This window comes from Hemitrygon akajei, chromosome 8 (assembly GCF_048418815.1).
Source record: "Hemitrygon akajei chromosome 8, sHemAka1.3, whole genome shotgun sequence".
Lineage (NCBI taxonomy): Eukaryota > Metazoa > Chordata > Chondrichthyes > Myliobatiformes > Dasyatidae > Hemitrygon > Hemitrygon akajei.
Genome location: NC_133131.1, coordinates 15,087,682 through 16,189,019, shown reverse-complemented (window position 1 = coordinate 16,189,019; position 1,101,338 = coordinate 15,087,682). Strand labels below are relative to the sequence as shown.

At 42.6% G+C, this 1,101,338-nt stretch overlaps 9 protein-coding genes and 2 long non-coding RNA genes across 27 annotated transcripts; 5 read left to right on the top strand and 6 right to left on the bottom strand.

Annotated features, from left to right (window-relative positions):
- Positions 1–12,782: 12,782 nt before the first annotated feature.
- On the bottom strand, positions 12,783–34,856 carry LOC140731671 (TLC domain-containing protein 3A-like). Its single transcript, XM_073053321.1, has 6 exons — positions 34,619–34,856; positions 33,862–34,110; positions 21,076–21,159; positions 19,578–19,779; positions 13,523–13,618; positions 12,783–13,419 (listed from the first exon to the last, which is right to left on the bottom strand). The coding sequence occupies exons 2-6, from the start codon at positions 33,981–33,983 to the stop codon at positions 13,168–13,170; spliced, it is 756 nt and encodes a 251-aa protein (XP_072909422.1). The 5' UTR covers positions 33,984–34,110; positions 34,619–34,856; the 3' UTR covers positions 12,783–13,167.
- Positions 34,857–59,048: 24,192 nt separating this feature from the next.
- On the top strand, positions 59,049–333,936 carry vps53 (VPS53 subunit of GARP complex). The gene is made up of 22 exons (XM_073053325.1): positions 59,049–59,172; positions 64,539–64,619; positions 78,120–78,169; positions 95,875–95,941; positions 115,260–115,346; positions 118,438–118,553; positions 119,859–119,978; positions 137,943–138,021; positions 138,506–138,649; positions 140,746–140,888; positions 141,469–141,610; positions 170,225–170,320; positions 202,947–203,041; positions 216,793–217,035; positions 221,468–221,615; positions 242,875–242,957; positions 245,557–245,635; positions 249,962–250,110; positions 285,002–285,071; positions 300,675–300,812; positions 329,103–329,207; positions 329,902–333,936. Exons 1-22 carry the CDS (start codon positions 59,074–59,076, stop codon positions 330,070–330,072), a joined length of 2,505 nt encoding a protein of 834 aa, XP_072909426.1. The 5' UTR covers positions 59,049–59,073; the 3' UTR covers positions 330,073–333,936.
- Positions 266,218–284,908, bottom strand: LOC140731676 (uncharacterized). Of its 3 annotated transcripts, XR_012099891.1 has the most exons (4): positions 284,445–284,908; positions 283,638–283,765; positions 278,704–278,821; positions 266,218–266,377 (listed from the first exon to the last, which is right to left on the bottom strand). It is a non-coding gene; the product is annotated as an uncharacterized lncRNA (long non-coding RNA). The 3 variants fall into 3 exon arrangements; XR_012099890.1 differs by lacking the exon at positions 266,218–266,377 and having other exon boundaries at positions 277,604–278,821; XR_012099892.1 differs by lacking the exon at positions 266,218–266,377 and having other exon boundaries at positions 277,604–278,821; positions 283,638–283,727.
- On the bottom strand, positions 291,625–361,446 carry LOC140731675 (uncharacterized). Its single transcript, XR_012099889.1, has 4 exons — positions 361,207–361,446; positions 342,815–342,910; positions 296,355–296,406; positions 291,625–291,806 (listed from the first exon to the last, which is right to left on the bottom strand). It is a non-coding gene; the product is annotated as an uncharacterized lncRNA (long non-coding RNA).
- A 1,271-nt stretch (positions 361,447–362,717) lies between these two features.
- On the top strand, positions 362,718–399,985 carry rflnb (refilin B). 3 transcript variants are annotated; one of them, XM_073053319.1, is made up of 3 exons: positions 362,718–362,931; positions 392,899–393,008; positions 397,605–399,985. In XM_073053319.1, the coding sequence occupies exons 1-3, from the start codon at positions 362,926–362,928 to the stop codon at positions 397,912–397,914; spliced, it is 426 nt and encodes a 141-aa protein (XP_072909420.1). In that variant the 5' UTR covers positions 362,718–362,925; the 3' UTR covers positions 397,915–399,985. The 3 variants fall into 3 exon arrangements, with proteins under 3 accessions (XP_072909420.1, XP_072909418.1, XP_072909419.1); XM_073053317.1 differs by lacking the exon at positions 362,718–362,931 and adding an exon at positions 363,419–364,084; XM_073053318.1 differs by lacking the exon at positions 362,718–362,931 and adding an exon at positions 363,431–364,078.
- Positions 399,986–404,830: 4,845 nt separating this feature from the next.
- Positions 404,831–420,269, bottom strand: liat1 (ligand of ATE1). Of its 2 annotated transcripts, none has more exons than XM_073053320.1 (2): positions 419,735–420,269; positions 404,831–410,724 (listed from the first exon to the last, which is right to left on the bottom strand). In XM_073053320.1, the coding sequence occupies exons 1-2, from the start codon at positions 419,907–419,909 to the stop codon at positions 410,285–410,287; spliced, it is 615 nt and encodes a 204-aa protein (XP_072909421.1). In that variant the 5' UTR covers positions 419,910–420,269; the 3' UTR covers positions 404,831–410,284. The 2 variants fall into 2 exon arrangements, 1 of the variants encoding a protein (XP_072909421.1); XR_012099888.1 differs by having other exon boundaries at positions 410,619–410,724; positions 419,652–419,872.
- Positions 420,270–420,521: 252 nt separating this feature from the next.
- exo5 (exonuclease 5) lies at positions 420,522–435,979 on the top strand. Of its 2 annotated transcripts, none has more exons than XM_073052899.1 (6): positions 420,522–420,802; positions 424,620–424,713; positions 426,111–426,358; positions 431,133–431,237; positions 432,048–432,220; positions 435,250–435,979. In XM_073052899.1, the coding sequence occupies exons 1-6, from the start codon at positions 420,700–420,702 to the stop codon at positions 435,715–435,717; spliced, it is 1,191 nt and encodes a 396-aa protein (XP_072909000.1). In that variant the 5' UTR covers positions 420,522–420,699; the 3' UTR covers positions 435,718–435,979. The 2 variants fall into 2 exon arrangements, with proteins under 2 accessions (XP_072909000.1, XP_072909001.1); XM_073052900.1 differs by having other exon boundaries at positions 424,620–424,723.
- Positions 435,980–441,187: 5,208 nt separating this feature from the next.
- Positions 441,188–478,054, top strand: LOC140731668 (tapasin-like). Its single transcript, XM_073053316.1, has 8 exons — positions 441,188–441,354; positions 455,609–455,788; positions 456,926–457,216; positions 459,624–459,962; positions 463,424–463,750; positions 464,726–464,818; positions 469,747–469,763; positions 472,987–478,054. The coding sequence occupies exons 1-8, from the start codon at positions 441,321–441,323 to the stop codon at positions 472,999–473,001; spliced, it is 1,296 nt and encodes a 431-aa protein (XP_072909417.1). The 5' UTR covers positions 441,188–441,320; the 3' UTR covers positions 473,002–478,054.
- A 1,100-nt stretch (positions 478,055–479,154) lies between these two features.
- On the bottom strand, positions 479,155–971,527 carry LOC140731666 (rap1 GTPase-activating protein 2-like). Of its 11 annotated transcripts, none has more exons than XM_073053304.1 (25): positions 971,355–971,527; positions 903,812–903,928; positions 745,890–745,925; positions 588,027–588,111; positions 558,608–558,643; positions 545,707–545,751; positions 543,766–543,798; positions 540,036–540,248; positions 538,720–538,823; positions 533,642–533,720; positions 532,072–532,125; positions 530,261–530,344; positions 526,414–526,514; positions 523,103–523,232; positions 514,613–514,768; positions 513,039–513,110; positions 507,592–507,678; positions 506,628–506,762; positions 500,517–500,654; positions 495,714–495,811; positions 488,934–489,047; positions 487,735–487,858; positions 485,252–485,357; positions 484,104–484,180; positions 479,155–482,683 (listed from the first exon to the last, which is right to left on the bottom strand). In XM_073053304.1, exons 1-25 carry the CDS (start codon positions 971,405–971,407, stop codon positions 482,648–482,650), a joined length of 2,313 nt encoding a protein of 770 aa, XP_072909405.1. In that variant the 5' UTR covers positions 971,408–971,527; the 3' UTR covers positions 479,155–482,647. The 11 variants fall into 11 exon arrangements, with proteins under 11 accessions (XP_072909405.1, XP_072909406.1, XP_072909407.1 ...); XM_073053305.1 differs by having other exon boundaries at positions 479,155–482,680; XM_073053306.1 differs by lacking the exon at positions 545,707–545,751.
- Positions 971,528–996,237: 24,710 nt separating this feature from the next.
- Positions 996,238–1,073,919, top strand: ccdc92ba (coiled-coil domain containing 92Ba). The gene is made up of 4 exons (XM_073053315.1): positions 996,238–996,440; positions 1,020,587–1,020,734; positions 1,041,918–1,041,965; positions 1,065,956–1,073,919. The coding sequence occupies exons 2-4, from the start codon at positions 1,020,605–1,020,607 to the stop codon at positions 1,066,654–1,066,656; spliced, it is 879 nt and encodes a 292-aa protein (XP_072909416.1). The 5' UTR covers positions 996,238–996,440; positions 1,020,587–1,020,604; the 3' UTR covers positions 1,066,657–1,073,919.
- A 13,378-nt stretch (positions 1,073,920–1,087,297) lies between these two features.
- LOC140731665 (uncharacterized) lies at positions 1,087,298–1,093,605 on the bottom strand. Its single transcript, XM_073053303.1, has 4 exons — positions 1,093,255–1,093,605; positions 1,090,821–1,090,945; positions 1,090,613–1,090,730; positions 1,087,298–1,089,144 (listed from the first exon to the last, which is right to left on the bottom strand). The coding sequence occupies exons 1-4, from the start codon at positions 1,093,448–1,093,450 to the stop codon at positions 1,087,877–1,087,879; spliced, it is 1,707 nt and encodes a 568-aa protein (XP_072909404.1). The 5' UTR covers positions 1,093,451–1,093,605; the 3' UTR covers positions 1,087,298–1,087,876.
- Between the last annotated feature and the right edge of the window lie 7,733 nt (positions 1,093,606–1,101,338).

The following is a 1,101,338-nucleotide window of genomic DNA, read 5'->3' as shown; positions in this document are numbered from 1 at the left end:
GCAGGTAAGGAAAAAGGTGAGAGGGAAACAGGAATGGGGACTGGTGAAGGGGGCCAGTTACCAGAAGCTCAAGAAACTGATGTTCATGCCATCAGGTTGGAGGCTACTCAGATGGAATATAAGATGTTGCTCCTCCAACCTGAGTGTGGCCTCATCGTGGCAGTAGAAGAGGCCATGGACTGACATGTCAGAATGGGAAGTAGAATTGAAATGGGTGGCCACCAGGAGATCCCGCTTTTTCTGTTGGATGGAGCGTAGGTGCACGGTAAAACAATCTCTCAAATCTACATCGGGTCTCATCGATATACAGGAGACCACACCAGGAGCACCGGATACAGTAGATGACCTCAACAGACTCAAGGGTGAGGAGTTGCATCACCTGGAAGGACTGTTTGGGGCCCTGAGTGGTAATGAGGGAGGAGGTGTGGCACTTGTCCTGCTTGCAAGGATATGTATCAGGAGGGACGAGATGACAAAGGAGTCATGTAGGGGACAGGGGGAGTCCCTGAGGAATGTGGGGTGGGGGAGGGAAAAATGTGCTCGGTGGTGTATCCCATTGGAGATGGTGGAAGTTACAGAGTATTATGGGGTGGTGGCACCCCTATCTCTGGTATTGTGGCGGGAGAATGGGGTGAGGGCAGATGTGCCTGAAATGAAAGATGCAGGTGAGAGCAGTGTTGAGGGTGGAGGAAGGAAAGCCCCTTTCTTTGGAGAAGGAGGACATCTCAGCTCAGGAATGAAAAGCCTCGTCCTGAGAGCAGGTGCAGCAGAGACAGGAACTGAGAGAACAGGATGGTATTTTTACAAGTGACAGGGTGGGAGGAAGTATAGTCCATGTAGCTGTGGGAATCAGTGGACTTATAAAAGACATTAGTGGATAGACTGTCTTCGGAGATAGAGACTGAGAGATCAAGAAAGGGGAGGGAGGTGTCTGAAATGTACCAAGTACAAGCTCAGCATGGGTGCAGGAAGCAGCACAATGCAGTTGTCGACATAGCATAGGAAGAGTTGGGGAGCAGTACTGGTGTAGGCTTGGAACATGTGGCTGAAGAAAAGGCAGGCGTAGCTGGGACCCGTATGAGTGCTCATGGTTACACCTTTGGTTTGAAGGAAGTGGGAGAAACCGAAGGAGAAGTTAATAAGAGTGAGGACCAGTTCTGCCAGACAGAGGAGGGTGATAGTAGAGGAGAACTGGTTGGGTCTGTTGATGGGGGATGGAGGTGTTTATAGGGACTGGACACCCACAATGAAAATGAGAGGTCAGGGAACTTGAAGTCATTGAAAAGATCAAGAGTGTGTGAAGTGTCACAGATGTAGGTATGAAGGGACTGAACCAGGGAGATAAAACAGTTGAGGTGTGCAGATGTAAGTATGGTGGGGCATGAACAGGCAGAGACAATGGGTCTACCTGGACAGAAGGTAGATATGGGAGGTGTGGGATAAGGGAACTTTAAGGTTGATGGCAGTGGATGGGAGAGCAGAATAATGGGCTGCCTTTAAGGTGGTGAGGTTTGGGAACAACTAAGGCACATTCCCATGAATAGCAAACAAATATACAGAGCTCCCTGCATAATAGAGATTCGGAGGCAGATAAAGCAAATGAAAAAGGCTGCTTATGACAGACGTTAGGTTGTAAATACCAGCAAAAACAGGACTGATTACAAAAGTGAAAAATCAAATGAGAGGCAAAGAGACTGTGTGAGATAAGATCATAAGACATAGGAGCAGAATTAGGCCATTTGGAGGCTGCTCCACCATTCCTTAATGGCTGATTTATTATCTATCTCAACCCCATTCGCCTGCCTTCTGCCTGTAACCTGTAACAAACTTACTAATCAAAAATCTATCAACTTTAGCTTTAAGTATGGCCGGTGACCTGGCCTCCACAGATGTTTGTAGCAAAGAATTCCACAGAAAGGATGTTGGTAACATAAATGAGAATGGAAAATGTATAGGCAGGAGATGCATGAAGGAGTGGGGTCTAGTTCAGAATGTAATTGGAGCTTCAACATGGACCATGAGCAAGGTGCTAAATGGCTAATGTGCATTTGTCTTCAGGAAGAAAAAAGGTACTTCAAAAGATAGTTTAGAAGAGATGCTAGATACATTAAAAATTGATTGTACAGAGGTTTTAGGCAAGTTGAAGGTGAATTTAAAGTGGGTAACACCTACTGGGATCATCGAGTTTTTGAGGAAAGTGCAGGAAGAAATCACAGGACACTGACCCTAGCCTTTCAACGCTATTTGGTTATGAGATTGGCACTACAGAAATGGAGAGTGGCGAATATTATTCCCTCGTTCAAAGGAAGAGGAGTGAGGGTAAACCCAGCCACTAGGGTCTATCTGTTTAATTTCAATGGTGGAGGAGCTTTAGAAACGTTGCCCTGGGAGAATTAAAGATTAGCTCTATTTGTCACTTCTACATCAAAATTTACAGTGAACTGTGTCATTTGTGTAAGTGATGGGGGCAGCCTGCAAGGGTTGCCACGCATTTGGAAACAACATAGCATGCCCACAACTTACTAACCCCAACCTGCACATCCTTCTGGAAAGTGGGATGAAACTGGAGCACCTGGAGGAAGACCACATGGTCATAGGGAGAATGTACAAGTTCCTTACAGGAATTGAATCCAGAACATCCGCGAGAGGAAAATGGGTGAACTAGGTAAGCAGGCAAGGATTTGTTAAAGGCAACCATGTTTAACTAATTTGATAGAACTTTTGATAATGTAACAGATAGAGTTGCCGAGGGTCGGGTACTCAGTAAGGTGTACATGGAATTACAGGTGACTTTAAATGAGGTGCCACGTAACAAATTTCACTGAAACGTTGAAGTACAAGGCTCTAAAAGGGCGTCTAAAACAAAATACTGGAGGAACTCAGCGGGCCAGTCAGCGAGATAAAACCCTGACTCCCCATCTTTTTTTCTCCAGTTCTGATGAAGGGTCTTGGCCCGAAATGTCGGCTGTACTCTTTTCCATAGATGCTGCCTGGCCTGCTGAGTTCCCCCAGCATTTTGTGTGCATTGCTTAAAGAGAATGATTCCTGGGATAAAGAACTACATTTACAAGGATAGAATAAAGAAGCCGGGATTACTTTGATGCTGAAGGGAAACTTGACAGACCTATATTAAACAATGAGAATTCTGGACAGAGTGGTTAGTGGGGGCTTCAAGAGTAAATTAGATAAATATATTGTGAGGAAAACTTTACGAGTATATGGCTAAGGGATGAGACTAATGCTCTATGAACACAATGGCAAAATGGTGACCTACGCTATAACCATGATTTTATATACACTCAGTGGCCACTCTGTTAGGTACACCTCATTAGTGCAAATATCTTAATCAGCCAATCAGACTCAATGCATAAAAGCATGCCGACGTGGTCAAGAGGTTCAGTTTTTCAGACCAATCGTCAGACTGGGGAAGAAACGTGATCTAAGTGACTTTGAACATGGAATGATTGTTGGTGCTAGACAGACTGGTTTGAGTCTCTCAGAAACTGCTGACTTCCTAGGATTTTCACACACAACAGTCTCTAGAGTTTACAGAGAATGGTGCAGAAAGCAAATAGCTTCGCGTGAGCAGCAGTTCTGCGGGCGAAAGCATCTTGTCAATGAGAGAGGTCAGAGGAGAATGGCCAGACTGGTTCAAGCTGACAGGAAGACGACAGTAACTCAACACGCGTTACAAGAGTCGTTTGCAGGAGAGCATCTCTGAATGCACAGCACATCGAACCTTGAAGTGGATGGGCTACGGCAGCAGAAAACCATGAACGTATGCAGGAGGTAACGAATAAAGTGGGCACTAAGTGTGCAGTGAAATGGGTTTTCTATCCTTGTGTCAATGTATTTCTACTGTGAAGTGTATAAACCACCCGTCACTGCTCAGGCTGCTTACCTGTAGCTAATTATAAAAATTACTCAACTGAAACTCGAGTTGTACATCACCACACTTTGAGTTGGAGAATCCATCCAATTCCAGAACTGGTCCTTTCTCTCTGCAGTGAACATCCTTGCAGAATGCTAATGCACTGCCAAAGTGCATGAGTACTTGTCCATAAAATAATTCTGTGCTCAAAGGATTCATATTTCATTAATGAATTGTAATAAAACTAGGAGATTTACTTTTTTCTGCATCAATTTAAAATGGTGCTCTGGGTAATTTTTCCCTACTATTTCCATCAGAATTGTAGCTAATGTGGTGAAGTATAAAGTTTTTGAGTAGAAGTGTTATAGGCAAGTATTGTATGAGTATTATTACGATATTGATATATAATGTTCAATGCCTGCAGGTTACTCAAATGGCAAGTAGGAACACTCAGGAATACGAAATGTCGCAGTCATTACTTGCAGAGGATATTTTATCTCCCAGGGCATCTGGTCATGAGTGAAAATCAAGTATAGCTATCAAACACAAAAAATATTCAACCCTATCAGGCAGATCAAAAGGAGAAGTGGGAAACATTTCTGATCAGTAACACTATAAGACCATATGATACAGGAGCAGAATTAGGCCATTTGGCCCGTCGAATATGGTCCGAACCAAAAATGTTTAGTTTGTTATTTTCTCTCCTTAGCTGTTGTCTGTTAAATATTCCCTGTTTTAAAACATTTTCTGTTTTTAGTAAGTAGTCTTTAATTTTTGCTTGTGGGTTTTGACAATGGCTGTCATTCACAAGATAAAAAAGAAGGCAAAGCTTTGAATTATGAGTACTTGACAGCTAAATTAGCAAGCAGGTATTTTATGTTCTATAGTACACTTAACTTATGAAAGGAAAGATGAAATCTACAGATGGATAATAGATAAATAAACAAACTAAAATGTATTAATTAAATATGGTAAGTTACAGAACAGATTAACCAGTGACACTTTGAATATGATATGGTAGGGAGTTCAGAAGCTAAATGGCATGAGAGAAGAAACTGTTTCCCAGCCTGACTGTTGGTGTTTTTATACATTGGAGTCTTCTGCCTGACGGTAGAAAGTCAAGGAGGATCCTGGGTGGATGGATGGGTGGGTGGGATCCTTGATAATACTAAGGGCCCTGTGTATGCAGTGCTCCTGATAAATGTCCCCAATGGACGGTAGGGAGACCCCTGTGATTCTCTCAGCTGCTCTCACAGTCCTTTGTAGGGACTTCCAGTTTGATGCTCTGCTGCTCCCATAGTAGATGTAGCTACAACTTGTCAAGACACTCTCATTGGTACAGTTCAGGTGAGGGTGAAGAGGAGGGGAGCCCAGTTTCCTCAATTGCCTTAGGAAGTGGAGACAAAACTGTGCCTTCTTGTTCAGGGAAGTTGCCAAGGTACAAGTGGGGCAGCAGAGGCTTGGTAGGATATACATAAGGGTACTTAGGAGGGCAATGTGCTTGTGTGCATTTAAGCACAACATTGTGGGCCAAAAGGCCTTTTCCTGTGCTGTTCTATTATGCACCTTTATTGTTGGATAGTAGCTTTGAACACTGGGATGTGGGTTGGTAGAGGAGTGAAGTTTGTGGCCTAGGGGCCAAAAAGCCTGGAGACCCTGTTGCAAGCCCATGATTGACTCCATTCCCCCCTCTCTTTCCCTCTCCCCTTCTCTCTTCCCCTCCCCTTTCCCTCTCTCCCCCTCTTTCTGTCCCCCCTCTCTCTTTCTGTCCCCCTCCCCCTCTCTCTCTTTCTCTCTGTCTCTGTATCTCTCTCTCTCTCTCTGTCTTTCTTTGTCTCTCTCCCTCCTCGTCTTGGGAAATGTTTAATTGATGCACATTGTGGATTGTACTCTGCAGTTCACATTACAATGTGTTTCTGGTTTCTGGTCACTCCTTAGAATCAAAAATAGAATCAAATTTTCTGCAATTTTAATCAGGGTGGACTGCCTCTGCAGCCTGAAGGTCATGAATGAAACAGCTAGATTGAGCTGGACTGCTTTGATGATTTGTGGTTTGATTTTTTATATTATGTTATTTGCTCTTTTTTGCTGTTTGTGTGATTTGTTTTTTTTGCACGTTGGGGCTTTGATGTTTTTCTTTGAATGGGTTCCATGGTTTTCTTTCTTTATTTTGTGGCTGTCTGTGGGAATCTGAATGTCAGGGTTGTATGCTGCATATGTACTTTGATAATAAATATACCTTGAATCTTTTGCAGATGTTAAATGTAAGGCCCGTTCATTTACCTTTCTCAGTGAACAAGTAAATGATAATTCAGAGCTTCTGTGCAATTCTCACCGTCAGTCTATTCTTCCTAGTTTACTCATGCAGTCCTTAAGCCTGTATGGATACACCCAGTGGCTACTTTATTAGGTACACCTATACATCTGCTCATTAATGTAAATATCTAATCAGCCAGTCATGTGGCAGCAACTCAATGCGTAACAACATGCAGATACGGTCAAGAGATTTAGTTGTTGTTCAGATCAAACATCAGAATTAGGAAGAAATGTGACCTAAGTGATTTTGACTGTGGAATGATTGTTGGTAATCCACAGTTACTTCCAGGACAGTGGCGACACGTGGTGCATGTGGAAGGGCAACCAGGACATCACCAATTACAAGACAACATTACCTGACTGTGCAGGTGATGCCTCCCTCCCAAATGCGCTGAATAACTTCTATGCCTGGTTTGAGGCGGAAAATGACGTGGCGGCGAGGAAGTCCACCCCTCCTACAAATGACCAGGTGCTATGTCTCTCCGTGGCCGATGTGAGAAGAACCCTGTGCAGGGTCAACCCACAGAAGGCTGCTGGACCAGACAACATTCCTGGTAGAGTGCTCAGAGGATGTGCAGACCAGCTAGCAGATGTTCTCACTGACATCTTCAACATCTCCCTGAGCAGCGCCATCATTCCAACGTGCTTCAAGGCTGCCACCATCGTCCCCGTGCCGAAGAAGGCTTCAGTGTCCTGTCTCAATGACTACCGTCCCATTGCACTTACATCCATCATCATGAAGCATTTCTGCTGACCCATGACTGTGCTGCAACACACAGCTCGAACCATGTCATCAAGTTCGCCGATGACACGACCGTGGTGGGTCTCATCAGCAAGAACGACGAGTCAGTTTACAGAGAGGAGGTGCAGCGGCTAACGGACTGGTGCAGAGCCAACAACCTGTCTCTTAATGTGAACAAAAGAGATGGTTGTTGACTTCAGGAGGGCACAGATCGACCACTCCCTGCTGAACATCGACGGCTCCTCGGTAGAGATCGTAAAGAGCACCAAATTTCTTGGTGTTCACCTGATGGAGAATCTCACCTGGTCCCTCAAAACCAGCTCCATAGCAAAGAAAGTCCAGCAGCGTCTCTACTTTTTGCGAAGGCTGAGGAAAGTCCATCTCCCACCCCCCCCCATCCTCATCACATTCTACAGGGGTTGTATTGAGAGCATCCTGAGCAGCTGCATCACTGCCTGGTTCGGAAATTGCACCATCTCGGATCGCAAGACCCTGCAGCGGATAGTGAGGTCAGCTGAGAAGATCATCGGGGTCTCTCTTCCTGCCATCACGGACATTTACACTACACGCTGCATCCGCAAAGGAAACAGCATTATGAAGGACCCCATGCACCCCTCATACAATCTCTTCTCCCTCCTGCCATCTGGGAAAAGGCTCCGAAGCATTCGGGCTCTCATGACCAGACTATATAACAGTTTCTTCCCCCAAGCTATCAGACTCCTCAATACCTGAAACCTGGACTGACACTTCGCCCTACTGTCCTGTTTATTATTTATTATAATGCCTGCACTGTTTTTGTGCACTTTATGCAGTCCAGTGTAGTCTAGTATAGCTTTCTCTGTGTTTTTTTTATTACGTAATTCAATCTAGTTTTTTGTACTGGGTCATGTAAACCAAGGTCCTGAAAAACGTTGTCTCATTTTTACTATGCACTGTACCAGCAGTTATGGTTGAAATGACAATAAAAGTTGACTTGACTTGACTTGGTACCAGATGGGGTGGCTTGAGTATCTTAGAAACTGCTGCTCTCCTGGGATTTTCACGCACAAAAGTCTTTGGAGTTACAGAGAATGCACAAAAAAGAAAAATAATCCAGTGAGCAGCAGTGCTATTTTTATATTGAGATACAGCACAGAATAGATCCTTCCAACCCAGCATCCCTAGCCTAATCATGGGACAATTTACAATGACCAATGAATCTACCAACAGATACATCTTTGGACTGTGGGAGGAAACCAGAACACCCGGAGGAAATCCATGCGGTCATGGGGAGAACGTGCAAACTCCTTACAGACAGTGGCAGGAATATTTTATTTAGAGATACGCACAGTAATAGGTCCTTCAGGCCCAATGTGTCCCTGCCACCCAGTTACACCCATATCACCAATTAAGCTGCTAAGCCTTATGTCTTTGGAATGCGGGAGGATATCAGAGCACCCAGAGGAAACCCACGCGGCCACAGGTTCTGTGGACGAAAATGCCTTGTTAATGAGAGAGGTCAGCGGAGAATGGCCAGACTGGTTCAAGATGACAGGAAGATGACAGTAACTCAAATAACCACACGTTACAACAGTGGTGTGCCTAAGAGCACCTATGAATAAACAACTCGTTGAACCTTGGATTGGATGTGCTACAGCAGCAGATACCATACCGGCTTCCACTCCTCTACCCCAGAAAGTGGCCACTGATGGATTTCTTCCACATGCTTGATCTTATACCTCAGCCCTTAAACAACGGACCCTCAGTATTGAGCTATATAATTGTGGTAAACTATGTATACCTGTCTGGACACGCCCCTCTGCTGACTGCTCCTGTGGCTCCTCCCACAGACCCCTGTATAAAAGCAATTGGGGCACTGCTCCTCCCTCAGTCTCCGAGATGTCGTGCTCCCCTTTTCGCTGCTAATAAAAGCCTATCGTTCACTTCCAGTCTCCGAGAGTTATTGATGGTGCATCAATAATAGAATCCATTTAATATTGTTGGCTGTAATGGTTAAAAAAACACAAGTATTAAAGATCCCAGTGAGCTTTAGTTTTATCTGGGTCTGTAGCTCATGATGGTTTGTCCGTTGTTTCCCATTACGTTCCACTCGCAGGTCATATACACTTGTTACTACCCATGCTTCCTACAGATCTCTGTTCTGTTATACCCTTGTCTCTGTCCACCTAATGGTCATGCTGTTTGACATGGTTTATCTTTGTCCATAAGTATTGCACAGTCTCTACAGCATCTTCTCAGAAACAACGTGACACCAAGGCTTTGTGTATTAAGCAACACACATAAAATGCTGGTGGAATGCAGCAGGCCAGGCAGCATCTATAGGAAGAAGTACAGTCGCTGTTTCAGTTCGAGACCCTTCATCAGGACTAACGACGAAGGGTCTCGGCCCGAAACGTCGACTGTACTTCTTCCTGTAGATGCTGCCTGGCCTGCTACGTTCCACCAGCACTTTGTGTGTTTTGCTTGAATTTCCAGCATCTGCATATTTCCTTGTGTTTGTGGCTTTGTGTATTAGTTAGGTAATTCTTTTACTCATAACTTACTCAGCAAAGTTTTCTATCATCTTTCATGATTATTGTTTCACAACTATCCATTGTGTCAAAGATTAAGATGTGTTATTTGCCACCACAGCAGAAATGTCATAACTTCATTTGACCTAGATCAGGAAGACAAGATGATAGAGGCTTGGAGTTCTAGCCTGTAATTTGGATGTAATTCTACCTACTGAAGACCATAAACTGATAGAACAGGTTTGACAGAAGCTGGGGCCAAGATAAAGCTGATCACACATAGAAACTAAGAATGAAACTGGGCCTGGGAATGAGTCTGATATTATGGAAGGGCAAGATGAAATGGAAAAGAAGAATAGCCCTTTAACTTGACAGTGGAGTTATTGGGGCACCATCTTTTGACAGTGTTTCTGTAGCAAGCTATTCTTGTTTTTACGAGGCCGAGGTGCTAGCTCAACGCTCAACCCGACTTGGATTTGAACTCGGGAACCTTCACTCCGGAGTCCAGTGCTGGTATTATTGCACCACCAAGTGGGACAAAGATGAAATGGGTCTTCAATGAAATGATATATTTCCACTGTCATACCTCACTATCAGGTGTGGGTAAGCATGCCTGATGAGGGTCACCAGTTGGAAAAAATCAGATGGTAAGCTGCAACAGCACGTTAGTGCCAGGTCACGGGGGCTCCATGTAGCCCCAACAGCACAACAGCGAATTGAAAGAGGCCAAGGGGAGTGCCAAAAGCGGTGTACTCAAGGGTCCTTTGCTAGCAGGATCTATCAATAACCCTTGCAGAGGTCAAGGGTTGTTATAAACTTGGCATGGCCCAAACTTTCCAGCAGCTCATCAATCTGCGGCGTGGGGCAGGCGTCGAACTTGGAGACGGTGTTGATTTTTCAGAAGTCAATGCAAACCCTCAGGGACCTATTGAGCTTTGAAACACTCCGCACCAGGCTGCACCATTCACTCTTAGAGGGCTCAATCACTCCAGCTTCAACATGGTGCGGATCTCAGCCTCGAGTGGCTCTACCAACCTCTCTGGGACTCCAGATGGGGGTGTTCTCCTTCAAACGAATGGTGCGCACTGCCATTGTTGTTCGTCCAGGGTGGGACTAGAAAAGAGAGGGGTACTGCCCAAAAGCTTGGTTCAGCCCCTCCTGTTGTTGAGACGTCAGGTGGCCCAGGTTGGGGTTTGGAGAAGCACTCTAAGATTACAGGTCTTCAGTCATCTCTCCTCCATCTTCCTCCAGCTGTTGGACCATCAAGGAAAGCTTCGGGCCCTCTCTTTCCTTCCACTCCCTCAGCACGTTGACATGGTATGTCTGAGAAGGCTTTCCTTTCTCCGGATGGAGCTCTTCATAGGTGACTCGACCTTGCTTCCTCAGGACTTCTAAAGGCCCCTGCCACTGGCCAGGAGTTTGTCGGTTGAGGTGGGAAGTGGCAGAAGGACCATCTGACCAGGGTTGAACTCATGTTGCTGTGCCTTCTAGTCGTACCAACTCTTCTGGTTCTGCTGGGTCCTCTCCAGGTTGCACCGAGCCTCCTCTCTGTAGGCCTCCAGGTGATCCCTCATTTGTAAGACATAGGAGACAATGCCCTCACCTGTGCTGCCTTGAGGATTGTCCTCCCACTGATGGCAGAGCAAATCGAGAATTGCTACATATCCCACCCATAAAGGAGCTCAAATGGGGAGAAGCTGGCTGATGCCTCCCAATATTCAAAAAGGAAGAAAGGCAGCCACTCATCCCAGTCTCTTCCTGTGTCAGATACAAGCCTCCTCAGCATATTCTTCAGGGTTTGATTAAACCTTTCGACACAGCCGTCGGTTTGGGGGTGGTAGGGTGTTGTGCAGATCCCTGAAATACCCTGCTGATGATGTAATTGAGGCAAGAGGTGACATTGGTGCTTTGATGGGTTAAAATTTCTTCAGGGAAACCCACACAGGAGAAGAGTTGTACCAGGGCAGTAATGATTTTAGGGGTGGTGATGGAACACAAAGGGAAGGTCTCAGGGAACCAGGTAGCATAGTCACAAATGACCAAAATATAATGGAAACCAGGGTTGCTTTTCTCTAGAAGGCCTACAATGTCCATAGCAATATGTTTGAATGGGGCGGTTCTGATGGGCAAAGCCTGTAGTGGGGCCCTGCCCATGTGTCGTATGTTTCAGGTCTTTTGGCACGCAGGGTAGAAAGTACAATATTGCTGGACGTCAGCATACATAATTTCCCATCATATAGCTATCTTTACAGCTGAAGGACCCCCTTCGTCGTGTATACAGAGGAGCCAGAGATGGATCTGCTTGCTGTGTTTGTGGGGACCCGCCGTTGATCTGTGATGAGGTGGGTGGTCAGGTGTACCTAATGCTTCCTCCAGGCAGTGTTTCTGACATTATTTACCTCAAACCCTTTCTTACCTCCCTCAAACAGGCTTCGATCCACTTGCTGGCAGTGGATCCCCCCCAGCTTTGGTTTGGGACTGTGTCAACACAGGGCAAAACAAGATTGCAGTGGACTCAATATTAATCAACAAATCTACTGGGACTGGTAAATCTCTACCAATTACCGTATCTTCTGGCAAGTCATGAACCACGCCCACCCACAGCAGTTATACATTGTTCGTCACCCCAAGAGTAACACCAGCAGTAGGATACCTTTGAACATCCCCATTCATCCTGAAGTTCTATCCTGAGGATAGTACATGCACAAATAGTTCAGTTTAAGTCCCAGCGAGCATTACTTCACAACCACACAAGCAAAATGCTGGAAGAACTCAACAGGCCAGGCAGCTCATATGGAAAAGAGTAAACAGTCGATGTTCCAGGCTGAGGCCCTTCATCAAGTTACGAGTTATGTGTGTTTCCAGCATTCGCAGATTTTCTCATGTTTGTTATATCAAAACCATTTCATTAACAATACCAACTATTTAATGAAATGGGATTATGCTCAGGACGAAGAGATCATTGATTGGCCTGAAACGCAAACACCTTTTCTCTCTCCTCAGATGTTGTGTGACCTGCAGAGCACTTCCACCATTTTCTGTTTCTGTTTCAGATTTCTGGCACGAGGAGTTTTGATTTTCAACTCGGATTCTGGTTTGACTACGACCCGCTGACTTGTAATACAACTACTGTGAATGAATCCCAACAGGGTATTATTTTATCCATTTTGTTTTCAGTGGGCAGTGTGAATTGGATTTTATTCAGCGGTGGGGAAAAACAAATGGCTTTATTCCCATGGATTTATATTGCTGATAAACTTGATTCGTTCATCTATTGAAGTGAAGCATTAGGTCTTTTCACCAATAGAGAGTTAAGGACTCATTTGGATATTTCATCATTTTAAAAGCTATAATTTTTATTATATAAATATTTATCATAACAAATATTTGAACTGCATAGATTCAAGTTTACATCCATTAGCCTCCACCAGGTCCAAGCTGGTGGATGGCTTTTGCAGGCTTGTTTATAACTTTAAAATCACCTTACATTTAATAGAACAGAATCTATTGAAGTTACCAAAATACAAACTGGTGTAATTTTTAAAAAGTCTCTGGAACTGTCAGGAAGCACAGAGCAGAAATTCAGCTGTACCTGACTTCATGGCTTGGTAAAATTGTCCCAATATTTAAAATAGTACACCATGAAATACTTCTGAAGTTGAAATCATCTGTTGCATTCCCACAGGAAGACCGTGGCTCGTGCGAGGGAATGGTGTCCTGTTGTTGCATCAATCAGTCTTCACAGTCTTCACTGCCTTCTTGACGATTAGAGAGAGCCAGTAAACCTGAGGAGCCATAAGCATGGCGTTGGCAAAGGTGCAGTGCCGAGGTATGTGGAAAGGTACCTTGTGGGTGGGGATGCCATACTGCCTTCCATAGGCCCAGTACATGAAGGGGAACACGAGGATACGGCAGATGAAGAAAGTCACCAAAGTGATGATGCCATTGACCTTGTATAGCAGTGTGTCCTGCATTTTCAGCTGTTTATGAAATTAAACATAGAATTAAAATAATTTATTACTGGCCCTATTGTAACATGCAACATTTATCTTCCATTTTCTGTACATGGTTAATGATACAAACCTGACTGAGTATTTTGGCAAAAGAGACAAACGGCGTGCTCAGCTCTGCCAGGAAAAGGCATCCCAGGAAGAAATCGCCCAGGTCTTTGGTATAAAACTGCAAATTTTAAAGTAAATCAAATGTTAAATAAAGTAAATAGATTTACCTGTACTTTGTCAAGCAAACAAGTGTTAGATCTTTTAAACGCAAGAAATTCTACAGAAGCTGGAAGTCCAAAGCAACACAAATAAAAACTCAGCAGGTCAGGCAGCATCCATGGAAATGAACAAACAGCTGATGTTTCAGCCCGAGACCCTTCTTCAGGACTGGGAAGGAAGGGGAAAGACGCCTGAATAAGACAGTGGGGTGGGGGGGGGGTGAGAAGAATAGCTGGTAGGTGATAGGTGAAACCAGATAGGAAGGAAAGTTATGGGGCTTGAGAAGAAAGTATCTGATGGGAGAGGGGAGTGGACTATAGGAGAAAGGGAAGGAGAGGGCACCCAGAAGGAGGTGATGGGCAGATGAGAAGAGGTAAGAGGTCAGAGGAAGCAATAGAAGATGAGGGCAGGGGGAGGGAAGTCTTTTTACTGGAAGGAGAAATCAATATTCATGCCATCAGGTTGGAGGCTACCTAGACGGAATATAAGGTGTTGCTCCTCCACCCTTGGAGGTTGCGGAGGCTCATGGTGTGGTAGGTGAGGGCAAGAGGAGCTCCATGACTGTTAAGGTGGTAAGAAGATGGGGTGAGCATGGATGTTTGGGAAATGGAGCAGATATAGCTGAGGGCAGCATCAATGGTGGAGGAAGGGATACCCCATTCTTTGAAGAAGGAAGACATCTCTGATGTCATGGAACGGAATGCTTCATTCTGGGTTCAGGTGTAGCAGAACTGAGTCCAATATGATCTTTCCATCTCAGCCAATATCGTTGAAACAGAAACAGCACCTCTTTTATTTTAGTCCAGGTACATTGCAGCCTGGAGGATGTCATAACGAGTTCCCCAACTTCAGATAACTTCCTCTTCCTCTCTGTTTCCATCAGGACTGGACATTGTGTTAGCCATTCTACTCCCCTTTCTCTTTCATTTGATCATTTCTCAGATCATTTCTGATCTGTTCCATGAGTCAGACTGCCCAACTTGACCCACACTTCACACCATTAACAACCTGCTTTCTCTCCTCCTCAGTCCTGAGTAAGGGTTCCTAGCCCAATACATTAACTTGCTTCTGCTGCTTAACTGGCTGAATTCTTCCAGCATCTCTGGTTTTTGTTTTAGATTCCAGATCTGCAGTTTTATTTCTCTCTCCACCCACCCCACCCACTGTGTCTTGCACTGGTTTCAAGACTGTCTTCCTACCGTGACTGACCCCGCCCACCCACATCCTTAGCCCCTACCAAAACAATTATCCAGCTTTTAGAGTTGTGTTAGGTTCCTTTTACCAGAGCCTTTAACCTTTTAAACCTATTTTGTTCTTACATCCAGTTATACTTTTGCTTGTTTTAAATGAATTCTGTGTGACTGTAATATTCAACAAAATAAGCTTTGTAAGAGAACTAAACTATTGATTATTAGTGTAGAACTTATGCACTCAACTAATCTTGCAAAACACTTTTCTGACGCTTTCTTTCAAAACATCACAGGTGGTAAAATATTCACGTGTTGGAGCCAACAGCGCACAATATCAGCTATCGTAGCGAAGCTTGAAACCAAGACAATCAGTGACAATGCAAACTGATAGTCTAAGTAAGTAACAAATTCTGAGATATTAATCAAGGATTTGCAACTTGTATTATTAAATCTGTATGCATTTTAAATGCTTTTAAAGAGCCTTCACTTTCTGAGATTGTGACATACAATGTGTTTGTATGGATTGGCTTCCTCTGTTGTTTTGAATGAGAGCTGTCAAACTGTTAAGCATAACCGAGAAATGTTGGAGGCAGAGCTGCAGACAGGCCCGTCGGGAGGAGAGCCTGCATGCAGGGACCATCGTGAGGGGAACCAGGGACGAAGCCTGCCAGGAGGCCAGCCGGTGATGAGGGCCCACTGGGAGAGGAGCCAGGACACGGGACTGTATGGATGGGAAACCGGTCGTGGGTCACAGTGGGAAGGGAGCCAGGAATGGAGTCCAGGGCCTTGTGTCCAGAGCCAGTTTATGAATAGAGATACAGGAAACTGCAGATACTGGAATCTGGATCATCAGACAAGTTGCTGGAGAACGCATCAGCAGCATCTATTGGAGAAAGGAATTGAAACCTGATGCAGGGTTTTGACCCAAAACATTGACAATTCATTTTCTCCCACAGATGCTGCTCGACCTGCTGAGTTCCATTTCCTGCAAGCTTCCTCCCATTCTATGGGTTTACAATCTTCCTGTTGACTGGGGAAAACCTGAGTCTCCACCTTGTAGTCATTTGCTATGAGGAGATGTGATTGATTCAGTACATTTCTGAAAGGGTCTGTGGCGAGGAGGGATTTTTTTCCTTTGGAAGAGTTTGTGCTCAGTGTCGGAAATAAACACAAGGGATTTCCCTCCAGTTTGGGTGAATCAAATGCATGTTCAGATGTTAAACAATTCATAGCAAATGCCATGCAAACAAATCTAATTTTCAAGCCAAGAGGTTAAAGTAAGCACCTGGTAATAACCTCAATTTTTTTGGTTTAAGTAAGGTCAGAGAATAATGATGGTTTTGGATCAAAGGGTCCTTTGTTATTTGCTGACTTGGCAGTATTCCCAGCTCCTGAGCATGAACACTGTGGGTTCAAACTCCAGACAGGGACTGAGGCATGCAGCCTAGACTATCAGTGCTGCCATTGGAAAGTTGGTGCGTAGGAGCCTTGTTCAACACAGCTCCACGAGCTTGTCGTGTTTGGTGGAAACATTAAAGGGGAGCTGAGGATATTTTTCTTTTCACTTAAAGGAAAGTGAGAATTTGGAAGTCACCATTTGAAAAGACACAAACCATCTTTGCAATGAACAGGGGTCTGGATTAACACTTGACGAACTTCAATGGATCGAGAGTTTGAGAATGGGGGAAGCCTACAGTTATGGGGATATAGTCATAGAGTAAAATGGCACAAAAACAGGCCTATCTGCCCAACAAAGTTGCCTACTTCAGCCAATCTGATTTTACTGAGATCGGCCCATATCCCTTTTACCCCATGGACTGCTACCATTAACCGTAGGGTCCACGGACTCCAGGTTGGGAACCCCTGCCGTGAACCTATTTAAGTTCCTCCCCGCACCTCAAGTGGTGCATCGGGCAGTGTTTGTCTGTTTTATGAGGCAGAGTTGGTAGCTTGATGCTCAATCCAGCACAAGTGAAACTTGTGCAAGGAGCTGGCTGGGTTCGAACCCATGACCTCTTGTTTCAAAGTCCAGGTGCAGAGGCCACTACACCACCAGCGCAGACATGAACCTATTCAAACAGCTTTTAAATGCTGTACCTGCCACTACCACTTCCTCTGACAGCTTGTTCCATATACCCATTAACTTCTAAGTAAAAACTTGCCCATCAGGTCATCCATTTTGGCCAAAGGAAACTCTATAGTCTCCTTTAACCCAGTAAATTTCTGTGATTCTAAGTGTGTTCCCAACAAACATTCTTCCTCCAGCCAGCATCAGTAAAAGCTAATGAGCCTCGTTGTTGCAGAATCTTGTGCAAACACACACATTTAACAAAGTAATAAGTATTCACTGTATGTGAAATGCAACGAGAAGTTTCAGAGAGGTATGCACGAATGTTTGTCTGCCTTTCTTCCAATGGCCAGGTTTGTTTAGGACACGGGCTGTGTAGATGTGATCAAACAGTGCCTGTTCCGTATTCCTCAATCTCAGTTAACCGCAGTTTGCCCTCAGTCGTCCCTTAGTTGGAGAATTAGCTAACATTCTCTGGATTGTTGCTCCTTGAAAACCTGAAGGAGTGAAGCTTACCTTCGATGTCTCCCATAGTTCAAAAGCCCTTTACTATCTGGCTGAGAGATGAAAAACGACCATTTAGATGAGAACCTGGAGGTAGCCAGAGTGAATAGTTCCTGGCAAAGTACCAAGGAATTTAATGGGAGCAAGGAATATTATCAGGCAAGATAATGTAACTTCCATATCTTGATGCCAACAAGAGCTGGGATGGGAGGTGCTTTAAGTTTACTCAGAGACTTTATTATTAAAAGTCTGTGTGTGTGTGTGTGGCATCCGTCAGTCTCGAGAGACATGGTAAGTTAATACTAACTGGGAAGCTGTTGTTAAAAGGAGGCTGGTTCCGGGTTTTACTCTGGTATGCACTGGATGTAGTTCCACCACCCACATCGCACGAGTTACCTGAAAGCCTCTGTATTGTAAATGTCGTTTGCCATCCCAGATAAAGATGGTTTTTTGGCTGTGAAATTGTCGAGTGGTCCTTTTTTAAAGTAGAAGTTACTACACTTTACTAGGAGAGGAACTGAAGGTAGAACAAACGATTATGCCATCAGGCAGGAGGTACCAAAGCCTGAAGTGCCCCACCCCCCAGGTTCAGGAACAGCTACCGTACTTTCCCACAACCATCAGATTCTTGAACCGACTTGTACAAATCCAACCCTACCTAGGCATTAGAACACCACTGACTACTTCTTGCACTTCCAAGGACTTGTCTCTGTGTCTTTTTTTTGCAGTTTCTTTTCTCTCTGTCTCCACTGTCTTGTATAATTTATATTCTATGTGTTGTCTGTTCTGGTATGCCTATGATGTGGCTGCAAGTAAGTTTTTTACTGTACTTGTACCTCACCGTATACAGTATGTGCACATGACAATAGTCCTGACTTGGACATTATAGCTCCCACTGTCAGCACTCCTGTTTAAATTTCTAATAAATCTTCCTGGGATTACATGCCACCACCACTCACCATATGCAAACAATGTCTCAACATTAAGAACTGCAAAACAGCCTACGCTCCAGTTACACAATGGACAATATCCTCTTGCATAATTCAGCATTGGCAGTTACTCTGTCTTACTCTGTCTCAAGCCTTCTGGACCTGAGTTTTGCATTGCTCTTAACAAAAAACATATTTCCTCTTCATACACGTTAGACCTTTATAATACCTTCATAGATTGTTTCAACTACAAGACATTGTTGACTTATCTAATTTTCTCTCCACACCCAACACATTGCCAAGCTCCAGCTGACCAGACACCATTGGAACCTCAGCCAAGTGAGATATGTGTTTATCCACTCTACCCAGGATGAAATATAATTTAATAGTACATGAATGCACATTTTCCTCCAAGAGAACCAGAAACTTGTTGTGGTTTAGAGGCTTGCATGCCTCAATGACTCAGCGAGCTATGTTGGCTGGAGTCAGGGGTTAGTGCTTTGGCTCTTGGTAGGGTCACCCATGTCAAACTGGTCAAAGGGTAGAGGTCAGACTGAGAGTGGTCCACCGGTCCTCCAGGTTTGGGGGGGGGGTTCAGCTCAAGACCGACAACCCTGACTGGTAAAAACAAAACTGTTACAGAAACAGCAATGCGGAATCCTTCTACATCTGCGTCCGATGGTGTTCCTGAGTCTCCACCTGGGACTTGCATGATTGACAGTAGCGAAAGCCGAGCTACCGACACGATGAAGGAAGCCCTGAACGCCGCCAGAGATGGAGGACCTTCATTGCTGCCATGAATACCTGTGGCATTACGGGCAGCAGAGAGAGGGAGTGCACATATTAAAGTAGCCATTGTGCATGATTCAGATTGGAAAGCAAGTTATATGCCAGAAGTTCCTTCACATCTCCGTTCTCCATTAAGCATCAGCATGAGGTAGTCTGAATTGAAATGGGTACCTGTCTGCTGACTTCCCATGTGAAACATGTACTAGCTTTAAATGCGTGGTAGCTTAGCAGAATGTTGCTAAGGTGTAAACAGAATAATGAACTTACAAAAATCCTCAACTGCATCTCACACATTATCCATGTCTCCTGAGACCTTTGTAAATGCTTTCGACATACATCACTTGGTCAAGTTGGCAGTGATTGGCCAATATATACCTAACAGTGAAATACACCAAATAAGATATTTCTTCACACGATGAACAGATGTTAAAACCTTACCATAACAATAGGGAAGCAGACAAGCAACAGGACAAGATGGTGCAGTATGATCAAGGGATTTTTCTTCAGGAAGCCTGCCACAATGCTGAAGGATGAACTTTGCTTTTCCTTGTGCTTGTACCAGTGACAAAGATACATGGCATAAATATCATAGACCATGTATGGTGCTCCAAATAATACATAGGTTTTAGAAATCCAGTGGCTGGGGACAAAGAACAAATACACAATTAATCTTTAGTATCAGAACAACTTCGCAGTCAGCTATACAAAATGGGTTAAATGCTGTATGATTGTAGAGTTCTAGTCTTTTTAAGGTGTTCAAAATGCAATTTCTCAATCTCGGTTTAGTGTATGCCATGATTTCACCAATGCAAATATTCCGGCACCTCCCTTTCAAGCTCAGGGAATGTTAATTATTACAGGTAAATCCATTTTAATAAATTTCCTTAGCCATTGTTCAATGCAATAATACCTCAGTCTTGTGGTTGGAGGATCACACGACAAATGAGTTTGTAACAGACAGCTCAGATCTTTCTAGCTCGGGGCAAGAAACTCTCAAATAAATTGCTGTTCACACAATCTGTTGATTTAGTAATCAAATGCTCAGCCTGAGACTAGGAGTAATTAAACTGCATTTATTGGAAGATTTGTATTTCACTCCCAATGCTGCAATAGTCATCTAAAACCGATAGTGTGGCCTTAGGCTCTTGTGTTCTTCAAGGCTAGGTATGTACGTAGAACTAGGCTGGCTCTATTGTGAAGCCATCAACTGTGAAATACCTTCTCTGCATTCTTCATTGGCTTCAGTGGGTTTTGCAAAGCTTGCGGTCATGAAAGGTGCAATAATAAATCTTTCTAAGCTCACTCTTGACCAATAATAGTCACCCTGAGGGCTAGTATTATTAATATAATGTATAATTAGTATCTAGGAAGGAAGAAGTTTAAACTCTTGAAAAAAGTTAATAGGACTTCAATTTTACTGCTCAATGTCCTCTGATTTAATAGAAATAGGTTTTGAAGACATGTTTATACTAGTAGATTCAGGAAAACTAGACACTCAAAATAAACTAATGGCTCAAAATAATTTAAGGTATAGAGATGAGATATCTGTAGTCATAGAGTTATGCAGCAAAGAAACAGGCCCTTTGATGAAACTTTTCTTTGCCAGCCAAAGTGCCTGCCTTTGACCCACAGCATTCTGAGCTTTACCTAATTATTCCAGAGTTATTACCCAGAGAATGGTGAGAAGGCAGAATTTATTGAGGCAAAAAGTAGAGATCCATTAATGGGGAAGATAGACAAGAATTTGTAGGAGTGGAGAATTACACCAGTGGTCAGTGAGGATGGATTTGTGGAGGTTAGAAAATGGAGCACAAATTAGTTCAGCTGAGTGGACTGTTTCAGACCTGTACCTTCCGATAATAATCCATCTTTATTTTGGAATCTTTTATCCAAAGTTACGTAACAACTGCACATCGTGCAGCCCCAGCCTTCTTACCTATCTTTCATCACATGGTTGCAGGAGGATGTGATTACGTAGCCAGAGAATGTTGCCATCACAGCTTGGACCGAGGAGACGACTCTGATGACCAGCAAAAAGAAATGGAGAGTGTCACTGTGGATTCCTTCAAGCACTTTTTGCAATCATGGACATGCAGATTATTTACTTGCTTGGTAGTGGTTGCTGACGAATCATCTCCCTCGTACAGCATCCACACTAAGACAGTATCTGTTTTTCAACTTGTATTTTTATTTCACTCTTTGTCTGATGTTTCTGGGCTCAAAATCAGATTTGTCATTTATCTATGGAATTGGTGATGGGTAACAATGAACTTATAACACCTGGGCAAATTTCTCACAGGTTCAAAGTTCCGAATAAGTTTTTTTTAAAAATCAAAGTACATATACGTCACCATATACCTCCCCAAGATACATTTTCTTATGGGTATTCACAATAGAATGAATGAAAAACTACACATAAACAAAAACTGATGAACAACCAATATACAAAAGAAGACAAACTGTGCAAATACAAACAAAACCCCCAGGAAATTATAATAAATAAATAATACAGAGAATTTGAGCTGTAGAGTCCTTGAAAGTGAGTCTGCAGGTTGTGGATTAGTTCAGTGTCGAGGTGAGTGAAGTAATCCCCACTGGTTCAGGAGCCTGATGGTTGTAGGGTAATAACTGTTCCTAAACCTGATAGTGTGGGATCTAAGGCTCGTGTATTTCCTTCCTGATGGTAGCAGTGAGAAGAAAGCATGGCTTGAATGGGAGAGGTCCTTGACAATGGATGCAGCTTTCCTGCAACAGCACTCTTTGGTGGTTAGCATCACCAAAGGCTGAGGGAGACTCTGTGGCTCATGAAATTAAGGAACTCCTGATGACTTGCAAAGTTCTCTAATTCTGGCACCCTGTTCTTCCCTAAATTTAAGCAGTCCGCCACTGGCCGGAATGCTCGTGGCTGCCAAACCCCCTGTTCTGCAGATTCTTTGCCAAGTACCTCCGTCTCTTTGTCCCTTCCATAATGTGCTGCCAAAAAACTGTCTCTGAGGCCAAAATTTTGGTCTTCTGCCCTAATATTTGCTAAACTGGCTCCGTAATTTGTTGTTGCTGCTGCTGCAAAGTACTGTGTTAGAGGTGCTAATTAAATGCAAGCTGCTCTTGGAAGAGGTGACTCCTTGGAACTGAGCAGAGGACCATCCGTATATAGCAGGGGTTCCCATCTTGGGGTCCATGGTCCCCTTGGTTAACAGTAGGAGTCCATGATGTAAAAAAAAATCGGGAATATAGCTACAGCAACACACACAAAATGCTGGAGGAATTCAGTAGATCAGGCAGCATCTATGGAGGGAAATAAATGGTTGCTTTTCGAGGCTGAGAATCTTCATCTGGACATCTCTATTAACGTACATTGAGATAGTGGTTGCCGAATGATAACGTGAAAGGTCTGCAGATCATTTACAGAAAATTAAAAACAGCGGGCATGAATATAGGATTCTAAAGGATACCACTACTGAGCTGTGAAACTTCTATCCTACAGATCAGATGATGTTATGCACAAACGCGGCAACAAGGAACCAAGGGGGACGTACTTTCACATCTACATTCCACAAAACCTCATGGATGTCAGTGTTTGGACTGTGACCACAGTCTCACTTCCATATTCAACCAGGGAAACAGTGGGCAGGAGGTAAGTGGTGATAATGGGGGAGTCATAGTGCTTAGCTCTGACTGGGACAGTTCCATTGTTGGTTCTTCCTGTGATGAACAGCAATAAGTAAGGTAAAAATTAGAGGATAAAACAGCAGCTAAAATATAAAAACTTTGTGCACTTTTTAGTTACTGGAATTGAGTCTCACAAGCCTCAATGTACCTGGAGATGCCAGTTAGTAACTTATTTATTTTCTTCCCTGATAGTTGACAGAAGATTACATTTTCACTTAAATTATATGCCAGTTGAGTTATATTGAGATCAATAGATAAATGGGGCTGACACTGTAGGGCAGTGGTCAGCACAATGCTTTCCCATACCAGCAACTCGGGTTTCATTCTTGCTGCTGCCTGTGAGGAGTTTATATGTTCTCTCCGCGACAGTGTGGGTGCTCTGGTTTCCTCCCACAGTCCAAAAACATACTGGTTATTAGGTTAATTGGTCATTGTGAGTTGTCCTGTGACTAGGCTGGGGCTAAAAGTGGGGATTGTGGCCAGTGCAGCTTGAAGGGCTGTATCTCAATAAATAATGGCTTGTCATAGCAGAGTTACCAGAAAGAGACTGCATAGAAACTGCTGGTAACACTCAGCATGCCACTTTGTCAAATGGTCTTTGACTGGCAAAATTTATTCTGTTTCTCTTTCCACAGATGCTGCCCATCTTAATGAGATTTTCCACCATTTTCTGTTTTTCTTTCAGACTTTCAGCATCTGGAGGTTTTTTTCATTTTCAGAAAATGAATGCAATAGGACTGTTGAATAATCCAATAAATTACTTCAGGTTTTAGAAATACCTATTACCATAGCAGTACAGGAGTTCTAGGAATACAGGAACTGATTTTCTCTTGTAAGTGACAGACAGAAACAATGTTCCCTGTAAGTTGTACGCATGTGAACATACACACATCTTTTGCACACAAACAAACTTAAACCGGGCACAAAAGTTTACCAATACCTCGTTGGCATGTTAAGTATATTTTACGATCATACGCAATCAAATTTCCTTTTCTGGTTTGTGATGCGGATAGTGTTGACAACATGGAGGTTGCGATGATTTATCTGCGGATTTTAGAACTGGCTTGTTTATAACTTTTTTTTGAAGAAATTATTGGATCAATAATTAAGTGCGCACATGTTGCTGTCACTGGGCAAATTGCACAGCACAGGATTTTTGTGCACATTGGTCATTACAAATTAGAGGGAGCATTGGACAGAAACCAACAAAAATCAAGAAAGATTTGGGGAGGTGGAAAGAAGAACAGCAATAATCCAGTTTAACAACTTCAAATAATTCCCATTTTCACCTTCTCCGGCACTTCTGCTTGTTCTATTAGCACCCACTCTTTGCAATGGAGCCATTTTTATTTTCGTCAAATACATCTTTACTTTTCACCTCACAAACTTGCCCTTTTCTCCTTCTGTCCCTGATTTGCTGCATCTTAAAGCTGTGTGCTTTTATTCTGAAACAGGATTAGCAATGTTAACTGAAGTAAAAAAAACAATGAATCTGGAAATACTCAACAGATCAGGCAGCATCTGTGGAAAGAGAAACCGAGTTAACAGTTCAGAGAAAAAACTCTTTGTCAGAACTAGAGGAACGTTAGCTCGTTGTCTTTCTCCAGAGTCGCTGCCTTACCTGATCAATGTTTCTAGTACTCTCGCAGCAAAATGGTTGGGTGATGCTGGCCAACATAAGCCAGAGAATAAGATATTATGTTAATTGATGTATTACATTAAATGTGTGGCATCAGAAAGGGGCCATTTGGTGGAACCAGTCCATGCTGTCCTTCATTCCCTAGTGGAAGCTCTGCTCCCTCTTTCCCTGCCTAAATCTATCAAAATACTCCTCTACTCCATTCCTGCTCCTTGGCTTGTCCAGACTCTCCTTAAATGTGCTTAACTATTTCCCACAACCACTCGCTCTTGGAATGAGTTCCACATTCCCACCACTCTTCAGACAAAGGAATTTGTTCTGAATTGTCTATTTGACCTCATGGCGATGATCTTATACTGGTGGCATCCAGTTACAGTTTCCCCACAAATGCAAACGTCCGTTCTACATTTTAAAGACATTTATTGGGTCACACCTTAAGTTCCTTTTCCTAAGAGAAAATAGACCTAAATTCTTCATCCTTTCCTCACTTGTATATCCCCACTTTCCTGTATCCTATTCATTGATATAAGAAACAGGCACAGGAGTAGATCATCTGGTCCATCGAACCTCCTTTGGCATTCAATAAGACTATGGCTGATCTGTATTTTCTCCCAGAATATTAGACCTTAATTAATTTTGACTGCTTAACAAGTTTAGATGCTTACCCTTTACAGCTATAAAAATATCTAAATACATCCTCATACAATACCGTGCAAAAGTCTTAGATGCATATACAGTATATAGGTAGGGTACAATACTGTACTGTGCAAAAGGCTTACATACTGTATTGTAGCTAGGGTACAATATAGTACTGGCCAAAATTCTTAGGCACATATATATAGCTAGGGTGCCCAAGACTTCTGCAGAGTACTGTATTTGTTGATGTAGAATGGAGCAAAGGATGTTGGGAATAGCCAGGGTGAAGTGCCATGGGAGGAGCGTGGGACAGGTGGCACAGGAGGGGTGCCAGGGGGTGGGGGATGGCATTGTGCAGATACACCCACCTCTGAGACACCAGGCAAGTTCATTTGACTCTAAACAACTGGCTTATTGCTCATTACAGAATGTCTCTCTGGTGCTTCCTGCATCCCTCCCTCTCCCTTCCCCTTTTCCCAACCATGATTCCCCTCACCCTGTCCCCTTCCCACTCTCAGTCCACAACAGAGACCCAAATCAGAATCAGTTTTATCATCACTCACAATCGTCATGAAATCTGTATTTATTTGTGGCAGCAGTACAGTGCAATACATAAAATTACTACAGTACTGTGCAAAAGTCTTAGGCAAACTTCTGCACAGTGTTGTACCTTCCTGCAGAATGTGAAAATTCCACATCTCCTTTTTTCAGAATAAGGAAGTTAAGAAGTTATTTTATTTGTACTTTAAAGTCAGTGCATCCTGTCGGATTGTTTGCAGCAAATATGGTCTCCCTTGAATTCCCCTCCCACATCACCCTCCATTTTTCTTTCATCCATTTGCCTATTTAAGAGTCACTTAAATCTCCCCAATGTATCTGCTTCACCACCACCCCAGCAGCACATTTGTGTAAAAAAAAATTGACCTCCGACACACCTCCCCTATACTTTCCTCCAATCACCGTAAAATTATGCCCTCTCATATTAACCACTTCCACTCTAGGAAAAAGTAATTGGCTGTGCGCTTGATCTATCTTAAACACCTCTATCAAGTCACCCCTCATCCTCCTTTCCCAAGAGAAAAGCCCTGGCTCGCTCAACATATCCTCATATTACATATGTTGCTCTATCATGCTTAGACAAACAACAGATAACTTCTTGCCTCTCAAGGGCTTACAATCTGGATCATCTGTATTATTTATAAGATTTCACGCTTTTGATAAGATAACATAGGAGTGTAAAAATAGACTGTTGTCCCTGCAGGCTTGTCCGTCATACAGTCAGGCCGACCTTCGACCTCAAACATCACTTTCCATCACTATCCTCATTTCCCTCGATTCCCCTCACATCCAGAAATCTTGGATCTCTGATTTACATAAACAAAAGCTGAGCTTCCACACACATCTGAACGGTCCATGAATCCATGAACACTGTCTCATTAATCCTTTTGTTTGCACTATTTATTTTGTAATTTATGATGATTTTATACCTTTGCACTGTACTGCTGCCGCAAACATCAAATTTTACATTTTGTAAGTCGGTAATAATAAATCAGAATCTGAAATGAATGAAGAGATTTTGGGAGTGCACCAGGAGCAGGTGTGATTGATCCACAAACATCCAGAGTAGACCCAATGGGTCAACCAGTCATCTTTCTGATTCATAACTGTTAGCTAACTCTATAAGCACATGCTACTAAAGAGACTGCAACATTTCAACTTAACCGCTCAAGTCTTGATTCTTAACCTATGGTAGATGAGAACATATTAAAAATACATCTTTCATTGTACCCCGACAGAAACCCACACAGCCTGTCGATGAACCCTATGGCACAAATGCTGAAATTATTTTTTGCCTTTGCACTGTACTGCTGCTGCAAAGCAACATGAACATCGACTTCTCTAACTTCTGGTAATTTCTCCCCTTCTCCCTTCCTCCATTCCCCACTCTGCCACTCTCTTACCTCTTCTCTTCACACCTGCTTATCACTCTCATTTCCTATCAGATTCCTTCTTCTTCAGCCATTTCCCTTTTCCTTCAATCACCTCCCAGCTTCTTAATTCACCCCCCTTCCCCACCCACTTGGTTTCACCTATTATCTTCTAGATTGAGCTCATCCCCTCTGCCCACCTTCTTACTCTGACATTTCCACCCCCCCCCCCCCCCCACCGTCCTTTCCAGTCCTGTTGCAGGGTCTTGGCCCGAAAAGTTGACTGTTTATTCAGTTCCACAGATGCAGCCTGACCTGCCGAGTTCCTCCAGCATTTTGTATGTTTTACTCTGGATTTCCAGCACTTTGCAGAACCTTTAGTGTTAAATTATTTCTCGCCATATAAGCCAGTGATACTAAACCTGATGCTGGCTCTGACCTTTGTGTTAGATAGTTCTAAAGGTTGAAAAGGCAACGAAAGAACACACCTTACTCCTAAACAATCTACCTCTTATTCTCCAGTTGTGTTCCCTGATCCAACATTCTTCAGGCAGTGGAAACATCCTCCCTGCATCCAGCCTGTCACAATTTTTATTAACTTTTTTATTAACCTATGATGAGATAGTTTCTTCTAAATGCTGAAGGATACAGTTTCAGTCTATCTGTTCTCTCCTCCAAAAGCTAACCTGTCATCCTTGCAAACTGTCTAGTCAACCTCTGCCACACACCCACTTTGGTGATGTACTTCGTTTCTCTGATAAGGAGAAAAAAAATTATACACAATATTTGAGATTCAGTCTCTCCAAAGCCTCATACAATTCTTACTGCACCCTTGATAACAGTAATATATGGGGCAACACTGTAGTGTAGTGGTTAGCACAATGCTTTACAGTACCAGCGACACAGGTTCATTTCCTGCTATCTGTAAGGAGTTTGCATGTTCTCCCCGTAACCACATGGGTTTCCTCCAGGTGCTCCGGTTTCCTCCCACAGTCCAAAGACATACCAGTTAGGTTATTTGGTCATTGTAAATTGTCCCGTGATTAGGCTAGGATTAAATTGGAGTGTTGTTGGGCGGCACAGCTCAAAAGGATGGAAGGGCTTAATCCACTCTGTATCTCAATAAATAAAATAAATAATAAATAAATATCTGGCAGGATTTATATGTCTTCATCCAAAGTAATCGTTTAATCCCTAATGCCCAGTCCTGATAAAGGGTCGCGGCCTGAAATGTCGACTGTTTACTCTTTTCCATAGATGCTACCTGGCCTGCTGAGCTCCTCCAGCATTTTGTGTGTGTTAATTGTTTAATTCCTTTGTCCTTATTTCCCATAATACATTCTAATGCTTCTTTGGATATGAGGCTTATATTTGCCTTCACTAGTATTTCATATTTACAAATCTATGAAAATTTTTATAGGCTGTTTCTATGTTTCTTGCCAGTCTACTCTCAGGTTCTATCTGTCTTTTCAATTTCTTGGTCTTCTATTGCTGTATTCTAAAACATCAAGTCTTTTTGCTGTTTCTGGCACAGCACAAAAGGCTCTGGAGGAACTCAGCTGGTCAGGCAGCATCTATGAAGGGAAATGGAGTCAGTTTTGGGTCAACACCCTTCATCAAGACTGGCTATTTCTTGCATCTGTTCACATCTGTTATTTTTGGCAACATTTTAAGACTCGTCTTTTGATTAACTATTACTGATAATTTATTTTGTCAGCCATGGACAAATCACATAGTTTTTGGATTTCTCTATCATAAAGGAATTTATAAAGTACAGTTTATGCAGAATCGAGCAGTTTGGGCAGCACAATAGCACAGCAGTTAATGCATCGTTGTACACTACCAGTGATTGCTGATTGGGTTCAATTTCTGCCACTGTGCTAACGAAGTTTGTATTTTCTCCCAGTTACCACTTGGGTTTCCTCCAGGTGCTCTGGTTTCCTCCCATGTTCCAAAAATGTACAGGTTAGGGTCAGTAAGTTGTGGGAATGCTACGTTGGTGCCCTAAGCATAGTGACACTTGCTGATTTGATGTGATGCAAACGAGTTGATGTTTATTGTACACGTGACAAATAAAACTAACCTATAATCTTTAATAATTTATTCAAGTGCTAACTATTGCCTGTCTACCATCATACCTTGCAAAGTTAATCACAGTAAACTCTCCTTTCACCTTTTAGTAGCCTGGTTAGTTAATAACAGTTGGTTAATATTGCTAAGCAGCTGGTTAATGTATAACAGTGAAATTAGTAACTGGAACAAGTATGATGAAAATCCAAAATTGCATTTCTTTTTATTTAGAGATACAGCATGGTAACAGGCCCCTACGGCCCAATAAGCTCACACCACCCAATTACACCCATGTGACAATTAACCAACTATCCCGTACATTTTTGGATTGTGGGAGGAAACCAGAGCACTTGGAGGAGACCCAAGCAGCTACAGGGAGAACATACAAACTCCTTGCAGACAGCAATAGAATTGCACCCCGACGTTTTGATCTCTGGTGATGAAAAGTGTTACGCTAACCACTATGCTACCACGCCGCCCCCATCAGCAATGTGGACAAAGCCTTTTTTCCTTAAAGGCTTGTGAAAAGTACAATTTCATGGGATTCCTTGGCCTATGACTGTTCAAAACGGGGATTGAACATCCAGAAAAGCACTGAGCTCTTTGAGTTTCTTCACTGGGACCAAGTGGAGGCCAAGCAGACGAACAGCAGAAGAAACAGAAAACCCACCCTCCTGTTCCCAACCAGGTGCCCCCGCCACACCCACAAAAGGTCTACAACACCCGCATAAGACTCCTCCACCAATTGCACAAAACTAGAGTGGAAGCATTTCATCCCTGACGTAAACAAATGCCAGAGAAAATGATATTGATATCATGTGAAATGAAACACTCACTGGCCACTTTATTAGGTACACCTGTACGTCTCGTTAATGCAAGTATCTAATCAAACAATCACGTGGCTGCGACTCAATACATACAAGCATGCAGAGTGCCACTTGTTGTTCAGACCAAACATCAGAATGGGGAAGAAATGTGATGTAAGTGACATTGACCGTGGTGCCAGATGGGGTGGTTTGAGTATCTCAGAGTCTGCTGATTTCACACAGAATGGTCTCTGGAGTTTACAGAGAATGGTGTGAGAAACAAAAAAATATCCAGCGAGTGGCAGTTCTGTGGGTGAAAATGCCTTGTTAGTGAGAGAGGTCAAAGGAAAATTGCCAGACAAACTCAAGCTGACAGGAGGGCGACAGTAACTCAAATAACCACACACTACAACAGTGGATTGCAGGAGGGCATCTCTGAATGCACATTATGTTGAACCTTGAAATGGATGGGCTACAGCAGCAGAAGCATAATTTAAAGGAATTAGTAAAGTTTAGGTTCAGGAGGTTCCTAATAAAGTGGCCACTGAGTGTACCTTAACAAAATTTTATTTCTTACAACGGAGTTCCAATCATTGTGTGTGACTCTGTTTGTAGAGCTAAATCCCTCAGGACAGTGTATTCTGTTTAAAGAGACAGATTGCCTACAATGTTTCGCATCCCACGATGGCGGTCTTTTTCAGGTGCGTGCAGAGTGGAGCAAAATTTATTTAGATTTCAGAAGTAATCTGCTCATAAGCTCAATTGTCAATCATTTTTAAAGTGTTAGTGGAGTATGCATGATCTGCCATTGTCTGTGACGTCAGACAGTCTCAACACAAGGGCACGCTCATCTGTCAGGCCTGGGCGACTGAGCAGATGTGTTGCTAGGCACTCTCACTCAGCCTGAGACCTTGATCTCCCGGGACAATGACTGAGTGACTCATTCACTGCCGCCTGTGTCAGATCAGCTGATTGAGGGAGGCCGCACAAATGCCTCCCAAGCTCAGAGCAAGACCTCCTGGCTATGGACGTCGTTGGCAGATCATCAGTCAGTTGGCACGAGGCACAGTGCCAACCTTCTGGCACTTCGTAACTGAGACTGTCAACAAGTAGACAGACGAGCAGCAAACACTGAATCACTCTTCAACGTTTTGAAAGGCATCAAAATCTTGCGATTATTATGGCACAGCAGGAGGCCACTTGGCCCTTTGAGTCAGTGCTGGATCCTAGTAAAGCAATGAAGTCATTCTCATTCCCCAGGTTACTCAGTTTACTGGGTGTTTATCCAATTCCCTTTGAAGTCGCTGGTTATGTTTTCATCAGCCGTGCAGCCAGTGAAAGTCAGTTCATAACTGCTCCTTGCACGTGAAGTTCCTTTTTTTAAAATCGCCTTTCCATTAATCACTCCCTTGGTTCAACTAGAATTGCAGGGTAATTGCCCCACTGTGACCTCAACGGTGGATCAAACCGCAGACTTTCTTAGACTCTAAGTCTTTCCTATTCCATGTCCAGAGTCACTGAGCAGCCTTAGCAATGTAATGTTGGAAAAGGAACCTGCAATTATCCTAGGACGTTGCAAAGTATTCAGGACATCTTCAAAGCATCTATCATTAAGGACCCTCCTCACCCAGGACATGTCCTCTTCTCATTGCTACAATCAGGGAGGAGATACAGAAGCCTGAAGGCACACACCCAATGATTTAGGAACAGCTTCTTCCCCTCTGCCATCTGATTTCTGAATGGACATTGAACCCATGAAGACTACCTCACCACTTTTTCTTGTTTTTTTTTGCACTACTTATTTAACTTTTTAAATGTATATGTGTACTGTAATTTATAGCTTTTATTATTATTACAGTATTGCGATGTACTGCTGCCACATAATAAGAAATTTCACAATATAAGCCAATGATATTAAACCTGATTCTGATTTATGAGATAGATTTGTTTGTGATGTATTCAATTATCATATAATCGGAGCAACATTATGGGCCGGACACAGACAACTGGGTCTAGAAAGGAGGATGCTATGGTTGGTATGGACAAGATGGGTCAACATTAATGTTTTCATGCTGTATTAAGCTGCTCCTCTCCATCTACCTACCCAAATCCCTCTTAAATGTTGTAATTGCACTTGCCTCTGGGCAGCTCATTCCAGGTACTCACTATTCTCCGTGCAAAGAAGTTACCTTTCAGGTTTTTAAAATTCTCTCCCCTGCTATCTTGAATTGGATACCCCAGCCCGGAGGAAAAGTCTATGACCCTCCATCTTTTCCATACCCCTTGTGATTTTAGAAACTTCTAAGAGGTCCCTCCCTCATTGTCCTGTGTTCCAGGAAATAAAGATGCAGTGTGGCCAACCTCTCTCCCTGTAACCCAAGCCCTCTAGTCCAGGTAGCAACCTTGTAAATCTCTTCTCTACCCTCTCCAGCCTAGCAATCTTTCCTGTAAAAAAGTGACCAAAACCGTACACAATGCTCCAAGTTTCTTACTAATAACATAAAACTCCAAGCTAATGCCCCGACTCCTAAACTCAATGCCTTGACTGATGAAGGTCACCACCATTCTTTCGGCTTAGTCAGAAACACAGCTTATGCATCATCAGTCAGTACGACTGTCGCCAGACTTCTGGAACAGGCACTCCTTATTGATCATAAACTCAAGAGCTTCTGCAGGTGTTGGAAATCCACACCAAATACTGGAGGAACTCAGCAAGTCAGGCAGTATCAATGGAAATGAATAAAGAGTAATTTCTGATGGAGGTTCTCAGTGCAAAACGTCGACTGCTTATCATTTCCATTGATACTCCTTACTGATCTCTGTCAGGGCAACAAACTACCAGATGGACTGAGAAGATATCTTGGATGCTCTCAAAGTCTCCGGGTCAAAGTGTAAACCCCTAGCCCAAAACAAAAAAGGGAAGGAACAGCTGGACGTGCTGACAGCCCCGAGTCTCCTTGTTGGAAGCTAAAGCCCAGATGAAATACATCACCCCTGAACTAACCACATCCTACCTCTCTCTGTGGGTCCCTTGTTAGCTCACCAATTCTCAAAGAAACGGCGTAGAAGCAAGTCACCTAACTGCAAGACAACGCATAAAAAGACTAGGATAGGTAGAATGGGCTCGGAGCAGAGGAGGATGAGAGGTGATTTGATAGAGCTGAACAAGATAATAACCAATGAATAACCGGGAGACTTTTTTTCCAAGGACAGAAATGGCTAATACAAGAGGCATGACTTTCAGGTGATTGGAGGAAAGCATAGGGTGGGGGGGGGGGGGGGCAGGGATATCAGAGGTAAGATTTTTAAACAGAGAGTGATGGATGTGTGGAACCTAGAGGCAGATACATTAGGGGTCATGCGGATGATAGGAGAATGGAGGACTCTGTAGGAGGGAAAGTTTAGGTTGATTTTAGAGTAGGTTGAACATGGTGGGCCACAGGTCCTGTACTATGCTATAATGACCTATGGTCTCACCAGATGAAGGCTTCCTGGAAGAGAAAGTTCCGCAAAGAATAACAAGAAATTTCAAGGAAGTCTCATTTTTCAGTGTGAATCCCTTATTTTAAAACAGTGAGCCAAATCCCCAGACTTCCCGCCCAGGGAGACCCCCTCCCCCTCCTCCCTCCAGCTTCTACTCAACTGGAAGTCGGTAGGGAATTCCCCACCTGCGGGCTGCCCCCCCCCCCCCAACACATCCTTGAACTGTGTCGGTCGTTAACGCAGAAAGCCGTATTTCGCTGTACATGTGACAAATAGCGTTTAAACTCGTTTTTAGTCACGGTGAGTATCTGTGAAGATTGCACTTCCAGAGTAACTCCGTGTGGCCGAACCCTTTACGATTTACCTGGGATGACAAGACACTGGCCTTGCAAGCTGAGAAATTCAGTTTGGGTTCTGGGTTCACCTTTACAATTCCGTTCAGCAGCGGGCGGCTGTGCAAGCTGCGGGTTGGAGTGGAAGTTACCACTTACCTGGCGCTGAAGTGGACGACTTCCCCGTCAGTTAGTGCCGGCGCCGCTCGGTGCACCAGTCTCCGGGTGAGAACGAAGACTCCCGGGAAAAACACGCAGCCGAGGGCCACAAGATGCCACATCTCTGGTCTGGGAGGCGAATGCGAAGCCCGCCCAGGTGGTGGCTCTGCCGTGTGAGGGGCACAGACACATACACGCTCTTCCAGCTAGTAATATAGTCAATCAGGAAGCCCCGAGGCGGGCTGAAACCTGTCATGAGAGTAAGACCTGAGTGTCATCGCTGTAATATTGATGGTCACATGATATCTACTAATGACTCTCCACACATACACTTCTCAGACAGTTTGAATATAAATAATCTTTTTTTTTCAGTCAGGGTGGAGACCTCATATATAGACAGATTGCTGATGCTTAAAAAACAACACGATGCTGGACGAGCTCAGCTGATCGGGAAGCATCTGTGGAGACAAAAGAATGGCCAAAGATTTGGGTGGAGACTTAAATCCGAATACATCTGCTCCTAATGTTGGGGGGGGGGGGTCCACCTGAAATGATGAAAAATCTTTCAGAAAGTGAATTAAAATACTTGGGACGTAAACGACCAGTTTTACACCCCCCCCCCCCACTCTCCGGTGCGCACAATATTGAGCTACAAGAGGGTCAAGTGGACCACCTGTCCTCATATCCATCTTGTTTAATCGTTCAAAGCAAAGTTCACCCTCCGGGTCCCCATTCTTTCTCGCAGCACAAGATATACCTGAGGTAATCCAGAGTAACACACACAAAATGCTGGAGGAACTCAGCACGTCAGGCAGCGTCTATGGAGAGGAGCCAACAGTCTACGTTTTGGGCTGAACTCCTTCATCAGGACTAGAAAGGAAGTGGGCAGAAACCAGTATAAGAAAGTGGGGGGGGCAGGTGATTGATAAGAGCAGATGTGGGAAAGTGATTGGGTAGGGGAGGGGGTGAAATGAGGATCACAAAGGTGATATGTGGAAGAGTTAAAGGGGTGAAGAGGAAGAGAAATGATAGAAGGGGGCAGTGGACCATAGGTGAAAGGGAAGGAGGAGGGTGACGGGCAGGTGAGGAGAAGAGAAGGGGTAAGAGAGAAGCCAGAATGGGGAATAGAAAGACAGAGACATTCCTGAGTGAAGAGACATTCTTCCATAATGAACACAATGTTCCTTGTCATCTGTACAATACACATTGCAGCACAGTATCCTGTGAATTACTAAGGAATGTATATCTCACTCTGGGCAGATTTCTTAATAGCTGGCCTTCCGGTTTTCTTGCAGACATCAGTTCTCAACCCACTGCACATCTTTTTGTCGTTGTTGTGAAACTCTGGATGCTCTGCTGCACTGAAGAAGCAGTATGAATGTTGAAATGGCCAGGACAGCATTGTTAATAAATTCTGGAGATATCTTTGCTCTTAAACTGTGTGCAAGGAGTTTTTTTGGGAAACTACCACAAATTCCTGCTTTTAACTCCATCGCAATTTGTGCTCCATGTGTGGAAATGCACTGAAAGGTGTCTCTTTGCTTTCCAGTGTACTCAACTTGAATTTCATAATAAAACTGCCTTAGGTTATTCCTGTAACTAAATTGTGATTGCTAATAATCCCAGGGTAAATTTTTAAACATCTATAATGTTTCAGACAGAGTGGGTGGATCAGAAACTGATACTGCTGGTCTTCATTTCCACACTCCCTTCCCTTTAAGCTCACTCTGCCAAGTGAAGCAGTTCTGTACCATGAGTGCCAAAGACAAATTTCATTCTGTCTTCACCTCTCTCTTTTTATTCTCTCCTCTCTCCCCTTTCTCCACTCTCTCTTTTCTCCCTCTCTCTTCCATCTCTTTCCTCTCCCCTTTCTTTCTCACTCATTCTTTTTCTCATAAATAATAATAACCTAAGGTACAGTGAGCTTTAGCCTTGGATCAACTTCAGTCTCAAACCAGCCTTTAGGAAGTAGACAGGATCATTCTGATAGTCTCCCTCACTTATTTTTGTTGAGATCTGGCCAGCTTGATGAGGAAGCAACGAATGCCCTTCCACGTAACATGTTTATAACTCTCTTAATGGCATGAAATGCATTATTTTGCAGTAATTTTTTTATTGTGATTTTTAAAGTTACTATAAAATTATAGTAATTTTACAAAGACATAAAAATTGCTAGAATTACAAAATAAATCAAAAGTGCAAAGAAAAAGGAATAATGAGGCCGTGTTCATGGACTGTCCAGAAATCTGATGACATAGGGGAAGAAGGTGTTTCTGAATACAAGCAAAAGCTTATTCTTTCAGCTGGAGTAGAGTTGTTCCCTTTTCGCTGCATTGCACTTCCCCACAGCTTCACTTCCGTTAACATCAGGTCTTTCAACTGACCTGAGAAACTTTAACATGACCACGAATCATCGTCACAAGAGATTCTAATAAAGGGTCCTGATGAAGGGTCACAACCCAAACCATCGACGGCTCCATAGAAGTTTACAACGGAGGTGACAGCCCCTGCAACAGTTTGGTTCTTGCTGAAAGAACTGAGGGTGACGTGGTAGCGTGGCAGTAGCAGTTATTACAAAGGCAGCATTTCAATTCCCGCCGCTGTCTGTAAGGAGTTGTATGTTCTTCCCATGACAGTGCGGGTTTCCTCCAGATGCTCCAGTTTCCACATCTAAAAGACGCAGGGGTTAGAAGGTTAATTTGTCAATTGGGTAGCACCGGCTCATTGGGCTGGAAGGGCCTGTCACTCTGCTGTGTCTCTAAAAAGAATAAAAAAGAAGATGCTGCCTGACCTTCAGCGTTTCGTTTGTGCTGCTCATATTATATTTCTTTTCCTCTCGTTAATTTGGTTATCTTTACATACGTTAGTGATGTTCTCACAGCTGAACACAACACAGAAAACAATGTCCACTCAGTGGACTCTGTCTACACTTTTTGCTGCATGAGTGAAGCAACCAATATAATCAAAGACACCCCCCCCCCCCCAAAGATGTTGTCTTTTCACTCTCCTCCCATCAGGCAGTAGACATGAAAACCTGAAAGCACTTATTACCAGGCTCAAGGACAGCTTCTTTCCTGCTCTTATAAGACTGTTGAATGGTGCCCTAGTACAATAAGATGGACATTTGACCTCTCAGTCTACCTTGTTATGTCCTTCAACCTTAATGTTTGGCTGCACTGCACTTTCTACGTAACTTTAACACTTTATTCTGTTGTTGTTTTCCCTCACACTGTGTATTGAAATGATAGCATGCAAAACTGTTTCTCATTGTATCTCAGTACACATAACAATAATAAACTTAATTACCGTTTTAATGTACTGTCCAGCTGCATAATTCTGCTGCAGAAGTAAGTTTTCATGGCAATATTATATGGGTATGCTTACTTACTTATTGCCCATTACATCACTGGCATTCAGGGCAGCAATAAAAGTCCTCCATCTGTCTGTCCATACCATTACACACAAACGTAGAGGATTCTTCAGTGCTGTTTCCGTACAATTTTTTAAAAACTTGTCAGGGTTGTTAGCCCCGAGCTGAACCCCAGAACCTGGAGGATCAGTGGACCACTCCTAGTCTGGCCTCTACCCTTTGACTTGTTTGGCATGGGTGGCCCTACCAAGAGCCAAAGCACAAGGCCCTGACTCCAACCAACATTATTGTCTGGGTCATTGAGACACGCAAGCACCCAAACCCTATGATAAGGTTGTGGTCTCTTGGAGGATATGGGGATGCATGCCTACCATAATAACCTTGAGCTTGACCTTGAGATGTTTGCCTCCTGAAGACTAGGGATAACTCAAAAGATAATACAAGAGAAAATCTGCAGATGCTGGAAACCTGAGTAATACACACAAAATGCTTGAGAAACTCAGCAGGCCAGGCAGGATTCTATGGAAAAAAGTACAGTCGATGTTTCATGCCGAAACCCTTTGGCAGGATTTCTGAGTAATATTTTAGTTGCTACCACAACATGACATTGATAGTGAGTAAAATATTTAACAATGTTGTGATGTTATTCTCTTCTGTCACCTTTCAGATATCTGACAATACATGGTTTGTGTAGAGCTCTGAGATAATGATTCAGAAGGAGCTGGGGAGAGTCACGAAACCCTGAGCAAGTGGATGAGCATATGTGACTCAGTCGTGTTTTCATCCTGGTTGCATGCAGATTGTTTCAGGTATCTCCATGGCACTTGGCAAAATAACCTACCAAACAGGTTTTGTCTATGATGTGAAAGATTTCTCCTAACGGAAGAAGAATGTCAACAGCTCATTTTTTTTTACAGAATATGAAACTTGCTGCGGTGTGGCTTTCTACGAATATACCAGTGTGTAGGTGGGATGTTCTGGAAACCCAGAAGGGAAGTGATTCATCCCCCTTATAGTCTTTCAGATGAATTACTAGTGGGCAAGTTTGTCTTGACTAAATAATTTTATTTAGTATCAAAACCTAAAAATTGATTTTGTTACTAACAGTATCAGAAATAACTCATATTGTACAGTGGACTTGAACAAAATCAACCATAGTGAAAAAATGATTTAATGTTTCAGGTCGATGGCTTTTCATCTCAAGTTCTGGCTTCAGAATCCCTAGCCTTGTATTCAGATCCTATCTGGCCTCACTCAAGTTGGCACAGCATACCCCAGAATTATAATCCTCTGATATCAACTGGTTCTGGCCTCTTGCACTTTTCCAATTTCCCACTCCCTTCTGCCTGCAGAGAGCTTCCCCACTAGGCTTTGGAATTTTCCCTCAAACCTCTTGTTTTTTCTGTTCTTCTATTGTTCACAAGGCCCTGTTATCTCAAGATTTTGCTGAAGAATTCATTGTGGGCTTCCATGGCATACTGGCAAACATTATTAATATTTTCTTACAGTGTAGGAGAAGGGTCATCAGTTCAATGATGGTTCTCTGAGCAATCTCATTTGTTTCTTTTCCCGCATATTTCCCATGTCCTATTCTCCCATATATTCCATGATTTCCCTCCAATTCTTCTACACCAAGGGAACTTAGTAGAAACCAATTAGTCTACCTCTCAGCATGTCATTGAGATGTGGGAGAAAGGTGGAGCTTCCCACACCATCACAATGTGAACATGCAAACATCAAATAGACAGCACTGGAGATTAGGATCCAACCCATTTCATTGGGGATGTAAGGGATCAGCAGTCTCCACTGTGCTACTGTGCTGGCCTTTGTTTGACAACACTCCTGTGAAATACTTTGGGAGATTTTACGACATTAAAGGTGCCACAAAAATGGTTATTGTTGAGATTTTTAGCACAAACTACTCATGTTCAGTCTCTGCCTTTGTTATTTATTTAGAGTCATGGCACGGAGCAGTCCCTTCCAGTCCAATAAGCCACCTCACCCAGCAACCCACTTATTTAATTCTAGCCTAATTGCAGGTCAATTTACAATGACCAATTACCTCACAAACTTTGGATTGTGGGAGGAAACTGGAGCACCCAGAGGAAACCAACACATTCACGGGATGGGCGTACAAACCCCTTACAAACAGTGTCGGGTTTGAACTCCAAACTGCGATGCCGTGAGCTGTAATAGCATCGCGCTAAATGCTACAATACTGTAGTGCCCAGCATGAACAGGTGTGAGTGGGAGAAAGGGTCCTCTGAATTGGCTGACTTCCTTGTGGGATGTCTGAGCTCTGATGCCACTAAAATCTAGTTCTGATCCAAAGTTTTGTTAGTTGCAGAGGCTATCTATGGTGTCACTGTAGTGAATTTAAAAATGAGTATCAGCCAGTATTAAAAGCTAAAGGTGACCTTTTTGTAAGTTTTGATGTTACAAGGGTAGAAAAATGATTTGATTTCAGTGAACGCTATTTGTTGACTTACAAATGGACTAATTTTCATGCAGGTGTTTATCACTCTGCCCTCAGAATTTCACACAAACTACTGTATAAGCGAGATCAGATAATCCTGTGTACTTGTACTCACTGGATACTGGGCAGTAAAAGCAAAGTCTTGATTGCAAGCTTTGATTAGTGAAATGACCATTGATATGGAACTTGTGAGAAAATATTGGGAATCTTTATAATTCTCTTTTAACTTTTCTGCATCAGCTCATTTTCTGTGAGGGCTGGGCACTGAACGTAACTTGAACAACAGTAAATGCTGGAGGCAAATGTTCCCACTCTCAAAGGCTTTCTACCCTGATTTGTGATCTTCAGAAATCAAGGACAACTGTGTTTAATTACCTTGGTTGCTTTAAAAAAAATGTTGTTCCTAATAGTCAGTTGTTTTATCTAACTGATTGAGTCGGTTGGGTTGGTTGAGGATTAACCTTGGCTGAGATGTTCTGTTATCTCTCCTTGTTTTGGTTATTAACAGACAGCCTGGAATTAGTCTGGAACCTCTTGTTTACTGGTTCAGTCGGCTTTACTGAGTGGGCAATCCCAAGGAACACACACAAAATGCTGGAGGAACTCAGCAGTAACAGTAGCAATCCCCAAGAGCAAAGAGGTGATAAATAACTTTCCATCAGTGAAACAACACACACAAAATGCTGGAGGAAGTCAGCAGGCCAGGCAGCATCTATGGAAAAGAGTAGACAGTCGACTTTTTGGGCCGAGACCCTTCTTCAGTATACTTGTGTTGCTTTGGATTTCCAGCATCTGCGGACTTTCTTGTATTAATAAACATCATGTCATTTTTTTTGAATTTATTTCTTTTTTGCTCAGCATGACAAAACTTTCAATTTCCAGGGACATTTACATTTCTTCCCCTCACAGATATCAGGTATCAGAACACTTCCATCAAAGTATAGACATCTGCACAACATCCTATACAAAAGCCGTTATCAGTATAGCAGGCAGGTTTACATCCACACACTGCAGAAAAGGTTGCCATGTTTTATGAAAACTATTTGTTTTTGAGTGTACCATACATGTCAAAAAGTCCAAAAGAATGTACTCCATGATTAATTTACGCCAACCAAAAAGTCCAGGGGCCTTATCGGATATCCAACAAAGTAAAATGTTCTTCCTCGCACAAAAAGTCATGATGTTAAAAAGTTTTTTCTGATGTGCATTAATAATGCAACTGCTGGGTAAGCCTAAGAGAAAAGACACTGGGTCCAGTTCAAGCTCCATCTTCAGAATCTTTTCCATTTCACCCAAAATATCACTCCAGTATGTCTGAAGTTTGGGACAGGTCCAAAAACAGTGGGTGAAAGTTCCAGTATTTACTTTACATTTAGAACACATTGGAAGAACTAATAAGATGAAACTAGTTAAGGAATATTGTCGTAATCCAATAACAATTAATACAGTCAGGGCTTGGAGGGCGGTGCGACAAATTGAGGGCAACACAGCAAAACTATCACCCTTCACTCCAATAATCAGCAGTCCAGATTTTCAGCCTGGCATAATAGATTCTGGATTTAAACTTTGGATTTATAAGGGTATTTTCCATCTAGGAGATTTCTTTGATGAAGGAACAATGATGTATTTTTGTCAAATAGTACAGAAATTTAACATACCCAACAAGGATCTTTTTTGTTTCTTTCAGTTAAAAGATAATATACAGAAAAAAAAAACAGCATTGTTAACTGATTTCTATAGTTCTGACATAGAAAAGAGGGTGTTTCATTCTAAGGGTGAAGTCTCCATTAGTACTTTTTACAGCATCCTGAGGGAATGTTCTGGTGGAGAGGCTGAGCAGCTGGGAAGGGTCTGGGAGGAAGAGCTGGGAGTAGAAATTACAGCTGAAACATGGGAAGACATCTGTGATAACGCAAAGAAGATTTCAGTTTGTAATAGAACTAAAGCATTGCAACTCAAAATTCCGTATCGAGCCCATCTGACTTCCAGATCGTCTCTCGAAATTTAAGATGGGGGTTTCTCCAATCATGTCATTTTTGACTGAGATGTGAAATTGAACTCAGCCCCTCCTTCATCTTACCCCAACCCCCATGCACTAAAGTTAAAAATTTTCTCTATTTGTCACATGTACATCACAACGTACAATATTAAATAGAAATTACAGACAGAAATCCTCCGCGCCCTCTCACCTGCACCAGTGACAAGAACAGACAGAAACTGCTATTGTGGTCTGGTTACCATTGATACAAATTTTCTGCAGTCAAAACAAGAGAAAATTAACTATTGAGAAATGGATCTCGTGAGGGAAATTTGTGCAATTAAGTCACATATTGAGCAGGAAAACCTACACCATTTGGCCAGTTGTTTCATTGCCTAGTTTACATCTATGACATGGTATAATGTTACTGGAAATATATTTCAAGACTCTTATTATTTTTAACTTGTAGACTGTCCCCAGAAGATGAAATTTCAGCAACCATGAAAAAATGGAAATAAGCCAAAGGTGGAAAATATGAAAATATAAAAACACAAGAGATTCTGCAGATGCTGGAAATCCAAGCAACACAAAATGCTGGAGGAACTCAGCAGGTCAGGTAGCATCTGTAGAAATGAATGAACAAGTCAACGTTTTGGGCTGAGACAGGACAGGAAAGGAAGGGGGAAGATACCAGAATAAAAAGGTGGGGGGGAGGGGAAGGAGGATAACTAAAAGGCGATAGGCGAGACCAGGTGAGTAGGAAAGGTAAAGGGCTGGAGAGGAAGGAATCTGATAGGAGAGGAGAATGAACCATAGGAGAAAAGGAAGGAGGAGGGGACCCATGGGAAGTGATAGGCAGGTCAGAAGAGGTAAGAGGCTAGAATGGTGAAAAGAAGAAGAGGGAAGGGGATGGGGATTTTTTTACCGGAAGGAGAAATTGATATTCATGGCACCAGGCTGGAGGCTACCCAGATGGAATATAAAGTGTTGCTCCTCCACCCTGAGACTGGCCTCATTGTGGCACGAGAGGAGGCCATGGCCCAACATGTCAAAATGGGAATTGTAATCAGAATTAAAATGTTGGGCCACTGGGCAGTTTTGTTTTTAGCGAATGGAGCAGGGGTGCTCAACGAAGCATCCCCCCCCCCCAATTTAAAATGGGTATCTCCAAAGTAGAGGAGGCTGTATCGGGAGCACTGGACACAATAGACACCCTCAGCAGATTTGGGTGTAGTGTTGCCTCATCTGGAAGGACTATTTGGAGCCCTGAATAGAGATGAGGGAGGAGGTGAATGGCGTGTGTAACACTTCGGCTGCTTACAAAAATAAATGCCTGGAGGGAAATTAGTGGGATGTGATGATTGGACAAGGAAACCCAGAGGGAGTGATCCCTGCGTAAAGTGGAGAGTGGAGGGGGAGGTAAAGATGCATTTGGTGGTTGGATCCCTTTAGAGATGGTGGAAGTTGCAGAGAATGATGTACTGGATGCATTTTGCATATGAAAGCATATTTGAATATCTGTTTAGGAGCTCAAAATACTGTATGCTTTGGCTACAAAATGTTAGCCAGAATAGTACTTGAAGTGAGACCACCAACAGCATTGAAACGAGTTTGGAACAACTTTAAGTTAATTTTCTTTAACCACAGTGACTGACATGGCAAAGATAAATGCAGAAGAAAAACAATCATTAACCTAACTACAACAGTATCGTCCGATCAGCAGTGGACGACTTAAACGCCAGCCCAGATGGATCGAAAAGGCAGGGTGTCGGGACCAGAGGCGAGGGTCGGGCTTGTTCTGCTCTTCGCTGCACTGAGGCCGAGGCCTGTGGCCCACTCTGGCTGCTCCAGACTTCACACCTGAGGGCTCACTTCTCTTCTAAATGCTATTTGCTTACTTTCATTGTTTGTACAAATTGATTTTACTCTCTCTCTCTCTCTCCACATTGGGTGTTTGTCAGTTTTTTTAAAGGGTTCTTTTGGGTTTCAAGGTTGTAAATACACACTTCAATAATAAATGCACTTTGGACTTTGAACTTTGAAGGAGACATGTAGGCCTCCGTTAGTCTTCATAGACCATGGATTTACGCCTTGGAAAGTTTCCAGGGCGCAAGCCTGGGCAAGGTTTTTTTTATATGGAAGACCGGCAGTTGCCCAAGCTGCAAGTCTCCTCTCTCCACACCACCAATGTTGTCTGAGGGAAGGAGACATAACGTTAAGGTGATTGGAGGAAAATATAGGAGTTGATGTCAGAGGTAAGATTTTTTACACAGAGAGTGCCGGGTGCATGGAATGCCCCGCTCGAGTGGTGTTAGAGGCAGGCACATTAGGGGTATTTAAGAAACTCTTGGATAGGCACATGGATCATAGAAAAATGGAGGGTTAAGTAGAAGGGAAGGGTTAGATTGATTTTAGAGTAGGTTAAAAGGTTGGCACAGCATTGTGAGCTGACAGGACCTGCTTTGTACTGTAATGCTCTATGTTAATAGGTACCAGCTAGAAAACTAGTTTTAATTAAGCTGCAAATTTGACTGTATTTTGAATATTGTTCTATGTGGAAGTATTTATGTTGCATAGAACATGAATACGTGCAAACAAACTAAGAAAGTAGATGCAAATGCAGCATGCACCTTATATTCAGTAAAGAATAAAGAATTGTATTCAATAATGTTTTACATTTTAATGAGACCATAAGACATAGGAGCAGAGTTAGGCCATTCAATTCATCGAGTCTGCTCTGCTGTTTGATCTTAGTTGATTTATAAATGCTAGTTATAATGACAGAATTTATTTTAAGGGTTATGTCCTGTCATACAGTTACTCAACAGGAGGGTTGACATCGATTCTGGATAAGGATTTTTTTGTAAATGCATTTCATTGTTTACTTATCCTGACATCGATGGACAGGGTGCCAATGTTCAAGGTATGATGGATGTTGCCTGGAAGAAGGCAAATGACCTGAGATACAGTGGACTCATTACACAGATGGTACTCGTAAACTCCCATTTCCTAGTTCATCAGCCAGTTCTATGACACGAGAAACCTCATTCGTGCTTTGGAATTATTTATTCCTTTGTGTTAAGTCTCCATCATCCTAATAAAAACAGACTCGGTAACAAAGGACATCAGAATTGAAACACCACACTTGGCTAAACTTGAGCTCCAAACCACGAAAGACAGTCATAGTGACTGAGATAGGATTTCACATTAATATTACTGTAATCTTCTTGACAATACTATGCGACAAAATTCTTATACACTTGAAATAACAACCACAAATATTGAAAATGTGTTTTTAATGAGTTTCTTTTGATAATGCAAGCCATTTAATTCTTTGTCAGAGCTATTCACTTCTGCGTTTTCTACCAAATCTAATTGTTTTTCCATTTTCTTACAATTATGAGTGTGAAATAGTTCATTTATCAATACGTTTCTATTTAACTAATTTATGTGAAGATATTTTAACTGAGAAATGAGGAGGAACTATTGAAGAAAATTCATTTATCTTTTTATGACTCAATTATCCACTGTCAGAAGGCTGTGAGTTCAAATGCATCCTCAGAGATTCAAGCACAAATAGGGTAACACTCAACTGCAGCACTGTAGAGAGACGACACTCATTGAGAAGCTGTTTTTGGGAATAGCCTTTTCTGTCCTCTCACTTGGACATCGAAGAGTTATCCCCCATATCTATGAAGCAGATTGACTGCAAAGTTGTTTACGACATTCCACGATCTCGTATGAAACCATTTTTTCCTGCTTCTTGTCTTGAAAACTAAAAGTTTAGTGAAATATAATTTCAAGGTCTTCTGAATTTTGAAAGAAAAAAATCCAACCTGGAACATCCAAGTCAAAATGAGTCAAATTAAGAGGGATGGTTTAGTTGAATGCTTGTCAATCACTCTGTTTTTCAGGGCAATTGTAATATTAATTCTTGATGACAACTGCCATTTTTTATCCTATTCTCCAGACAGTTGTCCCAATTAAATTCTTATTCTGGTTTCTGCTCATTTCCTTTCCAGTCCTGATACAGGGTCTCACTCAAAACGTCAGCTGTTTATTCCCCTTGATAGATGCTGCCTGACCTGCCGAGTTATTCCAGAATTTTGTGTGTGTTGCAATGATTTTAAATGATCCTTTTGTTTCTGAAATAAGTTACAATGAATACATTGGCTTCTTTGTGCCTTTAATTGAACAATGTCCTCTATGCAAACACAGACACCATCTCTCTCCTGAAAAACTACCTCAATTCCTCTTTTCTTTCCAGCAGTCAATCCAGCTTTAAAACAACTGTATTGTTACCATTTTATTTCCTCTCGAAGGTCTCTGATTGTTTGCTTGACACTGTCCTGTAACACATTTCAACTCGTCTGAATTATTTCAACACAATTCCCAATCTACTCACAGGATCCTGGGATGGAAGGTTACAGGAAAAGGGGGAAAAGGTAAGAAAGAATAACCCAGTTCATCCATTCCCTTTTGTATTTTTCCACCTACAATATGGTTGTTTTTCTTTGGAATTTAATGGAAATTGGAGTACTATTATGCAAAGCATTGCACATGCATACATATATGCTTTGTTAGAATTTCATTACCTAGTCAAAATATAGGGCTGTAATCTTAGACAGATCTTTCCCAGGTTATGAATGCCTGACACGTGTCCAATTCCTACATACAAACAAGTGTCTGGGACATTAGTGGGATGGATTTGCCAAGTGGTCTGAGGTTGTTGTCATTTCTGTTGTGTGGGAACTCAGTTTATTTATTTACTGAGATACAGCGCAGATTAGGCCCTTCTGGTTCTTCGAGCTGCGTCACTCACAATCCCCCAACTTAATCCAAGCCTAATCACAGGACAATTTACACTGATCAATTAACCTACCAACTGGTACGTTTTTGGACAGTGGGAGGAAACCGGAGCACCCAGAGGAAACCCGCATGGTCACAGGAAATACAAACTTCTTACAGGCAGCGGTGGGAATTGAACCCAGGTTGCAGGTACTGTAAAGCATTGTGCTAACCACTACGCTACTGTGCTGCCCAGTTTGTGGCCAAATGTTCAAAATTTCAAATTACAAGCAGTCCACAGGAACAGAATCAATCTGAAGGTTCTTCCCTGTGTGCCCTCTCTCTTGTAAGTATGCCTTTCACTAACCAAGTTGCAAACCAATGAAGTTTCTTATCAAGCAAACACGAGGAAATCTGCAGATGCTGGAAATTCAAACAACAACACACACAGAATGCTGGTGGAATGCAGCAGGCCAGGCAGCATCTATAAGGAGAAGCGCTGTCGACGTTTCGGGCCGAGACATCGACAGTGCTTCTCCTTAAAGTTTCTTATCATTTTATACACCTTTATCAGGTCACCTCTCATCCTCCTTTGCTCCAGCTGCAACACTACCTCATGACTCTTGAACTCAATCACTCAACTAATGAAGGCCAAACACACTACCCTATCGACTTGTGTGGCAACTTCGAGGGACCTATGGTCGTGGACCTCAAGATCCCGCTGTTGCTCCACACTGTTAAGAACCCTGTCATTAACCGTGTAGCCTGTATTCAAGTTGAACAACAGTGGTGTTGTTATATTTATTCTGTTGTTTATTTTTGTGCACATGTAAGGGTATGACTGAATCATGTTAAGTTAATGTTAGCTTGTCATGTTTGTATTCTCTTGTTGTTGCATAAAGCCAGTTTTCATGGCATTCATACCCTGCATATACAATATACGCCTATGGCAATGAAAAACTTGATATTGAACTTGAAACTGGAGTATGTGGGAGAAACCCAGAGAATGAGAATCTGGTTAAATCTCACTGATATATGTCATGAAATTAGTTAACTTTGTGGCAGCAGTACAACGTCATACATAATAACAGAGGAAAGTACTGTTAATTATAGTAAGTGTATATACGAGTTAAATTAAATAAGTAGTGAGGTAGTGTTCATGGGTTCAATGCCCATTCAGAAATTGGATGGCAGATGGAAAAACGCTGTGTGCCATCAGGCTTCTGTATCTCCTCCCTCATGGTGCCAATGAGAAGCAGATATGTCCTGGGTGATGGGGGTCCTTAATGATTGGCACCATCTTTTTAAGTCATTGGTCCTTGAAGGTGTCTTGGATATTACGGAGGTTAGTACCTGTGATGGAATTGACTAGTTTTACAACTCCCTTCAGCTTAATTTGGTCCTGTGCAGTATTCCACCCCCCTCCCCCATACCAGACAGTGATGCAACCAGTTAGAATGCTCTGCATAGTACAGTTGTAGGAATTTGCGAGTGTTTTAGGTGACATACCAAATCTTTATACAGGAATTTCTCTATAACTTTCAGTAAATTCTACCCTCTTTCTCTCTTTTTTCTCATTCCCCATTCTGACTTCCATCTTACCCCTTCTCTTCCCCTTCCCCTCCCCTGCCTTCATATTCTGGTATCTTCTCCCTTCCTTTCCAGTCCTGAAGAAGGGTCTAGGCTTGAAATGTCGACTGTTTATTCCACTGCATGGATGCTGCCTGACCTGCTGAGTTCCTCCAACAGTGTGTGTGTGTGTTGCTCTGGATTTCCAGCATCTACAGAATCTCTTGTGTTTATAAGGAAAGATTAGCTACCACCAAGATTAGGAATCAAAAAATGTACTTTTTGGTTTTCCATATCAGTAGTGAAAAGGAAGCGTAATGAGGAAGTGAGACTCCTTCGAGACAAAAATGCAAACTTGCACAAAAAAAGTGTTAAGGTACCAAAGGAGTACCCAGTATCTGTCTTCACCAGAGAAAGGGGGTTGTCCAAACTAACAGTTAAAGAGGAGATAGTGAGACACCAAATATGCTAAAAGTTAATAAGTATTAGGGAAAATTGACTGAACTTAAAATAGGTGAGCTGCCAAGACTGCATGGGATGTATCCTCGGATTCTGAGGGCAGAACAGGAGGGAATTGTGGGTTCTCAGACCATAGCCTTTCAATGCTCTTTGGAAATGGGGGTGGTGCCTGGGGATTGGAAAGTGGCAGATGTTACTCTTTCATTAAAAAGATGAGTAAGGATAAAACCAAGGCGGTTGCATGAACTCACTGCTGCGAAAGCTTTTATAAGCATTCATCCAGGACAAGGATAATAGTTACCTGGAGGAAAACAGGTTAATTAAAGACTGCTGGCAGGGACTTGTCGAGACCAAACCACATTTGACAGGATGTATTGGTGAAGTAACTCAAGATTGATTCAAGATTGCTTAATGTAATTTTCAGTACACAGCGTAAAGGAGAACGAAAGAATTATTACTCCAAAACTGATGCAGCAGTACATAAAACTCAGTAAGATGAAGAACACAATAATATAATCAAACAATAAATATAAATACATGAGATAGCTTACATACACAGATTGATTGTATGTTCATAAAGTGACACTGGGTACAAGAGTGTCTGTACATAAAGTGACAGGGACTGGAAAGTGGTGGTGCTGGGGGTTGTGGAGGGGTGGGCTAGTGGGTGGAGGTGTTGATCAGCCTTACTGCTTGGGGAAAGTACAGTACTGTGCAAAAGTCTTAGGCACATATATTGAGCTAGGGTGCCCAAGACTTTTGTACAGTACTATTTTTGTCAATGTAGAGCAGAGAGCGAATTTGTAAACCTGGCAGGAGCAAAGGATGTTGGGAATGGCAAGGGCAGAGCACCGTGTGAGGGGTGGTAGAGAAGTACTAGGGGCAAGGGGTGGTGCGGGTGTAGACACACCCAGTTCTGAGACGCCAGACAAGGGCATTAGGTTCTAAACAATTGATTTCTTGATCCTTTCAGTATCTCACTTTGGTGCTTCCCAGTCCCTGCCCAGTTCCCACTCCACAACAGAGACCCACATCAGAATCAGGCGATTATTAGAGTACCGTGCAAAGGTCTTAGGCACCTTAGTTTTTAATATATATTCATTTATATATTGAACTAAGACTTTTGCATGGTACTATAACAGTTTTTGAGTCTGGTGGTCCTGACGTGGATGCTACGTAGCCTCCACCATGATGGAAGTGGGACAGATAGTCCGTGAGCAAGGTGGGTGGAATAATGTTACTGAGCCTTTTATAGCATCTCTCTCTCTCTCTCTCTCTCTCTCTCTATCTATATATATATATAAAACATACACATACATATATGTGTATGTATCCTTGATGGCTGAGGCTGGTGATGCATGGGGCAGTTTTGATTACCATCTGTAGAACCTTACTGTCCACTGCAGTGCAGTTTCAGAAAAAAGCAGTGATGCAGTTAGTTAGGATGCTCTCTACTGTACATATGTACAATGACATGAGTATAGATGTGCATAGTCCAGCTCTCTTCAGAAAGTAGAGCTTTCTGATTGTGTAAGATGTGTTCTGCATCCGTGAGAGTTTGTGCAAGGTGTGTCCTCCAGGAGTTTGAAACTGCTCACAGTTCCCACTGTGTGCCACCGATGTGAAGAGGGGTGTGAGTGGGACGAGTTCTCCTGAAGTCGATAACCATTTACTTTCTCTTGCCGACATTGAGGAAGAGGTTATTTGTCTGGTACCAGGCCTCCAGCTCTTCCAGCTTCTCTTTGTAGGCCATCTCATTGTTGTTAGTGATGTGTCGTGTCATCAGCGAACTTGACAATGTGATTGACAACTTGACAATGGAGGAATTTAAGGTGGGGGGTTATATGGGAGGCAGGGTTTGAGGGTCGGCACAACATTGTGGGCCGAAGGGCCTGTAATGTGCTGTACTATTCTATGTTCTATTACTCGGGTGTTTGGCCGTGCGGTCTTGTGTGAGTAGAGTGTACAGCAGTGGGCTCAGCACACGGCCCTGGGGAGAATGGGGAAGGTGGAGCAGTTGTGCATCCTGACTCTCTGCGGTCTGTTGGGTAGGAAGTCCAACACGCTGTTGGACTGTGTTGTACTTAGACTGAGGAGTAGGAGTTTGTTTACCAGGGTCTGTTGGACAAAAGTGTTAAATGCTGAACTGAAATCCAATTCTAACTTGTGTCCTTGTTTTCTAGGTGTGCCAGAGCCAGGTGAATGAATGATGCCATGGCATCTGTCAGAGAGAGGTTCTGTCAGTAAGCGTACTGGTGACTGTCCAGTATGGCAGGAACGGAGTTTTTCATGATTACCAGCCATTCAAAGCACTTCATGGCAAACGGCGTCAGTGCTGCCAGGCTGTAGTCGGTACTTCCGAACATACAGAAGAGGGATGATGGTGGCTGATTTGAAGCATGTGGGGACAGCTGCCTGGATGAGTAAAATGTTGAACATGTCCATGAAGATGTCAGTGAACCGGTGTGCACACCCCCTGAATACTTGATTTGGGATGTTGTCTGGCCCGGACACCTTACAGGGGTTGACTCTCTGCAGAGTCCATCTCGCGTCTGCTGCTGGCTGCTCAGCTGGGAAACAGGAAGCTTTCGTGCCCGGAGTGGTGTCACATACCTCAAAGTGTGCATCACATTTGTTTCGAGTGTCAGATAGGGAAACGTCGCTAGTTCAGTTGATGCTGCTTTCCGTTGCAGTCAGTAATGCTCTTGATGCCCAGCCACATGCGTCGGCCGTCATTGTCAGAAAGGTGTCCATGAATTTGTATTTTGTGCACAGGTGATCTTTGCCCTCTTCATGCTCAAATTGAGGTTTCTCCTGGCTGCTCTGTGAGCTGTTCTGACTTCAGACTTGAAGGCAGCCTCTCCGACTTTTAGTCTGCAACGTGCCTTTGCGTTCATTCAGGGCTTCTGGTTGGGTCACGAGACAACCATTTTGCCATCTACCCACTTACTGATGTGGCCTCGAAGTCTGTCTCTTCTCCATTTGTGACGACCTCCTTGAACATCTGCTAGTTTGTGTGTTCAAAACAGTCCTGAAGCATAGAGATTGTTTCATTAGGTCACATAGAGATGGTCCTCAAGTGATTTCTCCGTTTTCAGCAGTGGTTGGTATGCTGGGATTAACATTATGCAGATGTGGGATGGCTTTGTAAGCACAGTGTCTGTTTGTATAAATATGGTCCAGTCTGTTTGATTTCCTGGTGGCCATGGTGATGTGATGGTGGAATGTGGGTAAAATGTCCTGAAAATTAACATGATTGAAGTAATAGATTGAAAAGATGTGCTATACGTGAAATTTCAAAAAATCTTTGATAAGGTGTTTGCAACAAACTACCGGTAGCGTAGTTGTTAGATCTGGATTCATTTCCCACCACTATCTGTAAGGAGATTTTTCCATGTGGTTTTCCTCCAAGTGTTCTGGTTTCCTCCCACATTCCAAAGACCATTGGTTAGGGTTAGTGAGTTGTGGACATGCCATGTTGGCACCGGAAGGGTGGTGACACTTCTGGGCTGCCTCCAGCACAATCTTCGCTGATCTGATTTCTCACTGTTTGTTTCCATGTACATGTGACAAATAAAGCTAATCTTTGAAAAACTTTAAGCTGAAGCATGTGGCATAAAAAAGAACATTAATGCCATAGATCTAAGGTTGGCCAACTAGCAGAATACAGAGCATTATGGTGAACGGTTATTTCTCTGACTGAAGGAAGATGAATTTCCCATGAGTTGGTATGGGGCCATTGGATTTTTGTGACCTGTTTTAATGATTGATGGGGATGCAAGCCATAATTTCTAAATTTGTTGGTGACAGAAAGCTTGGCAATATTGAGAATTGAAAAGAGGTAGCTGGTTCACAATGAGCAGTTACACTATAAACAGTCTGGTAGAATGGGCAGATAATTCTACCAGCAAGTGAAATGTAATGCAGAGAAATGTGGGTCGATGCACTTCGACAGGAATAATGAGGAAAATAAATATAACACCAAGGTTCTGCTCCAAAACGGGTGCAGGTATAGAGGGACCTGAGGGATGACGCTCAATCTGATGGCAGAGACAGGGCAGGTTGAGAAAGCAGTTAATAAAACATATCCAATTTTGGGTTTTATGAATAATGGCACACAACATCAAAGCACAAATGCTGAAACTTTATAAAATATTGATCTGGCCTCAAGTCATGGGTAGGGTTAAGAAACTGCAGGGGTAAAAACACCATGATAGGAGTCGTATACAGGTTTCTGAACAGCAGCCAGGATGTGGGATACAAATTACAACAGGAGATGGTAAGAGTCCAATGTTGCAATAGTTATGGGAGATTTCATGATGCAGTTAGATGGGGGAAATCAAGTTGCTGCTGGATCCCAAGAAAGGGAATTTGTAGAATGCCTACTAGATGCCTTTTTAGAACAGGTGAAAGACAATTCTGGATTGGGTGTTGTGTAATGAGAGAGATTTGATTTGAGAGCTTAAGGTAAAGGAACACTTAGTGAACATAACAGTGAACATAAAATGATATAATTTACCCAGCAATTTGAAAGGGAGAAGCTAAAGTCAGTTGTATCAGTATTACAGTGGAGTAAAGGGAATTATAGAGGTATGAAAGAGGAGCTGGCCAATTTTGATTGGAAGAGGACACCAGCAAGGCTGACAGCAGAATAGCAATAATTGGAGTTACTAGGAGCAATTTCAAAAGCGCAGGATAGATACATCCCAAAGATGAATAAGTATTCTAAAGGGAGGATGATGCAACCATGGATGAAAAAGAAAGTCAAAGAAAGCATAAGCACAAAAGAAAGTGCATATAGCAAAAATTAGTGAGAAGTTAGAGGATGGGAAACCTTTAAAAGCCAACAGAAGGCAACTAAAAAGCCATAGAGAGAGAAAAGGTGAAATATGAAGGCAAACTGGCCAATAATATAAAAGAGGATACCAAATGTTTTTTCAGATATATAAAAGGTAAGAGAAGTCAGAGTGGATATCGGATCTCTGGAAAATGACACCTGAGAGGTAATAATGGGGGGCAAGGAAATGGCAGATGAACTGAATGAGTATTGTGCATCAGTCTTCACTCTAGAAGAATCTAGCAGTATGCCAGCAATTCAAGAGTGTCAGGGGGCAGGAGTGTGTATAGTTACTATTACTGAGAAAAGACGTTTGGGGAGCTGAAAGGTCTGCAGGTAGATAGGTCACCTGGGCTAGATGGAATATACCCCAGCATTCTGAATGAGGTAACTAAAAAGATTGTGGAGGTATTTTTCAAGAATCACTAGATTCTGGAATAATTCTGGAGGACTAGAAAATTTAAATGTCATTCCACTCTTTAATAAGGGAGGGAGGCAGAAGGAAGGAAATTATAGGCCAGTTAGTTTCACTTTAGCAGTTGGCAAGATATTAGAGACCATTATTAAAGGTGAGTTATGGGGCACTTGGAGTCACATGATAAATTAGTCCAAAGTCAGCCTGGTTTCCATAAGGGGAAACCTTGCCTGACAATTATGTTGGAATTCTTTGTGGAAATAACAGGTAGGATAGACAAAGGAGAGTCAGTGGATGTTAATACTTGGATTTTCAGAAGACCTTTGACAAGGTGTCGCACATGAGGCTGCTAAACAAGATAGGAACCCATGGTATTACAAGAAAGATACTAGCATGGTTATAAGATTGGCTGACTGGCAGGAGGCAAAGAGTGAGAATAAAGGGGGCCTTTTCTGGTTGGCTGCCAGAAACTAGTGGTGTTTTGCAGGGAGTGGTGATGGGATTGCTTCTTTTCACTTAATACGTCAATGAAATGGATGACGGAATTGATGGCTTTATGGCCAAATTTGCAGATGATACAAAGATAGGTGGACAAGCGGGTAGCATTGAGGAAGCAGAGAGTCTGCAGAAGGAGTAGGTCAGATTGGAAGAATGGGCTAAGAAGTGGCAGGTTGAATATAGATAGTGTTGGGAAGTGTATGGTTATGGAGGATTGTGTTCGATTCTGGTCAACACATTATAGGAAGTTTGTGGAGTCTTAAAGAGGCCCAAAGGAGAATGAGGGACTGCAGTTACATGCACACATTGTGTGCAGTTTTAGTCACCTAATTACAGGAAGGATATTAATATGGTTAAAAGAGTGCAGAGAAGGTTTACAAGGATGTTGCCGGGACTTGAGAAACTGAGTTACAGAGAAAGGTTGAATAGGTTAGGACTTTATTCCCTGGAGCGTAGGAGAATGAGGGGGGATTTGATAGAGGTGTATAAAATTATAGATAGAGTGAATGCAAGCAGGCTTTTTCCACTGAGGCCAGGGGAGAAAAAAAACAGAGGTCATGGGTTAAGGGTAAAGGGGGACAAGTTTAAAGGGAACACTAGGGGGGGCTTCTTCAAGCAGAGAGCGGTGGGAGTGTGGAATGAGCTGCCAGATGAAGTGGTGAATGCAGGCTCACTTTTGCATTCAAGAAAAACTTGGACAGGTACATGGATGAGAGGTGTATGGAGGGATATGGTCCAGGTGCAGGTCAGTGGGACTAGACAGAAAAATGGTTTGGCACAGCCAAGAAGGGCCAAAAGGCCTGTTTCTGTGCGGTAATGTTCTATGGATAAATGAGAGAAACTTGGGCAGCTTTTGTTGGAGCAGGGAGATTTAATGGAATGATGACTGGTGTGAACAGTTGGAGGCTATTTCCTTTAGTGGAGGAATCAAGGGTGAGGGGTCATAGGTATAACAAAAGGGGGAAGAAAATTATGGGTGCCACAAAGAAGTATCTTTAACACGTGACAAATTGTTATAATGAACTTCCTGCAGCTGTGGTGGAGGCAGGTTCTGTAGTGCCTGGAGGGCGAATTTGGATAAATATGATGAAGCGGTTGGTGGGTGGAGATATGTCTCTACCAAAGGAGGTGTGAGGTGCTCCTTCCTTCCGCTAGCCTTCAGGTCACCCTTGAACAAGGTGTAGCACCTGCTTAGCCACCCCCACCCTCCAATCAGGATCACATGAAGAGCAGGTGGTGGACAGTTGTGTGAGCAGTTGGTGCACACTCTGGTTATGTGATCACTGACGCCAGGCAAACAATCTCTGAAGAGAATTGATAATGGCTGTGGTCACCCATCTTGGGAAAGACACTCCCCAGAAGAAGACAATGGCAAACCACTTCTGTAGAAAAAAATCACCAACGTCATACAACACAGCACATAATGATGATAATGATATAATGAAGAGCAATTTGTGAGGCTAAGGAAAATGCTTTCTTGTTTTTTTGCACTTTTTATTTATTTTTGTAATCTAGAATATTTTTATGTCTTTGCACTTTGCTGATGCCACAAATTTCAAGTTCATGATAATAATTCTGATTCTGCATTTTTCTGGGGTAGAAGTAGAGAACCACCATGTATACAATGGGATAAGTGGGCTCCTTCTGTGCTTTAACTATTCTCTGATTTATATTATTCTAAAACAACCTGCAATTTCTGAATTACACAAGAGAAAATCTAACATAAATTCAACTGAGAATGCTTGGTTATTTTCCCTAGTCTTCTTGCTGAGCATATTGTACAATGGCGCCATCTACCGGCGAACAGCATCTCCTACGTTTTTTATTCTTGAGGATGAGTCAAAATGGTACACATTTGAAATACTAAATCACATTTTCTTCTTTGTTTTGTACTTTGGCTTCATCTGCCTCCTGTGGATCTGAAAGACTTGACATCCATGGCAAATAAAAGTCTAACAGTCTGAGTCCTGACATAATCAGTTTTAGCAAGGAAATTTCTGTTTCCACTACCCATTTTTGAGTTGATTTGGAAACCAGTAACAGAAAAAATGCCACCTGTAGTGGAATTAAATGCCTGGTTCATCTGGAGGAATGATGTGTCAAATGATCTTCCTCAGATGAAATAATTTATTTGTGGATTTTCAGCGTTTCTTCAGTGTGATATCCAGAGTCGAAAGATATTTTTTGTTTTCTTTTTGCAACGTAAATAATTCTAGTTAACTCGTCACAACCCACTAAAGCATGTTAATTATATAGAATTTTGCAATGTGATCAGTTGCACACTGTATAGAAAATATTAAATATAATATAAACAGTACTGTGCAAAATCCTTAGGCGCGCGCGCACACACACACACACACGCGAGCGCACACACACATATATATATATATATATATATATATCTCGGGTGCCTTAGGCAGTGTATTGTACTGTAGTGATTTTATGTATTGCACTGTTCAACTGTCACGAGAAAAAACAAATTTAATGACATAAGGGAATGATGATAAACATGATATTGCTATGGGTCCTGTTACGGAGAGTGGGAAGGAAAAAAGGGAGAAGGGAGTTATGGTTGGGAAAAGGGGAAGGGAGAGGGGAGAGAATGGTTTGGAATCAACTGTTCTTGACTGGTGTCTCAGCACCCAGCCACTCCCTGCCCCTGGCACTTCTTCTCTGCCATCTGTCCCACACCTGCTGAGCATGCCTGCTGAAAAATGAATCTCAAGATTGTATGTGGTGACAGATATGTATTCTGGTAATAAAATTTACTTTGAACTTTGAACCCTCTCATGGCATTCCACCCAGATCATTCCCAACATTCTTTGCTCCCACCAGATTTACAAACACACTCTCCACTGACAAATACAGTACTATGCAAGTCTTAGGCAGCCTAGCTGTATATATGTGCCTAAGACTTTTGCATAGTACTGCATATATTGAACTATAATTTTAACTATATACAAATACAAATATCAGTACTAAAACTCCAATAATTTCGCATGATTGGAACTTTGATGGTGCTGAAATACTAGATCTTCTAAACTTTTGGATGTTATGGTAATATCCCAATATATTTCTGATTTATATTTTTTAGATGTTATCAGTTATTTCATAAATTTCCCAGTGAACATGGCAAGTTCAATAGCAGGAACTGAGGCTGTGGTGAGCTGAAGGAGAGTGAAGCAAACATGATCTTGTTGCTAGGTGCTGAATCATCAGGATTTCCAAATAGTCGGATCACGGAATATCGGAGTTTAACCATATAGTTTGTAAAAAAGTACTGATGAATTCAGTGAAAATAGAAGCCTATAATCCCAAGGACCTGACGATTAGCATCAGAATTTTGAAGGAGGTGATTTTAGAGATACTTCAGAGATAAAGATTGGTTTTATTTGTCAAAATACGCAGTGAAATGCATTGTTTGCGTCAATGACCAACAGAATCTGAGGATGTGCTGGGGGCAGCCCACAAGTGTTGCCATGCTTCCAGTGCCAACAAAGCATGCCCACAACTTACTAACCCTAACCAATACATCTTTGGAACGTGGGAGGAAGCTGGAGAACTGGAGGAAACTCACACAGTCACCGGGAGAATGTACGGACTGATAGTGGCGGGAATTGAACTTGGGTCACCGGTGCTGTAAAGAGTCACGCTAATAGCCACATTGTCTTCCAAAATTGTGCATAGATTCTGGAGTTGTTCCTGTGAGTTTTAATGTAACACATCTTCCTACTTAAGAAAGAAGGGGTGAGAAAACTTTTGAGCTGTTGTCGGTGGCACGTCAAATGCTGCATTTAATTATTCATTTATTTAGAGATGCAGCACAGAACTGCCCTTCTGGCCCAACAAACTAATCACATGCCAGTTCCGCTTATTCAGGAGATTTTTCTGGATTTCGATGATAAGGGGTATTGCAGGAAGTATGTTGAAGGGAAAAACTAACCTAGATCTTAAGGAGCACAGAAGCAGGCTCAAAAGAGCAAATGGTTCTCTAACCCCCCCCACCCCACCCCACCCCAGTGTCCTTCATATCTGTTCCTCTTCCTTTATGTTCTCATACACAAACTCTGGAAATGCTCCAAATGTAAACATTGACACCCATTTTCCAAATTTGGAGAAACAAAAAAACTTTATAGTAACCAAACTGAACAAAATTATAACTTGCACCATTTTAATCTCACTAACTCAAAGAGATTCTGCAGGTGCTGGAAATCCAGAGCAACGCACAATGCTGGAGGAACTCAGCAGTTCAAGCAGTATCAATGGAAAAGACAACAGTCGACGTTTTGGGCTGAGATGTGCCCTGATGGAGGGTCTTGTCTCGAAATGTCGACTGTTTTTGCCTTCCTGTAGATGCTGATAGACTCGCTGAGTAACTCATTTTATGTTCAAGCATCTGTTCAAAGTAAAACTCCAACAATTTGCTATGCAACTGTTCGGAAAACTTGATGGTTTATTATTTGTTTAACTGGAAGCGGATTCCCACATTCTCTTTAACATACCGAATTCTCCGATTCCCACACTGTTTAAATTTACCATGTTTATACCGTTATGTAAAATCTAGAGGGAAAAGGTGAATTAGAGGGTATTAGTTGGAACAAATTCCACTAGTCTGTCACTACCAACACGTGAAGAGCGTTATATTAACGGTGTTACTGAATTGCGACTCATTTTACCCGCACTTGTTCTTTAGCAGGCTGTTAAAATTTTGCGCCCTCGATCAAAGGCCCGTCGTTATATCACGTGATCCGACACCGCGCCCCCGTCGACGGTCACGTGCCGCGGGGCGGAGTCCTCCTCAAGCCCAGGGTGCCTTTTGCCGATGATGGCGGCCACCATGGAGGAGGAAGAGCTGGAGTTTGTTGATGAGTTGGAAGGGGTTCTGCACCTGACGCCGGAGGTGCAGCAGGCAATCGAACAGGTACGTGGAGGGCAGAGCGAGGGTCTTATTAGGAGGTGTAAGGGGGGTTGAGAACGCACCAGAGCAGTTGGGAGGAGGGAGATATCAGGTACATTTGTTTATAGCCGAGTGACAGCTGTCAGCGGGACCCGGCGGTTTCCTTGGCAATCACTCCAAGGTTGGCACTAGCAGAACCACCCTGACCTGAAACATTTGGACTACTTTACCTTTATAGAAAGTAGTGCAAGGGTTGAGCTGAAGTGAGAGAGCTCGATTGACGAAAGCCCACTGGAGTTGGAAGAACGGGAGGTGATTTATCTCAGACAGAGCGTGTTGTGAGAGGAATGGGTAGCGTAGATGCTGAGGGGTCGTTTTCTGAGGTCGGACAGGCTGAATTCGTGGGTATGCACCACCAGGCTCAAGGACACCTTCTATCCTACTGTTATAAGACTATTGAATGTTTCCCTACTACGACAAGATGGACTCTTTACTTCACAATCTACTCGTGTCGTAGTCTTTCTCCTTATGTCTGCACGAGTAGACTGTAACACCATATTCCGCATTATGTTATTGCTTTTCCCTTGTACTACCTCGATGTCCTGATGTGATGAAATGATCTGTATGGATGGCATATCAAGCAAAGTTTTTCACTGTTCCTCAGTACGTGTGTCAATAATAACCAAATGTGTTTGAGAAGAACATACTTAGCATTGAGGCGAAGAGCATTTTCTTTGTTCATGGGGTTGAGAAGTTGTGCTGTGCTCTACCATGGATTGCTGTGGTTGTTTTGCCTTTGAGTACATTCACAACTGGGATTGATGGATTTTTAGACTTCATGTGGATTGGTCATTGGATGGGGTTAGTCGTAATCTTATTGAATGGGGGGCTGCCTATTGAACAAAGAAACCTCAGTCCACAATCGTCAATTGCCTCCTGCTAAAGATTTGACAATAGTGCTGAACCCATTTATTAATGAAGTATACTTTTTAAGGATGTGGAAACATTTTTAATTTATCCATGAATCACCCCTGTGATCAGTAGGTGCCACACTCTTATGCATTAAGGCAAAATGCAGATAAAATAAGACAGACCCAGCAGTAAGTATATGCATTATTTCATTACATGTACAATTTGAGAAAAGTCTATTTTGGAAATAAAAAATGATCAGAATTAATTGAAATAAACAAAACTGATATTAGCCATACAACCATGTTTATTTATCAAAAATGCTAAGTTTCATTGGATTGCATTCCAACAATGACAGCTTAACTTTAATTAACTAAAAATGGTAGCAGTTATGAGCAGGATGTTTGACCATGGGTAGAGCACAGTTGAGCTTGGGTCCTCATCTGTACAAGACTTCCCAGGGTAGTAAATTTCTTCTCTTTAAGTCAAAGAAATGAACTTATTACAATGTTTATAGTCTGTACATGAGAGAAAGGATTTTAATAGAACTTTGATCATGTACTTCTCAGTTTTTAGTAGAATGTCGATTTGATTCTATTCTCATGTATCCAGACCATAAAACATTGAAGCAGAATTAGGCCATTTGGCCCATTGAGTCTGCTCCATCATTCCATCATGGCTGATTTATTCCTTTCAACTCCATTATTCTGATTTCTCCCTTTTTATGTCCTTGCTAATCAAAAACCTGTCAATCTTTGCTTTAAATATACCCATTGTCTGGGCCTCCGCAGCCATTTGTGGCAATGAATTCTACCAATTTACCATCCTCTGGCTAAAGAAATTCCTCCCCATTTCTGTTCGAAAGCAATGTCCTTCTATTCTGAGGCTGTGCCCTCTGCTCCTAGACTTCCTCACTATAGGAAGCATCCTCTCCACATCCACTCTATCCACACCTTTAAATATTTGATAGGTTTCAATAACATTCCCCTCATTCTTCTAATCTTCAACAAGTATAGGCCCAGAGCCTTCAAACACTCCTGATACATTAACCCTTTCATTCTCAGGATAATTTTCATGCACTTCCTCTGGACTCTCTCCAATCTGCATCCTTTCTCAGATAAGGGCCCAAAAACAGCTCACAATACTCCAAGTGCGTTCTGACCAATGCCTTATAAAACTTCAGCATTACATCCTTGCTTTTATATTCTAGTTCACTTGAAATGAATGCTAACATTGCATTTGCCTTGCTTATCACCGGCTCAACCTGCAAGTTAATCTTTAGTGAATCCTGCGTGAGGACTCCTAAGTCCCTTTGCACCTCTGTTTTCTGAATTTTCTCTCCGTTTATGCATCTCTTCCTTATACCAAAGTGCATGACCATACATTTCACAGCACTATATTCCATTTGCTACTTCTTTATCCTTTCTCCCAATCTGTCTTAAGTCCTTCTGCAGACTCCCTGCTTCCTTGACATTACCTGCTCCTCCACATATCTTTCTAACATCCACAAGCTTGGCCACAAAGTCATCAATTCTGTCATCCAAAAGCTGACATACAAAGAAGTGCGCCCAATACTGACCCCTGCAGAACACCACTCGTCACTGGCAGCCAACCAGGAAAGGCCACCTTTATTCCCACTCTTTGCCTCTTGCCAATCAGCCAATCTTCTATCCATGATAATGGAAACAAGAGAAAATCTACAGATGCTAGAAATCAGAGGAACTCAAAATGCTGGAGGAACTCAGCAGGTCAGGCAGCATCTATGGAAAAGAGTAAACAATCAATATTTCAGGCTGAGACCCTTCATCTGGAGTGGGGGGGGGGAAGAGATGACAAGTAGATAAGAAGGTGGGGTTGAGGGAAGGATGAAGAACAAGATAGTAGGTGATGGGTGAAACCGGGAGAGGGGGAGGGGTTGAAGTACATTGGTGACAGAGATAAAGTGCTGGAGAAGGGGAAATCTGATAGGAGAGGTCAGAAGGCCATGGAGTAAAGGGAAGAGCGAGGAGCACCAGAGCAGGTGATGGGCAGGTAAGAATATAAGGTGAGAGAGGGAAATGGGAATGGGGAATGGTTAATGGGGGAGAGCAATTAGCAGAAGTTTGAGAAATCGATGTTCATGCCATCAGGTTGGAGGCTACCCAGATGGAATATGAGGTGTTGCTCCTCCCATTTGAGTGTGGCCTCATTGCAGCAGTAGAGGAGGCCATGGACTGACTGGTTGGAGTGGAAATAGGGAACGGAAACGATAGGGTCTTTTAAGAGAGTCCTGGATAGGTACATGGAGCTTAGAAAAATAGAGGGCTATGGGTAAGCCTAGATAGTTCTAAGGTAAGGACATGTTCGGTACAGCTTTATGGGCCAAAGGGCCTGTGTTGTGCTGTAGGTTTTCTATGTTTCTAAATGGGTGGCTACCGGGCGATTCTGGTGGGTGGATTGTAGGTGCTCAGCGAAGAAGTCTCCCAATTTATGTCAGGTCTCACCAATATACCGGAGGTCACACTGGGAGCACTTGATATAGTAGATGACCCCAACAGACTCTTAGGTGAATTGTCACCTCACCTGGAAGGACTGCTTGGGGCCCTGAATGGTAGTGAGGGAAGCGGTGTAGGGGCAGGTGTGGCACTTGTTCCGCTTACAAGAATAAGTGCCAGGAGGGGGATCAGTAGGGAGGGTCAAATAGACAAGGGAGTTGTGTAAGGAGCAATCCCTGTGGAAAGTGGGGGTGTGGGTGATCCCATTGGAGCTGGTGGAAGTTATGGAGATTATGTGCTGGACGTGAAGACTGGTGAGGATAAGGGGAACGTTGTCCCTGGTGAGTTGAGGGTTGGTGTGCATGAAATGGAAGAGATGCTCTATGCTAGTAGCTATGCTTGTATTTTTACTGTAATTCCATGGGCTCTTGTTCAGCAACCGCAGGTGAGTCACCTTGTCAAAGGCCTTCTGGAAATCAAAATAAACAACATCTACTTACTCTCCTTTATCTATTCTGCCTGTTATCTCCTCAAAGAATTCCACTAGATTTGTTAGACAAGATTTCACCCGAAGGAAACCATGCTGTCTTTGGCCTATTTTATAATGTACTCCAAACTCGTCCTTAATAATGCACTCCAACATCGTTCCAACCACTGAAGTCCGGCTAACTGGCCTATAATTGCCTTTCATTTGCTTCTCTCCCCTCTTAAAGAGTAGACATTTGCAAATTTCTTTTCCACTGGAACCACTTCAGAACCTAGTGCTCTTGAAATATTATTACTAATGCTTCCAAAATCTCTTCTGCTATCTCCTTCAGAACTCTGGGGTGTAGTCCATGTGTTTCGTGTGATTTAGCTACTTTCAGACCTTTCAGTTTCCCAAGTACCTTGTCCTTAGTAACAGCAACTACACTCACTTCTGGTGTATTGTTGGTATCATCCCTAGTAAAGAATGATGCAAGATTCTTATTAAGTTCATCTGCCATTTCTTTAGCCCCTATCATTACTTCTCTAGCATCATTTTCCAGTCGTCTCATATCCACACTTGTCTCTCTGGTACTCATTATGTACCTGAAAAAACTTTTGGTATTCTCTTTTATATTATTGGCCAACTTTCATCTTTTCTCTCCTGATTGTTTTTTTCAGTTGCCTGCTGTTGGTTTTTAAGATTCCCATCCTCTAGTTTTCCACTAATTTTTGCAATATTATATGCCTTCACTTTTGCTTTCTGTTGTACTTGACTTCCCTTGTCAGTCATGGTTACCTCATTCTTCCTTCAGAATACTACTACTTCTTTGGGATGTACAGTATCTGCCCTGCTCCTTCCATGTTGCCCCTAGAAACTCCAGCCATTGTTGTTCTGCTGTCATCCCTGCTAGTGTTCCCTTCCAATCAACTTTGACCAGCTCCCCTCTCGTGTTGTTGTGGAAAGCAACATGCAAGACGGAATTGAGTGTCACACAAGTTCAATTGTAAAGTGGAGTGTATTAACAATGAAAGCAAGGAAACCTTTTTAAGATGGGTGCAGTGAAAGTGGGGGGGGGGCTTGTCACAGTCTATATCCATGGAATCTGCAGAGTACCAGTCAGAGTTATGATTTCTATTTACGTCTTAATTGCACCTTGTCCCTCTCTATTTGAGTAATCCTTGCCTGCCTTCATTGTGTGAATCTATACTTCAAGCCTGGTTGTGATTAAAGAGGGACCACATATTTTTGGGGAAGTGTAATCTTCAGAGGAAATAGTGCTTTCCACAATGTGAGATGTAAAGGATACCTCATCTGACAGCAGGAAAATTCAGTTCCTTCAAGAGAAGAGTAGAAGCAGCAAAATATAAACAATAATTAATGTTTGAAGAGATTTTAAATTCTTTAATTCATCTTCATATATAAAACTGCACAGACTGTTCCCCTGGTTTGTTTTGCACATTTTGATTGGGTTGCTGATGTGTTTTGGTGATACATCATGGATTAAGTGTTTGACAAATCATTTTCTTTAAACTTCACAGGTGTTCCCCAGCCAGGATCCCTTGGATAGGGCTGATTTCAATGCAGTGGAATATATCAACACACTCTTCCCAACTGAACAGGTGTGGTTGGATTTTTATGACATTTTTTTTGTCTCCATCATTCTTTCATAATAATGCAAAATGTATTGTGGTCCGGCTTTCTGCAGTGCTCCGTCATTGAGCTGTTGTGCATTTCGGTCACGTGGCATGCTTTTACATAAGAATACAGAACAAAAATGTGTTGTGCCATTCCAAGATGTCGAGCAGCCCTCGATGATGGTTGTGATAAGGATTAAAAATGGAGATTAGTTTGTTATTCACTCTTCACTGGTGTGTAAGGTATTATTGCTCCCTTTGCAATCATAACAGTGAAGCTAACTTGCTTTATATGATATGTTTCTAAACACTTCTGAGGAATGCAATGCATTGACATTGTACAATAAGCTTACTTTGATGAAAATTTGAATTGTTGACATCTCCAACAGGGAGAACTGCCATCACAGTGCTCTCTTCTACTTTGGTTGTATCTTTAACCCCAGAAATGGAACAAAAGAATTGTAAATAAGGGAACTATAATCAATCTTTCTTGCAAGAATGTGGAAATTAATTAAGCAAAATCTTTGTGCTATCCTTTTCACTCAAAACACTGCTGTGATGAGAAAGCGAACAGGAGTGAGATGTATCAACCAGTGGAATGGTGGCGCAGCAACAACCTTGCACTCAATGTCAGTAAGATGAAAGAACTGATTGTGGACTTCAGGAAGGGAAGTCGAAAGAACACACACACCAATCGTCATAGAGGGGTCAGAAGTGGAGAGAGTGAGCAGTTTCAAGTTCCTGGGTGTCAAGATCTCTGGGGACCTAACCTGGCTCCAACATGTTGATTCAGCTATCAAGAAGACAAGACAATGACTATACTTCATTAGGAGTTTGAAGAGATTTGGTACGTCAACAAAAATACTCAAAAACTTCTATAGATGTACCGTGGAGAGCATTCTGACAGGCTGCATCACTGTCTGGTATGGAGGGGGTGGGGTGGGGAACTACTGCACGGGACTGAAAGAAGCTGCAGAGGGTCGTGAATTTAATCGGCTCCATCTTGGGTACTAGCCTACAAAGTACCCAGGATATCTTCAAGGATCGGTGTCTCAGAAAGGCAGCGTCCATTATTAAGGACCTCCAGCACCCAGGGCATGCCCTTTTCTTTTGTTACCATCAGGTAGGAAGTACAGAAGCCTGAAGGCACACACTCAGTGATGCAGGAACAGTTTCTTCCCCTCTGCCACCCGATTCCTAAATGGACATTGAACCCATAAACACTACCTCAGTTTTTAAATATATATTATTTATGTTTTGCATAATTCTTTAATCTGTGCAATATACTTGTACTGTAATTGATTTACTTATTTTTTTCCCTTCTATATTATGTATTGCATTGAACTGTTGCTGCTAGGTTAATAAATCTCACAACACAAGCCGATGATAATAAACCTGATTCTGATTGTAAATATCAAAAATTTGCACAGGAAGCTGTTTTGCCAAATTGTTAATGGTGAATACTCATTGGGGGGGGCATGGTAATGTGGTAGTTAGTGCAATGTACTAATGAGGGTTCAATTCCTGCTGCTATCTGTAAGGAGCTTGTATGTTCTCCCCATGACCACATTCCAACAATATACCTGTAGGGTTAGGGTTAATGAGTGGTGGGCATGCTATTCAGGCGCCAGAAATGCCACCACACTTGTGGGCTGCCTCTAGCAAAACCCTTTGACCATGTTGCTTGTTGCATGTTTTAATGTACGTGTGACAATAAAGCTGATATTTAATCTTTAGAACACATTTCCTTATTGGCTGTCTGCTCCAGGAATGTTACTAAAATGTGTTATGGTACAGCTGCATCTAAAGGAGAGGTTACCATGACTTTTGGTTCTGTATGGCAATAGCATACTTTCCAGGAATCAAGCTCTGACTGGCATTCGGACACACCTGCATACACTGGGTTTTCTCACCTCTATATATGAGCTAGCAGCAAAGAAGTCCAATCTGTCTTTTGGACAGTAAGTTTTGGCAAAATTAGGAAGATGAATCTTTTGCCTTTAGCCAATGGAAGAGAATCTATCCATATCATATGACGGATCCATTTTCCATCTCCATTTTAGTTAGGGAAGTCACCTTGTATATAGATAAACTATCTAGACAAGAGAAAGGATAATTTCACTGTGGAATATTTTACAGTGTGTTTGTAGTAATGATCTGAATAAACTGACCAAATTCTTATAAATGTTATTTGAAGGTTTCTTTGAGTCTTGGGAGATGTCTACCATCAATTAAATCTTGCAGAAATTAATCCCTTTCAGAATGACAATTGCGTAATCTCTAAATTTATTGCAAAATCCTTTTTTAAAATTAATTTTTCAGCTCATGGCCAGAATTAATTTTAAATCCTGAATTGCCCCCAGGAAGGTCATGGTGAGCTGTTTTCTATGATTGCTGAAGTTCTTTTGGTGAAAATATTCCTACAGTGTTGTTGAGGAAGGAGTTCCAGGATTTAGATCCTGTGAAGAAGAGGAAGTGGTGACACATTTCCCAGTCTGGATGATGTGTAACTTTGAGGAGAATTGACTAAATTTGGGTGGTGCATGTTGGAGTCGCCAGAGTGGTGAACTTTGTCAAAGGTACACACAACAGACATTATGCACTGATGCTGGAAGGTATCCATGTTTAGGATTGTTGGGGTGGGTTGTTTAGTCCAGAATATAATCATGATCTTGACTTGTAGATGGTGAAAGGCCTTGGGGATTGCAGGAAATGAGTTATTTCTGCCTTCCTTTTAGCCTGCACTTTTAGCCATAGTATTTATGTAGTCGTGATGAAGGGTCTCAGCCTGAAACATCGACTGTACTCTTTTCCATAGATGCTGCCTGGTCTGCTGAGTCCCTCCTGTATTTTGTGTGTGTTGCTTGTGTAACACTCACTTCTTCTAGTGGCTTAATCTAGGGGGTGATAATCCATTCCCCCCCCCCCCCGCCCAGCCAAATTTAAGAAATCTCGTTTGGGTGGATGCTGTGCAATGTGCCCCCGTTACAAATCAGTACCCCGAAATAACAAACAGTACACAATATGTGTTTAAACGATGAAGCTTTATAACTCTTACTTTGACTATATGGTTAGTAGAGAAACAAAATATAAAAGGAAACAGCGCCAATTAAGATTAATAAGTTAATTAGTTGGTAGGGGGTTGACTTTTTTTATATAAAAAATTTCTTTTATGATGTATGACCTATCTTTAAATTTTTGATTACAGAGTGGTATACCTTTATGTGATATACTATAACATTTTGATCAATTTTATTACAATATATGAATGTACATAATTTATGTTGAGATATATCTATGTGTTGCACTCTGTAAATCTTGTTTTTTCTTCTGAATAAAAATGTTGTAAAAAGTAAAGAATAAGTTAATTAATAATTTAAACAGTCTGTGCACAAATAGTTGGAGCTCACACTGTTTCAGTAGTCCGTGTTCCCCCATTGATCTCCTCCTTTGGACCCCCGCTCAGAGTCCACCCCGTCCGGCGATCTACCACATTTCTCCATTCGCGTCTTCTCTCTTCATCACTCCCTCTCCTTCGCGCAAAAGTCAGTGAAAACAACTGCTTCCAGAATCTCAAGACAGGGCAACAAAATCCTGATTGGCAAACATGCATCCACAGTCCAGTTATCTCCCCCATAACCCAAACATTGCTGCTACAGGAATTGCCAAAACTACAGAAATTGCTACAGAAACTGCCAAAGGAGTTGAATGACTTCAGACCTGTTGCCTTGACGTCGCACGTGATGAAGACCATGGAGCGGCTGATAATACAGAATCTGAGGCCACAAACCAGGCACGCCCAGGATCCTCTTCAGTTTGCGTATAAGGAGAAGGTGGGAGTGGAGGATGCTATCACGTATTTGCTGCACAAATCACTCTCTCACCTAGAGGGGGTCAGTTGTGCTGTGAGGATTACATTCCTTGACTTCTCTAGTGCCTTTAACACCATCCAGCCCAAGATCTTAAGGCACAAACTAACGGAGATGGGAGTAGACTCTCACATGGTGGATTGGATAGTGGACTACTTGACAGATAGACCTCAGTATGTGCGGTTGGGAGACTGTAGGTCTGACACGGTGGTCAGCAGCACAGGGGCGCCGCAGGGAACCGTACTGTCTCCGGTCCTGTTCACCCTGTACACATCAGACTTCCAATATAACTCGGAGTCCTGCCATGTGCAGAAGTTCGCTGATGACACGGCCATAGTGGGGTGTGTCAGGAATGGACAGGAGGAGGAGTATAGGAAACTGATACAGGACTTTGTGATATGGTGCAACTCAAACTACCTGCGTCTCAATATCACCAAGACCAAGGAGATGGTGGTGGACTTTAGGAGATCTAGGCCTCATATGGAGCCAGTGATCATTAATGGAGAATGTGTGGAGCAGGTTAAGACCTACAAGTATCTGGGAGTACAGTTAGACGAGAAGCTAGACTGGACTGCCAACACAGATGCCTTGTGCAGGAAGGCACAGAGTCGACTGTACTTCCTAAGAAGGTTGGCATCATTCAATGTCTGTAGTGAGATGCTGAAGATGTTCTATAGGTCAGTTGTGGAGAGCGCCCTCTTCTTTGTGGTGGCGTGTTGGGGAGGAAGCATTAAGAAGAGGGACGCCTCACGTCTTAATAAGCTGGTAAGGAAGGCGGGCTCTGTCGTGGGCAAAGTACTGGAGAGTTTAACATCGGTAGCTGAGCGAAGGGCGCTGAGTAGGCTACGGTCAATTATGGATAACTCTGAACATCCTCTACATAGCACCATCCAGAGACAGAGAAGCAGTTTCAGCGACAGGTTACTATCGATGCAATGCTCCTCAGACAGGATGAAGAGGTCAATACTCCCCAATGCCATTAGGCTTTACAATTCTACTGCCAGGACTTAAGAACTTTTTAAAAGCTATTATTAATGCTTTTTGAGATAGTGATTTAGATGCATATCATATTTTTTACTGAGTTAAGTATTGTATGTAATTAGTTTTGCTACAACAAGTGTATGGGACATTGGAAAAAAAGTTGAATTTCCCCATGGGGATGAATAAAGTATCTATCTATCTATCTATCTATCTACAGAGAAACCATTACTTCAGCAGTGAACGTTACATAAAAAACCATTACATAGCAGTGAACCCTTACAGCACGTTACACTTGGATTTCCAGCATCTGCAGATCTTCTCTTGTTTGTATTTATGTAGCTGGTCCATTTGAATTTCTGATCTATTGCAGTCCCCTAGATATTGGTGGCTAGGATCTTGGTGATGGTAGTTAGACACTATCCTGTTGGAGGTGTCAACACTTCAGAGGCATAAAAATTAATGTCATCTTAAAAATTTCTTTCCACAGCAGTTAGTGTGACAATCATTCCAGTTAGCCCCTACCCCATCTATCTATTAACCCCCAATACTGCACTGTAATTTTATAAAGCTGTTTACATTGTAAATAAATGCTGGTATTTATGCACATTTTATTCCATATCTGTACTTTACTTTTAAATAATTCTTTATGATTTTTTTTGGTTGCATATCGCACCCTGATCAACACACAACGGGAAATCCCGAATCCATGTAAATATATACGGTGAATAAAGTTGATCCTTGATGTTACTTGCCACTTTTCCTGTGTGTGGAAATTTGTGACATGGTTGCTGTATCTACAGTTGCAAGAAAAAGTTTGTGAACCCTTTGCGATTACCTGGTTTGCTGCATTAATTACTCATAAAATGTGGTCTGATCTACATCTAAGTCATCTTCATATAAGATGGTTGAGAGGCATTGATCATATAACCATATAACAATCACAGCATGGAAACAGGCCATCTCAGCCCTTCTAGTCCGTGCCGAACGCTTACTCTCACCTAGTCACACTGACCTGCACTCAGCCCATAACCCTCCATTCCTTTCCTGTCCATATACCTGACCAATTTTACTTTAAATGACAATATTGAACCTGCCTCTGCCACTTCTACTGGAAGCTCGTTCCACACAGCTACCACTCTCTGAGTAAACATGAGGAAATCTGCAGATGCTGGAAATTCAAACAACACACACAAAATGCTGGTGGAACACAGCAGGCCAGGCAGCATCTATAAGGAGAAGCACTGTCGACGTTTCGGGCCGAGACCCTTCGTCAGGACTCTCTGAGTAAAGAAGTTCCCTCTCGTGTTACCCCTAAACTTTTGCCCCCTTAACTCTCAACTCATGTCCTCTTGTTTGAATCTCCCCTACTCTCAATGGAAAAAGCCTATCCATGTCAACTCTATCTATCCCCCTCATTATTTTAAATACCTCTGTCAAGTCCCCCCTCAACCTTCTACACTCCAAAGAATAAAGACCTAACTTGTTCAACCTTTCTCTGTAACTTAGGCACTGAAACCCAGGAAACATTCTAGTAAATCTCCTCTATACTCTCTCTATTTTGTTGACATCTTTCCTATAATTTGGTGACCAGATCTGTACACAATACTCCAAATTTGGCCTCACCAATGCCTTGTTCAATTTTAACATTACATCCCAACTCCTATACTCAGAGCTCTGATTTATAAAGGCCAGCATACCAAAAGCTTCCTTCACCACCCTATCCACATGAGATTCCACCTTCAGGGAACTATACACCATTATTCCTAGATCACTCTGTTCTATTGCATTCTTCAATGACCTACCATTTACCATGTATGTCCTATTTTGATTAGTCCTACCAAAATGTAGCACCTCACACTTATCAGCATTAAACTCCATCTGTCATCGTTCAGCCCACTCTTCTAACTGGCCTAAATCTCTCTGCAAACTTTGAAAACCTACTTCATTATCCACAACGCCACCTATCTGCATACTTATGAATCCAATTTACCACCCCATCATCCAGATCATTAATGTATATGAGAAACAACATTGGACCCAGTACAGATCCCTGAGGCACACCACTAGTCACCGGCCTCCAACCTGACAAACAGTTATCCACCACTACTCTCTGGCATCTCCCATCCAGCCACTGTTAAATCCATTTCACTACTTCAATATTAATACCTAACGATTGAACCTTCCTAACTAACCTTACGTGTGGAACCTTGTCAAAGGCCTTACTGAAGACCATATAGACAACATCCACTGCTTTACCCTTGTCAACATTCCTAGTAACCTCTTCAAAAAATTCAATAAGATTTGTCAAACATGACCTTCAATGCACAAATCCATGTTGACTGTTCCTAATCAGACCCTGTCTATCCAGATAATTATATATACCATCTCTAAGAATACTTTCCATTAATTTACCAACCACTGACGTCAAACTTACAGGCTGATAATTGCTAGGTTTACTCTTAGAACCCTTTTTAAACAATGGAACCACATGAGCAATACACCAATCCTCTGGTACCATCCCCGTTTCTAATGACATTTGAAATATTTCTGTCAGAGCCCCTGCTATTTCTACACTAACTTCCCTCAAGGTCCTAGAGAATATCCTGTCAGGACCCAGAGACTTATCCACCTTTATATTCTTTAAAAGCGTCAGTACTTCCTCTTCTTTAATCATCATAGTTTCCATAATTACCTTACTTGTTTCCCTTACCTTACACAATTCAATATCCTTCTCCTTAGTGAATACAGAAGAAAATAAATTGTTCAAAATCTCCCCCATCTCTTTCGGCTCCACACATAGCTGCCAACTCTGATTCTCTAAGGGACCAATTTTATCCCTCACTATCCTTTTGCTATTAATATAACTGTAGAAACCCTTTGGATTTATTTTCACCTTACTTGCCAAAGCAACCTCGTATCTTTTAGCTTTTCTAATTTCTTTCTTAAGATTCTTTTTACATTCCTCGAGCACCTCATTTACTCCATGCTGCCTATATTTATTGTAGATCTCTCTTTTTCCGAACCAAGTTTCCAATGTCCCTTGAAAACCATGGCTCTCTCAAACTTTTAACCTTTCCTTTCAACCTAACAGGAACATAAAGATTCTGTACCCTCAGAATTTCATCTTTAAATGACCTCCATTTCTCTACTACATCGTTCCCATAAAACAAATTGTCCCAATCCACTCCTTCTAAATCCTTTCGCATCTCCTCAAAGTTGGCCTTTCTCCAATCAAAAATCTCAACCCTGGGTCCAGACCTATCCTTCTCCATAATTATATTGAAACTAATGGCATTGTGATCACTGGACCCGAAGTGCTCCCCAACACATACCTCCGTCACCTGACCTATCTCATTCCCTAACAGGAGATCCAACACTGCCCCTTCTCTAGTTGGTACCTCTATGTATTGCTGCAAAAAACTATCTTGCACACATTTTACAAACTTCAAACCATCAAAGGCTTTTTCCCAGGGCTGAAATGGCTAACACGAGAGGGCACAGTTTTAAGGTGCCTGGAAATAGGTACAGAGGGGATGTCAGGGTAAGTTTTTTCACACAGCGAGTGGTGAGTACATGGAATGGGCTGCTGGTGACTGTGGTGGAGGCGGATATGATAGGGTCTTTTAAGATGCTCCTGTATAGGAACATTGAGCTTAGAAATATAGAGGGCTGTGGGTAACCCTAGGTAATTTCCAAAGAAAGTACATGTTTGGCACGGCATTGTGGGCTGAAGGGCCTGTATTGTGCTGTAAGTTTTCTATGTTTCTAAGTCACAATAATAGACAAACACAATCTGCCCAAACTAATAACACACAAACAATTGTACTTTTCATATCTTTATTGAACACACTGTTTAATCGTTCACATTCCAGGCTGGAAAAAATATGTGAACCCTTGTGTTTAATAACTGGTAGAACCTCCTCTAGCAGCAATAATCTCCACCAGATGTTTCTGATCAGACTGGCACAACAGCGAAGAGGAATTTTAGACCATACCTCCACACAAAACTGTTTCAATTCATCAATATTTCTGGGATGCCTTGCATGAGCAGCTCTCTTCAGGTCATGCCACAGCATTTCAATTGGGTTAAGGTCTGGACTCTGACTTGACTATTCAAAAACACATTTTTTTCCCTTTTTAAACCATTCTGTGGTTGATTTATTTGTGTGTTTTGTTGTATCATCCAACATTGTCTTGTTGTATCATCCAACTTCTATTAAGCTTCAGATGACAAGCTGCTACACTGATATTCTCCTGTAAAATGCCTTGATACAATTTTGAATTCATTGCTCCTTCAATGATTGCAAGCTGTCCAGGCCCTGAGACAGCAAAGCAGCCCCAAACTATAGTGCTCCTACCACCATGCTTCACAGTTGGGAAGAGGTTTTGGTGTTGGTATGCAGTGCCTTTTTTCTTCTGAACATAGCATTGTGTATTTCTGTCAATAAGTTCAACTTTTGTCTCATCTGTCCACAGAACATTGTTCCAGAAGTGTTGTGGAATATCCAGGTAGTCTTTTGCAAACTTGAGATGTGCAACAATGTTTTTATGGAGAGCAGTGGTTTCCTCTATGATGTCCTTCCATGAGCACTATACCTGTTCAGAAGTTTTCTTATAGTGGACAAATGAACAGAGACTTTAGCAAGTTCTGGAGATTTTTTCGAGTCTTTTGCCCTTACAGGTCTTTTCCTTACCTTTGTCCCCCTGTGCCCACACCTCAGTGAGTTCCACGCCCGCCATGATGCTGAACTTTTCTTCCACGGCCTCTGGGCCTACTTCTTTGGCAAGGACTCTCCACCACGCATCACTGACCCCTCCTCCCATCTTCAATCTTCTCCTCTTCTTGGACACCCTGCTCTGGTCTTCTGCCTGCTTCGGATCTTTCCATTGCTAACTGCTGATGGGACATCAACCGTCTCGACCACCATTCCTCTTTCCAATTCCAAACTCACTCCTTCCAAGCGCACTGCTCCCCGCTCTCTCCACACTAATCTGAATCTCACCATCAAACCTGTAGATAAGGGGGAATATTTATCTTGCTGAGGCCCGGTGACAACTGTCAGACACCTCATCTTATTTACCCCTCAAACAGGACCCCACTAAGGAGCATCAGGCCATTGTCTTCCACACCATCACCAACCTTCTTAACTCTGGGGTCTCCCATCCACTGCCTACAACCTCATAGTTCCCTCATTCCGCACCTCCCATTTCTACCTCCTTCCCAAGATCCACAAACCTCTCTGCCCAGGTAGACCCATTGCTTCTGCTTTTTCCTGCCCCACTGAACATGTATCTGCATACCTTGGCTCAGTTTTATCCCCCATGTTCAATCCCTTCCTACATATATCTGTGACACTTCACACGCTCTTGATCTATTCAATGATTTCAAGTTTCCTGACCCTGATCATCTTATTTTCACTATGGATGTACAGACCCTTTAAACCTCCATCCCCCACCAGGAAGGCTTCTTTCAGGACAGCAGACCCAGCCAGTTCACCTCCACCACCACTCTCGTACGTCTGGCGGAACTTGTCCTCACTCTTAATAATTTCTCCTTCAACAAAAGGTGTAGCTGGAGGCATTCGCATGGGTCCCAGCTGTGCTTGCCTGTTTGTCGGCTACATGGAACAGTCTATGTTCCAAGCCTACAATGGTATCACTTCCCAATTTTTCTTGCGCTACATGAATGACTGCAATGTGCTGCTTCCTGCACCCATGCGGAGCTTGTCAACTTCATCAACTTTGCCTACAGCTTCCACCTGCCCTCAAATGTACCTAGTCCATTTCTGACCTCTCACTCCCCTTTCTTGATTTCTCTGTCTCTGTCTCTGGAGACAGCTTATCTACTCATGTCTATCGTAAACCCATTGATTTTCACATTTACCTGGACGATACCTCTTTCTATCCTGCTGCTTGTAAAAGCACCTTGCCCTTCTTTGAATTCCTCTGTCTCCACCACATCTGCTCTCAGGATGAGGCTTTTCATTCCAGAACTAAGGAGATGTCCCCCTTCAAAGAAAGGAGCTTCCCTTTCTCCACCATCAACGCTGCCCTCAAGCACATCTCTTCTCTTTCATGCACGTCTGCCCTCACCCCAATTTCCTGCCACCCCCCCGGGATAGAGTTCCTCTTGTCCTCGCCTACCACCCCACCAACCTCCACATCCAGTACATAATTCTCTGTAACTTCCACCCCTAAACACATTTTTTTCCCCCCCAACCCCCAATTTCTGCTTTCCACAGGGATTGTTCCCTATATGACTCCCTTGTCTATTTGTCTCTCCCCACTGATCTCCTTCCTGGCACTTATCCTTGCAAGCGGAACAAGTGCTACACCTACCCCTACACCACCTCCCTCACTACCATTCAGGCCCCCAAAAGCTCCTTCCAGGTGAGGTGACACTTCACCTCTGAGTCATCTACTGTTTCCGATGCTTGCAGTGTGGCCTGTATATTGGTGAGACCTGACATAGACTGGGAGACTGCTTCGCTGAGCACCTACGCTCTGTCTGCCAGAAACAGCGGGATCTGCCTGTAGTTACCAATTTCAATTCTACTTCCCATTCCCAATTCAACCTGTCGGTCCATAGCCGCCTCTACTGCTGTGATGAGGCCACACACGGGTTGGAGGAGCAACACCTTATATTCCGTCTGGGTAGCCTCCAACCTGATGGCATGAACATCGATTTCTCGAACTTCCGGTAATGCCCCCTGCCCCCTCACCATTCCCATTTTCCTCTCTCACCTTATCTCCTTACATGCCTATTACTTTCCTCTGGTGCTCTTCCCGCTGATTTTTTTCTTCTACGGCCTTCTGTCCTCTCCTATCAGATTCCCTCTTCTTCAGTCCTGTATCTCTTCCACCAATCAACTTTCCAGCTCTTTACTTCACTCCTCCCCCACCCTCCCTCCCAGTTTCACCTGTCACCTTGGGGTTCTTCCTCCTCCACCCATCCCCCCCCCCCCCACTTTCTTACTGTGACTTATTTTCTCCCCCGTCCCAATGAAGGGACTGCTGAGTTCCTCCAGCATTTTGTGCGTCTTGCTTGGATATCCAGCATCTGCAGATTTTCTCTTGTTTCTTTTGCTGCTATCCTTGGATTAATTTTCATCTTCTTCAGCATTGCACATTGTGCTCTTGGTATGATCTTTGCAGGAAACCCACTCCTAGGGAGAGTAGCAACAGTGCTGAATTTCCTCCATTTCAAGAGAATTTCTCTTACTGTGGACTGATGAACACTCAGGTCTTTAGACATGCTTTTGTAGCCTTTTTCCAGCTTCATGCATCTCTACAATTCTTCTTCTAAGGTCCCCTGAAAGTTGCTTTGATCGATGCACAGTGTACATAAACGGATCTTTCTTGAGAAGAGCAGGCTCCGTCAGTAATCTGACTTTGTGCCTTTTTCATATATATAGGGCAGGGCACCTCTACAATCCACACCTCCAATCTCATTATCATTGACTCCAAATAGCATCTGTAGAAGGCATTACCCCAGAGTTTCACGAACTTTTTTTGAACCTCGACTGATTGTTTGAATGGTGTACTCAGTAGTGACGAGAAGTACAATTGTTTGTGTGTTGTTGGTTTAGGCAGATTGTGCTTGTCTATTATTGTGACTCAGATGAAGATCAGTCCACATTTTATGAATGATTAATACAGAAAAGCAGGTAATTGCAAAGGGTTCACAAACTTTTTCTTGTAACAGTATATGAGGGAACTAATGCAAATACAGGCCATACTGATTGAAACTGTGATTCCTAAGTAGTATAGCTAGTGGAGTATTGCAGCTTTAACTATAACTTCAGTTTGAAAGGACTTTGCTTTTTATATCATTACTGTGGTGGACAGAAAATTGGGTGCTAGTGCCAAACTAGTATGGAAGGCAAATGAAGTTGACACTGTCTCTTCCAGTGTGTTTCATAGAGTCAGAGAGCAACAACGTGGAGACAGGCCCTTTGGCTCAAGCAAACCGTGCTGACCATAGTGCCCACCCAGCTCGTCCCAATTTCCTGCATGCGGCCCATATCCCTCCAAGCTCTGCCCCTCCATGTACCGTTCCAATTGCTTCTTAAACGATACTATTTGCTAATGAGTGTGTGTGTATATATGTGTGTAGTAAAAGTATATTTATATATAGTATATATAAGAAACTAGAACCTAAAGCTAAAGAATCTGACAAATTTGTATATCTTTCATATTGTGTCATTATCATCTAACTAAGCAGAGGTTTCTTATAGTATATCCCGGAGATTTATCTGTTTTAGTATGAATATTGGAACGTAGTTGAAATACATTTTAACAATACAAAATGCCTGAAGAACTCAGCAGGTCAGGTAGCATCTATGGAGGGGTAAAAAGAGTCGATGTTTCAGGCCAAGACCCTTCTTCAGGATGCGTGAGTTTATGAAGTACGTTTTTTAAAAAGCTTCAGTCCAACATTGTGGGTCAATGAGTCTGTACTATGCTGTAATGTTCTATGGTCAATCATTCTTCTAAATGAATGTCTAACAGATATTAAATAAATTAGACTGTTCTTGAATGAACTAATTTAATTCTATCCACTAGGAGTCACTGCTTCACTCAGTATTACCTTTCACAGACGACTTTCTCAATATCCTTTCTCTCTTCCCCCTAGTCTTTAGCCAACATTGATGAAGTTGTAAACAAGATAAGACTGAAGATAAGGTGAGTGAATTCAGCTGTTAATTCCTGTTACTTGCAATTTGTTTCCATGGCAACAAAGCAAATAGTGTCTCATTTAAGTACACACACATGTGAAAATTGTCCTTCAATTCAATTCCTGTGATCAAAGTTCAAAGTAAATTTATTATCGAAGTACATTTCTGTCACCATATACAATCCTGAGATATGTTCTAATACAGGAAACACAATAGAATCATTGAAAGACCATATCTTAACAGGACGAACAAACAATCAATGTGCGAAAGGCAACAAACTGTGCAAATACAGAAAAAAATAATGAATAAATAAGCAATAACTAATGTGAACATGAGATGAATTACCCTTGAAAGTTGTGTGAACTGGTCAAAGTTCAAAGTAAATTTGTTATCAATGTATGTGTATGTCTCATTGAATTGCAACTGTTGTAAGGACAGTTTGCATTGTAGCAACTCTCCAAGGTTACTTCAATAGCAGTTCTCTGCTATCCAATCTGCTTCTCCAATCAAGGTGAGGGGGGACAGAGTTGGAGCACGATCCCTTCTAGTCTCCATTATGATTTGGATTGGTATCGTATTCCTTCATTTTTGTGAGAAATCTACATAAAACGCTGTTGTAGGAAGCAGCCTCCATTATCAGAGATCCTTGCCGCCGAGGGGATCTTTGCTGCCATCGGTTAGAAGATACGAGAGCCTCAGGACTCACACTACCAGGGTCACAAACAGTTACTATCCCTCAATGATCAGGTTCTTGAATAAAAGAGGGTAACTACACTCACTTGCACCATCATTGAGATGTTTCCCACAACTAATGATCTCATGTTCTCATTTTTTTTATTGGTATGTATTTATGTTTGCATTTGCACAGTTTGTTGCCTTCTGCACTCTGGTTAATCTGTCATTGATCTTGTTATTGTTACTTTTCTGTAGATTTGCTGAGTATGTCCACAGATAAAAGAATCTCAGGGTTGTATGTCTTGACATACATGTACTATGATAATAAAATTTACTTTATACAACAAAACCTCATGGTTGTGGCCACACTGTCACCACTAGGATTGGAACACTTCAGTTGTTGGTTTGTTCATTTCAACTTTTAATTATAGACATGCCCTTTACTAATTCCTATTTTTCTCAGCTAATCAATGCCCCAGTTTTAGCATTTCCAGCTCATTTCTGCATTTCTCTGATTTCATTTCTCTTGTTTTTTCCTGTTACCTTTTCCAACTCTTTGACTTTTTGAGTTAGATCATAAGACACAGGAGCAAAATTAGGCCATTTGACCCATTGAGTCCACTCTGCCATTCCACTGTGACTCATTTATTTCCCCTCTCAACCCCATTCTCCTGCCTTCTCTCTTTAACCTTTGACATCCTTACTAATCAAGAAACTGTGTCCTCCACTTTAAATATACCCAATGATTTGGCTTTTACGGCTGTCTATGCCAATGAGTTCCACAGATTGACTACCCTTCTGATTTTATTTTTGTGTATGCCTTAACTGAAGGATTACAAGCACATAATGATTAAACTATTTTTATTTAAAAATATACTCACTTTGGGATCTTGATGTCAAGTCAATATTTGCAATAATTGACCATCTCTATCTCTCCAGAGAAGCTGGAGATTGGTAATAATTTAGAGCTTTATGAAATCTGTCACACCAATCTACATACAAAGTATCTTACTTTAAGGTACTTTAAGTGTAGATTGGTTTGAGTGACTTCATAAAACTCTGAACAGTGGTGAGTCAGAATGTTGAACTGCTGCAGTCCTTTGGAGGTGACTCGTCAAACGTCTAGACTAGGATGAACCACAATTACTTTGAGTTAAACAACAGGAAGACTGAAGCTACCAAATTGGACTGAGCAGCATTTCCATTACTCCACTGGTTGTTTTGTGCTGAAGCAGACTCGGTACTTGATCAACGCACAAAAGTTTCTTTTGTTCAAGCAAGACAGCATTTTGTATGTTGCTCCATATTCCAGAATCTGCAGTCTCTTGTGTTGGTAGCATCATGTCTTATTTGGTCTTCAATTGAGCTTTTGACATTGGCATTTCTTTTTTGATAGAGATGACACAGTTTCATCTATATAATATTATCTTTCTTCATTATAGTCACCTGTTTAAACCAATTCCATATCTTTGTCTTTTCTAGACATTCAATGACTGCCTTAAGTCTTCATTAAACAAATTTTACAAATTATTGTTATTTTGATTTACAAAGTATTAATCATTAATTATGTGCCAGTATTTATCTAATGCTTCTTCATGTTAACTCAGAGCATTAGTAAATGTTAAGATGCTGTGACTTGAGGGCTTTCGGTTATTTGAATGAAGCATTGCTGTTCCAGGAGCAGTCCAGTAGAGTGCATCATTTTCATAGCAATTGTAAAGTGGGCTTTTTGTCAGCACAGATGGCTGCAGTGTTCTCAGCTGCATTCTGTGGTCTATTGCTGTTTACAGAAAACCGTAAATGTGCTAAAGCTGCCCCATGAATAGGCCACTGTCTGCATTTCTTGGATTAATTTTGCAGTAGGTTCATTTACGCAGCTGCAATTTATAGTTGTTTAAATAGATGTTCATGGAATCTACATCACAATCTTTAAGGTATTTGTGTGTAGAGTGGTTTGAGAGACTTCGTAAAGCACTAAATAAATCAAGTCTTTAACAAAAAATATTCAGGGTACAGCTTAGATGTCAGATTTAACAAAGCATTAACGTATATGAAACTTAACAAATTGGAGGTAATATAATTCTTCTAATTACCAGTTTCAAAGCAATATAATTATCTTTGATAGAATTAAGTCATTCAAGAATCTAAGATTCTGCTCTTTATTATTTAGCAACATTTTTCCAGCTGTCAGCTTTCACTTGTATTTGATGTTTTTGTTCTTTTTCACACCTTGTGGTGCATCGGGTGGCAACCTTGCCAGTTCTTTAGCATTTTTGTCTGTTTTTTACAAGGTTGAGTTGCTAGCTCAGTGCTCAACCCAGCACAGATGGAAGGTATGCAAGGAGCCAGCCGGATTACAACCCAGGACCACTCGCCTCAAAGTTCAGTGTGTATGCTACTACACTGATGGCTGGCTATTATATTTGATGCGGTCAGTGGGAAACTAGGACATTTGTGTGATACTGGCAGGAAAGGTCAAGAAGAAGTATCATTTTACTTTAAGTAATGTAGTTCCAAAAGTCAAAATTTAAGTTCAAGTACAATATTTATGAAAAGGATAATGCCTGGTGACCATTAAAGGAGTTTGTGGAATTATTACAGAATGTTTTTGCAATTTTCACGATTGTATCTAATGTGAATTTAAGTCTTTCTGCAGAAATTAAATTTAGTATCAAAGTACATATATGTCACCTTATACTACCTTGAGATTCATTATTAAGGGCTACAGATTGCGGGGATAGCAGTTCAGAAGATGTATAAGATGTTCCTATATGAAGCATGCTTAAATGTTATCTACTTATTTTTGAGAATTTCACTGCATGAAATGGTGTGTATTATAAATAAAAACTAAAGGTTTTAATATTATTTTCAGCATATAGTGAAGCAAATTGTGTTTGTTTAAAAAAAAATTCTGGCAATCAAATAAACTGCTTAAAAGTGTGATGCTGTAACTTGAAGTTATCAAAAGGAATTAACTTGGTGGAGAAATCTGAGAGTTGTTTGTGTCCTTTTAATTAATCACTTCAAAGAGGTCAAAGTGAGTCTAAGATCATGAATGGTTTCCAAAGCGTACGGTGTTAGGGTCACTTGAATTTATCAGAGAGGATTTGTAAGGCATTGACAAGAGGTAATGAATTAGTGCACACTGGAATTCCATTTCTGCTGGAAACTTGTGACATTTATCCATCCGTCAGAATTGCTTGTGTTAGCATTGCCTCTGTGTTCAGAGGTGGCGACAGGTTTACTTTCCATTTTATAAAGTGCCTGCGTATTGTCTCTTTAAAGCAGTAGTTATATAATTCCTTCAGTTTTAGAACACAATAAACATGATGACGTCTGTACGGTGACTGGCTTCCCACCCCAGGGAAGGATCCCTACCCTTCCATCTGAAGGCATTTTGACACGCAAAAGTGAGGCAGAAAGTACAAGCACCACATTCCTTTGCGTGAGGATAGATGCTGCCCTCGAGTGTTTACATTGTGGGGCCCAAGTATTCAAACTGCATTAAAAAGCTATGTGTTGTTGAAATGAAGCATTTGCTTTAGGTGCTTGCTATTCCCTCCCAGCTACCTGGCCATGAGTGTTCTGCTGCCATCTCCTGTAACTAGAAGAAAGCAGATGTTTTAAATGAGAGATCATTCTCCTCACAATTACAGTAGTTGATTAGTATTTGTCTGAGAAACACCATTCTTACAGAAGAAATCATGATTAGTAAATAAATCTCAAAAGGCATGGTAGCTTATGTGTATATATCCACCCAGATATTTTATAGTGACATGGGCTTATTTGAGAGTCACTCCAATGTTTCAATGAATTTTTGAAAGTCCCATTTGTACTATTTACATTAGATGGTTTTATATATAGTGCATAACGGTGTGATTTATTTGTAAGGCTACCTTTTTAAGTCAATAGATAGTTCTGAATTTTTGTCATATCAGAAACACCTAGTTTTTAGCATTTTTAAGCAGTCTACATCTTGTATTTGCTTTCTAGTCGTTTTTATGACTAAAAATTTGGACATGTGGTGAAAAGCAAAGAAGATAATGAACTGCAAGAAGACACATTCTAGTAGAATGAGCAGACAAGTAACAAATGAAATTTTAGAGAGAGAAGTGTGAACCTGGATGCTTTAGCAGAAAGAATAAGAATATAGACTGAACGGCATAATTCTAAAAGTGTGCAGGAACAGGGGAACCTAGGTGTTTGTATCTGTGTTCATTTTCGAAAGTGACAGGCATGTTGAAAGAGTAGTGAATAAAACAAATAGAATCCATGGACTCCTAATTAAAGGCATGGAGGACAAAACTCGGGAAGGTATGTTGGACCTGTATAAAACAGTGAAGTATTGCAACCAGTGTTGGTTATCTAATGATTCAGGAAGTATGTAGAGGTCATAGCAATGGTACAGAAAGGATTAACTAAAATTGTGTCAGTGATGATAGATTTCAGCTCTAAGCTTAGACTGAAACACTGATGGGGGAAGGGGAAACAGCGGTTTGTTCTCCTTGAGGGAGAGAAGATTCAGAGAATGTTTGATGGAACTATAGAAGACCATAACTTGAATAGATAGAGTACATGTGCTGGTTCACATTAGCAAATGGTTTATTGAGTGGAGTCACTTTTAAAATTTTATCTTAAAGATGCTAGAGGGATTGAGGCATAACATTGTTTTATAGAAAGAGAATACATGAATTTAAGAAGTAGAAACAGAAGTAGGTCATGCAGTCTTTTGAGAACCTGTTCTATCATTCATCAAGATCATAGATGATCTTTCAGTGCCATTTTCTAGCATTAGCTCTATATCCCTGTATTCTCTAAATCATATATGTCAAACTCAAGGCCCGCGGGCCAAATCCAGCCCGCAGTGGAATTATCTTTGGCCCGCAAGATAATATCTATTTACTATTAAAGCTGGCCCCAGTAATCGAAGCACCTATGGCGTATGATATGGCTAATGCTGAGTTTATTCAGGTACCAGGTTTTCAGGGTTTTTAGTGTTTATTCGGCAGTCTTGCTCGGCAGTCTTCTTCATAAGAAACGGAATTTGTAAAGTGAAACACTTTGTAGTTATAGCAGAGACTGAGACACATGAGAGCAGGCTGAAAAAACGGAGGCAACAAAAGCTGTGTTCGCACGCGTCCGACTGATCCGGCCCGCACGAAGCTGCATTTTGCTCAATCCGGCCCGTGACCTAAAATGAGTTTGACACCCCTGATCTAAATGCTCAGAAATCTATCAATCTGTTTTTGAATGGAGGTAGCTACTAATCTTCCACAGCCACATCGAGCCATAGAAAATTACAGCACAGAAACAGGCCTTTTGGCCCTTCTTGGCTGTGCCGAACTATTTTTCTGCCTGGTCCCACTGACCTGCACTTGGACCATATCCCTCCATACACCTCTCATCCATGTACCTATCCAAGTTTTTCTTAAATGTTAAAAGTGAGCCTGCATTCTGGGTAGAAAAATCCAAAGATTCACCACACTATAAGTAAAGAAATTTCTCAATCTCACCCTACCCCGTATTGTCAAGCTGTACACAGGGTAGGGTAAGATTGAGAAATTTCTTTACATATAGGTGTCAAACCTCACACATCAAACCTGCAATCCCTGAAACCAATGTAATGAATCTTTCTCCATAGCAAGCTGATCCTTTCTTAGGTAAAGAGAGTATTTATAATTTTGAAGCTCATTGTCTGTAGGGGCTATGGAAAGAGAACCATCAAGTACCGTAAGTTGCATAGCTCTGAGGAAGGTGTATGAGAGTGGGATTGCTCTACTAAAGCCAACATGGACTTGACAGGCCGAACAGTTACTACCTTTGCTGAAATGATATTATGATATAGTTAAACAGTGGGTTCTTTTCTAACTAGTCCTAATTTCGTCTCATATTACTCCTCCATATTGCTTTTCTCCGAGTATTTACTCAAGTCTTTTAGAAAGGTTGTTTTCAGACAATATTTTCCAAGGATTAATTCCTGGTGAAGTTTTCCAGGCTCTTTGTTGCATGTGCTTATTACAGTAAAACTGTTGCGCTCAGAATGCCAATGTTTTCATTCACTATGCAGCCATCAGATAGTCAGTCAGCTGTTGCTTAGAAAATGTGTTAGGAGTTTTATTGCAAGGCTAACAAAGCTTCCAGTGAGGAGTAGCAAAACATTGCCTCCCTAACTATTTCTGGCCACACTGTATTTAAGAGAGATTTGTTGCTTCTGTCCGCTTCCTCTAATTACAAACATAGAAGAAAAACGATTTATTTTTTAAAATTGTGCCCAACTTCTCAGTGCAGTGGAAAAGTACAACTATTGGGGAGGATGAACAGTTTCAAATTGCTGGATGATCTTCAACATCTGTGAGGACCTTAGACCCAATTCGTTGATGAAATTACAAAGAAGGCATGCCAGCAGATATACTTCATCTGGAGTTTGAGGAGATTTGGAATGTCACCAAAGACCCTAGCAAATTTCTGCAGATGTAGGATGGAGAGCACTCCATCAATATAGACTATCATCACTCAGGAATTACCTCTCCGTATTACTGTGCAGTAGCCTGAAAACACACACTCATTAAGAACAACTTCTTCCCCTCTGCCATCAGATTTCTAAATGGACCAAAAACCCATGAAAACTGCCTCACTATTTTGCTATCTTTTCATACTACTATTTAAAAAAAATGTTTCTTATTGTAACTTGCAATTTTTTTTGTATTGGACTGTACTGCTGTGGCAAAACTACAAATGCAGCGACATGTCAGTGATAATAAGCCTGATTCTGATTCAGTTGTGTTCCAGGTAAAGAGCCACTCCCCAGTTTGAAAACGCAAACACGAGGAAATCTGCAGATGCTGGAAATTCAAGCAACACACACAAAATGCTGGTGGAACGCAGCAGGCCAGGCAGCATCTATAGGAAGAAGGGTCTCAGCCCGAAACGTCAACAGTGCTTCTCCCTATAGATGCTGCCTGGCCTGCTGCGTTCCACCAGCATTTTGTGTGTGTTGCCAGTTTGAAAACCCGAGGTTTGTGGTACTGGTTACCCAAATTCTGAATTGTTTCTGCCATGTAACCTGGCTGGGAGTGTACAGGTGCAGCTGTTAAAATAGAAAACGGGCTTTTCTGAAATAAATTAATGAAGTAAAAGTGGCCTCAGAGTGGGCTTTTCATAGACTAATTAATCAATAGTACTGCACTTCCTGTTGGTCAGCTACTTAAAAGGGAGGGCTCAGAGAGCAGACTTCAGTGAAATAATGATACAACTGGCTGTCTGCCTAGGAAAGCAAATCCTTCCACAGAGTAATGAATTAAATAAAATTGGTCTCTGGCTGACCAGTAACCCAAAACGTGGGAAGGGATTACTGAGAGACATGATCACACAGAATAATTTGAAAAGTTTCTTGTTGACAGTGGGGGAAAAACAGAAAAAAAAGCCTTTGAATTCTTCTGAAATCTACAATTATATTGTGGCACTAAGTGTGAAGAAGTTATGACCTAGTGGTTATGTGTTAACAGAAGTGCTCCAAACACCAGTTTCTAAGATAATGTGTTATATAGCATTGTGCTTTTGTGCTTATAATGTATATGTTCTTGGATTTGTCAAATAAAAGTATGGGTTGTGGCTGCGTGCATTTCAAATGCATTCTTTACTTAGGCACGGTGATGAAAAATTTATATGAATAACCTTTTTCTCTCCTCCCACGCTTCATACGTGTGAGGTGCCGTATAGTCCCTGTGAGGCTGAAATGTCAATAAAATGCACTGCAAGGCTTTGTAATTTAAATTCTACAATGCAGTCTGTTTGTTTCTTACAGCTGACAAGTCACTGAGTTCTTGGCTACAAGTGCTTTGTCTGGTAAACAGGACTATAGAAACAGGGCTATTTATTCAGTCTGTTTCTTGCTGCATTTATCTAGATCATATATGTCAAACTCAAGGCCCGCGGGCCAAATCCGGCCCGCGGTGGAATTATCTTTGGCCCGCGAGATAATATCTAATTACTATTAAAGCTGGCCCCAGTAATCGAAGCGCCTATGGCGTATGATATGGCTAATGCTGAGTTTATTCAGGTACCAGGTTTTCAGGGTTTTTAGTGTTTATTCGGCAGTCTTGCTCGGCAGTCTTCTTCATAAGAAACGGAATTTGTAAAGTGAAACACTTTGTAGTTATAGCAGAGACTGAGACACATGAGAGCAGGCTGAAAAAACGGAGGCAACGAAAGCTGCGTTCGCACGCGTCCGACTGATCCGGCCCGCATGAAGCTGCATTTTGCTCAATCCGGCCCGTGACCTAAAATGAGTTTGACACCCCTGATCTAGATAATGGTTAATTATAATGAACCTTGTAGAAATATCTAAATTCAAATCCTAGGAACAGAATGTGCAAAATTTGATAACTACATTGCTGAATTAACAAATAGCTTATATGCATATAGAATATATACAGTCAGTGGCTACTTTATTAGGTACTTCCTGTGCCTAATAAAGTGGGCAATCTGTGTATGTTTGTGGTCTTCTGCTGTAACCCATTCACTTCAAGGTTCAACGTGTTGTGTGTTCAGAGATGCTCTTCTCCACACCACTATTGTAATGCATGGTAGTTGACTCACCTTCCTGTCAGCTTCAACCAGTCTAGGTATTCTCCTCTGACCTCTCCCAACCACAGAACTGCCGCTCATAGGATTTTTTTTGGGGGGGGTTTTGCACCATTTTCTGTAAACTCTAGTTCCCAATCTGGGTTCTACAGTCCCGCTGTTTAATGGTATCGGTCCATGACATAAAAATAAAAGGTGGGAACCCCTGCTCTTGAGACTGTTGAGTGTGAAAATTCCAGGAGATCTGCTGTTTCTAAGATACTCAAACTACCCTGTCTGGCACCAACAGTCATTCCATGGTCAGAGTCATTTAGATCACATTTCTTGCCCATTCTGAACAATAACTGAACTTCTTGACCATGTCTGCATGCTTTTATGGATTGAGCTGCTGTCACATGATTGGCTGATTGGATGCTTGCATTAATGAGCAGGTGTACCTAATAAAGTGGCCACCAAATGTATAATCAATGTTCCTTTAACAAGGTAGGCATGAGCTTCATGTTCATGCTCTTATTTTATCCTGATAGCTTTTGATTCAAATTTTTAAGTCTGCCTCTTTTGGGAGCTTCTTTTCAACTCTTTTACGGTGTATTGAATATCATTTCTGTAATTGTTTTTCTCTGACTTAAAGTGATGTTGTCAAATTATTTTTCATTTTTGCGACTACTGGTCTTTGATATATATGACAAAAAAGGAAAAAGTAAATGCTACTGCGTGCAGACCTCTGGACTGTTGATGGGTTTTGCATGTGCTGTTATCTTATTCTACTATTGCAACTTTCTTTAAGTGAATTACGTGTCCCTCTTGTCTCTTCACATGAGCTGAACCATCATTCAGTGCCATTTGCTTCTGCACACCTGTGGTTGTAGCTGTACATTTATTGATGTACATAAATTTAGAGAAACTACAAGGTCTGAACTATGACTTAAACTTGTGACCCTTATTGACCTATGGGATGTTAATTATGTTTTTAAAAATATAGAAATTTTCACTGTTTTGTTTCCCATGACCTACAGATTAAGGTTTTTGCTGACATTCGCTAATATTCTGCAAAGCTTGGGTGGAAAGTTATTTTTATGTGCAAATCATGTAGTTTCTCCCCAGGCCACATACAGTGAGAGATTGAACTGTTCTATTCCCCCAGCAGCAAAACTGAGCATGTCCTTTGCTGAACATCAGGGCACTTTATGTTGAAGGCCGTCCTGTTATGGTGTGAAATTTTTGAAAGGACTTCCTATCCTTTTGCATTCTGCTGACCTATGCCAGAAATTTGAAGGATCCCACCCACCCTGCTCATGGGCTGTTTGTCCCACTCCCATCAAGGAGAAAGCTGCGTAGCATCTGATGTCCGGACCACCAGACTCAAAAACAGTTACTTTCCCCATGCAGTAAGGCTGATCAACAACTCCAAGCACTCATCCACCCTCCCACCACTACTTTATCATTTCCAATGTACAGACACTGCTGTACCTACTGGCACTTTATGTACATACAATCAATGTACATTGTCTTGTTTATTGATTGTTATCTTTTCATTATTACGTTCTTTATTTTATTGTGTTTCTTTTGTGCTGCATCGGTTCTGGAGAAATAATTATTTTGTTCTCCCGTACACTTGTGTACTGGAAATGACATTAAGCAATCTTGAATCTTGTACTGAATCACCTGAAGCTGCTTTCAGATTCTCAAAGGCTTATGGACAAAATTAACCTTTCTTCCCCAAGCAGCAGCAATGTGTAGGAACGTGCTAAAAATATTGTATTGTACTTAAATACACACAAATGAACTAAAAGTAAGAGCAGGCCACTGAAGCTGATCTAATTGGAAATGCAGCTGCTTGTTCTTGATGACCTGTAGATCATTAATTAACAAATATCTATTTACCTCTGCTACAAAACTATTCAAAGACTCTGCTTATACTGCACTTTGAAGAGAGTTCCAAAGACGTAAATCCTCAGAGAGGAAAAAGATACCTTATTTTATGTATTTATTGGGCAATGCTTTACTCCAGGGGTTCCCAGCCTTTTTTATGCTATGGACCCCTGCTATTAACAGAGAGGTCCATGGACCACAGGTAGGAAACCCCTTCCTTAATCTTACAAAGTGACTCCAAATTCTTCTACACTGTAAAGATCCATCAAGATCTCCTGCATTTCTGTTGTCTCCTCTGACTCTTCTAAATTTGCAGATATAAGCTGAGCCAGTCCAACCTTTCCTCTTAAGATGACCTAACCATTCAGGTATTAGTCTGATAAACTTTCTCTAAACTGCCTCCAACACTTAAAAGTTTCCTTCCTTAAATAAGGAGACTTTTTTTCTTCATTCTTGGGTTTTGTAGATTCTGAATTGACCAGTGAAGCCGAGTGTGGGAACCCTGGGGCAGGGGTGGCAGATGGCTGGGTAATTTCTGAGGTGGTCCACTCCTACTGCTGTGGGCATCTTGAAGTTTTCAATACCATCCCAAATGATCCTTCTCTATCTTCAGAAGTCATGGGCCAGAGGTTCATTAGGGTCAATGGGGATGTTGCACTCCAAGATGGCTTGGAACACATTCTTGTATCTTTGCCGGGCGATATTCTCCAACAACCAAGCTTATTATTGTGTCAAGGAATGATGTGGCCTGCCTGACCCAGCTCAGACCTCAACACTGGAGATGTTTACTTATCCTTCTAGTAAATTTGGAAAATTTTCCTAGACAACATTGGAATACATTTCCAGTTCCTTGAGATGCCTGTTGTTGGTAGCTCAAGAAACAGAAGGTAAGGATTACAGGTGCTCAGTAGACTGTATGATGTGTCTTGCTTTTCAGATATCTTTTACTCAACAGCTAAAAGGCTGTCTATTGAAGGCAGCAGTGAATTTCATCACTAAGATTTTATCATGTACCTCTTCAGTGCACAGTGTAGTGATTTGATCTGTATGAACAATATGCAAGACAAACTTTTCACTGTATCCTGGTATATACAACAAAAATAAACCAATTCCAGGCAGACACTGAAACATTTATCCCTCCTGTTGATGTCCTGCTGTCCAGCCTTTCTTCTATCCATGACAACATATTAGCTCCCATAAAATGTCTTCTTAATTTATTCTTTGAAAATCTAGGTACCTATAATATATCCATGGTAGATAGCGACTAGCATAATATTTTATGGTGCCAGTGATCAGGGTTCAATTCCTGCAGCTGTCCGTAAGGAGTTTCTGTGTTCTCCTAATGACCGCATGGGGTTCCTCCAGGTGCTCTGGTTTCCTCCCCACGTTCCAAGGCGTACGGGTTAGTAAGTTGTGGAAATGCTATATTGGCACCGAAACCATGGCGAATCCTGCAGGCTGCCCCCAGCACATCCTCGGACTGTGTTGGCCATTCTACTGACCTCGTAGTGTGTACGTACAAAGCTATACAGTGAGTTTAACACTTTCTCAAAAATTACCCGAGATGGAAGGTTCTAATGAGAATTTTTACTTGTGAAACTGCAGAAAGTAAAATATGTACTAAATTCGACACAGTATCATCGCATGCCTGAATGTACTAATACTGTCGGTTACTCTCACAAATGGTGTTAACCAAAGTAATAAACATATGCAATACACCATAACAATGCAGTGTAAGCAAGAGAAAAGTTATGTTGCAACTATATCTTAATAATGATAGATAAAGATAATGTTTCCTTCAAAATATATCTATTAAATGTTTACCAATATTACCAAAAACAAAACAAGACTTACAGATATTGCTGTTTCAAGGGCAAATAAAAAAAGGATGGAGGTGTGTGTCTTTCCACCAAGTGCTTCAATTCGAATTCAGAAACAAACCTGTGAAAACTAACCCATGCAGGAAATGATATAAAAACAACTTGTGTATAAGAAGTGATGTTCGTACAAAACAAACTGCACTTCTAGACACCAGAACAGTCATTAACACAAACAACACATTTCACTGTATGTTTTGATGTACATGTGACAAAATAAAGTTAATCTGACCTTTCTAAAATTCCATGGTTTTCGTTTATTCCCATGTTATCCCAAAATGAGAGATCCTAAATATATGATGGTCACCAATACATGTAATAAGGAATTCAGAATGAACTTCTTTTCTCAGAAATAAAAATAACCAACTGCTGTATGACTTGGTCAGGCAGTATCTGTGGAGAGAAGCAGTTATTGTTTCAGATGGAAGCCTTTAATCAGAACTGAGAGAGAGAGAAAACAATAGTGGGAAGGGTTGAGCATGTGAGACTGCATGGCTTAATCTGGCATCTGAAAAACAGATTCACTTCTGTAAATATCACTTCTTTGTCTGTGCAATGTGTTGATATCGAGAAGCCTGTGGGACATACCAAACAGGTTGTTCTATACAAATGGGAGGGGGTGGGGGTGGATAGTGTGGGCAAAGGCACAGAGACTACAGATGTTGGAATCTGGAGCAAAAACACAAGGTAGTGGAGGAACTCAGTGGGTCACACAGCATCAAATGGTTAAGAGGTGTTCAGAAGGATATGGGTGAAATGTGGGTAAATGGGACAAGTTTGGTGGGCACAATGGTAAGAGCAGGTTTGGCAGAAGGGCCTGTTGACATGCTTTGTTATTCTGTGACTCTGATTCTGGAGGGGGAATGGACAGTTAACTTTTCAGGCTGAGAGCCTTCATCTGGGAAGCAGTACTCGCGTCATTCTACAGATAAGCAGTACAGAGCATCCTAACGAGCCGCATCACTGCATGGTGTGGAAACTGCACTGCGGCGAACTGTGAGGCTCTACAACGGGTTGTCAAAACTGGCCAATCTATCACCGGCACCAGCTTACCCACTGTCAAGGATATATGAACAGAAAGGTGCCAGTAACGTTATGAAGGATCCCACCCACTCTGCTCATGGGCTTGTTATCCCACTCCCATCAAGGAGGAGGCCATGTAGCATCCATGCCAGGACTCCTAGATTCAAAACCAGTTACATTCCCCAATTAATAATGCTGATCAACACCTCCACCCACTAGCCCACCCCAGTTGCCAATGCTTTATCATTTCCTGTCATTCACCTTATATACAGGCACACCTGTGCCTAGTGTCACTTTATATTTTGTTCCCCTTTACACATGTGTACTGGAAGTGACATTAAAGAACCTTGAAACAAAACTGACTCAAAATAACAGGCAGAAATGGTCAGTTCTAATACAGATAGCTTTCTCTCTTTCCTATGGAGGGAAATGGACAGATGCTGTTTTGGGTTGTGATCCTCTTTGAAGAAGAGTCCTGGGCTGAAACATTGACTGTTGATTTCATTCCATAGGTGCTGCCTGATTCACCGGGTTCCTGTTGCTCCAGATTGCCAGTATCTGCATTGTTTCTTGTGTCTTCTCTCTTTCCTATTTCAAATGAAGGGTTCCTGACCAGAAACGTTAACAATTTCTGCAGGTGCTGCCTGGCTTGCTGAGTATTTCTAAGCATTTTCTGTTTTTCTTTTACCTGTGTCTCCCAAGTTTTTTTTTTCATTTTTCTTTTCACAGAATGTTAAGGACGTGGAGCTCACTCACAAAGTGTATTACTGCATTTTAATAGAATCTGGTTAAGGCTTATTTTTTATTTAGTTATTGAGATACAGTGTGGAATAGGCACTTTCGGCCCTTTGAGCTCCACTGTTTTGTGATCCCCGATATAACCCTAGCCTAATCACAGGTCAATTTACAATCCGAGGGAGAAAGGAATAGAAGAGCATACTCAGAGTGAGTTATAAAATGGCAGGAGGTTTGTGTAGACCAGAAACCCATCAGACTAAATGGCTTGTTTCTGGGAAAGTTCTATGCTATACATGTTTTTGAAGGTAGTTGGTGTGGGAAAGATAGGAAAGGAACATTGAATCAAAGAATACCCTGAGCAAAATATCTGCATAAAGTGGAGTAATGAAATCTATCAGAACATTTGAGTACTGTGGTATCTCTATAACAAAGAACCCCTTTAATCAGAGAAGGGGATCTAAATAAGAATGTGGGGTATGAATCAAAAAAACAGATGCTGATTCTTGGTGTAAGTGATATGGAAGGTTCCTGGTTTAAAAGCTTGTCTTCAGAGGCAGTGCTATCAACGAGGTTTCCAGAGGACACAGATTAATCCAAAAGCCTGCTGTTTTTAGACTCCATTTAGTTCTAACCTGGTCTTCGTTGTTGGTTGTTTTTCTTCCCCCCCCCCCCCCCCCCATGAAACCTCTTTTTGAACAAATCCCCAGGTCTTAGATTTCTGAGTTTTCCACCCTTATTTCCTGCAGTTAGATTAATTTTTTTAATCTGTAACTGAAATTTAAAAAAATGTTTCTGATGTCTAAAGTTACCATCTGTATAGTCACGTGAAAACAGTACTAGGCTGTAGGCATAACTAATTTGAATTTGGAGTTGGGAGGAAATTAAACTGAAGGCCCCCGTAGGATTGTGTTGCATTTTGGTGTCAAGTTGCCATTGGTTTCATTGTTCTATCTTATTGCTTCACATGGGAGGAATTAGCTTTTATACCAATATCCTGTTTTTACCTACGTGTTCAGTTTGTTTAGTTGAATATAGTGTTGAATTCCACTGCTTTGAGGACTTCGAAGGATTCAAGGCATTTCCTTTGTTCATTAGCCTTCTAAAGTGAAAGTCTACAGAAAGATACAGCCCAGTCCATCACAGGCATAGCCCTCCCCAACATTGAGCACAGTTACAAGAAGGATTGCCACAAGTAAGCAGCATCCTTCATCAAGCACCCCCCCCCCCCCCCCCACCATACAGGTCATGCTCTCTTCTCACGATCGCCATTGGGAAAGAGATACAGGAGCAAGAAAATGAATCTCAAGGTAGTACATGGTGACATATGTAAAAGGTATCTAATGAAGTGGCCACTGAGCATGTGTTTGTGGTCTTCTACTGCTGTAGCCCATCCACTTACGGGAGCATCCCTCACCAAGGACTCCCACCATCCAAGACATGCTCTCTTCTGACTGTGGTCATCGAGCAGGAGGTACTGGAGTCTTGGATCCCACACCACCAGGTTCAGCAAGTTATTATCCTTGAACCCTCAGGCTCCAGAACCAGCATGGATAGCTTCACTCATTTCAGTGCTGAGCTGACTCCACAACCTATGGACTCACCTCCAAGGGCTCTACGAATATTGTTCTTAGTATTTTTTATTTAGTATTCTTTTTTGTATTTGCACAGATTGTCTCCTTTTGCACATTGGCTGTTAACCATATAACAATTACAGCACAGAAACAGGCCTTCTCGGCCCATAACCCTCCATTCCTTTCCTGTCCATATACCTATCCAATTTTGTTTTTAAATGACAATATCTAACCTGCCTCTACCACTTCTACTGTAAGCTCGTTCCACACAGCTACCACTCTCTGAGTAAAGAAGTTTCTCCTCGTGTTACCCCTAAATTTTTGCCCCCTAACTCTCAACTCATGTCCTCTTGTTTGAATCTCCCCTACTCTCAATGGAAAAGGCCTATCCATGTCAACTCTGTCTATCCCCCTCATAATTCTAAATACCTCTATCAAGTCCCCCCTCAACCTTCTATTATCCAAAGAATAAAGACCTAACTTGTTCAACCTTTCTCTGTAATTTAGTTGTTGTAAATCTCCTCTGTACTCTATTTGTTGACATCTTTCCTATAATTCGGTGACCAGAACTGTACACAATTGTACACTAACTGTCCGATAGTCTTTGTGTGTAGGTTTTCACTGATTCTATTGTATTTGTTCTACTGTGAATGCCTGCAAGTAAATGAATCTCAGAGTAGTATATGGTGACATTTATGTACTTTGATAATTTACTTTGAACTTTGAGAATAATGCTATAAAAGTTTTTGAAATGGAAAGAGAGGCAAATTAAATTATCTGTAACTTTACAGGTTATAATAGGGTTCCATTCCTGAGAACTCTTCATAACCCGGACTGTCCATTAGTCAGAAATGGACAGAAACAGTGTAACGAGAGAACGAGTGGGCCTAGGAAAAGCAGCTGCCAGCCCGTCTCACTGATTTGGTGAGTGAACAAGTGAGGCTGCTCAGCGTTCCCACTCTGCCAAGCAAGACTCGGTTCCCGTTGTTGTGGCTCAGGCTGGGGTGGGAAAGAGGGCTCACGGAAATGCCCTGTTCCCACCCAGCAAAAGATAGCTCCAGACTCGCAATAGTCGACAAATCCATCTTCACCCATCTCACAAGCCCTCATCTGTATTTATCTGGTGTCCATAAGTTAGGTGTTCAGGAGGACCTATAATATTGAATGCCAAAAATAAGAAAGGATTCTATGTTCTAACAAGCTGTCAGTTCAAAAATTCTCACACAAATGCTAAATACTTGAACATCTTTTCTATGTTTTGTAAAGTGCTGTTATACTACATTGTACAGCTTCTTGGATATTGTACCATGTAAAAGAACTTGCCTAATAATAATACAAAAGCACCTGTTAAGCCTTGTGTTTTGTTTTGGCAGACGGTTGGATGATAACATTCGAACAGTGGTAAGAGGACAGACGAATGTAGGACAAGATGGCCGACAGGTAGGTAACCAAATTTTTTGATTTGGGCTCTTATAGTCTGTGTAATGCATTAAATCTCTACACATACCTGTATGAATACCTGCTGAATTAAATTTGATAGTATTTGATTAGCAGATATTATTTGGAAAATTGATTGTTCCTTTGCACCCTATGCTCTTCTGGCACTGAAATAGTATTGGTGAACAAGGGGAAGGAACAAACTACTTTTTGAAGTGTATGAGCTGCTATGTCTGATGTTGCTCAGGTTATTATGTGGGTAATCATAATGTTTGCATTTATTTCCACGAGGTCAAGACTTATACCATTCCTTGTGATCAAAATCTAAATTAAGTATGCAATTATTTCATGAATAATAATATTATTAGGGGTTTTTCTCCAGCCCTTTACCTTTCCTACCCACTTGGCTTCACCTAACACCATCTAGTTTTTCCTCATTTCGCTCCCTACACCTTTTTATTCTGGCAGCTTCCTCCTTCCTTTCCAGTCCTAACGAAGGGTTTCGGCCCAAAAAGTTGACTGTTTATTCACTTTCGTAGATGCTGCCTGACCTGCTGAGTTCCTCCAGCATTTTCTGTGTGATGCTTTGCATTTCCAGCATCTGTAGAATCTCTTGTGTTTAAAACTATGCAGTTTAAAGTTACCAATAAAAAAGTACGCACTGAAAATAAATCATGCATACAAAGATTAGATTTGATATTCTGTGGTTCTCTTACACAGGTATGTAACCTATGCACAACATGTAAATATACTTAATTCCAATTTTGAAGTGTTTCAGAATGCACATTATTTCTTTATATTTGAGTATAGTTTAACATCTGCTCTGAGAATGGATTGGACACTTGCAAGTCCAAATGGGAAACACCCGAGACGATAGTGGAGAATGATAGAGCTGAGATCCTGTGGGACTTCCAAACACAGACTGATAAGCAGGTAGAGGCCAACCAATCAGACAGAGTACAACTGGACAAGGAACAGAAGAAAGCAATAGTAATAGATGTAGCAATCCTGAATGACAGCAACATCAGGAAGAAAGAATATGAAAAGTTGGAGAAATGCCAGTGCTTGAAAGAGCAGATAGAAAGGACATGGAAGGTTAAAACCAGAGTAATCCCAGTGGTTACAGGAGCACTTGGGGTTGTGACACTTGGACTGGGAGAGTGGCTCCAGCAAATCCCAGGGACAACATCTGAGTTCTTGGTCCAGAAGAGAGCACTACTAGGAACAGCAAGGATACTGTGCTGAACCCTCAAGCTCCCAGGCTTCTGATAGAGGACCTGAGATTGAGGGAAAATACATATCGAGAGAAAAAAATAAGTGTGTGTGTGTGTGTGTGTGTGTGTGTGTGTGTGTGTGTGTGTGTGTGTGTGTGTGTGTGTGTGTGTGTGTGTGTGTGTGTGAGTGTGTGTGTGAGTGTGTGTGTGTGTGTGTGTGTGTGTGTGTGTGTGTGTGTGTGTGTGTGTGTACACACACAACCATGGGAAAAGCATTGCGTTTTGAGACTAAGATCGGCAAATTTTAGTTGTGCCTTGTTAATGCTGATATCAAAACTGTTTCGAACAGGGAATTGAAGATGCTCGAAATAAAAGATAGATCAGATATAATAATTGGCATCGAAAGGGTGGCGACATTTTCCCCAGCAGTCATTAATGTCACCTCAATTACAGGCAGTGTTAATTTTGAACTAATAATCTTATGTTGTTGTATGGAATTGCTGGATTCAGAGGCTTGAGTAGCATGACTGGATCTCCTTTTAGTTCAAATTATGTGGTCACACACCAGATGGAGTGATTAAAAATTCAACACAAAATTGAATATCAAGGGTAGATGGTTACTCTTGCTTTGGCCATTGCCTGGGACTTGTTTGATATGAAATGTTACTTGCTAGATACCTAACTGTTGAAGCACTGCATGCTGGTGTGAACAGCTTCAATTTCTAACAAATTATGAGTTGAGTTGGTTGATTCCTGGGATGGCAGGACTTTCATATGAAGAAAGACTGGATCGACTAGGCTTATATTCACTGGAATTTAGAAGATTGAGGGGGGATCTTATTGAAACATATAAAATTCTAAAGGGATTGGACAGGCGAGATGCAGGAAGATTGTTTCCGATGTTGGGGAAGTCCAGAATGAGGGGTCACAGTTTAAGGATAAAGGGGAAGCCTTTTAGGACCAAGATGAGGAAAAACTTCTTCATACAGAGAGTGGTGAATCTGTGGAATTTTCTGCCACAGGAAACAGTTGAGGCCGGTTCATTGGCTATATTTAAGAGGAAGTTAGATATGGCCCTTGTGGCTAAAGGGATCAGGGGGTATGGAGAGAAAGCAGGTACAGGGTTCTGAGTTGGATGATCAGCCATGATCATACTGAATGGTGGTGCAGGCTCGAAGGGCCGAATGGCCTACTCCTGCACCTATTTTCTATGTTTCTATCTTTCAGCTGATAGCGAGGAAGATCACGAGGAAGCATATAAAGCAGGGGTCCCCATCCTTTGATCCATGGATCCCTTGCTTAATGGTTATGGTCTATGGCATAAAAAGGTTGAGAACCCCTGATCTAAAGACAGTTGGACCTTGAATGATGGTGTTGTGTGGCATTTGACGCAATTGTTCACAATCTGTTCTTTGTTGCTCAGGAATTGGATGAAGTTTCAAGGCAGGAACAAATGACAGAAGAGCAGTGTAGGGTATTGCTTCTTCCAAAATTGCTTCACCATTCAGAGATTGCTAAAAGCCATGGACACATGAGTTCCTGCAGATACTGGAAATATTGAGCAAAACACACAAAATGATAGAGGAACTTAGCTTGCGGAGTTCTCCAGCATTTTGTGTGTGTTGCTGAAAGCCACGAGCTCTTCCCTGTGCAAACAGTGCACAGTGTAAAATTAAAGTGCATGGGGTTCCTGCATGTGGATGTCTGTCAGAGTGTAATACAGATTCGACATTGCTGCTGCAACATTAGCATATGCTAAAGCAGGGGTTCCCAACCTGGCGTCTACAGTTAATGCTAGGGATCCATGTCATAAAAAGGGTTGGGAACCCCTGTGCTAAAACAACAGTTTGGTTGTGGATGTAAAGAGAAAACTTTAATAATTGAATGCCTGTTTGAAGGTAAGTTCAGGGAGCACTTCTTCCTCGCGACCCTATTGAGAAACCTGTCTGAATTTAGGGCAGTACAGTAGCACAGCTAATAGTGCTGTTGCCTCCCTGTTCTGGCAACCTGGTTTCAATCCTGCCCTCTTGTGCTGTCTGTGTGGAGTTTGCATGCTCTCCCTCTGACCACATGTGTTTCTCCTGGAAGATCAGGTTTCTTCTCTAATTCCAAAGAGTTAGTAAGTTGATCTCTGTAAGATATCTCTGGCATAGGTGAGTGATTGAATATAGGGAGAGTTGATGGGAAAAATAGGGCAAAAAAAAGATTAATGGTGTTGTCCAAAGGGCCTATTCCCATGCTTAATGATCATGACTGTAAGATATCTCTGATAAGCTGGATAAGGCCTTCTACTTTCTTTTCATGTATTCTAAATGTTCTCTTTAGTTTTCTTTCATCTCTAATGTCACGATATCTTGTCAGCCATTAGAAAAGCAGGGTGTCTGTCTCAGCATATGAAACTTATCCCATTGAGCCTGTTGCTTTAAGAATTCCTTCCATAGTGAGAATCTGTGGGTAAGATGTATTGCATCAGAAATTAGTTCAATAGCATTGAAGCTCTGGGAATTGGTGTCTTTTTGTTGCAAGCAGCGTTCATTAGGAGATCATTTCTTGTGGCCCCAGAAAATGCTGGCATGTGTCCCCGGCATGTTATTGGTATGCATGTTAGAATTTTTAACTTGAGTTCATCCAGGTTCCTTCTGTGTGTTGCTCATGATTTCCAGTATCTGCAGAGTCTCTTGTATTTGGAATTTTTAACCCATTGTTTTGGGGATAAGGAAACAAGTCTTTTATCTTTCATAGCTCCAGCTGATCTTATAAACCTCAGCAGATATCACCCAAGAGCATATTTTTTCAATATTGATGTGGTTTCTCTGGCGAAACCCAACGTACTCCTGGAGAGGGCATCAGTGATCTGAGTCTTATGTAAATTTGAAGGGATAATTATTGTAAGCTGCAGAACTTGTGTAGATGAGTAAGCTGTAATTGGTAAAAGGCTGTATAACAGACCTTTCAGGCCCTGATAACTGTACCATCTCTGGCAGTGGTGTAAATCCTGCAGGAAATGGAACCAAGAAAAAACAAACGAGGAATAGATCAGTTTACTATACTGTCTTCTTACACGTTACTACTTCCAGATGTCGGGTTTGCACAGTACAGAGCTTCCTTTGTTGAATTAACTGTGAGGTGACAGTCATCTACTGGCTTTTCCAAATCCCAGTGTCAGGAACAGACAATGGATTATTTAGTCCAACAGGTACTTGTACTGGTCCCTTCCTATAATAATTCACAAATACATAATTTTTACGCTAAAGAAGCTGAATTTCAATTTGAACTGATGGCAGGTTAATATTTCAGTCGCCTTTTTAAAAACAAGCACCATTTCATCTGAATTGGTGATTGATACTGGCAAGCCTCCATTTATTGCCCACTCTTTTGAAGCCTAAATAGCTGCCGCTATTAAGTTGACTTCTTAGCCACTGTCGTACATTAAGAGTTAACCAACTGGGTAGGACTTATTTCTTATTGAAGATTATTGAATTGTACAGGGTTGAGAAATTTACATTTCATTTTGAGAAAAAAAGAATGACCTCCCTGAGGTCGTTTTCTTCTGAACAACTAAGTCAGTAGATGGGGGAAGGGGTGGTGGTGGGAGGGGGATGAAGGGAGGAGGACCGATGAAATTCATGGTCTAAAAGAATGACCAAAACACACCTTAGCAACATTTTAAAAGTATCTGGATGACCACTTGATGTAGTGCAGCCTACCAAACCTCAGAAGGACATGGATAGTTGATAGTACAGATATAACTGCTTGAGTTTTCAGAACAAAAGTAACGTACTTGTGCAGTAAATGGCACATTGGAAGCCGGAACTACCACAGATGTACACACACATGCATGTAGCTGCAGTCATCACAGTAAATGTGCCTGTAGGTAGCTAGCTCTATTAAAATGTGTTTTTAAAAATGCTTTAAGCTTCAGTTTTTAAAACTATATTTAATAGCTTTCAGGGTTGCAATTTACTGTTAACATACTTATTTCATTGACTCCATCAGTAATCTTTGAAAAGTTGGCGTTAATATTATTGCAAACTTTATATTAAGTGCAAGGAGTATAGCTGAAATCTTCAACAAAAATTAATTATATTTTAACTGAACTTGACTGATGACTGTCAGTGTTTGCTTCTCACACCTTTACTTGTTAATAGCCATTTAACCAGTGCCCCTGCTCTCAGGCTAAAACATCCAGCTTGTTGGTGTGTTCACAAAATGAGAAATTTGGGTAGCATGCCTGAGTTGTAAGAAACCTTTATTATACAAAGCAAAATGTTGCTATGGTACAGTTGATTCATTCGCCAGTGCTTAATATAAAAGCAATTTTCAAGACATCTATGGTAAAATTATTGATCATCAGACAAGAGTCTGAAGAAATTTCTCCCTATGCCACTTGTGTTAGAAACAGCAAGTAAGATGTTAGTTAATAACTAGGTACTGATTGTTCCTAAAATGTAATAGTACAAGTCCTCAGTAAAACACAATGGTTTTTGAACAATCAGGCAATGTAGATATCAGACCAAGTAACCTTTTGGTAGTAGCTGTATAATCTAGGGCAGGGGTTCCCAACCTAGGTAAAGGTCGGTTAATGGTAAAGGTCCATGGCATAAAAAAGGTCAGGAACCCCTAATCTAGGGTATAAGACAGGAATATATACTCTGAAGTTTAATAGAATCTTTGCAAAATTTGTTCAGGTTTAAAATTAGTTGCGTTTACAGGAGTGAAGGAACAAGTTAAACATGATACAGTATGTCTTAGTTTCTTGTATTTTAATGTTGTAAATTTATATGGGTGTTTAGTCCTTTGTTTTTCTTTTTGGTGTCTTGGAATTGGGTGAATGATATAAACGAGGTGTTTCTCCTACAAAGATATATCTATGGCAGTTGTATTCTCCTATGATAGACTGATAGGAAATAGCTTAAAGTCCCCATACTTTCAAAGTTCTGAAGTGAACTGAGATTCTTGCAAATTGGTTGGTAGTGGATAGAAACGTATTGGAGTATAGATAGATAGATAGATAGATACTTTATTCATCCCCATGGGGAAATTCAACTTTTTTCCAATGTCCCATACACTTGTTGTAGCAAAACTAATTACATACAATACTTAGCTCAGTAAAAAATATGATATGCATCTAAATCACTATCTCAAAAAGCATTAATAATAGCTTTTAAAAAGTTCTTAAGTCCTGGCGGTAGAATTGTAAAGCCTAATGGCATTGGAGAGTATTGACCTCTTCATCCTGTCTGAGGAGCATTGCATCGATAGTAACCTGTCGCTGAAACTGCTTCTCTGTCTCTGGATGGTGCTATGTAGAGGATGTTCAGAGTTATCCATAATTGACCGTAGCCTACTCAGCGCCCTTCGCTCAGCTACCGATGTTAAACTCTCCAGTACTTTGCCCACGACAGAGCCCGCCTTCCTTACCAGCTTATTAAGACGTGAGGCGTCCCTCTTCTTAATGCTTCCTCCCCAACACGCCACCACAAAGAAGAGGGCGCTCTCCACAACTGACCTATAGAACATCTTCAGCATCTCATTACAGACATTGAATGACGCCAACCTTCTTAGGAAGTACAGTCGACTCTGTGCCTTCCTGCACAAGGCATCTGTGTTGGCAGTCCAGTCTAGCTTCTCGTCTAACTGTACTCCCAGATACTTGTAGGTCTTAACCTACAAGTTATGCCTATGGGAATGGCAGTAAAGTAGAACCAGCTTAAGTTTAATTCCTAAACAAAGTAATGAAGTAGCTGACATTATTTATTGTCTGTGAGAATTAATGTGTGATTAAAATACATTATTAAATTGTTATTAAAGCAAAATACTTTCATTAAATGTTTTGTACTTGTCCTGTGAACTTGGAGATACATAATTGTTAAACCTAACAATAGCAGTTGCTTCAAGATTATTCTTGTATATATAAAATCAGGATTTATTTACAGTAGTGTACGGGTATATCCTTTAACTGAATGTGTTCTTAAAACAAGACTCTTTGTGCATGTTAATGATAATGTGTGATTGGTTTTAAACAGTTCTAAACTGTCCTTGCTTTTTTTTCAAATAATATATTTTAAAGGCTAGATTAAATTTAGTTTCTGTATGGCTTCTTTGAAGCAATATTTTTGTGTAAATGTGAGAGGACAGAGAGAAAATATTCAGGAAATATGTTTTTACTGAGTAGTTCCAAACTAAACACATTTCAACATAGGTCTGTAAAGGCAAATCTTTTGAAGTTAGATTCAGGAGCCATCAACAATAACATTCACCTTTTTGAGCATGGTCTATTGTAGATCATGTTTTTGGTGTGAATAAGAAGCAGATGTGATAGCTGACATGCGGTGTTTTTGTCGCTAATATCATTACCTTTGGAATGGATATGTTGGAAGCAGTGGTTAAGGGTGAAGAGAAGTTCATCTGTTGCTCCAGCCATTCCTATAATGACATTTTGCCTCTCCAGACGACAAATTAATATTGGACTAATTAATAGGAAGTGAAAATATGATATTTGAAACTTTTGCTTATGTATTTTTAAATCCTTTAACTCTCATGGAGTATTGTGCTGGCAAATCTTCCAGGTGTTATCATTTTATTATATCTGTGATTGGGAGGTTGTGTGAATCATTGTGTACAGCAGATTCTAGTGATAAATTAGACTTAGTTGCAATGAGAGCCTATGACCCTATAAAACCCTGCACACTGAAGAGCATTGTGGTAAATCCTAGTGGGAGATGGAGGGGATTGCAGAGATCAATGGTAGCCAGTTTTCCCGGAGAAGTGGAAGGGAGTTGTGAGGAGGGGTAATCCTCCCTCAAAGTGGAAATCCTCCCTCAAAGTGGATATTGTCATCCTCAAGCTTTCTGTGCCTGAATGATCGTGTGGGGAATTTACTCAACACCCGAGTACAAAGCCTCTTAGTGAAGTTTGGAATTATAAGATAGAAATCTTAGTTTGTGTGATTTTTTTTTCCAATGCCAGCAGGTCCATGACAGGCTTCATGAAAAGCATTTCTTTTTGGTGCTTTTCACACCCTTATTATCCCATAGTCCTTTATATCCGTTGGAGGACTTGAGTATATTAAGGAATTTGGCAGCATATTTGGGCTTAGCAAGTTTTTTCCAAGTATTTTGGTTGAGGGTTATTAAGTGAGTAGGATTTCTGGGATAATTCACTTCAAAATCATTTATGGGCTGAGTTTAATATATAATTCAGAATACAGTGGTGAAATGTCAACATTAATTTTGTTCAAATCTATGGAATGCCACATAAACCTACAATCTTCTTGCTCAAGTGAGAATGTCATTCCATTGTGCCACAGCAGAAAATTTGCAATCAAACCTGATTTTCTCTCTACCTAGTATCTGCACACTTCCATTTATCATATATGCTGAATGTACTTGTGGTTTAACCTGAGACTTCCTCTATAATGGGCTGCTTTTGGAAGCAAACTAGAAGGAATCTCAATTTGGTTGTCATTATAGTTAAAAGTTTCCTCATTTCCATCAATAATTGAATTGTTTCCAGAGTGAACGGTATCCAGTGTCATGCAACATGGCCAAGGAAGTGCCAGTACCTTATTGTCCAAAGACCACCTACTGTATGTAACCCTAGCATTCATTTCCCATGAAAACCAGATGCTCCCTTGTTGTGTACAACTGTTGATAAAGCCTTGCATTTGTAAGGTTTGCAGTGAGCCATGTAAGTTCAAGATGAAATTTATAAAACGTTTCTCATTTCGTTTTGAAATCAAAACTGCTCCAAGGGTTCAACTGCTGGTTTTCATAGCACTATGATATGTGTAAAATAATTGCAAGTTATTTTAATGAAATAATAGCTGACTGCAGAGATGAGGCTCTTCAAAATAAACTCCTAATACTACCATAGCTTAGGAGCATTTTGAGGGGGGCAGCTGTGGATATATTTTTCAATTCTTTCATTATGCAGTAAATGAATATTCCATGGTAGATTTGACCTTTGTTGTATGCCGGGACTTTTATCAAATATAAATTTTGTTACAAATTAAAATTATGAAGTACAAGAATATAAGTTTATATTCTTTGGATTCTTTACATTAGCTTGCTTTCAAGAGCTCTAACTCATGTTCTCAGTATTATTTCTCTTAATTATTATATTTTTATTGTATTTGTTCTGTTTGTCTTTTGCACTTTGGTTGTCAGTCTTTGAGTGTGGCTTTTCATTGATTCTATTGTATTACTTTGTTCTACTGTGAATGCTTGCAAGAAAATGAATCTCGGGGCAGTGTATGGTGGCATATACATCTTTCAATCTTAAAGAAAAAGGTACTGGCAAAAAAGGACTGACATAATAACTACCCATCTCCCATCCCAAACTGAAGATATTTTAGTGTTTCTTTTGTTGTTGCAATGGAATTTACTTTCAAGCTTTAAAATAAATTTTTTTAATCTCACTGATTATACAACAGGTTTTGATGTTCTATTATTTACAGGATAAATATCATTGTAGTAACAGCACACCTACATGCCTTTGCTGCGTTATGAGCCATAAAATCAGGAATAACCTGCTTTTCGTTTCCATTTATGTTGTTTAGTTTGTGCAGGTTGTTGGGATGGAAGTCTCATTTTCTTGTAAGAAACCACTCATCCTTCACTGCAAAATGAGTTTCAGTTGAGTGCAATTACACAGGACCAGAGTGCCCATAATTATGTGCTGTTTGGCACCATATTGATAGTCTCATTCAAGAAGCTAGAGATGTCTGAGTGTATCATCCTGAATTTGGTTTAGAAGGGTTTAAAAACAAAGCAGTGATTGGCTGGACTGGTTTATAATGGTTGTAGTGGCTAGGATTCCACATGCAGTATTAACCAGAAACATAAGCATAGTTTACGTTCAAGCCAAAGTAACATTGGAGCCAAGGGTTTACTGAGGCTACACAGTTTGTACATAACTTATTTATCAAAAATTTCCAAATTACACACTTAACAAAAAACATATTCTGTTATATATGACCTCTAAATGACTTTATGGGGATCATTTTTTAAAATTAAAATATTTATTCATGTTATCACAAAGAACAAAAAAGACAAATTTGGCTTTGTATTCAACCAAGATAAATGTAGCCAATGCAAATGTAATTGTGATATGTGTTCTGAATCTGATACTCTGACTGCTGCACGTTGGCTCTCATTTTCAGTGCTGGTTTCAATCCATAAATTAGTAAAACAGGGGAGTAGGTCTGTTTTTGTAGGACAAGGTTACTGAAGTTTCCTATGATTTATATTTCTTTGCACTTTCACGTACTTTGTAAGGAGGCTGCCTCTCGGAATGAATTGGACAGTTTCATTGATTTGTGGAAGGACAGAGGAGCAAAAGAGAAATGAAAATGAGGTTGGGTTGGGTAGCCTTCTGTAGTCATTAAGTGGCTAGTGACCTGCATTTTGTTCACAAGTGATAGGACCTACCGCCTGACTGATTATATTTTATCCATCTGCCTCTTCCTAGTCATCACAGTGTCAATGAAGGGTGCTGGGCTGTGTTGTGATTGGGGGGAAAGTATGTTGGGGGAGGGGTAGGAACTAAATTGGACTTTAGTCGAAAGGAATGTTAAGATGGAAACTTAAAAAGAGAATTCTTTGTCAGAATATTCCCTCCCTGGAAAACATGGCGATTATAATGGGTGGCTCCTTGTAACACCCAGCTATCTAAATTTAGAATTGGATTCCAAACGACATAGTGAGAGTTTATGGCATGCAGGAGCACAAGAAATTTAATGCTTTTGAAAATTAGAAGGTCAAGAGGTTTGTACCAGTGGGCCTTGTATTACAAGGCATGAGAACGTGCGTGTCATCTTAAGAACAGTTCCACAAAGAAATTGTTATGTGCTTGTTTCTTAATGCCCAAATACACACTAACCATAAAAAGGATTGCCTTATTTTTATGCTGCCGTCAGAACTGGGACTCTGGTAATCAGACATTTTTGGGTGTTGGTTATAGCTTGTGGCTGTCTTGCCCCTTCACCTTGAGAAATGTGGAAAATCCCACACAGTGGAATGTGTTTCCTGTGCACAGTGAGTAGGCTGGGTCTCTGGTCCTGTAGTAAGCACTAAGTATTTTTCCACACGGTGAAAGGAGCATTCCTTCCCTAGCAGCCATCAGAGATCAAGGTTGTCTGTTTTTCAAGAAGTAACTTGGTGTCAGAAAAGATTAAATTTATCTGTAAAAACGCTCAATAAAAGAAAGTTTAGGAAAAATAAAGTAATGCAACACACTGCTCGAGGAATTCAGTAATGTTAGGTTTATTGATTAAAAATCCAAATGCTTCATTACTTTCACTGAGGTAAAGTGTAGGATGTGTGATCTCTCTGGTCCTTTCTATTCCTTACCAGTCAGACTATGTTAAAGTTGTCCCCTTAAAGCCCAAACTTTTTGAACTGGATGCTTGGATGAGTTGCAGTTTTTAGACTAGATGCCTGAGAAGCTGGTTCCTCTGGCTAGATTGTCTCATACTAGGGACACAGGCTCAGAAGAAGTAGTTGGAGATTTAGGGCTTGGATGAGGAAAAATTCCTTTACTCAGAATTGTGAATTTTTAAAAGAGCATTTTCAAAACTCGAATCAATAGATTGTTGGGCACTAAGGAAATGGTTAGGTGAGGGGATCAGGCAGAAATCTGAAAATGGATTGTTTGGTAATTGATTTGGAGAGCTTGGAGGATGAATCAGAATCAGGTTTATTATCACCAGTATGTGTTGTGAAATTTGTTAACTTAGCAGCAGCAGTTCAATGCAATAAATAGTATAGAAGAAGAGAAAATAAATAAGTAAATCAATTACAGTATAAGTATATAGAATAGATTAAAAATTGTGCAAAATTAGAAATAATATATACCTGTATTAAAAAAAAGTGAGGTAGTGTTCACAGGTTCAATGTCCATTTAGGAGTCGGATAGTAGAGGGGAAGAAGCTGTTCCCAAATCGCTGAGTGTGTGCCTTCAGGCTTCTGTATCTCCTACCTGATGGTAACAGTGAGAAAAGGGCATGCCCTGGGTGCTGGAGGTCCCTAATAATAGACACTGCCTTTCTAAGACACCTCTAAGGTGTCCAGGGTACTTTGTAGACTGGTACCCAACAATGAGCCGACTAAATTTACAACCCTCTGCAGCTTCTTTCAGTCGTGTGTAGTAGCCTCTCTCCCTCCCCCCCCCCCCCCCAACCAGACAGTGATGCAGCCTGTCAGAATGCTCTCCACGGTATAACTATAGAAGTTTTTGATTGTATTTGTTGACATACTAAATCTCTTCAAGCTCCTAATGAAGTCTTGTCTTGTCTTCTTTATAACTGCATCGATATATTTGAGAACAGGTTAGGTCCTCAGAGATCTTGACACCCAGGAACTTGAAATCTCATTCTCTCCACTTCTGATCCCTCTATGAAGATTGGTATGCGTTGCTTTGTCTTACCCTTCCTGAAGTCCACAATCACCTCTCTTGTCTTGCTGACATTGAGTACAAGGTTGTTCCACTTGTTGCCATATCTTGCTCCTGGATGCACTCTTGTCTCCATCTGAGATTCTACCAACAATGGTTGTATCATTAGCAAATTTATAGATGATATTTGAGCTATGCCTAGCCACACAGTGATGGGTATAGAGTGATTGGAGCAGTGGGCTAAGCACACACCTCTGAGGTGCACCAGTGTTGATTGTCAGCAAGGAGGAGATATTATCACCAATCCGCACAGATCATGGTCTTCTGGTTAGGAAGCTGAGGATCCAATTGCAGAGGGTGGTACAATAACTTGCACTTAAGTTCTCATCTATTCTTGTATTCTGTTTAAGAATACAATGAAAGACTTGGGATAAGGGATTGGCTAATTAGGGCTTAGATGAGAAGAAATTCCCTTACTTTGGAGATTTATGAATCTTGAGAATTTTCAAACCTAGAAGTCTGTGGATTCTTAGTAAGTACTTTGACTTGTCCCAGTGGCTCAAAAATATTGTAAATGAATACCAGTGCCATGCATGCAAGGTGGGTCCTTCAGTGGACAACACTATGGTGCAGCAGTTGGCACTGCTGCTTGCAGCTCCAGAGACTGGGCTCAATTCTGATCTGTTAGAGTTTGCTCATTCCTCCAGTGACCACGTAGGTTTCCTCCAAGTGCTCTGTTTCCTCTTCCAGTCCAAGGAAGTACTGTTAGGTTAATTGGCAATGACAGATTGCCCTTTGTATAGATAGCGACAGAAAGGGTCAGGGCAGGGATGCAATAGAAAGTAAATTGAAGGACTACAGGAAAATATAGCAAAATGGAATTGATTTGATAGGGTTTCCTTTAGCTGGAGCTGAAGATGCTCCATCTGCATCATGATATGTGAGTAATCTCTGTGATAAGCTGCTTTGCAGTGGGATAGTGATTGTGATGTTATGTTTGGCCTGTGGGTTAGGAAGGGAAATAATGGTAAATTTTGATCATTTCTGCTGGTTAGTTTGCATTCTTTTGTGGGTGTAGGTACATTGCACAATGACAGGGTTAGATTATGCAGGCTAAAGCCCACCTACATGGATAGCAGTTCTCTAACTCTCACTGTCACAGTTCCTTTGTGAATAACCAAAATGCCCAATGCGTATAGAATAAATTCACTTCAATGAATGGACTCTGGAGCAGAAAAGGAGATTCAAGGAAAAAAGGACAAAAGAAAAGGAGAGAAAGAAGGCAGTCAAATGCATTTCTAGTGTTTTGTGTCCAGCAATTTTTCAAAAATGAGTTATTCTTCAGTGACAAAAGGACTATAAACAATTATAGCATAGCCAGAACAGCTACATTTTTGTATGGCAGGTTTAAGTACAAATAGCTGTGTGGTCCATGTGTAAGTTCATTGTATAGAATACATTTTACTGAATGTTACTAAGCAGGCAGGACTACTTCATGGAAGACAGAGGGGCAGATTTGCAGCTGTCAGGCTTACATGAACTTTTATAACTTTCTTTTTAAATCATGTACATGAAAACACTTTTTTTTAATTTCAAACTGGCTAACAGTATAAGGTTGAGTCCATAAGTACACCCAGCAGCCAATTTATTAGTTACCTCTTGTATCCAATAAAGTGGCCACTGAGTGCCTTTTTGCTGCTGTCGCCCATCTACTTCAAGTTGTGCACTCTGAGATGCTCTTCTGCACATCACTGTTGTAACGTGTGCTTATTTGAATTATTGTCACCTTCCTGTCAGCTTGAACCAGTCACCTAGATGACATTTCATCCCCATGCAGATGTTTGGTCTGAACAACAACTGAATCTCTCGACCACGTCTGCATGCTTTTGTGCATTGACTTGCTGCCACATGATTGGCTGATTGGATATTTCCATTAAAGTAGAGGTGTACATAATAAGGTGGCCACAGAGTATAAAAATTCAGGGTGCATCTGTGGGAGGAAAGTAATTATATGAAAATAAAGGAGGAACAATTATTTTTTCCTACAGATACTGCTTGACTGCAGAGCTCCTCTAGCAGATTGTTAATTGCTTTAGATTCCAGTTTCTCTCATCTCTTTTTTTCCTCCAGTTTCTAATTGTCCATCATCGAGAAACTATTCTAACTGGCCTTTCATCAGAAAAAGTGACAGATTTCAATCAAAATGTTGGGGTTTCAGCTGCTGAATAATTAGTTTTCTTGGTACCTGGAATCTTGAAAATCTCTGAAGGAGTTCAGTGGATAAGTCAAGTGTCATCCTGCTCTCATAGAAGTGGAAACTTTAACATTTAAGGTTGCCGATTTTGTTGTGGCTAGGCAGATAATATTGATTAAAGTAGTTGAGTTGTGTAAGTGAAAGCTACTGAAGACTTGCAGAGGAAAATTGAAGTTTGTTGATAGAGAAAGGGAGTAGGGGAATCATGTAATGTAAGAATATCAAATTGGAAAAGCAGAGCAAATGGCCTGTCTTGTGCTGTATATTCGATGTAATTTGTAGGTGAATTCACACAACCTAGCTGAAGCAATAATTGAATGCCTATTTATACAGCCAGGTGAAAGAAAGTTTTGTCTGGATAGAATTTCATTGGACAGGTCTAAACACTTGCTCATCAAAATAAATACCTACATTTTGTTAATAAACTATATTGTGAACTATATTGATTTGAAAACGTGATTACTGAAATTGTGGTGTTTACCAACATAAGAAATGTTCCTTGTTCAAAATATATTGGAAATATTTTAAAGTCTTGCCTGTGCCTTTCAAACATTATTGTGGCTTTGTTCAATTTGGACACTATAGTCAGTTGTACATGGTATTTTGCTTAAGCCCTTAAAATGTCAATGGATGACTGTTTATTCACAATCAACTGGAATGCGATTTGTTTTACATTTGGCTCCTTATCATCCAGTTGAATTAATTCTCCATCAGAGTTGCGTGAAAATAGATTTGAATATCAAGCTTGCCATTTTCTCTGGAACCCTTAAAAAGAAAAAGCTCCTGTCTAACATTCAAGACACAAGAGCACTGCTTGTCTTTTTGAATGACAGCCATCTGGGTTTGAGATCTTGTAAATTTGCAGAATTCCACAGCCTGCTGCCGTTGGCAGTTGACATTTCCAGATCACAGTTCAAAATGTGCAAGTTGGGTATAGTTAAAACCCTAGAATAATTGACTTTCTGTTTCATAGGAAAATGGCTGTTAAATCAGTGTGTTTCCATTGGAAAGTGTATGCAAATACAGAGGGTAGCAATGGAATATGATATGATGTCCTTAATATGTAATTACTGGCTTTTGTCCTGCAGTGTTTGTGAGAGTGAGTGAGAGGTAACATTTTCAGGAATAAAACCCTGTCTACGGTATTGGATATTTATTTGGAGTATGGGGTAGAATTGCTTGATAGTTCTGAGATTAGATTTCATAAATAAGCAATACAAAAAGGAAGAATTCGTTTCTCCCCTCTAAGTCTGGAAGTCTAACATATGAAGGAGAAGATGACCTTGTTTAGACTGGAAAAGCGCCTCATCCGTTTTTACTGATCACCATTTCAACTTCATCTATTTGAAAACGGGCTCTCCTTGGTAATTATTCCAGGTTCAGACAAAATCGGAAGCTGGACTGTCAGTAATTAGACCACAGCAGCAGAATGTAAATAAGATCAAATAAAAATTATTACAGCTAATTAACAACAGATATTTGAAACTGAGCCATGGGGTTTTTATTTGTTACAGATTCCGATCAGTTCAGTAAAAAGAAATTGGAAAATCATGGAATTAACCATTTGAGTGCTGAATTTCTGAGCACATATTTTGAAAGAGAAATGGTTTGTACTAAGATATCTATGAATGAGGATACTAATGGCATTTTATTAATCAAATGATCCCCCCTGAATGTGCATAAATACGATTTTTCCCAAAAAATCAGAGTAGCCTGCCAGTAAGCTATTTATTCTTCTTTGTATCTCAGTGGAGGGATTCAGCATTGAATCAGTCAGAATTTCCCCTCATGGTTTTTCCCAGTAGAGCTCCCAATATTATTGGTAATGCTGTAGCCTGCTGGTGGGAATAGGCAGTTCATATTATGAAGGAAATGTTGGAGTTATCTTTGGGTGCACATTTTTATTTTTCCCTGCAACACACTGCTTAGCTTTGGCATATTTTGGTTATGATTGGCTCAAGGCTCAGAATGGTTCAATTACTTATCTCTTCACCCCTTTCTGCACTTCCTAGATCAATCAGTCCAAGAACATATGGTGTTTCTTGACTTACTACTTTCATTGTCACTTGCAAAGACTTCAAAGCTCAACACCCACAACATTTACTCTGGCAGTGTTAAACCCTCATAGCGCTTGTAACCTAGTAATGGTGAGGATTGTTATTATAGAGAGGAATGCTGCCAGTTTTGCGAATTTAATAAATTCGATAAAGTAAGCCGTCCTCCTTTCATATAAATGGTTTGAGCATGTACATTTTTCTCAACTGAATCTGAATTAGAATCAGGTTTATTATCACTGATGTATGTCACGAAATTTGTTGTTTTGCACAGCAGTATAATGCAATACGTAACATATACAATAAGTTACAATGAGAAACATATAAAATTATGAATAAATAGTGTTCTTGAGGTTATGGACTGTTCAGAAATCCGACGGCAAAGTGAAAGGTGCTGTTGCTAAAACACTGAATGTGTGACTTCAGGTTCCTATACCACCTCCACGATGGTAGTAATGAGTGGAGGCCATGTCCTGGATTGTGAGGATTCTTAGTAATGAATGCTGCCTTCGTGACCTTTCGAATGTGTCCTCAATGGTGAGGATGCTCATGCCCTTAATAGAGCTGGCTGAGTTTACAGTTTTGCCGGTTTTTTTCTGATCCTGGGCATTGACACCTCCATACCAGATGGTGATGTAGCCGGTTAGAATGCTCTCCATGATGCACATGTAGAAACTTGCTGGAGTCCTCAGTGACATACCAAACCTCACAAACTCCTAATGAAATATAGCATCCGGAGCAAGGCGGTGAGGACTAACAGTGGAAGTTGGGAGATTACCCCACCATGGTAGAAGGCATACTGTTGGCAACAGGAGTTTGGGTCAGGCTGGAGTCGAGGTATGTGTGTGACTGGTGGGGGCAGCGAATGGTGAGGGAAAGAACGGGAGAAAGTAGAAGGAACGAAGAGGTTGGGGTGTGAAGGGGAAGTGGGAGAGTGAAGGAGAAGGAGCTGAGAGAAGATAAAAGAAAGAAAGACTTTGAGATGGCAAGTGAGTGAAAGGGACAGGGGAGTATAGGGGTGAAACTGAAAGGGAGTAAGGGAAAGAGAGTGAGTTAATGGCTGCCAAGAGTGGGTTGAGTAAAGGGGGAAGCTGCTAAGGGGGGATATTGAAGGGGGCAGCTAAGGGAATGAATAAAGAGGGAGTGCTGAGAAAGAGGAGTGCAGGAAATGGGGGAGTAACTGGACTGTTGAGAGGGAGCAGGTGGCTGAAGTGGGTGGAAGCTGAGAGGAAGGGTGAATGAAGGGGAAGGGATGGTGAGGAGTGACTGAGGTGGAAGTGAGCTGAGAGGTGAGTGATTTGAAGGGGGAGAGCAGAGAAATGGGTGAGTGAAAAGAGGGTACTGAGAGAAAAGATGAAAGAGAGATGGCTGATTAAAGGTGGCTAAAACTAAAATGTAGGTGGTAAAGGAGCTGAATAATAACAATTAGGGATGGAGTTTAACTAGAGGACTTAGGATAGGACAACGTGGGAAGGTGCTGCGGAAGAGTGTGTGGACAAGAATATTTTTGTATCCATATGTGTGCACATGCACTAAGTCTGTGTAGTAGAGCCTGATCTCCAGTCACTCTGAACCCCATTATCACATCCCTTTGCCATTGGATCAAGACCTCACTTGGTCCAGGCCGTCTTCTAGTTTGGTTAACAGAAGTATCATCTGGCTTGGTTCACATTTATTTATTTTATTTGTGGGAACGTACAGTGCGTAATTACTATAATCACTACTCTTCAAGAGATTCTTCATCAGCTTCAGTTTGCTTTGGAATATCTGAAGATTGTGAAAGGCACCACATAAAAACAAGACTTCTTTTCACTATAACTGCAGGACACTGGCTTTTATCAGTTAGTATTATACATTGCTCCTCTTGAGTTTACTGGAGGTTTGGGCTACATACGTATTACTGCAACATTGCATAGTATGGGTAGAGTTTTAAACTACCACACTGTAAAAGTTTGAGAGTTGTTGAAGTGGTTTCTGCAGAAAGTGTTGATGCATGAAATTTTATTGAAGGATGAGCCATGTTGCCTGCCAGTTCTGTTTGGTGTTTACTCTAGGGAAAGGGAAGTGTGCTGGTTGGTACACACTGAGGGGAAGGGAGTGACTGGAAGCCATAAAAAATATTCACCCAAGCAAAAACATTATAAAGGTCTGCTATTTGGTTCTAATAACTTAGGAAAGAATACTTATTCTATTACTTCATCTTCAGTTTGAAGTAAAACTATGAATATTTTCATTCTCTAATATTGGATCTCCTATACTTTCTGTCTTTTTGATTTTTTAAACTCTTGTTGAATGTTTGCAGAAACATTGTTGGAGGGAAAACCATTGTGCTTTGTCCATGCCTTGTTTGCTTCCATCTTTGTTCAATGCTACTGTCCTAAAACTTTATCATTATTCTTTTTCAGGCTTTGGAAGAAGCACAGAAAGCCATTCAACAGCTTTTTGCCAAGATTAAGGACATTAAGGACAAGGCAGAGAAATCAGAACAGATGGTAAGTGTGATGCTGAAGACATTGTTTTGGTAGTTAATCCACAGAGGATTCCAGAATCAGCTTTATTATCACTAACATATGTATGTTGTGAAATTTATTATTTTGCAGCGGCAGGAAATATGCTATAAAATTATAATAAGAAATATATTTATATTAAAAGAAGTAGTGCAAAATTAGTGAGGTAGTGTTCATGGGTTCATTGTTCTGAAAACTGATGACTGAGGGGAAGAAGCTGCTCCAAAAATGTTGAGTGAGTGTCTTCAGGCTCCTGTACCTCCTCTCTGATGGTAGTAATGAAAGTAGGACATGTTTTAGGTGGTGGAGAGACTTGATGCTGGATGCCGCCTTTTAGAAGCATTGTCTTTTGAAGATGTCCTTGATGGTGTGGATGCTAGGGTCTACGATGCAGCTGGCTGAGCTTGCAGCCCTCTGCAGCTTTTTCCGATCCTGTGCAGAGAAAGATAGCAAATAGGAAGTCTTGAGGCAAGAAGTATTGAAACACAGGTTTAAGATTTCGAGAATGTCGATTCCAGTACACAGGTGTAAAGGAGAACAAATTTATTGTTACTCAGGATCTGATGCAGCATATAGAAGACATTCTAAGATAAAGAACACAAGAATAAAAAAAACTCAATTAATATAAATACATAAGATGGTTTATTAGCATTGATTGTATCTACGTACATAAAATGTCTGCACGAAAGTTGACTCTGACAGGAAATGATAAAGTCATGGTGGTGGGTTGGTTAGTGGGTGGAGGTGTTGATCAGCCTTGCTCAATTACTTGGGGAATGTAATTGCTTTTGAGTCTGGTGGTCCTGGTGTGGATGCTATGCAGCCTCCTCCATGATGGGAGTGGGACAAACAGTCCGTGACCAGGGTGAGTGGGGTCCTTCATGATATTGCTGGCCCTTTTCCGGCAGCTTTCTGTATATATGTCCTTGATGGCTGGCACTGGTATTGCACTGAGAAGGTTTGACTACCTGTTGTAAAGCCTTCCTGTCCACCGCAGTGCAGTTTCCATATGATGTGGCATGTTAGGATGCTCTCGACCGCACATTTGCAGAAGGTCACAAGAAGACCTCCTCAGAAAACAGAAGCATTGGTGAGCTTTCCTGACTGAAGGATGTGTTTTGGGACCATGAAAGTTGTATGAGATGTGCACTTCCAGGAGTTTGAAGCTGTTTTCAGTTTCCACTGCTGTGTCGCTGCTGTAAAGAGGGATGTGAGTGGTACAAGTTCTTCTGAGTTGGAAGCCATCTCCTTTATCTTGTTGACATTGAAGAAGAGGTTATTTGCCTGGCACCAGGCCTTGAGCTCTTTCCCTCCTCTCTGTAGGCCGTCTCATCGTTGCTGGTGATGAGCCCCACCACGGTCGTGTCACCGGTGAACTTGACAATGTGGTTGCTAGGGTGTTTGGCGATGCGGTCATGTGTGAGTGGAATTACAGCAATGGGCTCAGCACACAGCCTGGGGGGGGCACCCATGCTGAGGATGATGGGGGAGGGAGGAACAGTTGTGGGTAAAGAAGGAGTTTCAAAAGGTGCAGCCAAGGCAAAGAATGACAAGAATGGGGGACATGTAGCAGGTGAAAGTGTGAAGGCCACAAGATGTGTGATAAGGTATTGCAGGTGTAGAGTGAGACAGAGTAGTGGAGCATTTTGTGCAGTTGAGTGGAAGGGCATTGAATTTATAGTAGAAGCCAGCAGAGGTCAGCATGATTAGGATAAATGAGAGCAAGTGCAGGAGTGGGACGGAAAGGTCTGGATGAATTGGATTGGACCCACTTGGGTATTCTAAACATCAGCACAGATAATGCCAAAGCTAACTCTAGTTTCTCCCACTCCCCTCCCCCATATCCCTTGCAATTGCCATATTGGATGGAAATTCTTTGAAATGAGCTCTATTGTATTTCTCATTTCAATAGTAATAACGTGTTGAGTTTGTACATTTAATTGCAGGAGCTGTAAGAGAGGAGAGTGGACCATGGGAAGTAGTCAGTTAGTGTTTCTGAGCTGGTTCATTGTTCATTCAGAAATCTAATAGTTGAGGGGGAGAAGCTGCTCCTAAACTGTTGAATGTGTGAAGAAGCTGTTCCTAAAACATATTGTGCCAAGGTGCATGAGACAGAGGACCCTAACTGCAGATGCTTCAAATGCTTCAACTTCAGATTGCTGTCTCTGTAATTTTTGTTTTAATGTCAGTCTCTGGGTTCTGCTCCGGGTTCCTCCTTGACTTTAATATTACAGTTGTTCTCCCGACAAAGGAGGTCTAGATTTGGTTAAGGAGTGAAAGATATAGTGCTGAAATTATGATATAACTGCATCCCAGCTTCATGTTGTTAATGTCAAACCTGTTTGTATGGCCTCTAATGGGAAGTATACTGTCTAATTGTACAATGCAATACATTTAAAAAAACTACAAATTACAATTTTATATAAATAAATAAAATTGAGGTAGTGTTCATGAGTTGGTTCTTTGTCCATTTAGAAATCTGATGGGGGAGGGGAAGAAGCTGTTCCTAAAACATTGAGTGTGTGTCTTTGGGCTCCTGTACCTCCATGAGCATCTCAATGAGACGAGGGTGATGAGGGCCCTTAATGATGGATATTGCCTTTTGAAGATGTCCTTGATGCTGTGGAGGCTAGAACCCATGATGGAGTTGGTGCAACTTTCTACAGCTTTCTCCAATCCTGTGCAGTGGCCCCTCTATACTAGACGGTGATGCAACCAGTTGGAATGCTCTCCATAGTACATCTGTAGAAATTTGCTGGAGTTTTCGATCCGATGTCAAAGCATCAATATGGTATGGAATGATATGAAGGTCTGCAGGAAGCTGAGTAATGAGTTACAATACTGATTAGTTATAAAAGTAATTCTATTTTTTTTCATAAGTGGATCCACTAACTCTTGAAAGCAAACAATAAAACAACTTGACTAATTTAGGATGTTCATATTTGCCATAGTTGGTAATTTTAAGAATTCAGATTGCAATGGATAACACATGATTCAACCCATGTTACCTTGAAATAAATACAGATTTAGGAAGTGTGCTCTTGTTGAAGTGACCTTTTCAAACTATGTTCTTTAGGTCAAGGAAATCACACGGGATATTAAACAACTTGATCACGCCAAACGTCACCTTACAACTTCCATCACCACACTTAATCACCTGCATATGCTTGCAGGTGGTGTCGACTCCTTGGAGTAAGTAGTCACTTGTATAAGAACTGTTATTTGGTTTCTCGTGCAGCTAGATTTCAGCTGTGTATTCATTCCAACAGGTAGTGGGCAAATAATTGATTTTGGAAAATTGAAGTGATTTTGCTGACTCATAGTCACTCTGGAAACAGATAAAAAGCAAATAAAGCTGCTAACTAATAATGGGTTCAAAGCAGTCTCCAAACAAAGACAAGGTGGAGCTTAATAGAAACTGGAAGTAAATTTACTTCAATAAACAAGGTTAGAGAGAGTAAACTGTATCAGTATGTGCAAATCTTATGTGTAAAAGGTCCTTGGCACCTATTTTATTTTCCATTCAGTGTCCATTAAGAACATCCAATGAATTTGATTGAATTTTTAAAAATCAGCATGGAGTAAATGTTTCACTACACCCTTCCATCTTTATGTGGCGATTCCTTCTACCGTAGGATTTTGCCATCCTGAGTTCTTTTCCAAAGTTGCAGTTTTGCATATAGATCCTGCATATTGCCAGATCTGTTTGGCTGAGCTCAGATCTATTGTCTAAGGCCTCCAAGTATTCCATGCTTTTTTGAATTATCATCTCCTTCTAAGGGTCATGAGGCTAATTGTAGTTCCCTAATCCTGCCCAGTCAAAGTTCAGTGAGTTGAGCAGAGACTTCAAAATTGGCATTTCCTTCACTTACCTCAGGTTGTCATAACTATTGTGCCCTAGGCTTAATAACTATTCATTTTGCTGCAATATAGGTGAAAGATGAACATCTTGTTTGAGATCCTATGAATTCTTAGTTGAACGACATTATAGTTACATATTAATAGACTTCTGCAGTAACTGAAAAGATGTAAGTATTTGAGTCCTGACAAAGGGTCTCGGCCCGAAACGTCGACAGTGCTTCTCCCTATAGATGCTGCCTGGCCTGCTGTGTTCCACCAGCATTTTGTGTGTGTTGTTTGAATTTCCAGCATCTGCAGATTTCCTCGTGAGATGTAAGTATTGCAGGTATTGACACTGATTTGAAATGCTGTCATGTGAATCTGTTGATCCTCATGTATTTGGGATTGTACTGCAGTTTGTTCAGGAAAATCATTAATTTTTTGGGACAATGTAGGGAAAGAAATGTCTACCTACAATATTGTGAAATCATAATTACCAATATAACTCCAAACTCCAAAATTAATATTTTAGAATTTTATTGAATTGCAGACAGCTAGGGGTTGTTGAAGAGTTTTATCTTATTTTTGCTGTTAATGAGGATGAGGACAAATCGAATATAGTGCTGGCAGCTTTGAGCACATACTTTATTTCTGCAGGGCTATGACTCGCCGTAGACAGTATGGAGAAGTGGCTAACCTCATGCAAGGGGTGGTAAACGTATTGGAACATTTTCATAAGTACATGGGCATTCCGCAGATCCGCCAGCTCTCCGAAAGGTAAAGTATCAAAGCTTCTGTTTGGCTTGTGGTCACCTTTTAAGTGGTTTCTTTATAGAAGCAAAACAAATCTGGATTTATTTTTTAAAAATTAGAACTTTACTAGACCAAATTCACATGAAATCCTTGTGATTTTTAAACATGAGAAATTTATCTACTTATTTTATTGAAATTGGCAACATTTCCTATATCCCCTTATACCCCTACTTCGAAAGGATAAATGAAATAAGCAAGTTTGATGAACATTCAGTTATCTGTCATAGATTGATGTCTAAAAGCTGGCTTTTATATTGGTAATCTTGATACCAATCTTTAGCACATGAATGGGTAGTTCAGATGCTGTGATAGCAAAGTCTATGACGTTGTTCATTTTATCAATGCTTTGTGAAAAGACATGACTTTTCAAAAAAAGTACTGGGTATGCTGCAAACATATTGTACTTGACGTGGTCTGCTATCTGAGTATAGTGCCCCTCCTGCACTGTAACATCCTGGATATGGAGATCAATCTGTCCTGACTCTCTGTATCAGGAAGTGCACCATGTGGTAAAGAGCATTGTGTCCTTTGAGCTCCTGTGTTGTCTCCCCACAATGCCCTGATTGTGTAACCACTGTCAAAAGTTTTTGGAAATGTTTTAAATGATTTTGAAATATTCTAAAACACTTCAAATGGACTTAAATGATTTAAAGACTCAAATTAACTGTTAAAATGATTGCAAATATATTTTTAAAAATTGAAATAAAATGAAAAAAGTAAATTATTTACCTTACTTAGGGTTTTTTTACAGGGTCATTGACTCCATTCACATGAATAGAGTCATAGTTTCAATGGCAGCCAGCCTTAGCCTCTTGTTTTAGCACTTCATTGCACAGTGCTCCATTGGTTAATTAGCTATTGAAGCAGAAGCCTAGATACAGTGTCTGGAAGTCTGAAATGAGCAATGAGAAGAAATAGCCAGTGGGTCTCAGCCCAAAATGTCAACTGTGCATTCCTCTTCATAGATGGTGCCTGACCTGCTGAGTTCCTCTGGTATTTTGTGTGTGTGTGTGTGTGTGTGTTGATCCAATTCCTTTACTCTTGGGGTATGTGCATCAATAGAAGAGCACCATTTATTTCCCATCCCTTGTGGATGATGGTGGGCTGCTTTTCTGATGAGCTTGCCCCTGTGGAAAATGGGCTCCCACAGTAGTGTTTCAAGACTTTGATGCAATGCTAATGAAAGATTGTGCCCATGTCGAAGTTGGAGTGGAGCTTGAAATGAGCATTGTTCACATACAAGTCTACCTTTGGCCCCCTGGGGAGGAGTTACAGATTCGGGAAATACCACTGAAGCAGCTTTGTAAGCTGCTTAGTACCTTATAAAGAAATTACAGTTCTGAAGCAGCATTAGTGGAAAGAGTGGATATTTTAAGTTGGTAGATGGACTGTTGATTAAATGAACAGTTTTTAATGTAAGAGTGAAATTGGAGAAATACTTTCGTGTGTAGAATGAAAATCTTATGTAGTTTTTAAATGACGTCTTTGATTTACATGGTATTACTGCTTGAACTCTTACTTGTAATCCCAAGTTGTCTAGGATATTGCTTTCATACATTTGGTCTAAATGGAACAAGTTTTTCTTTAGATCCAGTGAAGCTTACAAGCAGCTTAGTATGTAAGCATGAATTTCATTGTGCAAAGTCTCTTTAAGAGTTGACCTTGGATGAGATTTAAACCAATTCCTGTGTCTAGTTCTTGTTCAAATTATGTACGATGTTTGGCTTTGTGTATGTTGATAGATTGGCGTCACAAGAAATGGATTGAGATAGAGCACATATGAGTCCTTTGAAATTTGTTCTATTTTTGTGCTATCACACATGACTTCCTTTATGGCTGTTTAAATTCTGATATTTTCTCTCGTCTGGCTCAGACACTGCAATATGTGCATAGTGATAACAGCAGTCCTTAAATGTCAGGATTCTTGTAGCATAGATAAGGAATTTCATTCCCTTTAATGTTAGGCTCAGGGAAGAATGATGCACATATTGAACAGTTACTGAAAGAAAAAGAACAAATATATTTAGCCCTTTATCACATGTCTCAGGATGTTTCATCACATACAATAAATTACTTTGAAGTGAACTCCAGGATATTTTGTAGGCTAATATAGTTTCTACAAATCCACATCTTACAAATCTCAGTGTGGAAAATGAAAGTATTTTGCTAATTTTTATTGTATACATTGATGAGGATACAAAGAAAACAGTGATTTTGGAAGATCGTAGTCTCAAACCGAACACTAAACATGTCCTACTTGGTGGTAGTGATACCAGTCTACTGATTTTTCTCACCCTTGTGCTACCTCAGGCATGTTGAGGCATTGCAGTGATGTGACAAATTATTTGTTTAAAGATGCAGAAGAGGGTATAAATAGAGGAATCATCAACATTCTGTTTGTTGAAAGTACTCTACTTTGTAAAGAAGTCCTGCTTTTAATAAAGGTGTTCAATTTTTATAAATTGAATTGATCATTTTCAATTTTTGGAGGACATTGGTATGTTGGACAGCATTCCTTCCTCAACCAATATCAATAAATTTGTTATTCTTTAAAATTGCTGTTAAATATAAAACCATGAGAACATAATATGTAGGAGCAGAATTTGGCCAGTTGAATCTGCTCCACCATTTCATCATGGCTGATCCAATTTTCCTCTCAGCCCCAATCTTCTTCCTTCTTCCCATATCTCTTCATGGCCTGGCCAATCAAGAATCTATCAACCTCTGCCTTAAATATACATAAAGACGGCCTCCACAGCTGTCGGTGGCAAATATTTCCACAGATTCACCACTCCCTGGCTAAAGAAATTCCTCCTTTCTCTTCTAAAAGGACGTCCCTTTATTATGAGGCTGTATCCGCTAGTCTCAGACTTTCCCACTATAGGAAACATCCTTTGCACATCCACTCTATCAAGGCTTTTCACCATTCGATAGGTTTCAATAAAGTCACCTCTCATTCTTCTGAATTCCAGCAATTACATGCCCAGAGCTATCAAACACCCTTCATATCATAAACCCTTCAATCCTGGAATTATTTTTGTGAACCTCCTTTGAACCCTCTCCAGTTTCAGCACATCCTTTCTAAGATAAGGGGCCCAAACCTGCTCACAATACTTAAAATGAGGCTTCACTAGTGCTTTATAAAGTCTCAACATTACATCCTTGCTTTTATATTCCAATCCTCTTGAAACGAATACTAACATTGCAATTGCCTTCCTCACCACAGACTCAACCTGAAAATTAACCTTTAGGGAATCCTGCACAAGGACACCCAAGTCCCTTTGCACCTCAGTTTTTGTATTTTCTCTTTATTTAGAAAATAGTCAACACTTTCATTTCTTCTACCGAAGTGCATGACCATACACTTTTTGACACTGTATTCCATCTGCCATTCCTTTGCCCATTCTCCTAATCTAAGTCCTTCTGTAGCCTCTCTGCTTCCTCAAAATGACCTGCCCCTCCATCTGTCTTCATTTTGTCTGCAAACTTTGCAACAAAGCTGTCAATTCCATCATCCAAATCGTTGACATATAACATAAAACACATCGCTCCCAACACAGAACCCTGTGGAACACCACTAGTCACTGGTAGCCAGCCAGGAAAGGCTCCCTTTATTCTCACTCTTTGCCTCCTGTCTCTCAGCCACTGCCTTATTCATGCTAGAATCTTTCCTGAAATACCATGGAGCTTGTAGCTTGTTAAGCAGCCTCCTGTGTGCCACCTTGTCAAAGGCCTTCTGAAAATCCAAGTACACAACATCAGCTGATTCTCCTTTGTTTATCCTGCTTGTTACTTCTTCAAAGAATTCCAGCAGGTTTGTCATGCAAGATTTTCCCTTGAGGAAGCCATGCTGACTATGGCCTATTTCATCATGTGCCTCCAAGTAACCTGAGACCTCATCCTTTTTTCATCAACTCTAACATCTTCCCATCTGTTGAGGTCAGAATAACTGGCTTATAGTTTCCTTTCTTCTGCCTGTCTCCCTTCTTGAAGAGTGGAGTGACATTTGCAATTTTCCAGTCTTCCAGAACCATTCCAGAATTTAGTGATTCTTGAAAGATCATTACTAATGCCTCCACGATCTCTTTAGCCATCTCCTTCAGAACTGAGCTGTACACCATCTGGTCTAGGTGATTTATCTACAGTCATTTCAGTTTCCCAAGAACCTTCCCACTATTTACGGTAACTTCACACATTTCATGACATCTGGAACTTTCACCATACTGCTAGTGTCTTCCACCATGAAGACTGATGCAAAATACTTATTCGGTTTGTCCGCCATTCCGTTGTTTCCCCTATTACTACCTCTCTAACATTGTTTTACTGCAGTCTGATATCCATTCTCGTTTCTCTTTTACACTTTATGTATCTAAAGAGACTTTTGGTAACTTTAATATTTTTGACTAGCTTACTTTTGTATTCCATCTTTACTTTTTAGTTGCCTTCTATTGGTTTTTAAAAACTTTCCAATTCTGTAACTTCCTACTAGTTTTTACTCTACTATATGCCCTCTCTTTGGGATGTTGGCTTTGACTTTGTTTGTTAGCCATGGTTGGTCATTTTTCCTTTAGAATACTCCCTCTTTGGGATGTATATATCCTATGCCTTCCAAGTTGCTTTGAGAAATTCCAGCCATTGCTGCTCTGCTGTATCCCTGCCAGTGTTCGTTTCCAATCAATTCTGGCCAACTCCTTTCTTATGCCTCTGTAAATCCCTTTACTGCACTGTCATACTGATACATCTGATATGTGTCACAAATATGTACAAATAAGCTACATGCTTTACAACAGCAACAGTGAATGCAGCATATGTTTTTGTTGTTTGGTACAGGAACTGCAAGGTATCTGACTGCAAGAACCGACAAAGGAATCCAATTGACTGCTGAGAGGATCATTGGGATCTCTCTTCCACCCATCTGAGATATTTATTGGGAGCATTGCATTACCAGAGCCCTTAACATTGCCAAGGATCCCTTCCATCTGTCCCACAATCTTTTTGAACCTCCCCCCCCCCCCCCCCCCACCCAACCACCAACAGACATAAGGTACCGTAGCATTAGGGCAAGGACTATTAGAATGGGAAATAGCATCTTTCCCCAGACCAGGAGACTACTGAACTCCCTCTCACCTCCCAGGTCTCATCATGCATGATGCGTCAGTAGCGTTAATACTGTTTACTTTTTAACTTGTGCCATGAATGCACCATACACTAAATGTAAGTCTTCTGGAATATAGTTTTTTATTTGTTAATTTATTTGCAGTAATAGTACTTTGTGTTGTGTGTGAGTTATATGTGCATGCTGTGCACCTTGGTCCAGAGGAACACTGTTTCATTTTGTGGTATACATACTTGTATATGGTTGAATGACAACGAGCTTGAACTTAATATTAACTCTCAGAGTTACTTTGTATGTTTTCTGAGGTACTTTTCTCTTAGTGCCCTATGCCACTTTCTTGATAATACTGTTTAGTGTTAATATTCCCTTCTTGCTCCCTCTGAGGTTTACTTCTGGCACTTATTTATTTGCTTTACATGGCATCTTTTCTCACTTGTAAGAGAAAATCTGCAGATGCTGGACGTCTGAGCAACACACACAAAATGCTGGAGGATCTCAGCAGGCGAGGCAGCATCTAGGAAAAGAGTACAGTCGACGTTTCGGGCTGAAACCCTTCGGCAGGCCCAAAACATCAACTATTTTTTTCCTAGCTGCTGCCTGGCCTGCTGAGTTCCTCCAGCATTTTGTGTGTTTTCTCACTTGTGTTGATTTTACTCTTTTGTTTTTAACTCTGGCAATAATTTCTTATTTTAATTTTGTCTTTTCTTTTTAATACAGCATTAGCATCCCCTTCATTTCTTCCCCTGAAAACAGTTTAATAGATTATATCTTCTTTTCCCTTCTCATTTCCACCTTAAAAGTAACTGTAATGTGATTACTGAATGACAGATGACCTGGTACTTCAACTTGACTTACTATTTCCTCCTTGTTAATTAGAATCAAATCCAATGCTGCCTTTCCCTTGTGTGCTACCTCACTGCTGCTTAATGCTCCTTAATTATTTTATTTGTCATTTGGTCTGATTATGTTGTTTTGGCGTAATTATCTTCAAAGGAGCTTCCTTAAAAGTCATGTAAAAAAATCACAACTGTTGAGGCTGGGGCACTTCACAGAGATCAAGGTCTGGAATGTTGGTGTTGGCAGCCCTACAATGTTATGTGTGTCATATTGTCTTCACACTTTATGAAAAATCCACTCCCATATCAGTTTTGCCATAGATATGTGAAATGTTTTTGAATTTCTTGACTGTAGATCTTTGTCTGAACACCTGACATTTTCAATAAATCTCTCTGGGTTCCCTCAGTTACGTTGGCTAACCATTTAAACCTTAATCAACAAGATTTTAATTTCCTGCAGGCGAGGAGATAATCCCCATGTGGTAAATATACTTAAGTTGTAAAATTACTTATAAGGAGTTTGGCTTTGATTTCCTGAGTCCTATATTAAAGAAATCTCCCATAATTCTCTCAGTTCATCTTTATTTCCTGTCCTCTTTCTTTATACTTTCTCTTCCCCTCTCTCTTACTCAACTTGACCCTTTTCTTCACCTTGTTTGATTTTCCCTTTCCCATCATTTATCATTTTTCATATGCTCCTCTCTGTTTGTTATACTTCCCCATTCCTTAGCATTCTCTCTTAGTTCTGACTTCGGACAATTTATTTTTCTGGCATCTCAGGACATTAGAATGAGTCTAGATTTGCCCTAGATCCACCTGAAATGTAGTTTGCAATCCAGTTCACTGCTGACTGACTAGGTACATTTTCAGTGACTCTTGTTTAAATGATATAAAATATTTGGAGCTCTCTGGTTTAAAAGTGTTATTAGAGTAGAGGATAAAACATTCTAATTTTGACTTTGACCATCACTATAGCCTTGCTTATCATTTTAGTGTGTGTCCTTGTTGTTTGTATCCTTTAATGCACCCTAATCTCATTATGATTAGACTTCCAACTCCTGTTAGTGGCTTGTCAGCAACTGTATTCCCGTAATTCCTACTAAAGATCAAAGTTTAAAAAGAAAATCTGTAACTTTAAAATATTGAATAACTGTCTTTCAAAAACTTATTAAGACAAAATTCTCCTCTTTCTCCCAGGTACTCCAATTCATTGCAAAGTGCACTGACATGATAACATGGGAGATGGAGAGAAATTTGCATTTGAACTTAATAATTAACATTTACAAATTATTTTTAACCAGGAAACCTTAATGTTGATTCTAAAACTTGATTTTTGATTCTGAAATATAAGAACAGAAAAGTAAGACTGTGGCTGATCTAATCTAGGCTATGGTACATTTTGCATGCAAGGTTCCCCTGTTTAAACATTGAAAATCTATCATGGTCTTGCGTGTACTTGGTGACTCTGCCTTCATAGCTCTTTTGGGTAGATGGATTCAAAGATTCACAACCTTTTGAGAAGGTAAAGTCTTCTCAGCTCTGTTTAATAAAAGACCATTCCCTACTTTGAGGCTTAACACCTACTTCTAGGTTCCCCTTGAGAGGAAACAGTGTGTTGGCATTTATTCTGTCAGACTCCACAGTAATAAAATCATTGTCACTCTTCTATCTTCAATTTGCCATCGACTTGTTTACAACAAATAAAAAGTAAATTTCTCCTAGAATACATTAGAGTTTATTATTATTATTTGTCTGATAGCTGATGTTCTGTCTTTGGAATATAATCACATTAAAATGAGCAGCATGGCAGTGTAGCGGTCAGTGTAACACTTTACAGCAGCAGAAATAGGGATTTAGTTCCTGCTGCTGTCTGTGAGGAGTTTGTACATTCTCCTTGTGACCGTGTGGGTTTCCTCTGGGTGCTCCACATTCCAAAGATGAATAGGTTAGGGTTATTGAGTTCTGGGCATCTATATTGGCTACACTTGCAGACTGACCCCAGCATGACCACGACTGTATTGGTCATTGACGCAAATGACGCATTTCACTGTATGTTTTGATGTTTCGATGTACATGTGACAAATAAAGATGATCTTTAAAAAGTAATTTCCCCTTTGTGTTAATAAAGTACTCAGGGAGTGTGTCAACATCCCTGGCTGAGTCCTCTGGGAGTGTGCACACTAACCCACCGATATCTTCAACACTTCACTCAACCATGCTGCTCAACCACCGTCAACCCTGTACCAAAGAACTCTACACCTTCAGAACGAAATAACGACCACCTGCTGGCACTGATGACTATTATCATGAAGTGCTTTGAACGGCTAGCAATGGCACATAATGACTCCATTCCTGTCTCTGGACACTCACCAATATGCTTACAGACAAAACTCTCTACGACAGATGCCATAGCATCTGTCACGCACCTGGCCTGACACACCTAGAGGACAAGGACACCTATGTCAGAATGCTCTTTATGGATTTCAATTCAGTTCGGCATTCAACACTATTGTCCCACGGACCTTGGTGAACAAACTCCTACCTCTTGGTCCGAATCCACCACTGTGCAACTGGGTGTCAGTTAATCAGGATGTACAACTGCTCCTCCCTCCCTATCATCCACAACACAGATGCCCTCCCCCCCCCCCCCCAGGCTGAGTACTGAGCCCACTGCTGTACACTCTGTTCACGCATGACTGCGTGGCCAAACACCCGAGTAATCATGTTGTCAAGTTTGCCCATGACACGACAGTGGTGGGTCTCATCAACAATGCTGAGACAGCCTGCAAAGAGGAGGTGAAAGAGCTCGGGGCTTATTGGCAGGCAAATAGCCTCTTCCTCAACATCAAAAAGGCAAAGGAGATGATTATTAACTTCTGGAGAACTCACAGCACTCACACCCCTCTTTACATCAGCGGCACAGCAGTGGAAATTGTGAAGAGTTTCAAACTCCTGGGTCTCTTGTGGTCCCAAAACACATTCCACACTATCAGGAAAGCTCACCAACACCTTTGCTTTCTGAGGAGGCTGAAGTGAGCTGGACCATGCACACCTATACTCGCATCATTCAAGAGATGTGCAGTAGAGAGCATCCTAACATGCTGCATCACTGCATGGTGTGGAAATTGCACTGCGGCGGACAGGAAGGCTCTGCAATGAGTTGTCAAAGCTGCCCAATGCTTCACCAGCATCAGTCTACCCACCAACAGGGATATGAATGCAGAAAGGTACTGGGAAAGGGCCAGTAACATCATAAAGGACACCACACAGCCTGCTCATGGACTATTCGTCCCACTCCCTTCAGGGAGGAGGCTACATAGCATCCATGCCAGGGCCCACCAGACTGGGGGGAAAAAGTTACTTTCCCTAAGCAGTAAGGCTGATCAACATCGCCAGCCACTAACCCACCCTTTTCAACCCAACCACTACTTTATAATTTTCTGTCAGTCACCTTATGTACAGACACTCTTGCCCTGGCTTCACTTTATGGACATACAATAAATCTATCTATATAAACTATCTTAAGTATTTATATTTATTGTGTTTTTTAAAATTCTTATCATTGTTCTTGATCTAATTTTGTTTTCTTTTTTGTGTATTATCAAAGCTGGAGTAACAATTATTTATTTCTCCTTTACACTCGTGTACTGGAAATGGCATTAAACAATCTTGAATCTTGAACAGTCTCCAGTTGAGGTAGTTCTAATAAAGTGGTACTAGATGAAGTGTCTTGGCCTAAAACCTTGACTTTTCCACAGATACTGCCTAATCTGCTGAGTTCTGCGTGTGTTGCTTTGGATTTCCAACATCTGCAGACTTGCTCGTGTCTATAAAGAGATATATTGTATGTTTTCCATCCGTTCAAATTTTATTCTCAGAACTCAAGGAAGAAAAACACTGCCTCTACAGAGAATACCACAGGCCTGCTGAAAATGAGGGTTCATTACTGAAATTCTGTTTTTTTTTCTCATTCCTCTGAACAGCCCTCTCACCCTCAGTTAAAAGATAAAAGAGATTGAACTGGCCTACTGTAAGTCCTTCTCCTGCAAAGTACCACATTTATTGATGTGGTTTAGCGCAGACAAGTCCCAGATGTTGTTGGCAGATTTCAGTAATGGAGTGGGTGGAAAGCAAACATCTATGCTACCAGGCTGCTGTTTGTAAACCTTAACTCTTTGGACACTGGTAAGCTTGTCTTTAAAATAACTTACCAAAAAAAAACAGTTTAAATTTCTTTACCCTATTTTTTTCTCCAGACCAAGTTCTGAGAAAAATTGCAGCCTTTTATACTAGTGTTTAATTAATGAAGCAACAAGCCACATTTAACAAAATTTCCCAGTTCTTCAAGATGCCTCAGTGCCTTGTGCACTCAGTGGCCACTTTATTAGGTACTCCTGTACACCTTATTTATGCAAATATCTAATCAGTCAATCATGTAGCAGTAAATCAATGCATAAAAGCATGCAGACGTGGTCAAGAGTTTCAGTTGTTGTTTAGACGAAATATCAGAATGGAAAAAAAATGTGATCTAAGTGACTTTGACTGTGGAATGATTGTTGGTGCCAGATGGGGTGGTTTGAGTATCTCAGACACTGCTGATCTGGGATTTTCATGCACAGCAATCTCTAGAGTATATAGAGAATGGTGCGAGAAGCAAAATACATCCAGGGAGCAGCAATTCAGTGTGTGACAATCCCTTTTTGATGAGAGATGTCAGAGGAAAATGGACAGACTGGTTCAAGCTGACAGGAAAGCGACTAACTCAAATAACCACGTGTAGCATCATAGGTGTGTAGCAGAACATCTCTGAACTCTCAACATGTTGAACCTTGAAGTGAATGGACTACAGCAGCAGATGACCACGAACGTACAGAAATACAGTTAGTGGCTACTTGATTAGGTGCATGACGTACCTAATAAAGTGGCAACTGAGTGTAGCTAATGTGTTATTGGTAGTTCCTGTTGATAGACAAATGTGGCAACAAATTTGTGCAAACAGCAAATCTGTCAAATGAAGACCTAATTTGGAAGGTCATTGATAAAGTGGAGAGGCTTATTGCTGCTTTTGAAAAGAATGGGCCATGAGGTTGATAGTACACACCAGTGGGATGAATGAAGGAAGGATATACCTGAAAGGCAACACTAATATCTAGTAGGGCAATAGGGAATTTGAGGTGTGGGGCTGGGTAAAAAAAGACAAAATAAGCATTCTAAATATTCTTTGTTGAGACACATAAAGTTAATGTAGCAGATTGACAAGAACAATAGGTGAGTGACATAAGTGCCAGATGAGATAGAGTTTGAGGGCACTGTAGCCATTGAATTATTCAATTGCTTTCATAATATATCGTATGAATGTACATAGGGTGCCGTGCGCAATCATAATCGGATGAAAAACGGACGTGGGAGCACGGAGGAACATCTGGAGATCTCCAGGAAGACCTTCTTCGCTGCTGCTGCTGCTGTGAGGTCCGGGTCTCTGCCGGGAAGAACAGGCCCCCAGTCCTCGGGGTCACGTTACCGATGGCCATTGGCAGGGGCGTCTTAATACACTCGGCAGAGGATGGTGCTCGGAGAAGCTGTGCCAGAGGGGATGGTCAGAGGCTCAGAGGTCTGACAGACTCGGAATCCGCTGCGGTCGGAATGCTTTCACTGTGTACTGTGTCTGCGAGGCTGGGTTCGACGAAGCTTTCATTGTGTGCTGCATCTGCAAGGCTGAGTCAGGCGGCGCCGTGGAAGTCCATAGCGGGGGTATTCCCTTCTGCCGCCTGCGTGGGATGATGAGTCTATCAAGACCCTGAGGACTTGTGGAAACTGTGTGGTGGTTTCTTTTGAACTTATAGTCTTTTAACATCTTTGGACTATTTTTACTGTGCCCATGGTCTGTTTTTTAATCAATTATGCTATTGTTTGCACTGTTGTAACTATGTGGTTTTGTGCAGTTCTTGTAGCTTTAGTTTTTGGTCTTGTTTTGTCTGGTGGGATTGGAGCTCCTTTCCGGGCTAGACAGTAGCGCGATATTAGTACGCAGCAGCCTCTCCGGACTCTGGATTGGGGATTGCCAAACATTATGTGGATTTTCTGGTGTAGTCTGTTTTGTCATGTGCTTTTGTGATATCATTCTGGAGGAATGTTGTCTCATTTTTTAACTGCATTGTATTTGTGGTTTCTAAGTGACAATAAACTGAATTTGAATCTGAGGTTTATGACAAAGGGAATTGAATACAAAAGTAGGAAGGTTATGCTTCAGTTATGTAGGATATAATTGGTAAGACTATATCTGAGGTACTAATTACAGTATTGGAATCCGTATTTATGGAAGGATGGTCATCTACTGGCTGTCTAACTTCCTGACCTGCCGAGTTCTTCTGCCATTTTGTGTGTGTTGCTTTGGATTGTAGCATCTGCAGATTTTTTGTGTTTGTGAAGGGGTTGACTACTTAAGACAGAGATGATGGACAGACTCTTGAAATACTTTTCAGGCAGAGGTAAATAGATTCTTGACCAACAAGGATGTGAAAGGTTACTTGAGGAGATGGGCAATGAAGTGGAGTTGAGGTATAATCAGATCAGTCGAGCTCCTGATAAATGGAGTATCCAGAGCCATGGTTGTGGAGCATTTTATTCATTCTTGATGCAATTTAATTGAAGCAAAACTAAACCACAAAAAAATCAATTAGAACGGCATCCAGTTCTCCACACACATAAGATGATGAGGGGCATTAATCATGTGGATAGCCAGAGGCTTTTTCCCAGGGCTGAAATGGCTAACACGAGGGGGTGTAGTTTTAAGGTGCTTGGAACGAGGTACCGAGGGGATGCCAGGTGCAGGATTTTTCACGTGGAAAGTGGTGGGTGCGTGGAATGCACTGCCGACGGCGGTGGTGGAAGCGGATACAACAGGGTCTTTTAAGAGCCTCGAAGATAGGTACATGAAGCTTATAAAAATAGAGAGCTATGCGCTAAGAAAATTCTAGGCAGTCTCTAGAGTAGGTTACATAGTCAGCACAACATTGTGGGCCCAAGAGCCTGTAGTGTGCTGTACATTCCTAAGTTCTATGTCTCCTCCTTTGTCTTATGTTCCCAAAACTTCAAGCAGCTGAGTAATTTACCAAGCCAATTCAGGTGGCATTTAAACATCTAAGGTGATAAACCCATGAATGGAACATTGATGGATGTAACATAGCATGACGTCATTTAGGAGTGATCCCATTGGTATAGCACTGGACTCCTGTATAATTTGGACTTTGTAACAACAACAGTTTTTCCACCAGTGCAATGGTCTAGTCTTACAGCAGTCTGGCAGCTTCATGCTAACTCGAGATGCTTGGAAATTAATGATGAATTCACATAATGCATCATAAATGTTCTGTAATGGTTGGGCAAATGTTCACATAGCATTTAATATTTTATTTACCCTCAGGAGTATTATTAAAACAATTTAACTTAAATTGCCTCAGCAAATAGGTAATGTGAGGAAAGGAATTCCCTTTCCTCCCATTACCTGTGCCAGTTCTGAATAATGGATTAAAGGCAGGTAACCTTGGCAACCCTACCTATCAGACGTACAGTATTTCCTTTGTCCATTGAATTCTATGTCCTGTCCATCTCTTCTCATACCCACACCCAGGACAGAGGTAGCAGGCTACTCCAAGAGGATTGGGGACCTTGGGACAGGAAAGAGTGGCATATTCAACAGCCAGAGAGTTTACAGAGGCCCCATATTGTGCTTGGTTGAGTCTGATGAACAATATCTTCTTAGGCTTTCAAGCTCTAAGCCCAGAGTTATGTGACGATAGCAGACGCACAAGGTAAGGCACCTCAGAGCATACGGCACTATCATCAACTTCCTCATAAGTATGGCTTATCTATGGATATGGAAGGATTTCTGAAATGAAAATGTATTTCATTGCTACTAGTGTCTTGAGAATTACGTATTACAAGTAACACTCATGAAAAATCATGACTTAGTCCATAAAATTAAACACCCTAGTGCCTTTCACTGTAGGTAGGGTTTGATGTCATAGCACAATCTCACAGGGTCCCCTCTCTAGCTGGAGTCTTGTTGTTGGAAGGCTGCTCCATTCGACTTTTGAATCCGAACAAATGCCCTTGATGAGGCATGGGAAAGTTTTGCCCTCAATTGGCTGGCTTCAGACTGCTGGCCTTAGCCAAATGAAGGAGCAGCCTGAGATGGTTGGCACTGGTGATCTTTTTTTGCCTCAGAGGCTTTGGTAGGAAGCTAAGTGCAGGTTTCATGGAGAGATGGGAAGGGTCAAAGTTGAGTTTATTGCTATATCCACATACCGGTATATGCTCAGGTGCAACCTAAAACTTGCAGCAGCAAGCATGTAGCATCAGATATGCAACATCACAAGACAAACAGAAATTAACAACAGAAATTATGCAAGATAAAAACCAATTATAAAAAATAACAAAACAATTACTCAATGTTACATTGAGAAATTAAAAAAATAAATGGTGCAAAAAGAGAGCAAAAATAGTGAGGTAGTGTTCATAGGTTGATGGAATGTTCAGTAATCTGATGGTGGAGGGGAAGAAGCTGTTCTTAAAACATTGAATGTGCTCAAAAAAGCAATGAATTACTTACTTAACATCTGCTTAGTTCATATGTAAGCTTTCAGTTGCTTTCTGCTTTTTGTATATTTTAGGAATAGATCTAGAAATCATTCATCTCATCCATAACTTCCACCAATATTATCCTGAACTTCTGGAGTGATTCAGTATACTTTATACTTTATTTTACTTTATACAGTATACTTTATTTTCCCTGTCTTTAACAGGGTAACTTTCTCATGTCTTAGTCTGGACTTTGTGTGAAGATAACTGGGCTGGTAATCATCTCCTGTCCTTTCACGTGGTGTAGAGCATTGTCGGCTAGACTTGTACAGTCTGGGAGTTCAGCATAGTTAAAGATGATGAATAGAAATCTGAAATAGGATATCAATCATTTCCAAACTTTCCAAAGGAGTATCGTATTTCAGAAGATTCATATTCAACCTAATTTTCTTAACCTAGTCATACAGGATTTAAAGTTTCTTGCATTTGAAAAGTCAATCATAAAAGCTTCAGGGACTGAAGTGAACAAAAGATAATCAATTGATTATCGCTACAATCAAAATTGCACGCAACTCAGTTTTTCAAGAGCTGATTTTAATGTTTATGCCTTATTTCACAAAGAGTAGCGGTAACAGCCCAGTCCATCATGGGTAGCACCCCCTCCCCCACCACCACCATTGAGCACATCTACACGGAGTGCTGTCACAGGAAAACAGTGTCGTTCATCAAGGACCCCACCACCCAGGCCGGACTCTCTTCTCACTGCTGCCATCAGGAAGAAGGTACATGAGCCTCAAATCCACACCACCAGGTTCAGGAACAGTCATTACCCCTCAACCATCAGGCTCTTGAACCAAAGGGGATAATTTCATTCACACTCCCATCGCTAAACTATTCCCACAACCTGTCAATTCACTTTCAAGGACTCTTCATCTCATGTTCTTGATATTTATTGCTTACTTATTTATTATTATTTTTTCCTGCTTTCTTTTTGCATTTGCACAGTTTGTTGTCTTTTGCACACTGGTTGTATGCCTTGGTGGTGCAGTCTTCCATTGATTCTATCATGGTTATCGGATTTATTGAGTATGCCTGCAAGAAAATGAATCTTAGGGTTGTATATGGTGATAATAAATTTACTTTGAATTTTACTGTAAAAAAAATGGTGTTTTGCATATGTTTTTTTCTGTTTATAAGGAAAATGTTGCCTCCCTGACTTAAAGGTATATTGCTGTTTGCATCCTGAAATGCTGCACTGTTGTTATAGTCCTAAGCCTGTGTTGGAACATTTTGTATTCATTCAGGTTTAGCCTCCCTATTCACATTCCAGGGCTAATGAGGTCCTGTGTGGTATTTGTGTGCTATTTGAGGAAAAACCTTCCGAGCTTTGCAAAATACATGATTAAAATAAGCCATGTACTCTTGAAGTTCTCCTGTCTCAGCACCTCTGAGTATAGACTGAAAAAGGTCATATACATGAAATTCTGTTTCATTTGCTGTTGGCTTTAATCTATATTTGGTCTTGGAGGAACAATATGAAAAAAACAACTGATCCTTTTGCTACTTCAGGATGTCCCAGTATGCTGTACAGCCAAATAAATGCAGTCATTGATGTAACATAGGAAATGCAGCAACCGATACATATACACAAGCTTCTGTAAATATAACATTTTCTATAATTTATAGAAAAATGTCTTGAGTGCTGTCAATTGGGAGTGAAAGATTGGTCAGAACACATTACTCCTTTGAGAACTTTTAAGCCCACCCAGAAACATACTTTAGCATAACTTCTCAGCCAAAAGTTGCATCACCAACAGTGCAGCACTCCCTCCATAACAGAACTCTTATCCCTGGTGGAGACACAGGAGACAGAAAGTGCTGGAATCTGGAGCAAAATACAGAATGCTGGAGGAACTTAGTGGCTTGGGCGGTATATGGGGAAGGAAATGTACAGTCCACCGTACAGTATGGGAACACAAAGTACACTGCAGATGCTGGGGTCAAATCAACACGCTGGAGGAACTCAGCAGGTCGGGCAGCATCCGTGGAAACGAAGTCAGTGTTTCAGGCCGAGACCTTTCATCAGGGCTGAAGAGGGAGGGGGCAGGGACCTTCTATAAAGAAGGTAGGGGGGAGGGTGGGAAGGAGAAGGCTGGTAGGTGCCTGGTGAAAAACCTGTAAGGGGAAAGATCAAGGGGTGAGGGAGGGGATAGGCTGGAAAGGTGAAGAAGGAATGTAAGGGGAAAGCACTTCTTTATAGGGCCCCTGCCCCCTCCCTCTTCAGCCCTGACGAAGCGTCTCGGCCCGAAACGTTGACTGTTCGTTTCCACGGATGCTGCCTGACCTGCTGAGTTCCTCCAGCGTGTCGTGCATGATACAGTGTGGGACCCTTCAGCTCAGATGAAGCATCGTTTGTGCATTGCTTTCTCAGCCACTGACTTCCTTTTTCATTTTATCTTTTGCTCCCATTATACCTGGTCTGCTGGTTGATGAGAATTGTGAAAGGTACTATATATATGCAAGGCTGTATTGTGCCATTCACAGACATAAGAGTTGCTGCAGATGCTGGAAATCTAGTTAATAACCACAAAGTGCTGAAGAAACTCAGCAAGTCAGGCAGCATCTATGGAGAGGACTAAACAGTAAACATTTAGGGCCAAGACCCTTCATCAGGACATCTCTGCTTGAAATGTCGACTGTTTATTCCTCTCTCTAGGTGACTTTGAGATCACCTTGGCTTGCCGAACATGATTTTCCTTTAGTAAATCAATGCTGGCATTGCCTAAACCAATTTGTAATTTCCAAGTGTCCTATTATCACAGTGTTTGTAATAGCCTCAGTGTAATACATTAAATGGCCACTACACCTGTAGATGCATATCCAGTCAGCCAATCAAGTGGCAGCTTCTTTGCCCGAAACGTCAACTGATTATTCCTCTTAGATGCTGCTTGACCTGCTGAGTTCCTCTATTATTTTGAGTGCATTATTAGAAATTCATCAGAATGAATTTCTCCATTCATTTGTTTCGTTTCAAACTGCACTGGAGGCTCAGCCTAAAATTAGTACTCAAGTCTTTGGAATGGGATTGAACCAGTAAACCTTCCATTACTCACTGAGACAGGGCTGTTAAAAAGTAAAGTGACATTGCATTAAGGAAAGAACTCAGTACTTAGTTGGCAGAACCAATGATGTGGTGTACCCAAAAGCCGGTATGCACATAAAAATGCAAACAACAGTGGAATAAATAGTCAATTTAATTTGGTTTTGGTGCTGCTGTTATCTTTTTCGGCTTAATTAAATGTCAGTGTATGAGTGCGAAGGCCATTCTTTTTACTATTTATTGATTTTCCCAGCTGCAGAGTAAAAGTTTAGAGAATTCTGATTTTGTTTTGTCAGAGTACGAGCCGCACAAACCGAACTGGGACAGCAGATCCTGGCAGACTTTGAAGAGGCCTTCCCATCCCAGGGAACTAAGGTGAGAGTGACCTGGCTGAATTTCAGCTTGCCTCAAATGGGGCTTTTCAGATGTGCCTTGCACCCATGCTCACCCTGTCTTTTAACTTCAGTATAAGTAAGATTTTGTACCGTTTACTACTGAGCCACATTAAATTCAAATAAACCGAGGTTATATGATGAATCACTGAAACATTAATGTCCAGTCTAAATAAAAACTGGTAAAATTATATCCTGAGCTAAAAATATATTGACTCATACACTTCAAAAGATGAAGAAATATTTGTTTGATTTTTTTTCCCCTCCAATGTATGTTATGATTCACAAACACCAACAAAATAAATTACTCAGTGGCTAAAAATGGAGAAGATTCCTCATTGGCATTGAGTTATGGTCATCCTTTGCTTTTGCATGTGAACCGTAGAAGATGAGAGAAACTTTGAACAATGTGCGATGTATTCACTGGACACCAAATAATTGTTGCCACTTCCTGTTCAACTTTACAGAGACCTGCAGGTCCCAGTAACATCCTGCGTGATGCCTGCCTTGTTGCCAACGTGCTGGACCCCAAAATTAAACAGGAGATCATCAAAAAATTTACAAAACAACATCTTTCAGAGTACCTTGTTCTGTTCCAGGAAAACCAAGATGTAAGTTCTGTGGTTTACCGTAATTATTTGGCACCAAAGGACAGACTTTACTCTGTCACTTTGAATTGCTGCCCTATTTTAAATGAGTGTTAGGCGAACTCAGATTTGCATTTCATGGAATTCATACTTTGGAAGCTCAACTTCAGAATTGTTTTACCAGCTGAGGTAGTACATTTTAACCAGGTGGTAAATTGATTTCTAGGCAAGCAGAGGAAAACAAATCAGATGTGGTTCCATAAAACAGAGGAGCAGAGTTAGGCCATACAGTCCATCGAGTCTGCTCCTCCATTCCATCATGGCTGAATTATTAACCCTACAACCCAATTCTCTTGCTTTCTCCCTGTAACCTTTGACATCCTTACTAATGAAAAACCTATCAACCCCACTTTAAATATATCCAATGACTTGGCCTCCACAGCCATCTGTGGCAATGAATTCCATAGTTTCACCTCCGTCCGGCTGAAGAAAATCTCATTCCTCATTACCCTATACAGCTTCCCAACCTGGGGTCCATAGACTTCTCGGTTAATGGTAGGAGTCCATGGCAGAGTGAGTTTTATAGTAGGTTTCTTGCATTCACATTAGGTAACATTAGGATTGGCCACAGATGTGATGTGATCTAAGTTTTGTCTATTAGCCCACAGGACATTCATTGGGATGACATAGCAGAAGACATCTGAGATTTTTTTGCTGATAGGAGAGTTTATTTTAATTTAGAGATTCAGCATCAAAAAAGACCCTTCTGGCTAATGGGCCGCTCCATCCAGCAGCCACCCATTTAAGCCTGGCCTAATCATGGGACAATTTACAACGACCAATTGACTTACTAACCGTCATGTCCTCGGACTGTGGGAGGAAACCGGAGCACCCGGAGGAAACTCGTATGAGTTCATGGAAAGGACGTACAAAGTCCTTACTGTTAGCATCAGAATTGAAATCTGAACTCCGACGCCTCAAGCTGTAATAACGTCACGCTATGGCGGCGCCTTTGTTAAGGACAAAATTAAATTATTATCAAAGAAATAGGAAAATGTTATGACAATATCAGATTGTAACAGAAACATTAATTTAAGAGTAGAGCTTACACAACCTTGTTAAATTAACTGCTTGTTATGCAGTTGTGAACCAGTTGACAGTCCTGCATTCCTCACTCTGAAGTCATGCAGATCCAGTGATTCATTACTCTCCAGGGCCAGGGATCATGCAACAGACTAAATAGTAATCTGATAGTTTATTTACTCCCTTTAACTTGCCTTTCCATTGTGTATTTCATATTATTGAGCCTGTTGGAGTAGCTCTGAGAGTGAGATGCCAGTTCAAGAGGGGTTTTGCAGATCAAGCTGATTTTTGTCTGTCAGTTGCTTTCATGCTGTGCTTAATATTTGTTTGCGGCCACCAGCTCTCAAGATGCATAATAACATAGCAATTGTCAATCCCAAAATAAACTTGCTATGGCCAACCAACCAACTGAGCCATTGAGCACATCTACAAGGAGGCCTGCCACAAGAAAGCTACATTCGTCATTGACTCCCACCATCTGGGCCATGCTCTTTTCTTTCTGCTACCATTGGGGAGGAGGTACAAGAGCCTTAGGTCCCACATCACTAGGTTCAGGGACAGTTATTACCCTTCAACCATCAGGCTCCTGAACCATGGTGTATAACTTCACTCAGCACAACTCTGAACCAATTCCACAGCCCATGGACTAATTTTCAAGGACTCAGCAACTCGTGTTCTCAGTACTATTTGTTTGTTTATTTATTTATTATTTGTCTTCTTTTGCATATTGGTCGCTGTTTGTGTGTAGTTTTACATTGATTTCTTTTATTTCTGTGTTCTACTATGATTACCCATAAGAAAATGAAACTTGGGAGTATATTGTGATATTTGTATACTTTGATAAATTTAAATTGAACGTTTGAACCTTTGAAAAATTTAAGGGAATTGAACAATATAAATGAGGGCTTGAGGCACCTGGGCACATTAGAAGTTGACAGCTCTAACACTGGTGTGAAACAATAGATAGAGAGGCCAGAACATGCATTCAGATCATTTCCATGCTAAAGTTCTCCTTTCCATGTAAATATTTTTGATAGGTGGCGTGGCTAGATAAGATAGATCGACGGTATGCTTGGATCAAACGGCAGTTGGTAGACTACGAGGAGAAATATGGCCGGATGTTTCCAGTGGAATGGTGCATGAGTGAAAGGATCACTGTGGAATTCTGCCATGTTACCAGGTATGAATCAGGAATATGATAATGATTGTTGTTCATCCTTTCGGCTTCATTATTGGTGGACTTGTATGCATTGCTAATTTAGGACCCTAATCTAGGCATTGCTTCCATAATTTAATAGATTGCTATTATATTTATTTCTCAAATTCCTTTTATTATTTTCTCTCAACCATGGATGGCTGTTGCTGCTTACCTTCAGGTAGTTATTGTCCATTTGCTGAGATTAAATAGACTGGGGAGCTGCAACAGGCCATATCACAGTTATGGTGGTGAAACTTATGAATTAAACCCATTTTCCATTTTTTTCTGATTAATTTTGAGCATAATCCCATAGTGTGTTCCCTCTGGCAGTCTGGCTGATGAATGATGAAGCTGAGTGTGGTATACACATGTGGTAACAGAAACCAAGATTCTGCCTCAGGTGCTGTCTATCTGGAAATTACCCAATAGAACTGGACTGATATTTTAGTTTTCCAAAAACTAGTCGTTATTTCTCTTTATTCCTTAAATGTGTGCCTTTTTTTCCTGAAATGCAAACATGGGTGGCTTCCCCAAAGGCATTTATCTTTTTTTTCCGTTCCAGGATTGAGCTGGCTAAAATAATGCGAACAAGAGCCAAGGAAATTGAAGTAAAATTGCTGCTGTTTGCTATTCAAAGAACAACAAATTTTGAGAGTCTGTTGGCCAAGCGGTTCTCAGGCAGCACGCTGACAGACGGCATTGTGGTAAGAATTGAGTGACCATGATAAAATTTGCTCTCCGCATTTTCATTCTCGGTACTACCCAGGCCCCCATGTCTTAGTGCTGTCCTCTTCTCTCAGTTCCTTTGGTCTCACTGACCTTTTTTCAACTGAATTTTATTTCACCGCCCTTTTCACTGCATCTCCTTCCCCTCTTCGATCCATCATTACTTTGTCTGATATGATGGCTTTTGATTCTGAGCCAGCGGGTTGAGGACCCAAGGTCAGCTCTAGAGACTCGAGCAAAATAAAACTGCATTTTCTGTTCGATACTAAGGTAGCGCTGCACATCTGGAGGTGCAGTCCATGAGACATAACTCTGTGAGACGTAGGAGCAAAGTTAGGCTATTCAGCCCATCTAGTCTGTTCTGTGGTGCACTCTTTCAGGAGAATTATTACATGGAAGCCCTCTCAATTCATTGCAGAATATCTTATTTAAGTAACTTTAAAAAAAGAGAGCTTATGTATTTCGTGATATAGCCTGGTAGCATCCCTTCTGGCCTGATGTGGTCAATTACACTCATGTGGCCAGTAAAACCTACTAACCTGTAAATCTTTGGACTGTGGGAGGAAACCAGAGCACCCAGAAGAATCTGACGTGGTCACAGAGAGAATGTACAAAGTCCTCACAGTCATCAGCAGGAATTGAACCAGCTTGCAGGCACAGTAATAGCTTTGCGCTATCTGAAACATTGCCATGCCACACGTTTATTGGCTTACACTTTTTCTATCAACAAATAAATATAATTGATTGCTTAGTTACCATCAGATTGCTGTTTATGTCAGTCAATAAACTGCTGCAATACATACATTGAGCATTTAGATACTATAAACATTTGGACCATCCCAAAGCATGTTGGAAACACCTCTTTTACCCTTTAATTTATCACAGAATTTCTTGCTTTGTTAAGTCTACAACAGCTTAATGATTGTCCAATTCGAATCAGAGTCCAATAAATGATGTTTGTTTTGCATAGCAAAAAGGGAATAAAAACATTTTCACTGCTTATTTTTATTTTTGGCTGAGGGCTGTTGTAATGTAGATATGATAACCGATATAGCAACCATGGGGAAGAGATTGTGCCCAAGAGGTCACTATTTTAGAGATTAGGTGATAAATTAAATAATTTTATTATGCAATTTACTTTAAGGACTCTTTATCTTGTTAATTCATGTTCTTGTTATTTATTGCATTTGCACAGTTTGTTGTTTTCTACGCTCTGCTTGCACTTTCATTGATCCTGTTTATAGTTACTGTTCTGTAGATTTGCTGAGTATGCCTGTAGGTAAAAGAATCTTAGGGTTGTATGTGGTGACATGTGTGGACTCTGAAGGAGTGATAGTGCTGTGATCATTGCTGAATTAGTTATGAGAGTGCTGGATTATTGATCTGTGAATACCAACCTCATTAAAGTAAGCACGGAGTTTAAATTTGGATAAATTTGGAATAAAAAGCTCACATCACTAATGGCAACAGTGAATTTACAACACACATAAAATGTTGGAGGAACTCAGCAGGTCAGGCAACATCACTGGAAATGAATAAATAGTTGACGTTTTGGGCCAGGACACTTCATCAGGACTAGAAAAGAAAGGGGAAAATGCATATATGGTTCACTAACGTCCTCGTAGGAAAGAAATCTGCCTGCATGGTCCTTTATGATATGTGTTCTCAAGCTTTGACTTTTAACTCCCATCAGTGGCACAGTCCAGAGAAGACACTGGATTGCATATAGAGAGAGGGAGTTTAAAAGAAGTGAGTGAGAGAGGGAAGTTGGCACATTTTGTGTGCCACAGTTCCCCAGGAGACATTGGATTGCACGTACTTAGGCACTTGGTAAGAGCCAAAAACCAGAGATGAGGTTTTAAGCGGAATGGCCGTCATGTGAGTGGACCAGTGTTGGAGTAGGGAATTGAGGCTTTGGTGAGGAGAGGTGCAGGCTGTAGGTAGATAATTTTTCTTGTTATTTATTCTCTGTCTCTTCCTTATTGCACATTTAGCATTGTGGGGATGCCAGACATATTGCATTGCTCCCATTGTGGCATATGGGAAGGCAGGGAGACCTCCAGTGTCCCTGAAAGAAGTGCATCCAGCTGCAACTTGTAACAGATCATGTTAAGTAGTTGGAGCTGGAACTGGATGAACTCCCGATCACTTGGGAGGCTGAGGTGGTTGATAAACAAGACATACAGAAGGTGGTTACACCCAAAATGCAGTAGACAGGTAACTGGATGACTGTCAGGAGGGAGAAAGAGGATAGGCAAACAGTTCAGATCACCCCTGTGGCTCTTCCCCTAAACAACCGGTATACCACTTTGCATACTGTTGGGGGTGGGGGGGGGGTTGGGGTGTGTGGAAACCCACAGCGGTCAGGTCTCTGGCACTGAGTCTGGCTCTGTGGCTCAGAAGAGAAGATGCGATCTGTAATGATAGGGGATTTGTTGGTTATGGAAACAGAAAGGAGGTTCTGTGGACAAGAATGAGATTCCCAATGGTTTGTTGCCTCCCTGGTGTTATGGTCAGAGACATCACCGATTGAGTCCACAGCATTCATAAGTGGGAGAGTGAACAGCCAGAGATCGTGGATAGGATGAGTGATGAGATCCTGCAAAGTGAGTTCAGGAAGTTAGGTGCTAAGTTAGAGGGCAGGACCTCCAGGATTGTGATCTCAGGATTGCTACCCATGCCAATTTTGATGGTAGAGATCTTAGAGAGGCCAGAAACAGGAAGATCACACAGTTTAACAGTTGGCTAAGAAGTTGGTGTACCAGGGAGTACTTGTGATTTTTGGATCATTGGGATCTCTTTCTTGAAAAGTGGGACCTGTACAGAAGGTTTGCACCTGAACAGAAGGGGTCTAAAATAATAGCAGGAAGGTTTGCTAGTGCTGCATAGGATGGGGGGGGGGGCATTGGGGGGAATGAGGGATTTTAAACTAGAGTTGTAGGGGAATTGGAACAGATGGACACCAGAGCAGATCAGATAGTGGAGTGGTTGTGGAGAAAGATATTGTTAAGCCTGCATATGAGATCAGGAATCAAAAAATTGAGCATGGTGGGACTAATGTTCTGAGCTGTGTATATTTCAAAGCAAGGAGTATTGTTAGAAAGGCAGATGAGCTTAGGGCATGGATCATCATGCAGAATTATGATTTTGTAGCCATTTCTGAGATATGGTTGCAGAGGGGCACAACTGGCAGCTCAGTGATCAGGGATTCCGTTGTTTTAGATGTGATAGAGCGGGAGGGATTAAAGAGGGAGAGGTGGCATTACTAGTTAGGGAAAATGTCACGGCAGTGCTCAGTCAGGACAGAATGGAGAGCTCATCTAGTGAGATTTTATGGGCAGAATGGAGAAATGAGAAAGGAATGAACATGTTATTACAGACCACCCTGCAGTCTGCGGGAGCTTGAGGAGCAAATTTGGAGGGGGATTAGACTGTTACAAGAAACATAAGGATGTGATAATAGGTGATTTTAACTTTTCACATATTGACTGGGACTCCCATTCTGTAAAAGGGCTAGATAGGATAGAGCTTGTCAAATGTGCTCAGGAAAATTTACTTTATCGGTACATAGTAATTGTTATTGTCTCTTGTTCTTGTTGCCATTTGCGCAGTTTGTTTTTTGCATGTGGGGGTGTTAATGTTGTGGTTGCCATATACACAATTTGTTTTTTTGTGCGTGGGGGGCTTTGATGTTCTTGTTGCCATTTGTGCTGTTTGTTTTTTGCATGGGGGGCTTTGATGTTCTTATTGCTGTTTGTTTTGTGCATGGGGGTTGATGTTCTTGTTGCTGTTTATGGGAGTTATTTTTTGCGCATGGGAGGGGTTTGATGTTCTTGTTGCCATTTGTGCAATTTGCCTTTTGCCTGGGGGGGGGGTTGACGTTCTTTTTGTAGTTGGTGCGATTGTTCTTTTTGTGCGTGTGGGGGGGAGGGGGTGATGTTTTTCTTGAACAAGTTCCATAGTTTTATTTGTTTTGTGGCTGTCTTTGCAGAAGACAAATCTGGGTTGTGTACTGCATACATACACCAATAAATGTACTTTGAACTAGAGAGAGTGCAATATTAGGAAATGAGATAGATGACAGAAGTTTGTGTAGGGGAGCACTTTGCATCTAGTGATTATAATACCATTAATTTCAAGGTAATTATAGAAAAGGATAGGTCTGGTCCTCAGGTTGAGTTTCTAAATTGGAGAAAGGCCAGTTTTGATGCTATCAGAAAAAATCTTGCAAGTGCACATTGGGACAGGTTGTTTTTTGGCAAAGGTGTACTTGGTAAGGCGGAGCCTTCTAAAGTGAAATTTTGAGAGAACGGAGTTTGTACGTTTCTGTCAGAGTAAAAAGGCAAGGGTAACAGATTTAGGGAACCCTAGTTTTCGAGAGATAGTGAGGACCTGGTTAAAAAAAAGAAGGTTGTGCAGAGCAGATATGGGCAGATGGGAACAAGTGAGGCATTTGAGTATAAAAAAGATGCAAGAGAACTTAAGAAGAAAATCAGGAGGACTAAAAGAAGGCTTGAGATTGCTTTAGCAGACAAGGTTGAGGAGAATCCTAAAGGCTTCAACATCTATATTTAGACCAAAAGGATAGCAAGGGACAAAATAAGCCCTCTGGAAGATCAGAGTGGCAGTCTATGCGTGGAGCCAAATGGGATGGGGGAAGATCTTAAGTGGCTTGTTTGCATCTGTATTTACTCAGGAAATGGACACAAAGTCTTCAGACATGAGCCAATGCTCATGTCCATGTCTGTCGACATGAGTCATGGACCCTATACAATTACAGAGGAGGAGGTGTTTGCCGTCTTGAGGCAAATTAGGCTTGATAAATCCTCAGGGCCTGACAAGGTGTTTCCTTGGACTGCATGGGAGGCTGGTGCAGAAATTACAGGTGCCTTAGCAGAGATATTTAAATCATCCTTAGCCACAGGTGAGGTACCTGAGAACTGGAGGATAGCTAATGTTTGTTTTGTTGTTTAAGAAAGGCTCTAAGTATAAACTAGGAAATTATAGCCCGGTGAGTCTGACATCAGTAATGGGAAAGTTATTGAAAGGTATCCTAAGGGACCAGATATACAAGTAGTCAGATAGCCAGATAGCCTGATCGTCACCATGGTTTTGTGTGTTGTAGGTCTTGTCTAACTAATCTTAGAGTTTCTCAAGCAGGTTTCCAGGAATATTGATGAAGGCAAGATCTTTGACAAAGGATGTTGTCTTCGTGGAATTAAGCAAGGCCTTTGACAAAGTCCCACATTGGAGGTTGGTCAAGAATGTTAGGTTGCTTGGCAACCTAGTAGTAAGACATTGGCTTCATGGAATAAGTCAGAGAGTGGTTGTAGATGGTTGCTTCTCTGACTGGAGGTCTGTGACTCGTGGCTCTGATGCAGGGATCGGTGCTGGGTCCGTGTTGCTTGTTATCTGTATCGGCGATCTGGATGATAATGTGGTAAACTGGATCAGCAAATTTGCAGATGACACCAAGATTAGGGGTGTAGTGGACAGCGAGGAAGACTATCAAAGCTTGAAGTGGGTTGGAGACCAGCTGCAAAAATGGGCAGAAAATTGGCTGATGGAATTTAATGCATATTAGTGTGAGGTGTTGCACTTTGCAAGGACCAACCAGGGTAGGACTTATGCAGTGAGCGGTAGGGCACTAAGGAGAGCAGTAGAACAGAGGGATCTGGGAATACAGATCAATAGTTTCTTGAAAATGGGGTTTCAGGTCGATAGGGTTGTAGGGAAAACTTTTGGCACATTGGCCTTTCATAAATCAATGTATTAAATACAGGTGTTGGGATGTTATGTTGAAATTGTATAAAACATAGGTAAGTCCTAGTTTGGAATATTGTGTGCAGTTTTGGTCACCTACCCACAGGAAAGATGTAAGTAAGATTGAATGAGTGCAGAGGAAAGTTACAAGAATGTTGCTGAAACTTGGACCTGAGTTATAGGAAATTGTTGAATAGACTCTATTCCCTGGAATGTAGAGGACTGAGAGGAGCTTTGATAGAGCTATATAAAATTGATGGATAAAGAAAGGGTAAATACAAGCAGGCTTTTCCCACTGATCTTGGGTGAAACTGCAACTAGAGGTCATACATGAATGGGAACTTCTTTGCTCGTGGAGGGCTATAGGCTGGACGCAGGTCGATGGAACTAGGTAGATTAATGTTTTGGCACAGACTAGATGGGCTGAAGGGCTTGCTTCTGTACTGTAGTGTTCTACGACTTCTAACCAGAATAGCAGTTTAGAGCAATGTGTTCAAGTAGTGGCTATGCTAGTAACATCCACCCTCCTTTTTGAATGAGTAAGTTTTAAAAAGAGCCAATTCCAAAGTTAATGTTATTAGCTGGTAAGTATGGAGTTTGTGTTCCAAAATCATCTGTTGGTTCAGAAGCTCTTTTCTGTCCCTGAATTCCTCACCCTTCAGAATGGAATCTATGCATATCTCGACTTCCAAAAATAACCTTGCCGTACACCTGTAGCATAGGGGTTAAACTAGTTTAACGGAGCTGCTTTCTTACATGTCTGTGTAGCATTAGTGCAATATTGAAGGTTAATTTCCCTGCAGCAGAACACCTTTGGTCTCCTGATAATGTATTTGAACTTCCCAAAATTAGCAATTTGAAGTTTTCTTTTCCAAAAAGAAATATGTATAGACAGATTTGAATTATTGGCCAAGTTGCCAAGAAAAATGTCTATGGTCTTCTTCAAGATTTCAGTGTTAGTGTCTGGTTTCAGTTTATTTATGCACAAGAAACTTCCATTACATTTTCAGCAGACAGTGTTAGTCAGATGGTAATGGTCCTTGACAGCCAGACCTCTGAACTCTTTCCACGTTCCTTGTGACTAATTACTTGCTTCGAGCCCACATGGCTGTCAGTAGTGACTGGCCTTCTTTAGGCCCTCAGGCTGGCGTCTGGGAATTTTCTGTGAGCTGGGCAGGAAGAGTGAACCAACCTTGCTGCTGTGTAAAGGCACTGCACTCAGCATGCGACTGTCTCATTTTCTAAGCTCCTGAGTCGGTGTCTGTAGGTGTGTTTGGTCTTGCAATTCAATGCATAAAAGCATGCAGACACGATCAATAGGTTCAGCTGTGTCCAGACCAAATATCAGAATGGGGCAGAAGTGTGATCAAAGCGACTTTGACCGTGGAATGATTGTTGATGCCAGATGGGGTGTTTTAAGTATCTGAGAAACTGCTGATCTCTTGGAATTTTCATGTGCAATAGTCTCTAGAGTTTTACAGAGAATTGTGTGAAAAATGAAAAACATCCAATGTGTGGCAGTTCTATGGGTGAAGACACCTTGTTAATGAGAATGGAGAATGACCTGACTGGTTCAAGCTGACAGGAAGGTAATAGTAACTCAAATAACCACGTTTTATAATGGTGGTGTACAGAAGAGCAGCTCTGAACTCACAACACTTTGAATACACTCAGTGGCCATTTTATTCCTTACAGGAAGTGCCTAATAAAGTGGCCACTGAGTTGAAATTTCCTCTCCAAGGTGACAGCAGATTTTCTGTCCTTAACGGCTAAATGTTTGACAGCTTGTGTTTTTATTCATTGTCCTTGCGTCTCATCTATCATGGATGTTCTTGTGTTTGATTCCAGGGTGCATTTTCTTCAGCACTTCTGTATTTCCAGCTCCATGCAATGATTTGTTGTGTGTATGGGCCACAGCATTCTCTTTGACCACATTAATGCACCATATATATCATGTATGTGAGGTCTGGATTTCCCTTGAAAAGGGATGAGCCACCTTCTTGCATCCCCTCACTCCTCTGATGAAGGTACTCTCACAGATGGGTGGCGAGTTGCAGGATTTAGACCCGTTGACAATGCTGCTACCACACAACTCCAAGAAGCCGGGCAGGATTCTGACCTTGTCCACAGCTGGTGCAGGATTTGCATGTTCTCTCTGTGCTTGGTGGTCAGTATACCACAAATCCCAAAAAAGTGCTAGTTTTTAACTGGCTACTGTAAACTACTCAATTACCCTATAGTGTAGATTACTGATGAATGAACCAAATAGGTGGGGGGGGGGAGGGTACGAGTCTAGGTGAAGGATCTTGACCCAAAATGTCTGCTGTCCATTTCTTTCCACAGACGCTGCCTGACCCATTAAATTCCTCCAGCAGTTTGTCTGTTGCAAAAAGAGGAATTGATGATTATGTTTGCAACAGGAAAAAATTGCAAGGAAATAACAAGGGGGAGAATGGAACCAATGTGATTGCTTCTCTCAGATTTTGCATGAAGGCAGTGACCATATTTGTGTTATTGAGAGTCCAGAGGATGGTGAAAGGGTACCAGCAGGTGGTACTGGGCTTGCTAACTTTGTCTTCCTCAATGACTGAGGCCACGGGTTTGAGAGCTATTGCTATTGTAGCCATGATGAGTAACTGTAGTACAATTTGATTTGGGCAATTTTTAGAGAGCCTGTCCTTCACCTGAATGCCTTGGAAACACTTTTATATGTGTAATGCCAATCCAAGCATCGAAGCCCAAGAACGAATATAATGTATGTTCATCAGTGTTGTAGAACAACCTTGGTAAGATGTTGACAGTAAACAAGTACGTAATTATCCGTCACCTTTTTGTCTTTAATGATCAAATGAAGACTAATAGTCAGTATACCAAAAGTACTTGAGTCATCTTGAGTTTCCTGTAGCAGCAGAACCATGAGATGTTTAGCATCACTCTGCAGCACTGGGGCAGGTTGTAGTACTATTCTTCAAATGACGCTTCCTATTATTAGCATGTATGAAGGTTGGTTCAGATGGAAGATCACAGGTTCAACCCTCACTACTGAACTATAGGGCATAATCCAGGCTAACACTGATTAAGCTAATGCCATATTTTATATGGGGTATTAATTGTAGTCCCATTTTTCTGCTCCAGTGACGCATTGGGTTGCTAGCAATCTTGTAATTTGGGAAGCTCGCTTGTTCTTCTGGCAGTGTTCTTTTCCCTAGTCAACATCAGCACAGATAACTCTCCATAAATAACTATTATTCACCCTGATGCTGTTTGTGGGATCTTGTTTGTAAAGTGATAACTCTGGTTGCTTGTCTAATTGAGGTCCTCCATCGGTTGGGGTCGACCATAGATGTTGCGCCCTAATTGTCTACGTTGTCAGTGTCGGTCAATACACGAGCAAGCCAGGCAAGTAAGATGTGAAGAGAAGCTGTTGCCCATGCAGCAGCTCTTGCTGTTCCCTCTCTCCATACTGCTGATGAATCCAAGGGAATGGCGGAGACCAGTACATTTGGCACCAGTGGCATTGCAGGAGTTTGCCAGTCAGCATTGAGCTCAATGTAGGATTGCCTTAGGCAGTCCAGTTCTGGATTTTTCCTTGGGGCTTTCTCCCGAAAGTTGCCCCATAAGTGGATATAATCCCAAGGTAATGGAGGTTTGAAATCAGCATTTTTCTTCTAGATGATTGAACGAATATGCCACAGTTGTCACAGACTTTATAAAAATAGCCATAGACAAGTCTGTCCCCACAAAATCGAGTCTTCCCAACCAGAAGCCCTGGTTGAACCACAAGATCTGCAGCCTGCAATCTGCTGAGGATTACATCACTGGCCTTCAGGTCTGACGACCAATGAAATACGAGAGATCCTGGTACGTCCTCTGGAAAGCCATCTCACGTGCAAAGTGGCAATCTCAGACTAAACTTGAATCATTGAAAGATGCTCGTCAGTTTGTCAGAGGAGATAGCATTCAAGCCCTTAGTTTGAACAAATAGGAAATCTTGTGTTGGACTCTATATGGCAATTTGAGGCTGATTGGTGTTTTTAATGTGCAGTACTACTGAGATTATTGTAGTAGACATACAATATTGCTTGATGTTTCTTTTTCTATAATTCTGAACTTAATCTTTGGCTGCAGGATGTTGACACAATCTGCAGATACTGTATGTATCATTCCTTAAGCAGGCATTTATGATAAAACCTTGATTCTATAACATTTTGGAGAATAGTTACAGAAAACTGACAACTCCTCCTTTACTTTTAAGCAACACACGCAAAATGCTGATGGAACTCAGCAAGTCAGGCAACATCTATGATAAAGAGTAAACAGTCGACGTTTTGGACTGAGACCTTTCTTCTGGACTGAGAAAGAAGGGGGAAGCTGTGGGGGGTAGGCGAAAGAGGCTAGTTGGAAAAAGATAGTTGAAGCCAGGTGGGTGGGGAAGGTCAAGAGCTGGTGAAGAAAAATCCGATAGGAAAGGAGAGTGGACAGTAGGAGAAAGGGGAGGAGAAGGGTCCTGGAAGAAGCAGTAGGCAGGTGAGATGAAGTGAAAGGTCAGAGTGGTGAATAGAGGAAGTGGGGTGGCTAAATTTGTTCACTGAAAGGAAAAATCAATATTCATGCCATCGGGTTGGAGGATACCCAGAAAGAATATAAAGCATTGCTGCTCCACCCTGAGGTTGGCCTCATCATGGCATAAGCGGAGGCTATGGAGCAACACGTCAGAATGGGAATTAAAATGTTTGGCCACCAGAAGTGGTTGATGTGCTATTCCATGCCCACACTTTGGGAAGTCTGATCATCTGGCTGTACTTCTACTCCCTGAGTATAGGCAGAGACTGAAGACCACAGAACCAGTAGTGAGGGCCAAGAAGGTATGGACAAGGGAAGCACAGGTGCGCTTACAGGACTGCTTTGAATCAGTGGACTGGACAGTATTCAGGGAGTCATCTTTGAGACTGGATGAGAATGCCACAGTTGTCACTGACTTCATTAAAACTTGTGTGGACAAGCCTATGCTTACAAGAACTTACTACATATTCCCAAATCAAAAGCCGTGGATGAACCAGGAGGTTTGTAGTCTGCTGAGGGCTAGAACTGTGGCATTTGAGTCTGGTGACTCAGGTCTGTATCAGAAAACCAGGTATGACTTGTGGAGGGCTATCTCAAGAGCCAAGAAACAATTCTGAGAGACTCTAGAGAATACATTGGATACATGTCAACTTTGGCAGAGTTTGCAGACCATTACTTCCTACAAAGCAAAACCCAACATCATGAGTGGCAGTGATGCTTCACTACCAGATGAGTTCAATGCCTTTCATGCTCGCTTTGAAAGGGTGAATAAAATCACAGCTATGAGGATACCTGCAGCATCCAGTAACCCTGCGATCTATGTCTCAGAGGCTGACATCAGGCTGTCTTTCAAGAGCATGACCCTCGCAAGGCGGTAGTGTCCGATGGAATACCTGGAAAGGATCTGAAAACCTGTGCCAACCAACTGGCGGTATTTAAAGACATTTTCAATCTCTCACAGCTACAGTTGAAAGTTCCCACCTGCTTCAAAAGGGCATCAGTTATACCAGTGCCCAAGAAGAGCAGTGTGAGCTGCCTTCATGTCTATCGTCCAGTAGCCCTCACATCTACAATGATGAAAGACTTAGAGAGGCTGGTCATGCCTAGAATCAACACCTGTCTCAGGAAGGACCTGGACCCTCTGCAATTTGCCTATTGCCACAATAGGTCTACAGCAGATCCGATCTCACTGACTTTCCATGTGTCCTTGAATCACCTGGACAATGCAAATACCTATGTAAGGATGCTGTTTATTGACTATAGCTCAGCATTTAACACCAACATTCCTACTGTCGTGATTGAAAAGCTACAGAACCTAGGCCTCTGTACCTCCATCTGCAACTAGATCATCAATTTTCTAACTGGAAGACCACAATCAGTGGGGATTGGAAATAACATCTCCACCTTGCTAACAATCAACACTGGCACACCACAGGGATGTGTCCTTAGCCCATTGATTGCTATTTTCTCTCTACACCCAAGACCGTTTGGCTGGGTATAGCTCAAATGCCATCTATAAATTTGCTGATAATTCAATCATTGTTGGCAGGATTTCAGTTGGAGATGAGAGGGTGTACAGGAGCAAGAGATACCAGTTTGTTGAGCAACAACCTTTCACTCAATGTCAGCAAACTCAAAGAGCTGATTATGGACTTCAGAAAGGGAACACAACCAATCCTCATGGAGAGATCAGAAATGGAGAGAGTGAGCAATTTCAAATTTTTGGGTGTCAATATTTCTGAGGACCTAACCTGGACGCAACATATCAATGCAGCTATAAACAAGGCAAGACAGCGGGCTATATTTCATTAGCAGTTTGAGGAGAATTTGATATTTTTCAATATGAAGGGCATCAAAGAATATCAAGCTTAAGTTTATTGTCATTCAACCATACGCATATATACAGCTAAATGAAACATTGTTCCTTTGGGACCAAGGTACAAAACACAGAACATGCAGCTAATATATTGTATTTACGATCTAACAGACAGACAGTAGCTACAGTACAGCATATGTAGTTACAATAAAGCACAATACAGTCACAACATAATAGTTCAAGTATAGCCTGAAGGTTGATGGTCCATGAGATGTTGTTCTGGAGCCATGTCTTTGTAAGAATAAGCATGTAGCAGTTCCTCATCTCATGTTGGGTCAGTTGCAGACAAAGTTAATCCAGTTTGTTTTCTTGGGAGCAAACATTGGAGAGCAGTATTGACATGAGAGTTGGCCTGCAGGGTTTAGCATTTTAACTTGGGATGGATTCTAACGCGCTCTCTCACACCGCTACTAGCGCTTTCTTTCCTGGGTGGCTGTAACAGGTTACACCACGGAATGAGAGCCTGGTCTGTGCAATAAACCACGGCTACACAGCTCCTCTGCTGTTTGTGTCACTAATGTGGAGTTAATATAGGGTTAGTACAAGAAAGCAGCTCTGAAATAAGAGGATAGTCATGATCTCATTGAATGGCCTACTCTTAAGTCTTTATGTTCTCAATCTCTATGGTATCAGTGTGCTGTGGAGTGAGTATACTTTTTTAAAAGAAGTCTTTCTTTTATCTGAGCGTTCCCTGCTCTGATTCGCAATCGAAAGGATTTCTTCCTTGCAGAGCTAATTTTGATTACTATAATGAAACATCTATGTTTTATAGATGTTTAGTGCAATATAGAGCAATAATGGACTTTCTAATATATTACTTCTGTTTTTGCACTATTTTTAATCTAATGTATATACTTACTGTAATTGACTTTTTTTTCTCTTTCCTAAATTATGTAATGTGTTTTACCACTGCTGCTAAGTCAACAAATTTCATTACACACACTGGTGTGACACACTTGATTCTGATACTATCACATTTGCAAACTGTACATAATGTTTAGCATTTTATCAATGGGAACGCACTTTTAAGATGTCATTCAATTAAATGGTTTGGTGGTTTTCAGCATGTGTTATGGCTGTTTCATCACCTTGTGGTGGAAAGCAAATCGATTAATAGGGTGTCCGAATGCTGACTTCATTGTATGTTTAACCATGAGTCTAAATCTAACATCTCTGTTCTTTCTGGCTGTCCACTGTCTAATAGAGGGGAGTACTGAACCACCCTAAATCATTGACTGTAGCGCAGAAAACCTGTAGCACTATGTCTTGAAAGGAAGTATTGTAAAATTCTAACCAGAAAGAACACTGTGACATTCTGGCATGTTTGCCTGTGTCCCATTCAGTCTATTAAATTATCTTCCCAGTTATGCATAAAAGTGTGACCTGTATATTGGATCGCAGTTTATCTTCCTCTCATTGGACTTTTGAACAGCACTGTGTGGTCCATTGTATATTTGTTATTACTCCCAGGAAAGCTGTTGACCTGTTTTTAAGTACTTTCTTGGACAAAGACGTCTGCTGTTTCACATCTAGATTGCAAACGATACATATTCGACAATGTTTCTATGTGTTGTGGATTAAATGTAATTTTCAGCAGTTGTAGTGGTATTATGTTGCATCTATAAAGACTTCTTTGTCAAACTAAGTCTTTTTTTTAATCTGGGCATTCCCTGCTTTGTTTTGCAATCAGAAAGATTTCTTCCTTGTGGAGCTTATTTTGGTTACTATAATGAAACATCTATGTCATATAGATGTTTAGAGCAATAATGAACTTTTAATACTGATTCAGTTTTTGCAAATTGGAAGTATTTCAAAATAGAGTGCCTTGAAAAAGTATTCAGCCCCCAACCCTTTCTTCACATTAAAGAGTTTTACAACTAGAGATTTTGATCAATCTAACTGAGAATTTTTATTTGTCAATCATATGCTCCTTTTTTTCCACTGTAGAGCCCAAGCAATTAGGAACATGGTAAAACATGAAAAACTAAAAAATCAATGTGAAATATTTGCTCTCCATAAGTGTTCATCTCCCTTTGTTCAGTACTTAGTTGAACCACCTCTCACAGCTATTACAGACAGTAGTCTTTTTGGATAAGTCTCTACTTGCACAACATGATGGAGCAAGATTTGTCCATTCCTCATGCTTTGCCCAGTTAGTTGGGTAGCGGTGGTGGACAACAATCTTAAGGTTTTGCCAGAAATGTTTGATCGGTTAAGGTCAGGACTCCAACTGGTCCACTCAAGTGTATCAACTTTCTTCATTTGAAGCCACTCCATGGTTGATCTGGCACACGTGTCGGCAGCGTGTTTTGAGTCGTCGTCCTGCTGAAAGACGAAATTCCTCCCCAGTTTATACTTTCTGGTAGAGGCTGCAGGTTTTTATCCAGGATCTTCCTGTATTTAGCAGCATTCATCTTCCCAACAATCCTGACCAGATTTCTAGGTCCTGCTGGTGAAAAGCAGCCCCTACCTCCACCATAATCTGTGGTACCTGGCTGATGCACAGCTTTAGATCTGCATCACACGTACTGCTTAGTGTTGAGGCCAACAATTCCACTTTAGTTTCATCTGACCAGAAGACCTTCTTCCTCATCTTTACAGTATCTTCTAATTGACACATTTTGCACAGTGTTTATGGGCGAGGATATGTTGTTCTCAGCCAGGGATTCTTCTTTGCCTCTCTTCCATAAATACCTTTTTTATGCAAGGCCTTAAAGATTTGCAGCCATTGACTTCATCTCTAGTTACAGCCACCAGCTTCCGCAGCTCATTCAGTAGCCTCTCTTACAAGCGCAGTTCTTCTCCAATGACTAAGTTTAAAGGGGCAGTCTGACCTAGGCTGTGTGGCTGTGGTTTCACAGTGGATTGCATTGAGCTCTGAGGTATGTTCAGTGTCTTTCAAATGGTCTTCCCCAGATTTGTGCTCCTCTCTTACCATTTCCCTGACATGTCTTGAATGCTCTTTTGTCTTAATTTTGGTTTGGTCTTTTGAAAATCTACCATACAGTTGAACCTTACAGAGAAAGGGATTATTTATTCTTAAGAATTCATTGAAAAGGGGTGGTCTTGAATCTTCTATATCAAAGAATTGGGTGAGTTAACTAGAACACTAGAATACAAAGGCACTGTACAGGCCCTTCAGCCCTCGAAGTTGTGCCGACCCATATATTCCTTTTAAAAAGAAGTACTAAACCCACACTACCCTGTAACCCTCTATTTTTCTTTCATCCATGTGCCTGTCCAAGAGGCTCTTAAATAGGGTCTCGGCCCGAAACGTCGACAGTGCTTCTCCCTATAGAAGCCGCCTGGCCTGCTGCGTTCCACCAGCATTTTGTGTCTGTTTCTTAAATACCTCTAATGTTTTAGCCTCCACCACCATCCCTAGCAAGGCATTCCAGGCACCCACAGCAGCCTGTGTAAAAATACTTACCCCTGATGTCTCCACTAAAATTCCCTCCCTTAACTTTGTACATATGCCCTCTGGTGTTTGCTATTCATGCCCTGGGAAACAGGTACTGACCACCCTATCTATGCCTCTCATAATCTTGTAAACCTCTATCAACTCCCCTCTCATCCTTTTTACGCTCCAAAGAGAAAAGTCCAGGCTCTGCTAACCTTGCCTTATAAGACTTGTTTTCCAATCCAGGCAACATCCTGGTAAATCTCCTGTGCATCCTCTCCATAGCTTCCACATCCTTCCTATAATGAGGTGACCAGAACTGAACACGATACTCTTAAGTGTAGTCTCACCAGAGATTTGTAGAGTTGCAACATGACCTCTCTACCCTTGAACTCAATCCCCCTATTAATGAAGCCTAGCATCTCATAGGCCTTCTTAACTATCCTATCAACTTGTGCAGCGACCTTGAGGGATGTATGGATTGGAACCCCAAGGTCCATCTGTTCCTCTTAAGTAACCAGCCATTAACCCTGTACTCAGCCTTCTGGTTTGTCTTTCCAAAATGCATTGTTACGTACCCCGTAAGTGGGTCACTTACCAGCAAAGATAGAGAGGTCCGTTGAAGTCTGATGGTACTATTTTTAAAAGTCTTTATTTATAAAGGGGCACAAAAATAGGATTAATACAAACATTCAGATAATATATGTCGTCAATACTCAATCTAAAAGTGCGGGTATAATCATAATCATCAATAAGAAATAACTCTATCGTTTGTCTAGGGGTTACTGTATTGTCCAATGAAGAAATAAAAGTCAATTGTCATTAAAGATGCAGCTCTTTTGGGTTGTAGAGAGAGACAGTCTTAAACTTGCCCGTGTCTTTTATGAGGCCGATCCGTTGAGTCGGGGGAGTTGGTTCCCCGTTGTTAGTTCAAAAATCGTTTCTGTAGTATCAGCCACCGGCACCCAGGCAAGGGAACCGAACGCATGTGGCTTCCTTCAAATGGCTTCCCGCTATTACGGGATCACTAGCGTTTCTTCTGGTGCGTCTGAGGGGCCGTCTCTACAGCCCCTCTTTTTATCTTGACTCGCAGGGTAGTAGATGTCAGTCAGGTTGGGGGTGATGCAATCTCTCTCTCAACCAGCCCACTTTGCCCGAGGGCTTGCATGTAGCATAGTCCCCAATCCACAAATGTGTCTCCAAGAGACAATGGCCAATGTCGCGTTATTTTGCATCGCCGGGGAACGAGGCATCCTGCACGTCTCTCTCCCATTTCCTGGGTCCTCTGACCCAACCCACTAGTGCCCTTGCGATTCTCACAAAGGAGGGGGCTGCGGGCATAACAGCATCACCTCACACTTATCAGGATTGAACTCCATCTGCCACTTTTCTGCCCAACTCTGCATCCTGTCTATATCCTCTTGTAACCTTCGACAACCTACAGCTCCATCCACAACTCCTCCAATCTTCGTGTCATCTGCAAACTTACTCACCCATCCTTCCACCTCTTCATCCAGGTCATCTATAAAAATCACAAAGAGCAGGGGTCCCAGGACAGATCCTTGCGGCACTCCACTAGTCACCGACCTCCACGCAGAATACTTTCCTTCCACAACTACCCTCTGCTTTTTTCCTGTAAGCCAATTTCTTATCCAAACAGCCAAGGTTCAATTGATCCCATGCCTCATGACTTTCTGGGTGAGTCTCTCCTGGGGGACCTTGTCAAATGCCTTGCTAAAATCCATGTAGACCACATCTACTGCCCTATCCTAATCAATTTCTTTTGTTACCTCTTCAAAAAACTCAATTAGGCTCGTGAGGCATGTGGCTTCACAAAGCCATGTTGACTATCCTTGAGTAGACTGTACTTCTCCAAATGCTCGTAGATCCTATCCTTAAGAATCCTTTCTAATAGTTTGCAGACCACTGACGTAAGACTCACCTGTCTATAGTTCCCAGGATTCTCCCTATTACCTTTTTTAAACAAGGGAACTACGTTTGCCATTCTCCAATCCTCCGGCACCTCCCCTGCAGCCAAAGAGGATTCAAAGATCATAGCTACTGCTCCAGCGATCTCTTCTCTCACTTCCCACAGCAACCTGGGGTATATCATGTCCGGCCCTGGCGACTTATCAATCTTAATGTTTTCAAGAAGATCCAACACTTCCTCCTTAATCTCCACATTGTCCAGCACACAGGCCTGTTCTGTTTCAACCTCACCCTGATTTTCACTTGTGAATACTGAAGCAAAGTATTCATTTAGGACCTCCCCAAGCTTCTGCGCCTCCAGGCACGTTGCTTTCTTTATCCTTTAGCGGCCCCACCTTCATTCTTGTCATCCTTCTGTTCTTCACTTATGCATAGAACGCCTTGGGGTTCTCCTTAATCCTACATGCCAAGGCCTTCTCATGCCGCCTTCGAGCTCTCCTAAATCCTTTCTTAAGCTCTTTCCTGGCTACCCTATATTTCTCATGAGCCCCTCCTGCTTCCTGCTTCTTATATCTAACATATGCTTCCTTCTTCCTCTTGATGAGTGGCCTCACGTATTTCGTCAGCCACGGTTCCCTTTTCCTACCATTTTTTCCTTGTCTCAGTAGGACAAACCTATCCTGAACCCAGCACAAGTGGTCTCTAAACTTCCTCCATATTACTTCTGTGCTTTCACCCTTGAACATCTGTTTCCAATTTACTCTTGCTAGTTCCTGAATCATCCCTTCATAGTTAGCCCTTCCCCACTTAAGAACTTTCCCATTTTGTCTGTTTTTATCCTTTTCCATAGCCATGCTGAAGCTAAGAGAGCTGTGGTCACTCTCACCAAAATGTTCCCCCACCAAGAGGTCTGCCACTTGACCAGGTTCATTACCCAGAACTAGATCCAGTATAGCCTCTCCTCTCGTCGGCGGGTCCACATACTATGTCAGGAATCCTTCTTGAACACACCTGACAAATTCAGCCCCACCTATCCCCCTTGCAGTCAGGAGGTGCCAGTCAATATGAGGGAAGTTGAAAACACCCAAAACAACAACCCTGTATTTCCTGCACCATTCTAAAATATGCCTGCTTATCTGCTCCTCGGTGTCCCAAGAGCTATTTAGGGGCCTATAGACTACTCCCAGCACAGTGACTGATCCCTTCCTATTTCTGACTTCCACCCACACTGACTCAGTGGACAATCCCTCTGCAGCGTCCTCCCTTTCTATGGCTGTGATACTATCCCTGATGAATAATGCTACTGTCCCCCCCCCCTCTTTTCTACCTCCCACCCTATTCCTTTTAAAACACCTAAACCCCAGTACTTGCATCAGCCAATCCCACTCTTCTTCCAGCCAAGTTTCAGTAATGGCCACAACATCATAGTTCCGCATACTGATCCATGCTCTAAGTTCATCTGCTTCAGGAGCATACGTTGGTAAGGTAATAATGTATATTGCAATTGAGGAACGTTAGTGGAGTAATTGCATTTCACCCAAAATATTACTCCAGTATGCCTGAAGTTTGGGACAAGTCCAAAAACAATGGGTGAGAGTTCCAATATTTCCTTTAAATGAAATGGAAAAGATTCTGAAGATGGAGCTTGAACTGGACCCAGTGTCTTTTCTCTTAGGCTTACCCAGCAGTCGTATTATTAATGCACATCAGAAAAAACTTCTTAACTTCCTGACTTTTTGTGCGAGGAAGAACATTTTACTTTGTTGGATATTCGATAAGGCCCCTGGACTTTCTGGTTGGCGTAAATTAATCATGGAATATGTTCCTTTGGACTTTTTAACATGTACACTCAAAAGCAAATAGTTTTCATAAAACATGGCAACCTTTTCTACAACACGTAGATGTAAACCTGCCTGCTATACTGATAACGGCTTTTGTATAGGATGTTGTGGCGATGTCTATACTTTGATGGAAGTGTTCTGATACCTGATATCTGTGAGGGGGAAGAAATGTAAATGTCCCTGGAAATTGAAATTTTTGTCATACTGAGCAAAAAAAAATTTTTAAAAAAAGAAAAAGTGGAGTAATTGCAAAGGAATGAATACCTTTTGGTTACAATTTTGATTGTTAATTTTTAAGAATTTGTTGACAGGTTCTGGATTTTTTCTTTCTGATTTAAGCCAATTAGGGTGTCTTAAGCCCCAGGGCCTGACAAGGTGTTCCCTTGGACCCAGCAGGCAGCAAGTGCAGAAATTGTTGGGGGCCCTCGCGGAGTTATTTAAATTATTTTGGCGACAGGTGAGATACCAGAGGATTGGAGGTTAGCCAATGTTGTTCCATTGTTCAAGAAAGGCTCTTAAAAATTAAACCAGGAAATTATAGGCCAGTGAGCCTAACATCGGTATTGGGAAAGTTATCGGAAGTTATTCTGAGGGACCAGATATATAATGATTAAGGATAGTCAGCGTGGCTTCATGTGTGATGGGTCATGTCTAACCAATCTTAGAGTTTTTCAAGGAAGTTTCCAGGAAAGTTGATGAAGGCAAGGCAGTGGGTGTTGTCTACATGGTATTTGACAAGGTCCTGCATGGGATGTTGGTCAAGAAGATTCAGTCGCTTTCGGCCTTCAAGTTGAGGTAGTAAATTGGATTATATAGTTGCTTTGCAGGGGAAGCCAGAGAGATGTTGCCTCTCTGACTGGAGGCCTGTGACTAGTGGAGTGCAGCAGGGATCAGTGCTCGGTCCATTGTTGTTTGCAATCTATATCAACAATCTGGATGATAATGTGGTTAACTGGGTCAACAAATTTACTGATGACACCAAGATTGGGGGTGCAGTGGACAGTGAGGAAGTCTATCATGGCTTGCAGTGGGATCTGGACCTGTTGGAAAAATGGGTTGAGAAATGGCGGATGAAATTTAATGCAGACAAGTGCGAGGTGTTGCATTTTGGTAGGACCAGCCAGGTTAGGTCTTACACAGTGAACGGTAGGGCACTGAGGAGTATGGTAGAACAAAGGGATCTGGGAATACAGATCCATAATTTATTGAAAGTGGCATCACAGGTGGAGAGGGTTGTAGAGAAAGCTTTTGGCACATTTGGCCTTTATAAATCGAAGTATTGAGTACAGGAGATGGGATGTTATGTTGAAGTTGTATAAGACATTGATGATGCCTAATTTGGGATATTGTGTGCATTTTAGTTCCCCTACCTACCAGAAAAATGTAAATAAGAGTACAGAAAGAGTACAGAGAAAATTTACAAGGATGTTGTCGGGTCTGGAGGACCTGAGTTATAAGGAAAGATTGAATAGATTAAGACTTTATTCCTTGGAATATAGAAGATTGAGAAGAGATTTGATAGAGGCATACAAAACTACGAGGAGTATAAATAGGGTTTATTCCACTGAGTTTGGGTGGGACTACAACCAGTGGTATGGGTTAAGGGTGAAAGGTGAAAAATTTAAGGGAACATAAGGGGAAACTACTTCACTCAGAGGGTTGTGAGATTATGGAATGAGCTGCCAGCACAAGTGGTTTACGCAAGCTTGATTTCAATGTTTAAGAGAAGTTTGGATTGGTACATGGATGGAAGGGATATGGAGGGCTCTGGTCCTGGTGCAGGTCAATGGGAGTAGGCAGTTTAAGTGGTTTCAGCATGGACTAGATGGGCCAAAGGGCATGCTTCTGTGCTGTACTTTTCCAAGACTTTATTTGATACATGCCCAGTGGTTTGTAGATTAGCTCAGAAAGTCCTACTTCAATATATTTTAAATTTTAAAAATGAGACAGTAAAATGTAAAAATAGTTGTGGTGGATGAAAACTTTTTCAAGGCACTGTAACTACTAATTTACAACTAAAAGCAGCTTCTGTGAATGTCTTGAAAGTCGCATCTAGTTTTGCCCAAGAATCTCCAAGTCAGGGGTAGGCAACCTACAGCCCACGGGCCAGATGTGGCCCGCGAGCAAATATTGGGATACTATGCTTATCCAGCCCGCGAGCGGTTTTTCCTTATTCAGAGTGTTTCATGCAACCACACTGATGGACATGCATGGCATCTTGTAACACTGGCCCCAGGTTCCGTTTTGTTCCAAACCAAACACTGGTACATACGAATGATGGGAAGGCAGACTACCTTATTAATACGTATTAGATACTCTCTGTGCACACGCAGGTTTTCAGATGGGATCGTTCAAATTTGTAAACAGAAACAGCGTCACTGTGTTTTAACAAGAAATCCACGCTAAATATCCAAATATTTACACGTACTATGATACTTGTTGAATAACTTGTGTTTCGAAATAAAATCGAAGAAAAATATTCCAATGGCAATGAATGCAAAACGCAGAAAGGTAGACACTGAGTGCCGAGATTTCCAAGACACTTGGACACCAGATTACTTCTTCATCGAGCAAGCTGGGAAACCAGTTTGTCTCATTTGCCTAGAAAATGAGACAAAGGTCCAAGAATTTAGAAAAGAGTTTTCATCTCGTTTTGCTGATTTTCACTTGCATGCAATGAGTTCAAGCTGTTTGCTACTCCATTTGATGTGGAAGTGGACACTGCATCAGAAATTTTTCAAATGGAATTGATTAAGATGCAGTGTGATGACATATTGAGATCGAAATTTCATTCTGAAGATGTGTCAGTGCTTGACTTCTATAGAAAATATATTCATCCAAGTGGGAAGTATCCTAACTTAGTGGACCATGCAAAAAAGATGGCATCATTGTTTGGCAGCACTTATCTGTGTGAGCAATTATTTTCAAAAATGAAGCACCAAGAACCATTTGAGAACAAGGTTGACTGATGCCCATCCAGATAATGTCTGCTGTTGGCTTCAACAAGTCTGACACCCAATATTGAGAGGCTTTCAAACAACAAACAGCATCAAGTTTCACATTGATTTATCGACTGTTTGCATTAAAATTTTATTTTTTATTATACTTAATTTGCCACCATTCAATGCATCATGTTCATACGTTTTATGTTTAAAGATTCTTTGTGTCCTTTTAATAGATTCAAAAGATGCCTTGATTGAAATAAATTGCAACTAAACTGAGTTCTTTGATTACTAATTGGCATCCTTGGTTAAGCACAAATGATTTTCTAGCATGTGTTATTCATTAATTTGAGGCAAAACATAACTAGATGTATTTAAATGGATAATTCCATTTATCTGGCCCACCGTCCGCTCATTAATATGTTATCCGGCCCACAGAGGCAAAAAGGTTGCTGACCCCTGTTCTAAGCTATGAGAATTAAATGCTGCCATGAGATGAAAAAGGATCATAAAAATATCTAAACCAATTCCACTGGTAGCTGTTTGATGTAGGCACCTGGCTAGAAGCTAGTTTGCAAGTGCATAACTTCCAGGTGACTTATTGTAGGCCAATTTCTGAATTTCAGATAATTCTTCATAATTGAAGCCAATCAGTAACAAACACTAATTATCTCAACACAAGACTTGTGCCAGTGTTTTGCTTAGCCTAGCTTCAAATTCCACGAAGTATGTGTGAACGTTAAAATGGCCGCTGATAATTCTTTCATGCATAGGATCTGTACAGAATCAGTTCAAAAGGATGTCCAACGTTGATTATACTGGTATGATTGATGTGCATATACTTGGCTTTGTGTTCTCTTGTCAGCAGCGTGCAGCAAATGAATTACTGCTCTTCAGCGTCTAATAGATTACACCTTCATCACGTCCAAAGGCTTGCTTGAAGTAACAATTTAGTCCCAATATTAGATGAAGGATATGATGATTTATTTAACATTGTTTACATATTTTAAAACGGAACAACTTGTTTAAGTCTTCCAGGAAGCGTTTAGGATTTTCTAGAATCTGACAAGTGTGCCTGGTAATATGAGTTGAAAGAAGGAAAGTGATTAGTTGAGCTAATGTATTTTTTGTTTAAAGATTCAGCACGTTACAGATTCTTCTGGCTCAACGAGCCACACCGTCCTATTACACCCATGGGTCCAATTAACCTACTAAGCTGTATGTCTTTGGAATGTGGGAGAAAGCGGAGCACTTAGAAACCCACATGGTCACAAGGAGAACATCCAAACTCCTTACAGAGAGACGGAATTGAACCTAAGTCACTGGTACACTCTGACTGCAGAATGCTGAATCATCGCTACTTCAATACCACCTGCCCAGCCTACAATTTACTATCAAAGGGGACAAACATACGGGAATTTCATTTCTTGCCTTTAAACTGAAGTCCCCACTCAGAGAGTTAGTTTATTTATTTAGAATACAGCATTTAACAGGCCCTTCAGGCCCAATGAGCTCACACAACCCAATTACACCCGTGTGACCAATTAACCTAATAACCTATATGTATTTGGAATGGTGGAGAACCAGAACACCCAGAAGAAATCCACGTGCAAGCAAATCCCTGGTCACTGGTGCTATAATAGTGTTATGCTAACTACTACAGTACTGTGCTGCCCCAAAGTTTGAGTGTTTTTAATATGAAAAATGTCAGTTAAATCTGGCAGGAAAGAAAGACTTAAGAGAAGTGACCTAAAAGAAGACATTAAGATTATATGGAGTATGATAGTGTAGACACAGAGAAAGAATATCTACTTACAGATATGAGAAGTAAATTAAGAGCCATATGTATTAAGAGCCTAATAATCACGAGCAAATCTAGTGGGGTAGATGTTTGCAACTGTATATGCTGTGCTCCACTTAGTGGATGCTTGTTCAGTTTGGACCCCTCACCCATTCTGCAATTTAACTATGACCACTGAACCAAAATTCTTAGCGTTTTGTATTTGCAGCCCCTTCCATCTCACTCTCCTCCCCCACCTTTCCAGTGTTATTAGGTAATAGGGAATTCAGGAGAAACTGCTCAACCCAGAAAGAAGGTTATTGTGGCCTGAAGCACTCTGCTACATGGGGTAATTGAAGATTCCTCTGTAGTGGCATTTTTAAAAAGAAAGAAAACGTATGAGCGAGAAACATTGATGAGGTGAGAGAAGCCCTGTGTGGAGCCTCATCTCTGGCATGGACCTGTTGTGTCAATTGAATTGCTTGTGTGAAATAATAAAATGTAAAGGGCCTCACAGAATTCATCTCCTGAAAATGGATGATTTAGAATAAAAGCAGGTACAAAATGTCATGTTCAGCACACAGACTGGAGTGCGTTTGCTACCCATGCCACCACAGACTCTCAGATTAACATTGACTTATATACCAAATCTGTCCTTGAGCACATCAACAGGTGTGTAGATAGAGTAACATCACAAAAACAAACAAAAGTTTTCCCCAATCAGAAACCATGGATGAAGAGAGAGGTTCGCCTCCTGCTCAAAGCCAGAGATTCAGCCTTCAGGTCTGGAGACCAGGAGGCTTACAGCTCAGCCTGAGGAGGGGAATCTCTCAGGCTAAACACATTTACAAACAGAGGATCGAGGAGCATTTTAACTCCTTGGACCCCCGGCGCATGTGGCATGGCATACAGATTATTACAGACTTCAAACCACCTAGTACTGTGCCCCCTTCCAGCTCTGTTTCCCTCCCTGATGAGCTCAATTACTTCTATGTTCGCTTTGACTGAAGGAACAAGGAGGTCACCCTCAAAGCGGATCTCCCACCTGGTGAACTGTCTCTCTCACTTTCCACCTCCAACGTTTGCGCCACCCTGAGCAGGGTGAATGTATGGAAGGTAGCTGGTCCGGATGGAACACCTGGCTGTGTGCTCAGAGTCTGTGCAGGGCAGTTCGCCGGGGTTTTCACGGACATTTTCAATCTGTCCCTGGCCCAGGCAGTTGTTCCCACAAGCTTCAAGATCGCCACCATTGTGCCAGTGCCGAAGCATTCCACTGCCACGGGCCTGAGTGACTTCCGTCCAGTTGCACTCACCCCCATCATTGCAAAGTGCTTTGAGAGACTGGTTCAATCACATCTGAAGTCCTGTCTGCCCACTACCCTGGACCCCCATCAATTTGCCTATCGCACCAACAGGTCAACAGAGGACGCCATCTCCACGGCACTCACTCTGCCCTGACCCACCTGGACAGTCCCAACTCTTACGTCAGAATGCTGTTCATTGACTTTATTTTGGCATTTAATACTGTGATCCCCTCCAAACTTCGCCAGCTTGATATCAGCACATCCCCCTGCGATTGGACCTTGGACTTCCTGACTAACAGAGCCCAATTTGTTAAGTTAGACAACTTCTCCTCCTCCTTTCTCACCCTGAATACTGGTGTGTCTCGAGGCTGTGTGCTGAGCCCTCTTCTGGTTCACAGCAGAGGTTCACCTATGACTGCGTTCCTGTACATGGTTCTAATTCTAATTCTAATTCCATAATCAAGTTTGCAGATGACACCACAGTGGTTGGCCTAATCAGAAGGGATGACGAAACGGCCTACAGGGACGAGATCCAGCACCTGGCCACAAGGTGTGCCGACAGAAACCTGGCCCTTAACATCCAGGAGACCAAGGAGATCATTGTGGACTTCAGGCTCGCTAGGGCCACACTGATGTCCCCATCTACATCAATGGAGCTGTAGTGGAGTGTGTATCAAGCTTCAAGTTCCTTGGTGACCACATTTCCGATGATCTCACCTGCCCTGAACTCCTCCATCCTGATCAAGCGCCTTTATTTCCTGCAGAGCATCAGGAAAGCTCACCCCTGGCCCAGGATACTGACAGACTTTTACCACTGTACCATTGAGAGCATACTCACCAACTGCATCTCAGTGTGGTATGGCAATTGTCCCATATCAGACTGCAAAGCACTCCAGTGGGTGGTGAAAACTGCCCAGCGGATTATCGGCACCCAATTGCCCACCATTGAGAACATCTACCATAAACGCTGCCTGGGCAGGGCGAAAAGCATTATCAAGGATGCATCTGACCCTAACCATGGACTTTTTACTCTCCTCCCATCCGGTAGGTGCTACAGGAGCCTCCGCTCCCACACCAGCAGGCTCAGGAAGAGCTTCTTCCCTGAGGCTGTGACCCTGCTGAACCTCACATCACAGCGCTAAGCAGTATTTAACCCATATTGTACTGTCTCAGTACTTTTATATTTGTGTGCTGTAGCACTTACTTTTTATTCACAGTTATTTTGTAAATAACACTATTCTTTGCATTTCTGGTTAGATGCTAATTGCATTTCATTGGCTTTGTATCTGTACTTGGCACAATGACAAAGTTGAATTTAATCTAATCTAAAATATACATTAACCTTTCAGTATGCTTTATACATTGTAATGTATACAAAGGTATACATTAACCTTTCAGTGCAAAGGTGCTCTGTTTTGTAGTGTAGCTGCGTCCTTCTCACTCAAAGAATGTTGTTTAATTAGGAAACCTAATATCCCTGGATTAACAGTCACATGCAGTCATAAGAAATATTACTGTATACTAGTATTAAATATAGTTCTTGGGCACAGTTCAGTGTGGAAGGCTCTTAAGGAAGTAATCGATAATACCATCTCTGTTCATATATTGTGTGAGTAAGATGTGTAGAATATTTTGAGTTTAAACTACAAAGTGTGTAAATTGCAGGTTTAATTAAGAAGCCATGGATATAATCTAACCACAATGTGTGATGCAGGAGGGATACAGACCAAAAGTAGGGGATTCACTAGTTAAGTACTATTAAAATGGAGCTGTTTAAAATGAAGCAGTTATTACAAAAATGTTAATTGTGTTAGAACTCTGAGAGTCTGGCTACTTGACAAGATTAAGAGGATGAGAGATGAGACAGGTAGGTTTCAGTTGTGAATTATGAACGTGTAGTCTGATGTAGTTAAGATAATAGGGGGCCTGAAATCTTGGCCTAATATTGAGAGTATTGTTGATATCAGTGAGGACAAGTACGGTAGGTGGAATGAAGCACTCACATGGCCAACCTGCATATTATCTTGTAGTTGTCAATCATCATCTCTGCCTTTACTTTGTTTAAAGACAGACAATTATAACTTGACAAATCACAGAAGCTTGACAGAGCTCCCCATGCATACTCATATTGATTGGTGAGTGTTTAATTTACAATAATTTTTCTATGTATCAAGTTGAATTTTTAGTTTTTGGGTTGTGAGCGTTAAATGGTTACAGCTTCTAATGTACAAACTGGGCTAGTTAAAAGTACTTTGTTTTGTGGAGCACTTTGTAATTATAATTACAGAGAATGGGGGGATAGGTCATTCTGTAAACAGTTAATGTTTTGCATGCTGAAATTCTCAATAATAGAAAATATTTGCAAAACCTAATTAATAGCTGTGACAAAATTAAAGCATATTTTTGAGAATGCTACCATGTGGTAACTGGCTTGATGAAATTCATAAAAGATCTTTGCCTTCAACAGAACCATAATAGTTTTTGCAGATAGTTCCTATTTCCTGCTGAATGAAAGGAAGTGTCCCCGTTTATGGCCTTTCAAACCAGCCTACCACTGACAGTTTCCTAGCTTGACAGGGCACAGCTTGTTCAGTGTTGATTAAAGCAGTGAAGCCTATCTTTCTCTTGTGAGACTGGACACCTTTCTTAATACATTGACATTTTGTAATGACTGGCTTCTGGTCAGGGTTCTGCTTAAAGTAACCATAAAGTCTCTGCTCCTGCCAACCTGTTCCTTACAGGTGAATAACAGTATTATAAGGTAGTTGTGAATTTACTTTTGGTATATGCATTCTAGTTATAGTTAATCGTCAAATTTTAATTATTTGTCTGCCTGCCATCCGTTTTATCATTAGGAATAAATGTGTAACTCAAATAACGTGAAAAAGATCTTGCTTTATATAGTAAATATTTGTACTCTTGTATCACGCCATGATGGTACAAACCATTCCAGCCAGTAAAGAGAAACAGTGAATGTTTGAATCAGTAAGGGAGCTTCAGGCCTCCCACAGCAGTGAAGAAGTCCAGAAGTAAAATTCCATGCAGTTTATTTTTGTTCTATATATGTTCTGAATGAGCTGGTTTATTAATTTGGCATATTTGTGTGTTTATTGCATGTATGTGTTGAAATATATTTTTGCTCATGGTTTTTGAATTTGTACGTTGACTGAAAGCTCTATTCTTCCAATTGACAGAAAAAGCCAGAACCTGCGCCACCTCCTACAAATCCAATCCTGGAGGATGAAACTGGAGTGGATTGCGACCCTGAGAAAGAAAGTGATCTGGAGAAGGTAAAAAGGGGGTAAAGAACAACTAGAATAAGGCAGTGTTAATTAATTTTATTTTCTTGTCACCTTTTTGATGTGAGTTCCTCAGCTAACTGATGTGTTGCGAATAGAGGCGAGGTCTGCAAGGTTACTAACTTCCAACTTGGGGCAATATTTTGAAGGAAGGCAAGTTCATTATATACCCTGTGGAGTCTCAAGTGGTAATTGATAATCCTCCATTCTGTTTAAGATACTGGCGGAATTGTGCTTATAAACCACTTAGCTAATGCAGGATCATATTGGCAGGAAGACTATTAGGCAGAACCGATTTCTGACCTGTCATTTCTGCATTTATTTATAAAAAATGAAAATGCTTCATGCAAGCAGCAACCAATCCCTTTGGTTTCAGTCCCTGCAGTATGGTTTGCATCCTGCAAAACACTGAAGCAAAAATAATTCTGTCATCGATCCATCAGTGCAATCTAGATTTTAAGTCAGTACACACAATTACTGGAGAAATTCAGCAATTGTGGTCAAAATAAACTGCAGGAGGCCCAAGATCTTTTTCTTTGTGAGTGAGTTTGATTTGCAGAATATATTTTTAAAAGATACTTCCACTTTGCTGAAAGCTTAGCGGATTTCATGAATAAAGGAAGCGCTTGGCGCACTCTTTGTGTGCTGAGTGAACTGGTTTCAATCAGTGGCAGCAATGGAATTATTATGATTGGCTTGATCTGATAACTCTAATGATTGAGTAGCCCAAACCGTTCTTATGAAATAGCACTTTTGGTGTCTATGGAACTGAACATTGTATTCACAAGACTATGGAAAAGCAGTGAATAGTAAAACAAAACAAAGATCCTTAATGAATAACTTAATTAATGTTTGAGGAGAAAAAGAGCTTTACATTATTATTGGTCTCCAATAGCTTTGTGGTTTGTGTAGGATCCATTTGGTGTACAGACCGTTAAGGGAGTAGCATTGTGTTCCTTTGTAAAAACTTAAAATAATTATGTACATCCAAAGTGTTTAATATGATTCAAGTGATAGGAATTAAAGGGCAGTGATAAATTTGTTTTCAAGGATGGTTGGAAAGGAGAAGTGGATACAATAGGGTCTTTTAAGAGACTTTTGGATAGTTACATGGAGCATAGAAAAATAGAGGGCTATGGGTAAGCCTAGTAGTTTCTAAGGTAGGGAGATATTCGGCACAACCTTGTGGGCAGAAGGGCCTGTATTGTGCTGTAGGTTTTCTATGTTTCTATGTGAGGGAGGCTTTTCAGTGTGGTTGCCAGTGGCAACCTGTGCATCCCAGTATACTCCATCCATTTATTTGCATATAGAAATAGAGTAAAAGGGTAGGGGTATGGAGGGCTACAGTCCTGGTGCAAGTCGATGGGAGTAGGTAGTTTCAATGGCTCGGCACAGATTAGATGGGCTGAAGGACCTGTTTCTGTTCTGTATTTTTCTATGACTCTAAAAGGTGGCCAAATTCTCACAATACATTTAAGTAAGAGTTACAAATAAGAGTCAAAGAGTTAAGGGGAGCTTTAAGAAGATAGTGATAAATTGGAATGGTCAAAAAGCATGAAATGGAGTTTAATAAAACAGCAAATGTGAAGAAGTTAATTTGTTAAAATGAAATCAGAGTAGTTCTGCACTTTAAGGAGTGAAAGTTGAATGGTATGTAGGGCAGATCAGATTCACAAAGTGATAGAGTGGAGTGGGTGAAACCATTTAACGAAAGCTAATGGCCTATCAGATGTTGTGGCTACCAATATAGCCACACACTGCTGATTAGAAGGCACAAACATATTCCTGTCCAGTTGTCTGCTGATTTATCCATGGCCTGAGAGTGTGATCTCCAGGGTACTTTTAGTCTCTCAAATTGACATGCTTCTTGATGGATGATTTGACCTGACTTGATCTCTTGAGACAGGATTGTTAGTCTAATATGTGAACTTGCCATTTCCCCTGCTAATGATTGATTAGCAGGGGACATAATGTGTTTAAATCTTTAAATGATTAAATTAGGAGAAGCAGATAAGGTAAGAAATACTAATTAGTACCATTTTTCTTTACTGCACTCTTTTCACTTGCTGTCATTCCTTCTGCTTGCCTAATCGACTATGATGCTTCAGAGATGCATTGCAATTCTTTGGTAGCTTTTTGGAATATTTGACTTGTGCTTCTTTAATGAGATTGTCAAAAATCTTAATTTGCAAAGTAAAAAGGCTTGTTGAGGCCAAAAGTTAAAATTGTGTGAGAATTATTGTGTTATTAGTCGCACTTCATGATAAATGCTTAATATGACCCTGTCAAATTCTTGCCTTTAAAAGGAAAGTGTGATTTAGTTTAAATCCAAGGAAGTTGCATGATCAGCCTCTTCTATCCACCCACCAATGCCATAAAATCCTTTCATAAGTGGGCACAGTGGTGAATGGTGATACCAGGAATGGCATTGACATTGACCCATGTTGTGAATACTCCATTATTGAAATAAAACGTGCTGAGAAATGTGTGCATTTACATTCTGAGCTGTCAACATTTCTTCAAGTTCAGAATTTCCTTATGAATGCACAAGTCCCGCCCATTCTTCCTCTTGTGAGTCCAGCAAAATTGTGTGAATTTGCAGCAATTTCCCAGCACCCTTCCTGGGGATGTCTGTCTCCTGTGTGGGTGCCAGTTTATTCTTGGTGCAGGTTGCGTGAATCCATTCATTTCCACGGGAGTAACGGTGAGGGACAAGGGAATTTAGGTCAACAGGGCACCTGCCTTCCCCTCCGCTCCCCCGCTGCCCTCCACCCCATCATCCCATTCTAACCCTAAAGAACAATGTGATAATGTTGTACCAAGTGGCCAGAATAAAGCTAGTTCTTAGCAGCAATGAATCTGCAGGAAGTAACTGCTACTTGCTATGTCATAATTTGTCTGTTTTCAATTGCTAGTGTGTATCCAAGAGAAAGAATGATTGGAAAATGTTGAATTCACTCAGTACAGCACAGTAGAGGGCATTTGACTCATGATACTGTGCCAATCTTTTAACCTACTCCAAGATCAATCTAACCCAAGGGTTCCCAACCATTTTTTTGCCATGGTCTGCTACCATCAACCAAGGGGTCTGTGGATCCCAGGAGAGGAATCCCTGATCTAACCCTTCTCTCCCACATAGCCCTCCATTTTTCTTTCATCTATGTGTCTATCTAAAACTCTCTTGCATACCCCCAATGTATCTGACTCTACAACCACCCCACAATACTTTTCAGCATATGTCTCTTGTAGTAGCGATTGCTGCCATGGGGAAAAGTCTTTGTCTGTCCATCCTATGTATGCCTCGTATCATTTTATACATCTCCATCAAGTCATCTCTCATCCTTCTTCCCTCCAAAGAGAAAAACCCTAGCTTGCTCAATCTTTCCTCATAAGACATGCTCTCTAATCCAGACAGCATTCTGGTAAATCTCCTCTGCACACTCTTTAAAGCTTCCATGCCCTTCCTCTAATGAGGCAACCAGAACTAAACATTATATTCCAAGTGTAGTCTAACCGGAGTTTTGTAGTGCTGCAGTACTTCATCGTGGATGTTGAACTCACTTCCCTGATTAATGAAAGCCAACACACCATATGCCTTCTTAAGCAGCCTATCAGCCTGTGTGGCATCTTTCAGGGACCTGTGAACTTGGACCTCAAGATCCTACTGTTCTTCCACACTGTTTACAATCCTGCCATTAACCTTGTACTCTGACTTCAAGTTTGACTTTCCAAAGTGTATCACTTCACATTGCTCCGGATTGAACTCCACCTGCCAATTCTCGGCCTAGCTCTGCATCCTATAAATATACAGTTGTAACCAATGACGACCTTCTACACTATCTACAACACTGCCAGCCTTAGTGTTATTTGCAAACATACTAACCACATCTTCATCCAAGTTATTTATAAAAAATCACAATGATTAGGACTCCCAGAACGGAGCCCTACAGAATACAGCTAGTCACTGACCTGGAATCCATTCAAAATATGCTCCATCAACTACCACCCTCTGCTTTCTGTGGGCAAGACAATTCCAAATCTTGGTGAACGTATAACTGAAATACACCTCATCCACTGCTCTGCCATTATCAGTTTTTTTTGTTGCTTTCTTGAAAATTCAATCAGGCTCATGAGGAACAACCTGCTCCTCACAAAGCCATGCTGACAATCCCTAATATGTCTATGTTTCTCCAAATGCTTGTAAATCCTCTAAGAATCCTCTCCAATAGTTTGCCCACCACTGATGTAAGAATCGCTGGTCTATAATCCCAGGATTATCCCTATTACCTTTCTTGAATGTAGGAATAACATGTGCCATCCTTCAATTTTCTAGTAATATTTGAAAGAGGCACCTGTTTTCTCTGATCCATGTAAAAGAGGTTCCTAAAAAGTTGTATTCCAGGAACACTGTTCTTTCTCCACTCAAATGATTGCTATCAGTGACATTTAGTCACTATAATTAACTCACTACTTCTTTTAAAACATGCCAAATTCTGTCACCTAGATTTAGCAATGATCTGGCTACGGAACTTCCCAGTGCCCAAACATTTTAATTCCAATTCATGTGTGGCATGTCAGTCCATGCCTCCTCTTGTGACACGATGAGGCCACCCTCAGGATGGAAGAGCAACACCTTATATTCCGTCTGGGTAGCCTCTAACTTGATGGAGACTTCCAGTCACCCTCTCCCCTCTTCTATTCCCCACTGTGTTCTCTTGCCTATCATCTCCCCTTGGGTCCCTTCCTCCCCTTTCTCATGTAGTCCACTCCCCTCTCGTATTAGATTACTTCCTCTCCAGCTCTTTACCTTTCCTACCCACCTGGCTTCACCTATCACTTTCTAGCTATTTTCCTTCCCTTCCGTACCTTTTTATTCCTGCATCTTCCCCCTTTCTTTCCAGTCCTGATGAAGAGTTTCAGCCCAAAACGTTGACTATTTAATCATTTCCATAGATGCTGAGTTCCTCCAGCATTTTGTGTATGTTATATGCCAAAAGTCCTTTGGTAAATAAAAGCTTCCTTAAGGATGATGCTGGAATTTGGAGCAGCTTTGATTTATCTGCTGACTCTGCTTAATAAATTAAATTGGAACTGTGGGAATGGTTTCCTAGCCTGAGTAAGCTAGATTCAAAACCACCAAAAATACAGCTAAGAATCAGGACTTGTTTTTTCTCTCTCTTTTGAGTGGAAAAAAATCTGGCTTTTGTTAATGTTAGTGTAACGAAGTTGCACTGTGTAAAAATAATTCTGTGAAAATCCAGCCATATAAATAATACTCCAGCCAACTTAAATTATATAGGAACATCTGTTCAAAAGCAGGACACGTCCTCTATTTTTTTAAAAGAAGCTATCTCAGCCTCTGAAGATGCTGCCTTGTGTTGGGACAGAACTCAAATTGATCCAAAGCTAGGGGATCATTTTTCCATTGATTCGAGTTTTTCATGTAAAAATAGTATACCATGCCATTCTATCCAGCTTGTAATGATCAAGAATCACATCTGTGGTTGGTTCTTTGGTTCTTCTGCACAAGTCCAGTGCTCTGTGGCCATCTAAAATTTGTGAACCCAGTCCCAACAGAGTTTGACTGTTCCAATCTTTTTGGTTTAATGAGTGACAATGGGGTCCATTTCCAGTTAATTCTAGTTAAATTAATGTGAATATTTCCACGTCTGTTAAACTGCTGAAGGGAGGGAGGGGAGAGAATAAATGCCAGAACATTTGGGCAAACATTTGCCATTGAAACAATTGCAGTGGTTAATTGTGCTTGCTAATATTTAAGGGTAAATATGCAGTAGTTTCATTGAGCAGTTGATCCCAAAGTGACTACCTGAATCATGTTGGTCTGGATTTACCCAGAGGCTCCTTTGTAAAAAATGTAATTGTCTCTATACATCTTGTAATTACAAGCATCAATAGCCTTAGGAGACAGTCATATAATTAAGTTTCCAGGTTTTGAAAATCTTGAATTTTAAAATTGACCAATTTTTAAAGCAGTTCTTTTTCTGTCTCTTCGATTTTGTTTGCTCATAGTTCAGTCTTTCCTTTTTACCTTCTGGATACTGAATTTCACAGGTTTAACATGTGCTTGCTTTCTAGTTACTTAATCTCTTTGATTGCTCAGTTTCAAACAACCAATTTATCAGTTTTCACTTTTAGCAACTTATTGGGAGAAGGCCAAGAAAATGGATGATACCCATTTAGTAGTTATCAATGGAGAGATTTGTGACAGAGCCAAGAATGTCCCTCTCAAGGGTTGACCTTTTCAGATTCAGCAGCACAAGAAGTCCATGGTGATGTGCACAATGAACATGCTTTGTGCATATTAGCATTGCAAGGAAAAGGGCTCAAGGAGCTGAGGGTAGTTTGGGGTGTCTGTCGTGAGACCTCAAACTCAACAAGCAGTGGAGCGAAGGAGTGACGAGCAATAAACAGCAGATCCGTGGTCATGGATGCGTGGTTATGATGTGGTTAGGTGGGTGGGCCTACTGGGCGGTCACAAGGTTAGAGGGAGATGTGGGCATCTGCTCCTAATTGGAGGTGCATTGGGTGGGGAGGGGTGAGAGACTGTCATGAATTTGGCCCTGAAACTGACACTTCTGACAGGGTTATGTGAATCAGCCAAGAACATGGAGTTTGAACCAATAGTCATGAAATTTACTGAGGACTCAAAGGATCAACTCCTCCTCCTCCTATTTCTTATGTTCCTACATCAAACAACAATATTACAAGAGGACCTTTCTGAAGTATGTTCCCAGCATTTACCTCCATGGTCTGAGATTTGCTGGAGCGTCCCCTTTAACTATCTATGACATTGTTGCTTTAAAAAGACCCCAGGCATTCTTCAAGGGTCATGCATGCATGATTTTAAAAAATCAAAGGATTATCCTTGTGTATAATGGATGCCACCGTGCATGTCTGGGCTCCTCCATGGGTTGGGAGATCGGATAGAAGAAAATGTTTATACTATGAAATCTGCTTTCAGATTCTAATTCACCTTCCCTTGAAGCTGATTGTATAAGCTACAAGATCTTGCCATTATGTAAACACGTTAGGCCCTAGCTTTAGTCAATAAAGACCATTTGAAATTTGTTCATTGCAGTACAAGATGCTGCTAATGGTACACTTCCATACGGTTTCTCAAGTGAAAGGGTGTAACGTAATTTTATTGTGATCTTGGCCATCCTTCATGGCTCGAAGGAACTGCAGTCTTTAGTCAACTGAATATTTTCTTTTTGTGCCTGTATTTCAACGCAGGAACTACTCAAAGATGTCCGCAGTTTGTTTATTGTCCAGATTTTCTTGTTAGCAGCAGTGGGTTCAGATCACATGCTGGGAATGGTTGTAGGGATAAAGGGTGAAAATGGATAAACATCTCTTCCAAGTGTTCTTAGTTTTAAAATTCCACAGCAGATTTGATCAAGATTCTATTTTAATTTTATTTTATGTTGACAACTTGATTCAATGTAGTGTGCACACAGCTGTTCTCTTTCAAAACTTTGCGTCGAGATTCTCAAGGTTTTAAACTGAGCGTTTTGCATTTTAAACTGAAATCTGTCTAGGTTATGGAAGCAGTTCAGACAGCAAAGCTTCCAGATTTTGCTTTGTTGTTTGCAGCTTCAGCCACTTATTAACTTCCTTGCCACAGGACTAAAAAATGTTGAGATCATGCCCCGTGTTAGGACCCAGGTATTAAATGTATGATGCAATTTTCTCCTTCCTTCTGATGGGATATTAAACTGATGTCCTGTATACCAATTTAAATTAACGTTAAAAATCTCATTCAGCTGAGATGGATTGTTTCTTCAGAGTCCAATAAACTGCTTATTTTATGTACCATATCACTATAATCATAATTATCTTCACATTTTAAAAGTTTATTGTATGAAATGCTTTGGTATTGTGATAAATTGCAATGTGAACACAATTGTTTATTCATTAATATCCTTGCTCTGTTGTCTACATTAATGCAAAGCAGACTGCAGGCAGCAAATGACTATCTCTATCTTCTGGTGAGCTAAACATTTACGCTTAGATCATCTAAGTGTTTTCATTTGTACTTATCTACATGATCCTTCATCTTCCACTGCGAAATGTGGAAGTTCTTGGAAAATAGTGACAAAAAGTGATTTGAGGACATCTATGAAAGAAACTGAAATATAGTATAAACAGGACATTTTAAAAGACTCCATTGGTGCCATTAAGATCAGGACAATGATCTTAAGATCAGGACAATAAGCCTCTGACAATGGAGAAAAACATTGCAAGCTGCTGGGTCTTGGCAACAACCAATTTTAATGAGTCTTCTGGGCTACTAATTTTAGTGAACTCCAGTGGTTTTGCATTTGGCTTGCAGCTGCCTGCACAGATCTGATTTTTGGCAGACCTGGTTGCCTCCCGTGTGATCCAAAAGAATCTTATGGCATTGAATGCCCCTTTTGTTCTCAGCAAGGTGATGGTTTAATAATACCTACAGTTTCTTCCTTTGTTGTTCATTTGGTTTTCCCACTATTCCTGTTACCTATGCATTATTTATCTTTGGTATCTCACTACTTACTCTGTTGTTCCATTGGCATCCTTAAATTTGAACAGACAGACAGACATATTTTATTGATCCCGAGGGAAATTGGGTTTTGTTATAGCCGCACCAACCAAGAATAGTGTAGAAACATAGCAATATAAAACCATAAATAATTAAATAATAATAAGTTAATCATGCCAAGTGGAAATAAAGTCCAGCACCAGCCTATTGGCTCAGGGTGTCTGACACTCCGAGGGAGGAGTTGTAAAGTTTGATGGCCACAGGTAGGAATGACTTCCTATGACGCTCAGTGTTACATCTCGATGGAATGAGTCTCTGGCTGAATGTACTCCTGTGCCTAACCAGTACATTATGGAGTGGATGGGAGTCATTGTCCAAGATGGCATGCAACTTGGACAGCATCCTCTTTTCAGACACCACCATCAGAGAGTCCAGTTCCACCCCAATAACATCACTGGCTTTACGAATGAGTTTGTTGATTCTGTTGGTGTCTGCTACCCTCAGCCTGCTGCCCCAGCACACAACAGCAGACATGATAGCACTGGCCACCACAGACTCGTAGAACATCCTCAGAATTGTCTGGCAGATGTTAAAGGACCTCAGTCTCCTCAGGAAGTAGAAAAGGCTCTGACCCTTCTTGTAGACAGCCTCAGTGTTCTTTGACCAGTCTAGTTTATTGTCCATTCCTATCCCCAGGTATTTGTAATCTTCCACTATGTCCACACTGACCCCTTGGATGGAAACAGGGGTCACCGGTGCCTTAGCCCTCCTCAGGTCCACCACCAGCTCCTTAGTCTTTTTCTCATTAAGCTGCAGATGATTCTGCTCGCACCATGTGACAAAGTTTCCCACCGTAGCCCTGTACTCAGCCTCATCTCCCTTGCTGATGCATCCAACTATGGCAGAGTCATCAGAAAACTTCTGAAGATGGCAAGACTCTGTGTTGTAGTTGTAGGCCGAGGTGCAGATGGTGAAGATAAAGGGAGACAGGACAGTCCCCTGTGGAGCCCCAGTGCTGCTGACCACTCAGTCTGACACACAGTGTTGCAAGCGCACGTACTGTGGTCTGCCAGTCAGGTAATCAATAATCCATGACACCAGGGAAGCATCCACCTGGAGTAAATTTTGGTCTAAGTTGTCAACTGTAGAGCAGAGATAGTTTTCAGACTCACAAGGTGATTGAAAGATTGCTTGTTCTTTCTTTCCTCTCTTTTCTGTAAGTGTATACCTCAGATAAATATTATGTGGAGATTTGTGGCATATATGAATATATGATATATATGTACAGTATCTGAAATACATCTTATGGAAATGTTTGTTTGATGATGGACTTCAATAAAAAATAAATTACAAAAAAAAAGACTAGGCCTAAATTCCTTTGAATTTAGAGGAATCAGAGGTAATCTCCTTGATGAGAATACTTGAGAAGCCTCAGAAAGTAGATTCTGGGAAGAGGGGGTGCTTTTGCTGGCTTGGAATCTAGTTTAACTTGGTTTTGAAATTATCAAAAGGGCTGCGAGCTATATGTTACCCATAGAACTCTCAAGCTTAGTTGTTGAATGTATTCAAAACAGAAGTGAACGTGGGAAAGGCATGGGAACAAAGAAGTCTGCAGATACCAGAAATCCAAAGCAACACACACAAAGTACTGGAGGAACTCAACAGGTCAGGCAGCATCTGTGGAAATGATTAGACAGTCGATGTTTTGGGCCGAGACCCTTCTTCAGGACTGAAAGCTAGTGTTGAGGAAGATGATGAGCTTATTGAATGGCAGAGCAGGTTTGAAAGCTGAATGAGCTACTCTTTCTTATGTTCCTGTCATATTGTTATTGTTAGAGCAGAAATGTTCAGCTCATCCATCTAGGTTGGCCCTAAAATCACCTCCACTGTCACATCAGAGTTAATCCAAATTGTGGTTCTTGTCTCCACTATTTAATTCGTGAGTCAATTTCCAGTTCCCAGTAGGAATAACCTCTATTACATGTTCAGCAAGTTTAAGCCTTTGGCCTTTTGCCTTCCTCTCTTGATTGTATCTAAAAGCATTGCTGTGCATTGCCGTACATTCCCCTCCATGTACTCCTAATCTTAACTAGCTCTAAAGTGACCTCTCAGATGTTTAGGGCAATGAAACATTGCCTACATAATCTTTCACTGGCTGGCATTCTTCCAGTCGTGCACATATCTTTATGTCAAAATAAAATATATTCAATTACAATCAAAAGGTTATAAGGGAGGTCAGTGCTCAATCATTAGGCCATGTTATTATGTTACCGCACTGCTACGACATGCACTTGAGCAGCTGGTGACCTCGAGCAGAATTGTAGACTCGGCAGGTTGGCACCCAGGGAACTGCAGAACTATTTAATTCACAAAACAGAGTTGAAAGTTCAAAAAATGTAAATTTTACCCTGACTTACCCTAAAATTAAAAAAAAAAGGTGGCATTTTTGCAATTAGTAAGAGCATGGCCCTTCGAAGAAGTTTAATGCAAAATAACACATTTTTCAAGTGCAACAAAATATTTACTGAGTTGGCACTGGATCTGCGCTAAGAAGTTCAGTTATTTTGGAGTCAAACACCATGTTACTTTTCTAAATCTATCCCTGGTTATTGTTGCCAGATTTGTCTTTCACTGGTTTCTTTGTATGACAACGGCATTGCTTGTCTGTTTTCCAAGTGTGAAGACAGATGAATCTATTGTCACATTGTCCCTTCCACCAAAGTGGAGCTTGTGCTCCAGGCTTGTTTAGGTTGAGAAGGATTATGTTTATTTTGGATGGGATTATATATAAAGAATAAAACTTGGGACAAATGCACATATGTCTTGCCAGTATTTCCTTTTCTGTCAATTCAAAGAAACTAACTTTGCAAAGTATTTACTATATAAAATCAGAGGGACACCCAACACTGTTTTTGTAAAATTAAACTTAGCTTGCATATTTGCTTTACAACTTTTTAATGATGCATTTATAGATGGAAACCCATGAATAACCAGATATTCTTCACATAGATGAACAAATATTAATGTTTAAATAGGAAAGTGATTTTCCCTGATTGCCAAGAGTCATGAATGTCTTGAGATATTTTTGGGTGTGTTTGCAAAAATAGACATTAAGAATTAAACATTAAGTTGATACAGTGAAAGTAAGGTTATGCCCCTTACTGCTGAAATTTTTGAAGACAGGGTTTTTACATTGCTGCATTAGCTTTCTTTTCCCTTTCTCTTATATTTTCTAACTCAGCCAAAACTCTGCTGCTCTAATCCAAGTGTCATTCACTAATCTCCAGTTTTCATCTGTCCTCCAGCACATTCTGAATTCAAAATCCTTGTCCTTTTCTATGAATCCCTTGAGGGGCCAATTTCTATCCCTTCCTTCACCTGCCAGATCTACTGTGTAATCCAAAAGGCTCAGCCCTTGGCAGGACTCCAACCCTCCTGATGGTCTTCCCCTCATGACCACATTTCTGTTACCTCAGAACAGTGCTACCTGAATTTCTGTGCCTTGTTATTTTCACTATACCATCATACAAGTCTTGCAACTCAAGAACTACCACTCGCTGCTCACAAATGTTTATGTCCTACATTATGTCCTCAAGTATTTTAAATGTGCTTTAAAAACAAGTATTGCCAGGGAGAGTTCCCTACCTAAGTGATACATACCCTTTCTTTCTCCTTAGGCCTCCTGTCCCATGGCTCCCCTCCCCCTTTCTTTCTCCCTAGGCCTCCCATCCCTGATCCTTTCCCTTCTCCAGCTGTGTATCCCTTTTGCCAATCAACTTTCCAGCTCTCAGCTTCACCCCACCCCCTCCAGTCTTCTATCATTTCGCATTTCCTCCTCCCCCTCCCACTTTCAAATCTCTTATTATCTCTTCTTTCAGTTAATCCTGACGAAGGGTCTCAGCCCGAAATGTCAACTGTACTTCTTCCTACAGATGCTGCTTGGCCTGCTGCGTTCCACCAGCATTTTGTGTGTGTTGCTTGAATTTCCAGCATCTGCAGATTTCCTCGTGTGTTTGCATTGATACATGTTCTCTTGCTTATTGCAACCTATATCCTGTGTACGAATGTTTTTTGTACACTGAATACTACAAAACATGGATAACATGACCGAAAGCTTTTTACGTGAGAAAGGCATGAAGTTTGAAGTCTTTTACCTGCACTTTTCAGATGGCACCTCCTAGCCTTGAGAATTTTCAGTGTTATCTGTACAAGAATGTAATTTTCTTTCGCATAGTGAACTGTGCCAATATAATGTCTTGCTTCACTGGGCTGCGAAATGCCAAAAAATTACTGTGGAATAATGTAACATGATACATTTTGGGGAGAAAGAATATGTAAGAAAAATGTAAAGAAATTTTTAAAAGATAATGGAAAGGAAGCTGCCACATGTTCTCCTGCTTTCAAGGGTAAGTCATTAAGACATAGGAGCAGAATTAGGTCATTTGGCCCATGACTCTGCTCCACCATTCCATCATGGCTGATTTATTAACCCTCTCAACCACATTCTTCTGCCTTCTCCTCGTAATTTTTAACACCCATACTAATCAAGAGCTATCAAACCTCAGTTTTCAATATACCCAATGACTTGGCCTCCACAGCTGTCTTTGGCAATGAATTCCACAGATTCACCACCCTCTGGCTTTAAAATAAAAAGATCCTCCTCATCTTTGTTCTAAAGGAACATTCTTCTATTCTGACAAAATGACCAAACTGCTCATAAACTGAGATGTTTTGTTTTTGTACCAACAATCTCAATTAATGCACTCTTATCATTTCCCACTTTGTGCTAGAGGAGATTGTGAAGGTAGACAGGAGTCCGTAGAAGGCAGTTAGAGTCAGAGTCTACTGCACAAAACAAGTCCTTTGGCCCATCTTGACCATGCTGCTCATTCTACCTATGTACACTAATCCCATTTACTTTCATTAGGTCAGTAATCACCTTTGCCTTGGCAATACAAGTATTTGTCCAGATGTTTCTTGGATCAGAACATAGTTTAACAGAGCAGAACATAGATCTGAATTGTGAAATGGAGTACAAAGGAAAGGGTGTGTATGCTAAGCAGGATTTGAATTCGTTCACTGAAATATTGGTGAGGAATGTAGCCCACCCATTGGACTATGGTTGAGTGAAATCTGAACCTCTGCTGAATCAATTACCTTGGGGGAATTAGGTAGTTATTGTTTTGCTTATATAGTTATTGATTTGAGGTATTGTTCTTTGAGAAAAGGCTAATAATGGTTAAAAAAAATAGAAGTAAGCCTTAGAAAAAACTTTGGAAATCAGCAAAGGAAAATCAAGACATTGATGAAAAAAAGGAAAGTAGTGTAAAAACATAGTCTGTGAGAAACATAAACAGACTAAATGCTTCTTTAGGATTACAACCAGGAAACAATTATCTGAAGTTAATGTGAATTGCTTCAAACTGAGACAGGAAAATTGTGGGATAAAGTAATGGTAAAGAAATTAAACAATTATTTTGTATTGCTCTTCACAGAAGACTGAGGAAGTCTTTCAGGATTATTGGAGAACTACATGGCTAGATTGAATGAGAAGTGAAAGATTAGTAAAAACTAGTGTTGTAGAAAAGAATGGGACCCAATGATCTGCATCCTAATATTTTGAAAAACTGACTGTGGAGGTGGTTATTTTTATTTCAAGATCTCTACTGCCTGTTACACTGTTGTCATTTAGGGCAGCAGTGAAGGTCCTCCATCTCTGGTGGTGTTCAGGACTTACTTTATCGTTTTAGTTGCTCGGTTTTCACTACTCTCAGTCATGCAAGTCCCAGTTGGAGACTCAGGAATGCCATCGCACTCTGATGTAGAAGGATTCTTCATTGCCGTTCCCAAACAATTTTATTCCATGACAAGTCAGGATTGTTACCCCTGAGCTGAACCCCCGAACCTGGAAGACCGATGGACCACTCCATCGTCTAGCCTCTACCCTTTGACCTGTTTGCCACGAGTGACCCAACCAAGAGCCAAAACTCTGATTCCAGTCAACATAACTCTCCGGGTCATTGAGGCATGCAAGCCTTTAAACCCTATGACAAGGTTGTGGACCTCTGGGAGGTTATTTAGAGATACAACAAGGTAATAGACCCTTCAGGCCCAATGAACCCATGCCAAACAATGTGACTAATTAACCTACTAACCCGTATGTCTCTGGAAGCTGGAGCACCCATAGGCAATCCACGGAGTTATGGTTTGAATGCACAAACTCCATGCAGACACCAGTGTAATCGACCCTGGGATGCTGGCACTGTAATAGTATTACACTAGTAGCTATACTACTGTGCTACCCACAATGTCAATGTCCAAAATTTCATGAATTCTAGAATTATTCCCATGTACTGGAAGGTAGCAAAAGTGACCCCACAGAGAACTGTAGACTAGTAAGTCTGATATCAGTAATCAGGAAAATGCTGAAATCCATTATGAAAGGACGTAGTAACAAAACTGTAGTGATGGGATTCAGCAGAGTCTACATGATTAATGAAAGGAAAGTTTTGTTTGACAAATCATAAACACAAGAAATTCTGCAGATGCTGGAAATCTAAATCAGTTGGGTTTTGTTATGATTGTAACCAGCAGAATAGGTAACGGGAATCCGGTTGAAGTGGTGTATTTGGATTGGCGAAAGGCCTTAAATAAGGTGCTGCCCAAGGGATTATTGAATAAAATTCAAACTATGTGCTATTGAGGGTAAGGTATTGGCGTGGAATGGGAATAGATACAAAACAGAGGTTTGGGATAACCATGTCATCCCAGGAATCAAACTGGTGAAGATGGCCTGTTCTCCATTATTGATAAATCTACCCTTCCTAAGGCAGAGAACCTTGACTTGGATGCAACAATCCTGAAACAGCTTTGCCAACATTGTGCACAATTTAAGCAAGATTTATTTACTCTTGTACTCAAACTCTTTTTCAATTAACGGCAACATACCACAATTCACACCCTTGTGATGTTCAGAATTATAAGGGGTCATAATGAAGTAAGTCATAAAATGACACAACGCAGAAAATACAGGAACTAACCAGCAGGTCAGGTCTGGGAGAGAAATAAAGTTGAAGTTTCTGGTTGATTACCTGCTGACTATTTCCAACATTTTCCATTTTTTGTTTCAGATTTCTGGCAACTGCACATTTTTTTGATTTTTGAAATATTTCTGCTGGTTGGTCAGCCAGTAATTGGAGGGCATATGATTAATAACAGAAGAACAAAAGAAAAGATTAATAATCTTTTTTTTATATATCAGAGAGTTAATATGAGTGAAAATTTCTACCAGTAAAAAAGATGGATGGTGAATGCCTGTTGCTTTCAAAAAATAATTGGATAAATTTGAAAGAAAAAACAGGGAAAAATCACGGAACGCATTCAAGAGTGTAGTTTTTAAAATGTAGAACAAATGGTCTTTTACTATGCTGCCAAGTTTAATGTTCTGTAAAGTTACGTTAGGGTCAGTTTATATAGTTTTCATGGCCACTATGAAGATGGAATATTAAAAATGCTAATATATGATCCCCTCTTTAAATTATAAGATAAAATCAAAGGCATCATTGGGATGTAAACTGGGGAAAGATTTCTTCTAGTTGCTGTTAGTGAAGTAAATAAAAATATTTACTGAATGCATTTTTAATAAAAGCCCACTTTCCTACTTTGGCAGTAATACCAATCACGATATTTTCCTATTATTTGTATATTACTGTTGGCCAAAGTGACCTGAGAAAATTACTCAGCCCTTACCCCCAAGACACTGTTCTGTGTAATATCGAGCAGGAAATTTAGAAAGTTGAAGTTGATGCTTTGAGTTGCTCTTTTGTTCAATAATGTTTATGAAGCTGTACAGTACTTATTAAGTCAAAACCAGACTTAATTTTAACTACTTTGCAAACTTTCTGCAGTCCAGCTCTCACACAAGTGGTGGCATCTGTTTTTTTGCAAGTGGGTGCATAGTTTTTGGCTATGGATTTGTGCCAGGCACCGGTCCAAGTGCATTTAGATTGAAGACCAGATAGTTTGCCGGAGGCTTCCTTCATATACTCACATGCAGGCACGTACAAACCAAGACTGCAATTTTTATTGGATCAATTATTTTGCCTTCAGGACTGTTGTTATTTTTATTTAGTTAGAAACAGATGCTTTTAGTTTGACTATTTCTAACCACTGCCAATTTTAAAAGAACACCTGTTTTTTTCTTATTAAAGAAATGCTCTTCCTTGAATTAACCCCATCTTCCTACAGCAAGGCCAGAAATGGTCATGCCACAATTCCCTAATGTCACAACAGGTGGCTTCAGCATTTGCAGATGTCCTTATTTCAGTACACAGATTCTATTTTCTAACATTTTAAAATCAACTTTGTTACAGCTGTTTGGAGTAAGACACTTGGGATATATTTCTGACTTCATGTTGACAGTAATATAAGTGAACAAAATATGTCGTGTCTCAGTCAAACAGGTAACTGCTTTGATCCTCAAATTGGTCGTTATTGATGCTGACTTATGCAAATTGAAGTTTGGATGTTTATACTTCTCATTCTGTTCTAACAATCTTTGTTCCCTTGTTCTCTTGATGTAGTTTTTATTGATTCAGAATTCTAATACTTTCCAGCAACTGAATGAGTGAGGGCCTCCATCGGTCAGAGTTGACCATGGTTATTGTACCCTGGCTGTCTAGATACACAGACCTGGGCAGTACGATATGGAGAGCAAGCTGCTGACCATGTAGCAAGCTCCCCCTCTCCATGCATCTGATGAACCTAAAGGAACGGCAGAGACCAATACAGTTTAAGACCAGTAGCATTGCAGAAGTTGCTAGTCAACATTGAACGCAATGTAGGACTGCCTTAAGAGACTCCAGCCCTGGATTTTTCCCTTGGAGTAAAGCCGCAAGGCAGCGGAGGCTTGAGATCAGTTTTTCTTCTCCTAGATGAGCTGCCAACCTTGGCTGACGAGCCTCATCTGCCTGGAGCGACCAATTTTCCAACAACTATCTCCTTCTTGTACCACACCAGTATTGTTGCTTTGACTATTTAGTCATAGGGATGACTCTGTTTCAACCCCGACCTCAGTCATGCTGGTCTATGCCCATTATAGGCTGCTGGATAGTGATATAGAGGAATTGAAGCCAATGGTGGTTATCTGATTATCTCTGTGTGAATTCGTAATTTAACTATCATTTTCTGTCTGTGTTATTCAGGGTTTTATCAGATGACACACAGGAACGCAATCTATATTTTCTTTCATTTTTTTTCAAGAATATTGTTCATGGAAAATCACAATACACAAGCCAATACTGACCCAGTATATTGACTGGAAAACAGAAATGCAATGAAACAGTTTTGGGTTCATAGTCTTAAATTAGGATGGCAGAACACAATTCATTCCCAGTATAATGGCAGTTAATTAGTGTTGCATTTTCTCTTAAAGCACAGGTTCTCAACATGGGGTCCACAGACCCCTTTGTTAATGGTAGGGTCCATGGTATAGAAATGTTTGGGATCCCCGTCTTAAAGGAACAGTGCTTATGAATCTGAAGGCATTTGCATTTATCTTTCAAAATTGAAGTTAGAATGAGAAAATGCTCAGTACCTCTATTTCTGCTGAAAGTTAGTAGTTTAGAACATGTGAAGTTGTATCTGCAGCTTGTCCTTTTTTTAAAAAGAATACATTTCATGATGCTCCGAGCACATCATCAGTGATGTAAACTGAGGTCATTGGGTGTTCTGGGTCTTTCGACACCAGGCACCCTCATCCAGGCGACAAAGCCATGGCTGATCAAACCATGACTTGTGTTCAGGTAGCAGATCCCCATAGACTTGCTCTCTTCATCGAGGGCCACCCCAAGGCTTTCTCTGCTGCCTTGATAATGTTGTCGATGGCTCTCTGCCTCCTTGAAAGAGCGATGCCCAATATGCTGGGGGCTCTGTGAAGAGACTGTCCAGTGAAGATCCGGCAATCAGCTTCAATGGACATGCACTTTGCCTTCCATCACTACCTCCGACAGTCGCTACCAGTTCCTCGCATCTGGCAAGCTTCCTGTTGTGGGCCTCTTCCAGACGCTCCTCACACGGCACTGTCAGCTCCAATAGATTGGAAAAGGTATCAGAGAATCTTGGATCTTTTTCCACCACGAGGTGCTTTTAAATTGTGTACTTTTGTAATGCACGGTGACTGATGGAAATTGCTGAAGATAGTGAGCCTGTGTCATTTTCCTGATACTAATAAAGAATCTCAGTAAATTTTTTCCATTTGTGGGAGAGTCCAAGTCATCCAAGTAAAATAAAAAACAAGTGCTTTTAACTGTGGAATTTTGTCTTAAAGCTTTCTGGAATATTAGTTATTTAAATTATTGAGGAAAAATTATTTTGAATTTTTCCGAATGATTTTGGTTGCTTGAGGTTTGGATTGATGGTTTTTCACATGTCTGCATAGTGAATTGTGATTATTATTTTCAAAACACCAACCAATGCAAAGCTCTTGGGCTAGAATGTGACTCATGAAAATCCAATGCAAAATCAGGAATGATGCACATTCGGACTACCTTAATATGCTGTTGATAATTTTGTATATCCCCATAGTAAAGCAAGCAGAAGGCAGATTATATGCTGTTTTACAAAGCGTGCAATTCTGAAAAATACAGAATCTGTATAATGATATCACCTTAAAAACGAATGAAACTGTTCAATCCTTGTGACAACGCAGTTTGCAAGAGGATCACTTCCAACAGGTGGATATGAAGCTGAAAAACTATGCATGTTGCTGGTAGATAGGATTATCATGAATAGTCTGGTGCAGAAGGAAATATGGTAGAAATGTATTTTGCACTGACTTAGTACACCAAATCCACACGTTTGTATACTGTGTGTTCTATATTCAGTTGTGCAAATGGGAGCCCAGTTTAATTGAGGAATGAGTCTTTAAAGTCTGACAATTTGATAATTTGCTGTCCTGGCAATCCTACTAAACAGTCAGATTATTGGCTTTTGTGCCAGTAATCATTTCACTAGCATAATTCTGGGTTTTAAAGTATTTCAGTTCCTTGCACGGGATTTAATGCTTTAACTCAACAATGAGTCATTGGCTAGGAGGAAAAGCAAGCCACCATGCATGTCCGTTCTTGTCTTGTCTACTGCAATCGTTTGAATCAGGGAATACCAAGAAGAAACTTTATTTTAAAAGTGTGCATTTATGTGTCTTGAAATTTTCCATTGATTGCCTATGTACAAAGCTGGAGAAGGAGGTTTAAACTTGGCAGATGAATTGTTTGGGTGAATGTTTTTCTTATTTCCCTTTTTCCTGAGCTCCTGACTTGTATTGGACCTGCTCCCGGGTAACCATGCATGTACAAGCTTCTCTTCTGATTCACAAGACCAGGTTGATGCTGGCAGAGTAAGGATAAGGTGACTGTCTGAGAGATCATCAAAATTCCCAACTTGATCCAGTGTCCACATCAGCAAGCTCTGCAACATGGATTAAAATTGTGAATGGCAATACTAGTTGCTCTTTTGATTTTTTTAAAATTACAGTTTCAACGCTTGGGGCATTCTGGGCTTGCCGATCACAACTTTGTGGACAATCAGTAGAGATCTGCAAACCTCTGTGAAAATTAAATTGGATCATCTTTTTGATAAACTAAACCATTATCATGTTTAGAGCTACCATTGATCTAGTTACCCCTCAAAAACATTGTGTATTTGACCAGAAACACAATTTGGTTTTAGGAAGGGGAAGTCAGCAGAACATGCACCTGTCCTAATTGGGGGGTCATCGGTGGAAAAAGTAAGCAGCTTTAAGTTCCTGGCTGTCAACATATTTGAGGATCTGTCCTGAACCCAACACATCGATGTAATCGTGAAGAAGGCACACCAGCATTTCTACTTCATTCGGAGTTTGAGGAGGTTTGTTTTGTCACCAAAGACTCTAGCAAATTTCTACAGCGGAGAGGATAAATCTCAAGGTGTATATTGTAATATATTTAAGACATATATGTACTTTGAGAATAAATTTTACATTAAATTTTGGCAAATCTCAATCAATGTCTATAGTCACCTTGGATGTAGGCTATTTTGTCCTGGTGACTAGTTTGCCTTGAGTGCCTTGGTTTTTCCCATACCTTGTCTCATTGTGATAGGGACCATAACAAGTTCAAAGTTCAGAGTATTTTAAAAGTAAATTTATTATCAAAGTACATATATGTCACCATATACTGCCCTGAGATTTGTTTTCTTGCAGGCATTCACAATGGAACAAAGAAATACAGTAGAATCAATGAAAGCTGCATTCAAAACTGACAAATAACCAATGTGCAAAAGAAGACAAACCATATAAATACAAAAAAAGAGATAATAAATAAATAAATAAATAATACCGAGAACATGAGATGTAGAGTTCTTGAAAGTGATCCCATAGATTGTGGAATCATTTCACAGTTGAAGTTATCCACGTTGCTGCAGGGGCCTGTTTAGTGAAAGGTCATAACTGTTCCTGAACATGGTGGTGTGGAACCTCAAGCTCCTGTACCTCCTTTCTGAAGGCAGTATCAAGAAGAGAGCATGGCCTGGATGGTGTCAGCTGGTGGGGGGGGGGGGGGGGGGTTCTTGATGATCTTCCATGTATTTTGAAACTAGCCTATATACCAACCATGTATTATTCTCTATCAGTTATTAAAGAAAGCACTTTTGGGTACATAAGTAGGGTCAGTGATAAACTTGCACTGTTATGAAACTTGCAGTGATGTCATGTTGCACTGCCCAAGATGCCACTTGCGCCTCATGAAAATCAAATTAATTTTCTTGTGCATGATAGTGCCTTGGTGACTTACCTATTGCTGTAATGAGTAGAGTTCTGAGGTGGTTATATGAGCTGATCTGGTGGCAGGGAAGTTGAGAAATCAGTGCAATGTTGAACTTTATGGAGACGTTAGTCCAGGTGTGAGAGGGTTTGCCTGCAGATTATCACTTTTCTCAATGGTGACAAATCTGAGCCTGCAAATACATTGTTTGTTAGGGAGGTTTTAGGATGGGGTGACTGGCTGTTCATTGATGGGCATTTCTTTGCCTCCTGCCGCAAGGTTGCTGACTGTCTCAGCGTAGTCAGACATGTTCATCATGACATCTTCGGTAATGGAGTGATGCCGATGGTGTCACTCCTCACACATTCACTGCATAATAATCTCTGCACTTAACTGCTGGTGAAGAAAACACTCGCTGTCAGCTACATTCAAATCTGTAGTACTGCAGAAGTAGTTTGAGCTACCTGCATCAGTTCTCTAGTTGTCTAGTCAGGCTTCTCAGTCTCAATATAGTTGTCTATCAAATTCCTTTAAAAAGCACAAACTGCTGTAATGTTCAGTTTGTAATGTTGTAGTTTTGATTTTCAGAGCTGAGATTTCTATTAGTGTGGACATTGTGTGTCTTGGGGCTTCATTAGGTGTTCGTCTGATGCCAGGAAAGGGTCAGATGTTTGAGGATAACCTCGACTGGAAGTGCTTGGTCCAATTTCTCAATTAATGTAATTTCATTAGGAGATGATTGCTTGCTGAATTTCAATAATTATTAGTGGCATTTAATCTGGGCAAAATTGAAATCGGTTTACTATGCATTTATTTTTTCCCCTCCTGGCATTAAGCTATCCAATTATTAGGCACTGTTTACCTTTATTTTTTGATTCATACTATTTTTAAGGCTTTCCGTTACATTTGATTTTTCTAGTAGAAGCATTAGTGATGGATTGAATATGGAATATCCTAATGTGGGTGAAGTATGGTACTTGGCAACATATATAGACACTGAAACAGCATATATATGTTTTTAGAGAGGGTGTGGGCACTGGTGGAGAATCTGGTGTTGGAGAGTCATGGTTCACATTTCTGACTGGGCTAAGTTTCAGAGCAGAGCTGAGGAAAATCGAGGCAATTTAGGAAGACCTTTGTAGCAAAACAGATGCCTCAACCAAATTTATACCGAATCTATTTTCCTCTCCAAAATGAAGTGAGTTATTAAAAGGCATACCTGTTTATTTTCAAACATATCCTCGCATCTTGAATCTTAATTTTGTTAAAGCCATACATGTGGATTTCACTGTCAGTTTTTTTTTGCTTTCTCACCTGTTAAGTTTACTGGAAAGAGCTATAACTGCAGTAATTTTAACAGCATTCATGTAAACAACCTGCGATATAGTCCTCTCTGAAAATATTTTGGACATTTTACGTTGTCCAGGACATGCAGCTGTGCCAAGGCATGCAGTATTTAGTGTAAGTGATTCCTTTTGAAGTCATTCTGACTTTCTTACCTCATCAGTCAAAGTTAAATAGCCACAACTGGCTGCGTGACTTCAATAGCAAGCTTGAAGAGTCACGTTACAACCATTGCAGCATAATTGAAGAGGTGCATAATTAAATGACCTGGGAGAGTAATCCTGGTCCTTTATGCATAGCCTTCATTAGCATCTTGCCTTCAGCTGCCTAGGTCCTAGGCTGGGGTTCCCTTCCTATTCCTCTCTGTGCCCCTAACCTCCTTTAATACCATCCTTAAAACAAGGTTTTAGTCACCTTCCTTCATTTCAGCACGTCATCTAAAACTTTGACAATCTTCTATAGATGCACAGTGTTGACAGTACCCTGACTGGTTGCATCACAGTCTCGTATGGAAACACCAATACACAGGGACAGAAAATCTTACAATCTAGTGCATCACAGGCAACTCCCTGCTCACCATTCAGCACATCTACAAATAGCACTGCCACAAGAAAGCAGCATCCAGGCCATGCTTTTTTCCCCACTGCTGCCATCGGGAAGGAGGTGCAGTCAAGTCAAGTCAACTTTGTTGTCATTTCGACCATAAACTGCTGGTACAGTACACAGTGAAAATGAAACAACATTCCTCCAGGACCCTGGTGCTACACAAAACAACACAAAAAAACTACACTAGACTATGTGAGACGGCACAAGGCTACACTAGACTATGCAAAACAACATAAAAACTGCACTAGACTACAGACCTGCACAGGACTACATAAAGTGCACAAAACCGTGCAGGGCAGTACAATAATTAATAAACAAGACAATAGGCACAGTAGAGGACAAATTACAATATAATAATAAATGATGTAGATGTCACTCTAGACTCTGAGTATTGAGGAGTCTGATGGCTTGGGGGAAGAAACTGTTACCCATTCTGGTCATGAGAGCCTGAATGCTTCAGTACCTTTTGCCAGACAGCAGGAGGGAGAAGAGTTTGTGTGAGGGGTGCGTGGAGTCCTTCACAGTACTGTTAGTTTTGCGGGTGCAGCGTGTGGTGTAAATGTCCATAATGGTGGGAAGAGAGACCCCAATGATCTTCTCAGCTGACCTCACTATCCGCTGCAGGGTCTTGCGATCCGAGATGGTACAATTCCCGAACCAGGCAGTGATGCAGCTGCTCAGGATGCTCTCAATACCCCTGTAGAATGTGATGAGGATGGGGGGGGGGGGGGTGGGAGATGGACTTTTCTCAGCCTTCGCAGAAAGTAGAGACGCTGCTAGGCTTTCTTTGCTATGGAGCTGGTGTTGAGGGACTAGATGAGATTCTCCGCCAGGTGAACACCAAGAAATTTGGTGCTCTTAACGATCTCAACGGAGGAGCCGTCAATGTTCAGCAGAGAGTGGTCACTCCCTGCCCTCCTGAAGTCAACAACCATCTCTTTTGTTTCGTTCACATTAAGAGGCAGGTTGTTGGCTCTGCACCAGTCCGTTAGCCGCTGCACCTCCTCTCTGTAAACTGACTTGTCGTTCTTGCTGATGAGACCCTGAGACCCACCACGGTCGTGTTATCGGCAAACTTGATGTGATTTGAGCTGTGTATTGCTGCACAGTCGTAGGTCAGCAGAGTGAACAGCAGTGGACTGAGCACACTGCCCTGGGGGGCCCCCGTGCTCAGTGTGATGGTGTTGGAGATGCTGCTCCTGATCTAGACTGACTGAGGTCTACCAGTCAGGAAGTCTAGGATCCAGTTGCAGAGGGAGGTGTTCACACCCAGCAGTCTCAGCTTTCCATTCGGGTGCTGAGGAAAGATTGTGTTGAATGCTGACCTGAAGTCTATGAACAGCATTCAAATGTATGTGTCTTTTTTGTCCATGTGGGTGAGGGCCAGGTGGAGGGTGGTGGCGATGGCGTCGTCTGTTGAACGTCTGCAGGAGCCTTAGAATCCACACCACCAAGTTCAGGAACATTATTCACCTTCAACCTTCAGGCTCTTGAACCAGTGCTGAATTCTGAACTGATTCCACAACCTGTGGACTCACTTTCAAGGACTCTACACTCATGTTGTCAGTATTAATCAAATAATTCATTCATTCATTGTTTGTTTATCTTTATTTATTTACCAGTCTGTCTATTTATTTGTACAGTTTGTCTTCTTTTGCACATCAGTTGTTTTTCAGTTTTTGTGTGTAGTTTTTCATTGATTCTGTTGTATTTCTTTGTTCTGTAAAAATGAACCTCAAAGTAGTATATGCAATGCACTCAAAATACTGGAGAAATTCAGCAGGCCAGGCAGCATCTACGAAAAAGAGTAAACAGTCGATGTTTTGGACTGAGACCTTTCATCAGGACTGGGGAACAAAGATGAGAAGTCAGGGTAGGAAGGTGGGGGAGTGAGGAAGGAAATGCAAGGTAGTGGGTGAGAGGTGAAACCAGGAGAGGGGGAGGAGTGAAAGTCAATTGGTGAAAGAGACGAAGGGCTGGAAAAGAAGGGAATCTGATAGGAGAGGACTGAAGGCCATGGAAGGGGAAAGGGGAGGAGCACCAGAGGGAGGTGATGGGCAGGTTAGAGGTAAGATGGGAGGGGGAAATGGGAAGGGGGGCATGGTGAAGGAGAGGGAGGGGGCATTACCGGAAGTTTGAGAAATTGCTCAATGTAGTATATGGTGACTTACAACATACTTTGATAATAAATTTACATTAAACTTTGATTTGCCTGCATTATAGTGTCTGTTATACCTCTCTGGGTCGTCTTCATCTTGTATAAGTTCAAACAGAGTTTATTGTCATATTCACAAGTGCATGTGTGCACAGGTACTGTGAAAAACAACATATCAGAGGCACATAGCAACAGGTATACGACATTCAGTAGATTAAGCATAAATTATACAAGAGAGAACACAATTAGAACAAAACAATTGTAGTGTAAAGTGGTCATAGAATTGCACCACTGAGGTGGCAAAATTGGGCTGTGCAAGTTGGTTCAAGGACCAAATGGTTGAAGGGAAGTAATGGTTCTTGAAGCCGGTGGTGTGTGACGTTCGGCTATTCAAGCTGGTGTACTTCTATCTGGTGTAGGTTTCTTATTGCTGCATATTCCAAGATACAGTGGAAAAGCTTGTCTTACAGTATGCAAGATGAAGTTAGAGTTTATACAGATCAAATCATCACACAGTAGATTGAGGTAGACTAAGGTAAACAATAACAAAGCAGAATAAAGTGTAAATGCTACTGGAAAATGTGCAGTGCGGGTAAGTGATAAAGTGCGAAGTCGTAACAAGGTAGATTGTGAGGCCAAGAGTCCATCTTATTGTACAAGAAGATGTTTTCAGGCTTTTGTATCGTTTGCTCAATGGCTTTGTGGCCACATTTATGGACAGTACAAAAATAGGTGGAGGGGTAGGCAGAGCTGAGGAAGCAGAGGGGCTGCGGGAGGAGTTAGATAGATTAGGTGAATAGGCAAGGAAGTGACAGATGGAATAAAGTGTCGGGACGTGTATGGTCACGCTCTTTGGTACAAGGAATAAAAGCATAGAGTATTTTTTAAAAGGGGAGAAAATTGAAAATTCTAAGGTGCGAAGGGATTTGGAGGTCTGCTTGCAGGATTCTCTAAAGGTTAATTTGCAGGTTGAATCAATGGTGAGGAAGGCGAATGCAATGTTAACATTCATTTCAAAAGAACTAGAATATGGAAGCAAGGATGTAATGCTGAGATTGTATGAGGCACTGGTGTGGCCTCACTTGGCGTTATGGCACTGAGGCTATGAAGACAGACCTGGCTGCTGAGCTCTGTGCCAGCTAATATGATGAACTGGCAAGTGGGCTTTGGACCTACTCCGGGCTGCTCCAGGGTTTAGATCTCAGGACTCCTTTTTGGTTTGGAATGCTGCTGTACACTTCAATTGTTTGCATGACTTACATTTTTTTTCTCTTTCTCTTACACATCGAGCATTGGTCTTTTATTTTTATTTTTATTCTTTTTTTTCTTTAATTGGGTTCTTTTGGGTTTCTTGCTTTGTGGCTACCCATGAGCAAGCAAACCTCAAGGTTGTATAATTTATACATTCTTTGATAATAAATGTGCTTGAATCTTGAATTATTGTGAACAGTTTTGGGCCCCTTCTTTAAGAAAGGATGTGCTGACATTGGAGAGGGTTCATAGGAGGTTCACGAGAATGATTCCAGGAATGAAAAGGTTATCATATGAGAAGCAAATGATAGCTCTAGGCCTGTACACACGGGAATTTAGAAGAATGGGGATCCCAGTGAAATCTACCGAATGTTGAAAGGCCTAAATAGAGTGGATGTGAAGAGGATGTTTCCTTTAGTGGAGGAGTCTAGGACCAGTGGGCACAACCTCAAAATAGATGGATGTCAATTTAGAACAGAGATGAATTTAGAATCCATCCCACAACGTGAGGGAGTAAAAATCTTTGTGTTATCTTTGAGGAGGAATTTCTTTAGCCAGAATGTGGTGAGTTTGTGAAATTCACTGCCACAGTTGGCGTGGAGGCCAGGTTGTTGGGTACATTTAAGACAGTGTTTGATAGGTTCTTGATTAGTCAAGGCATGAAAGGTTATGGGATTGAGGGAAAATGGATCAGCCATGATGAAATAGCAGGGCATACTCAGTGGGCTAAAAGGAACAGAATTAGACCAATGTCTTATGGTCATATAGAAGAGGGGAGAAGGGAGAATGTCAGGGGTGATTGGGATTTCTGAATATGCTGGCTGCTTTACTGAGGCAGTGAAAAATACAAACAGAGCCCATAGAGAGGAGACTGGCTCCTGTGCTAGGCCGAGCTATGTCCACAACTCTGTAGTTTCTTGCAGTCATGTGCAGAGCAGCTGCCCTACCAAGCTGTTACACATCTAGACAGAATGCTTTCGGAGCTGAAATTCTTTATCCTTATGAGGAAGTAGAAGCATTGGTGAGTTTCCTTATAGCTGACATCAGCTGGGTTGAACGTGGACAGGTCATTGCTGATTGCCTCCATAATGACAGGTCCAATTTAGGACAAGCAAGCTCAGATGCAATGTGTGAGGTTCTAGAAATTTTGATGAGCTACACTGATAGCTTCATAACGTACAATCTCAAATTCTGGTTAGAGATTGGAAGTTGCTTTTTTATGTTCTCTGGAATATTATTAATAATCTGTTGCCTCTCCCTCTGTACATGACTGGTCCAGCTCCAAGAAACTGGCAATGAATCTATATGAGAATAGTAGAAACTTTGTGTTCATAGACTCTGCCCTAAAGTTATTCTGTATACCCTGAATGGATATTTACACAGTTTCATAAGCACACTGTGAAAATTTACCAGAAGCTATAAAGGCAGTTGATGGTTGGGATTCTTTAACAGTGTTGTTTCCAATATGCCTTCCACCCAAGAATTGTTGACTTTGGTAAATAACCCAGCAAATATAAAACCTTGAAACCTCTCGCTTTCAAGTCCCTTTCTTGCATCCCTGAATGTAGTACTTGTGGGAATTTCAGATACCCCAGTGCTCCTTGTTTTTATCAGAATCTCAATGGCTTTATTATCCATCCAGTTTTCACTAAACTGTTCTGCACATTCTGTCCATTCGGTTCAATATGGTAATAGCTTCTGTAACTCCATAATTTTCATATTCTATGTGGAAATTAATAATATAGCTATTGTTGAAATTATTTAATAGTGTATATAATATTGTGATATGGTAATTTGAAGTGAGCATGCCAAGAGAAGAAAGTTGCAGGGCATAAATGCATTATTAAAGGTACATTATCTGTAGCTATTCCAATACCTAACACATAATTTTAAAAGGACCAAATACATTGTTATTCTATAAAGATATGTAAATGAGCATGTGAAGAGCCATAGAATAGAAAAGCAATCTCTAGGCAGTGGAAAAGGTTACTTGTCTGTAAGAAAGAACGGGTTCCCGCTCCCTTTTCCTGTAACCTAATCTGTCAGGTTTGAATATTCCAGGACTGTCCCTGGTTTCTGTTAAGTGTTTACTGATGATACTTTTCTCTTGCCTCTCTCCATTTGCCCTTCACCTCCACCTATGTGTTTACCGTGTAGAGCTGTCTACATACCAGGAAGTTCGCTAGTGTTAACAGCACAGACCAAAAATCTCCAGAGATATTGACTTCAATAAGAGGCCCTCCAGTTGCCAGGGTTGACCATGGATGCCGCATCCCAGCTGTCGACGTGAAACGCAAGGTGGTACACAAGCCAGGGCAGTACAAGCCGTTGACAATGTAGCAGGTTACCCCTCTCCATACAGCAAAGGACTGGCAGAGACCGATACAGTTGTGTCACAGAAGTTGCCGGTCAGCATTGAACTCAGTTTAGGATTACCTGAGGGACTCCAGCCCTGGAATTTCCCTCAGCGTTTATTTCCAAAACCTTCCCCATGAGTGGGTATAACTGCAGTGCAGCAGAGGCTTGATATCAGAGTTTTCCTCCTCCTAGATAAACTGCCAACCACGGCTGACAGGCCCCATCTCTGAGAAGCGGCTGGTTTTAAGGCGCAAGTAATCTGCCTTTGCCCCTTCTCCTGTTAATAGAAATGGTTCTGTCGGGCTTAGTAGCTAAGCCACACGTGAAGGCCGGAACTGGACTTGCTTGTCAGAAGCTATTTGAGACCCATGCCATTGTGAGTATTTAATAGGTAGTGGGAGCTTATCCCCATTACCACCCCAGGCTTATAACAACCTTGAGGAACCACTGATTTCAGTATATGCCAAAGAAAAAATATTAAGAAAATCCCATGTAGTCCATTTGTGGTATTAGAAATTGCTTCCCAACCATTCCCGCCTGGTGTCTTTTAGGTACCATGATACTCTTCTTTTGTTTAAAACCTCACAGAATTACAAAATGTTTCTTTGCATTCTTACCTGTACAGCCTTCACTAAAATATTCTGCATCAGGTAAAGGGGCCTGAAAATAATTCTGTTGCCGAGCTTGCAAATTGAATTATGGAGAGGGTTCTCGTTTCAATCAAAATAGGATCGCATTACTTTCTCTACGAATGAAGATGTAGGGGTGCTTAATATCATGCCAAATGAAACATTTCATTCAAAGCAGACTTTTCATGACTATTGAATGATAGTGCGGAAATAGCAGCAAAAGTTAATTTGTACATATCTAAGGAACATTAGTTGTCTTGTCCATTTCCCTAAATTCTTTCTTCTCTCAGCAAGAAATGTCTAAATATTATCTGTCACAATAGCAATAGAAAATTAATTGCTTAACCTTTGTGGGGTCTAATATTACCAGTTTAGTGAGAGTAAGCAAGTAATTGATGAATGCTGGACGTAGCTAGTGTCAATGGAATGTGAAATTTGGAAAGTCTCAAAGTGGAATGAGACTCCTCCACTCATTCCCATATCCTTTAATCTTCCTTTGCTTTCATTCATTATCCGATGTAATTATGACTTTTGACACTGCTTTTGCTTCAGCCACTATCCCATTCATCTCAACATGTAAAAATAAAAGTGTATCTTGTCTTCTGTTTGGAGTATTTTACTATTTTGTTCCATTGCCCTGAGCTCTTAGATTCTCTGTTCTTCTATCCAACTCACTGACCTTTCATAATTTAAACCACCAATAGTGTGCATTCTTCTAATGAAGCTTTTCAAGTCTTTACTCTTAATAGTTCATCGCACCAGTCATATTTCTTGCATAATTTCTAAAGCCTTAATATTGATTCAAATATCATTATAATTTCAATAATAGCTTTAAATACCCTTAATTTCTCACTAGCTTTGCTGTTTTATTGTTAGACTTTGATTTCTGTATTCAGTCACATGTGAGCTCAACTGTTATTTTTAATGCTTTCTATTAACTTGGGGTTTTGCTTTAAACGTTCCCTGGATATATTGATTTAAACTCTTCTGCTTCCAGGCATCCAAGCTGTACTATTCAATAGATATAACTGTGGAGTTATTTTTCCAAAAGATATAGAAGAAGGAGGTGGTCTTGCAGTCTTTGAAATTAATATTCAGTGAGATTAAGGGTGATCTAGGACCATCTCATTTTCCCTAAATGCCCAATAGTCTATTAGTCCCATTTGAGCATTTATAGGTCTTTGGGATGGAGAATTCCAAAGGCTTTCTTGACATTGCTCATCATCCCCTTATTGAGACAGTGCCAACTGGCTCTACGCTTTACAGTCGTAAGGAAACAGTCTCTGCTCATTTCCTTGAGGCCACAATCTAGACATTAATCTTCTTGCTGAAAAAAAGCAGTCCTGGAATTGAACCCTATGGGATATTGTTCCTATTTCCTACTACACCGCTCAAAGATGCATACTCAATGTTTTAGGAACAGCTACTTCCCCTCTGCCACCAGATTTCTGAACAGACAGTGAACCAACCCATGAACACTACCTCACATTTTTTGCTCTCTATATGCACTACTTAGTTAACTTATTTTATATGTGTGTGTATATATCTTATTGTAATTTATAGTTCATTTTAATGTATTGCACTGTACTGCTGTTGCAAAACAACACATTTCATGACATTTGTCAGTGATAGTAGACATGATTCTCATTCTGATTCACTGAAAAGTGGCAATACCTCCTCTTTGTTTTCTTTATTCTCCCCAGCTTTGAGTCTGATATCTGCTCATGAATAATGCTTAAGAGGTGATCTGTTTTCTCAGCTACAGTGGTAGTAGGGGAAGGAAGCTTATTTACGCATTTGAGGGTCAGGAATTCAGGTGGGCGGTGGTGAGAACTATTCTATCATCTTCTGAATTTTGGGTCCTTCATAATCATGCTGAAGTCTAAACACAGGCTGTAGATATTTGCTAATTGTCATACCAGAGCATGTCACCAAGGATATGAAGTTAAGGTTTTATCGTTAATACAATAAGTTGTAATATATTGATTGAAAGCAGATTCAGAAGAGAATTAAATAAGTATTTCAAGAGAAGAATTCACCTGGTAAGGGAGTGGAACTAACTGGGTAGTTCTTCCCAAGAGCTGGCATAGAGTTGGTAGTCTAAATGACTACCTTTTGTGTTATAATCACATTATAAAGTCACTGTGATTGAGTTTAATTCTGACAAGGCCTGGCATTTCCATACCTGAACTAGTTACCAAATATCGTGCAACTCTGAGAGTTTTCACCATTGCCCAGCTGAATCCCTGAGTCTCGAATACATAAATAAATTTCCCCTCCTACCACTGTAGCTGAGAACACAAATCACGTCTTAATCATTATTGGCGAATAATTTCTTACTAACTGAACTGCAGCAATTAGTTTTCATTTCTAAAATCTCTCTAGTTTTAACTTGTATGTTTCTGATTAAAACCAGCATTTTGATTTTCCACTGTGAAATTTTATCTTAATTTTGCATCGGTCATTTCTTGCCTTTGAGTTGGAAGTTTGTAAACTCAAATCTGGCTACAGACATGAAGCTGTAAGGCTGTGTTGCTGGGGATATTCACTTTCTGGTGAGATGTCCGTAGGTCCGGAACACAGAGCATCATTTCCAAATAGAGCAGGTGAATTATTCCCAGGGAGATGGGAAATATTTATCTCTCATTGAGGCTTGCCAGAGCAGATTGTCTGATTAGTTTCAATGCTGTGTGTATGAGTTTGGTCTGAATAAGGTTCTACCTTACATGCTATTCTACCTTTCAGTAGTGATCATACTCTGAAAGTCTAAATGCTCATGTATGTATCTATCGTAAATGCATGCAAATGAAAATTAACACTAATACTGACAAGTTCTACCTCTATAAATGGCTGCAAGCCAGATCCTTTCCAGTTGATTTTACATTGTGTTGTCATTGGTCTAAAAATTTATTTTTTGTTGTGTGATTTATCTTTTCAGCCAAAGAAGCCCAAAGTCCCAGACAACCCTTTCCATGGCATTATCTCCAAATGCTTTGAGCCACACTTGTATGTTTACATCGAGTCCCAGGATAGGTGAGTTAAAACGTTTTATAAGAATTCAATTATTAATTTTATAAGCAGTACCAATTGTTGAAGGATTCTCTATTCTCTAACTTTGGGTAATTTCTCCCCTTTTCCACTGCCCATTTTGATTCCCCTCCCATACTTTTTCTTCACCTGCCCATCACCTCCTTCTGGTTTTCCTCTTCCTTCCCTTTCTTCCATGGTCCACTGTTGTCTCCTATCAGATGCTATCTTCATCAGCCCTTTTCCCATCTATCACCTTCCAGCTTCTCACTTCACCACTCTCCATCCATTCACAATCCCCCCCACTTACATCCTCCTATCACCTGCCAGCTTGTATTCCTTCCTCTCTCTCCACTTCATTATGGCTCCTGCCTCCTTCCTTTTCAGTCCACCATGCCTCCATCTTCTTATTCTGGCTTCTTCCTCCTTCCCCTCCAGTCTTGATCAAGGTTCTCTGCCCAAAAGGTCAGCTGTTTATTCCTCTCCATAGATGCTTCCTGACACGTTGAGTTCCTCAAGTACTGTGTGTGTGTGTGTGTGTGTGTGTGTGTGTGTGTGTGTGTGTGTGTGTGTGTGTGTGTGTGTGTGTGTGTGTGTGTGTGTGTGTGTGTGTGTGTGTGTGTGCGTTGCTCAAGATTTCCAGCATCTGCAGAATCTCCGGTATTTATAATTGTTGAAGGATGTTAGGTATGAAGACACTGCTTAGGGTCGCGAGACCCAAGTTCAACAACATTTAGTAAGGTGATCTGTTAAGGGGAGACTGACAAATAAATGAGAGAAGAACTCTGAGAATCACGTAACTTGTTAGATTACTGAAGGAATGGTGCCAGGTGTTTTCTGCAGATTTTCGAGGACTGACCTATCCTGTCCTTGATTCATATGAGTATGTCAATTCAGTTCAGATATGCTTCAGGAACTGATTACCCAGAATAGGCTCAATATGTGAAATAGCAGCTTGGCTGTAAATTCTCTTCCTTTTTAAGTGTTCTGCGGTACATATTGGAGGAAAATTAGTTTGTCCTTTGCCAAACGCACCCTTCTCAGTAAACATCCTCTGCCGACAGCTGACACATCTTTGTGCCGCCAAATGTTGGGCCGCGTTTCAACTTGCATTCATGTAAATTAGTCTCGATTAGAAACTGAATCACAGCAATACTTTTTTTTTAAATAAAGGAGAAACTTCAATATATATATTGCATTTCATCTCCCCCACCCCCCCCCCCCACCTCAGCGATCACAAGGCATTGTACAGCCAATAAAGCACTTTTTGACGTGTTGTCCTTGTAATGTGGGAAAGACAGTGGCCAACTTGTGCATCGATACAGGTGTACATTGTGTGCTTCTTTTTGCATTTCTTTATGTAGATTTTGCTTGGTGATGGTTTTGTGAACATTGAACACAGTACAGTACAGACCCTTCAGCCCATAATGTTGTGCCGACCTTCTCCCTCACACAACCCTCAATTTTACAATCATCCATGTGCCTATCAAAGAGCTTCTTAAATGCTCCTAATGAATCTGCCTCCGCCACCAACCCCGGCAAGGCGTATCACACTCGTACCACCTTTGGAAGGTGAACTACGCCATATATAAAGAGTTGTTTTTTCTTATAAATTGTTATAAATCAGGAGAAAGACGTATTTGATGACATTGCAATATTAAAAACTAAATACAAATGCTAGAAATCTGGATAGGAAACAAAAATACAAGGGTCTCGGCCTGAAGCGTCGGCTTTACTCTTTTCCATAGACGCTGCCTGGCCTGCTGAGTTCCTCCAGCATTTTGTGTGTGTTGCTGAAAATAATCAGCTGGTTAGATCAGCATCTGTGGAGAATGACACAAGGACATTGTTTTAAGTTGATGACTTTAATCAGCAGTTCTGAAACATTGAATATTTTCCTCTCCACATACTGTGTACTCCTGACCTGCTGTGTATTTTGAATGTTTTCTTTTAGTTCATTGACTTCTAAGCTCCATGTAGGTAAACTCCTTCCCCCCAGGGTGGCCATTTTAATGTATGTTCATTATACCTACATGAATTGTGGATATTTTTTCTTGATAACTAGTTAATTACATAGCTAAGGATTAGGAGAAGAATTATCTTTTTAACATAGTAAGGATATTGAACTGTTGAAAAACAATTGCTTAAAAATCCAGTGATCTAGTATTCTCTTAGAGCAGGGGTTCCCAGTCTGGGGTCCACAGACCCCTCGGTTAATGATAAGGGTCCAAGGCATAAAATCCCATGCCCTAGAGAGAAAATTCAAACTGGACTCAAGCTTTTCATCATCTTTAAAACAATAATTTCACTGATTTTGATAAGTAACCATATTAAATACTGAATATTTTAATTTGTACATTGAGGCTATATTGTGCTATGTTAAACTGGAGAATATTGTTAGATTACTGTTGTGAAGAAGTTCAAATGTAATCATTTTGAGATTTCGCCACATAAAATATAATTAAATCTATACGAAAGCAGAAGTTATTGTTTAACTACTTTTGCCTGTGGCATTATTCTTATTAAATGCTCAATTATGTTATAATTTATTTTCCCATAAATGTCCTTGAAAGGTGACCTTGTAAATGCCGGCCAGAGAAATCTTAGTAACTTCTTTTTAAAAAGGTTGGTCCAAATTAAATTGTGTCAATCAAACATTTATTATTGTAGTTAAGCAGGTTTGAAAATATGCAGCTCCATTACTAATTGTAAATGCTAGCTTAAAGTAAATACAGTGAAATCAGATTGGGCAGAAATGCTTACTATGGGTTTTCCTGGAACTCGGCGCACCTAGAAAAGCTGCGAGCCAACTTTGGCTGGTTTTGATTAACTAGCTGCTGAACAGTTCTTTGTTTACCCTCCCTATAGGTGGGGTTACCCCTATATTAGAAACAAATTATGCTCTCCAGGTAATGGAAAACTTGCTTGTTCAGCTGTGACATTTTTAATTTTCCCTCCTTGTATTTTCATGGCTTCATTTTATTTTTGTCTTTATAATGTTAATTGATTCTTTTTGATTCTTTTAAAATCTGGTGTAAGGTTTGTTTATTGATTTATTTTCCATCAAATATGTTAAATCTAAAATATAATGTGCAATTATGTGTAGTCAGTATTGTCCATATTCTACCATTATCTTTTCTTGAGCTACAGTGGTGGTAGGAAATTATCCAAGATTCTTCTGCTTATCTAACTTCCACTCCATGCTCCTGTGCCCTGTGACTTACAATGGCAATCAGTCCAATAACGCCTTGATTTTAAAGTCTTTGTCCTCGGATTCAAATCACACCATGACTTTGCTCCTCAATCAACATGGTGCACCTCAGGGGTGTGTGCTTAGCCCACTTCTCTGCTCTCTCTATACTCATGACTGTGGCTAGGCATCGCTCAAATACCATTGTCTGTAGAATCTCAGATGGCATACAAGAGGGCATACAGGAGTGAGGTATGCCAACTAGTGGAGAGGTGTCACAGCAACAACCTTGCACTCAACGTCAGATGAAGGAGCTGATTGTGAACTTCAGGAAGGGTAAAACAAAAGAACATATTCCAATCCTCATAGAGGGATCAGAAGTGGAGAGAGTGAGCAGTTTCAAGTTCCTGTGTGTCAAGATCTCTGAGGACCTAACCTGGTCCCAACATATCAATGCAGCTATAAGGAAGGCAAGACAGTGACTATACTTCATTAGGAGTTTGAAGAGATTTGGTATGTCAACAAAAACACTCAAAAACTTCTATAGATATACTGTGGAGAGCATTCTGACAGGCTGCATCACTGTCTGGTATGGAAGGGCTACTGCACAGGACTGAAAGAAGCTGCAGAAGGTTGTAAATCTAGTCAGCTCCATCTTGGGTACTAGCCTACAAAGTACCCAGGACATCTTCAAGGAGTGGTATCTCAGAGAAGCAGCGTCCATTATTAAGGACCTCCAGCACCCAGTGTGTGTCCTTTTCTCACTGTTACCATCAGGCAGGAGGTACAGAAGCCTGAAGGCACACACTCAGCAATTCAGGATAGCTTCTTCCCCTCTGCTATCGATTCCTAAATGGACTCCTTGCCATGAACACTACCTCACTCTTTTAATATATATTATTTCTGCTTTTGCATGCTTTTTAATCTATACAATATACGTATACTGCAATTTATTTATTTATTTTCTTCTATATTATGCATACATTGAACTGCTGCTGCTAACAAAACAAATTTCATGACACATGCTGTGATAATAAACCTGATTCTGATTCTGATCTCTGTTCCATGTTCTAACCATACAATGCCCTATACATTTCTGATTCTGGTCTCCTGGGTATCCCTGATTTTAAAACACCACCATTGGTGACCATATCTTCAGCTGCCAAGGCCTTAAGCCTACAGTTCCCTTTTATCCTGCACTTCTTTTTGCTCCTCAAAACATTATGTAAAGTTTCAACAAAAGAAGCAACATTTTAGTCAATGTTTGAGTCCTGATGAAGGGTCTCAGCCCAAAATATCGACTGTTTATTCTTTTCCACGGATGCTGCCTGATCTGCTCAGTTCATCCAGCATTTTGTGTGTGGTACTCAACACTTTAGTCAACTGCCTAATGTGAAATTTTCAAATGCAATATTTTTGTGTGGTGCCCTGGAATATTTTGCTGTGTTAGAGAGATTGTTTAAATGCAAGATGCTGAACTTGCTCTATCTGAGCAGCTAAAATCACTTGAAATAAACCCACAACCTTCATCTTAGGGGTTTGAGGAAGGAGAATTAAAGCACATATGGTTCATGATAGAGATGAAACAAAGATTCTGTCAGCAAATTAAGGTTGTGGGGCACAGACAACCAAGATCCATCCACATCTAAGCTTTTTTTAAAAGCATGTACACTTATAGGATGAATATTTCATGTGTCGAAAGATGAGCATTACAGAAATGGAACCTGAGGTGGAAACAAGGTGGCTAATGGTGTTTGTGTATGAAATTGGAAGTGGGGAAGAGGTACAGAAGGTGTGGAGATTCATCCACACAAGAAAGAAGAGAGTACATCAGAAGGAGATTCATGGACAGGTTCTCCCAGATGCTTTACTCAGTCTGTTTTAATATAAACACAGACATATTGAAGTAGGTTTCAAAGTGTAAAGCTAATGCATAGTTAAGAAAAAAAGGAAAGTGACAAGAACTTCACTTAGTGCTCTTTTAAACAGTTTCATAATGGCATCCTTTGAAAGCAGCCCCGGTTTGTGTTACTGGGTTAGTCTGACTCCCACTTCAGAGTGAAATCTTACTTTAAAAAAAAATTATTTGCCCTGTGAATACAAATTTTTGTGGTGAACAAGTCATTTGAAATATAGTGAATGATTGTAGGTAAAGGTAACACAATTCATCAAGGTCATTAATTGGTGAGATCTTTAGTATAGCAGCCTAATACACTAAAAGGAGTTGCTTGTTTCAGCAAAGAAATTTTACTTATCTGAAGAAAGATTCAAACCAGAAATGGGGAATTATATATAATTATGTTGATAAGTTGGAAGCTCAAATTACTAATTTAATATTTTCTAAATTATGACCTGAGCTCCCTGTTCACCCATAGCAGCCCCTAGCCCCGACCTCTCTCCCCCAACCCCCCATAACCAAAGCTAATTTTCCAGACTAACACGTAGCAAAAGGTCTAATAACCATCTTGCAATTGCCTGCTGTCCCAATTGTACACCAGAATTTTCATAAGGCATTGCCTGGTGAGAGTTATTCATACAGTATAATGTTTTCTTTGTTAGTGTTGTGCTTATTTCCATACCCAGTGCATGCCAGACCAATTTTAATAGATTCTCAATTCTCAGCCAGCTACCACAATGATATGGGGGAGAGGGTCTGGTGAGGCATACAGAGACACTATAGTTTTAAATGCAGAGAAAGTTTACCCAACAATATGGCATCCCATTGAAAGCAGCAATGTTATATGTGATTTATATGAGAATAGAGGCAATTCTTATAAGCTGCACAACTGTATCACCACAAAAATTTGTGTCTAATTGTTTAAGACATTCCTCTAATAATTTCAAGTCCAGAGTATGAGTCACTGTTCTGATTTAAGCAACCAGACTTTATGTTTAAGTGTCAGGTATTAGATGTTTGTATTAATGGGGGAAGTTTAAGACAAGAGGGCACAGCCTCATGATTGAAGGACACCCCTTTAGGACAGATATGAGGAGGAATTCCTTTCACCAGAGGGTAGTGAATTTGTGCAGTTCATTACCACAAGTCACTATGGGGGCCAAGTCTTTGGGTATATTTAAAGTGGAGCTTGGTAAGTTCTTGATTAGTAAGAGTATCAAACGTTACGAGGAAGAATGGGGTTGAGGGGAAAAATCACCCATGATTGAATGGTGGAGGAGACTTAATGGGCTGGATGGCCTGATTCTGCACCTATGCCTTGTGTGTCTTACTTATAACAAGATTGCAGAACGCTGCTTTTTAAATCAAAATGTCCTTTCCATTTATTTTTTTCCACTTTCCTCAACTTGAATGTGCTGCAATTTTTCAGAAAAATCTCAAAGCAAGAAGTGACATGATAGGGAGGTCATTTGGTCTACCTTGTTCTTTGATAGATCTGCCATGTAATTGCATTCTCTGTTTTTATTATTCTACTGTGATTCAGTTCCTTTCTGAATTTTTCTGCTTCTGCTAGCCTTCAAGTGTGTATTCCAAGCTCTTAAATATTCAAAATCTCCTGTCATTTTTATGAATCTCTTGCCAGTTATCTTCAATCCCTGTCCATTAGTTAGCGATCTGCTAATCTTTTATTTAAATTTGTTTTGTATAAATTTAGGCATTTGGTGGACAATTGAAGAAATTTTCAGTGTTAGAAAGTCATTTAGTCCTTAGTGACTATTTTGGAATTGAAGCTTTTTCTGGTCATGGATATTGGATGAAATCTGAAAGTCTTTTATGAAATCAGCAGGATGATTTGGAAGATAGTAAACAGTGCAGACTAAATTCAGAATTTGATTTTTTTTAAAGTAACATAAATCTTGGAGAGTTTAGGATTTTTGTTCAATTATGTGCTGCTGGGACTTTATGTTGATAATACTTATGAAAATGAAAAGGTGAAAGGGTTTTGGTGCAAAGCAGGGTAAGGTGGTTGTATATGTTGCAACAGAGCAGTACTACTTCTGGTATTTTTGAATTTCAAAGGGGTTTAATCCTAAATTTTGGAAGCCAGTTTTCATAGGTAGTCAGCCAGTCCTGACGAAGGGTCTCGGCCCGAAGCGTCGACAGTGCTTCTCCTTATAGATGCTGCCTGGCCTGCTGTGTTCCACCAGCACTTTGTGTGTGTTGTTCATAGGTAATTACCTGGTTTTACTTGAAAATCATTCTTGTTGCTCTTGCCTAACAGCAAAATGTGTCTGTTAGAAACCTTCAGGTTTGGTAGATGCTTCTTATACTTTTGTAGCAGACAAATGGAGACAGGCTCATCTTGAAGGGGGCTCTTCTGAGGTATAGCCTGTTGGGCTGAAGTACTGCACTCATTGCTCTGGATTCACTGGCAACTTAAACAGATCCTTTTGATTTTTTTTTAAGAATGTGTCCAGTTAGAACTCAAGCACAGGCACGTTGGTTTCCAAGTCCATGTCATCAAATCATAAGAGTAACACAGCTCGGAAACAGGCCAGAGCAAATCATAAATGCAAGAGATTGTGCAGATGCTAGAAAACCCCCTTCCTCCTTATCCTTGCATCTTCTGCCTTCCTTTCCGGTCCTAATGGTCTTAGCCCGAAACATCAACTGTTTTATTTTCCCCTCCCTAGATTTCACTGACCTGCTGAGTTTCTCCAGCATTTTGTGTGTGTTGATCCAGATCACCGAGTCTGTGTTGACCATCAAGCACCATTTTTATACTAATCATATTGTGGCTAATTTTTGTTATCCCCGTATTTCAGAATCAGAATCTGGTTTATTATCACTGAAGAATGCCGTGATTTTTTTCTGTTTTGCAGCAGCAGTGCGATGCATAAAATGACAATAATTTGCAATAAGAAGTATAAAAATATAAACAAGTAGTGCAAAAATAGAGCAAAATAGTGAGGTAGCATTCATGGGTCTGTGGACCGTTTGGAAATCTATTGGCAGAGGGAAAGAAGCTGTTCATAAAATGTTGAGTATGTATCTTCAGGCTCCTGTACCACCTCCTTGATGGTAGAAATGAAAAGAGAACATGAACTGGATGGTGAGGGTCCTTAATGATGGTTGTCGCCTTCTTGAGGCATTGCCTTTAGAAGATGTCCTTGAAGGTGGGGAGACTAGTGCCCAGGATGGAGCTGGTTGAGTCTAAAACCTTCTGCAGCTTTTTAAAATCCTGGGCATTGGAGCCTCCATACCAAGTGGTGATGCAACCAATCAGAATGCTCTCCCCAAGTACATCTAGAAATTTGCTAGAGTCTCTGGTGACATTCCAAATCTCCTCAAGCTCCTAACGTAGAGCCAATGGTGTGCCTTCATTGTGATTACATCAATATGTTGGGCCTAGGAGAGATTCTTTGAGATGCTGACACCTAGGATCATGAAGCTGCTCACTCTTTCCCTCAATGAGGACTGGTGTGTTTTCTCTCAACATCTCCTTTCTGAAGTCCACAATCAATTCCTTGGTCTTACCGACAATGAGTACAAGGTTGTTGTTGCGACACCACTGGATCAGCCGATCTGTCCCACTCCTGCACACTTCCTCGTTACCGTCTGAGATTCTGCTAACAACAGTTGTGTCGTTGAGGGATTTATAGACGGTGTTTGAGCTGTGTGTAGTGTAGAGAGAGTAGAGCAGTGGACTAAGTATGTATCCTTGGGTTGCACTAGTATTGAATGTCAGCGAGGAGGTGTTATTTCTGATCAGAGAGAGAGAGAGAGAGAGAGAGAGAGAGAGAGAGACCCTTTTGGAGCAAGCGGTCTGCTTGACCCAGCATTACATGATGTTTTATGTGCTAAAGATCAAAGAAAATTCAGGGACAATTCCATATTTACAATGCTTCCTTTGAACTGCACACCATAATTCCATATTTACAATGCTTCCTTTGAACAAAACACCATATTTCTATATTTAAAATGGTTCCTTTGAACTATACACCACTTTCACACATCTCTCCTTTGCACCCTCACTACAGACACCCAAATGCTAGGTCAAATTTAAATCAGTGTTGTCAGGTCTTCCAATTAACTGTGGTGTCTTATGGTTTTTAGGAACCTATTGTTCAGAGTTGCAGTTTAGATTTAATCTTCAATGTATATTCAGATCTGAAGGTTGGTTGCTGAAATCAATATTCGCTATATGTCCTAAACCCAAAAATGCCCTAACACACTGACTGCAGGCTCCTGATGAGAAAGTCAAGGATCCAGTTGCTATCAACGGGCCCCAGATTCTATCAGTTACTTACATACCAGGGGTGAGTTACAGTAGACAGTTATCCCACTAACCATCAGATTCTTGGGATGTGGGAGTGAAACAGAGCGCCAAAAGAAACCCAGAGAGAACATTCAGACTCCACACAGTCAGCACTGGAGTGGAGGTTGTAGAGCTGTGAGACTAATTGTGCTACCATGTCACCCTAATGTTTAATGCTGTGATAAGATTCCTTCTGCCTAATACATAGTTAAAGCTTCTAACATTATAGTTTGTTCCTTTGAACATAATTGTACCACTTGTGGATTTGTTGATAATAATTAGGATAAGAAAACACTTATGAAGGTGCCTTATCAAACTACTTTATTTAAGTTGCAGATGTAGCTTTGGAAATATAAGTCAAAGAATATTGTTTTATTTGGCAGTAATCTGAGTAAAATGGAAAATGTTTTTGGTACAAAAATTCTGCTTTAACTCTCCAAGATCTGCCTGTAGTTTCATGCAATAATCTAAAGGGATCAAGTTCTGAATATATATTTCTCTCCCTTTCTCTCTCTTTTGATTTGGAAATTCTGCTTCAGAATTGGATTGAAATCAGTTAGGTTTAGATTGGATCTAACATCAATCCAGTAATGTTCTTGTGGTTCTCAAATTCTTCTGCACAAACTGAGAAACCTTTTCATAACCAAATACTTTTAAAGTAGTTTTTATCTCTGGGTATTATTTAATCTTTTACCTTAAGACAAATTAACAGCACATTATTCTCTTTTTTTTTCAGATTCCAAAAATTGCACTAGAGCAAAATAATAAATTACATTAATGTTGTACTTTTTCTTTCTGTCAGTTTGTGCAGAATCAGCAAGTTTACTATTATTTCTTTGTGACTGGGCTTTGAACTATAGACATATCCATCAGCTATTTATCCATTGTCTTGCATCCAGAGAAGCTTTACCTTTCCAGTGTTTTAAAGAAATCCTTGTTGCCAAGATTAAACCAAATGTAACTGATGGGCCCCTGGAGGGATGATCTGAATATGACCAATTTAGCACAAATTGCCAATGTGCATTGAAGAATATCTCCCATAAATAGCTGATGCTTGGGTTCAGAGTTTTTGTGGTAGGACGACATATGGGCAAGATTACCCCCCTCCTTGGCATGGTTCCAAGATTTCTAACTTCAGTCTGAAATCTGTGCTCCAGATACTTTGCATTAATCTAGCCCAAATCTGGACCAGTGTAGCTCAAAATTGCCTTTTGTGAAATAGCAAACATCTCTTTCTCTTAATTTGTCTGTGAACTCTATTTCAGTTTTGCTTATACATTTATCCTTGCTGTTATCTTCTGTCTTGCCACTGAATTAGTCATATAACTAGATTAACTTTATTTGTCACATGTACATCGAAACATATATTGTTTGCAGCAAAACAAATCAAGTAAGAGAGGATTGAGCTGGGCCATGCTTCTGAAGCCAATGTAACTCACTAGCCCTAACTGTACATCTTCGGAATGTGAGAGAAAACACACACAGTCATGGGAAAAGCAAACAACCTCCTTGCGGACAGCAGTCAGTGATTGCTGGTGCTGTGAAGTTAGGCTAATGTGCTGCGTTGATATTTGTGGTATGGGTGTTTCAAAATAACATTGTTAAACTGAAGACACAGTAAAGAATCAAGATGTAGTTTTATTCCCCATAAATAATTATTGGTAAATAAAGTACAGTTTTGTTTCCTTTTAGCAGTTTTTTTCCCCCATCCATCCTCCTTGATGGTGTTATGTACAGTTCCCACTCGCACCAGTACCAGGAACCTTTGTGTGTCTTGCTGTCATAACTTTTATAGAATTAGCCATCTTTTTAATGTGAATGGTCTTCACAGCTGAAAGTAGTTCTGCAGTGAATCAAGTCAACTCAAGTCACTTTTATTGTCATTTTGACCATAACTGCTATGTACAGTGCAGAGTAAAAATGAGACAACATTTTTTCAGGACCATGGTGCTACATGACACAGTACAAAAACTAGACTGAACTATGTAAAAAAACAACACAGAGAAAAACTACAACATAGAGAAAAATACATTAGACTACAGACCTACCCAGGACTGCATAAAGTGCACAAAACAGTGCAGGCATTACAATAAGTAATAAACAGGACAATAGGGAAGTAAGGTGTCAGTCCAGTCTCTGGGTATTAAGTCAGTTGACCTTGGCCCGGGCAATAATGGAGACACAGGTGGAAAGGTAAATCAGCTAATGTTTCAATTTTTGATCATCTCCAGAAGTCCTGCTAGCACGGATTTCTGGGTGATTATCAAGGATTGAAATTTAGGTTGGTTTTCCCTTCCTTATAGTGCCTCTACCTGTGTCCAGGGCAAGCTCTGCCTGCATATGACAGAGCAGGAATAAAATCTGGCCATGATAATGCTTAGGTACTCAGTGGAACGTTTTGCTGAACAGCTGGAAGAGAACAGTGCTTTGTTCAGACAGACATCTGCAGGTTGAGTCAGTAGTGGGGAAAGCAAATGCAGCATTAGCATTCATTTTGAGAGGATCAGCAAGAATGTAATATTGGGGCTTTATAGGACACTGGTGAGGCCTTACTTGGAGTATCGTGAGCAGTTTGAGCCCCTTATCAAAGAAAGGAAGTGCTGATGTTGGAGACGGTTCAGAGGAGGTTCTCAGAAATTATTCTGGGATTGGAAAGGCTTATCATATGAGGAGCATTTAATAGTTCTGGTCCTTGCGGGCTGAAGGCAGAAGATTGGGGCTGAGAGAAAAATAGATCAGCCATCGTGAAATGACGGAGCAGACTCAATGGACCAAAGGGCTCAGTTCTGCTCCTGTACCTTATGGTCTTATGGGCATCTATGGATTTTTAGATGCAAGGTATGGATTGCTAAGATTCTCGATAATAAGGGAATGCAGGAATGGGGCTTAGTGCAGCAAAGTTGTGCTGAGATGAAAGATTAGTCATGATCTTGTTGCATGATGGAATCAGTCCACTCCTACTTCTATTTCTTATTTTCCGATCTGTGGTAGAAACAGTATTAAGTGAGTGAGGGAGGTTGTTGCATTCTGCTGAAGAACCTGGCCCTTCCAGATTCTGCCATAAATGTATCGAAAGAGTAAGTTGAGATACACGTGACTTTTAAAAGTCACTCTGGTGAAATTAAAACAGAGTTTTATTTTACATTCCCAGTGTAGAAGGGCCCCTGTAATTCTAAGATTAGTTTTATTTGTCATGTGTACATCGAAGCATACAGTGAATTGTGCCGTTTGCGTCAATGACCAATTGTTACTGTTGAAGGATATGCTGGGGGGGGGGGGGCAGTCCACAAATGTCACCATGCTACTCGTGCCAATGTAGCATGCCCACAACTTACTAACCGTAACCCATATGTCTTTGAAATGCAGGAGGTCTCTGGAATACCCAGAAGAACCCTAAGCTGTCCATAAGACATAGGAGCAGAATTAGGCCATTCAGCCCATCGAGTCTGCTCTGCCATTCCATCATGGCTGATCCCGGATCTCGCTCAAGCCCATACACCTGCCTTCTTGCCATATCCTTTGACGCCCTGATCAATCAGGAAACTATCAACTTCCGCCCTAAGTATTTCCACGGACTTGGCCTCCACCAGCGTGGCAGAGCATTCCACAGATTTATTACTTTCTGTCAACGACAATTACTCCTTACCTCTGTTCTAAAGGGTCGCCCCTCAATTTTGAGGCTGTTTCTTCTAGTTCTAGTTCTGGATACCTCCACCATAGGAAACATCCTCTCCACATGCACCCTATCTAGTCCTTTCAACATTCGGTAGGTTTCAATGAGATTCCCCCCCCCCCCCCCCCCCCCGCATTCTTCTAAATTTCGGCGGTCACGGGGGGAACATACAAACTCCTTACAGACAGCAGCAGATTTCAGCCCAGGTTGCTGATGCTGTGAAGCATTGTGCTAACTGCTTCGCTACCATGGCACCCTGCTGAGAATCCAGCACTAATAATTTGGCAAACCATCTTCCTATACATACTATATGTTAGACACTACAACAGTGTTGTCAGTGAGAAGGATGAAGGATTGCTCTTTGATTTCCAAATTCTTCTACCATGCCACTTGAAATAGAGGGAAAAGCTGAGAAATTCATTTTATTTGGGGGGGGGCATTTTACTCCATATGTCTGAAATATTTTGCTGTGAATCTTTGCTGCATTGAGTCAGATTGCTTGAGATTTGATGACATAAGGTTTTATCAAGCTACGTGTTACGGAGACAAAACAAATGTTAAATATTTTTGATCTCTTTCATTAGATTGCATGTGCAGTCACAAGAATTTTTAACATCTAATCATATTCTCAATGTATTTATAAAACTATTCCTTTTTCTTCTTCTTCTCTCCTTGCTAGGAATCTCAATGAACTGATAGACAAATTTGTGGCAGATTTCAAAGCCCACGGTCCTCCAAAGCCAAACACTGATGATGGGGGAGTAGTGCTCCCCAGCTGTGCCGATTTATTTGTCTACTACAAGAAATGCATGGTGCAGTGCTCACAACTCAGCACCGGAGAGCCAATGATTGCTTTAACCACCATTTTCCAGAAATACTTACGAGAATATGCATGGAAAATCCTCTCTGGAAATCTGCCTAAGTGAGTATGAAATTATTTTTTTTAAATGGCCATGCAGAGGATTTCCTCTGTAATCAACTGCAAATGAATACTCAATTTCAAATCTGTAGTAATGGCATCTCGAATCAGTGTAATCCACCTCAATTAGCTGCATTCCTCAGTAAACTACCCCACGTGTAGTGAATGGAGCACCTGCATCCTGGATAAACTGGCCCAGTTTAAATAGGAAATACTGGATACTTGAGATGTCATGAGAAGAAAGATTTACAGATAAAAAGCCTGGACTTTTTATAACTGTTGGGTTCATTTGTAGATTAGATTCCAAACTCAAGTTAACTCACTGACATTTTGTTTTCTTTTTAACAAAATTTGATTTATACTGGTGCTTGGCTCAGTGCTCAGCATGCATTTTCAGGAACTTGAGTGCTAATAGCACTAAATGAGGTCCTTGTATAGAGAGAGATCTGTTATAAACACCGCTGCTGTGCCCAGGAACGCAGTGAGAACCCCATTCTCCCCACCGCTCTGCTGTACTGTGCCAGGATCCTGACACGAAGCCACGTCCTCTGGTGGTATTGTCCAGCTGCAGGGTTTCTGTGACATCAAGTTGAATGGCTCGCAACCTCTAATCCGAGGTCCATGCCAAGCTTGCACTATGCGGCCTGAGCAGATTTCTTTTTAAGCTACGTGTAGAGGCGGCACAGTGTCGTAGGCTAGCACAACTCTTTACAGTACTAGCGACCCGGGTTCAGTTCCAGCCACTGACTGTAAAGGAGTTTGTACGTTCTCCCCATGGGTGCTCTGGATTCCTCCCACAGTCCAAAGATATACTAGTTGGCAGCTTGATTGAGCATTGTAAATTGTCCCGTGATTAGGCTAGCATTAATTTGAGGGATTGCTGGGCAGTGTGGCGTAATGGGCCAGAGGGGCCTATTTCGCTCTGTGTTGCAATAAATAATATATTTTAGAAACATAGAAAACCTACAGCACAATACAGGCCCTTCGACCCACGAAGCTGTGCCAAACATGTCCCTACCTTAGAAATTACTAGGGTTATCCATAGCCCTCTATTTTTCTAAGCTCCATGTACCTGTCCAGGAGTCTCTTAAAAGACCCTATCGTATCCGCCTCCACCACCGTTGCCGACAGCCCATTCCACGCACTCACCACTCTATGAGTAAAAAAACTTACCCCTGACGTCTCCTCTGTACCTGCTCCCCAGCACCTTAAACCTGTGTCCTCTTGTGGCAACCATTTCATTTCTGCCCTGGGAAAAAGCCTCTGACTATCCACACGATCAATGCCTCTCATCATCTTATACACCTCTATCGGATCACCTCTCATCCTCCGTCACGCCAAGAAGAAAAGACCAAGTGTAGACCTGTAAGTAATCAGAATGAGAATGAATTATCAGACTGAAGTGGCATCATTGAGATACCACTCGGTTTCTGTATTGTACTGAGGAGATTATTCAACTTTAGGCTTTCTCATTCAGAGGGATGTGAGGAATTTCTTCTTTTTCCATTTGGTATTAACTGTTGCCTGCGAGCAGTACTGGAGTATTAGAATAAAAACAGAAAAATGCATTAAATACTCATTATTTTTGGAGAAAACCACATTTCTACTCTGGCATTTTATTTTCCTATTTTAGATTTCTAGCATCTGTTTTCTTTCTTTTGAGCACTGGAGCTCAGTTGATTTTCATGTTATTAATGTAGTGGATGGAAAATGGAATGGGTTCTACCACAATTTTTTTTTAATTTAATAGGGTCAACAAAAGGTTCTAACCAAACTGTGCTGTACCCATATCTGGGATATTCAGTACATCAAATGCAGGCAGAAAGAACAACTGGTCTTAATTGGAATGGATTGCAATCATTTTTACCATATATGGTACTACACAGCTTTAGGTTGTCAGGTTGTGTGCAGATTTTTGGCAAGCTTTCTATTCAACATTGTTCTTGGTATCTAGAAGTGTTATTGAAGCTGAAAGACTTAATAATGGTCAATGAACACATTTGCTTCAAAGTAACCCACTGCGTGAAAAATGATATGGGAAATCATCCCATCTTCCTTGTGTTGGCAGTACAATTGGAATATAATTGAACATCACCGTTTAAAATGTAATGACCTTAATGAATAGTGTGCACTATGTATGGAGATATCAACCGTTGAATCTAAGACGTCCCACATGGTTAATTTTGAATCTTAACTTTGTTGATTTTGTATAGGGTGGGGTGAAAGGGTAAGGGAGAGAAATACTTTGGGTGAAAATACTTGAGAAAAACAAACACTGAACACCAGTGAAAATTTATGCTCTCATAGTGGCTGGCTAAATTGCAGCATGGAGAACACTTGGACTAGTTATTTATCTGAACTTCTACCAAGGATAGAAATCACAGGCAAAGAAAAGGTGAAGCAGATGTATATAAAACAGTATTTCTATTGATGAAATGTATATATCTGAAACTCCATTCATAGATTATTGAGGGATTTTTAGTCTGTAAAAAGTCTGAAAAGTTAACCTTGGTCTCATTCAAAGAAAACTCATTATCAAGGTACATACACAATGTACAGCCCAGTCTTTCATGGATAAAGCTCTCCCCACGACTGAGCACATCTAAAAGGAGTGCTTGTCACAGGAGAGCAGGATCCATCAGCAAGGATCCGCACCCGTTCAGGCCATGCTCTCTTCTCGCTGCTGCCATCAGGAAGAAGCTACAGGAGCCTCAGGATCCACACCACCAGGTTCAGCAACAGTTATTAGGAGTATAGGAAACTGATACAGGACTTTGTGATATGGTGCAACTCAAACTACCTGCGTCTCAATATCACCAAGACCAAGGAGATGGTGGTGGACTTTAGGAGATCTAGGCCCCATATGGAGCCAGTGATCATTAATGGAGAATGTGTGGAGCAGGTTAAGACCTACAAGTATCTGGGAGTACAGTTAGACGAGAAGCTAGACTGGACTGCCAACACAGATGCCTTGTGCAGGAAGGCACAGAGTCGACTGTACTTCCTAAGAAGGTTGGCGTCATTCAATGTCTGTAGTGAGATGCTGAAGATGTTCTATAGGTCAGTTGTGGAGAGCGCCCTCTTCTTTGTGGTGGCGTGTTGGGGAGGAAGCATTAAGAAGAGGGACGCCTCACGTCTTAATAAGCTGGTAAGGAAGGCGGGCTCTGTCGTGGGCAAAGTACTGGAGAGTTTAACATCGGTAGCTGAGCGAAGGGCGCTGAGTAGGCTACGGTCAATTATGGATAACTCTGAACATCCTCTACATAGCACCATCCAGAGACAGAGAAGCAGTTTCAGCGACAGGTTACTATCGATGCAATGCTCCTCAGACAGGATGAAGAGGTCAATACTCCCCAATGCCATTAGGCTTTACAATTCTACCGCCAGGACTTAAGAACTTTTTAAAAGCTATTATTAATGCTTTTTGAGATAGTGATTTAGATGCATATCATATTTTTTTTACTGAGTTAAGTATTGTATGTAATTAGTTTTGCTACAACAAGTGTATGGGACATTGGAAAAAAAGTTGAATTTCCCCATGGGGATGAATAAAGTATCTATCTATCTATATATCTATCTATCAACCTTCAGGCTCTGGAAGCAGAGGGAATAACTTCACTTGCCGCATCACTAAACTGTTCCTACAACTTATGGACTCACTTTTAATGACTCTTCATTTCACGTTCTTGATATTTTTTGCTTATTTATTTGTTATTACTATTTTATTTGCTTTTTCTTTTTGTATTTGCAGGTTGCTGCCTTTTGCACAGTGGTTGTTTGTCCATTTGGTTGTGTGAGGACTTTCATTGATTCTATTGTGTTTCTTTGTATTTGCGGTTATTTGCCACATGAAAATGAATCTCAGAGTAGTACATTGTGACATATATGTACTTTGATGTAAAATTTACTTTGAACTTCTACATCACCATATGCTACTCTGAGATTAATTTGCTTGTGGGCATTCACAGTAGAGTCAAAGAAACACAACTGAATCAATGATGTACTACACACAAAGACGGAGAAGCAACCAATGTACAAATAGCCCAAAACCCCCACAACAATAATTAATAAATAATATTAAGAACATGAGTTGCAGAGTCTTTGAAATGGTGTTGACAGGTTGTGGTATCAGTTCAGTACTGCTGGGAGTGAAGTTATTTGGTAATATTGAGTGCATTTGTGAATGTATCAAAGAGATTCAGAAAACAATATAGTGTGGAAACTGGCTCTTCAGCCTATTGAAACTATGGTGACCGTGAGATGAATTAGATTTTGAAAGTTTGTAGGGGCAATATTGGAGAAAATCTAACCGTTGGGTTTCACTTTCAGGGGAATGACACAGATCTCAGCTTGGAATCTGCACAGCCTGTCGAACTTTATACGTGTGTTTTCTTCTCTTGTCAATAGTGCATATTACCATTTTCTTTTTGTTCAGGACCACAAGCAGCAGCACTGGCTTGACCATCTCTAGTCTGCTGAAGGAGAAGGAAGGCTCGGAGGTTGCCAAGTTCACACTGGAGGAGCTCTGCCTCATTTGCAGCATCCTCAGCACAGCAGAGTACTGCCTGGCAACAACACAACAGGTGAGCGTCTCTCTTTGCACAGGAGACCGGGTGGGGTGGGGGGTAAGAGTGGTGTTAGCACAAAGCAAATAAGCCACTTGCAAATAATTGCTAATGTAATAATTCACTGTCTGTGGTTTGAGTGCAAATTAAGAAGTAAGCTCTTCAATAGATTCTGTACTTAAATGTAGCGAAGAGTACAATATGCCTGTGGTTGTATAAAGTGATGCTTTTAGTGTAAAACTTTGGGGTTGGGACATACAAAGAAGGCACAGCATCATCTCTACCTTCTTAAAAGTTTGCACAGGTTTGGAATGTCATCTAAAACTTGGACAAACCTCTATAGATGCGTGATGGAGAGTATACTGACTGGTTGCGTCACGGCCTGGTATAGGAACACCAATGCCCTTGAACAAAAATGCCTACACAAAGTAGTGGGCACTGCCCACCCCATCACAGATAAAGCCCTTCCCACCATTGATCACATTTACACAGAGCGCTGTCACAGGAAAGCAGCATCCAACATCAAGGACCCCACCATCCAGGCCATGCTCTCTTCTTGTTACTGCCATCGGGAAGGAGGTACAGGAGCCTCAAGTACTACACCACCAGGATTAGGAACAGTTATTGCCCCTCAACCATAAGGCTCTTGAATCAGAGAGGGTAACTTCACTCACTCCAACACTGAACTGATTTTACAATCTGTGGACTCTGTGTTAAGGACTTCTTTTGAGCTTTGAACATTGGTTGCAGCCACCATGATTAACATTAATGGCCAGAACTTTGTTCCCTTGTTCTTCTCTTGTTAATATACACCCAGTGTCCACTTTACATATGGTACAGGAGTAGAACCCATATCCACTCCACGGTGCAACACGCTTTGCATTCAGAGATCCTCTTCTGTACACTTCTGTTGTAGTGTGTGGTTATTTGAGTTGCTGTCACCTTACTGTCAGCTTGAACCAGTCTGGCCATTCTCCTCTGACCTCTCTCATTGACAGGGCATTTTCACTCACAGAAATGCCACTCACTGGATGTATTTTGTGTATCGTACCATTCTCTAAGCTCTGGAGACTGTTGTGTGTGAAAATCCCAGGAGATCAGCAGGTTCTAAGATACTGAAACCACCCCATTTGGCACCAACATTCACTCCAACTTCAAAGTCACTTAGATCACATTTCTTCCCCATTCTGAACAACAACTAAACATATTTTATTTAGGGATATAGGCCGTTTGGACCCTTCAAACCCTCCGACCACCCTGATTTAACCCTAACCTAATCACAGGTTAAGTTACAATGACCAATTAACCTACCCAGTAGGTCTTTGGACTGTAGGAGGAAACCGGAGGACCCAGAACAAACCCACACATTCCACAGGGAGGACATACAGAGACTCCTTACAGAGAACGCCGGGATTGAACTCTGAATTCCAGTGCCCTGAGCTGTAATAATGTTGCGCTAATTGCAGCACTACCACGGTGCCCCATCGTGACCGTGTCTGCATGCTTTCATGCATTGAGCTGCTGCCACATGTTTGACTGATTAGATATTTGCATTAACAAGCAGGTGCACAGGTGTACCTAATAAAGTGGCCACTGCATGTTGAGCTATATACTTTAAATGACAAGATCATACAAGTTTATTCAGTGCAAGAAAACAGCTTTCAATTAACAGAACTGGATTACAGTCTTAAGCATGCGGTAATACACAGTTCTATTTGTATTGAATGTGCTTATCCTAAAATCTACCCTAAGGGATTTCTGTAGATTGATTCCAGTAATGGCCTGCCTGAAACAGTAACTTTTTCCCAGTACAAGTAGCCTCAAATAAATAGTTTTAAGTATGCTTGCTTTAATAAGGGATCATTAAACATTTTAGAGAGTGACTTCTTGTATCATATTTGTACCCCAGTTCCTGTTGCCTTATTGAGCCTGTTGTACAGAAGTGTCCCTTCACTGAATTGATTTGACTTGATGGTGCTGGAATGTGTACCACTTAGTGCCGAGCATTTGTGTGTTCTTTATCATTCATCTTTGTTGCCATGATCAGGCATTAAGAGGAGCTATTAGCTGAATGCAAGCTCTTGAAAAACTTCAAAGTTCAAAGTGAATTTATTATCGAAGTACATATATGTCATCATATGCAGCCCTGAGATTCAATTTCTTGCAGGCATACTCAATAGATCCATAAATTCTGGTTTAAGATGGCGCAGGTGAATCTCAGTGATTTCTGGCTGGTTCTAATGAAACAAGGAAAACAACTAAATACTTTGTTAATCACACTTCTTCTGGCAAACGATCATCACGAATAATATCTGTAACTTCCCCTTGGACTTGGAGGCAATTTGATGTAGTCTAAGTGAGGCAAGGCATCAGGCCTGTCATTGAGAGCGAGGAAGACCCGAGGTTCAATTGACTTAAGTGCCCATGCCAAATTGGAAAGATTGTTTCAGGCCAAATGTAGACAGCAGGGTCCAAGCACCAGAGCATATCGAGGCGACTGAACCCGATGTTTAGACAATGATCGAAACACCATGCCGAATTGGAAAGGTCGGGTACAGGTCAAATCATGGTGACGAGGTCCAGGCACCAGAGCATATTGAAACAATTGAACTCGATGTTTGGGCGTCGATTTAGGCACCAGACCAGATTGAAAAGGTCAGGGTGTTGAGGGATGGGCAGGTTTAGCTCGCTGCTCTGCAACGCTAACTTGGATCTGTGCTGGTCTATGAGTCTCGGACTCTCTTTGTGGACCTCTGTTCAGAACGCTATTTGCATGATAGGTTTTTTTCTCTCTGTACATTGGGTGTTCAGCGGTCTTTTTTTTATGGGTCCTGACGAAGGGTCTCGGCCCGAAATGTCAACTTTACTTCTTCCTATAGATGCTGCCTGACCTGCTGCGTTCCACCAGCATTTTGTGTGTGTTGCTTTTTTTTAATGGGTTCTTTGTTTCATGGCTGTCTTTTGGGAGATGAATCTCAAGGTTGTATATTGTAGATTCGGGAACCGTTCCTGCTGATTGGAGGGTGGCTAATGTTGTCCCACTTTTCAAGAAAGGAGGGAGAGAGAAAACAGGGAATTATAGACCGGTTAGCCTGACGTCAGTGGTGGGAAAGATGCTGGAGTCAATTATAAAAGAGGAAATTACGACACATTTGGATAGCAGTAGAAGGATCAGTCCGAGTCAGCATGGATTTATGAAGGGAAAATCATGCTTGACTAATCTTCTGGAGTTTTTTGAGGATGTAACTATGAAAATGGACAAGGGAGAGCCAGTGGATGTTGTGTACCTGGACTTCCAGAAAGCTTTTGATAAAGTCCCACATAGGAGATTAGTGGGCAAAATTAGGGCACATGGTATTGGGGGCAGAGTACTGACATGGATTGAAAATTGGCTGGCTGACAGGAAACAAAGAGTAGCGATTAACGGGTCTCTTTCGGAATGGCAGGCTGTGACCAGTGGGGTACCGCAAGGTTCGGTGCTGGGACCGCAGCTGTTTACAATATACATTATGATTTAGATGAAGGGATTAAAAGTAACATTAGCAAATTTGCTGATGACGCAAAGCTGGGTGGCAGTGTGAAATGTCAGGAGGATGTTATGAGAATGCAGGGTGACTTGGACAGGTTGGGTGAGTGGGCAAATGTATGGCAGATGCAGTTTAATGTGGATAAATGTGAGGTTATCCACTTTGGTGGCAAGAACAGGAAGGCAGATTACTATCTAAATGGAGTCAAGTTAGGAAAAGGGGAAGTACAACTAAATCTAGGTGTTCTTGTACATCAGTCAATGAAAGCAAGCATGCAGGTACAGCAGGCAGTGAAGAAAGCTAATGGCATGCTGGCTTTTATAAGAAGAGGAATTGAGTATAGGAGTAAAGAGGTCCTTCTGCAGCTGTACAGGACCCTGGTGAGACCCCACCTGGAGTATTGTGTGCAGTTTTGGTCTCCAAATTTGAGGAAGGACATTCTTGCTATTAAGGGAGTGCAGCATAGGTTCACAAGGTTAATTCCCGGAATGTCATATGTTGAAAGATTGGAGCGACTGGGCTTGTATACACTGGAATTTAGAAGGATGAGAGGGGATCTGATTGAAACATATAAGATTATTAAGGGATTGGACACACTGGAGGCAGGAAGCATGTTCCCGCTGATGGGTGAGTCCAGAACTAGAGGCCACAGTTTAAGAATAAGGGGTAGGCCATTTAGAACAGAGATGCAGAAAAACTTTTTCACCCAGAGAGTGGTAGATATGTGGAATGCTCTGCCCCAGAAGGCAGTGGAGGCCAAGTCTCTGGATGCATTCAAGAGAGAGTTAGATAGAGCTCTTATAGATAGCGGGGTCAAGGGTTATGGGGAGAGGGCAGGAACGGGGTACTGATTGTGTATGATCAACCATGATCACAGTGAATGGCGGTGCTGGCTAGAAGGGCTGAATGGCCTACTCCTGCAACTACTGTCTATTGTCTATTGTATACATACTTCGATAATAAATGCCCAACTCCAGAGATTTAAGCACCAAAATTTAGGTTGAGATTCTTTTTTTTTGTAATTTATTTTTTTATTGAAGTTCATCAAACAAACATTTCCATAAGATGTACTTCGGACATTGTACATATACATCATATAATCATATATATCACAAATCTCCACAAAGTATTTATCTGAGGTATACACTTATAGAAAAGAGTGGAAAGAAAAAACAAGCAAAAGGAAAGAACTATGTACAAGTAGGGAGTGATCTTTTTTTTAACAACATTCATTGATTTGTGAGAATACAATCAGGCCTATGAGGCATTATGTAGTTAAACCATTTTTCCCAGTATGAATCAAATTGTTCCAGCTTATGACTAACAGATGCTATTATCTTCTCCATTTTGTAAATGTCCATTGTAATTTCCATCCATGTATTTAAAGTTGGGCTCTCCTGTGATAACCATTTCCTAGTAAGAGTCTTTTTACCAGCCACCAACAGTATATTCATTAAATATTTATCTCTTTTCAACCATTCTTGAGGTATATATCCAAAATATATGGTCTTACTCTCCAAGGGTATTTCACATTTAAAGATGTCTTGTAGGGCATTGTGTATCCCCCTCCAATAGTTTTTGATAACAGGGCAGTCCCAAAAAATATGATAATGATTTGCATTTTGATTTCCACAATTTCTCCAGCAAACAGGGAGGTTACTATCATAATGGGATTTCTGAGAGGGTGTAATAAAATATCTTATCAAGTTTTTCCATCCAAACTCCCTCCATTTCTGTGAATTTGTACACTTCCATTGATATCTCCATATTGTTGTCCATTCTTCCTCAGATATAATTATCCCTCCTTCCTTCTCCCATTTTGTTTTAATGTATGAAGTTGAATGTGTTTTAAGATTTGGCAACCCCTTATACATGCTTGAAATGATTCTACTACCATTATCTGAATTATATGCTTTTCTAAAGAGCTCTATCAAGCATGTATTTGCCTTGGTTACATTTTTAAGCATCTTATTAACATATTGTCGCATCTGTAAATACCGATAAAAATCTTGTTTTTCTAATAAGTGTTTCTCTTTAAGCATTTCAAAACTGAACAGTGTTCCTTCATTCATTATGTTGCAAAGAACTGTTATTCCTTTAGCAGTCCAGTCCTTAAATCTAGCATCCAATTTATTTGGTGTAAAATCAGAGTCATATGCACACCATTTAAGAATTGCAATATCTCCCTCTAGGTTATATTCTTTTATAGTGGTTTTCCATATTTTAAGAGTCAGTTTCACCCATGGGTTATCAATAGTATTTATGTACCTTTGCAGGTTGTTATCAGCCAAAATTGGGGATGGGAAGTACCCGCTCCTCAATGTTTTTCCATTGAGCGTCATATGATGGGTTGCACCAACATATCACGGCTCTCAACTGTGTTGCAAAATAATAATCTCTAAGCGAAGGCAAGCCCCATCCCCCCTTTTCCTTTGCTAATTGCAAAGTTTTGAGATGAATTCTAGGCCTTTTACCCTGCCAAATATACCTTGATAGCATCTTGTTCCATTCATTGAATTGATTTTGATTAATCTCTATTGGTAGGGTCTGAAAGAGATATAACAGTCTGGGCAGTATATTCATTTTAATAGACTCAATCCTTGAACTGAGACTGAGAAAAGGAATCAGGCTCCGTCTTGCCACATCTTCCTTAATTTTTTATATAAAGGTTGATAATTACATTCTGATAATTTTGCCAAATCTTTTGGCATAATGATGCCCAAATATTTGAAAGACTCTGTGTGCCATGCCCAGGGGTATCGAGTTTCAATTTCTCTTGGTGGGCTATAGTAATATGAAAGTAATTGGGTTTTATCTATGTTGATCTTGTATCCTGATAATTGACCATATTGTTCAAAGGATTGCATCAAATTAGGTAAAGAGTATGTTGGTTGCCCTAGATAGATCAAAATGTCATCCGCATAACAAACCAATTTATACTCTATCCCTTTAATAGTAATTCCCCTGATATCTTCATTTTGTCTGATGTATTGAGCTAATGGTTCCAGATATAGCGCGAACACTAGTGGTGACCATGCACAACCCTGTCTCGTGCCCCTTTCTAGGGTAAGACTATTTGATAAATATCCATTGATTTTAATCCTAGCAGTAGGATTGTCATATAGTGTCTGTATAGTTTTAATAATTGTATCTTGGAAACCAAATCTATGTAAAACTCTGTAAAGAAAATTCCAATTAACCAAATCAAATGCTTTTTCAGCGTCTACGCTTACCACTATTGCTTTGCTTTTATTTTTTTGTATATGATCCATAATGTGAAGTGTCCTTCGTATATTGTCTTGATTCTTGCATTGTCGTATAAAACCTGTCTGATCATTACATATCAGTATGGGTAGAAACTCCTCTAATCGTTTGGCCATGATGGAGGTAAATAACCTATAATCTACATTAAGAACGGATATTGGTCTAAATGACCCGCATTCCATTTTATCCTTGCCTTCTTTCGGTATAGCTGAGATTATCACTTCCTTCCAACTGGGTGGCCTTTGTGCCTTTTTTAGAGCCGAGTTCAGTGTGGGGAGTAAAACAGGAATTAACTCATTTTTAAATTCTTTGTACCACTCTGCCGTATATCCATCTGATCCTGGTGACTTGCTTAATTTAAGCCTACTAATTGCAGCTTTTAATTCAACTTCAGTTATGTCAGCAGTCATTCTTCTATTTTGTTCTTCGCTTAAAGTGGGTAACACTATAGAATTCAAGAAGGTTTCAATTTGGGTTATGCTTCCCCCGGAACTTTGGAATATAGCGTTTTGTAAAACAGTTCAAAAGCTTCTTGAATTTCACTTAGCTTACTTTTTTTCATTTTCATTCTTGGGTCCCGAATTCTATGAATTGTATTTTCTGCTATCTTCTTTTTCAGTTTCCATGCCAGTATTTTCATAGATTTTGATCCACTTTCATAATGTCTCTGTTTCAGAAACATTAAGTTTTTCCTGATTTCTTGCGTAACCAAATTATTTATTTCATTCCTAATTCTTTTAATTTCCCCTAATGTATCCCCTGTGCCAAATTCAATTTGTGGTTTTTCTCTAGTTCCTTCAGTCTATTTTGTAATTCCTCTAATGTTTTATTCCTTATTTTTTTCTTATATGAAGATATCACTATAATTTTCCCTCTTAAGGCCGCCTTCAGAGTATCCCATAAAATGGGAGGTGAAACCTCTCCATTATCATTAAATTCTAAGTAGAGACCAATTTCTTTTTTAATTTGTTCCTTAAAGTACGGATAATTGAGTAGATTTGAATTTAGTTTCCAAATAGTATTCTTTGGTTGTAGGTCAAAATCAACAGATAAATATATAAGTGCATGATCACTTACATCTATTGTCCCAATTCCACAGGTGTTTATTTTGTCTTTGTCTTTTCCAAATGTTATGAAATAGTCTATTCTTGTATATACAGAATGTGGAGCAGAATAATAAGTGTAATCCTTCTGTCAGGGAAAAGGTTCCTCCATATATCAATTAAACCAACATCCTCAAAAAGTGTATTAACTTTCTTATGTAAAGATTTTGTTTCATAGATTTTTCTATTGGAAGAGTCTAAGTTTGGTTGTAATTGTAAATTTAAGTCTTCCCCACATATCAGGAAACCTTCTGTTTCCGTTACCATGATATCAGTAATTTTCTGAAAGAAACCAATATCACTTCCCGGGGTTGCATATATATTCAATAGAGTAACTGAATTGCCATCTATATTCCCCCTTACCAGAATATATCTGCCTTCTTTATCTCCCATTTTGAATATTTTTTCAAAATTTAGCTTACTTGAGATAAGAATAGCAACTCCTCTCCTATGTCCTTATTTATATGAGGAGAAAAACAGATTAGTGAATCCATTCTCTTTAGTTTTTTATGCTCATTATCACTTAAATGAGTTTCCTGTAAATATACTACATGGGCTTGTTCTTTTTTCATTTTGGACAAAATTCTCTTAAGTTTGATTGGATTTAATAGCCCATTTACATTAAAAGAAATGAATTTTACCTTGTCCTTAGCCATCTGTATTTATCTGTCAATGTATCATTGAAATTAGAATAAAACTTAATCGATCTACTCCCTGAACAAATAAGAACCAAGAAACTCAAATAATAACAAAAATGGCAACGAACGTGTGATCCCAAGGCTGAGGTCTCTAGTAAATGACCCTCCGTTGAGCTAGAGGAAATGTCTAACTGTGGGGGATAACCCCTCCTATTTGTGAGTTGAGGGCCCCCATTGTAGTATTCATAAAAGTCAGTGAACAAAACCATTACACAGAAAAGATTTCCCTGTGTACTCCTCCTATACATACACACGCACACACACACAAATATATATACATGCATACACATATACACACACAAATATATATACATGCATACACATATATACATATATATACACACACACACATTACACACATACACATATATATATATTCTCATTTTGGTGGGGAAAAAGGAGTAAGTGAGCGAATAAAGAATAACAACTAAGTACGGTAATATAAAATCCACATTATATTAAATATTTCTCGAGATAGGTATATCACCGTGTACTTTTGCTTCTGTTTAGCTTCTCAGCATTTTTAAAGTTAGCCAAACCTTATGGCTCTTCTGAAAGGGGTGAGGACTGTCTTTGGGAAACTCCCGGTCTCTTCCTGATATGTTTCTCTCGGCTTCTTCCCGTCTCCTGCCTTCTCGATTCTCGCACTATTTCCCAAGCCGAGCGAGACAATACCTCAGCCAGGCTTTCTTTCGTTTTGATCATGCTGACGGACAACCCTCTGGCCTTCATGTCTGTAGTCACCTCTTCCACTGTCTGGTACAACTGCGTCCCATTGTCATAAAACACTCAAAGTTTAGCAGGGTACTGAGTTTGAAATCTAATCTTATTTTGCTTTAGTACTCGCTTTACTTCGGAGTTTTCTTTGCGTTTCTGGAGGACCGCGGGGGGGGGGGGGTGGTAATCTTGGTTGAAATATATTAATTTATCCTCTAAAAACACTCTCTTCTTACCCAGGCCCTTTGGTGAATCTCTGCCTTGGTGCTGTACTGAAGGAATTTAATTATAATTGATCGTGGCTTTGTATCCTGGGTAGGTTTTGGAACTAGCGTGCAGTGCGCTCTTTTGATTTCCAGCTTCATAGCCGGGGGAAGATCCAGCGCGTCCCGCAGTAACTTTCCGACAAACTCCGTCATAGACGGGCCCTCCGCTCCTTCGGGAACATTGTAGATTCTGATATTTTTCCGCCGTGATCTTCCCTCCAGCTCAAGCAGTTTACCTTCTTGGTGATGTATGATTTTTATTGTCTTGCTCAGTATCCATTCCATGTTTTGAATGCGATCTTCCACCTTCTCGATGCGAGTCTCTGCCACCGCTATTTTTTGATTAACGCTGGCGAGCTCTACCTTAATATCACGGAGCTGCTGCTTTATATCTTTCTGGACCTCCATTATTTCTTTCAGGATTTTGAACATATTCGCCGCTTCGTCAGAACGAGGCCCGGCGCCTGCCTCGCTTGCACGCGGTCGGGTCAGAGAGCCGCTCGCTGCACTCCTCTCGGACGCAGGCTCCGCAGTGTCGCTTTTTAAATTTCCGTTCTTTTTCCCCATTCTTGCCCCTCTTTTCAGTTCAAATATTTTTCGAAACATACTATATTTGACGGGTTAATGGGGCTTAATATGTGTTTTTCCGGAGGAGCTAGTGACTTAAGCTGCCATTCTCGACGATGACGTCACCGGAAACCTAGGTTGAGATTCTGATCTGGTACCAGGCAAGTACTACTCCATGGGATGTGCAGTCATTTAACATTTAACTAAGATGCGCAAACACTTAACTGAGGTGTGATTCCTCAGGAAGGAAATAACATTATTTTGTGAAGTATCTGAAAGGTGCTCATGAAATGATTGTCATGTGACCTCACCAAGTGAAATTAATGATTAGTTGGTCTGAATCCTGATCCTATCTGTACAAAGTAAGGAAGTATTTCCTGAACCCAATTGAACTGGGGAGGTCGTCCTCTAGTACTTTGCACAAGGAGTTGTAAATGCATGTGCCTTGATGTTGGCAAGTTGTTTGATTGTGAGAGATGCTTTCAATCATATTTACATCTTTAGTTATTTCACACGTGGTCTGTCCGGTAGTTCTATCTAATTAACAATAGGGATTCCAGATGATAGACCCCAGGGACACCAAGACAACTTACTGTGCCCCCAGGATAGTTAATGCATCCGGTTGGCTCAGTTCCTTCAAATGTGGGGGTGGGGGGATCTTCCTGATCTGTGTGGTTCCGTGACTCATTGGATAAACCTATTTGGTCACCATCAAATGCTGCTGTGGGAGCTGGATGGAGACTGGCCAAGTGCTTCCAGCTTTAGTCTGTGATCTAGGTTGATAAATGTTTCAGCAGTCTTATGGTTACGTCGTAGTTCAAGAATTCCACTGGTGTGTCATCAGCAGACATAAAAACATGAAAATGCAACCAGGCTCTAACATTATAAGATACTGCATGTTGCTTTAAAAATGACTTGGTACTTAACAGTGGTAGATTTTATTAATTGTCAGGTTGGTCTTCTCATCTATTTCTAAACTGTTGTGACTTTCTAACTTAATGGACAATCTATTCCCTTTCATTGATCATGGCACCTGTGGAAAAGCCATGCACATTTTGTGAAAAGTAGATTTTCAAGCAAGAGGTTCCCACTAAGACATGTTAGTGCCCAGTCTGACTCAGATGTTGATTCTGATTTTTAATTTGGAACTGCAGCCTATTATAGTTTCTTGATTAAACTTCTTTGGTAACTGTTTTTGTGCAGAGGGTGGTTTAGAATGGGGGCAGCACGGTAGCGCAGCCATTTGCATAATGCTTTATAGCACCAGCTGTAACATAGTGGCTAGATGGGAGATGCCAGAGAGTAGTGGTGGATAATTGTTTATCGGGATGGAGGCCAGTGACTAGCGGGGTGCCTCAGGGATCTGTTTTGGGCCCAATGTTGTTAGTAATATACATAAATGATCTAGATGATGGGGTGGTAAATTGGATTAGTAAGTATGCCGATGATACTAAGGTAGGAGGTGTTGTGGATAATGAGGTGGGTTTTCAAAGCTTGCAGGGAGATTTATGCCGGTTAGAAGAATGGGCTGAACGTTGGCAGATGGAGTTTAATGCTGAGAAGTGTGAGGTTCTACATTTTGGCAGGAATAATCCAAATAGAACATACAGGGTAAATGGTAGGGCATTGAGGAATGCAGTGGAACAGAGAGATCTAGGAATAACAGTGCATAGTTCCCTGAAGGTGGAGTCTCATGTAGATAGGGTGGTGAAGAAGGCTTTTGGAACGCTGGCCTTTATAAATCAGAGCATTGATTTATAAGACTGTTGACTATAAGAAGTTGGGATGTAATGTTAAAATTGTACAAGGCATTGGTAAGGCCAAATTTGGAATATTGTGTACAGTTCTGGTCACCGAATTATAGGAAAGATATCAATAAATTAGAGAGAGTGCAGAGACGATTTACTAGGATGTTACCTGGGTTTCAGCACTTAAGTTACAGAGAAAGGTTGAACAAGTTAGGTCTCTATTCATTGGAGCGTAGAAGGTTGAGGGGGGATTTGATCGAGGTATTTAAAATGTTGAGAGGGATAGATAGAGTTGACGTGAATAGGCTGTTTCCATTGAGAGTAGGGGAGATTCAAACGAGAGGACATGATTTGAGAGTTAGGGGGCAAAAGTTTAAGGGAAACACAAGGGGGTATTTCTTTACTCAGAGAGTGATAGCTGTGTGGAATGAGCTTCCTGCAGAAGTAGTAGAGGCCAGTTCAGTTGTGTCATTTAAGGTAAAATTGGATAGGTATATGGACAGGAAAGGAGTGGAGGGTTATGGGCTGAGTGCGGGTAGGTGGGACTAGGTGAGATTAAGAGTTCGGCACGGACTAGGAGGGCCGAGATGGCCTGTTTCCGTGCTGTGATTGTTATAATTATATGATAGGGGTTCAAGTTCCGCCACTGTCTCTAAGAAGTTTGTACATGCGCCCCGTTACCACGTGGGTGTCCTCCTACATTTTCTCCTACATTTGAAAGACGTATGGTTAGGTTAGTAAGTTGTGGGCATGCTATGTTGGCACTGGGAGCATGGTGACCCTTGTGGGTTGCCTGCATCACATTATCAGACTGTGTTGGATGTTAATGTAAAACAGCTCATTTCATTGTATATTTTGTACATGTGACAAATAAAGCTAATCTTGAGACCATCAGGAGGTGATTCTCTTTAGTTTTTCTCTTGTTTATAAAGCCACTTCGCGGTCTCTAGCGAACTCATTGCACCCAATGTTTTTTGCTCCTATTGAGCCTGACTTCAGGTAGATTCAGAATTGTCCACTAACAGCAGTGAAAACAAACCCTGCTCCAGTTTGAAGGCTTTCTCAACTCCCTGATTCCTGGCAGTGGAGGAGTACGGCATGTGTATATTCTCACGCACAAACTGAGGACTGCAGCCCCAAAGTAAATCCTTTTTTACTTTAACATGACTCTTACACAAAGGGGAAATTGCAAGCAATTATAAAAGGCTGTGTGATTTCTGTGTTTGCTTAGGCTGTTTGTTTTGATTTAGCATGTTCATGAGACTGTGGCAAGATATTGCTTGTGCTTTTGGCAGTTCTCATTTCCCGCCGGATAATGAGTTCTGTATATTCCTCTTAAACGAGCAGCCTCAAAATCTTCATCAGTACTAGATTTAAAACTAAACTATCCAAAATAATCATCATCAACATTAACATTTTTGGGCAAAGATCCAATTCATTTTTTTTATATATATAATAAAAGTACTACATTAAACTGGGTATAAGTAACATATCAAGCACATTGCACAATGTAAAATAAACTAAGCTATTTGACTAAGATCCAAGGATTAGTCTTTAAGGTACAAGGAGCAATTAGACTCTGGACTGCTTCACTGAAAATGGTTATTCAATCTGAGTCAATCACAACATTTAAAAGGGAATTGGGTAAACATTTGAAGAGATTGAATATTAAACAGCATGTGGAGGGGCCAGGAAAATGGGTTTAATGTAGGTAGGTCTGTGCACTTAGTAATGGCATCGTGATAAGCTAAATGGGCTCTTGTATTAACATTTCTATAATTCTACAAAAATTATGGGCAAACATTTGTGAGCTTAGATTCATAATGTTTCCCACATATGTGGTTATGATTGTAGTGATTACCTTGCCTCCCTCAATAACTTTTCTAAATTCATACTTGAGAATTGGACAGTTTGAGCTCCATTCTCAAGGTCAGAGCATAATGGAAGTTTGGTGCAGTACTAAGGGACTGTTGTGCTTTTTTCATCCTTTGGGGTAGATGTTAAGTCAAGACTCTATCTCATGAGACAATAAAAAAAATATTCAGGGAGGCACTGTCTTGGCTCATGTTTGGCTCTGGGCCACGCCAATGTAAGTGGTCAAGCTGGTCAATTATTCCGATGCTCTTTGTGGAGCTTGGCTGTGCGTACAGTTAGGCTACGTCCACACTAGATTGGATAATTTTGAAAACTCTGGTTTCATGTAAAAACGATAGGCATCCACACCAAGCATTTTTGAAAATACCTCTGTCCACATTAAAACAGGTATTTGGGCGAATCTCCTGCTACCGGACAAGCGCAGGGCACATCTACAGAAAACAAGCGACATGTTTGGTGTCAAATCTCGCTGTGAATGTGCATGTTTGTGCAGTTACAGACTAGAAAAACTTAAAAGGAAATTGCCAAACGACAGAGAGCTGTTGGCTCTCACGCAGGAGGACTTAAAACTTAAACTATTTCCATACAATGTTACATTAGGCTGTATTGTCTATTGTCAGAGAAGTACTTGCATAAATAGGTAAACCACCTTCATGCGAGCAAGGACAGAAAACAGGGCAAAGTGAGTATACTTATTTATTAAGTAAGTTATGGGTCAAAGTATTTGGTGAGTACATTTCTAACTCTTCTGGCTTCAGTCTCGTTGCCGTCTGTTCTGAAATTGTTAGGTTGTGTTCAAGAAAACAATGAAATGCCGTGCTGCCGTCACCATCTGTTCCGGCACATCAGGTCAGCATTTTTAGAAATCTCCGGTTACCCCGTCCACACTGCTCTGCACAATCAGCGTTTTCAAATTTACACACTCTGGAGGGCGTTTTAGAAAAGCTCTGTTTTTGGGGGAGGAAAACGCCATTTCAGTGTGGACAGAGGGTCAAAATAAAGAGAAAAAGCTTTGATTACGGATTTATCCGGTCTAGTGTGGACGTAGCCTTAGTTTCTTCTTAACTTAAGTAGCAATTAATAAATCTCAAAAGTATTTAGTTGGCAATTAAAGTTCATTTAGAAATGCAAATTATTTCATTCTTTTGAATAATTAAAGGATTGCATCTTATGTGGTACAAAAATAAATTCTTTGCTTGAAATCTGATATATTAATAAACAGGGCTGGAAATGCTCATCAGGTTAGATGGTATCTGTAGAGGGTGAAACCAGGTTAACACTCCAAACTAATGATCTTGCATTATAAACATTAATTCTGTGCATTCAAGTCAAGTCAAGTCACTTTTTATTGTCATTTCAACCATAACTGCTGGTACAGTACACAGTAAAAATGAGACAACAGTTTTCAGGACCATGATGCTACATGAACAATACAAAAACTACACTGAACTACGTAAACCAACACAAAAGCTACACCAGACTACAGACCTACCCAGGACTGCATGAAGTACACAGAACAGTGCAGGGATTACAATAAATAATAAACAAGACAATAGGCACAGCAGAGGTCAGTAGGTTGGTAGTCTGATGGCTTGGGGGAAAAGCTGTTACATAAATAATCAGCTGAATGGCGGTGCCTGGGATTCCGTCCGTTTCTGTACTCCCACCAAGTATTTTGTTGCCACAGATGTAGTCCAATTTAATGTCCTTTGGAGAGCAGAATGGACGGGAGAGCCGGCCGGCTAGGGCTTGCTTTTTTCCTGGCATGGACTCCTGCCCGCTCGCCTTGCTTCCGCTTCCTCGCACACCGCTTACGCTCTCCTCACCTCCAGCCACCGGCATCAGGCGACTCCAAGGACTGCAGGCCCGATTCCCTCAGCAAACAGACATTGGAGAGCAGAATGGATGGAAGGGCCGGCCGTCACTCACTGTATGTGCCTGAATTGTTGAGTATTTCCAGCCTTTTTTTTGTGTGCAGGTAAACAAGATGCAAGGTCATAATGAGGTATATTGTGAGACCGAGAGTCCATCTTATCATCTTAGAGAACTATTTAATAGCTTTAAAACAGTGGGGCAGGAGCTGTCCTTGAGCCTAATGGAGTAGACTCTCGATTTATTTTTGTATTTTCTTCCCAATGGAAGAGGAGAGAAGAAAAAAAGTTTGGGGTTGGTAGGGTCTTTGATCATGCTGGCTGCTTTACTGAGGTAGTTAGAGGTATAGACAGAGCCCATCGAGGGGAGACTGGCTTCTGTGATGTGCTGAACTGTGTCCATAATTTTGCAGTTTCACATGCAGAACATTTGCCATACCAAGCCATTATGTTTTCTGTGGATAATCAATAAACAGTGGTAATATTCAACATGGCATGCCAAATTTCTTTAGCCTTCTGAGGAAGTATAACCATATAACAATTACAGCATGGAAACAGGCCATCTCGGCCCTTCTAGTAGAGGCACTGCTGAGCTTTCTTGACTATCGCTCTACATGGTTGGATCGGGACAGGCTATTGGTGATGCTCACTCCAAGAAACATGAAGCTCTCAATATCAACACGGCTGATGTAGACAGGAGCATGAGAGGAGACAGGAGACCCCCTTCCTGAAGTCGGTGACCAATGCTTTTGTTGACAATGAGAAAAAGTTTGTTGTCATGACACCATGTTACAAAGTTCTCTATCTCCTTCCTGTACTCCAACTCATCGTTATTTGAGATATGGCCAACAACAGTGATATCATCTACAAATTTGTAGATGGAGTTAAAGAAGAACCTGGCCACACAGTCATGAGCATACAGGGAGTGAAGTGACCAACTCTGGATACAACCTTGTGGAACACCAATGTTTAAAATAATCATGGTGGAGGTCTTGCTGCCTGTCAACGTTCCCTCTAATTTGTAATGACCAGTGTTAACAACATGTGCACACTGAATTTTGTATATGAAGGTATTTATTTTAACAGCTAGCAAAACACTGTCAATGAGAATTTTAATCTCCTCTGGGTTTGATCGATTTCGCACTCTTTCATTTGCACTCTCACAAATCATACATAACAGGCCTGAAGGGAGTAATGAAGGATTTTCTCGCCGGAACTTTCACACACTGTCCATGTGTGATTTGCTTGGCTTGCTAAATGATGCTTTAAAAAGTCAAGTTTCCAAATATTACTCCACTTTTTCCCACTTGCAAATTCTCCAGCAACTTCTACATCATGACAATACATGCAGGTAACACCAGTTTCTGCATTGTGCATAAATATTTCTCATAGCTGCACATTCCTGATCTCATGAACTGTCAGTGTAGCAGTTTCTACTGTTTAATTAAGCCATTCCGCTTTAAATGAACTAGCGTTTTGCACTTCACGCCCTTCGATTCTTCGGAATTCGACATAGTGAGTCAATAATTTCTTCAATACAAACAGTATAAATAAGCCAGTTCTAAAATCTGCAGACAAATCATCACAAACTCCAAATTGTCAACGCTGTCCATGTCAGAAACTGGAAAAGGAAATGTGATTCTGCACAATCGTGAAATATACTTAACATGCTGAGGTAGAGGGTGACAACCTTTTATGCGCAGTTTAAATTTATTTGTTCACTTAGCAAAAGCTGTGTGCACCCACATACCTTAGAGAGAACATTTTTGCCTGTCCTTCCTGATTGCGGTCTGTTGGTCAAGGATCCAGTTGCATATAGATTGGTGATGAGCTTGCTTGGAATTATACTCTTGAAGGTGGAGCTGTAGTCAATAAGCAATTGTCTGATGCAGATGTCTACAGATGCTCCAAAGATGAATGTATGGCCAGAGAGATGATGTCCACCATAGACCTGTTTCAGTGGTTGCGGTTGTGTGGAAAGCTGTGGTTAATGTGTGTTATGCTCAGTCTCTTGAAGGTTTTAGTGATGGTAGGTGTTAGATCTACAGGGAGATAATAATTTAGGCACTTTTTTCAAGTTAAGTCAAGTCAAAATGACTTCTTATTGTCATTTCAACCATAACTGCTGGTACAGTACATAGTTAAAATGAGACAACATTTTTTCAGGACCATGGTGTTACATGACACAGTACAAAAACTAGACTGAACTACGTAAAAAACAACACAGAAAAAAACTACACTAGACTACAGACCTACCCAGGACTGCATAAAGTGCACAAAACAATGCAGGCATTACAATAAATAATAAACAAGACAATAGGGCAATAAGGTGTCAGTCCGGGCTTTGGATATTGAGGAGTCTGATAGCTTGGGGGAAGAAACTGTTACATAGTCTGGTCGTAAGAGCCCAAATGCCTTTTCCCAGATGGCAGGAGGGAGTAGAGTTTGTATGAGGGGTGCATGGGGTTCTTCATAATGCTGTTTGCTTTGCGGATACAGCATGTAGTGTAAGTGTCCGTAATGGCGGGAAGAGAGACCCCGATGATCTTCTCAGCTGACCTCACTATCCGCTGCAGGGTCTTGCAATCCGAGATGGTGCAATTTCCAACCACATGTGATGCAGCTGCTCAGGATGCTCTCAATACAACCCCTGTAGAATGTGATGAGGATGGGGGGTGGGAGATGGACTTCCCTCAGCCTTCACAGAAAGTAGAGATGCTGCTGGGCTTTCTTTGCTATGGAGCTGGTGTTGAGGGACCAGGTGAGATTCTCCGTCAGGTGAACACCAAGAAATTTGGTGCTCTTAACGATCTCTACCGAGGAGCCGTCAATGTTCAGCAGGGAGTGATCGCTCTGTGCCCTCCTGAAGTCAACAACCATCTCTTTTGTTTTGTTCGCATTCAGAGACAGGTTGTTGGCTCTGCACCAGTCCGTTAGCCACTGCACCTCCTCTCTGTAAACTGACTCGTCGTTCTTGCTGATGAGACCCACCACGGTCGTGTCATCGGCAAACTTGATGATGTGGTTCGAGCTGATGTGATGCAGCACAGTCATGGGTCAGCAGAGTGAACGGTGGACTGAGCACACAGCCCTGGGGGGCCCCGTGCTCAGTGTGATGGTGTTGGAGATGCTGCTCCCGATCCGGACTGACTGAGGTCTACCAGTCAGAAGTCTAGGATGCAGTTGCAGAGGGAGGTGTTCTGGCCCAGTAGGCTCAGCTTTCCAATCAGTTTCTGAGGAATGATTGTGTTGAATGCTGAACTAAAGTCAATGAACAGCATTCGAACGTACGTGTCTTTTTTGTCCAGGTGTGTTAGAGCCAGGTGAAGGGTGATGGCAATGGTGTCATCTGTTGAGCGGTTGGGATGGTACACAAACTGCAGGGGGTTCAGTGGGGGGGGGGCAGCAGGGTCTTGATGTGCCTCATGACGAGCCTCTCGAAATGCTTCATGATGATGGATGTGAGTGCAACGGGACAGTGGTCATTTAGGCAGGATGCTGAAGACTTCTTCGGCACAGGGACGATGGTGGCGGCCTTGAAGCATGTTGGAATGGTGGTGCTGCTCAGGGAGATGTTGAAGGTGTCAGTGAGAGCATCTGCTAGCTGGTCTGCATATCCTCTGAGCACTCTACCAGGAATGTTGTCTGGTCCAGCAGCCTTCCATGGGTTAACCCTGCACAGGGTTCTTCTCACATCGGCCACAGTGAGACACAGCACCTGGTCATTTGTAGGAGGGGTGGACTTCCTTGCCGCCACGTCATTTTCCACCTCAAAACGGGCGTAGAAGTTATTCAGCACATTTGGGAGGGAGGCATCACCCGCACAGTCAAGTGATATTGTCTTGTAATTGGTGATGTCCTGGATGCCCTTCCACATGCGCCGCGTGTCGCCGCTGTCCTGGAAGTGGCTGTGGTACTGGGAAGACAGTAGTCTTCTTAAAGCAGGTGGGAACTAAAATGAAGCATAATTGGGATTAGCTTACATAACCAAATGGGACAGCTGTTTTGCTTATAGCAAGATCCCAGCACAATGTTAACTTAATTTGTTAGTAATTATAAATTGACTTGGAAAGAAATCTATCAGAATCTATCTTCTGATGGATCAGACAGGCCTCCTCTTTATACTATCACTCATGTAAATGCTGCCCTTCCTTCATTGTGCACTGTGCCTCCAGACAAGATAGTTCAGTACCAACTCTTTTTCTCAATTATAAAGAATTATTTCATGAAGTTAGCAGATGCTTGCTTAATAATGCTAAAGCTAAGACTGAGGGTGTATTTTTGTTAGTCAATAGCACAAAAGAATAAGGAACCATAGTAGTGGATGGATGTAATATAGTATTAGATTATATTATATAGTTCTGCCTTGATCTAATTGTAAAACAGCAGGTTTGAGGAGCTGAATGGCTTATCCCCTGCCCCTGTAATCAAGATGGCAAAATGACTAAGAAAGGGATTAAAGCATTTTTGTTGCTTTAATTTTTTTCTGTGATAATCATTTATTTTAAAAAAAATGCAATATAAAGATTTCAAACCATGATTTAATGATTGGGTTAACTCACCATATGGATTTTTCAAGTATTTCAGGAAATAGCCCATCTTTTGTTAAAAGATGTAATCTTGATAATTTAGTCAATATGTCCTGTTCCATTGAAATGCCTGTGTTTTGTTAAAGCATTACAAACTACATCTTAATTCAGCCATAAATTGTTATGTGAAGGTTGAAATTATGATATGTGTGTGGGAGTACAGTTGTTTAATGTATCTAATCCATGCATAGGGGATAACTGAGAGCAGCCTACAATGCACATTGCAATTGTCTAGTCTGAAATGAATCTTTGTGCATAGTAAATAGTTTCATCTTAACAGAGGCAAACTGCTTACCTCCATGCAATGTTCATTGGTTTTTAATCCTTAAATGGATCGAAAATGTGGAATAATTTGTAAATGGAAATGAGCTGTGGAGTTTTGTCTTGCTTTATCTTTCTTTCCGTTGAGATTGGGGTTTGAAAATCTCCTCTGTTTCATTCAGATTTTAAAAAGATAATCACTGAATAGACAGGCCGGAAGTCTTGGTAAAACATTAGCAGCATTATGTTGATGTTAGGGGCTTTGAGCTTTATATCCAATTAATTGCACTGTAGCAGATAAAACTGTAGCTACATGAATCTTCAATATATTTACTTATCCATCTACAGCAGGGGTTCCTGACCATATTTAATGTCATGGACCGTACAATAAGTGAAGGGTCTGCGGACCCCAGGGTAGAATTTCTGATCTATGCTCTATGTTCTATCTATGGGGTAATATGTTCAGCAAATATAACAGTGTTTCAACATTAGGAAAGACCACTTGAGGGAATATGATGTGAACTTTGCTGAAATATTACAATCTATCCTTAGTTCCTGGGCATGCTAAAAGTTACTTTGCTGTTGATGGGCAGAGTATACTTGGGAGTCAAAGGAATAGTGGGTCCAATTGTGAAAGTCATCAAAAACACCGAGAAGAGAAAAAAACAAGTCAAAGTCGAAATAACTGTGTTGATAGTGTCTCTTATAGCTAGTTGTTTTCCTTCTGCAGGTTCTATATTCTAATTGGTGTTGTTGCGTCTGTGTACTTACATTTATAATTTCTCCAAAAGCTCGAAGAAAAGCTCAAAGAGAAGGTGGATGTAAGTCTGGTAGAAAGGATTAACCTGATGTCAGAAATGGACACCTTCAGCACGTGAGTACAAATAATGAAGTTATTTAACTAACTTACATTATCCACTCCACTAGTTTAAAAATAAATACTTAATAGTAGCAAAGTACCTTGACTGTAAGCAACTGTAAATCAACAGATCAGACTGATAACTTTTTGCTTTTGGATTGTCTTTGATCAAATAACTAATTCCAATGGTTTTTGCTGATTGATTGGATGTGGCTCGTTTGGGAAACTGTGGAACAGATATGGTCCAATACTTTACAGTTGTACAGCATAGAAACTGGCCTTTCAGCCCATTTGGTTCAAGATTCCCATCTAAGCTAAAGATGCCCATGTTAAGTATTTCCTCGCCTTTCCAGTTCATGTAACTGTCCAACTCTCTTTTAAACGTTGTTAATGTATCTGCCTCAACCACTTTTACTGCCAGCTCGTTCCTCTTGGTGAAGAAGTTGCCCCCTCAGATTCCTATTAAATCACTTCTCTCTCATCCCAAACGTATGTCCTCTAGTCTTGATTCTCCAAACCTGGGAAAGAAGGCTTTGTGCATTCACCCCACTTCTTAACCGAAGTAACCTTGTCAACGTTTTCATCAAAACAGCCTGTCACTTGTGACAAAGTTTGTGAGCAAGAAGTTCTGCTTTACACTGAATAGACATGGTGTAGAATGGCAGGTGAAGTAATTGAAGACAAAACTGCTAAAATCTAAAAGCTACATGGAGGAACCAGTAGGGCATTTTGATATCACTTTAAGTAGGTGAACCAAATGTGTTTTCTTAAACATTATTATCTTTCCAAAAGATTGCTAATGATTTCAATGGAAGTATCTTTGGACATTGATACTCTTTTCACAAATACGTCTTTGGAAAGGACATGGAATAAATGGTAAATGTGCATGAGATTGTCCTTTTATATTAAGCAAAACAATAGATATACCGCAACTCAGATCTAATCATAGTCTGCCCTTTGATATTTATAACTGAAAAGCGTTGTACTGAAATTGTTTTAGAGCAAGATCAGTAGCTAAAATTTGCTGATGACAGTTTATTGGTACTAATCTAATAAGGATATTGTTTTACTAAGCATGTTCAACATCCTAATAGAACAACACCTTTCTTAAGCTGTAGGAGTCTTTGCTTGTTTGCGGTGATTTAATTCCTGCCATTTCCATTTGTCATCCTCTCAAAAACTGACACTTAATTATTCCGGATCTTTATTTTTTGTAGTGAAAAAAACAGAATGCTTCTTTAAAGAGAGCATGCCATTTTAAAAAAAATAAGCATTACTTGTGGCTGTCCTTCTAGAGCAATCTAATTCTTTATGCTAAAGCCATAACCTATTTCAGTCCAGAATGGAAAGTCCATGGATTATTGTAAGATGGTGCAAAGCCACAAGTATTTTCTGTGCAGTTCCATCAGTTGATCTGCCGTGAAAGAGCTAGAGCCAAAATATTTCAATTATTTGGAGTTTATGAGGTATAGTTAATTTTGCTCACTGCTGCTCTTTAGGGAGTAAATCAAACGGCACCAACCTAATGAGGGATTTCAGTTCTGCCAAATAGTTTTGGTCACAAATATCTCCTTTTAACAGAGGAGTGGTATGCAGTTGTTACATTTAAGGACAGAAAAATACAATCCTCAATTTGATTAGCCAAGAAAGGCGATAGTTAATTACACCTAGTCAAAATATAGTAACAAGCATAAAATTCCTCACTAAATTAGAGTCTTAAGTATTGATTTTTAGCTGATTACATGTTGCTTAATTAATGTTCTCTGTAAATGTAGTCTCCATTGAAGATAAGTTTTTGTTAATCTCCTGCTTGAAGCTTAGTCCTTTACCTTTTACCTTATACTACTGGCCTTGACTAAAACAATTGGTTGCTGCACACAGTTATAATTCTACAAAAGGGAGCCCATTCAGCCCATTGTGTCAACACTACCAACACCATCATTTCATCCCAAATAATACTTCTAATGTAAATTCTTTGCTGCAGTGTCCCTGGGCAACATCTGCCAAGTGTTTTACTCTGTCTCACTTTGTTTCTGTTTGTCTGTTTATTTAATCTCTGAATGCAGTCATTACTGTTAAGATTACCCATGTAGTCCACCCCTAATTGAGAGGGTGAAAGGGAGGTTGGGAGATGGATAGGTTTTGTAACCTCCATTAACTGCCTCCTACACTAGTGACAGCAAAAGCAAAGATGTCAGGGATATTTTTGTGTCCAACCACATTCTCTCAATACCCGCACTGCCTAAACTCTGAATCTCCCTCCATTTCCATCCAGCCACAGTAAGGAGAGTTGTATATGCTCATGCAAATTCCACGACCTCTCTCTGCTGCTAGGAATTGTGTTGCTTTTCGTTGCTGCAGCTTTTTGGAATTGGGGCACGCATCCTAAAAAATAGAAAGGAAGTTGTTGCAAAATATAGTTTTAAAAACTAGCTGTGCTCAGAAATGAAAACTAGCATTGACAAACATTATAAACCTAAAGCTGGAAAATGTATTCCAAAAGCAATATGTAGTAAGTTGTTGTTTTAGAAGAACAAAAAAAAGATTTGTTGTAAATGGAGCTTTGTTGTATTTTATGCAGTTTTAAATGAAGTTTTTCTTCCTTGCATTGCAGAGTGATTTCTAATAGTATCCAGCTGTTGGTTCAGGACTTGGATGCAGCCTGTGATCCTGCGCTGACTGCTATGAGTAAAGTAGGTGTAAAATGCCGCGCCAGTAGCTCCTGCGGTTGATCTGCTTGATGCCATTTAATAGCTAAGGATGATCATTCTATAATTTGCTGTTTGCACAGGGGAGCGCCACTAATACCAAGCAGATCTCGGGATTTCTCCAACATATAGCCCATAGTTTATCTATACGTGTGCCTTCAGAGAATATCAAAGAGTCAGAGAGTTACATGGCATGGAAACAGGCCTTGTAGCCCAAAGTGTTCGCACCAGTCGTCAAGCACTCATTCATGTTAGTCCAACACTAATCCCCTTTCATTCTCTTCATGTTCACACAAGCGCTCCCCACTCCCCTAGACAATAGGCACCATTTACAACAGCCAGCTAATTTATCAACGTGAACATGGTGTGGATGAAACCTGAGCACTCAGAAGAAATCACACAGTTATAGGGGGAACAGACAAACTCCAGACAAATGCCAAGGCCCGGGTTGAATTCTGGTTGCTGGAGTTATGGAGTCATAGACTAATGCTGCACGGAAATAGGCCATTCCACCCGACTCATCCCTGCTGACCAAGATGCCGATCACCATTTACCTGTGTTTGGCTGGTATCCTTCTAAACCAGAAGTTCCCAACCTTTTTTATGCCATGGACCCCTACTATTAACAGGGGATCCATGGACTCCAGGTTGGGAGCCTTTCCTAACTTATTCAAATTTCTCTTAAATATCATTATTGTACATGCCTCAAATACTTCTTCTGACAGCTCATTTCATAATGCATTACCTGCTGCATGATACAGGTTCTCCTCAGGTCCCTCTTAAATTGTTCTCCTCTCGCTTTAAAGATACGTCCTCCAGTTTTTAATTCCCTTTCCCTGGGAAAAAGACTGTGTGCATTCACCTATCTATACCCCTTACGTTTGTATGAACTCACCCCTCAGTCTCCTACACTCCACAGTTGGAGTCTTTTCACATTAATGACTTCATTCCTATAATAGGGTGACCAAAACTGTACTCAGTACTGTAAGTGTGGCCTCACAAACATCTTACATAACTACAACATAACATCTCAACTCTCGAACTCAGTGCCCTAACTGATGAAGGGCAGCACACCAAATGCTTCACCAAACTGCCTAGCTGCGACACCACCTTCAGTGAACAATGTACTTGCATTCCTAGATTCTTCTGTTCCACAATACTCCCCAGGGTGATACCATTCACTGTACAAATCCTTCTCTGGTTTGACCCCCCAAAATACAGCACCTCACACTCGGTGCATTTAACGTCATTTGCCAGTCCTAAGCCACTTACCTAGCAGGTCATGATCCTCCTGTAATTTTTAATAACTTTCTTCAATGTCTACAATGCCACCTATTTTAGTTTCGTCTGCAGAATTACTACCCATGTCTTGTATGCTCTCATCCAAGTTGCTTGTTTAATGAGAAGCAATGGTCCCAGCACTGATCCCTGTACACACCACTACTCACAGGCCTCTTGTCCAAGAAATAACCTTCCACCATCAACCTCTGCTTCCCATCATCAAACCAAGTTCTCCTTGGATCTCCCTTGTGATGCAACCTTCCAGATCAGCCTTCCATGCAAGATCTTGTCAAAGGCCTTGTTAAAGTCAATATAGCCAATGTCCACCACCCTGCACTCATTTACCTTCACGGTTACCTGTTGGAAAAATTCCAAGCAATTTGTCAGACATGATTTTCCATGCACAAAGCCGTGCTGACTGTTCCCAGACATACCTTGTCTATCCAAATGCTGGTTGATCTTGTCCCCAAGAATCCTCTCCAGTAATTTATCCATCACTGATGTGACTTACCCATCATTGAAAGCGGCATTACGGGTGAAAAAGGACTTTATCACGCTGGCCTTCGTTATTCAGTGCAAGTGCTCAAGGGTACAAGAGCTTGGACAGTACGTAACAGTCATATACACCGCTAGTGAGGCTGCTCTTATACAGTGTACAGTTTTGGTGACCCTGTTATAGGAAAGACGTGATTAAACTGAAAAGAATGCAGAAAAGATCTTGCCAGGACTAGAGGGCCTGAGTTACAAAGAGAGGATGGCCAGGCTAGATCTTTATTCCTTGGAATGAGGGACAACCTTCTAGAGATGTTTAAAATCAGAATCAGATTTAACGTCACCGGCATATGTCGTGAAATTTGCTAACTTTTTTCATGTCTATTAAATAGTTAAGTTAAAATAAGTGGTACGAATAAACAGAAATAAAAAAGTAGTGCATAGTGCTCATGGGTTCAATGTCCATTTAGGAATTGGATGGCAGAGGGGAAGAAGCTGTTCCTGAATCGCTGAGTGTTTACTTTCAGGCTTCTGTACCTCCCTCCCAACAGTAACAGTGTGAAGAAGGCATGTTCTGCATGGTGGGGATTCTAATGATGGACACCGCCTGCTGAAGGCACTGCTCCTTGAAGATGTCTTGGATACTATGGAGGCTGGTACCCATGATGGAGCTGACTAATTTTACAAGTTTCTGCAATTTATTTCGATCTTGTGCAGTAGCCCCCTCATAGGAGATATTGATGCAGCCAGTCAGAATGCTCTCCACTGTACATTTGTATAAGTGGAGTGTTTTAGGTGACAAACCAAATCTCCTCAAACTCCTAATGAAACATTGCTGCTGTCTTGCCTTCTTCATAGCTACATCAATATGTTGTGTCCAGGTTAGGCCCTCAGAGATATTGACACCCAGACCTTGAAGTTACTCACTCTCTCCACTTCTGATCTCTGTATGAGGATTGGTTTGTGTTCTCTTGGCTTACCCTTCCTGAAGTCCAGTCAGCTCTTTGGTCTTGCTGACATTGAGTGCAAAGTTGTTGCTGCAACACCTCTCAACCAACTACTATATCTTGCCCTTTGATCACCATTTGAAATTCTGCCAATGACGGGCTGTACTATCAGCAAATTTATAGATGGCATTCGAGCTGTGCCTACAGTCATGGATGTAGAGAGAGTAGAGCAGTGGGCTAAGCACATATCCCTAAGGTGCACCAGTGTTGATTGTCACCGAGGTGGAGATGTTATTTCCAATCCGCACAGGTTGTGGTCTTCCTGTTAGGAAATCAAGGATCCAGTTGCCGAGGGAGGTACAAAGGCCCAGGTTCTGCAGCTAGTTTTTGGTAGCAAATTTAGTGAGGTGTAGATGAAGTATATGGTAACAGTCTTTTCCCCACAGTAAGGGAGGCCAAAACTAAGGGGCATAGATTTAGGATGAGAAGGGAAAGATTTGAGGGCAACATTTTCCACACAGAGGATGATGGGTACATGGAAGTAGGTGCCAGAAGAAGTGGCTGAGGTAGGAACATTTGTATCACTATGATATACTTGAATAACTACTATGGAGGGAGGGGATCAGATGCATATGGGCTGGACACAGGAAATTAGAACTAGCAGGATGGGCACCGTGGTTGGCATGGGCTCGTTGAACCATAGAGCCTGTAGCTGTGCAGTATTGCTGTGCAACTCTGTGATATCAGACTTGCCAAACTATAGCTTTTTAGCTTGTCTCTGCTGCCATTCTTATAAAGTGATACATCATTAGTCACCCTCCCATCATCCAGAACCTTATCTGTAGCTAAAGGCGAAGGGAGCATTTGCAACAGCCACTGCCTTTGCTTCCCTAGCTTCCCATAAGATTTGAGGATGTACTTGGTCAGTCCCTGGGAATAATCACCTTAATAAGCTTTAAGGCTGTCAATATTTTCTCTGTATGTGGAATTTATGAGGCAGCAGCTGTGTTAGCTGTACCACTGTTCTGCCTGTGATTCCCAACTTGGAACATCAGATTATGGAATCACATCTGTTGCTTGCTTAAGGACTGTATCTTTATGATTGCACATACATCTCTAAGCTTTATCCTGTTGGTAGTATGTCTTACCTCTAGTTCAGAGAGTTGTGGTTTTCAAATCTCATGAGCACTTCGGAAAAGCCAACGCAAAAGCAAAATGCAGCATTATCTTTGATGGATGAGATGTGACAAGTTGTTTTTTTTTTGGCTGTTCTAGTGCAACAGATGAGCAATAAAAACATCTTGGCGTTAGTCAGAGAGTGCCTGCTCCAAATAGTCTGACCATCATAACTACCTCAAGAGAGACCAGATCACTTTATTAACATATTTGTTCTTTGAAGTACTTCACAATGTTTTGATGACTAGCCTTGGACATGAATGGAAACATTATTGCAGTTTGCTAACTTACAAACCAACAGTGACACCAGTAGTTGTACGTAGTTATTTCCGCAGGGGGCTTAGTTGTGTGTAAATATCTGTGGTTAAAAGTTCTTTTTAAAAGGATGTGGAAATAATTGTATTGTATTTCTCCAGATGCCATGGCAAAATGTGGAACATGTGGGTGACCAGAGTGCATATGTTACTTCTATAATCCAACATATCAAACAGAACGTGCCCATCATCCGAGATAACCTGGCTTCCACTCGCAAATACTTTACTCAGTTCTGCATCAAATTTGTCAAGTAAGTGTAATGTCTCCTTGCTATTATAATTCACATCTTCACTAGAAAATGTTTCTTCACAGTAGTGACAGTAGTCTTCCATTAAAGATAAGTGGTGCCGATGCTTGTGAGTGCAATTTTCCGCAGGGCTGGAGTTTGGTCTTTTGGAAACTTGCATTCTGTGATTCTGTCTTATAGTTCATCAAACATTGAAGTCTTTGATGTTGAATGTCTACAAAATAAATGGAGTGGAAAAGAAAAATTACTTTTATAGGTAGGAAACAACACAGATTGAATTGCTTGACCTATTATTTAGAGGAATGTAGTTTAAAAATCTCAATCTTTTATCAAAAGAAATGTAACTTTAACATTTACAAGTTAACTACAATGAAGTCAGTTCTTACTAGGTAAAAAAAAAGCACTTAATCTTTTTCTGCTGGTTGTATCCTGGCTTTTTAGTAAACAATAGCCACATACAATCAAGTTTGCCATTTATCTTAAACATTTTGGGAAATACTGTCCGGATATGTGATTCAAATTACTAATCACGTTAATTCTGCTTTTGTACTAAAGTAAATGATATTAATTCAGTAGAGAAACTGATACATGACAAGCTGAAGTAATTATACTTGTAGACACAAAAGATTGCTGATGCTGGAATTTGAAGCAAAAAGGAAGTTGCCGGAGGAACTCGTGCTAAGTGTCTTTCTGACTCTTTACGTTAGAGTGAAAGAGTCATACAGCATGGAGTCAAGCCTTCTGGCCCAACTCATCCCTGCAGATCAAATTGCACTTCTAATCTGAGAGTGTTGGGAGGTAAAATGTCCAGTTTAAAGGGGTAAGGGGGAAAGGATGAGCCCAGGAGCTGCCAAATGATAGGAGGAATGAGGTGAAGTGAGAGTTGATGGGCAGGTAGTCAGGTGGCTAGAGGAGAGGGGGAGGAAGGGTGGAGATGGAGTCTGGAAAAAGATAAAGTAGAACCAGATAAGAGAGGGATGATGGGTAGATGGAGAAGGGGAAAGGAAGGGTAGGCGGAGAAGATGAAATTAAACTTGTGAGATCCAGTTCACTTGGTTAAATGTAACTTAGTGGAATAGAGTCTGTTAATGGTGATTTCAACTGAATAAAGATTTTTTACTTTAGGGTAGCATTTTATTCAGCTAAGTTACAGTACTGTGCAAAAGTGTTAAGCACAAATATATGTGCAAAAAGAAATCATGACTGTGAATGATGATAAACCTGATTCTGATAGGAGTCTATGTTGTGGACTGAGAATGGAAAGGGAGCAGGGAGAGGGGAATCATGTTTAGGAAAAGGGGAAGGGAGAGGGGAGGGAGTGGGAAGCACTAGAGAGACATTCTGTAATGATCAGTAAATCAATTGTTTGGAATCAAATGACCTTGCTTGGAGTCTCAGGGCTGGGTGTGTCTGCACCCACCAGCACTCCTGTGCCACCTATCCCACTCCCCTCCTTTAGCACTCCAACCTCACCATTCCCAACATCCACTGCTCACTGTCCACTCCATGTTGGCAAATACTGCACTGTGAAAAGTTTTAGGCACTATACATAACACACACATTCCTAAGAGTTTTGTACATGAGGAATACTAGAGGATTTTTGAGGAAATCACACCACAGTGATGGCTCACTGTCCTGCAACTTTCTGAGACCGTGTTCTCTCAATCATTTCTAACATAGAACATTACAGCACAGTACAGGCCCTTCAGCCCACGATGTTCTCTACGTTCAATCTAACCTTTCCCTTCTACATTGCCCTCCATTTTAGTATCATCAATGTGCCTGTCTAAGAGTTTCTTAAATGATCGGAATGTATCTGCCTCTACTGCCACCACTAGTGAGGCATTTCACATGCCCATCGCTTTCTGTATAAAAGAACTTGTCTCTGACATCCTTCTATACTTCCCTTCAATCACCTTGAAATTATGCCCCCTCATATTAAAATAAGAATACTTCATTAAATGATGAAAAAAAGTAAAATCCCTGTGTCCAGAGACATCTCTATTTGATGCAGAAAGCAAACAGGCAGGTACAGCAAGCAACTGGTTTGACAAATAGTATGTTGGCCTCTACTGCCAGCTTTTTGGAGTAAGAATAAGGAACTCTTGCTGGTATTGGACAGAACCCCAATTTCTGAGTACAGTTTTGGCTTCTAAAAAGGTATATTTCCTAAGGAGATGGTGTGATATTAATTCATTGGATTGATTCCTAGAATGGGTGTTTTATGAGGAGTGATTTCCTAAACTTGTTCAAGTTCAGAAGAATGAGAAGTGATTGGATTCAGACAGAGGATTCCAGTAAGACTTTGCAGAGAGGATTTCCAAACGACTGATAGGGTAGATGTAGAGAGGATGATTTCTCAGGCTGGACAATTTAAGCCTCTGAATATAGAATAAGGGTTAGTCTGGAATAAGGAGGAATTTCTTAAGGATTGGCTATCTTTGTTTTTTCTATTTCATGGCTGAAGAAGATCTTCTTCTTCTTGGGCCTTTAGCTCCCTGTGGAGCATAGGCCATTGACGACTTCCCATCTCCATCGTCCAAAGTTGATGAAGGTATGGTTTGAAGTTCATCAATGTTTCTGTTATCCATTATATCCACTATACAGGAGACTGGGTTGCACAGCTTCACCAGAGCCCTGTTGGCCAGCGTTACCCATTTGCACCTCTCACAACAGGGTTGGACTCTGAGAGGCACTTGAGATAGATGTGGATAGATTATTGGACATAAAGGTAACCAAGTGAGGAATATGAGCTTGAGGTAGAGGATTAGTTTTGATATTGACTGGTGAGGAGAACATAAAATCTTAAGAAATAGCAGCAGGAGTAGGCCATTCACCCTCTTGGGGGTGGGGAGGGGTGTGTGTGTGTGTGTGTGTGTGTGTGTGTGTGTGTGTGTGTGTGTGTGTGTGTGTGTGTGTGTGTGTGTGTGTGTGTGTGTGTGTGTGTGTGTGTGTGTGTGTGTGTGTGTGTGTCCTTATGAAGGCTCCTGGTGGAGTCGTTGCCATCATGACAAGCTTTTTGCACGGATCTCTTTGATAATTGCTCATCATACGGTGTTTCTTGGGCATCAGCCGGTTCCTCCTCTGTCATTCAATAAAACCCTGGATGATCTTTTAGTTTACTGAATTTGGTGGGTTTCATGTCTCAAAACTTATCAATCTCTTTCTTGAATGTAATGGTCAACTAAGTCTCTGGGATTTCTGAGGATTTACCTTGGTGGAGAAATTTCTTTTCATCTCAGCTCTGAATGGGAGGCTACCTATTTGAAACTGTTACCCTACATTTAGATATCCTTGCAAAAGAAATATCAACAATACATCTACGATGACATCACCTAACAGGATGGATAGACAAAGGAGAGTCAGTGGACATTGTTTACTTGGATTTTCAGAAGGCCTTTGACAAGATGCCACACATGAGGCTGCATAACAAGATAAGGGCCAATGGTATTACGGGAAGGACACTAGTATAGTTAGAAGATTGACAGGGGGCAAAGAGTGGGAGTAAAGAGAGCCTATTCTGGTTGGTTGCTGGTGACTAATGGTGTTCCGCAAGGGTCAGTATTGGGATTGCTTCTTTTCACATTGTATGTCAATGCTTTTGATGATGGAATGGATAGCTTTGTGGCCAAGTTTGCAGACGATACAAAGATAGGTAGATGGACAGGTAGTACTGAGGAAGCAAGGAGTCTATAGAGGGACTTGGATGAATTGGAAGAATGGGCAAAGTGGCAGATGTATGTAGTGTAGGGAGGTGTATGGTCATGTACATTGCTAGAATGAGTAAAGATGTAGACCATTTTCTAAATGGAGAGAAGATTTAAAATTCATGGGTGCAAAGGGACTTGCAACTCCTTTTGCAGGATTTCCTAAAGGTTAACTTGCAGGTTGAGTCAGTAGTGAGGAAGTCAAATGCAATGTTAGTGTTCATTTCAAGAGGACTAGAATATAAGAGCAAGGATGTAATGCAAAGGCTTCATAAGGTACTGGTCAGACCGTACCTGGAGTATTATGAGCAATTTTGGGTCCCTTATTTAAGAAAAGATGTGCTGGCATTGGAGAGGGTCTGGAGGACGTTCATGAGAATTATTCTAGGAATGAAAAGGTTATCGTATGGGGAACATTTGATGGTTCTCGGCCTGTACTCACTGGAGTTTTTAAGAATGGGGGTGGAATCTCATTGAAACCTATCAAATATTGAAAGGCCTAGATAGTGATAGTGAGGATGTGGAGCGGTTGTTTCCCATAGTGGGCAAGTCTAGAACCTGGAGGGGGGCGGAGGGGTCAGCTCCAGAATAGAAAGAAGTCCCTTTAGAACACAGATAAGAAGGAATTTCTTTAGCCAGAGGGTGGTGCATTGCCACTTACAGCTGTGGAGGCTGGTCATTGAATATATTTAAAGCAGAGGTCGATAGGTACCAAAGGTTATGGGGAGAAGGCGGGAGTATGGAGTTGAGGGAGATCAACTCCATTCTCCTAGTCAAGCTGTCGTGATGCAATGGCAGAGCAGACTCAATAGGCCAGATGGCCAAATTCTGCTCTTGTGTCTTGTGGTCTTATGTCAAGGCCTACTTGGCTTCCTCCAGCTTTGTTAGAGTCAGCAAGTCACACAACATGGAAACAGGCACTTTGATGCCTATATAAGCTAGACGCATTTGCCCATATCCCTTTAACTCTTTCCTATCCATACGCATGTTGAAATGCCTTTTAAATGTTGACCAACGTACCTGCATCAACTATGTCCTCTGGCAGTTCATTCCATATACTGGCCACCTTCTGTGAAAGTGATGTCCCTCACATTCCTGTTAAATCTTTCCCCTCACACTTTATACCTATGCCCTCGAGCTCTTGATTTCCCAGCCCTAGCAAAAGGGCTTTATACCTATGCCCCTCGTGATCACCCCTCTTGTGTGCTCCAAGGAATAAGGTGCTGGCCTCTCCCAGCCTCTCTTCATAACCCAGAACCTTGAGTCATGGTAAAATCTTTGTAAACTTTTTGTGCATTCTCTCCAAGTTAACGGTATCTTTCCAGCAGCAGGTGATGAAAACTGAACGCAATGTTTCAAATGTGGCCTCACTAATGTCATGTACAAATGCAATGTAACATCCCAGTTTCTATACTGACCGATAAAAGCCAGCATGCCAAATGTCTTCTTCCACACTATGTCTACTTGTGATGCTCCTTTCTGTTCAAAGTAGATTTATTGTCAAAGTACCTGTGTGTTACCATGTACTACCTTGAGATTCATTTTCTTGCAGGCATTTACAGGAAAAATAAAGCAATACGATAGAATTATACGAAAAACTATACACAAGCAAAGACTGACAACCAACATACATAAGGAGAGAAACTGTTCATTTAGTTAATAATACCGAGAACATAAGTTGTAAAGATTCCTTGAAAGTGAGTCTGCAAGTTGTAGGATCAGTTCAGAGTAGTGGTGAATGAAGTTGTCCACATTGATTCAGAAGCATAATGGTTGTAGGATTAATAATTGTTCCTGAACCTGGTGGTGTGGGACCTAAGCCTGCTGTACTTACTGCCTACATCCCTCTGCTCTACAACATTTGTCAGGGCCCTACCGTTCACTGTGAAAGTCCGACTTGCAGGGAAGGACTGACGATTTTAAATAACATCATGGAAACAATGCATTTGCTGGTCATTTGTCACTGCTGTTTGCCACATGCAAAATTGCAAATCTACATAACCACAGTCGCGTATTGTACACAGAGGTGTTCGGTTTCAAAGCCGTGTAAATACAAGTACTTCTCTTTCCAACAGCTGTACGATAGAAGCGGAGAATTGGACCTTTGTTCAAGGAGAGGTGGCAACTGAATCTTCCCATTATCCTTGTTCTGGTGGGGCATTGCCTTATTTTGGACTGACTGTATTTAACCAAATCTTTTACATAAACGAATAGAAGGTATTATACCTGAAAAGTCTAAATCGAGTGGACCTCAGACAGAAACAAAAAACCACTGTTAGTTCAAGAATTATTTTGGATTCAAAAAGGAATGTGCATTTTGAGGCTGTCAGCAATTGATCAGCACTAGATTCCCCGGGGAACTCTAAAGAATAAGAAAGAACTGTTGTAGCACACTGTCCAGTAGCTACTGTTTGAATCATTTTATGGCTGTCTACCAGTCCAGTTTCAAATGCTTGCACTAAGTATCTCCTGTGTGCACACAGCGTACACTGTTCAGTGAAATTGACTTTATACCAGATGTGAGGCTGGAAATGCAGAAAATACTTTTCATAGTTTCATACTTAGGAGATTATTGTTATCCAGCTGGATCAATTCCTGCTTCTTTGATTCTGGTATCGTGCAAATATAAAGTTATATTATTGTTTTACAGATATATAATCTTGTTAGCAGTAGGTTTCATGAACTGCTATATGTCTGGGCCCATCATTTGAAGTACATTCCTGCTTTCTCATCCAGTTTATCTCGCTTCCTTTGGGGGAATGACTCAGTTTACCAGCAAGGATCAGCACTGCACACTGAATCTCCATTGTTGCTTTTATCTGCAGCCTCCCTTGTAATTTGAAGAATAAAATTAAAGTAAATTTTATTCTCTAAGTACGTGTATGTCAACATGTACAACTCTGAGATTCTTTTTCCTCTGGGCATTCAGCAAATCTATAGAATAGTAACGATAACAGGATCAATGAAAGATCAACCAGAGTGCAGAGGACAACAAAATGCAAATATAAAGAAATAGCAATAAATAACAAGAGCATGAGATAGTGAGATAAAGAGTCCTTAAAATGAGATTATTGATTATGGGAACACCTCAATGATGGGACTAGTGAGTGTAGTTATCCCCTTTTATTCAAGAGCCTGATGGTTGAGGGGTGGTGTCTGTTTTTGAACTTGGTGGTGCGAGTCCTGAGGCTTTTGTACCTCTCCCTGATGGTAGCTGTGAGAAGAGAGCGTGGCCTGGGTGGTGGGGGTCCTTGATAGATGCTGCTTTCCTACAACAGCATTTTACGTAGATATGCTCAAGGGTTGGGAGGATTTTACCCATGATGTACCGGGCCAGATCCACTACCTTTTGTAGGATTTTCCATTCAAAGACATTGGTGTTTCCATACCAGGCTGTGGTGCAGCCAATCAAGGCACTCCACTGCACATCTATAGGAGTTTGACAAAGTTTCAGATGTCATGCTGAATCTACGCAAACTGCTAAGGAAGTAGAGGCACTGTCATGCTTTCTTTGCAATTGCACTTGATGCTGGATCAAGGACAGGTCCACTGAAATAGTAAGACCCAGCCTGTTTAATGTTTCCTTATATCCTAAATATACAGAAATTCCTTTTATGCAAAGCCTTGAAATCACAAACTGCCATTTGTATTCTTGCTGCCTTCGTAGCTATATTCTAATACTGCACTAAACATGGTGGGACTTGTGGACTGTTTATCCTCCAGTAAATTACATTATCCACAAAGTACGGTGGAGGTTAGGAACATGTAGTTCCCATTCCATCTTTTGTAAGGGCTTTGTTTTTCTTTAATTCCTCTATATGTCACATTCGTTGTGATGAGCTTTCAAGGGTCAACTCCATTGAGGTAGGCAGGAGCCTCTTGCGTGTAGTTTCTTTTATACAGGTATTGTGTACAGTTTTGGTCATCCTGTTATAGGAGAGATGTTATTAAACTAGAAATGGTGCAGAAAAGATTTACTAGGATGTGTCCAAGTTGTAAGGGGAGATTGCATAGACTAAAATTTTTTCCCTGGAACGTAGGAAATTGAGGGGGACCTGAAAGAGGTATACAATTTCATTAGGAGCATGGGCATGGTGAAAACACAGAGTCTTCTCCCAAGGAGGGGGCACTAAAACCAAGAGGTTTAAGAGGCGAGATATTCAAGAAGGTCATCAAGGCAGCTTGTTCATGCAAAGGGTGAGAATTTGGGATGATCTGCCAGAAACAGTGGTTGGGACAGGCATGTTAGCAACATCTAAAATCCCTCTAGATAAGTACATGGATAAGAAAGGTTTAGAGGCCAGTAGGCCAAAAACACGGTTGGCATGGATGGGCGGAAAGGCCTATTTCTATGATTTATGACTTTATCTTCCTTTTTGGTGCCTCACTCTTCCTCCCCCTCTGTTTTAAAATTCTTTAAAAATATGTAAGGCTCATGTTTACAATGCTATACACTCAATGGCCACTTTATTAGGTACACCTGTACACATTAATTAGATACTAGTTAACACAAATATCTGCTCAGCCAATCATATGCCAGGAATTCAATGGTTAACTGTTTCAGTTGTTGTTCAGACTAAACGTCAAAATGGGGAAGAAGTGTGGCCTAAGTCACTTTGATCGTAGAGTGATTGTTGGAGTCAGACAGGGTGGTTTGAGTATATCAGAAACTGCTGATCTGCGATTTTCACACACAACTTTTACTAGAGCAGACAACAGTGCGGAAAGCAAAAAATAAACCATCCATTGAGCAACAGTCACGTAGAGAAATATCTTGATAATGAGAGCGGTCAGAGGAGAATGGCCAGACTGGTTCAAGCTGACAGGAAGGCGACAGTAACTCAAATAACCGTGCGTTACAACAGTGGTGTGCAGAAGAGCATCTCTGAATGCACAAGACGTCAACCACAAAGGGATGGACTATAGCAGCAGAAGATCGTGAACATTGACTACAGATATTCAGAGGTTTACTCTCACTAGCGTGAGAGTACACTTCTAAATATATTAGCGGTGGGAACAGACACAGCCTGTGCTCTGCTCAAAATGGTGTTATCATGATATTTCTTAAATAGTGATCACGTTGTTTAAGTACTGGAAGAATTACTCCCTGAATCTAATTTTACTGTAGTATAGAGACCAAGTGGCATTCAGAACGTAAGTCTTGGACTCTCTTCAAGAAACAAGTTCAACAGTCAAGATTTGGAGTACAAGATTGTGCTTCTTGTTGGGGTTGGACAGATCTTTGGATGGAAGAGACTCATAGGATAATATGACTTTTCTTATCCTTAGTCATCTTGTATATCCTTTGAGAAGGAACTCTATCCTAGTGAAATAAGGCCTATTTTAAAAGGCCTAACACCGAAATAGCTAGCTTAACCAAGACTAGCAATCAAACCTGGGATCTCTCAGGCGATAGAAACTTGATCTCCAAGAGAACAAAGTCATATGTTTCTATTTTCACATAAAAAGAGAAGTTTCATGTAAACACTGCTCATTATGAGCCACATTTTTCCCAGTTTTGTGCTTGCTAGCCAGTACCGATTGTGCAAACAATTCTTATAAATGTTTTATTACAGTTCTCAGTCAGATCTTTTTAAAAATAGTTTGCACCAGAGGATATGACTTGGCGCCAGGCAGTGTACGTGTGCATTGATTTTTTTTAGCTATTGCGTTACCAATTTATTGTGGATAATTTCATGTAGAGAAACGCGGATTGCTATGTTTCCAGCATGGTTTAACGCTTTTGGTATATGACTTGGCATGCTTGTTCCAGCGGCAGTCCATTTAGACTTGTCCCGAGAACTTTACGTGTTCTGCTCAGGCATGTGAGCAATTATTGTATATCTCAGTTTCAGAGCTGACATAAGTAAACATTCCACTGCTTTCCTGCCTCGGTCTTTTGCCCTGCAACCTTCCTGCAGCTTTTAATCAGTATAGGTGTGCCATTAACAGTTAGCAATGTGGTGCTGTGCTATATCTGCATGTGTGGGTTCTAAGTATCTTTTAGATTTCATTGTACAACTTGTTTTAAATTGTAGAGGCATGCTTTCCCTTACAAGACATTCTTATTAGTAGACGAGATCTAACGCATTTTGCTGGTATCAGCGAACGAATAAGCCTCGGACCAGGAGTTAGAGCATGTGTTCCAGGCTGACACTTCAGCACAGTATTAAGGGAGAGCAGAATCCTGAGAAGTCCTCCATTGCCTTTTAAGAGACTAAACAGGAGTTTGAGTTGTCCTACTGAATTCTAATCATCCGAGATTTGATGCAGATTAATGTTGTTGCCCCTTGCCCTAGCCAACACTATTCCTCCACGCCAGTACCTTGTTAACAAGGTTATTTGTCTGGATTCTTGTTTGAAGGATCTTGTGCACTTACAGTTCTCTGCCATGTTTGTATGACTGCAACAGTTTGCTGCTAAAGCAATTCCTCGTGGGTGTAAAGAATGCTTTGAGAGTTTTAATCTTTGTAATAAATCACCATGTAAATTTAAAATTTCCATTTCACAATCGTGTTTCTCGTCCCTGAAAGGGAAACTCATTTCCACCACCACATTGTTGAAAAATCTATGTGATCTTGGGATTAAAAGAAAACAGAGAAGTCTAAAATAAGTTCAGTGATGTAGAGACCAGCTTAATTTCCTAGATTTTCCAAGAGACGCGTCCTCTGTTGGCACAAGTATATAACTGGCGGTTTTAAATTTGTTATCCCATTCTCGCTAGTTGAGCTATGGATGGGTTTGAGTCCACTCGCAGGCCCAGCTGCAAGTGTTCATCAACTCACGTGAGAGGATAGATAGGCCTTGCACTCAACATCTGCAAGACAGATGTCCTCTACCAGCCTGCCAGAGCAGTACCGAACTGCCCCCTGACAATAAGGTTCACAGCAAAGCCTGGGAAATGTCAACCCCTTCTGTTATCTCAGGAGCCACCTCTCAGCAAAGGCAACATCAGTGATGAAACCATGATTTTGCTGTGCCAGCACAGTCTTTAATTAATAGAGGGAAAGGGTATTTGATGACCGAGACTACAAATCTGCCAGTAAACATAGTCTACCAGGTAGCAATGATCTCTGCCTTTCTATTTGCTTCTGAGAACTGGACCGCAGATAACAAGCCCCTCAATGCATTTGAAAGATAGCACGGAATTCACCTCTGCATAACTTTCCAGATCCAATAGAAAGGTAAATGAACCAATGTCATCATTTCCTCCCAGGCCACCGTCCTCAGCTTGGAGTCCTGATTAATATCAGTTAGCTCTCTATCCATCATTAAGGACCCTCATCGTCACATGCCTTGTTCTCTTTATTGCCATTAGACAGAAGGTACAGGACATGCGCTCATCATTTTAGAAACAGCTTTCTCTCCTCCCCCATCAGATTTCTGAACACCTCATTATTTCATTATTTTGTTCTCATTTTGCACTACATATTTATTTTTAGCACATTGTAATTTATAGTAATTTTATGTTTTGCACTGTACTGCTGCCTCAACAACAACTTTCACAATGTATGTCGGTGATAATAAACCAGATTCTGATTCTGTCTCTCAGGCAGGCCATGTCATTCGCATGTCTGCCACCAGTCTCCTTAACCATACTGTGCTGAGGTTTGTGAGATACAATTATCAAGAGGATGAGGAAAAGATTTGAGGACGCACTCAAAGCCTCCGTGGAAAAACATGCAAGATCCCTACAGGCTGTTGGGATTCCTTGGCCAATAAGTTCTTAAACTGGAGAAGGAGCATTTAAGATGTTATTGAGAACCATGAGTCCATGCATTAGGAATACAACAGAAGCCCCGCATAAACAGTGTAAAGAGTGAATAATCAGAATCAGGTTTAATATTGCTGGCATATGTTGTAAAAATTTGTTAACTTGGCAGCAGTACAATGCAATACATGATAAATATAGAAAAACTGAATTAAATTAAATATATATATATAGATATATATATATATACACACACACACATGCACGCACGCACACACACACACACATACAATGTGTAAGTATGTTAAATAGTTAAATTAAAAATAGTAATGAAAAGATAGAAATAATTTGAAAAAGTGAGGTAGAGTTCATGGGTTCAATATCCATTTAGGAATCAGATGGCAGAGGGGAAGAAGCTGTTCCTGAATCGCTGAGTGTGTGCCTTGAGGCTTCTGTACCTCCTACCTGATGGTAACAGTGAGAAGAGGGTGTGTCCTGGATGCTAGGGGTCCTTAATGATGGATGCCTCCTTTTTGAGTTACCGCTCTTTGAAGATGTCTTGGATACTATGGAGACTGGTACCCTTGATGGAGCTGACTAATTTTACATCTCTCTGCAGTTTATTTCAATCCCGTGCAGTGGACCCTCCCGGCGTTCCATTCGGTGATGTAGTCAGTCAGAATGCTCTCCATGGTACATCTGTAGAAATTTTTGAGTATTTTAGGTGACATACCAAATCTGCTCAAACTCATAATGTAGTATAGCTGCTGTCTTGCCTTTTTTTTTAGCCGCATCAAAACATTGGGACCAGGTTAGGTCCTCAGAGATATTAGCACCCAGGAACTTGAAATTGCCCACTCTCTTCACTTCTGATCCCTCTATGAGGATTAGTGTGTGTTTCCTCATGTTGCCTTTTCCAAAGTCCACTATCAGCTCTTTGGTCTTATCAGTAAGTAACTAGAGTAGAAATAAATTGTACTTGAAAGGGAAGAAGACCGAAATTAATGACCTTTGTCATGTGTGGGTGAATACACTTCATTATACTGTTCACAAAGTGATTGTGAGATAGGTGACTGTCTGGTAATGCTTTTTTGAGATTACAATTCAAATCCACTCAGTCTGTGTACTGAAACCAAGTCAGTTTTTTCACTGATTTAATCCAGACAAACTAAATTGTCAGATGGGCTCTTTAGCACGTTATGTAGGAACTATCACACATAATTGTTCACTTGATTTCAGGTACAAGGCAAACCACAGAACGTAGGAGAGAGGGCTATAAATGACTCATTTCACTTTGTACCATGGAAATGTAACATGATAATAGCAAATTCATTGTAATTAGATGCTGACCATTTCATGCAGAGATGTGGAAAAAAAGGCAATATAAAATAGTTATTCCCATGTGTTCTAAAGCAATTAAAGTCAAAGGCCGAAGAAAAACAATGGTAATTGCAATTGAAAAAAAATTGTTCCTCTTTCCTAGTTTTGGACTTGTCCAGATCCAAACTGAAATCAATATTAAACATCTTTACTTATTGTCCTGTAGCTAAGTGATACAAAAATTCAGAGTCCAGATTTTTTTAAAGACCCAAAAAGGCAGATCTGTAGCTTTAAGCACATTAAAAAAAACTTATCACTCCTCCATAGACAAACCATAGAGTGTCTCGGTGAGTTGAGACATTTGTTTAGTCTGTGTGTTTAAAAAAGGAACAACCTTCCTGTGAAATTGCTTTGGAGTATTAACATTGAAAGGTGATATATAAATACAAGTTGTTTTTTTTTTGAGGAGTTCTCACTCATCTTGCATAATTGTATTTTGCTAGATATCTCCAAAATGTCTGTCAGCACAAAAGTAATCTGTTCACAGCTGCTCACAGTCAGGCCAGAAGTGTGTAGACTCTAATTTAGTTTTGTCTCTTTGGAGCCTTGGTTCAGTATTTGCATTCAGCCCACCCATTTCCTTTGCCCATTTTGGTCCAGTTTATTTCACTTGCCTGGTTACTCTCTATGCGTGGTCACTAGGCAAATTCAATACGGAGCCCAACTTCGACATCTATGAAGATGCTGTGAAATGCTTCTCGTAAGACACTTTCTACATTTGTCAAATGGGCTCTTTAGCACAGTATGTACACACAATTGTTTTACTGTTCAACAGAATTATGTCTGATCATCCAACTTAGCATAATTTTCATGTCCTGTTCCAATGTCCCCAAATTCCAAGTTCAAAGTAATTTATTATCAAAGTACATAGATGTCACCAAATACATCATTTTCTTGTGGGCATACTCAAACAACCCATAATAGAATAATAACCATAATAGAATCAATGAAAGATTGCACCAATTTGGACGTTCAACCAGTGTGCAAAAAACAACAAACAGTACAAATACAAAAAGATATAAATAATAAATAAATTTGCAATGAATATTGAGAACACGAGATGAAAAGTCCTTTAAAGTGAGTCTGTGGGTTGTGGGAACATTTCAATGATGGGTCAAGTGAAGTTAACTGATCCTTTGGTTCAAGTGCCTGATGGTTGAGGGGTAATAACTGTTCCTGAACCTGGTGGTGTGAATCCTGAGGCTCCTGTACCTTCTTCCTGATGGCAGCAGTGAAAAGAGAGCATGGCCTCAGTGGTGGGAGTCCCTGATGATGGATGCTGCTTTCCTGCAACAAAGCTTTGTGTATATGTGCTAAATTGTGGGGAGGTCTTTACCCATGATGGACTGGGCCATATCCACTATATTTTGTAGGATTGTCTATTCAAGGGCATTGGTGTTTCCATACCAGACTGGGATGCAGCCAGTCAATATACTCTCCACTACACATCTATAAAAGTTTGCCAAGGTTTTAGATGTCCTCTGGTAGAGAGAAATTTACCCAATTTCCCTTGGGATCAATAAAGTATGTCTGTCTTTCTATCTGTCTGTCAAAAATCTGTTGATTTCTACTTGCAGTGAACTCAGTTACTGAAGGAATAGAGAATTCTAAAGGTTCGTCACCTGCTGTTTGAATAAATTTCAATCGTAAGTGCTTAGTTCTCTGTTGAACTCTCCTCAAACACCTAATCATCATTTATAGCCCTCTAAGATTTTTTTTGTTGTGTTTCAGTTAGGTCATCACTTTATGCTTTCAAATTCTAGAGATCACTCACTCTCTCATAGACCTGATCCACCATACAGAACCAGGCCTCATCATGGCTTTTTATTGTTTCTAATATTTATTACAGTGCTTGCTACGATTGTGACTAGGATTTGAAGTTGGTTTATTTCAAGGAGCAAATAGAAACAAGAAATCCACAAAGGAAATACAGGCTTCATTCTTAGCAGATTAGCATATTGAATGCAGAATATCCATCAAGTGCAACCAAAGAAAATAGAAAGATGCAACAAAGAAATGTGACTTGAAAAGTATTGTTTCCTACAGTTGTTGTGGCAATATTGACATCAGATAGAAGTTCTAATTTTAACAAGAAGTCTATCAACGCACACAAAATGCTGGAGGATCTCAGCAGGTCAGGCAGCATCAATGGAATGGAATAAACAGTTGACGTGTCAGGTCAAGACACGTCTTTAGGACTGAGAAGGAAGAGGGAAGACAGCAGATCAGAAAGGTGGGGAGAGGGGAAGGAGGCTAGCTGGAAGCTGATTTGGAAATAAATGTGATTGCTCAAACCAAGAAAAATTGGAAGGAAGGGAACCTTTGTTGCATTTGTGCTTGCATTATAAAGTGTGATTTTCTATAGGACATCTTCAAAATGTGATGCCCCAAGAAGGGTAGCACGTATCATTAAGTACCCTCACCATCCAAGACATACCCTCTTCTCATTACTACCATCATGGAGAAGATACAGGATCTTGAGGACGTACGCTCAATGTTTTAGGAACAACTTCTTTCCCTCTGCTGGCTGATTTATAAATGGTCCATTAACCCATGATCACTATCTCACTATTTTGCTGTCATATTGCACGACTTTTTAAAAATATTTTATTGTAACTTACAGTAATTTTTTATGCATTGAACTGTACTACTGCCACAAAACAACAAATTTGATGACCTACGTCACTGATAATAAGTCTGATTCTGAAGTGCTAACTGGAAAGATGGAATATTGGCCCTGGTTTACCTTATTTGAAACAGGATAAGACTTCACTTTTTCAGATATAGTTTCCTGGTTGTAGTATGAATTTCTTAGTGTGCGGGATGATAGTTCATTTGCTTAACCAGTCTAATATGAATCTGTCTACATGTTTAAATGATATTTATTTACAAATATAGATATCCTCTGCAGCACAAAAGATGCAAAATATGTTTTGCATATGTTTTACCAGCCAAAACCATTGCTTTTACCATCTTTATTGTGCACATCAACTTTGTTTAGGGCATGAAGTATCAATCTGTAAATTAAAGAAATATAACAGCATACACTTAATTCCACCTATTGGTTCAAGAAAATAATTCCAACAGCTGAATGTAAGAAACATATAAATAGGTTCCTGTAGTTCCAAGCAGCAGGGGTAGCTGCCCTTTCAAAACCAGCCCTAAAATACTAATGGATGGCACTGGGCTAAAATTTGCTTCCTTCAGCTCTCTTATCTTTCACCATAAAAGATGTGGGCACGGTTTGATAACAGGCTTTCTTTAAGGAATCACTACAGCAAGTCTCTTCACTTCAATTTTAATGGAAGTATTTTTTTAAACAAATTTTTTATTCAAACCAGTTTCCATTGATTATCTACAATTATGTATTTCACTTCCTGTTGAGGGCATGGCAGTATCACAAAGCAATCGTCAGAGCTCCAATGCAGTCTGATTGCCCCAAGCACCAATCGGCCAAACCACCATGAAAAACCTGGAAAAGGGAGAAGTGCATTTTAAAACTCAGCTGCCTTCCCAACCCCCAACTGCACATTTTTTTAAAAAATGCACCCTGATATGAATAAAATCATAGAACTATTTCAGGCTGTGTCTAAAACTAGAAGGTTTAAGCAATGTAAAAGGCTAAAGTTTCAGAAAAGAAAAATACAGGTCCAGACATCAAAATATTTTCTCTCAGTCTCTGTAGAATTCACTTCCCGCTATGCAATCTATTGAGCAGATGACATACTGTGTGTTACACCTCTGTTCTGAAACCTGACTGGTTTATCAAACAAGCACCCAGTGTAAAGGCAGTGAGGCGTAGGTTAGGGTTCAGGTTCTCAGCCTACACTTAGGCCTGTGTACTAAAACTGCTTTTATATAGATGCTTCAATGTTGCTAGTCTCATTAGCGTATTGCTTTTCTGCAATGTCACTTCATAACAGAAATTTATATAGCTCACGTTTTTAAACACAAGAGATTCTGCAAATGCTGGAATTCAGAGTAACACATACAAAATGCTGGAGGAATTCAGCAGAGCAGGCAGCTTCTAAGGAAAGAAATAAGCAGTCAACGTTTCAGGCTGAGATCTTGCATCATATTATATTTTAAAAACATTTTTAAACTTTGCAGCCCGAATTTAATTGTTTTAATCATTATTCTCTTTTCTAAAGGGCTCCTAAGTTCAGTAGGCTTGCTTCTGTTAGAGCAAGAAGGTTATCTCCTATATCAATTATATCTTAATTCATTAGTTTTCAAACAGGATCTCCTGGTTGCCACCCACTTCAACTCAGCTTCACATTCCCATTCAGATATGTCCATACATAGCCTCCTCTACTGCCATGATGACAGGTTGGAGGAAACAACCCTTTGAACATCGAATTCTCCAACTTCCAGTAATTCCCTCCCTCTCCCTTCCCCCATCCCACTTTCACTCTGCCTCCTCTACTAGCTGCCTATCACCTCTCTCATGATTCTGCCTTCTTCTACTACCCATAGTGCTTTTCCCGTACATTCCTTCTTCACCTCTTCGGCCTATCCCGTCCCTGCTTTCCCTCCCCCACCCCTTGATCTTTCCTCTGATTGGTTTTTCACCTGGCACCTTCCACCCTCCCCTCCCCCCACCTTCTTTATGGGGCCCCTTCCCTCTCCTCCTTCAGTCCTGATGAAGGGTCTCGGCCTGAAACGTTGACTGCTCATTTCAACGGATGCTGCCCGACCTGTTGAGTTCATCCAGCTAGTTTGTACGTCTTGGTTTCCACGTTAAATTTGCGGTCAGTTTTTTTTTGTTTTTGACTGTAGAAAAGACACTCACTTAGAATATTCTTTAGGAAAGCAGTTAGGACAGATTGCTGGTTCTTTCTCTCTTTGCTGCATCTTTCACTGAACGAAACCATTTTCCACATGGTGCCTCAGCCAGCTCTAAGTTTTCCAGTTGTGCTCTCTGCAATGTTTTCATTACAGCTATACAGAGAGCAACTGCATTGGAACATTTCAGAAACAATTGGTCTAGATGCTTTTTGTGTTCATTTGTGCATGCAGCTTTATTGACACTCTTAATGTCCTTTTGCACTGTAGCCAAACATTAATTTGTTCTGAAGATCTGGGACAACATGCCAGTACAGTGGCTCTCTAACACAATATGTCCTTTTAATTTGCTTTGACTGTGCCTTGGCGGTAGGTCTATCTTAGTTTTCAACAAATGGCTTATACATATTGAATTGGGTGTGAATCTGTGTTTAGTATCTGCATTGTACTGTGATCAGGGAGGGTGAAAAGGAAAGAAGCCTGCGGGCAGCTTCTGAAGCAGTGATTGGGTGTGACATTATTTTGCTTTGATTGCTTTCTCTAAGTTTTTTTTGGAAAAAATCCTCTCTCTTCTAAAATGATTAACTGCTGAAGTTGTTACAATGACTTACTTCTGACATCCCATCTCAAGTGAACACTCCTGAATTTGAACACTCTGGTTTCAGCCATGAAGGGGACACAGTATTGCCCCCACTCATTTACAATTTCCTGCAAAATGACTTGAATAGCGGTGTTTCCATCCTGTCCCAAGGACTCTGCATCTAATCTGGACATTCTTCAACTGTTGCTCTGGCTGTCGTATATGATTTAATGCTAGTGCTTAAGTGCTCTTTCCTTTCCTGTTCTTCATGTGGAATTTGAAGATGAATCTTTGATAATCTGATACTGCAGAGTATCATAAAGATTCAAGATTGTTCAATGTCACTTCCAATATACAATTGTAAGGGGATGAAGTAATTATTATTCCAGATCTGATGCAGCACACAAAAGTTAAAGAACATAATAATAATAATAATAAAAGAATACACAGTCAATATAAATATATAAGTTAGCTTATATACATTGATTGTATGTTCATAAAGTGATGCTGGGCTGTACATAAGGTGACTGATGGGGAAATAATAAAGTAGTGATGGAGTTGGTGGGTGGAGATGTTGAGCAGCCTTGGGGAAAGTAACTGTTTTTGAGTTTACACGAGGAAATCTGCAGATGCTGGAAATTCAAACAACAACACATACAAAATGCTGGTAGAACACAGCAGGCCAGGCGGCATCTATAGGGAGAAGCGCTGTCGACGTTTTGGGCCGAGACCCTTTGTCAGGACTAACCGAAAAGAAAGATAGTAAGAGATTTGAAAGTAGTAGGGGGAGGGGGAAATGCAAAATGATAGAAGACTGGAGGGGGTGGGATGAAGCTAAGAGCTGGAAAGGTGATTGGTGAAAGTGATACAGAGCTGGAGAAGGGAAAGGATCATGGGATGGGAGGCCTCAGGAGAAAGAAAGGAGGGGAGGAGCACCAGAGGGCGATGGAGAACAGGCAAACAACTAAATATGTCAGGGATGGGGTAAGAAGGGGAGGAGGGACATTAACAGAAGTTAGAGAGGTCAATGTTCATGCCATCAGGTTGGAGGCTACCCAGCCGGTATATAAGGTGTTGTTCCTCCAACCTGAGTTTGGATTCATTTTGACAATAGAGGAGGCCATGGATAGACATATCAGAATGTTTTTGAGTTTGGTAGTTCTGGCATGGATGCTATGCAGCCTCCTCCCAGATGGGAGTGAACAGGGTGGGTGGGATCCTTCATGATGTTACTGGCCCTTTTCTGGCTTCATTCTCTTTGTATGTCCTGGATGGCAAGTAGATTGGGCAGTTTTGACTACCTGTTGTAGAGCATTCCTGTCCTCCACTATGTGGTTTCATGCAGCTTTTTAAAAAAAATGATTCTTTCTACTGTGCGTCTGTAACATGATGTGAGTCAGCCTCCTCGAAAAGCAGAGGCATTGGAGAACTTTGTGAGAGCCCAATTCCCTCCTGCTTCAAATTATCCACCATGGTCCCTCATCCAAAAAAGACCAAGGTAACATGCCTGAACGACTAGCATCCTGTCACACTCACCTCAATAATAAGCAAATGCTTTGAGAGGCTGGTCAAGGATTACATCTGCAGCTTGCTACCACCCACACTGGACCCCCTACAATTCGCCCATCGACGCAACCAATTGACAGATGACGCAATAGGCACTGCTCTACATACTGTCCTTACGCATCTGGAGAAGAAGGATGCTTATGTGAGAATGCTGTTCTTGGACCACAGTTCAGCATTCAACACCATAGTTCCATCCAGACTCGACAAGAAGCTCAGAGACCTCGGTCTTGACCCTGCCTTGTGTAGCTGAATCCTGGGCTTCCTGTCAGTTTGCCAGCAGGTTGTAAGAGTGGGCTCCATCGCCTTCAACCCTCTAACTCTCAATACAGGAGCCCCTCAGGGCTGCGTACTGAGTCCCCTCCTTCACTCCCTGTATACCCATGACTGTGTCACCACCCACAGCTCCAATCTGCTAATTAAATTTGTCGATGACTCTACATTAATTGGCCTTATCTCAAACAATAATGAGGTGGCCTACATGGAAGAAGTTAGCTCTCTCTGACACAGTGGTGTCAAGAAAGCAACCTCTCCCTCAATGTCGCAAAAACAAAGGAACTGGTTGTGGATCACAGGAGGAATGGAGATGGGCTAACGCCTATTGACATCAATGTATCTGAGTTTGAAAGGGTAAACAGCTTCAAGTTCCTCAGCATCCACATCACCGAGGACCTCACGTGGTCTGTACACACCAGCTGTGTGGTGAAAAAGGCACAACAGTGCCTCTTTCACCTCAGACAGTTGAGGAAGTTGGTTTGGGCCCCAAATTCCTAAGAACTTTCTACAGGAACACAATTGAGAGCATCCTGACAGGCTGTGTCACTTCCTGGAATGGAAACTGTACTTTCCTCAATCGCAGGACTCTGCAGAGAGTGGTGTGGACAGTCCAGTGCATCTGCAGTTGTAAACTTCCCATGATTAAGGACATTTACAAGGACAGGTTTGTAAAAAGGGCTCGAAGGATCATTGGGAATCCAAGTCATCCCAACCATCTGGGAAGCGGTACCGCAGCATAAAAGCCAGGACCAACAGGCTCTGGGGCAGCTTCTTCCACCAGGCCATCAGACTGACGAACTCACGCTGATTTGAATGTACCTGTACTCTATATTTCATTGACTGTTCTATTTATTATAAGTTACTATGATTCCAAATGGCACTTTTAGATGGAGACGTAACAAAGATTTTTTCTGTTAGTTCTGTTGTTTCTGGTTGTACGAGTATTGTGCTTTCACTGGCTGTATTGAACATGCAGCAGAGTTGTTGGCATGACTGAAATAGCTGGTAGAACAGAGGAATTTGGTACAGCTACTGTGCAAGAGCCTTGCAAGTTAACAACTGGGCAGATACAAGCAAAGTGCTAAAAAGGAACATGAGGTACAATTCAAGCCCACACAAGTCGGGATCACGTGCAGGTTATTCGTGCACAGGCTGGTGTTTGAGAACTACACTTTTCTTGAAACAATTTCATTTTTGCAAAATCCTACTTGTGCATTTGATGGAAGACCCACGATTCTTATTACTAAACCTTGTGTCTGTTTCTTACGTTACTGTTTCTCGGGCTTTGCTTTGCACATTAGGGCAATTGGATTTCCACAACCAACAGAGGCTTCATTTCAGAAAGCATTGCAAAACCACTGCTGCTTTTATCTAGCGTCTTTAACAAAATTAAAAAAAAATCCCAAGGTGTTTCCCAGAAATGTTATCAAAAATTGGAGACTAACCGATCCAGGGATTTGGGAGCAGGTGACAAAAGACTTGATCAGAGTTTGGTTTTAAGGGGTGCTTTACGAAGGAGAGGGAGAATGAGGGCCATGAAGGTTTAAGGGAGGAATTCTAGAGCTCACGGCTGTACAGATAAAGACATGAATGGCAGTGGTGAAGGAACCCATAAATCTCTTGAGGAAATCCTGAAAAACTGAAATGTTCCACACAAATGCAAATATTTTCCTCTTTAATTAACTCCAAGCATTATATTAGAGGGGTCAGAAGAAAGTGCAAACTATAAAGGTGTGAACAATATGGAAAAGTTAGAAAGACATGGAGTCGTATAACACTGCAGCACAGAAAAAGGCCCTTTGACCCATTTTGTCCATGATGGATTATTAATCTGCCTAGTCCCATCAACCTGCACCTAGACCATAGCCCTCTATACCCCTCCCGTCAATTACCTGTCTACATTTATCTTAAGTGTTGAAATTAAACCTGCATCCACCCATTGTGCTGGCAGCTCGTTCCACACTCTCACCACCCTCTGTGTGAAGCTTCCCCCTCATAATCCCCTTAAACATTTCACCTATCACCGCTGACCTCTAGTGCTAGTCTCACCCAAAAAGCCTGTTTAATTTTTACTCCTCTAGCAAATCTCCCCTCAGGCTCTTGTGCTCTAAGGAATAAAGTCCTAACCTTCTCAACTTTTCCCTAAAACTCGCGTCCTTAAGTCCTGTCAACATCGTTGTAAATTTTCAGCATTCTTGTAACATTTAAACATAGCAGCAGAAAATTGGACCATTTGGCTCAAGGGCCTGTTTCTGTGCTGTTTAACTCAATAGAAAATTCAGCACAAAGTTGGGAAAAACTGCAGATGCTTGGAAAAATCAAGCAACACTCACAAAATGCAGGAGGAACTCAGCAGGCCAGGAGTCATCTATGGAAAAGAGTAAACAGTTGACATTTCAGGCTGAATCCCTTCATCAGGACTGGGGGGAAAAAGGATGAGAAGTTAGAACGGTGGGGGGGGAGGGGAGGAAGTACAAAGTGGTAGGTGATTGGTGAAACTGGGAAAGGGGAGGGGTGAAATAAAGAGCTGGGAAGTTAATGGGTGAAAGAGATAAAGGGCTGGAGAACAGAGAATCTGATAGGACAGGATAGAAGACCATGGAAGAAAGTGAAGGGGGAGGAGCATCAGAGGGAGGTGATGGGCAGGTAAGGAGATATGGGAATGGGGGAATGGTGATGGGGGAGGGGGCAATTACTAGTAGTTTGAGAAATTGATGTTCTTGCCATCAAGTTGGAGGCTACCCAGACAGAATATAAGGTGTTGCTCCTCCAACCTGAGTGTGATCTCATCGCAGCAGTCCAAGGAGGCCATGGCCTGACATGTTGGAATGGGAAGTAGAATTGAAATGGGTGGCCACTGGGAGGTCCTGCTTTTTCTAGCAGATGGTGCGTAGGTACTCGGTGAAGCAATCTCTCAATCTATGTCGCGATCTCACCAACGTATAGGAGGCCACACCAGGAGTATCGGATACAGTTGATGACCCCAACAGACTCTCAGGTGAAGTGTTGCCTCACCTAGAAGGAGTGCTTCGGGCCCTGAATGCTAAAGAGGGAGCTGTAGGGGCAGGTGTAGCATTTGTTCCGCCTGCAAGGATAAGTGCCAGGACGGAGATCAGTGTGGAGAGATGAATGGACAAGGGAGTTGCATAGGGAGTGATCCCTGCAGAGAGCAGGAAGTGGGGGGGGGTGAGAGGGAAAGATGTGTCTGTTAGTGAGATCTCTCTTGAGATGGCGGAAGGAAATTCAGCAGGTCAGGTTAATTTTTATTCATTCAGGAGAAAGTTATTGCAATCCAGTACTTCCATGGTTAACCTGACTGAAATTACATTATTTTCTAAATTCCATATTTATTTAATTAAATTTAAATTTAAATTCCCTTGCTGCCATGGTGGGATTTGAACTCCCTTCCCTGGATTAGTAGGCCAAACTCTTACTGCTAGTCCTGTAACTTAACCATACACTGCTGTCTCTATGGAGAGAGAAACAGGGTTAATGTTTCAGATCAATAGCCTTGAGAAACCATAGATTTAAAGCATTAACTTTTTCTTTCTGCTCAGATTCTGCCTCCCTGGTGAACATTCCAGCACTTTCACTCATTATTTCAAGCTTGCCTGGTCCCTAGCATTTCATTTTCATCGTAAATCAGAATCAGGTTCATTGTCACTGACATATATCATGAAATTTGTTGTTTTGTGGCAGAATGGGAAATTCTAGCCTTTTGGGATCCAAGGTATAGAGTAGAAAATTTAGAGATAGATTTTATTTCCCAGCCCTTGGGCTGAGTGCATTCACCCTATCTATGTCCTTCATAATTTTATACACCTCTGAAGTAAGCAAAATAACAACTTCTAAAAATCAGTTAGAAAGATTTACGAGGTCATGGGTCAAATCCTGGGAATTGGGACTAGATTGCGTGGGGTATCTTGATCAGCAGAGACCATTTGCGCTGATGGGCCTGTTTCTGTGCTGTTTAACTCTATGAATGTAGATCAGAAGATGGTAGGCAAATCACCTACGCTTGGTCCGCCAGAAAAAGCAGGATCTCCCAGTGGCCACACATTTTAATTCCACGTCCCATTCCCATTCTGATATGTCTATCCATGGCCTCCTCTACTGTCAAGATGAATCCAAACTCAGGTTGGAGGAACAACACCTTATATACCGGCTGGGTAGCCTCCAACCTGATGGCATGAACATTGACCTCTCTAACTTCCGTTAATGCCCCTCCACCCTTCTTACCCCATCCCTGACATATTTAGTTGTTTGCCTGTTCTCCATCTTCCTCTGGTGCTCCCCCCCCCCCCTTTCTCCTGAGGCCTCCCGTCCCATGATCCTTTCCCTTCTCCAGCTCTGTATCACTTTCGCCAATCACCTTTCCAGCTCTTAGCTTCATCCCACCCCCTCCGGTCTTCTCCTATCATTTTGCATTTCCCCCTCCCTCCACTACTTTCAAATCTCTTACTATCTTTCCTTTCGGTTAGTCCTGACGAAGGATCTCGGCCCGAAACGTCGACAGCGCTTCTCCCTATAGATGCTGCCTGGCCTGCTGTGTTCCACCAGCATTTTGTGTGTGTTGTTGTTAGGCAAATCATCTGCTGTTTCTCAGTGCATGCTTAGCAGATGATTTACTTGGCATGGGCAAGAGTGAAACAGACCTGAAATAGTGTTGTAGACTGTCTCACTACTTTAAAGCAAGAGATTTTGGCTTTCTGATGCACATTATGGTATTGTGGAGAATATTGGATCATGTGCAGAAATTTAATCATACAGACAGAGCCACAATTGTCAGTTTACATTTATGCTTGTGGTATTTAATGAGGCAACCACTAAGAGTCTTCTCGGAATGCTATGAAGTAAAAGTCAACCTTGCTGGCATTGGGTGTTTATGCTCCTGTCTGTGTTTTGACATCAGCGGCACTGTTCACCATGATGAGAGCAGAAGCAAAGACATAGTCGTGCTTTTGAATATACCATTTTATGATGGTGTGATACTTTTAAAATACCATGGGTAAGGTAACTTGGAAGGTTTCCCCAGTACTATACATCCTAAGGGATATCTATTTTATCCACCTCCAGTATTGTGAGTATGGTAAAGCAGTCCTCTTGAGGTACTTTTCAGGACCTACTTGCTGCTTTTTGGCTGACATCGTGTCGGGCAGAATTTCCATCTAGTAATCCCAACCTCAACAGGGTTTTCAGCAAACAACATTAGGAAGTCAATAAATTGAATGTCAGTAATGTGAGAAAGGTGTATGACTTAAACCAGGACTGGAAAATTCCACTGCTTAACTAGCCAGGGTTGAGCTGTCTACTGGTATTAGTGAATTAAAGGAACAAAGCAGTTTGCCAACTTGTAGCATTGACTTTGTGCCACTCTTTGGTTCCAACTGTACCCAAAAAACATTTTTCTCATTGGTTTTCTGTCATTGTCTACCCACAGGGCTGCCAGAACTTTTTCTAAACCTTTTAATGGGATACATATCCTGTGGTCAAAGTACAGATAACTTCCTTTGGATAGGGAGTTTGGGGGAACAGAGAGCCAACTTAAAACCCTTTTCTTCTCTGGACCCATGGTTGTTTTATAGATTGTCTAATTGCTTTGAATCAAGGTGCAAAGATGTGTTAGTCACATTGTTGAGAGTATTGGGTCGTGTATGGAAATGTAATCATACATTTTGAGCTGCAGCCGCCAATTTATACTTCTAGGATTTAACAATGACAATCCTTTTCAGTGCGCAGACATGAGGTAGTGAGAACCAGCTTCCTTTGGTTCAGGCGTTGACTCACTCTGGGGTACCATTGCAGGTGTGCCAGCTAGCTGCCCTTGCATGGCAACTCCAAACAACTGACGTTCATGAAAATCATCGCAAGGGAATGGGTTATGTCCTCCCCTTTACGTTGGCCTGAATACCATGGGTTCTCCCTCACAAAACTGCTTTGGTTCGCATCCTACAAATACTTCAATATAGAATTCTCTTGCTCTTGCTTCTGTCCCTCCATTGACCACCCATCCCACAGTCTCTTTGACCCACTGCCGTCAGGAAGGATGTACAGGAGCATCAGGACTATGACTGCCAGAGTGCGTAGTAGATTCTCCCCTACGACTGTGAGATTAATGGATATCCTGCCACCACCGAGGTCTCGTCATTAGGACAGCAAGCTGTTTACCTGTGCTGCACACTACATGCATTTTTGAATTATATTTTAATAACTTATGAATAGTAAGCACTTTGTTTTATGTGCTGTGTGTGGTATATATTTTGTGGGTGCACTATGATCTGGAAGAATGTTGTTTTGTTTAGTTGTATTCAGAGTACTGTGCAAAAGTCTTAGACACGTAAAAAATTCTGTAAAGCGAAGATACTTGCTAAAATAATGAAATGATAAGTTTCTAAATACCAAAAAAACTACTATAAAGAGCAGTAAATAATAAAAAGCTAAATCAAATAAATATTTGGTGTGACACACACAAAATGCTGGTGGAATACAGCAGGCCAGGCAGCATCTATAGGAAGAGGCACTGTCGACGTTTCGGGCCGAGACAAAGGGTTCCACCAGCATTTTGTGTGTGTTGCTTGAATTTTCAGCATCTGCAGATTTCCTCGTGTTTGAATATTTGGTGTGACCACCCTGTGCCTTTAAAACTAGATCAATTCTCTGAGCTACACTGTTGTGCAGTTTTATAACAAAATCAGCTGGTAAGCGTTGTTCTAAGCATCTTGGAGAGTTTGCCAGAGTTCTTCTACAAGCTTTGGCTGTCTTGTTTGCTTCTGTCTCTCCAGGCAATCCCAGGCAACGTCGATGATGTTGAAATCAGGGTTCTGTGGAGGCCATACCATCTGAAACCATATAAATAATCTAGGGTGCCTAAGACTTTTGTTGTACACATCCTCTAACCTCTTATCCATACCTAGTGATTGCTCAATCCCAATAGCTTCCTTTGTTACATATTGGCGCCCTCCATTAGTGCACAGCTGTCCAGTTGTCCATGCACAATACTATGGAATTTCTTTCCTAAACCTTTCTCCTCATTTACGGTACTACCTTAATGCTCCAGACTTACAACTTCTACAGTCTTTCTTGTGTCTCCATTTTGTTTGACCTGGTGCTAGTTTTTGACTGACCACTCATCAATGAATGGCCTCAGGACAGTCATAAAACAATTGCCAATCTCTGTTGAAAAAGGGGTTGGTGTGTCAGTTGGTGTTTATGTATAGTTTTTCATAAATTCCACTGTTTCCTTTGTTTTCCAGTAAATGCCTGCAAAAATTGAATCTCAAGTACATGGTAAAATATACATTCTTTGATAATAAATTTTGCTCACTTTAACTTGCGTTTAATAGTCCAAAGCTAAAGCAATTTAATTTATGGTCATATAATAAATATATGTATATAAGCTAAGTAATATATTTATATTTATTGTTTTTTAAATTACTTACTGTGTTCTTTATCTTATTATGTTTTTATATTTTTGTGCTGCATTGAATCTGAAGTAACAATTATTTTGTTCTCCTTTACATTTGTGTACTGGAAATTTGCTTGTTCCTGCCCCAGTGAACTTGTATCAGCATACCTTGACTCTGTTTTATCCCTCCAATTCAGTCCCTTCCTACCTACATTTGTGACACCACTTCACAAACTTCAGGTTCCCTGGCCCCGATCGTCTCATTTTCACTATGGATGTCCAGTCCCTATACACTTCCATCCCCCATCAGGAGGGCCTTAAAGCTCTCCGCTTCTTTCTGGATAACAGACCCAATCGGTTCCCCTCCAGCACCACTCTCCTTCCTCTGGTGGAACTGGTCCTCGCCCTCAATAATTCCTCCTTTGGCTCTTCCCAATTCCTTCAAACCAAAGGTGTAGCCATGGGTCCCAGCTATGCCTGTCTTTTTGTTGGCTATGTGGAACAGTCCATGTTCCAAGCCTACACTGGTCTTGCTCCCCAACTCTTCCTACACTACATCAATGACTGCATTGGTGCTATTTCCTGTACCCATGCTGAGCTCATCAACTTAATAAACTTTGCCTCCAACTTCACCTCAAACTTCCACCCTGCCTTCAGTTTTACCTGGTCCATTTCTGACAGCTCCCTTCCCTTTCCTGATCTCTCTTTCTCCATCTCTGGTGATAGTCTATCTACTGATACCTTTTATAAACTCACTGATTCTCACAGCTACCTGGACTCTTCCCACACTGTCACTTGTAAAAGTGCCACTCTCTTCTGTCAGTTCCTCTGTCTCTGCCACATCTACTCTCAGGATGAGGCTTTTCATTCCAGAACTACTGCGATGTCCTCTTCCTCCAAAGAAAAGGGCTTCCCTTCCTCCACCATCAATGCTGCTCTGAACCACATCTCTTACATTTTGCAAACATCTGCCCTCAACCCATCCTCACCTACCACCTCACTAGCCACGTCCAGCACATAATTCTCCGTAACTTCCACCATCTCCAATGGGATCCCACCACCAAGCACATCCTTCCCTCCTCCCACTTTCTGCTTTCTGCAGGGATCGCTCCCTACGCAACTCTCCACATCCCTCCCCACTGATCTCCCTCCAAGTACCTATCCTTTGCAAACGGAACGAGTGCCATACCTGGTCCATTTCTGACACCTCCTCGCTCACAACTGTCCTTCCAGGTGAGGCAATGCTTCACCTGTGAGTCCGTTGAGGTCATCCACTGTATCCAGTGCTCCCAGTGTACTGTAGTCTCCTGTATATCATTGAGACCCAACATAGATCAGAAGACCGCTTCAATGAGCACCTATGCTCCATCTGCCAGCAAAAACAGGGTCTCCCGGTTGACACCCATTTCAATTCTACTTCCCATTCCCATTCTGACATGTCAGTCGATGGCCTCCTCTACTGTCGCGATGAGGCCAACTCAGGGTGGAGGAGCAAGCCCTTATATTCCATCTGGGTAGCTTCCAACTTGATGGCATGAACTTCGATTTCTCAAACTTCTGGCAGTTGCCCTCCCCCTTCACCATTCCCCATTCCTATTTCCCCTCTCACCTGATCTCCTTCACCTCCCTCTGATGCTCCTCCTCCTTCCCTTTCTTCCATGGTCTTCTGTCCTCTTCTATTAGATTTCCCCCTTCTCCAGCCCAGTATCTCTTTCACCAATCTACTTCCCAACTCTTTACTTCACCCCTCCCCCTCTCTTGGTTTCACCTATCACCTACCTCCTTTTACTTCTTTCTTTCTCCCTCCCTCCCACCTTATGCTGACTTCTCCTCTTTCATTCCAGTCCTGATGGAGGGTCTCAGCTTGAAGCATTGACTGTTTATTCCACTCCATAAAACTGCCTGACCTGCTGTGTTCCTCCAGCATTTTGTGTGTTACCCTGATCAATGTAACCAGACAAATCACTATAATTAGCCCAGGACATGAAATGTACTGCACTTAGGATACATTGTTTTTATGCATTATTTGAGTAAGGCCCAGGACATCGATCTCTGAATTTCAGTAGAATTTTTGATGACAGGGTTTTACACCCAAATGTGACCCTGTCTCTGGTCATAAATACTAAACACCATTTCTGGCAAGTGACACTGGTTAACAAGCAGCAATGGGAATTCTGTCAGGAATATTTTTCATTTGGTAACATTGGTTCTAATCTTTGTTTAGAAAATCTAATTGCTTGGAATTTAAGTCGGTTCACATGCATGTACTATGCTGTATCTCTAAATAAATAAAAATAACTGTCAGCTTTACATTCTGCATGAAATTGATCTCTTCTTCACATGGTTTAGTTGGTCTCAGAACCAAGATAATTATTTGTTTTAAATGTCATGTCCCAGGAATACATGTCCTTGAAGCTGTTCTTTTCAATCCCGTCGTGATCTACTTAGTTTGTTGATGGGTTTTGAATGTGCAGTGTTGAGGAGCATTGTTAGTGATTAATAAAATAATTGAAATGCACAAGGATTACTGGCAGAGAGGATGATCTTGCTACGTGTCAGTATTGTGACTTGCCACCTGGTTTGTTGCCTTCCTGTGTCTAAGTAGCTCCTTTTGTTACAGAAGAAACTAGCAAAATTATTTAACAGTGGGCCTCAAAGGTTCAAGCTAACCACCAAATAATTGTTTTGATTTTTTAATATCTAGTTTTCTGCACCTCGTTGTTCTGTGAACAGGGGATTTGAACGTAAAAGAATGATATTTCTTATGCAGATCTGGAGGCTAACCCCCTCCCCTTCAACTCTTCTCACTCGGATTCCGAACGGAATACATTCTTTTTCCTTTCAGTTTACATTTTCTCCTGTTTTGTGAATAAAGCCATTCATGGCGAGGAACAATTAAATTCACAAAGACTTCCAATGCCAGAAAGTACAGTGGTGAGCAAGCAAATTATAAGTGGAAAGATCAGTGACCTCTGAACCATAGTTACTCAATAATTAATGTTCCAAGTACACCCGTGCACATCAGAATTGTCATTAATGTCCTACATAATTTAATTATGCAATCATCCCACTGTTTTAGCATCCCATCATCTGATTCACGAATGACCAATGCCACGGAATATTTAGTAGCTATGTAATAAGACACGTGAAGCTTATTATGTTTATAATCACTTGTTTTGACATGTGATCTTGCACATATGTGCTGCTAAAGTGATAATGGGGTTAAAGATGTGTTACCACTGAGTAATGTGTGGCAGAAATAGACTAGTCTTACGTCTGTAATCTCCTACTTAGAGTATTTACAAATCCTGTTGACCTTGAGGTCCATTGCTGCTGGCATATTATGGCCTACACGATCCCTAATTGAAGAGAGCAATACAGCGAAACCTGTTCCTCCGGGAACACTTGAAATGACCACCTGTCCCGTGCAGCCCGCTTGCCTTAAGACTGTTCGCTTTCTAGTTTAATTGTAGTTTTGGGGATTTATGGAGCACTGTTATCTCTGGGATCTTTAATGTGACATTTGCAATTTTGATTCCTTTCTCTTTGCTGATATCAAGAAATAGAAAGGACTTTGGGAACTGTTTAAAACTGCAGGGGCACCACAAGGTTTCCCAATCCTTGAAACTGTCTGTTTTTACCTCAGCTGCTTAGCCCACGTCCCATTCATTTAGTTTGAAACATTCACTGCTTGTCTTTGCACATCATCTATACTGCATATTTCTATTTGGAAAAATAAGGCAATTATTTTAATTTTTCATAGTATCCATTCCACATAGTTTCTCCATGTTCACAAATTTCTTTGTATGCTGCATGTTCTTCCTACAAATGAATCAACATTTGGAACCCAGACCATTTTTTTCTTTGCTACTTCAACTTGGTAGAATAAATTACATTTGACCTTGGACTTCACAGCTGTCTTCCTTGCCGTGTAATTTTTGTTTCTCCTAATACTATACATTTTAAAGCTACAGTTCCAGGTTTTCCTATGGAGAAAGATATTTGACTTGGCCTTTTCTGCTCCAGTTGAAATCATCTTTTGCTTTTCTGTTCACCTCTCTGGCCCAGGGCACATTCATTACACATCACACCATGACAAATTGCCCCTTGTGCTGAAACCTACTTGTTAGGTTGTTTCAAAAGATTGACCATACAGAGTGCCTTAGGAGTCGTATGTAGGTCAGGCCAGGTATGAATTGTATATTTGCAACAATGCAAGACAGAAATGCTTCAGGTGGGTCTTTGCAAAACTCCAGTAGTTCTTGAGGTGGGTCATCATTACTAAAAATATTTTGTTGGCTTAATTATGTTCTGAGCTGAAAGTTGTAAATCATTCGTTTCCTTTCTTAGTAACCATATAAAGTTATTTGATTTGGAAGAGTACAAGGTAATTCAAGCAAATAATTATTGTTTATAATTAAATTAAATGTTCTTCTGGGAAAATGTTATTTTACTTTGTTGTTTACACTTTTGTTCATTAGCAGTATTTTAGTTTGCCAACCTTGATGCTGTAAATCAACATCTTCACCCTTACTTCCTTGCGCGTAATGTTTCTATTTCTCAGTCTAGATATGATATGGCCTGAATTTATAAGACTGATGCTGGATTTTGCATGTTTCTGAAACCCATGACTGTAATTGGCATAATTTGGAAATGGTTTGGCCTAGTGAGTCTCTCATGTGCAGAACTTCTTTTGAGAAAACTCTGCCAGCCAATAAGTTGGAGGCAGGTGATTGTGCAGCCAGCAAAGTTAGCTGACTCAGATAAACATTATATTTAAAGCGTAGAAGAATGACAAGAATGTTGTGTATTTGGATTTTTAGAAGGCCTTTGACAAGGTGCCACACATGAGGCTGTTTAACAAGCTACAAGCCCATGGTATTACAGAGGAGATCCTATCATGGACAAAGCAGTAGCTGACTAGCAGGAGGCAAAGAGTGGGAATAAAGGGGGCCTTTTCTGGTTGGGTGCCAGTGACTATGGTGTTCCACAGGGGTCTGTGTTGGGACCGATTCTGTTTACATTATATGTTAATGATTTAGAAGATGGAATTAATGGCTTTGTTGCAAAGTTTGCAGTCAATACAAAGATAAGTGGAGGAGCAAGTAGTTTTAAGGAAGTAAAGAGGCTACAGAAAGATTTAGACAGATTGGGAGGATGGGCAAAGAAGTGGCAGATGGAATACAGTGTAGGGAAGACATGGAAAAGTTGACTATTTTCTAAATGGAGAAAAAATACAAAAAACAGAAGCTTAAAGGGACTTGGGAGTGCTTTGCAGGATTCCCTAAAAGTTAATTTATAGGTCAAGTCTGTGGTGAGGAAGGCAAATGCAATGTTAGTATTCATTTGAGGGGGAGTAGAATATAAAGGAAAGGATGTAATGTTGAGACTTTATAAAGCACTGGCGAGGCATCACAGAGTATTATGAGTAGTTTTGGGCCTCTTATCTCAGAAGGAATGTGCTGAAACTGGAGAGAGTTCAAAGGAGGTTCACGAAAATTATTCCAGGTTTGAACAGCTTGTCATATGAAGTGCGTTTGATGGCTCTGGACCTGTATTCATTAGAATTCAGAAGAATGAGGGGGGGGACATCATTGAAACCTATTGAATGGTGAAAGGCCTTGATAGAGTGGATGTGGAGAGGATGTTTCCATGGTGGGAGAGTATAAGACCAGAGGGCACAGCCTTAGAATAGAGGGGCATCCTTTTAGAATGGAGATGGAGGAATTTCTGTAGCCAGAGAGTGGTGAACCTCTGGAGGCCAAATCTGTACAAGACAATGGTTGATAGAGTCTTGATTAGTCAGGGCATAAAGGGATATGGGGAGAAGGAAGGAGCTTGTGGCTGAGAGGAAAATTGGATCAGCCATGATGAAATGGTGGAGCAAATTCGATGGATAAATGACCTAATTCTGCTCCTATATCTTATGTTCTAATTGCAGATACTTTTCTCAACAAAGGCAGGGATATTGCTCCAGAAAAATGCAGTAAATTTTCTCACAAATTATGTTAATAAAATTCATCTCAGCGATTATGGTCACAGGCTGAATTGATAGTGCAATTACCCAATCCTCTCCACTTTGTCTAAGAGTGGTGTCATTATATGCATTCTCTTACACGTTACCTTTTGTCACTGTTTCCAAATTCTTCACTTCTTCACTGATTCTTCACTTGGGGGTTTTCTGCTGCTTCTGTTGTCACGTGCGACCAGCTGCTTTATGGGAACACAACTATCAAACCCATTTCTAGACCCTGGAGCAGATATTCATTATTTGTTATGCAATGTAGAAATGGTGCCTACTGTTCTCTACTTCTGAGCATTGAGTTCAACACAAATGTTACCATATTACATGTTTATCACATAAAAGATAATAACTTTCTACCTGCTTTCACATTGTCACTTTCAGCCACCTACTGTTTACAAGCATCTATGAGTATATAAGCTAATGTATATATATATATAAGCCTCTTTAATGTACATACAGCTGTACTCAACATTGTGCTTTATAGATTTGTTTTTATATTTATATTTATTGTGCTTTTTTTTGCTTATTATGTTTTGTACACTGCATTGGATCCAGAGTAACAATCATTTTATTCTCCTTTACACTTCTTTACTAAAGAATGACATTAAACAACTTTGAAGCCTAAATCTTGGAGAGTGTAACAGAGCATTGTACCCTGTTCTCATTACTTTTAAACGGTACTGATCATGGATATTGATTCTTATTTTTGGGGTTATCTTGGTTACAATTCAGGATGCTGTATTTTGATAATCCAAGCTGCTTAATGACAGCTGTACAGGTGAATTTATTGGAATCTGAGCACCGTGACTGAGAGACTAGTCTGAACTTGTGTTTCTGCTTCTCCATGGACCCAAGCAACTCAATGCCCAAAATGATGCAGCATTACTGATTGTGCTGTCACTTACCTGCAGGAAAGATGCAAATAGGATTGAAAGAGTGCAGAGAAAATTCACGAGAATATTGCCTGGACTTGAGGACCTGGGTTAAAGGGAAAGGTTGAATAGGTTAGGAGAGTGAAGGGAGATTTGATAGAGGTATGCAAAACTATGAGGGGTATAGATAGAGTAAATTCCAGCAGACTTTTTCCACTCTGTTTGAATGAGACTAGAACTAGAGGTCAAAGTTTAAGGGTGAAAGGTGAAACGCTTAAAGGGAATCTGAAGGTGAACCTCTTTGAAGCCGGTGCAAGTGTGGAATGAGCTGCCAGTGGGAGTAGGTGCTGGTTCAGTTGCAAAATTTAAGAGGAGTTTGGGCAAGTACATGGATTGGAGGCACGTGGAGAGCTATGCTCTTGGTGCAGGTTGGTATGACAAAACAGGATAACAGTTTGGCACGGACTAAATGGATCAAAGGGCCTGTTTCTGTGCTGTAGTACTCTATGACTCAGAAATTATAGTAGGTGTTTTATCCTTGCTACACTTTTTGCTTCAGAATATAACGTTTAATTTTCTTGTTTGCACAGCTCCTTCATTCCAAAGTTCATCAACCACCTTTTCAAGTGCAAACCAATCAGCATGGTAGGAGCAGAGCAGGTAAGAACTTATTAAAAGCAAAAGAGAATGCAGATGTTGGAAACCTGAAATAGAAAGGACGAGTGTCTTTGACTGGGAACTGGAAAATTTTGTTTCCCAGAGCCCTTTGATCTTACGCTTGTCTTTCATAATAGGATGGGTGTCCTCCATTCTAGGCTGAGCTGAAAGATTGGTAAGGGCTTTCTGAGCTCACAGATTTGCTTTGCTATTGCAAATATCTGAACCTGGATTAAGCTTGAGCCATACTTTATTTCAGAATCAGGTTTATTATCACTGAAGGACAGATACAAAACGCTGGAGGATCTCATCAGGTCAGGAGGCATCTATGGAAAGGAATTTCAGGCTGATTTTTCAGACATCATTATTATTATCACTGACGCAGGTTGTGAAGTTTGTTGTTTTGTGGCAGTAGTACAGTGCGATTCATAAACATGACTACAAGTTAGAAAAATAAGTAAATAGTGCAAAAGAGCAATATAAAGAGATCATATTCGGTTGATCCTTTGTAACTGGCAAAGTGAAAAAAGCTTTAACTTGTTCTGGATTCTAATCTGTATCCAAAGAATAAAAGTAAGTTGGCCTTAGAATGTTAATATAAATATTAATAAATATAACTCTTCAGTAGACTAACTTAGCCAAGGTTACATACTTCTGAGTATCTAACATGGCAAAGTTTCATACTGGAACTAATTATCAAGGAGAAACTAACAATATTGTTCTTCATTTTCATACTGTGGAAGATGTTCAGTGTTTAAGCATAAGTAGATGATTGTACAGAAAACTAGAATCTACTCTGTCTTGTACAAATGCAGCTTACAACTATTTCATCTTGTGGGTTTGAGAGTGCAAAAGGGAACAACTGCACCATTGTTTCCTTTGCTGTGTGTTCTGGATGGGTCATGGAGCTGGCCTTTTCCTTTACAGCTGCACTTTGTGACATTCCACCAGAGTTGCTCTCAGGAAAACAATAAATATTGGTTTGGTTTCTGCCCGTCAGTGCAGCCATTCTCTGCAGAGCCACCTGTTTCATGCATTTGGTTGTGAGGTATGGGTTCAGCTTCAGACCACAGAAGGATATAGAACTCTGTGGTCACAGATAGATATCAAAGACTGGTATTATAGGTGAACATATCTGTCTGAGTTCCAGGATGTGTATTCATTTTAAAAATAGTGTACGGCTGCATAAGGCTCTGTGGATGTGTTTTGTTGGACAAACTATGTGTGCTTAATCCCAATTTGTGTGATAGCCAACTTCTTCTCTATACTCAGTGGCCACTTTATTAGGTTTGTGGTCTTCTGCTGCCGTAGCCCATCCACTTCAAGGTTCAAAGATGCTCTTCTGCACACCATTGTTGTAATGCATGGTTATTTGAGTTATTGTCACCTTCCTGTCAGCTTGAACCAGTCCAGCCATTCTCCACTGACCTCTCTCATTAACAAGGTGTTTTTGTCCACAGAACTACTGTTCACTGGATTTGTTTTTTTGTTTCATTTTCTGCAAATTCTTGGTATTTTGTGTGTGAAAATCCCAGGGCATCAGCAGTTTCAGAAATACTCAAACCACCCCATCTGGCACCAACAATCATTCCACAGTCCAAGTCGCTTTGATGGCATTTCTTCCCCATTCTAATGTTTGACCTGAAGAACAACTGAACCTCTTGTCTATGTCCAGGTACTTTTATGTATTGAGTTGCTGCCACATGATTAGCTGTTTAGATACAGTGGATTCCGATTAATCGGACCATTGGTTAATCGAAGCAGCCACTTATTTGTCACCTAATTGAGACCGGATATAGATCCCGAACAGTTTCTAACTAGCGTCAGACATGTGCACTTGAGTGGCCATTAGACACTAAATCGTGCATAAAGTGAACATTTTTTTAATTACGTCAGTTGGATGTGCTTGTATTCAAAAAGCAGTAATTTTTGTCACTGAAAGCTGGTGAAAAATAAGCAGGAAGACACTTCAGAGCTCTTTTGCTGACTGTTTTGCTGTTTTAAGCAGTCAGACTTGGAAATACCAGAAACGGCCAGGGAAGAAAATGAAACGATTTCACTACTTCAACAAATTAGGAAAGACAAAGAATTTGAAGGTATCAACAATCATCTTGAATGTTGCCTTTGTACCCCACCAAGCACTCAGCTCTCACTTGTGGCTCCAAGTTTGCATGTGACAGCAGCCGTACCTGCTACATGCTTCAAAAGACAGGCTAAACCAGGTAAGGGTGGTAGCTGGTGGGTCTCAACCCTGGTGAGATAGGGACACGTCAGTCCCAGCATGTGAAGTCAGCTCCGTTGAACGGGCGGATGAGATCTATAGTGAGATTCAACGGCCAGGAAGGTGGTTCTGCTAGGCTACATGGAGAGTGACGGGCATGATGAGGCACAGAAGTAGTCGTGGTCATCCACTGCAACTAAGGAAGACTCCAGTTGTGATGTCTACTCGGCCCACTGGACCCAGACTTCTGAGATCAAGAAAGTGGAACCGCCCCAGTACAATGGCTTTTCCACTGTAAAAACTCTCCCGCACAGGTTTCCTATCTTTGTTGAATAAGACAGACAGAAAGCAGTATTAGTAGTGTTCTAATTTGTTCTGTATTTTAGATAGATAGATAGATAGATAGATAGATAGATAGATACTTTATTCATCCCCATGGGGAAATTCAACATTTTTTCCAATGTCCCATACACTTGTTGTACATACAATACTTAACTCAGTAATAATATGATATGCATCTAAATCACTAACTCAAAAAGCATTAATAATAGCTTTAAAAAAAAAGTTCTTAAGTCCTGGCAGTTGAATTGTAAAGCCTAATGGCATTGGGGAGTATTGACCTCTTCATCCTGTCTGAGGAGCATTGCATCGACAGTAACCTGTCGCTGAAACTGCTTCTCTGTCTCTGGATGGTGCTATGTAGAGGATGTTCAGGGTTTTCCATAATTGACCGTAGCCTACTCAGCGCCCTTCGCTCAGCTACCGATGTTAAACTCTCCAGTACTTTGCCCACGACAGAGCCCGCCTTCCTTATCAGCTTATTAAGACGTGAGGCGTCCTTCTTCTTAATGCTTCCTCCCCAACACGCCACCACAAAGAAGAGGGCGCTCTCAACAACTGACCTATAGAACATCATCAGCATCTCACTGCAGACATTGAATGACGCCAACCTTCTAAGGAAGTACAGTCGACTCTGTGCCTTCCTGCACAAGGCATCTGTGTTGGCAGTCCAGTCTAGCTTCTCGTCCAACTGTACTCCCAGATACTTGTAGGTCTTAACCTGCTCCACACATTCTCCATTAATGATCACTGGCTCCATATGAGGCCTAGATCTCCTAAAGTCCACCACCATCTCCTTGGTCTTGGTGACATTGAGACGCAGGTAGTTTGAGTTGCACCATATCACAAAGTCCTGTATCAGTTTCCTATACTCCTCCTCCTGTCCATTCCTGACACACCCCACTATGGCCGTGTCATCAGCGAACTTCTGCACATGGCAGGACTCCGAGTTATATTGGAAGTCAGATGTGTACAGGCGTGTATTTAAATACACAATTTGTTACTCAGTCAAACATGAGTTTGTTTTTTTAATACCTTTTAAACTATTTAAAAAGGCTAATTGGGGCAGCTGTTTAATTGGGCTAAATGTCCAGATGTGTCCCAATTAATTGGAATCCATTGCATTTGTATTAACGAGCAGAGGTACATAAAATAATTACTGAGAGAAAATTTCCACTTTATCAGTCCATTTTGAACCTTTTGATTGTTAATGCAATCCCCTAATCACTTTGTTTTATCTTACTAACATCAATGCATTTATGCATTTAGAATCGTGCTGGACGATAGCTGGCTAAAGCAGGAATTGATAAATATCTTTGAGTTATTGGAAGGATCGCAAAAAAGGCCTGCATACAGACCATGGATACAGCTGTTTCATCCATCTTAGATGGCAGTGCATACATGTAGGTTTCTCCATTTGCTTGTAACAGCAACATTCTTTGTGTGAAGAGTGTGGTAGAGGGATACGCTTTCATCAGCTCAGCTGTTGACTCCGGCTACAGCTGTTTAAGGGCAGCTACTTGTGTTATTATAGTGGAGAATTCTGAATACTTTATTAAAATCCTGTTGATTTAATTTCAAGAGTCACTGATACATGAGCCTTGAATTCACACAGGTATAAAGTTAATATTTTTATAAAATTAAAATTTGCAGGAAATAGATGGTTGGCCTGCTTTGATTTATTAGCTCATGATAAAGTGAACGTTAATGAAACCTTGTGCCTAGGTTCACTGTTAGCTTTCAACACCTAGCCCTAGATGGACAATTTTGTCTAATAGTGTTTTTAAATTAGTGATAAAGGTTAAAAGATTAGCTTTATTTGTCACATGTACATTGAAACATCAAAACACACAGTGAAATATGTCATTTGCGTCGAGGATGTGCTGGGAGCAGTCTGTAAATATCACCATGCTCCTGGCACCAACTTAGAATGCCCACAACTTACTAATCCTGGGTTTGGAATGTGGGAGGAAACCAGAGCACCTGGAGGAAACCCATGTGGTCATGGAGAAAATGTACACACTCCTTACAGACAGTGGCAGGAATTCACTGTTGATCGTGGTGCTGTAAAGTGTTATGCCAACTCTGCGCTGACATGCTATGGTATGTGTTTAAAAATTATATATATTTTCACTACATCCCTAAAGTTCAGGAATTTTTCAAGTTCAGAATATAACATTTAATCAAAACCTCAATCGATGAACAACAGGATTTTGTCATTATTCTGAGCACCCCTGTTATAGATGATGTAAAATTACACCAGAGCACCAGCTCCCAGTTTAATCAGGGGGTTTAGAAGAATGAAGGGGCAATCTCATGAAACCTATTGAATATTGAAAGGCCTAAGCAGAGTGGATGAGAAGAGGATGTTCCCTAAGGTGGGGGAGTACAGGACCAGAGGGCTAAACAAGTAGAAGGACGGCCTTTTAGAACGGAAGTGAGGAGGAATTTCTTTAGCCTGTGGGTGGCAAATTTGTGGAATTCATTGCCACAGAAGGCTGTGGAAGCCAAGTCCTTGGATATATTCAAAACAGGCTGCTAGGTTCTTGATTAGTAAGGGTGTCAAAGCCAGGAGAAAGGGGTTCAGAGAGATAATAAATCAGCCATGACAGAATGGTAGAACAGAGCAATGGACCAAATAGCCTAATTGTGTTCCTATATCTCATGGTCTTGTAGAGTGTGACCGAAGTTGGTTTGACTTTTATTCCTACAGTAGAGGAGAGTGCCTACACACCATGTCCAGGCATTAGGAATGACCATTATGATAAGCTGCTGAAGCTGGAACTGGTATTAGCACATGGAAGAAATCATGGCAGAGAAAAAGTCATGTTTCCAGTAAGCCTTAGGAAAATCAATAAACCATAATAAAATTATGGCTTGGGTATCCTAATCTATAAACAGAGTCTCAGCATTTAGCTTGCATTTTCTGTCATGCTGAAGTCTTTCTTGTGAGAGAAAAGTGGTTTCTTTTCAGAAGCTATTTTTGGCCAATAGTGGTTCAAATGGGAAGGAGTAATGGGCTACATGAAATAAATGATGCAAAGCAGGGCAAAGGGAGTTTTGTTTTGAAGGATACAAAGAGGATCTGCATTCCTATCATGCCTTTCATGACATAGGCTCCTCCTGAAGCCCTCAGCAGCCAGTGAAGGACTTTCAAAGAGTGCAATGTAGGAAACTTCTCAGCCTTTTTTGAGCACAGATAGCAATGTGGTAATAGTTGGATCAGGGAACCCTATAATATAGACTGCAGGATACAGTTTGGCGTCAAAATTCCCCTAGCTGTCACTGAATGGTATTGTGAGACCTCTAATGTCCACCTGAGTAAGCAGTCTGAAAGTACACAGCCCCTGCAAGATACTGGACTAACAACTGTTGACTTACCAACGGGACAACAAAAAGGCACTTGGACAAAAGGTTTCAATGGATAAATACAAAGAAGAGTGGCGGCTAACTTTCACAATGGTCACATATTATGGAGGTAACGCAGCTCTAGTCTGCAGTGATTAGGAGAAATATGACATACCTATGATGAGCTAGGGCAGATTAAGCTCCACCCTTCTGAACTAGCTAGCCAACATAATACTCTGGTCTGACTGTCACTCCAAATCAAGCTAAGATTGAGTATACCCACTTCAGAAAGGCAAACAGTTCAGGAATCTGGAACTGCCCTCAAGTCTTTAACCAATATTTTAGGGAAAATCACTCTATTATATATAAGAATGAAAATATTTATAGTCTTACAAGTTTGCAGATTTTATTAGATTTTACCACTTAAAATTCTTCAACATGCAAACCAATAAAAACATCAGCATTTTCCTAACAGGATCAGCACATTTATGGAAAGTTTGTGTGTGAGACTGAACGCTCCCAGAATTCTCAGTTGCTCACCTCTACAAAGGCTACAGTATAGGGAAACAGGAAGAATAGCTGAATTGGCAAAAAGCCGCAAAATAGATATCTCTGTCTGGATAATCAACCCTTCCCACCGCCCCCAGAGACTGAAGACATCAAAGGGAACCTTTAACAATTAAATAAAGCTATCAATCATGCTCGGGTTAAAAGATACAAGGGTAGTTTCCATAACCTATTTCTATCCAGCCTCCTGCTTTGATCTCAAACCTGTTTCCTTGAGGTAATTTTTAGCAGACGGTTGAAGAAGTATAAGGTGAATACCTTGGCTGCAAAGCAAGCAAACAAAGTGACATGTTAACATTCGCCAGATTCAATAAGCAGATTACTCTGTAGAGATTTTATCAGGATGTATTTATGAAGTACTACATTGAATATCATTATATTTATAAAGTATAAAGATAATATAGAAATCACAGCACTAAAGGGACCTAAATAATTCTGTTTTGAGTTCTTCCACAGGGCCAGCTTACTCCAACTCCATTTTATTTCATAATTTCTGCAATTTTTGTACTTCTGCTTTTCCAGTACTTTTCTTTTTCATTTTTAGTTTATGCTGTACATTCCAAGTATAACAATTTGCACAGCTATGGGAGAAAGCAGGATTGCTCTTGGGTAGAACCCGTACAGATTCAATGGGCCAAATGCCCTCTATGAGTGCTGTAACCTTTTTACGATTCTATAAGGCATAGAATAAGATACTCTTTGTTCCATTTACCATTCACCATATAAGCAAATTACTTTTAACCCTTTAGTTTTAGGGATCCCAATTTAATGTCCGTGCCATTTATCAGATATCCATTACTTCAAAGCCTTCCATAACTGTAGAAAACACTTTCATAAAGAAAAGAATTGTCCCTGTTCCAAGTACAAAACTACATTTTTTTTTGTAATTCTGATGGATGTTGGAAGTCATTGAATCTTACAGCAGGGGCTAGGCCTTTTACTCTACTGAGTTTGGCTTAGAAAGGCAACCCAGAGGAAATGCAAAACCTGTGGTGAAAAGAAAATGGAAATAACTTGAATAAAACACAGCATGCTGGAGGAACTCAGCAAGTCAAATCAGTTAACATTTATTCCTCTCCATAGATGCTCCCTGACTTGCTGAGTTCCTCCAGCATTTTGTGTGTGCTGCTCACAATCTCTTGTGTATATGGAAATGACATGGAAACAAGTACAGTCGACATTTTGAGCTGAAACCCTGACTGTACTTTATTCCGTAGATGCTGCCTGGCCTGCTGAGTTCGTCCAGCATTTTGTGCATGTTGCTCCAATTTCCAGCATCTGCAGATTTTCTCTCGTTTGTGGAGATGACTTGGTTGTACTTGCTATTTAGCACCAGATGCAGAAGTGACCCACACTGGACATAAAAGGATACTGTCATCTGTCAGGCCACAGATCAGCAACAGGCTGATCATTCTTCAAGCCCTCCTATGCTTTTGGAGTATGGAAAGGGGTTAAATGTTTCTTTCATTGCATAATTCCAACAATGATATTTTATTGTACCTTCAGCATGTTTCCAGTTTTCATTCATAATGGAATGTAGGCAGTATTCCAACTGCAGCCCAAGTTCAATGACCTCATGTATTTCACTTTCCACAGATGCTGCTTGATCTGCTAAATCTTTTTTGCTTTTAACTCAGTGCACCAGTCAATGTTTTGTCAAATTCACAATCATGATGTCTACTATTAAGCCTAGAATATTGATTTACCTTTAAAGTCCCTTCTTGAACTGAAGTTATATTCAAAATCTAAATACCTGCATCCACAGATACTATCTCAGCATTTACTGTCTGCCGCTTTCTACTTCAAAATGTACTTTTCCTGCAGCCGTCCAATTTTAAACTGCGGCTGCCATCTGTTTTTAGCCTTCTACTGATCAGTATTATTTTCATCAATCTCCTGTACTTTCCTTCCATGTTCTCTAACTTGGTGTTGTCAGGAAATTCTAATATCATTACTCTTGACTTTTGTTCAGAATATTTGTTTAAATGGAAAATAAGAGATCCAAGCAAAGATCTCTAAGACATTTAAGATAAATTGCAGGAGGATTTTGCTATACGTATTGAATCCCAATGGGTGTTAAAATTCAGCCAACCATTGCATAACCCATCCCATGTGATATCAATCTGAAACAGGCTTTGGCTATTCATTATATACTTTGGCTAATCTTTTACCACACAGTCTTTGGCCTCAGTGGGGATGAAAGTCTATCCTTTGCAACTTGGGTAAAATGGGCTTACTTGATAATACTTCTTGGAGTAGAAAGATTGTGGATTTGAGTCCCAATCTAGAGTCTTATGTACAAATGTTAAGCTTATTTTCCAGGATAGTGCTGAGGGAGTGCCTCATTGTTAGGAGTGCATCTTTCTATTGATTGATGAAATAGAACTTTTTAACTATTTTATATAGGATCATTTGCCCACAAATTTGCTACCCGATTTCCTCATTTACGATAGAGTCAACACTTCAGTAACCCTTCATTAGCTTTAGGATATCTCGTGTTTGTCAAAAGCACAATGAAATGCTTTTTTTTCTCTCTTTTTTTCCCTTTGCATGTGTTGGTTTGGATAAAACCTTCAATTTCAATTTCACCAGTTTAATAACTGCACAACGTCCGTAACTTTTAAAGGCTATTTGATTGTTGTACTTTTCATAAAGAAGTGGAACATACAATCAGTAGCCACTTTATTAGGTACTGTATACTTGTACACCTGCTTATTAATGCAGATATCTAATTAGCCAATTGTATGTGGAAACTCAATGCATAAAAGCATGTAGACACGATCAAGGGGTACAATTGTTGTTCAGACTAAACATCAGAATGGGGAAGAAATTTGATCTAAGTGACTTTGATCTTGGAATGATTGTTGGTGTCAGATGGGGTTGTTTGAGTATTTCAGAAAATGCTGTTGCTGCAATTTTCACACACAGCAGTCTGTAGAGCTTACAGAGAATGGTGCAAAAAACAATTTCCAGTGAAATTGTTCTGAGGGCAAAAACACCCTCAGAGAGAGGTCAATGGCCAGACTGGTTCAAACTGACAGGAAAATAATAGTAACTCAAATAAGCACATGTTACAGCAGTGGTGTGCAGAAGAGCATCTCTGAACGCATAACGCGTCGAACCTTGAGATGGATGGTCTACAGCAGCAGAAGACCACGGACATACACTCAGTGGCCACTTTATGCCACTGAGGGTATGTTTAATCTTCAATTTTATAACAATCACATAGAACTAGTAATCTTGGGTAAAATGACTAATTATTTTCTTATTGAGGAAGGACTTGAAAATGTATGTTTGGTTTGTTAGCGAATGAGCAAGCAATGAAATAACATTGGAAAAATGTTGGTCAACTTTTGCAATTTTTTGATGGACAAATTCAGATCGGGTGAATAATGACTGGAATGGGAGTGGGGGAAGGAAATGAGGGTCTTGCTGTGCAAAGGCCAGGCAAGCTGCCTTTGTTGACACAGACTGGTGAATGAGACGGGGTGGAACAACACACACAAAATGCTGGAGGAGCTCAGCAGGCCAGGCAGCATCAATAGAAAAGAGTAAACAGTTAACGTGTCGAGCCAAGACCCTTCATCAGGACTCTGCCCGAAATGTCAGCTGTTTACTCTTTTCATAAATGCTGCCTGGCCTGCTGGGTTCCTCCAGCATTTTGTGTGTGTTGCTTTGATTTCCAGCAAATGCAGATTTTCTCTTGTTTGAGGCATGGTAGAGCTGGAGTTAGAACTAGTTCCTGAAGGAACTTGTTAAATTCAGTCAGAACAGGTCACAGCATTTATTATCCATTGCAACACACACAAAATGCTGGAGGAACTCAGCAGGTCAGGCAGCATCTACAGAAATGAAATGAACAAATAGTAAACCTTTCAAGCCAAGACCCTTCTACAGGACTGGAAAGGAAGGGGGAAGGCTCTAGAATAAACAAAGATTGGTGGAGGGGAAGGAGGATGGCTGGAAGGTGATAGTGAAGCCGTTTGGGTAGGAAGGGTAAAGGGCTGGAGAGGAAGGAATCTAATAGGGGAGGAGAGTGGTCTATAGGAGGAAAGGACCCGGGGGGAGGTGATAGGCAGGTGAGAAGAGGTAAGAGGATAGAGTGGGGAAGAAAAGGGGAAGGGGGCCTTGATTAAACCTGCACCCAGTGTCCTGCTGCACCATTTCAGAGGGCAGTTACGAGTCAATCACTTTGGTGGATCCGAAGCCGCATTTAGTTAAACCTGCAAAAACAGCAGATGCCTTCTCTAAAGGATCTTGGTGAACCTGATGGATTTATACAGCAATTTGGTATTTTCATGTTCATCATCACAAAGAATAGCCTTTTTTAAGAAAAAAAATTACCTGGACTTAAAATCCTTCATTTGCCTGCTAGATTCAAATTCCTGGCTCTTGATTGTATTCCAAGCTCTGGATTACTTTTCCAGTAAGTTAACCACTAATCATTTCTGACGAAAAGTCATTATTGTGGAATGTTAACTCTGCCTCCCACCAGAGCTGTCTGACTCGCTGAACATTTCCAACTTTTTCAATTTAATTTCAGAGAACTTACCCACTCTGCTGATTTACCCTTCTGCAGCAACTGATTAAAAGTACCTCATTAAAACAGTGATATCATTTTCAGAGCATCAGTAAAGAAATGTTAGTCATGTGGAATAGATCACCTAATTTGGACAGGGAGAGGAAAGAAGAGGAGGTTGAAATAAGGTAGACATAAAGGTAATAGAGATTAATTAGTGTCAGATATGACCAATGACTTCCATGGGTTACCTACACTTTGCACTACTGTGAGTGGCAGTATCACTCTCTACCTTTTGAGCCCCAGTTTCAGGAACATTGTAGTTGGTGTGCCTTTCCTCAAACCTATGGATACAAAAGAGGCATATTTGCATTGAATAACTAATCACAGGGAATGATGCATAGTTCGGTTCACACCGAAAATTGGTGCTCTTAAATAAGACATATGCATTTAACCAAAATACTGAACACTGATTTAATGACATAAGAATGGGGATTATGGAAAGAATGTATACTTAGCTAGCATGTGTATTTCAGTACCTTAAAGTATTGGAATTTCAAACAGTCTCATTAAATTGTTTATCAAAGATTACAGTCAATTAAGGCAGAAGAGGTATGTTGAGTTAACACCTACTCATTTGCTTACATTTCTTAATGTTGTGACCAAAAATATTAAGGCTTCTTTGTGTATGGAACCTGTAAAATATCAAGTACACTTAGCAGCCCTAGGCAAATATTGTCTGGCAGGCTGCAGTATCTGTTGGTGTCACATTTATTTGGTATCAACTTCTCGGCCAACTAATACCAGTTGACCCGTACAGGAATGTACTAGCTCCACAATTTTATACCCTCATGACCAGACTCAGTAGACTGAGCAGTCTGCATACTAGCATTCCTTTTGCTGTTGACACAAGTCTGTGAATTTAACTTTTCTTCTTTTTTTCCATGGGCTGCTCTCAGATTGTTAACCTAGAGGGATGCTGGGGTCTGCACTAAATTAAACTGAACCTTGGGCTGCCACCCAGTCTGAATCAGTGGCTTTCTCTGGACATTGGGTGTAGGTTGTTTATCACAGACCTGCACTATGTTGTAACCGCGAAGGTCACTTTGGATTAAGGGGGATTAACATCTAGTGTTTTGTCTCTGGTCAAGATACTTTTGCTTACAACCTATTAAAATCTTGATTCCCCAGTGAAATTTATAGAGGGAATGGTGTAATATTATCCAATAATACAATAAAGCATTGTTGTGTTGCTATTATCAAAGGATTTGTCATTTTTGATACTAAAAATAGCTTAGTCTGAGAGAACTTTGGTCATTTTAATGTATTGCACAATCCGATGGTCAGAGCCAAAAATCTAGCTGCCCGATATAATCGTATATAAATAAACAAGTTTTTTCCCCCTGTTGCCAGGTCAAACTCTCGCAAGATGGATTACAATGTCCAGACAATCAGATGCTGATTATGTGATGATGTGAGCACACCAGCTCCCCCTATTGTGGGACAAATGCACTACAGGCCAATTTGCTGTCTGATTTTGGACTCTTTGTCAAAAACTCTGGGAATTGCTTGTTGCCTGCACAACTAAAATGAGCATGGTAGCAGATTATTTTAACCTTGTGCAGTTCATTGCGGAATCACTGCCAAGCATCTCTCGCTTTATCTAAAGTAAATAGCATAATTATAAAAATGAATGCACACCATCATGTGAAGTACACTAGCATATGTACTTCAAAGAAATCTGATGATTCTAGGAATGTTTTCTAACGTTATGCTGAGTGATTCAAAAACATGCTTCAGCTTTATCAAAGAAAAGAAAATTGAGGCAAAATGATCCAGATTTTTAAAGAATTGGAAAATTTGGACAACTTAAAAGTCAGTTGGTTGTTTATCTTGGAGAGAAGCTGCAGCAGTAGTTTGGAAAAAGTAACAGGCTTCAAATGAAACTAGGATTCAGTATAATTTTTCCTCTATGCAGTGTTAATCATCAAAAATTAATCAATGTGATTCTGATTAACTTAATTCTCATGGCCTCTGCCATCCTAGTTTAGTTATTGCTGGGACTAGTCCGCAGTATAAAGCTGTTCGGGTTTGAGTGATACCTGGATTAATATCTGACCATCTCTTAATCATTTTGAGCATGAAAGAAAAATCATTATTTTCTCAGTAGTTGTTTATCTCCCTTTGAGATGAATCGCAGGGTTGTAGCATGAGCAGCTTAAATGGGTCAAATGGCCTTTACCCATTCTATACTTTTCCATAGTACATATCAACTTTACATTGAATAGAACTTGGTGCATAAGTAGCTTTGACATGTATAAAATGCAGCAAGTCTGTCACCTACTGTGACTGTAATTCTGTAAGGCATGCATAGTGGAACAGTAGCCAGCAGTACTACTCCAGAAACTTGATTTAAACCCACATGTATTCTGCCTCTGCAGATAAACTAAATTCTGTAGTTATCATAAGACACAGGAGCAGAATTAGGCCATTCAGCCCATTGAGTCTGCTCTATCATGGCTGATTTATTATCCCTCTCAGCCCAATCTCCTGCCTTCTCTCTGTAATTTTTTCATGCCCTTACTAATCAAGAATCTATCAACCTCTACTTTAAATATACCCAATGACTTGACCTTCTCGGCTGTCTGTGGCAATGATTTCCACAGATTCACCACCCTCTGGTCCTAGACTTCCCCACTTACCTACTGCCCGTTGCGCCGCTGTTGTTTAAGACAGCAACGAAGTTCCTCCATCTCTCTCTCTGTCCATACAGTCACACACAAAATTTAGAAGTTTGCAGTTTCCGTAACAATATTTTTTTAACCAGTCACTGTTGCTAGATGATGATGATGTTGCTAGCCCTAAGCTCAACATTTGAACCTGGAGATCCAGTGGATCACTCTTAGTCTGGACTCTACCCTTTGACCTGTTTGGCATGGATGATCCTACCAAGAGCCAAAGCACAAGGGCCTGACTCCAGCCAATGTAGCTTTCTGGGTCATTGAGGCACGCAGACCTCCAAACCCTACGACGAGGTTGTGGTCCTCTTGGAGGAGATTCCCTTACTATTGGAGGCATATTTTATGTAAAAGTTCAATAATTACTCATTCATCCGTTTGCAAGTATAAATAAAGAAAATGCAATCACTTAAGTTACAGATTATTAAATGTTGTTCAGAATTAGTACGGGAAGGAGAATCTGGATGTGAGGATTCAGTGCCTGGGAACAGAATCTTTGAAGTGTTTTTCCAATCCTTCTGGCTCTACTCTATAGAAAAAGAAAGCTGAGGGTTGACTTAATAGAGATCTTTAAAATTATAAAGGGGTTTGAAAGCGTGCATGTCAAGTAGTTGTTTCCAGTTCTGTGCAAGTTGTATGCCAGAGGATTTAGAAGAAACTAGAAAATGATTAAGATGTGGAACTTGCTACTGCATGAGTAACTGAACAAATAAAATGCGTGCCTGTAAGGAGACTCTTGTATTGAACAAAAAGCTGGCTGGCCTGTTCCTGTGTTAATCATTCTATGTAACTGAATGGAAAAAACAATTGATTTGGTTCTATGTGCAATCCTCTTGTCAAAGATTGTAGTCCTTGAAACATCACTGAGGTGAAAAGCAAAATGTCTAAACAATAAAGATGGATATATTCCCCCAGTATGATCATATAAAAATGCAAACTTACTAAAGCTTCTATTTTGGCTTTGATTTCTCTACAAGAAAGTTTAAATAATGCCTTTCATGTCAACAGAGCAAAAGGAATACATTAGCAGTTGATGCTGTTGGCTTTAATCCAGTCAAGTAGATCCAACTTCACAACAGAAGCTGGTTCTGTTTTGCCAATCTCCTCTCTTGAGAATCCTAGGTTAGTGTTAGATGAATGAATACTTGCCTTGTGCAGTGGACTGTGAGGACGCTATTGATTATTGAGCAATGTGCTTACAATTGCAATGCATTACTTGGGGTTATGGCTTTTAATAATGTGCAGTCTATCAGAGAATACTTTCAGAAATATTTTCCTCTAATTGTTTTATACAAAGAATTGGAATTAGTGTGATGTACAGAAACAGTTATTTGCTCCTGTTTGTCACTTAATAACCGTATCCCACACTCCCTCTCAAAAAAGCATATTATTTCATTTTGTTTTAGTTTGAACCCCCAGATTAAGGATGCTCAATTACAGCAAGCAATGAATGAATAAAACAGAATGGAAATCTACCACTAATGACTTTGATATGCCACAAGAAAGCAGCATCCATCATTGACACCCCCCCCCCCCCCCCCAACCAGACTAAGCTCTCTTCTCACTGCTGCCATCAGGAAGGAGGTACAGGAGCCTTAGGTCCCACATCACCAGATTCAGGAACAGTTCCCCTCAACCATCAGGCTCCTGAACAAGAGTGGATAACTTCACTCACCCCAACACTGAACTGATTCCACAACCTACAGACTCAGTTTCAATGACTCTACAACTCATGTTCTCAGTATTTTTCCTTTGCTTAAAGTTTTTCATCGATTCTATTGTATCTTGTTCTGTGAATGCCTACAAGTAAGTGTCAGATACGTACTTTGGTAATGAATTTACTTTGAACTTGAACTTTGGTATTTATTTCACAGCTTCTGCTGGACACTCATTCCCTCAAAACTGTTTTGCTTGACCTTCCTTCCATTGGTTCACAAGTGGTACGAAAGGCTCCAGCGAGCTACACGAAGATCGTTGTCAAAGGCATGACTCGTGCAGAGATGATTTTGAAGGTAAGAAATGTCCAGCTGGACTGTGACTAACCCTGAAGCGAGTTGGGAACTCAAACAGCAGATTTACCAGCTTTATCCAATATATCCTGTGGCCTAAGACACCAAGAGCACTGTACAAGCTGTTGATGTGTCATACTTGTTTACTGAATTATAGATATTTGGTATCAAGATCTAGAAGGTTATACTCTGTAGCTGATTATTGGGAATAATAATTCTTCTCTATTTTATATTTAGCACAATGTTATGTGTCATACAGTGAAATACAGAATGCTGCTCAAATACTATTTTAATTTGCACAGTTTAGGACCATTGTCAGTGTTACTGGTATTAATCTGAAGGGAAGACCATTCTTTTTATTGACTCAGTGTATCAATAGTGTCTACTGAACTTTTCCAGAACATCCTTCATTTTGCAGTGACTGTTCACACCTGATCAAACTTGATTTAAATTTTACCTTGTACAGTACTGTGCAACAGTCTTAGGCACTGTGTGTGTGTGTGTGTGTGTGTGTGTGTGTGTGTGTGTGTGTGTGTGTGTGTGTGTGTGTGTGTGTGTGTGTGTGTGTGTGTGTGTGTGTGTGTGTGTGTGTGTGTGTGTGTGTGTGTGTGTGTGTGTGTGTGTGTGTGTGTTTATAAATAAAAAGGGTGTCTAAGAGTTCTGCACATAGAGTGAAGAGCAAGTTTGTAACTCTGGCAAGAAGCAAACAATCTTTTTATTGATCATTACATAATGTCTCTCTGGTGTTTCCCACTCCTTCTCTGCCTTCCCCTTTTCCCAGCCATGATTCCCCCCTCCCTGCCCCCTTCCCACTCTCAGTCCACAAAGAGACACAGATCAGAATTAAGTTTATCATCACTCACATATGTCATAAAATTAGGTTTTTTTGTGGCAGCAGTATAGTACAATACATAAAATTACTACAGTACTGTGCACAGCTCTTAGGCACCCCAGCTATATATATGTGCCTAAAACTTTTGCACAGTACTATATGTACTCTGTCAGCTCTAACTTTTGGCATACTTAATACCCTTGGCAAAGCTTAGTGTGCTAGGCGTTCTACTACATTAACAAGCAAGCAAGCTATTCTATTTTATTGGTTTCCAAACACTCTCTCAGGGGAGAGTGACTAGAAGAACTGCTAAAGGCTAGAAATGAGCAGTCAGGCAAAGCTTCCAAAACAATAAATGTATTTTCAGGAAGCATGAGCTTTATCTACCTGCTGGATCATCTACATTGTCTACTTCCACTCCCTAATATTGACTATTTCCATACGTATCTAATCTGATCTCCTGTAGGAACCAAAAAAAAACCCAAACTATTGGAGGAACACAGTGGGTTGTGCAACCTCTGTGGAATAAAAACTATAATCACCATTTCAGGTTAATATCTTTAGTCAGGGCTGATCTGCTGTGGGAACTTCAGTCCGGGGCTCTGTTCCATCTCTGATCCAGAGGTTTCAAACCTATAGTACCCATCCCCAGGGTGGCACAAGCAAACGTTTTGTTGCCAGGCAGCATGCAGTGCTTACCTCTTGGTTCTTTAAACCCCACTCATAATAAAAAGATGCATAATATCGTAGCCAGCTGAAGTATCAATGATTTTTTACAACCCGAGAGCAGAGCCACGTTTTCACAGGAAACATCTTACACTGGCTTGGTGCCAGCTGGACGGTTGTGAGGACATATGACTTTGGATATCATCATCATCATCATCATCATCATTATTCGTCGTGTCGTATGATGTGGCCGATCATGGTCTCCGTGACCATGATTATTCTTGGCAATTTTTTCTACAGAAGTGGTTTGCCTTTGCTTTCCTCTGGGCAGTGTCTTTACAAGTTGGGTGACCTTAGCCATTATCACTACTCTTCAGAGATTGTCTGCCTGGCATCAGTGGTCACATAACCAGGACTTGTGATATGCATCACTCCCATGGCTTCACGTGGCTAAGCAGGTGCTACACCTGACACAAGGGTGACCTACAGGCTAGGAGTGCCTTTGTTTGAGACATATCTCCACCCCACCACCCAAGACATTGGATAGTAAGTTTTGAAATCCTCGCAGACCTGATGTACACATCAGTATTTGGACAGTAAATGGTTACAATAACAATTTAAAGTACAATTTAAAAATGATGTTATTTTTCATTTGATTAATCAATCTTTTAAAAAGGTTAGTATTAATTTTGAGCAGGTTTTCTAAAATACTTCATTTATTTCAATCTGTCTCTATTATAGTTTTATAGTAAAACAATAAACACATGTAAATAAGCAACAGGACTTGTCCCTTTTTCTTTTAAAAAAAATAGTCCTTAATTATTGTTAGTAAATCACTAATCAATGTTAATCTCTGCTGAGAAATATCATGGCAAGCGTGGACATTTGTTAGAAGATTATCGCCAATTTTGACACAGGCTCTCAAACAGGTTCACCACCCCAGCTCAAGACCAATTTATTTCAGAGATTGTTCTTTTTCTCCACCTTCTGCAAACTTGATCTCATCCAAAACTCTGCTGAATGAACTCTAATCTGCACTGCAACACCAAGGAAACATTAAATCTAACAAGGAGATATCAATCTGAGCATGACTGATCCTAGCATCTCGCCAGCCCTCAAAATGACTAAGTATGATTCCTTCAGAAACATCCTCTAGCAAACTGATGTCGAGCCTGAGGTGTAGTCAGTGTGCATTAGGGCAAGTGGAATTAGACTAAGGAAATGAAGTTGTGGTCCAGATCCAAGTGGCAGTTAGCAATGAGGCTAATAATTGCAGGTGATGAGAAGAACTTGGGGGGGGGGAGCATTTATCCTGCTGCCTGTCCTGAACCCTAACCTGTGCCAAATTACCCAAATTTTAATCCACCAGCCCACCGCAGATTAGAGTTGTAGCAAGATGCAGCCTTTGACTGACCCAGCCCACAGCCATCATCAAGCTACACACATCCCAAATGAGAGGTCATTTTCACTGGTCTATTAATCTACCAATCCAGACAGCTTTGAGACTTAGGAGACTTAATGCCCAGAGGAATCCTGTGTTTTCACAAGGAGAACTTGCAAATTCTACACTGACAGCACCGGACATCAGCAAGGAACACAAGTCACTGGCAGCACCACTCAGTCACTTTTATTCTTTTTATCTGAAGATACAGCCCGAACGGGACCTTCCAAGTCTTAACAAGTTGCATCTCCCAGCAGCCCTCCTTCTTAACCCTAGCCTAATTCTAGGACAATTTACAATGACCAATTAATCTACTAACCGGTACACAGGAGGAAACCGGGGAACCGAAGGAAACCCATTAACGGGGAGGGATGGACAGACTCCTTACAGATGGTGTTGAAATTGAACTCCAAACTCCCAAGACCTGCACTGCAATAAAGTCATGCTAGCCGCCACGCTACCATGGAAGTTACCTGAACCCTAATCCGTGCAAATTTGTGTTCACCCAACTGGATGTTGATTGACTTTAAAATTCTCATCTTTTTCTTTACAAATCCATCCACGACATTGAGCCCAACTTTATTGTCTCCCTGGCCCAAAAGCTCAGCTTTCTGTGCTCCTCCATTTCTAGCATCCTGAGCATCCCAGTTTCTAATCATCCTTCAGCGGCGGATGTGCATGCAGCCTCCTGTGCCCAAAGCACCGCAGTTTCCTAATAAAGGTCAAAAGACATAGAAGCAGAATTAGGCCATTCGGCCCATCAGTTTTATTTCTCTATTTGATCATACCTGATTTAATTTTTCTCCCATTCCCATTCTGCTGCTTTCTCTTTATAATCTTTGATACCCTTACTAATCAAGAACCAGTCAGCCTCTGCTTCTGATACACCCAATGACCTCACCTCCACATCCATCTGTTACAATGAATGTCACAGATTCATTGCCCTCTGCGGTGTAGTCAAACAATAAGCAGCAAGGCTTTGCCCCTTTCCCCTTTCAAAAGGGTTTCCTGCTGAAGAGTCTTGGCCTGAAACGTCCTTTCTTTAGATGCTGCTTGATCTGTTGAGTTCCTCCAGCATTTTGTACTTTTGTGTTACTCTTGTAAGGGTACTCTGCTCTCATCTCTTGAATAATTTGGTCATTCAGCCTTTTGGTAGATTCTCTTTTGAGAATCTAAGCTCTTTTTTTGCTCTGAACTTACAATATTAATCCTTTTAATGTAAATAAACTGTAGGGGTTTCAGGAGTTTATCAACTTTTAAGTTCTTGAGATGTCTCAGGGCATTTTGCAACCAATGAAAGGAGGCATTTTTGTTAAGCAGGCAAATTCAAACACAAATACTATATTTTCTCCTCTTGATTCACAGGCCAATGGCACTAGTCTTTATCACTCAACATTACAAGCCCTTTCAAAATTTTAAACGTTAAATTTCATCTCAACTTCGTATAACTTCTTGTGCCAACTTGATTGCTGTTTCTATTTGTAGTCACCTCCGAAGAATGAACAAAACTATGTAAATAAAAGTATAATTGATCATACATTACCATACTGAGCTTTATCCAGTTTATTTAATCTTCTGAATACCAGGAGATAAAACTTCAACAAGAATTGAGCACATGATATAACCTTCATTCAAAGTCAGTCATGCATCTTTCACAGAACTTTATGCCAAAAGAAAATCTTTCATTTGAAATATTTAATCCATCTGCGTGTGCACTATAATCTCTATAACATTAAAGGAGTTTTTTATTTACATTTAAAGAGGACAAATTGACAGAATATTAACTGTAATGAGAACCTGTTCCACCATGGTACTGTACAAGAACAAATAAAATGTACTTTTCCTCTTAGTAATTTCCTGCAGCTCAGTTTGAGGTAAAAAAAAATCACCCCCTCTCAGAATTTTAAAAACTAAAGAGCCTTCCTTTCTTGTTGCTTGTTTCCAGTAATTTCAGTTCTGAAATTCTGATCACTAACCATTGGAACCAACAAGTCACTGAACGAGACTACACCCAGTGACCACTTTATTACATACTTCCTGTGCCTGATAAAGTACGCTCATGGTTTTCTGCTGCTTTAGCACATCCACTTCAAGAATCAATGTGTTGTGCATTCAGAAATGCTCTTCTGCACCACACTGTTGTAATGTGTGGGTATTTGGCTCACTGTCACCTTCCTGTTGTCAGCTTGTACCAGTCTGGCCATTCTCCTCTGACCTCTCTCATTAACAAGGCATTTTTTTCTCACACAAAACCACCATTCACTTTTTTTTTGTTTTTTGCACCCTTCTCTGTGAGCTCTGGAGACTGTTGTGCATGAAAATCCCAGGAGATCAGCAATTTCTGAGATACTCAAATCACTCTGTCTGGCACCAACAATCATTCACAGTCAAAATAACTTAGATCACATTTCTTCCCCGTTCTGATGTTTGGTCTGAACCTCTTGATTATGTCTGCATGCTTTTATATGCCAAGTTGCTGCCACATGATTGGCTGATCAGATATTTGCATTAACGAGCAGGTGTACCTAATAAAGTGGCCACGGAGTGCATTCGTCCCTTTTGAGTCCATGCTAACTGAATAGAATCTAGTCAGCCCCATTCACTGCTTTCAAGTCAAGCTCCAATGTCTCGCGTTCCTTTTGGGCGTTTACAAATATGTTGCAATATCTTTAAAGGGAGGTTCTCTAAAATTACACACGATGCTTGAGGTGTTGGCTTGTTATAGCATTATACAGCCTTTAACTAATCTTTTTCACTAATCTTCTCATGAATGCACCTTGGAACCAGATTAGCCAGTCTAAAAACAATGTTGTTAATATTCTATTGGTTTATAGCTAAAATTCACACTTCAGCTTTTGGTAATTTATTATTAGATAACTTGCACTTTGTTTGTTCACTCAGTAACATTGTGCCATCTTATCCTCAGAATCAGGTTTAATATCACTGGCATATGTTGTGAAATGTGTTGCTTTGTGGCAGCAGTACATTGCAATGCATAATAATAAAACAACTATAAATTACAATAAGATATATATAAATTAAATAAGTAGTGCAAAAAAAGCAAGAAAAAAGAAAAAGGAATAATAGAGGTAGTGTCCGTGGGTTCAATGTCCATTCAGAAATCTGATGGCAGAGGGGAAGAAGCTGCTCTTGAAATATTGAGTGTGTGTCTTCAGGCTCCTGTACCACCAACTGGATGGTAGTAATGAGAAGAGGGCATGTCCTGGGTGATGGGGGTCCTTAATAATAGATGCTGCCTTTTTGAGGCTTCGCCTTTTGAAGGTTTCTTTGATGGTGGCGAGGCTGGTGCCCATAAGGGAGTTGGCTGAGTTTACAACCTTCTGCAGCTTTTTCCGATCCTGTGCAGTGGCCCCTCTGTACCAGACAGTGAGGCAACCAGTCCTCTGCGTTATGCAACATCTGTTGCTCATTGGGCAAAACAAAGGCGAAGCTGGCAATGAGAAAAACAACTGGGAATGTTGGGAATCATATCAGGCAGCATCTGTGGAAAAGGGGAACAAAGTGACTTAACATCAGAACTGATGAAAGGACAAAACATGAACAATTTCTTTCTACACAGATGCTACCTAGCCTGATAAACATTTTTCCAGAGTTCTCTGTTAATACTTTTTTACTGCATTCAATCAGATGCCAGCGGTTAATGGCTCTGAATTTGCATTCTTCCTCAGCATTGAGAGCCTGTATTGGGATGTAGCCAAGAAAGCCAGAGCATGTCTAACCCACAAAATGGCTGACAAATTCAACCATCAGATATTTGTCAAAACCTCGAAATATTCCTGAATCTCTCAAACATATCACGCCCTCCTGGGTGGAGAATGCAAAAGATTCTCGACCCTTTCATTGAATAAATACCTTCTCATCTCTCTCTTGAATTGCCAGCAATTTATTTTCAGATCTTGAGTAACGCAGGAAAAAAGTGCTAGAGCAACTCAACAAGTCAGGCAGTATCTATGGAAGGAAATAAACAGTTGATGTTCTGGGCCGAGACCCTTCATTCAGGACTGAATAATAAAAAGAGTGCAGAAGCCAGACTTAAAAGGATGGGGGAGGGGGAAGAGCACAAGCTGGTGGGTGATAGGTGAGAGGAGGAAAGGAGGATGGTGGGGTAGCGGAGAAAGGGGGAAAGATGAGAGAAGCTGGGTAGTGGTAAGTAAAGAGCTAAAGGGCTGAAGAAGAAGGAACCTGATTGGAGAGGAAAAAGACCATGGAATAAACGTGACGAACCAGAGGGGGAAGGTGTAAGAAATTGGCAAATGTTTGAAAATGCATGATCATGCACTTTGGTAGTAGAAATAAATGTGAGGACTATTTTCTAAACGGGGAGAAAAATCTATGAATCTGAGATGCAGAGGGACTTGGGAGTCCTTGTGCAGCACATCCTGAAGGTTGAGTCGGTGGTGAGGAAGGCAAATGCCATGTTAGCATTCATTTCAAGAGGTCTGGGATATAAGAGCAAGGATGAGATGCTGAGTCTTTATAAAGCACTGGTGAGGCCTCACCTTGAGTATTGTGAATAGTTTTGAGTCTCTCATCTTAGAAAAGATGTGCTGACATTGGGGAGGGTTCAGAGGGGGTTCACAAGGATGATTCCAGGAATGAAAGGGTTATTATACGAGGAACATTTGATGGCTCTCGGTCTGTACTCGCTGGAATTCAGAAGGATGAGGAGGGATCTCATTGAAACTTTTCGAATGCTGAAAAGCCTAGACAGAGTAGATGTGGAAAGGATGTTTCCCATGGTGGGAGAGTCTAGGAGAAGAGGGCACAGCCTCAGGATAGAGGGGCGCCCTTTCAAAACAGAGATGCAGAGAAATTTCTTTAGCCAAAGGGTGGTGAATTTGTGGAATTTGTTGCCACATGCAGCTGTGGAGGGCAGGTCGCTGGGTGTATTTAAGGCAGAGATTGATAAGTTCTTGATTGGACATGGCATCAAAAGTTACAGGAAGAAGGCTGGGAACTGGGGTTGAGGAGGAGGTAGAAAAAAAGGATCAGGCATGATTGATGGGCCAGATGGCCTAATTCTGCTCCTATGTCTTATGGTGTAGGTGAAGGGCGGGTCATGAGGTTGGCAGAGTGAGGAAAGAGAAAGGGTAAGGGGGCCAGATGGATAAGGGAAAGCAAAACGAGAGGGATAGAGGGAAGTGGATACCAGAAGTTAGAAAAATCAGTATTGATGCCATCAGATTGGAGAGTAATTTGAGGGAATATGAGGTACTGATCCCGCCCCCCCCCCCCCTTTTATTCTGGCTTCTACTCTCTTACAGATTTGACAAAAGGACACAACCCAAGTCGTTGACTGTTCATTTCCCTCCATAGATGTTCCCTGACCTGCTGAGTTCCTCCAGTATTTTCTGTGTGTTGTCCCAGATTTCCAGCATCTCACGATTTCTCTGTGACATCCCAGACAGTGGAATCGTCACAGCAAGTACCCAGAGTTTTGCATATTTCAGTAAGATTGCCTCTAAACTGAAGAATATAATGCAGTTTATTTAAGCTCTCCTCATACATTAAGCCTACCATCCAAAAATCAACCTGGCACTCTCTTTGTCGCAGAAGTTAGTCCTTTCTTGGGTTAAGGAGAGCAGACCTGCGCACAACGTTCCAGGTGCAACCTCACCAGGGCCCCTTGTAGTTTGAGCAAAGTGTCTATTATCCTCTACTTAAATCCCATTGTAATAAAGACTAACATATGGCCTGCCTGCCTAATTGCTTGCTGTGTGTCCACATTAACTTTCAGTGGTCCATGTACACCAACACTTGCATCCCTGTGAATATCAACACTTTTCAATCTCTCATCAGCTACTTACTAGTTTTTACAAGCAAGAATGAATTAATAATTTTTACTACTAGGGTCTTTTCAAACCATTATACTTCTTAGTATGTTAAACCATTAAAGTACCACACTTTAAAAAAAAAAGTTAAATAATGTCGAAGAATTATTTAAAAGATCCCAAATCACACGGTGCCTTGCAGCTGTTTTATGCTGAAGTGCTTGGAATGGAACCCTGTGTGTCAGGACAAATTTGGTGAGGATTATTTGAGAAATTTCTACACTTCAAGTTGGGGGAGGGGTGAAGTGGGGTCCTGGCCATTTCATGCTCTGAGATCAGCATAGGAGTATCATCAATGAAATGTCTGTGAACATACTATTCAGCTGGTAGAGCTGTGGTTTTATCCCGACTCTTTGTGTGAAGTGTGCGTTTTTTCCGAGTGTTCTATCATCCTCCCACATGCCAGACATTAAAAGGTACAGCACAGTACAGGCCCTTCGGCCCACAATAATGTGCCAACAGTTAACCTATTCCAAGATCAATCTAATCCTTCCCTCCCATATTCACCTCCATTTTTCTTTCATTCATGTGCCTGTCTCCTAAATGTCCCAAATGTATCGGCCTCTACCACCACCCTGGCAGGGTAATCCATGCACCCACCCCTCTCTGTGTGAATAAAAAACTTACTTCTAACACCCCCCCTCCCTATACTTTAGACCATAGCCATAGGAGCAGAATTAGGCTATTTGGCCCATTGTGTCTGCTCCACCTACTTTCCTCCAGTCACCTTATAATTATGCCCTCTTGTATTGTCCATTGTCATCCTGAGAAGAAGGCACTTTCTGTCCACTCTGTGCCTCTATCAAGTCATCTCTCACCCTCCTTTACTCCAGAGACAAAAGCCCCAGCTTGCTTAATCTTTCCTCATTAGATATGCTCTCTAATCCTACCAAAGGCAATATAAATACAACTCAGTCACCATTCGAGTTGTCCACTTAGGTTCAGTTCGCAGTGATTTCACCCCCCTGAGTCTAGAAAGTTGTTGGTTTAACACAGTCATCACAGGAGATTTAACTGAGGTGCCTAAAATTGATGAAGTAGGATTGACTTGTTTCCTTTAAAGTGGGGTCAAAAACTGTAGATTTAAAGTAAATTGTTCAAAAGTTACTATTGACTCTGGGCTAAATTTCAGATCACATATTCTCCATATTATTAATGCTGCATTCTTTCATTTAAGGAAATGAAAAGTTAAATTTCTCGTTAACATCTCAAGATGCAGAAAAATTGATATATGCTTTATTTTTAGCTGATTAGACTACTGTGATGCACTCTTTTCCGGACTGCCTGAGAAAGAGCACATTTCACAGGCAGGTTTGACATCATTACACTGGCTGCTTCTGTCTTTTATGTCAATTTTTTAAATACTCTTAATTGTATATAAGGCTCTGAATAATTTAGCACCTCCATATATTTTGGAGTGTCTATCCCCTTGCATCCCTAATCGTAAGCGTAGATCCACGAATACTGGCTTGCTTAGTGTTCCTGTAGCCAAGCATACAAGAACTGGTGATGTAGCCTTTTGCTCTTGTGCACCAAAAGTCTGGAATACTCCACCGACTGAGATACGCCAGGCTGGTACTGTGCAATGTTTCAAAACACTTTTTAAGTTCAAGTTGCTTTTATTGTCATTTCGACCATAAACTGCTGGTACAGTACACAGTAAAAATGAAACAACGTTCCTCCAGAACCCTGGTGCTACATGAAACAACACAAAACTACACTAGACTATGTGAGACAGCACAAGGCTACACTAGACTACGTAAAATAACATTAAAAATGCACTAGACTACAGACCTTCACAGGGCTACGTAAAGTGCACAAAACCTACTTTTTAAAAATTGTCCTACCTATAGAATTACTTAATGCCTGTTGATGTTGATCATATTTCTATAATTTGGTATATTTGATTACATTTTATTCTGTATAATGTTCATCCCATAATTTTTAATTTTGCCTTGTATTTTATGAACATATTGATTTATCTTTACACTCTGTGTAAAGCACTTTGAGCCTGCAACTTAATTTACAAAAGCTGCTATATAAATTTATTATTATTATTAAAAGTATTAGTGAAGTGTTGATAAGTGTTTTGTTAGAAGGTGGTCTGGAACTACTGACCTGCAGAGCTGTGGATCAGTTTGGCTGAAGACAAGATTAGGTTAGGTAGCCCTTTTTATCTTGCATGGACACACAGGGATGAATGGCCTTGTGTTTTTGGTCATTAATCTTTATGAATCTGTGAGTTCCAACCGCAACCCCCCCCCCCACCACACACACACGCTTAAGCCCAGAAGATCTTATGAAATAGTAGCGGGAACAGGTCACTGAACTCCATAAACCTGCTGTGCTATTTATCAAGATCATTGCTGATCCGACACTTGCCCCTGCATCCCTTTAATATCTACAAGTTTAAGCTTCATTCTTGTTCTAAATTCTTCTCAGAATCAGTTTATTATCACTGACCTATGTCGTGAAATTCGTTCATCTGTGTCAACAGTACAGTGCATTTTGTCTGTGTTGCTTAACTATATGGTCGTATAGTTTTCAGTTAGTACCAGTTATTTAGATCTAATTTGCTTGGATCGATAAAATTAATAATAGTCACTAGGTCAACTATTACCATGTGGAATAAGCACCACATCATGCAGACAATCAGAATCAGGATTATTATCACTGACGTGTGTTGTGAAATTTGTTGTTTTGTGAGTGAAATATGCTACAAATTACAGTAAGAAATACACAGTATATAGTTAGTGCAAAACTAGTTCATGGACCATTTGTGGAGGAGAAGAAGCTGTCCCTGAAGTGTTCTTGATGGTGTAATGAGACCGAGCATAGTGGCGGTCCTTCATGATTGATGCTTCCTTTTTGAAGCATTGCCTTCTGAAGATGTCCTTGATGCTGGGGAGGCTCATGGCCATGATGGAGCTGGCTGAGTTTACAACCCTCTGCAGCTTTTTCCAATCCGGTGCATTGGCCCCTCCTACTATAACATAATTCAGGCTAAGAAAATTATTATCAGGGATGATGTCTTTCAAATCAAATGAGAACTGAAGCCCTGTTTGCCCCTGGTTCTCCCTCTCTCTGGACCACCATGAGTAGATTGAGCTGCGGGGTGGGCCTTGCACGCAAGTGCAAAGTTGATTATCAGCACGTCACCACATACAACCCTGAGATTCTTTTCCTGCAGGCGTACTCGGCACGTCTACAGAACAGTAACTGTAAACTGTAAACCAGCTGTGCAAATGCAGATATAAATGAATAGCTACCATACTTGCCTTCATTGCAATAGTGGCTGTGTTTCAGAAATTAGGTGAAGTGTTGGTGAAGTGCTGAACGAGTCCGCTGGGGAAGTCGAAGGCCCAATGTCCGCAAGATGACCTGTGCTAGGGTTGGTAGACTGTCCGTGAATGCGCGTGGGTGGACAGGAGGGAGGAAAGGGGATTTGATTTGGTGCTGTTCATCTTATGTTTTGATGCATATGTGATAAATGAATTAAACTGAATCGGAATATACAAATAAGCACTCTCGGTGCAAGCCCATTTCCGGCATAAAACATACTGTAATTACTTCCAATCACCTGAGAGCACAATGAGCTTTGTAGAGATCAATATGTGCTTGAAGCTAAACTGTTGCAGTACCCTTTCCCAAGCATGTTGATGTTTCCTTTGTGGACAGTGTCCCAGTGTAGTTGGAATGCCGTTAACATGCACTGAAAAGCAAACTGTCACTGATGTGCTGATGTACATCAAAGAAGTGGCTGAATAAACAAAATGAGACTTTGAGACTAACTTTCTTTTGGAGGCTGGCCAGCATCCTGTGCTGCCTCGTTTAAATGAGGTACTGATTGGAATGCTTCAACAGTCTGCGTGTTCATCTGGGCATGTGGGTACTTTGCATAGTATCATGGATTCTGTACTATAAATAAAATTCATATCCAGTGGCTGTGTTAGTATATAAAATCCATGTGTTCAGCATGCTCAAGTGTAAAGGCACAAAGCGCTTTTATATTGTGGCTTATCAAGTTATTTAAACACTTCTAATGAGAAATTATTCTTGGATGGGAATGACTTGTTGTTGCCTTCGCCTCAGTTACAACTTGGTGCACAGCTGGATATCACAACCAGCTGTTGGTGAATGATTTGTTAACTAGTTTTGCTGTGAGGTCGGATAAAGTATTGACCAGGAACGTTTGGAGGAACGTTGGCCAAGAGCACCCACACTAGTGATCCGGGATCTTCCATGCCCTCAGTTTGTCTCTGCAGAGTCACTAACCTCACTTGAGCCAGTTTGTGGCGGGGGCAGGGGGAGGTTGAGAGCATGTGACGAAGGACATGGGTCACCACACATGGAGAGAAGATGGCGGCAGCTTGCCCCAGGATTTTCTTGGACACTATCCAATGCCTGATCTGCAAGCCAGCCCTTGGGGGTAGGGAAATTTCTCACCCTTTGACCAAAGAATGATGGCTTGTAAGAGCCAAAAAAAGAGAGAGGCACCAAATGTGCTGTAAAATCAGAAGGAAAAATAAATGCTAATTCTTAGAATTTCAAAAATGTTGGAGTTAAGCTCTTGGGAGTATATGGCATTTAGCTTTTCAAGGTTTCTTTTAAAACTGCCTCCACCTTTGGTATGAAATTCTAAAGGAACATACAGCGAGCTACAGCTGCTGCTAATTCTTCTGCCAAATGCTGCTTGATAAAACTTTACCCCAAACTAAAGAATCTGAGAGAGGTATGGTCGTAGTTTGTATATATTTTAAAGAAATCATTTTCATATGGAGTTTGCCAAACAATGCAAATCACCTTCCCCATTTCCCAATCTAAGTGTGAGCCTTTAATTTTAGAGACGGAAACTTCTATAGATGTACGGTGGAGAGTGTATGGGCTGGCTGCATCAAGCCTGGTGTGGAAATACCAATGTCCTTGAATGGAAAAGCCTACAAAAAGTAGCGATATGGCCCAGTCCATCGCAGGTAAAGCTCTCACCACCATTAAGCACATTTAGGCGAAGTGTTGTCGCATAGGAAAGAAGCATCCATCATCAGCTGCTGCCATCAGGACAAAGGTACAGGAGCCTCAGGGCTCTCAACACCAGGTTCAGGAACAGTTATTACCCCGCAACCATCAGACTCTTGAACCAGAGGGGATAACTTCACTCAACTTCATTTGCCCCATCATTATGATATTCCCTCAACCTATGGACTCTTTTTCAGGGACTCTTCATCTCATGTTCTTGATATTTATTGTTTATTTATTATTATTTTTTCTTTGTTTTCGTATTTGCTGTTTTTTTTTGCACACTGGTTGAACACTCAAGTGTGGTCTTTTCAATGAGTCCATTATGGTTATTATTCTATTATGGGTTTACTGAGTATGTCTGCAAGAAAATTAATCTCAAGGTTGTATATGGTGCCATATATGTACTTTGATAATAACTTTGAACTTTAGCCTTGCCAACCGTACTAAGCATATTATTGTAGCATTGCTGCTATAATAAATGTTTTGGTGCTCGATGTGAATGTGATCAGTCTCTCTTCTTTCTGGGGTATTCATTCTCACTGTGGCAAATCAGTTTGCCATCTGCTACCTAACCCTTTGTGTAATGTCAGAATTAAAACATTGGGATATAACAAGTTGCTGACTGGAAACAAACAGTGAAGGATGGGCAGGCACAATGGTGCAACCAGTAAAGCTGCTGTCTCACAGCGTCAAGGACCCACGATCAATCCTGAGCTTGAGTGCAGTCTGTATGGAGTTTACACATTCCCCCTGAGGCTACATGGGTTTCCTCCGGGCGCTCTGGTTTCCTCCCACAGTCCAAAGATGTACCAGCTGGTAGATTAATTGGTCGTTGTAAACTGTCTCGTGATTAGGCCAGGGTTAAATCGGGGGTTTCTAGTCAGCGCAGCTCAAAGGGCTGGAAAGGCCTGTTCCATACCATATCTCGATAAATAAAAGTAAAACAAAAACCAAGTGGGTTGGTGGGTTAATTGACCACTTTAATTTTCCCTAGTGTACAGCTGGTAAGTGGTAGAATCTGAGGGGGGGGGAGTTAACAGGAATATGTGAAGGCATTAAAAAGAAATAGGATTAATGTAGGATCGGTGTAAGTCAGTCATTGGTCAGCATTTTCTCAATGAGTCAAAAGGCGATAATTATATGACTGAATCGATGAGTGCCCTTTGATGTGACATTATTGGTGCTATGTGACCAAAGGGCACTTTTTTAATGTAGTATTCAATGCATGAATGACATCTAATGCATGATTTGTAAGATGGAGAGCATTAAATGGCCATTATCCTTGAATGTGTCCTGAAGGTTTATTTCTGAGCTGACTTACACGCCGGACTACCAGAAGTTGACCAAAGTGACTAATGCATGCATTTGGCCTCCGCAAAGCTAAAGAAGGAAATAATTGACTAATATTTCCTGTTACACGTGCTACATGTGATTCTTGGGAAAGTGTACAGACCCAAGTCATCTTCAGCTGCCCCTATATTGGGGATTTTTGCCAATGATTTTCCATTTGTTTTTCCATGTTCTTGTACTACTGATCCATTCCACATGGAACATCCACTCACCCCCCCCCCCCCCCAGCTTCTGCACGAAGGAGTTCTTGCCCTCAATGATTTATACCTCCATTGTAGTACTTTGTCTGATCTGAGTTCACTGCCCTCCTCTCCTCCCACCATACTAGCCTTTAAACAATACTTTACCCAAGCTCTCTCCATTCCTCTTGTTCCATTAATGACTGCCATGCCTTCAGCTGATTCAGCATGCCTTGAATCTGAAAATTCCTCGCAAAGATGTTCCAGTGTTACAACAGTATCTGCATTTAATCTGTCATTGGTTTTGAAAAGTTTTTGAATGCCCTGCAATATGCAGCTCCATCTGTCTCTCCTTAAATGTATCTATTTGACAGCACTTTTGGTGTCTTGTTAATGATTCCTTTTGTAGAGTGATGCTGGGTTTTATCTGATAATTACTCCTACAAAAGAGTCATACAATCGTGCAGCACAGAAACAGGTGCCTTGGTCACCATGTCCATTGCCAACCATCAAGTTCCTATCTGTACTGATCTGATAAACCATCACTGGGTCTGTAGCCTGCTGTGCCTTGGTGATTCAGATACTCATCCAAATGCTGCTGAAATGTTCTGGGAGCACATGCTACCACCAACCAGTCAGCCAGTGCATTCCACACTTCAGGCTTCCTCTGGGTGAAAAAATTATTTCCCAGATTCCTCAGCTTCTTAACAGTTGTTCTAAAGCTTGCTCCAGTTTTTAGGTACACCTGCTATGGAAGAAGATTACCGCTGTCCATCTCAACGTCCCTTGTAATTTTGTATACCATTATCAGGTCGCCCCTCGCCCTCCTCCACTCGAACGCAAACAAACCCAGCCATGGTAGTGTAACACTTCACAGCGCCAGTGATCAGAAGATCGGGGCTCAATTCCTGCTACTGTCTGAAAGGAGTTTGTACGTTCTGCGCGTGACGTGTGGTTTTCCTCCAAGTGCTCTGGTTTTCTCCCACATTCCGAAAGGTAGAAGGTTTAGGGTTAGCTAAATTGTGGGCATGGCAACACTTGCGGACTGCAGGCTGTGTTGGTTGTGAAACAATGATTCAATACTGAATGTTTCAATGTAATAAAGGTAATCTTTAACCTTTTTATTCAGTTGCTCCTCCTACTCAAAGGCTCCTTTCCAAGTGACAACCATGCCCTGCACCCTCTCCAGTGTGGTCCCGGCCAACCTACAGCGTGGCACTCCAGCTGTGGCCTAAATAGTGTTAGGATTTCCAACATTACAAGCTCTAAAATTGTAAGCTGCCATTGTAGTTAGAAAAATAAGAAATGGGAGCCTGTTATACTGTTCCCTATTGTACACGAACATCAATGACAAAATCTTCCTAATTGCTGTAATATAAGGGTGGAAGAAGAAAATCTGGTAGGTAGAATTTATAAAAGAGCGGAACTGTAGCTTAGCAGTTAACACATCACTTCACAGCGCCAGCGATTACTAATCGGCGTTCAATTCCTGCTGCTGCCTGTAAGGAGTTTGTACGTTCTCCCCGTGACCAGGTGGGTTTCTCCTGGGCAGACAATCAGGATTTACGATGTGTGATTTAACTGGAGTCCTAGTTTCCTCTGGTTTCCTCCCACATTCCAAATACATATGGTTAGGGTTAGGGTTAGTGAGTAGCTGGCACTAGAAGCATGGTGCTACCCTCAGCACCATCCTTGGACTGTGTTGGTCATCAGTTTCCATAAGACATAGGAGCAGAATTAGGCCATTTGTCCCATCAAGTCCGTTTCAATGTACTTGTACATGTGACAAATAAAGCTAATCTTTAAAAGAATAAATAAGTAGCCAGCATTTGAACTTGGAATGTACTCTGTGTGGCTTTTGCCATGGGAGATTAGATTCCGCTTAGGATGGGAAAACAGCTGCATCATTCCACGGCAGAAACACCTGAGCTGCAGCATGTGAAGGTAATGACAATATCACGTTTCAAGGGCTGGAGAGTAACAAAGTTGAATGACCTGACCTTTGACACGTCCTGCTGCAGCCAGTTATGTTTTCCCTGTTAGCAAGGTTCCCACTGAGCACAACCATGTACGATTGCCTCGTGTAGCACCGACCTGAGCACAATAAATTGCTGCTGTCAGAAACAGCACCCGCTATATAATAAGCCCAGGTGTTTTCCTTTTAAATGAAAATATCTGGTCACAATAAAAGAGTAGTGGGTAACAGAACAGTGTTAGCTGGGTTGGTGCTAGCCGGAGGGGGTTTGGTTGGTGGTAGCTGGAGGTGGCCTTTGTTCATGTTCGGTGTAGACATTCCGGAAATTGGCAGTCTTTCCCACTTCTTTTTTCAGCATCCTCAATAGGAACACACAATAAAGTAAATCAAGATTGTATTTCAGAGCATTCTGGCTCTGTATTTTTAGCTTTGGCTTTGAAGTCTGCATCCACTGACATAACTCCCTCAGGAAAGTCATTGCTTCAACTGCAGTCAATGCCTGGAATGAGTCTGCAAAGGAAATGTGTCCTTCACCTTCCCGTTTGGTGCAGTCAGCATAGAACCTACCAGTATGGTTCCAAGTTTGTTTTATTTGGTGGTTTTCACTGAATAAGATTAATCACCAGGACCTGTTACATTAGTGGTGGGAACGCGATGACAAAATATCCCAAACCCAGACACTCATGGGATACTTGCGAGACCAACATTTATCAATGAAGTAGATCATAAGGAATGCCTTGTAGAAGGAGTGGTATATCATTCCAGCAATATAAAGTGGACATGACCTCTTAGCTGATGATTTCCTTTTTATATCTCAAATAAATCAATTCCAAAACAAAGTGAGATTAGAGGGACTAACTAAAATTGTTTGAACTGGTATTGAATCTAGATATTTGTTATCTGTGTAAACCATGAATGTCATGTTTAGAACACAAGGAACAACTTAGCAGTGTCCTGCTGGGTAGTTACTCAGTAGTTATGAGCTAACCAGCATCCTAATTAATTCTTATTTCAAAATTTGCATTTGCATTGGGAGAGTGGATGAGGGATAAGGTATGGAAATTGTAGTAGAAAGGAAGGTAGTTGGTAGATGTTTGTGCTTTTATTTTGATAGATTAATGAACTTCTTATAACACGCTGGCAGGCAACCACTGTCTATTTATTTGAGATACAACACTTCTGGCCCTTCGAGCTGTGTTGCCCAGCAACCCCTGATTTAATTCTAGCTGAATCATGGGACAATTTACAGTGACCAATTAACTTACTAACCAGTACATCTTTGGTCTGTGGGAGGAAACCAGAACACCCAGAGAAAGCCCACGCGCTCCATGGGGAGGACGTACAGACTATTTACATCAGGATCGAACTCGGAACTCTGATGCCCCGAGCTGCATTAGCTTCACACTAACTGCGAAACTACTGTGGCGCCACGCTATTGTTTTATGAACTTTTATTGTGTGAACTATTGTTCATCTATGAGTGATTTGCAAAGGATAAGAAGCTAGAGGATAGTAGATATGTGGTGAACACCAGGTCCTGTAGATTCCAGATGTCCTCATTCAGACTTGTGTGTCTTGTGTTGAGGATCGAATCATAACCACGAGATTCTGCAGATGCTGGAAATCCAGAGTAATGTACACAAAATGTTGGAGGAACTCAGCAGGTCAAGCAGCAACTATGGAGAGGAATATACAGTCAACATTTTGGGCTGAATCCTGACAAAAGGTCTCGGCCTGAAATGTTGGCTGTTTATTCCTTTCCATAGATGCTGCCTGACCTGCTGAGTTCCTCCAGCTTTTTGTGTGTTACTCTTGAGGTTTTGTGCAGAGCTACCATAAGGTTTACATTATACTTGCATGTTTCTTAAAATAAATCTCATTCAGTATGTGAAACATAATGCCTACATTTTTAAAACAGTGTTATTGTTACTTGATCAGGTGAAATATTCCACAGCGGAGTTGGATTATGCAGAAGTCATGACACCTTTAGTAAATTTACAAGGATGTTGCTAAGAGTTGAGGACCTAAGTTACAGGGAAAGGTTGAATAGGTTAGGACTGTATTTCCTAGAGAATGAGGGGAAATTTGAAAGAGGTAGAGAAATTTATGAGGGGTATATATAGGGTTAATGTAAACAGGTTTTTTTCCACTGATGTTGGGTGAAACTAGAACTGGAGGTCATGGCTTAGTAAGGGGAACATCATGGGGAACTTCTTAACTCAGAGCGTGGTGAGAGTGTGGAACAAGTTGCCAGCAGAAGTGGCGGATGTGGGTTTAATTTCAATTTTTAAGAGGAATTTGGATAGATACATGGATGGGAGGGGAATGGAGGTCTGTGGTCCAGGTGCAGGTTGATGGGACCAGGCAGATAAATAGTCTGCCATGGACTGCATGAGCTGAAGAGACTGTTTCTGTGCTGTTGTGTTCTGTGACAATCAGCGAGACAGATCACTAACAGGAGGGCAGTGTTCCTCCTTTTGGAACTCATCATCCTGATAAAGGAATCAGCTGCTAGTGCGTGAGATGTTTCCCATTAATCATTAGTTGCAGCAGCCTCACATGTGGTTGTTTTGTGCCTTGCTTGCCACTTCTGATTTTATTGCCAATAGGGGCAACTTTTATGCGGCTGGGATAAAATGTATCCCAGATTCTTCAAAGGAGAGAAAGGAGGAAATAGCACAGGCTCTATCGTTTACCAATCTTCTTCGGCTACAGGCATGGTGCCAGAGGACTGGAAGATTACTGATGTTATACCGTTGTTTTAAAAAAAGAAGTTACACACAACTACTAGCTGGTCAACGGAACATCAATCAGTTTTAGGCTGATTGTTGGGAAGAATTCTGGAAGTTGACTTAAAGAGGTAAATCAAGGGCAGGAAGCATGGATTTGATAAAGTTGTATGTGACTAGTTTAATTGAAATGTTTAAAGTGGCTACAAGAAGGCTTGATGTGGGTAGAACATTTAGTATATGAAGCATGGATTTTAGTGAGACATTTGATAAAGTCCCATATGGATAACTTGATCAACAAAGTAAAAACCCTTGGGAGCCAAGGGGAAGTAGTAAGTTGGATTAAAGTAATACACACAAAATCCTGGATGAACTCAGCAGGCCAGGCAACATCTATGGAAAAGAATAAATGGTCAACATTTCAGGCTGGGATCCTTCATCAGGACAGTTGGATTAAAACTTGGTTCTGTAGGAAAATGTTATTAATTAATTAATTTATTATTATTTAGAGCTACAGCACAGTGACAACTCTTCCAGCCCAATTAAACCCATGTGATTAACTAACCCATTTGTCTTTGGGATGTGGATGGAAACCACACACCCAAGAGAAAACCCACATGTCACAGAGAGAACGTATAAACCCCTTATAGCGGTGGGAATTGAACCCAGCCTACTGGTGCTACAATAGCAGTTACATTTGACAGGGTTTTTGGTGCTCGGAACGCAAGGCAGGGGATCCCTGGGCTCAGAAAGTGGGGGATGGTCTTGGAGAGCATATCCAAAGGGCATTGAATGTAGCAGGACAGGTGGGTCAGATAGTTAAGATATTAGTGGCTGAGGCATAAAGTGAAAGAGCAGGAAATTCATGATAGAACTATGTAAAAATGATAGACTGCAATTAGAGCCACCAGTTTTTTAGGCTGCAGTTATGACCCATCAACCATCCAGCTCTTGAACCAAAGGGGATAACTTCACTCAACTTCACTTGCCCCATCACTGAAATGTTCCCACAACCAATGGACTCACTTTCAAGGACTCTTCATCTCATGTTCTTGATATTTATTGCTTATTTATTATTATTATTATTTATTGTATTTGTACAGTTTGTTATCTTTGGCACACTGGTTGAATGCCCAAGTTGGTGCAGTCATTCACTGATACGATCATGGTTATTATTCTATTAGGGTTTTATTGAGTATGCTGCAAGAAAAGGAATCTCAGAGTTGTAATATGGTGACGTGTATGTACTTTGATAATAGATTTGCTTTGAAATTTGAACTCTGAGTATTGTATGAGGTCTGATCACCTCACTGCAGGAAGAATACGATTACATTAGAGAAGGCACACAGGCGATTCACAAGGATGATGCTGGGACTCAGGAATATGTATGGTGAGGAGAAACAGACTAGAATGGGTTTGTTTGCCTCTCAGCAAATTCAATGTGTGAAGTCACACAAGGCAGGCAAGGGAACAGGAAAGACCAATTGCCTTAGCAGAGAACACGATGACTAAAGGCATAAACTCAAGCTAATTGGTGGAAGGGGAGGTGAGCAGTGGGGGGGGAGGGGGTTTAGTACTCACTGCCTGAAGCATGGAAGAGGCAGAAGTCCTCAACACATTAAAAAAAGCATTTAGATATCTTACCTTTATACCTCACAAGCTGGAAAGCAGGTTTAAGTTCAGTGGTCTATTTCTGACCAGCACATAAGTCGGTGCTGAAATTTCTACGATCCTAATAGTGCTATGCTTGAACCTCCCAAATCTACCAACTCCACCAAGAGGAAGGACGTGTCCAGAAGGTGCATGGTAAATACTGCTCACCATCCTCACCTGGAAACACATAGTCGTTCCTTTGTCATCACTGGGTCTAAGACCAGGAGCTCCCTCCCCACAGTACTCAGGCTGCTGACTGCCATTTTGCAAGGACATTTAGGAACATGAACTAAATGTTGGGCTTGTTGGACAAGGCCGACTTTGGACTGTCGAAACGGGGCCGTTGCTCTTGTCAATTTACATATCTGCAGGATAAGTGGCTCATCGCACACCACAAAATGCTGGAGGAACTCAGTAGATCAGGCGGCATCTATGGAGAAAATAAACTTTGGCTTTTCATGCTGGGACCCTTCACCAGGATTGGAAAGGAAGGGAGCAGAAGCTAGAATAAGTTGGGGTGGTGGGTCACCTCACAGCCAATTACATCATCCTCCTTTCCCCACGCTCGTCGTGAAATTTGCTGTTTTGCGGCAGCAGTACATTGCAACACATAATAACAAACACTATAAATTACAATAAGTATACATTCAAAAAAATTAAATAACTACTGCAAAAAGAAAGGAGGTGAAGTAGTGTTCATGGGTTCATTGGCCGTTCAGAAATCTGGTGGCAGAGGGGAAGAAGCAGGTCCCGAAATGTTGAGTGTGTGTCTTCAGGCTCCTGTATCTCCTCCTTGATGGTAGCAATGAGAAGAGGACATGCCTGGGTGATGGGGGTCCTTAATGATGGATGCTGCCTTTTTTGAGGCATGGTCTTTTGAAGGTGTCCTACATGCATACCATGCAGATTTCCAGCATCCGCAAAATCTTTTGTGTCATCACACACCAGACGTGTTACAAATATCGTATCCTAAAGAGAGTTGTGCAGCCTGTTATTAAAAGATCTTCAGATAATAAACACTTTCCTGCCTGCAATTTGCATCTGATTAACTTCACCCTATGTTTTAGAACCGTAGAACATTATAGCACAGAAACAGGCCTTTTGTCCCTACTTGGCTGTGCCAAACCAGTTTTCTGCCTAGTCCCACTGACCTGCACCTGGACCATATCCCTCCATACACCTCTCATCCATGTACCTGTCCAAGTTTTCCTTAAATGTTAAAAGTGAGCCCGCATTTACCACTTCATCTGGCAGCTAACTCCCACCACTCTCTGTGTGAAGAAGCCCCCCCCCCCAATGTTCCCTTTAAACTTTTCCCTCTTCACCCTTAACCCATGTCCTCTGGTTTTTTTCTCCCCTAGCCTCATTGGAAAAAGTCTGCTTGCATTCATTCTATCTGTACCCATCATAATTTTATATACCTCTATCAAGTCTCCCCTCATTTTTCTACGCTCCAGGGAATAAAGTCCTAACCTATTCAACCTTTCTCTGTAACTCAGTTTCTCAAGTCCTGGCAACATCCTTGTAAACCTTCTCTGCACTCTTTCAACCTTATTAATATCCTTCCTGTAATTCGGTGACCAAATCTGCACACAATACTCCAAATTCGGCCTCACCAAAGCCTTATACAACCTCACCATAACATTCCAACTCTTATACTCAGTACTTTTGTTAATGCTATTAACCTTTATGTCAGAATGGTATCAGGCGGCACAATAGCATAGCGGTTAGTATAACACTGTTACAGTTCAATCCCACCCCAGTCTGTAAGGAGTTTGGACATTCTCCCCATGACTGTGTGGGTTTCATCCGGGTGCTCTGGTTTCCTCTGATATTCCAAATACGTATGAATTAGTAGGTTACACAAGTGAGTCTGCAGATGCTGGAAATAAATAAAAACACAAAATGCTGGCAGAACTCAGCAGACCAGACAGCATCTATGGAAGGAGGTAGTGACGACGTTTCGGGCCGAAACCCTTCATCAGGAGTGAAGTAACATGGGATGGTCGAGGGGGGATAAGAAGGTTAGTAGGTTAGTTGGTCATGTGGGTTTAATTGGGTGGCGTGGGCTCATTGGGCCGGAAGACCCTGTTACTGTGCTGTATTAAATAAATAAGACTCAGATGTTTTCCAGCACAATTCTGTTACACACGTACTGTATATGACTTACTGTGAGCAAAGTAATAATAGACATGATAAATCATTTCTTATTGGTCCCTGTTGGATCCGACTGTTTAATTCTTAGACCAGACTGTTTAACTTTTACTTTCTTTGCAGTTCAACAATTAATTATCTACTTGTATTTTAATTTGTTCTTATATGCATGTAACAGTTTAATATGCCTCCAGTGGTCATACAAAGTGTAATTCTGGAAGCTTCTTTGTTCTCCCTTATTTGAATAAGTGCCTTCTCATTGGTTGATCTTGTATACAAATTTAAATGGATTTTTTCTTATCTTTGCAGCATAAACCTAGCTGACTGCAATACAGCTTGATATCTTATTTCTTGTCTCTCTTTGCTTCGTAAACTTCTCTCACTATCTGATTCAATTTTCCTTTGTTCTGTCAGCGCTTAATAAAACGATTGTGAAGCAACAGGTTTTGTGCTTCTTTCCTGACTTCTGAAAGAGCCCTGAATTAAAACACCAGAACCCCCAACGTCCCCCAAATATAGTCCTATAAGGTTTCTATCATAGTAGTACTTGTAATAACAAACTCTGACAACCAAATTCACAAGTACAGCATATCCACGAGGAAACATACACAAACAATTAACTTGTGAGCAGCCTAAACTCAAAATGATCATTATTCTCATTTTAAAATTTTCTGAGTTTTAATCGTTTTCCTCCTTCTTCATGGATGCAGCTCTCATCCTCAAAATCCAGTTCCATTACTCATTTTCCTTGCCCTTCATAAAGTGAAATCAGCAATAGGGATTAGCTGTTTTTAGATTCTCCATTGACCCTTTATTTCAAAATTTGAAATGAAACTTATTATCAAAGTACAAGTATACTACCCTGAGATTAATTTCTTCTGGACATTAACAGTAAATACAAGAAAACACAATAGAATCAATAGAAAACTAAATACAAAGGCAGGCAAACAACCCACATGCAAAAGACAACAAATTGTGCAAATGCAAAAAGAAAAACAAATTATTAATAATAAATTAATAAATAATAGTGAGAACATGAGCTGTAGAGTTCATGGAAGTGAGTCCATAGGTTGTGAAATCACTTCAGTGTTGGGGTGAGTGAAGTTATCCACACTGCTTCAGGAGCCTAATGGTTGAAGGGTAATAACTTCCTGAACTTAGTGTTGTCAGACCTGAGGCTCCTGTACCTGCTTCCTGATGGCAGCAGCGAGAAGAGAACATGTCCTGGATGGTGGGGATCCATGATGATGGATGCTGCCTTCATGTGACAGTGCTCCTTGTAGATGCATTCATTGGTGGGGAGGGCTTTACCTGTGATGGACTGGACTGTACCCAGATAGGGTATTTTTAATTTTTTTTATTTATTGAGATACAGCATGGAGTATTCACTTTGAGTCATGCAACCCAGCAATCTCAATTTAACTCCAACCTAATCACGGAACAATTCACAATGAGTGACCAATTAATCTCTTAAGTGTTACATTTTTGGAATGTGGGAAAAACCAGAGTACCTGAAGGAAACCCACAGGGTCACAGGGAGAACATACAAGCCTCTTTCAGAAAATTGGTTGTTAAGTTAAAATAATTTCTTTTTAAAGAAAAGGGGGTCAGCAATATAACATAATATTCGTATGGATGGTTGTTGGTCAGGGGAATTTTAAGAGCTGCACAATGAACCATGATCTAATCGAAAGGTGCAATAGGCTCAAGGGGCTGAATAGCCCACTCCTGTTCTTGCAGCTTGCAGATCTGAAGTCAGAAACAGCTGTAATTGGCTCTCTAATTGACCCCAGGAGTTTATAAGCCATTAATTAGTACCACCTACTTGCTCTGCTTCCCCACAGTAGTGAAGCAGTTGCCCAAAAGAAAACAGGTCCAACTCAACACAGCTTTACTTAATTGGCAAACAATCTCCACCCTATTTTAAAAATGAGTGTGTCTTTATCCTTCACTCTGTTGGTTCTCAAAGTGCAATAAAGGCATTTCTTGTTTTATTTTACCTGGAATTCTGCTTTAAATTCAAATTTTCCACAAATAATAAGGTGCATTTATGACACAAGTTTAAAAAGTAAACTGTATAACGCTACTGGCTCTCCGTACGTGATGAGACCTGGGTGGTGACAGGGAGTTCAGTATTGATATGCAGTTTTGGATATGCATCAATAACCCCCCCCCCCCCCCCCACCCCATCAAATGGCACACCTTGAACAGATCAAGAGGTTCTTTTTAATGTAGAGCTGGGGAAGCCCCAGCTGCAAAATAAATTCTGTGTTAGCCATTCCACACGGCTGGTCTGCACTTCATTAAGTTCCTAATTTTGGTGAAATTGCTAAAAGAAGGAACCAAGCAGAGGCAGTTTGACTTTCCACAGCAAAGCCTTGTATTATTAATGCTGGTGCACATATGTTTTTCCCCGGTATCTGCTGTTAGAAGTGTCACAGTTTGCCTATCTATTGCCCTGCATATTGGATCTATTGAACCCTTTAACATGAAATACAAATGCCAACTTTGTAAGAGAAAGTCTGTACTATTTCTACTTCCATACATCAAGTATTGAAGAAGGTTGATCTTGTTAATGGGGCATATTTATGGATGGTGTAAAACTACCTTGAAAATAATTGCTTCAATCAAATAAAAACAAATGATTATAGGTGTTTCTGCATCTGAAAAGAGAAATTTCATGTATATTGTTCTCTTGCCAACAATGAATGAACCCATTAGAGCAGGGGTTCCCAACCTGGGATCCATGGACTCCTCAATTAATGGTAGGAGTCCTTGGCATAAAAAGGGCTGGGAACCCCTGCATTAGAGTCATAAAGTTATACTGCACAGAAGCAGGGTCTTTGACCCAACTCGTTTGTGTTGACCAAGTTGTTTACCTCTGCTAGTCCCATTTGCCTGCATTTAGCCCATATCTCTGTAAACCTTCCTTATATCCATGTACCATGTCTAAATATTTTTAAACAATATAATCATACCTGCTTCTACTGGCAGCTCATCACACATACACACCACCTTCTGTGTCGAAATGTCCCTCTCGTACCTTTTTACCTGTTCCCCTCTCACCTTAAGACTTTACCCTCTAAACCTAGACTTCCCTACCATGGAAAAAAATGACAGTGACCATTGCTATTCTGAGTCCTGTAAGAATGAGAGTCTGACCTTAAAAATTGAAGGACTATTAGCTCTCACTCCTTCACGTCACGTTGCAGAATCCATCCTAAATTAAGCCAGCGAAAAGATCAAACTCAATGACTTCTAGGTTACCATTTTTGTTAAGTCTTCACAGCATTTTGTAGAACAATGGAAAGCTCCCATAGTTTGAAGATTAATTACAAGGGATCCGAATCATTGTGTCTATCGAAAATCCCAAGGTAAAGGCAAGATAAACAGAGAAAACTAGGTTCACCCAAGACTGTGCCCTCCAGAGAGAAGGGGTAGTCCCAGTGATGAAGAATTTAAGGACTTGGCTACAGGATGATGGTGAGGGTGTGGTGGTGACATGTCCATCAGTAAGTAGCTGAATAAATTAAGGAAACTCCCTCAGATCAAGCATTTGATCTAGATCCCAGACAAGAGAAAATCTGCAGATGCTGGAAATCCAAGTAACACACAAAAAATGCTGGAGGAACTCAGCAGGTCAGGCAGTGTCTATGGAAAAGAGTACAGTCGATGTTTCAAGTCGAAACCCTTTAGCAGGACTCAAGGTCGAAGGGTTTCAGCCTGAAGTGTCAACTGTACTTTTTTCCCTTGGATGCTGCCTGGTCTGCTGAGTTCCTCCAGCATTTTGTGTGTGTTGCTTTGATCTAGATCCGGTGACTTGTCCTCTTACTATAGGGGCCAGTGTCAGAAATTTCACTATACCAACCAAAAGATGAACCAAAAGCTTTCTGTTTTGGTGTGGGAGGCCACCAGTTCATCTTCAACTAACAATAGTACAAACCATTAATCCATCAAAAACTTCAGTATTATTTGTGGGATTTGCTTTGTTGAACTTAAGGAATCGGTACATAGTACCGTATATAAACACAAGAGATCCTGCAGATGCTGGAAATTCAGAGCATAACACGCAAAATACTGGAATATCTAGGGAAAGGAATAAACGGTCGATGTTTCAGGCCAGGGCCCTGCATCACGGTCCTGATGAGGGATCTCTGAAACATCAACTGTTTATTCCTCCCCGTAGATGCTTCCAAATTGGCCGAGTTCCTCCAGCATTTTCTGTGTATTGCATTGTTTTATATATATATATATTTAAATATGATGAAGTATTGTGGTAACTAGAGAAAGAAGGGGTAGTGCCAGTGATGAAGAGTTTGAGGGCTTGGCTCCAGGATGATGGTGAGGGTGGGGTGTGACTTGTAACTAGTTTAACTAGTTAAAAAGCACAGCCAAATTCTAGCAAATTATATTTTTAGCTATTTTTGTTTATTGTATTTTGCAGGTGGTTATGGCTCCCCATGAAGCATCGGTGGTGTTTGTAGATAATTACATCAAACTTCTGGCAGACTGCAGCACTGATACATTCCAGAAGGTTCTCGACATGAAGGTGAGACCACGTTAACCTTTGTTTTGATCTCAGAGCAAAGATGATATGATACCGAAATGAAAACTTTTACTTCTTACTTTCTAGCAGTTCACGGTTAGCCAGGCAGCCGCTGGAATAGCTCCCCTGTAGGTGCATCTGCGCTGCTTGCTTCAATTTTGTGGTAGACTCGGTTGTCGGTTAGAGAAATTTATCAGGAGCACTGCATCTGCAGGGACCTTAGCATTGTCAAGGATCCCTCCCATCCATCCCACAATCTCTTTGACCACCTACCATCAGGCAGGAGGTACTGTAGCATTAGGACAAGGACTGTTCGGGTGGGGAACAGCTTCTTCCTCCAGCCCATGAGACCACTGAGCTCCTTGCCACCACCAGGGTCTCATCACTCATCACTCATCGCCAGTCTCATTATACTGCTTACTTTTTCCACTTTGTGTCGTAAGTGCACCTTGTGCTTAGTGTGGGTCTTCTGAAGTGTATTTTATTATTTGTTAATTTATTTGCAGTAATATTGCTTGATGTGTTGTGTGTGAGTTATGTGTACTGTGCCGTGCACCTTGGTCCGGAGGAACATTGTGTTGTTTGATGATATACGTGTTGGCAGTTCGATGACAGTAAACTTGAACTTGAAGGAAGCTTAGCTGTAAATCATCAGCAGTGCGCATGTTGATGGTGATGTCTTGCTTTCTGGTTACAGGGTTTAAAGCGGAGTGAGCAGAGTAGCATGCTGGAACTGTTCCGTCAAAGACTGCCGATTCCTCCTTCGGGGGGAGAGAACACTTTAACGACGGCACTGTCTGCCCCTTCCCCGGAGCAGGAGTCTTCTAGGATCCGCAAACTGGAGAAACTCATTAAAAAGAGGTTGTAAGCAAAGTACTAGGGTGGCATTGGCCCAGATAACCCCCTGGCAATGGTCCTTTTCCCCTTCCTGCTCTTTTCCTTAGATCAGCACCATCCTGTTTGTTTCCTCCCCCCCCCCCCCCCCCCCCCCCCACGTTCCTGCAGATATGAATCCATCCTTGCAACAGTGGTCATTTTCTGTTTATGGCAACCTCCAGCCAGGCAGAGCCTAGGAGTAACTCGAGAATTTAATGACTAGTTGATGTTCTCTCAACCTGCCCTGGAGTTGAAATTCTCTACCGTGAGCATTTTTAGACTCTGATGTTACAAGGAAAGCTCACGTTCCACCAGGAAATGTACATAAAACTACAGCTAGAAAATTTCACACAATATTTTATGCTGTGATTAGCAGTTTGCACAAAAAATAGTGTGTTTCTTAGAATTCGGACATGCAGCTACAGTTGTACAACAGTTCAAGGTGGGAGGTATTCTAAACATCAGAACATAGGAGTACTTCTTAGCAGGGGAGTAATCACCTAGCAGTTACCTGAAACAGTTGCTACAGTGCCTACCCCTCATCAGAACCTCACATAAAGGTGCTCTGTTGGAATTGCAAAGATCCTGTTATGGTGACAAATGTTGCCAGATGGAAATTGTGAAGAAACACTTAACGCTAATCACCCAGGTGATGAAATCCAATTCGTTCCACCGTCCAGTCAGTGACACCATTTTACTTCAGTGAAAAGGTTAGACATTTAATGTGTTGAATCTTGACATTTTGTCACGTCCTGGAGCTTATTTTCTGTAAAGCATTCCAGCACCCTTCAGAACATTACGGCCATTTTGAGTGTGTTCGCTGTTAATGTTAAAAGCGACAGCTGTCTCATTTGTTCCAGTCATCAAGGACTCTGTGCATCTGCACAGTAACGAGATAAATTTTGAAGTCTTCTTGTTATAAAGATAAGGAATTCTCAATATTCTTTAAATGGTGTAAAGTAAACTGAGAAAGGTCACTGATTAGGTATTTTTTTAGTTTCTTTGAGCAGTTATTATTAGAATGTCATTAAAGCATCAAGTAAAATCCCACCCCACATTGATCTCGGGAGAAGATTAGATCTATTTTATAAATCCTATTAATACCAACAAAAGATTAAAATCTAAAGACATTAATGCACACTTCAAATAATATATCATTTAAAATTTCTCTCAGCCATCTATTTCCTCAATAGCTGCCATGTATCCTACTCCTGAGTCAGATCTTCCCAGTAGGAGGATGCTCCGGCATGTGTTTGGTCTAGAAACCACATGGGTGTCCTTTCCGACTTTGGTTTAATACCACTTTGGTCCTCAGAACTCAACCATTGTTGGAGTAGCTTTACCTGCACGAGCATGTGGAAGCAAAATGTTCAAAGCTGCCTCATAGGAAATGTTAGCTCTAAATTCCCACTTCAGAGAGCTTAGCACAACTGTAACATTGATTATTGTGCATACACTCTTGTTGTGTTGAGCAAATCATGCCAATTTATGCAGGAAACTTAAAGATCTTGAGGGCCAAATCTCATTTAAAAAAAACTGAAGCTCAATAGCATGCTAATAAAAGAAAACAGCTATCTTTAAGCACAAGGGGAAATGTCTTGTTATTACTGGCCTTGATATTACAATCAGGAACTAGCTGCCGAATGTGAAAAATATCTGAGTTGACCGACTGCATTTCCCTGGGATAAACTTGTGCAACCCAAGTTGGCTTGATCCTCAGAGCATAGAACCTTAGGAACCTCACACAGGTAAATCCCGTCACAACGTGACAAAAATCTTGTTCAGCCCAATGAATTTTACTCTGTACCTCGACTAGCCATCAAAAACTGAGTGTTTCTGAACGCTTTAAAGATCACCTCAAGACAACTGAAGTTATTAACAGTGATAAGTTATTAAAAATCTAAAAACTGAAACACACATAAATTTTAAAACACTTAGAAACTAATCTTAAAACCTCTACATAAATGAAAACAGTTAATCAAAAGTGTAAATTACATAGAACATGCCTTTGTCCCCTCTGTGTGAATGGAGACACTGTTTCTGAGCCGAGTTCTGGCAGATTCCTCAGAAGAAAGGCTGGATAATTTCCATTGCTTCATGCTTCATTGGGAAAGCTTGTAAAGTACCACAAACAGCAGATGGTGGCTTTGGGACCTCAACACAATCCCAGAGATGCGGTTAAGTACCACTTTTCTAATTTCCCTTCCTAAAGACTTGCTGGCCTGGATAATAAGCAGTTTGTTCTATTACTAGAGTCATCCAGTTAATTTATAGAGAGAAAGCAAGTCCAAGATCCACTTTAAGCATCCTAAAGTGTGGACCACAGTCATGAATACAATAACCTTAGCTTAGACTATCCTTATCCCACTGAACATAAAGTTAATGGCTAGAGATACATTCCATAAATAACAGGGGCATCTGGGTATCATTCAGAAACAGAAAGTCCTGGGATAGTTTCCTTTCTATTTCAAGCCCTCCGCCCTCACCAGTCCTGAGTCGTGAAGCCAACTGTGATCATCACACAGATTCAGTGTGGCCCAGGAATGGGTACCAATTAAGAAATATGATATTCTGCCCAATTCTGTGTCCCAGGACATCAAGGTAAATTCTTGCGACAGTATTTTAATATACCATTGTTTAACAAAAATATCAACAGTGGGCTGAAGTAAATTCATTTGAATGTGCATCATGGCTGGAAGGTCTTAAGTAGTTATTGAAAGGTGTTACAAATGGTTTATGCCAATGAAGGCCATTTCCTGAATGTAGCTTTCAATGTATTTTGTAATGCCACTAAAATGATGAATTACTTGTGGAAGAATAACTGACTTGCCTCTAACTTAAGAAAACACAGTGATGTTAAACTAATGTCCACTTGGTATTTGTGAAGAAACCTATTGTCATCAGTAATTTAATAATAACAATAATAAATACTTTACTAATCCCAAGTGGGAAATTGTAGAGAGAAGGCATGTCCAAGATCCATCTTGGGCCACGGTCTTGAATACAATAACCTTGGCTTTGTTGTGCTTGCTCAACTTGCTTTTCAGAAAAAAAGACTTTGAAAATCATAACCCTAAAAAAAGGTGGCAGGATTGTCTATATTCAATGTACAGAAACACTGGAACTGTTTGTCCTTTGCTCTCCCTGTAACTAGAAGCAGTATTTGTATATTGATGGGCCCCATGCTGAATGAAAACCCCACTGAGCACAATCCCCTATTTTGAGAATCTTCCTTGCTTTTTATATTTATTGTGTTTGTTTAAGGCTGGGTTCTTCTAAAGAACTTTCATCTGCCCGATTTCAGGATGTAAATGTTCTTGATTACTTGTTTCTGTTAACTGGCCAGTGTCAATCGGGGACTGCACTTTTACAATTTCAGAACAGTTTGACTCTTGCGTAATGTTATAATGAGCCTATTGTGTAATTTTGGTAAATAAACGCGCAGTTGGAACAGTTTCCTCATGAATATATTATGCTGACTTGAAGCCATGTATCTGTCACATTTGTCAGTGTTTGTGTGACACTTAGAATTGGGTTAATTAATTGTGAAGGATCAGCTTTATTCACCATGTACACAGATTGGGAATTTGCTGTGGTGCAACAGCAATATTCAACAATCATACAGAATAAAGAATAATATAAAAATGAGGTTGGAAATACAGATATGGAATAAAATGTATATAAATACCAGCATATATTTACAATGGAAGCAGCATTATAAAAATAGTTTCAAGTGTTTACAGTGCAGTGACTGAGGTAATAGATGGGGGGGGTCTAACTGTAACCTATTTTTAATTTCACGTGAACAACACCAATGAAATCTAAATCAATTTAATTAAACAGCTCATTAGTGCAACCAGGATTTGTAGAGTGCTTTTTTTATTTACTGTTTGGAGCCGCTGCTACAGCCACAAAACACCATCACTTTGAAATTTCCTTCCATACAAAATACTCAACCCTCTCCTTTAAATTCCCTTACTGGTTACTTCAACAAAACTGTTACACTTTCACATTAATTGAGTGCCTCTTAAAATTGTGTGCATATATCAGTTGTGTAGAAGGATCTAGCTACTAAAGCTCAGAAGTAATTTCTAGGCTGTTGACCTGTTGGTGGGTGGTGGGGGAGGCAATCAGTTCAATGTGATGAAGGCCACGTTGAATCATGAACGTGCAGTTTAATTATTTGATAATTATTTTAACATTCTGAAATCAATTTCAGTACCTCCCTAATTGTACTTTATTAGGTCTGAATCAAAGTTAAATGCATTTTGTTATGTCTAGCTGATCCCCACACTCAGCTTGTTGGCTCAACAAATAGCCTGAACCTTGGGAGGTTTAGAGTGAAGATTTGAATGAGAACACACTACTGTTTGTTAGGAATGTGAAAGCACTACTGCTTTCAGAACATTACCATAGGACAGGGGACTTAATCTAACTTGGTGTACATTTACTTGAACAAAGGCAGAACCTCTGTGTCACGGTTGCTGACTCCTGATAGAAACGTCAGGAAAATCAGAGGTTCCTGATTGCTTTAGACCGGTGTGTTTGTGTGAGGGAGAGAAATAAAGAAAAAGAAAAAGAAATTATGCAGTAACTATTCACTCCCTTTGGAAGTTTTTATTGTTTTACAACATTGTGCACGGTGGGTTTAATTTGGCTTTTTTGACTGATCAACAGAAAAGACCCTTTTGTGTCAAAGTGAAAACAGATCTCTACAAAGTGATCTGAATTAATTACTAATGTAAAACACAGAATAATTGATTGCATAATTAATGATCTTGTTGCACTACTACAGATTGGCAGAATTGATGTGGCCATCACTGAATCGTGGCTGAAGGATGGTTGTAGTTGGGAGCTGAACATCCACGTTACACCTTGTATTGGAGGGATAGGAAGGTAGGCAGAGGGACTTTGCTGGTAAAGAATGACGTCAGTAGAAAGATGTGATATAGGATTGGAAGGTGTTGAATCAATGTGGGTTGAGCTAAGAAACTGCAAGGATAAAGGACCCTATTGGGTCTTTTACTGGCCTCCCAAGAGCAGCTGGGATATGGGACCACAGATTATATTGGGAAATAGAAAAGGCTTGTCAAAAGGGCAATGCTATGATAGTCATGGGAGATTTTAACATGCAGGTCAATTGGGAAAATCAAGTTGGTAATTGATCTCAAGAGAGTGAGTTTGTTGAATGCTTATGAGATGGCTTTTTAGAGCAGTTTGTCGTTGAGCCTGCTAGGGGATCAGCTGTACTGGATTGGGTGTTATGTAATGAACCAGAAGCAAATAGGGAGCTTAAGGAAAAGAACATTAGGAGGCAACACAATTTGATTGAGTTCAACTTGAAATCTGAGAGGGAGAAAGTAAAATCTGACGTAGCAGTATTACAGTGGAGTAAAGAAAATTAATGTTATGAGAGATGAGTTGGCCGAAGTAAATTGGAAAGAAGTGCTGACAGGGGTGACAGCATAGCAGCAATGGCATGAGTTCCTGGGGAAAAATGAGAAAGGTGCAGGATAGATATATTCCAAAAATGAAGAAATACTCAAATGGCAATATAGTACAACCGTGTCTGACAAGGGAAGTCAAAGCTAATGTAAAAGCAAAAGGGAGGGCATACAACAAAGCAAAAATTAGCAGCAAGATGGAGGATTGCGAAGCTTTTAAAAACCTATAGAGAGCAACTAAAAGAATCATTAGGAGGGAAAAGATTATGAAAGCAAGCTAGCAAATAATATCAAAGTGGATAGTAAAGGTTTTTTCAAGTATGTAAAAAAAATAAAAGAGAGATTAGAGTGAATATAGACTAGAAAATGAGGCTGGAGAAATAATAACAGGGGACAAGGAAATGGCAGATGAACTAAGTGAGTATTTTGCACCAGTCTTCACTGTGGAAGACACTAGCAGTGTGCCAGGTGTAGAAAGGTGTGAGGGAAGAGAAGTGAGTGCAGTTACTATTACAAGAGAGAAGGTGCTCAAAAAGCTGAAAAATCTAAGGGTACATAAGTCACTCGGGCCAGATGATCTGCACTCCCAGGGCTCTGAAAGAGGTAGCGGTACAGATTGTGGAGGCATTAGTAATGATCTTTCAAAATTCATTGAACTCTGGCATAGTGCCAGAGGACTGGAAAATTGCAAATGTCGCTCCACTTCTAAAGAAAGGAGGAAGGCAGCAGAAAGGAAACTATAGGCCAGTTAGCCTGACCTCAGTGGTTGGGTAGATGTTGGAGTCAGTTGTTAAGGATGGGGTTAAGGAGTACTTGGTGACCCAGGACGAGATAGGAGAAAGTCAGCATGGTTTCCTTCGGGGAAAATCTTGCCTGATTAACCTGTTGGAATTCTTTGAGGAGATTACAAGCAGGATAGGTAAAAGGGATGAAGTGGATGTTGTATGTTTGGACTTTTAGAAGGCTTTTGACAAGGTGCCACACATGAGGCTGCTTACCAAGTTACAAGCCAATGGTATTACACGGAAGTTACTGGCGTAGTTGGAGCATTAGCTGATTGGTAGGAGGCAGCGAGTGGGAATAAGAGCATACTTTTCTGGTTGGCTGCCAGTGTTCCACAGGCGCTGGTGTTGGACCCACTTCCTTTTATGCTGTATATCAATGATTTAGATGATGGAATAGATGGCTTTGCTGCTAAGTTTGCAGATGATATGAAGATTGGTGGAGGGGCAGGTGGTGCTGAGGAAACAAAGGCTGCAGAAGGACTTAGACAGATTAGGAGCAAGAAAGTGGCAAATAAAATACAATATTGGAAAATGCATGGTCATGCACTTTAGTAGTAGAAATAAATGTGCAGACTGTTTTCTAAATGCAGAGAAAATCCAAAAATCTGAGCTGCAAAGGGACTTAGGAGTCCTTGTGCAGAACACCCTAAAGGTTAACTTGTAGGTTGAGTCGGTGGTGAGGAAGACAAGTGCAATGTTAGCATTCTTTTCAAGAGGTCTAGAATATAAGAGCAAGAATGTGATGCTGAGGCTTTATAAAGCACTAGTGAAGGCTCTCCTTGAGTATTGTGAAGAGTTTTGGGTTCCTCATCTAAGAAAAGATGTGCTGGCATTGGAGAGAGTACAAGGATGATTTGGGAATGAAAGGGTTATTATACGAGGAACGTTGATGGCTCTGGGTCTGTACTCGCTGGAATTTAGAAGGTTGAGGGGGGATCTCATTGAAACCTTTTGAATGTTGAAGGGCCCAGACAGAGTAGATGTGGAAAGGATGTTTCCCATGGTGGGGAGTCTAGGACAAGTGGATAGAGGAGCATCTGTTTAAAACAGAGGTGCAGAGAAATTTCTTTAGCCAGAGGGTGATGAATTTGTTGCCACATGCAGCTGTGGAGGCCAGGTTGTTGGGTATATTTAAGGCAGAGATTGATTGATTCTTCATTGGACACATCATCAAAGGTTACAGAGTGAATGCCAGGGAATGGGGCTAAGAAAGAGAGAAAAGGATCAGCCATGATTGAATGGCAGAGCAGATTCGAAGGGCTGAGTGGCCTAATTACGCTCCTATGTCGTCTGGTGTTGTAAGTATTCACCCCCTTTAACATGACAAGCCAAATCATCACTGGTGCAGCCAGTTGGCTTTAGAAGTCACATAATTAGTTAAATGGTGATCACTGTGTGCAGTCAAGGCGTTTCAATTGACTGTGGTAAAAAATCACCTGTATCTGGAAGGCCCAACTGCTGGTGAGTCAGTATCCTGGCAAAAACTACACCATGATGACAAAAGAGCACTTCAAGCAACTCCCTGAAAAGGTTACCGACAAGCACAAATCAGGAGATGGATAGAAGAAAATTAACAAGTCACTGAATATCCCTTGGAGTACATCTGTCAATCATCAAGAAATGGAAAAAAAACATGGAACAGCTGTAAATCTGCCCAGAGCAGGCCCTTTTCAAAAACTGAGTGGCTGTGCAAGAAGGATACTAGTGAGGGAGGCCACCAAGAGACCTACGACAACTCTGGAGGAGTTACAAGCTTCAGTGGCTGAGATGGCAGAGACTGCGCATACAACAACTGTTACTCGGATGCTTCCCCAACCAGAGATTTATGGGGCAGTGGCAAAGAGAAAGCCACTGTTGGGGAAAAGAAACTCAAATGAAATCTTAGCTAGAGTTTGCCAGAAGGCATGTGGGAGACTCTGAAGTCAGCTGGAAGAAGGTTCTATGGTCTGATGAAACCAAAATCGAGTTTTTTGGCCATCAGACTAAATGCTTTGCTATGTTTAGAATGTTAACACCACACATCATCAAAAATATAACTTCTCTACTGTGAAGCTTGGTGGTGGCTGCATCGTGCTGTGGGGATGCTTCACTGCAGCAGACCCTGGAAGGCTTGTGAAAATAAAGGGTAAAATGAATGTAGCAAAATACAGGGAAATCCTGGAGGAAAACCTGACGCAGTCTGCAAGAGAACTGCAGCTTGGTAAAGGATTTGTTTTTTCAGCAAGACAATGACCCCAAGCATGAAACCAAAGCTCACAGGAATGGCTTAAAAACAACAAAGATAATGTCCTGAAGTGGCCAAGTCCAGACCTCAACTCTTTTGAGAATTTGTGGCTGGACTTGAAAAGGGCTGCTTATTCATGATCCCCGTGAAAATCTGAAAGAGCTTGAGCAGTTTTGGGGGGAAATTGCAAAGCTGATAGAGACCTATCCACATAGACTCAAGTCTATAATTGCTGCCAAAGGTGCATCTAATAAATACTGACTTGAAAGGGGTGAGTAAATATGCAATCAATTATTTTGTATTTAATAATTGTAATAAATCTAGACCTATTTGTAGAAATCTGTTTCCACTTTGACATGGAAGAGTCTTTTCTGTTGACCAGTGTCAAAAAAGCCAAATTAAATTCAATATGATTCAATGTTGTAAAACAATAAAACATGAAAACATTCCAAAGGGGGGGATGGGTGCATACTTTTTATAAGCACTGTATATTCAAACTTTAATAAGCCTCCCATTGCAAGTGATCATTGAGTGAGCTACCAGGGGGCTACTGCCTCTTGTTGAGCTATTCCTTACAAACTACCTGGAAAAGGAGCTTTGTGAGAGAAAAAAATACATTTAGCCTTCAGAGGTGTTGAGCCTTACAGTATACGCAAAAGGTGCAAGTCAGAACAAGCTGGGGGTGTGCATTTACTTTCATTCACTGACCTGTACTGTACAGGTACATTCCTATCTTCAAGGATTAAACAAGGATCTTTCTGAGACTAAACTACTGCAATGGTGTCTTATAAATAGGTTGTCTTAAATACATATTTAACAAAATAAAGGGCATAGCTCATATTTTCTTTATACTTTATTGTGACCATACACTCTGTGGTCAATTTATTAGATGCACCTGTATGCCCGCTCATTAATGCAAATATCTAATCAGCCAATCATGTGGCAGCGATTCAATGCATAAGAGCATGCAATCATGGTCAAGAGGTTCAGTTGTTGTTCAGACTGAACATCAGAATGGGGAAGAGATGTGTTCTAAGTTACTTTGACTGTTGATTGATAGTTGGTGCCAGGCGGGGTGGTTCGAGTATCTCAGAAACTGCTGATGTCCTGGGATTTTCATGCACATCATTCTCTAGAGATTACAGGGAATGGCGCAAAAAAATCAAAAAGCATCCAGTGAGCGGCAGTTCTGCGCGTGAAAACACCTTGTTAATGAGAGAGGTCAAAGGAGAATGGCCAGACTCTCTCAAGCTGACAGAAAGGTGACAGTAACTCAAATAACTATATGTTACAGCAATAGTGTACAGAAGAGCACCTCTGAGCACTCAACTTGTGAACGTTGAAGCTGATGGGCTACAGTGGTAGTAGATCACACCAGGTTCCACCCCTATACCTAATAAAGTGGCCACTGAGTCTATATTGTGTTTCTGTTCCATGAATTATTTTACTGGTTTAACTGTGGTGAAAAGCTGGACACTGAAACTCATTCATTTTACCTTCACATGATGAATTTCTCATCTTGACTAGTGACACTTAAAACCAGCAACTCGAGGCACATTTCAAAGCTGGGTGGGTGGCCAGCTGTTTGTCGAAGCATAATTCGAGCGTTGAGTGATGGGCTAAAGATGGCTGTTCAGTGACAAAGTCCTTTAAAAATTTTGAATGAACTACAATATTTCTGCCCTGCTAAAATCTGGTCACGGTATAGACAATCTTGATATGTTCCACATTTTGTTTTGTGTAAGTGGACAGCTTATGGATAAACCTCTTCTGTACATACCCTGATTAAACCATTCTAACAGCAAAAAACTGCAAATCTTGCAAATCTGAAATAAAAATAGAAAATGCTGAACGTATTTGGCTGAGTTTAGCATAGTACGGCCATGAGTTCACCATGGTCTGGTATCCCTTCATATCTCATACATGCTGTTTGAATTTGGAATAATGGAAATGTTCTGGGTCGGGTGTGAGGGCTTTCGGGAAGAAGTTTAAATTGGAGACATCCACAGTGCATGCTACTTTGAGTTTTCAGCAAATCCCAAACAGCAACAGGAAGAATGAACATCGGTCCACACAAAGCTGCCGCCTCACTGCTCTGATGCCCTGCCACCTCAGAAGCAAAATACTGTGGATGCTGCATCGGGCTAGTATTTGCGTGCTTTGATAATCAGTTTACTTTGTACTTCAGATTCAGAATCAGCCAGGCTGCCCTGGCCAGGCCTGTTGGCGACTCCATAATACTCTCTGAATTGGCCTGGCTAGCTATTTGTTACTGGGGCAGGAAGAGATGGGCAATGAATCGCCAGCTGCACCCAGAAGCCAAAAACAATGAGTCAATAACAAAAAGCTCCTGGGACAGAGAAACATGCCTGAGATGGTCCAGAACTGCGAAGAACTTGCAGTGCTTTCCCCTTCTTGACATAAAATGACCTTAAGCAATTGAAGGTGCAAGCTGAATTATGGTAAAAACAGAAGGTAATTTAACATTTTGGGTCAACGAACTTTAATTAGCTCTTTTTCTCTCTCCAGGGATTCTGGGTATTTATTTCTGAGCTGGAGGAACTCTGGAGCATCTTTGGAGGGAAATGAACCATTGACATTTCGGGCCGAGACTTTTCATCAGGACATCTCAGCCTGAAATATCGACAGTTTATTCCTCTCCATAGATGCTCCCTGACCTGCTTTGTTCCTCCAGCATTTTGTGGATGTCGTTCAAGATTTCCAGCAGAATCTCTTGTGCTTATTTTCTTTCATTCCTGTTTTTACTGCAATCGTTGAGAATCTTGAAATATTTTGCTAATGAAATGATTCATTTTATTTGCCACCTGTTGATCGAATCGTGCAGTGAAGTGTGTTGTTTGTGTCAAATCAAATCAGCGAGAACAGCCTGCAAATTTCACCACGCTTCCAGTGCCAAACGTAGCACAGCCTCTGCTCACTAACCCGAACCGTTTATCATTGGAATATGGAGGAAAACCCAGGCACCCGGAAGAGACCGGTGTGGTCACGGGGAGAATGTACAAACTCCTTACAGACTGTGTTGGGAATCGAACCCCCATTGGTGATCCACATAAAGCAATTCCCGTGTTACAGTGCCATCCCGTACGTACTTCAAGATAAATTAAAATATTTCTTCTGTCAAGCTGACTGTCCTTGTTATGATTCAGTTCACTCCAAACTGAAAATAAACGTGACCTAGCCACGGAAGGTTAATTTGCTGTGATCTGATACAGTTAAAATGGCTCAACAACTACACATCTAACTGAATATTGGGGGGGGCAGCGGCTGGGGGGGGTAGGTTAGATTTCTGAATGAATGTAACCGAGGCACCGATGCCTACAAACTGGGAAAAGAGTAGCACACACACAAAATGCTGGAGGAACTGTGCGAAAAGAATTCCTTTTGTAGGATTGGCTCCGGCCGCAAACATTCACTGGAGCTATATTTACTCACGGTTAGCAGCGCTGTCTGGGTTAAGGCTCAACAATGTGATACAGTCTAAATTTAATGCTGGAAAAACATGGGATATAACAGGGGTATTAAACATTTTAGGAGAGCAGTGTAAAGAGGCCTTTCTTGATTTCCCACCCGGAATTCAGCCTAGTGAAGGGCACCAAAGACAACCTGCCTTTTCTTCCTTGTTTGGTACTTAGAACATAGAACAGTACAGGCCCTTCAGCCCACAATGTTGTGCCAACCCTTTTAACCCTCTCTAAGATCATTCTCTCCTTCATAGCCCCAATTTTTCTATCATCCAGGTCCCTATCTATGAGTTTCCTAAATGTCCCAATGTACCTGCCTCTGCCCCCAGTTCTGGAAATGCATTCTCAAATGCCGCTAATGTATCAGAATCAGGTCTAATATCACCTGAATATGTTGTGAAATTTGTTGTTTTTGTGGCAGCAGAACCATAATAATAATAACTGTGAATTACAATTAGTGTGTGTGTACCTATGTATATATGTATGAAATTGTGAAATAAGTACTGCACAAAAAGTTGTCAGATAGTGTTCATGGGTTCAATGTCGATCTGCCTTCACCACCACCCCTGGCAGGGTTTCCATACATTCACCATTTTCTGGTAAAGAAACATCCCCCCTATACTTCCCTCCCATCACCTTAAAACCGCTGGGGTTTCACCTGGAGCAGACTGCGTTGAGGACTGCTGGAGTAAGCACTGGCTCTTGGGACTGTGCTTGGACTCTTGGTTGCAATTGAACAAAGCTGCCCAAAGTCTTGTGAACGTACTGTGTTACCTTTGGTAAGGTGGCAAAACACTACCTGCCCAGTACTGTCATCAGATGCAGTGGAAAGTGTTGGAGAATGGAAACGAAAGACCCTTGATCACCCATGGTTCTTGACGGGTTGCATCAAGCCCTGGAACGACAATTCAAATGCACAGTATCGTAAGAAACTGCAGAGAGTAATGGACTCAGCCCAATATCCCTCCCCAGCATCAATAGCACGTGAGGCATTGCCTTAAGAAGGTAAATGCACCTTCAAAGATGCCCACCATCTGGGCCATCACAGCTACCATCAGGCAAGAGGCACAGGAGCTGAAATCCCACACCACCAGGTTCAAGAAAAGTTACCTTCCTTCAACCATTCAGTTCTTGAACCAACCTGCACAACCCCAATCACTATCTCAGAGTACCATAACTATGACCACTTTGCACTACAATAGACTTAATTTTTGCTCTAGCTGTTCTTTCTTGTATAGTTTTGTATAGTCAGTGTTCGATTTATGTTTTTCTTGAGGATATTGTTCATCTGGTGCTGATGCAAGTACGTTTTTCATTGCATCCTGTGCGTCATGGAATTCCGATTCAGATTTATTAATCATATCTACAATACATGGAAGCACACAGAGAAATGCGTCGTTTGCGTTAACAACCAACACAACCTAGGGAGGTGCTGGGGACAGCTTGCCATGCGTTCCAGCACCAACATAGCATGTCCATAATGCTCAGCTGAACAACACAAGCAACTGAACAACAAGAGCAAAGCAAGCCTCTTTCCTCCCTCCCACCCACACGTTGGACAGTCCACTAGCTCCAGGACTGTTCTCTAACTCCAGGACAGACCTCCAGACTCCATGTCGGGCCTCCAAATCCAGGTCAGGGATCCAACTCTGGGGTAGGCCTTCAATTCTAGGACATGTCTCCAACTCCTGGATAGGCCTCCAGACTCTAGGTCAGCCCTCCAACTCCAGCTCAGACCTGCAGACTCCAGGACAGGCCTCCAGCCTCCAGACGACAGACTCCAGGCTCAAGTCACCAGGCTTTGGCCATCAGACTACAACTCACAGACTTCCAACTGACCTTCGTGCTTGAATTTTTGGGACATAGGACAAAAAAGCCAACCCCAACTAATGGGGTAGTCTGGCCAAATATTTTATCTGACTCCACCGGGTGCTTCACATCTCCAAGCAACCAAGGAAGACTTTATGGTCTGTTGTTTTTGAATGTGCTAACGTTGCTGGAGGTGCCCATCCAACTCTGGGACTAGTGAATCTGGGACCAGATATACAGTTAAACAACAGCAATGAGTTGTATTTGCTGTTGACCCCCTTCCTGGACCTCGGCACCTTACTGGCACTAAGATTGCTCCACCTATCTGCAGTTTGGTATTGTTTACGGACCCTTGGCTGAAAACTGCTGCCAATTCTGGAACTGCGACAGAAGTGAAGTTGCAGAAGACTTGGTTACACCTGCTAAGAAAAACAGATAGCTTTTACCCCCTCACTAGTTGTCATCTACACCTTCCTTTGGATTAGTAGATGTACTCTTGCATTCATGTTTTTGTCCCAGAACGAAAACATGTCAAGTTCTTGAAATCTGACTGATAAAAAGAGGCGCAAATGCTGAATTCAATAATCAATGTTTTTCCTACACAAAACAAACACAATCAAAATCAATCCATCAAGGCCATTTACAGAGACAGGTGTGTAAACAGGATCATTGGGGACCCAAGTCACCCCAACCACAAACTGTTCCAGCTGCTACCACCCGGGAAACGGTACCGCAGCATAAAAGCCAGGACCAACAGGCTCCGGGACAGCTTCTTCCACCAGGCCATCAGACTGATGAACTCATGCTGACTCAACTGTATTTCAATGTTATATTGACTATAATAATAGTGTTTATTATAAATTGCACATTGCACATTTAGACGGAGACATAACGCAAAGATTTTTACTCCACGTGTATATGAAGGAAGTAAGCAGTAAAGTCAACTCAATTCATTGGAATTGGAAGTGGGCAGCACAGTCACGTAGTGGTTAGTGTAACGCTATTACGGCACCTGGGTTCAATTCTGCCACTCGCTGTAAGAAGTGTGTACGTTCTCCCTGTGACCACGTGGGTTTCTCCCGGGCGCTCTGATTCCCTCCCACATTCCAAGGACGTATGCATTAGTAGGTCAATTGATGCCTTGTGCAGGAAGGCACAGAGTCGACTGTACTTCCTTAGAAGGTTGGCGTCATTCAACGTCTGTAGTGAGATGCTGAAGATGTTCTATAGGTCAGTTGTGGAGAGCGCCCTCTTCTTTGTGGTGGCGTGTTGGGGAGGAAGCATTAAGAAGAGGGACGCCTCACGTCTTAATAAGCTGGTAAGGAAGGCAGGCTCTGTCGTGGGCAAAGTACTGGAGAGTTTAACATCGGTAGCTGAGCGAAGGGCGCTGAGTAGGCTACGGTCAATTATGGAAAACTCTGAACATCCTCTACATAGCACCATCCAGAGACAGAGAAGCAGTTTCAGCGACAGGTTACTATTGATGCAATGCTCCTCAGACAGGATGAAGAGGTCAATACTCCCCAATGCCATTAGGCTTTACAATTCAACCGCCAGGACTTAAGAACTTTTTTAAAGCTATTATTAATGCTTTTTGAGATAGTGATTTAGATGCATATCATATTTTTTACTGAGTCAAGTATTGTATGTAATTAGTTTTGCTACAACAAGTGTATGGGACATTGGAAAAAAAGTTGAATTTCCCCATGAGGATGAATAAAGTATCTATCTATCTATCTATCTAATTGGTCACACGGGTGTAGTTGGGCGGTGCAGGCTGGTTACACTGGAAGGGCTTGTTGCCACGTTGTATCTCTAAATAAAAAAGAGAAAATAAATATACTGTGAAAAACTTCTGTGCTCCATCTGGGCACAACATGCCATACATAATTATATCGAGGTAGTGAGAGCAAAGAGATGATGTAGAATGCAGTGTTGTGTTTACAGTGAAGGTGTAGTACAGATATACAGGTAAAGTCCAAGGGCGATGACAAGGTGGACTGGGATATCAAGAGTCCTCCCCCTTCAGGTTACTTCATCCCTCCCCCTCCCAGTTTATGGATGTTATCGCCAAGTACAAGCTGCTCTCAGAAGTCCACTGATTAATGTACTCACACAATCTGGCTGGTCTATCACTGAGCAAACACTAGATGGCAGCACAAATGGAGGGGCCAGCCACCAACCCAGCATGGATGCCACGCAACACCACCTCCAGTGTTTCCTCTCCTGGACTGCTGCAACAGGCAAGCCTGCGGCTTGAGACCTAGATGTCACTGTTGTTCTGGAAGGAACGCCACTGGAAGACACTCCTTCTGACTTTGTATTTACAATGCACTTTCTTTATCTTAAATTTATTTTATTTTTCTTAAATGTGTTCAGCCTGCTGGATAACTGGATGAAAGCGAGCCATTTACCAAATTGTCTTTCCTACACACAAAACGCTGGAGGAACTTAACAGGTTTGGCAGCGTCTGTGGAGGGGAATAAACAGTGAACGTTTTGGCCCAAGGCCCTTCATTAGCATTGGAAAGGAAGAATAGATGAAGCCAGGTAAGGGGGAAGGTGGGTAGATGGTGGGGATGGGTGAGGTTGAAGTGAAAAGCTGGGACTGATAGGTGGAAAAGATAAAGGGCTGAAGAAAAAGGAATCTGATAGGAGAGGAGAGGGGACCATTAGAGAGAGGGAGAAGGGGAGGGGGACCGGAGGGAGGTGCTAGACGGTGAGAAGAAAAGGAGGGGTGAGAAGGGAGCTGGAATAGGTAGAGGAAAAAGAGAAAAGTGGGGTGAGGAGAAGCAATGACTGGAAGTTAGAGAAATCAATGTTCACGCCGTCAGGTTGGAGGCCACCGTACGGAATATGAGGTGTTCCTTCTCCACCCTGAGACTGGCCTCATTGTGGCAGCAGAGGGGGCATCGACCGACATGTCAGAATTGGAGTGGGGAGCGGTATTAAAAGAGTTGGTTAGTCTCTCAGGGGGGCAGTGCTGGTTATCAGAGTTGAAGAGAATTCAGCAGAGGAGGAGAACATGGAAAACATAAATTCTGGTTGAGCTGGTGAAGACTAATCACTGAAAAGCCCGCTGATCTGTCTTTGTGTGCGATAATGTGTTCTGACCTGTCAAGATGAGTGCTCCACTAATCATACGGCTTTCCAGATGAAGCCAATTAAGATGCTGTTGCGCCAGATGGAAGAACTTGCTTACATGTACTAGTCACTGCCCTGCTCCGGTGCCTGCCTCAATCCATTTTAATTTAAGATGAAAGTAATTGGGTTTGGGTAGGGTGGCAGCAGACTGCTATCTGTTTAAAACGTTTCCTTGCAGAGCAACGCGTGGGCAATCATAAATCAAAAAAAAAGAACCTCCTTCACAAATACTTCTTGACCCACTACTGTCAGGAAGGAGGTACAGGAGCATCAGGATTCTGACTGTTAGACTGTGAGACTAATGGATACCCTGCCACCACTGAGATCCCGTCACTGGGACAGTTTACTGTTTACCTGTGTGGCACCCCACATACATTTTGAAATATATCTTATTAACTTATTTGTGGTAATACTTTGTTTTAAGTGCTGTGTGTGATACATGCTTTGTGGGTGCACCATGGTCTGGAGAAACGCTGTTTCTTTCGGTTGTACTTATGTACAGCCGGATGATAACAAACTTGAACTTGGAATTCTTAAGATGCTAGTACAGTGCGGTAATTAAAAATATGATTTAGGTTTGTTGTTTACTATGACCATTTTGTGCACCGTCTTAGCGTATGGTGAAATTGGAGAGCAGTTGTGGCATTCCTAAGCAGAAGTTTCGCTCCCTTGCCAGGAGAGCATTTGATGCCTCTGGAGAATTGCCTGAATACACACCTATCTCATTACACCGCCACAGCAATCCCCGTGCACCGTTGCCATTCATCGGCTGCACCAACTCCGGGTTAACACGACTGAAGGGCTGCCGCACTGTTAGAGGAGTCACTTTGTGCTTCAGGTATTCGACACTTTGCTGTCTGGACAATATAGTAACTCAGAGTATAGGGTCACAGAGTCATACAGCACAGAAACAGGCCACTCGGCCGACCTGTTCACGTCCCTGTCCAAATCCTGTCCTAGTGAAGGGTCTCGGAGTTTCAGCCCAAACCAGTGTCACTGTACCAGCCAAACCTCTTCCCCCGACTCCATCAGTTTGTCCTCCCACTTCTTTCTCTCTTTTGTAAATAATGCGAAGTGTTTGGATCTTAGCTCGTAAAAAAATATATATCCGAAGACCCACTTTACAAAATTTGCATTTACGCTTTTTTTTTTACATCAGTTAAGCTGTGTGTCGGCAATGTAGTTTGTAATCTTACTGTGTGTTTTGCTTGTAAGGCCGTAGCAGTTAAAACGCAGAGGCTGTGCTCAAAGCACTGTATGAGCGCCTTGTCTCCGGGTGGGTACAGTAATAGGACGTGTCAGTCAGTGGTGTGACCAGGTGATCCAGAGGCAGAAACCAGCTGCAAATCTGCACAGTTGGCCAGGAATGACTTTGAACACGCAGGTAATGATACTGTCCTTCTTATATCCCGCCGTTGACAGACTCCTGAACGGATTTCTCACAGCGAAAAGCTGAACGGAAGAACTGTTGAAAGTATCCTGACTAGTTTCATCATGGCCTGGAACGACAATTCCAATGTAAGGATCTGCACAGATTAGCGGACTCAGCCCAGTGCATCATGGGCACCTCCTTGCCCACCATTTTGTCATCTGCAGATGGTGCCGCCTCAGGAAGGCAACCAATTGTTTTCAAAGCTCCCCACCGCCTGGGCCACCTTCTCACAGCTACCAATGGGCAGGACGTACAGAAGACTGAAGTCCCACACCACCAGGTTCAGGAACAGTTACTTCTCTTCAACCGTTCAGTTGTTGATTTTATTTATTTTTTTATTTAGCGGTACAGCGCGGGGCACACCGCTCCAGCAACCCCCGACAAGCCCGATGAACCCTAACCTAATAACGAGGCAATTTAGGGACACCAATTAACCTACCTGGTATGGCTTTGGATTGTGGAAGGAAACCAGAGGACCCAGAGAAAACCCTTGCATTCCAAGGGGAGGACGTACAGAGACTCTTTATAGAACGACACTAGCATTGAACGCAAAACTCTGGAACGTTCTGAACTGTAAATGGTGTCGCACTAACCATTATGCTACCATGGCTACCACATTGAGGCAACCATAAAAAATCTGAATCACGACATTGGTATACCAACACCATAACCACTTAACTGTGTTTTCCTACGATGGGGCTTATTTTTTGTTGTAATTGTGTTCTTTCTTGCATAATTTTGTACAATTTATGTTTTTCCTGTGAAATATCCTGTCTCCAATCAGCAGGACTGTAAGGATCTGTACAGAGTGGTGGACTCAGCCCAATGCATCATGGGAAGATCCCTGCCACCATATTGCCATCAACAGAAGGCACGAGGCAAACAAGTCTTTTATTCCACCTGTGCAGACATGTACTACTTGTGAATATACCAACGTGCTTAACAGTTTTGAACTCTTTATCTCCAAAACTACCTTGTCATGACTCTTGTGTGTTATTTCTCTACCTGTGCTGCACTTCCTCAGTGATTTTAACATTATGTTTCATGTTCTGTTTTCCTTTGGTTGGAATGATCTGTCTGGATGGCGTTCAAACAGAAAGTTTCTCGGTGCATTTTGGTGCTCTTGACAATAATAAACCAATTTACCAATTTTAAATATTCAGCAGGTCAACCAGCATCAGTGGAGAGAGAAACAGTATTAACAAGTCTGATGACTTTTCCTTAGAATTAAAAATAAATTAATTAATTGTCAAGATGCTGCCTGACTACTAGGAACTTCCTGCACTCTCTGTTTTTACAACACACACAAAATGCTGGTGGAACACAGCAGGCCAGGCAGCATCTATAAGGAGAAGCACTGTCGACGTTTCAGGCTGACGAAGGGTCTCAGCCCGAAACGTCGACAGTGCTTCTCCCTATAGATGCTGCCTGGCCTGCTGCGTTCCACCAGCATTTTGTGTGTGTTGTTTGAATTTCCAGCATCTGCAGATTTTCTCGTGTTTGCTCTCTGTTTTTATGTCTGATTTCCAGTATCTGCAGTATTTTGCTTTTGGTTTTAATTGTCTTTTATTGATTTTGTTTCAATTTATTACAGAGATCAAAAGTAATTGTGTTTGTCTAATATTTTTAAATATAAATTAAAGTATCTGATTTGCCAGGCTGGATAAAAAGCTGAAAGTGGACCCACACAGAGATTATCATCAAGGACCTCCACCACCCAGATCATACTCTCTTCTTGCTGCTGCATCAGGAAGAAGGTACAAGAGTCTCACGCCACCAGGTTCAGGAACAATTACTACCCCTCAACGTCCTATCTCTAACGTTAGGTGTCTGTGATGCACTGCAAGGAGCAGCAGGCTCCTTAACAGAAGATCCGGCTCCTGAATCAGAGTGGATAACTTCACTTGCCCCATAACGAAACTGTTCCCACAGCCTATGGACTTACTTTCAAGGACTCTTCATCTCATGTTTTCGATATCTATCTATTTATTTATTGATGGATTTGTTTATTTTGCTTTGGTATTTGCCCAGTTTGTTGTCCATTGCACATTGGTTGTTTGTCTGCCCTGTTGGGTGCGGTCTTTCATTGATTGTAATGTGTTTCTTGGATTTACTGTGTATGCCTGCAAGAAAATGAATCTCAGCATTGTATATGGTGGCATATATGTCCTTTGATAATAATCTTACTTTAAGCTTTGAACAGAGAAACAGAAAACTTCAAGCATTGATAATGGTTAACCCAGTCCAGTTTGTTCCCTTGCTGATGTGCACCAGTATGTAATTCTACTGTGGTGATTACCACAGCCGGCCCGATGTCTCCAAATCCACCCTTCACCACCCCTGTAGGTGAATCTGCAGGGAGTTCCCTGTCTGGTGACTGGCTGCAGAGTTGGGACTTCCATCTGCTGACAAACCCCCCCCCCCCCCCCACCCACCAACATCCTCTCAACTTGCTCTCCCTTCCTTGGTTCCGATCAGACCACTCAGTACAAGTCTTCTCTGCGTTAGGAACCAGCGTTCGCGAGATGGGTTTGCCATCCGCTGCGGGGCTGCAGGCATCTCCTGCCGTGTGGGAACTCCATTCGCGGCCTCGTGTCCCGCTTGCAGGACGTCCTGGCTAACCTGGAGAGAACCTGCACTCCCTCACCACTTGACATCGTTACTTGAGATGTGGGGAGAGTTGAAACATCCCCAACAAAGGAGAACCTTCAGAGTAATCTAAGAGCAAGTGGTTTGGACAAACCAGGTGAAGTCCTTTGGAAAAACATTTGAGATCTGTAAATCAAACAGTGTAAACATCTTAATCTGATGTTTGCAGTCATGGAGTAAGTCAGAATACAAAACCCCACAGTTAAAAACCAGCTATGTTTATTTACAAAGCATGTCGATGGGTCAGAGCTGGGACAGAAGCCAGGGTATGTTGGAGAAGGAGCTGTGTGAGGTCTCCAGAGGCAGACAGAAACCATGTGGAGGGTTGACAGCGTGCGGGTAACATCCTCTCTGTACACAGAGCTGTGTGTTGTGTTTATTTAAACAGTTCGAGACGGCTGCTGACGGAAGAAGCAGCCAAGAGGTGCCTGCGATGACAGTGCTACTGAGATGCTTCTTCCCCCAGTCCTGATGAAAGGTCTCAGCCTGAAACATTATTCCTTCCCATGGACCTGCTGAGTTCCTCCAGCATCTCTGGATTTCCAGCATCTGCAGAACCTCTTGTGTTTTTGCCTAATTCTTTATCCTTGAGAATGTAGCAAGCAGAAGTTGAATCTCTCTATCAATAATTCTTGATCAGTACAGTTGTGGTGTCTTGGAGTCATACAACAACTAAAGAGGCCCTTCAGTCCAACGTAAGCGAGCTCCTCTACTATCTATCTGCACTCGTTCTATTAGCTCTCCTCCGGTCTGTAGCCTTCTATGCCCTGGTGTTTCAAGTACTTGTCCAGATGCTTCTGAGATGTTGTGACTGTATCTGCCGCTTTGGGCAGCACATTTCAGGCCCCGGTAACCGACTGTATGACAAAATATCCATTGTGGGAGACCGCTTCGACGAGCGCCTACGCTCCGTCCGCCAGTAAAAGCGGGACCTCCCATTTTAATTCCACTTCCCATCCCCATTCCTCTATGTCCATCCATCGCCTCCTCCACTGTCGCGATGAGGCCACACTGTTGGAGGAACAACACGTTATGTTCTGTCTGGGTAGCCTCCAACCTGATGGCATGAACTTTGATTCCTCGAGCTTCCAGTAATGCCGCCCCCATTCCCCATCCCCTTTGTCCTCTCTTCCGTTATCTCCTTGCCTGCCTATCACCTCCCTCTAGTGCTCCTCCCCCCCCTTTCATTCTTCCATGACCGTCTGTCCTTTCCTATCAGACTCCCCCTTCTCCAGCCCTGTATCTCTTTCACCAATCAACTTCCCTACTTCATCCCTCCCCTTCAGGTTTCACCTGTCACCTTGTGTTTCTCTCTCCTCTCCCCCCACCTTTTAAATCTACTCCTCAGCTTTTCTTCTCCAGTCCTTCCAAAGGGTCTTGGCTCGAAATATTGACTGTGCGCTTTTCCATAGATGCAGCTTGGTCTGCTGAGTTCCTCCAGCATCTTGTGTGTGTTGCTTGGATGGGTAAAAGATCCGTGCTATTTACCTGCTCTCACCCCTTCATAGCTTCATACACCTCCATCATTCACCACTCGGCCATCTCCCTTCCAGGGAAAACAACTCCAGCCTATCCACTCTCTCCTTATAACTGTTGGCGTAGCAGTCAGTGGAACGTTTCAGAGTGCTAATTGTAAGATTGGGGTTCAATTCCCGCCTCTGACTGTAAGGGTTTTCTCCCTGTGACCACATCAGATTCCTCCGGATGCACTGGTTTTCTCTTAAATTCCAAAGACATATGGGTGAGGGTTAGTAAGTGGTGGGCACCCTATGTTGGCATCGGAAGCATGGCAACGCTTGCGGGCCGCCCCCAACACATCTCAGACTGTGTTGGTTGTTGACATAAACAACACATTTCACTGTATGATTCAGTGTATATGTGACATTGAAAGGACCCCACCACCCAGGTCATGCTCTCTTCTCACTGAAGCCAACAGGAAGAAAGTACTGGAGCCTCAGGATTCACACTACCAGGTTGAGGAACAGTTATTATCCCTCAACCATCAGGCTCTTGAACCAAAGATGATAAACTTCACTTGTTCCATCATTGAAATGTTCCCACAACCTATGGACTCACCATCAAGGATTCTTTTGTTTCATGTTCTCGATATTTATTGCTTATATATGTATTATTATTATTATTTATTCATTTTTGTATTTGCACAGTTTGTTGTCTTTTGCACACTGGTTTAGTGTCCAAATTGGTGCGGTCTTTCATTGATTCTGTTATGATTATTATTCTATGAATTTATTGAATATGCCTGCAGGAAGATGAATCTCAGGGTTGTATATGGTGACATATATGTACTTTGATAATAAATTTACTTTGAACATTGAACAAATACTGCAAAGCTAGTCTTTGAGTCTTTATTCTCAAGCATTCCATTCCAGGCAACATCCTGGTGAAGCTCCTCTGCACCTTCTCCACCACAATCACATCTATCCTACAGTTTGATGACCAGTACTTCAAACCTGTGTTTGAAAATGTTGGTACCTGCCATTGGGATGACCTCTAGCACAGTGCTGATCATGGGATTGGTTTGGAAAGTAATACTGTTCTGTTTTAGTCCCTTTGTTTTGCCTCTTCGGGGCGATTACTTGGCAGGGGGTGGTGGGAGGTGAAATGGGGAAGTCTCGTCATCAGAATGATGAGTCAAGTCTAGCAACTGTTCCTTTTGATGCCATGGGCCCTTAACTGTCTTCCCCAGCCTTGACGTAAAGCTCCCTCTGCTCGGTGTTAACCGTGAAAAAATAGGCACCCATTCTTCACTGTCTAGCACCGAAGCGGGGCCAAAGGATGCCCTCGTCTCAAGTGTGTGCTTGCTTTGCTTTTGAGTCAGGTGGTCAGGGACAGGTCTTCACTTCAGTGAAGGCTGATGGTGAAGTGAAGAAGGGCAGCATCACTTTGGTGCCCTCAGGAAGCAGTGACTGGAGACACAGGGCAGAAAATGCTGGCAACACTCAGCAGGCCAGGCAGGGAAACGAAGCCCATGAGTTCTGACAAGGGGCATCTTTCCTGAAGCATTAACTCAGCTTCTCTCCCCACAGATGCCGCCCGACCTGCTGAGCATTTCCAGCACTTCGATTTTAGCTTCAGATTTTGTATTCCATTTCCACCATCTGAAGTTCTTTTTAATTTTGAGTGAGTTTTGCTTCACCTGGGATCTCTGTTGTGGTGTGAAACTTGTCCAAGCTGCACCAGCTGTGATGTACACAGAAAAATCGCTGCAATCCCACTGCTATGAACAATGTCAATTCTTATTTATTCACAACTAGTTTCTACTAACTGGAGACACAAGAAAGAACAGAGATACTGGAATCTGGAACAGGACACAAAATGCTGGTCTTCTCCCCTTCCGTCTTTCAGTCCAAATGAAGGATCTCAACCCAAAATGTTGGGGGTCCAATGTCTCCAAATCAGGGCCAGGGACTGGAGGTCGGAGGCCTGGAGGTGGCCTGTCCTGGGATTGGAGGCCTGTCTCTGTGTCTGAGTGGGTGGTGGCTGGGAGGGAGGAAAGGGGCTTGTTTTGTTGTTATATTTTTGTTCCGTTTTGCTGTTGTTCTGTTGTCCTGCTGAATATTGTGGGCATGCTACAGTATAGTGTAATACATAAAATTACCACAGTACTGTGCAAAGGTCTTGGGCACATATATATATAGTTGGGGTGCCTGAGACTTTTGCACAGTGCTGTAGTAATTTTATGTATTGCACGGACAGACAGACATACTTTATTGATCCCGATGGAAATTGGGTTTCGTTACAGCCACACCAACCAAGAATAGTGAAGAAATATAGCAATATAAAACCATAAATAATTAAATAATAATAAGTTAATCATGCCAAGTGGAAATAAGTCCAGGACCAGCCTATTGGCTCAGGGTGTCTGACACTCCGAGGGAGGAGTTGTAAAGTTTGATGGCCACAGGCAGGAATGACTTCCTATGACGCTCAGTGTTGTTGCATCTCGGTGGAATGAGTCTCTGGCTGAATGTACTCCTGTGCCTAACCAGTACATTATGGAGCAGATGGGAGACATTGTCCAAGATGGCATGCAACTTGGACATCATCCTCTTTTCAGACACCACCGTCAGAGAGTCCAGTTCCATCCCCACAACATCACTGGCCTTACGAATGAGTTTGTTGATTCTGTTGGTGTCTGCTACCCTCAGCCTGCTGCCCCAGCACACAACAGCAAACATGATAGCACTGACCACCACAGACTCGTAGAACATCCTCAGAATCGTCTGGCAGATGTTAAAGGACTTCAGTCTCCTCAGGAAATAGAGACGGCTCTGACCCTTCCTGTATACAGCCTCAGTGTTCTTTGACCAGTCCAGTCCACTGTACTGCTGTTGCAAAAATATATTCATGATATGGGTCTCTATTCTGGACTGAGAGTGGGAAGGGGTCAGGGAAAGGGGAATCACGGTTGGGAAAAGGGGAAGGGAGAGGGGAGGGAGCGGGAAGCACCAGAGAGACATTCTGTAATGATCAATAAACCAACTGTTTGGAATCAAATGAGCTTGCCTGGTGACTTAGGGCTGGGTGTGACTGCACCTGCACCACCCCCCCACCCTGGTACTCCTTCTCTGCCACCTGTCCCACACCCCTCCCATGGCGATCCACCCTTGCCGTTCCCAAAGCCCTTTGCTCCCACCAGATTTACAAACTCACTCTCAAGTCACAAGTCACTTTTTATTGTCATTTCGACCATAACTGCTGGTACAGGACACACTAAAAATGAGACAACGTTTTTCAAGACCATGGTGCTACATGAAACAGTACAAAAACTACACTGAACTACGTGAAAACAACAAAGAAAAAAACTACACTAGACTACAGACCTACCCAGGACTGCATAAAGTGCACAAAACAGTGCAGGCATTACAATAAATAATAAACAAGACAATCGGCACAGTGGAGGGCAGTAAGTTGGTGTCAGGCCAGGCTCTGGGTATTGAGGAGTCTGATAGCTTAGGGGAAGAAACTGTTACATAGTCTGGTCGTGAGATCCTGAATAATTTGGTGCCTTTTCCCAGATGGCAGGAGGGAGTAGAGTTTGTATGAGGGGTGCATGGGGTCTTTCATAATGCTGTTTCCTTTGCGGATGCAGTGTGTAGTGTAAATGTCTGTAATGGCCAGAAGAGAGACCCCGATGATCTTCTCAGCTGACCTCACTATCCACTGCAGGGTCTTGCGATCTGAGATGGTGCAATTTCCGAACCGGGCAGTGATGTAGCTGCTCAGGATGCTCTCAATACAACCCCTGTAGAATGTGATGAGGATGGGGGGTGGGAGATGGACTTTCCTCAACCTTTGCAGAAAGTAGAGATGCTGCTGGGCTTTCTTTGCTATGGAGCTGGTGTTGAGGGACCAGGTGAGATTCTCTGCCAGGTTAACACCAAGAAATTTGGTGCTCTTAACGATCTCTACCGAGGAGCTGTCGATGTTCAGTGGGGTGGTCACTCCATGCTCTCCTGAAGTCAGCAACCATCTCTTTTGTTTTGTTCACATAAAGAGACAGGTTGTTGGCTCTGCGCCAGTCCATTAGCCGCTGCACCTCCTCTCTGTAAGCTGACTCATTGTTCTTGCTGATGAGACCTACCACTCTCCATTCCACGTTAACAATTACAGTACTGTGCAAAAGTCTTGGGCACCCTTGCTATATATGGCATGGTATGGGCCCCCAAGTCCTAAGAACTTTCTACAAGGGCACAATTGGGAGCATCCTGACTGGCTGTATCACTGCCTGGTATGGGAACTGTACCTCCCTCAATTGCAGGACTCTGCAGAGAGTGGTGCGGACAGCCCAGCCCATCTGTGGTTGTGAACTTCCCATGATTCAGGACATTTACAAAGACAAGTGTGAAAAAAGGGCCCAAAGGATCATTGGGGACCCGAGTCACCCCAATCACAATCTATTCCAGCTGCTACCATCCGGGAATTGGTACCGCAGCATAAAAGTCAGGACCAACAGGCTCAGGGACAGTTTCTTCCACCAGGCCATCAGACTGATGAACTCACGCTGATTTGAGTATATTTCTTTGTTACGTTGACTGTTCTATTTGTTATAAATTATTATAAATTACTGTGATTGCACATTTAGATGGAGACGTAATGTAAAGATTTTTACTCCTCATGTATGTGAAGGATGTAAGAATTCAATTCAATTCATGTACCTAAGACTTTGTTGGTGCCAGAACATGTGCAACACTGCAGACTGCTCCCAGCACATCCTTAACACAAACATGGCATTTCACTGTATGTTTTGATGTGCATTATCACACTTACTGCTCTCTCCTGCACTGGGGAGGTCACCCAAACTCCGTCCTTGAGGAGAAACCACTTCCGCTCCCTCCGCCCGCAGGAGCAGGCAAAAGTAGGCACAGCATTTGCTTTCACTGCAGTCTTCCCCAAAGCACGGCCGTTCAAAGACTTGGATATATTGCCCTGGTAATGCACCGCCGTAAGCACCTGGCTTTAGGATCCCCTTGTAAAACAAACATGTCTTCTGTAAGCAACGTTCTTCTGCCACGGTGTGTGCTCTGACAGGTGCCTGAACCCAGGTGCGGAGGGATGACAGACTCCCATATTGAGACAGAAGCAAGAGTTTATTCATAGGAATTCCAGCCGAACATCGGTGGCATGATTGAGTGACACCATGCGACACATCATTCTCGAAACACTCAAGGACCCCACAAAACACTAATTGGGAGTCCGCTTTAAATAATCTCAGTATGCTGAAAACCCGTGCCAGTCAAAATAAACTTGAGAAGATTAAACAGAAAGCACAAGGGCTTAACAACTCCAGATAAGACAGTAATTAACAAATTCAGGTGCAGAGGCCTACAGGACTCATGGCATCTTCACCAGCCTCTGCACCTGTATTTGATAATTACTGTCTTATCTGGAGTTGTTAAGCCCTTGTGCTTTCTGTTTAATCTTCTCAAGTTTATTTTGACTGGCATAGGTTTTCTGTGTACTGTGATTACCAGCCTCTGACTCCCCTGGGTGCATTATCCCATCACCTACTACCTGAAACTGGCATCTCTTCATTCAGTGACTGAAACATAGAAAATAGGTGCAGGAGTAGGCCATTCGGCCCTTCAAGCCTGCACCACCATTCAGTATGATCATGGCTGATCATCCAACTCAGAACCCTGTACCTGCTTTCTCTCCATACCCCCCGATCCCTTTAGCCACAAGGGCCATATCTAACTTCCTCTTAAATATAGCCAATGAACCGGCCTCAACTGTTTCCTGTGGCAGAGAATTCCACAGATTCACCACTCTCTGTGTGAAGAAGTTTCTCCTCATCTCGGTCCTAAAAGGCTTCCCCTTTATCCTTAAACTGTGACCCCTTGTTCTGGACTTCCCCAACATCGGAAACAATCTTCCTGCATCTAGCCTGTCCAATCCCTTTAGAATTTTATACGTTTCAATAAGATCCCCCCTCAATCTTCTAAATTCCAGTGCGTGTTGCTTGAACCTTAAGGTGGTGACTGCAAAGACAGAATCTGCTAGGCTGAATGGTGCAAACTGTGAGAACTTACAATGTCTCAGCAGGGAGTACTATGCCGAATCTGGCAATTTCACAGCAAAACCCAGCAACAACTTCACAGATGAATATAGAACGTTACAGCACAGATAGATAGATAGATAGATAGATAGATACTTTATTCATCCCCATGGGGAAATTCAACTTTTTTCCAATGTCCCATACACTTGTTGTAGCAAAACTAATTACATACAATACTTAACTCAGTAAAAAATATGATATGCATCTAAATCACTATCTCAAAAAGCATTAATAATAGCTTTTAAAAAGTTCTAAGTCCTGGCGGTAGAATTGTAAAGCCTAATGGCATTGGGGAGTATTGACCTCTTCATCCTGTCTGAGGAGCATTGCATCGATAGTAACCTGTCGCTGAAACTGCTTCTCTGTCTCTGGATGGTGCTATGTAGAGGATGTTCAGTGTTTTCCATAATTGACCATAGCCTACTCAGCTCCCTTCGCTCAGCTACCGATGTTAAACTCTCCAGTACTTTGCTCTTGTTCCATGCATCCACCATTCTCTGTATAAAGCTTGCCTCTGACATCCTCCCTATATTTTCTTCCAATCATCTTAAAACAGGAGTTCCCAACCTGTGGTCCCTTGGTTAACGGTAGGGGTCCATGGCATAAAAAAAGTTTGGGAAACCCCCATCTTCAAATTATGCCTGCATACATAAACCAAATACACCCTTGGAAAAAGTCTCTGGCTATCCACTCAATCTATGTCTCTTATCATCTTGTACACTTCTATAATGTCATTGTGTCCCCTTCTTCACTCCAAATAGAAAAACCCTAACTTATTCAACCTCTCCTTATCAGACATGCTTTCCAATCCCGGCAGCATCCTGATAAATCTCCTCTGCACTCTCTCTGAAGCTTCCACATCCTTCCTATAATGAGGCGACCAGAACTGAGCACAACTCTAGTTTGACTGGGGTTTTATAGAGCTACAGCATGAAGTCCCCCCTCATTTTCAACATTCACCAACAGCGTTAAGGTTACCCAAAACTGCATTTTGATGTATTAAAAAATGGTGCAGTGCATTTTCTAAGCATCTGAATGCCCCCTTGAGACAACTGAAAGATGCCACAGCATTATTTGAAGAGGAACAATCTATTTGAGGCCACTTGTTCCTCAACGATGAAGGATCATCTTTATTCACCATATACATTTAAATGTTTTAGGAATTTGCTGTGGTGGGTTGGTATGACATGCAACAAAAACTAAATCTAAAGAGTTATATAAAAATAAATTTAGAAATATGGATATGGAATAAAAATGTGGATGAATATCAGTGTGTATTTCAAAATTCAATATTCAAAGTAAACTTATTATCCAAATACATATATGTCGCCTTATACGAGGGGTGATCAATAAGTTCGTGGCGTAAGGTAGAAGGAGTCAATTTTAGAAAACCTAGCACATTTATTTTTCAACATAGTCCCCTCCTACATGTACACACTTAGTCCAGCAGTCGTGGAGCTTACAGATCCCTTCTTTGTAGAAGTGGTCCACAGCAGGGGTGATTGATAAGTTCGTGGCCTAACGTAGAAGCAGATGCATTATTAACTTCAAACTTTCTGCATTATCACTCAGAGTTGAGCTGCATGTGCATGGAATGAGAGCGTCTTGGACCTCCAGGTAGTCCACAGCAGTGGTGATTGATAAGTTTGTGGCCTAAGGTAGAAGGAGATGAGTTATACAGCTCTCGTTACATGCACGTGCAGTTCAACTCTGAGTGAAAATGTAGAAAGTTTGGTTAGTAACTCATCTCCTTCTACCTCAGGCCACAAAATTATCAATCACCCCATGCTGTGGACCACTTCAGGTCCAAGACGCCGACTTCTACAAAGGAGGGATTCGTATGCTCCACGACCGCTGGACTAAGTGTGTACATGTAGGAAAAATAAATGTGCTAGGTTTTCTAAAACGGACTCCTTCTACCTTAGGCCACGAAATTATCAATCACCCCAATACGTTTTCTTTTGGAATATTCAGTAAATCCATAGAATAATAACTAACAGAATCAAAGACCAGGCCATTCACTGGCACTCAACCAGTGTCCAAAAGACAACAAACTGTGCAAATACGCGAATAAATAAATAATGATAATAATAATAATAAATAAATAGGCAACAAATATCGAGAACATGAGATGAGGAGTTCTTGAAAGCGAGTCCATAGGTTGTGGGAGCATTTCAATGATGGGGCGAGTGAAATTATCCCGTTTGGTTCAAGATCCTGATGGTTGAGGGGTGATAAGTGTTCCTGGACCTGGTCCTGAGGCTCCTGTACCTTCTTGGCGGCAGCAGCGAATAGAGAGCGTGACCCTGGTGGGGGTCCCTGATGATGGGTGCTGCTTTCCTGCGACAGCGTTTCGTGTAGATGTGCTCAGTGGTATTTCCAATGTAAACAGCATTATAAAAAATGGTAAAGTGGTTTAACGTGTTTACAGTGCAGTGACTGAGGTAATAGACGGGTGGGGGGGGGCGTGTAACTAGAATGATTGATCAGCTTAAGACGTTTTTGAGGTTTTCTCAACTCAAACATATTCACTGCCCGTTTATCTCACTTGCTGAATGTATATTACTGGAGGTATTTACCTGTGCCACCATCGCGAACTGCGGGCAGAAGGTTACCCAGACCGTGAACAGTGAGAGCGTGCCATTCTCCTTGACCGTGGAAGCAAGTGCGCCGTGGACAGCGCAATTGACGGAAGGTCGAGTGATGCCAGTTTTGCAGTGACTTTGAATAAATTAATCTCCTTCAGGAGATTCTGCATCTAAAAGACGCACTGGAGCAGTGAACGATTCAGAACCCAGACTCCAGAAAAGTAGACTGCGTTCAATTAAAAAAAGCAACTAGTCCAGATTCGTATCAGAAGTGGTCCAGTGCCAAGCCAGTGAATGGGGGTTTCTCTCCAACTCTTCAGGAAGAGTGACAACAAACCTTGTTACTGTTCTGGTTTAATATACAGTAGGTAAATAAAATCGGCTGCATATTTGGCGCTGCTGATTTGCCAAGAATCTGTACAACGGGTCAGTGCGCTTTTTTGCAAACACGCATTCAAATAGAAAAATTTAGCAAAATCGCATTTACAATGACAACGGGACGCAGATCCTTTAAATCACCACAATGGAAGCTTAAGTATACGTTCTTTAAAACGGTAAAAATCGAAGTGGGATTTGTGTCCGCGCATTTCTAGAGCTGAAGAAACCAGGCATGCTGGAAAGCTACAGAGGGGCTGGAACGTTGATATGATATCCTGGATTCAGGCCAGGCAGCGCTGGCCGATAGTTGAAATTCCTTCCTCAACAATAAAACCCGAGTTTGAAGCTCTTTCAGACCAGTTCTTTTAGAACAGCAATTCATCAAAAAAAAACCCACCTCACTCGGCTTCTGGCATTTAGCCGGCTGCTATCTGTCAGAGAGGTTAGGAAAGTGATTGAGTGAGGGGAAGGGGTTACCATGAGTCGCGGGAGTATTTTCCCGCATGTGATATGCTGTGGGGGCAAATATCAGTAACAGGTTTTGTCTTCAGCACTCTGAATTTTGGCTTTTAGTTCAGCTGGTAGCACTCGCGCCACTGTGCCGGAGCGTTTCATTCTAAATCCCATTTTACAGATGTGACCGTGCTGGGGAAGGTAGAGGGGAGATTCATCAGTTCTGAGGAGATAGCGGATAGGCTGGGTATTACTTCCCTGGAGTTTAGGAGGCTGAGGGAAGACCTGACAGGGGCATACACAATTATAAGGGTCTTGGATAGACGGAATCCTTTTTTTCCCCCATGGTGGAAGAGAGATGTCCAGAGCGAGGGGGCAGAGATGAGAGATAGGTGTGGTGGAGATCTGGTGGGATGTTTTTTTCACACAGTGAGTAGCTGGATCTGGAATGTGTGGTGTGTTAAGAGTGGTAGAGGCAGATTCTCGCATTGCCTTTGGGCAGAATCTGGACAAAAATTGCCAAAACATATAGAGGCGAAATGGGGTTAAATGGGGGTAGGATAGATCTGTCCATTGGTCGACCTGGACAAAAGGGCCTGTTCCGATGCTGTATGACCCTCGGACACACCCACTACAAAGGCACATAAAACCCACGCTGCCACTTGAGTACAGGAGCGCGGTGCGATAGGCGGCACTACCTCGCTCCCTCAGGTGAACACGAAATTCCTCACCATGTATTTGAAAAAAAGGGAGTTGCCCTTGATGTCGCAACTAATTTCTATCCCTCAAAGAACATGATCAAAACAGACCAAGTAAAATCAGGAAGGTTGAAAATATTCGGCAGATCGGACAGTATCTGCGGAGAGAGAAATCAAGTCGATGAACGTGAGTATTTGCAAAATCTTCCCACACGCGGTGTTCTGTGCTTGGACTGAAACGGTGTTTGGGAATGCCGGTGAGGCTCATCGATATTTCGCGTTAGAAGACTTTATTGATTTGGCACCTTAGCTGTGAAATGTGCTCTATAAAAGAGGTTTTTATTTTGCTTTTCGTGTAGTTATTTCTTTCACCTGAAAATGTTCGGCACAAATTAAGAAGAAACGTGCCCGCATTCCGAATCCGCCGAATTCACGTCTGATCCGCTCCCCTTGAACCGACGGCAATAATACCGATCGCGCACACATCTGCAAAGCATCTCGGCCCCTCCCTTTGGCGTGCGCGGCCACCCCACCCACACCCCGCCCAGTTTATAAATATTCCGACCCCCCCGCCCTGTCTCCTCAGCCCGCCCGTTTAAAAGCAAACGTGAAAAAAAAATCCGCCTGCCGACTGAAGGGATAGTGTTCGGGGAGGGGTGCAGGGGATTCCCCCCACCCACCTCACTCTGCGGGTCAGTCGATACGAACCCACCCACTCTATAAGTTTGCTGTGGGTTGTTCCAAGTTCAAGCTATTCTTTACATCCCCTCCCCTCCCACACAGGACCGCTGGGCTACCCAATCAGCAGACGTGTAGAGAATGCAGGCGGTTCTCTCCGCTGTTACTAAATCAACCGCTTCGCAGAAACAATGAGGTTCTTGAGTTCGGGTCCGGGTGGAATGTGTAGCTGCTCCTGAACTCCCCGTGAAGTCGCACGTCGGGACAGGGGACACTGGATTGAGTACATCGGCTCGCAGTTTGATAGAAAGTCTCACTGCAAGATTTTACTTAATTACAACCCGCTGGATTTTGTTGTTTTTAAAAAAAAAATCCGACTGCATTTTAAGTACAATCTAGGTGGACGGAAGCTGGCTGGGGCAGATTGTGGGCAAGCGGCGATGGTTGGCAGCCTCAATCTCCAGGAGGTGACTGGTCCCCTGGTGGAGCCGAAGCGGCTGGGGGAAAGAGTGCTGGATAGTCCCGACTCGGGACTGCCGCCGAGTCCAAGCCCGACGCCCAGCGTTTGGCTCCCGTCCCCGGGGAGTTTGGCAGAGAACCGGCTACTGGAACAGGATGATCACGGCTTTCCGTCCAGAGGGCATCCCCGGGCCTCGGTGGGTGTACGTAGGTAGTTGGACAGTCTTAACGTGGCAGCGATTTAAAATTTACCGCAAGTTAAAGCGAAAGTCTGAAACAGCATCTAATTAAATCCTTTGTAGAGGTGTCATTGCGTTGGAGAGAGTTGGTTTGTTGCAGTTCTCAGATTTTGAACTTTTTAATGAAAATGTAACACTTTATGGTTTGTTTCTGGTGTTTGGGATAGATGTTTTGCATTTGAAGTATTAGAATGTAACTCAGTTACGAGAACAACAGTTTGCGTTGCGGAACATAGATTTGTGCGCTCAGAATTTTTTTCTACTCGCCGTTTATTTTTGGCTAGCTAATTCCCCCCACCCCGCTACTGGACTTTTCTCTTTGTCGGTTCCCCAGTGCATATGGTTGAAAGCTGCCTGCTTGCATTCCCTGGGAGGAGCCGCGTAGATAAACTGGCCGCAGAGCGGCATTTAATAGCTCTCAAACGTGAACTAGATGACCGGGCGGACAGTCAGCAGACTGGCAGGCGCTAGGTCGCAGCCGGGAAGTACGTGTCACCTCGTCCACCGTTGTATCTGCTGCTTGGAGAACGTCGTGCGTTCAGCGGTGGAATGCCCTAGGGAGCTGGCGCCGGGCCGTGTTAGTGCTGGACACACATGGGCAGCCTGGTGCATGTCCTGGGTGATTTTTGGCTCCACTCTTCGAATCAATTTTAACAACCCCCGCCCCCCCCCCCATCCGCTCTGCAATTACCGCGCTACACCCTCAGTTTGGCTGCCCTCCCAGTAGTTAGAAGTCTGAAAATCTACCGTTCCACCCCCCTCCCCTTCTGTTAACCGATGTTTGGTGAGGAGTGTTCACTGAAATGAGTGAAGAGCCTATCTTAATGTTCATCATTCTGGTGGGACTTGGACAACCTGGGCATAACGAGGGTGTGTTGTCTGAGGTGCAGGACAGAACTCACCGGATCATCGTGCGGGGTGCGACAGACAGGGCCGTCAGATTCCCTCCCATAGAGGGCCGTGCTGAGTGGGTATTTCAGCAGACAGGTGGGGTTAGCTTAGGCTGGTGTTTTGGTCAGCACAGATGTTGTGGGCCGAAGGGCCTTCCGTATGTCCAACACCTTGACCAGTGGTGCACTGGAGATGCCACGATTGAGGTATTGAGATGGAGAATCAGTCATGTTGGTATTGCCTGATAGAACAGGCTTGAAGGGCTGAATGGCCTTGGAAGAGCCGCGTGTTCTTCCATGTCAATCAGCATTTAAGCATGGTCTCGGACCCCAGGTGGGTCGGGCTGAGGTGTACTAGATGCTCGGCAGGTGGCGATTTTTCACCTGGAATGTACTGCTCTGACCTTGAGGGTCGGTATTGTGACTGGCTATCCCAGGTGGTGTTTCTTTCATTCATCCCCAATCCCAGGGTGGTGAAGGTGATTTCAGCAGGTTTACCCCCATCTGTGGGGGGGGGGGGAGATGATCTGTTCACCCCCTGCTCCGTGCCTGCATCTTCAGTTGGTTGGAGGGTGCCCCCACCTGTTTCTGAGGGTCCTGCGTGGAAACAGTTAACTTATCTTAACTCAACTCCCCATGGGCTTTACTGTTTTAGGAGAGGCATGCCTGATTCATAATCTTACTGGGGGGGGGGAGGTGAAGGTGAAAGGGTGGTCCGGAAGGTGGGAGTGGAGCTGAATTCCCAGCAGAATTGAATATTGAGCATCTGACAGTGAACTAGAGCTGGGCTATGGTGGTTCCTACCTGTCCTTATCGCAGTCCTTTGCCCAAACACCATCTTGGTGTGAATTTTGTACAATCTCCAGAAGTTGTGAACATGTTTTCCCCATTGAATGTTGCAATTCCTGATAGGATTTGACAAGAAGGACACATACTATTGGGAGAGTGCAGAGGAGATTTACAAGGATGTTGCTTGGATTGGAGATCATGCCTTACTTGGCCTTTTCTCCTTGGGTCGACAGAGGATGAGAGTTTACCTAAAAGATGATGAGGGGCATTGATCGTGCGGATAGCCAGAGGCTTTTTGCCAAGGCTGACATGTCTAACACAAGGGAACATAGTTTTAAGGTGCTTGGAAGTAGGTACAAGGGGACGTTGAAGGTAATTATTTTCACACAGAGAGTGGTGGGTGTGTGGAATGCACTGCCAGCAATGGTTGTAGAGGCAGATCCAATAGGGTTTTTTCAGAGACTCTCAGATAGGTACATGGAGCTTAGAAAAATAGTGGGCTATGTGGTAGGGAAATTCGAGGCAGTATCTTGAGTAGGTTACATGGTCACTACAACATTGTGGGCTGAAGGGCCTGTAATGTGCTGTAAATTTCTGTGTTCTGTAATCTCCTTCCTCCACCACACTCCTGTCAAAAAATCTGTTCTGTTGTCATTCTGTTTGGGGGGGGGGGGGGTGTGGGGGAGAGAGGAAATGTTTGCTATAATTTATTGAGATAAGAGTGTAGAGTAGGCTCTTCGAGCCACGCTGCCTAGCAACCCCCGATTTAACCACAGGACAATTTACGATGACCAACCGTCCAGCATGTCTTTGGACTGTGAATCTGAGTTTCAGTTTCCCAAGATCCATTTCCCGTTTGGCGGCGGGTATGTGGCATGATCTGCCAGTAGAGGTGGGTACAGTTACAGCATTTTAAAAAGACAACTGGATGGGTACATTGATGGGGAAACGTTAGGGGTCAAAATGTCAGGCAGGCCAGGTCACTCAGTCATTGGTAACTAATTCTGCCCTCAGTGGAAAGCATAGAGGGATATGGGTTAAAACACACGCAGATGGGACTAGCTCAGGTAGACAGCTTGGTTGGCATGTGGGCTTGTTGGGCAGCAGGTCCCATTTCCATGGTGATTACTGCAGTCTGAACTCCTTAGTCATTGGTAGTGCAGTATGAATCCCCTCAAACCTCTCCACCTCTCTCACTTCTACTTTAAGATGGCCCTGAAAACCTAATCCCCTCTCGGCCTCCGGTCACCTGACCTCGTCTCCCTGTGCAACTTTTGGTGTCAGATTTTATGTGACCCTTCTGAGAAAAGCCTGGACGCTGTGCTGTTCAGGACAGTGTGTTCTATTTGCACCACAGCTTGGCACCAGCTCCTCCCCTCACGGACAAAATAACACAAGGGGCAGCAGCCTGTGACTGCCAGCGGGAGTCATTTGTGGAGAAAATCATTATTTCCATTCGGATATGTTGTAATCTTACTGATGCCTTCGGAGGGATTGTGTGAATAGGGACTATCCTCGGGCAGTGGTTCCCAACATGAGGTCCACGGACTCCTTGATTAATTATGAGGGTCTGTGGCATAAAAAAGTTGGAGAACCCCCCTGGTCTGTGTGCACTTCTGAAGTTAAACCAGGAATGTATGAAAATATCCTGGTATTTTTTCCCTCCCTCCCTTCCTTCCATTCTTCAATCTGGCTTCCCCTTTTCTCCTCACCTGCCTATCACCTCTCTCTGGGGCCCTTCCTCCTTCCCTTTCTCCCATGGTCCACTCTCCTCTTTCAGACTTTACCTTTTCCACCAATCACCTCACAGCTTCTCACTTCATTTCCCCCCCCCCCCCCCCACCAGCCACCCACCTGGCTTCACCTATCACCTTCCAGTTTGTTCTTCCTCCCCTCACCATCCCCCCACCACCACCTTAATCTGGCTTCTTCCCCTGTTCATTCCAGACCTGATGAAGAGTCTCTGCCCGAAACATCAGCTGTTTGTTTCTTTCCCAATGCTGCCTGTCTTACTGAGTTCCTTCAGCATTTTAATAAAAAAAGTTTTATTTTTATTTACCTTGGTGATTTAGTGTGGCGTAGACCCTTCTGACCCTTCAATGCACACTGCCCCGACAAACCCGATTAACCCTAATGTAATCGCGGGACAGTTTACAAAGACTGGGTAATCTACTTGCTATGTCTTTGGACTGTGGGAGGAAACTTGGAGAACCTGGGGGGGGAGGGGGGGAAATCCCACACTCATTCCACAGGAAAGACAATACAGAGACTCCTTGCAGAACAGCTCTGGAATGCCCCAAGTTGTAACTGTGTTGCACTAATTGCTATCCTACCCCAGTGCCGAATCTTGTGTGTGTTACTCTGCATTTCCAGCACCTGCTGTATTTCTGTCACAAAATCAGTACAGTCTGCTGGTGGGTAAAGCGCTGCTAATCTGAACGTAAGAGTTTCTGTTGATGCCAGAAATAAGACCATAAGATGTAGGAGTGGAATTAGGCCATTTGGCCCATCAAGTCTGTTCCACCATTTCATCATGGCTGATCCATTTCCCTCTCAACCCCAGTTTCCTGCCTTCTCCCCGAATTCCTTCATGCCCTGACCAATCAAGAATCTATCAACCTCTGCCTTAAATATACATAAAGACTTGGCCTCCACAGCTGCCAGTGGCAAAGAATTCCACAGATTCACCCCTCTCTGGTTAAAGAAATCCCTCCTCATCTCCATTCTAAAAGGACACCCCTCTGCTCCAAGGCTGTGTCCTGTGATCTTAGACTCTCCACATAAGAAACATCCTCACCACATTCACTCTGTCAAGGCCTTTCACCATTTGATAGGTTTCAACGAGGTCACCCCTCATTCTTCTGAATTCTAGTGAATACAGACCCAGAGCCATCAAATGCTCTTCACATGACAAACCGTTCAATCCTGGAATAATTTTCATGAATCTCCTTTGAACCCTCTCCAGTTTCAGCACATCCTTTCTAAGAGGAGGAACCCAGAACTCACAATACTCCAAGTGAGGCCTCACCAGTGTTTTATAAAGTCTCAACATTACGTCCTTGCTTTTATATTCTAGCAGACACCCCACCTCTCCTGGAAGGTAATGTGAGTCTCCTGTGTATTGATAGCGGCTCCCTGACACCTGCAAATTATATGCAATATCCCAGAAATCGACTTTTCTTTTTGAGAGACAGCAAGCGCACCATGGCAGAGTGTTCCAGAAAAAAGGAAATGTAAAACATACTTCACCCCAGACTATCTAAAGTGTACCCCTGCCTAATAGGGGTAAAAAATAATGACAGTGTTGCTTGCTGCACTGTCTGCAACAGTGACTTTTCTATTGCCCGTGGTGGGTTAAAATGTAAAAGACATGTTGAGGTGAGTTTTGTTCATTAGCATAGCTAACGTTATTTGAACTAGCTGGCTAGCTGCTAAGGAGCTACTCTATTGCAGACATCCCACCTCTCCCGGGAGTCTCCTGCAAATTGATGGTGCTACCTCCCTGAAATGAGTTTTTGCAGGGTGGGGTGTCTGTTCTAGTCCTCTTGAACTGAATGCTAGCATTGCATTTGCTGCCATCACTGCAGACCCGACCTGCAAATTGACCTTTGGGGAATCCCAAGCCCCCTTAGAAAATCACTAACCCACAAAATGCTGGAGGGACTCGGCGGGTCAGGCAGCATCAAGGGTCTCTGTTTGAAATGACTGTTTATTCCCCTGTAGATGCTGAGTTCCTCTAGCATCTGTGAAAGCGTTGCTTGTGTCAAGATCGCAGGTCTGGCCTCTTGCATGTGAGATTGGTCAGTGTTCTGGTCTGTTTAAGCCACAGGATTGTGTGTTGACTCCTCCAGATGCTGAGCTCTTCTGTGGCTGCAGGTCGGGGGTGTTAATGAATGCTTGGTGTTGCGAATGCCCGGGGCGAGGACGACAACAGAGCGGTAGGATTAAATGTTGTTACCGAGAACACGTGAGCCATGGATAAGGCTGGGCAATTTGAAGTCTGAGCATGACGAAACAGGCCCGTTGGGGCGCAAACGTGCACATTCAAACCTGCGTGTGTTAGATTACAGGATGCTGGTTTGGTCACCACTCTCCAAAAAGTTAACATGCAACCGTTTTTCTTTATGAGGACTTGCTGTGCTCAACATGGCTATTGCCTTGTCTCCTCTTTGGTTAAAAAGAAACGGTTTGAGAAGCTCTGAAAGGGAAGAGAGAGGTGCTAGACAAATGTAAGCCTAAGCTGTCAGAGTGGATGAGCAGTATGGGATGGCCTCCCGGGTCAATGCAGAGCCAAGGGTCTTCCGCCTATCTAACTGGCTGTCTAGCAAGCAGAGTGATGTGCTGGGGCACTGACCAGAACTGAGGTGCCTCTCACTTGGGTTCTGCGGTTGGCCTTGACTACCGACAGGTCTCCGGTTGCCGCGGGAACCATCCCGGCCCAGCCGCCGAGGGCAGAGTTAGCAGTGACTGAGTGTTCCGGCCGGGGTGGATTCGCTTGACGTTTGCTGTTAATGACGGACAGTCCCGACCTGATGATACTCCTCGTGATCCCAGTGTTGGGTATCACTTGGATACTGCTGGCTACCCTGCAGGGTGCTGGGTGGGAGCCCAGTCTATTTTTAATTGTAACTATTTTACCTTTTTAGGGTAAAGTCCTTCCCTTCCCATCTTCTCCTCCTCCCACCCCCGCCCCCCGTCCATCCCACAAACTCGGTCCAGCTGGATGTTGGTGTGTTTTCCCCTGGGAATATTTCATTGCTGTCTTGCTATTCAAAAGCGAGCTCCAAGTGGAAGTGCAGGAACACCAAGGAGACTTGTGGCTTGATAAGCAACTGAAGGAAAGACGGAAGTTCTTCAGTGACGTTGGGGTGTGAGGGGGATGGTTATTGAAATGTTTTAAATCGCTTTGCAGTGTGGTCAGGGACTGTTTTGTATTTGTGGGATGCAGGGGTACCTAATTGCCCTCTAAGTGGTAGCGCGTCCTCTTGAACCAGGGGAGCCTGCCTGGGAAAGGTGCTCCCAGTACTTTGCGCCTTGGGGGCTGAAAGGATTGTGGGGGCGGGGGAGGTGGTGATCTCGCTGATCGCTCTGTAGCGAGGGCTATGCATATGGGAGGTACATTCCTTTAACACACCGCTCTACTTTCCATGCTAGGTTTATCTTGTACAATTAACTTTTGCACATCGTGTTGAACTGCTTCATTTGGGAAGAGTCCTGGAGCATCACAGTGCTGGTACAGGTCTTTTGGCCTATCCAAACTGCTAATCTGCCTTGTCCTATTGACTTGCACTTAGACCAAAGCCCTCATACCTCTCCCGTGTATGTTACATGTTGAAATCAAACCCCCATTCACCACTTCCACCGGCAGCTCTTTCCACACCCTCGTCCTTCTGAGTGAAGAAATTCCCCCTCAGGTTCCTCGTAAATTTTTCATCTTTCATCCCTTAACCTTTGACCTGTAATTCTAGTCTCACCCAACCTCAGTGGGAAAAATCCTGCTTGTATAACCCTCATGGTTTTCTACACCTCTATCCCCTCAATCTCTTGCGCTCCAGGGAATAAAGTCCTAGTTAAAGTCGCTATAACTCAGATTCACAAGTCCCAGCAATGTCCTTGTAAATTTTCTCTGTACTCTTGCAATCTTCTTCATAGCTTTCCTGTAGTAGGTAGGATGTTTCTCAAAAGATATTTCTCTATAGAAATGTCCTACCACACCCTCCCTAACCCTGCCTGTTGAAACACCATTCTGTTGGAACTGTCATCCCACCTACTCTTGAAAGTGTTGGTTCAGACAGGAACCCATCAATAAATTCCTTTTGAAAGGTTATGATGCAGTACGTATTACTCAGTGGTGATCCACACCTGGGCTAATGAAATGTAAGCATGCAGGAATTTATGGAGGGTGGGAAGGTTCATAGTTTCCCGATTAAAAGTACTGCCTTGCGTCTGAATGTTAACCTTCCCCTGCAAGGTGTGTCTTTGATGGTCCAAATTAAATTGGGGCAATTAAAAGTTGAGGGTTTTTGTAATGTAGGAATAAAAAAAATCAGCCTGGCATTGATTGTTTTAACTTCAGCTCAATACAGGAATTATGGAAATTTTTAGCACCATCCCATAAAAAATTGAATGTATTCTGAGAGTGCTACCCTTGGTGGCCCGCTTGAGCACAGTAAGATCCCACAAATGGAAGTGGGATGGAAAATTAGGTGGTTAAGCAGTGCACGCACAATGCTGGAGGAACTCAGCAGGCCAGGCAGTATCTACGGGGAAGAGTACAGTTGACGTTTCAGGCTGAGACCCTTCGGCAGGAATGGAGGGAGAAGGATGAGGAATGGAGTTAAAATGCGTTTGAGGTTGTTGAGCGGTATTGCTTGCGAACACACACATACGAAATGTTGTTGGAACTCAGTAGGTCAGGCGGCGTCTATGGGGAGGAATGAATGATCGATGTTTTAGGCTGAGGCCCTTCATCAGGATTCTTCACAACCCCCCCCCCCCCCCCACTCCAATCCTTTTACTTGGAGGCTGTTTCGTTGTTTCAAAATGTTTTGACTTGCTGTCCATTATGCTGTTGGCATTCAGGTCATCAAAGGTTCTCGTTCTCCGTCTCCGTCTCTCTCTCTGTACTTGGCGATCCATTGTGCCCCCAGTGTGTTTTAGGGTCTACAGTACAGTGTCAAGTTGTCTTTTGGTCTCCCATGTTTATTCTGCTCTTCAGGGAGTACATTCCAGAAACCAGCTTTGGTCTTGTTATTTCCAGTGTTCAGGGCTTCCCTCATCATGTCAGTAGCTTCCTCTTGGTTTTCACTTCTGTCGGTTATGCGAGTCCCAGGTGGAGACTCAGGAATACTGTCACACTCAGATGTAGAAGGATTCTTTATTGTTGTTTCTATTGTTTGACCAGTCAGGGTTGTTAGCCCTGACCTGAACCTGAAGGACTAGTGACCTTTGGCCTCTACCTTTTGACCTGTTTGGCATGGGTGACCCTACCAAGAGCCGAATCATAAGGCCCGACTCCAGCCAGCTTAGCTCTCCGTGTCATTGAGACATGAAGGCAGCAAACCATGGTATGGTTGTGGTCCTGGAGGGAGATGCTTTGAGATGCATCTAAAAGCAGAATGTGAAGAGCTGAGTCTTGTTAATCTGCTTGTTTGTTGTCATTAGGCACTAGCGTGGGAAGCGTCAGTGTGCTTTTGAAATAGTCCAGAAGTTCAGATTTCATCTATATATCAGCAAATCTTTGGCCAAAGAATAAGGAAGGTAGGAAAGTTGGTAGTGTTTGGTGATTGAGGTGGTCTTGCATGATTGCTCATGGGCTGTTGTCAAGGTAACATTGTCAAAACCTCTCACCCAGGTTGTGCAGTGTTGATGGGGAGGACTGTAGACATTGCAATAGTTAACAAGTGCCTTGCTATTGAAACAATTGAAAATATTGTATTATTCTTAATTGGGGCTGAAGCTTGGGCTGACTTGGGCCTACTCTGACTGCTCTGGGAGCGGATCTGCAACTCGGTCTGGTTCGGGATACTGTTGGCTTGCTTCAGTTGTTGGCAAGATGTGTTTTTTTTTCTCCCTTTTCTCTTTTCAGTGATTTTTTTTGTTTTTTAAAAAATTGGGTTATTTGGGTTTCTTGCTTTGTAGCTGCCTATAAGCAGACAAATTTCAAGGTATATAATTTATACATTCTTTGAATCTTAATATGTTTAACTACATAGGCTTCTATCTATGGGTCACAGATGTGGCCTGGGAGCAGGAACAGTCGCCACTAAATGTCTTCAGCAGAAAATGCTGGAACTGCTTGGGGCAATTAGCATCTGTGGGGAAATTCTAGCATCAGCCTCCTTCCTTTCCAGTCCTGATAAAGGTCTTGGCCCAAAACATTGACTGCTTTTCTGCTCCATGGATGCTGCCTGACCTGCTGAGTTCCTCCAGCATTGTGTGTGTGTTGCTCAAGATTTGCAGAATCTCTTGTGCTTTATGATCTGTAGAAAGAGTAGCTAATGTTAACTCTGTGACCTGAATTTTTCCAACATTTTCTGATTTTTTTTAATAAATTTGATTTTCAGAGTCCTTGGTTCTTGGTTTTTTAAAAAATCTTTGTAGAATTCTATATCCAGCCAGCCTTCGAGGGGTTTGCCACTGTGTATTCAAGCAAAGATGAGTATGTTTTGGGAGTTGGTGCAGGGAAAATATTGGCTATGATCTTATTGAACAGAGAATGGGCACTAAGAGTTGAATGTTCTACACCTGCTTTTTTTATGGTGTACACTTTAATCAGTTTTATTTTACAAAAAATTGCTTAGGCATACGATATATTTGTCTTCTGAGTGTTGCCTAAACTTAGTAGCATATTATCCAAGTCATAAACTTGAAGGTTCAAACTCCACTTCAGTATTTCAATGCATGAAGTGAGCTGAGCTTTGTATGGGGAGAGTGCTGAGTCAGGCACTGAATGAGGCCTTGCATAGATGCCAGTTTAAACTAACACCATCTTACCCATATGTTGTCCATTTCCCTCAATAACCTCCTCGTTCATATGCCTGTCCAAATGCCTCTTAAACATTGCTATCACATGTTTCTATCACTTCATCTGGCAGCCAGTTCCAGGCACCATTTTAAATTTATTTTCAAATCTTGCTTACAGGTAAATCTCCTTTAAACTTTGTACTCTCACCTTAAAGACCTGCCTTCTAGTAGTTCACATTTCCAACCGGTGGTTGGGGGAGGTGGTGTTTATCTACCCTGTCTATGGCTCATTTAATTTTATATACTTCTATCAGGACCTCCTCATCCTCTACACCAGAGAAATCCATCCAATCTCTCCTTATTGCTAATACCTTCTAATCGAAAAAAAAAAATTCTGGCAAACCTCTTTTGTACCTTCTGCAAAGTCTTGACATCCATCCTATAATGTGGGGACCAGAAATGCACCCAGTACTCCAAATGTGGCCAAACCAAAGTTCTATACAGCTGCAGCATAACTTCCTGAGTTATGTACTCAGTGGCCCAATTAATGAAGGCAAGAATATACATCTACCTGTGTTTCCACTTTGAGGGAGCTGTAGATGTTCACATCAATGCTCCTTAGGGTCCATAATTAGACCATTCAGACCAGTGGGACTCCTCTGTCATTCAATCATAGCTGATTTATTTTCCCTCTCAACCCTATTCACCAGCCTTCTCCTCATAACCTTACAAATCAGGAACCTATCAATTTCTGGTCTAAGTATACTCTATGACCATTTGTGGCAATGAATTCCACAGATTCACCACCCTCTGGCTAAAGAAGTTCCTTAACTCAGAAAGGTAGCGTCCATTATTAAGGGCCTCCAGCACCCAGGGCATGGTCTTTTCTCACTGTTACCATCAGGTAGGAGGTACAGAAGCCTGAAGGCACACACTCAGTGATTCAGGAACAGCTTCTTCCCATCTGCCATCCGATTCCTGAATGGACATTGAACCCATGAACACTACCTCACTTTATTTTAATATACAGTATTTCTGTTTTTGCACATTTTTCAAAATCTATTCAATATACATAATTGATTTACTTGTTTATTATGTTTTATAATTGTTATTATTTTCTCTCTGCGAGATTATGTATCGCATTGAACTGCTGCTGTTTACAAATTTCACGTTGCATGCTGGTGATAATAAACCTGATTCCAATTATCTCTGTTCTAGACTCTCTTAGACATTAGAGCTGTGTCCTAGACTCTCCCACCTAGGAAACTCCTAGGTCCTGCCATTTTCTATATGCTTTTCTCTAAATTTGACCTCCTACATTGCAACATTTTGATATGTGTTTTGGTACAACATTGTGGGCTGGAGGCTGTACTCTTTTGTGTTTTACCTCAGATTTATCCTTATTAAACTCCACCTGCCCTCATTTCCAAATGGTCTATGTCCTGTTGAATCCTTTGCAAACCTTCCTCTCTACAATCCCACCAATTTTGTATCCTCTTGTAATCTTAACCAATCAACCCATCTATATTTTTTCAAATGTTCATCCCATTTGTCTCTATATCACAAACAAAAGGTACCAGCATTAATCTTTGAGGAAACTCACTGCTTACAGACCTCTAATCTGAGAAACACCACCCTCTCTGACAGCCAAGTCCATTTTGAATCCGATTTACCAAGTCTTTGTGGATCCCATGTACCCTAATCCTCTGGATCAGCTCACCATAAGGGACTTCATCAAATGCTTTAAGGTCTATGTTGACAACCACCCTTCCTGCATCAGTTACCTTCATCACCTCATCCAAAAAATCTCAAGTTTTTAAGACCAGACCTCCTTTATAGAAGGCCACGCTGTTGCTCCCTAATACATCCATGCTTTTCCAGATGTGGGTAAATTCTATCCTGAGGATCTTCAATAATTTCCCTACCCCTGTAAAGTTCTCTGGCCTATAATTGTTCCTATTAAAGAAACAAAGCTGGTTATTTTCCTGCCCTCTGGGACCTCAGCTTAGCTAAACAGAATAAGTTTTTTTTTGTAATAGTCCCAGCAATCTCCTCCTGCCCCTCTCGATAATCTGAGATGGATTCCCTCAGGCCCTGGTGCCTTTCCACTTAGTTCCTCCATGGACCCAATAGCACCACCACCTTGATAGCAACATTCCTTAGAATATCAGCTTCCCGCACCCTGATCTCACTGTCTCGTTTCTCCCCCCCCCCCCCCATTGCCCTCTTCCTTGGTGGAGTACCAGTGTCAATTGCTCATTCAGTATCACACCCACTTCCTCCGATTCAAGGCACAAACTCCTCCTTTGTCTTTGAGTGGTCCTCTTCTCTCCCTAGCTGCCCTTGTACTATGTATAAAAATGCTTCTGGATTCCTGTTAACTCCCTTTAAGCCTTCATGATTTCCCTGTTTAAATTGTTCATGTTCCTCAATGTCAACTGTACTATATTCTATAAGAGTTCTGCCTAATTGTGGCTTCTTAAACCTTGCATATACCTTTTTTACTGAATTTACAACAACCAGGTTTCCTGAACTTTGCCATTCTTGTCTATTTTCCTCACAGGAATATGGCTGCTCCTAAATTCTGATGAGATGGTCTTTAAACAACTCCCATGTGTTAGATGTGGACTTGCCCAGAAAAAGCTGATCCCATTTTATTCTCCCTAACTCCTGCCTAAAATTGTTCTAATTACCTTTTCCCCTATTTACCTCTTTGCCCGAAGGTCCAGTCTTAACTGTGAGTACTACAAAGTAGTGATCACTTCCCAAAGTGTTCTTCCACTGAAACTTCAACCACCTGGCCAGGCTTATTTCCCAGTACAAGGTCTAATCTAGCTCCTTCCGTGGTTCTATTCACACTCACTTGAACATACATAACAGATTCTGTCTTTGGTATTGGAAAAAGTCTCAGTCAATACTGGTGGAATTAAAGTCATCCCCTACACCTTTCCATTGTTTTTGCATCTTCCCACAATCTGCCTACATATTTGTTCCTCTGCCTGTATATTTTACTGTTAACTTCTATTAGGAGACCTGTAATAATGAATTCACCTTTCTTTTTCCTGAGATCTACCCAAGTACCTTACTAGATGAACGCTCCAGGATGTCCTCTGAATGCAGCTGAAATACTCTCCTTGATTGTTAATATAACTCTTCAATCTCTTTGCATCCTTCATGCGTGGCCTAAAAAGGACCCCGCAGGAATGCTCTAAGCCTTTCTGAACTTACTGGTTTCCTACCAAATGCAGGTCCCTCTCATGGCTAAAGATTATCACCTTTCTACCATCAACAGCTTGCCTATTGCTTAATTCCTTTATCAATATTTTGCCTCAGCCTGCGTTTTATAAAGTGTACTGAGTTGCTTCACAGGCATGGATGTGTTATCAATGAGAATTTATTGCCAAGCCAAGGGAGATATTGCCTCAAATAATGAAGACCTTGGCTTTTTGGGAGAAGTGGAGATTTAGGGAGGGAATTCCAAAAGATGGGGCTTATCGCCACCACAAGTGGTCAAGGCGAGACATGGAGGAATGCAGAAATCAGAGGACCGAGAGATTGGCGGGGGGATTTAAAAAAGGAAGTGGGGTGAAGGGCTGGAAAGCAACAAAACTCTTAAGAGAGTGGATGTTTGATTGGTGTCAGCAACCCCCACCGAGGGTGTGTGTTTTAAAATTTTCCCTAGTCTTCCATTGAAGTTGAAATAATAGTTTTTGCATCATTCTCGGGGATGGGCCAAGTATCTATTCATGCCTCTCGGTAAACTGCTACGGGATGGCTTTCTGTTTACAAGGTATTATGTAAGATTGTGAAACTCCCCAAAATCGTGGCCAGCTGGCAAATTATCTGAGCTGACCAGACTGGTTCGACGGTGGCCGTGCCTGAACACAACTTGGCTGGAATCCAGCTCAGTCAGCTAGAGTTGTCATATCTGAATGGAAGCATGTTTGCCTCTTTGTTTCTTATCGTCTGCCCGGAATGGGATGCTGAGTCAGAGGGGCAGGGAGCCAGTTGGTCACTGGAGTGGGGAAATGAGGGATTAACTAGCTTTCAGCTTGTAGCTTGTCTCTCTTTCTCACACACACACACACACACACACACACACACACACACACACACACACACACACACACACACACACACACACACACACACACACACACACACACACACACATTCAATCAGTTGGTCAGCAGACCTCTTGGGCAGGTGCCTCTTGCTGTTAAGACCATGCTAGTTGTCATTATAATGACCATTCTACATTGAGTTCACACACTGGCATCGGCCACTCATCAATGGCATGGGAATGGGGGGTCCATTTCACCTAACTCAGCCATGCTGACCAGGGTGCCTTCCCGAGTTAGTCCCATTTGTCCCATATGGGCATCTAAACCTTTTCTAATCACGTCTTTTAAATGTGGTTATTGTCCCACCACTTTGTCTGACAGCATGTTCCATGTATACACCACCCTTTATGTGGGGCAATACCTGCCACTTGGGTCCTTTTTCAATCTTGCCTCCTTCTTAAACTCACCCTGTAGTTTTAGACTTTCCCAAACCTGGGAAAAAGAACATGACCATTCACCTTATTGATGCCCCTCGTGATCTTATAAACTTGTGTAAAGTTACTCCTTGGTCTCCTTCACTCCAGGAGAAGCACTCTCCTCCCCTTGTAACCCAAGCCCTCCACTCCTATCACATTCTTGTTTATCTTTTCTCCATCTTGTCTGGCTTCATCACATCCTTCCTATGGCACGGTGGCCAGCACTACAACTCCACACAACATCTTGTAAAGTGATGCCCCAACTTTTGTACCTGATGCTCTGACTGATGGCAAGAGTGCTCAACGCTGCCCTCACCATCCTGTGCCACTTTTTTTGGGGAACTATGTATGTACTTTAAAAAAAAAAACCCTCCAGAACCCTGCCATGGTTTAACTTCTCAAAATGCATCAGTTGATTCTTGAGTTAAATTTGCTTTGCAGACTTTTCCAGTTGGTTCAGATCCTGTTACAGCGTCCTTCATCTGACTCTGAGGGATGGGGAGATTGGATGTGTAAGTAAAGGGCAACACTCTCAAACTGCTGGAGGAGCCCAGGTCGGGCAGCATCTGTGGAGAGGAATATATATTTGGTATTTCGGGCTGAGAACCTTCCATCAGGATGATGTTTCAGTTTCAGCCTGGAAAGTCAACTGTTTATTCCTCTCCAGAGATGCTGCCTAACCTGCTGATTTTCTCAAACATTTTTTGTGTGTTGCAAAGAACTGGAGGGTTCAGGATTTTGCTTCTTCCACCTGTCACCTCCCAGCTTCCTACTTCATCCTTCTCCCCCCACTCTCACCTTCTCCCTTACCCTGTTTCACCTATCACCTGCCAGCGTGCACTCCTCCTTCCTCCCCTTACTTTAATCTGACTCCTGCCTCCCTTCCTTTCCAGTTCAGAAGCATTGACTGTTCATCCCTCTCCATGGATGCTGCCTGATATGCTGAGTTCCTCCAGCATTTTGTGTGTGTTACTCTGGATTTCCAGCACCTACAGAGTGTCTCAAGTTTAATATGCCAAGTACACAGGTCTCTCTTACTTTCCCATTTCCAAATTTAAAATGTTCTTATCTGGGCTCCAGACTAGGAAGGTTCAGTCCTGAGCTGAATTATTGTAGGATGTTGTCCAGCTTGTTGTTGTCAGTGATCACAACTACCTTACCACTGACCTCCTGGAATAATAAACTGAAGCAGGCCTTGACAGTGCCTAGCAGAACCTCTGGGAACTGGTAGAATCTTAACATGGTGAAAGGGATAACCTCTCAATCCCTGCTCTGGAGGATTATGTGAGTCACCCTGCTCCTGAACCACAGGGCAGTGGAGGTCCAATTTCCATATTGGGGCAAGCTGTTGGTGATTCCAAATTAGTTTCGTGTCTAAAACTCTGAAGTTGCCAAGCAGTTTTATTGAGGGGCGTGGAGGAGGAGAAGTTTTGACTTGCATTCCCAGCATTTTCTTTTTGATTAAAATAAATCTTCACAGAGGCAATTAACTCCATGCATGTACTGTTTGGGGGAGGAACGTGTGAGGCACTAGGCCCAATAGGAGTTGGAAACAAGGGCTAAGGAGAACTTAAGTGTATTTGCCTGTGGGTGTGTGACTATTGCAGGCACCTCTCATCTTCAGAGCTGCACAGACAGAATGGAACAGCTACAGGTACCATTTTGTACACCCCCTGAGTTACAAATGTTTTGTGGGAATGGGGGTGTAATTTCCAGCACCCTGTTTTTTTTTCCACAAGGAGTGAATTTTGAGGCTTGTTGGCAACTGGGAACTTGCTGTATTGTGAGCAATGCTATACAACTGTGGATCATTGGTTTAAGTATTGGCAGTGCCTTTTACTATGAGTGGCAGAGTGGCGCATGGAGCTAGTAGAGCCACTGTCTTGCATTGTCGTAGACCTGGGCTTAAATAAACTGTCTGGAGCTTCTATGTCCTCGTGACTTCATGGGCTTCCAGTTTCTTCCCAAGTACGTGCAGCTCGGCATGGTGATGTGGCACTAGATGACTCCTTGTGTTCAGATAAGAGGCCAGTTGAGGAAAATGTGCGGAGAATGAGAATGGGATTAATTAGTTGAAGTAGGTGCTTGATGCTCAGTAAGGACATGAAGGCCCGAAAGGCCGCTTTCTGTGTTGTATCTCTGACGCTGTAGCTGAGCAAGAAGCTGGAAGCCCGTGAGCTAGTTCTCTTTAGGGGGATCAGAGACGGAGAGGGTCAGTAGCTTTAAATTCCTCGGTGTCAACGCATCAGAGCTTCTGTTCTGGGACCAGCACGTAAATGCCATCATGACAACGCCTCCCGATCTGGCGTGCTTAACTTCACTCGCCACAATCCCGAACCGATTCTATGAACTAGACTCGCTTTCGCGAGTTTTAGAGTCAGTCAGAGAAACGGGCCCTTCAGCCCACTGAGTCCATGCCAAACCATTATTCCGCCTAGTTCCACTGACCTGCAACTGAAACAACTTGAGTTCTCTTTATTTATTTTTTTTGCACAGTTTGTCTTTTGCGCATTTGTTGTTGGTCTGCCTTCGTTTGCAACAAATTCTCCACAGGCCCGTGAACAGCAAACAATCCCAGTCGAAAACAGCCAGGACAGTTGTCGTGTCTCATCTCTGCAGGTACTGAACATAGAATACTACAGTATAGTACAGGCCCTTCGGCCCACAATGTTGTGCCAATCTTTTAACCTGTGCTAAGGTCAATCTAGCCCTTCATTCTCACACAGCTCCCCCCCCCCCCCCATTTTTCTGACATCCATGTGCCTATCTAAGAGTCTCTTAAATGATCCTAGTGTGTCTGCCTCTGCCACTAGCCCTGGCAAGGTGTTCCATCTCTCGCCACTGTGTAACGAGCGACACGGTAGCATAGTGCCTAGCTTAATGCTTTACAGTACCAGCGGCCCAGGGTTCACTTCCTGCTGCTGCTTGTAAGCATTTTGTACATTCTACCCATGACCACGTGGGTTTTCCTCCCACAGTGCAAAGACCTCCTGGCTGGTAGGTTGATTGGCCATTGTAAATTGCCCTGTGGTTAGGTAAGGATTAAAGGGCCAGAGGAGCCCGTCCTACACCGTATGTCATAAATAAATAAGAATTTGCCCTGGCATCACCCCCACCCCCGCTATACTGTCCACCAGTCTTAAAACTTTGTCCCCTCGTATTAGCCGTTTCTGACCTGGCTGTCGACTCACTCTGTTCATTTGTTTATGGTTTATATATAATTTTTGTACGTTTATGTACTTTCTTGTAGATTCTATTTTTTTTCCCCTGTGGGTGCCTGTGAGAAAACGAATCTCAGGGTAGTATGTGGTGACAGATACACAATTTAGTCTGAGATGAGAAGATGGAAGTGTTTAGAAGGCGATTAGGGACGTGAGGCTGAGGATGCTGTGTCTCATTTCGGTGACGTGGGGTGGGGAACACAATAAATCCACCCCTCTGCAGCTGAAATAAGCTCGTGCCCTTCTACAATATGACCAGAAAGGAGCCAATATTTTCTGTGCAAACATTGCTCACACAATACTAATAATGTTTTACTGATCCTGATGCGTGACTGTTGGAAAAGCATTTTGCACAGGAAATTGTTTTTCTGCAGCCTCAAGCAAGGCTGGATTATTCCAACTTGCTGTTTCTAATGAACTCTATTCTTCATTTAATACTTTGTTTAACCAAAGCAGTAGCCAGGGTGCGGTTACGCTATTGATAATCTGCCTACCGAGAATTTGCATGCTGGGATGTTTGCTTTTAAAGGGACGATCCACCAAGCTCATTTTACCAAGGGGCAGAAGATAACTTGTGTGTGGTTCTGCTGTGGAGTTAGTTAATCTGGAATGGATCAGGCTGCTTTTTGATGTTCTGTCTTGTTTGAACTGTAGGGGTTCTTGCACGAGATATTGCCTCCATGTTTGGAGGTGGGGAAGGATTGGGACTTTCTCCCTCAAATGGTACGGTGTCCTGCTGAAGGGTCTCTGCCTGAAGCATTGACTGTTTACTCTTTTCCATAGATGCTGCCTGGCCTGCTGAGTTCCTCCTGCATTTTGCGTGTGTTGCTCTGGATTTCCAGCAACCACATTGTGTTTCTGAGTTGAACAGCTTAACAGTGGGTCCTGACCCAGCTGGGGGATGGTTGATGGCTTCCTCTTGCCATGGAGGGCTCTGAACAAATCTGGTTTGCCCCCAATATGGTAATTGGTAACAGTACTATTGGTGGCTTCAGATTGGCTGTCTTGGGTGGACAGGGAATGTAAGATTTGACTGATGCAGCATGCATTCTGCAAATTTTGTTTGCATGCCTAGGAACAATTAGCTGTTATGGTTTATAGATTAAAATATAAGCATTTGGATCACATTGACTTAATTTGACATGAATCAGTCCCTAGAATGGCCAAATTTATTTGCAAAACTACTCGGAGGTAAAAAATTACTCTTTTTTTGAGTAATATGTCAAAACAGCTATTCATTTCATAGAAACAATTGTATCACCGTGAAGAGGTGAGCTTAACTTGAATTTCTTCTGAGTACCATTGTTTTTCTAACAGTGCATCATACAGATTTGCTTTCATTTCTGACTGAAGTGAGGTGACTGAGCATCCAGACCATGCTCTTTTCTCACTGCTGCACCGGGGAAGGAGCCACAGGAGCCTTGGGTCCCATGCCATCAGGTTCAGGAACGGTTAATACCCTTCAACCATTAGCCTTCCGAAACAGCGTAGAAAGCTTCACTCACCTCAACTCTGAACTGATTCCACAACCTGTGGACTCACTTTCCAGGACTCTACCATTCATATATTTAATACTAATTATTACTTATTATAGTATTTGCACAGTTTGTCATCTTGCGCACATTTGTTTGCCTCTTTGTGTAGTCTTTCATTGATTCTATTGTTATACCTTCTGAGAATGCCTGCAAGAAAACGAATCTCAGGGTAGTATATGGTATTTCAATAATTTACTTAGAACTTCTGAACTTTGAGATCGTTCTCTTCTTGGACTGTAAATACACATTGGTGCTTTGGTCTCTTGTGCTAAAGCCAGAAGCCTCAAAACTGGCAATTCTTATTGCTAACCTTTGTAAAGTTACTTTAATGAAAAAAAGCGAACGCCCTAAAACCTGGAGGTATTAGCGACAATCTGCTTGAAGCATTTCTGGATATTTGTTTTATCCTTTGTTTTGCCTGATGGAGCTCTCATCGGCAAGGTTTGTTGGCTCATCCCAAAGGATATTTGTTCAAGTGGCTCTTACTGAAACCTGAGGCTGTGTGCGTGTGTATGGGTACCGTACACACATTGAAAACAGGTTCAGATATGCTTGCTCGGAATTCCTATTTCCACTGGATACCAGTAAAATATGGAAACCTCTCAGTATAACTGTAGAGGCTAGGAGCATCTCTTGCCACTGCCCATGTGGAGGACAAGCTAGTTGGCTGGTTGTTAATGTAAATGCATTTCACTGTTTTTCCATGTACATGTGATAAATCTGAGTCTACAGACTGATAAAGTCTTCACACAGCACAGAAATGGGCCCTTTGGCTGATCACACCCTTTCTCTATTCATATTCCAGTACTCATTTCTAGTGTCCGTCTCTGATTCAAGTACTTGTTTCTGTCTTGAATATTGAGAAACTGCACCTCCCTCAGGCAGAGTTCCAGATTTCAACCACCCTCTGGGTGGAAAAAATTCTTTGCCTCATCTCTCTGATCTTACCAGTTAGAAAACCTCGGTGACTCCTGCAAACTCGGATTGATCTTTTTCCACTTTATCCTGGTTAGCTGGCTCTTGTTTGGAGAACTTTGAAGGAATAACTTTATTAGGCACAACTATACACCTCGTTGATGCAAATATCTAGTCAGCCAGTCATGTGGCAGCAACTCAATGCATTAAAGAATGCAGACATGTTTTAAGAGGTTCAGTTCTTGTTCAGACCAGACATCAGAATGGGGGAGAAATGTGATCTAAGTGACTTCCATTGTGGAATGATTGGAGCCAGATGGGATGGTTTGAGTATCTCAGAAATGGCTGTTCTCCTGGAATTTTCACGCACTATAGTCTCTAGAATTTGCAGAGAATGGCGTGGGAAAAGAAAAAGCTTCCAGTGTGGGCAAAATGCCTTGTTAGTGAGAAAGGTCAGAGAAGAATTGCAAGACTGACATGAAGGTGACAGTAACTCAAGTAACCACATGTTACAACGGTGGTGTGCAGATGAGCGTCTCTGAATGCGCAACACATCGAACCTTGAAGTGGATGGGCCTACAGTAGTAGACCCAACACTAGGTTCCATTCCTGAACCTATAAATTGGCCACTGAGTGTCACGTACTGGATTGAGAAGTGTGAATCAGAAGTCGCCTCACTTTGTGTTTGTCCTTGGAGATGACTAAGACTCCAGGCCTTCAGTGGTGGGCTTTGAGATTGGTTAGTGCAGTGACCCTTACTTCTCCTCTGTTCTGTAATACGGCCTGGCCCCAGATTGCGAATGGGTTTCATTTTTATTGAAAACTGAAAGTCTGAAAATACATGAGAGATTTATGGTCACTACTGTATTGTAAAAAGAGCATCGAAAGCAAATTAGAACAATTGACAGAAGAGGGGAGAGAGGCGGTGTGTATTTTATGTCAGACTTTTTGAATTTAATATTATGGGAGCTCATTCAAGTGTAGTGTCTATAAGTAGTTTTCTATCCTGGCGATGGCCTGTACTTAAGAGGCAAGTCCAACATCTTCCAGCCAAAAGAATTCTCACTGGGCTCAGGGGCTTCTGCAGAACATTTGCCCCCAGACAAGGTCACAGTAGTAGTTAGAGTGATGCTATTACAGTTCGGGGCATGCTGGAGTTCGGAGTTCAATTCTAGTGCCGTCTGTACGTCAACCCATGGAATGCGTGGATTTTTCCCTGGCTGCTCGATGTATTTTTTTTCCTCCCATAGACCAAAGACATACTTGGTTAATTGGTCATTGTAGACTGTCCAGTGATGAGGTTGGGATTGGTCGGGTTTGTCCAGGGACGGCATGGCCGAAGAGCTGGAAGGGCCTACTACACGCGCTATCGCTGAATAAATGCCAAATTGTTGCTAAAGTCTGAAAATTCTGCTTGGAGCTAAACCTTGATATTTAATCTCGTTTAGATTAAAATCCACGAAGTACCCTCTTGATCTTAGCATTGATTGGATCATAACATGTTTGAGACAGTTAATAACAATGAGTTCAAGCATCATAAACCATACAGCAGCACATCTTGAGAGCTTTATGAAGCCTTAGAGCTGCCTTCCTGAACATTGCTTGCCATTGGGGGAAATTAAGCAGTCAATCTGAGACAACGTGAATGGGTTTTCTTTCCTCTCTGGGGTCCCACATTCAAGGGGAAGGGGAGACTCTCATTTAAAAAGCATGATTGGACTGCTCTGGCAGCATAGCAGGTGCTAGCTGGGTTAGTATTTGCCTTGAACTTCCTTGCAGAGGTACAAAATTCAGGTAATTTAAAAGATTGATGCATTTCTTTTTATTTAGAGAAGGTGCCGAGTGGTTATTTTGTGACTAAGCACAAGTGATTCTGCAGATGCTAGAAATCCAGGGTAGTGTGTACACGATGCTGGAGGATCTCAGCCAGTGTTTTCCCTATGGAAAGCAACAACCAGTCGACGTTTTGGGCCGAGACCCTTCCTCAGGACTGGAAAAGAAGGGGGTCGGAAGTTAGAATAAGAAAGTAGGGAGGAGGGGGAAGGGAGTACAAGTTGGAGAAGGCGAGAGTTAAAGTCAGGTGGGTGGGATGAAGTGAGAGGCTGGGAGGAGATGGGTGGCAAAGGTAAAGGGCCGAAGAAAAAATTCAGCTGACAGAAGTTATTTTGTGATGTCACTAATCAGGATCAGTTTTTAAAAAAAGAGCTAATCTTAGGAAATGATTGTGCAATTGATCTGTTAGCCTGTTCTATTTATTAAATTTGCCCGCTATGTTGAGTTTTGGAATTGAGGTACGAGGGGTGATTGATATATTTGTGGCCTAAGGTAGAAGGAGTCAATTTTAGAAAACCTAGCACATTTATTTTTCAACATAGTCCCCTCCTACATGTACACACTTAGTCCAGCAGTCGTGGAGCATACGGATCTTGGAACTCCAGGAAGTGTCCACAGCAGGGGTGATTGATAAGTTTGTGGCTTAAGGTAGAAGGAGATGAGTTATACAGCTCTCGTTACATGCACATTCAGGTCAACTCTTTGAGTGATTATGCAGAAAGTTTGAAGTTAATAACTCACCTCCTTCTACCTTAGGCCACGAACTTATCTATCACCCCTCGTATTTCAGGATGGACAGTAGTGTTGATGTGAGCAGGATCCATGTCCCATGATCAAATTAACCCAAATATTGATGATTGATGGATGCATGCATGCAGTTAGTCTGGAAGAAGTATTGAGGCAGGCTGGCAGGGTCTGACCCGACTTGAACCCATACGCCTCGCCAGACTTGACCCGACCTGAATTAGGTCCTGCTGTGGCCATCTAGGGAACGATGTGATGACTGCAGGCTATTTTAAGTGAGAATATTGATTGAGGTCTTGATGCAGTTCAACTTTCACTTTGCAATTTGTGTGTCTTTTCTGAGCCTACAGTTAACATACGATTCCCCTCGAGGGGCCTGGTGTTTTTGAAGCTGCCAAAAGTTAGGCCTGCAGTAACGAGCACCCCCACCCCTCCCCACCAGACATATTACCAAAACCAGATAAGTAGGTCACAGAACTGTTTCTCAGAGCTTGCTGGCTCTGAGCAACTGTGGTATGAGAAATAAACATGGAGTATTTGTAGTTCATTGGCACAGATATGACACTGAAATTCAATTTTGACTTGCATGTGAGGTCACTTAAGTGCTTGGGAATTGCAAACTGCTTTCCCGTACTATACTAAGGTTCTAGTCCACTTTCCACTGCTGTTCTTGGAGTGAGTCCTGGGATATTTTCTAGGACGAACTACAGAATTTGGATGATGCTGTACCAGATGTTTTGCTCACTGGAGTCTCTTACTCATTTTTTTTTTTTTGTCCTTCCCTCTTTCTACCTGGAGTAGAAGCCATGGACTATTTGCCCTCAGAACTATAGGTGTAATTTAGAAAATCCTCCCCCTTTTTTCCCATCCTGCTGACATAAGACCATTTGCTCCATTAACTATATGATAAGCCACTAATTTTTCTTGTGGTGACTTACCCCCACACAGTCCCCACACTTCTCTCCTGCTTCTACCATCCTCAGATGCCACTGGAATGCCAGTACCCCTGGCATTTTCTGTTTTTATTTCAGATGCCCAGCACATGGCATAGCTTGAAGGCTGCTGCCTCTCTGTTCCAGTGACCTGGGTTCCATCCTGGTGATACACACACACTCACACTCACACACACACACACTGTTGTTCCTTTTCCTCCATCCCTGCAGCTTTCTGCAACTTCAAGTGTTAAATTCAGTGGGCCACTTTAAAATCTAATCAGCCAGTCATGTGGCAGAAACTCACTGAATAAACATGGTCAGGTTGTTCAGGCCAAATATAAGAATGAAGAAGAAATGTGATGTCAGTGACTTTGATCGTGGAATGATTGTTGGTGCCACACGAGTATCTCAAACTGCTGATCTCCTGGGATTTTCATGCATAACAGTTTATAGAGAATGGTGCAAAAAAACAAAACCATCTGATCGAGTGATGTTCAGAGGGCAAAAATGGCTTGTTGATGAGGGAGGTCAGAGGAGAATGGCCAGACTGCTTCAAGTTGACAGGAAAGTGACTAACTCAGATAATGGTGCCTTACCAGAGCGGTGCGCAGAAAGCCATCTCTGAATGCACAACACGTCAGACCTTGAAGTGGATGGGCAACAGCAACAGAAGACCACAAACATCCACTCAGTTTATTACTTGTTTTCTCTCTTCCAATACTGAAGGGTATTGACCAGGGATGCTGCCTGACCCGTCGGCTATCCACAGCATCTTGAAGACCCAGTGACACGGATGGGTGATGAAGGGACGTCAGTGGATGTTGGGCTGTCCCAGGTTGGTGCATCCCGGGATCAGGTGCCCATGCAAGCAGGATGTACAAAGGACGCTAAGTCACTGAGCCTCGATTTGGAGGTGTGGGGTTGTGGGTCCTGTCACTGGCTAGTCCAGGGATCGTTGGACGATCAGAAGTTGAAGACCCAAGCCTGGAGGTCTGTCCATGTGGGTAGGAGGGAGGAAGGAAATTGGCTTATTTTGCTGTTGTTTTGTTGTGCTTTGTGTTGTCCAGCCAAGGGGACATTGTTGGGTTGTGTTAGTTAATGCAAACGACATATTTCACTCTGTTTTGATGTACGTGTGATAAATAAATGAATCTGAATTGGTGCAGTCTTCTATCAGCTGCTGAATAAGAGAGGAAATGACCTGTAACTTCTGATGGCTGGGACCTACGATGTAGGGAAATTGCAGAACATGAGGTCCTTGCCTGCATGGTGTTCTGGCACGTCAGAGGCCTAAGTGCTCCCTCATAATATTCAGGTGATGGTGGTTCCCCTAGAGACCATTTTACTGGGTGAGGATTGAATGGAAACTTAACTGTCTCTTGGCCCGGAGACTAACCCAGCTCCAATTACTTACTGACCTGCAGAAACAGCCTCAACACAGCAGGTCCCAGGCTGACTGCAGGCTGACAGCTCTGCTAATAGATAAATAGTGGAGTCTAATAATTAAGGGATAATCGGGGAATGCTGGCGTGTTTATCTTGGGGAAATTGCCTTTGAATTACCGATAATTGTGCCTTGTCAGAGGAGATGAAAAGTGACAAACTGGTAATTACCTGGTGCCCTAAAGTATGTAATCAATTAGGATTTGTTGTAAACATAATGGAGTAATGTTTTTATTGCCTGTTGAACAATTTCAGCCATTCCATTTTCTTGGCAGTAGAGGCAGTCTCCTTCAGAACAAGTGATGCAGAGCGGATCAAGGAAAGGCTATTTGGCTTGTCAGTTCTGTGCTGTGACGGATTGGTACGATATGCCCACTGGGCCTGAAAGCTCTGCTAATCACCTTGTCCAGCAATACGCATTTGTTGGGAAAAGAGGGGATTGTTATTTGTGCCTATAATGGGGAGAGTAGGTGTGGAACTGAAACCTCCTAAGTGAGCTCTGATAGCAGTCCTCCGTCACCCCAACCCACTAACGAAAGGAGAGCAAGCAGGACCTTTCACACCCACGGGTCAGAGCCAGCCCATGTCCCGCACGCGTTCGCCCTGACCCTCAGCATTTCCAGCCTGTCGACCTTCCCCAACTCCCTCTTTCTCCCTCCCATTCTGTTGCTTGGGGCTTTTGTCTCAAGCATTCAGGTCAGAGCTGCTAGACTAATTCCCAGTCGTTGATAGATTCTTGGATTGGTTACGGAGGTGGATTTTTTTTTTGCACTTCAACCCCAGCACACTCAAAAGCTGAGCTGCTGCTCCAAGTGGAACAGAGGCCCCCCCCCCCCCGCCCCCCCAGTACAGTCAGTGTTGCACTATCTGTGTTTGGACCTTGATGTTGTACTAACAGTAAAACTCCACTTGTTGTGATGTATCTGGAATAAAACCCTTAAATACTTCATAATCTACTTGAAGCCCAACATAAATGGTATTGAAGAGTTTATTTTACCCAGGCACTTTGCTCTTTTTACTGTCGTTTTGTCTGCCCAATCCACACCCCTGTTTACTGTCCCAAGGCTGAGAGGTATTTGGAGGTCTTGTCTCCGTATTGTCAATAGGCTAGGATTTCAAAGTTCTAATGTTGCAAGTGAATTGGTGGATATGGAAAGCATTGGGAGTGATCAAATTGTGGGGTTGCTCTGGTCATCCCTGATCACTTTTCTCCCATTCTTGTTTGGAACAGTGTCAGTGTTAAATAGCCATTTTGGAAGGATGGTCATGTCTCCACAGTCAATGTTTCTTTTTGAAGACAAGATGTTCTTGGGGGGAAAAAAAATGGTTATTCATTTTGAACTCCTGTGAAGGGAGATGACTGGTAATGCCTTCAAAACCTAGGTGTCCACTAAATGTCAGACTGAGGGCTGGTGAAATCTAAAACTTTGACGAAGTTCCGTAGATGCAGTGTAGAGTATAATAACTGTGTGCATCACAGTCTTGTATGGGAACATCAATGCCTAGGAATGGGTACAGAAAGTGGTGAATCAGAATTAGGTTTAAAATCACTGGCACATGTCACGAAATTTGTTGTCTTGCAACAGCAATAATAAACAGTGGGGAGGGCTTCGCCTGTGATGGACTGAAGGGCATTTGCCGCAAGACAGCAGCATCTATCATCAAGGATCCCCACTATCTAGGCCATGCTCTCTTCTCACATTTACCATCGGGCAGGGGGTAATGGAGCTTTTGGCCCCACACCACCAGCTCTGGAAAAAATATTACCCTTTAGCCATCAGGTTCCTGAACCGGTGTGGATAAGTTCACTCACCACAACACTGAACTGTTCCACACCCTACAGACCAACGTTCCCTCTGGTTTATTTTACAGCTGAGCAGGCCAACCATTGCTCTGAGTAGGAAATTTTTGCTCTGCCTGAAACTTACATGGCACGTTAATTTTTAGTTTTTTGTGTTTTTAAAATATACAGACTATAATAATTAGAACAACAATTGAAAAATCACTTATGAAAGGATATAATGAAATGCAGTACAACAAAGAAAATCTTTTATGTTTTGTAAACTTTTTTTTCTCGAGTCTTAATTACAAATCTATTTTCTATAAACAGTGTCCAGATTAATTTTGCATTCAGGTGAAAGATGTGTTTCAATCCTCATTAGATCACCCAAATGTTCCACTTATAACCATATAATAATTACAGCACGGAAACAGGCCATCTTGGTCCTTCTAGTCCGTGCCGAACGCTTACTCTAACCTAGTCAGTTTCTGGATTTGTATTTGATTGAATTTATCAGACTGAATCCACATTTGCAGTCAGCACTAGAAGACTGAAATGTTCCAGCGATGTCAACAAGAATGGACAGTTCTTCAAATTCTTCGTTTCAACAGCTTAGTGAATGTCTTAATTGAACCAGTCTTGACTTACTCAGAAAAGACGTATTTAAAATTAGTATTGCTGTGATAGTTTGAGGCAATGCTTTTGTCTTGGTTTGTAATAGTAGCTGGGTATTTTGTTTGTCAGTCGTACAATATTCTCTTTTCCAAATTTAAAACAGGGTCAAAAGCTTGCCATTCTCTTAACTCATCATCAGGAAATTTATTATCTGAGTGACTATACACATGTTGAATGAATGGAATAATAGGCGCTGTATTGACATCAGAACTTGTAAATGCAAGTAGGTCCTTCACTTTGTCAATTGTATCTACACGGCAACAAAGGCTATGTGCTAGCAGTATTTCAGTTACTGTGTGGCCATCGACCCATGCCGCTTGGAGGGAACAGTGCTACAGACTCCCTTTCAAGGACTCTACAACTCGTGTTCTCAGTTCTACTTATTTGCACAATTTGTCTTTTGCATATTGTCGGTCATCGTGGTTTTTCATAAATTCTATTGTATTTGTTTTTCTGTAAATGCCAACAAGAAAGTGAATTTCGGGGTAGTATATGGTGACATACATGTACTTGTTTAATAAGTTTACTGTGACTCACTTCACGGTAGATGAGGTGTAATTATGAAGGTCCTGAGTCATTGGAACTTCCTTCCTCAAAGGGCAGTGAGTGCAGAATATTTGGATTTGTTCGCAGCAGTGTTAGACTCAAAACACGTCACTTGTTTGTACAGTTTATCTTTTGCACATTGATTGTTAGTCAGTCTTTGATTAGATGCTGTTTTCCATTAATCCTATTGCATTTCTTTATCCTGCTGTGAATACCTGCAAGAAAATCCATCTCAGTACATGGTGATATATACATACTTTGATAATAAATTTACTTTGAACTTCTAAACTTAGAACTTTGAGCAAGAAGGTGGATCACTCAGTACAGGAGATGGGTGGGAGTGCAGAGTTGAGTTTGTTCAGATTTGTTGAGTGCTTGAATAGACTCGGGGGGGGGGGGGGGTTCAAGTGGCCTACCCATTTGTTTGTATATTCATTTTTTCCCCCTTATTTTGTCTTTCTTTGCAGGACCCTTTGATTACTTCCTCTTTCCAGAATGCTGGCCTTGGACCGAGACTTCACCCGCTCTCGTTCGGAGAAGGAGTTGAAGTTGACCCCCTGCCACCGAAGGAGATCAGGTAATTGGTGGGTTCCCTCTCTCCCTGACTGGTTGAGATGTCGGTGGAACGTTGATGCATGGCGGAAGGCCATCGGTCTGTTTGGGTGGCACAGTAGTTAGTGGCTAGCTTAACGCTTTGCAATGTCAGCAATTTGGGGTTCAGTTCCTGCTATGTCTGTATGTACTCGCTGTGAACAAGCTGGTTTCCTCCGGGTGTCCCAGGTTCCCCCCACATTCTATAGACACAAGGTCAGTAAGTTATGGGAATGCATCACAATACTTGGCTCCCCAAGCAGGTCCTTGGACTGTTGGAGGAAACTGGAGCACCAGGAGGAAACCCACACATTTCATGGGGAGGGTGTACAGACTCCTTACAGATGATGGTGGAATTGAACTCTGAACTCCGATGCCCCAAGCTGTGTGGTGTCACACTGACCACTACAACACCATGGTGCCCATGTGTAGATGAAGGGAAGGTGAGAAAAATCTGCTTGACCAGATGAATGATATGGGTCCAGAGCTTGTTGCCCAGAAGGGAAATGGATACAAACACCTGACTACTGTCTGAATGAACTCTTGAAAACCCATTTATGAACCTGGACTCTGAGCCGGTTAGTGGATTATCCCAGACATCTCATTTTTAAAAAAAAAGTGCTTTATTTGTTGTGTTTAGTGTTGTGGCGAGTGAATCCCTCCACTCTGGTTTGGGAGCCTGATAGTTAAAGGATAGTACCTGCCACTTGTCTGTTCCTTCCTTCGGTCTGTCTGTTCTGTCGCCACATTCCGCATATTGATATTGTTGGACTATGTCAAGATTTCAATTTTATTGATTTCTGGGTTCCAATTCACTGGCATCGCAGTGAATGAAAACCTAATCAGCCCGGCCTCACCTTGTGCGTCATCCTCGCCCTACAAACACTCATCTGTTGTTTTCTGATGAAATAACATGTTGCATCTTGTGTGTGTTTATCTCTTTCTCTCTCACCCACCCATTGGGCTCCAGCATGACTGCTGGGTTACTCATCCATGTGGGTGTTTTTCCTGAGTTAATGCCTTCAGCGGTGTGAGTCAAGTGTAGTTTGTTTGAGATAACGGGTTGTTTCTGTTAACCCTTCATGTTGGGGAAAAAAGTGCACGTTTCTTGCCTGTTGAGCAACATTGTGCTACAGAAATACTCCGTGGTTGCTGAACATGGAATGGAGAACATTGAATACTACAGTACTCTACAGACCCTTTGGCCCACAATGTATGATGTCCTTTTAACCTAGTCTAAGATCAATCTAACTTTTCCCTTCTACATAACCCTCCGTTTTTCTATCGTCCATGTGCCTATCTAAAAGTTTCTTAAATGCCCTTTGTGTATCTAATTCCACTACCTCTCCTGGGACGGTTTAATGCACTCAGTTCTGTTTTTTTTAAAATAAAAATTAATTTGAGAAACCCCACTGTATTTTCCTCCAACAACTTTAAAATTGTGCCTCCTGTATTAGCAACTTCTGCCCTGGGAAAAAGTTTGTCTATCCACTTGATCTATGCCTCTTATCTTGTACACCTGTCAATTCGCCTCTCATCCTCCTTTGCTCCAAAGAGAAAACCCCTAGCTTGCTCCGCCTATCCTCATTAAGACATGCTCTCTAATCCAGGCAGCATCCAGGTAAATCTTTTACATCCTTCCTATAATGAGGTGACCAGAACCGAATACTACTCCAAGTGCACATCCAGCACCATTCATTGATTATGTACTGTACTTGCAATGGCCAATGACGTCAGGACCGCTAGATTCAAAAACAGTTACTTCAAGTTCAAATTTTGTCATTCAACTGTACATATGTATATCACCAAATGAAACAGAGTTCTTCCAGACCATGGTGCACAACACAGTACATATAACTGACACACATAGTACTATTACCACAAATAATAAGGTGCACGTGTGATAAAAGTTTAAAAAGTAAACAGTATAACGCCACTGGTACTTCAGACGTGATGAGACCTGCATGGTGGCAGGGAGTTCAGTGGTCTTACAGCATGGGGAAAGAAGCTGTTTCCCATCCTGACAGTTCCTGTCCTAATGTTACGGTGCTTCCTGCCTGGTGGTAGGGGGGTCAAAGAGATTGTTGGTTGGATGGGATGGACCTTTGACAATGTTAAGGGCCCTGCTTATGCTGTGCTCCTGATAATTATCTGTGGATGGAAGAGAGACTCTGATGTACCCCCTCAGTAAACCTTGAAATCCTTTATAGGGACTCGCGGTCAGATGCCTTGCCATTCCCGTATCAGGCAGTGATGCAGCTGGGCGGGACGCTCTTGACGATGCTCTTGTTTTTAAGCAAAAAATGGTTAAAATTGGGGCAGGAGAGGACCCCGCACCTGAATCTCCTCAGGAAGTGGAAATACTGCGGTGCTTTCTTGACCGTGGGGGTTGAAGTGAGATCATCGGTTATGTGCACTCCCAGAAACTTGGTGCTCCTAACTCTACAGAGGAGCCGTGTATGTGCAGTGAGGAGTGGTCAGCCTGCTCCTTCCTGAAGTCCACAGTCACCTCCTTGGTCTCGTCCACATTGAGAATTAAGCTGTTGTGCTTGCACCATTGTACCAGCTACTCTAACTCCTCTCTGTATGTCGTCTCATCCTCCTTGTTGTCGAGGCCAGTCACAGTTGTGTCATTAGCGAGCTTGATGAATCAGTTCACATTAGATCTAGTGATGCAGTCATGCGTCAGTAGTGTTTAAAACAGTGAGCTGAGCATGCAGCCCGGGTGGGGGGGTAACCAGTACTCGGCGTGATGAAGCCCAAATAATAAGGCTGATCAACACCTCCACCCACCCCACCACGCACCCACCGCCACTACTTTATCATTTCCTCTCGGTCACCTTGGGGACAGACACTCCTGTAACTAGGATCACTTTATGGACATATAAACAATCCATGTATATAAGCTATCTTACGTATTTGTATTTACTGTGCTTTTTTTAATTATATTTTTGTGCTGCACCGGATCTGGAGTAAGAATGACCTCCATATGGCACTTTTTGGAACAGTGCAGTTATCTTAGTCTATTACGAAAAGTTCTCCTCTGTTCAGCCATGGTGGCACGCCGAGGGTGAGTTCCTCGGCATCCATTTCACCGAGGACCTTGCGTGGTTTGTACACACCAGCTGTATGGTGGAAAAAGGAACAACAGTGCCTCTTTCACCTCAGATGGTTGAGGAAGTTTGGTATGGGGCCCCCAAATCCTAAGAACTTTCTACAGGGGTACAATTGATTACATCCTGACTGGCTGCATCAGTGCCTGGTATGGGAACTGTACTTAATCACAGGACTCTGCAGAGAGTGATGCGGACAGCCCAGCACATCTGCAGTTGTGAACTTCCCGTGGTACAGGATACTTACAAGGACAGGTGTGTAAAAAGGGCCCTTAGGATCATTGGGGACCCGAGTTACCACAATCTATTCCAGCTGCTACCATCTGGGAAGCAGTACCACAGCATAAAAACCAGGACCAACAGGCTCCGGGACAGCTTCTTCCACCATCAGGACTGGTGAACTTGCACTGATTTGAGTGTACTCTATGTTACACGGACTCTTTTATTTATTATAAATTACTATGATGGCACACTTAGATGGAGACGTAACAAAGATTTTTACTCATGAATGTGAAGGATGTAAGAAATAAAGTCAATTCAATTCAGAAACATTGTCCAGAATTGCCAGGATTTTCTGTAGGGTCCTTTGTTCTACCACAGCCTCCAGTGTGTCCAGTTTGACTCCTGTAACAGAGCCAGCCTTTCTAATCAGTTTATTGAGCCTGTTGGCATCACCTGTGTTGATGCTGTTGTTCCAGTACACTACTGACAACATCAGACTGGTAGAAGATGTGAAGGAGAGGGCCTGCATACTCCAAAGAACCTCACTCTCCTCAGGAAGTAGAGGCGGCTCTGGCCCTTCTTGTACACAGCCTCTGTGTTGGTGCTTCACTCAAGTCTGTCATCCAGGTACTTGTAGGTCCTCACCACATCCGCATCCTCACCATCAATAGTAACAGGAAGCAGGTCTTCCTAAAGTCCATCACCATCTCCTTCATCTCCAGTGGATATTGGTGGGAAAGCTCAAATTGCCTGTCTGCTTTGACAAAAGTTGACAATTGTGAATGCAGTGAGATTTGGATTCTGGCATTTGCAGTATCTGGTGTCTGGAACTGTGCAGCTGGTGGGCAACGCTGTTGTTGCAGAAGTGCTGTACAAATGCTTCTGGACTGACTTGACTGATTATTTCAGTCAATTATGATTATTTCAATTATTCAATTAAAAACGTGGGCTTTGCTAAATGCGTTCCCCAACCTCCCATTCCATGGGAGGGTTGCAAAATTGTCCTCTGTGATAAGATGAGCCACAATACTAGTTTGTAAAATATAATTGGCTTGGAATCCTTCATAAAGATTATTTTCCATTATTGAGTAAAATTCCAGTAGCAACTGTTTGTCTGGGTTGCTGTTCATTGCTGATGGGATGAAAGTGAGAGAGCAGTGGGTCATGGGCAAGTTGACTTGTAAACCCAGGGAGGGGAGGAAAAAAAGCCTTTAATGAATGAACCGTCCTTTGTCTCTGTGCTTCAGGTACACCTCCTCCGTGAAGTATGACTCAGACCGGCATTACGTCAACAACGTGTTCCTGCAGCACACCTTGGGCGTTGGCTCCTGCAGCCAGACAGTCATCTGTGTTCCCGACTGCACGTGGCGGAACTACAAGACAGAGCTGAAGTTCGAGTTTCAGCACAAACCGCTGCGGTTCCTCAGCGCAGTCATCGTGTACCCCAAGTATGCAAAGACTGTCTACACCACCACTGTGGATTACAACTGCAGGAAGGCGGCCCGGAGGTTTTTGTCCAGTGTGGAACTCGAAGTGACAGACTTCAGTAGCAGTTAAATGGCGCTCTCCATTGACGTGTTTTCATCCAAAAATCCACTTCAGCTCTGGACTGTCAAATTGCTTCTGAACTTGTTCAATACTGTGTTTCTTTACCCTTTGTGTCTTAGTCTCCTAATTATTTTTAATCACAGAAGTTTAGGATTTCCTTTAGAAATGTTAAGGCATATTATGTGTATTAGTTAGGAAACATAGTGCAACAATGCATTTGATTTTTTAGAATTCCTTTTAGTACGTTCAGACTAAAGATTGTCGGTGGGGCTGGAAGGTGGTTGAGTGGGAAGCTATTGGCCACTAAGCCCTGGCTTCAGTCTGTGTGGGGATGGAGGTTTTCTTGATGCTCAACGTGAGATCCTTTTGGGAAATGGAGAATTTTGCTGCCAGACTTGGCTGCTGCATTCAGCCTGTTGCTGAAATGGGCGGGTCATGGAGTGGGGGGCACCCCCAAAGGCACAACTCCAATAAAATTCCACTGCGCACGTTGGAGGGCTTGTCATGAAAGTAATTTGGCACAGTTAAAATCACTCTTGCATTTAATATGTTTTGAAGAACTTGGCTAAATTACCATCCACTTTCGAGGGTTTGGTGAAAATAAACACGAGGTTTGCGCCATTGGGTTTAATGTGAGCAGTAGGATATTTTAACGTGATCCCTCGCACAAGTCCGTGATGAAAGTGTGTAACCAAATGGTGGCTGATATTACTGCTCCAATCTGGATTAAAGAGTTCCATTAGGAGTTTAAGAGTGGGGCAGTTTCAAGTGTAATGGTACATGTTATTAACATTGCCCAGTGGAAGGTAATTTACTGTTTTGCAGTTTGTTGCGATTCATTCCTTGTAGAAATTTATCCAGGGTTTGTTGACGCATAGAGCACCATCTCCTGTTTCTAACCAAAATGGAAAACGTGTGGTGTTTTTAATGGACTACAGGATTTGCTGTTCTGAGAAGAGAACGAGGCAATATGTAAGAGGCCATTTTGGGAAGAGCCAGTTGCTACCCTGCCACATTGTTATCTGACTGCTCCTTGAAAGCAGGAATCTTGCCTATATTTATTCACCCATCTAGCTCATTTGTACATAAGTGCTCTTTCCCCAATCTGTCACTAATTGCAACCTCCAGCACTTCCATTGGAGCTTATCACCTTCTGAGTGTTTTGACCCAATGATATGTAAATGTTGGAGAATGAACCAATTCCTATGACACTATGTAGCTCCAGTAATTTTTAAGAATGTTTCTTTTGTGTAATTGGTTGCTGAAACCCCAGTATTAAGGGTGTAATCCAATGGGAACTGGGATCTACTGATCTGACTCTGTTCACAACCAATCCAATACCGGGTGTGGTTAATGTGAAGCTGTGTTGCGGAGGAGATGTGAGGTGGAGGGACTGAATACTGATAGGTGGGTAGGAAAGGTGGGTGCTTTTGAAACAGCTGCTGGGATTACTCAGCAGATCACTCAGTCTGGGTAGAAAAGCAAGGCACTTGGGGTCGATGACCTTTCAGAATGTAGATGGTGAAAATACTATTTAAAATGTTGAGTAACTTGGGTGTAGTGGAAGGTCTGAAGTAAGTAAGCTAGAGGGTTGTTGGTCGGGATTAGACTGTGTTGATGCCTTGATTCTGCAGCTCCTCTTCAAGACAATGATATTGCCGTGAAGGGAAAAGGGAATTTGTCGCCAGCCATCTGTAACAGCAACATGTAGTGCGTTTTCCATACTTCACAGCCAGCTGCTTTGAATGGGCTGGGGAAGGGACTTATTTGGCCACTTTAAAGCATTCAAACACTTCAATGTACAGGAGGGTTCTAGCGAAACAACTTCCCAATTGTTTGCAGATTTCATGCATGACATTTAAAAAGACCAAAAAGGGAGGGGTGGGAGTTCTGTAATGAAGCACTTGATTAGAATGTGACACAAATGTTTGCACAATATATCCCAACTCAGCCCAAGCAGTTCTTAAAAACTGTACAGGTCTTGTGTACATATGTGTATAGCTGGCTCAATAAATATGGATTATTTTAATGTGTTTGCAAATGTGTCATTAATAAAGTTAACGTGTAAGATGGCATGCAACTATTGATTTTGGTCTCTGCTTAAACCTCCAGGAGCAGTTGAGAGCAGCTTAATGTTATCTCAAGCTAGCATTGAGAAGGGGAATTTAACCTGGTTGAAGAGCATGTGTTAAGATGCATATTAAGTGTAACCAACTGTGCGAGTGTTTCAAGTTTGCACGCACAGTTGACTTGACAAATGTGGTGTTGCATACTGGATACTTGACTAGGCTTTCCAGCAGCGATTTAAGCGGGCGGCAGGGTGGGGTAGACACAATCCTGGCAGTTTTTGAAACGTGACACTTGCCCTGAAATAGTTCAGATAATCCGTGAAGCAGACTGGCTCTACTTGATGCACGTTTAGTAACTGAAAATAATTAAAATCATTAGTCTTAAAAGGAAATGTCCGTTTGACTCCCAACCCGGTGGCACTGTAGCTAAGCAGTTAGCATGACACTATTACAGTGCCAGTGACCCAGCTTCAATTCTGCCACTGTCTGTAAGTATCTTCTCCCTGTTACTGCATGTTTTTCTCCAGGTGTTCTTTCTTCCAAAGATGTACAGGTTACGATTAGAAAACTTTGGGCATGCCATATTGGCAGTGGAAGCATGCTGATATAGCATGTGGCGGCTGGCCCCAGCACATCTTTGGACTGCTGGTTGCTGATGCAAATGATGAATTTCATTTGTGCTTCAGTATCAAAATTGGGTATAATATCAATGGCATATGGTTGTGAGATTGTGTTTTGTGGCAGCAGTACAGTGCAATACATAAAAAGCTATAAACTGCAATAAAGTGTGTGTATATAAATTTAAGTAGTGCAAAAATAGTGAGGTAGTGTTTGGGGTTGGTTCATCTGTTCAGAAATCTCTGCATTGATGTACATTTTTTAATAACATGATCAAATTAGCTTTCTTTGTCACACATACATCAATGTTTATCTCATTATAAAAATCCAGTAGCAGCTTCCACACTGAAAATTGGCACTTGGAGTAAAACAGTTCAAGGTTTCAGCTTTCTGATCAGGTCCAAAGTCTGTGTGCAGAACGATGGTCTGGAGCTGCAGTATATTGTCCCTGCAGAGTAAATAGGCTATATAAATATTGTTAAGTGTTGAAACCCTGATTATATTATTTTTACAAAATAAAGGTCATGGCAGATGGGAATGCCTCATTTGGTTTAATGTGGTTTTCTCCCCCCCCCCCCCCCCAAGAATGGTGAAATCTGGTTTAACTCTGCCACCAGTATCCCAAGTAATTACTGCTAAAAGTCTGAGGTATGTTCTGAAGAATGAAATATCATTTCACATGTGCCTATGGCAAACACTTCACTGATCTGTGACAGTTGTACAAGTCTCATCAGTATCTTTCAACTTCTTTAGAACATGCCTTAATGCACTAATGTGTAATTATCATTAGTGCGTGTGTGTGTGCGTGTGCGTGTGCGTGTGCGTGTGCGTGCGACCATGACTTTAAGACCATGTGTCCATAGTTGTTGGCTGACTTACTGAAAAGCTTCGAATATTGAAAGGCCTAGATGAAGTGGACACAGAGATGATGTTTCCTATAGTGTGGAGTCCATGACCAGAGGACACAGCCTCAGGGTAGAAGGAAGTCCCTTTAGAACAGAGATGTGGAGGAATTTATTTAGCCAGAGGGCAGTGAATCTGGAATTCTCTACCACCAACTGCTGTGGAGGACAAGTCACAAGTCATTAGGTATGTTTAAAGTGGAAGTTTAAAAGGTTCTTGATTAGTAAGGGCATCAAAGGTTATGGGGACTCAGGTGAATGGGGTTGAGAGGGGTAATAAATCAGCCATGATGGAATGGCAAGAGAAGACTCAATGGGCTGAGTGGCCTAATTCTCTGTCTTATGGTCAATGTTGGAGGGGAAATGAAAGGAACCCCTTCCAAAGAAGGGAATCTTTGCACCTATTCAAGTGAACATACCATATGTTGAGGAGATCTGATGCTGTGCTGGTTTGATTGTGTGCAGAGCATGCAGGTGGAGAGTAGAAGAGGATAAAATTAATGACATTATGTGCAAACATCAGTATTCTGAACATCATGGGAAGTTGGTTCCTGAGAGTGGCAGTCTGCTATGTCATATGATTTATTTTTTAAAAAAAATTATTTAGGGATAGAGCACGCAGCCCATCTATTTAACCCTAGCCTAAAACAGGACAATTTACAATGACTGATTAACCTGCTAATTGGTGTGTCTTTGGAGTGGGGGAGGAAGCCAGAGCATGTGGAGGAAACCCACACACACACACACACACGGGAAGAACGTACAAACTTTCTTAGATTGAGCTCCAAACTCCAACGCTCTGAGCTGTAATAGCATAGCACTAACTGCTACTCTATCCTGGCGCCATGATCATCAAAATACTTCATTTCTCAGTGCATGTGTTTCTTGGATTCTTAGTTCTTGAGAATTGTGTGGTCTGATATGGATTAAAGTTTTAATGTTTTGCAGCACACCTTTGAAAAGGTTAAATTACACCTTTGTATTAAAAAAAAAACACTGGCTCACAAAGGCAGAATTTGTATTTGATGGTTTCAGTTTAATGTTGGCATTGAATTTCCACCCACTTTACTGAAATGGGTGCTGAATTAGAATTTGAGCCTGCAGCACAATGGTATATCTTGATTTATACCCACTGATACAGGCTGCAAAAGCTGCCCAAGTTCTCTGGATGGCTGGTTGTGGCGGCAGGGCTTGCTGAATCTTGTACAGCTTTAGTAGTCCCGATGCAGCATGATAAATAGACTAACTTTTTATTCTGAGGAGGCTGTTGAAAATCCCACATGTTCTTGGGACTCTGCCACATTTGGTTTAGTACTTGATGGGCCAAATGGGTACTGTAAACCTGATTGTTCAATATCACTGGCATATGTTGTGAAATTTGTGGTTTTGTAGCAGCAGTACATGATAATTAAAAGCTATAAATTACAATTAAAAGTATATATTTAAAAAAACAGAAAATTAAATAAGTAGTGCAAACAGAGGGGGAAGGAGAACTGGGGTTAATGTTCATGGTTCGTTGTCTATTCCGAGGGGAAGAAGCTGTCCCTGAAGTGTTCAGCATATGCCTTCAGGCTCCTATATCTCCTGATTGATGTGGGCAATGACAAGAGGGCATGTCTTGGGTGTTGGGGGTCCTTCCTTACTGATGGATGCCACTATGGGGAGGTGGCACAGCTAACGGTGATGCTGCCTTTCAGCTCCAGCGACCTGGGCTCAATCCCGACCTCGAGTGCTGTCTATGTGAAGTTGTGTGGGCTTTGTCCAGTTACTTTCCGGGTCCCAAACACACGTGAGCCCATTGGTCACTGAATTGCTCCTAATATGTAGCTGAGTGGGAGAATCTGGAGAGTTGATGGGAATACATTGGAATAAATGGGTGCATTATGACTGGTCTTAACAGGGCTAAATGACTCCAACTCTTCCTGGTAGCTACGATGTAGTGCACCTTTCTTTCCATTGGGTTTCCAATTACGTTAGTAAAGACTGTTCTTGTGCTTTCTGGATGCTTCACTTTTTTAAAAAATCAGTCATGGGCCAGGGATTCTGTGGAGTTGAAGACATTGCATTACTTCCCCATAGGAGTCTTTGAGAATATCTTTGGAAGCATTTCTGGTACTTGTGTCATGAAAAAAACCCTGAGTGGGTGGGTTGCTTTGGGAGAATGGTGTCAGGAGTGCAAATGAGATATTCTGTCTTTCACAGATAATAGTATAATAGTTACTAACTCAATGGGTGTGAATGCAAATGACACCTTTCACCAAGTTTTGATGTACATGTGATAATAAACTTGAATCTTGGTAAGTTTAACATTATTACAGCACTAGCAACCCACCACTGTCTCTAAGGAGTTTGTACATTTCCTGTGACTGTATAGGTTTCCTCTGGGTGTACTAGATCCCTCCCACGTTCCAAAATTATACAGGTTGGTAGGTTAATTGGACACATGGACATTGTTCCCTCTGCACATTAAATGCAGGTGTCCCCTGCTTTACGTATGTTTGCTTTACGCCACTTCGCTTTTACAAAAGACCTACATTAGTAACCTGTTTTCACATTACAAAGAGGATTTTCGCTTTTATGAAAATTTTTCCCATATAAATTAATGGTTCTTCGCTTTACGCCATTTTGGCTTAAGAAAGGTTTCATAGGAATGCTCTACCTTTGTAACGGCGGGGGGGACACACCTGTAGTTAAATTAACTAAGTGCAAAAATAAGTAATGATGTGGTGTTCATGGATTCAATGTCCATTCAGAGGAGAAGAAGCTGCTCCTGAATCATTTTGTGTGTGTGTGTGTGTGTTGTTGTTCTTCAGGTTCCTGTACCACCTGTTAAGCAGAGGGGTTTGGATCATGTTTTCACAGCCCCCCCCCCCCCCCCCACACACACACACACACACACAACCCTGTGCTTCTTGCTCAGTCTATGTAGTCCCTGTCTTTGAAGATGGATCATGAACAAAGTGTTGGTTTTGAGCTTCAAATGCTCTTCTTTCCCAGAGGTCAAAAGCTGCTGGTGCAGTGGTGGTGGTACATTAAAAAAAAATTCACATCTGCCTTTGCTGAGAAGCAAATCCTGAGATATGGAAAGAGATTTTAATTTTTCCTAAATATAGTGGCCTTAATTGTCAGGGAGTCATGATACACCATAAGACGGGTTAGTAGCGGATTTTATTTAAATAGTTCCAGACCGATTCACACTACACAGAAACAATGGACCTTGATGACCGAGTATTGGGTTGATAGTGAATTGACAACTTCTTACATCCTTCACGTACATTAGGAGTAAAAATTTTTATGTCTCTGTCGCAATGTGCAAGTTATAGTAATTTGTAATAAATGGTATGTACAGTAAGGTATACACCAGAGCAGTCAATATAGCTTAGAAATGCAATTGCATCAGTGTGAATTAATCAGCAAATGGCCTGGTGGAAGAAGCTGTCCTGGAGCCTGTTCGTCCTGGCTTTTATGCTGCGGTACCGTTTCCCAGATGGTAGCAGCAGGAACAGTTTGTGGTTGGGGTGACTCGGGTCCCCAATGATCCTTCGGGCCCTTTTTACACACCTGTCTCTATAAATGCCATAAATAGTGGGAAGTTCACATCCACAGATGCACTAGGCTGTCCGCACCACTCTCTGCAGAGTCCTGAGTACAGTTCCCATACCAGGCAGTGATGCAGCCAGTCAGAATGCTCTCAATTGTACCCCTGTAGAAATCCTTAGGATCTGGGGACTCATGCTGAACTACTTCAACTGTCTGAGGTGAAAGAGCTTTTTTCACCACAGAGACAGTATGTACAGACCAAGTGAGGTCCTCGATGATGTGTGTACCAAGGAACTTAAAGCTGTTTACCCTCTCAACCCCAGATCCTTTGACGTCAATAGGGGTGAGAATGTCTCTGTTCCTCCTGTATCCACAACCAGCTCCTTTGTTTTTGATATTGATTCTGCAACTGACAGGTTGAACTTTTCTAGCTGAGTGGAGCTAAATTTTAAGATGAAAGGGCTAGCAAGTAAACATTGCTGACTAATGGAACTGAGCAAGAAAATTTAAAAAAACAGGAAATGGATACAGTTGGAGGATTGGAACATTTATTACTTTGGTTGCATGTAATTCTCTTTTCTATGGTTTTCAAGGCCCCTCGCACCTTCTTCTTGAACTAGCCCTGGTGCAACATTTTCATTCTGCACATCATCCCAGGAGTCCTTGTAGTAAACTAGGCTGCTAATTTTGTGCCTTGGTGTACAGTTACAACACGATGCAAAACCTTCCACTCAGCCAGATTAATTTACCGCAAGTACATTTAGCAGCAAAAAAAAAGCCATAATTTTTGGGTGGAAAATAAATTTATTCAATCAATATTTTCTCAGCTTGAAGTTCTGCATTCAGCAGGATAATGTAAGCACTGAATCGTTGAGGAATATTATACAAGCCATTATGAAGCTGAAGCAAACATTTTTTTCTCTTTCTATGAAGTAAAGTCTAAAAAACACTAATAGAAGGGTTCAAAAATATAAGGGCCATCTTTAATCAAAATTTTAAGGAATGACTTCCGCCATCTTTGTTCTCCTGTGCAGAAGCAGGTAGCTTTCATCAACTTGAATAGTTTACTACAGAGTAGATGTTTCCAGTTTTGTGGGTGACCAATCAATCTCCAAGTTGGTGCTCCTGAAACTGATCAATAATTCTGCCCAGGACAGTGGCTTAGTGATTTGTATTAACTTGTCTGATTCCAGAAGCACGAAACTAAGATGATTGTTCCAACCTCATCACAGTAGATAAAGCTTCAATTAAATATCTCTGGCAACCAGGAACCCACTATCAACATCCCAAGAACATCCTTGCACAATCTACTGCCTTTGTGACTTCATGAACAGCAATGTGGCTGTCTTTTATAGCTCCCTCCAGTGCAAGCATACATGGCAAGTTCTTCTACCATTCCTAGTCCCTCCCTTGTCCTTTGAATGAACAAATAAAATATAATGATTTGGGGTTGAGAAGCCTTCAGCCTGAAGCATTAGCTTGGTTTCTTTTTTGAACTGGGTGTTTGCAGTTTTTTCTGTTCTTACTTCACATTTCTAGTAACTACATTTTATTTTGTTTTACACAAGATCGATCCTTGCTAGGTATTCAATTGTTGGGGTTCTATTACAGGTATTGTGCTCTGATTTCTGGTGGCATTTGTGATCATTATCAATAGTACGGATTTTTATAATAAAACAGTGATTTATGAATTTATATGCTTTTTGATTTTTTTAAAAAGCCTACAAAATGAACATTCAAATATATGTAATTTAAGGGACTGCACTTTCTACAAGGTGATGTGTTTTGTTCTGTAATTTGCTTGTGTTGGCCAAACAAAAGGAAACGAGGGAAGAATTTCAAATGCATTTTGACTTAGCTTGCAAAATATTGTTCAGATCTGGCCCTGGACACTTTCAGCTCGAGTTTCCACTGAGATAGTTTGCAGGGCTTTGGAGGCGCTTAAAGTTTAATGCTGTTTTTAAAATTTTGTTTCCATGTTGCTAATAGATTTAGAATCAATAAATTTTCTGGAGAAACTGACTCCTGTGCACCTATATAACTAGAAACTGATCCTGGGGGGAAGCACTGGAAGAGCCAATGCTCAATTCAAAATCACAGACTTCTCACAGGTTCTGGACAAGGTATTGATTTCAAATCCTTTTTGTTACTCCATCTATAAAACCTGAATATGGAAATATTTTTATTTCAAGATTACTCACACTGGAAGGTTGTTTTGGTGATTAGCTTATACAGAAAGTAAAGCCAAAAAAAGCTAATTTAAAACTAGAGCAATGATGCATGAGAATTACACCTGGATTTCCAGTTGGCCAATTTGAATTTTAGAATTCTAGTTTATTTTTCTAATCCACAAAGATTAACTATAGGTAATAGTGTATTTGAGGTCTAAAAGACATTCATTAGAGCAGATGTTCCCAACCTTTTTATGCCATGGATCCCTACCATTAACCAAGGGGTTAATGGACCCTAGGTTTGTAACTCCTGCATTAGCATATCCAGTGTCCTCAGTTAACCTTTCCTTTCTTCAACTTTAAAAAAAATTTGGTCATAGTTTTGGTTCTAGCAAGAAGTTAAATTGGATACTAAGATGTTTTAACACAAATGTACATGCGTAAAATGTACACTATTCATTTTATGAAAAGAGTAAATGGTGAGGCAACCTGATTCTAGGTTTCCAACAATCACTTTAGCTGTTAATGAGAATGCATAAATAGCCCTAGGCAATTTGTCAGTAGTGGAAAAGCTGTAACAGCTGTATTAAATAGCAGCCACTGAGATGTCTAATTTGAATACAGGTGCTTGCTGATCCAGTCTGACTAGCTCTAGGAGCTGATGATTTATTATTCACCAGGAACAGCAGAGTGATTGGAAACAACTTCAGATGATTGCACAATCGGGTTATTTAAATACAGAAATTCATCCATGATTGTGTCATTACTGTCAAGGCAGAACTTTACTGTTCAACCCTAATTGCCTTGAGTTGGTGCTGATTTGGAATGCAATGTTAGTCTACGTGGAGAAGGTATTCTTACTGTGCTGATGGGTAGGTAGCTGCAGGTTTTTGACCCAATGACGGTGAAGGAACAGGGATTATGCTTGCAAATTGGCATGGTGTGCCTATTAGAAGGAATTTCTTGGGTGGTGGCTGTGCTCCACAAGCCTGCAAACATTTTCCTACCAAGAATTTATTTTACTTATTTATTGTGGAATAAGCCCTTCCTGCCCTTTGAGCCACGCCACCCAGCAATCCCCCTATTTAATTAAGCCTAATCATGGGACAATTTACAAAGACCAATTAACCTACCACCTGGTACGTCTTTGTCTGTGGGAGGAAACTAGAGCACCTGGAGGAAACCCACACAATCATGGGGAGAACATACAAACTCCTTACAGGCAGCAGTGGAAATTGAACACAGGTTACCTATACTGTAAAACATCATGCTAACCACTAAGCTACCATACCACCCTCAGAATATAGGCCAGGAGCTTGTGAGATGCTTTTGAAAGAGTTGTGACAGAGCATCTTGTTGAGGAAATCCACTGCAGAATGATGTGCTGGTTAAGGAGGATGTGAATGTTTAAAATGGAGGTTGGAATGCAAATAAAGTGTGCTGCCTTGTCCGAGAAGGTGCTGATTGGGCCATTGCCAGTATAAATTCCTTTGTTAATAGCATGTTTGTTTTATCTTTGTGTGTAATCTTTAGAAACCATGGCATTGCTATAATGCTTGATCTGTGGTTACATAGTTCAGTTATCACAAATTAAGTGCTTGATGAACTACATCAGCCAGACAAATATTAATTTAGAAATAAAAAATACAGTAGTCCTAGTCAGAACTTGTAAAGTAAGGAAGAGTTGATCTTTCATATCCACTATCTTTCATTAGAATCTTCCCTCCCTTCCACAAGAAAGATCATTGGTCTGAAACATCCTGATTCTCCAAACACAGCCTGGCCTGCTGAGTATATCACACATTTTGCCTTTTGCAGATTTTGGTCTTCAGGGACTTGGGTTTTGCTAATAGTTATACATATCAGAAGTTGTTGGCAACTTGTAAAAATAACCTGGGTGAGGTATTTTTGTGCTTGCAATACACTTACATTGATTTTGGATTTGTAATTTTGAAATACACACATATAGTAAATAAAGAAATCAGGTTTATAAATTACTATCTTATTAAAATTTTAAATGACTTTTCAAAATCTATACAAGTTATCTTAGTACCCAGCAGCATCTCACCCTTCAACTTAAGTTGGTTTGTTGAAATGTCTTGGTGTAAATTTAGTTAACTTGCATTATTAGAAAGAACTGGATGAGCCATTTAGAAGGCAGGTCCAGTTCAAAGTACTGCACATGCTAGACAGAGGCCACTCATAGCCTCGGGGTGGGGTGGCAGAGCAGCCAGAAATGGTTTTATTACGTGATTTCTCACCTGAATGGAGGACTATTTAATCATCAGTTTGATCACCATATTTGAGAGAAACTGCAGAACTGGCCTAGCCTCTTACAAGTCACTAAACCTTGGGGCTCCTGCAAAAGCACAGACGTGGGATGCAGAAGTCTTTGATTGATGATCTTACGACCCACACGTTCAAATTAGTTGATACTGTGCCTGCCAGTGAAAGGATCCTTAACTTTACTGGGTGAACATGAGAAGATGGGGGCTTTACTCCACCTTAAAATCAGATTATCACCATTTCATAACATCTCTCACTAAAGAACAAGACTAAGGCACGAGAAAGTGGGTTATCAATTACAGACATCTGTTCAAACAGCTCAAGTTTGATTTGGTCTGAATTTACAGGAGGGAGAAGAGAGCCATTAGACTGCACTGGTTAAAGCACCAATTATTTTACCGTTTGTGCTCATAATAATTGTAATGAAACTAGGAAGGACCCTTTAGAAGCAGGGATCTTATTTTTTCCAAAAATAGAAACTCAGACTGAGTCATTTTCCTTAATTAAAAAAAATCTTAAGCGCTGTAATAATCTAACCCTATCTTGATTGTTTCAATCTTAAGGTGCATGCCAGTTTCTGAACCTGAAAATGAAATGCAAAACAAGATGTTACCCCACCAATTTTGGTTGATTCTATTTAGGATATTTCTCGGGCACTTGCAGACACCATCAAACATCAAGGTGATTTTAAACCCAGTTTACATGAATGTGTGTAGCTTTCCAACTATGAGAGAATGTCTGTGGTTGGAGGATTAGTTCCTTTGACTGCATACACTTCAATACATTTTGTACTTCAGGCACTTTGCCCCATAAAATAAGAGTTTGCGTGATCTTTTGAGGCTAGTTGCTGGTAGATTTTACTGGTGGTGACGTATGGATTCTCCTTCGGACTCCGAGTTTCAGAAAGGTTCTTTCGGCACAACTGGATCTCCTTGCGCATGCTGTTTTGGGCTGCCAGGTACCTCAACTGCCGATTTAGTTTGTAAAGCTTGATCCTCTCCTCTTCTGCCACAGGGTCATCAAGAACTCCATCCCACCGCAGAGACTCATTTACAGAGGTAGCAAGTTGGTCGATGGAGGATACATCAGTGTGATCTTTGTTATCTCCATTAGATTTAACACAGTTTTCCATGGGGTCTGGACATGACTTTTTATCCCCTTGACTGGATGATGTTTCAATGCTTGGAGGTGCCGTAGATGCATGGGGTTTGCTGCTTTTCCCACGTTTATGAGCTAGAGAGACAAGAAGTGTTAGCTGGATGCACTGAATCAGAATCAGGTTTAATATCACTGACATATTTAGTGAAATTTGTTGTTTTGTGGCAGCAGGAAAGTGTAATACATAAACATACCATAAATTACAATAAAAATATAAAAAAAATAAGTACTGCAAAAAGAGAGCAAAAATAGTAAGGAGCAGGAGGAAAAGTTTGGTTGGCCATGACTATGACCCGCCGACCGGTGCGTGTTGAGGCCCCGCCCATAGAGTCCCCGAGCTATCCCGCATGCGCGGACACTCGCAGCCTGTCGAGAGCGGCAGCTGAGAACGGGAGCAGTTTAAAATTGGCCAGTTTTGATTTGGCCCAGACGTCTTTACCGACCCTGTGCCACAAGGGTTTCGAGGGTGGTAAAACAAGGAATAGTAACGTAAAAGGGGGTAAGGGAGAGAAGGTAGATCTTCCCTTAGCGAAGAAAAAGGTCCTAGAGGTAGGAAATAAAGATGAGAAACAGATAAAGCTGTTAAAAGGTCCAGGGTTGGACATGGATGATCTGTCTGGTTTGGCAGGACTGTTTGAAGAAGTTGAAAATTCTAAAGGTGTTCCCGATAATGAAATGAGGGCAGTCCTAGATGAAAAGGATGCCATTACCTTGAAGAAGTCTGCTGGGTTGGCAGATGGGGTTGAGTTTACTCCGGAAGTGAGTTGCCCAGAGAGTAACTGGGAGGATCAGGGGAATTTAGAATTTGAAAAGGGTACGGGTATTGAAAGCCTGGAAGAGGCCAATGCCCCGTTTGAGTGTGTCCAAGATGGGGATGCACGTGGTCCTGAACCTAGTCATGGAGCTCAGAAAAAGTCTGAGATATTTGACTCAGCTGGACGAGACGGTCGTCCTTTTGGAGCAGATAGACTTGGTTCGGGAAAAAAGGGGTTAACCTTGGGAAGTGTGAGTTCCCAGATGGTTGTGCTGAAGGGGGTGTTCAGAATTAATGTGGAGTTTACGAATGGGGAGATAACTGTTGTTGTGGAGGAGAACGGTAAATCTGTAGTTCCCAAATCGAATGAAAAAAAGTTAAAGTCTAGATTGATGCCTGCACATCGATTACAGGTTGATTTGGAATGTAAGGGTGCCTCACACGCTATTGTTATTCAAGAAAGCGCTGTGAGGAAGCCAAGATTTAAATGCGGCCGGAGAAAAAGGTTCGAACTGAAACACATCAGCCTGCATGGTCTTGACAAAAGGGTTAACTACCTGTGTAGCGTTAAAGAATTGGGTGGAAATTCCCATGATGGACTAGGTTGGGGACACAGAGTTAAGAGAATAACCCTCGTGGAAAGGAAAGGCGGGAGAGTACCTCGCCAAATTACTCAAGTTCCCCACGGGGAGACTCTCCGGAAAAGAGGCGATGGTTAATAGAAAATGCCATTTTTAAACAGCAACGCCGGTTGTACGGGTTTGCGCCAAAGCCTGTGACTAATAAAGACAACCCCTTTGGAGACCTGCCGGTGAAATAACACGACCGAAACGATTAGTATTTGGATAAACTTTTGTAGATGCACCTAAGCTAAGATCACACCTCCTTAGTTTTGTTGCTGAAGAAAATAAATAAATAGGTGGTTATTGAGCTGAAGTTTGATGCTACCAGACTTTAGTACGATACGCGATGTTAAGATATTAAAGAAAGGGACACTGTAATTGTTACCTGTTTAGATACTGACTTGAATGTATAACGGTAGTACTCTGTGAAGAGAGGAGCTTGTGTATTGTGTTAGAAAAAAAAATCCTATAAGACTCTGTACCAACTTGTTTTTAACTGCTGGTAAAAAAACTTTTAAGAGGGGAGGTGTTATGACTCCAGCCCCCTCCTTTGTGAGATTCGCAAGAGCCCTAGACAAGGGGGGGTCAAATGACCCAAGAGAGAGAGGGAGACGTGCTGAAGACCACGTTCCCCCGGGAAGCAGAATAAAGCGACTCTTTGACTATTGTCTCATGAAGACCATGTGTAAAGCCCTCGGGCAAAGTGGGCTGGTCGCTCAACAAGACAAAAACCTCGGACATAGCCATTGTCTTGGGAGACACCTTTGTGGGATAAGGAACTGGCCTACGTGCAAAATCTCAGGGCAATGTGAGATGGGTGATGGGGGAAGGATTGCCTCGCCCCCCCACCCTGATGGACATCTACAACCCTGCCAGTCCAGATAAAAGGTGGGCTGCCGAGGCGGGGCGCCAGACGCACCAGAAGACGCGCTTGAGATCCTGTGACAGCGTTTTGATAGCGACAGCCGATGGTGGGGTTCGTGTGCGTCTTTTCCTTGCCTGGGATTGGCGACCCCACAACGGAAGAACGGCTTAGCTACAGGGGAGGCCACAGATGAGCGTTCATTCCCCCAACGAGGCTCCGACAAACCGAACTCCTCCAGGTTGGAAAACCTGTCGGGTAACTCTTTCATCCCCCCGTCTCTCTCTCTGTCTAACAAAAGTGCACCAACGCGACACCACAACGACGGCAGTGGGTGGAACTGCAGTGACCGCAAAAAGACTTTTAAATATCCAGTAAACAAAATATATCTACATTACCCCTAGACAACGATAGAGCTTATTTCTGATTGATTATTACTATACCTGTGCTTTAGATTGAGTTGTGATGACGTATATGATTTGAATGTTTTGTATTAACCATACGTTTGTGCCCCTTTATAAATAAAAACGTTTGAAAATAGTAGCATCAGGCTTCGGTGGACCCATCTATCTTTGCTGGAAAACTACCCGGTTACTGGGGAACGTAACACATACCATAAATTACAATAAAAATATAAAAAAATAAGTACTGCAAAAAGAGAGCAAAAATAGTAAGGTAATCTTCATGGGTTGGTTCATAATCTGTTCAGAAATATGATGGTGGAAGGGAAGAAGCTGTTCCTAAAACATTGACTGTGTGTCTTTGGCCTCCTGTAACTCCTCTGATTGCAGTAATAAGGAGAAAGCATAACCTGCATGATAGGAAGGCTTAATGATGGACGTTGTCTTTCTGAGATATCGATTGAAAAGAAACAGCATTTGAGGAGTTTGATTTATCAGATAGATTGCCGGAAGCAAGCTCAGTATATAGTGATAAGGAAACACTAACATAATTTAAGGTGACGACTAACATCAAAAGAATAAGGCTATTATAACCTCTGCACTTTTTTAAGATTGGATCTTGATAAATCGTCATAGGTGAATTTTATTCGCTGATATTTTAAAATTAAGAATTGGGTTCTACTCTGAATACCAATATAAAATAAATAAAATCAGGAAATGGGCACGCGGAGTAGCTGGGTGAATTTGCACACACTATTGTACAATTGTTTACAATATTGTAATTATCAAAATCAGCAAACAAAAGCTTGAAACACACACACCACCAAGCTCAAAGACAAATATCCTGCTATTATAAGACTCCTGAATAGATTTCAGGCACAACAAGAATGAACTCTTGATATTTCAGTCTACCTGGTCATGGTCCTTGGCAGCTTATTTGTCCACCTGCATCGCATTTCCTTTGTAACTGCACCACCATATTCTGCATTCTTCTACTGCTTTTCTTTTTGTAGTATTTATGTTTGATATGTTTGTGTAGATCGACACCTATTTTATGCCATGGACCAATACCATTAAGCAAGCAGAACCCCTGGTGTAGATGGTATAGTTTTATCACTGTGTCTCAGTACATATGACAATGTTAAAGTAATTACCAATATGAGACTGATCTTGTGTGTACATGTCATTTTACCTTCTATTATTTCCTTGATGACTCAAGTTCATGCAAAGTCTTTGCATCTACCTCCTTATGGAAGAAGTAAACAACCAACCTGGTTTAATTCCTACCTAACACTCTTCTGAATTTCTTAAGATGTTTGTGGATGGTAAATACTCTTCTTATGGATGGCTGGGTGTAATCCTCGATTGCATTAAACTTGGGCACACTCATGCATTAAAGATTTTTATCTGCGATATCAGATACATCTTGCAAATATCTGCAGATACCCAGGAATAGTTAATACTATTCCAGTAATCAGGGCTGCTCTGTTACAATTTCTAATATCAGAGTGCCATCTACTGGAAATTGTGGACACAATCCATTTGGCTGAATTGCAATATTCCCTTCTTGTAAGAGTGGTGCTGCTCCTATCATTAGTATAAGCACAATTTGGGTGAGGAACTTTTGCTCTAAAATGGATGAACTCTTCAGGGATTGGGAGGGGGGCTGTCAATGGTTCCATTTAATATCAGAGAATATACAACCTGAAATTCTTACTCTCTGCAGACATCCTCCAAACAGAAGAAAACCCTAAAAAAATACATGGCAGAAAAAACATAAGAACCCCCAAAGTCCCCTGCAGTGCACACAACAGTGAACAAAAATCTTGCTAAAACAGTCTTAAACTTCATATGTACATACCTTGTCATCATCCTTTTTGTGTAGAACCCTGTACAGAGCCTGGGGCAAGTAAGTTATCACTATAATAATATATCGACTGTCAAGACTTTGTTTTAAGATTTCATTTGCTTGGCAAAGTTTAAGTAGTTTAGTTTTATAGAATGTGACATGAAATGTGTCAAATATGTATAAATGAATGTACAAATTAGAAGCAAATGTCGACTCTTCAGTCCTACAGGTATACTATGCTTTTCAAGAAGATTAGCATACCTGATAACCTGAACCCCGTGTTCCTGTCTACCCCTGCCATAAAAAGACTCAAAGGCTTTGCTTCCAAAATCCTTTGAATTAGACTCATGGCCCTCCAAGAGAGAAAAAAAATCACACTCTCTATCCTAAACAAAGGTGAGTTTGACCACTCCCCCTCTCCAGTTCTACAATCTCCCAGAAGATGATAAGTCTTTTCCACATCCACCCTATCAAAACCCCTCAGTATCTTATTGGTTGTCCAACATCGTCAAAGTTGGCTGAGCTCTGTTGTGGTCAAGATTATGCCGAATAGCTGCAAAATGTTGCCATAGGTCGGGGGAATGTGAAAGCTGTGGGAAGATAATAGACTGGAGAAACTCAGCTTATTTCCTCTGTACCAGGATTCCCAAACTGTTTTCGTATTATCCCTACCATTAACTGAGGGGTTGGGGACCCCTGCTTCTGAACGGAGAAAGGGGATTTACCAGAGCTGCTTGAACTTGAGAAAAGTCTAGATGGAATATGCAGCTGTAGAAAGGAAAGTCAGATATCACAGATGTAATATGATTGGCAAGTGAATCAGGGATAACACAAGAAATGCTTTTTTAATACAACATGTGCTGAGGATTTCTGGTCAAGATGGTGCCTATGTACAATGCTCCTTCAGTCGATATCTTCTGGATAGATCATGAAACCATATATTTCACTTCCTTTATGCCTCTTACATTTGTTTTTAATCTTGGATGTGATTCTGGAACTGTTGGAGCCTCTGATTTGCTGTTTGAAGATTGTTTGGGTGTTTCAGCACTCTGCAGTCTCCAAGAGAATTCTGGGAGGCAGGGGCAGCATGCGCCAACTTCAAGGGGGCAGGCAACAGGATAGCGGCAGGATGCAGCCAATCTTCAACGAAGTAATCAACCATTTCACTGATTAAAGCTTCCATTGTTCGCTGATTAACCGGTGTGGGAGATTGAAATGTCGAGGCGAATGCGGAAGTTTGGAGATCGTTTGGGTGTTGCAGTGCTCTGCAGTCTCCGACAGGACTCCGGGAGACAGAGGCAGTGTGCCGGAAACTCACGGTGGGCAGGCTGTGGGATGGGGCGTGTGCCGATGTTTGACAATCCATTTCATCAATTAAAGCTTCCATTGTGTGCCGATTAAAGCGATGTGGGAGATTGAAACAGTGAAGCGAATGTGGAAGGTCAGCGAAGGCTGCCTGCCTTTTGATCACCGAGGATCACTCTGCTACGCTAGCAGAGAGGGGACAGCCTGTTGTTGTGCCCAGAGAATGTTGCCCAGGTTTTCTGCATTTTGGAAGTGGACTTGGACTGTAGAGGTTTTTTTGGGGGTCTTAATAGTTTTTTGTATTTTGTGGTTTTTCTCTCCCAATCTTTCTCTTTTTTTGTGCGGGGGTGATGGTGGTGGGGATTTGGGGGTTGATGTTCCTGTTCTGTTTTTGTTTGTTTTTTTTGTGCAGGGGGCAGATTTGGGGGTTGATGTGCCTGTTCTGTTTTTGTTCATTTTTTTGTGCAGGAAGGTGGGTGGAATTTGGGGGTTGATGTGCCTGTTCTGTTTTTGTTTAATTTTTTTGTGTGGGAGGGGGCTATTTTGGGGGTTGATGATCGTGCTGTCTTTCTTTTCTTTCTTGATTTCATGGCTACCCAGAGAAGAAGAATTTCAGAGTTGTATACTTTGACAATAAATGAACCTTTGAACCCTTACTCAAGAGTTGGAAAGAATCAACATTAATATTCAGATGGGATTGGATAAATAATTGATAGTAAAAAAAACAAATTTTTTCAGGAACATGAGTAAAAGAAAATAACAGAACAAGAGTTAAACTTTATTTCAAAAGATTGGGACAGGTGTGGTGGACTCAATAGGTTCCTTCTGCACTATGCCATTCTACAGAAGTACTAGCTGCATGGAAAGCCATATTGGTGGCTGTTTCTATTTGTCAGTCACTAAGAGGAAGTACACTAAAAGTCACATGTCAGAGAAATAGCAGCAAAATCTAAGTCATAGGCCAAAACTGGAAGCAACCAGTTGGCATCCAAGAGAAAGTGGCTCTTTATTGACATTGATGATGTGATGTAAGCTGGGTCCTCTTCGACAACCTATCCCATGATTTTTGTGTTGGATTATCCACTTTTTTAAACTGGTTTACTTTTCTATTACCAAACATTTCCATATTTGCTATCTCCAATTTCCTTGCCTTTTGTTAAGCCAACCACCCCCTATTTATGCCCACACGCTTTTTCTTTAAACACAAGAGATCTGCAGATGCTGGAAATCCAAAGCAACAAGCACAAAATGCTGGAGGAACTCAGCTGGTGAGGCTGCATCTATGGAGAGGAATGAACAGCTGACATCTTGAGCCAAGCCTCTTCATTGGGACTGCCTTTTCTTTATCTTTTTAATTTTGTTGGTAATTCTTTCTAACAGATGCCTGAGATAATTTGTTACATCATCCAAATGATCATTCCAAAGCTGCTGCCAGTACTTTGTTGATATTTTCTTTGAAATACTGTATGTATTTCTCACACATCCGCCCCCCCCCCCCCTTTTCTTTGACGACGCTTATGAAGTGTCATTTTGTCTGCTCTTAGCTGAGGTTCTGGTTTTGTTACAGGTGTCTGTAGCTTCCTGTTTCAAAGACAGTTGTAATTCCGGTTTGGTACTCTAATGGTTTCTATAACATAGTATTTGATTATGAAACTTGGATACAATAGGGTCTTTTAAGAGCCTCTTAGATAGGTACATGGAGCTTAGAAAAATAGAGGGTTATGTGCTAGGGAAATTCTGGGCAGTTTCTGGAGTAGGTTACATGGTCGGTACAACATTGTGGACCGAAGGGCCAGTAATGTGCTGTAGGTTTCTATGTTCTATATTTTTGGAAATTTGACACAACAATTCAGAAATTTTCGCTCATGTGTTTAGGGCATATTCTAGAGTTGGTGTATATAGCAAATATTAATTTCAACAGCAACTAATTTTCAAATGGATTGTAGATTGAATTTAAAATTCAGCTCTGAACAATAGTTTTCCTGGAGCTGCAGATCGGGATTGATTTGCAAACCTGGAAACACACATTCACTTGAGGTTGGCATATGCATGAATCTGGAGAAGAAGGGGGGGGGGGGGAGAGAAGAAGAAGGAGGGAGAGGGAGAGGGAGAGAGAGAGAGAGAGAGAAAACCATGTCTGAACCATGAGAGTGAAAAAGGTGTTTAAAAATTATATGTAATTGAAAGGAAGCATTGTAAATACATTGTAACTATAGAATTGTCCTGCTGTTACCTTTGATCTTTAGCATATAAAAATGTCATGTAATCATGTAATTTTGGGTCAGGCATACCTCTTCAAAGAGTGTCTCGATTATGGTGCCTGTTGCTTGTTTTTGCTGAATAAACACTTCTATATCCACCATCTTTTGTGTCTCGCTGATGACTTTGTTCACAGTTGCAACAAGTGATTAAAAATATGACAAAGTCTGTAAACTTTTGACTGGAACAGAATATCCCAGTTTGAAGTTTAGATCCTGACCCATTACAGCTCTGGGCTGGATCTTCCACAAACAGGGTGAGAACGTGGGCAAATGTGAGATGGAGCTATGGGCTGTTGAGATGGGCAGACAAATGACTGAAGTGCTTTGGCAGTTGGCTGCTGGAACCAGAGCAAGGTGTGTGGTTCAAGCTTGTGTTGGAAAAATGAGGCCAGTGCCTGGGACAGGGAAGTAACCATGGACCATCAGACCAATGAACATAATTAGGCCATTTGGCCCATTGAGTCTGCACCACCATTTGATTATTGCTGATTCATTATCCCTCTCAAACCCATTTTCCTGCCTTCTCCCTTGTGATCTTTGACACCCTTACTAATCAAAAGACTAACAACCCTTCACTTAAATGTACCCAATGACTCAGCCTCTTTCCCCGTGATCATGTGGGCTTCCTCTGGGTGCTCTGCTTTCCTCCCACAGTCCAAAGACATACCGGTTGGTTGGTTGTAAATTGACCCGTGATTAGGCCAGGGTTAAGTTGGTGGGTTGCTGTGCAGTGCAGTTTGAAGGGCCGGAAAAGCCTATTCCATGCCGTATCTCAATGAATAAACAAACAAACAAACACGGTGTAATGAGATTTGGTACAAGTATAGTAGGAGGTTTAGACCATAAGCTTAGAGAAAGTAAAACATTATTGGAAACCACTTACAAGAGTATATTATATATTCGAATATATACTTCTATAGTAACAAATAGTTTCAATAGCAGATTACCTTAACTACGGTTGGAACGAGTGGAATGTGAGTGTTGGGGGAAAGGGGAATTGATATCCCTATTCAATGGTTATTTATCCTACCCATTACTGTTTCGGCGGAGGTTAATGGCGTACTTGAAGAGTTTCTCCCTGTTTTGCGGGAATTCTTTTTCTCTTTCACTCCCTTTTTCTTGATTTTCTTCTTTACCGCCGAATCACCAGTGAACTTCGTGGCCGACTTTGCCTTGTGCCCGCTGTTCGGGGTATTGCCTTCCATCACCAGCTCGCAGCCTTTCTTAATCCACTCCGTAGCATCAGTTTGGTTTTGGAACTTTTATAGGTTTCCAGAACAACAGACGTCTTCTATATCAGTGGGTAAATAAGAAACTGTGTGCATGCACGTTGGTCGACTCTTGAAGACTAACAATAATTGACTACCACCTTTCGTTAAAACTTTCTGTTTCCGAGATTTCGATCTTCCGACTTCTATATTTCATGCAATATAATCTAGTTTGCTCTGTTCTTAAATGCAGAGCAACGGGATCGATGACAGGCTGTTCATTGCTATTTCATTTGCGGTTTAGTTAATAATTTTATCTTCCTCTGTGGTAAAAAAGTCCTTTCTCCCTCCATCCCAATGCATAAACTGAACCTCCACGCCAGTGACGCGTTACCATGGCGACACCTCTCTACCCCCTTCCCAACCGCAAAGCACCTGCGCAGAAAAAAGTGCAAAAGTTAAAGATCAAATAACGACTAAAGCACCATTTAAGAGTGAACGTATGATACTTATCACTTATTTCCAATCACGTCTATAGTTTATTTATTTATTTTTAAACATTTTACTTTAAAAAATTTTCACAGGTCAAGTATCACTCCGCGACAGTACAGGGGCTTGTGCGACAGCTCCTTTACCGTGTTGAGAGATTGCCTGTTACAGATTTTATTTTTGTTATCCTGAGGGCCGGGGAGGCAATAACAGACAGTTGTCGCAGGATGTCCGATATTCCTATGCATATATAAAAAACAGGTGGCTTCTATTAGTGGTGGACTTGGACGCGGAACGGATGGAGCCGGAAGCCGGCGGACGGAACATTGATGGGGATGGAACGGCGGTGCTGCAGGAGATAAGCGACGCGGAGTTGTTGGCTGCAGAGCTGGAGTTCAGCGGTGAGCCCGGTACATCGCACTTTACCCGGTGATGCTCTCTCCGCCAAGCCGCTTGCCTTCCTCTCAAAATATGGGATGTCTCTGAACATATTCCAAGGCGGAGGTTCCTAGTCAGTTATTGGGAGGACGAATAGGAGAGTGCTGCCCATCGGAATACAATAATGCAAGCGCAGTTTTACAAAAACCCTGTGTAATTGAAGTAGGATATCTTTATTCTAGCGCTTAAATCATTTTACAGCCTAGGTCAGCGTGCTGTTTTCCTTCCCAATTGCTCACTATACTTTGATTCATGTACACCGATACAAAGTATATTTATTATGAAAGTTTGTATATAGAGTACACCTCTGAGATTCGTCCTCCCGTAGGCAGCCACGAAACAAAACACCGTCCTAGAAAGCATCAAACACACAAACGCGCGAAAAAAGAACGAGTGTCTAAGTCTCTTTAAATACCAACAGCCATTTAAAACAAACAACACTTTTCTATCAAAGGCAACAGTAGGAATGATAGCTGTAACATGGTAAGGCAAATGCTTTCTTGCTGGAAGTGTAGGGAACTGGTTGTATAGCATCTGTGGAGGGGAAAATAGCGTTAATGTAACAAGATGGTGTACTGTTATGAGAAAAAGGCCAGGTTTGATACAAAGTGGAAAGACTGGTTAATTGAAACTGCTGGGTGCTGAAGTCTGTAAAGTGGGATTTGCCAGATATTAACTACATTCGGTTTAAAAAAAATACTCAGCAGTTACTACAATGTCCTCTCAGGGAAAGGAATTCAAAGGTTCCCTACCCTCTGTGGGAGTTCTTCCTTCAATTAGTCTTGAGTAGCTAATGTTTTCATTCAGTTCTCCAGCTCACCCCATCCACAACCAACCTTTGCCCATTTACACTGATCCTGTTTGTCAATTTAGTTCGCATCTACTCTCATTCTTTGTCAGAAACTCCTCTCTCTATCATCCACACAACCCTCCCTGCTACCTTTACACAGGGTACTATCAATTGAATTGAATTAAATTTAGGAATATCTGGAGCCTTCCAATGCAAAAATGACCTGTTTAATTTGTAGTGTTGTTCAGTGAGCCTGAAGGTTAGGGCACACCTCCAGGATTAGCGAACAACCCTACAGGCAAGCAGCCAACCCAAGCTACCAATCATCTCTTTATTTTCAAATGACCTGTTTATCCCTGCACTGTTTTCTGTTTATTAACCAATCCTCAATTTGTAAAATGATGTTAAGCACAGTCTGATTATACTCTTAATTTTGTGTAATAAGCTTGTGTGTGACAACCTGTTGAAGGCTACGTACAGGTTAAAAAGGTTTTCCTTTTCATAAATCCTCTTCCCAATTCCATTATTACACATTTTTGGACTTCTCTATCCAAGGGAGTTCTGGAAAGTCATTGAACATAGCCAGGGTGGAAACTGACAGATTTTTACAGTACAAGGTAGACAAGCAGTGTGGGACAAGAACAGAAAAGAGGTGCTGCAGCCAAAATTGTATCATGCATAATAGGAATGACAGAGCAGGTTAGAAGGGCTGATTGACCTGCTCCTGTTGTTGTTTTTCATATTCTTGTTAGCAACATTTTATCCCCAAGAGCATTGTCAATTTGCTGAGCAGTGCTTCCAGTTCTGCGGTCATTATTCACCTTTATTGGTTAAAAAATATAAAAGCTGCATTTGAAGTAATATATTTTGCTTGTGGTTGGTTCTGGCACTTTGCACTGTATCTCATTATTTTTTTTCTTAGAAATTAGGTTCTCTGCCTTTTCTAATTATACAACAAAAAACTCTGAAAATCAGTAGTTCATGATTTGATCATTTACTGAAATCAGATCTTGCTCTAGATATCTTCTCCAATGTTTGTTAAAACCTGTGATGTACTAATTTTTATTGAATCTGCAAATGATTTTTTTTTACCAGTTTCTCTATTCTAAATGTTTTCATTGGCTTAATGCATGATATTATAACAGGCATCTGTTTTTCAGTATATTTCCTTTATTGAAACCTTCATGCAAAATCTAGGCAGGTTGTAAGAGGATATTATAACCCAAGATAATCATGTCCCAAGCAATAATCATTTGTATGTACTTTCACTCTATTGATTTCTTATCCATTTTCTAACGCAAAGTGTGTAGCACTGTTACAGTTGAGACCAGCAAAACATCTACCATGGTCCATGTATTCCTCCATGACTGAGTATTCTGTAAATTGCTGTACCTTGAGGTGGCTAGACTGCCCAGAGTTGGGATTAGGCTGTATCATGCAAGGAAAGAAAATGATATAATTAACTTTTATTCATATAGCACATTGAGGTCATAAACACGTTTGCCCCAATGAAGCCCTACAATTCTGAAATGTCAATGCAGGGAAGTCGGGAAATGCTGCAGCCAGCGTACTTTGTATTTCGTTACAACAGAGAAAAAAGCCATTCTGTCCATCAAGCTGTCAACTCTGCTTTCCTGCTAATTTTCCCTCTATTTAGTTCTCTCATTCTGATCAGTTTTACTACTCACTTGCTGTAGGGGCAATTTACAGTGGCCATTTAGTCCGGAAATCAGCTTTGAATGCAGCTCTACTAACTGTGCTGCAATTGTACAGCAAGATCCCACAAATAACATTGATGTGAATGACCTGACAGCTTGTTGCAGTGATGTTGTTTCAATGGTAAATGTTGGTTAATTGGCAGCAGCAGAATGCTTTCAAGGTGTTTGTATTATAGTAACAAACAATTCACTATTGTTGCTTTTGTCTATTATGATACCTCTAATAGGCAATTATAGACTTGGTTTCCTTCAGGAAAGTTGACTGTACTTTGGCAATTGCCAATGAATGAAGCAGAGGCCTGCATTAAGTGCAACAAGTCAAAGAAACATATTTAATGGTGCTGGAAATGTAAGGTTTTGCACGTTGCAATAACTGACATTTTAATTTGAAAATGTGAGGAGAGATGTGAGATTGTGGCTTGCCCCGGCTGCACTAATGCCTGGTTTCACATCTGTGGTCTCACAGTGTTTACTTAGCTCTGCTCTGAACTGTGGCTGTGGCCTGCCCCGGCTGCAGTGATGCCTGGCTTTGTGTCTTTGTAAAACTTCAGTTCTGAATGCTACTTTTATTGTTTGCATGATTTGTTTTTCTTTCTTTCCGCACATTGGATGTTTGCCGGTCTTTTTTTTAAAAAAGTGGGTTCATTTGGGGTTTCTTTGTTTTGTGGCTGGATGTAGAGACTAATCTCAAGGTTGTATAATGTATCTCTCGCTCTCTCTCTCTCTATCCATCCCATAGGATGATGATGGTTCCTTCCAGTCAGTTAGTGGGGTTTAGAATACCTCACTCCTTAGAAAGGAACAGCGTGTGTGTGAATGATTTTAGGTGATTAGGGGGTTGCACAGGTCCAGATCCACCCTCTCGACATCCCTTCCCAGATCCAGCGGCATGGTTCGGTCCAAGATGGCTGAGGGAAGTTCTGTTGCAGTGAATGGCCAGCCCAAGCTTCGATACAAGGGATGCCCTTTCCGTGCTTCACGGCATGTGTTTGCTAGATGACTGTTGACCCTACAAGAGGGTTCATATGCCCTTTGACAGGTCTTGTTTTTCATCCTGCAGGGTGTCTAGTCTCCCTCCTCACCAGGCAAGCCTGGTGGGGGAGCCGGTTTAGTCGCCAACCATGTGACAGGTAGTACTGGGTTACATGGTACCAGTAGCACTCATATGAATAACCTGACCTGAATGTATACATACTTTGACAATAAGTGTACTTTGAACTTGAGGTGTCTTCTGAAGTATATTTAATATGTTGTCAAATTTATGAATTGCAGAAGGGACTCAGCAAAGTGAAGGAGACAATTACACCTCGAGCAAGTGTAGCGAGTCTAACCAGACTGGCCATGGAACAGACAAAGCTTCCTGCAGGTTACTTCAAGTATTGAATTTAACTGATTTACTAACCTAGATGTTCCAGAGCGAGATTGAAAAGCAGTGCTTACTACTGATATTGAGAAAACCTGCTGACAAAGAAGTAGTTTAAAAATTAAATGTTAGCTTTATTTGAAGTTACTGACACGATGAAGGAAGCCATGAACACCACCAGAAATGGAGGACCTTCATTATTTCCCTAAATGCCAGCAGTGCAAAGGGCAAAAGAGAGGTTTATTTGTCCCATGTACATTGAAACATCAAAACCTACTGTGAAGTATGTTGTTTGCATCAAATCAAATTAGTGAGAATTGTGCCCACAAGTGTCACTACACTTCTGGCACCAACATCACATGCCCACAATTCAGTAACCCAAACTGTGGGCATCGTATTGTGAATTTCCTCTTTTTCATTGTGAATTGCTGTCTGGCATGACCTGAAATAACCTACAGTACTCCCTGAAAAATTCCCAGACCCACCAAACAAAAAAATGAGGGCAGATGAAGATTGGGGTATAAATCTGGATTAAACTGAAATTTGAAATATCATAAGCTCTTAAAAAGTATTATTTTAAAATTGGACTCTATCTCCCCACTCCTAATCTGCACATAAAATTAGCTTATCAGGGCCAGAGATGTGCTACACCAATAATTAGTCTTAAATACTTAATTAAAACTCGTTATACACCATTCTACACAATTTTACAGCAAGAATAGTGTGTCTTCACAGCAATAATTCTATGCTGATTACTTTGGGAAAAACTGCACTCTGTGCAGGAGAAAGAAATCACTGACTTAAAAAGAAAGCAAACTGCTGAAAGAACTCAGCAGGTCAGGAAGCATCTTCCAGCAATATGTTTTTTTGCTCCAGATCGCAGCACGTGCAGTCTCTTGTGTGTGTGTGTAGGAAACACTAACAGATCCATGTGGACGTCTGCATTTTAACAGTTCATGGGCCTAATCCATAGTTATGCTGTCATTGTATCTGCAAATGTACAGTCATTATCTTGGCCAATTCTTGCAGTGTGTTTTGTTAACCAGCAATTCAGCTTAGATTTGGCGTTCAGGTGGCATATTTGTTGTTTAACTGACTCAATATCTCATCATTCTGCTCTTCGAGTGTTTAAGTTCGCTTAGCATCATGACTGTCAGTTGCCCTCTTTGTGAAATTATTTCTTTTGGGTGAATTTAGTCTTATGGTGACAAATGGAAGGGCATTTTCTTTCAATGTAATCAATTTAATATAAAATCCATTCCCACTAACCATACATCTAATTTTTTAAGTGGACTACAACTTGTATTTCCTTTTAAAGTAAACTTTTTAAATTTAACTTTGTCAAGGCTCTGCATTGAGAAGTTTTGCCAAACAAAAGTCTTTATTTTTTTCCCCCACAGTGGACGTGAGCAATCTTCCATTCGGCTGGCTGTGCCAGGGAATGGAAGTGACTCTCAGTGTGAAGGCAGCAGCTTCAAAAGGATCCCACAGGAGCGGTTTGATCGAAAGTACCTGAGTGTCACAGATCTGAGTCAACAGGCTTGGTGCGAACAGCAGGTGGTCTATGGGATGGAAATGCCGCACGTTCAACGACTACGTGATGAGCATCCAGTTGTGAAAACTGGTAGCAGCATTCATCTGGCAAGAGGTACCCTATCAGACTCCAGGGAACAGGCCCCAGTATTGCAATAAAATAAGCTAAAATGCAGAAGTGAAACCACAATTACAAAGGTGGGGCTTTTCAGATCTCAACCACCAGTAATATCAAATAGTAATTTCCATGGGGGATATCAGATGGCATGGTAGTGTAGTAGTTAGCACAACTTTTTAAAGTATGGGCAACCTGGGTTCAATTCCTACTGCTACTTTTAAGGAGTCTGGACGTCCTCTCCATGATTGCGTGGGTTTCCTCCAGGTGCTCTGGTTTTCTCCCACAGTCCATAGACATACCAGATGTTAGGTTAATTGGTCATTGTAAATTATCCCATGATTAGGCTAGGGTTAAATCAGCAGTTGCTGGGTGGTGCGGCTCGAAGGCCTACTTCGTGCTATATCTCAATAAATAAATAAAAATAATTTCAGTGCAACTTCTAACAGCTAACTCAGGAGCACCCTCTACTGGGCAGATGTCTTTCTGGAGGATCAGGGAAATACAGGGCTGGTTATGTTTCTTGAATAATCAGAAGGGATGTAAAATAAATTTAGCAATTGGAATGGTGTTGGGAAACAAAGTATTGCTGTACCATTGAATAATTAAAAGGGAAGCTTTCACTTGCATTACTGAACTAATTGATTACTTTTGATGTTTATAAAAATTCAAAGTGCAGATTTACAAATTTCACATTTCCATTTTCTAAATTTAGAAAAGTTTGATGTATGATCATTGCAGAAAATAAAAGCTCGATAAAGGAAATAACATTATTAGTATGGATAACATAATATTTGGCTACTTTGTTCAAAGTGCAAAGTAAATTTATTATCAAATACGTATATGTCGCCATGTAATACCCCATGATTCATTTTCTTGTAGGCATTCACAGTAGAACAAAGAAATACAACAATCAGTTTAAAAAAAACTACACACAAAGGCTGACACACAATGTGCAAAAGAAGACAAACTGTGCTAATGAAATAATCAGAAAACAGGCATAAATAGGTATTTTTGTGAAAGCTATAAGGAGTGGTATGCCAGAAAGGCTGACGGTGGAGTCCTCAGTTTTTAGTTTATAAAAATGACACTGATGAATGGACTGAAGATGTGGTTGCTAAATTTGCTGATGACAAGATGACGGTATGGAAAGTAAGTTGTGAAGTTGCCTTAGTGAGGTATAAATGGATGTTAGGTAGGTTAGATCAATGGACAAATATTTGGCATCATGTTAGAAAATGTAAGATTGTCTATTTCAGCAGGAAGGATAAGGAAATGTATCTAAATGGTAGGAAATTGCAGAGTTCCTGATGTAGTGGAGTTTGGTTGCCATAGGCATAATTCACAAAAATTAACTAGTTTTTTTTGTGAAAAATTAGTTACAACAAAGAACTGGTAAACAAGCTGTTGTAGTATATTAGACAAAAGCAACAGGATTATGCTTAAGTGAAGCCTCAGTTTGAGTGTACAGTAACAGTCCCCTTATTTAAGGAAGGGTGTTAATTCCCTTGGAGCAGTTGAGAAAAGATTTACTTGACTAATACTGGAAATGGATGAATTATCTTGTAAGGAATAGTTAGGTGCAGGTGGTTCACATTCAATGGGATTTAGAAGAACACGAAGATACTGAAATATTTATGATCCCGATGGATGTGGATAGGACGTTTTCTTTGTGTAGAGCAATCTAAAGTGAGGAATCACAGTTTAAGATGGATATGAAGCCAAACTTGATAAGCAAGGGCATGAAAGTTATCACAGGTAGATGAGAATATGGAGTTGAGGGTATAATTGGATCAGCATTATATTTTTACATGGAGGACTGGGCTTAAGGAGCTAAAACAGCCTTTCTCAAACTTCTAGCCCTGGAGGAATTCTTGAAATAATTTTCAGGTCTCAGGGAACCCTGCGTAAAAATTATTATATCTACTACTCACGGCACATTAGCATGATCAGTAAGTTGTAGATATAATAATCCAAAAAAATTGTCAGTGCTTTTTTGAGTAGAGAATGAATTCTTATCCAACCTTTCCTAGAGGAAAAAAAAAGGTAGTTAAGCTTAGCTGACCTTTCTTGAAATTAATATCTTTCTTTCCCTTTCATAAGTTTTAAAAACTCATAAGGAAAATATAATAAATTCTGTTAAATAACTGGCTTAAGCCAAAATGGGATTTAATTTTTCTAAAGGTAGGATTGGTAGATTTAATTCAAATAAAGGTTGTAAATTGATTTTAACACTTCTTCCTCCTCCTTGAGTTTTTACAGCAGTTGGCATCCACACTGTTGCATTATTGCCATCTTCAGGATTTACTGTCCCTCATCATCCATTCACTTGACTGCCTAAAGTCGTCTTTCCAGTCCCGTCGCCCTTAAAAAAACTAAACAACCATTTCCTCCTCTGATCACTCTCCCCACATTCCAATAAACCTTTAACACTGTTCTCTACCAGTCCTATTTTGCGTAATTATTGTAGCATTTGTTGACTTTCCTGTGTAAATTTCCTGCATGAAATAAGGATATGCTCTACTGTTTCAGTCTCCTGACATAGATCGCAAAAACATGATTTTAACATGAAAATTTATTGACTATGTTGAGTAGTAAAGTTACTAAAAACCATAATCTGAAGCAACACAATTGCCAATAGTTCCTCCAAGATGGACCTTTTGTTTCGAGATATGAAGATGAAATATTAAATATATCTTGGCCTTTGCTTGATTTGGGCAGCTCTGTGTAACAGAAAAAGTTTTCTTGAATTTCACCATCATTTACAAATCTTAAAACTGTTACAACATCACACTTATTGGTGAAATCTGTTGATTCATCAACCTTGATAGAGAAGCTGTTGTTTTTCAGTTTACCACACAAAACCTCTTCAGCATTAAATGACGTGCCATCAATACATCGACATATCATACTGTTTGAGAGTGAAACCTTTTCAAATTCTTGTGCTTCATCTTGTCCTAGCATTTTAGCTACTATCATTTTACATGCTGGCATTATTAGGTTCTCACCAACTGTGTGACATTTCCTTTTCAGGGTAATAAGTTCTGTTACTGAATAACTGCTTCCTGAGTCTTTTTTTCTGACAATGACTTTATTAACAAAAACTTCACTCTGTTTTGAGATTCCAATAGCCATTTAAAATATTCAGCACTGTTGTGTGCCGTATGGCTGTGATTTGTAGTTAAATGTCTTTGCTGGAGCCATTGCTGCATCTGTAAGTTGTTTGCTACAGACTGGGCACAATGGAACAGGACAGCTTGGATCCCCAGTCTATGTAAAACCCATAAGTCCCTTTCATTGTAAAGATGGACTTTTTTTGTGTCCGTTGTTGCACTAGTGCAGTGAAATGACTTGGACGATTGTACTGTCAGACATGTCTGTAAAACATGGGGGGGTTAATAAAATTTAAAATAGTATGGCATAATAAATAACTAAACGAGAAAATTGCAAAAATACTAAAACTTAATACAATTCACTTCTAACCTACATAATCCACCTTTGCAGCATTTACAACAGCAAAGCAGCAGACCAGCAGCTGAATTGCGGCATGTAAAAATTCATTCTACAATGAAACTTTCTCTCCAATTTTCTACTACAGCAGTTGAGTTTGTTCATTCCCATAAGTCAGTTGGTGATGCGTAAAGGCCAATTTATACTTCTGCATCGAATCTACGCCGAAGCCGTAGGGTGATGTGCACCTCCCCGAAAAAGTAACTCGTGCATTGCGGCGATGCAAACTGCAACAACTGTGATTGGTCGGCTTGGTAGCATCGCCTTTCCTCCTACGCATTTCTGGTTGCCTCTTCTCTGCCATGTCAGTACACAGATGCGAAATAGATGAACCAAACCATCAAATCTACCTGCCGACATACGAAAATTTTTGAAATGCATTTCCTCGTCCATGTTTCTCATGAAGAAACTCAACACAGTGGCATAAAAACCCCACCGACGGCGTAAGCTATGGTGTAGCCCATATGCAGAAGTATAAATCAGCCTTAAGACTAAGTTGGGGGAGGTAATTTGGCAAGAAGAGGCTGACATCACAGCTGAAGTTGGGTGAATCCATTCGGTGCTACGAAAACGCACTTCATGCTCCTCATCAGCCTACCGTCCTCCCTGCCATGGACTCAAGCAAATAAACACAGTCCTACTGCACACTGCCATACTGGGCTGAGAGACCTCAACGAGAATGCTAATGGGGCTGCTCGGTCACTGCCGTCCACTGTGAGGGCTAGCATCGCGTGAAGTTCAATAAATGATTTTTTTTAAAATCACTCTCTCTTGCAGAACCCCTAGTGACCTCTCATGGAACCCCGTGTAAGAAACCCTGGGCTAAAGCTTTGCATGCTTGTATAGTTGTCGTTAGCTTGATAATTGATTGTGTAATATAGTGCAGCTAAATCTAACCATTTTCCTATAGGATCCCTGCCTGGTATATTTCCTAAGATTGCTTAATCCATATCAAAAGCTGTACAATTTATGTCTGAATAAATTAACTGCTGCTGTGGTATATGCATGGTTGCTGTTGAGAGATGACTGTGATTAAACTGACAGTCCCCACAATAACTTAAAATGTGGCATCTCTTTATTGTTAAATGGGGCATGGTAATTCTACCTTAAAGTAAATCCTTTTCATAAATCTAATGACAGGCTTAAAGCCGCCCATTTACTTTTTCTCAGCCTAGTTCACAGAGGTGTCACATTACACTGTACAGAGTGAAATTGAAGGAATTGTGCTTATAAAAATATATAATTTCTGTCTGTTTTGCTTTAGAATTGGAGATCCAGGACATTGTCCCAATCAATATACAGTGCCAAGAAGATAGTTGGGGTGTTAAACTTCTTAATTTTCTCTCAATGATCCAGTTCTTGCAGACAGGTATGTACAAATATATCAGTAGGTTGTTACATAAAAGGTAGGGAGCTTGAAATTAAAAAAAAAACTGCTAAATGCATTTTTTTCTTATCAAAGCACCTTTAGCTTGGATGTTTGGTTTGTAGCTTTTTTATCGCTGTCACTTTTTTTCTTATGGATGAAAATTGATTTCCATTTTAAATATTGCTTTACTGGTTGGTTTCTTCAGCCACCAAGAGGACTACAACCTTGTTGTGGTCTGGAGGCATACGTGCCTCAATGACGCAGAGAGCTTTGTTGGCTGGAGTCAGGGCCTTATGCTTTGGCTCTTGGTAAGATCACGCATGCTAAATTGGTCAAAAGGTAGAAGTCAGACTAAGAGTGTGGTCCACCAGACCTCCCAGTTTGGGGGTTCAATTCATGGCTAAACACCCTGACTGGTAAAACAAAACTGTTACAGAAACAACAATGAAGAATCCTCTACATCTGAGTGAGTCTCCACCTGGGACTTGCATGACTGACAGTAGTGAAAACCCAGAGGAAGCTACTGACATGATGAAGGAAGCCCTGAACACCACCAGAGATGGAGGACCTTCTTTGTTCCCCTAAAATAATAAAACAACCTTTGAACACCAGCAGCATAACGGGCTATAAATAAGCCCCTTCAGGATGTGGGTGGCCTGTTTATGGGCAAGATGCTCCACCTATAATCTCTTCTGATTATTGACAAATTCTAGCTGTAAGCCAGTTGGTTTGGGCAGTAAGTCATGTTGGACTCAAAATCTTTAGCAGATAACCTGATAATTCAAAGTAATTTGGTTGTGTGTTGTACAGGAGAGCGTGTCCGAGAGTTGCCTGTGTTTGGAGAAGTGGAGGGGATTTTCCTGGTTGGTGTGATTGATGAGTTGTGCTATAATTCCAGTGGTGAACTGGAACTCCATGAACTGAAAACTCGTGGTCAACCAACATTACCCCATGCAGCCCAAAGGAAGAGCCATCACTTACAAGTGAGTGAGTAGGACAAGAATCATTTGAAATGTAGGAATTTCACACTAACTTCTAATTAGATTATTGCCATCCATTATTTTGATATTGAGCTAATAATTCAAACAAAGGTGCTTGGTCATCCCAGATGTCATTGGGCAGATACATCCAGTTGCATGGGTAAAATGCATATCATAAGTTAGATTTTATACCCTTCTGTAGCAGAATCAGCTTAGCCAGCTGGTGGCGTAATGGCATCAGCGCCGGACTTCGGAGTGAAGGCTCCCGAGTTCGAATCCAGCCGGCTCCCTTGCACACTTTGCATCTGTGCTGGGTTGAGCGTCGAGCTAGCAACTTGGCCTCGTAAAACAAAACAAGAAAGCCTGCTAAAAAATGCCGTCACTACAGCGTCCCGATGACTCCACTCAGAGTTAAGGGCTTTCTTCTTCTTCTTCATAGCAGAATCAAACCTACGCTTAATAACGTGGAGCTTTTCTGTTTCAGAGTAAATCCAAAGTGCATTCTGTAGGATTTTCATAGACCTTTCTAGACGGCTTATTTAACAGTACAATCTCCTCTGGGTTGGAAGGGTTTGGCTTCCAGCCACCAATTAGGTCTTAAACATGCAAATCCAGTACAGTAACATGATATATTACACTGCTGAAGTATCATCTTTCAAATGTTAAACTGAGGAACCTCAGAATATCTTCAAAAGAAAAACAATTTTCTTTTATGTTTATGTCAGTCTTTAGCTTACCCTTCAATGAGTAATGTGTTGGGTGATTCCTAATTTATTCTAAAAAATTTCCCAATACTGAGAGTGACTTAATTTCCCATCATATCTAGATATATTCCCCAATCAACAAATAGAATGAACTTCCTGTTAACTGTTTATTTATAAATGATCTTGTGCCTCTCACATGATATTTTCAAAGGTGGCAAGCAATCATCCTGCACCACATTTCTAGGTTTATTAAGAGAATATGAAAATCATAAACAAATTATTCTTCATCAATCAAAGTATTGTAGAGAATTTTTATTTAATCCTTTGTAAGGCGTATAATACATATGAATGGTTGATACCTGAGGCAACTTATAGACTAGGTGTACCCAATTCCATTAAATCTTATACAGTCGGCCCTCCTTATCCGCGGATTCCACATGCGCGAATTCAACCAACCGCGAATCACGAAAACCCGGAAGTGCTCTTCCAGCACTTGTTGTTCGAGCATGTACAGACATTTTTTTCTTGTCATTATTCCCTAAACAATGCAGTATAACCACCATTTTATATAGCATTTACATTGTATTAGGTATTATAGGTAATCTAGAGATGATTTAAAGTATATGGGAGGATGTACATGGGTTATCGTGCATCGGGGATCCAAAAAAATCGGAAGTTCTCTTACTAAGTAAGTCGGAACAGGTACATCTGGTATTATTTAGTGTCTGTTAGTCAAACGTTTGTCTTAGTATATAGTATATATTTTACCTTTCTATGCATATAAAACACTTAAGATCATATGTTTCAGCGCCAGGCTCAGGAAGTTCCCGAACTCGATCTAGTGACAGACCACTTTCGAGTGCGCTCTCCACCATGCCGGCTTGATGTGGAGGATCAAACACCCAAAATCCCAAAAATTAAACAACTGCATTGCTCTGTAATAATTGTAGCTTTATCGGGGTAGAGCCTTTCTCACTTTATCCTTTAAAATTGTTCCGATCATTGACCGACTGTAGCCTAACGCTTTTCCAATGACCGATGGCATTTCACCTCTTTCCGATCGCTTTATTATTTCCACTTTATTTTCAATCGCGATCGTGATTATTTTCGTGAACAGAAACACTGCGCATTCAGAGCTCTGGCGCCGGCTCCTAATGTCCATGGCACTGAGACAAGTTAAATGAGGTCTGGGGTTCCACTGGGTCCTAAGGTCCACCGAATTAAGACAGGTTGAATAAGGGACTTGAGCATCCGCGAACTTTGGTACCCGCGAGGGGTCCCGGAACATATCCCCCGCGGATAAGGAGGGCCGACTGTACTTACTTCTTTCCTGCACAAGAGTTAGTTAATCTACCATATCATTCTGAGAAAACTCAAATCATCTTAATCAAAAGAAGAACACACAGGTTTGCAGATTATTATTTGGTTGCAAAAACTTTTTGATTTAATAAAATATTTATTTTCTTGCTCCACTTCCCTTTCCTATCAGATTCCATAATTTACAACCACTTCCTGTCTCCACTTATCACCTCAAAGCGTCTGTTACTATTTCCACTCTTCCCTCCACCATCTGCTTAATACCCCTTCTCACCTGGATCCACCTAGCACTTGCAAGCTCTTGCTCCACCCCTTCTCCCCGCTTCTTTATATTGACTGTCTGAACTCCATCTTTCAGAAAGAAAACGTTGACTGTCCATTTTCCTCCACAGATGCTGCCTGTCTTGCTGAGTTTCTCTAACAGTTTGTTTGTTGTTTGCCAAAACGATAAGAATATGTTATCCAATGCTATTTGCTCTAAATGTATATGGTTTCAAAGCCTGTAGTCATAGAAATGAATGGGGGGGGGGGGGGGGCAGAGAAAACTTTTATTTCAAAATCCTAACACCGGAATAAAATAATTACAGGCTTCAAAGTTGCTTCAATTTTGTCACACTGATCAACCAATTTCATGCTGATAGTAAGTGGCAAATGTCTGTTGTAGAATACCTGTTGCACTTGCTAATGCAACAGTTCTCACACTTTATGTTTAAAACATAAACTGATGTTTTATTTTAATCTATTTAAATGAGTATTTACTTCCTACTACAATTATATTATTTATAAATTGCATGCCCCATAGAGTGATTGTCAAAATATCTTGGCAAGTGATTGGACAACTGTCTGATTAAATCAAAATAATGTTTTTCGTTTATTTCATGTTTCTTTGCCACAAAACCAATGACTAAATAATAATCCTCAGTATGTGATCTGAATGAAAAGCAGGAGTTGTCTGTGGTATGCAGATAGGATACCTTTGATGTAGTAAATCTAAATCCTTTTTATCACCAGGTCAGTGTGTACAAACTTCTCTTTGAGGCTCTGATCAAAGGCCAGCTGAACAAAGACACAATCATTCGCCATCTTCACTTACAAACAGAGCGGCGCTTCAGTTCAGAGGTCATGGCATATGCTCAGATGATAGGATTGTCTGTAAACACATTTGGTGACCTCTTGGATTTAATTTTTTTGAACCTGATGTACGCCGAGATCCCCACCATTGACGTCCTAAAGATAGAATACTGTTACCAAGCTGATGCATCTGTAATTGGGACAGAAGTGGTGTGCTTTGAAGAGGAGTGGGTTAAAAAGGAGCTGAAATATTATTGCTCCTTCTGGAAGGGCCAGAGGGAGGCCAAGGGGGTGGACATCGAGGAGGCCTGGAAATGTCGGACATGCGACTTTGCCGATATTTGTCAATGGAGAAAGAAGAAAGCTGAAGAGGCAGCAGAGAAGAATCAAGCAAATCGTAGAAAATGAGGATCAAGTTTTAGTTTAAAGGGGCAATCAAATTTCTTCTCTATTGTTAGCATGCCAGGTAGTGAACTTGTTAACAATGCCTCTTGATAAATGAAACACATCATTGCCAGTGTATCATTCAGCTGGCCAGGATACACATTCGACCAAGGAGCCATGCTCACAGAAGATTAAGTTATCATTCACGAGGAAATCTGCAGATGCTGGAAATTCAAGCAACGCACACAAAATGCTGGTGGAACACTGCAGGCCAGGCAGCATCTATGAGGAGAAGCACTGTCTACGTTTCGGGTCGAGACCCTTCGTCAGGACTGACTGAAAGGAAAAGTCCTCATGAAGGGTCTCGGCCGGAAACGTCAACAGTGCTTCTCCCTATAGATGCTGCCTGGCCTGCTGTGTTCCACCAGCATTTTGCATGTGTTGCTTAAGTTATCATTATTGGTTTTGTACTGCCTCAGTCCAGTACCCTGTGGAAAGCACCTTTACATGTGAAATGCATTGTGATACTGACAGCTACTTAGCTGTTTGCAGATCTATAGCAATTTGGACAAGTAGCTCTACTAGTGGACCGGGTATGCTAAGAGGCAACATTACTTGCAGCATTTCTTGAAATTTAACCAAATACCATGTCACTATTATGAAGGAAATGCAGTCCTGCATGTGTTTGTGGGTTTTCTGACCAAATATAGTTGATGTGGCAGAGGGGACGATGGGGAGTTTTGTGGCACATTTCATAACCGCACAATGTTCCAAGGAACTACTAATTGCTGAAGTTGTTAATTGTGATTATTATTGTGCTGTGGCTTGACAGTTGAACTTAACTGATTGTAAACAGTAGTTCAACCAGTATATTTAGACAAAGTCAACAATTTTCTTTCATTTCAAAGAAATGGAACCACAGCTTAATGCTTTGCTGTCTGACTTAAAGTTTTTAGAATCACCCTCAATGGTGACAAATTTACACTTGTAAACTACAGGAAGGAAATCCGAGGGCAAAATAATAATTCTGGAACTTTATATTCAAGTTTATTATTATTCAACCATACTTATGTGCACAGCTGAACAAAACAACATTCCTTTGGGAGGAACCCAGGTTCAAACCACAGTACATATGTAATATGAAGTAATATTAACACTATTATCAGAAAATTAAAAAATCCTGTAGATGTACAAGTTGACATACTGCATATGTGACATATGGTTAAATGCTACTGCTGCTGTCATAAATAATGTAGTAGCAAGGTGTCTACTTTTCATTCCTTAGTTATTTTTACCTTTAACCTTCTGGTTCTTGAAGCTACTGGCGTAATCATAACCACTACAGTCTAGCAACACTATGACCACATTGATCATTTTGCATTAAAAATTAACTTCTAATTGTGTTATTTCTTGTAAAAAGTGTGTACTTTATGTTGAGTCATTAAGTCATACAGCACTTAATATGCCATTCAGCCCAACTACTCTATGCCAACCAAGATGCCTCTTCCATGCTAGCCCATTTACCAGTGTTTGGTCCATAACCTTCTAAACATTTCCAATCATGTACTTATCCAATGCTCTTATTTCCAATTGCCCACATATAATCATCTGGGGTTGGTAGATAGCACATTCGCCTTTCTCCAGGCAGTTGAATGAATCCATCAAGTTAGTGAGCATTCTGGCACAAAATGCCTTTATTAAAAAATGTTTTCCATTTCCTCATTCAATCTTGTAATCATCGTTCACTTCTGGCATTTTATTCAGAGGTTAGTGTTCAATAAAAAAGCCTTCATATTTCCACAGTATTGGTAAGCTTCTGGTACTGATGATTGGCAAGATGATTGAGAAAGATTGATCCATGGATTGTTGTACAATTTCTAGAAGATGGTTGATGCTCAGCAAAAATTCCAAGTAGGTAATAACCAAATTGGTTACAGTAGAAATAGTCTGTGGAGGTGTGAATAGGAGTAAAGTAGAATGGGGCATTTGTAATGATGAAAGAGGCAATGATGCAAAGACTGAATATTGCAGCTGTACCAGGAGATAAAACACTTCAGAAAGTCATATAGTGGCAGAAACAGCCCCATCAGCCCACTGTGTCTATGCCTGTCATCATATACCAATGTGTATTAATCCCTTTTTGCATCCCTCTCCCTTTGGCCTTTATGCCATGGTATTTGAAGGGGTAATCCACATTCTTTATAAATCTTGGAGAGTACTTGTTTACCATTGTCCCCTCGAGCGGTGCATTCCAGATTTCAACCACCCTCTAGATGAAAAAAAATTCAAGTCTCCTCTGAATCTTTTTCCCTGTACCTTAAACTTGTATCTCTGCTGGATGTAGGTATCTCTGCTTAAGGGGAAAAGTTTCTAATTACCCTCACACAGCTGGATGCATCTATGTAAAACTACAGGTGCTCAGCAGATTGAAGGAGAAAAAGGCTTTTACAGTATCTTAAACAGGAAAAGGTATTAAATATGAAACATAAGAATTTGCATACTGATATTACAACGAATAATTACGGAGCCTTTGACCTGTTGAAAGGTAAGCTGCAGTTGATGTTAAGCATTATAACAATGTTTATAAGCTTGAAGTTTGTATGGTGCCCAGAGCTATTTTTTGACAAAATAGAATTTATTGTGCCCCATGTACTTAGTGCACTGAAAATGCTTTCTACAGTTTTAAACCTTAAGCAACAGTTGCTGACATTGTAATATTTTGTATTAATTTCTCTAATCATGATCCATTATCATAAATAATAAAAACTTGAGTTTGTTCTGTATAAAACGGTATTTTATTTTCTCTTTCTAAAAAGTGCTGACAAATCTTTGTGTAAAGTTTCTGTTGATGGCCAAGGTGTGTTTTTTCTCCCCTTTTGTAATTTGTAATAATTTCTCTGAGCCAGCTGCAAATTTCAGCAGTTTTACCAGTGTTAACATGGAAGATGTATTTGTTTGCTGGTTGCAGGATTTCCTCAAGGTATCAAGTTACATTAATGGCAGGCAAAAATGTGTCCACAGTTTTTTGTAACACATGGGAGGCATCTTAGATCCACAGTTACTGCAAATATGCATGCTGGCAGACAGAAGAACTTTGTAATTGTAGTGATGTGCAGATATTCCACAGCACAGGAACAGGCCCTTCGGCCCATAATGTTGTGCTGAACCAACTAAAAAGTAAATCCAAAACCCACAATAAACAAATCCCTCCTACCTACACAATGCCATATCCCTCCATGTTCCTCATATTTATGTGTATATCTAAATGTCTCTTAAAAGCCTCTATCTGCCTCTACCACCATACCAGGCTGTGCATTCTGGGCATCATCTCCAAATAAAAAAACTTAATCCTCACATCTCCTTTGAATCTACCCCTCCTCACCTTCAGTGCATGCCCTCTGCTATTAAACAGTTCTACCCTAGGGAAAAAAGATACTCCCTGTCTACTCTGCCCATGCTGCTCATAATCTTATCAGATTTCCCCTCAGTCTCTGCTGCTCCAAAGTAAACAACCCAAGTTTGTTCAGCCCCTCATGTTAGCACATGCCCTCTAAACCAGGCAGCATCCTGGTGAGCCTATTCTGCACCCTCTCCAAAGCCTCAACATGCTTCCTAGAGTGGGGCCACCAGAACTGTATGCAATACTCATCTTAAGGTTCACCACAGTGTAGAAAACTGTACATAAGTTCTGGACTAGGTGATTCTAGGTTTTAAAATATAATGACAGCAGACTAGAAGCACAGGTCAGATACAGTACAAATATTGACAACTGTGTATAAAGTACTGTATATAATCCATTGACACTTTGTGTTTAATACCCATACAGTATGAAAATAGATTATTTAGCCCACTGAGTCTGTGAAGGTCATCAGACACCAAGATTACAAGAGGATAACGCAATTTAGTAGTATGATTTTCTGTTTTGTGTTCAAAGTGGACAATTTCACATAAGTTCACATTATGTTGCATCTACTGTGTACTTGCCCTCATTCAACTTGGTCTATCTCACTTTTTCATCCTCCCTGCTTATAATCCCACCTAGTTTTTTCATCATGGGTGAACTTGGATAAAGAGCTAAAGATTAAAGATTAGTTTTTTTGGTCTCGTGTGCATCTAAACATAGTGAAATGTGTCTTAAGCACAACATGCCCACAACTCACTAACCTTAACCTGTTAGTCTTTGGGATGTGGGAGGATCCCAGAGGAAACCCATACGGTCACAGAGAAAACACTAGTGCTTTAATAACATGGAAAATGACATTTAGCTCCCCATAGCCAGACCACCACAGCCTGCTTAACCTGACAATACTCTATTCCTATTCTTGGCTTTCTTGGTCTTTAATCTATGCCAATATGTTAGAACATAGAAAATCTACAGCACATTACAGGCCCTTCGGCCCACAATGTTGTGCCAACCATGTAACTTACTCTAGAAGCTGCCTAGAAATTCACATAGCCCTCTATTTTTCTAAGCTCCATGTACCTATCTAAGAGTCTCTTAAAAGACCCTATTGTATCCACCTCTACCACCTTTGCTGGCAGTGCATTCCGCGCACCCACCATTCTCTGTGTGAAAAACTTACCTCTGACATCCCCCTTGTACCTACTTCCAAGCACTTTAACACTATGCCCCCTCCTGTTAGCCATTTCACTCCTGGAAAAAAATGAAATCAATGGCTCTCATCATCTTATATACCTTTATTAGGTCACCTCTCATCCTCCGTCGCTGCAAGGAGAAAAGGCCCCAGCCTTGTGTGCTGTAATTTTGACCACCTTCCTGTGTTGGAGCTTTAAAGCCTGAATATCACACGGGCTAAATTGCCTTTGATTGTTCTGTGGTGTATTGACCATATCTTGCCTTCTGACCTACTTCTCCATCAAATCTCCCCTTCCATTTCCTGCAACCCATTCCCCCACCCGTCTTTGCCCCAATCTCTCGGCCCTCTGGATTCCACCTCGCCATCTTGTGTGTCCTCCTACTTTCTTTTGCCTTCCCCTTTCCACTCTGTTCATGCTCGGAGCCCATCGTCTTGCAGTCCCTACGACAATGTTGGCCACAACAACTGTTGACTTTTGAGGGGACTGTTGAGGGGAGACCAAGCTCCCCTCTCTCCATCTCCTTCACCAACCCACCTTCCCTCCACCTCCCCTTGCATTGTCACTGTGCTAGCTCCCCACTCACCACCTGTCACTCATCCTCTGACAGAGCTCTCAGGGACCAGAGTACATCACAGAATCACTTCCGTTTTATAATCCTGCTCGAGCTTTCAGGTCCCTTTCCGCCGGCCTCTTAAATTTAAACATTCTTCCTCAAAAGATAATTGGCGGGTCAGCTTTGTTGACCTACCTTCCCAAACAGTGCAGCCCAATACCTAAAACTATAAGGGACACAGACTCACCCGACACTTTTAAACGCCAACTCAAAACCTTTTTATTTAACCTTGCTTTTACCTAATATATTTTTTGACTTCCGTCCTTGCGTTCTATCAGATTGTAAAGCACGTTGAATTACAACCTCTCTATGAAAAGTGCTCTGTAAATCGTGAAAGCCTTGCGCGTTGAATTCGGGAAACCGAAAGTGAAATTGAACCCTCAGTGAACAGCAATTTACACGATAGGAGTTCGTGATGTTCTTTTTGAGCCTCTACATTCTGGCTGCTGGTAAGCCCACCGCACGTCTTTCGGCTAAGCGGGCCTCACCGGCCGAGGCATTTATTTTACGTGAGCGTTCGCGTTCCCTCTCCGGCAGCCCCTGAGGTCAAACGCGAGCGCTAGAAACAAAATGCCGAGTTTAGGCGGTATAATTAATTGCAAACTCAGGCCGCAAGCGACAGTCTCCCAAGAGACCTACTCCATAAACCAGGCAGGAACTGGTTCCTTAGGGCCGCTGCAGACAGATCAGATATCTATTATGCTTTTCTCTGTAAAATGTTCTTTTAGAAAAAATACCAGGTTTGTTCATGACTGTTGGACGTGCTTTTGAAGATTTCCCTTGGCGTTTAGTTCAGCACATAGTAGTTTCGAGTTTGATAAAATCAACCAGCACGAAAGGTCACGGAGAATGTTTTGGAAGAGGTCAAGTGTATGGGTGCATGTGCATAGTTCCCTGAAATTGGCTGTACAGGTAGACAAGGTGGGGAAGAATGCGTTGGACGTGCTTTTTGGGCCATTGGTTGGAGGGATCACATTTTCTGTCATGTTCAGTTCTAGTAGCTCAGCTGTAGGGACAATGTTATTCAACTGGAAAAGGTGTAGAAAAGATTCACGAGGATGTAACTGGGACTGGAGGGCTTGAGTTAAAAGGAAAGGCTGGACGTTTTTTTCTGGAGCATAGAAGGCTGAAGGATGACCTTATAGAGCAGATGTTCTCAACCTGGAGTCCACAGATCCCTCGGTTAATGGTAGGGTTCCATGGCATTAAAATGGTTGAGAACCCCTGTTATAGAGTGGGGGGGGGCGTGGAAGGTTGATGGTCACAGTCCGTTTCTGAGGGTGGTGGAAGTTTAAAACTATAGAATATAGATTTAATGTGAGAAGCAAAAGATTTAAAAGGTGACTAAAAGACAGTTCTATCACACGGTGGGAGATGTATGGTAAAAGCCGCCGGAAAAAAAAACTCTAGAAGCAGGTGAAATTACAATGGTTAAAAGACATTGGGACAGGTACATGGATAGAGAAGGTTTAGGGGGATATGGGATAAATGCAGGTAAGTGTTGCTAGGTCAGGTAGATGTCTTGATCAGCATGGATGCGTTGGGCTGAAGGGCTTTTTTTTCACGCTGTATGATTTTATAACCAGAACAGCACACAGAAAATGCTGGAGGAACTCAGTAGGTCAGGCAGCATCCATGGAATTGAATGAACAGTCAATGTTTTGGGCCAAGGCCCTTCATCAAGACTGGAAAGACGTCAGAATAATAAGCTTGAGGGAGGAGAAGGAGGATAGCTGGAAGGTGATAGGAACGATAAAGAGCTGGAGAGGAAGGAATCTGATAGGAGAGGAGAGTGGACCATTAGGAGAAGGGGAAGGAGGAAGAGCACCAGGAGGAGGTGATAGGCAGGCAAGAAGAGGTAAAGGGCCAGAGTGTGGAATGGAAGAGGAGGAATGGGGAGGGATTTTTTTTATATATCGGAAGGAGAGACCAATGTTCATGCCATCAGGTTGGAGGCTACCTGGATGGAATATAAGATGGCGCTCCTCCATCCTGAAGATGGCCTCATCTTTTGCACAAGAGCAGGCCAGGGACCAACATGCCCGAATGGGAATTGGAAATTAAATGTCCACTGAGAAGTTCTGCTTTTGGCGGACGGAGCTGAGGTGCTCAGTAAAACGGTCCCCCAATTTACGGTGGGTCCCTCCAATGTAGAGGAGGCTGCATCGGGGGCATCAGATAAAATAGGCGACCCCAGCAGATTAGCAGGTGAAGTGTTGCCTCACCATTCAGCAAATGTTTAGGGCTCTGAATGGAGGTAAGGGAGGAGGTGAGTGGACAGGTGGAGTGCTTTGGCCACTTGCAGGAGCAAATACTTGGAGGGAGGTTAGTGAGGAGGGACGAATGGACAAGGAAACCACGAAGGGAGTGGAGAGTGGTGGTGGTGAGATAAAGATGTGTTTGGTGGTACGATCCCTTTGGAGATGCAGAAGTTACAGAGAGTGATGTGTTGGATGCAGAGGCTCATGGGGTAGTAAATACTCATGGGGTAGTAACTATTGCTGTTAAGATGACAAAAAGATGGGGTGAGTGCGAATGTCCGGGAAATGGAGGAGATGCGAGTGAGGGCAACATCAATGATGGAGGAAGAAAAACTTCTTTCTTTGAAGAAGGAAGACCCCTCATGTCATCCTAGAAAGGAAAGCCTTCATTCTGGGAACAGATGCAGCGGAGGAGGAGGAACTGAGAGAACGGAATACCATTTTAACAGGAGACAGTGTGGGAAGAGGTATAGCTGTGAGAATCGGTAGTTTTATAAAAGATGTTCACAAAGTTTCTCTTTATGCTGATGACTTATTACTTTTTCTTTCAAATCCATCTACATCCTTACCTCCAATGTTTTCACTTCATGATCAGTTTAGCCAGTTTTCTGGCTATAAACTTAATTTACATAAGAGTGAACTTTTCCCAATTAATAAAGAAGCACAAGAATTAACATTTTGTGATCTCCCTTTTAAAGTAGTTCATAATCAATTTACTTATCTTGGCATTACAGTCACAAGGAAGTTTAAAGATCTTCTTTGTGAAAATTTTGCCAATCTTCCATATACTATAAAACAGAGTCTGTTACAATGGTCACCTTTATCTATGTCTTTGGTAGGTCGTATTAATGTTGTTAAAATGTATGTTCTCCCTAACTTTTTATATTTATTTCAATCAATCCCAATTTTTATTCCTAAATCTTTTTCTGATTCCTTAGACTCTATTATTTTGTCATATCTGTGGAAGAATAAGCGTTCTAGAATTAATAAAGTTTATCTCCAAAAATCTAAAAAAGAGGGTGGCATGGTTTTACCTAACTTTCGTTTATATTATTGGGCAGCCAATATACGCTGTGCTACCTTTTGGTCTTTTTTCCATGACCAACCTGAGTGCCCTAATTGGGTGGCAATGGAGTTGAGTTCCACTAAAGGTCTATCTATTTCTGCACTTCTTGGCTCTGTACTCCCTAGTAGTTTGTCCAGATTAATTGTTAATCCTCTTGTTAGACACACTTTGCGTATATGGGCTCAGTTTAGGAAATTTTATGGTTTCTATGATTTTTCCTTTTCTAGCCCTATCTTACATAATCACCTGTTTTTACCTACTACGTATGATTCAGCATTCCATGATTGGTATAGGAAGGGCATAAGACATTTTGAAGATCTTTTTATTGATAATCGCTTCGCATCTTTTCAACAGCTCTCTGCTAAGTTCAATCTGCCTAATGCCCATTTTTTTAGATATCTCCAAATTAGACACTTTATTAATCCTTTAATTCCTAACTTCCCTGAAATGCCTGAGAAAAATGTTATGGATTTATTTCTTTCTATTAATCCACTGGGTAAAGGCTTAATATCATTTATTCGTGATAAATTAGCATTCTTACGACGTGCCCCTGCGGATAGAATTAGAATGGCTTGGGAACATGATTTAACTGTCTCCTTATCTGATGAGACTTGGGACTCGATTCTCAAATCGGTTAATTCAACCTCGCTTTGTGCTCGCCATTGCCTTTTACAGTTTAAGATTGTTCATAGAGCCCATATGTCTAAATCTAAACTATCTCGATTTTACCCTAATATTAGTCCTCTTTGTGATAAATGCAAAAGGGGCGAGGCCTCTCTTATTCATATGTACTGGTTCTGTCCTAGCCTGGAGAAATTTTGGAAAGATGTCTTCATAACTTTATCTAATATTCTGAATCACCACCTAGAACCTAACCCTTTAATTGCTCTGTTTGGTTTTTTGGGTGAGACAGACTTACGTTTGAGTTCGTCTAAGTGTCGAATATTATCTTTTGCTTCTCTCCTGGCTAGACGTTTAATCCTCCTTAGATGGAGGGATGTTGCCCCGCTTACGCATGCTCAATGGCTTAATGATATTATGTCCTGCTTAGACATTGAAAAAATCCATTATTCAGTTCTTAATTCGGATATAAAGTTCCATAAGGTCTGGGGACCTTTTATTGAGTACTTTCATAACCGTCCTCTTAACTAAGGTTTTTTTTTCGGTCCCTTGCTTTCAGCTTTTTTTTTTGGTAGTAGGCATTATTATCTTCTGTTTTTAAGAGTATTTACAGTTTTGGGGATTTGAATGTCCTGATTTATAGTCTCTATATTGTGTTGTGGTTGGTCTGGAGTTCTTTTTTGTTGCGGGGCTTGGGGAGGATACTAATTTTACATGTCTTCAATTTGGGCGCTTTCTCAATTATCTTTTTTTGTATTATATTATTATTGTATGTTTATTTTTGCACTGTATTAATGTTCCTCATTTTGATTTGGGTTTTTTAAAAAATCTGTAACGATGTAGAAAATGCATAAAAAAAACTAATAAAAAAAAAGATGTTGGTCAATAGTTTGTACCCAGAGACGGAGACAGAGATCATGAAAGGGAAGGGAGGTGACAGAAAAGGACCAAGTAAACCTTAGGCAGGGTGGAAGCTGGAAGGAAAGTTGATGAAATTGACAAGCTCAGCATGGGTGCAAGAAGCAGCACCAATGCAGAAATCAATGTAAGGGAGGAAGTGTTGTAAAGCATTACATGGACTGTTCCGTGTAGCCATCGAAAAGGCAGGTTTAGTTGAGGCCCGTGGGTATCCATGACCAGTCTGGAGAACGTGGAAAGAGAAGTTGTTCCAGTTCTGCCTGACGGAAGGGGGTGGTGGTGGAGGGGACTGGTTGGTTCTTTTACTGAGAAAAAAAGTGGAGAGCATTAAGTTCTTGATGGAGGATAGAAGTATATAGGGACTGGACATACATGGTGAAAATGAGATGATCCGGGCCAGAGAAGTGAAAGATAGTGAAGAGATCAAGAGTAGGAGGAGTGTCATGGATGGAGGAGGGAAGGGACTGAACCGAGGAGGATGGACACGATTTCAGTGGGGCAGGAGCAGGCAGAGACAATGGGCCTAACCCATCATTCAGGTTTGTGGATCTTGAGTAGGAGGTTGAAGCAAGCAGTCCAGGGTATGGGAACATTGAGTTTGGAGGCAGTGGATGGTGCCAGGGTTAATGAGATCAGTGATGGTATTGGAGATGGTCCAGAGTGAGGTCCTCTTCAAGGAGTAGATAAGAGGGTCTGAGAGATGCTACCTGGCTTCCATAGGGTAAAGGTCAGTCTGCCACCCAGCAACAGCACCCTCTTTGCCTGCGGGTTTGATAGCAAAAGTTGCACTTGAGTTTTGTCTTTTGCACTGTCATTGATACTGTGTTTTTGGTAGGAAGTAAAGCCATTGAAATCCCAGGTGTCCCGTTCAAGAGTGATAGAGGATTTTCCTCGATGTCCAGGCCAACCTTTAACTCTGAGGATTCATTAAGAGTTTTCATTTGAGAAATCTGGGGGGTGACCTGCTGGAGGTCTTTAAATCATGAACATAAGGAATTTGAGTCTGCTCCATCATTCATTAAGATCACTGTTGTTCTTCTACCTCAGTCGCTATTTTCTTGTCCTGTTTCTGTCTTAATTGATTCCCCAAGTATTCAGAGGTCTATCAACCTCTTTGTATAAGCTCAACAATCAAATCTTTGCACCCCTCCAGGGCAGAGAATACCAAAGAGCTGCAACCTTCTGAGCAATTTCTCCTCACTTTAGTCCTACATAACTGACCCCTTATTCTGACTCTTGATTCTCAACTCCTCAGCCAGGACAATCATCCTCCCTGCATCCTACCTGTCAAGTCCTGTAAGTTTCAGTGAAGCACTTTTATAGGATGGTCACGGAGAATATTTCCATTAGTGGAGGAGAGCAGAACCATCAATATAAGATGGTTACCAAACAATCCATCAGGGGATTCGGAAGAAATAGCCTTATCCAAGGGCTGGAACTTGCTCCCATAAGGAGTGGTTGTAGTGAATGTCACAGATGAATTTAAGAGGAAGCTGGACAAATAAATAAGAAAGAAGGGATTAGAGGGATATGATGATAGAATTGAATGTGGAATGATGGGACAAGGCTTGAGTGGAGAAATGGAGTGTTTGGGCCAATTGTCCTGCCTCCAGACATAAGAGCAGAATTAGGCCATTTGGCCCATTATGGCTGATTTATTATCACTCTCAACCCCATGCTCCTGCCTTTTCTCTGTAACCTTTGACACCCTGACTAAGCAAGAACCTATCAACCTCTGCTTTAAATATACTCAATGACTTGGCTTCCACAGCCATCTGTGGCAATGAATTCCACAGATTCACCACCCCATGGAAATTCCTCCTCATTTCTGTTCTAAATGGACATCCCTCTGTTTTGAATCTGTACCCTCTGGTCCTAGACTCCCCCACTAGAGCAAACATCCTCTCCACGTCCAATCTATCCAGAACTTTCAAATTCAATAGACGAGAGGCTAAACCGGATCTAGTTCTGGGTAATGAACCTGGTCAGGTGACAGACCTCTTGGTGGGGGAGCATTTTGGTGAGAGTGACCACAACTCCCTTAGCTTCAGCATAGCTATGGAAAGGGATAAAATCAGATGAAATGGTAAAGTGCTTAACTGGGGAAAGGCTAGCTTTGAAGGGATGAGGCAGGAACTACGAGAGTAAATTGGAAACAGATGTTCAAAGAGGCAAGCACAGAAGTAATGCGGGAGAATTTTAGGGACCACTTGAGCTGGGTTCAGGATAGGTTTGTCCCACTGAGGCAAGGAAAAAATGGTAGGAAAAGGGAACCGTGGCTGACGAAATACGTGAGGCAACTTGTCAAGAGGAAAAAGGAAGCATATGTTAGATATAAGAAGCAGGAAGTAGGAGGGGCTCATGAGAAATATAGGGTAGCCAGGAAGGAGCTAAAGAAAGGACTTAGGAGAGCTCGAAGGGGGCATGAGAAGGCCTTGGCATGTAGGATTAAGGAGAATCCCAAGGCGTTCTATGTGTATGTGAAGAACAGGAGGATGATGAGAACAAATGATGAAAATGTTTGGAATGGCTTGTTAAGCCTCATATCACAGCCAGCCTCCCCACATCGCTGGATCCTCTACAGTTTGCTTATCGTTCCAACTGCTGTACGGAGGATGCAATATCCGCCACACTGCACACAATTCTCTCTCAGTTGGACAATAAAGACACTTATGCCAGAATCCTGTACGTTCATTTCAGTTCTGCGTTCAATACCATCATCCCGTAGAGACTAGTGGAGAAACTGTCGCTGCTTGGCCTTAACACTGCCATGTGTCACTGGATTCTGGATTTCTTGACAGAGAGACCACAGTCTGTCCGTGTTGGCAGGAACATCTCTGACTCCATCACACTGAGCACTGGATCGCCACAAGGCTGTGTGCTCAGCCCACTGCTGTTTACACTGCTAACACATGACTGTGCAGCCAGATTCAAGGAGAACCTAATCATTAAATTTGCTGATGATACCACAGTGGTGGGGCTCATCAGCAAAGATGATGAAAAAATATACAGGGAGGAGGTCAAACACCTAGAGAGCTGGTGTAGTGACAACAACTTGATACTTAATGTCACCAAAACCAAGGAGACGTTCGTCGATTTCAGACGGTCTCAGCCTGAGCGCACACCCTCAGCATCAGCGGCTCCATAGTGGAGAGAGTGGAAAACATCAGGTTCCTTGGGGTGCAGATTTCGGACAATCTCACCTGGTCCAGGAACGCCACTGGGATTGTGAAACGGGCCCAGCAGAGATTGCACTTTCTGAGGAAACTTAAACAAGCATCACTCCCCACTAACATCTTAACTACATTCTGCAGATGCGTGGTTGAGAGTGTGCTGACCTTTTGCATCACAACCTGGTAATCCAGCTGCAGTGCTGCTGACAAAAAAGCCTTGCAGAGGGTGGTTAGGGGAGCAGAGAAGGTTATTGGGGTCTCTCTACCTTCTGTCCAAGACCTCTTTCAGAATCGATGTCTCCAGAAGACACGGTACATCATTAAAGACCCCTCACACCCTCTCCATAAACTGTTTGTTCTTCTGCCATCAGGCAAACGTTACAGGAGCATCAAAACAAAAACCACAAGGCTACTAAACAGCTTCCTCCCACAGGCAGTCAGACTGCTAAATAGCTGCTCTACCTGACTCTGCTTTGGACACTTTTAACTTGCACTGGACACTTATAACTTGATTTTAACTGACATGTGGCTGTTGTGTTTTACTATTTATTGTTGTGTTTACTATTTATTGTTGCGTTTGTTATGTTATGATTGCACTTGCCCCGGGAAACGCTGTCTCATTCTGCCCTGCAGAGCTGATGTATAGTTGGAATGACAATAAAGTTTTTGAATCGTGAATCTTGAATCTTGAAAGCTGGGACCACTAAAGGCTGAAGAGGGCAACATGTGCCTGGAGGCGGAAGAGGTTGGGGAGGTCCTAAATGAATACTTTGCTTCAGTATTCACAAGTGAAAGGATCTTGATCAGGTTGAGGTCGAAATAGAGCAGGACTGTGTGCTGGACAGTGTGGAGATTAAGGAAGAAGAAGTGCTGGATCTTCTTAAAAATATCAAGATTGACAAATCCCCAGGGCTGGATATGATACACCCCAGGTTGTTGTGGGAATTGAGAGAAGAGATCGCAGGAGCATTAGCTATGATCTTTGAATCCTCTTTGGCTACAGGGGAAGTGCCGGAGGATTGGAGAATGGCAAATGTAGTTCCCTTGTTTAAAAAGGGTAATAGGGAGAAACCTGGGAACAATAGACCAGTGAGTCTTGCGTTGGTGGTCTGCAAACTACTGGAAAGCATTCTTAAGGATAGGATCTACGAGCATTTGGAGAAGTACAGTCTACTCATGGATAGTCAACATGGCTTTGTGAAGGGAAGGTCGTGCCTCATGAGCCTGATTGAGTTTTTTGAAGAGGTAACAAAAGAAATTGATGAGGGTAGGGCAGTGGATGTGGTCTACATGGACTTTAGCCAGGCACTTGACAAGATCCCTCACTAGAGACTCATCCAGAAAGTCATGAGGCATGGGATAAGTGAAAACTTGGCTGTTTGGATAAAAAATTGGCTTAAAGGAAGAAAGCAGAGGGTAGTTGTGGAAGGAAAGTATTCTGCCTGGAGGTCGGTGACTAGTGGAGTGCCGCAGGGATCTGTCCTGGGACCCCTGCTATTTGTGATTTTTATAAATGACCTGGATGTAGAGGCGGAAGGATTGGTGAGTAAGTTTGCAGATGACACGAAGATTGGAGGAGTTGTGGATGGAGCTGCAGGTTGTCGAAGGTTACAAGAGGATATGGACAGGCTGCAGAGTTGGGCAGAAAAATGGCAGATGGAGTTCAATCCGGGTAAGTGTGAGGTGATGCATTTTGGAAGGACAAACCAGAAGACTGAGTACAGGATTAATGGTCATTTACTTAAAGAGTGTGGATGAACAAAGGGACTTTGGGGTTCAAATCCATACATCCCTCAAGGTCGCTGCGCAGGTTGATAGGGTAGTTCAGAAGGCCTATGAGATGCTAGGCTTCATTAGCAGGGGGATCGAGTTCAAGAGTAGAGAGGTCATGTTGCAACTCTACAAATCTCTGGTGAGACCGCACTTAGAGTATTGCGTTCAATTCTGGTCACCTCATTATAGGAAGGATGTGGAAGCTATGGAGAGGGTGCAGAGGAGATTTACCAGGATGTTGCCTGGTTTGGAGAACAAGTCATATGAAGCAAGGTTAGCAGAGCTGGGACATTTCTCTTTGGAGCGTAGAAGAATGAGAGGGGACTTGATAGAGGTCTACAAGATTGAGAGGCATAGATAGGGTGGATAGTCAGTGCCTGTTTCCCAGGGCACCAATAGCAAACACCAGAGGGCATATGTACAAAATTAAGGGAGGGAAGTTTAGGGGAGACATCAGGGGTAAGTTTTTTACACAGAGGGTTGTGAGTGCCTGGAATGACTTGCCAGGGATGGTGGTGGAGGCTAAAACATTAGGGGTATTTAAGATACTCTTGGACAGACAAATGGATGAAAGAAAAGTAGAGGGTTATGGGGTAGTGTGGGTTTAGTGCATTTTTTTTAAAGGATTATATGGGTCGGCACAACATGGAGGGCTGAAGAGCCTGTACTGTGCTGTAATGTTCTATGGTTCCGCAGGGGTTTTCATGTTATATATCAATGATTTGATGGCTTTGTGGCCAAGTTTGTGGACAATACAAAGATAAAGGGGTAGGTCGTGTTGAGGTAGCAGGAGGCTGCAGAAGGAGTTAGACAGGTTGGGAGATTGGACAAAGAAGTGACAGATGGATACATAGTGGAGGGAAGTGTGCAGCAATGCACTTTGGTAGAAGGAATAAAGGCACAGACTATTTTCTAAACGAGGAGAAAATTCATAAAATAGAGCCGCAAAGCAATTTGAGAATCCTCAAGCAGGATTCCCTAAAGGTTAATTTGTAAATTAAGTTGGTGGTAAGGAAGCAAATGCAATGTTAGCATTCATTTCAAGAAGGGTAGAATATAATACGTACTGTGTCAGGAATCCTTGAACACACCTGACAAATTCAGCCCCATCTATCCCCCTTGCACTCAGGAGGTGCCAGTCAATATGAGGGAAGTTGAAATCACCCATAACTACTACCCTGTATTTCCTGCACCATTCTAAAATCTGCCTACTTATCTGCTCCTCGGTGTCCTGAGGGCTATTTGGGGGCCTATAGACTACTTCCAGCACGGTGATTGATCCCTTCCTATTTCTGACTTCCACCCAGACTGACTCCGTGGACCCTCCCTCTGCAGCGTCCTCCCTTTCTATAGCCGTGACCAGCAATGCCACTCCCCCCCCCCCCCTTTTTCTACCTCCCATCCTATTCCTTTTAAAACATCATCCAATCCTGCCCTTCCTCCAACCAAGTTTCACTAACGGCCACAACATCGTAGTTCCACGTACTGTTCCATGCTCTTAAGTTCATCCTCCTTGTTCCTAATACTCCTAGCATTGAAATAGACACATTTCAACCCTTTAACTGGCTACAATTATGTTCTGTCCCCTGCCTGTCCTTCCTCATCAACTCAGAACTCTTAGCATCATGCCGTTGTCTTTCTACCTTAATCCCTGCACTCACATTCTGATTCCCATCCCCCACCAAACTAGTTTAAACCCTTCCCAACAGCTCTATCAAACCTGCCCACCAGGATATTGATCCCCCTGGGATTCAAGTGCAATCCGTCCTTTTTGTGCAGGTCACACGTGCCCCAAAAGAGGTCCCAATGATCCAGAAATCTGAATCCCTGCCCCCTGCTCCATTCCCTCAGCCACGCATTTATCCTCCACCTCATTCTATTCCTATGTAACCAGGAAGTTAGACGGGGGAGATCCAGTGGATGTAGTGTACCTCGATTTTCAGAAGGCATTTGATAAGGTCCCACATAGGAGATTGGTGGATAAAATCAAAGCTCAGGGCATCGGGGGGAAGACATTGACATGGATAGAAAACGGGTTGGCAGATAGAAAGCAAAGGGTAGCAGTGAATGGGTGTTTCTCGGAATGGCAGGTGGTGACTAGTGGGGTGCCACAGGGCTTGGTATTGAGACCACAGCTGTTTACAATTTACGTCAACGATTTAGATGAAGGCATTGAGAATAACATCAGCAAATTTGCTGATGATACTAAGCTGGGTGGCAGTGTGACATGTGATGAGGATGTTAGGAGAATTCAGGGTGACTTGGATAGGCTGGGTGAGTGGGCAGATACTTGGCAGATGATGTTTAATGTGAATAAGTGTGAGGTTATCCACTTTGGGAGTAAGACAGGAAGGCAGATTATTATCTGAACGGTGTAGAGTTAGGTAAGGGGGAAATACAAAGAGATCTAGGAGTCTTTGTTCATCAGTCACTGAAGGTGAATGAGCAAGTGCAGCAGGCAGTGAAGAAGGCTAATGGAATGTTGGCCTTTATTACAAAGGGAATTGAGAACAAGAGCAAGGAAATCCTCTTGCATTTGTACAGAGCCCTGGTGAGACCACACCTGGAGTATTATGTACAGTTTTGGTCTCCAGGGTTAAGGAAGGACATCCTGGCTGTAGAGGAAGTGCAGCGTAGATTCACGAGGTTAATTCCTGGGATGTCTGGACTGTCTTACGCAGAGAGGTTAGAGAGACTGGGCTTGTACACGCTGGAATTAAGGAGATTGAGAGGAGATCTGATTGAAACATATAAGATTATTAAGGGATTGGACAAGATAGAGGCAGGAAATATGTTCCAGATGCTGGGAGAGTCCAGTACCAGAGGGCATGGTTTGAGAATAAGGGGTAGGTCATTTAGGACAGAGTTAAGGAAAAACTTCTTCTCCCAGAGAGTTGTGGGGGTCTGGAATGCACTGCCTCAGAAGGCAGTAGAGGCCAATTCTCTGGATGCTTTCAAGAAGGAGCTAGATAGGTATCTTATGGATAGGGGAATCAAGGGATATGGGGACAAGGCAGGAACCGGGTATTGATAGTAGATGATCAGCCATAATCTCAAAATGGCAGTGCAGACACGAAGGGCTGAATGGTCTACTTCTGCACGTATTGTCTATTCTCACTGTTGCGTGGCACAGGCAGTAATCTCGAGATTACTACCTTTGAGGTCTTGCATTTCAACTTCCTTCCTAACTCCCTATAGTCTTCTTTCAGGACCTCTTCCCTTTTCCTACCTATGTCATTGGTACCAATATGTACCACAACCTCTGGCTGTTCTCCCTCCCACTGCAGGATATCTTGGACGCGATCAGAAACATCCTGGACCCTGGCACCTGGGAGGCAAACTACCATCCGAGTTTCTTTCCTGCGTCCACATAATCGCCTGTCTGACCCCTTGACTATAGAGTCCCCTATCACTATGGCCTTCCTCTTCCTTTCCCTACCTAGAGGCATGGCTATCACTAGTCACTGGCAGCCAACCTGAAAAGGCCCCCTTTATTCCCACTCTTTTCCTCCTGCCAGTCAGCTGATCTTTTATCCATGCTGGTATCTTTCCTGTAATACTATAGGATCTTATCTTGTTAGGCAGCCTCGTATGTAGTACCTCGTCAAATAAACACCATCTCCTTTGTCTATCCTGCTTGTTATTTCCTCAAAGAATTCCTACAGATTTGTCAGGCAAGATTTCCTTTTAAGGGAACCATGCTGACTTTGGCCTATTTTATCATGTGCCTTCAAGTACCCTGAAACCACGTCCTTTATAATGGACTCCAGATTCTTCTCTACCACTGAAGTCAGGCTAACTGGTCATTTATCTTAGTGCATGCGGCAGGGTTTGTTTAGGGAAAAGGCCGAGATATGCATCCACATCACTCTATCTTGCTTGTGAGACTAAGTAGGTCTATGTGGTGCATAATGTAGATATTTTGGCAATTTCAAATTTAAGTGAATGCTTTCATGATTTTGCAAGAGACAGTGAAGTGGAGAAGATTGTCAAATATAGTTGTGCTTCTATTATTATAGGGACGAGAGAAGTACTTTCTCAAATGATATAAACATCACTGTAGACCCATCTTGGTATAATTTATTTATTATTCATTTATTGGGATGCAATGTGGAACTGGCCCTCCGCGCCACGCTGTCCAGCAGTCCCCTGATTTAACTCTGGCCTATTTCACGGGACAGTTTACATTGACCAATGAACCTACCAGCCGGTGTGTCTTTGGACTGTGGGAGGAAACCGGAGCACCCGGAGGAAACACATGTGGTCACGGGGAGAAGGTTACAAGCTCCTTATAGGCAGCGACAGAAATCAAACCTGGATCGCCTGTACTGTAAAGTGTTGTGCTAACCACTACACTACTATAAGTGAAATTAATGGGTAGGGGTGCAAAGTAAAGATGTCAACACTGCTAATAGAAGTCAGTGTTTCATATGAAAGAGATACACATTTTATCCCATTATGTAGCACACTTCATAAATAAAATTGGACCAATATAGAAGCAAATCATACCAGGTCTACAAGAGAAGAACAATAGGTCACTAAGCACCTCAAGCCTGACCTGCTGACCAGTGTCTTAATTGAATCCTTTGATCATGAAGGTCTACATAGCAGTACAGTACTGAGGGGATAGACCAATACTGGGTATGTTCGTCAACCACTGACTAGGTCTCCAGAGTAGGGTTTGAACTGAGAGCTTCCTAATTAATGTGAGTTTGTTATGGCCAAAATTATTACAGACATTCCAGACGTGAGAGAAAAAATATGGATGTTGAGGCTGAAATACTCACAATCAGTACAAAGATATTCTTTACTTCTTCAGCGAAGTGGTACATTGTTCAACCTTTGTTTAAAGATTTCCCTTTCGTTTCCTACTTTGCTTCTCTTCCCTCAGGAATTGCACTGGCCGAGAATGGACACGTGCTTCCAAACAGAAAGCTGGATTGCATTTTTCGAGAAATGAAGGAAGATGACGGGTTCTCTGTCGTAGGGCAAACAAACGTTTTGAGGAAGGCATTGCTGCTGTTTGGTGATTTCGATACAAATGAGGAAGCAATTCGTTTTAAAGTTAAAGGTAACGTGAAAACACCAAGCATTCTCTGCAATTAATTATCTGTGGCACACATCCTCGGTACCCTGGTGGTTCAAATCATTTAAGAAGTTGTTACTCTGCCACCTAAAACATCAAAATTTGCTTATTATATAAAACAAGCTTGCTAATTTTATTTCACTAGCGGATTTCCAGAGCTATGCATAAACTTTTCTTGGACTTCTGGCTGTGTCTAGGGTCGATTTTAACTGACGTTTCGATTACAGACTCTGCCATCTTCATTGGGGAGTTTGTCATCAAAACGCTGGTTAAAATCAATGCCTGTACCTAGCTGGAGGTCCAAGAAGAGTTTATGCGTCATATACGCCGGGAAAGTGTGGTGCGTGGCCAAGTGGTTAAGGCGTTGGACTAACGATCTGGAGGTCGTGAGTTTGATCCCCAGCTGAGGCAGTGTGTTGTGTCCTTGAGCAAGGTACTTAACCACATTGCTCCATTCACCCAGCTGAAAATGGGTACCGGCAAAATGCTGGGGGTTAACCTTGCGATAGACTGGCGTCCTATCCAGGGGGGAGTCTCAGTTGCTTCACACCATGGAAATCGACATAAGCACCTGCCTGACAAGCCTATAAGGCTTGGGATAGACTTAACATACGCCGGGAAAGCACTAGATCCTTTTTCCAAAGCTACTGTTCATGGTAAGTCAGTAGATGCTCTGATTGATAAGGCGAGGAGACAAAGCATGAGGAGGCACATTTCATTTTAACTAACCCACACTCTGGAAGATGGACGAAATTGGGATTTAAGCAGGTTTTAGCATCCAATGCAATTTGACGTCTTGTGGTCGGAAAGCAATAATGGGATTCGGTGTAAGACTGACCAATTTTAACCAAGTTAGGAGGCCACACTTGGAATGTTGTGTACAATTTTAGTTACCCTATTATAGCAAGGGCCTCATTAGCAAATGCAAGTTAGGTTTACAAGATCATTGCCAGATTTGTCTGTCCTGTTGGGTGCGGCCTGAAGTATATCCATAAGAAGCCGAATCTCAGGGTTGTATATGGTGTCATATATGTACCTTGATAATAAATTTGCTTTGAACTTTGCAAAGTTATGTACTGCCTTCCCTTTTAACATAAATGGAACCTTTCCTTTCACTTACAGATTCTTCCTTAGACATATTCCAATATGTGGGCACAAAACCTGATGATTTGGAATGTGAGATTAGCCATCATTCCACCTACGGATTCCACGCTCCCTGGCCACAGAAGGGTGAGGAGCAAGGTGAAGACAAATGGTTCACTGTGACTGTAAAGCACAGACATGGGAAGTTCACCGTAACTGGCTTCATGAGGAGGCTAAAAGCACCTAATTACGAGGACAAGAAGGAGAGTGAAACTCCAACTGATGGTGAAGACCCACCCATTGGAGACACAGACACTCTGTCAGTCCAAGGTAATGGGGCAGCACGGTAGCATAGCGTTAGCATAATGTTTTACAGCGCCAGCGACCCGGGTTCATTTCCTGCCGCTGTCTGTGAGGACGTACGTTCTCCCCGTGACCGCTTGGGTTTCCTCCGGGTGCTCTGGTTTCCTCCCACATTCCAAAGAGGTATGGGTTAGGGTTAGTAAGTTGTGGGCTTGCTATGCTGGTGGCAGAATTTGGGGGCTACCACCAGCGCATCCTCAGGCTGCATTGGTCATCGACCCAAATTACCAAATGATGCATCTCACTGTCTGCCTCGATGTTTTAATGTACACGTGACAAATAAAGGTCATCTTACTCTTAAAGTTTATGTGGACCGAAGAAGTCCAATATAATTTGTTGAAACCTGTACAGGAAAAGATAGCAGCACACACACAAAATGCTGGAGGAACTCAGCAAATCAGACAGCATCTATGGAGATGAATAAACAGGCTGAGACCCTTCTTCAGGACTGAAAAGGAAGGGGTCAGATGCCAGAATAAGAAGGTAGGGGAGCAGAAGGTGGCTGGCTGGAGGGTGACAGGTGAAGCCAGGTGAAGGGCTGGAGAAGAAGGGCTGATAGGAGAGGAAAGTGGAAAAAGGGAAGGAGGAGGGGGCCCAGAGGGAAGTGATAGGCTGATGAGAAGAGGTAAGAGACCAGGGTGGAGAATAGAGGAAGAGGGGAGGGGACAGAAAATATTTTTTACCAGAAGGAGAAATCAATATTCATGCCATCAGGTTGGAGGCTGCCCGGATGGAGTATAAGGTGTTGCTTCTCCAGCCCGAGGGTGGCCTCATCTTGGCACAAGAGAAGGCCGTGGATCACTGTTTTAGGGTTTGCATTCTTTATTTTTGATCAATACTAAAGAGGATCCCTTAAGAATGCTAAAAAAAAAATGTTCTTTTCATCTGTAAAACTCTGCCATTTAGTTTTATAATTTCAGTCATGATTTTGTGAAATGTGAGCCTTGTTTGTCACACTGACTAATTACATTTATTTCTGAAAGCATTATTGAACCTGCTTGGGGTGTAGTGCAGCTGGGGGGAGGGGGAGTGGAGAGAGCAGTGAAACATGAGCAGCAACGGTCAATATTTAACATGCAGTTATTATTATTGCCTTTACAAATTTAGTTATGATTTATGATTGAAGCCAAAAGTTGATGTACTGTACTTGCCTACAGAGTTTTTTAAAACAACACTGTATTGCCTGACAATGCTGATGGCCAGAAAATAAACGCATTCTGGCTGAACCAAGATAAAGAACTGTACGATGCAAGCTTAAGTCAACACACACAAAATGCTGGAGGAACTCAGCAGGTCAGGCAGCTTCAGTGGAAATGAATAAACAGTTGTCATTTTGGGCCGAGACCCTCCTTCAGGACTGAGAAAGAAGGGGATAAATGCCAGAAGAAAAAGCTGGTGCGAGGGAAAGGAGGATAGCTGGAGGATGATAGGTGAAGCCAGGTGGGCTAGAAAGGTCAAGGGCTGGAGAGGAAGGAATCTGATAGGAGAGGACCATGGGAGAAAGGGAAGGAGGAGGGGTAAGAGATTCACCTCTTTGCTTCTACTCTGCGATTCAATGTGTTCAGTGATCAGATGTGATCATCCAAGCTTCGCTTATCCTTTGATCCCTTTTCCCTGTAGAAATATTCTAACTCATTTTTGTATCTACTTAATAATTTGTCCTTGTAGGGCTTTGCGTTGCAGTGTTTCCACAGGAACACATAAGATCAAAAGTCCAGAAGACATGTAAATAGTTATATTAAAATAGTAAGCTTTTAGATAATTGGTCTATAAGGTATAGGAGCAAAATTACACCATTTGGCCCATTGAGTTTGCTCCACTATTCCATCATGGCTGATTTATTATCCCTCTCAATCCCATTCTTCTGCCTTCTCCCCATAACCTTTAATGCCCTTATTAATCAAGAACCTTTCAACCTCAGCTTTAAATACACCCAATGACTTGGCCTCCACAGCCGTCTGTGGCAATGAATTCCATAGGTTCACCACCCTCTGGCTGAAGAAATTCCTCCTCATCTCTGTTCTAAAGGGATATCCTTGTATTCTGAGGCTATGCCCTCTGGTCCTCGACACCCACCACACTCCACGTCCACTCTATCTAGGCCTTACAGTCTTTCACTAAGAACCCCGTTATTTTTCTGAACTGCGAGTACAGGCCCAGAGCCATCAAACACTCCTTATACGCTAACCCTTCCATCCCTGGTTTCATTCTTGTGAATCTCCTCTGGATCTTCCCCAAAGCCGGTGCATTCTTCCTTAGATAAGGGGCCCAAAACTGCTCACAATATTCCATGCCTTTATCTTTTGAGGTAAGTGAAATCTCAGTGTTCTAGTGAGTAACCAATGGTTTGTTCATTTCTGTTTTTATCTGTTAGTGAACTATATCGTTCACACAAGCACACCATTGATTATAACCAAACTGAATCAAGACCTGCTTCTGGACTGTGGCTTCAAGGTTGATCACAGTGCCGCTGTTAACATTGACTGGAGGTATCAATACAAGGGGGTAAAGAAGAAATTGTTCTCCTACAATGGACGGACTCAGCGGATTGAAGACATTGAGAAGGGAGTTGAAGTATTCTTGGACCAGATCAAGAATGGGAATGCGTCCCTCCGCATAAGAAATATTAATATGAGCAAAGAAGGATCCTACACCTGTTTGGTTTATGTCCCTCCTCTCTTTGGTACACAGACCATGAGTGTGAAGATTATTGGTAAGCTGCCTATTTTATTAGTACTGAACCTCGATGAAAATTTTTAGCAAATTAGCAGAAAATCCAGAGCTTGTAGGGCTTTACTAGTAGAGAAGGAGTCTAGATTAATTATTGTACTGTACAATCAGTAGAGTAAGGGTTAGTTTAAGGCTGGAAAAGGACTTTGTTTCTCTTAGCTTGAAGTGTATCAATGCAGTAGTTAAGATTAATACTAACAATTGGCAAATCATTTCACCCTTTTTAATACTGAAGTTGGTGAGCTTAAAGCCTAATGAATTTCAAGGACCTGATTATCATACTTCCCAGGGTTATGAAAGAGCTTATCATCTTACATGGCTTCAGAGATTCTGGAAATGTTCCTATGGGTTAGAACGAATGTTTAAGAAAGGAGGGAGAGAATGGGAACAGGAAGCTATCACTGAAGAGGCACAGTTGAGAGCCCTCACACAAAATGCTGGAGGAACTCTGCAGGGTGGGTGGCATATATGGAAAGGAATAAGTATTCGATGTATCAAGCTGAAGCTCTTCATCAGGACTAGGAAGGAAGTGGGAAGAAGCTAGAATAAGGTGGGTGGGGGGGAGGAGAAGGAGTACACGATGGAAGGTGATAGGTGATGCCAGGTGAGGGGGAAGGTGGAGGGGAACTGGCTAGTTCCGTTGTCTAGAAAGAAGCAGAAGGTCTAAACCATGCCTGTCACGTTCTTGGATATATGAAAGAAATATCGCTTTCTTCAGCCTGATTCAGGACCTTTTCCTTAACAATTGATGACTGCTTCCTTCATTCATTTAGAAGTCAAAAATATCATGGTCTTTATCTGACTCTTGCCTTTCTTGTCACCTCAGTAGAAAGGCAAGCTACTTTATAAGCCCTGTTACTCCCATAGCTACAGTACATCCTGCATGCTGTAAGGACCATGTTCCATTCTCCCAGTTTCTGCATCTCCATTGTACAGTACAGTGCTGGAACAAGTCCTTCAGCTCACAATGTCCTGCCGAACCAATTATTAAGTTAGTCATCAAATGGTCAACTAAGCTAATCTCTTCAGCCTACACAATGTCCATATCCTTCCATTTTCCTCACATTCATGTGTCTATCAAGACGTCTCTTCAAAGTCCCTAATGAGTGTGCTCTGATGCTGAGACTTTCCTTTCTCCCCCTACCATAGCTGAAAGGACTATCAACATGTTCTAGATTTCTTCAACCATTTTCGGTTCCTTGGCCCTAATAGCTATGGATGTACGGTCCCTATACACTTCTGTCTCCTACCAGGAAGGCCTTAAAGCTCTCAGCTTCCAAGGGTCTATCAGCAGTGTTAGAGCCTTGGTGGGTAGAGGTGACAGTAAGCCAGTGCAGCTTACAGGTATGAAAGTGACCAATGCAATCAGTAAAAATGAGTTAAATCAACAATGCCATTTGTCCTTCCTTCCCAATCTTCTGATCCAGGTCCCCCAGCACTCTCTCCAGGTGATTTAGAGTCATGAAGTCATGGACAAATACAGCCCAGAAACAATCCCTTCAGCCCATCGAGTCCATGCCAAAACCATTTAAGCAGCCTACTCCCATCGACCTTCACTGGGAACAAAGCCCCCCATACCCCTACCAACCATGTAACTATCCAAACTTCTCTTAAATATTAAAATTGAGCTTTGCACTTGTGCTGGCAGCTCATTCTTCACTCTCACGACTCTCTGAGTGAAGGAAGTTTTCACATATTCCCCTAAACCCTCACCTCTCACCCTCAGCCCATGTCCTCTGGTTGTAGTCCCACACAACCTCAGTAGAAAAAGCCTGCTTGCATTTACCCTTTCTGTACCCCTCATAATTTTGTATACCTCTATCAAATCCCCTCTCAATCTTCTATGTCCTAAAGAATACAGTCCTAACCTATTCAATCTTTCCTTATAACTCAGGTCCTCTAGACCCAACAACATCCTTGTAAATTTTCTCTGTACTCTTTCAACCTTGTTTGCATCTTTCCTGTAGGTAGGGGACCAAAACTGTACACAATACTCCAAATTCAGCCTCACCAATATATTATACAACTTCAACATAATATCCCATTTCCTGTACTCAGTGCATTGGTTTATGAAGGCCAGTGTGCCAAAAGCTTTCTTCAGGACCCTATCTGCCTGTGAAGCCACTTTGAATGAATTATGGACAGGTATTCCCAGATCTGTTTATCCTATAGACTCATCAGTACCCTACCGTTCACTGTGTAAGACCTAACCCGGTTGGTCCTACTGAATTGCAAAACCCCACACTTGTCTGTATTAAGTTCCATCTGCCATTTTTCCAGCTGATGCAGATCCCTCTGCAAACTATGATAGCCTTCCTCACTGTCCCCTACTCCCCCAATCTTGGTGTCGTCCACAAATTTGCTGATCCAGTTAACTACATTATTATCCAGATCATTGAGATTGATGACAAACAACAACAGACCCAGCACCCATCCCTGCGGCACACCACTAGTCGCAGGCCTCCAGTCAGAGAGGCAACCCTCTACTACCACTCTCTGGCTTCTCCCTCAAAGCCAATGTCTAATCCAATTTACCACCTCATCTTGGATGCCAAGCGACTGAACCATCTTGACCAGCCTCCCATGCGGGACCTTATCAAATACCTTTCTAAAGTTTATGTAGACAAGATCCACTGCCCTGACTTCATCAACTTTCTTGGTAACTTCCTGGAAAAACTCCATAAGATTGTTTAGACGTGACATCTAACCAATCTTATGGAGTTTTTCGAGGAAGTTACCACTCACAAAGTCATGCTGGACTATCCTTAATCAGTCCATGTCTATCCATTTACTTGTACCTATACTGTTCTCAGTGCTCACAGCATGTTCTCCTCTACACTAGGGAAGCAAGCAAAACACTTCGGACATGTAGAGCATTATTGTTCAGCCTGTGCCTAACTCCTAACTTCTGACCACTATGTCACTTTAATTATGATTCCAGTTCTTGGTCTCCTGCATACCGCTGCTCATGTTGAATATAAAGTCAAAGACACATATTGCTATCCTCAGTTTTACCAACTCTAGACCCCAAATTTGTTTGAAAATGAAAGCACTGCAGATGCTGAAAATCTGAAATAAAGCCAAGAAGTGCTGAAAACACTAAGCAGGTCAAGTAGGAGAAACAGAGTTAATGTTGTAAGTTGAAGACCCTTTGTCAGAAGGAGCCTTTATACCGCTATCCCATTACCACCAGATTTTTGTTATTAAAGTCTCTCCCACCTTCAGAGCTGTTCCCTGTTGCCCCACTCACTCTCTGCAGCCTAAAGCTGGCCTGTCTCTAAGTGTTCCCAGTTCTGATGAAAAGTCATTGACCTGAAACATTAATTCTGTTTCTCTCTCCGCAGATGCTGGCTGACTTGCTGAGTGTTTCCAGCATTTTCAGCTTTTCTTTGTGAGCACCCACCCACTCTCCTCTGACAGAATATTTGGCCGTTTTCTTTGCAGAGCCTCCCGTGGTTTCCCTGAGCCACAGTGCTCTCTCCCTGACGGAAGGGGACGAGCAGAGTCTGGCATGTGATGCAGAGAGGTTTTACCCGCTCGACGTGACGATGAGATGGCAGCGGCTGCAGGGCCAGGAGCATCTGGTGCCTGTCTACATATCCAACACCTTCTTTTCATCCCATAAGCCCAACAGAGATGGCACTTTCAACGTGACGGGTTACTTCAGGTTCACCGCCTCCCTCAGAGACAATGGTGTCATGTTCGTTTGCCTGGTTGACCATGTCGGCTTGACGAAGTCAATTAAACGTTATGTTCAGGTGAATGTGGAAGGTAAGCAGTGGCAGACTTCGCCGATGTAGTTCCAAGATACATCGGAGTTCCATATGGATTATTCATTTGCTACGTGCTGTGTCATATGATGTGGGCGATCATGGTCTTCCCATGACCAAGGTTGTTCTTGGCAATATTTTCCACAGAAGTGGTTTGCCATTGCCTCTATCTGGGCAGTGTCTTTACAATTGGGTTAACCCCAGCCATTATCAATACTCTTCAGAGATCATCAGTGGTCACATAACGAGGACTTGTGATGTGCACCAACTGCTCGTACAGCCATCCAACACTTACTTGCTCCCATGGTTTCACGTGACCCTGATCGGGGATGAAGCAGGTGCTACACCTTGCCCAAGGGTGACCTGCAGACTAGCAGAAGGAAGGAGGAGGTGTATCTCCAGCCTGCCACCCATAGAATATTATTGTTATTATTATTGAAAACATCAGGACAATCACCTCAGATTGGTGTATATTTAAAGTGGAGGTTGAGAGGGTCTTGATTAGTCAGGGCCTCTGTTACAGGGAGAGCACTGGAGAATGGGGTTGAGAGGGATAATAAATCAGCCATGATGGAATGGCAGAGCAGATTCAATGGCCTAATTCTGCTCCTGTGTCTTGTAGTCTGTTGGTCTGTCAGTGATACTTGGATCAGTCACATTGTATTAACGTAAGTGACCTGGGAAGCAGAAACCAGTGAAAGCTTCAATGCTGACACAACTCTAATATAGATGGAAGTGAGCAGACACTTGTCTCAGGGAGTATTTGGATTGGGTGCACATCTGATTAACCAAAATCGGTTAAGAAATGAGAAAACGGATATGGTTACAAATGAATGAAGAACTATTTGTTTCTGGTGATGCAGATGTGAGGGGTAAGAGCAGAATGGAAACTCATCACCATCTTTCTAATCTTCGCAATAATGTGTGGCAGAAATCTTAAAGCAATCATGCTCAGTATTTTCTCTTGTCTCTTCAGCACAAGCTCAGATACAACAGTCCATCTTATTGTTGGCAGTCTTCCTATTCCTATGTGTTCTTCTGATCATCTTCCTCATCTACCTGAACAAAGGTGAGTGCTTGCTGATACGTGTTCTCTGCTGATAGGAGGTGAGCCCATCTCTTGAGGATCTGATTTCAGCCCCACGATGGTATAACCTTTCTAAAAGACCACTTTGATATCATCATGGTCATAAGAACTGCTGGCAGAGATGAAGTGAACTCAAAGGAACATGTACAGTTCTGAGAGGGCTTCATAGACAATAGATGATAGACAATAGACAATAGGTGCAGAAGTAGACCATTCGGCCCTTCGAGCCTGCACCGCCATTCTGAGATCATGGCTGATCATCTACTATCAATACCCGGTTCCTGCCTTGTCCCCATATCCCTTGATTCCCCTATCCATAAGATACCTATCTAGCTCCTTCTTGAAAGCATCCAGAGAATTGGCCTCCACTGCCTTCCGAGGCAGTGCATTCCAGACCCCCACAACTCTCTGGAACTCTCTGAGAACTCTCATGTCCTCAGCATCTATCTGTTTTCTATTTGTACATCTTCTCTTCCTTTACACATCGGTTGTTTGTCAGTCTTTGCGCTTATTTTTTCATTGATTCTGTTGTATTTCTTTGTTCTATTGAGAATGCCTGCAAACAATGAATCTCAGGGTAGCATATGGTGACATATACGTACTTTAATAATAAACTTCCTTTGAACTTTGACGGGTTGGTGTTTCCTTTGACGGTGGAGTCTAGATTTCAGATATAAGCACGAGAAGAAGGGAGTTCTCCTCACAAGAGGGTGGTGAAACTTTGCCATTCTTTACCCAGAGCTCTGAGTCATTGAGCGTGTTCGAGGCTGAGATGGTCGGACTATGAGAGGAATCCTCGGTTTGGGGAACAGGCAGGGGGTAAAGCCAGTGACGAGACCAGATCAGACTGAATGGTGGAATGTCTACTCCAGCTCTGATTTCTTTTGTTCTTGTCTAAGTGTTTGATTTGGAGAATTGGTCCAGCGTAAAGAAGTTATTGAATAAAGTGGAACTTTGAACAGTACTGCTTTGGAACGGGCCTTTTGGCCCACAGTGTCTGTGCCAACCATCATGCCAGTTTAAACTTAGCCCATCCGCCTGCATGTGGTCTACATCCCTCCATTCTTTGCTCATTCATGTCAAGATTCAAGATTGTTTAAGTGTCATTTCCAGTACACGAGTGTAAACAAAATAATTGTTGCTCCGGATCCAATGCGGTGCAAAAAAAACACAATAAGAAAAAGAATAGAATAATAAAAAACAATAAATATAAATACATAGGATAGCTTATATAATTAAATTGATTGTATGTCCATATAGAGTGACGCTAGGCACAGAGTGTCCGCACATAAGGTGTCTGACAGGAAATGATAAAGTGGGTTAGTGGGTGGAGGTGTTGATCAGCCTTACTGCTTGAGGAAGGTAACTGTTTTTGAGTCATGTGGAAGCTACGTAGTCTCCTTCCTTATGGGAGTGGGACAAACGGTGGATGGCAATGTTCCCTCTAATTTGTAATGAGCACTGTGTGCGCAAATCTTGTGCTGAGCAGTTTTTCCCCCAGTGACAACATCATGTGCGCACTGAATAATTTCTTCAATAAAAACAGTATAAATAAGCCAGTTCTAAAATCTGCGGACAAATCATCGCAAACTCCACCCGGTCAACACCGTCCGCGTCAGAAACAGGAAAAGGAAATGTGATTGAGTACAATCGTGAAATATACTTGACATGCCAACGAGGTAGAGGGCGACAACCTTTGGTGCGCAGTTTAAATTCCTTTGTGCACTAGCAGCAAAAGATGTGTGCACCTTAGAGAGAAGATTGGTGGGTGGGATCCTTCGTGATGTTGTTGGCCTTTTTGCCAGCACCTTTCTGTGCATAGGTCCTTGATGGCAGGTAGGCAGGTGCCGGTGATGTGTTGGCCAGTTTTGACTACCCAACAGTTGTGTCCGTCTAAATGCCTCTGAAACATACAGCAGTGGAATAAGTGCTGTAACTGGCCAAAGCTGATGTTTTCTCCGGGTCTATTGCCCTCTCTCTGTTTTCAGGATTTCTGCCAGTGCATTTTTTTTCATTCATGTATTTGCCTAATTTCCTTTTGAAAGAATCCATGCTGTTTTGTTTCACAAATCCAGACATCGCTACAGGCCCCAATGGGATAGAGCAAACAGCCTCAATTGAAGCATAAATGATTCACAGCTTGAGCTTTGAACAAGCTGTTAGGATGTTATGAGTTTATAGATCTCGTTGGACAGACAGCCTGTCAAGATTCGCTGTCAGAGAAATTCGCTAGTTCTTATAAGCAAGATTATTGAAGTCTGGTGGAAGTCAGACAGCCAAGAGTAGACAGTCAGTATTTTTTTCCCAGGGTTGAAATGTTAATACCAGAGAGCCTGTATTTAGGTGAGAGAAGGTAAATTCAAACGATTAGATTAGTTTTATTTGTCACATCAAAGTTCAAACTGATAACGTTCAAACAACAAAGGCAACATTTTCTTTTGTTTTAACAACTTTACTTTCTCTCCTTTCACAATTAGTACAGTACACTATCATTTTCTTACCCCTGTTTTTGCAGGGATTTTCATTCTTGGTAGAATATACAATCATTCCATCTCCAATTGTGTATGCTTTGTAACTGGGTGTGTATTTGTGTTTACCAGTCTCTGCACTTCATTCCATTTCAATCCTCGACTGAGCCGGGCCTTTGCTCACCTGTCCATTGTTTGCAGTGATGGTTTACCCTGTTTTTTTAAACAGATAAAGTATTTAGTTGTGTTCCTTGTTTTGGGAACTGCCAGTAAGTTGTACATTGAAAGATACAGTGAAATGCGTTGTTTGTGTCAATGACCAACACAGTCTAAGGTGTGCTGGGGGCAGCCTGCAAGCCACGCTTACGGCACCAACATAGTCTGCCCACAATTACCCAAACTTGTACGTTTTTGGAACGTGAGGGGAAAATGGAGAACCTGGAGGAAACCCAGAAAGGAGGACCTGCAAACTTCTTACAGATAGCGGTGGGAATCGAACCCCGATCCTACAGATAGTGCTGTAATGTGCTATGCTAACTGCCACGCTACTGTGCTGCCCCCCATAGGAGATGTGTGGGGCGGAGGGTGGCAGGTGCCTGGCATGCGCTGCTAGGGGGCGATGGGGGAGGCAAATGCAATAGGAGCATTCAAGAGGCTCTTAGATAGACGCACGAATGGGCAGGAAATGGACCGATTTGGACATTGTGTGTGGGCAGAAGGGATTAGTATAGTTAGGTATTTGATTACTAATTCAATTCACAACATTGTGAGCTGGGGGTGGGGTGTCTGTTCCCGTGCTGTACTGTTCTACGCTCTGTGGTAGGGGTTCCCAACCTTTCTTACCCCATGGACCCCTACCATGAAGCGGGGGATCCGTGGGCCCCAGGTTGGGAACCCCTGGTGTGTGGCTATCTTCACCATCGAACTGCAGACAGAATGAGACAGAAAGTGTTGGTGTAGACATAACAAATCAGAGCTTTGAAACATATTTCTGAGATGAGGTTTGGCAAGAATGACTTGTCAGGGGATTCCTGAGCCCAAAAGTGCTAATGGTGCTTGTTAAAGAGCTGCTTTGAAATAGTAATGAGTTGCTGGGTGAGTTTCAAACCCAGGGCTGCGTCTGGTTAATTAGATGTATTCTGGAGTTCTCAGGGTAGGTTCAGCTGCAGGGATCCAGTCTGGTTGAACATGACACTAGATCACAGCTATATAAAGAACTGGCCTACAGACTCCACCAGGAAGTGAAACTCTGGATGTGACAGGCTCAGTTAGAGATAGACGAAGATCTTCTTGCAGGCTCAGAGTTGAGGTGGTGACACAGAGAGCCCGTCACCCCAGGAGGGGTTAGCCGTTCTGGCCTGCGGATTGCTCTGAACAAGACGACTGTATCTGACGTGTATTAATAACCAGTGTGTTTGCGCTTCTAACGCGGGGGCGTAGCAGCACAGTCTCTGTACGGCGCCAGTCAGGGCTCGCTTTCTGCCACTGTCGGTAAGGTGTATGTACATTCTCCCCAATACCGCGTGGGTTTCCTCCCACGTTCCAAAGGCACACGAGTTCGGGTTAGTAAGTTGTGGGCGTGCTCTGTTGGCGCCGGGAGCGTGGAGCCCACAGCAAACAAGCGATGCATTTCACTCCGTGTTTCATTGTGCGTGTGTCAAATCCAACTAACCTTCACAGCAGAGCAACCAAGAGTTTGTGACGTTCTGATTCATTTTTAAAAAAGGAAACGAAAATGAGTTTTGAGTGATGTCAGTGCGGAAAACGTGTCAGTTCACTGTACCAGCCACACACCAAATGCTGGACGAACTCAGCAGGTCTGACAACTTCTGCGCACAGTCAATGTTTCAGGTCAAGACCCATCAGCAGGACAGTGAGACCCAGAAAGAGGGTCTCAGCCAGAAGCATCGACTGTTTATTTACAGATACCAGGAGCTGGTAGAGTAGTGCCAGAGGCGGGTGGAGGGCACGATGCAAGCCTACAGAGGTGGGTGTAGAAGTGTTGCTGGCTGCTTGCTGTGCAGAACCTACTCTCTCCCTGGAATTACAAGCTCTGCAGAGAAAAGAGCCATCAGTACCCGTCACAGAGGCCGCTGAGCGAGCGTCAGATGGCTGTGGATCAAGAGGTGTGACCCGGGGACCAATGCTGCTGGGATACAAGCCAGGGCCTGATTATCCCTGGCTGGGTTGCCTGGGCGAGGGTGGCTGATGTTCAAAGGACTGAAACACCCGATGACCCTATGTTACTTCACTGATGCTGTGTCCCAGCACATCCTCGGCTGTTTCTCAGCATTCTTCCATGGATGCTGCCTCACCTGCTGATTCCTTTCCAGCATTTTGTGTGTGTTGCTCAGGATCTGCAGAGTCTCTTGTGTTAAGTTCACTGTATGATGTGCATGTGCTAATGTGAATTCTAACGACTCTCTCCCCTTTGCTTTGCAGTTATGGTCAAAAGCAAGGTAAGAGAAATGTTGAATTTTAATACTACAAAGTTTCATTTAGGAAAACTGTACAAAACTGTAATTTAACCGGATCTTGTAACGTTCTGGGCAGTACAGCTGCATTCCTTCTCTGACAGATTCTTGTTGTTGAATGATTTCATGAGCTTTGCTCACTTTTTCCTGTTTGGGTGATCTGGCCTGATGTGAGGTCAAGGCCAGTCTGCCAGGCGACGCCAGCACCCCCCCCCCCCCCCCACCCCTTGTCCGTTGGTTTGATGGTAGGGTTGGACTCGTGTGGAGAGAGTGGAGGGCAGTGTCTTTAAAGGGTTAAGCTTCGAATAGGAGTTGGGAGTGCTAAGGTTGAGACGGTTGACATCTCGTTGGCAATTAGAGGTGAAAAGATCCCCAGCAGGGTGTCGAAGAAGAGGAGGGTTGAAAGGCTACGGTAGAGTGGATGTGGAGAGGATGTTTCCTGTAGTGGGGGGAGTCTAGGACCAGAGAGCACAGCCTCAGAATAGAGGGACGTCCATATGTAGAACACAGATGAAGAGGGATTTCTTTAGCCAGAAGGTGGTGAATCTGTGGAATTCATTGCCACAAGTGGCCGTGCAGGCCAAGTGGTTAAGGCGGAGAGGTTGATAGGTTTTTGATTAGTCAGGGCGTCAAAGGTTACAGGGAGAAGGCAGGAGAATGGGGTTGAGAGGATAATAGATCAGTCATGATGGAATGACGGAGCGGACTCAGTGGGTCGAGTGGCCTAATTCTGCATCAATGTCTCATGGTCTAAGAGAGCAGTTTCATTCCGTAACACCTAACTGGCTGATGGGTCTGTCATTGTGGGGGAAGTAAGATGTGGAAGACAGGTTGGGGGTGTGTAACACGGGAACTGATTGTGGGAAGAGATACTGGGTGGAGCAGTAGTGCAGTGAGTTGAGCCTCCGCCTCACTTCACAATGCCGGAGAGCTGTGCTCAATCCTAACCTTGGATGCTGTCCGTGTGGAATTTGCATGCTGTCCTTCAGTCCATTTCAAGGACGTGGGTTGATAGGTTAAGTGCCGGTTATCAATTCTCCCCAGTGTGCAGGTCAGTAGTAAAATCCAGGGAGGAGCTGATAGGTATGTGGGGGATTAATGTAGGATTATTGTAAATGGGTGGTTGATGGTGGGCAGAGACTCAATGGGCCGAAGGGCCTGTTTCTGGGCTGTACCTCTGTGACTCCATGGCTCTAGATGGCTGGGGCCAGTCCATGGTAAACTCATTAATCAGAATCAGTCAGAATCAGGTTTATTATCACCGGCATGTGTCGTGAAATTTGTTAACTTAACAGCAGCAGTTCAATGCACAATATAGAAGAAAATAAATAAATAAATTACAGCATACATATATCGAATAGATTAAAATAGTGAAAAATCAGAAATAATATATAATAAAAAAGTGAGGTGGCATTCACAGGTTCAATGTCCATTTAGGAATCGGATGGCAGAGGGGAAGAAGCTGTTCCTGAATCACTGAGTGTGTGCCTTCAGGCTTCTGTACCTCCTACCTGATGGTAACAGTGAGAAAAGGGCATGCCCTGGGTGCTGGAGGTCCTTAATAATGGTCGCTGCCTTTCTGAGAAACCACTCCTTGAAGATGTCCTGTGTACTTTGTAGGCTAGTGCCCAAGATGGAGCTGACTAGATTTACAACCTTCTGCAGCTTCTTTCGGTCCGGTGCAGTAGCCCCTCCACCCCCAATACCAGACAGTGATGCAGCCTGTCAGAATGTGCTCCTCGGTACACCTATAGACATTTTTGAGTGTATTTGTTGACATACTAAATCTCTTCAGCCTCCTAATGAAGTATAGCCGCTGTCTTACCTTCTTTATAACTACATCGATATGTTGGAACCAGGTTAGGTCCTCAGAGATTTTGACATGCAGGAACTTGAAACTGCTCACTCTCTCCACTTCTGATCCCTCTATGAGGATTGGTGTGTGTTCCTTCGACTTACCCTTCCTGAAGTCCACAATCAGCTTTTTCGTCTTACTGACGTTGAGTGCCAGGTTGTTGCTGCGACCCCACTCCACTAGTTGGCTTATCTCACTCCTGTACGCCCTCTCGTCACCATCTGAGATTCTACCAACAATGTTTGTTTCATCAGCAAATTAATAGATGATATTTGAGCTATGCCTTAGCCACACAATTATGGGTATATAGAGAGTAGAGCAGTGGGCTAAGCATACACCCCTGAGGTGCACCAGTGTTGATTGTCAGCAAGGAGGAGATGTTATCACCAATCCGCACAGACTATGGTCTTCTGGTTAGGAAGTTGAGGATCCAGTTGTGGAGGGAGATACAGAGGCTAGGTTCTGCAACTTCTTAATCAGGATTGTGGGAATGACGGTGTTAAATGCTGAGCTATAGTCGATGAACAGCATCCTGACCTAGATGTTTGTGTTGCCAAGAAGGATTTGAAATTAATTTTCTGTGGCGGTGTGGTGGGAGGATAGGTGGTGGTTTAATGAAGATAGTTGGCGGGTAAAGGAAGACCTGGATCTGAGTGGTGCCCACTGAGGAGGATTCCTTGGATTTTGAGCAAGTAGGTGTTTCACAGTAGTTCTGGGGAGGGATGCGTGAGGGTGAAAATAGTTTGTTTACTAACATAAAACATGTACTAGAGTTCGGCTTGTGTTAAACCAATAATATTAAGCCAAGAGCCATAGAGTCATAGGAAACTATAGCACAGAAACAGGCCAGTTGGCCCTTTTAGTCTGTGCCAAACTATTAATCTGTCTAGTCCCATTGACCTGCACCTGAACCATAGTCCTCCATACCCCAGCCATCCATGTACCAATCCAGATTTCATTTAATATTGAAATCAAACCCACACCCACCACTTCCACTGCCTGATCATTCCACACTCTCACCGACCTCAGAGTGAAGATGTTCCCTTGAACCTTTCACCTTTCACCCTTAACCCATCACCTCTAGTTCATCTCACCCAAAGATCCTGCTTGCATTTACTCTATCCATACCCCTCATAATTCTGTATACCTCTATCAAATCTCCCCTCATTCCCTTACGCTCTAGATCCTAAAGTCCCAACCTTTCCATAAAACTCAGGTACTCAAATCCTGGCAAAGTAGAAGTTAATATAAAGATAATTTAACATTTTAAAAATATTCTATTACCAATATGATAATGGCTGTTGTCATATGCAATGGAATTTTGCAATGATCTTTCTTTTATCTCTCCTGCAGAAGAAACCATATTGAGCACTTCAAAGAATACTGCAGCTGCTACGGAGCGAAAGAACCTGTGTTAATACGGGTTCCTTGTGTTCTTGGAATCACCTAATGTGTTCCGCAGCCAATGAACTGCTTAAAACGAATGGCTGTAGTCAAACAGAGCAGGAACCCATGAAGAGTAAAGGAGGCAAATCATCCAGTTATTGGCTTGCCCAGGACACCAGAACCGCTCATCAGTCCTCTTCCCTTTGGGTATACGGCATCCACTTGAGTCCCAGGAAGTGGAAAGTCGAGCCTCAGTTTAAAGTTCCATTTGGAAGGCAAAACCCCTAATAACCAGGGTGCTTACACCCTGTGGACACGCTCAGTCTTGGAATTAACTTGAACCCACAACATTATGACCTTGAGGCAGGAGCTTTAGTCAGAGATACAGGGAGGAAATGAGCCATATGGTCCATCAAGTGAGCCTTGACCATCATCTTAATTTCAAGGGGTATGTAAGATGAGGTGGCTGAGAGCTGCTGTCTGTGAGTTTGATGCTAAGGTTGGGAGTGGAGGACAGTGCATTCAGAGGGGGTAAGCTTCGGACAGGAGAGAGGAGTGTCGAGGTCAAGCGGTTGATGTCTCATCGTCAACTAGAGGTGAAAAGATCCGGAGCAGGCAGTAAACCAGAGCGGGGCGCCCAAGAAGAGGAGGAGGGTTGGAGACGGGTGAAGGGGTCTGTGGTGCAGGGTGGGGGAACTCTTGCTAAGGCAGGTGGCTGGTAGACAGAGGCGACAGAAGAAGAGCTCGGTGTGGTGGCGGGCGTGGAATTCACTGATGTGTAGTCGTAGGAGGACAAAGGTAAGGTGCCTGCAGAGGTCAGAACATTCTACCTCAGAGAGGGGAAGGTTGGTGGGAATGGTGAAGACTGCAGGGATAAGAGGTAGGGCCGGGCGAAGCTAGAGAGTTGGAGGGGTCGGGGAGAAGGGAGTGTTTGAGTGTTCAGGGAAAAGGGTGGGAGGAAGATGGGGTCTCACAGAGGAATGAGGGGTAGATGGGATGCTGAGAATCCAGGGTTTGGTTGGGAGTAGTGATGGGGGAAGGGAAGCCATAGGGCCCAGTGGGAGGGAGAAAGGTCTTGACCTGGTGCTGGGGATGGCAGAGATTAGTCTAGTTGCAGCCTTGGTTAATTGCAGCGGGTATGTGAGGTCTATATTACCAATTCCTAATACTTTCCTTGCATTGGGTGGGGCTCGTCATCCTGCCTGGACCAAGATGGGAAGGTGAAACCTGTTGCTTTGCTATTCTGTCCCTTTTAAATCCTGCTCCCGTTCTCAAAGCTGAGCCCGTGGGACACTGCTTTCTCCAAGCGTCACTCAGGTTAAATGAATCTGCAATTGGAATTGAGGCTGTGTGACTTTGATTTCCTAACAAGGAAATTGGGAACTCCTTCCTCGAAAGGAATTGGCCATGGCTCACTGAGTAAGACTCTTGCCTCTGTGACAATGGGCTGTGAGTTCCAGTCCAGAGACTTGAGCACAAAACTCCAGGGAACGAGCTCAACGCTGTACTGATGGAGTGCAGCAGTGTTAGGGGAACTGTCTTCCACCCTGAACTTTAAACTGAGGCCTTGCCTGGAAAATATATTGGTATTGTTTTGTAGAGGAGTTAGGCTATAACTGGCGGTGCCTGCAACAAAACAAAATCCTGCAAATAGTCAGCAGGTCAGGGAGAGAGACACAGTACATAACAAGACAGGTTCAGCAGTGGGATATTGCTTCCCTCTAGCCTGCTCCTCTATTGATCAATATAATTTCTGCTGATCGATGCTGGAGACTAGATTTAAAAAATGATTAGCTTTATTTGTCACATGCATATCAAAACCTACAGTGCAAAGCATTGTTAGTGTCAAATCAAATCAGTGAGGATTTGACTCTGTGACTTCTAGAGTTGCGCTGGGCAACCTGCAAGTGTGGCCATGTTACTGTTGCCCACAATACTCTAACCCGAACCATACGTCTTTGGCATGTGGGAGGGAACTGGAGCACCCGAAGGAACCCACAAAATCTGACAGTGGTGTGAAGTGAACCCCAATTGGTCATTGCTAGTGCTTTAATATCGTTACATTGTGGATCAATGGACTTTGTTACTCTCCACAGATACTGACTGACCAGCTGAATATTACCAGTATTTTCTGTTTTTATTTCAGGTTTGTGGGGTCTGCATGTATTTTTTTTTTGCTTTTTGAGTGTTCTGCCGCTATTTACCACTTGTGTCATTAGCAGGTGGATAAGGACTATTGCCCCCTCCAAGCTTGTTATGATCTGACTCCTTTTGCTTTGAGTTTGGGAGCCCTGCTCACTCGGGATAGCAGGTGTATTAACATAATTATTGGTTATGCTGCGCCATCCACTGAGCAGGCTGGAAAGTGAGGTACTTGTGATTATTAGCTGAATTCATTATTAGCTGTACAAATAATTAGATTATTTGGAGAAGGTCCAGAGGAGGCTTATGATAATTATCCCGGGAATGAAAGGGTGAGAAGGGTGAGGATTATTAGATGGCCTAGACCTGTACTCATTGAGGTTTAGAAGAATGGGGGGTAGGGGTAAATCTCAGTGAAGATCGAAAGGTCTGGATAGAGTGGATGTGGAGACGATGTTTCCTAGTGAGTCAGTCTAAGATCAGAGGACACAGTCTCAGATTACAAGGACATCCTTTCAGAGCAAAGATGAAGAGAAAGTTCTTTATACAGAGCATAGTAATCTGTGGAATTCCTTGCCACATACAGCCGTGGAGGCCGAGTCACTGGGCATATATTAAGTGGAGGTTGATGGATTCTTGATTAGTATGGTTATGGGAGATAGATGCTTGATTCTTAAAAGTTATGGGGAGAAGGCAGGATAATGGTTGAGAGGGACAATAAATCAGCCATGATTGGATGGCAGAACAGACTCGATGGGCCAAATGGCTTAATTTGTTCCTATGTCTTATGGCCTTATTAACAAACAGAGTCAATTTACTCCAAGAGCAGAAATAAGGAGCAGAATAAGCAGAAACTGAAAATTCTCCCAGTAAATGCAATGAAAAATTAACTGTTATATTATGGTTACTAAATCAGTCTCGGTTAGTGTCAGCAGCATGGTCACCAGTGTTGAATATCAGGAGGATTAGCCAATCACCTTCCTTTGTAATAGTACTCTGTGCATTCTTTATTGACTCCTGTCAAGCATCCATTTGGAGAACAGCGAGCCACCACCAGGGGGCGGGCTTGGCCACATAACTGCTGTCATGTAGATGTTGGAAATGCATATGTGCAACAAATTTTAGCACTAACTGCATCCATGATACATGATTCAATGACACAGGCTTAGCTCATTTTATTGAGAGAGCTCATCTAATAAAGAGAGTCAGATACAGTAGTGCTAGAAAGTTTGTGAGCCCTGTATAATTTTCTTTATTTCTGCTTAGATCTGATCAGATCTTCACACAAGTCCTAAAGCTAAATAACACAAAAAACTTTATACTCTTATTTATTTATGGAGAAAAATGATCCAATATTACATGTATTGGAAAAAGTATGTGAACTTTTGCCTTCAGTAACTGGTGCAGCAATAACTTCAACCAAACGTTTCTGGCAACTGTTGATTAATCCTGCACATCAGCTTGGAGGAATTTTAGGCTATTCTTCCTTGCAAAACTGCTTCAGCTCTGGGATGTTGGTGGGCTTCCTAGCGTGAATTGCTTGCTTCTGGCCCTTCCACAACATTTTATAGGATTAAGGTCAGTACTTTGACTCGGTCATTCCAAAACACGAATTCCATTCTGTTGTTGATTTACTCTTGTGTTTCAGGTCATTGTCTTGTTGCATTATCCAACTTCTATTAAGCTTCAGGAGATGGACTGCTCCCCTGACATTCTCCTATAAAATGTCTTGATACAATTTTGAATTCATTGTTCCCTTAACAACTGCAAGCTGTCCAGGCCCTGAGGCAGCAGAGCAGCCCCAAACAACGATGCTACTTCTACCATGCTTCACAGTTGGGATGAGGTTTTGGTGTTGGTGTGCAGTGTTCTTTTTCCTCCAAACACAGAAAAGTGCATTTCTGCCAAACAGTTCAATTTTTGTTTCATCTGTCCACAGAACATTGTGTTGTTGAACATCCAGGAAGTCTTTTGCAAACTTGAGGCATTCAACAATTTTTTTTTTTGGAGAGCAGTAGTTTTCCTTCATGGTGTCCTTCCATGAACACCATTCTTGTTCAGTGTATTTCTTATAGAGAACACATGAACAGAGACTGTAACAAGTTCTAGAGATTTCTTTTGCTGTTACCCTTGTGTTCTTTTTCACCTCCTTCAGCATTGCACATTGTGCTCTTTGTGTGATCTTTGCACAATGCCCACTCCTAGGGAGAGTAGGAAAAGTGCTGAGTTTCCTCCATTTGTAGATAGTTTCTCTTATTGTGGACTGATGAACACTTAGGTCTTTAGAAATGCTTTTGTAGCCTTTTCCAGGTTCATGCATCTCTACAATTCTTATAATGTCCCCTGAAAGTTGTTTTGAATTGAGGCATGGTGCACATAAACAGATCTTTCTTGAGAGGAGCAGTCTCTGTCAGTAATCTGACTTTGTGTCTGTTTTATAGAGCAAGGTACCTCTACAACCCTCACTTCCAATCTCATCTCATTGATTGGAACACCTGACTCCAAGTAGCTTTGTAGAAGGCATTACCCCAGAGGTTCACCAACAAATACATGTAACATTGGATCATGGAACAACTATAATGTTTTTGTGTTATTTATTTAATTGGGTTCTTTTTATCTGGTTTTAGGACTTGCGTGCAGATCTGATCACACTTTAGGTCATATTAGTGCAGAAATAGATAAAAATCTACAGGGTTCACAAACTTTCTAGCATCACTGTACCACTCACTCTACGTGCATGGATGGCTTGGGTTAGTGATTTGTTTTACTGAACTTGTTAGTGTCATGATTTATGTGCAGCCCCATAGTTCTGTATTGTTTTCACTGAAGTGATTGTAGTGGTACTGTGACTCAAGTTTACATAGGGAATTAAAGTGGATAATTAAAAAACAAATGGAATGACTGTGTTATTTAATTTTCAATCAACCATCAATATTCCCTTTTAAAATAGCATGAGTATTGACAGTTTTTTCTGCCTCTTCACTACCTTGTATAATCTACACTCAGTGGCTGCTCTATTAGGTACACTCGTTAATGTGGCAGCAACTCAACACATAGAAACACACAGGCATGGTCAAGAGGTTCAGTTGTTGTTCAGACCAAATAATCAGAATGGGGAAGAAATGTGATTTAAGTGACTTGATAGTGAAATTATTCGTGGTGTCAGATAGGGTGGTTTGAGTATTTCAAAGACGGCTGATCTCCTGGGATTTTCATGAACAAGTCTCTAGAGCTTACAGAGAATGGTGCAAAAAACATCCAGCGAGCGGCAGTGCTGTGGATAAAAACAAATGCTGGAGGAACTCAGCAGGCCAGGCAGCATTATGGAAATGTATAAACAGTTGATGTTTCAGGCTGAGACCCTTCATCATGTTGCTTTGAAAATCTGCAGATTTTCTTGGGTTTGTTAACGAGAGGGGTCAGTGGAGAATGGCCAGACTCGTTCAAGCTGACAGGAAGACAACGGTAACTCAAATAGTGACGTGTTACAACAGTGGTGTGAAGAGCATCTCTAAATGCACAACCCATCGAACTTTGGAATGGATGGGCTACAGCTGCAGAAGACCAGAGACATACACTCAGTGGCCACTTTATTAGATAGAGGAGATGGGCACTAAGTGTATATTCCATGTGTTGATCATACCCACATGCCTGTGGTGCCACATCGGTATCAGTACCTCTGTGTGCTTGAACACAATAAACTTGATAGGTTCAGCTGGTACACTGTCTGGGACAGCACTGGGGAATGCAGGTACCAGCGGTGCAGTTTACCCCTATTTCTTCCCCCCTCTAGCACGAACAAATAATTTTTGAATCATTTCAGCAATACTTGTCTGCAAAAGGCAAGTGACTTCACAAAAGCCTCAGTCCAGACCGACCGGACCGATCCGGACCAGACCGGACCATCTGGATCGGTCCTGATCGGTCTGGTCTGGTCTGGATCGGATCTGCCCACAGTCAAACTCAGCAAAGAGAGACAGCTTGTGACTCGAATTGTTTTGACACAAAATACATTTATTACTGTGCAGCACTATGCAAAAAGACGTCGACAGCGGAACAGAATATACAAACACAGAACTTCAGGTCCTTTTTTTTACATCACAACAAAATTAATTTGCCAAAGGAGCAATAAATTAATTGTACAATATTTACATCTGTGGGTCAATCAGGCAGCTTCATAAAACTCTGCCACTTCTTAGCAACGGTTCCCTTTGTGTTATACTTCCACCCAGCAACCCCTCAGCTATGCATCAGCCTGGAACAGAGTTTGAAGGTCAAGTCTTCAGTATTCTTTTTCTTCCCCCTATTACACATTAGCAGGATGGTTAAACCCCTCTCCCCAAAACATCTTTTGTCTTGTGTATTTGTGTGTGTGTGTGCGTGCATACAAGAATGAGAACAAAAACTACAATAAATCATTACAATGGACATCCTGGAATTACTTCATGGTAAAAGGTCTCACATCATGAGAAGCAACAGTCACATTTTTTTTTACATCACACTTTGTACTTGGCAAACAACCCAAGCTGCTTGGCAAAACATAAAGCACAACAAATAGTCAAACAACTGCACAGGCTTTGACAAGGCTTAAGGTGTAAACTGCAACGCAGAGAGGTGTGCACGTATACATTGCTTCTGTACGAGGTCCACACACTCCCAGCATTGCCCACAGTTTACGTGGCTGTATAGGCCTTCCTGGTTTGACCTGAAACCTATCTCAGTTTGTGAGGAGGGAGGATGGGAGGACTTGCTGACCCATCCTGGGCCTCCCAGCACAGAAAACCTGCGCGGTCTTCACCGTTCTCCAGCACCAATGGGAAGGGTCACCTGATCAAGGAGGAAGATTATTCTAGAGTGGCAAAGATGGCCTCAAATTAATGGTCACTGGAATAGAAATTAACTGAAGAACAGCTACTCCCCATCAATCCTCTGCTTCTAACTACTTCAAAAAATACAATTTTATGAGCTTTGGACAGAGCTCCTAACTGAAAACAATGGAATTGCAGACAACATTTTTATTTTGAACTCAATACTGGAGTGGACATTTCAAGCAAATACCCTCTACAACTGGTTTCATTGTTGACAGGGAGATTCAGAGATAATGGAGGTGACAGGATCAGCAGGTGGTATCTGTCCAGTTAAAGGACAAAGGTAGGCACAAGAAACATTTGCAAGCAATTTTGCTTAGGTTTCACAGGTTCACTCTTCATCCGTTAGCTTGGCTGGACCTGATCTCAGTGACATGAGGAGGTTAGGTTGTGATTCTTTCTCGGATTTGCCCGCAGCAAGGTTTGGGCGAGAGGCAGGCAGGTTTCTTACTTTTACCAGATACCACCTGAATTCTTACATCAGGAACACAGAAACATGAAGATCCCCCACAAAAGGGAAAGGTGAACTTCTCACAGAACAGGACGTTTTAGGGTTATTACAGCAAGGGAGGAGAACGCTTGGCCTACCTAGGGTGCACCAGCTCTCTGCTGGAGCTCTTATCCCTGCAACCTTTTACCCTCAAGAATTTATCAATTTCATTTTCAATTTTGTCGGCATCACCACCCTTTCACACAGTGAATTCCAGTCAATCACAACTTGCCGTGTGAAAAGTTTTTTATGATTAAATGTGAAAGGATACTAGTGACTTCACAGGGAATACAGCCACGATGATGTCCAAAGGGAACACAGACAATGGTGATGTCACAGGGAACACAGACAATGGTGATGTCACAGGGAACACCGGGAGTGGCGATGTCACAGAAAACAGAGTGGCGACATTACAGAAGAATGCAGAACACTTGCTTTATATCTTGACCCAAACGTGACACTATACAGTAAATCTTTTAATTAAATCTGTGATTACATTGTCTTCAGGATCATTAAGGCTCCAAAATCTGTTGCCTCCGAGAACATGTAGGCAATTCACTGACAGTCTGCAAAATAATGTAATGACGGATGTGGTGTCAAAATCGAATTGAGCAAAGGCCAAATCATATCTTAGACTGCTCAGAAAACTGTGCTTTACTTTCAAAAATGGCATCAAACTTTGTCTTGCCTTTTTCTTTAATGTGATGTGAATTACTTTTTGTGACAATTTTGAAAACGTCTACCCAGGTACATTGAGATGGATTTGTGAGAGGGAGATAATTTTAAACGTTTGTGAGAAAAAAATAGAAGCGTGGACAGGGGGAGATGGAGGGAGGGGGACAAGAGGAATGGAGAGAGAGAGAGAGAGAGAGAGAGAGAGAAAGACAGATTTGTAGCATAGAGGAAGTCACAATGAAATGAATAAGGAACAATAGAAACAAAGGGAGGAGGAATAGCAGAACAATAATGAAGAGGCAACAGAGTTGGGTGTAGTACTCGGGTGTAGTCAGGGATTTGTGAGACAGAAAGAAAAAGAACTAAAGAAGAATGTGGTGAGAACATTTAAAAATTAATCTGAGTACTAATAACCAGAAATTTAAAATTCTGATCATAGTCAAATATCAAGGCAGCATTGCCACCAGTGTTACCTCGGGTAACCTGAGACAAGGCTCCAAAATCTTCTAAACCAAAGGCCTCAACTGACCAGGAAGAAAATTGGATGAGAGGAAAAAGCAATAACAAGGAAATTTGATCAGGTCTTCTTCTTACTCCGACTCCTGTTGACCATTTTCGTGCTTTTACTGGAATTTGGACAGGAGTAAGATTCACCCAAGAGGAAAAAAAAGGCAGGTTCTTTTTTTCTGCACAACTAACACATTTAAATGTAATCTCAGGCACACGGACAACAAACGACGCAGGGCACACTGATGCTCTCTGTTAATCGGCAGAGTATACGTGGCAGATAACAGGTTACAACACAAAGTTTAGGCTTTGCTACAAGTACCGTGTGAAGCTACATCAACAGGGATTCAGGGACGGCTGCACCCCTACTTCGGGATTGTCGGAGGGGGTGGGGGGGAGGAAAACGAGCAACCTCCTGATATTTCTATAGTAACAGCCCTGAGGATTCTGCCTCGTGCTCTTGGCAGAGAGGTGGTCACTACCCCAGGTTCCTCAGAGAAATCACTGGCTATTCCAAAACTGGTTGTCCCTTCAAGACTGCTCCCAGGTCTTTCCTGTTGTAGGATCTAAGATGCCTGCATCTGTCATCCTCCAAAAAAAATCCATACCATTCCAGTACCCAGAGAAATGTTAATTCCAGAAGGTTACAGCCCAAGAAAGCCAGCGAGGATAGGAAACCCTGAAGTCTACCCAAACCATATTTAATGTTACCATTCACTGACATGACTTGCAAAGTGCTTATATTGTTAAAGTAACATGCCTCCAAAGAGAGCTTGAAATGGTTTTTTGCTCAGAAGGTGGAGCACGCAAACTGAACCCCTGTGGAGGCAGCCGGGGCATCAGGACCTCCTGCCCATCTCCTTCTGCCTCGGGTGGAGAATGGGCCGCTTCAGATTCAGGAAGGGTGGGAGCAGCTCGAGGTGCGGAGGCCATGAGCCTGCTGCGGCTACATTTGTGGCGAAGGACAAGCTCCCAACAGCTGCTGCAGGAAAGAAAGAGGTTAAATCAGTTCTAAAACACCACTGACTAAAATATTAGAGGCACGAGACATGCTGGAAATCTTGAGCAACACATACAACAGCATCTATGAAGGGAACAATCGACAATTTGGGCCAGTGAAGAGCCTCGGCCAGAAACACTGATCGCTTATTTCGCTCCATAGATGCTGCCAGACCTGCTGAGCCCCTCCAGCATTCTCTGCGTCTTACTAAAATATTACACCGTTTTGACAAATTATTTCATTTCCCGTCAGATTAAATTTTATTAAAATTATAATAAAATTAATTAAATTTAATTTTTGTTTACACTTTAACAATTAATTTAACCAAAATACACGTCTTGGAAACAGATGTTAGAAATGAGGTCTTGCAAAGCTCAGAGTTTGTGGGGAAGTGTTTTGTCTGCTGTTGTGATGAAAGCTCGGGATTATCCACTTTAAACAGCTGAAACTCTCTGTTCCCCTGAGGAATTAGACCTTGTGCAACCCACAGTTGTAACAAAATGGAGGCTACTAGCCCCATATTTGTTCAGGGTCCTGTTAGCAGGTAATAACCTGTCGTTTTGTTTTAGTGAGGTAAGAAATACCACATTACATATCAAATATTGACACTCTGCAATCCTCTCCCATCTTTAGTTTATGCTAGCAATATAACATCTCATCTGGCAGGTGTGTTTAGGCAACTTTCCATCTGCTTCCAGACAGTCAACTCCAGGCTGTCGGAGTATCAGCTGAATGAATAGCCAGCCTCACGTCACTATCCCTGGATTTCTTGTACAGACTAGCACCTTTCAATTGGCCATCTACCACTTCACCAACACCAACCTGATCCTCCCTCCTACTCCCAACCCATCTCCAAACAGCCAACTGGGGACCGAGGCTGTGACAGACACCATCTAGTTCAGGAGCTAAGTTGGAGCCTCCCCACCCTGTATAATTCAGCCGCAGAATTGATAGCGTACTCCCGACCGTACGCTATCCCGCTTTCAAAGGTCCTTGTTGAAGCCTTTGAAGGAAGCTAATCGATTAAGTTGATCCTCCAGCAGGGTGGCACGGTAGCACAGCGCTTTACTGTGCAGGCGACCCGGGTTCAATTCCTGCCACTGCCCGTAAGGAGTTTGTATGTTCTCGCGTGGGTTTCCTCCAGGTGCTCCAGTTTCCTCCCACAGTCCAAGGACGTACCATTCGGCCCATTAGCTCTATGCTAGAAAAATCCCAAATTTTCTCCTTTTCTCTGATGATTCTCATCAACCCGTAATGATAAGAAAATTAAATTACTGGGGATCTCTGACGTTGTGTCAGTGAGATGGCATCACAGAACTAAAAGAGAAATTGTCATCACAACCTCACCAGGTTACTGTTCAATCTAGACCAAGCAAGCTGGAGGAAAGTGTGCCATACTCACTGGGTTTGAGCTCTGGTGAAGTTTCTCAAATCGGAATTTCAAAGTAGTTCTTGGAGAGGTTTTACACTTCATTGTGTCTGCAAAGGAAAGAAAAGGAAGTCGAATAAAATATAGATAGTCCACTGTTCAGTAATGTGATGGTTACTTTGTGACCACAAGAGTGAGTTTGGGAGGTGGGGGGAGGGTCTTTTGTGATTATCCTCCTCTTTATCCTCCAGGGCCTTCCCAGCATCTACAAGGCAGCAGTCAGAAATATTTCCATTTCTTTGGATGAGTTAGTGCCAACAATTCCTAAGAGCACCCAGGACAGAACAACCCATGTTTTCAGTAAGGGATTCTGCAGATACTGGAAATACAGAACAGCACACAAAGTGCTGGAGGAACACAGCAGGTCAGGCAGCCTCTATGGAGCAGAATTAACAGCTGACGTTTCAGGCCAAGACCCTTCATCAGGTCGATCATCGACCTTAAGACATAGGAGTAAAATTAGGCCATTTGACCCATTGAGTCTGCTCAGCTATTCCATCACAGCTGATTTATTATCCCTCTCAACCCCATTCTCTTGCCTTCTCCCATAATCTTGGACACCCTTACTAATCAAGAACCTATCAACTTCCATCTTAAATATATCCAATGACTCCACAGCCATCTATGGCAACAAATTCCGCAGATTTATCAGTCTCTGGCTGAAGAAATTTCTCTGCATCTCTGTTCTAAAATGATGTCCCTCTATTCTGAGGCCTTTGGTCCTAAACTTCCCCACGATAGGAAACATCCTCCCCACTTCCACCCTATCTATGCCTTTCAATATTCAAGAGGTTTCAATGAGATTCAACCTCATTCTGCTAAACTCCAGTGAGTACAGGCCCAGAGCCATCAAACACTCCTCAGTAGAGGAGATGCCTGATTAGTCTTTCGGCCATTTCTGGAAAACTTTCTTTCATTAAGATTTCTATTCACTGGTGAATTTGTTCCTCCAGCTCCTCCATGAAGAGCGTTTGCTCTTATGTCTTAGGAGCAGAATTAGGCAGCGTCTTCCGGTTCTTCACAACTTCACATCTTTACATTTGGCCTTCTGTTTACCCCACCCATGTGCTGAACAATGTACGGCCATTGTGTCTGAGAGCGTGCGGGATTAGAGTACCAACCTGTGGGGCTCTTGCATGAGCTGACGTGGCTCGAGCCACCCTGGATTTCACTGCTATAGACAAAGACGTCCTGTCGGAAAGGAGATGCCGTCGATGGCTGGCTGCTCTGTAAGGACAGGGGATCTGTTAGGACTCAGGCAACAAAAACGTATTCATGCCACAGCTATATAAAACTTTGGTTAGGCCGCACTTGGAGTACTGCATGCAGTTCTGGTCTCCTATCTGTAGGAAGCATGTGGAGGCTTTGGAAAGCGGACAGAGGAGGTTTACCAGGATGCCGCCTGGATTAGAGGGTTTGTAAAGAGTTGTGGACACAGATCAGCACATCACAAAAACCGACCTCCCCTCCATGAACTCTATCGACACTTCTCACTTCCTTTAGTAAATCAGCTACAATCAAAGACCATCCCATCCCATCATTTTCTCTTCTCTCTGTGCCTCCTCCACCCATTCCCAATGGAGAAGTCACCAGAGTAAAATGGTTGGGGGGAGGGGAGCGAAAGAGGATAGCTAGAAGGTGACAGATGAAGCCAGGTGGGTGGGATAGGTAAAGGGCTGGAGAGGGAGGAATGTGATAGGAGAGGAGAGTGGACCATAGGAGAATCTGTATCATCAAAGAAGATACAAAAGCCTGAAAGCAAGGACAGATTCCATCTTGCTTTCACAAGTCTACTGAATGGACATCTTGCCCCACAATTTACCTCCTCATTGCCTTGCACTTTATTGTGTACCTGGAGTGCATGTTCCCTTAACTGGAGCACTAGATTCTGCATTCTGTTATTGCCTTTACCGAGTACTAGCTGACGTACTGACGTTATGAAATGGTCTGTATGGGTGGCATGCTTTGGTACACGTGACAACAATAAACCAATTTACCAGCTATGATCTCCAAGGGGAGGGTGAACAAACTAGGGTTGTGATCTCTGGAGTTTCAGAGAGACCTGATAGAAATTTATACAATTATGAGTGGGATAGATAGTCAAACCTTTCTCCTGTATCAATGGCAAACACTAGAGGGTGCACATGTATGATGAGAAAGGGTGCAGGGGGTTTAAGGGAAGAGTGCGGTAAGGAGCAGTAGGTGCCTCAAACAGACTGCCGGGGGTGATGGGGGAAGCAGATTCCAGAGTGACATTTAAGGGACTTTTAGAAAGGAATGTGAATGTGCCAAGAATGGAGAGGTATGGATCATGTACAGGCAGAAGAGATTTAATTTAATTTGATGCACATCTAGTGGACTGCTGGATGCTACCCCTTCACACTTTTAAATGGTAGTATAATTAATTTTTCAGTGAATCCAATGAGCTTAAACAGAGCAAGGAACATACAAAAATGTATGTTGCTGACCTCTCGTGCTCCCAGCCCTGACTCACAGTCTGGATCCTGGCTCCAGATACACTGCAGATTCCCAGCTCATACTCGGGGCAGTGAGTGACCCACAGGCCAAGCCAGGATTTCTGAATTACTGGATGTCAAATCATCAAATTTTAAATGTGACAGCAGTTAAGCATTAAAGGTCATTGGCTGGAGTCTACTATCAACGCAGGGCTTGTTGGTGTCCAGGACAAAGAATCATTGCAGAACTATCCACTCTGCAAACTGCCTTTTCCATAAGCTCCCCTCTCGAAAATGCTACTAAAACAATTTAAAAAAAACTTCACACCATCTGAAATGTTTCGTCCGCCAGACAGTAAATCTGATCAACTGTTCTAGCTAGCCCCCACTCACACCCCTCTTTCTATTAACTTCATCACCGCTCTGCACTCTAGACACTTTAAATCAGAACCATTGGCACGTGTCATGAAATGTGTTGTTATACAGCAGCCCATAATAATAAAAACTTTGTGTGCATATATATCTATATAAATAAAGTTAAATTAAAAAATAAATAGTGCAAAAAGGGAAAAAAGTAATGAGATAATGTTCATAGATTCAATATCCATTTAGAGGTCTGATGGGGGAGAGGATGAAGCTGTTCCTGAATCATTGAGTGTGTGTCTTCAGGCCCCTGTACCTCCAGCATTATAAAAATCCCTTTGTATTAGTACATGCTGGTATATATTTACTTAAGCACATTTTATTCTATATTTGCTCTTTAATTCTTAACTGTGGTGGCTTTTTAAAATTTTAATTTATATACAATTCTTAATTTTTACATAACCTTTATTGTTGTTTTTGCTGTGTCACACCCTGACCAACACCTCGCAGCAAATTCCTGGTACATGTAAATGCAAATGCCGCCCAGAAAGTAGATCCTTGGTGCTCTGTTCCTTTTAGAAGCGCATCTATGCTACAGGAGCACTGAGAACATTGGCATGAACCAACAGTACCTCCATCAGTCCTTCTACCGAATCCTGCCGGTATTAGTAGGGGTGAGTGAGTTCCTAATAACTTGACCGAGCTCTCTGGCCCCGGTGCTTTGCAGTTGAGTGCGGCCATGGTAAAGGACCCCTGCACCCGCGGCTGAGGCTGGCGGTACTCACCATGTTGGCCTCGTATTCCTCTATCGTTTCACTCTCGCCCGCCGTGCTGCTGAAGCTGCTTGTACTGGAGGACGAGCGGGAGATGTTGCCCTTGCCATTCTCCCTGAGTTTGATGAAGGGCCTGCTAAAGGAGGAGATGACATGGTGTGAGAGAGCGGGGGTGGGGGGGGAGATGCGCGAGAACCGAACACTGCATGGGAGCGTGGCGGATCACCACAAGGGGAGTTAAGGGTTAAACCTGAGAGTGGGAAGGAGTGAGGAGAGATGGAAAAGAGAGAAAGAAAGGAAATGAGAGGGACTAAGCTACGTTAATACTGTCCAACTTGAACAGTGAATTACCCTGTGGTTCTCTCCCAACTGCCCAGGAGGCACAACATGAGTGATGTGTACTGGATGGTCAACAACTCTCAGGCTCAACATCATCTAGAATGAATCAGGTTGCTCGGGGGCACCACCATCCACAGTGCCCCCTCACACAGTAGAACTGATATTCATCGTCACTGGCTCTGGCTCAAGGTCCTCACTTAGGACCTCGAGGGAGCTCCTTCGCCAGAAGAAGAGCGGTGATTCTGATTCGAGATCGCAGCACATCGCTTCCTTCTCTAGGGCAACAAGTGATAATTAACAAACACAGATTGAAAGTTCACGGCCCAATACCGGTGGTCCTGATGGTTGGGGAAGAAAGTGATTGAAAGCAGCTTAGTGGAAACATGTCATGAGCAAATTCTAGACCACACACCCTGAATCAACATATGTCATTAAGATGCACTGCAATAAAACACCAAAGTTCCTAAGTTAGCACCTCCCAGACTCTTGATCACTACCATCTAGAAGGACGAGAACAGCAGATACCTGGGAACACCGCATACTTGGAAATCCAAGTCATTCACCATCCTGACTTGGAGGCACATCGCCATTCCTTCATTGTTGCTGGGTCAAAATCATGTTATTCCCTCCCTAACAGCGCTGAGGGTGTATCTACACCTCAAGAACTGCTGCGGTTCAAAAAGGCAGCTCATCACCACCTTCTCAAGGGCAACTAGGGATGGGCAATAAATGCTGGCATAGCTGGCAACACCCACATCCCTATATGAATAAATAAAAAATAAAGCAAGAAAGACAGGGTAGAATGTCTTACTAAGAATAAAGAGAGAGACATGAGACATGTGTTGTGTAACGGCAGTAACCGATGAACATACCTGTCTTTGTTGGGGCCCATTTCGGGTGAGCTGGGGTTGGAGGACGTTTCCCATTTGATGTCCGGTGAGATCTGGCCACTCTCTGGAGCCTTCGACAAACTCGACATGCTTTCACTGCCACAGAAGAGTTAAAAGCAAAGTCAGTATTGCCGAAAGAGAACGGTGTGATCTCCCATTGATTGAAGCCAAGGCCTAAAGCTGTGGGGAACTGCAAGGAATCCCGGGGCTTGGCCCTGTTTCTACCTTGAGGCATCAACATTTCACTGTCCCTTGATCTCTGTGAGCACTCCTTTGACTTTAGCTGGCAACCAGCCTCTGGAAGGATGTGCTAGGAAGGTAGGAGCAGATGGAGTCTGAAAGAAAAGCAGATCCCATGGATGAAACCTGACCCAGTTCATCATGCTAACCAGCCTCCGCTCTACTGACTCCGTCTACATTTCCCGCTGCCTCGGGAAGCAGCCACTATCATCAAGATATTCCAGTATTTTCCCCATTTATTTTTATTTTTAGATTTCTGGCAGTTGTCTTTTTTTTATATAAAACCAGTTTTATAGGTTTTCTTTGGATGGGCTTTCAGCTATTGAAAGACTGGAGTTTGGTTGTGGGTCGGGCTGCGTTGTACTCGCTCAATATTTTATCGGTTAGTCTGAGGAGGTGTGAGAGGGTTGACTCAAGTACAATTGGTTCATTGTAAACTCACAGAGGCAGTCTCTATAATCTCTAACTATGGATTCAGGATTCCAAGTGCATTTATTACCAAAGAATGCATAAATTATACAACCTTGAGATATGTCTGCTTAGAGACAGCCACAAAGCAAGAAACCCAAAAAAACCCAATTAAAAAGAATAAAGACCAGCACCCAATGTGCAGAGAAAGAGAGAAAAAAAAACACAGGGAAAACGTGCAAAATATAGAAGCAAGCAACAACATTCTGAACCAGATTGAGTCCCTGGATCTGAATCCGCCGAGCAGCCTGGAGTAGGCCCGAGCCTCAGTCTCAGTTCATCATGTTAGCGGGGCAAATCAATGCAAAGCTCGCAGGCACAAAGCATGGTAGTCGAGGCAGTCTCACAGCCTCAGCAACGTGGAGAGAGGAGTGAACGTCACAGGAGACTGAACGAAACTGGCCCGACTCTCACCTCCAGTCCCAACACCCTGTCTATCTGGGCCGGCATTTATATTGTCCAAACAATGGATTGGGCCTCTGCTGTAGCTGGTCCTGCCACAGCATAGCTCTTAAAATAGTACTTGAGGGATTCTGAGGTCACTAACATGTGTTGTTGCTTTACTTTTCTATGACTCTATATGTCGATGGAAGTTTAAATGGTTCTGTATGTAACAGATGGGCCGTAGGACCTGTTTCTGTGCTGTACTTTTCCATAACTCTTTGTCCAAAGGCCTCCACCACAGAAGTCTGATGAGGGAAGGGATTTTGGAGCAACACTTGGCAAATTGGTTTCTCAATGTCGGACGTACTTGGGTACAGTGAGAAAATTTGTTTTGCGTGCCGTTTCAGACAGAACATTTTGTCACATCAGTGCAGTGAGGTCATACGAAGGAAAAACAAAAACAGAATGCATAATAAAGTGTTGCAGCTACAAAGGAAGTGCAATGCAGATAGACAAATAAGATGCAAAGACCATGACAAGGTAGAGTGAGGAATCAAGAGTTCATCTTTGTCATACAAGCGGTCCATTCAATACTTCTTAGCAGCAGGTTAGGAGCTGTCTTTGATCCTGGTGGTGTGGCTTCTCAAGCCTTCTCAATGGGGGGGGGGGGGGAGGAGAGAATGACCCAAGTGGGAGGGCTTTTGATTGTCAATGGTGGGAAGGTTGGTTTGCCCGATGGATTGGGCTACAGTCACAACTTTCTGCAGTTCCTTACAATCTTGGGCAGAGCAGTTGAGGCTTAGGGCTTTAAGGAGGTAATTCCAGATGTTAAGGCTTTAGTAGATGATAGAACAGCCATCACCAATGGACCAGTCAGATTCAGGGATGCTCAAGAGGCCAGGACGAGAAGAGTGCAGATAAGACCAGGGCCTGCAAGGCCAGAGGAGCAACTCCAGGGATTTGTAAATAAGGGTGAGAATTTTAAAATGGACCAACGTAACAGTTGGTGAATCTGCCAGGCAGGACCATCTGCTCATCTCAATTAAACAGTCTGCTGCCCTAATCAGTTATTTATATTCAGAATGATTAGACATCCAGTCTGATTAAGGCATACTTGTTACACAGACCAGTTAGTGGTAATGATCCATTACTGAAAACAAATGGAAGATCATAAACATAAACTGCCAAAAGCACAGCCCTAATCCAGACATGATAGCTGCCTTTAAAAAGTGTTTAGTCCAGTAGGGTTGAAAATCCCACAGAATTGTATGGGATTCTCCAAGTAGTACAGAGGAAACTCCTAGATCCTGTCAGAAAGTAAATGTACTCTTCGGTCACTTTACTAGATACATCTATACAGCTGCTCATTAATGCAAATATCTAATCAGCCAATCACGTGGCAGCAACTCTATGCATAAAAGCATGCAGACATGGTCAAGAGGTTCAATTGTTGTTCAGACCAAACATCAGAATGGGGATGAAGTGTGATCCAAGTGACTGTGGAATGATTGCTGGTGCCAGACGGGGTGGTTTCACCATCTCAGAAACAGCTGATCTCCTGGGATTTTCTCACACACACAGTAGTCTCCGGAGTTGACAAAGAATGGTGCGAGAAACAAAAAGAAACATCCAGTGAGTAGCAGTTCTGTGGGCAAAGTTGTCTTATTAATGAGAGAGGTTGGAGGAGATTGGACAGTCTGGTTCACGCTGACAGGAAGATGAGAGTAACTCAAATAACCACATGTTACAACAGTGGTGCGCAGGAGAGCATCTCTGAACACTGGATAAGCCAAACCTTGAAGTGATTGGGCTACATCAGCGGAAGACCATGGACATACTCAGTGGCTTCTTTATTGGGTGCAGGGGGAACCTAATAAATAGGCCACCGACCGTAGATCAACGTATTCATCTAAATGGGAGGGTTCAATTTCCCTTTGATTGATGGAAAGAAATAAAAGAGGAAGAGAAGATAAAATGCTTAGTAGACTGTTGAACCGATCTTCGTCAATGTCTCTGGGCTTGTACTTGCTGGAGTTTAGAAGAATGAAAAGGGATTTCATTGAAACTTATCAAATATTGAATGGCTAGATAGAGTGGATGTGGAGAGGATGTTTCCATTTGTGGGAAGTCGAGGACCAGAGGGCACAGCCTCAGAATACAAGGTCGTCCCTTTAGAATGAAGATGCGGAAGAATTTCTTTAGCCAGAGGGTGGTGAATGTTTGGAATTCATTGCCATAGATGGCTGAGGAGACCAAGTCACTGGGAAAATTTAAAGCAGAGGTTGATAGGGTCTTGATTAGTAAGGATGTCAAAGGTTACAGACAGAGTGGGGTTAAGAGAGATAATAAATCAGCCATGATGGAATGGTGGAGTGGATAATGGGCTGAATGGAGGAACTCTGCAGGTCAGGCAGCATCTATAGACAGGAATAAAGAGCTGATGCTTTGGGCAGAGTCCTGATGAAAAGTCTCGGCCTGAAACACCGGTTCTTTATTCCTTTCCACAGATGATGCCTGACCTGCTGAATCTGTGCGTATTTATCCAATCAGAAGAAAAACTTTCTCCTCATAATTCCATTGAGATATTTCCAAAATTAATTTAATGCCCTGATTTACTTTCCTCTCTGTAGGACCTGATTCCTGAAGAGTCTGATACAATCTTCGGAATTTGCGATGCTCTAACAATGAATGGACTCTTTAAAGACAGTCACAGTGTGGGTTATTTCTGGTGACTGATGTTCGTGACCTGTCATTTGCTTTCAACAAATGATGGTTGCCACAAACTGGGCTGTTTAACAAACCTTAATCAGGCTGGATGTCTAATCAATCAGAATATAAATAACTCTTTACTGGAGCTGACTGTTTAATTGGGATCAGCAGATGGATCCGTCTGGCGGGTTCACCTCACAGGATGTCATCTCCTTTCGGGCAAATCGCTAGAGTTGTTATCACAAGACCTCTCATCCCTTCTCGCCTAAATCACATCTCCATTAGATCCAGAACTGATATATAAAGTTAGTGGAAATAAAACATTACTTCTTTACTGCCCTCATGAGTATCAGCACAGCACCATCTAGAACAGGAGTTCCGTATCTGGGGTCCATGGACCTTTCGGTTAATGGTAGGGGTCCACGGCATAAAGAAGGTTGGGACCCCCTGATCTAGAAGATGGTCTCCCATTCCCCAAAAGTCCACTACAACCCTGTAAGTCGTGGATCTTGGACTTGGGAGTCCGCTCACAACACATCGCAGTCCTTCACGTACCAGAACATAAAATAGAGAGGAGCGGACGGTTTGAACTTGGATCTGAAATCAGCAATTTTTGAGAGAGCAGGGATTCTGTAAATGCTGGAAATCTTGAGCAGCTCTCCTCCCCCTATTTATTTTGGCTTCTATCCCCTTACTTTTCAATTCTGATAAAGAGTCTAAACTGTATTGCATGCAGTTCTGGTCTTCTTACTTGAGGATAGATATGCTGGCTTTGGAAGCAGTGCTGAGGAGGTTCACCAGGCTGATTCTGTTGATAGGAGTGGTTAGCTTATGATGAGATTGAGTTGCTCGGGACTATATTCACTGGAATTCTGAACAATGAGACGGTATCTTATAGAAGTATATAAAATTATGAAAGGGATAGACAAGGTAGAATCAGGAAAACTGTTTCCACTGGTAAATGAGACTAGAACTAGGGGACACAGCCTCAAGATTCATAAGAATAGATTTAGAATGGAGATAAGGAGAAACTGTTTTTCCCAGAGAGTACTGAATCTGTGGAATTCTTTTCCCAGGGAAACAGCAGAGGTTTCTTCATTAAGTATATTTAAGACACAGTTAGATTGATTTTTGTATAGCAGGGGAATGAAGGGTTATGTGGAAAAGGCCGGTTGGTGGAGCTGAGTCCATGGCCAGATCAGCCACGTACTTATTGAATGGTGAAGCAGGCTCAACGAGCCATATGTCCTACTCCTGCACCGATTTCTTATGCTCTCTCTCTCTCTCTACCTCGATAGATGCTGTTGGAGGATGGAGCCAAAGTTCTGTGTCTGTGATTTGTGGATTGGACACTTTTAATTTTGTGTTTTATAATCTGTGTTTTTGCTCATTCTTTCATGTTGCCATATGCGCAGTGTTTCGTGTGTGTGTGTGTGTGTGTGTGTGTGTGTGTGTGTGTGTGTGTGTGTGTGTGTGTGTGTGTGTGTGTGTGTGTGTCTGTGTCTGTGTGTGTCTGTGTCTGTGCGTGTGTCTGTGCGTGTGTGTTTGTGTGCGTGCGTCTGTGTGTGTACGTCGTGTGTGTGTGTGTGTGTGTGTGTGTGTCTGTGCGTGTGTGTTTGTGTGCGTGCGTCTGTGTGTGTACGTCGTGTGTGTGTGTGTGGTGATGTTCTTGTTTTCATTAGTGCAGTGTTTTTTGTGTGTGTGTGGGGGTGCTGATGATTTTGTTGCTATTTGCGCAGTGTTTTTTGTGCGTGGGGGAGTTGCTGCATTTCCTTGCAATGGTTCCATGGTGTTTCCTTGTTTTGTGGCTATCTGTAGAAGACGAATCTCAGGGCTTGATAATAAATGTACTTAGAACTTTGTTCTTATGTCACACCCAAAGCAATGACTGCTTATGGCCCTCCACAGATGCTGCCTGAACAGCTGAGCTCCCCCAACACTTAGTGAGCATTATTCATAGTTTTTGACCTGTCCACAACATGGCAACCAAGGGGTGCATTTAACATCAATCCTACTTGTGATGATCAGGGAAGGGGAGTGCACTAGTGAGAAAAGAGCAAGTGCGTCTGCTGGCACTCAGCAGGTAATTCCCTTGTCTCCAAGTCTCGGCTTGTGGATTCAAATCCTGCTCCGGGAATTTACGCACAGAAAGCAGTTCAGTGCATCACTGAGAGGGTGTCGTGCCATTGTGTGGTCTAGCTGATAAGACTTTCAACTGAAGCCCTGATCTGCTCTCCCAGGTAGCACAGCAACCCCATGGCACTCTTTCCAAGAATATTAGTGATATTACCCCCGGTGTTTTGCCCAATACTATAAGGAAGTGGCCACTAAGCGTATGTTTGTGGCTTTCTGCTGCTGCAGCCCATCCATTTCAAGGTTCAACGTGTTGTGCACCCAGAGATGCTCTTCTGCACACAAATTTAGAATGCATGGTTATTTGATTCACTGTCGCCTTCCTGTCAGCTTGAACCAATCTGGCCATTTTCCTCTAATCTCTCTCCTTAACATGGCATTTTCACCCACAGAACTGCCACTTACTGGATGTTTTTAGTTCTTCCCCCCCGAGAATCAGGTTTAATATCACCGGCATAAATCACGAAATTAGGGACTGGTGTGCGTGAAAATACCAGGAGATCAGCGGTTTCTGATATACTGAAATATCTGACCTACTGAATGTCGGTAACCCATTTGGCACCAACAATCATTCAGGAGGTTAGTCAAAGTCACTGAGGTCACGTTTCTTTCCCCATTCTGATGTTTGGTCTGAACAACAACTGAACCTCTTGACCATGTCAGCATGCTCTTATGCACTGAGTTGCTGACACATGATTGGATAATTAGATATTTGTGTTAACAACCAGGGGTGCTGGTGTGCTGGACAAAGTGGCCACCTAGTGCATAGTGGAGTAGATGGAAGGAAGTGAGTGGGGGGGCTAAAGAGGTTCCCGAGCCGGCACTCACCAGCGTGGCCTGCTGTCCAACTGGCCATCTGAGCTTCCATGGGTTCGGGGAAAGAGGGCCGACCTCCTTTTCACTGGACTTTTCAGGAGTTTTACTTGCTGCCGAGGAAAATGAGAAACTTGTTACAGACGTAGTGAGGAAAAGGTAGATTTTTGAAAGGTTGTCATGATGGATCTTTGCAGTAAACTCACCAGAAGTCCACCAGCTGCAAAGAGATCCCGCCACGAGCCATGCCTTTTACCTTTTGCACAGACCGTCCCGAATCCCTGGTCTGTTCATCTCTCCCCACCTACCCCTCCTCGAACGCTGGCACCTCCCCCCGCAACTGCAGGAGGTGCTTACACCTCAGCATCATCCAGGACCTGAGCTGCCCCTCCAGTTGAGGCAGAGATTCACGAGCCCCTCCTCCAACCTTGACCGCTGCACTCAGTGATGACGTGGCCTCCTCCACGTCGACAAAGCCCAGTGCAGACTGATGACAGCACTCACACTCTGTCTGCAGTGGGCATTAGGGTTAATTGTCACGTTTCAGCTTCCCTTCACCATTCCCACACTGACCTGTTGGCCCTTGGCCTTCTCCACTGCCTGGGTGTAACACAACGCAAACTACAGGATCAATGCCTCATATAACCCAATGGAATGAACACTGAGTTTTCCCCAATTACAGATAACCCTAGCCTCCGGTATTATCATACCCCACTGCCTCCCCTTCAAATCCACCTCCAGTCCTCCGGTTTTTGTCCCTTCCCATTAGGGAATGAATTAGTGTGTACTATCTTTTATTTTTGTTGTTGTTTAACTTTCCCTTTGTTGCAGGGGAAAAATAGTGAGGGCTAGTAACGAGTAAATAGGGATGTAGTAACAGGGAACCACAGTCGTAGCCTAGAGGTAGAGACATGGAATGCAGCAGTGATGATGTATAAAGTGCAGGAATTTTGTTAATTATGTTATAGAGTGCACAGTTTCGTCAATTATGTTATACCATGCATCCATTTCTATAATAGAAAATTGGATTTACTGTTAGACCTGTGGACAATTATTTTACTCTGTAATCAGGACCTTGTCTGTTACTGATTGAGTCTTCCTGTAGTCACCATTCTGTTATCAAAATGTAGTTTTACTGGTAATCTCATCAACTGAGAATGCAAAAGCCAAACCAAGTTTATGCTCAGGTAGATCAGCTCTGACAGGTCTCCTGGTGCAAACCAGTTTTTAATAAATCACCTGCTGTTTCAAACACCAACTCCTATACCTTTGCTTATGCATAATGCTTATATAATCACCTGTAAGTGTGTAATAGTTCAGTGAATTCTCAGTAATGGTAGTATAGCTGATTCTATATTTTTCTAAAGCTTCTCTGCAGCTTGTGTCACACCACCAAACCTAGCTATTCATAGGTTACTTCTTATCAATAGAATAAGCTTTTCCTCTGTAGTCTGAACTAGTTTATAATACTAGACTACCACAACTTTGCCCTTTTTTCCTCCCCGTTCGTTCTTCTTTGTTGTAACACTTACTAAATTGGTCATTACCACCAAATCTTATGCCTCATTCTTGACTTCCAAAGAAATGTCTGGATCAAAAATCATCAGATCCAACACTTTCCATACAATCCCCCCTCCCCCCCCCCAAAATCACCCAATTTCCGAGGTCCTTCCCCTCCTAATTCCAATCTCACTATTCACACACTTCACCCACTGTCTCCCCTTGGATTCAGCTGACTTTTAGAAATTCTACTGCCTCTATCCTAATCCAAGTGAAGGGTTTCAAACCCAAAATGTCTACTGTACATTTCTCCTCCACGGATGCTGCTCGACCTGCTGAGTGTCTCCAGCAGATTGTTTCATGGCCCAGGTGTCAAGGTAGTTGCTACATTCTTGTAGCTCCTGACCACAGATCATCCACAATAAGGGTTAAACCACCTACTGGATCGAGCAGCATCTGCCGTTGGCAGACTGGGGTAGCACAGTAGCACGGCATTAGTACAATTGCTTTATAATGCCAGTGATCACCAATCACCGTTTGGCTCCCAATGCTGTCTGTTAAACATTTGTATGTTCTCCTCATGACCATGTGGGTTTCCTCTAGGTGCTCTGGTTTCCTCCCACATTCCACAGGCACATGGGTTAGTAAGGATTAGTAAGTTGTGGGCATGCTATGTTGGCATTGGAAGCAATGAGACACTTGTGGGCTGCTCAGTCCAACCCTCAGTGATTTGATCCGATGCAGACAATGTATTTCACTGAATGTTACAATGTACATGTAACTAATAATGCTAATCTTATTTTATCCACTGGATATATGGGGAGTACAAAAAAGCCTTGAGCCCAGACTATTATTACAGCAAGAGCTAATCCTGAACTTCTTGGAATTGCATGTTAGGGTGATTTTGGGGTTAGCACTTATAGCAAATAACTTCAGCAACGGACTTTAGCCACCAATCTTAAAATATGAATATAGACTGTAGATTAACTTTAAAATGCAGCTCTGAACAATAGGTTCCTAAAAGCTGTGAATCACAGTTAATGGGGAGACCAGACGATACTGATTAAAATGCATTTAGATGTCTGGTGTGGGTGCAAAGCGGGAGGTGTGACGTTTTTGTGTGTAATTCAAAGGAAGCAAATATGTGTAAATATGGAAGTGTCCTTTAATCTTTAGGACATAAAATATTGTGTCATGTTGGGCCAAGTAGACCTCTTCCTTGGAAAGGGTCTCTGTAGGATGCCTGCAGTGCTGTGTCTCATTTTGCCGAATAAAGAGACCACTTCAGATCTACTCTACTTCTCTCCGGTGACTTTGTTCACACGACAACGTTGGACACGCAGTCTGACTAGCCTGCAGTAGAGATTGCTTGCCAACACTGTCAATCCATTCTTGAGCCAACCCATGGTTGTTTACAGAACAATCTCCAAGTCACTGATATCTGTCATGATGAAACACCAAATATTGATCAAGAACGGAAAAAGTACACTATAACACTTTACACAGCATTCTGGCCTGGATCATGCTGAGGTTGGCTGGCATGGGCCAACCCAAGCTCTTATACCATATTTCTTTATGATATTGAAAGAGGCTATTCAGCCCATTGAGTCCATGTCAGCTCTCAGAGGAATTCATTCTCCTACATTTTCCCATTTTATCCCCAGAATCTTTCAGTGCATCATGGCCGATCCTTTACCTTACGATCATATTCCCACTCACTGCCATATCTTAAGATGCCTTTTGTGTATCAAAATCTACCTAATTCCTTCTCAAATATATTCAATAACCTGTTCTGTGATAGAGAATTCCACAAGTTCAATAACTTCTGCATGCAGAAATTTCACCTCACCTCAGTCCTGAATAGTTTACTCTGTATCCTAAGATCGTGCAATCTCGTTCAAGGTGCTTCAGCCTTGGGAAACACTCTCTCTACCTGCACCCAGTCTGAAGTTTGTGTGTTTTACTGAGATCCCTGCCCCCTCTTCTTTTCTGAATACTAGTGAACACAGGCCTAGTTAATTCAGTCTCTCCTCCCGCAATCACAGGAAAACTTCTGCTGCACTCTCTTTATAACAAGTACACCCCTTCATACATATGGAGACCATAACTTCACACAATACTGTGGACGTGGTCTCACTACATCATTGTACAAGACTCCCCAATGGTGGGCAGGATCTCACTAATGTCAGATGAGGAGGCTGGAATTTGCCTCGACTAAACCACATAACAACATTATCACTTTCTCTGCACATCTAGAACAAAGAACAGTACAGCACAGTATAGGCCTCTCAGCCCATGGTGTTACGCCATATACCTATCTAAGAGTCTCTTCAATGTCCCACATATTTCTGTCTCTACCACACCCCAGGCAGTGCATTCTATGCATCGACCACTCTCTGTGCAAGAAACCCCTACCTCTGACATTCCCCCTACTCTTCCCTCCAATCACTTAAAATTATGCCCCTTTGTATTAGTCATTTCCGCCCTGGGAAAAAGTCTCTGGCTGTTCACTCAGTCTATGCCTCTTATCATCTTGTACACGCCTATCAAGTTACATCTCCTCCTCCTTCACTCCAAAGAGAAAAGCCCTAGCTCGCTCAACCTCTCCTCATAAAACGTACTCTCTAATTCACACAGCATACTGGTAGATTTCCTCTGCAAACTCTCTAAAGATTCCACATCCTTCCTATATGAGGTGACCACAACTGAACACAATACTCCAAGTGTGCTCTAACCAAAGTTTTATGGCGCTGCAACATTACCCTGTGGCTCTTGAACTCAATACTCCGACTTTTGAAGGCCAACACACCATATGCCTTCTTAACCACACTATCAACTTGCGTGGTCGTGGACACCGAGATCTCTCTGTGTTCCTCCTCACTGCTAAGAATATTTAATTACAAATAGTATCCACTTTCAATCTAGTTTTGATTCATGATAATTGATTTGATTATTGTTAATAGCTAATGAAATTCCCCAGAGAGAAAACTACCTCACAGTCTGTTGAGCTACTTTGTCACGGGACCTTGAAGTGTATCTTTTCTCTTCTGGTGAGCAGAAAAGCCCAGCAGGCTGAAACTACCTGGGGAAAACTCTATTCCAACACGTGCGGGGCAATGGAGAAACAGCAGAGAAATGGGAACCTTCTGAAAGGCTGGCAAAATCTCAATAGTCTGAATGGCCTCACTTTATGAGCATCAATCAATGATTCTGGCATGCAATGTTGCTGTGAATGGGTCGGTCAGCAGGAAGGGAGCCAAAACTGAAGACAAGTATTTACCCAGTGGTGTTTTTTCAAAGTGAGTGATGTGCACTTACATTGGGAGGGTGCTTGATAATCTCCATCACGCTGTGCGGGATTCCACCACTCTGGCTGCCTGGTAACCCTCCGCTGTGGTGCTTCTTGTGGCTCGTCACCATCGTCTCCATCGAGTGGCTCCGGACACGAATCACCCTCTGTGATGCAAAGAGAAAACCGGATTTGTGTCATACACAAGCAACTCCTGTCCCATGACAGCCACTGAGAGGTAATTTAGCTTAAACATCACCCCTGCTTCTCTCTCCCCAGATGCTGCCTGATCTGTTGAGCATCTCTGGTCTCTATATCAGTCTGAGGCCTCCTCATGATTCAGTTTATCTCCACATTATCACCCAGAATTTCTTAGCACACTGATCTTGATTAGAAGATGGGCTGCACAGTTAGTAGTTTCCAGATCACAAGCAAGAGAAAATCTGCAGATGCTGGAAATGTCAGTTAGTGGTTTGCATGCTTTAGCTTGGGATTCAGGTGACTTTTGGAAATTCTGCTGCCTCTGCACAAGCCTACATTGTCCTGTTCTCCCATCCTCCCCATGCACCTTGGCCTATCATGGCTCTCAGCCTGGAAATCAAAGTTCAAATTAAAATTATTACCAAAGTACATACAGGTTATCATATGCTATGTTGAGATTAATTTTCTTGCAGGCATTTACAGGAAAAAATAAATATAATAAAATTTTATGAAATTCTAGTCATAAAGAAAGACTGGCAAACAACCAACATGCAAAAGAAGCCAACTGTGCAAATAAAAAACTGAGAACACAAGTTCCCACATGAAATGCATCCATCTTTTAAGATCTTGATTCAACTGTGGCTCAGTCCTTCCTACCTCATCACAGAAACATAGAACACAGAAAATGTACAGCATATTACAGGTCCTTTGGCCCTCGATGTTGTGGCGACCATGTAACTACTCTAGAAACTGCCTAGGATTACCCTACCACATAGCCCTCTATTTTTCTATGTATCTATCTAAGAGTCTCTTAAAAAACTCTATTGTATCCGCCACCACCACCGTCGCTGGCAGTGCATTCCATGCACACCACTCTGTGTAAAAAACTACCTCTGACATCCCCCTTGTACCTACTTCCAAGCACTTTAAAACTATGTCCCCTCGTGTTTGCCATTTCAGCCCTGGGAAAAAGCCTCTGGCTATCCACACGATCAATGCCTCTCATCATCTTATACACCTCTAACAGGTCACCTCTCAACCTCAACCAGCCCGACCACTTACTGTAAGACTATCCTTCTCCGACTCTCATCTCTGCTTCCTTATGCAGGATCATACTGGTCAAATTTTAAGCTTTGGAGTTTCCTTCCCAAGTCTCTTCATCTCCCCAGCAACCTCTTTAAAACCCATCCTTTTGACCAACGTTTTGCTCAACCCCTCCATCCTGTGACTGGTGTCAAGTATCTGTCCTGTAGTTCTCAGAGAGTAAAGGATAAGGTTTCAGTACTACAAAGGGATAAGCAATGGTTAGGAGCAAGACATGTCCTAGGCCTGCTCCGCCATTCAATTAGATCCTGGTTACTTCAGAGCCCGAAGACAACTTCCTACCCCAAAATCACATAAACTCCGATTCCCAGTTGACTTTGGAACATACCAACCTCTGCTTTCTGGGTAGAAAATCCCCAGGATTTACAACCCATGGGGTAAAGACTCAAGATTGCTCATTGCTATTTTTCAGTACACAGGAATAAAGGAGAACTAAATTATTGTTACTCTGAATCCAATGCAGCATTTAAAAAAAACCAAGCATTGTTAGAGTGATTTTTGGGTTTAGATCATTTACATTTAGCAAATGGCTTTGGCTACCGGTCTTCTGTTCCTTGAAAATGCATTATGGATTTAATTTGAGCAACATGAATGCCGAAAGCTGTGAATCCCGGTCCAGATGATGCTGGCGTCTGTGGGATGAGTGTGAATCAGAAGGTGTGAAGTTTGCATGTAGTTTCAAAAGAAAGCATTGTCTATACTTTGTAAATATGGAATTTTCTTTTGTGTTTAGCAACTAAATATTGAGCCCCATGTTGGGCCAGCAGACGTTTTCACTGAAAGTGTCTCCACATGATGCCTGCTGTACCTTGTTTTGTCAAATAAAGAAGCTGTTTTGTATTTATCAGTATCTCTCTCTGGTGATTTCATTCATGCAACAACACGCATAAAGAACACAATAAAACAAAAACGACATAAAAATATAAACATAATATAAAACACAATGTATGTACCCTTGAGATTCATCTGCTTACAGATAACCACAGAGCAAGACACCTGAAAGAATACACTTTTAAAAAAAGATCAAGACCCAATGCACAGAGAAAGAGAGAAAAAAAAACCAAATCACGCAAACAGCATTCGGAACCAAACTGAGGCCATAGACCTGGAGCCGAAGCAGCCAGAGGAGGCCCATAGCCTCGGTCTCAGTTGATCATACAGCAGGGCTAGTTGTGGCAAAGCAAAGCATGTAGCAGCAGGAGCGGGCTGACCGTCTCAGCGCAGTGGAGGGAGGGGTGGACGTCGCGGAAAAGCGAGTGGACTCCGATGGTAGGTACAAGTGATGCTTGGTAATGTACGTGTAGCTGTGGTGGGGTGCGTTAATGGGTGGAGGTGTTGATCAGCCTGATGGCTTGGGGGAAGTTGCTCTTTATGAGTCTAGTGGTTCTGGCATGGATGCTGTGCAGCCTCTTCCCTGATGGGAAAGAAATTCCTTCTTTTCCCAACCTCTTATTCCAGGACCACAACTCCATAAAACCTGTATATATCATCTGATCTGCCTGACAGCACAATCCCATTTTCACAAATACCAATCCATTCCAACTATTCTCTTGATCTTTTGACCTGTGAACGTGATTGCAATGGAGATAGATCTCCCTTGAGTTACTGTGCCACTGTTCCCCACTCCTTTAGAAGCTGCATGTGTGATACGCATAACCATGGTGATCTAGGTCCATCCCATATGATTCTTCCTCAAGCCCATAAAAACCCTATCAAAGTGTTTATGAGTGAAGTCCTGGTCTCTACTCCCTGTCTGCAGTGCTGCATCCTTTGAAGATGACAGGGCTTCAGGCTTTGAAAAATATTTTGCTTGAATCGCTACAAGAGCTTTCATCAGCACTGTTTATATTTTATCCTTCACCTTTCACCTGCTAAAACTCTCTCACTGTGTGAGGAAAAGCTGTTAAGGGTTTAAACAAATTCGAAGGAACTCATTATGAGGGGCTTAACTAGCACTCTGAAACCCGCAATCCAGACGCTGCAGCAGATGAAGTTAAAGTCTGTGACTGAAGGTTTTGTTTTGACATTGTTTCTGCTTCAAGGATAAAAGACTGGAGGTGGGGCTGCAAATGACTAAATGTCAGAAAACTGCATTCCATGGTGTCATTGCTGTGCAGAGATTTACCAGCTAGAGGCCCGAGGGTGCAATTTGCACATGCTGAAATATTTTAATCAAATTTTTTTTATCTGCCTGCATCCAAGGGGAAAACCTACTCAATGGCCAAAGCAGTCCCATTGACCCACATTTGTCCATAACCTTATAAACCCTTCCCACCCAATGTACCTGGATTTTGAAATCTGCTGTTGTAACTACCTCACTCAGGTCTCCTGGTAGCGTTCTCCACATACGTATCATCCTCAGTGTAAAAACATTTCCCTCCAAGTTCCTACTAAATCTTTCCTCTAACCTTAAACCTATCCTCTTCTTGTTTTTGATTTCCCTGCTCTGGGGAAAAGACTGTGTGCATTCACCCTATCCACATTCAGTGCCCACCTGTATGTTAATGCAAATACCTAATCAGCCAATCAAGTGGCAGCAACTCAATGCATAAAAGCATACAGACAAGGTCAAGAGGTTCAGTTGTTGTTCAGAACAAACATCAGAACGGGGAAGAAATGTGAACGGGGAAAAGGGTCTGTAGAGATTAGATATGGCAAAGTTATTTCCCATGGTAGGAGAGTCTAGGACAAGAGGCCACGACTTTGGGACATCCTTTTAGAACTGAGATGCGGAGAAATTACTTTAGTCAGAGGGTGGTAAATCTGAGGAATTTGTTGCCAGAAGCGGCTGTAGAGGCCAAGTCATTGGGTGTATTTAAGGCAGAAATAGATAGGTTCTTGATTAGCCAGGGCATCAAAGGGTATAGGGTGAATGCAGGGGAGCGGGGATGGCTGGAAGAATTCGATCAGCCCATGATTTAATGGCGGAGCAGACTCACTGGGCCGAATGGCCGACCTCTGCTCCTATATCTTATGGTCTTTTGGTCTTATGATCTAAGTGACTTCGACCACAGAATGATTGTTGGTGCCAGGCAGGCTGGTTTGAGTATCTCAGAAACTGCTGATCTCCTGGGATGTCAGCAGTCTCTAGAGGTTACAAAGAATGGTGCAAAAAACAAAATGCATCCAGTGAGCAGCAGCTCTGTGGGTGAAAATGCCTTGTTAATGAGATCAGAGGAGAACGGGCAGACTGGTTCCAGCTGACAGGAAGGCAACAATAACTCAAATAACCACACGTTACAACGGTGGTATACGCAAGAATATCTCTGCATGCACAACACATTGAACTGTGAAATGGATGGGCTACAGCAGCAGAAGACCATGAACATCCACTCAGTGGGCGCTTTATTAGGTACAGGAGGTACCTTTAGCTTGTTAATGCTGTGTGCTAGGGAACGTGTCAAATTCCACATTCTGCGTCAGCAAACTCTATGGAAAGTGACTACTGCTGTCAGCTGATGCTTACACACACATTCAGTGGTAACGAAGTACAGATAAGCTTGTTTTTATTTGATAGAAAACAAAATAGTAAAAACTGAAGAAGGTTGAAGGGGATTCACCTCAACAACCCTGGTTTCTATTTATTGGACTCACTTTCAAGGATTCTACAACTCACTTTCAATATTTATTTATTTATTTATTTGTTTATTATTTTACTTTTTCTAGTTGCACAATTTATTGTCCATTGCATTTTGGTTGTTTCTCATTGATTCTATTTGATTTTCATTGATTCTATTGTGTTTCTTTGTATTGACCATGAATGCCTGCCAGAAAATGAATTTCAAGGTTGTATGTGTTGATATAAATGTACTTTGATAATAAATTTACTTTGAACTGTGACTGTAAGCAGTTGAGGGCAGATTTAAAGACGATAACAAGATTTCAGCAGTGATGGTGGATCACAGCTTGCGGGGACTGGGGAGGAATTGGAATCTGGAAGCAGAATCTCAGAACTAGAGGGTACCAACTTATTGAGAAAGCAGTTTCTTCATGGGGAGGGGAAATCTGGAATCTTTTTCCTCCACCTGGCATTGGTATTTGTTACTGTATAATTTTTCAAGGTTGAAAACATTATTGTTTTATTAGACATAAAACTGGTGAGAATAAATGCTAGTCCATTACCCACGGAAGGTGGCAACATGAGTATACAGGGTGGTAACGAAGGCTCATGACATCCTTGCCTTCATTGATGGGAGTTGGGAAGTCATGTTGCAGATGTACACAACCTTGGTTCGACCACAGTTGGAGCAGTGTGTCGCTCCATTACAGAAGGGATATGGAGGATTTGGAGAGGGTGCAGAGACTTTCGCCAGAACGTTCCCTGGATCTGAGTGATTAACTATAATTGGGCAAACTTGTGTGATTTTTTTTCTGTAGCTTCTTGGCTGAGGTGTGGCTTGGCACAGAAGGGGTAAATAGGCAGAGACATTTCTCAGGCTGGAAATGCCAAATACCTGGTGGATTAGATTTAAGGTGAGAGGGGTTATGTTGATAAGTGATGTGTGTGGCAGTTTTGTATTTCCACACACACACGAGAATAATGAGTGCCTGGAATGTGCTGTCAGGGGAAGATGTGAAAGTAGATACTATAGCAATGTTAAACAGGCATATGAACAGACAAGGAATGCAGAGATGTAGACCATGTGTAGGCAGATCAGGTCAGTTGGAATCAGCTTCATGAGCAGTATAGACATGGTGGGCAAAGGGCCTATTCCTTTGATGTACTGTGTTCAAAATGGAATGCATACGGAGGCCAGTTCACACTAAGGGATGGAACTACTGACATTACTAAGTGTGACTCGGATGAAGCAGTAATGGTTAAAAACGGGCTTTACCTTGAAAGACTCGAGGAATCCTCCGTGGGTGTCATTTTCCATCTTCTCTTCATCAGGGCCCAGCCCCAACATGGCCTGTGACTGATTATGAAGGTCCTCGTACAGGTTGTCCAGCAGTGCTGCCCGGGTGCGGTTCTGAGTAGCAGGGCCAAAATATATACGGTTCGTAATGAGTAAGCACAAGAGATTCTGCAGGTGCTGGAAATCCAGAGCAACACGCGCACAAAATGCTGGAGGAACTCAGCAGGTCAGGCAGCATTTTTGGAGAGGAATAAAGAGTCGATGTTTCAGGTTGAGACCCTTCATCAGGACTGAAAATGTCGACCATTTATTCCTCTCCATAGATACTGCCTGACCCGCTGAGTTCCTCCAGCATTTTGTGGTTCATAATGCAGAATTATTTCATTGTACAGTGAGCACAAAGATCCAGCAACCCATGTATTCACCAGGCATACCGGAAGGTACACCTTTTTGCACAGGAAACATTTTACTTTACACAACAAGGGAAGGGCTAGATTAATTGTGGGGTAGCTTAGTCTCGGTTGGCACAGCATTGTGGGCTGAAGGGCCCCATGGTGTATTCGACTTGTTCATTTAACAAGATTGCTGTTTCTCATATTTATTTTCTTAGACATAGGAGAAATTGGGCCCTTCAAGCCAATGCTAGCTCTCATCAGTCCCATTCTCCACTCATTTCCCTGAAACTCTGTCTCCCACCTGCCCATGAACTCCACCCATCTACACATTAGGGACAATTTACCAACGTGCCTGTGGGATATGGAAGGAAACTGAAGCCTCCACGGGAGAAGGTGCAGGATCCACACGGATGGCCCTGGAAGTCAGGATCAAACCAGATCTGCAGGAGTTGCGAGGAGCCAGCTCGACTTGCCTCTTGACCTGAGGCAGCAGGGTGTGGCCGTGAAGGGAATATCTAGCATTTTTGCACTTGAATGTGCTTCCTTACCTCCAGCTTTGCAAACTTCTCGGACTTGTAGCAGGCCGACTCCGCGTTGATGAGCTTCGTGAGGAGGAACTCTCTGAACTCGGGGCCCTGGGCATGAAAAAGTGGAGACATTAAGGGGCTTAGTTTCTAACTGAAGTCATCCAGCATTCTGAAGGAACCATTTCCTCTGCTGATCCCCATCTCCATCGTCTTCCCCTGCAGCCACAAGTGATATCCCACCTGCCCTTCTAACTCCACCTGCGGAGACACAGACTTCATCCAGGTGAGGCGACAATTCGCTTTATTTCGAGATACAGCACAGTAACAGGCCCTTCTGGCCCAATCACACACATGACCAACTAACTTACTAATCCATTTGTCTTTGGACTGTGGAGGGAAACCGGAGCACCCGGAGGAAACCCACAGAGTCACAGGGAGAACATACATACTCCTTACAGACAGCAGCGGGAATTGAACCCAGGTCGCTGGTGTTTTAATAGCATTACGCTGCCGTGCCACTCCTTCTACAATTGGCCTGCAGCAGACGCGATGTCCATGGCTCTCCAGGTGGCCTTGGATCACCTGGACAACGTGAATACTGTTAGGATGCTGTTTATTGACTATAGCTCAGCATTAAGCACTATCATTCCTACTGTCCTGATTGAAAAGCTATGGAACCTGGGCCTCTGAACCTCCCTCTGCAACTGGATCTTCGACTTCATGACTGGAAAACATCTCTTCCAGTAATGCTGGAAGTAATAACATCTCTTCCTCGTTGACAATCAACACTGGCATAGCACAGAGGTGTGTGCTTGGCCCTCTACTCCCACGACTATGTAGCTAGCTATAGCTCAAATGCCATCTACAAATTTGCTAATGATACAACCATTGTTGGCAGAATTTCAGGTGGTGCAAAAGGGCAAGATACACACACAAAATGCTGGAGGAACTCAGCAGGCCAGGCAGCATCTAGGAAAAGAGTACAGTCAATGTTTCGGGCTGGAAGTGTCCTGCCAAAGGGTTTCAGCCCAAAACGTCAACTGTACTCTTTTCCTAGATGCTGCCTGGCCTGCTGAGTTCCTCCAGCATTTTGTGTGTTTTGCTCGGATTTCCAGCATCTGCAGAATTTCTCTTATTTGTGACAGGAGTGAGCTATACCAGTCAGTTGAGTGGTTTCATAGCAACAACCTTGCACTCAATGTCAGCAAGACCAAAGAGCTGAATGTGGACTTCAGAAAGGGTAAGATGAGGGAACACAAACCAATCCTCAAAGAGGGATCAGAAATGGAGAGAGTGAGCAATTTCAAGTTTTGGGGTGTCAATATCTTTGAGGACCTAACCTGGACACAATATATTGATGCAGTTATAAAGAAGGCAAGACAGCAGCTATATTTCATTATGAGTTTGAGGAGATTTAGTTGGTGAACTAAAACACTCAAAAACCTCTATAAGTGTACCATGGAGAGCATTCTGACTGGCTGGGGGCCTGGGGGGGCGGGGGGGTTGCTATTGCACACGATCAAAGCAAGTTGCAGAAACTTGTAAAATTAGTCGGCTCCATCGTGGGTACCACCCTCCATAGTATCCAAGACATCTTCAAGGAGCAGTGCCTTCGGAAGGCGGCGTCCATCATTAAAGATCCCCACCACCTAGGACGTGCTCTCTTCTCATTGTTACCATTGGGAGGGAGGTACAGAAGCCTGAAGGCACAAACTCAGCAATTCAGGAACAGCTTCTTCCCCTCTGCCATCAGATTTCAAAAGGGACATTGAACCCATGAACGCCACCTAATTTTTTATTTCAGTTTTCTTTTGCACTACTTATTTTAACTTAACTATTTAATATATATATCTATTACATTACACACTTAATGTTATTCATTTTTTCTCTATATTTATTTATCATGTATTTTATTGTACTGCTGCCTTGAAGTTGACAAATTTCACAACATATGCCGGTGATATTAAACCTGATTCTGATACTGATTCTTCCAGTTTAATATCCTGCATTTGGTATTTGTTACATGATCTCTTCTGTGATGGAGAAACAACCCTCAGATTGAATAGACATTTTGTCAAACACCTCCGTCCAGTCCACAAGGGCAACTCTGAGCTTCCATTCGCCTGTCACTTTAATTCTTCTCTGCTTCCCCACTCTAACATCGCTGCCCAATACTGTTCCAATAAAGCCCAAAGTTAACTCAAGGTACAGCTTCTCATCTTTTCACTGGACACATTACTGCCTCAGGATTGGATTCTGCAGTATCAGATAACCAAGTCATGTCACAAGAGGTGATAGATTGCCAACCTGTGATATGAACTCAGCTTCGCTCTCTCCACAGATGCTGTTTGGTCTTCTGGGTAATTCCAGCATGCTCCGTTAATTCAGATTTCCATTACCTGTGGAGTTGCACTCCTCACACCCCAATGAGGAGGAATTTCTTTAGCAATGGGGCAGTGAATCTGTGGAATTCTTTATCACAAATGACTGTGGAACCAAAACATCGGTATTTTGCAAGTGGAGGATGATGGGTTCTGATTTGTAAAGGGATCAAAGATGATGGCGAGATGGCAGGAGAATGGGGTTGAGAAGGATAATATATCAGCCATAATGGAATGGGTGAGGAGACTCAATGGGCGAAAGGGCCTTATTCTGCTCCTAGGTCTTAGGGTCTCACAGTTTTATTACATGATCTTTCCTGCTCTCCCTTCTTTCCTATATCCTCTATTATCTCCTATTTACACATCTACCAGATGGATCAGCTGGGATTAACAAGATTTCACCATCTTCTCTCAAACAGCATCAATGGCGTTTTTCTTCATCTCCATCCTTCCACAGACATCCCCATTGTTCTCTCTGCCCTTCCCTTCTCTTCAACTTAAAATATGTTTGATTTTTAAACTTTACTCAGTTCCAATGAAAGATCATTGAACTGATACTTTAAATCCCCCTTTCTTTCCCCTTTGCCGCTGCATGACCTGCTGAGTATTTCCAGCATATTTTGTTTTGATTTCAGATTCCAGCATCTACAATATTTTTGCTTTTAGAATATGCCCAATCATTGTCCATTGCTCCACTAAGGAAACAAGAGATCGGTTGCTCTCCCCACAGGCACAAAAAAGAGAAACCTGATATTAACATTCATTAACCCTCCAAGAGGACCACAACCTTGTCGTTAGGTTTGGAGGCTTGAATGCCTCGGTGACCTGGAGAGCTGTGTTGGCTGGAGTCAGGGCTTTATACTTCGGCTCTTGCTAGGGTCACCCATGCCAAACAGGTCAAAGGGTAGAGGCCAGACTTAGAATGGTCCACCGGTCCTCCACATTTGGGGGTTCAGCTCAGGGCTGACAACCCTAACTGGTAAAACAATATTGTTACGGAAACAGCAATGAAGAATTCTTCTACATCTGAGTGCGATGGTATTCCTGAGTCTCCACCCAGGACTTGCACGACTGACATTAGTGAAAAGCAAAAGGAAACTACTGACATGGTGAAGGAAGCCCTGAACACTACCAGAAATGGAAGACCTTCATTGCCAGTGGCAAAACAGAAAGTAAGTAATGTTATTAATGGGAAGTGTGCAGTACTGTTTGCAACTGGAATGGTAAGTGACCACTGTACCATAATGAAACCAGCAGCATAACAGTTGCAGGTACTGGGGACATCAGTGGGGCATTCATTGATTGCAAAATCTCTAAGTACCCACAAATCAAACTTAGAAACCAGGTTAAACATGAAATCAGGCGTAACCCTCTCACCGTAGGTGAATACAAGCTAACGGCAACGTAACTCTCCAATGCATGGGAATGACAATGCCAAGGACATTTCCAATAAATAAACATGTCTAGAGTAAATTTGTTTTGGGTAAACACAAACATAAAAGTTTGAATGTCCCTTTAAGGGAAAGTAGGACAGTTATTTGTCTGAACACTGACACACCCATGCAAATTTACTGTTCACCAGGAAGCAATAATTAATCTCACACCAGTATAAAATTGTATTGACAAACTATTTTAAACTATAACAAACACAATGATACTATATAATACAAAATAAATAAAAGGGCCCAGCATATCAATAAAATACTAGTTTATAATCTATAAGTAACCATTGGAGCTCATTGCTGCATAATCAGTCTGGTATGCTTCACTTTGTCTACTCATGGTACCGAAGATTTCTGTCTGGAAACCCAGACCAAGCGAAAAATAAATAAATATTCCCGCAACGTCCAAGGACAAGACATCAAACTTATTCCAAGGTTGTGTGCTAGCTAACTTACTAAAAATTATCTGCACATTCTCTGGGAGAACACTGACCAACAGGTACAAGTCTACCTTAGTAACACACACAAAAGTGCTGGAGGAACTCAGCACGTCAGGCAGCATCTTTGGGAGGAATTTGACGTTTTGGGCCGAGACCCTTTATCGGGACTGCAAAAGAAGGGGGAAGAAGCTAGAAAGGGTATTGCCTTGTCCAACCACAATCTGCACATTCCACAAGCAGTCGGGTAAAGGTTGCTACCTACTTACAATGCCTTAGCACTTTTCCTTAAATCAGAAAGTCAGTGCTGTACACAGTATGCCAGATATGGTCTCACAAATTCTCTCAATGTTTCAAATTCTCACTTTGTTTCCAATGCCATTAGGAACAGTTGTTCCCCTGAGAGCTCATTGGTCCTTCATGCAAGGTAAAGGCTGTGTTAAGTAAAGGATGTTTATCCTGCACTTACACAATACACAGCTTCAAGTTCCTGGGTGTCAAGATCTCTGAGGATCTAACCTGGTCCCAGCGTATCGATGTAGTTATAAAGAAGGCAAGACAGCAGCTATACTTCATTAGGAGTTTAAAGAGATTTGGCACATCAACAAATACACTCAAAAACTTCTATAGATGTACCGTGGAGAGCATTCTGACAGGCTGCATCTCTGTCTGGTATGGGGGGGGGGGGGAGGGGGCTACTGCACCGGACTGAAAGAAGCTGCAGAGGGTTGTAAATCTAGTCAGCTCCACCTTTGGTACCAGCCTACAAAGTACCCAGGTCATCTTCAAGGAGCGGTGTCTCAGAAAGGCAGCGTCCATTATTATTAATAACCTCCAACACCCAGGGCATGTCCTTTTCTCATTGTTACCATCAGGTAGGAGGTACAGAAGCCTGAAGGCACACACTCAGCGATTCAGGAACAGCTTCTTCCCCTCTGCCATCTGATTCCTAAATGGACATTGAACCTTTGAACACTGCCTCAATTCTTTTAAATATACAGTATTTCTTTTTTTGCATGTTCTTTTAATCTATTCAATATATGTATACTGTAATTGATTTATTATTGTTGCTATTTTATTTCATTTATTATAATTATTTTTTCTATATTATATATTGCATTGAACTGCTGCTGCTAAGTTAACAAATTTCACGTCACATGCCGGTGATAATAAACCTCATTCTGAATTACAAATACATTATGTCTTACCTTCTTAAACACTGGAGGGCTTGGCAGTAGAGGGCCAAAGTGACGAACGCCCTCACGAGCGGTTACTGAAACCTGGCAAGAGTTAAGATGATTATCATGAGTGCTTTCTGAATGAATCTAAGCCCACGAGTTTGAAATGGCTGTTATCCAAACACTGGCTCAGTCAAGATCACACCTACTGTAACTTCTGTTGGGAAGACTATCAGGAAAAATATGCAACGTGCTGCTAATCAACTGTAGAAGGAACTTAACAATAAGCAACCTTCTCATCTCCTTCACTCTCAACAGATGGATGAGGTTACCGGCAACATGATAGTTTGGACCAAAGTCAACCCCAGACTCATAGACTTAGGTGGCGCTGTCTCAGGATAAGCAGTTAGTCATTTAGGACAAGCATGAGGAGAAATTTCTTTACTCCATTCTTAACCAGAGTGGGCTGTGGGCTCACTGAGGTCAAGGATCAGGCGTGGATAACTTCACTCACCTCAACTCTGAACTGATTCCATAGACTCACTTTTCAAGGACACTACGACATATATTCTCAGTATTATTTATTTATTTGCACAAATAGTCTTGTTTTGCACAATGGTTGCTTATCAGTCTTTATTTATGTGTTGTTTTATTTGTGTATAGTCCTGGGCCCAGCATGCAAGAAACCACAGCAGCACCTCTACTTCCTTTGGAGTCTAAGAAAATTTGGCATGACATTCAAAACTCTGACAAACTTCTATAGATGGGTAGTGGAGAGTATATTGGCTGGCTGCGTCACAGCCTGGTATGGAAACACCAGTGCCCTTGAAAGGAAAATCCAACAAAAAGTAGTGGATATGCCCGGTCCATCATGGGTAAAGCTCCACCCCCACCATTGAGTACATCAACATGAAGCATTGTCACAGGAAAGCAGTATCCATCATCAGGGACCCCCACCACCCAGGACATACTCTCTGTTGCCATCAGAAAGGTGGTACAGGAGCCTCAAGACCCAGACCACCAGGTTCATGAATGCCTATTACCCCTCAACTAACAGGCGCTCAAACCAAAGGGGATCACTTCACTCAACTTCACTTGCCCCATCACTGAAATGTTCCCACAACTGATGACTCACTTTTAAGGACTCTTCATTTCATGTTCTCCATAATATTTATTTATTTATTTATTAATTAATTATTAGTTTTTTTCTTTTTGTATTTGCATAATTTGTTGTCTTTTGCACACTGGTTGAATGCCCAGTAGGTGTGGTCTTTAATGTATTCTATTATGGTTATTACTCTATTAGGGGTTTAGTGAATATCCCCAGAAGAAAATGAATCTCAGAGTTATATATGCAGATATATATGTACTTTGATAATAAATTTGCTTTGAACTTTTTCGTAAACTCTACTGTTATCCAGTAAATGCCTGCAAGACAATAAATCTCAAGGTATTATGTGGTGACGTACACATAGTTTGATAATTCATGTAAATTTACTTTGACTTTGATCTGATTGAATGGTGGACCAGGCTCCATTAACTGAATGGTCTGGTCTAATTTTTGTTTTGTCATGAATAAAATTAATAATTTCAGTACAGTTTACCTTATAAGTTGTCTCACTTGGACTGGAGGCCTCGAGCTGTACCACAATGTAGGCATGAAGGAAGTTTGAAGCGATCATATCTGGAACGAAAGGGGTGTTTTCCTCTTGGAACACGAGTGCCACAATGTCATTGCCTATGTGCCGTTTCCTCTGTAGCTGTGATGGAGACACTGAACAATTAGCCAAGCAAAAGGGTTGGGAAGAAGCAGCAACATACCTTGATACTGGAGAGAGAATTATTCTGAGTCACTATTATGACAGTTTGGGTGGTGTCCATTTATTAAGCTCATGCCTTTTGTGAAAGCTTTGACTCATTCTGAGTAAAAGAACAACCTCAGATACTTATCCTGACAAATATTAGGCATGAGTAAAGGCTCTGGAGGAGGGAGAACTGGTCAAAACTGGTGAGTGCTGCACCCAAGGATAATTACACTCAGTGGCCACTTTATTAGGTACACCTGCTTGTTAATACAAATATTAAATCAGCCAATCATGTGGGGGCAATTCAATGCATAAAAATTGCAGACATATCAAGAGGTTCAGTTATTGTTCAGACCAAACATCAGAAAGGGAAAGAAATGTGATCGAAATGACTTTGACCATGGAATGATTGTTGGTTTGAGTATCTCAGAAACTGCTGAACTCCCGAGATTTTCATGCACAGGTCTCTAGAGTTTACAGAGAATGGTGCGAGAAACAAAAATCATCCAGTGAGCAGCAGTTCGGTGGGTGAAAACAATTTGTTAATGAGAGAGCTCAGAGGAGAATGGCCAGACTGGTTCGAACTGTCAGGGAGGCTGCAGTAACTCAAATAGCCATGCTTTAAAACAGTGATGTGCAGAAGATGATCTCTGAGCGTTGAACATTGAAAAGGGTGGGCTACAGCATCAGAAAACCACACCAGGTTTCACTCCTGTACGGAAGAAAGTTGCCACTGTGAGTGCATGGACACTTCCCACCAGAATCGTCAAATGACGTTTAAGAGGGGAAAGTGTTTCTAAATTGCTCTTCACCCTGGCTCCAGGCCAAAAATCCCAATCTGTTCACCAGTTAGGTTCAGCGCCGACGTGGGGCCCGCTGCAGAGTGTGGTTGCAGCCATTGTCTCATCACTGTGGGGAATTGTGCCACTAGCTGTATTATTCATTCTCATTAAAAAGCCCATGCAGTAGTCTTGGCAGGACAAAGTCTGTGAAAATGGAACATCAGGGCATAATGAATCGATGAAACTGAAATGATTGGACAGATGGCATGAACAAAATGCTCCACTTCAGTCCAGAAACTGCTGTACCAGGTACTATGGCCACAAATACCTTGGAGTCATGGACAATTAGAGAGTTAAAAGGTCATTCAACCATCATATCTATGCCATTTCAGAAAGTGCTGTCCTCCCTAATCTGCCCTTACAGTCTGCAGGCCTACATGTGCTTGTCCAAGTCCCATTTAAATATGATGAAGGTTTTTCCTCTTCCAGGCAGTGAATTCCAGACCACAACCACCCTCTGAGAAGCTTTACTACCTAATTTTGCAAATTATTTGAAGTACAACCCAAAACCCACATCCCTACTGTGGGAAGTAAGTTATTAAGGACCAGGTCCCATCATTTGTGGGGTGAGAATCATGGGTAATGTTTGCATTCATTGATCCTTTCAGTGATTGTCACCAATTGGAACCATTGGTATTGATATTGATTTACTATTGTCATGTCACCAAGATACAATAAAAAGCTTATCTTACCTACTGTTCATACCAAAAAAAAACATTAAACTGAGCACTGAGCAAGAATAAGGTAAAAGAATAAAAATGCAGAATAAAGGCATCAAGGGCATCTCTAAAGGTGGTGCTCAACGAGGCTGCATCTATCATTAAAGACCCTACCCATCTGGGACATGCCCTCTTCTCTTTTCTAGCATCAGGGCCGAGGTATGGGCGCCTGAAGGCACACCCTCAATGTTTTCGGAACACTACTTCTTTCCTCCTCCGATTTCCCTCTATCAGATTTCTGAATGGTCCGGGAACCCATGAACTCCACCTCACTATTTTGCTCTCTTTCTGCACTGTTTTTAACAGCGCTTGATGTCTCTGTGGCCGTTCTTCATTGCTGCAATCTTTACAACCTCTTTCAACCTTAAAATAATCCAACATAACCAACTAATCTGAGAGATGGAGATTGTGCACAAGAGAGACTGTGGTTATGAGGAGAGATTGCACAGGTTGAGGATCAAAACACATCGAGGGGAAATTAGTACAAAATTATGCCTGCTGGTCATTCCTCAGACTAGCAGGAATGGATCCAAGTACAAAGGATTAGAGGGGAATTGAGAAATTTATTTTTCACCCACACTGCGGTTGGGAGTCTGAAAGTTACCTCCCAGTAGGGTGGTGGACACAGATATATCACATATAAAAAGCACCCTGATGAACCTTTGAATAGACAGGGTACAGAATGAGGGTGGGAAATCAGCCTTTGGCTGTTACATCTATAATGATCTGATGTTGGCACGTGGCCAAGTGGTTAAGGCGTTCGTCTAGTTATCTGAAGGTCACTAGTTCGAGCCTTGGCTAAGGCTTACATGTGTGTTCTTGAGCAAGGCACTTAACTGCTCTGCGACGACACCGGTGCCAAGCTCTATGAGTCCTAATGCCCCTCCCTTGGACAACATTGGTGGCATGGAGAGGGGAGACTTGCAGCTTAGGCAACTGCTGGTCTTCCATAAAAAAACCCTTGCCCAGGCTTGCGCCCTGGAAACTTTCCAAGGTGCAAATCCATGGTCTATCGAGACTAACGGAGGCCTACACACACAATGATCTGAATGGCCTGCTTCTGAACCCCAGGCCTCTAGGATGACTTTGTTGGAATGACTTTTCAGACTGACAGCTGAATTTACCCAGTGTTGTGATACACCGGTTCAATTTCTCTCTTACCTTCCTGCTTTCACTAACACAAACCAAGCTGAAACTTCAATATTTAGAGGTACACTTCCTGAAAAACTGAACTAAACTGAAATGTATTAAATCTTTTAGCCTAGTCCTCATGAGGTAGCAACCTAAGGGAAGGGGAGGGGTTGTAGAGATAGTTTCCTAATTGCTTGTTATAGTTACTGGGCTCAAATCAGCTCCTATCCTGCTGTTATAAGATTATTGACTAGTTTCCAAGTACAATAAGAGTGGACTCTGGAACCTGTAATCTATTTTGCTCTAGCCTTGCACCTTATTGTCTTCCTGTGTTGTAACTGTAACATCTTATTCTGCATTCTGTTACTGTTTTGCTCTGTACTGCATCCACGCACAGTTCTGGTGAATTGATCTGTATGAATGGCACACCAGACAAGCTTTACAATGTACCTTGATACGTGACACAATAATAAACCAATTTAGAAAATTTTTCACACAGAGTGAGGCCATTTGGCCCATCGTGTCGAGGCCTGCAGTTTAGGTTTGGTCATCAGCCAGTCCAGAGTCAGTGCCAGAGTCTGAAGCCCACAGATCAATCGGAAGTGGAAGTCCCATGGCCAAAGTCTGGAGACTGGAGGCTGAGAGAGAGGCCTGTTCTGGGGTTACAGGTGTGTGTGTGTGTGTGTGTGTGTGTGTGTGTGTGTGTGTGTGTGTGTGTGTGTGTGTGTGTGTGTGTGTGTGTGTGTGTGTGTGTGTGTGTGTGTGTGTGTGTGTGTGTGTGTGTGTGTGTGTGTGTGTGTGTGTGTGTGTGTGTGTGTGTATATATATATATATATATAAAATATATTATAGATAAGTGGCTTGTTTTCCTGCTGTTGTTTTGTTGCTTGTTGTGCTCTGTGTTCTGTTACACATCATGGGTATGCTGTGTTGGTGCCGGAGTGTGTGGTGACAGTTGCACACGGCCCACAGCACATCCTCGGCTTGTGCTGGTAGTTAACACAAACACATTTCACTGTGCGCTTCGATGTACATGTGATAAATAAATGAATCTCAGTGTCTACGCTGGTTGTAAAAGAGTGATCTAGTCTGATCACACAGTCTGGCTCGACACACGTACTGTTACAACGTGAGGAGGCTACTGCCTTTATCGGACAGTCAGTTCCAGGGTCAACAGAAATGTTGACTGTCCCTTGCCCCCACAGATTCTCTCTGACCTGCTGAGTTACAGAGTCCATGCTGACAAATGTACCTTCCTCACTGAGCTCCATTTGACAGTATTTGGCCCATATACGCCCGAAACTCCCTATCCACAATACCATAGGACACAGGAACAGAATTAGGCCATTCGTCCCATCGAGTTTGCTCCGCCATTTCATCATGGCTGGTTTATTATCCCCCTCAACCCTATTTTCCTGCCTTCTCCCAGTAACCTTTGACACCCTTAGTCATCAAGAACCTATCAACATCTGCTTTAAATATATCCTGTCCACACGTCTTTTAAGCATTTCAGCAGTACTCACCTCTATCACTTCCTCTGGCAGCTCATTCCACATTCATATATGGTCTGTGCGGAAAACTTGTCTCAGGTCCCCTTTAAACCTTTCCCCTCTGGTTTTAGACTTGCTTACCCTGGGAGATGGACTTTGACAATCTACCCCCCACCCAACGATTTTATAAAGCTCTACAAGATCATCCTCAGCCTCCTTTGCTCCAGGGAAAACATGCCCAGTTTTGCAGTAAGTGGTGGCATTCAGTGATCAGCCAGGGTACAAGTGGGATTCCTGACCCTGCCCAGTGCCGCTCTGGGCTGGCTTTCCATCCGAATCCCACAGGGACTCATTTCCCACAGTCTTGGCCCTCGCACTGAAGATGAACAATGACATCCCAAGATCTTCCTCAAACATTGGCTGAAAATATCTCCTGATCTCTTCTTTAATCCTTCAATCAACCATTTTAAATTTATGCCCACTGGAGTCTGACCACACTGCTGAGGGAAATACACTCAGTGGCCACTTTATTAGGTACACCTGTACATTTGCTCGTTAATGGAAGTATCTAACCAACCATGTGGCAGAAGCTCTATGCGTGGTTAAGAGATGCAGATGTTGTTCACACCAAACATCAGACGGGGAAGAAACATGATCTAAGTGAGTTTGACTGTGGAATGATTGTTGATGTTGATCTCCTAGGGTCTTCACACACAGCAATCTCTACAGCAGGGGTTCCCAACCTGTGGTCCATGGACACCTTACTTAAAGGTATTGGTCCATGGGTTGAGAACCAGGCTCCAGAGATTACAGAGAATGGTGTGCAAAAAAAAACCACATCCAGTGAGTGGCAGTTCTGTGGGCGAAAACACCTTGTTAATGAGAGGACAGAGGAGAATGGCCAGCCGGTTCAAGCTGACAGGAAGGCGGCAGCAACTCAAAGATGCTCTTCTGCACACCACTTGACAAAGTTCACTTGACAAAGATGTCAAGTCTTGAAGTGGATGGACATCAGTACCATAAGACCATGAACATGCAGTCAGTGGACAGTTTATTAGGTACAGGAGGTAACTAATTAATTGGCTATTGAGAGTAGGTCCTTCGTATATTTAGATTTGGAAAGCTGTGCATTGAAGTAACAGCACAAGCATGATTTCAAATGCATGTTCTCCATAGCCATGTTTAGACCATCAGGAGAAACACTCTTTCACTACTCCTCACTACATCCAGTTACCACATCTGAGGAAGAAGCCACAAGTTAAGGCTCAGTAAACAGTGAAGATCATTTCAGAAACAGAAGAGATTCTGCAGATGCTAGAAATCTAGAGCAATGCCCACGAAATGCTGGAGGATCTCATCAGGTCAGGCAGCATCTCTGGAGGGGAGTGAACAGTCAACGGTGCAGGTTGACACCCTTCGACAGGACCTGATTAGGAAGCAGATTTCAGTTGCTGAACTTTGTGAGGTGAAATTAAGGAAGTTGTAATTACTTAATTTGAATAAGGGGATTTTTTTTCCTGCTTTCAGATTTACTGAAGATAGAGTTCAATCAGATTTACAAAGAAATAAATCACTGTGATAACTTTTATATAGCAGGAAACACGATCAAAGTGCAGAAAGCAGTATTGAGAACAGGCATCATTCACGAAGGAAAGTGTCCTTTAGCCAATGAGCAGGATAGACAGCAGAAATGGTGTAGGATTTAAGTGGAAAGTGACTGAGTGACGGGGGTGGTCAATCAAGGATGCAGAAGTAGAGAACATTTTCGTCCTGCACTGAACAGGTTCAGCAAGAGCACCGAACATACTGCTGGAGGGAACACACACAAAATGCTGAAGGCTCTCACCAAGTCAGGTGGCATTTGTGGAGGGGAATAAACAGTTGACGTTTATCAGGACCAAAATGTCACCGGTTTACTGCGTTCTGCCAGGACTCCAGTCTTTTGTGGGCGTGTTACTCAAGCTTTCCACCGCCTGCAGACTCTCTTGTGTGTATAAACTGCTGCAGGAGCTCGACGGGTCAGGCGGGCCACGGCCCTGCATCAAGAGTGAGGGTGCTAAGGGAGGTGGAGAGTGTAAAGGGATGAGGAGGAGGGGAGAGGCAGGTAATCCAGGTGAGGAGGGAGAAGGTGGACAGGTGGGGGAAGGAGTGAGGTGGATTTGGGAGGCTGCAGCTGGTTGGTGATGGGGTGGGGGGAGGAAGGAAGAGAGGGGGGGAGAGGGAGGTAGGGAGGGGGAAGAGGGAGGGGGTGGAGAGGGGGAGAGTGGGGAGAGGGGGAGAGAGAGGAGAAGGGGAGAGTGGGGAGACAGAGAGAGATATGGGAAGAAGGGATGGTGGAAGTGTTGGCTGGATTGAACTGTATTGTTCACTTTCAGATTCATTTATTAATCACAGGTTCATCAAAACATGCAGTGAAATGTGTCATTTGCATTAACAACAACGCAACCTCGGCATGCTGGGGACGGCCCACAAGTGTTGCCACACTTTCCAGCGCCAACATAGCATGCCCACAACGCTTGGCAGAACAACACAGAACACAACAAGCAACAAAACAAGCCCCTTTTCCATCCTCTTACCCATGCACGCACAAGGACAGTCGTCCAACTCCAGTCTTCTTCTGACAGTCACAGATTTTATCACCATATTGAGTAAGAACATGAAACTAGAGTATGACCCAGCCAGCAGGCCCCTCAAGCGTGCTCCACCACTCAATGAGATCATGGCTGATCATTTACCCTAGTGCTACATGAAGGTTTTGAGGGAGAAGTGGTCACTGTGGAGGAGTCATCGAAGCTGTCACTGGGACAAGATGCCAGGTAAACCTTCCTTTGGCACAAAGGACATCTCAGTTATTTAGGCCTCTGCTGTCAGGAATATTCCAAATGGGGCAAATAGCTAAATATTTCAAAAAGATAAAGATTTGGGGAAATGAATACTCCACTTGGTAAAACCCAATGGAACAGCCCCTTTTTTTTCTAGAACAGAGCTGGAATTTCATAAGCCACATCTCTCTAAATATAGGTTCAATTCCCTGATCTTTTAGACCCCCGTTTACTTGTGGCTCAAGCAACAATAAAGAAGTTATTGCCCTTGAAGTTCTGTAGTTTCCCCCCTTCATTATGGTGGGTGAGGGGAGATTTACAAAGATGTTATCAGAACCAGGGAGTTTTAGAGGAAAGGTTGATTAATCTGGGGCAGTTGGTTTGGGAAGAGAGATTTTAGATTCAGATTCATTCTTTTAATCATGTACATGCAAACAGAGTGAAATGCTTAATTTCCATAACAACGAACACAGTTTAAGGATGTGCTGGGGGCAGCCCGCAAGTGTTGCCTCACATTCTGGCCTACATTGTTGAGCAGAAAGAGCTGTGTCAGGAAGCGGTTTCATTGAACTGTGTAATACATGAGGACCTGGAGGCAATGGATTCACATCCTGTAGTAGGAAGGTGAATTAGAGAGCACAGACTTAAGGTAATCAGTGGACAGGCTGGAAAGGAGGTGAGGTTTTGTTTCAAGTAGTCTGGCGTTCTCTTCCTAAAAGGCTCATGGAAGCACAAAACTTCATCACATTTAAAAAGTGCCCAGATGTCGACTTAAAACGTAATACAAGCAGTGGCAAGAACTGTCATGGGTGTGAAGGGTCAACAGGCCTCCCCCGTAGTCATGAATTTCTATGATTCTATTTGTGCGTTTTAGAAGCATGAGGGGTGACCTTATTCAAATATATAAGATCCTAAGGAGGCTTAGGAGGGTAGATGTTGGATTGTTTTCACTATTCAGAGAGAGTCATGAACAAGGTGACATAGTTACAGGGTAAGGAGCTGGTCATTCAGAGCAGACGCATGTAGAATCTCTTCACTTATCCCTGGAATTCTCTGCCTCAACCGGTGGTGGAAGCTGATAGAAGAATTTAAATTGGAGATGGATAACTATTTGAAAGGTTGAGGAGGATTAGGGGTATGGGGAAATGGCACAGGCCAACACAGATCAGTCATGATCACACTAAGTGGTGGGGCAGGCTTGAAAGATCTGATGGTCTACTCCTGTTCTAACTGCCTTGCGTTCTTGTGATTGGGTTGAGTGGCTGCATTGCCACTTTGAACTCACCTGCTGAGTGTCTCCCTCTGTGAAGGGCAGCTTAGTGGAGACATGAAACATTATCTCTCGGTCTTTGAAGACAGTGTAGATGGACTCAGACCCGGTCTGACCATGTGCGACGTCGAGGCCTCCTCGGAACCTGTAATGGGAAGGTATTTTACACGCAAGTTGCACCTTCCTCCACATGAAGGCTTCCAAAATCAGATGTAATGTTGGTGAGGATGTAACTAAACTTTCTTATTTGTAGTGATGTAATACATGGTGAGTACAGAGAATGGAAATCATTTCCTTCTACAGCAGGATTATAAATAAATGCTTCTGCCCTCTTCCTTTCCAATCCTGATACGTTGACTGTTTATTCCTTTCCATACATGCTGCCTGACCAGCGGAGTTCCTCCAGAATTTCGAAAGTGTTGCAAACAGTAAGTACTTCCTTTCCACTTGGTCTGCAGTGATCTGAAACTGCTCTGGTTTTAAGAAGCAGGTTTTCCTTTCTCAGGACTCCACTCAAACTCAGACATAAAATATTGCTCCACTCAAAATTATTCTCAGCTTCAAAATATAAAGGGACTAGACAATGGGCACAACTGCTGGAGTTGCTGCTTCACAGCTCCAGAGATCCAGCTTTAGTCCTGACCTCAGCTACTCTGTGAGGAGTTTGCATGTTCTCCCTGTGACCATGCATATTTCCCTCAGATATTTCAGTTTCCTTCCAGTCCCAAGGAAGTATGGGTTGGTGGGCTAATTGGCCACTGTAAATTACCTTTAACTGTAGGTGCCTATCAGAAGGGAATTAAGTGCCTAAGCTTCTGTTCTCTGATGCTTGAAAACAATACAAAATCATCCCATTGAAATGGGTTAAATTCTTTGAAGGTTTGGCATTGTTGATACTGAGAACCCATTGATCCTGTATGGAGCATCACACCAGTCCTGAAGCAGGGTTTCGATACCAAAGCATCAACAGTTCCCTTCCCCCGCTGGGTCCACAATCTGGTTTGTTGCTCCAGATTCCAGCATCTGCTGTCTCTTGTGTCTCCATTGACTATGTGCCTCGGGGTCGGATTGGTTTGATTTGAGGATACATTCAGACAAAAAAATCTGGGTACGGCCTAGGTCAGTACGTCACCCAAATTTATATGATTTCCTTATGTGCCCTCTTGTTGATCAATAGCAATATACATGAACTATACGTGCACCATAGCCAAACTTTTCTCCATTTTCTGCAGATATCTCCAAGGTAGGGGAAGTAGGAAAACTACCGTGAGTCTTTGGGCACTGGTCAGGTTCAGATTGACCATGGTTGAGTGGGATCTCATTTTTTTGAACCCAGGTATATCCTTACAAGGGTGGCAGGGTGGAGATACGTCCCTACCAAAGGAGGCATAAATTGCTCCTTCCCCCCCACTAATCTGCAGGTCTAGATTAGCATCTCCCCACCCCCGATCAGGGTCATGTGAAGCCAAGGGAGCAGATGATGGATGGTCATATGAGCAGCTGGTGCATATCACTAGTCCTGGTTATACGACCACTGACACCAGGCGGGCAATCTCTGGAGACAATAATGGCTGGGGACACCCATCTTGTAAAGACACTGCCCAGATGAAGACAATGGCAAACCACTTCTGTAGAAAAATTTGCCAAGAACAATCATGGTCATGGAAAGACCATAATCGCCCAAGTCATACAGCATGGCACATAATGAACAAACGATATCCTTATAATCATGGCTTCCAGGATGTTGGATAAGTATCAGGCTCACGGTCTGGGATGAGATTATTTTCCCCATTCGAAGGGTTGTGAACGTTTGGACGTCTGCACACCAGCAAAGTGGATGCCCAGTCTTTGGTTGCATTCAAAGTAGACGTTTGATCATTGGATTTAAGGGATGAGGAATGGGGTGAGATCGGTGGACGGAGAATGGGAATGAAATGCCAGAAAATAATGAAGGATCCCTACCCACCTTGGACATTTGGTCTTCTTACCCGTTCCACTGGGGTGAAGATACAAAAGTTTGCATCTGCTTGGGTCCGCACTGTAGCACAGCGGTTGGTGAAGAATTTTGCAGCACCCATTATTGGGGTTCAATTCCCTCTGCTGTAAGGAATTTGTACGTTCTCCCCATAACCCTGTAGGTTTCCTCCAGGTGCTCTGGTTTCCTCCGACATTCCAACAATGTATGGATTGGGATTAGTGAGATGTGGGTAAGCTATGTTGGCGCCAGAAGCACGGCGACACTTGTAGGCTGTCCAACACTATCCTCGGACTGTGTTATAAGACCATAAGATGTAGGAGCAGAATTAGGCCATTTGGCCCATTGAGTCTGCTCCACCATTTCATCATGGCTAATCTCCCTGTCTTCTTTCCGTATCGCTTCCTGCCCTGACTAATCAAGAATCTATCAACCTCTGCCAAGAGACACATAAAGACTTGGCCTCCACAGTTACCTGTGGCAATAAATTCCACAGAATCATCATTGTCACTGACGCAAATGACTTATTTCACTGTAAGCTTCGATGTTTTGATGTACAGGTGACGAATAAAGCGAATCTTTATCTAATCATGAGAACATGTACTACCAGGCTCAAGTCAGCTTCTGCCTCATTTTTCTAAGATTACTAAACAGTCTCCTCGAACCATAAGATGAACTCTTGGCCTCATAACCTACCTCATCAAAACCCTTGCATTTTATTGTCTATCTGCACTGCACTTTCTCGGCAATTGTAACTCTTGTTTTTCTGCACTCTGCTATTGCTTTTCCCCTTGTACTGCCTCACTGCACTGATCAGTATGGAGAGCAAAGATTTTTCACTGACACAAGAAAGTCTGAAGATGCTGGAAATCAAACACAACTCACAGAAAATGTTGGAGAAACACAGCAGGTCAGGCAGCATCTATGGAAATGAATAAATATTTGATGTTTCGGGCCGAGACCCTTCTTCAGGACTGAGAAGGAAGGGGGAAGATGCCAAAATGAAAAGGTTGGGGGGGGGGGGAATGGAGGCTAGCTGGAAGGTGATAGGTGAAGCCAGGTTTGTGGGAAAGGTCATGGGCTGGAGAAGGAGGAAGCTGATAGAGGAGAGTGGACCATAGGACTAAGGGAAGGAGGAGAGGACTTGGGGGAAGTGATAGGCAGGTGAGAAGAGGTCAGAGTGGGGAATAGAGGAAGAAGCAGGAAATTTATTTACCAGAAGGAGAAAGTTTTTCACTGTACCTTGGTACATGTGAAAGTAATAAACTGATTTACCAATTTAAGTGGAGGAAGTTGAAAGGTGAGGTTAAGTTGCTTCCTCCCATATTAACTGTATCCTTATTTCACTCACCCTTTGAAATCCTGGAGCACCACAATGTCTCCCAGCAAATTAAGAAATTCTTTAAATTCTGGGCTTTCCTCATTGTTCCCAAAGAGTTCTGCTTCTGTCGTCTGAAAGGCAGAAATAAAGTGTGTTAGTAATTCAGAATAAAACACAATGGAGTGCTGGTTGTTTCAAGTATTTTCAACCAGCTGTGACTGGACAAATGAAAAAATTAGCAAGTCATCTAAATGTGAAATATATTCCAGGCACTCTGAAAACAGGGATAGCAGGACCAGTGCAGTGACCTAGTACAGGGCAGCAAAAGAACCATTCAGCCCATCTGATACATGCTGATTTGTTTTTACTCCAGTGAAGCCCCAATTAACCTCAAGAACATATTCTTCTATTCCTTTTTATTTGAGTAATTTCCTGGTTAAGAACATGTTTTATTGTATTCCTACAGCTACGCTGTGGGGCATTTTATTTCCACAACCTTTCTGCAAAATGCAGTGCTTTCTGTTAAGCTTCAGATTGGTGTTGTGGTTTTTGCTAAGATACTGAGCTGTTTGCTCAGCTTAGGAATATTGTGACAGCAAATTGGCTTTGTCTTGGTAACGTTCTGTAACATTCTGTCCAGCGGGATGTCATGGAACATTCGAGAGAGCTGAGTGGGATCAGATTTCTGAAGGACAGTGATCTGATTTTGGGACTTTTTTGTTGGGGGATGTAGGAAGAGAAGGAGGTGTGGAGAAGAGAACCAGGGAAGACACTTGGAGAATCCTGCCTGATGGGGAGACCCAATTGCAAGGAGAGCTTTGTGTAGATGAATGGTTCCGAGGAGGAAGTGCCAATACTTCAGAGTTGCCTAGTTTGTTCGTAACGTTCTTCAAGGGAAGTTCGAACTATGGCTGGTGACGTGGGTTCAGCACCGTGAGTAAAGTGATACACCCAATTACTTCAGAAAAGAGCTCCAATGTTCATGTGCACTTTAGACTGGTTTACCTGCAATGGGCCCTTTTTCTTTGCTTTTTCTGTTAACTGTTAGTTAAAATTGAAATATCTGTAAATATACTTCCACTTTAATTTTATGCTGGTGCAAGGTCTGTTATTCCCTGGCAACCAATAATTTTGCATGGGGCAGTATTTACACAGCATTCACTGCAATTTGCGTTCCCTCACTGAAACGTTCCAGCTTTCCTGTTTGGTTGAACCCAAATCATGCCAACCCTAGATGTGTGTTGCTTGTTGAAGGTGGCCATGCAATTAAGTGCCGGTTAGCTAACGAGCCTGGTTTATTTCAAGCCATGGTGAGGGGGTTACATTTGCTTTTTTCTTGTTCTAATTGCATTTTTCTTTGAAAAAATATTTATGTTTTTTCTTGTGAATGTAGTATATTTACTATGACGTGTCTGTGATGCTACCACAAGTATGTTTCTCATTGCACCTGTGCATATATGTAGTTGTGTATATGACAATAAACTCAACTTTGATTTTGACTTTCTCTATTAAACATTTAAATATTTTTTCATACTTTCTTATGACATTGAAGGCAATTCAGCCTTTTGAATCTCTGCCAGCTTTCAGAGCTCTCTCATCTGCCCCATTTCCCTGTAATCTCCCTGACATACCAGTCAACTCCCCTCATTCTCCCATCACCCACCTACAATGGGGGTAATTTAAGTGGCCAGTTGGCCCATCACTTGGATGTAGGAGGAAAGCTCCACGTGGACAGCACTGGAAATTGGGTTTGAACCTGGGTCGCTGGAGCACTAACTGTTGCAGCAGGGAATCCAGGTTACAGGTGGCTAGGACATTGGCACATAACAGATATTATCAAGGGAAACCAGTAGTTGCTCCACTGTCTTAACTCTGTCTTATTTATTAATAATGAGCTGCATTTCTAATATGCTTCTACATTATCCCAAAGTATTGTTAAGAGAACAATAGAGTAATTCTGAGATGTAATCATTATTGTAAAGTAGCCAGCCAAATTGGGCAGAGTAAACTATAATGACCAAATCATGTTCAGGTTAGTTGAGGGCCAAGATATAACCCAATATTCTGATGATGGGGCTTTGACCTGAAATATTGACTCTTGTTTCATTTTCCATCATTTCCTGATTTTATTTCAGGTTCTGGGGGTGGCAACTCTTCTGTTGTTCTTGGAAATGGCATCTCACGATCTCTTACATTTACCCAAGAAATTGGGCTCTGGGATGTACTGGCAGGAGTTTAGAATAAGGGGGATCTCATGGAAACCTATTGAATATTAAAAAGGTCTAGATCAGGGATTCTCAACCTTTTTTAAGCCATGGACCAATACCATTAAGCTAGGGGTCTGTAGATCCCAGGTTGGGAACCCTAGGCCTAGACAGGGTGGATGTGGAGAGGATGTTTCCTATAGTGGGGGAGTCTAGCATACAAAGCCTCAGAATACAAAGACGTTCCTTGAAAACAGATGAGGAGGAATTCCTTTAGCTGGCACGTGGTGAATTTGTGGAATTCATTGCCACAGATGGCTGTGAAGGCCAAATAATTGGGTATATTTAAAGCGGAGATTGATAGGTTCTTGATAAGTATGGTGACAGAAGTTAAGGCAGGAAAATGGATTGAAAGGGATAATATCATCTATGATAGAATGGTAGAACAGATGTGATGGGCCAAATGACCAAACTCTGCTCCAATGTCAATGTATTAAAACAGCGACTATGCTTCTGACTATGCTTAGCTGTTAGCAGATTGCTTTACAGTGTCAAATGCAAGATCGTGGGTTCAATTCTTGCCACAATCTGTAACGAGATTGTGTGTTCTCCCTGTCACGGTGCAAGTTTCCTCTGGGTGCTCTGGTTTACTCCCACATTCTGAAAGGCATACCTTTAGGGTTAGTGAGTTGTGGGCCTGCAACACTGGCCCCGGAAATGTGGCAAATCTTGGGGGCTGCCCAGAACAATCCTTGCTGATTTGATTTGACACAAAATGACCAATTCCACTGTATGTTTTCGTGTATAAACAACAAATAAAGCTAATCTCTTTAAAAGTATTGCAATGGGTGTGAAAGACTCTGGAACACTGTGAGGTTGTACAGAGTAAACATATAATTAGCCTTTCTTCATATTTTAGCACTGGCACTTGCAATTCCTTAACTAAGCATCAAAAGCTTCTGTGAAAATTTCTTCATGTGACCAGTGTACAAGCCCATAAACCTGTTTAAAATGGGCCACATGCCATTGTTGAAAGGAGAGGCACAATTTGGAAGATGTGTAGTTTGGGTGGTTAAGTTGTTCTCTGATCTTGGCAATTTACTTGTAAATGTTTCATCGCCGTGCAAGGAGGCATTGTTAGTGCGCTGTTGACCGCGGCGTGCCCTGTGAATGCTCCGATATACTCTTTGCCACGCAGCCAATCAGCGACCAGATTTCCTCCTGGCATCGCAATTCAGTTTCCGAAAACATCCAATCAGCTGATTGAAAAGTATATAAAGGCCAAGCATTTGCAGGACATGCCCCAATCGACAGCGCACTGACGGTGTCTCCTCGCACGGTGACGAACTGTTTGCAAGTAAATTGCCAAGATCAGAGAACAACTCAACCCAATCTCAATGGATTGAGATTAATATATAGGGAACGCCTTAATAAATGAGATAGCTGGAAGCTGCCATTACTTGCATGTGCAGGAGTCTATCACTGTACAAGTGAGTGATGTGGATGTTATCTTGGTTCTCCTCTGGTAAATCTATCATCAAGGTCATATTAATATTGTAGAGTGCCACCAAGTAGAAGTGCCACATTGTGATCAGAGGCACTGTGCAAAATGATGTTGATAGATGGAAATATGATTCAGGGTAGAATCTTGTTGTTGAACATCCATTACTCACCTGTCTGGCCTTCTGATAAATCACACCAAACTTGAATTTGTCGTTGATCTCATGTTCATCATATGCGACGATTAGCTGAGATGCCTTTGAGAAAATGAAGCAGATCAGCAGACAACCCTTTGCAAAGTTATTACATGGAGGATAAATCAGTACATTATAGCACTGGCCATTTGGTCCACAATGTTGTGCCAACCCATATGACATACTCTATATTCAATGTACCCCTTCCTTCATACACAGCATATCCTTTTATTACTTTCCATTTCACCGCTGATGTTTGGGGCAGCAATGAAGGTCCTCCATCTCTGGTGGTATTCAGGACTTCCTTCATCATGTCAGTAGCTTCCTCTCGGTTTTCACCACTGTCAGTCATGCAAGTTTCTGGCGGAGACTCAGGAATATCATCACACTCAGATGTAGAAGGGATCTTCATTGCATAGCAATTTGTTGTTAAACCCTGACTGAACCCCTGAACCTGGAGGACTGGATGCACCAGTATTAGTCTAGTCTCTACCCTTTGACCTGTTTGGCATGGGTGATCCTACCAAGAGCTAAAGTCCTGATACCAGCCAACATAGCTCTCTGTGTCACTGAGGTATGCAAGCCTGTGAACCACGGCAAGGTATACACAGCCTATAGCCCTCCATTTTTTCTTACATCCACATCCCCAAGAAGTATTTTTAAATACAGTGGATTCTGGTTAATTGGGGCAGTCACTTGGGACAACTCATAAGAACATAAACCAATCAACAAAATAACTGGGATTCCCTTCATTTATTTGGGACACTATGCTGCTTAATTGAGACAGGAAACTTGCCAAACAGTTTCTCATTAGCGACAGTCGATGTGGCCATTAGACACTAGACAATGCTTACAGCAAATAATTTTTTTAAAATAACATCAGCTGCCTGTGTTTGTGTTCAAAAAGCAGTGATTTTTGTCACTGATAGTTGGCGAGAGATGAGCAGCAAGAGAAGTCAGAGCTGTTTTGCTCACTGCAATTTCAAGCATTCAGACTTGGAGATGCTAGAAACAGCCGGAGTGAAAATTAAACAATTTCACTACTTCAACAAGTTAGAAACTATGAAGAATTTGAAGGCATCGGCAATCATCTTGAATGTTCCAATGAAAATGAAGACTTGGAGAATGCAATCATCGATAGCATTGTATGAAGGCAGTCCATATCTACACTAGGTGTCTGTGCTGATTTTGTTCACTTACAGTCAATCAATAGAACATGGCTGTGTACACTGGATGTATTCCTCAGTCAATGACCATTAGGAACTAATACACAGTTTCATAGTTCTGTACTTGCATTGCTATGGTTCTGTATTTGATTTTAATATATAATTTGTTACTCAGTTTGTCTTTTTTGGTTTAGCCATGTCTTCCAGTTGGAGAGCTGGGAAGTTGGGGAGGCAGCCCTCAAAATGAAAGTCCAAGAACGCCATTATTTTACTAAATTAATCCACAATTGGAGTGAGTTTGAGTTGGATACTTGTTAGAGGAATTTTGTAGACAGAAACATAAATAAGTTGGGAATGAAAGGATATAGAGCACATGACGTCATGGTCGGCACAGGGACTCTGGGCCAAAAGGCTCGTATCCTGCAGTGAACTGTTCAATGTTCTACATTTTATCTGCATTGAGATCAGCTCAATGCTTATATGCTTTTAGGTTACGATCAGCCTGTTAGCCGTTCTGTAATACATACATTAGACGTTATAAGGTAACAACTGATGTCAACTAGACGTGAGTTGGAAAGGCTACTTTACATGATATAATGACAGCTGGACTTCACTCACTCTTACCTTGGGATAAAGTACAGGAGAGAATTTAGTGCAGGTCACATCATCACATAGGAGCTGAGGGAGAGACAGTGATTTATTAGAATATTGCAAGATCCACCACTTTTCATTGTGAGACCTGGGCACTGTTTATATCATTTCAACCATGTTACAGAGCAGAATGAATTGGTCCCAGTGAAGGATCTTGAGCTGAAACGTCGACTGTTCATTCCCCTCCACAGATGCTGCCTGACCTGCTGAGATCCTCTGGCACTTTGTGTGTTGTAATGGATGAGTTTGTTGTGGAGATTAATTTATGACCCATTAGTTGGGGGTTCACCCTCATCATTTCCACAATACTTCTATTGCATTGGCATGGCATCTACTGACCATATAGGTGGTGACATGGTAGCATAGCGGTTAGCATAATTCTATAACAGTGCCAGCGATCTGGGGTCAATTTTGTGTGTTACAAAATCTGCGGGATCTTTTGTGTTTATTAATGTATAGCACAAGAACTAAAAACAGGAGATGGAAAATCTGGAATAAAATGCCGGTCTCAGTAATAGTGACCATAAAAGAATATTAACATTCATCAGATTCACCCATGGTAGCCTACCAGAGGGATAGGGACAAGGGATTAGCCATCAAGACAACTCCACCATTTATTAAGATCATGTCTGATCAAGATTACACCTGCCCTAGACTTACGAAACTTGATTCTTCTACTAGGAAGGGAATTCTGCCATTTGTTTCAAACTGGATATTGTTGAAAATAAATAATCGAGAGCATACAAAAGCTCAAAATACAATTCAATTAAACAAAATCTTTCAATAAACGAGAAAATAATGCAAACACTCAGCAGGTCCGACAGCATTTGTGACCGAAGAAACAGCTAAAGCTTCAGTTGAAGACTCTTTGTCAGAATGAAAGATCCCCGATCCGGAGTACCCTTTCCACATTTGCTGGTTGACTGGCTAAGTGTATCTAGTATTCCCTGTTCTTATCTCAGATTTTCATCATCTGCAGTTTTTTGACTGCCTTTTGGATGGATGTCTGTGATTCCATTAGAAAGACCGGGCTATGCATTTTTTTGTGTGTGACTGTATTTTACTGATATCTCATATGTGCCTTGTGCTGTGTGTGACTGTTGACAATATGTGTTGCACCTTGGCCCCGGAGTAACGTTGCTCTGTTTGGCTGTACTTGTATATGGTTGAATGACAACTAATCTATAAACTATGCAGGACAGATGTGAAGTGTGAGCACCTATCAACTCAATACATTATGGAACGTTCCTGGATGTGGAAGGGAAGTCCAAGCTGGAACAAGAGATCAGATGCACACTGTACCCCTGCACCACAGTGTCCACAGCGTGCTGTCTCACAAGCTAGCACTGTTCTCGATGGAACCGCCTGCAAATGTGACTGCATTGGGCCCAATGTGGTGCTCGTACCTTGAGAAGCTGGGAGATGTTCCAACCCATGTCAATCATCACCACCCTGATGAATGGCTGTCAATATAGTCTGAGGAGCATGTAATGGTGGCAAGCAAACAGCACCGAAAATGTTACGGTTTTGTCAATTTCCTTACCTTTGCAAGGATTGGAATACTCGGAAGTTGTGGAACTCCAGTCAGAGGAAGTCGCTCATAAATTGTTTTGGACTTGGATCTATGTAAACAAGAATACGAGTTTTGTATGGCTAAAATTTTTAAAAATATGATGAGCATTTACAAACAGTAGTGTAGGAAATCAACACAAATTTAGTGCTTTAACACTAACTCATTCTTGGTAAGAGTTAAATACATTTTCTATTTGATACCTTTATGAAACATATGCAGATAAAGTTGGAATGGCATGCCAGCTCATTCTGGCTATCAAATCTCTCCTTTAGCATTCATGAGATCAGATCTAGAATTAGAACCAGGTTTAATATCTCCGACATATGCCAAGAAATTTGTTAACTTTGCAGCAGCAGTACAATGCAAAACATAACAATAGAGAAAAAAAAACTGTGAATTACTCTCTCTCTCTCTCTCTCTCTCTCTCTCTCTCTCTATATATATATATATATATATATATAATAGTTAAAGTTAAAAAAAAGTGCAAAAATAGAAATAAAAAAGTAGTTAAGTAGTGTTCACGGGTTCAATGTCCATTCAGACATCAGAAGGCAGAGAGGAGGAAGCTGTTCCTGAATCGTTGAGTGTGTGTCTTCAGGCTTCGGTACCTCCTTCCTGATGGCAGCAATGAGAACGAGGCATGACCCGGATGATGGGGGTCCTTAATGATGGACGCCACCATTTTGAGGCATCGCTCCTTGAAGATGACCTGGATACCACGGAGGCTAGTGCTCATGTTGCAGATGACTCAGTTTACAACTCACTGCAGCTTACCTCAATCCTGTGCAGTGGACCCCTCTCCCCATACCAGATAATGATCCAGCCAGTTAGAATGCTCTCCATAGTAATGTACTGTTTTTGGAGACACATCAAATTGTCTCAAACTCTTAATGAAATACAGCCACTGTCATACCTTCTTTGTAGCTGCATCAATATGTTGGGTCCAGGTTAGATCCTCAGAGATATTGACGCCCAGGAACTTGAAACTGCTCACTCTTTTCACTCTGATTCCTCTAGGACGACTGGTGTGTGCTCCCTCGTCTTACCTCCCCTGGAGTCCTCAATCAGTTCTTTAGTCTTACTAACATAAGTACATGGTTGTTGCACTCCCATATCAGAGTCGGATGTGCTTCACTCAAGTAAGTGGCGTTCATCGTTAAGGACACCATCACCCAGGACGTGCTCTGTTTTATGCACCGCCATTAAAGAGGAGGAAAAGGAGCCTGACGACGCACACTCCATGTTTTAGGAACAACTTCTACCCTTCTTCCATCAGATTTCTGAAGCGACAATGAACCAATCCATAACAGCACCTCACTAGCTTGCTCTATTTTTGCACTACTTATTTAATTTGTTTTTATAATATATACACATTTCTTATTGCAATTTAGTTTTTTAAACATGTATTTGACTCTACTGCTGCAATACAACACATTTCATGACAGATTTCAGTGATGGTACACCTGATTCCGATTCTGACATTCACCATTTCATTGTAGATTGAGCACAAGAATCTGCCTTTACGTTTCCTTCTTGTGTTTTGGGAGGTGTCAGTTTTCATATGAGATATTAAACAAAGATCCTGTGTGCTCTCTCAGCCAGATGTGACACATCCAAGTGTTAGTTCCAAGAACAGAGGAATTATCTCCAGTGTCAAAGCCAATATTTATCCTCCCAACAATGCTGATAAAGTTTACCTGGTCATGCCCACATTGCTTGGTGCAATTTGACTGCTGGAGTTTGTACTCTACATTACCATTTCTACAGGTAAAAAAATATATTTTCCAGGTGCAGTACAGTGCAAAGGTCTTAGACACCAGGCTAGGTATATATATATATATATACATACCCAAGATTTTTGCACAGTACTGTAAATCTCTGTGTGCACTTTTTTATTGATTTAAACCAAAATACTGAATGGCTGGTTCAGCTGTCTGTGCTCCTCTCTTGAGTAATTTACTATTATTGGGCAAAGAGAAAGCAGCAGTCAAGTTGCACGAAGCAAGCTCCCACATAGACAATGTGGGCATGACCAGGTGAACTTTATCGGTGTTGCTGACCAGGACACTGGGGACAATTTAAGAGACAATCCATTCTAATGGGCGTGGAAGATACTTTCTGAGATTAATTATTATGGACAAAAAAAAGATAGGCTCTTGATTAGCCAGGGTATGGGAAGAAAGTGGAGTTGACTGGAAGAATTAGATCAGCCCATGATTGAATGGCAGAGCAGACTCGATGGGCCAAATGGCCTACATTTACTCCTATATCTTATGGTCTTATGATAATAGACGCTTGCGGATTGAAGTTCATTGGCGACTTAAACCTGTGGACCAAATCCTTCCTCCCTACATTTCAGAGACCAGAAACAGTAGAGTCTGAAATGTAAAGGAAAAAAAAACTTAATTTAAGTGTGACAACATTTCTATGACTGCAATGCTCTTTGAGCAATTGTGAAATATACTGTAAAAATGCAAATCTTTTAGTTTCAGGGATGTGCTGTTCTTCAGGAGTAAATATTTCTGGCCGCGTGGCAGTTAACGCTTTACACCGCCAGCTCTAAGTTTGGGGTTCAATCCCTGTTGCCTTCTGTCAGGAGTTTGTACGTTCTCCCCGTGACCACTTGGGTTTCTCCTGGGTGCCCCGGTTTCCTTGCGCATCCACAAGACGTACGGGTTAGCGTTAGCAAGTTGTGGGCATGCTATGTTGGCGCCAGAAACGTGGTGACATTTATATGCTGCTTCCAGCAAACAACGCATTTCACTCTACATTCTAATACACATGTGAGAAATAAAACTAATCTCTCTGTATTTTTGCAACAGAAGCTTTTTAACGCTCAGGTTTTGAGCTCATGTGGCATCACCCAAATCACTGCTTGCCATTTAACTAATGGAGATCTCTTTGTGATAATAAGGTTTATTTTTCCTCTGGGATCAGGGAACAAGTCTCCTATTTAATCCTGAACCAAGCTAAATGGTGACCAACTGCTAAAATGTTGAAACTCAAAGGATTTCCTATGGTTCTGTAAGAATTAGTCATTGTAAGTTAGGCTATTAGACACTGGGGCAGAATCACACCATTCAGCCCATCGTCTGATCTGCTACTCCATCATGACTGATTTATTATCACTCTCAATCGCATTCTCCTACCTTCTCCCCATAACTTTTGACACTCTTACTAATCAAGAACCTATGAACCTTTACTTTAACTATACCCAACGACTTGACCTCCACAGCCGTCTGTGGCAATGAATTCCACAAACTCACCACCCTCTGGCTAAAGAAATTCCTCTTTCAGGAACAACTTCTTCTGCTCTGCCATCCGATTTCTGAATGAATATTGAACCCACGAACACCACCTCACTACTTTTTATTTCCTACTTATTTAACTATTTTTATAGATACAGTATACATTATAGCTGATATTAAACATTGCCTGTGATATTAAACCTGATTCTGATTCCAAGGTTGACTGAGAATTGTTACTGATCAGTCATACCTTGAAGGATCATTAAATGGTGTAAAGTTGCACACTCCCATTTAGGGACATTTCATAAACTGCTCTTGAAGCACAGGCACCTGCAGTAAGTTAGCAATTATATTCTGCTATGGCAGTTCAGATCTTTAAAAAATGTAGCACTTGAGAGAGAAAGAATGACATTTACAAGAACAATATGACTTATTAATGAGTTCAACATGTAAAGAAGCATGTTTCCCTTACATTTCAAAATCTGCTCTCAAGAATGTAAAGGGGAAAGGGGGATTGCCATTTCTTACTGGTTCCATGGGTTTAAAAATCAGTGAGTGACCCTCAATCTACAAACCTCCATTATCCATAATGACTGACCTCTAATCTATCTCAGGGAGCCCTTTCCGCACCCGACAAAATAAGTAGCTTTAAAGCTGCAGAAACTCATTCGTACAGCCATACGAGTCTAGACAAGAGGGGAGTAGTTCACTTGGCACATTTCATAGCCAGCATAACCGGGACTTCATTATTTTAGTTTGAACTGATATAATCACATCAGCCAGCCTACCAAAAATTATTTTTTTCGCGGATAATACACTGCACTACCAATTAACCATGCAAACTGCACATCTTTCAAGGCTTTCTGAACACTCAGTGGCCACTTTATTAGGTACATCTGTACATCTGCTCATTAATTTAATCAGCCAATCATGTGGGGGCAACTCAATACATAAAAGCATGCAGGCATGGTCAAGAGGTTCTGTTGTTTGGACTGAACATCTGAATGGGGAAGAAATGTGATCTAAGGGACTTTGATCGTGGAATGATTACTGGTGTCAGATGGGGTGGTTTGGGTATCTCAGAAACTCTTGAGATGTTCAACAGTCTCTAGAGTTTACAGAGAATGGTGTGACAAACAAAAACCATCCAGTGAGCGGCAGCTCTGTGGGTGAAAACACCGTGTTAATGAGAGAGGTCAGAGGAGAATGGTCAGACTGGTTCAAGCTGACAGGAGGGCGACAGTAAACCAAAATAACCACGTGACACAACAGCGTTGTGCAGAACAGCGTCTCTAAATGCTCAAGATGTTGAGCTTTGAAGTGGATGGGCCACAGCAGCAGAAGACCACACCAGGTTCCATTTCTGTACCTAGTACAGTAGCCACTGAGTGTAAACTATCAACAATCCTACTTGTTAGTGGGGTGTGCTGGTCCGTGGGTTGTGAATAAGGTCAATAGGGTTAAACCAAGGGCAGAAATGGATCAAAAGGTGTTTGTTACTGCATGAAAAGGGTTATAGAAATTATTATAGTAAAGCTTGATTGTGATTGTTACCATTTGTGATTTAGTTTGATACCATTCGTGCCTGTTTAGTCACCTCTTTGGGCAACATTTTTTGTAGTAACTTAAGATCGCCAATTTTGACAAACGCTCACCATGATGTTGCTGAAAAAGCCTAAACTTGAATCTGGAAATTCAAGCTCTACACATAGTTCACTTCAAGCAACAGATAGGAGAAGGTGCTGCTTAAAGGAAGAAAGATGCCCGGTCGTGGAGCTTCATGCACTTTATGTCAGTTACCTGAGGATTATCTGCAGATATTCTTGCCCATCATTATCTTCGTATTTCACAGAAACTACCAGGTTTCCGTGAACACTGCACGTGGTGTAAAAATTCAAATGATCCTAAAAAAGAAGGAAGTAGTCGTTCAGGGTTTTTGTAAAGGAGATGGGATTATGAATCATGGAAACAGGTCCTTTGACCCACATCAACCCTCAAGCCCCCGTTCACTCATCTCAGTTTATTCTCCCCGCATCCCCAGCAACACCATCCAGTTTCTACCACTCACCTACACACCAGGGGCATTTAGGGTCATTTAAACCAGGAACTAGTTTTGTTCTTTGACCATCTTTGCACATCTGCTTATATGTCTCTTGAGTGTTAAATTTCATTTGACTATACCTCTTTGAATTGCTTCTGGAAATTCAGCAAGTTTCTGTTCAAAGATTTGAAGAGTTGAGTATAAAAAAAAAACTGGCTGGTCTTACACAAAGCATAGAACACTACAACAGGGTACAGGCCCTTTGGCCCACAATATTGTGCTGACCCTTTAACATACTCCGAGTTCAATCTAACCCTGCCCTCCCACATAGCCTTCCTTTTTTCTTTCATCCACATCCCTATCCAAGAGTCTCTTAAGTGTCCCTAATATATCAGCACATTCACACCCATTACTCTGTAAATAGCCTACCTCCAACATTCCCCCCTATACTTCCCTCCAATCTTAAAATTATACCCACTCATGTTAGCCACTGCCACTCTGGGAAAAGGGTACTGGCTGTTCACTCTACCTGTGCCTCTCATCATCTTACACACCTCTATCAAGTCACCTCTCATCCTCCTTTGCTCCAAAGAGAAAAGCCCTAGATCACACAAACTTTTTTTATAAGACATGCCCTCTGATAAACACACACAAAATGCTGGAGGAACTCAGCAGGCCAGGCAGCATCTATGGAAAAAAAGTACAGTTGACATTTCAGGCAGAAACCCTTTGGCAGGACCCTTTGGATCAAAATGTTGACTGTACTTTTTTTCCCATAGATGCTGCCTGGCCTGCTGAGTCCCTCCAGCATCTTGTGTGTGTTGCTCAGATTTCCAGCATCTGCAGATTTTCTCATTTAGCATTCTGATAAATTTCCTCTCCACCTTCTCTAAAGCTTTCACATTCTTCCAATGAAGAGGCAACATTATCTCATGGTTCTTCAACTCAGTCCCCCTATCAGTGAAGGTCAACACACCAATTGCCTTCTTAACCACCGTATCAAATTTGCACACAGTGTTCTTACTTGTGGTAGTTATATTCGTCGTAAGTTTCAGTCACTTCTGGGGCTACTTACCTGGTTAAGGAAGTGCTTTCTGTAGACTCTGGCTGTGCTGTTACATTCCAGTTTGTAACCATATGTGCTGGGGCTTAGATTCTCTACCGCATCCTCCTCGCAGAAGCTGCTCTCCGATGACGTTGGCGTGGTGACAGTCTCGATTCCTTCTATCCAGTAACCTCCAAACTGGGGGAGGATAATGGACTGATAGGGCCCTGCTTTCTCTATTACCTGGAAAACAACATTAACTCCATGTAAAACAACAGGACGTTGTCCACTCAGCCTCTTGTCACCTTAGACGGACTGACCAGCTGAGGAAATGGAGGGCTATGGGGAACTGGCAGAGAAGGGGTGTTGAGACTGGACTGGTTCAGTTAAATTCATATTGAGCAGTGGGATGGCCTAGAGGGGCAGAGTGGCCTACTTCTGCTCCTATATACTTGCGTTCTCGTTTTTGGCCGTTCAGTGTCAATCCCATAGCTATGGGTCTGGAGTCCATTATAGGATAGGTGAAGGTAGCGGGTTGGAGATAAGGAGGTGTAAGGTGCTCACCAGCATGCAGGTCACCTTTGACAAGGTGTAGCACCCGCTTAGCACCACCCCTAACCTTCAATCAGGGTCATGTGATGCCATAGCTGCAGGTGATGGATGGTTGCATGAATAACTGCTGTATATCACAAGTCCTGGTTATGCAACCACTGATGCCAGGCAGACAATCTCTGAAGATTATTGATAATGGCTCGGGGGTGGGGGGGGGGGGGGAAGGGGGGTCACCCGTCTTGTAAAAACACTGCCTGGAAGAAGGCAATGGTGAACTACTTCTGTAGAAAAATTTGTTAAAAACCATCATGTTCATGGAAAGACCATGATTGCCCTTGTGGTATGACATGGCACATAATGATGATGGTAGCAACTTCCTTCCCTAAATGGGTTAGTGGACAAGATGGATGTTTGCAACAAGTGATGGTCATAGAGTCAGGAATGTTGATTTCAAAGTTGAAGTAAATTTATTATTAAAGTACATAATTGTATTTCTATGTTACATTGACTGTCCTGTTGTACATACCATTTATTACAAATTACTATAAATTGCACATTGCACATTTAGATGGAACCGTAAAGCAAAGATTTTTACTCCTCATGTATATGAAGGATGTAAGTCAATTCAATTCCACCGCTGTCTTTAAGGAGTTCTCTCTATGACCACATAGGTTTCCTCCCACTTTCCAAAGATGCACGGGTTCGTAGGTAAACTGGCCATGTGGGTGTAGTTGGGTGACACAGGCTCATTGGGCTGGACTGGCCTGTTATCGTGTTGTGTCTCTAAACAGAAATAAAATTCTAGACTTGAGCTGATTTTTATTGCTTGTGAAGGTGGGAACATGGACTACCTGCGAAGAATGAAAGTAAGACTCTGATAATGATGCTAAGGTTGCTTTGATGTATAGCGCTCAACCCCTCCAATGACTGAACAATCTGTAAGCAAGTTTTGGCTTACTAGAGCAAGCACTCTGGCGATCTCGTTATGTGGTTAGTCAGGGCCATGAACTTGGAGAGGATATGCTTATTATCAACTTTTAGAAGATGAAGACTCCCTTCTCTAAGGTGAGCCAAGTTTAAGGGGAATATGAGGGGAGACTTCTTCACTCAGAGGGTGGTGAGAGTACGGAATGAGCTGCCGGCACAAGTGATGGATGCGAGCTCGATTTTAACACTTAAGGGAAGCTTGGATCGGTACATGTATGGAGGGCTATGGTCCAGGTGCAGCTCGATGGGAGTAGGCAATTTAAATGGTCTGGCATGAATTAGATGGGCTGAAGGGCCTGTTTCTGTGCTGTAATTTCCTACGACTCCAAGGATGTGGAGGAAGCTGACTCCATAGATCAGTGACATGAGGATAGAACGTTTTGTTTGATTCCACTTTCACATGCGGACAGGATAGTGATTACATTATGTGGGAATCCAAAGTGGTAAATTGTTTATTTAGGGACATGGGTTCTAATCCTCTAAGGGAAGCTGGGTATTCAACTGTATAAAGCACAGAGTTCTGTAATGGTGGACCGTAAGGCTTCAGGTGTGTGTTCAAACCCATCTGATACCTTCCAGGACAGGAACTCATGGTGTTCCGCAGGGTTCGGTGTTGGGACCGTTTCGTTTTACATTATATGTCAATGATTTGGATAATGGAATTGATGGCTTTGTGGCCAAATTTGCAGACAATACAAAGATAGGTGGAAGGCCAAGTAGTCGAGGAAGCAGGGAGGCTACAGAAGGACTTAGACAAATTAGGAGAATGAGCAAAGAAGTGGCATATGGAAAACACTGTCGGGAATTTATGATCATGCACTGTGGTGGACGAAATAAAAGCATAGACTTTTTCATAAATAAGAAGAAAATGTAAAAATCCAAGGTGCAAAGGGACTTAGGAGTCCTCGTGCAGGATTCCCTAAAGGTTAACATGCAGCTTGAGTTGATGGTGAGGAAGGCAAATGCAATGTTAAACATAGAACATAGAATAGTACAGCACATTACAGGCCCTTCGGCCCACAATGTTGTGCCGACCCTCAAACCCTGTCTCCCATATAACCCCCCCAAATGAATGTTAGCATTTATTTTTAGAAGATTAGAATATAAAAGCAAGGATATAATGCTGAGGTCTTATAAGGCACTGGTGAGGCCTCACTTGGGAGTACTGTGAGCAGATTTGGGTGCTTATGTGAAAGGATGTGCTGACATTGGAGAGGGTTCAAGGGAAGTTAAGGAGAATGATTTTGGGAATGAAAGGGTTATCTTATGAGGAGTGTTTGATGGCTTTGGGCCTGCACTCACTGGAATTTAGAAGAATGACGAAGGATCTCATTGAATCCTATCAAATTCTGAAAGGCCTAGATCAGGGGTCTGTAGACCCCTTGGTTAATGGCAAGGGTCTATGGCATAAAAATGTTGGGAGCTTCTGGCCTAAGTAAAGTCAATGTGGAGAGGGTGTTTCCTGTGGTGGGGGTGTCCAGGACCAGAGGACACAGCCTCAAAATAGAGAGACAATTATTTAGACAGAGGAGAATCTGTGGAATTCGTTGCCACGCAGCTGTGGAGGCCAGGTCATTGGGTGTATTTAAGGCGGGGGTTGATAGTTTTTTGATTAGTCAGGGCATGAATGGTTACAGGGAGAAGGCAGGAGATTGGTGCTGAGAGGGAAAATGGATCAGCCCTGATGAAATGGTGGAGCATATGCAATGGGCTGAATGGCCTAATTTTTCTCCTATGTCTTATGGAAGTCTGCTACCTTCCCTGGTCAGATTTATATGGGACAGAGATGTCTTGAAAATGGCTGGGAAAGGCAATTAAGTTTGGTCACTCATTACTGGCTTTGTGACTTGCATTCATGAGTGAATGTGTAGTGAATCGATGGAACTCATTGACACAGAAAGCCATGGAAGCTAAGCTGTTGGGTACATTTAAAGTGCAGGTTCACAGGCTCTTGATTAGTAAGGACATCAAATGTAATGGGGAGAGGACAGGAGAATGGAGGTTGAGAGGGATAACAAATCATCCATGATGGAATATTGGAGTGACCTTGATGGGCTGAATGACCTAATTCTGTTCTTATGGTCTAACAAAGCTAATTATTATAATTCTACTCTCTTCAAATGAAATGCTATTTCCTAATCCATTTCCCATTCCCACACACCTATGTTCCCATTTTCTACCGACACATCTGTTACCATATCTTGAGTTAAGTTAGACCTACCTCATCAATACTGGGATACGGGATGTAATCATCCTAGTAGAGAGAAAAGAAAACATATACATTTTTAATTCATGAAAGATAATATCATCAGTTTCACTATAACATATAACACTGGATACTTCTATCGTGCTGGACTCTGGTACATTGGCCAGATATTCCAACACAAGACTTCCATGCAAGTCCCATGTGCAATTCTTGTCTCCTCCAGGAGGACCACAACCTTCCCATGGTTTGGATGCTTGTGTATTTCAATGACCCAGACAGCTATGTCAGCTGAAGTCGGGGTCCTGTGCTTTGGCTCTTGGTAAGGTCACCCATGCCCAAGAGGTCAAAAGGTAGAGGCCAGACTAAGAGTGGTCCACCAGTCCTCCAGGTTCAGGGGTTCAGCTCAGAGCTAAAAACCCTGACTAGTAAAACAATATTGTTATGGAAACAGCAATGAAGAATCCTTCTGCATCTGAGTGCAATGGCATTCCTGAGCCTCCACCCGGGAGTTGCATGACTGACGATAGTGAAAACCGAGAGGAAGCTACTGACATGATGAAGGAAGCCCTAACACCACCAGAGATGGAGGATCTTCATTACTGCCCTAAAAACCTGCAGATAATAGGCAGTAAGTGATTCTTGTCTAAGAAAATATGGTGGGGAAAAATAGAAGATAAGTTCAGGGCAGAATTCAGGAGAAATTGTTAGAAAGTGGTAGGCACAGGGAACTTATTAGTACAAGGAAGAGTTGAGATGAGTCATATAATAGCTACATTTAAAAAACTCTTAAACATGGAGGCTTATGGGCTGTGTAGGAGGGAAGGGATAGACCAGTCACGGGGTAGTCAGCTCAACATCGTGGAGTGAAGGCCCTCACTGTGTTGCACTGCTCAATGCTCTAAATTGCACCCAAGTTAATAAGTTCACAAAAGAGGAAGTGACAGAGATAGGAAAATAAACAGAGGTGGGTCAAGGGTGGAGATAGACCAACACTGGCTGGCTGTGCAGCAAATCCCAATACACATCTCACTTGATTCCAACAGTCAGAAATGAACAACTTTAAAAAAGGAAATACATGAAATAGCAACAATCTGTTGGATGAACTCAGTGGGTCAGGCAGCATCTTTGGAGGCAAAAGGATTGTCAAGCCTGCATCAGGACCCAAAATGTAAAGAAATGCTCCCTCCCTCTCCCACCACCTCAAAGACGCTGCTCAGCACACTGAACTCCTCCAACAGATTGTTTGTTGCCTCAGATTCCAGCATCGGCAATCACTTATGTCCCCATAAACTACTTAATTCACAACCAGCATCAGAAGCATCAAGCCCAGATAAGGAGCAGTGTTTCTATATGAACATGTCCCTGCCAATCTCTGCAAAATATGCCTGATTCTGTGCCAATCAAACTACTTCAGTACAGGTCAATTCGGCCCACTTAATCTGTGCTGGCTTCCAACAGTCAACCCAATTGGTTCAATTCCTCAATCGGAGTCAATAGTTCCTAACTCTTAAATTCTTGCCGCAGGGGAAACAGCTTCACAGCATCTACTTCATCCATGGCTGGAATAACTCTTGGCTTCTTCAAAAGGGTCTTGGTCAGGGTTCAGCCCTGGCCAGAGGGGTGGCTGAAATGCCAGGAGTTTACTCTGTTTAAAAGAAGACTTTTCAAATCAGACAGACTCGCTCAACACAAACAAGAGAAGATCTGCTGATGCTGGAAATCCAAGCAACGCACACAAAATGCTGGAGGAATTCGGCAGGGCAGGCAGCATCTATGGAAGAGAGTGAACAGTCGACGTTTCAGGCCGAGACTCTTTGTCAGGACTGGGAAAAAAGATAAGGACTCCTCATTTTTCTCCCCCAGTTCTGATGAAGGGTCTCCACCTGATATGTCGATTGTACTCGTTTTCATAGATGCTGCCCGGCCAGACTCACTCAACATTTGCTTGCGACAAACCTTTTGTCTATTGCTCTTGGCCTTCTGCTCATCTGGTTTTGGAGTCTAAAACAGAAGGAAAACAATTATGCTGAAGAACTCAGAGTATCAGCAGTGCACTTCCTCTCCCATCTTTCCTTGTCAGAGAATTAGCTCAGTGGAGGGCAACGGTAAAGTTGTTCCTTTTTCATTAGCAAGGACCCCACCATCCAGAACACACTCCCTTCTTGCTGCTGCCATTGGGAAGGAGGTAAGGGAGTCTTATGACTCACACCATCAGGCTCAGGAACAGTTATTACCAAAGAAAAACGCTCCTGAAGCAGTATCTATAACTTCACTTAACATTGAGCTGATTTCACAAACTAGGTATTTATTCCACAACTCATCTTCTCAGTATTAATGAATTAATTGATTATTTGAGGATATTTATATTTGCCAAGTTTGCACATTGATTATCAGTCTTTGTGTCTAGCTTTCCATTGATTCTGTTGTATTTCTTTGTTCTACTGTGAATGCCTGCAGGAAAATTAATCTCAGGGCAGTATATGGTGACATATACGTACTTTGATAATAAATTTACGTTGACTTTTTAAATACAGTGAAATATTTACACCTCAATTAACTGTGTGGTGCTGGGAGAATTAGCTTTGATATCTACCAGAGATATGGCTTTCCCTAACTTCTAATAATATAAACAATAACAAACAGAAGAGAGAAGGACTTGGTCCAAACCCTGGAAACGCAGCTGAGTGTTCCTCTTTGGTTCCAAAAAATAGTGTCTGATTGCTGTATTCTGGGGTTCCTCTCCCACTGCAACCACAAAGGTTGCATTTGTAAGGTCTTTTGATTGCTACACCATCCTTTGGTACTTACTGACTGATTCTCAACACATTGCACTGAGCTCCCTGCTGGTGAAAGGATGCCAGCTGAATGATGACGTGCATTAGATCCTGTGCCAGTCCTGGTGTGTGTAACATTACTTCTGTGTAATGACCAGTCCCAAGTCCAATATGTTTCATCTACTGTACACTACGGTGGTCAGAAACCATACTTAATGATTACAAACCAAAGAAGGCCTCAGGACTGGGGCTGGAAGAACAATACATCTGTCTGGAAATTCTTGTGCATTGAAATGGTGAGGATGCAGTGGGACACAAACATGGTCATGAGGAATTCAGCCCATCATGCCTGTGCTGGTCAAAGTCTAATTCCACTTTTAGTATTCAGTCCACAGCTGAGGATGTGACTCTTCAATACCACTTAATATCACTTAAATGCGATGATAAGTTCTGCGCCCGCTGTCCTTTCAGGCAATAAGTTCCACGCTCCCCATGTTTTTGACTTGTCAGCCAAGGAAAGTATCTTATTTTTAACTCTGTGACAGACTTTCATCACTTCACACACCTCAACCAAGTCTTTCTGCAATATTCTCTATAGCAAACTCTTCCTCATTGCCACTATTTTCCAGTCTTAGCAACAATCTCGACAGCTTCCTCTGCAATGAAAGTTCGTCTTTCCTGTATCGAGATGACCAGAATTGCACACAGTACTCAAATTGTGGCCTGTTATTTACAGTTCCAGCAGGGGCTTCCTGCTCTGATCACTTGTTCCTGATCCTTGCTTCAAATGTTTGCACAATTTGTTTTTTTTTTCTTTCTCATGTACATCAGGTGTTGGTCTTTCATTTTTACCTTCTTTTTCTTTAATTGGGTTCTTTCAGGTTTCTTGCTACCTGTGAGCAAGCAAACCTCAAAGTTCTATAATTAATACATTCTTTGATAATAAATTAATCTTAAATTTTATATGCCTTTGCTAATAAAGAAGGCATCCTACCTGACATTCATATAACCTTAATGAAATAACCTGTTACCTTTAAGGCTAGGTGCACATTTACTCCAGGGAAGGTGTTCTCACACAACTGATGTCTTTGTCCTTCAAGGTGACTACTAAAGTATTGAGTACAGGAGTTGGGATGTTGTGTTGAAGTTGTACAAGATGTCGGTGAAGTCTAATTTGGACTATTGTGTACAGTTCTGGTCACCTTCCTACAGGAAAGATATCAATAAGATTGAAAGAGTGCAGGGAAAATTTATAAGGATGTTGCTGGGACTTGAGCACCTGAGATCGAGGGGATGGTTGAATAGGTTATGAATGTATTTCCTAGAGCATAGAAAATTGAAGGGAGATTTGATAGAGGTATGCAAAATTATCAGGGGTATAGATAGGGCAAAGGCAAGCAGGCTTTTTCCACTGAGGTTGGGTGAGACCATAACTCGAGGTCATGGGTTAAGGGTGACAGGTGAGATGTTTAAGGAGAATCAGAGGGGAAACCACACAGGGGTGGTGTGAACATAGAACGAGCTGCCAGTGGAAGTGGTGGATACGGGTTCAATTTCAACATTTAAGAGAAATTAGGTACATGGATGGTAGGGATATGGAGGTCTACGGTCCACGTGAAGGTCGACAGGATCAGGCAAAGTAATAGTTTAGCACAGACCAGACAGGCTGAAGGGCCTGTTTTTTTTTTGTGCTGCACTGTTCTATGACTCTCCTGCAATAGCTGGAGTTATGAGGTCGTGGGCTTCGTGGTCTCCTGTGTCACTGAGTGGATTATCACATATGCAGAACATTTTGCCACATTTTAGTGCTGATTTGATTATGAACGTCCCCATGGGGTAGCTGAACAAATATGAGGATTGAGAACAGTCCTCCTGCCTTTGTTATCAGTGAGAAAGCCAGCTAAGATCCCTTGGTGTGGAGCAGAGGTATTCCTATTCTAAACACTCAGATCAACATTCCCAGTCTCTCCCCAGCCATGAGAGTATTTTGCTTGACCAGCAACCACAAATCCCGAGAAGTAAATTCAAATCCCACCTTAAGAGCAGCACGGTCACGTTGTGGTCAGCACGACGCTTTACAGTACAGGTGACCTGGGTTCAATTCCCGCCGCTGCCTGGAAGGACGTTCTCCCTGTGACCGCGTGGGTTTCCTCCAGGTGCTCTGGTTTCCTCCCACAGTCCAAAGGGACACTGGTTGGTAGGTTAATTGGTCATTGTAAATTGTCCCGTGATTAGACTTGATTAAACCAGGTTGCTGAGCAGTGTGGCTCAAAATGCCGGAAGGGGCTATTCTACACTGTATCTCAATAAATAAAATCTTGGGGCAGCTCAATAAATCTGAAATTGAGGTTACTACAAGTAATGGAGACCAGGAATGTCACCAAAAGCCCATCCCCTCCAAACATACCTTGTCTGGCTGACTGACAATGGTTTGGTTCGTAGCAGCCTATTCAGTTCGGGGGCAATCACTAAATTCCAGCAATGCCAGAACAGGTAAGAAACAAGCTTAGGGAGCAATTCCCAGTCTCATGGGAAGATTGTGTACACTTTCCAAACTTGTAACGAAGGTGGCATAGGGTGGCACCGCACCTCACAGATATCGCCAGAGCGTTTAATGTGCTGGGCTTATCAAATCAAAACAGCTCATGCATGTTTGCATTTAGTATCACTATGCCTTTGTTATAGAGTGGAAACAGGCCAGTCCAGCTCTACCTGTCCATACCTTCCTGAGTTAGCCTCATTTTACTACATTTGGCTCATATATCCTGAATTTCCCTATCCATGAATCTGCCTACTGTTCTTTCTTTATGAGCCATGTCGTATGACACAGACAATCATGGTCTTTCCACAGCCATGATTGTTCTTGGCAATTTTTTCTACAGTAGTGGTTTGCTGTTATTCTGGGCAGTGCCTTCACAAGACAGGTGACTCCCACCCCCCCACCCCCCCAGCCATTTTCAATACTCTTCAGAGCCTGTCTGCCTGGCATCAGTGGTCACACAACTAGGCCTTGTGGTATGAAACCATCCACCACCTGCTCTCATGGCTTCATGAGACCTAATTGGGAAGTGGGTGGGGTGGTGGGGGGGGCTAAGCAGGTGCTACACCTTGTCCAAGGGTGACCTGCAGGCTAGCGGAGAGAAGGGGCACCTTCTTACACCTCCTTTGGTAGAGATGCATCTCCAACCTGTCACCCACTTCTATCACTTCCTCTAATAAGCTCATCTGTCATACCCACCACCCTCTGTGTGGAAAACCTGTCTGTCAGGCCCCCTTTACACTTTTCCCCTCTCACCTTAAACTTTGCCCTCTGGTTTTAGACTCACCCTACTCTGGGAGATGGACTTGACAATCAACTCCCCCCCCCCCCCAACCACCATTTTATAAAGCTCTACAAGATCATCCTCAGCCTCCTCTGCTGCAGGGAAAACATGCCCAGTTTTGCAGTAAGTGGTGGCATTCAGTGATCAGCCAGGGTACAGTGGGATTCCTGACCCTGCCCAGTGCCGCTCTGGGCTGGCTTTCCATCCGAATCCCACAGGGACTCATTTCCCACAGTCTTGGCTCTGTTATCTCTTGACACCGTTATCATTGCCACACCTGCCTTCCCTCAGTGCAGAGCTACTGTTTGATGGCTGGTCAGATTATTGCTCGTCTCCAGCCCCTCGTGGAAGAAATGTTGGCCGGAAGGAGGCAGAGAGTGAGAGCTGCTAGATTACCTGGTTTTATCAGAATTCATGCATGGCTGGGCAGCTTAGAGAATGAAAAATCACTGACAGGAACTGCACCGAGCTCTGCGCAAGAGGAGTCACTGCAGGCGATGACAGGACACGATTCATTAGTGGAGATGAGACATTTGCCTTCGTACAGCTCTTTGTGTTAACTGGAAGTCAGAGGGCAGACTTCACGTAACCTTTTGAAGGAGCATTTAGAAATAAACGAGTTTCTGTGCTTGTCGATGTGATTGTGTGCAGTAAGGTATAACAAAAGATCACAAACATGATCATGTACGGGGGGGGGGGGGGGTTCCCTTTTTTATGCCATAGAGCCTTACCATTAACCGAGGGGTCTGTGGACCCCCCTGCTTGATTCACACAATATTAGAGGTCGACGGACTTCCTCCGCACATTTGCTCAGGTGCCAGCTATTTTCCCACAGTAAAAATACAAGTGCCAAATTGGCAAGGAGCAGGTTATGGAGAGCTCTGCCTTCTGCCAAGAAAGTCTGCCCTGTGATTATTATTCCTTACACAGAGGAGTCCAATTGTGAGAACAAGTTCAACTAGTTAAAAGGAGAGGTTCCAAAGAACAAATGCAGGACCACAGTATAGGATAAAGGCAACAGAAGAATGTGGCAATGGTTCCGTAAAGGAACGTTTCAATAATGTAAAAACATGAAACAGAGGAACAGAAGGCCATTCAGCCCACTGAGCATGTTCCTGTAGCTCATCTATTGATAATTTGCTTATTAATTCTAAACATTAATGATGTAACTCTACTACAGCATTAACGACATGGGGTCACTTCCCGCCGCTGTCTGTGAGGAGTTGGTATGGTTTCCGTGTATAGTTTCCTCCAGGTGCTCCGGTTTCCTCCCACATTCCAAACACATAGGAGTTAGTAGTTTAATTGGTCAGATGGGTGCAATTGGGCTGTCCGGGCTTATTGGGTCGGAAGGGCCAGTTGCTGTCCTGTATCCCCAAACAGATAAAACGATATCGTCACTTGTACCAAGGTACGGCAAAAAAGTATTGTTTCGCTTTCTATCCATACAGATCTTTTCACATCAGTACGTCAGGGTAGTGGAGATGAGAGTTGCCTTCGTACACCCCATTGAATGGAAGTCAATGAGAGTACATCAAGGTAGTGCAAGGGAAGATCAGTAGCAGAATCTAGTGTTACAGTTGCAGAGAAAGCGCCGTGTAGGCAGACAATAAGGTGCAAGCCCTAACGAGTCTAGTCTATTTTATCGCACAAGCGATCTGTTCAATGTAATCTTATGACAGGGGGATAGAAGCTGTCCATTAACCTGGCATTTCAAACTTACAGGCTTTTGTGTCTCCTGCCTGATCGAGGGGGAAGAAAGAGAATATCCAGGGTGGGAGGGGTCTTTGATTACATTGTCAGATTTAGTGAGGCAGCGAGAAGGGAAGACAGTCCTTGTAGGGGAAGGAATCCAGTTTCCGTGCAATCCCTTTCATCCGTGGTTCCCTTAATGTCCAAGCCTCTATCTGTCTTGACCTTGATGTACTCAATGACCAAGCACCCACAGCTCTCTGGGTTCCTCATGGAGTCGTACATACAGCATTGCCTCTTGGTACACTGGGAGCACACCGTCCAATGGGCGCCTAGTTGCACCAAACTTATCCTAGTCCCAAGTAACACATACAGAATTCAGGAGGAGCTCAGCAGATCAATGGAAAGGAATAAACAGTCGATGTTTTGGGCCGAGAGCCTTCAGCGTCATTCAACCCCACATGCCCCCCCCCCCCCAAACAATAAATACCTTGGGGTTCAGTGACTGCAACTCATTTGCTGTGCTTACTCGTACTGGGTTTAATTCCCTTAACAGATTTCTGACATAATTATCTCACAGCTCAGATGTAACACTTGGCTGCTCCCCATGGTTCCGAAATTCTGCTATTAACGTACAAAGCGCCCTGGCTCGGGATTCTGGCACTCAGCACTCCCTCCAGGGGATTAATTGCCTATTAACCAGTCGGTTGTAAACAGAGCAGGTGGAAGCAGAATCAACTGTTAACTGACTGCCGCCTTCAGTCCTCAGCAGGACTCCTGACTGCATGTTCCTTGAAAATGTCAAAAGGAACTCGATCTTCCTAGAAACCTACCTCTTCAGTAAACATCAAATACAGAGACTTAAAAATGTCTATACAAAGAACATCACAAACCCCTCTCTTCGCACATTGATGGAAATGGCAGTGTGGAGATCCTGAGGAATGTGCGCGAGAAGGGGGACGGACAGAGTGTGTTTACTAGGTCGTGAGGCTATCGGGGAAGCTAGGTCTACAACTTCCATCTGTAGTGTGTGTTGCTGGTTCAAGTTCACTGTCTTAGATCACCCAATGGAAGAAGAAGAAGAACAAGAAGAACAAGAAAAAAAATCACTAAACTTTCCAGTTATTGACTCTCTAATTGATTGTATGTGCTAATCACAAGAGATTCTTCAAATGTTATACATCTAGAACACACACACAAAATGCTGGAGGAACTCACCAGGTCAGGCAGCATCTAAGGAGGGGAATAAAGAGTTGACTTTTCAGACCAAGACCCTTCTTCAGGAATGGAAAGTGAGGCTTCTGCCCCCTTCCCCCTTCCTTTCCAGTCCTGATGACCCAAAACATTGACTGTTTATTCCTCTCCATAGATGCCACCTGACCTGCTGAGTTCCTCCAGCATCTTGCGCATTGGTTGCACGTGCTTTTGTGCATCTCTGTGGGCCTGTGTGTCCCTCTGTGGAATTGGAATTAGAATCAGGTTTAATATCTCCAGCATATATTGTGAAAATGTGATTTGCAGCAGCAATACGGTGCAATATGTAATAATTAAAAAATCCCCAAATTACAATGAGAAAGAAAGCACACAAAATAAATTTAATAAGTAATTCAAAAAAAGAGAAAAGAAAAAAATGAGGCTGTCTCCATGGGTTCATTGTCCATTCAGAAATCTGATAGCACAAGGGAAGAAGCTGTTTCTAAACCATTGAGTATGTGTCTTCAGTTTGCTCCTCCTCCTCCTTGATCATATCAATGAGAAGGGGACACGTCCTGGGTGATGAGAGTCCCTAATGATGGATGCAGCATTTTTGGGGCATCGCATTTTGAAGATGTCCTAGATGGCAGGGAGGCTAGTATTCATGATGGCACTGCCTGAATTTGCAATTTTCTTGAGCTTTCTCACGATTCTGTGTAGTGGCCCCTCCATACCAGATGGAGATACAACCTGCTAGAATGCTCTCCACAGAACACTCGTAGAAATTTGGTGACATGTCAAATCTCCTCAAACTCCTAATGAAACACAGCCACTGTTGTGCCTTCTCTGTAATATGTTGGGCTCAAGATAGAACTTCAAAGATGTTGACACCCAGGAATTTGAAATTGCTCACCCTTTCCACTGCTGATTCCTCGATGAGAACTGGTATGTGTCCTCTCGATTTCCTCCACCTGGAGTCTATAATCAATTCCTCGGTCTTACTGACATTGAGTGCAAGATTGTCGCTGTGATACCATTCAACCAGCTGATTCATCTCATTCCTGCACACCTTATTTTTTTGATTCCGTATAAGCAAAAATGAAACTGCTGGAGGCAATTAGAGCTGCAGCCTCCCAAATCCAGTCACCCAGTTTCAATGCTGTCATTACGGGCTACGTACGTTCTCCCTCTGATCTCAAGGGTTTCCACCAGCTGCTTTAGCTTCATCTCATGTCCCAAAGATGTACAAACTGTTTAATGAAGTCACATTGCCTTTTCATGATCTCATACATTATTTCTCTTTTTGTGCATGCTCCGTTCATGACATCCTCATTAGATATTTGTTTCGTCCATGATATTCTTTGCATCCTCCTCAAAAACCACATCTCTGCTGCTTTTTGTTTCCTCATGTTACTAGATATTGTCCAACATTCTGAGCCATATAACGTAACTGGATAAATGTAACATTTCAGTGTTCTGAGGCGGGTTGTCATGCCTAGTTTAGTGCATTATTCTTTTAATTTTGCACTATTTATTAAGTTTGTAATCTATAGTAATTTTATGCCCTTGCACTGTACTGCTGCAGCAAAACAACAGATTTCCTGTACTAATAAGCCTTATTCTGATTCTGATGTTCAGAGACTTGATGTGAGCAAATATACTCCCACTGAATGCCAGAACCTGCCAATGGTTGCTCTTGACTGGGATCCTAGTCCATGCACCATAGCCCATCCCCTACTCACTAACGCTCAGCCAATCGAAGTGCAGATCCAATGTCCAGATGCCCTACTTCACCCTCTGCACTGTCGCAAGGCTTGGGCTCACTTACACTGCCTGTACACACCAGCAGCTGTATCTGCATCCTCGCCCCTGAATCGTCTCACATCCACCTCCTATCAACCCACACTCTCGTCTGATTTGCTGTCCTACTTAGCTTCGCCAGTTGATCCATCAAAATCCAACCTCAGGCCCTGTGGTGGACACAGCCAGTCCAGCCAGGCTAAGCCCTCCCCACTATCAGCTACATTTACGTGGAGCACTACTACAAGAAACAGTATCAATCATCAAGGACCCTCACCATCCAGACTAGTGGTCGCCAACCTGTCGATCACAATTGACTGGTTGATCTTTGAGACTTTCCCAGAAGATCCCGAAAAAAAAGAAAAATAAATACACAAATACTGTTGAGAGATTGTTTCTGGGTTGCGGGGTTTTAGTTCCGTTCTTTCTGCCCAGTGCGCATGCCTGTAGCTCCCCCGCACTACACAGTGTAATTCAGTGGTCCCCAACCGCCGGGCCGCGAGGAAATGATATGAGTCGGCTGCACCTTTCCTCATTCCCTGTCACGCCCACTGTTGAACACGAGGTCATCAGTCGCCTAAACGCAGTGACACCCTCCCGCCAGGGATCACTGGTCGGCCTTGGGTAATCGGCCGCACGAAGCGGTACCGGCCTGGAGCACGGACAGATGGGCGCCGCCTCTAAACCTGTTTCGCACACCGAATGTTCGTGGGGAACCTGGTGCTACAATATTCACAGATGACCTAATTCGGGCTCAGGGTTCCAAAAGTAGCAGAGCAGCTACCTCGCTGCGATCTACTGAAACAAAATTGTTGGCCGATAGATCCTACAAAGGGGGTGGGCGCGGGCCTCTCGCTCTCCTCACTCGGTCGGTTGGTCACTCTCTCCGGATTGCAACCACCGCGGCCCCGGTACGGGAACCTTCGGCCCTGACCTTGTCCTCTCACCCCACCCACGACCAGCCGCACCTGGCCAAGGCATCTGGCGGCGGGTGGGTGGGAGGCTGTCTAATGAGGCAATGAAAACTGCTCCGGTACCCTGAGTCCAAGCACCCTGCACTGAAAGACAAATCCGTTGAGTTTTGTGAGCGGAAAAAAATGTGAGCAAACGGGACAGAAGCTAAGTGCTGAGAGCTGCGAAAACTAAATTGCCAGACAGTGCTCCCTACTCACTGCTGCCATTGGGAAGGAGGTGACTAATCCTTCAGCCATCAGATTCCTGAACCAGCATGGATAACTTCACTCACCTGAAATCTGAACATACTCCATGTGATAGAACAGGCTGGCAATGCCAATTCTCTCGCTAACCTTGCCCTTTTGCCTGGTTAGTCACTTCTCCTCCTCCTCCTCCTCATTCTGTCCCTGGTTCCCCCAGTAGTTCACACCCTTTGCCCTCACGTTCTGCAGTTCTTGGGAGTTCATCGTTTACACACCCCAACAGTAAAACAACACTAGCTTGGCTAATCAAAACAGTCCCTTCAGTCAACATGCTCTACTGGTTTATAACTCAATAAACAAGAATTTTAGATGCAGGCATTCCAAACAGTTTCATTTATTTTCACTCACGCTCTTACATTAGTTTGTAAACAGCAGAATGACCCCAAAAGACCTAAGGGACAGTTTAGGGGGTCCTAAAATAATGCCTGGGATAGTGACAGCAGGCTCCCTACACCTTGTGCAGGTAACACCACTGGTGGGGAGGCATTATTCTTTTATATTCATCTGAGCATGTGGACACTATGGCTTAACTAAGGCATTTGTTGTGGAATATCTCAGAAAGGCAGCGTCCATTATTAAGGACGTCCAGCACCCAGGGCATGGCCCTTTTCTCACTGTTACCATCAGGTAGGAAGTACAGAAGCCTGAAGGCACACACTCAGCAATTCAGGAACAGCTTCTTCCCCTCTGCCACCCGATTCCTAAATGGACACGGAAGCTTTGGACACTACCTCACTTTAAAAAAAATATACAGTATTTCTGTTTTTGCACATCTTTAAAATCTTTTCAATATACATAATTGATTTACTTGTTTATTTATTATGATGTTTTATTTTATTTATTATTCTTTTTTCTCTCTGCTAGATTATGTATTGCATTGAACTGCTGCTAAGTTAACAAATTTCACGTCACAAGCCGGTGATAATAAACCTGATTCTGAATAAAATCGTAGGATGTTAGAGTCCTTGTTTAAAACACTCCAATTCTGCATCTGAAATAATTATTATGGTCTGGTCACGTGTTCTATTCCCACCCCCCTCCCCCCCCCCCCCCGACCAACAGTAGAATTTCCTGTTCCTTCTAGGCCAGGTGGAGGCAGATTTAAACGCTCAATCTGGCTTTGCTAGAGAGGGGTGGAGGTTTGATTTGACGGTTGATGAAGAGTTATATTGGAAAGTTAAAGGCAATGTGTGTCATGAAGAAAGCCTCTGTATATTTGTAAATTTTTGTACATAACACATTTGTTTTCATTTGTCTATTTGTAAATACTTTCTTTCTTCACAACTTTTGGGCAACTTTTGCTGTTCTTCACCTGGCACTAAATAAAACCCCTTGTTGTTGCAGCTTACCATCTGCTTTACTTTTCCAACTGGTGACCTTCGCTGGGCACGCCTGATAGCAGGGTGTGACATTCCACAACCTATGGGCTCACTTTCAAGGACTCTACAAATTATGTTCTCAATATTATTGATCTATAATTTTATTTGCACAGTTCGTCTTCATTTATCCATTAGTTGTCTGTCAGTCATTGTGTGTAATTCTATTGTATTTCTCTGTTCTACTGTGAATGCCGGTAAGAAAATTAATCCTAGGGCAGTATATGGTGACAAACTGTATATGTCCTTTGGTAATAAATTTACTTTGAATTTCTTTTATCAGAAATGCAATCCACTCAAGCAGTGGGGTAGAGCAGTGAAGGTATCATGTTTATTGACAGGAAACTTGGCCTTTTCTCCTTGAAGTGATGGAGGATGACAGGTGACCTGATAGAGGTGTATAGGATGATGAGATGCACTGATCATGTGGATAGTCAAAGGCTTTTTCCCATGGCTGAAATGGCTATCACGAGAGGACACAGTTTTAAGGTGCTTGTTAGTAGGTACAGAGGAGATATCAGGGGTAAGTTTTTTTACTCAGAGAATGGTGAGTGTGTGGAATGGGCTGCCGGTTATGGTGGTGGAGGCAGATGCAATAGGGTCTTTTAAAGAGGCTCCTGAATAGGTACATGGAGCTTAGAAAACTAGAGAGCTATAGATAACCCTAGGTCATTTCTAAAGTAAGTACGTGTTCGGCACAGCTTTGTGGGCCGAAAGGCCTGTATTGTGCTGTAGGTTCTCTATGAAACAGTATGATTCACTACCAAGGAACACACACACACCTGGGTGCTGAAGGAAAGGAAAGCTATTCTCTGATAGCTCGGTCTCCATACATACCACCCCTATGTGTAAAAAGGTACAGCCCTCAAGTTCCTATTCAATCTTTCCCCTCTCAATTTAGACCTATGCCTTTGAGTTCTTAACTCCACCCCCCCCCCAATAACCCCCAATCTGTTCCCGGTTCTAGCCCAGAGCTGAGTTCACGTGGTGCTCTCAAGGCTGTTGTTGGGAAGGGACTCAGCAACAGTGGAGGGGAACTTGCAGATTCTGATCTTCCTCATAGATTTGATTTGATGTAAATGATGCTTTTCACTGTATGTTTTGACGTGGATGTGACAAACAAAGCTTATCTTTAACTCCTGTGGGCCCTGCTGTCCTGACCACAAAAGTCTCTACAACCAACTTGTCCCATGCAGCAGCTAAGAATGTCTTTTGGCTACCATCTTTTAGAACATAGAATAGTACAGCACAGTGCAGGCCCTTCGGCCCACAATGTTGTGCCGACCCTTAAACCCCGCTTCCCATATATCCCCCCACCTTAAATTCCTCCGTATACCTGTCTAGTAGTCTCTTAAATTTCACTAGTGTATCTGCCTCCACCACTGACTCAGGCAGTGCATTTTGCTGTCCCCACTCATCTCCTGCACTCATGCCAACCCCCCCTAGTGTAACTGGGCTCTGGTACAGAGAAAACAGCCTACCTGCATCTTTTCCAGCATGTCGAAAAACTCAGCGGACTGTAGACAGAAAAAGAGAGATGCAATTAGTGAATTTGTACATTTTGAACGGTATACATAATAAATCAAATTGCACTGAGCACTGAGCCTGAAAGCACACACAACCAGGATCCAGGGCAGCTTCTGTCCCACTATTGCTCGTAGAGTTATGGAGCATAGGAACAGGCCCTTCAGCCCAACTGGTCCATGCCAACCAAGTTGGCCCACCCAAGCTACTTCCATTTCTCAGCATTTGGCCCATAACCTTCTCTACCATTTTTAAATGATATCCTTTGAGGAGCAGATTCCAGAATTCCATTGATCCACAATGGCAATTCCCTTCTGATAAACCTTGCTATAGCATTACTTACAACACAGGTCACAACTACAGGAACCTGCATCTCTTTGTGGGGGGGCTTGATGCAGTGTGGGATGTGTTGGATTGGGTGTAGAATTCCTAATTTTCTTGTTGTTTTAACTTTCCAGTGCTTGCTTGTATTTTTATATAATCACCAGTCCAGTGAATTTTCCAGTAATTACGGTACAGTTGCCTCTGTAGTTTTCTAAAAGATTCTTAGCGTTCTGTAGCAGGTATTAGGTCACTGGAATATGGCTATATTATACGCTGATTGTTTACACTGGAACTTGGTTACCTCTAGTCTGAGTATGAGAACACCATGATTGTTTTACCTCTTTGTCTTTCCTTTGTTCTCTCAAGTCTTTCTTAGTTCGATCTTTGTTCTTGAGGCATTCATCATTGGGGACCCCCACCACCCCAGCTCTTTTCTCGCTGCTGCCATCAGGAAGAAGGTACAAGAGCCTCAGGACTCACACCACTAGGTTTTAGGAACAATTATCACCCCTCAACCATCAAGCTCTTGAACCAAAGGGGATAACTTCACTTGCCCATCACCGAAATGTTCCCACAATCTATGGACTCACTTTAAAGGACTTTTCATCTCATGTTCTCGTTCTTGATTGCTTGCTTGCTTGTTTGTTAATTAATTTATTTATTAATTATTTCTTCTTTTTGTATCTGCACAGTTTTTTGACTTCTGCACTCTGGTTGAACACCCTAGTTGAGCGGTCTTCCATTGATTCTATTATGGCATTCTATAGATTTATTGAGTATGCCCACAAGAAAATGAAATTGTATATGGTGACATATATGAACTTTCAACTTAACAAAAATTGTATATGGTGACATATATGAACTTTCAACTTAACAAAACAGCCATAAGCAACAACTTTTATGCCTTGTTCTTGACATCAGCTGAGCTGTGTACCCTTGAAGCAGTTTATCAAAGTATACCAAGTTGTACTGACATAGTGCAACCTGCTCAATAGGAGCTCCACCCACCACAGACTCCAGACAGACAAATGTCCTGGGGGCTGAGAGGGCAGGATTTAGCAGACAGCTGAAGGATGCAGGTATCTGCATGCATAAGACATTCCCTGGGTACAGAACGTTAATCTTAAAAGCCAATGGGGAAGGGAGAACAATCAGATTTTTGGTCTGCCCTCCATTTGATCTCTTTCTCAACTCCACTGACACAATTGTTCCATAACCCATAAAATCCATGCTTAACAAAAGCTAAGGAATTTTCTGCTGATAGTCTCAAAAATAAGGGATTAGTTAGCTGGTTCAGACACAACAAGAAATTCCTTACTCACAGGGAAAAGTGAATCTTTGAAATTCTCTACTCAAGGTGGTCTGGAGACCCATTCACTGAGTATACTCAAGACAGTTTGATGTATTTTTGGATACAAGCATTTTGGGCATGCTCTCTTCTCGTTGCTACCATTAGGAAGGCAGTATAGGAGCCTCAGGGCTCACTCCACCATGTTCAGGAACAGTTATTACCCCTCAACCAGGCTCATGAACCAAACGGGACAACTTCTCTTGCCCCATTATTGAAATATTCCCACAAACTGAGGAATGGATATGTAGATATTCTTGCTGTGATTTTGACTGGTTGAAGTGAGAACCACAACTACAGTTAAAAGTTGAAAATACATCACGGAAAATAGGATTGTTTGTGGGAAACTTTAACCACTGAATCATATCACTTTTGTGAAACTCTTGCTCTTGGTAATCTCCATTGACTTTGCAATACAATCACTTTTTTTTTTGCAGTTCAGTTAGATTACTCTTCCCTGAAGAGACACAAGAAGAAATCTAGAACATTCTGGTTCTGAAGAAAGACTACCTGTGAGGTGAATCTGATTCTCACTTCTCAATCCATTAACCTACACTCAGTGGCCACTTTATTAGCTATGGGAATGGAACTTGGCGTGGTCTTCTATTGCTGAAGCCCAGCCACTTCAAGGATCAATGTGTTACGCGCTCAGAGATGCTCTTCTGCACACCACTGCTGTAACTCGTGGTTACTTGAGTTACTGTCACTGTCCTGACAGCTTGAACCAGTCTGGCCATTCTCCTCTGACCTCTCTCATTAACAAGGCATTTTCACCCACAGAACTGACACTCACCATGTGCTTTTTTTTCATACCATTCTCCGTAAATTCTAGAGGTTGTTGTACCTGAAAATCCCAGATCAGCAGTTTCTGAAATACTCAGACCACCCTGTCTGGCACCAACAATCATTCCACAGTCAGTCACTTAGGTCACATTTCTTCCCCCATTTTTGATGTTTGGACCATGCATGTATGCTTTCATGTACTGAGTTACTGCCATATGATTGGCTGATTAATAAGCAGATGTACCTAATAAAGTGGCCACTGAGTGTATAGCAAATTAAGTCAGCATCTTGGCCATATGAGAATCCAGCAGTTCCACTCATTCGTTAGTCCAGCCTGAAGGCATGTCACTGTATATCAAGTTATTCCTTCAAAGTTCTCCAAACAAGAGCCAGCTAACCTGAACCAAGGCAGGATAACGTGGAAAAAGATCAATCTGAGTTTGCAGGAGTCACCGAGGTTTTCTAACTGGGAAGATCAGAGAGATGAGGCAAAGAATTTTTTCCCTCATATGGTTGGAATCTAGAACTCTGCCTGAGGGAGGTGCAGTTTCTCAATATTCAAAATTGAGACCAGCACTTGAATCATAGAGACAGACGCTAGAAATATTAATAGAGAAAGGTAGATCAAGGGTGTGTCAGCCAAGGCACCGGTTTCTGTGTTGTGTGACGACTTCACCAGTCTGTAGACTCAGATTTATCACATTTACATGGAAAAACAGTGAAATGCATTTACATTAACAACCAACCAACTAGCTTGTCCTCCACACAGTGAGAGGTTTCCATATCTTACTGGTATCTAGTGGAGATGTATAGATTGTGTAGGATTTGAGAACAAATCAGAACCTATTTTCAATGTGTTAATATGCACACACATGCATATTCAAACAGTTCTACTTTGGGACGAGCCAACAAACCTTGCCGATGAGATCTCCATCAGGCAAAACAAAGGATAAAACAAATATCCAGAACCGATTCAAGCAGATTGTCGCTAATACCTCCAAGTTTTAGGGCTTTCACTTTTTTTTCTTTAAAGTAACTTCACAAAGGTTAGCAATAAGAATTGCCGGTTTTGAGGCTTCTGGCTTTAGCACAAGAGCCCAAAGCACAAATATGTATTTACAGTCCAAGAAGAGAAAGATCTCAAAATTCAAAAGTTCTAAGTAAATTTATTATCGAAGTACGTATATGTCACCATAAACTGCCCTGAGATTCATTTTCTTGTGGGCATTTACAGTAGGTACAAAGAAACACAATAGAATCAATCAAATTTACACACAAAGACGGACAAACAACCAATGTGCAAAAGGATGGCATTTACGCCTGAGCCATCATGGCCATATTATACTATAAATTAAAATTCAAAATATTTACAAATAAATAGTTAAGCCACGCAAAAAGAGAGCAAAGATAGTGAGGCAGTGTTCATGGGTTCATTATCCACTCAGAAATCTGATGGCATCTGGGAAGAAGCTGCTCCTAAAACACTGAGTGTGTGTCTTCAGGAGCCTGTACCTCCTCCCAGATTGTAGCAACAAGAATTCTTCACTGTGTGAAGCTGTTTGGAGTGATGTGAAAAATTTTTCATATCATTATGATCACAGTGTTTCCAGTAATAGAGTCATGGACTCATAGAGAGGTACAGCACAGAAAGAGGCCCTTTGACCCATCTGGTCCATGCTGAACCATTTAAACTGCCTATTGCCATTGACCTGTACCAGGACCAGAGCTCTCCATACCCCTACCATCCATGTATCGATCCAAACTTCTCTTAAACATTGAAATCAAGATTGCGTACACCTCTTGCGCTGGTAGATCGTTCACACTCTCAAGGCCTTCTGAGTGATGAATTTTCCCTTCATGTTCCCCTTGAACTTTTCACCTTTCACCCTTAATCCATGACCTCTAGGTAATATGTGAAGACAGGCAGACTGATATTTACCCTCTCAATGATGTTAGGAGCATTCCCTAGTCAGGAGTGTGTTCCTTCTTCAGCCAGAACTTTACCTGCTGTTCTTCGCAGCTTTGACAGAGCCTGCTCTTTTTGGGAGCATTTCGGTGAGGCAGCCAGCCACTTCTGTTGACGTGTACTGCCAAACCCCGGCCTGCGATAGATTGCTAGAGCTGTGTAGTGGGGGAATTACTTCAATCATAAACAGCAGCTGGCTGGCTAGCTTGGCAGGTTCCCAGTCAGTTTACCAACATGAATTAATCTGGCCCCACTCTGTTCTAACAGCACACTGCCGGGGCTGGTGGTAGAGGCAGGTAAATTAGGAACAGTTAAGAGACTTTTAGAAGGGCAGCTTCAAGTTCCTGGGTGTCAACATCTCTGAAGATCTATCCTGTGCCCAACTTTTGATGCATTTATACTTCATTAGGAGCTGCTAAAGTTCATTAGGAGCTTGAAGAGACTTGGTACGTCAAACTTCTATCTTCTGACTAATTGCGTCACTGCCAGGAATGGAGGTGCCAATGCACAGGATCAAGTTGTAAACTCAGCCAGCTCCATCATAGGCAGTAGCCTCCCCACCACCAAGGGCAAAAAGCAAAGCCTCAAGAAGGCACCATCCACCACTAAGGACTCCCATCACTCAGGACATGCCCTCTTCTCATTGCTACCCTTAGGGAGCTTGAAGACAGACAGACAGACACACACGCACACACACCTTAGAAACAGCTTCTTTCACTCCGCCATCAGATTTTTGAACAAGCCATGAACACTACCTTACTTTTGCACGGCTGATTTTTAATATGTTTCTTATTTTAACTTATAGTAAAATTTTATGTATTGCACTGCTGCCGCAAAACAACAATTTTGAAGACATTTTTCAGTGCTAATAAACCTGATTCTAATTCTGAGACACACGGATGAAGCAAAATGGTAGTGTATGTTGGAGGAACTGGTTAGATTGATCTTGGATTGGGTTAAAAGGTCAGCATAACATTGTGGGCTGAAGGACCTGTACTGTGCTGTAGTGCTCCACATGCTGTGTTCTAACCAACATTCAACACATACTTTTGATTTCATTTATTAATTTTAGAATATAATGAAATACAGTACAAAGAAAATCTTCCACATTTCATAAAGTTTTTCTCATCTGTCTTTATTACTAATCTATTATCTATAAACACTGTCCAGATTAATTTCATATCAGATGAAAAGTATGTCTTAATCCTCATTAGATCATCCAAATGTTCCACTTCTGGTCTGTTTCTGGATTTACATTTGATTGAATTTATCAGACTGAATCCACATTCACAGTCAGCACTACAAGCTTGAAATGTTCCAACGGTGTCAGCAAGAATTGCCAGTTCTTCAAATTCTTCACTTCTAAGCATATAGTTCAACATATCAGTGAATGTGCTAATTGAACTACTCTTAACTTTCTCAGAAATGACAAATTTGAAATCACAGTATTGCTGCAATATTTTGAGGCAATGCTTTGAACGTAGTTCGTAATAGTAGCTGGGTATTTTGTTTGTCAGTCGTACAATATTCTCTTCTCCAAATTCAAAATTGGTTGCGTTTATAATAGCAACAGGTCAAAAGCGCGCCATTCTCAGGAAATCTATTATCCAAGCGATTGAATGAATTGAATAACAGGTAAAATATCGCCATCAGAACTTATAGATCTTTCACTTTTTCACTCCAGAAAAATAGTATTGAAAAGATACTGTGACTGTAACTTGTTAATTTTTTGCTTTTGAAAACTGCTGTGCTTCAACTGTATTCAAACGGCTTGTCTGAAGGAATTTACAAAGAGATGCTGGATCTGCTAAAGGCACTACAGAAATGCAAGTTTCACCTTTGTTTATATCATTATTGAAGGTCCCTTGGAGTTCACCAGAAACAGGACACCATACCTCAGCAGACCTGACTGCTCAGGCAGTGTATTCAGTACTCAAGATCCAGGTAGATATACATCTGTCAAATCACATTTCACAATTACAGACTTCCATTCCGCATTACTGTTAGTGCACTGGAGGCAAATGAACCTGTTGACTCTGTGGAGGCTGGTTTAGACTCAGTCAGATTTTCTAGACTCCACTCTGCCTATTCATTACCCCTCTCCAAAACCCTCATTAATTGCTTCCATCACCCCCAAGTTTCAAAGTGAGATATTCTAGAAGCCATTGGCTGCATTACAGCCCTGCTGCTCCCACACTAATTAACCACTTCGAAACTTTCCTCGTACTTACCGCGTTCCTTAGCATCGGGATCATCTTGGACAAAAGCGTCTCAACAGCGGAAGATCAAACCCTCATTTCCCTCTTTTGAGACTGGGGGTTGAGCGGAGGAGCGGAGAGAGACAGGTTACGCACACCCAACCCCTCTGTCACGTTTGCTCATCGTCCTGTGCAGGGCTCCGCTCCCCGGAATTTATAGCCCGGCCGCGGAAGAGTGGAACTACACCTTTGGAGCAGGTTGTGCAGGAAGTGGAGCATCGGGCTGCATATCAGCATTCCCCCCCACCCCCCGAGTACAATTCAAACGCTGCTGTCGGTTTGTCACAACGGAACAAGCGAGGTGCAAACTGCCTGACTGTAATTTAATTTATATTTAACCACACTGACAAAGCTTTGAAAATCACAGCCAAACATTAGTGGTTAGGCAGGAGTGTGTGCGTGTTTTAAGTGAGGCGGCAGATCATAGGTAGGGTTGTCACCCTGACCTGCTCCTCCCCATGTTCCTAGCTACAGTACAAGCTTTTCATTGTTTTTTGTTGTTGAAGAGACATTTTCGAGAGACAGCGCGGTAACAGAACCTTCCGGCCCGATGAGCCCGCGCTGTCCAATTACACCCAATTAACCTAATAAACCGGGGCACCCGGAGGAAAGCCCCGTATCACGGGGAAAACATACAAGCTCCTTACATGGTTCCAGAATGAGAAAAAAAAATCACCATAGAGTCGACTAAGTTCCAGAATGAGAGAAAAAAAAGTTTGTTTTGTCTACTCGGAAATTGATTTGTAAATGTGAAAGGACTGAATTCCCTCGATGACTGAAGCATCCTTTTTACATTGAATTACATATCAGCTGCACCGCAGCACGGAGACAGCCACTTAGACTAATTGAGCTTGCCGTGTTCGTGCTGAACGTAACCCTCCTCCAAGCCATTTCATTTCAGGTAAAGCCTGTTCACTCCTCCGCATGACTGAACACATCTGCTCACAAGGGTCTGCGCCATTCCTTGCACATCCAGTTTGATTAAGATTCACGCCCATTTCTCTTTCATTGCCTCGCTTATTCTCTTTATCTCTCTCTCCTTCTGTCCCTGCTCATCCTCTCATCTCTTGCTCACCCCCCTCTCTGAGGGAGCCTTTCTCTCTCCATCCCTCTAATTCTCTTACTTTCACACTATCACTTCCTTTCTTCTCTTTCCCCACCTGTTTTCCTTCTCCACTTCTCCCCCCACCATTCTTTCTCCCCACCTCTTTCCACTGCTCTCCCCATCATTCCTTCCCTCCAGCTCCCTCCACCCCCTCTATTTCTCACTCTCCCCTCCTCTCTCTCCTTCCCACTTCCTTATTTCTCTACCTCTCTCTCTTCCCTACTTGTCCTGCACTTTCCTCTGCACGCCCTGCACAACCTGTTACAAAGGTGTAGAGACTGGTAGGTTTTTGATTGGTAAGGGTTATGGGAGAAAGGGGTTGAAGAAACCCTCTGAGTGGCAGAGCAGACTTGATGGGCTGAATGGCCCAATCTGCTCCTCTAGTTTTTGGCCTCATCGTCTCTTGCGGAGATCTCCCCTGCTCGACTCTGTCAGCTTGCAGCACGAGCTGTAAAACCCCATTTCCTCAGCCTGTTTTGCCATTTTCCGGGCATAATGGAAGATCTTTCTCTTCTTCCCTGAAGCTGACTTCCCTTTGGTAATTTTTTCCCCCAAATAGTGTTGCCCTATTGGAGAACTGGCTGGGAAAGTGACAGTGAGTTAAATGCGCTCAGTGCAAACGGCCCACTGATTGAGACAAGGAAAACATACACAGAATTGCATGTTACCACTCCAATGAATTATTAGTCTCCGAAGGATCTACAAATAATTATATCACAACACAAGGAGCATATGGCACAGTGGGTGGAGCAGGTGTCATTGACCCTCACCAGCTTTTATAGATGCACCATAGAAAGGTTCCTGTCTGAACGTATCACAGCTTGGCATGGTAACTGCCCTGCTCAGGAATGCAAAACATTGCAGAGAGTTTTGAACATAGCCCAATCAGCATCTCCTCCATCAACTCTACCCACACCTCACTGCCTTGGAAAAGCAGCTAACATCATCAAAGAGCACTCACATCCTGGGTTATTCCTCTTCCCCCCCTCCTGCTGGGCAGAAGATACAAAAGCTTGAGAGAATATCTTTGAAGTTGTATAAGACGATGGTCTGGCCTAATTTGGAGTGTTGTGTGCCGTTCTGGTCACCTACCTACAGGAAAGATGTAAATAGGGTTGAAAGAGTACAGAGAAAATTGACAAGGATGTTGCCAGATCTGGAGGACCTCAAGTCAAGTCAAGTCAACTTTTATTGTCATTTCGACCATAACTGCTGGTACAGTGCATAGTAAAAATGAGACAACGTTTTTCAGGACCATGGTTTACATGACACAGCACAAAAAACTAGACTGAACTACATAATAAACAAAAAACACAGAGAAAGCTATACTAGACTACAGACCTACACTGGACTGCATAAAGTGCACAAAAACAATACCGGCATTACAATAAATAACAAACAGGACAGTAGGGCAAGGTGTCAGTCCAGGCTTCGGGTATTGAGGAGTCTGATAGCTTGGGGGAAGAAACTGTTATATAGTTTGGTCGTAAGAGACCTGAGTTAGAAGGAAAGATTGAATAGGTTAGGACTTGGAACATGGAAGATTGAGAGGAGATTTGATGTAGGTATAGAAAATTATGAGGGGTAGAGAAAGGGTAAATCCAAGATGGCTTTTTCCACTGAGGTTGGGTGGAACTATAACTAATGCTCATGGATTAACGATGAAAGGTGAAAAGTTTAAGCGGAACATGAGGGGAAACTTATTCACCCAGAGGGTTGTGGAGTGTGGAATGAGCTACAGCACAAGTGGTGCACATGAGCTTGATTTCAATGTTTAAGAGAAGTTTGAATAGGTAGAAGGATGGTAGGGGTGTGGAGGGCTATGGTCCTGATGCAGGGAGTAGGCACTTTAAATGGTTTGGCATGGACTAGATGGGCCAAAAGGCCTGCTTCTGTGCTGTACTTTTCTATGTCTATAACATACCACCAAATTCAAGGACAGCTTCTACCCTGTTATTATCACACAGGACCTGTCATACGCTAAAAGGTGAAAACAAGAGATTCCTGAGATGCTGGTAACCGTGAGCAGCACGCGCACAAAATGCTGGAGAAACTCAGCAACTCAGGCAGCACTACGGAGGGGACTAAACAGTCAACATTTCCGGCTGAGACGCCTCATCAGGACTGGAAAGGAATGGGGTGGAAGCCAGAATAAAGAAGTGGGTGGGGGATGAAGTACAGGCTGGCGGGTGATAGGGGAGACCAGGTGAGGAGAAGGTGGGCAGTGGGTGGAAGAAAGGGAGTGCAGTAAGGAGCTAGGAGCAGATGGGTGGAAAAGATAAATGGCTGAAGAAGCACTTTAGTTGTTTCTCTGCACTACACCTTCTCTGTGACTGCATACTACACTCTGCATTCTGTTCTATTTCTGCTGTAATTATGCATGATGTGATCTGTCTTGAAAAACAAAAGCTTTTCACTCTATGTGGCAATAATGGGATCTCATTCCTAAAGCCAGTGAATTTTATCAAGAGTATTTAAATTCTTCCTTTTGCTTTTCCTCTTTCAGCAAATTGAAGTGAAAATTATTTTCAAGGTTAAAGTTGTTGAGGAAAGAGGTGCAATCATTAGGATTCGTTTCATCGTTTCCTACTCCACCTGGGTCTGGACCAGTGCTTTTGTACAATGGTCACACTCACACCTACACAGTGGAAGCAATTTACTCTGGTCAATTGACTTCACAAGCTGCACATCACTGGGCTGAGGAAGGAAACCACACTCTCTTCTCACTGCTACCTCTGGCAGGAGATGCAGGAGCCTTAGGTCCCACACCACCCTGTTCAGGATCAAAATAAGCTGCAGAAAGTTGTGAACTCAGTCAGCTCCATCATGGACTCTAGCCTCACCAGCATCCAGGATATCTTGAAAGAGCGATGCCTCAAAAAAGGTGGTATCCATCATTAAGGACCCTCATAACCCACAACATGCCCTCTTGTTATTGCTATCATTAGAGAAGAGGTCCAGGAGCCTGAAGACATCTACAGTGATGAAATGCTTTGAGAGGCTGGTCATGACTAGACTGAACTCCTGCCTCAGCAGGGATCTGGATCCATTGCTATTTGTCTATCTCCACAATAAGTCAATGGCAGACGCAATCTCAATGGCTCTTCACACGGCTTTAGACCATCTGGACAACACAAACACCTATGTCAGGATGCTGTTCACCGACTCTAGCTCAGCATTTAATACCATCATTCCCACAATCCTGACTGAGAAGTTACAGAATCTGGGCCTCTGTACCTCCCTCTGTAACTGGATCCTCGACTTTCTAACCGGAAGACCACACTCTGTGCGGATTGATGATGACATCTCCTTCCCGCTGACGATCAACACTGGCGCACCTCGGGTGTGTGCTTAGCCCACTGCTCTACTCTATAACCATGACTGTGTGGCTAGGTATAGCTCAAATACCATCTATAAATTTGCTGATGATACAATCATTGTTGGTAGAATCTCAGATGGAGATGAGAGGGCGTAAAAGAGTGAGATATGCCAACTAGTGGAGTGGTGTCGCAGCAACAACCTGGCACTCAACGTCACTAAGACGAAAGAGCTGATTGTGGACTTCAGGAAGGGTAAGATGAAGGAACACATACCAATCCTCATAGAGGGATCAGAAGTGGAGAGAGTGAGCAGCTTCAAGTTCCTGTGTGTCAAGATCTCTGAGGATCTAACCTGGTCCCAACATATCGATGTAGTTATAAAGAAGGCAAGACAGTGGCTATACTTTATTAGAAGTTTGAAGAGATTTGGTATGTCAACAAATACACCCAAAAACTTCTATAGATATACCGCAGACAGCATTCTGACAGGCTGCATCACTGTCTGGTATGGAGGGGCTACTGCACAGGACCAGAAGAAGCTGCAGTGGGTTGTAAATCTAGTCAGCTCCATCTTGGGCACGAGCCTACAAAGTACCCAGGACATCTTCAGGGAGTGGTGTCTCAGAAAGGCAGCGTCCATTATTAAGGACCTCCAGTGCCCAGGGCATGCCCTTTTCTCTCGGTTACCATCGGTAGGAGATACAGAAGCCTGAAGGCACACACTCAGCGATTCAGGAACAGCTTCTTCCCCTCTGCCATCCGATTCCTAAATGGACATTGAACCCATGAACACTACCTCACTTTTTAAATATATATATTTTTTTCAGTTTTTTGCATCATTGTTAATCTATTCAATATACGTATACTGTAATTGATTTCTAATGCCCTTCCCTTGGACAACATCCGTGGCATGGAGAGGGGAGACTTGCAGCTTGGGCAACTGCCAATCTTCTATAAAATAAACCTTGCCCAAGCTTGCGCCCTGGAAACTTTCCAAGGTGCAAATCCATGGTCTATCGAGACTAACGGAGGCCTACACACACACGATAATTGATTTACAGTACTATTATTATTTTTATTCTTTTATTTTTATCCTATATTATTATTTTTATTTTTTATTATTTTTCTTCTATATTATATATTGCTAAGTTAACAAATTTCACGACACATGCCGGTGGAAATAAACCTGTCTCTGATTCTAATTCTGAGACACACACTCAATGATTCAGGAACAGCTTCTTCCCCTCTGCCTTCAGATTTCTGAATGGACATTGAACCCATGAACACCACCCCACTATTTTTTTTCTCTTTTTGCACTACTTATTTAACTTAACTTAAAAATATATATATTCCTACTTCTTACTGTGACTTACAGCTTTTATTATGTATTGCAATGTACTGCTGCTGCGTACATTAATGGAGAATGTGTGGAGCAGGTTAAGACCTACAAGTATCTGGGAGTACAGTTGGACGAGAAGCTAGACTGGACTGCCAACACAGATGCCTTGTGCAGGAAGGCACAGAGTCGACTGTACTTCCTTAGAAGGTTGGCGTCATTCAATGTCTGCAGTGAGATGCTGAAGATGTTCTATAGGTCAGTTGTTGAGAGCGCCCTCTTCTTTGTGGTGGCGTGTTGGGGAGGAAGCATTAAGAAGAAGGACGCCTCACGTCTTAATAAGCTGATAAGGAAGGCGGGCTCTGTCGTGGGCAAAGTACTGGAGAGTTTAACATCGGTAGCTGAGCGAAGGGCGCTGAGTAGGCTACGGTCAATTATGGAAAACCCTGAACATCCTCTACATAGCACCATCCAGAGACAGAGAAGCAGTTTCAGCGACAGGTTACTGTCGATGCAATGCTCCTCAGACAGGATGAAGAGGTCAATACTCCCCAATGCCATTAGGCTTTACAATTCAACTGCCAGGACTTAAGAACTTTTTTTAAAGCTATTATTAATGCTTTTTGAGTTAGTGATTTAGATGCATATCATATTATTACTGAGTTAAGTATTGTATGTAATGAGTTTTTGCTACAACAAGTGTATGGGACATTGGAAAAAATGTTGAATTTCCCCATGGGGATGAATAAAGTATCTATCTATCTATCTATCTATCTATCTATCTATCTATCTATCTATCTATCTATCTATCTAACAACAAATTTTGTGACATATGCCAGTGATGTTAAGCCTGATTCTGAGTTATTACCCATCAACCATCAGGCTCCTGAACCAGTATGAATAACTTCACTCACCACAACACTGAACACAACCTATAGACTCACTTCAAGGATCCACAACTCATGTTCTGAGCATTATTTTTTTAATTATTTTTTTAAAAAATATTTGCGCAGTTTGTCTTTTGCAGATTGGTTGTCAGTCTTTGTGTGTAGTTTTTCATTGATTCTACTGTACTTCTTTGTTCTACTGTAAATGCCTACAGGAAAATGAATTTCAGGGTAGTACGTGGTGATACATACGTAATTAGATAATTCAAAGTTTCAAGGGTACATTTAATATCACAGAAATGTATATAATATACACCCTGAAATTCTTTTTCTTTGCAATCATCCATGAAAACAGGGGAGTGCCCCCAAAGAATGAATTACAGTTAAATGTTAGAACCCCAAAGTCCCCCCACTCCCCTCCCTCCCGCACGTAAGCGGCAGCAAGCAACAATCCTCCCTCCTCCCACCAGCAAGAAAAAAGTATCGGCACCCGTCACTGAGCACTCAAGCATGCAGCAAAGCAACAGCAAAGACACAGACTTGCAGTTACCCCAAAGACTGCTCGTTCACCCGGTATTCGACATACCACAGGCTCTCTCCCTCCCTGAAAAGCCAAAGTAACTAAATTTACTTTGAATGTTGAAACCAGAGCACCCAAAGGAAACTGATCATCACAGAGTGAATGTTCAAACTCTCTGCATATAGTCTGGGGATTTGGATTAAACTGGGGCTGCTGGAGTTGAGAGGCAGCAGCTTTATAGGAAAAGTGCGCTAAAGTTACTTGCAGACCTGCTGCAGCTTTACTAACCACGAGTGGACTGAGGACACGGTTTTGTTTGCGTTGGGAGTCACAGCAGATATTTCAGAACCAGAGTCAGGTTTAATGTCACAGGCACATATCGTGAAATTTGTTGTTTTGCAGCAGCAGTACATGCAATGCATAATAATTTAAAATACAATAAATTACAATAAAATATATATAATATTAAATAAGTTGTGCAAAGAGGAAAATATTGTGAGGTAGTGTTCATGGATTCATTGGCCATTCAGAAATCTGATGGTAGAGGGGAAGAATCCGAATCAAAATCAGGTTTGATTTCACCGGCATATTTTGTGAAATTTGTTATCTGAGCGGAACAGTACAATGCAACACATGATAATATAGAAAAAATTGCGTAAGTAAATGAAGTACAGTTAGTATATATATGTATATTAACTAGTTAAATTAAAAATAGTGCAAGAACAGAAATAATATTTTTTTCAAAGTGAGGTAGTGTTCGTGGGTTCAATGTCCATTCAGAAATTGGACGGCAGAGGAGAAGAAGCTGTTCCTGAATCGCTGAGTGTGTGTCTTCAGCCTTCTGTACCTCCTTTCCAATGGCAACAATGAGAAGAGGGCATGAACTGGGTGATGGGGGTCCTAAGGCACTGTTCCTTGAAGATGTCTTGGATATTATGGAGGCTAGTACCCAAGATGGAGCTAATTTTTTTACAACTTTCTGCAGCTTCTTATGATCCTGAATAGTAGCCTCCTCCCCCGCGCCCCCCCCATACCAGACAATGATGCAGCCTGTCAGAATGGTCTCCATGGTACATCTATAGGAAGTTTTCGAGTGTTTTAGGTGACAAACCAAATCTCCTCAAACTCCTAATGAAGTATGGTCGCTGTCTTGCCTTCTTTATTGCTGCATCGATATGTTGGAAGAAGGCTAGATTCTCAGAGATCTTGACACCCAGGAACTTGAAATTGCTCGCTCTCTCCACTTCTGATCCCTGTATGAGGATAGGTTCATGTTCCCTTGTCTTACTCTTCCTGAAGTCCACAATCAGCTCTTTGGTCTTACTGACGTTGAGTACAAGGTTGTTACTGTGACACCACTCCACTAGTTGGCGTATCTCACTCCTGTACGCCCTTCTGTCACCATCTGAGATTCTACCAACAGTGGTTGTATTGTCAGCAAATTTATAGATGGTATTTGAGTTATATCTAGCCACACAGTCACGGGCATAGAAAGAGTAGAGCAGTGGGCTAAGCACACATCCCTGAGGTGAACCAGTGTTGATTGTCAGCAAAGAGGAGATATTATTACCAATTTGCACAGACTGTGGTCTTCTAGTTACAAAATCGAGGATCCCATTGCAGAGGGAGGTAGAGTGGCCCAGGTTCTATAGCTTATTGATCAGGACCATGGAAATAATGGTTCTATGGGAAGCTGTTTCTGAAAGATTAAGTGTGTGCTTTCAGGCTCCTGTACCTTTTTATGGCAGCAATGAGAAGAGGGCATGTCCTGAGTGATGGGTGTCCTTAATGATGGACACCACTTTCTTGAGGCATCACCTTTTGAAGGTGCTGGGGAGACTAATGCCCATGATGGAGCTGGCTGTGTTTACAACTTTCTGCATCTTCTCTGATCCTATTTAGACTGCTTTTCACACTGACTGATCACCAAATGTGGTACTACTCACTGGAGTTAAATTAATCCTTTGAGACACTGTAATCAGTCACCATCATCAAAAGCAGGACATCGTATGTCACACAGATGAGCATCCAACATGATTGGAATAGCAGTTGGTAATCTTTACATTCCGCGCTGCCACAAAGTTTGACTGCAACCCACACTGTAAAATGGAGCTGCAACATTTTCCCAACCTGAGCAATGTGTTACTTCCTCCACGCTGTGATATAGCTTTGTCTGACATGGAAAGAAAGTCCTGGAATAAAAGGATGGATGGAGTGAAAGAGAAATAAGTGTGTTAGCATTCATGGATCATTCCGAAATCTGATGGTGAGGAGGAAGAAGCTGTTCATAAAATGTATAGTGAGTGTGGTTCTTCAGACTCCTGTACCTCTTCCTTGATGGTAGTAATGAGAAGAGGTCACATCCCAGTGGATACTTAATAATGGATGCTGACTTCGTGAGGCACTGCCTTTTGAAAATGTCCTTGATGGTGAGGTGAGCAGAGCCCTAAAAATAAATCCACTTGAACTACCTGTCCATCTGCCTTGTGAAAGTTCCTACAGGATTTGATTCCTGCGCCTCTTCAGCCAACTCCTTTCTTTTAGCAGAAATTGTCTCTGCACTGGCCAGTGGAAGCTGTAGAGCCCTCACTTGGCCAGAGAATAGCTTACAGTCACTGGGACAATTCAGTCCAGAAGGCTTATGTCACTCTCAGAGCTCATATAAGAACTGATACACGCTACCAGCTGTGAAAACCTGTCACTCTCTGGGCTTGACTTTGAGTTTCACCTTTTTGTTTACGCAGCCTACCAACAGATGACCTCTGCAGTTTGTTGGGAGATAATAGGGGATTGCAGGAAAATGGAATAGAGTTGTGCAGGAAAATAATCAATAAGAAAGTAAGCCTCTTTTTGATGGTGATTTATTGATGGACCTTTGTTATAGACTAAACTACTCGATTCAATTCAGGTAGACAAAATTGGCATTCATAGATGAAATCAAAGAGAGCGGCGAACAGCTCATCAGGGTGACCTTCAGTCTCTCCTGTCCACACTCAGTAGCCACTTTATTAGATACAGTCGTGGCCTAACAAAGTGGCTTTCTGCTTTATGTAGTCTTCTCCCATTCATTTCAAGGTTCGATGTGTTGTGCATTCAGAGATGCTCTTCTGCGCACCAGTGTTGTAACGTGTGTTTATTTCAGTTACTGTGGGTACTAGCATGGGGGATGTTTGGTCTGAACAACAACTGAACCTCTTGACCATGTCTGCATGCTTTTATGCATTGAGTTGCTGCCACATGATTAGAGGTGTGCCATTAACAAGCAGATGTTCCTAATATAGTGGCCACTCAGTGTATTCCTCAGATTTACTGTGAACCGCTAATTCTCTGTTCATTATATTTCTGCAAAAGTTTCTAAGTGTAAAGATATTTTTCCTCTGTGTGAAAATCTTATGCAGGGTCGACAATGACCTCAATTTGGGTGATTTAAAGAACAAGTGGATCTTTGACCTTTAAATATTTAACATTCTTTGAGACTTTTGCAGAGTACACTTGCTTTCAAAAATTACCCACTTGAAAGAATACTATAGTAATTCTTGTGCTTGTTATAATCCAGAATACTGGTGCTGGGTTAGAATGTTTTAATAGCAGTAAAATCCTTTAGGAATCTACTTTGTCCACTGAAAGGTTTCACATGTAGTCTGGTACTGGGGCATTTCAATCCTCCTGAAGGAGTGATTTTGCAGGAAAGAGATGTGTGAATTTCTGCCAGAGGTTCTTGCATCCATCATCGAGGACCTGCATCATCCAGGCCACGCTCGCTCTTTGCTGCTACCTATCAAGCTGGTGGTACAGAAGCCTGAGGTCCCACACCACCAGGTTCAGGAACATTTATTGTTCTGTAACCATCAGGCACCTGTACCTCCTTCCTGATATCAGCAGCGAGAAGAGAGCACAGCCTGGATGGTGGGGGTCCTTGATGATGGATGCTGTTTTCCTGTGCCAGCGTTCCTTGTAGTTGTGCTCATTAATGGGAAGGGATTTTCCTGTGATGGACTGGGCTGCATCCACTATGTTTTGTAGGCTTTTCCATTCTTGGGCTTCCCAGAATTGATGAGATATAATAACAACTTGCAAAGAAATCTCTGAAAGCCATCAATTCTGTCCCCGCTGGGTGACAAGTGGAGTGAGTGGGAAATTAGATGTCAGGAGACAAAATGCAAGAGATAGTTACAGCACCCATCAATTCTCTATTCACAAGATATTCTGCAGATGCTGGAAATCCAAAGTTACACACACAAAATGCTGGAGGAACTCAGCAGGTCGGGCATCAATTATGGAGGAGAATAAACAGTCAAGATTTCTTCCCCCAAACTCTTCTCACTTTTTCTATTCCCCATTCTGACTCCCCCCTTGCCTTTTCCCTTCTTCTCATTTGCCCATCACATCCTGCTGGTACCCCTCCTCCTTCCTTTTCTCCCATGATCCGCTTCCCTCTCCTATCAGATTCCTTCTTCTTCAGCCCTTTAACTTTTCCACCTATCACCTCCCAGCTTCTCACTTCATTCCCACCTGCCCCACCAACCCACTATCACCTTCCAGCTTGTACTCTTCCCCTTGCCCCGCCTTCTTATTCTGGCTTCTTCCCCCTTCCTTTCCAGCCCAAAACCCTGACTGTTTTTCCCCTTCCATAAATGGTGCCTGATCTGCCGAGTTCCTCCACCATTTTGTGAATTCATTCCTCACTATAACAGTTTGCCAATTTGGGCAAACCCGCTGATAAACCAGATGAGATGGTGCGCTTCAGGGCAGTGGTGAAACAGATGACCTTTCACCTGATCTTGGAAAGATTAGAAAAATTAAAAATCAAACATGTTGTGAGCTGTAGGGAAAGGGAGGTGAGGGTAAGTCAGTGATAAGGGAGGCAAACAGAGACTTACTGAAACTAACGATTTCAATGTGGTTTGGACATCATGCTAGAGACTTCAGTCCATCACAGGCAAAGCCCTCCCTATCACTGAGCACGCTTACATGGAACACTGCCAGAAGAAAGCAGCATCCATTATCAATGACCCTCTCTTCTCACTGCTACCATCATGCAGGAGGTCCCACTACACTCATGTTCAGAAACAGCCATCAGGCTCCTGAACTGGTGGGGATGAATTCACTCACCACAACTCTAAACTGATTCCACAAACTACAGACTCACTTTCAAGGGCTCTACAACTCATGTTCTCAGTATTATTTATTTACCTGCCCATCACCTTCCTCTCATGCCCCTCCAGCTTCACTTTCTCCTATGCTTCACTCTCCTCTCACTCTCCTCTCCTATCAGATTCCTTCTTCTTCAAACCTTTGCCTTTTCCACCTATCAACTCCCAGCTTCTTACTTCATTTCGCATCTCCAACCCACCAGACTTCTCCCTCACATGGCTTCCCCTATCACTTTCTAGCATGTACTCCTTCCTCTCCCCCACCTTCTCATTCTGGCATTTCTGGTCCTGATGAAGGGTCTCAGCCCAAAATTCGACTCTTTATTCCTTTCCACAGACACTGCCTGACCTGCTGAGTTCCGCCAGCATTTTGTATGAGTTTCTTCAGATTTCCAGCATCAATTTGTCTTCTTTTGCACATTTTCTGTCAGTCTTTCTTAGAAACACAGAAAACCTATAGCACAATACAGGCCCTTCAGCCCACAAAGCTGTGCCGAACATGTACTTACTTTAGAAATTACCTAGGGTTACCCATAGCCCTCTATTTTTCTAAGCTCCATGTACCTGTCCAGGAGTCTCTTAAAAGTCCCTGTTGTATCCACCTCCACCACCGTCGCCAGCAGCCCGTCCATGCACATAAAAAACTTACCCCTGGTATCTCCTCTGTACCTACTGCCAAGCACCTTAAAACTGTGCCCTCTCATGTTAGCCATTTCAGCCCTGGGAAAAAGCCTCTGACTATCCACACGATCAGTGCCTCTCATCCTCTCGTACACCTCTACCAGGTCACCTCTCATCCTCCTTCTTATGTATAGTTTTTCATTAATTGTATTTCTTTATTTTCCTATAAATGCCCACAAGGGAATGAATCTCAAGGTAGCATATGCTGACATAAAAGTACTTTAATAATAAACTTACTTTGACTTTAGTTTGCGAGGGAGTTGTGAACTAGCAAGTCTAATGAATTTACTGATATTTACAGAAAGATGTTGCTATGGTGATATGCTATCAATGGGTGGCAAGCAGGTTCAGTTAATGACCCAATATACTCAGAGTAAACTACTTCATTTGTCAGATGATATTATATTATTATCAATTCTGGGAAGTAATTTACATCATAAATTCCCTCAAGGTAAATTATTAGTTTCATGCAGTTTTTCAATAGCAGCCAGTAATTAATATGTAGGTATTATCTTCCAGGCTCCTGGACATGGGAAACTCAGAGAGACTGAACTTGTAACAGAGAAAAGGAGGACATTTTACATTTGAAACACAGAGGAAAGCTACTAAGGGAGCACTTGACATCAAGCAACCCTGGTTAACTGAAAACACTGCGTATAAAGAGATAAACACACCTGGCGGTCACAGAGATGAAGACAATTATTGTTGTCAGATGTCAATCATTCCAAGCAGCAGGACATTACTTTGGGAATTTCTCTGGGCTGTGTCCCAAGTCCAACCATCTTCAAGTGCTTCACTGAGGGGCTTCTTTCAGTCATCAATCAGAAGTAGGCATACTTATTGCACAATGCGCAATTTTATTTGCAGCTTCAAAGAAAATGAAGCAGATTGTGTTTGCATGCAGGACGATGTGGACAATGTTCAGACGTGGGCTGGTACATTACCCAGCAATGACTATATCATGGAGAGGGTCCAACCACTCACCCTTAGCATCCAGTGGCACTGGTCATGCCAAGTCCCACAGCATCAACATCCTGGTGGATGAGCACCTCTGAACAGAAACTCAAACAAGTACACATAAAGACTGTGGATACAAGAGAAAGGACCTTCCGCCATCTACAAGGCACAAGTCAGGAGCACAGTGGGACTCTCTGCTCATTTGGATGAGCTGAAGACCAGTAGGTCTCGGTACGCTCAATATCATCCAAGACAGGCAGTTCACTTGGTTGGGATCCCATTCATGACCATAAACACTAACATGCTCTACCTTTGTCGCTCTCTGCTGAACTATGTACCGTCAACAAACTGTCCTGCAGTCACCCACCAGACTACCTCGACAGCACCTGCCAAAGCTCTGAGCTCCAACACCCTCGCAGGTTCCCCTCCAAATCACATATCCTCCTTGAAGACCAAGAGTGAACAGGGTGGCTTTTATTTTACCATAGTCTCTTAGACTTATGATTATCATGTCTGAATAAATAATGATAATAAATAAGTATTCCTTTACTTATTTATCATTATTGTGATTTTTGTACTTGGACAGTTTTGTCCTTTTTGCGCTTTGGTTGTCAGTCTTTGTGCGTGGTTTTTCATTGATTCTATTGTATTTCTTTGTTCCACTGTGAATGCCTGCAAAAAGAATCTTAAGGTAGTATATGGTGACATATACATACTTCAATAATAAATTTATTTTGAACTTTCACCCTACCCATTTTAACACCATTTTAGGTTTATATGTCAAGTCAAGTCACTTCTCACTGTCATTTCGACCATAATTACTAGTAAAAACGAAACAACGCTTTTCAGGACCATGGTGTTACATGAAACAGTACAAAAACTAGACTTAACTATGTAAAAAGAAACACAGAAAAAAACCAGCAAGCTACACTAGACTACAGACCTACCCAGGACTGCATAAAGTGCACAAAACAGTGCAGGCATTACAATAAATAATAAACAAGACAACAGGGCAGTAAGTTGTGTCAGTCCAGGCTCTGGGTATTGAGGAGTCTGATAGCTTGGGGGAAGAAAGTTGAATTCAAGTTCACAAATGGTGAGATTGTCCGGACATCTGAATACTGCTTCAGCTATTTTTCTGCCATTCTCCTGTACCCCAACAATGGCTCAGTAGCTGGCATGACTGTCCACTCATTCAAAGGCTCACATTCCCCTCCTGAATCAGGGACCATAATCCACATTCAGATTTAAAGGCAGGACTTAATGCTTTGCTGAATGTTATACAGCCTATGGCTAGAGTGGTCAAAAGGAGCAGAGGGAGCTGTTCTGGCATCCTGATCAAGCTAACTCTCGACAAATGCTAAGAGAGGAGCCACCCCCCACTCACAACCCCAACCCCGGCCTTCTCTGCCCAGGTTTGCCAGCCTGTTTCTGCAGGACGCTGCTGACACATGGCTGATGGCTGCTGTCTGCACTTGGTTTACTGTCACAAGAACATGAGGTAAGAGAAGAGTTGCCCAGCAGGCAGTATGATCATTGCTGATCCACACCAGGCCTTACACCTGCTCTTTCCAATTCCACTTTCCCTAGTCTTTCAAAAGTGAATCCACTTAAACTAGGCTTCTGGCCTTCTGAGGGTTAGAGAACACAGAAAAGTACACCACAGTAGAATCCCTTCAGTCCATGGCCTTTTAACCTACTCCAAGATCAATCTACTATTTCCCTTCCTGCATAGCCTTCCCTTTTTCTTTCGTCCATATCCCCATCACCAGCTGGTTGAGTGGTGTCGCAGCAACAACCTTGCACTCAACGTTAGCAAGACCAAAAAGCTAATTGTGGACTTCAGAAAAGGTAAGATGAGGGAACACACACCAGCCTTCATACAGGGATCAGAAGTGAGAAACTTGAAGTTCCTGGGTGTTAATATCTCTGAGGTCCTAACCTGGTTCCAGCATATCGATGCAGTTATAAAGAAGGCACAACAGCAACTATATTTCATTAGGAGTTTAAGGATCTTGGAATTTCACCTAAATAATTGAAAATTTCTACAGATGTACCATGGGGAGTATTCCGACTGGCTGCATCACCATCTGGTACGTGGGGGGCTACTGCACAGGATCGAAGTAAGCTGCAGAGGGTTGTAAAATTAGTCAGCTCCATCATGGGTACTAGCCTCTTAAGTATTCAAGGAATGGTGCCTCAAAAAGGCGAAGTCCATCATTAAGGACCCCCACCATCCAGGACAAGCCTTCGTCTCACTGCTACCATCAGGAAGGAGGTACAGAAGCCTGAAAGCACACACTCAGTGATTCAGAAACAGTTTCTTTCCCTTTGCCATCCGATTTCTGAATGGACATTGAAAACATGAGTGCTACCTCACTACTTTTTTTTATTTCTGTTTCTGCACTATTTACTTAATTTAATTGTTTAATATACATATATACTTAATGTAATTCAGTTTTTTTCCTGTATAATTATCTATTGCTTTGCACTACTGCCACAAAGTTAACAAATGCAACGACATATGCCGGTGATATGAAACCTGGTTCAGATTCTGATCTAAGCCTCTTAAATATCAGTAATGTATCTGCCTCTACCGCCAACCCTGGCAGGGTGTACTATGCTCCCACCACTCTGTGTAAGAAACCCACCTCTGAAACCTTCTCCTATACTTTCCTCTAATCACCTTAAAATTTTGTCCCCTCCTATTAGCCATTTCTGCCCTCATGAAAAGTAGCTGGTTGTCCACGCTGTCTATGCTCCTTGTCATCTAATACACAGGGTTTCAAAGTTTACACACTTGCCAACATCTGCAAGAAGTCATTCCAATGTACCTGAGTTTTAAATGACCATCCTTTCACCTTGTTACATACTCCAAAGAAACTACTTCACTCTATGGAGCCTCAGGATAGTGTCAGCTCCTTAATAGCACATGAAATGCTTTGAGACAGAGTATCTCTCCTATTGCAGGGACAGCGTGGCTTGGAGATGTTCCTGGTCTAATGGAGAATGGTGGTCAACAAGGATGGACATTGAAACTATTAAGTAGTTCATATCGTCCTTCTGGGTGAAGCAAAGATCGAATTGCATTTCTTCCAGTTTAGTCTATTGCATATGGTACTAAGCAGTAGGTATCCTCTGCATTGAAGAAATCAAACACAGACTGGGTGACTGCCTTTAGGCTGGAAGGAATATTTTCCCAAGGCGACAAATGGGATAGGCATAGATGGGCAAAGGGGTCAGCATAGCCAAAGGGCTGAAGGGCCTGTTTCATTGTACAGCTCCATGACCCTCTATCAGCCACCTGCCGAGTAGTTTCAATCTCCTAAAAATACAATCATTCCAGAAATTTCTACAGTGTGGAGAGATCACCCCTGTAATCCTAATTTGTAATCTTAACTCTCCGAATCTTTGCAATATCCTGGTGAATCAGTGCGGCTTATGAGTTAAAAAGACTGTTACTGATACTTCAAGTATTTTAGGAGGATTGTATTTGACAATTTCATTAAAAGCATTATTGCATCTTTCTGAGGTTCATATATTTTTAATTAACTAATAATGTCCACATTGAGTTGTGAACAAGGTACTCAGTCTTATAAACTGGATAATGTATAGATATGGGCCTTACAATCTGTTACGAGCCAGCTTTAATGGTAATTGTCAAATTCAGTGTCATGAGAACAGTACTATATCTTACAAACCACCAAGAAGATCACCATACATTCCAGACAAAACAAGGTTCTTCATATTTGATAGATGAAATGATGAGAGGCATTGATTGGGTGGACAGCCAGCACTGGGCAGAAATAGCTAATCCAAGAGGGTATAATTTTCAGGTGACTGGAAGGAATTATAGGGGTGTTGTCAGAGGCAGGTTTTTTTTTACACAGAGAGTGGTAGGTGTGGGGAACTGGCATGGTGGTAGAAGCAGATACATTAGGGACATTTATGAGACTCTTATATAGGCACATGGATATTAAAAGATCGGAGGGCTATGTGGTAAGGAAAGGTTAAATTGACCATAGAGTAGATTAAAAGGTTTCCATGCAACCCCCACCCCACGGTTCCCTTAATGTCCAAACCTCTATTTGTCTTGACCTTGACATAATCAATGACCAAGCACATGCAGCTCTCAGGAATAATCACGGCCTCTTCACACACTGGGTCCACACCAACCACTAGGCACCCAGTTACACTAATCCTATGCCATTACCATTTTCACTCTGCCCATCATTACCCAGATTCTACCACTCACAAACACACTGGAAGCAATTTACTGTGGCTTGTTAAGTGATGCACCATCAATAACTCACGCTGAGACTTAGGAAGCGAGATATCGGCTTTTATTGACTGGAAGAATAAACAACACTACATCCTGGGGAAAATGAGGGAGAGCAGCAGCCCACAGTTGCCTTTATACAGGGGTCTGTGGGAGGAGCCACAGGAGCAGTCAGCAGGGTCTGTGGGAGGAACCACAGGAGCAGTCAGACAGGTATATCTAGTTCACCACACTAAGATACCAGGCCACAAGTCTGTGGAGATGGAGGGAAACCACAGCGCCCAAAGAAACCCCAAGAGCCGCGAGGTAGTGTAGCAACTCTGTAAAACCCTGCTTAGACCACAATTGGGATATTGTGGTCAGTTCTGGTCACCTCACCATAGGGAGGTTGTGAAAGCTTTAGAGAGGGTGCTGAGGAGATTTACCAGGGCGATGCCTGGATTAGTGTAGACCAGGTCTGCGAGGATCCCAAAATGCGTCAGTCAATATCGCGTGTTCTTGCAACCATCTAGCTGGTGCCAAGTTGGTGTGAGACATTTCCATCTCTCGGGCTGTAAAAACTCATCTGCTGTTTCATTTGGCAGTGAAGATAATGATTTTATTATGGGTGGGGTTTAAAAACTGAGGGGAGGCACTGCATGCCCTGTGCCACAAAATTTCTTCACGTGGCGTCTTGGGGTTATGTGCCATAGATTCATCACTCCAGTAAAATGTGATAATCTTATTTGATGAGTCATGGTAAAGGGCACTATTTTAAGGTTAAACACAAGAGGGAGCTTCAGTCAGGCTGTTCCAGGGTATACCTGATACAAGAGCACTTAGTAGCTTCACTGATTTGCTGGTCAATCTCAGGTAAAACAGACTTAATAGCTGGGCCCATTTCTGTATCACCGCCCATGTAATTGCTCTAGGTGACTGATCACATTGTTAAGTGGCTTTCTCAGCAAGTTTGAATCATTTTTTTGGTATGCATTCACAATCCAACAGCATGCACAGCATGATGATTGTAATGACCAGAGACTGGCAATTAATAAGTTCCTTTTCTTCACTGACTCTATGGCATGATGTTCTTATAAATTTTAGAGACTTTCATTTTACCATCAAAAGCTGAAAACTGTTCAATTAAGCAACTCAAGACGTGCAGAAAACTTGAGAAAATGAGGTAGAGTCTGCAGATCTGGAGCCAGAAACAGTCTGCTGGAGGAACTCAGTGGGTTGAGCAGCATCTGTTGGGAGGGAGGAGGGGTAAAGAATTGTCAACGTTTCAGGTTGGAACCCTGCACCAGGATGATGATTGGAGATGAGGGACAGCCAGTATAAAGAGAGTGGGGGAATGGTAAGACAGGGGCCAGAGGTGATGGGTGGACCAAGGAGGGGTGAAAGATGACAGGCAGCTTGAGCCAGACAGGGAGAGGGAGGAATGGAGTTGGGAAATAGAGGCAAGTGGACAATAGATTGCGACAGACAAACAAGGTAGATGGAGTCTTGTGGGGTGAGGATTAGTGAAGGTGGAGACCGCTAGGAGGCTGATAACCAGAATTACAAAGATAACTAGTGCTAACATGATGTGTTAGCCAATACTAGACTTCTGATTTCTTTCTTAAAAGGCTTTCTTTCTCTCTATTATTTCAAAACTACAAAATGAGAACATTCTAATAATTTTACCACATGTACAATTTATAGCTGCCACAATCAGCAATATTACATAAATACATTTGTGTTACTGGAGAAAGCATACTTAACAGAAATGTCAATAATTTACCACTAAGTAATTCTGTAAAGGTTAATTAAGGGGAAAGAAAGCCACTCTTTATGGTCTCTCAGAGTTGTTGAAATATGAAGAGTAAATAGAAAAAGCCATCAAGCACATTAATTAATTAGCTTCCCTTTGGCTGGCTCAGATCAGTTCCACGCAGGCAATGTGCAATTACAAGCTATTGAGGGAGAGGTTAACACAATGTGCAGACAACATCATGAGGGTGCAAGCATTTTAGAGTTTAGGGCAAAGTGGATCAACTTTGGGAGCACTAAGTTAATTTGTGTACTGGTAAAATTTGTTGTTCTGTGGCAACAGAACAGTTATTTTTATAACTCAGTTTTCATGTATTTACTATGGATGTCTACGTCGCTCACAACTTGGACTTGGCAGACACCTACGAACACACAACAGAACTGCACAAATCTAGCTGTCATTGTCGAATACAATGGACACCCAACCAGTTATTTTATGTCTTGCATTGTACTACTACTGCTACAAGACAATAAATTTCACAACGTATCCCAGTGCTGAACCTGATTATAATTCGTAATTTTCATTTAAAGTTATGTTTTATTCAAGCAAGTCTGGACTCATTGAGGCTCCAGTGTGTTTAGCTGGAGTTCTGGGACCTAGGGCTCAATAAGTTCATATGGAGTGTTGGAACAGGCCCCAGTGAGATCATAAGGAATACTGGAAACAGAATCCCAGTGAGCTGATATGGAGCAGGGTGCTGGAGAGTTTATAATGGGCATGGGATGGTCCTATGACTTTATAAGGAATGGGACGTTGATAAGTTCATAAGGAGTGTCTGCAGTGAGTTTATAGGGAGAATGGTAATAGGAACCCCATGAGTTCAATGGGTTATTTGATGAGACAGATGTTGAACTATCAGGATTGCTGAGCAATGAGATTATCAGAGTTTTAACATCCGCCTTTCATCAACACAGAAAGAATTAAAGAAAGATTAGTTTTATTTGTCACAAGTACATCAAAACATACAGTGAAATGCATCCTTTTGTGTCAATGACCAACAAAGTCCAAGATGTGCTGGGGGTAGCCCACAAGTGTTGCCGTGCTTCTGGTACCAACATAGCATGACCACAACTCACTAACTCTTACCCATGGATCTTTTTTTTGGAAAGCGGGAAGAAATCAGACCACCCAGACAAAACCCCACATAGTCACTGGGAGAACGTACTAAGTCCTTACAGACAGCAGCGGGAATGGGAGCTGTAAAGCAATGCTCTAACTGCTACTCTACCGTACCTGTAGTGCAAAGAGGATTCATCACGATGATACTGAAATTGAGAGATTGTTGCTCTAGAGATCTGAATAGCCAGCAAGGTGGAGAAGAGAGCTGGATGAGGTTTCCAGTGCTTTCACAAGGATCAAGAGGGTAGCTGTATGAAAATTCTCACAAGTAAGAGAGTCCAAAACGCAGGCCAAAAATAAATGTTAGTCACCAATAAATCCAAAGAAGAGTTTAGGAGAAATTCTTTTACCTAGTGGAAAGTGTAGATCTCACTGCAACAAAAAGCCGCTGAAGTAAAAATCATAGGTGTACTTAAGAAGAAAGTGCATAAACCAGGGATGGCGAACCTATGGCACAAGTACTCAAGATGGCACATGCAAAGCTTTTGTTGATATATGACATGTAGCGCTGCCCCTTGATATTTTAAACCCCACCCATAATGAAAAGATACACAATGATTATCTTTACTGCCAAATGAAACTAGCGCTGTGTGCATTGCTCTTGAGACAATCAAATATAAGCCGGATGTAAAATATTTGTCATCATTAATGCAGCAACAGAAGTTTCACGGAGAGTAGTGTGTTTATTTTCCTTTTCTTGACCTTTTATGAAAATGCACCAAAGCTTATAATTTCACATTCACATTTCTTATGTATGAAATATAACATCAATACTGCTTAGAAGTGATGTTATTTTTTTCATTTGTCTTTTTAGAAAATTAATAGGTTTTCTAAAATGCTTCATTTATTTCAATCTCTCAGTTATACTTTTATTAACAATAAAACAAATACTCACAAATTAGCAACAGGACCATAATTATTGTTACTAATTCATTAATCTTTGATAATCTCTGCTCAAAATTACCATGGAGTGTGAAAGAAACTTCACCATTCCTGGTTAAACAATGAAGGAAAAGGAGACAACTCAGAGTTAGTACTGGAAACTGAATTGTAAACTGCATCTTGGATCAGATAGGCTGGGAGGCCTGTTCTATGGCTGTGGTAAACTACATATACCTGTCTGGACATGCTCCCTGCTGACTGCTCCTGTGGCTTCTCCCACAGACCCCGGTATAAAGGCGATTGAGGTCTGAGCCCGGCCTCTCAGTCTCCAGGATGTAGTATGGTGGTCAACCACTGCTTGTTCCTTCTTCCAGTCAATAAAAGCCGATATCTCGCCTTTACGTCTCAGAGAGAGATATTGATGGTGCATCAATGGCATTAACCACCTTAAGTCTCCAAAACTATGCTACTTCAAGTAAAGACCAATGCAGGTTCTCAACAATTCCCCGCCTTTCCTCCATTAGACATTCGACCTGTTCAGTGCCTCCGGTAGACTGATTTTTGCTCCTAATACAAGCACACCTTTCCTGCCCCTGGACAAATAAAATGTGAAAGTAAGCAAGCAGACAATTCTCCCCGGTGGGGAGTTCAGAGCAAGTCACCTACCCTTGTGGAGGGGGGAGCAGTGTGAGGTGGTGACAGGTGTGGTTCCACTGTGCTCATGTCGGCCCCGTTGGCTATCTCTTGTTTCCTGTGAAAGAAAAGGAAGATCCATGAGGATGCGTGGAAAATCCCGTGAGGCGACTCATAGTCACGTAGTAATGTACCTCGGATACAGGCCCTTCTGCCCAGCTGGTCCATGCTGACCAAGATGTCCATCCAGACTAGTACCATTGGCCCACATTTGGTCCATAACCTTATAAACCTTTCCAACAGTCTTTTGAAATCTGCTATTGTACCTACCTCACTCATGTCGTCTGGTAGCATGTTCCACATATGTACCACCCTCTGTGTAAAAAACCTTTCTATTAAATCTTTCCTCTTTAGTTTTAAACCTATCCCCTCTTGTTATTGATTCCCCAGCTCTGGGGAAATGACTGTGCATTTATGTTATCTACACTCAGTGGTCACTTTATTAGGTACACCCGAACACCAGTTCATTAATGCAAATATTTAATCAGCCAATCGTGTGGCAGCAACTGACTGCATAAAAGCAGGCAGACATGGGCAAGAGGTCTAGTTGGTGTTGAAACCAAACACCAGAATGGGGAAGAAATGTGATCTAAGTGATTTTTAGCGTTGAATGATTGTGGGTCTCCGATGGGATGGGTTCAATATCTCAGAAGCTGCTGATCTCCTGGCACAACAGATTCTAGAGTCTACAGAGAAGGGTGTGTGAGGCAAAGCACATCCATTGAGCAGCAGTTCTGTGGGCGCGAAAGATCAGAGACAAATGGCCAGACTGGTTCACACTGTCAGGAAGGCAACAGTATCTCAAATAGCCACACGTTACAACAGTGATGTGCAGAGAAGCATCTCTGAGTGCACAACACGTCGAAACTAGAAGTGGATGGGCCACAGCAGCAAAGGACCATGAACGTACACTCGGTGGCCACTTTACAGGTACAGAAGGTAAAGTGTCCTTCATTATTTTAAACACATCCATAAAATCACCTCTTAATCTCCAATGCTCCAAGGAATTCTACGCTGACCATCCTTTCCTATTACTCAGTCCTTTAAATCCTCGTAAAACAGTATGATCAAAACTGAACACAGTTCTCTGGGTGAAATTTATTTCTTGGAATACTGTGCGAAATAGGCCATAAAACCATAAGACACAGGAGCAAAATTAGGCCATTCAGTCCATTGAGTCTGCTCCGCCATTCCATCATGGCTGATCCCAGATTCCACTCAACCTCATACACCTGCCTTCTCGCCATATCCTTTGATGCCCTGACCGATTAAGGAAACGATCAACTTACACCTTAAATATATGCACAGATTTGGCCTCCACAGCAGTCTGTGGCAGAGCATTCCATAGATTCACTACTCTCTGCCTTAAAGAATTCCTCCTTACCTCTGTTGTAAAGAGTTGCCCCCTCAATTTTGAGGCTGTGCCTTCTAGTTCTGGATACCCCCACCAAAGGAAACATCCTCTCCACATCTATCCTATCTAGTCTTTCAACATTTGGTAGGTTTCAATGAGATCCCCCTACATTCTTCTAAACTCCAGTGAGTACAGGCCCAAAGCTGCCAAATGCTCCTCATATGTTAACCCCTTCATTCCCGGAATCCTCCTCCTGAAACTCCTCTGGATTCTCTCCAATGACAATGAGATGAGGGGTCCAAACTGTTGACAATACTCCAGGTGCGACCTGACCAGTGTCTTATAAAGGTTCAGCATTATCTCTTTGCTTTTATATTCTATTTCCTTTGAAATAAATGCCAATATTGCATTTACCTTCTTTACCACAGACTCAACCTGTGAATTAACCTTCTGGGTGTCCTGCACGAGGACTCCTAAATCCCACTGTACCTTTGACGCTTGAACTTTCTCCCCCTTTTGATAATAGTCTGCACTATTGTTCCTTTTACCAAAATGCATTCTCACACATTTTGATAAATGTATACATTGTGATAAATGTAAACTCTGGCCCTTTGAGACACGGGTATCCTAATCACGGGACAATTTACAATGACCAATTGACCTACCAATCAGTATGTCTTTGGACTGTAGGAGGAAACTGGAGGACTTGGAGAAAACTCATACAGTCACGGGGAAAACTTACAAACTCCTCACAGACAGAGGCGGGAAATGAACCCAGGTCACTGATACTACAAAGCCTGTGCTAACCACTACACTACTGTAACCTCACCAGCATCTTGTAAACTGCCCTACATACTCCCAACTTCTAAACTCAGTGCCCTGATTGATGAAGGTCAGCATGCCAATATTCTTCTTTACTACCCTGGCCACTGAGGTCATTCAGACACCAAACTAACTGTATTACCAGCTGTGAAACAAGCTGTGAACCCCAGAAGTCTTCAGCTGAAACTGCAGGATTTAATGGAGCGATATGGCTGCATAGTGGTTAGCACAATCATTTTACAGCGCCAGCTATCATTACTCAGTGTTTGATTCCCGCCACTCTCTCTAAAGAGTTTGTACATTCTCTGTAGGTTTCAACTGGGTGCTCCAATTTCTTCCAAAGATGTAGGGTTAGGGTTAGTAACTTGTAAGCAAGCTATGTAGGTGCTGGAAGAATGGCAACACTTGTAGGCTGCCCCCAGCACAATCCTGAGACTGTGTTGGTCACTGACACAAACATTTCACTGTAAGTTTCAACATACTTGTGACAAATAAAGCTAACCTTTAAGGATAGATGCTAATCCATTATTTTATGCTTTTTAACCAATCTTTGAACAATTCTTCCCTCCTCCTTACAGTCACCCTCACGAGTCCTGGTCTCTTGTGAAAGCAGGATATGTGTTAACGGTGCACCTTTTCATACTTTGGAATTCCAAATCACACTACTGCCCATTACATAGAGTTAATTTGTGCACAGCAAGCTCCCATCAACCGAAATGTGATGATAAACATTGGCCAGGTCACTAAGACCTCCCTCGTTCACCTTACAAGTCTTAACTTGACTGGAATTGTCATTCATTCATCAGGAGCCCCACCATCCAGGTCATGCTCTCTTCTTGCTGTTGTCATCAGGGAGGAGGTACGGGGGCCTCAGGACTCACACCACCAGGTTCAGGAACAGTTATTATCCCTCAACCATCAGGCTCTTGAACCAAAGGGGATAACTTCACTTAACTTCACTTGCCTCATCATTGAATTGTTCCCACAACTAATTGACTCACTTTCAAGGCTTCTTCATCTCATGTTCTTGATTGCTTACTTATTTATTATTATTTTTGTATTCGAACAGTTTGTTGTCTTTTGCACACTGGTTGAATGCCTACGTTGGTGTGGTTTTCCATTGATTCTATTATGGATTTATTGAGTATGCTCACAAGAAAATGAGTCTCATGGTTGTTTATGGTGATGAATATGCACTTTAATAATAAATTTACTTTGAACTTTGAACATATTGATGATTTTTGTAAGATCCTTGTAAATTTTGCAGAGAAAACTTACAATGCTGTTCCTGGGACATGAAGGACCGAGTTACAGGAAATGGTTGAATAGGTTAGGGTTTTTGTTCCTGGAGCACAGAAAAATGAAATCTTATAGGGATATACAAAATTATGAGGAGCACAGTTAGGGTGAATGCAAGCAGACTTTTTCCCTTCAGGTTGGGTGAGACTAGAACTGGACGTCATAGGTTGAGGGTGAAAGGTGAAATATTTAAGGGTAAGCTCCTTCATTCAGAGGGTTGTGCAAATGAGGAACAAGCAGCCAGCTGCAGTGGTAGATGAGGGTCCAATTGACACATTTAAGAGAAGTTTGGATAGGGACATAGATGAGCAGGTTTGAAGGGACATGGTCCAGGTGCAGGTTGATGAGCCTGGGCAGAAGATTGGATTGGCATGGACAGGATGGGCCAAAGGGCCTGCTTCCATGCCATGGTTCTCTATATCTCTACGTCAGTAGAGGGGTAATCATATGCCATGGTGCTAGGATGACCTGCTCTTCTTCAAAATATATCTCCAGCTAGAAGGGAAGGGGTGCCCTGGGGTTAATGACTCAGAGGAGACACAGCATCTCTGATAGGACAATACAAGAGGTTCTACCAAACAAATCAGGCTTTGGTACTCTGAGAGTATGACATGTAGTTCACAGATTCCATTTAGATATGGATGGCATTATTTTGTGCTGACAGTTGGGAAAGCCAATTCATCACTCTAAGCAACAAAGCTAATCAGTAATGGAAGAACAACACACGAACAAGGCTATAAAACAATTGATTACTTGTTGTTTGCTGTACACCTTGAAATCAAATGGCTGATGTGCTTTTATTCCAAGCAATTTGCCGCACCAATGTTGCAAAGAGACGCTGGAACAGAGGGTCTGTTACTAAGACAATCTCATTACGGCCAATTTAAGGCTCACTGGGATGTTTGTCTGCTCGCCCACAAAAGATCCCTGTGTTTGTTTTTCATGTCTTAAGTTAACAGGAGAGTTTGAAATCAATCCCAGTTACTGAGGCTGCAACAGACTCTCAGCTTGTGGGGCTGTGTGGCAGTTTGGGAGGTGTGGAATGGAAGGGGTTGGGAGCAGAGGTGGGGAGGTAAGGTCAAGTTGTGATAGGCCCAATTCGGTGTCTCACATCACCAAATTGGATGAGGACAGCTGAAAAAAATGGACACATTCAAATGGCTCAAATGCTGTCTGGACTATTTCAAGAAGTAACTTTATTATCAAAACAACACAAACAAAATGTTGTTTATTTATTTCCATAGATGCTGCCTGACCTGCTGAGTTCCTCCAGCATTTTGTGTGTGTGTTGCTTTGGATTTCCAGCATCTGCAGACTCTCTTGTTTTTATTATCAAAGTATGTATATGTCATCATATGCTACCTTGAGATTCGTTATCTTGCAAGCATTTACTGTAGAGCAAAGAAATACAAAAGAATTCCAAGTCTGGATGAAGGGCACCTTTCCCTTCCAGCTAGACTATAAGACCCTACTGGTAATTGATTGAAAAGGGGTAGTAGATCATCCCAATATCCTGGTTTACACCTCCCCCTCTACCGACAGAGAATTAGAGCATAGCGGCATGGAAAGAAGCCCTTCAGCCCATTCAAGTTCAAGTTCAAGTCAAGTTCGAGTTCAAGTCACTTTTATTGTCATTTCGACCATAACTGCTGGCGCAGTACACAGTAAAAACCAGACAACGTTTTTCAGGACCATGGTGCCACATGAAACAATACAAAAACTACACTGAACTAAGTAAAACAACTCAAAAAACTACACTAGACTACAGACCTACACAGGACTGCATAAAGTGCACAAAACAGTGCAGGCATTACAATAAATAATAAACAAGACAATAGGCACAGTAGAGGACAGTAAGTTGGTGTCAGTCCAAACTCTGGGTATTGAGGAGTCTGATGGCTTGGGGGAAGAAACTGTTACAAAGTCTGGTCGTGAGAGCCCGAATGCTCTGGTGCCTTTTCCCAGATGGCAGGAGGGAGAAGAGTATGTATGAGGGGTGTGTGGGGTCCTTCATAATGCTGTTTGCTTTGCAGATGCAGCGTGTGGCGTAAGTGTCTGCAATGGCAGGAAGAGGGACCCTGATGATCTTCTCAGCTGACCTCACTATCCGCTGCAGGGTCTTGCGATCCGAGATGGTGCAGTTTCTGAACTAGGCAGTGATGCAGCTGCTCAGGATGCTCTCAATACAACCCCCGTAGAATGTGATGAGGATGGGGGGGTGGGAGATGGACTTTCAATACATGCCAACCCAAATTCTGCCTGGTCCCATTGACCTGTATCCAGATCATAGTCCTCCAAACCCTTCCTATCCATGTACCATGAACCTCTGATCTACACCACCGCCTCTCCCTTGGTTGGAGTGATTGACTGACAAATTATTGGGGTGGGGAGTTCTGGGGGTAAGGTCTATTCTCTGGTCCTGTGCATGATGGAGTTCAGGAGGATGGGTGGGTGGGGGCAGGGGCAGGGCAGGAAACTCACTGAAACCTCCTGGATATTGAAAGACCTGAGTACAGCAGATGTGGAGAAGATGCTTCCATTAGTAGGAGACTCTTAGGTTCCGAGGGCACATCCTCAGTATAAGGGAACATGGCTCTAAAACTGAGATGAGGAGGAATTTCTTCAGCCAGAAAGTGGAGAACCTGTGGAATTCATTACCAGAGAGGGCTACAGAGGCTAAATCGTTGGGTGCACTTGAGGCAGAGACTGACATGTTCTTGATTGGTAAAGGGGTAAAAGGTTACAGGGAGAAGTGGGGTTGAACAAAAATCAGCCACGATTGAATGGCGGATCAGACTTGATGGGCTGAATGGCCTAAATCTTCTCCTCTATCTTATGGTCTTGCACCTACCAATGCTAAAGCTGCATTTGTGTAATGGACCATTCATAGTGAGGGAATACAGGACTGAGCATTAACCACCAGCCAGGGACCTTTGACATTTCAGGGCAGCACAGCTTCATTTACCCTTGAATCTGACAACAGGTTATTTAAAGCAAACACAAAGTACATTGCAGATGCTGTGGTCAAATCAACACGTACAAACAAGCTGGATGAACTCAGCAGGTCGGGCAGCATCTGTTGAAATGAGCAGTCAACGTTTCGGGCCCAGACCCTTCGTCAGGTTATTTAAAGCATTTGGTGCTGAGCTGGTGGATACTCTGTGTGAACTCTGTGTGATGTTTCAGGTTTCCTGCTCTTTACCACATCAGTCGGCTCAGAACAGAACATTTATCTGATAACTGAGCTCTGGGAAGTACGTTGTTTCATCCTTTGTTGTTTGATGGCCAAGATCTCAAACTCATGGTATAGCAGGCAGCAGTCATCCCCACATCCTGTACTCTTTGGAGGCCTGGGCTAGCTACAATAGGGACCTCAAAACACTGGAGAGATACCACGGATGTTGCCTCTGCAGAATCCTCCAACTTCACTGAGAGGAGAAGGAAAACAGGCAGTGTGCTCTCCCAGGACAACATTTCCACTATCTACCTGCTCTGGTGGGGCAGACGATTGTCCGGGCTGCTGACGTCAGATGCCTGAAACAAGTATCAGGTTGGAGGCTATGCAGACAGAATATTAGGAGGACCAGCACTATGATGGCATAAATATTGATTTCTCTAACTTGCATGAATTTCTCTCCATCCATCGCTCCTTTCTCTTTTTTTCAATTCCCCATTTCCACTCCCCCTTTACCTCACCTGCCCATCATCTCCCTCTGGTGCCCCTCCTCCTTCCTTTTCTCCCATCATCTACTCCCCTCTTCTATCAGATTTGGTCTTCTCACCTGATTGCTCCTATTACCTGTCAGCTTCTACTCCTTCCCCTCCCCATACCTTCTTATTCTCGTTTCTTCCCCCTTCTTTTCCAGTCCCAGTGAAGGGTCTCAGCCCAAAACGTCAACTGCTTGTTCCTCTCCATAGATGCTGCCCGAACTGCTGAGTTCCTGCCGCATTTGGTGTGTTGTTCTTGGATAATCAGAATCAGTGATAACTAACATGCTGTAATGAACTGCATTCTGGAAAGCCAACACATTTCTCCTTTGAAACCTTTCTTGTTAACTAGATTCTTTTTTCCTACTCACATTGCCTAAATCATGCAATGATCTCAATAACACTTACAGTAAGATGTTATTCTCTAGAGTGTAGGAGAATGAGGGGAATTTTGATAGAGGTATACAAAATTATGAGGAGTATAGACAGGGTAAATGCAAGCAGGCTTTTCCCACTGAGATTAGGTGAGACTAGAACTAAAGCTTATGAGTTAAGGGTGAAAGGGCGTCCAGGTTTTCTGCGTTTAGGATGTGGACTTGGATTATAGACTTTTTATCAGTCTTATAACTTTTTTGTTCGTTTTTTTGTGCTGGGAGGAGGGATTTGGGGGTTAATGACTGTGCTGCCTTTCTTTTCTTTCTTAGTATCATGGCTACCCATTGAAGAATTTTGGAGTTGTATACGTTGATAATAAATGAACCTTTGAACTTTGAATAAAGGTGAAATGTTTAAGGGCAACATGAGGGGGAACTTCTTCACTCAGAGGGTGGTGAAAGTGTGGAACACGCTGCCAGCAGAAATGGTTGATGTGGGCTTGATTTCAACATTTAGTAGTAGTTTGGATAGGTACTTGGATGGAAGGGGTATGGGGGTGTGTGGTCCAGGTGCAGGTCTATGTGTCTTGGGCAAAATAGTAGTTTGGCATGGACTAGATGGGCCAAAGGGCCTGTTTCTGTGCTGTAGTGTTCTATGGCTCTATATCAGGTATAAACAGGTGTCTTGACAGACAGCACACACCTTCTCCATGAGGTTAAGGGAAGCTTAAAAAGTGAGAATGAAGATAGAGTGCACTGTCTGAGAGTGTGGTGGAAGCAGGTACTCACGACATTTAATTAGATTCTAGATGCATGCTATGACCTAGGAGCAAAGGACACTGAAGTGTGACCTGAAAGATGTTTATAAAACGAAAAGTGGCAAAGGTAAGGTGGATTGTCACAGTCACATACACAAGATGCTGGAGATGCCAAGCAACACACACAGAATGATGGACTAAATCAGCAGGTCAGGTAGCATCCTGTGGATTGTCAGCCTTTTCTTTCCCAGGGCAAAAGAGTCTAAAATTAGAGGCAAGGCTTTCACATAGAATGTGGAACGAACTGCCAGAGGAAGCTGTAGCAGGGGCTAAAATTACATTTCAAAGACATTTAGACAGGTACATGGACAGGAAAGGCTTAAGGGGATATGTGCTAATTGCAGGCAAATGGGACTAACTCAGGGAGACACTTTGGTCAGCACGAAAAAGCTGGACCAAAGAGCATGTTGTACTGTATAATTCTATGTCGGTGACTGTCTCTTTTACCCCTTACGCTACTGGCATTTAGGGTCCTCCATCTCTGGCAGTGTTCACAGCTTCCTTCACCATGTCAGTAGCTTCCAATAACTATAGCTCTATAGATGGCTGTGTGCTGATAAATGTTTTTAGTGTTGATAAGCGGTGATGGTTACCATGGACACTGTGGGCCCACATTCCCTCTAATTTATTTCACAGCTGTGCAGACCAACCATTGCTCTGAGCAGGAAATGTTTACATGGCCTGAAAACAGTAAGGCACTTTAAATGTTTTTATTGTAATATGCATACCATGAATATTTTACATGGAAATTGATAAATCATATACTTTTGATTTTATTTATTATTTGAAGGGTATAATGAAATAAAGTAGAAGAATGAAAACCTCTCACGTTTCATAAACTTTTAAACTTACACAGCGCTGGCATTCAGCGGGCTAGCAGTTTATTAAAAATGAGCTACCAACTTCCATTCTGTGTTTATTGTTGCAATTTGTAACTGCGTTGTAACCTGAAACACTGACAATGCAAATGCATTGAAGCTCTAAAATGTTTCAAAGTAAAGGTTGTGGTATGTTTTTTTACTTAGAATACATAATTATTTACAGGATATTTTACTATTATATTGACATAGATGCCAAAATAATGTGAGCATTATTTCAAAATTATATTAACATAATATTTTTAAACATTCCAGCTGCACGGCAACGAAGGCTATGTGAGTGGAAGCATTTCCATTACTGCGCAGCCACGCACCCACACAGCTTAGAGAGAACAGTGCTGTGGGCTGAAGTGGCTGTTTCTGTGCTATGCGTCTCTGAATCTGCCCAAATCCCTTGAGCCGGAGGTCTTGACAGGAGAAAATAGATTTATGAGAGATTAAATACTTTAAAGTTGATCTTAGGAACCTAAAGTGCCAATCCTGTTGTCAACCACAGGTTTGATGCTGTGGGAATGATATTTATCAGAATGAGATAAATCCTTTTCTATTTAAGTTTAGCAGGCAGATTCTGTTCTAAGTACTGGACCTCATGGTATGAATCATGTGATTTATTTCCTAGGGGATGATAACACTTTGCAAATAATGGTTGTTATTTGTTTTGGATTGCTCTCGTCATATAAGTTTGCAATGGACCTTATTTTTGGGTGGAGGTATTAGTTGATCGAGGGCAGCTATTTAATCAGTGCGTGTTTGACAGCCATGAAGAAGTGACTACGAGGGGCAATGGCAAGTATTAACACCCCCATGTGTAAATAGTCACAGAGGACAGGACACAAGCCAGCGTGGTTCAAGTCCTGAACTCACGGACTTCCAACCCAATGTGACTAACCAAGTCAACTGGCATCCTCACAACCAACACTTCTGGCAACCGGTGAAGCAGCCAGCGTCACGCTACTACAGTGCCAGCGACACAGGTTCAATTTCCGCCACTTCCTGTAAGGAGTTTGTACGTTCTCTCTGTCACTGCGTGGGTTTCCTCCGAGGGCTCCCACAATCCAAAGATGTACAGGTTAGAGGGTTAATTGGTCACAAGGGTGCAATTGGGTGGTGTGGGCTCATGGTGGAAGGGCCTGTTACAAAGTGCTATATCTCTAAATAAACTGTCCTTGACATTAAATATTATTATGTTTAATTCCTTACAATTAGCTTTGAAAGCGATTTTGAATGAAAGAACTTTCACTATTCATAATGGCATCCTTACAACCAACACTTCTGGCAACTAGTGCAGTTAGCATAATGTTTCTACAGCCTTAGTAGCTGGCTAATTACAAACTGGCATGAGTGTGATTTGGTAAGTGAACAAACCTAATATTATAAACTCAGGTAAATAAACGAGATACAGATGGAGATACCTCTCCACCAAAGGAGGTGAGAGGTGCTCCTTCACCTTGGGCAAGGTGTAGCACCTGTTTATTCCTCCATTCAGGGTCATGTTAAGCCATGGGAGCAAAATCCATAACATGATTCATACCGTGAGGTCCAGCACTGAGAACAGAATCTGCTGGATAAACGTCAATAGCAAAGGATTTCTCTCATTCTGATAAATATTATTTGCACATCATCAAACTGCGTTGGCACTTTTGGTTCTGAAGATCAACTTTAAGATATTTAGTCTCTCATAAATCCATCTTCTCCTGTCAAGACCTCTGGCTCAAGGGATTTAGGCAGATTCACAGACATATAACACAGAAACAACCCACAACATTGTTCCCTCTATGCTGCATGGGTTCACGACTACACAGTAACTGAAATGCTCCCATGCACATAGCCCTTGTTGCCGCGCAGCTAGAAATTTCTTTTTTATAATGTTAATATGATTTTGAAATGATGCTCATATAATTTTGCAATCTATGTCAATATATTTGCAAAATACCCTCGAATCCTCTGGGCAAATACCTCTCTACCAAAGGAGGTGTAAGGCATTTCTTCAGCCTTGGGCAAGGTGTAGCACCTGCTTAGCCCCCCGATTGGCACCACGTAAAGCCACATGAGCAGGTGGCGAACGGTTGTACAAGAAGCTGGTGCATATCACAGGCCCTGATTATGCAACCACTGACGCCAGGCAGACAATCTCCGAAGAGTATTGATATTGCCTGGGGTCACATGTCTTGTAAAGATACTGCCAGAAGAAGGTAATGGCAAACCACTGTTGTAGAAAAATTCAACAAGAACAATCACGGTCGAAGACCATGATCACCAATGTTATATGATATGATACTTAATGATGATGATGAGGTTAAACAGAAGTTAGAGGGTCTCGGAATGATGGTGCTTGTTGTAGAAAAGGTTACAACTGCAAATATGGGAGACTTCACTGTCAGGATGACGAAGGAGCTCTTGTTTGGTGTCTCAGTGTGAACAGGGGTTGCTCTTTCTTATGTGAATGACTAAGCGTCATTAGTGTCCTTGCTCAATGTCTTCCTTCATTGCTTGGCAAACTCAACCACTCATGAAAAGGAGGAGTTGTGGCAGGCGCTCCTGGGAGAGATGAGGTACAACCCTTAGGTGGGGGTGAGGGTGGAGCTGTGGTAAGGTGGGATTGAGCTGGGATGGAGATGGAGTGAGATGGGACTGAGCTGGAGAGAGGTGGGATGCTAAAGGTGGAAACAAACTGAGCTGGAGTGAGATGGGACTGCTGGAATGAGGAAGGATGCTGTGGGAGGGTGTTGAATGGATCACAAAGCAGCTGCTGACTGTGTTCTACCAATAACCTGCCCATCCTGCACAAAACCACCTCTGAACAAAGAAGGTCCACAACGCAAACTCGAACCATTCTGCATATCTCGCGAGGTGCGGGAGAGATCGCAATGATGCCACCTCTGCAAAATCCTCCATTCCCATTGGCAGAATAAGCTAAAAGAAAGTCTCCCAGGCCATAACTGTAATTAGACTCGGCCAGGTCTGATGAGTGGGCTACAGTTACTTGAGACCAAATTCTGAAAAAAAAGACACCCTATACCAAGCTCTGTTCTGACAAAAGTTCCAGGGTGTCAGAAGAAACAATTCAAGGAGGTTCTTTTCACTCCCATAAGCAAAATGGATCGTGGTCACTGACTTACGGGAATCCCTGGCATGTGTTTGTTCAGATTGGAGGAAGGTGCAGGAAGGCTTTGAGAGGCTCCAGTCCTTACTGGGAGTATGTGAAAATGGCAGAAGGAACAAATCCACTCCCAAATCAGCACCTTATTACGTACCTCCTGCTCCAGAGTCTACAGATCTATGTATACCATTTCAGAACCTGAAGAACCAGGTTCGAGTTAAGTCATCCTCCATTCCAAGCACCTGCCCAAAGAGGAGGAGGCTGATTTTCATAGACACAGAGGTGCCAGATACAGGAACCCTGAGAAAAATATCCAGCAGGTCAGTGGGTCAGACAGCATTTGTGGAGGGAATTGGTTAGTTGGTGTTTTGGATCAAGACCCTTCATCTGGACTGATTTTCCTTCTGTGGGTCTCATACCGTTTGGCAAGCCCATATCTTATTGTTCTTATTCATTCAGTCATCATGTGCTATGTCGTATGATGTAGGTGATCATGCTCTCATGACCATGATTGCTCTTGGCAAATTGTTCTACAGAAGTGGTTTGCCATTGCCTTCTTCTGGGCAGTGTCTTTACAAGATTGCTGACCCCAGTCATTATCAAGACTCTTCAGAGATTGTCAGCCTGGTGTCAGTGGTTGCATAACCAGGACTTGTGATATGAACCAGCTGCTCATACAACCATCCACCACCGGCTCCCATGGCTTCGTGTGACCCTGAGGGGGGTGGGGAGGGCTAAGCCGGTGCTACACCTTTCCCAAGGGTGTCCCACAGGCTAACAGAAGGAAGAATTGCCTTGCCCTTCCTTTGATAGAGACGGATCTCCACCCCGCCGTTCTTACACCCGCCACAAAAGCACTGTATGTCAATGGTCTTACTAGAATAATTGGGACATTTATACAGGACACAACATTAGGCTTCACTGGTCCCTGTGTCACTCACACAGTGCACAGTCTCACACCAGCACGTTGTCTATTGACTATTTCCTTAATACTGTTATTTACTGAGGAAAACAGGCGATTATTCACTCGAAAGCCATGACTGGTTGATAATCTAATCATAGGCTCCAGATGTTTAAACTGTAAGATCAAAGCACAATTGGATTACAAACTTCAAATCACTTCAGAGGTTTGGACTTCCAATAACACACACTGTTAACTGCAGCAGGGTAGCTTAATCATTTCTGAATCTGTCCTGGTGCGTGTGTGCTCTGTCATGGAGATGTGCTAATATTGCCACTGAGACATTAGCAGTCGCCAGCTCATTACTATAACTAGATCCAGAGATAATTTAAATATTTTAATAAATTAGAATAATTATTCAGGGACAATCTGTGCCCATGTCAGAGGGATAATATTTCTGGGGAGCTACAGGACAGTGAACATATCTTTGGGATCAGCTCCTTAGAATGACAGTATTAAAATCCTATTATGACTGGGGATTCATGACTGTGACCTTATCACAGGAACTTTATTGAGGAATAATATGCAGTCACATCTCAGAAATTCTATAGCCCACATAAATCATAAATATTTATTGGTCATTTCAATTCAAAGAAGCAGTGAAGCAGTCAGGGTCTGTGCATCCACCAGATAAATAGGGTCCCACCACCGGGGGTGTGTAGGCATTCGTCATAAAGTTTTGATGAGTTCCCATCGATGAGAAGATTCAAACTTCTTCAGGGTAGACATGCCTCGAACTTCACAGACCTTCTTATTCTGGCTTCAGTGCCCCTTCTCTCCGGTCCCAATGAAGGGTCTCAGCCTGAAATGTCGACTGTTCATTCCCCTCCATAGATGCTGCCCAGCCTGCTGAGTTCCTCCGGCATCTTGTGCGTGCGGCCTCAGAGAAATATCCTTCACCCATGTACAAGTGCATGTAATGAATGAAGAAGAGCAATAAAGTGTGGGCTTGCCAAAAGCTGTGAGACCCACAGAAGGAAAATCAGTCCAAATGAAGGGTCTCCACCAAATACAGATGCCAGCCTGCCTGGACTAGTTCCCCTGTTGGAAAATGTATACCCTGGCATCGAACACTAAAATCACTTGTTCCTTGGACAATATTTCCAAAGGTAAGACAAGATTACCCAAATATTTATCACTTCCCTACCTGTGGGAGCTGTAGAATCATTAGGCTATGATAATGTGTCTGTGTATTCGGCTTTAAGAACAGTGTGTTTAAGAATACTGTACCGTGGATAAGCTGGAATAAATGTAGGTAGGATGAAGCAGTACCGAAGCAGACAAAATTCCACCTCTCCAAGCAGCAATGTGCGTGTTTAATCACTATTATTCAATCACCAAGAGTTTACGGGAAATCAATGTATGCAAATTGGCTATGTTTTCTACATTGAAACAGAAGCTACTGTATGCTTCAAGAGTAAAAAATACTTCATTGGCACTTTGGGGTGGTTAGAGGTTGCAACAGATGCCATTTAACTTCAAGTACTGCATCCAGATACTGTCTATTCTAAGCCGCTGTGTGGACTCCAGAGTCATGATTGGACATCTAACAGGAAAAGACTCTTCAGTCAATTAGACTTGAGTAGTTATTGATGTGGTGACCATTATTTAAAAAATGGGCCCTCCCTTCTCTCACCCCAACCATAAACCATGTAACATATGTCAAAGATTTTAAAACTGCCTAATTTGAAGAAAAACAAATATCCTGGGAAAGTCTACCTGGACTTCCATGGTTGATGGAGCATTTCATTGACCCTAACCTTGGGGGAGTGGTAGGATATAAGAACTTGACCAGATCTGAAGTGTCCCTTAATCCCTGCGGTACAATGCAATAGAGAGTAATTCAGGTAGAATGCCTCCAGTACTCAGATAGAAAGGCTGGCTACAGTGAGGTGCAGCTAAGGCCAATGGAACTGCACCCTGTGGGATGGTGTTGACAACCTTGAGGCAGTGACCAAGTATAGCAAGAAGCTGACCACCTCAGAAGCTATCCAGTCATCTGCTCCATCAGCCAGCAAATGCCCCATCTGGGAGAGCCTGCAGTTCTACACGGGCTTCATCAGTTACCTCAGAACTCACAACAATGTGAAAACAAATCATCTTCAATATGGAGGGACTACTTAAGAAGAAGTAAATTTGTTATCGAAGTACCATAAACTAACTTGAGATTGACTTTCTTCCAGGCATTTACAGGGGGAAAAAAATATAAAAACAATACATAAACAGACAACCAATGGGGAAACAGTACTGAGAAAATGAGCTGTAAAGACCTTAAAAGTGAGGCTGGAGGTTATGGAATCAGTTCAGCATTGAGGTGAGTGAAGTTATCCATGCTGGTTCAGGAGCCTGATGCTTGAAGGGTTCTAACTGTTCTTGAACCTGGTGGTGTGGGACCTAAGGCTCCTGAACCTTCTGCCCAATGGCAGCAGTTTGAAAGAGGTATGGCTTAGATGGTGGGGGTCTTTGAGAATGGATGCTACTCTCTTGTGACAGGGCTCCATGTAAATGTATTCAATGGAGGGAAGGGCTTTGCCTGTGATGTAGACTGTATAGACTGTATCCACCACTTTCTATTGCCCGCCTTTTCCGTTCCTAGAAACCAACAGAGATGGAAAGCAGTCTGGGCTTCGTGACATTATCTGGAGTCAAGTGGGTGGAAGATATTTCTCATAACTCTTTTTTTCTAGTGTCTATCACTGTCTGTAGGATAATTAGGGATGGGTAGAAAATGCTGGCTTTTCTAGTACTGTTCAAGCCAAGACATTCATCATGAATTTCAGCCTGAAACTTCAACCGTTTATTCCTCTCCATAGATGCTGCCTGACCTGCTGAGTTCTTCCAACATTTTGTGTCTGTAAATTCCTCCTTCCTTTCTTCCTTTTCCCATTGTACTGGGAACATCACTTCTCATCCTTGGGATTAGATTTACTAATAGTTCAAAGAAAACTTACTATCAAAGTACGTATATGCCACTATATACAACCCTGAAACTCATTGTGGTGTTCAACCGATGTCGCTTCTCATCTTTGGGATTATATTTGCTAATAATCACTCTCCTGGATTGTTCTCTTACACTCTGTCATACACCAGCGAACTGACCTCCTAGCTGATACACTTCCTTACATTAAATAACACAAAGAATCTTTGTAGGCACTCAGTCCCAGTGGAAGTGTTGTCACACTGAGTGACAGTGGCAGGTGCAGCAACAGGATTCAGACACAGGTCCTGAAATCAATTCTCTTTCGCAGCTGTCGGGTTAATCTTTGCAAATAACAGAGGGAAAGAGAGGGAGAGAGAGAGAAAAAACTACTCTTACAGGACCGCACCTTAAATCATACTGAGGCAACTCTCTGTGTGTGTTTCTGTGAAAACCAGAGATCACTGACAACCTGACATAAGACTAAATTTGGCTGGTTTGACTTGACAGGCATTTGCAAAAGGGCGTCAGGCAGATGATGAAAGGATGATGCTTCTCCCCGAAGGTAGCAGTCACTTTATGTTACCGGGAACACAAATGTCAGCAATCCTGTCCTGTACGGGTTGTCTACTATATAAAGAGTGAATCATCTATGCTGTGTTAAGTCAGTATGGGCTGACCTTTATCCATTGTTTCAATATATTAAAATATCATCATTACACATGGCCTGCTTCATAATTCACTTACCTTCCAATGGTTATAAAACAACTGCAAAGCAGTGTGCAAAAGCAGAACAGATCTTGTAGTTGACTGAACCAGTCCACCTTTAGTGCAACCAGTATTTATTCAATATTATTAGAAGCAATTATTTCACTGAAGCACACAAGCCAAGAAAATATTAAATTGAAGAGCTTTCCTATTCATTCTGAGGGTCTGGTGTTGATGGCATTACCAGCATTTTAAGGTCTCAAAAGTATTAGCTGTCAACAACGTGGGTGGGTCTGGAAACAGAAAGCAGACGCCCTTCTCAAAGGACATTAATGGACTGGATAGATTTGTCAATAACAGTCCATGATCATTATCATTGATACAAATTATTTTTTAAACGCAGATGCTATTTGGATACTTGAACTTAAATCTGCTCTACTGCCACATTGATGCAGGTTTTAGATGGAAGTCCATAACTAAAGGGTGTACCAAGTGACAAGGAGTATTCCTGGTAAATGCAGACCTGTCCTGCATTTTATCATTAATTATCAATAATATTGGGAGATGCAATGGGTCCTGCCTTACCCTGTACAAATCTTCCTTTTCCCAGTTTATAGCCCGACTCAAGGGCTAACTATATCTTATTTCATTACTAACAAAGCTTAATGAACTATGTTCTCAGTTACTAAAGGGTTCTTCAATAGACACCTTAATCACTTCCCCAATCTCATTCCTAAAGATAAGGTAGAGTATAGCCCCCTTTCTGAGGCTCATGTCTGAGGGTTTATAAGACATTAGTCAGACAGCACTTGAAAGATGGTGAGCAGTTTTGGACCCCTTATCTAAGAAAGGTGGTGCTGGCATTGGAGAGAGGCCAGGGAAGGCTCACAAGAATGATTCCAGGAATGAAAGGGTGGATGTATGAGGGGTGCTTTATGGCTCAGAGCCTGTACTTGCTGGAGTCCAGAAGAATGGAGGGGGGATCTCATTGAAATCTATTGAATATTGATAGGCCCAGGTACAGCAGACATGGAGAGGATATTTCCTATAGTGGGACCAGAGGGCACTGCCTCAGTATGCAAGGACATCCATTTAGAATGGAGATAAAGAGGAATTTCTTCAGCTAGAGGGTGATGAATCTGTGGAATTCATAGTCAAGGATGTCTGTGGAGGCCAAGTCATTGGGTATACTTAAAGTTGAGGTTGATAGGTTCTTGATTAGTAAGGGTGTCATAGGTTATGGGAAGAAGGCAGGAGAATAGGGCTGAAAAGGGTAATAAATCAGCCATGATGGAATGGTGCAGCAGACTTGATGGGCCAAATGGCCTAATTCTGCTCTAATGTTTTTGTCTTTCTGAAAGGACTTTCTAGAGAAAACCCTCTTGAATTAATGAATTTTGCTAATTCCTCCCGATGAAAGCCCCATGCACTAAGGCAATCCCAGTCGATATTGGACAAGTTAAAATCCTCTATGATTACTGGGTGACACAGTGGTGTAGTGGTCAGTGTAATGCTATTACAGCACCTGCTGTAAGATCGGGGTTTAATGCCCACCGCTGTCTGTAAGGACGTTCTTCCCGTGACAACATGGGCTTTCTCTGGGTGCTCCAGTTTCTTTCCACATTCCAAAGATGGACAGGTTAGAGGTTAGTGAGTTAAGGACAAGCTATATTGGCGCTGGAAGCATGATGACACTTGCAGGCTGCCCAGCACAATCCTCGCTGATTTAATTTGATACAAATGACACATCTCACTATATATTTCTATGTGCATGTGTCAATCAAAGCTAATCTTTAATCTCCTTGGATGGCAGAGGTTGGAAGAAGGATCTAATTGTTATAAAATAGGAGTTTATGCTCTGAAATGAAGTTTAGATCTTGGAAGGCAAGGGGTAAAGGTGCTTCTGAATGCATGGGCAGATACAACTACCAGTGAGAAAGTGTGTGATACCAACTCTTTTATTAAGGTAAGAACATGATTGAGTCCAGGAAAGTGTAAACTAGTGTAAACTACACACAGACAAAATCTTCTAGTATTTTACTTATATCGATCGTTACCTTCACTCTTCCCCACCACTGTTTTCATTTCAATGGCATTAAATCTAACTGGAGAAATGTAAACCATTGCCTTACACTCATCCTGTTTTTCTCACTGAAATTCTCCTAGAAATGGTGGTTTACTTTCCATGACAAAAGGCCTCCTTAATTCTGACGCATGTCATATGTGGAAGCCAGAGATTTTGATCAGTGATTTGTTAATCGCAAAGAAAATCAGACACACACAACCTGATGACAGGGTCTCGGACTAAACGCATTTTACCTTGGGTAAGACAAGGTGCCGGGTATCCGCGTCTCAGTGTGTAATCTGCTCTCCCTGCTGAACGGGTGATGGTCTGTAAATACCAAGCAGCTTCTACACGAGATGTAACAAGCACTAATAAAACCCACAGAACTAATAAACTGAAGGCTTAAGTCTTTGACAAAGTCTCTAAATGCTGGTAACATAACTTCCTGACAAGATCTTGATGGCATTACATGACTTGTAACCTTTGCTCAAATTGGCTAACAAAAGTCCAACAGCAACACCGCACAGAATTACAAAGCTGATCTGTCACAGAGACAGGCTGTTTTGGCCCAGCTGCTCTCTCCCAGTGATTACCTGTCATGCAAGTGTAGCTCCAATGAGCTCAATGTCTGAGAACAGTAAGGGACTTGTGAAACTTCTGGATTGTCACACAAAGCCCATTAAGTCCTTCAGGGAAGGGAATCTGCCATCGTAACTGGTTGTGGGTGACATGACTCCAGGCCAACCAGTGTCGCTGACTCCCATGTGTCTCCTCAGCTCAAAGTATTTGCGGATGGACGATAAATGATCACTGAGGTCCACACAGAATGGGCCCTATTGGCTCAATTAGTTGATGATGTTCATCTATGCTATTTCCATTTGCCTGTGTTACCTGTATTCCTCTGCTCCATTCTTATCCAACTACCTGTGCAAATGCCTTTTAAACATTCTAATTGTTCCTGCCTTTGCTGCCTCCTCTGATTCCATATAACTATGACCATCTTTGTGAAAACTTCACCCTCAGATCCCCCTTAAATTTCTACCCTCGCACCTTAAACCAGTGCCCTCTAGTTTTAATTTTAGACTCCACTACCTCAGGAAAAAGATTCTATCTACCCTACCTATTCCCTTCATAATCTTATAAGCCTCCATAAGGTCTCCTCTTGGCCTCCCACATTCCAGTGAAAATAAACCAACCCACCCAATCTCTTCTTAGAGGTAAAGCCCTCCATTACAGGTAACATCCCAGTGAATCTCTTTTTCTGAAGTTACCTGTAGAGTGGTGATCATAACTGTATTCAATAATCCAAGTGTGGTCTATCCAATGCTTTCTGAATCTGCAACATGACTTTCCAACTCTTATACTCAATGTGTTGGCTAATAAAGGCAAATCTTCTTCACTATCCTATCTACTGGTATTTCCAGTCTGTACTTACACCCTTAGTACACCCTGTATCTCCACACACCTAAGGAACCTGCCATTTATTTTACATGTCCCACCATTTTGCTGATCATTTCATTTTGTTTCCCTGTTGCCAACTTGGAAAAACCTTCTTCATTCATCATGTCAACTCTTTTCATTATTTTAAGGGGCTTCTAATAAGTCAGTTCTCAGCTTTCTTTGTTATGCAGAGCAGTTCTCTACAGCAAAGTTCTCTCTGGGTCAGACCTTGCTAAACTTTAGAAACAGGAAGGCAGATCTCATGGAATCCTACTGGATTCAGAAAGGCCTAGATGCAGTGGAGAGGATGTTTCCATTAGTCAAAGAGTCTGGGATCTGAGAGAATAGCCTTGGAATAAAGAGATGCCCCTTTAAAACTGAGATGAGGCGGAACTTCTTCAGCCAGAGATTGGTGAAACTGTGGAATTTGTTGCCTCAGAGGGTTTTGGAAGCCAGATTTGATGGGCTGAATGGGCTAATTCTACTCCTATATTTTATGTTTTAAAACTCTGCTTCACCAAGTGTCTCATCAGGCCTTATTCAGAGTGCAAACAAGTGGAATTGAGTGAATAATTATGGAGATCAGGTTGCAGCCAACAGCAGAGTTTGGGGAACCTGTCTAGCCTGTGATCTGATACCACTCAATGATGGAACCTAGAGGACAGGATGAGTAATGGGAGAGCTACAAGAGCCAGGGAGCTGCCAGGAGTCAGGCAACACTTGGGATTAGTCAGAGGGGGAAATATTCAAGTAAGAGGTGGCAACTGGAAAATTCAGGGGTGCTAATATGTGAGAAAACTGTGGTTAGTTCTCAAGGAACTTGAGTTTGTGGGCATGGGAATGTAAGGCACACTGGTGTGAGCTCTGCAGAGGAGGCTGTGATGTGTGAGGAAAGAACAGAAAAATACAAATACAAGTGGCATGAAGACTGGTTATCAGATGTATTCAGGGAGGAACTGGTGGCCTACTTTAGACTTGTTTCACTCACCTCAACTCTGAAGCGATTCCACAACCTACAGACACACTTTCAAGGACTCTGGACTTCATGTTCTCAGAATGGTTTGTTTATCCATTTATCCACCCACCCATATATCTATCTATCCATTGATGCGTACATGAACAATTTATCTTCTTTTGCATATTAGTTGTCAGCCTTTATTTATGTATAGTTTTTCATAATTTCTATTGTATATCTTTATTTCCCTCTAAGTGCCTGCAAGAAAATGAAACTCAAGGTCACATATATCTATTTTGATAATGAATTTATTTTGATTTTTCTTTCTTCCATTTCTTAATATATTCTGAGCTTCTCACTAAATCCCACTCTGTTCTTAATGCACTGCCAGGAATGGTACTGGTTCAGCTGAGTGGATCTTCCTCATATCTCAGCTGTCCCCAGTGTCCTAGAAGCACAAAATGTGCCTGATCTGCCTGCTGATAACTGGCCGAGCGCATGTCACAGGAGGGTAATCCAATTGTTACCGAGCTGCAGGCTTTGCAGTAAACAGCGACAAAGGAGTTAAAGGTGAGTGCAGTGACGCAGCGCCGATGTGCAGCCTGTGCATCCAACTTGCAAACAGATAAGGCAATGAGTCTAAAGAGACATCAGCTGTACGCTACCCTCCGATCTCCGCTAATCGCTCAGCCATCAGAACAGCAAGACTCCCCAGTCACTTGTCCTCCCATCTGCATCCCACCAATTACACAACTCCTGAGTCGGTTGAGGTGAAAATTGAGATTTCGATCTGCAACTCACTTCTTTCTATTCCCAGCGACATCAGGAATACAGCTCCAGAGCAGCAGCTGACTGATTTATTGACTGCACCAGCAAATGATGCAATCAGTTCATTTTGAACCTGACTGACTTTGGCTGAGTCATCTGCCTGTTCTCTTCTGTGCAACTGTGAACTAAATGTGTCAGGGAAAATCATTTTGTTTTATTTGCTTAGAAAATAATTCTAGGAAGGCTACTTAGCTCTTGATTCCCTCATCCTTGTTGCTCTTGTAACTCTTCCCAACAAAAGTGTTGAGAGAGCAACCCCCTTGAAATGCTGGAGGAATTTAGCAGGCCAGGCAACATCTATAGAGAGGAATAAGCAGTTGATGTTTCGGACCAAGATCTTTCATCAGGACTGGAAAGGAAAGGGGAAGAAGCCAGAATAAGGAGGTGTGGGGGGGGGGGGGGGGAATGGGGCAGGGGTAGGAAGGAATACAAGCCGGGAGGGAGGGGTGAAGCTAGGTGAGAGGGAAGATGGGTGGGTGGGAGTGAGGGATGAAGTGAGAAGTTGGGAGATGAAGGATGGAATTAGAGAAGAGCTAAAGAAGAAGGAATCTGATAGGAGAAGACAGTGAACCTTGGAAGAAAGGGAAGGAAGAGAGGCATCAAAGGGAGGTGATGTGCAAGTGAGGAGAAGAGAAGGGGTAAGAGGAGAGCCAGAATGGGGAAAGGAAAAAGAGAAAAGGGAGAGGGGAGAAATTACTGGAAGTTAAAGAAGTTCATGTTGTAGTTTACATCAGGCTGTAGTTTACCCAGTTGGAATATGAGGTGTTGCTTCTCCAACCTGAGAGTGTCCTCACTCTGACAGTAGAGGAGGTCATGGACCATCATGTCAGAATGAAAAGTACAACCCCGCTTCACGTGGTGGATGGAATGAAGGTACTTGAAAGCAGGGAGAGATCTGGGTTGGGATTTCCGGAAAAGTGCAGGAAGGTGCTTCACGAGGGTCATGCATGTGACTATGTTAGCAGCTTATCTAGACTTTACAGGTTACTGGAAAAGGAAGGACCCTGCATCAATGTGAACAGTTGGAAGACCCAGGGCAAGGAACCCATGACTTAACATTCTGTCTACACAGCCCCTACCAGGGGCATTGAGATTGCCTAATACAGGGACTCTACTGAGACCTGTGCCACATCATTAGCACATCAATGGGTGACCTGTCCTTTCTGAGGGGTTGGGGAGGGTGGAATGGTCCAGAGGGAAATCTTTCTGACCACACACTTCACATAGATGGAGGACTGGAAAAAGTCAAAGGAAAGATGAATATCATCAAGTGAACACTGTTATACATTATCTGTCCGCTGATAAAAGGATTGGATTTGATGAATTAAAAAGAGATATTCAGTTATCCATGTTTCCTGAGTTGATAGGGTACTGGAGGAGGACTACATGGAGTGGAGTTTGAGGCTCTCACCATTTTCATCACTCTGTGTGACAGACTATTGAGTACAAGTATAGAACATCAGACCAATAGTGAGGAAGTCACCCAAAGAGTATATCAAGATAAATTTACTCAGTGATGTCATGGGTAACCAATCGTTAGAAGCCTGGTGTCTAATACGTTCAGGGGAATAATCCCCTACAATTCCAAAAATAATCCATTGGTGCCTCTCTGCTTTTTTTTTTGCCTCTCCTAGGGGTTGGTATGATGGCTCTGTAGTTTTTCGTTGATTCTATTGCATCTTTTGTTCTGCTGTGAATGCCTGCAAGAAAATTAATCTCACAGTACTATATGGTGACATACACTGTATGTACTTTGATAATAAGTTTACTTTGAAATCTTAAGAAAACTGTGTCCCAACAGTGGCTCCCTCTCAGCTTCCTTCTCGTACTTTGTTCAGCTACTAAAATGGGAAATTTCCCCCTGACTTCCCTTTTGCAGAAGCTCCTTCATAAAAACTAAGTCTGTTTGGTCCCAACAACTTAACTAATGGATATCGAAGATAAAAAATAACAAAGTAATTGGTGCCTATCCTTCAAAGCCAGGCATAACTTTAGATGTTGCTCTCCACAAATCAATTTGACGGATTTTAGGATTCAGAAGGAAGATAAAATTCTTGGGTCATAATGTCTAATTAAGTCAGAAAGCTTCGCAGGACTGTTTCTGTAGCTCATCAATAAAACCAAGATTAGTTTCTAGTTACGGGAATATTATTAGAAACGGTTTTTGGTGAACTCACTTCCAGCAATCTTTATATTATTTGTAATGGGTTTTGTGATGTGATTTTTCACCAGGAGTGCTAGAGCTCCATTTTTAGCTGCAGGCTAGATTTTTTAATTATGTGTACAGTGCTAACACAGCCTGAGAAAGAGAGAGAGAAAGAGAGAGAGAGTGTGAGAGAGACAGAGAGAGTGAGTGAGTGAGAGAGAGAGAGAGAGAGAGAGAGAGAGAGATAACATGCATACATAGAATCATAAGTCTGATATAAAATGCAGGGTGTCCCATGGATTTTTGGGAATATGTTAAGACAGATCACATCATCTAAAGACATCAACTCCAAGACAGCTCCCTCACTATGTTATATGTTGCATCTGCTCACCTTGGAGTGAACACCCCTCAATAGGACTTTAGAAGTGAAACCACTGACTTGAACTGAAAAGATATCTAAACAACTATAAGATGATCACTCACCAATTATATAAGGATTTAAGAAGAAACATCTTTACAAAAGCAGTTAAGAATGTGGAATTTGCAACTATGGGAAGTGAGAAGTGATAGAGGTAAAATGCAGAGAACACAAAACACAAGGACAGGCCATTTGGTCCATCTAGTATTTATGTTTTATTTAATCCTCCCTCACCTTTACAACTCTTCTCCCTATATGTGAATTCAGTACTATCACTCTCCCAGTACCTCGTCCACTCCCCCTTCTCATCCCAGCCATTTGATATTGGGCTTGATATTTTCTCAAGTCAGGGAGGGGACGTTCCTTCTGAATGCAGTTTTCTTTCTTGGTAATTATCTTCTATTTATTCTCCTGACTTAGAGTTCTCCCTCGAAATCTACTCAATCAGAATCTTTCACAATTTCAACACCTTTGGTCAAATCATCCTACACTGGTGGCTTCCAAGAGATAGTGAGTCCAGGCTGTTCATATTTTACTTACAGATACTACTGTACATTTGTCGTACGACCCTTGCAAATCCTTTATTTTCCACTGTCCACATTGCCTCCATATCTATTGTATACTGTGGAAAACACACCTGCATCGTGCTCCAATTACATTCCAACCAGTTCAACATAACTTCTCTACAATTCTACCTCTCCTTAAAGTCCTGAAGAAGGGTCTCAGCCCAAAACATCGACTGTACTCTTTTCCATAGATGCTGCCTGGCCTGTTGAGTTCCTCCAGCATTTTGTGTGTGTTGCTTTGGATTTCTAGCATCTGCAGATTTTCTCTTGTTCGTCATAAATTTACTTTGTAATGTCCTCTGCAGCTCATGTTGTATCTGAATTGTTTTTCAACACCATTTAGAATTTTATTTCCCGATAAATATTTTTCTCTTCAAAATATAATACCTCACACTTGTCAGTTAAAGTGAATTTGCAATTGCTTGCATATTCCAAAATGGTAATTTGTTGCAATCCTCTCTATAAATAACTTTCCTCCCCAACTTACTGTCATCTGCAAATTTAGAAATTGAGGTTTATTTGCATCATAATGTTTAAGTTATTAAGATTAAGTACTGTGCAAAAGTCTTACACACAGTACTTTTGCTCAGTACTGTATTTGTCAATGTGGAGCAGAGTGAGTTTGTAAATCTGGCGGGAGCAAAGGATGTTGGGAATGGCAGGGGTGGAGTGCCACAGGAGGGGTTTGGGACAGGGGGCAGAGAAGGAGAGCCAGGGATGGGGGTGGCACGGGTGCAGACACACCCAGCCCTGAGACACCAGGCAAGGTTATTTGATTACAAATTATCAGTTTATTGATCATCACAGAATGATGGTGCTTCCCACTCCCTCCCCTCTCCCTTCCCCTTTTCCCAACCATGATTCCCCTCTCCCTGTCCCCTTCCCACTCTCAGTTCACAATAGAGACTTAGAATCAGAATTAGGCTTATCATCATTCACATATGTCAGGTGTTTTGTGGAGTAGCTGGACAGTGCAATACATAAAATTACACCAGTACCATACAGAAGCCTTAGGGACTCTACCTATATACATGCGCCTAAGACTTTTGCACAGTTCTGTAAATCACCAGTAATTGTTCTGATCGACCTTCTGCCACTCTGAATCGACACTGCTGCCAGCCATCTCTTCTCATATGTTCTCAGCTTACTCTTTAGTCTACATGGCAATTTATCAAAAGCCTTTTAGAAATTAAGAAAAATTGCTATTATTACATTATCCTAACCTACTCGTTCCATCAGTTCTTCAAAGAACAGAAACAGTTATGCTAGACTTCCACTCTTAAAATCCCTTTTGGTTACTAATTCTGATAAACTTTTAGATTCTGGCTGTTTTTCCATTTTCCTCTACTACCGATATTAACTTCACTCACCTCAACACTGAACTGATCACAGAACACATTCACTTTCAAGGACTCTACAACTGACAGGCTGCATCACTGTCTGGTATGAACGGGCTACTGCACAAGACTTAAAGAAGCTGCAGAGGGTTGTTAGTCTAGTCAGCTCCATCTTGAGTACTAGCCTACAAAGTACCCAGGACATCTTCAGGGAGTGGTGTCTCAGAAAGGCAGCGTCCATTATTAAGGACCTCCAGTGCCCAGGGCATGCCCTTTTCTCACGATTACCATCAGGTAGGAGGTACAGAAGCCTGAAGGCACACACTCAGCAATTCAGGAACAGCTCCTTCCCTTCTGCCATCCGATTCCTAAATGGACATTGAACCCTTGGACAATACCTCACTTTTTTTAATATACAGTATTTCTGTTTTTTGCACTTTTAAAAATCTATTCAATATATGTATCCTGTAATTGATTTACTTACTTATTTATTATTATTATTATTTTGGTTTTACTTATTATTTTTTTTCTCTTCTATGTTATGTACTGCATTGAACTGCTGCTGCTAAGTTAACAAATTTCACATCACACGCCAGTGATAATAAACCTGATTCTGATTCTGACTCATATTCTCAGTATAAATTAATCGATAAGCCAGTTAATTTTATGTTTTTGCACAGTTTCTTTTGTACATTGGTTGCTTGTGAGTCTTTATGTGTAGTTTTTAATTCATTTCATTGTACTTCTTTGTTCTACTGCGAATGCCAGCAAGAAAATAGACCTCGGGGTAGTGTATGGGGACATATATGTACTTTGATAATAAATTTATTTTGAACTTTAATGCTGTCTGGGCCAGCTACCTGGATAAACTATCATCTTTCTTAGTTATCAACATTACCTATCAAAGTTGAAAGTACATTTATGATCCAAGTGTGTATGTCATGTGCAACCTTGAGATTCATCTTTTTGCAGGCGGCCCAAAACAAAGAAACACAACAGAATTCACAAATACCCCACAAAGCAAAGACTCTCAAACATCCCAAATTGCACCAACAATAAAAAATAAACAAATAGCGCACAGACCATGAACCACAAAGTCCCTGAAAGTGAGTTGTCAGCTACAGAGTCAGTTCAGTGTTACAGCTGGTCCGGGGGCCTGATGGCTGCAGGCCGCAGCTGCAATCAGTTCAATGCTGAGGTGATTAAAGCCTCATGAGGTACTGAGCTGAACACCAGCTCGTCCTTAACTCTTGCCCTCGATTCCTTAATCTTTTTAATCTGACTCGGCGCTTAAATCAGGTAAAATTGTTTTCCACTCACAGGCCTGGGCCCCTCCACGGTCAATCCCCTGGCAATGCATTGTACAAATAAACTACAGATGTATTACAGGGGAATTTAGATGGATGCACCTGACGGAAGGTGAAGGCTTGGATAGGAAAAGGGAAATTTGGAATTTTATCAACAGTATAGACGAGATGGGCTCAAAACCCAGTGTCTGGAAGTGGGAGGGAATGCTGTGGGAAAACTTTTTTCATTATTTCTTTCTTTCAGAATTGTTTCATGTTTCCTTACACTTTTAGAGATGACCTTGTACAGTCCGGTGCTAAGTTTACCCAATATAATGTTGCCTTAATTTCTTGGCCTCCAAGAGGACCACAACCTTGTCATGAGGTTTGGAGGTTTGCGTGCCTCAGTGACCCGGAGGGCTATGTTGGCTGGAGTCAGGTCCTAGTGCTTCGGCTCTTGGCAGAGTCACTCATGCCAAACAGGTCAAAGGGTAGAGGCCAGACTAAGACTAGTCCACCGGTCCTCTGGGTTTGGGGGGTTTAATCAGGGCTAGAAACCCTGACTAGTAAGATAAAATTGTTACGGAAACAGCAATGAAGAATCCTTCCATATCTGGTTGCACTGTATGGGCAGACAGAGATGGAAGATCTTCAGCGGTGTAAAGGGCAGCAAGTGAGTTAATTTCATGGAATTGTAGAGAAATTCAGAGTGGGAAGAGGCCACTTGGCTCATCATGGCTTTGTTTGTTCTTGGAAGGGCTCCGATTTGTCCTGCTGCTCGGCAATTTATTTCCTCTGCAGAGTTATTACTGGGTAGTAACTGTGTTACTAGCAAATCTATTTCTAACAATAACTCAGATAGCAAAGTCTAGGTCACAAGCACTCATAAAGCATGTTACATCACATTGTCACTGGGTCTGTGGTGAAGTTGAAAGAAATAAAATTAACTGAATGAATCAGCGAGACCCCAAATTACTTTGAATTCACACGGTGGTCTATCACATTGCAATCCCTCAAAAGTCTTCACACAGTTAATTAGCTTTTGGAGTGAAGTTAGTATTCTAACAGACAAGGGCAAATAAAGCTCTTTCTTTTGCATGAATGCTACAGTCATCAGCTCTAAATTGTTAAACTTGGGTCAACCAATATCGTGCCTTAACGCTGAGCACCATGACATCCTCGATTGCTCAAGGACATTTAAATACCTGCTGTCCATTAAGTGTGCATTGCTTAATCAGTCAGGGAAACTGAACAGCTTCAAGTGAGATAACATTGACACGCCGGTCTCAGAACTGGCTGCTGTGTCCTGATTCACCGTTTCAACTGTGTGGTTAATTCTTTGCCCTAGTGAATGAGCAGATTTTGACACAAGGTCTGAGGTCTGTCCCTTTAGAACGGAGACGAGGAGGAACATTTTTTTAGGTAGAGGGTGGTGAATCTATGGAATTCATTGCCATAGTGGGGGCCAAGTCATTGGGTATAGTTAAAGCAGATGGTTGATAGGTTCATGACTAGTCAGGGTGTCAAAGGTTATGGGGAGAAGGCAGGAGAATGGGGCTGAGAGGGTTAAAAATCAACCATGATGGAATGGCGGTGCAGACTCGATGGGCTGAATGGCCTCATTCTGCTCCTATATCTTTTCCTGATTTGGTCACATGTCTGGAGATCTATCTCGGACTCAAATCTATTTGCCGTATTTGTGAGAGATTTTGTCTGTTTTGGTTGCATCATTTCTGCTTTCGCTGAGGGCACAGCAGGTGATGCAGGCTACTGCACTCCGCTTGCCTGAGTACCTCAAATACTCACGCCTGCTTCCACTTCTTGGTTCGAGGGATATCAGAGACAAACGATGTGTGCCCACCTAAATTAAGAGGTGATAGTGATCTCTGCTGCCCTCCGACTCTTCACACCTCTCACCTTCTAGCTATCCTCCTTCCCCTCCCCCTGCCCTTTTATTCTGGCGTCTTCCCCCTTCTTTCCAGTCCTGATGAAAGGTCTTGGCCCAAAATCTCAACTATTTATTCGTTTCCATAGATGTTGCCTGATCTGCTGAGTTCCTCTGGCATTTTGTGTGAGTTGCTTCTAATCTGAATAACCCTTTTTTAAAACTATCTGAACAAACTTTATTCAATATCAAAAATTACTTACAAGAATAAACTGTGCGATGTCCTTCATTCTTAGTGCGTTGTGTTCTATTAGATTTATTAAGACTAATAGGAGTACTGCCACTCATGTTTACCCCTGGGATGGTGCATTACCACAATAATTGAGTGGTTTCCTCACCCCTCCCTGTCCAGTGGCAGAAGAACCCTAAATGTGGTCCTAAAATAGGCAAACAAAACTGTCAGTTGTAAATACAGCTGAACTGCAGCTGGAAGCTGACTGAAAAATTAATATTCATATTAAGGGAGGAATGTCGACCAGCAAGTCTCATATCTCATCTTTAGATTATTTAATGATCAGGATTATTTAATGATCATCCTAGCCCCTGATTCAGGCACTCGGTGCCTTGGGTTAGCCATTATTGTATAGAATAGACTTCTGACAAACACACACAAAATATTGGAGGAAAACAGCAGGCCAAGACACCGAAGAGTCTCGGCCCAAAATGTCGACTGTACTTTTTTCCATAGATGCTGCCTGGTCTGTTGAGTTCCTCCAGCACTTTGTGTGTGTTGCTCTGGATTTCCAGCATCTGCAGATTTTCTCTTGTTTGTAGATTTCTGACAATCCCACTCTCCCTCAGTACCAAGGGATACGTGACTGTTTAGAAAAGGTTTCTGACAATCCTACTTTCCTTCACTATTGAGGGATACCTGACCTCCAGAAAAGATTTCTGATAATCTCACTCTCCCTCATTTCTCAGCACCCACCCAATTTGTCAGCAAGTAAATTATAAGAAATAGGTATAGGAGGAAGCTAATTTACCCCTCAAACCCAGTCCAGTATTCAGTAAAGATTAGCTTTATTTGTCACATGTACATAAAGTGAAATGCATTGATTTGTGTCAATGACCAACACAATCCAAGATGTGCTGGGGACACATCTTCTGTCACCATGCTCTGGCGCCAACACAGCATGCCCACCAGCTTACTAACCCCAACCTGTACGTCTTCAATCCCAGGCTCCGCCACTGACTGGTTGAAAACTATGCCATTTCTCCAGGTTGCCTCCCTTTATCCTGAGAACATACTGTGAAATGCTTTAGTGTAGGTGGGTGGCAGGGGAATTGGTGGAGAGTCAATGAGCACATGGGAGAGAAAAGGTTTTTGGGGAAGTGAACCTTTGGAAATTGGCATAGACTCACTGACCAGAAAAGTTAAGCAGGTTCTCTTATGAAGCTGATTTATTATCCCTCCAACCCCATTCTCCTGCCTTCTCCCCATATCCTTTGACACCCTTGCCAACCAAGAAACTATCAACCTCCACTTTAAATCTGCCAATGATTTGGTCTCCACAGGAATTCATTTTCTGTGACAGTGAATTCCAAAGCATCGCCACCCTCTGGCTAAAGACATTTGCTCTCATCGCTGTTCTAAAGGGACATCCTTGTACTCTGAGGCTGTACGCTCTGGCCCTGGACTCCCCTACTATTGAAAACACCCTCTCTAAATCCACTCTATCTAGGCCTTTTAATATTCAGTAGGTTTCAGTGAGTTGGGCACATGGCTGACAGAAAAATGGCGGGTTGTGTAGGAGGAAAGGATTAGATTGATCTTAGAGTAGTACGGTTGGCACAACATTGTGGGCTGAAGGGCCTGTACTGTATTGCAATGTTCTATATTCTATGTCCCTTGCTGGTTCACTCTATGTATAATGCCAAGTATTACTTCATTCTACCAGCTTACAGATACAATACCAATTATATAGAGTTAAACTCCATGATCTCATGATGGCATCATGAAATATCACAGTGCTATCTATCACTTAAACAAAGGCAAGGCTTGGTGACCAAAAGTTGGACCAAAGTGTGAGGATTTAAGGACAGAGTGATGGAGGAGAGAGACAGCGATAGAAAGGAGGAAGAAGGAATTCCTAAGTGCTGAGTCCAGTCAGCTGAAGACAAAGCCATCAGCTCCTCAGCCAGGATTTTTGGGAAAGGGCACAGATTCAGGATTGGAGAGCCATTGGTATCTTTCACCTTGACATACCTTCTTTGTAGGCCAATTAACAAAGAGGCTTTATAAGGCATTGGTTATAGTGCACTTGGAGTATTGTGAGAGGCTTTGGACCTCTTATCTAAGAAATGACGTGTTGCCACTGGAGAGGGTCAAGAGGAGGTTTACAAGGAAGTTTACAAGAACGTTCCTGGGAATGAAATAGTTAATATATGATGGCTCTGGGCCTGTATTCGCTGAAGTTTAGAATAATGAGGGATGATCTTATTGAAACCTATAAGATATTGAAAGGCCTAGATAGAGTGGATATGCAGAAAATGTATCCTATAGTGGGAGAGACAAAGACCAGTGGGCAGAGCCTGAGAATATAAGGACATCCTTTTAGAGCAGAGATGAGGAGATTTTTTTTAGCTAGATGGTGGTGAATCTGTGGAATTCATTGCCACAGACAGCTGTGGAGGCCAATATGAATTGGGTATATTTGATAGGTTCTTGATTAGTGAGGGTGTCAGAAGTTATGGGAAGAAGGCAGGAGAATGGGTTTGAGAGGGATAATAAATCAGTAATGATGGAAGGGCAGAGCAGACTCAATGGGACAAATGACCTAATTCTGCCTCTGTGTCTTATGGTCTTGTGGTCTTAAATATGTCAGTTAAAAAGATTTCTTTCAAGAAGATGCTATTTACTTTTTGTTTCACTTTTATTTTCTGAACGTCAGAGTTGTTTCCATCTGGGCTAGAGTCACTGCTTATTGTACCATATTGGAAAAGCCTAATACCCCCATCCAATCTCAGATGCTAAACCTCACAGCAGCACAGTGAGTACAGCCAGCAGAGCCAATGCCTTGCTCTTCTGAACTGAACATGTCTGAGACCCATGTTCAATCCTGCCCTCAGGTGCTGTTGGTGAGGAGTTTGCACGTTCTCCCATCTGTGGCACCACGCATTTCTACTGGGTGCTCTGGCTTCCTCACACATTCCAAAGAATTGCTGGTTGGTAAGTTAGTTAGCTGCCTTTAAACCGTGATGATCCAAACCTAATGAACTCCAAACCGATGGATCACAAAGGATTGCACCTAATGTATTGAGTAATTGAAATGTGTATGCATTCAGTGGAGTACAAACTGATACTGATTGATCTAAATGAATAAATCATATCATACAAGTTTACCCAGCTTCCATTTTATCCCGTTCTGCTGCTTTGATCCATACTGTGACTGTGGACGTTATTTTGAAGTGCGGGCACAGGAATGATTTATTAGAATGATTCCAGATCATAATGGGAAAGGCTGCAGGGAAGGAGCATTCTTTTGTAGAGCAGAGTAAGTTGTCATGGATGTGTCCAAAAGTGTGAGAGACCATTAAGACCATAAGACACAGGTGCAGAATTGGGTAATATGGTACAGCAAGCCTATTATCCCTATCAACCCCATTCTCCTGTCTTCTCCCCATAATTTTTCACACCCTTACTAATCAAGAACCTATCAACCACCGCTTTAAATATACCCAGTGACTTGGCCTCCACAGCTTCATTTCCTTCCAAACTGACCTTGGTGGTATCAGTGGTGGGAAACTTGGAACATATTCAAAGTAAATTTTTTCTCAAAGTATTTACCTATCATCATTCTATATAGTATCCTGAGATTAATTTTCTTGCAGGCATTCACAGGAGAACAAAGAAACATAATAGAATCAAAGAAAAACTACACAATAACCAAGAATGACAAACAACCAATGTGCAAAAGACAATCTGGCAAATACTAAAATAATAACAATGATGATGGTAATAATAATAATAATAATAATAATTTAAAAAATAATACTGAGGACATGAGTATTCTGAATATACAAACTTTAACATTTAAGAGAAATTTGGAAAGGTACATGGATGGGAGGCATATGGAGACCTATGGTCTGGATGCAGGTTGAAGAAAACAGGTAGAATAATTGTTCAGCATGGACTAGCTGGGTCAAAGGGCCTACCTCATGCAGTGCTCCATGGCTCTACGGCTTTATGAAGTTCTCTGTTGGTTACTGCGTACATCTGGTTATGCTTAAATTCTTCTGAAGGTTCGGACTGCTCCCAAACTTCCCCTTGCAGGTGTTGCTTAGTCACTCTGACAGAATCCGATTTATTAACACTGACACGTATGTAATGACATTTGTTTTGCGGCACCCAAGTCATAAAATTGGTACAAATTACTAAAATAAACAATAGTCCAAATAAAAGGAATAACGTGGTATGGTTCATGGGTTTATGGAACCCATGATTGTTAGAATGACTTCAGGGACAGAGGGGTTGGTTGGTTTGAATTTGTACTTCTCCCCGAGGAAGAGTCTGGACTCCTCCAAGTTGGTCAAAGTGTAGCCTTACAGGGGAGGAAGGAAAGACATCAGGAGAGGTGCTGTGCTCATTCCCAGTTACAGTGAATTATGAAATTGTCACAGCGTAAAGGAGGCCATTTGGTCCATTGAGCCTGTACTACTTCTCTGCAACAATAATGCAGTCAAGCTTACTCCTGAATACATTCCCCAGGGAGTTGTAATTTTTCCCTGTCATTATCCATCCAATTCCCTTTACAAAGAATCCATTTCCATCTGAATTTATTTATTTCTGAAACTGAATTTACTTACACCTCAGGCTACTGACTAAATCACTTGGAAGGATTCTTTAATGATCCTAGACTAACAATCAAGAGTAATAAATTACATCGCACTACAACATTCAACAATGTCAACCCTAACCCTACTCTATATGATTCTAGACACACAGTGGTGATGGTTGACTCCAAAGTCCTGATCAGTTGAAAAGCAAGTTTAAACAGGCCCACTTGTCCCAGCCGCCCTGTAGGAACTGTTCCATATTAAGCCCATCACCTAGCACTTGGTTCATAGCTCTGTACGTCTAAACGATTCAAGACACTGCCTAAATGCAGTCAGTGACCTGGGTCCCTACTTGCTACTTGCTCTGTGATAATGTTTTCCTGAGTCTTTTACCAACAACTTGAAATCTGTGACATCTGCTTCTTAACCAAAAAGTTTATCTTTCTTTCCTCTCCCTCTCACCTCTTCCGGATTTTGAGCACCTCTACAAAGCCACAGGAAGGAAGGCATAACCATTCAAAGTTCAAAATTTATATAAATGTCACCATATACAACCCTGAGGTTTGTTTTCTTGCAGGCATACTCAGTAGATCCAAGAACCATACCAGAATCAATGAAAGACTGTACCCAACAGGGTGGACAGACAACCAAAGTGCAAAAGACAACTAACTGTGCAAATACAAAAGAGAAAAAATAATAAAAACAATTATAACAACAACAACAACAATAATAATAATAAATAAATAAGCAATAAATATTGAGATCATGAGATGAAAAGCCCTTGACAGTGTCTCCACAGGTTGTGGGAACATTTCAATGATGGGGCAAGTGAAGTTGAGTGCAATTATCCCCGCTGATTCAAGAGTCTAATGGTTGAGGAGTAATAAATGTTCCTGAAGCTAGAGTTGTGAGTCCTGAGTACCTTGATGGACTGGGTGGTGAGGGTCCCTGATGATGGATGTGACTTTCTTGCAACAGCACTCTGTGTAGATGGTGCAGAGGGCTTTACCCGTGATGGACTGGGCCCTATCCACAACTTATTGTAGGATTTTCCATTCAAGGGCATTAGTGCTTCTATACTAGGCTGTGAGGCAACTAGTCAATATACTCTCCACCATACATCTATAGAAGTTTGTCAAAGTTTTAGATGTCAGGCTGAATCTTCACAAGCTTCTAAGGAAGTAGAGGCGCTGCCATGCTCTCTTCGTAATTGCCCTTACATACTGGGCCCAGGAGAGACTGTCTGAAATGATAACACTGAGGAATTTAAAGTTGCTGACCCTCTCCACTTCTGATTCCCCCAATGAGGACTGGACCTCCGATTTCCTCTTCCTGCAGTTAATAATCAGCTGCTTGGTCTTACTGACGTTGAATGAGAGGTTGTTGTTATGGCACCACTCGGCAGATTTTCAACCACTCTCCTATACTCTGCCACTTTTGGTTCAGCCGACAATAGTGGTGTTGTCAGCAAACTCAAATATGGCTTCCGAGCTGTACTTAACCTCATGGCAGTAAGTATAAAGTGAGTAGAGCAGGGGGCTAAACACACAGCCTTGTGGTGCACCTGCATTGATGGAGATTGTGGAGGAGATGTTGTTGCCAATCCAAACTGACTGGGGTCTGCAAGTGAGGAAATCAAAGATCCAATTGCACAAGGAGGTATTGAGGCTAAAGTCTTGAAGCGATAGGATTGAATGCTGAGCTGTAGTCAATAAAGATAAATTGAACAACAATTCTTAACTGAGCTACACACATGCCCCCAACCACTTTGATTGGCAAAGTGGAGCACTAGTTAGCGTAGTGCCAGCGATCAGGGTTCAATTCCCGCCACTGTCCGTAAGAACTTGGACGTTCTCCCTGTTGCTTGTGGGTATCCTCCAGCTACTCTAGTTTCCTCCCACGTTCCAAAGATGAACAGGTTAGGGTCAGTAAGTTGTGGGCATGCTATGTTGGTGCCGGAAGCATGGCAAAACTTGCGGGCAGCCCCCCTAGCACCAACTCAGACTGTGCTGGCTGTTGACATAAATAGCGCACTATACTGTATGTTTTGATGTGCAGGTGACAAATAAAGCTAATATTTCCGCATTACTCCCACGGCTGAAATGGCTTGGAACTTGATGTTCTTCGGTGATGGAGTATGATCGGAGTGGCAGGGACTTCTCTGGGCAGTGAATCAGGTCTGGAACTACCAAAGTGCAGACCACACCACAATGGCAATTTTCCTTTCCGAAGGACATTGCTGAAATGGGCGATATCTTTTATGACAACCCAGTTTTCAGAGCCAGAAGTTGGCTTTAAGCTTCCAGAACACTGCTTAAAAAGCAGGCCTTCCTTCGGGGATCCTTAGTCGAAGTACCTAGTCCCTTCAAGTATCAAGTATCTTAAAAGAATTCTGCAAGTCCGTTTCTTAAACAGCAGTGTTGCTTACACTATACAGTCCTAAAACAGCTTGTGGGGGCTTGCTGTGCAGAAACTGGCTGCTGCATTTCCTACTTTACAACAGTGACTACAACTCGTAAAGTACTTAACTGGCTGCAAAATAGTTTGGAGCACCAGAAAGGCATGTGGTGGGCACTCTGTCGTGTTCATGCCTTAACCTTTCTTCCAGAAGAAAATGCAGGAGAGTGGGGTTGCGAGGGATAATAAATCAGGCATGGTGGCCTAAATTTGTTCCTATGTGCTATGGCTTTATGGTCTAACTGATTCAACAACGTACAGACTCACTTTCAAGGACTCTTTACAACTCTTTTTCTCCGTATTAAACTGACATATTTGCACAATTTGTCCTTTTTTGCACATTTGTTGTTTGTCATTCTTGTTTGTGTATAGTTTTTGTAAGTTCTATTGTATTTCTTTTCTCCTGTCAATGCCCGCAAGGAAGCGAATCTCAAAGTACAATAACATAACATACACATTCTTCAATAATTAATTTTACTTTGACTTTGAATAATCCTCAAAATAACCCAAGCAGCTCCAAACCCAATGAATTAAGGTCACTGAAGTGCAATATAAAGTGCAGTCCACTATTGTTGATTGGCAGTTAATATTTGTGCTATCGACCTGCACAGAGAGCCAGGTCATTATTATCTCGATGAAATTGATGGTTCTGGTCAAGGGATTTCCTGATCTCCACATAAGTGGGCGGATGAGACTCGGTTTAACACCACGGCTGCCTCCATCGAGATGGAACTCTCACCCTGAAGTGCCAGCCTGTGGTTCATACTCATCTATTCTGGCGAAGGGTCATCCAGCTCGATTTCCTCTCTGCAGGCGCTGCCTGACCCACTGAACGTTTCCAGCATTGTTGGCTTTTGTTTTATATATTCAGCTCGCCGGAGTGACCTTCTAATGCAGAGATGGAGGTGCTCCGTTCGCATTAGGTATTTAGTTCTCACGGCACTGAAGGTCGATCTGCTTTTAGGCGCCATTCAGCTGCATCACAGGATTGCATCTGCACCAGCTGGAGCCCAGGCTCCAACAGGCAAAGATGCTTAAGGAGCTGGCTCGGCTTTTCATGAGTTAAAGCCTGGACCTCTGCTGGAGATACAGTGAGGAAGACCTGACTTGTTTTAGGCTTTGAGGTGTTTCACTGATCTGAAGAAGAGTTTTGGGGATATACTGGGGAAATAAGGGTCAAAGAAGGCTCTGCAATGGGGTGTCAAAACTGCCCAAAGCATCACCGGTATCAGCCTACTCGACATCAAGGACAGATATACAGAAAGGTGCTGGAAAAAGGCCAGCAATATCATAAAGAATCCCACCCACCCTGCCCATGGACTGCTTGTCCCACTCCCATCCGGGAGGAGGCTACATAGCATCCACATGAGGCCCACCAGACTTAAAAGCAGTTACTTTCCCAAAGCAGTAAGGCTGATCAACACCTCTACCACTAACACGCACTCCCACCACCACTTTATCATCTTCTGTCAGAGTCACCTTATGTACAGATACTTCTGTACCTAGTGTCATTTTATAGACATAAAATCAATCTATGCATATAAGCTAGCTTACGTATTTATATTTTCTGTGTTTATTTAATACTCCTCTATTATTGTTCTTTATCTTATTGTGTATTCTTTTTGTGCTGCATGAGATCCGGGGCAATTTGTACTTCATCCTCCTTTACACTTGTGTGCTGGAAATGACATTAAACAATCTTAAGAACCAGAGGTCACAGATGTAATGTTGTTGGTGAAAGACTCAACATTAATCACACAGCGAAGAGCCTTGATTGCCTTCATTTCTGCACTAAACTAAGTTCCTGGAAAACTTCAGGCATCACTCCAGGTATCAACTGATAATGTAAACAGCAAAATGGCACTACTGAGAAAGAGCTGTCAGCTTAGAGTGAAGCTTTTCAAAACAGCATTGTTACAACGAATTGAAGGTGGCATGACCACAAGGTTATTTTGCTCTGCCTTGCTCTTTGCTTTGCTCACCATCTTCAGATTGAAATCCACCTAATCTCTCTCTCTCCCTCTTGGTCTTTGTCTCTCTGTCTCTTGGTCATTACCTCCTTTTCTCTCTCTCTCTCTCTCTCAGTCTTTATCTCTCTGTCTCTTGGTCTTCTCTCTCTGTCTCTCAGTCTTTACCCCCCTCTCCGTCTCTAGGTTTTTAACTTTCTCTCTCTCCCTGTTTCTCAGTCTTATGTCCTTCATCTCTCTTTGTCTCTGTCTTTAGGTCTTAAATTCTCACTATCTCTCTCTCTCTCTCTCTCTCTCTCTCTCTCTCTCTCTCTCTCAGTCTTTATGTCCTTTATCTCTCTCCCTTGCACCTGTCAGTCTTTATCTCTCTGTCTCTCAGTTATTAACTCTCTTGCTCACTCTCTCTTTACCCTCCCCTCTCTCTCTCTCTCTCTCTCTCTCTAGGTCCTTAACTCTCTCTCTCTCTCTCTTGCTCAGTCATTACCTCTGTCCCTCTGTTTCTGTCCTGTGCCAGTGCATAATTGTACATTAAGAGATTGTCTCTACAGTGAATGGGAAGGTGCTGTCACATAAGGATTTAAACAGGCTGCCAGTGTTAAATACACCTCTTTGAGTGTTACCTTCTTTATAACTAGTAATCAGTTGAATGTTATCTGTTTGCTAATTTATTCCAAGCATCTGAAGAATTGCGAAAAGCCATCTGGTGGCTTACATCTCCAAAGTTACATTATACAACAGGCGAATGTGAAAAATACACAAAACTTCTTTTTAGATGGCCACGCTGCCAAAGATGCACCATTTACTTCATCTGTCTGCTGGAGGGTACAAATATTCAAGGTACTGAGATGATTTTGTGATACTAGGTGCATAGATTAAAGGCACTATATAAATGGAAATTATTACCGGGAGTTCTGGCTCTATATCCTCATGCTTTAACACTGCATCAATACAGTTAAATGTCCTTGACAGATACGCAGTTACCTTTTAAGCTGCACCGATCAAAGCAGAGTAGCTGACAAATTTTCCACTTTCCTTTAAATATTCTTAACCATGCATCAAGGTCAAAGTTGTAAGTCCAAAGGACGAGTCAAACATGTGACAAGTAACTTTAACCTTATGTCAGCAAACCACTAGCACATAACAGTTCGCTGGGACAGAGCCATTTCGGAAGTTTCTCCTCAGCTGGTTCAGCTGCAGGCAAGCTTCACACCAGCAGTGAAGGGGTTAAGAGAGACCTCTGATGGACAGAGCATTTTACCTTCGGTCCTTTTCTCTTCGTGATCTGTGCAACAACCCAATCAGTACCACAGCAGCTCGGAGTCCTGCCTTTCTCGAGGGCGCCCTGTCACCTTTCTCGGCCATGTCTGGTTTCCTCGCGGTTTCCAGCTCGCACTCCCGTGGCCCGAGTGGGAATGTATGTTCCTCCAGCCTACAACGCCTCGCAGGTCCTGTGTCTTCTACCCCCGGTCGGACAATTGTGTATTTTCTTCCACCTCCCCCCCCCCCCCCACTGCCTTTCGTTCTCCTGCACCTCAAGTGACCTTCAAGTCACCTGGCTGACTAGCTGCAGCCGTGTCTCTCATGGTTCCTGGGATCAGGAGCTCGCAGAGGGCTGGCAGTTCACTCTGCCCCAACAGATTTTCATACAGTTCGCAGTTAGACACAGTTCCTGTCTACAGCCTTCAGCTGAGAAGTCCGTCACACAAGCATACTTGTCCGGGCAGGTGACGTTCCTTCCAGTCAGAATGACCACTTTCTGTGGAAGCCGGTGTTAAGGATTTAGGCACATTAACTGTTGTGTGACTCGTGCACACTTGCAGCTGACTGCACGTCTAACCTACCAGGATTATCCCGTACCTAGTCTCTGCACTTTCTGCCGGTGGGTTGCCACGGTGACATGACAACGGTGGTGGCTCCTCCCTCTCGTGAATCTATCCCCTCCCAGGACTGCTTTTGCCTGGTCCGTACACGCTGATGTCAGAATGTATTAACTGCTTGCATTAACCCTTTCAGGGAAGAGTTGTGGAAAGCTGGAACTGAACCCTTCCCCCACAAAAAGGTGCTGAAGGGAGGCTTGAAGTGGTGGTGTCGGTGGGGGGGGGGGGGGGTGTAGAGAGGCAATAGCTCAACTCAGAGTGCTCAGAATGTGTTTCATCACCTTCTTCTCAAGGGAAAGTAGAAATTGGCACTGAATTCAGGACTGAGCCTGCTCCATCATGGGCACTAGCCTCTCCAGCATCAAGGACTTCTTCAAAACGCAATGCTGCAGAAAGACAGCTTCCATCATTAAGGACCCCCATCACCCAGAACATGCTCTCTTCCTATTACTACCATCAGAGAGGAAGTACAGGAGCCTGAAGACACACATTTAACATCTTAGGAACAGTTTCTTCTGCTCCACCATCGGATTTCTGAATGGACAATGGACCAATGAACATTGCCTCATAATGCTTGCTCTCTTTTTGCACAACTACTTAATTACATTTATAAATACAGATGTATATGTAATTATAATTTATGGTGTTCTTTATGTATACATAGTACTGCTACCAAAAATCAACAAATATCCTGGCATACTGTATGTCGGTGATAATGAACTTGATTTTGATTCTGAATGCTGAACCTCCATCACTCCTTCCAGTGAGGGATAAAGACATTCTATTGCAACACACACAAAATGCTGGAGGAACTCAGCAGGCCAGGCAGCATCTGTGGGTGGCAAAGAATAAAGGCTGATTTATACCTGTGCGTATGGGCTACGCTGTAGCCCTGATTTTCACTTCAGCGTAGCTCTACGCTGTAGCAAGTGTGCATTGATGTGTGCCAAAACGCTAGTTGGCGGTGGGGTTTCTATGCCACTCTGTTGAATTTCTTCGTGACAGGCATGGACAAGAAAATGCATTTCAAACATTTTTGCATGTCGGCAGGTAGATTTGACGATTTGGTTCAACTATTTTGCATCGGTGTACAGACATGGCAGAGAAGAAACAACCAGAAATGCGTAGGAGGAAATGCGATGCTACCAAGCGGACCAATCGTTGCAGTCTGCGTCGCCGCAACGCGTGAGTTACTTTTTTGGGGAGGAGCACGTCACCCTACGGTGTAGGGTACACGGTACCTATGGCGTAGATGTGACGCACAAGTATAAATCAGCCTTAAACAGGCGACGTTTTGGGCCGAGCCCCTTCATCAGGACTGGAAAGAAAGAGGTGAAGTCCGAGTAAGAAGGAGGGAGGAGGGGAGGAAGAAGTACAAGGTAGGTGAAACCGGGAGAGGGGAGAGGGGAGGGGGGTGAAGTAAAGAGTTGGGAAGTTGATTGGTGAAGAGATAAAGAGTTGGAGACAGGATAGAAGGCCATGGAAGAAAGGGAAGGAGGAAGAGCACCAGACGGAGGTGCTCAGTGAAGTCCTATTCCAGTCTACGTTGGGTCTCACTGATATACAGGAGGCCACTCCAGGGGCGCCAGATCCAGTAGATGACCTCAACAGACACACAGGTGAAGTGTCGTCTCACCTGGAAGGACCGTTTGCAGCCCTGTGTGGTAGTGAGGGAGGAGGTGTAGGGGTAGGTGTAGCACTTGTTCCACTTACAAGGATAAGTACCAGTGGGGAGGGATGAGTGGACAAGACAGCTGCGTAGGGAGCGATCCCTGCGGAATGTGGAAACTGGGGGAAGAGGGGAAAATGCACTTGGCGAAAGTTACAGAGAATTATGTGCTGGACGCAGAGGCCAGTGGGGTGGTAGGTGAGGACAAGAGAAACCCAATCCCTGGTGGGTGGTGGGAAGATGGGTGAGGGCAGACGTGCGTGAAGTGGAAGAGATGCAGGTGAGGGCAGCATTGAGGGTGGAGGAAGGGAAGCCCTTTTCTTTGAAGTTGGAGGACATCTCAGTAGTTCTGGAATGAAAAGTCTCATTTTGAGAGCAGATGCAGCAGAGATGGAGGCACTGAGAAAAAGTGATGATGTTTTTCACAAGTGACAGGGTGGGAAGAGGTATAGTCAAAGTAGCTGTGAGAATCAGTGCATTTATAAAAGATGTCAGCAGATAGACTGTCTCCAGAGTAGCAGACAGAGAGATTGAGAAAGGGGAGGGAGGTTTCGGAAATGGATCAAGTGAATATGAGGTCAGAGTAGAAGTTGGAGGCAAAGTTGATGAAGTCGCCGAGTTTGGCATGGGTGCAGGAAGCAGCACTAATGCAGTTGCCAATGTAGTATAAGAAGAGTTGGAGAGTGATACTTGTGTAGGCTTGGAACAACTTCCCAGCTCTTTACTTCACCCCTTCCCCTCTCCCAGTTTTACCCATCACCTACCACCTGTACTCCTGCTGACCTGCTGAGTTCCTCCAACATTTTGTGCTTGTTGCTCTGGATTTCCAGCATCCGCTGATTTGCTCCTGTTTGAAAGACACTGCAACTCTCAGCCTGATTGCTTTCTGTTACACAAACATAGTACCGAAATAATGCGGGTAGACAGAGTATTGACTGTGGAAATAACAGCACAATTAGACCATTGACCCCTCATGCCTAACATCATGGCTCATCTTCTACCCCAGCGCCACTCTTTGCTTTAAACCTGTACCCCTTGATTCTGTTAACCTCCAAAAATGTATCAATCTCTGTTTTGGAGTCATCAGCACAGAACTAGGCCCTTTGCCCTATAAAATCATAAGACATAATAGCAAAATTAGCCTATTGAGTCCTCTGCCATTTGATCACAACTGATTTATTTTCCTCTCAACCCATTCTGCTACCGTCTCCCCTTAACCATTGACACCCTTATTAATTTAGAACCTATCAGCCTTTGCTTTAAATATATCCAATGACTTGGCCTCCACAGCCATCTGTGGCAATAAATTACATAGATCCAACACCCTCTGGCTAAATAAATTTCTCCTCATCTCTGTTCTAAAAGGATGTCCTTACATTCTGAGGCTGTGCCATTTGGTCCTAGATTCCCCCACTGTAAGAAACACCTTCTCCATGTCCACTCTTTCTAGGCCTTTCAATATTCAGTAGGTGGATGTAGCAACCATCAAGCCCATGACTATGCTAATCCCAGTTATCAGTACTGTCTTGACTATATTCAGTGCCAGGATCTCCAGCGTCTCTGTCGGTAGAGAATTCCAAAGACTCCCCAAAATTTCCTCTTTATCCAGTCCTGAGAGGCGGATCCTTAATTTTGAGACTTTGACCTCCAGTTCTAGACATGATGGTTGGGGCAATGTCAATCCTCTGATTTAATGAGATCATACATAATTGTTCTAAATATCAGAGAAAAGGTATACAATGCATAACCTCTCCTCATACAACAAAAGTACTGTATTAGGAATCAATCTGGTAGATGTCAGCCCACTTCCTTTATCACCTTATTGAACAGAATGATGGAGGGACTGAATTATACAGAAATTGCTAGGTGGCTGCCTGGCAGTCAAGGGCTGAGTGGTGCAAGGAATCCACATTTCATTTTCTATTACTTAGGCTACAGATCCATTCTGCTTAGAATGGAGTCATGAAGTTGTAGAATCACAGAGGCGTGCGGGTTGGTAGCATAGTTAGCCATTGTAAGTTGCCTCAAGGAGTAAAAGTGGTAAAATCTGGGGACAGTTGATGGGAATGTGGGGAGAATAAAATAAATGGAATTAATATAGTTTTAGTGTTAATGGGCCAACATAGACTCAGTGGGCAGAAGGGCCTGAGCTGGGTCTCCCTATAAACTGCTTCTCTTCTGGGACCTGAAATAAAATACTTGTGTCCAGCTTCAGTGCGACCGGTGTGGTGAAAAAAACCTGGATAGGGCTTCCTTCTGCGTAACGTCATTGCAGAATGTACATGGTGTACCGGAGGAGAATCACAGGCAACGAAGTGCTATTAGAGCATACTCAGTTTCAGATTGCGAGAAGGAGAGAGGCATGACCTCGTGTTATTAACGATTTGGGGGAGAGGTGACAACTCATCCCCCACCTACAAGGTCTTCTGTCCTTTGCACCTTCACCCTATTTGGACCTACATTCTCCTCCCACATTCAGACCTCTCATTCACCCTCAACCTCCTCCCTGCAGGTCCAAGCCCTTCCCTGAAACTCCAAACTGCAGCCTTCACCGATGAGTCACTCCACAACCAACTTCCAACCCCAGCTTCGTCTTAACCCACCTCTCACCCGCTTCACAAATTCTGTCCTTCTACCCCTACCTGCTGGACTATCAGTGTGCCCAGGGATGGGGCAAGGGTCAGGACTAAGTTAAAGGTTGCTAGATTAATAGCCCTGATGTCCCAGTTCTGGGAAATTCTAGAACATAAAAGCAAGGATTATATCCTGAGTCTTTATAATTCATTGGAGTATTGCGAGCAGCTTTGGGCCCCTTATTTAAGAGTGGACATCTTGGCATTGGAAAGGATCCAGATGAGGTTCATTAGAATGATCCCGGGGAAAAAGAGTTAATGTATGAGGAGCATTTACTCGCTCAGGGCCTGTACTTGCTGGAGTTCACTATGGCTGGTATTCTATAGTGCCTTCAGCAGAGCTAAACATCCCAATGAACCAACAGGCCAAATGGCTTAATTCTGCTCCTCCGCCTTACGGCCTTGTGCATCTCCCTGATGCATTTCTGCCGTGCCTCGCTCCTTCTCGCAATCTGAAACAGTGAGTATGCTCTAATAGCACTTCGTTGCCTGTGATTCTCCTCCGGTACACCATGTACATTCTGCAATGACGTTACACAGAAGGAAGCCCTATCCGGGTTTTTCTACCCACACCGGTCGCACTGAAGCTGGCCACAAGTATTTTGCACTGAATATATTAGCAAACTGAAGCAAGAAATCACAGCAGATATAGTCGAAAGTTGCAAGGTGTGTTCATCAGTCACTCTTCACACCAATTCGTTTTATGATGCACATTATTCCTTGGTAGAGGACACTTCAGCAAGAACTGCTGGATCTAAATCAGGAATAGCAGTGCCTGGAAGCCTGATCCTGGTTTTCCATTCGAAGTCAAAATTTTCAAGAGCGCATCTTTGCAGAGAGGACTCCCTGCCAGGTGCCAGCATGGGAAACCTGTGGTCTATTGTGCTGAGACAATGGGTGTGTCTTCTATTTACCTACTTGTACAAGCAAGCGATGCAGAGAAAAGAAATGGGTGTACAATAAGACAGTGGGATGTTTATGCTCACCTTTGTTGACATGGGCCTCATAGATCAAGACATGATCAGAAAGAGGTCTTAAAGATTACGGAGAAGAGTCCATGTGAAGACTTTCATATTCATGTCTGATACCAGAATGGCAAATGTAAGGTACAAGATCATTAGTTAAGATTCAGGACAGTTTATTCTCATGCTTCAATACACAAGTATAAAGGAGAATGAAATGATTGTTATTCCAGATCTGAGCTAGCACAAAAAAACACAATAAGCATAAAGAACACAATATGTATATATACATACGATTAGCTTATATACATAGATTGTACATACATAAAGTGAGCTAGGCACATGACTACCTGTACATCTGACTCCGACAGGAAATGATAAAGTAGTGGTGATGAGGGGTTGTGGCAGATTGGATTAGTGGGTGGAGGTGTTGATCAGTTTAGAGGGAAGTAACTGTTGAGTCTTCCTGGCTGTGAGTATTGATGTGCATAGTCCAACTCTCTCCAGCTTCCTCGGAAAGTAGTGAACTTCCCTGGCTGTGGTGGATGTTGTTCTGGGACCACGAGAGGTTGTGTGAGTGAGATGTGCTCTCCTAGGGATTTGAAACTGCTTGCATTTTGCACTGTTCTGCCGCCGATGTGAGAGGTGCGAGTTCTCTGAAGTCTTGTTGACGCCGAGGAAGAGGTTATCTGAATAGTCAATAATCAAATAGATTATCAGGCGAAGCTCACTAATGCTTTAAGATCTGGCACCTGGGACTCCTGGGACAGAAGGGTGAGGGGGAGAGATTACTGGAAGTTAGAGAAATCATTGTTAGAGAAAGGAAGGCCATATTTAATTTAGTATGATCATTTATCAGCTAGCTGCAAAGCTATTCAAGCAGTTAATTCGAAGCAGGGTGTCAGGGGAGCATTCCCGTCATCCCTTTCCCCTCTCCTTATTCCTTGGTAGCCTTGCAACTTCTCACATGTGCTCTTCAATTTTCCCCCACTGTTCAGGTTCTTTTCTACCACCTGCCAACATCAGGGCTAATCTGCAACCCAGAACTAACCTGCCAGCCTGTTGCCAAGGAGAGAACAAGCAAACGGGACACAGACAGAACTGGATCAAACTTGGGTTGCCTGAACTATGAGGCGGTGGCACAGACTGCTACACCGCTGTGGATTCAATTACCAAAGCATGGTGAGAAGTTATCCCCCTCCTCTCCACCTCAGCTGCCCCGCCAATCCAATGACCCACTATTACTCCATCAGGTTGGAGGCAACCTAGACGAAATATGAGGTGTTGCTTCTTCCACACTGACACTACAGTGAAAGCTCTTGGCACTACAGCAGCCTGAGGTCGAAAGTTATTTATTTCATTCATTTCCACGCCCTGGCAGCAGTTATCTTCCCACCTGTATCAGTTGAAAGTATTGTTGTTACATACAACAGGCACACCAGCCCAAGGCTGATCAGATTAATGCCTGAAGCAGGCAGCAGTTTGCGAAGGTAATTTTCCAGGCTGAGTCTGAATTGTTTAATCAAAATTCATAACAACTTTCAGCATATTAAATGCAGTCAAATCCAATAGTTCTTATTAAACTGTAGGTGGTTTAATAGCATAAAAATATAGATACTAATGAAAAAACTGCGTCGAGACTGGTTGATACTGACGTCACACCTGTACAGTCCAGGCTGAGAAGAACCACTTCATTAAGATCCCTTTGATATTTTTTTTTAAAGTTCACTGTTGACTCTTTGTACATGTCACAGTTTTGTAACAACGGTTAAATAAAATGGGCTAATAAAAATATTGAATCATAAACGAACTGTAATAACACTAGACAAACTAATGAAGGCACATTAAAATTCAGGGATTAACTGATTATACTCAGTAACTTTTGCTCATTAACGCAAATATCTAATCAGCCAATCATGTGGAAGCAACTCAATGCATGAAAGCATGCAGACATGGTCAAGAGCTAGCAACCCATCAGCCTCCGCATCCAACACATAGTTTTCCGCAACTTCCGCAATCTTCAAGGAGATCCTACCACCAAGGATATCTTTATTCTCCCCCCTATCCCTGCGCCAACTCACTGCTTTCCGCAGGGATTGCTCCCTGTGTGATTCTTTTGTCTATTCGTCACTCCCCACTGATCTCCCTCCTGGCACGTATCCTTGCAAGTGACAGAAATGCTACAACTTCCCATTCCCCTCCCCTCACCTCCATTCAGAGCCCCAAACAGTCCTTCCAGATGAGGCAACACTTTACCTGAGAATCTGCTGGGATTGTCTATGTATTTGGGGCTGCCAGTGCAGTCTCCTCTACACTGGTGAGACCTGTTGTAAATTGAGGGGGCCGTTTCATTGAGCACCTCTGCTCCACCCACAATAAGCAGAATTTCCGGGTGGCCAACATCTTAATTCCAATCCCCGTTCCCATTCCAACATGTCGGTCCATGGCCTTCTCTTCTATCACAATGAGGCCATTGTCTGGGTGGAGAAGCAACACCTCATATTCCGTCTAGGTTGCCTCCAACCTGATGGCATGAACATTGATTTCTCTTTCAGGTAATTTTTTTCCCTCTTCTTATATTCCCAACTCTGGCCTCTTACGTTTTCTCCTCAACTGCCTATCACCTCGTCCTCGTTCCCTTTCTCCCATGGTACACTCTCCTCTCCTAGCAGATTCCTTCTTTTCCAGCCTTTTCCATCTATCACCTCTCAGCCTCTCGCTTCATCTCCCTCCCCAACCCACCTGGCTTTACCTTCTGGCTTGTCTTGCTTCCCCTTCCCCCTTCATTTTATTCTGGAATCTTCCTCCTTCCTTTCCAGTCATGATGAAAGGCTGTTTATTCATTTCCAAAGATGCTTCCTGACCTGCTGAGTACTTCCAGCATTTTGTGTGTGTTGGCCAAGAAGTTCAGTTGTTGTTCAGACCAAACATCAGAATGGGGAAGAAAGGTAATCTAAGTGACTTTGACCGTGGAATGATTGCTGGTATCCTAGAAACTGCTGATCTCCTGGGATGTTCACTCAACAGTCTTTAGAGTTTACAAAAAGTGGTGTGAAAAGTAAGAAACATCCGGTGAGCAGCAGTTCTGTGGGCAAAAGCGTCTTGTTAATGAGAGAGGTCATAGGAGGATGGGCAGACAGGAAGGTGACAGTAACTCAAATAACCATGCATTACAACAGTGGTGTGCAGAAGAGCGTCTCTGAATGCACAACATGTTGAATCTTGAAGTGGATGGGGTACAGCAGCAGAAGAACATGAACACAGACACAGTGGCCACCTTATTAGGCACAGGAGGTACCCAACAAAGTAGTCACTGAGTGTGTTTCTACAACTCCTCAAACAAATAACCACCCCATAAAATATGCCATAACTGGCGTCTTTTAAAGGGGCATGCATTAAATTTTACCTGTTAAAACTCCCACTGATATCACTTTCATTAATTTACCAGTGACTCTCCAATGACTTGATCACACTTCAGTCGGAAGAAACTTTATGGATTTTAGCTTTGTTAATTAGCTGAATGTTAAGGGAGGTGAAATTATGCACAGTTTAAAAAGTAACAGCTCTGAAGCTAGTATTAACATTGGGACTGTTACACTATTATTCATTTCCACTAACAGCCTCAGGGCATTTGTAGACATTTACTGCCTGCACTTGTGGTCACTGCAGTAATAGGAAAGATATCATTGCACAGGAGAGGGTACAGAGGAGATTTACAAAGATGTTACTATGACTGTGAAATTGTAGCTGTGAGAAAAGGCTCAATAAGTTAGGGTTGTTTCTTTAGAACAGGGGAAACTACAGGGAGCTATTTACTGAGATGTATAGAGTTAAGATGGGTCTCAATCAAGTAAACAGGACTCACCTATATCCCTTAGCAGAATCACCAAGGACTATCAATTTAAAGTAATTGGTGGAAGAAGTAGAGAGGAGAGGAGAAAAGGCTTCCCACAGCGAGGATGATGAAGGTTCAGAACTCTGCAGGAAAGGGTGGCCGATACAGAACCTATCATCTAATTTAAGAACAAAAGAAATAGGAGCAGGAGTCGGCCATCTGGCCCATCGAGCCTGTTCCAACTTTCAATAAGATCATGGTTGATCTGGCAGTGGACTCAGCTCCACCTACCTGCCATAACCCTTCACTCTCCTTCTATGCAAGAACGTATCTAACCATGTCCTAAATATATTTAATGAGGTAGCCTCTACTGCTTCATTCCTCTTTGGAAAAAGAAGCCTCTCCTCATCTCCATCCTAAATCAATTTCTCTAAATCTTGAGGCTATGTCTCTTAGCTCTAGCCTCACTTACCAGTGGAAACAACTTTCCTGCTTCTATCTTCTCTATCCCTTTCATAATTTTATATGCTTCTATAGGGCAGCACAGTAACCTGGAGGTTGGTACAATGCTTTACAGTACCTGTGCCCCAGGTTCAATTCCCACCGCTGTCTGTAAAGAGCTTGTATGTTCTCCCTGTGACCACATGGGTGCCCACCCACCATCCAAATTGATCATTGTAAATTGTCCTGTGATTAGACTAGTGTTAAACTGGGGGCTGCTGGCTAGTGTGGCTCAGAGGGCCTACTCTGCACTCTATCTCAATAAGTAAATATATATATCCCATCCCATTCTTCTAAATTCCAGTGAGTTTAATCCCAGGCATCTCTAACTCTCTTTACAGGCTATCCCCCTCATCTCTGGAATCAACCTGGTGAACTCTTAAACGTTGCCTACAGACAACATATTTGTCCTCATGTAAGGAGACCTCCATTCACACACAGTACTCCATTTGCACAATTTTTGCACAGAAGATGGCCGTGTACTTGCAGAACTGTGAACGCAGGGCTACGGACCTAGTGCTGGGAAGTAGGACTAGGCTCAGTCATATCCTTTTGACTGGCTTGGATACTGTGGGCTGAGCAGTCCCCTTACATTTATTAAACATCTGCAATTCAGAGAGAGTAACTCATTAGTTTTACTGTGATGGGGTTCACCGTTAAATATCTCATTGCATTTGACTGAGATGAGAGTGTGAAGAGCACCCACAAATGGACTGGCAGGGTAACACCACCAATTGTCCTAGACTGAACATGGGGTTCCCCATCTGCATCACACCATGATCTTACACAAGACCAAGACTCATGGAATTGAGGCCATATTAATCATACACTAAGGCCATACGAATAAACTAAAATTAAATAGGCAGGAAAAACTAGGCTTATTTTCAAGAATTTAGGGATAGGTTCAACACGTGTACCACAGGCATGTGTGCTCAGCCCACTGCTGTACTCTCTATACCCATAACAGTGTGGCTAGGCTCAGCTCAAATGCCATCTATAAATTTGATGAAAGGGAGTACAGGAGCGAGATATAGCAGTTAGTTGAGTGGTGTCACAGCAACAACCTCGCACTCAATGTCTGCAAGACCAAAGAGCTGATTGTGGACTTCAGAAAGGGTAAGATGAGGGAATTGCCATAGAGGGATCAATAGTGGAGAGAATGAGCAATTTCAAGTTCCTGGGTGTCAATATTTCTGAGGGCTGAACCTGGACACAATATGTCGATGCAGCTATAAAGAAGGCAAGAAAGTGGCTATATTTCATTAGGAATTTGAGGATCTTTGGTTTGTCACCTAAACCACTCAAAAACTTCTACAAATGTACCATGGAGAGCATTCTGACTGGATGCATCACCATCTGCTATGAAAGGGCTACTGCACAAGATCGAAGTAAACTCTAGAAACTCGTCAAATTTGTCAGCTCCAGCATGGCTACTAGCCTCCATAGTACCCAAGACACCTTCAAGGAAAGTGGCGTCCACCATTAGAGATCCCCACCACCCAGGGCATACCCTCTTCTCATTGATACTGTTGGGAAGGAGGTACAGAAACCTGAAGGCACCCGCTCAGTGATTCAGGAAAGAACTTCTTCCCCTCTGCCATGCAATCTCTAAATGGACATTGAACCCATGAACACTACCTCACTACTTTTTATTTCTGCTATTTTGCACTACTTATTTTAACTTTGTATATATACTTAATGTAACTTGTTTTTTTCTCTATATTTATTTGTCATGTATTTCATTGTATTGCTGCCATAAAGTTAACAAATTCCATGACATATGCCAGAGATATTAAGTTTGATTCTAGAAAAAGCTACTTTGGACCTCAGCATACTAGCTATAATTAAATAAACAGATGAAGGGACCGTGGTATCTATCCATAATTCTGAAGCAGCCCAGCATAAGCAAAGACCTAAACCCATTCACCCTAGAAATTCTCTCTTCTCTTGTCTCTGACTGGGCAGAATATACAAAAGCCTGAAAGCATGTACCACCAGGATCAAGGACAGCTGCTGTCCTGCTGTTATGCAACTCCTGAATGGACGTCTTGTACAATAAGATGAACTCTTGGCCTCACAATCTACCTTGTTGCAATCTTGCACTTTATAATCTTGTCATTGCTGGGGGACAAGCTCCCACTACGTATTAAATGCTCCCAATGGCATGCATCTCAAATAGCCCCAACAATCAAGTCCAGCTCCTAGGTTTCATGTGTAGCTTAGCTACTAAGCCTGGCGGAGCTGTTTCTACTGACAGAAGAAGGGGCAAGCACAGGTTACTGGTGCCTTAAAGCCAGTCACTCCAGGCGATAGGGATCATTAGCTGTGGTTGGCAGCTCATCTAGGAGAAGGAAAACTCTGATCTCAAACTTCCGCTGCCTGGCATAAACTTCAGCAGTGAACCCTGAGGAAAAATCTGGAACTGGAGTCCTCAAGGCAGTCCTATGTTGAATTCAATACTGACTGGCATCTCCTGTGATGCCACTGGAGCCAAACTGTGTCGGTCTCTGCCATTCCTTTGGATTCATCATCTGCGTGGTGAGGGGGAACCTGCTGCACTGGCAACAGCTTGTTCTCCACATCACACTGCCCTTGCTTGCATACTTTGCTTGCGTGTCATGTAGACCACTAGGACGCTATATCCATGGCCAACCCCGACCAGTGGAGGGCCTCATACCCTATTATAGGCAAGATAAAAGTTTTGATTCAGGGTCTCACATGGAGGGGACAAATATCCAATCAAAATTTCAGGGACACAGAAGATTTACTACTCTAATGAAGGAGCAGAGTCAGTACAGAAACAAGGTAATTGATTGTTCACTGACACCAAACTGTAGCCAAACTAAAATAAAAGCACCATCACAATCTTTCAAAAAGAAAAGACAAAATATTGCTGACACGAAAACACCAGGCAAGATTTCAAAGCATATGCTTTTCAGTCTCACTCTGACTGATGACCAGATAAATAGGAAGCCACCACAGATGGAGAGCTGGTGTTGAAAACACGCAATATGTTTTGACAAATATAATGCCATCTCTTAAAATGTGATCATCCATGGAGTCTTAAATTTCAAAGTTGAAAGTAAATTTATTGTCAAAGTACGTATGTATATGGCACCACACACTACACTGCGATTCACTTTTTTGCGGGCATTTGGCTGACTGTGCCAATGGGGAAGGACCTTTCAGAAAGAGATGGTGTGTGCATTGATCTGTTGATTCTCGTTGGAATCAGACTAGCTCCCCAGTAACCTGGCTCAGGGAGTGGGGAGCCAGAGCCTCGGTCAGTTTATGCCCCAGTCCCTCCAGCTGCAGCTCAGGTTTCCCCTGGTGTTCGAGGCTGCACACTAACAGGGCAAATGGTGGCTCTGGCTGACAGCCAAGTAGATGGTTGCATCTCACTAATATTTTGTCTGACTTGTCAAGTTCCCCAACGGATTAATTAGATCCATTTGTCTTATGCCTTTCAGAGTATCCCAAAGCACCAAGAAAAAAATTGTTTGAAACAAGGCTACTGTTGTAATTTAGATGAACCCAGCAGTCAATTTGCACAGTGAAATCCCACAGACAGAAATGTGAGATTAACCTGAGAATCTACATTTTTTTTAATAACGATGATGAGGCTACCTCCAGTTACAACGTTTACAGAAGCTATTAATTACCATTCTCTGTACAAACCACTCTGGAACACTGCAGTCAGTATTAGGCCTCTTAAGACAGAATGGATATCACTTTACTGCCTTCACTAATAAGCACTTATTGCCCATCCTAATTACTTTTAAGAAAATGTTAATGAGCTGCCTTCTGAACTACAGCAGTCCTTCTGTAGAAAGTTCTCTTACAGTGCTGCTGGGCAAGGGTTTCCATGATTTACAGACCATGCAACAATGAAGTAATGGCAATATATGTATTTCATTCTTTATATTGCAGGTGAGGGTTTTGGGAGATGCTGTCAAAGTAGCTTGGGTTTGTGACTATTGTGCATTTTGTAAATGGCATACACAGTGGTCAAGGTATAAGATAACACAGGTGTATACGCTGGTAAGAGTGGACAGCCAGTGCCTTTTTGCCAGGGCAGAAATGGCTAACACAAGATGGCATCATTTTAAGATGTTCTGAGGAAAGTATAGGGGGGGATGTCAGAGGTAGGTTTCTGACACAAAGAGTGTTGGGTGCGCTAACGATGGGTGGTGGTAGAGGCAAATACATTAGGGACATTTAAGAAACTCTTAGGTAGGCAAATGGATGAGGGAAAAATGGAGGGCTATGTGTGAGTGAATAGTTAGATTGATCTTGGAGTAGATTAAAAGACTGACATAACATCATAGGATAAAGGGTCTGTACTGTGCTGTGACATTTTCTTTTCTTTAAGGTGCACTGATGGTGGAAGGTTTAAGGTGATGGATGGGGTTCCAGGCAAGCAGGTTACCTCCCTTTGAAGACACTGGACTTCTAATTTACCACTGCCCTTTGATGTCAGGAATAGACACTCACACCTTACTGAATGCGTCTGGACCAAGGTTGTGATGTGGAATGAAGCCAAGTGTTTCTGGCTAAACTCTAATTGGACACTGGTGAGCAGCCAATTGTTGAATACATACCACTTGCCAACACCTTCCACTACTTCACTGTTGAGTTGACCAGATTGGAATTATCTTGCTTTGTGGGTACGTCCCGGATTATAACATTGACCATGGGGCTGACTGAGATCCTCCAATTGGTCAATTTTGACCATGGATATTGCATCCTAGTTGTCTACATGTTACGCAAGTGCAAGCTGTTGCCCATGTAGCAAGCCCCCCCCCCCCCCCACCTCCATGCAGCTTATGAATCCAAAGCAACGGTGGAGACTGATGCAGCTTGGCTCACGCAGTATCGCAGAAGTTGCCAATCAGTGTCAAGCTTATTCTGAAGTATTATCATAGTCAGGAACTATGACTATACTTCAGAATAATTTCATAAGTCGTATGTTCAAAGATCAAAGTGTATTTATTATCAAAGTAAGTATAGGTCAACATATACAAAGTCAAAGACAAAGCAAAATTTATTATCCGAATGCATACATTTTCACCACATATAACTGTGAGATTCTATTTCTGTGGGCATACTTAACAAATCTATAGAACAGTAACTGTAAACAGGATCAATGGACAACAAGCTGTGCAAATGCAGATATAAATAAACAGCAATAAATAATGAGCATGAAATAACAAGATCAGAGTCCTCAAATGAGCCTGGTGGTTGAGGGATAGGAACTGTTCTTGAACCTGGTGGTACGAGTCCTAAGGCACCTGTACCTTCTACCTGATGGATATGCTATCCTGAGATTAATTTTCTTGTGGGTATTCACAGAAGGACCAAGAAGTACAATTGAATTGATGAAAACTGCACACAAAGAAAGATGGACAATGAGTATAATGAGTATATTATATATATATTATATATAGTATATATACAATGAGTATACAAGCCAATGAGCAAAAAGAGACAAACTGTGCAAATACAAAATAATAAATAGATAGATAGATAAATAATATTGTGAACGAGTTGTAGAGTCCTTGAAGTTATCCACGCTGGTTGAAGGGTAATAACTGCTCCTGGACCCGGTGGTGTGGGACCTATGGCTCCTGTACCTCCTGCCTGATAGCAGCAGTGAGAAAAGAGCATGGCCTGAATGAGGGGAGCCCTTGATGATGCCTCTTTCTTGTGGCAGTGCTCCTTGTAGGTGTGTTTAAGAAGCTGAAGGTTTTTCCTAAGATGACTGGGCTGTATTCACTACTTTTGTAGGCTTTTCTGCCCAGGGGCATTGGGGTTTCCGTATCAGGCTGTGAGGCAACCAGTCAGGATTTTAAGATCATGAAAGGCATTTTTTTTAAACAGTACCGTTGGAAATCGCCTCTTAACCGAAATCCTATACTCAGCTCTTGCCTGCTTTCCCAGGTGGTTATCAAAGGTTCTATGTTGCAGTTTGGTACCCTGAACAATTTTTATCTGTCATCAAAACAGACTGAAGGGTTGCCGCCTTTTGTGGGAGCTTGCTATGTAAAAATTGGCTGTTCTCCACAACACAGCTGCACTCCAAGTGTGCTATTCTCCACGGCACTACTTAAATCATTTAATTTTTGTTGAACGATTTATGTGCAGCAGGTGCTACCTAGTCACCTCACTAGATAAATATTAATGTTTTATTTGTTTGGCGATTCAGTGAGGCATTTGGAAATCTCAGGCATGGGGCTGATTGGTTGGCACATCAACTATTGCCACTCAAGGGCATAAAACTGCCACCTTAGTACGACGAGCCCTACATTTTCCTTGGCACCTCAGGATAATAGAGTTATCTGCATAGATCTTCCCAAATTGGTTGATCGAAGCATAAAGCCAAGAATCGGGAATAACTGGCTTTTAAATGAATTTTTGTTTGGAACGAGATTTGCAGCTGAGCACTTCTATTGTGACCCCGCGTCACATGAGCTTGTTGGCTCTGAGCCTTTACTCAATGGAGTTTATAAGAATGAGGGGGAATCTCACTGAAACCTATCAAATATTGAAAGTTCAAAGTTCGAAGTAAATTTATCATCAAATTACATATCATTTGTTCATTTGTTATGTGCCATGATGCAGGTAACTATGGTATTTTTATAACCACAATTGTTCTTGGCAATTTTTTCTGCAGAAGTGGTTTGCCATTGACTTCTTCTGGGCAGTGTCTTTACAAGATCATAAGACCATAAGGAGCACAATTAGGCCATTTGGCCCATCGAGTCTGCTCTGCCATTTCATCATGGCCGATCCACTTCTCCTCTCAGCTCCCAATCTCCTGCCTTCTCTCCATATCCCTTCACGCCCTGAACAATCAAGAATCTATCAACTTCTGCCTTAAACATACATATAGACAAGGCCTCTACAACTGCCTCTGGCAATGAATTCCACAGATTCACCACAAGATGGGTGACCACAGCCATTAACAACACTCTTCAGAGATTGTCTGCCTGGCATCAGTGGTCACATAACCAGGACTTGTGATATGCACCAGCTATTCATACGACCACCCACCACCTGATCCTGTGGCTTCATATGACCCTGATAGGGGTGCTAAGTAGGTGCTACACCTTGCCCAAGGGTGACCTGTGGGCTAGCGGAGGTAAGGACTGCCTTACACCTTCTTTGGAGATGTACCTATCCAACATCTTCCAGGTCACAGAGATGAACTTCTCCCACAGATCTCTGTGTGGTTGATTGCTGTCTGCAGTATTGAAATTATTCTGCATTGCTACCCTGCCTCCTCTCTTTCAGACCTTTACTTCTCTCTGCTCCTCCTGCTGATGTAGGTTTGGTTGGGGTACGTTGACTGGCTGTAGTAGAGGTCGGAGATCCAACCCATGCCTGAGGTCAACCCAATGAACACTGCTCAACAACGATCAATGAATATTAAACACAAGAGATTCAGCAGATGCTGAAAATCCAGAGAAACATGCACAAGATGCTGGAGGAAGTTAGCAGGTCAGGCAGCACCTATGGAGGGGAATAAACAGTTGATGTTTCAGGACAAGACCCTTCATTGGGACTGGAAAGAAGAAGAAAGTGGGGGGGGGGTGTAGGAGTAGAAGCTGACAGATGATGGGTGAAACTAGCTGCGGAGGAAGATGGGTGGGTGAGGGAGGAGGGGGATGAAGTGAGAAGCTAGGAGGTGATAGGTGAAAAAAAGTAAAGGGTTGAAGAAGAAATCTGACAGGAGAGGTGAGTGCATCATAGGAGAAAGGGAAAGAGGGGGCACCTGAGGTGATAGGCAGGTGAGGAGAAGGGGTACAAGGGGAGCTAGGATGGGGAATGGAAAAGAGAGACTGGGTAGGTACCAGCAAGATGATACCTTTACAGATCTCACCCTTCCACACACCACGCTCTAGTGGTACAGTCATTCAACTGGAAGGATTGAACATAGATCTGTGTTTGCACCTGGGGCTGGAAGAAGATGATGAGAGGGAGAGTTGGAGTTGCTTAAAACCTGTCAGCATTGTTTGAGAATATACGTTAACTCCCAACTTCTAAACCTGAGATGTTGACATATGAGATCATAGTACTTCTCAGTTGAATTAAAGAGGCAGTGTTTGGCAGGTGTATATATAAATTGCTAGAGACAATTGAGTGACAGAAAGAAAAAATACCCCTTCCAAACAGAATCGAACTATAACATGAATGTGATGTCTTGCTTGGTAACTTTTGTCAACACATGCAATTTATTTTGTCAGAGCCGAGGAGCACACAGTGTGCTCAGAAGGTCAGATTCAGCAATGGAGGGAGGGGAGCTGCTGTACACAGTGTGCAAGGTCACAGCACACTTGCCCTGAATGACTAACAGGGGAGTGGGAGTGGGGATGCAGCTAAGCCTCACCTGAGGAGGATGACTCTCCCTCCTTGTTCACAGCTCCGCAGCGAGAGCCATCCTCAGCCATTTTATTCAATTACTTAGAGTTAGAGATACAGCATGGTAACAGGCCATTCAGCCCTACATGTCCATGGTGCCCAATTGCACCCATGTGACCAATTAACCGACTAATCTGTATGTCTTTGGAAAGTGGGAGGAAACAGAGCACCCAGAAACCCACACGGTCAAAGTTCAAATTGCTAAGTAAATTTATTATCAAAGTACATATATGTCATCATATACAATCCTGAGATTCATTTTTTTGTGGGCATTTGCAGTAGAACAAATTAATATATGGGGTGAATGTACAAACTCCTCACAGACAGTGGCGGGAATTGAACCAGGGTCACTGACTGCTACGCTGTCATGCTGTATTCACAACTGCTTCGAAGCATTTAGTGCTTTGGGCACTGGGCTGGAGGATTGACTGGTGGAAAATGGACCATTGTTTACAGTGTTTAGCACGACAGGATTTAGTTCAGAGCCCTGGCTGGATTGTTGGGAGCTGAAATGTAAGACAGGGTGATCGGGCACACAGTGGAGAGCTATGAGATCCCCAGAGTCAGCCTAATGTGCTTAGTTCTGAAACAAACACCTGAACATGGCTCCTTCAAGGAGGCCCATGGCTGAGAACTGCATCAGCTTTCTCATTCATCAGCTGAGGGATTCAGGAGGTCTCTCTTCTGAGCACATACAGTACTGTGCTAATGTTTTGGACATCCACATATAGCTAGTGTGCCTAAGACTTTTGCACAGCACTGTGTTTATTACCATGGAGCAGAGAGCCAGTTTGTAAATCTTGAAGGAGCAAAGGATGTTGGAAATGGTGAGGAGGGGTGTGGGACAGGTGGCAGAGGAAGAATGCCAGGGGACAGGGTTTGACACGGGTGCAGACACACCCGGCCCTGAGACACCAGGCAAGATTACTTGATTCCAAACAATTGGTTTATTGATCATTACAGAATGTCTCTCTGGTGCTTCCCACTCCCTCCCCTCTCCTTGCCCCCTTCCTATTCTCAATCCACAATAGAGTTTGAGGTTTATCATCTGTCAGGAAATTTTTTTTTTTTGTGGCAGCAGTATGTTGCAATAAGTTAAATTACTACAGTACTGTGTAAAAATCTTAGGCACTCCAGTTACATATATGTACATAAGACTTTTGTACAATACTGTATTCCTCTCAACCCACCCCTAAACTAATCCAACTATGTGCTGGTAAAGGATTACCAGAGGGCTACATTTGCGAAGATGGCTGTACCTTGAAACTAATTGACTTTTTGGGTCTGCTGGACCAAAGCTTTAGCAGTACCCAAACAAGATGGCACACCCAACCCAACACAGAAGAAGCCATATTTCCCTCTAGGTTCCAAAGAACGACTCCAAAGGAGCAAGAATAAAGCAAAACTGGGGCCAGCTCACTGTGCGCAGTGACTAATCTCGATGTTAAAATATCAGTTTCAGAGGACAGGGAGAGTTATTGATTACAGTTAATGGCAGCCATTAGATCAGCTAACGGTTATTAGAGCAGAAGATATTGATGGATAAGAATATTCTTCCATCCTATTCAAGTTCAGAGGGCATCAAAAACTCCACAGAAGCCTAAAAGAATTCCTGTGGGCAGAATCAGGTGATCTGTCAGGATATGGCTAAAATCTTAAACACAAAATATGCTGCAGATGCTGGAACTCCAAAGCAACACACACAAAACGCTGGATGAACTCAGCAGGTCAGATACAGAAACAGACCATTTGGCTCATCAGGTCTATGCTGACCATCAATCGCTCATTTACAATATAATCCTCAATCAATTCCATTCTTTATTCTCCTCAGATTCTCATCAAGCTCCCCCCAGGTTCTAACCTACACTCTAGGGGCAATTTGTGGCAACTATCAACCTGCATGGTTTTGGGATGTGGGATGAAACCAGAGCATTCAGAGGAAAGTCGGAGAACGTAAAAACTCCATGTAGGCAGGGTCAAAGTCCAAGGGTCAGGACTGAAGCTGGGTCACTTCACTGCGAGGCAGCAGCTCTGTTCTCCCCTCTACAGTGCCACCCAAATGTAGATGCTTTTAATCAGAGAACTGTTTTGGAAATACCAAACTGTGCAAATATTGTCCCTTCCGGTTGTAGATCTCCATAGACTGTATCCTGACACTTTAACTTAGGGGCCACGTGGCTGCAGAAACTTCTTTGGTAAATGGGCAATTGTATACTCCCTCAGTAAATGATTCTGTGCTGACATTGGCTTTGTCCTGCAGGAAAAACATTCCTCAGCTGAGTCTGAATCCATGAAAGGGTATCAATCAGAATCGAGTTCATTATCATGGACATACATTCAGGGGCCACTTTATTAGATTCCTCCTGTACCACATAAAGTTACCACTGAGTGTATGTTCCTGGTCTTCGCTGCTGTAGCCCATCACTTCAAGGTTCGGTATGCTGTGCATTCAGAGATGCTCTTCTGCACACCAGTGTTATTGAGTTACTGTTGCCTTCCTGTCAGCTTGAACCAGTCCGGCCATTCTCCTCCGACCTCTCTCATTCAGAGCATTTTCACCCACAGAACTGCGGCTCACTGGATGTTTTGGTTTTTCACACCATTCTCTGTAAACTCTAGAGACTGCTATACATGAAAATCCCAGGAGATCAGTAGCTTCTGAGATACTCAAACCACCCCATCTGACACCAACGATCATTCAAGAGTAAAAGTCACTTAGATCACATTTCTTCCCCATTCTGATGTTTGGCCTGAGTGACAAATGAAGCTCTTGACCATGTTTGCATGCTTTTATGCATAGAGTTCATCAGCCACATGATCGGCTGATTAGATATTTGCATTAACGAGCGGGGTACAGGTGTACCTAATAAAGTGATTACTGTACATTGTTTCTGTCACATACCACTTTATACGATTCTCTCTTTTGGGATGTAAGTTTTGACCAGCATTCACTGCCTGTTACAAACTGCTGTGGGAAAGCTGGTACTCATACTATCTTGAGCTGCACCAATACTTGTGTTATCATTATTGTTCTGTTCAGTATGGAGCTTCAATATTTGGATGAAAGAATAATGATGTAATCCATGTTAGTGCCAATGCACTTGATTGGTACAAGGTGACTTACGACCAAATCCCTTACTGATAGTTCTCTGATATGGTAACCTTTCTGACACCAGAGAATCCCATTATAAATCATCTTCATATGTAATCATGTCACACCTGAACTACAATAAACTGACATACTTTAGTCCAAAGAGATCTACCATCTGCCTAATCAATAGCTGCTAAACTTTCCAAGCAATAAACAGAAATTTAAATAGGAAATTAAAGGAAAGGCAGATTAGACTGTACATTTGCAGGAAAGCAGTATCCATCATCAGGGACCCCTTGCCCAGGACTTGCTCTCTTCTCACTGCTGCATCAGGAAGAAGGTACAGGAGCCTCAAGACTCATACCACCAGGTTCAGTAACAGTTACAACCCCTCAACTATCAGAGTCTTGAACCAAAGAGGATAACTTCAGTTGCCTCATTACTAAAATGTTCCCACTGTCAAGAGCTCTTCATTTCGTGTTCTTGATATTTATTGCTTATTTATTATTATGATTATATAAATTATTATTTTTTCTTTCTTTTTGTATTTGGACAGTTTGTTGTCTTTTGCACACTGGTTGTATGCCTAAGTTGGTGCAATTTTTCATTAATTCAGTAATGGTTATTGGATTGACTGAGTATGCCTGCAAGAAAATGGTGACATACATATATTTTAATAATAAATTTACTTTTGAAATTAACCCACACGAACACAAAAATAAGCTATTTTTTCCTGTAGGAGGAAAACAGAGATAGACTGTTGGGCTGATCGTGACTGGTCTAAGCTCGCCTCAACCCCTCTTCAGTGCCAGTTCCCCATGCCTTCAGTTCCTTGATCTTTCAAATATTTACAGTACTGTGCAAAAGTCTTAGGCACATACAGTATGTATTGCAAGGGTACCCAAGACTTTTGCACAGTACTGTATTTGTCAACGTGGAGTGGATCGCGAGTTTGTAAATCTGGCTGTATGTGATGTATGCACTGTGTTTTGCACCTTAGTTCCTGAGGAATGGTGTTTAATTTAGCTGTATACATGTGTACAGTTGAATAACAATAAATTTGAACTTGACCTTGAACAATATCACAGTAAAGGCCAACATGCCATTTCCTTTCTTGGCTACTTTTTGGACTTGCCTGCTACCATTTTGTGAGTCATGCACTAGAACTTTGAATACCACTCACTTGCAGTCTCTCTCCTTTTAGATAATAATCCACCTTTTGATTCCTTTTATCAAATTGCATGACCTCACACTTCCACATTCTCTTCCATTTGCCAGGTTGTCACTCAATTGAAATATAAATCCCATTGCAGAATCATAATCTCCTCATAATAGTATAACCTTCCAACTTTTTTTCACATAATTACAGATTTCAAAACCTTATATTTCATTCTGTCATTAGTATAAATAGCAAACAATTGGGAGTCAAAATTGATTCCTGGGATACTCACTAGTTGCATCCCTCCAGCCTAAGAAGGACTCAGTTATTCCAATATTTTTTAAAATATTAACAGCCAGGTTTCTATCTATGCTCACTTTTCCAATATCTTGGGGTTCTAATTTATCTCCTGAGTATCCTGAGGAAGGGTCTTGACTCAAAACGTCAACTGTTTATTCATTTCTATGGATGCTGCCTGACCTGCTGAGTTCCTCCAGCATTTTGTGAGTGTTCCTCTTAATTTATGCATCAACCTCTCATGCGATACTGTCTAATGCTTTCACAAAATCTAAATAAACTACATCTACTTGTTTGCTGGTGTTCCTTTCTGCGTTTTGTGGTGCATTGGGCAGCAACCTTGCTGTTTCTTTAGCATTCGTCTGCTTTTTACGAGGCCGTGTTGCTAGCTTGGCGCTCAGCCCAGCACAGATGGAAAGCGTGCAAGGCACCAGCTGGATTCGAACCCAGGACCACTTGCCTCAAAGTCTGGTGCGGATGCCACTACACCACTGGCCTATCTACCTGTTTCCCTCCAGCATCTCTCCTTGTTATATCCCCAAACATTTGTCAAGCATGATTTATTTTTCATAAAGCCACATTGTCTAGCGTTGATTATATTTGTCTTTCCTAAGTGATTAGTTGTTGTCTCTTTGAGTATTAACATTAGCATCTTGGCGGCAACAGATGTTAAATTAACTGGCCTATAGTTCCCTTTCTGTTCTTCATTTTCCTGGCATCCTCCCAGAATTTAGCGATTTAGTGTAAAAATTAATTCTCTCGGGGGCAGTCTGAGAGGTCCAGTCCAAGGAAGGCGAATGAGAACAGTGGTGTCTCATTTGAGATCACTTCTTTCTAAGTCCGCTCTTTACCTTGGAAGCTCAAATACAAACGAACCTACTGATAACTGAGCAGATTACTCCTTCAATGTCAGGATTTTTTCCTGAACTTGAAATTAAGCCATCAAATGGCCACTGAATATTGAAGTTGTTACATCCTTACTTCATAGAAACTTTAAGTTAGATTTTGCGAGGAGCAGCAATGGGAGATTTCAAAACAGGAAGTGACATCATGGGCATTGCTGCCATTTAGCGTAGCTACTATAGCTCAGGGCATCTGAGTTCAGAGTTCAATCCCAGCATCCGTCTTAAGGGGTATCTGTATGTCCTCCCTGTGGAACGTGTGGGTTTTCTCCAAGTTTTCCTGTTTCCTCCCACAGTCCAAAGAGGTACCGGGTCATTGTATATTGTCCCGTGATTAGATTAGAGTTAAATCAGGGTTGTCAGGGTTTGCTGGGCAGTGTAGCTCAAAGGAAGATAGGGTCTATACCGTGGTGTATCTCAAAATAAAATAAAATAAACAGCATGTCAACCACAGTGGCAGGTCTAGAGACACATGACCAGCTTCATTTGTCACATGAAACATCGAAACAAACAGTGAAATGCATTGATGGCGTCAAATCAAATCAGCAAGCAAGCGTCATAACACTTCTGGTGCCAATGTAGCCTGCCCACACCTCACCGACCATAACCGTATGCTTTGGAATGTGGGAGGAAACCAGAGCACTCGGAGGAAAGCCACGAGGTCATGGCGAGAAGACATACAAATGCCTTAGAGACAGTGGCAGGAATCAGTTGGTTGGTGTAAAGCAATTGTGCTAATCGTGATGGTACAGTGTCACCCCCATGTAACATGTAACCCCCTAGGTTAGGTAAGGAGAGCAGGTTTCCTTCCCTTAAGGACGCTGGTGAACCAGATGGTTTTAACAAGCCTGGTAGTTTCATGCATAGCGTTATGGAGACCAGCTTTCTCTAAATTTGAGATTTATTCATTTACTTAAATTTAAATCACCCAGCTGTCACGATGGGATTTGAATTTGAGTTTCTGGATCAATGGCCCAGAACTCTGGCTGTGAGTGCCTGCAACATAACCACTAGACCATCGTAGCCCGTTAACATTCAATCCTCTAGCAAAACAAAAACAAGCAATTCAGCTTCCTAACAGAATCACTGAAATGCGCAGAAAAGGCCAGTCAGCCCATCATGTCCACCCTCGCCAATGGAACCCATCTACTTCTCAGCTCTCAGTCTGTAGCTCCTTAGATACTGACCTTCCAAATATGTATTTATCAACACAGGAGATTCTGCAGATGCATAAATATATGTTAAATGATATATCGTATGATAAATACACATTTAAATGTGCTGTTCAAAGTAAGTTTATTATCAAAGTACGTATATGTCACCATATACTACCTTGAGATTCATTTTCTTGTGGGCATTCATAATAGATACAAAGAAACACTATAAAAAATGCACACAACCAAAGGTGGATAAACAACTAATGTGAAAGAGAAGACAAACTTTGAAAATACAAACAATCAAGCACATAAATAACATTGAGAGCATGAGTTGTAGAGTCCTTGAAAGAGAGTCCATAGGATGTGGAATCAGTTCAGCATTGAGGTAGGTGAAGTTATCCACGTTGGTTCAGGAGCCTGATGGTTGAAGGGAAATAACTGTTCCTGATCCTAGTGGTGTGGGACCAAAGGCACTTGAGCCTCTTTCTTGATGGGAGCAGTGAGAAGAGAGTATGGGCAGGATAGTGGGGTTCCTTGTTGATGGATGATGCTTTTTTGTAACAGCGCTCCATGTACTGTAGATGTGCTCAATGGTGGGGAGAGCTTTTCCTGTGATGGACTAGGTTCTATCCACTACTTCTTATGGGCTTTTCCGCTCAATGGCGTTGGGTCTCTGCCCAATATTATTTTCTTTTCTCAACTCCTCCATTCTATTACTTGAGGTCAATCTATATTATGATTACCGTGTTCTCTGTCATGGATAAGTGTAATAACTTCTGAACACAGGAAGTGTTTTATTTTGTACCATTAACAAACCTTCTACAAGGCAGTTCAGTGATGCACAGTTCTGTGCAAATGTCTTAGACACATATATATAGCTAGGATGCCTAAGATTTTTGCACAGTACTGCAGTAACCAACACTGGAGAATAAAGAGTATAAGATTACAATAAAATGCAAGATGAACCCATTGCCGTGAATGGACAGGAAAGTAAGTAATGACTGGGCAGGAATAGGTTAACAGGACACTTTCTGTGGTCAGGACCATTGTTGCTAGCTGTCATTATCAGGCAAAGGATTTGGCACCTTTTAGTTAGTCCACATGTGCTAGTGGTAGTATCAAGATCTGTTCATTTGAAATCAAAACTAAATTTAAATGTTAATTTAGAATTTAAATCCCACATCCTCCAGTCAGGTCACCATTTTTCACTTGAGATTGAACAAGTTAAAGTGGCGGGGAAAAGAGTGGGTGGCAATAAAATTTAAACTTTTCCTTTCAAATCTCCAGAGGAATTTGTCCTATTGATTGACTATGTCCTAAATGCAAAACTACAATCTTATTCATAGGAAAAAGCACCTTTCAGATAACCTCCCTCTTGCTCCAACTTCTCTAAAGCTTGTAAAACTGATTACTTTTCCAAAAGTTGGTTCCTAACCTTTAGAAATTTGAACTTAACACTGAAAATAATTCTTTCCACTTGCTGTTCTTACTTGATAGCTAGTCATGCACTGACAGGATCATTTCTTGTACCAGAATAGATATGACCTCTTCCAGTGTCCCATGTGTATCACCATCTGCCTGAGGGTTGAAGATCTTCCAATAGGAAACCAACTGCAATACAAATGGCCAATAGGCATGATTGAAGAATGTAAACAAAACACATTCTTCAACCAAGAGCAAGCTTGCCAACGTCTACCAGGGGCACAAAAATTTTGAGTAGATTTATTACTTCGCTTGGCTATGTCTTCACAATGTTGAGCTGAACTCTTTGGCATTCAAGTCTTTGGATTTACATTCAGAATCAGGTTTATGATCACTGACACATGTCATGAAATTTGTTGTTTTATGGCAGCAGGACAGTGTTGTCCTGCTAAGTTACAATGAGAAATAGTAAAAAACATAAGTAAGTAGTGCAAGAAGAGAGGTATTGTTCATGGATTCATTTTATGTTCAGAACTGCGATGGTGGAAGGGAAGAAGCTGTTTCTTTCAGGAAGGAAGTTCGGGGCTCCTGTACCACCTCCCTGATAGTAGCAATGAGAAGAGGGCATGTCTTGGATGGTGAGGGTCCTTAATGATGGATGCCACATTTTTGAGGCAGTGCCTATTAAATATGGGTTGTCTAGAGAGGGGTAGCACCTCTGGTGGGGGGCCTGCCGTGCCCTTTTTCAGGGCAGCTCGTCCATCTTTGGTCCCCACCTGGCGCTCAGCTCTCACCTGTGGCTCCATCTAGCTGTAACACGCGCAGCGGCCACACCCCGGTAAACCGTCTCGGCAGACGGGCCAAACCAGGTGAGGGTAGCCGACGGGTCTTCGACCCTCGGTGAGGTAGGGGATCTGCCTATCCCAGCGTGTGAAGTCTGGCCCTGGCAGATTGAGCGGAGGAGACCGATTAAAGTTCCAACGGTCAAGAAGGCAGGCCAGCAGGCGTTTGTGGAGCGCTAAGAGCACGACAAGGCACTTAGACATCCTGGTCATCCATTGCAAGAGGTGGGGATCTCTTTAAACTCACCCGGCAGAAGGCAAAGGCAAACCGCTGCTGTAACCTGCTGAGTACACGATTTCCCAATATGTCAGAGCGGCGTGGAGGGAAATCGTCCGCCAGCTGGAAATATCAGACATGACCTAAAGCGAACGAGTCTATTAAATATATCATTGATGGTGGGGAGGCTAGTGCTATGATGGAGCTGGCTGAGTTTACAAACCTCTGCAGCTTTCCTCGATCCTGTGAACTGGTGCCTCCATATCAGCCCAACTGCTCTCCACAGTACATCTGTAGAAATTTGCTGGAGTCTTTGGTGATGTTCCAAATCTCCTCACTCTCCAAATGAACTATAATTGCTGCCATGCCTTCTTTGCAATTGCATCAATATCTGGACCAAGGATAGATCTTTGGACACCTTTCGAGATGTTGACACCTAAGAACTTGAAGCTGCTCAATACTGCTTATCCCTTGATGAGGACTAGAATGTGTTCTCCCAACTTCCTCTTCATGATGTCCACTATTAATTTCTTGGTCTTACTGATGCTGAGTGCAACACTGTTGTTGTGTCTCCACTCAATGACAAAGGCTAAACGATCTGATATATTGGGTGTCGTGGCACTGATGTCCAGCCGATTGTTCTTTGAGAGGAAATCCAATCACAAACAAGGGAAAATCTGCAGATGCTGGAAATACAAGCAACACACACAAAATGCTAGAAGAACTCAGCAGGCCAGGCAGCATCTGTGGAAAAGAGTACAGTCGATGTTTTGGGCTGTTTGGACATTGGGACTGTAGTACATTTGCAGTATGCACTGTGGATCAGATGGCAGTACAACTGATCTCTCATTTGCCATTGTACTCAGCATTAAGTCCAACAATGGTTCTCTACTGAGTTGAGGGATTCGATGCACTTCTGATATAGCTCCTCAGTTGTCCAACAATGGATTTGTAACACTGAACTGAGAGGCTGGATACACCTCGAAACTGGCCTTTTGGTTTTCCTACAATAGTTAGTTAAGACGCTGAAGACACTTCACAACTGGTCTAATAGCTTTTCAGCAGTTTCTCCATGATGTACTGAGCCAACAGGCTGGATGAACTTTGTATCGGACTCTCAGTTTTCCAACAGTGGGTCTGTAACAAATAGAGCTAAGCAGATGGAGACATTTTGCATCTGGCCCCTCAGCTCTTCATCACCCATTACTGCTGAGTACAATGGCAAATGACAGATCAATTATACTGTGATCTGATCCACAGTGCATACTGAAAATGCACTAAAGTCCAAATGTCCAAACAGACCAAAACATTGACAGTACTCTTTCTGGAAACGTCGACTGTTCATTACCATCCATAGATGCTGCCTGACCTCCTGAGCTCCTCCAGCACTTTGTGTGCATTGCTGTAGATTTCCAGCCTCTGCAGTACTTCTTGCGTCTAACATTTAACCATCCAGATAGTTGTATATTCATGGAGCCATCCCTGAGCAAGGTATATTTTGGGTGTCTAGCTTTTGGAACAGACACCAGCAATAAATATTCAAAGGGGTTCTGCTAGTTTTAATGTGCTGCCTTTATAAATATATATGCAAATTCTGTACATTTGCCTTACTACGTTCAAAATGTTAAAATTAAATAAGTGAAACTGTAGTTACTTGTTTACTGATATCATCATTTCATGAGAGGGATATTCTCTTAGATGCTCCTGGATTCTCTCTCCTATGCAAATAAGGACTCTTCTGCCTCCCAGTTACAGGTACAGCTTTAGTCAGTCTCATCAAAAGGTTTTAAAAAACTTTTTAAACCGGTAATTTAGATCAACAAACAATCAGCTGGGGGAACTCATGAGTTCTGGTTTCCTCCTACAGTCCAAAGGTGCACCTGTTGGAAGAAAGAAATTGTCAACATTTTGGGTCGAATTCCTGCATCAGGGACAAATCCTTCCCTCTTACGGATGCTGCTCGACCCACTGAGACCCTCCAGCAGACTGCTTGTTGCTCCAGATTCCATCCTCTGGAGTCTCCTGCACCTCCAAAGAAAACAGGGCGCCATGGTTGCGTAGCAGTTAGCGCGACGCTATTATAGCTCGGGGCGTCAGAGTTCAGAGTTCAATTCCAGCATCCTCTGTAAGAAAGTTTGTATGTTCTTCCCCTTGTGCATGTGGGTTTCCTCCTGGTGCTCCAGTTTCCTCCCACAGTCCAAAGGTGTACTGGTTAGTAGGTTAATTGGTCACTGTAAATTGTGCTTTGATAAAGCCAGGGATAAATCAGGGGGGTTGCTGAGCATGGCTCAGTAGGCCAGATGGGCCTAATCCCTATCTCTAAATAAAAAGTAATATTTAGATTTTCTGTAAAGATTCAAATACTAAAAAAAAGCACACTAAAAATAAGTTGCTTCTTTTTTTGGTATATTTCTGTTTAGTATTTACAGAATTTAGATTACCACATTGGCTGTTCCTTCCCAGTGATTTCCCTGGGGTTACAGTTTTGCTTCAGGGCTAACACAGAGCAAGTTTAGCTGCCACGGTTTGTAACCAGAGAGCTAGGAAATTTGATGAGGTATATGGTGTCCTATTGAGTTCCATGTGGATCCCACCAAATGCTCTGGAACCAGAGGTTAATTAGACTGAATAACTACACCTGGGAGTTCAGTGTATCACTTGGTTTGTTCAAAGGATCCGAAATGAGTTGCTATCTTTAATGTGGAAGATCTGCCTTTGAATTCAAGAGCAACACACAAAAAAAATGGCTGAAGGAACTCAGCAGGCAGCATCTATGAAAAGGAATAACTAGATTGCATTTTGGGCTGATACCCATTATCAGAACTGGAAAGTAATGGGCCAGAAGCCAGAAGAAGACAGCAGGGGAGGGGAACTGCCAGGTTTTAGGTGAAACCAGGTGAGGGAGAAGGTAGGTGGGTGGGGGAATGAAGTAAGAAGCTGGGAGGTAATAGGTGGAAGAGGTAAAAGGCTGAAGAAGAAAGAGAGAAGAGTAGACCATGGGAGAAAAGGAAGGAGGAGGGGTACCAGAGGGAGGTGACTGGCAGGTGAAGAGAAGAGAAGGGGTAAGAGAGGAGCTTGAAACATCTGCAAAATCTTTCGTGTTTATGACTCCTAGAGAATTCTGGATTTTATTTCAGATTTCCATTTTCATTTTGTTTCGCTTTACGATGTGACACCATGATTCCTGACAGCAAACTCAATTTTATCACCTTACTTTATTTTCTGTCTCATTGAGGTAGGAATCACCCCCGTCACCCCAGGAGCTCACATGATGGAAGATTTCAGTTTGATGTGGTATGCATCAGAAAAATTATCCGGCCTTCGAATACCCAACACTCAGCTCTTTGAGATGAAATTATTCTCTCCATGTTGAGTCCATCTGTACTTCTATCAGAGGTGACTAGTTTCAGTAAGACATTAAACTGAGGTCCCTTCTGATGGTGAATGATCTCCTGACGCTGGTTGAAAGAAGGATGGTCCTTTTATCCTTCTCAGCCAAAACCACAAAATCTGGTCTTATTTTGTTCAGAGGATATTGCTACATGCAGAAATCCTCCTTCAAAAAGCTGCAAGAGGCTCAGGATATACGTATACCATGACACATTGTAAAGAATGAACTACAGATGTGGGAAATCTGAAATAAAAAGAGAGAATGGAAGCAGCACACACGAAGTGCTGGAGGAACTCGGCAGGCCAGGAGGCTTTATTGGAAAAGAATAAAAAGTCGACGTTTTGCGCTGAGACCTGACGTCTTGGCACAAAACGTTGACTATTTATTCATTTCCATAGATGCTGCCCGGCCTGCTGAGCTCCTCCAGCATTTTGTGCGTGCTGCTAAGATTTCCAGCATCTGCAGATTTTCTCCTCTTAAAAAGAGAAAATGCATAACATACTCGTCAGCTCAGGTAGCATCCATGGTGAGGGATATCGTTAACTTTTCAGGTGCACGTATCTCATCAAAACTTGGGAAGAGTTAAAGCTGAAACAAGCTCTGATACAAAGGTAGGGAAGAGTGGAGAGACCAAAGAGAGGAGACTGTGAAAAGATGGAGAGGAGACAAAGTGGTGGTAGTTCGAGAGGGAGGAGAAAGCTTTTTGATTGCAGGTGTTATTTCAATGGTTACAAGCTAATCAAAGTTCAAATTAAATTTATTATCAAAGTACATATATGTCACCATATACTACCCCAAGATTCATTTTCTTGTGGGCATTCACAGTAAATACAAAGAAACACAGTAGAATAAATGGAAACTGCACACAAAGATGGACAAACAACCAATGTACAGAAGACAACAAATTGTGCAAATAGAGAAAGAAAAAATACTAAATAATAATAATAAAATAAGTAAGTTTATTGAAAAGGAATAAACAGTTGATGTTTCGGGCCGAGGTCTGATATAGGGTCTCGGCCAGAAACAATGACTGCTTATTCATTTCCATAGATACTGCCTGGCCTGCTGGGCTCCTCCAGTTTTTTGTTTGTGTTGCCCATAAGTATTGAGAATGTGAGTTGTCCAGACCTTGGAAGAGAGTCCATAGGTTGTGGAATCAGTTCAGTGCTGGGGTGAGTGAAGTTATCCACTCTGGTCATCTCTTGAGGAGATGAGATTATGTTCCTTCAACTAATTTAGGGCTTTCTTGGAACATTGTGGGAAGTTAAAGGGAAAGAGGTCAGGGTGCATGTGAAATAAGACCTCAGCACAATTTCTATAGTACTGGTTTCTGGAGTGTAGTCACCACTGAAATATAGGAGACTGCTGTAATATATGCAAGTCATCCCACTTTACAACTGTGAAAATTGACAGTCTCACTTTAGTGGAGATGTGTTAAAACGGGTGCTATTTTAATCACTCACGTCGGGGATGCAAACGCAAACAGCACCAGCCTCTCTGAGTCACAGCTGTACAGAATCTTGGCCTGCCTCACTGCACACTCCACTGTGCACAAACGAATGGGTAGTAGTTGCTGTGTTGGCAAGCTTTCTTTCAGAGGGCTCCCTCAAGTGGGCAGTCATCCAGCAGGGGATCCCTCTTGGGCGGAATTCCTTGGGACCACCCTTGCCTTTGGAAGGAGACGGGTTACCACCACGCTGGACAGAGCAAAAGTGTGGCGGAAGCTGAGAACCTGAAGTGAAAGGCCGAGATTGCTGTTCGCACCCAGGTGGATCCTGGGCATTCAGCAAACGGTACTGAGCTGGAAGGCCAACACCGTTTCCCTCGCTGAGTGATTTTCTGCTTTGATTATTAACATCACACTGGCTCTTGGCTAAGGTTTTCAACTGTCAAACAGTAAGAACACAAGTGAATAGCATCAGCAATGCAACAAGTGTTTCCACGGTGGTGAGGTTAAGCTCACCCCCTCGGACAGCAGGAATTTCTCAGGTTAACTTGCTTCCGCTTCGACTCAGTGGGTTCTGATCCAATAAAGATGGAAGTGCCTAAACAACGCACACAAAATGCTGGAGGAACACAGCAGGTCAGGTAGTATCTATGGAGAGGAATAAACAGTCACCGTTTCGGGCTGAGACCCTTCGTCGCGACTGGAAAGGAAAGGGGAAGGGGAAGGAGGACCAGCTAGGTGATGATAGGTGAAGCTAGGTGAGGGGGTTGGGGGTGGGGGAATGAGATGAGAAGCTGAGAGGTGATAGATAGAAAAAATAAAGGGACAGCTGGAGCAGGGCATGTACGAGTAAGGGAGGGGTTCATGGTCGTTGGGGGGAGATGTGTGGTTAGAACATAGAACATAGAAAATCTACAACACATTACAGGCCCTTCGGCCCACAATGTTGTGCCGACCATGTAATCTACTCTAGAAGCTGCCTAGAATTTCCCTACCGCATAGCCCTCTGTTTTTCTAAGCTCCATGTACCTATCTAAGAGTCTCTTAAAAGACCTTATTGTATCCACCTCTACCACCATCACTGGCAGTGCATTCCATGAATCCACCACTCTGTGTGAAAAACTTACCTTTGACATCTACTTTCTTCTTTATAAAATTGCTCAAGCTCTCTGTCAGATTGCATAGGAATAGTGAGTGAACAGCCCTTTTCAAGTCCAGTCACGATTAAGGTATGGACTCTGAGTTAGCCAGGACATTAAATTTGTTGTTTTTAAGTCACTCCTGTGCAGCTTTGGCTTTGTGCTTGGGGTCATTGTCTTGCTGGAAAAAGTGTGGAAGGCTCCTTCTGACTTTTACACTGGGTCTCTGGGTGCTCCTAATGCATGTGGAGGCTTTGGAAAAGGTACAAAAGAGGTTTACCAGGATGCTGCCTGGATTAGAAGGCATGAGCTCTTAGGAGAAGTTGGACAAACTCACATTGTTTTCTCTGACGCATCAGAGGCCGAGGGGAGATCTGACAGAAATTTACAAAACTGCGAGAGGTGCTGATAGGGTCATTGTGCTGTATAACGTAGGCGATCATGATCTTTTGACCATGATTGTTCATGGCAATTTTTTTTTAAACAGAAGTGGTTTGCTATTGCCTTCATCTGGGCAGTGCTTTTACAAGATAGATGACCCCAGCCATTATCAATACTCTTCAGAGATTGACTGCCTGGCGTCAGAGGTCGCATAACCAGGACTTGTGATGGCATCATGTGACCCTGATTGGGGAGGCTAAGCCAGTGCTACACATTGCCCAAAGGTGACCTGGGGGCCAATGAAGGAAAGAAATGGCTTACACTTCCTTTGGTAGACTTGTATCTTCACCCTTCCACCCTACCACTGACAGGGTGGCATATCATAAACACAAGAGATTCTGCAGATGCTGGAAATCCAGAGCGACACACAAAATGTTGGTGGAACTCAGCAGGTCAGGCAGCTTCTATGGAGGGAATAAACAGTTGACAATTCAGCTTAGGACTCTTCATCAGGGCTAGAAACATCGACTCTTTATTCCTCTCCAGGTTCTGCTGAGCTGCTGAGTTCCTCTAGCATTTTGCGTTTGCTCCTGATAGAGCAGGCAGTCAGTTAGTTTGGAGTGTATGGGGTGTCCCAGAAGGGGTAGCATCTCTGGTGAAGGAGCTTGTCGAGGCCACTCGGGGGCAGCTCACTCACATTTGGTCCTCACCAGACACTCAGCTCTCACTTCTGGCTCCAAGTCGCTGTTCACATGCGATGGTGGCCACAGGCGGGCTAGAACAGGTGAGGGTAACTGGCTGGTCTCAAACCCCAGTGAGATCGGCACATACCTGTCCTAGAATACAGAGTCTGCTCTGGCAGCTCTAGCAGGCTGGGCGGATCAGATCTACAGTGAGATCCAACATGCCAGGACGGTGGTACTGCAATGCTCCACGGAGAGCAAAGGGCATGACAAGGCACAGAAGACGTCACGGTCATCCACTGCAACCAGTTTGTGATGCTTGCTCGTACCAGTGGACCCAGACTTCTGAGGTCAAGAGAGTGGAAATGCCCCAGTGCAACAGCTTTTCCATTTTAAAAACTTCCCCGCACAGGTTTCCAGTCATCCTCGGACATGATGGGCAACTACCAGACAGTCGGAATGTTTCTTTCAGAGTCAGAGTATCAAATACCAGACATGCATTTAAGGAGAGAGGGGAAAAGTTTAAAGAAATTTTACAGGACAAGTTTCTTTTTACACAGAGAATGGTAGGTGCCTGGAACGGGCTACCAGGGCAATGGTGGAAGCAGATATGACAGTGGCATTGAAGAACTTTTAGACTGGCACATGGACTGGGATGGAAAGATAAGGATCAAGTGCAGGAGGAAGCAATTTAACATTGTGTTCAGCACAGACATCGTGGGCCAAAGGGCCTGTTCTGTGTTCTATGAGGCTTTAAGCACTTCCTTAAATCTTTTATTTTGTAGGTCAGGGAAACTCTGCATGACAAAATGAATTCAGAATATTACCTTTGTCTTTATTCAGTATTTCTAAAAGCCCTCTGGAAAAGAGAGCCTGACAAATAGAACCTAGGAACAGGTGAGTTTAAATAATTTGGTGATTAGGAATAAAGATGGGTGTTGTCGATTTCAATTCATGTTGGATGTTTCACATGGAATTACCCTGGAGGCAGTGGAGAGTCAGCATTGATTACCTTTCAAAGCAGAAGTCAATGGGTTTCCGGAGTCAAGTACCTATCATCTGCCAGCTTGTACTCCTCTTCTCCCCATCGTCGTATTCTGGTCTTTTAAAAGCTATTATTAATGCTTTTTGAGAGAGTGATTTAGATGCTTATCATATTTTTACTGAGTTAAGTATTGTATGTAATTAGTTTTGCTACAACAAGTGTATGGGACATTGAAAAAAATGTTGAATTTCCCCATGGGGATGAATAAAGTATCTATCTATCTATCTATCTTCCCCTGTCCTTTCTGGTCTTGTTGAAGGGCCTTGGCTTCAACACTTCATCCCTCTCCATAGATGCTGCCTGACCTGCTGAGTTCCTTCAGAATTCTGTGTGTGTTACTCTGTATTTGCAGGATCTCTTGTGCTTATTAAGGGATGTGCCTGCTGTGTCGTACACAAACAGAGTAGCTACACATCAAAAAGTACTTCATTTTGATATAAAGCACTTCTGCAGTATCTGAAAGGGATGCAGTGAGTGCTATAGAAATGCAAATCTACTTTCTCTTTTATCAGGGTTTCTTGATCGTTTGAGAACCTTTGGTCACTGAGCCCATCCTACCGTGCAAAGTGACTCCACTTCAAAGGTTCTTCATTGGAATGTCCTGTGGCTGGGCAAGGTGCAATACAAACCCACTGCTCTTTGCCAGATAAAAAGTTGGAAAGAAATTCACCTCAGATACCAGCACTAAATGTATGTTGTACAATGCACAAAGACCCAATGGGCTAGTGGTCATGTACAGAGGGGAGTTTCTGACCTCCACATCTGTGCAATGAGTTTGGACGCCAGCAGATCTGACCTGTAGCTCTGCCCCCGTACTCACTACCCCAGAACATACTGAGCCGAGGATTTAGCAGTTTTAGACCAGCTTGGTGAGCAGCTTCTTGGTGGGTAGGGTTTAGATATCTAGGTCAGTAGATTCTAGGGTGTAAAGTACTATATTTACATACAGATAGGTAGATTTTAGCACATAAGTCATAAGGTACCCCCCAAGAGGACCATAACTTTGTCATAGGGTTTGGAGGTTTGCGTGCCTCAATGACCCGGAGAGCTGTGTTGGCTGGAGTCAGGCCCTTGTGCTTTGGCTCTTGGTAGGATCACCCATGCCAAACAGATCAAAGGATAGAGGCCAGAGTTAGAGTGGTTCATCAAGCCCCTAGGTTCAGAGGTTTAGCTCAGGGTTAACAACCCTGACTGGTTAAAAAAAAATTGTTATGGAATCAGCAATGAAGAATCCTTCTATACTCGAGTGTGACTGTATTCCTGAGTCTTCACCCAGCAGTGAAAACCGAGGGGAAGCTACCAGCATGATGAAGAAAGCCCTGAACGCAGCCAAGAGCAAGCCGACAGAGAAGGAAAATCTTCATTGCTGTCCTAAACACCAGCAACGTAACAGGCAGTGACCAACTCATAAAGTACCGGAAGGTAGATAGATTTCAGATTGGTAGATAGTTGTGTGCAGTGGCGGGTAGTTACGCTCTACATATGTGGATACAATTAGTTGAGTGGGTAGACGCAAGGTAGTGGAGTATCTAGGGACACGTAGAGGCATTCCAGGAAGGTATATAGGTACACTTAGGTAGGTGGGTAAGCAGCATTTCCTTGCATGGGCAACCATGCTGATGCCTCTCAATTGCCAGTATATGATGAAAGGGCACTTGCACACATCAGTGGTAAGTTTTTCACACAGAGAGACAGTGGTGGAAGTGGATACAATAGGGTCTTTTAAGAGACTCTTAGATAGGTACATGGAGCTTAGAAAAATGGAGAGCTATGCGCTAGGGAAATTCTAGGCAGTCTCTAGAGTAGGCTATATGGTCGACACAAAATTGTGGGCTGAAGGGCCTGTAATGTGCTGAACATTTCTATGTCCTATGTTCACATGCATTGAGGAGTGTGCCACATCCATTGAGAGAGTGCAAGGCAGCCACATTTAAATCGTCTGGTCGGAACCAAAACTGATGCTATTAGCTCTTTCTACACCAGCGGCATTTTTCGATTTAAGTACATGTAACAGTACAGCACAGTATAGGCCCTTCAGCCCACAGAGTTGTGCCAACAATATAAGACCACTCCACAATCAAGCTAATCCTTCCCTCCTACACTGATCATAACCCTCCGTTTTTCTTACGCCCACGTGCCTATCTAAGAATCTTCTAAATGTTCTTATTGTATTAGTCTCCACCAGCACCCCGGGCAGTGTGTTCCAGACTCTCTGTGTAACCTCTGACGTTCACCCCATACCATCCTCTGCTCACCATAACACTTTTCATTTCCAAAATAGCTAAAAGGTTTCATGAATGATATGGGTGCCGGTGCAGTGTCAGACTGAGGGTTTTGAGCCAGTGACCACAAAGTTAGTGCTTTGGTTTGTAAACATTTTCAGCTCAATACTTAGAATGATAAGGAGCACAAGGTCAAATAATACCTTATTTGAGAAACGTAGCACTGTGTAACCAGGCAGACAGTCAGTGATAAATTATGATTCAAACCCAAAGGCTCTGGAAACCAAAACTCTCCAGTTATTCCTCAGAGTCTTTCCTGAAGGATTTAGTGCAATTTGCAGGTTGTAATTTTAAAAGAAACACTCTAACCTGCAGTAGAGGTTTCCATGGAGCTGTGAAGTAACTTAAATGCTAAATGCACACCAGAACTGTAATGAGTCTAATGTTCCCTGAATATTGGCAGAGTGATCAGACTGCATAGTAACTGATTAACCAAGTTCTCTGTTTTGAACAAACATGGGCCTTATTTGTCAATTTAAATGCCTGTTGCACCTTCAGCGCTTTGCACGTCCCATGTCATTAAACTGTTTTGTCAAGACTGATTCAGAAGAAAATAAGGACCACGTGGAAAATCTTTAAAAGAAATCCTAAAGGACAAATGCTTTACAGTTGCAGCTGCTTGTAAGGAGTTTGTACGTTCTGCCTGTGACCACGCGGGTTTCCTCCGAGTGCTCTGGTTTCCTCCCATTGTCTAAAGACGTACCGGTTGGTAGGTGAATTGGTCATTGTAAATTGCCCTGTGATTAGGCCAGGGTTAAATCTGGGGATACTGGGCAGCACAGCTCGAAGGGCCGAAAGGACCTTTTCTGCGCTGTATGTCAATAAATAAATAAAATTCATTGCAAATGATGAAATCATTATGGCAACGGAGGGGACTATTTAGTGCATCAAGTCCACACTGGCACACATTGAAAGGTCATCACACCTCTACTTCCTCAGGAGGGTCAAGAAATCTCACCAACCTTACCAAATATTATCGACGCACCGTAGAAATCACCCTATCTGGATGCATCGCTGCCTGGTATGGCAGATGACCGTAAGAAACTGCAGATAGTTGTGAACACAGATCAGCATATCACGGAAGCCTGCTTCTCTTCCATAGGCTCTGTCTATATTTCTCACTTCAGGACAGCAGCCCCCTCCCCTCAGACATTCTCTCTTCTCCCTCTTCCATGGGGCAGAAGATACAAAAGCCTGAAAGCAGGCAGGTACCGCCAGATTCAAGAGCCATTTCTAATCTGCTGTTATAAGACTATTAAACAGTTCCCTAGTACAATAAGATGGGCCCCGACCTCACAATCTAACTCGTTAAGATCTTGCACCTTATTGTTTACATCCGCTGCACTTTCTTTGTAGCTGCTACACTTTATTCTGCATTGCTATTGTTTTACCTTGTACTAAAGCATACTGTAGTGACCAATCTACATGAACAGTATGTAATATATTTAAAAAAGTGAGGTAAAGTCCAAGGGTTCAATGTTCATTTCGGAATTGGATGGCAGAGGGGAAGAAGCTGATCCTGAATTGTTGAGTGTGTGCCTTCAGGCTTCTGTACCTCCTACCTGATGGTAACAGTAAGAAAGGGCCATGCCCTGGGTGCTGGAGGTCCTTAATAATGGATGCTGTCTTTGGGAGATAACGCTCCTTAAAGATGTAGGCTAGTACCCAAGATGGATCCAACTAAATTTACAACCCCTCTGCAGCTTCCTTTGGTCCTGTGCAGTAGCCCCCCCCCCCCCCCACCCCCAACCCAGACGCCTGTCAGAATGCTCTCCAAGGTACATTTGTAGAAGTATTCAGAAGTCTCACAGTCTTGGGGAAGAAGCTGTTACCCAGCTTAAAGTAAGGTCACTGGTAGACAGGAAGGCATTTGACCCTCTGGTATTCATCAGTAAGTCACTGAATACAAAGTTTGTGATGTTATGTTTCAATGTCAGTGAGGCTGCACATGGGCTATTGTGTTCAATTTTGGTCACCCTGCTGCAGGAATAATGGAATTAAATTGGAAAGAATTCAGAGGAGATTTACCAAGATATTCTCAGGACTCATGTGTTTGAGGTATAGGTTGGACAAGCTGGGCCTTTTTTTCCTTGGAAGACAGGAAAATGAAGGGTGATCCTGTGGAGGTGTGTAAATTTATGAGGAGTGAATGCACAGTCTTTTCCCGAGTGTTTGGAAATCAAGAACTCGAGGACATGGGTTCAAGGAGAGGGTGCAGAGATTTCATATGAACCCAAGGGGCACAGTTTTGACCTTGATAGGAAATGAGTTGACAACGAAAGTGCTTGAAGTAGATACATGACATAAGCCATATTTAAAGACACTTGCAGAGCATCAGATAGGAAAGGTTTTGGGAGATATGGATCAAGCAATGGCAAATAGGACAAGATTAGATTGCGGTCATGGCTAGCATGGGCCAGTTGGGCTGAACAGCCTGTTTCTTTGCAGTTTGACTCTATAAGATTAACTTTTCATTTAATCCCTGCATATTATTTTGTTCTCATTTACACTTGTGTACTGGAAATTACATTAAACAATTTTGAATAATAAATCAATTCCCATTTTAATTCCTCATTGAGTAAAGTATTCAGTCCCATTTTCCAATCCTACCTCGTTTGTCCCACAAATTATTTTCATTTAAATGTCCATCCATTTCCCCTTTGAAAACCCTGATTGATTTTGTTTCTGCCATCCTTAAAGGCAGCGAGTTTCCAACTAAAACCACACTCCATGAACCTTGTTAACCCTCAAGTAAACATTTTCCTGTAAAGACTGCAGAAAACTGGGAAATAGGGAGGATAAAATACATTGTCAGCTGTCATCTTGATCTGCCACATTCCCTGTGGTGAAGGTGCTCCTTGGTGTTCTGAGGCAGGAAGTTCTAGGATTTGGACTCAAAAGAAAATGAAGAATGATGTATTTTTAGGTCAGTACCACGTTGGAATAACAAACCAAATTCTGTGTCCTGACGAAGGGTCTCGGCCTGAAATGTTGACAGTGTTTCTCCCTATAGATGCTGCCTGGCCTGCTGCGTTCCACCAGCATTTTGTGTGTGTTGTAACCAAATTCTGTGCTCAAGTTTTTGGAAATGGGGACCTTAACTGTGATCCAGCAACTCAGAGGAACAAGCTCAGTCCACTGACCTCAAAATGCAATGAGAATCCATTAACACACACAAAATTCTGGAGGAACTCAACGGGTCAGGCAGCGTCTATGGAAAGAAACAAACAGTCGACATTTTGGACCGAGACCCTTCATCAGGACTGGAAAGGAAGGGGGAAGAAGCCAGAATAAGCAGGTCAGCGGAGGGGAAACAGTACAAGCTAGAAGGTGATAAGTGAAACCCAGTGAAGGGAAGGTAGGTGGATGGGGCAGAGAAGATGAAATTAGAAGCTGGAAGTTGATAGGTGGAATATGTAAAGAGCTGAAGAAGGAATCTGACAGGAGAGGAGAGTGGACGATGGGAGAAAGGGAAGAAGGAAGGGCATCAGAGGAAGATGGCAGGCAGGTGAGGAGAAGAGAAGAGGTGGAGAGGGTAGCCAGAAAGAGGAATGGAAAATGAGAGAACGGGGAGGGGGAGAAATTACCTAGAGAAATTGACATTCGTGTCTTCAGACCAGAGGCCACCCCAATGGAATATGAGGTGCTCCTCCTCCAACTTGAGAGTGGCCCTATTGTGGCAGTAGAGGAGGCCACAAACTGACACGTGGGATTGGAATTAAAGTGATTGGCCACTGGGAAATCCAGCTTGTTGTGGACGGAGCAGAAGTGCTCGACATTTTGTGTTTGCTACACTGGAATCTCCTGCTCGGGCACAATACAGGAGACTGGGAGGGAAACAGCAGGGCGATCGTCTGTGACAAGGCTTCATGATAGATCTCTGTGGAGAGACCAGTCTTCACAGGCATGGGAACCGAGCAATCTGTGGAGATTTCATCAACTTAATGAAACACAAAATGGCTTTACTCAAGGATATCATTTGCTGTTAGAAAAGGTTCCAATATCAAGAGCAGACGTAGGCCATAGTGTACTTTTGGGAGCTATTTTGTGTCAGGGTTATGTACACTTGAATTCAACCAATTTTGAAACAAACTGGAAAAAAATATTCAAAATATTAAAGGGAATGGAAACAGACATTTGTAAAGGTCAGTGATTATAGATAATGGTTTGTAATAATGGGGTACTGTGTGAGCGACACAGCCTGTGGGCTGATGATGGGTATCAGATTCTGCAAACTATTAAAAGCATTGAATATTTATCTTCAGGTAAAAATCTTAGATGGCATTTGCTTTACAGATTTTTTTTAACCTAGAGCAATTTACAATGGGCACATGGTTAATATTTACATTCTAATTATGGCACACTTCCTTTCAATGTAGGTATGTGTTCAGCTAATTATATACTTATTATAGCCATTTCTATGGATGCCAATTGCTTTGTGTTATTTTAAACTGCATTTGGCATCACCTTACTCTTATATATTTAACTTTGGAAGGGTAGGCTATCCTATTTGATCTTTATTTTGAAGAAATAACATTCCATTCGACAAAATAAAGGGAACTATACCTTGAACACCACATGGAGAGAATTAAAACAAAGTACATAATTCAGTTCTAACCTCAGCCACTGCGACGTAGTGTGAGGCTAATACAGCTTGGGGTGTCAGAGTTCGGAGTTCAATTCCGGCATCCTCTGTAAGCAGTCTGTCCATCCTCCCCGTGGAATGTGCGGGTTTCCCCAGGTACTCTGGTTTCCTCCCACAGTCCAAAGACGTACTGGTTAGTAGGCTAATTGGTCATTGTAAATTTTCCTGTGATTAGTCTAGGGTTAAATAGGGAGTTGCTGGATGGTATGGCTCAAAGTGCCAGAAGGGTCTACTCTATGCTATGTCTCCAAATAAAAAAAATAAAACTTCATACAGTAATCACATGCGGACAGCAGAGAATGGGATTATTGCCTTTTGCAGACAGCACTGAATAAGGAACTGGCATTATGTAAACAAGAGAGAAACTTCCGCTTGACAGACACACTTACTTAAATGTCTGTGGCTGTATTTGAGTAAGTGTGTCTGTAAAGCAGAAGTTTCTCTCTTTGTTTCCCACCCCCACCCCCTTGGTTTAAGATATGCAATTATTCACTTCGGCAGATTATGGCTTTAGCAGACAGCAAGGATGCAACAATCTCAATACACACTCAGTGGCCACTTTACTGCAAATATCCAATCAGCCAAAGATGTGGCAGCAACTCAATGAGTAAAACAGGCAAACATGGTCAAGAGGTTCAGTTGTTGTTCAGACCAAACACCAGAATGGGGGAAGAAATGTGATCTAAGTGACTTTGACTGTGGAATGATTTGTTGATGCCAGATGGTGTGGGTTTGAGTATCACAAAAAATGCTGATCACTACGGTATTTTCACATATAACAGTCTCTCGAGTTTACAGAGAAAGGTATGAAAAATGAAAAATCATCCAGTGAGCAGCATTTCTGTGGATGTAAACACCTTGTTAATGAGAGGGGTCAGAGGAGAATGGCCAGGCTGGTTCAAGCTGACAAGCAAATCAAACAACTAGTTATCACAACGGTGGTGTGCAGAAGAGCATCACTGAACACACAACACGTCGAACCTTGAAGTGGATGGGCTACAGCAGCAGAAGACCACAGACACACACTCAGTGACCACTATGTTAGGTACAGGCACAGGAGGTACATAATAAAGTGGTTACTGAGTTTATGCTTATGTTACAAGTCTGCACTGTCCTCCTTGCTGTTCCTTTCTTACTTTTTTTGGACAAATAAGAGCCGAATGAAACAACAGACGTGACTTAAAGACAGAAAATTCAATCACCTATAGACAAAGAGTAAGTGCCTCCCTAAAATTACCGGATGAAAAGCCTTCGAAATCTCAATACAGCTCCTGTCAGGCTGAGAGCACAATATGAATTGACTTGAAGTGTTCAGAGTCTATGCCATTATTAAAATGGTATGTGACTAGACTCTACACAGACATATTTGTTAAAAGAGATGAAAAGATTAGTTTGACAGGTCTCTACAGGGGACACTTAACATCAAAGCAAGTTCCACAATTTAAATTACTAACAGCCAACTTTGCAAATTCTGGGTACAATTGCTAGAAGATGTAGGGAAATAGCCTGCTGAAGTTTTACCTCTGGGATTCACTTTCACATTTGCTAAACTATCAAGAAGCTTGCTGAATTTCGGTTCTAACCTCGGCGGATGGATAATTCTTCCTTTCCTGGAAACTTAACCTACATTCAAATGGTGAGTGGAGAGCTGGGTATAGGAGGTGGAGCACTAACTAATGACTCCTATTCAATGCAAGTACCGTATTTAGACCAGAATTTGTGGCATTACCTTTAAGTGGCAGACGGGGTGTCTCTCCTCCTTTCAATGAAGCAAACTAATATCGTGTTCAGCTCAAGGCCAGACCTGATAATACCAAGGCCTAATAGTCAGAGTCCAAGTTTGGCATTCAAGATGAGGTAATAAATTGGATTAGAGATTGACTTTGCAGAAGATGGTAGTAGCTGGTTGCCTCTCTGACTGGAGGCCTGTGACTGGTGGTGTGCCATATGGACTGATGCTGGGCCATTGTTCTTTGTCAACTACATCAATGATCTGGATGATAAGTAATAAAATGGATCAGCAAATTTTGCAGTCTCCAAGATTGGGGGTGTAGTGGAAAGCGAGGAGACTATCAAAGTCTGCAGCAGGATCTGGGCCAGCTGGAAAAATGGTAGATGGAACTGAATGCAGACAAGTATGAAATGTTGCACTTCAGGAGGACAAACCAGGGTAGGATTACGTGGTGAGCAGTCAGGCACCGAGGAGTCCGGTAGAACAGAGGAATCTGGGAAAACAGAACCAACCAATTCTTTGAAAGTGGAGTCACAGGTAGATAGGGTTGTCAAGAAAGCTTTTTGGCACATTGGCCTTCCTAAATCAAAGTATTGAGTACAGGAGCTGGGATGTTATGTTGAAGGTGTATAAGGCGTCAGTGAACCTTAATTTGGAGTATTGTGTGCAGTTTTGGTCACCTACCTACAAGAAAGATGCCAATAAGATTGAAAGAGTGCAGAGAAGATGTATAAGGATGCTGCCAGGACTTCAGGACCAGAGTTATAGGGAAAGGTTGAATAGGTTAGGATTTTATTCCCTAGAATATAGAAGAATTAGAGGAGATTTGGTAGAGGTATACAAAATTTTGAGGGGAATAGATAGAGTAAATGCAAACAGGCTTTTTCCACTGAGATGGTAAGATTAGAACTAGAGGTCAAAGGGGAAATGTTTAAGGGGAATATAAGGAGCAGCTTCTTCACACAGAGGGTGATGAGAATGTGGAATGGGCTGTCAGTGGAAGCAGTGGATGCAGGTTTGATTTCAACACTTATGAGAAATCTGGATACGTACTGTATATGGATGGGAGGGGTATGATCCAGGTGCAGGTTGATGGGACTAACTGTCACCTTCCTGTCACCTTGAACAAGTCTGGCCATTGTCCTCTGACCTCTCTCATTTAAGGCGTCTTCACACACAGAACCACCGCTCACTGGATTTTTTTTTATTTCTCACACCATCCCCTGTAAACTCTAGAGACTGTTGTATGTGAAAATCCCAGGAGAGCAGCAGTTTCTGAGATACTCAAACCACCCCACCTGGCACCAACAATCATTCCATGGCCAAAGTCATTTAGATCACATTTCCTCCCTATTCTGATGTTTGGCCTGAACAAGTGAACCTCTTGACAATGTCTGCATGCTTTTATTCATTGAGTTGCTGCCACATGATTAGCTGATTAGATATTTACATTAATGAGCAGGTGTACAGATGAACCTAGCAGAGTGGCCACTAAGTGTATCAGAACATTGTTATGGAAATGTTTGATGCTATCCTTAATGGAAAACCAATATTAAATGGAGGACAAAAATCAGTTAAGAGTACTACTTCAATTCTCCCCCAAAATGCAAGCAAACTTACTAGTTTGTGTAATAAAAACTTCCAGAAAAAATCAAACTTTTCCACATCCTTTTTAATTTTGCAAATATGCCACTCACTGAATAGTAAGAAGTTTCCTTCAAAACTACTTTCAAATGTCTGAGCCACTTTGATCACTCTAAAATGATTGCATATTGTTACTTTCTTATCATCACTAATTTAGAGTTCAATTTACATGCAAATATTCTACGTGTCAGCTGGTAGACAGATACCAGTAACTAGAGCTTTAAGGTGGGGTCTGACTAAGTCTCACAAGATCTTAGTCTTTCTTTGATGTTGGTACATACACTATAATGCCAAACTGGATCTAATTTCAGTGTATTACTCTTAGCTCAAACATTCATTTACTAGTTTTTTTTCCTGAACTTCCTGCCTTACATCCTGCCCCTTCTTCAGATCATTTAGAAGCCTTACTTAAAAACATGAATACACAAGAACATGGGAGCAGGAGTCGGCCAATCAGCCCCTCAAGTTTGCCCCACCAGTCAACACCTTCATTGCCGATCTGTATCAGGTCTGAACTCCTCTTCCACCAGTTTCCCCATGGTCCTCGATACCCTCATCCTTCTAAAACGTAGTTACCTCCTCTTTCAATACCTCTACTGAATTACCCTCCTCAATCCTGTGGAGTAGAGAATTCAAGAGATTCACTGCCTTCTGCAAGAAGAAGTCCATATCCAGCTCAGTTCTTATCCTCCTAATCTTATACCATGTCCCCTTCTTCTACTGCTGAAAATAAATCAGTATCTACCCTGTCCTGCCCTCAAAGAATCTCATATGTTTTGATAAGATCACTCCTCATTCTACGTAACTCTGAAGGCTGCAGATCCAGTCTGGCACTTCCTTCTTCTGTACTACATCAGTACAAGATGCTATGGTCAGATAATTTATACTGTGTTTTAGAAATTGTTAGGGTGCCAGATGGTGGTGGCAAACCAATTGAGCAAGCAATGGACTTTCAGATGAACCTGGTCGGTTCCTCCAATTTAGTAAAGCTGAATGGATTCACAGTGAATGATTGTAGGAAGGATGGGGTAAGCTTTAGGGAGGGTGCAAGTGGGTTTCACTGCCAGGATAAGAGAACTTACTTTACAAGGAAAGGTTGAACAAGCTAGGGCTTTTCTCTATGGAGTGAAGAAGGGTGAGAGGCAACTTGATAGAAGTGTATAAAATTAAGAGAGGCGTTGCCAGGGTAGACAGTCTATGTTCTTTTTCCCAGGGCAGAAATGGCCAATACCCAAAGACATCCTTTTAAGGTGAGTGGAGGGAAGTTTAGGGGAGACTTCAGAGGTAAGATTTTTTTTACACAGAGAGTGGTATGTGCCTGCAGTACACTCTGGGAAGGGTGACAGAGACTGATACATTACAGACATTTAAGAGACTCTTATTCAAGCACATCGATGTAAGAAAAATTAGGATTATGGGCTGTATAGAAGGAAAGGGATTGAATGTGGAGTAGGTTTATATATTATAGTTTGGCATAACATTGTGGGTTGAAAGGCCTGTACTGTTCTATGTTCTCTGTTTGAGAAAAGGATTTGTGCTTCCTCTCAGCACGCAGACAGGCTTCAGGATATTAGGCGATGACTTCATAAAAGGTCAGATAGCAGTCCTCTCTCTCTATTAGCAGGTAACTCTCCTTTTCCCAGAACTCATTTGTTGAGGAGTATCAGCTGTAGGAGGGGATTAATTGAACCACCAGCTGCCCAACCACAGTCATACATGCTCGGCCGTCTTCCAGATAATTCTGCCCACTGCAAACACCATGCAGCTGCTACAAGCATCATCGCTTGCTCTAATATAATGAATGGCCCAAAAGTCATGTACCATTTTGAAATTCCTGATGATTTAATATGCTGCCAACACAAAAGAGGCCTGCATTTATACAGAACACAGAACATATGATATTACAGCACAGCACAGGCCCTTCGGCCCACGATGTTGGCCTGTACTGTGCTGTAATGTTCTATGTCCTATGTGAACTTTGATGAGACACGTAATGGGAAACTAAGATAGCTAATCAAATCTTCACTAAAGAACAAGTTTTTAAGTAGCACTTTAAAAGTTGAGAGGCTTAGGGATAGAATTCCAGAGTTCTGGAGTGAGGCAACAGATGCTAAGAAACTCCTAAATTATTATAAGGACTGGAGTGAGATGGCAATTCAAGAATGAAACCTGAGGCATACATGTTGGAGTCTAGACATTGGGGCTGGGTCAGCGTTACTGGGTCATGGGGAGACTGAGAGGTGTGGGCAGCATAGAATGTGAGGAAGTAGCAGGGGGAGTGATGCCAGTGTAGAATGGGCAAGACTGCTGGGTAGGGAGCAGGAACTCCATGGGGAAGTGTTGGCGATGGGCTGTGGGCAATACAGTTGAGTAGGGTGTGAGGTACTCGGGGGTGGGGCGGAGGTGGTAATAAGGAGTGGGCAATAGAATTGGGTAGGGTGTGAGGTGGTCAGAGGTCATGAGTGGTGATGATGGGAAGTGGGAAACACCATTGGGAAGGGTGTGAGGTACTTGGATGTGGGGGGGAAGGTGGTGATAGAGAGTGGGCAACACAGTTGGGCAGGGTGTGGTGGGAAGCAAACAGAACAGAAGCATATTAACATTTAAAGCAACCTGCCAGAGAGCTTGGCTGGGCTGCAGTGTTTCCCATTAGCAAAAAAATAAAATAATCTAATTTTAAAAAGTTTCAGCTGCTGATTCATGTTTCAGTTTGTGCCAAAAGGATGACATAACTGATAATGATCATTTCAAGAAGGTCAGAAGTTCCATGTTTGAATGTCAAGGAAGATCTCAATTCATCCAATTCATGTTCTCTGTAAGTTATTTATTTATTATTATTTGTGTTTTCTTTATATTTGCAAAGTTTGTCTTCTTTTGCCCATTGGATATTTGTCAATCTTTGTTCCTGTGTAATTTTTCAATGACTTTGTTCCATTTCTTTGTATCTACTGTGAATAACTGCAAGAAAATTAATCTAATAATTAAAATTAATTATTAATCGATAGTAAATTTACTTTGAACTTTGATCTTTCACCTGAGAAAGGCTTGTGTTTTCTATTTAATAAAATTCTCCTTAATTCAAAAGCTTTCCATCTTTTATCATTTGAGATAAGGACCTGCCTTTCTACTTTTTCTACAAATGCAGATTACCTCAATTTTACCACCTAATATTCCACTCGCCCATTCAGTTAGCCTGTCAATATCCACCTAAAGCCTCTCTGCATCTTTTCACAGACCACACTGCCACCCTACTTTGCATCATTTGTCAAAGGTTTTCTGAGATTGTAACTATCAGAATAGATAATAGGAAACCAGTCAATGTGCTTGCTAGGACTTTCAGAAGGTCTTTGGTAGTTTGCCATAGAGGTTACCAAATGGAATTAGAGCATGTTACTGAGTTGGTATTTTAGCCTAGAATATGAATTGGTTGAGAGAGGGAAAGCAGAGATGGTTGATTTCCTGTTGAGAGGTTGTAACTACTAAGTGCCAGAGGGCATCGGCTATTACAAATGCACAGCAACAACTTGATTGAGAGGACCAAGCGCAATATATCCAAGCTTGCTGATATAGTAAAGCTGGCAAAGTGAATAGCCGTGTATGTGGCAGTTGAAATATTATGTGGGAATTAAATGTGAGCTCATACATTTTGGTTTAAAATTTTCAATGATGGGGCATTTCTCGGATGCTGAAGGATTGAAAGATGGCTCGAAATGTTGACTGTTTATTCCTCTCCAGAGATGCTGCCTGGCCTGCTGAGTTCCTCCAGCATTTGTGTGTGTTGCTCCAGATTTCCAGCATCTGCAGAATCTCTTGTGTGAATGAAACACGTTGGTGTCCAGATGAACGTGGGTGTCTAGATGGACGTGAGTGTCTTTGAAAATTAACATGCGGACATGGCAAAGATTATGTTGGCCTCTACTGTGAACGGATCTGAGTACAAGAGTAACTACATTTCACTGGAATTATTTTGGGCCTTGGAGAATGTGTACAGGTCTGATCTACATACCTAAAGAAAATAATACTTGTGGTATTAACAGTACAGTACCAGACTGATTTCTGGCATGGTGGGTTTGTTATGTGAAAGGAGATTAAACAGATGGGGTCCAGACTGTATAGAGTATAAAATAATGAGCAGTGGTCTAATTGATATGGGCAAATTCTTCTGGGTCTTAATCGGGTAGGTGCAGGGATGTTGTTTTCCTTGGCTGGGATGCTTAGAACAAAAAAGTCATAACCCCAAGATAAAGGGTCAATTATTTATGACAAATGAAAAGAACAGCATGGTAGCACAGAGGTCAGCACAATGCTGTACAGTAGAGAAGACCTGGGTTCAATTCCTGCTGCTGCCTGTAAGGAGTTGGTACATTTTCCCATGATCGCCTGGGTTTCCTCCAGGTGCTCCAGTCTCCTCCCACAGTCCAAAGATGTACTGGTTGGTAGGTTAATTGTCCCATGATTAGTCGAGGCTTAAATCGGGATTTGCTGGGTGTCGTGACTCAGAGGACCGGAAGGGCCTATTTTGCACTGTATCTCAAAAAAATTTCTTTATCCAAAATATAGCGTGGAAATCTCTTTGGAAGATCTCTCTGTGGAACTCTTTGGAAATCTCCCCCCAAGAAGGCCACTGAAACTCAACTGAGCAGGTTTTTTAGATTTTAAGGAGCTTGCAGAATACAGTATGTGGTAAGTATAGGAAAATGCTGATAAAAAAAAAATCAATCATGACTTTACTGAATGCTAAACCAAGCACATAGGGCCAAATGGCCAACTCCTGCTTTTACTTCTAGTGTTCGTTTACAACACCAACAGTGAGAAATCCACAAGAATGGGCTTTAAATCTTCGCCCTCTACTAGGTTACAAAGACAAATTACAGAAACATGTTTCACTAGTTTACAATGGACAGATTACTCCCTGGAGCTTCTTCCTTGAGAGATCACCAGCAACAATAGTGAATCCTATACTTCAAAATTCATATCTTTTGCCAGCTTTATGTCCTTAGAACAAACTAACAATGGGATTTAGAGTGAAGGGCTCAATTTTGAGATGGGATATTTGTCGGTTCTGTAACTTTTATTTTCAAAAGCACCTCTAAGTCATGGGGAACGGAACAGCTTCTGTTTCTGTTCATCGATCAAGTGTTTTAAAGTGATTTTCCACATCCCTTAGACACAGGTTCAGCCACATTCTAATTGAATGGGTTGCCAGGTGACCGTGGGATGTGGGTTCAAATCACCTCCTGGAGCACAAGATAATGTTCAGATCCAAAAATAAAAACAAACACAGAAGAGATTTAGGTAAATCTTCAATGTGCCAAGGATAAATGTTCTGGGACAAGGATAAAAAAAGGAAACATCCCTTAAGCTCAAACCTTCAAGACTTGCTTTTCTGGAGGTAATTATGTGTCTCATTAACGGTGAGAGCAGAAGTCCTGGGGCCTGCATCTGGAAGGGTGATTTTGTTAATCATCTTGAAGACAAAGTCAATAGTCCTTTCAATAATAAAACAAAACACATTTATCTGCAAAATCAAATGGCAGCATATTGCATGTGACTGCAGTGCCCTTTGCTGTATTTTTATGTTAAAGGAACCATTTTACGTACTTTTATGTTACATTCTTGAGTCTGTCATATAAAATGTGATGACGAAGCTTTTAAATCATCGATCAAATTTAAGCTCCTTTGGAAGAAAGAAGGGAGGGAGAGAAGGAGAGAGAGAAACAACAGGAGGGGGAGAAGAGAGAGAGAAGCAGAAAGTGAAGCAGAGAAAGAGAAAAATGAGGAGAGAGAAGAGGAATAGGAGAGGGGAAAGAAAGGGAAGGAGAGCAAGGAAAGATGGAGGGAGAGGAGAGAGAGAAGTAGAGAGGGAGAGAAGGAAAGAGAGAGGAGGGAGAAGAGGGAATGGGGGAGAAAGAGAGAAAGGAGAAACAGGAGAGAAAAGCAGGGATAGGAGAGAAAAAAGAGAGAGAGGGAAGTAATGGTTTTTAAATACTGCTAAATAGAGAATCTCTCACTTGGGCAATGGTTTAAAAATGTGTGAAAGTGACTCTGCCTTTTTATTTCCAGTGAGCGACTGTGACAAGATGGCAAATTACATGTAGTCTACGGAGATGCAACTGTCATCGTTATAATAATCCTTTAATGATTATTTGGTGACAATAGTCTAGTTTGGAAGTAGTACAGAGGTTGTGGTGGGGGGTCGGGAGGGGGAGGCTGGAAGTGAAGATGAGGTGTAACAAGTTTCTTCTTGCTGTAATTGACTGCAAGCATCATCTGCTTCCTGTTCTCCTGACCCAAGACATGTTTGGGTCCAAGGGGAATAATAAGGGGGTGATCAAGGGTTATTTCCCCAATTGATCTTTAACTTTAGTGGAGGGCTGTGGAAGACACAAGGTGATCATTCCATCTTAAAAGAAGGCTGCTGAGAACTAGTTTCAAAGCAATCAAATTGACTCCCTGACCTTGATGCACAGGAGGCAAGTCAACTGCCAAGGATAACCATTCAGCTGATCACTGCAATTCATTGCACATAAATCAGCTCTGCTGCACTGTCTACAAGAGTTCCGACAATTATTTACAGTGGTTTTATCATCCCTGGTTTTGGATTCCTAATCTTACTTGAGGGGAACTATTCATGTTTCTAAATTAACTGTTTGAGTCCTGAGTGGTGGGTGCGTGGAATGCACTGCTAGCCGTGGTAGTGGAGGCAGATACAATAGGGTATTTTAAGAGACTCTTAGATAGGTACATGGTGCTTAGAAAAATAGAGGGCGAGCAGTAGGGAAATTCTAGGCAGTTTCTAGAGTAGGTTACAGGGCCAGCACAACATTGTGGGCCGAAGGGCCTGTAATGTGCTGTAGATTTTCTGTTACTTGTGCAATAAAGTGTCACTTTATATCAGGGAGTAATGGCTTCACTTCTAGACTTTGTAAGTGATTCGGCAGTGGGGGCGGGGGGGGGGGGGACACCATGGTAGCCAAAGGCCTGTTCTGCAATGTATCTCTAAATAATAAATAAAATTGGGGATTATTTTAATTATTAAAGTGGTGGCATGCATTTCACCTACAAATGCATTCCCAGGAGTTGTGACAGATAGATTGCTGGAAATCCTAAAGAACACCAGAAAATGCTGTGAATCCTTGGCAGGTCAGTCTCTCTCCACAGATGCTGCCTGACCTGTTGAGGTTTTCCAGCATTTTCTGCTTCCATTTCAGATTTCCAGCATCTGCAGTTTTAAAATATAATTAACTAGCCTTGAAAGCTTATACACTCAGTGGCCACTTTATTAGGTACACCTGTACACCTGCTCATTAACACAAATATCTGATCAGCCAATCGTGTGGCAGCAACTCAATGCATAAAAGAATGCAAACATAGTCAAGAGGTTCAGTTGTTGTTCAGACCAAATGTCAGAATGGGGAAGAAATGTAATCTATGTGGGCTTTGACTATGAAATGATTGTTGGTGTCAGACAGGGTAGTTTGAGTAACTCAGAAACTGCTGATATCCTGGGATTTTCATGGACAAGTCTCTAGAGTTTACAGAAAATGGTGCGAGAAACAAAAGACATCCAGCGAGTAGTAGTTCTGTGGGCGAAAATGCTTTGTTAATTAGAGGGGTCAGTGGAGAATGGCCAGATTGGTTCAAGCTGACAGGAAGGTGATATGTGATTGTGGGCTGAAGGGCCTGTACTGTGCTGTATTGTTCTATGTTCTACTAAGAGACTACTAGACAGGTATATGGAGGAATTTAAGGTGGGGGGTTATATGGGAGGCAGGGTTTAAGGGTTGGCACAACATTGTGGGCCAAGGGACCTGTACTGTGCTGTATTGTTCTATGTAACTCAGATAACCAGGCGTTACAACAGTGGTGGGCAGTACAGCCTGAATGCACAACACATCAAACCTTGAAATAAATGGGCTACAGCAGCAGAAGACCACAGTGGGTTCCACTCCTTTACCTAATATAGTGGCCACTGAGAGTATGTATTTGGGGAAAAAATGTCAGGAAACATTGGAGAAAGAGCAGGGGGAGTGGGATTAATTTGGTACAGCCAACACAGCGACAATGCATTGAATGGCCACCTTCTGTGTGACTTGATATTATGATGCTTCTTTCCCCTGGACACTGAAATTGGTAAAGTGGTAAACTGGTACATCGACACAGTGAAATGTGTCGTTTGTGTCAAATCAAATCGGCGAAGATTGTGCTAGGCAAGTGTTGTCACACTTCTGGCACCAACATAACATACCCTCAACTCACCAACCCTAACCCGTGCACCTTTGGAATGTGGGAGGAAACCAGAGCACCCGGAGGAAACCCACATGGTCATGGGGACAAAGTACAAACTCCTTGCAGGCTGTGCTGGTGGGAATTGAACCCCCATTGGTGCATCGCAAGCAATGTACGAACCACTGCACTACCATACTGCCCCGTTATTGTCACATGTAACGAAATAAAGTGAAGATTTTTGTTTGGCATGCAATCCATACAGGTCGTTTTGTCAGCAGTACGAAAGGAAAAGCAGTAACAGAAGGCAGAGTGAAGCCATAGTTACGGAGTTAGCTACGGAGAAAACGACGAACAGGCAGACAATAAGGTGCAAAACCATAACAAGGTAGGTTGTGAGGGCAAGAGGACCGTTCAGTGGTTTTATATCAGTAGGATAAAAGTTGACTTCAAGCCCGGAGTGCGTGCTTTCAGGCTTTTCTATCTTCTGGCCTGTATCCACCACTTTGATGGGAGGGGAAGAAAGGAGAAATTTTCTGTAGACGTACAGTGGAGAGTATTCTAACAGGTATGGAGACAGGAACGGAGCTTACAAAAGGTGGTGGATACAGTCCAGTCCATCGTAGGCAAAGCCCTCCCCAAAACCGAGCACGTTTACAAGGAACACTGCCACATGAAGGCAGCATCCATCATCAAGGACCTCCACCATGCTCTCTTCTCTCAACTGTGGCTCATCAGGCCATGCTCTCTTCTCATTGCTACCATCGAGCAGGAGGTACAGGAGTCTCAGCTCCCACAGAGACAGAGTTAGGAGTAGTTATAAACACAAGAGGAGTCCTGAAGCAAGGTCTTGGTCTGAAACATTGACTATTTACTCTTTTCCATAGATGCTGCCCGACCTGCTGAGTTCCTTCAGCATTGTGTGTGTGTAGCTCAGGAGTAGTTATTACTGCACAACCACCAGGCTCTCGAACTCACCTTAACTCTGAACTGATACCACAACCTACACTCACTTTCAAGGACTCTACAACTTACGTTCCTAGTAACATTAATTAACTGATTAATTAGATTTGCCCAACTTGTCTTCTTTTGCACATTGGTTGGTTGTCAGTCTTTATTTATGTATATTTGTCCATAACCGTTATTGTATTTCTTGTTTTCCAGTAAAAGCCTGCAAGAAAAGGAATCTCAAGGTAGGATATGGTGACATTAGCACACTTTGATAATTAGACTTTGAAGGCCTAGGGTAGGAGGGGTCTTTGGTTATGCTGGCTGCACTACTGAGGCAGCGGGAATTATACTGTAGAGATGGAGTCCATGGAGGGAAGGATGTTGCTCATGTGGTGCTTATCTGTGATCCACGCTCAAGACCACATTCAAACCAGGTCCAAACAAATACAATTACAGAGAAATTGGATCACACATGCTTCTCGGAGTGCTAAATGTGTGCTAAAGTTAGTGCTAATCTGAATCAAAACTTGTGATGTTTGGATATCCTTACTTTAAGGATTGCTAGTGTGATTTACTCCCTTTCAGACCTGCATGTATTACACAGGCTGCTGTGGACGAGGGTCACAGACTCACGGTTAACATGTCGGCCCTCTTAAGGGGATCCCATTTGCTGCCTCAAGTGACAGGAGCAGGTCAATGGAGAGACAAGGGAGGAGGTCTGTCATGTGGGGAGGCAAGTCAGTGGGATGGAGACCGATTAACAACACATAGACCCTTTGAGAATTGGGTGATGAGCAGGAGAATGGAGTGGAGGACATTAGCTATTACGGGCTAAGATCAGGTCGGGGGTGTGGCAGTGACCATGAATACCCCTAATGCCACTGATGGCAGACAATTTTAACCTGACTAAATTTGGAGATGAGATTGGGGGGGGGGGGCTTTATAAAACTATCCCCCTAAGTCACACAGGGTTCACTACTCTAAGAATCGTGTGCTCCTAAATGACATACAACACAGACCATATTTGTAACCTTTTGACTTAACGTCCGCCATCAAGCAAACGAAACTCACCGATGACATCATCACCTACACACACTATAACTGGGATGGGGTGAACCACACCGGAGCTGATCTGAGCCAGTTTCCTAATGGGTGTGGTTACAACAGGAAATGTGCAAACACTGCCATGCAGAATATAGTGTAACAGTTACAGAGAAAATGCAGTGCAGGTGGACAATAAGGTGCAAATTCATAATGAGGTAGATTGTGAGGTCAAGAATCCATCTTATCATACTAGGGAACCATTCAACAGTGTTATAACAGCAGGGTTAAGCCTGCTGGTATGTGCTTTTTCTCTTGATTCCTCTCTAAACCTCATGCATTTCCCCTTAAACCCATGTTCTCTTGTTTCAGATGTCCTCTCCATAGAGAAAAGGATTTTTACTATTTACTCATATATCCCCCTTATGTTTTTATAAACATCTATAAGGACGTTTATACTCACCCTCACCCTCCCACAAGCCAGGAAAAACAAACACGGCCTATCCAGTCTTTTCTCCTCACCATAACGGTTCAATACAAGCAACATCCTAGTGACTCTCTATAGTACAAGCACATCTTCCTGTAGTGAGACGGCCACAATAGTATACGACAGACCGTTGTCTGGTTATTATGTGTACATACCATCCGATAGGAAGAATGATTTAACCAGCATTTTCAGTTTACATTTTGAAGATTTTGGAATCATTTTATAGCAATTAATTACCTTTTATCTGCATGTTAATGGCCCATTAAAATTTGAGTACATTTGAGACAAAACAGTGGTAATCAATGGTAATGAGCCATTTATGCAATAAAATAACCAAGGACATAATTACTCCAAGACAATTCTGGAATCAAAATAGCTAATAATGTTCCTGCTAAATATTTATTGTGCATAAGAGAGGTCACCTGGGAAACCCACGATTGGCTAATATCATTCTCCTTCAGTCACAGGGACTCGGGGTCATCTCGGCTCGTGGTAATGAATGGAAATGATTCTCTGCTTCTCTCTGCATCGGCTTCAGTTCAAGTGAGGAGAGTTGCAGTATTCCAAAGCTATCTTCTTGTGCCACTTGTAAATCAATCTCATAGCCTTTGAAGAAGAAAATCCGATACTGGCCCCTTGACAAGTTGCTTGTTCTGCCATTTCAGAGGTAGGTGAGAGAGTCTGCTGTAACATCGAGACCAGATCGAACTGCAGACCCTTTCTCACCTGCCTTCTGAAACAGCAGAGAAAGCCATTCATCGTCGGGCAATTAGAATGGACAATAAATGCTTGCCAGTGGCATCAATCCCATGATCTATAATCACCAGAAAATGAGATTAAATGGCAGCTCTGAGAATTAGTAAAGAAGAGCATCATTCGAATAGGTAAAAGATTAGTTTTAGATCATAATACATCGGAACAAAATCCACTGTTCCATTATGGTGGACTTATTATCCCTCAACCCTATTGTCCTGCCTTCTCCCTGTAACCTTTGACGCCCTGACTAATCAAGATGTCACATATGCATCAAAACATAGAAAACCTACAGCACAATACAGGCCCAAAGCCCACAAAGCTGTGCCGAACATGTCCTTACCTTAGAACTATCTAGCCCTCTATTCTTCTAAGCTCCATGTAGCCAGCCAGGACTCTCTTAAAAGACCCTATTGTTTCCGCCTCCACCACCGCCACCAGCAGCCCGTTCCACACACTCACCACTCTCAGCGTAAAAAGCTTACCCCTGACATTTCCTCTGTACCTACTTCCAAACACCTTAAAACTATGCCCTCTTGTGCTAGCCATTTCAGCCCTGGGAAAAAGCCTCTGACTATCCACACGATCAATGCCTCTCATTATCTCACATCAAAACATACACTGAAATGAGTCATTTGTGTCAAATCAAATCAGTGAGAGTTGTGCTGGCGGCCACAATTCTGGTGCCAGCATAGCATGCCCACAGCTCAATAACCCTAAAAGTGGGAGAAAACTGAGGCGCCCGGAGGAAACCCATGTGGTCACGGAGAGACGTACTGACTCCTTACAGACAGCAACAAGAGATGAACACTGATCGGTGATCACTGGCGCTTTCACAGAATTACACTAATGCTACACTGGTAAGCCACCCACATTATATATTATAACAGAAGATAACGTTCTGGTGCTGTTGGGGCAAGCTGAAGAGAGTTCTCTTCTATAGCAGAGCTCTGAACTGACATTTCCTACTTGGCCTTATTCTAACAATGGCAGCAATCTCTCAACGTAAAATGGTGGAAGAAACACCAATAAGAAATTTATGGCCAAAACTAGGGGAAAATATCATCATCATTATGCACCATGTTGTATGACATGGATGATCATGGTCTTCCATCTGAGAAGTTCTAATGAGCTCTTCAACAACTTTTGTCTGTCCATCCCTTGATTTAACTCATGACTGTCACGAGCTGGCGACCGCGACTTCTTCTTCCATTAGTTTTTCCCGTTACTGCAAGATGTTCAAGCTTCTCCTTCCTCAGTACGTGTCCCAGAAATTCTAGCAGGGGGAAAATAACAATGTCTATTTCACAGCAGTGACATCTTCCTCTCCATCCTGCCTTTTTGAGGAAAACAGTCCACTGCGTAAATATAAACTGACAATGTCAGGTGTTTGAGCACAGTGTTTACGTGGCAGTTCCAAAGGTGTGTGTTGTCTGTATATCCCACCTGGCTCTTAAGGATACAAAACTAATAGTAAATGTACATAGGCAAGAAGGATGCAGAGAGTCATTTCAAACAGCACTGAATTTACAGTGTACACAGACATAACCTGTTCTATTTAGCAGCTACACAAATTGTGTTGCAGAAGTATTAGTCCATCTGTAACATTGTTAGGAGTTCGAATAATGGCAAAAGATCATAAAGCACATTAAGATTATCAATTGTCCAAAAATATAACTGATCAATAATGTTCAAATTAGGATTCATGGACCTGGAGGGAAAAGGATCTCCAGCAGGGCCTTGAGGTCACCCTTTGGGTGGCGTACCCTAGTTCCCGCCGCTGTCTGTAAGGAGCTTGTATGTTCTCCCTGTTGCCACATGGGTTTCCTCTGGGTGCTCTGGTTTCCCCCCACAGTCCAAAGACGTAGGTTAGTTGGTCATTGTAAATTGTCCTGTGATTAGGCTAGGGTTAAATCAGGGATTGCTGGGCAGCACAGCTCGAAGGGATGGAAGGGCCTATTCCGGTCTCAATCAATCAATCAATCAATCAATAAATAAACAGACAAGCAAGCAAGCATGCAGATACAGCATCAGACTATGCCATAGACTACCTGGGCTTGTTATACAGTACTAGACTACGCTACACTGTGCCCGAGTATGCTATACAGTACAAGATCATCACTACGGATTATTCTGGGGTTATGAAATTATGGATAACATGAATTATGGATTAATTAAAATGAGAACCAGTGTGGCTGGTGAAACCAATCACTGACTATGGGACATCCTGATCCATTGGAACTACACGGAGGAAGACATTAGGTGAATATTCCTGCTCTTAACACATTGTTAAGTGTATCCCTGCCACTTAATGCACAGTTCAGGATGGGTCTGTTTAGTCACGTAACCTTCTGGTTAGTTGTATATTCATGGAACCATCCTTCAGCAATAACATATTTTGGATGCCTGGAAGCGATTGGAACAGACACCAGTATTGAATATTCAAAGGGGTTCTTCTAGTTGGGATGCTGCCATTGTAAACATGTAATTATGTTAATGTACCTGACTATATTCCAAAACAGACAGACAGACATACTTTATTGATCCTGAGGGAAATTGGGTTTCGTTACAGCCGCACCAACCAAGAATAGTGTAGAAATATAGCAATATAAAACCTTAAATAATTAAATAATAATAAGTTAATCATGCTAAGTAGAAATAAGTCCAGGACCAGCCTATTGGCTCAGGGTGTCTGACACTCCGAGGGAGGAGTTGTAAAGTTTGATGGCCACAGGCAGGAATGACTTCCTATGACGCTCAGTGTTACATCTCGATGGAATGAGTCTCTGGCTGAATGTACTCCTGTGCCTAACCAGTACATTATGGAATGGATGGGAGTCATTGTCCAAGATGGCATGCAACTTGGACATCATCCTCTTTTCAGACACTACCGTCAGAGAGTCCAGTTCCACCCCAACAACATCACTGGCTTTACAAATGAGTTTGTTGATTCTGTTGGAGTCTGCTACCCTCAGCCTGCTGCCCCAGCACACAACAGCAAACATGATAGCACTGGTCACCACAGACTCGTAGAACATCCTCAGCATTGTCCGGCAGATGATAAAGGACCTCAGTCTCCTCAGGAAATAGAGACGGCTCTGACCCTTCTTGTAGACAGCCGCAGTGTTCTTTGACCAGTCCAGTTTATTGTCAATTCGTATCCCCAGTTAAGTAGGTGATCATAGTAATTTAAACTTCTGTTAATTGTTCATTTTTTTTCATATTGAAGAAGAATAAAGCATTGTATTAGGAGAGTAAGAGTCTCTGGGAATCTCCTAGGCTTGTTCTCTCCTGGTTCACTGTGTATGTTTCCCAGTTACAGCTTCTGTGTGGCTCAATTCTGGTCAATCACAACACTTCATGCGCAGTAGAATACACCATATTGTATCAGATGATGCCATACAGTACAAGTATAATATAGTACAAGACTTAACATCCACAACTACACTTCCCAGTAGCAGACTGTGCCATATACTAACAGACTATCCTGTACAGTATCTATCTCTGTGATGCCACACCAGTAAACACCATGAGCAGACTATATCTGTTACATCTTGCCGTACCACACAATACCAAAGTATAATCACACATTATGTTGTATGTATTACAATGTACGTAACATTACATTATATCATAAACCCCAATACATGAGAACGAGGAAGTTGTCAGAATCCTGCAATCTATATTTAAACTACCCCTCTCTTTTCCTTACTTACTTATCACCTCCCCCTGTTTTGTGTGTGTTTCTCTGGATTTCCACCATCTGCAGAATCTCTTGTGTTACTAATTTCTAATTATCATCCCTTATTGACAATTGAAAGTCACTTGGTTGGTAACAGAAATTAAAAATTAACAGGACCAATTTATATAGTGTAACACTATCTAGCAAATATTCCGTGCTCTGGAACTGCACCAACTAATACAGCTGCCTTAGGGGAGTACCATGTAACACTCTGGGATGATGCAACCGTTCGTACACAGTGACATGGGTCCACGATCGAACAAAAGTTGTGAAATAGGGGTTTAAGATTTCTAATGTCAGGTCCTTCCAACCAAACCAGAGAACTGACCTGACTTTTTATTCTCCCAATAGACGCTGCTTGACCTGCTGAGTTTCTCCAGTGTATTGCCCCGAACTCTGTGTATCTAGATTCAAAACGTTCAGACTCCAGTTAGTGCACACACCACACACTTCTAAAGAAGGGCTAGGTATGTACCTTCTCAGCACAGATGAGCATATGTGTCAACTGGTGTTGGCCGTGAGGACTCCAGGTAAGCAACTCTATCCAAAAACTACAGATTAAGGAAGAATACTGGCAAAAAGAGGAAGGAAAGAATAGGAACACAAGCATTTTTGAATACATCATCATTGGGGAATCCAAAACAAGTTGGTCAGTGAAGAGACTGGATTTATTTGTCATATGTTACACTGCTGTAACTTGCCTCGTACGTGATTTCCCAATACGTCAGAGCGGCGTGGAAGGAAATCGTCCGCTACCTGGAAATAATTCTGGATGCGACCTTCCATAATATAGTACATTGAAACATACAGTGAAATGCGTTGTTTTGCATTATTGACCAACACAGTCCAAGCATTGTAATGGGGGGCAGCCCATAGGTGTCACTACACTTCTGGTGCCAACATGCCATGCCCACAACGCACTAACCCTAACGATATGTCTTTGGAATGCGGGACGAAACTAGAAACCCACATGGACATGGGTGAACGTACAAATTCCTTAGAGACGGTGGCAGGAATCGAACCCCGATCGGTGAATGCTGGTGCTGTAAAGTAGTTGTGCTAACCACTAAACTATTGTGCCGTCCTGTTTCCCACTAACCCCCAAGAGCCAATGTGGTGGATGTTATAAGGCTACAGGTGGCTACTCACATTCAACCCAGTGTTCTTCCTCCACAGTCAATCCATTGACAAAACCATTCAGGAGGCATCCAGTAATAGCAAATAGATTTTTTATTTCTATTTTTGCACTACTTATTTAAAAGTTCAAAGGTTCACTTATTATCAAAGTATACAACTCTGAAATTCTCCTTCTCCAAATAGCCACAAAACCAAGAAAGAAAGGGACAGCAGTACGACCCTCCCCACACAAAAACCGAACAGGCACACCTCCCCCGCACAGAAAAACGAGAAAGATCAGGTGAAAAACACAGAATATAAAAAACTATAAAATTGAAAAAACGTCTAGTCCCAAGTTCATATCAAAAGCAGAAAACCTGGGCAACATTCTCTGAGGGCCTTTCTCTCTGTGGTAGCACAGCGATCCCACCAGTGATCGAAAGACAGTCTCCCCTCTCTGTAGCAGAGTGATCCCACCAGTGATCAAAAGGCAGTCTCCCCTCTCCAGCAGCACAGCGATCCCACCAGTGACCAAAAGGCAGTCTCCCCTCTCCGATAGCAGAGTGATCCCACTAGTGATCAAAAGGCAGTCTCCCCTCTCCGATAGCAGAGTGATCCCACCAGTGATCAAAAGGCAGTCAGCTGATGCCTACCTTCTGCATTCACCCCTATGTTTCAACTCTCCTTCATGGCTTTAATGGGTAAACAATGGAAGCTTTAATCGTCGAAATGGAGTTGAACATTGCCTCATTCCCCCTTTAACTATTAAGTATTAAATACTAACTGTTAAAAAATATTAACTATTAAATAATTATTCTGCTGCTGCAAAGACAACAAGTTTCAGGACATATGTTGATGATATTAAACCTGATTCTGATTCAATTATGAGACGTAGATTTTAGCAGAAAACAATCAAGCCACAAGATCAGTTAAATGAATTATTACTTCAAGAAGTAATCATAAAGGACCATTTCACACAAACCCATAGCGAAAAACAGAAAACATTTCATATCTCATTACAAGCTGCCGGCAGAAGTGGTAGATGCAGGTTCAATTGCAACATTTAAGAGAAGTTGAGATAAATGCAGGACCGGCAGGGGTATAGTCTAGGTATGTGTGGGACTAGGCAGAAAAACAGTTTGGCAATGTACTAGATGGGCCAAAGGGCCTGTTTCTGGTCTGTAGTGCTCTAAGCATATGGACGAGCCTCCATCGTAATTAAAGGTGCTTATTCAGTTTGGCAGCAAAAACTAGTCCTGATGAAGGGTCTTGGCCCAAAACATCAACTGTTTATTCTTTTCCATAGATGCTGCCTGATCTGTCGATTTCCTCTAGTATTTTGTTTATACGGTTCCTGAGAACAGAGCTTACTCAATTTTCTAACTATAAAACACCATGATACGCCTGAACTTTTACTTGCATGGGAGATCTAAAATAAATAGAATTGGGTGTCTGAGAAAGATTAATTTTGCTTCTTAAAATGTGTTGTGGAAAGTATCATTTTAATTACCTCGGCCTCTCCATGGCAGGTGAGCAATGAGCTGGTGATCACTGACCTGCTGACAAATTGATTGTTAATCTCTGCAAATTGCTGTGTCTTGCAGCCGTACACTAGCTGCCCACTTAGTGCTCAAAGGAAACCAGCTGAAATTGTTTTGAAGGACAATTGATGTTTTCCTGAAGATTTTGTCTCGTACGGCTAGGGAAGCAGTTTGTGGCAGTTGACAAAAAAAGAAGGGGTTCCTTGTGGTTGGAGAACAGACTGAGAAAGTTTGGGTTTCAAAGTACTGACTGCATTGGGTCTGGACAGGTGGTGTGTTTAAAATGCAAATCAACCACTGGGATTTTGAGAGAGAAAAAATGAAATCGCTAAATACTGGAAACACTCAGCTGGTCAGACAGCATCTTAGAGGGAGAAACAATCAACATTTTGGCAGATAGGAGCAACACCTCATATACCGTCTTGGTAGTCTTCAGCCCCTTGGCATGAACCTGAATTCTTCAACTTCTGGTAATTCCCTCCCTCTTCTTTCCCCCATCCCAGTTTCACTCTGCCTCCTCCTCCAGCTGCCTATCACCTCTCTCATGATCCTGCCTTCTACTACACATAGTGCTTTCTCCTTACATTCCTTCTTCACCTTTCCTGCCTATCCCCTCCCTGCTTCCCCCCCCCACCCCTTGATCTTTCCTCTGATTGGTTTTTAACCTGACACCCACCAGCCTTCTCCTTCCCACCCTCCCCCCACCTTCTTTATAGGGCCCCTGCCCTCTCCCTCTTCAGTCCTGTCGAAGGGTCTCGGCCTGAAACATTGACTGCTCGTTTCCACGGATGCTGCCCGACCTGCTGAGTTCCTCCAGCGTGTTGTACGTGTTGCTTTGACCACAGCATCTGCAGTGTACTCTGTGTTAACATTTTGGCAGGTTGTGCTTTGATCTGCTTTTCAGTTTTTATTTTAGATTGTCAGCATCAGCAGATGTTTTTCTTACTTTGAGAAAATCCCTCTCACAGACCGCATATTTAAATAAACCCACTGTGACAGACAGACTAGATAAATGCACTCCTTACACGTACGCATTCACACACACACAGTGCCCTGTCATTGCAGTGAGTGTGCGCACTTCAATGTCTTCCCCGGGATATTCTCATAATGGGTCGTAAACCGAGCCGATGTGCTCAGGTTGGCTTTATGGAGATATTTAAACATGTGTATGCTACTTGTATACTGAATTTAGGTAGATACTTCTGTTTATTATGTTATATGATTGTAACTACATTGTGGGGTGCAACATAATCTAATTCTTGTGTAGTCTTACGTTAACTTGGTGAGAAAGGCAAATTTCTTTCCTTGAAATTGGTTTGCAACAATCCAATTGCTTTTATTTTTCCCCAATCAGAATGCTTTGAACTTCAGTCCTCAGTGTGTGCCTCCTTGCCAGACAGATTTGTACCAGACTATTGGTCAATCTGCATGTGCAGGCTTCAACAATGCCAATGGGTCAACTAACATGGGTAAGAGGAGTTGTCACAACCAATCATTTACGTATAGCCATTACTGATGTGAGGCATTATAAAACTACCACAGAAAGACTTTATTGGCAAGACCATAATTTCAGTGGGCAGGGAAGAGTGGATCTAGAGTCAGATACAGGCCAGACCAGGAATAACAGCTTTTGTCCTTTTTGAAGGACGTCACTTCACTACAAGATTTTGATGACCATTTTATGGTTTAAGGCCATCTCTTCTGAAATCATCTTTTCATTCCAGATTTATGCATTGTCCTGAATAAAAATACATGGTTGACATGGTGGCCTTCTGTGGCAAACTATGCATACCTGTCTGGACACGCCCCTCTGCTGACTGCTCCTGTGGCTCCTCCCTGAATAAAGGCGATTGGAGGCACTGCTCCTCCCTCAGTCTCCGAGATGCCGTGCTCCCTTTTGCTGCTAATAAAAGCCTATCGTTCACCTCCCGTCTTCGAGAGTTATTGATGGTGCATCAGCTACAAACTTAGATCCCCTGAATCATCAATCCAAGTCTCTGGACTCTGGTCCAGTACTTAACCATTGAACTATTGTACATATATTCTTAGGCACAAGGGATTCTGCAGATGCTGGAAGTCCTGAGCAACACACACAAAGTGCTGGAGCAACTCAGCAGGTCAGGCAGCATCTGCGGAGGGGAATAAATTCAGACCAGTGTCAGCTATTTATTCCCCTCCATGGATGCTGGCTGACCTGAGTTCCTCTAGCATTTTGTGTGTGAGGATTCTTATATCCATCATCTGCAGCCCTTTGATATCTCCATCTATCACCTTTCAGCTTCCATCATTACTTCCACTTTCCTATCTTATCTGAGTTCATCTCCAACACTTTACCTTTCCAACTCACCTGGCTTCACCTATCAACATCCCCTTCCCCACCTTCTTATTCCCCCTTCCTTTCCAGTCCCAAAGAAGGATCTCAGCCTGAAATGTCGACTGTTGATTCATTTCCATAGATGCTGCCTGACCTGCTGAGTTCCTCCAGCATTTTGTATGTGCTGCTTTGGATTTCCAGCATCTGCAGACTCTCTTGTTTATAATTTGTCTGCCTCTCCTCTACCTGCCTGTCACCCCTCCTTGATATGCCTATCACTCTTCACCTCTTCCCCTGGCCTATATTTACTGGCAATCTTCCCTCGATCTATTGATCCAGAGGAAGGGACTTAACTGAAATGTCAGCCAGTCGCCACAGAACACTGGCTGCATTCCACTGTTGTTCTATAATGTCTTGGGCTTCGTTGTACTAATGGCTAGATAATGGTTGTGACAAACCATTATCCCTCCATTTCCCTCCACAGATGCTGCCTGGCCTGCTGTCTCACGTTTATTGATCGAGATTCCAGGATCTACAGCCTCATTACAAATAAGTGCAATACATCTATTGCACACCCTGGTTCACATCTTTTCTGTAATGCTGTAGATATTCCATTTAGCAGTTCTCTAACAGCAGTCTGTTCTGCTTTCAGCCTGTTTGGGTTATAGATGAAGATAAGGGACGATAAGGAATGTGTGCCATCCAACTAGAACGGTGGAAGTGGGGGGGGAGGTCTTTTGGTGAGGGACACTAAGGTTGGCCTTGGCGCTTTTGTTCAGCAGGAGATGAAGAGAGAAGACACTGGGGAGAATCGGTCGTAGGATATGACCCGGTGGGAGACCAGTTTGTTCGAGATAGATTGCGAGCAACGTTCAGAAGGTGGTGTGTGCTTTCACGCGGACCGAGGGCTCAGTGCGCGAGTGACAGAGAAGTTCAAGATGAGCTCCAACTTGTGCACATTTGACTGTTTAATTAAAATTGGGCCCTTTTCTTTTTTGTGTTTCTTTACTAACCCTTTAGTTAAGATTGATAAATATAATGCCTTTAATCGTACAGTATGCAGTGTATTGTCTTCTATTGCATGGCACTAATTTGTAACAGGGTAGCAAATGACACAGCATCCACACAAACTGGGGATTGGGGTGGGAGAGCGCCTCAATCTCACGAGTTTGGCGGGACCGGAGTGTGACTTTCGTAGAGTTCCGCAGCCAAGGAAACCAAGGGGTTTCAGTTGTAATCTCTGTTTTACATACACACAGCTTGCTGAGGAAATGGCTTAACAGCAATCAGAATCCCTTGTGGATACTTCCCTGTCCAACCCAGAAGACAACCATTTGAGATGGAGGCGAGGAGGAATTTCTTCTCTCAGGGGATTGTCGATCGTTGGAATTCTCTGTCACAGAGCTGAGAGTGTGAGAGAGCTTTTTGCACTTTCTTTCCCATCCAATGAAGGCTGTGGGCAACGTGCCTCAAGGAAGGAAGGCAGGATAGAGGGGAGGGGCAGAGAGTCTTAAATAATTAGATCACACTTCTTACTCTCTCACAGGATGAGGAGGTCACTGTTACCGTCAGCATCCCTGATTTTCCCTGAGGAAATCTGGGGACAGAATGAGATCAGACCTGGTAAGAAAGGCAAATTTCCTTCCTTGAAAGATATTAGTGAACCAGATGGGGTTTTGCAACAATCCAATTGTCTTTTTTTTGTTTTGAAATTGCAAATCTATTTAAATAATTTTAACACCCTGCCGCTACGATGGGATGGAATTAAAGACCCTGAAGCAAGGATCCAAAATCCGATAACTCAACCAACAAGACCTTTATATGTCCCTGGCTTCTTGGGATTCAATGGCTTGGGACTCTGGCTGGAAAGCAGTAATTATCGTGTTTCTTTACCACAACCAAACAGAAATCTTGCTCTGCCAGGTTCTACTGGTCTGGAAACAGTATGACTCCAACAAAACGTGGCTTGTGCTCAGAGGACGAAAGGAGGTCACCTTCATCCTGACGGACACCTTTCAAGCCTTGTTCTCATTTGCTGCTTCAGCTGATGGATATATTGCACATGTTCATTGGACTCTGTGTAGCTAGGCTGCAGTGAAAGGCTTGGCATTCGACGTCTCTTTAGATAACCTGCCAGATGGCGGCTTCATCAGTCATTTTATTATCAACAGCAGAGGTTATGCACATTCTATGCTGCAGACAAACACTCACCTCACAAAGTCTAACAATGTTGCATCCCTGAGCCAACGATGCAAACTACAAGTGAAGGTTATTTACTTGGTGCTTTACGGATGACTGTAACTAGGAAGCAATGCAGTTTGTCAATACACTGTCCATTTGGAACAGATAAAACAGGCTGGATGTTGCTGTAATGGTAACAGCACATCACACCTAGAATGAGCTAATACTATGATATTTACGCGAGGGCTAAAACTATAAGTTTTAGCCCATGAAAATCATTGAGGTCAACTTGGGAATGTGGAGGTGACAGAACAGACACATATATTTACTTTGTTTAAGAATGATTCTGCAGGCAGGGATTCCGTCTATTTGTCTGTCAGTTGTGGTAACTGGCGAATATGCCGATGTAGGGAGTAAAATCTCAGGCAAAGACTGACAATAAAAGGTCTGTGATTATAAGAAAGAAAATTAAGAATTAAGTCAAAATAAATGTATTATCAAAGTACATATATATCACCTTGAGACTAATCTTCTCAGGTTAAGGTAGGACTTGGCCTAGACTTTATTTGCTAGTGGCACAGATCACAATTGAGGGGCTGCGTGATCTCCTCCATTGATGGCTGCTGAGCACAGCCATCCTGTGGGCTAGGAGCAGTAGTTAGGCTTCAGGTATCAGAAGCCAGAAGAGAAATTCAGGCTCTGCCCACCCGACCCATCTGAAGGCCTTTGCTGACAACTCCGTCTTCATGTCCAGTCCTCCTCTGCAGCCTGCCCCACCATTCAATGTGATCACAGCAGGCCTCAGTTCGTTGTCTGTGCCAGATTCCCATTGCCCTCAGTTCCCTGATTTTTCAAAAAGTTTTCCTTATTTCCTTTAATACTGCCAATGATACGGTCTCCACCCCCACCAGGATACAGAACTTCAGAGCTTCATCACCCTGGTGGCAAAGGCCTTTTCAAATGTGAATGCAAGCAGGCCTCTTCCCCCACAGGTTGTGTGAGACCAGAACTAGGGGTCACAGGTTGAGGGTGAAAGGTGAAATATTTGAGGGGACCCTGAGGGGGAACTTCTTCACTCAGAGGGTGGTGAGAGTGCGGAACGATCAGTGGAAGTGGTGGATGTTCGTTTGATAGGAAAACTTTTAGATAAGTTTGGATAAGTACATGGAATGAAGGGGTATGGAAGGCCATGGTCCAGGTGTGGGTCAGTGTGTCCAGGCTGAATAACAGTTCATCACAGACTAGATGGGCTGAAGGGCTTGTTTCTGTGCTGTAGTGGTCTGTGATTTTATGTTTCTGTATTCTTCTGATGACCAGAGACAATGAGAAACAATTAAAGGACAAGCGTCAGAAAACGTCCTGGAAAAGTAAAAAGTATTTAAAATGCATTAAGCTGCTTTAAGTTAATTAGAGAACAAACATAAAGAGATACAAAGACAAAGAAATAAAAAATTCAGGTCAGTGAACCAATTCTAATCAAGAGGACTATGTTAGATATGGCAGCCGTGTCTAGTCCATAGCTGAGGGGCCAGAAGTGAAGTGTGTCGCCCCCCCCCCCCCCCCCAACTTCATGCAATTAGGTATAGCCCATTGGATGCAATGTAATGTGCAGGCGCAGAGGTTATGAAGATATTGGTATGCATGATGGACATGTTTGACAGTACTCATACCAACCAAGATAGGAACGATTCTGTCCATCAGTACCCACCCTGATTCATGGCACTCTACGGACAACAAAAGTTAACAAAACTCTTGGATGAAATATCTGCTTTTACTAATCACTAGCAAGCAGAACCAAAAATAAAAACAAAAAACAAAAGAGTCAATTGTTGATTATGTGCCTAAGGTTGCAAAACATTGATTTGGCCCACGTCATCATCCACTGCACCATGCTGCTCCTGATGTTACTGTTATTTTTAATTACTTGCCTGAGTATTAGAATTATCCATTAAACACGGGCCAGGGTGTTAAACCTGGCAATTAAGGGAACAACTACCTTCATAACAATAGGAGAGTCAATGGCGCTTAATGGCGACTCCTTTGCTTGCATCTTCAGAAACAGCTCTATTTCTATCTTTATTATCTCTATTTTTCCCTTTCAGAGTTCCTTTGAAGAGCCGACCTGGAGTTACACACTGACTACGGTTTTTTGCAGGAATGGGACCCGCTCTCAGGGTTTCACGACTGGTCGTTATTCAACATGCCAAGGGTGTGGCCTAGGAGCTTTGCTCACCTTTAGAGGCCCGAGATTTTGTGGCTCTGGAGACGGGAGATTGAAGGTTGGTGTCCAGGCAAGAGATCGGTGTGTTATGGGAGTCCGAAGATTTAAGGCTGTGTGCCTGAAGGCTGAGATCTTTGGGCACAGAGCTCGGAAAAAGCAACACAATGGACTTTTAACATCGTAAATCAGCGAGTTGTTTGTTATGCCTCCCCTCTCACCGTGAAACAGAGACTTCTCTTTCTCCCTTATTAGGGAGAGAGAGAGAGCCTGTGGTATGTCGTATACCAGGTGAAATGCAAAGTCTTTGGGGGTACTGCAAGACCGTGTCTTTGCTGTTGCTTTGCTCACGCTGAGTGCTCGGCGGTGAGTGCTGATGCTTTTTTTTGCTGGTGGGGGGAGAGGAGATCAATGCTTGCTGCCGCTGGAGGGAGGGGAGCTGGGGGGGACTTTGGGGTTCTAACATTTAACTGTCATTCATTCTTTGGGGGCACTCCTCTGTTTTTGTGGATGTTTGCGAAGAAAAAGTATTTCAGGATGTATATTGTATACACTTCTTTGAGATTAAATGAACCTTTGAAACCTTTGATGTAGTAAACATTAATTCAACATTAACAAATGCTTCTGCTCAGAAACCAAGCAGCTTAAACTGGTATTGGTGAAGCTTAAAATTCCCTGCCAGGGAATGCTTTACATCCTTCTCTGCCATTCCTCAGACCCAGTTTGGTCTGAATGGGCCATAAATTCAATGGGCACATTTCAAGGGCACACACTGGACACATCATTAACCAATTTAACAGAACAAGTCCATTGTGACTTTTGTTAATACTTTAATGAGGTAATCACTGGCGCCTGAAATCACAGTGAAAATGAAATGCTTCTATTTTCAGGCCGAGATTTTAAGCTGTGTTGGAGATGGAACTTGCACTGGCTGAGCTCTGGCACTTGGCAACTGAGAGGTCTAACCTCCAGTCTATAAAGGCTAATGAAGACCATTCAGATGACACAGCCTTTATGGTTTTGCATAATGCCCAAATCTGTTAATTCATAGTTGAATTATATCGACTTTATTACTTCCATTCTTTATATACATGAGGAATAAAAATCTTTACATTCTATCTCCGTCTAAATATGCAATGTGCAATTTATAGTAATTTATAATAAATAGTATGTACAACAATATAACAGAAATACAGCTGTGTCAGCAAGAATTAATCAGCCTGATGGCCTGGTGGAAGAAGCTGTCCCAGAGCTTGTTGGTCCTGGCTTTTATGCTGCGGTACCATTTCCTAGATGGTAGCAGCTGGAACAGTTTGTGGTTGGGGTGACTCGGGTCCCCAATGATTCTTTGGGCCCTTTTTAAAAAAATTATTTTTATTAGTTTTTCTATACATTTTACAAATTAAAAACCCCAAATCCCAATGAGGAACATTAATACAGTGCAAAATTAAGCATACAATGACAATATGCTACAAAGGAAGAGAATTTGACAAAAAAACACCTAAATTGAAGACAAGTAAACTTAGTATCCTCCCCAAGCCCCACAACACAAAAAAAAACAACTCCAGACCAACCACAACACAATATAGAGAGTATAATTCAGGACAATCAAACTCCCAGACTGTGAATACACTTAGCAACAGAGGATAATAATGCCTACTACCAGAAAAAAAAGGGAGCTGAAAGCAAGGGACCGAAAAGAAAAAAACCCAAAAAACCCTAGTCAAGAGGAAGGTTATGAAAGTATTCGATAAAAGGTCCCCAGACCTTATGGAACTTTAGATCCGAATTGAGAACTGAATAATGAATTTTTTCGAGGTCCAAGCAGGCCATAATGTCGTTAAGCCATTGAGCATGAGTGGGCGGGGCAACATCACTCCATCTAAGGAGGATCAAGCGTCTAGCCAGGAGAGAGGCAAAGGATAATATTCGGCATTTGGTCGGACTCAGACGTAGATCTGTCTCGTCCCAGAAACCGAACAAAGCAATTAAGGGGTTTGGTTCTAGGTGCTGATTCAGAATACACGATAACGTAGTGAAGACATCTTTCCAAAATTTCTCCAAGCTAGGACAGAACCAGTACATATGGATGAGAGAGGCCACGCCCCTCTTGCATTTATCACAGAGCGGACTAATGTTAGGGTAGAATCGAGATAGTTTAGATTTATTTTGGGCCCTTTTTACACACCTGTCTTTGCATATGTCCTGAATAGTGGTAAGTTCACATCCACAGATGCGCTGAGCTGTCCGTACCACTCTCTGCAGAGTCCTGCAGCTGAGGAAAATGCAGTTCCCATCCTGCCCCAAACGATGCCTCTTTTCTTCTTTTCTAGACATTCTCTTCAACTTTTTTAAAAAATAGAAACATTTTATATAGATGCTCAACTTGTAAAGTATTTGGTGAAGGGGGAACTGTGCAACAGACTGATGTGCTAAACTCTCTGGTTTGGATTCCCTTACCTTGGATAAAAGACTGTGGGCATTCACTCTGTTGTGACTTTGTGCACTCTTTTTAAGATCACCCCCTCAGTCTCCTTATCTCCAGACCCTGCCTATGAAGTTTCTCCTCATAACTCAAACAATCCAGTTATAGAGAACTACAACACAGAAACAGGCCCTACAGCCCATCCAGGCCATGCTGAGGTGTTATCCTGCCCAGTTCTATTGACCCAACCTGGACTATATCCCTCAAGCCCTTCCCCTCCGTGTACTCATTCCAACTTCTCTCAAATGTTGCGGCAACTTTCTTGCTAATCTTTTCTGCACCCTTTGCAGCTTAATGAGATCGTTTCTCAACTCTGCCATGGATGGTGCCGAGCCCAGCCACGAGAGGAGGAGGGTTGGGCATGGGGCTAGCAAACCCATCCCGTAAGAACATGAGCTACAGAGACTCCAAAGGCCTTGCACCCGGGGGAGGAAGGATCTTAGAAGAGAGGTACAACTTGGAAGACTGGCCTGGGACAGAGGACTCTGGCGGGCTGTTGTTGGCGGCCTATGCCCCAGTAGGAGCGATGGGCTAAAGAAGATGAAAAAGAGATCGCTTCCCCCAGCTGGGTGACCAGAAAACTTACAGCTGTCTTTGCAGTAGAGTCATAGAACCTTTCACCTCTACCTGGTAGAGCAAACCGGAAGTCAGTTTAATATCTCATGCTAAAGTTTCACCCCAGGAAACTTCTCCCCAGGCAAGTTCTGTAGCCACTCAATCCATGAGATTAAAAGGCACATAGAATGAGAAAGGCAGCCAAAACAAGACAAGCTTGTTTATCAAGTCTGCTCCTTTCTGCCTCACAGTTACACAAGGGGTTATATAAAGAGGGCGTGAACAGAGAGTTTGTGGGAAACATGAACACATCAGCTTTGCCCTACAGCTTTTGCTTGCATGCCGGCAGCAGCTAAATAACCACCACAATCTACGGACCCATGTTCAAGGACTCTAGAACTCGTGGGGCAGCACAGCAGTGTTGAGGTTAGCTCAACGCTTTGTGGTACCCCTGCGACTCGGGTTCGATTCCCTCCGCTGCCTGTAAGAAGTTTGTAAGTTCTCCCTGTGACGGCGTGGGTTTCCTCCAGGTGCTCTGGTTTCCTCCCACAGTCCATGGTTGGTAGGTTAGTTGGTCAATGTAACTTACCCCGTGATCGGGCTCAGAGTAAATCGGGGGATTGCTAGATAGCACGTTTCAAAGGGCTGTATCTCAATAAATTAAAAGAAAGTCAGAAATCTTTATTTGTTTTGTATTCACAGTTTGTCTTCCTATGTACATTGGTTGTTTGCCAGTCCTGTGTAGTTTTCCATTGATTCTCCTGTATTGCTTTATTTTACTGCGAATGCCAACAAGAAAATGAATATCAGGAATGTATATGGTGACGTATTTACTGAGATAAGTTTATTTTGAAATTTGATTTACGTTGAAATAAGATATCATCAGATGGCATGCTGATTGGAACCATTTGACACTCTGACCCCTCTACTGTCGTGTCGGCAGGCAGCTGTTGATTAAAGGTGAAGGTCCTGAGGAAGGGGCTCGGCCCAAAACGTCGCCTACTTATTCCTCTCTATAGACGCTGCCTGACCTGCTGAGTTCCTCCAGTATTTTGTGCGTGTTGCTCTGGGTTTCCAGCATCTGCAGAATCTCTTGTGTTTACGTTGACTAAAGATTAGATTTATTTGTCACATGTACACTGTAACATTGAAATATGTCTTCTATTTTTATTGCTGATTTCCAGCATCTGGTATTCTTTTGATTTTCATTTCCTACACTTGGACTGGAGAAGAATCTCCTCCCTAATACTGTTGATGTTAATCCAAACACCAAATTGTAAAATTTTCTGCAGAGATAATGAGCAGGGAAGATAAGATCCGAATGGGTTTGCGTCTGCCTGTCATATAAAAATTAACGCTCAGCTTGACTTGTCACATTTAGGTCAAGACATAGAGTGAAATGCGTCATTTGCATCAACAACCAGCAAAGTCTGAGAATGTGCTGGGACAGCCCGCAAATGTCGCCACACATTCAGTGCTGACTTAGCATGCCCACAATTTACTAATTGGAATGTGGGAGGAAACCAGAGCATCTGGAGGAAATACACATGGTGGCTGGGAGCATGTACAAATTCCTTACAGGCAGTGACGGGAATTGAACCCCCGAATATTGGCGTTGCACTGACTGCTACGCTACCACGCTGCCCCCAATGCACACAGAATGTTGGAGGAACTCATCAAGTCAGGCAGCATCTGTGGAGGGGAATGAACAGTTGACCTTTCAGGTCAAGATCCATCATCAGGACTGGAAGGGAAGGGACAGAAGCTAGAGTGAGAAGGTAAGGGGTGGGGCAGGTGATGTGGGGTCAGTGCAGGGATGGCTGTTGACTAAGTCCCTTTTCAAGACTTCAGGCAGAAACTGGGCCCATTAATACTGCACATTGTCAGCCAATGGATTGGAATCTAATTAACTCCATATAGCCCCTGCTCTTTCTCCACATGCACTACATTTTCTTTGCAACTTTCTGCTTTATTTTACTTCTTTGAAGTTTTTATTCCTGGATGACATGCAAACGAACATTGGTACAATATCAAAATCGATGCCAGCACTTGGAAGAAACAGCACGAAGTTCATCATGGTGCTGTGGGTTTTCACTAGGTCTAGTGAGCTGCACTTCTCCACACTACAAAAGTTGGCACCTTCATGGCACCGAGGTCTGCCTTCAGTCAATCCATCTTTAGGGTTGATAGGAAGCACCAGTCCTAATCACACCATCATTCTCCAGTCAGTGCAAGCTGGAGAGTGATGACATGAACATTGAGCTCTCCTTCCAGTTAAAAAAACCTTTTCCTCCCCCTCCCCTCCTCTTCTGTTCCCCACTCTGTCCTCTCACCTCTTCTCACCTGCCCATCACCACCCACCTCTTCCTTCACTTTCTCCCAACAGACTCTTCCTCTTCAGCCCTTTACTTTTCCCTCCCACCTGGCTTCACCTATCGCCCGGCTAAACTCCTTCCCCTCCCCCCACCTTTTTATTCTGGCATCTTTCCCCATCCTTTCCTGAAGAAGGGTCTCAGCCCGAAATGTCGACTGTTTATTCATTTCCATAGATGCTGCCTGGCATGCTGAGTTCCTGCAGCATTTAGTGTGTGTTGTTTTGGGGAGTGTGCTGACTGGCTACATTAGGGCCAGGTACTGAAATACCAAAACCCTTGAATGCAAATAGGGAAGAAATGTGACATAAGTAACTTTGGCCGTGGAATGATTGTTGGCGCCACATGGGGTGGTTTGAGTCTCTCAGAAACTGCTGATCACCTGGGATTTTCACACACAACAGTCTCTAAAGTTTACAGAGAATGGTGTGAGAAACAAAAAAAGAATCCAGTGAGCAGTCTTCTGTGGGTGAACTGCTTGTTAATGAGGAGGTCAGACGAGAATGGTTGACACTTAGAGGAAGGCATCGGTAACTCAAATAACCACGCAACATTGGTGTGAAGAAGAGCAACTCTGAGCACACAAGTCAAACCTTGAAGTGGATGGCCTACAACAGGTTCCTCTCCTATACCCAATAAAGTGGACACAGAGTGGATAGGTTGCCATTAGCTTTCACTTTTATCGTGAAAAGAAATGGCAGGCGACTTAAATGAATTTCCATTCCTCAGCTGTAATGGTGGGATTTGAATATTTAAGTGTTGGTCATTTGTCTAAGCCTCTGGGCTATTAGCCTAGTAACATAACTAGCACCATTCCCTACCTTTGGCTGTATAATACATGATCTCTAGTGTTAAGTCTGGCTACATGTTAAGAAGCCACTGGGTCCAGAACTCAGGGAGAATGAAGGTAGAAATATCTCCTTGGGACAGTTGTGAGCAGATTTTCGCTGACACAGAAAATAACTACATGAATCAACCTGCTTCTATAAAACTTCTGAGTACACCCACAAGTTCCTGCTTGTTGTTTCCAACCATTACTTCCTCAGAAATGTCTGCAGACCTGCCTGGGCAATTCCTGGGCTGTGCTGCCATCTAGTGGAATCTTCCTGCAGCATGGCCCCAAAAGTAACACTGAAACTGGCCAGGGACCTGAGTGGACAGAGGGCTTCCCTCCAAATCACATAAGCTGCACAGCGAACACCTACTTCACAACTGCATGAAAAATGTAGAGAACAGTATCAGCCCTGACACACGGCCTTTTTCAACCTCACTCATTCAGATTTTCACACTCTCATCCAGGAGACACCATGGAGAATTCACCTTACATTCTGCTGTCTATAGGAATTTGCCTCCATCTTATGTTCGGTTCCTGATGGCATGCAAGCCAGAATCCTAATTAATGTGTCTCCAAAGAGTTCAAATTCAGCTGTGACATCACTCTGACCCCTTATTCCTTCCCATAGATGCCACCTGACCTGCTGAATTCCTCCAGCATTGTGTGTGTGTGTGTGTGTGTGACCTTTGTCAGTTGTCTTTGTCGCAGTGCTACACTTCACCTTCAACAGATGCTCTGTAGGAATGGAACTAATCGGAAATTGTTCAGCCTGTGGTGACTACACTTCAGAACCATGCTGCTCTATTGCTATTCCCTGTGGCAAATCTAAAAAAAATTAAATGATCTTGGAAACTTTTAATAAAATTGAAAATCTGCTGATAAAAACATTGCTGAACAAAATTATTAAAATCCCTAAATAATCCTGAAGGCCTTTAAGAAAATTAAAAAGTTTGTTGTTAACAATATTACTGTGAACAAAATTATTAAAATCATTTAAATATGAAATTATTAGGAAAAAGCTATCACCTAGATCTCTTTAATAAAGAGATGAGGAAGAACTTCTTTAGCCAGAGGGTGGTGAATCTGTAGAACACATTGCCACAGGTGGTTGTGTAGGCCAAGTCATTGTGTATATTTAAGGCAGAGGTTGATAGATTCTTGATTAGTGAGGGTGTCAAAGATTATGGGAAGAAGGCAGGAGAATGGTTTTGAGAGGGATAATAAATCAGCCACGATGGAATGGCAGAGCAGATCTGATGGGCCAAATGGCCTAATTCGGCTCCTATGTTTTATGGTATTATTTCCTAGACTTTTCACCTAAACATACCGCATCACTCCCAGAATGTGTTGATTAGCTGTGCGAGTGTCATGTACACCCTCCTCCTTGCAGGAGCTTGAGACATTTGTTTGGGAACTTGAGTAGGGGGCAATCAACCTTAGGATGACCTGTCTGATAAATTCATCTTTAGGTGTTGATGGAGCGGATCAATCGCCATCAGCAATCCCTGGCTTTCTACAGTTAATCATAAGACACCTGTTGCTGTTGGTTCCTTGATGAAATAACACTGAATGGTTTCACCTTTGAAATACTTTCCGAAATAGAGTTAAGAGAATTTTCTTGAAAACACCCACAAGATGCTAGAGGGACTCAGCAGTTCAAGCAACATCTATGGGAAGAGTAAACAGTGACGATCGGGCCGTGACTGTTCATCAGGACTGGTCCCCTCTCCTCCTTCTCTCTTTTCATTCCCCATTTTGGCCCCTTCCTACTTTTTCTCTTCTACTCACCTGCCCATCACCTCACTCTGAAGCCCCTTCTCCTTCCCTTTCACCCATGGTCCACTGTCTACTCCTATCAGATTCCTTCTTCTTCAGGCCTTTAACTCTTCCACCTATCACCTCCCAGCTTCTCACTTCATCCCTCTCTCCCACCCACCCATCTTCCCTTTCACCTGGCTTCACCTATCACCTTCCAGCTTGTACTTCTTTCCTCCCCCCACCTCCTTACCTTGGGTTCTTCCCCCCTCCTTTCTAATTGTGATGAAAGGTTTGGGCCCCAAATTTTGACTGTTTGCTCCTCACCATAGATGCTGCCTGACCTGCTGAGATCCTCTGTGTGTGTTACCCTGGATTTTCAGCATCTGCAGGACCTTTAGTGTTTAAGGTAATCCTTGATCTATAATTCTATTCATGAATCAAGCCTGCCCTCTAGTGGAAAGGAACAAGGTAAATCTGCGATGCTTTAGTACATTTTCTGGGTGGTATCTCACCAAGGTGTGTAAATATGTAGCAATCAATCCAACTGTGTGGGAAAATCAATTACTCTGTCAACTGGTCAATGGGACAAAGAATTAAAATGACTAGTAACTGGTAACGGGGTCTTGCTTCTGGAGACTGTGGAGACGTCGTGTAAAACATAACCCTGAACAGCTGGTGCAAAATGTTCCAGTCAGAGCTTGCAGAAGGCAGTTGCATGGGCAATTGAGGGAAAATTGTAGTTCTACAGGGAAAGAGCCGTGGAATCGTGGATGTTTGTGAAGAAAAAGAATTTCAGGATGCTTATTGTATACATTTCTCTGACATTATTGAACCTGATTGGATAGCTCCAAAGGGTACCGGCAATAGAGCATTTAAAAAATTCCAGAGCTAAAGGCGATTTGGCTTTTATACCTAAAAGAATAACCAATTTATACTTCAAGCATGAGAAAATCTGCAGATGCTGGAAATCCAAGCAACACACACAAAATACTGGAGGAACTTAGCAGGTCAGGCAGCACCTATGGAAATGAGTAAACAGTTGACATTTTGGGCCGAGACCCTTCATCAGGACAAATCACCCACCAGCTTGTACTCTTTCCCCTCCTCCCACCTTTTTATTCTGGCTTCTACACCCTTCCTTTCCAGTCTCAATGAAGATTCTCAGCCCAAAATGTCGACTGTTCATTTCCCTCCATAAGATGCTGCCTGGCCTGCTGAGTTCCTCCAGCATTTTGTGTGAGTTGCTCATGATTTCCAGCATCTGCAGAATCTCATGGTTAAAATTTATACTGATTGGCTTCCTTATAAAAAAACCTCAGTAGATTAAAGTCTTCTGGCTTGTGGGGACGTAGTAATGCCATAGAGGCGTAGTGGTTAGCACACCACTTCACAGTACCAGCAATGCAGGTTCAATTCCCACTGCCATCTGCATGGAGTCTGTATGTTCTCCCCATGACCACACGGGTTTCCTCTGGCTTCCTCCCACAGTCCAAAGACTTGGTAGGTTAATTGGTCATTGTAAATTGCCCCATGATTAGGCTAGGGTTAAATTGGGGGTTGCTGGGCGGCATGGTTTGAAGTGGCAGAAAGGCCTATTCCACACTGTATCTCAATAAATAGATAAGTGAATGAATGAATGAATGGACCTTTCAAGCTCTTACTGCCACTCAATATCATTGAGGTCAATCATTGGTGACCTAATCCCTCGCAGAGCATGCTGGGACAGTAGGAGTCACATTCCTACTGTCATATAGGCCTTTGGCCCTCCAGGTCAGTGCTAGCTATTAAGGGTCCATTTCCACTAATCCCCCACTCATCCCACATATATTCTCCCCACCCCTGTGAGATCTCCCTACTCACCAACGTACTCGGGACAAATGAGAGGCCAAATTAACTGACCAACCTGCACATCTTTGACATACGACAGGAGGCCAAGGCACCCAGAAGAAACCCACGCAGTCACGGGGTGTGTGTGTGTGTGTGTGTGTGGGGGGGGGGGATGTGCAAACTCGGCGCGGACAGCGCCACGGGTCGGGTGACCACGGCTCACTGGAGCTGTGAGCGAGCGGCTCTGGCAGAAGAAGGATCCCCTCCCATTGAACAGGTGGGAGGTAACAGGCAGGGAGGGGAGGAATTAGCCCACGAATCTCCCACACCCTTCTTCCCGTGTGGTAACTCTGTCTCCAAGGATCAACAGTACTCAGAAGACATCCCTAACACAAGAGATTCTACTATCTTGACTATACCTCTTCCCACCTGGCCCAATGCAAAAATGCCATTCCCTGTTCCCAGTTCCTCCATCTCCTCCGCATCTGCTCCCAGGATGAAGCTTTCCGTTCCAGGACTTCTCAAATGTCCTCTTTCTTTCTGGATTGTGGTTTCCCTTCTGGCGTCATCAAAGATGCCCTCATCCGCATCTCCTTCACTTCCCGCACTTCAGCCCTTAACCCATCCTCCCGTCACCACAACAGGGACAGGGTTCCCCTTGTCCTCACCTACCACCCCACCAGCCTCCGGATCCAACATATTATCCTCCGCAACTTCTGCCACCTTCAACAGGACCCTACCGCCAAGCACATCTTTCCCTCCCTGCCCCTCTCAGCTTTTCGCAGGGATCGTTCCCTCCACAACTACCTGGTCCACACATCCCTCCCCACAGAACTCCCACCTGGCACTTATCCCTGAAAGCGCAAATGCTACACCTGTCCCCACACCTCCCCCCTTACCACCATTCCGGGTCCCAGACAGTCCTTCCAGGTGAGGCAACACTTCACCTGTGAGTCTGCTGGAGTCGTCTATTGCATCCGGTGCTCCCGGTGCGGCCTCCTCTACATCGGCGAGACCCGACGCAGATTGGGGGACTGCTTTGTCGAGCACCTACGCTCCGTCCGTCACAATAGACAGGACCTCCCGGTTGCCACCCACTTCAACTCTGCGTCTCATTCCCATCTAGATATGTCCATACATGGCCTTCCTTACTGCCATGATGAGGCCAAACTCAGGTTGGAGGAGCAACACCTCATCTACTGTCTGGGTAGCCTTCAGCCTGGTGGTATGAACATTGAATTCTCCAATTTCCGGTAATTCCCTCCCTCTCCCCCTTCCCCTATCCCAGGTCCCTCTCTGCCTCTCTCCCCTTTCAACTTTCTGCTTCTTTATCTCTACAGTTCTTTCATGCTTATCCCCTCCCCCTCCCCCCTTTATCTTTCCTCTATTGGTTTTCCACTTGGCGCCTCTAGACCCTACCCCTTCCCCTATCTCTATTACTGGGCTTCGGCCCTCTCTTCCCCCCCATTCCTGATGAAGGGTCTCGGCCCGAAACGTTGGCTACTCTTTTCTCACGGATGCTGCCTGACCTGCTGAGTTCTTCCAGCGTTGTGTACGTATTCCCAGATTCTGCAGATGTTGGAAGTCCAGAGCAACACGTACAGAATGCCACAGGTCAGGCAACATCAGTCCTGATGAAGGGTCTCGGACTGTTTCGACAACTGGGGCAGCAGGGTAGCATTGTTGTTAGTGTAACGATTGGAGTTCAGTTCCCATCGCTGTCTGTAAGGAGTTTGTACAATCGCCTATGTGACTGTGTGGGATTGCCCCGCATTCCAAATGTGTGGTTATGGTTAGTGAGTTGTGGGCATGCTGTGTTAGTACCGGAAGACTGGTGACACTCGCTAATAAATAAATCTAATCTTTCTTTTCTCCTTTGTTTATTCCTCTCCATAGATGCTGCCTGACCCAGTTTATGAGCAGGTTTGGCCAACACCCTGCTGAGGAGCACTGCAGAAAGATCAGATTAGCCTTACCTATCATGTGTGGTGAAAATGCGTCATTTGCACCAACAACCCGAGGACGTGCCAGGTGGGGGTGTGCAGCCTGCAAGTATGGCATGCAAGCAACTTACCAACCCTAACCCGTACACCTTTGGGAGTTGGGAGGAAATTGGAACAGCAGGAGGAAACCCCACGCGGTCATGGAGAAAACGTACAAACTCCTTACAGACGATAGCGGGAATTGAACCCCGATCGGTGATCGCTGGCGCTGTAAAGTGCTGCGCTAACTGCTGTTTTATCGTACAGGTTTCCAGGGTCCTCTTGCTCGATGGCCCAGCTAAAGTGAGTGATTTGTTGTAATGCTGGTTGGAGAACAGTATTCTCAGTAATTAGTCAATAATGGAGGAACCACAATAGAAATGGTATCTTGAAGCACACGAACCCACCCATTAGCTTTAGCACTCTCAGAGGTCCTGTGTCCACCCATTCAGAGTTACGCAGAGTGATGGACTAGGCAAAGGTCCAAATAAGGAGACGTGTGACTGTAGCGTTTACACTGTGGTTAATAAGTATTTACAATTACCTTTCGTACTTCAAGGTCAAGCAAAGGCTGGGTGGCAATGGTGCAATAAACACAACAGGGTGTGCCCTTGGCATTTAAACCGTTCACTGCTTCTGTCATGGGATGTGGCTTCTCAGTTATCTTGCGGTGAATTCAGAAAACAACAACTCACCGTGCCCAAAGTTGGCAGATGATCACCATAAGGCGGGGGATCCCAAAGCAGTGCCATGGTAATACAGCACAGAAACAGGTCATTCGGCCCAACCTGTCTATGCCAACCATCAAGTACTCTTTGGGGATCCCACTTACCAGCACTTGTTCTGTGCCCCTTGGCGATTCAAGTGCTCGTCTTGAAATCTGTTAAATATTGTAATTGTCTCCCCTTTCACCAACTTCTCAGACAGCATGCTCCAGATTACAGACATCCTCAGAGTGAAAAAGAATTCTTCCATATATATTTCCTCTAGATCTTTTATCCTTTACCTTAAATATATGCTCTTTGGGTACAGAAATGTCTGCTCTGGGGCAAAGTTTATTACTGTCTTTTTAATGTATGTTCCTCTTAATTTTATGCATCTGTATCACCCCAACTTTTTTCACACCAACAATAAACTCAGTCCATTCAGACTCTCCTCATATCTCCTCCCTTCCAAACAACATCCAAGCAATCATCTCTGGAACAACCTTTCTCTACCATGGCAACCAAAACTGCACAAAGTATTCCGTGGTACCGTGCCACGCCAGCGAAGCGGTTAGCGCGACGCTGTTACAGCTTGGGGTGTTGGGGTTCCGAGTTCAGTCCTGGCATCCTCTGTAAGGAGTTTGGCCGTCCTACCCATGATCCACGTAGGCTTCATCCCACAGTACAAAAATGTACTGGTTAGCAACTGGTCCATGCTGACCGCAGCATCCTCCCTGCTAATCCAGGCCCTTAACCCTCAAACCCCTTCCCTCAGTCTACCTATCCGAGTACCTCATAAATGTTGCTCATCATCTGAGATCCATTGATGTTTGGACACCTTTGCATCTGGACACATTGACGTCTGGACACATTGATATTTGGACACCTTGATGTCTGGACACATTGACATCTGGACACATTGATATTTGGACACCTTGATGTCTGGACACATTGATGTCTGGACACATTGATGTTTGGGCACCTTGACGTCTGGACACATTGATATTTGGACACCTTGACGTCTGGACACATTGATGTTTGGACACATTGTTGTCTGGGCACCTTGACATCTGGACACATTGATGTCTGGACACATTGATGTTTGGGCACCTTGATGTTTGGACACATTTATGTCTGGACACATTGATATTTGGACACCTTGACGTCTGGACACATTGATGTTTGGGCACCTTGACGTCTGGACACATTGATGTTTGGGCACCTTGACGTTTGGACACATTGATGTCTGGACACATCAATGTCTGGACACACTGATGAGGGAATAAAGAGACGAGGAGTAGGATGTCTGATCTGTTTCTTGTTCTTGAACATTTCCACTGCATTTTTAGCATGGCATGTGGTCAACGAGATCCTAGACTGAGGCAGGATGTTCTTAAAGTCGCAAAACAGAAACAGGCCACTCAGTCCAACCAACCCTTATCTGACTTCTTGCTCTAGACAAGCCTTCTCCCAGACCGCTTCACTGCACACCAACTCCACAGCTCGCTATTTCAAGCCCCCTCAAACACTTAATCAACTTCCTTTCAAGTGTGCAGAGGGCCAATAAGGGCCCAGCTTTACTCCTGGTGTGAGATGACCTTCCTGTTTAGATTAGATAAGATTTATTTGTCACATCTACAATCAAAACAAACTTTGAAGCGCATTCTTTGCATCAACGACCAACACAGCGCAAGGATGTGCTGGGGGCAGCCTGCGAGAGCCACTGTGCTTCCAGTGCCAGTGTAGCATGCTCACAACTCATTAACTTTAATCCTTGGAATGTGGGAGGAAACTGGAGGAAGCTCACGCAGTGTTGGGAAGAACGTACAAAATCCTTACAGTGGCGGGAATTGAACCCCGAGCGTTCAATCGCTGGCGCTGTAAAGCGTTACGCTAACCGGTTCCACCCTATTAATGATTAACCTTGGCACTGAGAGCACTGGATGGTAAAAGCAGACATACAGAGGAGGGGACATCAATCCTTGTGGTCCTCCCTATCACGCTCCAGCTCCTCACACTCACCAGCTACCCCACTGGCATCAGTGCAAAAGCAGAGGGCGCTGGCTGGGGAATGAGGATTTGATCCCGAAACTGGCAAGCAGCTTCTGTTACCGAACCCGAACACAGTACTCCAAGTGGGGTCTCACTAAGGTCTTGTATAGCTGTAACATTACCTCACAGCTCTTGAACCTCATTAACTGATGAAGGCCAACACACCATACACATCCTTAACAACACTGTCAACCTGCACAGCAGCTTTGAATGTCCTGTCCTGTCGACACGGACTTCAAAATCTCGCTGATTCTCCACACTGCCAAGAGCCTTACCATTAATATTATATTCTGTCTTCAAATTTGCCCTACTGAAATGAACCACTTCACACTTATCTGGGTTGAACTCCATCTGCCACTTCTCAGCCCAGTTCTGCATCCTATCGATACCCCGCTGTAATCTCTGACAATCCTCCAGACTATCCACAACACCCCCAACCTTTGTGTCATCAGCAAACTTACTAACCCACCCTTCTTCTTCCTCATCCAGGTCATTTATAAAAATAACAAAGAAGAGGGGTCACAGAACAGATCCCTGCGGAACACCATTGGTCACCGTCCTCCAGGCACCTCTCCATAACATCACCCCATCTTGTCCTGGGTGTCACTCAATGTCTGAGAAGGGGAGGAACAGTTCTTGGTGACATGTTATCACAACAAAATGTCAGCTCTGTGGACCAGATGACTTCATGGGCCCTCAGCACCCTGGGCTTTCAGTAAGATGGTGGCATGCTTAGTCACAGTGGCTTCTCCAGGTCCAACAAATGGTGCAAGTGTGTATCACAAACGTTTTTCTTGTGATTGCAAGACCCTGTTATTAATATAAAATACTGCAAGTCGCACTCGTTTGGTTCATAGGTGGGACTGGCGGCAGGGGAGCTGCAAGGCCTTGGCTGTTGTGTGGACTAGACCCTCATGCTACGGTGTTGCCTGTTACAGCCAAACACAGGAGGACGCACAGGAGGAGGTGAGGGGAGAGAACAGAGGCATGCACTGGAATCCTTGCTCGGCTGGGGGCACCACCACTGCTGCTCTCTAGCTCTGTGGAAGACAAGTTGGATTGCCTATGTCTGTGGCTCACACAGTGTGAGATGAGGTACTGCTGCACACCTGTTATTGCAGAAACATGGCTCCAGGACAACGTCCCATGCACCATCAATCTTCAGGCCATGACACTCAGGGACTTGTGCTAACATAAGGGCAGTACAGTAGTGTAGTGTTTAGCACCATGCTTTACAGTACAGATGAACAGGGTTCAGTTCCCACCTTTTCCTATACGGAGCTATACATTCTACCCATGACCGCATGGGTTTCCTCCGGGTGTTCCAGTTTCCTCCCACAGTCCAAAGACCTACCAGTCAGCAAGATAGCTGGTCGTTGTAAATTGCCCTGTGATTAGACTAAGATTAAATTGGCGGATTGCTGGGAGGCATGGCTCAAAGGGGTAGAAGGGTCTTTTCCATGTTGAATCTCAATAAACAGATTTCTGTTGTGACTGTATGTCCTATTGTTACTATATATGCTGTGTGTGACTGCACACCCTGTATTTTGCACCCTGGCCCTGGTGAAACGCTGTTTTGTTTAGCAGTATACATGTGCATGATTGAATGACAATTGAACAAACTCAGACAGTGCAGTGCAGAGGCTAAGGAAAGGTCTGTTAAAAAGGAATGGTCTCTTCCCCATCAACGTAACTAACTGTGTTCCAGGGAGGAGTGCTTTGACCTACACTGATATGCTATTCCCCCCCCCCTGAACCCACCAGCCCCAGCATGAGAGTGCAGATAGCTATGAACCGTGGGACTTCATCGATAAAGATTTGAGTTGGAGGCCAACCAAACTCAATTCTTGTCCACACTTTAGAGAATCAATTTGAACTGTAGTTCCTTTTAAGGGCTTGAAATAGAGGTTCCTTAAGCAACCCTATTTGTGTGAGAGAAAGGAAATGAAACTATGCTTTTCTGCTGCCTCATGGGCGTAACCTTTGTTTCAGTGGTTTGATCTCAGCTTGTTTACTGTGTCATGTTTGGAACCAACCACACACCACGTTCTTGACACTGGGCACCGTTGCAGATGTGATATATGGTTACAAAGAATACATCTCATTCTTCTAAATTCCAGTGAGTACAGGCCCAGAGCCATCAATTACTCCTCATATCATAACCCTTTCATTCCTAGAACCATTCTCGTGAACCTCCTCTGAACCCTCACCAATGTCAGCTCATCTTTTCTTAAATAAGAGGCCCAAAGTTGCTCACAATACTCCAAGTGAGGCCTCACCAGTGCCTTGTAAAGCTTCAGATTAATATTCTTGCATTTGTATTCTAGTCCTCTTGAAATGAATGCTAACATTGCATTTGCCTTCCTCACCACTGACTCAACATGCAAATTAACCTTTAGGGGATCCTACACGTGGTCTCCCTAAGTCCCTTTGCAAACATTGAGTTGCTGCAACATGATTGGCTGATTAGAGATTTCCCTTAAAGGGCAGGTGTACAGGTGAACAGAAGAACCTCAGGATGCTCTCGAAATCTCCTAGGCTATCTTTATTTGTCACATGTACACTGAAACATACAGTGAAATGCATCACTTGCATCAATGACCAACGCAGTCCAAGGATGTGCTGGGGGCAGCCCACAAGTGTCGCCATGCTTCCAGTGCCAACGTAGCACACTTGCAATTTACCAACCCTAACCTGTATGTCTTTGGACTCTGGGAGGAAACCCATGCAGTTACGGGAAGAACGTGCAAACTTCTTACGGGCAGCAGCAGAATTGAACCCTGGTCACTGACGCAGTAAAGCGTTACGCTAACGGCAATGGTACTGTGCTGCCTTTGGGAAACTGCAACATCCCCACCTACCAAGACAACTCTAAACTGGAGGAGCTTTCAAGTTCATACAGTAGAGGCACCCAGAATCCCAGCACAAATGGTGGAAGGAGGGAAAAATCTCACTCACTACACACACACTCACCTCCTGTACAATCAGATACAACAGCGGCCTCAAACCCAAACAAGCATGAGATTGGGAAGTAACTTAGTAGTACTAACCGAACTTTGTCACTGTGATGCCTTTAGTGAAAGAACATCAGCCCTTCCTGGTGTCCACGTGAACAGCTCTTTAATTATTCATACCCTCAGGTGCTTCTGCTGCTGACAGAAATTGCTCTCACTTCCATAATGATCTCGCAGTGACAGGATCCCCAGAGACTTTCACAGCCCTTCAAACATTTCTGGGAACTGAGTTGCTACGATGAAGAGGGAAACTCGTGCGGAGTGTTTTGTGAACAGCAGCTGAGAAGTGAACAGTGACTTCGCTGCGACTGATCTATCGACACACTGACACCACTGGTGAAGCGGGCACCCCAAGCAGCAGCACTCCTTCCAGGCTAAGCAACGCTTCCCCTGCGGGTCTGTCAGGCATCCCAGGCTGTTCCCTCTGCTTTGGTGAGACCCAACGTAGACTGGGGGAAACCAACTTGTCCAGCAGTTTAGCTCTATTTGCCACAGTAGGTGAGTGAGATTTCCTGGTGGCCATCCATTTTAATTCTACTTCCCATTCCCATTTTGACATGTTGGTCCAGGCCCTCCACTACTGCCACAATGAAGTCACTGAGGTTACAGGAGAAGCACCTAATATTAGACCATAAGACCATAAGACAAATTCTGTCTGGGTAGCCTCCAACCTGATGGCATTCTCTAACTCCTGGTAATATTTTCCCCCTCCTCTTCCCTCTTCGTCCATTCTCCATTCTGACTCCCCACTTACCCCTTCTCCTCAACTGCCCATCACCACCCTCGGGTGCCCCTCCTCCTTTCATTTCTTCCATGGTCCACTCTCCTCTCTTATCAGATTCCTTCTCCTTCAGTCCTTTACCCTTTCCAGCTGTCTTCTCCTAGCTTCTCACCACCCCTCCCCCATCTACCTACCTCCCCTCCCCACCTGGTTTCACCTATCACCTTCTGGCTTGTACTCCCTCTCTCTCTACGCCCTATTTTGGCTTCTTTCCTCTTCCTTTCTAGTCATGGTGAGGGGTGTCAGCCCGAAAAATCTCCATTGATGTTTCCTGATCTACTGAGTTCCTCCATCATTTTGGGTGTGTTACTCTGAATTTCCAGCATCTGCAGAATCTCTTGTTTATGTAACGCTGGCATTTATTGACACATTGTCCATCTCTGGTTGTGTATCAGAGTAAAGATCACTTTGAGTGCAGTCATATCAACTTCAGACCTCTAACTATGGTGAAGGAGACAGGTGAACCAAGTGGGTTTTCATAATAAAACAGATATTCCACCATTAAGACCATAAGACATAGGAGCAGAATTAGACCATTTGGCCCAATGAGTATACTCCGCCATTTCATCATGGCTGATCCATTTTTCCTCTCAGCCCCAGTCTCCTGCCTTCTCCTCATATCCTGACAAATCAAGAATCTATCAACCTCTGCCTTAAATATACATAAAGACTTGGCTTCCACAGCTGCCTGTGGCAAAGAATTCCACAGATTCACCACTCTCTGGCTAAAGAAATTCCTCCTCATCTCCATTTTAAAAGGATACCCCTCTATTCTGAGGCGGTGTCCTCTGGTCTTAGACTCTCCCACCACAGAAAACATCCTCTTCACACCCACTCTATCAAGGCCTTTCACTATTCAATAGGTTTTAATGAATTCCAGTGAATACCAGGCCCACAGCCATCAAACACTCTTCATATGACAAGCCATTCAAACCTGGAATTATTTTCATGAACCTCCCTTGAACACTCTCCAGTTTCAGCACATCCTTTCTAAGATAAGGGGCCCAAAACTGCTCACAGTACTCCAAGTGAGGCCTCACCAGTGTTCTATAAAGTCTTAGCCTATTATTCCAGATTCTACCTTGCTACCCGAGTTTATATTCAATCCCCCACTTCAGAGCCTAATTCTGCAGATCAATTGTCTTGGCCTCCAGATAACAATCAAGCAACCTAACCGCAATGTTCCTTACACCATTCAGCCACATTAGAATCAAGATTCAAGACTGTTTCTTGTCATTCTTCAGTACGGGAGTGTAAAGGAGAACAAAATGATTGTTACTCAGGATCTAATGCAGCATTAAAAACACAATAACCGAAAAGGGCACAATAAAAACACAATAAGTATACGTGTAAAAGCAATTCTACAAAACACAAGGTGCAAGATATTGTTTGAGTGTGACTGTACGTACAAATTAACTTACATAGATACACAGACCACAATGACGGAGTGACAAGGTAACTCTTGGCGAGAGGGTAACAGCAGGGCATGTGAAAAGACAGTAGGACAGCGACTGTGTCAAGTTATGCCAATTACCATGCCCCACTGAAAGCAAAACCCTTAGACATCAAGAAAATCACTCTTGCTCTTCACAAAATTGCAAATGGAACCTCTTACTCCGAAGGCAGCCTGGCCTTTGGTTCAAATGCTCATCTTGAATGAAACCAAAGGACCAAATTCTGCCTTGTATGTGGATGGAATTAAGTCAGTAGATACTACCACACCTTTTCAGCCTCATTACAGCCTCCTTGCCCAGTGCAGGTGCAGATTGGGATGGATCACGCTGTCTATTTCCAGGAAATGCCACAAGGGTTTTGCTTCAGAGGTGAGTGGTCTGTGCTCTGTTTGCGAACTCGGGCATCAGCTTTTCTGTAAGCCTATCGTGTCACTGCATCCAGACTACCCAGGTTATGGGAGTGAGACTGGTTGGAACCCCCTTATCAATAGTTCTCCACCTTCAGCAGAGAGTAAAGTCAGGCAGGCTGTAAAAACAAAATTCAGTTTCAGGTACCTGATGATTTGGTCATAAGACAGTAGCAGAATTAGGCTATTCAGCCCATCATGTTTGCTACGCCATCCGATAATGGCTGACTTATTAGCTCTCAACTTTATTTCTTGTCTTCTTCTCTTAGCCATTGATGCCCTGACCAACCAAGAACCTATCAACCTCCGCTTTAAATATACCCAATAACAGGCCTGCCACAGACATTTGTGGCAATGAATTCCACAGATTCACCACCCTTTGGCAGAAGAAACCCCTCCTCATCTCTGCAGCTTCTGCCCCATGCCATTTGAGGTGTTTGTGGATAATTTATACGTTACTGTAAAACTCGTCGAAGTGACTGAATGTAAAATGGCTGCTGATCTGGCCCTGGTTACGTCTGAGTCAGAAGGGCCAGGTCCTGGGCTCGTAGCTGATGTTGCAGTACAGAGGGAGTGCTGCATTGCTGTTCATGTGATTTAATATAGGCCCAGTTGACACTCTCAGCTGAGAGCAGATGATCTCACTTTACAAAGAGCTCTCCATTAGCGTCAGTAGAACAGATGATCAAGTCACTGCCATTTTGAAGTCTGTGGCAGCACAAAATGCATCGGAATAACGTGACAGCCACTACATAACTTCAGAAAGCTTCTTTATCTATTGACAGCTTTCTGTAACCCCATTACAGTGCAAAAGTTTGCAAAAATGAATGAACATATGGAAAAGGAAAACTGGAAGAGACATTTGGCCCATTCAGGCTGTCTTGTTACAACCTCCCACACAGCTTTTTCATAGCGGGATATGACACTAAGCCAGCTAAAGGAAATACATCAGAATACAGTACGGCGAAACAGGCCATTTGGCCCAGCCAGTCCATATAGCCCTACACAGCATTTGAATCTCCTTCTGCCTCTCCCCTCAGACACATTCCAGACATTACTCTCACACTGGCAAGCTTGTTAATTTAACAAATGATAATCTAGAACAGTACAGCACAGGATACCCAACTATACACATCCCTTCTGCCTACACAATGTCCATTTCCTGCCCATTCATGCGCCCACCTCTTCAATGCTCCAATTGTATTTGCCCCCACCCTACCTGGAAGATCATTCCAGGCACCCGCCACTCTGTGTAAAAAAAAAACTTGCCCCACACATCTCCTTTGAACTTACCCCCCCCTTAAATGCATGCCCCCTAGAACAAGACATTTCAACCCTGAGGGAAAAGATACCAGCCCTCTACCATAAACACAAGAGATTCTGCAGATGTTGGAAATCCAGAGCAACACACACAAAATGCTGGAGCAACTCATGAGTCCCAATGAAGGGTCTCAGCCTGAGGTGTTCCTCTACATGGATGCCGCCTGGCCTGCTGAGTTCCTCCAGCTTTACTCTGTCTACGCCTCGCTGTTAGATCTCCCCTCAGCCTCCAGAGAGAACAACCCAAGTTTGTCCAACCTCTCCTTCTAGCACCTTCCCTCTAATTCAGGCAGCATTTTGGTAAGCCTCTTCTACACCCTCTCTAAAGCCTTGACATCCTTCCTATACTGGGGTGACCAGACCTAAATGTAATACTCCAGCTGTGGCCAAATGTTCCCCAGCTGTAAGAACATGCCTGGTCATTGCAGTGATGTTAATTGTGAGGTAAGTACTAAGGAGATTTCAGGGGAGGATTCTGTTGAAATGCTGCCGGAGGATCCTTTACACCCGGCTCAAGATGACAGATGGAGCACTGCCTTCCCAAGTCAGACAAACGACAGCCCATTTGACAGGTTACAGCTCTGGAACAGATCTTGTACTCAAATCCCTGGAGCGCTCCCAAATGATCTGTGCCCGACACCTTACTTCGCAAATGAATACGACGCCACTGTCCACTCATTCACCATCCATGTCACACCAGATTAAAATCTATTAAGATTCTGGACAGGATACCAGGGTGAAAAGAATACACTGATACCACCACATGAAATAAGATGGATTTCTTTCCTCTAAACAAAGAAAGCTGAAGAGGGATCTAAAATAATGAAAGATTCTGATGGTGTTGATGATTGGAGAATATTTCAGTGTGGAGGGAGGAACATAGCTGGGGACCATTAATTTAAGATCATCACCAAATCCAACAGGGGAACGCACTATAACAGAGACACAGGCCATTCAGCCTCTGCATCTATATTTGTCTCCAGCAGTACAATCCCATTCCTCCTCTTATCTCGCTATATCCCTGCGACTCAGTCTCTCTCATTTGCCTATCAATTCTCCTGATTTGTTTTACATTTGCCTACATGAAGGGTAATTTACAGCTGCCAATTAACTGAGTAGTACATCTTTGGGATGCAGGGAAGGATCTGGGACACCTAGTGGACACGCTGAGTGTACGCAGACTCCACGTAGGCAGCACCTGAGATCCAGATCGAACCCGGGCCCCCTGAGCTGTAAAGGCAGCAGACTAGTTATTGCATTAGAGTGCCGGCCGTCCTGGGACTAGTGGAACCAGCCACAACAGGGAGTTGTTGAGCTGAGTGGTGTGGATGCATTTAAGGCAGGGGTTCCCAACCTCTTTTAAACCATGTCCCCCTACCATTATCTGAAGGGTTCATTGCCCCAGGCTGGGAACCTCTGCTTTAAGGGGAGGCTGGAGCAGCAACGAGGGTTGCATTGATCAGATGATGAAAACAGGACCTCACAATATGGACTATTTGGGGCCAAGTGGACTATTTCTGTGAAGTGCCTCCTTAGTGATTTAATTTGAAGCTATCACGATCGATCTAATGTAGACAAACACATTCTCCATGGATCATTAGTGAATACGCGTCTTTAATTTTCCATGCACTGTTTCTGAGCTCCTTTCACTCATCTCCTAGGTGTCTAAACAAGAAGCAATTTTGCTATAAAGGGATAAAGTACACTCACCAGAACTTCTTTGGTTTCCGGAGTCTCGCACCCTGGTAGGACATTGCCCTGTTTCCTCTGCAAGATCACATTCAGTTTAAAACCCTCCTCCTCCTCCTCCCGATATCAATCAGAAGGTACTCTGTGTCAGGACTCAATGCCTGCAGTTTCTTTTCTGGTCTTTTCCCCCTTTTCTGCCTGCTTGCAAAGACGGTTAGAGAGGCTTTCGCACGGCTTTTCTCCGTTATAAAACAGCTGCAAGAACTCCTTCCATTCTGCAACACTGCGATAGTTTCCTTTACATTTCAATCCCTCTACAATCGGTTAGCTGGGTTGCCATAGTAACTAATGAAAAAATGAATTCTGGAAATGCTTGTGTTGCCGCATTGTTGAATTTATTAATACGAGGCAAAATAGAGGCCACTGGGAGGGATAATAACAGCGAGCGGAACGGCTTTGTGATCAGCTAAACATTTGAATACCTCCTCTCTCCCTTTTATATTAGGGGTGTTTAGATGATCACTCAGGGGCCGTGGCTTTGCTATTGTCTCACTTGTCCACGGTGAAAAGCTGGTCTCTCACGTGGAATAGGTCCAATTACGTGAGGCATTGTCAATGACCATCTCAGCTCCCCAGCCCAGCTGAATGTCAATGAGTGAGTTGGTTTCAGTCCCCAAGCAACAGAAAACACCAGCAGATGGGGCTGTTGTAGCCACCGGGAAAATAAATAAAAGTGTACTCTGTATGGTCTATGAAAGAGTTAAAATTACGCAATTCTCAGCCAGGTGAGAGGCAAATGGACCTTACAGAGTCAAGCAGGAATTACGGACATCTTATTTCCTAACCACAGGCTCAACGATTCAGAAAGTTTCCAATAATGGGAGAGTCCAGGACCAGAGGGCACAGCATCAAAATACAAGAACGCCTCTTTTGAAAAGAGATGAAGAGGGAGTTCTTTAACCAGAGGGTGGTGAATCTGTGGATTTCATTCACACACAGCTGTGCAGGCCAAGTCATTGGGTATATTGAAAGCGGAGGTTGATAGGTTCTTGGTTAGTGAGGGTGTCAAAGGTTACGGAGAGAAGGCAGGAGAATGGGGTTGAGAGGGACAATAAATCAGCCATGAGGTTGACAATGAGGTAAAAAAAAACAGCCATGATTGAATGGCGGAGTAGACTCAATTGCCGAATCACCCAATTTTGCTCCTATGTCTTATGGCCTTGTAAATATGGTTCAAGATTATTAATGTGCATTTAGCAACTAAGAATATAAAAAAGCACCAGATTAGAATGAGCAGGAGAGTGGGTAAATTAAGAAAGAAGGCCACATTCATTCTACGCCAGGTTTCTTTGACGGTGGAGACTTCAGCAACTTCAGGTGGGTGCTGCCTGGATTAGAGGGCATGTCTTAAGAGGATCTGCTGAAATCCTATTAACCTATCTAGGGCTTTTCTCTTTGGAGCAAAGGAGGATAAAGGTGTACAAGATGATGAGGCACAGATCAAATGGATAGTCAGAGACTTTTTCCCAGGGTTGAAATGGTTAACATGAGGGGGCATAATTTTAAAGTGATTGGAGGGAAGTACAGGGGTATACCAGGGGTTAAGTTCTTTACAAAGTACACCCTGGCAGGGGTGGTGTTAGAGGCAGATACATTAGGGACATTTAAGAAACTCTTAGATAGGCACATGGGTGATAGAAAAATAGAGGGTTAAGTTGAAAGGAAAGGTTAGATTGATCTTAAACTAGATTAAAAGGTCAGCACACCATCGTGGACTAAAGAGCCTGTGCTGTGCTGTAATGTTCTACGTTCTATGTAACTCCCTCAAAGGAACAGGATCATTATTTAAAAAGGAACAACACATACAGCTATGGGGAAAGGACTGGAGAGTGGTACTAACAGGTCTTTCTGAGAGTTGGTACAGCTAGATTAGGCTGAGGCTTTCTCCACATTTGGTACTGGTTTATTATTGTCACATATACCGAGATACAGTGAAAAGTTATCTCACATACCATTTATACAGATCAAAACATTGCACAGTGCATTGAGCTAGAATAAGGTAAAATAATAACAATGCAGAATAGAGCATAAAAACTACCAAGAAAGTGCATTGCAGGTAAATGATAAAGTGCAAGATTATAACGAGATAGATTGTGAGGCCAAGATTCCAGCTTATCGTACAAGCAGTCTGTTCATGAGTCTGATAACTGTGGGATAGAAGCTGTCCTTAAGCCTAGTCATGTGTGCTTTCAGGCTTTTGTATCTTCTGCCTGAAGGGTGAGGGGAGAAGAGAGAATGTCTGAGGCGAGTGGGGTCTTTGATTATGCTGGCTGCTTTACTGAGGCTGACAGAAGCATAGACCGAGTCCATGGGGGGAGGCTGGTTCCTGTGATGTGCCGAGCTGTGTCCACAGCTGCCACACAAAGCCACTATGGACGCAGACAGAATGCTTCAATAAAAATTGTCAGAGTTGATGGGGACTTGCTGAATTTCTTTAGCCTCCTGAGGAAGCAGAGGCCAAGATGGGCTCACTTGACCATGACATCAATGTGATTGGACCAGGACAGGCGATTGGTAGTGAGCAGTGGATATCCCATGAAACAGTGTGACCGGAGTTAAGTTATTTGTGATTAAATGAGAGAGGGCACAGAAAAGATCCACAAGGATCTTGCCTGGACTGGAGTGATTGAGTTATCAAGAGAATTTGGGCAGGTTAGGGCTGTTACCCCAGGAGCAAAGGAGGATGAGAGGTAATATGATAGAGTATAAAATTACCTGAGGCATACTTTGGTCAGAGAGCCAGAGTTTGTTTCCCACTGTGGAGGTGTGTAAAACTAACAGATTTAAGGGGAGAGGGAGAAAGTTTGAAGATGATCTTAGGGATAAATGTTTGCACACAAAGTAGACGGTATCTGGAGTGAGCTGCCCAGGAGGCTGGAGGCAGGGACTGTAACAACATTTAAAAGGCATCTGGACAGCTTGTGAAATGAATTCAGGCAAGTGAGATTAGTATAGATAGACATAATGGTCAGCATGGATGTGGTAGACAGAAAGGGCTGTTTCTGCACAGTACAACTCTAAGACTCTAAATCTGCCAAATGTAGTCAGCCACAGCTTTGCTCATGTGGTAAGTTTTCTTGTTATTTGCCCTCCCTCTGATTTCCAAGGTACAATATGGCATTGAACGTTAATGAGCCGTCTGCCGTATCTTGAGGAGCAAGATCACATGAGAAGCGCTGCTAAGTGTGAAAGACATTGCTTCTCCTCGCCTTGTTCTCCCTTCCCTCCTCCACTCGGATCACCCCACTCACATCTGTTAGATTTCTGCAAAAGCCAGGAAGATAGTTTGTCTTCCCACCTTTGGCCTAAGAGGACACACCATGACTGAGCACATGAAGGAGCTCGGTTGTAAACAAAGGAACTACAGTCATTAAATCATGTAATATAAATGATTCGATGATCATAATCCCTTGTTTACAATTGAGCTCCTTCAAGTGCTCAGTCATGGTGTGTCCATTTACGTGAGGATTGTTGAAGTACAGGCATTTTCATCATGGGCAAAACACGCCCCACCGTCAAGCTCATCTTCAAAAGGCAGTATCTCAAGTTGGTGCCATCCATCATTAAGAACCCTTACCATCTGGGACATGCCCCCTTCTTGTTACTACCATCAGGGAGGAGGTATAGGAGCCTGATGACCCACACTTAAAGATTCAGAAACAGCCCCTTTCCCTTCGCTATCAGAATTCTGAGTAGTCCACGAACACCACTTCATTATTCTTTTGAAACTTATAATAATTTTATGACTTTGCACCGTACTACAGTCACAAAACAACTAATTTCACATTATATAAGTCTGAGACAATAAACTTGACTCTGATCTGAAGCTTCCCTGATCCAATGGCCAATACTTACAGTCTGGTACAGTACTGAAACACAAGAGGCCACTGAGAGTGGACTCAGCCTGGTCCATCATGGGCACAGCCCTCCCCGCCACTGACAGCACCTGCTTCCTCAACAAGGTCGCATCTATCATCAGAAATCCCCACTATGGGCTCATGCCCTCTTCTCACTGCTACTGTCAGGCAGGAGGTACAGAAGCTCGAAGTCCTGCACCATCAGGTTCAAACAACAGCTGCTTTCCTACAACTATCTGATGTTGAAACCGCAATCCCACCTCAGTCACAGAACAGCACAGACCACCTCCTGCACTCCTTTGAACTTGTCTCTGACTGGCAACTTTTTTTGTAGCAATATCTTGTTTTGTACTTTTATTTTCTCTTCACTATATAATTTCTGTTCCATGCTGTGTATTTTTTGCACTAGTACCTTGCTTTGTAAAAAACTTTAAATGTTAATATTAATTTCTTACTTGCTCTTCATTGTTGCAGCATCATACATGTCTATGATGCTGCTGCAGGAAAGTTTTCCTTTATACCTGTCCCTCACTATACTTCTGCCCATTATGGTTAGTGTGATGCTTTTGCAGTCTGAGGCGTCAGAGTTCAATCTGTTGTCCTCTGTAAGGAGTCTGTACATCCTCCGAGGGAATGTGTGTGTTTTTCCCGGGTGGCGGGGGTGCCTGATAATGGGTGCTGCTTCCTGCGGCAGCACTCTGTGTAGATGTGCTCAGTGGTGGAGAGGGCTTTACCTGTGATGGACTGGGCTGTATCGACTACTTTTAGTTTTTCTACTACTCGTGTCCATGCCTGGACCACCAGACTCAAGAACAGTCACTATCTCCAAGCAGCAAGGCTGATTAACAGTCTCACCTACTAACCCACCCCTCCACACCCCTAACCACCACTAGAAGAAGAAAGCCCTCGACTCCGAGTGGAGTCATCGGGACGCCGTTGTGACGGTGTTTTCTTAGCAGGCTTTCTTGTTTTGTTTTACGAGGCCAAGTTGTTAGCTCGACGCTCAACCCAGCACGGATGCAAAGCATGCAAGGGAGCCGGCTGGATTTGAACTTGGGAGCCTTTGCTCCGAAGTCCAGTGCTGATGCCACTACGCCACCAGCTGTTACCAACACCACTACTTTACCATTTTCTGTTAGTCACCTTATGTAGGGTCCAACGTCACTTCATGAACATACTATGTATATATGTAATCTTACATATTTGTATTTATTGTGTTTTTTATTAATATTATTTGTGTTCCTCATCTTGTTCTGCTTTTCTTTGAGCTCCATCAGTTCTGAATTAACAATTATATCATTCTCCTTTACACTTGTGTACTGGAAATGACGTTAAACAATCTTGAATCTTGATCTTGAAACAAAAGCAGTGCCCTAATCAAACATGCAGAATTTTAAAGGATAAATCTTGCGATCAAACATCTTTATTTCTATAAGACCATGATGTTTAGGAGTAAGATTAGTCCTCTTGGCTTACCTGCTCCACCATCCTTTTTGTCCCATTTTCTCCCCCTAACTTAAATTTGCCTCCCCCCACCCACTCCCAATCAAGAACCTATCAATCTCCACCTCAAATACACCCAGTGATTCGGCCTGCACACCCTTCCACAGCAACAGTTTCCACACATTCACCACCTGCTGACTGAAGACAACTTCTTACTGCTATGGATCAGTATTTGGAGGGTGAACAGTGATGGTAAGTATAATTATCAATTAGCTAAACTGACAAGCAGTCTTTAGGAAATAAAACCTATACACAGTTTAACTTCCAACTGATACTTTGTGGTTTTCTATCCCCATTGAAACTACAAAGGGGAAGACAACAGATGAACGTTCCTGCTATTGGTGGTTGTCCATCGAGTCCAATGAATCAGGAAACCTGCGCGGGGAAGTTTTTAAAGTGGAAAAACCATTGCACTGGAGCAGTTCCACTCTCCACACCACAGAAATCTGGTGCAGTAGTACGAACAAGTGTTAGAAACTTGGGTCATCCTTGGATGACCATTGCATCTTCTGTGCCTCATCATGTCCTTCGCTCTCTATGGGCCATTGGATCTCGCTACAGACCTCATATGCCCAGTCCGCTAGAGCTGGCTTCACATGCTAGCACAACCATGTCCCTACCTTACTGAGGTATGAGGCCACCAGCCACCCTCACCTGGTCCTGGTGTACTGCAATGTGCCCATTGTCGCATGCAAACAGCTACTTGGAGCCACAGGTGAGAGCTGAGTGTCTGGTGGGGATCAAAGGTAAGTGAGCTGCCCCAGAATGGACATGACAAGCCCCTTCACTAGAGGTACTACCCTCCCTGGACACACCCCATACCCTCTTGCTCTCAGCACATTGCTGAAGATGTATCTGTGTCACTTGATGCACAGTTATGGATGGGTCCGACTTTCCATTTAACAGTCTTGTTAGTTGTATATTCATGGAGCTATCCTTCAACTCTATAACAAAAGGGGCATATTTCAGGTGTCTGGCTTTTGGAACAGACACTATTATTGAATATTCCAAGGGCTTCTGCAATGTAATTATTAACAATTAAGATTTTAACAACTGAAACTGTAGTTAATCATTTATAGTTACCTTTGTGTTGAAAAAGTATAAAACATCATGTCAGGAGAGTGAGATTCTCTTGGATTCTCCTACACCCCTCTTATGAAGGTTTACTGTGTGAATAAAGGCTTTTATATTTCCTCACAGACTCACCACCTTCTGGCTGAAGACTACCTTTACTTCCCTTCCAGTGAACCTCGTGACCTCAAAGGAAAAGGGAAATATATGAGCATTTCAAACCCTGGCTCTGGCCACACTTGCACTCTGGAACCCAGACTTAAACTCTGGACTAATGAGTGAGCCAAATGGCAAACCACCTGGGCTTCCAAGTAATCGGATGCCAGATTATTGGATATTTACAGTACTTTTAAATTACGACGACACCACGAAATGGGGAGGAGATGTAAATTGGGAGGAGGGCACACAGCCACTTGGACGAGTTGAGTGAGTGGTCAGATGCAGTATGGTGTGCATAAATGTGAAATTATGCACTTGAGGAATCAAGGAATTATTGAGATCAGGCAACAAAATGGTGTTAGATGGATAATCATGACATCATTGAGTGGCCAAGCAGGCTTGAGGAGCCAAATGAGCTACTTGCTGGGGGAGGATTACTGCTGAAATCTGATGTAGTTATAACAGAAGGAAAACTGACTCTTTTGGTTTGTGAAGCTAGTTTGCAGGAAACAGTTAACATTTCCAAAAAAAAAGCTGTGAAAATATAAAATCTGCTATCACAAAGGTAGGTAGCGAATTGTCATTAATGTGATATTAATTAGGACTCATTATGATGGCAAAATTCAGCAGATAAATAATTGCTGTAAGGAACACCTTCAGGACATCTGAGCCATTGTTTGAAGTGCCGTTACTTGTCTGCATAAATTACATGTTAACTTTGCAATATTCTGAGAGGAACAGAACCCGCAATGATTTCTACAGAGAGTAAAATGTTCAGAATGGGGAGGGTGAAGGAAAGGGAAAACTTATGGAAAAAGAAACAAAGACAAAACATAGGTAGAGAATGGGAAACACAAATGGGGCATAATCGAACATGAAATCAGAAAAATAAGGCAGGTTTACATTTCTAGTCGCTGCACCTAAGCTACAGTCGGTCTTCTCTGAGGATCTCCACCTTATCATGGTGGAGAGACCTGTGAGTTCCTGAGATTCTGTGAGTGATGCTCTCTGGAGTTTAGCTATCTGGGGCTTAGCTCCCAGTAGGTCACCCATGGTGGTAAGATCAAGGGAGAGGTTCCCGACAAAGAGTGATCCAACCAAGAGCTCAGTGGTGGAGCTGGCAGAGGAGGATGGTGACAAACCACAATGGCAGTGGAGATGGAAGAACGCTGCAGCAGTGAAGGGTCCCCAGTCGCCTTGCATTCCATGCCACTGGACCATGGCCCTAATCTGTCAAGGACCGTGTTGGTGGCTGCCGGTGCATCAGCCTCCCCATGTTAAACAAAGTCATGCACATGTATTCCCCATTAAGGAATCCACGCTAACATTCCAGATTTTCTGTGATCGGCAAATGGCAAAGGGTTCAGGATTGTGAGGTTTGGAAGCCCCGTGTTGGAATAAGTGGATCTCGGATTGGCATGTACAGCCACTTGAAGACCCTCTAATAGGCAACCCCTTAGGAGAACATCATACTCAACTGTAGCGATCCTACTACTACTACTAGAACAGATAGTGATACGTTTTGGAGGCACAGGAGATTGCAGATGCTGGAATCTGGAGCAAATAACAAGTTTCAAGAGGAATTTAGTGGGTAGGGTATCTGTAGAGGGAAATGGCCAGTCCACATTTATGGTCAAGATCCTTCATCCAGATGGTGCATTGAGAAAGGAGGTAGAGAGAGAAAGAGAGGAAACTAGAGAGAGTGGTACAGAGAACAATAGAAGAATTAAACACTAAAAGGAAAGAAGTAATTCTGATGGTTACATAGAATTGATAATTACATCAAAGAGATATTGCTTATGACTCATTGTAAAGGATATTTACTTTTCTGATTACATCTCTTATTGGTGGGTGAATGATCTGCAGCTCTCTCTCAACTTCTACCATGAGCACTTTCAATCAATTTCCTGTGAAGATTTATGGCTCAAAGGATAATAGTATTTATTTTCAATTAGACTGGTTTCACCGTGATTAGAACAATCCTGGCAGTAATCTTCTTTTCAGTGATCTCAAGCCCGATTGTCCTATATCTGCGGCCAAAATACAGAATCATAAAAATTTGAATTAATCAGTTTAATGAGTTAATATGATCCCACAAATCTACAAAGGCTTGTACAAAGATTCGGGACCTTTCATCAGTGCTAATTTGAATCTACTTACTTAAAGAGGTTTTTCATATCGAATAAGCTGGGAGTTAATAGAACAGATTGGCCACGTATAACATTCAAATATACCTTTCCTGCCTGATAAGGACTACTTAAGCAAAATGAAAGTCTTTGGTTGTCATGGATATATGTGTGCAAGAACATCAGGTGCTGCAGTAATCACCTCCAAACACATACTTTTATTTACAGGAAACCATATGCAGAGAGACACATACAGTATAACCAGTGGCTGATACATGAATGCATGTTCAAGCAATCAAGGAAGAACTTCCCCAAAGAATATGTGAAGTAAGACCATAAGACATATGAACAGAATTAGGCCATTCAGCCCTTTGAGTCTGTTCCGCCATTCCATTATGGCTGACTTATTATTCCTTTCAACCCCCATTCTCCTGCCTTCTCACCTTTGATGCCCTTACTAATTAAGAACCTATCAATCCCTGCTTTAAATATACCCAATTACTTAGCCTCCACATCCATCTATGGCCATGAATTTAACAGGTTCATCTCCTTCTGGCTACAGAAATTCCTCCTAATTTCTGTTCTAAAGAGTCATCCTTCTGTTCTGAGGCTGTGCTCTCAGGGCCTAGACTTCCCCACTACAGGAAACATCCTCTCCATGAACACTGTATCTGGGGTGGAATTCTAGGGAAAGAGTGGCAACTGAGAACAATATTGGTTCACTGGCCCCGAGTAGGTAAAATATGAATTTAAAAGGATCCCTTTTAATTAGCCTCACACAGCGAGGTGAGATTAAACCTAACTTGCACATTTCCAGGCAGTTAAGACACTAGAGCTTCTGAAGGTACTGGAAATTCATGAGCAACACGCACAAAATGCTGGAGGAGCTCAGCAGGTCAGGCAGCATCTATGGAGGGGAATAAACATTTTGGTCGAGGTGTTTCAGTCCTGAAGAAGGATCTCAGCCCAAAGTGTTGACTGGTAATTTCCCTCCACAGCTACTGTCTGACATGCTGAGTCCCTCCGGCATTTCGTGTGTGCTGCCTGGACAGTTACTGTAAGTACAGGTACAAATGAGAGCCGAAATTGAACAGACGTTGTCAGAAATACTCAGCAGGATAGGCAGTGTCCGTGGAGAGAGCCCTTCAGATTCTTGAAATTACTCCGAATCTGAAACATGCTGTTTCAATTGATCTGAAGCATTGACTCCATTTCTCCCTCCAATGATGCTACCTGACCTACTGAGCAGTTTCTTCTTTTTTCTGTTTTTAATTCCAGCCAGTGTGGTATTTAGCTTTTAGACCTTAGAGCTATCTGCACTGATCAGCAAACAGCAGTCATAATGCAGTGTCGTTTTATAGGAGGGATCAGTGAATTCACTTTAAGTGGTACCATTTCATAAATGTATAATTCAATGTTTTACAAGTGGCTTGAATTAAGCAATTAGTAAGAAAGCCAAATGTTTGTACCTTTCTGTGATTGTGTTTAGAGTAACATAAACAAAATGCTGGAGGCACTCAGCAGGTCAGGTAGTATCTACGGAAAGGAATAAACAGTCAATGCCTAGGGCTGAGACTCTTCATCAGGATTGTGCTTCTAATTGTGTTTATTATACCCAAGGGTAGCTGCCAATACCGCTGAGAAGAGAAAGCCCCACTGCCCAGTCTCAATGAAGAGAGTTAGGACGAGCTAAATCTCCGAGTCTAACTTTCTCATTGGCACCTTGTTGTGGTTCAATGGGACTTCTCCAGCTGCCCTGGAAACGGGCTGCTCCGGGAACGGGCTGGGGATCTACTTGATTCCTCTGCAGCCTCTGCCAAGCGCTTTGAACTTATTCCCGGTTTGCTGGTGATATCTTACCCACAGCCATAGTGCTAATTAGACAAAGCCAATAAGAAATTATGCTGCAGACTCTTAACACATTTCAGCTGCTTTCTAGGTAATTTCGCAGCTCATCTGAGACAGGCCAGATGAGGACGTGCAGAGATTCCTCACAGAGAAAGGTGGGATTGAACTCCAAACTCCAACACTCCGAGCTGTAGTAGCTTCATGGTAACCACCACGCTACCGTGGCACCTTACCGAGGCTTAGGTCAGGTGGTGACCCAAAAGAGCTCCTTAAAGTGGTGATAGGCTGATAAAGTAGAAATACCATAGATACAAGATTTGGTCACACATCCAGAAAATAATGCAGGTAATACACACAAAATGCTGGAGGAACTCAGCAGGTCAGGGAGCATCTACGGTGTCCTGACGAAGGGGCTCAGCCTGAAACGTCGAACCTTCATTCCTTTCCATAGGTGCTGCCTGATTTCTTGAGTTCCTCTGGTATTTTGGATTTCCAGCATCTGCATGATCTCTTGAGTACAATGTTTCCTATCTACTTTTTAATGTCCTTCAGAGAACAGCTTCTTCCCTTCTGCTACCAAATTTCTGAATGGTCCAACAGTTCCACCTCACTATTTTGCTCTTTCTATTGATTCTTTAAATATATATTTTTATAGTAATTTAGTTAATTTTTATGTATTGCACTATACTGCTGACGCAAAAAATTTCACGACTTATGTCAGTAATAACAAGCCTGATTTTCATTCTTCCATCCTCACCTGCTCTGCCTTATATGCGGGTCCAGGCCAACAGCTCTAAACACTTTTCCAAACTGGCCCAGCAAGGAAATCAGTTCAATCAGGAGAGCACATTGGATGCCAGGTCTTGCCAGCAAGTCCATGTGCCTGTACAATTAGGCAGAAGAATCATATGGAGTGGTTGAATGGAACAGAATGACTGCCTTGAAGGAGGAACTAAATGGACAGGAAAGAATAGACCATTGCAGCGATAGTGTAGGTGAGAGCTGACAGAAACACACAGCAACTCTCATCAAGGGATCCACAGTGGAAAGGGCAAGCAGCTTCAAATTCCTGGGTGACCCATCTCTGATGATCTCTCCTCGGCCCAACATACTGACACAGTTATGAAGATGCCACTCCAGAGTCTAGACTTCATTAGGAGCTTGAGGGGATTTGGTATGTCACCAAAGACTCGAGCAAATTTCTACAGAGGTACCACGGAGAGGATTCTGACTGGTTGCTGTATGATGGCACCAATGCAGAGGATTGTAAAAAACTGCAGAGAGTTGTAAACTCATGGGTACAAGCCTCCTCACCACTGAGAACATTTTCAAAGGCCAGTGCCTGAAGAAGATGGCATCCATCATTAAGGACACCCACCATACAGATCATTCTGCCTTCTCACTGCTACTATCATGGGGAAGTATAGGAGCCCGAAGCCACATGCTCAGTCCTCTCAAGCACCTCTTACTTCATTTATGGAACAGACTATGGTTCCCATATTGATCTCATCCACTTTAGGACCCATGGTGGAAGCTGGCCATGAATCCCTTAGAATACAGACTGCCTTACAAGTAGGTTTAACAACAAAAGAGGATTAAGAATCTATGCACAGAATAAAAATGATACATTACATCATGAGATAAGAACATAACAATATGTTTTCATATCACACTTCTTTAATAACACATACCATAGTATCTCAGGGGAGTATCATCAGATAAGGACAATAAAAGCGAACCAATGAATTTTGGGTTCTAAGACTAGAGGGCCTATGTTGAGGGAGTGGGGCAAGAAACTTACAGGATCTGAAGAGGAATTTTGAGATCTTGCCTGAGTAGGGGATGGAGTGAGATACTCTCTCAGCAATTACTAGAGTAATTGAGTAGGGAAACAGGCCCTTCAGCCTAACTGGTTCATGCTGACCACAGCATCCTCTCCGATAGTCCCAGTAGTCCCCATTCAGCCCTTAACCCTTCAATGTCTGCTCTGAAAGTCTTAAAAACTGCAGCATCCCTACCGATTTTTAAAAATCTCTGGCCCTTCCTCATTGAAAGTAGAGAAGGCTCATTCAGAGCAGTATTGAGAACCTTATTCACAGGCATCGGGAGCCCAACGTAAATGTGAGAAGGAATGCGCCAATTCACAAGTCACCCACCCTTACGGCATCTCCTGCCCCATCTGCCCCAGTCCCACATAGGCTTCATCTGTCATTTCAGCATGTCGAAAACCAGAGCCAGAGCTGAAGCAAATTGTTCTCAGATTCAAGATTCACGTGCACCTACAGTGCAACTGTTTGTATCAGCTGCCTATAAAGAATACAATGCTGGAATGTGTACTGGCAGAATAGAAAAGAGGAACATCCTCACTTAGTTACTCTGAATTCCAGTACTAGTTTACATAAACTAATAGCCAGATAATCTGTGTAATCGACAGCAGACAAAACTGCTTTTACTTAGTGCTGAGCACACACTTTGAGCACCACGCTAACAGATCTCGCAAAAATGCCAAGCCTGCATTTCAGAGTACAGAAGTATTAAGTCCCAAATCTCTAAGAGTGTGAGTTAACAGGAAGGATAAGCAAAAATGCATACAATATAAAAAGCTGCTTAAAATAATAAATGCAATTTAATATCAATTTTTCACTTCATGGTATGGCTAAGAAACATTTCTTTCCTGAAGCATAAATGGGAACAAGTGACAACAGAATAGATACCAGCAAAATAAGTCACTCAATTAAGAACAAATTATTCCAAGACAGTCGACAGATTGAAAAGAATGGGCTGATTCAAAGTACAATTAGTTGCTGAGAGTTAACCTTGGGTTGGCATCTCTAATGATAAGTCTGTTCAGCAGGTGCCAGATGACACAGCAGTCTGCATAATGTTGAGGGAAACTGGTTTGATTCACTGCCAATCTAGGCTCACCAATAAACAAACAGGAACTAGGGTTTTTTGATGATAGCAGTGGAGTTATAGGATTTTACACCTCCCCAACATCACAACACTTGTGTTCCTGCCCTACTGACTATCATGACCATGCCAAGATACCATATCCATTTAATAGATCGAGAATAAAATATTACTTGGTGAACAGATTTCTGTAAGTGATCACTTTCTACTTTTACAAGTAGTTTAGCCTTCTCCTCAGTTTGATGAAGGGACAATCTTTCAGAAAATGCAGAATTTCTGTATCTTGTCATAGGTACAAGAAATGATGGATTAAGCATCCCATTGGGGAAGACTGGCTCCCCCATAACTGTTGTTGCTTTCTGTTTGATTGAGCAGAACCCACATTCAGAATGACAGCTGAAACATTTAAAAATTCAAAGTTCAAAGTAAATTTATTATCAAAACATTCATATGTTACCATACACTACCTTGTGATTTATTCTCTTGCAGAAATTTACAGAAAACTAATAATAAACCAACACTGAAAAACAAGAAATGTGTAAGACATGACAAACTGTGCAAATATTTAAAATATACTGAAAATATGTATTGTAAAGAGTCTCTGAAAGTGAGTGCATAGATCATAGAATCAATTCAGAGTGGTGATGAATGAAGTCCTCCAAGTCGGTTCAGGAGCCTGATGTTGTAGGGTAATAACTGTTCCTCAATGTTCAAAATTCAAAGTAAATTTATTATCAAAGTACATATATGTCACTTTATTCAACCCTGAGATTCATTTTCTGTGGGCATACTTAATAAATCTATAATGGAATAACAACCACAATAGAATCAATGAAAGACCACATCAACTTGGGTGATCAACCAGTGTGCTGAAGACAACTAGCTGTGCAAATACAAAAATAAAGAAATAATAATAATAAATAAATAAGCAATAAATATTGAGAATATGAGATGAAGAGTCCTTGAAAGTGAGTTCACAGGTTGTGGGAACATTTCAATGATGGGGCAAGTGAAGTTGAGTGAAGCTCTTTGGTTAAAGAGTCTGATGGTTGAGGGGTAAATGCTGATCCTAAACCTGGTCGGGTAGAACCTAAGACACCTCATGGGGTCAACTATAAAGAATTTAATTTTCACTTCAATTAATTCCCAGTCCTTGTCCAAGTGCTCTCTGGACCCACATCCTGGTTTGACTTGCTAGAAAGTAAGCAGCAAGTTGATTGGACTGGCTGTCAGCGTAGAGGGGGCTCATGAGTGCTCTTGCTGCAGGTCACTAACGTGGATGGATATTAGAGTCAGAGCATCACCGAACACTATGTCACAGTAACAAGCCCTTCAACGTATCTATTCCGTGCCAAACCGTTACTCTGCCTTCTCCCACTGACCCACACCTGGACTATACCCCTCCCATCCATGTACATAATCAAATTTCTCTTAAGTGTTGAAATCGAACCCACATCTACCACATCTGCTGGCAGCTCCTTCCACACTCTCACCACCCTCTGAGTGAATTAGTCCCCCCTCAAGTGCCTATCTAAGAGTTTCTTAAATAGCCCTAATGTATCTGCCTCTACCACCATCCACTGGCAGGGTGTTCCAAGAGCTCACTGTGTTTCAAGAACACTGCCCTAATTCCATGAAAATATGCAGAGAATCCTGGCACCTGCCAACGTGAGTATCAAGCAAACCCTGGCTTTTAGATCCTCTCTAGAAATCTGGCAGCTGTTGGCCTAACCAAACAGCTGTTTACGTAAAGCTGCAGTCCAACAATGATTCACAATCCTTTTCATCCTTGTAGTTGTTTTTGCAGTTCATTTTAAAAATTCCATCACAGTACCACATTTTCCTTCGAATTAATACCATCTGCTGTGCAAGATAATGAAAAGAAGAACAATTAATTCAAAGTAGAATTGATGTACTTGGTATCATCTACACTGGTCATCCACTTTATTCACAGGGTGTGGGCCGTATGCTGCTATTAAGCAGGTAGCAAAGGAAGGTTAATATTTATCAAAATCAAACAAAATATTACACCTGTCATGGCGAGTGGCTATTTATTCAGTTTGATACTAAATCCCTGCAGTGACTTGTGTTAGGAAATTACAATTAATTGGTTGTTTAACAGGGGGTTGCACACCTAATGTAAGAGAACACAATTACTTCTTGGTTGCTATGGTGAATGTGGGGCCTCGATAAGAATTCATGGGTTTTCAAGATTTATGCTTTTACAAGTTGGCCTGGGAGAGTTGGAAACAGAAAGAGCAAATGGTTATGCTGCAAAGCTAAAAGACTGTTCTACCCCGAAGAATGTTTAGAGGGCAGGACTTCCTATCTCAAGTAGCAAAGGAAGCCAAAATAGATTAGTTTTATGGGAAGTCAGATAATGACCAGCAGGAGACAGGTTTAAAAAGATATACAGATGGGACGTGACATAGGAATAGACTTGTGCAAAGGATAAATGGGCTGAATGGCTCACATATTGTATGTTGATGTCACTGTCAAGGCCAACCCTTATTATTTATCCCTAATTGCCCTTGAAGAACTTGCTACACTTCGGAGGGCAATTAAGCTGTGGAGCCAGCAGAGTATCATTAAGGCAGCATCCATCATTAAGGACCCCCATCACCCAGGGCATGTCCTCTTCTCATTTCTATCATTGGAGAGGAGGTAGAAACATAGAAACATAGAAAATAGGTGCAGGAGTAGGCCATTTGGCCCTTCGAGCCTGCACCGCCATTCAGTATGATCATGGCTGATCATCCAACTCAGAACCCTGTACCTGCTTTCTCTCCATACCCCCTGATCCCTTTAGCCACAAGGGCCATATCTAACTTCCTCTTAAATATAGCCAATGAACCGGCCTCAACTGTTTCCTGTGGCAGAGAATTCCACAGATTCACCACTCTCTGTGTGAAGAAGTTTTTCCTCATCTCGGTCCTAAAAGGCTTCCCCTTTATCCTTAAACTGTGACCCCTTGTTCTGGACTTCCCCAACATCGGAAACAATCTTCCTGCATCTAGCCTGTCCAATCCCTTTAGAATTTTATATGTTTCAATAAGATCCCCCCTCAATCTTCTAAATTCCAGTGAGTATAAGCCTAGTCGATCCAGTCTTTCTTCATATGAAAGTCCTGCCATCCCAGGAATCAATCTGGTGAACCTTCTCTGTACTCCCTCTATGGCAAGAATGTCTTTCGTCAGATTAGGGGACCAAAACTGTACCATTAGGTACACAAACTTAAAGATACACACTCAACACTTTAGGAACAGCTTCTTCCCCTCCACCACCAGATTTCTTAATGGACAATGAACTCACCCATGAACACTTTTTTGCACTCTATTTTTTTCTCTCTTTTTGCACTACTTATTTCATTTTTTAATGTATCTCTGTTTATCATTTATAGCAGGTTCTTCCAGGTTTCTTGCTTTGTGGCTGCCCGTAAGCAGCCAAATTTCAAGGCTGTATAAGTTATATGTTCTTTGATATTAAATGCACTTTGAATCTTTGAATATTTTATGTATTGCACTGTACACTGGCCACAAAAGAACAAATTGCACAACATATGTCAGTGACAATAAACCTAATTCTGATTAATTTTGCAGGGGAAATAATGAAGAAGTTAACTTTATTTGTCACATATACAACAAAACATATTATGTGAAATGTGTTATTTTGTGTCAACGACCAACACACACAGGGTGTCCTGGGAAAGTGAATATAAAACCATATCAATCTTCCACGTTTCCTTAATTGTTGGGAATGTTTGGTTGATTAGCTACATTAAAAAAGACCCTCTCCCAGGTGAGGGTTGCTGGGAAGAGAGTCAGCAAGATGTTAAAGATGAAAAGATCTGAAGATTAAATATTAACTTTATTTGTCACATGTACTCTACACTGAAATATAGAAACATATGTTGCTCATGTCAATGACCAACACAGACCAAGGATGTGTTGGGGGCAGCCCACAAGTGCTTCCAGCACCAGCCTAGCCTGACAAGAGCTCATTAGCCCTAATCGTGTGTCTTTGGAATGTGTGGGGAAACCGAGAGGAAACCCACGTGGTTGCAGGGAGAATGTATTCATTCCTCACTGACAGCAGTGGAAATTGAACCCCGATCACTGATTGCCGGCTGAAGCCGCAAAGCAATGTGCTAACTGCTACGCTACATGCTATTCAACCTTATTGAGAGATTCTGCTTTGGTTTCAGTGAGGGCCTTTTTCCCAGCAAGTAGACTGCCCGCTGTTATGCATTAATTGTCTGAATAGATTTTATTATTTGCTTGCTGAGTAAATATACTGTTTTCTGTGGAAATATACTTTGTTCTATGTAAACAGACTCTGTACATTGCGTAAATGGAACTGGGAGAGGGCAGGGAAATGCTAGATACTATCATGAACTACTGAAGAGGGCTGCGATGCTGCAGTCGAAAAGCACAGTAACTCCAACCAAGGTAACTGCTAATCCGTTAGTCTAACATTAATAACACATTAAACGATGCAATCTGTCCCAAGGTGCAGCCTGTGATAGGAAAAGCTTAATAAGAATTAGTCAGCATTGATTGAAGAGGGTACACCAAACATCTCAGTAGCTTTGAAGATTTAGAGGAGTGGATAGATATTACAATTTTTGCAAAAGCTTTTAACAAATGGTTCTCTGGAAAATCCATTCATTAAGACTAATCAGAAAAGAAAGTTGAAATAGGCACTTCTATGTTATTGCTGTTGCTGGGCTATTGTTGCATTGACACTCAGTGCCATGGTCAAATACTGTGTAAACTAGACTCATGCTACACTTTGGACGTAACTGCATACTTTAATGTCTGCTCGTCGGTTCCATGTCACACTTCAATATATTCTATAGCATTTTCCAAGTGAGGCAAGTTCAGATTTTCACATTGCAAAATGGCTGGAGAGCACCAACATTGCAGTTTAGTGATTTTTTTAAATAGAGGAACAGCGCAGAACAGGCCTTTCCGGCCCGACAAGTCGCATCGTCCAACAACCCACCTTTAAACTCTAGTCTAATCACAGGGTCAATTCACAATGACTAATTAACCTACTAACCTTTAGACTGTGGGAGAAAATGTGAGCACCCAGGGGAAATACACACAGTTCACGGTAACGTATAAGCTCCTGACAGACGGTGCTGGAATTGAACTCCCAATTCCGGAACAGCCCGAGCTATAATAGCATTACGCTAACCGCTAGGCTATTGTACTGAGCGTTTACCCTGCGTTCCTTTGGGTGGAGATTGCAAACCCACCCATACTGCATGAGCTGGATCTCAGAAGTGAAAGGACAGTGCATTCACCCACTGTACCACCCTGCTGATATAAATAGGATTCTCACTTCCACAGAGGTTTTCATATGAATGTTATAGATATTAATAGACTTTGCTTTCAGTTTAGTCCAGTACTAATCAAGCTCAGACTCATTTCAAATGCAAGAAACCTTTCAGGAAGAGAACAACTTGACTCCAGACTGAAACATGCTGTATAGAATGAGACCATTTGGCCCATCAGACATAAGCTAAACTTCAATCAAAATAATTGGTGTCCAAATTGCTCTTTTTCTCCATGCATCTGCAACTTTTACCCCCCTGAAATTTACTCCTTCGGGGGCAAGCTTCAAGTCACAATGATCTGTTTAATGAATAACAGTTATGTATTAAAGAAAAGCTGCAGATGGTTGATGGGGGCAGTGGGTTGGTCCCAAAAACTCTCTGAGTGAATTCGTTTCTCAAGATCTCCCCGTAAAATATCTCTGACACCCTTTGGACCTTACCAGTTGATGGGTTGAGATGGGGAACATGCCTTCCACTCAGGCCTGGAATGTGGCTGCCACGCAGGTTGGGACGCACAGGCCATGGAGATGAGAAAGGACAAATGATCTAAAGGGAAGGAGATGCATTGGCAAATCTGGTACTTGGCACCGAGACTCTGGAGTGCAACGTCACCATGAGATCAGTGGCTTCCACACAGAAGAGAGAGGTAAATGGCATTCCTATCAAGCTGCCAGGTTTTGGACAATAGAGATAATAGGCTTCTGTAGGTCAGGATTGACCATGGATGCTGCATTCTAGTTGTCTAGATGTGCAAGCCAGGGCAGTACAGTATGGAAAGCAAGCTGTTGCCCTTGTAGCAGCTCCCTCTCTCCACCCATCTGACGAACCCAGAGGAAAGGCAGAGACCGATACAGTTTGACACCAGCAGCATCACAGAAGTTGCCAATTAGTGTTGAACTCAACGTCAGACTGCCTTAGGGGTTCCTACTTTGGATATTTTGTTTGGGGTTTACTCCCCTATGAGTGGGATAGCCGCTAGGCAGTGGAGGTTTGAGATCAGAGTTTTCCTTCTCCCCGATGAACAGCCAACCACGGCTGATGAGCCACATTTGCCTGAAATGATGGATTTTAAGGAGCCAGTAACCCACCTTTGCCCCTTCCCCTGTCAGTAGAAATGGTTCCGTTGGGCTTAGTAGCTAAGCCACACGTGAAGGCCAGGAGCTGGACTTAGTTGTCAGAGTCTATTGGAGGTGAACGCCATTGGGAACATTTAATAGGTAGCAGGAGCTTATCCCCATTACTACCCCGGCTATAACAATAGGGGGTGCTGGCAGAAGAACAGACTGCCTCATGTATTGAAATCAGTGGTGGGTTGGTGAGGACAGTCTGCAATCCTGTACGTAAAAGTAATAACATCCTAATAAATCTACTCCTTCTGCCAAGTCCACTGGAGGAGGACTGGGGAAATCTGCCGTTGCCTCCATTGATACCTAACAAAAACATGGCTTGTTTAAGATGCTCAGTGCCTCATGTTCCATCACCGAAGGTCCAAGTCCCCTAAATTTTAGATAAATAGGAAATCAGGGTGGCAGATCCAGAACTCTGAATGATCATGGGATTTGACAGGGAAAGTGGCTGGGGTATCCAGGTTCAGAGGTCACAGATTCAAGCTAAGGGGTTCCCTATTCATAATAGAGGTGAAAAGAAATTTCTTCACCCAATGTGTGGCATATATTTGGAATCCTCTAGTCGGAGGAGGGGGCCATGGGGGCTCAGTCACTGAGTAAATTCAAGACAGCGACATGTAGATATTTGAATCTTAATGGAATTTTGGAGTTTGTACAGGAATCAGCACTGAGGTAAAATTTCTGTCCTGATCTCATTAAGTTTAACGAGCTATTCCCTGTAGCCCTGAAACACCCAATGTACTATCACTGGAGATGGACCTTTGATTCAGATTTTTTTTTTACGTGGGATTCAACAGAACTTCCAGCAAAGTAATTTTCTGCCCAATTGGTCTGGGGCTGTGTTTATGTTCCTCTCAAGCGTCCTCACACTGTACACTGTCCAACTCAATCATATTAGCAGTTGCTATGAAGTCCAGGAGATTGAGGGCCATTATTTGCTCATAGTAATAATGACATTTCTCATGACTTGGCAATGGAGAAGAGTGGCTGTGTATGCTACAGGAATCTCCAAAACACGTCCACAACTGCAGGACCGATGAGGATTCTTACTGCGCAAATGAAACACACAAAAACTCTCCATTGTTGGTCAGTGGTCATCAAGGGCACTCTGCAGGACATAAAGGGAAACAGATGCACTGGCATTCTGGCACTTGGCACAGAGACTCTGTGTGTCTCTTTCCACAGATGCTGCTTGACCTGCAGCTATTGTATTTTATTTATTATTATTTATTATCTTTTTTCTCTGCTAGATTATGCATCGCATTGAACTGCTGCTGCTAAGTTAACAAATTTCACAGCACATGCTGGTGATAATAAACCTGATTCTGATTGTTTCTAGCATTCATTATTTATTAATGACTCTATACATGATCCACAAATATGCAGAGGTTGTGATGCACACTGCCTTCCAGAGTAAACATCAAAATGTAAAACTATCATTGCTGTCCAGGGCCATATTAGCCGCACAAGTGACAAGATTTAACATCGCTTACTCCCACAAATGTACCTTTAAACACATCTGGGCTATGTAGTCATACCCAGTTCCACATTCTAACCTAAAACCCTGAGCAAAAGAAATGGGTGTCAGCCATTTGGCTCCTCCACTTTCTTCTACCATGGCTGATCTTCTACGTCAACCTACTTGACCTCATCTCCTATCCCTAGAATATCGTAGCGGCACTCTGGGAATTCTTAATGAATCCAATGGAAATGTACATTTTGGTCTTTCCACAAGTAGAAGTATTTCACCCTCCATCTACCGCAAAGCTTTTCTTTTTTTTTGCTCAAAACACACAATGTAATCCACTATCAATTTAATGCAGTGCTACCAAGTCTCACAGCCAAACTCAATCAGCAGGAGGAGCTTTACAGCATGGACAGAGATGGAAACCAGGTAATTCAGTCTATAGTAAATGTAAACCCAGTGCAAATTCCCTTTTACAAGGACTGCAGTGATGAAACTAACACTAAATTAAAATTACTTCTTAATTATAAAAGTACAGCTGTTATTTAATGAATGTCTGTCTTATAGGCAGCTTAGAAACACAATGAACTGTGACAGGCATCTTCACTTCTCTCTGGGTCTTCTGAACATGTCTGCAATGTTTCCACAACTCTGCTGCTGCCCAGTGGGTGATGAGAAGCTGCAGTATGTTTACTACTGGGCAAGGCATCACGATGCCACACACCACCAATGAGCTCTTCCTGAATTCAGGCATAAATCCTGCAGCACTTTGAGCCTTAGTATCAAAGACTTGATCATTACCGAGTGGTTCGGGGCACAGCTCAATGCCTAAAAGCCAGAACAGTTCACAAGTCAAAAATGTAGCTGCGAACCGAGATCCCACATGGCAGAAGATGCCCAAAGCCCTGCAACAGTTGATAAATCCTTCCTGCCCGACTCCTAGCCACTCATTTGTGTGTGCTAGGGTGCATTCTGGAGTCAGGTTATATAACAAATATTCAATTCAACTGCAGCCTTTCTTCAGATTTGAATGAGGATTGTAGATTGAATTCAAAATGCAGCCCTGAATAGTAATCTTCCTGGAGCTGTGCACTGGATCAGACAATGCTGATTAACATTCATTTTGGGTGTCTGGAGTGTGGGTACGAAGAAGGAGATGTGTTCAAAGAAAGCAACACAAATACTTTGTAACTATAGAATTGTCCCGCTGTTACCTTCGAACTTTAGCATATAAAAATATCATGTAATATCGACACTCTTCCTCCAAGAGTGTCTCAACTCTGTTGAATAAAACACTTCTGTATCCACTAGCTTCATGTCTCTGGTGACTTTGTTCACGTTATAACAGTATGTTCATAACCTGGGGAGGACTTCAGGTCATTTTTCCTATTTCATATAATTTTGCCCAGATTCTGAGTTGCTCCATCACAATATCCAATTCAGGTTATGCTGCCTAATATTTAAACAAAGGCACAAGGAGAAAATCATGTGCTTCTGCACAGACAGAACACTAAGTAGAAAACGTGAAAAGGCTCAGTTGAGGTTCTCCTGACCTTTATCTTTAACTTTCACAGCAGACTCTGGGGGAAATGGTGCAAACGTGTTTTTAACCATTCATGTACTTTCATCTATCTGTGTAATTTTTATTCCTGGCCCTTTCTATTTATGTTCGCCCAGAGTTATGGTAAGAGGTCAGGAAAACCTTCACGGAAATTCAGGACAGCATAACATCTAATTTACTAATACTTTTGGCTAAATGCTAAATTCCAGTGCAGCACTACAAAATGGGATCAGGTAATTAAGATCTGCAATAACTTCCTGCAGATCTCAGAATATCGAGAGTGCATGTGGAGTCAGAAATGAGAAAATAAATGTCAGCATTTCAAACATATTCAGGAAAAGAATCAGATCAATGCTACCTCAATAAGCCCAGTCAACAAGTGCATGATTATTCAATGTTCTATCAAATACAACAAAGGATTTATGAACGCTGACCTGAAAAGATGGGGCAGGGTCATTGCCAATTTGGCCCTGTATTCAAATACCAACACAGCAGATTACTCACCTCTGTCTCAGGGCAGCCACGGTAGCCTTATCAATCCTGCAAAGAAAAAAGACAAAATGAAAATTAATCATTCACAAGTACAAAGCAACGACCAGAAAAAAGAAACAATTTTCTCTTGATTGGATGAGGTTTCCCCGTATGAATCAGCTGGTGTCCAGGCTGCAAGCTGTTGAGCATTGGAATGGCTAGCTGGCTACACTTGCTGGTACCACACACTGCCTAAGCCCCATTCACTTCCAGCCCGCCATATGCAAGTAATCCCTCCTGTAAAGCAAAAACCTCCCCTAGCAACTAATAGCATTATACTCTTAAGTAATCTGTATATTGTACTCCAGTAACATGTTCCAGTTTTGCACAGTCCAATGAAATAATCCAGAAAGCAAGAGTCAAAAATCAATCTGAATGCTCTGTTTGGCTGGGATGCAGATGGATTGTTTCCGATTCAATTGACTTACTCTTGCCAGCAAAGCAATTATGCAGAGGTGAGAAAAACTGTTGACAAATACTGAAAAACAAGGACAAAATGCTGGCTGCAAATATTTCATCTGACCCTTCTGTGAGATGACCTCCTATGGATTTACTGACTGGTATGTTGTCGGCAATACTTCAACTGTTGTTTGAGTGAGGCCATATCTTCTCATGTATATACAGCTACACGGTTACTTGTACATTGTGTTTTATAAGATAGTTCTTATGTTTATATTTGCCGTGTTTCTTTTTTGCTTTTTTATTGTCTTCTTTATGCTTATTGTGTATTTTATGCCCAATGGATCTGGAATACCAATCATTTCATTCTCCTTTACATTCATGTACTGAAGAATGACAATAAACAATCTTGAATCTTATATCTAGTTTGCACATAACACCCATGTTGCAGTCTTGTCTTCTCATTTACTAAGATTACATTTGATTACTCCATCCACAAATTGAATTGCCCCACCATTCCAAAGATCTCAATTCTAAAATTCCCTCTCTACACTTCTCTAACTCGCTTCTCTATCCCTCCATCCTCTACACCCTCTCTCTGAACAAATGCTTGCTCATCCTTTCCCCACCTGGCACTGGACTCAACTTTTAGCTGGGACCAATTCTATGAAACTGCTTGGAATTTCAGCAACAATGGAGGTGCCCCAATCTATGTAGTGAACATTGATAAATGGTCAAAATAAACAATTCAGTAATGACACAAATTAAAGCTTTATCCCAATTAATTATACCTAGAAATCCAATCACAATGTGAAAAGATGGTAGGGGTAGCAATGCTTCCCTGTCTAATGTTGTTGAATCACAGAGGAAGACTAAAACATGCCAGGATGATTTATTTCCTTCTCCTTCCACTTTCTTATTAAAGCTTCTGCTCCCTTTCCATTCTGGTCCCAATTAAGGATCTTGGCCCAAAATGTTGAAGGTTCATTTCCCTCCAAAGATTCTGCCTGACTTGCTGAGTTCCTCCAGTATTTTCTGTGTGTTGCTTCAAGAGGAAATGCAGATGGGTTTGGATGGCTTGTATACACTATTAACACAAATGGCCTGTAAATATCTTCCAACACTTTCTTATTCTGACAGAACATTAATGCATGGATGCTCTTGAGGAGAAGTAGGCAAGTACTTGCATTCAAAAAAGGCAAAATAAGAAGGACATGTCAACTTGGAATGACAACAGTCCACAATAGACTTACCCTGTACATTTCTAGCCCCGAATCCTTGAGGGTAGAAATGTTTTTAGTTCCATAAAAAATAGAAGATTAGGCCTTACTGTCCCTCAAGTCTGCTCTGGCATTTGATAAGGTCAACACTGGCCTCTGTATCACCATTCCACTCTCCTCCTTATGCTGGCCTTCTCCTCTCTGCAATCTTTGTCCTGAGGCAGGGTTTTGCCCCAAAACCTCAACAATTCATATCTCCTCACAGATGCTGCTTCACCTACCAAGTTATAGATTCCAACATCTGCATTGTTTTGTATCTCCATGGCTGTTCTGATCTTAGCCACAATCACCTGTTGTAATCAACTCCACTTCCTTTGGCGTTGACTCCATTATGGAGCTGAACATCTGTCGGACGCAGCCTCTACGCCTCACAATTCAACAGAATTTCAACAACTCTCAACTCCTTGAGGGAAGAATTTCCTTATCTTCACCTTTACCATGCAACTCTTTATTCTGAAACTGGGGCTCGTCAGACGTGATGGGCAGCTCATCCAGTTGAAAGAAAACTCTGATCTCAAACCTCTGCTGCCTTGAGGCTATACCCACTCATGGGGAAGGCTTTGGAAGTAAACCACAAGGGAAAATCCCGAGCTGGAGTCCTTAAGGCAGTCCTACATTGAGTTCAAATCTGACTGGCAACTCCTGCAATGCTGCTGGTGCCAAACTGTAACTGTCTCTGCCATTCCTTCGGATTCATCAGCTGTGTGGAGAGGGGAAGCCTGTTGCATGGGCAACAGCTTGCTCTCCACATTGTACTGCCTTGGTTTGCGTATCATGTAGACACTAGGATGCAATATCCATGGTTGTCCTTGACCAAAGGAGGGCCTCAAAGATCATTATTTTGACCTCCAGTGGGTACAGGCCCAGCCTGCTCAATCATTGCATAGGTCACTACAGGGTGTGCTTTTAAAAAGAGCTTCATGGACTCTGTTGCATTAAAATTTCAAATTTAATTTAAAAACTGGTGTTCCTTCCACTTTATTTTAAGTCATAATTTGTACACCTTTCTCCCAGGCTCAGCTCCTCAACCCACAGTTGTTTTGCTAAGGTATCACCCCATCATCAAACCCTGCCCACGTAGCTGAAATCTGTATCTGCTGACCAGAGATGGAGACTTAAGGCACAGAAACAGACCCTGAGGTGCGCTGTCCAAACAGATCATCAGCTATCCATTTACACTAATCCTGTATTAATTCCATCTTTTATATTCTCATCAATTCCCCAAAATTCTACCGCTCACCTATACACCAGGGGCAGTTTACAGTGGCTGTAAGACATAGGAGTAGAATTAGGCCATTTGGACCATTGAGTCTGCTCCGCTGATCCATTTCCCTCTCAACCTTACTCTCCTGCCTTCTCCCCATAACTTTTAGTGCCCATTCTAATCAAGAATCTATCAATCTCCGTCTTAAATAAACCTAGTGACTCAGCCTCCACAGATTCACCACCCTCCGGCTAAAGAAATTCCTCTTCATCTCCATTCTAAAGTGACGTCCTCTATTTTGTGGCTGTGCTCTCTGGTCCTAGACACCCCCACCATAGGAAACATCCTCTTCACATCCACTCTAACTAGGCCTTTCAATATTTGATAGGTTTCAATGAGATCCCCCCTCATTCTTCAAAATTCCAGCAAGTAAAGGCCCAGGGCCATCAGTCACTCCTTGTATGAAAAGCATTTCATTCCCTGAATTATTTTTGTGAACCTCCTCTGAATCCTCTCCAATGTCAGCACAGTGGCCAATTAACCTACCAACTTGCATGTCTTTGGGATGTGGAAGGAAGTCAGAGTGCGCAGAGCAAACCATGTGGAGAATCTACAAACTTAACACTGACAAAATCTGAGGTCAGGATTGAGCCTAGATCTCTGGTGCTGTGAGGGAATCGAAGCCCACCATCCTCACATAAACCTCCAATCTTGATTTCGCGCTCAAGAGTGATCTACTTTTCCTACACAACCCAATCAGACCTGAAGCTGGCCTTCTGCACTCTGTGACTCTTGGTCCAGGCAGTACTGCTGGTGAGTTTTAATGAAAGAAAGAAATTCATTTGCTAAAAATATTGTTATAAAACTCACTTATCAAAGGGTTTTACCTTTACAATTCCTTTCAAGGAAACATTTTGTGAGAATTTAGTTGCTAGGTTCAGTTGCTAAGTGATATTCTTCTGCATTCTTGTGGAAGTACATTGTTGCTGTAGGCAGCCAGTACAACACCAATACAAGTTTTGCAAATTGGTTGCAAGGATTTGGTACATCATTCAATTTCTCTAAGTCACACCATTTGTCCAACACTTCAGCACGAACTCCAAGCTTCTAATCAAATCTCAGCCTCTTCTTTTGTGCTTCTCAAGGCCGGAAACTTCAGCAAGTAGAAAAGGAATGACTCTTCAAACTATCATTACTGAGACAGTTTAAGGATAAGAAGTTTGCTATTTAGGATGAGGATGAACAGAAATTTCTTCACTCAGGGTCTATGGAATCCTGCACACTTCAAGACTTGGGATTAAATATATTATAATTTAATTTAATTTTATTTAGAGATACAGCATGATAACAGGTCCTTCTGGACCAACAAGCTCACACCACCCAATTAGATCCATGTGACCAATATACCTAATAACCCATACAGCTTTGGAACGTGGAAGGAAACCAAAGCACCCGGAGGAAACCCACATGGAAGGAGGGAGGATGTACACACTCTTTACAGACAGAACCTGGGTCTCTGGCACTGTAACAGCATTACCCTAACTGCTACCCTTCATTGCTGCCGGAAGGAGCCAGGTTAATATTGAGAGCAGAAGGAAATGGGATAAGAAACATTGAAGAGGCAAGGAATCAGTTGAAACCTCACTGAATGGAGACACAGATGCTGGAATCTGGAGCAACACATGAAACTCTAGAGGAACTCAGCGGGTCAGGCAGCATCTATGGAGAGAAATTGGCATTCGATGTTTCCAGTCCCAATGAAGAGTCTCAAACAGTAATGTCTTCCTCCACAGATCCTGCCTGACTCGTTGAGCTTCGCCAGCGTTCTGCATGTTGCGTCACTCAACACTCAGGAAGTGGTGAACGACCATTTCCTGCTCCAACTTCTTATTCTTAGCATGTGCAAGAATACATCCTGTAAGGCTTTCTTTAGTGTCTAAGCTCTGTCCTTTGCAGAACATTGAAGTTTCACCCACTTTGGACATGAATCACTCTTCTGACTTTCTGCCTGAGAACATGCTAATTGAGTTCTGATCCAGGGGCAATTTTGTGCACAAATTTGATCATCACTGAACATAAAATGAACAGAGAATTGAATTTGTTTTCAAAAGCCCCGGTCACCACAGTTGAACCAAGCACTCATTCATCTCCTCACAATGGGAGGTTAGAAGTTTGATAGGTCAAATTTAAAAATAGAACCCCATGGATTGCTTGATGTATGGGCATCACCAAAGGTTTGTAACCCAGAATGAAGAAACCACTAGTGCAGTAGAGCTTTGTTTGAAACAATGCTTGAGGTATCAGCTGCATTGTGCATGGTGGTTGGAAGCCTTATGGTCAGTGCTGGACATCCATCACACCATCTCTCCAAATCCCAAAAGCACGGCTAGGAACAGCTATGGAATAACATCATGTACTAAAATAGCATTTTTTTAAAAATGGTCATAGTTGTGGAAATATGAAGCATGGGTCACATAAAAGCTATCAAATAGATCAGGGCTTCCCAACTTTTTTATGCCATGGACCAATACCATTAAGCAAGGACACCAGACTGGGAACTGAGATAGACAGAACACAAACGTTACAGCACAGAAACAGAACAAACAACCCATTGAATTCACTCTAGCTCTTTGAATAGCAACGTATTCAATGTCATTCCTCCACTCTTTCCCCTTAGCCTAGCAAGTTATTTTCTTTACGGTGCACTTTATAACCACTTATTGCATTCTTCATATATTTTGCGATAGGGCTTACTGGAAAGACCAGCTTTTCATTGCATGTTCTTAACTGGCCTTGAAAAGAAGTTGGTGAGCTGCTTTCCGAATCCAGTGTGGTCCATCTGCGGTGAAGGTACTTCCGTGTTATAAGTAGTGAGTTCCAGAATTTTGACCCAGTGACAAAATGTGCACTACATTGAAAATGGTAGGCGAGTGAATAAAATTATGGCTGAAAATTCATGATTCAAGATTTAAGATTATTTATTGTCATTTTTCAGTGTGTAAGTATACAAAAAAATGAAATGATTGTTATTCCAGATCCAATGCAACACAAAAAAACACAAGATATAAAAATAAAAGCAATCCTATAAAACACGATGTAAGTGGCTGTGCATGGGGGGGGGGCGGTGAAGGGGCTGTGGAGAGGAGTAGATGATGTGAAAGTAGTGGGGTGGTGGGGTGGGTTCTTCTTCTTCTTGTTTTACAGTGGTTGGCACCCAGCTTAATGGTGCATTACCGCCACCTCCTGCTCCGGAGTGTGGATCAGACGATAGACTTACATTCTAAATCCCTTCACCCATATACACACACACACACACACACACACACACACACACACACCCCCCCCCCCCCCCCCCCCCCATGTACACTTTATCCTTCCTTCTTTGGCCATCCTAGTACCCTATTCCTGTTAATCCATCATATCCTATATAAAAAAAAACCCTGTATCCTTTAAGAAAGCTGAAAATACCTTGACCTGTGCTCTCTCACCCATGCCCAGTAACCCTTTTAGTGTGAATTCCTGCACCCCCAATTCCCTATAGCTTAATTCTCATCATCTCTCTCTGTATCCCATACTTCCTGCAACTCAGAATTACATGTTCTACAGACTCCTCTTCCTGACATTTCTCACACAAACCTGTCTGGTGTTTCCCTGTCATTTTCAATGTTTTGTTTAGTGCACAGTGCCCCAGCCTTAACCTCGTCCACACAGTTTCCTCTCTTCTGTGTCCATTGCCTACCCTAGTGCCTGTAACACTCTTTTGTATTTGATATAAATGCCTCCCTTTCCCCTCTCTGTCCCATCTTTCTTGCCACATTTGGATGATTTTTCCCCAGATTACACACTTAGCCTCTGCTTTACTGATACTAATATGCATTTCTATATTTTCTTTTGGTGGGGTGGGTTAATGGGTGGAGGCGTTGATCAGCCAGACGGCTGGGGGAAGTAACTGTTTCTGAGTCTAGTGGTCTTGTCGTGCATGTGGCATAGCCTCTTCTCAGAAGGGAGTGGTACAAGTAGTCTATAAGCAGCATGTGTGGGATCCTTTGGATATTGCTGATCATTTTCTGGCAACTTATCCCAACTCATAGTCTGGCTCACTCCCTGTGCCCCCAATGCCTTTTGTGTCTAAAAACCTATCAATTTCCTTAAATATATTCAGTGCCTTAGCCTCTACAACCCACTGTATAATTTTACAGGTTCACCACCCACTAAACCAGGGGTTCCCAACCTGGGGTCCACAGACCCCTCGATTAATGGTAGGGGTACACGGCATAAAAAATGTTGGGATCCTGCTCTAAGTGGAGAAGCTTCTCCTCATCACAGTCTTTAATCTCCTGCCCCGACAAAAGTTCATAAGCTTCAGTTAGATTTATGCACGTTCTCTTCAATTCCAGTGAATACAAACCTAATCTCTCCCCAAACATTGGCCCTGTCATCAATCTGTGAACCTTTACTGCCCTCCTCCTTTGGCAAGCATATTTGTTCTTCAGTAAGGAGGCTAAAACTGCACACAAAAGTCCAAGCATGGTTTTACCAAGACCTCAAATAGTTCCGTTTATTATCAGAGAATGTACACAGTATTTTTGCTCTTCGCAGACATTCCCAGAAACAGACCACTGTCTAATTGTAACAAGATATTATCATTCCAAAGTCAAAAGTCAAAGTCACAGTAAATTTATTATCACATATATCTATGTTACCATATACTACCTTGAGATACATTTTCTTACAGGAAATTCACTGGATATAAAGGAATATAATAGAATTTATGAAAAACTATACATGAACAAAGACTGACAAACAACCTAAGTGCAAAAGACAAATTTCTACAAATAAAAAAAAGTGAGTCGATAGGTTGTAGAATCAGTTCAGATTTGTGATGAGTGTAGTTATCCACACTAGTTCCTGTAACACTCTTTTGGCTGAAGTCTAATAACTGCTCCTGAACCTGGTGACGTGGGATGTAAGGCTCCTATACCTTTTTCTAATAGTAGTGGCAAGAAGAGAGCATGGCCTGAATGGTGGTGGTCCTTGATGATGGATATTGCTTTCATGTGGCAGTGCTCCATGCTCCATGCTTTGCCTGTGATGAGCTGGGTTGTATCCACCAGGGCTAAACTTACCTTGTATGAAGGTCTATATGCTTTATGTCTTCTTAATAGCAAGTGTCACCGGTGTACAAGGTCAACAATGTTTCTTTGTACGTAACCACTTACCATTCCGACACCATTTAAATCAGGGGTGCCCAACCTGGAATCCATGGATCCCTTGTTAATGCTATTGATCCATGGCATAAAAAGGTTGGAGAGCCCCTAATCTAAATAATATGCAACCTCGCTGCTTTTCCTACTGAAATGAAAAACTTCGCATTTATCCATGTTAGACTGAATTTGCCTTGCCTTTGCCCATTTGGCCAATTGCACTGTAACTCCTCTGCAAACTCCCCGCAATTCCACCCCACTTAGTGCCATTGGCACAGTTTGGGAAAAAAAATCACATCCTGTCACTTTATCCAAATCATCCAATCAAATACTGGAGAGTTTTCAATTGTGGAGGGTCACAGTGCACTGAGGTATGGTCGGATTGTGAGGCTGGGTGGCTGGAGGCAGAAGGGTACTTGATGATACCTCCAGCAGTAAGTCCAACCAAAGATGGCAATTCCACTTCACCGTGGACAGGACCTCAGCAAAAGTTAAATGGCTGTAACAATCTCAATGTGTGAAGGCCTGAAGGAAAATGACGAGTGGAAACATAACCTCAGTAAGGCAAATTTGAAGCTCATTCTTCAAACCACTATCTCTCATGTCAAAAGTCTCAAAAATATAAATTTTCTAAGTTTCCCTTAGGATAGTTTAACAGCATTCATTAACTGTGCCCCATTATAATTAATTGGTACAGTCAGATTTTTTTTCCAGTAGCTGTGTCTGCAGGCTTAGAAATATCACCAGTCTCCTGACAACATGCTTTCACATAAACATGTCCTCAAACAAAACTTTCTGCCCACAATTTAGTTCCAAGTCTTGTTAACCCATTTATGCCAATGCTGCTCCAGATTTTGATAACATCTCAGTATTAAGATCATCCCATATCCAAGTCCCTTGACTGACAGCCTCCTACCTCCGATCCCCCGGATCTCTTTGCTCTTTCATTCAACCTGAGGCTTCTCAGGTTAATCACTCTACCACTGGTAGATGGGAGAGTAATTAACCTTAGTGATTATACTTCAACCTTCCTCTGCTCTGAAACTCCCTCTTTATAACATTTCATCTCATTATCTCTCTCTCCTTACTCAATTATGCTGTCTTACATAAACATGTACCCCGTGTTTTATGTCAACCTGTCGATCTTCAGGCCAAGCCATTCAGGGACTTGTGTTAATATTATTTTGCAACTGTGTGTATGGGATTGTAACTATATGTGCTGTGTGTGACTATATGTACCTTGGCCCCAGCAGAACAATGTTTTGTTTATCTGTATACATGTGTTTGGTTGAATGACAATAAACTTGAACTCTGTTATCATCTGTCCTAATCTCTCTCTATCTCTCTCTCCCTCCAACTATGTGGCCTGGTATTACATTTTTGTTTCATAATAAACATTGCTTGGTTACTTAAGATGCCAGAGCTGTCAAATAAATGCAATTTTATGTTTGTTTACCTGATGCATTTTCTCCAAACATCCAGTTTAATCTATGTTTGGTTTCTGCACTGTTCTGTTCCCTGGCTCTATAAAATCAAAATGTTTTGAGTTTTCACTCCAGCCTCAAGGAACCTCATTCATCTAAGATAAAAATCAGACACATTTGTCTCCGACTTTCTCTGTCGCCTGCTGTAACTGCAGCATACTCAATCATCTACCCAGCCTCTAGCTCTCTACTCATCCCAGGGATGTGTTAACAATCAGTTCAAGTAGGTGAGACAATAAACGGGGCTTTAATAATACATGGAAAGTGTATTGTCTGTTGCTTGGGTCTGCAATTGTGCAAACATTTAAAAGAAGATCCAAAATGAAAGCAAAATCTATTATAAAATAAAATACAATACATAGACAAAATTAGCATATAGCTGCTGTTAGAAATGAGAATCAAAAGTGAAATTGCCAAATATTCTGCAGCCAATATAACATTCTTGTAGGAAGAATCAGGATTAACATTTCAAGTTGATAAACCCTAATCAGAGGTGGGAATAATTAGGGACGAACAGGTTTTAAAATGCAGAGATACACAATTACGTTCGCCTTACTCCAGATTCAGGGTGGGTGGGAAATAGAGGCAGGAATGAGATCTTGTCCCTGTAAATACCCCTCCTGCTGAATAAAATGAATTCAAGTTATTTTACTTTGTTGCGGCCCCTCCTGTCCCCACAGTAGGGTAACAGAGTAATGCAATTACAGCACCAGCAACCCGGTTTACATAAGAAGTTTGTACGTTCTCCTCGTGAACGCATGGGTTTCCTCTGGGTGCTCCAGTTTCCTCTTACATCCCTAAGACATGTGGGTTAGGAGGTTAATTAGGGGGTGTAACTGGGGGAGGGCACAGGCTCATTGGGCCAGAAGGGCTCATTGCTGTGCTGTATCTTTAAATAAAATAAATGAATAAATAAATAAATCCATCCAGACCATCAGCTCAGTTTTACAGTGAAGCAGCTACTTGAGCAGTTCTGGCTAATTAATCTTCTGGAAGCAAATGAGATTTACAGGGAAAGAAATGGTTCTCCCAGCTCCATATAAATGCAAATGAAGACATGGATTATCTGAATGTACAGGGCATGTTTAATTACTCCCTAATCTCCATTTTATATTCTGAAAACTGTTACTGTATGAGAAATGGGAATAGATGTTAATAATTCTGCACCTAGAAACTGAACACATAACTGAGTATGTTTAATTTATTTAACCAGAATAAGCAGTGAACACCATCTAATATGTTGAAGACTAAATGCAGCATGGTGCAAAATATTTACCGTGCAATGTTTGTGAGATGATGAATCATCCCACAGTTCTTCATACCTTGTGGGGTCTAACCTTCTGTTCTGATTCTTCTGTGGGATTTTAAGCTGACTGGTAAAAAGTGCTTTTGTGCAGCATATACACAAGAGATTCTGCAGGTGCTGGAAATCCAGAGCAACGCACACAAAATGCTGGAGGAGCTCAGCAGCTCAGGAATATGGAGAGGAATAAACAATCGACCTTATCACAATGCAACTCTGACTCAGTGTGCAGCAGGGGCAGCACAGAGGTTCAGTTTGTACATAGGTTAAATGCTCAGTCTTACAAATAAACCCCTACCTCTTTAATGTTATACAACTGTCCCTTAATATGCACTGTATGTGAAGACATTACAACATTCATATTCTTCTTCCTGCTGCTGGTGTTTAAGATAGCAGTGAAGGCCCTCCATCACTCTCTATCCATACCACTGCATTTTTTTTAATAGGCATCCATTAGTCTCGAGAGACCATGGATTTGCGCCTTGGAAAGTTTCCAGGGTGCAGGCCTGGGCAGGGCTGTATGGGAGACCGGCAGTTGCCCATGCTGCAAGTCTCCCCTCTCCATGCCACCGATGTTGTCCAAGGGAAGGGCAAGGGCCGATACAGCTTGGCACCGGTGTCGTTGCACAGCAATGTCTGGTTAAGTGCCTTGCTCAAGGATACAACACGCTGCCTTAGCTGAGGCTCGAACTAGCGACCTTCAGATCACTAGACCGACACCTTAACTACTTGGTCACGTGCCAACAAATACCACTGCACACATTCTTCATTGTGATTTCCATAACAATTTTTTTTTGACCAGTCAGGGTTGTTAGCACTGAGCTGAACCTCCAGTCCCCGAAGGACCGGTGGATCACTCTTAGTCTGGCCTCTACCCTTGGACCTGTTTGCCATGGGTGACCCTGCCTACAGCCAAAGCACAAGGCCTCGATTCCAGCCAACATAGTTCTCTGGGTCAATGAGGCATGCAAACCTCCAAACCCAATAGCAAGTCTGTGGTTCTCTTGGAGGAACATTCACATTCTATGAACAAATATTCCTCACCTGCACATCTGGTGCTCTTCCTCCTTCCCTTTCTCCCATGGCCCATTCTCCTCCCCTACTAAATTCCTTCTCCTTCATCCCTTTACCTCTTCCTCCTATCACCTCCCAGCTTCTCCCTTCATTCCACCCATCTCCCCCCCTCACTTGGTTTCACCTATCATGTGCCAGCTTGTACTCCTTCCCCTCACCCCAATCATTCTGCCTTCCTTTCCAGACCCAGTGAAGGGTCTCAGCCTGAAACGTTGTCCGTTCATTCCTCTCCATAGATGTTTCCTGACCTGCTGAGTTCCTCCAGCATCTTGTGTGTATAGCTCTTCATGCACAGTGCGTGTTTCGAATCTGGTCATCATTGCCTGCTGGGGTGTTAGAGGCGGATTCAATCTGGGCTTTCAAAAAGGGCTTTCGCAAATTCTCTGTCAAAAGGGGAACTGGAACAGCCTTTGGAATTAGTTGCAGGGGAAAGGGCAGGGAGTGGGACTGCTTGATTGCAGAGAGCCCAGCACCGTTTCAAGAAGGAAAGAGCCCTCCATCTCTGCCCCTTATTATGCATTCTTATTCAGCTGCAGTTTATGTTTTATGATAACAAATTCCTGACCTGCCATAATAAAACACTGGCATATTGACCTCATCTCAGCCCCTCACTGTTCAACTAAAGGGAAACATTTCTTCCTCTACAGAGAGGTTAGGCATACTTGGATTGTTTTCTTTGGAGCAGAGCAGGGGAGAATTGATAGAATTATATATATATATATATTTTATTTTACCTTTTTGTTTTTATTTTTCTATTTTTTTAATAATTTAAAAAATAATACTTTATTTTTTTCCCAATATTTTTAACAATTAATTTACATATAATACAGAGTACAGGAAAAATATATATATATCAATACATTATACTAAATAAAGACTCCTTACCCTATATTCATACAGGTTAATTAATTCGTAACATTATACTTCATTTTTAAATTTTGAGTATAAAGAGTAATGAGAGGCATAATGAGAGTCCATTTCCAAAGTTGGAAGTGTCAAATGCTAGAAGGCCCAGCTTTAAGGTGGGGCTGGGGGTGGGGGGGGGTGGAAATTTAAACAAGATTTATGAGGCAAGTTTATTTTTACCACAGACTGATAGGTGTCTGGAATGAGCTGCCAGAGGAAATGGTGAAGGCAGATATGATAGTAACACTTTAGAGGCATTTACTCAGGCACATGAAAAGGCAGGGAATGAAAAGAGATGGACAATGGGCAGGCAAATGGGATTAGATTAGCACATGGATCAGTACTGGTATAATGGGCTGAATGGCCTGTTCTGGTACCATTATATATTATTACCACAGAACCAACAGCAGCCACAGGAACTCTGACTGTTTTAGTCTTTGCTTATTCCTTCAACATCTGTACAGGATCACCACTTCTGACCTTTTACATATCCCTGGTTTCTATCACTCCACCAATGACAGCATTCCTTTCATCTGCCCGCTCTCCGAACTCTGCAGTTCTCACCCTAAGTCTTCAATTCCTTATCCTGCTTTAAGGCCCTCTTCAAAACCTACCACTTTGAGCAACAATTTGATGACCTGACGAATGAATGCCCGAAGTCATATTTGGTTTAATTTTTAAAAATTAACATACAGCGTGGAATCTTACGGCCCTTCAAGCCGTGCTGCCCAGCAATCCCCCGATTTAACCCGAGCCTAATCACGGGACAATTTACAATGGCCAATTAACCCACCAATCTGAGTGTGAGAGAAAACCAGAACATCCAGAGGAATCCCATGTGCACACGGGGAGAACATACAAACTCCCTACAGGCAGCGGTGGGAATTGTACCTGGGTTGGCCATACTGTAAAGTGTTGCACTAACCACTACCGCCCTACCTATGAAATGTCATGGATTTTCTTTTGCCATAATATGGGTGCCATATAAATGTAAGTTGGTGCTCTATTCTTTACTAGGGCCTGAGTTTTGCTGTAGTCCTCTTCCCATCAAATGCCCAGTCACTCACTCCCTCGGCCCCATGAAGAAACCTTAAACACAATATTCTGCAGATGCTGGAAATCCAGAAGAACACACACAGAACACTGGAGGAACTCAGCAGGCCATGGAGCATCAATGGAAAGGAATAAACAGTCAACATTTTGGGCCAAAGGTCCTGATAAAGAGTCTTGGCCTGAAATGTTAACTGTTCATTCCTCTCCACAGATGCTGCCTGACCTGCTGATTTCCTCCAACATCTTATATGCATTACCATGAATGAAACTTCAGTAATAAAACTGATTTCACCCCCAACTCTCTGGTAAATGTCAGCAGCATTTCTACGTTTTCAAGGATTCTTTCACATCAAGGTCAGATTTTCATATCAACATACTGAATTCACTGGATCTGTCTCTATTAAGGACTCAGGATTACAGTACCTTGAATAAACCCCAGTCAGACAGCAGGAAGTTGGCAAGACAATCAGTAGTTGGAGAGATGATCAGAATTTCTAACTGTGTTGAAGAGATTTCTCTGTTAATTAATTGTAAATAAACTCAACAGAAATAGGCTGTTGAAATATTCATAGCACTCAGAGAATTCCTGGCAATTATACTGATACTAATGTCTTACAGGCTTTTCCACCATGAGTAAAAAGGGATTTTGACACCATTTCCCAACATTCATCACCTCACAAAACCTTTCACATTCTAACATTAGAAACTCCTTAGGAAACCCACATCCACCTTCCAAGAAAAAGGGTGGGGAAGATGTTAGTGCATTGTGTCTTCAGATGTCTCTGACATATGTTTCCATGCACAGTTAATATTGAGAGAATACCAGAACCTTGTCTACCCAATCAATATTCTTGGCTGCCTGGATAAGAGTGTAAATCTTATGAGGATAGGCTGAAGAAGCTAGGGCTTTTCTCTTTGGAGCAAAGGAAGAAGAGAGGTGACTTGATAGAGGTATACAAGATGTTAAGAGGCATAGATCAAGTGGGTAGCTAGAGACTTTTTTCCAGGGCAGAAATGGCGAATACCAGGGAACATAATTTTAAGTTAACTGGAGGGAAGTATAGCGGGATTGTCAGGGGTTAAGTTTTTTTCACATAGAGAGAGGTGGGTATTCAGAATGCCCTGCTAGAGGTGGTGATCGAGGAAAGTACATTAGAATCAGAATCAGTTTATTATCATCAGCATGTGCCGTGAAATTTGTTAACTTAGCAGAAGCAGTTCAATGCAATACGTAATCTAGCAGAGAGAGAGAAAAAAAACATAATAATAAATAAACAAGTAAATCAATTATGTATATTGAATAGATTTTTTAAAAACATGCAAAAACATAAGTACTGTATATTAAAAAAAGTGAGGTAGTGCCCAAAGCTTTAATGTCCATTCAGTAATTGGATGGCAGAGGGGAAGAAGCTGTTTCTGGCTCAAGGACAATAGAAGAATGGGGAGCTATATGGGAGGGAAGGGTTAGATTGATCTTAGAGTAGGTTATAAGGTCAACACAACATCGTGGGCTGAAGGGCCTGTACTATGATTTATTGTCTCTGTTTCATGTTCAATTAGTGTATGAAACATATGATGGCAATGCTTAGGGAATATTTAGCCAGGAATATACAGTACTACGCAAAAGTCTTAACTCATATATATAGCTGGGGTGCCCAAGACAATTGCACAATACTGTAGTAATTTTATGTATGACACTGTACTGCTGCTGCCAAAGAAAAAAAATCATGACATATGTGAGTGATGATAAACCTGATTCTGATAAGGGTCTCTATTGTGGACAGGGAGAGGGGAATTATGGTTGGGAAAAGGGGAAAGGAGAGGGAAGCATCAGAGAGACATTCTGTAATGATCAATAAACCAATTGTTTGGAATTAAATGACCTGAGCTTGTGTCTCACAGCTGGGTGCACCTACTCTACCCTCCACCCTGGCACTCCTTCTCTGCCTCCTTACCCACACACTCCACCCTCGCCATTCCCTCATCCTTTGCTCCCGTCATATTTACAAACACGCTCGCTGCTCCACGTTGACAAATACAGTACTATGCCTAAGTCTTAGGCACCCTAGCTAGCGAGCTATAAATAAATAAATAAATAAATGGATGAATGAACGAATGAATGAAAAAAAAATATATATAGTATTGTAGGTGGAAACCTAAGTACTTTTACATTGTTGATTTTAGCATCACCTGTTTGTACAATAGCTGGATCTTATACCACGGGAAGGAGAAGAGACTTGAAATGTTATACATCTATCGGAATCCAAGATTATCCAGGGAAACACACAGTAAATGCTGGATGAACTCAGTACATCAGGCAGCATCTAGGGAAAGGAATAAAGAGTTGACGTTTCAGCCCATGACCTTTCATCAGGCCTGGAAGGGAAGGGGGATGAAGCCAGAATATGAAGGTGGGAGAAGGGGTAAGTGTAGAAGCTAAAAGGTGATAGGTGAAGCCACGTGAGGGGAAAGGTCAGTGAGTGGGGGAGGGGTGAAGTGAGAAGTGAGGAGGTGATAGGTGGAGAAGGAAAAAGGCTAAAGAAGGAATCTGAGAGGAGAGGACAGTGGACCATGGGAGAAAGGGAAGGAAGAGGGGCACCAGAGTGAGGTGAGGAGAAGAGGTAGAAGGGGAACCAGAATGGGGAATGGAAAAATGACAGAAGAGGGAGGGGGGAGAAAATGCTGGAAGTTAGAGAAATTGATGTTCATGCCATTGGTTGGAAGCTACCCAATAGGAATATGAGGTGTTGCTCCTCATCGTGGCAGTAGAAGAGGCCATTGATCGATGTGTCAGAATGGGAATGGGTATCAGAATTAAAATGGTTGGCCACTGGGAAATCCTGCCTGTTGCCGATGGAGCAAAAGTCCAAGATCATCCAGGTTTGCTTTACAGATAATTATCCTCTATCCTCTGTTGAAGAGTAATGACTGTCATGAAGTAGGAAATACAGCAGTTAACCAATCCATGCTCAGGAAGATCCCACAAACAATATCGTGACCGCGAGTAACCAGACGGATCAGTTTGTAGCTGATGGTCAAATATTTGCCAGCACCCGAGAGAAATTCCTCCCAGGTCCTCTTTGAAATAATGATATAGGATGTTCTGTTATCCACTTGAGAGAGCACATGATATTTATGTTTAACATCTCATTCAAAGGACACAACTCCAGCAATGCTGCACTTCCTCTGTATTTGAATGGAGTATTAGTTCAGACCTTTACCTTTTGTGCTTAATCTCTGAAGCGCAAATTAAACACTTAACCCTCTAATGTAGAGGTGAGAGTGCCGAGACTGAGCTGGCACTAACACAACTGCGAGGTATGACGTGACTGAGTAACTTACACTACTTACAGTATGTCTTGGAGACTGATCTGGCACCTTGCCAATTGTAAAACCTAGCTGATCTCTGACATACTTAAATCAGTGCAACCAGAAAGCTGTGGTATCAAACAGGTATTTCCTGGGCATTCATTCAGGTCACCTCAACATTGAAGTGATTCCACAAGATATGGACTCACTTTCAAGGACTCCACAGCTCAAGATTCACAGCATTATCATTTTAATTATTTATTATTCTTAATATTTGTTTTTGTTTTGCATTTGTTGTTTGTCTTCTGTTGCTTACAGTCTTAATGCGTAGTTCATCATTAATTCCATTGTATTTCTTTGTTCTACTGTGAATGACTGCAAGAAAATTGTTTCCATCCAAGGGGTCAGTGTGGACATGGTGGAGGATTACAAATACCTGGGGATACGAATTGACAATAAACTGGACTGGTCAAAGAACACTGAGGCTGTCTACAAGAAGGGTCAGAGCCGTCTCTACTTCCTGAGGAGACTGAGGTCCTTTAACATCTGCCGGACGATGCTGAGGATGTTCTACGAGGCTGTGGTAGCCAGTGCTATCATGTTTGCTGTTGTGTGCTGGGGCAGCAGGCTGAGGGTAGCAGACACCAACAGAATCAACAAACTCATTCATAAGGCCAGTGATGTTGTGGGGGTGGAACTGAACTCTCTGACAGTGGTGTCTGAAAAGAGGATGCTGTCCAAGTTGCATGCCATCTTGGACAATGTCTCCCATCCACTCCATAAGGTACTGGTTAGGCACAGGAGTACATTCAGCCGGAGACTCATTCCACCGAGAAGTAACACTGAGCGTCATAGGAAATCATTCCTGCCTGTGGCCATCAAACTTTACAACTCCTCCCTTGGAGTGTCAGACACCCTGAGCCAATAGGCTGGTCCTGGACTAATTTCCACTTGGCATAATTTACTTAATATTATTTAATTATTTATGGTTTTATATTGCTGTATTTCTACACTATTCTTGGTTGGTGCAACTGTAACAAAACCCAATTTCCCTCGGGATCAATAAATTATGTCTGTCTGTCTGTCAAAATGAATCTCGGGGTAGCTTGTGGTGATATATATGTACTTTCTTTTCTTTCTTTTTAAATCTTTTTATTAATTTTAAACAAACATAAGTGAAACATGAATACAGAGAGTTTGAGAGTACATAATTAATAGATTAAGTATACATTCAAATAGATGATAATCCATATATATAATAACCTCCCAAATTCATAGTAATTACGAAAAAAGGAGAAAATTTAAAAAAAATCCCCCCCCCCAAAAAAGAAAAACTAACCAACATGGGCCATTGCATTATGTCATATATACACAGTAGTGTCAATAACTCAGTATCTCCATCCAAATAATTAAGGATAATAAAAGTAAGGTTTAGGAAAAGTCAGTTTAGCTCATATGAAAATGTTGAATAAATGGTCTCCAAGTTTCTTCAAATTTAACTGAAGGATCAAAGACAACACTTCTAATTTTTTCTAAGCTCAAACAAGAGATAGTTTGAGAAAGCCACTGAAATATAGTTGGAGGATTAATTTCTTTCCAGTTCAATAGGATAGATCTTCTAGCCATTAGTGTAACAAATGCAATCATCCGTCAAGCTGAGGGGGATAAACAACTATTATCCACCATTGGTAAACCGAAAATTGCAGTAATAGGATGTGGTTGCAATTTGATATTCAGAACTGTTGAAATAGTACCGAAATTATCTTTCCAATAATTTTGCAAACAAGGGCAAGACCAAAACATGTGAGTCAATGAAGCGACTTCAGAATGACATCTGTCACAGGTTGGATTAACATGAGAATAAAATCGAGCAAGTTTATCCTTAGACATGTGAGCCCTATGCACAACCTTAAATTGTATTAGGGCATGTACTTTCATAATAAGTTTGCTTTGAACATGGGCAAGATGATGCAAGCCATCATTAAAATTTAGCCCTTTAGCACTCTGTTTCTATGCCAGCCATGGAAAGCTACATAAAATAGTTACAGCAAAAGGTGGTCATTCAACCTAACATACCCATCCAGCTCCCTACCGGAGCTGCTACCTGTTCCATTCTCTCCCTATAGCTGTCTCAATTTTCCCTCATAATTTATCTAATTACCTCTTGAAGGTTACAATGGAACCTGCTATCACCACATCTGCAGGACATGCCTCCCAGATCCCAGCCGTACAATATGTGAAAAAGCTATTCCTAATGTTCTTCTCCTTTATTTTACGCCCGAGCTCCAATTGTCAACTCCTCCACTCACCTGCTTCTCCACTGTTGTCAGGAGAAACCACCTCCAACTATTCACACCCCTCAACATTATATATACTTTCCAAGAAATTTCCCTCAACCTTCTCTTTAAAGAAAATAGTCCCTGTCTATCTAATCCAGGGGTTCCCAACCTTTTTTATGCCATGGATTAATACCATTAAGCAAGGAGTCCTTGGACCCCAGGCTGGGAACTCCTGCTTTAATCTACCCTTTAACAGTAATATCTCATTCTATGAATTATTTTTGTTAATATTTTCTCAAATGCCTCCACATCCTTTTTCTTATCCCAAATTGAACACACTCCTCCAGTTAGGGCCAGAGCCATGTTTTATAAAAGTTCAGCTTTTATGAAGTCCACAATTGCCTTGATAACTATTTTCTCAGTTAATAAGAAAGATTAAACTGATATTTCAGTTTAATTTGAAAGAAATTAAAACTGTTAGGTCTGTAGTTCATGGGTTTATCTCTGTACACTATTTTTGAAATTGAATATAAAGAAGTTTTCTAGTTCTCAGGCATCTCCACTGAACCAACAGATGTTTGGAGGACTATAGTCAAGGCCTCTATGACTTCCTCCTTTACTTCCCTCCGTAGCAAGGATGCATCCTGTCTGGACCAGGTGACTTAAATACTTTAAGCATAACTACCCATTCTAGCCTGCCCCTTTTAATATTTTAGCCCATCTGCAAGATGCAGAACAAGCAAAGATTGCAAGCCACTTAACCCTTGGTGTACATATTTATTAGAAGTGGGTTTCAGATTATATCAAAAAGCAATGATACAGTGATACAGCTCTCTGCTTTTGAAACCTTTGCCCATTCCATCAGGTGGCCCTCACTGGTCAGTGCCAGGCATCCAGATTTAAGCTTCTATTTGGTGGCTGCCGCTTTGGAAAGCAATTGGTGGGAAGAAAAGTTAAGTCCATGTATTAACCCCAAATGTACTATAGTAGCAACACCTGGATTCTTCATTTCCAAATAAATAAATGAAGGAGAAGTTCAAAGTTCAAAGCAAATTTATTATCGAAGTATGTCTGTGGTACAACCTTGGGCTTCATTTTCTTGCAGGGATTTACAGGAAAAAAACACAATAGAATTTATGAAAAACTATACACAAATAAAGACTGATAATCAATGTTCAAAAGACAAACTGCGCAAATAAATTAAATAATACTGAAAACAAGTTGTAAAGAGTCCTTGATAGTGAGCCTGTAGGTTATAGAATCAGCTCAGAGGTGAGATGATTGAAGTTATTCATGCTGGTTCAGGAGCTTGATGTTTGAAGGATAGTAACTGTTCCTGAACCTGGTGGTGTGAGACCTAAGGCTACTGTACCTCCTGAAAGATAGCAGTTGTGAGAAGAGGACATGGCCTGGATGGAGTGGGTTGGGGTGGGGGGGGGGGGTGTCTTTGCTGCCCTCTTGTGTACTCAGTGGTGGTGAGAGCTTTGCTAGTGATGGATTGGGCTGAATCCACCACTTTCTGGAGTCTTTTCCATTCCTGGGCATTGGAGATACATTCATATGAAAATAATAACCAGATGGTTGTGTGATCTTCTGTTCAACTAGGTTGTGTAAAATGGCACGTTGAAGGAAACACTCCATCAGATGTTTTTAAAACTTTCCCAGGATTTGGAAGCTTTCGAGAGGATGTAGAGCAGATTTACCAGGATGTTGCTTGGATTGGAGAGCACATCTTAAGAGGATAGGTTGAGTGAGCTAGGGCTTTTATCTTTGGCATGAAGGAGTGTGAGAGGTGACCTGATAGGAGTGTATAATATGATGAGAGGCATGGTTTGAGTCAATAGCCAGAGACTTTTAGCGGGGTGGAAATGAATAAAACAAGGGGCCATAATTTTAAGGTGATTGGAGGAATGTATAAGGAGGATATCAAGAGATTACACAGAGAGTGATGGGTCTATGGAATGTGCTACTTGGGCTGGTGGTAGAGGCAGATGTATTAGAGACATTCAAGAAATTCTTAGACAAGCACATGGATGATAGGAAAACGGAGGGCTATATGGGAATTAGTCAAAAAGTCAGCACAACATGCTGGGCTATAGGCCCTGTACTGTGCTGTAATGTTCTATGTTCCCCAGACAATATCACTCAGGGGTTCCCAACCTTTTTTATGCCATGGACCCCTACCATTAACTGAGAGGTCCATGGGCCCCAGGTTGGGAGCCCCTGATATAGCTGGACTTGGATGTAAAGTATTTCTGAGTTAACTCAGCGTGACATAGCCCACAGAAATAAACTGCTTAGATGGCAATAATTGTTGCAGGTGGGGAATGGGAAGCAGAAAAGTAAATCAAGTTGAACTGATCATTGTGGTTTCTTCCAGGTCTGAGCAGTAATGGTGAAGTGGTCAAACGCGACAGTCACTTGGAAAAACTCCAAACAGAACTCAGATAATCGGAATCCTACTTTGACGGCAATCAGTCATGAGGAATCCTCCCAATCCTTAGCAAAAATATGCTATGGCCATGATTAAAACAAGAAGAGGACAAAACTGAGCCAGAAACTGTGTAACTAAAACAAGAAATTAAACATGCGGTTTAATTGTAACGCGTAATAGAATTATAGGAACGCTGATCCATAATACCAACAAGTACCATCCAAGCTTGTGCCTACATTATTGTTCAGTTGTAAAAAGCAGGAGGAAGTACCATGTACCTGAGAGATTTCCTCTCATCCGTGTCTCACACACTCTCAAGGCACTAATCCAGCCTTTGCACAGGTGAGGGTGGGAGTGGGGTCCTAGTGCACTTTTTCACCAGACTGCCCATAAATGACTTAGCTGTCTACCAGGCTCTACGTGTCTACAGCTTGCTGGCCTTCAGGGAGTATCTATCTCCTATCTCCAGTCCAACCTTTTGGGTTGATCAGCATGGCAGCTGGAGCAGGAGTGGTCCACCAGGCCTCTCGAACTTGCCCTGACATTCAATATGATCATGGGTAATCTAAGATGGGAGCAATTCCTGTTCTGTGCCAGTTCCCAAAACCGTTAATTCCTCAATCACTCAAACATTTATCTATCTCCACTTTAAATATATGTAACGATCTGGCCTAGACGTACTTGGGGGAGGGGTGGGGTGCTGAGAATTCTGGAGATTCACTATTATCTGAGAAAAGAAATTTCTACACAGCTTAGTTTAAAGTAGACTACAACTTATCATGTACTCCCCGACTGTGATTCCTCACTAGTGTATATTCCCAGCATGGCTCTTCACACTGTTGTGGGAAAAGAAGGACAAGAGCAACCTGGAACTATCACCATTTCACACTAAAATATTGGTATCAAGAGCCCTGCTATCTCTAACTTTTTCTCTAAAAGTTAAACTCAGCCAGCTTCACTGCGGGCATTAGTCTCCCCATCTTCAAAAACATCTTCAAAAGGCAATGACAAAAGAAGGTGACATCTAACATTCAGGACAATCACCACACAGGACAGGCCCTCTTCTCATTACTATCATTGGGGAGGAGGAACAGGAGCCTGAAAGCACACACTCAATGTTTTAGGAACAGCTTCTTCCCCTCTGCCATCAGATTTCTGAACGGACAATAAACCATGCACACTACCTCACTATTTTACTTTTTTTTACACTACTTTGCATAACTTATTTAATTTTATTACATACAGCAGACATAGTTTTTAAATAATATTTAATTTTTTATGTATTGTACTGTACTGCTGCTGCAAAACAAATTTAATGACACATGTCAGTGATAATAAACCTGATTCCGAAGAGATGATTATCAAACACTGGTTGTGAAGATAGTGTCCCTTTAACATCTGGCATTGGCCCAGTAAAATTTAAGCTGCATTAAGCCAGCTGAATGCTAATGTCAATTTCTCATTGGCAAGACTTGTTGTTCAATGCTATCACTCTTTGCTCTGCAGATCCCAGAGTTCCTACTGTTCGTTCTGATTCACAGCTGCAGAGTTACAGTTTTGTGGCTTCCTACCAAACAGGCATTTTGAAAAACAAAAAAAAAGCCAGCAGGATCTACTGCCTAATTAGTGGAAGTAAAAGAAGCAACTAATTCCTTATTTCCGGAGTTTATCAATCACTTAATTATTTTCTTTGTGTTACATTTTCCATCAGCTTCCTACTGCTAAGCCTCTGTCACATAGATAATAGGATGGGAGAAGTGTCTGCCCAGCCCCTGATAACCCTTTGCTCCTAGGTCATTGTCCCTCACCTGCCCTGATTCTTTCTTTCTCCATCTCTACTGAAGGTGGTAATCGTTCACAGGGCTAAATGACAAAACCATCCGTGTGGTGGTAATATTACCAAGCTAATGGGAAGAATTAGCCACGGTAGCACAGTGGGTTAGTGCAACGCTATTACAGCTTGGGACATTCTAGAGTTCAGAGTTCAATTCTGGCTCCGTCTCTAGAGAGTCTGTATGTTCTCCCCATAAACGTGTAGGTTTCCTCCAGGTGCTCCAGTTCCCTCCCACAGTGCGAAGGCATCCCGGTTAGCAGGTCAACCGGTCATTGTAGATGATCTCATGATTAGCCTAGTAATAAAATAGGTGCACTACTGGATGGTGCGGCAGTATCTCTAAATAAAGTAAAATAAAAATTCTGGATCATTGATCAAAAGACATCAGTTCCAGTCACATTATTGGAGTTGGCAAGTTAAATCTAAGCAATCACATAAATCTGTTATTTTAAACAGTCTTGGCAGTCACAGTAGTGGGATGACACCAATTTGTAATAAAAAAACTCATCAGCGGCATACACTTGGCGGCCACTTTATTACGTACCTAATGAAGTAGCCACTGAGCATATGTTTGTGTGTTCTGCTGCTGTACCCCATTCACTTCAAGGTTCAATATGTTAGGCACTCAAAGATATTCTGCTGCACACCACTGTTGTAACGTGTGGTTATTTGAGTTACTGTCACTTCCAGTCAGCTTGAATCAGTCTGGTCATTCTCCTCTGACCTCTCTCATATACAAGGTGTTTTCAGTCACAGAACTGTGACTCAGTGGATGCTTTTTGTTTCTTGCACCATTCTCTGTAAACTCTAAAGGCGGTTGTGTGTGAAAACCCAAGCTGATACCCACCTGTTTTAGCACCAAGCTAATCTGAGATACTCAAGCCACCCTGTCTGGCACTAACAATCAATCCATAGTCAAAGTCACTTAGATCACATTTCTTCCCATTCTGATGTTTGGTGTCAACAACAACTGAATCTTTTGACCATGTCTGCATGCTTTTATGCATTGAGTTGCTGCCATGTAATTGGCTGATTACGTTTGCATTAACGAGCAGGTGTACAAGTGTATCTACTAAAGTGGCCACTAAGTATAGACTCTTCGGCACATGAATGAAAGAAAAATGGAGGGCTATATGGATGGCACACACAAAATGCAAGAGGAACTCAGCAAAGCAGGCAGTATCTACAAAAAAAGAGTAAACAGTCAACATTTCAGGACGAGACCCTTCTTCAGGATTGGAAAATTAAATTATAGGCCAGTTAGCCTGATTTCACAGGTTGGGAAAATGTTGGAGTTCATTATTAAGAATGAGGTTTTGGGGTACTTGAAGGCACATGATAGATAGGTCAAGGTCAGCATGGTTTCCTAAAGGAGAAATCAGTGGAGTCAGTGGATGCTGTTTACCTGGATTTTCAGAAGGCCTTTGACAAGGTGCGGCACATGAAGGTATTTAACAAGATAAGAGTTTGTGGTATTTTAGGAAAGTTACTAGCATGGATGAAAGATTGGTTGACTGGCAAGAGGCAAAGAGTGGGAATAAAGGGGGTCTTCTCTAGTTGACTAGAAAAGTTGTCTTTTCTAGCCTGCTGGTGACTAGTGGTGTTCTGCAGAGGTCAGTATTGGGACTGCTTCTTTTCACGTTATACATCAATGATTTGGATGACAGAATTAATGGCTTTGTGACCTAGTTTGCAGGTGATATGAAGATAGATGGGGGGGGGGCAAGTAGTGTTGAGGAAGAAGTGAGTCTGAAGAAGGACTTAGTAAGATTGGGAGAATGGACGAAGAAATGGCAGATGAAATACAGTGTAAGAAAGTGTAAGGTCATGTACTTTGGCAGAAGGAATAAAGTTGTAGACTATTTTCTAAATATGGAGAAATTTCCAATACAGACGTGCAAGTGGACTTGGAAGTCCTCATGCAGGATTCCCTAAAGGTTAACTTGCAGGTAGTGAGGAAGACAATGCAATGTTAGCATTTGTTTTGAGAGGACTAGAATATGAGCAAGGGCATACAAAATGATGAGGCTTTATAAAGCATTGGTCAGACCACATTTGGAGTATTGTGAACAGCTTTGACCCCCTTATCTAAGAAGAGAAGTACTAGCATTGGACAGGAGCCAGAGGATGTTAATGAGAATGATTCTGGGAATGAAAGGGTTAACATATGGGGAGTATTTGATGGGTCTGGGTCTGTACTCGCTAGAGTTTAGAATAGTGAGGTGGGATAGGGGAGATTTAATTGAAACTTATCGAATATTGAAAGGGTTCTATAGAGTGGATGTGGAGAGGATGTTTTCTGTAATGGGGCAGGGGCAGGGGTGGGGGTGGATGTTAGGACCAGAGGGCAAAGCCTCACAATAGAGGGACGTCCACTAAGAACAGAGATGAAGAGAAATTTCTTTAGCCATAGTGTGGTGAATCTGTGAAATTCAGTGTCACAGATGGCTGTGGAGGCCAAGTCATTGATACATTTAAAGGGAGGTTGATAGGCCTTGATTAGTTTGGGCGTCAAAGGATACAGAATGAAGGCAGGAGAATGGGGTTGAGGGGTATAATAAATCAGCTATGATGGAATGGCAGAGCAGATTCGATGGGCCAAATGGCTCCTATGTCTTATGATGTCAAACTGGCAGTGTTTGTGGCTTTCAATGCTGTTATGGCAAGGCTAGAGGAACCATATCCTATTTTCTATCTGGGCAACAAACACAAAATGCTGAAGGAACTCACCATCCTTCCCCCATCTTCTTTAACAAAATTATGTTCAATTGTCTCCTTCTTAGTCCTGACTTGAAACATTAACTCAGCAACTAAGGCAGCATCTATGGAGGGGAATAAGCAGTCAATGTTTCAGGATCTTGATCTGAAACATTGACTGTTTATGTCCCTCCACAGATGCTGCCTGACTTACTGAGTTCCTCCAGCAGTTTGTGTGTGTTGCTCAAGATTTCCAGCATCTCCAGAATCCCTTGTGTTCTTGCTTTCTTACTGTTTCTTTTTCCACAGTTGTTGTCTGACTTACTGATTGTCTGTTTTCATGTTGGAGTGCTTCTGCCTCTGCAGAAGCTGTTTCTATAGACTTAGTAAGAAAATTTACTTCAGAACCACAGCTCTCTGGCCTTGTTAACTCATTGGCTGTATCTTAGAGAAAGTGAAACTGAGACACTGTGTTCAGAAGTGGTGGTTAATGGAACTATGAAACTTAAGACTGTATCTATGTTCAACTACTGATTACTGGGTGCAATCCCTCTGAACTGAGTTAACCCTTGAGTATGTACTGAGAAATGGGGAGCCATGTGACTTAATTGAGTAGTATACGACAGAGTAAATAAAGATACCTGAACAGCTGGATTTTCAAAGTTCAAAGTTCAAAGAAAATTTACTGTCAAAGTATGTATTTGTTACTTATGATTTATTTTCTTGCAGGTACTCTCAGAAGAACAAAAAATACAATAGAATCATTGAAAAACACACAAAGATTGACAATACAATCAATGTGCAAATACAAAAAAAAATAGATAGATAAAACTGAAACATGGGTTGTAGAGTCCCTGAAAGTGAGCCCATAGGTTGTGGAATCAGTTCATTGTTGAGGTGAGTGAAGATATCCACACTGGTTCAGGAGCCTGATGGTTCAAGGGTAATAGCTTCTCCTGAATCTGGTGGTGTGGTACTTAAGGCTCCTGTACCTCCTGCCTTTCAGACAACTAACCTGGCTTTAGAATGAAGAAAGTAGAGAGAAAATCTTTCACTACATGTTGAATAGTGGCGGGTTAAGCAGAATATGTGAAAGCTAATGTGTTACCTTTAATGCAGAGAAACATTCCAACATATTTCAGTGAGGTTTAAGAAGATAGAAGAAGATGCTGAGCAACAGGAGGAAATCACGACTCAATGTTTTGTCAAAGAATGCACATTTTTAATTGGTTTTAAATGAAGGAAGAGCAGAGAAGGAAGCCTAAAATGTGAGCAAAGGTCTGGATTAAAAGGACAGACAGTTTAAACAGTGTGTTACAGCACTAAGAAGTTCAAAAAAACAAGGAAGAATCAGGCTATTGAGCACTTTCATTACAAGGGTGAGACAACCAACTGAACCATTTGCACTGGCTTTTTACTTTCAATCATTACTGTAAGGCTTTTTTTAAACATTGAAAACAAGAATGCTCTGAAAGATTAACTGCTGCTTTACCACAATGGGTGTGTGCAATTTTCAGTCAAAGGAGGGGCTGCATTTCCTGATAAACTCTCTAAATCACTAAAAGTTATCTGATTGTGCAGAAGTGCAAATGCTCAAAACTCAGCAGAAGTTCCACAATGAGCAACATCTCCACAGTGACCCAATTCAAAAGAATAAGTGGCCATGGCAACGTTTAAAACACCTTCATAGTTGGCATTATGCATTCAGATCAACTCTGGACTGGCTGTCACAAATGCTTTTGCTTTGAAACGGAAAAAAAACCAAATGAATAATAACAGCAATTGCAAAAAATGTTAAATCTCAAGAAGATACTGTTGTATTTATGTTGTAAAATAATGTACAACTCATTATTCTCCTGCCCCCACCATAATGAGACCTCCCTCATCCTGCCTCATTCCCCTCACCCTGCTGCCCCATTGTCTGAACTGGATATGGGGACAGCCATTTCATCCAAATACAGGCCCAACATGAGGTACCCCATTTGCCTGTGCACAAGTCACATTGCCCTCTCCTTTGCTAGTATGCCCCATGTACACCGAGAGCATGAGATGAAAGGGTAGCTAGGAGCAGTGACATGACTTTTTAAAAATTGGACTGCAGTCTCTCACAGGCAGAAGTTACCAGTGGCCTAGGAGCCATGAAATATCTTCCATCATCCTATTAAAACCCTGACATTTTGTGCTCTTCAGGGCACCATTGCAATCTGCCCAATTGGTCTTCCTTCACGGTCCAAGACAGGAAAACTCAACCCAGACAAAGCATCGGGTAAGGGTGGGAGGAGGAGCAAGTCAAGTCCTCTCCATCATCTCCTGCACAACTCCAGTCCTCGGTCACTCAACCCAGTGGCGTCTGCTCACAACTCTCCAGCACAGCCCCAAAACTAAACTCAGGAGAGCCAGGAAAGGTTCATAACAGTCCAAGTGCAAGACTACACAGGCTTCAGAGCTTCTTGTCCAAAGAGATACAAGAAAACCTACTGGGTTTCTGAAATTAGAAGTGCAGAAATGCAGACACCCAAGCTCAGTTGCTCTAAAGAAGATCTTTAGGCCAACATAGGTTGACTGTGTCCCAATAACTCCTTCTCATTAGTTCATCTAGATGTTAGTTAAGTGACTCAAGGCAAGCCTTCTGATTAGAAGGCATTACATTTGTTCATGTAATGCCTTTGACCCATTTATGGACCATTACTCACTTCCTATCTCAGCACTACTTGCCCACATTGATTCATACTGCTGTTCTCTTAGCACCTTGAAATCAGTGTCTTGTTTTGAATGTGTAATCCACCTCAACCATCCAGAATAGAGTATTCAGTCACCACTCAGTAAGGAACTTTGTCTCTGTTTCAGTCCTAAATGACGCACCCTTTATTCTGCAACTCCCACCCGATTCTAGCCTGCACAGCCAAGGGAAGCACGTTCCTTGCATCCACGTTTGGAAAGCTGTAAGAAGTTTATCAGTTTCAATGAAATCATCTCTCATTTTTCTAAGTTATGTATTAATTCCTGAGTTAATTTTAATACATGAAATCTACACCTGCCATTGGTCCTGTTGGGTCACATGCAATGTTGGCTGTGTCCTTGGCTCTGGGTCCTGTGGTTCCTGGTTCCTGTTTCACTCTTGTTATGAAGCCGATAGTCCAGATCAGTACTGAGAGAGTCCAGCACTATTGAAGATGCCACCTTTTTGATGAGCAGTTAGATTCAGTTTGCCCTCAGTGGATTTTAAAAAAACTTAGGAACAGAAATTTATCATTGGTCACTGAGATTAAGAACCGCAAGAGTTTGAGTTACTGGTGGTTCCCACTCTACACACATGGTTCCACTGAAGACAATATTCTTGTCAATACTCCGCACTTGCTATCAAAGACAATTTTCCCATTCCCTTGACATAGACTCACCTACTGCCCATTACGCTGCTGGAATTTAGGGCAGGATTGAGGGTTAACATACACTCAGTGGCCACTTTAATAGGTACCTTCTTTCCCTAATAAAGTGGCCACTGAGTCTATGTTCATGGTCCTCTGCTGCAGTAGCCCATCCACTTCTAGTTTCGACATGTAGTGCATTCAGAGATGCTCCTCTGCACACCACTGTTGTGGTGGTGGCATCTGTCGGTCTCGAGAGACCATGGATCTGCACCTGGAGTTTCCAGGGCGCAGGCCTGGGCAGGGTTGTATGGGAGACCGGCAGTTGCCCAAGCTGCAGGCCTTCCCCTCTCCACGCTACCGATGTTGTCCAAGGGAAGGGCACTAGGACCCATGCAGCTTGGCACCGGTGACATCGCAGAGCAATGTGTTGTTAAGTGCCTTGCTCAAGGACACAAACACGCTGCCTCAGCTGAGGCTCGAACCAGTGACCTTCAGGTTACTAGTCTGATGCCTTGCCCATTAGGCCACGCGCCAACACCACTGTTGTAATGTGTGGTTATTGAGATATTGTTGCCTTCCTGTCAGCTTGAACCAGTCTGGCCATTCTCCGCTGACCTCTCTCATTAACAGGGCATTTTCACCCACAAAACTTACACTCATTGGATGTACTTTTTTTGTTTTTCACACCCTTCTCTGTAAACTCTAGAGACTGTTGTGTGTGAAAATCCCAGGAGATCAGCAGTTTCTGAGATACTCAAACAACCCCATCTGACACCAACAATTATCCCATGGCCAAAGTCACTTTGATCACATTTCTTTCCCATTCTGATGTTTGATCTGAACAACAACAGAACCTCCTGTCCATGACTGCATACTTTTATGCATTGACTTGTTGCCACACAATTGGCTGCTTAGTTGCATTAACGAGCAGGTGTACAGGTGTACCTAATAAAGTGGCACTGTGTAGTTCAAAGAGCAGAAAATGCTTTCAATAGACAATAGGTGAAGGAGTAGGCCATTCGGCCCTTCGAGCCAGCACCGCCATTCACTGTGATTATGGCTGATCATCCACAATCAATACCCCGTTCCTGCCTTCTGCCCTAGCCAATGCTGATGCCTCAGACAACACATTGAAATAATCTGATTACCTGGTCATTATGCAGGACTTTGCAGCGTGCACTGAAATGGTGACTATACTTGAAAAAATATTGCAAAGTACTTTGGAACATGTGAGATTGTGGCAGGGGCTATTATTAATGCTTTTTGAGATAGTGATTTAGATGCATATCATATTTTTTTACTGAGTTAAGTATTGTATGTAATTAGTTTTGCTACAACAAGTGTATGGGACATTGGAAAAAAGTTGAATTTCCCCATGGGGATGAATAAAGTATCTATCTATCTATCTAAATGTGGGTTCCTCTTTCTATTGTTGTTGTGAACCCCTTATCAATGCTAGCTGTGCAGCTGAGGTCAGGCAGAAATGGTTGGAAGCCCTTGTCCACCTCGCCTAAAGAGGGAGGTGTCCACATCTCCTGCCTTATTTGGCATTATTGAGCACAAGCCTCAGCAAAAACAATGCGACTCTCCTTGTGGCTTTGCTTACTGCTTTCTTCAACAGGCCTCAAGACAGAATTATGGAAACACACTAACCATCTGTGTTGAGCAATGCGCTATCATTTTGATCATCAGCTGCTTCACTGCATCTTATACTCATAGAAGTGATGTGCAGCATTGTGGTTACCTCACTGGAGAAGTAATCTCAAGGCTACAAGTTATGACAGACAGGAGTTCAAATCCCACAACTTCAGCAAAGCAATTTACATTCAATAAATTATATAAATTTGGGATAAATAGCTAGGATCAACGATGGTGACTATCAAATCGTTGTTAAAAACTCATTAAAGTCCTTCAGAGAAGGAATTCTGTAGAACCTATCCAGTCTGGGCTTTATCCAATTCCAGGCTTTTGCCCTGTGCCTAATTCATATCTGCCCTATGACACGGCACAACAGGACTTTTACTTATGCCATATGTTGGCTGCTGGCCAGTGGTGGAGTGGCATCTGCACCAGACTTTGAGGCGAGTGGTCATGGTTTCGAATCTGGCTGACGCCTCTCATGATTTCCATCCATGCTGGTTCAGCATCGAGCTAGCAACTCGGCCTCATAAAAATAAATAAATGCTAAAGAAATAGCAAGGTTGCCACCCAATACGCCACAAGGCATGGATGAGATCAATAACAGCAACGTACGTTGGCTAATCCTTCACTTGGAGGTCCTTGAACCCTCTACTTAACAGTGGCTTCAGCATATAGACTAAGCTAGTGATTCATGAGGTAACCCCTCCATTTCTTTAAGGACAATTAGAGATGAAGAAGGAAAGATGACCAATAGTACTCATCCCAAAAGTAAAATAATGCAACATAATTCATCTGGTTATATAATGCATAGGATGGTTTATAAATTTTACTGCAATTATTTGTGGTGGTTTATAGTATGTCACAATGCCATCTATAGGCAGAAGAATGTTAACCACAAGTTATTTTGCTGGCTGTTGAAAGGGCCTCAGCTTCATTGCATCAATAAAGATGAACATTAAGACCCTCAGGGAGTTGAGTTCAGAGTTTAATTCTGGTGCTGTCTGTAAGGAGTTTGTACCTTCTCCCTGTGAATGCATGGGTTTCCTCCATGTGCTCCAGTTTCCTCCCACATTCCAAAGATGTACCAGTTAGTAAATTAATTGGTCATTGTAAATTGTCCTGTGATTAGGCTAGGGTTAAATAGGTGTGTTACTGGGCCGTGTGGCTCGTTGGACCGGAGGGGCTTGTTCTGCACTCTATCTCTAAATTAAAAATGCAAGTTTCTTAACTTCTGCACAGCGCCAGTTATAAACATACAAGGATATTAAAAGAAATTAATAAGGATACATATTGACAGGGAAAGGCTTATATTTGTATAGTGCCAGTCATCATATTGTAAACTGTAGATGATAAGAATACTTTTGGACTGTAATTACTGTTATATTGAAGAAAGCCAATTTCTATGCATGTTCCTACAATTAACAATGAGACAATGAACTCTGTATTTTGTGACTGGGCCAGTTATGTTCTTAGACAAAACTGACCCCCCAAGGATATTGGTCGGGAATTTCATGATGGTAATGCCAATGAGTGCCTAATATTCCCTTGCCAAAGGTTGCCTTCACCTGTTAATTAGACCATCAGGCATTTCAGCAGAATTAGCCCATTCAGCCCATCGACTCTTGACTGAGGGATCAATACTGGCATCATGACAAACTCCTCTGAATTTGGGATAGTTGCATTGCGCCGGAGGCCAGATCTTAGCTGAGAGACAACGCAGTGCTCTCCCATCTTAGTTTAACTGCATAGGTATTTGACTGCACTGAATGCTAACGACTGACTGATAATTTGCAGAGAGCCAAGAAGCTCACCACAAATTTTCCCTGGGCTTCTTCCACTGCACGGCATAGCTCTAGTGGAGACTCCACCCTTTCCCTCTCCCGTGAGAAAATTCCCAGAGAAAAGCTGGGTACCCTGTACCAGAGGCAATGCTGCTTCCTCAGCGCTGTAAGTCTCTCTGAAGCAGAAACCCTGACCAATTGTATTTTAACCTGGGGTGCTGAGATCAGTTGTAGTTTCCCTAACCTGGCTCAGATCTGATAGCTGGGCACCATCGATCCACGATACAGAGGCACTCTGCTTTGCAAGCGTTCAGTGGATGCCGTGTTCACACTGTAATGTGTTCTACACGTGCAAACACAAAACACAAACTGCTTCACACACTTCTAACGGTCCCTCAAAAATAAGATCAGCCTGCTCGTTTTATTGAATCACCTTGGGACAATTGCATCTGGCATATCGGAATGCACAGTATGCAATCTTTCTAATGGACTGGAAGAAATTAAATGGAAAACTACGGGGCCCGGTGATAAACATTAGCGATGGCGCTTCGGACATTATTCATCTCCAATAATATAAGGGGAGTGCACTTTTTTTTCACAATGCTCCGAATTTTGCAAATAAAAACAGACATGGCTATATTTTTAAACGGCACTCACCAGCCAAATCCCCCGAAAGAAACGCTGCGTTTTCTTCGAAACATGCTTGCTGGAGTCTGTCACCTGTGTAGCCTTACACTGATAAGCCGGAGATGCCTCGACTGCCGAAATGTACACAAACGCTCAATTACTCCGTATTTGAAGCAGTCGGGCAGGAAATCCACTTCCTGGCTTTTATTTTCGCAGAGATAACGCGACCGTGTCAAAGACTGGCATTCAGGGGCACTGTTGATTTTAATTTAGGAGGAGGGAACAGCTGAATGCATTGCAAAAGCATAATCAGTCTTTTTTTTCATTAAAATAAGCAATACTTTTGCCCTTAAAGAATATCTTTGGTCTGCTTTCGAAACTGAAAATTGTGCAACTTCCTTTTCGTTGGATTCATAGATTAACCTCAATACTGTACCAAAGCAGCTGATATAATATTCAAACAAAATATCTTGCATTGGTGTTTAGTTCCTCATTTGCTTTGCAAAGACTCATATATTTTCAATAGTCTCGATCTGAAGCAAAGATATAGTCTTCTCCTGCTCATTGATGCTTATTCATTAGTTCTGTTACCCAATAGCTTTAAAACAGGGGTTGGCAACCTGGGGTCCACGGGCCCCTTGCTTAACGGTATTGGTACATGGCATAAAAAAGGTTGGGAACCCCTGATCGAGAACATCAAACCTTTGCCGGGATGAACATGTTCACTGTGCTCCCACACTTTCCATCCTTTTTTCCCACTTGACCTGGTACCATTAGTGCTAAAACTCGCTTCACTGGTCTTTAGCCCCGAGCACAATTGCCCCCTTCCTCTCCAGAAAGCCTTGCATTATAAATCTAACATATGCTGCTAAAAAGCAAAACAGCCCTTGTGTCATTATAAATCTGTAAGAAGCATCCCGGCCCGAAACATCATCTGTTTAGTCCTTCCCATAGGTGCTGAGTTCCTCCAGCATTCTGTAAGTACTACTCTAATAATGCTGTAAATTATTTCCTTAAGTGTGCTGCTAGAACGTTAGGTATGCCAATATAGTAAATAATGTGCCGTTACCGGCAGGCTTCAACTAACAAATTGATTGAAATCTGTACTTTCATTCAGTATTTTAAGCAACACTTAGGCATTATCGTTACATCTCAAAATTACTTTTTGTTTGGAAATTACAGCTGGATTTCTTAATTGGAAGAGAGCTACAAGTAACCTGAGGAGTTTTGGACAAATTAGGGATCACGACGTATGTCGTGGCCGCGGAAGGGGAGACTTCTTTTGAAGATGGGGCTTGATGCGGAGATGACCAACACAATTCACAAGCAAACAAACAATATTCTATAAGAACTCAGCCTCTGTGTCGTACGACGGACAGTCAAAGTTTGGACCCTTCGGTATGTCTCCAACATGGACCACAATACTAGAGAAACAGGTGCCAACATGGTGGTGGGGAGTAGCTGGTTGGAAAGAGGGGCGAGGGAGGGAAGGGAAGGAGGAGGGAAGGAGAGGTATCGATTTGGAGGGGAGGGGATGCCAGGTTGGTTGAGGAGAGGGTAAGGTGGGAGTTTTTGAGGGAACGTAGTCCTACGCCGGAGCTGCAGTTCCAGGGCCTGCTGCGTCTTCGCGGCAGGAGCTCCTCGAAAGTGTTCGGTGGGAATCACTGCCTTGCGTGACAGGACCTTCCCCCTGTGGCCCTTCCCTCAGGGTACAGGTAACCAGGCGGAATGAACACCCCACTTTCCTGGTGCCGTGGTGATGGAAGTCTCTCTTGGAAACCACCCAAAAGGGTTGCAGGTCAGTACTGGACGCTTTAACTTCCTAGATAGCCCCAATACACTAAGGTGACTTCCTTCTTAGTGCTTTGGGTGCCGAGGTGATTGTTGAGGCCCAGGAAGGAATAGCACTCTCTTTCACAGTGAGCTGGTAATGGCCTCTGTGTGCTCTCCACAGTAGTCTCTCCAAATTCCCCTCTGTAGCCTGAGCACTCACAGACAGTGCATTTCTTGACCACATAGCAGTTCCCATCCCAGTTGCTTTATGATTATGGTCATTTTTTTTGCGAGAGATGTGCAGAAAAATATGCTTGTCCCAGCTCCTTCACGGGCACTGGCCTCCCCACATTCAAGGGCATACTCAAAAGGCAATGAAGACGGCATCCATCATTAAGGACCCTCAACATCCAGGACATGCCCTCTTCTAATTATTACCATCAGGGTGGAGGTGCAGGAGCCTGAAGACCCACATCCAACACCCGAGGAACAGCTTCTTCCCTTCTGCAATCAGTTTTCTGCCCATGAATACTACCTCACTGTTTAGCTTTTTCCATTACCTATTTATGTTTTTTTAATATCTCTTATTGTAACTTCTGGTAGTTTTTTGTGTATTGCACTGTACTGCTGCCTCAGAACAACAAATTTCATGACATGCAGTAGTTCAGTGATAATAAACCCGATTCTGATTCTGAAATGCATTCCCAGGCCAACATTTATACTTGCAGGGAAAAACACTCATAAGACAGTAACAAATAATTCCATCATGACTTTTAGCTTCTTTACCCAGAAGGTAGTTAACAAGTATAACTGACTACCATGTGTATTGAGCACTCTCTAATTGCTCCCATTCACTCATTGACCATGTAACCTTGTTAACAGCGTATCCCCATGGTCACCCTAGTTTTATCCTATTAAAGACATCACCCTGCTACTTTTATCTCCAGTTCTGAAGGAGGAGTCTTTGAAATGAAATGTTAACTCTGTGTATCTTACCACAGATGCTGCCAGGCTTTCTGAATATTTCCAGCATTTTTCCTTTACAGATACATTATTATGTTTTTAAAACATGAAAAAAAAAGATATGCTGATTGGACAGGTTTAAAGGCTTTGAGGGGGATGGAATTAGCTTTGATTGGCATCTTAGTTGGAGGAGTTGGACAAAAGGCTTGATACTGTGCTTTATTTTATTTTTATTTAGACAGTAGTAGGCCCTTCCGGGTCAAAGAGACCATGCTAACAAATTCTACCCATGTGGTCAATTAACTTACTAACCTTTAGAAGTTTGGAATGAGTACCCGGAGAAAACCCATGTGGTCATGGGGAGAGCCTACTGACACCAGCAAAACTGAACCCTGGTCGCTGGCACTTTGATAGTGTTACTCTAACTGCTACACTATTGTGCCACCCTCTTGTCACAACCACAGATTCTGCTGCGGGGTCTGCGCGCCTATGCAGGCAGGCTGCGGAACAGGTTCAGCAATTGTGCTCGTGAGTATGTTCATTCCAGTTAGAGTTTCATTATGACAGTATTTAACTCCATTCCTCTTGTTCCAGCCTTCTTGAGACAACTAAAAGCACACCGACGTTTACGCTCCTGCTCATCTTCATCCTTGTCCGGGAAAGAAGACTAGCGCTTCGAATGATGCTGTAAAGGTGTAGTATTCGTTTGATATTTAGTCATTGCTTCCAGCCACAGTGTTGGCATTAACTTTCTGTTTGAGAGTTTTAGTTAATGGCTCTGTTGGTTTAGTGTTTATTGTTTTGTTTTTTAATTATGCACAGTTCTCAATAAGGTCAGTAGACTGTTGATCCACTTCAATGTCTCTCTCTCTGCACTTGGGGCACACCCACAATGTCTTGTCAGCAAGTGTCAACCATGAAAATGGACCCAGGAGAGAGGGAACAGATGACCTTGGCCTTGATATTTATTGGCCAGCTTGGAGATAAGTTACAATCGGTTGAAGCTGTGTTGGGTGAAGTAACTGTAGCAGTGCGACAGGCCCAGTCCAAACTGAGGAGAAACTAAGATCAGTAGAGCTGGATTGGTTGATGTCTCTCGTGCAGTGTGACAGCTACTTTCAGAGCAGCAAGCCTAGTCCCAGTTTAAAAAAAGCAGGTGTCAGCCCTCACAGCGACTGTTCAGCAGCTCACCAGATGGCAGCTTTTACTGCTCTCACAGCTGCGGTTCACCAGCTTACAACCAATAGCCAGAATCGGGCTTTAGCCATTACTGCTCTCGCAAATGCAATTCAGCAGCCTTTGGCCATGTCAGACCCATTCCCAGCATCTCCCAGATCCTCCTTTTCAACAGCCTCAGCAACGTTGGCTACTAATGCCCGAACTCCCATAATTGTGTCTGGAGCAGAACTGAGTATTCCTCTGCCAGGCAGATACTCCAATGTCCCCAATGGCTGCAGGGATTTTATTACCCAGTATCAGCTGATTTTTCAAGCCCGGTCCAGTCAGTTTGGTGATGATGCATATAAACTAATCTTAAGATGAACCCCACTCAGCCGGTTCAACATTCTACAGGAACAAGGTTTCCCCACAGCCCAGTTGTTTCGGCAATTTGTTGCCCAGCTCAAGAGAGTTTTTGGCTTTGTGGTATGGGGTCAGGAGGCTGCCCACCGACCCCTGGACCTATGTCAAGGTAGAGGGGCTCTGCAGTAAAGTCCCACATGCTTGCAGTGGAGATGGGAGGAAACAAGAGATCCTTCATCACTATTTTCCAGTGGGGACTGAGTGCAGGGGTCTGGCATGAGACCGCAGAGCTTGACGAGCAGGACAGCCTGGATGACCTGATTAATCTAGTCATTTGAGTTGACGACTGGGCAACTGAGTGGTGCAGGGAAAGAATGCCTCGTGCTTCCTACTCTTGGGATCACTGTGTATCATCACCCAGTACCCAGTCCTTGGAGGAGCCTATGCAGGTGGCAGCTCATGTGTCTTTCTCAGGAGTAATGGGATTGATGCAGGAGGGCGGGTTGCTGCCTACATTGTGGTGATCCAAGACACTTCTAGGCTTCAGGTCCCAAGCATCCAGTGAAAGAGGATACTTGTCAGGAGGAATTGGAGTTCTGCCAGTTTGGTTCTCCCTCAATCGTCTCTCCTAATTGTATGATGCTCCCGGCTTCCTTGTCATGGTGCTCTCAGAACCATCAACTTCAGGCATTTATCGACTCCAGGGCAGGTTGGAATCTCATGGATGTCTCTCTGGCTCAAAAATGGAGAGTTGTGACTCAGAAATTGTGAGAGGATATTGATGCCAAGGCCCTGGATGGTCAGCCTCTGGGCACTGGCAAGACCCTGCTTTCCACAGAACCCCTTCAACTTGTGCTTGAAGGGAGAAACTCTCCTTCTATCCCGTTGAACTGCTGCTGGTGCTTGGCCTTCCCTGGTTATCTGGACACAATCCACAGATTGGTTGGTCCCTAAAGACACTCCAAGTTTGAGGACTGGCATACCTGTCTACCTGTCTGGGTCCAGCTCAAACTCCTGGGCCCCAATCCCCTCCTGGCTGAATATACTGATCTTCTTGAGGTCTTCAGCAAATAGAAGGCCACCTCCCAGCCTCCACACCGGCCATAAGACTGTGCCATTAATCTCTTACTCGGTACTAGTCCTCCCTGGGGCCAGCTCTTTACCCCCTCTCGTCCTGAAACAATGGCCATGGAAGAATACATCAAGGAGACATTGGCCTTGAGGTTTATCCATCCGTCAACCTCACCAGCAGGGGCGGGCTTCTTTTTTATGTGAGCAAGAAGGATAGCAAGCTCCGCCCCAGCATTGATCATCAACCCCTAAACAACATCATAGTGAAGAACTGCTAGCCTCTTCCCCTGCTTGCCTTTGTGTTCAGACATCTCCAGGGAGCAATCATCTTCCAAATTCAATCTGTGCAATGCTTATAATCTTGTTTGTATCCAAGAAAAGGATGAGTGGAAGACAGCATTCAACACTGCCACTGGCCACTGTGTGTACCTCATGATGACCTTTGGTCTGGCCAGTGGACCTGGTCAACAATGTGCTCAGGGACATGTTGAATCACTTTGTTTTCATATATTTGGATGACATTCTATCTGTTCCTGCTCTTGCCAGGAACATGTCCAGCAGGTCCAGAGGGTTCTCAGAAGGCTCCTCAAGAATAACCTTTCCACCAAGAAAGAGAAGTGTGAGTTTGTTAAAGAGCAGGTGTCATTTTTGGGCTATATACTTACCTCTTTCAGTGCTCAAATGGATCCATGTAAAGTTCGGGCTGTCACAGAGTGGCCCAAACCATCTCCGGTCAAACAGGTGCGGTGCTTTATGGAGTTGGCAAGCTTCTATCACTTCTTCATCAAAAACTTCAGTTCTATTGTGGCCCCCAGTAAATCCACTCACCAAGAAGACTTTTACAGGACTCTATTGGACAACCAAAGCAAACCAAGCACTCTCTGAACTAAAGTGACGCTTCACCACTGCCCCAGTGCTGCCACACCCACACCCATCCCTGCCATTCATTGTCGAGCTGGACATATCAGATGTCGGCATTGGAGCTATACTCTCCCAGCACTCTTCTGTGGATGGCCGGCTGCACTCCTGTGCTTTTCTTTCCTGTCACTAGATCTGAGTGTAACTATGATGCTGGGAACCAAGAACATATGGCCACAAAGGAGGCCCTGGAAACATGCACCCTTGGCTGGAGGGGGCAGAGGACCTCTTTTTGGTTTGGACAGATCACAAGAACCTCTCCTACATTCAGGAAGATAGGAGACTCAACCCCCTTCAGGTCTGTTGCGTTCTCTTCTTCACCGTTTAATCCTCACCCGCCATCCCAGCAGCAAGAATTCTAAGGCTGATGCCCTCTCCTGACAGTTCAACAGGTCCAAGGTCAACACCAAACCAGGGCCCATCCTTCCTCCCTCATGCGTTGCTGTTCCGGTAATTTAGAGTATAGAGGCGGAGGTAAGGGCTGCTGAAATGTCAGATCTTTGCTCAGGTGGGGGACCTTCCAACCATCTGTTTTGTCCCTCAGTTAGTTGGAATGGGGTCACTTCTTCCATCTGGTTGGCCATCTTGGAGTTCAACAGACCCTGGAATTTATCGAGACGATTTTGGTGGCCATTTATATCCCAGGATTTCATGACTTTGTCTCTGCCTGTCCCACTTGTGCCCAGAACAAGACTTCATTCCAGCAGCCTGCCAGTCTGCTATGGCCGCTGCTTGTGCTTCACCGCCCCTGGTCCCACCTCCTGGGAGACTGCTACCCTCATGGTTCAGCATGTGCTCAGACTGCACAGCTTCCTTCAGAATATAGTGTCTGATTGAGGACCAGAGTTCTCGTCCCATTTTTGGAAGGCTTCTGTTCTTTTGTGGGAACCACAGCCAGTCTCTCATCTAATGCCCAAAGTAATGGTCAGATTGAGTGAATCTGATCTCTTTCAAACCACGTCCTGGAGCTCCCAATTGGTTTAGGCAGAGATTGCTCACAATCACTTCCAGTCGTCCTCCACTAGCATGTCCCCTTTGAAGGCCAGAAAGGATTCCAGCCACCATTCTTCCCTGACCAGGATGTTAATGTAGGAGTTACTGCTGCTTAAAAATTGATCCAGTGCTACAAGTGCATGTAGAGACAGGCCAGCACTTTCCTGCTGTGCACTCAAAAAAACATGCCCAGCATGTAAGGACTCTCAAGTCAGGATAAAAAATCTCACTGGCATCTAGGGATCTTCCCTTGAAATTCAAGAGCTGCAAGTTGGCTCTATGCCATGTGGACCATTTGCAGTGGAGAAGGCTATCAACAAGGTCTCATATAGATAGCACCTACCATCATCAATGAAGGTCCATCCAGAGTTCCATGGTTCCCAGTTCAAGCTGGGAAACCCCTTGCTCCAGTCTCCCCAACCACTCCCCCCTTCACTTGGTTATGGTCTTCTAGTCTGTTTTGTGTGGCATCTCCTGGCAATTCTCCAGGGTGGGGTAAGGTCCAGTATCTCTTAGATTGGAAGGAGTATAGCCCTGAGGAACATTCTTGGGTAACGTTCATTGACATCCTGGACAAGTCTCTCATCCAGAACATCCAGTGGGCGTAGATCTCTCATGCCTCGGGGACTGCATAGGGAGGTGGGCCCTGTCAGAAGCATGGACCCTGCCGGTGGGGGGGGGTCTGCATACCCTCGCAGGCACTGTGAAACAGGTTCCGCAATTGCGTTCGTGAGTTTGCATGTTCCAGTTAATTAGTGTTCCATTATGGTGGTATTTAACTCTCTTCGTCTTGTTCGAGTCTTCACCAAAAGCACAACAAAGCTCCCTACTTATCTTCGTCCTTGTCTGGGAAAGTAGAGTACCATTTCAATTGACGCTGAAGAGGGGTAGTACTCATATAGTATTTAGTTACTATTTCCAGCTTCAATTAGTCAACATCTTTAAGAGTTTTAATTAATGACCCTGTTGGCCTGGAAGTTATTGTTTTGTTCTTTAATTCTACACAGCTCTTGTTTAAATTGGTGAACTGTTGATCTGCTTCAGTGACTCTCTCCACACTTGGGCCAGAACTGCAACTTCCTGTCACCCTTATAACTCAGCAATTTCCTCCCCCCCTGTTTTTATTTTAAATGTCTGCAAATATTTCTGATAACCACTTCAGAAATAGGAGCAACAGACCATTTCCTCCAGAAAGCCTGCTCCACTATTCAATAAGATCATGGCAATCTTGTACCACCTCACCATTATCCTACACAGGCCCTTGCATCCATGACAAACATCGCACGTGAGCTACCATCCTGTAAATGTCAATGGTAACAGGATAGTCAGAAGATGTTATCTGTGAAATAATTTGTTGCATCCAAGTAAATGTAGGAAGTCCAGTGTAACAATATCCTGCAGTATGGCTCTAATATGTCATGTGGGTGAATGTGCTCTCATTTCCATGATTCAAAAGAGTATGAAAAATTAATGGCTAGTCACCACAAGATATTTGCTTATTCTCTTGCACGTGTACCTTTGCCTTCCCCTCTTTGGAAGCCATGGGCTCTCATTATAACCCAGCCCTCCTCATAATTGTAACTTCAGGCCTCAGCTATAGTTGTGTGTCACCCTGCACTCAGCCAATATCCACCTGTTTTCAGCTATAAAATTTAGTAGGCTACTCAAGCATTCTACCCCTCTCCCAATTGCCTACAAGGCATAGCACAAAAGGGATTGAAGTGGAGATTATCTGGGTCTAAATGGGTGAACCATTCACTCCTCATCATCATTATGTGTCATGTTGTATGATGTGGGTGATCATAGTCTTGACCACGATTGCTCTTGGCAAATTTTTCTACAGAAGTGGTTTGCCATTGCCTTCTTCTGGGCAGTGTCTTTACAAGACAGGTGACCACAGCCATTATCAGTACTGTTCAGAGATTGTCTGCCTGAATCAGTGGAACCATTTACTGCCTTCACTAAAAGGAAATAATTTTAGAGATAATAGGAACATGACTGGATATACCCCTTCAAACAAGTCTTAACTGGAATTGATCTTTATGTACTTAATTTGTATTATGTAACTCTCCTTCCATCTTTTTGGTTTTAATTTTAGAGTTTTGCAGTTATATTTGATAACCACTGCATCACACTTTAGGAGGATTACTTTGCAGTATTTTTGATTATGTGTTTTGTTTCTTGCAGTTCATAAAGGCTCTGCTCAAATAGACTCTGCAAAGTGATCCCTGCCATAAATCTCAATCCATCTCAGGCTATTGAAGTTTAAGTTCAAATTCAATTATCATTCAGCCATACATGAATATAGCCAAATGACACAGTGTTCTTTCAGGGTCAAGGTGCAAAACACATTACCCACAGCATATGGCGCATATAGCTATGTTAGCAGAAAACAAACAAAAGTAATGTAGCCCAAGTCCCTGAATGGCATGGCGTGTGGAATGATGGTACATAGGATGTTGTCCTGGTCCAGCTGTTTCCTCCACTGAGCGAACACTGGAGAGCAGCACTGACGGGTGGGGTGGGGGGGGGGGTATGGACTCCGGCTTTCCCACACCACCTCAGCATCTCTCCTGGGTGGCTACAACAGGCAATACCACGATCCAAGGGCCTAGCCCTTGCCACAACTAAGGCAACTCGTCAGTCTCGCCAATGAACCAGAGAACCAGATTTGCAGTATTCCATACCACCAATATCCAACAGGATCTTGTAATCACAAGACAAATAGCCAAGATAGTCTTATACACCTTTTTTATTTATTGGATCGCACACTGCCTTGGCACAACAACGACATGCAAAGGTCCGGGCGACAACACGGCTACGGTACATAATAAGTTGAGCTCCATCACTATTGAGTAACTTGCTGATGGAGTATACCTGCTTTACCTGATGTTCTTGATAACTAACAGTGTCTCGCGATTTAAAGTTAAAATTAAATTTATCGTCAAAGTACATGTATATTACCATATAGTACATTGAGATTCATTTTCTTGCAGGCATTTACAGGAAAAAAAGAGATGCAATGGAATTTTACAAAAGAATGCCAGTAGATAAACAGAGACTGGCAGTATAATGGTGCCATTACTTACTCTTTTTAAAAAAAAAGACAAATTAGCACTGTAATCAGAGCTCCCTGTACCTCACCTTGTTCACCATTTGGAACACCTGAGTGATCAAATTGAACGCAATTTACCAGCTGGGAATAATCTTTCTCACATCAGACACCTGTTTTTGCATGCTTTCCAGCAAGAATCCTTGGATCATAATAGAAACTTTTACTCTGCCCTTGCCAAAATGAAAAATTTCAGTCAAACATAGCAGCTGTGCAAGATAGATCTGCTGAAATTATTACAACTCTGATCCACAGAATTGCTAGAATAGAAAAAATAAAGATCCAGATGGGAAGTAAATTTAGAAATCAGAGGTGCCAAGGGACTTAGGAGACCTTGTGAGGATTCCCTAAGTGTTAACTTGCAGGCTGAATTGGTGGTAAGGAAGATAAGTGTAATGTTAGCATTCATTTCAAGAGGATGAGAATATAAAACATAATGCTGAGGGTTTATAAGGCATTGGTCAGATCACACTTGGACTATTGTGAGTAATGGGTTAAGCAGTTTTTGGCCCCTTATCTAAGCTTCATCTCAGGTACTGGCCTACAAAGTACCCAGGACATCTTTAGGGAGCGGTGTCTCAGAAAGGCAGCGTCCATTATTAAGGACCTCCAGCACCCTCGGCATGTCCTTTTCTCACTGTTACCATCAGGTAGGAGGTACAGAAGCCTGAAGGCACACACTCAGTGATTCAGGAACAGCTTCTTCCCCTCTGCCATCCCATTCCTAAATGGACATTGAACCCTTGGACACTGCCTCACTTTTTTTAGTATACACTATTTCTGTTTTTGCATGTGTTTTAATCAATTCAATATACATATACTGCAATTTACTTATTTATTTATTTTCTCTCTTCTATATTATGTATTGCATTGAACTGCTACTCCTAAGTTAACATATTTCACGTCACATGCCGGTGATAATAAACCTGATTCTGATACTGAAAAAAATGTGCTGGCATTGGAGGGTGTCCAGAGGATAATCCAGGGAATGAAAGGGTTAACAAATGAGCAGCGTTTCGGTCTGGATCTGTACTCACTGGAATTTAGAACAGAAATGAGGAATTTCTTTAGCCAGAGGATGGTGAATCTGTGGTGTTCATTGCCACAAATGGTTGTGGTGGCCAAATACATTGGTATATTCTTAATGGAGAAGTTGTTAGGTTCTTAATTAGTAAGGGTGTCAAAGGTTACAGGGGGAAGGCAGGAGAACGGGGTTGAGGGGAGTAATAGATCAGCCGTAATGGAAAAGAAGAGCTGGCTCAATGAGCCAAATGGACTAATTCTGCTCCGATGTCTTAAGGTCTCACCCCTTTCTCAGATATGTTTCTCAGCAACACCAAGCTGCTTCATCCCAAAGCACTTAGGTTGTTTAGAACTCAGCGAGGCTCAGTTTCTGATGCCCTGCTAACAGCCCAGAACCTGTGATATGAAAAAGATATACCATATTTTCTATAATGAAAGCATATCCTTGGCAGCCAATAAAATTAGTGGCAATTTGTACCAACACTGGTATGTTCATCTGCAGAGAAGACTACTCCAAAAGAGATCAGTACTTGACAGGGATAATCTGCTGATATTCCAGTCTAGCGGTACACAGAATGGGCTGCAGTGGTCATATGACCTTCCTCTGTCTCCTGGAATGTGAGTTTGCCAAGAATTTCTGAATGTAGTTTCCTTTGTAGAGGTTCGTCCTATACAGCTGCGTAACACCAGAATCTGTGCTCTAGCGGGATGCATTCTGAGACAAACACCAAAAGTGTGATTTGCAGGCAATCAACACAATACCAGACATATATTGCTGTGCCTAAAAATTATTGGTCGACCATTGCAGAGAAAATGTCTGCAAATGAATGTTACTGACCCTGGCACATCCCATGTGTGGGACTAAATGATGAGGTGCAACAAAACTTTGTATAGCCAATTATTTTAAAAATTTTTACTTCGAGATACAGTGCGGAACAGGCCCTCCCGGTCCAACAAGCCGCACTGCCTAGCAACCCACCTACTTAACCCTAGCCTAATCACAGGACAATTAACATTGACCAACCTCTACATCTTAGAAAGAGGTGACAGAGTTGGAAGGTGTTGAATCATTATGGATAGAGCTAAGGAACAGCAAGGTAAAAAGATCCTGATGGGAGTTGTGTACAAACCCCAAGCAGTAGTAAGGATATGGTCTACAAATTACCATGAGAGATAGAAAATGCATGCCAAAAGGGCAATGTTACAATAGCAATGGGGGATTTCAATATTCAGGTAGATTGGGAACATCAGATTAGTGCTGGGTTCCAGGAGGAAGAATTTCTAGAGTACCTATGAGATGGCTTTTTAGAGCAGCTCATGGTTGAGCCCACTAGAGGATCAGCTATTCTGGTTTGGATGTTGTGCAATGAACCGGAATTGATTAGAGAGCTTAAAGTAAGAGAACTCTTAGGGGCAAGGGATTGTAATATGATCAAATTCACCCTGAAATTTGAGAAGGAGAAGCTAAAGTCAGATGTGTCAGTATTATAGTGGAGTAAAGGGAATTACAGAGGCAAGAGAGAGGAGTTGGCCAGAAATGATTGGAAAAGAACACTGGCAGGGATACAGCAGAGCAGCAATGGCTGGAATTTCTGGAAACAATTTGTATATATACATCCCAGAGAGGAAGAAGTATTCTAAAGGCAAGATGACTCAACTGTGGCTAACAAGAGAAGTCAAGGTCAACATAAAAGCCAAAAAGCAGGCATATAATAGAGCTAAAATTATTGGAAAGTTAAGAGCATTGGGAAGCTTTTAAAAGCCAATAGAAGGCAACTAAAAAAGTCATTAAGGAGATAAAGGTGGAATATGAAAGTAAGGTAGCCTGTAATTAAAGAGGATACCAAAAGTTGCTTCAGATACATAAAGTGTAAAAGAGAGGCGAGAGCGGATATTGGACCACTGGAAATCGATACTGGTGAGGTAGTAATGGGGGTCAAGGAAATGGCGGACACACTGGATAAATATTTTGCACCAGTCTTCACTGTGGAAGACACTAGCAGTACAGTGGAAGTTCCAGGTATTTGGTCATTAAGTATGATAAATTACCATTACTAGAGAGAACGTTCTTGGGAAACTGAAAGGTCTGAGGTAGGTATATCACCTGGACCAGATGGTGTACACCCCAGAGGTAGCTGAAAAGATTGTGGAGGCATTAGTAATGATCTTTCAAGATTCATTAGATTCTGGAATGGTTCTGGAAGACTGAAAAATTGCAAATATTACTCCACTCTTCAAGAAGGGAGAGAGGCAGAAGAAAGGAAATTATAGGCCAGTTAATGTGACCTCAGTGGTTGGGAAGATGTTGGAGTCAATTATTAAGGATGAGGTCTCAGGGTACTTGGAGGCACATGATAAACCAGCATGGTTTCCTCAAGGGAAAATCCTGCCTAACAAATCTGTTGGAATTCTTTGAAGAAATAACAAGCAAGATGGACAAAGGAGAATCAGTTGATGTTGCTTACTTGGATTTTCAGAAGGCCTTTGACAAGGTGACACCTATGAGGCTGCTTAACAAACTATGAGCTCATGGTATTACAGGAAAGATTCTTGCATGGATAAAGCAGTGGCTGATTGGCAGGAAGCAAAGAGTGGGTATAAAGGGAGCCTTTTCTAGTTGACTGCCGGTGACTAGTAGTGTTCCAAAGGGGTCTGTATTGCAACTGATTATTTTTGTGTTATATGTCAATGAATTGGATGATGGAATTGATGGCTTTGTTGCAAAGTTTGCAGAGGAGAAGAAGATAGGTGAAGGGGCAAGTAGTTTTGAGAAAATAAGCTACAGAAGGACTTAGATGGATCAGAAGAATAGGCAAAGGGATGGCAGATGGAATACAGTGTCAGGAAGTGTGTGGTCATGCACTTTGGTAGAAGAAATAAAAGGGTTGATTATTTTCTAAATAAAGAGAAAATACAAACAAACTGAGGTGCAAAGGGACTTGAGAGTTCTTGTGCAGGATTCCCTAAAGTTTTGTTTGGAGGTTGAGTCTGTGGTGAGGAAGGCAAATGCAGTTAGCATTCATTTCAACATATCTAGAATATAAAAGCAAGGTTGTAATGTTGAGGTTTTATAAAGGACTGGTGAGGATTCACTTTGTGTACTGTAAACAGTTTGGGGCCCCTTATCTTAGAAAGGATGTGCTGAAGATTGAGAGGGATCAAAGGATGTTCACAAAAATAATTCCAGGATTGAATGGCTTGTTATATAAAGAGTGTTTGAGGGCTCTGGGTCTGTATTCATTCGAATTCAGAAGAATGAGGGGTGACTTAATTGAAACCTATTAAATGGTAAAAGGCCTTGATAGATTGGATGTGGAGAGGATGCTTCCTATGATGGGAAAGTCTGAGACCAGAGGACGCAGCCTCAGAATAGAGAGACGTCCATTTAGAACCGAGAATAGGAGGAATTTATTTAGCCAGAGAATGGTGAATCTGTGGAATTCTTTGCCACAATTAGCTGTGCAGGCCATGTCTTTATGTACATTTAAGGAAGAGGTTGATAGATTTTTGATTGGTCAGGCATGATGAAATGGCAGAGCAGACTCGAAGGACCAAATGGCCTAATTCTGCTCCTATATCTGCTCCTATGGTCTTTGGAATATGGGAGGAAACCAGAGTACTCGAAGGAAACCCATGTGTTCACGGGGAGGATTTACAAACTCCTTACAGATGGCACCAGAATTAACCCTGAACTGTAATAGCATTATGCTATCTGGCCTCCCTAAATATTACACTGGGCTTATTGGGAAAAAGCAATGGTATGTGATCCTTCCACCTTAGTACATTAAAAAAAGCTGTGTAAAATCTTCTCAAGTATATTACACATAGAATGCATGTGAGCAAAAAATTAATGTCATGCTCAAAGATAGTGAATCATCTATATAAATGTAATGATCTGTTTTGAATGTGTTGTGTCATAGAGATAGAGATGGATAGTTTGGATATAGACCCTGCAGATTCAGATGAATTTATCACACGTACATCGAACAGTTGAGGAATTAACCCTCAAACATCAGGCCCTTGAACCAAAGGGGAAAACCTCACTTCACTTGACTTGCCCCATCATTGAAATGTTCCCGCAACCAATGGACTCACTTTCAAGGACTCTTCATCTCATAGTCTCGATATTTATTGCTTATTTATTTATTATTAGTATTTCTTTCTTTTTGTATGGAGCAGGTGGCTTTTCTTTCGATGGTTTTTCTGTATTTTATGGCTATCTGGATAAGATGAATATCAGAGGTGTATTGTACATGTATACTTCAGCAATAAAATAAACCTTTGACTGGCAAATAAATCCAGAAGTGTCCAGGAATTAGAAATAAATTTCCTAAGTGAAATCATTAAAGTGGTCCTAAAGATGTTCAAAAATCTTCCTTTGTTTATTAAAGTTTGGGAGCTTGTTCTACTGAATGGTCCAGAATATGTTCAAGAGAAACACATCTCTATCACTGCATGCATTCTCCCAAGCCCACTGTATGCTATTGGTAAAGGATCCTGAATGACAAACATAGGTAATGAGATATGAGTATTATAATAATCTCTACCAAAAAACTATCAAAAATTAGTCTGAATAAGATTATTTGGAGTTTGTTTTAAATTAAAAGAACTGTAAGTCATTGGTGAGTGGAGATGAAAGTGCTTAAATCAGGGATGACCCTGTGGGTTTTTGTGAAACTATGAGTGAAGGGTAGGAGTTCTGCTTTTGAAGTTGTATTTGGGAAAGTAAATTTGTTAACCACTTCTGTTATTTCCAAAAGTTGTATGTTACTACAAATATGAGTAGTAATCCACACCAGACAGAAGTAAGGATCTTAGGATAGGCTTTTGCCTCCTTTGCCTGGTCTAGAATCGGGAGGAATGCTAATAGCCATTCCTCTTCCCTAGCCCCCACAACCCTGGCATTCAGACCAAAATAATGATGGCAAGGGGTCCCAAATGAACCCAGGCACTCAATGTTTTCCCTGCTGAAAACATTGTGTATGGTCCAATGGCCACAGTGGACAATTTGGCACTGATTTTGGGAGCTTTGTATTTCCCCCAACCTCTGGAGATTTATCTAGCTCGATGTGATGGACTGTAACTACCCTTTCGGAGTTGAGGTTTTGAACCATCTGTATGACCCAGCATTTTTGTGGTGTGAACTGAAGTCTCGAAGATGTAGGATGGTTGCCTCGTGATGTCTATGGGCCATAGCGAAGTGGCGGGGTCTGGATCAGGGAGTGAGGAATAACCCAATACGTTTGGCACTGGGCCTGATTGAAAAGGTCAGGGTGTCGGGGCTGGAGGCGAGGGATGAGCTGGTGGTCAGCTCGCTGCTCTACAAGGTTTACTGGTCCCCGTGCTGAACTGAGGCTGTGGCCTGCAATTAATGGGCTCTTGGATCGGCTGTAACTGGCTTCGCAGCCATGGAGTCACTTTCGTGAACTTCAGTTCTGAATGCTATTTGTTTACTTTTATTGTGTGCATGATTTGTTTTTCTTTTGCACTTTGGGTGTTTGATGGTCTTTTTAAATAGGTTCTATTGAGTTTCTTTGTTTTGTGGCTGACTGTAAGGAGATGGATCTCAAGGTTGTATAAAGTATACATAGTTTGATAATAAATGTACTTTGAACCTTGAACAGAGTCCCAACCTGGGGTTCACCAGAATGCTGAGCCAGAAACCAAATGGCTTAAGCTCAGCTCCTTATCTCATCATGACCCCAAATGTAAGTAACAGGGTGAAGCTAATTAGTTCTTGATTGTTGATGTCAGAAAGGTTTTGATGCCCAACTACATTCAATGAACTGGCCACAGTGCCAGCCATACTATCATAGCAGTGATATGGTGACCACATTGGGGTTGAGAAGATGTAGTAGGAAAATCAATATAAAAATCCTTCAATCAACCATTGAACATCTAAGTGGGAAGTTAATAGTAGGAGGCTTTTCTCATGTAGAACTTCACTTCAACTTTTGAACTTTGCTATAGGTGATGCAAAATAACCTAAGAGGAAGGAGATTCCCATTACAATGGCCACACTTCAAAAGAACACAATCAGCTACAAAGTGTTATGTGATATCTTGAGTGGCTACAGAATTGCTCCCTCCTCCCTTAAACTGGGAAACCTGGCTAAATGAGGGCTTGAGGAAAGAGATACGAAAAAACACAATTTCACTGTTCTAGACCTTTGGTGTCTTTACTAACGTGAGCATATGATATTTTCACTCTCATCATAAGTTCCCTAATTATTCGTTATTGCTTTCCAACATTCTACCAATTGTTAAGCTATCACGCTTCTTTCAAAAATAATTACTTCTGTTTTCAAGCTAATACCATCTGTGAACTAATTAGATAGCCACGAATGGAACTCTTTGCTTACTGTGTCTTTGTTCCACAAAGGGATGTTTGTTACAAATTATAAAATATTTCTAAATATTTGCCACTGCCATCTACCTCTTAATCAAATTTCCCAATTTATTCAAGCCAACAACTCTTTCCTATCTATGTAATTTCATACATTTATGATTCATTATCTGACAGGCTTTTTTAACCATCATTTAAAGACACAAAAGACGGGAGATGCCGGAATCTAGAGCAACAAAGAAAATGCTACAAGTACTCAATGGGTCAGGCAGCATCAATGGAGGGAAATGAAAATCACAACTCAATCCAATGTCCATCTCCCTTCACAGATACTGTCTGACCCACTGAGTTCCTCCAGCTTTTTGATTGTTTACTATCAGTTTTTTCACTTGCTATATTAATTAGTTATAGAGTCATAGGACATTACAGCACAGAAACAGGCCCTTCAGCCCATCTAGTCTGTGCCAAACCATTAATCTGCCTAGTCCCATCGATCTGCACTATGACCATTGCTCACCATACCTCTCCCAACATTTTATCTTAGAAGTTGAAATCTACCCTGCATCCACCACTTGCGCTAGCAGGTTGTTCCATACTCTCAGTATCCCCTGAGTTCCCCTTCATGTTCTACTTAAACATTTCACCTTTCCCCCTTAACCCACAACCTCTAGTTCTAGTCTAGAACCTCAGAGGAAAAAGCCTGCTTGCATTTACCCTATCTACACCCTCATAATTTTGTATACCTCTATCAAATCTCCCTCATTCTTTTATGTTCTAAGGAATAAAGTCCTTACCTATTTAGCTGTTATATACTTAATATTTCAGTAATATTGTAAATATATTGTTTGATTAAGACATTTTTGTTGTCTACATTGCGGGTTATCTTTAAAAGTAAGTAAATAGCAAATGTCATCACACCACCACATGATACATTTGTGCATTGCTTAAAGTAAAAAACAAGTACAAATTTATCACCTGGCTCCCTTATTTTCCTTTGAATTAGTTTTTATGTTTTGGAGTTACACCACATAACATCAACCTTTCCCTATTGCTTGGGTCCTCAAGTCCTGGCAACATCCTTGTAAATTTTCTCTGCACTCTTTCAATCTTATTGATATCTTTCCTTAGGTAGGTGAGCAAAACGGCACACAATACTCCAAATTAGGCCTCACCAAAGTCCTATACAATTTCAACGTAACATCACAACTCCTGTAATCAATACATTAGTTTATGAAGGCCAATGGGCCAAAAGCTTTCTCTACGACCCTATCTACCTATGACGCCACTTTCAAGATATTGTGGTTCTGTGTTCCCAGATCCCTCTGTTCTACCACACTTCTCGGTGCACGACCGCTAACCGTGTAAGATCTACTCTGGTTGGTCCTCCCAAAGTGCAACACTTCATACTTATATTCCATCTGTCATTTTCCCAGCTGGTCCTGATCCCACAGCAAGCTTTGATAGCCTTCCTCGCTGTCCACAGCACCCTCAATCTTGATGTCATCCACAAATTTGCTGATCCAGTTTACCACGTTATCATCCAGACCTTTGCTATAGATGACAGACAACACGGGACTTGCACTGATCCCTGCGGCACATCACTAGTCACAGGCCTCCGGTCAGAGAGGCAACCCTCTACTACCATTCTCTGGCTTCTCCTGTGAACCCAATGTTTAAATCAATTTACTATCTGATCTTGAATGCAGGGCAACTGAACCCTCTTGACCAACCTCCCATGTGAGACCTTGCTAAAGTCCGTGTAAACAACATCCACTACCTTGCCTTCCTCAACTTTCCGGGTAGCTTCTTCAAAAAAATCTATAAGATTGGTTAGACACAACCTACCATGCACAAAGCCATGTTGACCATCCCTAATCAGTTCTTGTCTATCCAAATACTTACATATCTGGTCCCTTAGCATATCTGCCAATAACTTTCCCACTACTGATAACAGGCTCACTGGCCTATAATTTCTTGGTTTATTCTTTGAGCCTTTCTTAAACAATGGATCAACATTAGCATTCCGCAATCCTCCAGCACCTTACCTGTGGCTAAGGATGTTTTTGGAAGCTAACTTTTTTCACACAAAATAAAACTGGATGAGCAGGGAACAGACTGTCCACGGGTTTGAGGCTCTTTGCTTAAAATATTATTTTCTGCTGCCGTTATTATCTTGCCTCAATTTCCTTTCACTTTGGATACTCTGCACAGCGAAGCAGCTGTGTAGCAACCAAACAATAACATAAGTGATTAAAGTGGACATTATAATGAGGTCTAAAAACTATTTGTCTTTGTGGTAGATTCTGCTAGTATTCATTAAACCTTCAACTTTCCTCTTCAGTGATTTGGCTGCTTTGAATTATTATCCACGGTTAGCTGCCAGGTTAAGTTTGTATGCACATAGGCAAACAAGCCTTATCCTGTTTATTTACTCACCAGGGCTACAACAGACTCCCTCTTAATGGAATAAGTGCAATCATGATTTACTCATTGAATACAAGTGCTTTATTAGAACATTATGCTTCTGTTATTTTCGTTTCATCACTTCTTTTCATTATTTCAGCTCTCTTCCCTCTGAGCCACGCCCGACAGGAAGATTAAGCTTTAATGTGAGGCAAGAATATAGAGTCAAAACCTTTTGTGTAGTAGGTCATTGTGCGTGTGTGAATATGTGTGTTTAATGCATAGGATACATTTCAGTCAAGTCTCTGGAGTCACTGAACCAACCATTCGGCAACAATGGGATTCTCAAGGGAAAGATATAATGGTCCTTATCAGTCGATGACTTTTTAAGGGATTACAAACATGAGAAAATCTGTAGATGCTGGAAATCCAAAGCAAATCACATACAAAATGCTGAAGGAACTCAGCAGGCAGGGCAGCAACTATGGAAGAGAGTAAACAGATGATGTTTCAGGCCGAGACCATTCATCAGGACTGGAAAGGAAGTGGAAGGAGTCAGATGAAGAAGATGGGGGGAGAGTGTGGGGGGCACAATTACCAGAAATTCGAGAAATCGATGTTCATGCCATCAGGTTGGAGGCTTCCTAGACGCAATATAAGACGTTGCTCCTCCAACCTGAGTGTGGCCTCATCGTGGCAGTTGAGTTGAAGAGGGCATGGACTGACATGTCAGAATGGGAACGGGAAGTAGAATCTACATTGGGTCTCACTGATATTCAGGGCCACAAACAGTCCTTCCAGGTGAGGCAACACTGGAGTTTGTTGAGGTCATCTACTATATCTGGTGTTCCCGGTGTGGCCTCCTGTATATCAGGAGACTGCTTTGTTGAGTAACTTTGCTCCATCCGCTACAAAAAGCGGGATTTATCAGCGGCACCCATTTGAATTCTACTTCCCATTCTCATTCCGCCATGTCAGTCCATGGCCTCCTCTACTACCGCAATGAGGCCACACTCAGGTTGAGGGAACAACACCTTGCATTCTGTCAGGGTAGCCTCCAACCTGATGGAATGAACATCAATTTATGGAACCCGGTAATTGCTCCCCCCTTCACCATTTCCCATTCCCATTTCCCTCTCACGCCTTATCTCCTCACCTGCTCATCACCCCCCTCTAGTGCTCCTCCCCTCCCCTTTCTTCCATGGTCTTCTGCCTTCTCCTGTCAGACTCCTCCTTCCCCAGCTCTTTATGTCTTTCACTAATCAACTTCCCAGCTCTTTACTTCACCTCTCACCTACTAGTTGGACTTCTTCCCTTCACCACCTCCCCCCCTTCCTTTCCAGTCCTGATGAAGGGTCTCAGCCTGAAACGTTGACTGTTTATTCCTTTCCATAGATGCTGCCTGGCCTGCTGAGTTCCTCCAGTGCTTTGTGTTGCTTTTCCAGGGATATTGCAGGTCTTCTGTTATCAGTTTTGTCTGAGATTAACTTACAAATAAAATGGCTTTACACATTCTTGTCTTGCCCATACTGCACCAACCGCCGCCACTGGGCTATAAACGTACAGGAGCAGTGTGTGGTTAAGTGCCTTGCTCAAGGACACACACACTGCCTCAGCTGAGGCTCGAACTAACGACCTTCAGATCACCAGTCCAAAGCCTAGATCCAAGATTGTTTATTGTTATTCTTCAGTACATGAGTGTAAAGGAGAATGGGATCAGCCAATGCAGCATAAAAAATACACAAGCATAAAAACAATGAATATAAGTATGAAATTAATCCTGTAAAACACAATATACAAATAACTCACACAAAATGCTGGTGGAACACAGCAGGCCAGGCAGCATCTATAAGGAGAAGCACTGTCGATGTTTCGGGCCGAGACCCTTCGTCAGGACTAACTGAAAGGAAAGATACTAAGAGATTTGAAAGTAGTGGGGGGAGGGGGAAATGCAAAATGATAGGAGAAGACCGGAGGGGGTGGGATGAAGCTATGAGCTAGAAAGGTGTTTGGCAAAAGTGATACAGAGCTGGAGAAGGGAAAGGATCGTGGGACGGGAGGCCTCGGGAGAAAGAAAGGGGGAGTGGGGGGAGCACCAGAGGGAGATGGAGAACAGGCAGGGTGATGGGCAGAGAGAGAGAAAAAAAACAAACAACTAAATATGTCAGGGATGGGGTAAGAAGGGGAGGAGGGGCATTAACGGAAGTTAGAGAAGTCAATGTTCATGCCATCAGGTTGGAGGCTACCCAGCCGGTATATAAGGTGTTGTTCCTCCAACCTGAATGTGGATTCATCTTGACAGTAGAGGAGGCCATGGATAGACATATCAGAATGGGAATGGGACGTGGAATTAAAATGTGTGGCCACTGGGAGGTCCTGCTTTCTCTGGCTGACCGAGCGTAGGTGTTCAGCGAAACGGTCTCCCAGTCTGCGTCGGGTCTCACCAATATATAAAAGGCCACACCAGGAGCACCGGACGCAGTATACCACACCAGCTGACTCACAGGTGAAGTGTCACCTTACCTGGAAGGACTGTCTGGGGCCGTGAATGGTGGTGAGGGAGGAAGTGTAAGGGTAGGTGTAGCACTTGTTCTGCTTACAAGGATAAGTGCCAGGAGGGAGATCGGTGGGAAGGGATGAGGCAACACTTCACCTGTGAGTCGGCTGGTGTGGTATACTGCGTCCGGTGCTCCTGGTGTGGCCTTTTATATATTGGTGAGACCCGACGCAGACTGGGAGACCGTTTCACTGAACACCTACGCTCTGTCCGCCAGAAAAAGCAGGATCTCCCAATGGCCTCACATTTTAATTCCACGTCCCATTCCCATTCTGATATGTCTATCCATGGCCTCCTCTACTGTCAAAATGAATCCAACCTCAGGTTGGAGGAACAACACCTTATATACCAGCTGGATAGCCTCCAACCTGATGGCATGAACATTGACTTCTCTAACTTCCGTTAATGCCCCTCCTCCCCTTCTTACCCCATCCCTGACATATTTAGTTGTTTGTTTTTTTTCTCTCTCTCTGCCCATCACCCTGCCTGTTCTCCATCTCCCTCTGGTGCTCCCCCCTCCCCATTTCTTTCTTCCGAGGCCTCCTGTCCCATGATCCTTTCCCTTCTCCAGCTCTGTATCACTTTTGCCAATCACCTTTCCAGCTCTTAGCTTCATTGCACCCCCTCCGGTCTTCTATCATTTCACATTTCCCCCTCCCCCCACTACTTTCAAATCTCTTAGTATCTTACCTTTCAGTTAGTCCCGACGAAGGGTCTCGGCCCGAAATGTTGACAGTGCTTCTCCTTATAGATGCTGCCTGGCCTGCTGTGTTCCACCAGCATTTTGTGTGTGATGTTTGAATTTCCAGCATCTGCAGATTTCCTCGTGATATACAAACAACTGTTCGGTATGGCTGTAGATACATAAGACTAGGTTATAGTATACAAATACATAGACTGACTATATGCACATAAAGTGCATGGAGGTAATAGAGGATGCTGAGGGGTTGTAGAGAGGAGTGGCTGATGTGGATGTAGGGGGGTAGTGGATGGGTTAATGGTGGAGGTGTTCACAAGTGCGATGGCTTGGGGGAAGTAAACTGCCTTTTTGTCTAGTGGCTCTGGCGTGGACGCTGTGTGGCCTCTTCCCTGACAGGAATGAGACAGACCTGTGCATTGTAAGCATTGTGCAGTGTATTGTGTGTGTTCCCACTCATGCATAGTAATTCTTTTATGGCAGATCATACTGGACTCCAGATGGCCACACCCCACACAACTCAAGTGCATGCCAGGACTGGATGCTGAACAATACATTCCACAATCACCTCTGGGACCACCCAAATTCAGAAAGCTAACACAGTGACAAGGTAAGGCAAGATCTCAAGAAATCCAGTATTCCCACTGGCATCAAATAAAACCCTGTCAGGAACGGCTCGATCAGGTATAAAACACTGAAAATCACCCTAGTTTTTAAGAAAGGATGTACTGGTTTTGGAAGCCTGTTCCTAGGATGAGAAAGTTGCCCTACCAAGAAAGTTGCATCTATATTCTTAGAAATTTCTAACAGTGAGGTGAGATTTTCTTTTGCACAGTTTCTCTAATTTTGCACATTGGTTGCTTGTCAGTCTTTCTTTGTGCATAGATTTTCATTGATTCTATTGTATTTCTCTGTTCTACTGTGAATGTCTGCACGAAAATAAACTCCCAAGGTAGTATAAGGTGACATATACATTCTTTGAATAAATTTATTTTGAACTTTGATCTTATCAATACAAATAAATCCCAAGGGGATATGACAGAGTAAATGCTGTGATGTTTTCACTGTTAATTAGGTAATTTGCTATTAAAAATGTATGTTATAATGCAATTGGTAATTAGTTTATTATTGTCATATAGAATATTGAACAGTACAGTGTAGGATTGGCCCTTTGGCCTACAATATTGTACCTGCCTATATAAACCTGCTCCTGATGAAGGGTCTCAGCCTGAAACGTCAGTGGTTTATTCCTTTCCATAGATGCCGCCTGACCTGCTGAGTTTCTCCAGCATTTTCTATGTAGAAACCCACACTGCAATCAATCTAACCCTTCCTCCCTATGTAACCATCGAACCTGCTGCTCTCCTGAAAGTGATCTTCTTCACTCAGAGCGTGGTGTAAGTGTGGAACGAGCTGCCGGCAGGTGTGGTGAATGCAGCTTTGCTTGCAACATCTTAGAGAAATTTGGGTAAATCCTTGGGATGGGAGGGGAATGGAGGGCTATGGTCCAGGTGCGGGTCGATGGGACTTGACAGAATAACAATTCATCATTGACTAGATGGGTGAAAGGGCCTGTTTCTGTGCTGTAATGTTCTAAGATCTATGATTCTAAATGAAATACATTGAGTACTATAACTCTTAACTACAATGGGTGATATTCACAGCATGACAAAGAGTCCTTCACATAAAATCTTAAGATTTTTCTTTTCCCACAGATGAGGCCTGACCTGTTGAGTATTTCTAATATTTTCTGTTTTTATTTTAGATTTCCAGCATCTGCAGCTTTTTTGAAGTCTCTTTGCTGGTATCTTTAGGTTATCTATTTTTCAAAAACATGGCAAGGGATCAATGTCACCAGTAGATCAGGAGCTCTCTGCTGGGTTTGATGCCTCTATTTAAAATCGCCGAAGGCTGAACTGCTGATGATGGTGAACTTCATAACCGATGTATGCTTTCATTGACAGGTAGCTTCCAAGATCTGTGAGGTAGTCTAGGGTCTTGCTGTGAAACTTTATTGTTGGAGAGCAGTGTTGCAGAAGTTGGCCTGCTACCCAGGGTTAGAGCATCAACCAATTAGTTGGAGACCCTTACCCTCTGTGTAAGGTCCATTTTCTCAAATGCTTCAGGGAATGGATCTGGAGATTGCCCTCCATGGTGCATCAAGAAGTTAATATCTGCGTGGTACAGCTTGATTATTGAACTTGGAGTAACCTTAGTTCTGAAGTGTGTACCTCAGTAGTTAAAGAATTTCCCGATGATCCTGTAAAATAGCTCCACTCCAGAGATGAAGAATGAAATGAGCAGCTATGTAAAAAAATAAGACATGGGGTTATGAGTGTAGCAGTTATCAGAGAGCTGCTAAGCCGAGCAGAATTGGAGAATGTCCTTCCTTTGCTGAGTTCACAGGCGAATCCCTGACCTGCTTTGAAACGGCAAGTGGGAACAGTCCACACGTACCATTACTTCATCCGGTCGACATGATGAGACTGTGATGAACTGTTCAGCCTTGACACACAACCTTTCCTGTGAGTGTGACATGAACAGCACTGATGTCTCCAGAACAATTTCACAGCACGCTTCACACTCAGTGCAGGCTGACGCCCTTTGCAACCATCCGTAATGGGAACAAATTGCCCAGAGGAAGCTTTAGCTGCTACAGCAGCAACAATTTGATCCCCATGGCAGAAACCTAGTGTTGGGAGGTCTCAAGCAGATACTTGAAATCCAGTGTAACACACACAAAATGATGGAGGAACTCAGAAGGTCAGGCAGCAGTGATGTGAAGAGGAATAAATAGTTGGTTTCAGCCGAGACCTTTCATCAGGACTGGAAAGGAATGGGGAAGAAGTCAGAATAAGAAGGAGGCTGAGGGGAAAGAGTACAAGCTGGCTGGTGAAGTGAAGTCTGGTGAGGAGGAAGGTGAGTGGATGGGGAAAGGGAAATGAAGTGAGAAGCTAGGAGGTGATAGATGGAAAGAGTAGAGAACTAATGAAGAAAGAGTCTGATAGAGGAAAGTGGACCATGGGAGAAAGGGAAGGGGAGTGACAGAAGATGAGAAGGAGTGGGCTAAGAAAGGAGCCAGCAATCACTAATCTTTATTCCATAAAGTGGCGAGTGAGGACTCTTTCCCTACTGTCCCCCCCCCCCCCCCACCCGCTTCTGGGACTCAGAGTCAGTTGGAAAGGTGGTGGTGGAATGGAGTATTGTCATCCACTTACTAAATGGACAAACAGATTGCTCACCGTCTCATTGTGATTGAACAGAAGCGTCCTTGATTATTGCAAAGCCTTAAAAGATGTTGCTTTGGTTCACAAACTCAGCTCACCGCCACCGACTCCATCCCTCTTCCTGACCCTGAAGCTGAATCGGACCCTCCTCACCTCCTGTAGAACTTCCGATCCCAAGGTGAGCATTAATTTAAGATTCCGCTGTTTTAGTGAGTGCACCTGTCTCCGCCCAGCTCCACCCTCCCTCAGCTTGGAGTTTTGAATTTTCTACCCATTTAGAAAATAGTCTACGCTTTTGTTCCTTCTACCAGCATGCATGACCATACACTTCCCATCACTCTGTTCCATCTGCTGCTTCTTTGTCCATTCTGCTAATCTGTCTAAGTCCTTCTGCAGACTCCCTGTTTCCTCAACACTACCTGCCCCTCCACCTATCTTTGTATCATCTGCAAACTTGGCCATAAAGTTATCAATTCTATCATTAAAACATTGACATATAATATAAAAAGAAGCAATCCCAACACTGACCCCACAAAACACCACTACTCACCGATGGCTGACCTGGAAAAGGCTCCCTATATTACCACTTTTTGCCTCCTTCCGATCAGCCAATCCTGTATCTATGCTAATACAGGATTCCCCTGCAATCCGAAGGTAGAGCGTTCCTATGAAACTGTTTGTAAACCGAAATGTCGTAAAGCAAAGAAGCAATTACCATTCATTTATATGGGAAAAATTTTTGAGCGTTCCCAGACCCAAAAAATAACCTACCAAATCATACCAAGTAACACATAAAACCTAAAATAACACTAACATATAGTAAAAGCAGGAACGATATGATAAATATACACCCTATATTGTATGTACGGTGTAGTTTCACTTATCAAAATCAGGAAGACAGTGAGCCAAAGTCGAGTTGGAGAATAAATCGGCACATACACGCATACATACGCATGTACATGCGTGCGCAAACAACTGCCCGCACAAGGTTTCACGGTCATTGTAGTCTTTCTCGGGGTAAACACACGTATAAAGTGGGCGTCTTTTTTTTGTAAAAGCGAAAATCCTCTTTGGTTAGCAAAAGCAGGTACTAATGTAGGTCTTTCGTAACAGCGAGTTGTCATAAAGCGAACGTTCAAAAAACTGGGGACACCTGTATCCTGTAATACGATGGGCTCTTATCTTCTTACACAACATCCACTAATTCTCTTTTGACTATCCTGCTTGTTATTTCCTCGAAGAATTCCAACAGATTTGTCGGGCAAGATTTTCCCATCAGGAAACTTCTTGTGGCAACGTTCCTTGTAAATGTGCTCAACGATAGGAAGGGCTTTGCCAGTGACAGACTCGGCTGCTGCCACCAATTTCTGGAGACTTTTCCGTTCTTGGACATTGGTGTTTCCACACCAGGCTGTGATGCAACCAGTAAGTATGCTCTCCGCTATGTATCTACAAAAGTTTGTTGAAGTTTTAGATGACATGTCATCTCTACCCAGACTTTTAAGAAACTAGAGATGCTGTCTCTTCATGATGGCACTTACATAAAGGTCCTTCTTGTCAACTCCCTGCATGTTCTTGCCTCTTCTTATTTCTACTAACTCCACATCGCTGAATTCAATCATTTGCTCACCTCTGGAGTCTGTGGCTCTACTTTCTGCCTTAAATCTCTTTATGAGGTCACTTTATATTTGATATTGTTCCTATAAAGTGTCTCTGAGCAATGGAGATGGTACATAGATAAAAGATAGATGGGTGTTGTGTGTTTCATATTTCAGTAGTATTTGCGTAATATTGTAAACAGTGTTCCTTCTAATTTGTAATGACCACTGTGCGCAAAAATCTAGTGCTCTGCAATTTTTTGCCCAGTGACAACAACATGGGCGCACTGAATTTTATACATAGGAGGTATTCATTTTAACAGCTGGCAAAACAGTCAATAAGAACTTTGATCTCCTCTGAATTTGATTGTATTGGCTCTCATTCGCACTCTCACAAATCATATGTAATGAAGGGTTTTCTTGCCAGAGTTTTTGCACACCATCCATATGTGATTTATTTGCTAAATAACGCTTTAAAAAGTCAAGTTTCTAAATATCACTCCACTTCTTCCCACTTGCAAATTCTCCAGCAACTTTTACATCATGACAATACACACAGGTAGCTCCAGTTTCTGTATTGTACATAAATATTTCTCATAACTGCACGTTCCTGACCTCATGAGCTTTCAGTGTAGCAGTTTCTACTGTTTCATTAAGCCATTCAGCTTTAAATGTACCAGCAGTTCTTTGTGCTTCACGTCTTTGCTTCTTTGGAATTCAACATAGTGAATCAATAGGAAATATGATTATGTACAGTCGTGAAATACACTTTGCATGCCAATGAAGTAGAGGGTGACAGCCTTTTGTACGCAGTTTAAATTCCTTTGGGCGCAGGAGTAGCAAAAGATGTGTGTGTGTGTGTGTGTGTGTGCACACTCACACACCCTAGAGGGAACATTGATTGTAAATATATTATTTGAGTAAGCATTCTTATTTGTTCAATAATTCATTACAGGTTATATGTATAAATACATGGATTGCACACATTAATCACACTACTATGTGATATGCGTGCACCTCACTGAAAGTAAACACGAAGACAATCCAGCATTTCAGACTCCTATGTCTTCTTTTGAACTAGTTTAATGTTTTGAAGTTACAAAACATAACAGCGGGTGGCACAGAGGTACATCTGGTAGAGCTGCTGTCTCAGTCCTAATAATCGGATTCGTTCCCAGCCTCCGCTGCTGTCTGTTTAACAGCACAATAGGCAGGGAAAGACTGCACAGTGTGTGTGGACCGCATGCATTTCCTCAGGGTGCTCCGGTTTCCCCTCAGTTCACAGAGATGTTCAGGTTGATAGTTTAACTGGCCATTATAAATTGCTCCTCATGTGTCGGTGAGTGGGGGAAATCTGGAGGTGCTGGGGCAGAGGGACAGTACGTGCAAATTCAGGGTTGGGTGGAAAATAAAATGGGATCGGTGGGATTAACGTAAAACTGGGTGGTTGATGGTCAGCATGGAGTTGGTGGGCCAAAAGGCCTTATTCCTTGCTGTAACTTTCGATGACTGTGTCACTCTATGAGGGGCTCACAGATATCACAAGGGAGGCTTTGTGTTAATACAATGATTCACACCGATAAAGGACTGTGATTGTAGGAGAGGTGAACACATTGCTGGTATAGGTGGATGGAGGAGGGTGTGCAAAGATTAATGTACATAAATCACTGTGCTCCCCAACCCAGGCTCAATCTTGAACCTCTGGTGCTGCCTGAAACACAGCACAATAGGCAAAGAAAGGCGAGAGGGGATGTTATGTTTGTAACTACAAAAATTAATTGAAACAAAAACATAAGTGCCAGGATAATGGATGCACTTCCTTTTACTTTTGAGAGGTGCGCACAAATAACATGGTGGCATAATGACGTGTGCCATTCACTTACTTTTACATGTAACCCGTAATGAATTATGTAAGCAACAAAAAATGCTTAATCAAACAATATGTTTAAAATATTACTCAAATATTACTGAAATATTAAATATGCAACAGGGGTAAGTTCAAAGGAAATGGGAGATGCAAGGTTCTTTGCACAGAGTGGTGGGTGCCTGGGGTGGCAGCAGAGACAGATACATTAGGGATTTTTAAGAGATGCTTACATGAATATGAGGGAAATGGAAGGATATGGACATTGTGTAGGCAGAAAGGATTAGTCGAGTTGGCCATTTGATTGCTAATTTAATTGGTTTGGCACAACATTGTGGGCTGAAGGGCCTGTTCCTGTGCTGTACTACGTTCTATGTTAAAGACTACACAAGCCTGTTCCACAGACTTAAGGCTGGAGCTTCGCAACCAAAGATTCGTTTCTCGTATCCATCCTGAACTGATCCTACCCCATACCATAACAATGCCGCAGTGTCGCAAATCGCAGAGAGAGGCAAAATGACAGAGAGGAAAAACTAGGAGACATATAGGAGTAAGATAGATCAGCTGGTTAAATGTGTTGCTACAACAACCCTGCACTCAGCATCAGTAAGACCGAGGAATTGATTGTGGACTTCAGGGAAGGGGAAGTTAGGAGAACACATACCAGTCCTCAACAGCATTGGAAAGGGTGAGCAATTTCAAGTTCCTGGATGTCAACATCTCTGAAGATGGATCATGGGCCCAACATACTGATGCATTTAAAAACAAGGCATGCCAATGGCGAAACTTCATTGGGAGCTTGAAATGATTTGGCATGACACCGAAGATTCTAGCAAATTTCTACAGATGTACCATGGAGAGCATTCTAACTGGTTGCATCACCATCCGGTCTGGAGGTGCCACTGCACAGGGTCAGAAAAAGCTTCAGAGGGTTGTAAACTCAGCCAACTCCATCATGGGCACTAGCCTCCCCATCATCAAGAGCATCTTCCAAAGGTGATGCCTCAAAAAGGTGGCATCCATCAATAAGGACCCCCATCACCCAGGGCATGCCCTCTTCTCATTACTACCATTAGGTAGGAGGTACAGGAGCCTGGAAGGAAACCACCTAATGTTTCAGGAGCCGTGTCTTCCCTTCCGCCATCAGATTTCTGAATGGTCCATGAACACTACCTCACTACTTTGTTGTATTTTGCCCTCTTATTTATTTCTTTATATTTCTTATTGCAATTTATAGTAGTTATTAATACACTGAACTGTACTGCTGCTGCAAAACAACAAATTTCACGACATACATTCAGTGGCCACTTTTATTAGGTACCTAATAAAATGGTCACTGATTGCATGTTCGTAGTCATACGCTGCTGCAGCCCATCCACTTCTGTGTTGTGCATTCAGAGATGCTCTTCTGCACACCACTGTTGTAATGTGTGGTTATTTGAGCTACAGTCACCTTTGTGGCAGTTTGAACCAGCCCGGCCATTCTCTTCCGACCTCTCTCATTAATAAAAATCTTCATCCACAGACCTGCTGCTCACTGGATGAATTTTGTTTCTCACACCATTCTCTGTAAACTCTAGAGACTGTAACGTGTGGGAATTCAAGGTGATCAGCAGGTTCTGAGATACTTACACCATCCTGTATGGCACCAACAATCATTTCACGGTCAAAGTCACTTAGATCACATTTCTTCTCCCTTCTGACATTTAGTCTGAACAACAACTGAACCTCTTGACCACGTTGGCATGCTTTTATGCATTGAGTTGCTGCCAAATGATTGGCTGATTAGATATTTGCATTAATGAGCAGGTGTACCTAATAAAGTGACCACTGAGCGTATATCAGTGATATAAAAATATATTCTAATCCTGATTCTAGATCTGGCTGTGGTCTGTTTGACAAAGTTGAAACACAAACAAGCAGACCCACAACATAAACAGCAATGTTTAATAACAGTCAGACAATAGATAGATTCCTGCTATCTGTGTTGAAGATCAAATTCTGATGTTGGGCTTCTGACTGCAGTAATGTTGTAGTCCCCCTTACACACCACCCTCCACTTCTATATCTGCAGTGCTCTCCAGCAATGCAAAGCCTTCTGAAATACCACAGATTAGCTCGGAGATCTCTCCTCTGATCATCTTTGGTAATGGTTTACCTCTTGCAGTCTTCTCTCATAATGTACAGGTCATCTCACCACAGGAAGGATGTGGAAGCCATAGGAAGGGTGCAGAGGAGGTTTAGAAGGATGTTGCCTGGATTGGGGAGCATACCTTATGAGAATAGGTTGAGTGAACTTGACCTTTACTCCTTGGAGCGGCAGAGGATGAGAGATAATCTGATAGAGTTGTATAAGATATTGAGAGGCATTGATCATGTGGATAGTCAGAGGTTATTCTCCAGGGCTGAAATGGCTAACATGAGAGGGCACAATTTTAAGGTGCTTGGAAGTAGGTACAGAGGAGATGTCAGGGGTAAGTTTTTTGTGCAGAGAGTGGTGAGTGCGTGGAGTGGGCTGCCAGCGACGGTGGTGGAGGGGGGATACGATAAAAGCTTAGAAAAATAGAGGGCTATGGGTTATCCTATGTAATTTCTGAGGTAGGGACATGTTTGGCACAGCATTGTGGGCTGAAGGGCCTGTATTGTGCTGTAGGTTTTCTATGTTCTATGTTCTATAATAAGAGGCATTGATAGAGTAGACAACCCAAGACATTTCCCCAGGGTGAAAATGGTAACACAAAGGGCACAATTTTAAGGTGATTGGAGGAAAGTGTGTGGGGGGGGGGTGTCAGAGGTAAGTTTTTTATACATGGAGTGGCGGGTGCATGGGTGCCAGGAGTGGTGGTAGAGGCGGATACATTAGGGGCATTTAAGATATGCACATTGTAGAAAAATAGTGGGTTTTGTAGGAGGAAGGGTGAGATTGTTCTTAGAGTAGATTAAATGGACAGCACAACATATAACCATATAACAATCACAGCACGGAAACAGGCCATTCTGGCCCTCCTAGTCCATGCCGAACTCTTAATCCCACCTAGTCCCACCTACCCGCACTCAGCACATAACCCTCCACTCCTTTCCTGTCCATATACCTATCCAATTTTACCTTAAATGACACAACTGAACTGGCCTCTACTACTTCTACAGGAAGCTCATTCCACACAGTGGAACATTGTGGGCCAAAGGTTCTTTACTGTGCTGTAATGTTCTTTGAGAGTGTTTTCCAGTGAAACCACCAGTAGACTGACCAGAACAAGGCCAACATCAGCTCGTCCCAGGGCTTTTCCTGCACTACCTTTCTATGGCTCTAAATAACAATTGCAGTGGCAATTGTACACACCCAGAATCCTGGGACGTGTGGGACCAGAGTCCAGAGGTTTGGACTAAACATCCAGAGAACATATTCTATCATGGCAGCTGGGGAATTTAATTTCAGTTTATTAATTAAATCCTGTCATTTAAAGGCCATGTCAGGAATGGTGACTCTGTAACCACCACTTTTTCAAAGAAACTGTTTGTCAATTTTCTTCAATGCTCTGGGTTTGTCAATGCTCTTCAGAGGAAGGAATCTATATCGTTTACCTGGCCTGGCCTATAGGTAACTCCAGGCCCATTCAGAGCTTTTGATTCCAGGCCTATTTAGAGTCTTTGACTCCAGGACCATTCAGAGCCTTTGACTCTGAATTGGCCCAGTGAAGCACTCAGTTTAAAGTTAATTAGGGATGGATTTTGTATGATCTTGCGAATAAAACATGTGAGAGTTGTTTAATGTGTTTAACAAGTCACAGTATTTTACTTCCATTATGAACAAACCAAAAGCAGACGTCTTACACTGACATCATTATGTTAAACACCATTTCTTAAAGTGAACACAACTCTGTGGTGGCGTTTGTGAATTATGTAGAGTGGTTTCTATTGTGAACAGTGTGTGTCATCTGTCACCCATTACATTACCCTACACAGTTTACCCCCCACCCCCCAGAAATCACCAAAACTGGAATTGTGAGTCTGTCTGGAGCTTGTACAAATAGCCCAGCTCAAGTGCTATGTGCCTCGGTTGAACAGTGGGTTTCTCTTTCTCATCCGGACATGCACATGGTCACGTCCTGATGCAGGGGGTAGTGGAACCATCCTGGTCTGAGTGGACTGGTTCAAGGCGATCTACAGAAGTACATTCAGGTTTGCCCTTCCTCTCTACAATAAAAGTCTTTCCACCCAATTCCAAAATCCTGAATGGGCTGTCGTAAGGGGGTGTTAATGTGCATGTTGGACAAAAATGAACGAGATAGAATGTAGGTCAACTGGAGGCCAAGAGTGCTGTATGCAGGTAGGGAAAGGTGTAAAAGAATTGAATTTACTGAGGAGGGTGGAACGCCCCTGAGACACCAACCAGGCAGTTGTGGCGTCAGGAATAAAATCACCCAGCACCCATAGCGGATGCCCGTACACCAACTTGGCTGTGGAGGACTACTGGTCCTCATTTGGAATTGTTCCGAGCCCCAGAAGGACACACCAGAGATGATTGTGCCAACACCAATCCGTCAGGGAGGCGCTCAGAGCATCCTTTAAGGAACGGTGAAACCACTCTCGTGGAGACACGCTGCGGTGCGATGCACTTTAATGTTGAAGTTCTGGGCTGTTGTGGCCCAGAAGTCTGACATGAATTGGGGACTGTGGTTGGAAGGAATATCAGATGGGGTGCTGAACAGACTGACCCAGGTGTCAATGAATACTTGAACTCCATCCACAGTCAGCGTTGACACTCGAAGGACAATCTCTCACCACCTGGTGAGCCGTGTGGAACTGCTGGGGGACTGGAGGAGTAAGAGGACCAACCAGGACCACATTGCTGTGGTCAAATTCTCACTTAAGGATCTTGAAAGGTTCCGATGGTGTCCAAAACTGACAGTTAATTTTTGCCCACTGGCACACAACACAGGTACACTCCTGTCTCGTATGTCCTTCCTAAGGCCATGCCACACAAACTTTAAAACAACCAGTTTTTGTGAAGCCTTCCCCGCACCCACCCCCCCGGATGTGAGAGGCTGTGAATGGAGTTAAAACAGTATGGCGCCAGTTTGCAGGCACTGTGGGGTGAGGGTGACCAGTCGAGATATTAGTCAGGAAAGAAAAAGACTCCTGTGCCCCAAATTTGATGTCAGCTAACTGCAGGTCCATGACTGCTGTCCTATAAGCCTGGACCTCTGGGTTGGTAGCTTGGTTGGCTGTTATAATGTGTATGGCATCGACGGCAGGCCATGCGAGCATTTATTATTAAATGTATGTCATTTGTGAATTCTGAAATATAGGCCAGGTGTCGTTGCTGCCGTACAGACATTTTGGCCATTGCATGCGTGAGGGGTTTATGGTCAACGAAAGCTGTGGAATGCTGACCCTCCAGTAGAAAACAAAAATGGCGGATAGCCTGATAGAGGCGAAGAAGCTCGTGGTCAAATATACTGTCGGGGTGGGGCAGAGCTGCCGGCTGAGTGGCTGCCTTACACCCCCACCAACTGTTGTGCACAACGCCACAGCATGGTCTGAGGCATCAGTAGTGGTGGCTATCAGTGCTTTGGGGAGCACGTGCTCCAGAGCAGGGCTGTATTCTAAAAAGCTTGCTTGGCGTTGTCAAATGCTCCAGTCATGTCCACTGATCACTCAAACATGCGATTAGGGTACTGTAGAATGAGAGCACAAGTTTGCAGCTATACAGGACCCTGGTCAGACCCCACTTGGAGTACTGTGCTTAGTTCTGGTCGCCTCACTACAGGAAGGACGTGGAAACCATAGAAAGGGTGCAGAGGAGATTTACAAAGATGTTGCCTGAATTGGGGAGCATGCCTCATGAGAATAGGTTGAGTGAACTCGGCCTTTTCTCCTTGGAGCGACGGAGGATGAGAGGTGACCTGATAGAGGTGTACAAGATAATGAGAGGCATTGATCGTGTGGATAGTCAGAGGCTTTTTCCCAAGGCTGAATTGGCTAGTATGAGAGGGCATATTTTTAAGGTGCTTGGAGAGTAGGTACAGAGGAGATGTCAGGGGTAAGTTTTTTACACAGAGAGTGGTGAGTGCATGGAATGGCTGCTGGCGACGGTGGTGGAGGCGGGAACAATGGTGTCTCTTGAGACTCCTGGCTGGCTACGTGGAGCTTAGAAAAATAGAGGGCTATGGGCAAAGCCTAGGTAGTTCTAAGATAGGGACATGTTTGGCACAGCATTGAGGGCCGAAGGGCCTGTATTGTGCTGTAGGTTTTCTATGTTTCAGCAGCTTGTGGAATGAAACAATGATAGAAATTCACCATACCTAAAATCTCTTACAGTGCTTTGTAGTGTGGGTGCTCAGCCGGAACAAGGGTAGACTTTAGATATTAAGGGAGTCCAGGGAAATGGGACGTGCAGGAAAATGGGGGTGAGATGAAAGGTCAACTCTCACCCTGCTGAATGATAGACCATGCACAAGAGACCAACGCCCTTCTCTTGCTGCTGCTTCCGATGTTCCAGTGTCCTTCACTTTAGAATACCAACAGGAAACTGAAGTCAAAGTGACGCACATGTATTTGCTCCAGAGGATAACTGGGCATGGGGTGGGTTGGGAGGGGCCTTGTCACTGAGCTAAAATCAGGACAATTATACCTGAGGGCAGTTCTGCGAGGAAGGGACAGAGGGACTCGGCAGATAGTGTGGGTTCTCGCAGCTCCGATGACTCGGGTACAATCCCGACACGCGCGCATGTGTGGAGTCTGCACGTTTCTCCCAGTTTCCCCAAGTGCTCTGGTTTCCCCCCACATCTCAAAGAAGTGCTAGCTGCCAGGACAACTGGCCATTGTAAGTCACCACACCCCCTCCCAGTGCTGCCAGTGTAAGAGGGAAAAGTGTCAGGTGATGCTGAAACATAGGGGAATGGGATGACTCTGAGACACAGTGGGTTAAATGGCCTTCAATTTTGCAAGGAGACATAAACAGTACCCTTCCACACTAACAATCATTCTCCCTTCTTGAGGCAAAACCTTCTTGACAAACACATCACTGAAGTCAAGATAATGTGTAACTTGTGATTGCAACAGTAAGGCTTCAGACAAGCTGCTTAACACATTTGTGTACAGTAATAAACCTGACTTGGAATAGTTGCTTCTATAAATACGGTTTTGCAAACAGTGTATCACCTATGCACAATGTGATCAAAGCATTGCAGTATTTCCTGAAGTGGTATTTACAGTCTAAACCATAAATGCTTCATTGCTTTATTTGGTAAATATGTGTTTCAACCTCCTAAGATCCATGTATTCCTCACTATAGTTACACAGTCTCCATCTATACTTACATATCTCAGGGTAGAAATTGCAATTGGTTTGGATAAGGAAAAATGACCAATGCCCAAGAATGGAAAAGTTTACAAAAAGTGATGGATACAGCCCAGTTCATCACAGCTAAGCCCTCCCCACTACTGAGGACATCTACAGGAAGGCAGCATCTATCATCTCGGACCTGCACCATCCAGGCCTTTCTCACTTGCTGCAGTCATCAGGAAGGAGGTGCAGGAGCCTTAGGTCCCACACCACCAGGTTCAGGAACAGATATTATCCCGCAGCCATCAGACCCCTAAACCAGTGTGGAGAGCTTCACTCACCTCAAATCTGAACTGTTCCCACAAGCTAAAGACTTGCTTTCAAGGACGCTACAACTCATTTCTCAGTATTATTTATTTACCTTTTGTTATCTGCACAGTTTCCCTTCTTATGCACATTGTTTATCGGGTCTTTGTGTGTAGTTTTTTTCATTGATACTTTGCCTTTGTTAGTCTTTGTTTTGCTGTTAATGTCTGCTAGAAAATGAATCTCAAGTTTTTACACAGTGACATGTATATACTTTGATAATAAATTTACTTTGAAATGACAACTTTGTAGTTCTTTTGCCTACAGCAGCTATTGGATCCCAGTCCTATCGAAAATTAAAAGGAAACACAAAGTGTAAATTACTGAAATTTGTCCTGGGGCCCAAGTTTAGGCCAGTCTCAAGCCTCCTGATTCCTAAGGTTGTCATAGCCAGGGGTGGTAGTGGGAATAAGCTCCCACTACTTATAAAGTGCCCCAAATGGTGTGCGACTCTAACAGCCTCTGACAACCAATTCCAACTCTTGGCCTTCACGTGTGGCTTAGCCACTAGGCCTGACAGAACTGTTTCTACTGACAAGAGAAGGGATAAAGGTGATTCGCGGGCACCTCAAAACCAGTTGCTTCAGGCAGATGGGGCTCATTAGCCTTGGATGGCAGCCCATTTAGGAGAAGGAAAACTCTGATTTTAAACCTCCGCTGCCTTGTGGCCATACCCACCTATGGAAAAGGCCTTGGGAGTAAACCCAGAGGAAGAAATCCGGAGCCAGGGTTCCTAAGGTAATTTGATATTGTTTACAACTTCACTGGCAACCTCTGCGACGACACTGGTGCCAAGCTGTATTGGTGCTTGCCCTTCCCTTGGACTACATCAGTGACATGGAGAGGGGGGAGCCCGCTGCATGGGCAACAGCCGGTTCTTCAAATCTTCCCACCCAGGTTTGCACCCTGGAGAGGGCACAGTCCACCAGAGGCACAAACCCATGATTCCCTGGGATCGATGGCTGTCTATAAGCAAGCCTCCTAGTTGGGGCAAGGAATGCACACGCAGTGTTAAATTGCCATCACCCTGTGGGCTATCAGGATTATGACACTACTGATGGGGTAGCACCTCCTATGGTACCAACCTGGCTCTGTGTTCAAGCACCAAACTGGAGCTTGAACCCATGATCTTCTGCCTCCTAAAGGAGACATTTATAGGTAGGAGGCTTCATTAAAACCTGTCTGCCCTTTGAGATGAACATCAAAGATCAAGAGTAGAGTGGGTGAGCTCTCAGGGTGCCCTGGACTCATCCCTAACCCTTCAAGAAGTACTCCCCAAAATAGGCCACACTCGGGTTGGAGGAGCAGCACCTTATATTCCACCTGGATGGCATGAACATTGATTTCTCAAACTTATGGTAATTACCCCCCCTTCACCATTCCCATTCCTGTTTCCCTCTCTCACCTCATCACCTCTCTCTGGTGCTCCTCCCTCTTCCCTGTTTTCTATGGTCTTCTCCAATCAGATTCCCCCTTCTCCAGCCCTTTGTCTCGTTCACCTATTAGCTTCCCAGTTCTTTATTCACCCCTCCCCTGTCCTGGATTTACCTAGCATCTTGTACTTCTTCCTCCCCTCCCCTCACCTTCTTGTTCTAACTTCTTATCTTTTCGCCCCAGTCCTGATGAAGGGTCTTGGCTTGAAATGTTGGCTCTCTACTCTTTTCCATAGATGCTGCCTGCCTGCTGAGTTCCTCCAGCATTTTGTGTGTGTTTTCCAAAATACATAATTACTTATATTATTGCTGTTCATGGAAGCTTGCTGTGCACAAATTAGCTGCCACATTTCCCACACTGCAAATGTCCACGAGGATCATAACCTTGTCGTAGGGTTTGGAGGCTTGTGTGCCTCAATGACCCGGAGAGCTACATTGGCTAGAATCTGGTCTTTATGCTTTGGCTTTTGGTAGGGTCACCCATGCCAAACAGGTTAAAGGGTAGAGGCCAGACTAAAAGTGGTCTTCTGGTCCTCCAGGTTTGGGGGTTCAGCTCAGGGCTGACAACCCTGAGTCGTAAAACAAAATTGTAATAGAAGCAGAGATGAAGAACTCTTCTACACCTGACAGCGATGGTATTCCTGAGTCTCCACCCGGGACTTGCATGACTGATAGTAGTGGAAATCCAGAGGAAGCTACTGACATGATGAAGGAAGCCCTGAACACCACCAGAGATGGAGGACCTTCATTACTGCCCTAAATGACAGCGGCATAATGGCCAGGAAGTTAGCAAAATAAAGTCTTTAAGCTGCAAATTAATTTGGAATTTTTCCAGATGTAAGGAGTTATACAAGCAGTCAGAGCATTCATCTAAACCAGGGATTGCCAATCTTATTTATGCCATTGACCTCTATCAATAACTGAGAGGTCCTTGGATCCCAGGTTGAGAATCCCTGATCTAAATCTTCTTCACCATTGTCCATTAAGTAAATGTTAAATAGAACTTAATTCCTTCAATATCATTATGGGCAAAGAGGACTGACTGTCCATTGTACAGAAAGTTAGTAAATCTCTTTCAGCTCTATCCCAAGCTAACTCAATCTCCAGTTCAGACCATAGATTAGGCTTGGGTTCAAACTGACCACCGTCATACTGAGGAATTGATTGAGCTCTGATATATTGTCGTTGCTCGAATATAATTCATCTGTACTTGCACGCACTCTTTTCCTGAGAGGTATGGGCGCATGGATCACCAATCCCAACTGATTTTGGTACCTGATGACCCTCAGCGTGAGGGCGGAGGAGGGGGAGGAGAATTCCCCAGTACCTGACCTAGCCATCACTTCTGCTCTCAAATGGTCCCAGAATTACTTCATTCTTCAAAGAGCAGGGACCAGCATGAATGCCGCTGTCAGGACTGTGGTTTAATTAGGACAATGCTGTGGACCTGCATAACGCATAGAATTCGAGAGGTTTCAAGGAAATATCATAAATGTGATAATTAAACATAAGACTGCATGTTTTATTTCATCACTCTCTGCTTGGAGAGACACAAAAAAACAGGGAATATCATTAGTCAAATCTTCTTCATTTGTATATCAGGAAATCTCAGCTTTACTGCAAGTTACATTAACTTCCTTTAAAAAGTGACACCAAAGTTCAAAGTAAATTGTTTATCATAATACATATATGTAACTGTGACTACCCACAGATTCATTTACAGATAGTAAACTAAGAGATATAATAGAATCAATGAAAAGCACACGCAAACACTAAGAACATGAATTGTGGAGTGTTTGAAAGTGAGTCTATCGGTTGTAGTGTTTTATATCCATCCAGATAAAAATGTATAAATTTGACTCCCCAAGATCACAATTACTTATGTCCAAGCACACAAAGACAATGCAGCAGATGAATAGTCAGGTTTAGTGGGTCAGTAGGCCAGTCCTTCTCAGAAAACATAGGCTAGAAATTTCAGGGATAAGCCCTGAGCGCTGAATCTCCTCAAACACCAAGTGCCACCTCAGCTTCTGTCTCTCCGTTACGTTGAAGCCCTCTCTATTTTAACGCACACTATACTTGGAGAAAATTAAGCCTGGCAATTAAGAAAGGCAGAATGGCGGAGCTACTGTATTACAGCTCTGGCATCCAGGTTCAATCCTCATCTTGGGTTCTGTCTCAGTGCAGGTTGCGTAAGCCAATTGTTATTGAAAACATTTTGTCCGGATGCATAACAGCTTGATGAGGCAACTGCTCTGCACGTGACCACAAGCAACTGCTGAGAGTTGTGGACACATGGACACAGCTCAGCATATCACAGGAACAAACCTCCCGTCTATGGATTCTGTCTATACTTCTTGCTGCCTCTGTAAAGCAGCCAGCAGACTGAAAGGCCCCACCCACTCCAGAAGTCCTTTCTTCTCTCTCTCATCAGGTAGAAAATACAAAAGCCTGAAAGTACACACCACCAGACTCAAGGACAGCTTCTATCAAAGAAACTTGTTTCAACAACCAAGGTACCATTAAAGACAACTGACAGAGCAATGTGATGTACAGGATCACCCGTGGAGACTGCAACAATAACTACGTCGGCCAGACAGGACATAAGCTCTCCACTTGTTTATAGGAACACAAGCAGGTGGTACGGAGGCCTGATCTACTGTTGCTGACCTTGGTATAAGAAGACCGAGAAGGACACCACTTTAACCAGGACACCGCAGAGGTTCTGGTGCGGGCAGACACGAAGCTGGCATGAGAACTTTTAGAAGCATGGTTCTCTTCTGAAACCTCCGTAAACAAACTTACAGAAGTAGACACCATCTACGAACCCCTAAGAGCCAAAGAAACACGAGCCAATAGAATATAAAGGTCAACTGAAGGGGTAGCCAATCAGGATGAGTCAAGCAAGTGGGAGCCTAAATAACGGCAGCACTCCCAGAGAAAAACACCAAGAACTGCGCACTGAGGATGTCACCCCAACTGGTGATGAAACGTCTGCAAGCTAATTGCCAAGCTCGGCAAACACTGCAACATCAAAGCTTCTATCCCGCTGTTATCAGATTCTCGTACAGTAAGATGGGACTCTTGATTTCACAGTCTACCTCGTTGTGATCTTGCATTTTATTGTTTTCCTGCACTGCACTCTATTCTGCATTGTTACTGTTTTACCTTGTTCTAGCTCAATGCGCTGTGTAATGATCTGATCTATATGAACAGTATCCAAGACAAGCTTTTCACTGTGTCTTGGTACATGTGACAACAATAAACCACGCCAATCAGTGAACTCAAGACAAAAATCAGCCACTACCAAATTTCCATCATTACCAGACAGTCTGTGACCCCATAATGAAATGGAAGACATTATGTGACTTCTTTAAATTAATTATTTGAACTGGAAATTTAATGCCAGCACGTGAGACTTGAATCAATTTCTACTTGGATGACTTCAACAATTACAAGCAGCATCGTGAGTACCTTGTAAGGCAGTGGCAGTTAACCCCAGCTCTCTACAGAGACTGTTATAAGACAGTTTTCACATTCTTAGATTACACTGACATTCATGTGGTGCACGAAACAGGCCAGAATGTTTGCCTCTTAAAAGGTTTACTTGTCATCGCGAGAATGCAGCAAAGGTTCACCAGGCTGATTCCTGGAATAGCAAGTTTTGTGATACAAAGAGAGATTGTGCAAGTGTATGCTATCACGAATGAGGGGTGATGTGCCGAGCGGATATAGGGTTGATATTTCCCTTCACTAAAGTCCAAAATAAAGTCTTTGGGCTATAGGAGGGAACCAGAGCACCCGGAGGAAGCCCACACAGTCAGGGGGAGAGAATGCACAAACTCTGCAGAGAGACTGGTGGGAAATGAACTTGGATCACAGGTACTTTAAAGCATTGTGCTAACCAGTATGCTACCATGCCGCTCAATCTCAACAAATCTCTGTAGATGCACAGTGGAGAGTATCCTGACTGGTACAAAAGTTGGTGGATACAGCCCAGTCCATCAGAGGCAAAGCCCTCCCTACCTTTGAGCACATCTACAAGGAAACAAGAAAGTAGCATCCAGCATTTAGGACCCTCATCGTCCAGGTCATGTAGGAGAGGTCAAAGACTCAAAGTAAACTATTTAAGACAGCAATGAGAGGAAGTTTCTTCACCCAGCCCCCAGAGAAACTTTGGACTTCTCTACTCAAGAGTAAAGTGGAATGTCAGACATTTAATATTAAGACTGATGTTAAAGGAATCAAGAAAATGGGGCTAGTTCAGGAAAGGTGATACAGAGGTAAAAGATCAGCCTTGACTGATTGAATGGGGTGGGGGGGGGGCAGTGGAGTCTGCTCCGCTTTCTTGAATTCAGTTAAGAAAACTTCAGAGCTTCAAAAGCTGTTCTCCTTGATCAGGGCTGAGGACAGACAGGTCTCAGAGAAATACTCGATCTGTATTGGCATGGAACTGCAGATGAATATAAAACAGGAATTTCCTAAGTGGGAGTTCCTGTTTATTTTATCGGGCAGCAGACAGAGGTGGAGGTAGGAAGGATACAGGGGGCATGGGAATGTTAACTTTGACAGATGAAGGCCAGGCTTGGGGATCTGACCAAAGGAAAATCAAACCTCCCTGAAGCTGCTTCCCTATACTTTCTGGTTGTCTATTTGAGGGCAGGTGCACGGCCATAGTCATGGAGTCATACAGCATGGGAACAAGCCCACTGTGTCACCACTAACTATCAACCACTTCATTTACACCAACCTTGCGCTAATTGAACATTCATCTTGTGTGCAGTACACCACTTTGACAGGCGGGCTAAACCAGGTGAGTGTGGCCAGCAGTCTCATACCTCGGTGAGATAGGGACATGTTTGTCCTGGCATGCGAAGTCAGCTCCGGCAGACTGGGCGGATGAGATCCAATGGCTAGGAAGGTGGTACTGCAACGCTTCGTGGAGAGCGAAGGATATGACAAGGCACAGAAGACGTCATAGTCATCCACTGCAACCAAGGAAGAGCCCGGTTTGTGACGCTTGTTCATAGCCCTGAGGTCGGGAGAGCGGAACTGCCCCAAAGCAAAGACTTTTCTACTTTATGGATCTCCCGCACAGGTTTCATGTCACAGTCGGACACAATGGACAACCACCACACTGACTGTGGTGTGTGCAAATATACTTGAGAATTAAAAGACAAACATTTTACTTCGGGGGGAGGGTTCGTTGAAGTGCATTGATTCGCCAAGTCAAGGATTGGGATCTCCACAGCTGGCTGCCCAGCTGATGGGTACTGGTGGGAGCCTCTTTCTTGCAAGGAACTGCACCGTCTGAAACGTGAGAAAAGCCTCTGGTGTTATAATAAGACATGAGAAAACAAAGAGGCTTGTCAGAGCGTGTGGGAATCTGGAGGTGGAACACACTCATGTGAGCTACAAGCTATCACAGGAAATCCTGACACTTCAGCAGCAATGCCATGAACCCCAAATAATCTGCCGTGCATTACTGTGAATGGAAAATGCTCATGTTTCACAAAAGGTAAAAAAAGAGATTTCTTCTCATCTTTTACAGCAGGACGGTTATCTTGCACATTCATCTTGGGTGTGGTAATGTTTTGAAACACCTTACCACCCACTCGTTACTCTAACTGAAAGTCCAGAACAGATTCTTTGTTTCACATTAATAACAGTGCGCAAGGTTTAACACCAAAACTCACAGCTCAAAGAACTAAAGTGCTGTTTGTCCAACCTGACTGAAAATGTGTTAAAATAAAACAGGCTGCGGAATAAGAATGCAAAATTTGTTCAAGATTCTGCAGTTGCTTGAGATCCTGTTGAGAGGTCTCAACCCCAAACGTTGATTGTTTATTCCTTTCCATAGATACTGCCTGAACTGCTGAGGTCCTCCAGCATTTTGTGTGTGTTGCTCTTCACCAGGAGGACAGCCATGGCTCAAAATGATAAGTCATCACCAGCTTCTCTCAGGATGTTATAAATGGGCAGTAAACATTTCAGCAACATCCATATCATTACAAACTAAAGATACCAATAAACCAAGTCAATGGAGTAAGCAGCTTTGTGTAGGAGTGCAAACACAAGGAAATCTGCAGATGCTGGAAATTCAAACAATACACACAAAATGCTGGTGGAACACAGCAGGCCAGGCAGCGTCTAAAAGGAGAAGCACTGTCGATGTTTCGGGCCGAGACCCTTCATCAGGACTAACTGAAAGGAAAGATAGTAAGAGATTTGAAAGTAGTGGGGGGAGGGGGAAATGCGAAATGATAGGAGAAGACCGGAGAGGGTGGGATGAAGCTAAGAGCTGGAAAGGTGATTGGAGAAAGTGGTACAGAGCTGGAGAAGGGAAAGGATCATGGGACGGGAGGCCTCGGGAGAAAGAAAGGGGGGGGAAGCACCAGAGGGAGATGGAGAACAGGCAGACAACTAAATATGTCAGGGATGGGGTAAGAAGGGGAGGAGGGGGATTAACGGAAATTAGAGAAGTCAATGTTCATGCCATCAGGTTGGAGTACCCAGCCGGTATATAAGGTGTTGTTCCTCCAACCTGAGTTTGGATTCATTTTGACAGTAGAGGAGGCCATGGATAGACATATCAGAATGAGAATGGGATGTGGAATTAAAATGTGTGGCCATTGGGAGATCCTGCTTTCTCTGGCGGAGCGAGCGTAGGTGTTCAGCAAAACAGTCTCCCAGTCTGCGTCGGGTCTCACCAATATATAAAAGGCCACACTGGGAGCACCGGACGCAGTATACCACACCAGCTGACTCACAGGTGAAGTGTCGCCTCACCTGGAAGGACTGTCTGGGGCCCTGAATGGTGGTGAGGGAGGAAGTGTAAGGGCAGGTGTAGCACTTGTTCCGCTTACAAGGATAAGTGCCAGGAGGGAGATCGGTGGGAAGGGATGGGGGGGGACGAGTGGACAAGAGAGTCGCGTAGGGAGCGATCCCTGTGGAAAGCAGAAAGAGGGGGGGAGGGAAAGATGTGCTTGCTAGTGGGACGCCACCTCCAACGGGATCCCACTACCAAGCCACAGCTGCCCTTACACTTCCTCCCTCACCACCATTCAGGGCCCCAGACAGTCCTTCCAGGTGAGGCGACACTTCACCTGTGAGTCGGCTGGTATGGTATACTGCGTCAGGTGCTCCTGGTGTGGCCTTTTATATATTGGTGAGACCCGACGCAGACTGGGAGACCGTTTCGCTGAACACCTACGCTCGGTCCACCAGAGAAAGCAGGATCTCCCAGTAGCCACACATTTTAATTCCACATCCCATTCCCATTCTGACATGTCTATCCATGGCCTCCTCTACTGTCAAGATGAATCCACATTCAGGTTGGAGGAACAACACCTTATGTACCGGCTGGGTAGCCTCCAACCTGATGGCATGAACATTGACTTCTCTAACTTCCGTTAATGCCCCTCCTCCCCTTCTTACCCCATCCCTGACATATTTAGTTGTTTGTTTTTTTTTCTCTCTCTCTGCCCATCACCCTGCCTGTTCTCCATCTCCCTCTGGTGCTCCCCCCACTCCCCCTTTCTTTCTCCCGAGGCCTCCCGTCCCATGATCCTTTCCCTTCTCCAGCTCTGTATCACTTTTGCCAATCACCTTTCCAGCTCTTAGCTTCATCCCACCCCCTCCGGTCTTCTCCTATCATTTTGCATTTCCCCCTCCCCCCACTACTTTCAAATCTCTTAGTATCTTTCCTTTCAGTTAGTCCCGACGAAGGGTCTCGGCCTGAAACGTCGACACTGCTTCTCCTTATAGATGCTGCCTGGCCTGCTGTGTTCCACCAGCATTTTGTGTGTGTTGTGTAGGAGTGTGTCGTTTGGGTTGGGCCGAATGATTGATCAGTGTCAGTGTTGCTGTTCCAGCTGCATTGTGTGCCAATGGCTTCTGGAGAGAACATGGGGTTGGAAGCACTGGGCTATGACTTGGTCTCGGACAGAACGCTGCCTGCTGCGTGAATGCTTCCTGGTCTGATTTGGCCAAGGGATGAATGTCAATACAACCGGTACTCCCAACGCTCTGCAAAAGAGTCATACTGACCTTTGGCAGAAAGCATGCGTAATAAATCTTCTTTGTGCTTTTAAACTTTAGTGTGGAAGCTGATAGGCAGCTGAGAAAAATTCCAGTGACCAGCATTTTCTTAAATACAGTCTTCCACCCTACAGGCCTGAAAGAAGCCCATCTCAGGAAAAGCCTTCCCTATTATTGAACACATTTACATGGAGTGCTGCATTCACCATCAAGGACCTCCATCATCCAGGCCATGCTCTCTTCTTGTTACTACCATCAAGCAGGAGGTACAGGAGCCTTAGATCCCATACCACAAAGTTCAGGAACAGTTAATTCCTTACAACCATCAGACTCCTGGACCAGGGTAGATAACTTCACTCACCTTAACACTGAACTGATTCCACAACCTATGGCTCTCTTTCAAAGACTCCACAACTTAGTATTATTTATTTATATTTTTATTACTTGCATAATTTGTCATCTTTTGTACATTGGTTATTTGTCAATCTTTGTTATTTATAGTTTTTTTTAATAAATTCTAATGTATTTCATCTTATTGTATTTGTATAGTTTGTCTTCTCTGGCACATTGGCTGTTTAAAAGTCTTTGTTCGTCTGTAGTTTTTCTTGATTCTATTGCATTTCTATGTTTTGCTGTGAATGCCTGTAAGAAAATGAATCCCAGTGTTGTATATGGTGATATAAATGTACTTTGACAATAAATTTACTTTGAACTTTGAACTTAACTATCCTAGGTTTGGAAACTGCTGTCCAAGCAGCCTTGGCTTCGTGTCAGGAGAGAGTTATAGATTTTGACTTACTTCACTGACCTTAGACTGAGTGACAGTTCCACATCCCATGGCCAAGAGTGGTATTGGCTATTTTCATATTACAGGTATTGATTTTAACCGACATTTCAGAACCAGAATCAGACTTATTATCACTGTCATGTGATGTGAAATTTGTGATGAGAAATGACTAACCTTGCTAGCTTAATTAGGGATGATGCCTGTGCGTGTCTAGTCCAGTGGTATTTATACCCCTGTCATCCGTCCCTCCTGATTTGTTAGTCCTCATCCAATCAGGTTTTCGCTGTCCCACTTGGTTTATAATCAAATTCCAGTTCTTACTTAGAGCAAGACCTTTGTTCTTTGTTACAACCCTTTTCCTCTAGTTTTATTTCATTGGCTTCCTTCACCCGGTACTCCCAAAATAAAACCAGAGGAAAAGAATTTTAACAAAGACGAAGGTCTCGCTCCAAGTAAGAACTGGAATTTGATTGTAAGCCAGTGGAAATCTAATTGGATGAGGACTAACCAATCAGGAGGGACAGATGACAGGGTTATAAATACTACAGGACTAGACATGCCCAGGCATCAACACTGATGAAGATGGCAGAGTTTGTCATTGAAATGTTGGTTAAAATCGATACCTGAACCCAGCTGGAAGCCCAAGAAGAGCTTATTTGTCATATACGCACTAGATCCTATTTCCATATTGTTTAGCAGTGGAAGCAAAGTCTTTGAATACTTTTTAAGGCAGAGTCTGTAGATATTTGATAAACAAAGAGGTCAAAGATTACTGGGGAAGGAAATGTGAAATGGAGTTAAAATCAGATCAGCCAGCTTCATCAATGTTGGAGCAGACTTGAGGGGCCCAGTGGCCTCTTCCTTCTCCTAGTCCATGTGTGTGTGTTACTGTGCAACTTTAACTGGGTCCTTCCTCCATGAGCAGCACACACAAAGCTGGAGGAACTCATCAGGTTAGGCTGTAACTATGGAAGGGAGTGGATAGGAGACTACCCCTCATCAGGACCCAGACATCAGTCATTCCCAGTGGCAAGCCATCAGTCTCCCCTAAGCAATTGGAAAGCTCTACTCCATTATTTTCCCTCCTATATTCACCATCTTTTATAACTAATAAATTAAAGTGTAAATTAAAACACACATGACCATTAAAAAAAAATTATCATGATTTTTCCCTTGGGTTACTGTAGGCAGTGCCCAAAAGATTAATTTCTAATTCCTGGAGACTTACACAATCCTGGAGGAACAGATACGGGGTATAGTGCGTGGAGACCTAGGTAAAACAGGAGAAGGTAATTATAACTCAACTGAAAAATATGAAAAGTCATCTTGTTGCATTTGCCATAATATTAAGGCCATTGTCTTCTGACCAAGGCGAGGTTGTTCTAATGCCAGAAGGAGATCATCTAAAGCAGAATCAACAGGAAGGATATGAAAGATTCAGAATCAGGTTTAATATCTCTGGCCTATGCAGTGAAATTTGTTGTTATGCGGCTGCAGTACATTGCAATACATAATAAAAACTGTAAATTACTGTATGTATACATGTATATACAGTATGTGTATATATATATATATTTAAAAAGTTAAATTAAATAAGTCGTGCAAAGAGAGAAAAAGTAGTTAAGTATTGTCCTTAGGTTCAATCTCCATTCAGGAATCTGATGGCAGAGAGGAAGAAGCTATTCCTGAATCTTTGAGTGTGTGCCTTCAAACTCCTGTATCTCCTCCCTGATGATAGCAATGAGAAGATGACGTGGCTTGGGTGATGGGGGTGGGGGGGGGGGGGTCCTCAATGATGGATGCTGTCTTTTTAAGACATTGTTCCTTGAAGATGTCCAGGACGGTGCCCATGAAGGAGCTGGCTGATTTTACAACTGACAACTGAATTTACAAGCTGACTGAGCTTTCAGAACATCTCAGTCTGTGGCAAAGCCACCCTGTTTTTTAGAATATCCTGTTTGGGGCAGACACAAGTTACTCTTTTATCTTCAGAAAGAGATAATCTGATTTAAAACAAACTGCAGATTTGAAACCTTGCCGTGTAGAAATCCCCTTCCCCGACTACATTTCAAAAGTGCTTCCTCAGCTGTAAAATGTGTTGAAACCTCCCAAAGTCACATTGCAGGAAAAACAAATGTAATTACACAGTACTGTGCAAAAGTCTTAGGCACATATATATAGCTAGGGTTTTATGTGTTGTACTGTGCTGCTGCCACAAAAAAAAAGATCCTGAGATATGTGAGTGACGATAAACCTGATTCTGATATGGGTCTCTATTGTGGACTGAGAGTGGGAAGGGGGCAGGGAGAGGGGAATCATGGTTGGGGAAAGGGGTTGGGAAGCACGAGAGAGACATTCTGTAATGGTCAACAAACCAATTGTTTGTAATCAAATGTCCTTGACTAGTGTCTCAAGGCTGGGTGTGTCTGCACCCACTCCTGACACTCCTTCTCTGCCTCTTGTCCCTCACCTCTCCCGTGGTGCTTCACCCTCACCAGTCCCAACGTCCTTTGCTCCCGCCAGATTTACAAACTCACTCACTGTCCACTCCACATTGACAAATACAGTACTGTGCAAAAGTCTTAGGGACCGTAGCTATATATATATACATACACACATACACAGTGAAGTCAGAAGTTTACATACACCTTAGTCAAATACATTTAAACTCAGTTTTTCACAATTCCTGATATTTAATCCTAGAAAACATTCCCTGTCTTAGTAGGATCACTATTTTAAGAATGTGAAATGTTAGAATAATAGTAGAGAGAATGATTTATTTCAGCTGTTATTTCTTTCATCACTTTCCCACTGAGTCAGGAGTTTACATACACTTTGTTAGTATTTGGTAGCATTGCCTTTAAATTGTTTAACTTGGGTCAAACGTTTTGGGTAGCATTCCACAAGCATCCCACAGTAAGTTGTTGAATTTTGTTCCATTCTTCCAGATAGAACTGGTGTAACTAAGTTAGGTTTGTAGGCCTCCTTGCTTGCACACGCTTTTTCAGTTCTGCCCACATATTTTCTATCGGATTGAGGTCAGAAAATGATGACAAGTCTGGTTCATCCCTGGGAGCAATTTCCAAACGCCTGAAGGTACCACATTCATCAGTACAAACAACAGTATGCAAATATAAACACCATGGGTCCACGCAGCCGTCACACCGCTCAGGAAGGAGACACATTCTGTCTCCTAGAGATGAACGTACTTTGGCGTGAAAAGTGCAAATCAATCCCAGAACAACAGCAAAGGACCTTGTGAAGATGCTGGAGGAAACAGGTAGACAAGTATCTATATCCACAGTAAAACGAGTCCTATATCGACATAACCTGAAAGGCTGCTCAGCAAGGAAGAAGCCACTGCTCCAAAACCGCCATAAAAAAGCCAGACTACAGTTTGCAAGTGCACATGGGGACAAAGATCTTACTTTCTGGAGAGATGTCCTCTGGTCTGATGAAACAAAAATTGAACTGTTTGTCCATAATGACCATTGTTATGTTTGGAGGAAAAAGGGTGAGGCTTGCAAGCCGAAGAACACCATCCCAACCGTGAAGCATGGGGGTGGCAGCATCATGTTGTGGGGGTGCTTTGCTGCAGGAGGGACTGGTGCACTTCACAAAATAGATAGTATCATGAGGAAGGAAAATTATGTGGATATATTGAAGCGACATCTCAAGACATCAGCCAGGAAGTTAAAGCTCGGTCGCAAATGGGTCTTCCAAATGGACAATGACCCCAAGCATATCTCCAAAGTTGTGGCAAAATTGCTTAAGGACAACAAAATCAAGGTATTGGAGTGGCTGTCACAAAGACCTGACCTCAATCCGATAGAAAATTTGTGGGCAGAACTGAAAAAGCGTGTGCGAGAAAGGAGGCCTACAAACCTGACTCAGTTACACCAGTTCTGTCTGGAGGAATGGAACAAAATTCCAGCAATTTACTGTGAGAAGCTTGTGGAAGGCTACCCAAAACATTTGACCTAAGTTATACAATTTAAAGGCAACCGTGAATGTAAAGAGATAATCAACAATTTGATATGAAAGTGAAAAATAAGTTGCTGGAGAAACTCAGTGGGTCAAGAGGAAGCGTAAATCATACTGGCAGGAAAATTAGCTCTAAACAAACAGCCGGATGCACCATCCCTTTGCTTCTCAACCCAAAACATCAACTCTCCGATTATCTGTGCAAATGATGCCTGATCCACTGAGTTCCTCCAGCAGGTTAGACTTTGCCCCAGTCTGCAGCATCTGCAGTCTCCTGTATCCTTTCATGTAATCACTTTAATCAACCTAACTGGAAAGTAATTGTGCATGGGTAGAAGAATACCCAGCCAAGGCAACCTTATGTAGCAATAGTCCTATTGATTTTATGGACTGTAGTGAAACACAACTTAAAGCATGGACTGTGATTGTAAGGATTAATTGACTGTGTGGTTTATTTTTGTAATTTTTTTAAAATAAGAATAAAGACCATACAATATATAAGCAGAATTAGGCCAATCGGCCCATTGTTTCTGTTCCATCATGGCTGATCCATTTTTCCCAATTTCCTGACAGTTTTTAGTGGCAGACATTGTAGAAAGCAATCACTAATATTTGCACTCTCTTCATCCCTGGAAGCCACACTGGACTGCACTGAGAATCTTTGGTCAGAGAAGACAGAGGTTTGATGCAAGGGCTTGTGTCACAGTCCACCCTGAGCGGCTACGTGACAGAGAACACTCTGATCTGAGGGCCGTTTCCACACACGCACGCACGCACGCGCGCGCGCGCGCGCACACACACACACACACACACACACACACACACACACACACACACACACACACACACACACACACACACACACACACACACACACACACACACACACACACAGACACAGAGTTGGGCATCAAGTGCTGCTGGCAGGTCATCATCTCGGTGAGAGCCGCCTTTTTTTTTTTGTCTGTGCGAAGCTTGCTGGTCTGCCAGCATATCGAGATGTCTGTGGAGAAATGCCACTGACTGGCACAGTCCAGGCTGCACAAGTATGTGCTGAGGGACTCACTGAACCTTGTTGCAGCCTCCGTGAGAGCGAGGTTGGGAAGGAACACAGTGCAGGGTTCTTCTGTTACCGGACAGGGACAGGACGGGTTGGGTGAGGAAGCTGTGCAATTATTGCAGTAGAATACCACCCAAGGGAGCCACATGAGTGTCAATAGTCCTATTGATAAGTCATTACTTAATGCATTGACTGTGAATGTAAGAATGAAAAGACTGTGTGGTTTATTTGTGTAAATATTTTTAATTATGAATAAAGATCATAAGCTACAGGAGCAGAATTAGGCCATTTGGCCCATCGAGTCTGCTCTGCCAATTCATCATGTCTGATCTGTCATCTCAGCTCCAATCTTCTGCCTTCTCCTCATATCTCTTCATGCCCTGACCAATCAAGAACCTATCAACCACTGTCTTAAATATATTCAATGACTTGGCCTCCACAGCTGCCTGTGGCAAAGAATTCCACAGACTCACCACTCTCTGGCTAAAGAAATTCCTCCTCATCTCCATTCTAAAAGGATGCCCCTCTATTCTGAGACTGTGTCCTCTGGTCCTAGACTCTCCCACCATGGGGAACGTGATATAAAAAAGATAGAGATTTGAGCTAGTTTAAAATGTGCTTTACTGTTAAAGCTGCTTTAATGGGACCCAGTAGAAACTTAAAAATAATCCAGAGCAGATGCTGAGATCACTTCCAGGAAGTAGGAAAGGAACTTTTCCACTTCGACTTCACCTTGCATAATTTCTTCTAGAGTAAACCGATACAGAGTTCAACTTAAACTGAATGTGAAATGCTGGTAAAATTCAGGAGGTCAGACAGCATCAGCAGAAAGAGAAACAGTCTGTGATCCTCCATCAAAACTGGAGTAATTTTAGATTTTCAACATTTACATTCTTTTTATACCTTATTCTGCATGGTAACTATTTTATTTCTGATAGGATACTGTGGTAAAGTCAATAAACAGGACGCATGCTCTAGTACCCTTGCATAAATAGCTCGAAATGTAACTAATTTTCTTATGAAATGCATAGGCCAGGAAATTCTTCTATGTGGTGCAATGCAAGGAAATTTCAGCTAAAACCCAGTGCTGTGCAGGATTGGATGATTTGCGAGGGGGATGTGCTGTTTGCTAAAGTTGTTAATGCACAGCAGCATCTCACAACGCACAACAATAGACAATAGACAGTAGGTGCAGGAGTAGGCCATTCGGCCCTTCTAGCCAGCACCACCATTCACTGTGATCATGGCTGATCATACACAATCAGTACCCTGTTCCTGCCCTCTCCCCATATCCCTTGACCCCGCTATCTATAAGAGCTCTATCTAACTCTCTCTTGAATGCATCCAGAGACTTGGCCTCCACTGCCTTCTGGGGCAGAGCATTCCACATATCCACCACTCTCTGGGTGAAAACGTTTTTCCGCATCTCTGTTCTAAATGGCCTACCCCTTATTCTTAAACTGTGGCCTCTAGTTCTGGACTCACCCATCAGCGGGAACATGCTTCCTGCCTCCAGCGTGTCCAATCCCTTAATAATCTTATATGTTTCAATCAGATCCCCTCTCATCCTTCTAAATTCCAGTGTATACAAGCCCAGTCGCTCCAATCTTTCAACATATGACAGTCCCGCCATTCCGGGAATTAACCTTGTGAACCTGTGCTGCACTCCCTCAATAGCAAGAATGTCCTTCCTCAAATTTGGAGACCAAAACTGCACACAATACTCCAGGTGGGGTCTCACCAGGGCCCTGTACAGCTGCAGAAGGACCTCTTTACTCCTATACTCAATTCCTCTTGTTATAAAGGCCAGCATGCCATTAGCTTTCTTCACTGCCTGCTGTACCTGCATGCTTGCTTTCATTGACTGATGTACAAGAACACCTAGATCTCGTTGTACTTCCCCTTTTCCTAACTTGACTCCATTTAGATAGTAATCTGCCTTCCTGTTCTTGCCACCAAAGTGGATAATCTTACATTTATCCACATTAAACTGCATCTGCCATACATTTGCCCACTCACCCAACCTGTCCAAGTCACCCTGCATTCTCATAACATCCTCCTGACATTTCACACTGCCACCGAGCTTTGTGTCATCAGCAAATTTGCTAATGTTACTTTTAATCCCTTCATCTAAATCATCAATGTATATTGTAAACAGCTGCGGTCCCAGCACCAAACCTTGCGGTACCCCACTGGTCACAGCCTGCCATTCCGAAAGGGACCCGTTAATCGCTACTCTTTGTTTCCTGTCAGCCAGCCAATTTTCAATCCATGTCAGTACTTTGCCCCCAATACCATGTGCCCTAATTTTGCCCACTAATCTCCTATGTGGGACTTTATCAAAAGCTTTCTGGAAGTCCAGGTACACTACATCCACTGGATCTCCCTTGTCCATTTTCATAGTTACATCCTCAAAAAACTCCAGAACATTAGTCAAGCATGATTTTCCCTTCATAAATCCATGCTGACTCAGACTGATCCTTCTACTGCTATCCAAATGTGTCATAATTTCCTTTTTATAATTGACTCCAGCATCTTTCCCACCACTGATGTCAGGCTAACCGGTCTATAATTCCCTGTTTTCTCTCTCCCTCCTTTCTTGAAAAGTGGGACAACATTAGCCACCCCCCAATCAGCAGGAACTGTTCCTGAATCTATAGAACATTGGAATATGATTACCAATGCATCCACGATTTCTAGAGCCACCTCTTTAAGTACCCTGGGATGCAGACCATCAGGTCCTGGGGACTTATCAGCCTTCAGACTCAACAGTCTATCCAACACCGTTTCTTGCCTAATATAAATTTCCTTCAGTTCATCCTTTACTCTAGTTCCTTTGGCCACTATTACATCTGGGAGATTGTTTGTGTCTTCCCTAGTGAAGACAGATCCAAAGTACCTGTTCAACTCATCTTCCATTTCCTTGTTCCCCATAATAAATTCACCCGTTTCTGTCTTCAATGGCCCAATTTTGGTCTTAACTATTTTTTTGCTATTCACATACCTAAAGAAGCTTTTACTATCCTCCTTTATATTCTTGGCTAGTTTACCTTCGTACCTCATTTTTTCTTGGTGGATTGCCTTTTCTGTTATCTTCTGTTGCTCTTTAAAAGCTTCCCAGTCCTCCGGTTTCCCGCTCATCTTTGTTATGTTATACTTCTTCTCTTTTATTTTTATACTGCCCTTTACTTCCGTCGTCAGCCAAGGCCGCCCCTTACTCTCCTTAGGATCTTTCTTCCTCTTTGGAATGAACCGATCCTGCACCTTCTGCATTATTTCCAGAAATACCTGCCATTTTTGTTCCACTGTCTTCCCTGCTAGGGTATTGTTCCATTGAACTTTGGCCAGCTCCTCCCTCATAGCTCCATAGTTCCCTTTGTTCAACTGTAATACTGACACATCCGATTTTCCCTTCTCCTTCTCAAACTGTAGGTTAAAACATATATTATGGTCACTACCTCCTAATGGTTCCTTTACCTCGAGGTCCCTGATCAAATCCAGTTCATTGCACAACACTAAATCTAGAATTGCCTTCTCCCTGGTAGGCTCCAGTACCAGCTGTTCTAAGAATCCATCTCGGAGGCACTCCACAAACTCCCTTTCTTAGGGTCCAGTACCATTCTGATTCTCCCAGTTTACCTGCATGTTGAAATCCCCCATGACAACTGTATCATTACCTTTGCAACATGCCAATTTTAACTCTTCATTCAACTTACATGCTACATCCAGACTGCTGTTTGGGGGCCTGTAGATAACTCCCATTAGGGTCTTTCTACCCTTAGAATTTCTCAGTTCTATCCATACTGACTCTACATCCCCTGATTCTATGTCCCCCCCTCGCAAGGGACTGAATATCATTCCTCACCAACAGAGCCACCCCACCCCCTCTTCCAGTCAGTCTGTCCTTTCGATAAGATGTATATCCTTGAATATTCATTTCCCAGGCCCTGTCCGCTTGAAGCCATGTCTCAGTTATTCCCACAACATCGTACTTGCCAATTTCCAACTGAGTCTCAAGCTCATCTACTTTATTCCTTATACTTCGTGCATTCATACATAATACTTTTAATTCATTACTCCCCTCTCCTTTCATATCAATTCCTATTTCACTTGGTCATACTGTATGATCTCTTCTTGAGCTTTCTACTCCATTGATTCTGTGTCCTTTTGAACTTTTCTTATTTTCACTTTCCCTTTAACTCCATCCTTATATTTCCAATTCATCCCCTCCCTCCCACTACTTAGTTTAAACACATCCGTGTTGCAGTGGAAAACCTGTCTGCCAGAATGCTGGTCCCCCGTCTATTAAGGTGCAACCCATCCCTTTTGTACAATTCATCCCTACCCCAAAACAGATCCCAGTGGTCCAAGAATGTAAATCCTTGCTTTCTGCACCAGTTCCTCAGCCACACATTCAGATCCATTATCTCCCTGTTCCTGCCCTCTCCAGCACGAGGAACCGGAAGCAAACCAGAGATAACCACCCTGGAAGTCTTGCCTTCTTCCGAGTTCTTTGAAGTCCCAATGCAGAATGTCGTTCCTCTTCTTCCCGATGTCATTTGTGCCGACATGCACTACCACTTCCGGCTGTTCACCTTCACCCTTGAGGATTCCCTGCAATCGGTCCGTGATGTCCTGGATCCTTGCACCAGGGAGGCAACACACCATCCTTAAATCTTGCCTGTTGCCACAGAAACCCCTTTCCGTACCTCTTATTATGGAGTCCCCTACTACCACGGCTCTTCCTGATGTCTGACTCCTTGGCTCTGCTTCTGCACCAATTTTCGGCTCGCAGACCTGTCCGCCTCTCAGACTGGCAGTATCTTCTGTCCTGACAGCTTCCAAGAGGGTAAACCTGTTTACGAGAGGTACATCCCCTGGGGTCTCCTGTACTTCAAGCATCCTTTCCTTCCTCATCGTCACCCCCTTTCTCTCTTCCGGTATCCTCGGTGTAACAACCTCACTGTAGGTCCTGTCCAGAAAGCTCTCGTTTTCGCGGATAAACCTGAGGTCATCCAGTTCTTTCTTCAGTGCTGCAACATGCTCCTTCAGAAGCTGAATCTGGACACACTTTCCACAGCTGTAGCAGCCGGGGGCACCATCAGTGTCCCTGACCTCCCACATCATACATGTAGCACACTGAATCAGCTTAGCGGTCATATCTTCACCCTCTCCAATTGTGCCTGGCGTAGTCTCTTCCTTCAGCCTCCTTGCCAAAGACTCTCGAGCCAAAGACTTGCACTTTTCACACCAGGCACTTCCCTCAACCAGGCCACTTCCTTTCACAAAATTCACCAAGTGATGATATTGAGTCGTATGGGTCAAGTTCTCTTATTATTAAGCCTATTCTTCCTTAGCGCTTCCAACTGTGCCGTCCCCCTACTGGTACTGACATGCTTCACTTGGAAGCATCCAACACTGAGGTGGAGAAGGCAATATTGTAAATGGGTAAGATATGATCTTTACACGACTTACTCAGAACGCACAATGTCAGAATGGTTTTTTTCACCAAAAGGAAGAGCAAGCTACTGGGGACAGCATAATGCAACACTGACCTCACCATATCTTCCTCCAAACCAGCACCACTAACCCACCACAATCAGAATTAAAATGAGGTTTATTATCACTGATATATGCTGTGAAATTTATTGTTTTGCAATACCTAAGATTTACAGTACTTGCTGCAGGTTAGAAGAATGAAATGGGATTTCATTGAAACCATCCAAGTATTGAAAGCCCTAGATAGAGTGGACGTGCAGAGAATGTTTTCAATAGTGGGAGAGTCTAGAACTAGAGGGCACAGCCTCAGAATAGAGAGATGTCTCTTTAGAACGGAGATGAGGAGAAATTTCTTCAGCAAGAGTTTGATGAATCTGTGGAATTCAATGCCAGAGCCAAGTGTTGAGGCCAAGTCATTGGGTGTATGTAAAATTACCCTACAACCATCAGGCTCCTGAACCGGTATGAATAGCTTCACTCACCCCAACACAGAACTGATTTCACATCCTATGGATTCACTTTCAAGGACTCCACAACTCATGTTCTTAGAATTATTTATTATTATTTTGTTTTTTTAAATATTTGCACAATTTGTTTTCTTTTGCACATTTGTTTTTTGTCAGTCTTAGTTTATGTGTAGTTTTCCATTGATTCTATTGTGTTTCTTTGTATCTGCGAAAATGAATCTCAGGGTAGCACATGATGACATATAATCAGTAGCCTCTTTTACCTAATAAAGTGGCTGCTGAATGTATGTTCGTGGTCTTCTGCTGCTGTAGTCCCTCTACTCTAAGAGCATTCAGAGATACTCTTCAGCACACCACTATTGTTGTAACGTGTGATTATTTGAATTACTGTCACCTTCCTGTCAGCTTGAACCAGTCTGGCCATTCTCCTCAGACCTCTCTCATTAACAAGGCGTTTTTGCCCACAGAACTGCTGCTCACTGGATGTTTTTCTTTGTTTTTCACACCTTTCTCTGTGAACTCTAAAGGCTGTTGTGGGTGAAAATCCCAGGAGATCCACACTTTCTGAGATACTCAAACCACCCCCTCTAGCACCAACGATCATTCCATGGTCAAAGTCACTTACATCACATTTCTTCCCCATTCTGATGTTTGATTTGAACAACTGAACCTCTGGACTATGTCTGCATGCTTTTATGCATTGAGTTGCTGCCACATGATTGGCTAATTAGATATTTTCATTAACAAACAGGTGCACAATTGTACCAAATAAAATAGCCACTGAGTGTATATATACTTGGACAATAAATTTACTTCGAACTTTGAAGTTGGATAACACAAGTACAAAACAATTTAGGTGTCAGAGTTTGATAGAAACATCACCATATATATTCAAACAATTGAGAACTTGACGTGCACTGTGATTCTGGGTGATAAGGGTGATGTAAGCATTGTTTCCTGCAAGTACACACCTCAGTTACAAACAGTTTCTGCACTGAGTTGCAGACTGACACGACTTAATGCACAGGGATCCCCTGGTGTGCTCAGCACTCCTGCTTAACAATTTAAAAATGAAGCTAAATACTTGCTGCTGCTCACCCCCTTCAGACGCTTTACTTGATAGGAAATTAAGGTTTCTAGAAATGCCCGTGAAAAGCTGAACACTCCATGACCTACCAATACATAAAATCAACTATTTAACCTTCAACAGTGTATAGTTCAAAGGTTCAAAAGTTCATTTACTGTATTATTGCAGTATGTATGCACTATACAACTCTGAGATTCTCCTCCTCCAGATAGCCACGAAACAAAGAAAACCATGTCATTCAAAGAAAACATCAACCCCCTCTCCCACACAAAAAAACAAAAACTAAGAAACCCCAAACCCCCAAACCCCTCACTTGTGCAAAAAAACCTAAAAGATCGCTCCATGTGGAAAACGTCAGCTAGAACGTCAGACCCCAAACTCCCAACCCTCTCCATTGCATAAAAGTAACAGATCACCCACACAGAAAAACAGCAACAAGAACATCAAATCTAAACCTCCAACCCCCCTCCCTCATACACAGAAAACTAACTGATCACTCCAGATGGAAAATGGCAACAAGAACATCAAATCCCAAACTGCCAGCCCCCAAAAAGCCTTATGTTGCAAGCCTGATTACATTGGCTATTGGTATAGAATACAAAATAAAATCAAAGTAGAAAATTGGGAGATGCTTCCAAAATTCATCTCCTACAGAATGGTATATTTTAGAAATAGGGTTTAGCACCCTTCTACCATATGATGAGTGTTTAGCATTTGACAGAAGAATGTTCTACCTTCTGCAGCTTGGTAGAAAGCTGTTCATTAGGCCTGTGCTTTCTCCCTGAATCAGGTATCTGGCCTGCCCTACAACCTCATTCTTCTCTCAAAGGCCTGCAATTTATTTTAAACAAATATCCAGTATGCTATTGTTGTTGAATCAGCTATCACCCCTTCTTTCAGATAACTAATTTGTTTCCAATTTATTGCTGGGTAAGCCATCTTGTAAACAGTTTAAGTAAAAATTTGCTGAACCATGATCGGCTATGCAATGACTGCGGTAATTCTACCCCCAACATTATATTACATAATGGTTTCTGCAGTGAGCTAATTAATTGGATGTCTCTCTCTCCTTCCTGTTAAGCCATTGGCATTTGATGCCAAAAAAAGTTCTCTATCTCTGGTGGTGTTCAGAGCTTCCTTCATCTTGCTAGTAGCTTTCTCTTGGTTTTCTTTACTGTCAATCATGCAAGTCCTGGGTAGAAAGTCAGGAATACCGCCACACTTAGATGTAGAAGGATTCTTCACTGTTGTTTGCATAACAATTTTGTTTGACCATTCAAGGTTGTTAGCCCTGACCAGAACCCCAAACCTGAAGGACAGGTGGTCCACTCTTAATCTGGCCTCTACCCTTTGACCTGTTTGGCATAGGTAAACCTACCAAGAGCCAAAGCATGAAGCCCTGACTCCAGTCAGCATAGCTCTCCGGGTCACTGAAGGACGCAAGCCCTATGACAAAGTTATGGTCCTCTTGGAGATCATTATGTCCATGAGGTAAATATCTTAATCAGACAAGAAATGTTCCTCCTTTTCAAAAGAAGCCTGAGACAGGAAACTGCTAGGATTGCTTTTCTGGTCAGATAGTCCCTGTGCATCAGATACTGCTGATGACTGGCTGACTTAGAAGACTGCCATCCAGATGCATGTTGAGATATAACCACAACCAAGCACATTTAGCTTTGTTGTGGGCACATTTGACTTTTCACTGTCCCTGGGCCTAGTCTGTAATGTACTTACCAATTGGGCCTCATACTCTAGACTCTCCAAACAGAGCTCTGTTGGTGGAAGAGCCTACCAGCTGGGCAGAGGTAAAAGATCTGGGCTTCCTTGAGGAATTGCAGCATCCCAACTGTCTCCTGGGAATCTTTGGCCTATGGCTGCTCAGAGCGGAGAAGGAGCATTCAAGGAGACCACTGAGAACTTTAAATCTGTTTCAGGAGCAGGCAAAAGCCCAGCGCAAACAGCAGCAAGACCACACCAGCTCACAATTCACCCAGTCCTGATGAAAAGTCTCAGCCCAAAACATCAACTGTTTTGTTTATTCCCCTCCATTGCTGCTGCCTGACCTGTTGAAATTCCCCAGCATCTGTGTGTACTGCGCCTACCCCCAGTCTATTGAGCACTTCAACGATGACAAGAAAGCGTGAGTCCCATATTGCCTTCATCAGCCAGGTCAGAATTCACAGAACTGAAGTGGAAGTAATTATCCTCAATTCCAAGTGATTGCCTCAGAGCAGAAGAATAGGGGGAACAGCTGTTTATATAATGGAGATAATTACTCTCTCCTCAGATATGTTAAACTGACCTTTTATTGCTACTTTCTCATTAAACTTATTAGTCGATTGAGTTCAAGAGCTGTGAGGTAATGTTACAGCTCTATAAAGATCTGGCCAGACCACACTTGGAATATTGTGTTCAGTTCAGGTCACCTCATTATAGGAAGGATGTGGAAGCTGTGGAGAGAGTGCAGAGGAGACTTACCTGGCTGGATTAGAGAGCATGTCTTATGAGGAAAGGATGAGCAAGCTATGGTTTTTTTCTTTGGAGCAAAGGAAGATGAGAGATGACTTAATAGAGATCCATAGGACAACCGGTGTGCTAAACAGGTTCAGATGTTGTGAAAAGAAATAACCTTCGATTATCATTAACCAAGTTGCAACCAGATAGTCAAAAGCTCACCAGTTTGCATCAATCGCAAGGTTATCACCACATACCCAAAGTAACAATACTAAGTTTATTGTTGCTTATTGGAAGAATATTATATACACTATAAATAAAAATCCTATTCAGAGCTTTGAAATTGTTTTATATTTCATATGCACCTGTAACATTATAAATAATGTACAATAATAGCTGTAAACTGTTAAAATACAGTGGAATAATAAGTTTAGTTGACCAAGAAAACTTCAGCAACTAATGGAGGGCGGGGGCACAGAGGTAAATTAAAGACACAGGTGGACCATAGGCAGAACATGCTGAGAGCTACTGATATACATTTACATGCATTGGGATTTTGCTGTGCTCTGTTGGAATGATATACAAACATAGAAAAAAACATAGAAAATAGGTGCAGGAGTAGGCCATTCGGCCCTTCGAGCCTGCACCGCCATTCAATGTGATCATGGCTGATCATCCAACTCAGAACCCTATAGAAACATACTCAGAACCCTATAGAAACAACAACAAACAGCAATCAACAATTATAAAGAATAGAGAATTATATAAAAATAAAGTTACAAGTTAAAGTGCTGATGTGGAATAAAATGTGCATACAATATCAGCATGTATTTACAATGTAAACAGCATTATAAAATGTGCTATAATAAATAGGGGATAAGACCATAGGACCTAAGAGCATGATTAGGCCAATCAAGTCCAGTCCTCTATTCCATCATGGCTGACTTATTATCCCACTCAAGTTCATTCTCTTGCCTTCTTCCTGTAACCTTTGATGCCCTGATTAAACAAGAACCTATCAACCTTTCCCTTAAATAAGAGTCAATGACTTGACCTGTACAGCCATCTGTGGTAATGAATTCCGCAGATTTGCCACCCTCTGGCTAAAGAAATTCTTCCACAGTTGCCTTATCATCCTTTTAGAATACTTCATGTTTGGGATATATCTTTCCTGCGCCTTCCGAATTTCCCTCAGAAACACCAGCCATTGCTGTTCTGCCATCATCCTTGCTAGTGTCCCCTTCCATTCAACTTCGGCCAGCTCCTTGCTCATGCCTCTGTAATTCCCTTTACTCCACTGTAATACTGATACACACAATTCTAGCTTTTCCTTCTCAAACTGCAGGGTAAATTCTATCATATTATGTGATCACTGCCTTCCAAGTGTTCCTTTACCTTCTGTTTTACCGCATGAGCTGAAGTTTATCCAGTTAAAGCCCATTGTACTTTGTTCAATTGTAGTTATCAGAGAGACTGAAGACTCTCCCAGAGTTCCCATATCTCATGCAAAGAATATACCACTACCTTCAAACCCATTTTCAGCACACTAAGTATGTGCTAACAAAAATAATTACTTAGAACCACTGCCTGTGTTTGGCCAAGACTGCTCCTACCTAAGCCTTTAGAGCAAAAGTCGGACCACTCTAACACTGGCCCACTCCAACAATCACTGCTCTGCTTACGCCTCCTTTCTTTTTATTGGCCCTGTGCTGAATTCAGCCTGCTAAAAGGACCAAAAAGCACTGGGGCTCTTTTTAAACCTCACACTGTGTCACCAAGAAACAACCTCTTGCACTGATTGAAGCCCGCAGGAAAAGGAGCTGAAAATTGCCAGAGCTCTTCTTAAACCTCGCGCTGTGTCACCAACGATCGACCTCTCGGGCTGATTGCATCCTGCGGAAAAAAAAATCATGGCCTGCTCTGTGCCAGAGGTCAGTTCAAAATGAGTTACTTTTCCTTAATTGAATCATTTTGCCTTCTTTGTTCCACGACTGCTGCTCAGTGTCATTGCTTCCCACTCTACTTGATTAAATCATTCACGCATGAGGGACTGCCGGACGTCACAGTGCATGGATAACACAATTACACAAAGCACGACCCACGCATTCTGAGCAAAGAGGCAGGAAATGGAGCAAGGCAGCCAGGAGCTTTCAGGCATTTTTAATGACTGGAATCACACACACGGCCATTTGTGAGGCTAATGTTTTGCTAATTCAGAGATTTTATCTGGCGAAACATCATTGAAGTGCAACAGTTTGTCTCACGGAAACTGCTCGGCTGTGTTTGTTCTTTCTCTGCTCGCTTCCCTCCTCCTGCTTTGACAGAATCACTTTCCCTCCAACAAAAGGCATCGGTTGACAGATGAGCTGCATAAGGAGATGTGAGAACAGGTGACTGAGGAGGGCAGACCTGGGCCCAAGTGGAGGAGAGGAGATCCAGCTTTAGGTTCAGCATCAACAAGTCCGCCTCACCACTCTCTCTGCTGTACTCACAACTGTTCGTTGTCCACCCTACCCTTGACCAAGACTGTGTCAATTTAGTTCCCTCCTGGCTTTTACATTCCCATTTTTGCCAATCACTGCTGCCCAGACAAAGGGCACGGAGAGCAAACCAGTGTCATGCTATTGCCTTTGACATAGCCAAAACTTATTGTTTTGTTATTGTCACATGTACTGAAATAGAGTGATAAACTTGTCATGCACACTGGTCATGCAGATCAAAACATTACACGACGCAATGAGGTTGAACGAGGTAAAACAATAATAATGCAGAATAGAATGGAAAAGCTATTGAAAATGTGCAGTGCAGGTACATTGAAGTGCAAAGTCATAACAAAGTAATAGTGAGGCCAAGAGCCCATTCTATCGTACAAGAGGTCCATTCAAGGGTCTGATAACAGTGGAATAAAGACCATAAGACAAAGGAGCAGAATTAGGCCATTTGGCTCAAGTCTGCTCCACCATTTCATCATGGTTGATCCATTTCCCCCTTGGCCCCAATCTCCTGCCTTCTCCCCATAACCCTTCATGCCCTGACTAACCAAGAGCTTATCAACCTCTTCCTCAAATACACACAATGACTTGGCCTCCACAGCTCTCTGTGGCAATGAATTCCACAGATCCACCACTCTCTGGCTAAAGAAACTCCGCCTCATCTCCGTTTGAAAAGGACGTCCCTGCGTTCTGAGGCTGTGCCCGCTGGTCCTAGACTCACTTACATCCTCTTCACATCCACTCTATCTAGGCCTTTCAACCTTCGATAGGTTTCAATGAGATCTCCCCTCATTCTTCTGAATTCCAGTGAGTACAGGCACAGAGCCATCAAATGGTCCTCATATGGCAAGCCTTCAATCCCAGAATCATTTTCACGAACCTCTTTTGAACTCTCTCCAATGTCAGAACATCCTTTCTTAGATAAGGGGCTCAAAACTGCTCACAATAAAGTTCAAAGAAAATTTATTATCAAGGTACATATACGTCACCATACACCAACCTGAGATTCATTTTCTTGTGGGCATTCACAATAGAACAAAGTAGTACAATAGAATCATTGGAAAACTACACACAAAGACTGACAATCAACCAATGAGTAAAAGTAGACAAACTGTACAAATACAAAATAATAACTTTATAAATATAGCTAAATGGATAGATAGATTAGACAATAGACAGTAGGTGCAGGAGTAGGCCATTCAGCCCTTTGAGCCAGCACCGCCATTCAATGTGATCATGGCTGATCATCCACAATCAGTACCCCATTCCTGCCCTCTCCCCATATCCCTTGACTCTGCTATCTTTAAGAGCTCTATTATTATAAGATATTATAAGATTATAATATAAGATTATATTTAAGAGCTCTATATCAGATAGATAATTAAATAGACAAATTGAAAACATGAGTTGTAGAGTCCTTGAAAGTGAGTTGATAGGTTGTGGAATCTGTTCGGTGTTGAAGTGAGTGAAGTTATCCACGCTGGGTCAGGAGCTTGAACACTGAAGGGTAATAGCTGTTCCTGAACCTGGGTGGTGTGGGACCTAAAACTCCTGTGCCTCCTGCCTGATAGTGGCAGCAAGAGCGAAAGAGGATAGAAGTGCCCTTGAGCCTGGTGGTACATGCTTTCAGGATTTTGTATCTTGTGCCCGATTGGAGAGGGGAGAAGAGAGAATGTCCGGCGTGGGGCAGGGTCTTTGATTAAGTCAATAGGCACTGGGACTAACTGCTTTTATTTGTGCAGGCTCTGCTACCTCTCCACTTCCAGGGCAATGCAGGGGCTCTGCAGTTAGTTCAGTCCTCACCCTGCATGTGTCTGTGCAGAGCTTGCACCATACATTCTTGATGATATGAGTTTGCCCCATGTTCTAGGTTCCTCCTGTGTCTCCCGGCCATGCTGAGAGTTTAATGTTCATATTAGTCTATATTGCTGACAAAAAGAATTGAAAGGAAGTGTATGGTCACGGGAGAGGGTGAGCATAAGTTGTAACTGATAGGATTGTCCACTGGGAGCCAGCCTGGACCAGATGGGCCAAATGGCCTCCGGCATAGTGATAAAATTTAGAACAAGATGGAACTTTTCCTTTAGATGACCTTCATTCACATTCCCTTCACCGCTATACGAGGGGAGTGTGTGTCGAACCTCCTGCTGAAGGGGGTAGTTGTGATCATGAATTTGCTGTCTCTTCATCAAGAGGTTTTCCACACCCTCCCCTTATATCTTTTGTCCAGAACTTGAAATACATGTCCCCTGGTCCTCGAATCATCCGTAGTGCATACAGTATCCATTTAGTTGTACTGACTGGAGCAGTTGTGACATGTCTATCAAATCTCTTCCATATTTGCTTACAACATAGAAGGATGGTGTTCCAGCCATTTTGTCTCACAGATCAATCTCATTTCTGTTCCAGTTTTCTCTGAAGACTATTCTCCCCCCCCCCCATTCCAATCAACTCCCCCCAGCTTTTCACTGCATCCTCCTCCCTCTCCTACCCACCTTTCCCCTCACAGGGTCTCATCCATCACCTGCCAGTTTGTACTCTTTCACCTCTCCCCACCTTCTTATCCTGGCTTCTTCCCTCTTCCTTTCCAGTCCTGATGAAGGGTCTCAGGTCATAATGTTAACTATTTATTCCCCTCCATGGATGCTGCCTGACCTGCTGAGCTCCTCCAGTATTTTGTGCATATTGCTCTGGGTTTCCAGTGTCTGCAGAATCTCCCCCATATTACCTTCCACCTACACCAGAGTTAGATATTGTTCTTAGGGCTGGAGAGATAATGGATTACAGGGAAGGATGCTGAGGCAGGGTTCAAATTTAGATGATCAGCCATGATCATGATGAATGCTGGAGCAGGCTTGATGGAACAAAAGGCCTACTCTTGCTCCGGGGTCTTCTATACTTGAGAGATATGTTCAAAGCTATAATGATATAATTTAAGGCATACCTTTAATTTGCTGGGATTCTGTTACCACTTAAAACCCTCCCATACTAACACCAGTGGACAGCAAAACTTGTTAACAGATCAGTTTCCTGTGACAGTTCCCATGGACAGAGGCTGCCATTGATTGCAATTCAATGCTCCGAGAAAAATTTACTTGTCTCTTCTTGAAATTTCATTAGGAGTTTGAGGAGATTTGGTTCTTCAACTAAAGCACGCAAAAACCTCTACTAACGTACCATGCAGAGCATTCTGACAGGTTGCATCATCTGGTATGGAGGGCGGGGTACTACATAAGATTGAAATAAGTTGCAGAAACTTGTAAAATTAGTCAGCTCCATCATGGGTACCACCCTCCATAGTATCCAAGACATCTTCAAGGAGAGGTGCCTTTGGAAGACAGTGTCCATCATTAAGGATCCCCACCACCCAGGACATGCCCTCTTCTCACTGTTACCATTGGGAGGGAGGTACAGAAGCCTGAAGGCACCCACCCAGCAATCCAGGAACAGCTTCTTCCATCAGATTTCTAAATAGACATTGAACCCATGAACACTATCTCACTACTTCTTTTATTTCTGTTATTTTGCAATACGTATTTTAACTTAACTATTTAATAGATATGTATATATATATATATATATATACTCAACGTAACTCAGTTTTTTTCTCTTTTTTATCATGTATTTCATTATACTGCTGCCGCAAAGTTAACACATTTCACGACATATGCTGGTGATATTAAACCTGAATCTGATTCTGATATTATCTCTACTTACACTGCCAAACATGGAAATGCACCATGCAAGCAGAACTAGCCAAAAAAATGAGACCTTAAAGGTGAGGAATTTCTAAGGAGCTACCATAAACATCTTATGGGAAAGGAACTACCATAAACCTTTCATACTACGTTTATGGTATCTCCTTACAAATTCCTCATGTGTAAGGCCTCATTTATATTTTAGTTTTGCATTTAGGTTAGTTAACAGTTAAGTAATTCTACAGGTAGAATTGTAAATATAATTTTATGCCCTGGTCATCAAGAAGACACAGGCAGATTTAATACCACTGGAAAAAAGATTGAAAGTGGGAGAGTAATTCTCTCAGAAAAATATAAAATGGTGGCAACACTCAGAGGGTCAGTCAGCATCTATGGAAATAGAAACCAAGTTAATGTTTTGTGTTGATCACCCTTCATCAGAATTGGAATATTTCTGTTGGACTGCCTACGGATCTTTTCCAAAATATGGACAACTTGGCTAGCGTAGGTGTTCAGTGATCTTCCACCTGCTCCGGAAACCAAGAAGCTAATTCTGATTACTGTCACATTGAATATTCTGTGCAACAAGTTCGGATGAAGCGTGTGACAATTATTTTCTCCTTCCAGTCATTTTTCCCCTCCCCGCTTCCCTCTTCTTCGATTCCCCATTCCGGCCTCTTACCTCTTCTCCTCACCTGCCTATCCTTCCTATATCGTGTACATCCTTCTTCCCATGGTCCCCTCTCCTTTCCTATCAGATTCCTTCTTTTCCATCTCTACCTTTTCTACCCACCTGGCTTCACCTATCACCTTCTAGAGGGCCCACCTTCCCCTTCCCCACCTTTTTATTCTGGTGTCTTCCTCCTTCCTTTCCAGTCTCAAAGAAGGTTCTCTGCCTGAAACGTTGACTGTTTATTCATTTCCATAGATGCCGCCTGACCTCCTCCAGCATGTTGTGTGTATCATCTGCAGGATCTCTTATATTTACAATTAAAGACTTTTAATCATTTGAGGGAAAACAGCGCCCTCCTGAGGATTGAGATCTCATTACAACCACAGATAATACAGCAATTACACAAGACAAGTTTTAAAAAGTTCAAAGTAAATTTAATTATCAGAGTACATACATGTCACCACATACAACCCTGAGATTCTTTTTGCTGTGGGCATACTCAGCAAATCTATAGAATAGCAACTATAAACAGGTTCAATGCAAGATAGAGCATAAAAGACAACAAACGGTGTGAATGGAAACATAAATAAATAGCAATAAATAAGGAGAGTATGAAATAACAAGATAAAGAGTCCTTAAAGTGAGATCATTTGTTGTGGGAACATCTCAATAGATGAGCGTAGTTATCCTCTTTTGTTCAAGAGCCTGATGGTTGAGGGGTGGTAACTCTTCTTGAATCTCATGGTGCAATTCCTGAGGCTCTTGGACCTTCTAGTTGATGGCAGCAGCGAGAGAAGTGCATGGGCTGGGTGGTGAGGATCTCTGATGACGGATGCTGCTTTCCCACAACAGTGTTTCATGCAGATGTGCTCAGTGGTGGGGAGGTATTGGAGCCTTGGAACTCACACCACCAGATTCAGGAACAGTTATTACCTTCAACTATCAGGCTCTTGAACTAGAGGGTGTAACTTCACTCAGCTTTACTCACCCCAACACCGAACCCCTCCCACAACTCACTTTAAAGACTCTTCATCTCATGATATTGATATTTATTGCTTATTATTTATTATCATTATTAATTTTTGTTTTTTATTGTTGTATTTGCAGAGTATGTTGTCCTTTGCATGTTGGTTGTTTGTCCATCATCTTCTGTGCAGTTTTTCATTGATTCTTTTATGTTTCTTTGTATTTACCTTGAATGCCTGCAAGAAAATAAATCCTAGGGTTGTATAGGGTGACATTTATATGTATGCACTTTGATAATAAATTTACTTTGAACTTTGAAATCAACAAGCGTAGCTCTAAGCATAAGCGTTTCTAACAGAAGTTTGCAAATCTTAAAGGAGCTTAGCATGGTAAAATTGGAGAAGATGGTTCCATTGGTGAGGATAGATGGGGAGTGGAGTCTGACTCGGGGAGTTGGAAATGCAAATTAATCATTGATAATTTCATTGGAGCAGTAAGAAGAAATTTATCAATCAATATCTTTTGAAGGTGGAAATAGTTCCCACGAGGAGTACAGAGTAGGACATTGAAAGCAAAACTGCATGAAAGAAATGAAGCAACACACACAAAGATGCTGGAGGAACCCTCGGCATATCAGACAGCATCTACGGAGGGGAATAAACAGTTAACGTTTCTGGCCAACACCCCCATCAGGAGTCCTTATGAAGTGTCAGAAGTGCTGTCTTTCTATTGAAACATTAAACAGAAACCCTATCCTCGGTGGCACTATTTTGAAAAGACCATAGGACAAAGGAGCAGAATTAAGCCATTTGGCCCATCAAGTCTGTTCCACCATTCAATCAATGCTGATCTATTTTCTCCCCTCCTCGGCCCCAATTCCCAGCCTTCTCCCTGTAACCTTTGATGCCATGGCCAATCAAGAACCTTTCAATCTCTGCCTTAAATACGTCCAACAACTTAGCCTCCACAGCTGCCTGTGGTAACAAATTCCACAAATTCACCACCTTCTGGCTAAAGAAATTTCTCCGCATCTCTGTTTTAAATGGACACCCCTCTAACATGAGGCTGTGTCCTCTTGTCCTGGTCTCCACCCACCATGGGAAACATCCTTTCCACATCTACTCTGTCTAGACCTTTCAACGTTCAAAAGGTTTCAATGAGATCCCTCCTCAACCTTCTAAATTCCAGTGCATACAGACCTAGAGGCACCAAACGTTCCTCATATGATAACCCTTTCTTTTCCAGAATCATCCTTGTGAACCTCCTCTGAACCCTCTCCAATGGCAGCACATCTTTTCTTAGATAAGGAGCCCAAAGCTGTTCACAATACTCAAAGTGAGGCCTTATAAAGCCTCAGCATCACACCCCTGCTCTTACATTCTGGAACTGAATGCTAACATTGCATTTTCCTTCCTCACCGCTGATTTAACCTGCAAGTTAACATTTAGGGTGTTCTGCACAAGGACTCCAAAGTCCCTTTGCATCTCAGATTTTTGGATTTTCTCCTTGTTTAGAAAATAGTCTGCACATTTATTTCTACTACCAAAGTGCATGACCATGCATTTTCCAACATTGTATTTTATATGCCACATTTTTGCCCATTCTCCTAATCTGTCGAAGTTCTTCTGCATCCTGCCTGTTTCCTCAATACTATCAGGCCCTCCACCAATCTTTGTATCATCTGCAAACATAGCAACAAAACCATCTATTCCTTCATCTAAATCATTTATATACAGCATAAAAAGAATTGGTCCCAACACCGACCCCTGCGGAACACCACTAGTCACCGGCAGCCAACCAGAAAAGTATCCTTTTATTCTCACTGACTGCCTCCTACCACTCAGCCAGAGCTCTTAATGTGCCGTAACTTTCCTGTAATGCCATGGGCTCTTAACTTGGTAAGCAGCCTCATGTGTAGCACCTTGTCAAGGGCCTTCTGAAAATCCAAATATACAACATCCACTGCATACCCTTTATCTATCCTACTTGTAATCTCCTCAAAGAATTCCAACAGATTTGTTAGGCAAGATTTTCCTTGAAGGAAACTATACTGATTTTGTCCTATCTTGTCCTGTGTCATCAAGTACTTCATAACCTCATCCTTAACAACTGAGTCCAACATCTTCCCAACCACTGAGGTCCGGCTAACTGGTCTATAATTTTTTTTTTGCTGCCTTCCTCCTTTCTTAAAGAGTGGAGTGACATTTGCAATTTTCCAGTCCTCCAAAACCATGCCAGAGTTCAATGATTCTTGAAAGATCATTACTAATGCCTCCACAATCTGTACCGCTACCTCTTTCAGAACCCTAGGGTGCAGTTCATCTGGTCCGGGTGACTTACGCATCTTTAGGTTTTTCAGCTTTTTGAGTACTTTCTTCCTTGTAATAGTAACTGCACTCACTTCTCTTCTCTCACATCCTTCAACACCTGGCACACTGCTGGTGTCTTCCACAGTGAAGACTGATGCAAAATACTCATTTAGTTCATCAGCCATCTCCTTGTTATCATTATTATTTCTCCAGCCTCATTTTCTAGTGGTCCTATATCTACTCTCATCTCTCTTTTTTTTATATACTTGAAAAAGCTTTTTCTACCCATCTTGAACAAGAGAAAACCTGCAGATGCTGTTAGTCCTGCCGAAGGATTTCAGCCCAAAATGTTGACAGTACCCCTTTCCTAGATGTTGCCTGGCCTGCTGAGTTCCTCCAGCATTTTGTGTCTCTATCCATCTTGATATTGTTTGCTAGCCTGCTTTCATACTTCAGTGTCTCTTTCACCTCAGATGGTTGAGGAAGTTTGGTATGGGTCCCCAGATTCTAAGAACTTTCTATAGGGGCACAATTGAGAGCATCCTGACTGGCTGCATCACTGCCTGGTAGGGGAGCTGTACCTCCCTTAATTGCAGGACTCTGCAGAGAGTGGTGCAGACAGCCCAACGCATCTGTAGTTGTGAACTTTCCATGTTCAGGATATTTACAAGGACAGGTGTGTAAAAAGGGCCCATAGGATCATTGGGGACCCAAGTCATCCCAAACATAATCTATTCCAGCTGCTACCATCCGGGAAGCGGTACCACAACATAAAAGCCAGGACCAACAGGCTCTTGGACAGCTTTTTCCACCAGGCCATCAGACTGATAAACTCATGCTGATTTGAGTGTACTCTATATTACACTGACTGTTTTATTTATTATAAATTACTATGAGTGCATATTGCACATTTAGATGGAAACGTAGCATAAAGATATTTTACTCCTCATGTAAGTGAAAGATGTAAGAAATAAAGGCAATACAATTCAATTTTTCTCCCCTAATGATTATTTTAGTTGCTTTCTGTAGGTTTTTAAAAGCTTCCCAATCGTCTTTCTCCCAGCTTATTTTTGCTTTGTTGTATGCCCTCTCTTTTGCTTTTATATTGGAAAAGGAGGAGAGGAGATATCAAGATAAACTGGCTAGAAAGTGATGTGGAAAGAAATACAAGTCTTTCTTTATTTCTTCTCTGTCTGCAAAGCCTAAGATCACCTTTCATTCAATTGCTTCAATGCTTCCATAAACCAAAAGCACAGAAAATAAGATGTCCATTGGTGGTGGGGGTTGAGAAGGAAGTCAGTGTTAGTCCAGCTACATACTCCAAAATGGTAATAATATTTTCTTCCTAAATAATGCAATGTGTTTTTTTAAGTAGATACAAGTGGTTCTCTAGTAACTGATTTTAAAATGGAGACCATTGTTCCACGAAGCTTGGGGAATTGTGGAAACAAAGCAAAATGTGGGTTAGGTTAAGAACCGGGCATGTCCTGGATGATGGGGGTCCTTAATGGTGGATGCCGCCTTTTTGAGGCATCAATCCTTGAAGATGTCCTGGATACTACGGAGTCTAGTGCCCATGATGGAGCTGACTAAGTTTATGACTCTCTGCAGCTTACTTTAATCGTGTGCAGTAGATCCATGCCACCCGCCCTCTATACCAGACAGTGATGCAGCCAGTTAGAATGCTCTCCATGTACATCCGTAGAAATTTGCAAGTATCCTTGGTGACATACAAGATCTCCTCAAACTCCTAATGAAGTATAGCCACTGTTGTGCCTTCTTTGTAACTGTATTGATATGCTGGGCCCAGAATAGATCCTCAGAGATATTGACAACCAGGAACTTGAGATTGCTCACTCTTTCCACTTCTGCTCCCTCTAGGAGGACTGATGTGAGCTCCTCCGAGTTACCCTTCCTGAGGTCCACCATCAGTCCATTGATGTTGCTGACATTGAGTGCAAGTTTGTTGCTGCGACACCACTCAACTAGTTGATATATCTCGATCTTGTATGCCTTCTCGTCACTATCTGAAATTCTGCCAACGATAGTTGTGTTGTCAGCAAATTTATAGATGACATTTGAGCTGTGCCCAACCAGTCATGGGTGCAGAGAGAGTAGAGTGGTGGGCTAAGCACACACCCTTGAGATGCAGCAGTGAACGAGGAGGAGATGTTATTTCTGATCTTCACAGACTGTGGTTTTCTGATGAGGACATCAAGGATCCAGTTGCAGAGGGATCAGAACTGTAGGAATGATTGTGTGAAAAGCTGAGCTGTAGTCAATAAACAGTATTCTGATGTAAGTATTAGTATTGTCCGGGTGATCCAAGGCCGTGTGAAGAGCATGAGATCACATCCACTGCAGATATACTGTGGTGATCGACAAATTGCAGTGGGTCCAGGTCCTTGCCAAATCAAGTCACTTTTTATTGTCATTTCGACCATACTGCTGGTACAGTACATAGTAAAAATGAGACAACGTTTTTCAGGACCATGGTGTTACATGACACAGTACAAAAGTAGACAGAACTACGTAAAAAACAACACAGAAAAAAAACAACACTAGGCTATAGGCCTACCCAGGACTGCATAAAGTGCACAAAACAGTGCAGGCATTACAATAAATAATAAACAAGACAATAGGACAGTAAGGTGTCAGTCCTTTATTTAAGAGGAAGTTAGATATGGCCCTTGTGGCTAAAGGGATCAGGGGGTATGGAGAGAAAGCAGGTACAGGGTTCTGAGTTGGATGATCAGCCATGATTATACTGAATGGCGGTGCAGGCTCGAAGGGCCAAATGGCCTACTCCTGCACCTATTTTCTATGTTTCTATGTCCAGGCTCTGGGTATTGAGGAGTCTGATAGCTTGGGGGAAGAAACTGTTACATAGTCTGGTCGTGAGACCCCGAATGCTTCGGTGCCTTTTCCCAGACAGCAGGAGGGAGAAGAGTTTGTATGAGGGGTGCATGGGGTCCTTCATAATGTGGATGCAGCGTGTAGTGTAAATGTCCATGATGGCGGGAAGAGAGACCCCGATGATCTTCTCAGCTGACCTCACTATCCACTGCAGGGTCTTGCGATCCGAGATGATGCGGAGACATTCCAAAGAAATATGATTCGGGTCAGTGAGGGTTAGTAAGTTGTAGGCATGCTATGTTGGCAATGGAAGTATGACAACACTTGTGGGCTGCTCCCAGCATATCCCCAAAGAAAATGACATAGTTCACTTTGCGTTTTGATGCACATGCACTAAATAAAGTTAGTCTTTTATGCTTTTGTGATATCATTCTGGAGGAACGTTGTCTCATTTTTTAACTGCATTGCATTTGTGGTTTCTTAATGACGATAAACTGAATCTGAATCTTTTTCTGTATATTTAAGAGAGCCTAAAAGGAGGCTTACTGCTCTGTCCACATTATAGTGCCAATAAGCTCTATCCACTGTGCCATACAGTAATGTTAAGCTTAAGAACAAACAGACACAGAACTTTCAATTAAGAGCAGGAGGAATCCACTCAACCCCTTAAGTCTGTTCCACCATTTAATATGATCATGGTGATACGATTGTGGCTTCAAATCCTGTTCCCTTCTCTCCTTGGTGTCTTTCCACACCCTTGCTTATCAAGAAACTATTTAATCTTACCTTAGTCATAGAATCATACATTATGGAATCTGTTTCTCAGTGAGCTAGTCCCGTCTGCCCGAATGTGATCCACAGACCTCTAATCCACTCCTATGTACCCATCTGAGTGGCTTTTAGATATTGCTAATGCACCCATGCATCTGGCAGCTCACTCCCAATATGCAGCACCCTTTGTGAGAAGAAACTGCCCCTGATGTCCCTTTTAAACCTTTCATGTGCCTTGAAAATATCCAAAACCTAATTACACCAGCCATTATAGAAGAGTTCCAAAGACTGAAAAGAAGAAAAAAAATGTCTTCAACCACGATTAAATGACATCCCCCCCCCCCCCCACCCCCGTTCCAGATCTTCTCACAAGGACACATTTGACACAGGTTCTGAAAAGATCAGCCTTCGAACCTTGCATCACGCAGGGTCTCGGCCCGAAACATGGAACAGAGAATATGGAACATCATAGTACAGTACAGGCCCTTCGGCCCACAAATTTATGCCAACCTATTAATCTAGTTTAAGATCAATCTAACCCTTTCCTCCAGCATAATGCTCCATTTTTCTATCATCCTTGTGCTTATCTAAGAGTCTCTTAAATGCCCCTAATGAATCCACGTCTATCACCAACCCTGGCAGGGCAAACCACACACTTGCCTATGAAACGTCAGAACATTGACTATTTATTTCTCTCCATAGATGCTACCTGACTTGCTGTGTTTCTCCAGCATTTCAGCATCAGAATCAGGTTCAGTATCACCTGTATATGTTGTCAAATTTGTAGTTATGCAGCAGCAGTGCATTCCAACTGTAAATTGCAGTACGAAGTATATATATATTTTAAAGATAAATTAAATACGAGGTGCAAAAAGGGGAAGAAAAGTAGTGAGGTAGTGTTCATGAGTTCAGAAGTCTGATGGCAAGGGGGAAGAAGCTCCTCCTGAGCCGTTGAGTGAGTGCCTTCAGAGTCCCGTCCTCCCCGAAGGCAGCAATGACAAAAGGGCATATCCTGGCAGATGGATGCTGCCTTTCTGAGGCGTCATTCCTTGAAGATATCCTGGATGCTGGGGAGGCTGATCTGCTGGGTTCCTCCAGGACCTTTTGTGTGTTCCAGCATCTTCAGAATCTCTTGTGTTTTACTTTATGAACGCATTTTCTAATTCTCCACATTAACTTCCACTGCTCGCTGTCACACCAAAATCAACTTAGAGTGCTTTCTAAGCTGCACATCCCCGGGATGTGGGAGGACGCCACAGCACTGGGGGAAGCCACACAGTCACAGGGAGAAGATGAAAGCACGGGAGGTCAGGACTGAACCCAAGTCACTATAGCTGTGCACCACTGAGCCATTGACAGTGGAGGGCAGGTGTGTTCCCAATAATGTTGTCTGCACCCAGGTTCTCCTGGGAGCTGTGAGCCACTGACCTCTCAATTTCCTCACCTTTTATCTTTCTACTTATTTGTTTGTTTTTATTCTGATACAGCATGGAACAGGCCCTTCCCACCCTTCAGGCCTCGCCACCCAGCAATCCCTGATTTAACCCTAGCTTAATCACAGGACAATTTACAACTTACCGGTACGTCTTTGGACTGTGGGAGAAAACTGGAGCACCTGGAGGAAACCCACATGGTCACGGGGAGAACGTACAAGCAGCTTACAGGCAGCAGCGGGACTTGAACCCAGGTTGTTTGTACTGTAAAGTGTTGTGCTAACCACTATGCTACAATCCAGCCTTTATCCTTGCCCGGCCCTGATCCCACTCTTCATGGCTCAAATCAAGACTGGATGAGCAAGCGAGAGATTGCAAAACTGGTTTCAGTTTAAATGCTTGTAGCTTATTCACTAGTTCATATCGCACCCGTTCAGACATTTGTCTTCAGTACAAGTTGCCATAGTTCCTTCCTCCTCCCTGAAGCCTATCAACCTCCACTTTGTTGTTTGGATTTCCAGCATCTGTGGATTTTCTCTTCTTTGTTGTTCCTTTTCGTGCCTTGTGGAGACCGGGTGGCATTTTTTGCTGTTTCCTTAGCATTTGTTTTTTTTACAAGGCCAGGTTGCTAGCTCGACACTCAACCCAACTTGGATGGAAAGCGTTCAAGGAGCCGGCTAGGTTCGAACACAGGTCCATTTGCCTCGAAGTGCAGTGCGGATGCCGCTACCCCACCTTCGCTTTAAATATACCCAATGACTTCGCCTCCACAGCCGTCTGTGGCAATGAATTCCACAGATTCACCAGTCTCTGGCTAACAAAATTCCTCCTCATCTCTGTTCTAAAGGGACATCCTATTCTAAGGCTGTGCCCTCTGGTCCTTGACTCTCCCACTACTGGAAACATCCTTGCCACTTCCACTCTATCCAGGCTTTTCAATATTTGGTAGGTTTCAATGAGACACCTCTCATCCTTCTAAACTGCAATGAGATCAGGACCAGAACTATCAAAACATCAGACATTAACCCTTTCATTCCCAGAATTATTCTCATGAGCCTCCTCTGGACCATCTTCAATGCCAGCACGTTCTTTCTTATACAAGGGGTTCACAATACTTCAAATGTGGTCTAACCGACATCTTATAAAGTCTGATCCTTGCTTTTATATTGTGGTCCTAATGAAATGAAAGTGAATATTGCATTTGCGGGCATATGCTGTATGAGAGAGAATAGGTTTCAGGGACTACAGGGAAATAAAGGGAGATGAAATAGGACTGATAGCATTGATTGATTTATTTATTTATCTATCTGTCCATCAATTTATCTGTCTATCCATTTATGTATTTATTTATATTTATTTGGAGCCATGCCACCCCAACAAACTTGATAAACCCTAACCTAATCACAGGACAATTTACAATGACCAGTTAACCTCAGCAGTATGTCTTTGGACTGTGGGAGAAAACTGGTGCACCATTCATTCCACAGGAAGGACGTGCAGACTCCTTACAGATGGCGCTGGAGTTGAACTCTGAACTCCAGAACACCCTGAACCTGTAACAGCGTTGCCCTAACTGCTATGCCACAGTGGCGCTTATCCCTTTGGAGCTAACATAACCTTAATAGGCCAAGTGAGTTCCTTCTATGCATTTATTTTTTGTAATTTATTTTTTTATTGAAGTTCATCAAACAAGCATTTCCATGAGATGTATTTCAGACATTGTACATATACATCATATAATCATATATATCACAAAATCTCCACAAAGTATTTATCTGGGGTATACACTTATAGAAAAGAGTGGAAAGAAAAAACAAGCAAAAGGAAAGAATTATGTACAAGTAGGGAGTGATCTTTTTTTTACAACAGATTCATTGATTTGTGAGAATACAATCAGGCCTATGAGGCATTATGTAGTTAAACCATTTTTCCCAGTATGAATCAAATTGTTCCAGCTTATGACTAACAGATGCTGCTATCTTCTCCATTTTGTAAATGTCTATTGTAATTTCCATCCATGTATTTAAAGTTGGGCTCTCCTGTGATAACCATTTCCTAGTAAGAGTCTTTTTACCAGCCACCAACAGTATATTCATTAAATATTTATCTCTTTTCAACCATTCTTGAGGTATATATCCAAAATATATGGTCTTACTCTCCAAGAGTATTTCACATTTACAGATGTCTTGTAGGGAATTGTGTATCCCCCTCCAATAGTTTTTGATAACAGGGCAGTCCCAAAAAATATGATAATGATTTGCATTTTGATTTCCACAATTTCTCCAGCAAACAGGGAGGTTACCATCATAATGGGATTTCTGAGAGGGTGTAATAAAATATCTTATCAAGTTTTTCCATCCAAACTCCCTCCATTTCTGTGAACTGGTACACTTCCATTGATATGTCCATATTGTTGTCCATTCTTCCTCAGATATAATTATCCCTCCTTCCTTCTCCCATTTTGTTTTAATGTATGAAGTTGAATGTGTTTTAAGATTTGACAACCCCTTATACATGCTTGAAATGGTTCTACTACCATTATCTGAATTACATGCTTTTCTAAAGAGCTCTATCAAGCATGTATTTGCCTTGGTTACATTTTTAAGCGTCTTATTAACATATTGTCGCATCTGTAAATACCGATAAAAATCTTGTTTTTCTAATGTGTTTCTCTTTAAGCATTTCAAAACTGAACAGTGTTCCTTCTTTCATTATGTTGCAAAGAACTGTTATTCCTTTAGCTGTCCAGTCAAATCTAGCATCCAATTTATTTGGTGTAAAATCAGAGTCATATGCACACCATTTAAGAATTGCAATATCTCCCTCTAGATTATATTCTTTTATAGTGTTTTTCCATATTTTAAGAGTCAATTTCACCCATGGGTTATCAATAGTATTTATGTACCTTTGCAGGTTGTTATCAGCCAAAATTGCTTGTATGGGGATGGGAAGTACCCGCTCCTCAATGTTTTTCCATTGAGTGTCATATGATGGGTTGCACCAACATATCACAGCTCTCAACTGTGCTGCAAAATAATAATCTCTAAGCGAAGGCAAGCCCCATCCCCCCTTTTCCTTTGCTAATGGCAAAGTTTTGAGACGAACTCTAGGCCTTTTACCCTGCCAAATATACCTTGATAGCATCTTGTTCCATTCATTGAATTGATTTTGATTAATCTCTATTGGTAGGGTCTGAAAGAGATATAACAGTCTGGACAGTATATTCATTTTAATAGACTCAATCGTTGAACTGAGACTGAAAAAAAGAATCAGGCTCCATCTTGCCACATCTTCCTTAATTTTTTTATATGGAGGCTGATAATTACATTCTGATAATTTTGCCAAATCTTTTGGCATAATGATGCCCAAATATTTGAAAGACTCTGTGTGCCATGCCCAGGGGTATCGACTTTCAATTTCTCTTGGTGGGCTATAGTAATATGAAAGTAATTGAGTTTTATCTATGTTGATCTTGCATCCTGATAATTGACCATATTGTTCAAAGGATTGCATCAAATTAGGTAAAGAGTATGTTGATTGCCCTAGATAGATCAAAATGTCATCCGCATAACAAGCCAATTTATGCTCTGTCCCTTTAATAGTAATTCCCCTGATATCTTCATTTTGTCTGATGTATTGAGCTAATGGTTCCAGATATAGTGCGAAGAGTAGTGGTGACCATGCACAACCCTGTCTCGTGCCCCTTTCTAGGGTAAGACTATTTGATAAATATCCATTGATTTTAATCCTAGCAATAGGATTGTCATATAGAGTCTGTATAGTTTTAATAATTGTGTCTTGGAAACCAAATCTATGTAAAACTCTGTAAAGAAAATTCCAATTAACCGAATCAAATGCTTTTTCAGCGTCCACGCTTATCACTATTGCTTCGATTTTTTTTTGTATATGATCCATAATGTGAAGTGTCCTTCATATATTGTCTTGAGTCTGGTGTTGTCGTATAAAACCTGTCTGATCATTACTTATCAGTATGGGTAGAAAGTCATCTAATCGTTTGGCCATGATGGAGGTAAATAACCTATAATCTACATTAAGAACGGATATTGGTCTAAATGACCCGCATTCCATTTTATCTTTGCCTTCTTTTGGTATAGCTGAGATTATCACTTCCTTCCAACTGGGTGGCATTTGTGCCTTTTTTAGAGCCCAGTTCAGTGTGGGGAGTAAAACAGGAATTAACTCATTTTTAAATGCTTTGTACCACTCTGCCGTATACCCATCTGATCCTGGTGACTTGCTTAATTTAAGCCTACTAATTGCAGCTTTTAATTCAACTTCAGTTATGTCAGCAGTCATCCTTCTATTTTGTTCTTTGCTTAAAGTGGGTAACTCGAGAGAATTCAAGAAGGTGTCAATTTGGGTTATGCTTCCCCTTGGAACTTTGGAATATAGTGTTTTGTAAAACACTTCAAAAGCTTCTTGAATTTCACTTAGCTTATTTTTTTTATCATTTTCGTTCTTGGGTCCCTAATTCTATGAATTGTATTTTCTGCTATCTTTTTTTTCAGTTTCCATGCCAGTATTTTCATAGATTTCGATCCACTTTCATAATGTCTCTGTTTCAGAAACATTAAGTTTTTCCTGATTTATTGCATAGCCAAATTATTTATTTCATTCCTAATTCTTTTAATTTCCCCTAATGTATCCTGTGCCAAATTCAATTTGTGTTTTTTCTCTAGTTCCTTCAGCCTATTTTGTAATTCCTCTAATGTTTTATTCCTTATTTTTTTTCTTATATGAAGAAATCACTATAATTTTCCCTCTTAAGACCACCTTCAGAGTATCCCATAAAATGGGAGGTGAAACCTCTCCATTATCATTAAATTTCTTTTTTAATTTGTTCCTTAAAGTACGGATCATTGAGTAGACTTGAATTTAGTTTCCAAATAGTATTCTTTGGTTGTAGGTCAAAATCAACAGATAAATATATAGGTGAATGGTCACTTACATCTATTGTCCCAATTCCACAGGTGTTTATTTTGACTTTGTCTTTTCCAAATGTCATGAAATAGTCTATTCTTGAGGTAAGGTGGGGGCGATGGTCACTCAGTGAGTGATAAGTACATTGATGGGTGAGGTAAGGTGGGGGCGATGGAGCAGAATAGTAAGTGTAATCCCTTCTGTCAGGGAAAAGGTTCCTCCATATATCAATTAAACCAACATCCTCAAAAAGTGTATTAACTTTCTTATGTAAAGATTTTATTTCATAGGTTTTTCTATTGGAAGAGTCTAAGTTTGGTTGTAATTGTAAATTTAAGTCTCCCCCACACATCAGGAGACCTTCTGTTTCCGTTACCATAATATCAGTAATTTTCTGAAAGAAACCAATATCACTTCCCGGGGGTGCGTATATATTCAATAGAGTAACTGAATTGCCTTCTATATTCCCCCTTACCAGAATATATCTGCCTTCTTTATCTCCCATTTCGAATATTTTTTCAAAATTTAGCTTACTTGAGATAAGAATAGCAACTCCTCTCCTATGTCCTGATTTATATGAGGAGAAAAACAGATTAGTGAAGCCCATTCTCTTTAGTTTTTTATGCTCATTATCACTTAAATGAGTTTCCTGTAGATATACTACATGGGCTTGTTCTTTTTTCATTTTGGATAAAATTCTCTTACGTTTGATTGGATTTAATAGCCCATTTACATTAAAAGAAATGAATTTTACCTTGTCCTTAGCCATCTGTATTTATCTGTCAATGTATTATTGAAATCAGAATAAAACTTAATCGATCTACTCCCTGAACAAATAAGAACCAAGAAACTCAAATAATAACAAAAATGGCAACGAACATGTGATTCCAAGGCTGAGGTCTCTAGTAAATGACCCTTCGTTGAGCTAGAGGAAATGTTTAGCTGTGGGGGATAACCCCTCCTATTTGTGAGTTGAGGGCCCCCATTGCCGTATTCATAAAAGTCAGTGAACAAATCCATTACACAGAAAAGATTTCCCTGTGTACTCCTCCTATATATACATATATATATACACACACACACACACACACACACACAAATATATATATATATATATGCATACACATATACACATATATACATATATATACACATACAAATATATATGCATACACATACACATATATACATATACATACACACACATATACACACACACATATTACACACATACACAGATATGTACAGATATATATATATGTGTGTGTGTGTGTGTGTGTGTGTATATATATATTCTCATTTTGGTGGGGAGAAAGGAGTAAGCGAGCGAATAAAGAATAACAACTAAGTAATATAAAATCCACAGTATTTCTCGAGATAGGTATATCACCGTGTACTTCTGCTTCTGTTTAGCTTCTCAGCATTTTTAAAATTAGCCAAACCTTATGGCTCTTCTGAAAGGGGTGAGGACTGTCTTTGGGAAACTCCCGGTCTCTTCCTGATATGTTTCTCTCGGCTTCCTCCCATCTCCTGCCTTCTCGATTCTCCCACTATTTCCCAAGCCGAGCGAGACAATACCTCAGCCAGGCTTTCTTTCGTTTTGACCATGCTGATGGACAACCCTCTGGCCTTCATGTCTGTAGTCGCTTCTTCCACTGTCTGGTACAACTGCGTCCCGTTGTCATAAAACACTCGAAGTTTAGCAGGGTACTGAGTTTGAAATCTAATCTTATTTTGCTTTTGTACTCGCTTTACTTCGGAGTATTCTTTGCGTTTCTGGAGGACCGTGGGGGGAGGTAATCTTGGTCGAAACATATTAATTTATCCTCTAAAACACTCTCTTCTTACTCCAGGCCCTTCGTAGAATCTCCGCCTTGGTGCTGTACCGAAGGAATTTAATTATAATTGATCGTGGCTTTCTATCCTGGGTAGGTTTTGGGACTAGCGCACGGTGCGTTTTCTTAATTTCCAGCTTCATAGCCGGGGGAAGATCCAGCGCATCCCGCAGTAACTTTCCGACAAACTCCATCATAGACTCCGCTCCTTTGGGAATGTTGTAGATTCTGATATTTTTCTGCCATGATCTTCCCTCCAGATCAAGCAGTTTACCTTCTTGGTGATGTATGATTTTTATTGTCTTGCTCAGTATCCGTTCCACGTTTTGAATGCGATCTTCCACCTTCTCAATGCGAGTCTCTGCCACCGCTATTTTTTGATTAACACTGGTGAGCTCTGCCTTAATATCATGGAGCTGCTGTTTTATATCTTTCTGGAACTCCCTTATTTCTTTCAGGATTTTGAACATATTTGCCGCTTCGTCTGAACGAGGCCCGGCGGCCGCCTCGCTAGCACGCAGTCGGATCGGAGAGCCACTCACTGCACTCCTCTTGGACGCAGGCTCCGCAGTGTCACTTTTTTAATTTCTGTTTCTTCTCCCCATTCTTGCCCCTCTTTTCAGTTCAAATATCTTTTGAAAAATATTATATTTGATGGGTTAATGGGGCTTAATACGCATTTTTCCGGAGGAGCTAGTGACTTAAGCTGCCATTCTCGATGATGACGTCACCGGAAACCCCTTCTATTCATTTATAAGAACAGATCACTTCGGCATGACAGAAATGGAAAATTCCATCTCAGCCTTTCTGTTTCCTCTGTTCTGCCCTTTACGGGCAAATCTTTAGCAAGTTCCAGGCAAATGGTTCAAAAGGTTTCTAAACAAAGTCACACTGTGTGTTAATTAGTTCATTAAATTATGTTACTACATAAATCTGATGTGAAACTCTGGTTAGACCACACGTGGAGTGTTGTGTTCAGTTCTGATCATCTCATTATAGGAAGGATGTGGAAGCTTTAGAGAGGGTGCAGAGGAGATTTACCAGGGTGCTGCCTAGATTGGAGGCCATGTTTTATGAGGTAAGATTGAGTGAGCTGGTGCTTTTCTCTTTAGAGAGGAGAGTGAGAGATGACTTGCTGGAGGTGTACAAGGTGATGAGGCATAGATAGAGTGGACACCCATAGACTTTTCCCCCAGAGCAGAAACAGCTAATACGGGGGGGTGGGGGGGGTGGGGAGCATAACTTTCAGGTTTGGGAGGAAAGTATAGCGGGGTACCAGAGGTGGGTTTTTTTTTTACACAAGGGTGGGGGGGTAGGTGCATGGAATGCACCACCAGGGGTGTTGGTAGAGGTAAGTATATTAGGGAAACTTAAGAGCTTCTTAGATAGATGCATGGATGAAAGAAATATGGAGGACCACATGGGAGAGAAGGGTTAGATTGATCTTGAAGTAAGTTGAAAGGTCGGCCCAAAAGGCCTGTACTGTGCTGGACTGTCCAATGAATATAGCTACCTCAGAAAATTTAATGCTACACATCGATAGTCAGATTTAATGTTGATATAATTATTCAGTTCCCAATTTATAATGGATGCTATTCATCGGAATAAATACAATGATGTAAGATTTATGATAGCTGCACCCACTCAATGTAGATAAGTCCAAAGTTGTCCATAGGATGTCCAAGGAAATAAACGTCATTATATAACATAAGTACATCTAAGCTAATAATAATAAGCTGTATGTGTATTATCTTTGTATTGACTTGTACATAGTATATCCATGTTAAATTACCTTTAAAATTTGTATAAATGGTAAAGTTTACGTATTATTATCTGGTGTACAACCAAAAGCTGAGTAAATGATTGAAATCTTTTTCCATGATCCATTCATCATCATCATTCCATGCCGTATCGTATGATGTGGGCGATCGTGGTTATGGTAGTTTTTGTCAAATTTTTCTACAGAAGTGGTTTGCCATTGCCTTCTTCTGGGCAGTGTCTTTACAAGACGGGTGACCCCCAACCCCATCCCCCCAGCCATTAGCAATGCTCTTCAGAGCTTGGCGAGAGTGGTCGTATAACCAGGACTTGAGATATGCACAGTTGTTCATTTGACCATCCACCATTTTCTCCCGTGGCTTTACATGACCCTGACTGGGGGGGCTAAGCAGGTATTGTACCTTTCCCAAGGGTGACCTGCAGGCTAGTGGAGGGACGGAGAAGCTTATACCTCCTATGATAGGGACGTTTCTCCACCTCGCCACCCATACTATTATCTCCTGTAAATCTAAGGTGCCAATAGACTGAACAGCTAGTAGAGCTACTGCCTTGCAGTGCCAGAGACCTGGGTTCAATTGTGTCCTCAGAAGCTGACTGTGTGGAATTTGCACGTGACTGCATGGATTTCCTCCAAGTGCTAAGGTTTCCTCCCACAACCAAAAGACGTGCAGGTAATTAGCTATTGTAAACTGCCCCAAGTGTGTAGGCACTTTGGTGGGAGCTGTTGAGAGTGTGAGATTAATGCAGGATTAGTTAAAATCCAAATTGAATTTATTATTATATATGCAAGTAGATGTATACACAGGTGCATTGAAAACCATACAGCATCATACAAGCAGCATTCACAAGTAGAACAAAAACTAAACATACTTTTTTTCAAAAAAAGATCACAATTAGAACAAGTAAAGTCCATTTTATGCAAAGCAGTCAAAGTAGTCATAGCATTGCTAAACACTAGTGGTTAGGGTTGTGTTAGTTGGTTCAAGAACCAAGTAGTTAGAGGGAGTAACACCTACAAAATGCTGGAGGAACTCAGCAGACCAGGCAACATCTATGGAAAAGAGTAAACAGTCAGTGTTTCGGGCTGAGCCCTTCATCTGGACTCCTGACGAAGGGAGTAGCTGTTCTTGAACCCGTTGATGTGGGACTTCAGGCTTGCGTATGTCCTGCCTGATGATAGATACAAGAAGAGGGCTTAAAGCATTTACAGCAGCAGGTGTGTAAAAAGGGCCTGGAGGATCATCAGGGACTCCAGCCACCCAACTACAAACTGTTTCAGCTGCTTCCGTCTGGGAAATGGTACCACAGCATTAAGGCCAGGACCAACAGGCTCGGGGACAGCTTCTTTCACCAGGCCATTGGATTTATCAATACACATTGATCTGATTGTGTATCTAACTGTACACACATGTAGACAGGACAATTATGTACACAATCTTAGTGTTTGAGCAATATCCTCCTACATTTCCCCTCTTTAATGCCTGTATATTGCGACACAGACACAAGGTAAAGATTTTTACTGCTCGGATGCAAGAAATAAAATAAATACAAATACAAAAACAAATATAAATAAAGATGGCAGGAGACAGGGCAAGTGAGTGTTTAATCCCAAGCATAAGAAAGTCTGCAGATGCTGGAGATCCAAAGCAACACACACAAAATAGTGGAGGAACTCAGCAGGACAGGCAGCATCTGTGGAAAAGAGTAAACAGTCGATGTGACGAGGGGTACAGGAGTGAGATATGCCAACTAGTGGAGTGGTGCCGCAGCAACAACCTGGCACTCAATGTCAGTAAGACGAAAAAGCTGATTGTGGACTTCAGGAAGGGTTAAGACAAAGGAACATGTACCAATCCTCATAGAGGGATCAGAAGTGGAGAGAGTGAGCAGCTTCAAGTTCCTGTGTGTCAAGATCTCTGAGGATCTAACCTGGTCCCAGCATATTGATGTAGTCATAAAGAAGGCAAGGCAGCAGCTATACTTTATTAGGAGCTTGAAGCGATTTGGCATGTCAACAAATAAGCTCAAAAACTTCTATAGTTGTACCATGGAGAGCATTCTGACAGGCTGCATCACTGTCTGGTATGGAGGGGCTACTGCACAGGACCAAAAGAAGCTGCAGAGGGTTGTAAATCTAGTTAGCTCCATCTTGGGTACTAGCCTACAAGGTATCCTGGACATCTTTAGGGAGCGGTGTCTCAGAAAGGCAACGTCCATTATTAAGGACCTCCAGCACCCAGGGCATGCCCTTTTCTCACAGTTACCATCGGTAGGAGATACAGAAGCCTAAAGGCACACACTCAATGATTCAGGAACAGCTTCTTCCCCTCTGCCATCTGATTCCTAAATGGACATTGAAGCTTTGAACACTACCTCACTTTTTAAAAAATATACAGTATTTCTGTTTTTGCACATTTTAAAAAAATCTATTTTGATTTACTTGTTTATTTATTATATTTAATTTATTATTATTTTCTTTTTCTCTCTCTCTCTGCTAGATTACGTATTGCTTGAACTGCTGCTGCTAAGTTAACAAATTTCACGATACATGCCGGTGATAATAAACCTGATTCTGATTAAACACGAGGAAATCTGCAGATGCTGGAAATTCAAACAACAACACACACAAAATGCTGGTAGAACACAGCAGGCCAGGCAGCATCTACAGGGAGAAGCGATGTCGACGTTTCGGGCCGAGACCCTTCGTCAGGACTGCAGGAATGGGTGGTTGATGGTCTCTCTCTCTCTCTCACACACACACACACACACACACACACACACACACACACACACACACACACACACACACACACACACACACACACACACACACACACACACACACACACACACACACACACACACACACACACACACACACACACTGGGCTGAATGGCCTATACCCCTGCTGTATCTCCCCATGACTCCATCAATAATAAATAAGAGAAGTATTTTCTAATACTTTCAGAAAAATATAAATGGAAATTTAAATTTAAGTGTTTCAGAAGTTCTGGCATGACCTCTTCTCACTGTTACCATCAGGGAGGAGGTACAGGAGCCTGAAGGCACATATTCAGCGATTCAGAAACAGCTGTTTCCCCTCTGCCATCCGATTTCTGAATGGACATTGAAAACATAAACTACTTTTCTTTTTAATTTATGTTTTTGCTTTACTTATTTAACTATTTGGTATACATATGTATACTTACGGTAATTCGCAGTTTCCCCCCCGATATCAAGTATTGCACTGTACTACTGTGCAAAGTTAACAAATTTCGCGACATATGCTGCTTATATTAAACCTGATTCTGTTTCTGATGACACAGTATAGTGCAGAGGTTTAAGGTGGATATCATATGCAACTTAATATAAGGAATAAATAATGTGGATACACCACGTATGTAAAAATGTTTATATATATATTGATGAATGTAAATAACGTTTTTGTTTTCTCAGGACATGGGAATTTATAGTAACTTAGCTGCAGGTTGCTCCTCTGAATCAACAGTTAGAACATTAAAAACTTATTAAAACAATCAATACTTAAAACATATACTCAGTTACAGCTCCCAAGATGAATGCAAATTCCAAGTTCACACTGCGTAGTTAATACAGTAAATGAAAAAAAAACACATAACAGTCACAGCCCCACTGGACTGATCCAATGGCTGCAGTGACGTCTTAAGAGTTCTGAACGCAGATGTTAACTATTGAGGCATCACTCATTTCCAGACAACATTTCTACACCTTGTCAACATTACCACTTTACATATCACTGTCAGGCACTTGACTGACAATATGTCCTGTAATGCGACGGAAAGACCATTTTTCAAACCACATTCTTCTGCGAAGTAAAAATAAAGATCTGTCAATTCAACATGTTGCATGTCAGCTGTAAGAAGGCTTGCAATGGAGCTGGAGAAAACTATTCGGTCCCTCGAGCTGCACCACCGTTCAATAAGGTCCTAGTTGATCTGCTCTGAAGAGTCAGCTCCACTCTCCTGTCTGTTCTCCATAATCCTCGACTCACCGAGAGTCCAAAATTCTGTCAGCTCTGGCTATGATTATATATACAGTATGTATCTCCTATGACTCCATCCGCATAGTTTTCTGTGCTAGAGAAATCTTAAATGGACAACTCGTTATCTAAAACTAAATCCCATTTCTAGACCCCACCGGAGGGGATAACAGCTTAACCCTTTATCCCCATCTTGTATCAATCGAGAGGTCTTATACATTACTTATCATTCATTTTATACACAGAATGTTCCTAACTACCCTCAGAGAGCATAAAGATGGCAGAAACCTCCATTATGTTGCCCTCTGCACCCCGCTATAAGGGGGAGAAAATGTTTGATTTAATACCCGTAAATTGCTGAAATGTACCCAGGCTCTCTATGCATTCAGTAACCCCGTCTTTGCTATACCCTGCTTTATATTTACACCTCGTACTGTTTTTTCCACAGTTTTTAATATACTCATTTTATGCCTTGTGCCTTTATATTTTTAATGTTGTGCTTCCTCTCTCTGTCTGCTTTTTTCCTGTAGTCTCTGAACATCTCAGAGCTCGTATACCAAACTGTACACCTCCTTTCCACATTAACATCTTGTCAGTATCTGTGCCTTCACACTCGTCAAGTAAGGTAATTCATTTTCTGTTTTGTAATGGATTAAGGTATCTAAAGGCTTACCTTCCTCTGCCCCAGATCACTTCGGACGGTGAAGGAGCAGCCAGCAGCTGCCCAGAATGATGTCAGCTCATTTACTGATGCAGCTGCTTGCTCTCTCAGGCTTCCTGAGGTGGAGCTGCAGACAGCAAGGTCTGTGTGCTTTTTTTTTAAGCCGTGCTATCAGTTTCTAGGAGTGGGCTTTGAGCTCTGCTGAAGCCGGGCACAGGGCCAGGGAACCACTGGCGCCTGCCCAAAATCTCTCTAAGGTGACCGAGTGGAGCACAGCAAGCAGAACCGCTTGCCTCCACAAGGCAACGACCCACGCTCGATCCTGACCTCCGATGGTCTCTGGGTGGAGTTTGCACATCTCTCCCTCTGACCAGCTGGGGGTGTCTTCCCGCATCCCGGAGATGTGCAGGTTGGCAAGGTCATAGGCCACTGTAAGTTGTTCCCAGTGTGTGGGTGAAGTGCTATAATCTCGGAAGGGCTGATGGGAATGGGGCAAGTTAGTGGGGCAAGCACAGACACAATGGGCTGAATGGCTTCTATCTGTGTTGTGAGGAGATATGACATGATATAATGGTATTGGGTTGGGAATCCAGGTCCCTGGGCTGCGTTGGAGTTATTTATGATTTCAGGCCCACTTTCTGCATCAGGTCCTACACGTTTAGTCCATTAACATGTTATGGGACCTAAGATGTATGCAGGAATTTAAAGTTAATGCAAGTCTGAGGGCCACTTTGGATACACATTATATGCATACATGGATAGTCGTGTCATTACTCTGCAGATTAACAGCACACTGACCCCACACTGCACACCCCTCTGCCCTGAATTAATAACCCAGGCGCATGTTCGTACTCTGCCACCCCAAAGCAGCTGGAAACACAAATCCATGATGGGTATCTAATGAGAAATGAGAATCATCATGGTGACCATGGAATACCATGGGGGTGCACAGCTCTTTAAATCTGGCCACCTTTGCTAGGGCACCTTAAAACATGTGATATACTTGAGTATGTGTCTATGTGAGTGAGTGTGAGTGTGTGTGTGTGTGTCTACATGAATGAGTGTGAGCGCGAGTGTATGTGTGCGTGTCTGAGTGTATGGTGTGTGTGTGTGTGAGAGTGAGTGTGAGCGTGTGTGTGAGTATGAGCTTGTATGAGTGAGTGTGAGTCTGTGTGTCTCTGAGCGAGTGTGAGTGAGTGTGAGTATGAGCACGTATGAGTGAGTGTGAGTCTGTGTGTCTCTGAGCAAGTGTGAGTGAGTATGTGTGTGAGTACGAGTGAGAGCGAGCGAGCGTGAGTGTGAGTGTGAGTGGGAGCATGAGTGTGTGTGTGTGTGTTAGTTACCTGGTGATTGCAGACTAGAGCAGACCTGACTGTCAGTCACCCTCTGAAATGGTGAACAGACTATCCAATTCAAGGGCCTGTGACTTTGAGTTCGAATCTCAAAATGACACACAGAAACAGGCTCTTTGGCCCATCATATCCATACCGGGTATCAGGTACCCATCTACGTGAATGGCCTTTACCAGCACCTGGTCCTTAGTCTTCAGTGTTTGGTGATTCAAATGTTTGTCGAGATATTGGGGGCCTAGCCATTGCTTTTGGGTATAAGCACACATTAAATTCAAGTCTGGCCCCAAAGTTCAACTACAAGATGAATTGTGGTAGTGGGGCTCGGGCCCAAGAATGTGCTGAAGTGACAGAGTTCAAGTTCAGGAGTGAATAATGATGAGATTTGGACGATTTAAGCAGCGGGCCAGCTTGAAAAGGTTGGGGTATCGAGGCCGGAGGTGAGGGGTGGGCTGGTGTTCAGCTTGTTGTTCTGCGAGGTTTACTTGTCTCTGCGCTGACCTGAGGCTGTGGTCTGCAACTAGTGAAATGGCTGCAGTGATGACTAGCATTGTGGCTGTGAACTTACTTTCATGAATTTTAGTTCTGAATATTAGTTGCTTACTTTTATTGTTTTTCCCCCTGCACATTGGATGTTTGACAATCTTTTTTTTAATGGGTTCTATTAGGTTTTGTTCTGTGGCTGCCTGTAAGTAGTCGAATCTCAAGATTGTATATAGTATACATACTTCAACAATAAATGAACTTTGATAGATCCTCAGTTTTTTGCTATTTAGCTTGCAAACGTTGCAAAACTTCATTCCGTGGAACAGATGTCTTAAAAGAAATGTGTCTGCCTTACTTAAAGACATCACAAATTGAAAATCCTTAAAAAGCTGCAGATGCTGGAAAGCTGAAACTAAAAACAGAAGTTGCTGGGAACACACAGCAGGTCAGGGAGCATCTGTGGAAAGAGAATCAACATTTCAGGTCAAGGACACTGTCAGAGAGAGCATCCATGACTTGAAACATTAAGTCCATTTCTCTCGCCACAGCTGCTGTCCAACCTGCTGATTATTTGGTATTGGCTTATTACTGTCACATAACACCATCTAACCAGAAGACATAGGAGCAGAATTAGGCCATTTGGCCCATCAGGTCTGCTCTGCCATTCCATCATGGCTGATTTATTACCCCTCAAAACCCCATTATCCTGCTTTCTCTCTGTAACCTTTGGCACTTTTGTGATCAAGAACCTATCAGCCTATCAACCCCCTCTTTAACCAGTCAATGAATTCTGCAGATTCACAGGAATTACAGTGAAAGGTTTTTAACTGCATGCCATCCAGACCAATCAGGCCACATATCATTGTGTTGAGATAGTAAACGTTCTGCATTCTGTTTCCCAGAACCTTCTGTCTTTATGACATCACAAGCAGCTCTTTTTAAGGAGTTGGGGCTTTCCCAGGATTCCTCAGGTACAGCTCATGAGCGGAGTTTATATTATTTTCTGAATTGTCCAGCTAAGATACCTCAGTATTATTAAAGAATCATGTGTTCCTTGTGAAATTGCTCCACTTAAGGGTGTGTTTGACCCTGATTAGGAATCACTGGTTTCCCAAGAGACTAGAATTCACACCATCAGTGTGGTGATTGAAACAGCTCAGACAGTTGAAGAAATTTGGCATGGATGAGTCCCCAAATCCTAAGGACTTTCTACAGGGGCACAATTGAGAGCATCCTGCCTGGTATGGGAGCTGTAACTCCCTCAATCGCAGAACTCTGCAGAGAGTGGTGCAGACAGCCCAGTGCATCTGTAGATGTGAACTTCCCACTATTCAGGACGTTTACAAAGACAGGTGTGTAAAAGGGCCCGAAGGATCATTGAAGACCTGAGTCACCCCAACCACAAACTGTTCTAGCTGTTACCATCTGGGAAACGGTACCGCAGCATAAAAGCCAGGACCAACAGGCTCTGGGACAGCTTCTTCCACCAGGCCATCAGACTGATTAATTCATGCTGACACAATTGTATTTCTATGCCAAATTGACTGTTCTGTTGTACATACCATTTATTACAAATTACTATAAGTTGCAGATTGCACATTTAGATGGAGATGTAAAGATTTTTACTCCTCATGTATGTGAAAGACGTAAGAAATTAAAGTCAGTTCAGTTCAAGTCAATGTGAAGCTGAGACAGAGGCCCTGGCTGTCTAATTGCTCCCACTGATGCCCTCCCTGCTCCCACACTTCAATTGTTTTCTCTGGCCATTAACTTTCTTGAGAGAGTAAATGAGGGCACATCTTCATGAGTCAGCAGAGAGGACAGCAGGGATCTTCGTGCTCTTGTCTCTAGGGTAGTAATTGGACTCACAACTGTCTGATTCAGAGGCAAGACAGGTGACCACTGAACCACAGCACCATCTAAATGCAATGCAGCACCGCTGTATCACCAACATGCAGGAAAACCAGTTTGTCCTCTGAGGCTTTCTAAAGCATTGCTCAGACCACATTGTGAGCAGTTCTGGGCCCTTTATCTAAGAAAGGAGGTGCTGGTGTTGGAGAGGGCCCAGAGGAGGTCCTTGAGAATTATCCTGGGAATGAAGGGTTAATGTACGGGGAGCAACACACACAAAATGCTGGAGGAAATCAGCAGGCCAGGCAGCGTCTATGGAAAAGAGTACAGTCGACGTTTCAGTCCGAGACCCTTCATCAGAACCTCATACATCAGAATATATGGGGAGCGTTTGATGGCTCTGGGCCTGCATTCACAGAAGTTTAGAAGAATGTAGGGGGCGTAGCATTGAAACCTATTGAATATTGAAGGGCCCAGACAGAGTGGATGTGGAGAGGATGTTTCCTCTAGTGGGAAAGTCTAGGACCAGAGGGCACAGCCTCAAAAGACAGGGATGTCCATTTAGGATAGCGTTGAGCAGGAATTTCTTTAGCCAGATACTGGTGAATCTGTGGAATTCATTGCCACAGACTAATGCGGAGGCAAACTTATTGGGTATATTTAAAGCAAAAGTTAATTGGTTCTTCACTAGTAAGGGCATCAAAGGTTGCAGCTAGAAGGCAGGAGAATGGGGTTGGGAGGGTTAATACCAAAGCAATGACGGAGTGCTGGAGTAAATTTGATGGGCCAAATGGCCTAATTCTGCTCCAGTATCTCATGGTCTCTCACAATCTGTCTCTGCACAAAGGCTGAATCCCTCACTTGGTTAGAGATCTGCAGGTGCCAGCAGATCTGTTAAATTCCACAGCCCATTCCACCGCAAAGCCCATCACCACCCCTCCCTGCACTGAAGATTGCCAACCCCCCCCCCTTCCAGCAGCTTCCATCCTGCCAAAGAGCCCATCACCCAACGTATCTCTTCTTGCCAAAGTGCATTTATCAAAACCAGCTGCTTCCATGTGTTACTCATCACCAGACCAGATGGCAATAATGCTCTTACCTGAGAGATTTGCTTCTCTGCTCTGCCTATTTTATTCGTCCAAAACACAATTTTATCCAGTCACAAGGTTACAAGCTCATCAATAGAAACTGTATCAATAGTCCTGAACTGTTCAGTGAATAATTGAACACATTTCCCATTTGAATTTCGATCGCATCTACAATAATTCCCACACATTGACCCTACGGCTTACGCTGATCTTCACAACTGAAAGGTTCACTTTGTGCCCCCAGCCATCTGTCCAATTGGTTACGCTCCTGCCTTCACTGCTAAGGAACACCTCAAGGTCAGAACCTCCTGCCAGGAATCTTGGAAGTTCTCCATCTAAGCCAGGCAGTCAGGAGCGGATGCATAGCAGAGCCCTTTGCAACTGTCACTTTCAATCAGCTTGATTAAAGAAGGGGAAAGACCGTGTTAGGCAGCATTGTGAACGTTTCACTCCTGTCTGATCTCAGTTGTCCTGGAGACATAAAAGGCTATTTTATGAAGAAACACAGGAATAAATGGATGAAACAAATCAAATGTATAAAATTCTCTGCAGATTTATAGCACAAGCAGTACACTTATGCCATAAATTCCTCACAACACCAACATGTTTTCCACTCACTAGATTCATTAATATTTTTCAAGGAATAAGCAGCTTTGAAAGGATTTTTATATACTGATTCAATAATGGCCCATGATGGAGAATTATCTAATTTAACAAGAGTTTCTTCATTATTTTCATCAAATTTGCCAATGACATGACCGTGGTGGGTCTCATCAGCAAGAATGATGAGTCAGCTTACAGAGAGGAGGTGCAGCGGCTAATGGACTGTTGCAGAGCCAACAACCTGTCTCTGAATGTGAACAAAACAAGAGAGATGGTTGTTGACTTCAGGAGAGCACGGAGCGACCACTCTTCGCTGAACATTGACGGCTCCTCGGTAGAGATCATTAAGAGCACCAAATTTCTTGGGGTTCACCTGGCGAAGAATCTCATCTGGTCCCTCAACACCAGCTCCATAGCAGAGAAAGCCCAGCAGCGTTTCAACTTTCTGCAAAGGCTGATGAAAGTCCATCTCCCACCCCCCCATCCTCATCATATTCTACAGGGGTTGTATTGAGAGCATCCTGAGCTGCTGCATCACTGCCTGGTTTGGAAACTGCACCATCTCAGATCACAAGACCCTGCAGCGGATAGTAAGGTCAGCTGAAAAGATCATCGGGGTCTCTCTTCCCGCCATTACAGATATTTACACCACACGCTGCAACTGCAAAGCAAACAGCACCCCTCCTACAAACTCTTCGCCCTCCTGCCATCTGGGAAAAGGCACTGAAGCATTTGGGCTCTCACGACCAGACTGTGTAACAGTTTCTTACCCCAAGCCATCAGGCTCCTCAATTCCCAGAGCCTGGACTGATACCAGCTTACTGCCCTCTACTGTGTCTATTGTCCTGTTTGTTGTTTATTATAACGCCTGCACTGTTTTGTGCACTTTATGCAGTCCTGGGTGGATCTGTAGTCTAGTGTAGTTTTTTTGTGTTGTTTTACGTAGTTCAGTGTAGGTTTTGTACCGTTTCATGTAGCACAGTGGTCCTGAAAAACATTGTCTCATTTTTACTGTGTACTGTACCAGCAGTTATGGGCGAAATGACAATAAAAAGTGACTTGACTTGACTTATCTTAAATGTGGATTCTTATACTGTTAATTGGTATAAATAATCTACAATTCAGTTTGTTATCCTCCACAAGGACCACAACCTTGTCGAAGGGTTTGGAGGTCTGCATACCTCAATGACCTGGAAAACTGTGTTGGCTGGTGTCAGGGCCTTGTGCTTTGGTTCTTGGTAGGGTCACCGATGCTGAACAAGTCAAAGGGTAGAGGTCAGATTAAGAGTGGTCCACTGGTTCTCTAGGTTTGGGGGGTTCAGCTCAGGGCTAACAACCTTGTCTGGTAAAACAACAATCGTCACAGCAACAGCAATGAAGAATCCTTCTACAAACGTACATCTGTGCGTGATGGAATATGGCCCAGGACAGACAGCCCACTACATTGCTGCCCTAACACCCGCGGTGTAACAGGCAGTAAATACTTTGTAAATCAACTCATTATAACGTTTTCACTGTGAGTTAGTACAAAATTCTCAAATATCCCTCCAGAACTACAAGCCCATCAAGCACACCATTATAGAGTCATAGAATAGAAAAAAGTCAGAAACACAATAGATTCTGCAGATATTGGAAGTCAGGAGCAACTCAAACAAAATGGTGGAGGAACTCAGCAGGTCAGGCAGCACCTCCGGAGAGGAATAAAGAGTCGATGTTTTGGGTTGAGACCCTTCATCAGGAATGTCAATAGAACGAGGCCATTCAGTCCATGTGCTGGTAACTGTTCTTTAACGAAGCCCACATAACCTCATTGCTCTGACCCCTCCACTCTGTCAGGCAGTTTCACTCCCTTTGAATATTTATGCAGTTCCTTTCACCTGAACTTGCTACCAACATCTTCTCAGAAGCTGACAGGAGGAGGCAAGCTGAGACACAAGGAGTCACTAGGACACTCAATAAGACAAGATGAGACAAGACAAAACACGAGGAGACACAAGGAGTCAAGACGAGACACATGGACGCACAATGAAACAAGCTGAGACAAGACGAGATGAGACAAGAGAAGATGAGACATGAGGAGACAAGATGAGACACAAGGAGACACAATGAGGGAAGATGAGACACGATGAAACACGATCTGACCTTTTCCTATCCATTTACCCTTTTAAGTGCCTTTTAAATGTTATTACACCTGGACAAACGTGAAGGTGCAGCCTATGGAATCTCATCTCGAAGCAAACACAGGCATTTTCTACTGCAACCCTGGAACTTACACTCAGTGGCCACTTTATTAAATACCCCCTATACCTAATAAGGTGGCTACTGGGTGTATGTTCTGGTCTGCTGCTGTAGCCCATCCACTTCAAAGTTCAATGTGCTGTGTACTCAGAGATGCTCTTCTACACATTATTCTTATTTGAGTAACTGTCACCTTCCTGTCAGCTTGAACCAGTCTGGCCATTCTCCTCTGACCTCTTTCATTAAGGCATTTTTGCCCACAGAACCGCTGCTTACTGGGTGTTTTTTTTTTGTTGTTGTTTTTCTTGCGCCATTCTCTGTAAACTCCAGAGACTGTTGTGAGTGAAAATTCCAAGAGATCGGCTGATACTCAAACCACCCTGTCTGGCACCAACAATCACTCCATGGTCAAAGTCACTTAGATCACATTTCTTCCCCATTCTGATGTTTGGTCTGAACAACAACCGAACCTCTTGACCATGCCTGCATGCTTTTTTGCATTGAATTGCTGCCACATGATTGGCTGATTGGATGTTTGCATGAACGAGCAGGTGTCCCTAATAAAATGGCCACTGAGTGTATGTGGCGGTAGTGTCTGTGCTTAGCTGTTGTAATTGGAGGGCATCCTCGAGTGAGGAGCAAATGAAGTCGCTATAGTCTTGTCACCACCAGTCACTGGAAAGGTCTGAGAGGGTGGATTCACTCAGGGAGGATTCACTCCTGCTTCCCAGAAACACGCATTATCCTGAGGAAATTCTTGTCTTGTTCCCAGGTCCTCCACAATGAGGGAGTGGAAATGATTCCTGTAAGAGCACCGCCAGTCACAACTGAGCCAATTGTTAATTTAAGCACACTCTGAGGATGTTGGAAGGTTAGATATTGTTCAGCAGGTTCTCCAGAAGTCAAGAATGAGGCTCAGATTTAGATTAAAGGTTAGCTTTGTTTGTCGAAGCATACTGTGAAGATGCATTGCTTGCACCAAATCTAATCAGTGAGGATTATGCAAGTGTCCCCATCATAGCATGCCAGTGTGCCCACAACTCACTAGTCCTAGCCATATGTCTTTGGAAACTGAAACACCCAGAGAAAACCCCATGCAGTCACGAGGCAAACGTACAAACCCCTTACAGGCAGCTGTAAGAACTGAACCCTGATCTTCCAGCTGGCTGCTCTAAACATTGCGCTATCCGGTGCGCTACCGTGCTGCCCCCTTGTGGTTGCAGCCGTTTTAATAGAAGTTCGTAACAAAGAAAGGCTGGCAAAGCACTGTGAGCCAGTTACACAGCAGCAGGGAACCAACCCTAACAGTAACCAACACATTCTAACAAAGAACCCCACCGGTCTTTCCTTACACTGAAAATTGGCTCAAGCTGGACAGATAAAGGAATGTTCCCTGATAAGAACAGCCAGTGAAACAAAAACAACCTGATTTCCACTGCCGTGTTGTCTTAGGCCTGCAGACACCGCAGAAGCATGAAACCAGCTATACTACAAATGACTGCAAATCTCATGAGCACCTACAGATAAACGGGTGGTTATACAAACATACAAACAAGCATAAGTAAAGTTAGACTACAACAAAAGTAACAGTTTAGACCAGGGGTTCCCAGCTCTTTTTATGACATGGACACAATAAGCAAGAGGCCCACAGACCCCAGGTTGGGAACCCTAATGCAACATAAGCTACTACAGGACTCAGTCAGGTATCCTGATATCAGCAAAATATCCCTTTTATTAAGATCAAAGTAAATTCATTATCAAACTATGTATATGGGTCAATATCAGTGGTGTAGTGGCATCAGCACTGGTCTTCCAGGCAGATGGTCCCGAGTTCGAATCTGGCCGGGTCCCAACCTGGGCAGCAGCAGTATCTGTGCAGAAGAAAAGCCTAGAGATCTACTTCTGTATCTTGCCATGAAAACCATATGGACAACACTACACTATCCATAGGATCCCCATGACGACTTGACGGCACTTAACAACAACAGCAGGTACGAGGGGTAATTGATAAGTTTGTGGCCTAAAATATTTTTCCTACATTTACACACTTAGTCCAGCAGTTGTGGAGCATATGGATCCCTTCTTTGTAGAAGTCGGTGTCTTGGACCTCCCGAAGTGGTCCACAGCATGGGGTGATTGATAAGTTTGTGGCCTAAGGTAGAAGGAGATGAGTTATTAACTTCAAACTTTATGCATTTTCACTCAAAGAGTTGAACTGCACATGTATGTAACAAGAGCTGTATAACTCATCCCCTTCTACCTTAGGCCATGAATTTATCAATCACCCCTGCTGTGTACCATTTCTACATAGAAAGGATCCGTATGCTCCACGACTGCTGGACTAAGTGTGTACATGTAGGAGGGGTCTATGTTGAAAAATAAATGTGCTAGGTTTTCTAAAATTGACTCCTTCTACCTCAGGCCACAAACTTATCAATCACCTCTCATATACCATATACAAACTCCAGATTAATTTTCTCACAGCAACCACAGGAAAATAAAGAAAAGCAATAGAATCGATGGAGAACGGAGAGGGATAGGGATGTAGAGTGGATAGGGGAGAGCCAGTGGATGTGGTATATTTAGATTTTCAAAAGGCTTTTGACAAGGTCCCACACAGGAGATTAGTGTGCAAACTTAAAGCACACGGTATTGGGGGTATGGTATTGATGTGGATAGAGAATTGGTTGGCAGACAGAAAGCAAAGAGTGGGAGTAAACTGGATCTTTTCAGAATGGCAGGCAGTGACTAGTGCGGTACCGCAAGGCTCAGTGCTGGGACCCCAGTTGTTTACAATATATATTAATGATTTAGACGAGGGAATTAAATGCAGCATCTCCAAGTTTGCGGATGACACGAAGCTGGGCGGTGGTGTTAGCTGTGAGGAGGATGCAGGGTGACTTGGATAGGTTAGATGAGTGGGCAAATTCATGGCAGATGCAATTTAATGCGGATAAATGTGAGGTTATCCACTTTGGTTGCAAGAACAGGAAAACAGATTATTATCTGAATGGTGGCCGATTAGGAAAAGGGGAGATGCAACGAGACCTGGGTGTCATTGTACACCAGTCATTGAAGGTGGGCATGCAGGTACAGCAGGCAGTGAAAAAGGCAAATGGTATGTTGGCATTCATAGCAAAAGGATTTGAGTACAGGAGCAGGGAGGTTCTACTGCAGTTGTACAAGGCCTTGGTGAGACCGCACCTAGAATATTGTGTGCAGTTTTGGTCCCCTAATCTGAGGAAAGACATTCTTGCCATAGACGGAGTACAGAGAAGGTTCACCAGATTGATTCCTGGGAAGGCAGGACTTTCATATGAAGAAAGACTGGATCGACTAGGCTTATACTCACTGGAATTTAGAAGATTGAGGGGGGATCTTATTGAAACGTATAAAATTCTAAAGGGATTGGACAGGCTAGATGCAGGAAGATTGTTTCCGATGTTGGGGAAGTCCAGAACGAGGGGTCACAGTTTAAGGATAAAGGGGAAGCCTTTTAGGACCGAGATGAGGAAAAACTTCTTCACACAGAGAGTGGTGAATCTGTGGAATTCTCTGCACAGGAAACAGTTGAGGCCGGTTCATTGGCTATATTTAAGAGGAAGTTAGATATGGCCCTTGTGGCTAAAGGGATCAGGGGGTATGGAGAGAAAGCAGGTACAGGGTTCTGAGTTGGATGATCAGCCATGATCATACTGAATGGTGGTGCAGGCTCGAAGGGCCGAATGGCCTACTCCTGCACCTATTTTCTATGTTTCTATGAGAACCATACACAACAAAGCAGAATTTTGTAATTAGTAAGAAATACAAATGGGAACCCACTCTGATTGGCAGGGAAAAGATCATGCACATACGCTGGGATCACAGCTGGAAACAACTGGCCTGAATATATGATTGCTGTGTTTTAACCCAGATGCTGCCCAGTTCAGTGCTTATTACTATTGGGAACAAGACAGGGCAGAACAGGATCAAAGTCCAAGGGCTCCAAGACTCTTTTCAACGATTCGTTGGGAGACTTTTTTAATCAATCAATAGTAGAGCAAATGTCAGACACTTGCCTTAAGAAAACCATGATGCTCCTGTCAGGTGTGATTAAGGCTAATGGAACCACCACCCTCAGAATATGGAGCAGGAAGTGAAACTGCTCTGATGCATCAAGACAGCCCATGGTTAAAGGCGATTCTGTTAAGAGCTGGCTGCAAATCTGTAAGAACAGACCTGCATTTTATTTGTGACAAGTGTGCATTCTGTGTGGGGCAGGACTGTTTGTGGTAGAGGGTGTTGACAAAAAACAGAATGGGGTAAAAAGCAGAGAATGTTTGATGCCTGGATCGCGTTACCAGAAGAGGTGGTTAAATACAGTTACCATGCTTAAAATGTCATAGGCTCATATAGCACAGAAACAGGGCACTCTGGCCAACTCATCCAACCTAAATGCCCATCTTAGCTAGTCCAATTTGCCTGCATTTGACCCACATCCCTTTAAATTAGGGGTTCCCAACCTGTGGTCCATGGAATGGGAAGCCAATCATGTACCAAGAGACATTTTATTAGGTCAGGCAAAGGATGATCTAATCCTAATGTTGATAAATGGGATTAGTGTAGATGGGCAAGAAGGACAGCAGGGAGCTGAAGGGCCTGTTTTTTTGCTGTAGCCAGTAGTTTCTGATATTTAATTTACAAAATGTGGACATCTCCGGCAAGCAGCTAATGCCCCTTGTGCTGAAAGACCTTCTAGGCCATTAATATATATATATAAACTACACACAATACAACGTCAACTGGGATTCAATTGTAAACAAGGTGGGAGAGTGGAAACCTGATTGGATGAGGACTAACCAATCAGGAGGGATGGACTATGGGGGCATAAATACTTCTGGACTAGACATGCCCAGGCATCATCCCTGAAGAAGATGGCAGAGCTTGACATTGAAACATTGGTTATAATTGATACCTGTACCCAGCTGGAAGCCCGAGAAGAGTTTATTCGTCATTTACACCAGGAAAGCACTAGATCCTTTTTTTACACCCAATACTTGTAAAGTTCCTTCAACATCTGATGGAGCACTTGCTTACTATAATCACACTATTGATTAACAACCAAAAGAGAACAATTATCAAAATAAACTGAGGCATTTTCCAGGGTGACTCTCTAAGTCCACTAAGGTTCTGACTAGCTTTAAACCTGCTCTCTAATTTACTGAATCAGACAAAAATTGGGTATCAAATCAGAAACAACGAAATGAACTATACTTTAACACACCTTCTATACATGGATAATTTGAAATTATATGTTCCTTCATCAGTAAAGAATTAATTCAAATAGTAGAAGTATTTTCTAAAGATATAAACATTAACTTTAGATTAGATAAGTGCAGAACATTAAACATAAAGGAAGGTGCAATAGAGCGAGTAGAATACAAAACAGAGCAGCAGGATACCATACAACCGATGGATGAATATGAAACAGCTGGGATATCAACAAGCAAAGAAAATAGATCATAGTGGGATAAAGGAAAAGATTTTGACTGAATTTACTTCAAGGCTTAAAAAAATCTGCCAAACAGAGCTCAACAGTAAAAATATATAACAAAGGCAATAAACATTTTCACTGTACCTATATTAACATATTCTTTTGGCGTAATACCTTGGTCTGAAACCAACCTGGAAAATTTACAAAGAAAAATAAGAACTGACATGACAAATTTCAGAAAACATAATGTACACTCGAATGTGTTTAGATGAACACTACCTAGGACAGAAGGAGAAAGAGGAATAAAGACATCAAAAATCTACACAACAGTCAGATAAAACTTCTGAGGACATATTTTCCTCAATGAAAACAGAATTCAATACTCCACATATGCAATTCTGATAAGAAGTACACACCACTACACTTAGATGAGAGAACAGCCCAAAGAAATGAAGAAATTGTTACTATTGAAGAAAAAGTTAACCAATGGAAGAGCATGACCCTCCATGGAAGACATCCCCATGATCTGAGCAGACTAGATGTCAACAAGGAAGCATCGAATGCCTGGCTCAGAGTTGGAGACCTCTTCCCAGAAACAGAAGGGTTCCTTGTAGCAATACAGGACCAGGAGGTTAACACAAAAATATCAAAAATACATAATATAAGACCAACAAATACAAGATGATAAATGTAGAGAATGCCAAGGAAAACCAGCAACAATCCAACACATTATAGGATCCTGTAGCAGTTTAACACAATCTGATTACTTACACAGGCACTATCAAGTGGTAAACATCATTCACCAAAATCTTGCTTTAAAATACAAACCCATAAAAGAAATTATACCTTACCATAAATACAAGCCTGATCCAGTTTTAGAGTCAAAATACCACATTACAACCGATCCATTATTACAGATGGGACAATCCATAATAACCGTCCGGATATAATAATACAGGATAAACAAGCAAGAGCATCTTACTTATAGATATAGCCATTCCAAACACACATACTAACTTACAGAAATCAGTAAGTATAAAACACCAGAAATGTTCTGAATTAAAACAGGAAATTGGAACATGAACAGGGTATGCATTGTCCCAATAGTAATATCTGCAAATGGTGACATCCCCTGGTCACCACGATGTAGCATTAAACAGTTACAGCTACACAGCAGTATCTATGTTAATCTCCAGAAAGCCACAATACTAAACACCATTAGAATAGTCCAAGAGTTCCTAGCAACTGAGAAATGAGTGAGCCTGGCTATCCTTGTACCTCAGGTTTTACCACCTTGAGCTGAGAAAAAAAAAACACAAATAAATGGATATATAGATAGATGGATAAATAAATAATTTTTAAAAGATGGATTTTTATAACATTCATCTAATTGATTGTCTTTGAGAAGAGCAAGGAAACCTGAGGACCCAGAGGAAGCCCAACAAGGAGAATGTGCAAACACAATGCAGACAGTGCTTGAGACCCTGGGCGTCTGGCACTGCAAGATATTGGCTCTACTGGCTGTGCTACTGTGCTGCTAGAAGCAAGAATCTGGAGTGAGTTTTTTTCATCAAATGAGGCCAGGAAGTCCCTGTCTCCAAGACAGAAAGTGAGATCCAAAATCAGCTAAATTAATGAGACTAAAACAGTTCAAAAATATTGATTCATTAATTAATCATGACTTATTTTCTACACTTACAGATTATTTGTCACATAAGTCCTTGGTCTTTGTAGATAAATGAAGATTCTTTTTAAGTTGTTATTCAGATTCAGTTTATTGTCATTTAGAAACCACAAATGCAATGCAGTTAAAAAATGAGACAACGTTCCTCCAGAATGATATCGCAAAAGCATATGACAAAACAGACTACACCAGAAAATCCACCTAACGTTTGACAATCCCCAATCCAGAGTCCGGAGAGGCTGCTGCGTATTAATATTGATAAGCTGATGAAGGATTCCTTCATTACTTGCACACAAATATGTTCGTTTCATCTTCCTTCCACTTCGGATTTCACAGAGAATCACATTCCCAACATGTTTAAATTGAAGAGAAGGATATGTATAATTGTGCAGTTACTCTCATACCCTCTGCATGTCCCATAGCTTCTCACAGTGAACTATTTCTGAAGTGAGCAAACTTTTACAATGCAGCAGCCAACGAGTGCACAGAAGGCTTCCCAAAACAAGGATGGGATCATTTATTGTAGGCTGAAAAGCCATCTGAGGTATGGATAATGTTTCTATCTCATGAAAAAAAACATTACCTCTAAAATCACAACCTAGTTTTTTGGACCCAAGTCCCATGAGTGAATCATAAGAACATAAGAAATGCAAGAAATAGGAGCAGGAGTCGGACATCTGGCCCGTCGAGCCTGCTCCGCCATTCAATAAGATCATGGCTGATCTGGCCAAGGACTCATCTCCACCTACCTGTCTTTTCCCCATAACCCTTAATTCTCCAACTATGCAAAAATCTATCCAACCTTATCTTAAATATACTTACTGAAGGAGCCTCCATTGCTTCATTGGGCAGAGAATTCCACAGATTCTCCACCCTCTGGGAAAGACAGTCCCTCCTTATCTCTGTCCTAAATCTACTCCACTGAATCTTGAGGATATGTCCCCTCAAGAGATATCTTTTCATCATGTGCCGTGTCGTGTGATATGGGCAATTATGACCATGACCATGATTGTACCTGGCAAATCTTTCTACAGAAGTGGTTTGCCATTGCCTTCTTCTGGGCAGTATCTTTACAAGATGGGTGATCCCAGCTGTTATCAATAATCTTCACAGATTATCTGCCTGCCATCAGTGGTCCCATAATTAGGACTTGTGATATGCTCCAACTGCTCATATGACTATCTACCATCTACTGCCATGGCTTCACATGATGCTGATCTGGGGTGGGGCTAAACAGATGCTACACCTTGCCCAAGGGTGACCTGCAGACTAACAGAGGAAAGGACCACCTTACACCTCCTTTCATAGAGACATATCTCCACCTTGCCACCCAAACTAGAACCCTCAATTTTCCAAGGTTTGAAGTGGGAATGGGATGGATTCAGAAAATAACTCTGTTGTAGAAATACAGCAGGAAAGCTGGTCCTTCAGCCCAGATTTATATTTCTGATTGATTTATTTATCACAGGTACATCGAAAGATACAGTCAAAGGTGTCTATTGCCCTATAACCAACACAGCTGAAGGATATACTGGGGGCAACTCTCAGGGGTTGCCATGCATCCTGGCACCAACATAGCATGTTCACTATGTTCAGCAGAACAAGATGACAACAACAAAACAACAACAGTAAAACAAGCCCCTTTCCATACCCCCCCCCCCCCCAGGGCAGGCCACCTCCATTTTGGCCACCAACTCCACACTGCCCATTAAGCACCCATTTTTACATAATCCTACCACAATATCTTTTAACCTCACCACATTTGCATTGACATCTTCCCCCCACGCCCCACTGGATACTACTGATCATCGACAAACCAGAGGTATTTTACAGCATCCAATTAACCAATCAAACCACGGCATGGGAGGAAGCTGGAGCACCTAGAGAAAACCCACACAGTACAAATCCCACTCAGAAAGCATCCAACTTTCTGGAGCTGTGAGAAAGCAGCTCTACAGCCCCTGCCTGCATTTGAACATTTACTTCTTCAGGGCTGAGAAAGAGGGGAATGTTTCTACTGGGCCACACACAAAACAGACAGTGACCTCACAGAGTTATTCACCTCCCCCACCAAAGGTCCCAAAGCAAATGAGGTACCTTGGGATAAAAGACTTTTGTTATGTTAGCAGGAAGAAGGGCAGGACAACCAGTGTACTCTCACCTTCTAATGCAAAGGATGAACGTTGAATTAAAGTCAGCCTTAGTAGGTGTGAGCTGAAGATCCCAGAGATGGAAATGTCCCCTCAGGTTACTTCAGTTCTCATTGACCTAGTCTAGCACAATCCCCTGCCCCTGCCCAAGGATTAAGATCAACTCTGCGGCAATGACAGGTACAGTTGTCACAACCACGGATCCGGCAGCACAGCAGATATGACAATTGCGCTCGTGAATATGCACGTGTCCGCTAATTATTATTTTCTTGTGATAATATTTAACTCCATTCATTCCATCGTAGTATTTGTTGAGACTTCGACACAGCAACACTTCGCTGCCTGCTTGCATTCCGCCTTGCCTGAGAAATTGGATTGCTGAGTCAGCTGACTCTCAAGACTAGCGGTATTCATTTTATTCTTAGTAGTTCTTTTCAGCCGCAATGTAGGCTTCATTTTCCACTTGAGAGTTTTAGTTAACAACCCTGTTTGTTTTATTTATTTATTGTTCTTGAAAAAATTCACTACTCACTTCTTAATTTGGACATAAAGTTTCATAAGGCGTGGGGACCTTTTCTTGAATATTTTCATAACTTTTCCTTAGATTAAGTTTTTTTTAGTCCCTTACTTTCAGTTTTTTTTTCTTGGTAGTAGGCATTATTATCTTTTGTTCTTATTTCCATGTACAGGTTTGGGGGTTTGAATGTTATGATTTATATTTCCTCCATTTTGCTGTGGTTGATCTGGAGTTTTTATTTCTTGCGGGGGGGGGGTGGGTACTAACTTTACACGACTTTAGTTTGGGTGCTTTTTTATCATTATTTTGAATCATATTATCATTGAATGTTTATCTTGCACTGTATTAATCTCTTATTTTGGTCTTGGGTTTTTTTTTTGTTGTAGTGTTGTAGAAATGCATAAAAAATCAATTAAAAAAAACTTATTTATTGTTTTCTTCTCCCTTTAACACTGTCCGCATTAAAGTTTGTGAACTATCGACCTGCTTCAGTGCCTCTCACTCCACACTTGAGCCATGTCCGCACCGGGTGACAGCAGTATTGTGGTGGGTAAGCTACTGGACTAGTAGAGATTAGCTTTATTTGTCACATGTACATCGTAACATACTATGAAATGTTCCATTTAACAAAAGTGACCAACACAGTCCAAGGATTGTACCTCAGACGTACCCACCTTTTAACTCATCTCACCTGCCTATCACCTTCCCCGTGGGTCCCCTCCTCCCTCCCTTCCCTCTCCAATCAGATTCCTTCTTCTCCAGCCCTTGGACCTTTCCCACGTGCCTGGCTTCACCTATCACTTTCCAGCAGCCCTCCCTTTCCTCCCCCCACCTTTTTATTCTGGTTTCTTCCCACTCCCTTCTCAGTCCTGAAGAAGGATCTCAGCCCAAAACGTCAACTGCTCATTCATTTCCCCAGATGCTGCCTAACCTGCCGAGTTGCTCCAGCATTTTGTGTGCATTGCTTGAGATAAGTTGAACAAGAAGTGCAAAAAGAGGGGAAGGAAAGCCTTTGGAATATGGGAGGAAACCAAAGCACCTGGAGGAAACCCACACAGTCCCAGGGAGAATGTACAAACTCCTTACAATCAGAGGCAGGAACTGAAGCTGTAATAGTGCTACGCTTCCACACCACCATTAAATGGTAGATATTGGAACATGGACATGACTTACTCAAGATGTCTTCAACAAGGCAAACCCCTACACAGTAATCAGCCCCCACTAACGGTGGAGCCTCATCAACGGAGGCTACAGATGTGGCCTCGCCAAAATTCAGTACAGTGGCAGCAGGAAATGGTTATTTAATTAAAGTTTACACTCCTCCAATGTTTGCCAACAGAATTATATGCTCAAGCTAGCCTATTAATATACCAACATTGAGAACCTACTAATGTTAAAAAGAAGCCTGTTAGTGCAAGGTTTAATTATTTATTCTTGGGAAATATAGCTAACGATGTTGTGAGCAAAGCTGTTTAACGAATTTGTTCATCTGGAAGGAGAACAAACTAACTTCACAGCCCACCGAGCTGGGTTGTGCCAGCTACCTGGTTTCTTGCTCCCATCATGCTCCCTTGCACTGATCTCAGGGGTCAGATCTGGTGACCTCTGCCCCATTTGTGCCAGCCATTGATATATCAGAGGCCAACAGGTCTGAGGCATTCTCCTCCCCCAGAACAGAACTTCACCTTGTGTCAGTTCAATAACAGAATTTAACTCTTCTGAAATACCCCAAACATACAGATATTAACAAACAAAATTAAAACTCAAATAAATTAATATTTAAAAATTATCAGAGTCATACAGTACAGAAACAAGCCCTTCAGCCCATCAATCTGCACCTATAATTCATCACCCTTTAATACCAATTCTAAACTAACCTGTTTTTTTTAATATTCTCCCTACATTCCCATTAACTGCCCACAGATTCTATCACCCAGTAGCGCTAGAAGCCGTTTACAGGTGCCAATCAATATACCCACCCTCTGTCTTTGGAGCGTGGAAGGAAACAAGAGCACTCGGAGAAAAGTCACACAGTCACAGAGAATGGGCAGCTTCTACACTGACAGCAGCCGAGGTCAGGGTTGTACTCTTGTTCTGGGATCTGTGAGGTAATGGTCCTGATGCTGAGACGCATCCTAGGATACGCTGGGACACAGCATTAGTGATATAACCTGGGGTCATCAGGTGTTACAGGTCTTTCAGTATCAGAAATCCTTGCCCAGGTGGCCCAGCCAAGGCTGATCAGACCCTGGCTTGTGTCCCAGCACCATTGGTCCACGGGTTACTCCTCTTGATGCATAGTTATGAGAGAATCCATAGAAGAATAAGAGGAGATCTTATAGAAACATATCAAATTATGAAAGGGATAGATAAGCCAGATTCAGGAAAGTTGTTTCCACTGATAGGGGAGACTAGAACTAGGGGACATAGTCTCAAGATTCAGGGGAGTAGATTTACGATGGAGATGAGGAGGAACTGCCTTTCCCAGAGTGGTGAATCTCTGGCCAATGAATCAGTGGAGGCTACCTCAGTAAATATATTTAAGACAAGGTTTGATAGATTTTTGCATAGTAAGGGAATTAAGGGTTATTGGAGAAAAGGCAGATAGGTGGAGATGGCCTACTCCTGCTCCTATTTCTTGTGTTCTTGTGTCACCTGGAGGCTCGCTCAGCAGCCTCTGTGACGTTCCTGATGACTCTTCTCTTTGCGGCCCCTGTTATGCCAAGGAGAGAGTAGGTTCTGCAGAGCGAGCAGCCAGCAAAACTTCTACACCACACCTCTGTTGTGCCCTCCTCCCCAGTCTCTGGGACTACTCCACCAGCTCTTGGCCTCAAGTGCCTCCTCAGTCTGGTCTCACTATTTTTAAAACATTACCTCCTAATTCTCAGGCCTGGAAACCCCACAATATTACATTATCTATCTTTGCTACTGGGTACACTTTGAGGAGAAACTCCCTACATGGTACAGCATGGTAGCGTAGTAGTTAGCACAATCACTTTACAGCACCAGACAATCACCAGTCATGCTTTGATTCCTGCTGCTGTCTGTAAGAAGTTTGTATGTTCTCCCCATGACCATGTGAGTTTCCTCCCGGTGCTCTGCTTTCCTCCCACATTCCAAAGGTGCACGGTTAGGGTTAGTGAGTTCTGGGCCTGCAAAGTTGGCACCAGAAACTTGGTGACTCTGCGGGCACAGCACAATCCCTGCTGAACAACACACACAAAATGCTGGAGGAACTCAGCAGGCCAGGCAGCATCTATGGAAAAAAGAGTAAACAGTTGACATTTCGGGCCTAGACCCTTCTTGGATTTCCAGCATCAGCAGATTTTCTCTTGTTTACAATCCTCGCTATTGATGCAAATGACACATTTTGCTGTGTGTTTCGATGTACATGTGACAAGTAAAAGCTGATTTTTCTTTCTTTCTTTGTACTTGAAGTCAAAAGGAGGCAGTGATAGGAAAGGGGTAAATCTTCCAGTGGGCATCTTCCCCAACCCTCTCCTCACCATGTTCCTGCAGACTGTGCAACCAGAATATTAAAATATGACAGAATCCCTCAATAAACAATAGTAGAGATCTTTGAATGAACACCACCACTTGAAGATACCCCTCCAAGTCACTCACCATCCTGACTTGGAAACATATCACTGTTCCTTCATTGTCCCTGGGTCAAAATCATGGAATTCCTTCCCTAACAGCACTGTGGGTGTACCTATACCTCAGGGACTGCAGCAGTTCAAGAAGGCAGCTCATCACCACCTTCTCAAGGGCAGCTAGGGATGGGCAATGAATGCTGGCGTAGCTGGCAATGCCCACATCCTGCAAATGAATAAATAAAAATATACTGAGAAGGATCAATATCATGGTCTTCATTTTTATCCATTTTGGTAGAAACTACATTCAAAACATTCCTCCAAGTGATGATTTCTTTCAACCCTTGTGCTACCAGCATAATTGAAATGTATTTCAGCTGCATCAGTTGATGGACCAGGCTATTCAGCATAGGTAAATGTTGTTCCTACTGCTGCGAACTGAATCAGCAAGAGTAGATGATGAAAGCCCAACACAAATTGGAAACAGGCCCAATTCTTAATATTCGATAAAAATACAAAACTGCAGATGCTGGAAATCTGAAATGAAACAGATAATGCTGGCGCATCTGTGGAAGGAGCAAACAGTTAATATTTCAGACCAAGGGGTCTTGGACCTGATGTGTTAACTCTTTATCTGCAGATGTTCTTGTGTGTTTTCAACATTTCTTTTTCTAAATATTCTTGGTTTTGTAATGTTTTTAGTCTTCTGCAAAAGAGAACCCTGGTCACTCTGCAGAATATTTTTAGTCCCTGTTTCAGTCATTTTTATTTATTGCAATGGTTTCATGGAAATTACTTTGGCTGCTGAAAGGACTGACCAGCCATGTTATCAATTAGAAACATAACATGATTATTACAAATTCCTTAGCTGATATTACAGAGGAAGCATTAAGCTGCTTTAAATGACAGTTAAATAGCATGGAATTGAATTAGTTCCTGTGTTAAGCAAAGTATTCTTATCATATTTTTAAATCAAGTTACATGGTTAATTGTCCACTGATTGGTATGACTCAGGTGAGGGAGGGAGGGGGCAGGGGTTGTGGCTTGGACAGATTTCAACTCCATATCATTGATCAGTGAAAGAAGCAAACTGAATTCAAATCAATCCGACAAGATCTATTAATGTGCACAGAGCTGAATTAAAGAAGAGAATCGTGGGAACTATTACGGGACAGTGCTGTGTGTATCTGGAGCTGCTCGGGGAGGTATTACTCAGAGGCTGCAAAATAATCACAGGACATTCTGCAAATGCAGGACATTTGGAGCAACATGCACGAAGCGGTGTAGGAACTCAGTAGGACAGGCAGCATCTACGGAAATGAATAAATAGTCAACGTTTTGGGCTGAGACCCTTTATCAGGACTGGAGAAGAGGGAAGAAGCCAGAATTAGGTGGTGGGTGGAGAGGAAGGAGTACAACCTGGCAGGTGATAAGTGAAGGCAGGTGAGAGGGAAGGTGTGTGGGTGGGGAAGGGGAATGAAGTGAGAATCTGCGAGATGATAACATCTGGTTATGTTTTATGGCAACTCCTGTACAGCAGGGGTACCCAAGCTTTTTTTAAAAAATGCCATGGATCTAGGGGTCTGTGGACCTCATATTGGGAACCCCTAATGTACAGTGTATGTCGCTCAGTTGAGAATCAGCTGCTATGAATGAAGATGATCAAAAAACTCTGGAATAAAAGTGAGCAAAGTACAATCGCAGGACACCCAGCGGATCAGGTAGTCGACCCTAGTAGCTGCAGGTACACACCAGACTCTGTCCTCTAGCAGTTCCACAACTTTATTCTTTAATTATGCACTGTTTACTTTAATAAACAGTATTTTGTGGGAATGACCTGAGAGCAATTTGCTCCAATAATTTTCTATCACTGATGTGGAGAGAGGAACTGAGCTAACATTTCAGCCCAGTGACCCTTTATAAACTGGAAAGTGAGAAAATATGCAGGAGAATGGTTATAATTGGTTCTCATGTGCATTGTTTTGCGAGCTTTTGTATCTAAGGGTACAACAAAGTTCTGCGGTTGGGTGACCACATTGACCTTGCAGGTCATTACCGAGTATTAGGTAACAGCAATGGTGCTTCCGTTCTGAGTCATTCTCTTACTCCATCAACCTTTGAGGCATCGTGACTAACCGCTGATATTCCAGTTTGCACAAGCATGCAACAAGTACCAGTTGAGTTGAAGGATCTCAACTCAAAACATCAACTGTTCATTGGCTCCACAGGTGCAGCCGGACCGGCTGAATCCCTCCATTGCTTTGTATGTTATGGCACCACACTGCCGCACAGCTTGTGACGTAGATGCTGACTTGCCATGAACCACAGACTTGTTTTAAGCCACCACATTTTACTCAACCTCACTGTACCCAATCTGTTTTCATTTGACCACCTCTCCCCAATGGCTTCTATCATCACCTTCCTTACTTACCGGGTTCCACCACTTGTAGACATAGAACATAGAAATCTACATTACAGGCCCTTCAGCCCACAATGTTGTGCTGACCATGTAACCTACTCTAGAGACTGCCTAGAATTTCCCTAGCCCTCTATGTTTCTATTTTCCCATGTATCTATCTAAGAGGCTCTTAAAGGACCCAATTGTATCTGCTTCCACTGCCGCCGCCGGCAGTACATTCCATGCACCCACCACTCCATGTGAGAAACTTACCCCTGACGTCCCCTCGGTACCTATTTCCAGGCACCTTAAAACTATGCTCCCTTGTGTTAGCCATTTCAGCCCTGGAAAAAAACCTCTGGCTTTCCACACGATCAATGCCCCTCATCATCTTATACACCTCTATCAGGTCACCTCTCATCCTCCATCGCTCCAAGGAGAAAAGGCCTAGTACACTCAACCTATTCTCATAAGGTACGCCTTCCAATCCAGGCAACATCTTTGTAAATCTCCTCTGCACCCTTTTTATGGTTTCCACATCCTTTCTGTAGTGAGGTGACCAGAACTGAACACAGTACTCCAAGTGGGGTCTGACCAGAGTCCTATGTAGCTGCAACATTACCTCACGGCTCTTAAACGCAATCCCAGGTTTGAAGGTCAATACACCATACACCTTCTTAACAACACTGTCAACCTGCGCAGCAGCTTTGAGTGTCCTATCGACACGGACCCCAAGATCTCTCAGATCCTCCACACTGCCAAGAGACTTACCATTTATATTATATTCTGTCTTCAAATTGGATCTACCAAAATGAACCACTTCACACTTACCTGGGTTGAACTCCATCTGCCACTTCTCAGCCCAGTTCTACATCCTATCAATATCCCGCTGTAATCTCTGACAACCCTCCAGACTATCCACAACACCCCCAACCTTTGTGTCATCAGCAAACATACTAACCCACCCTTCTACTTCATCATCCAGACTTTGTGTTCATATTTCTAGCTCTCTCCACCTTCACCCTTCTCTCAACCCATTTGGTTCCGCCTGTCTTTGCTTTTCTCTTTATCACCTCCACCTATCATCCAACTGTCTTTGCTTCTCTCTTTGTCCACCTCCACCAATCATTCACCTGCCTTTGCTTTTCTCTTTATCGCCTGCACCAATCATCCACTGCCTTTGACTAGCAACTCCACGTACACACCTCTCCTACCTGGTTTCATCTGTCCTTCATCCTACTGCCCTCCCCAGTCCAGTAATCCTATCTCACCATTTCCCATCTCCTCTTTATGTTTAGTTTACTTATTATAATTATCATTTGTTTTCTTCACCTTCTTTTGCACACTGCTTGTTTGCCAGTCTTTGTGTGCAGTTTTTCATTGATTCTATTGTACTTCTTTGTTCTAGTGTGAATGCCCACAAGAAAATAATTCTCAGAGTAGTATATGGTGGCATATGGTATATGTATTTTGATAATGGTGTCAAAATGGTTCTTATGACATATCTAGTGTAGGGGATACAGAAGTGCTTTTCACTCTCACTTCCATCTTCCACCGCTGGCTAACAGTCTTGTGAAAAGGAGAGCTGAATGTGTAAGTCTCTCCTTGCCAGTACACGGCCTCTCCAACAGCATGCCTCATGCAGTGGCCCCTCACTGGCGACACACAGGAACTGAACTCCTTTCAGAAACAGGCTGAGCTACAGAGGACGGGGGAGGAGGTCTGGCCCCTGCACATGTAGCACGCAGGCCCACCTGTGTGTGGACATGCCCTAGTGCTCGTGAACCAGATCCCCAGCTATGGGTAAATAGCCCCACTGCCTTGTGGGCATCCTCGGGTGAGACAAAGACTACGGGAGTAAACCCAGACCGCAAATCTGGAGTGGAGTCCCTAAGACGGCTGGATGTCATTGAATATCCTTCAGGCAGCTCCTGCAGCCAAGCTGGTGCCAAATGTATTGCTTCATAAGCTTCCCTTTGGACTGCACTGGTGAGACCGAGAGGGGGATCTTTGACAACTGGACGTCTCAGGATCTCCATACCTTCCACCCAGGCTTGTAATGATGATCAGCACCCATTGTCCTTCGAGAAAGACAGATGCCAACCACTGCTTTGATAATACATGTACCTTGAACTTTGACTCTCCTTCCTCTCCATTCTCAGTCCTGGTGCATGATCTCAACCCAAAATGGTGACAGTTCCTTTCCTCCTGTTCATCCCGAGTTCTTCCAGCAATTCACTTGTCGCTCCTGATTCTAGTTTCCTTGTGTTGCCACAAAGGCTGGTTCAGTATCAGTGCAAATTGTGTCCTCCAGTGGGTTAGGCCTGATCCCCCGGCTTCTAGTAATGTCGCATTCACTCATGCAAGGGAGTCAAACTGTGGTCATGAATCTTCAAAGTTCAAAGGTTCAAAGTATATTTATTATACAAATATGTATACTATATATGTATAACCTTGAGATTCGTCTCCTTACTGGCAGCCACAAAACAAAGAAGCCCAATAGAAGCCATTAATGAGAAAGAAAGCTGTCAAACCCCTAATGTGCAGAAAAAAACAAATTGTGCAAGCAATAAAAATAAGCAAATAACATTTAGAACGAAAGTTCACGGACTGAGTCCACAGCCACGAAGTCAGTCGTCACTGCGGTCGATTGTGGAGCCTGTTCATCACAGGCCACAGCCTCAGTTCATCGCAGAGATGAGTAAACCTCACAGAGCAGCGAGCTGAATTCGCACCATCCCTTGCCTCCGTCCCCGGCAACCTGACCTTTTCAGTCTGGACCGGAGCTTCGGTCATCCGAACCTCGGGTAACAAATTTAATGGTGTTAAGTGTGTGAGGGTGTTTATTGGTAAATGGATCAAGGGTGTTTGTCCTGATAATGGAAATTGCCAATGGGTGAGAGGTGGGTGCGAGCATCGGCTCAGGTTAGAAGTGCAGCTACTGACAGAGGTCATTGATGTGACGTCTCCAAACATTTATAGGACCTTGGAGAATGAACTGAGATTGACTGTCCATAGATAATATGGAAAGCAAACTCCTCACAATGTCTATCTGTTGGAAAGGGAAGTGGCGGTGGAGTTCCTGGTCCTTGAAGATGGGGCATTTCATTTTGCATCTTTGCCCTCCAGTCCCCACAGTCCAGTATCTGAAATTTGCACAACCTCCCTCTCCGACATCGTACCGCCTTGGTCTTTTTTACATAAGCTCCATAATGACTCCCATCCCTGTCACAGCCTTAATGCACTTCCCCTTTAAGTGATCCAGGATGCCTTTAATTGAATAGCGTGAAGCATTGTAACCAATCAACAGGAGTAATTATGGAGGCACAGAAGACTGCTGGTGTTGGAATCTGGAGCAGCAACAGAGAAGCTCAGCAGATCAGTCAGGATCTGTGGAGGGAAATGAACAGTTGACGTTTTGGTTCAAGACCCTTCATTTGGAAATAGTTTAGTTGCTAAAGGGAGCCTGCAACATTGTGGAAGTGACCAGTTTAAGCACATGGCAACCAACACACTGACTCTAGAGGACTATCTACATTAATGGTCAAGGCTTTAAAATGAATATGATTAAAGATTCGGCGAGTTGTGCTCTCTCTTTAGCTCATTGGTGGGTGAGAGATTGTTACTGATTTTCAGGTCACAGAACTCGGAAAAACAATGGCGTGACAGACTTTTAACGCTGTAAGATCAGTGAGTTGTTTTGTTATGTCTCCCCTCTCACTGTGAAATGGAACACCCTTTTTCCCTTTGTTAGGGAGAGAGAGAAAAGCTGTGGTGAACGATTAGTCTTTTGTTTTACAGATCATGGTCTTTCTTGGGGGCTCTGCTTTTGCATGCTTGGTGGGTGGAGGGCGCTGATGCTTTTTTGAAGTGGGAGGGCCATAGCTTTGCTACTGCTTGTGCATGGGAGGGTGGAGTGGGAGGGGGGCTTTGAGGTTCTAATGTTTTAACCATCACACATTCTTTGGGGCACTCTTGTGTTTTCGTGGATGTCTGTGAAGAAAAAGAATTTCAGGATGTATATTGTATACGTAGATTTCTCAGATGTATAACAGAACTATTGATCTATTGAAAAGGAAAAATAAAAATTCTGGAGATGTGCAATAAAAACAAAGTGCTGGAAACACTCAGCAGGTTGGGTATTATCTGTAAAAAGAGAAATAGAGTTAATATTAGTCCTGATGAAAGGTCTTGGCCTGAGATGTCAAATGGTCAGTCTTTTCCATGGATGCTGCCTGGCCTGCTGAGTTCTTCCAGCATTTTGTGTGTGTTGATTGGATTTCTAGCATCTGCAGGTTTTCTCATTAATATGATCAGGGGAGTTTTAAATCAGCTTTAGAACATTTTTAATGTTGTTTGTTTAAGCTTATAGGCTAGGACCCAGAGGAACACCTAAATCAGACTCCCTGCCACACAGGACACAGTGGGAAGAGTAAATTCATGACAGCAAGGAAAAGAAAAATGTGCTTCATTAGAAAATAAACACAAAGGGCCAAGCATAAAATAAACTGTCAGGCACTTTATTTTCATCTCAAAGCTGACAATGGAAAGGCTTAATTATATTCATTAAAGAAATTACATCCTAGCTTCAGGTATGAAGCCTAATTTCTCAAGTCAACAATTATTGCAAGGCTGACACTCGCTTTCCTGCCCAGAACTCAGTCTTTCAGCAGCTGTGATTCATGGCATGGTGCCCATCTGCTGTTAGCAGACCCGTAAGCACCCGGCAAACCTGAGGGAGTCAGACTGACACAAAACAGATCCGTGCTGGATTGGTCTCCTCTTCCCCCCTCCCCGCCCCTTCCCCTCTACAGAGACCGATCACCTGATACCCCAGAGCACTTTGACCCGAAAAGAATAAAAATCTCTCCTTGTTGGCAGCGAGTGCTGGAACGGTTTGGTTTCCAAAGCTACGAAGCATTGGAGAAGAGTTGGTGTTTGGAATCTGGAGCCTGAACAAGCCCTAAGAATGGATAATTAATATGGGGCGCATAAACGCAAGAGATTCTGATGATGGTGAAAATCTTGAGCAACTCACACACACAAACTGTTACGAAACTCAGCTGCTACGAAAGGGAATAAAGAGTCGATGTTTCGGGAGGCCTCAACCTAAAACTTCAACTGGTTATTCCCTCCATGGATACTGCCCAACATGGAATCAGACAGGACTGAGGTAAAAGGCCCTTCTTGCTGCTCCTGTACATGTAGGGAGGATCCAGTCTAAAGGATGTCCAGCATTACTTTGTTATGTCCTATCAACAGGTGGCAGCGTCCACTGCTCAGAATCATGAGGCTGTGGGACAGACCCCTAAGCAAGTAACGTAGGCCTGGCCATCACAGTACCTGGGGAACGCTGAACTCTAAGAAGAGTTGTTACAGAGACATAGTTACATAGGCTACAGTATGTAAATGCCAACTTCTTTTGGTATCCAATGGATATAAAATCGCTGGTAGGGAGTGTAAGTTCATCTATCATCAAGGACCATCACTGTCCAGACCATGCTCTCTTCTCACTGCTGCCATGCTTTACTCTGGATCCAATGCAGCACAATAAATGTGCAGCGAGAATTCTGATTTAGGAGCTGAATTATAACAAGGGTTCCTCTGAGTCCCAGATGATAAACTTAAACAAACAACATTATAAATGTTCTAAAGCTGATTTAAAACTCATCTGATTATATTTACTCTATTTCTTTCTTCAATTATACCTAACCTGCTGAACGTTGGATAACTTCAGTCACCTAGCCATAGACATAGCCTCAAGATTCGGGGGAGTAGATTTAGGATTAAGATGAGGAGTAACTGCTTTTCCCAGAGGGTGGTGAATCTGTGGAATTTTCTACCCAAGGAAGCAGTGGAGGCTACCTCAGTAAATATATTTAAGACAAAGCTGGATAGATTTTTGCACAGTAGGGGAATTGAGAGTTATGGGGAAAAGGCAGGTAGGTGGAGATGAGTCCATGGCCAGATCAGCCATGATATTATTGAATGGCAGAGCAGGCTTGACAGGCCAGATGGCCGACTCCTGCTCCTATTTCTTATTGCAAACATGAGGAAATCTGCAGATGCTGGAAATTCAAGCAACACACACAATGTTTCGGGCCAATCCTGCACTTCTTCCTATAGATGCTGCCTGGCCTGCTGCGTTCCACCAGCATTTTGTGTGTGCGTTGCTCCTATTTCTTATGTTCTTATTGCATTCATCTCAACACTGAACTGATTCCACGAACTATGGACTCACTTTCAAAGATTCTGCAACTCATGTTCCCAGTATGTATTAATTAATTAATCAATCAAGCACTTATTAGCTAATTAATGCATTTCTATTTGAACAGCTTGACTTCTTTTCAACAATGGCTGTTTGTCAGTCTTTGTGTGTGGTTTTTCATTGATTCCATTGTATTTCTTTGTTCTACTGTGAATGCCTGGATGAAATGGATCTCAAGGTAGAAAATGGTGACATACAGTATATGTATTTTGATAATAAGTTTACTTTGAACGAAGTTGGACTTTGATTTGCAGTAAGTGCTCTCCAATGCATCACCGGCACCAGCCTGTTCACCATCAAGGATGTAAATACAGTAAGGTGCTAGGAAAGGGTCAGTAACATCATGAAGGACCCCACCCACCCTGCTCATGGACTGTTTGTTCACTCCCATCTGAGAGGAGGCCATCATAGTATCCATGCCCAGACCACCAGCCTTAAAAACAGTTACTTTCATCAAACAGTAAGACTGATCAACACCTCCACCCGCTAACCCACTCCTCCACACCACCCACCACCACTAATTCATCATTTCCTGACCACCTGTGCCTAATGTCACTTTATGGACATAATAATCTATGTACATAATTTATCTCATGTAATAAAATTTATTGTGTTTTAATTATTGTGTTCTTTATCATATTGGTTTTTCTTTGTGCAGTATCAGATCTGAAGTAGCAATTATTTTGTTCTCTTTTTACAGTCGTATACTGGAAATGACATTAAACAATCTTGAATCAACATTGCACCCTGATATTTCTTGATCTTTTTAATTGCAGAGATAAGAGAAAATTAAAAGCCAGAATGCAAAACTCATTGAAAGACTTGCATTTCTATAGCACCTTTCCCACCCCTTTCAGTGTATCTCAAAGTGTTGTTAATATTGTGATTAAAAATAGTACGTGAGTTGAGGTAGATTACAAAGCGATTAGCTTATTTGTGGACTGAAGGGCCTGTATTGTGCTGTACTGTTCTAGGTTCTGTGTTCAGTTGTAACTTTTGTGTGGTGGTGCTCAAAATTGCGAATGCTTCCTTAAGAGTAAATGGGAAGAAACCATTTGTGGAGAACGCACATTTAAGACCATTGACAGGTGAGAAGTGAAAGAGAATTCTGGAAAACACACAGGAGGTCAGGCAGCATCTACAGAAAGAGAAACAGTTAATGTTACAGGTTCTGAGTAAGAAGAAAGGTGATTTTTTTTGTTTGATTTTGCACAGAGTTGTTTAGATCGAAATAGCAGGAAGGAGAATATAGGTGCATTAAAAAAATAGCAAAAACAATTACAAGTCACGAAGGAGAGATCAGGGAAGGGTGTAGGGTCATATAATTGGTGGAAACTTACATAATTCACAACCACCGACAGTGAGTTGGGGTTCACTTTTAGAGACTGTTCTGATGTGATGACATAATTACGTGAAGTTCGGTTACTGCATTTTGGGTTCAGGTTTTGATATACAATAAATGAGTTGTAACAGTTTTTCCTAAACATGAAACACTTCACATCATTTTATTTGTGAGAACTTACAGTGGGATTAACTGGATGATTCTAGCAAAAACCTTACGAGGTCAAACAGCCTCCTTCAGCTTTGCTTCACTCCCAGTACAGATGGACAGAAATTCCCCGTTTACTGCAATTGGAACTGTGTGCTGCAGTATCCTTCTTGTTAAACCCCTGACCTATGGAAGTCCCCCCAAACTCCTGCAATGCCTTTGTCCTTGGATTTGACTTGTGAATGTAAACTCAGTGCACATCAGGTGTTGGTCTGTTATTTTTATTTTTTTTTAAAATTGGGTTTGTTTAGGTTTCTTGCTTTGTGGCTACCTGCAAGCAAACAAATGTCAAGATTGTATAGTTTATACATTCTTTGACAATATATGTACCTTGAGTTGAGTTGAAGTGACTTTGGCCAGCGGATGATTGTTGGTGCCAGATGGGGTGGTTTGAGTATCTCAGAAACTGCTGATTTCCTGACATTTTCAAGCACAATAGTCTATAGAGTTTATGAGAATAGTGTAAAAAAAACAAATAGTGGCAGTTCTGAGGGTGAAAATGTCTTGTTAATGAGGGAGATCAGAGAAGAATAGCCAGAATAGTTCAAGTCAACAAGGCAACAATAACTCAAATAACCATATGTTACAACAATGCTGCGCAGAATAGTGGCAGTTCTGAGGCCAAAAATTCCTTGTTAATGAGAGAGATCAGAGAAGAATGGCCAGAATGGTTCAAGTCAACAAAAAGGCAACAATAACTCAAGTAACCACACATTACAACAGTGGTGTGTAGAAGAGCATCTGTGAATGCACAAGTGGATGGGCTACAGCGGCAGAAGACCACAGGCATATATAGAGGCTACGTCCACACTAGAGCAGATAATTTTGAAAACGCCAGTTTCGCGTAAAAACGATAGGTGTCCGCACTATGCGTTTTTAAAAATATCTCTATCCACATTGAAACTGAGATTTTGGCAAATCTCCTCCTCCTGTGCACGCACAGAACACATCTATCAAAAACAAATGACATGTTTGGTGTCGAATCTCGCTGTGAAAGTGTGTTACAGACTAGAAAAACTTAAAACGACGGACAGCTGTTGGCTCTTGCGCAGGAGAACTTAAAAGTGAAAAAAAAACAAATACTGGAGCATACGGAGGCAACCGACAGGGAATTCACAGACAGATTGACCTGGTTGACGACAAACATTGAAAAACTGACCAACTCTGTTACATTAATAAAGCACCTTGTTAAATGTATAAAACATGTCTGTATCAGTGTTATCTTGTATTTCCATACACTGTTACATTAGGCTGTTACACATCTATTGCCAGAGAAGTACTTGCAGAAATAGGTAAACCACCTTCGTACGAGCAAGGACAGAAAACAAGGCAAAGTGAGTATACTTATTTATTCAGTAAGTTATGGGTCAAAGTATTTGGTGAGTACATTTCTAACTCTTCTAGTGTCAGTCTTGTTGCCGTCTATTCTGAAATTGTTAGGTTGCATTCAAGAAAACAATGAAATAGTGCGTTGCCATCTGACAGTGTTTTCAGATTTCTCTGGTTACCCGTCCACACTGCTCCGGCCAATCCGGTGTTTTCAAAATTACACACTTTGGAGAGCGTTTCTGAAAAGCTCTGGTTTCGGGGGACAAAAACGCCATTTTAGTGTGGGCGGAGGGCAAAAAATGAAGAGAAAAAGCTTCGGTTACGAATTTATCCGGTGTAGTGTGGACGTAGCCTCAGTGACCACTTCATTGGGTACAGGAAGTACCTAATAAAGTGGCCTCTGTAGTCTATGGACTCTGACCTATCCAAAGAAAACAGAATGAACTATAAAAAGACAAGGTCTTTTCCCTCCTTTCCTACCTGCTGGGGGCTTCCAGGTCAGCCCTGCTAATGATACGGTGTTGGTAGGGAGTGTACAGCCAGTTGAAAGCTGTGAGTGTCCTTTCTTCCATTTTGAATTTTCCTTCCCTCACATACCTAAAAAAAACAAAGCAAAGGCTTTCACTTTCCATTCGAAATATTAACGGGATTAATGATTTTAAACAGTTTATTTATTAGTCTACTGCCAATAGCTGTATTGGAGTTTTTGCTGCTCTGTGAAGCATACGATCCTGAGGGCTTCAGCTTGAGAAACACAATCCCCATTACTGATAATAATTGTTAGCAATCTAATTTTGCTGATGTTGTTTGAGAGTAGAACTATTGGACCGAACACCAAGAATAACTCCTCTGCTCTTAAACCATATGACCATAAGGCATAGGAGCAGAATTAGGCCATTCAGCCCATCAAGTCTGCTCCATCATTCCATCATTTATTTTTCCTTTCAACCCTATTCCCTTGCCCTCTCCCCATAACCTTTCTAATCAAGCACCTATCCTGAACCAGGAGCAGCCACGGTGATTGAAGGATTACTCAGGGAAGTTCCATGAGCAAGGTGAAGTCAACATTTGTCTAATTTTTTTTAAAAGATGAGGTTATCAGCTTTGTCACATGTACATCACATGAACTGACAGAGAAGAGTGTAAACTGCACCAATGACCAACATGGCCTAAGGATGTGCCAGGAGACAGCCATGGTCCTGGCCCCAACACAGCGTACTCACAACACACCAACTCCAATGTGGTAGGTATCCGGAGCACCCGGAGGAAATCCACATGACCAGTCTTGGGAATATTCTTGGAATTCTTAACATGCATGGAATGGGCTGCCTGTGGCAGTGGTGGAGGCGGAACTGATATGGTCTTTTAAGAGACTCCTGGATGGATACATGGAGCTTAGAAAAATAGAGGGCTATGGGGTAAGCCTAGGTAGTTCTAAGGGAGGGACATGTTTGGCACAACTTTGTGGATGAAGGGCCTCTATTGTGTTGTAGGGTTTCTATCTAGCTCAAGGACCTTGGCTTAATATCTAAATCATTTGATTAAAAACAAAATGAATTGAATATTCATGGACTTGGGGCCGGGGGGGGGGGGGGGGGAGGTGGTTGTTGACATTGCCATTATTCCCTGAAGTGAGTGGGGAGATAGGGATCGATTGTATTGTTGGTTTGGAAGTCACATCTCAGCAAAGCTAAGAAGGGACAGTAAGCTTTCTTTCTGAAGGACCTTGGGGAGTCCAGTAGTTGCTTGGTTAAAGATTTAAAGATCAGCTTTAATTGTCACATGGACATTGAAACAGTGAACTGTACAGTGAAATGCTTTGTTTGTATCATATCAAATCAGTGAGGAGAGTGCTGGGGGCTAGGCCGCTGAATTGAACAATACACGCACAAAATGCTGGAGGAACTCAGCAGATCAGTCAGCATTTATTGAGGGAAACAAATAGATGGTGCTTTAAGCTGAAACTCTTCATCAGGACTGTGTGTTGCTCAGGATTCCCAGCATCTGCAGTATCTCTTGAGTCTATGATATGCTACTGAGCTGTATTTATCGTTAGCTGCTGGACCCTAGCAGCTTCTTGACCATGTTAGGGGCCCTGCTTACATAGTGTTCCTGATAAGCATCTCAAATGAGTGGAAGAGAGACCCCAATAATCCTCTCAGCTGTCCACGCAGTCCTTTGTAGGGTCTTGCGATTCCCGTACCAGGTGGTGATACGGTGATGCAGCTGGCCAGGATGCTTCCAGTGCTGTTCTTTCTTGACTGAAGAGTGCTGTTGAGGGACCAGGTGAGATCATCCATTATGTGCCAGATCCTTGGTGCTCCCAGTTCTCTCCCCGGAGGAGCCATTTGTATGTGCAGGGAGGAGTGGTCAGCCTCCACCTGCCTGAAGTCCACAATCACCCCTGTAGTCTGAGACTCAGGTTATTGTGCTCACACCTGTCTACCAGCCGCTTTTACTCCTCTCTGTACGCCGGCTCAACGTCATTGTGGATGAGGCCAACCACTGTTGTGTCATCAGCGGACCTGATTCAGTTTGATCCGGACTGAGTGGTATAGTCACATGCCAGCAGCGGGCTGAGCACACAGCCCCATCCTGAACACATTGAATTCAAAGCATTGAATGCTTTTTAAGAATCCTCTCTTTCCATATCCCACTGCATTCTGCACTTTCATTCAGTACTGTGGTCTGGGCTACCTTGCTGCTTCTGCAGCAAACTGTTATATCTTTCATGGTATTGGTACCCTATGTATGTATGCCTCTGACAAAGAGCTTCAACTTTGAACTCAACTGTATTCTTCCAAATGTACCTCTTTTTACAAACCACCACCACGCCTACCCTTTGTCTGCTCCACACCGCTGGCCAGCTCATCCCGCCTCACCTGCAAAACCGCTTTGCCCTTGTCTGTTTTCATGTATTCCTCCCTGTGATGAAAACTTCAATATCCAGTTTGTGGACCTTGCTGTCTATCACTTGTCCTAATTCTCTGTCAGTACATCCAGTTGAACTGTCTTTTTGTGTGTTTCCCCCTAGCTGTCAGTCTGTGGTTTTGTATTGCCATGTGCTCCTGTCACTGCTCCTGCTCTACTCCGGCCCCTGTATTACTGACTACTCCGTCTCTCATCTGTTTCTCATTATTACCTGTACTGCTCCTACCTGTGCTTCATTGTGCTCCACCTATCATCTGCCTCTGTTTATTGCTCAGTGTATTTCAGTCCTGTGTTTTCACCTGTTTGTTGCCAGATTGTGCCAGTGAATTTTCCTGAGCCTTTCCAGCATTCGTATCTGTACTCTTTCCATCTGAATATTGACTTTGCCTGTTCCCCAATTCTGGTTTTTGGATTTCTCTGGATGTTTTGATCTCTGCCTGAACTTTGACACCGACTTTGTTCACACCTTAGGATTTGTTACTCAATAAATATCATTCTGTACACAGTACTGGGTCTGCGATTGGATCCCTGCTCCAGTGCCCTGACGTTCTCCAACTACAATATTCCTTTATTTTTTTCATTTTGCCTTGATACAATACTTTCCACATCAGGAAATGTCCCAAGATGTTTCACATAGGTGTAATTGTAAGCAAGTGAATGCCCAGGATGGAAGAGGGTTTAAGGGTGGACAGAGAAAAGAAGTGGAAATGCAAAGCAGCTTATTCATTGAAATCCAGAGGGAGGTCACAAAGCTGATCTGGGTACTGTAGAAAAGGTGTGTTAAAAGAAGCCAAGAGATTTATAGATCAAAGAAATGGCAGATGAAAATTGGGGCTGGATGCTTTGTAGCCTTGGGGCTGGAGTTAAGTTTTTGGGTCAAGACTCTTTTGATCACACACTTGAGATTATATCTAATATAGATAATCTCATTCAATTTCCTTAACGAACAGCCACATCAACCACTAAACAGAAGAGCAGTGATGCTGCATTTACAGTGAGTAGTTATTTTTTCTCCTAATGTGTGTATACTATCAAAAATATATCACTCTTACTACTTCTCCATACCAAGTAACTTGAGGGAACTTGTTACATTAATGATGCTATTAAACCACAAGAAATTTCTCAGCCACATCTTTCTTGAAGTGAAGGCAGCTTTGAGAGTCACCCATGACAGTGTTTGTGAAAATCACTCGTAGATAATATCAAGGTTCAGAGCAGCATTGTCACGTTTCCCTGTGAGATGTCATACTGACAGTTGTATTATCAGTTTTCCTTATGTATTTGCTGCAGGTTCTTGCCATTCTCAGTTTTTAGCACGACATTTACAGTCTTTGTAGCTGGCTCCTAATTGGGATAAAAGCCCAACACCAACAGCACTCTTCCAGTTACTAGGAAGTGTTGCTGCTGAACAAATAGATGGTGGGAGAAATAATAAGGTGCTTCATGAGGGGATTGAAAGAGACCTGGACAAGCTGGTGAGGATAGTGATGGGGTCCTGCCGAGGTTACAGTTCATGTAAAGGTTGTAAAGGAACTCCTTTTGTGTTTCTGAAATGTTGCATGTGTCCATATCCCACTGAGAGCTGAAGGTAAGTACGTTTGTAGATAAAATCTTATTTTCCATGAGTATGGAGTTTGAGTGACCTTGCTAATGCATCAGTGGGGTGTTGAGAGATAAGTGATAGCCTGAAAAGATCCAGAGGCTAAGAATCTGAGAGTGACCATGGAGTGGCTGACAACACATGCAGGATGAGCAAATGACTTGAAGTGAGTTGCAGACCAGGGCAGCCCCGGATTGTGCATTTAAGTTAGTAAGGGTGGTTTCAGACAACAGTGGTAGATAGATAGATAGATAGATAGATAGATACTTTATTCATCCCCAAGGGGAAATTCAATGTTCCTCCAGTATGATATCACATAAACACAAGACAGACCAAGACTAACTGACCAAAAAAACCACATAATTATAACATACAGTTACAACAGTGCAAAGCAATACCATAATTTGATAAGAGCAGACCATGGGCACGGTAAAAAAAAGTCTCAAAGTCCCAGATAGCCCATCATCTCACGCAGATGGCAGAAGGAAGAAACCTCCAACGTGGCAAAACTTCCCGATGCAGCCTCTGGAAGCACCCGAGCACAGCCAACTGTGAGTCCGTCCGAAAACTTCCGACAACTTCGTGCCTCCGACCAGCCCTCCGACACCGAGCACCGAGCACCATCTCTGCCGAGTGCTTCAACCCCGGCTCCGGCCACCAAGCAACAGGCAAAGCCGAGGATTCGGGGCCTTCCTCTCTGGAGATCTCTCCGATCGCTCAGTAGCAGCGTCAGCAGCACAGGCATGTCAGAAGTTTCGCCAGATGTTCCTCCGTGCTTCACACATCCGTCTCAGTCAAATCAGGATTGTGCACGGCCCCTACTTACAGATAACGGATATTCCTTACTGGAGTGGCCGCTGCGCCCTGCGTCGTCGCGCCGCCATCTTGATGTTATCTTGATGGTATCGCCATTTGCTAGCTTTCCCTCTTGAGCCAAATAAAAAAACCCCAAAATGCTGATAAATACTTGCATCTGAAGTTTTCATCAACTTTTTCCTGAAAGCATTTCTAAACTGACCTTTAGAAAATGGAAGTGGACAGCAGCATTTCTAGTTATAATGGCATTCGCCTGCAGAGCTCAAGAGGAGAATTCCAGGACACTAATCCTTTGGCAACTTATTACACTTAGTGATATGCTAACACCATTAACATGCCAGTGATCCGGGTTCAATTCCCATCACTGTCTGTAAAGGAGTTTTGTACATTCTCCCGTGACCTCCTGGGTTTCTTCCAGATGCTCCGGTTTCCTCTCACATTCCAAAGGTTTACGGGTTAGTAGGTTAATTGGCCACATGTGTGTAATTGGGCCAGAAGGGCCTGTGACCATGCTGTACCTCTAAATAGAAATTAATAAAGTCAGGAAAGTTTTATAGAAAGAGAGAAGGTGGGGAAAAGGTCATTTATATTTCTTCATATTATAGAAGAAAGTCATTTCAAATTAAAGTTTCTGTCCAGGCCACAGAGCAATCCCATCGCCCACTAATTGTTCTTGTAACATTACCATTAATTGCCCCAAAGTCTACCACTCACATACACCTTTGACAGTGGCTAACTAACCTACAAATCAGAGGCAATGATACAATGTATCATTTGGATATCAGCCTACAAAGTACCCAGGGCATCTTCAGGGAACGGTGTCTCAGAAAGGACCCCCAACACCCACTGTTCTCACTGTTACCATCAGGTAGGAGGTACAGGAGCCTGAAGGCACACACTCAGCGAGCGATTCAGGAACAGCTTTTTTCCTTTGCCATCTGATTCCTAAATGGACATTGAACCTATGAACACTACCTCACTTTTTTAACATATATTATTTCTGGTTTTTCACGATTTTTAATCTATTTAATATGTGTAGTGTAGGCCTCTGTTAGTCTCGATGGACCATGGATTTGCACCTTGGAAAGTTTCCAGGGCACAAGCCTGGGCAAGGTTTTTTTTAAAAATGGAAGACCAGCAGTTGCCCAAGCTGCAAGTCTCCCCTCTCCATGCCACCAATGTTGTCCAAGGGATGGGCATTAGGACCCATACAGCTTGGCACCGGTGTCATCGCAGAGCAATGTGTGGTTAAGTGCCTTGCTTAAGGACACACACGCAGCCTCAGCTAAGGCTCAAACTAGCGACCTTCAGATATCTAGACAAACGCCTTAACCACTTGGCCACGCGCCAACACGTTTAATATATGTACACTAATTGATTTATTTATTATATTTTTTCTTTCTTTTTCTTCATCTAGATTGTGTATTGCATTGAACTACTGCTACTAAGTTAACAAATTTCATGACACATGCCGGTGATGATAAACCTGATTCTGAATCTTCTGAAGATTCCACACAACTCCTGGTAAAAGTCAAATCGCACATTGTCCCAGCAGATCTTTGGAATGTGGTAGTAAACTGGAATATCTGGAGGAAACCCACGCAGAACTTGCCAACCCCGCCGAAGGTCGGCATTGAACCCCAGTTGCTGGAACTCCAAGGTAGCAACTCCAAGAACTGTATTTTGGAGAAGCACCCATGCAGAGGTCAAAGGGAAGCAACAGGCTACCTTGCACCTTTTGTCTAGTAAATACTTTCACCGCAGCTTGAGCCTTGTTCAGTTGGTTGGCAGCACAGATGAATGAATTATGCACCTCAAATTCCACAGGTCTCAATCTGCTAGATTGGATTTGGTGCACTTAACCTTTTTAACAACATAAAGTGAGTTGACGCAGCAGCTGCAATCTCTCTGCCTTCTCAAAAACAAATTGAATTTGTTCTAGTAATTGAGGCAGCGAGCAATGACATCACTCTGCTACTCACAGGCATTTACCATTAAAAACTATTTATAGACGCAGCAGTCTTACAGTAACCTTCAGTTCCTCAGACAGGAATTCAGTTTGACAGGTCTGTTGGGACAATGTGGGAGTTGACTTTTACCAGGAGTTGTGCGGAATCATAGTACCATCGCCTCTGGGGCCATTCACGGCCTTTGATACAAAGATTAGTGCTGTGGATTATCAAGGAAACAGACAACCGTGTTGATTTCATCAGCCAGAGGAAAAGCAGGGAGCAGTAAAAGTTAATGTTCTAGAATTATAGAACAAGTGATTGAAATACACAGTGGGTTAGTCAGTGCTTGTAATGAATTACCATTTCTACAATGCAATGTAATGTCAATTTACTTTTAGACTATAAGGTATAGGAGCAGATTTAGGCCATTTGGCCCATTGAGTCTGCTCTGCCATTTAGAAACATAGAAAACCTACGGCACAATACAGGCCCCTTGGCCCACAAAGCTGTGCTGAACGTGTCCTTACCTTAATTACCTAGGGTTACCTCTACTTTTCTGAGCTCCATGTATCCATCCAGGAGTCTCAAAAGACCCTATCGTATCCGCCTCCGCCACCATCGTCAACAGCCCATTCCACGCACTCACTACTCTCCACATAAAAAAAACTTATCCCTGACATCTCCTCTGTACCTACTTCCAAGCACTTCAAAACTATGCCCTCTCGTGCTAGCTGTTTCAGCCCTGGGAAAAAGCCTCTGACTATCCACATGATCAATGCCTCTCATCATCTTGTACATCTCTATTAGGTCACCCCTCATCCTCCATTACTCCAAGGAGAAAAGGCCGAGTTCACTCAACCTATTCTCATAAGGAATGCTCCCCGATCCAGGCGACATCCTTGTAAATCTCTTCTGCAGCCTTTCTATGGTTTCCATATCCATTTCATCATGGCTGATCCAATTTTCCTCTCCTGCCTTCCTCCATCCTGTATTCCTTCATGTCCTGACCAGTCAAGAATCCATCAATCTCTGCCTTAAATATACATGAAGACTTGGCCTCCACAGCTGCCTGTGGCAACAAATTCCAAATATTCACCACTCCCTGGCTAAAGAAATTCCTTCTCATCTCTGTTCTAATAGGACGTCCATCTATTCTGAGGCTGTGTCCTCTGGTCTTAGACTCTCCCACCACAGGAAACATCCTCTCCACATCCACTCTATCAAGGCCTTTCACCGTTCTTTAGGTATTTCACCATTTTAAGGTAGAAGGTAAGAAACCTTACTTTATATCCAAAGTATCACACACTAAATTCTGGAGGAACTCAACAGGTCAGGCAGCATCAATGGAGAGGGAAAAAGAGTCCACATTTCAGGGTCTCTGCCAGAAATGTCAGGAAATATTAGCTCTTTATGCTTCTCCATAGATGCTGCCTGACCTGCTGAGTTCCTCCAGCATTTTCGACGTGTTGGTCTGGATTTCCAGCATCTGCAGACTCCCTTGTACTTTTAACCTTATATCCAAATTGCTGACATTTCTGTTCTCACAGACTGAATTTTACATAGATAATTCACAGAATCTATCAAAAAGTTTACCCCCGAGTCTTCTATAACCTTGCCTGGTGACTTGGGGCCTGGTGTCTGTGCCCACGTCGATCCCTGCCCCAGCACCCCTTCTCTGCCACCTGTCCCACACCCTTCCCGTGGCGCTCCACCCTTGCCAGTCCCAACAACCTTTGCTCCCACCAGATTTACAAACTCTCTCTCTGCTCCATGTTAACAAATATAGTACTGTGCAAAAGTCTTGGGCACATATATGTAGCTAGGGTGCCTATGACTTTTGCACAGTGCTGTATATACAACGAAGAATAAAAAGTGTACAGTAAAGTATTTTCAATCATGATTCCCCTCTCCCTGCCCTTTTTCCCCAACCATGATTCTCCTCTCCCTGCCCCCTTCCCACTCCCAGTACACAATAGAGACCTATATCTGAATCAGGTTTATCATCATTCACATATATCATGATTTTTTTTGCAGTAGTACAGTGTAATGCATAAAATTACTACAGTAATGTGCAAAGGTCTTAAGCACCCTAGCTATATACACGTGCCTCGGAATTTTGCACAGTACTGTATACATACATATGCACACACACATGCACACGCAGACATAAATATTGAGAGCCCCCACCACCCTGATATTTATTGTCCATTCCCAATTGCTCGAATTGCCCTCTGCCTTGCAAGAGGGGCTGGTGTCAGCCACCTTGCTGGGGTGGACGTCGGATTTTCTCCTTGAAGGGACTTGTTACTGAACCAGGTGAGCTTTTAATCAGAAACTAAAGGTTCTGTACTTGTTTCCTATTCTGAATTTATTTAATTGCTTGAACACACAATTCCCTTCCCTGCTGCAAATTCATTGTCCAACCACCATGTTAGCAAAACTTATGTATTCTAGTTTTAGTTTATGTTTTGGTTTCTGTGAACAACACGTTTGTCCATTGAACATCCCTCCAACCTCCGCTGAATTCCCTCTTCCATAATTTTCCCTATCGTTGTGACATTCTGACTCTTACTGTCAAATGTGTTTCAAAGAAACTATGTATTTTCATTTGATTCCTTATGAATTTTAACAACCTCAAAATATAAGGTACTGGACAATGTAACAGCAGCATAATTACTGGCTATAGCTCATCGTGCAACACTTTTCTTTCTAGGCTAGAGGGTTGTGACTTCAAATCCCAGGCTCCAGAGATTTGATCAAAGCAATAAACTAGGTTGATATTGCTTTGTGGTATTGAGGAACCTTGTACCATTTTGATTTAAAATGTTTCTCTGGGTCTGCTTTCTCAGGAAATAGAAGATTCTGTTTGAAAGGACAGCAGACAACAAGTAATCAAAAACAAACTCAGAAACTAAGGAGACAATTGAGCAACACACACTGCGTGCTGGAGGAATTCAGCAAGTCAGGCAGCATCTCTGGAGGGGAATAAACAAAGCTTTGAAGGTTCTTTCATTAGCAAAGTATACAACTCTGAAATTCTTCTTCTCCAGATAGTCATGAAACCGAGAAAGAAAAGAACAGCAGCATGATCATCAACCCCAAAATCCCTCTTCCACATACAGAAAATGAACAAAAATGGAACAGGCACCGAGAACCCCCCCCCCCCCCCCCAAATCCCCCTCCCCCACACACACAAAATTAGAATAAACTATCAAACATTTTGGACCTAGACCATTCATCAGGGGAAGAATCCAGAATAAGGTGGTGAGGGGAGGGCAAGGAGTACACACAAAATGCAGGAGGAACTCAACATGTCAGGTAGCATCTATGGAGGGGAACAAACAGTCAAAGTTTCGGGATGAGACCTTTCATCAGAACTGGTAAAGAAGGGGAAGAAAGGCAGAATGAGAAGGCGGCGGCAGAGAAAGAATACAAAGTGCTGGAGTAACTTAGCAAGTCAGGCAGCATCTTTTGCTATAGATCAAAGCAAGATAATTACTTTGGATCTGAGATGTTCAGCCACCTCTTGGAGAGTGTAAGACGTGTAATGGACTGGATGGTGCTGGTCTGAGTTCTGGGCTCAGACTCCTGAATATACAAGGTTCCCTTGTTGACTCACCCAGCCAAGACTTCCCTTCGTTCCTCAGGATAGAGCGATCACTCTTTGCAGTATCATTGGGCCCCTGCTACTGGAACACGCTGATCAGGATTGGAAAAGCATCTCACTGATAACAGACAATAGACAGTAGGTGCAGGAGTAGGCCATTCAGCCCTTCTAGCCAGCACTGCCATTCACTGTGATCATGGCTGATCATACACAATCAGTACCCCGTTCCTGCCCTCTCCCCATATCCCTTGACCCTGCTATCTATAAGAGCTCTATCTAACTCTCTCTTGAATGCATCCAGAGATTTGGCCTCCACTGCCTTCTAGGGCATAGCATTCCACATATCCACCACTCTCTGGGTGAAAAAGTTTTTCCGCATCTCTGTTCTAAATGGCCTACCCCTTATTCTTAAACTGTGGCCTCTAGTTCTGGACTCACCCATCAGTGGGAACATGCTTCCTGCCTCCAGTGTGTCCAATCCCTTAATAATCTTATATGTTTCAATCAGATCCCCTCTCATCCTTCTAAATTCCAGTGTATACAAGCCCAGTCGCTCCAATCTTTCAACATATGTCAGTCCCACCATTCCGGGAATTAACCTTGTGAACCTACGCTGCACTCCCTCAATAGCAAGAATGTCCTTCTTCAAATTTGGAGACCAAAACTGCACACAATACTCCAGGTGTGGTCTCACCAGGGCCCTGTACAGCTGCAGAAGGACCTCTTTACTCCTATACTCAATTCCTCTTGTTATAAAAGCCAGCATGCCATTAGCTTTCTTCACTGCCTGCTGTACCTGCATGCTTGCTTTCATTGACTGATGTACATGAACACCTAGATCTCGTTGTACTTCCCCTTTTCCTAACTTGACTCCATTTAGATAGTAATCTGCCTTCCTGTTCTTGCCACCAAAGTGGATAACCTCACATTTATCCACATTAAACTGCATCTGCCATACATTTGCCCACTCACCCAACCTGTCCAAGTCACCCTGCATTCTCATAACATCCTCCTGACATTTCACACTGCCACCCAGCTTTGTGTCATCAGCAAATTTGCTAATGTTACTTTTAATCCCTTCATCTAAATCATTAATGTATATCGTAAACAGCTGTGGTCCCAGCACCGAACCTTGCGGTACCCCACTGGTCACAGCCTGCCATTCCAAAAGGGACCCGTTAATCGCTACTCTTTGTTTCCTGTCAGCCAGCCAATTTTCAATCCATGTCAGTACTCTGCCCCCAATACCATGTGCCCTAATTTTGCCCACTAATCTCCTATGTGGGACTTTATCAAAAGCTTTCTGGAAGTCCAGGTCCAATACATCCACCGGCTCTCCCTTGTCCATTTTCATAGTTACATCCTCAAAAAACTCCAGAAGATTAGTCAAGCATGATTTTCCCTTCATAAATCCATGCTGACTCGGACTGATCCTTCTACTGCTATCCAAATGTGTCGTAATTTCCTCTTTTATAATTGATCTTCCATAATCTTCCATTATAAGCTGTGCAGTCACTCATCTAATATCTACTGCAGTTCTTTGCAAAGAAACAAGACATTTTTGGCCCAAATTTGCCTCAATAAACTTAGATAGTGTTTGGAAAATATTACCTTTGATTTTGCAATATCACTAGGGAGCAACTGCCTTAGAAAGATTTGAAATGGATCAGTAAAGTGACTTAGGTCATGGTGCTTAAGGAAGGACATGTAAAGACCTACTCGAGGTAACAAACTGCCTCACACTGCAGATTTTATAGACTACACTGAAAGAAATTATTCAATATCAAACTGTCAAATAGAGGTTTGGAACATTGTTGTGTAAATGTAAAGTGATTTTGAATAACTCAGGATACTAAGTGTAGCTGACAGAAGGTTCAAAGTTCAAAGTAAATTTATTATCAAAGTACATATATGTCACCATATACAACCCTGAGATTCATTTTCTTGCTAGCATACTTGATAGATCTGAGAATCATAACAGAATCAATGAGAGACCGCACCCAGCAGGATGGACAAGCAACCAGTGTGTAAAAGACAACTGTGCAAATGCAAAATTTAAAAAATAGTAATAAATAAATAAGCGATACATATGAGATGAAGAGTCCTTGAAAGTGAGTCCATAGGTTGAGGGAGCAGTTCAGTGATGGGACAAGTGAAGTTGAGTGAAGTTATCCCACTGGCTCAAGAGCCTGATGGTTGAGGTGTAAGAACTGTTACTGAACCTGATGGTCTGAGTTCTGAGGCTCCTGTACCTTCTTCCTGATGGCAGCAGCGAGAAGAGAGCGTGACCTGGGTGTTTCCTGACGATGGACACTGCTTTCTTGCGGCAGCGCTCAGTCTAGAAGTACGTGGTATAGTGTCACATTATCTCAGTCCCAGCAATCACTGATCAGGGGTTTCCCTAAAGGCATACAGGTCGGGGTTAGTGAATTGTGGGCACTCTATGTTAGTTCCAGAAGCTTGCAGCACCTGCAGGCAGTCCAGCACAATCCTCGATGATTTGATTTGAAGCAAACAGTGCATTTCACTGTATGTTTCAATATTTTGATATATATGACATGTGACAAATAAAACTAATCATTAAGTCTTTAAAATCTTTTGACACAGCAGTGTATAGTCCTTAGGCAACAATGAGAGTTCCACTGCCCAAGCAAGGTTTGTATCACACAGCATGAACCTTCTGTGCAGAGTCAAGCGACCACCATTCACTTGTCCCTTCAAGGCCAAAGTACCAAGCTTGTCACTCAATGGTCGCTTTATTAGATATCTCCCGTACCTAATATGTGCATGCCCTCAAATCCTTTTGTTCCCCAGTGCTGGAATACCTGGTGCTGCTGTGCAGACCCTACTGGCTGCCTAGGGGGTTCACGGCTGTTATCATCACAGCAGTACAGGCTGATACCGACCTGGCTCTCAAGGAACCATACGAGACCATCAACACACTGGAGACTGCACACCCAGAGGCTGCCTTCATCGTTGCCGGTGATTTTAATCAAGTGTCGCTGACAAAAGTCTCTCCAAAGTTGTGTCAGCACATCCAGGTGAGCATTCCTGACCACTGCTACACTCCCTTCTACAACACTTACAAAGCACTCCTTCGCCCAGGTTTTGGAAAATCAGATCACTCTTTGATCCTGCTTCTGCCGAAGTATAGGCAGAAGCTGAAACAAGAGGTGGCCATGGTTAAAACCGTCCACTGTTGGTCCGACCAATCGGCCTCCATGCTGCAGGACTGCTTCAATGACGTCAACTGGAATGTCTTCCATGATGAGGATGTCTCCGAGTTCAGGGATGGAGTCACGTGCTTCATCTGGAAGTACACCGAAGATGTTCTCCCCCAGAAGTCAGTCGGGGTCTTCCCGAACCAGAAACCCTGGATTAATAGTTCCGTGTGAGCAGTATTTACTGCACGACATGGAGCTTACATTGCCGGCAATCAGAAGGAGCTCAAGAAAAACAGCTACGATCTGCACAAAGTTATCAAGGCTGCAAAACAACAATACAGGGACAAGATTGAGTTAAGATTCACATGTGACTTGTGGTGAGGGTTGCATACCATCACAGACTTCAAAGCCAAATGTAGTGGTGCTGTCAACATTGTGGCCTCTCTCCCTGATGAGCTCAATCGCTTTTACGCTCGGTTTGATGTCGCTAACTCTGAACCTCCGAGGAAAGCCACCACTACAACCTCGTCATCTCTGAGGCTGAGGTAAGCAGATGTTTCCAATGCAAGGCTGTGGCATCCCAGGGTGAGTACTCAGGATGTGTGCAGCACAACTGGCAGGTGTGTTTACTGACATTTTTAATCTCTCCCTCTCCCAGTGTAGAGTGCCCTTCTGCTTCAAATTATCCACCATTGTCCCAGAGCCAAAAGAGACCAGGTAACATGCCTGAACAACTGGCATCCTGTCGCACTCAGCTCAATAATAAATGCTTTGAGAGGCTGGTCAAGGATTACATCTACAGCACGCTACCACCCAAACTGGACCCCTTACAATTCGCCGACCGACACAACCGATTGACAGACGATGCAATAGCCGTTGCTCTACATACTGTCCTTACACATCTGGAGAAGGATGCTTATGTGAAAATGCTGTTCTTGGACCACAGTTCAGCATTCAACACCATAATTCAATCCAGGCTCAACAAGAAGCTCAGAGACCTTGGCCTTGACCCTGCCTTGTGCAGCTGGATCCTGGACTTCCTGTCAGAACACTAGCAGGCGGTAAGAGTGGGCTCCCTCACCTCCACCCCTCTGTCTCTCAATACAGGAGGCCCTCAGGGCTGTGTATTAAGCCCCCTCCTTTACTCCCTGTATATCCGTGACTGTGTCACCACCCACAGCTCTAATCTTCTAGTTAAATTTGCTAACAACACTACATTGATTGGCCTAATCTCAAACAATAACAAGGTGGCCTACAGGGAAGTCATCTCTCTGACACAATGGTGTCAAGAAAACAACCTCTCCCTCGATGTCACGAAAATGAAGGAGCTGGTCATGGGTTACAGAAGGAATGGAGATGGGCTAACCCCTGTTGACATCAGTGGATCTGGGGTTGAGAGGGTAAACAGCTTTAAGTTCCTTGGCATCCACATTACCGAGGACCTCATGTGGTCTGTACACACCAGCTGTGTGGTGAAAAGGGCACAACAGCACCTCTTTCACATCAGACGGTTGAGGAAATTTGGTATGGGCCCCCAAATCCTAATACTTTCTACAGAGGTACAATTGAGAGCAAACTGACTGGTTGCATCACTGCCTGGTATGAGAACTGTACTTCCCCTTAATTGCAGGATTCTGTAGTTGTGAACTTCCCATAATTCAGGACATTTATAAAGACGGGTGTGGAAAAAGGGCCAGAAGATCACTGGAGAACTGTTCCAGCTGCTACCATCTGGGAAACGGTACCACAGCATATGGACAGCTTCTTCCACCAGGCCATCAGACTGATTAACTCATGCTGATTTGAGTGTATTCCTGGAACATTGACTGTTCTATTTATTATAAATTACTATGATTACACATTGCACATTTAGACAGATGTAATGTAAAGATTTTTACTCCTCATGTACATGAAGGATGTAAGAAATAAAGTCAATGCAATTCAATATAAAGTGGCCACTGAATGTATGTTCATGGTCTTCTGCTGCCATAGTCCATCCATTTCAAAGTTCAACATGTTATGCATTTAGAGATGCCCTTCTGCACATCACTATTGGAATGCGTGCAGAAGATGTTTCTGTCACCTTCCTGTCAGCTTGAACTAGTCTGGCCATTCCCCTCTGACCTCTCTTATTAAGAAGGTATTTTTGGCTCACTGAACTAATAATGCTCACTGAATGGGTTTTTTTTTAAAGACACCATTCTCTGAAAACTCCAGAGACTGCTATCTGTGAAAATCCCAGTATATCAGCAGTTTCTGAGATACTCAAACCACCCTGTCTGGCACCAGCAACCAACAATTTGTGCAGCTTTGAAGTTCAGCATATGGTTAAAGCTTCCATTATAAGCTTTAATCAATAGTGAAAAAAGTCATTTTAAAACTATTTGTTCCATTCATAATGTATGAGGTTATTTTTCACAATTCCATTGCTTTGTAAAACCATTAAATATGAATAGGCATAAGTACACTGACATCAGCAAGTTGTGTTTAAGAAATTAACATTGAATTTCAGCAGGCCTAACTTTATTTGATGAACATTCCAGTGTATAATCACACTAGTCTACGTAACTCACATCCCTCTATACCACCTCCAAAATTGTTCCTAAACTAACTTTCACGGCATTTGTGATTTCATATAAGACTATAAGACATAGGAGCAGAATTAGGCCATACAGCCCATTGAGTCTGCTCCACCATTTCATCGTGGCTGATCCAGTTCCCTATCAATCTCATTTCCTACCTTCTCCTCATAACCTTTCATGCCTTGACTAATCAAGAATCTATTAACATCCACCTTAAATATACCCAATGACCTGTGGCAACAAATTCCACAGATTCACCACCATCTGGCTAAAGAAATTCCAACTCATCTCCATTTTAAATGAACATCCCATTATTCTGAGGCAGTGTCCTCTGGTCCTAAACTCCCCCACTACAGGAAATATCCTCTCCACATCCACTCTACCTAGGCTTTTCAACATTCAATACATTTCAATGAGACCCCTCCACCTCATTCTTCTAAATACCAGCCTAGAGCCATCAAACACTCCTCATATGATAGCCCTTTCATTCCCCAAATCATTTTTGCGAATCTCCTCTGAGGCCTCTCCAAAGATAAAGGGCCCAAAACTGCTCTCAGTACTCCAAGTGAGGCCTTGTCTGTGCTTTAAAGCCTCACCATTAAATACTTATTTTTAATATTCTAGTCCTTTTGAAATGAATATTAACATTGCATTTTCCTTCCTTACCACTCTCAACCTACAAATTAACTTTTAGGAAATCCTGCATGAGTTCCCCCAACTCCCTTTGCACTTCTAATTTCTGAATTTCGTCCCCATTTAGAAAATTATTCCTAGACTTTTATTCCTTCTATCAAAATGCATGATCATTCACTTCCCTACATTATATTCCATCTGCCACTTCTTTGTCCAGTCTCCCAATCTTTCCAAGTCCTTCTGCAGACTCTCTGCTTCTTCAACACTACCTGCCCGTCCACCTATCTTCGTATCATCCACAAACCTGGTCACAAAGCCACTAATTCCGTCATCCAAATTATTGACATACAACATAAAAAGTGGCCCCAACACCGACCCTAGCGGAACATCTGCTGGAGACTAGTCTCCAGCAGCCAATCTGAAAAGGCTCCCTTTAATCCTATTCTTTGCCTCCAGCCAATCAGACAATCCTTTCTCCATGCTGGTATCTTTCTTGTAATACCACGAGCTCTTATCTTGTTTAGCAACCTCATTTGTGGCACCTTGACAAAGGCCTTCTGAAAATCCAAATAAACAACATCCCCTGACTCTCCTTTGTTTATCCTGCTTGCTATTTCTTCAAAGAATTCCAACAGATTTATCAGACAAGATTTTCCCTTGAGGAAACCATGCTGACTACAACCTATTTTATCATGTGCCTCCAAGTACTCCAATACCTCATCATTAACAATTAACTCCAACATCTAACCCATCCACTGAAGTCAGACTATCTGGCCTATAATTTCCTTACTTCTGTCTTTTTCCCTTCTTGGAGTGACATCTGCAATTTTCCAGTCCTCTGCAACCATGCCAGAATCTATTCTTGAAAAATCATTACTAATCCCTCCACAATCTTTTCAGCTACCTCTTTCAGAACCTGGGATGTAATCCATCTGGTCCAAGTGAATTATCTACCTCCAAATCTTTCAGCTTCCCAAGCACCTTCTCCTCAGTAATGACAACTGCAGTCATTTCTGCCCCCTAATACTCACAAATGTCCGGCCCACTGCTAGTATCTTTCACAGTGAAGACTAATGAAAAATACTTATTCATTTTTCCTGTCATTTCCTTGTCCCCCATTAGAACTTCTCCAGCATAATTTTCCATTGGTCTGATATCCACTGTTGCATCTCTTTTACTCTTTATATATCTAAAACAACCTTTGGATATCCTCTTTTATATTATTGGTGAGATTACCTTTATATTTCATTTTTTTCCCTACTTATAGCTTTATTGGTTGCCTTCCATTGGTTTTAAAAGCTTCCCAATCCACTAACTTCCTACTAGTTTTAATATGCCCTCTCTTTTGCTTTTATGTTGGCTTTGATTCCCCTTGTCAACTACAGTTCCACCATCCTGCCTTTAGATTACTTCTGGAAATGAACAAACAAACAACATTTTGGGCCTAGGTGCTTGCCCTGAAGAAGGGTCTTGGCCTGAATTGTCAATTGTTTATTAATTTCCATAGATGCTGCCTGACCAGCTGAGCTCCCCCAGCACTTTGTGTGTGTTGCTTTGGATTCCCAACATCTGCAGCCTTTCTCATGTTTATATTACTTATTCTTTGGGATGTATCAATCCTGCCCCCCTCCCCATAGTGCTTCCAGAAAGGTCAGTCATTGCTGCTCTAATGTCATCCCTACTAGTGTCCTCTTCCAATTAACTTTGGCCAGCTTCTCTCTCATGCCTCTATAATTCCCTTTACTCCACTGTAATACGGAAACATTTGATTTTAGATTCTCCCTCTCAATTTGCAGGATGAATTCTACCATATTATGATCACTGCCTCCTAACGGTTCCTTTACCTTAAGTTCCCTAAAGAAGTCTGGTTCATTACACAACACCCGATCCAGAATAGCTGATCCCCAGTGGGCTCAACCACAAGCTGCTCTAAATGGCCATCTCTTAAGTATTCTCTCTCAGGGTCCAAAATCAGCACCAACCTGATTTTTCCAGTCTACCTGCATATTGAAATCCCCTAATGACTATTGTGACAAAGCCCTTCTGGCATGCATTTTCTATCTCCCATTGTAATTTGTAACCCACATCCTGGCTACTGTTCCGAGGCCTGTATATCAGGTCAAATCAAGTCGCTTTTTATTGTCTTTTCTATCATAATCTGCTGGTACAGTACACAGCAAAAACAAAACAACATTCCTCCTATCAGAGCCTTTTTACCCTTGCAGTTTCTTAACTCAATGTCTAAAAGGTTTCTATATCTTCCAATACTATATCACCTCTTTTATAGATTTGATTTCATTTTTTTTTACCATCTGATGCATCCCACCCTTCTGCCTGTCCTTGCAATACAATGGGTATCCTTGCATGTTAAGCTCCCAACTACAATCATTTTCAGCCACAATTCAGCGATGCCCACAATGTCATACCTGCCAATCTCTAATTGCGCCACAAGATCATCTACCTTATTTCGTACAGTGTGCATTCAAGTATAACACCTTCAGTCCTGCATTCATCACCCTTTTCCAGTTTTGTCCCATTACACTGCAACTCATGCCACTGTCTGCAATTTTCTCCTATCATCTACTTGTCCTTCCTGACAGTTTCACTTCACACTGCTTTTGCTCGTATATCAACTGCCCCATCCTCAGTATATTGAAAGACCTAGCAACTTTACTGATATTCTTGGCTCATCAGCTCTGAAGGGTATGTGTTCAAGGCCAATTACACAGACTTGAGCATAAAGATCTAATTGGATATTCTTTAGAAGCAATATTATAAAGGATCTTACCCACCCTGCTCATTGCCTATTTGTCCCACTATCGTTCCTTTTACCCAAATGCATTATCATACATTTCCCAACACTGTATTCCATCTACCACTTCCATCAGGGAGGAAGCTACACAGCATCCACAACAGAACCACCAGACTCAAAAACAGTTACTTTCCCTAAGCAGTAAGGCTCCACCCACTAACCCACCAAACCACAGCCCCACCACCACCGCTTTATCATTTCCTGGCACTCACCTATGTACAGACACCCCTGTGCCTAGTGTCACTTTATGTATATATAATCAATGTATACAAGTTATCTAATGTATTTATATTTACTTTTTTTTAAATTCTTGTGTTCACTATCTTTGTGTTTATTGTGCTACAGCAGATCCAGAGTGACAATTATTTTGTTCTCCTTTACACTATGTACTTGAAATGGCAAGAAACAATCTTGAATCTTACTGGAAGTGTTTTTCTTTTAGGTAAGTTAAGCCAAACAGTACCTTGCTCCCTAAACCAGACATAGAAGGTCCCAGAGCACAATTCCAAGAGATTTGGCATTGTCATGATGTACCAGCCAGTATTTTCCATATGTTCTCACAGAATGGGAGGAAGACATTCAAGCCACCAAGTCTGAGCAGGTTCACAGTGCAGTCCTAATACCCCATTTTTTTTTCTTGTAATTTATTCTCCCCATATCCCTGCCACTTGCCTACACCTAGGATAGGGTGTCAAATTCATTTTAGGTCACGGGCCGGATTGAGCAAAATGCAGCTTCATGCAGGCCGGATCAGTCGGACGCGTGCGAACGCAGCTTTCGTTGCCTCCGTTTTTTCAGCCTGCTCTCATGTGTCTCAGTCTCTGCTATAACTACAAAGTGTTTCACTTCACAAATTCCATTTCTTATGAAGAAGACTGCCGAATAAACACTAAAAACCCTGAAAACCTGGTACCTGAATAAACTCAGCATTAGCCATATCATACGCCATAGGCGCTTCGATTACTGGGGCCAGCTTTAATAGTAATTAGATATCATCTCGCGGGCCAAAGATAATTCCACCGCGGGCCGGATTTGGCCCGCGGGCCTTGAGTTTGACATATATGACTAGGGGCAACTTTCAGTGGTCAATTAACCTACCAGCCTGCATCTCTTTACAGTGTTGCAGGGAAACCAGAGGACCCTTTCTGGGAGAAGAGGAATGTCCACTTTGAGACCAGAGATCAGAATCATTAGACCCATGAACAACTTTACTGGCAATGCCACTTCTCCAGAATGTTGACAAAACTTTCTCTGGCCATTTAGTTTTGTAGATCTTGGCCACACACAACATTCTTTGCATTAAAGTTGTGGCTAACTTCCATTATTGATTGCAAAGCAAGTTTGGACTAGAGTCTGCCGACAGACTAGACCTGAATGTATATGATGCATCAGGATGGGCTAGATATTGAAATAGTTATAAGTCCTCACTCTTAGGTGGGAGTGGGTGCATTGGTTGCATTCAGGGCAGAGTACCGCAGCGAAAAGAACTGTTGCCTCCCAGTGCCAGAGAGACAGGTTTAATCCTGACCTTGGGTGCTGTCTGTGTAGAGTTTGCACCTACTTTCTGGGACCACCTGTCTTACTTCAGTGCTCTAGTCTCCTCCCACACCTCAAAGACATGTTGCCTGTTAGGTTATTTGACCACTGGAAATTGTTCTGGATGTTAGCATCTGGGGGCCAGAAACCGATGAGAATGTGGGAAGAATGAAAGAAAGGGGTTAATGCAGGGTTAGAGCCCATGAGTGAAAGGACCTGGTGAGAGTGAAGGCACAGCAGCAGTGTATTCAATATACTTATATTTAAGGAGATTGATGGACCCATTACAGAGGAGGACAGCCTGTAAATTCTAATGAGTATGGTAGATTATTTTACAGCCATGTGTTAATCAAAATGCTGCTGTGCTTTGCCACATCCTGCCTGGCACTAAGGTTGGGCATTGGCCAGGGTGAAGGAAAAAGAGTTGGAAGCCAGAATATCAGGAGATTAAAGGTTCAATGTAGGACCAGGAGCGAGATGGTGGTGGTAGTGAGGGGGGCACAGAAGGTAGGAAGGCCAAAACAATGGAAAGAAATTAACAGGATTTTCTCACCAGGGAACCAATCCAGCACTGTGTGACATCAACAGTTGCCCTGGGAGTGACCAACCATCATTTCAGGAACAAACTAGTTTGAGGTCTCCATTAATCCCCAGAAGGAGGATGATCCCATCTCATGCTTGACTGATGCAAATCTTATGTCAGGGCTTGGGGGACCTACTACTGTAAGTGAATAGTTGAGTAGCCTGAAGCATTGAAAGATAGAACTCAAAGGTAGAGTACAGGGTTAATAGCAGGATTCTTAACCATGTGGTGGAACAGAGGTATCCTGGGTTCCACATCCATAGATCCCTCAAAGCTGCTGCCTCAGATTGTTAGAGTGGTTGAATACCTATGGTGTGTAGATTGAGTTCAAGAGCAATGAGGTAATGTTGCAGCTCCATAAAACCCTGGTTAGACCACACTTGAAGTATTGTGTTCAATTCTGGTCACCTCATTATAGGAAATATGTGGAAGCTTTACAGAAGATACAGAGAATGCCAAGGAGATTACTCAAGATGCTGCCTGGATGAGAGCTTGTCTTATGAAAATAGGTTGAGCAAGTGAGAGCTTTTCTCTTTGGAGCAAATGAGGATGAGAGGTGACTTGATAGAAGTGTATAAGATAAGAGGCATAAACTGAGTGGACAGGGAGAGACATTTTCCCAGGGCAGAAACGGCTATTATGATGGGGCTTAATATTAAGGTGCTTGGAGGAAAGTATGGGGGGGATGTCAGTTTTTTTACTACAGAGAGTGATAGGTGCTTAGAACACGCGGCCAGGGGTGGTGGTAGAAGCATATATGTTGGGGGCATTTAAGAGACTCTTAGATAGACATGTGGATGAAAGAAAAATGGAAGGCTATATGGGAGGGTAGAGTTGGATTAATCTTGGAGTACATTCAAACCTGGCACAATGATGTGGGCACACCAGGAAATGAAGTTCCTTATTACATGCACCTGGTGGTACTTGTCATAGGCATGGGAGATGCTGCAGGTGCAATCTAGGTGAGTAACACATTTTATGGGTGATACACACTGCAGGAGGTTGGGGGAGTATAAGTTTAGACTGGTGGATGGAATAGCAATCATTCAGGCTGTTAATTTTTCCCAGATGCCTTTGAGATATTAAGTGTTGTTGATGTGTGTCCATCTAGTGATGGAGACTACATCCTACCACAGTCCTGATCTGTGTAGTGGTAATGCTTTGAGGTATCAGGCAGTGGATCGCCCATCACAGGATATCTAACCTCTTTCCTGCTCTTGTAACCAGCGTACATTTCTGTACATCTGTGCTTTTCTGCTGTTGTGCCCATCCACTTCAAGATTCAACATGTTGTGCATTCAGAGATGCTCTTCTGCACACCACTGTTGTAACACATGGTTATTTGAGTTACCGTTGCCTTCCTGTCAGTGTGAACCAGCCATTCTCCTCTGACCTCTCTCATTAACAGAGTTTTCACCCACAGAACTGCTGCTCACTGGATTTTTTTTCTTATTTGTGCCATTCTCTGTAAACTCTAGAGACTTGTGCGTGAAAATCCCAGGAGATCACCATTTTCTGAGATACTCAAATCATCCATCTGGTACCAGCAATCATTCCACAGTCAAGTTCATCTAGATCACATTTCTTCCACATTCTGATGTTTGCTCTGAACAATAACTGAACGCCTTACGCATGTCTGCATGACTTCATGCATTGGGTTTCTGCCACATGATTTGCTGATTAGATATTTGCATTAATGAGCAGGTATCTAGGTGTACCTAATAAAGTGGCCACCAAGTGTCCTGTATGTATTTGGTCTGAGTTTTTATTGCCAGCCATAGTAATGATAGCAGTGATCCAAAAAGGTCAAACCTTCCCTACAGTGAAGCAATCCATGACCCATTAGCCAGTCTTGCCCAACTCAATCCCCTGTTTAACACAAAGCCATGCCCTGCAGCCAGTTAAGAGCCATACTAGAGTGGTAACATTAGAAGTGCCCAGAATCAGAGAAAGTTTACAGTACAGAAGGAAGCCGTTCATAACTACTGTATACCTATAATGAAAGAGCTCTCACCCTGCCATCAGATCAGTATTCTGCAGGTCACAGCTTCCCAAACACACATGTAGTGTTCCACCTCCCACCTCAGAGAGCAGTGTATTCAAATCTCAGGCCAGGAACAACGTCTATATTAAAGCTAGATCTTAAACTTAGATCCACGAATACTGGTTTGCTTAGTGTTGCTAGAGCCAAGCATACGCTGTAGGAACTGATGATGCAGCCTTTTGCTTTTCTGTACCAAAAATCTTCATTGATGGAGCTATGCGAGGCTAGTTCTGTGGAATGCTTCAAATCACTTCTACAAGCCTACTTTTTTAAATTTGACCTACTTATAGGATTAATTAATGCCTGTTGATGTTGATTATATTTATATAATTTGGTCTATTTGATTACATTTTATTCTATACAGTTTAATGTTTACATTTACATATGATTTTTAATTTTGCCTTATATTTTTATGACTATATTGATTCATCCTTACAACCTATGTAAAGCACTTTGAGTCTGCATCTTAATGTATAAAAGGTGCATTATAAATAAGGTTATTATTATTACTACATTGGATCTTTAATGCAGAATTGAGGGAGTACAGCTTCATCTAAGGTGCCTTCATTTGGACAGGAGGTGGTACAGGCGCCTGAAGACACACACTCAACATCTTAGGACCAGATTCTTTCCCTCCGCCATCAGATTTCTGAATGGTCCGTGATCAATACCTCACTATTCTGCTTTAGAACTATTTACTTCCATAACTTACGGAAGATTTTTATATATCTTGCAACGTACTGCTGCCACAAAACAACAAGTTTCATGACATATGTCCGCATCATCCAGGTCATGCCCTCTTGTCATTGCTACCATAGGGGAAGGAGGTACAGGAACCTGAAGGCACACTCTCAACGACTTAGTAATAGCTTTTTTCCCCTCTGCCATCGGATTTCCGAATGGACATTGAACCCATGAACACTACCTCACTATTTTTTCTCTTTTTGCACTACTTATTTAATTTAAATTAAAAATATATATATATATATATACACACACACACACACATATAAGTATATATTTACACAGTAATTTACAGTTTTTTAAATCATGTATTGCATTGTACTGCTGCCGCATAACAACAAATTTCACAATATATGTCAGTGATGTTAAACCTGATTCTGATTCAGAAAATAAGGAAATTTCAGTGCCACTCACAGGAGGTGCCTCCTCAGGAAATTCAGACTGAGTGACACCAGGAGCTAACTATCAGTCTATGCAAGTACCTCTCTGCAGGGACTGACTGGCATCTATTACAAGCATCCCAGTGAACACTGAACAATCTCCAGGAGTTGTTCTTTTTACATTGCTTGCTACCAGCTTTAACCTTGCTCCCAACTGCTTTCCCCCCCCCCCCCCCCATTCTCCGAAGTGGTTTGTAATGCCTGAAAGTATAACGCTCCTGACTGCTTTGTGATGCACCAGTTGGCTCGACCAGTGATGCAGCTGTACAATGGAAACAGAGCTTTATCACAGGAAAGCCTGGAATCTGAATTAGAATCAGATTTATTATCACTGACACACATCATGAAATGTGTTGTTTTTCCAGCAGCAGTGCAGTGCAATACATAAACATCACTATAAATTACAATAAGAACATAGTGCTGTGCAAAAGTCTTGGGCACATATACAGTATATAGCACAGGCACCCAAGATTTGCACAGTACTGTAGTAATTTTATGTGTTGCTCTGTACTGCTGCTGCAAAAACAAATTTCATGGCATATGTGACTGATGAAAAACCTGATTCTGATATTGTGGACTGAGAGTGGCAAGGGGGCAGGGAGAGGGAATCATGGTTGGGAAAAGGAGAAGGGAGAGGGGAGGGAGTGGGAAGCACCAGAGAGACATTCTGTAATGATCAGCAAACCGGGCTGGGTGTGTCTACACCAGTGCCAACCCCTGCCGTATCTGTCCTTCTCTGCCACCTGTCCCACACCCCTCCTGCAATGCTCCACCCTTACCATTCCCAATACCCTTTGCTCCCTCCAGATTTACAAACGCGCTCTCTGCTTGATGTTGACAAATATATTACTGTGCAGAAGTCTCAGGCACCCTAGCTATAGTTGTGCAGTTCTGTGTGTAAAAAAATTAAGCAAATAGTGCTAATAGACAGCAAAAACAGCGAGATAATGTTCATGTGTCCTGCTAAAGGGTCTCAGCCCAAAATGTCGACTGTACTCTTTTCCAAAGATACTGCCTGGCCTGCTGAGTTCCTCCAGCATTTTGTGTGTGTTGTGAGGTAGTGTTCCTGGGTTGCTTCCTTGTCCACTCAGAACTCTGATAGCGGAGGGGAAGAAGCTGTTCCTAAAACATTGAGTGTGGGTATCTTCAGGCTCCTGTACTTTCTCTCTGATGGCAGTAAGAAGAAGGTAATGGGGATCCTTAATGATGGATACTGCCTTTTTGAGCGACCTAGAAGAGGCATTCCACCATCAAGGTTTGATTCCGTTCTGGGGTTGGGAACAAGTGTCCTAGAGAATAACCTGCATAAAATACCAGGATATTTAGAAACAATATTTGTGTTGCTGGCTTTAAGCACAATGCTTTTTACTCAGAAATGCAAAGTCTGCAGTTTTGCTCTGGCAAACAGCGTTTATGTGCAGAATAAGTGGGCTCTCCTTTGCTGACAGAGATCTCTCAGGATTCCACAAACTCCTTTTTTCTTGGACAAACAACCTACGGAAGAATCAAGACTGCATTTCAGTTATTGTCAAATCAACCTTACGATCAGATGCAGACTATTAAAGAAAGGGAACCTGAAGCTATCCTGCACCAGTGATTACCTTGTTATAGTTGCTGCATTTTTAACCCTTGCCATGTGAATATTTTCAACAGAGCCAACCTGGCTCCACGAGAACTGAAACAGTGGTGTAGCAGCTAGCAAGACACTATTACAACTTGGAGTTCAGAGTTCAATTCCATTGTTGTCTATAGGGAATTTGTAAGTTCTCCCTGTGACCACGTGGGCTTCCTCCTGCAGTCCAAAGACATGACTTCTAGTAGGTTAATTGGTCATTGTAAATTTTCCTGTGATTAGGCTAGGGTTAAATAGGCGGGTTGGTGGGGAGTGGGGCTCGTTGATCCAGAAGGGCATGTTCCCCACTGTACCTCCAAATAAATAACTAAACACATTTGAGAGCAGTTAATCAAAGGCAGGGCTTTAACCAAAGGGAAAAGTGAATGAAAGGGCTTGCTGTTAGACAACCTCTGTTAGAATCTCATAGCGTTGCAGGAAATACAGCAAACAGCAGGCAGTGAATGCCTGCCAATAGGTTTAAGGTGAGAGGGGGAGACTTAAGGGAGGTTTGCAAGGCAAGTTTTTTTTTTAACACTAGAACACGCAGCCAGAGGAGGTGGTAGAAGCAGGTATGATAACAAAAGGCATTTAGCCAAACATAGAGGCTATACATAGAGCAAATAGACAGATACAGATCACGTACGGGAGGGGGGATTAGTCAGATTGGCATCACTGTTGGCACAGAGTGGGTTGAAGGGCCTGTTCATGTGCTGTACTATAACAGCAACAAGGTGATCTCCAGAAAAACTGTACATCTTGTAAAGTCACCTTGTGGCCTGATTAAGAGCCAGTTACAGGGCAGTGGATTTGGAGACACATATTAACAAGATCGAAGAGAGTAGTGCGCTACTCCCCTGAAGAGGAATTGGCAAAGAGTCAGAATTTTTGTATCAATCCATTTTTGATGGTGGATTTTTATTCGAGCTGCAATGTTGGGATTCAAACTCCTAACTTGAGATATTGAAGTCCAAGGCTCCGGAATACTGCACTACCACCTGTCTACTGCCCTTATAGGACAGTAGTTCAGCTGCAGAAATTCTTACCTTGTATTTCTGTACACTCCTATATCTCCCCCCTCTGTTAGAAGGTGGAAGTACAGTGTGATGTTTACATAGAAAATGTCCATTATAAATGAGGACATTGGAATTCATAATGGCCTTATAAAAACAACAGTCATTATGATTTTAAGACTGAGGTTAATTCTGGCTTCAAATCTCATCACCTCTGGCGATATGACGACTATTTGTTATCCTAATCCTCAACACTGTGGTAAGAAACATTCCATTAATCCAGCATGCTCAGGACTAGCAAATTATCTGAACAATTTGATGTTACTCCAAAACACTCATTTTACGCTTTTGTTACAATTTAGTATAATAAATTTTGAGTAACACATACAAACTCTGCAGGCCAGGCAGCGTCTATGGAGAAAAAGAACAGACCAAAACCATCCTTCAGTATCTGATGAAGGATTTCAGCCTGAACTGTTGAATGTTCATTTCTCTCCATAGATGCTGCCTGATCTGCTGAGTTCCTCCAGAAATTTTGTGTGCGCTGCTCAATATTTCCAGCGTCTGCTGAATCTCTTGTATAGCAAATCCAGCACATTTGAAAGGTAGTGCAGGAAACAGGGGCCCAGTGGGTCCAAAGGGAGTAGGAAAACAGCACCAGGTGGGTTTCACTGGAGCATGGAACCAAGGCGTTTATGACCTTCATGCAAGTGTGGGAAGCAGAATCAATTATTTGCCAGGGAATGCAAGAAATGGGGCCCTGGAAAACATAAGAGGAGTGAGAAACAGGGTCCCAGTGAGTTTAAAGGAGTGTGGCAAACAGAACCAAGTTTCAATGGTACAGGAAAACACAGCTTTGATGAATGCCGGAGGGAGCATAGGATCAGGCCGTGGTGAGTTTCAAGGGAGTGTAAGCACCGTGGCCCAGGTTGTTGAAGGGGGAACGGAATTAGCATCTGGCTGACTGGATGCCAAGTCCTCACAATAACAAGTTACTGTAAGAGACGGCAGCTCACGTCTTTGTGGACTGTGGGTTTGCGAAGAGGGTGTGGAGAAGGATGAAAGGGCCTGTGCTGTGGTTCATCCCGGGCACCTGCATTGCAGAGGACTCTCCAATCTATGGGGCTGTTCCCAGAGACAGAGAGGAACATTGAGTGCTCCTGGCTGATCATCAGCTCAGTTGAAGACTCTTGGTCTGCATGAAACCTGTTTGTCATCGAGATGTCCGTGGAGGAATGCTGCCGATCAGCACATTCCAGACAGCAGGAGTCCATCCTCAGGATGCACTGATGATCGGTGAAGCCACCACGAGGGCTAAATAGGGAAGGACCACAGGGTTTTTCTGCTACTGGACAGGCAAGGGCTGGGTTGGGGGAGGAAGCCCCTCAATCCAAAGGGAGGGAACTTGACATTCTTTCCCTACGTCTCTCACTTGCCCGGTTGTCAACTTGAATGGCCAGATCAATCAGGTCATCCAGGCTGATCTGCTCATCATACATTGTGACCTCATGCTGGACCCCTGTGCTCAGTTCACGCTGGAAGGCAGTGATGAGGGATCTCTCGTTCCAACCCGTCATGCGGAACTTTACTGCATAGTCCCTCACTGTCCCTCCATCTTGGCAAGGGTACCCATGAGCCATTGGGCAGCCTCCTGACCCTATACTGGAAGGTAAAAAACTCGAACTTGGAAACAAATCACTGAAACTGGACTGCATGGGAACCTTGCTCTCCAGAGGCCGAGTAGGGAGTCCATAAACCCTGCAGCAGCCATTGGGGTCACAGAAGCATCTGTCTGGTGGAGGAATGCGTGGTTCTGGTCAGACATGGGAATCAGAGCATTAGTGACTGAGGATGCTGAGGCTGTTGAAAAGCAGGATCTGAGAGATGCCTGCAAGTGGGACTGCCACAGCCAAAGAATGTTGACACAGGAGTGATACTGGCTGCCACCTGATTCTGGCTGTCGATTGTAAGCTGTTGAACTGCGGCTGTGGGAGCAGTCATGGCTGCCGCCTTCTCCTGGTTGTCTGTTGGGAGCTGCTGAACTGTCACTGCAAAGGATGACAGCTGCTCTTCCAGCCGGGACTGGGCTCACCACGATGAAAATAGCTATTACACAGCTACAGTTGCTGCACCCAATGCAACTGTAACTTATCTCCTATCTGACTGTCAAGGCCAAGGTCAGCCAATCCCTTTCTGGTGGTTCTATTTTCATGGTTGACTTGCTGACAAGAACTTGCAGTTATGGCTCAAGTGCGGAGAGAGACTCTGAAGCAGATCGACAGTTCATCGACTTTAATTAGAGCTGTGCAGAACTAAAGAACAAAACAATAAATGCTTGAACAACAGGACCATTAACTAAAACTCTCAAACTGAAAGTTAACACTCCAGATGGAAGCACTGACTAAATGCTAAATGAATACTGATCCTTTACAGTGTCAATTGAAATGGTAGTCTTCTCTCCCAGATAAGGACTGTGGTAAACTATGTATACCTGTCTGGACACGCCCCTCTGCTGACTGCTCCTGTGGCTCCTCCCCCCCGCTGACTGCTCCTGTGGCTCCTCCCACAGACCCCTGCTGACTGCTCCTGTGGCTCCTCCCCCCCCGCTGACTGCTCCTGTGGCTCCTCCCACAGACCCCTGCTTACTGCTCCTGTGGCTCCTCCCACAGACCCCCGCTGACTGCTCCTGTGGCTCCTCCCACAGACCCCTGTATAAAGGCAATTGGGGCACTACTCCTCCGTCAGTCTCCGAGTTGTCGTGCTCCCCTTTTGCTGCTAATAAAAGCCTATCATTCAGTTCCATTCTCCGAGAGTTATTGATGGTGCATCAATCTGGCTGCACAGTAATGCGTTAGTAGTGTAAACAGCAGTGGGCTGAGCACACAGCCTTGGACAAAAGACAAAGGTAAACAGAGAGCATAGACACTGCTGTGCTTTTGGTCAAGTCATGATAAGATTGGAATGAGGGAAAGGGAGTTAAATACCATCACAATGAAACACTAATTAGCTGAAACATGCATACTTATGAGAGCGATTGCTGAACCTATCCCACCTACACACCAACCCCATGGCAGAGTCCATGGTTGTGACAGGGTATATTCAAGTTTCAAGATTCAAAAACTTTATTGTCATTCCAATCATACATCAGCTCTGCAGGGCAGAATGAGACAGCGTTTCCCAGGGGCAAGTGCAATCATAACATAACAAACGCAACAATAAATAGTAAACACAACAATAAATAGTAAAACACAACAGCCACATGTTGGTTAAAATCAAGTTATAAGTAAGTGTCCAGTATAAGTTAAAAGTGTCCAAAGCAGAGTCAGGTAGAGCAGCTATTTAGCAGTCTGACTGCCTGTGGGAGGAAGCTGTTTAGTAGCCTTGTGGTTTTTGTTTTGATGCTCCTGTAACGTTTGCCTGATGGCAGAAGAACAAACAGTTTATGGAGAGGGTGTGAGTGGTCTTTAATGATGTACCGTGTCTTCTGGAGGTATCGACTCTGAAAGAGGTCTTGGACAGAAGGTAGGGAGACCCCAATAACCTTCTCTGCTCCCCTAACCACCCTCTGCAAGGCTTTTTTGTCGGCAGCACTGCAGCTGGAGTACCAGGTTGTGATGCAAAAGGTCAGCACACTCTCAACCACACCTCTGTAGAATGTAGTTAAGATGTTAGCGGGAAGTGATGCTTGTTTAAGTTTCCTCAGAAAGTGCAATCTCTGCTGGGCCCGTTTCACAATCCCAGTGGTGTTCCTGGACCAGGTGAGATTGTCCAAAATCTGCACCCCAAGGAACCTGATGTTTTCCACTCTCTCCACTATGGAGCCGCTGATGCTGAGGGGTGTGCGCTCAGGCCGAGACCGTCTGAGATCAACGATCATCTCCTTGGTTTTGGTGACATTAAGCATCAAGTTGTTGTCACTGCATCAGCTCTCTAGGTGTTTGACCTCCTCCCTGTACATTGTTTCATCATTTTTGCTGATGAGCACCACCACTGTGGTATCATCAGCAAATTTAATGATCAGGTTCCCCTTGAATGTGTGTGGTAAACTATGTATACCTGTCTGGACACACCCCTCTGCTGACTGCTCCTGTGGCTCCTCCCACAGACCCCTGTATAAAGGCAATTGGGGCACTGCTCCTCCCTCAGTCTCTGAGATGTCGTGCTCCCTTTTTGCTACTAATAAAAGCCTATCATTCAGTTCCATTCTCCGAGAGTTATTGATGGTGCATCAATCTGGCTGCACAGTCATGTGTTAGCAGTGTAAACAGCAGTGGGCTGAGCACACAGCCTTGTGGGGATCCAGTGCTCAGTGTGATGGAGTCAGAGATGTTCCTGCCAACACGGACTGACCGTGGTCTCTCTGTCAAGAAATCCAGAATCCAGCGACACATGGCAGTGTTAAGGCCAAGCAGCGACAGTTTCTCCACTAGTCTCTACAGGATGATGGTATTGAACGCAGAACTGAAATGAATGTACAGGATTCTGGCATAAGTGTCTTTATTGTCCAAGTGAGAGAGAACTGTGTGCAGTGTTGAGGATATTGCGTCTTCCGTAGAGCGGTTGGGTCGATAAGCAAACTAGAGACGATCCAGCGATGAGAGGAGGCTGGCTGTGATATGAGGCTTGACAAGCCGCTCAAAACATTTCATCACTATGGGGGTCAGGGCGACGGGACGGTAATCATTCAGACAGGCTACAACTGATTTCTTTACTACAGGGATGATTGTAGAGGTTTTGAAGCATCTGGGGACAATGACTTGACTAAGGGAGATGTTGAAAGTGTCTGTCAGGACATCTGCTAATACATCAGCACATTCCTTGAGCACACGTCCAGGGATGTTGTCGGGACCTCCCACTTTTCGTGGGTTGACCCTGGCAAGGGTCCTCCATGTGTGCTCTGAATCAATGATTGGAGCCGGCTGGTCAGATGGTAAGAAGGGACTGGCTCTCCCCCTTGCTGTAGTGTTTGATGCTTCGAAGCGTGCAAAGAAATTGTTGAGCCTGTCTGGAAGAGAGGTGTCGCTGTCATCAGTTTTCTGCCTGATCTTGTAGTCTGTCAGAGCTTGAATTCCCTGCCACATCCGTCTGGTGTTACCTGTGTCACAGAAGTGTCCATGTATTTTGCCCGCGTAGCCCCTTTTCGCTTTCCTGATCCCTAGTGAAAGCGCAGTCCTGGCTGAGCGAAGCATACTCCTGTCCCCCAATCTGTAGGCAGTGTCACGGGCCTTCAGTAGCGAACGCAGCTCCTGTCATCCATGGCTTTTTATAACCACATGCAGTGAAGGTTTTCATCACAGTGACATCCTCCGTGCATTTGGCTATGTAGCTGATTACTGCCTCCGCATACTCCTCAATGTCTGTATGGTCATCATAGGAGGCTGCTGTTTTGAATATGTCCCAGTCTGTGTGCAAATAACAGTCTTTCAGTGGTGAGGCTGCTCCTTTTGGCCAGACCCTTATCTGTCTTGTCTCTGCTCTCACACGTTTAAGCAGTGGTTTATATGCTGGTGTTAACATGACAGATATGTGGACAGATGGGGGCGGGGGACTGCTTTGTATGCCTGTGGGGTGTTGGTATAAACCAAGTCCAGTGTGTTGTCTCCCCTGGTTTTGAAATCCACATATTGCGGGAATTTGGGGAACACAGTCTTTAAGCTGGTGTGGTTAAAGTCCCCAGCAATCACCACAAAGCTGTCAGGATGTGTAGTCAGTAGCTCACTGATGGCTTCATGTAGGCCTCCCAGTGCTTCGTTAGCATTAGCCTCAGCATTGGCACTGGGAGCTACGTAAACAGCTGCCACAAGCACGATGGTGAATTCCCTCGGCAGATAGAACGGCCGGCATTTCACAATGAGAAATTCAGCCAGAGGTGAACAGTGTTTAGCAGCTACTGTAGTGTTCACACACCAGTCTTTGTTGATGTAAATACATAGACCCCCTCCCTGGCTCTTACCGAAGCTAGCTGCCTCTCTATCCGCATGAAACGATGTCATTCCGTCTAGCTGTATCGCCGTGTCCAGTATGTTGTTGTGGAGCCAGGATTCCGTGAAAACATACACACAGCGGTCTTTAAACTCCTTGCGTGTTTCTCTCAGCAGACGCAGCTCATCCAGCTTGTTGTCGATGGAGCGAACATTTGAGAGCAGGAGGGACTGTACCGCTGGCCTGGTGGGGTTAGCTTTTATCCTAGCATGGATGCCGGCCCTCTTACCCCTCCTCTGTCTTCTCTCACAGCACTTTTGCTTCCTCCTCCCTCAGGAAGCAGCCGGCTTGGTAGCAGATAGTGGTCCGTAGCGGCGTAAACTGTCCATGTCACACCAGAACTCCGTTTTTCCGACATAGTTTGCCCTGATGTTAACGAGCATATTCCGACTGTATGTTATGCATCTAGGACAAACAGAACAAACACTAGATACACTTATCGCTCCCCGAGGGGCCGTTGCATCCATGCGCACTGCCATCTTGTGATGGTGACCTAGTTAATAGCCTTCTCTACTACGAATGGTCCCACATATCATGGGACCAACTTGCAGCTCTCAATTTTCAAGAGAAGATCCTTAGATACCAGCCAGATCTTTCTCCCTGGTTGGTGGAGATGATCAACCTGCCGGACATGTTGTTTGGAGTGCACAGCGGAGAAACACTGGCCCATCTCCATGTGCACTTGTTATGCCGGACCAACTGTTCAGCAGCAGAAATTCCCACATCAGCCTCCTGGTTAGGGAATTCCTTCTGGCATTCAAAGGGGTCACATCAGTGGAGGATTAGTGGAGGTTATTGTGGGCAATCTCTGCCCAAACCAATTGGAAGCTCCAGGACATGGGTTGGAAGAGGCAAGGCAACATAGGGTTGTCTCCAGCTCCTAATTCACCCTCTCAGTTTAGCTGTTAGATTGGTTGTTAGTTGAGAGACTGGCTTTGGCACCCACAAGAAAACAAAAAGCCTCTATTCCTAAACCTGGTTCCCAAATAGAGGCGCAGGTGGAGGGCCACCCAACAGTTAGATCCAGGCCCAGGTGGAGGACCTCCCAAGCAGCTGGTTATCCCTACCACAGTGTGCCACAGAGTTTAAGAAGGGGGTCACTCCTCCAGCTTGGTTGGCCATCCAGAAATTCAATGGGCCATGGAATTAATCAAGAGATGATTTTGGTGGTCATCCAAGTCTCAGGATATCTTCTCTGCCTCTCCCACTTGTGCCCAAAAAAATGTCACGTTAGTGCCCTGTGGGTCTGCTATGGCTGCTGTCTGTGCCTCACCACTCCAGGTCCCACCGTTCGGTGGATTTCATCACTGGTCTGCCCTGTCTAATGGAAACACAACCATTTTGATAGTCGTTGGTCGATTCTCCAAGGCTGCCCACTTCATTGCTCCCCCTAAGCTCCCATTAGCTCGAAAGACTGCCACCCTCATGTGTTCAGGCTGCATGTCTTCCCACAGGATATAGTGTCTAATCAAGGACCACTAATCGAGTTTGAATCCTCTTTTTGGAAGGCCTTCTGTTCTCTTGTAGGAGCCACAGCCAGCCTCTCAATTGGTTTGGACAGAGATAGCCCATAATATCCTCCAGTTTTCCTCCACTGGTATTTCTCTCCTTTAATGTCAGAGGAATTCCTGCCACTGCTCTCCCCTGACCAGGAGTCTGATGTGGGAATTCTTGCCACTGAACAGTTGGTCCAACGCTACAGGCCAGGGCTTCTCTGCTGTGCACTCAAAAGCAACATGTGCAGCAGGCTGATGAGCTCTGCTAAGAGGCAAGGTCTCTCAAGCCTAGGGAAAATGCCTGGCTAGCATCCAGGGATCTTCCTTTGAAATTCAAGAGCCATTGGTTAGCCCCAGGTTATGTGGGAGCATTCCTAGTGGAGAAGACCATCAACAAGGTCTCATATAGATTGCACCTACCATCAGCAATGAAGATATCCCCCAGTGATCCATCTTTCCCAGCTCAAGCCAGTGTCTTCCTCCCTCCAGGCTCCAGTGACCTCCTTTCCCTCCTCTCTGCTTGATGGATGGTTCCCTCGTCTATTCTGTGTGGTACCCCCGGCATCTCACTGGCTTGGGGCATGGTCCAGTATCTTGTGGATTGGGAGGGATATGGACATCAGAAACATTCTTGGGTTCTGCTTATGACTTCCTGGACAAATTTCTCATCCAGAACTTGGCACCACGGAAGCTCCCCCTACAGAGGTGGGCCCTTTCTCAACTATAGACTTTGCCATGGGTCTGCATGCTCTCACAGGCAGGCTGTGGAATGGGTTCAGCAATTGTGCTTTGAGTATGCACCTTCCATCTAATTAGTGTTTCATTAGAATGGTTTTTAAACTCCCTTCCTCTTGGTCCAGTCTTGTCGACTCTTGACCAAAAGCATAGTCTACACTTCTCGCTTACCTTTGTCTTTATCCAGGAAGGAAGTCTACGTTGATTAATTCTGTAAAGGTGCGGTATTCATTTAGAATTTAGTCACTGTTTCCAGCCACAGTGTTGGCGTTAACTTTTAGTTTGAGAGTTTTAGTTAATGGCCCTGTTGGTCTAGAGTTTATTGCTTTGTTCTTTAATTAGGCACAGTTCTCATTAAAGTTGGTGATTATTGATCCACTTCAATGTTCCTCTCCACATTTGGGTCATAACTGCAAATCCCTGTCAGTCATTCCACAAAATTAATTTGGAAAGCATTTCAAAGATACTGAACTACTAATAACTTATACTGGAAAAAGACAACTGCTGTGGGAATGACATTTGTATCAGTGAAATACAACCAACAGGCCATATTGGACTTGGATGTGGTAAAAACAGGAGGGCCTCCATTGTGGGCTGTAATTGGCTGAGGTGACAACTTGACTAGAGATCCAGAGAGTTCAAGGGTGGCATTGGAAAACTCAAACATATCAAGGGTAAGATAGTGTTAAATGAAAATACCACACCCAGGTTTTAAAAAGCCCGTCCAGCTTCTTGTACCATCCATAATAAAGTAGCCAGTGAGCTAGATTGCATGGAGGCTGAAGGAATTCTTTGCAAAGTTGAGTGGAGCCCATGGGCAGCACCAGTTGTCAGGACCTGTAGTGATTTTAAGGTCACCATCAACCCAATCTGTTGCAACATGAGGTAACTGCACAATGATGTTCATGTCGGTAGATAAAACTAGGAGCATTCCTCCTCCCTGTCTCCTGACCCTGGACAGTTAGTGACGTGTGTATGGCACTCATTCTTCCCAGCTGAGGACAGACATGGTCTCTACATCCCAACAACATCAAACATTTTGGATAGGAAGGGTTTAGAGCAGGGGTTTCCAACCTTTTTAATGCCATGGACCAATGCCATTAAGCAAGGGGTCTGTGATCCCCAGGTTGGGGACGCTTGGTTTAGAGGGATATGGGCCAAATGTAGTCTAATGGGACTAGTTGAATAGCCACTGTATTCAGCATGGATGAGTTGGGCCAAAATTGAGGCTACATCCACACTAGACAGGATAATTTTGAAAACGCCAGTTTCACGTAAAAACGACAGGTGTCCACACTAGGCGTTTAAAAAAATATCTCTGTCCATATTAAAATAGATATTTTGGCAAATCTCTTCCTACTGCGCATGCGCAGGACACATCTACCGAAAGCAAGCGACATGTTTGGTGTCAAATCTCGCCATGAAAGACTGGGTGTGCGTTTGTTCAGTTACAGACGAGGAAAGCTTAAATGACAGACAGCTGTTGGCTCTCGCACAGGAGGACTTAAAACTAAAAAAAAACAAATACTGGAGCGTATGGAGGCAACCAACAGGGACAGTATGACGTGGCTGACAACGAATATTGAAAAACTGACAAACTTTGTTGCATTAATAAAGCCCCTTGTTAAATGTATAAAACATGTCTGCATTGGTATTATCTTGTATTTCCATACAATGTTACATTAGGCTGTTACACATCTATTGTCAGAGAAGTACTTGCATAAATAGGTATACCACCTTCATACGAGCAAGGACAGAAAACAGGTATACTTATGAGTATACTTATTTATTCAGTAAGTTATGGGTCAAAGTATTTGGTGAGTACATTTCTAACTCTTCTGGCTTCAGTCTTATTGCCATCTGTTCTGAAATTGTTAGGTTGCGTTCAAGAAAACAATGAAATGGCGTGCTGCCGCACGTCATGACAGTGTTTTTAGATTTCTCCGGTTACCCCGTCCACACTGCTCCGGCCAATCCAGCGTTTTCAAAATTACAGACTGTTACGAACCCCTTAACTGGGTGTCTTACCAGCAAAGATAGAAGTGTCCGTTGGAGTCTGGTGATACTATTTTCAACAGTATTTATTAGTAAAAATACACAAAAATAATATCAATGCAAATATACAGATAATATACGTCAACAATACTAAACCTAAAAGTGCGGGTATAATAATAATCAATAAGAAACAAGCTCTATCGTTGTCTAGGGGATAATGAATTGTCAGATGGAAATATAAAGTTCAGTTCATGCAGGCTGTGGTAGTTGTTGGTCGCTGTGTTGCAATTGTTGGAGAGAGAGAGAGAGAGAGACGAGAGAACATGTGAACAGTAACAGTTATTATCTTGCCAACCTTCCTTTACGATTTTGATCAGTCGATGCGTTGTTGTTGTGGCCATTCACGTATGACCCCTCCGTCCTTTAGCTAGGCTGTTCTTCCATGGTGGACTCGTCACCCAGGCGAGGGTGGACACACACACAAGCCCCCACCGGCCTCGCTATAAAACACCGAGTTAAAATTTACTGACCCTTTGTTCGGTCTTCGATGTCCCACCGTCTCGTGGGGGTTCTGATGCTCACTAGCGTTCCTCCTGGTGCGTCTGAGGGGTGTTACCCCCAGATCCCACTTTTATCCCCACTCACGGGGTCTCAGGTGTCAATCAGGTTGGGATGATGTAACCCATCAAACCATCCCACTCTGGTTGCCCCCTGAGGGGTTTCAATGAATAGAACAGTACCAAGTAAACAATCCTTCTCCAAAAGACAATAGCAGTAATCAATGGTTCCGTCCCTCTTTTGTTAGTAGGAGACATTCCACCTTAGCTGGGCCTCTCTCTCATTAACTTTCATGAGCTGTTATCAATAACAACTGTCCTGGCAGCTTTCCTGTGTCTCTCTCACTTCCTTGATAACAGCATCGGAATAGTAGCGATTTGCGATTCTCCAAAAGGGGGGGGGGCATGGGTGACTCTGCACCCTTCTGCCCATTAGAGTTGTTCATCCTTCGTAACAACCCCATCCTTCTAAGAATTTTCACCAAAACGGAGTCTTACAGAATTACAGAATCTAACACAATACAAAAGAGTTTTTAACTACAGAGTAATACAGATATACATTCAACTTAGCATCTAGATAAGCAGTCAGCGATTACATTGTCACTTCCTTTAATATCTTTATATCTTGTACCTTAATAAATTCCTGTAGCATCAGACTCCAATTTGATAACCACCTATTTTTATTCCTTTTCTTCAGCAAAAACAAAACTAAAGGGTTGTGATCTTAAGTATATATTACAAAATGTGAACCAATACATGTGTAATTATTCTGTAGTACATTACAAAAGTTTATGCAAATACTAATCTTTATTTTACTTTTAAACTTAACAGGGGACTTCCGGTAAGATAGCGACTGTTTAGCTGCTCCGAACTTTTGCTCCGTCATCCTCCCTACCTTTGCACTATATGTCTCCATTCTTAAACCTTAGTTAGGTATTTTATTAGGTTTCTTTTACTTGCCTGTGAACACATTTATCTTATAATGTCTAACAAAGGTACTAAAACCGGGAAAAAGGAAACTTCTACGGATTTGCCGGCTGACATTTTCGCTTCTTTGGAACAGCATCGACAAGATATTTTAAAGGAATTTAGAACTACTTTCAACCAGCTGGATGTCAAATTGGATCGGATCAACGCTAGAGTGGACGAACATGCTGAATATTTATCTCGCATCGACTCAACTTCTGAAGATTTAAAACGCCGTGTTCAATATCTCGAGACTCTCTGCTTCAGCCTAGAGCAGCAGAATTGTAAACTTTTTTCCAAAATGGTGGATCTTGAAAACCGGAGCAGATGTTGTAATCTACGAATTCTTGGTTTGCCAGAGGCCACCGAACAGGGCTCTCCCGTGAAATTTTTTTCCGACTTTCTCTGAGAGATTTTTGGGAAAGAATTTCTCCCGACTCCACCTGAGTTTGAAAGGGCACACAGGATCTACGTTCCCCATGCAATTCTGGGTTCCCGCCCACAGCCGGTAATTTTGTGCTTTCATCAATACCAGGTGAAAAACCGTTTGATTATGGAGGCACGCCGCAGAGGTACTTTTGCTTTTCAAAATACAGTCATTCGTTTTGTGGAGGATTTTGCCCCCCAGGTTCTGAAGATGCGTGCTGAGTTTAAAGGTGTAATGAAAGTGCTTTTTGATCGTGGTCTCAGACCCTCCCTTCGGAACATAACCGACCTTCGAATTACGCTTACTACTGGAGAATATAAGTGGTTTAAATCAGTGAAGGATGCTGAGGCATTTGTTAGAAGTCTTCCGGCCATCCCATCTTCTTAGGAACCCGGTCTGACCTTCTAAAATGATGGATAAGTACCTCTCATAGTAAAGCTATTTTTTCCAGACTCAGACTGTACTTGAATAAGTCAGACATTATCTATTGAAACTCTAAGGGCTGTAGACAATCTCTCCCTGGACCTGGTGCATTTTTTCTAAATAGATAATCCGAGTTTAATGTTTCCCTGTGGACGTTTAGATTGTACTTGTGTAATCTATTTTATTCTTGTATAACTTTATCTATAGAGATCTACAATTGACTTTAACTTGTTTTGGAGGTTTGGAGTTTTTATTGAAGGCCTCCCTGTTGGTTGATTCATAGTTTAAGTTTTGCCTTTTTTTTTCCTGTAAATGGTTGATAAGTACTCTCTTCGAATCTATAATTTCCCTCTTTTCTCCCTCCCCTTTTTTTTTGATCTTCTATAATTTTTCGCGGGTAGGTTAGTTTTGGTTTTCTTTTGATTTTCTTTGTATTAAGTCTTATACTTCTGCTGAAGTTGTTCCTATTTGTTATTATGTTTTCTAGTGCATAAACTAGTTATCATTTGCTATAGTATTTATACGGAACTGTTGTTAACGACACAGAACTGGAAGTCGTACTTGGGTTAATTTTTTTGGTAGAGCTAGCTGCTTTTTTTGGTAGCCGTCTAGTTTTGGGTTGCGAGGGTGGGGTGGATTCTCCAGTTCCAACACTACTCACTGTTTCCTTTGCTTTCCTTTGTTACTCAGGACATGTTTCTGTTTTGATTCTGCGAATCTATGTTTACATTTTTGCTCCCAGACTGTTACTGTACTGCTTGACTTTTTATATGCCTGCTGCCTTCTACGCACTAACAATTGATAATGGTTAATACACTTAAATTTGTGAGCTGGAATGTAAAGGGATTGAATCACCCTGTTAAAAGAAGGAAGGTCTTCTCACATATTAAACAACTCAAAGCTGACATTGCTTTCCTTCAAGAAACTCATATTCGTTGTTTTGATAACTCCCGGCTTCTGTCAAAGTGGGCGGGTCAGCATTTTCATTCATCCTTTGCCACCAAAGCTAGGGGGGTCTCCATCCTTATTAACTCAAATATTACTTTTGAACTCCATGATATCTGATACAAATGGCCATTTTATTATTGTTTCTGGTAAACTATATAATACTAAAGTTGTACTAGCAAACCTGTATGCCCCCAATTTTGATTATGTTAATTTTTTTGAACGTTTTTTCTCCTCACTACCAGACTTAAACTCATACTCTCTTATACTGGGTGGTGATTTCAATTGTTGGTTAGATCCTAATTTGGATCGATCGTCCTCTGTTACTAGACCACCTACTAAATCTGCCTTAGCTATTCAATCGTTTCTCTCTAATTATGGTATCTCTAATATATGGCGTTTCCTTCATCCTACTGAGAGAGATTATTCTTTTCTTTCACATGTTCACCATACCTTTACTAGAATTGACTACTTCTTACTCGATAATCAGCTCATTCCATTTGTCTATTCTTGTGATTATCAGAGTATACTGATTTCTGACCATGCCCCAATCACTCTGTCTTTAAATTTTCCTGGTCTCCCTCAGAGGAATGAACACTGGCGGTTTGATTCGACTTTATTATCGGATGATGATTTTCTAAAATTTATTAAGGATCAGATAACCTTTTATTTTAACACCAATACATCACCTGAAGTGTCATCCCTGATTATCTGGGATGCCATGAAAGCATATTTGAGGGGCCAAATAATCTCTTATACAGCAAATCTTAATAGAAAGTCCTATGCAGATCGATTAGACCTCATTAATCAGATTAAAGATTTGCATCAACTGTATGCTCAAACTAAGAATCCTGAACTATACAAGAAGCGTGTAGAACTTCAAACTAAATTTAATCTTCTGTCTACTCAACCTGTTGAACGCCAACTTCTTGAAAATAAGAGTCGCTTTTATATCCATGGCAACAAATCTGGTAAATTTCTAGCCAATCAGCTGAGGCGTTCCAAAGCCAAACAACATATTACAAAGATCCGAAAGGTGAATGGAGACTTTACATCAGATCACTTAGAAATCAATGACGCATTTAAAAATTTCTATTCTCAACTTTATTCCTCTGAATCTTTGAATGACAATATCTCTGTTGATCATTCTTTAAATAATCTGAATATTCCTTTGCTTTCATCTGATTTTAAAGCCAAACTTAATGCGTCTATATCATCAGAAGAAATATCTTTTGCAATTTCTGCATTGTCTTCAGGGAAATCTCCTGGACCTGATGGGTTCCCTGTAGAATTTTATAAATCATTCTCTTCACTTCTCTCTCCTCAGTTACTCTCAGTATTATCTGACTCGTTTAATTACGGCCAATTGCCACCCTCTTTTAATGAGGCATCTATTATTCTTTTACTAAAAAAGGGTAAAGATCCAACAGAGTGTTCCTTGTATAGGCCGATCTCTTTGCTTAATGTTGATGTTAAAATCGGCCAAAGTTTTGGCTTATAGATTAGAAACTGTTATTCCCTCTATTATTTCCGATGATCAAACTGGATTTATTAAAAACCGTCTCCCTTTTTTTAACATGCGGTGCTTATTTAACATTTTATATTCACCTCCAACTGAGATTCCTGAATGTGTTATTTCCCTCGATGTGGAGAAAGCATTTGATCGTATAGAGTGGAACTACCTTTTTGCAGTTTTAGAAAAATTTGACTTCGGTCAAAGTTTTATCTCTTGGATCAAATTGCTGTATTTGTGTCCTACTGCCTCTGTTTTAACTAATTTTCAGAAATCCCAGTTATTTAACCTTAAACGTGGCACCCATCAGGGATGCCCTTTAAGTCCCTTTCTCTTTGATTTGGCTATAGAACCTTTGGCGATAGCATTTCGAAATTGTCCCAAACTGACCGGGATTTGGACAGGGGGTGTTGAGCATAAAGTTTTATGCTGATGACATTACTTTTTCTCTCAAATCTGTCTACATCCTTACCTCCAATGTTTTCACTTCTTGACCAGTTTAGCCAGCTCTCTGGATATAAACTCAATTTACATAAGAGCGAACTTTTCCCAATTAATAAAGAAGCACAAGAATTAACATTTAGTGATCTCCCTTTTAAAGTAGTTCATAATCAATTTACTTATCTTGGGATTACAGTTACAAGGAAGTTTAAAGATCTCTTTCGTGAAAATGTTGCCAATCTTTCATATACTATTAAACAGAGTCTGTTACAATGGTCACCTCTTTCATGTCTTTGATAGGTCGTATTAATGTTGTTAAAATGTATGTTCTCCCTAAACTTTTATATTTATTTCAATCAATCCCAATTTTCATTCCTAAATCTTTTTTTGATTCCTTAGACTCTATTATTTTGTCATATCTATGGAAGAACAAGCGTTCTAGAATTAATAAAGCTTATCTCCAAAAATCTAAAAAAGAGGGTGGCATGGCTTTACCTAACTTTCGTTTATACTATTGGGCAGCCAATATACGCTGTGCTACCTTTTGGTCCTTTTTCCATGGCCAACCCGAGTGCCCTAATTGGGTGGCAATGGAGTTGAGCTCCACTAAAGAATTATCTATCTCTGCACTTCTTGGCTCTGTACTCCCTAGTAGTTTGTCCAGATTAATAGTTAATCCTCTTGTTAGACACACTTTGCGTATATGGGCTCAGTTTAGGAAATTTTATGGTTTCCATGGTTTTTCCCTTTCTAGCCCTATTTTACATAATCACCTTTTTTTACCTACTACGTATGACTCAGCATTCCGTGATTGGTATAGGAAGGGCATTAGACATTTTGAAGATCTTTTTATTGATAATCGCTTCGCTTCTTTTCAACAGCTCTCTGCTAAGTTCAATTTGCCCAATGCTCATTTTTTTTAGATATCTCCAAATTAGACACTATTACTCCTTTAATTCCTAACTTCCCTGAAATGCCTGAGAAAAATGTTATGGACTTATTTCTTTCTATTAATCCACTAGGTAAAGGTTTAATATCATTTATTCGTGATAAATTAGCAGCCTTACGATGTGCCCCTGTGGATAAAATTAAAATGGCATGGGAGCATGATCTAAATACCTCCCTATCCGATGAGACTTGGGACTCGATTCTCAAATCGGTTAATTCAACCTCTCTTTGTGCTCGCCATTGCCTTTTACAGTTTAAGATTGTTCATAGAGTCCATATGTCTAAATCTAGATTATCTCGATTTTACCCTAACATTAGTCCGCTTTGTGATAAATGTAAAAGGGGCGAGGCCTCTCTCATTCATATGTACTGGTTTTGTCCTAGCTTGGAGAAATTTTGGAAAGATGTCTTCATAACGTTATCGTATATTCTGAATCACCACCTAGAACCTAACCCTTTAATTGCTTTGTTTGGTTTCTGGGGTGAGACAGATTTACGTCTGAGTTCGACTAAGTGTCGAATATTATCTTTTGCCTCTCTCCTGGCTAGACGTTTAATCCTCCTTAGATGGAGAGATGTTGCCCCACCCACGCATGCTCAATGGCTTAACGATATTATGGCCTGCTTAGACCTTGAAAAAATTCATTATTCAGTTCTTAATTTGGATTTAAAGTTCCATAAGGTCTGGGGACCTTTTATTGAGTACTTTCATAACCTTCCTCTTAACTAGGGTTTTTTTTTCGGTCCCTTGCTTTCAGCTCCTTTTTTTGTTGGTAGTAGGCATTAATATCTTCTGTTGCTAAGTGTATTTACAGTTTTGGGGGTTTGATTGTCCTGATTTATATTCCCTATACTGTGTTGTGGTTGGTCTGGAGTTTTTTTTTTTTGTTTGTTGCGGGGCTTGGGGAGGATATTAATTTTATATGTCCTCAATTTGGGTGCTTTCTCAATTATCTTTCTTTGTATCATATTATTATATGTTTATTTTTGCACTGTATCAATGTTCTTCATTTCGATCTGGGGTTTTTTTTATCTGTAGTTATGCAGAAAATGTATTAAAAAACTAATAAACTTAACAGTCAATCTTCCATGGTGTTGTCTTTATTATTTACATGCTTTGTTGAAGTCCCTCAAAACCAGATCCTATTATTCAAAGTGGCATTTTGTCAACCTTTGCCCCTTTTCCATTTAACTCTCACGTGGTTAACTTGCTCACCAGTGTGGAATAGGCCTTTGCATACTCCTTTCATAGGAGTTATTTTATCAACAATGTCTTCCAAACTTAGCCCATCTTCTGCACTTCCACACAATTCTTTATTTTTAAGCAAGTCATTAGTTTTATCTTCAGGACCCTTCATTCTATTAGTTTTCAGTTTAACATCTGCAAGTTGTTTACTTTTAAATCCCAAAACAAACTGTAATTGATTCACAGGCACCGTGTTAACAAGCCATTGTTCCTTCAGCCTGGTTACTGCTTCTAAAACCAATCCAGACTTTAAATTTTCTTTATTCAATTTAGGAACTACACTTTTCCCTTCTCCTTCAATAATAATATTCACATCACCAGCTCCCATCTCCTCACTAACTTTTAACACACCTTCTAACACAAACTGAGAATTCTCACTTCCCACTGGTACCAAGGTTAACCCTTTCTTCACTGAACCAAGTCCATCTGACCCAAAAGGACTGCATTCCTTTTCAACTAAATCAGATACCTCAGACTTTTCCTGAGTTTCATTACTAGGTCCAGTACCAGGTGCATCCACATCTTGAACACACTCAAACGGGACATCTGCCTCTTCCAAGCTTTCAATACCCATCCCCTTTTCAAATTCTAAATTCCTCTGATCCTCCCAGTTACTCTCTGGGCAACTCCCATCCGGAGAAAACTCAACCCTGCGGGTTAAAACAATTTCATCTGCTAACCCAGCAGACTCCTTCAAGGTAACGGCATCCTTTCCATCTAGGACTGTCCTTATATCATTACCGGGAACACATTTAAATTTTTCAACTTCTTCAAACAGTTCCGTCAAGCCAGACAGATCATCCATGTCCAACCCTGGACCTTCTAACTGCCTTATCTGTTTTTCATCTTTACTCTGTGCCTCTATAAATTCCCTCTTGGTTAAGGGTAGGTCTACCTCCTCTCCTTTACTCTCTTTCACCTCCCTATTCTCCGTTTTACCATCCCCTAACCCCTCTTGGTACAGGGTCGGTAAAAACGTCTCAGCCAAATCGACACTGGACTGATTTAAACTGGTCTCTTTCTCAGCTGCCTTTCTCGACATGCTACGAGTGGTTGTGCATGCGGGATAGATCTTGGAATCTAGGGGCGGGTCCTCAGTCTTCACAGGCTTGCTCGTCAGCTTCACGGCTGAACACACCTCACCCCCTGCTAAATCATTACCAAGAAGGACGTCCACGCCATCTCTCGGTAATTCTGACCGTACCCCTATTTCAACTGGTCCAGTTACCAGATCACAATTTATCATGATCCCATGCAAAGATACAGCTTCTGTCCCTTTTCCTATGCCTCTCAAAACTACCTCTCCAGTCTCAGGACCAAAATCTAGTACCTTACTGAGAATCAATGACTGCTCAGCTCCAGTATCTCTCCAGATCCTCAGTGGAACTGGGGTTTCTCCCTCTTTCAGACACGGTCCCTTCTGAAATAAATTTCTCACGCCCCTCTCATATTTTATCTACCTGGGCCTTTCTCGTCGATTTTCTGATCAACACAATACACCCTGTAGGGTCTGCTGCGATCCCTTTTCCTGTCTCCTTCCTCGGAGCAAAGCACTTAGATGCAACATGACCAACCTTTCCACAATTAAAACAGGTCAAGCCAGGAACCCTCCTGCCAGCCTGCCTTTCTTTTACCACTAGCTCCCGGCTTAATTTCTACCTCAGCCGGCGGGCTTTCTCTACCATTCCTACAGTCTTTCTGGTAACTCTTATTCGAGGAAAACTTTGTCTTGTGGGTTAGGGCATATTCATCTGCGAACCTGGCAAATTCTGATATAGACTTATTCGGCTTCTCGTTCAAATACATCCGGATATCATCCGAAATACAACCTTTAAATTCCTCAATCAGAATTAACTCTCTGAAACGATGGAAATCCTCCTCCACCCTTTCTGCCACACACCAGCAATCCAAGAGCACACCCTTCTCATAGGCAAACTCTGCATACGTCTGATTCCACACTTCCTTTAAATCTCTGAACTTCTGTCTATATGCCTCAGGTACCAACTCGTAGGTCCGAAGGATAGCCTGTTTTACTTCCTCATAATTCTCAGACTCCTCCACAGACAACGCCGCATATGCCCGTTGTGCCTTCCCTTTAAACACACTTTGTAACAACGCCACCCACTGATCTCTGGGCCACTTCTGATTCATTGCCACCTTTTCAAAATGCAAGAAATAACTATCAACATCCGTCTCCTCGAACGGAGGTACTAACCTAAACTCCCTACTAACATTAAACTTCTCCTCTCGGTCTGCCCCTTGGACTCTTCCCTCTTGCTTTAACTTCTCCATTTCCAGCTCATGCTGCCTCTGTTTCTCCTTCTCCTCATACTCCCTCTGTTTTTCAGCTCTTTCCTTCTCCCTTTCAGCTGCTTCCAGTTGTTTTAACCCAAGTTCATGCTCCCTCTTCTTCTGTTCCGCGTCCAGCCACAATTTTTCCAACTCTAACTGAGCCGTCCCAATAGCTGGTACCTTTTCAGGGATATGTTCCAATACTTCATCCAAAAACACATTCTTCTCAATATAATACTGAGTTATGGCCCTCCGCATCTCCCACTTTTTCCATTGATTACCTCACCTGTGAGATTTAATCCTTTCGCAATATTTAACAAGTCCGTCTTTGTGGCATCCTCTAGTGCCTTCAAAGTCGGGTTTTGTGTAAATTCATTTACGTCCATCTTTGCTGGTTTTCCGTCTGGCTACCCGCGCAACCAGATCCAAGTCTGGACTTATCGCCCGATTCACTGGCCCTCCAATTTGGTATCAAATCTCAAGACGAGGCCCCAATTTGTTACAAACCCCGTAACTGGGTGTCTTACCAGCAAAGATAGAAGTGTCCGTTGGAGTCTGGTGATACTATTTTCAACAGTATTTATTAGTAAAAATACACAAAAATAATATCAATGCAAATATACAAATATATGTCATCAATACTAAACCTAAAAGTGCGGGTATAATAATAATCAATAAGAAACAAGCTCTATCGTTGTCTAGGAGATAATGAATTGTCCGATGGAAATATAAAGTTCAGTTCAGTTCATGCAGGCTGTGGTAGTTGTTGGTCGCTGTGTTGCAATTGTTGGAGAGAGAGAGAGAGAGAGACGAGAGAACATGTGAACAGTAACAGTTATTATCTTGCCAACCTTCCTTTATGATTTTGATCAGTCGATGCATTGTTGTTGTAGCCATTCACATATGACCCCTCCGTCCTTTAGCTAGGCCATTCTTCCGTGGTGGACTCGTCACCCAGGCAAGGGTGGACACACACACAAGCCCCCACCGGCCTCGCTATAAAACGCTGAGTTAAAATTTACTGACCCTTCGTTCTGTCTTCGATGTCCCACCCTGTCTCGTGGGGGTTCTGATGCTCACTAGTGTTCCTCCTGGTGCGTCTGAGGGGTGTTACCCCCAGATCCCACTTTTATCCCCACTCACGGGGTCTCAGGTGTCAATCAGGTTGGGATGATGTAACCCATCAAACCAGCCCACTCTGGTTGCCCCCTGAGGGGTTTCAATGAATAGAACAGTACCAAGTAAACAATCCTTCTCCAAAAGACAATAGCAGTAATCAATGGTTCCGTCCCTCTTTTGTTAGTAGGAGACATTCCACCTTAGCTGGGCCTCTCTCTCATTAACTTTCATGAGCTCTTATCAATAACAACTGTCCTGGCAGCTTTCCTGTGTCTCTCTCACTTCCTTGATAACAGCATCGGAATAGTAGCGATTTGCGATTCTCCAAAAGGGGGGGCATGGGTGAATCTGCACCCTTCTGCCCATCAGAATTGTTCATCCTTCATAACAACACTCTGGAGAGTGTTTCTGAAATTCTCAATTTTTGGGGGGCAAAAACTCCATTTTAGTGTGGACGGAGGGTAAAAATGAAGAGAAAAAGCTTCAGTTATGGATTTATCTGGTGTAGTGTGGACGTAGTCTAAGTGTATAACTATAAAATCATAGATCCCCAGTTAACATATTTATAATGGTCATGTGCCTAATCAGACTGCTAACTAATCTGGACAACCTCGCAAAGATGAATGGACAGTGTGACCCCCTTCCCTGTGATTCAGAGCCCCTCACCATGTCCTTGAACACTGCAAAATGTTTACAGCAAGCACAGTGACACATCCACAACAGGTTTAAAAGAGTCGATGGGCTGGTGTAGGTCGTATCGTCGCTGATTAACCCAAATCAAAAGCCGTGGATGAACCAGGAGGTTCGTAGTTGGCAGAGGGCTAGATCTGTGGCATTCAAGTGCAACAACCCAGGACTGTATAAGAAAAGCAGATACAACTTGCAAAGGGCTATCTCAAGAGCAAAGGAACAATTCCGAACGAGGTTGGAGGCCGAATCGGATGCACGCCAACTCTGGCAGGCTATCACTTGCTTCATTATGAATGGTAGTGATGTCTCACTCATAGATGAGCTCCACGCCTTTTATGCTCGCTTTGAAAGGAAGAATAAATCTACAGCTATGAGGATCCCTGCAGCATCCAGTAACCCTGTGATTTCTGTCTCGGAGGCTGACACCAGACTGCCTTTCAAGAAGGTGAACCCCTACAAGGCGACAGGCCCCGATGGAGGTTGGGCTCTGAAAACCTGTACCAACCAACTGGCTAGGGTGTTCAAAGACATTTTCAATCTCTCATTGCTACAAATGGAAGTTTTTACCTGCTTCAAAATGGCAACAATTATGCCAGTACCCTAGAAGATCAGGGTGAGCTGTCTTAATGTCTCCTGTCTATTAACACACACATCTATGGTGATGAAGTGTTTTGAGAGGTTGGTTATGGTAGAATTAACTCCTGTCTCAGCAAGGTCTTGGACCCACTGGAATTTTCCTATCATCACAATAGGTCTATTGTGGATGCAATCTCATTGGCTCTTCGTGTGCTCTTGGATCACCTGGACAATACAAAGATCTATGCCAGTATGCTGTTTATTGACTACAGATCAGCTTTTAACACATCATTCCCACAGTTCTGATCGAAAAGCTCCAAAGCCTGGGCCTCTGTACATCCCTCTGTGATTGGATACTCGCCCTCCTAACCAGAAGACTACAATCTGTGCAGATTGTAAAAAACTTCTCCACCTCACTGACAATCAACAGTGGCACACCTCAGGGATGTGTGCTTAGACCACTGCTCTATCCTCTCATGACTGGATGGCTAGGTACAGCTCAAATACCATCTATAAATTTGCTGGTGTTACAACCATTGTTGGCAGAACCTCAGAAGGTGACTAGAGGGGGTACAGCAGCAACAGCTCTGCACTCAACATCAGTAACACCAAAGAACTGATTGTGGATTTCAGAAAGAGTAAGACTAGGGACACACACCAGCCCTCAGAGGGATCAGAAGTGGAAAGAGAAAGCAAATTCAAGTACTTGGGTGTCAATATCTCTGAGGATCTATCCTGGGCATGACCTATCAATCAGGCTACAAAGCAGGCACAACAGCAGCTATATGGAGAGCATTCTAACTGGCTACATCACTCTCTGGTATTGGGGGGGGGGGGTGCTACTGCACAGGATCGAATAAACTGCGGAGAATTGTAAACTTAGTCAGCTCCATCATGGGCACCAGCCTCCACAGTACCTAGGACATCTTCAAGGAGTGATACCTCAAAAAGGCAGCGTCCATCATTAAAAGACCCCTATCATCCTGTTCTCATTGCTACCATCAGGAAGTACAGAAGCCTGAAGGCACATGTTCAGTGATTCAGGAACAACTTCTTCCCCTCTGACATCAGATTTCTGAATGGGCATTGAACCCATGAACATTACCTCACTATTTTTATTTTTGCATTACTTATTTTATTTAATTTAACTATATATGTACACTTATTGTAAATCACATTTTTTAACTATTATTATGAACTGCATTGTACTGCTGCTGCAAAGACAAACTTCACAACACATGCCAGTGATATTAAACCTGATTCTGACTCTGAAAAGTCACACTGGTTCCTCAATACCATGTTATTTACATGTGCACAAGAACATGGGCCCCTGGCAACACACTGTTCTGAAGTCTGAAAAGAGAAATGCTGCTTTTTTTAAAAAATAGACCTGGCTAGCATTTACAGATATTGAACAATTGATAAACAGTGCAAGTTCAGACTTCTTATTTGCAAGATCTATTGCCGTTCACAATACGTGTGATAAAAGTCGATAGAAACTGCAAGCTGTTACGTACCCCGTAACTGGGTCACTTACCAGCAAAGATAGAGAGGTCCATTGAAGTCTGATGGTACTATTTTTAATAGTATTTATTAATAAAAATACACAAAAATAATATCAATGCAAACATACAGATAATATACGTTGTCAATACTAAATCTAAAAGTGCGGGTATGATAATAATCAATAAGAAATAACTCTATCGTTGTCTAGGGGATAATGTATTGTCCGATGGAAATATAAAGGTCACTCAAGTTCATGCAGGCTGCAGCTTTTTGGTTGGAGAGAGAGACGGAGGTTTAGAACTTGCCCGTTTTCCGTTTTATGATGCCGATCCTTCAAAATGGGGTCGGTGGTGATCTCTTCCTTAGCTAAGCCGCCTTCCATGGTAGGGCCTCGATCCCGGGGCAACGGGAAAGGACACATGTGGGCCCTCCACCGGCTGTCGCTATTAAACGCTGTCACGGGATTTCTAGCGTTTCTCCTGGTGCGTCTGAAAGGGGTTGTTCCCAAGACCCTCTTTTATCCTTACTCTCGGGGTCTCAGATGTCAATCAGGTTGGGGAGGATGCCATCCCCCCAACCAGCCCACGTTGCTCATTCCTTGAGGATGGCGATGAATAGCACAGTGCTCAATACACAATTCCGTCTCCAAGAGACAATGACCATTTCCCATGGCTTTGTATCGTTGAGGGGCCAGGACATTCCAAACCCCCTGTGGATTCTGCATCTCTCTCTCTCTCATTTCCTGGGTCTCTATACCTGAATTAATAGCGATCTTGTGATTCTCAAAAAGGAGGGGGCTGCTTTGGACCCTTCGGCCCCTCAGAGTTGGGGCACAGGTGTAACAAAGCTAACAACCAACAATACTTTGAAGTTAAAGTAATTGTCCCCTAGTTGCTGTCAGTGGCTTGCATCCTTCTGTTACATCCTTATCTTGCCTCCACAAGCCAAATGGCTCCAGTTCCCTGCTGTCCAAAGGAAGCTATGCTCTTCAAAGGCCTTTCTTGCCTAGGTTGACTGCACACTACCAGAAACCCATCCTTGCCTGGACATTATCTCAACCCTTATCTTGCTACAGCTTCCACAGTTGTTGGCAGGAGGGAATAAGTGAGATACAGTACTTCCCAGTACTTTCCCAGGGTGTCCTCTACAAAACCTGTATGATACTCCGAGAACATGGTCTTCTTTCACTGTGTAAGGCTTGTAAATGAGGTACTGAGACTCGGTTTAAACATCCTGATGAAGGGTTTCGGCCTGAAATGTTGACTGTTTATCCCCATCCATAGATGCTGCCTCACCTACTGAACTCCTCCAGCATATTGTGTGTATTGCTGTGGATTGCTAGCACCTGCAGTACCTCCTGTGTCTATGGTTTAAACATTTGAAAGTGGAAGAAACCCTGGTGCACATATGTAAATACATGGGTAGATAGTTTACCTGCTCAAAGCAATTCTTCCAAGTGAAAATTATAAAATTTATGCATGTTCAGTAGGGCTAATTTTTGCATATACACTTTGTATTATCATCCCATGCCAGTATGGAAATGCCCAGTCCAATTTGTCTTCCGAAGCCAAGCAAGCTCAAGGCTGGTGGTACATGGAGGGGCTGCTTTGGAAAGGGGAGGAGAGTGGCATCATTGGGCCACTCTGGCTCCAAAAAACACAGATATTACAAAGCAAGTTGCAACATGTAAGCTTCCAGTGGTTGCAAAAGCTGGAAACTGCTCCAATTTTGAGTTGCTGTAAAAGTAAGTGAAAATAATCTTTGTTTTTGATCAAAGATTTAATATTTGCACTGAAGCTTCTATTTTCCTGAGAAGGAAACTTTGAAGAACATTTCCTCCTGAGAGAAGTTCTGTGAATTCCTTTCACTTCTTCCTCTCTGTATAAACATCTGCAGAGACTTGTGTTCCTGTTTTCCAGTAATGCTCAGTGACCAAAGTTAATTAACTGCCCTGAACTTTTGGTTTAACCATGTCCTATGAATGAGAATGGTTCAAGTTCTTTACAAATAACAAGAACACTTTAATGAATTGACGTATTCTGCAAAGTTTTGCCAATTAATATTGTAGATAATTGAAAAGGCAGCTACTGTAGATTAACTGTGCCATGGATAGTCCCAAGCCCGACTGCAAAATGAAGAGGGTTGGGTATGGGGCTAGTAACCCCATCCCGTAAAAACCCAGAGCTACAGAAATGCCAATATAAGTTCAAAAGATCTCATCCCTGGGAGAGGGAGGATCTTTGTTGATGGGTTACACCTGGGGACAAATTGAAAGACTGGCCCAGGACAGGGGACTCTGGCAAACTGCTGTCGGTGACCTATGCCCCAGTTAGCATGATGAGCTTCAGAAGGGGAAGAAGCTGCTGGTGAAGATTCAACAATCGACCTGCTGGGGGAGCTCTTTGGGTTGAGCAGCATCTGAACGTGATTGAAGAGCCGGAGAGCAGTGGAAATGAGCGGTGAGGGAGGGGCTCACAGAACTCCCCTCAAAGAGAGGAGGAAGTGTTATTCAAAGTTGGCAAGCCTTGAAGAGGCTTTGCACTGGAGGAACAAATTGGAGACTCAAGAGGATACAGATGCTCGAATCTGACTGTGTTCGACTTGCTGCGGTCCTCCAGCAAATGATTTGTTGGTCAAGATCCTTGTGTCTATAGCTGCTAAAGGTTGTCCTAATTTGTTTTCACATTTCCTTATTAGATAGAATACATTCAGCCCATCTGGTTAGGGTAATCCCACCAATCCCATCCCCTCTCATATTCTCCAGCGTCATTTTCTCTGACAAGCCCAGTAATGGTAGTGTTACTGTAGGTAAGGTAGTGCAGCGGTTAGTGTAATGCTTTACAGTGGCAACAATTGCAATAAGGGTTCAATTCCTGCCGTCGTCTCTAAGAAGAGTGCACATTCTCCCCATGGTCGTGTGGGTTTCCTCCAGGAGCTCTGATTTCCTCCCACATTCCAAAAGCATATGGGTTAAGGGTAGTAAGTTGTGGGCATGCTATGTTGGCACCAGAAATGTAGCAACACTTGCAAGTTGCCCACCACACATCCCCAGACCGTGTTGCAAACAACGCATTTCACTGTTTGTTTGGATGTAAATGTGACAAATAAAGGTAATCTTTAAATCTTTAAAAGGCGGTGCATGGTTTCCTGTTTACAACTGTACCACCTATGCTTTTCTCGGAAGTCAGATCCAGGCTCTGATGTGTCAGTTTATGGGTGTGGAGAGTGTAAATGAATATATGGATTAGAGTCATAGAGTCATAGAACACTACAGAACAGAAACAGACCCTTCAGCCCATCTAGTCTGTGCTGATTTATTAACCTGCCTAGTCTCATCAACCTGTACCGGGACCATAGCCCTCCATACCCCTCCCACCCATGTACCTACCCAAATTTCTCTTAAATGTTAAAATAAATCCTGCATCCACCACTTGCACTGATAGCTCATTACACACTCACACCCCCCCCCCACCCCCCCCGGGTGAAGAGGATCCACCTCATGTTCCTCTTAAACAGTTCACCTTTCACCCTCAACCCATGGCCTCTCGTTCTAGTCTCGTCCAACCTCAGTGGAAAAAGCCCTGTTTGTAACCCCAAATAATTTTGTATACCTCTATCAACTTGCGTCTCAATCTTTTACATTCTAGGGAATGTAACTAACTTATGCAACCTGTCCCTATAATTCCAGGTCTCCAGTTCCGGCATCATCCTTGTGAATTTTCTCTGCACTCTTTCAATCTTATTTACATCTTTCCTATAGGTTGATGACCAAAACTGCACACAATACTCCAAATTATTCCAACTTCTGTACTCAATATATTAATATATATATGAAGGTTGGCGTCATTCAATGTCTGTAGTGAGATGCTGAAGATGTTCTATAGGTCAGTTGTGGAGAGCGCCCTCTTCTTTGTGGTGGCGTGTTGGGGAGGAAGCATTAAGAAGAGGGACGCCTCACGTCTTAATAAGCTGGTAAGGAAGGCGGGCTCTGTCGTGGGCAAAGTACTGGAGGGTTTAACATCAGTAGCTGAGCGAAGGGCGCTGAGTAGGCTACGGTCAATTATGGATAACTCTGAACATCCTCTACATAGCACCATCCAGAGACAGAGAAGCAGTTTCAGCGACAGGTTACTATCGATGCAATGCTCCTCAGACAGGATGAAGAGGTCAATACTCCCCAATGCCATTAGGCTTTACAATTCTACCGCCAGGACTTAAGAACTTTTTAAAAGCTATTATTAATGCTTTTTGAGATAGTGATTTAGATGCATATCATATTTTTTTTACTGAGTTAAGTATTGTATGTAATTAGTTTTGCTACAACAAGTGTATGGGACATTGGAAAAAAAGTTGAATTTCCCCATGGGGATGAATAAAGTATCTATCTATCTATCAAAAGCTTTCTTTACCTGTGACGCCACTTTCAAGGAATTATGGACTTGTATTCCCAGATCCCTCTGTTCCATTGCACTCTTCATTGACCATGCAAAACCTATCCAAGTCAGTCCTTTCAAAGTGCAACACCTTACACTTTTCAGCCCATTGCACCAGCTGGTCCAACTACTGCTATAAGCTTTGATAAACTTTTTCACTGTCTGCTACAGCCCCAATCATGGTGTAATTTACAAATTTGCTGATCCAGTTAACCACATGATCATCCAGATCATTGATATAGATGACAAACAGTAACGGCCACCCAGCACCAATCACTGCGGCACTCCACTGGTCACAGGGCTCCAGTCAGACAGACAACCAACCATCTACTATCACTCTTTGGCTTCTTCTGCAAAGCCAATGTCTAATCCAGTTTACTACCTCATCTGGAATGCTGAGCGATTGTACCTTCTTTACCAACCACCCATGTGGAACCTTGTCAAATGCCTTGCAAAAGTCTATGTAGACAACATCTACTGCCTTGCCTTCATCAACTTTACTTGCAACTTTCTTGAAAACACTATAAGATTGTTTAGGCATGAACTACTACGCACAAAGCCATGTTGACTATCTTTAATCAGTCCCTGTCTATCCAAATACTTACAAATCTGGTCCCTTATAGTTCTTCCCAATAACTTACCCACTACTGATAACAGCCTCACCAGCCTATAATTTCCTGACTTATTCTTGGAGCCTTCCTTAAATGATAGAACAACATTAGCTATCCTCCAATCCTCTGACACCTCACCCGTAGCCAAGGATGTTTTAAATATCTCTGCAAATTCTGCACTAGCCTCCCACAGGGTCCGAGGGAACACATTCTCAGGGCCTGGGAGTTACCCACCCTAATTTTCCTCAAGACAGTAAATACCTCCTCCTCTGTAATCTGAATAGGGTCCATGACCTCACTGCTGCTTTGCCTCACATCTATAGACTCTGTGCATCTCTTAAGTAAATACAGATGCAAAATAGTCATTTAAGACCTCACTCATCTCTTTCATCTTCAAGCATAGATTGCCACTCTGACCTTCCAGAAGACCAATTTTGTCCCATGCTATCCTCTTGCTCTTAATAAATCTGTCAAAGTCCTTAGAATTTTCTTCAACCTTGTCTGCTGGAGCAACCTCATGCCTCCTTTTAGTCCTCCTGATTTCCTTCTTAAGTATTCTCTTGCATTTCTTACAGTCCTCAAGTACCTCATCTGTTCCTCAATCTCTCTCGAAAACCAAGGTTCCTAAACATGTTACCTTTGCCTTTTTATTCGGACAGGAACATACAAACTCTGTGCTCTCAAAATTTCACTTTTGAATGCCTCGCACTTACAAAGTACACCTTTACCAGAAAACAACCTGTCCCACTCCACACTTGACAGATCCTTTCTGATGCCATCAAAATTGACCTTTCTCCAATTTAGAATCTCAACCTCAAACCAGACCTACCATTTTCCATAATTACCTTGAACCTAGTGGTATTAGGATCACTAAATGCAAAGTGTTAACCTACATAAATTTTGTCACTTGCTCTGTCTCATTCCCTAATGGGAGATCTCACCTTGCACTTGCTCTCTAGTTGGGACCTCCATGTACTGATTAAGGAAACATTTCTGAACAAATTTGTCAAACTCTATCCCATCCAGCCCTTTTACAGTACTGGAGTTCCAGCTAATGTGGAAAGTTAAAATCACCTTCTATGAGAAGCATTGATCGTGTGGATAGCCAGAGGCTTTTTCCCAGGACTGAAATGGCTAACACGAGGGGGCATAGTTTTAAGGTGCTTGGAAGTAGATACAAGGGGGGTGTCAGAGGTAAGTTTTTTTTAAAAACACAGAGTGGTGGGTGCATGGAATGCACTGCCAGTGAAGGTGGTGGAGGCAGATACAATAGGGTCTTTTAAGAGACTCTTAGGTACATGGAGCTTAGAAAAATAGAGGGCTATGTGGTAGGGAAATTCTAGGCAATTTCTAGAGTAGGTTACATGATTGGCACAACATTGTAGGCTGAAGGGCCTGTAATGTGCTGTAGATGTTCTATGCTTCTATGTTCTTCTATCGCAACCTTATGTTTCTTGCAAAAGTCTGCAATCTCTACAAATTTGTTCCTCTAAATCCCACAGACTATATAGTCTATAATATAATCTCATTAACATGGTCATTTCTTTCCTATTCCTGATTTCTACCCATAAAGCCTCACCAGATGAGCTCTCCAGTCTGTCCTGACTGAGCTTGCTGTGACATTTTCCCTAACTAGTAACACCACACCTCCATCTTTAATCCTTCCCACTCTATCATGCCGTAAACAATAGAACCCCATAATATTGAGCTGACAGCCCTGCCCCTCCTGCAACCAAGTCTCACTCATGGCTACAATATCCTAATTCCCTAAGCTCATCCACTTTTCCTACAATATTCCTTGCATTGAAATATATGCAGCTCAGAACATTAGTCCCACCATGCCCCATCTTTTGATACATGACTTTGTATGTAGGCTTGACAACATTGTTCTCCATCGCCTCCCCACTATCTGTTCTGGTGCTCTGGTTTGCACCCCCCTGCAACTCTGGATTAAAGGTTGAGACTTGGAGGATGTAACTATGAAAATGGACAAGGGAGAGCCAGTGGATGTAGTGTACCTGGACTTTCAGAAAACCTTTGATAAAGTCTCACATAGGAGATTAGTGGGCAAAATTAGGGCACATTGGGGGCAAAGAACTGACATGGATTGAAAATTGGCTGGCTGACAGGAAACAAAGAGTAGCGATTAACAGGTCCCTTTCGGAATGGCAGGCTGTGACCAGTGGGGTACCGCAAGGTTTGGTGCTGGGACTGCAGCTGTTTACAATATACATTAATGATTTAGATGAAGGGATTAAAAGTAACATTAGCAAATTTGCTGATGACACAAAGCTGGGTGGCAGTGTGAAATGTCAGGAGGATGTTATGAGAATGCAGGGTGACTTGGACAGGTTGGGTGAGTGGGCGAATGTATGGCAGATGCAGTTTAATATGGATAAATGTGAGGTTATCCACTTTGGTGGCAAGAACAGGAAGGCAGATTACTATCTAAGTGGAGTTAAGTTAGGAAAAGGGCAAGTACAATGAGATCTAGGTGTTCTTGTACATTAGTCAATGAAAGCAAGCATGCAGGTATAGCAGGCAGTGAAGAAAGCTAATGGCATGCTGGCCTTTATAACAAGAGGAATTGTGTATAGGAGTAAAGAGGTCCTTTTGCAGCTGTACAGGGCCCTGGTGAGACCACACCTGGAGTATTGTGTGCAGTTTTGGTCTCCAAATTTGAGGAAGGACATTCTTGCTATTATGGGAGTGCAGTGTAGGTTCACAAGGTTAATTTCCAGAATGGCGGGACTATCATATGTTGAAAGATTGGAGCGACTGGGCTTGTATACACTGGAATTTAGAAGGATAAGAGGGGATCTGATTGAAACATATAAGATTATTAAGGGATTGGACACACTAGAGGCAGGAAGCATGTTCTCACTGATGGGTGAGTCCAGAACTAGAGGCCACAGTTTAAGAATAACGGGTAGGCCATTTAGAACAGAGATGCAGAAAAACTTTTTCACCCAGAGAGTGGTGGATATGTGGAATGCTCTGCCCCAGAAGGCAGTGGAGGCCAAGTCTCTGGATGCTTTCAAGAAAGAGTTAGATAGAGCTCTTATAGATAGCGGGGTCAAGGGATATGGGGAGAGGGCAGGAACGGGGTACTGATTGTGTATGATCAGCCATGATCACAGTGAATGGCGGTGCTGGCTAGAAGGGCTGAATGGCCTACTCCTGCACCTACTGTCTATTGTCTATTGGAGGATCTTGTTTTCGAGGGAGATTCAACAGAGTGCCCAGTTGTCATATCCAGGGACTCAGGAAGCCAGCTGCATTGGGTAGCAGCCTCAGAAGAGGCAGGGGCATCTTCGGTGCAGGGAAGGGACGAGGATGGGGGATATCACTACGATGCGCTTGGAAGAGAAGACATGGTCAACAGCAGCAGCGAAGGAATCAGATGATGAGTTGAAGGGAGGGGTAGGGACTGTGCTTTGGGGCTCCCTTCACTGAGGGGAAGTGAGAACTTGCCCATGGGTTTAGGTAAATTGTTGATAGAACCACAGTGTCACAATATGTGCTGGCAATGTCTGAACCCTGGTGCGGAGGAAAGACAGATTCCAATGCAGAAGAGGGCAACCAAAGTTTATTCATAAGAACTCCAAATGTCATATTGGTGGCTCGGTCAATTGACACTACGAGAAATAACATTCTCAAAAACTAGGACCCTGCGGCTAGTTCTAATCAGGCATCCACTTAAATAATACAAGTGACATAGAATTCCCCAAACCGATCAAAATACAGGTAGCAAGTTTAAACAGAAAGTGTCAGGAGACCGCAATACAAAGAACGAGTCACATGAGAAAAAGACAAGAAAACAGGGAAGCATTGAGGCTTCTGCACTAAATATCTTTAAGATACAGTTAGATAGGTTTTTACATAGTAGGGGAATTAAGGGTTATGGGGAAAAGGCAGGTATATGGAGCTGAGTTTATGGACAGATCAGCCATGATCTTATTGAATGGCGGGGCAGGCTTGATGGCCTATTCCTGCTCCTATTTCTTATGTTCTCTAAACGATTAACAACTCTTATTAAACAACAATTAACCAATTCAGGTCCTCTAAACACCTCTGTGCCCAATGCTCACTAGTGCCCCATGCAGGCCTGGAGAGCTCATTACACCACAGAGTCCAAGGTTTCCTGCAACCTTCCAAGAGGAAGTCACATCAAGACATGGCCAGCTGATTTTCATGAATGGTGTGATTTTGACCTGGAAAGATTAACAGTTTTAGCCACATACCACAGAAGAATGTGCACAATGGCACTGAATTTCCAGGTTTTTGTTTGTGGCAGATCTTATCTGTACTCAGGGCTTTGTTGTATGTATTGCAGTGAAGTGTTCTATATAATAGCACAAACTGCCACTTAGTGTCAGTCAATAAAGACTCTTGGGCAATGGGGACCGTGTCAGGGGATATTATTGGGTGATATAAACCAGTACTTAGCACAGGGTCAGAAACTACAGGCAAGAGTCAAAGGGCAGTGCAGTGCCTCACAGTTCCAAATCAATGTACAAATCGAAACAATCTGCAGAGTGGTGTAAAATCAACCAGCTCCATCAAGGCACTAGCCTCCCCACCATCAAGGACACCTTCAAAAGACAGGGCCTCCAAATAGTGGCACCCATTATTAAGGAACCGCACCCCTCCACACCCAGGACATGCCCTCCTCTCATTACTATCATCAGAGAGATGGTTTAGGAGACACACACTCAACATTTTAGGAACAGTTTCTTCCCTTCTGCCATCAGATTTCTGAATGGTCAATACCTCACTATTTTCAGCTCTCCTTTTGAAACCACTTGTTCAATTTTTAACAATATATTTCTTTTTTATTTCTTCATATATTTTATGTATTGCACTATACTACTGCAGAAAAACACCACATTTCATGACACGTCTGTGATAATAAACCTGATTCTGGTTCAATCCTGACCCCAAATACTGGCTGCGCAGAGCTTCACATTGACCTCGAGATCATGTGGGATTTCCCTGGGTGCTCCTGATTCTCCCCAAGTTCCAAGGACGTGGGGGTGGATAGGTTATTGGGACACTATAAAACCCCCAGTGTGTGACTGAGTCAGAATCTGGGGGAGAAAGCTGTTGAGGGGGAAAAAAAGAGAAATGAAAAATTGGTGTGAAACAGGCGGCTGATGGAGAGCATGGGCTCAATGGGCTGAAGGGCCTGTTTACACACATTGACTTGATGTGGCTGGTGCTTTGTGTGCATCACAACTTTGCAGACTAGTCTCTGTGCTCCACTAAAACTTAGACAACATTGTCTTGGAGCTGTCTCAGGCCCCTCACCTTCTCCCTGGAGAACTGCAAAAATAGAAACCAAACCAGGTTATCAAAAATGTTTCATGCATCGTTGTGTCATGAAGTGCTGGCGATCTAAAATGTAAAGCCTAGACAGTACATTTTACAAATCTTAGGAACATACAAGCCTAGGAAACAAGCGTGTGTATATGGGCCATGCAGTCCATCAAAACACTTCTGTTTTCAGTAAGATCACCGCTTATCTTTTACATTAAAGATAAAGATCTTAAAGATCAAAGATGAGCTTTATCACATGTACACCGAAACATGCAGTGAAATGTGCCAGACCAAATCAACAAGGATTGGGCGGGGGAAGCCTGCAAGTACCTCCATGGTTCTGGCACCAACATGGCATGCCACCAACTTACTGACCTTAACCATACATCTTTGGAATGTGGGAGTAAATTGGAGTGAGCACCCTGTTATCAGTTCCTAAGGTTGTCATAGCCAGGGGTAGTAGTGGGTTTAAGCTCCCACTACCTATAAAGTGCTCCAAATGGTGTGCGTCTCTAACAGCCTCTGACAACCAAGTCCAACTCTTGGCCTTCACGTGTGGCTTAGCTACTAGGCCCGGCGGAACTGTTTCTACTGACAAGAGAAGGGGAAAAGGTGAATCACTGACGCCTCAAAATCAATTGCTTCGGGCAGGTGGGGCTAGTCAGCCTTGGACAGCAGCCCACCTAGGAGAAGGAAAACTCTGATTTTAAACCTCCGCTGCCTTGCTGCCATACCCACCCATGGAAAAGGCTTCGGGGTAAACCCCGAGAAAGAAATCCGGAGCCGAGGTCCCTAAGGCAGTTTGATGTTATTTTCAACTTCACTCTGGCAACCTCTGCGAGGACACTGACGCCAAGCTGTATTGGCCCTTCCCTTGGACTGCATCAGTGACGTGGAGAAAGGGAACCTGCTGCATGGGCAACAGCCGGTTCTTCAAATCTTCCTGCCCAGGCTTGCACCCTGGAGGACACAGGCCATCCAAAGCGCAAACCCATGAGCCCCTGGGATCGATGGCTGCCTACTATAGCCTGCTATCAAAAATGTACTTCATGCATAGTTGTATAATGTAGCCTTTGCAATCCAAAATATAAAGCACAAAGTTTGCAGGATAACTTTGTCACAGTCATTGGTAAAAAGTACAAGCTCCTTACAGTCAGTGGTAGGAATTGAACCCCAATCTGACAGTGAGCTGCTGTAAAGCATTACTCTAACAAGTACAGTACCATGCCACTTCACCATTCTGGCCCCATATCCCCAAATCTCCTTGGCACCACAAACATCTGAATATATTCAAGATTGAATTTAATTATTGACAGTATTCAAACTTCTCTGGAATAAGAATTACAAAATTTCAAAAGCCTAGAGTCCTAGAGTGAGGAATCATCTTCTCATCCCACTCTTTAAATAACCTGAAATTATGAACTTTTGTTGTAAATGCCCAAGCCCAGGAACCAGCACTGCTGTCCCCACCTTTCCAAACAAGATTAGCATTTTATATTCCAAACAAGATTAGCATTTTATATATTTCAATGATATTGACCTTCATGCTTCTAAACTGTAATGGGTACTCCACTCTTTTCCCCCTCATCTTCAGAATCAGTCTAGTAGTGAATCATCATTGAATCCAATTCAAGACTATTCCATCCTCATGTAGATAATGGAGGCCCTAAACTGTTCACTGCCCTCCTGGTCTGGCCCCACCAAAACCCTGTGTAATTTTTATTCTAGTAATCCATCTCCTTTCAACGTTAAGCAATATCTGCCTCAGAAATGTGGCTGTACGTGTAGAGGGGCCATCCCAAATGTCATATTATAATGTAGTTACAGTATTTAGTTCTTGGACTCATTTACAGTACAAGCAAGAGCCTCAAGGTAACACCTCAAGATCTCTCCAAATACTAATATTCATCTGAGTTTCATAGAACATAGAACAGTACAGCACAATACAGGCCATCTGGCCCACATTGTTGTGCTGACTTTTTGATCTACTCTAAAATTAATCTACCTTTGGTTCAAGTGCCTGATGTTTAAGGGGCAATAACTGCTCCTGAACCTGGTGGTGAGTCCTGAGGCTCCTATATATTATTCCTGATGGCAGCACAGAGAAAAGAGAATGACCTGAATGGTCCCTGAGAATACAGGGAGAAAATCCAGGAATCTGAGATGCAGAGGGACTTGGGAGTCCTTGTGCAGAACACCCTGAAGATTAACTTGCAGGCTGAGTGAGGAAAGCATATGCCATGTTAGCATGCATTTCAAGAGGTCTAGAATACAAGAGCAAGGATGTGATGCTGAGGCTTTATAAGGCACTGCTGAGGTCTCACATTGAGTATTGTGAATAGTTTTGGGCCCCTCATCTTAAAAAAGATGTGCTGGCATTGGAGAGGGTTTAGGGGAGGTTCACAAGGATGATTCCTGGAATGGAAGGGTTATCATACAAGGAACGTTTGATGGCTCTCCACCTGTACTCGCTGGAATTCAGAAGGATGAGGGGGGGATCTCATTGAAACCTTTTGAATGTTGAAAGGCCTAGACAGAGTTGATGTGGAAAGGATGTCTCCCATGGTGGAAGAGTCTATGACAATAGGGCACAGCCTCAGGATAGAGGGGCACCCTTTCAAAACAGAGATGAGGAGAAATTTCTTTAGCCAAAAGGTGGCGAATTTGTGGAATTTGTTGCCATGTGCAGCTGTGGAGGCCAGGTCGCTGGATGTATTTAATGCAAAGATTGATAGGTTCTGGATTGGACATGGCATCAAAAGTTACAGGGAGAAGGCTGGGAACTGGGATTGAGGAGTTGAGGAGATAGAATAAAAGGATCACCCATGATTTGATTGAATGGCGGAGCTGACTCGATGGGCCAGATGGCCTAATTCTGCTCCTATGTCTATGGTCTTATATGAAAAAGACTGTCTAACACTTAGTGCAGAGAACAAAAACCATATCATGCCCATAAAAAGAACCCTTAAAAAATAAAAAGACAATTGAACACCCAACGTACAATAATTAAAAAACATCATGCAAACAGTCGCCACAAGCTAAGAGTGTTTCTGGACTAAAGCCTATCTAAGAATCTCTTATGTATCCCTAATATATCTGCCTTTGCCACAACCCCTGGTAGGGTGTTCCACGCACTCACCACTTTCTGTGTAAAAGACTTACCTCTGACATCCTCCCTATACTTTCCTCCCATTTTGTCAAACTTATGCCTCCCTCATATTAGCCATTTTTGCCCTGGGAAAATGTCTCTGGCCGTTCACTCTTTCTTTGCCTCATATCATCTTCGCTTCTTCAAAAAAAATTGTGATTTTAATCTTGCTCCCAGGCTGGTAATTTCACACTTGTCCATGTTCTACTCCACCTTGTTATCTACTTGCCAATTATTAACATAAGAGATTTGGCAGATGCTGGATATCCATAGTAACACGCATAAAATGAGGGAGAAACTCAGCTGGTTAGAGAGCATCTGTGGAGAGGAATAAACTGTTGATGTTTTGGGCTGAGACCCTTTTATCAGGACCCTCTTGCATTTTGTGTCTGTTGCAATTATTAACTAGTTTTCTGTCAACATTCCCAACCCAGTTAATGGACATATCCTTTCTTTCAGACGCTTTGGATACTTGTCACGATTTATTTTTCCATCTCCTTTTTTTCAAAAAAAGCCAAAAATTGCAGAAAATGAAATGCTCAGATTCAGACTAGCTTATTGTCTAATACATTTCCTTGTTCATATGAAGCTCAGAATAAGCAGTGTACGTGGTTATTATATTCTCTATTTTTTTATTTATTCAATTATGGGATGTGGTCATCACCAGCTATGTCAGCATTTATTGCTCATCCCTAGTTGCCTTGAGAAGATGGTGATAAGCTGCTTTCTTGAACTGCTGGAGTCCCGGAAGCATACGTATACCCACAGAACTGTTAGGCAGGGAATTCCATAATTTTGACCCAGCAACAATGAAGGAATGGCGATATGTTTCCAAGTCAGGATGGTGAGTGACTTGGAGGGGGATTTCCAAATAGTAGTGTTCCCAGGTCAGCATATTTGTAAGCATTCTTCTCAAAGGAAATAAATTTCCTCTCCCTAGAATGTGGTGACTTAGTAAACAGTGTTTATAAAACTTAGAATAGTTCTTTTCACAATCTTCCAAGACTCATTATCATTAGGTGGTGTATCATATGATGTAACAAATTTTTCTACCAGAAGTGTTTTGCCAGTGCTTTCTTCTTTACAAGACAGGTGACCCCTGCCATTATCAACACTCATCAGAAATTGCTTGCCTAGTGTCAGTGGTCACATAAAGAGGGCTTGTGATATGCACCAGCTGCTCACATGTCCACTCACCACCTGTTCACCATGGCTTCACGTGACCCTGATGAAGGGGCTAAGCAGGTGCCACACCTCACCTAAGAGTGACCTGCAGGCTAGCAGAGGGAAGGAGCACCTTACACCTCCTTTGGTAGAGATGTACTTCCACCCCACCACTCGTCCTCCTAGACTACCTTTCTTAAAAGCCATGAAGATCATCTGTTCTCTTTGACAGACTGCAGCTTAACTCATCACATTCTCATACAGAGCTAACTGTTAAATTAGAAATCGGAATGCATTTCAATCCAATTTGAAAACAGATTAGATGCATAATGAAGTAGTTACTCTTTTTATTAATGTTGGGATATTAAATATTGCAATCAGCATTAATTTAAATGTCAGCTGTTTAAACATTGACTGCCATAATAATTCCACAGGGACTAATCACCGATCTGGATAAAACATCTATAATTTAGTACCCAAGAACATGATGACTTCTTGGATGATATGCAGTCTTTGTAAGCATTTCATTGGATTGAAATATAATGGATAATCACATTATATAATTCATAAATGTAATGTCACAGAAATGGTTTTGTGGTCTTCAGAAATTATATTTCACTTACTGCATCCACCTTAACTCTTTAGATTCATGGCTTGTTCCTGAAACAAGGACGTGGTTCAGGGTATGAAATAAAACACTCGTCTGGTAGCAGAAAAGCCACCCTATAGTCAGGTATTGCTAGTGATATTAGCTTCAAGGGAATCAATAAATTATGACAAATGTAAAACAGTATCCTATTTGAAATAGGAAATGCTGCCACAATCATCCTGTCCCGTACGATGTGTCAAGTGGCTCCAAAACTTTGCTCTGACACGTGGACCTACGATACTGAGAGGGGATGAAAGAAAATCCCCCTTGTTGAAAATGGGACCGACCCAAGTAGAGAGACAGCTGCTGCATTTAGAAGATAAACCCGCATTACCCTCTGATTCACATCTGGAAATCAATCCATTTCAGTGAACAGCTTGCAGGATCACAGACCACAGTGAACAGCATCCAATCGTTCCTGCTCTGGGCTGCACCTTATTTTCATTTCAGCCTTTCAGTGAAGATGAAGTGCTGTAGTCCTCAAATGGTTAAGCACCCAGTCAGCTTTTCCTTAAATACTTTGCCCTCTGTTTAAATAACGGACAAGGGATATTATTCTTTCTGTGTTTCCTCAACTTCGAGTCAATTACCAAGGTAAGCAAAAGGGAGGAGTGCTCCTCATTGTTAAATGCAGTGTTAATGTGATATTTAAAACCATAAAGAACGATGGCTGCATATATGTAACTTAACAGTATGGCAGGTTCCTAATTATCCTTCACTTAAGCTATCATAAGACACAAAATAAATGACTGAAAACCAAATGCCTCACTCACCATTTAACAAGTTCCCATTTTGTCTCTCCTGATTGCTTCTTGCTTGCCATCATTCATAGCAGTTTCCTTGCTCGAGTGGGATTGTCTGCATTGAAACGACAGTGAGCCTAAACAGAGAGGTCTCGGCTCCCCTGACTGCAGCACTGTGTGACTCTCCATCTGATCAGCTGGCTGCACACAGATTCAGTCTGGTCCTAGTGGAAGGTTAGAACAGGAAACCAGATGGGTTGTACCAACTTAACTTTGTTCGCCTCAACCACGCTGCAGTAAAGCAGATCTAACACATACTAAATACCAAGCTCATGCCTGCTGAAGGCTGTGTTCATCTGTTTGGAAGCTATTTATTCTTCAGTGACTTCATTCAGGCTTATCAAAAGTGCAAAGCTGCAAATGGTCCAGTAAAAAATGGTAGGGGCCACTTTGCTCAGTAGATTGTAATCATAGACAGGAGGCTTTCTGCTCTCCAGGAGCGGAGGGCAATGAAGAACCTAAACATTTCAGGAAATATCTGAACTCCATAACGTGTGTGCTGCAACGGCTCAGTGAGGCACACTCTCACTGCCGGCTCAGGTAATTGTGGAGCAAGTTTTCTGCTGAGTGCAAAACACCAGACAGGCACTCCCAGCAGAGTGATGCCTTGTTGGAATGAGAACCCCGTCTACTCTCTCAGCAGAGCCTGCTGAAGGCAGTGTTCACTTTTTGGAAGCTATTTATTCCGCAGTGACTTCATGTGGGCTTTTCAAAAGTGCGAAGATGCAGACCGTCCAGTAAAAAAATGGACCTTAATGCACCGTACACTTTGACACCCTTACTAATCAAGGACCCATCAGTCCCTGCTTGCTCGCGTCCTCCCCGTGATCCGGTTTCCTCCCGCAGTCCAAAGTTAATAGGTTAATGGATCATTGTAGATGATCCTGTGATTAGGCTTGTGTTAAGTAGGCAGCTTGCTGGGCTAGAAGGGCCTGTTCCATGCTGTTATCTCTAAGTAAATAAATAAACATTGAATATACTTCAACACATGATGGTGTTGATCAGGTGACATCCACACGATTGCCCCCAACTCTCTCTTTGCCTTCCTCACAAGTACCCCAAGCTAACTACTTCCTCTGCTGACAATCCTACTTCCTGCCTGGAAGACAAAATAAAGCTACAGATGCAGAATTCTGAGGCCAAACCAGAAATGCTGGAAGAACTCATCCGGTCAAGCAGAAGCAGTGGAAAGAGAACAGTGGAAAGTTAACATCCTGGCACCAATATATCACGCACAGCAGAACAACATCAACAACAGCCAAACAAGCTTCTTTCCTCCCTCCCATACACAGTCACAGCCACACACACAACAACTAAGAGAAAAGTCAATACAATACCCACCCCCCCACCACCCGACTGCAGGCACAGCTCTTGTGCTACTAGGGACAATTATCAACACTCCCAACCCTATTCAATGCACAACTCACCAATAGCTTCTCCAGTGCCATTATGGTTCTTGGCCTGGAATGAAGCAGGATGATCCCTCAGGGATTGCAAAAAAAAGGGAAGGGTCCAGCACACGTGGCACCCTTTATAGTGCAGCAGGGCTGGGGGATCCCACCCAGGTAATTCACAGGAGGGCCAATGGCTCATTGCCAGCAGAGTTAAGCTGATTACAAAAGCCAATTGCCCAAGGCCAAATACAAGACTAATTAAAAGGGGCCAATGGCTAGGTGTGCATTGATGGGTGAGGAGGGGTCAAACCTTGATTGACAGGTGGTGTCAATCCCTCCCATACACATCTGGGAGAGTGTCACCTGAACAAATAATAATGATGTTGACAAGGAAGTGTCAAACACCTGGCTCAGAGTTGGAGACTCTTCCCAGAAATAGAGGGGTTCCTTGTGGCAATATAGGACCAGATGGTTAACACAAAAAATGATCAAAAATACATAATAAAAGACCAATAAACACAAGGTGATAAATGCAGAAAATGCCAAGAGAAACAAAAAACAATCCAACACATTACAGGATCCTGCGGCTGTTTAACTCAATCTGATTACTTACACAGACACAATCAAGAGGCAAATATCATTCACCAAAATCTTGATTTAAAATACAAACTCGTAAAGACACCATACCTTACTATAAATACAAGCCTGATCCAGTTTTAGAGTCAGAATCCTACAAATTATATTATGACCAATCTATTATTACAGATAGGACAATCCACAATAACTGTCCAGATATACCTTACAGGACAAAAAAGCAAGAACAACTTATTTAATAGATATAGCCATTCCAAACGCACATAATATACAGAAATCAAGAAGTGAAAAGCACCAGAAATATGCTGAATTAAAAGAGGAAATTGAAAGACTATGGAACATGAACAGGGTATACATTGTCCTAATAGTAATATCATCCCAAAGTCACTACACAATAGCATTAAACAATTTGGCCCACATAGCAATATGTATGTAAATCTCCAGAAAGCCACAATACTAAACACCACTAGAACAGTTCAAAACTTCCTAGCAATTGAGAAGTGAGCCTGATGTCTGAAGGATAATAACTGTTCCTAAACCTGGTGGTGTGCGACTTAAGGCTCCACTAACTCCTTCCTGATGGTAACAGCGAGAAGAGAGCATGACCTGAATGGTGGGGGGTGGGGGGTCCTTGACGATGGATTCTGCTTTCTTGTCACAGTGCTTTTTGTACTTTAGATGTGCTCAATATTGGGGATGGATTTCCTATGATGGACTGGGCTGTATCCACTACTTTTTGTCGGCATTTCCGTTCCTGGGCCATGGTGGCTCAATGGTGGTCTTGGTGCAATCAGTCAGGATACTCTCCACTGTGCAGCTATAGAAGTTTGTCAAAGTTTTAGACGACACGACAAGTCTGAAATATTTACGGATGTGGGTTAGTTTTAGTTTGACACAGACATTGAGAACTGTAAGTGAAAAAGATGAAGAGAGACTGGAAGTTTAAAATAGAAACATAAAAGGCTACAAACACTCAGAAACCACCTGTGGAAAGTGCAACAGAGTTCACATGCAAATCCCTTTCATCAGAATTGTAGTCAGTTACATTTACCAGCTGGTAGAACGATGCATTGGAAGTATCAAAGTGCATTTATGGTTACACATTTCAGGAATATGATGTAATCACGTTAAAGTTCTAAATATGTAAATGCAAGCATTATATGATATACTGAACAATTTTGGAAAATGAGACCAAGATTGTGGTTAAAGAGAGAAAGTGGGGTTCAGAGGCAAATCTTTAGTGGGTAATAGGGAAATGTCTAGAACATATATCTTTGCCTTTTCATTGTGGAGAGGCGTAAGAGTTTCTGAGATCCCAAGAGCAATGCCATCTGGAGTTTGGCCATCTGCACTTCAGCTGCTGGTTGAAAGTTTAAAGTTCAAAGTAAACTTATTATCAAAGTACATATTTGTCACCATATACAACTCTGAGATTCATTTTCTTGTGGGAATTCACAGGAAATGGAAAGAAACACAATAGAGTCAATGAAAAACCTCACACAACAGAGACAAACAACCAATGTGCAAAAGACAACAAACTGTGCAAATGTAAAAAGAAGTAAAGAAAAAAATTAATAATAATAACAAATAAATAAGCAGTAAATATCAAGAACATGATTTGTAGAGTCCTTAAAAATGAGTTCATGGTTGCAGAATCAGTTCAGAGTTGGGATTCCCATGCCCTTTATTCTTGAATGCACAAGAGGCCAGAGATGAGAAAGATCAGAAACTTCAGAGAAGTATGGGTATTGGCTTATTATTGTCACATGTACCAAGTTACAGAGAAACACTTGTCTTGCATACTGTTCATTACACAGTGCACTGAGCTAGAATAGGTGAAACAATAACAATGCAGAGTAAACTGAAAGAATGCTTTTGGTATGCTGGCCTTTATAAATCAGAACATTGAGTATAAGGGTTTGGATGTAATGTTAAAATTGTACACGGCATTGGTGAGGTTGAATTTGGAGTATTGTGTACAGTTCTGGTCACCGAATTATAGGAAAGATGTCAACAAAATAGAGAGAGTACAGAGGAGATTTACTAGAATGTTACCTGGGTTTCAGCACCTAAGTTACAGAGAAAGGTTGAACAAGTTAGGTCTTTATTCTTTGGAGCATAGAAGGTTGAGGGGGGGACTTGATAGCGGTATTTAAAATTATGAGGGGGATAGATAGAGTTGACGTGGATAGGCTTTTTCCATTGAGAGTAGGGGAGATTCAAATAAGAGGACATAAGTTGAGAGTTAAGGGGCAAAAGTTTAGGGGGAACATAAGGGGGAACTTCTTTACTCAGAGAGTGGTAGCTGTGTGGAACGAGCTTCCAGTATAAGTGGTAGAGGCAGGTTCAATATTGTCATTTTAAAAAAATTGGATAGGTATATGGACATGAAAGGAATGGAGGGCTATGGGCTGTGTGCGGGTCGGTGGAACTAAGTGAGAGTAGGTGTTCGGCATGGACTAGAAGGGCCAAGATGGCCTGTTTCTGTGCTGTAATTATTATATGGTTATATTATGCAGTGAGGGTAAACCATGAAGTGCCAGATCTTACTGGGTAGATTGTGAGGCCTAGAATCCATCTTACTGTACAAGGTAGTAATTCTATCGTATACTACCAGGATGGAAACATAGACATAGAAACATAGAAAATAGGTGCAGGAGTAGGCCATTCGGCCCTTTGAGCCTGCACCACCATTCAGTATGATCATGGCTGATCATCCAACTCAGAACCCTGTACCTGCTTTCTCTCCATACCCCCTGATCCCTTTAGCCACAAGGGCCATATCTAACTTCCTCTTAAATATAGCCAATGAACCGGCCTCAACTGTTTCCTGTGGCAGAGAATTCCACAGATTCACCACTCTCTGTGTGAAGAAGTTTTTCCTCATCTCGGTCCTAAAAGGCTTCCCCTTTATCCTTAAACTGTGACCCCTCGTTCTGGACTTCCCCAACATCGGAAACAATCTTCCTACATCTAGCCTGTCCAATCCCTTTAGAATTTTATACGTTTCAATAAGATCCTCCCTCAATCTTCTAAATTCTAGTGAGTGTAAGCCTAGTTGATCCAGTCTTTCTTCATATGAAAGTCCTGCCATCCCAGGAATCAATCTGGTGAACTTTCTCTGTACTCCCTCTATGGCAAGAATGTCTTTCCTCAGATTAGGGGACCAAAACTGCACACAATACTCTAGGTGCGGTCTCACCAAGGCCTTGTACAACTGCAGTAGAACTTCCCTGCTCCTGTACTCAAATCCTTTTGCTATGAATGCCAACATACCATTTGCCTTTTTCACCGCCTGCTGTACCTGCATGCCCACCTTCAATGACTGGTGTACAATGACACCCAGGTCTCGTTGCACCTCCCCTTTTCCTAATCGGCCACGGTTCAGATAATAATCTTTTTTCCTGTTCTTGCAACCAAAGTGGATAACCTCACATTTATCCACATTAAATTGCATCTGCCATGAATTTGCCCACTCACCTAACCTATCTAAGTCACCCTGCATCCTCTTAGCATCCTCCTCACAGCTAACACCACCACCCAGCTTCGTATCATCTGCAAACTTGGAGATGCTGCATTTAATTCCCTCATCTAAATCATTAATATATATTGTAAACAACTGGGGTCCCAGCACTGAGCCTTGCGGTACCCCACTAGTCACTGCCTGCCATTCTGAAAAGGTCCCGTTTACTCCCACTCTTTGCTTCCTGCCTGCCAACCAATTCTCTATCCACATCAATACCATACCCCCAATACCATGAGCTTTAAGTTTGCACACTAATCTCCTGTGTGGGACCATGTTAAAAGCCTTTTGAAAATCTAAATATACCACATCCACTGGCTCTCCCCTATCCACTCTACTAGTTACATCTTCAAAAAATTCTATAAGATTCGTCAGACATGATTTTCCTTTCACAAATCCATGCTGACTTTGTCCGATGATTTCACCTCTTTCCAAACTAACTCACCAGGACTGAGTCACCTGCTGGCACTTAAAGAGTAATTTCAAGTGCATGGCTGGCAGTGCCAAAGGGAAATGTGAATCTGCATTACCCTTGGTTTCCATGTAACTTTGGGTGTACAGTAGATGTGTGGGTGTCACCTAGTCACGTCACCATCTTCCAACAACAATGAAGGAAGCTCCACAAATGGAAAACATCCCTCTTTGGCTCAGTTGTGAAATTAAACCAACAGTGTGGAGCATCATAAAAGAGTGGTGTTGTGTATCTAATATTTCAATAATATTTGAGTATTCTTGTATGTATATATATATATATTGTTTGATTAAGCATTCTTGTTCATTTAAATAATTAATTATGGGTTCTATGTAAAAATGCATTAATTGCATACATCATCACACTACTGTGTGATGCATGCGCAACTTGCTTAAAGTAAAGACGAAGCTAGACCTGTATCTCAGACTCCCAAGTTTCCTTTAGAATTAGTTCCATGCTTTGAAGTTACAAAACCTTACAAGTGGGGCGGCATGTTTTCCAACTTGCCCATAGAGTTGTATCAAATAGAGTCAGGGAACACAGACTACCACATCATAGAACACCAAACACAGAACAGTACAGCACAGTACAGGCCCTTCAGCCCTCAATACTGTGATGACCATTTAACCTACTCCACGATCAATCTAACCCTCCCCTCCTACATAACCCTCCATTTTTTCATCACCCATGTGCTTATCTGAGAGTATTTTAAATGGCCCTAATGTGTAAAAAAAAATCCTACCTCTAACATCCCTCATATACTTTCCTCCAATCAAATTATGCCTCCTTATATTAGTGATATTAACCCTGGAGAAAAATCTCTGGCTCTTCACTCAATCTTTGCCTCTTATCATTGTGTACACCTCTACCATGTTACCTCTCACCCTCTTTCACTCCAAAGAGAAAAGCCCTAGCTCACTCAACTTCAGGACATGCTCTCCAATCCAGGTGAGCGGGTCCATGAGACCATAAGATATAGGGGCAGCATTAGGCCATTGAGTCTGCTCTACCATTTGTTCATCTCAGCCCCAATCTCCTGCCTTCTGACGCCCCCCCCCCCCCTATATCTCTTCATGCCCTGACCAATCAAGAATCTATCAAACTCTGCCTTAAATATACATAAAGACTTGGCCTCCACAGCAAAGAATTCCACAGATTCACTACTCCCTGGCTCAACAAATTCCTCCTCATCTCCAATCTAAAAGAACATCCCTCTATTCTGAGGCTGTGTCCTCCGGTCTTGGACTCTCCCACCATAAGAAACATCTTCTATCAAAAGCCTTTCACCATTCAATAGGCTTCAATTAAGTCACTCTTCATTCTTCTCAGCTCTAGTTAATACAGGCACCAGTTCCTTAGCTTCCCATTCACCTGCCAAATCATCCTCACTGGCAATAGCACAGGCAGCAATCCAGAAATCCAGAGGTTACCACCATGGAGCTCCTGTTTCTACCTAGCTCCATAAAATCTCTCTTCAGGTCCTCCTCACCTTGTCTACCTGTGTCATTGGTGCCAATACATACCAAGACTCTGGCTGCTCACCCTCGCCATTGAGAATGCCACGGACCTGATCTGAGACCCCCCCGATCCTGGCACCAGGGATCCGGGTCCCTGCCAGCCTTTTTGTTCATCTCCATTTGCCCGCATTAGGTCTGTCTGGTTCTATGCCTTTTCTAGCCACCATTACTGGCTGCAATGTGTCAGGCTAAGTAATATTAGGTTGAAATAGGAGACACCAATCTCCTATTGAACATGGTCCTTAATCGAATAAACCAACACTGATGTCTTTTTGTGTGCTCAGATAATTGTTATTAAGTCTAACTGACTTGATAATTGATGATCTAAATACGATTGATTCCAACTTGCACTGTTTACAATTTATATTCGTGTATATTATAAGTGTAGTGTTATGAAAGTGCTACCATGGATTTGAAGACACTTAGACAATCAGGGTTATGTGCTGTTCTAATCAGTAGTTTAAATGACAACATGAGTAATGGTCCCTGAATGTTCTAATACCACTGAGGGTTCAACTAATGCCATAATCTATCATCTGGATGCAAGACACAACCACGTTCTTAAGGTCATAGTGAACTACAGCACAGAAAGATGCCCTTCAGCCCATCTAGTCTATGCTTACCTCTTCTGTCCAGTCCCATCTCCTTGCACCTGGACCAGAGCCTTCCAAACCTCTCCTATCCATGCACCTGCCAAAACTTATCTTAAACGTTATAATTCAACTCACATTCACCATTTCCACTTGCGCACTTGCACTACCCTCTGAGTGAAGAAGTTTCCTCTCAGGTTCCCCTTAAATATTTTATCTTTCACCCTAAACCGATGATTTCTGGTTCTAGTCTCACCTAAGCGGAGGGGGAAAAGCCTGCTTGCATTCACCTGGTCTATACACCTTATAATTTTGTATACCCCTATAAGATCTTGTATTACTTCTTTCCAAGTCCTGATTCAATTTTAATCAGTGGAATTATTCAGTTTTCCATCTTCCATCTCTGCTGGTTCCTGGGGCATTTACACACTCAGTCAACATCAGATTGATTATCTGTAATGACAAACTGACCTCAAACTTTTGATGACTTGGTTTTAGTTTTCTATGTATAATTTATGATGCCGTAAAACACCAGCAGCATACACAGGCATTTAAGGGGATATAATTTATGATATAATTTATGCGACACACACAAAATGCTGGAGAAACTCAGCAGGCCAGGCAGCATCTATGACTTATACCTTCTTTCTAAGGAAAATAAGAATAAAAAGAAAGGTTTACATTTGTAGAGTGCCGGTCCCATCCCGTACAGAACACCTCAAAGTGCTTTATGGCCAGAGAATTTTTCTCAACTATATTCAAAAAGTACACGGCAGCTAATTTGCACACAGCAAGCTTCCATAAATAGAAAAGTGCTAATGGCCAAGTAATTGTTTTAGAATTGACTGAGGGAACAATATTGAACAGAATCTTTGTTAAAGTTGTGCTGCGGCATCTTTTCACCACATAACCACTAGTTTCAAAATCCCGTGGTCTTCACATCCTGAGAATTTATTGTCCTTTAAACCCATTAATTTCTCCATTTTTGTTTAATAATTATTGCTCTTTCTCTTTTAGTGTCACTTTCATTCAAACTATGTAGTCCTCCATTATCCTGCGAGGTTTCCTGTGTCTTCTTCCGTGAAGTCAGATACGGAATGTTTGGCACGTCCTTATTCCCCTACTGAACAACTCTGGCTTCAGTGTTTTTCAATACAAACTCTGTGAGTCTGGGCCAGAGACCAGAGGTTGTAGGCCCAATGTCTGCGAGTCTGAGAGCCCGTGGCCACGGACTGGTCACCCGGTGGCCTGACCTGGGGGGGGGGGTTGGGGTGGTGTGTGTGTGTGTGTGTGTGTGTGTGTGTGTGTGTGTGTGTGTGTGTGTGTGTGTGTGTGTGTGTGTGTGTGTGTGTGTGTGTGTGTGTGTGTGTGTGTGTGTGTGTGTGTGTGTATTTTGCTGTTTTTAAAGCTTGTGCTGTTCTGCTGAACGTTGTGGGTGTGGGCATGCTGAGATGGCGCTGGAATGTCTGGCGACTCTGGTGGACTGCCTCCAGCACATCCTTGGATGTGTTGTTGTGACCACGAGGGACACATTTCACTACGTCTCGACGTAGATGTGCATAACTGAATATGAATCTGAATCCGGGTGGGCCTTATTGCCTTTATCCTTGTTAGCCAAATTCCAAAATACACTCAATGCTCTAGTTTTCTGCTTCTTGTTGGAAGAAATTATAAAGTTTTTCTTGTGCTGCCTTTACTTTACTGCCTAAACTCTAGAGATTGTTCTGCTTGGAAATCACAGGAGATCAGCAGTTTCTGAGATACTCAAACAACCCCATCCGGCACCAAACATCATTCCACAGTTAAAGTCACTTAGAAAGATCATATTTTTTCACCATTCTGATATTTTGACTGAACAACAACTGAACCCCTTGACCATGTCTGTATGCTTTTATGCATTCAGTTGCTCCCACGTGATTGGCTGATTAGATATATTCCTTCATGAGCAGGTGCACAGGTGCACCTAATAAAGTGGCCACTGAGGATATTTCTTAGAGTTCAAATGAAAAGCTTTGGAGAATGCTATGGAACTGATGAAAATACTTGACATTGATGTCTATAGGTTCTTTTAATTAATTATTTTAATATGTAATGTATTTATTAAATTAACTGTTTAATTGATTTACAATTAAACTGTGCCCTAATACATTGGTTTTAAAAGTTTTTTTCACACAGTGGGTAGGGTTGTGAATGTTTGAAAAGAACAGTAAATGGTGGAAGTGAAGGCAGATGCAATTACAATATTTGAAAGCAGTTTGACTGCTCCTTAAACCACAGCCTTGCCCACTGACTCACTGGAACTATGGGGGTGATGTCTGGGATATGCTGTTCAGGAGATGAAGGTCAGGGAGGTGTAACTAAAAAGTACAATAGGAGAAAAGGGACCTGGGCTTAATACAGACAAATGCGATTAGTACAGATGACATATTGGACCCATTTCCATTCTGTACACTTCCATGATTTTATGGCTCTCCAGATAACCACAGCCGAACCACTTGTTATGTTTTTTCCTCTTAAAAGGCAAGATATTATTTATAACCCACAGGTGAACTTTTTAAAAGTTAGCATAGCTAGTTTACAATCTTCCTCATTAATTTAGTTCCCTATTTTCAATTATAGCCAACTCATAGCTCTTCACTTCTTTGCAGTTTTCATTTTTTTTGTATATAAGACTTTAATTTCAGATTGAATTAAATCACTTCTAGTTTTTATATACACTCAGTGGCCTTTTTGTTAGGTGCCCCTGTGCAGCTGCTGGTTAATGCAATTATCTAGTCAGCCAATTATGTAGCAGCAATGGTGGTTGTCCATCTTGTCTGATGATGACAGGAAACCTGAGCGGTAGAGTTTTAAAGTACAAAAGCTGTTGCACTGGTGCAGTTCCATTCTTTCTACCTCAGACTTCCAGGTCCAGTGGTACAAGCAGGCATCACAAACTGTGGTCTTCCTTGGTTGCAGTGGATGACCATGACATCTTCTATGCCTTGTCATGCCAACTCAGTGCATAAAAGCATGCAGACATGGTCAAGAGGTTCAGTTGTTGATCAGTCGAAACAATGGAATGGGGAAGAAATGTGATCTAGTGACTTTGACTGTGAAATGATTATTGGTGCCAGAAGGGGTGGTTTGAGTATCTCAGTAACTGCTGGGATTTTCATTCACAACAGTCTCTAGAGTTTACAGGGAATAGTGTTAAAAAAACATAAACATCCAATGAGCAGCAGTTCTGTGGGCAAAATCACGTTGTTAATGAGAGAAGTTAGAAGAGAATGGGCAGACTAGTTGAAGTTGACAGGAAGGCAACAGGAACACAAATAACCATGCGTTATAACAGTGATGCGCAGAAGAGCATCTCTGAATGCATAACAGGTCAAAACTTGAAGTGGATGAGTTACAGTAGAAAACCACGAACAGACATTCAGTGACCATTTTAGAAGGCACAGGTGGTATCTAGTGAAGTAGCCATTGTGTATACAAGGAGTCCGGTTTCCAATCTCTTGCAGTGGCAGAGCTCGCCACTAGAGGGTATCGTGAGCTCAATTACCAAGCGATTTCTGTCCAAGGTACTGAAACGTGAGCCTTTTACTGAGTTTTCTCATTGCAATCTTTCTAGATTAAGTGCTTAACTGAGGAGGATAAACTCATCCAATATTATTCCCCGCCATACTCACCACAAGAGTGAGACATTATTAGTGAAGAATAAAATAATTCTTAATTATAGACAATGTATCAATGTTCACAATAGTTCTCATTGCTACTATCTAACTATCCCATATTCCTTACTTGCCTCCAAAATCCACCTTCCACTCCGACCAAATTCCATCATCTGTGGCCCTTTTCTTCCTCCATGTATCACCTCCCAGTTTTGTCACCATTTCCTCTCTTCTCTCCTCCATCTGCCAGTCCCTGGATCCGCCTATCACTTGCCAGTTCTTGCTCTGCCTCTTCTCCTCGCCTCCTTATAGTGGCTATTTCTCCTCTATTGTTTCAGTCCAGGTGAAGGCTTTCAACTCAAAACAATGTTAGTGGATTTCTCTCTACCGATGCTAAAGGAAGGTTTTAAACTAATTTGGCAGGGGAATGGGAAGCACGCGATAGAGCTGAGGATGGGATAGTTGGCTTACAAATAGAGGCATTGTGTAGTAAGACTGCTAGCAAGGAAAAGCAGATGATAGGGCAAAATTGTAGTCAAAGGGATGAGTTGTGATGTAAAAAGGGGACAAAGTCAAAAATGGTGATGAATTCATGCAGTGTACTGAATAAGGCAGATGAACTTGTAGTACAGTTCCAGACTGGCATGTATGATGTAATGGACATCTCTGAATCATGGCTGAAAGAAAGATTATAGTTGTGAGCTTAACATGCAAAGATAAACAGGCAGGTAGGTAGAGGGGGTGGGATGGCTCTTATGGTAGAAAGTGAAATCAAGTCATTGGAAAAAGGTGATATAGGATCAGAAAGTGTAGAATAATTGTGGGTAGAGTTAAGAAACTGCAAGGGTAAAGAGACTCTGATGGCAGTTACATATGGATCTTCAAACAGTGGCAAAGATGTGGTCTACAATTTGCAAGAAATGCATGTCAAAGGGGTAATGTTACAATAGAGCTTAAGGTAAAGGAACCCTTAGGAGACAGTGATAGTGATCATAATCTGATAGAATTCACTCAGAAATTTGAGAAGGAGAAGCTAAAGCCAGATGTATCAGTATTACAGTGGAGTAAATGGAATTACAGAGGCATGAAAGAGGAGTTGGCCAAAGCTGATTGGAAGAAAATTCTAGCAGGGATGATGACAGAGCAGTAATAGCTGGAGTTTCTGTGAGCAACTTGGAAGGTGCAGGACAGATACATCACAAGGAAGGAGAAGTTTTCTAAACACAGGATTGCACAATGGTGGCTGACGAGATAAGTCAAAGCCAATGAGAGGGCATATAATTGAGCAAAAATCAGTGAGGGGAGTTAGAGTTTGGGAAGCTTTTAAAAGTCAACAGAAGGCAACTAGAAAAGTCATAAAGAAGGAGAAGATGGAAAACAAAGGTAGCTAGCCAATAATCTTAAAGAGAATACCAAATGTTTCTTCAGATATACAATGCATAAAAGAGACGAGAGTAGATATTAGACCATGGGAAATGATGCTGGAGAGGTAGTAATGGGGACAAGGAAATGGCAAATGAACTGAATAAGTATTTTGCATCAATCTTCACTGTGGAAGACACTAGCAATATGCTGGAAGTTCAAGAGTGTCAGGGGGCAGTAGTGAGTGATGTTGAATTACTAGGGAGTAGGTTCCTGGGAAACTGAAAGGTCTGAAGGTAGATAAGTCACCTGGACTAGATAGTCTACATTCCAAAGTTCTGAAAGAGATGGCTGAAGAGATTGTGGAGGCAAGAATCAATGCATTCTGCCATGGTTCCAGAGGAATGGAAAATTGCAAAAGTCACACCACTCTTCAAGAAGGGAGAGAGGCAGAAGAAAGGAAATGATAGGCCAGTTAGTCTGATCTCAGTGGTTGGGAAGATGCTGGAGTCGATTATTAAGGATGAGGTGTCAGAGTCCTTGGAGGCATATGATAAAATAGGCCAAAGTCAGCATGGTTCCCTCAAGGGAAAATCTTGCCTGCCAAATCGGAAGGAAATCTTTTAAGAAAAAAGCAGGATAGACAAAAGAGAATTGGTGGATGTTGTGTACTTGGATTTTCAGAAGACCTTTGACAAGGTGCCACACATCAGGCCTATAGTGTTACAGGAAAGACGCTAGCATGAATAGAGCATTAGATAATTGACAGGAGGCAAAGTCTGGGAATAAAGGGAGCCTTCACTGGTTGACTGTCAGTGACTAGTGGTCTTCCACAGGAGTATGTGTAGGGACCGCTTCTTTTTACGTTATATGTCAATGATTTGGATGATGTAATTGATTACTTTGTGGACAAGTTTGTGGATGATATGAAGATAGGTGGAGGGGCAGGTAGTGCTGAGGAAGTAGAGCTGCTACAGAAAGACTTTGACAGATTAGGAGAATGGGCAAAGAAGTGGCAAATGGAATACAGTGTAGAGAAGTGTATGGTCATGCACTTTGGTAGAAGAAATAAAAGTGTAGACTATTTTACAAATGGTGATAAATTTCAAAAAACTGAGGTGCAAAGGTACTCTGGAGTCCTTGTGTAGGATTCCCTAGTGGTTAATTTGCAGGTTGAGTTAATGGCGAGGAAGACAAATGCGATGTTAGTATTCATTTTGAGAAGACTAGAATATAAAAGCAAGGATGTAATATTGAGGCTTTATAAGGCACTGGGGGAGGGGGGCTCTCTTGCAGTATTGTGAGTAGTTTTGTGCACCTTATCTAAGAAAGTATGTGCTGACATTGGAAAGGGTTCAAGCAAGGTTTATGAAAATTATTCTGGCCCTGTACTCACTGGAATTCAGCAGAATGCGGAGTGACCTCATTGAAACCTATCAAATGTTGAAAGGCCTCGACAGAGTTGATGTAGAGAGCATATTTCCTTTGGTGGGGGGAGTCTAAGAATAGAGGACACAGCCTCAGAACAGAGGATCATCCTTTTAAAATGGAGATGAAGAGGAATTTCTTTAGCCAGAAGGTGGTGAATCTGTAGAATTTGTTGCCACAAGCAGCTGTGGAGGCCAAGTCTTTGGGTATAATTAAGGCAGAGGTTGATAGATTCTTGATTGGTCAGGGCATGAAAGGAAATGGGGAAAAGGCAGGATATTGGAGCTGAAAGGGAAATGAAGAAATGGCTGAGCAGACTCAATGGGCCTAATTCTACTCCTATATCTTATGGTCTTACCTAGCCTGCTAAATTCCTCTGGAAGCCTGATTTTTGGTTGCTATCAAGATAGCTTTATTGTGAAAGGGTTAATGAGATGTAACCCACAAAGAATGCCAGATATAAGTAAAAGGCAAATGGTGGATTAAGATATGTAAAATTAGCCAAACCAAACTATATTAGAACTGCATATATTACACAAAGAAAACTAACTTCTCATAGTGACTAAGGTGTGTCAGCGGTGGGAAAATCAGTGGGGAGTTGACGGACATGTGAGAGGGAACAGGTTACCTGGAAAGAATGATGGGAATGGGATCAATGCCATTGATCTGAGTGCTGGCATTGATTTGATGGGCTGAATAGCTTCCTTCTTTTTCATGAGGAAATGCACTCAGTGGCCACTTTACTGGGAGCCTCCAGTATCTAATAAAGTGGTCACTGAGTATATGTTCACGGTCTTCTGCTGTTGCAGCCCATCCATTCTAAGGTTTGACAAGCTGTGCATTCAGAGATGCTCTTTTGTACATCACTGTTGCAAGGTGTGGTTATTTGAGTTATTCTTTCCTTCCTGTCCGCTTGAAACAGTCACTTATATCACATCTGGTCTGGACAACATCTGAATCTCTTGACCATATCTGCATGCTTTAATGTATTAAATTGATGCCATCTGATTGGCTGATTAGGTCTTTGCATTAATGAGCAGGTGTATACCTGTGTCTAATTAAGTGGCTACTGTTTGTATATCATGTAGAAATAGCTTCCACTTATGACAACAAAACAGATTTGCTGAGAATGACATTAATAAATCAGTTTTATTTGAGACATTGCCCTCTTATTTGCTCTTTGAACTCCATCTGAGGACTAGCTCACAGTTTTCCTAAAGTCCAGGAGCCCTGATGGCGGTAGTAGGGGTTGGGGGGAGCAGGTGAGACAGAGTGAGATTATTCCTGGCCCATCTCTTGCAGGCTAACTTTGAGGCAGAGCAGTCAAAGTGGATGTACCTCAAGGACTACTGGAGAGTGACTGGTGCAGGAAGGTTCTGCAGCTTGCCAGCTGCATCTGAACTCCCTGCTTCTGCCCCTGTGGAGACGCCGGGTGATCATGATGAACTCACTTGCTTTCATGTTTCTTAAAATAGCTTTAACACCTAGAAGTGCAATATCTAAAATGTGCTCTCCAGACAAAACTCATTTACATATAGAAAGATTTCTTGCTCCTGTTTCCATATCTGATTGGTTAATGTTCTTGTTCTCTGCACTATGAATTCCAGCTCATTAGCTGCATCATTTGTGTCATATGACCAGCAATGGTTAACCCTTTCCTGATCATTCTCTCTGGCAGGAAGCACATAAAAGCAGCTCCCTTCCTTCCCTCTCTGTTTTCCTAGCACAAGATAAAGAGTTCACCTTGTAATCATAGAATCATAGAGCCACACAGCTCAGAAACAAGCCCTTTGGCCCATCTTCACCATTGCCTGCATTTGGTCCCAGATCCCTCTAAACCAGGGGTTCACAAACTTTTTATGCCATGGACCCTACCATTAACCAAGGTCTCAATATTTTCTATGCATGTGCCTGTCCTGCATTATGATATTGTACCTGCCTCAGCCACCTCCTCTGACAGCTCATTTCATACACACACCACCCTCTGTGTGAAGAAATTGCCCCTCGGGACCCTTTTAAATTTCTCCCCTCCCACCTTTAACCCATGGCCTCTTGTTTTTGATTTCTCTTCCTGTTCTGGGTACTAACTAGTCACCATTGCAAAGCTCCGATATTACATTACCATAGGCCACTGCTTTGAAATCTTTCAATAGCATGAATTAATTATACGCACATTCATGCAAACTCAGCCTGCAGATTTTTATCATTCATTTTCATTGTCCTTGGCCCAGGCAGAAATTGAACGATAATGTTACGTTCTGTGGCTGGGTTGAGAAATATTGTATTTTTTCTTGTTCATCTGGAACCTGCCTATTGATTGGTCTATCTTTCTTATAAATTCCATATACAACCACTTATTTGGGACAACTCTTAAAGAACTGAATCAAAAAAATAGCTAGGATTCCCTTTGTTTATTTGGGACACTATGCCACTTAACTGGGGCAGCAGATTGTTGCTGAACAGTTTCTAACTAGCATCAGTCAAGTGCACTTGTGTGGCCACTAGATACTACATTGTGCTTGGAGGCAGAATAATTTTTAAATAGAGTTAGTTGTGTGTTTCTGTTCAAAATGCAGCAATCTTTGTCACTGATATTTGGTGAGAAATAAACAGTAAGACAATTTTGAGCTCCTTTGCTCACCGCGGTTATAAACATCCAGGCTTCAAGATGCCAGAAACGGCTGGGAGTAAAAATGAAATTGTTTCACTTCTTCAGCGAGTTAGGAACTACAAAGGTATGGACAATCACCTTGAATGTTACAATGAAAATGAAGATTCGGAGGATACAATCATCTAAAGCATTGTATGAAGGAACTCCATTACTTGCACTTCACTGATTTTGTTCATTTCTAGTCAATCAAAAGAACACAGCAGATCAATTCCTCTGTCGATAACTATTAGGAACTAATACACCATTTTATAGTACTGTAGAGGTATTGGTAGTGTTATAATTTGTTCTGTATTTCATTTAAATACATAAATTGTTACTCAGTTAAATGGTAGTTCTTTTTTATACCTTTTAACTGTTTCCACAAAACTTTAACTAATTGGAACAGCTACTTAATTTGGCCAAAATGCACTGGTCCCAACGTGTCGCAATGTACTAGAAACCACTGTATAATCATGATAAAAGAAGTTAAGGCTCTAGATAAGCTGACTGTTATTTCTGATGATGACTACATTGACTTAAATGCGTATATAAAAGGCACTTACATCTATATTTGACCACATCCAAACAATAGTCTGTTGTGTAATGAACCAGTACCACATTGGATTTGAGCTCATGCCATATATTCAGTGTTTATTTCAAAGTTCAAAGTAAATTTACTATTTAGATAGATATATGTCACCATAGACTATCTTGAGATTCATTTTCTTGCAGGCTTTCATGCTGGAACAAAGAAATACAATAGACTCAATGAAAGACTACACACAAGACAATCAATGTGCAAAAGACAAACTGTGCAGCTAAAAATAAAAACAAATAATAATAATAAATAAATGATACTCGGAATATGAGTTGTAGTGTCTTTGAAAATGAGTGCATAGATTGTGTAAATAAGTAAAGAAATAATACTGAGAATATGAGTTGTAGAGTGACCAAGTGTAGGGTTGTAGTCTTTCAAAGTGACTTAAGTGTTAATTTGGAACAAAGGATGAGGGAACAGGGAAAAACAGACAGAGAAAGCCCTGAAATCAGTCCCAGGACTCACCCAGACTTAGAGAGCTATAGCAGAGAGGTTTAATGTTCCAGCAATGTCACCCCAGGGATTTGCATCTGTGTGTGATGGTAGCTGTTGTTGAAATTCTATACCAAAGTTCACGTTAGAGGAGCAGAGTCCAGTGATTGATGCCAGGGGTGGATACAGTATGCGGTGCGAGCAGTTTCAAATACAAAATTATGAGGGGTATAGATCCCGTACGACTATGGTTGAGTGAGACTAGAACTAGAGGTCATAGGTTTAAGGGTGAGCGGTGAAATGTTTAAGGGGGAGCTCCTTCACTCAAATGGGGGTGAGAGTGTGGGATGAGCTGCCTGCACAAGTGCCGGATGTGGGTTCAATTTCAACATTTAAGAGAAGTTTGGATAAGTACATGGACAGGAGGGGTGTACGGTCCAGGTGTAGGTCGATGGAACTAGGCTGAATTATAGTTGGGTATGAACTAGATGGGCTAATGGGCCTGTTTCTGTGCTCTATGACTCTATAAGAGAAAACAAAGGAGGGAAGAACTTGGGGCGAAGGAGGGGTGAGGGAAGCATTGATCCTGGAGCCGTTGTGTCCACATCATAGAACATAGAACATAGAAATCTACAGCACATTACAGGCCCTTCGGCCCACAATGTTGTACTGACCATGTAACCTACTCTAGAAACTGCCTAGAATATAGAACTTAGAAATCTACAGCACATTACAGGCCCCACAGTGTTGTGCTGACCATGTAACCCCAGCTCCAGTACAGTCAGCATGGCATCAACATCAGCCGATTGTAATCCAGAGGCAACTTGCAAAGCGCTGGAGGGACTCAATAGAGGGAAATGGACAGTCGATTTGTATGTTGCTTCAGATCCTAGCAGCTGCAATCTCCAGGGTCACACTAAAACAACAAAGCCATCAGAAATCCTGATGATTCAACATCTGGTAATCTTCCCCAAAACCCACCGGTTCCTGTACTTCCCGGGTCTTTGGTTCCTGTTCTTTCCCGAGACTTCTCTGAAGAATTTTTTATAATGCTGTGTAATATCTTTAAAATATCATTTAAGCTGTGCTGTGTAATTAATAAGTATGAAATTTAATAGTGTAGAAAATCAGCTGGTCTGTCAAAGTTCAATGTTCAAAGTAAATTTACTATCAAAGTACATAATGTATATATCACCATATACTACCCTGAGATCCATTTTCTTGTGGGCATTTACAGTATATCCAACAACAGTAATAGAATCAATGATGGACCACACACAACAGGAGGGACAAACACAAATGTGCAAAAGACAACAAACTGTGCAAATACAAAATTAATAATAATAATAAATAAGCAATAACTACTGAGAACATGAGGTGTAGATGAGATGAGATGAGATGTTACCACCGAAGTCACTGGAGTGTTGGATTATCAGAGTTTTACTGTACTTAGACCAGATCTACTCAAGATTCACGATACAACACTCAAATTTGTGACATGTTCATTGGAACATACACTGAGATGCGTCCTTTGCGTTAACGACCAACACACCCGAGTATGTGCTGGGGGCAGCCTGCAAGTTTCGTCATACATTCTGGCGCCAATATAGCCTGCCCAAAATGTTCAGCAGAACAAACAGGCAACAAAAAAAACAACAACAAAAACAAGCCCTTAAGTTCCTCCCTCACACCCAAGCACATACGTTGTCCTTTAGCCCCAGGGTAGGTGTCCAGTCTCAGGCCTCCAGCAGACGTGGACTCAGGCCTACAGACACTTTGACCTCCCAAGTGGACTGGCAGAGACTCTCAGACTTAGTACTGGTTAACGGGCCTTGACTACCACACTTCTGATTTGTCCTTGGGCCTTGATTCGAGGACACTCTAGTGTAGAGCTGAGGCGATTCTTTGCATGGTGTCAGCATTGCCACATTTCAGTGAGTTGTTAAACAAAACCCCCAACTGCTCCCTCAGGTGTAAATATTTTGGTAAAGGTATAAATATTAGCTGGACATTAATGGATTTAAATCTAAGGATGCAACGCTGAGGCTTTATAAGGCACTGGTGAGGCTTCTCCTGGAGAACTGTGTGCAATTCTGGGCCCCTTATTTAAGAAAGGATATGCTGACATTGGAGAGGGTTCAGAGGAGGTTCATGAGAATAATTCCGGGAATGAGCAGCGATTAATGGCTCTGAGCCTTTACTTGCTGGAATTTAGAGAAATGAGGGGGAATCTCATTGAAACCTACTGATTGTCAAAAGGCCTTGGAAGAGTAGGTGTGGAGAGGGTCTACTATGAGCAGGGGAGCCTAGGACCAGAGGGCACAGCCTCAGAATAGAGGGACGTCCATGTAGAATGGAGAGGAGGAAGAATTTCTTTAGCCACACTGTGGTGAATCTGTGTAATTCATTGCCACAGGCAGCTGTGGTGGCATGGCCTTTGGGTGTATTTAAGACAGAGGTTAATAGGTGTTTGATTAGTCAGGGCATGAAAGGTTATGAGAAGAAGGCAGGGAATTGAGTTTGAGAGAGAAATGGATCAGCCATGATGAAATGGTGGAGCAGATTTGATGATCCGAATGGCCCAATTCTCCTCCTGTGTCTTGTGTCTTATTTCTTTTCTTCAAAATAATTCCAGGAAGGAGGAGAGACATTTCTCCCTTAAGACAACAATCTGGAAGAACTGCACTGGAGTGTCCTCAAACCTGCAGAGCCTGACACGGAGGTGAGGCTCCCACCCAGCAAGAGGAGGCTGGCACTCCATTTCTCAAAAGCAACCACAGGCATGAAGCCGTTGCACACTGGGATTATATGCGGCACATTAAAGTATCTCTTCAACAGCAAATTAGAAATCTGTATCAGCAAAGACTCTAGCAAATTTCTACAGATGTACCGTGGAGAGTATTCCGACTGACTGCATCACTGTCTGCTATGGAGGTTCCAGTGCACAGGAACGAGAGAGGCTGCAGAGAGCTGTAGAATAAGCCAGACCCTTCATGGGCACAAGCCTCCCCACAGAGGCATCTTCGAAAGGCAGTGTCTCAAAAAGACAACATCTACCCTTAAGGGCCCCAGCACCCAGGACATGCCCTCTTCTCATTGCTACCATCAGAGAGGAGGTACAGGAGCCTAAAGGCACACACTCAATGATTCAACAGCTTCTTCACCCTGCTATCTGATTTCTGAATGGACATTGAATTCATGAACACTATCTCCCTACTTTTTAATTTCTTTTTTTTTGCACTATTTATTTAATTTAACTGAACAGTATATACTGTATATATACATATACACATACACACTCAATGTTAATTCACTGTTTTCTTTTTTTCTATATTATCATGTATTGCATTGTACTGCTACCGCAAAGCTAACAAATTTCACGACGTATGCCAGTGATATTAAACCTGATTCTGATTCGGATTCTCTTCTCATTACTACCATCGGGGAGGAGGTACAGGAGCCTGAAGCCCCACACGTAATGCTTTAGGAACAGCTTTTCCCCCTCCGCCATCAGATAATATCAGATATTTGTGTGGTTCAGAAGTACCTTGCTGTTCCTCTTTTGCACTATTGAGTTTTTTATACGGTAATTGTTATGTCTTGCACTACACTGCAGCCACAAATCGACAAAGTTCATGGCATGTCCAGTGATAATAAACCCGATTCTGATTCTGAACCACAAAGTATATATATAGTATATATTAATACATACACACACATACATACTATATATATGTATGTATATATTTCTATACATAATTTAAAAAATATATACTTCCATCAGCAAGGATTAGCTGATTGGATGCACTTTTGCAAGATTTTAAAACTTTGAGTCTGAATTGGCAGAAATCAGCAGAGGCCTATTTCACCAGTCATGGTCAGGGTGTGGGTGTAAGCGTCACCATTCGAGCCCAGTGTTCCTTGCTTGTCACTACTTGGCCTTCAGGAGGTGGAGCCGAGACAATTTATTCAACCACTGTGGTCTTTCTGGTGAAGGGGCTCCCACCGTCCGATTGGGGAAAGAGTCACAGGGTTTCGACTCAGAGATGGCAAGACATCCTTCCATCTCCCTCAGCTACTCTCCATCTTAAGCACATTCCCATACAACTATGGCTGAGTGAGACTAGAACTAGAGGTCACGGGTTAGAAGTGAAAAGTGAAATGTTTAAGGTGAACTTGAGAGGGAACTTCTTCACTCAGAGGGCGGTGAAAGTGTGGAACCAGCTGCCAGCGGATGTGGTGGTTGCAGGCTTGATTTCAACATTTGAGAGAAATTTGGATAGGTGCATGGATGGGAGGGGTATGGAGGGTTATGGTCTGGGACTAGGTAGAGATGAGCTGAAGGGCCTGTTTCTGTTCTGTAGTACGCCATGACTCTATAACTGCATGAGGTGCACTCTCTGTCCTTTCTCCTCTTCTCTTTCCACCATCCACTGACCCACATTCTCCTCCCAGAGTGGCAATGCTGCATTTGCGTTTTTTTCCAGTCCGGTGTCCTGTATTTGGCGCTGTCGGATCCTGACACTTTTGTGATCCAAAAGCTCTTCGGAAGTCAAGAATGAGGTATAAAACTCATTGCTTATTATCATTTTATTAAATGCTACAAGAGCAAAGAAGAGGAAGCTGAAAACGAACAAGAGGAGCCAAGAGAAAGGAAAATACAAAGGGGAAAGCAGTTTTGGACATCTCATATGTCTTGTTGGATTAAGGTCTATATTGTTATTCTTTTTCTTGTTTAAATTTCTTTACACTTGCTGATATGTTTACATAATCACTTGTTCATCTGTAAAAGTTCAGTAGACTTTCAGCAGTTTGTAATTGTTGAACTGTGATACTTGTGCAATCCAAGGGCTCTTCAGAAGTCAGGACTGAGGCAGAAAACCTATTACTTATGGTAGTTTTATTAAGTGTGGAAAATAAACAAGAGGAGCTGAGAGAAAAGGGGGAAAAAAGCAGCCATAGTCTTCTCCTACTCAGACTGGAGATAACAAAATCCCATTGACAATGAACCAATAAAATAGCCAGATTCAAATAGCTTGACAACTACTACTGAAAAGTAACACCTTTCAAGAAAAATGCCGAAGCAACTATGCTGAAATTCCTGGGAAATTCACTGAACAATTACATGTATATGAGACCATAAGACACAGGAGCAGAATTAGGCCATTTGGCCCATCGAGCTGCTCCGCCATTCCATCATGGCTGATTTATTATCCCTCTCAACCACATTTTCCTGTCTTCTCCCTGTAACCTTTGACACCCTTACTAATCAAGAACCTATCAGCCTCTACTTTAAATATACCCAGTGACTTCATCTCCACAGCTTATATAGCTGATATATAAAAGTGCAAGCAAGCATAGTAAAGTTAAACCAGAGTTAAAATAGCAATTCTACACCCCAGTCCACTGTAGCCTGTCTACACTGGAGTAGCCAAAGAAGATTGTGCAGACCCCTTTGTAAGGTTGGCCTTGAGTTTCCTGTTATCCGCCCCTTTAATTCCCCATCCCACTCACTTTCTGACACACTGATCTGCTCCATTGTTCCAACAAAGCCAAAGCCTCCTCACCATCCAGGCAAATGCTACAGCCCCGATTACAGATAACCAGCCTTTCCTGTTCGTGTCAGAACAGTCATCCACCTGGTCCCCCTCCACAGATGCTGCCTGATCTGCTGAGTATTTCTATTGTACTTCTATGTTCTGATGTGAATGCCTGAAAGAAAATCAATCTCGGGGGGAGCATGTGGTGAACTCCACAGACGGTCCCCAGCCGGCTGAAAAAGGAGGAGGGTTGAGTATGGGGCTAACAACCCCATCCTGTAAAAAGCCAGTGCTACAGAAACGCCAGCAGAGTTCCAAAGACCTCGTCCCTGGGAGAGGAAGGATCTTTGAAGATGGAGTACATGCGGACTGGCCCAGGGCGGAGATCTCCAGTGAGCCGCTCCCTGCAGCCTATGTCTCAGTAAGGCTGATGGGCTTAGTATAAGTAATTAGCATATAGTGACATATAAGTACTTTGGTAATAAGTTTGCTTTGACCTTGACTATTTACAACATTTAATTTGGGACTTTGCGCGGCTGCGTTTTGTTCAGCGCCTCGCAGTACCGACACCCTCTCACCACTCATTTGTCAACCGGACCCCCCCCCCCCGAAAGCATTGCGTCACCTGGGCAACCGCGGTCTCCGCCCAATCAGAGACATTCCCTTTGTTCTCTACCCCCACCTTTGGGGTGCTGAAGGTCACTGACTGGAGCGGTGATCTGCTCCTTGCCGCACGGGAGCTTTGTGACCTGCTGAGTACCGTATCCCCCGGCACTCACTGCAGATTCCCGGTGTTTTGGATTTACCAGTCAGGATGGCACTGAACTTGCAGGGAATCTCTGTAAAGTGCCTCTCACGATCATTATTTATGCAAACTTTCCACGCAAGAAATGTTATTGCAGAAATGTGATTTTATTTGCCGTTTATTCTTACGTGCTTGCCTTTTATTTTTGCCGCTGTGTTTGCATAAACCGATTAGTTGAAGTAATGCAGTACAAATGGGTGACATCAGTACCTAACGCATCCTCCCTCCCACCCACTCCACGCCACCCTGGAGCCTGCCCCGATCTTCCGGTCACGTTGCACCGTGTTTACGGCGGTGGATCAGCTGTTCGGGCGCTCTGTCCTTCACACTCCCCAAACGTGGAATCGCGCAGATCAGCCGGGAGTATTTCCTTGTCTGCCCGCTCCCGTTCACCCCCGGGTCGGCGAAGCTGGGGATGGGCGCTGCGCCGTCAACACATTATTGTGTGTCTTTGTTCTGACCGGGATCTCTCCCTCTCTCTATTTCTCTCGCTCGCGGGTGAGTCTTTATCCAGATCATTGCAAACTCTCCTCAGCACCACGATGCTCTCTGGTTGCAACTATTAAAATGCAGAACTCTGGGATTAAATTGCAAGCATTAAATTTGTTTTTTTTTAATTGCAACTGTTTTAAGGTTATTATTAGAAATGCATCTTAATTATTTGAGTCTGGTGTTGGGCCGTGCCGTTTGATGCCGGTTTGTTTACACCGGCTGTTTTCACCTCATCCGGGTGGAGAGGCTGATTTGAGGCATCCGAGCCGGTTATCGCTGCTGTCCCCTCGGTCCCTGGCTGGGACTCGACCCGCCGCCTGATTCTCTTGCTCTTGTGACTCTGCGCCCCGCTTCCCTCCGGCGGGCAACTGTAACGCACCGACTGCCCGCGGTGTTGTCATCCCGGTGCGAACCCAGTTACCGGAGAGCGTGCGTTTGCCTTGCGCGACTCGCAAGTTCCGAGACGCGTTTACTGCCCTATGAAGTGTCATGCGGGGATCGCGGCAGCCAATCACTGCACGGCAAAGTCCCACAAATACCAATATAATCTGTAAAATTTTGTTAAGATGGTATCGATCGTGGAATGTGCAATAGTTAAACTTGCTGTGGTTCTTGGAGTATCAAAGTGTTTACAGTGCCGAGGTTGTGCACGGTTTTACTGTGTACGGCATAGTCGCAGGCTCTTCGGCCCACATTGTCTGTACTAAACAAAAGCCACTCTGGAATTTACTTCCACCACTATCTGGTCCTCTCTCTGTGTAAAACAAAAACTTCCCTGCGTATCTCCTTTGAATTTGCTCTATCACCTCAAATGCATGTCCTGTGGTATTTAACATTTCTCTCATGAGAGAAAGATTCTGACTATCTACTCTGTCAATTGGATAGCAGAGTGGAGACATGTCTCTACCAAAGGAGGTGTAGGGCACTCCTTCCCTCCTCCAAGGTGTAATACCTGCTTATCCACTAACCCCCCCCCCCCCCCCAATCAGGGTCAATGAAGCTATGGGGGAAAAAAGGTGGATGGTCCTATGAGCAGCTGGTGCATATCACAAGTCCTGGTTACAATCTGAAGGGTATTGATAATGGCTGGGGTCACCTGTCTTGTAAAGTGACTGCCCAGATAGAGGCAATGGCAAACCACTTCTGTAGAAAATGTTGTCAAGAACAATCATGGTCATGGAAAGACCATGATCGCCTGCATCATAAGAGATGGCACATCATGAATGAATTGTCAATGGCTGTCATAATTTTATAAGCTCCTATCAGGTCTCCTCTCAGCATCCAATGTTCCAGAGACAACCACCCAGGTTTAACTAACCTTTTCTTATAATTCATATCCTCTAATTCAGATATATCCTGGTAAATCTCTCATGCACTCTACCCAAAGCCTTGACATCCTAAAAATAATGGGTGACCATGTGGCTGGACTTGTCTGTTCCTGCTTACCACTGAAACTCAACCACATTAGTGGGACTGGGGTCACATCCAAGTCAGACTGGGCAAGGTCAACTGTTTTACCTCCTGTAGGTCACTGGTGAACCAGAGAGATGTTCACAGTAAAGGCCAGTTAATGGTCATGATCATTGGTTATGTTATTAATGTTATATATATTGACATCATCCTTTCCTTGTGAATAATGAGGGGTGATCTTATTGAAACATTCAAGACCCTGGGAGGTCATGACAGATGTCAAGATGTAGATGATACTTTGAACCTCAAACAGAGGGACCTAGTTTCAAGATTAAAGGGAGACTATTTAAAGCTGAGGCTTATAAGAGCTACTTGCAGAGGGTGGTGAATGTCTGAAATGTTCTACCCCAAGGGAGTTCTGGTGGTGAGATCATTAATTAGTGCATTTAAAGAGAAGATGGATAATTCTTTTGTATTGAGGGAAATGGGGAACTGGTGCACAAGAGGAGGTGAGAGAGATCAGCCGGGAACAGATTGAGGGGTCAGTTTGCCTACTGTTGCTCCTACTCTAGAGCAGAGCTGAGGAGGAATTTCTTCAGAAGGTGGTGAGTAGAAACATAGAAAACCTACAGCACAATACAGGCCCTTCGGCCCACAATGCTGTGCAGACATGTACTTAACTTTAGATCTGGAACTCATTGCTAAGGAGAGCTGTGGAGGCCAAGTGTGCTCAAGGCTGATATTGATAGGTTCCTAACTGGTAAGGGGGTGAGGGGTTACTGGGAGAAAGCAAGTGAATGGAATTGAAAAATGAATCAATTATGATTGAGTAGTGGTACAGTCTCAATGGGCCAAATGGCCTAATTCTCCTGTATCTTATGGCCTTATTTTCTTCTGTAGTTGCTACAATGGCAAAGGATAGAAGCATGATAAAAATAAGGTAAATTGATTGTTGAGGGGAAAAGAAACAGATTTTAAGGAACAGGGAAGAGAACTGCAGAATATAAAATAAGAAGCTGAATTGGTGAGCTGCGATTTAAAGTAATGCTCCAAAGAACCCAGGAATGATCTGTCCGACCAAAAGGAAGGAACAAGTTAAATTCTCGTGAGACTCCAAGGGTGAAAAAGGACATAAGGAAGCAACAGAGGGCAAGGAAGGAGGCATTGATTAAATACAAAGCTTCAGGGGAGTCATTGAATAAAAGAATTTGAAGAGAAGTTTAAAAATGGAGGGCAAAGCAAATAATAATAATAAACTGATTAAGTTTGTTATTAATCAGACTGGGGTTTAATCAACACCTGGGGTGTTGCTGATGCTCATTTTGGTTGGGAAAAGAACCATTCACTGCCTAAGATCGATATTTGTCATCTTCTCAAGCCCCTAACAATAGCTGCTCTCATCTTTTGAACCAAACCTTCATTACTATCATCTTCAATAGATATTATCTTTGTATATTTAAAGCAGAGATTGATGTGTTCTTGAACAGTAAGGCCATCAAAGGAAAGAAATTCAGCCATGAGCGAATGATGGAGCAGACCTGATTGGCCAAATGTCCTGAATCTGCTCCTATGTCTTATAGTCTTAATAAACTTATCAAAGAGCTTAAACTAAGATAGGTATATATTGCAGAGACTTGTCGATAAATGTTGGGATGAAGACATGGCTAAGAATGAATAGATAAGTAAACACAGGGAGATAGGAAGAATACTTAATTAATATTTTGCTTCAATATTTACCAGGGAGATAGACCAGGTGTGTTTATGTCATTGGATGCTGACTTGAGTAATGATACAAGTTCATTTAAAATAGGTAAAGGAAATCTATAAGAAAACTAATCGAACTTGGATGATAAAATCAGTACCCTAAATAAATTGCAACTTTATGCTTTAAAGCACAAAGTGAATAATTTGCGATGTCGTAGATCTGGTGGGCAGCTAACAGAATGTGTGTGTTTTAGGAAGTTGTGAGGGTGGGGTGAATGAGAGTTGGTATCTCTGTCCTATAAATTGTCGTCTAAGTAAAGTGGCCACTTTATTAGGTACCTCCTGTGCACTTGCTTGTTAACACAAATATCGAATTAGCCAATCATGTGGCAGCAACTCAATGTATAAAAGCATGCAGACATGGTCAAGAGGTTCAGTGGTTGTTCAGACCAAACATCAGAATGGGGGAGAAATGTGATCTGAGTGACTTTGACCTTGGAATGATTGTTGGTGACAGATGGATTGGTCTCAGAAACTGCTGACCCCCTGGGATTTTCACACACAAAAGTCACTAGAGTTTACAGAGAATGGTGTGGGAACCAAAAAAAAACATCCAGTGAGCAGCAGTTCTGTGGGTGAAAATGCCTTTTTAATTCTCATTAAAAAGGTCAGAGGTCAGAGGAGAATGGCCAGACTGGTTCAAGCTGACAGAAAGGTGACAGTAACTCAAATAACCACACGCTACAACAGTGGTGAGCAGAAGAGCATCTCAGAACGCATTTCTAAAGGGAAAACCTTGCTTGGCCTTCCTCACTGAATTTTATGAAGAGAGATTAAAAATAAAATAGCTTTATTTGTACGTTGAAACATACATTGAATGACCAACAGAGTCCGAGGGTGTGCAGGGGGCTGCCCACATGTGCCACCATGCTTCCATTCCGAGAAAGCATGCTCTCGACTTACTGACCCTAACTGTACATTTTTCAAACATGTGAGGAAACAGGGGCACTTGGAGGAAACCCATGTGTTCATGGGCGGAACATATAAACCTCTTACAAACAATGGCAGGAATTGAACCCTGATTTTCCAATTACTGGTGCTGTAGAGTCTGCTGGTCGCTACACTACCGTACAATGCTGTGACAACAGATAGCCAATGGTGTTACTGCAGCTTATCTAGATTTTTAAAAAGGATTTTGATAAAGTAACTGAATAAGTTACTTATTGGACTTGGGGGATAAGTTACTAGCTTCAAGATAGAAAAGAGTGGGAGTGAAGATCAGTTATTCACTGCAGGTGAGCAGTGGGTTTCCACAGAAATGTGTCGGCACTCCGCCGTTCACTGTGTACGATAATGATATAGGCTGTGGCATCAAAAATCATAAATTTTGAAGTATGAGGAAGATGCAATATTGTGCAGGGAGAACTTACATTGGGAAGGACTGCAGTGGTACTCAGGAAGAGTTTGATGAACATGCCAAATGGGAAAATCACTGGCAAATGAAGTGCAGCAGAAAAGAACTCGAGGGAACGTGAGGAGGAAGTCTGGGCCTAGCAAAGAAACAAAGGGATCTTGGAGTATGAGTATAGACACAAGAAAATCTGTAGATGCTGGAAATCCAAAGCAACATACAAAAAAATGCTGGAGGAACTCAGTAGGTCAGGCAGCATCTCTGGAAATGAATAAACAGATAATGTTTTGGGCCAAGACCCTTCTTCTGGGCTGTACAAGTACGGCAGTTATTAGGAGCTGCGACACAGATTAGTGAAGCCTTGAGGGTAAAAATAGAAAAGTAAAGAAGTTATGTTCATAGACCGGGAAGGTGATGTTAAAGGGGGAGGGAGGTGAGACAGAGGGAGTTCGAAGTAGCATGGGGGAAACTGAGGGATGTGGTTAAGGGAAGGGGAACAGGAGATAGACCTTGAGCTGAAGAAGGGCGAGGATCAGGTTGGGGGTGCATTAGGAATGGATGTGGTCATGATTGTGTGAGCATGCTTGTACGTGTGACCGGCAATGGATGGTCCCCAGTCCAAACGAACAGAAGCAAGTCATCCTTTATGTTTAGAGATGTGCAAGAATCCCTGGTTAGACCAGTCCAGATTAGATTTCCATTCCCCCCACCCCCCCCCATTACAAAAAGAAGGTAGAGACAAGGGGGACTACAAAGCAAAGATTTCCATGATTGATCCTCAAAATGTGTGGGCAATACTCACTGAGAAAGGACAAATGTATCATCTGGGTTTACTTGAGATGCAAAGACAAAGGTTTCTACAATGATATAAGATTTTAACCGAGTCAATGTCTCTGGTTTCGGGATAGAGCATAAATATGGGTCCTCCGTATAGTGAAATGCAGGTGGGAATTTGGAAGAAATCCCTGTAATAAAATAAAGCTCATCCCACAGGGCGTGTTTGAAATGAACATTTAAGGGAGGCCAGATAAGCAAAGGAAGGAGAAGGGGGTACTAATACACTTCTATGAGGAAAGAGGGGAGGAGGCTCTGGTGGAGCTGGGACTGGCTGGGTTCAGTGATTTATCTGAGTGTTGTAAATCCTATTGCAACACTGTGCACAGAGTAGTCCAAAATGTTAGAAGACTAACTCCTCCATTGCGCAGAATAGCTAACAGTGCAGCCTCAGCTGCCTTGGGGTGGCCTGGTAGCATAATGCTATTAAAACGCAAGCGACCCAGGTTCAAATCCCGCTGCTGTCTGTGTGGAGTTTGCACGTTCTCCTCGTGACCGTATGGGTTTCCTCCATTTGCTTCCACACTCCAAAGACGTGTGGGTTAGTAATTGGCCACGTGGGTGTAATTGGGCAGTGCAGGCCTGTTACTGTGTTGTATCTTTAAATAAATAAATAGTTTAGATCACAGATTATAATTAGAGAAGTGTTATTAACCCCATGTATAATCTGGCAGGGATTGTGGAAGGAGAATTCCTTTGGATGTGGTGTGGAGATAGAAATGGGTAGAATTATTTTTGCAGACCATCTGTGAGCCTTGCTTGGTGAATGACATGGAATCTTGGGGAGGGGTGGGGTGTATCTGACAGGAGACAGATGTTGTTATTTAATGACCTGCCCATTTTCACTCACACTTTCACACTGCTGGAATTGACGCCCTAGGTGATCCATTTGTGGCTGTCATGTTCTAAGACTTTGAAGTGGCTCCTTGTGATGGAGTGTGACATTTTGAATTGTCGGGCTCTTGGCTTCAACATTTTTAAACTTTGCGACAGATTACAGACACAAGAAAATCTGCAGATGCTGGAAATCCAAAGCGTACACACACAAAACACTGGAGGAAATCAGTAGGTCAGGCAGCATCTATGGAAAAGAGTAAGTGGTCGGTGTTTCAGGCCGAGATTCCTCTTCAGGACTGAGAGGGAAGGGGGGAGATGCCTGAATTAAAAGGTGGGGGGGTGGGAGGAAAGAGACTAGCTGGAAGTTAATTGATGAAGCTATAGATTTTTTTTAAGGACTTCACAGGGACCGGTATCCCTGCAGCACTCCCATGCTTTGATCATTGTCCGTTGAGTCCTTCCTCTCTTAGGTGAGAATCAAAAATTAAAGAGTGGCCAGTGTGAAGTGAGCAAAGGGGTAGGGAGGATATTAAGAAAACTAATGTTTCACATTGGCTTCTGTATCCTCTTCAGTCACAGAATTGTACACCATAGAAACAGGCTCTTTGGCCCACCTTCTCCATACTGGCCTTTTGCCCAGCTGCACTAAGGCTATTTGTCCACACTGGTTCTATCACTTCTCTGCTTGTCTAAGTGCATCCTCAATAAAAAGTAATTGTATCTGACTCCACACCTTATCTGGCCGCAGGTTCCAGGTAGTTCGGGCAGCACAGTGGCATAGTGGTTAGCATAGCCCAGTTACAGCGCCAGCGACCTGGGTTCAATTCCCACAACTGTCTGAAAGGAGTTTGTACGTTCTCCCCGTGACCGTGTGGGCTCCCTTCAGCTGCTCCAGTTTCCTCTCGCAGTCCAAGAAGAGACGGGTTAGTAGGTTAATCGGTCACATGGGTGTAATTGGGTGGTACAGGCTAGAAGGGTCTGTAACTCTAAATGAAACACTGTCACACTGTAACTCTAAATAAAACATAAAATATCAAGAACTCTCATTGTGTTTTAAAATACCGGTAAACTATTATGTCAGATCCTCTTTAAAACCCCTTCCTCTTTCCTTAATCCTGTGCCCTCTTGAGCTTTTGATACCCCTAGGATAGGAAAAAGAAATTCTTGACTATCTATGCCTCTCATAATTCTATGCCCTTTTGTCAGGTCAGTTCTCAGCCTCCTTTTGAACAGGGAAAACAAGCCCGTCCTGCCGAATCTCTCCCTGTGAACAAAGTCTTCCAGTCCTGGCCAAGTCTTTCACCAGCTCAGTCACATCCTGGTGGTTGTCAGACTGACCTTTAATCTCAGACTAGGTGACACATATACAGAATCAACTCAGAGTAAGGCTAATGTCAGTCAAAGTCAAGTTATTTAAAAAGAGGAAGCAAGTCTGCCCTTAGGATCCACTTCAGTATACAGTTTGACTATTAATATGTCAAGTAAGGGGGGTAATATTAACACGTTAGCATTCATTTTGAGAGGACTAGAATATAAAAGCAAGGATGTAATGCTGATGCTTTATAAAGCACTGGTGAGGCCTCACTTGGAGTATTGTGAGTAGTTTTGGGCCCCTTATCTTAGAAAGGATGTGCTGACATTGTAAAGGGTTCAAAGGAGGCTCCAGGATTGAATGGCTTGTCATATGAAGAGTGTTTCATGGAACTGGTCCTGTATTCATTAGAAGTCAGAAGAATGAAAAATTCTTCTGAATTCTAATTGAAAACTATTGAATGGTGAAAGGCCTTGATAGAGTGGATGGGGAGAGGATGTGTTCTGTGGCAGGAGAGTCTAGGACCAGAGGGCACAGCCTCAAAATAGAGGGCATCCTTTTGGAACAGAGATGAGGAATTTCTCTAGCCCGAGAGTGGTGAATCTGAAATTCGTTGACACTGGCAGCTGTGGAGGTCAGGTCATTGGGTATATTTAAGGCAGAGTTGATAGAGTCTTGATTAGTCAGGGCATGAAGCAATTTGGGGAGAAGGCAGGAGAGGGAAAATGGATCAGCCATGATGAAAAGCTGGAGCAGAATCAATGGGCCAAATGGCTTAATTCTGCTCCTATATCTCATGGTCTTAGGGTTTGATCACAGCTATCTACCAGCTTGACTATAGAGCATGCCCTATCAGGAAAATCTGAGCAAGCCAGAGCTTCTCTCTTTGGTCTGTAGGAGATAAGATTATTAGATTAGATTGTTTGTCACATGAAACATCAAACATGAAATGAAATGTTTGCGTTAACGAGTAACTGAGTCTGAAGGGGCTGAAAGTGTCCTCATGCTTCTGACGCCAACACTGCACGCCCAGAACTTACTAACCCTAACCCATACATCTTTGGAATGTGGGAGGGAAACCGAGCAGCCAGAGGAAACCCATGTGGTCATGGAGGCAATGTGCAAACTCCTTACAGACAGCAGTAGGAATTAAACCCTGGTCGTTGGCGCTGTAACAGCATTATGCAAACCACTACCCTACCGTGCCACTCATGGAGGATGAGAGGTGACTTGAGAAGAGGCACAGCCATGGCTAATACAAGAGGGCATAATTTTTAGGTGATTGGAAAGTATAGGAGGGATGTTAGAGTTAGTTTTTATTTACCCGGAGAGGGTTAAGTGAACACACTGCCAGGAGGAGTGGTAGAGGCTGATACATTAGGGACGTTGAAGAGCAACACACGCACAAAATGCTGGAGGGACTCAGCAGGCCGGGGAGCATCTATGGAAAGGAGTAAACAGTTGACATTTCAGGCTGAGATCCTTCATCAGGACTGGAAAGAAAGGGCTGTATCTGTGCTGTACTTTTCTATAACTCTATAATGCTAGGAAAAGGAGCGTCTACATAAGGTGACTCTGACTGGAAGTGATAAAGTAGTGGTGGTAGGGTGAGTTACTGGATGTAAGTGTTGATCTGTCTTACTTCTCGGGGAAAGCAACTGTTTTTGAATCTGGTGTTCCTGGCATGGATGCTACATAGCCTCCTCCCAGATGGGAGTGGGACGGACAGGGTGAGTGGGTTCCTTCATAATATTGGTGGCCCTTTTCTGACTCTTTTCTGTATGTTTGTCCATAATGGCAGATGGGCTGGTGTCAAAGGTGCACTTCTGCACTTATTCTAGAAAGAGCGGGCAGCACCAGGGAAGTGTAAAGGGAACATGCAACTCAATGTGGATCAAATTAAATGTCTCAGCATATATTCATCGCAAAGAGCAAGATAGATTAAAGGTTAGACTGTTAAACTGGGGCAGGTAAGAACTCAAATGAGGAAACTCAAATAGTCAAAATTGTTTTTAAAGTATTCTGATCAATATCTTAAAGGGATTTATTGATCTCCTGTGCTTAAAGAATACAAGGGGTGATTGCTAAGTTCGTGACCTAAGGTAGAAGGAGTCAGTTTTAGAAAACCTAGCACATTTATTTTTCAACATAGTCCCCTCCTATATTTACACACTTAGTCCAGCGGTCGTGGAGCATAGGGATCTTGGGCCTCCAGAAAGTGTCCACAGCAGGGGTGATTGATAAGTTTGTGGCCTAAGGTAGAAGGAGATGATTATACAGCTCTCATTACATGCACATGCAGGTCAACTCTGAGTGATTATGCAGAAAGTTTGAAGTTAATAACGCATCAGGGGTGATTGATAAGTTTGTGGCCTAGGGTAGAAGGAGATGTTATTAATTTCAAACTTTCTGCATAATCACTCAAAGTGTTGAGTACATGTGTATGTAACGAGAGCTGTGTAACTCATCTCCTTCTACCTTAGACCACAAGCTTATCAATCACCCCTGCTGTGGACACTTTCTGAAGGTCCAAGATCCGTATGCTCCACGACCGCTGGACTAAGTGTGTAAATGTAGGAGGGGACTATGTTGAAAAACAAATGTGCTAGGCTTTCCAAAATTGACTCCTTCTACCTAAGGCCACAAACTTATCAATCATCCCTCGTACAAACCAAGTTCGCTACCCTTGGTGTTTATTGTACACTAATCCTCAAAATGCAAACCCTTTCCTGATATAAAATATCAATGAAATATTTGCAAAATCCAACACACATACAGCTTCCTTGCTGTGTGGTTCATGTTTTTTCTTCGGCATCTCAGCTAAAGGACACTTGGATGTCAGTGTTGCTAGATGTCCCTCACTACAATGTTAAAACCTTTAAGTATTGCATGATATTTATCTTATGGTAATCTTTTAAAAACTAAAGCAATTTCCTTTCACTCAAAGTCTTCATGAAGACCCTGTCTGAATGATTCTTCACTGTTGCTATCACATCTGCTTCCTCCACCTCCCCTGACAGCATGCTCCAGGCATCTACCACTCTCCGTATTTTATTTAAAGAACTTGCCTCATAAATCTTTAAACTTCCCATCCTTCACCTTAACCCTAAGCTTCCTAATATAAGACATCTCCAAGCTGGGGAGAAAACCTTCTATGCCTCTTCTAATTTTATATACTGCTACCAGGTTTCTCCTCCACCTCTCTGATCAGTTCCTATCCCTCACCCATAGTTTCTTCTTCCTCCCCAATGCTCTTAAGACATTGTGTACCATGGTGGTGTAGCGGTAAAAGCACTGCTACTACAGCCCTGGGTGTTCCGAAGTTCCGAGTTCAATTCCGGCGCCGTTTTGTAAGGAGTCTCTGTATGTCCTCCCCGTGGAATGCATGGGTTTTCCTCAGGTCCTCCGGTTTTCTCCCACTGTACAAAGACTTACCGGGTAGGTTAATTGGTCATTGTAAATTGTCCCGTGATTTAGGTTAGGGTTAATTGGAGTTTCTGGGGCAGCATGGCTTGAAGGGCCAAATGGTTCTGCTCTGTGCTGTATCATTAAATAAAAATAAAATAGAATTATAAGGTGGCGAGAGGGAAAGCAGGAGAAGCTACCAGGTGATAGGTGAAGCCGGGTGGGTGGGGGAGAGGGGATGAAGTAAGAAGCTGGGAGGTGATAAGTGGAAAGGGCTAAGGGCTGGAGAAGAAGGAATCTGATAGGAGAGGAAAGAGAATCGTGGGAGAAAGGGAAGGAGGAGGGGCACCAGGGAGAGGTGATAGGCAGCTGAGGGAAGAGTTAAGAGGCCAAAGTGAGGAAATGAAGAAGGGAAGGGGAAGAGAAAAAATACTCCAAGTTGGAAAAAAAACTATGTTCATACCATCAGATTGGATGGCGGCTACCTAGACAGAATATGAGGTGTTGCTCCTTCAACTGGAGACTGGCCTCATAATGGAGAAGAGGAGGCCATGGTCCAACATGTTGGAACAGGATTGGGGATAGGAATTGAAATGGTTGACCACCAGGAAATTTTGCTTTTTGCTGAGATGCTTGACAAAGTGGTCCCCCAGTCTACATCGGGTCTATCCAATGGAGAGAAGGTCACATTGGAAACACCAGATACAGTAGACAACCCCAAATGGATCGCAGGTGAAGTGTTGCCTCACCTGGAAAGACTGTTTGGGGCCCTGAATGGAGGTGAGGGAGGAGGTGAATGGGGAGGTGTAGCACCTTGGCCACTTGCAGGGATAAGTGCCAGGAGAGAGATTAGCATAAGGAGAATATTGTAAACTCGCTACAGATAGAACCCGAGGCCAGGACTGAAACTGACTGTCTGGCACTATGAAGCAGTGACTCTGTCAGCGACACCACTATTCAACCAAGTTCCCTAACTTGAAATGTGTTCTATGTCCTCATCCTTGTCTTCACTGCTCCTCTGCTCAACTATTCTGGAGGCTTTCTGACTGCTTTTCTTATTGGCCTGCTGCTGTGTCCTGCCTTAACCTACATTGAACTGCACTCAGCCCCTACCCACGGCCAAGCGACACTTTCAAATTCTCGTCCTTGTTTTCTAATACCCTGACCCCCTCTTCCCCTGTCTCAGGAACTTCCCCCACCCTACAAGTGTTCAGGATCTCTGCTGTGTTCTATTTGAAGATCAAGTTCAAGTTTATTGTCATTCAACCATATATGTGTATACAGCTAAAAAAAACATTGTTCTTCTGAGACTAAGGTTCAAAACAGTACATATAGTCACACACATCACATATAGTTATGATAAAGCACAGTACAGTCACAAAATATTATTAGCACAAGTCCCTGAGTGGCATGGCCTGAAGATTGAAGGTGCATGAGATGTTGTCCTTGAGCCATGCCTCTGTAAATGTAAGCACACAGCAGTTCCTCATCTTGCAGACAAAGTTAATCCTGTTTAAAGAGAGCCAGCCTTCAGGGGTTAGCCTTTTAACCGAGCATGGGTAGCAGTGCGCACTCTCACACCACTTCCGGCGCTGCCTCTCCTCGTCAGCATCTCCAAATTTAACTGTTGCTCCGTTGACATTGAAATGTCAGCTGATCCATTTTGGCTCTGGGATCCTCTCTGCTGAAACGTTCTGCTTGACACCTCCGCTTTGTCCACACAATCCAACTCAGCGATATCAACATCTCCTCGGGTAATACCTTGGTAAAGCTTCTCCAGATGCTGGTTAGGGGCATGTTATAAATGATTTTGCTTTGTACAGATATTTAATGTGGAAAGTATGCTTGATCTGGAGGTAACATAGTGGCTAAGTAACTGGATTACAGTAGTGGGCAGAGATGTGCCCGATTGATCTGAGAACTGAATTCAAATCATAGCAGCTGGGGAATTAAATTCAAGAATTCAGATAAAAGTAAATTTGCAGTAAGAAGCTGATCTCAGTGATGGTGAAGATGAAACTGCTAGATTGTTGTTTAAATGCCTATGTAGTTCACAGATACCCTTCAGGGATGGAAGTTTGCCCAGTCTAGTCTACATGTAACTTCATGCCCATCAATATGGGAGGACTCTTGGCATTCCCATCTGAAATGGCTCAGCAAGCTCTCAGGTCAAAGTCCGGCCTTGTATGGAAAGATCAACGCCCAAGGATGGAAAAGACTATGGAAAGTAGTAGATATGGCCCAGTCCACCACAAGAAAAGCCCACCCCACCATTGAATACATCTACAAGGCGCACTGCCACAAGGATGCAGCATCCATTGTCAAGAATCCCCACCATCCAGGCCATGCTCTCTTCCTACTGCTGCCACCGGAAAGCAGATGCAGAAGCTTTAAGTCCCACATCACCAGGTTCAGGAGCAATTATTACCCTTCAACCATCACGCTCCTGAATTATATATATCTGATTATTATTCTTACAGTGGATTCTGGTTAATTGAGCCATCAGTTACTCGGGACAGCCACTTTTTCTGAACAACTCTTAAAGAGCAAAAACAAATTGAAAAAACTACCAGGATTCCTTTATTTTGTTTGGGTCACTATGTCACCCCATTGGGACAGGGGACTGTTGCCAAACAAATTCCAACTAGTGATTGTTATGCGCATGTGTGTGGTCTGTGGACACTCTACTTACAGCGAACAGTTTTGAAATAGCGCTAGTTGCATGTGTTTGTGTTCAAAAAGCAGTGATTGGTGAGAAATAATCAGTAAGCCAATACAGAGCTGTTTTGCTCACTGTGGTTTCAAGCATTCGGGAGTGAAAATGAAATTATTTCACTGCTTCAACAAGTCAGGAACTATGAAGAATTTGAAGGCATCTACAATCATCTTGAACGTTACAATGAAAATGAAGATTTTGAGGATACAATAATTGAAAGCATTGTATGAAGGCAGTCCATTGCCTGCATCAGGTACCTGCGCTAATTCAGTTCCTTGTGTACATTGGATGTTAACTATTAGAAACTAAAAATGTACTACTATTGGTAGTGTTCTAATTTGTTCTGCATTTCATTTAGATACATAATTTGTTACTCAGTTTTCTTTTTTATATATTTTTAGCTATTTCCGTGAAACTTCGGCTATTTGGAACAGCTGTATAATTGGGCCAAAATGTACTGGTCCCAATGTGTCCCAATTAACTGGAATCCACTGTAGTTTTTATTTTGTATTTGCATAGTTTGTCTTTTACACACTGATTATTTGTTAGTCAGTTTGTTTGTGTATACTTTTTTCATTGATTCTATTGTAGTTCTTTGTTCTACCATAAATGCCCAAACCGAAATGAATCTTGGGGTAGTATGTGGTGATTTATACGTACTTTGATAATAAACTTTTCTCTGAACTCTGAGTTGGGATGGACAATAAACGGTGGCTCATGAAAGAATGAATTTAAGCACATGCATTTACACCATGGCTGGCAAATCTCAGATTAAGTTCAAATTCCTGGTTTGATGTTTGATATGCTATGTGTTGTTCGCTCTCATTATTGCCATTTGCGTAATTCATTCTTTTTTCATGAGTTGGGTATTTGATGTTTTCTTGAATGGCTTCCATGATGTTTCTTTGTTTCATGGCTGCCTGCGGGAGGACAAATCACAGAGTTGTATTCTGCATATATACTTTGATAATAAATGTACTTTGAATCTTTGAAGTTCAAGTTTATTATCATTCAAGCGTATACATGTATACTGCTAAATGAAACAATGTTCCTCCGAATCAAGGAGCACAAAACAGTGCATGTAGCTCACATACAATAATATTACCTCAAATAAATTAACAAGTACTAAAATGTATTCTTGAAGATTGACATTTAGCATGAGGTGCATTTACCACACAAGTTAATAAGTAAACAGTGTAATGCTATTGGTGCTTCATAGGTGATGAGACCAGATGGTTTTATTTCCCCTTGTGTGTGGTTCTGTGCCAGTTGATACCTGTGGTAGGGAGATACTTCATAGCAAGGAATAGTAAATTCTCAATTCAGTAGCACAGCAGAGAGAGCTGGGATGAGCACATAGTTAGATAAAGAGAGGCCCCTACAGGTTTGGTACCAGGCGTTATGGTACAAGTCCATAACAGGCTTAACCAGTTCCTAATAGTTATCAATGGAGGAATTCATCCAGTGTACGCCACCGTGTTCTTTTGATTGCCTGTAAATGAACAAAATCTGAGCAATTAATAGACTGCCTTCATACAATGTTTTCAAAAATTGCATCCTCAAAATCTTCACTTTCATTGTAACATTCAAGATGATTGTCGATACCTTCAAATTCTTCATAGTCCCTAACTTGTTGAAGTAGCGAAATTGTTTCACTATTGCTCCCGGCTGTTTCTAGTATCTCCAAGCCCGAATGCCTGAAACCGCAGTGAGCTAAGCAGTTCCGACTTGTCTTGCTGCTTACTTCTCGCCAATTATCAGTGACGTAGATCACTACTTTTTAAACACAAGCACATGCAGCTGACGCTATTTAAATCTATTTGCTCTATGCACGGTGTAATGTCTAACGGCCAGACAAGTGCATGCGATTGTTGCTAGTTAGAAACTGTTCAGCAACAGTCTCCTGCCCCAGTTAAGCGGTATAGTGTCCCAAATAAATGAGGGAAATCCCAGCTAATTTCTCAATGTTAGTTCTCGACAACAAAAGAGATGGTTGTTGACTTCAGGAGGGCACAGAGCGACCACTCCCCGCTGAACATCGACGGCTCCTCAGTAGAGATAGTAAAGAGCACCAGATTTCTTGGTGTTCACCTGATGGAGAATCTCACTTGGTCCCTCAACACCAGCTCCATAGCAAAGAAAGCCCAGCAGCGTCTCTACTTTTTGCGAAGGCTAAGGAAAGTCCATCTCCCAGCCCCCATCCTCATCACATTCTACAGGGGTTGTATTGAGAGCATCCTGAGCAGCTGCATCACTGCCTGGTTTGGAAATTGCACCATTTCGGATCACAAGACCCTGCAGTGGATAGTGAGGTCAGCTGAGAAGATCATCGGGGTCTCTCTTCTCGCCATCACGGACATTTACACTACACGCCGCATCCGCAAAGGAAACAGCATTATGAAGGACCCAATGCACCCCTCATGCAATCTCTTCTCCCTCCTGCCGTCTGGGAAAAGGCTCCAAAGCATTCGGGCTCTCACGGCCAGACTATGTAACAGTTTCTTACTCCAAGCTATCAGACTCAATACCCAAAGCCTGGACTGACACCTTGCCCTATTGTCCTGTTTATTATTTATTATAATGCCTGCATTGTTTTTGTGCACTTTATGTAGTCCTGTGTAGGTCTGTAGTCCAGTGTAGCTTTCTCTGTGTTTTTTTTTAACATAGTTCAGTCTAGTTTTTGTACTGTGTCATATAACACCATGGTCCTGAAAAACATCGTCTCATTTTTACTATGCACTGTACCAGCAGTTATGGTCGAAATGACAATAAAAGTGACTTGACTTGATTAGTTTTTGCTCTTTAAAAGTTGTTCCAAATAAGCGGCTGTCCCAATTAGATGGAATCCACTCTATATGAAAAATAAGTAATGCAAAAGAGAGCAAAATAGTGAGGTAACATTCATGGGGACATGGACCATTCAGAAATCTGTTGGCGTGATTTCTAACTGTTTAGAAAAAGCTGCTGTAGGTCAAGATGAGGAGGAGGGTTCTGGACATCCCTTGTGAGATGGTCTTGGAGGTAATATTTATGGGGTCATGGACCATTCAGAAATCTGTTGGCGTGATTTCTAACAGTTCAGAAATAGCTGCTGTAGGTTGAAGATGGGGAGGAGGGTTCTGGATATGCTTTGTAAGATGGTCTTGGATTGAGGAGGTAACTTAGCACCAGTGGATAAAGTTTCGATGCCTTTGGTGGTTGCATTCAGAACTTGGATCGTGAGGACTGTTTCAAAGTTCAAAGTAAATGTTATTATCAAAGTACATATGTCAACTTATACTACCCTAAGTTTCATTTTCTTGTGGACATACTCAATAAATCTATAGAATAATAACCATAACAGAATCAATGAAAAACCGCCAACTCAGTCATTCAACCAGAGTGCAGAAGGCAACTGTACAAATATAAAGTGAAAGAAATAATAATTAATAATAATAAATAAAGCAATAAATATCAAAAACATGAGATGAGGAGTTTTTGAAAGTGAGTCCATTGGTTGCGTGAACAGCCAATTCCCATTGTTGTGGCAACAAGCAAATTGGTTGTTTGAACTTCGACATGAGTAAAAAGTAACAATATCAACATTAGCTCCAGCCTCACTGGCTAGTAAAGTGGATGTTTGGGACAACTAGAAAGATAGTTTGGGGAGAAAGAGAGCAGATGGAGTGGAGCTAGCGGTATCAGGTTTCATTTTGATTTGAACAGTTCCCTGTTACTGTCAGCTTTAGGATGTTAAATAGATGAAATTCTCTTGGTTAAATTCAATGTTGGTAAATCCTGCCTGGAGCACAGGTAACAATGGATGTTCTTGTACCCTGCAAGGAAACTTCACAGGGTGACAGTAAAATGAGGTCTGGAACTTTAGACCTCATTTTAATAAACAAATTAATTAACATTAATGAATTTTAATTACAATGTGCGTTGCATGTTCATTTTTATTAAAACAAACCTAAACTGTGCCATATTTGGTCACTGTTTTCCTTGTTCCTGCATCATTTTAGTTTCAGTATTTGCTGTGACATTTATTCTCTGCAGTTAGTTATGACGAAGACAGGAACAAAAGATCAAGGAAGATCAACTTTATTTTCTATTTACATATCTTAAGAACTTGCTGTGGGAGCAACATGCAACAAAAAAAAATTACTTTTACAAAGAATTATGTAAAAGAAATAAAGTTAGAGGTTAGTGGTTAAAGTTTGGAGAGTTAAGAGGCTAAAGGGGGAAGTCATTTAAGCCCACAAGGCTTTTCTACCATTCAATTTGCTAATAGCTGACTACTGTGTGAAATATAGAAGCTAATTATCTGACACTTCAGACACATATCTTCACTTGACTCATCTATGCTTCCCCTCCCTTACAGCATTCCAAAGGCATCACTCCAGCAAGGACACTCTAGATTACCCTTCCATCTCCACGAATACCCTTTATTTACTTAGTTATTTAGAGATACAGCGCGGTAATGGACCTGCTCCGCCCAATTACACCCATGTGACCAATTAACCTTCTAATCTTCAGAATGTGGAGGAAACCGGAGCACCCAGAGGAAAACCAAGCGGCCATGGGGAGAACATTCAAACTCCTACAGACAGTGGTGGGAACCCACTCCCTTTCTCATGGCACTTCCCCAAACCTCTGCAGGGGATGCAATATCTAACCAAACACGGATCTGAAGACAGCTTTCAAGAGCGCCTCCAGTCAATCCATGAAGGAGACCTTGAGCTTCCTGCGGTCTATCATCCTGATTCCTCTATCCCACTCTGACCACGACCTTTGAGTTGTTTCAAGAAAGTTTAGGGAAACTCACTAAAAATGCTTCGCCCTCTGACTTCATAAATTCCTGCCTTCTGCAATGAATCTAACAGTTTGAGGTACTCAGTCATTCTGGTCATAAATCTCACAATTCCAGTATTTTTTTCCCTCAAATCTGATACTTCCTTATGTTATTTCTCTCCACACATTTGCATCTCCCTTAGCAACACATTTTGTTATCCCCCTGCCTTTACCACACACTCTCAACAGGCTCTGCCACTACTTGTCATAGGGTCCCACAGCACAGAAACAGGCCTTTTGGCCCATCTCATCCATGCTGACAAAGGTTTATTCAATTTCCTGAGGTCTCACCATCTATCCCCAGGTCCATCACACACCTTCCCTCCCTGCCCCACTCTGTCTGCACCCAAAATTCTTGTTGTCTCTTTTCCAATTTTTCCCCAGTTCCAATGAAAGGTCATTCATCTGAAATGTTTCATGTTTCTCTCCCTGCTAGTCTGCTGAGTATTTCTAGCATTTTCTTTAACTTTTATAAAATCATGAGGGGCACAGGTAGAGTGAATGCACACAGTCTTTTTCCCCCAGGGAAGGGGAACCAAAAACCAGAGAGTGGAGGTGTAAGGTGACAGGGGAAAGATTTGAAAGGGACATGAGAGACAATATTTTCATATAAGGGGTGGTGTGAATATTGAATGAGCTGTCAGAGGAAGTATTTGAGGGAGGTACAATCAGGACATTCATAAGACATTTGGATAAGTGCAGGGATAGGGAGAGTGTAGAGGGATATAGGTTCAATGCAGGCAAATAGGACTAGCAGGAGGGTATCTTGATTGGAATGGATGAGTTGGGCTGAAGGCTGAAGGCAGCTGTTGGAAATATTGAACAACAGACAAAATGTTCAATGATCTCAGCAGGTCAGGCATTGTCTATGGAGAGGGATAAACAGTCAACATTTTGGGCAGAATTTCCTCTATAGATGCTGCCTCACCATAAAACATAGCAGCAGAATTAGGCCATTCAGCCCATCTGGTTTACTCCTCGATTTTATTATCCTGCTCAAACCCAATCTCGTGCCTTCTCCCTGTAACCTTTGATGCCCTTACTAATCAAGAACCTGTCAACCATCTCTTTACATACACTGTATACCCAATGACTCAGCATCCACAGCAGTCTGTAGCAATGAATTCCACAGGTTCACCATCCTCTAGCTTATATTTCCAGCATTTTGTGTGTTGATCCGTTTCCGTGATGTGTGACTTTACAACTCTACTTCAAACTCCAGTGCAGTCCCATTTTGGCAGCCATTGCTACAGAAAGATTGTTGTGTGGAAGGTTCAGATCAGAACTGAATGGCTGGTATTCCCAGGCAGAGCCAGAAGAGGCTTCACATGCCCAAGGACCAGCACCATCTCAGGCATGTTGAATGGGCGCCTTCCTTCTGAACTGTTGTGCGTCTGAGGCAATCTCTGTTTCTGATTCAGAGTCATTCCCAATCTGGGGTCCATGGACCTCTAGCTTAATGGTAAGGGGCATGGTTTAAAAAAAAGGTTGGGAACCCCAGTTATGAATCGACAAATTTTCTACAAGTCATTAACATTGTACTGCTGAGGTCAAAAGTTAGTTTGTGAAAGGGCACTCAGTTTGGGACAGTGATCTGAGCTGCAAAAGTGTCGATTTGTATGGGTAGGTGTGTAGAGTCATCTGGAGCAGATGCCATTTGCTTCAGTACCTGATTGGAGCCCGGAGATTTGGAGTCAATCAGACTGGGAAAGGGCCATTCAGCCCATCAAGTCCCTGCTGACCATCAACCATCCATTTGTCCTACTCCTTTGTTTTTATTTCCCTCACAATCTCATCGATCGGATAATGGCCAAATGCAGGCAAGTGGGACGAGTTTGGATGGACACCTTAATCACAAGACAAAGGAGCAGAAGTAGGCCATTTGGCCCATCGAGTCTGCTCCGCCACTCCACCATGAGCTAAACTATTCTCCCGTGTAGTTCCAATTTCCGGCTTTTTTCCCATATCCCTTGATACCCTGACTAATCAGATACCTGTCAATCTCCTCCTTAAAAACCTTCAATGATTGGGCCTCCACAGCTGTATGTGGCAACAAATTCCATAAATCCAAGACCCTCTGGCTAAAAAAATTTCTCCTCAACTCTGTTTTAAATGGGTACCCTCTAATTCTAAGACTGTGACCTCTTGTCCTGGACTCACCCACCAAGGGAAACAGCCTTTCCACATCTACTCTGTCCAACCCTTTCAACATTTGAAATGTTTCTATGAGATCCCCTCTCATTCTTCTATACTCTAATGAATACAATCCAAGAGCCGATAAACGCTCCTCATATGTTATTGTGGACAAGTTGGGTCTACTTACATGCTCCATTACATTACAAATCCAGAACTCTTCTGAGATTTCCCCACTAGGGACGACTTACCTCCCAAGTTAACCTCCCAACCCACACAACTTTGAGATGCGGTGGTAAATGAGACCACCCAAAGAAAATGCATCCAGTCGCAGACGTAATTTGGATGTTTGGGGAAGGATCAATGGTGATTTGGGGTGAACATCATGTGACTAGCATAATAGGTAGCTCGATGTCCGTACGCAGTGGGGTAAGTCAAATATCCTGTTCCGTGGTCATGTGAGCCCAAGAGGTCCACAGGCAGGAGACGTGGAGGAGAACAGTGACTTGCTGAGAGCACCTAAGGTGTGAAGGGTGGGGCTGACATTGGATATTGCCCACAAGAGAGTTAAATGGCTGTGCCCTCTAGTAATTCAGTTACTTGATGGAGGGTACTGGTCATTTGTGTCCTGGTGGTCCAATCTCGGCCAGGGCTGTCTCTGCAGGACACCTCAGGGTTCGACATGCTGGAGGGGGAAAGGCGTCATGGCAGTCTCCTTGCTTGTGGGGGGTGTTTGGTATCTGAAGTCCACACTTTAGGTTAGAGGGTTTGTCTCAATGGTCTGTGCTCAGGTTGGCAGGGGAAGGTCTCGGTGGCCTGGGCTCTGAAAGGGGGAAGACAGGAAATGAATGGAGGGTTATGGGCTGAGTGCAGGTCAGTGAGACCAGGTGAGAGTAGGCGTTCAGCATGGACTAGAAGGGCCGAGATGGCCTGTTTCCATGCTGTAATTGTTATATGGTTAAGGCTCTCAGTGGTCTGTATTCCAGAGAGGGTGGGGGTTGTGTCTCGGTGTTCTGTGTTGACAGTCGCAAGGGATCAGAATGGTTTTTGTGTGAAACGTGTAAAGGTTAACACTCAGCAGTCATCAACCATTTTCTGATGACAATCTTGTGTTGCATTCATTAGGTTTTAAATTCTCAACGCGGCAGCCAATTAAATGTGTCGGATTAAGCTAAGTAGAAAGGTCGTGTTATCTGAACTTGGATTTTACTACCACAGAGAATTTGCAATGATCCTGCTGAGTTAGGAGTGAGAATGAATCTATTTCTCTGGTTCAAAGTTCAAAGTAAAATTTATTATCAGAGTACAGAGTGTACATGTCTTCACAAGCAACCCTGAGATTCTTTTTGCTGCGGGCATACTCAGCAAACTATAGAGTAGTAACTGTAAACAGGATCAATGAAAGAGCAAGAGCATAGAAGACAATAAACTGTTGAAATGCAACTATAAATAAAATACTAATAAATAATGAGAGCTTGAAATAAGAAGATAAAGAGTCCTTAAAGTGAGATTGCTGGTTGTGGGAACATCTCAACAGATAAGTGTAATTATCCTCTTTTGTTCAAAAGCCTTATGTTTGAGGGGTGGTAACTATTATTGAACCTGGTGATGTGAGTCCTGAGGCTCTTGTATCTTCTGTCTGATGGCAGCAGCGAGAAAAGAGCATGGCCTGGGTGGTGAGGATCTTTGATGATGGATGCTGCTTTCCTGTGATAATGTTTCAAGCAGACGTGCTCAGTGGTGGGGAGGGCTCCTGAGAACAGGGGGCAGAGTGTGAAATTTAGAACTTGGCTCTGTTTGACGTTAAGTAGGATCTTCTTCGTGCAAAGGGGGGCAGAATCTGAGAATCTTCCAAGCTCATCCCTGCTCCAACCTCCATTCTCAAAACAAATACTGGTGTGGGGAAGGGGGCTGTCAATGGAATGATTGTTCAACTTATAGGAATGAGGCAGGACGTGCTCTGGAGCAGCTCAGCCTTGATCTGATTGTAGAATGGACTTGTGGGGCCAAATGGCCTTTCCAGAAAGGAAAAAGATGTGGAGATATGTCAAGTCGGACAGCACAGTAGCAGTCAATGTAATGCTTTACAGCACTAGCAATCGGAAGTTCAGGGTTCAATTCCCACCGCTGTCTGGAGGAGTTTGTATCTTTTCCCTGTGACTGTGTGGGTTTCCCACATCCCAAAGATGTACAGGTTTTGGTTAGTGAGTTGTGGGCACGCAGTGTTGTTGCTGGAGGATTGGCAGCGCCTGCAACTGGCCCCAGCACATCTTCAGACTGTGTTGGTCACCAATAGCGCATTTCACAGCATGTTTCAATGGTTTGACGTACGGGTGCATGTGAGAAATAAAGCTAACCTTTCTCTCTTTTAAGATGAGGAGGAAGAGAGTAAGGGTGTTGGATGAGCTGAACTTGTCACAACTTTCTTTTTCTGTATGTGGCAAGTAGTGCAGCTGTCTAATAGTGGACTAAAATATCATTTGTTAGAGTTAATTTCCAATCCAGGTACCTGTATGTGGCCAATATTGATAATTTTATGTTTGGAACACTGTGTCTGCATTAACTGAGTCTCTGCGAAGGCCACTTCCACTCTGTTGGACCCATAAGATTAATGATCTGCACAGAGAAGCAGTTGTGTGATTCTTGAATTCAAACAAGAATCTGCATTTTCCAAATTAAAGAATACTAATTTGGAAATGCAATAATCGGTAGTATTTCTGTAAGGACAATCTGTTACGAGATGTGTGGAGGTGAGGAGCATTTAATTTGTGGCAAGTCGGAGAGGGTTGTTGCCAAGTGAACATTGTTTTCTCCTGGGGTGCAGCACTGATGCCAGGCTGGAGCTCTATGGATCATAGACGTCTCATTGCGCAAGATCATAAACACAAGAGATTCTGCAGATGCTGGAAATCCAGAGCAACACATACACGCACAAAATACTGCAGGAACTCAGCAGGTCAGGCAGCTTCTATAGCAGGAAACAAACCATCACATTGCTGTTTGTGGGAGCTTTCTGTGGCTCAACTCCCACTTTGCCCACATTATGATATTTGGACTTTGGAAACTGATCATTAACTATAAAGTCTTTGCCGTATAAAAATTCTTTATAGAGAAGTTTGTTCTTTATTACAAGAGATTCTGCAGGTGCTGGCAAGTTGGAGCAACATGCACAAAATGCTGAAGGAACTCAGCAGGTCAGGCAGCATCTATGGATGCTCAAACAATTGATGTTACAAGCCGAGACCCTTCATCAGGACTGGAAAGGAAGTGGGACACATCATCTGTTTACACCCCTCTGTAGTTGCTGCCTCTGTCCCCTTCAATTCCATTCCTGATGAAGGGTCTCACCCTGAAACAACACCTGTTTTTCCCCTCCATAGATGCTGCCTGACCTGCTGAGTTTCTCCAGCATCTTGTGCATGTGTGGCCTATTGTGCAAGAGACAGGAGGGAATGTTGGAACTCCCCCTGGGGGTGTGGAGGGGGTCTGAATGTGTGACTGCGATCCACGTCATTCTGTTTTACCATTTGCTGATCTGTACTTTTCTCCCCTGGGCTCAGATTGTCGACTCGGTGACCATGGAGACTTCATCTTTGGAGCGCCAGCTTCAGAGTGTCCAGCGGAACATCGCTTTCCTGAAGGGCGAGCACATGGACCTGCTGCACGGCCTTCACATGGAGATTCTGCATCTGCAGAAGCGGTGCAGTGGTGAGTTTCTCGGCCGAGGGAGGAGAAGGATCAAAGGAGGTCAGCAGGGGGTCAGAGAGCGCAAAGCTGGAGCCTTGAGATCAGTAACTCAAGGGATTCTGCAGATGTCGGAAATCCAGAGAAACACAAAGGAAACGCTGGAGGAGCTCAGCAGGTTGTTTTGGGCTGAGATCCTCCTGATCAAAGTCTTGGTCTGAAATATTAATTCATTATTTCCCTTCATTGATGTTGCCTGACCTGCTGAGTTCCTCCAGCATTTTGAGTGTATTGTCTCAGGACCTGTGTTTAGCTTTGCTGATGAGAGCAAAATCATTTGGTCAGGCTCGATCATATATTTAAAGGTCTGGCTCATTTGCCGTGGTGTTGATTGCAAGACTCTCGAGTTCTGGCAGAGATGCCTCAAGGTCAGGAGAATATCCAGACTGGGTTAACGTGGATATGTGCAGTGTGCTGACAACTGTCCAGAGATGTTTGTTTGTGATTTTCAGGCGGGTGATACAAAATAAGAAGATGAGTTGAGTTTACCATACACTATATTGCATAGGAACAGAATTAGGCCATTTGGCCCATTGAATCTGCTCTGCCATTTCATCATGGCGGATCCATTTTCCCTCACAACCTTATTCTCCTGCCTTCTCCTAGTCTTTGCCTCCTGCTAATCAGCCAATCCTCTAATGATCCTAGCACCTTTCCTGTAATACCATGGCTCTTATCTTGTTAAGCAGCCTCATTTGCAGCACTTTGTCAAAGGCCTTCTGAAAATACAAATAAAGAACATCCACTGACTCTCCTTTGTCTATTCTGCCCGTTATTTCATGCAAGAATTCGAACAGATTTGTCAGGCAAGATTTCCCCTTTAGAAAACCATGCTAACTGTAGCTTATTTTATCATGTGCCTCTAAGTACTCTTATACCTCATCCTTAATAATGGACTCCAATATCTTCCCAAAAACTGAGGTCCAGCTAACTGGTCTCTAAGTTCCTTTCCTCTGCCTCCCTGCCTTTTTGAAGAGTGGAGTGACATTTGCAAGTTTCTCAATCCTCTAACTTCCTTCTAATATTTGCTCAATTATATGCCCTCTCTTTTGCTTTTATGCTGTCTTTGACTTCCCTGGTTAGCCATGGTTACCTCATCATCCTTTCAGAATAGTTCTTCATCTTTGGGATGTATCTTTCCTGCGCCTTCTGAATTGCTTCCCGAAACTCCACCCATTGCTGCTGAGCTGTGATCCCTGCTACTGTCCCCTTCCAATCAACTTCGGCTAGCTTCTCTCTCTTGCCTCTGTAATTCCTTTAGTCCACTGTAACATTGATACTTCTGACTTTAGGTTCTTCCTCTCAAGCTGCAGGGTGAATTCTATCATTCTATGATCACTGGCTCCTAAGGGTTCCATTACCTTAAGCTCCCTAATCAAGTCCGGTTCAATACACAATGCCCACTCCAGAATAGTCTTTCCCCTCAAGGGCTCAGCCACAAGCTGCTCTAAAAATCCATCTCAAAGGCATTCTACAAGTTTTCCCTCTTGGGATCCAGCACCAACCTGGTTTTCCCAATTTACCTGCATATTGAAATCCCCATGACTCTCATAACATTGTCCTTTTGACATACATTTTGTATCTCCCATTGTACCTCCTGGCTACTGTTCAGAGGCCTGTATATAACTCCCATCAGGGTTTGTGCCTAATGAAGTGGCTACTGAATGTATGTTCATGGTCTTCTGCTGCTGAAGCCCATCCACTTCCAGGTTCTACATATTGTATGTTCGGAGCTGCTCTTCTGCACATCACTGTTGGAACATGTGTCTATTTGAATTACTGTCACCTTCCTGTTAGTTTTCACCCACAGAACTGCTACTCACTTGATGATTTTTGTTTGTCGCACCATTCTCTGTAAAGTTTGGTGACTGTTGTGGGAAAAAATCCCAGGAGTTCAGCAGTTTTTAAGATACTCAATCCACCCCATCTGACACCAACAATCATTCCTCATTCCTTCCCCATTCTGATGTGAATGAACCTCTTGACCATGTCAGCATGCTTTTATGCATTGAGTTGCTGCTACATGATTGGCTGATTAGTTATTTGCATTAATGAGTAAGTGTATAGCTGTAGCTAATAAAGTGGCCAGAGATTGAGTATACATAATACAGAGAACATGAGCAATGTGTTCCAGCTAATGCTTATCCCCCTACTGTAATCAATATGATGGTCACTATCATTTGCTGTTTGTGGGAGCTTTCTGTGCACAGCTTGGTTCCCACGTTGCCCACATTACAGTAATTGCACTTTGGAAAAACATCATTAGCTATAAAGTCTTCGCTGCCATAAAAATTCTCAATTAGGAAGTTTGGTTTTTATCACAAGAGATTCTGCAGATGCTGGTATTTCATAGCAACATGCACAAAATGCTAGAGGAACTCAGCAGGCCAGGCAGCATCTGTGGAGGGGAATAAACAGTTTATGATGAGGCCCAATGCAGATTAGGGACCGCTTTGACAAGCACCTTCACTCTGTCCACTACAAAAGGTGGGATCTCCTGGTAGTTACCCATTTCAATTCAACTTCGTGTTCATGGGCTCCTCTGCTGTCATCATGAGCCCCCTCTCAGGTTTGAGGAGCAAAAGCAAAAAAACTCAGTCTAGGTAGCTTCCAACCTGAAGGCATGAACATCAATTATTCCAATTTCCAGTCATCACTGCCCCACCTCTCTTTTTCTATTCTCCATTCTGTTTACATTCTCACCTGCCCATCACCACCCTCTGGTTCCCCTCCTCCTTCCCTTTCTCCCATGGTCTACCCTCCTCTCCTGTTAGATTCCTTCTTGTCTTAATTTAATCTTATTGATTTATTTAGAGATACAGTGTGGAACAGGCTCTTCCAGCCTTTCAATGCATGCCACCAGCAACCCATCAATTTAACCCTAGCCTAATCACAGGACAATTTATAATGACCAATTAACCTACTAACTGGTATGTCTTTGGACTGTGGGAGGAAACTGGAGCACCCGGAGGAAACCCATACATTCACAGGGAGGATGCACTCTACAAACTCCTTATAGATGTCAATGGAATTGAACTCCAAGGTGTAATGGCATCGTGCTAACTGCTACGCTACCATGGTGCCCGCTACCTCTTCCACCTATCCCCTGTCAGCTACTTACTTCAGGCCACTTCCCTTTCACCTGGTGTTGCCAATCCTCTGCCAGCTTGTACTCCTTCCCCTCCCCACCTTCTCATTCTGAATTTTACCCCCTTTCTATCCTGTCCTGATGAAGTGTCTCAGCCCTGTTTCTTCCCTTCCGTAGATGCTGCCCAACTTACCGAGTTCCTCCAGCATTTTGTGTGTGTTGTTCTTTATCACCTTTTCTTTCTGCTGCCTTCTAAGATCTACTGTATATCCAGTTGAAACATTATCAGTGTGGTCTGGCCTTGCACCAAGAGCATTTGAGGCTCTACAGATGCTTTGTTCTTACAGTGATCTCATCCATCTCACTGATACCTCATCCCTGCTGAAACTGTATCATTAGAGAGCAGGGGAAAAGGAGCCTGCTTGTCTGACTAGGCTGCCATTAGTCGACTACATTGATCACTAAGCTGCCCTGCCGTGGACAGCTGGTGAACACTGGAACTAAATTAACTCCGCGATGTTAAGGATGGAAAAGAGGTAGAAAGGCTGCTGGTGGGACTTGAGGACCTGAGTTATGGGGAAAGGTTGAATAGGTTGGGACTTTAATCCCTGGAGCAAAGGAAAATGAATGAGTGGAGATTTGATAGAAAATTATGAGCAGTATAGATAGTGTAAATATAAGCAGGGCTTTTCTTCTGGTGTTTGTTAAGACTAGAACTAGAGGTCATGGGTTAAGGGTGATAGGTGAAATATTTAAGGGGAACCTGAGGGGCAACTTCTTCACTCAGAGGGTGGTGAGAGTGTGGAATGAGGTGCCAGAGGAAGTGGTGGATGCGGGTTTGATTTCAACATTTAAGAGAGTTTGGATAAGCACATGCATGGGAGGGATATGGTAGGCTATGGTGCAGTTCAGGTCAATGGGACTAGGTGGAATAACAGATCAGCATGGACTAGATGGGCCGAAGGGTCTGTCATTGCGCTATAGTGCTGCATGACTCTGTGACTCTAAGTAGGGATGGTAGATCTGTGCCATTGGAAAGATGAGTTAAAAACAGGCCAAAGCGTCCAGGTTCACCTTGTAACAGCAGAGTGCTATCACAGACAGAGCACGGCATGATTTGTCATTGGGACTGAGACGTGGGCTAGCTGTTCACCAAAGGGAAGTGGCTGGAGGCAAAGGAATCACCTGCATTGGGAAACTTCTTGGCCCCACAACAGATATTTGGTGGTGAAGAAAGAAACCCCGTGTGACAAGAAGATGATGGAGGAGGGAGAGGGCAGTCAGCTAAGTTTTTATGAGGAGCACCACAGCAGAATAGGATGTGGGGCCCTGGTTTCCCATTTCCACATTCACCCCCTCAACCATTCAGTCACTTTAAGGAGAGATAGGTGTAGAAGCAGAAAATCTCAGCGTATAAGCACTGGCTACCGCTGGATCAGAGGTTGTGGTAATTTTAAATTGAAAGCAGGCAGATTAGGTATGGGGCCTATGCAAACTGTTGACTTAAGGCTGTCTGGGAATTTCTTCCTTTGGTTTCAGCTCCAGTCTTGTGATGTGGGTTGTTTCTTCTCCGAGAATCATCACCATGTCGTGGTGGAGGGGCTTGTGAATTCCTGAAATCCCAAGAGTGATGCTGTCTGGAGTTTAGCTCCTGGTAGGGTCACCCATGGGTAAGGTCAAGGGGGCGGTCCCAGGCAAAGAGTGACCCAACCAAGAGCTCAACAGCAGAGCTGGCAGAAGATGATGACACATCACGAGGGCAGTGAAGGCAGAGGAAGGCTGCAGCAGTGAAGGGTCCCCAGTCGTCTTGTACACCATATGCCATTGGAATTTGACCCCAATCTGTCAAAGACCGTGTGATGGCTGCCCATGCATCAGCATTCACATGTTAAACAAAGTCATGCATAGATTCAATTAAGAGAACCCATCCTAACACCCTGGATATATGGATCCCAGTTTGGTCTTTATGGGCACCTGAGAACCCACCAATAGACAACCCTTTAGGAGGACATCATACTCCACTTGAGAGATCGCATTACTACTGTTTCAAAAACCAAACCCACTCAACAACACTTTCTCCTGTTGTGAAATACCTGCCACAGCGTTGGTCTCTGTCCAATTAATGTGGAACAGTACTTGTGGTTCAGTTTAGTGGCGCACAACCACGATGATCTCACTGCCCAGACACACTGCCAGCAGCCTGAAGTGGAGCTAACCAAATGCTTTCTCAAAATACTGCATTTTTCGTGCCAACTTCCTGCAGCGTTGTCTGGGTTGCCAATTCCACAGGCTTCTCAGGGCTACTGGGCTTGGTTGTGAGCTGAGGCCATGAAGTTCAACACGCAAGATCGGCCATTGGCTAGATCCAATCCCACAGACTGTTGCTCTGATCATCAGTTAGTCCTTCATAAGCTGGGACTGTAGGGTGACACCGTAGCGTAACGCTATTACTACGCCAGCGACCCAGGTTCAATTCCTTTGCTGTCAGTATATTCTCCCCGTGACTCGGCGGTTTTCTCCAGATGCTCCGGTTTCCTCCCACATGCCAACGTCAATACGGGTTGGTAGGTTAATTGGTCACACAGCTGTAATTGGGCAGTGCGAACTTGTCAACCTCTTATTGTGCTGTATCTCAAAATAAAAATAAAAATAATGACTGTGTGGCTTATTGCCTAAACCAGCTGATCCATCCAGAGGATGTCATCAAAATGGAGGTACATCAATGTAAAACCACTTTAAAGCTCCATCTTAAATATAACAGACTGTTATTTCATAAAGCCCCAGAGATTGACTCACTGAGATGTCTAGTACCTCTGCATTTTGTCTGGTAGATAGTTCTGGACCTTCACTGTCCCCGTCCCAGAATTCTGCTGCTACAGTGTCCTCAGGTGCGGCATGGTAGCATTATTGTTGTATAGCGCTGGCAAACCCCAGTCGGGGGTTCGATTCCCACCACTGTCCATAAGGAATTAGTTTGTTCTCAATGTGACTGCGTGAATTTCCACCAGGTGCTCTGGTTTCCTCCCACAACCCAAATGATGTACGATTAGGGTTAGTGAGTTGTAGACATGCCATGTTGGCACCGGAAGCCTGGTGACACTTGTGGGCTGCCCCCAGCACAATCCTCATCCTGTGTTGTTGATGCAAAACAACATATTTCACTGTATGCTTCAATGTACATGTGACAAATAAAGCTAATTTCTTTTCTTCCCTGTAATGAATACGAATGAAAAGACACCCCCAGTGTCTTCTGGCTCCATTTACAGAGGGCCCTCCCCATGCCAGAAAATGACAACTGAGAAACAACTCTGGGGGGTTGCCAGGCATCGAGTTGTGTTGGGGGTGATGAGGGGAGGGTTTGGGCAAGCATTGAACATCGTCAGCCACAGCAGGGGTCAGATCAAGTAGAGTTTAATGGCATATGCACAAGTACAGTGAGATACAATGAAAAAACTTGCAAGAGCATCACCAGCACTCGGGTATGGATATAAATTATAATTTAACAAAGATAGTTGGAAGAGCAAGTAGTGTCAAGGAAGCATGAAGTTTGCAGAAGGACTTAGCAACACGTTAGGAGAATGAACAAAGAAGTGGCAGATGGAAAACACTGTTGTGAAGTTTATGTTCATGTACCTTGGTAGAATAAATAAAAGCACAAACTATTCTAAATGGAAAGAAAATTCAAAAATGTAAGGTGCAAAGGGACTTGGGAGTCCTTGTGCAGGATTCCCTAAGGGTTAATTTTCAGGTTGAGTCTGTGGTGAGGAAGACAAATGCAATATCAGCATTTATTTTGAGAGGTCTAGAATATGTAATGCTGAGGCTTTATAAGGCACTGGTGAGGCCTCATTTCGTAAGCAGTTTTGGGCCTCTTATCTAAGAAAGGATATGCTAACATCGGAGACAGTTCAGAGGAGGTCATGAAAATGGTTCCGGGATTGAAAGTTTGTCATATGAGGACCCATTAATGGCTCTAAGCCTCACTCACAGGAATTTAGAAGAATGAGGGGAGATCTTATTGAAACCTATCGAATGTTGAAAGAGTGGATGTGGGGAGGATGTTTCCTATAGTGGGGGAGTCTAGGACCGGAGGGCACACCTCAGAATAGAGGGATGTCCATTTAGAACGGAGGTGAAGAGGAATTCCTTTAGCTAGAGAGTAGTGAATTTGTTGCCTCAGGTAGCTGAGGAGGCATATTTAAGGCTGAGGTTGATAGGTTCTTGATTAGTCAAGGCATGAAGGGATACAGGGAGAAGGCGGGAGATTGGGGCTGAGAGGGAAATGGATCAGCCCTGATGAAATGGCAGAGCAGACTCAATGGGCCAAATAGTCTAATTTTGCTCCAGTATATGGTCTTATTTATATAAATATATAAATACATTGTGCAAGACAGAGAAGAGAGAGGGGAGGAAAAGTCTTTATAAAAACAAGACAAAACAAAGAGGCAATCAGAGACAAGTCCATGGTGGTACAAGAAGTGGTCCATCATGTTCCATTGCTGAGGTAGGGTTAAGGTGTGCAGGTCTGACGACTGAGGTAAGTATCTGTTCTTGAACCTGGCAGTGCTTCTAAATCAGATACTTCACAGGAGCAGTGGAAGGAGGGCATGATCCAAATGGTGGGCATCCCTGATGATAGATGCCCCCATCTCAAGGCACTTGCCTCAGTGGAATGCCGACAGTTGACGAGTGGTGTGGAATTCACCAGACACCTTCGCTGGATGTGCTGCTTCACAAACTCCAAGGAGCAGCGTGCGCCATGGCCACAGACCACAGACCACAGGAAGGATGTGGACACGTACATGTTGTGTCTGAACTGTGTGAAAGAAAGCTCCCGCAGATGACAGTCTCTCTCCAGCATGCTGGCTTTCAAAGTCACCAGGCAGTGTGAGGGTGACGAGAACTCCAGTGCCCGGCATTAGCTCAGCTGCCAGTAAGTTATTGACTGAAATTGAGTCCGGGCAGGAATGAAGCTGATTCAGAGTGGCTTCACTGAGCCACAGTGCTTCCAGTAGGTCTTGCCTTTTCTCGCTGAGGGTCACAGGGAGGTACTTGGGGAAGGGAGGTTTTAATGACGAGTCATTATCCTGTAATACCTGCATCCACCCACTGTGCGAGGAGTGGAGAAGTCTGCACTGTGGACAGAGGGAGCCTGTAATAAAACAGCAGCTGACAGGGCTTATAGTAAGTATTATGGTGACTTAAGGTAAATCAAATTAATGTAATGATGGACATGTGAGGCCCTCCCTTCCTTGGCTGGGGTCAACCATGAACATTGCGTCCTAGCTGTGTAGGTGATACGCAAGCCAGGGCAGTACGATAAGGAGAGCAAGCTGTTGCCCACGCAGCAGGCTCCCCTTCCCAATGTATCTGATGAATTCAAATGATCAGCAGAGACTGATACAGTTTGGCACCAGCAGCGTCGCAGAAGTTGCCAGTCAGCATTGAACTCAATGTCAGACTGCTTTAGGGACTCCAGATCCAGGTTTTTCCTCAGGGTTTACTCCTGAAGCCTTCCCCATGAGTGGGGATAGCTTCAAGGCAGCTGAGATTTGAGGTCAGAGCTTTCCTTCTCCTAGATGAGCTGCCGACCATGGGTGACAAACCCCATCTGACCAAAGCGACTGGTTTTAAGGCGCCAGTAACCCACTGCTGCCCCTTGGCCTATCAGTAGAAACGGTTCTGCTAGGCTTAGTAACTAAGACAAACATGAAGGACAGGAGCTGGACTTGGTTGTCAGAGGGTCTTTGAGATGCACACAATTGGGAGCCGTTAATAGGTAGTGGGAGCTTATCCCCACAACCCCACCTCCCCCTGGCTATTGCAACCATGGACATGGTTATACATACATGTGTATAATAATCATGACAATTATCTTTCTGCAGCTGCAGCACTGCATATGACAAGATGAGGAGAAAATAAGTTAATGTGCATAAATTAACATAAATTATACATAATGAGCAAGATCTACAACAAAATATAAACAATAGTGTAAGAGTGGGAAAAATATGTTCTGAGGTGGTGTTAGGTAGCATATCTTAAGGGGATAGGTTGAGCGAGCTAGGCTTTTATCTTTGGAGAGGAGGATGAGAGGTGACTTGATAGAGGTGTACAAGATGATAAAAGGCAAAGATAGAGTAGGCAGCCAGAAACTTTTTCCCAGCATGGAAATGGCTAATACCAGTTTGCATAACTTTAAAGTGTTTGGAGGCAAGTATGGGAGGAGATGTCAGGGGTAGGTTCTTTTACTCAGAGTGGTGAGTGTATGATAGAGGCAGATACATTTGGAGCATTTAAAAACACTTATATAGGAACATGGATGAACAAAAAATGGAGGGCTACGTAGAAGGGAGGCATTAGATTGATTTTACAAGGGTTAGCACAGCAGCGTGGGCCAAAGGGCCTGTACTGTGCTGAATTGCTCTATAGTGGTTAGGTTATTCATATGCATATCAGGGTTGGTGCAGCATTTGGTGCCAATTGGGCTGTTACCATGTAGACAGAATTTAACAGGGGCATGGGTCTCCTGGACAGCGAATGAACCTCTCCAACTCCAACACCAAGGTGGGCAACATCTGCCTGTGGTACATGGGACAGAACGTAGTTCCAGGGCACGTTTATATCACTTGTGTTGTGTTTGCTTTAATCCTCAGTTGTTTACGGGATGTAAGCATTGCTGACTAGGCCCCATTTGTTCCCCATCTCTTACTGACCTTGAACTGAATGGCTCATGAGGCTACTTCAGGAGGGACCTGGGAGGGGACCTCTCATTGCGGGCTGACCAGGTTATGGTGGCAGGGTTCCTTCCCTGGAGATTTAGTGATCCAGCTGAAATTCTGGCAATGGTGTACTGAGGGGGTGTAGAGGAGAATTACAAATATTGATGAGAGATTGTATAAGAGTAAAGTTGTTTTCTTGGAACAGAAGGCTGAGGGACTCATAAATGGTGTATAAAATTCTGAGGGATACAGATGGATTATTTAAGGAGTACCTGAGGAGGAATTTCTTCGCTTTGAAGGTGACATGAGTGTGGAATGAACTGCCAGCAGAAGTGGTGGATGCAGGTTCGATTTCAGCATTTAAGAGATTTCTGGATAGGTACGTGGATGGGAGGGGTATGGAGGGCTATGGTCCAGGTGTAGGTCAATGGGGCTAGGCAGAGTAACAGTTTGGCATGGACTAGATGGGCCAAAGGGCCTGTTTCTCTCTGACCCTGGTGGTGTGTAGGCCTATAAACATTCCCTGTCTAAGTACCTTTAAAACATCGTTAATTGCCCTGCTTCAAACACTTCCTCTCCCAGCTCATTACATTTACTGATCGCTCTCTTGGTTGAGAAGTTGCCCCTCAGGTTCCTATTAGATCTCTCTCCTCAAACCTATGTGTTCTTGTTCCTGATTCTCCAACCCGGTGGGGGGGGGGGGGGGAAGGGCGCACGCATTCACCTTCTCTTTTTTCTCTCGCTGGTAAGAGGGAAGGGAGGAAGTAATACTGCATAGCCAATCCTTAAAATGTGTCCAGTATAACCAGCGCCCTACCATACCCTCATGTAACTTTAATGTGCTTGACTCATATTCTGCCCCTTCTGATGGGAATACTGTGATCGAGCAGGTAGCCCTGCTTCCAACTGGCACCAATAGGATCCACCCAAAGTGTTTTGTGATCTACAAAGAAACTTGGAGTCGCAGGTTGTCTGAAGTTGAGTTATAATTTTCTTCAGTTTCAATCCACTTCAACCGTTGCTACTACAAGTCTGCTTCCTGCTCACGTGTCTGATTGAGGACAGTTGCCACTGTGTGTTGAGAGCAGCAATGTGTGGCCAAGCTACTGACTGCCCGTTGCCCACACCTTGTCATTTCACGGGTGATGGATCCTTTTTGGAAATCCCTCAAAGATCAATTTATTTCATCACTGTAAGTGAACCAGGATCTCTGTGCCAGCATAAGGCTATATTGATATTACATAATCATAGAAGTGTGGGAGTGGCACGGTAGTTTAGTGGATAATGTTTCTAGTCTTGTCCATTTACGTGCCTTTCTAAATACTTAAACAAAGTGATTGTATCTGTCTCCACACCTCATCTGGCAACAAGTTCCAGATAGTTTGGGTATGACAGCACCAGTGACATGGGTTCAATTCCTATGCTATTCGTAAGGAGTTTGTACGTTCTCCTGGTGACCATGTGAGTTCCTTCCTGCATCCCAAGGACCTACAGTTCTGTAGGTTAATTGGCGTAATCGGGCAGTGCGGGCTTGGCCCATTACTGTGCCGTGTCTCTAATAAAAACATATTAAGGCAAGGTAGGAGGCCATTTGGCCCATCAAGTCCATGCCAAACTACAAAAAAAACCTTTGCTAATTCCCATGTTCAATCACTCTTCCATTGTTCGGTTTGCATTCAGCAGCCAGAAACTACATAAAGGAATTCCTGTTTCGATTTCCATCATGACCTTCCTTGCTGTTTCAAGTTGAGTTCATGTCAAGTGCGCAAGTATGCAGAGGTACAAAACAATGAAAAACTTACTTTCAACAGCATCAGGAGCAGGAAAATATAGACAACACAATGCAAATTACACTTGAATTATGCCGTACAGTGGAAGAAGAGACTGTGCCAAAGTAAGACGAGGGTAGAAGACAAAATTTGATGTCAAGTCCATGGTGGTGCAAGACGTGGTCTGTAGTGTTCCACTGCTGAGCTAGGGTTAGGGTTCTGCAGGTAGGTTCAAGAAACTGATGGTTGTATAAAATTTAAAGATAAAAGTTTAGCTTTATTTTGAAGCATACTGTGAGACGCATCATTTGCGTTGCATCAAATCAAATCAGCGAAGGTGTGCTGGGGGAGGCCCAAAGTGTCACTATGCTTCCGGTGCCAACGTAGCATGCCCACAACTTACTAACCCTAATCTATAGGCCTTTGGACTGTGGGAGGAAACTGGAGCACCATGAGGAAACACACGCAGTTGTGGAGAGAACGTACAGGTTCAAAGGTCAAGTTTAATGTCAGAGAAATGTATACAATACATATCCTGAAATGCTTTTACTTCACAAACATCCACGAAAACAGAGGAGTGTCCCAAAACACGAGCGACAGTTAAAGGTAAGAACCCCACAGTACCCCCCCAGCTCCCCTCCCTCCTGCACATAATCAGCAGCAAGCAACGATCTCCTCTCCCCCCTTGCAAAAAAAAGCATCAACACCCACCACCGAGCACTCAAGTGTGAGCAAAGCAATAGCAAAGACGCAGACTTGCAGTTACCCCAAAGACTTCGCATTTCACCTGGTAAACGACATACCACAGGCTCTCTCTCTCTCTCCCTAATAAGGGAGAAGGAGGTGTCTTTGTTTTTCCCAGCGAGTGGGGATACATAACAAACAACTCGCTGGTTTACGATGTTAAAGTCTGTTATGTTGCTTCTTCCGAGCTCTGTTCCCAAAGATCTCAAAGATCCCAGGTCTTTGGGCACATAGCAGTGGATTTTCCGACTCCCCTGATGACACACGAGTCTCCTGCCATGGCACCGACCCTCAGTCCTCCCGTCTCCAGAGCCCCGAGATCTTAGGCTTCCAAATCCGAGCCGGATTCTCAGGCCAATCCCTTGGTATGCCAAACAATGGCCAGTCCTGAAACCCTGAGAATGGGTCCCATTCCCACAAAGAACCGGTCAGTGTCTTAACTCCAGGTCAGGGTCTTCAAAAGAACCCTGAAAGGGAAAAATGAAGATATGGAAGATGGAAATGGAGATGTTACTGAAGATGCAAGCAAAGGAGTCGCCGCTTAGCACCTTCATAACTTTGCTCCGCCTCCCAAAAACTCGGTGGGAATTGAACACCGGTCAGTAATTGATTACCCCTTTGACCATGTATGATTACATTTCTGATGTGATTCTGTATCAGGTCATAGAGTCATAGAATACTACAGCACAGAAACAGGTCCTTTGGCCCATCTAGTCCCTGTCAGACTATTAACCTATCTAGTCTCATCGACCCATACCTGGACTTCCCATCCAAGTACTCATCTAAACTGCTCTTCAATGTTGAAATTTAAACCTGTATCCATCACTTCCACTAGTAGCTCATTACACACTATCACCAACATCTGAGTGAAGAAATTCCCTCTCAGGTTCCCCTTCCATCTAGATCTCTCAGGATTTTATGCACTTCTGTTGAGCCTCTTAGCCTTCTGTTTCACCTTTCACTCTTAACCCATGACTTCTGGATCTGGTCTCACCCAGCCTCAGTGGAAAAAGCCCTGCTTGCATTTACCTCATCTACCCCTCGCATAATTTTGAATACCTCTATCAAATCTCCTCTCATTCTCCGGCACTGATGACGTCCTGCGGGGTACTTGGCAATGTTAAAGGAGTTACATAAGTGGATTTGTTGGTTGCACCAACTCTGCAGCTGTAACTTGAACGATCAGCAGATGCTGGCTGAATTTCAACACCGTTGTCCCTCTGCTCTCTTCACAAGCACTCAGGAGTAACAATTCACCTCTAGCCAACACATTTATGAATCAAGCGCAGAGATTTTCATAAGCAGAGGCAGAACGTTATTTGTTCCTTTGTTCGAAGGGGAAGACAGATTAACAATCTGTCCCGGTTTACGTGACAAAAATGCATGATTGCTTTTGCATTTCTTGGCTTATGTCTGGTCCCAGTGCAGGAGAGGTTGTGATGCAGTGATAACAGGTTCTGCTGTGTGCTGCAGTCACACAGTAATTGAGAGAAATGGCACAGACAGTGGCCCTTCGGCCCATTGAGTTCATGCTGATCAACAGCTACATATTTACATTAACCCTGCATTAATCCAATTTATCCCCACACGTTCCCAGCAACAACCCCCCACCCCCGATTCTACCATTCATTTACACAGAATAGGTAAGTTAAAGAGACCAATTAACCTACCAATATACAATGCTGTGCAAAATTCTTAGGTATATATATTTAAATTGTAGTTTGTAAATCTGGCGGAAGCAAAGGTTGTTGGGAATGATTAGGGTGGAGCACCGTGGAAGGGGTTTGGGACAGGTGGCAGAGAAGGAGTGCCAAGGTGTGGGGGAGGTCTGGGTGCAGACACACCCGGCCCTGAGACACCAGGCATGGTTATTTGATCCCAAACAATTCGTTTAATGATCATTACGGAGTGTCTCACTGGTGCTTCCCACTCCCTCCCCTCTCCCTACCCCTTTTCCTAACTGTGATTCCCCTCTCCCTGCCCCCTTCCCACTCCCAGTCCACAATAGAGACCCAGATCAGAATCAGGTTTATCATCACTCACATGTGTCATGAAATTTGTTTTGTTTTGCAGCAGCAGTACAGTGCAATACATAGAATTACTTCAGTACTGTGCAAAAACCTTGGGCAACCTAGCAACCAACATACCAGTACTGCACTTTGTTAGGATATGGGAGGAAATGGGTTCACCTGAAGGAAACCCATGTGTTGGACAATACAGCATACATACAGTAAATCACAACAGCACCGAAACTATAGTCCATGCTGAGCACAGTGGCAAATTGACTTAATCCTGCTGCCTGCACGTAGAGTCATAGACCACTACAGTACAGAAACAGGCCCTTCAGCCCATCTAGTCCATCCCAAACCATTATTCTGTCTAGTTCCATCAACCTGCACCCGGACCATAGCCCTCCATGCCCCTCTCATCCATGAAACTATCCAAGTTTCTCTGAAGTGTTGAAATCGAACATGCATTTACCGCTTCTGCTGGCAGCTCGTTCCACACTCTCACCAGCCCGCTGAGTGGTGAAGTTCACCTTCCAGCCTTAACCCATGACCTTTAGTTCTAGACTCACCCAACCTCAGTGGAAAAAGGCTTGTATGCATGTACGCTATCTATACCCCTCATGATTTTGTATACTTCTATGAAATCTCCCCTCATTCTCCTACATTCCAGGGAATAAAGTCCTAACCTATTCAACCTTTCCCTGTAACTCAGGTCTTCGAGTCCCAGCGACATCCTTGAAGATATGATCCATATCCCACTATTCCCTGCATATTCATGTGTCTATCTAAAAGCCTTTAGAATGCCATTACCATTTAGAATTTAGAATGCCTGCTTCCACTACCACCCCAGCACCAATCACTCTCTATAAAAGAAAAGCTTGCCCTGCACAACCCCTTTAAGCTTCCCACCTCTCACCTTAAAACCATCCCGCTAGCATTCAGCATTTCTTCTCGGGGAATAAAAGATCTTGCTGTCTACCCTATCTATGCCACACATAATTTTATAACTTTCTGTCAGGTCTCCCCTCAGCCAGCGCTGCTCCAGAGTAAAGCAACCCAAGTTTATCCAACTTCTCCTTATGGCTCAAACCTTCTAGTCGATTCTGCATCCTGGTGAACATCTTCTGACTTCTCCATAGCTTCCACAACCTTCCTGTAATGGGGCAACCAGAACTCCAAATCACAAACAAGAGAAGATCTGCAGGTGCTGGAAATCCGAGTAACACACACAAAATGCTGGAGGAACTCAATGGGCCAGGCAGACCCTGACTTCTCATCTTTTTTTCTAGAGTCCTGCTGAAGGGTCTCAGTCCAAAATGTCGGCCATACTCTTTTCCATAGATACTGCCCGGGGCCTGTTGAGTTCCTCCAGCATTTTGTGTAGCCTAATCAAGTTCACAATCTGTTTTATTATCACTGACAGATATCATGAAATTCGTTGTTTTGCAGCAGCAGTAGAGTGCAATACCTAAATAAAATTACTATAAGTTACAATAAGAGATATAAATAACTAGTGCAAGAAGAGAGTAAAAAGTGAGGTAGTGTTCATGGGTTCATAAATATATTTTTGGACATTCACCAGGAAAACATGGAAACTCCACACAGACATCCCCCGAGGTCGGGATTGAACCTGAATTGGTGGGATGAGAGGCAGCAGATGTTCCAGATGTGCCCCTGCTGCTTCTGCATCTTTGCTGCATTTAATGGCTGCCATCCAGGGGCAAATTTGAAATGAAGATGGCCCCCAATCTGAATGGTGATGGTCCATTCCCAGCAGTCCAGATTCAGATGACTTTCTTGCCCCTCACCCACACAGAGTCCCTTAACAAATCAGAATTATTAAACTGCTGCTGTGACCAGAGGTGTCTAGATAATGATGTGCCAGGGTTGAAGGATGTTCAGATACGTGACCAGGGCTGTTCCACTCAGGGTGAAGTAGTGAACCCTGTGTCACCAGTTCAACTCCCCAGAGAGGCCATGGTGGCTGCAGACCCACATGGCTGTCGGCCAGGGTTTACAGTCAAGGTAAATTTATTATCAAAGCACATGTTATCTTGAGATTTACAGGAAAATAAATACAAAAGAATTTATGAAAAACTATACAAAAAGTTTGATAAACAACTGATGTGCAAAAGGAGACAAATTGTGTAAATAAGTTAACTACACTGAGAGCATGAGTTGTAGAGTCTTTGAAAGTGAGCCAGCAGGTTGCAGAATCATGTCATTGTTGAGGTGAGTGAAGTTATCCATGCTGGTTCAGGAGCCTAATGGTTATAGGGTAATAACTGTTCCTGAACATGGTGGTGTTGGACCTAAGGCTCCTGTAACTCTTGTCCAATGGTGGTAACGAGAAGAAAGTATGGCCTGGATGCTGGGGGTCCCTGATGATGGATGCTGCTTTCTTATGGGAAATGTAATTGTACTCAATGGAGGGGAGGGCTTTTCCTGCGATGGACTGGGCTACATCCACCATTTACTGTAGACTTTTCTGTTCCTGGGCATTAGTGTTTCCATTCCAGGCTGTGATGCAACCAGTCAGGGCACTCTCCACTCAATCTTTAGAAGTTTGTCAAAGTTTTAGGTGACATGCAAAATCGGACCAAACTTCTAGCAATGTAGAGGTGCTGCCATGCCTTCTTTGTAATGGCTGGTCCTGTAATGGTAGCGTTCAGGAATTTAAAGTTATTGACTCTCTCCACCTTCAGCCCCCTAATGAGGTGAATGGACAAGCTGAAAGCAGACATGGATGGCACTGGGCTCCATAGCTGTTATCTCCTCTGTCTTGTCAAGTAGATTTCTCTTAAATCAATAAAGCTGGCAGAATAAATGTTAACCCTTCACAGGTAAAGAGTTGCGTCAGAGTAGGAAATCTGGTAAATGGCTCAGCCTTCAGCGAGCTGGGAACTGAACATGATTCATAAAAGCTTTTTGCTGTTCTCTGGGGCACCATTCAGAATGTGAAACCCTTGCCCATGTTGCTGAATTATGACCGGCAGCTTTCCCTTGGTTGCTGTTGCTGTTTGTGAGGACAGTGGTTTTGGTTTGAGAGAATGAGGAAGGTGTTTGATAGTGTGGCTTCCTGCAATGATTTGAACTCCATTTGAGTATTTCTGGGGAGGTGGAAGTTCTCCCAAGGTCCTAGTCAACATCCCCCTCACCCAACACCACCAAAAATATATTCATCAGTAAATCACTCTTCCAAGGCTGAGGTACAGTACTCTGCAAAAGTCTTAGGCACGTATACAGTATGTAGCTAGGGTGCCTAAGATTTTTCCAAAGTACTGTAGTAATTTTATGTATGGCACTGTACTGCTGGCACAAAAACAAAATAAATTTCATGAAGTATGTGAGTGATGATAAACCTGATTCTGATATGGGTCGCCATTGTGGACTGAGAGTGGGAAGAGGGCAGGAAGCAGGGAATGGTTGGGAAAAGTGGAGAGGAGCGGGAGCGGGAAGCACCAGAGAGACATTCTGTAATGATCAATAAATCGATTATTTGGAATCAAATGACCTTGCTTAGTGTTTCAGTGCTGGGTGTGTTTGCACCCATGCCACAACCCACCCCCAGCACTCCTCTGCCACCTATACCACATCCTTTCCCTTGGCACTCCACCCTCACCATTCCCAACATCCCTTGCTCCTGCCAGATTTACAAACTCACCCTAGCTATATATACTGTATGTGCCTAAGACTTTTGCACAGAACTGTGTGCAAATAGCACCTGGTGCACTTGAAGGTGTTTGGCACGCTGTCCTTCATCAGTCAGGTATTGAGTATAGGAGTGAGGATGTTACGTTGCAGCTCTACAAGATGTTGGTGAGACCACACCTGGAGTATTATGCACCGTTTTGGTCACCCTTTTGAAGGAAGAACAATATTAAGCTGGAAAGAGTCCAAAGAAGACATACGAGAATGTTGCTAGGGCACAATGGCCTGAGCTAAAGGGAGAGGTTGGACAAGCTAAGACTTTATTCTTTGAAGCTTAGGAGTCTGAGAGGTGACTTTACAGAGGTGTATAAAATCATGTTGGCCATTGACAGGGTGAATGAACACAATCTTTTTACCAGGGCAATCTAGAGGACATTGGTTGAAAGTGAGAGGTGAAAGATTTAAAAGGGGCCTGAGGGGTAACTTGTCCATGTAGAGACTGGTGCAAGCCACCAGAGGAGGCAGGAGAGGAGGGTACAATAGCAATATTTAACAGACAACTGGACAGGTACACGGGAGAGACATAGAGAGATACGAGTTCTCTACTCATGCTACTATGTTGCCTCCAAAACCACAAGGTACCTTGCTGAAGTCCAAATACATCTACTGATCCCCCTTCATCCACTCTAGTCAAAACCTGGCAAATCACTCTAATGACTGTTTCTTCCCCTGGCAGCTAATCTGATCCACCATTCCAGTTACTCCTCCCCCAGCCCCCTCTATCTATTACTTTACTGTATTGTTAACACTTTCAGCCACTTTTTATAATCACAAGAAAGTCTGCAGATGTTGGAAATCCAAAGCAACACACACTAAATGCTGGAGGAACTCAGCAGGTCAGGGAACATCTATGGAAATGAATAAACAGTTGACATCTCAGGCCAAGACCCTTCTTCAGGACTGAAATGGAAGGGGGATGACTCCAGAATAAAAAGGGTGGGGTAGGGGAAGGAGGCTAGCTAGAACGTGATAGGTGAAGCCAAGTGGATGGGGAAAGTAAAGGTCTGGAGAAGGAGGAATCTGATAGGAGAGCAGAGTGGACCATAAGAGAAAGGGAAGTAATAGGCAGGTGAGAAGAAGTGAAAGGTCTGAGTGCGGGATAGAAGGGGTGAGGAAGGTAAATGTATCTTCAGTGGTAGGATCCCTTTGGAGATGTTGGACGTTGCAGAGAATGATGTGTTGGATGCAGAGGCTCATGGGGTGGTAGGTAAGGACAAGAAGAACTCTTATCACTGTTAAGGCGGCGGGAAGATGGGGTGAGTACAAGTATTTGGGAAGTGATCGAGATGCAGGTGAGAGCAACATCAATAGTGAAGAAAGGGAAATTCTGTTCTTTGAAGAAGGAAGTCATCTCTGATGTCCTGGAAAGGAAGACTGAATCCTGGGAATAGGTGCGGCGGAGGCAAAGGAACTGAGAAAGGGGAATAGCATTTTTACAAGAGATAGGGTGGGAATCGGTTAATTTATAAAGGATGTCAGTTGACAGTTTGTCTCCAGAGATGGAGACAGAAAGATCGACAAAGTGGAGGGGGGGAGGTGTCAGAAATGAAGCAAGTGAATTTAAGGGCAGGGTGGAAGTTGGAGGCAAGTTAGAGGCAACACATTACAGTAAATTCCTAATCCACGTAAATGTATATGGTGAATACAGTTGATCCTTGATTTTTGATAACTTTATCCTGGGAGGTTATCCCCGGCCCTGTTCAGGTTAATGTCGGCATAAGTGATTTATAATGGGGAGAAAAATCTGTGTAGCTTTAGTGGAATATGGCACAATTTCTGAAACTTGAACCACTCTTATATCATCACATATCTTTTATTATGAGAGAGTAGGGGAAGTGTCTGTTGGAGTTTTGGAGTTGGGTAGAGTCTACACAACATAAATTGGGAGACTGCTTTGCCGAGCACCTATGGTCTGCCCACCAGAAAAGGCTGGATCTCCCAATTGCCGCCCATTTCAATTCTACTTCCTACTCTGCCTGTTGGGTTGGGGTGTTGGAGTTGGGTAGAGTCTGTCTGTTGGGTTGGGGTGTTGGAATTGGGTAGAGTCTGTTGGGTTGGGGTGTTTGAGTCAGGTAGAGTCTATCTGTTGGGTTGGACTGTTGGAGTCAGGTAGAGACTTTCTGTTGGGTTGGAGTGTTGGAGTCAGTAGAGTCTGTTGGGTTCGAGTGTTGGAGTCAGGTAGAGTCTGTTCGGTTGGGGTGTTGGAGTCCAGTAGAGTCTGTCGGTTGGGATGGAATTGAGTTGGAGTGTTGGCGTTGAGTAGAGTCTGTCTGTTGGATTGGACTGGGGAGAAGAATGGGACGAAGATCTGAAGTGCACATTCCACATTCACATGGACAGACAGCAACCTCCCTACTGTTCTCCTCTGTAGACATCTGGGATCTCGTGCATGTCTGAACTTTTTCCTTCTGTGAGATTAGTATTAATGCTTAGTAGATCAAGAGGACATCAAAGTGGTAGGAATTGGTAAAGACATGTTTTCCTATTACTGGGCTGGTGCTTGCTGTAGGCTGAACAACATTGCAGTGGACTAAAATGGATATCAGTGGTTTCACAAAGCCCTATCACTGCACAGTGCACGTTTTTCCAGCAGTTCCCTAACAAAGACGACACCTGAGGCAAAAGACAGATAAAGACAACTTGTCCATCCCCAGATTTGCTTGCACACGAATGTCCTGGGATCACGCATAGTCGCTCCTTACCACAGCAAAAGCATTATGGAATGGGTGGGATACTGACATTGAATGTGACCTCAGGTGGGCTGACTTACCTTCCCTCTTTGAAGCATCATTGTTCCATCGTGGTTCGTAGCCCCTCCCCTTCCAGATCTCCTGAGAGTTTCTTGCAAGTGGCTGGTGTTCGTTATAAGGCCTGACACTGTCATTGAGCCCAGCTGTCAGGGGGATTGGTTTAGTGCATGCAGAAAACTCTCTAACTGCACTTGAACCAAGTGGCCTGTCCAGCCACAGAGGGCTCTTAGAGAGTCCCATCACCATGGGCCTGGAGATCCCCATAAATCTGACTCTGTGAGGACACAGAATTCCCTAGTGCACAATGAATGGCTCTGGGAACACAACCTGATTTCTGCTCTTACCTGTCTTTTACAGAGCTGACGTATGAACTGACATCAAAGTCATCAAAAAAGGGCCAGTCAGGTAAGAGACACTCACCCTGTTAACCTCTAGTGGTTATGTTAAGTACTAGAGGTATGTATTTGCAGCACAGAGTTAGAAGCAACAGTTGCATCTTTGATCTAGGGAAATAACTGGTATCCACATCTGCTGTTGTACAGATGTCAGAACCTTTCAGTATTCAAGAAATGCAAATTAATTTGTCTAGCCCACTTCCCTCTCCCCCTCCGTTTCTTCCTCTCTCCTCCCACCTTCCCTCCTTCTCTTCCTTAGTGTTATAGAGCACTACAGCACAGAGGGTAGACCGGGTGGGGGAGGGGAGTAGATATGTCTCTACCAAAGGAGGTGTAAGGTGCTCCTTCCCTCCACTAGCCTGCAGGTCACCCTTGGGCAAGATATAGTGCCTGCTTAGACCCTGATCAGGGTCAGGTGAAGCCATGGCAGCAGGTGGTGGATGGTCAGATGAGCAGCTGGTGTATATCACAAGTCCTGGTTATGCAACCACTGACACCAGGCAGACAATCTCTGATGGAGTTGATAATGGCTGGAGTCACCCATCTTGTAAAGACACTGTCCAGCAGAAACCACTTCTGTAGAAAAATTTGCCAAGTACAATCATGGTCATAGATCATGATCGCCCACGTCATATGACACTGCACATAACGATGATGATGACAGCACAGAAACAGGCCCTTTGGCCCATCTAGTCAGTGCTGAACTGTTATTCTGCCCAGTCCCATTGACCCACATTTGGACAGACTCCCTCTCTTTCTTCTCTCTTGGTTTTTCTCACTGTCTTGCACCTTCCCTCTTACTTCTGTTCCCTCCTTCGCTCCTGTGAAATCACTGAATTGCTTGTCAGGACGTTCAGAATTTTCTACTAAAACTAACCCGCCTCTTCTTTAGATCACCTTTCCAGAATCCATCCACCCAGGTTTTCATCTTTCCCCACAGTACTGAAACAGCTCTTAATAATAACATTATTAACAATGCCTGTAACTATGAAAAGTATTCCCTCTTTGTTCTGGATTCAATCATTTCTCTAACCCTCAAGCTATGAAATTCCCTCCCTAAATGTCTCAGTTCATTTCTTAAACACTCTCCTTAATCCTACCCTATGTGTAATGTGGCTGTTGCCAGCATTTGTTTGATGATACTTCTGGGAAACACCTTGGCAGAGTGAACACCCCACATTGTTGCTGTTGATTAAAACTACTGGTTATAGACCATAGAACTTGAAGGCACTGTACAGGCTGTTCAACCCACGAAGTTGTGCTGACCTTTTAACCTACTCTTAAGATCAATATAATCCTTCCCTCTTACATAGCCCTCCATTTCTGTCATTCATGTACCTTTCAAAGAGTGTCTGTCAAAGAAAGAGTGACTCTAATGTACCTGCCTCCACCCTGGCAACACATTCCACAGATGCACTACTTTCTGTGTAAAACAAAACTACCTCTGACAACACACGCAAATTGCTGGAGGAACTCAGCAGGTCAGGCAGCGTCTATGGAAATGAATAAACGGTTGATGTTTTGGGCCAACACCCTTCTTCAGGATCAGAAAGGAAAGGGGAAGGCGGCAGAATAAAAAGGAGGGGTGAGGGGGAGGAGTGCAAGCTGGAAAATGATAGGAGAAGCCAGGTAGGTGAGGGAGGGAAGATGAAGTAAGAGGTGGAAACAGTAAAGGTCTGGAGAAGAAGGAATCTGATAGGAGAGGAGAGACCGGGGAGAAAGGGAAGGACACCAGGGGAGGTGATAGGCAGGTGAGGAGAACCAGTAAGAGACCAGATTCGAGAATTGATAAAAGAGGAAAGGGGGAAGGGAAAATTACTGAAGTTGGAGAAATCGATGTTCATGCCATCAGGTTGGAGGCTACCTAGGTGGAATATGAGGTGTTATTCCTACAGTCTGAGAGTAGGCTGATCAGGCAGAGGAGGAGGCATGGACCGACACATTGGAATGGGAATGGGGGTAGGAATTAAAATGGTTGGCCACCAGGAAATTCTCCTTTTTATAATGGAGCAGAAGTACATGACAAAACGGCACCCCAATCTACGTCGGATCTTGCCAACGTAGAGGAGGCCACATCGGGAGCACTGGAGCCAGCAGGTGACCTCAACCGATTTGCAGGTGAAGTGCTGCCTCGCCTGGCAGGTCTGTTTAGGGCCTTGAAGGGAGGTGAGGAAGGAAGTGAATGGGCAGGTGTAGCACTTCAAAGTTCAAAGTAAATTATTATCAAAGTACATATATGTCACTATATATAACCCAGACATTCACTTTCTTGTGAGCATTCACAGTAAATACAAGAAACACAATAAAATTAATGAAAGACCACGTCCAAGAGGACGGACAAACAACCAATGTGCAAAAGACAACAAACTGCAAATACGAAAAGAAAAAAAGAACAATCGATAAATAAGCAATAAGTGTCAAGAACGTGAGATGGAGAGTCCTTGAAAATGAGTCCATGGGTTGTGGGAACAGTTCAGTGATGGGGTGAGTGAAGTTATCCCCTTTGGTTCAAGAGCCTGATGATTGAGGGGTAATAATTATTCCTGAACCTGATGGTGTAGGTTCTGAGGCTCCTGTACCCTCTTCTGGATGGCAGCAGTGAGAGGAGAGTGTGGCCTGGATGGTGGGAGTCCTTGATGACGGATGCTGCTTTTCAGTGGTAGCACTCCACGTAGATGTGCTCAATAGTGGGGAGGGCTTTAAACCGCGATGGACTGGTATTCACCACTTTTTGTAGGCTCTTATTTTCAAGTGCAATTGGCTGCAACCTGTCAATATACTCTCCACGACACACCTATAAACCCTTACCACCTTGTACACTTCTATCAAGTCTCCTCTCATCCTCCTTCGCTCTGAAGAGAAAAGCCCTAGCTTACTAAAACTTTACTACAAGACATGCTCTCTAATCCAGGCAGCATCCTGGTAAATCTCGTCTGTCCCCTCTCTAAAGCTTCCTCATCCTTCCTATAATGAGGTGACCAGAACTGAACGCAATAGTCTAAGTGTGGACTATGAAGTGCAGAATATTGTTATGAAAATCTCTGAGGGGCTGTGGAAATCACCTTGTGAATACAAAATGGTCTTCTGTCATCTAACTTTCACGGGTCTCTTAATTGTAGAACCCATTGAAATTCTGCAGCCATAAATTTTAATACCGTCTTTGTCTAAATGGTCCATTGTTTCTGGTCATGCAACATAGCCAGAGGCTCTTTGGCTCACTATCACGTACCCATCTACGGCACTCTGCAAAAAGCTTAGGTATATATATAGCTAGGGTACCTATGACTTTTGCACAGTACTGTAGTAATTTTATGTATTACACTGTACTACTGCCACAAAACAAAACAAATTAACTGACATGTGAGCGATGATAAACCTGATTCTGATATGGGTCTCTATTGTGGACTGAGAGTGGGAAAGGAGAAGGGAGAGGGGAGGGAGCGGGAAGCAGCAGAGAAACATTCTGTAATGATCAATAAACCAATTGTTTGGAATCAAATGACCTTGCCTGGTGACTCAGGGCTGGGTGTGTCTGCACCCATGCACCCCCCCCCCCCACTGGCCGCCATTGGCACTGCTTCTTTGTCCCATATGCTTCCTGTGCCACTCTACCCTCACCATTCTCAATGTCTTTTGCTCCCACCAAATTTACAAACTTGCTCTCTGCTCCACATTGAGAAATACAGTTCACCCATTCACCTGAAGTTTCTGCCCTGAGCTCACCAGCATTTCCACCCACTGACACTGTCAAAACAGCTCTCTTCTCCTATGTCTAATTTTTTTTGTTCCTTTCCATGCCTTGTGGCACACTGGGCAACAACCTTGCCGATCCTTTAGCATTTTTGTCTGTTTTTTTTTAACAAGGCCAATTTGCTAGCTCAATGCTCGAGCCAGCATGGATGGAAAGTATGCAAGGCACCAGCCAGATTTGAACCCAGGACCACTCGCTTTGAAGTCCGGTGCAGATGCCACTACACCATCGGCTGGCCATCTGTCTAACTGACTTTACCAAATATTCCTTTACCCAGTCTACTGCATTTGAATATATCCACTGTAGAGGGATGAGCTCCCTCATTATCCCAACCCAAAACTTGTTTGGACAGTAGTGATTTAAAAGGGAGTGAATGTAACCAGGATTTAGCAAGTAGAGTTTAGAACACAGGTTACTGACACTTTAATGGCCAGTTCCCAAACTGCTATCAGTGTTTTAACACTGGCTTTATTCAAAGAATAATAACCACAATTAGTTATTGATGTGAATGCAGTAGTGCAGTTCTGCTAAATGACAATGGCTTAAATAAGGTCCCTTTCCTTTACACAGATGGTAATGACTCTTGACTCTAAGTCTGAAGAATCAAAATTGGGTTTATTATGACTGACACGTTGTGAAATTTGTTACTTTGCAGCAGTGGTATAGAGCAAAACATAAAATATGCAATTAAGCAGCTGCCACAATTAACCAAGGTTTCATGGAAATTGTTAAAAAGGTATAAAAAAAAGACAAACTACCTTTGAACTGAGTAACAATTTATGTATTTAAATGAAATGCAGAATCAATTAGAACACTACCAATACTTCTACAGTACTATACAACTAGGTATTAGTTCCTAATAGTTGTTGACTGAGGAATTCATTCAGTGTACTCTCTGTTTTTTGACTGACTGTAAATGAACAAAATCAGCACAGACACCTAGTGCAGATAATGGACTGCCTTCATACAATGCTTTCAATGACTGCATCCTCTAAATCTTAATTTTCATTGTAACACTCAAGATGATTGTCAATACCTTCAAATGCTTCGTAGTTCCTAACTTCTTGGAGTAGTGAAATCGTTTTATTTTCACTCCCGCATATTTCTGGCATCTCCAAGCCTGAATGCTTGAAACCACAGTACCGTTCCAGATTTTCTTACTGCTTATTTCTCGCCAACTACCAGTGACAAAAATTACTGCTTTCTGAACAGAATTACACACAACTGACTCTGTTTAAAAACTGTTCACTCTAAGTGTGGAGTAATGTCTAACAATCACACAAGTGTACATGGCTGACTCTAGTTAGAAACCATTCAGCAACAGTCTCCTGTCCTGAGTAAGTGGCATAGAGTCCCAAATAAAAGGGGTTCCCAGCCTTTTCTCGATTAGTTTCTGTTCTTTAAGAATTATCTCAAATAAGTGGCTGCCCCAATTAACTGGAATGCACTGTATATAAATAAGTCATGCAAAAAGAGAGCAAAAATAGTGAGGTAGTGTTCATGGGGTTACTGTCCGTTCAGAAATGTGATGATGGAGGGGAAGAAGCTGTTTCTAAAATGTTGAGTGTATTTCTTTAGGCTCCTGCACCTCCTCCTCCCTATTGAGGCATTGCATCGAAGAACCAATAACCAATTACCTAAGGTCTGTATATCGTGAGGTGGGTCAATAGCATCTGCAGATTCCTTAGGAATTGGACATGGGAACTTCGGAATCTAATTGGAAAAATCTACACTCTTCCCACCCCAACACTTAATACAGTCTCCTCGTAAATTTCCAGCCATTCCACCAGCTCTGCTCCATAGGGTTCGCCGCATTCCTTATTAACTTCTGGATAATGAAAGCAGTTTATGAGGTGTGGTTGAAATTACTGGGTGAATGGTGATAAGAGGTATTCCGATAGACGGTGACTGAATGCATCAAATTACCAAGTAGGATTCTGGAATTTCTACTTAGGTCTTGGTAACCACACTTGATTATTTTCTCCTTTATCCTCATAATGGAGAAGTCTTGTTTAAAGTTCAAAGTAAATTTATTATCAAGGTACATATATGTCACCATTTACAACCCTGAGATACATTTTCTTGCAGGCATATTCAATAAATCCATAATAAAATAATAACCAATAAATCAATAATCAATGAAAGACCGCATCACCTTGGGGGTTCAACCAGTGTGTAAAGGACAACAAACTGTGCAAATAAAAAAAGAAAGAAATAATATCAATAAATAAATAAGCCATAAATATTGAGAACATGAAATGAAGAGATCTTGAAAGTGAGTCCATAGATTGTGGGAACATTTCAATAATGGGGCAAATGAAGTTGAGTGAAGTTATCCCCTACAGTTCAAGAACCTGATGGTTGAGGAGTAATAACTGTTCCTGAACCTTGTGGTGTGAGTCCTGATAACAGCCATGAGAAGAAAGCATGACCTAGGTGATGGCTGCCCCGATGATGGATGCTGCTTACCTGTGACAGCGCTCAGTGTAGAAGCGCTCAGTGGTGGGGAGGGCTTTACCCATGATAAACTGATAAACTACGTGATAAACTACTTTCTTTAGAATTTTCCACTCAAGGGCATTGGTGTTTCCACACCAGGCGGTGATGCAGCCAGTCAATATATTCTCCACTACATGCTATAATGAGCTTGGTTCCCTTAAATCATCACTAGTGGTTTAAACTTAATTATATTCTGTAATTTTGTTTGTCAAAAGGGATTTTAAAGGACATTTAAATAGTGTTCAATTGCAAATTAAAAGCGAATGGGCCTCACCCATAACCTCAGTTATTAGGTGTGCTGTTAATGGCTTCCTCGCTAGAGGAGCTGTTTTATTACACCCAGTGTGGATTGGTTGCAAAGGGTCTCCTATTGCAGAGTATTTTGAGTTCCAGCAACTCGGGAAAATGATGGTGCAACAAGGGTAACACACACAAAATGCCAGAGGAACTCAGCAGGCCAGGCAGCATTTATGGAGAGGAATAAACAGCCAACATTTCAGGCTGAAACCCTTCATTGAGACTCTTGGTGCAACATGACCTGGTTGTCTTTCTACACCAGTCACTTAAAGCAAGTGTTCAGTTTGCATCAAGCAGCTGCGAAGGCAAATGGAATGTTTTCTGGTATTGGTTGCCAAAGGATTTAAGTACAGGAACAAGGATGTCTTGCTGTGGATGTAAAGGCCCTTGGTTGACTCCATTTAGAGTTGGGATGCAGCTTTGGTCTCAACCTGAGGACTGAAGTGAGTAATGCTATCTGAGTGCAGTCAGTAGCTACTAGACTGATTCCCGGGAATGTCGTGGCTGACATATGAAGAGGTAATGAGCAATCCCCTCAAAATGCTGAAGGGACCCAGTGGGTCAGGCATAATCTCTGGAGGGGAATAAATAGTTGATATTTTGGGACAAGGCCCTTCATCAGGGTGCTGTTTGAGCTGCTGAATTCCTCCAGCACTTCGTGTGCGTTGCTCCAAATTTCCAGCGTCTGCAGAGTTTCTTGCGTCCAGGAGGAAGATTGGGTAGGTTACATTCACCACAGTGCAGAAGAGTCACAGCAACCTGCAAAAGTTTGAACAGGATGTTGCATTGTGCCAGCGGTTAGGATTACTGCCCCCATAACAAGTACGTAAGGTTATGACTCCAGCGGCACAGATTCAACCCCGACCTCATTGCTGTGATGTACTATCAATAACTCCAAAAGACTGGAAGTAGAGTAAATACAGAAAGGTTTTTATTAGCAGTAAAATGGACCACGTCCATGCTGGATGACCGCCCTGGACTGTGGGAGGAGCAGTGACACAATCGCCTTTATCCAGGGGTCATGGGAGGAGCCACAGGAGCAGTCAGCAGAGGGGTGTGTCCAGACAGATATACATGGTTTACCACATGCTGTCTGTGTAGAGTTTGATCTTTAACCCTGTGATTGCTACGACCTCTACATCCCGAAGAAGTGCGGGTTGGTAGGTTCACAAAAATGATTCCAGGATTGAACAGCTTGTCATATGAGGAGAGTTTGATGGCTTTGGGCTTGTACACACCAGAATTCAGAAGAATGAGGGGTGACCTCATTGGAGCCTATTGAATGTTGAAAGGCCTCAATAGAGTGTGTGTGGAGAGGAAGTTTCCTATGTTGGGGGAGTCCAGGACCAGTGGGGACAGCCTCAGAAAAGAGGGGCGTCCTTTTAGAATGGAGATGAGGAAGGATTTATTTTGCTAGAAAGTGGTGAATCTGTGGAATTCATTGTCGCAGGCGGCTGTGGAGGCCAAGTCTTTATGTATATGTAAGGCAAATTGATATATTCTTGATTGGTCAGGGCATGAAGAAGGCAGGAGATTGAGACTGAGAGGAAAAATGGATCAGCCATGATGAAATGACAGAGCAAGCTCGATGGGCCAAATGGCCTAATTCTTCTCCTATATCTCATAGTCTTAAGGACTTAATTAGACACTGGAAGTCTGTAAAATGGAGAATGAAATCAGGTTCAAGAGGCTCAAGTTTAATTGTGTTGAGAGTTCCAATCAGATAGAGTGTGGTGAACTACATATACCTGTCTGGACATGCCCCCTGCTGACTGCTCCTGTGGCCCCTCCCACTGACCGTGGCTTCTCCCACAGACCCCGGTATAAAGGCGATTGAGGCCTGAGCCCGGCCCTCAGTCTCCAGGATGTAGTATGGTGGTCAACTACTGCTTGTTCTTTCGTCCAGTCAATAAAAGCCGATATCTCGCCTCATGTCTCAGAGAGTTATTGATGGTGCATCATAGAGGAGATGGCAATAACCCATGGATCGAGTTGGAAGCATTTTCCGCCCCTGAGCTGTAGTTTCTGGATTCAAATCCCACTCCTTAAAATTCAGACATTCTCCCTCTGAATACAGAGGAAGTGCCAGGCTGTCAGAGTTGCAGTCTGTTCAATTTTCTCCCTCCAAGTAGATATAAAAATCCCATGAGACCATTCTGAAGAGGGGATAGCAATCCCCATTGCCCAGGGCAATACTTATCCCACCGTCAACATCGCTGAAGCATATCAGCTGGTCACTGTCACATTTTTCTTCGTGGGATTTTGTTTTGTGCAAACTGGCTATTGTTTGATCTGTTCTTCAGAAGCACATTATTGGCTGTAAAGAACATTAAGATCCTCTGAGGCCATAAAAAGGTTTTTCTTTGCTTCAGAGAGTGTAACTATCTACATGAGAACTATCGTGTGAAGCTGTCCTGTGGGAAGTGTTAACAAGGAACAGTGGCTACCCACCAAACCTGCAGTATAACCTGGAAAATGATGGGATGTTATTCAACTTTGAATCAGGCAGTGGAGTAAGATAAAAAAGCATGTATCAAGACCATAGAGACCACTCCTGGACAACAATGCCATTGACCCATCTCCACCAGTGGACCTCATTACCTTCACAGTCATTAACAAATTGCTTCGGAGTACACACCAACTGATAGTGTAGGCTTTAAAGGAACAATCCTGTAGCAGTGACTATCCAGAAGCAGAAAGGAAAGAGAGACAAGAGAGACTGCAGGTGCAGGAAAGCAATGCTTGTTTTAAACTTAGGAACACACACAAAATGCTGGAGAAACTCAGCAGCTCAGGCAGTATCTAAGGAGGGGAATGAACAGTTGATGTCTCAGGCTGAGACCCTGATCAGGACGTTCTTGAGTTCTGAAGAAGGGTCTCACCCTGAAACATCAACTGTTAATTCCCTTCCGAAGACACTGCCTGAGCTGTCAAGTTCCTCCAGCATTCTGTGTGTGTTTGCTGCAGATTTCCAGCATCTGCAGAAGCTCTTGCATTTAAAACTTAGGAATGCATGCTTTAATATTTTAGCATTTGATGATCGGCAGTGTGAAATCTACTTTGGTTGAGGGACAAGTGACTTTTGGAAGCGCTCCCCCAGGCTGAGGTGGTTTGTTCATTTCCACCCGGGATCCTGTGGGCCTCTGCTTAACTCATTTAAAATACTCCATCAGCACCTCTTGAAGAATCAGCCTGGGTGCTTGCTCTGCTATGGGGGTGTTTGACCCACTCCCCACCAGCACACACACACTTTGTCAGCTGGAGACATGATGGCTACCAATTGACCTTCAGTGAGTAGCAGAGCGCAGAATGTCCTGGTTATAAAGAACACTTTTCTGGATTATTCCAGTAAGGATCTACTGTTGTGCCCACTGGTAAAACAAAAGATTCTAGTGTTAAGGCTTCAACATTACACATTATAATCAATCAATATGTGCAATGTTTCTCTCTGCTACTAGGATTTCACGGGATATGTAACAGTCATCAAAATGATCCAAATAAATATTGCTGCCTTCACCAAAATTCCTTTTGCACCACTACATAATGCAGCTTAAGTCTTGCGCAACATTGCTCTGCAAAAGATTTGTGTGTGCCAGAAACATTTTAATCATAGTTATTTATTTCTGTGAACACTTATGGGAAATCAAGGTTGATTCATTACCAATAAGCAAGAGATGATGATGTTGAAAGAAGGACCAGTCTGAGGTAATCTTGACTGTTCTAGGGTTGGATGTCTGGGAGTGTCCAGACCAAGTGGCTGGATGTCATGTTTTTCTCACTGGTCTTGAAGTACAACCCTGCAACACCTCCTTCTACACAATCCCTTCCCTAGTGACTTTCATTCAAGCCAGTGTGTGTTATGTTTGTGCGGAGCAAGAACAACAACAGAATAGTAGGATTAAACGGTTTTATTGAGTCAAGTTAGTCACAGTACACGCTGGGCAACTTACAGTTCGGGAACAATGAAACTGGCCCATTAAGACTAAAACATGCACATTTGAAAGTCAGCACAAAAAGAGAGTGCCTCCTGCTTGTAGGAGGCCCTGTTGATTCACCCCGCGATCAATTGGCTGTAGGTGCACTTGCCAGATTCTCGCAAATGACCCAATACAGTGACCATCAAGTGGTTCTTCGATCTAGTTTTTTCCTCGTGTACAATTCTCCTCAATGACTCTGTAAAAATTTGCTGTCCACAATAACAGAAGGTTATCCAACTCTGAAACCAGGTAACAAACTGTACGTGTTCCATGTACCACACTTGTTTGTCTCCTGTATATCCTAAAGCACTAAGGACACATTGTTTCCACAAATAATTCAACCTGCTACATTCCCATTCTGACATGTCAGTCCATGGCCTTCTCTTGTGCCAAGATGAGGCCACCCTCAGGGTGGAGGAGCAACACCTTATATTCCGTCAGGGTAGCCTCCAACCTGATGGCATAAATATTGATTTCTCCTTCCGGTGAACAAATTCCACTCACCCCTCCTCTATTCCCCTCTCTGGCTTTTTACATCTTCTCACCTGCCTATTCATTCCCCTGGGTCCCCTCCTCCTTCCCTTTCCCCTATGGTTCACTCTCTTATCAGATTCCTTCTTCTCCAGCCCTTGACCTTTCACATCTACCTGGCTTCACCTATCACCTTTCAGCTAGCCTCCTTCCCCTCCCCCACCCCTTCCTTCTCAGTCCTGATGAAGGGTCTCAGCCTGAAACGTAGACTGTTTATTCTTTTCCATAGATGCTGCCTGACCTGCTGAGTTCTCCCAGCATTTTGTGTGCGTTGCTTTAGGTTTCCAGTAACTGCAGCCTTTCTCATACTTACGATTTGCTACAAAACTTTTACTTGTTTTGCTACACGAGATTATTATTCCAAACTGTTGACTGGAAAAGTCACCAGGAAATGGTGGGAAATCACCAGGTAGAAGTTGATCCAATCATTGTTATTACAATTGTTTATGGGTTATGATGAAGCTAATTTATAAATACGCTAAAATAATGCCTGTTTGTGAGATTGTCTCTTTAACTAACAATTGGCAGGGGTACATGCGAGGCAAATTAATAATCACCCAATCCATACAGATTGTTACAATATACCCTCCCCCCAAAACAAAAATGAGAAACTTGAAGAGACAGGATAAAGGCAAAAGATGCCATTAACCTTGGAAAAACAAAAGATAAGTCAGCGGATAGGGATGAGGAGCTGCAGTTTTGAGTCTTGTAGAGGACGGGTGGTCTTGAGGATGGAGTGGGAGGAGGTTGCTGTGTTAAAAGCAGGGTTCCAAAGATCTGCCCTGAGACAGCCTGATAGAGCATGTTGTGAGGACATTCATTTCAACAGAGGGAGATGATAAATCCATGTGGATGGTGTGCTGAAGGAACGAGGCATAATATTATAGTCATAGAGCAATGTAGCATGGAATCAGGCCCGTCAACCCAACTCAGCCATGCTGACAAAGATGCCCATTTGCTTGCCTGCATTTGGCCCATGTCCATTAGACATCGGAGCAGAATTAGGCTATTTGGCCCATCACTTCTTGTCTGCCATTCCATCATAAAGCATAAGACATAGGAACAGAGTAAGGCCATTTGGCCCATTGAATCTCCTCTGCCATTCCACCATAAAACTTTAGATATAGGAACAGAATTAGGATATTCAGTCCATTGAGTCTGCTCCACTAATTATGATTGACTTACTATTCCTCTCAACCCCATTCTCCTGCCTTCTCCCAATTACCTTTGATGTCCTTACTAATCAAGAATCAATTAACCTTCTCTTTAAATATACCCAATGACATGCCCACCAAAGCTGTTTGTGCTAATGAATTACACAGATTCACCACCCTCTGGCTAAAGAAATTCCTCCTCATCGCTGTCCTCCAGGGACGACCTTCCATTCTGATGCAGTGTGTTCTGGTCCTGGACTCCCCCAGTGCCAGCTTTGTTGCTCCACAAAATCTCCTCGCACCTTGTGGCGAGAAAAGAGTTAAAGGGCTAACCTTTCAGCAGAGATTGCTGCTCTCTGAAGGGTGTGGACAGAGATCTGTGGGACCAATGAAGGGTTAGATCAGAAGGTAAAATGATAAGGAAGACGTACTTAGTAGGTCAGGCAGCACCTGTGATAAAAGAGTATACTTCAGGTTGATGATCCTTTGATAACTTAGACTTGAGTAAGTGTTAGCACTTTTAAATATTAGCCTTTTTATCACTTGTACTTCACATACAGTGAAATGTATCATTTGCGTCAAAACAAATCAGTGAGAATTGTGCTGGGCAACCTGCAAGTGTTGCCACGCTTTTGGCGCCAACATAACATGCCCACAAATCACTAACCCTACACGTATGTCTTTGGAATGTGGGAGGAAATCCCCATTATCGTACAAACCTCTTACAGGCAGCAGCGGGAATTGAACCCTGATCAGTGATCGCTGATGCTAACCTCTACACTACTGTGCTGCCCATCTCTTCAATCAGCCCGTGTTTTTGAGACACATTTGAATATGGAATGGTGCATCAAACTAGCCGCAGTACTGAGGGATTGCTAATCTATCGGAGAAGATACAAGACGTTAAAGAAACTCTCGCTTGACCTGAATGCAAAGGTGAGAAGAGGGAATCTATCTTACATTAGGAGGGTTCCTGCAGAGTGTAAATAAATATGTCATATGAAGACTGTTTGATGGCTCAGGGCCTGTATCACTACAATTTAGAAGAATGAGGGGTGACCTAATTGAAACCTATCAAATGGTGAAAGGCCTCGATAGAGTGGATGTGGAGAGAATGTTTCCAATGGTGGGAGAGTCTAGGACCAGAGGACACTGCTTCAGAATAGAAGGGCACCCTGTTAGACTGGAGATGAGGAGGAATTTCTTTAGCTAGAGACTGATAAATCTGTGGAATTCATTGCTGTGGAGGCCAAGTCTTAATGTATATTTAAGGCAGTGGTTGATAGATTCTTGATTGGTCAGGGCATGAAGGGATATGAGGAGAAGGCAGGAGATTGGGGCTGAGAGGGAAATTACATCAGCCATGATTAAATGATGGAGCAAACTTAATGGGCCAAATGACCTAATTCTGCTCCTATATTTTATGATCTAAATCATGGTTATTCCAGGAATACCCACCAACGTCATTTTGAGGGTCTTAAGGCAATCATACAATGGTTCAAGGAAACAAGATTGAAGTAACTAGCACAGGTCAGTAGTGACACAGGCCCACTGGATGGACAGAGCTTATGCTACACTGAACCAATTACAGACCTTCATTAGTATCCATGAGATGATATATTAGGTTTTAGAATTGAGGCTTTCAATGGTTATAGGTTAGAATCAAAAAATGATTGCCATGGTCTTATCAGGTCACCAGCCCTATTTTATGGAACATGTTGCAAGCACAGTAGCTATACTGCATGAAGCTAGGTTTCTGTGGCATATTATACATTTCTTATTCATTACCAGCAACACTTAGTTAACCTTCCATAAGACCATGAGACATAGGAGCAGAATTAGGCCCCATTAAGACTGCTGCATCATTCCATCATGGCTGATTTATTACCCCTCTCAAGCCCATTCTCCTGCCTTCTCCCATAACCTTTGACACCCTTAATAATTAAGAAACTATCAACCTCTGCTTTAAATATACCCAATGACTTGATCTCCACAGTCGTCTGTGGCAAAGAATTCCACAGATTCACCACCCTCTAGTTCAAGAAATTTCTCCTAGTCTCTAAAGAGGTCCGGCTCTGCACTCTTAGAAGATGTGCTTCTCTCTCTTTTACCTTAAGATGGAAGTGCTGAGTTGCTGTTATCTGATCTACCCTCTGCCACCCATTGTTAGAGGAATTGCTTTAACACCGGCATTGGGATTGGCAGAGCACTTCTTAGAGATGCTTCATCCATGGCAATCCAGATAGTATTTCATTCAAAGAGCCAACAAGTTTTCAAAGGAAAATGACCCATCATCATTTTCAAGCTATAATCTGTCAATCATCCTGTGACCTTCAGTGCAGCTCATTCGCAACAATGGATGTCTTCAAACTAGGGAATTAGAATCAGGTTTAATATCACCGGCACGTTGCTATGCAGCAGCAGTACACTGCAATATATAATGGTAAAAACTGAATTACAGTATATATATATATATATAAATAAATATAAAAAAGTTAAATTAAATAAGTAGTGCAAAAAGTGGTGAGGTAGTATACATGGATTCAATGTCCATTTAAAGGGGAAGAAGCTATTCCTGAACCGCTGAGTGTGTGCCTTCAGGCTCCTGTACTTCCTTCCTGATGGTAGCAATGAGAAGAGGGCATGTCCCGGGTGATGGGAGTCCTTAATGATGGATGTCGCCTTTTTGAGGCATCGCTCCTTGAAGTCTGGGATGCTGGGAAGGCTAGTGCCTGTGAGTTTACAAGGTTCTGTAGCTTATTTCAATCCTATGCAGATCCCCCCCCCCCCCCATACCAGACAACGATACATCCAGTCAGAATGCTCTTTACAGTACATCTGTAGAAATTTGGAGAGTCTTTAGTGACATACCAAATCTCCTCAAACTCCTAATGAAATATAGCCACTGTCATGCCTTCTTTATAACTGCATCTATATGGTGGGTCCAGTTAGATGTTCAGAAATTAGATGGTTAGAAGTTACAGAAGGGGTAAATAACAGTCATAATTACTAGAATACAGTAATAAAGTGGCATGTTACAGGAGCTGTTTCTGTTTTACTAAACTGCCTTTGGCCAGCATGACAGAGGAATGAGATGTTTATCAGGTTGTAGAGATCCTCACACCATGAGCCTTTCCCTAGCCCATAGGCTTTAAAAATGTCAAACTTGACTTTGTCTGCTCACTAATACAAGAGATTCAGCAGGTGCTGGAAATTCAGAGTAACACACACAAAATGCTGGAGGAACTCAGCTGGTCATGCAAGATCTATGGAGGGGAACAAAGAGTTGACATTTTGAGCTGAAACCCTTTCATCAGGGCTAATTTATCTAATAACTCCTCCTTTTATCTGATATTTGCTCTTCCCCTTTTTAAGCCTTGGTGTTTCTCATGGATTGGTACATAGACATAGGAAAGGCTTAAGTGTAAGAATCTTGATTATAAAGGGAAGTAAACTTAGAGGAAAACTTAGAGTCATCTCTAGTTTTTAGATAAAAACTAAATCATTTGGCTAAATCAAGGAACAATAAGAATTAGGTATTGGTGTAATTATTGTCAGATACACCAAGATACAGTGAAAAGCTTTTGCTTTGCATGTCAGGTGAAGTTTAAGTTACTTGCTTAACAACATTTTACTCATCCAACAAATGGTTGCAAGTAAGAAATTGGTTTTAAAATTAAGGTTATAAAATCTACAGAACGTCGCCATGTCATCTTGGATTTTCATTCTTGACTGAAGACTTAGGAGCAGAATCAGGCCATTCAGCCCATCGAGCCTGCTCTACCATTCCACCATGGCTGATCTATTATCTCTCTCAACCCCATTCTCTTGCCTTCTCCCCATAATCTGATTAATCAAGAGCCTATCAACCTCTGCCTTAAATATACCCAACCACTTGGCCTCCACAGCCATTTGTGGCGAAAAGTCATGAACTCTCAGAGGATGGCCAATGCATAAGCATTTGATCATTGGCAGTGTTGTTATAAACTATTTATTGAAACAACAATTTGGTTAGCAACCTATAGAAGAGTATGAGTTATTCAAGATTGTTTGTCATTTCCCATACACAAGTGTAAAGGACAATGAAATACAGTAATTGCTCCTCCCAATCCAAAACATCATATAAAAAATACACTAAGATAAAGAATGCAACAGAAAAAAACCCCACAATAATTATAAGTACATAAGCTAACTCATACTGTATACATAGATTGATTATATGTACATGAAGTGACAGAAGGCACAGGAGTGTCTATACATTGGATGACTGACAAGAAATGATGAAGAAGTGGTGGTTGGAGGGCACGGAGTGGTGGGTTAATGGTTGCAGATTAATGGTTGATCAGCCTTATTGCTTGGGGAAAGTAATGTTTTTGAGCCTGGCACTGTAGTTCTGGCGTGGATGCTACGTAGCCTCGTCTCTGATAGAGAGGGACAAGCAGTCCATGAGCAGGGTGGGTGAAATCCTTCATGATATTGCTGGCCTTTTTCTGGCACCGTTCTGTAAATACATTTTTGATGATAGGTAGGCTGGATGCTGGTGATGCGCCGGCAGTTTTGACTACCCATTGTAAAGCCTTCCTGTCTGCCACAGTACAGTTTCCATACCATGCAATAATGCAGCACATTAGAATGCTCTGTACTGCTCACCTGTAGAAGGTTATGAATATTGATGTGCAAAGTCCCACTCTCTTCAGCCTCCTCAGAAAGAAGGAGTGTAGGTGAGCTTTCCTGACTGTGTGGAATGTGTTCTGAACCATGAAAGGTTGTATGAGTTGTGCACTCCCAGGAATTTGAAACTAAAGTTTTCACTGCTGTACTGCCGATGTGAAGAGCTGTGCGTGTTCTCCTGAAGTCAGTAACCATCTCCTTTGTCTTGTTGACATTGATGAAGAGGTTATTTGCCTGGCACCAGGCCTTGAGCTCTTCCACCTGAAGTGGGTGGGATTGAAACATTCCACTTCAGACTGATGCACTTCTCACCCTTTCTAACACAAACTCAGTTTCTTCTCCAAGTTCAATTAGTGTAAAGAAATATAACAGTGGAAATCTTTTGTTTTCTGTTTATTCAGTAAGGAGTTTGTACATTCTCCCCGTGGCCGTGTGGGTTTCCTCCCATTGTCCAAAGATGTACTGATTGGTAGGTTAGTTGGTCATTGTAAATTGTCCCATGATTAGGCTAGGAGTACAGACAACCTAGGTTCATTTTCTGTCACTGCCTGTAAGCAGTTTTAATGTTGTCCCTGTGATTGTATGGGTTTCTTCCAGGAGCTCCGGTTTCCACACACAGTCCAAAGACATACCGGTTAGTAAGTTAATTGGTCATTGTAAATTGTCCCATGATTAAGCCAGGAGTACAGACAACTTGGGTACATTTCCCGTCGCTGCCTTTAAGGAGTTTGTACGTTCTCTCCGTGACTGTGTGAGTTTTCTCCAGGTGCTCCAGTTTCCTCCCACAGTCTAAAGACGTAGGTTAATTGGCCATTGTAAATAGTCCTGTGATTAGGCTAGGATTAAATCGGGGGGTTGCTGGGTGGCCTGGCTCAAAGGGCCGGAAGGGCCTATTCCATGTTGTATGTCAATAAATAAAATTTCCAAGTGGTGTAATACTAAGCCACGGAGTCTAATGGGGCTACGTTTAAGCAAAAATTATGTCCTCACCTGCAATTCTTCATTTTTCTGGGCCCAAATGTTACAGGAATTGTCACTTTATGTTACAATGTATGTGGCTACAGAGGGGGAAGCAGTCTCAACCGAAGCATTCATCGTCCCTTTGCTGCTTGGCCTAGTAGGTTCTCCCAGCTCCCCTATCAGATTCAGATTTATTTGTCACATGAATATTAAAGCATACATTTGAGTGTGAAATGGGATATTTCAAGTGGGTATTGATAGGTTCTTGATTAGTAAGGGCATCAAATATTACAGGGAGAAGGCAGGAAAATGGGGTTGAGAGGGATAATAAATCAGCCATGATGGTGGCAAAAACTAGAAGGGCCGAATGGCATAATTCTACTTCTATGTCTTATGGGTACATACAGTAAACTGTATGGTTTGCGTTAGCAACCAGCACACCAAAGGATGTACTGGGGGCAGCCCGCCTCCTATCAATGAGAATCCCCATTCAACCAAAGATGTCTCACTCCACATCACTCCTGTGATGGGTTTTAATCCCTGGATACTAACTAATCCATTAACTTAACCATTACCACCGCTGCATCACATAAAATATTAATTCAATGTGTCGCCACCCACTTTATAGCTCATGTGAACAATCTTTTTTAAATGGACATGATGGCATTGTGGTTGAGTTACCGGATTAACAGCTAAAGTTCTGAAGCACAAATCCAGAGGCAGGAGAATTTATACTCAAGAATTAAATAAATATGCTTAAAGACAACTGAGGACTACTGGTTGCTATAACAACATATCAGGTTCACTCATGTCCTTCAGGAAAGGAAACCTGCTGTCCTTACCCAGTCTGGGACATGTGGGGATGCACACCTACCAATGTGGGTAATTCGTATCTGCTTTCTCAGTCAGAGGGAATCAGGGATGAACAAGAACTGCTGGTCTTGTTAATGAGGACTTGGTCATCTCTGAGACCAAAGTATGCAGGTTTTCCCAATGGGTGGACAGCCACAAGGCTGCAGGACCAGACAGCATCCCAGGGCAGGTATCCAGAGTGTGCGCGACACAACTGGGAAATTTTTAATCTCCCTCTCCCAGTGTAGAGTGCCCTCCTGCTACAAAACATCCACCAGTGTTCCTGTACTCAAAAAGACCAAGGTAACATGTCTGAACGACTGACGTCCTGCCGCACTCACCTCAATAGTAAGCAAATGCTTTGAGAGGTTGGTCAAGGACTACATTTGCAACATAGTACCACTGACACTGGACCCCCTACAATTCGCCTACCAACTCTACCGATCGACAGATGACGCAATAGCCACAGCTCTACACACCATCCTTACATATCTGGTGAAGAAGGACGCTTATATGAGAATGCTGTTCTTGGACTACAGTTCAGCATTCAACACCATAATTCCCTCCAGGCCCAACAAGAAGCTCAGAGACCTTCACCCTGTCTTGTGTAGCTGGATCCTGGACTTGCTGTCAGATCGCTGGCAGGTGTAAGAGTGGGCTCCCTCACTTCTGCCCCTCTGACCCTCAACACAGGAGCCCCTCAGGGCTGTGTCCTAAGCCCCTTCCTTTACTCTCTGTAAACCCATGACTGTGTCGCCACCCACAGCTCCAATCTGCCAATAAATTTGCCAATAACACTACACTGATTGGCCAATCTCAAATAATAATGAGGCATCCTACAGAGAAGAAGTCATCACCCTGACACAGTGATGTCAAGAAAACAACCTCTTCCTCAATGTCGCAAAAATGAAGTAGCTGGTTGTGGATTACAGGAGGAATAGAGACAGGCTAACCCCTATTGACATCAATGGATTTGGAGTTGTGAGGGTAAACAGCTTTAAGTTCCTCGACAAAAACATCACCAAGGATCTCACGAGGTCTGTATGTACCACAACAGTGCCTCTTTCACCTCAGACGGTTGAAGAAGTTTGGTGTGGGCCCCCAAATCCTAAGAACTTTCTACAGGAGCAAAATTGAGAGCATCCTGACTGGCTGCATCACTGCCTGGTATGGGAACTGTACTTCCCACTATTCAGAACATTTAAAAAGAAAGGTGTGTAAAAAGGGCCAAAGGATCATTGGGGACCCGAGTCACCCCAACCACAAACTGTTCCTGCTGCTACCACCCGGGAAACGGTACCACAACCTAAAAGCCAGGACCAACAGGCTCCGGGACAGCTTCTTCCACCAGAACATCAGACTGGTTAATTCATGCTGACACAACTGTATTTCTATGTTATACTGTTGTACATACTATTTATTATAAATCACTATAAATTGCATATTGCACATTTAGACAGAGACATAATGTAAAGATTTTTACTCCTCATGTATATGTAGGATGTAGGTAATAAAGTCAATTCACTCAGTTGTTAAATAACAAAAGGAAACAAAAAAAAAAGAACAGAAATGGGGATAAGTGGTGAAGAGGGAAGGGAAAATTCATCTGAGATGATTGATGCGTTACAGAGTTTCATTCGGCAACTATTCTGACCTGAGGTTGATGCTTATGTTGTTCTGGGAAATGGCATTCATCACCCAAGATCGATGTATCTCATCTTCTCACACCCCTGACTATAACATTGCTCTCATCTTTTGGACCAAACTTACATTATTATAATCTTCAATAATTAATATATTTGTATATTTAAAGCAGAGGTTGATAGGTTCTTGATTGGCAAGTCCGTCAAAGTTTGCGGGGAGGAGGTAGGAGATTGGAGTTGTATAGGAAAACAAGTCAGCACAGACTTGATGAACCAAATGGTTTAATTTTGCTCCTATGTCTTGCAATCTTGTACCCAATACTGGAAATCATAGCTTTCTTAATATTATCATCTTGAGCAAACCCATGAAGTATTCTGCCAGTATCTGCAGAAACACAAGTCTCTCATTAAATGGGAAGAATATTATTAAACAAGAAGTTTAAAAATCACCTTATTAAGCTAAAGAATATATGACTAGTAACTCATTGAATCAATGGATTGTGGAGTCCTAGTCTTCTCGGATCCATCCCTTGAAGAGATTGGGTTGGTTTCGGTTTCAAAATGTTGCCTAGTTGCCCAGGTGGAGAAAGTACGTGCATGTATGTATATATACACACACACACACATACACACACACATGTCCATGTGGAAGTAATAGGAGGACCTTGGTAGGCTTGGTGGTCTTGTGATGCAGACCTCCTCAACCTCTCTCTGACTAAAACCCTATCATATTTCATTTTGGGCTGAAAGGAAGGTTCAGTAGAAGAGTTCAAAATTAAGCATTTTTGAAGTACATTAGAACTGTTTCCACCCAATCCAAGAAAAGCTGAGAGGAGAGTGCTTCCATCCCCCCACTGAGCTGTTAAATAGTAGAAGCAAGTTAAATAGTATTTTCCACAAGGGAGCTGGATAAGTACTAGAAAATGAAACATTTGCAATGCTGTGGAGTGAGTGGGTTGTCTGTGGATTGATTGCCTCATTCTGAAACCTGTGCCAGCTCTGTCTGGCATATAAAGAGGCATATAGAAGACTTGATGAGGGCAGAGTGGTATACATGGATTTTAGTAACTCTTAATAAAGCCCTGCAGGGCAGGTTGGTGCAAGGGATCCAAGAAGTGTTGTGAACTCGGTCCCAAATTTGGCTTAGTGATAAGAGGCAGAGGATTATGGACGGGTGTTTTTCTGACTATAAGCCAGTAACAAATGGTGCACAGCAGGGATTAGTGCTGGGACTTCTGTTGTTTGTAATAATATATACAGTGGCATGCAAAGGTTTGGGCACCCCGGTTAAATTTTATGTTACTGTGAATAGGTAAGAGTAAAAGATGACCTAATTTCCAAAAGGCATAAAGTTAAAGATGACACATTTCTTTAATATTTTAAGCAAGATTACTTTTTTATTTCCATCTTTTACAGTTTCAAAATAACAAAAAAGGAAAAGGGCCCGAAGCAAAAGTTTGGGCACCTTGCATGGTCAGTACTTAGTAACACCCCCTTTGGTAACTATCACAGCTTGTAAACGCTTTCTGTAGCCAGCTAAGAGTCTTTCAATTCTTTGGGAGATTTTCACCCATTCTTCCTTGCAAAAGGCTTCTATTTCTGTGAGATTCTTGGGCCGTCTTGCATGCACTGCTCTTTTGAGATCACTCCACAGATTTTCGATGATGTTTAGGTCAGGGGACTGTGAGGGCCATGGCAAAACCTTCAGCTTGCGCCTCTTGAGGTATTCCATTGTGGATTTTGAGGTGTGTTTAGGATCATTATCCTGTTGTAGAAGCCATCCTCTTTTCATCTTCAGCTTTTTTACAGACAGTGTGATGTTTGCTTCCAGAATTTGCCGGTATTTAATTGAATTCATTCTTCCCTCTACCAGTGAAATGCTCCCCGTGCCACTGGCTGCAAAACAAGCCCCAAAGCATGATCGATCCACCCCCGTGCTTAGCAGTTGGAGAGATGTTCTTTTCATGAAATTGTGCACCCTTTTTTCTGCAAACATACCTTTGCTCATTGCGGCCAAAAAGTTCTATTTTAACTTCATCAGTCCACAGGACTTGTTTCCAAAATGCATCAGGCTTGTTTAGATGTTCCTTTGCAAACTTCTGACGCTGAATTTTGTGGTGAGGACGCAGGAAAGGTTTTCTTCTGATGACTTTTCCATGAAGGTCATATTTGTGCAGGTGTCGCTGCACAGTAGAACAGTGCACCACCACTACAGAGTCTGCTAAATCTTCCTGAAGGTCTTTTGCAGTCAAACGAGGACTTTGATTTGCCTTTCTAGCAATCTTACGAGCAGTTCTCTCAGAAAGTTTTCTTGGTCTTCCAGACCACAACTTGACCGCCACCATTCCCGTTAACTGCCATTTCTTAATTACATTATGAACTGAGGAAACGGCTACCTGAAAACACTTTGCTATCTTCTTACAGCCTTCTCCTGCTTTGTGGGCATCAGTTATTTTAATTTTCAGAGTGCTAGGCAGCTACTCAGAGGAGCCCATAGCTGCTGATGTTGGGGCAAGGTTTGAGGAGTCAGGGTATTTATAAAACTTTGAAATGTGCATCACCTGGCCTTTCTTAACGATGACTGTGAACAAGCCATAGCCCTAACAAGCTAATTAAGGTCTGAGGCCTGAGAATTCAAATCTGTTGGGTGTCCAAACTTTAGTATGGTGCTCCTTTCCTTTTTTTCCCACTCTAAAATTGCACAAAACAAAAATAATACACTAATCTTGCTTAAAATGTTGAAAAAATGTTTCATCTTTAATTTCATGACTTTTGGAGATCAGTTCATCTTCTACTCACTTAACTATTCACAGTAACAGAAATTTTGACCAGGGGTGCCCAAACTTTTGCATGGCACTGTAAATGACTTGCATGAGAATATGGGTGGTCTGATTAGTACATTTGCAGACAACATGGAAATTGGTGGAGCTCTAGTTAAGGAACAAGGTTGTCTTAGGACACAGTGGAACCTAGATCTGCTGGAAAGCTGGATGAAGCAGCAACAAATGAAACTGGTCTATTCAAGTACCAGGTGATATAGTTTTGGGAAGCCAAATTCTGAAAGGGTATTTAAAGGAAATGCCAGGGGTTCTAGGAACACTGATGTACAGAGAGATTGGATAGGTACATGGTTAGGAAATTTTTGGACTGATATGGACCAAATGCAAAAAAATGGGACTAGGTTAGCCTCCATGGGCCAGTTGGGCCAAAGGGGCTGTTTCCTTGTCCTATGTCTGTATGAACAGAGAGAACCAAAGTGGAAGTCTATAACACTGCAAGTGGACTCAGCTCCACAGCGAAAAAGTGTAATATACCAAATACTGAAAGACCTGGATAGAGTGGAGGTGGAAAGGGTGTTTACACTAGGAGAGTCTTGGGTCTGACGCCACAACCTCAGAATAAAGGGGCATCCCTTTAGAACTGAGATGAGGAGAAATTTCTTCCAGTAGTGAATCTGTGGAATTCATTGCCACAGAGGCTGTGGAGGCCAAGTCACTTTGTGTATTTAAGACCGAACCTGATAGCTGTTGGTTAGAGGGAAGGCAGGAAAATGGGATTGAAAAGTAAATCGGCCATGATTGAATGCTAAAACTGACTAGTTGGGCTGCTCCTGTATCCTATGGTCATTTGCGCACTTGGTATTAACTTTGTCTTTCTTCCTTGCAGACGAGTGTGAGCCACGGCTGGACTGTGTGCCCATCGAGGCCCGGCTCAGGGAGAAGGAGCTGCAGAATGCGGTGCTCAGGAGGGAGCTCCGCCGCAAGGAGGCCCTCATCTCGGCACTGGAGGAGAGCATGCGGAGGAGGGAGAGGCTCTTCCTGGAGGAGCTGAAGAGGCGGAGCCACAGGATGGCCGTGCTGAACGTGGAGCTGCAGAAGCAGTCGGAGGCGGCAGCACAGCTGTCCCTTCAGCTACAGAGCATGAGGCAGAGGCTGAGCGGCTCCAGGCAGGCGGACCGACCATCGGGCAAGCCGCCCAACGAGGCGATCCCTGCCTCTCCGGTTTACACCTCGATCGCCCTGCGGAGGAGCCACAGACCCCAATGCAGAGCCACCGGCATCAGCTGCAGCGACAAAGCAGCGGGCAGGGACTCCACCCAGCCGAGGACCCTTTCCAGATGGGATCCCATGCCCGACCCTGCTCTCTTCCTCCAGGCCAAACGGAAGCATGCCCAGCGACAGGGGCAGCCGACTGCAGACAGCCAGCACTGCAGAAATGCCAGTGGCAGCGGACCCGGGACAGCACATGCCCACGCCAGAACTGTGACCCAGGGTGGCTCGATGTGCTCTGACCTCCTGGGGCCACCAGCTGAGACAGAGATCCCGCTCACCGACGAGGAAAGCAATGGCGAAGACGTGCAGAAGTGACGGGACAGCGGGTGCCCACCCTCTGCAAAATGGAGTGAGGGAGAGGGGGGTCCCCCCCAAGGTCGACAGCATTGACATGGCGCCTCGTTTCAGAGACGCCCCCAGCCCATTTGGGTGAAGTTTCAGGAAACCTCACATCTTCGGCCGACAGTGGTGGAGTGAATGTTCGTCACCCTCGCAGTCTGGTTTTTGTTTTACATAAAACACTCTATTAATCTCAGACCTAGCTATCTTGGGTCAAACAATAGGAGAGAAGAGCAGCCTCTCAAACAGAAACCTGACAAGTACTGCAGAGCCTCCTGTTAAAAGACAGGAAACTGAATCACCATGATTTATTAAACCAAATCAGCAGGTGACTCCACTTTGTAATAAATATTTGAAATATCAAATTATCAAAAAGTTGATTTAAAATCATATCTGCGTTACAAAAAGCTCTAAATACATGCACTCCTCGATGTTGTGCTGCAGTTAGAATTATGTTGGAAATCGCGGACACACTTGAAAAACTGCAAATCAGTAAAAAAAAACAATTATGTGGAGCTTACAGAGACGAGCAACAAAACGCACCAAATGCACAATCTCTCCACTGTTGAACTGAGCTGCAGAAGGACTCACCTGGTGTTTTAGTTAACACCAGCTAGGCTTTAAAAAAGCCTTAAAAGGGAACAACATGAACAGCTTTGCTGGAAGAACAACGTTGGCATCCTTCCAAATTAGTGCAACTGATTTCCCACAAGTAGGGGTGTAGGAGATCCTTTAGTCAGATAAATTTGCATCTATTCTCTGCAATTATCTATCTGAGGTCAAACCTCAGATATTACAGATAGCTTCGCGCGCTAGACAATCTTAACATACATCCCTCTCTGTTTCTGATCTTGGCCCTGCAATTATTTTCTAGTCATGAACAGATTATAATCCACTCCCTGATCCGTAAATGTTATGACCTTAAAAAGACGTAGGTTAATTCGCAATGCACTTTACCAACTTGTCATTCACACATAAGCATCACAAGATCCACTATACAATATAATGGGTTAATCTTCCGTCAAAATCAAACTTTACTTCTGGAAAGCTAATAAAATTTAAACCAATCAGAAACTACTTCACTGATAACTATTCATCCTAATTGGCTTATTTTTCAGGAGCTGAACCCCATTATCAGCATCAGTACCACTCACAAACTTTAGAATGTCTTCTAGCCCCATAAGGCTAGCAATGAAGATGGCAGGGAATCCATTGTTTTTTGTGTTTGTTATTGACGGATTCACGGAGAGCCCAGTAAATGTTCTGATTGCTGTTTTAATGTCTAACCACGAAAACCTGATGTTAACTTACTGCCCATTTATGCCGCTGGCAGCCATTTACAGCAATGATGAAGGTCCTCTATCTCTGTCTGTCCATATTTGTATACAGATATTGAAGGATTCTTCATTGTTGTTCCCGTAACAATTGTTTTTTGATGAGTTAGAGTGGTTAGCCTCAAGCTGAACCCCTGAACCTGGAGGACCGGTGGACCACTCTTAGTCTGGCCTCTACCCTTTGACCTGTTTGTCATGGGTGACCCTCCCAAGGACCAAAGCACAAGGCCCTGACTCCAGCCAACATAGCACTCTGGGTCATTGAAGCATGCAAGCCTCCAAACCTTATGACAAGTTTGGAGGCTTGATGTTAAGGGGGGTATACTAATGATCTGACTTCACCAGAAATACCCATAATCTTAAAACAAAGGGTTGGAGAAGAAATCTCAGTTCAGCAAAGGGTTAACACATCTAATAAGTCATCTGCCCACTGGTCTTCACTGGAATTGGCCAGTGTCCTTCATATCAATTATGAATAAAGGCTCAATGATAAGCTCTTTCAGCATTAACAAAGTATATATCTAGAAGTTCTTGCTCACAGTTTTGTTGACTGTGGTACCAAAATTTGTAAATGCTGGCTTTGATACTGTAGTTACTGCACTGTAATTGAATTTCTATACTTTCTTCATATGAAAACATCTATTGCAGCTATATTTAGCAATTATATCTCCACAGAAAGATTAAAAAGAATAAAGCAATGTACCACCTTCAAAAGGTGTGCCCCAATAGGAGCATATGCTCCGAGTCAGATGCCCAAAAATCTTTCATGTGGTCTTATTGGTCATTTTATTCCCCCTATTGGGTAGTGGGGTGGAGATACGTCTCTATAGAAGGAGGTGTAAGGTTAGTCCCTCCGTTAGTCTGCAGGTCATCCTTGGGCAAGGTGTAGCACCTGCTTCATCCCCGATCAGGGTCACGCAAAGCCATGGCAGCAGGTGGTGATGGTTGTATGAGCACCTGGTGCTTATCTCAAGTCCTGGTTATGTGACCAGTGAGGCCAGGCAGACTGTCTCTGAGGAGTATTGATAATGGCTGTGATCACCCGTCATGTAAAGCCATTGCCCAGAAGAAGGCAGTGGCAAACCACTTACATAGAGAGCAATCATGGCTGTGGACAACACATAAAGATGACTGCCAAGTTATAGGGGTAATTGCAGAACAAATAGAACAAAAGGAATATTAATTCAAAAGGAAAATGTGTTAATTAACAGATTCTACAAATGCTGGAATTCTTGAGCAATACCCACATAATGTTGGAGGAATCCAGCAAGTCAGGCAGTATCTGAGGAGAATAAACAGTTGATGTTTGATGTCCTTTGCCAAGTGTTTCAAGATGTACCTGTTGAAAAAGTTAACTATAGTTGGAGAATATATGTCTAACAACTCCAAGTACATATCCTGAGGGAGTAATTCAGATAATTATTACATTTATTTGGTTGACTAGAAATTTGGATTGAGAGGGCCGCCTTTTGGTAATAAGATGGAATATCCGATCTTCTCTGTGATAAACTGAAAGGATTCCAGCAATCATATGTCAATCTCAGAGCTGCACTATTCAAAATGTTGTTCATGTCTCATGAAATCATGAAGTGGGAATTTTCTAGCTGCATGGTGGAGCAGATTTGATGGGCCAAATGGCCTAATTCTGCTCCCATTTCTTATGGTTTGTGGATCAAAGGGGGTGTCTTGCCTTAGGATCTCCCAATTAGCCATTTATGAGTGGGTTGTACCTGGACATGGTTGAAAGGGGTAGAGGTTTGCACTCTTGCATATCTGCCTCCCTCTCTCACACATACCAGCTCATCAACTCTCCAGGCACCAGCTGACATCCGCCATCATCCCCAAGTGGTTATTCTTTCTGAAGCTTTCCAGATAGTGGGTTTTGACTAAAGTGGCCAACCTTAGATCCTCCAGTATCCACAAACTTGACAATCAGTGTGGATTACGGCCATAGAACCATAAAGAACCATAACAGAATTAGGCCATTTGGCACATCAGGTCTTCTCCAACATTTCATCATGGCTGATCCATTTTCCTTCTCAACCCCAATCTGCTGCTTTCTGCCTGTAATCTTTCACCCTGCCCCCGACTAATCAAAAACCTATGAAGCTCCACCTTAATTACACTTAATGACCTGGCCTCCACAGCCACCTGTGGCAATGAATTCCACACCACCCTCTGGTAAAGAAATTCCTCATCGTCTCCATCCTCCATTAAGGAATGCAAACCTCCTAACCCGATGAAGAAGCAGTTCAGTGAAGTGTACTGCTCTAGATCACATGGCTGTGGGTTCTAGTCCCTCTCCAGAGAACTGAGCACAAAGATCAGGGCTGGTCCTCCCTCAGTGCTGAAAAAAACCTGCACTCCATATGAAATAAGAATATAAAGACATTGATGTAGTGAGGTGTTATACAGCATTGGTCAGACCGCATTAGGAGTATTGTGAGCAGTTTTGGATCTCATATCTAAGAAAGAATTGGAGAGGATCCAAGCAGAGGTTCATGAGAATGATCCTAGGAATGAAACTGTTAATCTACGAGGAACATTTGTTTGATGGCTCTGCACCTGGAGTTTACAAGAATGAGGGGTGACTCATTGAAAAATAACAAATATTGAAAGGCCTAGACAGAGTGGACGTGGAGAGGATGCTTCCATTAGTGGGAGAGTACAGGACCAAAAAGCGGAGCCTCAGAATAGGATGTTCCCTTTAGAACAGATAGAAGAATTTCTTTAGCCAAAGGGTGGTGAAACTGTGGAATTCATAGCCACAGCCAGCTGTGGAGGTCAAGTCATTGGGTATATTTAAAGCAAAGGAGGATAAGTTACTAATTAGTAAGGGTGTTAAATTAATACGGGGGAAAGCAAGAGAGTAGGGTCGAGAGGGATAACATGATCAAATCAGACTCGATAGACCAAATGGCCTAATTCTTCTCCTATGTCTTATGCTCTTATTAAACCAAAGCCCTAATCTTCTTTCTGGTAGATCTATACGATCCCAAAGCTCTGGTTCATTATTGTGCCCTGGACATACGACACTCAGCCAGTGTAAACAACAAATTAAAACCTCCATAGATTCATCACCCTCTGGCTAAAGAAATTCCTCCTCGTATCTGTTCGAAAGGGACACCCTACCTTGAGGGTGTGTCCTTTGGTCCTAGACTCTCCCTCTATAGAAAACACTTAAAAACTGGTTGCTAGGAATCTAACAGAAGAACAGAAAATGCTGAAAATACTCAGCTGAACTAAAGCTCACATTTAAGGTCAAAGGCTTGCTGAGAGCTTTCATCATTTTCTGTTTTTGGTTCCAAAGAAAAACTACAAAGTCCTGATGAAGGATGTCAGCCCAAATCATCAACTGTTTCTTCTCATTCATAGATGCTCCCTGACCCACTGAGTTCCTCCAGCACATTGTGTGTATTACTCTAGATTACCAGCATCTGCAGTACCTCTTCTGTCTAAGGTTACAAAGACAATTTCTACTAATTGTAAACTGGTGGCCACGTTGAGAGGCTCTGAGACTCTTTAGGGGCAGGGAGTGTGTGTGTGTAAATGCAAACCTTTCTCGTCAGTCTAAGAACACCAAGCCTATAGTCAACACCTTCGTACCTTGTTGACTAAGGTCATGACCTGGTTCTGCACTGTCCTTGGCCCATGCAGATTGGTAAAGCTTTGGGCAATGCAGTGGATTCACTGCTCTGATGCAGGTTGACGGAGACCTTGTGTGAGATGTCAAAGGAGGCACTCAGACCTACTTGCTGCTGAGCAAGCAAATCGCAAGCATGTCGCTCACCGTCAGGTTTAATTCTGATGGCCTCTTGCTTTGAAATGTAGAATTAGCTCTCCTCCTACACTGCAAAGCATTGTAACATAATATGAACAGTAGCAAGCCCTAGACACTGTTGCAAACTTCACCCTTCTTACATAACTGCAAGGATGTCCTTTTACAGCAGAGAATGAGAAGAGTGGTGAATCTGTGGAACTGCCACAGATGACTGATGCCAAGTCATCAGTACATTTAAAGCAGAGGCTAAAGATTCTCAAGAAAAAAGGTTGAGATAAATCAGTCATGATGGAATGGTGGAACAGATTGGATGGGCCAAATGGCCTAATTCAGCTATGTCTTATCGTCTCAAATAGGAGCAGCAGCAAGCCATCTAGCCTATTGAGTTTGCTCTGCCATTCAATAAGATCATGGCTGATCTGGCTGTGGAATTAGCTCCAACTACCTGTCTTCTCGTTACCCCTGCAGAAAATTTATTGCTCTAAGCCATGAGTAAGCTCCATTGAGCATTCACTGCTCCTTGAGTTAGATTACAAATATTCTCAACCCTCTGAATAAAAAGCACTTTGTTGTATTCTAACTGGCATGCCCCTGATTTTCAGATTCCAGTTAGAAGAAACTCTGCAGAGTATTCTAAGAATTACGTATATCAGTAATAGCTCCTCTCAGCTGCAGAGACCAGTGGCCTCAACATTGTGAATACATTGCCAGTCAACTAAAGACAAATCTGACTCAATCTGCTAGCTGTCTTGTAGAATCAAACATAATCAACAGCCTCATGATTGAGCCCCTGGTAAATGCAATTTCCAAGAATAGAATCTAATTCAAATTCTAACAGTTCCCATTTTCAAAACTTTAAACAGTAAATGAAGAATAAAAAACTCCTGGCAATGAAAAGATAGTATCTTAATCGGATTTGAGGGTCAAACCTACTGATGAGCCAGAAATCAAATACTGTAGGTCACCCAAACACAGCATATATTACTGGTTTGAACTCCGGTTTCTGGTTTTTGAATTTTGCGTACTTTTTTAAAAAAATCCTCATAAGAAAAACCAGCTTTGTGATTTTGTTATATGGTTTATCAATGTTCTCTGAAGCAGAAACAGTGATAGCAATGTGTTACTCTGCTTGGGAGTCCTGTGACCTAGGAGGCTTTTTTTAACATGAGAGGAGTTTTTTTGCTGAATAATCAGTTAATTTCAGTATGATTTACATTAAATAAGTGGGACAGAGATGACCTTCTCTTTCATTATGCACTCTTGATGTCAGATTCTTCTTGCAAGAAAATGGGAAACAAAATTAGACACAAGTGAAACAAAGTGAAGGCCACATGGATTCTGTGCCTGCACTGTTCTTTAATATGCTGATTTACTGTCTATGAACCACAGAAAATATCCCTTGGACCCCAAAAGTATTTAAAAGTGTCTCATGGTTGACCATTGATGCAGTTTCTGAACATCTACAGAGACTGCCAAAGATTTCCAGCCCCCTAACTGGAAAGCTTTCCACTGATCTCAGTCCAAGATGTACAGCCTCCTTCTCCTGAGACCCTGGTTCTACACTCTCTGGGTGTTATCTTCTCAATTCCCTCATCAATACCTCTCAATCTTTTATGTTGCAATGGAACTATTCCTATTATCTAAACCAGTCAAATAAGGTTAAGGCCTCTTTAAACCTTGCTCCAGGAACGTTCAAATCTTTCTGCCTTTCCATTTACAGTGGATTCTAGATAATTGGGACACATCGGGACCAATACATTTTGGACCAATTAAGTGGGTGCCCCAATTAGCCAAAGTTTCATGGGAATAGTTAAAAAGATATAAGAAGAAGACAACTACCATTTAACTGATGGTTGTCCACCATATCCAACAATGACAGAAAACTTGTGTGATAGTGTTTGTAAAGAAGAAAAGCCGTTGCTCTGGGGCAATTCCACTCTTGACCTTGGATGTCTATGTCTAATGGGATGAGTAGACATCGCAACTGGAGACTTCCTTGGTTGCAGTGGATGATCAAGGCCTCATCATGGCCTTTGCTCTCTCCAGAGCAATGTTGATCCGCCTTTCTGGGCGTTGGATCTCACTGATAGTTGGTGAGGAATAAGCAATTCAGAACAGTTTTGCTCAGCGTGGTTTCCAGCATTGAGGCTTGGATAGGCCAGAAATGGCTGGAAGTGAAAAGGAAACTATTTTGCTACTTCTCATCCACCCAAGCCAATCAAAACTGACTTTGCATGCTAGGACGGGCATTTCCTTATCTCACAGGGGTATGAGATCCACCAGCTGCCCTCAACTGGTTTAGCCTGCCTGTCAAAGCAGTGCACCAGGGTGTGGCTGTTGTCACATGCAAGTAGCTACTTGGAGCCACAGTAGGGACCAAAGGTAACATTCAAGATGTTTGTCAACACCTTCAAATTCTTAATAGTTCCTAGCTTGTTAAAGTAGCGAAATAGTTTCCTTTTCACTTCCAGCCATTTCTGGCCTATCCAAGCCTGAATGCTGGAAACCACGCTGAGCAAAACTGTTCTGAATTACTTATTCCTCACCAACTATCAGTGACAGAAGTCATTGCTTTTGGAACACAAGCACACACAACTGATGCTACTTACAACGGTTGGCTCTAAGCACAGTGTAGTATCTAACGGCCACACAAGCACACACAACTGACACTCATTAGAACCTGTTCGGCATCAGTCTTCTGCTCCAATTCCTGTTCCAAATAAACAAAGGGAATCCCGGCTATTTTCTCGATTTGTTTTTGTTCTTTAAGAGTGGCCCCAAATAAGCGGCTGTCCCAATTAACCGGAATCTACTGTATTTCCTTCCCCACCACAGAGACTAAAGCAGCCTCCAGCTGCAGCATCAATGCCATGTAAAACCACAACCAAATTGTCTCTGCTCTACCTCTCCTGCAACAAGCTAAACTTCGCTATCCTGCAAATACTGCTGTGCATTTCTAGCATTCACTGTTCCCAGCTGGTTGAGGCCAACCAGATCAACATGTCCACACCGACCCAATAGTGTGGCAGTTCTCTCCTTGTGGCAAGGGTGGTTTATGTTGCACTCTTGCATCGCGTGCTTTGGCCTGCAACTCCCTGCTTATCTAGCAAATGGCATTGCCCATTGATAAACAACAGAACAAGAAATTTTTAAATAAAGAAAAATTGAGAGGATGAAAGTAGTTTTTTTTATTGATTGTCAGCTGTATCATTACTCAATGATCTTCTTGTTCATTTTCACACCTTGCGGCACATCAGGCAGCTTCTTTGTCATTTCTGTATCAAGTTGCGAGCTTGATACTCAACCCAGCATGGATGGATGGATGGATGGATGAAAAGCACACAAGGACTGGCCGGATTTGAACTCAGGGCCATTCACCTCTAAGTGTGGTACTGATACCACTACACCACCGACTGGCAGTCTGATCTCCTGTGTACCAACTGGATAGGCCAAGATAATCTTGATTCAAGAAATCATTGAGGGTGGGTGTTGAATGATTCTTTCCTCTGGACAACGAGGCAAGATCGTTCCAACTATAGCACTCAAACTTCCTCCACTAATTACAAAACAGAGCCTGTACTTAAGACCACAAGACACAGGAATAGAATTAGCCCCATGCTGCCTCCACTATTTGATCATGGCTGTTTTTACTTCTCAACCCCATTCTCCTGCCTTCTCCCTGTAACCTTTGCCACTTTACTAATCAAGAACCTATCAACCTCCTCTTTAAATATATCTAATGACTTTGCCTCCACAGTCATCTATGACAATGAATTCCACAGATTTACCACTCGCTGGCTAAAGAAGTTCCTCCTCATCTGTTCTAATGGGACATCCTCCTATTCTGAGGTAGTACTCACTGGTTCTTAGACTCACACTAATGGAAACATCTTCTCCACATCCACTCTATCCGGGCCTTTCAATATTCAGTAGGTTTCAATGAGCTCCCACTCAGTCTTCTAAACTCCAGCGAGTACAGGCTCAAAACCATCAAATGCTTATGTTGATCCTTTCATTCCTGGGATCATTCTTGTAACCCTCCTCAGGACCCTCTCCAATGCCAACACATCCTTTCTTAGACATGGGGTCTAAAACTGCTCATAATACTCCACATTTTAAAGCCTCAGTCTCACTTCTTTTTAGACCTCTCCAAATGAATGCTATCATTGTATTTGTTTCCCTTACCACCAACTCAACCTTTAAGGAATTATACACTTGGACTCCTTTGTACGTCAGATTTGAATTTGTTCCCCGTTTAGAATAGTCTACGCCTTTATTCCTTCTACCAAAGTACATTTCCCGACACTGTATTCCTTCTGCCTCTTCTTTGACCATTCTCCCAATCTTCAAATCTTTCTGCAGATTTCCTACTCCCTCAACAGTACTTGCCCCTCCACCTATCTATATCACCCACAAACTTAGTCACAAAGCCAGCGATTCCATCATCCAGATCAGGGGTCACCAACCTTTTTGACAACGCGGACCGGTTTAATATTGATAATATTCTTGCGGACCGGCCGAGGGGCGGTGTGGGTGTTAATGTCGACCGGAATATAGGTGATAAGTCAACTATAAGTCACTTATAAGTGGTTAATACACTCAATTTCGTTTCTAAAAAGATTTATGTAACGAATTTAATATTAAACACCCAGCACATATTTTCCTTGCATGAACATAGTGATAAGTCAATTATAACTCACTTATAAGTCAATAGCATTATAACATTTAAGTGACGTTTGGATTATAAACACACAGCGCGTATTTTTCTCGTATAAACATATAAAACCTTTGCACCAGTGAGAGGACAAGGTAAGGACCGGAGCCGCGGGCGGTCGCAGTCCGGAGAGTCCGACCAAGCGAGGAGAAGTGCGACAGGACGCGTGCCCGCCCCCCTTGTAGGATCCATCGGCCGACAAAAGTTTGTTTCAATAGATTGCAGCGAGGTAGCTGCTCTGCTACTTACGAAACGCTGAGCCCGAATTAGGTCGTCTGCGAATATTTTAGCACCGGGTTCCCCACGAACATTCGGTGTGGTCAACAGGTTCAGAGGCGGCGCCCATCCGTCCGCGCTCCGGGCCGGCAGCAACGGCGCTTCCCGCCAGCCGCGCGAGGTGGCGCCCATCCGTCCGCGCTCCGGGCCGGCAGCAACGGCGCTTCCCGCCAGCCGCGCGAGGTGGCGCCCATCCGTCCGCGCTCCGGGCCGGCAGCAACGGCGCTTCCCGCCGGCCGCGCGAGGTGGCGCCCATCCGTCCGCGCTCCAGGCCGGCAGCAACGGCGCTTCCCGCCAGCCGCGCGAGGTGGCGCCCATCCGTCCGCGCTCCAGGCCGGCAGCAACGGCGCTTCCCGCCGGCCGCGCGAGGTCGACCAGTCATCCCTAGCGCGCGTTCGAGTTCAACAGTTGGCGTGACAGGGCATGAGGAAAGGTGCAGCTGACTAATATCGTTTCATATCGCCAAATCATTATCGTTTCCTCGCGGCCCGGTGTGCTCCAAATCATTAACATAAAAGTGAAAAGTAGCGTACCCAACACCGAGCCCTGCGGACCACCAGTGGTCCCCGGCAGCCAACCAGAGAGAAAATGCCCCCTTGTATTCCCCAGTCTGCCTTCTGTCAATCAATTTTCTATCCATGCTACCATCTTTCCTGTAATACCGGTCTCCTATACTGTTTAGCATCCTTATGTGCGGCACTTTGCCGAAGTTAATATCACTCTGCCTCTTCCAATTGTCCCAAAGCCTGTAACTGAACGTTTAAGGCCTCAGAATTCAAGAAATCTCTATCCCAAATCCCTCTGGCAGCACTGTAGCAATAGAGCTGTTGGTACAACACATTACAGTGTCCTCCAGTTCTTGCCCGTCTGTAAGGAGTTTACGCATTCTCTCCATGACTGCGTCGTTTTCTTCCAGGCACTCTGGTTTCCTCCTGCATTCCAAAGATGTGCAGGTTAGGGTTAGTAAGTTGTGGGCATGCTATGTTAGTGCCAGAAAGATGACGACATTTTGGGCTGCGCAGGACAATCCTCACTCATTTGATGCAATCAACACCGTTTCACTGCATGGCTTGATGTGTATGTGACAGATAAAGAATTCTTTGTTTTTAAATCTTATCCCAAGGACCTGTACCTCCAGTGTTTGATATTTCAGGTTTATGAAACAGACCGTTCACGTGCAGTCACCCCTTTAAAAGTGGCTTCAATAGGATCATTCAATACAGTGAAAAGGACTGAATCAGTGCAGTAAACCTGTGCCTTACAATAACTAGTACAACCTCAGATATCGAAAGGACAACTAAATAGATCTGAAGATATCCAAATTCTCTCCATTTGCGTCAAAAGAATCCTCTTCTTGCATTTGAACCCTTTGAAGATCAGCTTGTTATGCGTCTCGTTTCATGAGCAGCACATCCAACTACGTTTGGGTCTCCTAAGGCTAGGTAAGCATAGACCTTAGAAGAACTTTTAAGGTTCCTCATGAAAGGCTGATCCAAAAAATTCAAGCATAGGGGATCCTGGGAGACCAGATGAATAAAAAAAAAAATACTCTTGGCTGTAGGAGAGTAGTGGTTATTCTGACAGGAGGTCTATGACCATGGGTGTTCTGCAAGCATATAGGTGAATTGATTAACAAAATTGCAGACAAAAAAAGGAATCAGTTCTGTATAGTAAGCATGGTTGCCAAAGGATTCAACAGGCTTTAAATAAATTGAAAATGTGGGCAGAGAAGTGGCAGATGGAGTTTAATGTCAACAGATCATCAAAAATGTGCATGTTATTCAAAAGGCAACTGGCTAGGAATCAGGAACAGGACTCTTCTCCCTGCACTGGGCACTGTTTAATCAAGGAGCATGGAAGCTAAATAAATCACAACTCCCCCAGTGCTCAAGGGGCAGCAAATTAAAAGGGGACATGGAGGTGGGGAGAAAATACAGCTAGAAAGCATGAGAGTTTTCTACCCCTAAAAAGAGAAAGCTCAAGTATTAAAAGTAGGGCCCAGTGACAAAAATTCTTGCATAACTGAATAGGTTAGGTGAAGGCATAGAATCCTGGTGCAGTCTTAGACTGAATGCTGCTGGATTCACATGCCTTCTCACCCAACAGATGTTGCAAGTGGGAGTTTAGACTTAGTTTAGAAGAGATTCTGCAGACGCTGGAAATCCAGAACAATGAGGAACTCAGCACGCTAGGCAGCATCTATAGGGGTGGAGAAGTGCCATTTATTCCTCTCCACAGATGCTGCCCAGCCTGAATTCCTTCCAACATTTTGTGTTAGAAGGTTAGACCAATAACATTAGTCAGTCTAATTGTTCATGCAGATGAGGTTAAATTAATGTGACCAGGGCAACATATTAACCAAGTAACCTTTCACTGAGAAATGCTAAGTGGCAGGTGGAAAAAATTCCACTTTCTTTCTCTCATCCAGTGTTGCAGGGTCTGGATTCAATGTGATGTGGCACCATCTTGTGGCAGTAAGTGTGCTTGTTGTCCAATCAGTCAGACAGAGCACAGGAACAGGCCCTTCTGACTGAATTTTACATCAATTCCATCACCATTCTCAACTACATCATTTCTATTGCTCAGCTCCTCTAGGAGCAATCCATAAATAACCAAGCCTATCAACCCACATCTGTATCTGTGCTTATTGGAGTTTAGAAAAATGGTGGGGAGGGGAATAATTTCATTGTAAGGTCTAAATAGAGCAGATGGGGAAGGGATATTTCTTATAGCAGGAGTCATCCAAGACCAGAGGGCACAGCCTCAGAGCACAAAGACATCTCTTTAGAACAGACAAGAATTTCTTTAGCCAGAGGATGGTGAATCTGTAGAATTTACTGCCACAGATGGTTGTGGAGGCCAAGTTATGAGTATATTTAAAGCAGAGGTTGACAGGTTCTTAATTAATAAGGGCATCAAATGTTTAAGAGAATGATGTTGAAGGGGACAAGAAGTCAGCCACTGAGTGTATCACTAGTTAAATACAGAGGAATTCTGCATTAAAACAGCTTTGAAATAAAGTACTGACACTCCAATTAATCCTACTGTAATTGAGAAAGCTAGCTGGCACACGAGCAGCTGCAGTTCATCTTTCTGCCACTTGTCTCAAGCTTCTACCAATACAAGTTAGTGGAAAGTCAGCATGGCACATTTCAAAACAGTGCTTAATAAGACAGAGTGGAAAACTTGCCCTTTTGTAACAAATTCACCCCCCGCACCCCCACAAAAATTTAAATACCAAGCCAAACATCAGGAATTGAGTCATGAATTTATTTGTTCTTGTATCACAGTAACCACAAATCCAAAACACCATAAGTATACCTCTTAGATAACAATATAAAATGTACAAGTCCCAGTGGATATTACCTTGCAGCTACAGAACAAGTTAGCACTGGCATTTGATCTTGGCAAAGCCAGTCAAGGCAGTGTCCCATCCATTGTGAAGAAAGCAACATCATATTTAGGAACTGAAGAAGCTCGACTTGCATATTAGAACACAAGCTCCAATTAAATTACGATTTGTGGAGCTGTTTACAATTCCAACACACAGCAAGTCCAGTTATCAAGGACAATACAAGGAATGTCACAGCTGCTGCAAGGAGGATGTTGTCATTTACAGTCTCTGCAAAGAAAATTAGAGGTTTCAGTATCTAACCCAAACTTAAACAATTGCCTTTATCTATCCTTGAGGAATTGTGAATGTCGTATCTTCAGAAATAATTCAATTGAATGAGTTCTGAATCAGCTTACCATGTGGCTCCATTTCAGGTGACCAGTGATGTACATGTGGCCATGTTGCAGACCATTACAAAGTACAACTAGAGCACTTGCAGCACACTGCCATCTAATAATTGGCTCGTTTAGTATGGAGGCAGATAGGGCTTAACTAGCCTTAATTTAGGTCATCAAAAAGTGTAGTTATGCACCCACTGATGACTTCATTAGCTTGGCATTTGTAATTAACTGTCTCCAGGCAAACTTTAAACAATCGAGATTTCAACTATAGCAACAATATTGTTAGGCTGGTAATTGCAACACTAGTTTAGGATCTTGTTGCAAGCCTGCTATACTTTAAATACAGAAGCAAGCCTTAAAACTGAAAAATACTTCAATTCTAATTAAGCATTCTAGGCTAAAATGTGCTTGCTTAGGAAGAGATATAATATTTCTTACTATTTTTCCTGGTAAGAGTCTGCAACATCACTTTCCACAGGAGTGAAGATTATGGGTCTCTCCAGTGTCACCAGTCCTTGGTCGAGGGCTTCAATGGACCCATGAACATCTGAATTTCTGATCATTCCTGGCAAATGAGAAAATGTTTAAGAGCAGGTTAAAGTTTGCTGGTTTGTGTAAAGTTTGACAATTGAGTGGAAATACAGAGATCCCTTTACAAGTAGCGTTCTGGCCATTTCCTCAGATATTGAGCAAGATGGTTAGATTGAGAGCAGCTTGTGAAGTTGCACTAGGGGGAAAAAAAAAACTGACTAGAGCCATAGGCAAAACAGGTTCAGAGGAGGGATATCTTGTTAAATACTTACTTTTCCCAGCATTGCAAGTTGTAACACACTCCATATCAGATGAGGGGCACACAGTTGCACTACAGTGGAAGTAAACCTACAAAAGATAAATTATTAAATAACATGCCTCATGTTGTGCAATGAATGGTGCACACGAAAAACCAGCCCAACCTTGCCACTCAAAAGTGCTTGAGTCTTCCGATTCCAAAAACTGGAATGTTTTCACTTCAAATCGTTTGTGATACTTTGGGAATGGCACACTGGATGTTGCATTGACCACATGCAGCTGGGTCAGATAGTTGTCCCCATAAAATGGGACACCTACAGGAATGGAAAACAGCTTTGATTTTCATGCTCCAAGTATGATGTTGATGTTAGTAGTTCACACTGCAAGATGACTGAACCAAAAGCAATACACCAAAACTTTGACATTCTTTAGCAGAGTTATTAACAGAAACCTACGCTCAGCATGTGGCAAGTAGGTCTAAATAAGCTCCTCCAGGGAAATTCATTGGAAAGAATGGGAATTATACTTGCCCATTCACAAGAATGCTCCATTGTTTGCCAAGATGAGGGTCTCGTGTTTGGGTTGCCCAACAGTCGTGCAGCACTAATGCAATATTGGCATCCAGTCTGTGGAGAAGATGGACTTCCACATACACTGGCTCTCTGAGATATTTCACCAGTGGGTAGTCTCCATCAGCAAACCAAGCACTGTAGGACTGGTCTGTGGAATTAAGACTCCAGTTAGAACAGGTATACCAGAATGAGATTACAGGTGCAAGATTTGCATTGTTTAATTACCTTTAGCTATCCTCATTTCTAAATTAAGGATGCCATCACCAATCACAAGAGATGGAGGTGAAGGAGTGTTCACCCTCAGTGTTAAGGAAGTGTCCCTGTTGCTGCTGAAGAAGCATTTCACATGCAACCTGCAAGGCACAATAAAGGTTTTAGCTAAAATGAGGAAGTAGCTCAAGGCTGGTAAACTTAGCCCTTACTAACGGACCAATAAGAATTTAATGAAAATTGAGACAAGATGGCAAACTTCTGCTGGCACACATTTTGGCTGGTTAGCTGTATATTCCAATTGTGTTAATAGCAGTACAAGTAGACAAGTCTATTATGAGAGGTTCTGCAGAAGCTGACAATCCAGAAAATAGGACACGCAATGCTGGAAGTGCTGAACAGGTCAGGCAGCATCTATGGAGAGGAATAAACAGTTGATGTTTCAGGCTGAGTCCCTTCATCAGGACTAGAAAGAGGGTGAGGGAAAGAAGCCAGAATAAGGTGGTGGGAGAGGGGAAGGAGCCAGGCTGGCAGGATTGGTGAAGCCAGGTGAGGGAGGTGGTGGGCGAGTAGGTGAGGGGAGATGAAGTTGGATGCCGAGAGATGATAACGTGGATGTTGCAAAGGGCTGAAGGAATCTGAAAGGAAGGACCATGGAAGAAAGTGATGGAGGGGCACTGAGGGAGGTGATAGGCAGGTTAAGAGAAGTGGCCCCCACCTTCTTAGCCCTTCGTTTCCAGTCTTATAACCATATAACAATTACAGCACGGAAACAGGCCATCTCGGCCCTTCCAGTCCATGCTGAACGCTTACTCTCACCTAGTCCCACTGACCTGCACTCAGCCCATAACCCTCCATTCCTTTCCTGTCCCATATACCTATCCAATTTTACATTAAATGACAATATTGAATCTGCCTCTACCACTTCTACTGGAAGCTCATTACACAGCTACCACTGAGTAAAGAAGTCCCCCCCTCATGTTACCCCTAAACTTTTGCCCTCTAACTCTCAACTCATGTCCTCTTGTTTGAATCTCCCCTACTCTCAATGGAAAAAGCCTATCCACGTCAACTATCTATCCCCCTCAATTTTAAATACCTCTATCAAGTCCCCCCTTCAACCTTCTACGCTCCAAAGAATAAAGGGCTAACTTGTTCAACCTTTCTCTGTAACTTAGGCACTGAAACCCAGGAAACATTCTAGTAAATCTTCTCTGTACTCTATTTTGTTGACATCTTTCCTATAATTCAGTGACCAGAACTGTACACAATACACAATCTTGAAGGGTCTTGGGCCAAAACACTACCTGTTTAATCCCCTTCACAGTTGCTGTCTGCTCTGGTGAGTTTCTCCAGTATTTAGTCTGTTATGTAGTCGGAAAATGTTTGGTAATTGTGTTAGCGCAGGGTTGGCAGCAATGAGGAAAGGTTTGTGGAGTTCAATTTTGGAGATGCTGGTGATGTCAATACAGTATTCAGTAGCACAAGTCTACACACAGAGCCTGGCTCCAAGCTCACATCAGCTTTGTGTTTGGAGTTAGACTGTGCAAACCCAAGAGATTCAGCAGGTACTATAAATCTGGAGTTTCACAAATGCTGGAAGAACTCAGCAGGTCAGGCGACATCTATGGAGAGAAATAAACAGTTGACATTTCAGGCCAAGACTGGAAGGGGTGGGAAGTCAGAATAAGGTGGGGGAGGGGGAAGAGTATAGCTGGTGGATGAAGCCAAGTAAGATGAGTGATTGGGGGAGGGGAGTGGACATAGGGGCTGGGAGGTGATAGGTGGAAAAGGTAAAGGAAAAGGAAAGGTCTCTGCCTGAAACATCAACTATTTATTCCCTCCATAGGTGCCACCTGACCTGCTGAGTTCCCTCCAGCATTTTGTGGGTGTTACTCCAGCCCACAGCAAGTTTCCAGTCCAGGATTCACAAGCTCACCTGAAAGTACTGTCCCTGGTTATGGAGCCACGAGCACCTTTCAGGGTTCTCCTGTGTGATGCCACGTCCACTTGGTAAGTGATGTTCGGTCCAGCCACCTACAAAACACACAGAAGCTGTGAATGCCTGCCGCGTGCGATCCAACCCAACCACCACCTCAAGAGACGAGAGACTTACTGTTTGCACACTCCCACAGGCATTAAGAGGAAAGCTGAAGACAACAAATTCAGCTGTCCTGATTACAGGGACACACTCAGAGCCTGTGCTGTTCACCAAGATGACAGAGTCAAGCTCAAGGGAGGGCACTGTGGCAACCTTGGGGACTACAATTGTAAATAGTCCTTTGCTTGTGCAATCAATGTAAGCTGGGAATAGAGTTACGGACAGTTAGCACGTGTTCACCTCTGAAGGAAGCCATCAGTCTAGTTCATCGCATTAAAATTCTACCCCTCATCTTAATGCAGGAAGTTTTTTAAAAACACCCACCCCAAAAAAAAACTAAGACCCATTATGCTTGCAACTTAAAGAAACACCAAAGTTTAAAAACTAACCAGTTTTTCCATAAAAGCAAGGGGTTTCCTTGTTATCTGGATCATAACAGCATCCTTTAGCTTTACATGCCTTCTCACCCAATAGGCCATTAGCACAGCACACACGGTCCTCTGCACGGACAGCGCAGAATGGCGTCCTGCCTGCAATAGAGTCAACGATGAACATGCACACACACACAAAATGCTGGAGCAACTCAGCAGCTTCTATGGAAATGAGTGAATAGTCCCCAGACCCCTCATGAGGGCCGGAAAGTCAGTAAGGTGGTTGGGGGGAGAGGAGTGAAGGTGGTAGGTGATAGGTGGAACTGGGGGGGGGGGGGGGGGGGGGGGGGGGCGGTGAAGTAAAGTGCTGGGAATTTGATTGGTGGAAGCAATAAAGGGCTGGAGAAGGTGCCAATCTGATGGGAGCGGACAGAAGACTATGGAAGAAAGGGAAGCAGGAGGAGCACCAGAGGGAGGCAACACACACAAAATGCTGGCGGAACGCAGGCCAGGCAGCATCTATAGGAAGAAGTACGGTCGACGTTTCGGGCCGAGACTCCTCGTCAGGACTGGGAGGTGATGGGCAGGTTAGGAGATAAGGTGAGAAGGGGAAAACAGGAATGGGGAATGGTCAAGGGGTGGGGATCGAAAACAATCACTGGATGTTCGAGAAATCGGTGTTATTGCCGGCAGGTTGCATGCTACTCAGACAGAACACAAGGTGTTGCTCCTCCAGTCCGAGTATGGCCCCATTGGAGCGGTAGAGGAGGCCACAAAGAACAACGAACACCACACGCAGATAGCCATTAACCCTGCTGTACTTTGTTAATTTTACTGCTGAGAAATTAGAAACTTTAGACATTACGATGCCAGTAACTTGGCCGTGAAGTTCAGAAGAATCCATGCAGGTATCATTAACTGGCACCAGCTTAGAAAGAAATTTCAAATAAAGATGCTTCAAGATAGATGAAGCATTCTGAAAGCCCAACAATGAATATGCAGAGTACGGAGGGAGATGACGTGAAGGATTAGACACAATGTGAAGGGTTAGTTTAGTTGGCTTTTAATTAGTTCAACACAGCATCGCAGGCCAATGGAGCTATCTGTGCTCTAGTTCACAAAGTACCCAAAGGGAGACAGTAATTTATCTCAAGATATTATAGGAACTTGGATGTAGTCTCTCTCTCTGGTGTACACTAGCCCATTGTTACTGGTAGCAGAACAGAAACAGCTGTTCCAGAGTCTGCACTTGAGCAGGTTTTTATTGATTCTAATGTCTAGATATATTATACCTTCAGCAGATCTTTGGCTTGGGAGAGTGGCGTTGGCTGGCTTCTTGGCTGCCTGAGTGATGGGTCCGGGAAAGGTGGTGCCTTTGTCGTGCACTGGTGTAACGGGTCCAGAGGCGGTGGTGGGTTTGGCCGACTTCACAGGAGCCAGACTGACGAGTCCAGGAAACCGTCTTGTCCTTTGTCTGGCTTCACGTGCGCCTGGGTGACAGGTCTGGGAGCAGTGGTGCCTCTGGGCCGGCTTTATGGACGCCTGGGTGATGGGTCTGGGAATTGTGATGGGTTTGCCCGACTTCACAGGCACCTCACTGAAAGGTCCCAGGAGTGGTCATGGGTTTTGCCGGTTTAACAGGTGCCTGGGTGACGGGTCCAGGAGCGGTTGTGGCTTTAGCCGGCTTCACGGGCACCTGGCTGATGGGTCTTGGAGCCGTTGTGCTTTTGGCTGGTTTTCACGGGCACCTGGGTGGACAGGTCCAGGAGGGGTGGTGGCTTTGGCTGGCTGAGTGACAGGCCCAGGAGCTGTGGTTGTATCTTTGGCTGGCTTCACGGGCACCTGACTGACGGGTCCAGGAGCTGTGGTGGGTTTGTCTGGCTTCACAGGCACCTGGGTGACAGGTCCGGGAGTGGTGATGGGTTTGTCCGGCCTCACAGGCACCTGGGTGACAGGTCCAGGAGGGGTGGTGGCTTTGGCTGGCTGAGTGACAGGCCCGGGAGCTGTGGTTTGTATCTTTGGCTGGCTTCACGGGCACCTGACTGACGGGTCCAGGAGCTGTGGTGGGTTTGTCCTGGCTTCACAGGCACCTGGGTGACAGGTCCGGGGAGTGGTGATGGGTTTGTCCGGCCTCACAGGCATCTGGGTGACAGGTCCGGGAGTGGTGATGGGTTTGTCCCGGCCTCACGGGAACCAGGGTGACGGGTCCGGGAGTGGTGATGGGTTTGTCCGGCTTCACGGGTGCCTGGGTGACGGGTCTGGGAGCAGTGGTGCCTCTGGCCGGCTTTATGGACGCCTGGGTGATGGGTCTGGGAATTGTGATGGGTTTGCCCGACTTCACAGGCACCTCACTGAAAGGTCCAGGAGTGGTCATGGGTTTTGCCGGTTTAACAGGTGCCTGGGTGACGGGTCCAGGAGCGGTTGTGGCTTTAGCCGGCTTCACGGGCACCTGGCTGATGGGTCTTGGAGCCGTTGTGCTTTTGGCTGGTTTCACGGGCACCTGGGTGACAGGTCCAGGAGGGGTGGTGGCTTTGGCTGGCTGAGTGACAGGCCCGGGAGCTGTGGTTGTATCTTTGGCTGGCTTCACGGGCACCTGACTGACGGGTCCAGGAGCTGTGGTGGGTTTGTCTGGCTTCACAGGCACCTGGGTGACAGGTCCGGGAGTGGTGATGGGTTTGTCCGGCCTCACGGGAACCTGGGTGACAGGTCCGGGAGTGGTGATGGGTTTGTCCGGCTTCACGGGTGCATGGGTGACGGGTCCCGGGAGCGGTGGTCAGTTTGTCCGGCCTCACGGGTGCATGGGTGACGGGGTCCGGGAGCGGTGGTCAGTTTGTCCGGCCTCACGGGTGCCTGGGTGACGGGCCTGGGAGCGGTGGTCAGTTTGTCCGGCCTCACGGGCACCAGGGTGACAGGTCCGGGAGTGGTGATGGGTTTGTCCGGCCTCACGGGAACCAGGGTGACGGGTCCGGGAGTGGTGATGGGTTTGTCCGGCTTCATGGGTGCCTGGGTGACGGGCCCGGGAGCGGTGGTCAGTTTGACCGGCTTCATGGGTGCCTGGGTGACGGGTCCGGGAGTAGTGGTCAGTTTGTCCGGCTTCACGGGTGCCTGGGTGACGGGCCTGGGAGCGGTGGTCAGTTTGTCCGGCCTCACGGGCACCAGGGTGACAGGTCTAGGAGTGGTGATGGGTTTGTCCGGCCTCACGGGTGCCTGGGTGACGGGTCCAGGAGCGGTGGTCAGTTTGTCCGGCCTCACGGGTGCCTGGGTGACGGGTCCGGGAGTAGTGGTCAGTTTGTCCGGCTTCATGGGTGCCTGGCTAACTGGCCTGGGAGTAGTGATGGGTTTGTCCGGCTTCATGGGTGCCTGGGTGACGGGTCCGGGAGTGGTGATGGGTTTGTCCGGCCTCACGGGCACCAGGGTGACGGGTCCGGGAGTGGTGATGGGTTTGTCCGGCCTCACGGGCACCTGGGTGACGGGTCCGAGAACAGTGGTCAGTTTGTCCGGCTTCACGGGTGCCTGGGTGACGGGTCCGGGAGTAGTGGTCAGTTTGTCCAGCTTCACAGGCCACCTGGGTGACAGGTCCGGGAGTGGTGATGGGTTTGTCCGGCCTCACGGGCACCAGGGTGACGGGTCCGGGAGTGGTGATGGGTTTGTCCAGCCTTACGGGCACCAGGGTGACGGGTCCGGGAGTAGTGGTCAGTTTGTCCAGCTTCACGGGCGCCTGGCTAACTGGCCTGGGAGTAGTGATGGGTTTGTCCGGCTTCATGGGTGCCTGGGTGACAGGTCCGAGAGCGGTGGTCAGTTTGTCCGGCCTCACGGGTGTCTGGGTGACGGGTCCGGGAGCGGTGATGGGTTTGTCCGGCCTCACGGGTGCCTGTGTGACGGGCCCGGGAGCGGTGGTCAGTTTGTCTGGCTTCACGGGTGCCTGGGTGACGGGTCCGGGAGCGGTGGTCAGTTTGTCCGGCCTCACGGGTGCCTGGGTGACAGGTCCGGGAGCGGTGGTCAGTTTGTCCGGCCTCACGGGTGCCTGGGTGACAGGTCCGGGAGCAGTGGTCAGTTTGTCCGGCCTCACGGGTGTCTGGATGACGGGTCCGGGAGCAGTGGTCAGTTTGTCCGGCCTCACGGGTGTCTGGGTGACGGGTCCGGGAGCGATGGTCAGTTTGTCCGGCCTCACGGGTGTCTGGGTGACGGGTCCGGGAGCGGTGGTCAGTTTGTCCGGCCTCACGGGTGCCTGGGTGACGGGTCCGGGAGCGGTGGTCAGTTTGTCCGGCCTCACGGGTGCCTGGGTGACGGGTCCGGGAGCGGTGGTCAGTTTGTCCGGCCTTACGGGTGTCTGGATGACGGGTCCGGGAGCGGTGGTCAGTTTGTCCGGCCTCACGGGTGCCTGGGTGACGGGCCCAGGAGCGGTGGTCAGTTTGTCCGGCCTCACGGGTGTCTGGGTGATGGGTCCGGGAGCGATGGTCAGTTTGTCCGGCCTCACGGGTGTTTGGGTGACGGGTCCGGGAGCGGTGATGGGTTTGTCCGGCTTCACATGGGCAGAAACAGTGACACTGATTGACCGTTTCTCCTCTGTGATTGACTGGACTGTTGACAAAGATGAAACAGATTAAATACACTGTTACAGGAGCAGGTAAAAACAGCAGCAACAGGTACAGAATTGTTATGCTATGCTCATGTTGTAGTTTTGACCAAATGGGACATTTTCTGTTGGTTTCTCATTCAGAAACATTAGCACCATCTAACTAATAAACACAAAATGAGGGGAAAATCAGCAGGCTAAACGGCATCTATGGACAAGTGTAAAAAGGTGACGTTTTGTGCCAAAAACCTTCATCAGGACCCTTGTTAGCACCATTTAGACGGGTTTGTAGAGTACTACAGCACAGAAACAGTCCCTTCAGCCCATCTAGTCCATGCTGAATTGTTATTCTGCCTAGTCCTATCCACCTTCACCTTGACCATAGTCCTCTGTACCCCTTCCATCCAAGCTCCTCTTAAATGTTGTAATCTGACCTGCATCCACCACTTCTGCTGGCAGCTCATTTCACCTCAGTGTGAAATTCAACTCCACACCCTTGACTCATGACCTCCAGTGCTTGTCTCACCCAACCCCAGTGGAAAAGTTTATTTACCACATCTATACCATAAAGTACAAGACTCGTCTGGCACCATTTCATGTTCTGTTATTGCCATGCCTTCTACTACCTCAATGCAATGAGGAAACAAAATAATCAGTTTGGATCACATGCAGAACAGCTTTTCAGTGTTCTTCAGTACATATGACAATGAGGCCCCCATTGGTATCTTAGCTGTCTACGTGATATGCAAGCCAGGGTAGTAGGATATGGTGATCAAGCTGTTGCCCCTTCTCTGCACAGCTGATGAATCCAAAGGAACGGCAGAGACCAAAACAGTCCAGCCGCAGCAGCATCTCTCGAGCTGCCAGCCAACACTGAACTCAACGTAGGCCTGCCTTACAGACTCCCACTCTGGTTTGTTCCCTTTATTTACTCCCAAAAGCCTTACCCACGAGTGGATGAAGCCACAAGGCAGCGGAGGTTTGAGATCAGAGTTTCCCCTTCTCCTTGATGAGCTGCCAATCTTAGCTGATGAGCAGCGACTGGTTTTATGGTGCCAGTAACCTGCCTTTGGCCATTCCGCTGTCAATAGAAACAGTTCGACCGGGCTTAATAGCTAAGCCACATGTGAAGACTAGGAGCTAGATTTGGTTGGTCAGATACACACAATTTATAGGTCAGCTTATCCTCACTACCTCTCCTGGCTATGACAACCTTAAGAAACCAAATTATAAGTGACAACAATAAACCAAGTTTTTTTGCATAAAAAGTGCAATGTAGTTTGATGTTTAAGACTACCAAATTATAAAGCAATGAGATTTCATTAACATGAAATTATTTCTCCAAATCCCCCCTGCCCCCCACATACAGGTTTTTTTTAAAAAACATACAAGATCCCACATCATACCGAAGTGTAAAGCTGAATGAGCAGTCAGCATTCTTCTGGTTGTAACTGCAAGTATTTAAACACTTACTGGTCACTGCAGTCAGTTTAGCTGGCAGGGAGCAGTTAACTGGGATGCGTTCTATAACCATGATCCTCTTTGATTCATCAGTCCCGTCGATCCGCAGTTCCATGCTCACTACGTTATTCTGGATGGGGTTAACAGCAACAGAAAGTTGATGGGTGGCAAGATTGACAAAAACAGCTGATGACAGCCAAGGGGCGATTACGATACTCACCACTACATTTACAAAGCAGCCGTCGTACGGAGTAATGAAGAGCAAGGACCCATTTGCTTCTGGAATAGTTGCAAAGCTACAACGGTGATACAGTGACTGCAGGTCCCTTGGCTCACCAAAGTCATCTGTAAAAGATGGTGCCCAGAAATGCACTCTCACTTCAGCCATTAACATAAAAACCACGGCAGAAAATGACTACATGTCACACCAGAAGGGTTTCAGGCCAAAATGTCAACTGTGCTCTTTTCCATAGATGCTGCCTGGCCTGCTGAGTTCCTCCAAGGGCAGGGGGTGTCTGTGTGTCTGTGTGATTTCCCCTTGTATGTCACATCAGGTTCTTTAATTTATTGAGATAAAGCACAGAACAGGCCCCTCCAGCCCTTCGTGCTATGCCACCCAGCAATCCCCTGATTTAACCCTATCCGTAAAAAAAGGGACTATTTACAATGATCTATCAACTGTTACATCTTTGGATTGTGGGAGGAAACCCACACGCTCATGGGGAGAATGTACAAACTCCTTACAGGCAGTGGCAGGGATTGAACCCAGGTCACTGTTACTGTGAAGCACGGTGCTAACGGTGCCACCCCACAGTCCTAGTGGATAGCTGGTTCATTATGTGCCTTGTCCTACGATGTGGGTGACCATGGTCTTTACAAGACCTTGATTGTTCTTGGCAATTTCCCCACCCCCCCCCCCCCCCCCCCCCCCACAGAAGTGCTACTGCCTTCATCTGGACAGTGTCTTTACAAAACAGGTTACTCCAGCCATTATCAATACTCTTCAGACATTGTCTGTCTGGCATCAGTGGTCACATAACCAGGACTTGTGACATGCACCAGTTACTCATATGACCTTCATTGCTTAGTCTCATTGCTTCATGTGACCCTGATCAGGGGTGGGCAAAGCAGGAGCTACACTTTGCCCAAGGGCAGGCAGCAGGTTACCACCTCCTTTGGAAGATGGGTATGTCTACCCCTTCACCCAGAGCTCAAAATCGTAGCATCCTGTTTATTGAAAAGCTAGAGAAATTTAGCACTTTCTCATCATAAATAAAATGCACCTTAGCATCCTAGCTAGATGCATCACAGCTTGGCAAGGCAACCTCTCATAGGCCTGAAGGAACCACGCTGAGTCATGGACAAGGCTCACGATATCACAGAAACCAACCTCTCCTCCATGGACTGTCTACTTGTGTCGGAATGCAGCTAACGATCAAAGACCCCATCCACCCCCAGATACCTTCTTCCCCAACCTCCCATCAGGGAAAGGCACATAAACCTGAAAGCACATACCACCAAGCTCAAGGACAGCTTTTCTCCTGCCATGCCACAGTACAATAAAATGGCTGCTTGACCTCAGTCCACTTTGTCATGGTCTTGCCCTTGTCTGCCTTCACCCTCTCCAATGCCACCAACTCATTTCTGCAATTATTCTCCTTTGTACTCACTGTGCTGAGGGGATGAAATGACATGTATGGATGGCATACAAAATTAAGTTTTCTTTCCCCCATTGTTCCTCAGGGCTAGAGTTAGTTATTAACCAAGCAGAAATATTTTATAATTTTAGAAACACAGCAGGCCTATGACTTGATTGATGAAGTACACTATTAATTGACACATGTTTAAAAGCACAACATTCAGTGAATTTTAAATGCTTTTCATAAATCTATTTAACTCCACCCTGGACAGCCCCAAGCCTGGCTACAAAAGGAGGAGGGTTGGGCACAGGGCTAGCAACCCCATCCCATTTTAAAAAACCCCCAAAGCCATTGAAACATCAACAGAAGATCCCAAGATCTCATCCCTGAGAATGGATGGATCTTCAAATCTTGAAACATTGGCCCAGAAAAGAGGTGAGCTGCTGTCAGCAAACTGTGCCCGGGTGGGGTTAGCGGGCTCAAGTACAAACCAGTTTGACAACGCATTTCACCCTAGTCACTTGAGAAAATGAAATATCCTTTTTACACACGTTGGTCCAGAGTTGGAATTTGAATTCCCACATCACAACGAGTGGAACAAAAAAGTTTGGGGAGAACCAGAGGGGTTGGTTACTGGAAATTAGAGGGTCATAGAGTTTTTTTGCACATTGGCCTTTATAAATCAGAACTGATTACAGGAACTGGAATATTATGTTGTGGTTGTACAAGACACGGAGGGCAAATTTGGAGCATTGTGTAAAATTCTGGTACAGAGAACCTATACAAGAATAAGGGCGAGGCGGACGGGACTGTTGTCTGGAGACGAAGGCGGACGGGGGCCAAGGTCAGAGCCGGAGGCGGCGAGATGAGAACGTCCTGGCCTTGTGTTAAGTTTAAAGGAATCACAAATAATCCATTTGAGCAGCCAGGTTTTAATTATATTTAGAGCAAAGGTTAACTACCGCCCAAGTTGCTTTAAACTATCCCTCAGTCACGTCGCTCATCATGCCTTACCCACAATTGAGAGTCGAATGGACATTCCTTGAAACGAATCGTTCCGAATCCGCACCATAAGGCCCGCCGGCGAGCAATTTATCTCCTCGGGATAGTCGTAGTATTGTACGTGGCTCCGATTCTGGAGCGATTGATCCAAAGTCGCTACCCTTAAGCCTTGTCCCCAAAGGGACAGGAAGAGTACCAAGAACCCCATCTCGAATGGTTAGTCTACTCCCCGGGCAGCGCCTTTGGGCTTTTGAAGGGAGCGTCTCTCCCTGCTTCAGTGGCTCTGCCCACAATGGATTGGATGCCGTTAACAAGCGAGACGCGTCGAACACATACAGAGTGCAATTAATTTTCGGCGGCTGATAACGAATCCACGAGGAAAGCGTTTAATAACACACCCCCGCAACCCCGAATGACATGGGTAAAATGACGTTTCTTAGTCTAAAATGGTGAGACTGCATATCCTCAGATGAAGCTTGTAGATGTGAATATAGTCGAATCGGCATTCTAGATTTAAACCGCCCGTTTAAGGTGGTCAAATCAGTATTTACGATTAACGTTTAACAATTAAGTTCAAGATTATTCAAATAACACAATCACAGTGTTACCTGCAATTTTCACCGTTTACATCAGGATAGGGTATTACTACTGAATTGTTAGTGACGTTTCATGCTGGAGAGTTAATAGATAGATAGATAGATACTTTATTCGTCCCCATGGGGAAATTCAACATTTTTTCCAATGTCCCATACACTTATTGTAGCAAAACTAATTACATACAATACTTAACTCAGTAAAAATATGATATGCATCTAAAATCACTCTCTCAAAAAGCATTAATAATAGCTTTTAAAAAGTTCTTAAGTAGTTTACTTAAATACATTGAGTCCTAACCCCGGCACTTTAACATATCTTACTCCTGGCGGTTGAATTGTAAAGCCGAATGGCATTGGGGAGTATTGATCTCTTCATCCTGTCTGAGGAGCATTGCATCGATAGCAACCTGTCGCTGAAACTGCTTCTCTGTCTCTGGATGGTGCTATGTAGAGGATGTTCAGGGTTTTCCATAATTGACCGTAGCCTACTCAGCGCCCTTCGCTCTGCTACCGATGTTATACTCTCCAGTACTTTGCCCACGACAGAGCCCGCCTTCCTTACCAGCTTATTAAGACGTGAGGCGTCCCTCTTCTTAATGCTGCCTCCCCAACACGCCACCACAAAGAAGAGGGCGCTCTCCACAACTGACCTATAGAACATCTTCAGCATCTCACTACAGACATTGAATGACGCCAACCTTCTAAGGAAGTACAGTCGACTCTGTGCCTTCCTGCACAAGGCATCTGTGTTGGCAGTCCAGTCTAGCTTCTCGTCTAACTGTACTCCCAGATACTTGTAGGTCTTAACCTGCTCCACACATTCTCCATTAATGATCACTGGCTCCATATGAGGCCTAGATCTCCTAAAGTCCACCACCATCTCCTTGGTCTTGGGATTGTTGATGTTTAGTAGAACGAAAACACGAATGTAAGAGACCTTGGGATGGCTGAAGTTACTTGGGAGTAGCAAGGAAGACGGTAAAAGCAAGAAGCTGCTTTAATTTTGGATGTAAACGCGATTTTGGAAAGAATAAAATAAGCAAAAGCGTCTGGGATGTTGTGCTGACGGGTCTTCTTCCATCTCTTCTGTTCCACTGTTTCCCAGTCAGAAATCCTTGAACATGGCAGTGGAGTTCTCCAAATTCAGACCAGTTAGTGGATACTGTGGGCTCTGTTTCCAGGGCTGCCCAGGTGTGGACAGAACAAAAGGCAGCGTAGGGGATGTGTGCTATGGTTATTTGAGATTATCTAGTTTTCCTGTTATAACCATATAACAATCACAGCACGGAAACAGGCCATTCTGGCCCTCCTAGTCCGTGCTGAACTCTTAATCTCACCTAGTCCCACCTACCCGCACTCAGCCCATAACCCTCCACTCCTTTCCTGTCCATATACCTATCCAATTTTACCTTAAATGACACAACTGATCTGGCCTCTACTACTTCTACAGGAAGCTCATTCCACACAGCTATCACTCTCTGAATAAAGAAATACCCCCTCGTGTTTCCCTTAAACTTTTGCCCCCTAACTCTCAAATCATGTCCTCTCGTTTGAATCTCCCCTACTCTCAATGGAAACAGCCTATTCACGTCAACTCTATCTATCCCTCTCAACATTTTAAATACCTCCATCAAATCCCCCCTCAACCTTCTACGCTCCAATGAATAGAGACCTAACTTGTTCAACCTTTCTCTGTAACTTAAGTGCTGAAACCCAGGTAACATCCTAGTAAATCGTCTCTGCACTCTCTCTAATTTATTGATATCTTTCCTATAATTCGGTGACCAGAACTGTACACAATATTCCAAATTTGGCCTTACCAATGCCTTGTACAATTTTAACATTACATCCCAACTTCTGTACTCAATGCTCTGATTTATAAAGGCCAGCGTTCCAAAAGCCTTCTTCACCACCCTATCTACATGAGACTCCACCTTCAGGGAACTATGCACTGTTATTCCTAGATCTCTCTGTTCCACTGCATTCCTCAATGCCCTACCATTTACCCTGTATGTTCTATTTGGATTATTCCTGCCAAAATGTAGAACCTCACACTTCTCAGCATTAAACTCCATCTGCCAACATTCAGCCGGCATTCTAACCGGCATAAATCTCCCTGCAAGCTTTGAAAACCCACCTCATTATCCACAACACCTCCTACCTTAGTATCATCAGTTTACTTACTAATCCAATTTACCACCCCATCATCCAGATCATTTATGTATATTACAAACAACATTGGGCCCAAAACAGATCCCTGAGGCACCCCGCTAGTCACCAGCCTCCATCCCAATAAACAATTATCCACCACTACTCTCTGGCATCTCCCATCTAGCCACTGTTGAATCCATTTTATTACTCCAGCATTAATACCTAACGACTGAACCTTCTTAACTAACCTTCCATGTGGAACTTTGTCAAAGGCCTTGCTGAAGTCCATATAGACTACATCCACTGCCTTACCCTCGTCAACATTCCTCGTAACTACTTCAAAAAATTCAATAAGGTTTGTCAAACATGACCTTCTACGCACAAATCCATGCTGGCTACTCCTAATCAGATCCTGTCTATCCAGATAATTATAAATACTATCTCTAAGAATACTTTCCATTAATTTACCCACCACTGATGTCAAACTGACAGGTCTATAATTGCCAGGCTTACTTCTAGAACCCTTTTTAAACAATGGAACCATATGAGCAATACGCCAATCCTCCGGCACAATCCCCGTTTCTAATGACATCTGAAAGATCTCCGTCAGAGCTCCTGCTATCTCTACACAAACTTCCCTCAAGGTCCTGGGGAATATCCTGTCAGGTCCCGGAGATTTATCCACTTTTAAATTTCTTAAAAGCGCCAGTACTTCCACCTCTTTAATTGTCATAGGTTCCATAACTTCCTTACTTGTTTCCCACACCTTGCACCATTCAATATCCTTCTCCTTAGTGAATACCGAAGAGAAGAAATCATTCAAAATCTCTCCCATCTCCCTTGGCTCCACACATAGCTGACCACCCTGATTCTCTAAGGGACCAATTTTATCCCTCACTATCCTCTTGCTTTTAATATAACTGTAGAAGCTTGTAGAAACTGTTGATACAATTAGTGTAATTTGTCATCATTTATGTGTGGGCACCTGGGAGAAATGCAGTGACCTACCAATCATGGATTATCCTTGCACTCTAGGCCTTTTTGTTTTGCACTGCCATTGGACTGTCAACTTGTACTAATTGATGGGGAGTGAGATCTCTTTCTATGTTGACTTTTATTACAGAGGTTTTGAGTGCAGGAAGTCTTGCTACACCTGTACAACATGCTTGGAGCATTCTATGTCATTGTAGACTCCTTATCTAATGAAGGACTCGACAGACTAGACGCTGGGATTGTTGTTTGAAAAGAGAATGTGTTGACTCTTCTATTCTAAAAGACTGAGAGGAGACCTCACTGAAATATATGAAATTTTGACTGTGCTTGAGAATTTTTGTCCCCTGGAGCATAACAGGCTGATGGGGTGACCGTATAGAAGTTTATAAAGTCATGAGAGGTTTTCGGTGAATAACCAAAGATTTTTCCTCAGGATAGCGAAGTCAAGAACTAGAAGGCACAGGTTTAATTTGAGGAGGGAAAGATACAAAAGGGACCTGAGGGGCAACTTTTTCTCACAGAGATTGGTGAGAATATGGAATGTGTTATAAAAAGTATTTGGATAGATACATGGATAGGAAAGTATTAGAGGGATATAGAAACATAGAAAACCTACCTGTACAGGCCCACAATGCTGTGCCAAACATGTACTTACTTCAGAGATTACCTGGGGTTGCCCATAGCCCCCTGTTTTTCTAAGCTACATGTACTTATCCAGGAGTCTCTTAAAAGACCCTATTGTATCTGCCTCCACCATCATTGCTGGCAGCCCATTCCACGGTCTCACTACTCTCTGCATTAAAAAAACTTGCCCTTCACATTTCCTCTGTACCTACTTCCAAGCACCTTAATACTGTGCCCTCTCGTGTGTTAGCCATTTCAGCCCTAGGAAAAAGCCTCTGACTATCCACAAGATCAATGCCTCTCATTAGCTTATACACCTCTATCAGGTCACCTCTCATCCTCTGCTGCTCCAAGGAGAAAATACTGAGTTCACTCAACCTATTCTCATAAGGCATGCTCCCCAAACCAGGCAATGTCCTTGTAAATCTCCTCTGCATCCTTTCTATAGTTTCCACATCTTTCCTGTAGTGAGATGACCAGAAATGAGCAGAGTCTCCAAGTGGGGTCTGACCAGGGTCCTATATAGCTGGAACATTAGCTCTCGGCTCTTAAACTCAATCCCATGGTTGATGAAGGCATATGCACCATATGCCTTCTTAACTACAGAGTCAACCTGCGCAGCAGCTTTGAGTGTCCTGTGGACTTGGACCTCAAGATCCCTCTGATCCTCCACACTGCCAAGAGTCTTACCATTAATACTATATTCTGCCATCATATTTGACCTACCAAAATGAACCACCTCACACTTACCTGGGTTTATCTCTATCTGCCACTTCTCAGCCCAGTTTTGCATCCTATCGATATCCTGCTGTAACCTCTGACAGCCTTTCACACTATCCACAACATCCCCAACCTTTGTGTCATCAGCAAATTTATTAACCCATCCCTCCACTTCCTCATCCAGGTCATTTATAAAAATCACAAAGAGAAGGTGTCCCAGAACAGATTCCTGAGGTACACCACTGGTCAGCTGGCCTCCATGCAGAATATGACCCGTCTACAACCACTCTTTGCCTTCTGTGGGCAAGCCAGTTCTGGATCCACAAAGCAATGTCCCCTTGGATCCCATGCCTCCTTACTTTCTCAATAAGCCTTGCATAGGGAACCTTATCAATGCCTTGCTGAAATCCATATACACTGCAACTACTGCTCTACCTTCATCAATGTGTTTAGTCACATCCTCAAAAAATTCAATCAGGCTCATAAGACACAACCTGCATTTGACAAAGCCATGTTGACTATTCCTAATCATATTATGCCTCTCCATATGGTCATAATACCTGCCTCTCAGAATCTTCTCCAGCAACTTACCAACCACTGAAGTAAGACTCACTGGTTTATAATTTCCTGGACTATCTCTACTCCCTTTTTGAATAAGGGAACAACATCTGCAACCCTCCAAACCTCCAAAACCTTTCCTGTCCCCATTGATGATGCAAAGATCATTGCCAGAGGCTCAGCAATCTCTTCCCTTGCTTCCCACCGTAGCCTAGGGTACATTTCGTCCGGTCCCTTTGACTTATCCAACTTGATACTTTCCAAAAGCTCCAGCACATCCTCTTTCTTAATGTCTATGCTCAAACTTTTCAATCCGCTGTAAGTCATCCCTACAATTGCCAAGATCCTTTTCTGTAGTGAATACTGAAGCAAAGTATTCATTAATTATCTCTGCTACCTCCTCCGGTTCCATACCCATTTTTCCACTGTCACACTTGATTTGTCCTATTCTCTCATGTCTTATCTTCTTGATCTTCATATAGTTGTAGAATGCCTTGGAGTTTTCCTTAATCCTGCCCGCCAAGGCCTTCTCATGGCCCGTTCTGGGTCTCCTAATTTCATTCTTAAGCTCCTTCCTGCTAGCCTTATAATCTTCTAGATCTCTTTCATTACCTAGTTTTTTGAACCTTTCGTAAGCTTTTCTTCTTGACTAAATTTTCAACAGCCTTTGTACACCACGGTTCCTGTACCCTACCATCCTTTCCATGTCTCATTGGAACATACCTATGCAGAACGCCACGCAAATATCCCCTGAATATTTGCACATTTCGAACATCTGTTCCCAATTTATGCTTCTAAGTTCCTGCCTGATAGCCTTATAGTTCACCTTACTCCAACTAAATGTTTCCCTAACTTGTCTGTCCCTATCCCTCTCTAATACTGTGGTAAAGGAGATAAAATTGTGATCACTAACTCCAAAATGCTCTCCCACTGAGAGATCTGGCACCTGACCAGGTTCATTTCCCAATACCAGATCAAGTACAGCCTCTCCTCTTGTAGGTTTATCTACATATTGTATCAGGAAACCTTCCTGAACACATCTACCACATATGTAGGCAAATGGAACAACACACACAAAATGCTGGAGTAACTCAGCAGGTCAGGCAGCATTTATAGAGAGGAGTAAGCAGATGATGTTTTGGGCCAAGGCCCTTCATCAGGACTGGAAAGGAGGGGGCCATAAGCCAGAGTAAGAAAGTAGGGGGAGATGTAGGAATAGAAGTTAGTGGGTGATAGGGGAATTGAGGTGAAGGGAAAGATAGGTAGGTGGGTGAGGTTGGCAAAAAGCTGGAAGGTAATAGGTAGAAGAGGTAAAGGGATGAAGAAGGTGGAATTTAATAGAAGAGGAGAGAAGAGGGAAACCAGAGGGAGATGATGAGCACTTGAGGAGAAGAGAAGGGGAAATGGGAAAGAAAAAAGCAGGGCTGGCTCAATTAGGCAACATGCCAGCACAGCCAAATTGGGGCCAAAGTGCATAGCTGTATGACTCTTATGTTTCTAAGTTACAAGTTTGAGAACTGAGAGCTGTGAGGAAATTTGTTGGATTCTGTCTGCAGAATCACAAGTGTGAAGAAGCAGCAACAGCCATTTTGGGATTTGTGTATCCAGCTGGGTGCATGGACACATTCCTGATGTTGCTGTTAGGTCTCTTATTACAGTGGAGGTGTCTTATTCCTTTCTGTTCTCATTGTAATGCATCATTAGTACAGAAGGCAGAAGAGAACATCTTGATGGAATGATAGCAGCAGTCAGTCAGTATCATACTGGTACGTGACATGATATGGTGCCCAGAACAACCCCTCTTCTCATTGCTACCATCAAGGAACAGGAGCATGAAGAAACACACTTAATGTTTTAGGAACAGCTTCTTTCCCTCCATCATCAGTTTTCAGAATGGTCCACGAACCCATGTATGCTACCTCATTTTGTTTTCTTTTATTTGCTCTCTTTTTGCACAACTTATTTGATTTATACATACTCTATATTCTTATTGTAACTTACAGTTATTGCATTGTGTGGTGGTTGTCCGACAATGGCAGAAAACCTGTGCAGGAGGATTTTTAAAGTGGAAAAGCCGTTGCACTGGGGCAGTTCCACTCTCTCTACCTGGGGTCTTCCTTGGTTGTAGTGGATGACCATGATGTCTTCTGTGCCTTGTTATGCCCTTCGCTCTCCATGAAGTGCTGCATTACTGCCTTCTTGGCCGTTGGATCTCACTGTAGATCTTATCCACCCAGTCCTCTGGAGCTGACTTTGAACGCTTGGATGGCATGTCCATATCTCACCGGGGTATGAGGCCGCTGGCCACCCTTATCTGGTTTAGTCTGCCTGTCGAAGCGGTGTACCGGGGTGTGGCTGTTGTGGCATGCAAACAGCCACTCAGAGTCACAGGTAAGAGCTGAGTGTCCGGTGGGGACCGAGGGTGGGTGAGCTTCCCCGGACCGGACACAACAA

Coding starts and splice junctions, on each gene's coding strand:
- LOC140731671 (XM_073053321.1), bottom strand. CDS start 33,983: ATGTGGCATCTTGTGGCCCTCGGCTGCGTGTTTTTCCCGGGAGTCTTC. Junction 13,619..19,577: donor TCTGCTTCCCTATTGTTATG/GTAAGGTTTTAA, acceptor TAAAATTTGCAG/TTTTATACCAAAGACCTGGG. Junction 13,420..13,522: donor TTGCCAAAATACTCAGTCAG/GTTTGTATCATT, acceptor TTTCATAAACAG/CTGAAAATGCAGGACACACT.
- vps53 (XM_073053325.1), top strand. CDS start 59,074: ATGATGGCGGCCACCATGGAGGAGGAAGAGCTGGAGTTTGTTGATGAG. Junction 138,022..138,505: donor TCCCATCCCAGGGAACTAAG/GTGAGAGTGACC, acceptor TCAACTTTACAG/AGACCTGCAGGTCCCAGTAA. Junction 170,321..202,946: donor AAGAAAGTGATCTGGAGAAG/GTAAAAAGGGGG, acceptor TTATCTTTTCAG/CCAAAGAAGCCCAAAGTCCC.
- rflnb (XM_073053317.1), top strand. CDS start 363,863: ATGGTTGGCAGCCTCAATCTCCAGGAGGTGACTGGTCCCCTGGTGGAG. Junction 364,085..392,898: donor ATCCCCGGGCCTCGGTGGGT/GTACGTAGGTAG, acceptor CTTTCTTTGCAG/GACCCTTTGATTACTTCCTC. Junction 393,009..397,604: donor CTGCCACCGAAGGAGATCAG/GTAATTGGTGGG, acceptor TCTGTGCTTCAG/GTACACCTCCTCCGTGAAGT.
- liat1 (XM_073053320.1), bottom strand. CDS start 419,909: ATGGAAGGCAATACCCCGAACAGCGGGCACAAGGCAAAGTCGGCCACG. Junction 410,725..419,734: donor CTCCGCCGAAACAGTAATGG/GTAGGATAAATA, acceptor TTGTCTCTCTAG/CTCATAAACGTGGGAAAAGC.
- exo5 (XM_073052899.1), top strand. CDS start 420,700: ATGGAGCCGGAAGCCGGCGGACGGAACATTGATGGGGATGGAACGGCG. Junction 420,803..424,619: donor TGCAGAGCTGGAGTTCAGCG/GTGAGCCCGGTA, acceptor TATGAATTGCAG/AAGGGACTCAGCAAAGTGAA. Junction 424,714..426,110: donor ACAGACAAAGCTTCCTGCAG/GTTACTTCAAGT, acceptor TTTCCCCCACAG/TGGACGTGAGCAATCTTCCA.
- LOC140731668 (XM_073053316.1), top strand. CDS start 441,321: ATGTTCTTTTTGAGCCTCTACATTCTGGCTGCTG. Junction 457,217..459,623: donor AGACACTCTGTCAGTCCAAG/GTAATGGGGCAG, acceptor TTTATCTGTTAG/TGAACTATATCGTTCACACA. Junction 463,751..464,725: donor TGTTCAGGTGAATGTGGAAG/GTAAGCAGTGGC, acceptor TTGTCTCTTCAG/CACAAGCTCAGATACAACAG.
- LOC140731666 (XM_073053304.1), bottom strand. CDS start 971,407: ATGATGGCAAGCAAGAAGCAATCAGGAGAGACAAAATGGGAACTTGTT. Junction 538,824..540,035: donor GAAAGCACTTCCTTAACCAG/GTAAGTAGCCCC, acceptor CTTCTTTTTTAG/GATCATTTGAATTTTTACAC. Junction 532,126..533,641: donor GTATTCCAATCCTTGCAAAG/GTAAGGAAATTG, acceptor TCTCTCCCTCAG/CTCCTATGTGATGATGTGAC.
- ccdc92ba (XM_073053315.1), top strand. CDS start 1,020,605: ATGGAGACTTCATCTTTGGAGCGCCAGCTTCAGAGTGTCCAGCGGAAC. Junction 1,020,735..1,041,917: donor TCTGCAGAAGCGGTGCAGTG/GTGAGTTTCTCG, acceptor TGTCTTTTACAG/AGCTGACGTATGAACTGACA. Junction 1,041,966..1,065,955: donor ATCAAAAAAGGGCCAGTCAG/GTAAGAGACACT, acceptor TCTTCCTTGCAG/ACGAGTGTGAGCCACGGCTG.
- LOC140731665 (XM_073053303.1), bottom strand. CDS start 1,093,450: ATGGGGTTCTTGGTACTCTTCCTGTCCCTTTGGGGACAAGGCTTAAGG. Junction 1,090,946..1,093,254: donor CATTCGACTCTCAATTGTGG/GTAAGGCATGAT, acceptor CATCTTTTACAG/ATGACTTTGGTGAGCCAAGG. Junction 1,090,731..1,090,820: donor GCTGCTTTGTAAATGTAGTG/GTGAGTATCGTA, acceptor AACCCCATCCAG/AATAACGTAGTGAGCATGGA.